Below are 1153433 nucleotides of genomic sequence, written 5' to 3' on the forward strand. Positions count from 1 at the left end.
GGGCTATCGAAGAAGTCTGGTTCTTCTCGGGTGCTCACAGCCATCTGTGGTTACAGCATAAGCAGCCTCAAAATGAAAACATTTGTCTTCATAAATTATCATCCTCTTGACTTGTCAGAGAGTTAGATGCGTCTCATCTTCGTCCATTTGTTACTCATATACCCATTAGACATGAATTTCATCACTTGTGTTATTTCCTCACAGTTGCAAACCAGAAACAGGTTTCCTATTCCAGGTGACGTCAGCAGATACCCAGTATGACAGCAGTTGCTGTGATACGGGACTCCAGTCTCCTGCGTCACAAACTGTCCCAGTGAGCGAACGTGCTGTCCTCTTGAACGGAAGTCTTTGTGCAGGGATGGAGAAAGACATCGGCAACGGCGAACTGCAAGCACTAGAGGTACTGTGAAACTTCCGCCCAATTACAAAACAACAAACGCACCCTGCATTATATATTTACACAGCTATACACGATGAGGCATTTGAAACTGATTTGGTATTATTTGGAAAACTGCAAATCAGATTAAAAAGAAAAATTGTTTGTCTCGAAGAGGGATCTCCAATGACACCAAACTCCACCCCCCTGCCCCACCCACAAGGCGCTGGAGAGGGAGGGGGCCTACTTTCTATTGAGGATTCGTATTCTCTCGGAAAAATGCGTAACTTCTGCAGTAATTTTTTTTCAGTGGGTTATAGATAGCGCTGTAATCGACAAAAATCAAATTGCGTTAAAAACTGTTTAAGAGTGTTAATATTTCTACATCTGCATGATTACTCTGCTATTCACAATAAAGTACCTGGTAGAGGGTCAATGAACCACCTTCATGCTGTCTTTCCACCGTTCCACTCTCGAACGGCACGCGAGAAAAACGAACACTTAAATTTTTCCGTGGGAGCCCTGATTTCTCTTATTTTATCGTGATGATCATTTCTCCCTATATAGGTGGGTGCCAATAGAATGTTTTCGCAATCGGAGGAGAAAACTGGTGATTGAAATTTCATGAGAAGATCCCGTCGCAACGAAAAACGCCTTTGTTTTAATGATTGCCACTCCAATTCACGTGTCATGTCTGTGACACTACCTCCCTATTTCGCGATAATACAAAACGAGCTGCCCTTCTTTGTACTTTTTCGATGTCATCCGTCAGTCCCACCTGATGCGGATCCCACACCGCACAGCAGTACTTCAGAATAGGGCGGACAAGCGTAGTGAAAGCAGTCTCTTTGGTAGACCTGTTGCAACTTCTAAGTGTTATTTCTGCCAGTGAATCGCAATCTTTGGTTTGCTCTATCCACAATATTATTTATGTGATCGTTTCAATTTAGGTTATTTGTAACTGTAATCCCTAAGCATTTAGATGAATTTACAGCCTTCAGATTTGTGTGACTTATCGCGTAATCGAAATTTAGCTGATTTCTTTTAGTACTCATGTGAATAACTTCGCACTTTTCTTTATTCAGGGTCAATTGCCACTTTTCACACCGTACAGATATCTTATCTAAATCATTTTGCAAGTCGTTTTGATCATCTGATGACTTTACAAGACGGTAAATGACAGCATCATCTGCAAACAATCTAAGACGGCTACTCAGATTGTCTCCTATGTCGTTAATTTAGATCGGGAACAATAGAGGGCCTATAACACTTCCTTTGGGAACGCCGGACATTACTTCTGTTCTACTCGATGACTTTCCGTCTATTACTACGAACTGTGACCTTTCTGACAGGAAATCACGAATCCAGTCGCACAACTGAGGCGATACTCCGTAGGCACGCAGTTTGATTAGAAGACGCTTGTGAAGAACGGTGACGAAAGCCTTCTGAAAATCTAGAAATATGGAATCAATTTGAAATGCCCTGTCGACAGCACTTATTACTTCATGAGTATAGAGAGCTAGTTGTGTTTGACAAGAACGATATTTTCTGAAATCGTCCTGACTATATGTCAATAAATCGTTTTCTTCGCGGTACTTCATAATGTTCGAATACAATATATGTTCTAAAACCCTACTGCAAATCGACGTTAGTGACATGGGCCTGTAATTCAGCGGATTATTCCTACTACCCTTTTTGGGTATTTGTGTGACTTGAGCAATTTTCCAGTCTCTTAGGTACGTATCTTTCTGTAAGCGAGTGGTTGTATATAATTGCTAAATATGGAGCTATTTTATCAGCATACTCTGAGAGGAACCTGACTGGTATACAATCTGGCCCGGAGGCCTTGCCTTTATTAAGTGATTTAAGCTGCTTTGTTACACCGAGGATATCTACTTCTATGTTTCTCATCTTGGCATTTGTTCTTGATTGGAATTCAGGAATATTTACTTCGTCTTCTTTGGTGAAGGAGTTTCGGAAAAGCGTGTTTAATAACTGCTTAAGTGGCATTGTCATCAGTTGTTATCGCACATTGAAGGTATTGATTGTGTCTTGCCTCTGGTGTGCTTTATGTATGACCAGGCTATCGTTCTAACATCTTCAATAAGAAACCGGTTTTATAGCAAAAAAGACTCCGGAACGCAATTGCTTTGTGCACATTTTTGGTGTAATTTCTTTCACATATGACTCTCAGTTTGCTTTATCCAATGGGGATTCTTTACTTGCCAATAACGCGTATTATGCCGATTCAATTGACTGCGATTCGTAAAAGTTGATTCATCAGAGAAAATTATCTGTGAAATAAAATCATCATAGGCTCCTAGTTGTTGTCGTATCCAACTGCAAATGTTCAAGCCGTTTTAAAAGTCTTCCTCGTGTAGTTCTTGATGTCAACGATAAGTGATGTGAATGGAATTTGCGTACATGCAATACGTGCAGAACACTTCTTTGCGAAATATTTGTCGAGAACTAAAGTATTTTTTACAAATTATGGAGAGCAGCAATCAGTCGTGCAGTTCTTGTAAAAAATATGCGCATCTCCCATGTTGAGTTCTAATTCTGTTTCGGATTGACTGTGTTCTGCGTGGGAAATGAAATCTCTGTTTTTGGATGATACACGGCATTGTATTATATTGTTATCTAGTCCATTCTCGAGTGCATACTTTGGTAAGGTGCAACTCATCTCTCCCAGCGACCTTTTCTATTTTAGTTGGTAGTCGTCTAGAGCAAAATCAGTTGTGGTTTGCGTCACCAGTATCTTGATGGATTGGTAGATTTTTATTATCCCAGATATTTTTGTACTCGTTCGTGAGAGCATTTATGCGTCGTAGTTGACGGGATAGAATTTGGCTTCCTACTGGTAGACATTTCGTAGGTGTTGACTAATGGCAATAGCAATCATTCTCATGGTGTTATTTAGCTGGACGTCTGTTTCTTATGCATATGGACTACTTAGTGCTTGAGAAACCTGGACTCAGAGCAGAGAAACGTAGGGTGGAAGCCAATGCTCCCCAGGTTGTGACGGACGTCTTTTGGATAAAGTTGTTTCTCGTTTTCACTTTTCTGGGTATTTTTGATAGATGACCTCTAAAAGAGAGGGGTCTATCTGGGGTTACCCCAAGATTCTATTGCAAGTGTAGTGTTTTCAAATTGTGTGTTGCGTTTTCTTCTGGTGTGTTTATTAATTAGGTGAAAGCAGGAATCCTCCGTTTTGGTGGCGTTAGATTGGAGTCACCATTTGGGAAAGATATTTCACAGAACAACTAGATCTCCGTTAGAACTGCTTTCGACTGTTAGTTGTAGCTACACCTTGTTGTAAGTATTTAGTCGTTGGCGTTATCAAACTTCCTTGATTTTGATTTTGGCATGTCTGTTTTGTACAAACTGTTGAGAAATGGAGCAAGAACTGATCCGTGTGGTAGATCTTTTATTATTTACTTGGTGATCTGATGTTGTATACCAAGACTACTTGGAACACTCGGTCATTTAGCATATTGTTGATTAGTCGAGATGTTGGTTTGCAAGAAATTACACGAAGAAGCTTGTATATCACTTTTCTTAGGACTGCATTGTTGCCCATTGATAGGTGAATGAATGCAGCTGCGGTTTTAAGTTTACTTTGAAATCCTGGCTCGTTGGAGCTGGAGAGTAACAGAATTTGATTTATGCAACTTCGTTTTGGCCGGATGCCTGCTTGTTCAACTGGGATTGTTTCAAGTAATCTTGTACTGGGTCTATTATCCATAAGCCGTTCAAGTAGCTTGTAGGTCACACTTATCAGGGCCATTCTTCGATAACTCTTGGGGTTATCAGCTGATTTGCCAGGTTTTAGGTAATATTGCGATTATCTTCGAGCATTTAAATTCTTGCGGTATGTTATAAAATCAAAGCATAGAAAGCAAAGGACCACAGAGCAGTAAGTTGATGCAGTCTTTCTCCAGTATAGTTAGTCAAGCACCTGTCGCTTATGTGTGGGTTTATGTTTTTATTGTACTGTAATGCTTTTTAAATGCTCGTTACTACGCTTTTGTTCATGTTTTTGCGGCCCACTTAAAATCAGTTCACATCATATCTTTGTGTACTCTAAGGCTGACATATTTACTGCACATTGTTCGTCAAGTAATACACCATCAGTGCATACTACCACTTGCGGCGTGGCGGGGTCGGTCGTCTGCGTCTTTGTTAACGCTGTCGCTCAGTCCACCTACCCCGATAGGATTCTTGCCGATGTCCCTTCACTTCTAACATTCTGCGTGGTGTCTGTTTGTTCTATATCGTGTGTCCCTACCACTTTCGCGCAACGACGCTCTGAGCGTGTTTTTTAGGGAATTGACTAGTTTGAACCTGGGACCTGTTGCTGGTAAGGAGACGCCAGACCACACATGACATGTAGAGTTCAGAAGAGTTCAGTGAGACTAGCGATGATATAACCAAATACTTAATGATTTCAGCGTCAGCTCCACTGCACTCCCTGTAAGAGAATCTTAATACTAACTAAATTTAGTGGAAGGGGTTCAAGGCTTTCCTATTTTTAGTTAGCTGGTAAAATAACGTCGAAAAAGCAGTTAAGTTTACCACTGGAAATTTTATTCTACTCACAAAACATTGTTTATAAATTGCACTATTGATAAAAGGAAATGTTTTAATACAGGATGGTAAAAACCAACTGCGTTCAACAAAAATGTGAACGAATATTCCCTGAATGGGTTTCCAAGTTCTACAATGGATCGAAGGATGACCTATGCCATATCACATCTATAATCCAGGTTTAAATTACGTTTCACAAAAGAGAAAACTATCAAAATGGTCTACAGTGACCCTTAATTATCTTTAATTACTTATCTAACTTGTCGTAAATTACAGTGGCTGATGTGGCTTCTCAATAACTATATAAGAGAAAAATCATTGCGTTTCAGATTTTTACTTCAAGTGGCAAATGTTAACACCATGAGCTTTAATTGACGATCGACACTAGTATTACGCAAAAAGGGGGGGTAACAGATGAGACTTCTGCAGTTCTGAGTGAAGCTTTATGCGCTGTTATGCGGCATCGCGTGCGTTCATTACCTTGTCGGTGTTCGTCAGGCGGCGGCGGGCAGCACAGCTCCGCTCACCTCGCCGTCTCGGAAGCAACTCCCCCCTAACTTCTCCTTACTACAATTTACCGAAATTGGTTTAAAAAAAATTTCTGGCTGTGTTTTCATCTGACCAATCGGGGTCTCAATGTTAACCTTAAGCTCTGCCTACAAAAATTCTGTCTATCCAATGAGAAACGTTATACTTTTCGTGGTGGGGCAATGTTTTTAAAGTTTGCAACGTAACACAGACGCGAAAAAGTCTCACGCTAAAACTTGCAGCTGGGGTGGTCCTAGTGGTTAGCTGGCGACGTGGGTGTCCGTCCCTTATCGTAGGGCCTTCCAGCTTAACACGGTTCTGCTCTCGGCTTCTGCTCTCGTTTCTCCCGTCGGAACTGCGTCTGTCTCACGGTGGGAAGGTATGCATTTAGGCATTCTTGTGTTAGGCTGTGGTATTCCATTTGCTCACTCGTTACTCGTATTACTTTGGTTAATTTAATGTCACGATTTATTCGGAGCTATGTGACATACTACTGGATTTGCTTATCATGTCAGGGTTTTCATGGAAGGTGTTGGATTTGCCTGACACCTTACACACTCTGTGGTAGCAGACGCGTGCTAGGCAGTGTAAAGCAGCCTTGATGAAGCCACCACCTAATACGTACCACACAGAGGCCTCGTAACTCTAGTTGAATGTCAGTTCCTGAAAGGCCATGATTAAAAAATCGGACGTTCGGGATCTTCAGTCTACTTGCAGAAAAGCGTTTAAAATTAGATTAGCTCTGCTTTTTATTCATATTGAAACACATGAAATGGCCGTCAGGTCCGTATTTAATATGGTAAAACGTTATCATTCAAAGTTCACTGTCTTTATAACAAATATTCACTCGAAAAACAGCCAGAATTTAGTACGTCCGACTCGACTAATTATCACGTTCTACCAGTCACAGACCCACAACTATCGCGAGTTAAACATTCGGTCGTTTCAGTGGTCTTCTTCGTAAGAGGCGTTCGCTAAAATATTCCGTACAGAGTATGAAACACGCCACGCGGAGCTGTTACTACGACCAGAAAGTTCACACGCTCATATCTCTCAAAGTATTTAATTTAGAAACACCAAACCTTCATCAAATTGTTCGTAGTTCCAGTCGCTTCGGTCACGATATGTTCGAACCGAATTAGCTCACTATTTCCTCATATTACAGAGTATTTTTATGGAGCGATCTGACATCGTGTTATCCATAGACTCTGTCTCGAGGTACTCTCCCCTCTGCACACTCCTCTTTTCGCGTGGGAACGGCGTGATTCTTATCGGCTGTTGGTCTAAACGACCAATCAGAACGTTCCGTCCAGATCATTATCGTGGTAAATCTTGCCTTATCTAATCACTAATTCGATAGTAATTAATGTCAGCAAAACTTCAAATTCTTGTATTTTGTTTAATCAAAATAAACGAAGTGAGAAATATTCTTCAAATTGATAAATAAACTTATTAGGCCTCTAACTTAACAAATCTGTATTTGCAATTCGAATGTTAGCAGACATAAGCGACATAACAATTAAAAAGCTTGCATACTTTGCCTACTTTCATTCCATAATGTCATATGGTATAATATTTTGGTGTAACTCTTCAAGTCAAACAAAAGTTTTCAGAGTCCAAAAGCGTGTAATACGTATTATTTGTGGAGTAAACTCACGGACGTCCTGTAGGAACCTCTTCAAAGAACTGGGTATACTAACTGCTGCCTCTCAGTATATTTACTCCTTAATGAAATTTGTCCCAAATAATATATCTCTTTTTCCAACAAACAGCTCAGTTCATACATACAATACCAGGAACAAAAATGATCTGCACAAGAACTTAAAAGCACTTACTTTAGTTCAAAAAGGGGTCCACTACTCACGAACACTCATCTTCAATAATTTACCAGCAAACATAAAAAATTTAGTTACAAGTAAAGATCAGTTTAAAAGGAGCCTGAAAGACTTACTAGTGACCAACTCCTTCTACTCCATTGACGAATTTTTAAGTAGAAACAAATGATGTATTGTATATACTCATAATATTAGTATTGTTATTTCAGCTTACAAAATGATGTATATACTCATACTATTAGTATTGTTATTTCAGCTTTAAAAAAATTGACATGTTCCACATCCACGAGGATCTCCTTAGCACGGATCTATGGACCGAAAAACTAATCTAATCTAATCTGGCTACTTCTATACAAAAGCAAGCACACACCGACATACACCACCTGAATCGTGATTGCAACATAACTTTCCCACGGTTCGTTATTACAAGGTTTTATGTAAAATGAAATATTAAATTTTAATGCATGTCCCACATACACTCTCTCAATCATTCTCACGCATTCACACGACAAAATATAATCAAATAATGAGTTTGACCGATTTTTGTATTACGTAATGCACAGTGGCTAAAGTTTTTAAAAAAATCCTAATTAATTGATTTTTATGCACCGCTAACTTTGGAATGGCTTCAAATGATAATGAAAGTCAATCTGTTATTGTTCCTAACTTGGTTTTAAAAAATAAGTGTAGGTTTTAGGACTCTTAGGTAATTCTCTTTTTCTTCAGAACTACAATAAATAAAAATCTGAAATTTTGACAGCATCATTCTATTAACAAAAGGCTGTGTACTAAATTCGAACAACTTCGGATAATAACTAATATGGATTATTTACATCCTGCAGCCACCTTACCAAAAAGCTGTTTGCCTTACTGCAACGATTGTCACGCACTATCGCATTTTTTGGAGCTGTCTTTATGAACGGTGACTGTGCATTGTCTGACAGACACCCACGGAAGTTACCGTATGTACTTTCAGTTAAGGGGTCAGCAGGTTCCTTGAACAAAATATCCATTAATAAATGCTCGAGCTATTCAAACTCAATGTTCGCCTCCTAATTTCTGTTCACATACAACGTAGCACAATCGCTACACTTGTAACCACTTTCGTGTTGTCAACACATGTCTCCTTTTCAGGCTGGTTGATTTAGCACTATTAACCAAAAAGAATCGCTACAATGTTCGCTTAAAGAAGAAGCAGCAGAGAAAAATAATAGTCCCACACTAAGACAGGTACAGATACATTTATATTGTGATCTGTCTCTGCATTGTGTGCCTAAGAACATGTGGAATAATGTGTGTGTACAACTGGAAGCTCAAAGTGGGGAAAGATGCATCAAAGCAGGCAATGATGACGGAGCCCGCTGTTAATGGTTGCTGTGTATCTGAGGGAGGGATGGACAGTTCGCTAGTCGAAGCGGAAAACGCTCTACATTAAATATCGTGAGGTCACTGATCTGAGTAATAGGCCCAGTTGTAAAGTTCTGTAAGCCAAACGTTCTGTGACCTTGTGCGTTGATCTTAGTAAAATGAGTTCTCTCTTTGAGACGCTATTAGAGCAATACGCTTTATAAAGCAGTATCATGTGGGAAAATAGGCATTGCCCAAAACGACAGCTGTTTCAGCAAATAAAGCTATTGATTCATCAGCTATCGACGACCTGAAAAAAATTACATTATTCCAGTGAAAAAAATCCATAGTTACTTACATATCGTGGTGTATAAGAAAGATTCGAATATTGAAAACATGGAAACATACTGTCCTCTTCGCAAGCTATAATTTTCGAACATCTAGTTTTGATGGTTCAAATCGTTTACGATATACGATGGATGTTACGAACATTTTATTCTGTCTTTATCATTTGCTTGTGTAAGCAGTTCTCACTGTACTACCTATAAACCATTTTCTGAAGACTGTAAATAGATATAGATCTTTTTTCCAAATTTAAAGAATTATTCAATATCTTAGCTACATTTTGCAGGGAGCGATGTATGATCACTGTGCACCAAAACCAAACTCACAGCGAGTAGCTCAATTTTATAGGCAATTCATCACGAAGCACTATGGAGCCATCACTAGCTTGCACAGTGTGTTATTAACAACTTGGTCCATGGATTGTTGTGGTCGGTGGCACACTCGAAACCTACCAACTCAAATCTGGACTCATCTGACCAGACCATGGTTTTCCTGTCGTCTAGGGTCCAACCGATATTTCGCCGCACTGTACTAACAGATACGTTCTCCGTACGTACCACATTGACTTCTGCGGTACTTTCACGGAACGTTCGTTGTCTGTTAGCACCGACAATGCTACGCAAACGCCACTGCTCTGGGTCGTTAAGTTAAGGCCGCCGGCCACTGCATTGTACGTGGTGAGAGGTAATCCACAGACATACAGAAAACAGGGCAAACGCAGTGCAAATATGTGGGTGGAGGCGACTAGATGCAGTCGAGTACAGTGCTATACTACGCGTCCCGATCCCAAATACAGGGTGATTCAAAAAGAATACTACAATTTTAGGAATTTAAAACTCTGCAACGACAAAAGACAGAGCTAAGCACTATCTGTCGGCGAATTAAGGGAGCTATAAAGTTTCATTTAGTTGTACATTTGTTCGCTTGAGACGCTGTTGACTAGTCGTCAGCGTCAGTTGATGCTAAGATGGCGACCGCTCAACAGAAAGCTTTTTGTGTTATTGAGTACGGCAGAAGTGAATCGACGACAGTTGTTCAGCGTGCATTTCGAACGAAGTATGGTGTTAAACCTCCTGATAGGTGGTGTATTAAACGTTGGTATAAACAGTTTACAGAGAATGGGTGTTTGTGCAAAGGGAAAAGTTCTGGACGGCCGAGAACGAGTGATGAAAATGTAGCACGCATCCAGCAAGCATTTGTTCGCAGCCCAGGAAAACCGACTCGCAGAGCTAGCAGAGAGCTGCAAATTCCACAATCAACTGTATGGAGAGTCCTACGAAAAAGGTTAGTTATGAAACCTTATCGTCTGAAATTGGTTCAAGCACTGTCTGCAGCTGATAAGATTAAAAGAATCGATTTCTGTGATTTTATCCTTGCTCAAATGGAAACAGATGAATCTTTCGTTTCAAAGATTGTGTTTAGTGATGAAGCAACTTTCCATACTAACGGGAAAGTCAACCGTCACAATGTCTGTATATGGGGCACTTAGAATCCGCAGGAAACAACTCAGTATGAACGCGACTCGCCTAAGGTGAACGTTTTCTGTGCCATTTCAGCCAATAAAGTTCTTGGTCCCTTTTTCTTCGAAGGTGCTACTGTAACTGGACTACAGTATCTGGAGATGTTAGAGAATTGGCTGTTCCCTCAGCTCGAACAAGAAGCACAACAATTCATATTTCAGCAGGATGGAGCGCCACCACATTGGCACTTATCTCTCCGTAACTACCTGAACGTCAACTACCCGAGGCGATGGATCGGCCGCCAGGCAGCCCGTGACAGAGCACTTCATCACTGGCCTCCAAGAAGCCCTGATCTTACTCCCTGCGATTTTTTCTTATGGGGGTATGTTAAGGTTATGGTGTTTCGGCCACCTCTCCCAGCCACCATTGATGATTTGAAGCGAGAAATAACAGCAGCTATCCAAACTGTTACGCCTGATATGCTACAGAGAGTGTGGAACGAGTTGGAGTATCGGGTTGATATTGCTCGAGTGTCTGGAGGGGGCCATATTGAACATCTCTGAACTTGCTTTTGAGTGAAAAAAACCTTTTTAAATACTCTTTGTAATGATGTATAACAGAAGGTTATATTATGTTTCTTTCATTAAATACACATTTTTAAAGTTGTGGTATTCTTTTTTAATCACCCTGTATAGTGGATTTGCGCTAGGTGTGGGCAGCTGTACTACGAGAGTCACTCCAAAAGATGCACACTATTTTTTTTAAATCCATCTTTTATTCTACATGTTTGAAAGTTTTACAGTGTGTAGATACATCCTTTAGGAACCATATTTTCATTTCTCCACATCATTTCCATCTCTCTCACCTGCCTGACGCCATCTTGGAACCAGCGCCTGTATACCCGCACGGTAATATTCTGGAGCAACCTGTTGGAGCCACTGTTTGGCAGCGTGCACAAGGGAGTCATCATCTTAAAACCTTGTTCCACGAAGAGAGTCTTTCAGTTTCTGATAGAGATGATAGTCAGGTGGAGCCAGGTCAGGACTGTAAGGCGGGTGTTTCAGTGTTGTCCATCCGAGTTTTGTGATCGCTTCCATGGTTTTTTGACTGATATGTTGCCGTGCATCGTCGTACAACAGCAAAACATCCTGCTTTTGCCGATGTGGTCGAACACGACTCAGTCGAGCTTGAAGATTCTTCAGTGTCGTCACATATGCATCAGAATTTATGGTGGTTCCACTTGGCATGATGTCCACAAGCAAGAGTCCTTCGGAATCAAAAACACCGTAGCCCCAACTTTTACAGCAGAAGGTGTGGTTTTGAATTATTTTTTCTTGGGTGAATTTGCATGATGCCACTCCATTGATTGCCTCTCCGTCTCTGGTAAAAAATGATGGAGCCATGTTTCATCACCTGTCAAGATTCTTCCAAGAAATTCGTCTCCACCATTCTCGTACTGTTCCAAAAGTTCGCTGCATACCATTTTTCTTGTTTCTTTGTGAGCCACTGTCAACATCCTGGGAATTCAACTGGCACAAACCTTTCTTAACGCCAACACTTTCAGTATTCTGCAAACACTTCCTTCCCCTATCCCAACGTAGCGTGACAATTCGTTCACTGTGATGCGTCTGTCAGCAGTCACCAATTCGGTAACTCTCTGTGTGCAGTACGAGGCCTGCCGCTGTGAGGGCAATCCCCAATATTGCCGTGGCGGCTTTCATCACGTAACCTGCTTGCAAACCGACTAACTGTACTACGGCCGACAGCAGCATCTCCATACACCTTTTTCAACCTCTTGTGGATGTTTCCCACTGTCTCGTTTTCACACTACAGGAATTCTACGACAGCACGTTGTTTCTGACGAACGTCAAGTGTAGCAGCCGTCTTGAAGACATTCTGTGACGGCGCCAATCACGGGAACAGGTTGAACTAAGTTTGAAAAAATGCGGGAAGGATGTATCTACACACTGTAAAACTTTCACACATGCAGAATGAAAACTGTATTTTTACAAAAATAGTGTGCATTTACAAGCAGCTTTAGAACACGGAACGAGAAGTTATGTCATGAGAGCGTGGGTAGAAGTGACATAAAAAAATCGATAGAATTGCGAAAAATGATGGAAAATACGTATAAATTGAGGCAAAATACGCTGAAATGCGGGGAAATTGAGAAAGTAATTGCGTGTCTGCTGGTTGACGCAGAACAATTCTTGTTAAAGGGGACAAGTATGTGACAACAATAGGAATCCGAGTAAACGTCGACATGGAAGCGAAAGGAACCAGGGAAACAGTTACTTTTTTCCATCGAGGCAGCATTCTACTGTATGTCTACTGAGGTAACAGTGATACACGCGAGTTGCTTCTGTATTTGACGCTTTTAAGGAAAACAGAAACCGTTTGCCTCTAAACTGACATACATCTTCGTTAAAGGATAACAGAGAGTGGACGGGGTGATCGATTGAGATGGAGCTGTAACGAGGTACGATTTAATGGGAGACTGATGGTGCACTGTAGAGGGAGAGGGATATGTTGACGCAGGCCATTTGGCCATTTATTCTCCAGTTCTGTCAGGATGTATCGGTCGCGTGGCGTAGCCTGCATTCGAATCGGATACAACCACGTGTTCTATATTTGACTTAGGTCACTGTCTACTTGCGATCGTTAACAGCAAACCTCTCCGTCGTCAGTGGGCTTCCATCTCATGTGTGATGAAACGTGACCATCCTGTTTCGACACATTCCTCTAAACGAACGAAGATTCATGCGATGTACTCCATTCCTTTGTCGCATCATGGGTATAAAATCGGGACTTTAGTTTTATAACTAAGATGATTCTAAGTTAGCGATAGGTGTTCGTGAGGCACTGCAATCCCCATGTATACATCTGCTTGACAGATGTCCTGTTTAGAGAGTTAGTGGAGGCATGATGCGTAATTTCACATGTCGGGCCCCGCTGCTATGCGTTTATCTATTTCCTTGTAAGAGGTATTCTCCATTACTAACATCATTTTATATAGGACTTGTAACGCCGGAATTGCATATCCTCCTATTTCCATTTATTGTACTATAAATTTGTTTTCCTTATTTTTGTTACCTGAATATATGACATTTCTGTGTCTTTACATATTGTAATTGTTTTACTATTTGTATATATATATTTATGCATTTATGTCGATGTATAGTTGGTTTGTTTCGTAAATACACTCCTGGAAATTGAAATAAGAACACCGTGAATTCATTGTCCCAGGAAGGGGAAACTTTATTGACACATTCCTGGGGTCAGATACATCACATGATCGCACTGACAGAACCACAGGCACATAGGCACAGGCAACAGAGCATGCACAATGTCGGCACTAGTACAGTGTATATCCACCTTTCGCAGCAATGCAGGCTGCTATTCTCCCATGGAGACGATCGTAGAGATGCTGGATGTAGTCCTGTGGAACGGCTTGCCATGCCATTTCCACCTGGCGCCTCAGTTGGACCAGCGTTCGTGTTGGACGTGCAGACCGCGTGAGACGACGCTTCATCCAGTCCTAAACATGCTCAATGGGGGACAGATCCGGAGATCTTGCTGGCCAGGGTAGTTGACTTACACCTTCTAGAGCACGTTGGGTGGCACGGGATACATGCGGACGTGCATTGTCCTGTTGGAACAGCAATTCCCTTACCGGTCTAGGAATGGTAGAACGATGGGTTCGATGACGGTTTGGATGTACCGTGCACTATTCAGTGTCCCCTCGACGATCACCAGTGGTGTACGGCCAGTGTAGGAGATCGCTCCCCACACCATGATGCCGGGTGTTGGCCCTGTGTGCCTCGGTCGTATGCAGTCCTGATTGTGGCGCTCACCTGCACGGCGCCAAACACGCATACGACCATCATTGGCACCAAGGCAGAAGCGACTCTCATCGCTGAAGACGACACGTCTCCATTCGTCCCTCCATTCACGCCTGTCGCGACACCACTGGAGGCGGGCTGCACGATGTTGGGGCGTGAGCAGAAGACGGCCTAACGGTGTGCGGGACCGTAGCCCAGCTTCATGGAGACGGTTGCGAATGGTCCTCGCCGATACCCCAGGAGCAACAGTGTCCCTAATTTGCTGGGAAGTGGCGGTGCGGTCCCCTACGGCACTGCGTAGGATCCTACGGTCTTGGCGTGCATCCGTGCGTCGTTGCGGTCCGGTCCCAGGTCGACGGGCACGTGCACCTTCCGCCGACCACTGGCGACAACATCGATGTACTGTGGAGACCTCACGCCCCACGTGTTGAGCAATTCGGCGGTACGTCCACCCGGCCTCCCGCATGCCCACTATACGCCCTCGCTCAAAGTCCGTCAACTGCACATACGGTTCACGTCCACGCTGTCGCGGCATGCTACCAGTGTTAAAGACTGCGATGGAGCTCCGTATGCCACGGCAAACTGGCTGACACTGACGGCGGCGGTGCACAAATGCTGCGCAGCTAGCGCCATTCGACGGCCAACACCGCAGTTCCTGGTGTGTCCGCTGTGCCGTGCGTGTGATCATTGCTTGTACAGCCTTCTCGCAGTGTCCGGAGCAAGTATGGTGGGTCTGACACACCGGTGTCAATGTGTTCTTTTTTCCATTTCCAGGAGTGCATTATTTGTATTTTTACGCTGGGTCTTGCCTAGGGAAAACTGCTATCGAACGATTACATCGATAGGTCGTGTGAAGAACGAAAGTGTTTAGGATCTTTGGTAGTGTTAACTCTGCCGCGTGGAGCGCGGGTTGAGAGAGAGAGTCTGGCTGGAGTAGTGAGTGGAGCAGGTGTGTTGTGTGAAGCTCCCGCGAGTTGCCGCGCTTTCGGGGTTTGGCAGCATGTAATTGCGCTCGACTTGCGATGATAGTTTCTGACATGGTGTCGCGGACGGGAAGCATTAGCTGGCGCACATCAAGAGCCCGTTTCGTCTGGTGACCGTGTCGAGAAGAAGGCGCGCCAACATCCAGCTTCTGCAACAGCGACGGCCGACAATGAGTGACTGTCGCCACCTCCTCGATCGATGGCTTCAAACCTTCAATCAACCAACAAGGAAGACTGGAAGCACGTAAAGTTTTAGAACTGTATGGCAGACCTCAGCTTTTAAAACTATTCAAATCACAAAAATTCAGCAACGTAGCATGAACCTTTGTTGCTCATTGTCCCAATTGCATTACCAAGCAGGGTCCCTTCCTTTTCCGGAATGAACCCGAGTGTCGTTGAAATTCAAATGCCAGCATTAAAATAATAATATAGCATTTCACTGCTTTAATTTCAAAGTTCAGTTAAAGTTTTCATAGCTGGCTACAATATTTAGATTACACAAGCACGAATTAAGAGTGCGAGTTTTGTTACCGTATTCTAGCTTACCTGTGACTGCAGCTCAGGTTGGTACGTATTAAATTTTACTATTGTTAATTGTTCAGAATCATTTAATTCAAGTTCAAAGTTAAATCTCTTATTTCTAAATTGCATAGATTCAAGTAGCTTTTGAAATGATTGTTGAGGTAGTCAAAGACTAACCATATTTTACTGAATTTCGATGTGCTTCAGAAAGAAAGCTCACTATTAACTTCAGTCACTAAATTAACTTTCGATTTTCCGGTTTTATTAATTCTTTTGCTAAATTAAGTCAGGGTGTAGCGAAATTTATTACTTCTGACAAACTTTCAGTTTTCATACTACACGTGTCAACCTTCAGTTGCCACGCTTCTAGTGCTAATTATATGTGTAATAATCTTTCTTTTTCAGTTACTATAGTAATTGTCCTTAGGACTGGCGACCGTAATTTCCCCCAAATCTCAAATATCTAATTACCACTAGTTATTTGTTAACGTAGTGGCTGCACATTTACTTTCTTCATTAACTTTACCCCTTTTCAAAATTAATTTCCACCAGTTTCATTAGCACTTTTCCTTTCATTTAGATGTAACCCTTTCCTCCCTCTTTACTGACAAGTTAACTTCGGTGACGATTGCTTTTCCCAAATTTTCATTAGGTACACACGGTTTAATTTTTCCCTGTCATTAAGGTCGATAAGTGAGGGGGAAGTTACAGACTGATGCAAGCATAGTATAATTTCTGAACCTTGATCGGATATGAACAGTGGACGCTATACATCTCTGGAGAGCTACATTTTGCATGTATCACACCCAGCCACTGTTTTAAGGAAGTAGGTTTTTCGTTTTACAGTTTGTTACCATAGTTTATCTTAGAGAAACCTGCAAGAAGGATGTATGTCATGCGCTTGAGATATATTTCTTACACTGGAATATAAACAGCGCTATACAGTATATGTTTGTGTTGCGACATGTGCAAAGGAAATGACTATGTCCAGTCGCAAGGAAGGAATGGATTTCACATGGAATACTGTGATAGCAAAGGGGAGAGTATGTCAAGTCATTGGAACTGTACAGATATTTCTATTTCCAGAGCCACAGCCATCAGCAAGGAATATTTCCGATACTTCACTCATTGTTGAATGTCATGCAACTGAGGTCACAATAGCAACATTCAATTGTAAGTACAGCGATCAAATATATATGCGACCAATTTCCTAGGATGATGATTCTGCCTATGCATGCTTGGCGTGCAGCGCCTGTAGCATGTGGTGGTAATGATTAATGTTTCCCATTAACAGCAGGAGCTGCCGAAATAGAAAGGCCTGTTGGGATGCAGGAACGTAGTTGAATGAACCGATTCGTCCTCTAGACGACCAAATAGCGAACTAATACTTACTATGTGTTGGGCAACTTTCGTGATTGCATGGCAATTTTAGAAGATTCAATCTGGACATGTGTTTGCGATGGACCATTATTCTCTCCCATGTAAATTGTCTGAGTGACTGCTTCTTCACATTTCCCATCTTTATTTGGTTGAGAGAAGATCGATTGTGTTGTGTGTTGCGTGCATCTAGCAGCAGAAAGACGGGTGGAGGACACGTTTGCTGGTTCTCTAGACATGAGAAACACCTTAGTTGATTTTGTAAATTGCAATGATGATTTGGAATCTGTTAAATCACCGACATCGGTATTCACGAGTGAAAATATCAGTTTCGTCATTTGTTTCCGAGTTTTCACGTAAAGGTCTTAACAGGCGGGATAAGTTTCTAGTTACTCAATGGCTCACAATGATTTCTTACTCAGGGGAAAATTGTGTGATCTGGGTGGGTGGAAGCTATGCATGGAATGCACTGACGCAAACCCCGACTTGGCACTCTGAATATATATAAAAGGTGCCATTGTGTGTTGGCTGGACTTACGAGTATCGAAAGTACAAAAAGTTTCGTGGAAGTGGTGAAATCGATAAACTGAAAAGACTCTAGAGCTTTTTAAAATTATAATTACATCCTTTATTCATTGACAAGTATGTGATGGCAGGAGGCTTTTTGCAGTGTGAAAACGACACCCAGCTGGTGCAAGTGTGGACGTATCATAATTTTTTTATACACCTATAACTGATAATCAAAAATGTTATGCTGCTGCTTGAACATAAAGAGAGTGTGGCTTATGTTCCAACATATCACCAGATGTTTGTGGGACGTAATCAAACTACTATTCATGTAAAAGAAAACTTTATATGTCTAGTCGTAAGGGAAGGACACATTCAACATGGTGAATTGTGATTTCAATGCACTGAGGAGTCCATCCGAACGTAAGTGGTGATAGATTCATTTCGTAAACAGCTGCACAATATAGTAATGCAAGTGTTCAACTGGATTTGCTATAGTGTACAAACAAGACAGGTAATACGGCTGTGACAATACATCCCCTCATCTGCACCCTTAAGCATACCCTCGCATTTTCATCGTTGTTCTATCGATAGTGATGTTGAATTCAGTACACCAGCCTGCAACAGTGGTGTCTTTCCGAGCATTTCATTACCGCATAGTGCCGGATGCCTGTCCTTCATAACAGTTGTTTGAGAGAATCTTGGCAGGATGCAGCACCTTCCAGAAGCACTGATTCAAAGACTTTGTCAGATACTTTCCTAGGACTGAGGAGAATAGAGACATATATCCGATGTGAGTGTAGGCATACCATAACTTTTTCGGGTGCTGTACAGATATAAATGGTAACTGCACTGTTTGTGTAAAATGTGTACATATTGCAGTGTAATGTTCTGTGGCTTATGTTGGGCATGACCAGAGAAAATAAGTGTGTGTCCTATCATGAGGGACGTATAGATTCAGTACATCCATAGCTGCAAGGTTATGAGAGATTTTTATGTGGAAAATTATGTGCCCTATAGATACTCAGATTCGTTCCAGTACCACAGCCATCAAGAGGAGACATTACCGGTACATCTATTGGTGTCAGACTGCAGAAGCAATCGTAATATTTAATTGTAGTTACACTGGTAAATATGTTCCTGGTTCCCAATATTCTTGTGAGTCTTGTATGTATTTTATGATCTGTAGACAACTTTTGTGACGTTTAACTGTCAGTGCAATATGGCGATGTGTACAAAATAGTTTTTTGACACTGAAAGTCTTGTCTGCAGGAAACAATGGTGGGCAGTGCTCCCACACTGGCAGCAGCAGCGGTTTGATGGGTAAATTCAGTGACAGATGGGCTGTCCCATAAGGATTGCAAGGAAAAATACACCCTGTGCTATTCTGAGAAGCACTGCAACATCTCTCTCGACATTGGACCCGCACCGCAGCTATGTGTCATCGTAGCGGCAATGGTGCCTAGGTGAACACGTATTTTGACAGGTATTTCTCGGGTGTCATGCATGAAAGAGATGCCGCCTTCTTCTGCTTGCGGGAACCGAATGGACACCTGTGCGTGGCTCAGCATTTGATGGCCATGTCATCACTTCGCGGGGGCTGACGGTGCACCCTGACCTCGGTGTAGCAAAAGTCGGGCAGTGGGATGTGTTTTTTATTAGTGATCTTTTCTTTAAACTATATTCCATTGATTTCACGGACTAATAGGATGCCACGAATTAAAAAAACTACCCCATACATGTGAAGAATATCGATTTAATTAATTTGCATAAATTTTTTACATCAACATAGTATTAGCAGTACAATGGTGAAGGGGAGGATGTATATGAGTGGGCAACATGGAGCAGAACAGCAGGTTAAGTGCAGAACACTACATTAATTTGAATAAGTTTTATGTAAAATGCAGTACAATAGTGTAAGGGGGTTGGTGACAAAGAAGAATGCGCCATAAATGGCGTTCAAAACCATCTGAAATTCGAAAAGTGTATCAGAAAATGGTGAGAGGACATGAATAATTACTTAATTTGGTATCAAGGGCGGTACGATAGTTTAAGGAAATGAGGGTGATATGGAAAACCACTAAACATAACAATAGGTTAAGTGCTGACAAAGGGCCAAACATTAGGTTAAGGCACCTAGAGTACAGTGCTGAACATTAGGTTATGCAACATGTTTGCCCCATGTAATTGCTTCTTACAAGACCTACTTGTTACCAAACACCAGAGAATGATGAGCAAGAGAAATCCATCCCCCACAAACTGAACGCTTTGTAAATAAATAATATATCCTTTAATTTCCTGTTATGAGATCCTTCCTCTCCACCAATTTCCATATATTCCATACAAAGCAATCGATTTCTGGACAAATTCTTTAACTAAATAAATTAACTATATTCCATACACTGCCATAAATAATTAAATAATATTCTATACATTTTCTAAAGTGTTTAAACAATATTCCACACACTGCAACCGCATTCGCTCCAAATCACCGATCAATTGAGTCTCTTTTCCTGCCGATTTCTGGGAGAGATGTTGGGAGGGGAGGGGGCTTACCAGAGGGGGAGAAGTTAATTAATTGATTAGTTTAATTAAGTAGTCAATCAAATTTATAAGAGTGAGAGTGGCTATCCAATAACTCAGACCTGAAATTGTACCTGTAGCAGCGAAGGTGAGGTTTCCTGAGGAGGGACGGGAGTTGGAGGGGGCAGGGAAGCAATAGGTTAAGTTCCTGTCAATCAAAATGAAGGATCCTTTAAGTAGAACAATAGGTTAAGTACCTGTCACTCAAAGGAGAACGATAGGTTTCTCCCTGAGTGCATACCTGCCTCTCAGGTAGGCAACCCGCACTAACAAAATGCGCTGATGGCTGCTTTGCTCTGCTACTCAAATGTACTGTTCACTAGTGAGGTTTCACTTCAACATGCTATAAGTTACTACAGCATTAGGAGACTATTGTAAATGGTGAAGGAGAATTTATTATTGATGACTGAAGTCTCTGTTATATGTATCTGTTGTGTTCATTAAAGTTACAGAAAAATGCTATGAACTTATGCATCAACCTAATAGCTGCTTGCATGAAGGGCCAGAGGTGGACCAACGTGATATTGAAGCATCCAGTTTCTCATGACCTGTTTGCTTGCAGTCTACACATGTACACCATACCTACTAATTTCCATCCCATTTGGATAATTTCTCCGTGGTGCATCATTTCTTCATTTTCTTTTCTTTTTTGGTCCTAGAATGTATTGCTGCACAATCGTTGTTAATCTCGAAATAGTAACGACATAACACTGAACTCACATAGCATAAACGCTACTGGATGTACTAGTAATATCTCAAACACCCAATACCGACACAAGTTAATCACATGCACATAGGAATTGAATTCAACAAACAAAGAAACCACGAATTGTAAGAGAAAACAGCAATAAAATGGACTGAACGATTATACACAAAAATAAAAAACTTAAATAAATAAAACTGATTGAAATATTTCGAAATAAATTAGGGTCAATGTGACTGGTAACTTTTGCTGCTGTGGTAATTGGAAACAGGACCAGATAACTCTACAGACACGAAAAACTATTGCCCACATGCTCTACCAGCAGACTATGGCACTCGCTGCCTGATGCTGCAGGTAAAGAAGTTTTGTAGGCACAAACAAAAAATAAATGTCTGCCTGTCTTGCTGGGGACTCATTACCGCTCCCTGTCAGTGAGGGTGATAGTAACACCGTTGTTTCGTTATTCATTTTCAGGAGAGGACTGGAATCCCAGAATGCAATACAAAAACAAAGGCTTCTCCAGCATTCGAGGAGGTCCTGGACGCCATTGGGTCCAGGGGGAAGTTTCAGATGAGGCTGAACATCGTTTTCGTTTGCATTGCCTCGTGCTTCGACCTGATGAGTGTCAACATGTTCTACCTGGCTATTCAGACTCCTGATCACTGGTGCTACGTCCCTGGCAGGGAACTTTCCAACCTTTCAGTTGAGGAGTGGAAGAACCTCACCATACCGAGGTTTGTAGTGGTAAATATTTTAGATTTCATCGATCGAATGTTCCATCGGTTCTTGGTAGAATCTTTAATATTTTATGGATGAAAACACACACGATACTTGTGTAATATTATATAGTATTTATTATTTATTTCACAAATCGTTTTTTGCCTTTTATGCAATCATCAGGTACAAAGGTATGTGGTGCAGTGAAGTTTTATTGGACATTTTAAACTAGAATATCTGCAGAGTATCTCAGTTTCCAGAGATGAAAAATGTTAACGTTAAGTTTAAGACTAAAACAAGAGGGACTGTTTCAGTGTAAATGCGGTATAAGATTATTTAACTGAGATAAAATAAAGGAAGGAAGACGAACATTTTTCAAGTAAATTAAATTAATGAACATATGTCCATCACATCAAGCTTAGTACTGAATGACCAGGCGCAGCTTCCTTACTCGCCACTACTAACTGCAGATGTTCCTCATAACCCCATCCAGGCCACGTGGTGAATTTCTCACCTTACTCACGCACCCAATTTTCCTCTATTTCAGTTACAATAATTTCTTATGTTGTGTGAAAAAATACATTGTGTAATCACACATGACTGGCTCACCTGCTTAATTTTTCTAATACAACTTGTCTGTTTGTAATGTAGGAGCTATTAAAGACAAAATTATTTTTTTCAGCCACATCTTCGGTATATGGAAACAAATTTTACTGTTGAATTTATTTTCTTCTATGAACAACTGTTGTAATTTGTATATAGCTAATGTGTATCATGTTTTACCTTGGTTAAATGGTCGTACATCACATTTACACTGAAATAATCCCTGACGTTTTATTCCTAAACCTAACTTCGGAAATGGAGATAATCTGTAGATGCACCAGTTTAAAGTATTTGATCCAACAAAATTTCGCTGTATCACATACTTTAACTTTGTACCTGATGATCACGTAAAAGCTGAAAACCGGTTTGAGAAATAAATAATGTATGTTGTAGGATATTACACCAACGTTGTGTATATTGCCATTCAAATTTTGGCTTTCATCTACTACAGTTGCCTGTTCATTCCATGGTATGTGAAACACAGTAAGTACAGCTTATTATAGGTGTGTGTACCGCATAAAATGATAAAAGATGGCACAGACCAATCCTGATTTAACGTTATCATTCGGAATATGTAACGTAAACAGAAAACGTTGCACTTTCAATATTAAAAAGTAATATACTGTTGGCGCAGCTTGCTTACTGAAACACGGGACATGTGCAAAGGGTGTAACTACTTTCAGAATAGGATCTCTGAGAAAAATCTATCAGAAAATCCAGAGAAGTTACGGTTCTATGACACACTGTAAAGGCAACGTTTGTATACAGAGCTTCTGCCTAGTTCTTCACACAAGAGTCTAGTGTCAAAAATGAAAACAGCAGACAGAAAATGGGAACATTAATCTCCAGATTTAAAAATGAGTTCAGCCGTAAGGATACTTCTAATGTAACGTTGTCTGACCATCGTAGGCACAAAAATAAGCACTACCAGTACTGAAAAGCAGTTTAGACCATCCATTGCGAAGACTGCTCCAGAAAAATCTCTATTACAAACAACTTTATGCGGAGGGTAACTATAGCTCAGAGTCATTGTGAATAATAATTACAATACTCAACACTCAATAACCATTCAAATTATCACAAAAATTATAACAATGAAAAAGTCAAGAATAGTGGGGTATTTCCAAAAACCACTGATCTGTATCAAGGTGATTTATTCCTACCCTTTCAAAATTTCACTCAGTGATTTGTATTCTTGGCAGATGAACTTGAAATGCGTCTGACGTGAAACTGGTAGCTTCGTATAAAGCACTTTTCATACTGCTATGCGGCTTCTGGAAACACCTTATCGTTCTTGACTTTTTAGTTGTTATAATTTTTATGATAATTCGAATGGTTTTTGAATGTTGACTGTTGTCAAATTGCTATTAGCTTCTACACCGAATATGCTGCGGAAAGTGCTCCTTTTTATTGCTTATCTGTACCAATAATCTCTCAGTAACAAAACAGGTACACAGAATCTATATCTCCATACACACTCTGCAAACCACCGTGAAAAGCACGGTTATAAAACATGTTAAGATGTTTACCTTTTCCATTCACGGGAAAGTGATTGCTTAGTTGTCTCTATGCTCGCTGTAATTAGTCTTCTTTTGTCTTCGAAGTACAAAATACGTAGGAGGTATGGTACATTCCTTGGTTTGTCAGTTAAAAATAGTTCTTGAAACTTAGTAAATAGGATGTAGGGTATAGTTGACTTTTATCTTCAAGCATTTTGTAAGCGGCCTGTGACGCGGGTGGTGTTGGGTTGCGTGCGAGGGGTGGTGGAGCTAAACACAGACAATCCCTCATACGACTATACACCACGTTACGTAGCACATGCACATGGCCACAATTTTCCATGACCGAGCGTGTAGACCTCACGTACCTATCTCCTCTCTCCACTTGTTCCCTTTTTGTTCCAACCACCATCTAAAGATGGATCTGATATGTTTCTTTACTAATTAGCTGCAGGTTAAGGGAGCATACAATACACATAGCCAGAACCACAAACATCTGGTAAACACTCACATTTGTTCCACCAGTGCAATGTGGGCTGCACTGTTCACAGAAAAGGTGTAACTAAGTGCGTACATGACAACTCGTACTTTTCGGAGAGTAAATTCTCGGCTTCTGTTGGTCACAGAGACAAGGGGTCAAGTGTTCTGGATAGCCTTAAGCCTAGAGACCATTTGTATACTTTGGGAATAACGGACATGCTGTCCCTTCTTGTTTTTCTTTCCGTTTTGGCCATTTGAGGACAACGTTAATTCGTGTCAAGTATCTTTTCTTCTGGGCTATCTCATTGTCCAATATTCTTTTATTGTCGTGCTTTCAACCTTCTGTCTTCTGTCTTATGACTTTGCTGTGGGTCTAGTTTCGTCTTCGAAACCTGTGAAAGGCTAGATTTTTTATTTATAAATTACTCTTTTGTATTATCTGTTTCCTGTATTCCCATTTCTTCTAGCCGCCTTTGCACCTCTAGGACCCAGTGTACTTTGGTTCTCTTGTCCATCAGAAAATTATTTGCTGTGTTAACCTCCCATGGTCCATTCTGAGGATGTGTCCAAAGATCAGAATCCTCCTTTCGCTGCTGATGTCCGAGATTATCTCTACCTTGGTGTATAGTTCATGGTTCTCTCGTCTTCTAAATTGACTACCTTGTGTTCTTCGAGATCGCACTGTTCTCCTGAGAATTTTTCGTTCCACGCGTTCTTGTCTCTTACGTACTCCTGTTCTTACTAGGATAAGAATTTCTGCTGCATGTAAAACTATTCTACATTTCATAGTCAAAATTTAAACAATACACATTTCCTCCAGCCCAAGAAAACTGAACATATCAGGTGGTTCTTATACATAAGGTGTGGTCTAGGGTGGACCTTAAGAGGTTTAGAAAGCACCATTTGTTCATGGGCAATTCCTGAGAAAACCTAAAAGAAAAAAAAGATTTTTTAGTGTCAAAAGCACCAATTGTAGCGATATCGACTTCCATAATTTCTATTAATGGCAAATAGTTGACATTTTTATCATATGTTTTTAAGATGATGTTATTCAGAACCTTGCAGTTTTCTTCAGTATCAGTAACCATTAGCAAGATCCAGAGATTCAAAGTTACCGTACTTGCGCTTGTAAAATATGGAGGAAATATCTCTTGTGAGGCATAAATGTAGCTTCAACTCACGTAGTTGACACATGGAAAAAAACTCTAGGATCACCACAAGGGTTCTGAGGTCACAAAACAACGTTTTTAGCCAGCATTTTTTCGCCAACAAAACTTTGTGACGTCTTGTCTCAGGAAAAAAAACACTTCACGCCTGTACAAATACGCCCAAAGTGTTTCTGCAATGACAAAAATTGGCTGAAAAGAAAACCCCGAAACATTGCAAGTAAAATATTTCTACTAACATTTTTTCTATTTTAAGATACCATGAGCCAGACATTTCGGTGATCTGCTATAAATGCGCAAAGAATCCAAGAGAAATGTCAAACTATTTTGTGTTAAACTTATATTATGCTTTCTCATTGTCTATATGTGTCAAAGTATCTAAATTTGTCGAATTACACACATCAAAAAAGTTTTGCATCACCTCGGTTCCCAGAGTTCCACAACCTGTACAGAAAATTGGAACAGAGATCAACATAAACATCATGTCCGCCCTTTTTATTGATCATTAAAACCACACATTGCATGTTGTACTACCATGCAGCGAGACCTTCAGAGGTGGTGGTCCAGATTGCTGTATACACCGATACCTCTAATACCCAGTAGCACGTCCTCTAGCATTGATGCAAGTCTGTATTCGTTGTGGCATACTATCCAAAAGTTCATCAAGGCTCTGTTGGTCAAAATTGTCCCACTCCTCAACGGCGATTCGGTGTAGATCCCTCAGAGTGGTTGATGAGTCACGTCGTCCATAAACAGCCCTTTTACTTCTATCTATCCCAGGCATGTTCGATAGGGTTAATGTCTGGAGAACTTGCTGGTCACTCTAGTAGTTATCCTGAAGGAAGTCATTCACATGATGTGCACGACGGGGGCTCGAATTGTTGTCCATGAAGACGAATGCCTCGCCAATATGCTGCTGATAAGGCTGCACTATCCGTCGGAGGGTGGTATACACGTATCGTAGAGCCGTTACGGTGCCTTCCATGACCACCAGCGGCATACGTCGGCCACACATAATGCCACCCCAAGACAGCAGGAAACCTCCACCTTGCTGCACTCGCTGGACAGTGTGTCTAAGACGTAAAGCCTGAACGGGTTGCCTTCAAACACGTCTCCGACGATTGTCTGGTTGAAGGATATGCGACACTTATCGGTGAAGAGACCGTGATGCCAATCCTGAACGGTCCATGTTGTTGGGCCCACCTGTACCGCGCTGCATGGTGTCGTGATTGCAAGGGTGGATCTCGCCATGGACGTCGGGAGTGAAGTTACGCACCATGCAGCCTATTGTGCACAGTTTGAGTCGTAACACGACGTCCTGTGGCTGCACGAAAAGCATTATTGAATATGGTGGCATTGCTCTCAGGTAACGGTCATCGACTGCAGTAGTAGCCCATCGGCAGTCTGAGCGAAACATGTCATCGACAGTTCCTGTCTCTTTGTATCTCCTCCATGACCGAACAACATCGCTTTGGTTCACTCCGAGATGCCTGGACACTTCCATTGTTAAGAGCCATTCCTGGCACAAAGTAACAATGCGGACGCGATCGAATCGCCGTATTGACCGTCTATCCATGGTTGAACTATAGGCAACACGAGCCGGGTACCTCCTTCCTGGTGGAATGACTGGAACTGACCGGCTGTCGGACCCCCTGCGCCTAATAGGCGCTGCTCATGCGTGCTTGTTTACATCTTTGGACGGGTTTAGTGGCATCTCTGAACAGTCAAAGGGACTGTGTCTGTGATACAATATCCACAGTCAACGTCTATCTTCAGGAGTTCTCGGAACCAGGGTGATGCAAAACTTTTTGTTGTGTGTATATCAATGAACTGTCAAAGGTTCACTGACCTCTGGAACTGGTTTTATATAACCAGCATACCTTGCTCTAACAAGGAATAGAAGCGTGCTATCGGAGAAATACTCCTGTCGGAGCACAAACGAGGCGGCTATGTTCCTCTTTAAAAGACTTTGACAGAAGATGTGCGGTACCAGTCACCTCAAACGTCATTCCGCCCTCCTCATCAAAAATTTTGGCATGCTGACATATTCGCGCTTTTTTGTGCTGAAACAGAGTAGCAGGCAAACAGTGACGGTGGAAGGGAGACGAGGCAGTGTCGGTGGGAGAGAAAGAGAGAGGAGCCAGTGACGGTGGCAAAGAGAAAGTGGTAGTGTAAGAGAAAGAGAGGTGGATGAAGACAATAACAGTGGCATCAAAAGAGAGAGGACAGAGGCAGTGTCAGTAAAAACAGAAAGCGATTGGATAGAGATAGAAGCAGTGGGAGAAGAAGAGAAAGAAGACACTGGAAATGAAAAATACAGATGAGCGGAGGCCATACATAGGCCTGGGGATCTGAACACTTTCAGACCAGCGGACTTTTATCACGTATGTATGGGCGACGGCGCATTTTGGACCGAAATTTTAAACACGTTAGTATAGGGTTTCGTTAGACCCCTGAAATTAATGAGCTGTCGGAGTATGGCGTGGACAGTTGCAGGGAGAAAGAAAGAAAAATGGAGACAGTGTAACTGGTGATGATGATGATGATGATGATTTTTGGTTTGTGGGGCGCTCAACTGTGCGGTTATCAGCGCCTGTACAAATTCCCAATCTTTACTCAGTCAAGTCTCGCCACTTGTATGAATGATGATGAAATGATGAGGACAACACAAACACCCAGTCCCCGGGCGGAGAAAATCCCCAACTCTTCCGGGAATCTAACCTGGGACCCCGTGACCGAGCAACGCTAGCCACTAGACCATGGGCTGCGGACAGTGTAACTGAGTGACGAGACAGTGGCAGTAGGGTATACTGTAAACCAAAGGGTGAAAAGGGAGACAATGTGAGAGACGTATGTAGACTGTGGCAGTGAGAGGGAGATGCTAAGTATGAAGGCTTAACTTTAAAGAGAGACTGTGTAAGACGATTTAGAACGCTCTGTCTTAAAAGAGCGCGAAAACGTCCACATGCCAAAATGTTTGGCGTGGAAAACGGAATGAGGATTGAGGTAATTGGTTTCCCACTTTTCTGTCAGAGTGTTTTAGAGAGGATCGTATTCGTCTTTTCTTGTGCTCCGACAGGAGCGTTTACATAATTAATATTTCTGCCACACGGTGTACTTGCAGTACAGTATACCCTATAGTTGTACTGCACAGCCTCTCTATTCGACTACTAGTTCCGTAAACAAACAAAATCGCTGTCGACACATTTCTCGCCATTAATGTTAATTCATGCAAAGTGTTCTGCTAATGTTTTTTACGAGTTCACACACAACCGTTACACGGCGTGGCTGGCTATTGATCTATCGATGCGATATGCGAACGCAAGTGTCCACTCGTAAAATTCAGTTACACAGATGACAAGTTCCCCTCAATCTGAATAATCACCGAATCAGGATCAAGGCATGCTTGCTGATTCCGTAACAGTGGCGACGCGGCTGGCTGTTACCTTGACGATGTGGCACAGGACTGTGCAACTTGCACCTTTCGTAATACTTCTCTGGTACTGTTGAAAAATCTGTAAAACACACGGCCTCTACGGTGAAAGCCTTGACCATATCGCACCAAAGTGCTGGAATTTCCGTTTCCGCACGCCACGACTCCGGCACTATGTCTGGCGTCCACCGCTAAGGCACTAACTAAAGCACTGTATAGTATAAACTAAACAATCCACCATTTTGAATACCACGTTGAAGGTGCTCGTTTAAAACTCTAATCTTAAATTCATCAAATGTACATTCCTTGCGCAGATAATATTACAGCGTAGTAAATGTATTCGCTCAGATTTGACCTTAAGAGGCAAGCAAATTAAAGTAGGTGATTGGACGAGTATTTCGAGATATGATACATTCACTTACGTTCCACGCAAATCATACGTTGCTCTACTACATATTTACCAAATACTGTTGAAATACGTCTCCAGTATTGTACACTCCTGGAAATGGAAAAAAGAACACATTGACACCGGTGTGTCAGACCCACCATACTTGCTCCGGACACTGCGAGAGGGCTGTACAAGCAATGATCACACGCACGGCACAGCGGACACACCAGGAACCGCGGTGTTGGCCGTCGAATGGCGCTAGCTGCGCAGCATTTGTGCACCGCCGCCGTCAGTGTCAGCCAGTTTGCCGTGGACGTGAACCGTATGTGCAGTTGACGGACTTTGAGCGAGGGCGTATAGTGGGCATGCGGGAGGCCGGGTGGACGTACCGCCGAATTGCTCAACACGTGGGGCGTGAGGTCCCCACAGTACATCGATGTTGTCGCCAGTGGTCGGCGGAAGGTGCACGTGCCCGTCGACCTGTGACCGGACCGCAGCGACCCACGGATGCACGCCAAGACCGTAGGATCCTACGCAGTGCCGTAGGGGACCTCACCGCCACTTCCCAGCAAATTAGGGACACTGTTGCTCCTGGGGTCTCGGCGAGGACCGTTCGCAACCGTCTCCATGAAGCTGGGCTACGGTCCCGCACACCGTTAGGCCGTCTTCCGCTCACGCCCCAACATCGTGCAGCCCGCCTCCAGTGGTGTCGCGACAGGCGTGAATGGAGGGACGAATGGAGACGTGTCGTCTTCAGCGATGAGAGTCGCTTCTGCCTTGGTGCCAATGATGGTCGTATGCGTGTTTGGCGCCGTGCAGGTGAGCGCCACAATCAGGACTGCATACGACCGAGGCACACAGGGCCAACACCCGGCATCATGGTGTGGGGAGCGATCTCCTACACTGGCCGTACACCACTGGTGATCGTCGAGGGGACACTGAATAGTGCACGGTACATCCAAACCGTCATCGAACCCATCGTTCTACCATTCCTAGACCGGCAAGGGCACTTGCTGTTCCAACAGGACAATGCACGTCCGCATGTATCCCGTGCCACCCAACGTGCTTTAGAAGGTGTAAGTCAACTACCCTGGCCAGCAAGATCTCCGGATCTGTCCTCCATTGAGCATGTTTGGGACTGGATGAAGCGTCGTCTCACGCGGTCTGCACGTCCAGCACGAACGCTGGTCCAACTGAGGCGCCAGGTGGAAATGGCATGGCAAGCCGTTCCACAGGACTACATCCAGCATCTCTACGATCGTCTCCATGGGAGAATAGCAGCCTGCATTGCTGCGAAAGGTGGATATACACTGTACTAGTGCCGACATTGTGCATGCTCTGTTGCCTGTGTCTATGTGCCTGTGGTTCTGTCAGTGTGATCATGTGATGTATCTGACCCCAGGAATGTGTCAGTAAAGTTTCCCCTTCCTGGGACAATGAATTCACTGTGTTCTTATTTCAATTTCCAGGAGTGTATTTTCTGGTTTATATGTTGTATATCCACGTAAGTTTACGCTAAGTAAAAGTTGTATTCGTAAACAGTTACGGAATAACGTTAAAATGGAACAAAACAGGCATAAAAACTTCGGGTAAATTCTAGTGTCTGATTCCACTCGTCAGCTTTGAGCAATGACGTCATACTGGAGGCAAGGATGCTAGACAAAGGCAATGTTTGAAAGCAGCGGATGATATTCCTAAACAAAGGAATGTAGCATACGATAAAATTAGTCACAGTTCACGCTGTTATTTAGTTACGCGCGAATTACATCAAAACGAACTGGAGATAATAGAGGTAAATAAGAGCAAAACCAAAGAGAAATATTTATGCTTGAAATAAATTACCGTCGTAATTTATGCGAGAAAGAAAAACACAGAGAACCTTTAAATAAAATTCATTAAGCGTAGCGCGTGATGAAGTCGTAATATTATAAAATGGCGTTCATTTATAAAAATAATTATTGAATCCAAGGGGACTACCGCTGGAAAGTGGGGGTTTTGGGCGGGGAGAAACTAAAATATAATACAACTACGGTAAAATGAAATAAATAATAACATCTGTGAAACAGTAGCATGAAATTCCGAGACTGACACAACAATCCTAAAACAAAAGACAGTACACAAATAACAAAATTCACAAAACGTATCAAGTATTGGAATCGATAACTAGAACTGACCCATATACATTAATTCTAGTTTCCAATTCCAATATTAGTTACTTTTTCGCAGGAGTTCAGAGAGCAATTACAAATACTGAGACCCTATTACATTTCAGTATGCACACTTGCTGCAAAAACGATCTAAATAATGAACAGTGCAATAGCTGGAATCAGTAACTAGAATTGAGCTCTTATATAGTATAATTCTAGTCACCGATTCCAGTATTTGTCACTTTTCCCAGTAGTTTAGAGAGCAATTACAAACGTAGAAATCCTATTACATTTCAGTGTACGCACCTGCCGGAAAAACGATATAAATAACGAACCATGGAAATATTGGAATCGATAACTAGAATTGACCTATACAGGAGGTCAGTTCTTGTTACCGATTCCAACCATCCGATGGTTCATAATTTTGGGCACGTTTGCAGTAAGTGCGTGAACTCGTCTTTTGTAGGATTTGTAGAGAGCTCTTATTGATCTCTGGACTGCGGCGAAAAAGTAAAAAATAGTGAAGAGAGTAGTACCGAATGTAGGAAACATGTAGCACTGTAATACAAACACTTGTTGCAAAAATGGCCTAAATAACAAACCGTGGATTCTTTGGAATCGGTAACTAGAAATGAGCGATATAGCTTAATTCTAGTTACCGGTTCCAACATTTGTTACATTTTTTAAGTTTCCATTACTTGTGTACTGGCGTTTCTTTTAGGATTTCTGTGTCGGTGTCTCCACATTTCATGCTCCTGTTCTTTTTTTATTTTTCATGTACGTTATTATTTATTTCATGTTTCCCGTTGTTGTGTTACATTTTAATTTCTTCCAGCCCCTAAACCCCCATTTTCCCGCAGTAGTCTTGTTAATTCGATAATTATTTGATAATAAATTAACGCTATTTCGCAATACCACGACTTCAGAAAGTGATACACTGTAATGGATTTACAGGTTCTCTCTACTTTTCTCACTCACATAAATTACACTAATAATTTATTTCAGACAAGTGTGCTCCTCTTGTTTTATTCTTATTCGGTTCCATTACCTTCACATCTTTTCGACATAATTCATGGCTGAGTAATTAGTCATGTCAACTGTGATTGTAATTTTATCGTATGCTACATTCGTTTCAAAGATTGCCCCTGTGTAGAGTCTTTGCCTTAGGTATGACGTCATTGCTCAAGGGCGACGGGTGACATCAGACATTAGAATTAATCCAAAATTTCATGTCAGCACAAGAGGGAATTGCATGAGTACCCAAAGTATATTACTGATGCCAATTGTATTGAGTATTTCAAAAGCTTTCAAAGAAATCTGTCAGAAATTACTTAAAAAGTAAAAAAAAAACTGCAAATATTTTGTTATTACCAACAAGCTGCGATAAAGCATTATTAATTTACTCTTTCTATAAAATTAACAGCTCCTTAGGATGAACTGAGGTTTTATACAGTTGTAAATAAAATCAAGAAAAGTAGCTTACTTTAAACTTACAATATTACGTCATGTTATGTAACATAATCTGCAGCAAGATAAATAAACACACATCTTACAAATATAATTTCATGACCACCGGTCTGTGAGCACATCTATTTTTAAAACAAAGAAAAAAGCATTTTACTTACATTATACAAGTAGCATCTCGATTTTGTTGTTCAATCTTTACGCCTTGAATTCACAAGCCACCTTTTACGCCGATCTATATCTGAAGGAAACCAATAAACTTACAGCGACCATTTCTGCTATTATTGGAGCAATTTGGAGCTGCACACTCAACCGTTTGACGCTGTGGAACAATAAAATTAAGCAGAGTTCGTTGATTCACTTTCCTACGCCACGCGAAGCACACAACACTGTCTTCGGATTGGTATTCAAAATAGCGAATTGTTCAGCTCGGTATATCCAGTGCCTTATCTCTGACAATGACGTCACTCTCCGCGCTGCCGAGTGAGGCGACTGTCTATACTGCGATGGGGCGGGCAACGACATTACAGTCTGCCAGTTCGGGTTTTCCAGCATCTCAATGACGCTGTCGGATGACCCGTTGGTCAAACAAACCTGTGACCATTTGCGCTGCCCTATTTCCTTACATTTGATAACACCTGTAGTCATATTTCGTATAGGTCTTACTCAGATGAACAATATTCTGGACGTACGAATGTTTTGTAAGCAGTCTCATTTGTATCCCCGTTTAATCTTCCCAGTATCATACGAATGAACCAATGTACACCACCTGGTTCACATACGACTGAGGTTTTGTTGTCATTCCATTTGTATTTATTTGTACTGTAGCATTGGACTATTTGCGTTTTGTGAAAAGCAAAAATTTACATTTCTGTACCTTTAAAGCAAGTTGTTAGTCCTTGCGGGGCCTTGAAATCTTATTAAGCTCTGACTAGGGATAGTGGTTATCGAAATAACCGGTTTTCGATTATATCGGTTTTTTCCACGCAGTTTAACCTATTAAAGCCGCTGAAAATAACCGGCTTCTGAAATAACCGATTTTCGGTATTTTACTCCTATTATTTCCTGTAATAAATGTAGATATCGAACTAAGATTAGATGGGTAGATCACATAACTAATGAGGAGGTACTGAATAGGATTGGGGAGAAGAGGAGTTTGTGGTACAACTTGACTAGAAGAAGGGATCGGTTGGTAGGACATGCTCTGAGGCATCAAGGGATCACCAATTTAGTATTGGAGGGCAGCGTGGAGGGTAAAAATCGTAGAGGGAGACAAAGAGATGAATACACTAAGCAGATTCAGAGGGATGTAGGCTGCAGTTCGTACTGGGAGATGAAGAAGCTTGCACAGGATAGAGTAGCATGGAGAGCTGCATCAAACCAGTTTCAGGACTGTAGACCACAACAACAACAACATTGAACTAAGATTGAGAAATTTTGACTTTTTCCAAAATAACCAATATTCCAAGCCAGTGAAAATTGTGCGAATAAAAATTACTCCATTTTTAAAAATGTTTATTTAAAAACAAAAAATTTTAGCACTGCTTCTATGGCTAATAGATATTTCGATTTTTTTACTCGGCTATTAGTGAAAAATAAAAAAACGCCTGTTATAACAGAGACCAAAGAAACACCAAAAAATACTGGTTATCCAAAACTAAAATACCGGGATAGGTTTTAACTGGCCTGTTTTTCCCATACCTAGCTCTGACTGTTCGTGCAGTTTTTTTTAATTACAGATAAAGGAATCACTTACAAAAGATGTGAAGTTACTATTTATATTGTCTTCCAGGTCGCGAATATATTGTGCAAATGGCAGCAGATAATTCAGAGGGTGTGGAGTTAAATGGAAATATTAAGATATTAGGGTATGCAGATGATCTAAACATCATTAGCGATAGGAAAGAATCTGTAACAGCAAATGCGAATGTGTTAATCAAGGCTAGTGAAGATGTAGGTCTAAGGATAAGTTAAGACAAAACTAAATACCTGGTTACTATTAGAATGCCAACAGCAGTAGATCATGAAATGTTAAGAGTTTGAGACATGCAGTTTGAAAAAGTGAAGACATTTAAGTATCTAGGCGTGGCCATTACTTCGAGAAATGAGTTTGAATCCGAACTGAAGAAGAGATTACGGGCGGGAAATGCGTGCTACTTCTCACTGAATAGATTACTTTCATCACGGATGTTGTCTAGGAATTTAAAGATTAGAATATACAAAACTATTATTCCACCAGTTATGCTGTATGGGTGTGAGACTTGATTTCTCACTGTGCAAAATGAAAAGCCGTCTCGAGTATTTGAAAACAAAATTTTGAGGAAAATATTCGGAGCAAAAAGGGATGACATTAGCGGAGAGTAGCTAAAACTGCATAACGAAGAGCTTCACGAACTCTATTCAAGCCCTGACATAATCAGTATTATTAAATCTCGTAGGCAGAGATGGTCGGGCCACGTAGCTCGAATGGATGAGGGCAGGGCAGCGCGCAGAGTACTGGTAGGGCACCTAGAGGGAAAACGTCCTGTGGGGAGACCGAGGCGTAGATGGGAGGACACTGTGAAGGCTGATTTGAGGAGCCTAGCTTTAAAGGTGAATGGAAGGAAATAGCCCAAGACAGGGACAGAGGGCGAAAATACGTTGCTGCGGTAATGGACTCTCGAGTCCGGTATGGCCAGTGAGCGAGTGTGAGGTCGCGAATATACAACAAGAATAGCAAGGGACTCAACACCTGGAGGTGCTTCTACTCTGTGTATGATTCTCCATCCAAGACAACATCCAGAGACCCGACTATCAAGAAATCCTCAATGAAGTCACCAATTTCGTCTGATATTCTATTTCATTTTTGGTGCACTTGCTTGAGTAGGCTTTGACGTGATACTGAGTCAGATTCTTGGAGGAAACAAAGAATTACAGACCAACATTACTGAAGTCCGTCTGTCCCTTAGTCCAGAGCTCATTATGAGCAGGAACATTGGGATTGTCCTGGAGAAACAGAAAACAGAAGCTTACCTCCACACTCAATTCTTATGATGATGAGGGAGTGATGGGAGCAAGTCAGACATCATTTTCACACGAAAACACCGTGCGGAGTCGAAAAGGAAGATTACGATTTTACATCATGACGGAGAAAGCTCATCAGAGCTACTAGGGTGGAGGAATAAACGATTTAATTAAACCAGGGTCCGATTGAGGTGGTGCAGTGATGAGGCACAACACTCGTACAAAGGGCGTCCAAAACGTTTTGCACAGTCGTCTCTAATTTCTTTAATTTTTTGCAGGAGGAGAATGAAATTTTTTGTGAACATACTTGGAACATTTAGCTATACATTGAGCCTACTCAATGTAGCCTCCATCAGCTGTGACGCATCTGGCCCAGCGTTCTTTCCATGATGTAAATACACGTTGGTAAAATTCTGGGGATTGACTTTTACACCATCGCTTGACGCAGGAAATAAGGTCTTTCTCACTATCAAATGTTTTACCACTCAGGTGGGCCTTCAGACGACCAAAGAGGTAAAAATCATAAGGAGGGAAGTCCAGACTCTAGGGAGGATGAGGAACAATTTTCCAACCCATTTCCCTGATTTTCTCCTGCGTCATAAGGGCTGTATGGGGTTTGGCATTGTCATGGTGTAGTCTGACGAGCTGACCCTGAAGCTGTGGTCTGTGGGTCTTGATGGCACGGCACAGCTTGTCCAGTGACGAACAGTAACGACCCCGGTTAACTGTGGAGCCAGGTTCCAAAAAGTCAATGAAAATGACGCCACACTGATCCCAGAAGAAGGAGGCCATCACCTTTCGGCCTGCTGTTCGTGAAAGTCTTGGTTTCTTCTTCTGAGGGGAACACGGATGACGCCACTCCATGGATTGGGTTTTGCTCTCAGGTTCGGACAAAAACAACCATGTTTCATCCTGGGTAACACTGTTTCCACTCTTCAGTGAAGGTCTTCATGAGACCCTCGCACACATTTTTCCTCATTTCTCTTGTCAGTAATCTAGGCACCCAACGTGCACATATTTTTCTGTACCTTAGTGACTGTGATACCACACTTCCCAATGACAAACGAGTCAATTCAGCAAGCTGTCGTGTCGTCACACATCTGTCATTTTGGATGATTTGATCAATGGTCTCCTTATTCACATTATTCACTGCCGTCGAAGGTCTAACGGATTTTGGATTGTCCAGTAGCGAGATATCACCTTCTTTACACCTCTGCAACCACCGCTGGATACTGCTGCGATCCACTGTGTCCTCCCCATAAACATGGAGCAACTTCCTGTGAACCGATGTGGCAGAGTCATCGCCGGTCTTGAAGAGGAACTCCATCACCGACCATTGTCGCAACCTGACACCTGACACCTACTCCACGGTCCATTATGGCTAACCTGTAAATAAAAGAAAATGCTTTTATACACTAACTTACAGCTAGATGTTCCAAGCATGTTCACAAAAAATGTCATTCTCCTCCTGCAAAAAATAAAAAAAATTAGAGACGACTATGCAAAACGTTTTGAACGCCCTTCGTATTTGGGAAGACTGACCTCCGCCCAGTCATACAAATTCAGGTTACCTGTGATTTCCGTAATTCACCCAAGACAAAATTTGGGATCGTTCGTTTGGATGGCTAAGCCTGATTTCCTTTCCTTTTCTCCCATAATACGATTAATCACTACGTCTCTAACAACCTCGTCGTCGACAAAAAGTTAAACCATCTGATCTGCTTCCAAGACCCGGATAGCTGGATGGGAATTTGAACCTTCGCCATGTCATGCAACTGTTGTTCTTGTTCTTGTGGTCTTCAGTCCACGACCGATTTGATGCCGCCCCCCCCCCCCTCCACCCATCCTACTCTATGCTGTGCAAGCCTCTTCGTCGCCGAGTAACTGCTGCAACTCACATCCTTCTAATTCTGCTTACTGTATTCATCTCTGGGTCTCTCTTTACGGTTTTTATCCTGGACGCTTCCCTCCAGTACTAAATTGGTGATCACTTAATGCCTCAGAAAGTGTCATACCAACCGATCCCTACTTCTAGTCAGGTTATACAATACATTTCTCTTCTCCCCAATTCTATTCAGTACCTCCTCATTAGTTACTTGATCTACCCATCTAATCTTCAGCATTCTTCTGTAGCACCATATCTCGAAAGCTTCTACTCTCCTCTTGTCTAAACTATTTATCGTCTGTTTCGCTTCCATACATGGCTACACTCTATACAAATACTTTCAGAAACGACTTCCTGACACTTAAATCTGCACTCGATGTTAACAAATTTCTCTTTTCCAGAAACGATTTTCTTGCCATTGCCAGTCTACATTTTATATCCCTCCTACTTCGACCATCATCAGTTACTTTGCTCCCTAAATAGCAAAACTCCTTTACTACTTTAAGTGTCTCATTTCCTAATCTAATTCCTTCAGCATCACCTGATGTAATTCGACTACATTTCCTTATCCTCGTTTTTCTTTTGTTGATGTTCAACTTATACCCTTCTTTCAAGACACTGTCTATTCCGTTCTACTGCTCTTCCAAGCCCTTAGCTGCCTCTGACAGAATTACAATGTCATCGGCAAACCTTTTTTTAATTTCTTCTCCCTGGACTTTAATGCCTACTCCAAATTTTTCTTTTGTTTCTTTTACTGCTTGCTCAATATATAGATTGAATAACATCGGGGGTAGGCTACAATTCTGTCTCAGTCCCTTCTCAACCACTGCTTCCCTTTTGTGCCCCTTGACTGTTACAACTGCTGTCTGATTTCTGTACAAATTGTAAATATCTTTTCGCACCCTGTATTTTACCCCTGCCATCTTTAGAGTTTGAAAGAGAGTATTCCAGTCAGCATTGTCAAAAGCTTTATCTAAGTCTACAAATGCTATAAACGTAGGTTTATCTTTCTTTAACTTAGCTTCTATGAGAAGTCGAATGCAACTACAAAGCGCTAAGCGTTCCACTACCTCGAGCAGTGTTCAGTCGGGCGGGAACCACTTCATGAGGAAACAAACAATTACAAAATGTCAAGAAGTACGCTTTCAGTGATTTTCCTTTTTTTTATCTTGCTTTTGACAACAACAACTTCAGACGCGCACCAGTCGGTCAAGTTGACAAGAAGGAAGATATCGCTAAGTGGCAGTGTTGACGTAAGGATTCCGCGAGTGGCCTGAGAAAATTTCGACAAAACCTATTATTCAAGCTCCCAGTAGAATCCAAGGCTAAACACAATATAGATATGAAATCAAACTGGACTGTGACGTCCCTTATCAATAAATGTCGAATAGTAGTTGTTCATCGTATATGACGTTATTTGAGGAAAGACACTTTTCGGAAAGAATCAGGGGAGCTTCAGCAAAAAACATTCAGCTGAAAGTAGCTCACCTTTGAATGGCTGTGAAACTAATGACACAGCTGATTTTATTCACACATATTTCCGAAAGGAGTTCGGAACCGGACCATATGGTCGACTAAGAACCAAAATATAACCTTAAGGAGTATCCTCACAAAGATGCGACTGGTCGAAGAATATTTAATTAATAGAAGTCAATACGCTGTATTGGGCCGTGAAAGTTTAACAGAAAGTAAAGTGGTATTAGGTGTCCATAAGGAAGCGTAAGGAAAGCATTAATACTATCTAAGGCATGTTACTTGACTTTCGGAAGCCTTTCGATACAGTTCCATACAGACATCTAACGAACAAAATACGAGTGTGCGGAATGTCACGGTAGCGCCACCTATCACGAATAGACAACAATGGTTGATTAAAATGTGCATACTTTTGGCGTGTAATCTGAATCTTTTTGTCATCAGTCTGCTGACTGGTCTGATGGGGCCCACCATTAATTCCTCTTCTTAGCCAACTTCTTCATCTCAGAGTAGCAGCTGCAAGCTACGGCCTCCATTATTTAATGGATGTATTCCAATCTCTGGCTTCCTCTACTACAGCTCCCTCTGCCAATATGGAAATCACTACCTGATGTCTTAACAGATGTCCTATCATCCTGTCTCTTTTCCTTCTCAGTGTTTTCCACATATTCCTTTCCTCTCCAATTCTGCACAGAACGTCTTCATTACTTTGTAACCTCCCCACAAAAAAATCAAAGACAATGATAACGCGACCCAAGTGTAACCTCCCCACAGAATAATTAATAATTAAATAAAAATGTGAGCCAAGTGTAACCTCCCAATACAATTATTAAATTAAATGAATTTTTAAATATTGTAACCTCTGAACAAAATTGGCTCCGACTTTTAGTCTCTATGCAAAGAATGTATTCACACATAATATTCCCACAAAATTCTTTTTCATTTAATGTCAAGTTCGAAATTGAAAAATTCCTAAACACCAAAATAATAAAAAAAGTTCTGCAACCTGATAAATTTTATGAGGACAGCAGCGCTGACCTTCGGCCCTGTCTTCTGAATAAAAAAAGCAAAAATTCTTACCTCAATAAAACTGTAATTATATCCGCTCTTAATTACTCATTTTTCGACACAGCTTCGTGCAATGCTGGCATATATATATTTTTTTTATTTTTGGATGCAATGATAATGCATTGGAAAGTCTTTAAATTGAAATGAATGCTTTTCTTTAAAAGAGTTGTTTTATATTATAAAAATTATTATTGGGGCATTTCTTTGAACAAATTAAATTATTAAATATGCGCAAGGCTGCTTCTTTACCTTCTACGACTCCCGCCGACTAGCACAGACTAACACGGACTGACGACTACAACTCACTCGCTACTACTACTGTCGACTCGCGCGGTCAAGCGCAGACTAGCAACAACTAACGATAAACTACTCTCTGGTCAGAGATTCTGTCATGCCTCGCCCATCGCCGGCAATGTGTACGTCTTTCAACTTATCTTATCAGTCCACCTAATTTTCAACATTCGTCCATAGCACCACATCTGAAATGCTTCGATTCTCTTCTGTTCCTTGTTCCACTACGATACAATGCTGTACTCCAGACGTACATACTCGCAAATTTCTTTCTCAAATTAAGGCCTATGTTTGATACTAGTAGTCTTTTCTTGCTCAGGAATCTCCTTTTTGCCAGTGCTAGTCTGTTTCTGATGTTCTCCTTGCTCCGTCCGTCATTGGTTATTTTGCTGCCTAGGTAGTTTAATTCCTTAACTTCATCTACTCGATGATCATCAATCCTGATGTTAAGTTTCTAGTTGTTCTCATTTCTGCTACTTCTCATTACTTTCGTCTTTCTTCAGTTTACTCTCAATCCATATCCAGCACTCATTGAATTCAAATGATCATATAATTCTTCTTTACTCTCACTGAGGATAGCAATGTCATCATAGAAATCCTTTCACGTTCAATTTTAATTCCACTCCTGGACCTTCCTTTTATTTTCATCATTGTTTCTTCGATGTACAGGTTGAACAGTAGGGGCGAAAGACTACATCCCTGTCTTACCCCTTTTTAATACCAGCATTTAGGTCTTGGCCGTCCACTCGTGTTAGCGCTTGAGCATTGCCCATATTGTATATTACCCACCTCTCCCTACAGCTTACCCCTATTTTCCTCAGAATTTCGAACGTTTTGCGCCATTTTACATTACTGAACGTTTTTTCTAGATCAACAAATCCGAAGAACGTGTCTTGATTATTCTTTAGTCTTACTTCCATTATCAACCGCAACGTCAGAATTGGCTCTCTGGTTTCTTTAGCTTCCCTTAAGTCAAACTGATCGTCATGCAACACATCTTCAGCTTTCCTTTCCATTCTTTTGTATATTATTCTTGTCAGTAACTTGGGTTCATGAGATGTTGAGCTGATTGTACGATAATTCTCGCACTTCTCAGCTCGTGCAGTTTTCGTAGTAGTATGGATGGTATTTTTCCGAAAGTCAGGTGGTACGTCGCCAGACTCATACATTCTACACACCAACGTGAATAGTCGTTTTGTTGCCACTTTCGGCGAAGATTTTAGAAATTCTGATGGAATGTTATCTATCCCTTCTGCCTTATTTGATCTTAAGTCCTCCAAACATCTCTTAATTTCTGATTCTAATATTGGATCCCCTACCTCTTCTAAATGGGCTCCTGTTTCTTCTTCTATCAGATCAGACAAATCTTCGCTCTCACAGAGGCCTTCAATGTACTCTTTCCACCTATCCGCGCTTTCCTCTGCATTTAACCGTGGAATTCCCGTTGCACTCTTAATGTTACCACCCTTGTTTTTAATTTCACCAAAGGTTGTTTTGACTTTCCTGCGCTGAGTCAGTCCTTCCGACAATCATTTCTTTTTCGATTTCTTCACATTTTTCATGCATCCATTTCGTTTTCACTTCCCTGCACTTCCTATTTATTTCATTCCTCAGCGACTTGTATTTCTGTATTCTTGAATTTCCCTTAACATTTTTGTACTTCCTTCTTTCACCGATCAACTGAAGTATTTCTTCTGTTACCCATGGTTTCTTTGCATTACCTTTTTTGTACCTAGGTTTTTTTTCTTTTCAGCTCCTGTGATTGCCAATTTTAGAGATGTCCATTCCTCTTCAACTGTACTGCCTGCTGAGCTATTCCTTATTGTTGTATATATCGCCTTAAAGAACTTCAAGGGTATCTCGTCATTCCTTAGTACTTCCGTATCCCACTTCTTTGCGTGTTGATTCTTCGTGACTAGTCTCATAAACTTCAGGCTACTCTTCATCACTACTACATCGTGATCTGAGTGTATATCTGCTCCTGAGGAAGCCTTACAATCCAGTATCCGATTTCGGAATCTCTGTCTGACCACGATGTAATCTAACTGAAATCTTCCCGTATAACCCAGCCTTTCCCAAGTATATCTCCACCTCTCGTGATTCTTCAACAGAGTATTCGCTATTAGTAGCAGACATTTATGACAGAACTCAATAAGTCTTTCTCCTCTCATTCCTTGTCCAAAACCCATATTCTCCTGTAACCTTTTCTTCTACTCTTTTCCCTACAACTCCATTCCAGTCCCCCATGACTATTAGATTTTCATCTCCCTTTCCGCACTGTATTATCCTTTCAATATCCACATATACTTTCTACATCTCTTCACCTTCAACTTGCGACGTCGGTATGTATACTTGAACTACGGCTGTTAGTGTTGGTTTACTGTCGATTCTGATAAGAACAACCCTCTCACTGAACTGTTCACAGTAAAACGCTCTCTGCCCTACCTTCCTATTCATAACGAAACCTATTCCCGTTAAACCATTTTCTGCTGCTACATATTACCCTATACTCATCTGATAACGTCAGAAGTCCATGAGGCTTTTCGTGAATGATGCTGTTGTGTACAGGAAGGACACAACGTTAGAAAACTGGAGCGAAATGCAGGAAAACCTCTAGAGGATCAACGTTTGGTGAAGAGATTGGTGGTTTCCCATGAAAATAAATAAATATAACGTATTGTGCTTAAATAGGTAGAAAGGTACATTACTGTATTATTACACGGTTGCAGAATAATCACTGGAAGCAGTTATGTCAATAAAATATCAAGGAGTAAGCGTACGGAGCGATTTAAAGCGGAGCGACAATACAAAACTAATCGCAGATAAGGGAAACTACAGCCAGATTCATTGAAAAGGAACCTAGGAAGTACAGCCACCCTCTAAACAGATAACTTACAAAACCCTCGTTCCACCAATATTTGAATATTGCTCATAAGTCTGCAACCTGCACCAGATATGATGGATACAAAAAACAGAGTAGATCCAAAGGAGAGCATGCAACTCCGGAAGTGCATATCTTCCTATTTCCATCTATTGTACTATAATTTTTTTCCTTATTTAGCTCCTGAAGATATGAAATTTCGGTGTCTTTATATATTGTAATTGTTTTACAATTTGTATATATATATATATATATATGCATTTATGCCGATGTATAATTGGTTTGTTTTGCAAATATTATTTGTATTTTTGCGCTGGGTCTTGCCTAAGGAAAACTATGCTATCGAACGATAACATCGATAGGTCGTGTAGAGAACCAAAGTGTGTAGGATCTTTGGTAGTGTTAACTCTGCCGCGTGGAGCGCAGGCAGAGCATAGTCTGGCTGGAGTAGGGCGGTGGAGCAGATGTGTTGTGTGACGCTCCCGCGAGCTGCCGCGCTTTCGGGGTTGGGCAGCATGTAATTGTGCTCGACTTGCTATGATAGTTTCTGACACGGTGCCGCGGATGGGAAACATTAGCAGGCACACATCATGAGCCCGTTTCGCATGGTGGCCGTGTCGAGAACAAGGCGCGCCAACATCCAGCTTCTGCAACAGCTACGGCTGACAATAAGTGATTGTCGCCACCTCCTCGACCGACGACTTCAAATCTTCAATCAACCAACAAGAAAGACTGAAAGCACGTAAAGTTGTAGAACTGTATGACAGACCTCAGCTTTTCAAACTATTCCATTAGCATCACTAAAATACAGCAACTTAGCATGAACCTTTGTTGCTCATTGTCCCAATTGCATTACCAAGCAGGGTCCCTTCCTTTTCCGAAATGAACTCGAGTCTCGTTGAAATTCAAACGCCAGTATTAAAGTAATACCATTCGATTACACTGCTTTAATTTCAAAGTCCAGTTAAGGTTATTAGATTACACAAGCACAAATTAAGAGTGCGAGTTTTGTTACCATATTTTAGCTTACCTGTAACCGCAGCTCAGCTTGGTACGTACTAAATTTTACTGTTGTTAATTGTTCAGAATCATTTAATTCAAGTTCAAAATTAAATCTCTTATTTTTAAATTGCGTAGATTCAAGTAGCTTTTGAAATGATTGTTGAGGTAGCCCAAGACTAACCTTATATTATTGAATTTCGTAGTGCTTCAGAAAGAATGCTCACTATTAACTTCAGTCACTAAATTAACTTTAGATTTTCCGGTTTTATTAATTCTTTTGCTAAATTAAGTCAGAGTGTAGCGAAATTTATTACTTCTGACAAACTATCAGTTTTTACACAACACGTGTCAACCTTCAGTTGCCACTCTTTTAGTGCTAATTATATGTGCAATAACCTTTCTTTTTCAGTTATTATAGTAGTTGTCCGTAGGACTGGCGACTGTAATTTTCCCCATATCTCAAATATCTAATTAACTCCAGTTAATTGTTAATGTAATGACTACACATTTACTTTCTTTATTAACTTCACTCCTTTTCAAAATTAATTTCCACCAGTTTCACTTGCATTTTTCCTTTCATTTAGATGTAACCCTTTCCTCCCTCTTTACCGACAGATTAACTTCGGCGACGACTGCTTTTTCCAAATGTCCATTAGGTACACGCGGTTTAATTTTGATTGTCATTAAGGTCGATAAGTAGGGGGAGGTTACAAGCAGCACATTTCATTATAAATTCAGTAATGCAAAAGCATCATGGAGATGCTAAGCCAATTCCAGCAGCAGCTTTGACTAATAGAATTAGTGCTGAAAGTTGCGTTAGAATTAGTAGAGGGTCGGGTAAATGTGCAACCTCCTAGGTTTTAGGCTCAATAATGTGCCTTAGAGGTGGTTACACAGTGCTTCGTTTGCGTCCCTTTGGCCAACTTGGCTGTAGAGTCCTTAGATTTTACTGACTTATCTAGAAGGTGATGGTAATTACAGAATACGGCAACATCTGCAAATAAAATTAGTAATGTAGGTAGTTAAGTAACTGGAGATGACAATAGTTATTGAAATTGAACACAGTTTATTTTAACAAATCAAGTAGAATTCATTTGCAAATGGCGGTCTTACAGTAGAAGAAATAAGACAGAAAGAGTTTTAACAAGAACAGTCCGTCAGTAAGAGTCACGTATGTGTGCAGTGAAGCTAGCAGCGCATCTTATTTGAACACAGAGAACTACCATACCAAGGAAACATTACACTTGGGCGCTCAGTTTCGAAGTCCGGAAGCGTCATAACTTCAGAAAAATCGGAAATAAAGGCCCTCACTTAATTCTGCACTCATAGAAAATCGGTAATAAAACGGTCAAACAATATCTATTCAATTTCTCTTTAGCGCCGCTAGGTAGCAACCAACTGCTTTAAAAAGAGTTTTGTTCACAGCAGCACATCGCGACTCTGCAAAATATAATGGTTCAGGTCGCTTCAGTGTCTTGACACCTATGTAGAGTTTTCGCAGTCTGACTACACGCATCACCCGTCAATGATGAATTAACTTAAGAGTTCAACACATGGCATAAAACTTGGTCTTTCACACACGGAGCGGCCGATACGTCGCACAAAAGCTGTCTCCAGCACTGCCTATCCCGAACTCATTATGCAGGCTGGGACCACAGCTGAGGCACAAAAGACCCCGCACCACTGACGCGACTCCATTACAGAGTGTGCTGACGTCACACTTCTCTGTTCCTTACAACGAAAATTGCTTTTATGGCGATCATTCAAATATGGAAAATAAAACATGTGGTTGTTTTCCGCCTTGTTACTGCCAAGTTCATATTGAAACCTTTTGCAACACTGGTTTACACAATGAAAACATGTGTTTCAAATTAACATAAAAGTTACGGGGACAGTTATTCCAAAACGCCCTAATCATTATAGGCTATTCTTTCTGTAATTGTTCATGGCAGTTTGCGAGTACACTGCTGTCACATTCTGACATCAACCTGATGCGTGTGCAGCCCGCATCTCTGTAATATGAGAAATAAGAAACCTCCAAGTTTTAATACATCAACAAGTCTCGACTTGTCTGGGACCTTAATGTAAGGAGATTCACACAACTCAGCCCAGCCCAGCCCCCTTACATAATCATGTTGTCACTTCCGATTATACCATTTAGATTCAGAACAAGTCTTGACTCATCTCAGACCTTGCTGACTAAGAATACCTACACGTATAGCAAAGGGGGCCAGAGGGGGACGAAGGGGTGGAGTAGAGGGGCAGCGAGTTTAAAGACCCATATCCCTCCGGTTCCTGGAATCACGGTTGTTGTTGTTGTGGTCTTCAGTCCTGAGACTGGTTTGACGCAGCTCTCCATGCTACTCTATCCTGTGCAAGCTTCTTCATCTCCCAGTACCTTCTGCAGCCTACATCCTTCTGTATCTGCTGAGTGTATTCATCTCTTGGTCTCCATCTACGATTTTTACCCTCCACGCTGCCCTCCAGTACTAAACTGGTGATCCCTTGATGCCTCAGAACATGTCCTACCAACCGATCCCTTCTTCTAGTCAAGTTGTGCCACAAACTCCTCTTCTCCCCAATTCTATTCATTACCTCCTCATTAGTTATGTGATCTACCCATCTAATCTTCAGCATTCTTCTGTAGCACCACTTTCGAAAGTTTCTATTCTCTTCTTGTCTAAACTATTTATCGTCCTTGTTTCACTTCCATATATGGCTACACTCCATACAAATACATTGAGAAACGACTTCCTGACACTTACATCAATACTCGATGTCTACATTTTAAATCCTCTCTACTTTGACCATCAACAGTTATTTTGCTCCCCAAATAGCAAAACTCCTTTAAGTGTCTCATTCCCTAATCTAATTCCCTCAGCATCACCCGACTTAATTCGACTACATTCCATTATCCTCATTTTGCTTTTATTGATGTTCATCTTATACCCTCCTTTCAAGACACTGTCCATTCCGTTCAACTGCTCTTCAAAGTCCTTTGCTGTCTCTGACAGAAGTACAATGTCACCGGCGAACCTCAAAATTTTTATTTCTTCTCCATGGATTTTAATACCTACCCCGAACTTTTCTATTGTTTCCTTTACTGCTTGCTCAATATACAAATTGAATAGCATCGGGGAGAGGCTACAACCCTGTCTCACTCCCTTCCAAACCACTGCTTCCCTTTCATACCTCTCGACTCTTATAATTGCCATCTGCTTTCTGTACAAATTGTAAATAGCCTTTCTCTCCCTGTATTTTACCCCTGCCACCTTCAGAATTTTAAAGAGAGTATTCCAGTCAACATTGTCAAAAGCTTTCTCTAAGTCTACAGATGCTAGAAACGTAGGTTTGCCTTTCCTTAATCTTTCTTCTAAGATAAGCCGTAAGGTCAGTATTGCCTCACGTGTTCCAACATTTCTACGAAATCCAAACTGATCTTCCCCGAGGTCGGCTTCTACCAGTTTTTCCATTCGTCTCTAAAGAATTCATGTTAGTATTTTGCAGCCGTGACTTATTAAACTGATAGTTCGGTAATTTTCACATCTGTCAACACCTGCTTTCTTTGGGATTGGAATTATTATATTCTTATTGAAGTCTGAGAGTATTTCGCCTGTCTCATAGATCTTGCTCACCAGATGGTAGAGTTTTGTCAGGACTGGCTCTCCCAAGGCTGTCAGTAGTTCTAATGGAATGTTGTCTACTCCCGGAGCTTTGTTGCGACTAAGGTCTTTCAGTGCTCTGTCAAACTCTTCACGCAGTATGATATCTCCCATTTCATCTTCATCTACATCCTCTTCCATTTCCATAATATTGTCCTCAAGAACATCGCCCTTGTATGGACCCTCTATGTACTCCTTCCACCTTTCTGCTTTCCCTTCTTTGCTTAGAACTGGGTTTCCATCTGAGCTCTTGATATTCATACAAGTGGCTCTCTTTTCTCCAAAGGTCTCTTTAATTTTCCTGTAGGCAGTATCTATCTTACCCCTAGTGAGATAACTCTCTACATCCTTACATTTGACCTCTAGCCATCCCTGCTTAGCCATTTTGCACTTCCTATCGATCTCATTTTTTAGATGTTTGTATTCCTTTTTGCCTGCTTCATTTACTGCATTTTTATATTTTCTCCTTTCATCAATTAAATTCAATATTTCTTCTGTTATCCAAGGATTTCTACTAGCCCTCGTCTTTTTACCTACTTGCTCCTCTGCTGCCTTCACCACTTCATCCCTCAAAGCTACCCATTCTTCTTTTACTGTATTTCTTTCCGCCATCCCTGTCAATTGTTCCCTTATGCTCTCCCTGAAACACTGTACAACCTCTGGTTCTTTCAGTTTATCCAGGTCCCATTTCCTTAAATTCCCACCTTTTTGCAGTTTCTTCAGATTTAATCTACAATTCATAACCAATAGATTGTGGTCAGAGTCCACATCTGTCCCTGGAAATGTCTTACAATTTAAAACCTGGTTCCTAAATCTCTTTCTTACCATTATATAATCTATCTGAAACCTTCTAATATCTCCAGGGTTCTTCCATGTATACGACCTTCTATCATGATTCTTGAACCAAGTGTTAGCTATGATTAAGTTATGCTCTGAGTAAAATTCTACCAGGCGGCTTCCTCATTCATTTCTTAGCGGCAGTCCATATTCACCTACTACGTTTCCTTCTCTTCCTTTTCCTACACTCGAATTCCAGTCACCCATGACTATTAAATTTTCATCTCCCTTCACTACCTGAATAATTTCTTATATCTCATCATACGTTTCATCAATTTCTTCATCATCTGCAGAGCTAATTGGCATATAAACTTGTACTACTGTAGTAGGCATGGGCTTCGTGTCTATCTTGGCCCCAATAATGCGTTCACTATGCTGTTTGTAGTAGCTTACCCGCACTCCTATTTTTTTTATTCATTATTAAACCTACTCCTGCATTACCCCTATTTGATTTTGTATTTATAACCCTGTATTCACCTGACCAAAAGTCTTGTTTCTCCTGCCATCGAACTTCACTAATTCCCACTATATCTAACTTTAACCTATCCATTTCCCTTTTTAAATTTTCTAATCTACCTGCCCGAATAAGGGATCTGACATTCCACGCTCCGATCTGTAGAACGCCACAACGACGTCCTCCTGAGTAGTCCCCGCCCGGAGATCTGAATGGGGGACTATTTTACCTCCGGTATATTTTACCCAAGAGGACGCCATCATCATTTAATCATACAGTAAAGCTGCATGCCCTCGGTAAAAATTACAGCTGTAGTTTCCCCATGTTTTCAGCCGTTCGCAGTACCACAACACCAAGACCGTTTTGGTTAGTTTTACAGGGCCAGATCAGTCAATCATCCAGACTGTTGCCCCTGCAACTAATGAAAAGGCTGCTGCCACTCTTCAGGAACCACACGTTTGTCTGGCCTCTCAACAGATACCCCTCCGTTGTGGTTGCACCTACGGTATGGCTATCTGTATCGCTGAGGCACGCAAGCCTCCCCACCAACGGCAAGGTCCATGGTTCATGGAGGGGGGGGGGGGGCGGAATCACGGTATGCAGAGGTATTAGATGTCAACAACAGGACTGATTGTTGAAGGGGGCCTGAATGCTCGCCAGTTTGTACCATAAATAGTAAATCATGTTGTCACAGTATGAGAGAAGGAAAATTGCTACTCAGCATGTAGCGGAGATTCTGAGTCGCGATAGGCACAATAAAAAGATTCACACAATCATAGCTTTCGGCCATTAAGGCCTTTATCAGCAGTAGACACATACACACACGTACACACACTCGCGCAAGCGCAACTTGCACACACGTCTGCAGTTTCAGAGAGCTGAAACTAAACTTGGCCCTGTAGTTTCAGCTCTCTGAGACTGCAGACGTGTGTGCAAGTTGCGCTTGCGTGAGTGTGTGTGTGTGCGTGTGTGTATGTGTATCTACTGCTGACAAAGGCCTTAATGGCCGAAAGCTATGACTGTATAAATCATTTTATTGTGCCTATCGTGACTCAGCATCTCCTCTATATGGTGAGTAGCAACTTTCCTTCTCTCGTATTGTTACATTCCATCCTGGATTTTCCACTGTCTGAAATCATGTTGTCATAATTTTAATGATCAGGGTCCCAATGATTCAGGACAATGCGAGACCCCACACTGCAGTTCCCACCATAAACACTTTGAGAAATGTTCGAATCTCTGAATGGTTTAACCAGTCCTCTGATTTGTCAGCTACAGGGAACGTCTCAAACACGACGGGATGACGTATACTTCCTACGGGCCTCTAGCCAGCAACTTTTGTGGCTGACCCACCATATGTTTCAGGCATGGCAAGAGGTTCCCCAAGGCCACATTAGAAGGCTGTTTGCTTCCACAACACGATAAACACAAATGTGTCTTGGGTCCAACGGGTGTCACACCTCATACTGATGTTGATGATTTACACCATTTCCAGAAAGAATAAAAGTTTAATCATTTAACAACTCGTCATATGATGAACATCTCCACAGTCTCATATACATCGGAATGGTGCTTCATCATGTAACATTTCCCTTCTAGGTCAGTATATGAAATACTTTTGTTTTCTCCGGTAATGCCTATTGGAACTTTTCTCAGACATCTGTCAGCATACTGAGTGATAAATTTCATGTCGTCCAGTAGATACCTACATCGGTGCAGAAGAAACGATGCTGCTCCCACTGCTAAGGAACTATTCGTCGTGGCGTGTTCGTCCATTATTATATTACGGCTTCTGGTTAGGTGCTTGCGCTGCAACAAATTTGAACTTGCTCCATCAACTCAATCACAATGGAAAGGCCATTTACTACAGGCGTGTTCTTAAGCTCCCCTGAAAAATATCGTGTACGAGGGCTGAAAGAAAAAAAAAGAATCAAGGCTAATATTAAGACTTTGTGTACTTAGAAAATACGTTCAGTTGCTTGTGGCTACCCAAGCTAGTAGCCATCTCCGCCCACATGCATTGACATTTTCGCATGTGCCACTGTTGAAAACATTTGTACATTTCACTGCGTATAGAGACAATTCAAAGTCACAGAACAGTCGCGTGTTAATATGACATGTCAAAAAGTTCTTCAGTAATATCAAGAATCTCTCTACTTGTCTGGATGTAATTATTTCGGACATTTAGTTTTCCACTGTTTTCGCGTCACATGAGTATGCAGTGTGCTCCTCTTTTATGCCCTACCGCTACTTCCTGCTTGTTACAGGGAAGGAGCCTCGTTCAGCAAGTGCCTGATGTACAACCAGAGCGATGTGACGGACTTGGGCGGCAGCAGGGAACCTGTAAAGTGCCAGCACGGCTGGGAGTACGACGACACGTGGTTCTCCCTGACGGTGACGTCACAGATGAACTGGGTCTGCGACAACCAGCAGGCCGTCAATGACGTCTTGTTCTACTCACAGATTATTGGAGTGGCCCTGGGGTTACTGTTTGGCTACATAGGCGACATGTGCGTAGCTATTTTTTTATTGCTGGTTTCACCCATCATGAATCACTTAATAATTTTGATTAATTCACGTAAAGACAAACTGATTATTTTTAGTAAATAAGAAGTTGAGCTATTTTTAGAAGTTTTGATTGGTTTTTCAATAACGACAAATACGTGGTACATTCTTCACAATTCGCTACCGTTTCAATCACTATAATAAGAGTACATTATCATTATCGTCGACGTGTTCCTATATGTCACACGCACTACATTGCATTTCCGCATTGTGTCTTTTTCTGCTGGCACTTTGAAGTCAGTTACTTGTTAATGCACCATGGATTTTTTTCAGTAGTACTAGACATTTATGTTAATAAATAGAGAAAAGCAAAAGATAATCTTATTCGTACATAGAAACCAAAGCTACTTAAGGGTTTAGTTGCATAAGGATTTTAAGCGCTTGTTTGTGTGCACACACACACACACACACACACACACACACACAGCTATCGTTCACACTTTTCTATAATAAATACTAAGTTGAGCTCAAGAAGCTGAAAGCAGATTATTACACATCATTGACCTAAGATTTAAGATACGTCAGTACCATGTATTGCATTGTGACAGTATGTTATAGAATCAATGTTTTACTATTAATTTACAGGACATACATACAGGCACTTCGGTTGCACAAAATTTTGTCAACTGACCATGGTTTCGATTGCAGTAGGGCAATCTCCATCAGAATAGAAAGTTACATGGAATACATGTAATCACACCATGGTTTAAAACGTCTGAGCAAAAGTGCTCTCGCCAAACAGAAACCATGGTGTGATTGCATGTATTCCATGTAACTTTTTTTTCTGATGAAAAATCGAAATCGTGGTCACTTGACAAAATTTTGTGCAACTGTAGTGGGTGTATATACGTCCTGTAATTAAGTAGCTTATAGTTGCTGGATCACAGCCAATCAAATGTTTTGCTATTAGTTTTTTCTACCAATCCATACTCTGTTCTATAAGGAAATATAATATATAGGCTAATTATGTAAGATGTATTTGTAAATACATGGTTTTAGTAGTCCTATTATTTGCCTTGGGCTGTTTATAACACATATTTATTCCCAGGTTGAAAGGGTTATTTTGAGTTTTCGATTCATTTTTCCCTGCTATATGTAAATAAAGTTTGTTTGTGTTCTGTAATCATAACCAGAAGTTTAGGGCAGTACCAACTGACGATTTCTTAATGTGGATAAAAATTTGTTTGACGTGCTCCATTATGTTCTTAGAAACTAAATCCTTAAAAAGATTTTTATTGTATAACCAGCTACTGTTTTTGCTTTTACTCTGATGTCCCTTGGATTGATGGAGTTTAAGAGACCGAACTACGAGGTTATCAGTCGCTCCATCGTATGTGTGTCAAGCTGGATGGTTCCTCAGAGAGGAAGGACACAGAAGACAAATCCTGATGAACCCATTCTAACTGAGAATCAATAAAATTTAGAGATACAAGCAAGTAGAAGTGAGTGAAGTGTAGGTAGGAGAAAGTGGGTGTATATGCTCCACCCAGACAGCAGTTGGAGGCCCCCAAAGCATGTTGTGTAGTGGGAGATGCACCCTCTGCATGCGACTGACTTTTACTCTCACTCTATTATCACAAAAGAATCTAGCAACACAGACAAGTTTATAAAACCTCAGGAAAGGCAACAGCGACGACGAGATAGTAAACCAACGACATACGAGTAAAAGAGTAAGAACTTGAAATGTGCGAAGGCCAAAAGCCAGGCTGGGCCACCGATCAAGGGCAGCCCCATACCCCCTGGGTCCGAGCAGGCTACGGGGAATCCCTCCAACCCCTCAAGAGACTGCCGAGGCCGTTATGCCCTCCCTCACAGAGGCTAGTAGAAACCACCTTCACTGCTAAAATTTAAAACCAGATCAGCGACTCTGACGCCATCCGCTAGCACCAGAGGCAGCGTATCTACAAGTTTAGGGTTTCACTGTGTCTGTGTGTGGGGGGTGGAGGGGGGGGGAGGTCAGATTAGGGCATTCCAGTAGGATGTAGGCACTCAGCACCCATCAGATTGGCACCACACTGACAGTGGGGTGGATCCTCACGCCGTAGGCCGTGGCCTTGGGTCAGCCAAGAGTAGCCAATGTGAAGCTGACAGAAAATGGCAGATTCCCCGTGAGAAGCACGAAGGGAAGACTGCCACGTGGCCGTGGTCGCCTTTATTTCTCGTAGTCTTTTAGAAGAAAGCAGGGCACACCAATCAGTGTTCAACTGGTGGTGGGTAGTCGACCACAGGCCCAGTTCTGGCACCCCCAACTTCAAAGTCGTCATCCTGATAGCTAACTTAGCGAACAGATCAGCATGTTCGTTCACTGGGATCTCCGATGTGACCTGGGATCCAGTCAAAGACGGTCGATCGTCCGTCTCGATTAAGGTCAGAAAGGGGATATGAACGATCACGATCAGTGGGTGTCGAGGGCAGCACTGGTCGATAGCCTAATGACAAGGTTCCAGAGGCTTCAGATATTGCAATTACTAGCATATTTGTTGTTCATTTCACTTCAGGCGATAATTTTAAACCTTTAAATTTATAGTTGTTACACAGTCAATGAAATTATCACCTAATTTTAATTTAACAGTGTTAATACGATATTAATATACACTTGTGAGATTCGGTCGCTCAGTGGTTAAGAGCCATACTACTGACCCAAAGGGCACGGGTTTGGCACCTAGTCAGTCCTACAATATTTATCTGATACTTTTCACTTTTGGGAGTGATTTGCATTTACAAAACACGCATAATTGCGCCGTGGTTCGAGGGTTCTCATTGAGCTATAGGTACCACTCTAGCTCACTGGGTAAGCCAGTTGTATGGCCGGGGGAAAGTAACAGGATATGTGCAAGTGGGCGTGACACATACATGCGCCCATGATTCGCTCGCTGTCACTGCGTTCGACAGATATATCTATCTACGACATTCTGTGGCTTTTTGCTAATGGACTAACGGGAATGATGAGTTTCATGCCGATAATTGTAAACTGAGGTGATAAAAGTTATGGGATAGCCCCTAAAAACAATTCGGACATCCTTTTGCCCCGTGTAGTGGGACATCTCGACACGACATGGATTCAAGAAGTTGTTGGAAGTCTCCTGGAGCTGCACTGCCTCTATAGACATCCATAACTGCCAAAGCGTTGCCGGTGAAGCATTCTGTGCACGCAGTGACCTCTCGACTAAGTCCCATAAATGTTCGATAGGATTCATGTCGAGCGACCTGGCTGTCCACATCATTCGCTCGAATTGTCCAGAATGTTCTGCAAAGCAATCTCGAACAATTGTGGCCCACTTACATGGCTCATTGTCGTCTATAAAAATTCCATCTTTGTGTCCAAGTAGCCGAACATAACCATTTCCAGTCAGTGTGTAACGACTACGCTCGGGCGGACGTTAACTCTTTAAAGCCTGTACTATGGTAAGTTGACGGGCTTCACCTTATAAGAAAGGATTTTAGTAAATAAGTTGACCGCGTGTACCTGAATGGAGGCAAAATCAGACCTACACCCACTCAGTAACAACAAGGATACATCAAGCAAGTCCAAAGTGCAACTGCATGTTAGGACGGACAAGAAACATACACAACAGATGCTACCAATTGTTAATAATACGGTCGCCAGCCTAGTTAGGCATAAACTGAGTTTCTTCCCTGTACAAGAGGAAGTACGTTCAAGCATAACAACACGTAGTAATACTGCATTATATGGTAAATTTTAGAACCAGAAAAATCTACTGAACTAAGAATCTCACTTTCTGTACTAATATGGACACACCATAAATACACAACAATACACTATAATGTTTACTACAACCTGCGTTTTGTCTTTTGATCCGACTGAAATCGGGCATAGGTTACCCTAGAAATAGCAGTTTTGAAACACACCTACAAAGTCAATTTTAAGAAGGGAAAACACTGATAAATTTAGGTTTTATATTGACTTTAACTTTGCTGGTCAAATCGGTTCAGTACACTTCAGAATTCAAATAAATAGAAAAGAAAGAAAGGGGGGGGAGACCCTGAAACTGTTATGATCACTACATTGGAATTTTAATTATTGAAAGAATTAAGCATTCAAGATTTCCAAAATATGATTTATCACTCTTTTTGCCTTACTTCCTGCTCATTTAACTACCGTTATTTTTGTCTCAACTTCATTACTAAACCAATTTCCACATTATCTTCCATATTTGTCATACCTATATTATTCGTCCAGTATTCATTAACAATAAAGTTCTTTAAACATCATTCTAACATAGATAGGTCTGCAGGTAATTATTATTAACATAAACTTTAAATCTTCATCTTGGGATACTCGGATTGCACAACATGTGGAAAGGACCCTGTCTAGGTTAGTTGTGAGAATAATTAATTGATAGGACAGTTCTGGTAAAATTTAAGTTATTATTGAACAGTATGTAGCAAACGTGACACCGGTCCACACGAATACAGTACTGAAAGCTTCAACCTGTTCGTATCGATGAGGCGGTCGGCAGGCGGCGAGACGGCGAGGCACAAAGCACACGTGCAATTACAGCAATGGCTCACGAAATATCGGCACTTTACTTCTTCATGGCGTCGCAATGCTTTTCCATTTAGTGCCTATGACATATTGTCATGCTGTATAGACGTCGGAAACAGCGCATCCGAGGCTCAACGAAACCACTTTTTCCAGGAGAGCCTCCTCGATCCAGCACGTGTTTCTCAGATCGATGCCCAACTCCGACTACTACTGCTGAGCAAGTTATGCCGTACCGTGCCCGTGTGTATTTTCCCGCGCTCGCCTACCTCCACCTTTTCCTGCTCCCCTGCAGACAGGGTATTCACCAAAGGTTTTACATTCCACATATTCTAATACATTACCTACGTATGGACCAGGCATACAATTACATCTTTCACATCTTACAATATTTCCAACATTAGTTCCACTTCCCTTTGATTACAACATTACTTGAAATTTGACATAAATATTAAAATTTTACATCGAAATTTGTTTATAGCTTTTTCAACATAATGTCATGAAACAAAAAAGAAATGAAACCAGAATATCGATTATACTAATTTATCGAAATTCAGAAGACAAAAATTTATTACATATACAGTAGGATAACGTTAGTGTTGTTACAAGTGTTCAGTTCAGTTGGATCAGCAGATCCTGTCTGTTCCATGCAGACACAGCCCACACCATTATGGAGTCACGAGTAGCTTGTTGACAACTGCGTCCACGGCCTCGTGGGGTCTGCGTCCCATTCAAACCCTGCCATCAGCTCTTACCAGGTGAAATCCGGACTGTTTTCTGCAGTCGTCTAGGGTCCGACCAATGTTTTAGCGGGCCCTGCTGCCATAGACCAGTAACGCCATATTTCGCCGCACTGCCCTGACGGTTACGTTCGTCGTACATCCGACATTGATTTCCGCCGTCGTTTGACACAGTGTTGCTTGTCTGTCAGCACTGACAATTCTACGCAAACACCGCTGCTCTCGGTTGTTAAGTGAAGGCCGTCGAGCACTGCATTGTCCTTGGTGAGAGGTAACGCCTGAAATTTGGTATCCTGGGCACACTCTTCGCATTATGGAGCTCGGAATATTGAATTCCCTAGCGATTTCCGAAGTGGTATGTCTCATGGATCTAGGCAGAACCACCATGCCGCGTTCAAATTCTGTTAATTCCCGTTGTACGGTTATAATCCGTTCGGAAACGTTTTCACATGGATCACCCTGCAAATGACAGCTCCGGCGATGTACTGACCTCTCATACGTTGTGTACGCCATATTATTTCCATATCTACATGTGCATATCGCTATCCCAATACTTTTGTCATCTCTGTGTAACGCTATTGGTTAATGACAAAAGATAAAGAAGAACGAGAAGTAGAGAGGTAACCCATCAGGGGTTGAACCTACAGTGATGACCCAACAGTTACGACCACCACCCACCACGAGATTGACTGCAGCCTTGAGGCGATGCCGACACTAGAAGCTGTAACGAGAGCACAAAGTAACTTCAGAAAATAAATTACGCATGTCGCCTCACAATAAGTCCATTGTGCAACAAGAGTGTCACACAGTCGGTAGAGCCGCGAGGGATAGCCGCGTGGTCTTAGGCGCCTGGCCACGGTTCGCCCGTCTTCCCCCATCGGAGGTTCGAGTCCTCTCTGCGGCATGGATGTGTGTGTTTATCACTGTATAAGTGTATATGTATGTGTGTGGGTTTTATCACGGGATAATTATATATTTTTATTTTTATAATTATGTTTTATGATTTTGGTTGGGGTAGCTTTAAATATTGTGGGCTAGCATGAGACTTTTTGTTAACTTACACCGCGATAACACTCGTACGGACATCGGCTGCACCGAAGTACGTACGATATAATATTTTTTAAACACAACGCGCAACTCACCGCCTTCTAATAAATAGTTTGCGTGAGCGTTGTTATTTAGAAAAGAAAATTTGCGTATTCTTACGCAAACTGTAATTATTAACATGGGTCTCAGGGGCCACTGGTTATTTATATACCAAACTGGAAGTGGAAATGAAGTCCCATGCTTCTTTACAGAGCGTAGGGGAACGATGCGGGAGACCCGCACCGCCTTACAAGGAAAGGTCCTAATGGAGGTGGTTTGCCGTTGCCTTCCTCCGACCGTAATGGGGATGAATGATTATGATGAAGACGACACAACAACACCCAGTCATCTCGAGGCAGGAAAAATCCCTGACCCCGCTGGAAATCGAATCCGGGACCCCGTGCTCGGGAAGCGAGAACGCTACCGCGAGACCACGAGGGGCTATACTACACAAAGATTAACTGAGATATTGCGGAATGTAATGATTTTCAATACTTCTTGTTCATTATTTGCAAGGCGAAACTGGAGAGAATCACATCTGCCGTTAGGCGGCCAAAATGAAACATACTGAACTCATTCAGTGCTGTGAACTTTGTTGTTGTTGTTGTGGTCTTCAGTCCTGAGACTGGTTTGATGCAGCTCTCCATGCTACTCTATCCTGTGCAAGCTTCTTCATCTCCCAGTATCTACTGCAACCTACATCCTTCTGAAACTGCTTAGTGTATTCATCTCTTGGTCTCCCTCTACGATTTTTACCCTCCACACTGCCCTCCAATGCTAAATTGGTGATCCCTTGATGCCTCAAAACATGTCCTACCAACCGATCCCTTCTTCTAGTCAAGTTGTGCCACAAACTTCTCTTCTCCCCAATCCTATTCAATACCTCCTCATTAGTTACGTGATCTACCCACCTTATCTTCAGCATTCTTCTGTAGCACCACATTTCAAAAGCTTCTATTCTCTTCTTGTCCAAACTAGTTATCGTCCATGTTTCACTTCCATACATGGCTACACTCCATACAAATACTTTCAGAAACGACTTCCTGACACTTAAATCTATACTCGATGTTAACAAATTCCTCTCCTTGAGAAACGCTTTCCTTGCCATTGCCAGTCTACATTTTATATCCTCTCTACTTCGACCATCATCGGTTATTTTACTCCCTAAATAGCAAAACTCCTTTACTACTTTAAGTGTCTCATTTCCTAATCTAATTCCCTCAACATCACCCGACTTAATTTGACTACATTCCATTATCCTCGTTTTGCTTTTGTTGATGTTCATCTTATATCCTCCTTCAAGACACTGTCCATTCCGTTCAACTGCTCTTCCAAGCCCTTTGCTGTCTCTGACAGAATTACAATGTCATCGGCGAACCTCAAAGTTTTTACTTCTTCTCCATGAATTTTAATACCTACTCCGAATTTTTCTTTTGTTTCCTTTACTGCTTGCTCAATATACAGATTGAATAACATCGGGGAGAGGCTACAACCCTGTCTTACTCCTTTCCAAACCACTGCTTCCCTTTCATGCCCCACGACTCTTATAACTGCCATCTGCTTTCTGTACAAACTGTAAATAGCCTTTCGCTCCCTGTATTTTACCCCTGCCATCTTCAGAATTTGAAAGAGATTATTCCAGTTAACATTGTCAAAAGCTTTCTCTAAGTCTACAAATGCTAGAAACGTAGGTTTGCCTTTTCTTAATCTTTCTTCTAAGATAAGTCGTAAGGTCAGTATTGCCTCACGTGTTCCAACATTTCTACGGAATCCAAACTGATCTTCCCCGAGGTCGGCTTCTACCAGTTTTTCCATTCGTCTGTAAAGAATTCGCGTTAGTATTTACAGCTGTGACTTATTAAACTGATAGTTCGGTAATTTTCACATCTGTCAACACCTGCTTTCTTTGGGATTGGAATTATTATATTCTTCTTGAAGTCTGAGGGTATTTCGCCTGTCTCATACATCGTGCTCACCAGATGGTAGAGTTTTGTCATGACTGGCTCTCCCGAGGCCATCAGTAGTTCAAACGGAATGTTGTCTACTCCCGGGGCCTTGTTTCGACTCAGGTCTTTCAGTGCTCTGTCAAACTCTTCACGCAGTATCTTATCTCCCATTTCGTCTTCATCTACATCCTCTTCCATTTCCATAATATTGTCCTCAAGTACATCGCCCTTGTATAAACCCTCTATATACTCCTTCCACCTTTCTGCCTTCCCTTCTTTGCTTAGAACTGGGTTGCCATCTGAGCTCTTGATATTCATACAAGTGGTTCTCTTCTCTCCAAAAGTCTCTTTAATTTTCCTGTAGGCAGTATCTATATTACCCCTAGTGAGACAAGCCTCTACATCCTTACATTTGTCCTCTAGCCATCCCTGCTTAGCCATTTTGCACTTGCTGTCGATATCATTTTTGAGACGTTTGTATTCCTTTTTGCCTGCTTCATTTACTGCATTTTTATATTTTCTCCTTTCATCAATTAAATTCAATATTTCTTCTGTTACCCAAGGATTTCTACTAGCCCTCGTCTTTTTACTTACTTGATCCTCTGCTGCCTTCACTACTTCATCCCTCAAAGCTACCCATTCTTCTTCTACTGTATTTCTTTTCCCCATTCCTGTCAATTGTTCCTTTATGCTCTCCCTGAAACTCTCTGAAACCTCTGGTTCTTTCAGTTTATCCAGGTCCCATCTCCTTAAATTCCCACCTTTTTGCAGTTTCTTCAGTTTCAATCTGCAGTTCATAACCAATAGATTGTGGTCAGAATCCACATCTGCCCCAGGAAATGTCTTACAATTTAAAACCTGGTTCCTAAATCTCTGTCTTACCATTATATAACCTATCTGATACCTTTTAGTATCTCCAGGATCCTTCCAGGTATACAACCTTCTTTTATGATTCTTGAACCAAGTGTTGGCTATGATTAAGTTATGCTCTGTGCAAAATTCTACAAGGCGGCTTCCTCTTTCATTGCTTCCCCCCAATCCATATTCACCTACTATGTTTCCTTCTCTCCCTTTTCCTACTGACGAATTCCAGTCACCCATGACTGTGAACTTTAGTAAATGAAATCTATCACTACTGTCTTTAACTTTGAAATTAATGAAAGATCAAAATTGAGAAGTCTCTCGCATTTACATTTAATAACATGAATCGTCAGCGTAATGGCCGACTAAATCCTGCTAGGGGAGATGAGCTCCATGCACTACGAAGTTCTGTAAAAATGTCGTTAATTATAATTAATGGTTGCGCTCTTGAGAGGTTACAACTAAGTCCATAATACACTCTTTCAAAAATACAGATAAAACTTACGTTAATTGTCAAACAGCAATCTGAATCACTTTGGAGTGTAGTGCAGCATTCTACAAAAGCTACTTCACCTGCGGAAATAATGCGTAACTTACGTTTTCGAGTCCCCTCGTACATACACTGACTTGAAAGAAGTCGTGGGCGTACGTCATGTACACATACAGATGTCGGTAGTATCGCATAGACTGGGTATAAAAAGTCAGAACATTCACGAAGCTGTCATTTGTACAGAAATGATAGTGTGAAAAATTATCCGCTGTAATTATGGCCGCACGACGGGAATTAACAGACTTTAAACGCGGAATGGTTGTTGGAAATAGACGCATGGGTCATTCCATTATGGAAATCGTTAGGGATTCAAATATTCCGAGATACACAGCGCCAAGAGTGCGCCGGGAATGCCAAATTTCAGGCATTACCTCTCACCAAGGACAATATAGTGGCTGACGGCCTTCACTTAACGACCGAGAGCAGCGTAGAGCTGTCAATGCTAACAGACAAGCAACACTGCGTGAAATAATCGCAGAAATCAATATGGGACGTACGACGAGTGCAACCGTTGAGACAGTGCGGTGAAATTTGGCGTTAATGGATCAAGACAGCAGACGACGGACGCGAGTGCCTTTGTTAGCATCACGACATCGCCTTCAGCGTCTCTCATGGGGTGGTCACATTATCGGTTGGACCGTAGGCGACTGGGAAACCTTGGCCTGGTGAGATGAGTCATGATCTCAGGTGGTAAATGATGATGTTAGGGTCGAGTGTGAGCAGACCCAACGAAGCCACGCACCCAGCTTGTCAACAATGCACTTTCCAAGATGATGGTGGCTTCATATTTGTATGAGTTGTGTTTACATGGAATGGACTGTGTCCTCTGACCCAACTGAACCAGCCATTGACTGGATATGGTTGTGTTCAGCTTCTTGGAGACTATTTGCAGCCTTTCATGTAGTTCACGTTCCGAAACAACGATGGAATTTTTACGGATCACAATGCGCCATGCGACTGGGACACAATTGTTCTCGATTGGTTTCGTAGAACATTGCAGACAATTCGAGCGAGTTCTCAACGCAGATCGCCGGACATGAACCCCGTGGAACTTTTATGGGACATAATCGTGAGGTCAGTTTGTGCACATGTATGTATATATATATATATAGTGCCAGCATGGCTCAGTATTTCTACTGTTGATTTCCAACGACTTTTTGATTCAATACCACGCCGAGTTGCTGCGCTCCACTGGGGAAAAGCATGTCTGACATGATATTAGGAGGTATCCCACGACACTTGTCACCTCAGTGTAAGTGGGGCGCTAATAGGAAAATCCACTGAGATACGTGGCTCAGCAAAGTGCAGACTGTTATGACACTACACCTGGGAACGAGCATCTTGGAAACGGTGTAGCAAGTCAGCTGTTCACATGCTACTGTCGTATCTACAGCAAATGGATGAACGACTGTGGAACCACGAGCAGGCGACAAGCTTTTGAATGTCTGTACCTTATCACGTTAAGTCACATAGTGCTCAGAGCCATTTTAAACCTGCACATTGCAGGGAAGCAGCCTACTCACACCTTATAAAATTCTCACCAGTCTTTCCATTGTGTGCCAGCCTAGTCCGCTGTAACTAGCTCTGACGTCATAAATGTTGCGCAATACTTTAAAAATCAAGTAAATAACCTGAAACAGTTCTAGCATGTCAGGAGTAATACTAAATTAATATGTGTTGAATGTCAGTTCGATAACTTTAACCATTTTCGAAATTTGGACGTTTTTCTGTAAAAATCATTGGCGCAACAGAAAAGAGCTAGAGACTTAAAAATTTATATTTAGATTCCTTTTTCATAATAATTTAATAGAAACAGTACTTTGGATCTCACAAATTAAAATTTTAGTTGAAATTCAATATTTTCTGGTTTTTGTCTTAAAAATTAAGGAAGCAAGACAGATTAAGTAGGCTAATAAATAAGGCTAGGATGTTTAAATTTAAGTAGAATGGAGATCCGCTATAATCATAAAGATGTGAGAAGTTTCAACTCAAGAACTATAAAACTATAGCGATAGCGTATCTCCAAAGGGCAAGTTCAGAGTTCGTCTACTGCGTGTATTATAATTAAATTAATTCTCTCGCCCAAAATATTTTACTTAGCCACGACAGACTTTTATTATGATTACTTACCTATGTGCTGAATGCACATTTAAATTGAGAGCTTCATCGGCCATCAGCAAAAGAAGCTATGATTTATGCAATAACTTAAAGTGGTGGATTACTAGCCCAGCGGCTAGTCGGGAGAGCCGATTTGATCAGGCGTTCCCTTAGCCGTCCGCACCGCGGCTGTATATATAAGAACGCTGCGTGAGGAAGAAGGCCCCAGTTCTCTCCAGACGCTGATTTGCGCACCATCTGCGTCGCGTCGCGTCGGTATCATTGCTATAAACAGCCTCGGATGCAGTAATAAGTTACTCGAGATACGCGTAACCATGAAATCGTTTTCGAGTGAAGTGTAAATTCTGGGATGACTTTCATGATATATCTTCAGTTTGCGTATGTTGTATTTTCACGTGCCGTCGCGGGACAGACATTCTACCGTTATTTAGCGTGTCGTTTGATGAACATTATCATCAAATTATGGCGAGCATTCATTTAAACATTTAATTTGGACAGTTATAGTTGCATCAGCGCATTAGACTCTGAACTGCTCTGTTAGTCAGGTTGTGTGGATTCTTTTTCTTTCATCTGTGCCTTTCAGAATACAGAGAACATTTTTTTCACGATCGTTTTTGATTATGAATCCCAGACAATCTCCTAATTCCTCAGAGCTATAAGCTGTAGCTATAAGTGTATTTCTCAGGTGAAGTGGGCACTAGGAATTCTAATTACAGGCTTCATGTTTTGCTAATCACTTTCTGGTTGCCGAAATTGTAGTTAGAGAGCCAGTGTTGAGAACGGCAAAACAACAGCATAAATAATAGGAACATTTATATAACAATTAATTCTACCCGCCGCCCCACAACATGATCATAGGACTTTATCTGCTAGCTGGACTGCCCAGCACCTCGAGATGCAGGCTGAGCTGACTCTTGCTGACGACAGGTACGGCCGCCGCCCCCAGCAGCTGCTGTGCCTGTCAGCCCACGTGGTCAGCAGGCTGCTGGTCGTGCTCGCTCCACACGTGCTGCCGCTCTTCATCCTGGCAGTATCACTCGTGTCAGCTGCGGCTGGGCCTTTGGCAGAATCTGTCTTGTCTGTTGGTAAGTGTTAAAAATATAGATTCAACTTTCACAACAATCTCAGCAACAAGCCAATGCAGTGAAATATTAAACCAGAATTGTAATATGTGAGGTCCGCCAGTTATGCAAAACACCGTTTTTTCTCAGTACCCAAACACGTTTCTGCACCACTGTGCCATCATCAGTGGGTTTCCGTTTTATTTATTCTGCAATGTGAACACGTTTACTAAATGATTACAAAAATATGTGGATATTTAGTTCAAACAATAGTTCATTTCTTTTTGTTAATACCTTGGTGTGCGTGATTTTTCAGGACCACCTGTGTATTATTTATTACAGGTTGCTTGTCATCTGCAACCAAACGATGTTGATGAGAAATTTTGTTTGGTTGCAGATGACAAGCTACCTGTAATAAATAATACACAAGTGGTCCTGAAAAATCGCGCACACCAAGTGTACAGGTGATTAGATTAGGAAATGAGACACTTGAAGTAGTAAATGAGTTTTGCTATTTGGGGAGCAAAATAACTGACGATGGTCGAAGTAGAGAGGACATGAAGTGAAGATTGGCGATGGCAAGGAAAGCCTTTTTGAAGAAGAGAAATTTGTTAACATCGAGTATAGATTTAAGTATCAGTAAGTCGTTTCTGAAAGTATTTCTATGGCGTGTAGCTGTGTATGGAATTGAAACATGGACGATCACTAGTTTAGACAAGAAGAGAATTGAAGCTTTCAAAATAATGTACTGCACAAGGATGCTGAAGATTAGGTGGGTAGATCGTGTAACTAATGAGGAGGTACGGAATAGAATTGGAGAGAAGAGCAATTTGTGGTACAACTTGACTAGAATAAGAGATCGGTTAATAGGACATATTCTGATGCATCAAGGGATCACCAATTTAGTATTGGAAGGCAGCGTGGAGGGTAAAAATTGTAGAGGGAGACCAAGAGATGAATACACTAAGCAGATTCAGAAGGATGTAGCTTGATGTTACTTGGATATTAAGAAGCTTGCGCAGGATAGAGTAGCGTGGAGTGCTGCATCAAACCAGTCTCTGGACTGATGACGACATCAACAACAACACCATTCGTACTACAATGGAGTAGAAAAAGTGGCTTGGTTTAGTAAACACTGCTCGTTTACAGTTTTAGGCTTTCATTAAAAGTTATTTATTGTGGAACCATACATAGTGCTATGGTGTCTGTCCTGCAAGTGCACTATAGAATCTTCTCCGAAACATTTTTGAAGTGAAGTCTGTGTTATTTGATACTTAATATTGAAAGCATTTGAGGATGATTTCTCGTGTTTCAGGTTTGGAGCTAACTGATATCAAGCACCGCACTGCAGTCAACCGCTATGCGTGCTGCAGCATGGCCGTCGGAATGATGCTTGCTGGTCTGGTGTCTTGGGCGCTGCCCAATTGGAACTATTCCCTCTCGTTTGCTGCCCTCAGTTGTTTTATACTATTCTTCTTCTTCAGGTAATATACACAAAACAAGCGATACGTGGGGATGTGTAAAGATGCAATGAATATTAAAATTTTATGATTTTGAGATGAATGAACAAAGGACGACGAAAATGTACAGCTTGTGTTTAGTCAGCGTGTCTTGTGCAAGAACAGAAGTTCACCACAGATTATTTTTGAGCGAGAAGCATGTACAGTAGAATGGTGTGATGCGAAGCACATAGCGAGCTACGTAGAGCTTTGGAGTGTCTCATATCACTGTACAGTCGAGTGGTCCATTGTTGTGTGTGTGCCGTGGGACATTGCTCACAATTAATCAAGTGCAGGGGCTGAAGATCTGTTGGTGTTCGGTATTCCCAGACTGCTCCTATGTACGTCATCAGCCTTATAATGAGAGTTACATACACGTACTAGCCATGCTGCCATTCAGTGTACTTTGGCAGTTGAGCATTGGGTAGGAGGAATTAGAAAAGTCTGACTTAAGCTCTGGTTTCAATTTCCTCCAGTCCAACTTAACGCCAATGTAGCTAATTCTCACAGAAAAATGTTTGTGTAATGTGATTTATCTACACTGTTTGTGCTTGTGCATATATATATATATATGGAGTTTCTTTTGGTGGAAAACCAGGGCATCTCAGATATTCATAGGCGCTTGCAGAATGTCTACGGTGATCTGGCAGTGGACAAAAGCACGGTGAGTCGTTGGGCAAAGCGTGTGTCATCATCGCCGCAAGGTCAGGCAAGACTGTCTGATCTCCCGCGTGCGGGCCGGCCGTGCACAGCTGTGACTCCTGCAATGGCGGAGCGTGCGAACACACTCGTTCGAGATGATCGACGGATCACCATCAAACAACTCAGTGCTCAACTTGACATCTCTGTTGGTAGTGCTGTCACAATTGTTCACCAGTTGGGATATTCAAAGGTTTGTTCCCGCTGGGTCCCTCGTTGTCTATCCGAACACCATATAAAGCAAAGGAGAACCATCTGTGCGGAATTGCTTGCTCGTCATGTGTCTGAGGGTGACAATTTCTTGTCAAAGATTGTTACAGGCGATGAAACATGGGTTCATCACTTCGAACCTGAAACAAAACGGCAAACAATGGAGTGGCGCCACACCCACTCCCCTACCGAGAAAAAGTTTAAAGCCATACCCTCAGCCGGTAAAGTCACGGTTACAGACTTCTGGGACGCTGAAGGGGTTATTCTGTTCGATGTCCTTCCCCATGGTCAAACGATCAACTCTGAAGTGTATTGTGCTACTCTTCAGAAATTGAAGAAACGACTTCAGCGTGTTCGTAGGCACAAAAATCTGAACGAACTTCTCCTTCTTCATGACAACGCTAGACCTCACACAAGTCTTCGCACCCGAAAGGAGCTCACAAAACTTCAGTGGACTGTTCTTCCTCATGCACCCTACAGCCCCGATCTCGCACCGTCGGATTTCCATATGTTTGGCCCAATGAAGGACGCAATCCGTGGGAGGCACTACGCGGATGATGAAGAGGTTATTGATGCAGTATGACGTTGGCTCCGACATCGACCAGTGGAATGGTACAGGCCCTCATTTCAAGGTGGCGTAAGGCCGTAGCATTGAATGGAGATTACGTTGAAAAATAGTGTTGTGTAGCTAAAAGATTGGTGAATAACCTGGTGTATTTCAATGCTGAATAAAACAACCCCTGTTTCAGAAAAAAAAATGTGTTGCATTACTTATTGAACTGCCCTCGTAATTTGAAAGAAATATTTATCTTACAAACAGCAGCGTGACCGAAATGCAGTCGCACTATCTAGTCCATATGATTTCAAATATCGTATGTCTGACGTAGGCGTGAGGCGCCTAGGCAACAAGTGTGAAAGTTGTGTTTGACGGGCTGAAACTGCCCTGGAAGAAAGTTCCGCCTGCTCCCGGAGGGTTGGGAATCTAGCGTCTCTTACTGGTTCACCGTCCCATCAGATTAAACGCAGTTTGATGGGCGGTGTCCAACCCAGTGAGTGTCTGATTCGATTGTGGGCCTCAGTGAGTATGTGTTTGTTCCACACGTCAATTCCGACTGGGGCGTTTACCGATAAGGTTTCCAGTAGCAAAGGCATGCTGAGCTATGTTGAGTACTCTGCTTTTTATTGGCCCTGAGAGGTGCAGACTCCGAGTTCTCGATTTCTCAAGTTCCGTAAGCTCTATTCCACTGTCTTGGTGGCCGTTTGTCGTCCGGTTCTGTCAATCTGTCTATCGGTACAACAGACAAAACATCTGATTATCTTAAACTGTCTGCGACGTTCTGGTAGCATATCAATCACTAGCGCGATGTGTGTGTTCTTCTGATTGCTGAACCTTATCGCTTCGAACCTATTATTATGCACACTGAGGAAAATTGTAGTAATTATCACACCACAATCTGTCTATCATCACAGGACAAGAGTCACAGTTAACTTTAACAATTTTCATATGACTTTTATAGATCATTTGTTACATAATTCCTATTATACCTTAATGGGTTATTTAGACAACGTAGAACAATCGTTTGTAAAAATGTAACACATATTTATAACACAATACCCACTTCATTCTATAATATACTTTCTATAATACACATTCTTACTGGAAAATCTTACATGTAGATCTGTGTGGTATTAGTAATAATTTTTCTTCTTCCTCATAGTGAGGGGGGACAACCAACTGGTTTTAACAACCGATTGTCCCGTCTACAATTTTTGTTCAGTCGTTTTTTTTCAGTCAAATGAAACAACCAATAATTGAATGTAGTCTCTGCGACCATGTAAGCTGTATCAGTGTTCTCACTCAGTCTCAATGTTTGAATTGTTTCACTTAATGTGAGACAGCTGACTGACAAGTCTCTGATGGTTACATCAGCCATATTAAGGTTTTCACTCAGTCTCTGGGTTTGAGAGATTTCATGTGCATACTCTTTCAGTCTTTTCGGTTATACATGAATCACAACTAATTTTGCCAACTTCTTTAGAGAAAAATAATGTAATTTATCTCAAGGAAAGCTGAAAAAAGTATATTTCTTAAAATGAAGCATTTTTAAAATTTAAGTATTCATTTACTTAAATATGCATTTTTCGTCCTTCTGGTATTAAATATGGATGTTTGGTGGGTTTTAATTGGTTAATGATTGGTGCTACAAGATAAATTTATGCTGAACTAAATGAACAATCACTTTTTTATTTAAATTTACTGAAACTCTATTTCAAAAAATGGCTCTGAGCACTATGGGACTTAACATCTTAGGTCAGCAGTCCCCTAGAACTTAGAACTACTTAAACCTAACTAACCTAAGGACATCACACACATCCATGCCCGAGGCAGGATTCGAACCTGCGACCATAGCAGTCCCGCGGTTCCGGACTGCAGCGCTTAGAACCGCACGGCCATCGCGGCCAGCAAAACTCTATTTCCTCTGGTTTGCACCAATCACCAATCATCCTATTTTGGTACATGCTGAGGTGACGTGAACATAAAACATATAATGTCAATCGTTGGAAGCTTTTTCTGCCAGAAATATTTGTTAATTTTCTTTGTATTTCTTTAATTAATATAGATTCAGGCTATGAATCATCTTTGCAGAGACTTTAAATCTCACTGAGTTTGCCTTGAGGATCATTTTCTAATCAGTCATAAGGTTTATTCCATCCTCACACCACTGAGCATTTCGGAATTCTGAAACCAAATACAGAGTTCACTATTAAGAAAATGCTTCTTCATAAACGTGGATGAAGAGCCAAACTAATAGTTAGTGAGTGCACTCAATATAAATCAGATGTCGGGACGACAACAATGGTGACGACAAGTGATAACAGAGTGGAGTCAACAATAAGGGTTAAATAGTGGCATAACAATGGAATGTTCACACTCAAAATGGAATGCATTGTTTTCCAACAACCAACTGAATCGATTCCTTTGATTCAGTTGTTCCCATCACTACTCCCTCATCTGAATATACATTTCATTGCTCAGGAATATCTACTCGGTTTTTCAGAGTTACAAAGATTCAAAGATTGAAGTGCATAGGAATAACGAAAGTTGTAAGGTGAATATATATATATATATATATATAACATATGTGTGTGTGTTTCATAATGGAACATTCGTTTCCCTATTAAGCTTAATTTTTTCGAGTATGAACATACTAAAATACTAAAGAATATTGTGCACTATCGATAAATTATTGTTAAGCTCGAAATGTAACCATTTAAATGTCCGAATGTATAAGTAAAGTTTTCATTGTGTCTTTTCTTTGTATTAAGCTGACAGCTCTAATATTGTTGTAAAGCTGATAAGTGGACCAATATTCTACTACAACTACAACTACTACTGTGATTAGTACTTACAGGAGACTTGTATTTTTTGGTGACAGTTGGTTCCCCGAGTCTCCACGCTGGCTGGCGTGCAGGGGTCGCGAGCAGGAGGCGCTGGCTGTTCTGCGGCGCATAGCAGCCACCAATGGCTCCACAGTGCCTCCGTTCACCTTGCAGGTGATCCAGACCGTGGGCAAGAGCAAGACAGACAGGAGGGGCTTCCTTGGCATATTCTCCAGCTGGAACGTCTTCAGAAACACAGTAATCCTCATTGTTGCCAGGTGACTTACCAAACAATTTTCCAACTCGTCTTTGTTCTACTAGAACCTAGCAGCTTATGGGTGGTGCACATTATCTGCAGCCTCTTCAAATTTCTAGTTCAAGGGGAAGGCGAAGGTGTCACAAAACTTGTGAAACCTTCCTAATTTCCTTCCACTCTATTCGGGACCAAAAATGACCAAAATTATGTTTTGTCACCAGGTGACAACTTCTGACTACAGTGCTGCATGTCTGATGTTTTCTCCAGTATTGTGGCGGTCGTGGAGTTACCAATGCACAAGCAATCTGCACTTTATTTATTGACTGATGCCTCCATACAGCAATACAGTTACCAATGCCATGTTGCGGCCACTGTCACATGGGCAGTGTGTGTAGATGGAATGCAGAAGCAGCATAACAGCAGCTGACAGTGAAACGTCCCCTTAGAACAATTTATACAAGACTGTGCTTAAACTGACACACAATATTTTGTAGCGCAACGCAATCTGACTTTCAGAAATCCCTACAAAGGAATGGCCCTGACTAACATTAACCTGTACCTTTCACAAATCACTTACCTCACCAAAAATCTTCGTTACTCGAACTACTGCAATACAGCGAGCGCCACTACTGCCAGCTAAATAAAAGATTCAAACTACAGAAGTCACTAACTACTGATAGGGATAATTAGCAAATGAAAGATTTTAATAGAGAACAAACAATGTATTTACCTTAATAGTCATAATATATATAACAGTTCATAATATCCAGTATAACAAATTTCAAAACTCCGCCATCTCTCTCCCCACATCCACCACTGCCGGCGGCCCACCTCCAACTGCGCAACGCTATGCGCTGTTCACATCCAGTTGCCACTGCCCAACACTACAATGGCAGACAACAATGTAAACCAGCCACAGACTGCACACAGCACAGCCAGTGATTTTCATACAGAGCGCTACGTAACGTTGCCAATAAGAAAATATAAACAGCCTACCTACATAGCCCCCATGCTCCCCACAAAAAATTTTACAAATTGTTTTGGGCAGTGGCCAATAATGATTTGATAGAATTTTTCATAATTACAATAACAAAGATATCAAATGCACACACTTACTGATACAATGTTGGTCCAAAGCTAAAATTTTCTCACAGTCCATAAAGACAGTTCATTCCAGTAAAACTGCCATTTCTTTTATCAAAGTCTGAGCAGTAAAAGACAATGCACACGGAAGTAGTGGATGTTCATGCAGTCTTGAAGAAGTAGTGTTGTCCTTCCAACGGAAAGACAGTGCTGACTCTTGACATGCAGACAGGTAATAGGCCACAACAGAGCAAACCCACCGCAGAGTCAGTCGAAGTTGATGCATATTGGTAGGTAGGTCATCACAGAGTAGACCCACTGTAGTCCTGGTAGAGATTGTGGTATTGGTGGGCCACCAGTGGTGCAGACCCACTGTAGTCCTTGTAGAGATGGCCAGCAGCCATCTGTTGTGACTGTGCGGGTGCACAATCACCATTGAAGAGTCTTGCGGAGAATATAGCAAGTCCATAACCACCACTTGTGCACTCACAAAGTTTTTGGAATTGTCCTTAGAACCAGCAATGCTGTTATCCAGTCCCTTGCTCAATTATCAACACACGTGCATACACTAACAGTCTCTGCTTCTCACATATTGTCCATATACTATGACCAACAGAAAAGTGTGCAGTGAAATGTAACTAACAAGTTAATAATATGATGAACTGGTATCAATTACAATTTTATAACATAAGAATACAATTACAAAGGTACAAAATACATCATTAAAGAACATAACAATAGAGATAACATTTGTAGTACAGGCTTTACAATAGAATAGAAATAAACATATACATCAGTGTTATAGGAATTATGACATGAGTACATACATAAAAGATCAGAATAACTTGTGAAACATCAACTTCACACATGAGCATTAAAGCAAAACAGAATAAATAATGTCTAAGCATACTTACAAGGTAAATAACATATTATTAATGCCAATTATAATTGAGGAGAACAGTATTCCTCATCATAGTGAATGTAGCTTAATATTAAAAGAAGAAAAACTTCTATGAAACTACACAGAGACAGGAAGAAAACAAATACACAAGGGTACACATAGTGGGATAACACAAAAGGAAAGGACAGGGTTCGTTTTCAGTGTAACATTTGGTACTGCAGTCCAACCCAAAACTTCATTCCATAGATCGTTCGTCTTATTTCAACCTTTGCTTCCACCAAACCAGAGTCCCTAAACACTACTCATTATTCCTTACCTTATTCGTCGACACTTCTTCAATATTTCATCATAACAGATACGTAGCTTAATCAAATAACTCGTATAGCATCAGCTTATTGATCATAAACATACCGCAACAGCATAATACACATAGTCATCGTAATAATAACATCATAACACCTCAGTCAACTCTCACAATCGTCGTAGCTTCCTCCAATAATTAAAAAAAAAATTCTCTGCTCATGTCAAAAGTGTCATCTGCCTCAAACGTACTTTAAAAATCGTGATCCCATACCAAATATATCATTCAAAGCTCTCATAATATCACAATGGGTCCGAAAAAATATGAACAGTTCACAAAGTAAAGACAAAATACAATTTCTTAAGTGTGAAGTTACTCAATTGTGTAATTACATAAACATCTGGCACTGATGTAGTAAAATAAATGTTTGTCTCTCTCAGTTAAATGATCAGATAGCTGTGTAATTTGTGTTAGAGAAATATGGTACCGATGTGTAAAGTTGTATAAGCAAATACCATATTAGCTTGGGCTCCTTGTGCTTGCCAAACACATGGTACACAAAGTAGGAGTGTACCCCCCTGAGGATTATTGTAATTATACCCTCAGGTGTTACAGATTACAGCAATAGAATGAAATGTATCATGGAAAACCTTTGTATCATTGTACTTCAAATATCTTTAAAAATAAATGTTTTAAGTACAAAATCAATCACTCAAATACGTGTCCTGTAGCGCTAAATGTGCGTCTTGTTGTAAGATAATCTCTGTGGAAGTGTCGTAGTTATTGTCCTCCGAAAGCTAAGTTCTGCAGAAGTCAATGTACTTACCTCATGATAAACAAAAGTGAAATGCTTTGCGTATAGATATCTTAGTTATTACGCTTATTGTTGTGATGAAGAAATTACTGTGCTGTAACATATTGTTGTGCTACGGAAAATGCTGTCTCATTGTAGCTATACCACAAAAGTTACTATTAAACATGATTTACTTTCCAGAAGAATTCAGGAAAACTGTGCAGATATAAAACAGATACACCGCAAAAGCAACATTGTAAATTGTCACTCATTAGTAACGTCGTGATATAATCTTGTAGCTGTCACATAAACTAACCACTGTGTCATCTGGTATCTCTCAGAAAGTACTTTAATTCAGAATGTATTTTCAAGTACACCAAAATGTTGCATTAAAATCTCATTAGCAGCACTGGTAAATGTTCTAAGTATGTGAGCCTTATAGTCGTTACGTAATCGTGCAACTAACAAGCAAGAATGTACACACACAATAACACTGTGTCGTCTGTTCGAAATAACAATGCATTCGTAATTTCTGTTTAAATAAGTTCTCTTGGTTCTTGAGTGGATATTGAACTTCAAAACATTGTTGCATGTTAACAGTTTCTCAGTGTGACAAATTGTACAAGTAGCGTGAAGTGAAAATTGCAAAGACTAAGTTAAAAAGCAGATTATCTGTCAATAAATGGTTTTACATGTGAAATGTGGTGTAAACCTTTGCTCTTCTCAGTATGCAGAGTTTCAACTTGAATGCAATTATCATGCGGTATTCGTCCATAAAGAATACTGGAATTTTGCTCAAGGTTAGCGTCAATGTTATTTTTCCCTGAGCCAGCGGGCGCAAGTGGCTGCCTGCGGTGTGAGTGATTGTCTGTTTCTTTGTTGGCGCGCGTCGTTATTGGGATTAGGAGACCTAACTTCTAAAAATTCGCCTTGCCGAGAGGGCCCAGTTCTGTTAGAATCCCGCCAGTTCTGATGAAATTCAGGTCTGTCGTTATGATTATATCGTCTGTCGTCATGTCGGTAGATTCCATAGTTTCTTTCTTGTCGGTTAAGTGGTGGAGAATTTCTCCCTGAATTATCACTGCACAGTGAACCGTTGCGTCTGAAGTTATTCTGTCTCCCGTGATAATAATAGTTCTGGTTGCCAAATTGTCTGTTTCTATGATTGTCTCTGTCATATTCATTACTACGGGAATGCGATCTTTCTCTGTAACTATTACTCTGCCAGTGGTTGTCATACGGGTGGTGTCTGTTTTGGTCACGATTTACGTTGTAAGAATAGGCTTGTCGTGGCCAGTTATCGTTTCTGTCGTTACGGAATTGTGACGGATGTGACCTATAGTGATTGTTTTCCCGTTTTCGCATCCCGCGACTGTCTGTGTCAATTTCCAGTTCTTGTAACAGACCCTGAAAAGCTTCAATGTCGTCTTTGCAACGTCCTGCCAAAATAATATGTCGTAAATGTTCAGGTAATTTGATTAAGCAAATGCGTATGAGTTCTGAGGGGCTGTATGGGTTTGACAGGTACTGATTCTTGTGCAGCATGTCTTCAAAATATTTCACAAGACTGGAAAATTCAGATTGTTCGAAATGTTTCATCATTATGATGCTATGTTTTACTCGGTCTTGTGTAGCTTGAGACCAATATGCTGAGAGGAACACATGGTAAAATTCTCCTTCACTGTGACAATAGTGAATGACCGATCGCATTCTTACAGCTGGTTCATTCTCCAAGTAGCCACACATAAATTCTAATCTGTGCTCCAATGACCAATTGGGAGGAAAACAATGAGAGAATTGATGGAGCCACGCTTGTGGATGAATGTCGTTGGCAGAATTCTTAAACGTTTTGAATTTACGTGTAGTAATGAACAGCTTATAGTCAAAATCATCGTGTCGGCGAGTAGCATATCGGTCATTGTTACGTCGTGTCGGCGGTTCCATCTCAAAATTCGGTGTACCTTGCCAATTTCTTTCATAATTTCCGAAGTGCCCTGAGTTATTATTTTGTGGCTGTTCCGTATTTCTATGTCCCTCTTCCCGTATTGGAGCGCGAGTGGCCTCTGAAATACGTAATTCTTGTATTACCTGTGTCAGCTGATCTTGTACTTCCCGGATTTCTCTTTGGTGTTGCGTATTAATTTGATTATGATTTTGTTTGAATTTCCTAATTTGTTGGCACTCTTCTGTGTCAGTGATGGCTACAGTTCTTGTGTCATTCAGATCATCATCTACCTTTGCAGATAAGTTAGTGAACTGATCTGAAAGTTCGGCTACTTTCTCCGATAGTGTACTTATTTCCTCAGTGTGTTTTTCTGAACCAAGTTTCAGAGTGTCAATTTGTGTTGAAATTGTATCTACTGTGTCCTTTAAGTTTTCTTGAGTTTTTGCAAGTTGCGTAACCGAATCGGTAGATGCAACTGAGTCAATTTTAGCTTGCAAGGTGTCGTGATTTTCATGAACAATAGTTTGCAGTTCTTTTATGGCTGCTTCATGATTCTGTAATGCATTTTCATGACGCGAAAAAATAGGTTGGAAATGCTCACAAATTTGTGTTTTTACGTCATTACAGACTTTCTGACATTTCGAGTCAATGTTATGTAACTCAGCAGTTAAATCTTCACGTGTTTGTTCGAGAGTTTGTTCCAATGAGTCTAACTTTTGAAGCTTTTGCTGTGTTTGTCTCTGATTTTGTTCCATTGTGTGTAACTGTTGCTGTGTTTGTCTCTGGTGTTGTTCCATTGTGTGTAACTGTTGCTGTGTTTGTCTCTGGTGTTGTTCCATTGTGTCTAACTGTTGCTGTGTTTGTCTCTGATTTTGTTCCATTGTGTCTAACTGTTGCTGTGTTTGTCTCTGATTTTGTTCCATTGTGTCTAATTTTTGAAGCTTTTGTCCCATTTGTTGCATTAATTGTAATAACAATGCACTGGTGTCTGAAACATGTTCCTCAGTGCTTTTCGGCAGTGAATTTGCACCGGCAACATTCACATTTTGACAAGCGGAAAATGTGTCTTGACTCATTTGAGAAAATGGTGAGAACCCAAAACCTGAGTCTACAGTATTTGCAATATTGTGTTCTGTCATTCCCAATTCCTGAGGCGAGCTGTTGCCGACCGATCGATCGATAATGCTTCCCTGTTTACTACCTGTTTCACTGTCTACACCATTATTTGACGCCCGCTCCATTTCCCTATGCACAGTTACCAAATTACTACTTTGAATATTAGTTAATTCATTACATGGTGGCGTTAACACACTGCTTTCGTCTTCTCTGTCATTTCTCAGTGTACTTTGGAGCCTAGTGTTACGTTTTTCACACGCCATTATTGTCACAATATTTCACACGACAACACAGAAAAACACAATTTGAAGAGCAAAAATAGGGGAACACATTAACATAGCACTGAAAATAATATCTAGTTAATTGAAAGCGTAGCTGCGAAATACTTGGTGCAAATCTACATGCATGCCACAACTGTTTTACTGTACAACAATGAAAGGCTGCAACTACAAAGGAGATTCTCTCTACAATTACGCGCTAGCAATAAACAAAATCTACACTAATTACACAAACTACAAGAAAAAATCAGAAGATTCCAGTGAGGTATCCTCGGCTAAGGGTCGACATATGAAACGTCCCCTTAGAACAATTTATACAAGACTGTGCTTAAACTGACACACAATATTTTTTAGCGCAACGCAATCTGACTTTCAGAAATCCCTACAAAGGAATGGCCCTGACTAACATTAACCTGTACCTTTCACAAATCACTTACCTCACCAAAAATCTTCGTTACTCGAACTACTGCAATACAGCGAGCGCCACTACTGCCAGCTAAATAAAAGATTCAAACTACAGAAGTCACTAACTACTGATAGGGATAGTTAGCAAATGAAAGATTTTAATAGAGAACAAACAATGTATTTACCTTAATAGTCATAATATATATAGCAGTTCATAATATCCAGTATAACAAATTTCAAAACTCCGCCATCTCTCTCCCCACATCCACCACTGCCGGCGGCCCACCTCCAACTGCGCAACGCTACGCGCTGTTCACATCCAGCTGCCACTGCCCAACACTACAATGGCAGACAACAATGTAAACCAGCCACAGACTGCACACAGCACAGCCAGTGATTTTCATACAGAGCGCTACGTAACGTTGCCAATAAGAAAATATAAACAGCCTACTTACAACAGCGCTGTATGTGATGTCAGCTTATAACGTATCTATACTTTACTTTGCCTGTAAGGTTTCTATCGTGTCCACCCATTCGTCTAATACAGGGTGCCTAGGAAGCTGTTTTCTCGGATACCTAGACATCAACTCAAGCAAATCTTTTTAATGGAGTTTACTACAGTAAATTAAATTGACAGTACTTAACTTTGCCTTTGTCACAAAGAGGTGCAGCAAGCAATTGGCGACACGTATATATATATCGAAGGACATTGATTATTTGCAACTCCCAAGCAAGCAATTTGTGTAGATCACAAGTCACGGCTAATCGTTTGGATCACGGCCCGTCTTCTAGTGAGGCTGTGGCTATGCAGAGTCTCGCTTATACTCTCTTCATGTGGGGGCTGCTCCTGTCACTGTGTCACGCTAGTGAGCATGCTATGGCTGATGTCGTCTCACAGTCCTCTCTGTTGTATCATTCTAGACTGACGTGCTGGTGCTCGACGTTACACTCGATCAGTTTTAATTCTGACATACGCATATAAGATTCCACTGTTGGTGGAAACGAGGTATTAAATTCGATGATTAATGCTTAGCGATTGAGTACAGACAGGTACAATCTGATTGCTATTGCAAGAGTATTTATTACTATAAAAACAATGATCGAAATGTAAAAAAATGGTAATAAATAAAAATATCTTTGTAGTTAGCCATAATTTTAAATCCTATAATATGGTTTGAATGCATTTAAATTACAGAATAAAACGGTCGTCAGCTCCAAAAATGAGCAAAATTTTAGTAAATGAGTGTAACGTCATTGAAATCACCTGAATATTGTGTGTCGAATGTCTATTGAATCATATTGTAACAAAACTATTTTCATTTTGGTTCATCTCTGTGAGGTTTGCTGTGCAGAATACAACGAAAATCCTACTATATTCGCACCACACCTCACAGGAAACAACTATGTCTAATTAGACTAATAACTACTCAATACAAATGCAGATAAATGACAATAATTTCATCTCTACTCACAAATCTATATATAAATCTATCGTTAGTGTGGTCATCACAAGATAAATCTCTAAAGAAATCTTTTTCTCATTTGTTACAAATTGTGTTTCCTGCTTTTGAGCGTCTGTTATTCAAACAGTTCATAGAATGCTCCATATCTAGGTCATATTAATACACTCTACAATATTCTAAACACTAATACTTCTCACACTATAAAGGATAACTATGTCTCAGTTCTTACATGCAATTCATCCCTTAAATATGGTTAAGTCTTTTGTCATCATGAAAACCCATAATCCAGAATAGAAACAAATATAGTAAATAAAAGACAACAACTGACACTTGAACACCAGTTCTCAAGATCTTTATTCTCCAAACACACATAATAACCAAAATCATCCATACACACTTATGTTTGTGGCTGTCTGGGCCCTACTTCATCGTCCTGATTACTTCTCTCCTTCAGATTGGCCCAATCTTCACATGGATAGCAGCTCTTTATATTTTCAATATTTTCCTTGCCATGCACTCCATCGGTTTGAGCATATTCCAACTCCACAGTATTGTGGTGTTCGATCTTGATAATTTTGTATGGTACCTCATATACATGGTTAAATTTATGTATTTCAGAATCTGTCTTCTTGGATTTAGCATGCACTTTCACCAACACTAGGTCTCCTACCCTGTAGCTTACAGGTTTCATGTCTTTCCTGTCTCCTTTTAACATTCTCTCTCATGGTTCATTTCTACTAGTTCAAGTTTCCTTTCCCAAATTAGGTTATCTTCTTGTGGATATTCCATCAACTCACGAAAAACAGTCAGGTTCCTGATTAAGTAAGATTTCGCATGGTGCAAATCCTTTCGAATCATGTGTTAGGTGGTTCCAAATACACTCGAATTCTTCTAGGTATTCCTTCCAAGTACCGTGTTTCTTGTCACAATAGGTCAGAGACAAACGATTTAACTCCATCATCCGTTCGGCCTGGTTCGAAACCAGTTTGTATCTACAGATGGCGATCTGTTCTATTTGATGCCTATTCAACATTTCCCTCCACTTCTTGGATCGGAATTGGGATCCATTATCACTTCGGATTCGTTTCAGTGTACATGCATTGCTAAAGCGATCTTTTTCAAACTTATAAATTATTCATACATTATTCGATCATAGGTTTATTTATTTGCAATATACCCAACACTTGTCAGAAATGCATTTAAAGATAGTATCTTCCAGTCATTATTGTTAAATTGCATAATGTGTTGCAATACACGTATAGTAAATTTATGGGTTGCATACTTATCAATTAATTGCCTAGTCCAGTGAACACACTACTTATTTTAAGATAATTATGGTACCTTTAAGTCCATGTTACTCAGCGTTTGGAGCTTTTAAAAACATGAAGTAACTTTAGTTCCACTTAGCAAAAGCGAAAATGGTTGAAGTAAAAAAGGAGAGAAAGTAAAATAGTGCATCAACTTTAATTTTAGGTTTTAGTGTAAACTATCCAAACGAAAATATAATACCATGCTGTCAATAACACAGACAGAATATAATGTAAATGTAAACAAAAATATCCAGCAATTTCTTGGATCGGAATTGGGATCCATTATCACTTCGGATTCGTTTCAGTGTACATGCATTGCTAAAGCGATCTTTTTCAAACTTATAAATGATGACCTTGCTGGTTGCTTTCTTTAATGGATAAAACTTCACAAATTTAGATACTAATTTTTCTGCAACTAGAATTTGGGCGTAATTTTTTTTGCCACAGGCAAGGGACTGAACAGGTCCACTGCCACGATGTCTCTAATTGATTCTGGTATGACTGGATGCATGTAACCTTTATGTTGAACAGTGGCAGTTTTAGTTTTCTGACAGGTGTCACAAGTGCTCAGCAACTTGTGTTTATGCGTATATGTTGAAGATGCTGTACAATTTCCGTTTCTCGAGGCGTTTCTTAGGTCCATAATGGGCATTGCTATAATGTGTGTACCAGATTAACTTGTCTATTATATTCTCTGGTAACATAGTTTCCAGCTCTCTTCATCCTCTATTTTTCTCTTGTACAGTATTCCTTGGTGGATATAACAGTATATCCTAATCTTTTCTTTACCAGCACATCTATACTTATTCTTGATTAATTTCAGTTTTTCGTCCTGGTTCTGCTCTCTGCGTGTGTTCCTTAAGAACCTCTTCACAAAATCTTCATGCTGTACTCCCTTCATTAAATTTACCTGAACTTCTCCGTCTTCTGGTCCTCTCACACCTGTTCCCCAAGAATCGAGTGGCTGCCTTGATAATGCATCAGGTACAGTACATGACTTACCTGGCTGGCTTGTATATCACTTTGCATTCATGATCTTGCAATGCAATTTTATCAACCAGCTGTGTTTCAGTTTACTTGTGGTTAAGAATGTTAGGGCTTTGTGGACCGTGACCACCTTTACATGTCATCCTGTTAGATAATAACGAAATCGCTTAAAAGCCCACACAATAGACAGTGCCCCTTCCTCCATAATGCTGTATCTCCTTTGCCGTGCATTCAAGCTTCTGCTTTATAACCTTGCTCTCTCCTTCTTTCTCTATCTGGTTTAAATGTATGCCTAGTCCATAATCTGAGCTACCCACTCCCAAATAAAAGTCTCTAGAGAAATCAGGATGGCGTAATATATCTGCGTTACACAATGCTTCTTTAATCCTTTCAAATTCTTCTTGACATTCATCATTCCAATACCAGGTCATTTTGGCTTTAGTATGTGTTCTCAAATGGTTCAAATGGCTCTGAGCACTATGGGACTCAACTTCTGAGGTCATTAGTCCCCTAGAACTTAGAACTAGTTAAACCTAACTAACCTAATGGCATCACACACATCCATGCCCGAGGCAGCATTCGAACCTGCGACCGTAGCGGTCGCACGGTTCCAGACTGTAGCGCCTAGAACCGCTCGGCCACACCGGCCGGCAAGTGTTCTCAATTTTGGGGCAGTGAGTACAGGTTCTTTCAGGAAGTTTCGATAGAGCTCACAGACGCTGAAGAATGCTCTCAGTTGCCTTTTTTTTAAGGTGTGGAAATTGCCTAACTGTCTCGAGTTTACTTGGATCAGGATAAATACCCTCTTCCGTAATTATGAAGCCAAGAATTTTATCTGGCATTTACCAAATTCTGACTTACCCACGTTTGCTGTTACTCCAGCTTTCTCAAACGTCTGCAAGACTCCTGCAAGTGTCTCTGAATGTTCTTCCCATGTCTCAGTTGCAATTAATATATGATCTACGTTAACAGTAAACTTCTTAAGTAATTCTTCACCCAAAATATTGTCCAATGCTCTAACAAATTCCAAGACCGATACATTAAGCCCAAATGGCTTGGAATGTATACCTCAGAGAAAGACTGGATAGTGAAGGGGGAGGCGTGTTTATAGCGATAAGAAGTGCAATAGTATTAAAGGAAATTGACGGAGGTCTGAAATGTGAAATACTTTGGGTAAAGGTAACGGTTAAAGCAGGCTCAAACATGGCAATTCGATGTCTCTATAGGCCCTCTGGATCAGCAGCTGTTGTGGCAGAACACCTGAAGGAAAATTTGGAAAATATTTCGAGTAGATTTCCCGACCATGTTATAGTTTTGTGTGGAGATTTTAATTTACCAGATATACAGTAGGAGACTAAAACGTTTATAACAGGTGGCAGGGATAAAGAATCCAGTGAAATTTTTTTAAGTGCATTATCTGAATACTATCTTGAGCAGTTAAACAGAGAACTGACTCGTGCCGATAACATATTAGACCTTCTGGTGACAAACAGATACAAACTATTAGTAACAGTTAATGCAGATCAGGGAAACAGCGATCACAAAGCGGTTTCAGCATCGGTGATTTCAGCCATAAATAGAGCTATTAAAAAAGGTAGGAAGATTTTTATATTTAGCAAAAGTGACAAAAAGCAGATTTCAGAGTACTTGATGGCTCAACACACAAGTTCTATCTCAAGTACAGATGTACAGATAGTTCTGAGGATCAGTGGACAAAGTTCAAGACCATGGCACAATATGCATTAGATGAGTATGTGCCAAGCAAGCTCGTAAGCGATGGAAAAGAGTCACCATGGTACAACAACCGAGTTAGAAAACTGCTGCGTAAGAAAAGGGAACTTCACAGCAAACATAAAGGTAGCCAAAGCCTTGCAGACAAACGAAAATTACACGAAGCAAGATGTAGTGTGAGGAGGGTTATGCGAGAGGCGTTCAACGAATTCAAAAGTAAAGTTCTATGTACTGACTTGGCAGAAAATCCTACGAAATTTTGGTCTTACGTCAAAGCGGTAGGTGGATCAAAACAAAATGTCCAGACACTCTGTGACCAAAATGGTACTGAAACAGAGGATGACAGACTAAAGGCCGAAATACTAAATGTCTTTTTCCAAAGCCGTTTCACAGAGGAAGACTGCACTGTAGTTCCTACTCTAGATTGTCACACAGATGACAGAATGGTAGATACCGAAATAGATGAAAGATGGATAGAAAAACAATTAAAATCGCTCAAAAGAGGAAAGGACGCTGGACCTGATGGGATACCAGTTTGATTTTACACAGAGTACGCGAAGGAACTTGCCCCCCTTCTTGTAGTGGTGTACCGTAGGTCTCTAGAAGAGCATAGCGTTCCAAAAGATTGGAAAAGGGCACAGGTCATCCCCGTTTTCAAGAAGGGACGTCGAACAGATGTGCAGAACTATAGACCTATACCTCTAACGTCGATTAGTTGTAGAATTTTGGAACACGTATTATGTTAGAGTATAATGACTTTTCTGGAGACTAGAAATCTACTCTGTAGGAATCAGCATGGGTTTCGAAAAAGACGATTGTGTGAAACTCAGCTCGCGCTATTCGTCCACGAGACTCAGAGGGCCATAGACATGGGTTCCCAGGTAGATGCCGTGTTTCTTGACTTCTGCAAGGCGTTTGATACAGTTCCCCACAGTCATTTAATGAACAAAGTAAGAGCATATGGTCTATCAGACCAATTGTACGATTGGATTGAAGAGTTCCTAAATAACAGGATGCAGCATGTCTTTCTCAATGGAGAGAAGTCTTCTGAAATAAGAGTGATTTCAGGTGTGCCAAAGGGGAATGTCGTAGGACTGTTGCTATTTACAACATATATAAATTACCATGTGAATAACATCAGAAGTTCACCAAGGCTTTTGCCGATGATGCTGTAGTATATTAAGAGGTTGTAACAATGAAAAATTGTGTTGAAGTTCTGGAGGATCTGCAACAAACTGACGCATGGTGCAGATAATGGCAATTGAATCTAAATGTAGACAAGTGTAATGTCCTGCAAATACATAGAAAGAAAGATCCTGTATCATTTAGCTACAATATAGCAGATCAGCAACTGGAAGCAGTTAATTATATAAATTATCTGGGAGTAGGCATTAGGAGTGATTTAAAATGGAATGACCATTTAAAATTAATCGTCAGTAAAGTAGATGCCAGACTGAGATTCATTGGAAGAATCCTAAGGAAATGCAATCCGAAAACAAAGGAAGTAGGTTACAGTACACTTGTTCGCCCACTGGTTGGATACTGCTCACTGGTGTGGGATCTGTACCAGATAGGGTTGATAGAAGAGATAGAGAAGATCCAAAGGAGAGCAGCACGCTTCGTTACAGGATCATTTAGTAATCGTGATAGCATTACGGAGATAATAGATAAATTCCAGTGGAAGACTCTGCAAGAGAGACGCTCAGTAGCTTGGTACAGGCTTTTGTTGAAGTTTCGAGAACATACCTTCACCGAGGAGTCAAGCAGTATATTGCTGCCTCCTGCGTATATCTCGCAAAGAGACCATGAGGATAAAATCAGAGAGATCAGAGCCCACACAGAGGCATACTGACAATCTTTCTATCCATGAACACTACGAGACGGGAATAGAAGGGAGAACCGATAGATGTACTCAAGGTACCCTCCGCCACACACCGTCAGGTGGCTTGCGGAGTATGGATGTAGATGTAGATAGCAATACTGTAAAATGATAACTTCTGCCAGCTTACATGAAAGCAGTATACTGACATGACTCAGAGGTCAGAGGTATTTTCCAGTATCCTGTGGGCAAGTCAATGCTACTAAGTATCTTTGCACCCCGAAACCTTTGAATTAATTCTTCTATCGTTTTTGGCTTGTATGGATCTGGTTCAATGATTTTATTTACTGTACATTCATCCAAAACTATTCTCACTTTTCCATGTTTCTTGTTTACCACAAATAATGGACTGTTGTATTGGTCTTGGTTCTCTCAATAACCCCAAGGTCAACGATTCTTTGTATTTCCTCTTCTACTGCTTGCCATTTAGCGTGAGGGATGGAGTATTGTTTTGAAAGGCTTGTGTTCCTTAATTTTCAATTTACATTCTACCTCTTTCATGATTCCTGGCTGCTGAGAGAAAACTTTGCTGTGCTTATGTGAGATCTCTGGTAACCTCTTCCGAATCTCTTCATCCAAATGTGTCATATATTCTAGTTTCTTGCCTATAGCATCTTCACTAGGTTGATCTGCTTGTGCTAATCCCTCGTAGAATATCAATACTTGCTCATCAACCGGTTGTTCTTCTGTAGGCCCACCGCATAACACATATTCACCTGTCAGAACTCTTCTGACTTCTAACTTTCTACCAAGGTCAGTTCTCTCATTTCTCCTTCCCGTCCTTTTACACTCACTGTGCATTCATCGAAATTTATGATTGCTTCTACTTCATTTAGCCAGTCAATTCCCAAAATAACTGTCATGTTAAGATATGGTATCACCAAAAATGTCGCTTTATATGCTTCTCCCATTACTTCAAACCCAGTCAATGCTTATTCCTTAATGGGCTTACTTTTGGCACCTACTGCATTTGCAACTTGGACACCATTTCCGGGAAAACTTCGTAAACTGGCGTTAGTATTCAGTATCTATTCATATAGCTTTTGAGATTTAGCACACTTCACTCCCGGTGTCAACTAAGACATCAACATCTAGCCCATACATCTTTATACTGACTACGATTGGACCTAATCAGGAGTGCAGTCTGGTTTACTTTTTCCTTTCTTCCTGATCTTAGGCCTCACTATTTATTCGCCTGCCACCTTCTCTTTCATATTCTCTTGTATTTTCATCTCTTCTGGAAAGGCCTTGGAACTGATGTCCATTTCCATGGGCCCTACTTCCATGATAGTCTCCTCTTACTCATTTGAACGATTGATTATTAAACTGATTCCATTGGTAATTGTCTTCTTTTTGGCCCTGCTCACCTGCTTCATTATTCTCTTACCCACATGTGTGCTCCAGTATCTCCATCAGGGCTTCTCTATCTTTAAACTTCTGAACGCTTCTTTAGAAATTATCCTTTAAACTGCTCATAACTACTAACTTTATCTTTTTTCTTCACTCTCCATTTAGAAGCTTCACCTTCCATTCTATCTATTGCAAACCGAATTTTGTCTTTGTCTCGAAAATGTGTCTCTCAACCATTTCATAAAAATCTTCAGGTGCAGCACTCCCTTTGGCTTATATTTTTGTCCCACATGAACTTGTGGATGACGATTATCACCAAACATTAATGTTATCACTTTACCTTCTCCTATAGCTAGTGTTGCATAACCAGTTTTTCTGTCAGTCTCCTCAGTTTTCGTTTCTAATTGTTGGATTTCGCTTTGTAAATGTTGTATGTCCTGTGCAATCCTCCTGTTATCTTCGCCCCTCTGCAATGTTATTGCGCTTTGTATATTTTGAGCTAATTCGGTCTGTTTGTTGCCTTCTCTCTAAATAGCTACTTAACATTGCTGTTGCTTCTGCATTATCTCTTCGATCTTTCCCCCTAATTCTTGTTTAACTTCTTGAACCTCTTTATGGGCTTTCTTGGTTATCTCTTCTCCCATCTTCTTTGCATCTTTTTAGAGCAGGTTTATGCCCTGCTGGAATCTGCCTTCTCCCTCCTTGCAGTCTTTCCTCACCTAATCCTTATAATTCTGTAATTGTTTCTTAAAATTTTCATGCTCTTGTAGTGTCATCTGAATTTCCTCATTGACAATGTCAATCTTTTCTTGGGTTTTTCTATTGGTTCCCTCGATTTTCTGATTGGTGGCTCTGATTTCCTTATTAGTGGCTTCAGTCTTTTCTTGGGTCATTTTACTGTGTTCCTTGGTTTCCTGCTTGGTGTCCTCCATTTTCCAATTGGTGGCTTCAATCTTTTCTAATATCGCCAGTAGCACATATTTCTGTCTGCCCACTACAATGTTTACTACAGGTTTAATTGGTATCTTGAGGTAATTGGTGGAATGAGGTAATGGGCTTTCTATTGATAGTCCACAGCCACTGATTCCTGAATCAACTCTATCCTCCTGTCCTATCTCCTTCTTCCCAGATTCTACCTCCAGAATCTCCTGCTTGATTTCAGTAGACATGTTTGGTTACATATATTACATACAGGCAACACTATAAATTAACCCTTGGGTAACCTAAGAATCTTGACCACCTGACAATTAAAACAAAATAATGACAGCAGTACTTCAACTAGCTCAAAACAGAAACAGTACCTGTTTGCACTGGATATATAAAAAAACTTCACCAACTTATGTGAATTAAACACCAATGGTAATATTCATCACCTCACACCAAAGCATCAAAAATCAAATAACACCACCAATTAACTTATGAAAGCTGTAATCAACAATTAATGCTACAGCATAAGTCTTAAAATCTATTCGCAGCTGTCTTGCTGGTGAAACCATCAAAATATATGCATACATAGACAAACTACTGCCAAGCCAGAAAATACCGAAATGGAAGGAAAAATTACTATACAATACTTGTAGCGTTACAAAATGTGATTATATGCTCTGCAGATAGCCTAATTAAATTATTATTGCGCCAGCAGGTTGTCTCGACTCATTGCACGACGCTAATACTTGCTGTGGAATTCAGTATATGTTGCGTGCTGTGTTAACTGGTGGCTGGAGTAACCGTTATCATAGTTCCAGTTATATTTTTAAAACCGTTATTGTAACAGTTATAAATAAGTTTCAAGTTATTTTTCACTACTGAATAATCCAATGTGGTTACAGTTAAATAACGACACAAGTGGAATCCATCAGTGTAGTTATCAGTATACCTGCGAGTAGAGCGAAATGGCAGGAATGTCGTACGAATCGTGCCATAACCTTAGCTAATTAACTGCGGGTAGATTTCACTTGATGTTCGAACGATTATTAGTGTTTCATATCATATGTATGTATGTTATCACAGTAGCTATTATAAATATTATCCTCACAGCTGCAGCGCAAAATGCAGAACTTCGCCACAGCACTGTTTAAGTTAAATGTTAACAATGTGCATTTTTAAGTATGAAGTAATATGTAAGCTGAATAATGCAGGTTGAATTCAAAGCTTGTGCTGTTTACTTAATAGAATAAGTGTATGGACTTGTAATAAAATACAAAAATATACATAATGTGATAGATTCGTACACTCCTCTACGCTATCCAAGTTTTAGTTGAGATTTGGAAAACTGCTCTATTTCTCCAGCTACAACATGCGTATGAAAAGTTTGACAGTGTTAAATTTCTGGGATTACAAATCAATAATTAATTCAGTTGGGAAGGGCATACAACAGAATTGCTGAAACGCCTAAACAAGTCTGTATTTGTAGTGAGAATGATGTCAGATGTAGGAGACATAAATATAAAAATAAAAAAAGCTATATACTTTCATTCTATTATGTCATAAGGGATCATATTCTGGGGTAACTCAACAAATCGAGCAAACGTTTTTAGCATGTAAAAGTGTGTAATAAAAATCATTTGTGGTATAAATTCAAGAACAACATGTAGAAACCTGTTTAAGGAACTTCGTATTCTAACCACTGCTTCCTAGTATATTTATTCCTTAATGAAATTTGTTGCAAGTATTTCGAACCAACAGCTGAATACATAATATCAGTACTAGGAATACAAACAATGATCTACATGAAGACCTAAAATCACTTACCTTGGTCCAAAAAGGGGTCCAATATTCAGGAACACACACTTTCAATAAATTGCTAGCAATTCAGCAACCAATAAAAACTTGGTTTGAGATAAAGCACGGTTTACAGAGTGTTTGAAAGACTTTTTGATAGGCAACTCGTTCTATTCTATAGATGAATATCTTAACAGGGACTGTTAGACCAGCTTAAGTAAAAATTCTGCTATGTTTCAGTTTTGACAGCACTTGGTCACAGCAGTCAGGATCAGGTACCTGTATCTGATAAATTTATTAAACATGCATAACTATGTTTTATTCTGGCAGTGTATTAATAATGTAAACATTAGCAACTCCAGTGTACTGTAATACATTCATGTATTTTGACAATCTCCTGACAAATGATGAGGATAATAAGTATTATATTGAAATGTTTTATGTGATACTTTGTCCTCTCCGATAGCCACTGGCTGTTTCCATAGTGGTATGAAAGTATTTGTTCATTCCAGTAACCATCCTCTCTGCAAATATCACCGGGCTCTATGACCTCCAACTAGAGTCAGGAACACAGTTACTAACTTCCAGGTTACCTGTACTGGTAGCCGTTAACTTAAGGAGAAGTAGAACTGTGAGCAAATAACAATAACTACCGGAGATAAATACTGACCTCATAGTTATTTCCATAGTCGCTCTAATTCCTTATGGTAACTGTATTTGTACTACCTGCCCAAACTAAATTGACAAACAAGGCGGTGGTTTAAGGGAACGACCATACATGTCAATGCATGTACTGCAGCCCCTGTTAGCCACCACTCTTACATTAACTTCATTTAACTGTTTGTGCTGAAAGTAGTGATGGCGCACGAAATAGTACACAGTTCTATTAACAGATGGCGTGCAGTCTCATAGTTATTTCCATGACCTAGAGAACACCCTCAAAATGGTCTATCCCTCTCCTTCGATGAGTTGACGCGTAAGTGTAGTAAGATCTTCGGGTCAACGGATGGCGCGAGGCACCATTGGCAGTTATTGAAATACCTGCCAGTATGAGGTGAGCGGTTATCACAGTAACCAATGCTTCTCAGTAATCGGTTATTTCTATCAGTTAAGTTATTTTTTGCCACCTCTAGTCGCTGCCGCTGGTGTCAATGCCATTGGCTCGTTATATGCGGCGACTTGGCTGACGTGACGCTGGCTGCCCGCCGCCCAGTGTAATCTGTATAGACGTTGTTGTCGGAGTTCGCTGATCGGTGGCAAGGTGGCACTGCGGTCAGGATACTTAGTAGCTCTCCACAAGATGTCAGCTTCGGCGGCGTGTTGGTGGCTGCTCGGTGTAGCATGTCTACGCCGTCGAAACTCTCACGCGGCTGGAACTGGTGCTGTGTCGTATTACTTCCTGACTGACATTCTTTGACGCGGCTGCTGGGCTCCGTGCATTATTGCCTACGTATAAGATTATGGGTCCACATTAATTTTCGAGATTTTAAAACGGTTTACAGCCGGTTTCGTGCGTAAAGACTGAGCACAATACTTCTTTGACACGTTTGTAATGAATACGCGATCAGTTACGTCGCGATAATTTCTACCCGTGTCTCTCGTTAATATTAACCTCGCACTGTTTTACTCACGAATTTCCGTGCTTGTACTCCACAATAGAGTTTATTAACACTGTCCCGGTCGTCCAATACTGCCAATTGCTTTTAATTATTAGGTGTTAGAACGTTCTATTAGCCTGCAATTACATCGTAATACAGTCTCCGAAGTTTTTTATGCATTTTCACAATGAAAACCATTACAAAGTACCGTTTATCGAAGATGGTTTTTCACGAAATTTCTCAATTGTTCATACATACGTAAATTAATGAGAAGTTTTCGTTACCATTTAAACTTTTGGTGATTTTCTTAATACTGCCAATGTTCTTTCGCGATAAGCACACTTGAACCATTTGTTGTTATTCTCCTCCTCTTATCGCACTGCACACTGTCCTTTCATAGAATGCCACAATGAAACACTCCCTTTTAGAACTCATCGTTATTGACTTGTGGATAACAGCCTAACAGTTTAGAATAGTTCAACCGTGTGCAACTGATAAAAGCTGATCCGTTAATATTTGAACAGGAGTTGTTTCGTATCAAATCCAACAAAGTCAATTTGAATGTCAGGTAGCAATAATCGGTACATACTTTGTTGTTAGGGTTCTATATATATTGTCTAAACAGCACGAATGAGGCAGTTACTCCCTTCATCTGACAAAATAATGACGGTTAACTCATCAAAGGTCGCCTATTAATATCGTCGCACACCAATATCCTCCATGTAGCACCAACTGCACAATCCTCACTGCAATTCAAATCGTTGGTGTCCGGCGCGGTTATCCCGTAATCACGGTATGCAAATGAACACTTAAACATACCGACAAGTCACTTAGTTAATGCCATTTCCGTATTTGCTGGACGTCACGCCTACGGCGCTGGGTGACACACACAGCCGTTAAACAATGGTAAATGCGGTCACCCATCCTGCCGAAATCCGCCCTGCTCCTTTAGTAGTTAACAACTTACTTTTTCGGAGTCTCAGCACTGACTACTTTCTGGCGCACTCGGCTCTCGACTATCGATAGTACCTACTGCGAGCTGCGTGAGGCAATGATATATTGTTCTCCACATATAAGGGGCGGTTGACTCCTTAAATGTTGCGCAATTCACGAGAATGCTGTCTGCCTGAAAATATCCTTCGTGTTAAAAACTGTTTATTATTCTTTACTTTTTACTCTACAGCTGATGGGTCATCAAATAGATGCAGTAAAAACTTCCATTCATCGCAACACCATACCTGTTTTTCGCTAGCAGTGTTATTTTGATGTGTGCATAAAATATCACTTACAAAATTCAACATAAAATTCTAAAACTACTTTCACTACATAAAATCCACCATATTATTATCATAGAAACTGTATTTCAATTAAAATCACTTTTAATTTCAACTGATTGTCTGCATTAGTAGTGCAACACTATATGAGCAATTGTCGGTACTACTATATTTTGTTGCAATAATGACTCGGTTGAAAATAAACAGTAAATTTAATTACATCTGGCTTCTTTTGACTATTTTTTGCATTTATAACTTTCTTGGAATCGTGGTGAAGTGATGACTAGTGTCAATTAAGTTTCTCTCGACAAGTTCATTCTTTGACTAAATAAAGTATAATGTTCCAAGAAGTTCCTAAGATGCTAGCATGCGAATTACACATCTACGAAACACTGCAGGATCTCACTTCGCTATGCGTTGCCTGTGGTGCAAAGTAGTGCTTATTATGAGTTCCATGATCGACAACAGGCTCTTTTTGATTTGTCTGCAGCTTGAATAAATCTGGCCCACACAATAATATTCTTCATTGCTTCGAAAATCTTCTTGTGACCATGAATTGTGCCACACATACTTGCTCGACCACTTATAATTTGCCTGGCCACATATCACAACATTTTCGACGCAAAACACTCTGGCGTTTCCACTTCAACAAATACGTCCGTTCCTCCAGACAGATGCTTCGCAACTACTTCTCTGCCTTCACCACTGCGCACTCTTGCCAACGACGATATTGTTACTGTGCTTTACACAATAGAAGCTTCCCTGACATGGTCAGCGTATTTACTACAATGATTTGACACGAATAATTCTTACTTATCCTATAAACAAAAAATAAAATTTTTTTAAACACTAATAAATGAAAAAATTCATTAATAAATGTATTTGCAAAAATGGTTATGCAATCAAGAAATCAAGGTAGCTGAAATGTACGTGAGGTAGTGGGTTGTAGTGTTGCAAGCTCTCGTAAGAGACCGCGTCAGATGAGCTGGCATGCATCACCAACAGGTCACGGTGACTGACAGAAAGTGTGCAGGCGCTCAACGTCTGTTTTAATGTCCACTAATGACCTGTCATGATGTCATTTTCCTGCCAGAATTACGTCGTGTGGTCGCACCCTCAGGGCGTCCATTCATCTGTGCCTGCAGAGATGCAGCATCACCTGTATCGCCACCTTTGGCGCTATTGTTACCTAAAGAAGGGAAACACCTATCATTCTCCTATCTCATTTACACCAGTCTATTTCTCGATCTTAGTGCATACACTGCAGTACATGTAGAAGGCGTGGGAGCGGCTTGCTTACCTTGTCACGTGACTTTTCCCTTCTTACTCCCCCCCCCCCACCAGTTAGAGACCGACACCTGTACAGATGCTTTACAACAGCATCCTTTTCAAATCTACTTGAAAATGGTCTGGATGCGAAGGCTACATTTGGTCATGAACTTAAGTAATGTATATATTAGGAAATAGAGCGGCCTTAAATTAATAGAACTGACAATCCACATTACTGTAACTACTAAGAACATCAGATCAAGAGGGCTTGTTTGGAAAGAAGTTTCAGACCGGCCATCTATCTGTCACACACTTTACGTGGATCTGATATCAAGGGTACCTAAAACCAATGTACAAGTTTTGTAAGTCTTTATGTATGATTATGGTAAAATCGTATTTTTAAGTTCACTTTTGGTACAGATACAGCTTAATGACAATTTTTAATCAGACTTTACAATAAAGACTATGTCGTAAGCCCGTTTAAAGGAGTCTGTGCATGTTGATTTGTTAGTGGATATGGAATAATGTGCGCACTTCTGGTCGTTACCAGGTCGGTATACCTGCTGACAATGTACTCACCGGTGATAGCGGTGAGCCGATTGAGCGCGAACCCTTTCCTGGGGATAGTGGCTCAAGGGGCGGCCATTTTCGCTGCCTTCTACGTGGTGAACTACTTTGGAGCGAGGTTCGGTCGCCGTTGGCCCGGCGTGGCCAATGCACTCTTGGCTGCAATGGTCTGTGTCCTCATCTTCTACCTGCTGACTGGTGAGCTGCGACCATGTCTCTCTGCTGATTTAGCCTCGATCTTATCTAAAAATTGGATGAAAATCGTAAGATAGATCAGTTAGATGTCAATAGTCAGAGAAGACTGCTGTGATAACCAAGTGGGTCAACTGTGAGATCAGTACAGATGGAGCACATCCAGGAATGTTCGCTTCTCTGTTGCTCATAGACTGTGGCAATTAAGAACCACAGGTTAGATATTGACGAAATTCAATAATAAATGGCCATGTACAGTAATGCGCGATGACGGTCAATATGCGCTGTTACAAATTCTAAGGTTTACAATGCCATCCCCATCGCAAATTTCGTAGGGCGGAAGGGTTGTACTGCCGTTTATTCTCCTTGGCTTAATGGAATAGTAGACATTTTGCTTTCAGCAAGGGGTAAATTACTTAGTTACCTATTTACAGGAATAAGTCACTGCAGGTAATCGAATTTATCAGGAATGGGATAGAAGGGGGGATACAATACAACAAACGGGAAAACAATATACTGCCATAACTCGACTCAACAAATACTCAAATATACTGATTAATACACTGTACAGCTATCAGCTACATAGCTAGTCCATAAATTTAATCAGCATGAGAATGGCAAAAATGCCAATGATATGATTCACGGTTATATAAACACAAATCTACTGAAATTTAATCTAAATCATGAAGCAAGTAATCGCTATGTGAATATTCAACCGCTTTGTCGATGGGGGAGAACAAAAATAAGGCAAAAACATAAAAGTAAAAACATACCAGTTATGGGAAAAAGACCATTAGGTGGTATTACACGGTAGTCTTCGTGGTTTACAACTTCTGCTTGTTGTCTGTTGTTGCGCAACAGGTATTTTAGTACATGGAACGAGATCTATGCGAACTGATAGAGATGAATTAACAGCCTCATTTACCGTAATGTACCCTATAGTTTCCTAGTCCAGTGTAAGGGGATCACGGAATTTCTGAAAGTAACTGTTGCTGTCAGCACACTATATAGCAACAAGATCTAACCCGTTTTGAAAGTGGAGACCATCGTCAGTTCATAATTAAATATAAGCCCAGAAACATGGGTTCAACCCAAAAATCCTTGCTGAGAAAATGTACAAAAACAAATAATTATAAGTTATTTCTGTTGTAAGCAGCTGATGATGCTTACTATGATTACACATAAAATGGTTGTTTAAGAAACAGTAAGAAATTCAGTTACAAGAGATGAACAATTGTTATTCTACTTTACAAGTTAAGTACTATTTTGTTAGTAACCAAGAGTAAACGACTACACATAATAAATGAAGTTTTCTTGCAATATGCATCTGTTTGAAAATAAGAACTACCGCACTCAATTTTTCTATGAGAGTCATCTGAGATGCATTCTCAAAATCAATCAATTTTATCAGATTACATCTCAAAACTGGAACCCATTTTATTTTAGGGTTCACTTTAATTAACAAATACAAAGACCATTTACTGTCAAAAGATCGAAAATATACATTATTTATTGTATCACAGTAAGTAATTAGATTTATAAACACACATTATTACTGTGTGTGCTAAAATGAAGAATTGTGATCATGTATGATAGAATGATACAAAAAGATTACAACAAATAAATGTTACTATTGATGCCTTTGTATCTTTTTTAATATTGAAAATGCTTCAGAATATCTGCAGAATTTATATTATTCATACATTATTCGATCATAGGTTTATTTATTTGCAATATACCCAACACTTGTCAGAAATGCATTTAAAGATAGTATCTTCCAGTCATTATTGTTAAATTGCATAATGTGTTGCAATACATGTATAGTAAATGTATTGGTTGCATACTTATCAATTAATTGCCTAGTCCAGTGAACACACTACTTATTTTAAGATAATTATGGTACCTTTAAGTCCATGTTACTCAGCGTTTGGAGCTTTTAAAAACATGAAGTAACTTTAGTTCCACTTAGCAAAAGCGAAAATGGTTGAAGTAAAAAAGGAGAGAAAGTAAAAATGTGCATCAACTTTAATTTTAGGTTTTAGTGTAAACTATCCAAACGAAAATATAATACCATGCTGTCAACAACACAGACAGAATATAATGTAAATGTAAACAAAAATATCCAGCAATTTCGAACAAACTTGTTTAAGAAGGGGTGTATTATATCAACAAAGGAATCCAACTATTTAAGAAAAAATGGGATCCTGGATTTGAAATTTGATTAACAAAACCATACTGATCAAATTTCAATTGTTAGCATTAAATTATGAACATACATCTGAAAACTGTAGAAAAATGAAGTAAAGGGTCAAAAGGAGTTGCATGTATCATGAATTACAGGCTGGGTGTATTTTTCAGCTGTTTTTTCACACCGATGTATGTGCATGTCAGGCTGGGATTACATATCTACCTCGGAATTACAGTAACACAAAAATCTAAAACCGAAACTGCACCAACAAAGTTTGCAAAATTCGGAGACAGATGGAGCACATAATTTATCTTCCACTCTGTTAGAGTAAGGTTGTGGTGTTCCTGTTAAATCGCTGGTCCAGGCAAAGATCAAAATGTTAATACGGTAGCTCAATCTATTGCTGGCAAGTAAATGTATGTTTCTTCCTCAGAACTGAACATACAAAAATTCTCGTTTTGTGCAGCCCACATCGCGGGTGCAGCCATCGTGATGGCGACCATGCTGATGCAGTTCAGCACCATTGGCAACCTGGGCATGGTGAACCTGCAGAGCATCGAGGTGCACCCCACGTGTCTTCGCCAGATCGCAACGAGTGTCGAGTGGGCCGTTGCCGGGATTGTCATGTCTTCCCTGCCCTACCTGGCTTTGATGGTACGTGAAATGTAAGATGTTGCTCATCAGTAGGTGTAAAAATAAGCCTTACTGCTAGATGACAAGGTTGTACATACAAATTCCGTCGCATACGCTGCAGGAGAGGTGTTTTGGACCATACAGAGGTCTGTTAAAATTCCGAGAGCACATGATCGAAGAAGCGCCAAGTACAACATTAGTTCCTCCGACACACACTATCTGAACTATCGGGACACCCGTCTGGATTGACCACTAGATGTCACGAGATGCAGACGCGCCAGTATAAAACGAGGCGAGGAATCTTGTGTTGTCAGTAGAGAAACAGTAGCAGCTGAATTTGACTTTCAGAAGAGTTCAGTGCTTCTATCGTGGACTGTCATTGGCTATTACCTGAGTAGCGTATCATCAGGGACATTTCAACTCCTCTAAAGCTGCCTATGTTGACTATTGGTGATGTGATTGTGAAGTGGAAACGCGAAGGAACGATCACAGTTAAACCAAAATCAGACAGATCAGACATCATATACTGATGGACAGGGACCATCGAGCATTATGGAGTGTGGTCGAAAGAAATCGGTGGACGTACTGACTTGGGAGTTAAAAAGTGATTTCAGCAATTCAGCTAGCACATTGACGGTACATATGGAGTCAAAAGAATGGAATACAGTTATCGACTAGGTGTTCATAATCCATCCATTTATGTTATCAGTTCTAAGCGACACTTGACTTGGTGTAAAGAATGACGCCACTGGACACTGGATGACTGGAGACGTGTAATTTGGAGTGATGGATTACGCTATACCCTGTGACTATCCGATGGGAGGGTTCGGGTTTGGCAAATGCCTCGAGAACATTATCTGTCGTCAATGTCTAATGCCAACACTGAAGTATGGAGGAGGTGGTGCTACCACATGGGGGGGGGGCTTTCTGTGGTTATGGTGTGGTCCCCTTACTGCGTTTAAGGAAACGGTAAAGGCAAAAGGATATGAACACACTTTACACCATTATATACGGTGTACAGTAACGCAACAGTTCAGAATCAATGACTGGATCAACATGACAATTCACCTTGTCATAAACCAATGTCTGTGAAGCAATGGTTTGTACACAGATTCAATCCTGAAATGGACTGGCCTGCCCAAAGTCCAGACCTGAATTCAACAGAACACTTTTGGAATCTGATAGTACTTCGACTTCACCCCAGATCTTCTCTGGTTTCGGCTATTGAGGAAGGATGGGTTGCCATTCCTCCACATACGTTCAAATTACTCATTGAAAGTGTCCTCATTGGAAAGGGTGAAGGGAGGACGCATCCATTATTAACTTCCACTTATAGGTGATGGAATACTTTTGGTAAGATAGTGTAAATCTCGTGAAAAAAAAGAACATTGCGGTAAAATCAGATATACTGTATTCAAGTTCATACCGAGATGTATCGGCAGTAATTCTGCCGGAGCGCCATTCTAAACTGTAGCAGGAGAGAGTGACACCACAATATCGTTTTGGGATGTTCATATAAATATAGATATAGCAGATTGATGCAATTATTATCGCTTACATTCCCTTAACATGAGGTAAACAATGGTTTCCATTGACAATGAACCTGATACAAAATGTGAAGAAATCAAAATGACAGATCCAATATGTCTCAGAAAATCACTTTGTTGTAAATTTTCAACCAGTATAATTACGAATTTGAGACAAAAACTGTAAAAGTTTAGATTATAGTTCCAATACGACGGATAAATTCCAAAAAAAAAAAAAAAACTGAATTTTTTCTCTTAGACGTATTCCTCTCTCGTTGATACTTTTCATAAACCAGCGTAAAAAATAAGGACCACATCTGACAAGGTAGAATTTAAACCTGTCATATTGCCCTGGATGGGATGGAAAATGAAACGTTATTTACGATCCTCGGAGTATTCTATTTTCCTGAAGGTCAGAGAGTTGTTTGTACAGCGCCTGATAGTTCAGCTGTATTGAAATTCTGTACATTTGGGGAAATACTTGGTGGTCATAACTAAACTGGCAGTGTTCCTAGCGCTGCAGTGCTGGCTATACACATCACAGGACGGTGAAACATCGTACGTATATCCAATAGCTGGCGCGCTCGCGGGGTGTGCTAAAAAAAAAGTTTCACTTTCCGCCACAGGTGAAAATATAGAGCAGCCAGAATGTGATGTAGGTCCAGGGAAAGAAGGGTAAAATGTGCTTCGTCCATCCAAAGAATATTCCCCAGCCCCATGTCATCCAGTCCTGTGCATGCCACAAAACGAAGGGCGAAGTCACGGCTTTGTAGCCTATCTTGGATCTTCATTTTGTGCACATTCTGAATCTCGTAGGGATACCAGTGAAAATCTTTAGAACAATTGACCAAGGAAGAGACAATTTCTGTGATAACTTGAGCGGTGGATGCAAATTTTAAAGTGAGTGCTGCATTTCATCAACAACTGCCATGGGAATGGGCTGCTTCCCTTTCCCATCTGCACCACCATTGTTCATCTGTTTCTTCAGGTTAATTGATCGTATTCCTTAGCCCATTTAATATCATGGGACCTCTTCACAGTTGTTCCTGTCGGCGATATACCCACCCTGCAGCGATGTTGTTGCTGTCGTTGTGATAAAACAACTTTGCCAGCAGTGTACGTCTTTTTCTCAACTGCCATTGCGTTTCATACACCCTTTACACCAACAGTCACTTCATAAAAGAAATCAAAACGTATCGCCTAGTGACATACACCATACTGACGTCAAAACATCAGACATTTCACATTCTGACTGCTTACAGTGCCATATTTTCAACTGGTAGCAGCAAGTACAACTACCGGTATTATTTTTTTCAGCATGCTTTACAAGCTCAACGATTAATGAACGTACCTACGATGTTTCAGCGTCCAGCAACGTGTACAACCTGCACTGCAGCTCTTAAAACACCATCACTAAATCTACACCTACTGGGTATTTGTTTTAGCACCCTTATATGGAATGGCCAATAAATAATTTATAACTGCTTGTGGATTTGTTTAGTAAAAATGGAAATAGGTCATTCTCTCGTTGACATCAAGATCTACGTAGCTGTGTGTAACATGCATATAATAATTTTTTCATAGTGTGGAGCTAGAGTCGTAATATATTTCTTTAAAGTCAGTACCGCCATTAGAATCTTGTTTATTTACAGTGTTACAGTTACACTTACACAATCACGATTTCGACTTCAAAGTGCTATTATCAAGTGTCTTCTGAAAGCAGATTAGACAATAAGAGTGAAATACATAACAAGTGATGTAACCATATAAGAATCCATATTTATAATGCTTACTTACAAGTCTTATAAATTGCCTAAGATGGCGTACTGACACATTAAAATACACTATTAGACACATTGTTAACTTTTCGATATTTCTGGCAGAGCCTACTGCTTTGTTTCTTTACTGTGTATACCATCTTGACTGAATGACAGTTGGCTAAGTGTCAAATTGTCTTGGTCAAAGAAATTCCTGTTATAAGCAGGTGACATTTTTTGTTTTAATCTTTGGACTCAGTGTCTGGCAGCGTAGGAAAGGTTAGGAGCAATTTATTTTCTTTGGTAGTTATTACATCTTTGCAGCACCTGTTTATCTTAGTATACAATGAAGTTGCCTGCTCATAAACATAAGCAGTAACAAACCTCTCGATAATATTCGCTGCATCCATAAATATAACAGTCAAGCTAATCATTGTCGTTGTTTAAAGTACATTTTAGTAGGTAAATATACAGCTTTGTATATGAAATTAACACATGGCCAACTGTAAGTTGTGTAATTTTGCCTCAATTCAGAATTAATACAATACAGTGCAATTGCTTACTCAACACACTCATTAATTAACCAGTGAGTTTTGAAGCAATATTTATGACATACATATCATCAGACATGTAAATCCTGTTATATGTGGTAGAACATTACTTAGGAATAAATGCAAATAATAGAGGTATGTGAAACAGGACCTGTACATAAAAGTATTTCAGCAAATAAAAGAACCAAACGATTTCGTGTTAAACAACACATTTAAATTCAACATAATATAAAGAGTAGGGATATCCTAGTATTTGTTAATAGTTGATGAGATGCAATTACAAATGTGAGTGCACCATGATAGTGATACATATGGCTGCATCTTGGTGATATAAATATTATTTACATGTTATAGTAGTGACGTCTTACTTATATGGTGTAAAGATGACATAGTAATGTTAACAACTTAATCAGTTACCACATATGAAAGACCAAAGTGGGTTAACTCCTATTTCTTAACAACAATGATAAATGTAACATTAGTGATCATACGAGGGCAGTTCAATAAGTAATGCAACACATTTTTTTTCTGAAACAGGGGTTGTTTTATTCAGCATTGAAATACAGCAGGTTATTCCCCAATCTTTTAGCTACACAACACTATTTTTCAACGTAATCTCCATTCAATTCTACGGCCTTACTCCACCTTGAAATGAGGGCCTGTATGCCTGCACGGTACCATTCCACTGGTCAATGTCGGAGCCAACGTCGTACTGCATCAATAACTTCTTCATCATCTGCGTAGTGCCTCCCACGGATTGCGTCCTTCATTGGGCCAAACATATGGAAATCCGACGGTGCGAGATCGGGGCTGTAGGGTGCATGAGGAAGAACAGTCCACTGAAGTTTTGTGAGCTCCTCTCGGGTGCGAAGACTTGTGTGAGGTGTTGCGTTGTCATGAAGAAGGAGAAGTTCGTTCAGATTTTTGTGCCTACGAACACGCTGAAGTCGTTTCTTCAATTTCTGAAGAGTAGCACAATACACTTCAGAGTTGATCGTTTGACCATGGGGAAGGACATCGAACAGAATAACCCCTTCAGCGTCCCAGAAGACTGTAATCGTGACTTTACCGGCTGAGGGTATGGCTTTAAACTTTTTCTTGGTAGGGGAGTGGGTGTGGCGCCACTCCGTTGATTGCCGTTTTGTTTCAGGTTCGAAGTGATGAACCCGTGTTTCATCGCCTGTAACAATCTTTGACAAGAAATTGTCACCCTCAGCCACATGACGAGCAAGCAATTCCGCACAGATGGTTCTCCTTTGCTCTTTATGGTGTTCGGTTAGACAACAAGGGACCCAGCAGGAACAAACCTTTGAATATCCCAACTGGTGAACAATTGTGACAGTACTAGTACTACCAACAGAGATGTCACGTTGAGCACTGAGTTGTTTGATGGTGATCCGTCGATCATCTCGAACGAGTGTGTTCGCACGCTCCGCCGTTGCAGGAGTCACAACTGTGCACGGCCGTCCCGCACGCGGGAGATTAGACAGTCTTGCTTGACCTTGTGGCGGTGATGACACACGCTTTGCCCAACGACTCACCGTGCTTTTGTCCACTGCCAGATCACCGTAGACATTCTGCAAGCGCCTATGAATATCTAAGATGGCCTGGTTTATCGCCGAAAGAAACTCGATCACTGCCCGTTGTTTGCAACGCACATCCGTTACAGACGCCATTTTAGCAGCTCCGTACAGCGCTGCCACCTGTCGGAAGTCAATGAAACTATACGAGACGAAGCGGGAATGTTTGAAAATATCCCACAAGAAATTTCCGGCTTTATCAACCAAAATTGGCCGAGAAAAAAAATGTGTTGCATTACTTATTGAACTGCCCTCGTAGTTACTTCTTAGAGAGGTAATAAACAATTGAGAAGAAATACAAGGTCAAGAAAACTATGAATCATTCATTGAAGACTGTAGTCATGTGGAGTGGGAGTGTAAGGAGGGGTGTAGAAGGATGGATTGGGCGCTACCAAATGACTAATGAAATGAAGGAGAAGCTATTGTAGGGAGAGTAACTAATAAAGGAATAAAAATAAAAATGTGAAGTGAATTTTTTTTTAAATTTAAATACACCTATAGTAAATAGTCATTTTTAAATGTTAAATCTAGGATCAAATATAGCATATGTTAGGGCAGTGTGTGGGAATGATGTGTCCAAAGTGAAGGTACATTTAAATGTGTATCAGTACATTCTCTGTGTGGATTCATAAATGCTAGTGTTTTATGTGTTAAATAGTTGTGATACTAAAATTTATTCCATAAATTTAATAAAATAAAAGGTTTTATTGAGACTTTCTCAGTCTGTCCTTTGGTTAATGATAGAAGTTCAGGGTGAGGTATGAAGAGGGATACTGATTCCTCATGAAAGTAGTATGTCTCAGAGGGAGGAAAGGGTTAGTCAATCAGTGGTTAGCAATAATCGCTGAGGGAGGTGATGGGCATGATAACAATACATCCAGGGAAGGGGGGAGGGGAGGGGGATGCTGAAGAAGAGAGGAATTATGCATAACAATGTGAATAAAACCCTAATAAATTAGAGAATACGAAGGAGACAATGTTATAAAAAGCAAAAGGGGAGAAAAGACATAAACATCCCACATTGTGAACTATCAAAGGAATAGTCCACAAATATATTCATCTCAAAATATAAATTTGGTGGCCAGTGTATATATATCCAATTATAATATAATATATTTTATTTATTAACAGATTTCTCACAGGAAACGTCTATCATTATTCCTTGGTTAAAGATCACCCTCCCCCCCCCAACTCCCGCACTCCTCTTAAAATACTCCCTTTTCTTCACTTACTTAGATGTCTACATATTATTATGTGTTATTATTTTTATTTTTGAGTATTTTTTCACTTCACATTTTTATTCTTATTCCTTTATTAGTTACCCTTCCCCCTCCCCCCCCAACAATAGCTATTCCTTCATTTCATTAGTCATTTGGTAGCCCCCCATCCATCCTTCTACACCCCCCCCCTTACACTCCCACTCCATATGCCTACAATCTTCAATGAATGATTCATAGTTTTCTTGACCTTGTATTTCTTCTCAATTGTTTATTACCTCTCTAAGAAGTAACTATGATCAATAATGTTACATTTATCTTTGTTATTAAGAAATAGGAGTTAACCCACTTGGGGCTTTCATATGTGGTTGCTGATTAAGTTGTTAACATTACTACGTCTTCTTTACATCATATAGGTAAGACGTCACTACTATAACATGTAAATAAGATTCATAGCATCAAGATTGCAGCCATATGTATCAATACTATGGTGCACTCACATTTGTAATTGCATTTCATCAACCATTAACAAATACTAGGATATCCCTACTCTTTATAGTATGTTAAATTTAAATGTGCTGTTTAACATGAAATCGTTTGATTCTTTTATTTGCTGAAATACTTTTATGTACAGGTCCTGTTTCACATACCTCTATTATTTGCACTTATTCCTAAGTAATGTTCTACCAAATATAACAGGATTTACATGTCTGATAATATGTATGTCATAAATATTGCTTCAAAACTCACTGGTTAATTAATGAGTGAGTAGAGTAAGTAATTGCACTGTATTGTATTAATTCTGAATTGAGGCAAAATTACACAACTTACAGTTGGCCATGTGTTAATTTCATATACAAAGCTGTATATTTACCTACTAAAATGTACTTTAAACAACGTCAATGATTAGCTGGACTGTTATATTTATGGATGCAGCGAATATTGTCGAGAGGTTTGTTACTGTTTACGTTTATGAGCAGGCAACTCCATTGTATACTAAGATAGACAGGTACTGCAATGATGTAACAACTACCAAAGAAAATAAATTGCTCCTAACCTTTCCTACCCTACCAGACACTGAGTCCAAAGATTAAAACAAAAAATGTCACCTGCTTATAACAGGAATTTCTTTGACCAAGACAATTTGACACTTAGCCAACTGTCATTCAGTCAAGATGGTATACTCAGTAATGAAACAAAGCAGTAGGCTCTGCCAGAAATACCGACTCTTAGACAATGTGTCTAATAGTGTATTTTAATGTGTCAGTACGCCATCTTAGGCAATTTATAAGACTTGTAAGTAAGCATTATAAATATGGATTCTTATATGGTTACATCACTTGTTATGTATTTCACTGTTATTGTTTAATCTGCTTTCAGGAAGCACTTGATAATAGCACTTTGAAGCCGAAATCATGATTGTGTAAGTGTAACTGTAACACTGTAAATAAACAAGAGTCTAATAGAGGTACTGACTTTGAAGTTATATGCATGTATTGCATATCTTTATCATTTGTCATTTATTGCAATTTATAGCATAGATGTTAATAACTTTTTAATAATAATTTTATGAATGTGGTAATAATTATAGTGAACTCGTCTCACTACCGTGAATTCGACGCTGTCTAGATTTTTCTTATCATGTCCTGGAGTGGTTTCACAAGGAGAGGCCATGACGTAGGGATCACGTATTTACTTGAAACTTTCTACAGCTGCAGTAGGCCATTTAAACAACATATGTGCAAGGAGTAAGGTGCACTATTCTGGAAATTGCGAGAATATCGCAAGATAAGTTTTATGCCTCTATGTGCCTGTGCGAAAATGCTGGTGGAAGGACCTAATTGTGGGCAAATGGTACAGCCGGAGTTGTAGCCCAGCGTGTTTGGACAGAGGGTTAGCTGCCCTCTGTAATGAAAAAGAAAAAAGAAAACAAGTGAATGGACCAACGACGAACTTGAGCGAGTATCATGGGACGTCCGCCTCGAACTAATTCAACGAACAAAATGAGCTAAAAAATAAAAGTAGTTAGATCTCGCACTTAGGAAGAAGGACGTGTGCGAGGTGACGGTTCGAATCCAGCCACAGTGACTGCTAGTTCTTAATCTATATTTTTCCCATCACCTGTAACATTATTTAATTTATATGACATTTGAGAGCTAATACGATGAGAAAGCTAATCCAATGTGCATTTTCGTGAAGTTGTTGTGAATTTCATATGTTATTTGACTGTTCACTATTTTAACTAAATTTCCAAGGACGGGCGACAGGCTTGGAAAGCCCAGACTAGACTCGACAAATAATAATGCGAATGACTTTATTCATAGTCACTAACATAGTAAATCACAATGTGTCAGAATACAAGAGTAATGTACAGTTACCTGTCGGATGTGCTCTCGACATCACATGTTGCAGGATGGTGTTTGTCACACAAACGTGGAAAACAAATTGAAATGGCATCTACTGGTTCGAATTAACGCAGTTTTCCATCATTTACAGGGTATATTAAGAGTTTCTAAGGAGAAACATAACTCGTTGACATTTTGAAAAAACTCTCTTTCTTCCGACAGTTTGGATGAAAACTATGCGTAACGCGAAATTTTGGGAAATTTATAGGCGCTGACAATCTAATTAAAGATATTAAGTAGTCAAATAACATTACCTCTCAAATGTCATCTAAGTTAAATAATATGAGAAGTAATGGAAAAAATAGTTTAACGAATACGTTTGAGCAAGAGTCGAAACTTCGCCTCATACATGTTCGTCTTATGAAGCTCGAACGCTAATCACTTGACTACCACGAATTCGAACGGTCAGCACCTTCGTACAGGTACATCAGTTACATAATCGATGCGTAAAAAATCTCTTGCGATTTTCATGGAATTGCCACAATAGCACATCATGCTACTTTCACATTTTGTTGTTTTAATGGTCTAATAAGGTTTAGAAAATTTGAAGTAAATCTGTGATCCCAACTTCATGGCCTCTCCTCGTTAGTATTTTCAGTGAGTATTTTCAGCTTCAGTTTTAACGTAGTCAGTTCGTGGGTCATTTTGCCTGACTTCAATAAGGACGTGGCGGCGCACCCTTCCCTACCACTTCGGATTTTCCAAGACGCTCGACCACTGCAGCCGGCCAAGCGATCCCACACGTCCGCCCACAGCTCTCTACAACAGCCTGTGTACTCTGCCCAGCGCCAGCTCCGACTTCCTGGCCCAGCAACTTGACTGCAACCTGCCAGCTATACACTACTCGACCAGATAACCTACTCCGAAATATTGTGCTTAGCGGACTCGCCTTTCATGTCACAGTACGACGAAGTTGCTTTAGTTGACAGAGGACAGTTCTGCCTTTAGTTCTCTGAAGCTGAATGCTATTCAGTTTCGAAGCTTTTCCATCTGTTCTTCAGGTACGCTGTGGTACTCAACATGCTGTGCAAAAGTTAAAGCCGAAAATGTTTTTCCTCTGATTAATGTCTCGGGACACACTTAACCTCATAGTCCAAGTATCACTCTTGAAATCTCCTTCTGTCGTAAGATGCGAAACTCAGTACCCACCCTAAGCGAATTACACTACTGGCCGTTAAAATTGCTTCACCAAGAAAAAATGCAGATGATAAACGGGTATTCATTGGACAAATATATTAAACTAGAACTGACATGTGATTACATTTTCACGCAATTTGGGTGAGAAATCAGTACCCAAAACAACCACCTCTGGCCGTAATAACGGCCTTCATACGCCTGGACATTGAGTCAAACAGAGCTTGGATGGCGTGTTCAGGTACAGCTGACGTTCAGCTTCAACACGGTACCACAGTTCATCAAGAGTAGTGACTGGCGTATTGTGACGAGCCAGTTGCTCGGCCACCATTGACCAGACGTTTTCAATTGGTGAGAGATCTGGAGAATGTGCTGTTCAGGGCGCAATCGAACATTTTTTGTATCCAGAAAGGCCCGTACAGGACCTACAACATGCGGTCGTGCATTTTCCTGGTGAAATGTACGGTTTTGCAGGGATCGAATGAAGGATAGAGCCACGGGTCGTAACACATCTGAAATGTAACGCCCACTGTTCAAAGTGCCGTCAGTGCGAACAAGAGGTGACCGAGACGTGTAACCAATGGCACCCCATACCATCACGTCGAGTGATACGCCAGTATGGCGATGACGAATACACGCTTCCAATGTGCGTTCACCGCGGTGTCGCCAAACACGGACGCGACCATCACGATGCTGTAAACAGAACCTGGATTCATCCGAAAAAATGACGTTTTGCCATTCGTGCACCCAGGTTCGTCGCTGAGTACACCATCGCAGGGGCTCCTGTCTGTGATGCAGCGTCAAGGGTAACCGCAGCCACGGTCTCCGAGCTGATAGTCCATGCTGCTGCAAACGTCGTCGAACTGTTGTTGTCTTGAAAACGTCCCCATCTGATGAGTCAGGGGTCGAGACGTGGCTGCACGATCCGTTACAGCCATGTGGATAAGATGCCTGTCATCTCGACTGCTAGTGATACGAGGCCGTTGGGATCCAGCACGGCGTTCCGTATTACCCTCCTGAACCCACCGATTCCATATTCTGCTAACAGTCATTGGACCTCATTAACGCGAGCAGCAGTGTCGCGATACGATAAACCGCAATCGCGATAGTCTACAATCCGACCTTTACCAAAGTCGGAAACGTGATGGTACGCATTTCTCCTCCTTACACGAGGCATCACAACAGTGTTTCACCAGGCAACGCCGCTCAACTACTGTTTGTGTATGAGAAATCGACTGGAAACTTTCCTCATGTCAGCCCGTTGTAGGTGTCACCACCGGCGCCAACCTTGTCTGAACGCTCTGGAAAGCTAATCATTTGCATATCACATCGTCTTCTTCCTGTCGGTTAAATTTCGCGTCTGTAGCACGTCATCTTCGTGGTATGGCAATTTTAATGGCCAGTAGTGTATATCTCGAAAATTTGCTGTATAAGAGTGATTAGTTTAAAATCTGGTACACGAGTACTAAAACTGAAATGTTGCACAGCATTCGTAGTGATATGTGAGATTACAGTTGGCGCATGGTCATTCAGCTTGCCATATGATCTTTCAAGAATATTTCTAGTAACCAGTCAAAAGCTAGCTTGTAAGCAACGTCATATGAACTTACCCTCACTCAACTTTGGCATAAACAATCAAGAGCAATTTACAGGCCTATACCTTTGACGTCACTGTCTAACAGCATTATTGACCATGTTTCACACTCGCGTATTTTGTTGTTTATGGAAAGCGAAAATTTATTTATAAATGAAAGCGGATTCCTTAAGCGTGTATCTTGCAGAACGCAGCTCGTTCTGTTCTTGCATGAAATCCAGAGCGCCTAGGTTGATGCCGTATTCTTTTACTTCTCTATGATCGGACGTGAAACAGGAATATACGAAGTCTCCTGGTAGCCCTGACAGCCAACTAGCAGCTGTCAATATGGAACGAGTCAACTATGGCGCGAAGATTCGGTTGAAGCTGGAGGTGGAAAGAGACCAAAAATTAAGAGATCCAACATCCAGAATAATGAGGAAGGCGTCGGAGTTTCTCAACAGGCCTTCACTGGAAGAGAATGCCATTCAAAAGCTCTTCCCGCGGGCACCTCGACCACCTACATTTTATTGTCTTCCAAACGTTCACAAGAGGTACACACCTCCACGCTCTACCGTCAGCATATCAGGCCAGCCTCCTTACCCCGCACGTTGGTCACGCTGTGCATCGTATAAGGAACACGACCCACTTCATCAGGCGAATTAAATGCCTGCTCCTTGGAGAAGAAGATATTATCGTCAGCTTTAGTGTGCTCTGAATATTCTCGTGCCTTCCCATCGAGCATTCTATAGACCTGCCCTCCCAGTTATTTGACGACGCCGTTATGGATTTATTCAAGCACACTCTGACGTCATCATATTTTCCATATGATGGAGAGTATTTTAATCAGACTGACGGCGTCGCGATGTGCTGTCCATTAGCTCCAGTTTTAGCCGACCTGTTTATGGCGCATTTTGACGGTATCGCTCTGGACACAACTATTGCAAAGTCTAGTTGATTTTATCGTTACGTCGACGACACTTTCGCTGTCTGGTCTCAAAGACGTGAAAAGCTGGGAGAATTCTTGGACCAAATCAACAACTGCGATACCACCAACCGAATTTACTGTACTATTATTAGACGACGTGGCATCGGACTTCCGGAAAGCGGCTCTCGCGTGTAATAGGTTTGAATAGACACCCTATGGTGATCCAACTACTACACGGAATTTTTGGAATAAATGATGATAATGGCGAGTACAAACTTATTTTTAAGACTATATTTGTTTATTAGTAGCACTGATAATTTTTTTGAAGTGACTGAACAGAGCGCACTTAATTCTGCTTGTTTGATATTGCCTAACAGGAGGACATTATTCATTTAAAACAATACCACAGCCTGAAATCGATTCACAATACATAAACACACATGATAAATACTTGAACTTGTTTTAGGTTAATGTAAACTACACAAATTGTAATTGCTGAATTAATGTTATTGAGCTTGCATTGTGCTGAAGGCACAATGTGTACTGTGGTGGCAGCAATTTCCTTGAACGCTTAGTTAAAGGACAATATAGATCTGCTTGTCAATACAGTACTGAAAACACTAATTGAGAATCACATTGCTCGGACGGAACCATGTAATTTTTGACTATGACAATGTACTGAAAAGCCACCACATCGAGCTGGATAGTAGTTAATGTGGCACTGTACCTGGCGTTAATTCCGACTATTTTCTCTTGTAATATGGCTACGCCGATACACATAACTTTTCACTGATGTTGCAGCACATAGAAATCACCAGATGTTGTTGTTGTTGTTGTTGTTGTTGTTGTTGTTGCGGTCTTCAGTCCTGAGACTGGTTTGATGCAGCTTTCCATGCTACTCTATCCTGTGCAAGCTTCCTCATCTCCCAGTACCTACTGCAACCTACATCCTTCTGAATCTGCTTAGCGTATTCATCTCTTGGTCTCCCTCTACGATTTTTACCCTCCACGCTGCCCTCTAATACTAAATTGGTCATCCCTTGAGGCCTCAGAACATCTCCTATCAACTGATCCCTTCTTTTAGTCAAGTTGTGCCACAAACTCCTCTTCTCCCCAATTCTATTCAATACCTCCTCATTAGTTATGTGATCTACCCATCTAATCTACAGCATTCTTCTGTAGCACCATATTTCGAAAGCTTCTATTCTCTTTCTGTCCAAACTATTTATCGTCCACATTGCACTTCCATACATGGCTACACTCCATACAAATACTTTTAGAAATGACTTCCTGACACTTAAATCTATACTCGATGTTAACAAATTTCTCTTCCTCAGAAAAGCTTCCCTTGCCATTGCCAGTCTACATTTTATATCCTCTCTACTTCGACCATCATCAGTTATTTTGCTCCCCAAATGGCAAAACTCCTTTACTACAGTAAGTGTCTCATTTCCTAATCTAATTCCCTCAGCATCACCCCACTTAATTCGACTACATTCCAGTATCCTCGTTTTGCTTTTGTTAATGTTCATCTTGTATCCACCTTTCAACACACTTTCCATTCCGTTCAGCTGCTCTTCCAAGTTCTTTGCTGTCTCTGACAGAATTACAATGTCATCGGCGAACCTCAAAGTTTTCATTTCTTCTCCTTAGATTTTGATTCCAACTCCGAATTTTTCTTTTGTTTCCTTTACTGCTTGCTCAATATACAGATTTAATAACATCGAGGATAGGCTACAACCCTGTCTCACTCCCTTCTCAAACACTGCTTCCCTTTCATGCCCCTCAACTCTTATAACTGGTACCTGTTTTCTGTACAAATTGTAAATAGCCTTTCGTTCCCTGTATTTCACCCTTGCCACCTTCAGAAATCGAAAGAGAGTGTTCCAGTGAACATTGTGAAAAGCTTTCTCTAAGTCTACAAATGCTAAAAACGTAGGTTTGCCTTTCCTTAATCTTTCTTCTAAGATAAGTCGTAAGGTCAGTATTGCCTCACGTGTTCCAATATTTCTACGGAATCCAAATTGATCTTCCGCGATGTCGGCTTCTACCAGTTTTTCCATTTGTCTGTAAAGAATTCGTGTTAGTATTTTGCAACCGTGGCTTATTAAACTGATAGTTCGGTAATTTTCACATCTGTCAACACCTGCTTTCTTTGGGATTGGAATTATTATATTTTTCTTGAAGTCTGAGGGTATTTCGCCTGTCTCATACATCTTGCTCACCAGATGGTAGAGCTTTGTCAGAACTGTCTCTCCCAAGGCCGTCAGTAGTTCTAATGGAATGTTGTCTACTCCTGGGGCCTTGTTTCGACTCAGGTCTTTCAGTGCTTTGTGAAACTCTCCATGCAGTATCATATCTCCCATTTCATCCTCATCTACATCCTCTTCCGTTTCCATAACATTGTCCTCAAGTACATCGCCCTTGTATAGACCCTCTATATACTCCTTCCACCTTTCTGCTTTCCCTTCTTTGCTTAGAGCTGGGTTTCCATCTGAATCACTGGATATGGGGTGATAATGCGCTATTTCTTTTAAATAATTGATTACACTAGGGGAATGCAATTGAAACCACAAAATTATTATTACCTCCAAACTTTACACACTGTAGAGAATTTGGTTTGACTATTACACAAACTGATTCACAAAATATAAATGTACTGGTTATGGCGTCGGTATAACAACCGCTGTTCATAATAATACTCTTGTAAGATAAGTTCTAGTTCGTTGCTACCGAAGTGAGCTCCCCAATGGGCCTCATCAGCTATTGAGATCACAACACGCCGTTGGATGCGGCTACTGGTCGCTTCACACCTCGCCGTTGGCACAAGCAACTCGTCGAAGTTAACGCAGCATTGCACCACGCTGTGCCATTTGCCTCAGAGCGGGGAACCGTACTATTTTGCCGCACACAGCTCGTCTCCGTCGAAATACCACGTCTTACAAGCTTTAGTGTCCATTTAGCTTGCAGCCATACGATGAACGAAGTCCATATCTGTTTTCAGCTCACTTCTAAATGGTCTGTTAGCAACGTTGCCGTAGCACACACCGGCAGTCGCTTTTACGCCACATAACACTTGTTCTGCCTCAGAGCTACGCCAACTTACTTCTACCGCCAATATTACGCGCCAACCTGTACACTATTCTCGTTCTTGGGGATTCCCCCCACACCTAACCATTATTTTACGTTACGCCAAGTTCTCTATTTACAATTAAACATACCATAGCGTTACAATATTCAATTACAATCATTTTCATATATTAAAGTAATATTACATTTATATTTTTACTACACGTAACAATATTATTTAGTTTAATTCTTTTGTAATTTCGCTGTCAGAGTGCAGCACAAGCCAGACACTGTCTCCTCCATAGCGTTATTTAATTTAGCTGCCACCAGGCGGAAGCACTTCCGCTTTGCCTTCGATTTTGGCCCACAGATGGCATAAGCGTCCACTTTCTCTACCATTGCGCCTTGACTATGCGTGGCATTCACTAGACGGCACGTTGTCACATTACACAATATGCATGACAACAACAAGCTCACAATAGACTTAGAAACAGACGGTGCCGTACCATTCCTTGACGTGCTCGTCCGCCCTAAAGTACATGATTATCCCAGCCACACGGCCTGGTATCCGTCGCAGAAATATTCTGTTCTGAGAAACCGTGGTGCATCGATCGGAAGACGTCTCAGACATTAAAAACCTACCGAGGGAACTGAGTCACTTGTGGAAAGTATTCAAGGAAAACGGCTACAACAACCGCCAGATTTCACAAGCAATCTTTCTGAAAACACAGAAACATAAAGACCCCAAGGAGGAGTATTAAGAATCTTGGGTTTTTGCCTTTCTGTGGCTCAGTAAAAGGAAAAATTACCTGGCTCCTAGAGAGGTATAAAAACGGTTCAATCATCAGTGCTCCAATTAAAACTCGACTCATGAGGGCTATGAAAGACGATGTAGGCATCAGAACGCCAGGAGTATCTAAAATACTGTATGGGTGTGGGAAGTTTTATGTAGAACTGACTGTCCGTAATCTTGAACACATAACGAGGGATGCTTTCGCCTTCAGCACACTGACAAATCGGCGGTAGCAGAGTACGCGCTAGAAAATTGACAACATATTGTTTTGGAAGAGACAAATGAGGTTACAGTACTAACAATTCTTGGGACAGCGTAATAAAAGAAACTATCGAGATAAAAATTTGTTACAATAAAGAAAACCTCTGCCCAACTAGTGCAGCTCTTGTAAAAGTACAATAAATGGTACAATAAATGTTTTGCATACTTTGTTTGCTTTTAACACACATTCTGCTTTTCATTATAGTTTAACTTTTGAAATAACTGATTACAAAAGCAATATTATCCACTAATAGCAGTCAGACAAAAAGGACAATATTTGTTCAGACTGTTTCTTATGCTACTAACAGATGGCGTTACCGGTTGCGGTTACAGAAGAATGCCGCATTGTTTGAAATATCCCAGATCGGATTTTGAACTGTAATTAATAAACTAATAAATAAATTGTTCTGTCCTTTTATGTTTCGAAACTGAGTGAGTTTAGGTGTTATTGTCTTGACATAACTGTGTCCCCACAAAATGTTGACGACGTAGTGGACAAAGTGAAGAAATTGTGCTACCTTGGAAGCAAAATAAAGAAAGACGGAGAAGGCAAGAAGGATATACAAGAATAAATGCACAGACAGACAGACATTTCTCGCTGAAAGAAATCTACTAGCATCAAACATATGCTTTAATACGAGAAAGTTATTTCCTTGTGACACACTGCCTCAATAAAGACAGCGGCCTGCATCTTAGCACGGCTTGGGAACACCGAGCAAGATGGCGCAGTGGTTACAAGGGACATCTTTCCCTTGCAGCTCTGTTATTTGAACAGGAGGGAGCGTAGAGCTTTAACAGGGTTGCTACCCCATTCTTAACGCCTTTGACTATGCGTTCTCCCGGCACTTTTTCTAGATCCTGTAACTTTAATACATCCATAGTCAAAATTCAACAATTCCTGCCGCTGATGCCAACGTTGTTATGTACGTATATGACTGAAAGGAACCTATCTCTTCACAAATGACTTCTTGCAAAATAGCAATATCAATATGATTAGTTCGAAGCAAATTTCCCGAAAATATTTATCTTTCTTTCATTCCTTGTCCCATAAATGGCTCTGAGCACTATGGGGCTTAAGATCCGAGGTCATCAGTCCCCTAGAACTTAGAACTACTTAAACCTAACTAAGCTAAGGACATCATAAACATCCATGCCCCAAGCAGGATTCGAACCTGCAACCATAGCAGTCGCGCGGTTCCGGGCCAAAGCGCCTAAAACCGCTCGGCCACCACGGCCGGAGTGTCCCATAAATATTTAACGTTAGCACATCCACCACCATTAACTCCAAGCAGCCAATAAGATTCATTTTCTCTTCGCGCAGCAAGCTGCAAGATACAGCTAGACTGCGAGAATCTCTCTCCCGCATGCTGCACTGTTGTACTTTATGACAATACTGTTTCATTCACAGAGCGACCAAATTATTCATTGACTTGCGATGTTAGTTTCTTGTAGTAGTATAGGTGTAAATGTTTTAATGCGATTTCCAAATAAATATGTCAGGTGACGGCAATAAATGTGAAGTCCTTCATAGATTAGATTAGATTAGATTAGATTAGATTAATACTTGTTCCATAGATCATGAATACGAAATTTCGTAATGATGTGGAACATGTCAGGTTAATAAAATATGTCTGTACAAGATATTACATTACACAAAATATTGCATGACACTAATGTTTAAGTTGGTTTTTTTCCCTTAATTTATATCTAAAAATCCAGCCAATGAGTAGAAGGAATTGTCATCTAGAAATTCTTTTAATTTATTTGTAAATGTTAGTTGGCTATCTGTCAGGTTTTTGATGCTCTTTGGTAGGTGGCCAAAGACTTTTGTGGCAGCATAATTTACCCCTTTCTGTACCAAAGTCAGATTTAACCCTGCATAGTGAAGATCATCCTTTCTCCTGGTGTTATAGCTATGCACACTGCTATTACTTTTGAACTGGGTTGGATTATTAACAACAAATTTCATAACTGAATATATATTTTGTGGGGTTACTGTGAGGATCCCTAGATCCTTAAATAGATGTCTTCAGGATGACCGTGGGTGGGCTCCAGCAATTATTCTGATTACACGTTTTTGAGCAATGAATACTTTTCTACTCAACGATGAATTACCCCAGAATATGATGCCATATGAAAGCAGTGAATGAAAGTAGGCATAGTAAGTGGATTTACTGAGATTCTCATCACCAAAATTTGCAATAACCCTAATACCATACGTAGCTGAACTCAGACATTTCAGCAGACCATCAATGTGTTGCTTCCAGTTTAACCTCTCATCAATGGACACACCTAAAAATTTTGAAAATTCTACCTTAGCTACAGACTTCTGTTCAAAGTCCATATTTATTATTGGAGTTGTGCCATTTACTGTATGGAACTGTATATACTGTGTTTTATCAAAAATTAAAGAGGGTCCGTTTGCTGAGAACCACTTAATAATTATGTGAAAAACATCATTTACAATTACATCACTTAGTTTTGGTTTTTGGATGTTATTTCTATACTTGTATCATCAGCAAAAAGAACTAACTTTGCATCTTCATCAATGTGGAATGGTAAGTCATTAATGTATATCAAGAACAGTAAAGGACCTAAGACCGAACCCTGTGGGACCCTGTACTTGATAGCCCCCCCCAGTTTGAGGAATCAACTATTGTTTTAACATTACATGAACCACTTATTTCAAATTTCTGCATTCTTCCAGTTAAGTATGAATTAAACCATTTGTGCACTGCCCCAGTCAAACCATAATGATTTAGCTTATCTAAAAGAATTCCATGATTTACACAATCAAAGGCCTTTGAAAGATCACAAAAAAAACCAATGGGTGATGTCCGGTTATTCAGAGCATTTAATATTTGATCAGTGAAAGCGTGTATAGCATTTTCTGTTGTAAAGCCTTTCTGAAAATCAAACTGACATTTTGTTAGTACTTTATTTTTACAAATATGGGAGGCTACTCTTGAATATATAACTTTCTCAAAAAGTTTTGGTAGAGCTGTCAGGAGAGAGATTGGGCGGTAGGTGTTGACATCTGACGTATCCCCCTTTTTATGCAATGGTTTTACAATGGCATATTTCAGTATATCAGGGAAAACCCCCCTGCTCCAAAGAGCTATTACATACGTGGCTGAGAATCCTACTTATCTGTGGGGAACAAGCTTTAAGTACCTTGCTGGAAATGCCATCAATTCCGTAAGAGCTTTTACTTTTCAGTGAGTTTATTATTTTACTGATTTCAGAGGGAGAGGTTGGTGGAATTACAGTTGTTTTAAACTGCACAGGTATGGCCTCTTCTATTAGTAGCTTTGCCTCTTCTAGTGAAGATCTAGATCCTATTTTCTCCACAACATTTAAAAAATGATTATTGAAAATATTTTCAATTTCTGATTGTTTGTTGGTACACTTGTCATTCAGTTTTATGGCACTAAAGTCTTCCTGTGCTCTTGGTTGACCTGTTTCCCTTTCAATAATATTCCAAATTGCTTTAATTTTATTATCAGAGTTACTGATCTCAGACATGATACACATGCTTCTGGACTTTTTAATACCTTTTCTTAGTACCGCACAATAGTTTTTATAATATTGAACAATTTCGGGGTCAGTACTCCCTCTCGCTGTTAGATACAGTTCTCTTTTACAGTTGCAAGATATTCTTATTCCTTTAGTTAGCTAAGGTTTTAATATGTTTTCTTGGAATTATGTTTAACTATTTTCTTGGGAAAACAATTTTCAAATACCCTTAAAAATGTACCATGAAATAAGTTATGTTTCAAGTTTGCATCAGGTTCCTTACACACTTCATTCCAGTCTAGCTGCTGTAGGCTTTCCCTAAAGTTTGCAATATTTATATTGTTAATTGAACGCACTGGCGAGTAGGTTTATTTACAGCATTTACAAGGATCTGAGAGAGGGACTCGAATTTTTTACTTTTGAAAACACAATAATGAACTGCAGAAACATGTGTCGGCTAGAGAATTGTACAGAGAATAGTAAACGAAAGGGTCAAAGCTGTAGAAATCTTGGTTTGTTGCAGCCTGGAAACCATCGAAATCTAAAGAAACCTGCGACACAAAGTGGTGGCACTGAAATGTTTATAAGTAGTGAATACTCGAAATCAGAAAAACTTGTCACGATTATGACTGAGGAAATTGGCTTCAAAGGTAGCGCTTGGTCAACGCAAAGTATTTTAAAAGACATTGTTTTCAAATATAGTAAGAAGAGAGTTTTTGATTGAAAGAAGTGATATAGGTGCAGCACGATCTCTTATAAAGATGCACGATACAAGAGAAGTGTATTATCTTGCTGAAACATTGGTGAATCAGAATTGTTCCATGAATACCTGCTGGAAAATGAGCGGTGGTACTGGCGGTTTTAAAGTTCCCGTAGGAAACGGTACTCTGATGATTATTCTCATTTTCTGGTCTTGTTGTTGATAGTAAACTTGTAATAGGGTGTAAGAACAACAGCAGTGACTACCATTAGGAAAGAACGTTGTCAGTTTCAAAGTGGTTCACTGGATAATTCTTGTCATACGTTGCTTCGAAGTCGGTCATTGTAATTACCATGCCTGTTATCATTCAGCTGTTAAAACACGAAGTAAAAACACCAGGAAAGCGGATATTGTGCTCTGGCTTAAAAATAAAAACACCGCGCGCAGTATTAGGCAGACTCGTGACGAACTTCTGCAGCTCGTTACCTTATAGAAGTCACGCGACAGAACGTAGAAATTTGACTCTGTTGCACGTGAATGTGGTTTCAGGGGTTTCTTATTCAACAGCCTCTGCATACCTTGCTTTATGGATGAGGCATGGTTGCATCTTCCAGGTTACATCAACACGCGTTAACTGGTGTTAACCCCCATATCATCCATGAAACACCACTGCATGATGAAAAGGTCGGTGTGTGGTGCTCGGTGTCATCTTCCAGGAGTGATGGTCCCATTTTCTTTGATATGACTGAAGACTGTACAGTTTATACGGACATCTTCAACACACTTGTGGAGCAGCTGGATGACATCGATCTTATATAAAAGCTTAGTTACAGGATAGAGCAACGTGCCCCACGCCTAGCGCTTCCATGTAACTTGCAACAAGTGTCTATGATGACCGAACAACGGACCCCCCCCCCCACTCTCCCCCGCGCTTGTGGCGGTCTCTTAAAAGCTGAGTGTACAGTCATAGACCACGAACAACTGCAGAACTTCGTCAGGCCAAGACACACGAAATAAACAACACTGATGAGAATACACTTCACACAATGCCACGGAATACGGCGAAAAGAGTGCACTTGTAGATCTATGCTGGTGAAGGACACTTCCAGCATTTGCTGTGAGGAGTTTGTGTGAATGTATGTATGTGATTTCTCAATGGTATTTATCATCTCCTAAAATTGCAAATGTGTCCCATTATTGCTTCAGTTGTTCTAAGTAATTAAAGTAGCTCATGTTTATATGGACTGAACTGTATGTCAATGTAGGTGCGAAGGCGTAGCAAGATTTCAAATTACAGAGTATACAAATGTTGACGTCGAGTTTTCAGATAGTGTAGGATCTGATTAGCTGTTTATTGTAAGGAGAGGTGCGAATTTGATGAGGGGGTAAAGGATCCACATGAGGGAAACTAAACAGATGTTTAAAGGGAGAACAGAGTGCATGACGCTCAAGGATTTAGAGGGAGTAGTAGGACGTTGGTGGACAGTACATCCATGCAACACTGGCATAGAACACTGTAGGTCAGATCATGGTCAGATCATGGTCATGGTCAGGCCTAGAACTTTATCTGACAGCTTCGTGGTGAATGTGGAAAATAGATTTGACCTTTTGTTTCAGTTAGAAACTGGCGAGCCTCAAGCAGTTGCAGGTGTAGACAGGGCACAACAAACTTTCAGCAGCAAATTGAAAAGTAAGAAAGTAGGGTAAGCAGTAAAGAGAAAGAAAGTGTTGTTGTTAGGTAGTTCCCATGGAAGAGGTGTTGGCCAACTTTTGCAGGATGAACTAGGATCAGAATACCAGGTCACCAATTTTTTTTAAACCTAGTGCTGGTCTGGAGCACGTGACAGAGGATTTAGGATCACTTTGCAAAGAGTTCACTAAGAGAGACAGTGTGGTTGTAGTGGTACCCAGAGATCCTGGGTACAATATAGAGTGTGACCTGGCAAAGATTGCATCAGCATCAAAGCATACTAGTGTTGAGTTTGTATCTGTTCTTGGGCGCCATGACCAACCTCATTTGAACTCTTCTGTCAAGAGAGTTAATTAGGAGTTGAAACAGTTGCTTATGTCTGGTGCAGGGTCACACATTGGTGTGGTTCCTGTTGATTCTATCAGTAGGTGGGATTATACTAGGCATGGCCTTCACCTCAACAGGAAGGGGAAGGGTAAACTGGCTGGGGAAATAGCAGGAAAGTTAAAGGGGAGAGGCACTGTCATGAGTGATAAAATACCAGTGGTTACAAGGTTCAGAAAAGACCCTTTATTAGGGTAGTATGGTCAGAAAGAAACCAAATTTTAAGAGAGGTTAGGACTGAGACAAACCAGTTTGAGAAAGAAACCGAAAAACATAATTCTAGCTTATTGCATCAGCATAAACAGCCATTGGTTAAGAATTTTCAGCAGTCAGCAGATATTTTAACTCTATCCAATTTTAACTCAGTCAATGTGAAATGTCAGCTATCTTCATTGCGTCAAAATATTCGAGGACTAAGAAATACAATTAATGAATTAATTATCTGCATAGATTAATTAGAGTCTTCAAACTCAGCTGACATAAACTGCCTCTCTGAACATCCTGTGACCACTGGTATAGAACTTTTAAGTGTTACAGGGTTTAGGTTAGCATGTCACTTTTGTAGATCAGAAATGGAGAAAGGAGGAGTTACGACATTCATCAGGAACTGTCATAAATTTAAGAACATGGACATTTATAAACTTTGCCTCGAACAGCATATGGAAATATGTGCAACAGAAGTAGAATTTCACAAAAAATCCTTCATAATATGAAGTGTATATCGGGCACCTGCAGGTAAATTTAATCTGTTCATAAACGACCTTGAAGCTGTACTGGCCCATTTAACACTCAAAAACAAAGAAATAGTGGTTGCTGGTGATTTCAATGTAGATTTCCTCAAAGACCCTTATTTGAGTTAGTAACACTATCATTCAACTTAATTTCCACCGTAAAGTTTCCCACTAGGGTAGCCATTTGCTCACAAACAACCATTGATAATATCGTTATAGAAAAGTCCAATGAACAAAATTATATTACAAAACCAATAATCAATGGCTTCTCAGATCATGGCATGCAGTTCCTTCTGTTAAATGTTAACACTGAACAGGATATAAAATCTGTTAAATCTGATCTCAAGATGGTAATCAACAAGCCAAAAATTGATTATTTTAGGACATTCCTCAGAGACATTCACTGGACTGATGCTCATGGCATGAATGAAAAATATAACACTTTTGCTAATCAAGTGCTTACCTTATTCAAACACTGTTTTCCCCAAAAACTTACCAAGGTTAGAGCAAAGTCCATAAAGAAGCCACAGATTACTCAAGGAATAGAGGTATCTTGTGAAACAAAACGAAAACTGTATCTGTCAATCCGAAACAGTTCCGATGTTGATGCTATAGCACATTCCAAGAAATACTGCAAAATATTAAAGACTATAATATGGACATCAAAGCAAATATTATACAAGGAAAAGATAGTCATATCAGATAACAAAATAAAGACAATATGGGATATAGTGAAGGAGGAGACCAGTAGAACCAGACATGAAGAGGGACAAATAGCATTAAGAGTAAATGATACATTGGTGACAGATGTGTATAGTGTCACAGAACGTTTTAACAAACATTTCATATCTGTTACTGAAAAGATGGGGTTGTCGGGTTCTGTAGATGCTGCTGTGGAATACCTCAGACCAGACATTTCAAGTAACTTCCATAGTATGAATTTGACCTTCACTACCCCAGCAGAAATAATATCCATCATAAAATCTTTAAAATCAAAAATATCTAGTGGGTATGATGAAATATCAGCAAAGGTAATTAAAGAATATTATTCTGACTTAAGTAACATATTAAGCTATCTGTGTAACCAGTCGTTTATCAGTGGAATAATTCCTGAATGGTTAAAATATGCTGAAGTTAAGCCACTGTTTAAGAAGGGAGATAAAGAAATAGCATCAAATTTCCGTCGAATTTCACTTTTGCCAGCATTCTCAAAAATTTTAGAAAAAGTAATGTACAATCGGCTTTATAACCATCTTATCTCAAATAACATACTGTCAAAGTCACAGTTCGAATTTCTAAAGGGTTCTGATACTGAGAAGGCTATCTACACTTACAGTGAAAATGTGCTTAATTCATTAGATAAAAAATTGCAGGCAACTGGTATATTTTGTGATTTGTCAAAGGCATTTCCCTTTAAGTAAATTAGAATATTACAGTGTAACAGGAAATGCTGCAAAATGGTTCAAATATTATATCTCTGGCAGGAAACAAAGTGTGTTATTAGGAAAGAGACATGTATCAAGCTATCAGGCATCATCTAAGTGGGAACTAATTATATGTGGGGTCCCACAAGGTTCCATTTTATGGCCCTCACTTTTTCTTGTGTATATCACCAACCTTTCATCAGTAACATTACTAGATGCCAAGTTCGTTTTGTTTGGCGACCATACAAACATTGCAATAAATAGCAAATCAAGTGTAGTCTTAGAAAGATCAGCTAATAAAATATTTGTTGTTAATCACTGGTTCCTAGCCAATTCTTTGACACTAAACTTTGAAAAAACTCACTATACGCAGTTCAGAACTCGTAAAGGGTGTCCCACAAGTATATGCCTAACATATGATGACAAGCAGATAGAAGAAGTGGACAGTGTTAAATTCTTGGGATTACAGCTTGATAATAAATTCAACTGGGAAAAGCACACCACAGAACTGCTGAAGCATCTTAACAAATCTCTATTTGCAATTAGAATTGTGTCAGACATAGGTGATATAAAAGTGAGAAAGCTGGCATACTATGCTTACTTTCATTCCACAATGTCATATGGGATTATTTTTTGGGGTAATTCATCAAGCCAAGCTAAAGTTTTCCAGGCACAAAAACGTGCAGTAAGAGTCATATGTGGTGTGAACTCAAGAACATCCTGCCAAAGCCTGTTTAGGGAATTAGGGATACTAACTACTGCTTCCCAATATATTTATCACTTTTTCAAAGCAACAGGTCAATTCATGGAATCAATACTAGAAATAAGAATAATCTTCACAAGGATTTAAATTCACTTAGTCTTGTACAAAAAGGTGTGCATTATTCAGGAACACACATTTTCAATAACTTGCCAGTAGCCATCAAAAGCTTAACAACCAATGAAATTCAATTTAAGAGAAGCCTAAAGGATTTATTGGTGGCCAACTCCTACTACTCCATTGATGAATTTCTCAGCAGAATCAACTGATTTGTGTGTGTGTATATATTATATATAAGTACAATACAACTTGTGCACAATTTCAGTGCAGTAATGTGTTCATTGTAAATAAGTGTGTGTGTGTGTGTGTGTGTGTGTGTGTGTGTGTGTGTGTGTGTGTGTGTGTGTAAGTACAATCTAACTTCTGCACCATTTCAGTGCAGTTATGTGTTCATTGTAAATAAGTGTTATAGTAGTTGTATTATACGTTTATTACCTTATAAATAAATAAATAAACTTTTTTATATTACATTCAGTGCATTAGTATTTGTAAAATGATTCTTTCATATATTGCTCATTAAAAAATGACGATCATTCCACTTGGGACCTGTGGAATGGTACATTAGTTTATTTGTCTGAGTTGTTAATATCTATGATGTATTGTTGTTTTTCTGACATGTTCTACATCCAGGAGGACCTCCTCACTGTGGATCAATTGGAATGAAAGTAAATCTAATCTAATCTAATCGAATGTGGGGGATAGTGCAGGGGTGCAATCACTTTTTTGCTCAGTTAATAGGTTTTGTAATTACAGTCTGGTGCGGGCTTTCTGTTGGGTGGTTAGCGAGGAGGCCTTAGAGTCGTAATAATTCACGTGCAAACATATCTGTGATTGGCGTCTTTCATTCTCACTACTTGCAAATATCTTCTCCTTGCACAGGACGACAAGCGACTTCCCTTCGCCATCCTCGCAGCCCTGAACTTGGTGGTGGCGTTTTCCGTGTCGTTCCTGCCAGAATCTGCGCTGCAGCGATTGCCAGAGACGTTAAGGGACGGTGCCGTCTTTGGCAGAGGACAGCGCTACTGGAGCTGGAAACCCAAACCGACACCAGAGTACGCCAAGGGATAAAGGAGTTCCAGAAGTTCCTTTTAGTTTAGAAGGAATGATGATGCGATGCTGGCAACCTTCGGCTTCAGTTTACTGACGGTGCACATGACTTGCTCGGCCTGCTATGAACGAATAACAGTGCACATCGAGCCCTATTTCTAATCTGTAAACAGTTACACGAAAATTAAGCCTGACCTGGATTAGATTATAATTTATGGCCGTTATATTCAGTAAATGCTACATGCCAAAATAAACTGACATGGAAACCGCACCTACTGCGCTATCCAAAAAAGAAAAAAACCCTCATAATAGACTAAAACTACATATTGCACTCCTAACAAAGCCTTAGTCTGACAAGTAATCCTCTTACGCTAACGTCGTCTGCATTCATACCAGTTTCCCCTCGCATTTTTGATTTTAACACTAACTCCAAAAATACTCTAATGCTATGCAACCCGCATCGCCCTCTGTACCCGTCCACTATCCCCACCCCCCGCCCCCCCCACCACGCCTGTTACAACAACATGCTCCCCCCATCCTATTCCAACAAAACTTAATCATCTCCCATAACGTGCTCAGGAAATCTCGCCCAGAGATCTACCCATCCTTCCAGCTTTTAACAGAATCCACTTCAAATGGTCCAAATGGCTCTCAGCACTATGGGACTTAACTTCTGAGGTCATCAGTCCCCTAGAACTTAGAACTAGTTAAACCTAACTACCCTAAGGAGATCACACACATCCATGCCCGAGGCATGATTCGAACCTGCGACCGTAGCGGTCGCGCGGTTCCAGACTGTAGCGCCTAGAACCGCTCGGCCACACAGAATCCTCTTCTTGCTCTCGATGTCAGCGCTACAGTTCGTAGCTCCTCGCCACTTTTCTGGCTCCTCTTCCCCACCTCTTCACTCCTGCATTGTTTCGCGAACAGTCTTCCCCTCACCTACTGTTTCAGTACCTGTAGTGAAATGAAGTCTTTCGTTCAAAACATTTTTTTAAAATTAAAAAAAAAACAATATTTTATTTACAATTTGAAATGTAAAATAGCTTGTTTTAATAATTTTAAAAATACGCATATATTTCGTATTTTTAAATTTTTGTAAACTGTTTATATGTTTTATGACTGCTGTTCCTGAAGAACATGGATGTAACGCATAGAGTCCTGACGGATGATGGCTGCAAATAATAATAAAAAGGACAAAAAATTGTCCAATACTGTAATAAAATTCCGCGATTATTGATGTGATGTGCATGTCATTACCACTATTTGCTTATTGTTAGTGTATATCAGCGCTTTTTACTTCCTATATTTTGAAACAGGTGGAACTGTGATTTATTTTCAAAGAATATTCTTAAAAACTTATTTGATTTACTAGCGATTCATCAAGAACATTAACATATTTAATCACACTATGTAAACATGGAAGTAACTGACAGGGAGTAACTGATGAAATCATAACCAAATTCCTGTTAACAAATGGGAATTTTATTCACTTTAATAGTGCCTAAAAGCATTTTTTTTAAAGAAACAGATTTAAAATTATAATTAGAAAGCACCCTCTAAATATCAAAGTTACAATTTATTCAGAGGCAGAAAGAAACAAGTTTTGACTGTATGAGCTTTTGGTCACGGAACCTTGCCACTCCCTTTTGTCACGGCCATAGTTACGACCGCTCACAACCACCTCTGAAAGACTACACTGGTGTAAATCTGCAACACAGCAGATAACTTTAAACCAAGAGTTTTAACAATTTACACAAGCACACAAACTATGCACCCCCCATAGGAGGGATGGAAATGGTACAAAACACTAACAATTAAAATATTAACCTTGCCACGTGAAAGTGCAACTTGATTTTAACTTCTAAGAAAAGTCTTACGGTGAAAGGGTGGCAACTTTATGTACTAAAATGATCATTTAAATAAAACTCCATGAAATGCAATCTCATATAAAATTCTACAAGGTTGGCCAAACAATAGTTAAGATGCTCTACAGTACACAGATACCGCTTCTCAAGATCATAAGCAATAATATCAAAGTTTCCAAAGATCAAAACATATTTCAGGTATTAGGCCGTTACACTCCAAGTGATAAATTCGTTAACATACCAAATCCGACAAACATGACAGAAGCAGCTACTAACGTACGGTAGATTGATAGGGAGATTACCGAACAACCCGAACTGAGGTTGCTCTAACCTGCCCCTACTCCACAAGGGAAAACGGACCACCCAATTTATAAACAACCACCTTCCCACGGGTGGGCAACCGGAGAAGAATGGTGGGACGACCCCAAAGCAAAACGGCTGGTGAACTCACACAGAAAACAAGTATAATTTAACAAGTAAATGAAACAACAAATCACCAATCACTTAACTTCTAATAAAGTGCCATTTCTCGAGAAGACCTGGCGCAGCACCCCCAAATCGTTCTCCCGAACCGTCCGCTGCCAGCCGCTTCAACGGACGCAGGAAAGCACGCCGATCTCCCGTCTCACGGCGTCGCAGCTCGCACCGGCCAGACCGATGTCGTGGGTTAACTCCTGTTGCTCACGTGTCGACCGCGAAGTCACTACCCATCACTATACGCCGCGGCCCACTGGACTCACGTGGCGACCCGACATGCGCCGACGGTCAAGACGGACAAGTCATCTTGTGTCTTAGTGCGCGACCGACCAACCGATCGATCCAACCGCCAATGACCGTTGCCTGAGCAAACTCGAGCAGCCTGGCGGCCTAACGCGCAGACTCAGATGCAGGATTTAAGCCCCGACCGGGCGACCACACGCTGAGTTCTCTTAGTGCTTAACAAATGCCCGACGAGAGACAGACTAGCAAGCTGGGGACGAGAGACTGACCCACTGGCGAGCTCATACCGCCCCTTAAATGCACGTGAACAGCCAACCTTTCCCCTTTCCCACCAGAGGGAGACACCAAAGCTGCGATTGCCACAGCGGCGCCACCGCCAGAAACGGAGGGCGACTGCATCACGCTACGCGCTGCGGCGCGCTCTTCAAAACAGCAATTTTTACCACGGCTCACAGGTATCCATTCCCTTCGTTATGTACAGTTGCATTCAACTGCAGCGCTTCTCTGCGGCATGCTGGTTTATACTTTCTTCTGAAGTTAAGACGACGCTATGAACCACTGGGCTCCGTGAGCATGCCTCCATGCATGAATCAAGCTTTCATTGTCAGTGTTGTGACAATGTGTTTCAGTCATATCGACTCACTGAATGAGGGACTGAGAACCATAAGGGTCCAAAGCACGGGAACAAAGTTTTGAGAAAAAAAGTTGTTTGCTGAAATGAAATTTTTAGACAAACCTCCAGTTTCATTGGTCTGAATTGCTTTTTAACCATGTCCTAACTTCCTAAGCTTCCTATGAAAACATAACGTACCACTATGTTCTTTCTTTCTTTTGCTTGTGCCTTTTTCCCGCAATGACGCAGGATTGGCAAGGTTAAACGGATTTGGCTAGGTTAATTTAAGCGGTGGCTGGATGCCCTTCCTACCACCACCCCGTACCCCCTAGGACAGAATTAGCGTACCCCAACTCTCTGTGTCTAGTGTAATCCATGGAATAGTGCGAATGTGTTCAGATGTCTGCGAGCCGTGTAACTGAGGCGGGAAGTGGGGACCAGCCCGCAATTCACCTAGTGGGATATGGAAAACCGCCTAAAAACCAAATCCACGCCTCCGTCGTTAAGCTGCTGGGCGGATTCGATCTGGGGCCGGCGCGCCTACCCGAGTCCGGGAAGCAGCGCATCAGCGCCCTAAGCTATCCTGACGAACATACACACTATGTTATGGAATGTTAATTAATATTTAGGATTATATTTCTTATTAAAGATAATTCACAAAATTTCCATCTGCAGGCTAGTGACAATAGTGTCTTTTCACAGTTGTAAAGTTTGTAATTTGTGTGAAACTGGAATCAGAACGTAAGAGATACTGAGTGCACCACACACATAATTTATTCATATTCGGACACGTCATAGCACTCATTAGCATTATTTTCATTAAGCAGTTTCTGTGGCTTAAGATTCAGCTGAAACTACCGGTACATCTCCGTTTGTAAAGTATTGCTTCTACGTACATGACGTAGTCACTGAATTATGTTGTCAACCCCAGGAGACACTTGAACAACGCATAGCAACAAAATAATGCTTTGTTGTTTGGGCTCACCTGGAAATGAATATCCGAGAAATCAGTGAGACAGCATTTTGTGAATGTTCGTGTATACGGTGTAGGGCTGCTTTATTTATTTATTTATTTTTTTTGAGTCATCAGTCTGACTGCTTTGATACGACCCGCCACGAATTCCTCTCCTGTGCCAACCTATTCACCTCAGAGTAGCACTTGCAACCTACGTCCTCAATTATTTGCTAGATGTTTTCCAATCTCTGCCTTCCTCTACACTTTTTACCCTCTACAACTCTCTCTGACACAATGGAAGTTATTTTCTTGATGTTCCACCATCCGGTCCCATCTTCTTGTCGGTGTTTTCCATATATTCCTTTCCTCGTATATTCTGCAAAGGAACTCCTCATGGCTTACCTTATCAGTCCACCTAATTTTCAACTTACTCATTTAGCACCACACCTTAAATACTTCGTTTCTTTTCTGTTCCACGTTTCCCGTAGTCCATATTTCACTACCATACAACGCTGTGCTCGAAACGTACATTCTCAGAAATTTATTCCTCAAATTAAGGCCTAAGTTTGATAGTCGTAGATTTCTGTTGGCCAAGAACGTCCTTTCTCCCTGTGCTAGTCTGCTGTTTACGTCCTCTTCGTTCCATCCATCATTGGTTATTTTTTTGCCTAGATAGCAGAATTCCTTCATCTACTTCGTGATACCCAATTCTTACGTTAAGTTTATCGCTGTTCTGATTTCTGCTACTTCTCATTACTTTCGTCTTTCTTCGACTCTTGAACTTTTCGTTTACTTCCATCATTGCTTCTTCGATGTATAAATTAAACAGAAAGAGCGATATAGGCCTACTACATTCCTGTCTTACACCCTTTTTTTCAAAGCACTTCGTTCTTGTCTCCTATTGTTCCCTCTTGGCTCTTGTACATATTGTATATTACGCGTCTTTCCCTATAGCTAAATCCTATTTTACTCATTATTTCGAACATCTTGCACCATTTGAGGCTGTCGACCGCTTTTTCCAGGTCGACAAATCCTATGAACTTGTCTTGATTTCCCTTTAATCTTGCTTTCATTATCAACCACAACGTCAGGATTGTCTTTCTGGTGCCTTTACGTTTCCTAAAGCCGTACTGATCGTCATCGAACACATCCTCAATTTTCTTTTTCATTTTTCTGCATATTCTTCTTAACAACTTGGATGCGTGAGTTGTTAAGCTGATTGTGGGATAATTCTAGCACTTGTCAGCTTTTGCAACCTTCGGTACGGTGTGGATGTTGTTTTTCCGCAAGTCAGATGGCGCATCGCCAGATTCGTATTTTACACACCAACGTTAATAGTCTTTTTGTTGCCACTTACCTCAATGATTTTAGAAATTCTGGTGGAATGTTATATATCTCTTCTGCTTTATTTAATTTTAAGTATTCCAAAGCCCTTTAAATTCTGCTTCTAATATTGGAAGTCTGATGTCTTCTATAACGACTCCTATTTCTTCTTCTATCACGCCATCAAACAAGTTTTCCCCCTCATAGAGATCTTCGGTGTTCTCTTTCCACCTGTCAGCTCTCTTCTGTACATTTAACACCGGATTTTCCGTTGCACTCATAATGTTGCTATCCTTGTTTTTATTTTCCCGAAGGTTCTTTTCACTTTTATATATGCTGAGGCATTCCTTCCGACAATCATTTTATTTTCGGTTTCTTCACATTTTTCTGCAGTCAGTTCACCTTATATTCCTTGCACTTCCTATTTATTTCATTCCTGAGTGGGTTGTATTTGCCGGCCGGTGTGGCCGAGCGGTTCTAGGCGCTTCAGTCTGGAACCGCGCGTCCACTACGGTCGCAGGTTCGAATCCTGCCTCGGGCATGAATGTGTGTGATGTTCTTAGGTTAGTTAGGTTTAACTAGTTCTAAGTTCTAGGGGACTGATGACCTCAGATGTTAAGTCCCATAGTGCTCAGAGCCATTTGAACCATTTTTTGGCTTGTATTTCTGTGTTCCTGAATGTATCTGAGCGTTTTTGTATGTTCTTCTTTCATCAATTAACTGAAGTATTTCTTCTGCTATCCATGATTTCTTCGGTGTCACCTTATTTGTACCTATGTGTTTCTTTCCAACTTCTGTGATTGCCCTTTTTAAAGTTGTCCATTGCTCTTCAACTAAACTGCCTGCTGAGCTATCCTTTGTTTGATTAGCAGCACATTCAGCTACACAGGAAATCGCTGAATATTCTCCTCGAAAATTTCCTGTCGGTAGCAACCTTTAGCATAAAGTAAATTTCAAAGCAATAGTGAATGCGACTTATAGCATAACAGTGACATTTGTGAAACACACATAGAGAGCTTGACATTACACTTCACAGACACGCACAATTGTGTCACCCCTTCATAGGACAATTATAGTTAGCAAAACATTCCATAGTTCGTAAAATGCTTATGGCATACGACTCCACAATGTAGTGTGTTGTGTAAGTTCTGGCATCCAGTGGCCAGTATTCCAGTAGCAAACTGCCTATTGGCTTCTGTCTCGGGTTCTTCGGCCTACGTTCATCAAACGATTTTTCTGACGTTTCGCCAGCACGAGTGGCTCGCATTGTGAAAGCTTCACTCTCCATTGCCGGTGGTGAACTGGAGCCGAGCTCGCGGCCGCATACTGTATGTACCTGGCGCGCCAACGTCCGAGGGCTTCTCCGCGGTCATTTCCGGTGCGGTTCTCCTCTTGCTACCTGCGACGGTCGTTCGCTGCAGTACGGGAAGCCAGGATCCGTTTACCTTAAGGCTTTCTCTTTCTTGTTGAAGCCGTTCGCGTGTTTTTGTATTCTACAGCTTCTCTGAACAAGCGCGTGTGATAGTGCGTCTCTACAGCGAGAACTTTCGTGTCGACGAATTTTATTACGTGGTCGGTGTCACTCAGTGCGTGCTCTGCCACGGCCGATTTCTCCACCTGCCCCAACATGCAATGTCGCTTATGCTCTTTGATCCTGGTGTCAATTGATCGTCCAGTCATTCCGACGTAATCTTTTCCGCATGTGAATGGTATACGGTATATTCCCGCCATTGCAAGTAGGTCCCTTTTCTCCTTTGCCGATCTAAGACACTCTTTGATCGTCCTTGTCGGTTTGAAAATCGTCTTTACGCCATGTTTGCGCAATATACGGCTGATTCTGTCCGTCACTCTGGGAATGTGTGGCAGAAAGGCTGTACCTGACATTTGTTTCTCTGATTCCTTACTTCGGCGAGTGTTTGGCTCTGTTACACTTCTAATACAATTTGTGGAGTACTCATTGCTCCTCAGAACACTTTCCAGGCGTTGCAATTCTCGTCTGGGGTGCTGCGGCCCACGAGCGTATTAATCGTGCCTCTTTTCTGGCTCGGGTGGTGGTTTGATAGTTTGTACAGATTTCGGTCCGTGTGTGTCGGTTTTCTATACACGCTGTATCTCAGGTTTTCGCCATCCCTTGTCACCAGCACATCTAGAAATTGCAGTTTCTTGTCCTTTTGTACTTGCATGGTAGATTTTATGTTGGCATGGGGGCTGTTCAAGTGTCTTAGGAAGTCACCGAGCTGTTCTTCACCATGGCTCCACACCACGAATGTCAACTGGAGAGGATACAAATGTTGTGAACAGCTATATAGCTGAAGTACAGAATGGGATACTAATAGCATCGAAGGCGGAAAAAAAACTGTACTCCATAGTGACGTACGGGATACAAATTGTATACATGTCGTCTTATTGCTTCTTCGCGTAGTTAAACTGAGGTACAGGTTGCAAATGTAACGTACGTCCATTTCCACGTTTTCGTTAGCAGTGTACAAATATAGCGGTCAACGGAAGTGTGGGGTACAAATATTATGTACGTAGCTCGTTCTGCCATCGGCAGAATTAATATCTATGTAACAACAGGCTGTTAGTGATAGCGGAGGCGAAATAAACAGCACATGTAAAATTTATGTCCCGTGCTTCATTTAGGGTTTAGTGAAGCAGGGGATACATAGTTCAACTGAACAACATGAGACTAATGCTAGTGAAAACGAAGAAATCGACTTACGCCAAACTTGTATCCCTTACTGTACTTAAGCAGTACACATCTAATGAGGTTTGAGATACAACTCATATACATGTGACGTCACGTATTCTACGCTACCAATATTTTCCATCCATTTTTTCCCTTTCATTTTCCAGAGAAATAATACGATACAAACACGCGATATCCTTAACGTGAAAATACTACTGGCCTTTCTATATGTCAACTATATTTTTCGTCTCTCGTATTCCTTTGTTTCTGAACATTCTTGTCAGCTCATTTATCTGTGTAACAAATGCTCTCTGGCCTATCCTGACGTCACTGGTCAAAGCCGACAGGTTGTATCCCCTGCTTCACTAGACCCGAAAGAACAATAACATCTGAGTCAAAAGGTAAACCTTACGCGTCGCCTAACTCATTAAACGGACAATACAATGTGTATTAATGCAAGTTGATTGACTCTTTAAACATCTTAAGTGACTAAGTGAGCACATGAATAATGGACAGTGAAAAGTGACTAGTTTAAACCAATATTACTATGTATTATTAAAACATTTACTCCAACATAAGTTATCTCTGGACTTACGTCGGATCGTTGTTAATAACTTGACGTAGCAACGGCATAGCAACGGAATAGTAGACAGCAAAATATCATCCTCGCTGTATGATGTGAAAAACGACCGTAATGATGAAATCAAGAATCAAGATTTTATTTCATCACGGAACTAACCAGGCATATAAATAAACGATTGCAGTTTACCAGTTCGCACAAGCTGAGAAGACTGCGCGGCGGCGCGGTTCTTTCCGTCCCTTTTACGACGGACCTGCACCTACCTGTGAACATTGTCTCAGCAGATCATCAGTAGGGAAGCCGAGTGAAACCTACTGTACTTCGACGTAAACCAGGCTGCAATTAAAGTCACTAATCTACGTTTCGGGAGAAACACGAAATGAAAGGTTGGAAATTTTGTCCTCAATTGATATATTCTGAAACTTAGGTGAACAAGTATCAATGCCAAGCTCGTGCTAGTCTTAACACAGTCACTCATAATCCCTTTCACTCACGTTAGCAAGTTTATGGTGTTGCATTTCCCGAAAACGTAATAGCTACAACAGTACTGATTGTTTTTGATTGAAAATGCTCGCCAAATATTAAGTCTGTCGGTACCAAATGCAGTCACAGTTTTTAGCCACCGACCTGCTCAATACGCCACGCGTAATTTATCTCTTTTCCCGTCACAAAGTTCACTTAAAAATTCCGAAATTTCTGCACACACATCGGAATAATTATGCCGTCACTTTACAACACTTTTGACGTATGAAACACTGCTAGATCCGGCAACTTATCATTTCCGTCAGAACCACTACTGCACACGTCCGATCTCTTTCATGGCTAGGCTCCCACTCTTCTCTAGAATACTCTAAGTCTTCTTTACCAGCAGAGAAAGGCGCGCGAAGAATATTGCTTTACCATTGGTCAGTTTACTCAACAGCCAATAGCTAAACAACATTCTCCCGCGTCAGTCCGCGCTTTTCATCAATAACCAATCGCAAAATAGTAAATCTCACGACTGCACTTTTTACCGACGTAATTATCTAATATACAGAAGTTTTGTTTATGCATAAAGTTATTTACTATTGTTATTTACACCTGAATTAATTTTCCCTTTACCATAAACTTACTTCACAAAACTATTCTACAAAAATCCCCTTTGTCCATATCCATACTTCTTCGAAATGTTCCCACACTAAATCATACCACATAACTCGTTAAACAACTATCTTCATATTAACCTTAAACCACATTCACGCATCATTCATACTGCTAAAACACATTTATAACAATTTACCTACACAAAAAGACATAACAACACTTTATGAAAATACTAGAACAGTTTACGAAAACATTCTATTACTTTAGTGCACTCTAGTGGGCACAATCGAAACTAAAATCACAGTCCCCCTATCCAATATTGTCCTCTATCGGCTGATACATAAACTACGTGCGCGTCCAGTCTCGCGTCACCATCTGTCACTATCCAGCTCTGAGACACATCTCCCACTTAACCGCCTCCAAGGCAGGATCGTTATACGGCGCTACGTCCCAACTGTTGCGGACAGATAACAGAATATCTCTAAGCCACGCGAGGAGTTGTGTTCGTACGTGAGTTACAGGTGGTGTTCCACGGGGACGAACATCGCTACGAGTCGCGTCTCCTGCCGGCGAGTGAAGAAGGAGGGAAAGAACGTCACAGTCTGTAATTGCCTGTCGTCCTATACGACAGGAGTGAACTGTCGTCTGCAGTCCCCACTGTCTTCCGGTGTGTGTGTGACAGCGTGCCATCACTGCCATCGCCCAGTCGGGGTCCGAAACCAGTGGTCGTCCTATTAGACTTGACCACTGTTTCTATGTTTCGATACAGTGTATCGATACGTGGAACTGTTTCAGTGTTTCGGAACGGCTGTGGTTCACTGTTTCGAAACAGTGGTGTTTCATTCCGCCCCTGTCTCGGATATCCGGACCAGATTCGATCTCGAGCCAGACACAGAAACTGTATCGTTTTTTCAAAATAAGGCTGTTTCAGTCCACCTGTGCTTGGAACGGACTGACTGATCGAAACAGTGATGTTTCATTCCGCTCTGTGTCGGACGAGATTTGGGCTCGGCACAGGTACTGAAACACAACATACCACTTCGTGAAACACTTTCAAGAGTGTCGAAATCTTTTTGACAAGCAATAGCATGAAGCTTAAGATATCCGAAAATGAAGCTTCGTTTCTAGCTGACTGTCCTATTCCTAAATGGCGTAACATTTGCTTTATAAACATTAACCAAACAATAAAACAACGCATACTATTCACATTCAAAATAATAAATATGTGAAAATCATTCAGTTAAATTACACTTTTTTTTATAACATACGTTTCTCTGTTCAAGTACAGTAATCATATTAAGAAACGCAAGTAAGCCTAGAACATTTTGAATAAAAAAAGGCGTAGAGTGACAGTTATTATACATATACATAAATTTAATATAGCTATAATAGCAAGCAATTTGTTTGACCTGTCACTGATAGTAAGTTCGGCGCTAGCGGCCGTGCGAAGCGGAGGTCCGATACTTCCGCCTGTGCGGCGTGTGCGAGTGTTTGTTTACTTGTGGACTGCGCGCGGGCTAGTAACAACGATCATGGCGAACAAGTACAGGAAAACTACATTACGATTCACTTTCTGCAAAGACTACGAACGACCAAAGGCTTTAGGAGTGGAACGATTCATTCGAGAGGACGTCAAGATACCGCCACACGATATTGTCGGAATTCACCTGTCCATTGTTAGTCCCACGGTGTATGTTAAGATGGTAAATGACGCGGCGTGTGAGAGAATTCTACAGGCGACAAAAGCAGGTCTCCGATTTTGCCATAGTGACGGGAATGTCGGCACGGTAACTGTAGAACATGCTGGTCTGGGTGTACGGACAATACGTGTTTTTGAGCTGGCATTTGAGCTCCCTGCTGACGAAGTTATCGAGGCTTTTAAGCCATACGGCACGGTACATGGTCACACAGCAGAACGCTGGACACAGTTCGCCACGTACCCAGTTCTTAACGGAGTGCGACAGATCACTATTGATCTTCAGAAGCATGTACCGTCCTATCTGACAATTGGTGGTTGTCGGGCGGTGGTGATTTACGATGGTCAACCACGTACATGTTCTGGCTGTGGCCAGGAGGCGGATTACGCAACTGCCTTCAGATGTGCGGGAGCCGTCGCCGGCGATGACAGTACTACCGATCACCTATGCCAAAGCCCTCACTGCGTCCGCTGATGACCGAAAAGACACAGCCCTGGTGGAAGATCAAGATGGCACTCTCCGAAACCTTGTAGCAGACGTCGGGATGACAGAGGATGCTGCTCCGTCGAGCATACAATCTACGGCGACAACATCAGATGAGACCGAGCACCCACCAAGCACAACGATAGTACACGAAGCAGTTCCAGCCACTACGGATGCTGTTCCGTCTGGAACGCACTCTGTGACGACAACATCAGTTTCGACTGAACTCCCGCCAAGTACAACGATGGGACTCGAAACACTTCCTGTTCCTACGGATGCTTTTCTGTCGGGCAGCCGTGATTCCCTACAATCTGAGGAACGGAAGGAAGATCACGCAAACAACGTTCCCCGAAAAGGAGGAAACGGCGGCGTCGCACGACATCTCCTAGGGACGACTCTTCTTGCCCCGACGACGATGTGCCTGTGGACCAAGACGACACAACAGTTTCTACGAAACAGGATGAGGCAATGGAAACTGTTCGATCAGACCCGCAGCGGTCTGTCACATTGACGGTACCGGGACGTGGTGATGCTGAAGAGGAATCACAACCAGTTGGCTCTCCAGACGCAGAAGCTGTGGCAATGGACACGAATATATCACTGCCTGCAAAGATGTGGTATGACGATATTGAGGAGGCGCCGGACGTCATACAGAGGCAGCCGGCACTCACGAAGACGGCCTAATAATTGCTGAAGGTGAAGGGAGACGGGCGAGAGAACGTCTTCTAACTCAGCCCCCAGCGCCGATGCAGGGAGATGGTGTTGCGCATCGACAGAGTGGGATTCAACGCCATGCGAACCGTATTGCGACATAAATATAAATGACGTGCGTTCACCGGCCAAAATACACCTACTGAAGGAAGCGATTTGGGCATCTGATGTGGATATTGCTTTGCTGCAGGAAGTCCACATAGCTGCACTCCCATACATCGCAGGTTACCTATCCTATTCGTCACATGGAGATCACAATGGGAGTGGGGTGGCAGTTTACGTGCGAGATGGCTTCCCAGTAGAAAACGTGTGTTACCTTCCGTCGGCCAGGGGAATGGCTTTCACGACGTTTGGGACACGCATCATCAATCTTTATGCACCGTCGGGAAACAATCGGCGGCGGGAAAGGGCGCGATTTTATGCAGAAGACATTGCCCCACTTTTCCATGGACGTTATGAATGTGTAATAATTGGTGGAGATTTCAACTGTGTTCTCAGCCAGAAAGACCAATGGCCGCAAGCAAACATCAGCCAAGAGTTGCGAATCGTTGTCAACGACCTTGTACTTAGTGACACGTGGGAATTACGACATGGAGATGCACCGGGATACACCTATGTGACAAGTCATTCGGCGAGCAGGTTAGATCGCATTTATATCTCTCGCGCTCATGCAAATGATGTCCAGGACGCGGAACGCTGGCCATTGGCATTTTCCGATCACAGCGCTTACATCTGTACGGTGCTTCTTCCCCGTAGAGAGGTGTGGAACAGTAAGGCCCCTTGGAAATTAAACATTCAACATCTACATGATCCTGAATGCCGTCACCGGATCCTTGAGACATGGACGATGTGCGAACGAAGGGTTGGAAGGTATGCGACGAAGCTTGATTGGTGGCTGACTTGTGCTAAACCGGCGCTTCGCCGTACCTTCATCTCATATAGCAGGGAGATGGCAGAATGGCGCCGCCGTACGACCGACTTTTATTTTGCAGCGCTGCGCGACCTGGACGATGGTCCGCCGGGACAGGACGCCTGGATCGAACGCAAAAGGATAAAAGCTAAACTAGTGGCTTTAGCTCGGAAACATCTTCAGGGAACCATGGTGCGCGCCAGATGTCACGATACGATAATGCACGAGATTCCTTCCATGCACCACGTCGTGAACGAACGAAAGCACCGACGACGCGTTTTGGTACGGGAATTAATTACCCGCGAAGACCGAAGAGTGACGCGTCAAGCGGACATTGTCTCTGCATTCGTCGACCATTACCAACACTTCTATCGGAAAGAAGCAGCCCCTGTCGATGACCTCGAACGTATAGCCACGTACGTCTCCCGTACACTGACGGTGGAAGCCGCAGGAACCTTACTGGAAGCCATTAGCTGTGAGGAAGTACATGATGCGATCGCAAAGGGTGCGTTGAATCGGTCCCCAGGCATTGATGGACTTCCTGCTGAATTTTATCGAGAATTTCGCAACGAAATGGCACCGCGATGGACGGAAATGTACAACGAGATGTTAAATTCCGATGCGCCTATTCCACCGGCTTTTATGGAAGGCCTATTGGTGCCAGTACATATACCGAAGCCAGGAATTACGGTCACACATTTTCGCTCCATCACTCTGCTTAATGCCGACTATAAGATCTTTGCACGGTTGCTAGCGTCCCGATGTCGTGTGTTAATTCGTAGCGTTCTCTCTCCAGAACAAACGACACCGGGTGGATCGGTGAATGTGCAAACAGCTACTGGCGAATGCCGTGATGTGATAGCGCTGGCGGAGGAGTGCCGGCTTAAAGCGGCGATGGTGGCGGTTGATTTTGACAGTGCTTTTGATAAGGTGCGCGACAACTATCTGTACGCTATAATGGAACAAATGGGACTTCCAGACCGTTTTACTGGTGTCATTAGAAGGATTTATGGGGGCGCACAATCCTTGGTGCAGGTTAATGGGCGTATAGCAGGGACCATTCAAATTCGACGATCCATTCGCCAGGGCTGCCCTCTTTCGACGCTGCTGTTCGCGATAGCGTTGGAACCATTAATTGTGAGGCTAACAAATTCTCTTTCTGGGATGGAACTGCGGGGCTACACCTTCAAATATCGTGCCTATGCGGACGACCTCCTGCTGCTCATTCGTTCAGAGGAAGAGGTGAAGACGGTCCTTGCACTGTTGTTGGACCACAGTGTGACGGCGGGTAGTGCAGTGAACATGAACAAATCGGCAGCAATGCCGGTTGGAAGGGGCCTTACGCCGGAAGAAATCAGTCCGTTTCCTTATGTGCAACGATTGATGGACTTCCTGCTGAATTTTATCGAGAATTTCGCAACGAAATGGCACCGCGATGGACGGAAATGTACAACGAGATGTTAAATTCCGATGCGCCTATTCCACCGGCTTTTATGGAAGGCCTATTGGTGCCAGTACATATACCGAAGCCAGGAATTACGGTCACACATTTTCGCTCCATCACCCTGCTTAATGCCGACTATAAGATCTTTGCACGGTTGCTAGCGTCCCGATGTCGTGTGTTAATTCGTAGCGTTCTCTCTCCAGAACAAACGACACCGGGTGGATCGGTGAATGTGCAAACAGCTACTGGCGAATGCCGTGATGTGATAGCGCTGGCGGAGGAGTGCCGGCTTAAAGCGGCGATGGTGGCGGTTGATTTTGACAGTGCTTTTGATAAGGTGCGCGACAACTATCTGTACGCTATAATGGAACAAATGGGACTTCCAGACCGTTTTACTGGTGTCATTAGAAGGATTTATGGGGGCGCACAATCCTTGGTGCAGGTTAATGGGCGTATAGCAGGGACCATTCAAATTCGACGATCCATTCGCCAGGGCTGCCCTCTTTCGACGCTGCTGTTCGCGATAGCGTTGGAACCATTAATTGTGAGGCTAACAAATTCTCTTTCTGGGATGGAACTGCGGGGCTACACCTTCAAATATCGTGCCTATGCGGACGACCTCCTGCTGCTCATTCGTTCAGAGGAAGAGGTGAAGACGGTCCTTGCACTGTTGTTGGACCACAGTGTGACGGCGGGTAGTGCAGTGAACATGAACAAATCGGCAGCAATGCCGGTTGGAAGGGGCCTTACGCCGGAAGAAATCAGTCCGTTTCCTTATGTGCAACGATTGATGGACTTCCTGCTGAATTTTATCGAGAATTTCGCAACGAAATGGCACCGCGATGGACGGAAATGTACAACGAGATGTTAAATTCCGATGCGCCTATTCCACCGGCTTTTATGGAAGGCCTATTGGTGCCAGTACATATACCGAAGCCAGGAATTACGGTCACACATTTTCGCTCCATCACCCTGCTTAATGCCGACTATAAGATCTTTGCACGGTTGCTAGCGTCCCGATGTCGTGTGTTAATTCGTAGCGTTCTCTCTCCAGAACAAACGACACCGGGTGGATCGGTGAATGTGCAAACAGCTACTGGCGAATGCCGTGATGTGATAGCGCTGGCGGAGGAGTGCCGGCTTAAAGCGGCGATGGTGGCGGTTGATTTTGACAGTGCTTTTGATAAGGTGCGCGACAACTATCTGTACGCTATAATGGAACAAATGGGACTTCCAGACCGTTTTACTGGTGTCATTAGAAGGATTTATGGGGGCGCACAATCCTTGGTGCAGGTTAATGGGCGTATAGCAGGGACCATTCAAATTCGACGATCCATTCGCCAGGGCTGCCCTCTTTCGACGCTGCTGTTCGCGATAGCGTTGGAACCATTAATTGTGAGGCTAACAAATTCTCTTTCTGGGATGGAACTGCGGGGCTACACCTTCAAATATTGTGCCTATGCGGACGACCTCCTGCTGCTCATTCGTTCAGAGGAAGAGGTGAAGACGGTCCTTGCACTGTTGTTGGACCACAGTGTGACGGCGGGTAGTGCAGTGAACATGAACAAATCGGCAGCAATGCCGGTTGGAAGGGGCCTTACGCCGGAAGAAATCAGTCCGTTTCCTTATGTGCAACGATTGATGGACTTCCTGCTGAATTTTATCGAGAATTTCGCAACGAAATGGCACCGCGATGGACGGAAATGTACAACGAGATGTTAAATTCCGATGCGCCTATTCCACCGGCTTTTATGGAAGGCCTATTGGTGCCAGTACATATACCGAAGCCAGGAATTACGGTCACACATTTTCGCTCCATCACCCTGCTTAATGCCGACTATAAGATCTTTGCACGGTTGCTAGCGTCCCGATGTCGTGTGTTAATTCGTAGCGTTCTCTCTCCAGAACAAACGACACCGGGTGGATCGGTGAATGTGCAAACAGCTACTGGCGAATGCCGTGATGTGATAGCGCTGGCGGAGGAGTGCCGGCTTAAAGCGGCGATGGTGGCGGTTGATTTTGACAGTGCTTTTGATAAGGTGCGCGACAACTATCTGTACGCTATAATGGAACAAATGGGACTTCCAGACCGTTTTACTGGTGTCATTAGAAGGATTTATGGGGGCGCACAATCCTTGGTGCAGGTTAAAGGGCGTATAGCAGGGACCATTCAAATTCGACGATCCATTCGCCAGGGCTGCCCTCTTTCGACGCTGCTGTTCGCGATAGCGTTGGAACCATTAATTGTGAGGCTAACAAATTCTCTTTCTGGGATGGAACTGCGGGGCTACACCTTCAAATATCGTGCCTATGCGGACGACCTCCTGCTGCTCATTCGTTCAGAGGAAGAGGTGAAGACGGTCCTTGCACTGTTGTTGGACCACAGTGTGACGGCGGGTAGTGCAGTGAACATGAACAAATCGGCAGCAATGCCGGTTGGAAGGGGCCTTACGCCGGAAGAAATCAGTCCGTTTCCTTATGTGCAACGATTGATGGACTTCCTGCTGAATTTTATCGAGAATTTCGCAACGAAATGGCACCGCGATGGACGGAAATGTACAACGAGATGTTAAATTCCGATGCGCCTATTCCACCGGCTTTTATGGAAGGCCTATTGGTGCCAGTACATATACCGAAGCCAGGAATTACGGTCACACATTTTCGCTCCATCACCCTGCTTAATGCCGACTATAAGATCTTTGCACGGTTGCTAGCGTCCCGATGTCGTGTGTTAATTCGTAGCGTTCTCTCTCCAGAACAAACGACACCGGGTGGATCGGTGAATGTGCAAACAGCTACTGGCGAATGCCGTGATGTGATAGCGCTGGCGGAGGAGTGCCGGCTTAAAGCGGCGATGGTGGCGGTTGATTTTGACAGTGCTTTTGATAAGGTGCGCGACAACTATCTGTACGCTATAATGGAACAAATGGGACTTCCAGACCGTTTTACTGGTGTCATTAGAAGGATTTATGGGGGCGCACAATCCTTGGTGCAGGTTAAAGGGCGTATAGCAGGGACCATTCAAATTCGACGATCCATTCGCCAGGGCTGCCCTCTTTCGACGCTGCTGTTCGCGATAGCGTTGGAACCATTAATTGTGAGGCTAACAAATTCTCTTTCTGGGATGGAACTGCGGGGCTACACCTTCAAATATCGTGCCTATGCGGACGACCTCCTGCTGCTCATTCGTTCAGAGGAAGAGGTGAAGACGGTCCTTGCACTGTTGTTGGACCACAGTGTGACGGCGGGTAGTGCAGTGAACATGAACAAATCGGCAGCAATGCCGGTTGGAAGGGGCCTTACGCCGGAAGAAATCAGTCCGTTTCCTTATGTGCAACGATTGATGGACTTCCTGCTGAATTTTATCGAGAATTTCGCAACGAAATGGCACCGCGATGGACGGAAATGTACAACGAGATGTTAAATTCCGATGCGCCTATTCCACCGGCTTTTATGGAAGGCCTATTGGTGCCAGTACATATACCGAAGCCAGGAATTACGGTCACACATTTTCGCTCCATCACCCTGCTTAATGCCGACTATAAGATCTTTGCACGGTTGCTAGCGTCCCGATGTCGTGTGTTAATTCGTAGCGTTCTCTCTCCAGAACAAACGACACCGGGTGGATCGGTGAATGTGCAAACAGCTACTGGCGAATGCCGTGATGTGATAGCGCTGGCGGAGGAGTGCCGGCTTAAAGCGGCGATGGTGGCGGTTGATTTTGACAGTGCTTTTGATAAGGTGCGCGACAACTATCTGTACGCTATAATGGAACAAATGGGACTTCCAGACCGTTTTACTGGTGTCATTAGAAGGATTTATGGGGGCGCACAATCCTTGGTGCAGGTTAAAGGGCGTATAGCAGGGACCATTCAAATTCGACGATCCATTCGCCAGGGCTGCCCTCTTTCGACGCTGCTGTTCGCGATAGCGTTGGAACCATTAATTGTGAGGCTAACAAATTCTCTTTCTGGGATGGAACTGCGGGGCTACACCTTCAAATATCGTGCCTATGCGGACGACCTCCTGCTGCTCATTCGTTCAGAGGAAGAGGTGAAGATTCCGCTATCTCGGCATAGACTTTACCTCATCTGTAAAACTTACTGCGGCAGTTAACTACCGACGTATTTTACAGACAACACGTACCACGGTCCGACAACATCTCCTACGGAGTCTTGAACCTTTGCAGCGACTCGAGTATCTGAACACTTACGTGGTTTCTCGAGTGGTGCATATTTCGCAGATCCTGCCCCTACCACTCACGCTCGGACGTCGACTTCAGTCGGCACTAGGCTATTTTGTGATGATTGGGTCGCCCCTGAAGGTGCGATACGCAACGCTCACGCTCCCGACGGACAAGGGGGGACTCACACCTCCGGTGGCGGTGGGCAACATTACGCCACATTTTGCGCGTGTATCAACATTTATCGTGGATCTTAGTTATATCAGAGACGAGCTTCCGCGCACGAGACCGCCATACGCGGAGGATTTTTATGTTTGGCTACTACGACGGATAAGTCTTAATGTTATTGAACTCAAAAACCCCAGGTTGCATTGTGCCACTTCGTCAATAGTTAATTGTCTGTCTAAAAGACTCATTTTCACGTGAACGCTGAATGATTTCTTCATTTGTGGCGGTAAACGGTCGTCCGGCTCCTTCGTCGTGCGTAACACTTGTGCGACCATTTCGGAATTTTTCAATCCATTCGTAAACACTCCGTTGTGGCAAAACACTGTTCCCGTACTGTACCGAAAGTCTTCGATGAATTTGGGCCCCTGATATGCCTTCACTGAACGTTGCTCTGCTTTGGTGCAAATAGACAGCGGAGCAGCCATGATCAACAGCACGGCAGCGATAACGAAACTAACCTAGAAGTAAGAAAATTGCAAAGATACAACAACAAATAAAGCATGCGTCATCAACGTAAAATGACAGAACTACCAAAATAAGCAAAAATATAACTAAATTGCGGATAATAATTGACTTAACCTCGTATTCTTATTATTTTATTGCAAAAACTGTGACCCCGCCTCCCAGAATTAAACCCTGGATCCGCTCCAGAATTATACTCTAAGGAACCATCAGAGCATTCGTCGTAGGGATACCACAGACTACGTAATCCTTGATGGCCTGAGAGGACGGCTGTATAAGTTGGAGACAACACGCTCTCTTGAGTTTTGATTGTTTCTGAAAGACACCTTTGAAATGCAGGAACCTTCAGATACAGCCAGGTAACATTACTTGTAAAGCAAAAGAAACAAACAGGTTTTCTAAGGTGACAGCTGTTGTCACATTCTGCAAAGATAACGCGGTAGTTATACTCAGCTTGCAAGAACGAGTGGAGAAAACAAGTGTTGTGTAGTGTAACTGATACAATCTCGTAATTGTTACTTATCTTTCCAACTTTTTACTACATAGTATGTTCTCACAAAAAAAGAAATATATGCTACAGTTTGGGCTGGCTATACAAACAAACACGTCATTAAATGCTGGGTTTAGCCGACAAAATTCCGGACGAATACAGCTACTTCCGTGCGAAAGAAAAGTGTCCCTGTAGGAAGTTTGAAGAATTAAGGCCGCGAAAGAAAATATTGCAGATTTGTTAAAATAACTGATTGCTTTTCACGGGTAGTGTTCCTGACTAGATTTTGTGTTGCAGTAGTACGGGTAGAGTGATTTTTCTAAGTTTGTCAGGAATCGTCGAAATATTGTGCAGAACGGTTTTACTGTCGACCAACTGGACACATGGAGATTATATCTCGTAATATTGCTAGTCTTGATTTACCCTGGAATGTGTGCTAGCGTCATAATTACATCAAAATTCGCGTTTCGTGTCCAAATTTTGAGTATCGCACAAAATGAACAAGAAAGTTATTTGCACCTAGTTGCTTTCACTTAGTGCAACTTCATTCAGTATTATCGTCAGATAAGTAAGTAGAGCTTGTTAAATTAGGGACCTGTTGGTTCTAAGATGTTGGTTACAGATACATTGTTTCCGAAAGTCCTATATCTCTGACGTATTTTTTGTTATCTTTCGCAAAAGGAGCTCCGGCTTACGTTTGATTAAGGATTTCTCTGACGTTTCGCCTTCTCTAGTGACTGTCATTGTCAAAGACAACCTTCCATTGCTGGTGGCGACTGGCTCCGAGCCGCCGGCTGCGTATTATACACTGACGGAAAAAGAAATCGCAACATCAAAAAGGTGCTGTGCGACGTAAGGTTGGTAGGCGTGTTTCTACACTACTGGCCATTAAAATTGCTACACCACGAAGATGACGTGGTACAGACGCGAAATTTAACCGACAGGAAGAAGATGCTGTGATATGAAAATGAATTGCTTTTCAGAGCATTTACACAAGATTGGCGCCGGTGGCGACACCTACAACGTGCTGACATGAGGAAAGTTTCCAACCGATTTCTCATACACAAACAGCAGTTAACCGGCGTTGCCTTGTGAAACGTTGTTGTGATGCCTCGTGTAACGAGGAGAAATGCGTACCATCACGTTTACGACTTTGATAAAGCTCGGATTGTAGCCTATTGCGATTGCGGTTTATCGTATCGCGTCATTGCTGCTCGCGTTGGTCGAGATCCAATGACTGTTAGCAGAATATGGAATCGCTGGGTTCAGGAGGGTAATACGGAACGCCATGCTGAATCCCAACGGCCTCGTATCACTAGCAGTTGAGATCACAGGCATCTTATACGCATGGCTGTAACGGATCGTGCAGCCACGTCTCGATCTCTGAGTCAACAGAAGGGGACGTTTGCAAGACAACAACCATCTGCACGAACAGTTCGACGACGTTTGCAGCAGCATGGAGTATCAGCTCGGAGACCGTGGCTGCGGTTACCCTTGAAGCTGCATCACAGACAGGAGCGCCTGCGACGGTGTACTGAACGACGAACCTGGGTGCACGAATAGCAAAACGAGATTTTTCGGATGAATCCAAGGTTCTGTTTACAGCATAATGATGTTCTCATCCGTGTTTGGCGACATCGCGGTGAACGCACTTTGGAAGCGTGTATTCGTCATCGCCATACTGGCGTATCACCCGGCGTGATGGTATGGGGTGCCATTGGTTACACGTCTCGGTCACCTCTTCTACGCATTGACGGCACTTTGAACAGTGGACGTTACATTTCAGATGTGTTACGACCCGTGGCTGTACCCTTCATTCGATCCCTGCGAAACACTACATTTCAGCAGGGTAATGTACGACCGCATGTTGCAGGTCCTGTACGGGCATTTCTGGATACAGAAAATGTTCGACTGCTGCCCTGGCCAGCACATTCTCCAGGTCTCTCACCAATTGAAAACGTCTGGTCAATGATGGCCGAGCAACTGGCTCGTCACAATACGCCAGTCACTACTCTTGAACTGTGGTATCGTGTTAAAGCTGCATGGGCAGCTGTACCTGTACACGCCATCCAAATTCTGTTTGACTCAATGCCCAGGCGTATCAAGGTGGTTGTTGTGGGTACTGATTTCTCAGGATCTATGCACCCAAATTGCGTGAAAACGTAATCACATGTATAATATATTTGTCCAATGAATATCCGTTTATCATCTCCATTACTTGTTGATGTAGCAATTTTAATGGCCAATAGTGTATAATTTGCGACCGTGGGCTCGACTCCAATACGCCACCAGCAGTGGAGGGTGAAGCTTTGAAGATGTCAGCCACTCGTGCTGGCGAAACGTCCAAAATCGATAAACAATCGTCGGCTGAAGATCCTGACACAGGAGCCAACATGTAATATGTTAACAAGTGAGCATGACAACCTCAACAATTTTGCCTCTTGTCATGGGACGGAAGGAAAGAAGGAAGAAAGGAAGGAAGGAAGACTGGGTTTAACGTCACGTCGACATCGAGGTCATTAGAGACAGAGGGCAAGCTCAGAATGTTTTAAGGACGGGAAAGGAAATCGGCCGTGCCTTTTCAAAGAAACCATCCTCGCATTTGCCTGGAGTAATTTAGGAAATCACGGAAAAGTTAAATAGGGATAGCTGTACGCGGATTTCAACCGTCGTTCTCCCTAATACGAGTGCGGGGCGATAACCACCGTGTCACGTTGCCGATGGCATTCTGACCCTCCATAGATGACCGCTGCTTGGGTCCAATAATTTTTATTGTACTCAACTTTAGTTTTCAAATACACCTCTTGGACAATGGACTGTTAGTAAATAATAGTAATTCAGTTTTTTCGTGAGTGATGTTCGCTATCGCTTGAGGAATTTAAATTACGACCCTACAATGTACCAAACAGCAGTTATCGCAAAACTGACTTTTCCTTCAGTTCGCAACAATTTTCCAGCCATCGGACTTCGTTTTGCTCGCGAGTCACATTCAGTATTATACACCTGCATGGTCCAAGCCAAATACACATAGTGGCGTGGCTCCGTGTCTGGCAACTTTCTGCCTACATCTGCCACAAAGGAGCCGCTCTAGTGTGTCTTCGAGTACTCGGCTACCCCCACCATGAAACACACTCACTCCTCTCTGATAACGTTAATAATAGTCCCTTGCGAGGCTCAGAATAGTAAAACAGTCTGATCATTCAGTCGCGACCCTCCCTGCTGTGAAAGTCCTTACCGTTTCACACCTGGCGCGACGCTAGCGCTCCAAGCGGCGAGAATGCAGTCACACGCGTCGTAAGGATTATGTTTGTTTTTAGATGTTTATCTACGAGGTGCATTCACGTTCTAAGGCCTCCGATTTTTTTTCTTCGGACTGGAAAGAGATAGAAACACGCGCATTTTTTTAAAATGAGGCCCCGTTCATTGTCAATACGTCCCAGAGATGGCAGCACCGTATGGCAGATGGAATTTTACAGCCAGCGGCGAGAATGAGAACTGTTTTAAATACTTAAAATGGCGACGTTTTCCTTACTTGAACAGCGTGCAATCATACGTTTTCTGAATTTGCGTGGTGTTAAAACAATTGAAATTCATCGACAGTTGAAGGCGACATGTGGTGATGGAGTTATGGATGTGTCGAAAGTGTGTTCGTGGGTGCGACAGTTTAATGAAGGCAGAACATTGTGTGACAACAAACCGAAACAACCTCGGGCTCGCACAAGCCGATCTGACGACATGATCGAGAAAGTGGAGAGAATTGTTTTGGGGGATCGCCGAATGACTGTTCAACAGATTGCGTCCAGAGTTGGCATTTCTGTGGGTTCTGTGCACACAATCCTGCATGACAACCTGAAAATGTGTCATCCAGGTGGGCGCCACGAATGCTGACAGACGACCACACGGCTGCCCGTGTGGCATGTTGCCGAGCAATGTTGACACGCAACGACAGCACGAATGGGACTTTCTTTTCGTCGGTTGTGACAATGGATGAGACATGGATGCCATTTTTCAATCCAGAAACAAAGCGCCAGTCAGCTCAATGGAAGCACACAGATTCACCGCCACCAAAAAAATTTCGGGTAACCGCCAGTGCTGAAAAAATGATGGTGTCCATGTTCTGGGACAGCGAGGGCGTAATCCTTACCCATTGCCTTCCAAAGGGCACTACGGTAACAGGTGCATCCTACGAAAATGTTTTGAAGGACAAATTCCTTCCTGCACAGCATCAAAAATGTCCGCGAAGGGCTGCGCGTGTGCTGTTTCACCGAGACAACGCACCCGCACATCGAGCTAACGTTACACAACAGTTTCTTCGTGATAACAACTTTGAAGTGATTCCTCATGCTCCCTACTCACCTGACCTGGCTCCTAGTGACTTTTGGCTTGTTCCAACAATGAAAGACACTCTCCGTGGACGCACATTCACCAGCTGTGCTGCTATTGCCTCAGCGATTTTCCAGTGGTCAAAACAGACTCCTAAAGAAGCCTTCGCCGCTGCCATGGAATCATGGCGTCAGCGTTGTGAAAAATGTGTTCGTCTGCAGGCGATTACGTCGAGAAGTAACGCCAGTTTCTCCGATTTCGGGTGAGTAGTTAATTACAAAAAAAATCAGAGGCCTTAGAACTTGAATGCACCTCGTACTTAATTAAAGAAACACTTACAATATTTTGGCATTTCTGGCATTAATAAACTACCGAGAGACATGAATTACCGTGAAATGAATGTAAAAACAGCTGAACCTCACTGATTCAGTGACATGAACTGCATCTTATTTATGAAGAAATACTTTGTATTTTGTTAAAAATTATATCCATATTCTGTAGCTTCAGTCGTGACTGTATTCAATACCCTGGAAGTATGCATTAAAAAACGCAATCAGTCACAGCTTTTCATGTTTCATGAAGTACACGATGCGTTTCGGACCCTGTTGGTCCATCATCAAGTTTTTTCTCTTGAATGAGGTGAAATACATATTACTGTCAAGAAAAAATCTGATGTTAGGTTATGAATTTCGTAAGTCAAAAGTGGAAAATATTTGCGAAATATTGCAAAAGATGAACAGTGTAAACTTACCGTGTCATCCAAGAAAGCCAAGGCAGCAAGAAGTCAAGGCAGCTTATTGAATGTTTCAAGAGCAACTGTTCCAACAGACATGACAGCCTAAATAAAACATGGAAAGACATCATCGTGTAAACGTAACAGCTGGCGCAAATCAAAACTAAATGATAGAGATCGTCGTACGTTAATTTGAATTGTGTCGAAACAACACAAAACTACAGCGATTAACGTGACTGCAGAGCTCAATAGTCATCTTCGAGACCCAGTATCTATCGACACTGACCGTCGAGAATTCCATAAAGCGAGTATTCATGGACCAGATGGTATACAGAAACCATTAGTGACGACAACCAACGCAAAGAAGGGTAAATCATGATGTCGGGGACATAAATCCTGGACGGCTTATAAGTAGAAACACGTCATATGGTCCGATGAGTCAACGTTTTCGTTATTTCCAACATCGGGCCGAGTTTGCGTATGGAGAACGCCAAAAGTAGCCTACTGTCTGCTTGAGTCCAACGGTTAAGCATGGAGGTGGAAGGGTGATGGTGTGGGCAGCTACATCATGGTATTCTGCTGGCCCATCATTATTCTGAAAGGCTGTGTTACAGCCAATGATTATGTGAACATTTTAGGTGATCAGGTGCACCACATGATTCAAATGTTGTTCACGAACAATGATGCAATATTTCAGGATGACAATGCACCCTTTCACACAGCCAGAACAGTACAGTCATGGTATGAGGGGATTGAATCAGAACTGTAGCGTCTTCCCTGCTCAGCACAGACCGCTGACCTTTAACCTTATCGAAACCTTTTGGGCAGTATTGGAGGGCAGACTCCGGAGCACATTTAAGCCTCCCTCGCCACTACAGGAACTAGAAGAGGTTCCGATCGAATAATGACATAAGATTCCACTGGAGACCATACAATCATCATATGCTAGGATTTCCAAGAAGAATCGCAGCTGTATTACGGGCAAACTGCGGTCCAACCCCTTAATAAACCATTCCCAAGTAAGTAGAGGTATTCACATTGTTTTGATTATCTCCTATATATCGAATACAAGACTGAGTTCTTCATGTTTCTTGTAGTCTTTCTCTAGAGACGATTTTCTTGTTAGAAAAACAAAAAAGATTAAATTTAATTTTGTGATAATATTGGATTTCAGACATTTTGCATATGAGAAAAGGACAGCCACCAAGCTGTAGTTTGCAGTGATACTAAGCATGACAACACGAGAGTAAAAAAAAAAAACGAAATCTGTTTATAACGTTCGCCTACACCAAGACGCGCGGCCAGCGTTTAAAAGGTTCTTTTAAATACTATGACTCGCTGGGCGCAGATATTTAAAATCATTGCCGCAGCGCTTGATAGCAAGAAGCTGCGAAACAGAAGAAAGAACAATTTATCATTTGTTAGGAAAATTCTAGAGTCTTTATAGTTGGTTGTACTTCTGGTCGCCGATATGTTAACATGTACTTTATTACCTTTGATGTTTGGTTGCCGACTTGTTAAGACGTGTTGTGTAGCACCGCTACAAGTTTAGTGTGAAAAACCACGTTATCATCAAGAAAGAAAACGCTTTTGTAAACCTAGTGACGATAAAAAATACTTACGCGCACGCCAGGACATTTAATTTTTACAAAATATCACACATACAAAAGCAGCGATTGTTGGACTGCTCCATGTATGAGAAAAACATAAAAATGTAAGTTTTGTATTCATTGTAAATTTGGTAATGTTTATAGTTTAACGCCTTTCTTCTTTGAGAATATACTTTTCCTCCACTGTACAGAAAATCTATGCTTATTCTTTTCTTTAAATTAACCACAAATAATGTTTATGTTTAAATGAACTTTGTTACAGGTTCGCTCTTTATCGCGGTGTGTCGATTGTATTTGGGAGACCATTAACGTGTTCAATTTACGATCTGACAACTTTTTTTTTACAAAATTTCACTGTTTTGCATTCATTTCCAATTTTTTTATTATTCAAATAGGTCCCTTAGGTAATTTCATTGAAGAGTCTGATTGCGTGAAAGCAATCCGGGTTAAGAGGTCATTTGAGAAACTATTTTCACGCAATCAATCCGTACGTCTCCTAAACACAATCGAGAACCGAAGCATCATCGATCATTCATTAATTTTTCTCTTTTTCCAAGTCGTACCAAGAAACGGCCAAGGAGAACTGCCGTGAGTACGCAATCTAGTGTTAAAAGGTTGCATTCTTTATCTGGTCGGCAAACATTGCCATGAATTATCATCATCAATGTTATATTTGGTTAAATGAGAAAAGCCCAAAAAACCTTTTAACGCTAGATGTGGCGCCCGAACAGGGACCTAACTAAAAAACTAATTTGTTCTTTTTATTTTCATGCTACCATCTGGAGAAAATTGGAAGCCAAAACCAGTGATAAAAAAAGGACGCATATGCAGAAAATCGCAGCAAGAATCCACAACAGCAATAAATAGCAGCGCGCAAGACAACTAATGTGAGTACGATTTTTCATTACGTTTGAAGCTTTGCGTACCGAGCATTCAGTCGGCTCGTGACATTCACTCTCTACGCTTTTTTCCTTTTCCTCAAGCAATTTAATTTCCAAATTTCTGTTTCCTTTTGCTATTAGATCCGCCTCTATCACATCATTTCGCTTACAATAGTTAGAAATAGTTAGCAAGAATTCCATTGTTGTGCATTTTAGTAAATCACAATGGCCGCCAGTTTCAGTGCTCTATAAGTGTTTTTCATTTATTTTATCTCTCTCGTTGCCATATTGGCATTTTCGTGTGTCAGAGTTTCAATTGTTTATAACGCGCAAGCAATATCTGAGAAATCAGGACGCGAATTCCTTGTCGCACCTGACAAGTGAAAATCGTAATTAAAAAAAGAAATTATCTTTTCTAGCTCGTGCAGTGTAACTACTTTAAATTTACGATGGCTGATGAGCAACCAAGGCAACTTAGACCGCGCGCGGGTGTAAACAAACCTGAATCTCGTAGTGAGGGAACAACACAGGACGAAGCGACACGTGAGCTGTCGGCGCCACAGACCGCGTCGCAGTCACGTGAATGCTCGCTGTCAGATATACTAAAATTGTTTGCTGATATGAAAACCAGTTTTGAAGCAAACATGGGTAATCTTGGAACGCAAATCAGTCAGTTAACAAACCAAAGTGACAATCTTGGAACGCAAATCAGTCAGTTAGCAAATCAAAGTGACAGCAGGTTCAGCAGTTTAGAATCAAGGATAGAGGACATCCAAGCACAAATCAAAAATTCGAATGACACCATGGAGAAAAAAATTAAAGCCATTACCACTGCTTACGCAAGCGAGCTAAACGCAAGCGTACACGCAAAAATTGATAGTGTTTTTTCGATGGTGGAATCCGCCGAGACCAATATTGGTAGCAAGTTCATAAATATGCAGGCCCAAATAGATGTGTGTAAATCAACTACGAGTGACTCTTTGAAACATTACAGTGATGTTTCAAAAAGAGTAAGCCAATTGTCAGAAAGTGACAACCACGTTGGCGAGCGAGTCGAAGACCTTGCTCAGCAAATATCCGATGTCAATATTGACAAAAAGATCGCAGATGTCAACACCGGTATAAGCAATATACTTAATAGGGAATTTGAAGAGTGGATGCAATCCAAAGAACAGTACATTGTCAGCAAGGTACACGCTGAACTAAAGGGTACGGTTAAATCTGCTACAGCAGAAATCTTAACCGCTCCCGGTACTTCTGGTGACACTTTAACCAGTGAATTAGGTGAAATCAGACGAGCATTTAGCCACGATCTTCCGGAATGGAAACGTCAGCTAAGCAACGATATAGATCAACTAAAACGACAAGTTACGGAATTGCAAGGTGACAATCAAAGTGAGTATTCGCTACCGCCAGAACACGATAATCGTCAATATCCCGAGTGTCAGGTACAATTCTCACCAACAGTAAATAATACGCGTGGCGAAACTTCTACGTCACGTAGTCATGCCGATCAACTAACACTCGTTGAACTAATGCGAGACGAGAGTGTGCTAAAACACAGAGCTTTTCAGACTTTTATACCTGAAAAACGAAATATACATCCAATGGTATTTCTAAAATCATTCACAGGCGCTTTTCCAGAATCATGGAACGACAGGCAGCGGATACAGTTCATCTTAGGCTATGTACACGGTGAAGGATCAATTTGGGGTACAGAAATAATAAACAAATGTCACACCTATGCAGATTTTGAAAAGCATTTTTTGAATAAATTCTGGAGTTCAGGTATACAACAAAGACTCCGAAAAGAGGTTTACAACGCCGAACCTTTCAACACCAAAGGAGGAGGTTTGAGACGTTATTTTGAAAAATATCTACGTAAAATTCAGTATTGGGACACGCCCATTTCAACCAAAGATGTAATCATGATCTTAAAGTCAAAACTTCCTGTGTCAATAGGAGAAAAACTAGTTAATGTGAGTGAAGAAGACCTAGAAGCCTTTCTTTCTGTTCTTGACAATTTGGATATGATCTATGAGGATGTGCGTGCGAGCGCGCGGAATAATTATAATAATGGACCGCCCGCTCCGCAGCAGCACATAACAAACTGTGTCAATGGAATGTCGTACCAACATAACACGGGACAACCAAACGCTCACCCTTACGGCAATCATAACAGTTTCAACCGCCGTAATGGAAAACAATATAACAAACATCCACACCAGAATAGGTACAATCCGATTTATCAAAACACACAGCAACAATACGGTAATTCACCGATAAATCATAACGGTAATTACCAGTACTAGAACAAGACGAATAATGGAAATCGTCACAAGGGAAAGAAATCGAACAATTATAACAGACCACAACAGTATAGTCAGCCGAGTCACTTCACTCCCTCTCAGCAAATAAATTTTTCACAGCCGAAAAATGCGACATTTTCTCACCAACCCAACCAACAGTTCAGGAACAATAGTCAGAACAATTCGTCGGATGCTTTTCCTGACACCGCCGGTTATAATAGCCAAGGAAATCCGACTATTTTTTTACACACAGGCGAACCAAGCACCAAACGCGATGTCAAATAACACGCAATCAACAGATGCACAAGTCGTATGGGATACGAACGCAAATTTTCGACCTGGTAGGTCGCAAAATACTAGTCAAGTAAAAATAACTGACATTTCAGCTCCACCCCAGTCGGAAAACCATTAGCAGCTTCTTTAGGCCTCCACGGGGAAGCTGCGGGACCAATAAGCTCTCATATCTTTAACCACTCATGCCAACCTAAGAAAAAAGGCGCATGACAAACACATTAGCAAAGTCTTATCGTATCGTATAAATGAACGAGTGCTATTAAAGACCCACTTCAAACCATCTTTGATTCATCATAAGAATCGCAAGTGGCAGCACTTGTATGAAGGACCATATATTATCTTAAGAAAGCCGCACATTGGTTGCTATCTATTAGCTGACCCTGTATCTGGACGAATAAAAGGATTGTTTCATCACGCAGACTTGAAGAAATACCGAGTCAACCATTGAAAATATCTGTTAAGTTAAGCTGCTAAAATAAAATATACACACACTATAAGTTGTCATACTATGTGTGAAGTACCAACGTATGTAAGAGTAGTGCACAGGACTAACACCCTGTCGACCTGCCACAACAAGATAAGTAATTTATATGAGCACCTTAAGTAAAACACATTTATTGTAGGAGAGCGAGATTTGCCTTAGATGTAAGTTAGTTTTAAGTTAATTGAGCCATGAACGGCCACAGCCGAAAGAGCTGACATATATTATAGTAGGGACGTGCTAAGTGCCACCTGCTACCACTAGTTTTAAGTATAGCAAAGCTCTCTCCTCTTGAATGAAAAATTAAAATGATCATTCAGACCAGAATGATTGCTCGTAGGTAAAAAATAAATAAATAAATAAAAATTATCAAGGTCGCTTACTCTAATGAGGTAAATGTTATGTTATGCATAAGGAGTGTGTGACAACAAATTTTATGAGACCACCTATGAAACGCAGCAGGCAAAAAGCAGCAGCTTAGCATATAAGAATCAAGTAAGTCAATAACGATCCAGGTAGCAGGAAAGAAGTGCGCAACTCAATTATTTTATTATAATACGGAGAAAACCGTATACGCTCATAACAATTTTACGGCACAGTGCAGCTGAAATACAAAGATCATTTATAAATAAATTAGTTTAGTACTAGAAATATCTATTTCAGGTCCTAGAGATACGACGATTTTTTTTTTTTAGAAAACAATTTTACGATACATGGAACAGAAGATAGTTAACAGACACAGTTCACTGCTAATGCATGGTTTAAGTAATTTTAGATATGCATAGAAAATTGTTTAGAGAGCTGGATCAGACGACACTGAAACTACTGCATCGATTTAATTATACTATTTGGCATGAAAAACTAAGGTGATAATTTATGTTAAGCTCATCATATACGTCATTAACACTGTGTCTTCAAATCTCTTCACTCCATAAAAGTCTTTTTGTGTTTTCCTCTAACCAGTATCCTTACCATCCTACCTTATCCAGTAGAGAAGTGAATTTTACGAGCTGGTTGCATGATTGGTACATACAGGCTATACGAATGGATAGTCGTGACACATGGGTTGTCGACGGGCTATGCTTATTCTTCGCAAATTGCGAGTTCAATTAAAATTTGTTATGTGCAATTGCACGACAGGGAACACCAAGCTTCCCAATTTCCTAATGGTAGTTTGAACACGAACTGTTCATCACGTAAACGAAGCCACATTGACTATGTCTTCAAACTAACGACGTAATAGAGAGAAAATAAAAGAGCTGAACTTGCGAAAAGAGTAACTATTGTAAAAAGAAAAGAATAACAAGATTTCGAGCAAAGTGTAAACCTAAAGTGCCTTGGAAGCACAAACTACGAACAAGAGACACGCTTTTCGTCAGGCCTTGTAGTCACAGAGACTAAATATTTCTTTGTAAATAATTTTTAGACATGATATGTATACTAAATGTTAACTGTACTTTGTAGTAATAATGCAGTCAGTAATAAATGGACACGTATGTGCTGCTGCGTGTGAACCGACTATAGACAAGTAATTAATGGACACGTATAAAAGTGGTGCGTGTGAACCTTAACATGACGACCAAATAAATGTGAACACGAATTAATAATAAAGTGTGAACTGAAAAGGTGATAACTCCAAGGGCACGTGTGAAATACCGCGTGTGAAGTAATGTTATAAGTACTTGTACCACGAAACCACGATGTAGAAAGCCGAAGAGTGAAAGTGAATAAGTGTTGTACTTACCACAAACGGTACTGTACGCCTTTCCACGGACACATTCTTCGAAACAGCTGCGGGAGTCGCCGTATCTGGCTGCTTCCGTAATCCATAGTCGATGAAAAACTGTGTAAAAACTCACACCACGGCTAGTAGACACCTAACGCTCTGCTTCTCGCAGAATACTGCTGCTAGCGTTGTGGAACTGTCAAGTTATTATCACGTGATTGTGACCAACGGACGTAACACTGTGTACGCTGAGCGCTCAACAATCAATTTCTCTTTGCACAAATGTGTTTGAAATGCATTCAAAATAAAATATGATAAAGCAATGAATTAAGCACTCATGTACCTTGTGAAATTATAAAGACACTAATCGGAAGAGTCTTAAGCTCGATTTTCACAATTGCTACCGAATTCACTGACCAGGCCGAGTAATGACGTAAACGTGTCGAACCAAATAAAACCAGGAAAATAGATAAATATGAGAACTAAGCATTCCTAAGAGAATGAGACCTTATGTACATAAACAATTGTTATCCTTACCTAACCCAATTTTCTTTTAGACTAAGTTATTAGTAAGTAAGCACATTCTAATACAGATTTTTTTTCCGTATTTTTCACGTACGAAAACATAAATGGAAGCATGGACAAGTGTCAAGGGAAATAGAGACCGCCACCATACGGCTCAACATATTGCAGAACCAGTCTTCCAGTTCCTGACCCACGGCGTATTTCCAACGCAACATCACACCCCGACAACTACTCCAACTTCCACAGTGAAAGTGATGCCCTACTTTTCCTCCACTGTGAAAGTGTAATCAATTTCCCCACTCAAGTGCAGTGCTATCATTTATACCCGAAGTTCTACCACTCCCAGTGCAACTCATACCTACCCAAGTGTAGTGAAACTTTTTTTTTTTGCAGGTCATAAAAGCCACAAATAAGTAAAGTGCTACGTATTTACTGCAAGAAATCTTCGACGAAACAACGACAAAAATATTCCTGTAGTATGTCACTGTAAAACAAGAATGTCAATTTTTTGTAACATTTTTTCCACGAGTGCACACAGCACCCAAACTTCCTGCAAAGTCAAGTAATTTATTTCTTTGTTATTTTTTTATATTTATTATGCCATGTATAATGTATCTATGTATGTGTCTCTTTATCTTAATTTCATTATCTTTTACCGAGAAATGAACAGTTGTTATCCTTGTACAATACATTAGAAAGGGCACAGTTCAATTGTCATGTAGTTACCCTATGGACAAATTACTATCAATTTCAGTCGTACGAATATACTTACCTGATACTCTGTATGTTAACCACTTTGCTTGATGTAATGTGTAAAATCGATTGTAAAGAATTTTTGCAAGTAATACTAACTTGTTTCACGAAAGCAATAATATCACGACTACGCGTGAGTCTCGATGATCCTGACGGAGTCATCGCTCCTCACGCGGGAAGCAATGTGATATTATTGGATTTCAGACATTTTGCATATGAGAAAAGGACAGCCACCAAGCTGTAGTTTGCAGTGATACTAAGCATGACAACACGAGAGTAAAAAAAAAAACGAAATCTGTTTATAACGTTCGCCTACACCAAGACGCGCGGCCAGCGTTTAAAAGGTTCTTTTAAATGCTATGACTCGCTGGGCGCAGATATTTAAAATCATTGCCGCAGCGCTTGATAGCAAGAAGCTGCGAAACAGAAGAAAGAACAATTTATCATTTGTTAGGAAAATTCTAGAGTCTTTATAGTTGGTTGTACTTCTGGTCGCCGATATGTTAACATGTACTTCATTACCTTTGATGTTTGGTTGCCGACTTGTTAAGACGTGTTGTGTAGCACCGCTACAAGTTTAGTGTGAAAAACCACGTTATCATCAAGAAAGAAAACGCTTTTGTAAACCTAGTGACGATAAAAAATACTTACGCGCACGCCAGGACATTTAATTTTTACAAAATATCACACATACAAAAGCAGCGATTGTTGGACTGCTCCATGTATGAGAAAAACATAAAAATGTAAGTTTTGTACTCATTGTAAATTTGGTAATGTTCATAGTTTAACGCCTTTCTTCTTTGAGAATATACTTTTCCTCCACTGTACAGAAAATCTATGCTTATTCTTTTCTTTAAATTAACCACAAATAATGTTTATGTTTAAATGAACTTTGTTACAGGTTCGCTCTTTATCGCGGTGTGTCGATTGTATTTGGGAGACCATTAACGTGTTCAATTTACGATCATACAACTTTTTTTTACAAAATTTCACTGTTTTGCATTCATTTCCAATTTTTTTATTATTCAAATAGGTCCCTTAGGTAATTTCATTGAAGACTCTGATTGCGTGAAAGCAATCCGGGTTAAGAGGTCATTTGAGAAACTATTTTCACGCAATCAATCCGTACGTCTCCTAAACACAATCGAGAACCGAAGCATCATCGATCATTCATTAATTTTTCTCTTTTTCCAAGTCGTACCAAGAAACGGCCAAGGAGAACTGCCGTGAGTACGCAATCTAGTGTTAAAAGGTTGCATTCTTCATCTTGTCGGCAAACATTGCCATGAATTATCATCATCAATGTTATATTTGGTTAAATGAGAAAAGCCCAAAAAACCTTTTAACGCTAGAATTTTAAAGTAACCAATTACTAGGAGCAAAGTTCTAATGCTTCAGTTCCTCTCACCTTGAATGTGTCATATGTTAACAAACGGCCCTGCTCATATTCTGGACTGAAATAACCATTTGTTAGTATCCTACTAGAGTTCTACAAGCTGGAATATCGATGAACTCTCGACTCTACTCAAACACCACAGGTATCTGTGATTAGAGCCTAAGCAACCTTAAAAAGCGAGCACACGCATTCATAAATTATCACTACCTTGACATGTCTCGCCTTCGTCCAGTTGTTACTCAAGTACCCGGCAACACGAATGTTATCGGCTGTTATTTACCCACGAACGTAAGCAAGAAATTGGCGACCTGTTTCAGGTGTCGTCAGCAGATACGAAATATCGCAGCTCAGTCAATAGTAGTAATACGTACTTCAGGAACTTTTGGCACTTGCCGGCCCAGTTTGTTAGCGAACACACGCGTGATTTCCGTGTACAGGATTCTCTCACCAGAGATGGAGAAGGTCGTCCACAACGGCGAATTACAGGCGCTGCAGGTACTGTGAAACGTTCTTACCGCCTGTCTACAACGGCTACCTACCTACACAACACCAAAGGCACATACCATTTTACGTTTACATTTACATGCGAGGTGTTTGACAATCCATATTACACACTTCTGGAGGTTGCAGAGGGAACCTAGTAGATCAATTTTTACGTAGGAATCCATGTCTGGAAACGTCATTCAGCGAAGCTACAGAGCGTCAAAGTTACAGGTGCTGGCGCCTGTACGTGGCGCTGCCTATGTGTATATATATATATATATATATATATATATATATACGGGCTAATTCCGTGATGACGTCGCAGAATTTCTAGGACGTTGGAGGAGGATAAATGTATAAATTTGAGGTAAGTACCGGAAGCAAACGAGTGAAAAGTTATAGACGAAAAACTACTTCTACGTCTGACAGTGGAATGTACGTACTGGTACTGTTGTTGCTAAGATTGTACGATACGAAACTTTCAGAGGTGGTAGTATGGACCAAAGTAATAACAAATGTCTAGTAAACATGGGCTCTAACCTACATAACTTAAGAGGTGTGAGCGCTTGATCAGTAGAGGAGATGCGTTTCACACTAGCGAAGGTGAACAAGTGCTCAAAGCCCCTCGGGTATGCATTTTAGAGGCCTTGTTTACTGGACATTTTTTCTTGTCTTGGTCCACACTTCCATCTCTGAAAGTTGCGTACCCTACATTCTTAGCAACAACACCAGTACCAGTACTTTATTTCTATGTCAGAGGCATCAGAATAATTTCGCATGTATCTTTCGACTTGTTCGCTTCCGAAACAGAGACTCTTACCTCAAATTGATACATTTATTCGTCTCTAACTTCATTGAATGAGAAAACTGGTAGAAGTCGACTTCGGGGAAGATCAGTTTGGATTTCTTAGAAATGATGGAGGCAATACTGACCCTATGACTTATCTTAGAAGATAGATTAAGGAAAGGGATACCTACGTTTCTAGCATTTGCAGACTTAGAGAAAGCTTTTGACAATGTGGACTGGAATACTCTTTTTCAAATTCTGAAGCTGAAGGTGGCAGCGGTCAAATACAGGGAGCGAAACGCTATTTACAATTTGTACAGAAACCAGATGGCAGTTATAAGAGTCGAGGGGCATGAAAGTGGTTGGGAAGGGAGTGAGACAGGGTTGTAGCCTATCCCCGATGTTATTCAATCTGTATATTGAGCAAGCAGTAAAGAAAACAAAATAAAAATTTGGAGTAAGAATTAAAATTCATGGAGAAAAAACTTTGACGTTTGCCGATGACATTGTAATTCTGTCAGAGACAGCAAAGGACTTGGAAGAGAAGTTGAATGGAATGGACAGTGTCTTGACAGGAGGATATAAGATGAACATCAACAAAAGCAAAACGAGGATAATGGAATGTAGTCGAATTAAGTCAGGTGATGCTGAGGAAATTAGTTTAGGTGATGATACACTTAAAGTAGTAAATGAGTTTTGCTATTTGGGGAGCAAAATAACTGATGATGGTCTAAGTAGAGAAGATATAAAATGTAAACTGGCAGTGGCAAGGAAAGCGTTTCTGAAGAAGAGAAATTTGTTAACATCGAGTATAGATTTAAGTATCAGGAAGTCATTTCTGAAAGTATTTGTATGGAGTGTAGCCATGTATGGAAGTGAAAGATGGACGATAAATAGTTTGGACAAGAAGAGAAAAGAAGCTTTCGAAATGTGGTGCTACAGAAGAATGCTGAAGATTAGATGGGTAGATCACATAAATAATAAAGAGGTATTGAATAGAATTGGGGAGAAGAGGAGTTTGTGGCACAACTTGACAAGAAGAAGGCACCAGTTGGTAGGACATGTTCTGAGGCATCAAGGGATCACAAATTTAGTATTTGAGGGCAGCGTGGAGGGTAAAAATCGTAGAGGGAGACCAAGAGATGAATACACTAAGCAGATTCAGAAGGATGTAGGTTGCAGTAAGTACTGGGAGATGAAGCAGCTTGCACAGGATAGGGTAGCATGGAAAGCTGCATCAAACCAGTTTCACGACTGAATACCACAACAACAACATCGGAGGCATTGTTGTCTGACCAATATCGCTGTCAGGATTTGTGCGAAACCAGTTGTCAGCTACTTGGTTGTAGATATCTGCAACAGGCTTAAAATATGCGAGATCTAGTAGTTGTAGCCTGTGAGCGGTGTCTGTAGATAGCCAAGGCGTCATTACATCATCATCTCTAGCTAGAGTTACAGCTTGAAGACTTCTTTCTAAGTGTTGCATGTCCGTGCAATATTAGTAACACCCTTCCGTTAGAATTTTTGTTTTTTTTTTTTTTTAGTTAAGATGCCAATATTTTTGGTTCATATACAGTGCTCCATCAACTGGACAGACAAATCTTTAATCATCCAACCACTGTCTGAAAATATGGGAAATCGGTTCCAGGTAGAGCTGCAGGTTCTAAATCACGAGAAAATGGGTTTCTCTTAAATTCTAGCATTGCAGGCACATACACGCTAGAAACAATGAAACAACAAACACACCTGCTCTTTGCCGCACATTTTTTATTGGCAGGTTAGTCACGTTATTATTGCGAGGTTACAGAATAATAAAATGTTAGGAGGTTACACTGAATGTGAATGTTATACATATTTTTACTGTTGGGAGGTTACACAATAATGTGATTTTGTTCCTACTGTCTCCTTAAGCTGGCTTCTCTGACCCCAGGTTCCCCTCATCAAATTGTTCAGTGGAGCATCCTCTATGTCCTTTTAAAATTTAGGACGTTCTTGCACAAACCTGAAAGAAACCACAACTGACTACATACCGAGATTTCAAACACATTAATTTATCTGATGTTGCAAATGAGCTGGAAGAAATACACTCTAACAAAAAAAAAAAAAACGATGCACCACGAATGAATTATCAGAATGGGACGGAAATCGGTAAATTTGACTTACATGAACAGACAAAAGAATGATCAAATTTCAGAAAAATTGGATGGTTTATTCAAGAGAAAGAGTTTCGCAAGTAGACCAGTCAATAGCACATTATTCCATCTCTGGCCCTTATGCAAGGAATTATTGGTCTTGGTATTCGTTGAGAGAGCCGCTGGGTGCCCTCCTAACGGATATCGTGCCAAATTCTGTCCAATTGGCGAGTGAGATCGTCGAGATCCCTAGCTGGTTGGAGGCCCTGCCATTACTGCTCCAGATGTTCTCCATTGGAGAGGAATCCGGCAACCTCTCTGGCCAAGCACGAAGACAAGTAGACAGTAGAAACTCTCGCCATACTAGAGCGGGCATTATCTTGCTGAAAAGTAAGCCAAGGACGGCTTGTCACGAAGGGCAACAAAACGGGGCACAGAATATCGTCGAGGTATCGCTGTGCTGTAAGGATGCCGCGCATAACAACCAAAGGGTTCCTGCTGTGGAATGAAATGACACCCACACCACCAGTCCTATATGTTGGGCCACATGGCGGCCGACACTGTGACTGGTGTCCCACCGCTGCCCGGGGCGTTTCCATACCCGTCTTCGCTAGTCGTCAGTGCTGAGTTAAGAGGGGCGGCGTTTCAGCCAGTCTGTGGGAGCTAATAGTTCTTAACACTGACCGTGGCCTCCCAACCTCGACGTTTTAACTTAAAGAACAAGTAAGTAACGATATTAGTGATTTTCTGTCCTATTTTCATTTACGCATTGAGCGAGCGAAGAACTGACTACCTATACGCCTATGTAAGCACAGTATTCTCTCTTCTCACGACCCTTACGTGAAACGTACGTTGATGTCAGCGAGTGAATTTCCGATTTTGCTCTCAAGACTCGCATGTTCGCTGTTCTTCATGGATCTCCGGTCATGGTCCAAACTCCATAGCCCGCAGATGTGCTTCCTTACAAACACTTATCAAATGCGTAAGTCCTTGTGCTGAAGTGTCCGCGTCGGAAATGGCGTATGCTCTTCGTACCTCAGTCCTAAGAACGCCACTGCGTTGGTATGGCGGATGACAAATCTTACAATGCAGAAACCGACCTGCGTGCGGCGGCTTTTGATAAACACTGTGTCGCAGAGTGCCTCCTGGTCTTTTGTAAAACACAACGTCCAAGATTGGAATCATCCCATCACTTTCAACCTCCATAGTAAATTTAAAGCTGGGATGACGACAGTTTATGTGCCCAAAAATCTGTTGAGAACCCATGTACACAGCGACAATATTTTTGAACAAAATGACGGAGTGGCTATGGGTGGTCTTTATCAACCAAAGTCGCCAACCTATTTTTGTAGGACTTCGAGGATATGGCGCCGAGGACTTCGGCCTTGCAACCAACTTTTTTCTGGAGCTATGTGGAAGATACCTTTTTCGTCTGGCCACATGGGTGTGATGTTATCAACAGATTTTTGGACCACTTCAACTGTCTTCATATGAGCATTAAATTTACCATGGAGGTTGAAAGCGATGGGATGCTTCCGTTCTTGGACGTTATGGTTTACAAAAAACCATGTGGCACTCTGGGAGACAGTGTTTATCGAAAGCCGACGCAAACAGATCAATATCTGCGTTATAAGATTTGTCATCCGCCATACCAACGCAGTGACGTCCTTTTCCGTCCCTTTCCGTCCATTTCCGACGCGAACACTTTAACCCAAGAACTTGGGCATTTGATGGGCGTTTTTAAGAAAGGAGTTCTTCGGGCTAAGGAGTTTGGACCATCACCGAAGATCCATGAAGAGGAGCGTAGATCGGTGGCCTTTATTCCTTATGATGGGGGCATAGCTATTAAGACTGGAAGAATTCTAAGGAGTTTTAACATGAAGAGTGTGTTCTGTCCGCCTTCCAAGATTGGGGCACTACTCGGCTCTGTGAAAGATGAAATGAAATGAAATGATCGTATGGCATTGTTGGCCGGGAGGCCAAATGCGGGGAAGTTCGGCCGCCATATTGGAAGTCCTTTTTAGTTGACGCCGCTTCGGCCACTTGCGAGTCAATGATGATGAAAGATGATTTGGGGCTTAGGAAGCTTGATATATACAACATTTCGTGTCAACGTGGGAACGCTTACATCGGCCGTTCGATTCGCACAGTTAATGACAGATGCGTGGAGCATCACCATCATGTGAGGCTACAACAGGCGGAAAAATCGGCGGTAGCAGGACATGGTATAAAATCTGACGAAATTATTATTGCCGGCAACACTTCCAGTTTTTGAAACAGCCTCTATAAAGAGCCAATTGAAATTAGGTTGGCGGATAATTTAATTAATAGAGACAGTGAGTTTCGTCTTAGCAGGACGTGGAATCCTGTACTATCCCGCATCAAAACTGAACGTTCTTCGGTGCGGCCAGTCCGAGTGCTCAAAAATCGTCTGTGAGTGGGATGTATGGTTGCCGGCGGTGTTCTACCAAGGGCCGCGCCACCTGCCCTGTCTTGGAGGGCAGCAACTGTGATGGGCGGCGCTTTCACCGTGTACGGTACGGAGGCCTACATAGGACGTCGTTTTGCAGACTGGCATCAGTTATCAGCGAGACTCATCAGCAGAAACAGCGTTCTCCTGAAGATGGCGAACAGTTGGCTCGCCGAAATAGTGAATCGAGTTGATGTTAGGATCCGGCAGCAAAACCGAAGAGATTTTCAAGGTCACTAGCGTTGTGCTGGGTGCTGGTTCTGTGTCAAGAAAATGGAACATGCTTATGTCTCACAGTGAGTACTGATTTGAATGACGATTTGGATCCAGAAAGGAACTGCGTACTTACGGTGACAGTATAGATGGCTTTGTTGTTAATATCGATCTGTAACCTTCCATTGTGATGGACAATTGGTAACATATCACTGACTGTTCACAGGATATGTACGTGCTCGTATATAAACCGTAGTTACTGGATTATATCATAATTTGCTTATAGAAACCAATTGTATATGTTAATAGAATGGAGTCCTTCAAGAATTCCCTAATACATTGTACAAAAATCTGTTGTTTTAAGATCACTATGGTTCCTGATTTAGGCTATGCTTTCTATACAAATAACGTTTGGGTTTTTTTGAAAGTTATTTCTGCCAGTTAACATAATAACAGTTACTTGGTACCGTATATTCAGGGCTTTGCTGTACACAGATACAATTCCAGATTGTACTACATTATTTGTTACCTGGTGCGCTTATGGAATATTGGTTGTGTTTACTCTATACCTCAATCTGTAGTCAGCTGCTGTGTGAGCAGCATTTTTATTCGGCGCGCTATCCCAGTGTTTGTATGTATTGTTTATTTTAAAATTTGCATCCCGTTATCCAGTGATTTTCGTGATCTCCACATGCGTAATCGTAATGTGCTACGATGTATAGCACAGATGGAGGTGATTATGTGAATTTGAAGGGAGTAAGGTGTATTACTCTTCCAAGTCTGTGGACAATGAATTTTATGCATTGTTGTACTTAACTTGTAGACCTGTTACCCTGTCAACTTGGTTCTATCCATTGCAGATACGAGGATTCTAATGTAGTTTTACCGAAACCGGTTATCTAAGTAAATGCTTTACTAGTGATCTCGACTTTTTGAAGTTTTTCTTCTGCATTTATCAACCTCATATGTGTGCAGCATATCTTAATTTTTTTTTCCTATTCCTTCGTATTACGGTGGCAGGAGTATACAAGCGTAAGTAGTCAGTCCAATCGTCCAATAGTCGTTACATTTATCCGCACTTCGCTAATTCGGTACTGAGATGATAATATTTTATTGAAAATCTGATGCATTCTTTTCATAGGTTTTTTTCACACCAACTCATTTAGGCTGCTAGTTTCTACATCTTCCACAGATTACAATAACTTCGAACATCATTGTCTCCTGCTCACTATGTCACTAGTGTGAAGTTTCTCACAATTTATTTACGAGTGTTCCTTTCGAAGCTGACTGCATTCTTCAACAAAATAATATTATTTCTGGATGTGAACATGGCTTCAGTTCACAGTGGTTAACTGAAACATTACTTTCAACCTGATAAACCGTGTCTCAAATGCAACGGACAATCACACAAACTCTCAAGATTATTTATAGATTTACCAGAAGCTTTTTCTGATGTGACTGATCATTCTGCACTTCTGACGAAACTTGAACGATATGGCGTAAAAGACTTGTCAAATGACTCGATTAAATCGTATTTAGGATATAACTCTCACATAACAGAAATAAAGAACAGGGAAAGGAATGAACTCCAGATTCACGTGTCAGAACCATGTGTACTGAGTCATTGGTGTCCCATAGGGCTCCACTTCAGCTCCATTTTTTGTTTTTTTTTTGTTTTTTTTTTTGTTATTGATTCAGAGACAGAATTGTTTGGAGTTATTATGGCACCCCTCACCATGACTGAGCCGTAGCCAAATCTGTCCATTTCCTCGTATGCTGCTTCATTATAGCGTTCACTACGACGACGGTACACACATTGCACAGTGTTAGACGAAAGTGGGACTCGTCTACAAACAATACACTGCGCCAGTGCCACACCTGCCATTGCCTGCGTTCCTCAACAAATCGAAGTCGATCTCTCACGTGTAGAGCAGTTAAGCGAGGGGCGTGATGAGGCCTTCTTGCTCTTAAACGGGCATCTCGGAGTGTGGTCCCTATTGTTTGGCCACTGACAATACAACCAGCTGTCGCTCTTGGACCATTTTATAGATCCCAGTGCGCCGGCGGAGAGAATAATTAACCCCGGCTTTGTTGTGTATGCAATAGTTTCACGAAATCGCTTTCAAACCCTCCCAACAACATCAAGCTCTGTATACACTGCACGACTGATCCAACCTCCCTGCAGTAATGTAACTGCCTGAACACGTTCTGCCTCAGTCAGATGCCTCATGTTGACTGATGAAATGTACACAACGAGTATAGAGACGCAAACGATACTTACAAAGGTTAGATGGCAGGGTGAGACATTTCTCGTCCGTTTAACTCTTAGGCACAGCACGATACATTTGAATACCGCCACTAAGCCATGGCTTTCAAACATATCGTGGAGGGTTGTTCTCATTATTAAAATGTGTGGGAAGAACAAGAGTTACGGTGTATACACTGACAGAAAAAATCACAACAGCAAAAAATAATTAGTGGAGTGGAATGAAATTTCGGGGCTACATTTGCCGCGCGGGATTAGCCGAGCGGTCTAGGGCGCTACAGTCATGGACTGTGCGCCTGGTCCCGGCGGGAGTTCGAGTCCTCCCTCGGGCATGGGTGTGTGTGTTTCTCCTTAGGATAATGTAGGTTAAGTAGTGTGTAAGCTTAGCGACTGATGACCTTAGTAGTTAAGTCCCATACGATTTCACACAAATTTGAACATTTTTGGGGCTACATTTGTCTAGAAAACATATTTACACTATGTGATCAAAAGTATCTGGATACCTGGCTGAAAATGACCTACAAGTTCGTGGCGCTCTCCATCGGTAATGCTGGAATTCAATATGGTGTTAGCCCACCCTTAGCCTTGATGACAGCTTCCACTCTCGCAGGCGTATATTCAGTCAGGTGCTGGAAGGTTTCTTGGGGAATGGAAGCCCATTCTTCACGGACTGCTGCACTGAGGAGAGGCCTGATACGAAGTTCCAAAACATCCCAAAGCTGTTCTATAGGATTCAGATCAGAACTCTGAGCAGGCCAGTCCATTACAGAGATGTTGTTTTCGTGTAACCACTCCGCCACAGGCAGTGCATTATGAACAGGTACTCGATTGTGTTCAAGAAGCAATCGCTATCCCCGAATTGCTCTTCAACAGTGGGAAGCAAGAAGGTGCTTAAAACATCAGTGTAGGAGCACGACCACACCATAACACCACCGCCTCCAAATTTTACTGTTGGCACTACGCACGCTGGCAGATGACGTTCACCGGGCACTCGCCATACCCACACCCTGCTAGATCGCCATGTTGTGTACCGTGATTCGTCACTCCACACAACGTTTTTCCACTGTTCAATCGTCCAATGTTTATGCTCCTTACACCAAGTGAGGCGTCATTTGGCTTTTACGAGGTGCATTAAAGTTCTAAGGCCTCCGATTTTTTTTCTAATTAACTACTCACCCGAAATCGATGAAACCGGCGTTACGTCTCGACGTAATCGCCCTGCAGACGTACACATTTTTCACAACGCTGACGCCATGATTCCATGGCAGTGGCGAAGGCTTCTTTAGGAGTCTGTTTTGACCACTGGAAAATCGCTGAGGCAATAGCAGCATGGCTGGTGAATGTGCGGCCACGGAGAGTGTCTTTCATTGTTGGAAAAAGCCAAAAGTCACTAGGAGCCAGGTCAGGTGAGTAGGGAGCATGAGGAATCACTTCAAAGTTGTTATCACGAAGAAACTGTTGCGTAACGTTAGCTCGATGTGCGGGTGCGTTGTCTCGGTGAAACAGCACACGCGCAGCCCTTCCCGGACGTTTTTGTTGCAGTGCAGGAAAGAATTTGTTCTTCAAAACATTTTCGTAGGATGCACCTGTTACCGTAGTGCCCTTTGGAACGCAATGGGTAAGGATTACGCCCTCGCTGTCCCAGAACATGGACACCATCATTTTTTCAGCACTGGCGGTTACCCGAAATTTTTTTGGTGGTGGTGAACCTGTGTGCTTCCATTGAGCTGACTGGCGCTTTGTTTCTGGATTGAAAAATGGCATCCACGTCTCATCCATTGTCACAACCGACGAAAAGAAAGTCCCATTCATGCTGTCGTTGCGCGTCAACATTGCTCGGCAACATGCCACATGGGCAGCCGTGTGGTCGTCCGTCAGCATTCGTGCACCCACCTGGATGACACTTTTCGCATTTTCAGGTCGTCATGCAGGATTGTGTGCACAGAACCCACAGAAATTCCAACTCTGGAGGTGATCTGTTCAACAGTCATTCGACGATCCCCCAAAACAATTATCTCCACTTTCTCGATCGTGTCGTCAGACCGGCTTGTGAGAGCCCGAGGTTGTTTCGGTTTGTTGTCACACGATGTTCTGCCTTCATTAAACTGTCGCACCCACGAACGCACATTCAACACATCTATAACTCCATCACCACATGTCTCCTTCAACTGTCGATGAATTTCAATTGGTTTCACACCACGCAAATTCAGAAAACGAATGATTGCATGCTGTTCAAGTAAGGAAAACGTTGCCATTTTAAGTATTTAAAACAATTCTCATTCTCGCCGCTGGCGGTAAAATTCCATCTGCCGTACGGTGCTGCCATCTCTGGGATGTATTGACAATGAATGCGGCCTCATTTTAAAACAATGCGCATGTTTCAATCTCTTTCCAGCCCAGAGAAAAAAAATTGGAGGCCTTAGAACTTGAATGCACCTCGTACCGGCGTGATGTGTGGCTTATGAGCAGCCGCTCGACCATGAAATCAAAGTTTTCTCACCTCCCGCCTAACTGCTTGCAATGGATCCTGATGCAGTTTGGAATTCCTGCGTGACAGTCTGGATAGATGTCTGTCTGTTACACATTAAGACCCTCTTCAACTGTCGGCAGTCTATGTCAGTCAACAGACGAGGTCGGCCTGTACGCTTTGGTGCTGTATGTGTCCCTTCACGTTTTCACTTCACTGTCACATCGGAAACAGTGGACGTAGGGATGTTTAGGAGTGTGGAAATCTCGTGTACAGACGCATGACACAAGTAACACCCAATCACCTGACCACGTTGGAAAAGACCTTGAGATCCACAGAGTGCCCCATTCTGCTCTCTCACGATGTCTCATGACTACTGAGGTCGCTGATACGAAGTACCTGGCAGTAGTTGGCAGCAAAATGCAGCTAATATGAAAAACGTATGTTTTTGGGTGTGTCCGGATACTTTTGATCACATAGTGTATCATTGGGGTACGAGGCGACTTAAAAGTGGAACATCCAAATGTAATCGCAAGAAGGGAAGAAGCCACACTGCAGAATCCTCAAGACGTTTATTTATTTATTATTTATATAGCCTGACCAAATTAGGCCTTTGCGCCCTCTCTTAACCAAAAAATTTTACATAGTTATCACAATAATAATAATTTGCATTAATAATAATAATAATAGTATAATTGAGAATGACACTGTTTAGCTTAGCAAGTTAGCATAATGGGAATGGATGGGATAATGAAAGAGGAAAAGTTTGAAATGAAAGTGACAAAAGCTATTAGGAAAGAAAAGAATTTCAACTGAGAACTCTGTAGGCAACATATATGTTAATACCATTACAATAACGCAGGTTAATGTAAGCGAGAGATAGGCCATTTCAAATGTGATATGCTGGTACGTTAATAACAGGTGTATCCGCCAGAATGTTGACTGCAAGCGTGCAGACGTGTATGCATTGTGTTGAACAGGTGCCAGATGTCATTTTGTGGGCTGGAGTTCTATGCCTGTTGCACGTGGTCGGTCAGTCAGTTAATGTTGTGTGTGGATGACACTGGAGTTGATGTTCGATGATGTTCCATATGTGTCCGATTAAGGACAGATCTGGTGATCAAGCAGGCCAAGGCAATTCTGTAGAGCATGTTGGATTACAACAGCGGTATGTGGGCCAGCGTTATCCTGTTGGAAAAAACCGTCTGGACTGCTGTTCATGAATGGCAGCACAAGTCGAATCATCAGACTGACGTACAAATTTGCAGTCGTGGTGTGTGGGACAACCACGAGAGTGCACCTGCTGTAATAAGAAGTCTTACCCAAGACCATAACACCAGGTGTAGATCCAGTGTGAGCGTATGTTACCCTCACTACCGTTGGAGTGGCTACATTCCTGCCAAGTCTTCTGCAGTATCGCAGAAGGAATATCCAGCTTTCGTAGCCCTATTACAAGACCTCGTACAAACTCAGTGAAATGTTGATAGTGGTGTCTTTGTCGCCTTAAAGGCATTCTTGGGTAACATCGACACAGCATGTCCAATCTCAAAGGCAACTAACGCTGACGACTGTTACAGCGTGCATTTAAAGCGAACCTGATTTGTAACGTCATAGTAGCTCCACTCTTATATGACTGACGTGAAATTTTGAACAGACATCATCTTTCAAACGTAGCAACACGCTTAGCAACTTTCATTCATGTCGCACAACTCCTTGGTGTTGCCAATTTTTTTTCCGTGAGTGGAACTTAATCACGGACTACGTACGTGATACACTCGATCAAATCCTTGTCCCTCTAATTGTTTTGAGCAGTGTATGGGAGTACTGAAGAATGGGATACAACCCGTCGGCTTTGACTAATCATGTCACAAGATTTAAAAGCATAGACGAATGTTGAGAAACAAACGATTACAGTACAGAAAAACAGATAGTGGACATACATCACGTACATCCATACTTCGAATGTAATGTTACGTGTATCACTTTTTTTCACAGTAGAAAAGCCTAGTACCCTATTCTTCAGTTGATCTACACATGGCAACTAAAGGATAGGATACTAGCGCTAGCGAAAGCAAAAACAGCAACATACGTAACATTGGCATGAAGTACCTCAGTTGACATATACCATAAATTTTACGTATGTTGGTTTTTTCGCCTTCGCTGGTACCAGCATCAGCTGAAGAACACGATAACAGTACCAGTGAAGATGAAAAAAAGAGACAAACGTAAAATTTGTATCGTGTACTTCAGCTGACTTAGATAGGCCAACTAAAGAATAGGCTACTAGAACAGTGAAAGCGAAGAAACCGAGGAATGTAAAATTTGTATCCTGTTCTTCAGCTGACCTACTCTTCTGAAGAATAGGATAGTTGCACTGGCGAAGGCAGAAAAAGCGACAAACTTAAAATCTGTATCCCGTACTTCAGCTGACTTATAAAGGCCAACTAAAGAATAGGCTACTAGAACTAGTGAAGGAGAAGAAACCGAGGAACGTAAAATTTGTACTCTGAAGTCCGCCTGCTGAGCTGGGTGGTAACGTGCTTGCCTCCCATGCACCGGGCTCTGGTTCGATTACCGGCCGGATTGGAGATTTTCTCCGCTCGTAGACTGGGTGTTGTATCGTCCTCATTATCATTTCGTCCTCATCACCGGCATGCAAGTCGCCCAATGTGGGGTCGACTGAGATTAAGACTTGCACTCGGCGGCTGGACTTCCCTGGATGTGGGCTCCCGGCCAACAATGCCACACTCTCATTTCATTTTTTGTATTCTGAAATTCAGTTGACCTTTATAGGTCAACTGAAGAACGGATACCAGCACTCTTCTTCTTCATGTGCCGTCTCCTCTAAGAAGGTTGGCTGTCATCATGGCAATTTCTGATCTTGATTTGGCTGATCTAAGGAGTTCTGACGTTGAGCAGTTGTACCAATTTTTTAAATTGTCAATCCAGGATGTCCGTCTTCTACCCCTCGTTCTCTTCCCACAAATTTTCCCTTCTAGTATTATTTGCAATATTTTGTAATTTACTCCCCTAATAACATGGCCTAAATATTGTAGCTTCCTTACTTTAATAGTTTTAATTAATTCTTTTTCCTTTCCCATTCTTCTTAGGACATCTTGATTAGTAATCCTCGACACCCAACTAATTCTAAGTATTCTTCTATATGCCCACATTTCAAAAACTTCTAAACTGTTCATGTCCTTCTTTTTCAATGTCCACGCTTCCATTCCGTATAGTAATTTTGAGAATACATAGCATCTTAGCAACCTCATTTTTGTGTTTAAACAAATGTCTCTCGAACAGAATGCATTTTTCATCTTATTAAAGATACTTCTGGCCTGTCCTATTCTCGATTTAATTTCTTCTGAGCTTTCAATCTCCTCATTTACAATTGTTCCGAGATATTTAAATTTACGTACTTGATCGACTCTTTCCCTATTGATTGTAAGATTTTCTTGTTGGTGTGTTTTAGATATCACCATGAACTTAGTCTTGCTTACGTTAAGAGTCAAGCCAAATTCTTCACTTTTTTCTGCGACTTTGTCAAGAAGTAATTGTAGATCTTTGAGGTTTCCAGCTAGTAGTGCAGTGTCATCAGCAAACCTAACATTGTTAATGTTTAGCCCATTCACTTTAATGCCAGCTATTTCATCTGATAGAGCTGCCTGGAATATGTCTTCTGAATACATATTAAACAATAAGGGTGAGAGAACGCAACCTTGTCTCACACCCCTCTTTATTTCTATATCATTCGATAACTCATTTTCTACCTTCACGGTTGCGGTTTGATTGTAGTAGAGGTTATATATAATGCGGATGTCTTTCTTATCAAGTGTTTTCTTTTCTAACAATTCTATGAGATGATCATGACGAACTTTGTCAAATGCTTTATTATAATCCAGGAAGCACACATATAGTGGCTGATTAACCTCCATACATCGTTGCGCTAATATGTTAAAAGCAAACAATGCTTCTCTTGTACCGAGGGAACTTCTAAAACCGAATTGTGTTTCACTTATACCTTCTTCTACTTTTTTGTATATTCGTTGGTGTATAACTTTTAGAAATATCTTTAAGGTGTGACTCATTAAGCTTATTGTACGGTGATCATTACAAGTTTTGGCATTAGCCTTTTTGGGTAACGTAACAAAGGTAGATGTCAACCAATCCCTAGGAATAATTCCCGAATTATAAATATCATTAAACAATTGTACAGATATATCTATATGGTCTATTCCTATGAGTTTCAGGATGTCATTTGGTATCTTATCCGGTCCAGGGGCTTTTCCTGTCTTTGATTTGTTGATAACATGTAATATTTCTTCTTTCGATATGCTTGGTCCTCGTTCTCCGATCATGTTATCATAAAATTTTTGATCTTTTCTTGTATCTTCAAATAGTTCTTTGACATATTCTGTCCACCTGTCCAGTTTACCTTTAACATCAGGAATTATTTTGTCATTTTTATCTAACAATAAACTTGTACTTGTACCAGCAATAGCGTAGGCGAAAAAAGCGACAAACGTAACATTTATATCCTGTATTTCATTCGACTTACATAGTAGAAGATACGAATTGTAAGTAGGCTGTTTAGGTTTTTATGTTGGTAACGCCACGTAGCGCTCTGTATGAAAATCACTGACTGTGCTGCGTGCAGTCTCTGGCTAGGTTTGCATTGTTGGAAAATTCGATATTGTAGTGTTGGGTAGTTGGATGTGAACAGCGCGTAGCGTTGTGCAGTTGGAGGTGAGCCGCCATCAGTGGTGGATGTAGGGAGAGAGATGGCAGAGTTTTGGGAGTGGACGATCTGGACGTGTGTCCGTCAGAAAAACGAAATTTGTAACACCGGATGTCGTGAATTGATATATATTATGACTTTTGAACACTATTAAGGTAAATACATTGTTTGTTCTCCATCAAAATCTTTCATTTGCTAACAATGCTTATCAGTAGTTGGTGCCTTCAGCAGTTTGAATCTTTTATTTAGATGGCAGTACTGGCGCTCGCTATATTGGAGTAGTTCGAGTAACGAAGATTTTTATGAGGTAAGTGATTCATGAAAGGTATAGGTTATTGTTAGTCAGCGCCATTCTTTTGTAGAGATTATTGAAAGTCAGACTGCGTTGCGCTAAAAAAAATATTGTGTGTCAGTTTACTGTTGATCAGAATAAGTAAAGAGAGAAATGTCTGAGTACGTTCAGTTTTGCTCAGCTGTTTGAAAATCAAATAACGTAAGAGGTTTACCAGCACTGTCGTTTATAATTTTTCTAAGGGGATATTTCAGAATCAATTGCTGAGGAAATAGCAATTACAACGACTCACTGTCAAACAAAGGTGTAATTCAAGAGATGTACACAAATGATTTAGAATTACCACAAGCGACAAAAAGCATACTCAGTATCTTTCTCTTAATATCACATTCTTTTATTTCTATTTACGATTATAATGTTTCTCCACTGAAGATAACCGATTTATTACTTATGTCTTGAAAATAAACAAATTAGTGTCTATTACTAAAAAATGACGTCATTGGTCAAAGTCGACGAATTGTATCCCATTCTTCAGTTGAGACCAGTGTATCTGCTTCAAGTAATTTTCAGAAAATTAAAAATAACGCCACAGGAAATTCTGTCCCTAGCACCAGTTTAGATCGCTGTCAGTCAGTTGCTATCAAGTTTCTGCGGTCACTGACGAGGAGAACACGTGCCGTTTTATGTGCCTCTGTGAGCACTGCCCTTTTGCGAGGTACCAGACCCAGTGTTCATTGCAAGCTGTCCCTTTCGCAATGCTCGCTCGCGGACTGGTTATGACGGACCTGCATTCACTGACAGCAGCAGTTCATGTTGCAATTCAAGCCCGTTGTCACTGACACGCTTCCTCGGGTGCCCGTCGGTCTTTCTGCCACTATTGTTCCTACCTTGTGTTACACGGCTGCCAATAGTACACCATTTCTTGGAGACACGTAGGACAGTCGCCGTAAATGCGTAAACAAATCGGGCAATTTATTGATTGTGTGGTCACGCGCACGTCCGAACACCGTAGCTTTTTCCTTTCAGTGTGTCACGTACCATTTTGTGCCCCAGTTTGCAGGCAGCCGACTGTGACACATACACACCACTTTACTGCCGTGGCTTATGCCAGCGGTGGAAAGTCACGTAACCTCCCGGTAACAGTCCTACACCGTCCACTGTGCAAGAGTGAGTCGAAAACGAGACGGTGCATCCTGCTCGCTAAGGAGGCAATGCTTAGGTGCTTATTTGTGTCATTGTTGTACGAGGTGCATTCAAGTTTTAAGGCCTCCGATTTTTTTTCTCCAGACTGGAAAGAGATAGAAACATGAACATTGTTTTAAAATGAGGCCGCATTCATTGTCAATACATCCCAGAGATGGCAGCACCATACGGCAGATAGAATTTTACCGCCAGCGGCGAGAATGAGAACTGTATTAAATACTTAAAATAGCGACGTTTTCCTTAATTGAACAGCGTGCAATCATTCGTTTTCTGAATTTGCGTGGTGTGAAACCAATTGAAATTCATCGACAGTTGAAGGAGACATGTGGTGATGGAGTTATAGATGTGTCAAAAGTGCGTTCGTGGGTGCGACAGTTTAATGAAGGCAGAACATCGTGTGACAACAAACCGAAACAACCTCGGGCTCGCACAAGCCGGTCTGACGACATGATCGAGAAAGTGGAGAGAATTGTTTTGGGGGATCGCCGAATGACTGTTGAACAGATAGCCTCCAGAGTTGGCATTTCTGTGGGTTCTGTGCACACAATCCTGCATGACGACCTGAAAATACGAAAAGTGTCATCCAGGTGGACGACCAAATGGCTGCCCGTGTTGCATGTTGCCAAGCAATGTTGACACGCAACGACAGCATGAATGGGACTTTCTTTTCGTCGGTTGTGACAATGGATGAGACGTGGATGCCATTTTTCAATCCAGAAACAAGGCGCCAGTCAGCTCAATGGAAGCAAACAGATTCACCGCCACCAAAAAAATTTCGGGTAACCGCCAGTGCTGAAAAAATGATGGTGTCCATGTTCTGGGACAGCGAGGGCGTAATCCTTACCCATTGCGTTCCAAAGGGCACTATGGTAACAGGTGCATTCTACGAAAATGTTCTGAAGAACAAATGCCTTCCTGCACTGCAACAAAAACGTCCGGGAAGGGCTGCGCGTGTGCTGTTTCACCGAGACAACGCACCCGCACATCGAGCTAACGATACGCAACAGTTTCTTCGTGATAACAACTTTGAAGTGATTCCTCATGCTCCCTACTCACCTGACCTGGCTCCTAGTGACTTTTGGCTTTTTCCAACAATGAAAGACACTCTCCGTGGCCGCACATTCACCAGCCGTGCTGCTATTGCCTCAGCGATTTTCCAGTGGTCAAAACAGACTCCTAAAGAAGCCTTCGCCGCTGCCATGGAATCATGGCGTCAACGTTGTGAAAAATATGTACGTCTGCATGGCGATTACGTCGAGAAGTAACGCCAGTTTCATCGATTTCGGGTGATTAGTTAATTAGAAGAAAAATCGGAGGCCTTAGAACTTGAATGCACCTCGTACAGTGGATGTTTACATAGGAGGGCACGGTGTCCCTTGGTATTTCTGCAGTTTTCTTTCGCCGGCAAGAGATACAAAGACGTCTTGTTCGATAATAAACGTCTGTTTCATCGTGTACAGCGCACTACAAACTACCTCCCCCTCAAAGAAGAGAAATCGCCAGCGCATTTAACGCGAATAGTGTAAGACTGATTCGAGGATCATTCCGTGAACGTTGCTTGCGTGGCTTCTAGGGACGTCTGACCCTGGTCTTAATGCTATTCGTCGCGCCTTTGCGTAAGGTTTGCTCGCTTCGGTCTCAGTTCTGTCCAATCAAAGAGAGTTGTGGGTGGTGGATGTGTGGTGATGAATCAAGATGGCTGCTATACGCCTTCTTTGTCTCTTGGAATCTGTGTGTCGATAGGTCATTAGGAACAGGAGTCTTACGTGCAACTAGGCAGGTACCAAATATTGTGTTTCTTCTTTGTTTCTCTTTTTAAGCGTAGTCAAAATGTTCTCACCATAAACACTTTTTGGATAGTAGTGTCGAATCGATAGAAAATATTAAATAACCTTTCTGAAAAGGATATTTGGTTTTGAGAACACTATTCAACGATTCTACTTTTAGAACATTTTCAATATGAAATTCTTCCAGTTTCTCGCAGATTAATATACGAGGTTCAACGTTAATTGTATAAGCTTTACATATAAATTATCTACATATTAAATACTGAATATCATTTTCCAAAAACTTTCTCCTCGTGCAATGTGTCCTTAAGATTTCTTATCACAAACATTTTTTGGATAGGAGTGTCGAATCGGTGGAAAACATTAAATAACTTTTCTGGAAAGGATATTTTGTTTTGAGAACTCTATTCAACGATTCTTCCTTTGGATCATTTTTCAATATGAAATCCTTCCAGTTTCTTGCAGCTTAATATATGAGGTTCAACGTTAATTGTATAAGCTTTATATGTAATTTATGTATATATAAAATACTGACTATGCTTTTCCAAAAACTTTCTCCTCATCTAATGTGTCCTTAAGATATTTTATTCAACAGCTGACAAATACTGACTGTTGGGTTGCCATGTACTGACTTGTGAACCGTGTAGTGAAACAAAACTTTTACCTTGGTGGATTGCTAAATTTGAAATAATGAAAGTGAATCTAAGTAAATCCCAAAAGAAAATGCTGCATTTTAAATAACGAAAGTGAATCTAATTAAATCCCAAAAGAAGCTAATTGTGTACTCGGTGAAAACTATCGAACTGTAACTAATACTAAAGTACGTTATGAACGTTACATAACATGAAGTGCAATGTCTAACTTTAAATAACCGCAAAATAAAATACTGCTCAGCTCGGAACAAAATATCTGTTTAAGATTACCTTTTCTGTTCACTGTAAGTTAAACTGCTTACTTAGCACAACACCTGAAAATTCTGGCTACCTACCGTTTGCTCACAACAATGCAAAGTGAGATCTGACCTGGACGAAAAGTAGCTTACCTTTTGCTCAACACGCTATTTTATGTCTGGTGTACTGATGTTCACGAAAGCCAAGTGAAATCAGCAAATGGAGCAGCTAAAGAAAAATAAGCTACTCAGCATTAAATTTTTCCTTGCGTGTCGGAAACAATCTGTAGCTGCGTATGGCGTAAGGTGTAATGCACACATGACGTAATATTTCAAACTCTACTAAGAATAATTCAGGAGGGTTTTTACTTTAAAGAAAATCTTTCTTGAAAAATTATACTCTGATTATTGTTAACAAAGAGTGTACAACATAAGGTAACTAACAATTATGAAATTCTTTCATTACAAAAATTACTGACATTTAAACCAACTGCGTAATTTGTGACATAATGAAAGCAAGGAGATCGAATTAACACTTCTCATGAATATCATTAGGCATTTTAAGGACAAAGATTTTCCTTCAGTTAATAGTTCTGACAAAGAAATATTTCTTTCTTGTGCGTGCATTGGTTATCTTGAATTATTCCTCCAAAAATCTTCTGCATCCATATACTCAAGAAAATATCTTTACAAACGAGTTTTCACCTTCGTAATTATCCCAAATAATTGCACCAAGACTCATAAATATCAGATCTACTTCTTTAAAACACAGCTGCTCGCTACAATGCCTCTAATAAGAATGCCCTAGCGCTGTACAATTGACTGGCGATCAAGTGCACCATAGATTACATTAAACACTGAGTCACGGATTCTATCTACTACACGTGCAGCGCGCTCGTGCTTCTTTGTCCCAGTGCAGTAAAGGTGAAATATTTACAGTGGCAGAAAACATATGAAAACCTTACCACTGTAGGTATATTTTTAGAGAACATTGGAAGGATGGTGTGAATGGAACACACTGTATGAGTAAATGAGTGGCAAACACAAAATTTGAGGATGTTTGTTCACGTAAGAATGATCTAATCGAACTGCAGTGTAATAATTGAAAGTAAATGATTTTGGTTAACAATTATGACTGCCGCATCTGCAACGCATATACGCTCTCCAAATCTTTGTGATGTTAGGTGAAGATTTGTGTGATGTTGGGAGCTTAATTATCGTAATAACAATGGGGAAAGTGTCTTACGGTCTGCTAGTTTTATAGATGCTGGAGCTCTCGTGTTGCAGCCTAATGTTACATCACCTCCCCCTCCCCCCTCCCCCCACTTGCCCTCCCTCAAATACACTCATGGCCTTTCTGTCCTCGACTGCACTTGGCTGTGGGGGAGATGGAGCCTGACTAACTCGATGTACCACGTAACATTATGTGTAGTTGTAGATGACAAACTTATTTACACCACTCTATAGGACATTTCCAGATCGTTAATCGTCACGCAGAACTAAAAAGTAGTGGGAATTCCGCCGCTGACATGATAGAAAATCCAAACAGATTCTGGTCGTATGTGAAGCATGTTAGCGGCAAGAAACAATCAATTCCTTCTCTGCACGATAGCAATGGAGAGACTATCGAAGACAGTGCTGCTAAAGCAGAGTTACTAAACACAGCCCTCCGAAATGCCTCCACAAAAGAAGACGAAGTAAATATTTCACAGTTCGAATCGAGAACAGCTGCCAACATCAGTAACGTAGAAGTAAATATCCTCGGAGTAGTGAATCAGCTCAAATCAAGCAACCCAATAAACCAAGTCTTCTGGTCCAGAATGTATATCAATTAGGTTCCTTTCCGAGTATGCTGATGCATTAGCTCCATACTTAACAATCGTATACAACCGTTCGCTCGACGAAAGATCCTTACCCAAAGACTGGAAAGTTGCACAGGTCACACCAATATTCAAGAAAGTTAGTAGGAGTAATCCACTAAATTACAGGCGCATATCGTTAACGATGATATGCAGCAAAATTTTAGAATACACACTCCTGGAAATTGAAATAAGAACACCGTGAATTCATTGTCCCAGGAAGGGGAAACTTTATTGACACATTCCTGGGGTCAGATACATCACATGATCACACTGACAGAACCACAGGCACATAGACACAGGCAACTGAGCATGCACAATGTCGGCAGTAGTACAGTGTATATCCACCTTTCGCAGCAATGCAGGCTGCTATTCTCCCATGAAGACGATCGTAGAGATGCTGGATGTAGTCCTGTGGAACGGCTTGCCATGCCATTTCCACCTGGCGCCTCAGTTGGACCAGCGTTCGTGCTGGACGTGCAGACCGCGTGAGACGACGCTTCATCCAGTCCCAAACAAGCTCAATGGGGGACAGATCCGGAGATCTTGCTGGCCAGGGTAGTTGACTTACACATTCTAGAGCACGTTGGGTGGCACGGGATACATGCGGACGTGCATTGTCCTGTTGGAACAGCAAGTTCCCTTGCCGGTCTATGAATGGTAGAACGATGGGTTCGATGACGGTTTGGATGTACCGTGCACTATTCAGTGTCCCCTCGACGATCACCAGTGGTGTACGGCCAGTGTAGGAGATCGCTTCCCACACCATGATGCCGGGTGTTGGCCCTGTGTGCCTCGGTCGTATGCAGTCCTGATTGTGGCGCTCACCTGCACGGCGCCAAACACGCATACGACCATCATTGGCACCAAGGCAGAAGCGACTCTCATCGCTGAAGACGACACGTCTCCATTCGTCCCTCCATCCACGCCTGTCGCGACACCACTGGAGGCGGGCTGCACGATGTTGGGGCGTGAGCGGAAGACGGCCTAACGGTGTGCGGGACCGTAGCCCAGCTTCATGGAGACGGTTGCGAATGGTCCTCGCCGATACCCCAGGAGCAACAGTGTCCCTAATTTGCTGGGAAGTGGCGGTGCGGTCCCCTACGGCACTGCGTAGGATCCTACGGTCTTGGCGTGCATCCGTGCGTCGCTGCGGTCCGGTCCCAGGTCGACGGGCACGTGCACCTTCCGCCGACCACTGGCGACAACATCGATGTACTGTGGAGACCTCACGCCCCACGTGTTGAGCAATTCGGCGGTACGTCCACCCGGCCTCCCGCATGCCCACTATACGCCCTCGCTCAAAGTCCGTCAGCTGCACATACGGTTCACGTCCACGCTGTCGCGGCATGCTACCAGTGGTAAAGACTGCGATGGAGCTCCGTATGCCACGGCAAACTGGCTGACACTGACGGCGGCGGTGCACAAATGCTGCGCAGCTAGCGCCATTCGACGGCCAACACCGCGGTTCCTGGTGTGTCCGCTGTGCCGTGCGTGTGATCATTGCTTGTACAGCCCTCTCGCAGTGTCCGGAGCAAGTATGGTGGGTCTGACACACCGGTGTCAATGTGTTCTTTTTTCCATTTCCAGAAGTGTATATTGTGTCCGAACATTATAAATTACCTCGAAGGAAACGGTCTTTTGACACACAGTTAACATGGGTTTAGAAAACATCGTTCCTGTGAAACACAACTAGCTCTTTATTCACACGCAGTGCTGAGTGCTATTGACAAGCGATTTCAGATCGATTCCTTATTCCTGGATTTCCGGAAGGCTTAAGACTCTGTACCACACAAGCGGCTCGTAGTGAAATTGCGTGCTTATGGAATATCGTCTCAGTTATGTGACTGGATTTGCAATTTCGTGTCAGAGAGGTCACAGTTCGTAGTAATTGGCGGAAAGTCATCGAGTAAAACAGAAGTGATTTCAGGCGTTACCCAAGGTAGTGTTATAGGACCTTTGCTGTTCCTTATCTATATGAACGATTTGGGGGACAATCTGAGCAGCCGGCATCGGTTGTTTGCAGATGACGCTGTCGTTTATCGACTAATAAAGTCATCAGGAGATCAAAACAAAGTGAAAGACGATTTAGAAAAAATATCTGAATGCTGCTAAAAGTGGCTGTTGACCCTAAATAACGAAAAGTATGAGGCCATCGACATGAGTGCTAAAAGGAACTCGTTAAACTTCGGTTACGCGATAAATCAGTCTAATCTAAAAGCCGTAAATTCAGCTAAATACCTACGTATTACAATTACGAACAACTTAAATTGGAAAGAACAGGTAGAAAATGTTGTGGGTAAGGCTAACCAAAGGCTGCGTTTTATTGGCAGGACACTTAGAAAATGTAACAGACCTACTAAGGAGATTGCCTACACCACGCTCGTCCGTCCTCTTTTAGAATACTGCTGCGCGGTGTGGGGTCCTTACCAGATAGGACTGACGGAGTACATCAAAAAAGGTCAAAGAAAGGCAGCACGCTTTGTATCGTGGCGGAATATGGGAGAGAGTGTCACAGAAATGATAAAGAATTTGGGCTGGGAATCATTAAAAGAAAGGCGTTTGCCGTTGCGACGGGAGCTTAGCACGAAATTCCAGTCACCAACTTTCTCCTCCGAATGCGAAAATATTTTGCTGACACCGATCTACTTAGGGAGAAACGATCACAAAGATAAAATAAGGGAAATCAGAGCTCGTACGCAAAGATATAGGTGTTCATTCTTTCCGCGCGCTATACGAGATTGGAATAATAGAGTATTAATTGTGAAGGTGGTTCAACGAACCCTCTGCCAGGCACTTAAATGTGATTTGCAGAGTATCTATGTAGATGTAGATGTAGATAGAAAACCAATCAAGTATCAACACCCCTTCTACCTTGATTAGGGACAAGAAAGGTGGTTGCAATGTGTTGTAGATTTTCCAGGAAATTGTAAATATTTGTGAATTGTTTCAGACGAAACAATAGCAATAAGTACAGTATAACTCGTATATGTGAATGAATTCTTCATGTTTCCTGTGGTATTTATCTGTAGATGACTTCACAGTTAAATCTGTTTTGGCAGTAAGAATTTACTGGGAATTAAGTTCTTCCAGTTTTGAATGTGTATTGTGTTAAGAAAGAATCCTGACAATGTTCTACACTCTGTCATCTGTTTATGTTCTTCGCGAACGGGACATGGTGGGCTATCGAAGAAGTCTGGTTCTTCTCGGGTGCTCACAGCCATCTGTGGTTACAGCATAAGCAGCCTCAAAATGAAAACATTTGTCTTCATAAATTATCATCCTCTTGACTTGTCAGAGAGTTAGACGCGTCTCATCGTCGTCCATTTGTTACTCATATACCCATTAGACATGAATTTCATCACTTGTGTTATTTCCTCACAGTTGCAAACCAGAAACAGGTTTCCTATTCCAGGTGACGTCAGCAGATACCCAGTAGGACAGCAGTTGCTGTGATACGGAACCCCAGTCTCCTGCGTCACAAACCGTCCCAGTGAGCGAACGTGCTGCCCTCTTGAACGGAAGTCTTTGTGCAGGGATGGAGAAAGACGTCGGCAACGGCGAACTGCAAGCACTAGAGGTACTGTGAAACTTCTGCCCAATTACAAAACAACAAACGCACCCTGCATTATATATTTACACAGCTATACACGATGAGGCATTTGAAACTGTTTTGGTATTATTTGGAAAACTGCAAATCAGATTTAAAAAAAAATTGTTTGTCACGAAGAGGGACCTCCAATGACACCAAACTCCACCCCCCTGCCCCACCCACAAGGCGCGGGAGAGGGAGGGGGCCTACTTTCTATTGAGGATTCGGATTCTCTCGGAAAAATGCGTAACTTCTGCAGTAATTTTTTTTCAGTGCGTTATAGATAGCGCTGTAATAGACAAAAATCAAATTGCGTTAAAAACTGTTTAAGAATGTTAATATTTCTACATCTGCATGATTACTCTGCTATTCACAATAAATTACCTGGCAGAGGGTCAATGAACCACCTTCAAGCTGTCTCTCTACCGTTCCACTCTCGAACGGCACGCGGGAAAAACGAACACTTAAATTTTTCCGTGGGAGCCCTGATTTCTCTTATTTTATCGTGATGATCATTTCTCCCTATATAGGTGGGTGCCAATAGAATGTTTTCGCAGTCGGAGGAGAAAACTGGTGATTGAAATTTCATGAGAAGATCCCGTCGCAACGAAAAACGCCTTTGTTTTAATGATTGCCACTCCAATTCACGTATCATGTCTGTGACACTACCTCCCTATTTCGCGATAATACAAAACGAGCTGCCCTTCTTTGTACTTTTTCGATGTCATCCGTCAGTCCCACCTGATACGGATCCCACACCGCACAGCAGTACTTCAGAATAGGGCGGACAAGCGTAGTGAAAGCAGTCTCTTTGGTAGACCTGTTGCAACTTCTAAGTGTTCTGCCAATGAATCGCAGTCTTTGGTTTGCTCTACCCACAATATTATTTATGTGATCGTTTCAATTTAGGTTATTTGTAACTGTAATCCCTAAGCATTTAAATGAATTTACAGCCTTCAGATTTGTGTGACTTATCGCGTAATCGAAATTTAGCTGATTTCTTTTAGTACTTATGTGAATAACTTCGCACTTTTCTTTATTCAGGGTCAATTGCCACTTTTCGCACCGTACAGATATCTTATCTAAATCATTTTGCAAGTCGTTTTGATCATCTGATGACTTTACAAGACGGTAAATGACAGCATCATCTGCAAACAATCTAAGACGGCTACTCAGATTGTCACCAAAGTCGTTAATATAGATCAGGAACAATAGACGGCCTATAACACTTCCTTGGGGAACGCCGGATATTACTTCTGTTTTACTCGATGACTTTCCGTCTATTACTACAGTGACCATTCTCACAGGAAATAATGAATCCAGTCGCACAACTGAGGCGATAATCCATAGGCACGCAGTCTGATTGGAAGACGCTTGTGAGGAACGGTGTCGAAAGCCTTCTGGAAATCTAAAAATATGGTATCAATTTGACATCCCCCGTCGATAGCACTTATTACTTCATGAGTGTAGAGAGCTAGTTGTGTTTGACAAGAACGATATTATCTGAATCCGTCCTGACTATATGTCAATAAATCGTTTGCTTCGAGGTACTTCATAATGTTCGAATACAGTATATGTTCTAAAACCCTACTGCAAATCGACGTTAGTGACATGGGCCTGTAATTCAGCGGATTATTCCTACTTCCCTTTTTGGGTATTTGTGTGACTTGAGCAATTTTCCAGTCTCTTAGGTACGTATCCTTCTGTAAGCGAGTGGTTGTATATAATTGCTAAATATGGAGCTATTTTATCAGCATACTCTGAGAGGAACCTGACTGGTATACAATCTGGCCCGGAGGCCTTGCCTTTATTAAGTGATTTAAGCTGCTTTGTTACACCGAGGATATCTACTTCTATGTTTCTCATCTTGGCATTTGTTCTTGATTGGAATTCAGGAATATTTACTTCGTCTTCTTTGGTGAAGGAGTTTCGGAAAAGCGTGTTTAATAACTCTGCTTAAGTGGCATTGTCATCAGTTGTTATCGCACATTGAAGGTATTGATTGTGTCTTGCCTCTGGTGTGCTTTATGTATGACCAGGCTATCGTTCTAACATCTTCAATAAGAAACCAGTTTTATAGCAAAAAAGACTCCGGAACGCAATTGCTTTGTGCACATTTTTGGTGTAATTTCTTTCACATATGACGCTCAGTTTGCTTTATCCAATGGGGATTCTTTACTTGCCAATAACGCGTATTATGCCAATTCAATTGACTGCGATTCGTAAAAGTTGATTCATCAGAGAAAATTATCTGTGAAATAAAATCATCATAGGCTCCTAGTTGTTGTCGTATCCAACTGCAAATGTTCAAGCCGTTTTAAAAGTCTTCCTCGTGTAGTTCTTGATGTCAACGATAAGTGATGTGAATGGAATTTGCGTACATGCAATATGTGCAGAACACTTCTTTGCGAAATATTTGTCGAGAACTAAAGTATTTTTTACAAATTATGGAGAGCAGCAATCAGTCGTACAGTTCTTGTAAAAAATATACGCATCTCCCATGTTGAGTTCTAATTCTGTTTCGGATTGACTGTGTTCTGCGTGGCAAATGAAATCTCTGTTTTTGGATGATACACGGCATTGTATTATATTGTTAGCTAGTCCATTCTTGAGTGCATACTTTGGTAAGGTGCAACTCATCTCTCCCAGCGACCTTTTCTATTTTAGGTGGTAGTCGTCTAGAGCAAAATCAGTTGTGGTTTGCGTCACCAGTATCTTGACGGATTGGTAGATTTTTATTATCCCAGATATTTTTGTACCCGTTCGTGAGAGCATTTATGCGTCGTAGTTGACGGGATAGAATTTGGCTTCCTACTGGTAGACATTTCGTAGGTGTTGACTAATGGCAATAGCAACCATTCTCATGGTGTTATTTAGCTGGACGTCTGTTTCTTATGCATATGGACTACTTAGCGCTTGAGAAAACTGGACTCAGAGCAGAGAAACGAAGGGTGGAAGCCGATGCTCCCCAGGTTGTGACGCACGTCTTTTAGATAAAGTTGTTTCTCGTTTTCAGTTTTTCGGGTATTTTTGATATATGACCTCTAAAAGAGAGGGGTCTGTCTGGGGTTACCCCAAGATACTTAGGTGTTGTATTGAAAGTGTAGTGTTTTCAAATTGTGTGTTGCGTTTTCTTCTGGTGTGTTTATTAATTAGGTGAAAGCAGGAATCCTCCGTTTTGGTGGCGTTAGATTGGAGTCACCATTTGGGAAAGATATTTCACAGAACAACTAGAACTCCGTTAGAACTGCTTTTGACTGTTAGTTGTAGCTACACCTTGTTGCAAGTATTTAGTCGTTGGCGTTATCAAACTTCCTTGATTTTGATTTTGGCATGTCTGTTTTGTACAAACTGTTGGGAAATGGAGCAAGAACTGATCCGTGTGGTAAATCTTTTTTTATTTACTTGGTGATCTGATGTTGTATACCAAGACTACTTGGAACACTCGGTCATTTAGCATATTGTTGGTTAGTCGAGATGTTGGTTTGCAAGGAATTACATGAAGAAGCTTGTATATCACTTCTCTTAGGACTGTATTGTTGCCCATTGATAGGTGAATGAATGCAGCTGCGGTTTTAAGTTTACTTTGAAATACTGGCTCGTTGGAGCTGGAGAGTAAGGGAATTTGATTTATGCAACTTCGTTTTGGCCGGATGCCTGCTTGTTCAACTGGGATTGTTTCAAGTAATCTTGTACTGGGTCTATTATCCATAAGCCGTTCAAGTAGCTTGTAGGTCACACTTAGCAGGGCCATTCTTCGATAACTCTTAGGGTTATCAGCTGATTTGCCAGGTTTTAGGTAATATTGTGATTATCTTCGAGCATTTAAATTCTTGCGGTATGTTATAAAATCAAAGTATAGAAAGCAAAGGACCACAGAGCAGTAAGCTGATGCAGTCTTTCTCCAGTATAGTTAGTGAAGCATCTGTCGCTTATGTGTGGGTTTATGTTTTTATTGTACTGTAATGCTTTTTAAATGCTCGTTACTACGATTTTGTTCATGTTTTTGCAGCCCACTTAAAATCAGTTCACATCATATCTTTGTGTACTCTAAGGCTGACATATTTACTGCACATTGTTCGTCAAGTAATACACCATCAGTGCATACTACCACTTGCGGCGTGGCGGGGTCGGTGGTCTGCGTTTTTGTTAACGCTATCGCTCAGTCCACCTGCCCCGATAGGATTCTTGCCGATGTCCCTTCACTTCTAACATTCTGCGTGGTGTCTGTTTGTTCTGTATCGTGACTCCCTACCACTTTCGCGCAACGACGCTCTGAGCGTGTTTTTTAGGGAATTGACTAGTTTGAACCTGGGACCTGTTGCTGGTAAGGAGACGCCAGACCACACATGACATGTAGAGTTCAGAAGAGTTCAGTGAGACTAGCGATGATATAACCAAATACTTAATGATTTCAGCGTCAGCTCCACTGCACTCCCTGTAAAAGAATCTTAATACTAACTAAATTTAGTGGAAGGGGTTCAAGGCTTTCCTATTTTTAGTTAGCTGGTAAAATATCGTCGAAAAAGCAGTTAAGTTTACCATTGGAAATATTATTCTACTCACAAAACATTGTTTATAAATTGCACTATCGATAAAAGGAAATATTTTAATAGAGGATGGTAAAAACCAACTGCGTTCAACAAAAATGTGAACAAATATTCCCTGAATGGGTTTCCAAGTTCTACAATGGATCGAAGGATGGCCTATGCCATATCACATCTATAATCTAGGTTTAAATTAAGTTTCACAACAGAAAAAACTATCAAAATGGTCTACAGTGACCCTCAATTATCTTTAATTACTTATCTAACTTGTCGTAAATTACAGTGGCTGATGTGACTTCTCAATAACTATATAACAGAAAAATCATCGCGTTTCAGATTTTTACTTCAAGTGGCAAATGTTAACACCATGAGCTTTAATTGACGATCGACACTAGTATTACGCAAAATGGGGGGGTAAGAGATGAGACTTCTGCAGTTCTGAGTGAAGCTTTATGCGCTGTTATGCGGCATCGCGTGCGTTCATTACCTTGTCGGTGTTCATCAGGGGGCGACGGGTAGCACAGCTCCGCTCACCTCGCCGTCTCGGAAGCAACTCCCCCCTAACTTCTCCTTACTACAATTTACCGAAATTGGTTTAAAAAAACTATCTGGCTGTGTTTTCATCTGACCAATCAGGGTCTCAATGTTAACCTTAAGCTCCACCTACAAAAATTCTGTCTATCCAATGAGAAACGTTATACTTTTCGTGGTGGACCAATGTTTTTAAAGTTTGCAACGTAACAGAGACGCGAAATAGTCTCACGCTAAAACTTGCAGCTGGTGTGGTCCTTTAGTATTATCGTAAGATCTATACCGTTCTTCTGGAGGGCTCTATCTTTTAACATGGGCTGGGGGGTGGTCCTAGTGTAACAGAGACGCGAAAAAGTCTCACGCTAAAACTTGCGGCTGGGGGGTGGCCCTTTTTGTGTTATCGTAAGATCTATACTGTTCTTCTGGAGGGCTCTTTTTTTTTAACATGGGCTGGGGGGTGGTCCTGACGTAGCAGAGACGCGAAAAAGTCTCACGCTAAAACTTGCAGCTGGGGTGGTCCTAGTGGTTAGCTGGCGACGTGGGTGTCCAGTCTGTCCCTTATCGTAGGGCCTTCTAGCTTAACACGGTTCTGCTCTCGGCTTCTGCTCTCGTTTCTCCCGTCGGAACTGCGTCTGTCTCACGGTGGGAAGGTATGACATGCATTTAGGCATTCTTGTGTTAGTCTGTGGTATTCCATTTGCTCACTCGTTACTCGTATTACTTTGGTTAATTTAATGTCACGATTTATTCGGAGCTATGTGACATACTACTGGATTTGCTTATCATGTCAGGGTTTTCATGGAAGGTGTTGGATTTGCCTGACACCTTACACACTCTGTGGTAGCAGACGCGTGCTAGGCAGTGTAAAGCAGCCTTGATGAAGCCACCACCTAATACGTACCACACAGAGGCCTCGTAACTCTAATTGAATGTCAGTTCCTTAAAGGCCATGATTAAAAAATCGGACGTTCGGGATCTTCAGTCTACTTGCAGAAAAGCGTTTAAAATTAGATTAGCTCTGCTTTTTATTCATATTGAAACACATGAAATGGCTATCAAGTCCGTATTTAATATGGTAAAACGTTATCATTCAAAGTTCACTGTCTTTACAACAAATATTCACTCGGAAAACAGCCAGAATTTAGTACGTCCGACTCGACTAATTATCACGTTCTACCAGTCACAGTACCACAACTATCGCGAGTTAGACATTCGGTCGTTTCAGTGGTCTTCTTCGTAAGAGGCGTTCGCTAAAATATTCCGTACAGAGTACAAAACACGCCACGCGAAGTTGTTACTACGACCAGAAACATCACACGCTCATATCTCTCAAAGTATTTAATTTAGAAACACCAAACCTTCATCAAATTGTTCGTAGTTCCAGTCGCTTCAATCACGATATGTTCGAATCGAAATTAGATCACTATTTCCTCATATTACAGAGTATTTTTATGGAGCGATCTGACATCGTGTTATCCATAGACTCTCTCTCGAGGTACTCTCCCCTCTGCACACTCCTCTTTTCGCGTGGGAACGGCGTAATTCTGATCGGCTGTTGATATAAACGACCAATCAGAACGTTCCGTCCAGATCATTATCGTGGTAAATCTTGCCTTATCTAATCACTAATTCGATAGTAATTAATGTCAGCTAAACTTCAAATCCTTGTATTTTGTTTAATCAAAATAAACGAAGTGCGAAATACTCTTCAAATTGATAAATAAACTTATTAGGCCTCTAACTTAACAAATCTGTATATGCAGTTCGAGTGTTAGCAGACATAGGCGACATAACAATTAAAAAGCTTGCATACTTTGCCTACTTTCATTCCACAATGTCATATGGTATAATATTTTGGGGTAACTCTTCAAGTCAAACAAAAGTTTTCAGAGTCCAAAAGCGTGTAATACGTATTATTTGTGGAGTAAACTCACGGACGTCCTGTAGGAACCTCTTCAAAGAACTGGGTATACTAACTACTGCCTCTCAGTATATTTACTCCTTAATGCAATTTGTCATAAATAATATATCTCTTTTTCCAACAAACAGCTCAGTTCATACATACACTCCTGGAAATGGAAAAAAGAACACATTGACACCGGTGTGTCAGACCCACCATACTTGCTCCGGACACTGCGAGAGGGCTGTACAAGCAATGATCACACGCACGGCACAGCGGACACACCAGGAACCGCGGTGTTGGCCGTCGAATGGCGCTAGCTGCGCAGCATTTGTGCACCGCCACCGTCAGTGTCAGCCAGTTTGCCGTGGCATACGGAGCTCCATCGCAGTCTTTAACACTGGTAGCATGCCGCGACAGCGTGGACGTGAACCGTATGTGCAGTTGACGGACTTTGAGCGAGGGCGTATAGTGGGCATGCGGGAGGCCGGGTGGACGTACCGCCGAATTGCTCAACACGTGGGGCGTGAGGTCTCCACAGTACATCGATGTTGTCGCCAGTGGTCGGCGGAAGGTGCACGTGCCCGACGACCTGGGACCGGACCGCAGCGACGCACGGATGCACGCCAAGACCGTAGGATCCTACGCAGTGCCGTAGGGGACCGCACCGCCACTTCCCAGCAAATTAGGGACACTGTTGCTCCTGGGGTATCGGCGAGGACCATTCGCAACCGTCTCCATGAAGCTGGGCTACGGTCCCGCACACCGTTAGGCGGTCTTCCGCTCACGCCCCAACATCGTGCAGCCCGCCTCCAGTGGTGTCGCGACAGGCGTGAATGGAGGGACGAATGGAGACGTGTCGTCTTCAGCGATGAGAGTCGCTTCTGCCTTGGTGCCAATGATGGTCGTATGCGTGTTTGGCGCCGTGCAGGTGAGCGCCACAATCAGGACTGCATACGACCGAGGCACACAGGGCCAACACCTGGCATCATGGTGTGGGGAGCGATCTCCTACACTGGCCGTACACCACTGGTGATCGTCGAGGGGACACTGAATAGTGCACGGTACATCCAAACCGTCATCGAACCCATCGTTCTACCATTCCTAGACCGGCAAGGGAACTTGCTGTTCCAACAGGACAATGCACGTCCGCATGTATCCCGTGCCACCCAACGTGCTCTAGAAGGTGTAAGTCAACTACCCTGGCCAGCAAGATCTCCGGATCTGTCCCCCATTGAGCATGTTTGGGACTGGATGAAGCATCGTCTCACGCTGTCTGCACGTCCAGCACGAACGCTGGTCCAACTGAGGCGCCAGGTGGAAATGGCATGGCAAGCCGTTCCACAGGACTACATCCAGCATCTCTACGATCGTCTCCATGGGAGAATAGCAGCCTGCATTGCTGCGAAATGTGGATATGAACTGTACTAGTGCCGACATTGTGCATGCTCTGTTGCGTGTGTCTATGTGCCTGTGGTTCTGTCAGTGTGATCATGTGATGTATCTGACCCCAGGAATGTGTCAATAAAGTTTCCCCTTCCTGGGACAATGAATTCACGGTGTTCTTATTTCAATTTCCAGGAGTGTATACTACGCGTCCCGATCCCAAATATAGTGTATTTGCGCTAGGTGTTGGCAGCTGTACTACGAGAGTCACTCCAAAAGATGCACACTATTTTTTTTTAAATCCATCTTTTATTCTACATGTTTGAAAGTTTTACAGTGTGTAGATACATCCTTTAGGAACCATATTTTCATTTATCCACATCATTTCCATCTCTCTCAACTGCCATACGCCATCTTGGAACCAGCGCCTCTATATCCGCACGGTAATATTCTGGAGCAACCTGTTGGAGCCACTGTTTGGCAGCGTGCAGAAGGGAGTCATCATCATCAAACCTTGTTCCACGAAGAGAGTCTTTCAGGTTCTGAAAGAGATGATAGTCGGATGGAGCTAGGTCAGGACTGTAAGGCGGGGGTTTCAGTGTTGTCCATCCGAGTTTTGCGATCGCTTCCATGGTTTTTTGACTGATATGGTGCCGTGCATTGTCGTGCAACAGCAAAACATCCTCCTTTTGCCGATTTGGTCGAACACGACTCAGTCGAGCTTGAAGATACTTCAATGTCGTCACATATGCGTAAGAATTTATGGTGGTTCCACTTGGCATGATGTCCACAAGCAAGAGTCCTTCGGAATCGAAAAACACCGTAGCCCTAACTTCTACAGCAGAAGGTGTGGTTTTGAATTTTTGTTCTTTGGTGAATTTGCGTGATGCCACTCCATTGATTGCCTCTCCGTCTCTGGTAAAAAATGATGGAGCCATGTTTCATCACCTGTCAGAATTCGTCCAAGAAATTCGTCTCCACCATTCTCGTACTTTTCCAAAAGTTCGCTGCATACCATTTTTCTTGTTTCTTTGTGAGCCACTGTCAACATCCTGGGAATTCACCTGGCACAAACCTTTCTTAACGCTAACACTTTCAGTATTCTGCAAACACTTCCTTCCCCTATCCCAACGTAGCGTGACAATTCGTTCACTGTGATGCGTCTGTCAACAGACACCAATTCGTTAACTCTCTGTGTGCAGTACGAGGCCTCTCGCTGTGAGGACAATCCCCAATATTGCCGTGGCGGCTTTCATCACGTAACCTGCTCGCCCACCGACTAACTGTACTACGGCCGACAGCAGCATCTCCATACACCTTTTTCAACCTCCTGTGGATGTTTCCCACTGTCTCGTTTTCACACTACAGGAATTCTATGACAGCACGTTGTTTCTGACGAACGTCAAGTGTAGCAGCCGTCTTGAAGACATTCTGTGACGGCGCCAATCACGGGAACAGGTTGAACTAACTTTGAAAACATGCGGGAAGGATGTATCTACACACTGTAAAACTTTCACACATGCAGAATGAAAACTGTATTTTTACAAAAATAGTGTGCATTTACAAGCAGCTTTAGAACACAGAACGAGAAGTTATGTCATGAGAGCGTGGGTAGAAGTGACATAAAAAAATCGATAGAATTGCGATAAATGATGGAAAATACGTATAAATTGAGGGAAAATACGCTGAAATGCGGGGAAATTGAGAAAGTAATTGCGTGTCTGCTGGTTGACGCAGAACAATTCTTGTTAAAGGGGACAAGTATGCGACAACAATAGGAATCCGAGTAAACGTCGACATGGAAGCGAAAGGAACCAGGGAAACAGTTACTTTTTTCCATCGAGGCAGCATTCTACTGTATGTCTATTGAGGTAACAGTGATACACGCGAGGTGCTCCTGTATTTGACACTTTTAAGGAAAACAGAAACCGTTTGCCTCTAAACTGACATACATCTTCGTTAAAGGATAACAGAGAGTGGACGGGGTGATCGATTGAGATGGAGCTGTAACGAGATACGATTTAATGGGAGACTGATGGTGCACTGTAGAGGGAGAGGGATATGTTGACGCAGGCCATTTGGCCATTTATTCTCCAGTTCTGCCAGGATGTATCGGTCGCGTGGCGTAGCCTGCATTCGAATCGGATACAACCACGTGTTCTATATTTGACTTAGGGCACTGTCTACTTGCGATCGTTAACAGCAAACCTCTCCGTCATCAGTGGGCTTCCATCTCATGTGTGATGAAACGTGACCATCCTGTTTCGACACATTCCTCTAAACGAACGAATATTTATGCGATGTACTCCATTCCCTTGTCGCATCTTGGGTATAAAATCGGGACTTTAGTTATATAACTAAGATGATTCTAAGTTAGCGACAGGTGTTCGTGAGGCACTGCAATCCCCATGTATACATCTGCTTGACAGATGTCCTGTTTAAAGAGTTAGTGGAGGCATGATGCGTAATTTCACATGTCGGGCCCCGCTGCTATGCGTTTACCTACACTCCTGGAAATGGAAAAAAGAACACATTGACACCGGTGTGTCAGACCCACCATACTTGCTCCGGACACTGCGAGAGGGCTGTACAAGCAATGATCACACGCACGGCACAGCGGACACACCAGGAACCGCGGTGTTGGCCGTCGAATGGCGCTAGCTGCGCAGCATTTGTGCACCGCCGCCGTCAGTGTCAGCCAGTTTGCCGTGGCATACGGAGCTCCATCGCAGTCTTTAACACTGGTAGCATGCCGCGACAGCGTGGACGTGAACCGTATGTGCAGTTGACGTACTTTGAGCGAGGGCGTATAGTGGGCATGCGGAAGGCCGGGTGGACGTACCGCCGAATTGCTCAACACGTGGGGCGTGAGGTCTCCACAGTACATCGATGTTGTCGCCAGTGGTCGGCGGAAGGTGCACGTGCCCGACGACCTGGGACCGGACCGCAGCGACGCACGGATGCACGCCAAGACCGTAGGATCCTACGCAGTGCCGTAGGGGACCGCACCGCCACTTCCCAGCAAATTAGGGACACTGTTGCTCCTGGGGTATCGGCGAGGACCATTCGCAACCGTCTCCATGAAGCTGAGCTACGGTCCCGCACACCTTTAGGCCGTCTTCCGCTCACGCCCCAACATCGTGCAGCCCGCCTCCAGTGGTGTCGCGACAGGCGTGAATGGAGGGACGAATGGAGACGTGTCGTCTTCAGCGATGAGAGTCGCTTCTGCCTTGGTGCCAATGATGGTCGTATGCGTGTTTGGCGCCGTGCAGGTGAGCGCCACAATCAGGACTGCATACGACCGAGGCACACAGGGCCAACACCCGGCATCATGGTGTGGGGAGCGATCTCCTACACTGGCCGTACAACACTGGTGATCGTCAAGGGGACACTGAATAGTGCACGCTACATCCAAACCGTCATCGAACCCATCGTTCTACCATTCCTAGACCGGCAAGGGAACTTGCTGTTCCAACAGGACAATGCACGTCCGCATGTATCCCGTGCCACCCAACGTGCTCTAGAAGGTGTAAGTCAACTACCCTGGCCAGCAAGATCTCCGGATCTGTCCCCCATTGAGCATGTTTGGGACTGGATGAAGCGTCGTTTCACGCGGTCTGCACGTCCAGCACGAACGCTGGTCCAACTGAGGCGCCAGGTGGAAATGGCATGGCAAGCCGTTCCACAGGACTACATCCAGCATCTCTACGATCGTCTCCATGGGAGAATAGCAGCCTGCATTGCTGCGAAAGGTGGATATACACTGTACTATTGCCGACATTGTGCATGCTCTGTTGCCTGTGTCTATGTGCCTGTGGTTCTGTCAATGTGATCATGCGATGTATCTGACCCCAGGAATGTGTCAATAAAGTTTCCCCTTCCTGGGACAATGAATTCACGGTGTTCTTATTTCAATTTTCAGGAGTCTATTTCCTTGTAAGAGGTATTCTCCATTACTAACATCATTTTATATAGGACTTGTAACGCCGGAATTGCATATCCTCCTATTTCCATTTATTGTACTATAAATTTGTTTTCCTTATTTTTGTTACCTGAATATATGACATTTCTGCGTCTTCACATATTGTAATTGTTTTACTATTTGTATATATATATTTATGCATTATGTTGTTTCGTAAATATTATTTGTATTTTTACGCTGGGTCTTGCCTAGGAAAAACTGCTATCGAACGATTACATCGATAGGTCGTATGAAGCACGAAAGTGTTTAGGATCTTTGGTAGTGTTAACTCTGCCGCGTGGAGCGCAGCATGTAATTGCGCTCGACTTGCGATGATAGTTTCTGACATGGTGTCGCGGACGGGAAGCATTAGCTGGCGCACATCAAGAGCCCGTTTCGTCTGATGACCGTGTCGAGAAGAAGGCGCGCCAACATCCAGCTTCTGCAACAGCGACGGCCGACAATGAGTGACTGTCCCCACGTCATCGATCGACGGCTTCAAACCTTCAATCATCCAACAAGGAAGACTGGAAGCACGTAAAGTTTTAGAACTGTATGGCAGACCTCAGCTTTTAAAACTGTTCAAATCACAAAATTACAGCAACGTAGCATGAACCTTTTTTGCTCATTGTCCCAATTGCATTACCAAGCAGGGTCCCTTCCTTTTCCGGAACGAACCCGAGTGTCGTTGAAACTCAAACGCCAGCATTAAAATAGTAATATAGCATTTCACTGCTTTAATTTCAAAGTTCAGTTAAAGTATTCATAGCTGGCTACAATATTTAGATTACACAAGCACGAATTAAGAGTGCGAGTTTTGTTACCGTATTTTAGCTTACCCGTGACTGCAGCTCAGCTTGGTACGTACTAAATTTTACTATTGTTAATTGTTCAGAATCATTTAATTCAAGTTCAAAGTTAAATCTCTTATTTCTAAATTGCGTAGATTCAAGTAGCTTTTGAAATGATTGTTGAGGTAATACAAGACTAACCGTATTTTACTGCATTTCGATGTGCTTCAGAAAGAAAGCTCACTATTAACTTCAGTCACTAAATTAACTTTCGATTTTCCGGTTTTATTAATTCTTTTGCTAAATTAAGTCAGGGTGTAGCGAAATTTATTACTTCTGACAAACTTTCAGTTTTCATACTACACGTGTCAACCTTCAGTTGCCACACTTCTAGTGCTAATTATATGTGTAATAATCTTTCTTTTTCAGTTACTATAATAATTGTCCTTAGGACTGGCGACCGTAATTTCCCCCAAATCTCAAATATCTAATTACCACTAGTTATTTGTTAACGTAACGGCTGCACATTTACTTTCTTTATTAACTTTACCCCTTTTCAAAATTAATTTCCACCAGTTTCATTAGCACTTTTCCTTTCATTTAGATGTAACCCTTTCCTCCCTCTTTACTGACAAGTTAACTTCGGTGACGATTACTTTTCCCAAATTTCCATTAGGTACACGCGGTTTAATTTTTCACTGTCATTAAGGTCGATAAGTGAGGGGGAGGTTACAGACAGATGCAAGCATAGTATAATTTCTGAACCTTGATCGGATATGAACAGTGGACGCTATACATGTCTGGAGAGCTACATTTTGCATGTATCACACCCAGCCACTGTTTTAAGGAAGTAGGTTTTTCGTTTTACAGTTTGTTACCATAGTTTATCTTAGAGAAACCTGCAAGAAGGATGTATGTCATGCGCTTGAGATATATTTCTTACACTGGAATATTAACAGCGCTATACAGTATATGTTTGTGTTGCGACATGTGCAAAGGAAATGACTATGTCCAGTCGCAAGGAAGGAATGGATTTCACATGGAATACTGTGATAGCGAAGGGGAGAGTATGTCAAGTCATTGGAACTGTACAGATATTTCTATTTCCAGAGCCACAGCCATCAGCAAGGAATATTTCCGATACTTCACTCATTGTTGAATGCCATACAACTGAGGCCACAATAGCAACATTCAATTGTAAGTACAGCGATCAAATATATGTGCGACCAATTTCCTAGGATGATTATTCTGCCTATGTATGCTTGGCGTGCAGCGCCGGTGGCATGTGGTGGTAATGGTTAATGTTTCCCACTAACAGCAGGAGCTGCCGAAATAGAAAGGCTTGTTGGGATGCGGGAACGTAGTTGAATGAACGGATTCGTCCTCTAGATGACCAAATAGCGAACTAATACTTACTATGTGTTGGGCAACTTTCGTGATTGCATGGCAATTTTAGAAGATTCAATATGGACATGTGTTTGCGATGGACCATTATTCTCTCCCATGTAAATTGTCTGAGTGACTGCTTCTTCACATTTCCCATCTTTATTTGGTTGAGAGAAGATAGATTGTGTTGTGTGTTGAGTGCATCTAGCAGGAGAAAGACGGGTGGAGGACACGTTTGCTGGTTCTCTAGACATGAGAAAGACCTTAGTTGATTTTGTAAATTACAATGATGATTTGGAATCTGTTAAATCACCGACATCGGTATTCACGAGTGAAAATATCAGTTTCGTCATTTGTTTCCGAGTTTTCACGTAAAGGTCTTAACAGGCGGGATAAGTTTCTAGTTACTCAATGGCTCATAATGATTTCTTACTCAGGGGAAAATTGTGTGATCTGGATGGTGGAAGCTATGGATGGAATGCACTGGCACAAACCCCGATTTGGCAGTCTGAGTATATAAAAGGTGCCATTGTGTGTTGGCTGGATTTACAAGTATCGAAAGTACAAAAAGTTTTCGTGGAAGTGGTGAAATCGATAAACTGAAAAGACTCTAGGGATTTTTAAAATTATAATTACATCCTTTATTGATCGACAAGTATGTGATGGCAGGAGTCTTTTTGCAGTGTGAAAACGACACCCAGCTGGTGCAAGTGTGGACGTATCATAATTTTTTTATACACCTATAACTGATAATCAAAAATGTTATGCTGCTGCTTGAACATAAAGAGAGTGTGGCTTATGTTCCAACATATCACCAGATGTTTCTGGGACGTAATCAAACTACTATTCATGTAAAATGAAAATTTTGTATTTCTAGTCGTAAGGGAAGGACACATTCAACATGGTGAATTGTGATTTCAATGCACTGAGGAGTACATCCGAACGTAAGTGGTGATAGATTCATTTCGTAAACAGCTGCACAATATATCAATGCAAGTGTTCAACTGGATCTGCTATAGTGTACAAACAAGACAGGTAATATGGCTGTGACAATACATCCCCTCATCTGCACCCTTAAGCATACCCTCGCATTTTCATCGTTGTTCCATCGATAGTGATGTTTAATTCAGTACACCAACCCGCAACGGTGGTGTCTTTCCAAGCATTACGTCCGCAGGTGCGGTATTCATTACCACATAGTGCCGGATGCCTGTCCTTCATAACAGTTGTTTGAGAGAATCTTCGCAGGATGCAGCACCTTCCAGAAGCACTGATTCAAAGACTTTGTCAGATACTTTCCTAGGACTGAGGAGAATAGAGGCATATAGCCGGTGTCAGTGTAGGCATACCATAACTTTTTCAGGTGCTGTACAGATAAAAATGGTAACTGCACTGTTTGTGTAAAATGTGTACATATTGCAGTGTAATGTTCTGTGGCTTATGTTGGGCATGACCAGAGAAAATAAGTGTGTGTCCTATCATGAGGGACGTATAGATTCAGCACATCCACAGCTGCAAGGTTATGAGAGATTTTTATGTGGAAAATTATGTGCCCTATAGATACTCAGATGCGTTCCAGTACCACAGCCATCAAGAGGAGACATTACCGGTACATCTATCGGTGTCAGACTGCAGAAGCAATCGTAATATTTAATTGTAGTTACACTGGTAAATATGTTCCTGGTTCCCAATATTATTGTGAGTCTTGTATGTATTTGATGATCTGTAGACAACTTTTGTGCCGGCCATCCTGATTTAGGTTTTCCGTGATTTCCCTAAATCACTCCAGGCAGATGCCGGGATGGTTCCTCTGAAAGGGCACGGCCGACTTCCTTCCCAATACTTCCCTAATCCGATGAGACCGATGACCACGCTGTCTGGTCTCCTTCCCCAAACCAACCAACCAACAACTTTTGTGACGTTTAACTGTCAGTGCAATATGGCGATGTGTTCAAAATAGTTTTTTGACAAGGAAAGTCTTGTCTGCAGGAAACAATGGTGGGCAGTGCTCCCACACTGGCAGCAGCAGCGGTTTGATGGGTAAATTCAGTGACAGATGGGCTGTCCCATAAGGATTGCAAGGAAAAATACACCCTGTGCTATTCTGAGAAGCACTGCAACATCTCTCTCGACACTGGACCCGCACCGCAGCTATGTGTCATCGCAGCGGCAATGGTGCCTAGGTGAACACGTATTTTGACAGGTATTTCTCGGGTGTCATGCATGAAAGAGATGCTGCCTTCTTGTGCTTGCGGGACCCGAATGGACACCTGTGCGTGGCTCGGCAGTTGATGGCCGTGTCATCACTTCACGGGGGCTGCCGGTGCACCCTGACCTTGGCGTAGCAAAAGTCGGGCAGTGGGATGTGTTTTTTATTAGTGATCTTTTCTTTAAACTATATTCCATTGATTTCACGGACTAATAGGATGCCACGAATTAAAAAAACTACCCCATACATGTGACGAATATCGATTTAATTAATTTGCATAAATTTTTTACATCAATATAGTATTAGCAGTACAATAGTGAAGGGGAGGATGTGTATGAGTGGGCAACATGGAGCAGAACAGCAGATTAAGTGCAGAACACTACATTAATTTGAATAAGTTTTATGTAAAATGCAGTACAATAGTTTAAGGGGGTTGGTGACAAAGAAGAATGCGCCATAAATGGCGTTCAAAACCATCTGAAATTCGAAAAGTGTATCAGAAAATGGTGAGAGGACATGAATAATTACTTAATTTGGTATCAAGGGCGGTACAATAGTTTAAGGAAATGAGGGTGATATGGAAAACCACTAAACATAACAATAGGTTAAGTGCTGACAAAGGGCCAAACATTAGGTTAAGGCACCTAGAGTACAGTGGTGAACATTAGGTTATGCAACATGTTTGCCCCATGTAATTGCTTCTTACAAGACCTACTTGTTACCAAACACCAGAGAATGATGAGCAAGAGAAATCCATCCCCCACAAACTGAACGCTTTGTAAATAAATAATATATCCTTTAATTTCCTGTTATGAGATCCTTCCTCTCCACCAATTTCCATATATTCCATACAAAGCAATCGATTTCTGGACAAATTCTTTAACTAAATAAATTAACTATATTCCATACACTGCCATAAATAATTAAATAATATTCTACACATTTTCTAAAGTGTTTAAACAATATTCCACACACTGCAACCGCATTCGCTCCAAATCACCGATCAATTGAGTCTCTTTTCCTGCCGATTTCTGGGAGAGATGTTGGGAGGGGAGGGGGCTAACCAGAGGGGGAGAAGTTCATTAATTGATTAGTTTAATTAAGTAGACAATCAAATTGATAAGAGTGAGAGGGGCTATCCAATAACTCAGACCTGAAAGTGTACCTGTAGCAGCGAGGGTGAGGTTTCCTGAGGAGGGACAGGTGTTGGAGGGGGCAGGGAAGCAATAGGTTAAGTTCCTGTCAATCAAAATGAAGGATCCTTTAAGTAGAACAATAGGTTAAGTACCTGTCACTCAAAGGAGAACGATAGGTTTGTCACTGAGTACATACCTGCCTCTCAGGTAGGCAACCCGCACTAACAAAATGCGCTGATGGCTGCTTTGCTCTGCTACTCAAATGTACTGTTCACTGATGAGGTTTCACTTCAACATGCTATAAGTTACTACAGCATTAGGAGACTATTGTAAATGGTGAAGGAGAATTTATTATTGATGACTGAAGTCTCTGTTATATGTATCTCTTGTGTTCATTAAAGTTACAGAAAAATGCTATGAACTTATGCATCAACCTAATAGCTGTTTGCATGAGGGCCAGAGGTGGACCAACGTGATATTGAAGCATCCAGTTTCTCATGACCTGTTTGCTTGCAGTCTGCACATGTACACCATACCTACTAATTTCCATCCCATTTGGATAATTTCTCCGTGGTGCATCATTTCTTCATTTTCTTATCTTTTTTTGGTCCTAGAGTGTATTGCTGCACAGTCGTTGTTAATCTCGAAATAGTAACGATATAACACTGAACTCACAGAGCATATACGCTACTGGATGTACTAGTAATATCTCAAACACCCAATACCGACACAAGTTAATCAAATGCACATAGGAATTGAATTCACCAAACAAAGAAACCACGAATTGTAAGAGAAAACAGCAATAAAATGGACTGAGCGATTGTACACAAAAATAAAAAACTTAAATAAATAAAACTGATTGAAATATTTCGAAATAAATTAGGGTCAGTGATACTGGTAACTTTTGCTGCTGTGGTAATTGGAAACAGGACCAGATAACTCTACAGACACAAAAAACTATTGCCCACATGCTCTACCAGCAGACTATGGCACTCGCTGCCTGATGCTGCAGGTAAATAAGTTTTGTAGGCACAAACAAAAAATAAATGTCTGCCTGTCTTGCTGGGGAGTCATTACCGCTCCCTGTCAGTGAGGGTGATAGTAACACCGTTGTTTCGTTATTCGTTTTCAGGAGAGGACTGGAATCCCACAATGCAATACAAATACAAAGGTTTCTCCAGCATTCGAGGAGGTCCTGGACGCCATTGGGTCCAGGGGGAAGTTCCAGATGAGGCTGAACATCGTTTTCGTTTGCATTGCCTCATGCTTCGATCTGATGAGTGTCAACATGTTCTATCTGGCTATTCAGACTCCTGATCACTGGTGCTACGTCCCAGGCAGGGAACTTTCCAACCTTTCAGTTGAGGAGTGGAAGAACCTCACCATACCGAGGTTTGTAGTGGTAAATATTTTAGATTTCATCGATCAAATGTTCCATCGGTTCTTGGTAGAATCTTTAATACTTTATGGATGAAAACACACACGATACTTGTGTAATATTATATAGTATTTATTATTTATTTCACAAATCGTTTTTTGCCTTTTATGCAATCATCAGGTACAAAGGTATGTGGTGCAGTGAAGTTTTATTGGACATTTTAAACTAGAATATCTGCAGAGTTCCTCAATTTTCAGAGATGAAAAATGTTAACGTTAAGTTTAAGAGTAAAACAAGAGGGACTGTTTCAGTGTAAATGCGGTAGAAGATCATTTAACTGAGATAAAATAAAGGAAGGAAGACGAACATTTTTCAAGTAAATTAAATTAATGAACATATGTCCATCACACCAAGCTTAGTACTGAATGACCAGGCGCAGCTTCCTTACTCGCCACTACTAATTGCAGATGTTCCTCATAACCCCATCCAGGCCACGTGGTAAATTCCTCCCCTTACTCACGCACCCCATTTTCCTCTATTTCAGTTACTATAATTTCTTATGTTGTGTGAAAAAATACATTGTGTAATCACACATGACTGGCTCACCTGCTTAATTTCTCTAATACAACTTATCTGTTTGTAATGTAGGAGCTATTAAAGACAAAATTATTTTTTTCAGCCACATCTTTGGAATATGTAAACAAATTTTACTGTTGAATTTATTTTCTTCTATGAACAACTGTTGTAATTTGTATATAGCTAATGTGTAACATGTTTTACCTTGGTTAAATGGTCGTACATCGCATTTACACTGAAATAATCCCTGATGTTTTATTCCTAAACCTAACTTCGGAAATGGAGATAATCTGTAGATGCACCAGTTTAAAGTATTTGATCCAACAAAATTTCACTGTATCACATACTTTAACTTTGTACCTGATGATCACGTAAAAGCTGAAATCCGGTTTGAGAAATAAATAATGTATGTTGTAGCATATTACACCAACGTTGTGTATATTGTCATTCAAATTTTGGCTTTCATCTACTACAGTTGCCTGTTCATTCCATGGTAGGTGAAACACAGTAAGTACAGCTTATTATAGGTGTGTGTATCGCATAAAATGATAAAAGATGGCACAGACCAATCCTGGTTTAACGTTATCATTCGGAATATGTAGCGTAAATAGAAAACGTTGCACTTTCAATATTAAAATGTAATATACTGTTGGCGCAGCTTGCTTACTGAAACACGGGACATGTGCAAAGGGTGCAACTACTTTCAGAATAAGATCTCGTGAGAAAAATCTATCAGAAAATCCAGAGAAGTTACGGTTCTATGACACACCGTAAAGCCAACGTTTGGATACAGAGCTTCTGTCTAGTTCTTCACACAAGAGTCTAGTGTCAAAAATGAAAACAGCAGACAGAAAGTGGGAACATTAATCTCCAAATTTAAAAATGAGTTCAGCCGTAAGGATACTTCTAATGTAACGTTGTCTGACCATCGTACGCACAAAAATAAGCACTACCAGTACTGAAAAGCAGTTTAGACCATGCATTGCGAAGACTGCTCCAAAAAAATCTCTATTACAAACAACTTTATGCGGAGGGTAACTATAGCTCAGAGTCATTGTGAATAATAATTACAATACTCAACACTCAATAACCATTCAAATTATCACAAAAATTATAACAATTAAGAAGTCAAGAATGGTGGGGTATTTTCAAAAACCACTGATCTGTATCAAGGTGATTTATTCCTACCCTTTCAAAATTTCACTCAGTGATTTGTATTCTTGGCAGATGAAATTGAAATGCGTCTGACGTGAAACCGGTAGCTTCGTATAAAGCACTTTTCATACTGCTATGCGGCTTCTGGAAACACCTTATCCTTCTTGACTTTTTAGTTGTTATAATTTTTATGATAATTCGAATGGTTTTTGAATGTTGACAGTTGTCAAATTGCTATTACCTTCTACACCGAATATGCTGTGGAAAGTGCTCCTTTTTATTGCTTATTTGTACCAATAATCTCTCAGTAACAAAACAGGTGCACAGAATCTATATCTCCATACACACTCTGCAAACCACCGTGAAACGCACGGTTGTACAACATGTTAAGATGTTTACCTTTTCCATTCACGGGAAAGTGATTGCTTAGTTGTCTCTATGCTCGCTGTAATTAGTCTTCTTTTGTCTTCGAAGTACAAAATACGTAGGAGGTATGGTACATCCCTTCGTTTGTCAGTTAATAATAGTTCTTGAAACTTAGTAAACAGGATGTAGGGTATAGTTGACTTTTTTATCTTCAAGCATTTTGTAAGCGGCCTGTGACGGGGGTGGGGGTGGGTTGCGTGCGAGGGGTGGTGGAGCTAAACACAGACAATCCCTCATACGACTATACACCACGTTACATAGCACATGCACATGGCCATAATATTCTATGACCGAGCGTGTAGACCTCACGTACCTATCTCCTCTCTCCACTTGTTCCGTTTTTGTTCCAACCACCAACTAAAGATGGATCTGATATGTTTCTTTACTAATTAGCTGCAGGTTGAGGGAGCATACAATACACATAGCCAGAACCACAAACATCTGGTAAACACTCACATTTGTTCCACCAGTGCAATGTGGGCTGCACTGTTCACACAAAAGGTGTAACTAAGTGCGTACATGACAACTCGCACTTTTCGGAGAGTAATTTCTTGGCTTCTGTTGGTCACAGAGGCAAGGGGTCAAGTGTTCTGGATAGCCTTAAGCCTAGAGACTATTTGTATACTTAAAAACGGACATGCTGTCGCTTCTTGTTTTTCTTTCCGTTTTGGCCATTTGAGGACAACGCTAATTCGCGTCAAGTATCTTTTCTTCTGGGCTATCTCATTGTCCAATAGTCTTTTATTCTCGTGCTTTGCAACCTTCTGTCTTCTGTTTTATGACTTTGCTGTGGGTCTAGTTTCGTCTTCGAAACCTGTGAAAGCCTAGATTTTTTATATAAAAATTACTCTTTTGTATTATCTGTTTCCTGTATTCCCATTTCTTCTAGACGCCTTTGCCCCTCTTGGACCCAGTGTACTTTGGTTCTCTTGTCCACCAGAAAATTATTTGCTGTGTTAACCTCACATGGTCCATTCTGAGGATATGTCCAAAGACCAGAATCCTCCTTTCGCTGCTGATGTCCGAGATTCTCTCTACCTTAGTGTATAGTTCATGGTTCTCTCGTCTTCTAAATTGACTACCTTGTGTTCTTCGAGGTCGCACTGTTCTCCTGTGAATTTTTCATTCCATGCGTTCTAGTCTCTTACGTACTCCTGTTCTTACTAGGATAAGAATTTCTGCTGCATGTAAGTACAGAGTCAAAATTTAAACAATACACATTTCCTCCAGCCCAGGAAAACTGAACATATCGGTTGGTTCTTATACATTAGGTGTGGTCTAGGGTGGACCTTAAGAGGCTTAGAAAGCACCATTTGTTCATGAGCAGTTTCTGAGAAAAGCTAAAAGAAAAAAAAAAAAGATTTTTGGGTGTCAAAAGCACCAATTGTGGCGATATCGACTTCCATAATTTCTATTAATGGCAAATGGTCGAAATTTTTATCATATGTTTTTAAGATGATGTTATTCAGAACCTTGCAGTTTTCTTCAGTATCACAAACCATTAGCAAGATCCAGAGATTCAAAGTTACTGTACTTGCGCTTGTAAAATATGGAGGTAATATCTCTTGTGAGGCATAAATGTAGCTTTAACTCACGTAGTTAACACATGGAAAAAAAACTCTAGGATCACCACAAGGGTTCTGAGGTCACAAAACAATGTTATTAGCCAGCATTTTTTCACCAACAAAACTTTGTGACGCCTTGTCTCAGGGAAAACAACACTTCACGCCTGTACAAATACGCCCAAAGTGTTACTGCAATGACACAAATTGGCTGAAAAGAAAACCCCGAAACATTGCAAGTAAAATATTTCTACTAACATTTTTTCTATTTTAAGATACCATGAGCCAGACATTTCGGTGATCTGTTATAAATGCGCAAAGAATCCAAGAAAAATGTCAAACTATTTTGTGTTAAACTTATATTATGCTTTCTCATTGTCTATATGTGTCAAAGTATCTAAATTTGTCGAATTACACACATCAAAAAAGTTTTGCATCACCTCGGTTCCCAGAGTTCCACAAAATGTACAGAAAATTGGAATAGAGATCAACATAAACATCATGTCCGCCCTTTTTATTGCTCATTAAAACCACACATTGCATGTTGTACTACCATACAGCGAGACCTTCAGAGGTGGTGGTCCAGATTGCTGTATACACTGATACCTCTAATACCCAGTAGCACGTCCTCTAGCATTGATGCAAGTCTGTATTCGTTGTGGCATACTATCCAAAAGTTCATCAAGGCTCTGTTGGTCAAAATTGTCCCACTCCTCAACGGCGATTCGATGTAGATCCCTCAGAGTGGTTGATGAGTCACGTCGTCCATCAACAGCCCTTTTACATCTATCTATCCCAGGCATGTTCGATAGGGTTCATGTCTGGAGCACTTGCTGGTCACTCTAGTCGAGCGATGTAGTTATCCTGAAGGAAGTCATTCGCATGATGTGCACGACGGGGGCTCGAATTGTTGTCCTTGAAGACGAATGCCTCGCCAATATGCTGCTGATAAGGCTGCACTATCTGTCGGAGGGTGGTATACACGTATCGTAGAGCCGTTATGGTGCCTTCCATGACCACCAGCGGCGTACGTCGGCCACACATAATGCCACCCCAAGACAGCAGGAAACCTCCACCTTGCTGCACTCGCTGGACAGTGTGTCTAAGACGTCCAGCCTGAACGGGTTGCCTCCAAACACGTCTCCGACGATTGCCTGGTTGGAGGATATGCGACACTTATCGGTGAAGAGACCGTGCTGCCAATCCTGAACGGTCCATGTTGTTGGGCCCACCTGTACCGCGCTGCATGGTGTCGTGATTGCAAGGGTGGACCTCGCCATGGACGTCGGGAGTGAATTTCCGCACGACGTTCTGTGGCTGCACGAAAAGCATTATTTAACATGGTGGCATTGCTCTGAGGTAGCGGTCATCGACTGCAGTAGTAGCCCATGGGCAGTCTGAGCGAAACATGTCATCGACAGTTCCTGTCTCTTTGTATCTCCTCCATGACTGAACAACATCGCTTTGGTTCACTCCGAGATGCCTGGACACTTCCATTGTTAAGAGACCTTCCTGGCACAAAGTAACAATGCGGACGCGATCGAATCGCCGTATTGACCGTCTATCCATGGTTGAACTATAGGCAACACGAGCCGGGTACCTCCTACCTGGTGGAATGCCTGGAACTGATCGGCTGTCGGACCCCCTGCGCCTAATAGGCGCTGCTCATGCGTGCTTGTTTACATCTTTGGACTGGTTTAGTGGCATCTCTGAACAGTCAAAGGGACTGTGTCTGTGATACAATATCCACAGTCAACGTTTATCTTCAGGAGTTCTGGGAACCAGGGTGATGCAAAACTTTTTGTTGTGTGTATATCAATGAACTGTCAAAGTTTCACTGACCTCTGGAACTGGTTTTATATAAGCAGCATACCTTGCTCTAGCAAGGAAATGAAGGGTGCTAGCGGAGAAATACTCCTGTCGGAGCACAAACGAGGCGGCTATGTTCCTCTTTAAAAGACTTTGACAGAAGATGTGCGGTACCAGTCACCTCAAACGTCATTCCGCCCTCCTCATCAAAAATTTTGGCATGCTGACATATTCGCGCTTTTTTGTGCTGAATCAGAGTAGCAGGCAAACAGTGACGGTGGAAGGGAGACGAGGCAGTGTCGGTGGGAGAGAAAGAGAGAGGAGCCAGTGACGGTGGCAAAGAGAAAGTGGTAGTGTAAGAGAAAGAGAGGTGGATGAAGACAATAACAGTGGCATCAAAAGAGAGAGGACAGAGGCAGTGTCAGTAAAAACAGAAAGCGAATGGATAGAGATAGAAGCAGTGGGAAAAGAACAGGAAGAAGACACTGGAAATGAAAAATACAGATGAGCGGAGGCCATACATAGGCCTGGGGATCTGAACACTTTCAGACCAGCGGACTTTTAACACGTATGTATGGGCGACGGTGCATTTTGGACCGAAATTTTAAATACTTTAGTATAGGGTTTCGTTAGACCCCTGAAATTATTGAGCTGTTGGAGTATGCTGGGGGCAGTTGCAGGGAGAAAGAAAGAAATATGGAGACAGTGTAACTGATGATGATGATTTTTGGTTTGTGGGGTGCTCAACTGTGCGGTTATCAGCGCCTGTACAAATTCCCAATCTTTACTCAGTCCAGTCTCGCCACTTGTACAGGGTGTTTCAAAAATGACCGGTATATTTGAAACGGCAATAAAAACTAAACGAGCAGCGATAGAAATACACCGTTTGTTGCAATATGCTTGGGACAACAGTACATTTTCAGGCAGACAAACTTTCGAAATTACAGTAGTTACGATTTACAACAACAGATGGCGCTGCGGTTTGGGAAACTCTATAGTACGATATTTTCCACATATCCACCATGCGTAGCAATAATATGGCGTAGTCTCTGAATGAAATTACCCGAAACCTTTAACAACGTGTCTGGCGGAATGGCTTCACATGCAGATGAGATGTACTGCTTCAGCTGTTCAATTGTTTCTGGATTCTAGCGGTACACCTGGTCTTTCAAGTGTCCCCACAGAAAGAAGTCACAGGGGTTCATGTCTGGCGAATAGGGAGGTCAATCCACGCCGCCTCCTGTATGTTTCGGATAGCCCAAAGCAATCACACGATCATCAAAATATTCATTCAGGAAATTAAAGACGTCGGCCGTGCGATGTGGCCGGGCACCATCTTGCATAAACCACGAGGTGTTCGCAGTGTCGTCTAAGGCAGTTTGTACCACCACAAATTCACGAAGAATGTCCAGATAGCGTGATGCAGTAATCGTTTCGGATCTGAAAAATGGGCCAATGATTCCTTTGGAAGAAATGGCGGCCCAGACCAGTACTTTTTGAGGATGCAGGGACGATGGGACTGCAACATGGGGCTTTTCGGTTCCCCATATGCGCCAGTTCTGATTATTGACGGAGCCGTCCAGGTAAAAATAAGCTTCGTCAGTAAACCAAATGCTGCCCACATGCATATCGCCGTCATCAATCCTGTGCAATATATCGTTAGCGAAAGTCTCTCGTGCAGCAATAGTAGCGGCGCTGAGGGGTTGCCGCGTTTGAATTTTGTATGGATAGAGGTGTAAACTCTGGCGCATGAGACGATACGTGGACGTCGGCGTCATTTGGACCGCAGCTGCAACACGGCGAACGGAAACCCGAGGCCGCTGTCGGATCACCTGCTGCACTAGCTGCGCGTTGCCCTCTGTGGTTGCCATACGCGGTCGCCCTACCTTTCCAGCACGTTCATCCGTCACGTTCCCAGTCCGTTGAAATTTTGCAAACAGATCCTTTATTGTATCGCTTTTCGGTCATTTGGTTACATTAAACCTCCGTTGAAAACTTCGTCTTGTTGCAACAACACTGTGTTCTAGGCGGTGGATTTCCAACACCAGAAAAATCCTCTGTTCTAAGGAATAAACCATGTTGTCTACAGCACACTTGCACGTTGTGAACAGCACACGCTTACAGCAGAAAGACGACGTACAGAATGGCGCACCCACAGACTGCGTTGTCTTCTATATCTTTCACATCACTTGCAGCGCCATCTGTTGTTGAAAATTGTAACTACTGTAATTTCGAAAGTTTGTCCGCCTGAAAATGTACTGTTGTCCTAAGCATATTGCAACAAACGGTGTATTTCTATCGCTGCTCGTTTAGTTTTTATTGCCGTTTCAAATATACCAGACATTTTTGAAACACCCTGTATGAATGATGATGAAATGATGAGGACTACGCAAACACCCAGTCCCCGGGCGGAGAAAATCCCCAACTCTTCCGGGAATCTAACCTGGGACCCCCTGATCGAGCAACGCTAGCCACTAGACCATGAGCTGCGGACAGTGTAACTGAGTGAGGAGACAGTGGCAGTAGGGTATACTGTAAACCAGTGGGTGAAAAGGGAGACAATGTGAGAGATGTATGTAGACTGTGGCAGTGAGAGGGAGATGCTAAGTATGAAGGCTTAACTTTAAAGAGAGACTGTGTAAGACGATTTAGAACGCTCTGTGTTAAAAGAGCGCGAAAACGTCCACATGCCAAAATGTTTGGCGTGGAAAACGGAATGAGGATTGAGGTAATTGGTTTCCCACTTTTCTGTCAGAGTGTTTGAAAGAGGATCGTATTCGTCTTTTCTTGTGCTCCGACAGGAGCGTTTACATAATTAATATTTCTGCCACACGGTGTACTTGCAGTACAGTATACCCTATAGTTGTACTGCACAGCCTCTCTATTCGACTACTAGTTCCGTAAACAAGCAAAATCGCTGTCGACACATTTCTCTCTCGCCATTAATGTTAATTCATCCAAAGTGTTCAGCTAATGTTTTTTACGAGTTCACACACAACCGTTTCGCGGCGTGGCTGGCTGTTGATCTATCGATGCGATATGCGAACGCAAGTGTCCACTCGTAAAATTCAGTTACACAGATGACAAGTTTCCCTCAATCTGAATAATCACCGAATCAGGATCAAGTGCATGTTTGCTGATTCCGTAACAGTGGCGACGCGGCTGGCTGTTACCTTGACGATGTGGCACAGGACTGTGGAACTCGCACCTTTCATAATACTTCGCTGATACTGTTGAAAAAACTGTAAAACACACGGTCTCTACGGTGAAAGCCTTGACCATTTCTCATCAAAGTGCTGGAATTTCCGTTTTCGCACGTCACGACTCCGCACTATGTCTGGCGTCCACCGCTGAGGCACTAACTAAAGCACTGTATAGTATAAACTAAACTATCCACCATTTTGAATACCATATTGAAGGTGCTCGTTTAAAACTCTACTCTTAAATTCATCAAATGTACATTCCTTGCGCAGTAAATGTTTTCGCTCAGATTTGACTTTAAGAGGCAAGCAAATTAAAGTAGGTGATTAGACGAATATTTCGAGATTTTATACGTCCACTTACGTTCCACGCAAATCATACGTTGCTCTACTACATATTTACCAAATACTGTTGAAATACGTCTCCAGTGTTGTATTTTCTGGTTTATATGTTGTATATCCACGTAAGTTTACGCTAAGTAAAAGTTGCATTCGTAAACAGTTACGGAATAACGTTAAAATGGAACAAAACAGGCATAAAAACTGCGGATAAATTCTAGTGTCTGATTCCACTCGTCAGCTTTGAGCAATGACGTCATACCAGAGGCAAGGATGCTAAACAAAGGCAATGTTTGAAAGCAGCGGATGATATTCCTAAACAAAGGAATGTAGCATACGATAAAATTAGTCACAGTTCATGCTGTTATTTAGTTACGCGCGAATTACATCGAAACGAACTGGAGATAATAGAGGTAAATAAGAGCAAAACCAAATAGAAATATTTATGCTTGAAATAAATTACCGTCGTAATTTATGCGAGAAAGAAAAACACAGAGAAACTTTAAATAAAATTCATTAAGCGTACCGCGTGATGAAGTCGTAATATTATAAAATGGCGTTCATTTATAAAAATAATTATTGAATCCAAGGGGACTACCGCTGGCAAGCGGGGGGGGGGGTTTGGGCGGGGAGAAACTAAAATGAAATACAACTACGGGAAAATGAAATAAATAATAACATCTGTGAAACAGTAGCATGAAATTCCGAGACTGACACAACAATCCTAAAACAAAAGACAGTACACAAATAACAAAATTCACAAAACGTATCAAGTATTGGAATCGATAACTAGAACTGACCCATATACATTAATTCTAGTTTCCAATTCCAATATTTGTTACTTTTTAGCAGGAGTTCAGAGAGCAATTACAAATACTGAGAACCTATTACATTTCAGTACGCACACCTGCTGCAAAAACGATCTAAATAATGAACAGTGCAATAGCTGGAATCAGTAACTAGAATTGAGCTCTTATATAGTATAATTCTAGTCACCGATTCCAGTATTTGTCACTTTTCCCAGTAGTTTAGAGAGCAATTACAAACGTAGAAATCCTATTACATTTCAGTGTACGCACCTGTCGGAAAAAACGATCTAAATAACGAACCATGGAAATATTGGAATCGATAACTAGAATTGACCTATACAGGAGGTCAGTTCTTGTTACCGATTCCAACCATTCGATGGTTCATAATTTTGGGAACTTTTGCAGTAAGTGCGTGAACACGTCTTTTGTAGGATTTGTAGAGAGCTCTTATTGATCCTTGGACTGCGGCGAAAAAGTAAAAGATAGTGAAGAGAGTAGTACCGAATGTAGGAAACATGTAGCACTGTAATACAAACACTTGTTGCAAAAATGGCGTAAATAACAAACCGTGGATTCGTTGGAATCGGTAACTAGAAATGAGTGATATAGCTTAATTCTAGTTACCGGTTCCAACATTCGTTACTTTTTTAAGTTTCCATTACTTGTGTACTGGCGTTTCTTTTAGGATTTCTGTGTTGGTTTCTCCACATTTCAGGCTCCTGTTCTTTTTTTTTAGTTTTCATATACGTTATTATTTATTTCATGCTTCCCGTTGTTGTGTTACATTTTAATTTCTTCCAACCCCTAAACCCCAACTTTCCCGCAGTAGTCTTGTTAATTCGATAATTATTTGATAATAAATTGACGCTATTTCGCAATATCACGACTTCAGAAAGTGATATACTATAATACATTTACAGGTTCTCTGTACTTTTGTCACTCATATAAATTACAATAATAATTTATTTCAGACAAGTGTGCTCCTCTTGTTTTATTCTTATTCGCCTCCACTACCTTCACATCTTTTCGACATAATTCATGGCTGAGTAATTAGTCATGTCAACTGTGATTGTAATTTTATCGTATGCTACATTCGTTTGTTTCCGAATATGATAGTTGCTTTCAAAGAGTGCCCCTGTGTAGAGTCTTTGCCTTAGGTATGACGTCATTGCTCAAGGCCGACGAGTGACATCGGACATTAGAATTAATCCAAAATTTCATGTCAGCACAAGAGGGAGTTGCATGAGTACTCAAATTATATTACTGATGCGAATTTTATTGAGTATTTCAAAAGCTTTAAAAGAAATCTGTCAAATTATTTAAAAAGTAGGAAAGGAAAAAACTGCAAATATTTTGTTATTACCAACAAGCTGCGATAAAGCATTATTAATTTACTCTTTCTATTAACAGCTCCTTAGGATGAACTGTGGTTTTATACAGTTGTAAATAAAATCAAGAAAAGTAACTTACTTTAAACTTACAATATTACGTCATGTTATGTAAACATAATCTGCAGCAAGATAAATAAACACACATCTTACAAATATAATTTCATGACCACCGTTCTGTGAGCACATCTACTTTTAAAAGAAAGAAAAAAGCATTTTACTTACAATATACAAGTAGCATCTCGATTTTGTTGTTCAATCTTTACGCCTTGAATTCACAAGCCACCTTCTACGCCGATCTATATCTGAAGGAAACCAATAAAACTTATAGCGACCATTTCTGCTATTATTTGAGCAATTTGGAGCTGCACACTCAACCGTTTGACGCTGTGGAACAATAAAATTAAGCAGAATTCGTTGATTCACTTTCCTACGCCACGCGAAGCACACAACACTGTCTTCGGATTGGTATTCAAAATAGCGAATTGTTCAGCTCTGTATATCCAGTGCTTTATCTCTAACAGTGACGTCACTCTCCGCGCTGCCGAGTGAGGCGACTGTCTATACTGCGATGGGGCGGGCAACGACATTACAGTCTGTCAGTTGAGGTTTTTCAGGATCTCAATGACGCTGTCGGATGACCCGTTGGCAAACAAACCTGTGACCATTTGCGCTGCCCTATTTCCTTACATTTGATAACACCTGTAGTCATATTTCGTATAGGTCCTACTCAGTTGAACAATATTATGGACGTACGAATGTTTTGTAAGCAGTCTCATTTGTATCCCCGTTGAATCTTCCCAGTATCATACGAATGAACCAATGTACACCACCTGGTTCACATACGACTGAGGTTTTGTTGTCATTCCATTTGTATTTATTTGTTCTGTAGTCGTAGCATTGGACTATTTGCGTTTTGTGAAAAGCAAAAATTTACATTTCTGTACCTTTAAAGCAAGTTGTTAGTCCTTGCACGGCCTTGAAATCTTATCAAGCTCTGACTAGGGATAGTGGTTATCGAAATAACCGGTTTTCGATTATATCGGTTTTTTCACGCAGTTTAACCTATTAAAGCCGCTGAAAATAACCGGCTTCTGAAATAACCGATTTTCGGTATTTTACTCCTATTATTTCCTGTAATACATGTAGATATCGAACTAAGATTAGATGGGTAGATCACATAACTAATGAGGAGGTACTGAATAGGATTGGGGAGAAGAGGAGTTTGTGGCACAACTTGACTAGAAGAAGGGATCGGTTGGTAGGACATGTTCTGAGGCATCAAGGGATCACCAATTTAGTATTGGAGGGCAGCGTGGAGGGTAAAAATCGTAGAGGGAGACCAAGAGATGAATACACTAAGCAGATTCAGAGGGATGTAGGCTGCAGTACGTACTGGGAGATGAAGAAGCTTGCACAGGATAGAGTAGCATGGAGAGCTGCATCAAACCAGTCTCAGGACTGAAGACCACAACAACAACAACATCGAACTAAGATTGAGAAATTTTGACTTTTTCCAAAATAACCAATATTCCAAACCAGTGCAAATTGTGCGAATAAAAATTACTCCATTTTTAAAAGTGTTTATTTAAAAACAAAAAAATTTAGCACTGCTTCTATGGCTAACAGATATTTCGATTTTTTTACTCGGTTATTAGTGAAAAATAAAAAAAACGCCTGTTATAACAGAGACCAAAGAAACACCAAAAAATACTGGTTATCCAAAACTAAAATACCGGGATATGCTTTAACTGGCCTGTTTTTCCCATACCTAGCTCTGACTGTTCGTGCAGTTTTTTTTTAATTACAGATAAACGAATCACTTACAAAAGATGTGAAGTTACTATTTATATTGTCTTCCAGGTCGCGAATATATTGTGCAAATGGCAGCAGATAATTGGCTCTGAGCACTATGGGACTTAACTTCTAAGGTCATCAGTCCCATAGAACTTAGAACTACTTAAACCTAACTAACCTAAGGACATCACACACATCCATGCCCGAGGCAGGATTCGAACCTGCGACCGTAGCGGCCGCGCGGTTCCAGACTGTAGCGCCTTTAACCGCTTGGCCACCACGGCCGGCTGCAGCAGATAATTCAGAGGGTGTGGAGTTAAATGGAAATATTAAGATATTAGGGTATGCAGATGATCTAAACATCATTAGCGATAGAAAAGAATCTGTAACAGCAAATGCGAATGCGTTAATCAAGGCTAGTGAAGTTGTAGGTCTAAGGATAAGTTAAGACAAAACTAAATACCTGGTTACTATTAGAATGCCAACAGCAGTAGATCATGAAATGTTAATAGTTTGAAAAAGTGAACACATTTAAGTATCTAGGCGTGGACATTACTTCGAGAAATGAGTTTGAATCCGAACTGAAGAAGAGATTACGGGCGGGAAATGCGTGCTACTTCTCACTGAATAGATTACTTTCATCACGGATATTGTCTAGGAATTTAAAGATTAGAATATACAAAACTATTATTCCACCAGTTATGCTGTATGGGTGTGAGACTTGATCTCTCACTGTGCAAAATGAAAAGCCGTCTCGAGTATTTGAAAACAAAATTTTGAGGAAAATTTTCGGAGCAGTAGCTAAAACTTCATAACGAAGAGCTTCACGAACCCTGACATAATCAGTATTATTAAATCACGTAGGCTGCAATGGGCGGCTCACTTAGCTCGAATGGATGAGGGCAGGGCAGCGCGCAGAGTACTGGTAGGGCACTTAGAGGGAAAATGTCCTGTGGGGAGACCGAGGCGTAGATGGGAGGACAATGTGAAGGCTGATTTGAGGAGCCTAGGTATTAAAGGTGAATGGAAGGAAATAGCCCAAGACAGGGACAGAGGGCGAAAATACGTTGCTGCGGTAATGTACTCTCGAGTCCGCTATGGCCAGTGAGCGAGTATGAGGTCGCGAATATACAACAAGAAGAGCAAGGGGTCCAACACATTTCCCTGAGCACACCTGGAGGTGCTTCTACTCTGTGTATGATTCTCCGTCCAAGACAACACCCAGAGACACGACTATCAAGAAATCCTCAATGCAGTCACCAATTTCGTCTGATATTCTATTTCATTTTTGGTGTACTTGCTTGAGTAGGCTTTGACGTGATCTGGGTCAGATTCTTGGAGGAAACAAAAAATTACAGACCAACATTACTGAAGTCCGTCTGTCCCGTAGCTCAGAGCTCATTATGAGCAGGAACATTGGGATTGTCCTGGAGAAACAGAAAACAGAAGCTTACCTCCACACTCAATTCTTATGATGACGAGGGAGTGATGGGAGCAAGTCAGACATCATTTTCACACGAAAACACCGTGCGGAGTCGAAAATGAAGATTACGATTTTACATCATGACGGAAAAAGCTCATCAGAGCTACTAGGGTGGAGGAATAAACGATTTAATGAAACCAGGGTCCGACTGAGGTGGTGCAGTGATGAGACACAACACTCGTACAAAGGGCGTCCAAAACGTTTTGCACAGTCGTCTCTAATTTCTTTAATTTTTTGCAGGAGGAGAATGAAATTTTTTGTGAACATACTTGGAACATTTAGCTATACATTGAGCCTACTCAATGAAGCCTACATCAGCTGTGACGCATCTGGCCCAACGTTCTTTCCATGATGTAAATACACGTTGGTAAAATTCTGGGGATTGACTTTTACACCATCGCTTGACGCAGGAAATAAGGTCTTTCTCACTATAAAATGTTTTACCACTCAGGTAGGCCTTCAGACGACCAAAGAGGTAAAAATCATAAGGAGACAAGTCCAGACTCTAGGGAGGATGAGGAACAATTTTCCAACCCATTTCCCTGATTTTCTCCTGCGTCATAAGGGCTGTATGGGGTTTGGCATTGTCATGGTGTAGTCTGACGAGCTGACCCTGAAGCTGTGGTCTGTGGGTCTTGATGGCACGGCACAGCTTGTCCAGTGACGAACAGTAACGACCCCGGTTAACTGTGGAGCCAGGTTCCAAAAAGTCAATGAAAATGACGCCACACTGATCCCAGAAGAAGGAGGCCATCACCTTTCGGCCTGCTGTTCGTGAAAGTCTTGGTTTCTTCTTCTGAGGGGAACCCGGATGAGGCCACTCCATGGATTGGGTTTTGCTCTCAGGTTCGGACAAAGACAACCATGTTTCATCCTGGGTAACACTGTTTCCACTCTTCAGTGAAGGTCTTCATGAGACCCTCGCACACATTTTTCCTCATTTCTCTTGTCAGTAATCTAGGCACCCAACGTGCACATATTTTTCTGTACCTTAGTGACTGTGATACCACACTTCCCAATGACAAACGAGTCATTTCAGCAAGCTGTCGTGTCGTCACACATCTGTCATTTTGGATGATTTGATCAATGGTCTCCTTATTCACATTATTCACTGCCGTCGATGGTCTAACGGATTTTGGATTGTCCAGTAGCGAGATATCACCTTCTTTACACCTCTGCAACCACCGCTGGATACTGCTGCGATCCACTGTGTCCTCCCCATAAACATGAAGCAACTCCCTGTGAACCAATGTGGCAGAGTCATCGCCGGTCTTGAAGAGGAACTCCATCACCGACCGTTGTCGCAACCTGACACCTGACACCTACTCCACGGTCCATTATGACTAACCTGTAAATAAAAGAAAATGCTTTTATACACAAACTTACAGCTAGATGTTCCAAGCATGTTCACAAAAAATGTCATTCTCCTCCTGCAAAAAATAAAAAAAATTAGAGACGACTATGCAAAACGCTTTGAACGCCCTTCGTATTTGGGAAGACTGACCTCCGCCCAGTCATAGAAGTTCAGGTTACCTGTGATTTCCGTAATTCACCCAAGACAAAATTTGGGATCGTTCGTTTTGATGGCTAAGCCTGATTTCCTTTCCTTTTCTCCCATAATACGATTAATCACTACGTCTCTAACAACCTCGTCGTCGACAAAAAGTTAAACCATCTGATCTGCTTCCAAGACCCGGATAGTTGGATGGGAATTTGAACCTTCGCCATGTCATGCAACTGTTGTTCTTGTTCTTGTGGTCTTCAGTCCACGACCGATTTGATGCCGCCCCCCCCCCTCCCCCCATCCTACTCTATCCTGTGCAAGCCTCTTCGTCGCCGAGTAACTGCTGCAACTCACATCCTTCTAATTCTGCTTACTGTATTCATCTCTGGGTCTCTCTTTACGGTTTTTATCCTGGACGCTTCCCTCCAGTACTAAATTGGTGATCACTTAATGCCTCAGAAAGTGTCATACCAACCGATCCCTACTTCTAGTCAGGTTATACAATGCATTTCTCTTCTCCCCAATTCTATTCAGTACCTCCTCATTAGTTACTTGATCTACCCATCTAATCTTCAGCATTCTTCTGTAGCACCATATCTCGAAAGCTTCTACTCTCCTCTTGTCTAAACTATTTATCGTCTGTTTCGTTTCCATACATGGCTACACTCTATACAAATACTTTCAGAAAGGACTTCCTGACACTTAAATCTGCACTCGATGTTAACAAATTTCTCTTTTCCAGAAACGATTTTCTTGCCATTGCCAGTCTACATTTTATATCCCTCCTACTTCGACCATCATCAGTTACTTTGCTCCCGAAATAGCAAAACTCCTTTACTACTTTAAGTGTCTCATTTCCTAATCTAATTCCTTCAGCATCACCTGATGTAATTCGACTACATTTCTTTATCCTCGTTTTTCTTTTGTTGATGTTCAACTTATACCCTTCTTTCAAGACACTGTCTATTCCGTTCTACTGCTCTTCCAAGCCCTTAGCTGTCTCTGACAGAATTACAATGTCATCGGCAAACCTTTTTTTAATTTCTTCTCCCTGGACTTTAATGCCTACTCCAAATTTTTCTTTTGTTTCTTTTACTGCTTGCTCAATATACAGATTGAATAACATCGGGGGTAGGCTACAATTCTGTCTCAGTCCCTTCTCAACCACTGCTCCCTTTTGTGCCACTTGACTGTTGCAACTGTTGTCTGATTTCTGTACAAATTATAAATATCTTTTCGCACCCTGTATTTTACCACTGCCATCTTTAGAGTTTGAAAGAGAGTATTCCAGTCAGCATTGTCAAAAGCTTTATCTAAGTCTACAAATGCTATAAACGTAGGTTTATCTTTCTTTAACTTAGCTTCTATGAGAAGTCGAATGCAACTACAAAGCGCTAAGCGTTCCACTACCTCGAGCAGTGTTCAGTCGGGAACCACTTCATGAGGAAACAAACAATTACAAAATGTCAAGAAGTACGCTTTCAGTGATTTTCCTTTTTTTATCTTGCTTTTGACAACAACAACTTCAGACGCGCACCAGTCGGTCAAGTTGACAAGAAGGAAGATATCGCTAAGTGGCAGTGTTGACGTAAGGATTCCGCGAGTGGCCTGAGAAAATTTCGACAAAACCTATTATTCAAGCTCCCAGTAGAATCCAAGGCTAAACACAATATAGATATGAAATCAAACTGGACTGTGACGTCCCTTATCAATAAATGTCGAATAGTAGTTGTTCATCGTATATGACGTTATTTGAGGAAAGACACTTTTCGGAAAGAATCTGGGGAGCTTCAGCAAAAAACATTCAGCTGAAAGTAGCTCACCTTTGAATGGCTGTGAAACTAATGACACAGCTGATTTTATTCACACATATTTCCGAAAGGAGTTCGGAACCGGACCATATGGTCGACTAAGAACCAAAATATAACCTTAAGGAGTATCCTCACAAAGATGCGACTGGTCGAAGAATATTTAATTAATAGAAGTCAATACGCTGTATTGGGCCGTGAAAGTTTAACAGAAAGTAAAGTGGTATTAGGTGTCCATAAGGAAGCGTAAGGAAACCATTAATACTATCTAAGGCATGTTACTTGACTTTCGGAAGCCTTTCGATACAGTTCCATACAGACATCTAACGAACAAAATACGAGTGTGCGGAATGTCACGGTAGCGCCACCTATCACGAATAGACAACAATGGTTGATTAAAATGTGCATACTTTTGGCGTGTAATCTGAATCTCTTTGTCATCAGTCTGCTGACTGGTCTGATGGGGCCCACCATTAATTCCTCTTCTTAGCCAACTTCTTCATCTCAGAGTAGCAGCTGCAAGCTACGGCCTCCATTATTTAATGGATGTATTCCAATCTCTGGCTTCCTCTACTACAGCTCCCTCTGCCAATATGGAAATCACTACCTGTTGTCTTAACAGATGTCCTATCATCCTGTCTCTTTTCCTTCTCAGTGTTTTCCACATATTCCTTTCCTCTCCAATTCTGCACAGAACGTCTTCATTACTTTGTAACCTCCCCACAAAAAAATCAAAGACAATGATAACGCGACCCAAGTGTAACCTCCCCGCAGAATAATTAATAATTAAATAAAAATGTGAGCCAAGTGTAACCTCCCAATACAATTATTAAATTAAATGAATTTTTAAATATTGTAACCTCTGAACAAAATTCGCTCCGACTTTTAGTCTCTATGCAAAGAATGTATTCACACATAATATTCCCACAAAATTCTTTTTCATTTAATGTCAAGTTCTAAATAGAAAAATTCCTAAACACCAAAATAATAAAAAAAGTTCTGTAACCTGATAAATTTTATGAGGACAGCAGCGCTGACCTTCGGCCCTGTATTCTGAATAAAAAAAGCAAAAATTCTTACCTCAATAAAACTGCAATTATATCCGCTCTTAATTACTCATTTTTCGACACAGCTTCGTGCAATGCTGGCATATATATATTTTTTTTATTTTTGGATGCAATGATAATGCATTGGAAAGTCTTTAAATTGAAATGAACGCTTTTCTTTAAAAGAGTTGTTTTATATTATAAAAATTATTATTGGGGCATTTCTTTGAACAAATTAAATTATTAAATATGCGCAAGGCTGCTTCTTTACCTTCTACGACTCCCGCCGACTAGCACGGACTAACACGGACTGACGACTACAACTGACTCGCTACTACTACTGTCGACTCGCGCGGTCAAGCGCAGACTAGCAACAACTAACGATAAACTACTCTCTGGTCAGAGATTCTGTCATGCCTCGCCCATCGCCGGCAATGTGTACGTCTTTCAACTTATCTTATCAGTCCACCTAATTTTCAACATTCGTCCATAGCACCACATCTGAAATGCTTCGATTCTCTTCTGTTCCTTGTTCCACTACGATACAATGCTGTACTCCAGACGTACATACTCGCAAATTTCTTTCTCAAATTAAGGCCTATGTTTGATACTAGTAGTCTTTTCTTGCTCAGGAATCTCCTTTTTGCCAGTGCTAGTCTGTTTCTGATGTTCTCCTTGCTCCGTCCGTCATTGGTTATTTTGCTGCCTAGGTAGTTTAATTCCTTAACTTCATCTACTCGATGATCATCAATCCTGATGTTAAGTTTCTCGCTGTTCTCATTTTTGCTACTTCTCATTACTTTCGTCTTTCTTCATTTTACTCTCAATCCATATCCAGCACTCATTGAATTCAAAAGATCATATAATTCTTCTTTACTCTCACTGAGGATAGAAATGTCATCATAGACATCCTTTCACGTTCAATTTTAATTCCACTCCTGGACCTTTCTTTCATTTTCATCATTGTTTCTTCGATGTACAGGTTGAACAGTAGGAGGAGGAGGAGGATATTAGTGTTTAACGTCCCGTCGACAACGAGGTCATTAGAGACGGAGCGCAAGCTCGGGTGAGGGAAGGATAGGGAAAGAAATCGGCCGTGCCCTTTCAAAGGAACCATCCCGGCATTTGCCTCAAGCGATTTAGGGAAATCACGGAAAACCTAAATCAGGATGGCTGGAGACGGGATTGAACCGTCGTCCTCCCGAATGAACAGTAGGGGCGAAAGACTACATCCCTGTCTTACACCTTTTTAATACCAGCATTTAGGTCTTGGTCGTCCACTCGTGTTAGCGCTTGAGCATTGCCCATATTGTATATTACCCACCTCTCCCTACAGCTTACCCCTATTTTCCTCAGAATTTCGAACGTTTTGCACCATTTTACATTACTGAACGTTTTTTCTAGATCAACAAATCCGAAGAACGTGTCTTGATTATTCTTTAGTCTTACTTCCATTATCAACCACAACGTCAGAATTGGCTCTCTGGTTTCTTTAGCTTCCCTTAAGTCAAACTGATCGTCATGCAACACATCTTCAGTTTTCCTTTCCATTCTTTTGTATATTATTCTTGTCAGTAACTTGGTTTCATGAGATGTTGAGCTGATTGTACGATAATTCTCGCACTTCTCAGCTCGTGCAGTTTTCGTAGTAGTATGGATGGTATTTTTCCGAAAGTCAGGTGGTATGTCGCCAGACTCATACACTCTACACACAAACGTGAATAGTCGTTTTGTTGCCACTTTTCACGAAGATTTTAGAAATTCTGATGGAATGTTATCTATCCCTCCTGCCTTATTTGATCTTAAGTCCTCCAAACATCTCTTAATTTCTGATTCTAATATTGGAACCCCTAACTCTTCTAAATGGACTCCTGTTTCTTCTTCTATCAGATCAGACAAATCTTCCCTCTCACAGAGGCCTTCAATGTACTCTTTCCACCTATCCGTGCTTTCCTCTGCATTTAACCGTGGAATTCCCGTTGCACTCTTAATGTTACCACCCTTGTTTTTAATTTCACCAACGGTTGTTTTGACTTTCCTGCGCTGAGTCAGTCGTTCCGACAATCATTTCTTTTTCGATTTCTTCACATTTTTCATGCATCCATTTCGTCTTCACTTTCCTGCACTTCCTATTTATTTCATTCCTCAGCGACTTGTATTTCTGTATTCTTGAATTTCCCTTAACATTTTTGTATTTCCTCCTTTCACCGATCAACTGAAGTATTTCTTCAGTTACCCTTGGTTTCTTTGCATTACCTTTTTTGTACCTAGGTTTTTTTCTTTTCAGCTTCTGTGATTTAGAGATGTCTATTCCTCTTCAACTGTACTGCCTGCTGAGCTATTCCTTATTGTTGTATATATCGCCTTAGAGAACTTCAAGGGTATCTCGTCATTCCTTAGTACTTCCGTATCCCACTTCTTTGCGTGTTGATTCTTCGTGACTAATCTCGTAAACTTCAGGCTACTCTTCATCACTACTACATCGTGATCTGAGTGTATATCTGCTCCTGAGAAAGCCTTACAATCCAGTATCTGATTTCGGAATCTCTGTCTGACCACGATGTAATCTAACTGAAATCTTCCCGTATAACCCAGCCTTTCCCAAGTATATCTCCACCTCTCGTGATTCTTCAACAGAGTATTCGCTATTAGTAGCAGACATTTATGACAGAACTCAATAAGTCTTTCTCCTCTCATTCCTTGTCCAAAACCCCTATTCTCCTGTAACCTTTTCTTCTACTCTTTTCCCTACAACTCCATACCAGTCCCCCATGACTATTAGATTTTCATCTCCCTTTCCGCACTGTATTATCCTTTCAATATTCACATATACTTTCTACATCTCTTCACCTTCAACTTGCGACGTCGGTATGTATACTTGAACTACGGTTGTTAGTGTTGGTTTACTGTCGATTCTGATAAGAACAACCCTATCACTGAACTGTTCACCGTAAAACGCTCTCTGCCCTACCTTCCTATTCATAACGAAACCTATTCCCGTTAAACCATTTATGCTGCTACATATTACCCTATACTCATCTGACCAGAAATCTTTGTGTTCTTTCCATTTCACTTCACTGACCCCTCCTAGATCTAGATTGAGCCTTTGCATTTTCCTTTTCAGATTTTCTAGCTTCCCTACCACGTCCAAACTCCTGAAAATCCACGCACCGACTAGTAGATCGTTATCCTTTCGTCAGTTATTGAATCTTTTTCTTATGGTCATCTCTCGTCTTGGCAGTCCCCTCCCAGAGACCCGAATGGGGGACTATTCCGGTATCTTTTGCCACTGGAGAGATCATCATGACCCTTTTTAATTACAGGCCACATGTCCTGTGGATACATGTCATGTGTCTTTAATGCAGTGGGTTCCATCGCCTTCCTCATCCTCAGGCCGTTGATCACTGCTGATTCTCCCCCTTTAGGGGAAGTTTCCTATCCCAATGCCAGGAGGGTGCCTTGAACATCTGTCCGTTCCTCCAGCTCCGTTGAAAAGGCCGTTGTGAGGGTGACTTCTTATGCCGTAAGTCTTCAGTCGCCAATGCTGATTATTAATCAAAATTTAAACGGTGGCGAGTTTCGCATAAGGGACCGAGGACGCTACTCCTACACCACGGGAACACCACATAATAATCCGAATATGTAATAAAAATGGGGATATACGATCTGAAAATACAAAGTTGATCCCATCCATGTATGAAGTGTGGTTAGGAGGTGGCCAGTTGTAAAACAGCCTTACCAATGTTAACTTTCAACAAGAACATTTCTTTTGTAGTATGCGTCGTTTTCGGGATACAAACCACCTGTATAGAAATGACCTAATCGATAACGTCAGAAGTCCATGAGGCTTTTCGTGAATGATGCTGTTGTGTACAGGAAGGACACAACGTTAGAAAATTGGAGCGAAATGCAGGAAGACCTCTAGAGGATCAACGTTTGGTGGAGAGATTGGTGGTTTGCCATGAAGATAAATAAATATAACGTATTGTGCATAAATAGGTAGAAAGGTAAATTACTGTATTATTACACGGTTGCAGAATAATCACTGGAAGCAGTTACGTCAATAAAATATCTAGGAGTAAGCGTACGGAGCGATTTAAAGCGGAGCGACAATAGAAAACTAATCGCAGATAAGGGAAACGACAGCCAGATTCATTGAAAAGGAACCTAGGAAGTACAGCCACCCTCTAAACAGATAACTTACAAAACCCTCGTTCCACCAATATTTGAATATTGCTCATAAGTCTGCAACCTGCACCAGATATGATGGATACAAAAAACAGAGTAGACCCAAAGAAGAGCATGCAACTCCGGAAGTGCATATCTTCCTATTTCCATCTATTGTACTATAATTTTTTTCCTTATTTAGCTCCTGAAGATATGAAATTTCGGTGTCTTTATATATTGTAATTGTTTTACAATTTATATATATATATATATATATATATATATATATATATATATTTATATATATATATATATGCATTTATGCCGATGTATAATTGGTTTGTTTTGCAAATATTATTTGTGTTTTTACGCTGGGTCTTGCGTAGGGAAAACTATGCTATCGAACGATAACATCGATAGGTCGTGTAGAGAACCAAAGTGTTTAGGATCTTGAGTAGTGTTAACTCTGCCGCGTGGAGCGCAGGCAGAGCAGAGTCTGGCTGGAGTAGGGCGGTGGAGCAGATGAGTTGTGTGACGTTCCAGCGAGTTGCCGCGCTTTCGGGGTTTGGCAGCATGTAATTGCGCTCGACTTGCTATGATAGTTTCTGACATGGTGTCGCGGACGGGAAACATTAGCAGGCACACATCAAGAGCCCGTTTCGCATGGTGACCGTGTCGAGAACAAGGCGCGCCAACATCCAGCTTCTGCAACAGCTACGGCTGACAATAAGTGATTGTCGCCACCTCCTCGATCGACAACTTCAAACCTTCAATCAACCAACAAGAAAGACTGAAAGCACGTAAAGTTGTAGAACTGTATGACAGACCTCATCTTTTCAAACTATTCCATTAGCATCACTAAAATACAGCAACTTAGCATGAACCTTTGTTGCTCATTGTCCCAATTGCATTACCAAGCAGGGTCCCTTCCTTTTCCGAAATGAACTCGAGTCTCGTTGAAATTCAAACGCCAGTATTAAAGTAATACCATTCGATTACACTGCTTTAATTTCAAAGTCCAGTTAAGGTTATTAGATTACACAAGCACAAATTAAGAGTGCGAGTTTTGTTACCATATTTTAGCTTACCTGTGACCGCAGCTCAGCTTGGTACGTACTAAATTTTACTGTTGTTAATTGTTCAGAATCATTTAATTCAAGTTCAAAATTAAATCTCTTATTTTTAAATTGCGTAGATTCAAGTAGCTTTTGAAATGATTGTTGAGGTAGCCCAAGACTAACCTTATATTATTGAATTTCGTAGTGCTTCAGAAACAAAGTTCACTATTAATTTCAGTCACTAAATTAACTTTCAATTTTCCGGTTTTATTCATTCTTTTCCTAAATTAAGTCAGAGTGTAGCGAAATTTATTACTTCTGACAAACATTCAGTTTTCACACAACACGTGTCAACCTTCAGTTGCCACTCTTTTAGTGCTAATTATATGTGCAATAACCTTTCTTTTTTAGTTATTATACTAGTTGTCCATAGGACTGGCGACCGTAATTTTCCCCATATCTCAAATATCTAATTAACGCCAGTTAATTGTTAACGTAACGACTGCACATTTACTTTCTTTATTAACTTCACCCCTTTTCAAAATTAATTTCCACCAGTTTCATTTGCATTTTTCCTTTCATTTAGATGTAACCCTTTCCTCCCTCTTTACCGACAGATTAACTTCGGTGGCGATTGCTTTTTCCAAATTTCCATTAGGTTCACGCGATTTAATTTTGACTGTCATTAAGGTCGATAAGTAGGGGGAGGTTACAAGCAGCACATTTCATTATAAATTCAGTAACGCAAAAGCATCATGGAGATGCTAAGCCAATTCCAGCAGCAGCTTTGACTAATAGAATTAGTGCTGAAAGTTGCATTAGAATTAGTAGAGGGTCGGGTAAATGTGCAACCTCCTAGGTTTTAGGCTCAATAATGTGCCTTAGAGGTGGTTACACAGTGCTTCGTTTGCGTCCCTTTGGCCAACTTGGCTGTAGAGTCCTTAGATTTTACTGACTTATCTAGAAGATGATGGTAATTACAGAATACGGCTACATCTGCAAATAAAATTAGTAATGTAGGTAGTTAAGTAACTGGAGATGACAATAGTTATTGAAATTGAACACAGTTTATTTTAACAAATCAAGTAGAATTCATTTGCAAATGGCGGTCTTACAGTAGAAGAAATAAGACAGAAAGAGTTTTAACAAGAACAGTCCGTCAGTAAGAGTCACGTATGTGTGCAGTGAAGCTAGCAGCACATCTTATCTGAACAAAGAGAACTACCATACCAAGGAAACATTACACTTGGGCGCTCAGTTTCGAAGTCTGGAAGCGTCATAACTTCAGAAAAATCGGAAATAAAGGCCCTCACTTAATTCTGCACTCATAGAAAATCGGTAATAAAACGGTCAAACAATATCTATTCAATTTCGCTTTAGCGCCGCTAGATAGCAACCAACTGCTTTAAAAAGAGTTTTGTTCACAGCAGCACATCGCCACTCTGCAAAATGTAATGGTTCAGGTCGCTTCAGTGTCTTGACACCTATGTAGAGTTTTCGCAGTCTGACTACAGGCATCACCCGTCAATGATGAATTAACTTAAGAGTTGAACACATGGCATAAAACTTGGTCTTTCACACACACCGAGCGGCCGATACGTCGCACAAAAGCTGTCTCCAGCACTGCCTATCCCGAACTCATTACCCAGGCCGGGACCACAGCTGAGGCACAAAAGACCCCGCGCCACTGACGCGTCTCCATTACAGAGTGTGCTGACGTCACACTTCTCTGTTCCTTACAACGAGAATTGCTTTTATGGCGATCATTCAAATATGGCAAATAAAACATGTGGTTGTTTGCCACCTTGTTACTGCCAAATTCATATTGAAACCTTTTGCAACACTGGTTTACACAATGAAAACAAGTGTTTAAAATTAACGTAAAAGTTAAGGAGACAGTTATTCCGAAACGCCCTAATCATTATAGGCTATTTCTTCTGTAATTGTTCTTGGCAGTCTGCGAGTACACTACTATCACATTCTGACGTCAACCTGATGCGTGTGCAGCCCTCATCTCTGTAATATGAGAAATAAGAAACCTCCAAGTTTTAATACATCAACAAGTCTCGACTTGTCTGGGACCTTAATGTAAGGAGATTCACACAACGCAGCCCAGCCCTGCCCCTTACATAATCATATTGTCACTTCCGATTATACCATTTAGATTCAGAACAAGTCTTGACTCTTCTCAGACCTTGCTGACTAAGAATACATACACGTATAGCAAAAGGGGCCAGAGGGGGACGAAGGGGTGGAGTAGAGGGGCAGCGAGTTTCAAGACCCCTATCCCTCCGGTTCCTGGAATCACGGTTGTTGTTGTTGTGGTCTTCAGTTCTGAGACTGGTTTGACCCAGCTGTCCATGCTACTCTATCCTGTGCAAGCTTCTTCATCTCCCAGTACCTTTTGCAGGCAACATCCTACTAAATCTGCTTAGTGTATTCATCTCTTGGTCTCCCTCTACGATTTTTACGCTCCACGCTGCCCTCCAGTACTAAATTGGTGATCCCTTGATGCTTCAGAACATTTCCTACCAACCGATCCCTTCTTCTAGTGAAGTTGTGCCACAAACTCCTCTTCTCCCCAATTCAATTCAGTACCTCCTCATTAGTTATGTGATCTGCCCATCTAATCTTCAGCATTCTTCTGTAGCACCACATTTCGAAAGCTTCTATTCTCTTCTTGCCCAAACTATTTATCGTACATGTTTCACTTCCATATGTGGCTACACTCCATACAAATATATTGAGAAACGACTTCCTCACACTTAAATCTATACTCGAAGTTAACAAATTTCTCTTCTTCAGAAACGCTTTTCTTGCCATTGCCAGTCTACATTTTATATCCTCTCTACTTTGACCATCATCAGTTATTTTGCTCCCCAAATAGCAAAACTCCTTTATTACTTTAAGTGTCTCATTCCCTAATCTAATTCCCTCAGCATCACCCCACTTAATTCGACTACATTCCATTATCCTCGTTTTGCTTTTGTTGATGTTCATCTTATACCCTCCTTTCAAGACACTGTCCATTCCGTTCAACTGCTCTTCAAAGTCCTTTGCTATCTCTGACAGAATTACAATGTCATCGGCGAACCTCAAAGTTTTTATTTCTTCTCCATGGATTTTAATACCTACCCCGAACTTTTTCCCTTTACTGCTTGCTCAATATACAAATTGAATAGCATCGGGGAGAGGCTACAACCCAGTCTCCCTCCCTTCTGAACCACTGCTTCCCTTCCATACCTCTCGACTCTTATAATTGCCATCTGCTTTCTGTACAAATTGTAAATAGCCTTTCTCTCCCTGTATTTTACCCCCACCACCTTCAGAATTTGAAAGAGAGTATTCCAGTCAACATTGTCGAAAGCTTTCTCTAGGTCTACAAATGGTAGAAACGTAGGTTTGCCTTTCCTTAATCTTTCTTCTAAGGTAAGTCAGATAGGGTCAGTATTGCCTCACGTGTTCCAACATTTCTACGGAATCCAAACTGATCTTCCCCGAGGTCGGCTTCTACCAGTTTTTCCATTCGTCTCTAAAGAATTCGCGTTAGTATTTTAGAGCTGTGACTTATTAAACTGATAGTTCGGTAATTTTCACATCTGTCAACACCTGCCTTCTTTGGGATTGGAATTATTATATTCTTCTTGAAGTCTGAGGGTATTTCGCCTGTCTCATACATCTTGCTCACCAGATGGTACAGTTTTATCAGGACTGGCTCTCCCAAGGCTGACAGAAGTTCTAATGTAATGTTGTCTACTCCCGCGGCCTTGTTTCGACTTAAGTCTTTCAGTGCTCTGTCAAACTCTTCACGCAGTATCATATCTCCCATTTCATTTTCATCTACATCCTTTTCCATTTCCATAATATTGTCCTCAAGAACATCGCCCCTGTATAGACTCTCTATATACTCCTTCCACCTTTCTGCCTTCCCTTCTTTGCTTAGAACTGGGTTGCCATCTGAGCTCTTGATATTCATGCAAGTTTTTCTCTTTTCTGCAAAGGTCTCTTTAATTTTCTTGTAGGCAGTATCTATCTTACCCCTCGTGAGATAAGCCTCTACATCCTTACATTTGTCCTCTAGCCATCCCTGCTTAGCCATTTTGCACTTCCTGTCTATCTCATTTTTGAGACGTTTGTTTTCCTTTTTGCCTGTTTCACTTACTGCATTTTTGTATTTTCTCCTTTCATCAGTTAAATTCAGTATCTCTTCTGTTACCCAAGGATTTCTACCAGCCCTCGTCTTTTTACCTACTTGATCCTCTGCTGCCTTCACTATTTCATTCCTCAAAGCTACCCATTCTTCTTCTACTGTAATTTTTTTCCCTATTCCTGTCAATTGTTCCCTTATGCTCTCCCTGAAACTCTGTACAACCTCTGGTTTAGTCAGTTTATCCAGGTCCCATCTCCTTAAATTCCCACCTTTTTGCAGTTTCTTCAGTTTTAATCTACAGTTCATAACCAATAGATTGTGGTCAGAGTCCACATCTGTCCCTGGAAATGTCTTACAATTTAAAACCTGGTTCCTAAATCTCTGTCTTACCATTATATAATCTATCTGAAACCTTCTAATATCTCCAGGGTTCTTCCATGTATACGACCTTCTTTCATGATTCTTGAACCAAGTGTTAGCTATGATTAAGTTATGCTCTGAGTAAAATTCTACCAGGCGGCTTTCTCATTCATTTCTTAGCGCCAATCCATATTCACCTACTACGTTTCCTTCTCTTCCTTTTCCTACTGTCGAATTCCAGTCACCCATGACTATTAAAAATTTTCGTCTCCCTTCACTACCTGAACAATTTCTTTTATCTCATCATACGTTTCATCAATTTCTTCATCATCTGCAGAGCTAATTGGCATATAAACTTTATAAACTTGTACTACTGTAGTAGGCATGGGCTTCGTGTCTATCTTGGCCCCAATAATGCGTTCACTATGCTGTTTGTAGTAGCTTACCCGCACTCCTATTTTTTATTCATTATTAAACCTACTACTGCATTACCCATATTTGATTTTGTATTTATAACACTGTATTCACCTGACCAAAAGTCTTGTTTCTCCTGCCGTCGAACTTCACTAATTCCCACTACATCTAACTTTAACCTACCCATTTCCCTTTTTAAATTTTCTAATCTACCTGCCTGATTAAGGGATCTGACATTCTACGCTCCGATCTGTAGAACGTCATAACGACGTCCTCCTGAGTAGTCCCTGCCCGGAGATCCGAATGGGGGACTATTTTACCTCCGGAATATTTTACCCAAGAGGACGCCATCATCATTTAATCATACAGTAAAGCTGCATGCCCTCGGTAAAAATTACGGCTGTAGTTTCCCCATGTTTTCAGCCGTTCGCAGTACCACAACACCAAGGCCGTTTTGGTTAGTGTTACAGGGCCAGATCAGTCAATCATCCAGACTGTTGCCCCTGCAACCACTGAAAAGGCTGCTGGCCCTCTTCAGGAACCACACGTTTGTCTGACCTCTCAACAGATACCCCTCCGTTGTGGTTGTATCTGTATCGCTGAGGCAAGCAAGCCTCCCCACCAACGGCAAGGTCCATGGTTCATGGGGGGGGGGGGGGGGGGAAATCACGATATGCAGAGGTATTAGATGTCAACAACAAGACTGATTGTTGAAGGGGGCCTGAAAGCTCGCCAGTTTGTACCATAAATAGTAAATCATGATGTCACAGTACGAGAGAAGGAAAATTGCTACTCAGCATGTAGCGGAGATTCTGAGTCGCGATAGGCACAATAAAAAGATTCACACAATCATAGCTTTCGGCCATTAAGGCCGTTGTCAGCAGTAGACAAACATACACACACGTACACACACTCGCGCAAGCGCAACTTGCACACAGGTCTGCAGTTTCAGAGAGCTGAAACTAAACTTGGCACTGTAGTTTCAGCTCTCTGAGACTGCAGACGTGTGTGCAAGTTGCGCTTGCGTGAGTGGTGCGCGTGTGTGTATGTGTATCTACTGCTGACAAAGGCCTTAATGGCCGAAAGCTATGGCTGTATAAATCATTTTATTGTCCCTATCGCGACTCAGCATCTCCTCTGTATGGTGAGTTGCAACTTTCCTTCTCTCGTATTGTTACATTCCATCCTGGATTTTCCACTGCCTGAAATCATGTTGTCGTAATTTTAATGATCAGTGTCCCAATGATTCAGGGCAATGAGAGACCCCACTCTGCAGTTCCCACCATAAACACTTCGAGAAATGTACGAATCTCTGAATGCTTTAACCAGTCCTCTGATTTGTCAGCTACAGGGAACGTCTGAAACACGACGGGATAACGTATACTTCCTACGGGCCTCTAGCCAGCAACTTTTATGACTGACCCACCATGTGTTTCAGGCATGGCAAGAGGTTCCCCAAGGCCACATTAGGAGGGTGTTTGCTTCCGCAACACGATAAACACAGGTGTGTCTTGGGGCCCACGGGTGTCACACCTCATGCTGATGTTGGTGATTTACACCATTTCCGGAAAGAATAAAAGTTTAATCATTTAACAACTCGTCATGCGATGAACATCTCCACAGTTTCATATACATCGGAATGGTGCTTCATCATGTAACATTTCCCTTCTAGGTCAGTATATGAAATACTTTTGTTTTCTCCGGTAATGCCTATTGGAACTTTTCTCAGACATCTGTCAGCATACTGAGTCATAAATTTCATGTCGTCCAGTAGATACCTACATCGGTGCAGAAGAAACGATGCTGCTCCCACTGCTAAGGAACTATTCGTCGTGGCGTGTTCGTCCATTATTATATTTCGGCTTCTGGTTAGGTGCTTGCGCTGCAACAAATTTGAACTTGCTCCATCAACTCAATCACAATGGGAAGGCCATTTACTACAGGCGTGTTCTTAAGCTCCCCTGAAAAATATCGTATACGAGGTCTGAAAGAAAAAAAAGAATCAAGGCTAATATTAAGACTTTGTGTACTTAGAAAATACGTTCAGTTGCTTGTGGCTACCCAAGCTAGTAGCCATCTCCGCCCACATGCATTGACATTTTTGCATGTGCCACTGTTGAAAACATTTGTACATTTCACTGCGTATAGAGACAATTCAAAGTCACAGAACAGTCGCGTGTTAATATGACACGACAAAAAGTTCTTCAGTAATATCAAGAATCTCTCTCCTTGTCTGGATGTAATTATTTCGGATATTTAGTTTTCCACTGTTTTGGCGTCACATGAGTACGCAGTGTGCTCCTCTCTTATGCCCTGCCGCTATTTCCTGCTTGTTACAGGGATGGAGCCTCGTTCAGCAAGTGCCTGATGTACAACCAGAGCGATGTGACGGACTTGGGCGGCAGCAGGGAACCTGTGAAGTGCCAGCACGGCTGGGAATATGACGATACGTGGTTCTCCCTGACGGTGACGTCACAGATGAACTGGGTCTGCGACAACCAGCAGGCCGTCAATGACGTCTTGTTCTACTCACAGATTATTGGAGTCGCCCTGGCGTTACTGTTTGGCTACATAGGCGACATGTGCGTAACTATTTTTTTAAGGCTGGTTTAATCCATCATGAATCACTTAATAATTTTGATTAATTCACGAAAAGACAAACTGATTATTTTTAGTAAATAAGAAGTTGAGCTATTTTTAGAAGTTAAGCTATTTTTAGAAGTTGAGCTATTTTTAGAAGTTGAGCTATTTTTAGAAGTTTTGATTGGCTTTTCAATAATGACAAATACGTGGTACATTCTTCACAATTCGCTACCGTTTCAGTCACTATAATAAGAGTACATTATCATTATCATCGACGTGTTCCTATATGTCACATTCACTACATTGCATTTCCGCATTATGTCTTTTTCTGCTGGCACTGTGGTGAAGTCTGTTACTTGTTAATGCACCATGGATTTTTTTTCAGGTAGTACTAGACATTTATGTTAATAAATAGAGAAAAGCAAAAGATAATCTTATTCGTACATAGAAACCAAAGCTACTTACGGGTTTAGTTGCATAAGGATTTTACAGCGCTTGTTTGTGTCCACACACACACACACACACACACACACACACACACACACACACACACACACACACACACAGCTATCGTTCACACTTTTCTATAATAAATACTAAGTTGAGCTCAAGAAGCTGAAAGTAGATTAATATTACACATCATTGACCTAAGATTTAAGATATGTCAGTACCATGTATTGCATTGTGACAGTATGTTATAGAATCAATGTTTTACTATTAATTTACAGGACATTTATACAGCACTTCGGTTGCACAAAAGTTTGTCAACTGACCATGGTTTCGATTGCAGTAGGGCAATCTCCATCAGAATAGAAAGTTACATGGAATACATGTAATCACACCATGGTTTAAAACGTCTGAGCAAAAGTGCTGTCGCCAAACAGCCGTGATTGCATGTATTCCATGTAACTTTTTTTTCTGATGAAAAATCGAAATCGTGGTCAGTTGACAAAATTTTGTGCAACCGTAGTGGGTGTATATACGTCCTGTAATTAAGTAGCTTATAGCTGCTGGATCACAGCCAATCAAATTTTTTGCTATTAGTTTTTTCTACCAATCCACACTCTGTTCTATAAGGAAATATAATATATAGGATAATTATGTAAGATGTATTTGTAAATTTATGGTTTTAGTTGTCCTCTTATTTGCCTTGGGCTGTTTATAACACATATTTATTCCCAGGTTGAAAGGGTTATTCTGAGTTTTTGATTCATTTTTCCCTGCTATATGTAAATAAAGTTTGTTCGTGTTCTGTAATCATAACCAGAACTTTAGGGCAGTACCAACTGACGATTTCTTAATGTGGATAAAAATTTGTTTCATGTGCTCCATTATGTTCTTAGAAACTAAAAAAGATTTTTATTGTATAACCAGCTACTGTTTTTGCTTTTACTCTGATATCCCTTGGATTGATGGAGTTTAAGAGACCAAACTACGAGGTTATCAGTCGCTCCATCGTATGTATGTCAAGCCGGGTGGTTCCTCAGAGAGGAAGGACACAGAAGACAAATCCTGATGAACCCATTCTAACTGAGAATCAATAAAATTTAGAGATACAAGCAAGTAGAAGTGAGTGAAGTGTAGGTAGGAGAAAGTGGATGTATATGCTCCGCCCAGACAGCAGTTGGAGGCCCCCAAAGCATTTTATGTAGTGGGAGATGCACCCTCTGCATGCGACTGGCTTTTACTCTCACTCTATTATTACAACAGAAACTAGCAACACAGACAAGTTTATAAAACCTCAGGAAAGACAACAGCGACGACGAGATAGTAAACCAACGACATATGAGTAAAAGAATAAGAACTTGAAATGTGGGAAGGCCAAAAGCCAGGCTGGGTCACCGATCAAGGGCAGCCACGTACCCCCTGGGTCGGAGCAGGCTACAGGGAATCCCTCCAACCCCTCATGAGACTGACATTATGCCCTCCCTCACAGAGACTAGTAGAAACCACCTTCACTGCTAAAATTTAAAACCAGATCAGCGACTCTGACGCCATCCGCTAGCACCAGAGGCAGCGTATCTACAAGTTTAGGGTTTCACTGTGTCTGTGTGCGTGTGTGTGTGGGGGGGGGGGTCAGATTAGAGCATTCCAGTAGGATGTAGGCACTCAGCACCCATCAGATTGGCACCACACTGACAGTGGGGTGGATCCTCACGCCGTAGGCCGTGGCCTTGGGTGAGCCAAGCGTAGCCAATGTGGAGCTGACAGAGAATGGCAGATTCCCCATGAGAAGCACGAAGGGAAGACTGCCACATGGCCGTGGTCGCCTTTATTTCTCGCAGTCCTTTAGAAGAAAGCAGGGCACACCAATCAGTGTTCAACTGGTGGTGGGTAGTCGACCACAGGCCCAGTTCTGCCACCCCCAACTCCAAAGTCGTCATCCTGATAGCTAACTTAGCCAACAGATCAGCATGTTCGTTCACTGGGATCCCCAATGTGACCTGGGATCCAGACAAAGACGGTCGATCGTCCGTCTCGATTAAGGTCAGAAAGGGGATATGAACGATCACGACCAGTGGGTGTCGAGGGCAGCACTGGTCGATAGCCTAATGACAAGTTTCCAGAGGCTTCAGATATTGCAGTTACTAGCATATTTGTTGTTCATTTCACTTCAGGTGATAATTTTAAACCTTTAAATTTATAGTTGTTACACAGTCCATGAAATTATCACCTAATTTTAATTTAACGGTGTTAATACGATATTAATATACACTTGTGAGATTCGGTCGCTCAGTGGTTAAGAGCCACACTACTGACCCAAAGGGCACGGGTTTGGCACCTGGTCAGTCCTACAATATTTATCTGATACTTTTCACTTTTGGGAGTGATTTGCATTTACAAAACACGCATAATTGCGCCGTGGTTCGAGGGTTCACATTGAGCTGTAGGTACCACTGTAGCTCACTGGGTAAGCCAGTTGTACGGCCGGGGGAAAGTAACAGGATATGTGCAAGTGGGTGTGACACATATATGCGCCCATGATTCGCTCGCTGTCACTGCGTTCGACAGATATATCTATCTACGACATTCTGTGGCTTTTAGCTAATGGACTAACGGGAATGACGAGTTTCATGCCGGTAATTGTAAACTGAGGTGACAAAAGTTATAGGATAGCCCCTAAAAACAATTCGGACATCCTTCTGCCCCGTGTAGTCGGACATCTCGACACGGCATGGATTCAACGAGTTGTTGGAAGTCTCCTGGAGCTGCACTGCCTCTATAGACATCCATAACTGCCAAAGCGTTGCCGGTGAAGCATTCTGTGCACACAGTGACCTCTAGACTAAGCCCCATGAATGTTCGATAGGATTCATGTCGAGCGACCTGGCTGTCCATATCATTCGCTCGAATTGTCCAGAATGTTCTGCAAAGCAATCTCGAACAATTGTGGCCCACTTACATGGCTCATTGTCGTCTATAAAAATTCCATCTTTGTGTCCAAGTACCCGAACATAACCATTTCCAGTCAGTGTGTAACGACTACGCTCGGGCGGACGTTAACTCTTTAAAGCCTGTACTATGATAAGTTGATGGGCTTCACCTTATAAGAAAGGATTTTAGTAAATAAGTTGACCGCGTGTACCTGAATGGAGGCAAAATCAGACCTACACCCACTCAGTAACAACAAGGATACGTTAGGTAAGTCCAAAGTGCAACTGCATGTTAGGACGGACAAGAAACATACACAATAGATGGTACCAATTGTTAATAATACGGTCGCCAGCCTAGTTAGCCATAAACTGAGATTCTTCCCTGTACAAGAGGAAGTACGTTCAAGCATAACAACACGTAGTAATACTGCATTATATGGTAAATTTTAGAACCAGAAAAATCTACTGAACTAAGAATCTCACTTTCTGTACTAATATGGACACACCATAAATACACAACAATACACTATAATGTTTACTACAACCTGCGTTTTGTCTTTTGATCCGACTGAAATCGGGCATAGGTTACCCTAGAAATAGCACTTTTGAAACACACCTACAAAGTCAATTTTAAGAAGGGAAAACACTGATAAATTTAGGTTTTATATTGACTTTAACTTTGCTGGTCAAATTGGTTCAGTACACTTCAGAATTCAAATAAATAGAAAAGAAAGAAAGGGGGGGGAGACCCTGAAACTGTTATGATCACTACATTGGAATTTTAATTATTGAAAGAACTAAGCATTCAAGATTTCCAAAATATGATTTATCACTCTTTTTGCCTTACTTCCTGCTCATTTAACTACCGTTATTTTTGTCTCAATTTAAATAAACTTCATTACTAAACCAATTTCAACATTATCTTCCAACTTTGTCATACCTATATTATTCGTCCAGTATTCATTAACAATAAAGTTCTTTAAACATCATTCTAACATAGATAGGTCTGCAGGTAATTATTATTAACATAAACTTTAAATCTTCATCTTGGGATTCTCGAATTGCACAACATGTGGAAAGGACCTTGTCTAGGTTAGTTGTGAGGATAATTAATTGATAGGACAGTTCTGGTAAAATTTAAGTTATTATTGAACAGTATGTAGCAAAAGTGACACTGGTCCACACGCATACAGTACTGAAAGTCTCAACCTGTTCGTATCGATGAGGCGGTCGGCAGGCGGCGAGACGGCGAGGCACAAAGCACACGTGCAATTACAGCAATGGCTCATGAAATATCGGCACTTTACTTCTTCATGGCGTCGCAATGCTTTTCCATTTAGTGCCTATGACATATTGTCATGCTGTATAGACGTCGGAAACAGCGCATCCGAGGCTCAACGAAACCACTTTTTCCAGGAGAGCCTCCTCGATCCAGCACGTGTTTCTCAGATCGATGCCCAACTCCGACTACTACTGCTGAGCCCATTATGCCGTACCGTGCCCGTGTGTATTTTCCCGCGCTCGCCTACTTCCACCTTTTCCTGCTCCCCTACAGACAGGGTATTCACCAAAGGTTTTACATTCCACATATTCTAATACATTACCTACGTATGGATCAGGCATACACTTACATCTTTCACATCTTACAATGTTTCCAACATTAGTTCCACTTCCCTTTGATTACAACATTACTTGAAATTTGACATAAATATTAAAATTTTACATCGAAATTTGTTTATAGCTTTTTCAACATAATGTCATGAAACAAAAAAGAAATGAAACCAGAATATCGATTATACTAATTTATCGAAATTCAGAAGACAAAAATTTATTACATATACAGTAGGATAACGTTAGTGTTGTTACAAGTGTACAGTTCAGTTGGATCAGCAGATCCTGTCTGTTCCATGCAGACACAGCCCACACCATTATGGAGTCACGAGTAGCTTGTTGACAACTGCGTCCACGGCCTCATGGGGTCTGCGTCCCATTCAAACCCTGCCATCAGCTCTTACCAGGTGAAATCCGGACTGTTTTCTGCAGTCGTCTAGGGTCCGACCAATGTTTTCGAAGGCCTTGCTGCCATAGCCCAGTAACGCCATATTTCGCCGCACTGCCCTGACGGTTACGTTCGTCGCACATCAGACATTGATTTCTGTCGTCATTTGACGCAGTGTTGCTTGTCTGTCAGCACTGACAACTCTACGCAAACACCGCTGCTCTCGGTTGTTAAGTGAAGGCCGTCGAGCACTGCATTGTCCTTGGTGAGAGATAACGCCTGAAATTTGGTATCCTGGGCACACTCTTCGCATTATGGAGCTCGGAATATTGAATTCCCTAGCGATTTCCGAAGTGAATGTCTCATGGATCTAGGCAGAACCACCATGCCGCGTTCAAATTCTGTTAATTCCCGTTGTACGGTTATAATCCGTTTGGAAACCTTTTCACATGGACCACCCGACTGCAAATGACAGCTCCGGCGATGTACTGACCTCTCATACGTTGTGTACGCCATATTATTTCCATATCTACATGAAGGTTGTATACATGGAAGAACCCTGGAGATACTAAAAGGTATCAGATAGATTATATAATGGTAAGACAGAGATTTAGGAACCAGGTTTTAAATTGTAAGACATTTCCAGGGACAGATGTGGACTCTGACCACAATTTATTGGTTATGACCTGTAGATTAAAACTGAAGAAACTGCAAAAAGGTGGGAATTTAAGGAGATGGGACCTGGATAAACTGAAAGAACCAGAGGTTGCAGAGAGTTTCAGGGAGAGCATAAGGGAACAATTGACAGGAATGGGGAAAAGAAATACAGTAGAAGAAGAATGGGTAGCTCTGAGGGATGAAGTAGTGAAGGCAGCAGAGGATCAAGTAGGTAAAAAGATGAGGGCTGGTAGAAATCCTTGGGTAACTGAAGAAATATTGAATTTAATTGATGAAAGGAGAAAATATAAAAACGCAGTAAGTGAAGCAGGCAAAAAGGAATACAAACGTCTCAAAAATGAGATCGACAGGAAGTGCAAAATGGCTAAGCAGGCATGGCTAGAGGAAAAATTTAAGGATGTAGAGGCTTATCTCACTAGGGGTAAGATAGATACTGCCTACAGGAAAATTAAAGAGACCTTTGGAGATAAGAGAACCACTTGTATGAACATCAAGAGCTCAGATGGAAACCCAGTTCTAAGCAAAGAAGGGAAAGCAGAAAGGTGGAAGGAGTATATAGAGGGTCTATACAAGGGCGATGCACTTGAGGACAATATTATGGAAATGGAAGAGGATGTAGATGAAGATGAAATGGGAGATACGATACTGCGTGAAGAGTTTGACAGAGCACTGAAAGACCTGACTCGAAACAAGGCCCCCGGAGTAGACAACATTCCATTGGGACTACTGACGGCCTTGGGAGAGCCAGTCCTGACAAAACTCTACCATCTGGTGAGCAAGATGTATGAAACAGGCGAAATACCCTCAGACTTCAAGAAGAGTATAATAATTCCAATCCCAAAGAAAGCAGGTGTGGACAGATGTGAAAATTACCGAACAATCAGTTTAATAAGCCACAACTGCAAAATACTAACACGAATTCTTTACAGACGAATGGAAAAACTAGTAGAAGCCGACCTCGGGGAAGATCAGTTTGGATTCCGTAGAAATACTGGAACACGTGAGGCAATACTGACCTTACGACTTATCTTAGAAGAAAGATTAAGGAAAGGCAAACCTACGTTTCTAGCATTTGTAGACTTAGAGAAAGCTTTTGACGATGTTGACTGGAATACTCTCTTTCAAATTCTAAAGGTGGCAGGGGTAAAATACAGGGAGCGAAAGGCTATTTACAATTTGTATAGAAACCAGATGGCAGTTATAAGAGTCGAGGGGCATGAAAGAGAAGCAGTGGTTGGGAAGGGAGTAAGACAGGGTTGTAGCCTCTCCCCGATTTTATTCAATCTGTATATTGAGAAAGCACTAAAGGAAACAAAAGAAAAATTTGGAGTAGGTATTAAAATCCATGGAGAAGAAATAAAAACTTTGAGGTTCGCCGATGACATTGTAATTCTGTCAGAGACAGCAAAGGACTTGGAAGAGCAGTTGAACGGAATGGACATTGTCTTGAAGGGAGGATATAAGATGAACATCAACAAAAGCAAAACCAGGATAATGGAATGTAGTCGAATTAAGTCGGGTGATGTTCAGGGTATTAGATTAGGAAATGAGACACTTAAAATAGTAAAGGAGTTTTGCTATTTGGGGAGCAAAATAACTGATGATGGTCGAAGTAGAGAGGATATAAAATGTAGACTGGCAATGGCAAGGAAAGCGTTTCTGAAGAAGAGAAATTTGTTAACATCGAGTATAGATTTAAATGTCAGGAAGTCATTTCTGAAAGTATTTGTATGGAGTGTAGCCATGTATGGAAGTGAAACATGGACTGTAAATAGTTTGGACAAGAAGAGAATAGAAGCTTTCGAAATGTGGTGCTACAGAAGAATGCTGAAAATTAGATAGGTAGATCACATAACTAATGAGGAAGTATTGAATAGGATTGGGGAGAAGAGAAGTTTGTGGCACAACTTGACCAGAAGAAGGGATCGGTTGGTAGGACATGTTCTGAGGCATCAAGGGATCACCAATTTAGTATTGGAGGGCAGTGTGGAGGGTAAAAATCGTAGGGGGAGACCAAGAGATGAATACACTAAGCAGATTCAGAAAGATGTAGGTTGGAGTAGGTACTGGGAGATGAAGAAGCTTGCACAGGATAGAGTAGCATGGAGAGCTGCATCAAACCAGTCTCAGGACTGAAGACCACAACAACAACAACAACAACAATGTGCATATCGCTATCCCAATACTTTTGTCATCTCTGTGTAACGCTATTGGTTAATGACAAAAGATAAAGAAGAACGAGAAGTAGAGAGGTAACCCATCACGGGTTGAACCTACAGTGATGACCCAACAGTTACGACCACCACCCACCACGAGATTGACTGCTGCCTGGAGGCGATGCCGACACTAGAAGCTGTAACGAGAGCACAAAGGAACTTCAGAAAATAAATTACGCATGTCGCCTCACAATAAGTCCATTGTGCAACAAGAGTGTCACACAGTCGGTAGAGCCGCGAGGGATAGCCGAGTGGTCTTAGGCGCCTTGCCACGGTTCGCGCGTCTTCCCCCATCGGAGGTTCGAGTCCTCTCTGCGGCATGGATGTGTGTGTTTATCACTGTATAAGTGTATATGTATGTGTGTGGGTTTTATCACGGGATAATTATATATTTTTATTTTTATAATTATGTTTTATGATTTTGGTTGGGGTAGCTTTAAATATTGTGGGCTAGCATGAGACTTTTTGTTAACTTACACCGCGATAACACTCGTACGGACACCGGCTGCACCGAAGTACGTACGATATAATATTTTTTAAACACAACGCGCAACTCACCGCCTTCTAATAAATAGTTTGCGTGAGCGTTGTTATTTAGAAAACAAAATTTGCGTATTCTTACGCAAACTGTAATTATTAACATGGGTCTCAGGGGCTACTGGTTATTTATATACCAAACTGTAAGTGGAAATGAAGTCCCATGCTTCTTTACAGAGCATAGGGGAACGATGCGGGAGACCCGCACCGCCTTACTAGGCAAGGTCCTAATGGAGGTGGTTTGCCGTTGCCTTCCTCCGACCGTAATGGGGATGAATGATTATGATGAAGACGACACAACAACACCCAGTCATCTCGAAGCAGGAAAAAACCCTGACCCCGCTGGGAATCGAATCCGGGACCCCGTGCTCGGGAAGCGAGAATGCTACCGCGAGACCACGAGGGGCTATACTACACAAAGATTAACTGAGATGTTGCGGAATGTAATGATTTTCAATACTTCTTGTACATTACTTGCAAGGCGAAACTGGAGAGAATCTCATCTGCCGTTAGGCGGCCAAAATGAAACATACTGAACTCATTCAGTGCTGTGAACTTTGTTGTTGTTGTTGTGGTCTTCAGTCCTGAGACTGGTTTGATGCAGCTCTCCATGCTACTCTATCCTGTGCAAGCTTCTTCATCTCCCAGTATCTACTGCAACCTACATCCTTCTGAAACTGCTTAGTGTATTCATCTCTTGGTCTCCCTCTACGATTTTTACCCTCCACACTGCCCTCCAATGCTAAATTTGTGATCCCTTGATGCCTCAAAACATGTCCTACCAACCGATCCCTTCTTCTAGTCAAGTTGTGCCACAAACTTCTCTTCTCCCCAATCCTATTCAATACCTCCTCATTAGTTACGTGATCTACCCACCTTATCTTCAGCATTCTTCTGTAGCACCACATTTCAAAAGCTTCTATTCTCTTCTTGTCCAAACTAGTTATCGTCCATGTTTCACTTCCATACATGGCTACACTCCATACAAATACTTTCAGAAACGCCTTCCTGACACTTAAATCTATACTCAATGTTAACAAATTCCTCTTCTTGAGAAACGCTTTCCTTGCCATTGCCAGTCTACATTTTATATCCTCTCTACTTCGACCATCATCGGTTATTTTACTCCCTAAATAGCAAAACTCCTTTACTACTTTAAGTGTCTCATTTCCTAATCTAATTCCCTCAGCATCACCCGACTTAATTTAACTACATTCCATTATCCTCGTTTTGCTTTTGTTGATGTTCATCTTATATCCTCCTTTCAAGGCACTGTCCATTCCGTTCAACTGCTCTTCCAAGCCCTTTGCTGTCTCTGACAGAATTACAATGTCATCGGCGAACCTCAAAATTTTTACTTCTTCTCCATGAATTTTAATACCTACTCCGAATTTTTCTTTTGTTTCCTTTACTGCTTGCTCAATATACAAATTGAATAACATCGGGGAGAGGCTACAACCCTGTCTTACTCCTTTCCAAACCACTGCTTCCCTTTCATGCCCCACGACTCTTATAACTGCCATCTGGTTTCTGTACAAACTGTAAATAGCCTTTCGCTCCCTGTATTTTACCCCTGCCACCTTCCGAATTTGAAAGAGAGTATTCCAGTTAACATTGTCAAAAGCTTTCTCTAAGTCTACAAATGCTAGAAACGTAGGTTTGCCTTTCCTTAATCTTTCTTCTAAGATAAGTCGTAAGGTCAGTATTGCCTCACGTGTTCCAACATTTGTACAGAATCCAAACTGATCTTCCCCGAGGTCGGCTTCTACCAGTTTTTCCATTCGTCTGTAAAGAATTCGCGTTAGTATTTACAGCTGTGACTTATTAAACTGATAGTTCGGTGATTTTCACATCTCTCAACACCTGCTTTCTTTGGGATTGGAATTATTATATTCTTCTTGAAGTCTGAGGGTATTTCGCCTGTCTCATACATCGTGCTCACCAGATGGTAGAGTTTTGTCATGACTGGCTCTCCCGAGGCCATCAGTAGTTCAAACGGAATGTTGTCTACTCCTGGGGCCTTGTTTCGACTCAGGTCTTTCAGTGCTCTGTCAAACTCTTCACGCAGTATCTTATCTCCCATTTTGTCTTCATCTACATCCTCTTCCATTTCCATAATATTGTCCTCAAGTACATCGCCCTTGTATAAACCCTCTATATACTCCTTCCACCTTTCTGCCTTCCCTTCTTTGCTTAGAACTGGGTTGCCATCTGAGCTCTTGATATTCATACAAGTGGTTCTCTTCTCTCCAAAGGTCTCTTTAATTTTCCTGTTGGCAGTATTTATCTTACCCTAGTGAGACAAGCCTCTACATCCTTACATTTGTCCTCTAGCCATCCCTGCTTAGCCATTTTGCACTTCCTGTCGATATCATTTTTGAGACGTTTGTATTCCTTTTTGCCTGCTTCATTTACTGCATTTTTATATTTTCTCCTTTCATCAATTAAATTCAATATTTCTTCTGTTACCCAAGGATTTCTATTAGCCCTCATCTTTTTACCTACTTGATCCTCTGCTGCCTTCACTACTTCATCCCTCAGAGCTACCCATTCTTCTTCTACTGTATTTCTTTTCCCCATTCCTGTCAATTGTTCCCTTATGCTCTCCCTGAAACTCTCTGCAACCTCTGGTTCTTTCAGTTTATCCAGGTCCCATCTCCTTAAATTCCCACCTTTTTGCAGTTTCTTCAGTTTCAATCTGCAGTTCATAACCAATAGATTGTGGTCAGAATCCACATCTGTCCCAGGAAATGTCTTACAATTTAAAACCTGGTTCCTAAATCTCTGTCTTACCATTATATAACCTATCTGATACCTTCTAGTATCTCCAGGATTCTTCCAGGTATACAACCTTCTTTTATGATTCTTGAACCAAGTGTTGGCTATGATTAAGTTATGCTCTGTGCAAAATTCTACAAGGCGGCTTCCTCTTTCATTCCTTCCCCCCAATCCATATTCACCTACTATGTTTCCTTCTCTCCCTTTTCCTACTGACGAATTCCAGTCACCCATGACTGTGCACTTTAGTAAATGAAATCTATCACTACTGTCTTTATCTTTGAAATTAATGAAAGATCAAAATTGAGAAGTCTCTCGCATTTACATTTAATAACATGAATCGTCAGCGTAATGGCCGACTAAATCCTGCTAGGGGAGATGAGCTCCCTGCACTACGAAGTTCTGTAAAAATGTCGTTAATTATAATTAATGGTTGCGCTCTTGAGAGGTTACAACTAAGTCCATAATACACTCTTTCAAAAATACAGATAAAACTTACGTTAATTGTCAAACAGCAATCTGAATCACTTTGGAGTGTAGTGCAGCATTCAACAAAAGCTACTTCACCTGCGGAAATAATGCGTAACTTACGTTTTCGAGTCCCCTCGTACATACACTGACTTGAAAGAAGTCGTGGGCGTACGTCATGTACACATACAGATGGCGGTAGTATCGCATAGACTGGGTATAAAAAGTCAGAACATTCACGAAGCTGTCATTTGTACAGAAATGATAGTGTGAAAAATTATCCGCTGTAATTATGGCCGCACGACGGGTATTAACAGACTTTAAACGCGGAATGATTGTTGGAAATAGACGCATGGGTCATTCCATTATGGAAATCGTTAGGGATTAAAATATTCCGAGATACACAGCGCCAAGAGTGCGCCGGGAATGCCAAATTTCAGGCACTACCTCTCACCAAGTACAACACAGTGGCTGACGGCCTTCACTTAACGACCGAGAGCAGCGTAGAGCTGTCAATGCTAACAGACAAGCAACACTGCGTGAAATATTCGCAGAAATCAATGTGGGACGTACGACGAGCGCAACCGTTGAGACAGTGCGGTGAAATTTGGCGTTAATGGATCAAGACAGCAGACGACTGACGCGAGTGCCTTTGTTAGCATCACGACATCGCCTTCAGCGTCTCTCATGGGGTGGTCACATTATCGGTTGGACCGTAGGCGACTGGGAAACCTTGGCCTTGTGTGATGAGTCCTGATCTCAGGTGGTAAATGGTGATGTTAGGGTCGAGTGTGAGCAGACCCAACGAAGCCACGCACTCAACTTGTCAACAATGCACTTTCCAAGATGGTGGTGGCTTCATATTTGTATGAGTTGTGTTTACATGGAATGGACTGTGTCCCCCGATCCAACTGAACCAGCCATTGACTGGATATGGTTGTGTTCAGCTTCTTGGAGACTATTTTCAGCCTTTCATGAACTTCGCGTTCCGAAACAACGATGGAATTTTTACGGATCACAATGCGCCATGCGACTGGGCCACAATTGTTCTCGATTGGTTTCGTAGAACATTGCAGACAATTCGAGCGAGTTCTCCACCCAGATCGCCGGACATGAACCCCATGGAACTTTTATGGGACATAATCGTGAGGTCAGTTTGTGCACAAAATCCTGCACCGGCAACACTTTCGCAATTATGGATATATATATATATATATATAGTGACAGCATGGCTCAGTATTTCTACTGTTGATTTCCAACGACTTTTTGAGTCAATACCACGCCGAGTTGCTGCGCTCCACTGGGGAAAAGCATGTCTGACATGATATTAGGAGGTATCCCACGACACTTGTCACCTCAGTGTAAGTGGGGCGCAAATAGGGAAATCCACTGAGATACGTGACTCAGCAAAGTGCAGACTGTTATGACACTACACCTGGGAACGAGCATCTCGGAAAAGGTGTAGCAAGTCAGCTGTTCACGTGCTACTGTCGTATCTACAGCAAATGGATGAACGACTGTGGAACCACGAGCAGGCGACAAGCTTTTGAATGTCTGTACCTTATCACAGAACAAGGAGGTCAGAAGCTTGTGTCCACAGCTCGTGGTCTCGCGGTCGCGTTCTCGCTTCCCTAGCACGGGGTCCCGGGTTCGATTCCTGGCGGGGTCAGGGATTTTCACCTGCCTCGAGATGACTGGGTGTTTGTATCGTCCTCATCATTTCATCCTCATTCATGAAAGCGGTGAGATTGGGCTGAGCAAAGGTTGGGAATTTCTACAGGCGCAGTTGACCGCCCATAAAACCAAAAATCATCATCATCAGAAGGTTGCCCATGAAAAAGAATGGTCTGCGATCTGCGGGATATCTGAAGACAGAGTACAAAGGTGGTACAGACACAAGGTCTTGGAGCATGGATTCTCTGTAGCAGGTGACCTCTATGTGTTCCCAAGTTACTCCACCAACATCCTCAACATACCGTCCCATGGATGCAGGCTGGTGGAGGCAGTATTATGCTAAAGTGGACACTGATCTGGGTTTTCACGGGTCCTGTGGCACTGTCGAAGGTATCATGACAGATGTGGATTGCATGTTTAGTGCGGTGGACCACCTATATCCCTTCTCGCTTAATGTATTCCCGGACGGCAACGACATCTTCCACCGGGATAACTGTCTGTGTTACAAGGCCAGAATCTTACTGCAGTGGTTTGAGAAGCATGATTGTGAACTCATTTTGAGCATGAGCTTGATGGAATATATTTGGGATGCTATCGGGCAAATCCATGACACGCACAATCGCTGATGTATGAGCTACAAAGGGAGATCAAGACACTATTAAAAAGCTGGTCATAATGCTTTGGTCCATCAATGCAATTACAGGTGTAAGCTCCACTGGGTATTCTGCGTATTTTCGTTGAAATGAAATGAAATGTGCGTGTAGCACTGGAGGCTGGAAGTCCCATTCAGGGAAGGTATGGCCACCAGATGCAAGTATTTGTTTTTATTCGACGCCAATTCCGCGTTTTGCGCATCGATGATGATGAAATAATTTTGAGGGCAACCCACGAGCACCCAGCGTCCAGTGGAGAAAATCCCCGACCCGGCCAGGAATCGAATACAGAGCCTCTTGATCGAGAGTCAGCATTGCGAAGCACGAGACCATCAGCTGCTGACTGTATTGTTGAACATGGGCAGCGAAGAAACGGAATAGACTGACGAAGGTGAAAAATTGAATTATTTTCTCATCAACAGTGTCTACTTTATGAAACGGGTCGCATGCCTCATCTCCTGAACCATTTCAGCTCTTCTTCATTCATGTTTCGCCTCGTGCATGGCGTTTTGTAACTAAATTTAACACATTCAGCACTGATAACTCTGCTCTTCGACTGCGTAGATGAACTGGCGATTATATTGTAAATTTAAAGAATAATTACATATTAATGAAGCATCTCATAGGTACATATATATATATATATATATATATATATATATATATATATATACATCATTTTAAACCCCATACATTACAGTTTAGGAAAATATGCTTGCTTTTATGTACAGGGTGTCCCATTTATCTTGACCATCCTAAATAACTGTTTGTCCAGATGCAAATTACAAAATGTTTGAAGCAAATGTTCTTTAGCCGTCAGGGAGACATCAATCGGCATGATTGCCTTTGATCACAGTATGAAGGCTTTCACGACCGGATGACATATCTTCTGGTAAACCTTCCGGGATGTAAGGTCGTGGTCCATGAAACTCTTCAGCTCCTAACGTTTCGTCCAGAGCTGCGCTGGACATCTTCAGAGGGGTGTTACAGTCTCTGCATATCATGTGTAACTCTGGTAACACCCACTATCTACGATATATAAGACGCTCTCAGACGTCCGACCCGTCAGTCGGCAAGACTCACCGGAAGAGAAACACCCCTCTGAAGATGTCCAGCGCAGCTCTGGACGAAATGTTAGGAGCTGAAGAGTTTCATGGACCACGACCTTACATCCCGGAAGGTTTACCAGAAGATATGATTGCCTTTGTTGGAGCTTTGTTTTTTTACAAAGATATGAACAACAATATGACTTTTTTAAATGATACCCTGTATTTTTTATTCGGTAATTCAATTCTTCTCCTAAAGACGTATTCAAAAATGTATCACAGTGTACCATTCACTGAAACACAACGTTATTAACTGCATAACACAGCACTGACTTTGAGCCTGGGGTCACAAACTCGTCCATTTGCTAGAGTTGTCAGAAAACAAGGGAAAACCAGGTAAAAACATAACACAAAATTGACTTTGGCTGTCCTGTACCATTGCCCAGGAGTAGAACATTCAAAGGTGCTCAAAGTGGTGACCCTGGACACTGGTGCACTCGTCGAATGAAAGAATTATTTACTGCTTCTATTGTTGCCAGCTGAAGAGAATTACAAGCAAGCATGATACATTCCTGCATGTCCTCTGAAGTTGTTGGAATATCGCAATAGACAACGTCTTAAATGCATCCCCAAAGAAAAAAGTCCAGAGGATTTAAATCAGGAGACCTAGCAGGCCAAGCAACTATTCCTCCTCGACCAATCCATCTGGCAGGATACCTTCGGTTCAGAACACGACGTGCACGCAAGGCATTATGTTAATCTGAGGAAGCTGGCACACACTGTGCCGTTTAGACTAACATTGATGAAATAAGGGCCAATAACTGCAGTACCGAGCATACCACACCAGACGTTAACTCACCATCGATGCTGATGTTCCACCTGTCTAAGCCATCGTGGGTTGTCGCTGGACCAATAATGCATGTCTCTTGTGTTTACCTGTCCTTTGTTTGAGAAGGAACATTCATCGGTAAATAGAACATTGGAGAAGAAGTTCGGGTTGGGCAGGATTTGCTGCTGTGCCCACTGACAGAACTGTACACGATTCTGGAAATCATTCCCATGCAATTCTGGATGTAGGTGGGCATGGTAAGGATGGAACCGGTGATGTGTAAGAATACGATGTACACTGCTTGTAGGAATGCCAATCTCCTGTTCAAGCTGTCGTGTGCTCACATGTGGATTCATAGCAACGGAAGCGAGAACAGTAACTTCGGCAGCTTCGTCTGTGCGAGTGCTACAACGATTGCGTTGTCGTGGGTTGAAACTTCCCATTTCCTGAAGCGTTGCAACAAGACGAGAAAACATCCATCGGGAAGGTGGTTTCTTGTCAGGATATCGCTCTGTACAGTTCACTACCTGCGTAGCATTTGGCCTACCTTCCACAACTACAAAAAAGAAACATCTGTCGATGCAGTTTGTAGGAAGGACAGCCTTTACTGTATGCCTACTCTACACAACAGTATTTAAAAGGACTACACTACTGTACTAAATGTACCCGTACATAAGAAAACAGTATTGCAATTACTGTTCTGCTAACTTACATTCCCCACAGATGAGTAGCATTATCTCCTCTTCGTTGGTGTACATTCTACTCACACAACTCTCCAACCGACGATGGTTGACAGAATGATGGGTGTGCACTCTACTTATGTTTACATTTGTCCTCTGACAACGTCAGCACGTGGATGTGTTCCATTACCCCGAGAACCTGCACTAAGCGCTGGGAGCGTCAATGCCAATGTTGTATTATGTAATTAATAACGCTGTGTTTCAGTGAATGGTACACTGTGATACATTTTTGAATAGGTCTTTAGGAGGGGAATTGAATTACCGAATAAAATATACAGGGTACCGTTTAAAAAAGTCATGTCGTTGTTCATATCTTTGTAAAAAACAAAGCTACAACAAAGGCAATCATGCCGATTGATGTCTCCCTGACGGCTAAAGAACATTTGCTTGAAACATTTTGTAATTTTCATCTGCACAAACAGTTATTTAGGGTGGCCAAGATAAATGGGACACCCTGTATATATATGTGTGTGTGCGTGTGTGTTCGCATTAGTACTGATATATTAGGGTTTCCAAGAACACGAAAAAATTCCCCTCCTCACTCGAAAAAGTTTCACATTAGTTCACAAATAAAAAGAAAAATATAACTTCACAACTGCATATTTACATTGTACGACAAAAATTATCACTTGTAATTCATATGTAATTTACACACGTGGTGGTACATGAAGTTAGTCACTGCAGTGTTTGTACCACTATCTGGTTTCTTTCGTTATCCACTTGCCAGTCTCTCTCTTTCCTTCGTCAAAAGAAACTTTACTGATGCGCGTGGCGTTTCCTTTGTTGTTCTGGAAGATGACGACCAAAATTTCTATCTACACTGGTGGCTGGGGTTGCTTCCAATGATCAAATGTCTGCTCACGCAGCTAACGAGTGTATGCTAACTTCGTTTTACAAATTCCACTAGAGATATCTTCTGCTGGGTAACATCCTTGTACAAAATAAAACCAAACATTCACAGCAGACATTAAGAGAAAGTGAAAGAAAAGCTTTTTTGCCACTTCATTGTTTTTCTTGCGAATGAGCAGTAGATGTGAAGCTGAATGACACAGTGTACACGAGTCTTGTCCACGTTAGATTACGATAATGTTTGGCTCTATTGTTCTTGTAAAATATTCTTTTGAACATACAGAATCTCTTTGGTGGTTGCCTGATGCTTTACAGAGAGTCAATGTATAACACGTTATTTAGCCATTTGAGTCTGGAATATATGCTTGTTTTATTTTTTTAAAAAGGAAAAAGAACTAACTTACTTTGCTTTGAAGCTCGCTGGCAGGCCCTTTCTGTTCTTCACGAGAGTTCCCTCAGGTAGTATCTTCTGATGTTCCTACAATGTACAGTGCGGCCGAGCGGTTCTAGGCGCTTCAGTCTGGAACCGAGCGACCGCTACGGTCGCAGGTTCGAATCCTGCCTCGGGCATGGATGTGTGTGATGTCCTTCGGTTAGTTAGGTTTAATTAGTTCCAAGTTCTAGGCGACTGATGACCTCGGACGTTAAGTCACATAGTGCTCAGAGCCATTTTAAACCTGCACATTGCAGGGAAGCAGCCTACTCACGCCTTATAAAATTCTCATCAGTCTTTCCATTGTGTGCCAGCCTAGTCCGCTGTAACTAGCTCTGACGTCATAAATGTTGCGCAATACTTTAAAAATCAAGTAAATAACCTGAAACAGTTCTAGCATGTCAGGAGTAATACTGAATTAATATGTGTTAAATGTCAGTTCGATAACTTTAACCATTTTCGAAATTTGGACGTTTTTCTGTAAAAATCATTGGCGCAACAGAAAAGAGCTAGAGACTTAAAAATTTATATTTAGATTCCTTTTTCATAATAATTTAATAGAAACAGTACTTTGGATCTCACAGATCAAGATTTTAGTTGAAATTCAATATTTTCTGGTTTTTGTCTTAAAAATTAAGGAAGCAAGACAGATTAAGTAGGCTAATAAATAAGGCTAGGATGTTTAAATTTAAGTAGAATGGAGATCCGCTATAATCATAAAGATGTGAGAAGTTCCAACTCAATAACTATAAAACTATAGCGATAGCGTATCTCCAAAGGGCAAGTTCAGAGTTCATCTACTGCGTGTAGTATAATTAAATTAATTCTCTCGCCCAAAATATTTTACTTAGCCACGACAGACTTTTATTATGATTACTTACCTGTGTGCTGAATGCACATTTAAATTAAGAGCTTCATCGGCCATCAGCAAAAGAAGCTATGATTTATGCAATAACTTAAAGTGGTGCATTACTAGCCCAGCGGCTAGTCGGGAGAGCCGATTTGATCAGGCGTTCCCTTAGCCGTCCGCACCGCGGCTGTATATATAAGAACGCTGCGCGAGGAAGAAAGGCCCCAGTTCTCTCCAGACGCAGATTAGCTCACCATCTGTGCCGGGAGTCACGTCGCGTCGGTATCATTGCTATAAACAGCCTCGGATGCCGTATTAAGTTACTCAGGATACGCGTAACCATGAAATCGTTTTCGAATGAAGTGTAAATTCTGGGATGACTTTAATGATCTATCTTCAGTTTGCGTATGTTGTATTTTCACGTGCCGTCGCGGGACAGACATTCTACCGTTATTTAGCATGGCGTTTGATGAACACTATCATCAAATTATGGCGAGCATTCATTTAAACATTTAATTTGGACAGTTATAGTTGCATCAGCGCATTAGACTCTGAACTGCTCTGTTAGTCAGGTTGTGTGGATTCTTTTTCTTTCATCTGTGACTTTCAGAATACAGAGAACATTTTTTTCACGATCGTTTTTGATTATGAATCCCAGACCATCTCCTAATTCCTCAGAGCTATAAGCTGTAGCTATAAGTGTATTTCTCAGGTGATGTGGGCACTAGGAATTCTAATTACAGGCTTCACGTTTTGCTAATCACTTTCTGGTTGCCAAAATTGTAGTTAGAGAGCCAGTGTTGAGAACGGCAAAACAACAGCATAAATAATAGGAACATTTATATAACAATTAATTCTACCCGCCGCCCCACAACATGATCATAGGACTTTATCTGCTAGCTGGACTGCCCAGCACCTCGACACGCAGGCTGAGCTGACTCTTGCTGCCGACAGGTACGGCCGCCGCCCCCAGCAGCTGCTGTGCCTGTCAGCCCACGTGGTCAGCAGGCTGCTGGTCGTGCTCTCTCCACACGTGCTGCCGCTCTTCATCCTGGCAGCATCCCTCGTGTCAGCTGCAGCTGGGCCTTTGGCAGAATCTGTCTTGTCTGTTGGTAAGTGTTAAAAATATAGATTCAACTTTCACAACAATCTCAGCAACAAGCCAATGCAGTGAAATATTACACCAGAATTGTAATATGTGAGGTCCGCCAGTTATGCAAAACACCGTTTTTTCTCAGTACCCAATCACGTTTCTGCACCACTCTGCCATCATCAGTGGGTTTCCGTTTTATTTATTCTGCAATGTGAACACGTTTACTAAATGATTACAAAAATATGTGGATATTTAGTTCATACAATAGTTCATTTCTTTTTGTTAATACCTTGGTGTGCGTGATTTTTCAGGACCACCTGTGTATTATTTATTACAGGTTGCTTGTCATCTGCAACCAAACGATGTTGATGAGAAATTTTGTTTGGTTGCAGATGACAAGCTACCTGTAATAAATAATACACAAGTGGTCCTGAATAATCGCGCACACCAAGTGTACAGGTGATTAGATTAGGAAATGAGACACTTGAAGTAGTAAATGAGTTTTGCTATTTGGGGAGCAAAATAACTGATGATGGTCGAAGTAGAGAGGACATGAAGTGAAGATTGGCGATGGCAAGGAAAGCCTTTTTGAAGAAGAGAAATTTGTTAACATCGAGTATAGATTTAAGTATCAGTAAGTCGTTTCTGAAAGTACACTCCTGGAAATTGAAATAAGAACACCGTGAATTCATTGTCCCAGGAAGTGGAAACTTTATTGACACATTCCTGGGGTCAGATACATCACATGATCACACTGACAGAACCACAGGCACATAGACACAGGCAACAGAGCATGCACAATGTCGGCACTAGTACAGTGTATATCCACCTTTCGCAGCAATGCAGGCTGCTATTCTCCCTTGGAGACGATCGTAGAGATGCTGGATGTAGTCCTGTGGAACGGCTTGCCATGCCATTTCCACCTGGCGCCTCAGTTGGACCAGCGTTCGTGCTGGACGTGCAGACCGCGTGAGACGACGCTTCATCCAGTCCCAAACATGCTCAATGGGGGACAGATCCGGAGATCTTGCTGGCCAGGGTAGTTGACTTACACCTTCTAGAGCACGTTGGGTGGCACGGGATACATGCGTACGTGCATTGTCCTGTTGGAACAGCAACTTCCCTTGCCGGTCTAGGAATGGTAGAGCGATGGGTTCGATGACGGTTTGGATGTACCGTGCACTATTCAGTGTCCCCTCGACGATCACCAGTGGTGTATGGCCAGTGTAGGAGATCGCTCCCCACACCACGATGCCGGGTGTTGGCTCTGTGTGCCTCGGTCGTATGCAGTCCTGATTGTGGCGCTCACCTGCACGGCGCCAAACACGCATACGACCATCATTGGCACCAAGGCAGAAGCGACTCTCATCGCTGAAGACGACACGTCTCCATTCGTCCCTCCATTCACGCCTGTCGCGACACCACTGGAGGCGGGCTGCACGATGTTGGGGCGTGAGCGGAAGACGGCCTAACGGTGTGCGGGACCGTAGCCCAGCTTCATGGAGACGGTTGCGAATGGTCCTCGCCGATACCCCAGGAGCAACAGTGCCCCTAATTTGCTGGGAAGTGGCGGTGCGGTCCCCTACGGCACTGCGTAGGATCCTATGGTCTTGGCGTGCATCCGTGCGTCGCTGCGGTCCGGTCCCAGGTCGACGGGCACGTGCACCTTCCGCCGACCACTGGCGACAACATCGATGTACTGTGGAGACCTCACGCCCCACGTGTTGAGCAATTCGGCGGTACGTCCACCCGGCCTCTCACATGCCCACTATACGCCCTCGCTCAAAGTCCGTCAACTGCACATACGGTTCACGTCCACGCTGCCACGGAGCTGCGATGGAGCTCCGTATGCCACAGCAAACAGGCTGACACTGACGGCGGCGGTGCACAAATGCTGCGCAGCTAGCGCCATTCGACGGCCAACACCGCGGTTCCTGGTGTGTCCGCTGTGCCGTGCGTGTGATCATTGCTTGTACAGCCCTCTCGCAGTGTCCGGAGCAAGTATGGTGGGTCTGACACACCGGTGTCAATGTGTTCTTTTTTCCATTTCCAGGAGTGTATTTCTATGGAGTGTAGCTGTGTATGGAATTGAAACATGGACGATCACTAGTTTAGACAAGAAGAGAATTGAAGCTTTCAAAATAATGTGCTGCACAAGGATGCTGAAGATTAGGTGGGTAGATCGTGTAACTAATGAGGAGGTACGGAATAGAATTGGAGAGAAGAGCAATTTGTGGTACAACTTGACTAGAATAAGAGATCGGTTAATAGGACATGTTCTGATGCATCAAGGGATCACCAATTTAGTATTGGAAGGCAGCGTGGAGGGTAAAAATTGTAGAGGGAGACCAAGAGATGAATACACTAAGCAGATTCAGAAGGATGTAGCTTGATGTTACTTGGATATTAAGAAGCTTGCGCAGGATAGAGTAGCGTGGAGTGCTGCATCAAACCAGTCTCTGGACTGATGACAACATCAACAACAACACCATTCGCACTACAATGGAGTAGAAAAAGTAGCTTGGTTTAGTAAACACTGCTCGTTTACAGTTTTAGGCTTTCATTAAAAGTTATTTATTGTGGAACCATACATAGTGCTATGGTGTCTGTCCTGCAAGTGCACTATAGAATCTTCTCCGAAACATTTTTGAAGTGAAGTCTGTGTTATTTGATACGTAATATTGAAAGCATTTGAGGATGATTTCTCGTGTTTCAGGTTTGGAGCTAACTGATATCAAGCACCGCACTGCAGTCAACCGCTATGCATGCTGCAGCATGGCCGTCGGAATGATGCTCGCTGGTCTGGTGTCTTGGGTGCTGCCCAATTGGAACTATTCCCTCTCGTTTGCTGCCCTCAGTTGTTTTATACTATTCTTCTTCTTCAGGTAATATACACAAAATAAGCGATACATGGGGATGTGTTAAGCTGCAATGAATATTAAAATTTTATGTTTTTGAGATGAATGAACAGCGGACGACGAAAATGTACAGCTTGTGTTTAGTCAGCGTGTCTTGTGCAAGAACAGAAGTTCACCACAGATTATTTTTGAGCGAGAAGCATGTACAGTAGAATGGTGTGATGCGGAGCACATAGCAAGCTACGTAGAGCTTTGGAGTGTCTCATATCACTGACCAGTCGAGTGGTCCGTTGTGTGTGTGTGTGTGTGTGTGTGTGTGTCGTGGGACATTGCTCGCAATAAATCAAGTGCAGGGGCTGAAGATCTGTTGGTGTTCGGTATTCCCAGACTGCTCCTACGTACGTCATCAGCCTTATAATGAGAGTTGCATACACGTACTAGCCATGCTGCCATTCAGTGTACTTTGGCAGTTGAGCATTGGGTAGGAGGAATTAGAAAAGTCTGACTTAAGCTCTGGTTTCAATTTCCTCCAGTCCAACTTAACGCCAATGTAGCTAATTCTCACAGAAAAATGTTTGTGTAATGTGATTTATCTACACTGTTTGTGCTTGTGCATATATATATATATATATATATATATATATATATATATATATATATATATATGTGTGTGTGTGTGTGTGTGTGTGTGTGTGTGTGTGTGTGTGCTTGCATGTGGGAGGGGAGGGGGTGCGGTCTGCTTGTAAACAGAATTAACTTCCACTTACTAAACTCACCATTTCTCCAACCAATGCCTGAGAGTTTTCAATCCCGTCTGTAAGCTGAAATGATGTTTGGTCATTTCCAGTACTGTGCCAGGGTAGGTTTGTCATTGGTGTGGATGGCTGCTATCACATTGTCGTGGAGGCTTAACGCGTGGAACTCCAGTATATTGCCATGAGGTGCTCCCTCTTGTTTACCATATAGTGTTGATTGTTGACCCCGAATCTCTTGAAGCCCCTGTGAGTGAGTGACACATGTGACCCTGTGCGGAATCCTAGCGAGTTTGCAAATGAAGCTGTTATGGCTAATACGTTCGGCGGTCAAGGAAAACAGTGCCACTGGTTCTTTATTATTATTGTCGCGTGTTGTGCGGAGAAATTGTGTTGTGGCGAGGTGATTCTGGAATTGGAGTTTGTCTGGGCTCAGGTTACTGATGCAGTGCCAGTGAGAAGTTTCTGAATTATTTACTCAAGAACACTGCTGAAAGAGCTCAGCCTGTAATTTTGTGGGATGGAGTCGTCTTTCCCTGACTTACGGAACATCAGGACCTTGCCCAATTTCCAAAGTGCAAGGAAATACCAATGTTTGAGGATAGCATTCTTGATGTTTGTAAAATATTATAATGATGTACTTACGAGCTGGGTTTGAATTCCATCTAGACCAGTTTCTTTCGTAGGATGGATTACTTGATAGTTACCATGATACGCCTTGTTTTACGATACCATATGTTGGCGAACCTCGAACATCACATTTCTTGCACATATATTTGGCTACAGTATGTATTATCTTTCTTTGTTAGCAGATACTTACCGTGAATAATTTTTATTACAATTACGATAGTTTTACAATTTGTACGACGACGTAAAAAAAAAAGGCATTAGAGCAGTGTTTTCTTTTCGGTACTACAGCGTTGTGTTTTATAATTAATCCCAGAGATGTTGTTCAACTTCAAAAAATTTATTAAATTGATAATTTGTAGTCTTTGATTTAGTCTGCTCTGATGTACAACCGTTTCCGTTCTTTAAATAAAATTTGTACTGTTTGAACCTTTTTCAATATTTTATGCTTCAGGTACTTCCACAATATGCAGACGATTAGCCCTAGCTTATGCTCTTTGGCGTTATGTATCTCTTAACTTATAAAAACACTCTTATTTCAGTTTTTCCGTTTTATTTCTCTGAAAGACAAAAACTGGATGTTTCTTGAAATACGTTGTTCATATAATTTAACTTCTTCACGTTTGCAAGATAAAATATTTATTTTTAGATTTTGCAGTATTATAAACTCAGTAACAACGTTCTGCTTTCGTGATGCACGTTAAGCTTTTGGGACGAAATATAAACGGTAACTGAATACTGTAAAAGTTTATTGGATGAGGAATTCCGTTTTATGAAGACACCTTTGGAGTTTTGTTTTACCGAGACATGTTTCAACATTTTTTGTGCTATCTTCAGTGGATTACTTTATCTTCTTTCTTACATGAAGCTATTGAATGTTAATGCTGGTATGCTTAGTATGGCGGCGAAAATACTGAACAAGTTCGAAAAATCGCAGAAAATTCCTGTGAAATGACAAAAGTGGTAGAAATCAGCATGTTACCATACCACAAACAAAGGGGACAAAAACATCAAAGCCATGACAAGTTGCAGATCGTGTAGCCGACTCACTGCTACCAACATTAACATTCAATAGCTTCATGTGAGAAAGGAAATAAAGCATTCCACTGAAGATACCACAAAAAGTGCTGAAACATGTCTGGGTAAAACAAAACTCAAAAGGTATCTTGCATTAGGAGGAATTCGTCATCCAACTTTCTTAGCAAACACGGGAATAAGAAGAACTGCAACACCAAAAGGTGATCGTACAAGTTCAATTCATACAACTTTTTCTTACCTTTATTTTTACAATTACATTAATAGTGGTCGAAAATTGTGTTTTCTAGCTGTCGCTGGTCTTCGGTAAAGGTGGTGGCTCTGGTCCCTGTCCTTTCCATATAAAACATAAAAATTTAACGTTTTGTAATTATTTCACAAATTGTAATGGGTAGAAACCCTTTAATTGTACGAGGGCAGTTCAATAAGTAATGCAACACATTTTTTTTCTCGGCCAATTTTGGTTGAAAAAACCGGAAATTTCTTGTGGAATATTTTCAAACATTCCCGCTTCGTCTCGTATAGTTTCATTGACTTTCGACAGGTGGCAGGGCTGTACGGAGCTGTTAAAATGGCGTCTGTAACGGATGTGCGTTGCAAACAACGGGCAGTGATCGAGTTTCTTTTGGCGGAAAACCAGGGCATCTCAGATATTCATAGGCGCTTGCAGAATGTCTACGATGATCTGGCAGTGGACAAAAGCACGGTGAGTCGTTGGGCAAAGCGTGTGTCATCATCGCCGCAAGGTCAGGCAAGACTGTCTGATCTCCCGCGTGCGGGCCGGCCGTGCACAGCTGTGACTCCTGCAATGGCGGAGCGTGCGAACACACTCGTTCGAGATGATCGACGGATCACCATCAAACAACTCAGTGCCCAACTTGACATCTCTGTTGGTGGTGCTGTCACAATTGTTCACCAGTTGGGATATTCAAAGGTTTGTTCCCGCTGGGTCCCTCGTTGTCTAACCGAACACCATAAAGAGCAAAGGAGAACCATCTGTGCGGAATTGCTTGCTCGTCATGTGTCTGAGGGTGACAATTTCTTGTCAAAGATTGTTACAGGCGATGAAACATGGGTTCATCACTTCGAACCTGAAACAAAACGGCAATCAATGAAGTGGCGCCACACCCACTCCCCTACCAAGAAAAAGTTTAAAGCCATACCCTCAGCCGGTAAAGTCACGGTTACAGTCTTCTGGGACGCTGAAGGGGTTATTCTGTTCGATGTCCTTCCCCATGGTCAAACGATCAACTCTGAAGTGTATTGTGCTACTCTTCAGAAATTGAAGAAACGACTTCAGCGTGTTCGTAGGCACAAAAATCTGAACGAACTTCTCCTTCTTCATGACAACGCAACACCTCACACAAGTCTTCGCACCCGAGAGGAGCTCACAAAACTTCAGTGGACTGTTCTTCCTCATGCACCTTACAGCCCCGATCTCGCACCGTCGGATTTCCATATGTTTGGCCCAATGAAGGACGCAATCCGTGGGAGGCACTACGCGGATGATGAAGAAGTTATTGATGCAGTACGACGTTGGCTCCGACATCGACCAATGGAATGGTACAGGCCCTCATTTCAAGGTGGCGTAAGGCCGTAGCATTGAATGGAGATTACGTTGAAAAATAGTGTTGTGTAGCTAAAAGATTGGGGAATAACCTGGTGTATTTCAATGCTGAATAAAACAACCCCTGTTTCAGAAAAAAAATGTGTTGCATTACTTATTGAACTGCCCTCGTAATTTGAAAGAAATATTTATCTTACAAACAGCAGCGTGACCGAAATGCAGTCGTACTATCTAGTCCATATGATTTCAAATATCGTATGTCTGACGTAGGCGTGAGGCGCCTAGGCAACAAGTGTGAAAGTTGTGTTTGACGGGCTAAAACTGCCCTGGAAGAATGTTCCGCCTGCTCCCGGAGGGTTGGGAATCTAGCGTCTCTTACTGGTTCACCGTCCCATCAGATTAAACGCAGTTTGATGGGCGGTGTCCAAGCCAGTGAGTGTCTGATTCGATTGTGGGCCTCAGTGAGTATATGTTTGTTCCACACGTCAATTCCGACCGGGGCGTTTACCGATAAGGTTTCCAACAGCAAAGGCATGCTGAGCTATGTTGAGTACTCTGCTTTTTATTGGCCCTGAGAGGTGCAGACTCCGAGTTCTCGATTTCTCAAGTTCCGTAAGCTCTATTCCACTGTCTTGGTGGCCGTTTGTCGTCCGGTTCTGTCAATCTGTCTATCGGTACAACAGACAAAACATCTGATTATCTTAAACTGTCTGCGACGTTCTGGTAGCATATCAATCACTAGCGCGTTGTGTGTGTTCTTCTGATTGCTGAACCTGATCGCTTCGAACCTATTATTATGCACACTGAGGAAAATTGTAGTAATTACCACACCAACAATCTGTCTATCATCACAGGACAAGAGTCACAGTTAACTTTAACAATTTTCATATGACTTTTATAGATCATTTGTTACATAATTCCTATTATACCTTAATGGGTTATTTAGACAACGTAGAACAATCGTTCGTAAAAATGTAACACATATTTATAATACAATACCCACTTCATTCTATAATATACTTTCTATAATACACATTCTTACTGGAAAATCTTACATGTAGATCTGTGTGGTATTAGTAATAATTTTTCTTCTTCCTCATAGTGAGGGGGGACAACCAACTGGTTTTAACAACCGATTGTCCCATCTACAATTTTTTGTTCAGTCGTTTTTTTTTCAGTCAAATGAAACAACCAATAACTGAATGTAGTCTCTGTGACCATGTAAGCTGTATCAGTGTTCTCACTCAGTCTCTATGTTTGAATTGTTTCACTTAATGTGAGACAGCTGACTGACAAGTCTCTGATGGTTACATCAGCCATATTAATGTTTTCACTCAGTCTCTGGGTTTGAGAGATTTCATGTGCATACTCTTTCAGTCTTTTCGGTTATACATGAATCAAAACTAATTTTACCAACTTCTTTAGAGAAAAGTAATGTAATTTATCTCAAGGAAAGCTGAAAAAAGTATATTTCTTAAAATGAAGCATTTTTAAAATTTAAGTATTCATTTACTTAAATATCCATTTTTCGTCCTTCTGGTATTAAATATGGATGTTTGGTGGGTTTTAATTGGTTAATGATTGGTGCTACAAGATAAATTTATGCTGAACTAAATGAACAATCACTTTTTTATTTAAATTTACTGAAACTCTATTTCAAAAAATGGCTCTGAGCACTATGGGACTCAACATCTTAGGTCAGCAGTCCCCTAGAACTTAGAACTACTTAAACCTAACTAACCTAAGGACATCACACACATCCATGCCCGAGGCAGGATTCGAACCTGCGACCGTAGCAGTCCCACGGTTCCGGACTGCAGTGCTTAGAACCGCACGGCCACCGCGGCCGGCAAAGCTCTATTTCCTCTGGTTTGCACCAATCACCAATCATCCTATTTTGGTACATGCTGAGGTGACGTGAACATAAAACATATAATGTCAATCGTTGGAAGCTTTTTTTGCCAGAAATATTTGTTAATTTTCTTTGTATTTCTTTAATTAATATAGATTCAGACTATGAATCATCTTTGCAGAGACTTTAAATCTCACCGAGTTTGCCTTGAGGATCATTTTCTAATCAGTCATAAGGTTTATTCCATCCTCACACCACTGAGCATTTCGGAATTCTGAAACCAAATACAGAGTTCACTATTAAGAAAATGCTTCTTCATAAACGTGGATGAAGAGCCAAACTAATAGTTAGTGAATGCACTCAATAAAAATCAGATGTCGCGACGACAACAATGGTGACGACAAGTGATAACAGAGTGGAGTCAACAATAAGGGTTAAATAGTGGCAAACAGTGGAATGTTCACACTCAAAATGGAATGCATTGTTTTCCAACAACCAACTGAATCGTTTCCTTTGATTCAGTTGTTCCCATCACTTCTTCCTCATCTGAATATACATTTTATTGCTCAGGAATATCTACTCAGTTTTTCAGAGTTACAAAGATTCAAAGATTGAAGTGCATAGGAATAACGAAAGTTGTAAGGTGAATTGGAATATATATATATATATAACATATGTGTGTGTGTCTCATAATGGAACATTCGTTTCCCTATTAAGCTTAATTTTTTCGAGTATGAACATACTAAAATACTAAAGAATATTGTGCACTATCGATAAATTATTGTTAAGCTCGAAATGTAACCATTTAAATGTCCGAATGTAAAAGTAAAGTTTTCATTGTGTCTTTTCTTTGTATTAAGCTGACAGCTCTAATATTGTTGTAAAGCTGATAAGTGGACCAATATTCTACTACAACTACAACTACTACTGTGATTAGTACTTACAGGAGACTTGTATTTTTTGGTGACAGTTGGTTCCCCGAGTCTCCACGCTGGCTGGCGTGTAGAGGTCGCGAGCAGGAGGCGCTGGCTGTTCTGCGGCGCATAGCAGCCACCAATGGCTCCACAGTGCCTCCGTTCGCCTTGCAGGTGATCCAGACCGTGGGCAAGAGCAAGACAGACAGGAGGGGCTTCCTTGGCATATTCTCCAGCTGGAACGTCTTCAGGAACACAGTAATCCTCATTGTTGCCAGGTGACTTACCAAACAATTTTCCAACTCGTCTTTGTTCTACTAGAACCTAGCAGCTTATGGGTGGTGCACATTATCTGCAGCCTCTTCAAATTTCTAGTTCAAGGGGAAGGCGAAGGTGTCACAAAACTTGTGAAACCTTCCTAATTTCCTTCCACTCTATTCGGGACAAAAAATGACCAAAATTATGTTTTGTCACCAGGTGACAACTTCTGACTACAGTGCTGCATGTCTGATGTTTTCTCCAGTATTGTGGCGTCGTGGAGTTACCAATGCACAAGCAATCTGCACTTTATTTATTGACTGATGCCTTTCACAAATCACTTACCTCACCAAAAATCTTCGTTACTCGAACTACTGCAATACAGCGAGCGCCACTACTGCCAGCTAAATAAAAGATTCAAACTACGGAAGTCACTAACTACTGATAGGGATAGTTAGCAAATGAAAGATTTTAATAGAGAACAAACAATGTATTTACCTTAACAGTCATAATATATATATCAGTTCATAATATCCAGGATAACAAATTTCAAAACTCCGCCATCTCTCTCCCCACATCCACCACTGCTGGCGGCCCACCTCCAACTGCGCAACGCTACGCGCTGTTCACATCCAGCTGCCGCTGCACAACACTACAGTGGCAGACAACAATGCAAACCAGCCACAGACTGCACACAGCACAGCCAGTGATTTTCATACAGAGCGCTACGTAACGTTGCCAATAAGAAAACCTAAACAGCCTACTTACATAGCCCCCATGCTCCCCACAAAAAATTTTACAAATTGTTTTGGGCAGTGGCCAATAATGATTTGATAGAATTTTTCATAATTACAATAACAAAGATATCAAATGCACACACTTATTGATACAATGTTGGTCCAAAGCTAAAATTTTCTCACAGTCCATAAAGACAGTTCATCCCAGTAAAACTGCCGTTTCTTTTATCAAAGTCTGAGCAGTAAAAGACAATGCACACGGAAGTAGTGGATGTTCATGCAGTCTTGAAGAAGTAGTGTTGTCCTTCCAATGGAAAGACAGTGCTGACTCTTGACATGCAGACAGGTAATAGGCCACAACAGAGCAAACCCACCGCAGAGTCAGTCGAAGTTGATGCATATTGGTAGGTAGGTCAACACAGAGTAGACCCACTGTAGTCCTGGTACAGATTGTGGTATTGGTGGGCCACCAGTGGTGCAGACCCACTGTAGTCCTTGTAGAGATGGCCAGCAGCCATCTGTTGTGACTGTGCGGGTGCACAATCACCATTGAAGAGTCTTGCGGAGAATATAGCAAGTCCATAACCACCAATTGTGCACTCACAAAGTTTTTGGAATTGTCCTTAGAACCAGCAATGCTGTTATCCAGTCCCTTGCTGAATTATCAACACACGTGCATACACTAACAGTCTCTGCTTCTCACTTATTGTCCATATACTATGACCAACAGAAAAGTGTGCAGTGAAATGTAACTAACAAGTTAATAATATGATGAACTGGTATCAATTACAATTTTATAACATAAGAATACAATTACAAAGGTACAAAATACATCATTAAAGAACATAACAATACAGATAACATTTGTAGTACAGGCTTTACAACAGAATAGAAATAAACATATACATCAGTGTTATAGGAATTATGACATGAGTACATACATAAAAGATCAGAATAACTTGCGAAACATCAACTTCACACATGAGCATTAAAGCAAAACAGAATGAATAATGTCTAAGCATATTTACAAGGTAAATAACATAGTATTAATGCCAATTATATTTGAGGAGAACAGTATTCCTCATCATAGTGAATGGAGCTTAATATTAAAAGAAGAAAAACTTCTATGAAACTACACAGAGACAGGAAGAAAACAAATACACAAGGGTACACAAACACATAGTGGGATAACACAAAAGGAAAGGACAGGGTTCGTTTTCAGTGTAACATTTGGTACTGCAGTCCAACCCAAAACTTCATTCCATAGATCGTTCGTCTTATTTCAACCTTTGCTTCCACCAAAAAAATCCTATCCAAGCATGCTTTCTGTATTTTTCTCGTATAACCTCTCAGTGCATTTCTTCAAATTCATCGCAACTCATTCTCTTATATAGTCTACCCCTTCTTAAGCTAACTTAAATCTACTGAGCTCAGATGCTAAACTAAGGGACGAGGCAATGCAGCAGCACCAAACAATTAACACGAACAGCAATGACAAAAAATTCAAATTCGCAAAGTAAGCAACAATATTACAACTAATATGCAATGAGCAGCAAACAAGAAAAATAAATCGGTAATAAACTGGCTTAGCAGAGTAACACAAAGTCAAATTCAGTAACACTATGCCTGGCAAACAGCAGTAACTTATACCTAAACATGACATAGCTCAAGCAGAAAAAATATTACAGTAAAAACAACAATGCAGATAAGGAAAATGTATATTCACATCTTAATGTCTATGTAATTAAAGTGGTGCACCACAATTTATTCTACGAAAAATATTACCAAGTAGTTGAAAAGAAAATTATGTATGCAAGTCCTGTGAAGGGAAATGTCTTTTTGTGCTCCTTCTTTTTTTTTTAAGTTATTGTTTACTGGATCTGTAGGCATAAAATATCTATATTAGTACATTCATAAAATTTTATTTTAAACAATGCTGCAGTGCAGCTAGAAACTAGATATTAAAGAAAATGAGCAAATAAATACATAAAGCAAGCCATATGGCATTTCTCTCAACTAGAAAGACAGTAGTCATAATCAGGTGTATAGACATAAAAATATTTCTCGTCATTTCATTCGGCATTGCAGTAAATATTATAAATTAAGAGCTCCACAGTGTTATCATGTTCTCAGGTTTGAGGGTGTCGTATTTACGATGCTTTCTACAAAGGAATGTCAACAGCGAGGATAATGGCCTCCCTTTTTTTTTCTACCTGTGCCTCTGGAAAGGGACACCCTAATGGCTTTTTCTCCAGGCATCTGACACAGCTGGGTGCCCACGATGCATTACGTGCAGGTGGTCACTTAACTTTCTTACAGAAATATTTACGACAGCAGTTTCCGCTACAGTGCCAGTCTCATATACAAAATTTCACGAGTCAAGAATTTGCGTTGCAAATGTGTAGAAACAAAATCTTATGAATATAACAGTGTCCAAAAAATTTTTGCCGGCATTGTGATACATTCACGCATTTACACACATTTCATAACTCTTAAAGTACGATTCTTGGTTTCCAACAACCTTTTTCACAAACCAGAGTCCCTAAACACTACTCATTATTCCTTACCTTATTCGTCAACACTTCTTCAATATTTCATCATAGCAGATACTTAGCTTAATCAAATAACTCGTATAGCATCAGCTTATTGATCATAAACATACCGCAACAGCATAATACACATAGTCATCGTAATAATAACATCATAACACCTCAGTCAACTCTCACAATCGTCGTAGCTTCCTCCAATAATTAAAAAAAAATTCTCTGCTCATGTCAAAAGTGTCATCTGCCTCAAACGTCCTTTAAAAATCGTGATCCCATACCAAATATATCATTCAAAGCTCTCATAATACCACAATGGGTCCGAAAAAATATGAACAGTTCACAAAGTACAGACAAAATACAATTTCTTAAGTGTGAAGTTACCCAATGGTGTAATTACATAAACATCTGGCACTGATGTAGTAAAATAAATGTTTGTCTCTCTCAGTTAAATGATCAGATAGCTGTGTAATTTGTGTTAGAGAAATATGGTACCGATGTGTAAAGTTGTATAAGCAAATACCATATTAGCTAGGGCTCCTTGTGCTTGCCAAACACATGGTACACAAAGTAGGCGTGTACCCCCCTGAGGATTATTGTAATTATACCCTCAGGTGTTACAGATTACAGCAATGGAATGAAATGTATCACGGAAAACCTTTGTATCATTGTACTTCAAATATCTTTAAAAATAAATGTTTTAAGTACAAAATCAATCACTCAAATACGTGTCCTGTAGCGCTAAATGTGCGTCTTGTTGTAAGATAATCTCTGTGGAAGTGTCGTAGTTATTGTCCTCCGAAAGCTAAGTTCTGCAGAAGTCAATGTACTTACCTCATGATAAACAAAAGTGAAATGCTTTGCTTATAGATATCTTAGTTATTGCGCTTATTGTTGTGATGAAGAAATTACTGTGCTGTAACGTATTGTTGTGCTATGGAAAAGGCTGTCTCATTGTAGCTATACCACAAAAGTTACTATTAAACATGATTTACTTTCCAGAAGAATTCAGAAAAACTGTACAGATATAAAACAGATACACCGCAAAAGCAACATTGTAAATTGTCACTCATTAGTAACGTCATGATATAATCTTGTAGCTGTCACATAAACTAACCACTGTATCATCTGGTATCTCTCAGAAAGTACTTTAATTCAGAATGTATTTTCAAGTACACCAAAATGTTGCATTAAAATCTCATTAGCAGTACTGGTAAATGTTCTAAGTATGTGAGCCTTATAGTTGTTACGTAATCGTGCAACTAACAAGCAAGAATGTACACACACAATAACACTGTGTCGTCTGTTCGCAATAACAATGCATTCGTAATTTCTGTTTAAATAAGTTCTCTTGGTTCTTGAGTGGATATTGAACTTCAAAACATTGTTGCATGTTAACAGTTTCTCAGTGTGACAAATTGTACAAGTAACGTGAAGTGAAAATTGCAAAGACTAAGTTAAAAAGCAGATTATCTGTCAATAAATGGTTTTACATGTGAAATGTGGTGTAAACCTTTGCTCTTCTCAGTACGCAGAGTTTCAACTTGAATGCAATTATCATGCGGTATTCGTCCGTAAAGAATACTGGAATTTTGCTCAAGGTTAGCATCAATGTTATTTTTCCCTGAGCCAGCGGGCGCAAGTGGCTGCCTGCGGTGCGAGTCATTGTCTGTTTCTTTGTTGGCGCGCATCGTTATTGGGATTAGAAGACCTAACTTCTACAAATTCGCCTTGCCGAGAGGGCCCAGCTCTGTTTGAACCCCGCCAGTTCTGATGAAATTCAGGTCTGTCGTTATGATTATATCGTCTGTCGTCATGTCGGTAGATTCCATAGTTTCTTCCTTGTCGGTTAAGTGGTGGAGAATTTCTCCCTGAATTATCACTGCACAGTGAACCGTTGCGTCTGAAGTTATTCTGTCTCCCGTGATAATAATAGTTCTGGTTGCCAAATTGTCTGTTTCTATGATTGTCTCTGTCATATTCATTACTACGGGAATGCGATCTTTCTCTGTAACTATTACTTTGCCAGTGGTTGTCATACGGGTGGTGTCTGTTTTGGTCACGATTTACGTTGTATGAATAGGCTTGTCGTGGCCAGTTATCGTTTCTGTCGTTACGGAATTGTGACGGATGTGACCTGTAGTGATTGTTTTCCCATTTTCGCATCCCGCGACTGTCTGTGTCAATTTCCAGTTCTTGTAACAGTCCCTGAAAAGCTTCAATGTCGTCTTTGCAACGTCCTGCCAAAATAATATGTCGTAAATGTTCAGGTAATTTGATTGAGCAAATGCGTATGAGTTCTGAGGGGCTGTATGGGTTTGACAGGTACTGATTCTTGTGCAGCATGTCTTCAAAATATTTCACAAGACTGGAAAATTCAGATTGTTCGAAATTTTTCATCATTATGATGCTATGTTTTACTCGGTCTTGTGTAGCTTGAGACCAATATGCTGAGAGGAACGCATGGTAAAATTCTCCTTCACTGTGACAATAGTGAATGACCGATCGCATTCTTACAGCTGGTTCATTCTCCAAGTAGCCACACATAAATTCTAACCTGTGCTCCAATGACCAATTGGGAGGAAAACAATGAGAGAATTGATGGAGCCACGCTTGTGGATGAATGTCGTTGGCAGAATTCTTAAACGTTTTGAATTTACGTGTAGTAATGAACAGCTTATAGTCAAAATCATCGTGTCGGCGAGTAGCATATCGGTCATTGTTACGTCGTGTTGGCGGTTCCATCTCAAAATTCGGTGTACCTTGCCAATTTCTTTCATAATTTCCGAAGTGCCCTGAGTTATTATTTTGTGGCTGTTCCGTATTTCTATGTCCCTCTTCCCGTATTGGAGCGCGAGTGGCCTCTGAAATACGTAATTCTTGTATTACCTGTGTCAGCTGATCTTGTACTTCCCGGATTTCTCTTTGGTGTTGCGTATTAATTTGATTCTGATTTTGTTTGAATTTCCTAATTTGTTCACACTCTTCTGTGTCAGTGATGGCTACAGTTCATGTGTCATTCAGATCATCATCTACCTTTGCAGATAAGTTAGTGAACTGATCCGAAAGTTCGGCTACTTTCTCCGATAGTGTACTTATTTCCTCAGTGTGTTTTTCTGAACCAAGTTTCAGAGTGTCCATTTGTGTTGAAATTGTATCTACTGTGTCCTTTAAGTTTTCTTGAGTTTTTGCAAGTTGCGTAACCGAATCGGTAGATGCAACTGAGTCAATTTTAGCTTGCAAGGTGTCGTGATTTTCATGAACAATAGTTTGCAGTTCTTTTATGGCTGCTTCATGATTCTGTAATGCATTTTCATGACGCGAAAAAATAGGTTGGAAATGCTCACAAATTTGTGTTTTTACGTCATTACAGACTTTCTGACATTTCGAGTCAATGTTATGTAACTCAGCAGTTAAATCTTCACGTGTTTGTTCGAGAGTTTGTTCCAATGAGTCTAACTTTTGAAGCTTTTGCTGTGTTTGTCTCTGATTTTGTTCCATTGTGTGTAACTGTTGCTGTGTTTGTCTCTGGTGTTGTTCCATTGTGTGTAACTGTTGCTGTGTTTGTCTCTGGTGTTGTTCCATTGTGTCTAACTGTTGCTGTGTTTGTCTCTGATTTTGTTCCATTGTGTCTAACTTTTGAAGCTTTTGTCCCATTTGTTGCATTAATTGTAATAACAATGCACTGGTGTCTGAAACATGTTCCTCAGTGCTTTTCGGCAGTGAATTTGCACCGGCAACATTCACATTTTGACAAGCGGAAAATGTGTCTTGACTCATTTGAGAAAACGGTGAGAACCCAAAACCTGAGTCTACAGTATTTGCAATATTGTGTTCCGTCATTCCCAATTCCTGAGGCGAGCTGTTGCCGACCGATCGATCGATAATGCTTCCCTGTTTACTACCTGTTTCACTGTCTACACCATTATTTGACGCCCGCTCCATTTCCCTATGCACAGTTACCAAATTACTACTTTGAATATTAGTTAATTCATTACATGGTGGCGTTAACACACTGCTTTCGTCTTCACTGTCATTTCTCAGTGTACTTTGGAGCCTAGTGTTACGTTTTCCACACGCCATTATTGTCACAATATTTCACATGAGAACACAGAAAAACACAATTTGAAGAGCAAAAATAGGGGAACACATTAACATAGCACTGAAAATAATATCTAGTTAATTGCAAGCGTAGCTGCGAAATACTTGGTGCAAATCTACATGCATGCCACAACTGTTTTACTGTACAACAATGAAAGGCTGCAACTACACAGGAGATTCTCTCTACAATTACGCGCTAGCAATAAACAAAATCTACACTAATTACACAAACTACAAGAAAAAATCAGAAGATTCCAGTGAGGTATCCTCGGCTAAGGGTCGACATATGAAACGTCCCCTTAGAACAGTTTATACAAGACTGTGCTTAAACTGACACACAATATTTTTTAGCGCAACGCAATCTGACTTTCAGAAATCCCTACAAAGGAATGGCCCTGACTAACATTAACCTGTACCTTTCACAAATCACTTACCTCACCAAAAATCTTCGTTACTCGAACTACTGCAATACAGCGAGCGCCACTACTGCCAGCTAAATAAAAGATTCAAACTACGGAAGTCACTAACTACTGATAGGGATAGTTAGCAAATGAAAGATTTTAATAGAAAACAAACAATGTATTTACCTTAATAGTCATAATATATATAGCAGTTCATAATATCCAGTATAACAAATTTCAAAACTCCGCCATCTCTCTCCCCACATCCACCACTGCCGGCGGCCCACCTCCAACTGCGCAACGCTACGCGCTGTTCACATCCAGCTGCCGCTGCCCAACACTACAATGGCAGACAACAATGTAAACCAGCCACAGACTGCACACAGCACAGCCAGTGATTTTCATACAGAGCGCTACGTAACGTTGCCAATAAGAAAATATAAACAGCCTACTTACAACAGCGCTGTATGTGATGTGTCAGCTTATAACGTATCTATACTTTACTGTGCATGTAAGGTTTCTATCGTGTCCACCCATTCGTCTAATACAGGGTGCCTAGGAAGCTGTTTTCTCGGATACCTAGACATCAACTCAAGCAAATCTTATTAATGGAGTTTACTACAGTAAATTAAATTGACAGTACTTAACTTTGCCTTTGTCACAAAGAGGTGCAGCAAGCAATTGGCGACACGTATATATATATCGAAGGACATTGATTATTTGCAACTCCCAAGCAAGCAATTTGTGTAGATCACAAGTCACGGCTAATCGTTTGGATCACAGCCCGTCTTCTAGTGAGGCTGTGGCTATGCAGAGTCTCGCTTATACTCTCTTCATGTGGGGGCTGCTCCTGTCACTGTGTCACGCTAGTGAGCATGCTATGGCTGATGTCGTCTCACAGTCCTCTCTGTTGTATCATTCTAGACTGACGTGCTGGTGCTTGATGTTACACTCGATCAGTTTTAATTCTGACATACGCATATAAGATTCCACTGTTGGTGGAAACGAGGTATTAAATTCGATGATTAATGCTTAGCGATTGAGTACAGACAGGTACAATCTGATTGCTATTGCAAGAGTATTTATTACTATGTAAACAATGATCGAAATGTAAAAAAATGGTAATAAATAAAAATATCTTTGTAGTTAGCCATAATTTTAAATCCTATAATATGGTTTGAATGCATTTAAATTACAGAATAAAACGGTCGTCAGCTCCAAAAATGAGCAAAATTTTAGTAAATGAGTGTAACGTCATTGAAATCACCTGAATATTGTGTGTCGAATGTCTATTGAATCATATTGTAACAAAACTATTTTCATTTTGGTTCATCTCTGTGAGGTTTGCTGTGCAGAATACAACGAAAATCCTACTATATTCGCACCACACACCACAGGAAACAACTATGTCTAATTAGACTAATACCTACTCAATACAAATGCAGATAAATGACAATAATTTCATCTCTACTCACAAATGTATATATAAATCTATCGTTAGTGTGGTCATCACAAGATAAATCTCTAAAGAAATCTTTTTCTCATTTGTTACTAATTGTGTTTCCTGCTTTTGAGCGTCTGTTATTCCCACAGTTCATAGAATGCTCCATATCTAGGTCATATTAATACACTGTACAATATTCTAAACACTAATACTTCTCACACTATAAAGGATAACTATGTCTCAGTTCTTACATGCAATTCATCCCTTAAATATGGTTAAGTCTTTTGTCATCATGAAAACCCATAATCCAGAATAGAAACAAATATAGTAAATAAAAGACAACAACTGACACTTGAACACCAGTTCTCAAGATCTTTATTCTCCAAACACACATAATAACCAAAATCATCCATACACACTTATGTTTGTGGCTGTCTAGGCCCTACTTCATCGTCCTGATTACTTCTCTCCTTCAGATTGCCCCAATCTTCACATGGATATAGCTCTTTATATTTTCAATATTTTCCTTGCCATGCACTCCGTCGGTTTGAGCATATTCCAACTCCACAGTATTGTGGTGTTCGATCTTGATAATTTTATATGGTACCTCATATACATGGTTAAATTTATGTATTTCAGAATCTGTCTTCTTGGATTTAGCATGCACTTTCACCAACACTAGGTTTCCTACCCTGTAGCTTACAGGTTTCATGTCTTTCCTGTCTGCTTTTAACTTTCTCTCTCATGTTTCATTTCTACTAGTTCAAGTTTCCTTTCCCAAATTAGGCTATCTTCTTGTGGATATTCCATCAACTCACGAAAAACAGTCAGGTTCCTGATTAAGTAAGATTTCGCATGGTGCAAATCCTTTCGAATCCTGTGTTAGGTGGTTCCAAATACACTCGAATTCTTCTAGGTATTCCTTCCAAGTACCGTGTTTCTTGTCACAATAGGTCAGAGACAAACGATTTAACTCCATCATCCGTTCGGCCTGGTTCGAAACCAGTTTGTATCTACAGATGGCGATCTGTTCTATTTGATGCCTATTCAACATTTCCCTCCACTTCTTGGATCGGAATTGGGATCCATTATCACTTCGGATTCGTTTCAGTGTACATGCATTGCTAAAGCGATCTTTTTCAAACTTATAAATGATGACCTTGCTGGTTGCTTTCTTTAATGGATAAAACTTCACAAATTTAGATACTAATTTTTCTGCAACTAGAATTTGGGCGTAATTTTTTTGCCACAGGCAAGGGACTGAACAGGTCCACTGCCACGATGTCTCTAATTGATTCTGGTATGACTGGATGCATGTAACCTTTATGTTGAACAGTGGCAGTTTTAGTTTTCTGACAGGTGTCACAAGTGCTCAGCAACTTGTGTTTATGCGTATATGTTGAAGATGCTGTCCAATTTCCGTTTTTTCAAGGCGTTTCTTAGGTCCATAATGGGCATTGCTATAATGTGTGTACCAGATTAACTTGTCTATTATATTCTCTGGTATACATAGTTTCAAGCTCTCTTCATCCTCTATTTTTCTCTTGTACAGTATTCCCTGGTGGATATAACAGTATATCCTAATCTTTTCTTTACCAGCACATCTATACTTATTCTTGATTAATTTCAGTTTTTCGTCCTGGTTCTGCTCTCTACGTGTGTTCCTTAAGAACCTCTTCACAAAATCTTCATGCTGTACTCCCTTCATTAAATTTACCTGAACTTCTCCGTCTTCTGGTCCTCTCACACCTGTTCCCCAAGAATCGAGTGGCTGCCTTGATAATGCATCAGGTACAGTACATGACTTACCTGGCTGGCTTGTATATCACTTTGCATTCATGATCTTGCAATGCAATTTTATCAACCAGCTGTGTTTCAGTTTACTTGTGGTTAAGAATTTTAGGGCTTTGTGGACCGTGACCACCTTTACATGTCATCCTGTTAGATAATAACGAAATCGCTTGAAAGCCCACACAATAGACAGTGCCCCTTCCTCCATAATGCTGTATCTCCTTTGCCATGCATTCAAGCTTCTGCTTTATAACCTTGCTCTCTTCTTCTTTCTCTATCTGGTTTAAATGTATGCCTAGTCCATAATCTGAGCTACCCACTCCCAAATAAAAGTCTCTAGAGAAATCAGGATGGCATAATATATCTGCGTTACACAATGCTTCTTTAATCCTTTCAAATTCTTCTTGACATTCATCATTCCAATGCCAGGTCATTTTGGCTTTAGTATGTGTTCTCAAATGGTTCAAATGGCTCTGAGCACTATGGGACTCAACTTCTGAGGTCATTAGTCCCCTAGAACTTAGAACTAGTTAAACCTAACTAACCTAAGGGCATCACACACATCCATGCCCGAGGCAGCATTCGAACCTGCGACCGTACCGGTCGCACGGTTCCAGACTGTAGCGCCTAGAACCGCTCGGCCACACCGGCCGGCAAGTGTTCTCAATTTTGGGGCAGTGAGTACAGGTTCTTTCAGGAAGTTTCGATAGAGCTCACAGACGCTGAAGAATGCTCTCAGTTGCCTTTTTTTAAGGTCTGGAAATTGCCTAACTGTCTCGAGTTTACTTGGATCAGGATAAATACCCTCTTCCGTAATTATGAAGCCAAGAATTTTATCTGGCATTTACCAAATTCTGACTTACCCACGTTTGCTGTTACCCCAGCTTTCTCAAACGTCTGCAAGACTCCTGCAAGTGTCTCTGAATGTTCTTCCCATGTCTCAGTTGCAATTAATATATGATCTACGTTAACAGTAAACTTCTTAAGTAATTCTTCACCCAAAATATTGTCCAATGCTCTAACAAATTCCAAGACCGATACATTAAGCCCAAATGGCTTGGAATGTATACCTCAGAGAAAGACTGGATAGTGAAGGGGGAGGCGTGTTTATAGCGATAAGAAGTGCAATTGTATTAAAGGAAATTGACGGAGGTCTGAAATGTGAAATACACTCCTGGAAATGGAAAAAAGAACACATTGACACCGGTGTGTCAGACCCACCATACTTGCTCCGGACACTGCGAGAGGGCTGTAGAAGCAATGATCACACGCATGGCACAGCGGACACACCAGGAACCGCGGTGTTGGCCGTCGAATGGAGCTAGCTGCGCAGCATTTGTGCACCGCCGCCGACAGTGCCAGCCAGTTTGCCGTGGCATACGGAGCTCCATCGCAGTCTTTAACACTGGTAGCATGCCGCGACAGCGTGGACGTGAACCGTATGTGCAGTTGACGGACTTTGAGCGAGGGCGCATAGTGGGCATGCGGGAGGCCGGGTGGACGTACCGCCGAATTGCTCAACACGTGGGGCGTGAGGTCTCCACAGTACATCGATGTTGTCGCCAGTGGTCGGCGGAAGGTGCACGTGCCCGTCGACCTGGGACCGGACCGCAGCGACGCACGGATGCACGCCAAGACCGTAGGATCCTACGCAGTGCCGTAGGGGACCGCACCGCCACTTCCCAGCAAATTAGGGACACTGTTGCTCCTGGGGTATCGGCGAGGACCATTCGCAACCGTCTCCATGAAGCTGGGCTACGGTCCTGCACACCGTTAGGCCGTCTTCCGCTCACGCCCCAACATCGTGCAGCCCGCCTCCAGTGGTGTCGCGACAGGCGTGAATGGAGGGACGAATGGAGACGTGTCGTCTTCAGCGATGAGAGTCGCTTCTGCCTTGGTGCCAATGATGGTCGTATGCGTGTTTGGCGCCGTGCAGGTGAGCGCCACAATCAGGACTGCATACGACCGAGGCACACAGGGCCAACACCCGGCATCATGGTGTGGGGAGCGATCTCCTATACTGGCCGTACACCACTGGTGATCGTCGAGGGACACTGAATAGTGCAATGTACATCCAAACCGTCATCGAACCCATCGTTCTACCATTCCTAGACCGACAAGGGAACTTGCTGTTCCAACAGGACAATGAACGTCCGCATGTATCCCGTGCCACCCAACGTGCTCTAGAAGGTGGTAGTCAACTACCCTGGCCAGCAAGACCTCCGGATCTGTCCCCCATTGAGCATGTTTGGGACTGGATGAAGCGTCGTCTCACGCGGTCTGCACGTCCAGCACGAACTGAGGCGCCAGGTGGAAATGGCATGGCAAGCCGTTCCACAGGACTACATCCAGCATCTCTACGATCGTCTCCATGGGAGAATAGCAGCCTGCATTGCTGCGAAAGGTGGATATACACTGTACTAGTGCCGACATTGTGCATGCTCTGTTGCCTGTGTCTATGTGCCTGTGGTTCTGTCAGTGTGATCATGTGATGTATCTGACCCCAGGAATGTGTCAATAAAGTTTCCCCTTCCTGGGACAATGAATTCACGGTGTTCTTATTTCAATTTCCAGGAGTGTACTTTGGGTAAAGATAACGGTTAAAGCAGGCTCAAACATGGCAATTCGATGTCTCTATAGGCCCTCTGGATCAGCAGCTGTTGTGGCAGAACACCTGAAGGAAAATTTGGAAAATATTTCGAGTAGATTTCCCGACCATGTTATAGTTTTGTGTGGAGATTTTAATTTACCAGATATACACTAGGAGACTAAAACGTTTATAACAGGTGGCAGGGATAAAGAATCCATTGAAATTTTTTTAAGTGCATTATCTGAATACTACCTTGAGCAGTTAAACAGAGAACCGACTCGTGCCGATAACATATTAGACCTTCTGGTGACAAACAGATACAAACTATTAGTAACAGTTAATGCAGATCAGGGAAACAGCGATCACAAAGCGGTTTCAGCATCGGTGATTTCAGCCATAAATAGAGCTATTAAAAAAGGTAGGAAGATTTTTCTATTTAGCAAAAGTGACAAAAAGCAGATTTCAGAGTACTTGATGACTCAACACACAAGTTCTATCTCAAGTACAGATGTACAGATAGTGCTGAGGATCAGTGGACAAAGTTCAAAACCATCGTACAATATGCATTAGATGAGTATGTGCCAAGCAAGCTCGTAAGCGATGGAAAAGAGTCACCATGGTACAACAACCGAGTTAGAAAACTGCTGCGTAAGAAAAGGGAACTTCACAGCAAACATAAAGGTAGCCAAAGCCTTGCAGACAAACGAAAATTACACGAAGCAAGATGTAGTGTGAGGAGGGTTATGCGAGAGGCGTTCAACGAATTCAAAAGTAAAGTTCTATGTACTGACTTGGCAGAAAATCCTACGAAATTTTGGTCTTACGTCAAAGTGGTAGGTGGATCAAAACAAAATGTCCAGACACTCTGTGACCAAAATGGTACTGAAACAGAGGATGACAGACTAAAGGCCGAAATACTAAATGTCTTTTTCCAAAGCCGTTTCACAGAGGAAGACTGCACTGTAGTTCCTACTCTAGATTGTCACACAGATGACAGAATGGTAGATACCGAAATAGATGAAAGATGGATAGAAAAACAATTAAAATCGCTCAAAAGAGGAAAGGACGCTGGACCTGATGGGATACCAGTTTGATTTTACACAGAGTACGCGAAGGAACTTGCCCCCCTTCTTGCAGTGGTGTACCGTAGGTCTCTAGAAGAGCATAGCGTTCCAAAAGATTGGAAAAGGGCATAGGTCATCCCCGTTTTCAAGAAGGGACGTCGAACAGATGTGCAGAACTATAGACCTATACCTCTAACGTCGATTAGTTGTAGAATTTTGGAACACGTATGATGTTAGAGTATAATGACTTTTCTGGAGACTAGAAATCTACTCTGTAGGAATCAGCATGGGTTTCGAAAAAGACGATCGTGTGAAACTCAGCTCGCGCTATTCGTCCACGAGACTCAGAGGGCCATAGACATGGGTTCCCAGGTAGATGCCGTGTTTCTTGACTTCTGCAAGGCGTTTGATACAGTTCCCCACAGTCATTTAATGAACAAAGTAAGAGCATATGGTCTATCAGACCAATTGTACGATTGGATTGAAGAGTTCCTAAATAACAGGATGCAGCATGTCTTTCTCAATGGAGAGAAGTCTTCTGAAATAAGAGTGATTTCAGGTGTGCCAAAGGGGAATGTCGTAGGACTGTTGCTATTTACAACATATAAAATTACCATGTGAATAACATCAGAAGTTCACCAAGGCTTTTGCCGATGATGCTGTAGTATATTAAGAGGATGTAACAATGAAAAATTGTGTTGAAGTTCTGGAGGATCTGCAACAAACTGACGCATGGTGCAGATAATGGCAATTGAATCTAAATGTAGACAAGTGTAATGTCCTGCAGATACATAGAAAGAAAGATCCTGTATCATTTAGCTACAATATAGCAGATCAGCAACTGGAAGCAGTTAATTATATAAATTATCTGGGAGTAGGCATTAGGAGTGATTTAAAATGGAATGACCATTTAAAATTAATCGTCAGTAAAGTAGATGCCAGACTGAGATTCAATGGAAGAATCCTAAGGAAATGCAATCCGAAAACAAAGGAAGTAGGTTACAGTACACTTGTTCGCCCACTGGTTGGATACTGCTCACTGGTGTGGGATCTGTACCAGATAGGGTTGATAGAAGAGACAGAGAAGATCCAAAGGAGAGCAGCACGCTTCGTTACAGGATCATTTAGTAATCGTGATAGCATTACGGAGATAATAGATAAATTCCAGTGCAAGACTCTGCAAGAGAGACGCTCAGTAGCTTGGTACAGGCTTTTGTTGAAGTTTCGAGAACATACCTTCACCGAGGAGTCAAGCAATATATTGCTCCCTCCTGCGTATATCTCGCAAAGAGACCATGAGGTTAAAATCAGAGAGATCAGAGCCCACACAGAGGCATACTGACAATCTTTCTATCCATGAATACTACGAGACGGGAATAGAAGGGAGAACCGATAGAGGTACTCAAGGTACCCTCCGCCACACACCGTCAGGTGGCTTGCGGAGTATGGATGTAGATGTAGATGGCAATACTGTAAAATGATAACTTCTGCCAGCTTACATGAAAGCAGTATACTGACATGACTCAGAGGTCAGAGGTATTTGCCAGTATCCTGTGGGCAAGTCAATGCTACTAAGTTTCTTTGCACCCCGAAACCTTTGAATTAATTCTTCTATCGTTTTTGGCTTGTATGGATCTGGTTCAATGATTTTATTTACTGTACATGTATCCAAAACTATTCTCACTTTTCCATGTTTCTTGTTTACCACAAATAATGGACTGTTGTATTGGTCTTGGTTCTCTCAATAACCCCAAGGTCAACGATTCTTTATATTTCCTCTTCTACTGCTTGCCATTTAGCGTGAGGGATGGAGTATTGTTTTGAAAGGCTTGTGTTCCTTAATTTTCAATTTACATTCTACCTCTTTCATGATTCCTGGCTGCTGAGAGAAAACTTTGCTGTGCTTATGTGAGATCTCTGGTAACCCCTTCCGAATCTCTTCATCCAAATGTGTCATATATTCTAGTTTCTTGCCTATAGCATCTTCACTAGGTTGATCTGCTTGTGCTAATCCCTCGTAGAATATCAATACTTGCTCATCAACCGGTTGTTCTTCTGTAGGCCCACCGCATAACACATATTCACCTGTCAGAACTCTTCTGACTTCTAACTTTCTACCAAGGTCAGTTCTCTCATTTCTCCTTCCCGTCCTTTTACACTCACTGTGCATTCATCGAAATTTATGATTGCTTCTACTTCATTTAGCCAGTCAATTCCCAAAATAACTGTCATGTTAAGATATGGTATCACCAAAAATGTCGCTTTATATGCTTCTCCCTCTACTTCAAACCCAGTCAATGCTTATTCCTTAATGGGCTTACTTTTGGCACCTACTGCATTTGCAACTTGGACACCATTTCCGGGAAAACTTCGTAAACTGGCGTTAGTATTCAGTATCTATTCATATAGCTTTTGAGATCTAGCACACTTCACTCCCGGTGTCAACTAAGACATCAACATCTAGCCCATACATCTTTATACTGACTACGATTGGACCTAATCAGGAGTGCAGTCTAGTTTACTTTTTCCTTTCTTCCTGATCTTAGGCCTCACTATTTATTCGCCTGCCACCTTCTCTTTCATATTCTCTTGTATTTTCATCTCTTCTGGAAAGGCCTTGGAACTGATGTCCATTTCCATGGGCCCTACTTCCATGATAGTCTCCTCTTCCTCATTTGAACGATTGATTATTAAACTGATTCCATTGGTAATTGTCTTCTTTTTGGCCCTGCTCACCTGCTTGATTATTCTCTTACCCACATGTGTGCTCCAGTATCTCCATCAGGGCTTCTCTATCTTTAAACTTCTGAACACTTCTTTAGAAATTATCCTTTAAACTGCTCATAACTACTAACTTTATCTTTTTTCTTCACTCTCCATTTAGAAGCTTCACCTTCCATTCTATCTATTGCAAACCGAATTTTGTCTTTGTCTCGAAAATGTGTCTCTCAACCATTTCATAAAAATCTTCAGGTGCAGCACTCTCTTTGGCTTATATTTTTGTCCCACATGAACTTGTGGATGACGATTATCACCAAACATTAATGTTATCACTTTACCTTCTCCTATAGCTAGTGTTGCATAACCAGTTTTTCTGTCAGTCTCCTCAGTTTTCGTTTCTAATTGTTGGATTTCGCTTTGTAAATGTTGTATGTCCTGTGCAATCCTCCTGTTATCTTCGCCCCTCTGCAATGTTATTGCGCTTTGTATATTTTGAGCTAATTCGGTCTGTTTGTTGCCTTCTCTCTAAATAGCTACTTAACATTGCTGTTGCTTCTGCATTATCTCTTCGATCTTTCCCCCTAATTCTTGTTTAACTTCTTGAACCTCTTCATGAGCTTTCTTGGTTATCTCTTCTCCCATCTTCTTTGCATCTTTTTAGAGCAGGTTTATGCCCTGCTGGACTCTGCCTTCTCCCTCCTTGCAGTCTTTCCTCACCTATTCCTTATAATTCTGTAATTGTTTCTTAAAATTTTCATGCTCTTGTAGTGTCATCTGAATTTCCTCATTGACAGTGTCAGTCTTTTCTTGGGTTTTTCTATTGGTTCCCTCGATTTTCTGATTGGTGGCCCTGATTTCCTTATTAGTGGCTTCAGTCTTTTCTTGGGTCATTTTACTGTGTTCCTTGGTTTCCTGCTTGGTGTCCTCCATTTTCCAATTGGTGGCTTCAATCTTTTCTAATATCGCCAGTAGCACATATTTCTGTCTGCCCACTACAATGTTTACTGCAGGTTTAATTGGTATCTTGAGGTAATTGGTGGAATGAGGTAATGGGCTTTCTATTGATAGTCCACAGCCACTGATTCCTGAATCAACTCTATCCTCCTGTCCTATCTCCTTCTTCCCAGATTCTACCTCCAGAATCTCCTGCTTGATTTCAGTAGACATGTTTGGTTACATATATTACATACAGGCAACACTATAAATTAACCCTTGGGTAACCTAAGACTCTTGACCACCTGACAATTAAAACAAAATAATGACAGCAGTACTTTAACTAGCTCAAAACAGAAACAGTACCTGTTTGCACTGGATATGTAAAAAAACTTCACCAACTTATGTGAATTAAACACCAATGGTAATATTCATCACCTCACACCAAAGCATCAAAAATCAAATAACACCACCAATTAACTTATGAAAGCTGTAATCAACAATTAATGCTACAGCATAAATCTTAAAAATCTATTCGCAGCTGTCTTGCTGGTGAAAACATCAAAATATATGCATACATAGACAAACTACTGCCGAGCCAGAAAATACCGAAATGGAAGGAAAAATTACTATACAATTCTTGTAGCGTTACAAAATGTGATTATATGCTCTGCAGATAGCCTAATTAAATTATTATTGCGCCAGCAGGTTGTCTCGACTCATTGCACGACGCTAATACTTGCTGTGGAATTCAGTATACGTTGCGTGCTGTGTTAACTGGTGGCTGGAGTAACCATTATCACAGTTCCAGTTATATTTTTAAAACCGTTATTGTAACAGTTATAAATAAGTTTCAAGTTATTTTTCACTACTGAATACTCCAATGGGGTTACAGTTAAATAACGACACAAGTGGAATCCATCAGTGTAGTTATCAGTATACCTGCGAGTAGAGCGAAATCGCAGGAATGTCGTACGAATCGTGCCATAACCTTAGCTAATTAACTGCGGGTAGATTTCACTTGATGTTCGAACGATTATTAGTGTTTCATATCATATGTATGTATGTTATCACAGTAGCTATTATAAATATTATCCTCACAGCTGCAGCGCAAAATGCAGAACTTCGCCACAGCACTGTTTAAGCTAAATGTTAACAATGTGCATTTTTAAGTATGAAGTAATATGTAAGCTGAATAATGCAGGTTGAATTCAAAGCTTGTGCTGTTTACTTAATAGAATACGTGTATGGCCTTGTAATAAAATACAAAAATATACATAATGTGATAGATTCGTTTACTCCTCTACGCTATCCAAGCTTTACTTGAGATTTGGAAAACTGCTCGATTTCTTCAGCTACAACATGTGTATGAAAAGTTTGACAGTGTTAAATTTCTGGGATTACAAATCAATAATTAATTCAGTTGGGAAGGGCATACAACAGAATTGCTGAAACGCCTAAACAAGTCTGTATTTGTAGTGAGAATGATGTCAGATGTGGGAGACATAAATATAAAAATAAAAAAAGCTATATACTTTCATTCTATTATGTCATAAGGGATCATATTCTGGGGTAACTCAACAAATCGAGCAAACGTTTTTAGCATGTAAAAGTGTGTAATAAAAATCATTTGTGGTATAAATTCAAGAACAACATGTAGAAACCTGTTTAAGGAACTTCGTATTCTAACCACTGCTTCCTAGTATATTTATTCCTTAATGAAATTTGTTGCAAGTATTTCGAACCAACAGCTGTATACATAACGTCAGTACTAGGAATACAAACAATGATCTACATAAAGACCTAAAATCACTTACCTTGGTCCAAAAAGGGGTCCAATATTCAGGAACACACACTTTCAATAAATTGCTAGCAAATCAGCAACCAATAAAAACTTGGTTTGAGATAAAGCACGGTTTACAGAGTGTTTGAAAGACTTTTTGATAGACAACTTGTTCTATTCTATAGATGAATATCTTAACAGGGACTGTTAGACCAGCTTAAGTAAAAATTCTGCTATGTTTCAGTTTTGACAGCACTTGGTCACAGCAGTCAGGATCAGGTACCTGTATCTGATAAATTTATTAAACATGCATAACTATGTTTTATTCTGGCAGTGTATTAATCCTGTAAACATTAGCAACTCCAGTTTACTGTAATACATTCATGTATTTTGACAATCTCCTGACAAATGATGAGGATAATAAGTATTATATTGAAATGTTTTATGTGATACTTTGTCCTCTCCGATAGCCACTGGCTGTTTCCATAGTGGTATGAAAGTATTTGTTCATTCCAGTAACCATCCTCTCTGCAAATATCACTGGGCTCTATGACCTCCAACTAGAGTCAGGAACACAGTTACTAACTTCCAGGTTACCTGTACTGGTAGCCGTTAACTTACAGAGAAGTAGAATTGTGAGCAAATAACAATAACTACCGGAGATAAATACTGACCTCATAGTTATTTCCATAGTCGCTCTAATTCCTTATGGTAACTGTATTTGTACTACCTGCCCAAACTAAATTGACAAACAAGGCGGTGGTTTAAGGGAACGACCATACATGTCAATGCATGTACTGCAGCCCCTGTTAGCCACCACTCTTACATTAACTTCATTTAACTGTTTGTGCTGAAAGTAGTGATGGCGCACGAAATAGTACACAGTTCTATTAACAGATGGCGTGCAGTCTCATAGTTATTTCCATGACCTAGAGAACACCCTCAAAATGGTCTATCCCTCTCCTTCGATGAGTTGACGCGTAAGTGTAGTAAGATCTTCAGGTCAACAGATGGCGCGGGCACCATTGGCAGTTATTGAAATACCTGCCAGTATGAGGTGAGCGGTTATCGCAGTAACCATTACTTCTCAGTAAACGGTTATTTCTATCAGTTAAGTTATTTTTTGCCACCTCTAGTCGCTGCCGCTGGTGTCAATGCCATTGGCTCGTTATATGCGGCGACTTGGCTGTCGTGTCGCTGGCTGCCCGCCGCCCGGTGTAATCTGTATAGACGTTGTTGTCGGAGTTCGCTGATCGGTGGCAAGGTGGCACTGCGGTCAGGATACTTAGTAGCTCTCCACGAGATGTCAGCTTCGGCGGCGTGTTGGTGGCTGCTCGGTGTAGCATGTCTACGCCGTCGAAACTCTCACGCGGCTGGAACTGGTGCTGTGTCGTATTACTTCCTGACTGACATTCATTGACGCGGCTGCTGGGCTCCGTGCATTATTGCCTACGTATAAGATTATGGGTCCACATTAATTTTCGAGATTTTAAAACGGTTTACAGCCGGTTTTGTGCGTAAAGACTGAGCACAATACTTCTTTGACACGTTTGTAATGAATACGCGATCAGTTACGTCGCGATAATTTCTACCCGTGTCTCTCGTTAATATTAACCTCGCACTGTTTTACACACGAATTTCCGTGCTTGTACTCCACAATAGAGTTTATTAACACTGTCCCGGTCGTCCAATACTGCCAATTGCTTTTAATTATTAGATGTTAGAACGTTCTATTAGCCTGCAATTACATCGTAATACAGTCTCCGAAGATTTTTATGCATTTTCACAATGAAAACCATTACAAAGTACCGTTTATCGAAGATGGTTTTTCACGAAATTTTTCAATTGTTCATACATACGTAAATTAATGAGAAGTTTTCGTTACCATTTAAACTTTTGGTGATTTTCTTAATACTGGCAATGTTCTTTCGCGATAAGCACACTTGAACCATTTGTTGTTATTCTCTTCCTCTTATCGCACTGCACACTGTCCTTTCATAGAATGAAAAGAGCCACAATGACACACTCCCTTTTAGAACTCATCGTTATTGACTTGTGGATAACAGCCTAACAGTTTAGAATAGTTCGACCGTGTGCAACTGATAAAAGCTAATCCGTTAATATTTGAACAGGAGTTGTTTCGTATCAAATCCAACAAAGTCAATTTGAATGTCAGGTAGCAATAATCGGTGCATACTTTGTTGTTAGGGTTCTATATGTATTGTCTAAACAGCACGAATGAGGCAGTTACTCCCTTCATCTGACAAAATAATGACGGTTAACTCATCAAAGGTCGCCTATTAATATCGTCGCACACCAATATCCTCCATGTAGCACCAACTGCACAATCCTCACTGCAATTCAAATCGTTGGTGTCCGGCGCGGTTATCGCGTAATCACGGTATGCAAATGAACACTTAAACATACCAACAAGTCACTTAGTCAATGCCATTTCCGTATTTGCTGGAGGTCACGCCTACGGCGCTGGGTGACACACACAGCCGTTAAACAATGGTAAATGCGGTCACCCATCCTGCCGAAATCCGCCCTGCTCGTTTAGTAGTCAACAACTTACTTTTTCGGAGTCTCACCACTGACTACTTTCTGGCGCACTCGGCTCTCGACTATCGATAGTACCTACTGCGAGCTGCGTGAGGCAATAATATATTGTTCTCCACATATAAGGGGCGGTTGACTCCTTAAATGTTGCGCAATTCACGAGAATGCTGTCTGCCTGAAAATATCCTTCGTGTTAAAAACTGTTTATTATTCTTTACTTTTTACTCTACAGCTGATGGTTTATCAAATAGATGCAGTAAAAACTTTCATTCATCGCAACACCATACCTGTTTTTCGCTAGCAGTGTTATTTTGATGTGTGCATAAAATATCACTTACAAAATTCAACATAAAATTCTAAAACTACTTTCACTACACAAAATCCACCATATTATTATCATAGAAACTGTATTTCAATTAAAATCACTTTTAATTTCAACTGATTGTCTGCATTAGTAGTGCAACACTATATGAGCAATTGTCGGTACTACTATATTTTGTTGCAATAATGTCTCGGTTGAAAATAAACAGTAAATTTAATTACATCTGGCTTCTTTTGACTATTTTTTGCATTTATAACTTTCTTGGAATCGTGGTGAAGTGATGACTAGTGTCAATTAAGTTTCTCTCGACAAGTTCATTCTTTGACTAAATGAAGTATAATGTTCCAAGACGTTCCTAAGATGCTAGCATGCGAATTACACATCTACGAAACACTGCAGGATCTCACTTCGCTATGCGTTGCCTGTGGTGCAAAGTAGTGCTTATTATGAGTTCCATGATCGACAACAGGCTCTTTTTGATTTGTCTGCAACTTGAATACATCTGGCCCACACAATATTCTTCATTGCTTCGAAAATCTTCTTGTGACCATGAATTGTGCCACACATACTTGCTCGACCACTTATAATTTGCCTGGCCACATATCACAACATTTTCGACGCAAAACACTCTGGCGTTTGCACTTCAACAAATACGTCCGTTCCTCCAGACAGATGCTTCGCAACTACTTCCCTGCCTTCACCACTGCGAACCCTTGCCAACGACGATATTGTTACTGTGCTTTACACAATAGAAGCTTCCCTGACATGGTCAGCGTATTTACTACAATGATTTGACACGAATAATTCTTACTTATCCTATAAACAAAAAATAAAATTTTTTTAAACACTAATAAATGAAAAAATTCATTAATAAATGTATTTACAAAAATGGTTATGCAATCAAGAAATCAAGGTAGCTGAAATGTACGTAAGGTAGTGGGTTGTAGTGTTGCAAGCTCTCGTAAGAGAGCGCGTCAGATGAGCTGGCATGCATCACCAACAGGTCACGGTGACTGACAGAAAGTGTGCAGGCGCTCAACGTCTTTTTAATGTCCACTAATGACCTGTCATGACGTCATTTTCCTGCCAGGATTACGTCGTCGTGTGGTCGCACCCTCAGGGCGTCCATTCATCTGTGCCTGCAGAGATGCAGCATCACCTGTATCGCCACCTTTGGCGCTATTGTTACCTAAAGAAGGGAAACACCTATCATTCTCCTATCTCATTTACACCAGTCTATTTCTCGATCTTAGTGCATACACTGAAGTACGTGTAGAAGGCGTGGGAGCGGCTTGCTTACCTTGGCACGTGACTTTTCCCTTCTTACTCCCCCCCCACCAGTTAGAGACCGACACCTGTACAGATGCTTTACAACAGCATCATTTTCAAATCTACTTGAAAATGGTCTGGATGCGAAGGCTACATTTGGTCATGAACTTAAGTAATGTATATATTAGGAAATAGAGCGGCCTTAAATTAATAGAACTAACAATCCACGTTACTGTAACTACTAAGAACATCAGATCAAGAGGGCTTGTTTGGAAAGAAGTTTCAGACTGGCCATCTATCTGTCATACACCTTACATGGATCTGATATCAAGGGTACCTAAAACCAATATACAAGTTTTGTAAGTCTTTATGTATGATGATGGTAAAATCGTATTTTTAAGTTCACTTTTGGTACAGATACAGCTTAATGACAATTTTTAATCAGACTTTACAATAAAGACTATGTCGTAAGCCCGTTTAAAGGAGTCTGTGCATGTTGATTTGTTAGTGGATATGGAATAATGTGCGCATTTCTGGTCGTTACCAGGTCGGTTTACCTGCTGACAATGTACTCACCGGTGATAGCGGTGAGCCGATTGAGCGCGAACCCTTTCCTGGGGATAGTGGCGCAGGGGGCGGCCATTTTCGCTGCCTTCTACGTGGTGAACTACTTTGGAGCGAGGTTCGGTCGCCGTTGGCCCGGCGTGGCCAATGCACTCTTGGCTGCAATGGCCTGTGTCCTCATCTTCTACCTGCTGACTGGTGAGCTGCGACCATGTCTCTCTGCTGATTTAGCCTCGATCTTATCTAAAAATTGGATGAAAATAGTAAGATAGATCAGTTAGATGTCAATAGTCAGAGAAGACTGCTGTGATAACCAAGTGGGTCAACTGTGAGATCAGTACAGATGGAGCACATCCAGGAATGTTCGCTTCTCTGTTGCTCATAGACTGTGGCAATTAAGAACCACAGGTTAGATATTGACGAAATTCGATAATAAATGGCCATGTACAGTAATGCGCGATGACGGTCAATATGCGCTGTTACAAATTCTAAGGTTTAGAATGCCATCCCCATCGCAAATTTCGTAGGGCGGAAGGGTTGTACTGCCGTTGATTCTCCTTGGCTTAATGGAATAGTAGACATTTTGCTTTCAGCAAGGGGTAAATTACTTAGTCACCTATTTACAGGAATAAGTCACTGCAGGTAATCGAATTGATCAGGAATGGGATAGAAGGGGGGATACAATACAACAAACGAGAAAACAATATACTGCCATAACTCGACTCAACAAATACTCAAATATACTGATTAATACACTGTACAGCTATCAGCTACATAGCTAGTCCATAAATTTAATCAGCATGAGAATGGCAAAAATGCCAATGATATGATTCACGGTTATATAAACACAAATCTACTGAAATTTAATCTAAATCATGAAGCAAGTAATCGCTATGTGAATATTCAACCGCTTTGTCGATGGGGGAGAACAAAAATAAGGCAAAAACATAAAAGTAAAAACATACCAGTTATGGGAAAAAGACCATTAGGTGGTATTACACGGTAGTCTTCGTGGTTTACAACTTCTGCTTGTTGTCTGTTGTTGCGCAACAGGTATTTTAGTACATGGAACGAGATCTATGCGAACTGATAGAGATGAATTAACAGCCTCATTTACCGTAATGTACCCTATAGTTTCCTAGTCCAGTGTCAGGGGATCACGGAATTTCTGAAAGTAACTGTTGATGTCAGCACACTATATAGCAACAAGATCTAACCTGTTTTGAAAGTGGAGACCATCGTCAGTTCATAATTAAATATAAGCCCAGAAACATGGGTTCAACCCAAAAATCCTTGCTGAGAAAATGTACAAAAACAAATAATTATAAGTTATTTCTGTTGTAAGCAGCTGATGATGCTTACTATGATTACACATAAAATGGTTGTTTAAGAAACAGTAAGAAATTCAGTTACAAGAGATGAACAATTGTTATTCTACTTTACAAGTTAAGTACTATTTTGTTAGTAACCAAGAGTAAACGACTACACATAATAAATGAAGTTTTCTTGCAATATGCATCTGTTTGAAAATAAGGACTACCCCACTCAATTTGCTATGACAGTCATCGGAGATGCATTCTCAAAATCAATCAATTTTATCAGATTACATCTCAAAACTGGAACCCATTTTATTTTAGGGTTCACTTTAATTAACAAATACAAAGACCATTTACTGTCAAAAGATCGAAAATATACATTATTTATTGTATCACAGTAAGTAATTAGATTTATAAACACACATTATTACTGTGTGTGCTAAAATGAAGAATTGTGATCATGTATAATAGAATGATACAAAAAGATTACAACAAATAAATGTTACTATTGATGCCTTTGTATCTTTTTTAATATTGAAAATGCTTTAGAATATCTGCAGAATTTATATTATTCATACATTATTCGATCATAGGTTTATTTATTTGCAATATACCCAACACTTGTCAGAAATGCATTTAAAGATAGTATCTTCCAGTCATTATTGTTAAATTGCATAATGTGTTGCAATACATGTATAGTAAATGTATGGGTTGCATACTTATCAATTAATTGCCTAGTCCAGTGAACACACTACTTATTTTAAGATAATTATGGTACCTTTCAGTCCATGTTACTCAGCGTTTGGAGCTTTTAAAAACATGAAGTAACTTTAGTTCCACTTAGCAAAAGCGAAAATGGTTGAAGTAAAAAAGGAGAGAAAGTAAAATAGTGCATCAACTTTAATTTTAGGTTTTAGTGTAAACTATCCAAACGAAAATATAATACCATGCTGTCAACAACACAGACAGAATATAATGTAAATGTAAACAAAAATATCCAGCAATTTCGAACAAACTTGTTTAAGAAGGGGTGTATTATATCAACAAAGGAATCCAACTATTTAAGAAAAAATGGGATCCTGGATTTGAAATTTGATTAACAAAACCATACTGATCAAATTTCAATTGTTAGCATTAAATTATGAACATACATCTGAAAACTGTAGAAAAATGAAGTAAAGGGTCAAAAGGAGTTGCATGTATCATGAATTACAGGCTGGGTGTATTTTTCAGCTGTTTTTTCACACCGATGTAAGTGCATGTCAGGCTGGGATTACATATCTACCTCGGAATTACAGTAACACAAAAATCTAAAACCGAAACTGCACCAACAAAGTTTGCAAAATTCGGAGACAGATGGAGCACATAATTTATCTTCCACTCTGTTAGAGTAAGGTTGTGGTGTTCCTGTTAAATCGCTGGTCCAGGGAAAGATCAAAATGTTAATACGATAGCTCAATCTATTGCTGGCAAGTAAATGTATGTCTCTTCCTCAGAACTGAACATACAAAAATTCTCGTTTTGTGCAGCCCACATCGCGGGTGCAGCCATCGTGATGGCGACCATGCTGATGCAGTTCAGCACCATTGGCAACCTGGGCATGGTGAACCTGCAGAGCATCGAGGTGCACCCCACGTGTCTTCGCCAGATCGCAACGAGTGTCGAGTGGGCCGTTGCCGGGATTGTCATGTCTTCCCTGCCCTACCTGGCTTTGATGGTACGTGAAATGTAAGATGTTGCACATCAGTAGGTGGAAAAATAAGCCTTACTGCTCGATGACAAGGTTGTACATACAAATTCCGTCGCAGACGCTGCAAGATAGGGGTTTTGGACCATACAGAGGTCTGTTAAAATTCCGAGAGCACATGATCGAAGAAGCGCCAAGTACAACATTAGTTCCTCCGACACACACTATCTGAACTATCGGGACACCCGTCTGTAAAGCGAAATTGACCACTAGATGTCACGAGATGCAGACGCGCCAGTATAAAACGAGGCGAGGAATCTTGTGTTGTCAGTAGAGAAACAGTAACAGCTGAATTTGACTTTCAGAAGAGTTCAGTGCTTCGATCGTGGACTGTCATTGGCTATTACCTGAGTAGCGTATCATCAGGGACATTTCAACTCCTCTAAAGCTGCCTATGTTGACTGTTGGTGATGTGATTGTGAAGTGGAAACGCGAAGGAACGATCACAGTTAAACCAAAATCAGACAGATCAGACATCATATACTGATGGACAGGGACCATCGAGCATTATGGTTGAAAGAAATCGGTGGACGTACTGACTTGGGAGTTAAAAAGTGATTTCAGCAATTCAGCTAGCACATTGACGGTACATATGGAGTCAAAAGAATGGAATACAGTTATCGACTAGGTGTTCATAATCCATCCATTTATGTTATCAGTTCTAAGCGACACTTGACGTGGTGTAGAGAATGACGCCACTGGACACTGGATGACTGGAGACGTGTAATTTGGAGTGATGGATCACGCTATACCCTGTGACTATCCGATGGGAGGGTTCGGGTTTGGCAAATGCCTCGAGAACATTATCTGCCGTCAATGTCTAATGCCAACACTGAAGTATGGAGGAGGTGGTGCTACCACATGGGGGGGGGGGCTTTCTGTGGTTATGGTGTGGTCCCCTTACTGCGTTTAAGGAAACGGTAAAGGCAAAAGGATATGAACACACTTTACACCATTATATACGGTGTACAGTAACGCAACAGTTCAGAATCAATGACTGGATCAACATGACAATTCACCTTGTCATAAACCAATGTCTGTGAAGCAATGGTTTGTACACAGATTCAATCCTGAAATGGACTGGCCTGCCCAAAGTCCAGACCTGAATTCAACAGAACACTTTTGGAATCTGATAGTACTTCGACTTCACTCCAGATCTTCTCTGGTTTCGGCTATTGAGGAAGGATGGGTTGCCATTCCTCCACATACGTTCAAATTACTCATTGAAAGTGTCCTCATTGGAAAGGGTGAAGGGAGGACACATCCATTATTAACTTCCACTTATAGGTGATGGAATACTTTTGGTAAGATAGTGTAAATCTCGTGAAAAAAAAGAACATTGCGGTAAAATCAGATATACTGTATTCAAGTTCATACCGAGATGTATCGGCAGTAATTCTGCCGGAGCGCCATTCTAAACTGTAGCAGGAGAGAGTGACACCACAATATCGTTTTGGGATGTTCATATAAATATAGATATAGCAGATTGATGCAATTATTATCGCTTACATTCCCTTAACATGAGGTAAACAATGGTTTCCATTGACAATGAACCTGATACAAAATGTGAAGAAATCAAAATGACAGATCCAATATGTCTCAGAAAATCACTTTGTTGTAAATTTTCAACCAGTATAATTACGAATTTGAGACAAAAACTGTAAAAGTTTAGATTATAGTTCCAATACGACGGATAACTTAAAAAAAACTGTATTTCTTCTCTTAGACGTATTTCTCTCTCGTTGATACTTTTCATAAACCAGCGTAAAAAATAAGGACCACATCTGACAAGGTAGAATTTAAACCTGTCATATTGCCCTGGATGGGATGGAAAATGAAACGTTATTTACGATCCTCGGAGTATTCTATTTTCCTGAAGGTCAGAGAGTTGTTTGTACAGCGCCTGATAGTTCAGCTGTATTGAAATTCTGTACATTTGGGGAAATACTTGGTGGTCATAACTAAACTGGCAGTGTTCCTAGCGCTGCAGTGCTGGCTATACACATCACAGGACGGTGAAACATCGTACGTATATCCATTAGCTGGCGCGCTCGCGGGGTGTGCTAAAAAAAAAGTTTCACTTTCCGCCACAGGTGAAAATATAGAGCAGCCAGAATGTGATGTAGGTCCAGGGAAAGAAGGGTAAAATGTGCTTCGTCCATCCAAAGAATATTCCCCAGCCCCATGTCATCCAGTCCTGTGCATGCCACAAAACGAAGGGCGAAGTCACGGCTTTGTAGCCTATCTTGGATCTTCATTTTGTGCACATTCTGAATCTCGTAGGGATACCAGTGAAAATCTTTAGAACAATTGACCAAGGAAGAGACAATTTCTGTGATAACTTGAGCGGTGGATGCAAATTTTAAAGTGAGTGCTGCATTTCATCAACAACTGCCATGGGAATGGGCTGCTTCCCTTTCCCATCTGCACCACCATTGTTCATCTGTTTCTTCAGGTTAATTGATCCTATTCCTTAGCCCATTTAATATCATGGGGCCTCTTCACAGTTGTTCCTGTCGGCGATATACCCTCCCTGCAGCGATGTTGTTGCTGTCGTTGTGATAAAACAACTTTGCCAGCAGTGTACGTCTTTTTCTCAACTGCCATTGCGTTTCATACACCCTTTACACCAACAGTCACTTCATAAAAGAAATCAAAACGTATCGCCTAGTGACATACACCATACTGACGTCAAAACATCAGACATTTCACATTCTGACTGCTTACAGTGCCATATTTTCAACTGGTAGCAGCAAGTACAACTACCGGTATTATTTTTTTCAGCATGCTTTACAAGCTCAACGATTAATGAACGTACCTACGATGTTTCAGCGTCCAGCAACGTGTACAACCTGCACTGCAGCTCTTAAAACACCATCACTAAAACTACACCTACTGGGTATTTGTTTTAGCACCCTTATATGGAATGGCCAATAAATAATTTATAACTGCTTGTGGATTTGTTTAGTAAAAATGGAAATAGGTCATTCTCTCGTTGACATCAAGATCTACGTAGCTGTGTGTAACATGCATATAATAATTTTTTCATAGTGTGGAGCTAGAGTCGTAATATATTTCTTTAAAGTCAGTACCGCCATTAGAATCTTGTTTATTTACAGTGTTACAGTTACACTTACACAATCATGATTTCGACTTCAAAGTGCTATTATCAAGTGTCTTCTGAAAGCAGATTAGACAATAAGAGTGAAATACATAACAAGTGATGTAACCATATAAGAATCCATATTTATAATGCTTACTTACAAGTCTTATAAATTGCCTAAGATGGCGTACTGACACATTAAAATACACTATTAGACACATTGTTAACTTTTCGATATTTCTGGCAGAGCCTACTGCTTTGTTTCATTACTGAGTATACCATCTTGACTGAATGACAGTTGGCTAAGTGTCAAATTGTCTTGGTCAAAGAAATCCCTGTTACAAGCAGGTGACTTTTTTTGTTTTAATCTTTGGACTCAGTGTCTGGTAGCGTAGGAAAGGTTAGGAGCAATTTATTTTCTTTGGTAGTTATTACATCTTTGCAGCACCTGTTTATCTTAGTATACAATGAAGTTGCCTGCTCATAAACATAAGCAGTAACAAACCTCTCGATAATATTCGCTGCATCCATAAATATAACAGTCAAGCTAATCATTGTCGTTGTTTAAAGTACATTTTAGTAGGTAAATATACAGCTTTGTATATGAAATTAACACATGGCCAACTGTAAGTTGTGTAATTTTGCCTCAATTCAGAATTAATACAATACAGTGCAATTGCTTACTCAACACACTCATTAATTAACCAGTGAGTTTTGAAGCAATATTTATGACATACATATCATCAGACATGTAAATCCTGTTATATGTGGTAGAACATTACTTAGGAATAAATGCAAATAATAGAGGTATGTGAAACAGGACCTGTACATAAAAGTATTTCAGCAAATAAAAGAACCAAACGATTTCGTGTTAAACAACACATTTAAATTCAACATAATATAAAGAGTAGGGATATCCTAGTATTTGTTAATAGTTGATGAGATGCAATTACAAATGTGAGTGCACCATGATAGTGATACATATGGCTGCATCTTGGTGATATAAATATTATTTACATGTTATAGTAGTGACGTCTTACTTATATGGTGTAAAGATGACATAGTAATGTTAACAACTTAATCAGTTACCACATATGAAAGCCCCAAGTGGGTTAACTCCTATTTCTTAACAACAATGATAAATGTAACATTAGTGATCATACGAGGGCAGTTCAATAAGTAATGCAACACTTTTTTTTCTGAAACAGGGGTTGTTTTATTCAGCATTGAAATACAGCAGGTTATTCCCCAATCTTTTAGCTACACAACACTATTTTTCAACGTAATCTCCATTCAATTCTACGGCCTTACTCCACCTTGAAATGAGGGCCTGTATGCCTGCACGGTACCATTCCACTGGTCAATGTCGGAGCCAACGTCGTACTGCATCAATAACTTCTTCATCATCTGCGTAGTGCCTCCCACGGATTGCGTCCTTCATTGGGCCAAACATATGGAAATCCGACGGTGCGAGATCGGGGCTGTAGGGTGCATGAGGAAGAACAGTCCACTGAAGTTTTGTGAGCCCCTCTCGGGTGCGAAGACTTGTGTGAGGTGTTGCGTTGTCATGAAGAAGGAGAAGTTCGTTCAGATTTTTGTGCCTACGAACACGCTGAAGTCGTTTCTTCAATTTCTGAAGAGTAGCACAATACACTTCAGAGTTGATCGTTTGACCGTGGGGAAGGACATCGAACAGAATAACCCCTTCAGCGTCCCAGAAGACTGTAATCGTGACTTTACCGGCTGAGGGTATGGCTTTAAACTTTTTCTTGGTAGGGGAGTGGGTGTGGCGCCACTCCGTTGATTGCCGTTTTGTTTCAGGGTTGAAGTGATGAACCCGTGTTTCATCGCCTGTAACAATCTTTGACAAGAAATTGTCACCCTCAGCCACATGACGAGCAAGCAATTCCGCACAGATGGTTCTCCTTTGCTCTTTATGGTGTTCGGTTAGACAACAAGGGACCCAGCAGGAACAAACCTTTGAATATCCCAACTGGTGAACAATTGTGACAGTACTACCAACAGAGATGTCACGTTGAGCACTGAGTTGTTTGATGGTGATCCGTCGATCATCTCGAACGAGTGTGTTCGCACGCTCCGCCATTGCAGGAGTCACAACTGTGCACGGCCGTCCCGCACGCGGGAGATTAGACAGTCTTGCTTGACCTTGTGGCGGTGATGACACACGCTTTGCCCAACGACTCACCGTGCTTTTGTCCACTGCCAGATCACCGTAGACATTCTGCAAGCGCCTATGAATATCTAAGATGCCCTGGTTTTCCGCCGAAAGAAACTCGATCACTGCCCGTTGTTTGCAACGCACATCCGTTACAGACGCCATTTTAGCAGCTCCGTACAGCGCTGCCACCTGTCGGAAGTCAATGAAACTATACGAGACGAAGCGGGAATGTTTGAAAATATCCCACAAGAAATTTCCGGTTTTTTCAACCAAAATTGGCCGAGAAAAAAAATGTGTTGCATTACTTATTGAACTGCCCTCGTAGTTACTTCTTAGAGAGGTAATAAACAATTGAGAAGAAATACAAGGTCAAGAAAACTATGAATCATTCATTGAAGACTGTAGTCATGTGGAGTGGGAGTGTAAGGAGGGGTGTAGAAGGATGGATTGGGCGCTACCAAATGACTAATGAAATGAAGGAGAAGCTATTGTAGGGAGAGTAACTAATAAAGGAATAAGAATAAAAATGTGAAGTGAATTTTTTTTTAAATTTAAATACACCTATAGTAAATAGTCATTTTTAAATGTTAAATCTAGGATCAAATATAGCATATGTTAGGGCATTGTGTGGGAATTATGTGTCCAAAGTGAAGGTACATTTACATGTGTATCAGTACATTCTCTGTGTGGATTCATAAATGCTAGTGTTTTATGTGTTAAATAGTTGTGATACTAAAATTTATTCCATAAATTTAATAAAATAAAAGGTTTTATTGAGACTTTCTCAGTCTGTCCTTTGGTTAATGATAGAAGTTCAGGGTGAGGTATGAAGAGGGATACTGATTCCTCATGAAAGTAGTATGTCTCAGAGGGAGGAAAGGGTTAGTCGATCAGTGGTTAGCAATAATCGTTGAGGGAGGTGATGGGCATGATAACAATACATCCAGGGAAGGGGGAGGGGAGGGGGATGCTGAAGAAGAGAGGAATTATGCATAACAATGTGAATAAAACCCTAATAAATTAGAGAATACGAAGGAGACAATGTTATAAAAAGCAAAAGGGGAGAAAAGACATAAACATCCCACATTGTGAACTATCAAAGGAATAGTCCACAAATATATTCATCTCAAAATATAAATTTGGTGGCCAGTGTATATATATCCAATTATAATATAATATATTTTATTTATTAACAGATTTCTCACAGGAAACGTCTATCATTATTCCTTGGTTAAAGATCACCCTCCCCCCCCCAACTCCCGCACTCCTCTTAAAATACTCCCTTTTCTTCACTTACTTAGATGTCTACATATTATTATGTGTTATTATTTTTATTTTTGAGTATTTTTTCACTTCACATTTTTATTCTTATTCCTTTATTAGTTACCCTTCCCCCTCCCCCCCCAACAATAGCTATTCCTTCATTTCATTAGTCATTTGGTAGCCCCCCATCCATCCTTCTACACCCCCCCCCCCTTACACTCCCACTCCATATGCCTACAGTCTTCAATGAATGATTCATAGTTTTCTTGACTTTGTATTTCTTCTCAATTGTTTATTACCTCTCTAAGAAGTAACTATGATCAATAATGTTACATTTATCTTTGTTATTAAGAAATAGGAGTTAACCCACTTGGGGCTTTCATATGTGGTTGCTGATTAAGTTGTTAACATTACTACGTCATCTTTACATCATATAGGTAAGACGTCACTACTATAACATGTAAATAAGATTCATAGCATCAAGATTGCAGCCATATGTATCAATACTATGGTGCACTCACATTTGTAATTGCATCTCATCAACCATTAACAAATACTAGGATATCCCTACTCTTTATAGTATGTTAAATTTAAATGTGCTGTTTAACATGAAATCGTTTGATTCTTTTATTTGCTGAAATACTTTTATGTACAGGTCCTGTTTCACATATCTCTATTATTTGCACTTATTCCTAAGTAATGTTCTACCAAATATAACAGGATTTACATGTCTGATAATATGTATGTCATAAATATTGCTTCAAAACTCACTGGTTAATTAATGAGTGAGTAGAGTAAGTAATTGCACTGTATTGTATTAATTCTGAATTGAGGCAAAATTACACAACTTACAGTTGGCCATGTGTTAATTTCATATACAAAGCTGTATATTTACCTACTAAAATGTACTTTAAACAACGTCAATGATTAGCTGGACTGTTATATTTATGGATGCAGCGAATATTATCGAGAGGTTTGTTACTGTTTACGTTTATGAGCAGGCAACTCCATTGTATACTAAGATAGACAGGTACTGCAATGATGTAACAACTACCAAAGAAAATAAATTGCTCCTAACCTTTCCTACCCTACCAGACACTGAGTCCAAAGCTTAAAACAAAAAAATGTCACCTGCTTATAACAGGAATTTCTTTGACCAAGACAATTTGACACTTAGCCAACTTTCATTCAGTCAAGATGGTATACTCAGTAATGAAACAAAGCAGTAGGCTCTGCCAGAAATACCGACTCTTAGACAATGTGTCTAATAGTGTATTTTAATGTGTCAGTACGCCATCTTAGGCAATTTATAAGACTTGTAAGTAAGCATTATAAATATGGATTCTTATATGGTTACATCACTTGTTATGTATTTCACTGTTATTGTTTAATCTGCTTTCAGGAAGCACTTGATAATAGCACTTTGAAGCCGAAATCATGATTGTGTAAGTGCAACTGTAACACTGTAAATAAACAAGAGTCTAATAGAGGTACTGACTTTGAAGTTATATGCATGTATTGCATATCTTTATCATTTGTCATTTATTGCAATTTATAGCATAGATGTTAATAACTTTTTAATAATAATTTTATGAATGTGGTAATAATTATAGTGAACTCGTCTCACTACCGTGAATTCGACGCTGTCTAGATTTTTCTTATCATGTCCTGGAGTGGTTTCACAAGGAGAGGCCATGACGTAGGGATCACGTATTTACTTGAAACTTTCTACAGCTGCAGTAGGCCATTTAAACAACATATGTGCAAGGAGTAAGGTGCACTATTCTGGAAATTGCGAGAATATCGCAAGATAAGTTTTATGCCTCTATGTGCCTGTGCGAAAATGCTGGTGGAAGGACCTAATTGTGGGCAAATGGTACAGCCGGAGTTGTAGCCCAGCGTGTTTGGACAGAGGGTTAGCTGCCCTCTGTAATGAAAAAGAAAAAAGAAAACAAGTGAATGGACCAACGACGAACTTGAGCGAGTATCATGGGACGTCCGCCTCGAACTAATTCAACGAACAAAATGAGCTAAAAAATAAAAGTAGTTAGATCTCGCACTTAGGAAGAAGGACGTGTGCGAGGTGACGGTTCGAATCCAGCCACAGTGACTGCTAGTTCTTAATCTATATTTTTCCCATCACCTGTAACATTATTTAATTTATATGACATTTGAGAGCTAATACGATGAGAAAGCTAATCCAATGTGCATTTTCGTGAAGTTGTTGTGAATTTCATATGTTATTTGACTGTTCACTATTTTAACTAAATTTCCAAGGACGGGCGACAGGCTTGGAAAGCCCAGACTAGACTCGACAAATAATAATGCGAATGACTTTATTCATAGTCACTAACATAGTAAATCACAATGTGTCAGAATACAAGAGTAATGTTCAGTTACCTGTCGGATGTGCTCTCGACATCACATGTTGCAGGATGGTGTTTGTCACACAAACGTGGAAAACAAATTGAAATGGCATCTACTGGTTCGAATTAACGCAGTTTTCCATCATTTACAGGGTATATTAAGAGTTTCTAAGGAGAAACATAACTCGTTGACATTTTGAAAAAATTCTCTTTCTTCCGACAGTTTGGATGAAAACTATGCGTAACGCGAAATTTTGGGAAATTTATAGGCGCTGACAAGCTAATTAAAGATATTAAGTAGTCAAATAACATGAAATGCACTAAAACGCCATGTAAATACACAAGTTTTTTTTATTATATTACCTCTCAAATGTCATCTAAGTTAAATAATGTGAGAAGTAATGGAAAAAATAGTTTAACGAATACGTTTTAGCAGGAGTCGAAACTTCGCCTCATACATGTTCGTCTTATGAAGCTCGAACGCCAATCACTTGACTACCACGAATTCGAACGGTCAGCACCTTCGTACAGGTACATCAGTTACATAATCGATGCGTAAAAAATCTCTTGCGATTTTCATGGAATTGCCACAATAGCACATCATGCTACTTTCACATTTAGTTGTTTTAATGGTCTAATAACGTTTAGAAAATTTGAAGTAAATCTGTGAGCCCAACTTCATGGCCTCTCCTCGTTAGTATTTTCAGTGAGTATTTTCAGCTTCAGTTTTAACGTAGTCAGTTCGTGGGTCATTTTGCCTGACTTCAATAAGGACGTGGCGGCGCACCCTTGCCTACCACTTCGGATTTTCCAAGACGCTGGACCACTGCAGCCGGCCAAGCGATCCCACACGTCCGCCCACAGCTCTCTACAACAGCCTGTGTACTCTGCCCAGCGCCAGCTCCGACTTCCTGGCCCAGCAACTTGACGGCAACTTGCCAGCTATACACTACTCAACCAGATAACCTACTCTGAAATATTGTGCTTAGCAGGCTCGCCTTTCGTGTCACAGTACGACGAAGTTGCTTTAGTTGACAGAGGACAGTTCTGCCTTTAGTTCTCTGAAGCTGAATGCTATTCAGTTTCGAAGCTTTTCCATCTGTTCTTCAGGTACGCTGTGGTACTCAACATGCTGTGCAAAAGTTAAAGCCGAAAATGTTTTTCCTCTGATTAATGTCTCGGGACACACCTAACCTCATAGTCCAAGTATCACTCTTGAAATCTCCTTCTGTCGTAAGATGCGTAACTCAGTACCCACCCTAAGCGAATTACACTACTGGCCGTTAAAATTGCTTCACCAAGAAAAAATGCAGATGATAAACGGGTATTCATTGGACAAATATATTAAACTAGAACTGACATGTGATTACATTTTCACGCAATTTGGGTGAGAAATCAGTACCCAGAACAACCACCTCTGGCCGTAATAACGGCCTTCATACGCCTGGACATTGAGTCAAACAGAGCTTGGATGGCGTGTTCAGGTACAGCTGCCCGTTCAGCTTCAACACGATACCACAGTTCATCAAGAGTAGTGACTGGCGTATTGTGACGAGCCAGTTGCTCGGCCACCATTGACCAGACGTTTTCAATTGGTGAGAGATCTGGATAATGTGCTGTTCAGGGCGCAATCGAACATTTTTTGTATCCAGAAAGGCCGGTACAGGACCTACAACATGCGGTCGTGCATTTTCCTGGTGCAATGTACGGTTTTGCAGGGATCGAATGAAGGGTAGAGCCACGGGTCGTAACACATCTGAAATGTAACGCCCACTGTTCAAAGTGCCGTCAGTGCGAACAAGAGGTGACCGAGACGTGTAACCAATGGCACCCCATACCATCACGTCGAGTGATACGCCAGTATGGCGATGACGAATACACGCTTCCAATGTGCGTTCACCGCGGTGTCGCCAAACACGGATGCGACCGTCACGATGCTGTAAACAGAACCTGGATTCATCCGAAAAAATGACGTTTTGCCATTCGTGCACCCAGGTTCGTCGCTGAGTACACCATCGCAGGGGCTCCTGTCTGTGATGCAGCGTCAAGGGTAACCGCAGCCACGGTCTCCGAGCTGATAGTCCATGCTGCTGCAAACGTCGTCGAACTGTTGTTGTCTTGAAAACGTCCCCATCTGTTGAGTCAGGGGTCGAGACGTGGCTGCACGATCCGTTACAGCCATGTGGATAAGATGCCTGTCATCTCGACTGTTAGTGATACGAGGCCGTTGGGATCCAGCACGGCGTTCCGTATTACCCTCCTGAACCCACCGATTCCAGATTCTGCTAACAGTCATTGGACCTCGATTAACGCGAGCAGCAGTGTCGCGATACGATAAACCGCAATCGCGATAGTCTACAATCCGACCTTTACCAAAGTCGGAAACGTGATGGTACGCATTTCTCCTCCTTACACGAGGCATCACGACAGTGTTTCACCAGGCAACGCCGCTCAACTACTGTTTGTGTATGAGAAATCGATTGGAAACTTTCCTCATGTCAGCACGTTGTAGGTGTCACCACTGGCGCCAACCTTGTCTGAACGCTCTGGAAAGCTAATCATTTGCATATCACATCGTCTTCTTCCTGTCGGTTAAATTTCGCGTCTGTGGCACGTCATCTTCGTGGTATGGCAATTTTAATGGCCAGTAGTGTATATCTCGAAAATTTGCTGTATAAGAGTGATTAGTTTAAAATCTGGTACACGAGTACTAAAACTGAAATGTTGCACATCATTCGTAGTGATATGTGAGATTACAGTTGGCGCATGGTCATTCAGCTTGCCATATTATCTTTCAAGAATATTTCTGGTAACCAGTCAAAAGCTAGCTTATAAGCAACATCATATGAACTTACCCTCACTCCACTTTGGCATAAACAATCAAGAGCAATTTACAGGCCTATACCTTTGACGTCACTGTCTAACAGCATTATTGACCATGTTTCACACTCGCGTATTTTGTTGTTTATGGAGAGCAAAAATTTGTTTATAAATGAAAGTGGATTCCTTAAGCGTGTATCTTGCAGAACGCAGCTCGTTCTGTTCTCGCATGAAATCCAGAGCGCCTAGGTTGATGCCGTGTTCTTTTACTTCTCTATGATCGGACGTGAAACAGGAATATACGAAGTCTCCTGGTAGCCCTGTCAGCCAACTAGCAGCCGTCAACATGGAACGAGTCAACTATGGCGCGAAGATTCGGTTGAAGCTGGAGGAGGAAAGAGACCAAAAATTAAGAGATCCAACATCCAGAATAATGAGGAAGGCATCGGAGTTTCTGTACAGGCCTTCACTGGAAGAGAATGTCATTCAAAAGCTCTTCCCGCGGGCACCTCGACCACCTACATTTTATTGTCTTCCAAACGTTCACAAGAGGTACACACCTCCACGCTCTACCGTCAGCATATCTGGCCAGCCTCCTTACCCCGCACGTTGGTCACGCTGTGCATCGTATAAGAAACACGACCCACTTCATCAGGCGAATTAAATGCCTGCTCCTTGGAGAAGAAGATATTAACGTCAGCTTTAATGTGCTCTGAATATTCACGTGCCTTCCCATCGAGCATTCTATAGACCTGCCCTCCCAGTTATTTGACGACGCCGTTATGGATTTATTCAAGGACACTCTGACGTCATCATATTTTCTATATGACGGAGAGTATTTTAATCAGACTGACGGCGTCGCGATGTGCTGTCCATTAGCTCCAGTTTTAGCCGACCTGTTTATGGCGCATTTTGACGGTATCGCTCTGGACACAACTATTGCAAAGTCTAGTTGATTTTATCGTTACGTCGACGACACTTTCGCTGTCTGGTCTCAAAGACGTGAAAAGCTGGGAGAATTCTTGGACCAAATCAACAACTGCGATACCACCAACCGAATTTACTGTACTATTATTAGACGACGTGGCATCGGACTTCCGGAAAGCGGCTCTCGCGTGTAATAGGTTTGAATAGACACCCTATGGTGATCCAACTACTACACGGAATTTTTGGAATAAATGATGATAATGGCGAGTACAAACTTATTTTTAAGACTATATTTGTTTATTAGTAGCACTGATAATTTTTTTGAAGTGACTGAACAGAGCGCACTTAATTCTGCTTGTTTGATATTGCCTAACAGGAGGACATTATTCATTTAAAACAATACCACAGCCTGAAATCGATTCACAATACATAAACACACATGATAAATACTTGAACTTGTTTTAGGTTAATGTAAACTACACAAATTGTAATTGCTGAATTAATGTTATTGAGCTTGCATTGTGCTGAAGGCACAATGTGTACTGTGGTGGCAGCAATTTCCTTGAACGCTTAGTTAAAGGACAATATAGATCTGCTTGTCAATACAGTACTGAAAACACTAATTGAGAATCACATTGCTCGGACGGAACCATGTAATTTTTGACTATGACAATGTACTGAAAAGCCACCACATCGAGCTGGATAGTAGTTAATGTGGCACTGTACCTGGCGTTAATTCCGACTATTTTCTCTTGTAATATGGCTACGCCGATACACATAACTTTTCACTGATGTTGCAGCACATAGAAATCACCAGATGTTGTTGTTGTTGTTGTTGTTGTTGTTGTTGCGGTCTTCAGTCCTGAGACTGGTTTGATGCAGCTTTCCATGCTACTCTATCCTGTGCAAGCTTCCTCATCTCCCAGTACCTACTGCAACATACATCCTTCTGAATCTGCTTAGCGTATTCATCTCTTGGTCTCCCTCTACGATTTTTACCCTCCACGCTGCCCTCTAATACTAAATTGGTCATCCCTTGAGGCCTCAGAACATCTCCTATCAACTGATCCCTTCTTTTAGTCAAGTTGTGCCACAAACTCCTCTTCTCCCCAATTCTATTCAATACCTCCTCATTAGTTATGTGATCTACCCATCTAATCTTCAGCATTCTTCTGTAGCACCATATTTCGAAAGCTTCTATTCTCTTTCTGTCCAAACTATTTATCGTCCACATTGCACTTCCATACATGGCTACACTCCATACAAATACTTTCAGAGACGACTTCCTGACACTTAAATCTATACTCGATGTTAACAAATTTCTCTTTCTCAGAAAAGCTTTCCTTGCCATTGCCAGTCTACTTCGACCATCATCAGTTATTTTGCTCCCCAAATGGCAAAACTCCTTTACTACAGTAAGTGTCTCATTTCCTAATAATTCCCTCAGCATCACCCCATTTAATTCGACTACATTCCAGTATCCTCGTTTTGCTTTTGTTTATGTTCATCTTATATCCACCTTTCAACACACTGTCCATTCCGCTCTTCCAAGTTCTTTGCTATCTCTGACCGAATTACAATGTCATCGGCGAACCTCAAAGTTTTCATTTCTTCTCTTTAGATTTTAATTCCAACTCCGAATTTTTCTTTTGTTTCCTTTACTGCTTGCTCAATATACAGATTTAATAGCATCGAGGATAGGCTACAACCCTGTCTCACTCCCTTCTCAAACACTGCTTCCCTTTCATGCCCCTCAACTCTTATAACTGCTACCTGTTTTCTGTACAAATTGTAAATAGCCTTTCGTTCCCTGTATTTTACCCTTGCCACCTTCAGAAATCGAAAGAGAGTATTCCAGTCAACATTGTCAAAAGCTTTCTCTAAGTCTACAAATGCTAAAAACGTAGGTTTGCCTTTCCTTAATCTTTCTCCTAAGATAAGTCGTAGGGTTAGTATTGCCTCACGTGTTCCAATATTTCTACGGACTCCAAACTGATCTTCCGCGAGGTCGGCTTCTACCAGTTTTTCCATTTGTCTGTAAAGAATTCGTGTTAGTATCTTGCAGCCGTGGCTTATTAAACTGATAGTTCGCTAATTTTCACATCTGTCAACACCTGCTTTCTTTGGGATTGGAATTATTATATTCTTCTTGAAGTATGAGGGTATTTCGCCTGTCTCATACATCTTGCTCACCAGATGGTAGAGCTTTGTCAGAACTGTCTCTCCCAAGGCCGTCAGTAGTTCCAATGGAATCTTGTCTACTCCGCGGGCCTTGTTTCGACTCAGGTCTTTCAGTGCTCTGTCAAACTCTCCACGCAGTATCATATCTCCCATTTCATCCTCATCTACATCCTCTTCCGTTTCCATAACATTGTCCTCAAGTACATCGCCCTTGTATAGACCCTCTATATACTCCTTCCACCTTTCTGCTTTCCCTTCTTTGCTTAGAGCTGGGTTTCCATCTGAATCACTGGATATGGGGTGATAATGCGCTATTTCCTTTAAATATTTGATTACACTAGGGGAATGCAATTGAAACCACAAAATTATTATTACCTCCAAACTTTACACACTGTAGAGAATTTGGTTTGACTATTACACAAACTGATTCACAAAATATAAATGTACTGGTTATGGCGTCGGTATAACAACCGCTGTTCATAATAATTCTCTTGTAAGATAACTTCTAGTTCGTTGCTACCGAAGTGAGCTCCCCAATGGGCCTCATCAGCTATTGAGATCACAACACGCCGTTGGATGCGGCTACTGGTCGCTTCACACCTCGCCGTTGGCACAAGCAACTCGTCGAAGTTAACACAGCATTGCACCACGCTGTGCCATTTGCCTCAGAGCGGGAAACCGTACTATTTTGCCGCACACAGCTCGTCTCCGTCGAAATACCACGTCTTACAAGCCTTAGTGTCCATTTAGCTTGCAGCCATACGATGAACGAAGTCCATATCTGTTTTCAGCTCACTTCTAAATGGTCTGTTAGCAACGTTGCCGTAGCACACACCGGCAGTCGCTTTTACGCCACATAACACTTGTTCTGCCTCAGAGCTACGCCAACTTACTTCTACCGCCAATATTACGCGCCAACCTGTACACTATTCTCGTTCTTGGGGATTCCCCCCACACTTAAACATTATTTTACGTTACGCCAAGTTCTCTATTTACAATTAAACATACCATAGCGTTACAATATTCAATTACAATCATTTTCATATATTAAAGTAATATTACATTTATATTTTTACTACACGTAACAATATTATTTAGTTTAATTTTTTTGTAATTTCGCTGTCAGAGTGCAGCACAAGCCAGACACTGTCTCCTCCATAGCGTTATTTAATTTAGCTGCCACCAGGCGGAAGCACTTCCGCTTTGCCTTCGATTTTGGCCCACAGATGGCATAAGCGTCCACTTTCTCTACCATTGCGCCTTGACTATGCGTGGCATTCACTAGACGGCACGTTGTCACATTACACAATATGCATGACAACAACAAGCTCACGATCGACTTAGAAACACACGGTGCCGTACCATTCCTTGACGTGCTCGTCCGCCCTAAAGTATATGATTATCCCAGCCACACGGCCTGGTATCCGTCACAGAAATATTCTGTTCTGAGAAACCGTGGTGCATCGATCGGAAGACGTCTCAGACATTAAAAACCTACCGAGGGAACTGAGTCACTTAGGCAAAGTATTCAAGGAAAACGGCTACAACAACCGCCAGATTTCACAAGCAATCTTTCTGAAAACACAGAAGCATAAGGACCCCAAGAAGGACTCTTAAGAATCTTGGGTTTTTGCCTTTCTGTGGCTCAGTAAAAGGAAAAATTACCTGGCTCCTAGAGAGGTATAAAAACGGTTCAGTCATCAGTGCTCCAATTAAAACTCGACTCATGAGGGCTATGAAAGACGATGTAGGCAGCAGAACGCCAGGAGTATCTAAAATACTGTATGAGTGTGGGTAGTTTTATGTAGAACTGACTGTGCGTACTCTTGAACACATCACGAGGGATGCTTTCGCCTTCAGTACCCTGACAAATCAGCGGTAGCAGAGTATGCGCTAGAAAACTGACAACATATTGTTTTGGAAGAGACAAATGACGTTACAGTACTAACAATTCTTGGGACAGCGTAATAAAAGAAGCTATCGAGATAAAAATTTGTTACAATAAAGAAAACCTCTGCCCAACTAGTGCAGCTCTTGTAAAAGTACAATAAATGGTACAATAAATGTTTTGCATACTTTGTTTGCTTTTAACACACATTCTGCTTTTCATTATAGTTTAACTTTTGAAATAACTGATTACAAAAGCAATATTATCCACTAATAGCAGTCAGACAAAAAGGACAATATTTGTTCAGACTGTTTCTTATGCTACTAACAGATGGCGTTACCGGTTGCGGTTACAGAAGAATGCCGCATTGTTTGAAATATCCCAGATCGGATTTTGAACTGTAATTAATAAACTAATAAATAAATTATTCTGTCCTTTTATGTTTCGAAACTGAGTGAGTTTAGGTGTTATTGTCTTGACATAACTGTGTCCCCACAAAATGTTGACGACGTAGTGGACAAAGTGAAGAAATTGTGCTACCTCGGAAGCAAAATAAAGAAAGACGGAGAAGGCAAGAAGGATATACAAGAATAAATACACAGACAGACAGACATTTCTCGCTGAAAGAAATCTACTAGCATCAAACATATGCTTTAATACGAGAAAGTTATTTCCTTGTGACATAGTGCCTCAATAAAGACAGCGGCCTGCATCTTAGCACGGCTTGGGAACACCGAGCAAGGTGGCGCAGTGGTTACAAGGGACATCTTTCCCTTGCAGCTCTGTTATTTGAACAGGAGGGAGCGTAGAGCTTTAACAGGGTTGCTACCCCTTTCATAACACCTTTGACTATGCGTTCTCCGGCACTTTTTCTACATCCTGTAACTTTAATACATCCATAGTCAAAATTCAACAATTCCTGCCGCTGATGCCAACGTTGTTATGTACGTATATGACTGAAAGGAACCTATCTCTTCACAAATGACTTCTTGCAAAATAGCAATATCAATATGATTAGTTCGAAGCAAATTTCCCGAAAATATTTATCTTTCTTTCATTCCTTGTCCCATAAATGGCTCTGAGCACTATGGGGCTTAAGATCCGAGGTCATCAGTCCCCTAGAACTTAGAACTACTTAAACCTAACTAAGCTAAGGACATCATAAACATCCATGCCCCAAGCAGATTCGAACCTGCGACCATAGCAGTTGCGCGGTTCCGGGTCAAAGCGCCTAAAATCGCTCGGCCACCGCGGCCAGCCTGTCCCATAAATATTTAACGTTAGCGCATCCACCACCATTAACTCCAAGCAGCCAATAAGATTCATTTTCTCTTCGCGCAGCAAGCTGCAAGATACAGCTAGACTGCGAGAATCTCTCTCCCGCATGCTGCACTGTTGTACTTTATGACAATACTGTTTCATTCACAGAGCGACCAAATTATTCATCCACTTGCGATGTTAGTTTCTTGTAGTAGTATAGGTGTAAATGTTTTAATGCGATTTCCAAATAAATATGTCAGGTGACGGCAATAAACGTGAAGTCCTTCATAGATTAGATTAGATTAGATTAATACTTGTTCCATAGATCATGAATACGAAATTTCGTAATGATGTGGAACATGTCAGGTTAATAAAATATGTCTGTACAAGATATTACATTACACAAAATATTGCATGACACTAATGTTTAAGTTGGTTTTTTTCCCTTAATTTATATCTAAAAATCCAGCCAATGAGTAGAAGGAATTGTCATCTAGAAATTCTTTTAATTTATTTGTAAATGTTAGTTGGCTATCTGTCAGGTTTTTGATGCTCTTTGGTAGGTGGCCAAAGACTTTTGTGGCAGCATAATTTACCCCTTTCTGTGCCAAAGTCAGATTTAACCCTGCATAGTGAAGATCATCCTTTCTCCTGGTGTTATAGCTATGCACACTGCTATTACTTTTGAACTGGGTTGGATTATTAACAACAAATTTCATAACTGAATATATATTTTGTGGGGTTACTGTGAGGATCCCTAGATCCTTAAATAGATGTCTTCAGGATGACCGTGGGTGGGCTCCAGCAATTATTCTGATTACACGTTTTAGTACTGCACAATAGTTTTTATAATATTGAACAATTTCGGGGTCAGTACTCCCTCTCGCTGTTAGATACAGTTCCCTTTTACAGTTGCAAGATATTCTTATTCCTTTAGTTAGCTAAGGTTTTTTTATATGTTTTCTTGGAATTATGTTTAACTATTTTCTTGGGAAAACAATTTTCAAATACCCTTAAAAATGTACCATGAAATAAGTTATGTTTCAAGTTTGCATCAGGTTCCTTACACACTTCATCCCAGTCTAGCTGCTGTAGGCTTTCCCTAACGTTTGCAATATTTATATTGTTAATTGAACGCACTGGCGAGTAGGTTTATTTACCGCATTTACAAGGATCTGAGAGAGGGACTCGAATTTTTTACTTTTGAAAACACAATAATGAACTGCAGAAACATGTGTCGGCTAGAGAACTGTACAGAGAATAGTAAACGAAAGGGTCAAAGCTGTAGAAATCTTGGTTTCTTGCAGCCTGGGAACCATCGAAATCTAAAGAAACCTGCGACACAAAGTGGTGGCACTGAAATGTTTATAAGTAGTGAATACTCGAAATCAGAAAAACTTGTCACGATTATGACTGAGGAAATTGGCTTCAACGGTAGCGCTTGGTCAACGCAAAGTATTTTAAAAGACATTGTTTTCAAATATAGTAAGAAGAGAGTTTTTGATTGAAAGAAGTGACATAGGTGCAGCACGATCTCTTATAAAGCTGCACGATACAAGAGAAGTCTATTATCTTGCTGAAACATTGGTGAATCAGAATTGTTCCATGAATACCTGCTGGAAAATGAGCGGTGGTACTGGCGGTTTTAAAGTTCCCGTAGGAAACGGTACTCTGATGATTATTCTCTTTTTCTGGTTTTGTTGTTGATAGTAAACTTGTAATAGGGTGTAAGAACAACAGCAGTGACTACCATTAGGAAAGAACGTTGTCAGTTTCAAAGTGGTTCACTGGATAATTCTTGTCATACGTTGCTTCGAAGTCGGTCATTGTAATTACTATGCCTGTTATCATGCAGCTGTTAAAAACACGAAGTAAAAACACCAGGAAAGCGGATATTGTGCTCTGGCTTAAAAATAAAAATACCGCGCGCAGTATAAGTCAGACTCGTGACGAACTTCTGCAGCTCGTTACCTTATAGAAGTCACGCGACAGAACGTAGAAATTTGACTCTGTTGCACGTGAATGTGGTTTCAGGGGTTTCTTATTCAACAGCCTCTGCATACCTTGCTTTATGGATGAGGCATGGTTGCATCTTCCAGGTTACATCAACACGCGTTAACTGATGTTAACCCCCATATCATCCATGAAACACCACTGCATGATGAAAAGGTCGGTGTGTGGTGCTCGGTGTCATCTTCCAGGAGTGATGGTCCCATTTTCTTTGATATGACTGAAGACTGTGCAGTTTATACGGACATCTTCAACACATTTGTGGAGCAGCTGGATGACATCGATCTTATATAAAAGCTTAGTTACAGGATAGAGCAACGTGCCCCACGCCTAGCGCTTCCATGTAACTTGCAACAAGTGTCTATGATGACCGAACAACGGACCCCCCCCCCCCCCACTCTCCCCCGCGCTTGTGGCGGTCTCTTAAAAGCTGAGTGTACAGTCATAGACCACGAACAACTGCAGAACTTCGTCAGGCCAAGACACACGAAATAAACAACACTGATGAGAATACACTTCACACAATGCCACGGAATACGGCGAAAAGAGTGCACTCGTAGATCTATGCTGGTGAAGGACACTTCCAGCATTTGCTGTGAGGAGTTTGTGTGAATGTATGTATGTGATTTCTCCATGGTATTTATCATCTCCTAAAATTGCAAATGTGTCCCATTATTGGTTCAGATGTTCTAAGTAATTAAAGTAGCTCATGTTTATATGGACTGAACTGTATGTCGATGTAGGTGCGAAGGCGTAGCAAGATTTCAAATTACAGAGTATACAAATGTTGACGTCGAGTTTTCAGATAGTGTAGGATCTGATTAGCTGTTTATTGTAAGGAGAGGTGCGAATTTGATGAGGGGGTACAGGATCCACATGAGGGAAACTAAACAGATGTTTAAAGGGAGAACAGAGTGCATGGCGCTCAAGGATTTAGAGGGAGTAGTAGGACGTTGGTGGAGAGTACATCCATGCAACACTGGCATAGCAGACTGTAGGTCAGATCATGGTCAGATCATGGTCATGGTCAGGCCTAGAACTTTATCTGACAGCTTCGTGGTGAATGTGGAAAATAGATTTGACCTTTTGCTTCAGTTAGAAACTGGCGAGCCTCAAGCAGTTGCAGGTGTAGACAGGGCACAACAAACTTTCAGCAGCAAATTGAAAAGTAAGAAAGTAGGGTAAGCAGTAAAGAGAAAGAACGCCCGGGTTCCCGGGTTCGATTCCCGGCGGGGTCAGGGATTTTCTCTGCCTCGTGATGGCTGGGTGTTGTGCGTTGTCCTTAGGTTAGTTAGGTTTAAGTAGTTCTAAGTTCTGGGGGACTGATGACCATAGATGTTGGGTCCCATAGTGCTCGGAGCCATTTGAACCACTTTTTGAAAGAGAAAGAAAGTGTTGTTGTTAGGTAGTTCCCATGGAAGAGGTGTTGGCCAACTTTTGCAGGATGAACTAGGATCAGAATACCAGGTCACCAATTTTTTTTAAACCTAGTGCTGGTCTGGAGCACGTGACAGAGGATTTAGGATCACTTTGCAAAGAGTTCACTAAGAGAGACAGCGTGGTTGTAGTGGTACCCAGAGATCCTGGGTACAATATAGAGTGTGACCTGGCAAAGATTGCATCAGCATCAGCATCAAAGCATACTAGTGTTGAGTTTGTATCTGTTCTTGGGCGCCATGACCAACCTCATTTGAACTCTTCTGTCAAGAGAGTTAATTAGGAGTTGAAACAGTTGCTTATGTCTGATGCAGGGTCACACATTGGTGTGGTTCCTGTTGATTCTATCAGTAGGTGGGATTATACTAGGCATGGCCTTCACCTCAACAGGAAGGGGAAGGGTAAACTGGCTGGGGAAATAGCAGGAAAGTTAAAGGGTAGAGGCACTGTCATGAGTGATAAAATACCAGTGGTTACAAGGTTCAGAAAAGACTCTTTATTAGGGTAGTATGGTCAGAAAGAAACCAAATTTTAAGAGAGGTTAGGACTGAGACAAACCAGTTTGAGAAAGAAACCAAAAAACATAATTCTAGCTTATTGCATCAGCATAAACAGCCATTGGTTAAGAATTTTCAGCAGTCAGCAGATATTTTAACTCTATCCAATTTTAACTCAGTCAATGTGAAATGTCAGCTATCTTCATTGTGTCAAAATATTCGAGGACTAAGAAATACAATTAATGAAGTAATTATCTGCATAGATTAATTAGAGTCTTCAAACCCAGCTGACATAAACTGCCTCTCTGAACATCCTGTGACCACTGGTATAGAACTTTTAAGTGTTACAGGGTTTAGGTTAGCATGTCACTTTTGTAGATCAGAAATGGAGAAAGGAGGAGTTACGACATTCATCAGGAACTGTCATAAATTTAAGAACATGGACATTTATAAACTTTGCCTCGAACAGCATATGGAAATATGTGCAACAGAAGTAGAATTTCACAAAAAATCCTTCATAATATGAAGTGTATATCGGGCACCTGCAGGTAAATTTAATCTGTTCATAAACGACCTTGAAGCTGTACTGGCCCATTTAACACTCAAAAACAAAGAAATAGTGGTTGCTGGTGATTTCAATGTAGATTTCCTCAAAGACCCTTATTTGAGTTAGTAACACTATCATTCAACTTAATTTCCACTGTAAAGTTTCCCACTAGGGTAGCCAATTGCTCACAAACAACCATTGATAATATCGTTATAGAAAAGTCCAATGAACAAAATTATATTACAAAACCAATAATCAATGGCTTCTCAGATCATGGCATGCAGTTCCTTCTGTTAAATGTTAACACTGAACAGGATATAAAATCTGTTAAATCTGATCTCAAGATGGTAATCAACAAGCCAAAAATTGATTATTTTAGGACACTCCTCAGAGACATTCACTGGACTGATGCTCATGGCATGAATGAAAAATATAACACTTTTGCTAATCAAGTGCTTACCTTATTCAAACACTGTTTTCACCAAAAACTTACCAAGGTTGGAGCAAAGTCCATAAAGAAGCCACAGATTACTCAAGGAATAGAGGTATCTTGTGAAACAAAACGAAAACTGTATCTGTCAATCTGAAACAGTTCCGATGTTGATGCTATAGCACATTCCAAGAAATACTGCAAAATATTAAAGACTATAATATGGACATCAAAGCAAATATTATAGAAGGAAAAGATAGTCATATCAGATAACAAAATAAAGACAATATGGGATATAGTGAAGGAGGAGACCAGTAGAACCAGACATGAAGAGGGACAAATAGCATTAAGAGTAAATGATACATTGGTGACAGATGTGTATAGTGTCACAGAACGTTTTAACAAACATTTCATATCTGTTACTGAAAAGATGGGGTTGTCAGGTTCTGTAGATGCTGCTGTGGAATACCTCATACCAGACATTTCAAGTAACTTCCATAGTATGAATTTGACCTTCACTACCCCAGCAGAAATAATATCCATCATAAAATCTTTAAAATCAAAAATATCTAGTGGGTATGATGAAATATCAGCAAAGGTAATTAAAGAATATTATTCTGACTTAAGTAACATATTAAGCTATCTGTGTAACCAGTCGTTTATCAGTGGAATAATTCCTGAATGGTTAAAATATGCTGAAGTTAAGCCACTGTTTAAGAAGGGAGATAAAGAAATAGCATCAAATTTCCGTCGAATTTCACTTTTGCCAGCATTCTCAAAAATTTTAGAAAAAGTAATGTACAATCGGCTTTATAACCATCTTATCTCAAATAACATACTGTCAAAGTCACAGTTCGAATTTCTAAAGGGATCTGATACTGAGAAGGCTATCTACACTTACAGTGAAAATGTGCTTAATTCATTAGATAAAAAATTGCAGGCAACTGGTATATTTTGTGATTTGTCAAAGGCATTTCCCTTTAAGTAAATTAGAATATTACAGTGTAACAGGAAATGCTGCAAAATGGTTCAAATATTATATCTCTGGCAGGAAACAAAGTGTGTTATTAGGAAAGAGACATGTATCAAGCTATCAGGCATCATCCAAGTGGGAACTAATTATATGTGGGGTCCCACAAGGTTCCATTTTATGGCCCTCACTTTTTCTTGTGTATATCACCAACCTTTCATCAGTAACATTACTAGATGCCAAGTTCGTTTTGTTTGGCGACCATACAAACATTGCAATAAATAGCAAATCAAGTGTAGTCTTAGAAAGATCAGCTAATAAAATATTTGTTGTTAATCACTGGTTCCTAGCCAATTCTTTGACACTAAACTTTGAAAAAACTCTCTATACGCAGTTCAGAACTCGTAAAGGGTGTCCCACAAGTATATGCCTAACATATGATGACAAGCAGATAGAAGAAGTGGACAGTGTTAAATTCTTGGGATTACAGCTTGATAATAAATTCAACTGGGAAAAGCACACCACAGAACTGCTGAAGCATCTTAACAAATCTCTATTTGCAATGCGAATTGTGTCAGACATAGGTGATATAAAAGTGAGAAAGCTGGCATACTATGCTTACTTTCATTCCACAATGTCATATGGGATTATTTTTTGGGGTAATTCATCAAGCCAAGCTAAAGTTTTCCAGGCACAAAAACGTGCAGTAAGAGTTATATGTGGTGTGAACTCAAGAACATCCTGCCAAAGCCTGTTTAGGGAATTAGGGATACTAACTACTGCTTCCCAATATATTTATCACTTTTTCAAAGCAACAGGTCAATTCATGGAATCAATACTAGAAATAAGAATAATCTTCACAAGGATTTAAATTCACTTAGTCTTGTACAAAAAGGTGTGCATTATTCAGGAACACACATTTTCAATAACTTGCCAGTAGCCATCAAAAGCTTAACAACCAATGAAATTCAATTTAAGAGAAGCCTAAAGAATTTATTGGTGGCCAACTCCTACTACTCCATTGATGAATTTCTCAGCAGAATCAACTGATTTGTGTGTGTGTGTATATATTATATATAAGTACAATACAACTTGTGCACAATTTCAGTGCAGTAATGTGTTCATTGTAAATAAGTGTGTGTGTGTGTGTGTGTGTGTGTGTGTGTGTGTGTGTGTAAGTACAATCAAACTTCTGCACCATTTCAGTGCAGTTATGTGTTCATTGTAAATAAGTGTTATAGTAGTTGTATTATACGTTTATTACCTTATAAATAAATAAATAAACTTTTTTATATTACATTCAGTGCATTAGTATTTGTAAAATGATTCTTTCATATATTGCTCATTAAAAAATGACGATCATTCCACTTGGGGCCTGTAGAATGGTACATTAGTTTATTTGTCTGAGTTGTTAATATTTGTGATGTATTGTTGTTTTTCTGACATGTTCTACATCCGGGAGGACCTCCTCATTGTGGATCAATTGGAATGAAAGTAAATCTAATCTAATCGAATGTGGGGGATAGTGCAGGGGTGCAATCACTTTTTTGCTCAGTTAATAGGTTTTGTAATCACAGTCTGGTGCGGGCTTTCTGTTGGGTGGTTAGCGAAGAGGTCTTAGAGTCGTAATAATTCACGTGCAAACATATCTGTGATTGGCGTCTTTCATTCTCACTACTTACAACTATCTTTTCCTTGCGCAGGACGACAAGCGACTTCCCTTCGCCATCCTCGCAGGCCTGAACTTGGTGGTGGCGTTTTCCGTGTCGTTCCTGCCAGAATCTGCGCTGCAGCGATTGCCGGAGACGTTAAGGGACGGTGCCGTCTTTGGCAGAGGACAGCGCTACTGGAGCTGGAAACCCAAACCGACACCAGAGTACGCCAAGGGATAAAGGAGTTCCAGAAGTTCCTTTTAGTTTAGAAGGAATGATGATGCGATGCTGGCAACCTTCGGCTTCAGTTTACTGACGGTGCACATGACTTGCTCGGCCTGCTATGAACGAATAACAGTGCACATCGAGCCCTATTTCTAATCTGTAAACAGTTACACGAAAATTAAGCCTGACCTGGATTAGATTATAATTTATGGCCGTTATATTCAGTAAATGCTACATGCCAAAATAAACTGACATGGAAACCGCACCTACTGCGCTATCCAAAAAAGAAAAAAAACCTCATAATAGACTAAAACTACATACTGCACTCCTAACAAAGCCTTAGTCTGACGAGTAATCCTCTTACGCTAACGTCGTCTGCATTCATACCAGTTTCCCCTCGCATTTTTGATTTTAACACTAACTCCAAAAATACTCTAATGCTATGCAACCCGCCTCGCCCTCTGTACCTGTCCACTATCCCCCCCCCCCCGCCCCCCCCACCTCGCCTGTTACAACAACATGCTCTCCACATCCTATTCCAACAAAACTTAATCACCTCCCATAACGTGCTCAGGAAATCTCGCCCAGAGATCTACCCATCCTTCCAGCTTTTAACAGAATCCACTTCAAATGGTCCAAATGGCTCTCAGCACTATGGGACTTAACTTCTAAGCTCATCAGTCCCCTAGAACTTAGAACTAGTTAATCCTAACTACCCTAAGGAGATCACACACATCCATGCCCGAGGCAGGATTCGAACCTGCGACCGTAGCGGTCGCGCGGTTCCAGACTGTAGCGCCTAGAACCGCTCGGCCACACAGAATCCTCTTCTTGCTCTCGATGTCAGCGCTACAGTTCGTAGCTCCTCGCCACTTTTCTGGCTCCTCTTCCCCACCTCTTCACTCCCGCATTGTTTCGCGAACAGTCTTCCCCTCACCTACTGTTTCAGTACCTGTAGTGAAATGAAGTCTCCCGTTCAAAACATTTTTTTAAAATTAAAAAAAAACAATATTTTATTTACAATTTGAAATGTAAAATAGCTTGTTTTAATAATTTTAAAAATACGCATATATTTCGTATTTTTAAATTTTTGTAAACTGTTTATATGTTTTATGACTGCTGTTCCTGAAGAACATGGATGTAACGCATAGAGTCCTGACGGATGATGGCTGCAAATAATAATAAAAAGGACAAAAAATTGTCCAATACTGTAATAAAATTCCGCGATTATTGATGTGATGTGCATGTCATTACCACTATTTGCTTATTGTTAGTGTATATCAGCGCTTTTTACTTCCTATATTTTGAAACAGGTGGAACCTTGATTTATTTTCAAAGAATATTCTTAAAAACTTATTTTATTTACTAGCGATTCATCAAGAACATTAACATATTTAATCACACTATGTAAACATGGAAGTAACTGACAGGGAGTAACTGATGAAATCATAACCAAATTCCTGTTAACAAATGGGAATTTTATTCACTTTAATAGTGCCTAAAAGCATTTTTTTTAAAGAAACAGATTTAAAATTATAATTAGAAAGCACCCTCTAAATATCAAAGTTACAATTTATTCAGAGGCAGAAAGAAACAAGTTTTGACTGTATGAGCTTTCGGTCACAGAACCTTGCCACTCCCTTTTGTCACAGCCATAGTTACGACCGCTCACAACAACCTCTGAAAGACTACACTGGTGTAAATCTGCAACACACCAGATAACTTTAAACCAAGAGTTTTAACAATTTACACAAGCACACAAACTATGCACCCCCCATAGGAGGGATGGAAATGGTACAAAACACTAACAATTAAAATATTAACCTTGCCACGTGAAAGTGCAACTTGATTTTAACTTCTAAGAAAAGTCTTACGGTGAAAGGGTGGCAACTTTATGTACTAAAATGATCATTTAAATAAAACTCCATGAAATGCAATCTCATATAAAATTCTACAAGGTTGGCCAAACAATAGTTAAGATGCTCTACAGTACACAGATACCGCCTCTCAAGATCATAGGCAATAATATCAAAGTTTCCAAAGATCAAAACATATTTCAGGTATTAGGCCGTTACACTCCAAGTGATAAATTCGTTAACATACCAAATCCGACAAACATGACAGAGGCAGCTACTAACGTATGGTAGATTGATAGGGAGATTACCGAACAACCCGAACCGCAGGTTGCTCTAACCTGCCCCTACTCCACAAGGGAACACGGACCACCCAATTTATAAACAAGCACCTTCCCACGGGTGGGCAACCGGAGAAGAATGGTGGGACGACCCCAAAGCAAAACGGCTGGTGACCTCACACAGAAAACAAGTATAATTTAACAAGTAAATGAAACAACAAATCACCAATCACTTAACTTCTAATAAAGTGCCATTTCTCGAGAAGACCTGGCGCAGCACCCCCAAATCGTTCTCCCGAACCGTCCGCTGCCAGCCGCTTCAACGGACGCAGGAAAGCACGCCGATCTCCCGTCTCACGGCGTCGCAGCTCGCACCGGCCAGACCGATGTCGTGGGTCAACTCCTGTTGCTCACGTGTCGACCGCGAAGTCACTACCCATCGCTATACGCCGCGGCCCACTGGACTCACGTGGCGACCCCACATGCGCCGACGGTCAAGACGGACAAGTCATCTTGTGTCTTAGTGCGCGACCGACCAACCGATCGATCCAACCGCCAATGACCGTTGCCTGAGCAAACTCGAGCAGCCTGGCGGCCTAACGCGCAGACTCAGATGCAGGATTTAAGCCCCGACTGGGCGACCACACGCTGAGATCTCTTAGTGCCTAACAAATGCCCGACGAGAGACAGAGTAGCAAGCTGGGGACGAGAGACTGACCCACTGGCGAGCTCATACCGCCCCTTAAATGCACGTCAACAGCCATCCTTTCCCCTTTCCCACCAGAGGGAGACACCAAAGCTGCGATTGCCACAGCGGCGCCACCGCCAGAAACGGAGGGCGACTGCATCACACTACGCGCTGCGGCGCGCTCTTCAAAACAGCAATTTTTACCACGGCTCACAGGTATCCATTCCCTTCGTTATGTATAGTTGCATTCAACTGCAGCGCTTCTCTGCGGCATGCTGGTTTATACTTTCTTCTGAAGTTAAGACGACGCTATGAACCACTGGGCTCCGTGAGCATGCCTCCATGCATGAATCAAGCTTTCATTGTCAGTGTTGTGACAATGTGTTTCAGTCATATCGACTCACTGAATGAGGGACTGAGAACCATAAGGGTCCAAAGCACGGGAACAAAGTTTTGAGAAAAAAAGTTGTTTGCTGAAATGAAATTTTTAGACAAACCTCCAGTTTCATTGGTCTGAATTGCTTTTTAACCATGTCCTAACTTCCTAAGCTTCCTATGAAAACATAACGTACCACTATGTTCTTTCTTTCTTTTGCTTGTGCCTTTTTCCCGCAATGACGCAGGATTGGCAAGGTTAAACGGATTTGGCTAGGTTAATTTAAGCGGTGGCTGGATGCCCTTCCTACCGCCACCCCGTACCCCCTAGGACAGAATTAGCGTACCCCAACTCTCTGTGTCTAGTGTAATCCATGGAATAGTGCGAATGTGTTCAGATGTCTGCGAGCCATGTAACTGAGGCGGGACGTGGGGACCAGCCCGCAATTCACCTAGTGGGATATGGAAAACCGCCTAAAAACCAAATCCAGGCCTCCGTCGTTAAGCTGCCGTGCGGATTCGATCTGGGGCCGGCGCGCCTACCCGAGTCCGGGAAGCAGCGCATCAGCGCCCTAAGCTATCCTGACGAACATACACACTATGTTATGGAATGTTAATTAATATTTAGGATTATATTTCTTATTAAAGATAATTCACAAAATTTGCATCTGCAGGCTAGTGACAATAGTGTCTTTTCAAAGTTGTAAAGTTTGTAATTTGTGTGAAACTGGAATCAGAACGTAAGAGATACTGAGTGCACCACACACATAATTTATTCATATTCGGACACGTCATAGCACTCATTAGCATTATTTTCATTAAGCAGTTTCTGTGGCTTAAGGTTCAGCTGAAACTACTGGTACATCTCCGTTTGTAAAGTATTGCTTCTACGTACATGACATAGTCACTGAATTATGTTGTCAACCCCAGGAGACACTTGAACAATGCATAGCAACAAAATAATGCTTTGTTGTTTGGGCTCACCTGGAAATGAATATCCGAGAAATCAGTGAGACAGCATTTTGTGAATGTTCGTGTATACGGTGTAGGGCTGCTTTATTTATTTATTTATTTATTTATTTATTTTTTTGAGTCATCAGTCTGACTGCTTTGATACGACCCGCCACGAATTCCTCTCCTGTGCCAACCTATTCACCTCAGAGTAGCACTTGCAACCTACGTCCTCAATTATTTGCTAGATGTTTTCCAATCTCTGCCTTCCTCTACACTTTTTACCCTCTACAACTCTCTCTGACACAATGGAAGTTATTTTCTTGATGTTCCACCATCCGGTCCATCTTCTTGTCGGTGTTTTCCATATATTCCTTTCCTCGTATATTCTGCAAAGGAACTCCTCATGCCTTACCTTATCAGTCCACCTAATTTTCAACTTACTCATTTAGCACCACACCTTAAATACTTCGTTTCTTTTCTGTTCCACGTTTCCCGTAGTCCATATTTCACTACCATACAACGCTGTGCTCGAAACGTACATTCTCAGAAATTTATTCCTCAAATTAAGGCCTAAGTTTGATAGTCGTAGATTTCTGTTGGCCAAGAACGTCCTTTCTCCCTGTGCTAGTCTGCTGTTTACGTCCTCTTCGTTCCATCCGTCATTGGTTATTTTTTTGCCTAGATAGGAGAATTCCTTACCTTCATCTACTTCGTGATGCCCAATTCTTATGTTAAGTTTATCGCTGTTCTGATTTCTGCTACTTCTCATTACTTTCGTCTTTCTTCGACTCTTGAACTTTTCGTTTACTTCCATCATTGCTTCTTCGATGTATAAATTAAACAGAAAGAGCGATATAGGCCTACTACATTCCTGTCTTACACCCTTTTTTTCAAAGCACTTCGTTCTTGTCTCCTATTGTTCCCTCTTGGCTCTTGTACATATTGTATATTACGCGTCTTTCCCTATAGCTAAATCCTATTTTACTCATTATTTCGAACATCTTGCACCATTTGAGGCTGTCGACCGCTTTTTCCAGGTCGACAAATCCTATGAACTTGTCTTGATTTCTCTTTAATCTTGCTTTCATTATCAACCACAACGTCAGGATTGTCTTTCTGGTGCCTTTACGTTTCCTAAAGCCGTACTGATCGTCATCGAACACATCCTCAATTTTCTTTTTCATTTTTCTGCATATTCTTCTTAACAACTTGGATGCGTGAGTTGTTAAGCTGATTGTGGGATAATTCTAGCACTTGTCAGCTTTTGCAACCTTCGGTACGGTGTGGATGTTGTTTTTCCGCAAGTCAGATGGCACATCGCCAGATTCGTATTTTACACACCAACGTTAATAGTCTTTTTGTTGCCACTTACCTCAATGATTTTAGAAATTCTGGTGGAATGTTATATATCTCTTCTGCTTTACTTAATTTTAAGTATTCCAAAGCCCTTTAAATTCTGCTTCTAATATTGGAAGTCTGATGTCTTCTATAACGACTCCTATTTCTTCTTCTATCACGCCATCAAACAAGTTTTCCCCCTCATAGAGATCTTCGGTGTTCTCTTTCCACCTGTCAGCTCTCTTCTGTACATTTAACACCGGATTTTCCGTTGCACTCATAATGTTGCTATCCTTGCTTTTATTTTCCCGAAGGTTCTTTTCACTTTTATATATGCTGAGGCATTCCTTCCAACAATCATTTTATTTTCGGTTTCTTCACATTTTTCTGCAGTCAGTTCACCTTATATTCCTTGCACTTCCTATTTATTTCATTCCTGAGTGGGTTGTATTTGCCGGCCGGCGTGGCCGAGCGGTTCTAGGCGCTTCAGTCTGGAACCGCTCGTCCACTACGGTCGCAGGTTCGAATCCTGCCTCGGGCATGGATGTGTGTGATGTTCTTAGGTTAGTTAGGTTTAACTAGTTCTAAGTTCTAGGGGACTGATGACCTCAGATGTTAAGTCCCATAGTGCTCAGAGCCATTTGAACCATTTTTTGGCTTGTATTTCTGTGTTCCTGAATGTATCTGAGCGTTTTTGTATGTTCTTCTTTCATCAATTAACTGAAGTATTTCTTCTGCTATCCATGGTTTCTTCGGTGTCACCTTATTTGTACCTATGTGTTTCTTTCCAACTTCTGTGATTGCCCTTTTTAAAGTTGTCCATTGCTCTTCAACTGAACTGCCTGCTGAGCTATCCTTTGTTTGATTAGCAGCACATTCAGCTACACAGGAAATCGCTGAATATTCTCCTCGAAAATCCCTGTCGGTAGCAACCTTTAGCATAAAGTAAATTTCAAAGCAATAGTGAATGCGACTTATAGCATAACAGAGACAATTGTAAAACACACATACAGAGCTTGACATTACACCTCACAGACACGCGCAATTGTGTCACCCCTTCATAGGACAATTATAGTTAGCAAAACATTCCATAGTTCGTAAAATGCTTATGGCATACGACTCCACAATGTAGTGTGTTGTGTAAGTTCTGGCATCCAGTGGCCAGTATTCCAGTAGCAAACTGCCTATTGCCTTCTGTCTCGGGTTCTTCGGTCTACGTTCATCAAACGATTTTTCTGACGTTTCGCCAGCACGAGTGGCTCGCATTGTGAAAGCTTCACTCTCCATTGCCGGTGGTGAACTGGAGCCGAGCTCGCGGCCGCAGACTGTATGTACCTGGCGCGCCAACGTCCGAGGGCTTCTCTGCGGTCATTTCCGGTGCGGTTCTCCTCTTGCTACCTGCGACGGTCGTTCGCTGCAGTACGGGAAGCCAGGATCCGTTTACCTTAAGGCTTTCTCTTTCTTGTTGAAGCCGTTCGCGTGTTTTTGTATTCTACAGCTTCTCTGAACAAGCGCGTTGTGATAGTGCTTCTCTACAGCCAGAACTTCCGCGTCGACGAATTTTATTACGTGGTCGGTGTCACTCAGTGCGTGCTCTGCCACGGCCGATTTCTCCACCTGCCCCAACCTGCAATGTCGCTTATGCTCTATGATCCCGGTGTCAATTGATCGTCCAGTCATTCCGACATAAACTTTTCCGCATGTGCAAGGTATACGGTATATTCCCGCCATTGCAAGTAGGTCCCTTTTCTCCTTTGCCGATCTAAGACACTCTTTGATCGTCCTTGTCGGTTTGAAAATCGTCTTTACGCCATGTTTGCGCAATATACGGCCGATTCTGTCCGTCACTCTGGGAATGTGTGGCAGAAAGGCCGTACCTGACATTCGTTTTTCTGATTCCTTACTTCGCCGAATGTTTGGCTCTGTTACACTTCTAATATAATTTGTGCAGTACTCATTGCTCCTCAGAACACTTTCCAGGCGTTGCAATTCTCGTCTGAGGTGCTGCGGCCCACGAGCGTATTAATCGTGCCTCTTTTCTGGCTCGGGTGGTGGTTTGATAGTTTGTACAGATATCGGTCCGTGTGTGCCGGTTTTCTAAACACGCTGTGTCTCAGGTTTTCGCCATCCCTTGTCACCAGCACATCTAGAAATTGCAGTTTCTTGTCCTTTTCTACTTCCATGGTAGATTTTATGTTGGCATGAAGGCTGTTCAAGTGTCTTAGGAAGTCACCGAGCTGTTCTTCACCATGGCTTCACACCACGAATGTCAACTGGAGACGATACAAATGTTGTGTACAGCTACATAGCTGAAGTACAGAATGGGATACTATTAGCATCGAAGGCGGAAAAAAAACTGTACCCCATAGTGAAGTACGGGATACAAATTGTATATATGTCGTCTTATTGCCTCTTTGCGTAGTTCAACTGAGGTACAGGTTGCAAATGTAACGTACGTCCATTTCCACGTTTTCGTTAGCCGTGTACAAATATAGCGGTCAAGGGAAGTGTGGGGTACAAATATTATGTACGTAGCTCGTTCTGCCATCGGCAGAATTAATATCTACGTAACAATAGACTGTTAGTGATAGCGCAGGCGAAATAAACAACACATGTAAAATTTGTGTCCCGTGCTTCATTTAGGGTTTAGTGAAGCAGAAGATACATCAACTGAACAACAGGACACTAATGCTAATGAAAACGAAGAAATCGACTTACGCCAAACTTGTATCCCTTACTGTACTTAAGCAATACACTTCTAATGAGGTTTGAGATACAACTCATTTATATGTGACGTCATGTATTCTACGCTGCCAATATTTTCCATCCATTTTTTCCCTTTCATTTTCCAGAGAAATAATACGATACAAACACGCGATATCCTTAACGTGAAAATACTACTGGCCTTTCTATATGTCAACTATATTTTTCGTCTCTCGTATTCCTTTGTTTCTGATTCTTGTCAGCTCGTTCATCTGTGTAACAAATGCTCTCTGGCCAATTCTGACGTCACTGGTCAAAGCCAACAGGTTGTATCCCCTGCTTCACTAGACCCGAAAGAACAATAAAACTCATTAAACGGACAATCCAATGTGTATTAATGCAAGTTGATTGGCTCTTTAAACATTTTAAGTGTCTAAGTGAGCACATGAATAATGGACAGTGAAAAGTGACTAGTTTAAACCAATATTACGATGTATTAGTAAAAAAAAATTTACTCCAACATAAGTTATCTCTGGACTTACGTCGGATCGTTGTTAATAACTTGACGTAGCAATGGCATAGCAACGGAATAGTAGACAGCAAAATATCATCGTCGCTGTATGATGTGAAAAACGACCGTAATGATGAAATCAAGAATCAAGATTTTATTTCATCACGGAACTAACAGGGCATAAAAATAAAAATAAACGATTGCAGTTTACCAGTTCGCACAAGCTGAGAAGACTGCGCGGCGGCGCGGTTCTTTCCGTCCCTTTACGACGGACCTGCACCTGCCTGTGTACATTGTCCCAGCAGATCATCAGTAGGAAAGCCGAGTGAAACCTACTGTACTTCGACGTGAACCAGGCTGCAATTAAAGTCACTAATCTACGTTTCGGGAGAAACACGAAATGAAAGGTTGGAAATTTTGTCCTCAATTGATATATCCTGAAACTTAGGTGAACAAGTATCAATGCCAAGCTCGTGCTAGTCTTAACACAGTCACTCATAATCCCTTTCACTCACGTTAGCAAGTTTATGGTGTTGCATTTCCCGAAAACGTAATAGCTACAACAGTACTGATAGTTTTTGATTGAAAATACTCGCCAAATATTAAGTCTGTCGGTACCAAATGCATTCACAGTTTTTAGCCACCGACCTGCTCAATACGCCACGCGTAATTTATCTCTTTTCTCGTCACAAAGTTCACTTAAAAATTCCGAAATTTCTACACACACATCGGAATAATTATGCCGTCACTTTACAACACTTTTGACGTATGAAACACTGCTAGATCCGGCAACTTATCATTTCCGTCAGAACCACTACTGCACACGTCCGATCTCTTTCATGGCTAGGCTCCCACTCTTCTCTAGAATACTCTAAGTCTTCTTTACCAGCAGAGAAAGGCGCGCGAAGAATATTGCTTTACCATTGGTCAGTTTACTCAACAGCCAATAGCAAAACAACATTCTCCCACGTCAGTCCGCGCTTTTCATCAATAACCAATCGCAAAATAGTAAATCTCACGACTGCACTTTTTACCGACGTAATTATCTAATATACAGAAGTTTTGTTTATGCATAAAGTTATTTACTATTGTTATTTACACCTGAATTAATTTTCCCTTTACCATAAACTTACTTCACAAAACTATTCTACAAAAATCCCCTTTGTCCATATCCATACTTCTTCGAAATGTTCCCACACTAAATCATACCACATAACTCGTTAAACAACTATCTTCATATTAACCTTAAACCACATTCACGCATCATTCATACTGCTAAAACACATTTATAACAATTTACCTACACAAAAAGACATAACAACACTTTATGAAAATACTAGAACAGTTTACGAAAACATTCTATTACCTTAGTGCACTCTAGTGGGCACAATCGAAACTAAAATCACAGTCCCCCTATCCAATATTGTCCTCTATCGGCTGATACATAAACTACGTGCGCGTCCAGTCTCGCGTCACCATCTGTCACTATCCAGCTCTGAGACACATCTCCCACTTAACCGCCTCCAAGGCAGGATCGTTATACGGCGCTACGTCCCAACTGTTGCGGACAGATAACAGAATATCTCTAAGCCACGCGAGGAGTTGTGTTCGTACGTGAGTTACAGGTGGTGTTCCACGGGGACGAACATCGCTACGAGTCGCGTCTCCTGCCGGCGAGTGAAGAAGGAGGGAAAGAACGTCACAGTCTGTAATTGCCTGTCGTCCTATACGACAGGAGTGGTGGTGGTGATTAGTGTTTAACGTCCCGTCGACAACGAGGTCATTAGAGACGGAGCGCAAGCTCGGGTTAGGGAAGGATTGGGAAGGAAATCGGCCGTGCCCTTTCAAAGGAACCATCCCGGCATTTGCCTGAAACGATTTAGGGAAATCACGGAAAACCTAAATCAGGATGGCTGGAGACGGGATTGAACCGTCGTCCTCCCGAATACGACAGGAGTGAACTGTCGTCTGCAGTCCCCACTGTCTTCCGGTGTGTGTGTGTGACAGCGTGCCATCACTACCATCGCCCAGTCGGGGTCCGAAACCAGTGGTCGTCCTATTAGACTTGACCACTGTTTCTATGTTTCGATACAGTGTATCGATACGTGGAACTGTTTCAGTGTTTCGGAACGGCTGTGGTTCACTGTTTCGAAACAGTGGTGTTTCATTCCGCCCCTGTCTCGGATATCCGGACCAGATTCGATCTCGAGCCAGACACAGAAACTGTATCGTTTTTTCAAAATAAGGCTGTTTCAGTCCACCTGTGCTTGGAACGGACTGATTGATCGAAACAGTGATGTTTCATTCCGCTCTGTGTCGGACGAGATTTGGGCTCGGCACAGGTACTGAAACACAACATACCACTTCGTGAAACACTTTCAAGAGTGTCGAAATCTTTTTGACAAGCAATAGCATGAAGCTTAAGATATCCGAAAATGAAGCTTCGTTTCTAGCTGACTGTCCTATTCCTAAATGGCGTAACATTTGCTTTATAAACATTAACCAAACAATAAAACAACGCATACTATTCACATTCAAAATAATAAATATGTGAAAATCATTCAGTTAAATTACACTTTTTTTTATAACATACGTTTCTCTGTTCAAGTACAGTAATCATATTAAGAAACGCAAGTAAGCCTAGAACATTTTGAATAAAAAAAGGCGTAGAGTGACAGTTATTATACATATACATAAATTTAATATAGCTATAATAGCAAGCAATTTGTTTGACCTGTCACTGATAGTAAGTTCGGCGCTAGCGGCCGTGCGAAGCGGAGGTCCGATACTTCCGCCTGTGCGGCGTGTGCGAGTGTTTGTTTACTTGTGGACTTAGTCTGCGCGCGGGCTAGTAACAACGATCATGGCGAACAAGTACAGGAAAACTACATTACGATTCACTTTCTGCAAAGACTACGAACGACCAAAGGCTTTAGCAGTGGAACGATTCATTCGAGAGGACGTCAAGATACCGCCACACGATATTGTCGGAATTCACCTGTCCATCGTTAGTCCCACGGTGTATGTTATGATGGTAAATGACGCGGCGTGTGAGAGAATTCTACAGGCGAAAAAAGCAGGTCTCCGATTTTGCCATAGTGACGGGAATGTCGGCACGGTAACTGTAGAACATGCTGGTCTGGGTGTACGGACAATACGTGTTTTTGAGCTGGCATTTGAGCTCCCGGCTGACGAAGTTATCGAGGCTTTTAAGCCATACGGCACGGTACATGGTCACACAGCAGAACGCTGGACACAATTCGCCACGTACCCAGTTCTTAACGGAGTGCGACAGATCACTATTGATCTTCAGAAGCATGTACCGTCCTATCTGACAATTGGTGGTTGTCGAGCGGTGGTGATTTACGATGGTCAACCACGTACATGTTCTGGCTGTGGCCAGGAGGGACACCTCAGGTCGAACTGTATGCAACGGTGGATTACGCAACTGCCTTCAGATGTGCGGGAGCCGTCGCCGGCGATGACAGTACTACCGATCACCTATGCCAAAGCCCTCACTGCGTCCGCTGATGACCGAAAAGACACAGCCCTGGTGGAAGATCAAGATGGCACTCTCCGAAACCTTGTAGCAGACGTCGGGATGACAGAGGATGCTGCTCCGTCGAGCATACAATCTACGGCGACAACATCAGATGAGACCGAGCACCCACCAAGCACACCGATAGTACACGAAGCAGTTCCAGCCACTACGGATGCTATTCCGTCTGGAACGCACTCTGTGACGACAACATCAGTTTCGACCGAACTCCCGCCAAGTACAACGATGGGACTCGAAACACTTCCTGTTCCTACGGATGCTTTTCTGTCGGGCAGCCGTGATTCCCTACAATCTGAGGACACGGAAGGAAGATCACGCAAACAACGTTCCCCGAAAAGGAGGAAACGGCGGCGTCGCACGACATCTCCTAGGGACGACTCTCCTTGCCCCGACGACGATGTGCCTGTGGACCAAGACGACACAACAGCTTCTACGAAACAGGATGAGGCAATGGAAACTGTTCGATCAGACCCGCAGCGGTCTGTCACATTGACGGTACCGGGACGTGGTGATGCTGAAGAGGAATCACAACCAGTTGGCTCTCCAGACGCAATGGACACGAATATATCACTGCCTGCAAAGATGTGGTATGACGATATTGAGGAGGCGCCGGACGTCATACAGAGGCAGCCGGCACTCACGAAGACGGCCTAATAATTGCTGAAGGTGAAGGGAGAGGGGCGAGAGAACGTCTTCTAACTCAGCCCCCAGCGCCGATGCAGGGAGATGGTGTTGCGCATCGATAGAGTGGGATTCAACGCCATGCGAACCGTATTGCGACATTAAATATAAATGACGTGCGTTCACCGGCCAAAATACACCTACTGAAGGAAGCGATTTGGGCATCTGATGTGGATATTGCTTTGCTGCAGGAAGTCCACATAGCTGCACTCCCATACATCGCAGGTTACCAATCCTATTCGTCACATGGAGATCACAATGGGAGTGGGGTGGCAGTTTACGTGCGAGATGGCTTCCCAGTAGAAAACGTGTGTTACCTTCCGTCGGCCAGGGGAATGGATTTCACGACGTTTGGGACACGCATCATCAATCTTTATGCACCGTCGGGAAACAATCGGCGGCGGGAAAGGGCGCGATTTTATGCAGAAGACATTGCCCCACTTTTCCATGGACGTTATGAATGTGTAATAATTGGTGGAGATTTCAACTGTGTTCTCAGCCAGAAAGACCAATGGCCGCAAGCAAACATCAGCCAAGAGTTGCGAATCGTTGTCAACGACCTTGTACTTAGTGACACGTGGGAATTACGACATGGAGATGCACCGGGATACACCTATGTGACAAGTCATTCAGCGAGCAGGTTAGATCGCATTTATATCTCACGCGCTCATGCAAATGATGTCCAGGACGCGGAACGCTGGCCATTGGCATTTTCCGATCACAGCGCTTACATCTGTACGGTGCTTCTTCCCCGTAGAGAGGTGTGGAACAGTAAGGCCCCTTGGAAATTAAACATTCAACATCTACATGATCCTGAATGCCGTCACCGGATCCTTGAGACATGGACGATGTGCGAGCGAAGGGTTGGAATGTATGCGACGAAGCTTGATTGGTGGCTGACTTGTGCTAAACCGGCGCTTCGCCGTACGTTCATCTCATATAGCAGGGAGATGGCAGAATGGCGCCGCCGTACGACCGACTTTTATTTTGCAGCGCTGCGCGACCTGGACGATGGTCCGCCGCGACAGGACGCCTGGATCGAACGCAAAAGGATAAAAGCTAAACTAGTGGCTTTAGCTCGGAAACATCTTCAGGGAACCATGGTGCGCGCCAGATGTCACGATACGATAATGCACGAGATTCCTTCCATGCACCACGTCGTGAATGAACGAAAGCACCGACGACGCGTTTTGGTATGGGAATTAATTACCCGCGAAGACCGAAGAGTGACGCGTCAAGCGGACATTGTCTCTGCATTCGTCGACCATTACCAACACTTCTATCGGAAAGAAGCAGCCCCTGTCGATGACCTCGAACGTATAGCCACGTACGTCTCCCGTACACTGACGGTGGAAGCCGCAGGAACCTTACTGGAAGCCATTAGCTGTGAGGAAGTACATGATGCGATCGCAAAGGGTGCGTTGAATCGGTCCCCAGGCATTGATGGACTTCCTGCTGAATTTTATCGAGAATTTCGCAACGAAATGGCACCGCGATGGACGGAAATGTACAATGAGATGTTAAATTCCGATGCGCCTATTCCACCGGCTTTTATGGAAGGCCTATTGGTGCCAGTACATATACCGAAGCCAGGAATTACGGTCACACATTTTCGCCCCATCACCCTGCTTAATGCCGACTATAAGATCTTTGCACGGTTGCTAGAGTCCCGATGTCGTGTGTTAATTCGTAGCGTTCTCTCTCCAGAACAGACGACATCGGGTGGATCGGTGAATGTGCAAACAGCTACTGGCGAATGCCGTGATGTGATAGCACTGGCGGAGGAGTGCCGGCTTAAAGCGGCGATGGTGGCGGTTGATTTTGACAGTGCTTTTGATAAGGTGCGCCACAACTATCTGTACGCTATAATGGAACAAATGGGACTTCCAAACCGTTTTACTGGTGTCATTAGAAGGATTTATGGGGGCGCACAATCCTTGGTGCAGGTTAATGGGCGTATAGCAGGGACCATTCAAATTCGACGATCCATTCGCCAGGGCTGCCCTCTTTCGACGCTGCTGTTCGCGATAGCGTTGGAACCATTAATTGTGAGGCTAACAAATTCTCTTTCTGGGATGAAACTGCGGGGCTACACCTTCAAATATCGTGCCTATGCGGACGACCTCCTGCTGCTCATTCGTTCAGAGGAAGAGGTGAAGACGGTCCTTGCACTGTTGTTGGACCACAGTGTGGCGGCGGGTAGTGCAGTGAACATGAACAAATCGGCAGCAATGCCGGTTGGAAGGGGCCTTACGCCGGAAGAAATCAGTCCGTTTCCTTATGTGCAACGATTCCGCTTTACCTCATCTGTAAAACTTACTGCGGCAGTTAACTACCGACGTATTTTACAGACAACACGTACCACGGTCCGACAACATCTCCTACGGAGTCTTGAACCTTTGCAGCGACTCGAGTATCTGAACACTTACGTGGTTTCTCGAGTGGTGCATATTTCGCAGATCCTGCCCCTACCACTCACGCTCGGACGTCGACTTCAGTCGGCACTAGGCTATTTTGTGATGATTGGGTCGCCCCTGAAGGTGCGATACGCAACGCTCACGCTCCCGACGGACAAGGGGTGACTCACACCTCCGGTGGCGGTGGGCAACATTACGCCACATTTTGCGCGTGTATCAACATTTTTCGTGGATCTTAGTTATATCAGAGACGAGCTTCCGCGCACGAGACCGCCATACGCGGAGGATTTTTATGTTTGGCTACTACGACGGATAAGTCTTAATGTTATTGAACTCAAAAACCCCAGGTTGCATTGTGCCACTTCGTCAATAGTTAATTGTCTGTCTAAAAGACTCATTTCACGTGAACGCTGAATGATTTCTTCATTTGTGGCGGTAAACGGTCGTCCGGCTCCTTCGTCGTGCGTAACACTTGTGCGACCATTTCGGAATTTTTCAATCCATTCGTAAACACTCCGTTGTGGCAAAACACTGTTCCCGTACTGTACCGAAAGTCTTCGATGAATTTGGGCCCCTGATATGCCTTCACTGAAAGTTGCTCTGCTTTGGTGCAAACAGACAGCGGAGCAGCCATGATCAACAGCACGGCAGCGATAACGAAACTAACCTAGCAGCAAGAAAATTGCAAAGATACAACAACAAATAAAGCATGCGTCATCAAAGTAAAATGACAGAACTACGAAAATAAGCAAAAATATAACTACATTGCGGATAATAATTGACTTAACCTCGTATTCTTATTATTTTATTGCAAAAACTGTGACCCCGCCTCCCAGAATTAAACCCTGGATCCGCTCCAGAATTATACTCTAAGGAACCATCAGAGCATTCGTCGTAGGGATACCACAGACTACGTAATCCTTGATGGCCTGAGAGGACGGCTGTATAAGTTGGAGACAACACGCTCTCTTGAGTTTTGATTGTTTCTGAAAGACACCTTTGAAATGCAGGGACCTTCAGATACAGCCAGGTAACATTACTTGTAAAGCAAAAGAAACAAACAGGTTTTCTAAGGTGACAGCTGTTGTCACATTCTGCAAAGATAACGCGGTAGTTATACTCAGCTTGCAAGAACGAGTGGAGAAAACAAGTGTTGTGTAGTGTAACTGATACAATCTCGTATTTGTTACTTGTCTTTCCAACTTTTTACTGCATGCTATATTCTCATAGAAAAAGAAATATATGCTACAGTTTGGGCTGGCTATACAAACAAACACGTCATTAAATGCTGGGTTTAGCTGACAAAATTGCGGACGAATACAGCTACTTCCGTGCGAAAGAAAAGTGTCCCTGTAGGAAGTTTGAAGAATTAAGGCCGCGAAAGAAAATATTGCAGATTTGTTAAAATAACTGATTGCTTTTCACGGGTAGTGTTCCTGACTAGATTTTGTGTTGCAGTAGTACGGGTAGAGTGATTTTTCTAAGTTTGTCAGGAATCGTCGAAATATTGTGCAGAACGGTTTTACTGTCGACCAACTGGACACATGGAGATTATAACTCGTAATATTGCTAGTCTTGATTTACCCTGGAATGTGTGCTAGCGTCATAATTACATCAAAATTCGCGTTTCGTGTCCAAATTTTGAGTATCGCACAAAATGAACAAGAAAGTTATTTGCACCTAGTTGCTTTCACTTAGTGCAACTTCATTCAGTATTATCGTCAGATAAGTAAGTAGAGCTTGTTAAATTAGGGACCTGTTGGTTCTAAGATGTTGGTTACAGATACATTGTTTCCGAAAGTCCTATATCTCTGACGTATTTCTTGTTATCTTTCGCAAAAGGTGCTCCGGCTTACGTTTGATTAAGGATTTCTCTGACGTTTCGCCTTCTCTAGTGACTGTCATTGTCAAAGACAACCTTCCATTGCTGGTGGCGACTGGCTCCGAGCCGCCGGCTGCATATTATACACTGACGGAAAAAGAAATCGCAACATCAAAAAGGAGCTGTGCGACGTAAGGTTGGTAGGCGTGTTTCTACACTACTGGTCATTAAAATTGCTACACCACGAAGATGACGTGCTACAGACGCGAAATTTAACCGACACGAAGAAGATGCTGTGATATGAAAATGAATAGCTTTTCAGAGCATTTACACAAGGTTGGCGCCGGTGGCGACACCTACAACGTGCTGACATGAGGAAAGTTTCCAACCGATTTCTCATACACAAACAGCAGTTAACCGGCGTTGCCTTGTGAAACGTTGTTGTGATGCCTCGTGTAACGAGGAGAAATGCGTACCATCACGTTTACGACTTTGATAAAGCTCGGATTGTAGCCTATCGCGATTGCGGTTTATCGTATCGCGTCATTGCTGCTCGCGTTGGTCAAGATCCAATGACTGTTAGCAGAATATGGAATCGCTGGGTTCAGGAGGGTAATACGGAACGCCATGCTGAATCCCAACGGCCTCGTATCACTAGCAGTTGAGATCACAGGCATCTTATACGCATGGCTGTAACGGATCGTGCAGCCACGTCTCGACCTCTGAGTCAACAGAAGGGGACGTTTGCAAGACAACAACCATCTGCACGAACAGTTCGACGACGTTTGCAGCAGCATGGAGTATCAGCTCGGAGACCATGGCTGCGGTTACACTTGAAGCTGCATCACAGACAGGAGCGCCTGCGACGGTGTACTGAACGACGAACCTGGGTGCACGAATAGCAAAACGAGATTTTTCGGATGAATCCAAGGTTCTGTTTACAGCATAATGATGTTCTCATCCGTGTTTGGCGACATCGCGGTGAACGCACTTTGGAAGCGTGTATTCGTCAACGCCATACTGGCGTATCACCCGGCGTGATGGTATGGGGTGCCATTGGTTACACGTCTCGGTCACCCCTTTACGCATTGACGGCACTTTGAACAGTGGACGTTACATTTCAGATGTGTTACGACCCGTGGCTGTACCCTTCATTCGATCCCTGCGAAACACTACATTTCAGCAGGGTAATGTACGACCGCATGTTGCAGGTCCTGTACGGGCATTTCTGGATACAGAAAATGTTCGACTGCTGCCCTGCCCAGCACATTCTCCAGGTCTCTCACCAATTGAAAACGTCTGGTCAATGATGGCCGAGCAACTGGCTCGTCACAATACGCCAGTTACTACTCTTGAACTGTGGTATCGTGTTAAAGCTGCATGGGCAGCTGTACCTGTACACGCCATCCAAATTCTGTTTGACTCAATGCCCAGGCGTATCAAGGTGGTTGTTGTGGGTACTGATTTCTCAGGATCTATGCACCCAAATTGCGTGAAAACGTAATCACATGTATAATATATTTGTCCAATGAATATCCGTTTATCATCTCCATTACTTGTTGATGTAGCAATTTTAATGGCCAATAGTGTATAATTTGCGACCGTGGGCTCGACTCCAATACGCCACCAGCAGTGGAGGGTGAAGCTTTGAAGATGTCAGCCACTCGTGCTGGCGAAACGTCCAAAATCGATAAACAATCGTCGGCTGAAGATCCTGACACAGGAGCCAACATGTAATATGTTAACAAGTGAGCATGACAACCTCAACAATTTTGCCTCTCGTCATGGGACGGAAGGAAAGAAGGAAGAAAGGAAGGAAGGAAGACTGGGTTTAACGTCACGTCGACATCGAGGTCATTAGAGACGGAGGGCAAGCTCGGAATGTTTTAAGGACGGGAAAGGAAATCGGCCGTGCCTTTTCAAAGAAACCATCCTCGCATTTGCCTGGAGTGATTTAGGAAATCACGGAAAAGTTAAATAGGGATAGCCGTACGCGGATTTCAACCGTCGTTCTCCCTAATACGAGTGCGGGGCGATAACCACCGTGTCACGTTGCCGATGGCATTCTGACCCTCCATAGATGACCGCTGCTTGGGTCCAATAATTTTTATTGTACTCAACTTTAGTTTTCAAATACACCTCTTGGACAATGGACTGTTAGTAAATAATAGTAATTCAGTTTTTTCGTGAGTGATGTTCGCTATCGCTTGAGGAATTTAAATTACGACCCTACAATGTACCAAACAGCAGTTATCGCAAAACTGTCTTTTCCTTCAGTTCGCAACAATTTTCCAGCCATCGGACTTCGTTTTGCTCGCGAGTCACATTCAGTATTATACACCTGCATGGTCCAAGCCAAATACACATAGTGGCGTGGCTCCGTGTCTGGCAACTTTCTGCCTACTTCTGACACAAAGGAGCCGCTCTAGTGTGTCTTCGAGTACTCGGCTACCCCCACCAAGAAGTACACGATGCATTTCGGACCCTGTTGGTCCATCATCAAGTTTTTTCTCTTGAATGAGGTGAAATGCATATTACTGTCAAGAAAAGATCTGATGTTAGGTTATGAATTTCGTAAGTCAAAAGCGGAAAATATTTGCGAAATATTGCAAAAGATGAACAGTGTAAACTTACCGTGTCATCCAAGAAAGCCAAGGCAGCAAGAAGTCAAGGCAGCTTATTGAATGTTTCAAGAGCAACTGTTCCAACAGACATGACAGCCTAAATAAAACATGGAAAGACATCATCGTGTAAACGTAACAGCTGGCGCAAATCAAAACTAAATGATAGAGATCGTCGTACGTTAACACGAGTTGTGTCGAAACAACACAAAGCTACAGCGATTAACGTGACTGCAGAGCTCAATAGTCATCTTCGAGACCCAGTATCTATCGACACTGACCGTCGAGAATTCCATAAAGCGAGTATTCATGGACCAGATGGTATACAGAAACCATTAGTGACGACAACCAACGCAAAGAAGGGTAAATCATGATGTCGGGGACATAAATCCTGGACGGCTGATAAGTAGAAACACGTCATATGGTCCGATGAGTCAACGTTTCCGTTATTTCCAACATCGGGCCGAGTTTACGTATGGAGAACGCCAAAAGTAGCCTACTGTCTGCTTGATTCCAACGGTTAAGCATGGAGGTGGAAGTGTGATGGTGTGGGCAGCTACATCATGGCGTTCTGCTGGCCCATAATTATTCTGAAAGGCTGTGTTACAGCCAATGATTATGTGAACATTTTAGGTGATCAGGTGCACCACATGATTCAAATGTTGTTCACGAACCACGAACAATGATGCAATATTTCAGGATGACAATGCACCCTTTCACACAGCCAGAACAGTACAGTCATGGTATGAGGGGATTGAATCAGAACTGTAGCGTCTTCCCTGCTCAGCACAGTCCGCTGACTTTTAACCTTATCGAAACCTTTTGGGCAGCACTGGAGGGCAGACTCCGGAGCACATTTGCGCCTCCCTCGCCACTACAGGAACTAGAAGAGGTTCCGATCGAATAATGACATAAGATTCCACTGGAGACCATACAATCATCATATGCTAGGATTTCCAAGAAGAATCGCAGCTGTATTACGGGCAAACTGCGGTCCAACCCCTTAATAAACCATTCCCAAGTAAGTAGAGGTATTCACATTGTTTTGATTATCTCCTATATATCGAATACAAGACTGAGTTCTTCATGTTTCTTGTAGTCTTTCTCTAGAGACGATTTTCTTGTTAGAAAAACAAAAAAGATTAAATTTAATTTTGTGATAATATTGGATTTCAGACATTTTGCATATGAGAAAAGGACAGCCATCAAGCTGTAGTTTGCAGTGATACTAAGCATGACAACACGAGAGTAAAAAAAAAAAAACGAAATCTGTTTATAACGTTCGCCTACACCAAGACGCGCGGCCAGCGTTTAAAAGGTTCTTTTAAATACTATGACTCGCTGAGCGCAGATATTTAAAATCATTGCCGCAGCGCTTGATAGCAAGAAGCTGCGAAACAGAAGAAAGAACAATTTATCATTTGTTAGGAAAATTCTAGAGTCTTTATAGTTGGTTGTACTTGTGGTCGCCGATATGTTAACATGTACTTCATTACCTTTGATGTTTGGTTGCCGACTTGTTAAGACGTGTTGTGTAGCACCGCTACAAGTTTAGTGTGAAAAACCACGTTATCATCAAGAAAGAAAACGCTTTTGTAAACCTAGTGACGATAAAAAATACTTACGCGCACGCCAGGACATTTAATTTTTACAAAATATCACACATACAAAAGCAGCGATTGTTGGACTGCTCCATGTATGAGAAAAACATAAAAATGTAAGTTTTGTATTCATTGTAAATTTGGTAATGTTTATAGTTTAACGCCTTTCTTCTTTGAGAATATACTTTTCCTCCACTGTACAGAAAATCTATGCTTATTCTTTTCTTTAAATTAACCACAAATAATGTTTATGTTTAAATGAACTTTGTTACAGGTTCGCTCTTTATCGCGGTGTCTCGATTGTATTTGGGAGACCATTAACGTGTTCAATTTCCGATCTGACAACTTTTTTTACAAAATTTCACTGTTTTGCATTCATTTCCAATTTTTTTATTATTCAAATAGGTCCCTTAGGTAATTTCATTGAAGAGTCTGATTGCGTGAAAGCAATCCGGGTTAAGAGGTCATTTGAGAAACTATTTTCACGCAATCAATCCGTACGTCTCCTAAACACAATCGAGAACCGAAGCATCATCGATCATTCATTAATTTTTCTCTTTTTCCAAGTCGTACCAAGAAACGGCCAAGGAGAACTGCCGTGAGTACGCAATCTAGTGTTAAAAGGTTGCATTCTTTATCTTGTCGGCAAACATTGCCATGAATTATCATCATCAATGTTATATTTGGTTAAATGAGAAAAGCCCAAAAAACCTTTTAACGCTAGATGTGGCGCCCGAACAGGGACCTAACTAAAAAACTAATTTGTTCTTTTTATTTTCATGCTACCATCTGGAGAAAATTGGAAGCCAAAACCAGTGATAAAAAAAGGACGCATATGCAGAAAATCGCAGCAAGAATCCACAACAGCAATAAATAGCAGCGCGCAAGACAACTAATGTGAGTACGATTTTTCATTACGTTTGAAGCTTTGCGTACCGAGCATTCAGTCGGCTCGTGACATTCACTCTCTACGCTTTTTTCCTTTTCCTCAAGCAATTTAATTTCCAAATTTCTGTTTCCTTTTGCTATTAGATCCGCCTCTATCACATCATTTCGCTTACAATAGTTAGAAATAGTTAGCAAGAATTCCATTGTTGTGCATTTTAGTAAATCACAATGGCCGCCAGTTTCAGTGCTCTATAAGTGTTTTTCATTTATTTTATCTCTCTCGTTGCCATATTGGCATTTTCGTGTGTCAAGAGTTTCAATTGTTTATAACGCGCAAGCAATATCTGAGAAATCAGGACGCGAATTCCTTGTCGCACCTGACAAGTGAAAATCGTAATTAAAAAAAGAAATTATCTTTTCTAGCTCGTGCAGTGTAACTACTTTAAATTTACGATGGCTGATGAGCAACCAAGGCAACTTAGACCGCGCGCGGGTGTAAACAAACCTGAATCTCGTAGTGAGGGAACAACACAGGACGAAGCGACACGTGAGCTGTCGGCGCCACAGACCGCGTCGCAGTCACGTGAATGCTCGCTGTCAGATATACTAAAATTGTTTGCTGATATGAAAACCAGTTTTGAAGCAAACATGGGTAATCTTGGAACGCAAATCAGTCAGTTAACAAACCAAAGTGACAATCTTGGAACGCAAATCAGTCAGTTAGCAAATCAAAGTGACAGCAGGTTCAGCAGTTTAGAATCAAGGATAGAGGACATCCAAGCACAAATCAAAAATTCGAATGACACCATGGAGAAAAAAATTAAAGCCATTACCACTGCTTACGCAAGCGAGCTAAACGCAAGCGTACACGCAAAAATTGATAGTGTTCTTTCGATGGTGGAATCCGCCGAGACCAATATTGGTAGCAAGTTCATAAATATGCAGGCCCAAATAGATGTGTGTAAATCAACTACGAGTGACTCTTTGAAACATTACAGTGATGTTTCAAAGAGAGTAAGCCAATTGACAGAAAGTGTCAACCACGTTGGCGAGCGAGTCGAAGACCTTGCTCAGCAAATATCCGATGTCAATATTGACAAAAAGATCGCAGATGTCAACACCGGTATAAGCAATATACTTAATAGGGAATTTGAAGAGTGGATGCAATCCAAAGAACAGTACATTGTCAGCAAGGTACACGCTGAACTAAAGGGTACGGTTAAATCTGCTACAGCAGAAATCTTAACCGCTCCCGGTACTTCTGGTGACACTTTAACCAGTGAATTAGGTGAAATCAGACGAGCATTTAGCCACGATCTTCCGGAATGGAAACGTCAGCTAAGCAATGATATAGATCAACTAAAACGACAAGTTACGGAATTGCAAGGTGACAATCAAAGTGAGTATTCGCTACCGCCAGAACACGATAATCGTCAATATCCCGAGTGTCAGGTACAATTCTCACCAACAGTAAATAATACGCGTGGCGAAACTTCTACGTCACGTAGTCATGCCGATCAACTAACACTCGTTGAACTAATGCGAGACGAGAGTGTGCTAAAACACAGAGCTTTTCAGACTTTTATACCTGAAAAACGAAATATACATCCAATGGTATTTCTAAAATCATTCACAGGCGCTTTTCCAGAATCATGGAACGACAGGCAGCGGATACAGTTCATCTTAGGCTATGTACACGGTGAAGGATCAATTTGGGGTACAGAAATAATAAACAAATGTCACACCTATGCAGATTTTGAAAAGCATTTTTTGAATAAATTCTGGAGTTCAGGTATACAACAAAGACTCCGAAAAGAGGTTTACAACGCCGAACCTTTCAACACCAAAGGAGGAGGTTTGAGACGTTATTTTGAAAAATATCTACGTAAAATTCAGTATTGGGACACGCCCATTTCAACCAAAGATGTAATCATGATCTTAAAGTCAAAACTTCCTGTGTCAATAGGAGAAAAACTAGTTAATGTGAGTGAAGAAGACCTAGAAGCCTTTCTTTCTGTTCTTGACAATTTGGATATGATCTATGAGGATGTGCGTGCGAGCGCGCGGAATAATTATAATAATGGACCGCCCGCTCCGCAGCAGCACATAACAAACTGTGTCAATGGAATGTCGTACCAACATAACACGGGACAACCAAACGCTCATCCTTACGGCAATCATAACAGTTTCAACCGCCGTAATGGAAAACAATATAACAAACATCCACACCAGAATAGGTACAATCCGATTTATCAAAACACACAGCAACAATACGGTAATTCACCGATAAATCATAACGGTAATTACCAGTACTAGAACAACAAGACGAATAATGGAAATCGTCACAAGGGAAAGAAATCGAACAATTATAACAGACCACAACAGTATAGTCAGCCGAGTCACTTCACTCCCTCTCAGCAAATAAATTTTTCACAGCCGAAAAATGCGACATTTTCTCACCAAGCCAACCAACAGTTCAGGAACAATTGTCAGAATAATTTGTCGGATGCTTTTCCTGACACCGCCGGTTATAATAGCCAAGGAAATCCGACTATTTTTTTACACACAGGCGAACCAAGCACCAAACGCGATGTCAAATAACACGCAATCAACAGATGCACAAGTCGTATGGGATACGAACGCAAATTTTCGACCTGGTAGGTCGCAAAATACTAGTCAAGTAAAAATAACTGACATTTCAGCTCCACCCCAGTCGGAAAACCATTAGCAGCTTCTTTAGGCCTCCACGGGGAAGCTCTCATATCTTTAACCACTCATGCCAACCTAAGAAAAAAGGCGCATGACAAACACATTAGCAAAGTCTTATCGTATCGTATAAATGAACGAGTGCTATTAAAGACCCACTTCAAACCATCTTTGATTCATCATAAGAATCGCAAGTGGCAGCACTTGTATGAAGGACCATATATTATCTTAAGAAAGCCGTACATTGGTTGCTATCTATTAGCTGACTCTGTATCTGGACGAATAAAAGGATTGTTTCATCACGCAGACTTGAAGAAATACCGAGTCAGCCATTGAAAATATCTGTTAAGTTAAGCTGCTAAAATAAAATATACACACACTATAAGTTGTCATACTATGTGTGAAGTACCAACGTATGTAAGAGTAGTGCACAGGACTAACACCCTGTCGACCTGCCACAACAAGATAAGTAATTTATATGAGCACCTTAAGTAAAACACATTTATTTTAGGAGAGCAAGATTTGCCTTAGATGTAAGTTAGTTTTAAGTTAATTGAGCCATGAACGGCCACAGCCGAAAGAGCTGCCATATATTATAGTAGGGACGTGCTAAGTGCCACCTGCTACCACTAGTTTTAAGTATAGCAAAGCTCTCTCCTCTTGAATGAAAAATTAAAATGATCATTCAGACCAGAATGATTGCTCGTAGGTAAAAAAATAAATAAATAAATAAATAAATAAAAATTATCAAGGTCGCTTACTCTAATGAGGTAAATGTTATCCAGAATGAGATTTTCACTCTGCAGCGGAGTGTGCGCTGATATGAAACTTCCTGGCAGATTAAAACTGTGTGCCCGACCGAGACTCGAACTCGGGACCTTTGCCTTTCGCGGGCAAGTGCTCTACCAACTGAGCTACCGAATCACGACTCACGCCCGGTACTCACAGCTTTACTTCTGCCAGTACCTCGTCTCCTACCTTCCAAACTTTACAGAAGCTCTCCTGCGAAACTTGCAGAACTAGCACTCCTGAAAGAAAGGATATTGCGGAGACATGGCTTAGCCACAGCCTGGGGGATGTTTCCAGAATGAGATTTTCACTCTGCAGCGGAGTGTGCGCTGATATGAAACTTCCTGGCAGATTAAAACTGTGTGCCCGACCGAGACTCGAACTCGGGACCTTTGCCTTTCGCGGGCAAGTGCTCTACCAACTGAGCTACCGAAGCACGACTCACGCCCGGTACTCACAGCTTTACTTCTGCCAGTACCTCGTCTCCTACCTTCCAAACTTTACAGAAGCTCTCCTGCGAAACTTGCAGAACTAGCACTCCTGAAAGAAAGGATATTGCGGAGACATGGCTTAGCCACAGCCTGGGGGATGTTTCCAGAATGAGATTTTCACTCTGCAGCGGAGTGTGCGCTGATATGAAACTTCCTGGCAGATTAAAACTGTGTGCCCGACCGAGACTCGAACTCGGGACCTTTGCCTTTCGCGGGCAAGTGCTCTACCAACTGAGCTACCGAAGCACGACTCACGCCCGGTACTCACAGCTTTACTTCTGCCAGTACCTCGTCTCCTACCTTCCAAACTTTACAGAAGCTCTCCTGCGAAACTTGCAGAACTAGCACTCCTGAAAGAAAGGATATTGCGGAGACATGGCTTAGCCACAGCCTGGGGGATGTTTCCAGAATGAGATTTTCACTCTGCAGCGGAGTGTGCGCTGATATGAAACTTCCTGGCAGATTAAAACTGTGTGCCCGACCGAGACTCGAACTCGGGACCTTTGCCTTTCGCGGGCAAGTGCTCTACCAACTGAGCTACCGAAGCACGACTCACGCCCGGTACTCACAGCTTTACTTCTGCCAGTACCTCGTCTCCTACCTTCCAAACTTTACAGAAGCTCTCCTGCGAAACTTGCAGAACTAGCACTCCTGAAAGAAAGGATATTGCGGAGACATGGCTTAGCCACAGCCTGGGGGATGTTTCCAGAATGAGATTTTCACTCTGCAGCGGAGTGTGCGCTGATATGAAACTTCCTGGCAGATTAAAACTGTGTGCCCGACCGAGACTCGAACTCGGGACCTTTGCCTTTCGCGGGCAAGTGCTCTACCAACTGAGCTACCGAAGCACGACTCACGCCCGGTACTCACAGCTTTACTTCTGCCAGTACCTCGTCTCCTACCTTCCAAACTTTACAGAAGCTCTCCTGCGAAACTTGCAGAACTAGCACTCCTGAAAGAAAGGATATTGCGGAGACATGGCTTAGCCACAGCCTGGGGGATGTTTCCAGAATGAGATTTTTCACTCTGCAGCGGAGTGTGCGCTGATATGAAACTTCCTGGCAGATTAAAACTGTGTGCCCGACCGAGACTCGAACTCGGGACCTTTGCCTCTCGGTCGGGCACACAGTTTTAATCTGCCAGGAAGTTTCATATCAGCGCACACTCCGCTGCAGAGTGAAAATCTCATTCTGGAAACATCCCCCAGGCTGTGGCTAAGCCATGTCTCCGCAATATCCTTTCTTTCAGGAGTGCTAGTTCTGCAAGTTTCGCAGGAGAGCTTCTGTAAAGTTTGGAAGGTAGGAGACGAGGTACTGGCAGAAGTAAAGCTGTGAGTACCGGGCGTGAGTCGTGCTTCGGTAGCTCAGTTGGTAGAGCACTTGCCCGCGAAAGGCAAAGGTCCCGAGTTCGAGTCTCGGTCGGGCACACAGTTTTAATCTGCCAGGAAGTTTCATATCAGCGCACACTCCGCTGCAGAGTGAAAATCTCATTCTGGAAACATCCCCCAGGCTGTGGCTAAGCCATGTCTCCGCAATATCCTTTCTTTCAGGAGTGCTAGTTCTGCAAGTTTCGCAGGAGAGCTTCTGTAAAGTTTGGAAGGTAGGAGACGAGGTACTGGCAGAAGTAAAGCTGTGAGTACCGGGCGTGAGTCGTGCTTCGGTAGCTCAGTTGGTAGAGCACTTGCCCGCGAAAGGCAAAGGTCCCGAGTTCGAGTCTCGGTCGGGCACACAGTTTTAATCTGCCAGGAAGTTTCATATCAGCGCACACTCCGCTGCAGAGTGAAAATCTCATTCTGGAAACATCCCCCAGGCTGTGGCTAAGCCATGTCTCCGCAATATCCTTTCTTTCAGGAGTGCTAGTTCTGCAAGTTTCGCAGGAGAGCTTCTGTAAAGTTTGGAAGGTAGGAGACGAGGTACTGGCAGAAGTAAAGCTGTGAGTACCGGGCGTGAGTCGTGCTTCGGTAGCTCAGTTGGTAGAGCACTTGCCCGCGAAAGGCAAAGGTCCCGAGTTCGAGTCTCGGTCGGGCACACAGTTTTAATCTGCCAGGAAGTTTCATATCAGCGCACACTCCGCTGCAGAGTGAAAATCTCATTCTGGAAACATCCCCCAGGCTGTGGCTAAGCCATGTCTCCGCAATATCCTTTCTTTCAGGAGTGCTAGTTCTGCAAGTTTCGCAGGAGAGCTTCTGTAAAGTTTGGAAGGTAGGAGACGAGGTACTGGCAGAAGTAAAGCTGTGAGTACCGGGCGTGAGTCGTGCTTCGGTAGCTCAGTTGGTAGAGCACTTGCCCGCGAAAGGCAAAGGTCCCGAGTTCGAGTCTCGGTCGGGCACACAGTTTTAATCTGCCAGGAAGTTTCATATCAGCGCACACTCCGCTGCAGAGTGAAAATCTCATTCTGGAAACATCCCCCAGGCTGTGGCTAAGCCATGTCTCCGCAATATCCTTTCTTTCAGGAGTGCTAGTTCTGCAAGTTTCGCAGGAGAGCTTCTGTAAAGTTTGGAAGGTAGGAGACGAGGTACTGGCAGAAGTAAAGCTGTGAGTACCGGGCGTGAGTCGTGCTTCGGTAGCTCAGTTGGTAGAGCACTTGCCCGCGAAAGGCAAAGGTCCCGAGTTCGAGTCTCGGTCGGGCACACAGTTTTAATCTGCCAGGAAGTTTCAGGTAAATGTTATGTTATGCATAAGGAGTGTGTGACAACAAATTTTATGAGACCACCTATGAAACGCAGCAGGCAAAAAGCAGCAGCTTAGCATATAAGAATCAAGTAAGTCAATAACGATCCAGGTAGCAGGAAAGAAGTGCGCAACTCAATTATTTTATTATAATACGGAGAAAACCGTATACGCTCATAACAATTTTACGGCACAGTGCAGCTGAAATACAAAGATCATTTATAAATAAATTAGTTTAGTACTAGAAATATCTATTTCAGGTCCTCGAGATACGACGATTTTTTTTTTTTTTTTAGAAAACAATTTTACGATACATGGAACAGAAGATAGTTAACAGACACAGTTCACTGCTAATGCATGGTTTAATTAATTTTAGATATGCATAGAAAATTGTTTAGAGAGCTGGATCAGACAACACTGAAACTACTGCATCGATTTAATTATACTATTTGTCATGAAAAACTAAGGTGATAATTTATGTAAAGCTCATCATATACGTCATTAACACTGTGTCTTCAAATCTCTTCACTCCATAAAAGTCTTTTTGTGTTTTCCTCTAACCAGTATCCTTACCATCCTACCTTATCCAGTAGAGAAGTGAATTTTACGAGCTGGTTGCATGATTGGTACATACAGGCTATACGAATGGATAGTCGTGACACATTGGTTGTCGACGGGCTATGCTTATTCTTCGCAAATTGCGAGTTCAATTAAGATTTGTTATGTGCAATTGCACGACAGGGAACACCAAGCTTCCCAATTTCCTAATGGTAGTTTGAACACGAACTGTTCATCACGTAAACGAAGCCACATTGACTATGTCTTCAAACTAACGACGTAATAGAGAGAAAATAAAAGAGCGGAAATTGCGAAAAGAGTAACTATTGTAAAAAAAAAAAGAATAACAATATTTCGAACAAAGTGTAAACCTAAAGTGCCTTGGAAGCACAAACTACGAACAAGAGACACGCTTTTCGTCAGGCCTTGTAGTCACAGAGACTAAATATTTCTTTGTAAATAATTTTTAGACATGATATGTATACTAAATGTTAACTGTACTTTGTAGTAATAATGCAGTCAGTAATAAATGGACACGTATGTGCTGCTGCGTGTGAACCGACTATAGACAAGTAATTAATGGACACGTATAAAAGTGGTGCGTGTGAACCTTAACATGACGACCAAATAAATGTGAACACGAATTAATAATAAAGTGTTAACTGAAAAGGTGATAACTCCAAGGGCAAGTGTGAAATACCGCGTGTGAAGTAATGTTATAAGTACTTGTACCACGAAACCACGATGTAGAAAGCCGAAGAGTGAAAGTGAATAAGTGTTGTACTTACCACAAACGGTACTGTACGCCTTTCGACGGACACATTCTTCGAAACAGCTGCGGGAGTCGCCGTATCTGGCTGCTTCCGTAATCCATAGTCGATGAAAAACTGTGTAAAAACTCACACCACAGCTAGTAGACACCTAACGCTCTGCTTCTCGCAGAATACTGCTGCTAGCGTTGTGGAACTGTCAAGTTATTATCACGTGATTGTGACCAACGGACGTAACACGTGTGCGCTGAGCGCTCAACAATCAATTTCTCTTTGCACAACGAGCGCGGATGCCAAATGTGTTTGAAATGCATTCAAAATAAAATATGATAAAGCAATGAATTAAGCACTCATGTACCTTGTGAAATTATAAAGACACTAATCGGAAGAGTCTTAAGCTCGATTTTCACAATTGCTACCGAATTCACTGACCAGGCCGAGTAATGACGAAAACGTGTCGAACCAAATAAAACCAGGAAAATAGATAAATATGAGAACTAAGCATTCCTAAGAGAATGAGACCTTATGTACATAAACAATTGTTATCCTTACCTAACCCAATTTTCTTTTAGACTAAGTTATTAGTAAGTAAGCACATTCTAATACAGATTTTTTTCTGTATTTTTCATGTACGAAAACATAAATGGAAGCACGGACAAGTGTCAAGGGAAATAGAGACCGTCACCATACGGCTCAACATGTTGCAGAACCAGTCTTCCAGTTCCTGACCCACGACGTATTTCCAACGCAACATCACACCCCGACAACTACTCCAACTTCCACAGTGAAAGTGATGCCCTACTTTTCCTCCACTGTGAAAGTGTAATCAATTTCCCCACTCAAGTGCAGTGCTATCATTTATACCCGAAGTTCTACCACTCCCAGTGCAACTCATACCTACCCAAGTGTAGTGAAACTTTTCTTTTTTTGCAGGTCATAAAAGCCACAAATAAGTAAAGTGCTACGTATTTACTGCAAGAAATCTTCGACGAAACAACGACAAAAATATTCCTGTAGTATGTCACTATAAAACAAGAATGTCAATTTTTTGTAACATTTTTTCCACGAGTGCACACAGCACCCAAACTTCCTGCGAAGTCAAGTAATTTATTTCTTTGTTATTTTTTTTATATTTATTATGCCATGTATAATGTATCTATGTATGTGTCTCTTTATCTTAATTTCATTATCTTTTACCGAGAAATGAACAGTTGTTATCCTTGTACAATACATTAGAAAGGGCACAGTTCAATTGTCATGTAGTTACCCTATGGACAAATTACTATCAATTTCAGTCGTACGAATATACTTACCTGATACTCTGTATGTTAACCACTTTGCTTGATGTAATGTGTAAAATCGATTGTAAAGAATTTTTGCAAGTAATACTAACTTGTTTCACGAAAGCAATAATATCACGACTACGCGTGAGTCTCGATGATCCTGACGGAGTCATCGCTCCTCACGCGGGAAGCAATGTGATAATATTGGATTTCAGACATTTTGCATATGAGAAAAGGACAGCCACCAAGCTGTAGTTTGTAATGATACTAAGCATGACAACACGAGAGTAAAAAAAAAAAAAAAAAAAACGAAATCTGTTTATAACGTTCGCCTACACCAAGACGCGCGGCCAGCGCTTAAAAGGTACTTTTAAATAGTATGACTCGCTGGGCGCAGATATTTAAAATCATTGCCGCAGCGCTTGATAGCAAGAAGCTGCGAAACAGAAGAAAGAACAATTTATCATTTGTTAGGAAAATTCTAGAGTCTTTATAGTTGGTTGTACTTCTGGTCGCCGATATGTTAACATGTACTTCATTACCTTTGATGTTTGGTTGCCGACTTGTTAAGACGTGTTGTGTAGCACCGCTACAAGTTTAGTGTGAAAAACCACGTTATCATCAAGAAAGAAAACGCTTTTGTAAACCTAGTGACGATAAAAAATACTTACGCGCACGCCAGGACATTTAATTTTTACAAAATATCACACATACAAAAGCAGCGATTGTTGGACTGCTCCATGTATGAGAAAAACATAAAAATGTAAGTTTTGTATTCATTGTAAATTTGGTAATGTTTATAGTTTAACGCCTTTCTTCTTTGAGAATATACTTTTCCTCCACTGTGCAGAAAATCTATGCTTATTCTTTTCTTTAAATTAACCACAAATAATGTTTATGTTTAAATGAACTTTGTTACAGGTTCGCTCTTTATCGCGGTGTGTCGATTGTATTTGGGAGACCATTAACGTGTTCAATTTACGATCTGACAACTTTTTTTTACAAAATTTCACTGTTTTGCATTCATTTCCAATTTTTTTTATTATTCAAATAGGTCCCTTAGGTAATTTCATTGAAGAGTCTGATTGCGTGAAAGCAATCCGGGTTAAGAGGTCATTTGAGAAACTATTTTCACGCAATCAATCCGTACGTCTCCTAAACACAATCGAGAACCGAAGCATCATCGATCATTCATTAATTTTTCTCTTTTTCCAAGTCGTACCAAGAAACGGCCAAGGAGAACTGCCGTGAGTACGCAATCTAGTGTTAAAAGGTTGCATTCTTTATCTTGTCGGCAAACATTGCCATGAATTATCATCATCAATGTTGTATTTGGTTAAATGAGAAAATCCCAAAAAACCTTTTAACGCTAGAATTTTAAAGTAACCAATTACTAGGAGCAAAGTTCTAATGCTTCAGTTCCTCTCACCTTGAATGTGTCATATGTTAACAAACAGCCCTGCTCATATTCTGGACTGAAATAACCATTTGTTAGTATCCTACTAGAGTTCTACAAGCTGGAATATCGATGAACTCTCGACTCTACTCAAACACCACAGGTATCTGTGATTAGAGCCTAAGCAACCTTAAAAAGCGAGCACACGCATTCATAAATTATCACTACCTTGACATGTCTCGCCTTCGTCCAGTTGTTACTCAAGTACCCGGTAACACGAATGTTATCGGCTGTTATTTACCCACGAACGTAAGCAAGAAATTGGCGACCTGTTTCAGGTGTCGTCAGCAGATACAAAATATCGCAGCTCAGTCAATAGTAGTAATACGTACTTCAGGAACTTTTGGCACTTGCCGGCCCAGTTTGTTAGCGAACACACGCGTGATTTCCGTGTACAGGATTCTCTCACCAGAGATGGAGAAGGTCGTCCACAACGGCGAATTACAGGCGCTGCAGGTACTGTGAAACGTTCTTACCGCCTGTCTACAACGGCTACCTACCTACACAACACCAAAGGCACATACCATTTTACGTTTACATTTACATGCGAGGTGTTTGACAATCCATATTACACACTTCTGGAGGTTGCAGAGGGAACCTAGTAGATCAATTTTTACGTAGGAATCCATGTCTGGAAACGTCATTCAGCGAAGCTACAGAGCGTCAAAGTTACAGGTGCTGGCGCCTGTACGTGGCGCTGCCTATATATATATACGGGCTAATTCCGTGATGACGTCGCAGAATTTCTAGGACGTTGGAGGAGGATAAATGTATAAATTTGAGGTAAGTACCGGAAGCAAACGAGTGAAAAGTTATAGACGAAAAACTACTTCTACGTCTGACAGTGGAATGTACGTATTGGTACTGTTGTTGCTAAGATTGTACGATACGAAACTTTCAGAGGTGGTAGTATGGACCAAAGTAATAACAAATGTCTAGTAAACATGGGCTCTAACCTACATAACTTAAGAGGTGTGAGCGCTTGATCAGTAGAGGAGATGCGTTTCACACTAGCGAAGGTGAACAAGTGCTCAAAGCCCCTCGGGTATGCATTTTAGAGGCCTTGTTTACTGGACATTTTTTCTTGTCTTGGTCCACACTTCCATCTCTGAAAGTTGCGTACCCTACATTCTTAGCAACAACACCAGTACCAGTACTTTATTTCTATGTCAGAGGCATCAGAATAATTTCGCATGTATCTTTCGACTTGTTCGCTTCCGAAACAGAGACTCTTACCTCAAATTGATACATTTATTCGTCTCTAACATCATTGAATGAGAAAACTGGTAGAAGTAGACTTCGGGGAAGATCAGTTTGGATTTCTTAGAAATGATGGAGGCAATACTGACCCTATGACTTATCTTAGAAGATAGATTAAGGAAAGGGAAACCTACGTTTCTAGCATTTGCAGACTTAGAGAAAGCTTTTGACAATGTGGACTGGAATACTCTTTTTCAAATTCTGAAGCTGAAGGTGGCAGCGGTCAAATACAGGGAGCGAAACGCTATTTACAATTTGTACAGAAACCAGATGGCAGTTATAAGAGTCGAGGGGCATGAAAGTGGTTGGGCAGGGAGTGAGACAGGGTTGTAGCCTATCCCCGATGTTATTCAATCTGTATATTGAGCAAGCAGTAAAGAAAACAAAATAAAAATTTGGAGTAAGAATTAAAATTCATGGAGAAAAAACTTTGACGTTTGCCGATGACATTGTAATTCTGTCAGAGACAGCAAAGGACTTGGAAGAGAAGTTGAATGGAATGGACAGTGTCTTGACAGGAGGATATAAGATGAACATCAACAAAAGCAAAACGAGGATAATGGAATGTAGTCGAATTAAGTCAGGTGATGCTGAGGAAATTAGTTTAGGTGATGATACACTTAAAGTAGTAAATGAGTTTTGCTATTTGGGGAGCAAAATAACTGATGATGGTCTAAGTAGAGAAGATATAAAATGCAAACTGGCAATGGCAAGGAAAGCGTTTCTGAAGAAGAGAAATTTGTTAACATCGAGTATAGATTTAAGTATCAGGAAATCATTTCTGAAAGTATTTGTATGGAGTGTAGCCATGTATGGAAGTGAAAGATGGACGATAAATAGTTTGGACAAGAAGAGAAAAGAAGCTTTCGAAATGTGGTGCTACAGAAGAATGCTGAAGATTAGATGGGTAGATCACATAAATAATAAAGAGGTATTGAATAGAATTGGGGAGAAGAGGCGTTTGTGGCACAACTTGACAAGAAGAAGGCACCAGTTGGTAGGACATGTTCTGAGGCATCAAGGGATCACAAATTTAGTATTTGAGGGCAGCGTGGAGGGTAAAAATCGTAGAGGGAGACCAAGAGATGAATACACTAAGCAGATTCAGAAGGATGTAGGTTGCAGTAAGTACTGGGAGATGAAGCAGCTTGCACAGGATAGGGTAGCATGGAAAGCTGCATCAAACCAGTTTCACGACTGAATACCACAACAACAACATCGGAGGCATTGTTGTCTGACCAATATCGCTGTCAGGATTTGTGCGAAACCAGTTGTCAGCTACTTGGTTGTAGATATCTGCAACAGGCTTAAAATATGCGAGATCTAGTAGCCTGTGAGCGCTGTCTGTAGATAGCCAAGGCGTCATTACATCATCATCTCTAGCTAGAGTTACAGCTTGAAGACTTCTTTCTAAGTGTTGCATGTCCGTGCAATATTAGTAACACCCTTCCGTTAGAATTTTTGTTTTTTTTTTTTTTTTTAGTTAAGATGCCAATATTTTTGGTTCATATACAGTGCTCCATCAACTGGACAGACAAATCTTTAATCATCCAACCACTGTCTGAAAATATGGGAAATCGGTTCCAGGTAGAGCTGCAGGTTCTAAATCACGAGAAAATGGGTTTCTCTTAAATTTTAGCATTGCAGGCACATACACGCTAGAAACAATGAAACAACAAACACACCTGCTCTTTGCCGCACATTTTTTATTGGCAGGTTAGTCACGTTATTATTGCGAGGTTACAGAATAATAAAATGTTAGGAGGTTACACTGAATGTGAATGTTATACATATTTTTACTGTTGGGAGGTTACACAATAATGTGATTTTGTTCCTACTGTCTCCTTAAGCTGGCTTCTCTGACCCCAGGTTCCCCTCATCAAATTGTTCAGTGGAGCATCCTCTATGTCCTTTTAACATTTAGGACGTTCTTGCACAAACCTGAAAGAAACCACAACTGACTACATACCGAGATTTCAAACACATTAATTTATCTGATGTTGCAAATGAGCTGGAAGAAATACACTCTAACAAAAAAAAACGATGCACCACGAATGAATTATCAGAATGGGACGGAAATCGGTAAATTTGACTTACATGAACAGACAAAAGAATGATCAAATTTCAGAAAAATTGGATGGTTTATTCAAGAGAAAGAGTTTCGCAAGTAGACCAGTCAATAGCACATTATTCCATCTCTGGCCCTTATGCAATGAATTATTGGTCTTGGTATTCGTTGAGAGAGCCGCTGGGTGTCCTCCTGACGGATATCGTGCCAAATTCTGTCCAATTGGCGAGTGAGATCGTCGAGATCCCTAGCTGGTTGGAGGCCCTGCCATTACTGCCCCAGATGTTCTCCATTGGAGAGGAATCCGGCAACCTCTCTGGCCAAGCACGAAGACAAGTAGACAGTAGAAACTCTCGCCATACTAGAGCGGGCATTATCTTGCTGAAATGTAAGCCATGGACGGCTTGTCACGAAGGGCAACAAAACGGGGCACAGAATATCGTCGAGGTGTCGCTGTGCTGTAAGGATGCCGCGCATAACAACCAAAGGGTTCCTGCTGTGGAATGAAATGACACCCCACACCATCAGTCCTATATGTTGGGCGGCACTGTGGTTGGTGTCCCACCGCTGCCCGGGGCGTTTCCATACCCGTCATCGCTAGTCGTCAGTGCTGAGTTAAGAGGGGCGGCGTTTCAGCCAGTCTGTGGGAGCTAATAGTTCTAAACACTGACCATGGCCTCCCAACCTCGACGTTTTAACTTAAAGAACAAGTAAGTACCGATATTAGTGATTTTCTGTCCTATTTTCATTTACGCATTGAGCGAGCGAAGAACTGATTACCTATACGCCTATGTAAGCACAGTATTCTCTCTTCTCATGACCTTTACGTGAAACGTGCGTTGATGTCAGCGAGTGAATTTCCGATTTTGCTCTCAAGACTCGCATGTTCGCTGTTCTTCATGGATCTCCGGTGATGGTCCAAACTCCATAGCCCGCAGATGTGCTTCCTTACAAACACTTATCAAATGCGTAAGTCCTTGTGCTGAAGTGTCCGCGTCGGAAATGGCGTATGCTCTTCGTACCTCAGTCCTAAGAACGCCACTGCGTTGGTATGGCGGATGACAAATCTTACAATGCAGAAACCGATCTGCGTGCTGCCGCTTTCGATAAACACTGTGTCGCAGAGTGCCACCTGGTCTTCTGTAAAATACAATGTCCAAGATTGGAATCATCCCATCACTTTCAACCTCCATGGTAAATTTAAAGCTGGGATGACGACAGTTTATGTGCCCAAAAATCTGTTGAGAACCCATGTACACAGCGACAATATTTTTGAACAGAATGACGGAGTGGCTATGGGTGGTCGTGTATCAACCAAAGTCGCCAACCTATTTTTGTAGGACTTCGAGGATATGCCGCCGAAGACTTCGGCTTTGCATCCAACTTTTTTCTGGAGCTATGTGGAAGATACCTTTTTCGTCTGGCCACAACAGATTTTTGGACCACTTCAACTGTCTTCATCTGAACATTAAATTTACCATGGAGGTTGAAAGCGATTGGATGCTTCCGTTCTTGGACGTTATGGTTTACAAAAAACCATGTGGCACTCTGGGAGACAGTGTTTATCGAAAGCCGACGCAAACAGATCAATATCTGCGTTATAAGATTTGTCATCCGCCATACCAATGCAGTGACGTCCTTTTCCGTCCCTTTCCGTCCATTTCCGACGCGAACACTTAAACCCAAGAACTTGGGCATTTGATGGGCGTTTTTAAGAAAGGAGTTCTTCGGGCTAAGGAGTTTGGACCATCACCGAAGATCCATGAAGAGGAGCGTAGATCGGTGGCCTTCATTCCTTACGATGGGGGCATAGCTATTAAGACTGGAAGAATTCTAAGGAGTTTTAACATGAAGAGTGTGTTCTGTCCGCCTTCCGAGAGTGGGGCTCTACTCGGCTCTGTGAAAGATGAAATGAAATGAAATGATCGTGTGGTATTGTTGGCCGGGAGGCCAAATGCGGGAAAGTTCGGCCGCCATATTGGAAGCCCTTTTTAGTTGACGCCGCTTCGGCCACTTGCGAGTCAATGATGATGAAATGATGATGAAAGATGATTTGGGGCTTAGGAAGCTTGATATATACAACATTTCATGTCAATGTGGAAACGCTTACATCGGCCGTTCGATTCGCACACTTAATGACAGATGCGTGGAGCATCACCATCATGTGAGGCTACAACAGCCGGAAAAGTCGGCGGTAGAAGGACATGGTATAAAATTTGACGAAACTATTATTGTCGGCAACACTTCCAGTTTTTGAAACAGCGTCTATAAAGAGCCAATTGAAATTATGTTGGTGGATAATTTAATTAATAGAGACAGTGAGTTTCGTCTTAGCAGGACGTGGAATCCTGTACTATCCCGCATCAAAACTGAACGTTCTTCGGTGCGGCTAGTCCGAGTGCTCAAAAATCGTCTGTGAGTGGGATGTATGGTTGCCGGCGGTGTTCTACCAACGGCCGCGCCACCTGCCCTGTCTTGGAGGGCAGCAACTGTGATGGGCGGCGCTTTCACCGTGTACGGTACGGAGGCCTACATAGGACGTCGTTTTGCAGACTGGCATCAGTTATCAGCGAGACTCATCAGCAGAAACAGCGTTCTCCTGAAGATGGCGAACAGTTGGCTCGCCGAAATACTGAATCGAGTTGATGTTAGGATCCGGCAGCAAAACCGAAGAGATTTTCAAGGTCACTAGCGTTGTGCTGGGTGCTGGTTCTGTGTCAAGAAAATGGAACATGCTTATGTCTCACAGTGAGTACTGATTTGAATGACGATTTGGATCCAGAAAGGAACTGCGTACTTACGGTGACAGTATAGGTGGCTTTGTTGTTAATATCGATCTGTAACCTTCCATTGTGATGGACAATTGGTAACATATCACTGACTGTTCACAGGATATATACGTGCTCGTATATAAACCGTAGTTACTGGATTATATCATAATTTGCTTATAGAAACCAACTGTATATGTTAATAGAATGGAGTCCTTCAAGAATTCCCTAAAACATTGTACAAAAATCTATTGTTTTAAGATCACTATGGTTCCTGATTTAGGCTATGCTTTCTATACAAATAACGTTTGGGTTTTTTTGAAAGTTATTTCTGCCAGTTAACATAATAACAGTTACTTGGTACCGTATATTCAGGGCTTTGCTGTACACAAATACAATTCCAGATTGTACTACATTATTTGTTACCTGGTGCGCTTATGGAATATTGGTTGTGTTTACTCTATACCTCAATCTGTAGTCAGCTGCTGTGTGAGCAGCATTTTTATTCGGCGCGCTGTCCCAGTGTTTGTATGTATTGTTTATTTTAATATTTGCATCCCGTTATCCAGTGATTTTCGTGATCTCCACATGCGTAATCGTAAAGTGCTACGATGTATAGCACAGATGGAGGTGATTATGTGAATTTGAAGGGAGTAAGGTGTATTACTCTTCCAAGTCTGTGGACAATGAATTTTATGCATTGTTGTACTTAACTTGTAGACCTGTTACCCTGTCAACTTGGTTCTATCCATTGCAGATACGAGGATTCTAATGTAGTTTTACCGAAACCGGTTATCTAAGTAAATGCTTTACTAGTGATCTCGACTTTTTGAAGTTTTTCTTCTGCATTTATCAACCTCATATGTGTGCAGCATATCTTCATTTTTTTTCCTATTCCTTCGTATTACGGTGGCAGAAGTATACAAGCGTAAGTAGTCAGTCCAATCGTCCAATAGTCGTTACATTTAGCCGCACTTCGCTAATTCGGTACTGAGATGATAATATTTTATTGAAAATCTGATGCACTCTTTTCATAGTTTTTTTTCACACCAACTCATTTAGGCTGCTAGTTTCTACATCTTCCACAGATTACAATAACTTCGAACATCATTGTCTCCTGCTCACTATGTCACTAGTGTGAAGTTTCTCATAATTTATTTACGAGTGTTCCTTTCGAAGCTGACTGCATTCTTCAACAAAATAATATTATGTCTGGATGTGAACATGGCTTCAGTTCACAGTGGTTAACTGAAACATTACTTTCAACCTGATAAACCGTGTCTCAAATGCAACGGACAATCACACAAACTCTCAAGATTATTTATAGATTTACCAGAAGCTTTTTCTGATGTGACTGATCATTCTGCACTTCTGACGAAACTTGAACGATATGGCGTAAAAGACTTGTCAAATGACTCGATTAAATCGTATTTAGGATATAACTCTCACATAACAGAAATAAAGAACAGGGAAAGGAATGAACTCCAGATTCACGTATCAGAACCATGTGGAACCATGTGTACTGAGTCATTGGTGTCCCATAGGGCTCCACTTCACCTCCATTTTTTTTTTTTTTTTTTTTTTGTTATTGATTCAGAGACAGAATTGTTTGGAGTTATTATGGCACCCCTCACCATGACTGAGCCGTAGCCAAATCTGTCCATTTCCTCGTATGCTGCTTCATTATAGCGTTCACTACGACGACGGTACACACATCGCACAGTGTTAGACGAAAGTGGGACTCGTCTACAAACAATACACTGCGCCAGTGCCGCACCTGCGTTCCTCAACAAATCGAAGTCGATCTCTCACGTGTAGAGCAGTTAAGCGAGGGGCGTGATGAGGCCTTCTTGCTCTTAAACGGGCATCTCGGAGTGTGGTCCCTATTGTTTGGCCACTGACAATACAACCAGCTGTCGCTCTTGGACCATTTTATAGATCCCAGTGCGCCGGCAGAGAGAATAATTAACCCCGGCTTTGTTGTGTATGCAATGGTTTCACGAAATTGCTTTCAAACCTTCCCAACAACATCAAGCTCTGTATACACTGCACGACTGATCCAACCTCCCTGCAGTAATGTAACTGCCTGAACACGTTCTGCCTCAGTCAGATGCCTCATGTTGACTGATGAAACGTACACGAGTATAGAGACGCAAACGATACTTACAAAGGTTAGATGGCAGGGTGAGACATTTCTCGTCCGTTTAACTCTTAGGCACAGCACGATACATTTGAATACCGCCACTAAGCCATGGCTTTCAAACGTATCATGGAGGGTTGTTCTCATTATTAAAATGTGTTGGAAGAACAAGAGTTACGGTGTATACACTGACGGAAAAAATCACAACAGCAAAAAATAATTAGTGGAGTGCAATGAAATTTCGGGGCTACATTTGCCACGCGGGATTAGCCGAGCGGTCTAGGGCGCTACAGTCATGGACTGTGCGGCTGGTCCTGGCGGGAGTTCGAGTCCTCCCTCGGGCATGGGTGTGTGTGTTTGTCCTTAGGATAATGTAGGTTAAGTAGTGTGTAAGCTTAGCGACTGATGACCTTAGCAGTTAAGTCCCATACGATTTCACACAAATTTGAACATTTTTGGGACTATATTTGTCTAGAAAACATATTTACACTATGTGATCAAAAGTATCTGGACACCTGGCTGAAAATGACCTACAAGTTCGTGGCGCTCTCCATTGGTGATGCTGTAATTCAATATGGTGTTAGCCCACCCGTAGCCTTGAAGACAGCTTCCACTCTCGCAGGTGTATATTCAGTCAGGTGCTGGAAGGTTTCTTGGGGAATGGCAGCCCATTCTTCACGGACTGCTGCACTGAGGAGAGGTATCGATGTCGGTCGGTGAGGCCTGATACGAAGTTCCAAAACATCCCAAAGCTGTTCTATAGGATTCAGATCAGGACTCTGTGTAGGCCAGTCCATTACAGAGATGTTGTTTTCGTGTAACCACTCCGCCACAGGCCGCGCATTATGAACAGGTACTCGATTGTGTTCAAGAAGCAATCGCTATCCCCGAATTGCTCTGCAACAGTGGGAAGCAAGAAGGTGCTTAAAACATCAGTGTAGGAGCACGACCACACCATAACACCACCGCCTCCAAATTTTACTGTTGGCACTACGCACGCTGGCAGATGACGTTCACCGGGCACTCGCCATACCCACACCCTGCTAGATCGCCATGTTGTGTACCGTGATTCTTCACTCCACACAACGTTTTTCCACTGTTCAATCGTCCAATGTTTATGCTCCTTACACCAAGTGACGCGTCATTTGGCTTTTACGAGGTGCATTCAAGTTCTAAGGCCTCCGATTTTTTTTCTAATCAACTACTCACCCGAAATCGATGAAACTGGCGTTACTTCTCGACGTAATCGCCCTGCAGACGTACACATTTTTCACAACGCTGACGCCATGATTCCATGGCAGCGGCGAAGGCTTCTTTAGGAGTCTATTTTGACCACTGGAAAATCGCTGAGGCAATAGCAGCATGGCTGGTGAATGTGCGGCCACGGAGAGTGTCTTTCATTGTTGGAAAAAGCCAAAAGTCACTAGGAGCCAGGTCAGGTGAGTAGGGAGCATGAGGAATCACTTCAAAGTTGTTATCACGAAGAAACTGTTGCGTAACGTTAGCTCGATGTGCGGGTGCGTTGTCTCGGTGAAACAGCACACGCGCAGCCTTTCCCAGACGTTTTTGTTGCAGTGCAGGAAAGAATTTGTTCTTCAAAACATTTTCGTAGGATGCACCTGTTACCGTAGTGCCCTTTGGAACGCAATGGGTAAGGATTATGCCCTCGCTGTCCCAGAACATGGACACCATCATTTTTTCAGCACTGGCGGTTACCCGAAATTTTTTTGGTGGTGGTGAATCTGTGTGCTTCCATTGAGCTGACTGGCGCTTTGTTTCTGGATTGTAAAATGGCATCCACGTCTCATCCATTGTCACAACCGACGAAAAGAAAGTCCCATTCATGCTGTCGTTGCGCGTCAACATTGCTCGGCAACATGCCACATGGGCAGCCGTGAGGTCGTCCGTCAGCATTCGTGGCACCCACCTGGATGACACTTTTCGCATTTTCAGGTCGTCATGCAGGATTGTGTGCACAGAACCCACAGAAATTCCAACTCTGGAGGTGATCTGTTCAACAGTCATTCGACGATCCCCCAAAACAATTATCTCCACTTTCTCGATCGTGTCGTCAGACCGGCTTGTGCGAGCCCGAGGTTGTTTCGGTTTGTTGTCACACGATGTTCTGCCTTCATTAAACTGTCGCACCCATGAACGCTCATTCAACACATTCATAACTCCATCACCACATGTCTCCTTCAACTGTCGATGAATTTCAATTGGTTTCAGAGCACGCAAATTCAGAAAACGAATGATTGCACGCTGTTCAAGTAAGGAAGACGTTGCCATTTTAAGTATTTAAAACTATTCTCATTCTCGCCGCTGGCGGTAAAATTCCATCTGCCGTACGGTGCTGCCATCTCTGGGATGTATTGACAATGAACGCGGCCTCATTTTAAAAGAATGCGCATGTTTCAATCTCTTTCCAGCCCAGAGAAAAAAAAATTGGAGGCCTTAGAACTTGAATGCACCTCGTACCGGCGTGATGTGTGGCTTATGAGCAGCCGCTCGACCATGAAATCAAAGTTTTCTCACCTCCCGCCTAACTGCTTGCAATGGATCCTGATGCAGTTTGGAATTCTTGTGTGACAGTCTGGATAGATGTCTGTCTGTTACACATTAAGACCCTCTTCAACTGTCGGCAGTCTATGTCAGTCAACAGACGAGGTCGGCCTGTACACTTTTGTGCTGTATGTGTCCCCTCACGTTTTCACTTCACTGTCACATCGGAAACAGTGGACGTAGGGATGTTTAGGAGTGTGGAAATCTCGTGTACAGACGCATGACACAAGTAACACCCTATCACCTGACCACGTTGGAAAAGACCTTGAGATCCACAGAGTGCCCCATTCTGCTCTCTCACGATGTCTCATGACTACTGAGGTCGCTGATACGAAGTACCTGGCAGTAGTTGGCAGCAAAATGCAGCTAATATGAAAAACGTATGTTTTTGGGTGTGTCCGGATACTTTTGATCACATAGTGTATCATTGGGGTACGAGGCGACTTAAAAGTGGAACATCCAAATGTAATCGCAAGAAGGGAAGAAGCCACACTGCAGAATCCTCAAGACGTTTGTTTATTTATTATTAGATAGCCTGACCAAATTAGGCCTTTGCGCCCTCTCTTAACCAAAAAATTTTACATAACTATCACAATAATAATAATTTGCATTAATAATAATAATAATAATAATAATAGTATAATTGAGAATGACATTGTTTAGCTTAGCAAGTTAGCATATTGGGAATGGATGGGATAATGAAAGAGGAAAAGTTTGAAATGAAAGTGACAAAAGCTATTAGGAAAGAAAAGAATTTCAACTGAGAACTCTGTAGGCAACATATATGTTAATACCATTACAATAACGCAGGTTAATGTAAGCGAGAGATAGGCCATTTCAAATGTGATATGCTGGTACGTTAATAACAGGTGTATCCGCCAGAATGTTGACTGCAAGCGTGCAGACGTGTATGCATTGTGTTGAACAGGTGCCGGATGTCATTTTGTGGGCTGGAGTTCTATGCCTGTTGCACGTGGTCGGTCAGTCAGTTAATGTTGTGTGTGGATGGCACTGGAGTTGATGTTCGATGATGTTCCATATGTGCCCGATTAATGACAGATCTGGTGATCAAGCAGGCCAAGGCAATACGTCGACATTCTGTAGAGCGTGTTGGATTACAACAGCGGTATCTGGGCCAGCGTTATCCTGTTGGAAAAAACCGTCTGGACTGCTGTTCATGAATGGCAGCACAAGTCGAATCATCAGACTGACGTACAAATTTGCAGTCGGGGTGTGTGGGACAACCACGAGAGTGCACCTGCTGTAATAAGAAGTCTTACCAAACGTGTAGATCCAGTGTGACCGTATGTTACCCTCACTACCGTTGGAGTGGCTACATTCCTGCCAAGTCTTCTGCAGTATCGCAGAAGGAATATCCAGCTTTCGTAGCCCTATTACAAGACCTCGTACAAACTCAGTGAAATGTTGATAGTGGTGTCTTTGTCGCCCTAAAGGCATTCTTGGGTAACATCAACACAGCATGTCCAATCTCAAAGGCAACTAACGCTGACGACTGTTACAGCGTGTATTTAAAGTGAACCTGATTTGTAACGTCATAGTAGCTCCACTCTTATATGACTGACGTGAAATTTTGAACAGACATAATCTTTCAAACGTAACAACACGCTTAGCAACTTTCATTCATGTCGCACAACTCCTTGGTGTTGCCAATTTTTTTTCCGTGAGTGGAACTTAATCACGGACTACGTACGTCATACACTCGATCAAATCCTTGTCCCTCTAATTGTTTTGAGCAGTGTATGGGAGTACTGAAGAATGGGATACAACCCGTCGGCTTTGACTAATCATGTCACAAGATTTAAAAGCATAGACGAATGCTGAGAAACAAACGATTATAGTACAGAAAAACAGATAGTGGACATACATCATGTACATCCATACTTCGAATGTAATGTTACGCGTATCACTTTTTTTCACAGTAGAAAAGCCTAGTACCCTATTCTTCAGTTGACCTACACATGGCAACTAAAGGATAGGATACTAGCGCTAGCGAAAGCAAAAAAAGCAACATACGTAACATTGGCATTAAGTACCTCAGTTGACATATACTATAAATTTTACGTATGTTGGTTTTTTCGCCTTTGCTGGTACTAGCATCAGCTGAAGAACACGGTAACAGTACCAGTGAAGATGAAAAAAAGAGACAAACGTAAAATTTGTATCGTGTACTTCAGCTGACTTAGATAGGCCAACTAAAGAATAGGCAACTAGAACAGTGAAAGCGAAGAAACCGAGGAACGTAAAATTTGTATCCTGTTCTTCAGCTGACCTACTCTTCTGAAGAATAGGATAGCTGCACTGGCGAAGGCAGAAAAAGCGACAAACTTAAAATCTGTATCCCGTACTTCAGCTGACTTATAAAGGCCAACTAAAGAATAGGCTACTAGAACTAGTGAAGGAGAAGAAACCGAGGAACGTAAAATTTGTACTCTGAAGTCCGCCTGCTGAGCTGGGTGGTAACGTGCTTGCCTCCCATGCACCGGGCTCTGGTTCGATTACCGACCGGATTGGAGATTTTCTCCGCTCGTAGACTGGGTGTTGTATCGTCCTCATTATCATTTCGTCCTCATCACCGGCATGCAAGTCGCCCAATGTGGGGTCGACTGAGATTAAGACTTGCACTCGGCGGCTGGACTTCCCTGGATGGGGGCTCCCGGCCAACAATGCCACACTCTCATTTCATTTTTTGTATTCTGAAATTCAGTTGACCTTTATAGGTCAACTGAAGAACGGATACCAGCAATAGCGTAGGCGAAAAAAGCGACAAACGTAACATTCATATCCTGTATTTCATTCGACTTACATAGTAGAAGATACGAATTGTAAGTAGGCTGTTTAGGTTTTTATGTTGGTAACGCCACGTAGCGCTCTGTATGAAAATCACTGACTGTGCTGCGTGCAGTCTCTGGCTAGGTTTGCATTGTTGGAAAATTCGATATTGTAGTGTTGGGTAGTTGGATGTGAACAGCGCGTAGCGTTGTGCAGTTGGAGGTGAGCCGCCATCAGTGGTGGATGTAGGGAGAGAGATGGCAGAGTTTTGAGAGTGGACGATCTGGACGTGTGTCCGTCAGAAAAACGAAATTTGTAACACCGGATGTCGTGAATTGATATATATTATGACTTTTGAACACTATTAAGGTAAATACATTGTTTGTTCTCCATCAAAATCTTTCATTTGCTAACAATGCTTATCAGTAGTTAGTGCCTTCAGCAGTTTGAATCTTTTATTTAGATGGCAGTACTGGCGCTCGCTATATTGGAGTAGTTCGAGTAACGAAGATTTTTATGAGGTAAGTGATTCATGAAAGGTATAGGTTATTGTTAGTCAGCGCCATTCTTTTGTAGAGATTATTGAAAGTCAGACTGCGTTGCGCTAAAAAAAATATTGTGTGTCAGTTTACTGTTGATCAGAATAAGTAAAGAGAGAAATGTCTGAGTACGTTCAGTTTTGCTCAGCTGTTTGAAAATCAAATAACGTAAGAGGTTTACCAGCACTGTCGTTTATAATTTTTCTAAGGGGATATTTCAGAATCAGTTGCTGAGGAAATAGAAATTACAACGACTCACTGTCAAACAAAGGTGTAATTCAAGAGATGTACACAAATGATTTAGAATTACCACAAGCGACAAAAAGCATACTCAGTATCTTTCTCTTAATATCACATTCTTTTATTTCTATTTACGATTATAATGTTTCTCCACTGAAGATAACCGATTTATTACTTATGTCTTAAAAATAAACAAACTAGTGTCTATTACTAAAAAATGACGTCATTGGTCAAAGTCGACGAATTGTATCCCATTCTTCAGTTGAGACCAGTGTATCTGCTTCAAGTAATTTTCAGAAAATTAAAAATAACGCCACAGGAAATTCTGTCCCTAGCACCAGTTTAGATCGCTGTCAGTCAGTTGCTATCCAGTTTCTGCGGTCACTGACGAGGAGAACACGTGCCGTTTTATGTGCCTCTGTGAGCACTGCCCTTTTGCGAGGTACCAGACCCAGTGTTCATTGCAAGCTGTCCCTTTCACAGTGCTCGCTCGCGGACTGGTTATGACGGACCTGCATTCACTGACAGCAGCAGTTCATGTTGCAATTCAAGCCCGTTGTCACTGACACGCTTCCTCGGGTGCCCGTCGGTTAGGATCTTTCTGCCACTATTGTTCCTACCTTGTGTTACACGGCTGCCAATAGTACACCATTTCTTGGAGACACGTAGGACAGTCGCCGTAAATGCGTAAACAAATCGGGCAATTTATTGATTGTGTGGTCACGCGCACGTCCGAACACGGTAGCTTTTTCCTTTCAGTGTGTCACGTACCATTTTGTGCCCCAGTTTGCAGGCAGCCGATTGTGACACATACACACCACTTTACTGCCGTGGCTTATGCCAGCGGTGGAAAGTCGCGTAACCTCCCGGTAACAGTCCTACACCGTCCACTGTGCAAGAGTGAGTCGAAAACGAGACGGTGCATCCTGCTCGCTAAGGAGGCAATGCTTAGGTGCTTATTTGTGTCATTGTTGTACGAGGTGCATTCAAGTTCTAAGGCCTCCGATTTTTTTTCTCCAGACTGGAAAGAGATAGAAACATGCACATTGTTTTAAAATGAGGCCGCATTCATTGTCAATACGTCCCAGAGATGGCAGCACCATATGGCAGATAGAATTTTACCGCCAGCGGCGAGAATGAGAACTGTTTTAAATACTTAAAATGGCGACGTTTTCCTTACTTGAACAGCGTGCAATCATTCGTTTTCTGAATTTGCGTGGTGTGAAACCAATTGAAATTCATCGACAGTTGAAGGAGACATGTGGTGATGGAGTTATAGATGTGTCAAAAGTGTGTTCGTGGGTGCGACAGTTTAATGAAGGCAGAACATCGTGTGACAACAAACCGAAACAACCTCGGGCTCGCACAAGCCGGTCTGACGACATGACCGAGAAAGTGGAGAGAATTGTTTTGGGGGATCGCCGAATGACTGTTGAACAGATAGCCTCCAGAGTTGGCATTTCTGTGGGTTCTGTGCACACAATCCTGCATGACGACCTGAAAATACGAAAAGTGTCATCCAGGTGGACGACCAAATGGCTGCCCGTGTGGCATGTTGCCAAGCAATGTTGACACGCAACGACAACGTGAATGGGACTTTCTTTTCGTCGGTTGTGACAATGGATGAGACGTGGATGCCATTTTTCAATCCAGAAACAAAGCGCCAGTCAGCTCAATGGAAGCAAACAGATTCACCGCCACCCAAAAAATTTCGGGTAACCGCCAGTGCTGAAAAAATGATGGTGTCCATGTTCTGGGACAGCGAGGGCGTAATCCTTACCCATTGCGTTCCAAAGGGCACTATGGTAACAGGTGCATTCTACGAAAATGTTCTGAAGAACAAATTCCTTCCTGCACTGCAACAAAAACGTCCGGGAAGGGCTGCGCGTGTGCTGTTTCACCGAGACAACGCACCCGCACATCGAGCTAACGATACACAACAGTTTCTTCGTGATAACAACTTTGAAGTGATTCCTCATGCTCCCTACTCACCTGACCTGGCTCCTAGTGACTTTTGGCTTTTTCCAACAATGAAAGACACTCTCCGTGGCCGCACATTCACCAGCCATGCTGCTATTGCCTCAGCGATTTTCCAGTGGTCAAAACAGACTTCTAAAGAAGCCTTCGCCGCTGCCATGGAATCATGGCGTCAACGTTGTGAAAAATATGTACGTCTGCAGGGCGATTACGTCGAGAAGTAACGCCAGTTTCATCGAATTCGGGTGAGTAGTTAATTAGAAGAAAAATCGGAGGCCTTAGAACTTGAATTCACCTCGTACAATGGATGTTTACATAGGAGGGCACGGTGTCCCTTGGTATTTCTGCAGTTTTCTTTCGCCGGCAAGAGACACAGAGACGTCTTGTTCCATAATAAAAGTCTGTTTCATCGTGTACAGCGCACTGCAAACTACCTCCGCCTCAAAGAATAGAAATCGCCAGCGCATTTAACGCGAATAGTGTAAGACTGATTCGAGGATCATTCCATGAACGTTGCTTGCGTGGCTTCTAGGGACGTCTGACCCTGGTCTTAATGCTATTCGTCGCGCCTTTGCGTAAGGTTTGCTCGCTTCGGTCTCAGTTCTGGCCAATCAAAGAGAGTTGTGGGTGGTGGATGTGTGGTGATGAATCAAGATGGCTGCTATACGCCTTCTTTGTCTCTTGGAATCTGTGTGTCGATAGGTCATTAGGAACAGGAGTCTTACGTGCAACTAGGCAGATACCAAATATTGTGTTTCTTATTTGTTTCTCTTTTTAAGCGTAGTCAAAATGTTCTCACCATAAACACTTTTTGGATAGTAGTGTCGAATCGGTAGAAAATATTAAATAACCTTTCTGAAAAGGATATTTGGTTTTGAGAACACTATTCAACGATTCTACTTTTAGAACATTTTCAATATGAAATTCTTCCAGTTTCTCGCAGATTAATATACGAGGTTCAACGTTAATTGTATAAGCTTTACATATAAATTATCTACATATTAAATACTGAATATCCTTTTCCAAAAACTTTCTCCTCGTGCAATGTGTCCTTAAGATTTCTTATCACAAACATTTTTTGGATAGGAGTGTCGAATCGGTGGAAAACATTAAATAACTTTTCTGGAAAGGATATTTTGTTTTGAGAACTCTATTCAACGATTCTTCCTTTGGATCATTTTTCAATATGAAATCCTTCCAGTTTCTTGCAGCTTAATATATGAGGTTCAACGTTAATTGTATAAGCTTTATATGTAATTTATGTATATATAAAATACTGAATATGCTTTTCCAAAAACTTTCTCCTCATCTAATGTGTCCTTAAGATATTTTATTCAACGGCTGACAAATACTGACTGTTGGGTTGCCATGTACTGACTTGTGAACCGTGTAGTGAAACAAAACTTCTACCTTGGTGGATTGCTAAATTTGAAATAATGAAAGTGAATCTAAGTAAATCCCAAAAGAAAATGCTGCATTTTAAATAACGAAAGTGAATCTAATTAAATCCCAAAAGAAGCTAATTGTGTACTCGGTGAAAACTATCGAACTGTAACTAATACTAAAGTACGTTATGAACGTTACATAACATGAAGTGCAATGTCTAACTTTAAATAACCGCAAAATAAAATACTGCTCAGCTCGGAACAAAATATCTGTTTAAGATTACCTTTTCTGTTCACTGTAAGTTAAACTGCTTACTTAGCACAACACCTGAAAATTCTGGCTACCTACCGTTTGCTCACAACAATGCAAAGTGAGATCTGACCTGGACGAAAAGTAGCTTACCTTTTGCTCAACACGCTATTTTATGTCTGGTGTACTGATGTTCACGAAAGCCAAGTGAAATCAGCAAATGGAGCAGCTAAAGAAAAATAAGCTACTCAGCATTAAATTTTTTCCTTGCGTGTCGGAAACAATCTGTAGCTGCGTATGGCATAAGGTGTAATGCACACATGACGTAATATTTCAAACTCTACTAAGAATAATTCAGGAGGGTTTTACTTTAAAGAAGATCTTTCTTGAAAAATTATACTCTGATTATTGTTAACAAAGAGTGTACAACATAAGGTAACTAACAATTATGAAATTCTTTCATTACAAAAATTACTGACATTTAAACCAACTGCGTAATTTGTGACATAATGAAACCAAGGAGATCGAATTAACACTTCTCATGAATATCATTAGGCATTTTAAGGACAAAGATTTTCCTTCAGTTAATAGTTCTGACAAAGAAATATTTCTTTCTTGTGCGTGCATTGGTTATCTTGAATTATTCCTCCAAAAATCTTCTGCATCCATATACTCAAGAAAATATCTTTACAAACGAGTTTTCACCTTCGTAATTATCCCAAATAATTGCACCAAGACTCATAAATATCAGATCTACTTCTTTAAAACACAGCTGCTCGCTACAATGCCTCTAATAAGAATGCCCTAGCGCCGTGCAATTGACTGGCGATCAAGTGCACCATAGATTACATTAAACACTGAGTCAAGGATTCTATCTACTACTCGTGCAGCGCGCTCGTGCTTCTTTGTCCCAGTGCAGTAAAGGTGAAATATTTACAGTGGCAGAAAACATATGAAAACCTTACCACTGTAGGTATATTTTTAGAGAACATTGGAAGGATGGTGTGAATGGAACACACTGTATGAGTATATGAGTGGCAAACACAAAATTTGAGGATGTTTGTTCACGTAAGAATGATCTAATCGAACTGCAGTGTAATAATTGAAAGTAAATGATTTTGGTTAACAATTATGACTGCCGCATCTGCAACGCATATACGCTCTCCAAATCTTTGTGATGTTAGGTGAAGATTTGTGTGATGTTGGGAGCTTAATTATCGTAATAACAATGGGGAAAGTGTCTTACGGTCTGCTAGTTTTATAGATGCTGGAGCTCTCGTGTTGCAGCCTAATGTTTCATCACCTCCCCCTCCCCCCTCCCCCCACTTGCCCTCCCTCAAATACATTCATGGCCTTTCTGTCCTCGACTGCACTTGGTTGTGGGGGAGATGGAGCCTGACTAACTCGATGTACCACGTAACATTATGTGTAGTTGTAGATGACAAACTTATTTACACCACTCTATAGGACATTTCCAGATCGTTAATCGTCACGCAGAACTAAAAAGTAGTGGGAATTCCGCCGCTGACATGATAGAAAATCCAAACAGATTCTGGTCGTATGTGAAGCATGTTAGCGGCAAGAAACAATCAATTCCTTCTCTGCACGATAGCAATGGAGAGACTATCGAAGACAGTGCTGCTAAAGCAGAGTTACTAAACACAGCCCTCCGAAATGCCTCCACAAAAGAAGACGAAGTAAATATTTCACAGTTCGAATCGAGAACAGCTGCCAACGTCAGTAACGTAGAAGTAAATATCCTCGGAGTAGTGAATCAGCTCAAATCAAGCAACTCAATAAACCAAGTCTTCTGGTCCAGAATGTATATCAATTAGGTTCCTTTCGGAGTATGCTGATGCATTAGCTCCATACTTAACAATCGTATACAACCGTTCGCTCGACGAAAGATCCTTACCCAAAGACTGGAAAGTTGCACAGGTCACACCAATATTCAAGAAACTTAGTAGGAGTAATCCACTAAATACAGGCCCATATCGTTAACGATGATATGCAGCAAAATTTTAGAATATACACTCCTGGAAATTGAAATAAGAACACCGTGAATTCATTGTCCCAGGAAGGAGAAACTTTATTGACACATTCCTGGGGTCAGATACATCACATGATCACACTGACAGAACCACAGGCACATAGACACAGGCAACTGAGCATGCACAATGTCGGCACTAGTACAGTGTATATCCACCTTTCGCAGCAATGCAGGCTGCTATTCTCCCATGGAGACGATCGTAGAGATGCTGGATGTAGTCCTGTGGAACGGCTTGCCATGCCATTTCCACCTGGCGCCTCAGTTGGACCAGCGTTCGTGCTGGACGTGCAGACCGCGTGAGACGACGCTTCATCCAGTCCCAAACATGCTCAATGGGGGACAGATCCGGAGATCTTGCTGACCAGGGTAGTTGACTTACACCTTCTAGAGCACGTTGGGTGGCACGGGATACATGCGGACGTGCATTGTCCTGTTGGAACAGCAAGTTCCCTTGCCGGTCTAGGAATGGTAGAACGATTGGTTCGATGACGGTTTGGATGTACCGTGCACTATTCAGTGTCCCCTCGACGATCACCAGTGGTGTACGGTCAGTGTAGGAGATCGCTTCCCACACCATGATGCCGGGTGTTGGCCCTGTGTGCCTCGGTCGTATGCAGTCCTGATTGTGGCGCTCACCTGCACGGCGCCAAACACGCATACGACCATCATTGGCACCAAGGCAGAAGCGACTCTCATCGCTGAAGACGACACGTCTCCATTCGTCCCTCCATCCACGCCTGTCGCGACACCACTGGAGGCGGGCTGCACGATGTTGGGGCGTGAGCGGAAGACGGCCTAACGTTGTGCGGGACCGTAGCCCAGCTTCATGGAGACGGTTGCGAATGGTCCTCGCCGATACCCCAGGAGCAACGGTGTCCCTAATTTGCTGGGAAGTGGCGGTGCGGTCCCCTACGGCACTGCGTAGGATCCTACGGCCTTGGCGTGCATCCGTGCGTCGCTGCGGTCCGGTCCCAGGTCGACGGGCACGTGCACCTTCCGCCGACCACTGGCGACAACATCGATGTACTGTGGAGACCTCACGCCCCATGTGTTGAGCAATTCGGCGGTACGTCCACCCGGCCTCCCGCATGCCCACTATACGCCCTCGCTCAAAGTCCGTCAACTGCACATACGGTTCACGTCCACGCTGTCGCGGCATGCTACCAGTGTTGAAGACTGCGATGGAGCTCCGTATGCCACGGCAAACTGGCTGACACTGACGGCGGCGGTGCACAAATGCTGCGCAGCTAGCGCCATTCGACGGCCAACACCGCGGTTCCTGGTGTGTCCGCTGTGCCGTGCGTGTGATCATTGCTTGTACAGCCCTCTCGCAGTGTCCGGAGCAAGTATGGTGGGTCTGACACACCGGTGTCAATGTGTTCTTTTTTCCATTTCCAGGAGTGTATATTGTGTCCGAACATTATAAATTACCTCGAAGGAAACGGTCTTTTGACACACAGTTAACATGGGTTTAGAAAACATCGTTCCTGTGAAACAGAACTAGCTCTTTATTCACACGCAGTGCTGAGTGCTATTGACAAGCGATTTCAGATCGATTCCTTATTCCTGGATTTCCGGAAGGCTTAAGACTCTGTACCACACAAGCGGCTCGTAGTGAAATTGCGTGCTTATGGAATATCGTCTCAGTTATGTGACTGGATTTGCAATTTCGTGTCAGAGAGGTCACAGTTCGTAGTAATTGGCGGAAAGTCATCGAGTAAAACAGAAGTGATTTCAGGCGTTCCCCAAGGTAGTGTTATAGGACCTTTGTTGTTCCTTATCTATATAAACGATTTGGGGGACAATCTGAGCAGCCGTCATCGGTTGTTTGCAGATGACGCTGTCGTTTATCGACTAATAAAGTCATCAGGAGATCAAAACAAAGTGAAAAACGATTTAGAAAAAATATCTGAATGCTGCTAAAAGTGGCTGTTGACCCTAAATAACGAAAAGTATGAGGCCATCGACATGAGTGCTAAGAGGAACTCGTTAAACTTCGGTTACGCGATAAATCAGTCTAATCTAAAAGCCGTAAATTCAGCTAAATACCTACGTATTACAATTACGAACAACTTAAAATGGAAAGAACAGATAGAAAATGTTGCGGGTAAGGCTAACCAAAGGCTGCGTTTTATTGGCAGGACACTTAGAAAATGTAACAGACCTACTAAGGAGATTGCCTACACCACGCTCGTCCGTCCTCTTTTAGAATACTGCTGCGCGGTGTGGGGTCCTTACCAGATAGGACTGACGGAGTACATCGAAAAAGGTCAAAGAAAGGCAGCACGCTTTGTATCGTGGCGGAATATGGGAGAGAGTGTCACATAAATGATAAAGAATTTGGGCTAGGAATCATTAAAAGAAAGGCGTTTGCCGTTGCGACGGGATCTTAGCACGAAATTCCAGTCACCAACTTTCTCCTCCGAATGCGAAAATATTTTGCTGACACCGACCTACTTAGGGAGAAACGATCACAAAGATAAAATAAGGGAAATCAGAGCTCGTACGCAAAGATATAGGTGTTCATTCTTTCCGCGCGCTATACGAGATTGGAATAATAGAGAATTAATTGTGAAGGTGGTTCAACGAACCCTCTGCCAGGCACTTAAATGTGATTTGCAGAGTATCTTTGTAGATGTAGATGTAGATAGAAAACCAATCAAGTATCAACACCCCTTCTACCTTGGTTAGGGACAAGAAAGGTGGTTGCAATGTGATGTAGATATTCCAGGAAATTGTAAATATTTGTGAATTGTTTCAGACGAAACAATAGCAATAAGTACAGTATAACTCGTATATGTGAATGAATTCTTCATGTTTCCTGTGGTATTTATCTGTAGATGACTTCACAGTTAAATCTGTTTTGGCAGTAAGAATTTACTGGGAATTAAGTTCTTCCAGTTTTGAATGTGTATTGTGTTAAGAAAGAATCCTGACAATGTTCTACACTCTGTCATCTGTTTATGTTCTTCGCGAACGGGACATGGTGGGCTATCGAAGAAGTCTGGTTCTTCTCGGGTGCTCACAGCCATCTGTGGTTACAGCATAAGCAGCCTCAAAATGAAAACATTTGTCTTCATAAATTATCATCCTCTTGACTTGTCAGAGAGTTAGACGCGTCTCATCTTCGTCCATTTGTTACTCATATACCCATTAGACATGAATTTCATCACTTATGTTATTTCCTCACAGTTGCAAACCAGAAACAGGTTTCCTATTCCAGGTGACGTCAGCAGATACCCAGTATGACAGCAGTTGCTGTGATACGGAACCCCAGTCTCCTGCGTCACAAACCGTCCCAGTGAGCGAACGTGCTGCCCTCTTGAACGGAAGTCTTTGTGCAGGGATGGAGAAAGACGTCGGCAACGGCGAACTGCAAGCACTAGAGGTACTGTGAAACTTCTGCCCAATTACAAAACAACAAACGCACCCTGCATTATATATTTACACAGCTATACACGATGAGGCATTTGAAACTGTTTTGGTATTATTTGGAAAACTGCAAATCAGATTAAAAAGAAAAATTGTTTGTCACGAAGAGGGACCTCCAATGACACCAAACTCCACCCCCCTGCCCCACCCACAAGGCGCGGGAGAGGGAGGGGGCCTACTTTCTATTGAGGATTCGTATTCTCTCGGAAAAATGCGTAACTTCTGCAGTAATTTTTTTCAGTGCGTTATAGATAGCGCTGTAATAGACAAAAATCAAAGTGCGTTAAAAACTGTTTAAGAATGTTAATATTTCTACATCTGCATGATTACTCTGCTATTCACAATAAAGTACCTGGCAGAGGGTCAATGAACCACCTTCAAGCTGTCTCTCTACCGTTCCACTCTCGAACGGCACGCGGGAAAAACGAACACTTAAATTTTTCCGTGGGAGCCCTGATTTCTCTTATTTTATCGTGATGATCATTTCTCCCTATATAGGTGGGTGCCAATAGAATGTTTTCGCAGTCGGAGGAGAAAACTGGTGATTGAAATTTCATGAGAAGATCCCGTCGCAACGAAAAACGCCTTTGTTTTAATGATTGCCACTCCAATTCACGTATCATGTCTGTGACACTACCTCCCTATTTCGCGATAATACAAAACGAGCTGCCCTTCTTTGTACTTTTTCGATGTCATCCGTCAGTCCCACCTGATACGGATCCCACACCGCACAGCAGTACTTCAGAATAGGGCGGACAAGCGTAGTGAAAGCAGTCTCTTTGGTAGACCTGTTGCAACTTCAAAGTGTTCTGCCAATGAATCGCAGTCTTTGGTTTGCTCTACCCACAATATTATTTATGTGATCGTTTCAATTTAGGTTATTTGTAACTGTAATCCCTAAGCATTTAAATGAATTTACAGCCTTCAGATTTGTGTGACTTATCGCGTAATCGAAATTTAGCTGATTTCTTTTAGTACTTATGTGAATAACTTCGCACTTTTCTTTATTCAGGGTCAATTGCCACTTTTCGCACCGTACAGATATCCTATCTAAATCATTTTTCAAGTCGTTTTGATCATCTGATGACTTTACAAGACGGTAAATGACAGCATCATCTGCAAACAATCTAAGACGGCTACTCAGATTGTCTCCAAAGTCGTTAATATAGATCAGGAACAATAGACGGCCTATAACACTTCCTTGGGGAACGCCGGATATTACTTCTGTTTTACTCGATGACTTTCCGTCTATTACTACAGTGACCATTCTCACAGGAAATCATGAATCCAGTCGCACAACTGAGGCGATAATCCATAGGCACGCAGTCTGATTGGAAGACGCTTGTGAGGAACGGTGTCGAAAGCCTTCTGGAAATCTAAAAATATGGTATCAATTTGACATCCCCTGTCGATAGCACTTATTACTTCATGAGTGTAGAGAGCTAGTTGTGTTTGACAAGAACGATATTTTCTGAATCCGTCCTGACTATATGTCAATAAATCGTTTTTTTTTTTTTTTCGCGGTACTTCATAATGTTCGAATACAGTATATGTTCTAAAACCCTACTGCAAATCGACGTTAGTAATATAGGCCTGTAGTTCCCTTTTTGGGTATTTGTGTGACTTGAGCAATTTTCCAGTCTTTAGGTACGTATCTTTCTGTAAGCGAGTGGTTGTATATAATTGCTAAATATGGAGCTATTTTATCAGCATACTCTGAGAGGAACCTGACTGGTCTTCAATCAGGCCCGGAGGCCTTGCCTTTATTAAGTGATTTAAGCTGCTTTGTTACACCGAGGATATCTACTTCTATGTTTCTCATCTTGGAATTTGTTCTTGATTGGAATTCAGGAATATTTACTTCGTCTTCTTTGGTGAAGGAGTTTCGGAAAATCGTGTTTAATAACTCTGCTTAAGTGGCATTGTCATCAGTTGTTATCGCACATTGAAGGTATTGATTGTGTCTTGCCTCTGGTGTGCTTTATGTATGACCAGGCTATCGTTCTAACATCTTCAATAAGAAACCAGTTTTATAGCAAAAAAGACTCCGGAACGCAATTGCTTTGTGCACATTTTTGGTGTAATTTCTTTCACATATGACGCTCAGTTTGCTTTATCCAATGGGGATTCTTTACTTGCCAATAACGCGTATTATGCCAATTCAATTGACTGCGATTCGTAAAAGTTGATTCATCAGAGAAAATTATCTGTGAAATAAAATCATCATAGGCTCCTAGTTGTTGTCGTATCCAACTGCAAATGTTCAAGCCGTTTTAAAAGTCTTCCTCGTGTAGTTCTTGATGTCAACGATAAGTGATGTGAATGGAATTTGCGTACATGCAATATGTGCAGAACACTTCTTTGCGAAATATTTGTCGAGAACTAAAGTATTTTTTACAAATTATGGAGAGCAGCAATCAGTCGTACAGTTCTTGTAAAAAATGTGCGCATCTCCCATGTTGAGTTCTAATTCTGTTTCGGATTGACTGTGTTCTGCGTGGCAAATGAAATCTCTGTTTTTGGATGATACACGGCATTGTATTATATTGTTAGCTAGTCCATTCTTGAGTGCATACTTTGGTAAGGTGCAACTCATCTCTCCCAGCGACCTTTTCTATTTTAGGTGGTAGTCGTCTAGAGCAAAATCAGTTGTGGTTTGCGTCACCAGTATCTTGACGGATTGGTAGATTTTTATTATCCCAGATATTTTTGTACCCGTTCGTGAGAGCATTTATGCGTCGTAGTTGACGGGATAGAATTTGGCTTCCTACTGGTAGACATTTCGTAGGTGTTGACTAATGGCAATAGCAATCATTCTCATGGTGTTATTTAGCTGGACGTCTGTTTCTTATGCATATGGACTACTTAGCGCTTGAGAAAACTGGACTCAGAGCAGAGAAACGAAGGGTGGAAGCCGATGCTCCCCAGGTTGTGACGCACGTCTTTTGGATAAAGTTGTTTCTCGTTTTCAGTTTTTCGGGTATTTTTGATAGATGACCTCTAAAAGAGAGGGGTCTGTCTGGGGTTACCCCAAGATACTTAGGTGTTGTATTGAAAATGTAGTGTTTTCAAATTGTGTGTTGCGTTTTCTTCTGGTGTGTTTATTAATTAGGTGAAAGCAGGAATCCTCCGTTTTGGTGGCGTTAGATTGGAGTCACCATTTGGGAAAGATATTTCACAGAACAACTAGATCTCCGTTAGAACTGCTTTTGACTGTTAGTTGTAGCTACACCTTGTTGCAAGTATTTAGTCGTTGGCGTTATCAAACTTCCTTGATTTTGATTTTGGCATGTCTGTTTTGTACAAACTGTTGGGAAATGGAGCAAGAACTGATCCGTGTGGTAAATCTTTTTTTATTTACTTGGTGATCTGATGTTGTATACCAAGACTACTTGGAACACTCGGTCATTTAGCATATTGTTGGTTAGTCGAGATGTTGGTTTGCAAGGAATTACACGAAGAAGCTTGTATATCACTTCTCTTAGGACTGTATTGTTGCCCATTGATAGGTGAATGAATGCAGCTGCGGTTTTAAGTTTACTTTGAAATACTGGCTCGTTGGAGCTGGAGAGTAACAGAATTTGATTTATGCAACTTCGTTTTGGCTGGATGCCTGCTTGTTCAACTGGGTTTGTTTCAAGTAATCTTGTACTGGGTCTACTATCCATAAGCCGTTCAAGTAGCTTGTAGGTCACACTTAGCAGGGCCATTCTTCGATAACTCTTGGGGTTATCAGCTGATTTTCCAGGTTTTAGGTAATATTGTGATTATCTTCGAGCATTTAAATTCTTGCGGTATGTTATAAAATCAAAGTATAGAAAGCAAAGGACCACAGAGCAGTAAGCTGATGCAGTCTTTCTCCAGTATAGTTAGTGAAGCATCTGTCGCTTATGTGTGGGTTTATGTTTTTATTGTACTGTAATGATTTTTAAATGCTCGTTACTACGCTTTTGTTCATGTTTTTGCAGCCCACTTAAAATCAGTTCACATCATATCTTTGTGTACTCTAAGGCTGACATATTTACTGCACATTGTTCGTCAAGTAATACACCATCAGTGCATACTACCACTTGCGGCGTGGCGGGGTCGGTGGTCTGCGTTTTTGTTAACGCTATCGCTCAGTCCACCTGCCCCGATAGGATTCTTGCCGATGTCCCTTCACTTCTAACATTCTGCGTGGTGTCTGTTTGTTCTGTATCGTGACTCCCTACCACTTTCGTGCAACGACGCTCTGAGCGTGTTTTTTAGGGAATTGACTAGTTTGAACCTGGGACCTGTTGCTGGTAAGGAGACGCCAGACCACACATGACATGTAGAGTTCAGAAGAGTTCAGTGAGACTAGCGATGATATAACCAAATACTTAATGATTTCAGCGTCAGGTCCACTGCACTCCCTGTAAAAGAATCTTAATACTAACTAAATTTAGTGGAAGGGGTTCAAGGCTTTCCTATTTTTAGTTAGCTGGTAAAATATCGTCGAAAAAGCAGTTAAGTTTACCATTGGAAATATTATTCTACTCACAAAACATTGTTTACACATTGCACTATCGATAAAAGGAAATATTTTAATACAGGATGGTACAAACCAACTGCATTCAACAAAAATGTGAACGAATATTCCCTGAATGGGTTTCCAAGTTCTACAATGGATCGAAGGATGGCCTATGCCATATCACATCTATAATCTAGGTTTAAATTAAGTTTCACAACAGAGAAAACTATCAAAATGGTCTACAGTGACCCTCAATTATCTTTAATTACTTATCTAACTTGTCGTAAATTACAGTGGCTGATGTGGCTTCTCAATAACTATATAACAGAAAAATCATCGCGTTTCAGATTTTTACTTCAAGTGGCAAATGTTAACACCATGAGCTTTAATTGACGATCGACACTAGTATTACGCAAAAAGGGGGGGTAAGAGATGAGAGTTCTGCAGTTCTGAGTGAAGCTTTATGCGCTGTTATGCGGCATCGCGTGCGTTCATTACCTTGTCGGTGTTCGTCAGGGGGCGACGGGTAGCACAGCTCCGCTCACCTCGCCGTCTCGGAAGCAACTCCCCCCTAACTTCTCCTTACTACAATTTACCGAAATTGGTTTAAAAAAACTATCTGGCTGTGTTTTCATCTGACCAATCAGGGTCTCAATGTTAACCTTAAGCTCCACCTACAAAAATTCTGTCTATCCAATGAGAAACGTTATACTTTTCGTGGTGGACCAATGTTTTTAAAGTTTGCAACGTAACAGAGACGCGAAATAGTCTCACGCTAAAACTTGCAGCTGGTGTGGTCCTTTAGTGTTATCGTAAGATCTATACCGTTCTTCTGGAGGGCTCTATCTTTTAACATGGGTTGGGGGGTGGTCCTAGTGTAACAGAGACGCGAAAAAGTCTCACGCTAAAACTTGCGGCTGGGGGGTGGCCCTTTTTGTGTTATCGTAAGATCTATACTGTTCTTCTGGAGGGCTCTTTTTTTTAACATGGGCTGGGAGGTGGTCCTGACGTAACAGAGACGCGAAAAAGTCTCACGCTAAAACTTGCAGCTGGGGTGGTCCTAGTGGTTAGCTGGCGACGTGGGTGTCCAGTCTGTCCCTTATCGTAGGGCCTTCTAGCTTAACACGGTTCTGCTCTCGGCTTCTGCTCTCGTTTCTCCCGTCGGAACTGCGTCTGTCTCACGGTGGGAAGGTATGACATTATGACATGCATTTAGGCATTCTTGTGTTAGTCTGTGGTATTCCATTTGCTCACTCGTTACTCGTATTACTTTGGTTAATTTAATGTCACGATTTATTAGGAGCTATGTGACATACTACTGGATTTGCTTATCATGTCAGGGTTTTCATGGAAGGTGTTGGATTTGCCTGACACCTTACACACTCTGTGGTAGCAGACGCGTGCTAGGCAGTGTAAAGCAGCCTTGATGAAGCCACCACCTAATACGTACCACACAGAGGCTTCGTAACTCTAGTTGAATGTCAGTTCCTTAAAGGCCATGATTAAAAAATCGGACGTTCGGGATCTTCAGTCTACTTGCAGAAAAGCGTTTAAAATTAGATTAGCTCTGCTTTTTATTCATATTGAAACACATGAAATGGCTATCAAGTCCGTATTTAATATGGTAAAACGTTATCACAAAGTTCACTGTCTTTATAACAAATATTCACTCGGAAAACAGCCAGAATTTAGTAAGTCCGACTCGACTAATTATCACGTTCTACCAGTCACAGACCCACAACTATCGCGAGTTAAACATTCGGTCGTTTCAGTGGTCTTCTTCGTAAGCGGCGTTCGCTAAAATATTCCGTACAGAGTACGAAACACGCCACGCGAAGTTGTTACTACGACCAGAAACATCACACGCTCATATCTCTCAAAGTATTTAATTTAGAAACACCAAACCTTCATCAAATTGTTCGTAGTTCCAGTCGCTTCAATCACGATATGTTCGAACCGAAATTAGATCACTATTTCCTCATATTACAGAGTATTTTTATGGAGCGATCTGACATCGTGTTATCCATAGACTCTCTCTCGAGGTACTCTCCCCTCTGCACACTCCTCTTTTCGCGTGGGAACGGCGTAATTCTGATCGGCTGTTGATATAAACGACCCATCAGAACGTTCCGTCCAGATCATTATCGTGGTAAATCTTGCCTTATCTAATCACTAATTCGATAGTAATTAATGTCAGCTAAACTTCAAATCCTTGTATTTTGTTTAATCAAAATAAACGAAGTGCGAAATACTCTTCAAATTGATAAATAAACTTATTAGGCCTCTAACTTAACAAATCTGTATTGCAGTTCGAGTGTTAGCAGACATAGGCGACATAACAATTAAAAAGCTTGCATACTTTGCCTACTTTCATTCCACAATGTCATATGGTATAATATTTTGGGATAACTCTTCAAGTCAAACAAAAGTTTTCAGAGTCCAAAAGCGTGTAATACGTATTATTTGTGGAGTAAACTCACGGACGTCCTGTAGGAACCTCTTCAAAGAACTGGGTATACTAACTACTGCCTCTCAGTATATTTACTCCTTAATGAAATTTGTACTAAATAATATATCTCTTTTTCCAACAAACAGCTCAGTTCATACATACACTCCTGGAAATGGAAAAAAGAACACATTGACACCGGTGTGTCAGACCCACCATACTTGCTCCGGACACTGCGAGAGGGCTGTACAAGCAATGATCACACGCACGGCACAGCGGACACACCAGGAACCGCGGTGTTGGCCGTCGAATGGCGCTAGCTGCGCAGCATTTGTGCACCGCCGCCGTCAGTGTCAGCCAGTTTGCCGTGGCATACGGAGCTCCATCGCAGTCTTTAACACTGGTAGCATGCTGCGACAGCGTGGACGTGAACCGTATGTGCAGTTGACGGACTTTGAGCGAGGGCGTATAGTGGGCATGCGGGAGGCCGGGTGGACGTACCGCCGAATTGCTCAACACGTGGAGCGTGAGGTCTCCACAGTACATCGATGTTGTCGCCAATGGTCGGCGGAAGGTGCACGTGCCCGACGACCTGGGACCGGACCGCAGCGACGCACGGATGCACGCCAAGACCGTAGGATCCTACGCAGTGCCGTATGGGACTGCACCGCCACTTCCCAGCAAATTAGGGACACTGTTGCTCCTGGGGTATCGGCGAGGACCATTCGCTACCGTCTCCATGAAGCTGAGCTACGGTCCTGCACACCTTTAGGCCGTCTTCCGCTCAAGCCCCAACATCGTGCAGCCCGCCTCCAGTGGTGTCGCGACAGGCGTGAATGGAGGGACGAATGGAGACGTGTCGTCTTCAGCGATGAGAGTCGCTTCTGCCTTGGTGCCAATGATGGTCGTATGCGTGTTTGGCGCCGTGCAGGTGAGCGCCACAATCAGGACTGCATACGACCGAGGCACACAGGGCCAACACCCGGCATCATGGTGTGGGGAGCGATCTCCTACACTGGCCGTACACCACTGGTGATCGTCGAGGGGACACTGAATAGTGCACGGTACATCCAAACCGTCATCGAACCCATCGTTCTACCATTCCTAGACCGGCAAGGGAACTTGCTGTTCCAACAGGACAATGCACGTCCGCATGTATCCCGTGCCACCCAACGTGCTCTAGAAGGTGTAAGTCAACTACCCTGGCCAGCAAGATCTCCGGATCTGTCCCCCATTGAGCATGTTTGGGACTGGATGAAGCGTCATTTCACGCGGTCTGCACGTCCAGCACGAACGCTGGTCCAACTGAGGCGCCAGGTGGAAATGGCATGGCAAGCCGTTCCACAGGACTACATCCAGCATCTCTACGATCGTCTCCATGGGAGAATAGCAGCCTGCATTGCTGCGAAAGGTGGATATACACTGTACTAGTGCCGACATTGTGCATGCTCTGTTGCCTGTGTCTATGTGCCTGTGGTTCTGTCAATGTGATCATGTGATGTATCTGACCCCAGGAATGTGTCAATAAAGTTTCCCCTTCCTGGGACAATGAATTCACGGTGTTCTTATTTCAATTTCCAGGAGTCTATTTCCTTGTAAGAGGTATTCTCCATTACTAACATCATTTTATATAGGACTTGTAACGCCGGAATTGCATATCCTCCTATTTCCATTTATTGTACTATAAATTTGTTTTCCTTATTTTTGTTACCTGAATATATGACATTTCTGTGTCTTTACATATTGTAATTGTTTTACTATTTGTATATATATATTTATGCATTATGTTGTTTCGTAAATATTATTTGTATTTTTACGCTGGGTCTTGCCTAGGGAAAACTGCTATCGAACGATTACTTCGATAGGTCGTGTGAAGCACGAAAGTGTTTAGGATCTTTGGTAGTGTTAACTCTGCCGCGTGGAGCGCGGGTTGAGCGAGAGAGTCTGGCTGGAGTAGCGAGTGGAGCAGGTGTGTTGTGTGAAGCTCCCGCGAGTTGCCTCGCTTTCGGGGTTTGGCAGCATGTAATTGCGCTCGACTTGCGATGATAGTTTCTGACATGGTGTCGCGGACGGGAAGCAGTAGCTGGCGCACATCAAGAGCCCGTTTCTCTGATGACCGTGTCGAGAAGAAGGCGCGCCAACATCCAGCTTCTGCAACAGCGACGGCCGACAATGAGTGACTGTCCCCACCTCCTCGATCGACGGCTTCAAACCTTCAATCAACCAACGAGGAAGACTGGAAGCACGTAAAGTTTTAGAACTGTATGGCAGACCTCAGCTTTTAAAACTGTTCAAATCACAAAATTACAGCAACGTAGCATGAACCTTTGTTGCTCATTGTCCCAATTGCATTACCAAGCAGGGTCCCTTCCTTTTCCGGAATGAACCCGAGTGTCATTGAAATTCAAACGCCAGCATTAAAATAGTAATATAGCATTTCACTGCTTTAATTTCAAAGTTCAGTTAAAGTATTCATAGCTGGCTACAATATTTAGATTACACAAGCACGAATTAAGAGTGCGAGTTTTGTTACCGTATTTTAGCTTACCTGTGACTGCAGCTCAGCTTGGTACGTACTAAATTTTACTATTGTTAATTGTTCAGAATCATTTAATTCAAGTTCAAAGTTAAATCTCTTATTTCTAAATTGCGTAGATTCAAGTAGCTTTTGAAATGATTGTTGAGGTAATCCAAGACTAACCGTATTTTACTGCATTTCGATGTGCTTCAGAAAGAAAGCTCACTATTAACTTCAGTCACTAAATTAACTTTCGATTTTCCGGTTTTATTAATTCTTTTGCTAAATTAAGTCAGGGTGTAGCGAAATTTATTACTTCTGACAAACTTTCAGTTTTCATACTACACGTGTCAACCTTCAGTTGCCACACTTCTAGTGCTAATTATATGTGTAATAATCTTTCTTTTTCAGTTACTATAGTAATTGTCCTTAGGACTGGCGACCGTAATTTCCCCCAAATCTCAAATATCTAATTACCACTAGTTATTTGTTAACGTAACGGCTGCACATTTACTTTCTTTATTAACTTTACCCCTTTTCAAAATTAATTTCCACCAGTTTCATTAGCACTTTTCCTTTCATTTAGATGTAACCCTTTCCTCCCTCTTTACTGACAAGTTAACTTCGGTGACGATTGGTTTTCCCAAATTTCCATTAGGTACACACGGTTTAATTTTTCACTGTCATTAAGGTCGATAAGTGAGGGGGAGGTTACAGACTGATGCAAGCATAGTATAATTTCTGAACCTTGATCAGATATGAACAGTGGACGCTATACATGTCTGGAGAGCTACATTTTGCATGTATCACACCCAGCCACTGTTTTAAGGAAGTAGGTTTTTCGTTTTACAGTTTGTTACCATAGTTTATCTTAGAGAAACCTGCAAGAAGGATGTATGTCATGCGCTTGAGATATATTTCTTACACTGGAATATTAACAGCGCTATACAGTATATGTTTGTGTTGCGACACGTGCAAAGGAAATGACTATGTCCAGTCGCAAGGAAGGAATGGATTTCACATGGAATACTGTGATAGCAAAGGGGAGAGTATGTCAAGTCATTGGAACTGTACAGATATTTCTATTTCCAGAGCCACAGCCATCAGCAAGGAATATTTCCGATACTTCACTCATTGTTGAATGCCATACAACTGAGGCCACAATAGCAACATTCAATTGTAAGTACAGCGATCAAATATATGTGCGACCAATTTCCTAGGATGATGATTCTGCCTATGCATGCTTGGCGTGCAGCGCTGGTGGCATGTGGTGGTAATGGTTAATGTTTCCCACTAACAGCAGGAGCTGCCGAAATAGAAAGGCCTGTTGGGATGCGGGAACGTAGTTGAAGGAACGGATTCGTCCTCTAGACGACCAAATAGCGAACTAATACTTACTATGTGTTGGGCAACTTTCGTGATTGCATGGCAATTTTAGAAGATTCAATATGGACATGTGTTTGCGATGGACCATTATTCTCTCCCATGTAAATTGTCTGAGTGACTGCTTCTTCACATTTCCCATCTTTATTTGGTTGAGAGAAGATCGATTGTGTTGTGTGTTGAGTGCATCTAGCAGGAGAAAGACGGGTGGAGGACACGTTTGCTGGTTCTCTAGACATAAGAAAGACCTTAGTTGATTTTGTAAATTACAATGATGATTTGGAATCTGTTAAATCACCGACATCGGTATTCACGAGTGAAAATATCAGTTTCGTCATTTGTTTCCGAGTTTTCACGTAAAGGTCTTAACAGGCGGGATAAGTTTCTAGTTACTCAATGGCTCACAATGATTTCTTACTCAGGGGAAAATTGTGTGATCTGGATGGTGGAAGCTATGGATGGAATGCACTGGCACAAATCCCGATTTGGCAGTCTGAGTATATAAAAGGTGCCATTGTGTGTTGGCTGGATTTACAAGTATCGAAAATACAAAAAGTTTTCGTGGAAGTGGTGAAATCGATAAACTGAAAAGACTCTAGGGCTTTTTAAAATTATAATTACATCCTTTATTCATCGACAAGTATGTGATGGCAGGAGTCTTTTTGCAGTGTGAAAACGACACCCAGCTGGTGCAAGTGTGGACGTATCATAATTTTTTTATACACCTATAACTGATAATCAAAAATGTTATGCTGCTGCTTGAACATAAAGAGAGTGTGGCTTATGTTCCAACATATCACCAGATGTTTCTGGGACGTAATCAAACTACTATTCATGTAAAAGAAAATTTTGTATGTCTAGTCGTAAGGGAAGGACACATTCAACATGGTGAATTGTGATTTCAATGCACTGAGGAGTACATCCGAACGTAAGTGGTGATAGATTCATTTCGTAAACAGCTGCACAATATATCAATGCAAGTGTTCAACTGGATCTGCTATAGTGTACAAACAAGACAGGTAATATGGCTGTGACAATACATCCCCTCATCTGCACCCTTAAGCATACCCTCGCATTTTCATCGTTGTTCCATCGATAGTGATGTTTAATTCAGTACACCAACCCGCAACGGTGGTGTCTTTCCAAGCATTACGTCCGCAGGTGCGGTATTCATTACCGCATAGTGCCGGATGCCTGTCCTTCATAACAGTTGTTTGAGAGAATCTTCGCAGGATGCAGCACCTTTTGTGCCGGCCATCCTGATTGAGGTTTTCCGTGATTTCCCTAAATCACTCCAGGCAGATGCCGGGATGGTTCCACTGAAAGGGCACGGCCGACTTCCTTCCCAATCCTTCCCTAATCCGATGAGACTGATGACCACGCTGTCTGGTCTCCTTCCCCAAACCAACCAACCAACAACTTTTGTGACGTTTAACTGTCAGTGCAATATGGCGATGTGTTCAAAATAGTTTTTTGACAAGGAAAGTCTTGTCTGCAGGAAACAATGGTGGGCAGTGCACCCACACTGGCAGCAGCAGCGGTTTGATGGGTAAATTCAGTGACAGATGGGCTGTCCGATAAGGATTGCAAGGAAAAATACACCCTGTGCTATTCTGAGAAGCACTGCAACATCTCTCTCGACACTGGACCCGCACCGCAGCTATGGGTCATCGCAGCGGCAATGGTGCCTAGGTGAACACGTATTTTGACAGGTATTTCTCGGGTGTCATGCATGAAAGAGATGCTGCCTTCTTGTGCTTGCGGGACCCGAATGGACACCTGTGCGTGGCTCGGCAGTTGATGGCCGTGTCATCACTTCGCGGGGGCTGTCGGTGCACCCTGACCTTGGCGTAGCAAAAGTCGGGCAGTGGGATGTGTTTTTTATTAGTGATCTTTTCTTTAAACTATATTCCATTGATTTCACGGAATTAATAGGATGCCACGAATTAAAAAAACTACCCCATACATGTCATGAATATCGATTTAATTAATTTGCATAAATTTTTTACATCAACATAGTATAAGCAGTACAATAGTGAAGGGGAGGATGTGTATGAGTGGGCAACATGGAGCAGAACAGCAGGTTAAGTGCAGAACACTACATTAATTTGAATAAGTTTTATGTAAAATGCAGTACAATAGTTTAAGGGGGTTGGTGACAAAGAAGAATGCGCCATAAATGGCGTTCAAAACCATCTGAAATTCGAAAAGTGTATCAGAAAATGGTGAGAGGACATGAATAATTACTTAATTTGGTATCAAGGGCGGTACCATAGTTTAAGGAAATGAGGGTGATATGGAAAACCACTAAACATAACAATAGGTTAAGTGCTGACAAAGGGCCAAACATTAGGTTAAGGCACCTAGAGTACAGTGCTGAACATTGGGTTATGCAACATGTTTGCCCCATGTAATTGCTTCTTACAAGACCTACTTGTTACCAAACACCAGAGAATGATGAGCAAGAGAAATCCATCCCCCACAAACTGAACGCTTTGTAAATAAATAATATATCCTTTAATTTCCTGTTATGAGATCCTTCCTCTCCACCAATTTCCATATATTCCATACAAAGCAATCGATTTCTGGACAAATTCTTTAACTAAATAAATTAACTATATTCCATACACTGCCATAAATAATTAAATAATATTCTACACATTTTCTAAAGTGTTTAAACAATATTCCACACACTGCAACCGCATTCGCTCCAAATCACCGATCAATTGAGTCTCTTTTCCTGCCGATTTCTGGGAGAGATGTTGGGAGGGGAGGGGGCTAACCAGAGGGGGAGAAGTTAATTAATTGATTAGTTTAATTAAGTAGACAATCAAATTGATAAGAGTGAGAGGGGCTATCCAATAACTCAGACCTGAAAGTGTACCTGTAGCAGCGAGGGTGAGGTTTCCTGAGGAGGGACGGGAGTTGGAGGGGGCAGGGAAGCAATAGGTTAAGTTCCTGTCAATCAAAATGAAGGATCCTTTAAGTAGAACAATAGGTTAAGTACCTGTCACTCAAAGGAGAACGATAGGTTTGTCCCTGAGTGCATACCTGCCTCTCAGGTAGGCAACCCGCACTAACAAAATGCGCTGATGGCTGCTTTGCTCTGCTACTCAAATGTACTGTTCACTAATGAGGTTTCACTTCAACATGCTATAAGTTACTACAGCATTAGGAGACTATTGTAAATGGTGAAGGAGAATTTATTATTGATGATTGAAGTCTCTGTTATATGTATCTGTTGTGTTCATTAAAGTTACAGAAAAATGCTATGAACTTATGCATCAACCTAATAGCTGCTTGCATGAGGGCCAGAGGTGGACCAACGTGATATTGAAGCATCCAGTTTCTCACGACCTGTTTGCTTGCAGTCTGCACATGTACACCATACCTACTAATTTCCATCCCATTGGGTTATTTCTCCGTGGTGCATCATTTCTTCATTTTCTTTTCTTTTTTTGGACCTAGAGTGTATTGCTGCACAGTCGTTGTTATTCTCGAAATAGTAACAACATAACACTGAACTCACAGAGCATATACGCTACTGGATGTACTAGTAATATCTCAGACACCCAATACCGACACAAGTTAATCACATGAACATAGGAATTGAATTCAACAAACAAAGAAACCACGAATTGTAAGAGAAAACAGCAATAAAATGGACTGAGCGATTATACACAAAAATAAAAAACTTAAATATATAAAACTGATTGAAATATTTCGAAATAAATTAGGGTCAATGAGACTGGTAACTTTTGCTGCTGTGGTAATTGGAAACAGGACCAGATAACTCTACAGACACAAAAAACTATTGCCCACATGCTCTACCAGCAGACTATGGCACTCGCTGACTGATGCTGCAGGTAAAGAAGTTTTGTAGGCACAAACAAAAAATAAATGTCTGCCTGTCTTGCTGGGGACTCATTACCGCTCCCTGTCAGTGAGGGTGATAGTAAAACCGTTGTTTCGTTATTCATTTTCAGGAGAGGACTGGAATCCCAGAATGCAATACAAAAACAAAGGCTTCTCCAGCATTTGAGGAGGTCCTGGACGCCATTGGGTCCAGGGGGAAGTTCCAGATGAGGCTGAACATCGTTTTCGTTTGCATTGCCTCATGCTTCGACCTGATGAGTGTCAACATGTTCTACCTGGCTATTCAGACCCCTGATCACTGGTGCTACGTCCCTGGCAGGGAACTTTCCAACCTTTCAGTTGAGGAGTGGAAGAAACTCACCATACCGAGGTTTGTAGTGGTAAATATTTTAGATTTCATCGATCGAATGTTCCATCGGTTGTTGGTAGAATCTTTAATACTTTATGGATGGAAACACACACGATACTTGTGTAATATTATATAGTATTTATTATTTATTTCACAAATCGTTTTTTGCCTTTTATGCAATCATCAGGTACAAAGGTATGTGGTGCAGTGAAGTTTTATTGGACATTTTAAACTAGAATATCTGCAGAGTATCTCAATTTCCAGAGATGAAAAATGTTAACGTTAAGTTTAAGAGTAAAACAAGAAGGACTGTTTCAGTGTAAATGCGGTATAAGTTTATTTAACTGAGATAAAATAAAGGAAGGAAGACGAACATTTTTCAAGTAAATTAAATTAATGAACATATGTCCATCACACCAAGCTTAGTACTGAATGACCAGGCGCAGCTCCCTTACTCGCCACTACTAACTGCAGATGTTCCTCATAACCCCATCCAGGCCATGTGGTAAATTCCTCCCCTTACTCACGCACCCCATTTTCCTCTATTTCAGTTACTATAATTTCTTATGTTGTGTGAAAAAATACATTGTGTAATCACACATGACTGGCTCACCTGCTTAATTTCTCTAATACAACTTATCTGTTTGTAATGTAGGAGCTATTAAAGACAAAATTATTTTTTTCAGCCACATCTTTGGCATATGTAAACAAATTTTACTGTTGAATTTATTTTCTTCTATGAACAACTGTTGTAAATTGTATATAGCTAATGTGTAACATGTTAGTCGGCCGTGGTGGCCAAGCGGTTAAAGGCGCTACAGTCTGGAACCGCGTGGCCCCTACGGTCGCAGGTTCGAATCGTGCCTCGGGCATGGATGTGTGTGATGTCCTTAGGTTAGTTAGGTTTAAGTAGTTCTAAGTTCTAGGGGCTGATGACCTTAGACGTTAAGTCCCATAGTGCTCAGAGCCATTTTTTTGTAACATGTTTTACCTTGGTTAAATGGTCGTACATCGCATTTGCACTGAAATAATCCCTGATGTTTTATTCCTAAACCTAACTTCGGAAATGGAGATAATCTGTAGATGCACCAGTTTAAAGTATTTGATCCAACAAAATTTCACTGTATCACATACTTTAACTTTGTACCTGATGATCACGTAAAAGCTGAAAACCGGTTTGAGAAATAAATAATGTATGTTGTAGGATATTACACCAACGTTGTGTATATTGTCATTCAAATTTTGGCTTTCATCGACTACAGTTGCCTGTTCATTCCATGGTAGGTGAAATGCAGTAAGTACAGCTTATTATAGGTGTGTGTACCGCATAAAATGATAAAAGATGGCACAGACCAATCGTAGTTTAACGTTATCATTCGGAATGTGTAGCGTAAACAGAAAACGTTGCACTTTCAATATTAAAAAGTAATATACTGTTGGCGCAGCTTGCTTACTGAAACACGGGACATGTGCAAAGGGTGCAACTACTTTCAAAATAAGATCTCAGAGAAAAATCTATCAGAAAATCCAGAGAAGTTACGGTTCTATGACACACTGTAAAGGCAACGTTTGGATACAGAGCTTCTGCCTAGTTCTTCACACAAGAGTCTAGTGTCAAAAATGAAACAGCAGACAGAAAGTGGGAACATTAATCTCCAAATTTAAAAATGAGTTCAGCCGTAAGGATACTTCTAATGTAACGTTGTCTGACCATCGTACGCACAAAAATAAGCACTACCAGTACTGAAAAGCAGTTTAGACCATCCATTGCGAAGACTGCTTCAGAAAAATCTCTATTACAAACAACTTTATGCGGAGGGTAACTATAGCTCAGAGTCATTGTGAATAATAATTACAATACTCAACACTCAATAACCATTCAAATTATCACAAAAATTATAACAATTAAAAAGTCAAGAATGGTGGGGTATTTCCAAAAACCACTGATCTGTATCAAGGTGATTTATTCCTACCCTTTCAAAATTTCACTCAGTGATTTGTATTCTTGGCAGACGAACTTGAAATGCGTCTGACGTGAAACCGGTAGCTTCGTATAAAGCACTTTTCATACTGCTATGCGGCTTCTGGAAACACCTTATCGTTCTTGACTTTTTAGTTGTTATAATTTTTATGATAATTCGAATGGTTTTTGAATGTTGACTCTTGTCAAATTGCTATTAGCTTCTACACCGAATATGCTGCGGAAAATGCTCCCTTTTATTGCTTATCTGTACCAATAATCTCTCAGTAACAAAACAGGTGCACAGAATCTATATCTCCATACACACTCTGCAAACCACCGTGAAAAGCACGGTTGTACAACATGTTAAGATGTTTACCTTTTCCATTCATGGGAAAGTGATTGCTTAGTTGTCTCTATGCTCGCTGTAATTAGTCTTCTTTTGTCTTCGAAGTACAAAATACGTAGGAGGTATGGTACATTCCTTGGTTTGTCAGTCAAAAATAGTTCTTGAAACTTAGTAAATAGGATGTAGGGTATAGTTGACTTTTATCTTCAAGCATTTTGTAAGCGGCCTGTGACGGGGGTGGGGGTGGGTTGCGTGCGAGGGGTGGTGGAGCTAAACACAGACAATCCCTCACACGATTATACACCACGTTACGTAGCACATGCACATGGCCACAATTTTCTATGACTGAGCGTGTAGACCTCACGTACCTATCTCCTCTCTGCACTTGTTCCCTTTTTGTTACAACCACCAACTAAAGATGGATCTGATATGTTTCTTTACTAATTAGCTGCAGGTCGAGGGAGCATACACACGGCTAGAACCACAAACATCTGGTAAAGACTCACATTTGTTCCACCAGTGCAACGTGGGCTGCACTGATCACACAAAAGGTGCAAATAAGTGCGTGCATGACAGCTGGCATTTTTCGGAGAGTAATTTCTAGGGTTCTGTTGGTCACAGAGACAAGGGGTCAAGTGTTCTGGATAACCTTAGGCCTAGAGACCATTTGCATACTTTCGGAATAACGGGCATGCTGTCGCTTCTTGTTTTTCTTTCCGTTATGGCCATTTGAGGACAAAGTTAATTCGCGTCAAGTATCTTTTCTTCTGGGCTATCTCATTGTCCAATATTCTTTTATTCCCGTGCTTTGCAACCTTCTGTCTTCTGTCTTATGACTTTGCTGTGGGTCTAGTTTCGTCTTCGAAACCTGTGAAAGCCTAGATTTTTTTATATAAAAATTACTCTTTTGTATTATCTGTTTCCTGTATTCCCATTTCTTCTAGACGCCTTTGCCCCTCTTGGACCCAGTGTACTTTGGTTCTCTTGTCCACCAGAAAATTATTTGCTGTGTTAACCTCCCATGGTCCATTCTGAGGATATGTCCAAAGATCAGATTCCTCCTTTCGCTGCTGATGTCCGAAATTCTCTCTACCTTAGTGTATAGTTCATGGTTCTCTCGTCTTCTAAATTGACTACCTTGTGTTCTTCGAGGTCGCACTGTTCTCCTGTGAATTTTTCGTTCCATGCGTTCTAGTCTCTTACGTACTCCTGTTCTTACTAGGATAAGAATTTCTGCTGCATGTATGACTATTCTACAGTACAGAGTCAAAATTTAAACAATACACATTTCCTCCAGCCCAAGAAAACTGAACATATCGGGTGGTTCTTATACATTAGGTGTGGTCTAGGGTGGACCTTAAGAGGCTTAGAAAGCACCATTTGTTCATGGGCAGTTCCTGAGAAAACCTTAAAAAAAATATTTTTGGGTGTCAAATGCACCAATTGTGGCGATATCGACTTCCATAATTTCTATTAATGGCAAATAGTCGAAATTTTTATCATATTTTTTTAGGATGATGTTATTCAGAACCTTGCAGTTTTCTTCAGTATCACAAACCATTAGCAAGATCCAGAGATTCAAAGTTACCGTACTTGCGCTTGTAAAATATGGAGGTAATATCTCTTGTGAGGCATAAATGTAGCTTTAACTCACGTAGTTAACACATGGAAAAAAAACTCTAGGATCACCACAAGGGTTCTGAGGTCACAAAACAATGTTATTAGCCAGCATTTTTTCGCCAACAAAACTTTGTGACGCCTTGTCTCAGGAAAAACAACACTTCACGCCTGTACAAATACGCCCAAAGTGTTACTGCAATGACACAAATTGGCTGAAAAGAAAACCCCGAAACATTGCAAGTAAAATATTTCTACTAACATTTTTTCTATTTTAAGATACCATGAGCCAGACATTTCAGTGATCTGTTATAAATGCGCAAAGAATCCAAGAAAAATGTCAAACTATTTTGTGTTAAACTTATATTATGCTTCCTTATTGTCTATATGTGTCAAAGTATCTAAATTTGTCGAATTACACACATCAAAAAAGTTTTGCATCACCTCGGTTCCCAGAGTTCCACAACCTGTACAGAAAATTGGAATAGAGATCGACATAAACATCATGTCCGCCCTTTTTATTGCTCATTAAAACCACACATTGCATGTTGTACTACCATACAGCGAGACCTTCAGAGGTGGTGGTCCAGATTGCTGTATACACCGATACCTCTAATACCCAGTAGCACGTCCTCTAGCATTGATGCAAGTCTGTATTCGTTGTGACATACTATCCAAAAGTTCATCAAGGCTCTGTTGGTCAAAATTGTCCCACTCCTCAACGGCGATTCGATGTAGATCCCTCAGAGTGGTTGATGAGTCACGTCGTCCATCAACAGCCCTTTTACATCTATCTATCCCAGGCATGTTCGATAGGGTTCATGTCTGGAGCACTTGCTGGTCACTCTAGTCGAGCGATGTAGTTATCCTGAAGGAAGGAATTCGCATGATGTGCACGACGGGGGCTCGAATTGTTGTCCATGAAGACGAATGCCTCGCCAATATGCTGCTGATAAGGCTGCACTATCTGTCGGAGGGTGGTATACACGTATCGTAGAGCCGTTATGGTGCCTTCCATGACCACCAGCGGCGTACGTCGGCCACACATAATGCCACCCCAAGACAGCAGGAAACCTCCACCTTGCTGCACTCGCTGGACAGTGTGTCTAAGACATCCAGCCTGAACGGGTTGCCTCCAAACACGTCTCCGACGATTGTCTGGTTGAAGGATATGCGACGCTTATCGGTGAAGAGACCGTGCTGCCAATCCTGAACGGTCCATGTTGTTGGGCCCACCTGTACCGCGCTGCATGGTGTCGTGATTGCAAGGGTGGACCTCGCCATGGACGTCGGGAGTGAATTTCCGCACGACGTCCTGTGGCTACACGAAAAGCATTATTTAACATGGTGGCATTGCTCTGAGGTAGCGGTCATCGACTGCAGTAGTAGCCCATGGGCAGTCTGAGCGAAACATGTCATCGACAGTTCCTGTCTCTTTGTATCTCCTCCATGACCGAACAACATCGCGTTGGTTCACTCCGAGATGCCTGGACACTTCCATTGTTAAGAGCCCTTCCTGGCACAAAGTAACAATGCGGACGCGATCGAATCGCCGTATTGACCGTCTATCCATGGTTGAACTATAGGCAACACGAGCCGGGTACATCCTACCTGGTGGAATGCCTGGAACTGATCGGCTGTCGGACCCTCTGCGCCTAATAGGCGCTGCTCATGCGTGCTTGTTTACATCTTTGGACGGGTTTAGTGGCATCTCTGAACAGTCAAAGGGACTGTGTCTGTGATACAATATCCACAGTCAACGTCTATCTTCAGGAGTTCTGGGAACCAGGGTGATGCAAAACTTTTTGTTGTGTGTATATCAATGAACTGTCAAAGTTTCACTGACCTCTGGAACTGGTTTTATATAAGCAGCGTACCTTGCTCTAGCAAGGAAATGAAGGGTGCTAGCGGAGAAATACTCCTGTCGGAGCACAAACGAGGCGGCTATGTTCCTCTTTAAAAGACTTTGACAGAAGATGTGCGGTACCAGTCACCTCAAACGTCATTCCGCCCTCCTCGTCAAAAATTTTGGCATGCTGACATATTCGCGCTTTTTTGTGCTGAAACAGAGTAGCAGGCAAACAGTGACGGTGGAAGGGAGAGGAGACAGTGTTGGTGGGAGAGAAAGAGGGAGGAGCCAGTGACGGTGGCAAAGAGAAAGTGGTAGTGTAAGAGAAAGAGAGGTGCATGAAGACAGTAACAGTGGCATCAAAAGAGAGAGGACAGAGGCAGTGTCAGTAAAAACAGAAAGCGATTGGATAGAGATAGAAGCAGTGGGAGAAGAAGAGGAAGAAGACACTGGAAATGAAAAATACAGATGAGCGGAGGCCATACATAGGCCTGGGGATCTGAACACTTTCAGACCAGCGGACTTTTAACACGTATGTATGGGCGACGGTGCATTTTGGACCGAAATTTTAAATACTTTAGTATAGGGTTTCGTTAGACCCCTGAAATTATTGAGCTGTTGGAGTATGGCGGGGGCAGTTGCAGGGAGAAAGAAAGAAATATGGAGACAGTGTAACTGATGATGATGATTTTTGGTTTGTGGGGTGCTCAACTGTGCGGTTATCAGCGCCTGTACAAATTCCCAATCTTTACTCAGTCCAGTCTCGCCACTTGTACAGGGTGTTTCAAAAATGACCGGCATATTTGAAACGGCAATAAAAACTAAACGAGCAGCGATAGAAATACACCGTTTGTTGCAATATGCTTGGGACAACAGTACATTTTCAGGCAGACAAACTTTCGAAATTACAGTAGTTACAATTTTCAACAACAGATGGCGCTGCGGTCTGTGAAACACTATAGTACGATATATTCCACATATCCACCATGCGTAGCAATAACATGGCGTAGTCTCTGAATGAAATTACCCGAAACCTTTGACAACGTGTCTGGCGGAATGGCTTCACATGCAGATGAGTTGTACTGCTTCAGCTGTTCAATTGTTTCTGGATTCTGGCGGTACACCTGGTCTTTCAAGTGTCCCCACAGAAAGAAGTCACAGGGGTTCATGTCTGGCGAATAGGGAGGCCAATCCACGCCGCCTCCTGTATGTTTCGGATAGCCCAAAGCAATCACACGATCATCGAAATATTCATTCAGGAAATTAAAGACGTCGGCCGTGCGATGTGGCCGGGCACCATCTTGCATAAACCACGAGGTGTTCGCAGTGTCGTCTAAGGCAGTTTGTACCGCCACAAATTCACGAAGAATGTCCAGATAGCGTGATGCAGTAATCGTTTCGGATCTGAAAAATGGGCCAATGATTCCTTTGGAAGAAATGGCGGCCCAGACCAGTAATTTTTGAGGATGCAGGGACGATTTGACTGCAACATGGGGCTTTTCGGTTCCCCATATGCGCCAGTTCTGTTTATTGACGAAGCCGTCCAGGTAAAAATAAGCTTCGTCAGTAAACCAAATGCTGCCCACACGCATATCGCCGTCATCAATCCTGTGCACTATATCGTTAGCGAATGTCTCTCGTGCAGCAATGGTAGCGGCGCTGAGGGGTTGCCGCGTTTGAATTTTGTATGGATAGAGGTGTAAACTCTGGCGCAGGAGACGATACGTGGACGTTGGCGTCATTTGGACCGCAGCTGCAACACGGCGAATGGAAACCCGAGGCCGCTGTCGGATCACCTGCTGCACTAGCTGCGTGTTGCCCTCTGTGGTTGCCGTAGACGGTCGCCCTACCTTTCCAGCACGTTCATCCGTCACGTTCCCAGTCCGTTGAAATTTTGCAAACAGATCCTTTATTGTATCGCTTTTCGGTCCTTTGGTTACATTAAACCTCCGTTGAAAACTTCGTCTTGTTGCAACAACACTGTGTTCTAGGCGATGGAATTCCAACACCAGAAAAATCCTCTGTTCTAAGGAATAAACCATGTTGTCTACAGCACACTTGCACGTTGTGAACAGCACACGCTTACAGCAGAAAGACGACGTACAGAATGGCGCACCCACAGACTGCGTTGTCTTCTATATCTTTCACATCACTTGCAGCGCCATCTGTTGTTGAAAATTGTAACTACTGTAATTTCGAAAGTTTGTCCGCCTGAAAATGTACTGTTGTCCTAAGCATATTGCAACAAACGGTGTATTTCTATCGCTGCTCGTTTAGTTTTTATTACCGTTTCAAATATACCGTTCATTTTTGAAACACCCTGTATGAATGATGATGAAATGATGAGGACTACGCAAACACCCACTCCCCGAGCGGAGAAAATCCCCAACTCTTCCGGGAATCTAACCTGGGACCCCCTGATCGAGCAACGCTAGCCACTAGACCATGAGCTGCGGACAGTGTAACTGAGTGAGGAGACAGTGGCAGTAGGGTATACTGTAAACCAATGGGTGAAAAGGGAGACAATGTGAGAGACGTATGTAGACTGTGGCAGTGAGAGGGAGATGCTAAGTATGAAGGCTTAACTTTAAAGATAGACTGTGTAAGACGATTTAGAACGCTCTGTGTTAAAAGAGCGCGAAAACGTCCACATGCCAAAATGTTTGGCGTGGAAAACGGAATGAGGATTGAGGTAATTGGTTTCCCACTTTTCCGTCAGAGTGTTTTAAAGAGGATCGTATTCGTCTTTTCTTGTGCTCCGACAGGAGCGTTTACATAATTAATATTTCTGCCACACGGTGTACTTGCAGTACAGTATACCCTATAGTTGTACTGCACAGCCTCTCTATTCGACTACTAGTTCCGTAAACAAGCAAAATCGCTGTCGACACATTTCTCGCTCGCCATTAATGTTAATTCATCCAAAGTGTTCAGCTAATGTTTTTTACGAGTTCACACACAACTGTTTCACGGCGTGGCTGGCTGTTGATCTATCGATGCGATATGCGAACGCAAGTGTCCACTCGTAAAATTCGGTTACACAGATGACAAGTTCGCCTCATTCAGAATAATCACCGAATCAGGATCAAGGCATGCTTGCTGATTCCGTAACAGTGGCGACGCGGCTGGCTGTTACCTTGACGATGTGGCACAGGACTGTGCAACTTGCACCTTTCATAATACTTCGCTGGTACTGTCGAAAAAACTGTAAAACACACGGCCTTTACGGTGAAAGCCTTGACCATATCTCACCAAAGAGCTGGAATTTCCGTTTCCGCACGCCACGACTCCGGCACTATGTGTAGCGTCCACCGCTAAGGCACTAACTAGAGCACTGTATTGTATAAACTAGACAATCCACCATTTTGAAGGTGCTCGTTTAAAACTCTACAGAACACTTACACTTTTTAATATGTTCTTAAATTCATCAAATGTACATTCCTTGCGCAGATATTACAGCGTAGTAAATGTATTCGCTCAGATTTGACTTTAAGAGGCAAGCAAATTAAAGTAGGTGATTAGACGAGTATTTCGAGATATGATACGTTCACTTACGTTCCACGCAAATCATACGTTGCTCTACTACATATTTACCAAATACTGTTGAAATACGTCTCCAGTATCGTATTTCCTGGTTTATATGTGGTATATCCACGTACGTTTACTCTAAGTAAGAGTTGCATTCGTAAACAGTTACGGAATAACGTTAAATTGGAACACAACAGGCATAAAAACTGCGGATAAATTCTAGTGTCTGATTCCACTCGTCAGCTTTGAGCAATGACGTCATACCAGAGGCAAGGATGCTAGACAAAGGCAATGTTTGAAAGTAGCGGATGATATTCCTAAACAAAGGAATGTAGCATACGATAAGATTAGTCACAGTTCACGCTGTTATTTAGTTACGCGCGAATTACATCGAAACGAACTGGAGATAATAGAGGTAAATAAGAGCAAAACCAAAGAGAAATATTTATGCTTGAAATAAATTACCGTCGTAATTTATGCGAGAAAGAAAAACACACAGAACCTTTAAATAAAATTCATTAAGCGTAGCGCGTGATGAAGTCGTAATATTATAAAATGGCGTTCATTTATAAAAATAATTATTGAATCCAAGGGGACTACCGCTGGCAAGTGGGGGTTTTGGGCGGGGAGAAACTAAAATGTAATACAGCTAAGGGAAAATGAAATAAATAATAACGTCTGTGAAACAGTAGCATGAAATTCCGAGACTGACACAACAATCCTAAAACAAAAGACAGTACACAAATAACAAAATTCACAAAACGTATCAAGTATTGAATCGATAACTAGAACTGACCCATATACATTAATTCTAGTTTCCAATTCCAATATTAGTTACTTTTTCGCAGGAGTTCAGAGAGCAATTACAAATACTGAGATCCTATTACATTTCAGTACGCACACCTGCTGCAAAAACGATCTAAATAATGAACAGTGCAATAGCTGGAATCAGTAACTAGAATTGAGCTCTTATATAGTATAATTCTAGTCACCGATTCCAGTATTTGCCACTTTTCCCAGTAGTTTAGAGAGCAATTACAAACGTAGAAATCCTATTACATTTCAGTGTACGCACCTGCCGGAAAAACGATATAAATAACGAACCATGGAAATATTGGAATCGATAACTAGAATTGACCTATACCGGAGGTCAGTTCTTGTTACCGATCCCAACCATCCGATGGTTCATAATTTTGGGCACGTTTGCAGTAAGTGCGTGAACTCGTCTTTTGTAGGATTTGTAGAGAGCTCTAATTGATTTCTGGACTGCGGCGAAAAAGTAAAAAATAGTGAAGAGAGTAGTACCGAATGTAGGAAACATGTAGCACTGTAATACAAACACTTGTTGCAAAAATGGCCTAAATAACAAACCGTGGATTCGTTGGAATCGGTAACTAGAAATGAGCGATATAGCTTAATTCTAGTTACCGGTTCCAACATTGTTACATTTTTTAAGTTTCCGTTACTTGTGTACTGGCGTTTCTTTTAGGATTTCTGTGTCGGTATCTCCACATTTCATGCTCCTGTTCTTTTTTTATTTTTCATATACGTTATTATTTATTTCATGTTTCCCGTTGTTGTGTTACATTTTAATTTCTTCCAACCCCTAAACCCCCATTTTCCCGCAGTAGTCTTGTTAATTCGATAATTATTTGATAATAAATTAACGCTATTTCGCAATATCACGACTTCAGAAAGTTATATACTGTAATGGATTTACAGGTTCTCTGTACTTTTCTCACTCACATAAATTACAATAATAATTTATTTCAGACAATGCGCTCCTCGTGTTTTATTCTTATTCGCTTTCATTACCTTCACATCTTTTCGACATAATTCATGGCTGAGTAATTAGTCATGTCAACTGTGATTGTAATTTTATCGTATGCTACATTCGTTTGTTTACGAATATGATAGTTGCTTTCAAAGATTGCCCCTGTGTAGAGTCTTTGCCTTAGGTATGACGTCATTGCTCAAGGCCGACGGGTGACATCAGACATTAGAATTAATCCAAAGTTTCATGTCAGCACAAGAGGGAATTGCATGAGTACCCAAAGTATATTACTGATGCGAATTGTATTGAGTATGTCAAAAGCTTTCAAAGAAATCTGTCAGAAATTACTTAAAAAGTAAAAAAAACTGCAAATATTTTGTTATTACCAACAAGCTGCGATAAAGTATTATTAATTTACTCTTTCTATAAAATTAACAGCTCCTTAGGATGAACTGTGGTTTTATACAGTTGTAAATAAAATCAAGAAAAGTAGCTTACTTTAAACTTACAATATTACGTCATGTTATGTAATATAATCTGCAGCAGGATAACTAAACACACATCTTACAAATATAATTTCATGACCACCGGTCTGTGAGCACATCTATTTTTAAAACAAAGAAAAAAGCATTTTACTTACATTATACAAGTAGCCGCTCGATTTTGTTGTTCAATCTTTACGCCTTGAATTCAAAAGCCACCTTTTACGCCGATCTATATCTGAAGGAAACCGATAAAACTTATAGCGACCATTTCTGCTATTATTTGAGCAATTTGGAGCTGCACACTCAACCGTTTGACGCTGTGGAACAATAAAATTAAGCAGAATTCGTTGATTCACTTTCCTACGCCACGCGAAGCACACAACACTGTCTTCGGATTGGTATTCAAAATAGCGAATTGTTCAGCTCTGTATATCCAGTGCTTTATCTCTGACAATGACGTCACTCTCCGCGCTGCCGAGTGAGGCGACTGTCTATACTGCGAAGGGGCGGGCAACGACATTACAGTCTGTCAGTTCAGGTTTTTCAGCATCTCAATGACGCTGTCGGATGACCCGTTGGTCAAACAAACCTGTGACCATTTGCGCTGCCCTATTTCCTTACATTTGATAACACCTGTAGTCATATGTCGTATAGGTCCTACTCAGTTGAACAATATTCTGGACGTACGAATGTTTTGTAAACAGTCTCATTTGTATCCCCGTTTAATCTTCCCAGTATCATACGAATGAACCAATGTACACCACCTGGTTCACATACGACTGAGGTTTTGTTGTCATTCCATTTGTATTTATTTGTACTGTAGTCGTAGGATTGGACTATTTGCGTTTTGTGAAAAGCAAAAATTTACATTTCTGTACCTTTAAAGCAAGTTGTTAGTCCTTGCGCGGCCTTGAAATCTTATCAAGCTCTGACTAGGGATAGTGGTTATCGAAATAACCGGTTTTCGATTATATCGGTTTTTTCCACGCAGTTTAACCTATTAAAGCCGCTGAAAATAACCGGCTTCTGAAATAACCGATTTTCGGTATTTTATTCCTATTATTTCCTGTAATACATGTAGATATCGAACTAAGATTAGATGGGTAGATCACATAACTAATGAGGAGGTACTGAATAGGATTGGGAAGGAGAGGAGTTTGTGGCACAACTTGACTAGAAGAAGGGATCGGTTGGTAGGACATGTTCTGAGGCATCAAGGGATCACCAATTTAGTATTGGAGGGCAGCGTGGAGGGTAAAAATCGTAGAGGGAGACCAAGAGATGAATACACTAAGCAGATTCAGAGGGATGTAGGCTGCAGTACGTACTGGGAGATGAAGAAGCTTGCACAGGATAGAGTAGCATGGAGAGCTGCATCAAACCAGTCTCAGGACTGAAGACCACAACAACAACAACATCGAACTAAGATTGAGAAATTTTGACTTTTTCCAAAATAACCAATATTCCAAGCCAGTGCAAATTGTGCGAATAAAAATTACTCCATTTTTAAAAATGTTTATTTAAAAACAAAAAAATTTAGCACTGCTTCTATGGCTAACAGATATTTCGATTTTTTTACTCGGTTACTAGTGAAAAATAAAAAAAACGCCTGTTATAACAGAGACCAAAGAAACACCAAAAAATACTGGTTATCCAAAACTAAAATACCGGGATAGGTTTTAACTGGCCTGTTTTTCCCATACCTAGCTCTGACTGTTCGTGCAGTTTTTTTTAATTACAGATAAAGGAATCACTTACAAAAGATGTAAAGTTACTATTTATATTTTCTTCCAGGTCGCGAATATATTGTGCAAATGGCAGCAGATAATTCAGAGGGTGTGGAGTTAAATGGAAATATTAAGATATTAGGGAATGCAGATGATCTAAACATCATTAGCGATAGGAAAGAATCTGTAACAGCAAATGCGAATGCGTTAATCAAGGCTAGTGAAGTTGTAGCTCTAGGGATAAGTGAAGACTAAATACCTGGTTACCACTAGAATGCCAACAGCAGTAGATCATGAAATGTTAAGAGTTTGAGACATGCAGTTTGAAAAAGTGAACACATTTAAGTATCTAGGCGTGGCCATTACTTCGAGAAATGAGTTTGAATCCGAACTGAAGAAGAGATTACGGGCGGGAAATGCGTGCTACTTCTCACTGAATAGATTACTTTCATCACGAATATTGTCTAGGATTTTAAAGATTAGAATATACAAAACTATTATTCCACCAGTTATGCTGTATGGGTGTGAGACTTGATCTCTCACTGTGCAAAATGAAAAGCCGTCTCGAGTGTTTGAAAACAAAATTTTGAGGAAAATTTTCGGAGCAAAAAGGGATGACATTAGCGGATAGTAGCTAAAACTGCATAACGAAGAGCTTCACGAACTCTATTCAAGCCCTGACATAATCAGTATTATTAAATCACGTAGGCAGCGATGGTCGGGCCACGTAGCTCGAATGGATGAGGGCAGGGCAGCGCGCAGATTACTGGTAGGGCACTTAGGGGGAAAACGTTCTGTTGGGAGACCGAGGCGTAGATGGGAGGACACTGTGAAGGCTGATTTGAGGAGCCTAGGTATTGAAGGTGAATGGAAGGAAATAGCCCAAGACAGGGACAGATGGCGAAAATACGTTGCTGCGGTAATGGACTCTCGAGTCCGGTATGACCAGTGAGCGAGTGTGAGGTCGCGAATATACAACAAGAATAGCAAGGGACTCAACACATTTCCTTGAGCACAGCTGGAGGTTCTTCTACTCTGTGTATGATTCTCCGTCCAAGACAACATCCAGAGACACGACTATCAAGAAATCCTCAATGCAGTCACCAATTTCGTCTGATATTCTATTTCATTTTTGGTGTACTTGCTTGAGTAGGCTTTGACGTGATACTGAATCAGATTCTTGGAGGAAACAAAAAATTACAGACCAACATTACTGAAGTCCGTCGGTCCCATAGCCCAGAGCTCATTATGAGCGGGAACATTGTGATTGTCCTGGAGAAACAGAAAACAGAAGCTTACCTCCACACTCAATTCTTATGATGGTGAGGGAATGATGGGAGCAAGTCAGATACCATTTTCACGCGAATACACCGTGCAGATAGAAAAAGAAGATTAGGATTTTACATCATGACGGAACAAGCTCACCAGAGCTACTAGGGTGGGGGAATAAACGATTTCATTAAACCCGGTGTAACAACAACAACAACGCTGTACTATTTTACATATAATATTTTTTTCTTCTGGTTTTCGATAAATTAGTGTAATCGATGTTCTGATTTCATTTCTTTTTTTTTTTTTTTTGTTTCATGTCATTGTGTTAAGAAAACTGTAAACAAATTTCGATGTGAATATTAATGTTTATGTCAATTGTCAAGCAATATTGTAATAGAATTGAAAGGTAACAAATGTTGAAACTGTTGTAACATGTTTAAAATTGTAACTGTGCGTCTGGTCCATACGTAGGCAATGTGTTAGGATATGTAGAATGCAAAACCTCGGATGAATACCAGGCTTGTAAGGGAGCGGTAAAAGGTGGATGGCAGGCGAGCGCGGGAAAACGCGCACGGGCGCTGCACGGCACAACGGGCTCAGCAGTAGTAGTCGGAGTTTCGCATCGGTCTGAGCAACACGTTCTGGAGCGCAGAGGCTCTCCTGGAAGACGTAGTTTCATTGAGCCTCGGTTATGCCGTTCCAACGCCTATACAGCATGGCAAAATTCCACAGGCACTAAATGGAAAAGTATTGCGACGCTATGAAGAAATAAAGTGCCGATACGTCAAGAGCCATAGCTGTGGTTGTATGTGTGCTACGTGCCTCGCCATCTCGCCGCCTACCAACCGCCGCATCGATACGAACAGGTTGAAACTTTTAGTACTGTATTCGTGTGGACCAGTGTTACTTTTGTTCCATACTGTTCAATAACAGCTTAAATTTTACCAGAACTTTCATATCATTTAATTATCCCTACAACTAACCTAGACAGGGTCCTTTCCAAATGTTGTGCATTCCGAGTGTCCCGAAATGAAAAATTAAAGTTTGTGTTAATAATAATTACCTGCAGACCTAGCTATGTTAGAATGATGTTTAAAGAACTGTTCTGTTAATGAACCAATAGATGAATAACGAAGGTCTGACAAAGTTGGAAGATAATTTTGATATTGATTTAGTAATGAAGTTTAATTATTTCGAGACAGATATAATGGTATTTAAATGAGCAGGAAATAAGATGAAAAGAGTAGTAACTCATATATTGGAAATCTTGAGCACATAATGATTTCAGTAATCAAATTTTTTAATACAGTGATCATAACAGTTTCACGCCCCCCCCCCTTTTTTTATTCATTTGAATTCTGAAGTGTTCTAAACTGATTTGACCAGCAAAATTAAAGTCAATATAAAAACCAAAATTTATCAGTGTTTCATCTTTATCAAAATTGACATTGTGTGTGTGATTCGAAAGTGCTATTTCTAGGGTAACCTATGCCTGATTTTAATCAGATCAATAGACAGTACGAAGTTTTGTAGTAAACATTATAGTGTAGTGTTATGTATTTATGGTTTATCCATATCAGTACAGAAAGTGAAATTATCAGTTGAATAGATTTTTCTGGTTCTAAAATTTACCATATTATGCAGTGTTATTACGTGTTGTTTTGCATGAAAGTACATCAACTTGTACAGGGAAGAAACTCAGTTAATGCCTAAGTAGGCTGGCGACCGTATTATTAACAAATTGGTAGCATCTTCTGTGTTGTTTCATGTCCGTTCTGACGTGTAGTTGCATTTCGAACTTGCTTGACGTATCATTGTTATTACAGAGTGGGTGTAAGTCTGATTTGCCTCCATTCAGATACACGCGGTCAATATCTATACAAAAATCCTTTCTCATAAGGTGAAGCCCGTCAACTTACCATAGTACAGGCTCTAATGAGTATCGTGTGCCCCACGCGCACGTTACAAGTGGCTCCCGGTGACAGGACATCCAGTTGTTGTCGGTCACAAATTAATGTTAATACCGAACAGTGGATGTTCAGTGGCACGAATTGCAGTATTAGTCAGTAAAGTAAACAGCAGTGAACGTCAAGTACTGTAGTGTGGTGTAATTTGCATTCAGTATGGACAGGAACGTAGACACAGTAGATGTGCCGAGCGTAATGGAAAATGCGGCTGGCAATAACAGGAGTTTACACGGCCAGATAACAGATGGCGTTAGTGGTAGACAATTGGCGTACATACAATATCACGAACATGTTAACGAACAGATTGAAATGTCGAGATTGCCTCGAACACAGCAAGGAATAAAACAGGAAGTAGAGGATGACTTTGTAGATGATAGTGGGTACGTGAACGAATCCACTGACATGTTTGATTCTCCACAGATAAAGAAAGAACCGAAAGAAAATTTTGATGTAGGATCGGAACACTCCGATTTCGTAGAACAAAACAGCGTGAAAATTTTAAGCATGAACGATTTATTTGAACAATTAACCAAACAAATTGCAGGACAGAATGATCAGCTTAAAACACATGTTGACGAGCTCAAAACACAGAATGATCGGCTTCAAAAACAAGTCAGTAATTAGGTTAGTCAGCTCAAAACACAGGATGATCAGCTTAAACACACGTTGACGAGCAGCTTAAAACACAAGTTGGTCAGCTTAAAGCACAGGTCGAAGAACAAGGAATTAAAATTAGTAAACAAATAGAACAGGTAGACCAAAAAGTGGGTAATTTAAGCTCTGTGGTAAATACTATGAAGTTTGAAATTGACACAATTAATAAAAATGTGGATACTATGCAGAGGGAAATTGACAACATTAACAGTAGGTTTGATGTTGAAATTCTCAACATCCAAGAGAAAGTAGAGCCTCTAGTTGAAACAAAAGTAGACGAAAAAGTTTTCGGTCTTAAAACTGAGATCGTAAACGAATGTCAACACGGAATATCACAGTTGAAAAAGGCAGTTTCAGACACTGAAAGAGATTTAGGCGAGAAAGTTACCGGATGTGTACAAAAGTGTGAACAAAATACATCGAAACTTCAAAGCAAAATTTTCGATCTTGAGAGGAAAATCAAAGATAGGCCTGGTGTTGTCTATAATTGCACACCATTTACGAAGCTGTTGGACGGTGAGGAACGCTTCGATCCCGCCAAGAAACATAACGGATGGCATCTGTTAGATTTCATCAAAAATTGCGAGAGGATGTTTCCTGAACACTTGTCTGGTCAGGAAAAGATAAACGTAGTAATTAGCGCCTTAGCAGGTGATGCTAAGCGCTGGGGAATTAACTTGAATACCGAACTAATGACGTTCGAAGAGTTTAAACAAAAGTTTATGGAAGAATATTGGTCCGAACAAAAACAGGATCATTTGTGGCGCGAGTTTATCATGGCCGAGCTTCATGATAACAGGGGCAGGAATTCTTTGAAAGATTTCTGCGAATATTGGTACCGAAAGTTGACACACTTAAGAGGGAGAAGATCCGATTCTGAAATCATATGGGAGCTATATAAAAAGCTTCCAGAAGATTCGAAGAGATACGTGGGAAGCAATCATCGCAGCTTCCAAGCGTTTCTCGAAAGGGTCGAAGACAAAGACCACTGGCGCGAAAGTCGTGCCAATTATCAGAATTTTAGTAACAGGAATAACCGCAATAATGACGAAATGATGGCGATGGGTTTCGCGTCAACGTGATACAGAGAGGAAGAGGGAGAGGAAGAGGGGGTTATCTAGGTCGCGGTAGAGGATACACCACGCAAAATAATAACGATGCGGGAAACTGATTTCTGCGAACGTTGCGGGCCAAATGGAAGCGGACAGTACATACCGGCCCCGATTTAAGAAACGTTACTGGACTGACAGTAAAGTTATGAGACAGGTTAGAGACAGGCGTGAAACGACGCAACGTGTTGTTGCAAAACAAGCGTCAGGTGCGAGCGCAGATGAGTCATCTTCGCCGCGCAGAGCGATACATGTTAACAGGCGAGTGGAGCATCAGAGGGCAACGGCCCAGCCTAGCAGAACAGCTGTTCAGAGAGAAGTCGCTAGCAAGGCAGCAGCATTAGGTACGAACATTGCCGTAAGAGCTGGTGAATACATTATGAGTGGTAATTCCATGGCGAAGGAAATAATAGATGGAACAGTGGATACACAGAGAGGTGCGGTTAGCAGTGTTAGCAATGAAGTAAATGGCGAGAATGAATTAGCAGAAGTAACTGATTGGCGTGTGCAGATCGACGATCTGTACAAGGGCCTTAAGCAGTGTGAGTGGGAGGATTTTAAGAAGGAGTATGAGGCAAGGAGGTTAATTAGTGAAAAAGGAAATAGTAGGGACGTCGATAAGGTGACGTGGCCCAAATTTGAAGAGGAGAGAGTAAATAGCGCCGCACAAGGTACGTGTGCTGCCGATGGGACGAAGGTTAAAGATAGGAAGGAATTGGAGGATGAAATCCTAAGCATTGACGTGGAAGTAACTTCTGTTAATGATCCGCCAACAGTACAAGCTGCTACCGAAAGGCACCGTGGGGAAGGGGCAGGTAATTACCTAAGAGTAACTGAAGTCCACGAGGATTACACTAAAGATGAAGTAACAGTGGATGTGAGTAAAGCTGATAATGAGGCCGTTTTGTCAAAAGAGGATACTGAGTTAAAATCAAATCCTGACGAAAATGCAGAGGAAGAACTTAGTGCCTATCTCAGAAAAGCTTTTATGTTAGAACCTGAAAGCGATCCAGAATGGTCGGATTCGGACGATAGTTCAGATGACAAGTATTTCGGTACTAGTGAAAGTAATGGGAATACAGTTAATTGCGATATTGTACCTACCGATGATGGAGTTTCAAAACAAAACCCAGATGTTGAGACTGAACACAGAAAGAAAGAGCCACCTGACGACTCAGTGTATATTTTACAAAGAGTTCAAGTAATTAATGACTTTGAGCTCCGGGAACCAAAGAAACCGCCAGATATAGGTGATGTGAATGTCAAAAGCACATCTTGGGACGATGTTATCGTCGACCCGGATTTGCTTAGGGAAGATCACAACAATGAAAAGCATTTGACAGTTAAACAAACTGCAATACCAGTTGAAATTTATAATGTGAAATTGCAAGTACTTCTTGATACTGGATCTCAGATAAGTGCGATCTCCCAGTCGTTTTTCGAACACATTTGTGATAAGCCTGGACTAGTAGTTACGTCAGTGATGGGTGTAAAAATTGTTGGTGCTACTGGCAAGACTAGCAAGCCAGTAAAGAACCAGATTTTGGTTGAATTTAGTATAAAAGGACAAAAGTTTGAACACGATTTTTTGATTGTGCCAGACTTGAGTATTGAAATGATTCTGGGTATAGATTGGTTAGATAAAGAAAAGGTTATTATTGATTGTAGCCAGGAAGTGATCAAAATTAATAATGCATCTATGAATTTGGAATTAAAATTTGAGGAAAATGGGAAGGTGTTCGATTCAGAAATTGATTCTTTATTGTTGGAGATCGACCAAGGGAATGATGGTTTGACAAACATGTGTGAGGTGTACCATGTCAAGAGGTTAATAGATGAGAGTGACAAGCAGGGGCATGAGTTTAAAGAAATTGTGGAAAATTTGAAGGAGATATCTCCTGATCAGAAAACAGAATTGCTTGATATTTTAGAAAGTAATAGCACCGTATTTTCGGACAAACCTGGCCTAGTTAAGAACTTTGAATACCAGATTGAGACAATACAGTATAAACCTTTCTTTGTAAGACCGTTTTCGGTACCCATATCAAAGAGGCAGGCTGTTCAAGTGGAAATAGATAAAATGATAGAATGGGGTGTAATGGAACGGAGTAGCAGCGAATACGATAGTCCCCTTATAATCGTGAATAAAAGGGATGGGGGAGTAAGAGTAGTTATTGACGCCAGGACTTTGAACAAAATTGTAAAGAAGGAAATAGACAGACCTGAAAATCTGGACGAAATGCTCCAGAAGTTTTATAATGTGAAGTATTTAACCAGTCTGGACATGACCGCCGGATACTGGCAAATCCCATTGAGCAAAGAATCCCGTAAATATACCGCTTTTCTATTCGCCACGAAATGCTATCAGTATAAAGTACTGCCATTTGGGCTTAGCACTTATGTGGCAGTATTTATTAGGGCACTGGACTTTGTATTAGAGAGAGAATTGAGTTCCCGGCTAACCATTTATGTAGATGCTTCACTGATTGCTACTGAAGAATGGCAAGAGCATTGTGAATTATTGCAGAAAGTTTTTGTTGCTCTACATGCAAGGGGCATGACCCTTAAGTGGAAGAAATGTGAATTTGTGAAGTCGGAAATAAAGTTTCTGGGGCACATTATTACTACGACCGGTATTGGCAAGGACCCGGAAAAGTTAAGTGCAATAGCAGGGTGTCCAGCTCCTAGAAATAGAAAACCGTTGAAAGCCTTTTTAGGTTTATGTGGGTTCTACAGAAAATTTGTCAAGGGGCAAGTTTTTAATAGTCCTCATTTGAATAATTTACTTAAGAAAAATAGTGCTTTTGTGTGGACTGAAGGGTGCATGAGAAATTTTGAAAATTTAAAAAGTGAACTTTTGAATGATAATATTTTGCATCACCCCATACTGTCAAAACCTTTCCACATGAACTCTGACAGTAGTGCTTATGGAATTGGTATAGAAGTTTTCCAAGAAATCTGTGATGGCAAAGAAATCGAACACAGGACTATCACGTTTGCAAGTAGAACTCTAACAAAATACGAGAGAAACTACACTATATCGGAAAAGGAGGCTTTAGCCATTATATGGGGGTTAAAGAAATTCAGGAATTATCTGTGGGGCCATAAGCTCATCATACATACTGACCACAAAGCTTTAACTTTTCTTAAAGATTGTCGTTTACTTAATGGCAGGCTAACTCGTTGGGCTTTGTACCCGCAACAGTTTGATTACGAGATTTGCTGTGTTAAGGGTACTGAGAATTATGTGGCAGATGCTTTATCTCGATTGCCTAATGGTATGAGTGAAGTGCCCGATGAAAATGGTGAAGAGGTTACTTTTAAGATAAGGTATATGAAAGAGGTTTTATGAAAAAGGAAAATTGAGCAAATATGTAAAAACATGAGATACCATCAGAATGAGGATCCGACATGGAAATCTGTGAAGGTAAATTTTGACAGTGTGCAGTATCGTCAAATTAAGAAATATTACAAAATCTTTAAAGGCATTTTATATAGGAGGAAAGATTTAGTCACTGAGGAATGGAGAGTATGTTGGCCACACCAGTTTGATACGGATGTCATAGACTATTTTCATTTAGCATTGGGGTATAGTGGGCCAAAGAAATGTTTGGATAAATTGAATAATGTAGTAGTGATTGCTGGTAATGTCAGTAAGAAGGTAAAGGAACGAATTAAGTCGTGTGATGTCTGTCAAAGGGCCAAAGTACCGAACAGAACTAGTAGAGATCCAATGCAAAGTACATTACCTGAAGATTCCCTAGAATTATTATCAGTAGATTTGTATGGTCCCCTCCCGAAGACTTCGGGAAATTGTGCATATATTTTAGTAATTTTGGAAGTGTTCTCAAAGTTAGTGAAATTATACCCCTTGAAAAAAGCAACAGCAAAAGCTGTATTTAGTAGGATGATCGAATACTTCAGAACCATCGGGAAACCCAAGCCAGTACTATCTGACAATGGACCCCAGTTTATATCCAAAATTTGGAAAGAAGGAATGGAGCGAAATGGTGTGGAGGTTAAATATATCTCAGCCTACCACCCAGCTAGCAACCCGGTTGAAAGGTACATGCGAGAAATCGGGAGATTGTGTAGAACGTACTGTAGTCATAACCTTAGAGCCTGGGGCAGATTTATATCGGACTTTGAGAATGTCATGAACACCTTACATCATGAATCTACTGGGTTCCCACCGGAAGAAATTTTGTTAGGCAGCAGAAGTAAAAGTTTAATTGAGGAAAAACTAGAGTTTCCACCTTGTACAAGCTTAGGGTTCAGTCAAAAGAAATAATTAGTCAGAAAAAGGGCAAAGCAAAAAGCTGTATCTAGATCTAAAAGACATGATAAAAATCTGAAAGTGTCAAAATTTAAAATTGGAGATTATGTACCATGAAATTTCCAAATTTAAATATATTTATAATGGACCGTATATAATACAGAACATTCCACACGATAATGCTTACTACCTGATCTACCCAAAATCCAAAAGACCTTTAGGTGTAAGAAACGTTGTGGACCTGAAACTGTATGTTCCTAGGAGTGAGTGACCTAAGTACATTCAGAAAGCAATCTGCAGTAAATGTGCTGTATCTTATACTGAAACTATTTTATTCTAAATGTAACAAATCTTTGTAAATGTATGTATACCAATGTCGGTGTGCTAATGTACTTATATGAGTTTCAGATTACCAAATATACTATAAATGTAAAGATGTATGGAGAAAAGGGCTGAAAAGAATAAGCAAATTCTGCAAGCCAAATAAAAGATGGGACTGCCAAAAATCAAAGTGGGCAGATAAATAGTCAAAGGAGAATTGTAAGTGTGGTACAGGAGATGTGATAAAATGATGCGAAATGGACTGCCCAAATCTGAATAATAGGCAGCAAATATGTGTAGTAATTTTTCTGAATATTATTGTGTGTTTATTAGTAAGTAAGGAAATGGACTGCCATTCAATGCAAGCAGCAGCAAATTGTCTTATAGTGTTTATAGGTATTTGTATCTGCTTTTGTAGATAAGTGTTTGTGTTCCAAATTTTGATTTTATTTTTCTGAGAAATTTAATAATGATAAGTAATTTGCTATTTAAATTATGTTGTGATAGGAGGTCGGACTGTGCCAAAGGCACTTAAGTAAATGATAGGTAAATGTTCTCGATATATAAAAAAAAGTATAGACCTCTATAATGTGCGAGAAAGGAAGTTTAGTGATACAAAAATTTTATAATGGTATATTCACTCAAAGATTCAGAACCCCTGTATAAATACAAAGTTCAGTGTTCCCGTCAAATTTACACAGGGTCCGATTGAAGTGGTGCAGTGATGAGACACAGCACTCGTACAAAGGGCGTCTCTAATTTTTTATTTTTTGCAGGAGGAGAATGAAATTTTTTGTGAACATACTTGGAACATTTAGCTATACATTGAGCCTACTCATCATCTGGATCAATATCCACATATACTTTCTACATCTCTTCACCTTCAACTTGCGACGTCCGTATGTATACTTGAACTACGGTTGTTGGTGTTGGTTTACTGTCGATTCTGATAAGAACAACCCTATCACTGAACTGTTCACAGTAAAACGCTCTCTGCCCTATCTTCCTATTCATAACGAAACCTATTCCCGTTAAACCATTTTCTGCTGCTACATATTACCCTATACTCATCTGACCAGAAATCCTTGTGTTCTTTCCATTTCACTTCACTGATCCCTCCTAGATCTAGATTGAGCCTTTGCATTTTCCTTTTCAGATTTTCTAGCTTCCCTACCACGTCCAAACTTCTGAAAATCCACGCACCGACTAGTAGATCGTTATCCTTTCGTCAGTTATTGAATCTTTTTCTCACGGTCACCTCTCTCTTGGCAGTCCCTCCCAGAGACCCGAATGGGGGACTATTCCGGAATCTTTTGCCACTGGAGAGATCATCATGACCCTTTTTAATTACAGGCCACATGTCCTGTGGATACATATCATGTGTCTTTAATGCAGTGGTTTCCATCGCCTTCCTCATCCTCATGCCATTGATCACTGCTGATTCTCCACCTTTAGGGGAAGTTTCCTATCCCAATGCCAGGAGGGTGCCTTGAACCTCTGTCTGTTCCTCCAGCTCCGTTGAAAAGGCCGTTGGGAGGGTGACTTCTTATGCCATAAGTCTTTAGTCGCCAATGCTGATTATTAATCAAAATTTAAACGGTGGCGAATTTTGCATAAGGGACCGAGGACGCTACTCCTAACCACGGGAACACCACATAATAATCCGAATATGTAATAAAAATGGGGATATCCGATCTGAAAATAAAAAGTTGATCCCATCCATGTATGAAGTGTGGTTAGGAGGTGGCCAGTTGTAAAACAGCCTTACCTATGTTAACTTTCAACAAGAACATTTTTTTCGTAGTATACGTCGTTTTCGGGATACAAACCACCTGTATAGAAATGACCTAATCGATAATGTCAGAAGTCCATGAGGCTTTTCGTGAATGATGCTGTTGTGTACAGGAAGGACACAACGTTAGAAGATGGAGCGAAATGCAGGAAGACCTCTAGAGGATCAACGTTTGGTGGAGAGATTGGTGGTTTGCCATGAAGATAAATAAATATAACGTATTGTGCATAAATAGGTAGAAAGGTAAATTACTGTATTATTACACGGTTGCAGAATAATCACTGGAAGCAGTTACGTCAATAAAATATCTAGGAGTAAGCGTACGGAGCGATTTAAAGTGGAGCGACAATAGAAAACTAATCGCAGATAAGGGAAACGACAGCCAGATTCATTGAAAAGGAACCTAGGAAGTACAGCCACCCTCTAAAAAGATAACTTACAAAACCCTCGTTCCAACAATACTTGAATATTGCTCATAAGTCTGCGACCTGCACCAGAAATGATGGATACAGAAAACAGAGTAGACCCAAAGAAGAGCATGTAACGCCGGAAGTGCATATCTTCCTATTTCCATCTATTGTACTATAATTTTTTCCTTATTTTGTTACCTGTAGATATTAAATTTCGGTGTCTTTATATATTGTAATCGTTTTACGATTTGTATAGATATATATATTTATGCATTTATGTCGATGTATAATTGGTTTGTTTTGCAAATATTAATTGTATTTTTACGCTGGGTCTTGCCTAGGGAAAACTATGCTATCGAACGATAACATCGATAGGTCGTGTAGAGAACCAAAGTGTTTAGGATCTTTGGTAGTGTGAACTCGGCCGCGTGGAGCGCGGGCTGGGCAGAGGGAGAGTCTGGCTGGAGTAGCGAGTGGAGCAGGTGTGTTGTGTGACGCTCCCGTGAGTTGCCGTGCTTTCGGGGTTTGGCAGCATGTAATTGCGCTTGACTTGCTATGATAGTTTCTGACACGGTGTCGCAGACGGGAAACATTAGCAGGCACACATCAAGAGCCCGTTTTGAATGGCGACCGTGTTGAGAACAAGGCGCGCCAACATCCAACTTCTGCAACAGCTACGGCTGACAATAAGTGATTGTCGCCACCTCCTCAATCGACGACTTCAAACCTTCAATCAACCAACAAGGAAGACTGGAAGCACGTAAAGTTTTAGAACTGTATGGCAGACCTCAGATTTTAAAATTGTTCCATTTTCCTCACAAAATTATAGCAACTTAGCATGAACCTTTGTTGCCGATTGTCCCAATTGCATTACCAAGCAGGGTCCCTTCCTTTTCTGAAATGAACTCGAGTCTCGTTGAAATTCAAACGCCAGCATTAAAGTAATATCATTCGATTACACTGCTTTAATTTCAAAGTTCAGTTAAGGTATTCATAGCTATATTTAGATTACACAAGCACAAATTAAGAGTGCGAGTTTTGTTACCATATTTTAGCTTACCTGTGACTGCAGCTCAGCTTGGTATGTACTAAATTTCACTGTTGTTAATTGTTCAGACTCATTTAATTCAAGTTCAAAATTAAATCTCTTATTTTTAAATTGCGTAGATTCAAGTAGCTTTTGAAATGATTGTTGAGGTAGTCCAAGACTAACCTTATATTATTGAATTTCGTAGTGCTTCAGAAACAAAGTTCACTATTAATTTCAGTCACTAAATTAACTTTCAATTTTCCGGTTTTATTAATTCTTTTGCTAAATTAAGTCAGTGTAGCGAAATTTATTACTTCTGACAAACTATCAGTTTTCACACAACACGTGTCAACCTTCAGTTGCCACTCTTTTAGTCCTAATTATATGTGCAATAACCATTCTTTTTCAGTTATTATAGTAGTTGTCCATAGGACTGGCGACCATAATTTTTCCCATATTTCAAATATCTAATTAATGCCACTTACTTTCTTTATTAACTTCACCCCTTTTCAAAATTAATTTCCACAAGTTTCATTTGCATTTTTCCTTTCATTTAGATGTAACCCTTTCCTCCCTCTTTACCGACAGATTAACTTCGGAGACGATTGCTTTTTCCAAATTTTCATTAGGTACACGCGGTTTAATTTTGACTGTCAGTAAGGTCGATAAGTAGGGGGAGGTTACAAGCAGCACATTTCGTTATAAATTCAGTAACGCAAAAGCATCATGGTGATGCTAAGCCAATTCCAGGAGCAGCTTCGACTAATAGAATTAGTGCTGAAAGTTGCGTTAGAATTAGTAGAGGGTCGGGTAAATGTGCAACCTCCTAGGTTTTAGGCTCAATAACATGCCTTAGAGGTGGTTACACAGTGCTTCGTTTACGTCCCTTTGGCCAACTTGGCTGTAGAGTCCTTAGATTTTACTGACTTATCTAGAAGGTGATGGTAATTACAGAATACGGCAACATCTGCAAATAAAATTAGTAATGTAGATAGTTAAGTAACTGGAGATGACAATAGTTATTGAAATTGAACACAGTTTATTTTAACAAATCAAGTAGAATTCATTTGCAAATGGCGGTCTTACAGTAGAAGAAATAAGACAGAAAGAGTTTTAACAAGAACAGTCCGTCAGTAAGAGTCACGTATGTGTGCAGTGAAGCTAGCAGCACAACTTATCTGAACAAAGAGAACTACCATACCAAGGAAACATTACACTTGGGCGCTCAGTTTCGAAGTCCGGAAGCGTCATAACTTCAGAAAAATCGGAAATTAAAGGCCCTCACTTAATTCTGCACTCATAGAAAATCTGTAATAACACGGTCAAACAATATCTATTCAATTTCTCTTTAGCGCCGCTAGTTAGCAACCAACTGCTTTAAAAAGAGTTTTGTTCACAGCAGCACATCGCGACTCTGCAAAATGTAATGGTTCAGGTCGCTTCAGTGTCTTGACACCTATGTAGAGTTTTCGCAGTCTGACTACAGGCATCACCCGTCAATGATGAATTAACTTAAGAGTTCAACACATGGCATAAAACTTGGTCTTTCACACATGGAGAGGCCGATACGTCGCACAAAAGCTGTCTCCAGCACTGCCTATCCCGAACTCTTTACCCAGGCCGGGACTACAGCTGAGGCACAAAAGACCCCGCGCCACTGACGCGTCTCCATTACAGAGTGTGCTGTTCCTTACAACGAAAATTGCTTTTATGGCGATCATTCAAATATGGCAAATAAAACATGTGGTTGTTTGCCGCCTTGTTACTGCCAAATTCATATTGAAACCTTTTGCAACACTGGTTTACACAATGAAAACATGTGTTTCAAATTAACATAAAAGTTACGGGGACAGTTATTCCGAAACGCCCTAATCATTACAGGCTATTCTTTCTGTAATTGTTCTTGGCAGTCTGCGAGCACACTGCTGTCACATTCTGACGTCAACCTGATGCGTGTGCAGCCCGCATCTCTGTAATATGAGAAATAAGAAACCTCCAAGTTTTAATACATCAACAAGTGTCGACTTGTCTGGGACCTTAATGTAAGGAGATTCACACAACGCAGCCCAGCCCCGCCCCCTTGTCACTTCCGATTATACCATGTAGATTCAGAACAAGTCTTGACTCTTCTCAGACCTTGCTGACTAAGAATACATACACGAATAGCAAAGGGGGCCAGAGGGGGACGAAGGGGTGGAGTAGAGGGGCAGCGAGTTTCAAGACCCATATCCCTCAGGTTCCTGGAATCACGGTTGTTGTTGTTGTGGTCTTCAGTCCTGAGACTGGTTTGACCCAGCTCTTCATGCTACTCTATCCTGTGCAAGCTTCTTCATCTCCCAGTACCTTCTGCAGGCTACATCCTTCTAAATCTGCTTAGTGTATTCATCTCTTGGTCTCCCTCTACGATTTTTACTCTCCACGCTGCCCCCCAGTACTAAATTGGTGATCCCTTGATGCCTCAGAACATGTCCTACCAGCCGATCCCTTCTTCTAGTCATGTTGTGCCACAAACTCGTCTTCTCCCCAATTCTATTCAATACCTCCTCATTAGTTATGTGATCTACCCATCTAATCTTCAACATTCTTCTGTAGAACCACATTTCAAAAGCTTCTATGCTCTTCTTGTCTAAACTATTTATCGTCCATGTTTCACTTCCATATATGGCTACACTCCATACAAATACATTGAGAAACGACTTCCTGACACTTAAATCTATACTCGATGTTAACAAATTTCTCTTCTTCAGAAACGCTTTCCTTGCCATTGCTAGTCTACATTTTATATCCTCTCTACTTCGACCATCATCGGTTATTTTACTCCCTAAATAGCAAAACTCCTTTACTACTTTAAGTGTCTCATTCCCTAATCTAATTCCGTCAGCATCACCCCACTTAATTCGACTACATTCCATTATCGTCGTCTTGCGTTTGGTGATGTTCATCTTATACCCTTCTTTCAAGACACTGTCCATTCCGTTCAACTGCTCTTCAGAGTCCTTTACTGTCTCTGACTGAATTACAATGTCATCGGCGAACCTCAAAGTTTTTATTTCTTCTCCATAGATTTTAATACCTACCCCGAACTTTTCTATTGTTTCCTTTATACAAATTGAATAGCATCGGGGAGAGGCTACAATCGTGTCTCACTCCCTTCCGAACCACTGCTTCCCTTTCATACCTCTCGACTCTTATAATTGCCATCTGCTTTCGGTACAAATTGTAAATAGCCTTTCTCTCCCTGTGTTTTACCCCTGCCACCTTCAGAATTTTAAAGAGAGTATTCCAGTCAACATTGTCAAAAGCTTTCTCTAAGTCTACAAATGCTAGAAACGTAGATTTGCCTTTCCTTAATCTTTCTTCTAAGATAAGTCGTAGGGTCAGTATTGCCTCACGTGTTCCAACATTTCTACAGAATCCAAACTGATCTTCCCCGAGGTCGGCTTCTACTAGTTTTTCCATTCGTCTGTAATGAATTCACGTTAGTATTTTGCAGCTGTCACTTATTAAACTGATAGTTCGGTAATTTTCACATCTGTCAATACCTGCTTTCTTTGGCATTGGAATTATTATATTCTTCTTGAAGTCTGAGGGTATTTCGCCTGTTCATACATCTTGATCACCAGATGGTAGAGTTTTGTCAGGACTGGCTCTCCCAAGGTTGTCAGTAGTTCTAATGGAATGATGTCTACTCCCGGGGCCTTGTTTCGACTTAAGACTTTCAGTGCTCTGTCAAACTCTTCACGCAGTATTATGTCTCCCATTTCATCTTCATCTAGATCCTCTTCCATTTCCATAATCTTGTCCTCAAGAAGATCGCCCCTGTATAGACCCTCTATATACTCCTTCCACCTTTCTGCTTTCCCTTCTTTGCTTAGAACTGGGTTCCATCTGAGCTCTTGATATTCGTGCAAGTTTTTCGCTTTTCTGCAAACGTCTCTTTAATTTTCCTGTAGGCAGTATCTATCTTACCCCTCGTGAGATAAGCCTCAACATTCTTACTGCAGAAACTAAACTTGGCAGTGTAGTTTCAGCTCTATGAGACTGCAGACGTGTGTGCAAGTTTTGCTTGCGTGAGTGTGTGTGTGTGCGTGTGTGTATGTGTATCTACTGCTGACAAAGGCGTTAATGGCCGAAAGCTATGACTGTATAAATCATTTTATTGTGCCTATCGCGACTCAGCATCTCCTCTATATGGTGAGTAGCAACTTTCCTTCTCTCGTATTGTTACATTCCATCCTGGATTTTCCACCGTCTGAAATCATGTTGTCATAATTTTAACGGTCACGGTCCCAATGATTCAGGACAATGCGAGACCCCACACTGCAGTTCCACCATAATCACTTTGAGAAATGTACGAATCTCTGAATGGTTTAACCAGTCCTCTGATTTGTCAGCTACAGGGAACGTCTCAAACACGACGGGATGACGTATACTTCCTACAGGCCTCTAGCCAGCAACTTTTATGACTGACCCACTATGTCTTTCAGGCATGGCAAGAGCTTCCCCAAGGCCACATTGGGAGGGTGTTTGCTTCCACAACACGATAAACACAAGTGTGTCTTGGGGCCCACTGGTGTCACACCTCATACTGATGTTGATGATTTACACCATTTCCAGAAGGAATAAAAGTTTAATCATTTAACAACTCGTCATGTGATGAACATCTCCACAGTCTCATATACATCGGAATGGTGCTTCATCATGTAACATTTCCCTTCTAGGTCAGTATGTGAAATACTTTTGTTTTCTCCGGTAATGCCTATTGGAACTTTTCTCAGACATCTGTCAGCATACTGAGTCATAAATTTCATGTCGTCCAGTAGATACCTACATCGGTGCAGAAGAAACGATGCTGCTCCCACTGCTAAGGAACTATTCGTCGTGGCGTGTTCGTCCATTATTATATTTCGGCTTCTGGTTAGGTGCTTGCGCTGCAACAAATTTTAACTTGCTCCATCAACTCAATCACAATGGAAAGGCCATTTACTACAGGCGTGTTCTTAAGCTCCCCTGAAAAATATCGTGTACGAGGGCTGAAAGAAAAAAAAAGAATCAAGGCTAATATTAAGACTTTGTGTACTTAGAAAATACATTCAGTTGCTTGTGGCTGCCCAAGCTAGTAGCCATCTCCGCCCACATGCATTGACATTTTCGCATACGCCACTGTTCAAAACATTTGTGCATTTCACAGCGTGACTAGACAATTCGAGGTCACAAAACAGTCGCGTGTTAATATGACACGACAAAAAGTTCTTCAGTAATATCAAGAATCTCTCTACTTGTCTGGATGTAATTATTTCGGATATTTAGTTTTCCACTGTTTTCGCGTCACATGAGTATGCAGTGAGCTCCTCTTTTATGCCCTACCGCTATTTCCTGCTTGTTACAGGGAAGGAGCCTCGTTCAGCAAGTGCCTGATGTACAACCAGAGCGATGTGACGGACTTGGGCGGCAGCAGGGAACCTGTGAAGTGCCAGCACGGCTGGGAATATGACGACACGTGGTTCTCCCTGACGGTGACGTCACAGATGAACTGGATCTGCGACAACCAGCAGGCCGTCAATGACGTCTTGTTCTACTCACAGATTATTGGAGTCGCCCTGGGGTTGCTGTTTGACTACATAGGCGACATGTGCGTAGCTATTTTTTTAAGGCTGGTTTAATCCATCATGAATCACTTAATAATTTTGTTTAATTCACGAAAAGACAAACTGATTATTTTTAGTAAATAAGAAGTTGAGCTATTTTTAGAAGTTTTGATTTGTTTTTCAATAACGACAAATACGTGGTACATTCTTCACAATTCGTTACCGTTTCAATCACTATAATAAGAGTACATTATCATTATCGTCGACGTGTTCCTATATGTCACACGCACTACATTGCATTTCCACATTGTGTCTTTTTCTGCTGGCACTGTGTTGAAGTCAGTTACTTGTTAATGCACCATGGATTTTTTTCAGTAGTACTAGACATTTATGTTAATCAATAGAGAAAAGCAAAAGAATCTTATTCGTACATAGAAGCCAAAGCTACCTAAGGGTTAAGTTGCATAAGGATTTTACAGCGCTTGTTTGTGTCCACACACACACACACACACACACACACACACACACACACACACACGCCCGCACGCACACACACTTTTCTATAATAAATACTAAGTTGAGCTCAAGAAGCTGAAAGTAGATTAATATTACACATCATTGACCTAAGATTTAAGATACGTCAGTACCATGTATTGCATTGTGACAGTATGTTATAGAATCAATGTTTTACTATTAATTTACAGGACATATATACAGGCACGTCGGTTGCACAAAATTTTGTCAACTGACCATGGTTTCGATTGCAGTAGGGCAATCTCCATCAGAATAGAAAGTTACATGGAATACACGTAATCACACCATGGTTTAAAACGTCTGAGCAAAAGTGCTCTCGCCAAACAGAAACCATGGTGTGATTGCATGTATTCCATGTAACTTTTTTTTCTGATGAAAAATCGAAATCGTCGTCAGTTGACAAAATTTTGTGGAACCGTAGTGGGTGTATATACGTCCTGTAATTAAGTAGCTTATAGTTGCTGGATCACAGCCAATCAAATGTTTTGCTATTAGTTTTTTCTACCAATCCATACTCTGTTCTATAAGGAAATATAATACACTCCTGGAAATGGAAAAAAACACATTGACACCGGTGTGTCAGACCCACCATACTTGCTCCGGACACTGCGAGAGGGCTGTACAAGCAATGATCACACGCACGGCACAGCGGACACACCAGGAACCGCGGTGTTGGCCGTCGAATGGCGCTAGCTGCGCAGCATTTGTGCACCGCCGCCGTCAGTGTCAGCCAGTTTGCCGTGGCATACGGAGCTCCATCGCAGTCTTTAACACTGGTAGCATGCCGCGACAGCGTGGACGTGAACCGTATGTGCAGTTGACGGACTTTGAGCGAGGGCGTATAGTGGGCATGCGGGAGGCCGGGTGGACGTACCGCCGAATTGCTCAACACGTGGGGCGTGAGGTCTCCACAGTACATCGATGTTGTCGCCAGTGGTCGGCGGAAGGTGCACGTGCCCGTCGATCTGGGACCGGACCGCTGCGACGCACGGATGCACGCCAAGACCGTAGGATCCTACGCAGTGCCGTAGGGGACCGCACCGCCACTTCCCAGCAAATTAGGGACACTGTTGCTCCTGGGGTATCGGCGAGGACCATTCGCAACCGTCTCCGTGAAGCTGGGCTACGGTCCCGCACACCGTTAGGCCGTCTTCCGCTCACGCCCCAACATCGTGCAGCCCGCCTCCAGTGGTGTCGCGACAGGCGTGAATGGAGGGACGAATGGAGACGTGTCGTCTTCAGCGATGAGAGTCGCTTCTGCCTTGGTGCCAATGATGGTCGTATGCGTGTTTGGCGCCGTGCAGGTGAGCGCCACAATCAGGACTGCATACGACCGAGGCACACAGGGCCAACACCCGGCATCATGGTGTGGGGAGCGATCTCCTACACTGGCCGTACACCACTGGTGATCGTCGAGGGGACACTGAATAGTGCACGGTACATCCAAACCGTCATCGAACCCATCGTTCTACCATTCCTATACCGGCAAGGGAACTTGCTGTTCCAACAGGACAATGCACTTCCGCATGTATCCCGTGCCACCCAACGTGCTCTAGAAGGTGTAACTCAACTACCCTGGCCAGCAAGATCTCCGGAACTGTCCCCCATTGAGCATGTTTGGGACTGGATGAAGCGTCGTCTCACGCGGTCTGCACGTCCAGCACGAACGCTGGTCCAACTGAGGCGCCAGGTGGAAATGGCATGGCAAGCCGTTCCACAGGACTACATCCAGCATCTCTACGATCGTCTCCATGGGAGAATAGCAGCCTGCATTGCTGCGAAAGGTGGATATACACTGTACTAGTTCCAATATTGTGCATGCTCTGCTGCCTGTGTCTATGTGCCTGTGGTTCTGTCAGTGTGATCATGTGATGTATCTGACCCCAGGAATGTGTCAATGAAGTTTCCTCTTCCTGGGACAATGAATTCACGGTGTTCTTATTTCAATTTCCAGGAGCGTATATAGGTTAATTATGTAAGATGTGTTTGTAAATTTATGGTTTTAGTTGTTCTCTTATTTGCCTTGGGCTGTTTATAACACATATTTATTCTCAGGTTGAAAGGGTTATTCTGAGTTTTTGATTCATTATTCCCTGCTATATGTAAATAAAGTTTGCTCATGTTCTGTAATCATAACCAGAACTTTAGGGCAGTACCAACTGACGATTTCTTAATGTGGATAAAAATTTGTTTGATGTGCTCCATTATGTTATTAGAAACTAAATCCTTACAAAGATTTTTATTGTATAACCAGCTACTGTTTTTGCTTTTACTCTGATGTCCCTTGGATTGATGGAGTTTAAGAGACCAAACTACGAGGTTATCAGTCGCTCCATCGTATGTATGTCAAGACGGGTGGTTCCTCAGAGCGGAAGGACACAGAAGACAAATCCTGATGAACCCATTCTAACTGAGAATCAATAAAATTTAGAGATACAAGCAAGTAGAAGTGAGTGAAATGTAGGTAGGAGAAAGTGGATGTATATGCTCCGCCCAGAAAGCAGTTGGAGGCCCCCAAAGCATGTTATGTAGTGGGAGATGCACCCTGTGCATGCGACTGGCTTTTACTCTCACTCTATTATCACAACAGAAACTAGCAACACAGACAAGTTTATAAAACCTCAGGAAAGACAACAGCGACGACGAGATAGTGAACCAACGACATACGAGTAAAAGAATAAGAACTTGAAATGTGGGAAGGCCAAAAGCCAGGCTGGGCCACCGATCAAGGGCAGCCCCGTACACCCTGGGTCCGAGCAGGCTACGGGGAATCCCTCCAACCCCTCAAGAGACTGCCGAGGCCATTATGCCCTCCCTCACAGAGGCTAGTAGAAACCACCTTACTGCTAAAATTTAAAACCAGATCAGCGACTCTGACGCCCTCCGCTAGCACCAGAGGCAGTGTATCTACAAGTTTAGGGTTTCACTGTGTCTGTGTGCATGTGTGTGTGTGTGGGGGGGGGGCAGATTAGGGCATTCCAGTAGGATGTAGGCACTCAGCATCCATCAGATTGGCACCACACTGACAGTGGAGTGGATCCTCATGCCGTAGGCCGTGGCCTTGGGTGAGCCAAGCGTAGCCAATGTGAAGCTGACAGAGAATGGCAGATTCCCCGTGAGAAGCACGAAGGGAAGACTGCCACGTGGCCGTGGTCGCCTTTATTTCTCGCAGTCTTTTAGAAGAAAGCAGGGCACACCAATCAGTGTTCAACTGGTGGTGGGAGGTCGACCACAGGCCCAGTTCTGGCACCCCCAACTCCAAAGTCGTCATCCTGATAGCTAACTTAGCCAACAGATCAGCATGATCGTTCATTGGGATCCCCAGTGTGACCTGGGATCCAGACAAAGGCGGTCGATCGTCCGTCTCGATTAAGGTCAGAAAGGGGATATGAACGATCACGACCAGTGGGTGTCGATGGCAGCACTGGTCGATAGCCTAATGACAAGGTTCCAGAGGCTTCAGATATTGCAATTACTAGCATATTTGTTGTTCATTTCACTTCAGGTGGTAATTTTAAACCTTTAAATTTATAGTTGTTACACAGTCCATGAAATTATCACCTAATTTTAATTTAACGGTGTTAATACGATATTAATATACACTTGTGAGATTCGGTCGCTCAGTGGTTAAGAGCCACACTACTGACCCAAAGGGCACGGGTTTGGCACCTGGTCAGTCCTACAATATTTATCTGATACTTTTCACTTTTGGGAGTGATTTGCATTTCCAAAACACGCATAATTGCGCCGTGGTTCGAGGGTTCACATTGAGCTGTGGGTACCACTGTAGCTCACTGGGTAAGCCAGTTGTATGGCCGGGGGAAAGTAACAGGATATGTGCAAGTTGGTGTGACACATATATGCGCCCATGATTCGCTCGCTGTCTCTGCGTTCGACAGATATATCTATCTACGGCATTCTGTGGCTTTTAGCTAATGGACTAACGGGAATGACGAGTTTCATGCCGATAATTGTAAACTGAGGTGATAAAAGTTATGGGATAGCCCCTAAAAACAATTCGGACATCCTTTTGCTCCGTGTAGTGGGACATCTCGACACGGCATGGATTCAACAAGTTGTTGGAAGTCTCCTGGAGCTGCACTGCCTCTATAGACATCCATAACTGCCAAAGCGTTGCCGGTGAAGCATTCTGTGCACACAGTGACCTCTAGACTAAGCCCCATGAATGTTCGATAGGATTCATGTCGAGCGACATGGCTGTCCATATCATTCGCTCGAATTGTCCAGAATGTTCTGCAAAGCAATCTCGAACAATTGTGGCCCACTTACATGGCTCATTGTCGTCTATAAAAATTCCATCTTTGTGTCCAAGCAGCCGAACATAACCATTTCCAGTCAGTGTGTAACGACTACGCTCGGGCGACGTTAACTCTTTAAAGCCTGTACTATGATAAGTTGACGGGCTTCACCTTACAAGAAAGGATTTTAGTAAATAAGTTGACCGCGTGTACCTGAATGGAGGCAAAATCAGACTTACACCCACTCAGTAACAACAAGGATACGTCAAGCAAGTCCAAAGTGCAACTGCATGTTAGGACGGACAAGAAACATATACAACAGATGCTACCAATTGTTAATAATACGGTCGCCAGCCTAGTTAGGCATAAACTGAGTTTCTTCCCTGTACAAGAGGAAGTACGTTCAAGCATAACAACACGTAGTAATACTGCATTATATGGTAAATTTTAGATCCAGAAAAATCTACTGAACTAAGAATCTCACGTTCTGTACTAATATGGACACACCATAAATACACAACAATACACTATAATGTTTACTACAACCTGCGTTTTGTCTTTTGATCCGACTGAAATCGGGCATAGGTTACCCTAGAAATAGCACTTTTGAAACACACCTACAAAGTCAATTTTAAGAAGGGAAAACACTGATAAATTTAGGTTTTATATTGACTTTAACTTTGCTGGTCAAATTGGTTCAGTACACTTCAGAATTCAAATAAATAGAAAAGAAAGAAAGGGGGGGGGGAGACCCTGAAACTGTTATGATCACTACATTGGAATTTTAATTATTGAAAGAATTAAGCATTCAAGATTTCCAAAATATGATTTATCACTCTTTTTGCCTTACTTCCTGCTCATTTAACTACCGTTATTTTTGTCTCAATTTAAATAAACTTCATTACTAAACCAATTTCAACATTATCTTCCAACTTTGTCATACCTATATTATTCGTCCAGTATTCATTAACAATATAGTTCTTTAAACATCATTCTAACATAGATAGGTCCGCAGGTAATTATTATTAACATAAACTTTAAATCTTCATCTTTGGATACTCGGATTGCACAACATGTGGAAAGGACCCTGTCTAGGTTAGTTGTGAGGATAATTAATTGATAGGACAGTTCTGGTAAAATTTAAGTAGTTATTGAACAGCATGTAGCAAAAGTGACACTGGTCCACACGAATACAGTACTGAAAGTTTCAACCTGTTCGTATCGATGAGGTGGTTGGCAGGCGGCGAGACGGCGAGGCACAAAGCACACGTGCAATTACAGCAATGGCTCACGAAATATCGGCACTTTACTTCTTCATGGCGTCGCAATGCTTTTCCATTTAGTGCCTATGACATATTGTCATGCTGTATAGACGTCGGAAACAGCGCATCCGAGGCTCAACGAAACCACTTTTTCCAGGAGAGCCTCCTCGATCCAGCACGTGTTTCTCAGACCGATGCGAAACTCCGACTACTACTGCTGAGCCCTTTATGCCGTACCGTGCCTGTGTGTATTTTCCCGCGCTCGCCTACCTCCACCTTTTCCTGCTCCCCTACAGACAGGGTATTCACCAAAGGTTTTACATTCCACATATTCTAATACATTACCTACGTATGGACCAGGCATACAATTACATCTTTCACATCTTACAATATTTCCAACATTAGTTCCACTTCCCTTTGATTACAACATTACTTGAAATTTGACATAAATATTAAAATTTTACATCGAAATTTGTTTATAGCTTTTTCAACATAATGTCATGAAACAAAAAAGAAATGAAACCAGAATATCGATTATACTAATTTATCGAAATTCAGAAGACAAAAATTTATTACATATACAGTAGGATAACGTTAGTGTTGTTACAAGTGTTCAGTTCAGTTGGATCAGCAGATCCTGTCTGTTCCATGCAGACACAGCCCACACCATTATGGAGTCCCGAGTAGCTTGTTGACAACTGCGTCCACGGCCTCATGGGGTCTGCGTCCCATTCAAACCCTGCCATCAGCTCTTACCAAGTGAAATCCGGACTGTTTCCTGCAGTCGTCTAGGGTCCGACCAATGTTTTCGCGGGCCCTGCTGCCATAGCCCGGTAACGCCACATTTCGCCGCACTGCCCTGACGGTTACGTTCGTCGTACATCCGACATTGATTTCCGTCGTCGTTTGACGCAGTGTTGCTTGTCTGTCAGCACTGACAACTCTACGCAAACACCGCTGCTCTCGGTTGTTAAGTGAAGGCCGTCGAGCACTGCATTGTCCTTGGTGAGAGGTAACGCCTGAAATTTGGTATCCTGGGCACACTCTTCGCATTATGGAGCTCGGAATATTGAATTCCCTAGCGATTTCCGAAGTGATATATCTCATGGATCTAGGCAGAACCACCATGCCGCGTTCAAATTCTGTTAATTCCCGTTGTACGGTTATAATCCGTTCGGAAACCTTTTCACATGGATCACCCGAGTGCAAATGACAGCTCCGGCGATGTACTGACCTTTCAGACGTTGTGTACGCCATATTATTTCCATATCTACATGTGCATATCGCTATCCCAATACTTTTGTCATCTCTGTGTAACGCTATTGGTTAATGACAAAAGATAAAGAAGAACGAGAAGTAGAGAGGTAATCCATCACGGGTTGAACCTACAGTGATGACCCAACAGTTACGACCACCACCCACCACGAGATTGAATGCTACCTTGAGGCGATGCCGACACTAGAAGCTGTAACGAGAGCACAAAGGAACTTCAGAAAATAAATTACGCATGTCACCTCACAGTAAGTCCATTGTGCAACAAGAGTGTCACACAGTCGGTAGAGCCGCGAGGGATAGCCGCGTGGTCTTAGGCGCCTTGCCACGGTTCGCGCGTCTTCCCCCATCGGAGGTTCGAGTCCTCTCTGCGGCATGGATGTGTGTGTTTATCACTGTATAAGTGTATATGTATGTGTGTGGGTGTGGGGGCGCTTTATCACTGGATAATTATATATTTTTATTTTTATAATTATGTTTTATGATTTTGGTTGGGGTAGCTTTAAATATTGTGGGCTAGCATGAGACTTTTTGTTAACTTACACCGCGATAACACTCGTACGGACATCGGCTGCACCGAAGTACGTACGACATAATATTTTTTAAACACAACACGCAACTCACCGCCTTCTAATAAATAGTTTGTGTGAGCGTTGTTATTTAGAAAAGAAAATTTGCGTATTCTTACGCAAACTGTAATTATTAACATGGGTCTCAGGGGCTACTGGTTATTTATATACCAAACTACACAAAGATTAACTGAGATATTGCGGAATGTAATGATTTTCAATACTTCTTGTTCATTATTTGCAAGGCGAAACTGGAGAGAATCTCATCTGCCGTTAGGCGGCCAAAATGAAACATACTGAACTCATTCAGTGCTGTGAACTTTAGTAAATGAAATCTATCACTACTGTCTTTAACTTTGAAATTAATGAAAGATCAAAATTGAGAAGTCTCTCTCATTTACATTTAATAACATGAATCGTCAGCGTAATGGCCGACTAAATCCTGCTAGGGGAGATGAGCTCCCTGCACTACGAAGTTCTGTAAATATGTCGATAATTATAATTAATGGTTGCGCTCTTGAGAGGTGACAACTAAGTCCATAATACACTCTTTCAAAAATACAGATAAAACTTACGTTCATTATCAAACAGCACTACAATGGCGGTCTACCGCTAGACGAAACAAAACAGGAGAGCTGGTTCAATCAAAGCATTGTCTCTGATCTTCATGGCCTATATTACACAGAGATTATACTAAAAAACTGTGTTTTGTTAATTACATCGATATTTGTGTTTTGATAATTATAACTTACGTTCTTTACTATTTGTTACACATCGCGCAGACGTACTTAGTCTTTAGATAATTTATGTTTCAGTCGTCTCATACCAAAAACTTGTTTTCCCTTTCTCCAAATGTCCATTTATGTGACGTACCGTCACATTTTGTCCTTAGCGTAAGTTAGTTTGAGTTTGATTAAGTAGGGCGTAAGCCTAGGGACCGCTGACCTCAGTAGTTTGGTCCCATGGGAACTTACCACAAATTTCCAAAAAAAACATAGTCAGTTGAGAGTTCCGGGTTTCCTGTAGACAGAGTTGCGCTGCAGTACGGGTAACCGATGCATCACAGTGTACGATGGAACTGAAGCGACATCTAGAAATGTACTCCAAAGTTCAAGTACATGGAAAAGAACGAATCTTGTGCACAAAAGGCCTAAATTGCATACAGATTCACTGTGAAATTCTGGCGCTATATGGACCACAAGCAATGTCTCGCCCAGAAGCAAGGAAATGCCGCAAAAAATTTGACCAATGCCGCACAGACACGAGCTATGCTGACCGAGAAGTTCAGATCTTTCCATCTTTTCAGCTTGCTGAAAAGATGTCTGGGGGGGGGGGGGAGATTTTTCAACTGAGAGAACTTTCACATAGTGATTCTTGAATGACTGCAGGACCAAGGAACGGATTTCTATCGTCAAGGAACTGAACTATCGGTAAAATGTTCCGACGGTTGTTGTGCAGAGATCTGGTAACTATGCGGAAAAATACTCATTTATCTGAGTCACTTTGAAGTGTAGTGCAGCATTCAACAAAAGCTACTTGACCTGCGGAAATAATGCGTAACTTATGTTTTCGAGTCCCCCCGTACATACATTGACTTGAAAGAAGTCGTGGGCGTACGTCATGTACACATACAGATGGCGGTAGTATCGCATAGACTGGGTATAAAAGGTCAGAACATTGACGAAGCTGTCATTTGTACAGAGATGATAGTGTGAAAAATTATCCGCTGTAATTATGGCCGCACGACGGGAATTAACAGACTTTAAACGCGGAATGGTAGTTGGAAATAGACACATGGGTCATTCCATTATGGAAATCGTTAGGGATTAAAATATTCCGAGATACACAGCGCCAAGAGTGCGCCGGGAATGCCAAATTTCAGGCACTGCCTCTCACCAAGGACAACACAGTGGCCGATGGCCTTCACTTAACGACCGAGAGCAGCGTAGAGCTGTCAATGCTAACAGACAAGCAACACTGCGTGAAATAAGTGCAGAAATCAATATGGGACGTACGACGAGCGCAACCGTTGAGACAGTGCGGTGAAATTGGGCGTTAGTGGATCAAGACAGCAGACGACTGACGCGAGTGCCTTTGTTAGCATCACAACATCGCCTTGAGTGGCTCTCATGGGGTGGTCACATTATCGGTTGGACTGTAGGCGACTGGGAAACCTTGACCTGGTGAGATGAGTCCTGAACTCAGGTGGTAAATGGTGATGTTAGGGTCGAGTGTGATCAGACCGAACGAAGCCACGCACCCAACTTGTCAACAATGCACTTTCCAAGATGGTGGTGGCTTCATATTTGTATGAGTTGTGTTTACATGGAATGGACTGTGTCCTCTGATCCAACTGAACCAGCCATTGACTGGATATGGTTGTGATCAGCTTCTTGGAGACTATTTGCAGCCTTTCATGTACTTCGCGTTCCGAAACAACGATGGAATTTTTACGGATCACAATGCGCCATGTGACTGGGCCACAATTGTTCTCGATTGGTTTCGTAGAACATTGCAGACAATTCGAGCGAGTTCTCAACCCAGATCGCCGGACATGAACCCCATGGAACTTTTATGGGACATAATCGTGAGGTCAGTTTGTGCACAAAATCCTGCACCGGCAACATTTTCGCAGTTATGGATATATATATATATATATATATATAGTGCCAGCATGGCTCAGTATTTCTACAGTTGATTTCCAACGACTTTTTGAGTCAATACCACGCCGAGTTGCTGCGCTCCACTGGGGAAAAGCATGTCTGACATGATATTAGGAGGTATCCCACGACACTTGTCACCTCAGTGTAAGTGGGGCGCTAATAGGGAAATCCACTGAGATACGTGGCTCAGCAAAGTGCAGACTGTTATGACACTACACCTGGGAACGAGCATCTTGGAAACAGTGTAGCAAGTCAGTTGTTCACGTGCTACTGTCGTATCTACAGCAAATGGATGAACGACTGTGGAACCAAGAGCAGGCGACTAGCTTTCGAATGTCTGTACCTTATCACAGAACAAGGAGGTCAGAAGCTTGTGTCCACAGCTCGTGGTCTCGCGGTCGCGTTCTCGCTTCCCTAGCACGGGGTCCCGGGTTCGATTCCTGGCGGGGTCAGGGATTTTCACCTGCCTCGAGATGACTGGGTGTTTGTATTGTCCTCATCATTTCATCCTCATTCATGAAAGTGGTGAGATTGGGCTGAGCAAAGGTTGGGAATTTGTACAGGCGCAGTTGAGCGCCCCACAAACCAAAAATCATCATCATCATCAGAAGCTTGCCCATGAAAAAGAATGGGCTGTGATCTGCGGGATATCTGAAGACAGAGTACAATGGTGGTACAGACACAAGGTTTTGGAGCATACCATGTAGCGCACGTGGTTGAACATGGATTCTCTGTAGCAGGTGACCTCTATGTGTTCCCAAGTTACTCCACCAACATCCTCAACATACCGTCCCATGGATGCAGGCTGGTGGAAGCAGTATTATGCTAAAGTGGACACTGATCTGGGTTTTCACGGGTCCTGTGGCACTGTCGAAGGTATCATGACAGATGTGGATTGCATGTTTCGTGCTGTGGACCACCTATATCCCTTCTCGCTTAATGTATTCCCGGACGGCAACGACATCTTCCATCGTGATAACTGTCTGTGTTACAAGGCCAGAATCCTACTGCAGTGGTTTGAGAAGCATGATTGTGAACTCATTTTGAGCATGAGCTCGATGGAATATATTTGGGATGCTATCAGGCAAATCCATGACATGCATAATCGCTGATGTATGAGCTTCAAAGGGAGATCAAGACACTATTAAAAAGCTGGTCATAATGCTTTGGTCCATCAGTGCAATTACAGGTGTAAGCTCCACTGGGTATTCTGTGTATTTTCGTTGAAATGAAATGAAATGTGCATGTAGCACCGGAGGCCGGAAGTCCCATTCAGGGAAGGTATGGCCACCAGATGCAAGTATTTGTTTTTATTCGACGCCACTTCCGCGACTTGCGCATCGATGATGATGAAATAATTTTGAGGGCAACCCACGAGCACCCAGTGTCCAGTGGAGAAAATCCCCGACCCGGCCAGGAATCGAATACAGAGCCTCTTGATCGAGAGTCAGCATTGCGAAGCACGAGACCATGACCTGCTGACTGTATTCTTGAACACGGGCAGCGAAGAAACGGAATAGACTGACGAAGGTGAAATATTGAATTATTTTCTCATCAACAGTGTCTACTTTATGAAACGGGTCGCATGCCTCATCTCCTGAACCATTTCAGCTCTTCTTCATTCATGTTTCGCCTCGTGCATGGCGTTTTGTAACTAAATTTAACACATTCAACACTGATAACTCTGCTCTTCGACTGCGTAGATGAACTGGCGATTATATTGTAAATTTAAAGAATAATTACACATTAATGAAGCATCTCATAGGTACATATATATACATCATTTTAAACCCCATACATTACAGTTTAGGAAAATATGCTTGCTTTTATATACAGGGTGTCCCATTTATCTTGACCATCCTAAATAACTGTTTGTCCAGATGCAAATTACAAAATGTTTGAAGCAAATGTTCTTTAGCCGTCAGGGAGACATCAATCGGCATGATTGCCTTTGATCACAGTATGAAGGCTTTCACGACCGGATGACATATCTTCTGGTAAACCTTCCGGGATGTAAGGTCGTGGTCCATGAAACTCTTCAGCTCCTAACGTTTCGTCCAGAGCTGCGCTGGACATCTTCAGAGGGGTGTTTCTCCTCCGGTGAGTCTTGCCGACTGACGGGTCGGACGTCTGAGAGCGTCTTATATATCGTAGAAAGTGGGCGTGATCAGAGTTACAGTCTCTGCATATCATGTGTAACTCTGGTCACGCCCACTTTCTAATATATAGAAGACGCTCTCAGACGTCCGACCCGTCAGTCGGCAAGACTCACCGGAGGAGAAACACCCCTCTGAAGATGTCCAGCGCAGCTCTGGACGAAACGTTAGGAGCTGAAGAGTTTCATGGACCACGACCTTACATCCCGGAAGGTTTACCAGAAGATATGATTGCCTTTGTTGGAGCTTTGTTTTTTTACAAAGATATGAACAACGATATGACTTTTTTAAATGATACCCTGTATTTTTTATTTGGTAATTCAATTCTCCTCCTAAAGACGTATTCAAAAATGTATCACAGTGTACCATTCACTGAAACACAACGTTATTAATTACATAACACAACACTGACTTTGAGCCTGGGGTCACAAACTCGTCCAGTTGCTAGAGTTGTCAGAAAACAAGGGAAAACCAGGTAAAAACATAACACAAAATTGACTTTGGCTCTCCTGTACCATTGCCCAGGAGTAGAACATTCAAAGGTGCTCAAAGTGGTGACCCTGTACACCGATACACTGGTGCATTCGTCGAGTGAAAGAATTATTTACTGCTTCTAGTGTTGCCAGCTGAAGAGAATTACAAGCAAGCATGATACATTCCTGCATGTCCTCTGAAGTTGTTGGAATATCGCAATAGACAACGTCTTAAATGCATCCCCAAAGAAAAAAGTCCAGAGGATTTAAATCAGGAGACCTAGCAGGCCAAGCAACTGTTCCTCCTCGACCAATCCATCTGGCAGGGTACCTTCGGTTCAGAACACGACGTGCACGCAAGGCTTTATGTTAATCTGAGGAAGTTGGCACACAGTGTGCCGTTTAGACTACCATTGATGATATAAGGGCCAATAACTGTAGTACCAAGCATACCACAGCAGACGTTAACTCACCACCGATGCTGATGTTCCACCTGTCTAAGCCATCGTGGGTTGTCGCTGGACCAATAATGCATGTCTCTTGTGTTTACCTGTCCTTTGTTTGAGAAGGAACATTCATCGGTAAATAGAACATTGGAGAAGAAGTTCGGGTTGGGCAGGATTTGCTGCTGTGCCCACTGACAGAACTGTACATGATTCTGGAAATCATTCCCATGCAGTTCTTGATGTAGGTGGGCATGGTAAGGATGGAACCGGTGACGTGTAAGAATACGATGTACACTGTTTTTAGGAATGCCAATCTCGTGTTCAAGCTGTCGTGTGCTCACATGTGGATTCATAGCAACGGAAGCGAGAACAGTAACTTCGGCAGCTTCGTCTGTGCGAGTGCTACAACGATTGCGTTGTCGTGGGTTGAAACTTCCCATTTCCTGAAGCGTTGCAACAAGACGAGAAAACATCCATCGGGAAGGTGGTTTCTTGTCAGGATATCGCTCTGTACAGTTCACTGCCTGCGTAGCATTTGGCCTACCTTCCACAACTACAAAAAAGAAACATCTGTCGATGCAGTTTGTAGGAAGGACACCCTTTACTGTATGCCTACTCTACACAACAGTATTTAAAAGGACTACACTACTGTACTAAATGTACCCGTACATAAGAAAACAGTATTGCAATTACTGTTCTGCTAACTTACATTCCCCACAGATGAGTAGCATTTCTACCTTCTCTTCGTTGGTGTACATTCTACTCACACAACTCTCCAACCGACGATGGTTGACAGAATGATGGGTGTGCACTCTACTTATGTTTACATTTGTCCTCTGACAACGTCAGCACGTGGATGTGTTCCATTACCCCGAGAACCTGCACTAAGCGCTGGGAGCGTCAACGTTAGTGTTGTGTTATGTAATTAATAACGCTGTGTTTCAGTGAATGGTACACTGTGATACATTTTTGAATAGGTCTTTAGGAGGGGAATTGAATTACCGAATTAAAAATACAGGGTATCGTTTAAAAAAGTCATGTCGTTGTTCATATCTTTGTAAAAAACAAAGCTACAACAAAGGCAATCACGCCGATTGATGTCTCCCTGACGGCTAAAGAACATTTGCTTGAAACATTTTGTAATTTTCATCTGCACAAACAGTTATTTAGGGTGGCCAAGATAAATGTGTGTGTGCGTGTGTGTTCGCATTAGTACTGATATATTAGGGTTTCCAAGAACACGAAAAAATTCCCCCTACTCACTCGAAAAAGTTTCACATTAGTTCACAAATAAAAATAAAAATATAACTTCACAACTGCATATTTACATTGTACGACAAAAAATTATCACTTGTAATTCATATGTAATTTACACACGTGGTGGTACATGAAGTTAGACACTGCAGTGTTTGTACCACTATCTGGTTTCTTTCGTTATCCACTTGCCAGTCTCTCTCTCTTTCCTTTGTCAAAGGGAACTTTACTGATGCGCGTGGCGTTTCCTTTGTTCTTCTGGAAGATGACGACCAGAATTTCTATCTACACTGGTGGCTGGTGTTGCTTCCAATGATCGAATGTCTGCTCACGCAGCTAACGAGTGTACGCTAACTTCGTTTTACAAATTCCACTAGAGATATCTTCTGCTGGGTAACATCCTTGTACAAAATAAAACCAGTCATTCACAGCAGACATTAAGAGAAAGTGAAAGAAAAGCTTTTTTGCCACTTCATTGTTTTTCTTGCGAATGGGCAGTAGATGTGAAGCTGAATGACACAGGTCTTGTCCACGTTAGATTACGATAATGTTTGGCTCTATTGTTCTTGTAAAATATTCTTTTGAACATACAGAATATCTTTGGTGGTTGCCTGATGCTTTACAGAGAGTCAATGTATAACACGTTATTTAGCCATTTGAGTCTGGAATATATGCTTGTTTTTTTTTTTAAAAAGGAAAAAAAACTAACTTACTTTGCTTTGAAGCTCGCTGGCAGGCCCTTTCTGTTCTTCACGAGAGTTCCCTCAGGTATTCCTACAAATTACAGTGTGGCCGAGCGGTTCTAGGCGCTTCAGTCTGGAACCGAGCGACCGCTTCGGTCGCAGGTTCGAATCCTGCCTCAGGCATGGATGTCTGTGATGTCCTTATGTTTAAATAGTTCTAAGTTCTACGGGACTGATGACCTTAGATGTTAAGTCCCATAGTGCTCAGAGCCATTTGAACCATTTGAACCCACAATGTTTTCAGTAAAGGCACACCTGTAAATCGATTCCTGCTGCATCTAGCGGATAAAATATGAACTGCTACGGCTATCCTACAGTCGAAAGTTGCGTAGTACGTGGGGAAACACATTTCAGCGAATGGAAAAGCTGTGCCCGCACGGGATAAGGACGCCGTCTACACAGCCAACACACGGGCGCCCATATGGCGTACAGGCATAGTGTCGATAGGGTTATCGGCCACTTGTAAACCATCTAAGGTCCACGGTTACTCCAGTTTCTGCTCTTTTCTGTGCCAAGCACAAAGTTCGTCAACAAATAAAAGCAATATTTTTGTTAATAAGTGTCAGCACATGATCGGCCAGCCGGAGTGGCCGTGCGGTTCTAGGCGCTACAGTCCGGAACCGAGCGACCGCTACGGTCGCAGGTTCGAATCCTGCCTCGGGAATGGATGTGTGTGATGTCCTTAGGTTAGTTAGGTTTAATTAGTTCCAAGTTCTAGGCGACTGATGACCTCGGACGTTAAGTCACATAGTGCTCAGAGCCATTTTGAACCTGCACATTGCAGGGAAGCAGCCTACTCACACGTTATAAAATTCTCATCAGTCTTTCCATTGTGTGCCAGCCTAGTCCGCTGTAACTAGCTCTGACGTCATAAATCTTGCGTAATACTTTAAAAAATCAAGTAAATAACCTGAAACAGTTCTAGCATGTCAGGAGTAATACTAAATTAATAAGTGTTAAATGTCAGTTCGATAACTTTAACCATTTTCGAAATTTGGACGTTTTTCTGTAAAAATCATTGGCGCAACAGAAAGAGCTAGAGACTTAAAAATTTATATTTAGATTCCTTTTTCATAATAATTTAATAGAAACAGTACTTTGGATCTCACAGATTAAGATTTTAGTTGAAATTCAATATTTTCTGGTTTTTGTCTTGAAAATTAAGGAAGCAAGATAGATTAAGTAGGCTAATAAATAAGGCTAGGAATGGAGATCCGCTATAATCATAAAGATGTGAGAAGTTTCAACTCAATAACTATAAAACTATAGCGATAGCGTATCTCCAAAGGGCAAGTTCAGAGTTCATCTACTGCGTGCAGTATAATTAAATTAATTCTCTCGCCCAAAATATTTTACTTAGCCACGACAGACTTTTATTATGATTACTTACCTGTGTGCTGAATGCACGTTTAAATTGAGAGCTTCATCAGCCATCAGCAAAAGAAGCTATGATTTATGCAATAACTTAAAGTGGTGCATTACTAGCCCAGCGGCTAGTCGGGAGAGCCGATTTGATCAGGCGTTCCCTTAGCCGTCCGCACCGCGGCTTTATATATAAGAACGCTGCACGAGGAAGAAAGGCCCCAGTTCTCTCCAGACGCCGATTTGCGCACCATCTGCGTCGCGTCGGTATCATTGCTATAAACAGCCTCGGATGCAGTAATAAGTTACTCGAGATACGCGTAACCATGAAATCGTTTTCGAGTGAAGTGTAAATTCTGGGATGACTTTAATGATATATCTTCAGTTTGCGTATGTTGTATTTTCACGTGCCGTCGCGGGACAGACATTCTACCGTTATTTAGCGTGTCGTTTGATGAACATTATCATCAAATTATGGCGAGCATTCATTTAAACATTTAATTTGGACAGTTATAGTTGCATCAGCGCATTAGACTCTGAACTGCTCTGTTAGTCAGGTTGTGTGGATTCTTTTTCTTTCATCTGTGACTTTCAGAATACAGAGAACATTTTTTTCACGATCGTTTTTGATTATGAATCCCAGACAATCTCCTAATTCCTCAGAGCTATAAGCTGTAGCTGTAAGTGTATTTCTCAGGTGATGTGGGCACTACGAATTCTAATTACAGGCTTCATGTTTTGCTAATCACTTTCTGGTTGCCAAAATTGTAGTTAGAGAGCCAGTGTTGAGAACGGCAAAACAACAGCATAAATAATAGGAACATTTATATAACAATTAATTCTACCTGCCGCCCCACAACATGATCATAGGACTTTATCTGCTAGCTGGACTGCCCAGCACCTCGAGATGCAGGCTGAGCTGACTCTTGCTGACGACAGGTACGGCCGCCGCCCCCAGCAGCTGCTGTGCCTGTCAGCCCACGTGGTCAGCAGAGTGCTGGTCGTCCTCTCTCCACACGTGCTGCCGCTCTTCATCCTGGCAGTATCCCTCGTGTCAGCTGCGGCTGGGCCTTTGACAGAGTCTGTCTTGTCTGTTGGTAAGTGTTAAAAATATAGATCCAACTTTCACAACAATCTCAACAACAAGCCAATGCAGTGAAATATTAAACCAGAATTGTAATATGTCAGGTCTGCCAATTATGCAAAATGTTTCTGAACCACTGTGCCATCATCAGTGGGTTTCCGTTTTATTTATTCTGCAATGTGAACACGTTTACTAAATGATTACAAAAATATGTGGATATTTAGTTCAAACAATAGTCCATTTCTTTTTGTTAATACCTTGGTGTGCGTGATTTTTCAGGACCATTTGTGTATTATTTATTACAGGTTGCTTGTCATCTGAAACCAAACGATGTTGATGAGAAATTTTGTTTGGTTGCAGATGACAAGCTACCTGTAATAAATAATACACAAGTGGTCCTGAAAAACCACGCACACCAAGTGTAAAGGTGATTAGATTAGGAAATGAGACACTTGAAGTAGTAAATGAGTTTTGCTATTTGGGGAGCAAAATAACTGATGATGGTCGAAGTAGAGAGGACATGAAGTGAAGATTGGCGATGGCAAGGAAAGCCTTTTTGAAGAAGAGAAATTTGTTAACATCGAGTATAGATTTAAGTATCAGTAAGTCGTTTCTGAAAGTACACTCCTGGAAATTGAAATAAGAACACCGTGAATTCATTGTCCCAGGAAGGGGAAACTTTATTGACACATTCCTGGGGTCAGATACATCACATGATCACACTGACAGAACCACAGGCACATAGACACACGCAACAGAGCATGCACAATATCGGCACTAGTACAGTGTATATCCACATTTCGCAGCAATGCAGGCTGCTATTCTCCCATGGAGACGATCGTAGAGATGCTGGATGTAGTCCTGTGGAACGGCTTGCCATGCCAATTCCACCTGGCGCCTCAGTTGGACCAGCGTTCGTGCTGGACGTGCAGACCGCGTGAGACGACGCTTCATCCAGTCCCAAACATGCTCAATGGGGGACAGATCCGGACATCTTGCTGGCCAGGGTAGTTGACTTACACCTTCTAGAGCACGTTGGGTGGCACGGGATACATGCGGACGTGCATTGTCCTGTTGGAACAGCAAGTTCCCTTGCCGGTCTAGGAATGGTAGAACGATGGGTTCGATGACGGTTTGGACGTACCGTGCACTATTCAGTGTCCCCTCGACGATCACCAGTGGTGTACGGCCAGTGTAGGAGATCGCTCCCCACACCATGATGCCAGGTGTTGGCCCTGTGTGCCTCGGTCGTATGCAGTCCTGATTGTGGCGCTCACCTGCACGGCGCCAAACACGCATACGACCATCATTGGCACCAAGGCAGAAGCGACTCTCATCGCTGAAGACGACACGTCTCCATTCGTCCCTCCATTCACGCCTGTCGCGACACCACTGGAGGCGGGCTGCACGATGTTGGGGCGTGAGCGGAAGGCGGCCTAACGGTGTGCGGGACCGTAGCCCAGCTCCATGGAGACGGTTGCGAATGGTCCTCGCCGATACCCCAGGAGCAACAGTGTCCCTAATTTGCTGGGAAGTGGCGGTGCGGTCCCCTACGGCACTGCGTAGGATCCTACGGTCTTGGCGTGCATCCGTGCGTCGCTGCGGTCCTGTCCCAGGTCGACGGGCACGTGCACCTTCCGCCGACCACTGGCGACAACATCGATGTACTGTGGAGACCTCACGCCCCACGTGTTGAGCAATTCGGCGGTACGTCCACCCGGCCTCCCGCATGCCCACTATACGCCCTCGCTCAAAGTCCGTCAACTGCACATACGGTTCACGTCCACGCTGTCGCGGCATGCTACCAGTGTTAAAGACTGCGATGGAGCTCCGTATGCCACGGCAAACTGGCTGACACTGACGGCGGCGGTGCACAAATGCTGCGCAGCTAGCGCCATTCGACGGCCAACACCGCGGTTCCTGGTGTGTCCGCTGTGCCGTGCGTGTGATCATTGCTTGTACAGCCCTCTCGCAGTGTCTGGAGCAAGTATGGTGGGTCTGACACACCGGTGTCAATGTGTTCTTTTTTCCATTTCCAGGAGTGTATTTCAATGGAGTGTAGCTGTGTATGGAATTGAAACATGGACGATCACTAGTTTAGACAAGAAGAGAATTGAAGCTTTCAAAATAATGTGCTGCACAAGTATGCTGAAGATTAGGTGGGTAGATCGTGTAATTAATGAGGAGGTACTGAATAGAATTGGGGAGAAGAGCAATTTGACTAGAATAAGAGATCGATTAATAGGAAATGTTTTGATGCATCAAGGGATCACCAATTTAGTATTGAAAGGCAGCGTGGAGGGTAAAAATTGTAGAGGGAGACCAAGAGATGAATACACTAAGCAGATTCAGAAGGATGTAGCTTGATGTTACTTGGATATTAAGAACCTTGCGCAGGATAGAGTAGCGTGGAGTGCTGCATCAAAACCAGTCTCTGGACTGATGACAACATCAACAACAACACCATTCGTACCACAATGGAGTAGAAAAAGTGGCTTGGTTTAGTAAACACTGCTCGTTTACAGTTTTAGGCTTTCATTAAAAGTTATTTATTGTGGAACCATACATAGTGCTATGGTGTCTGTCCTGCAAGTGCACTATAGAATCTTCTCCGAAACATTTTTGAAGTGAAGTCTGTGTTATTTGATACGTAATATTGAAAGCATTTGAGGATGATTTCTCGTGTTTCAGGTTTGGAGCTAACTGATATCAAGCACCGCACTGCAGTCAACCGCTATGCGTGCTGCAGCATGGCCGTCGGAATGATGCTCGCTGGTCTGGTGTCTTGGGCGCTGCCCAATTGGAACTATTCCCTCTCGTTTGCTGCCCTCAGTTGTTTTATACTATTCTTCTTCTTCAGGTAATATACACAAAATAAGCGATACATGGGGATGTGTAAAGATGCAATAAATATTAAAATTTTATGATTTTGAGATGAATGAACAAAGGACGACGAAAATGTACAGCTTGTGTTTAGTCAGCGTGTCTTGTGCAAGAACAGAAGTTCACCACAGATTATTTTTGAGCGAGAAGCATGTACAGTAGAAAGGTGTGATGCGAAGCACATAGCGAGCTATGTAGAGCTTTGGAGTGTCTCATATCCCTGTACAGTCGAGTGGCCCATTGTTGTGTGTGTGCCGTGGGACATTGCTCACAATTAATCAAGTTCAGGGGCAGAAGGTCTGTTGGTGTTCGTTATTCCCAGACTGCTCTTACGTACGGCATCAGCCTTATAATGAGAGTTGCATACACGTACTAGCCATGCTGCCATTCAGTGTACTTTGGCAGTTGAGCATTGGGTAGGAGGAATTAGAAAAGTCTGACTTAAACTCTGGTTTCAATTTCCTCCAGTCCAACTTAACACCAATGTAGCTAATTTTCACAGAAAAATGTTTGTGTAATGTGATTTATCTACACTGTTTGTGCTTGTGCATATATATATATATATATATATATATATATATATATATATATATATATATATGTGTGTGTGTGTGTGTGTGTGTGTGTGTGTGTGTGTGTGTGTGTGTGTGTGTGTGTGCTTGCATGTGGGAGGGGAGGGGGTGCGGTCTGCTTGTAAACAGAATTAACTTCCACTTACTAAACTCACCATTTCTCCAACCAATGCCTGAGAGTTTTCAATCCTGTCTGTAAGCTGAAATGATGTTTGGTCATTTCCAGTACTGTGCCAGGGTAGCTATGTCATTGGTGTGGATGGCTGCTATCACATTGTCGTGGAGGCTTAACGCGTGGAACTCCAGTATATTGCCGTGAGGTGCTCCCTCCTGTTTACCATGTAGTGTTGATTGTTTACCCCGAATCTCTTGAAGCCCCTGTGAGTGAGTGACACATATGACCCTGTGCGGAATCCTAGCGAGTTTGCAAATGAAGCTGTTATGGCTAATACGTTCGGCGGTCAAGCAAAACAGTGCCTCTGGTTCTTTATTATTATTGTCGCGTGTTGTGCGGAGAAATTGTGTTGTGGCGAGGTGATTCTGGAATTGGAGTTTGTCTGGGCTCAGGTTACTGATGCAGTGCCAGTGAGAAGTTTCTGAATTATTTACTCAACAACACTACTGAAAGAGCCCAGCAGGATGATGAGGCTGTAACTTTATGGGATGGAGTCGTCTTTCCCTGACTTACTGAATATCAGGACCTTCCCCATTTTCCAACGTGCAAGGAAATACCAATGTTTGAGGATAGCATTCTTGATGTTTGTAAAATATTATAATGATGTACTTACGAGCTGGGTTAGAATTCCATCTAGACCAGTTTCTTTCGTGGGATGGATTACTTGATAGTTACCATGATACGCCTTGTTTTACGATACCATATGTTGGCGAACCTCGAACACCACATTCCTTGCACATATATTTGGCTACAGTATGTATTATCTTTCTTTGTTAGCAGATATTTACCGTGAATAATTTTTATTACAATTACGATAGTTTTACAATTTGTACGACGACGTAATAAAAAAGGCATTAGAGCAGTGTTTTCTTTTCGGTACTACAGCGTTGTGTTTTATAATTGATCCCAGAGATGTTGTTCAACTTCAAAAAATTTACTAAATTGATAATTTGTAGTCTTTGATTTAGTCTGCTCTGATGTACAACCGTTTCCGTTCTTTAAATAAAATTTGTACTGTTTGAACCTTTTTCAATATTTTATGCTTCAGGTACTTCCACAATATGCAGACGATTAGCCCTAGCTTATGCTCTTTGCCGTTATGTATCTCTTAACTTATAAAAACACTCTTATTTCAGTTTTTCCGTTTTACTTCTCTGAAAGACAAAAACTGGATGTTTGTTGAAATACGTTGTTCATATAATTTAACTTCTTCACGTTTGCAAGATAAAATATTTATTTTTAGATTTTGCAGTATTATAAACTCAGTAACAACGTTCTGCTTTCGTGATGCACGTTAAGCTTTTGGGACGAAACATAAACGGTAACTGAATACTGTAAAAGTTTATTGGATGAGGAATTCCGTTTTATGAAGACACCTTTGGAGTTTTGTTTTACTGAGACATGTTTCAACATTTTTTGTGCTATCTTCAGTGGATTACTTTATCTTCTTTCTTACATGAAGCTATTGAATGTTAATGCTGGTACACAATATACAACTTAGTATGGCGGCGAAAATACTGAACAAGTTCGAAAAATCGCAGAAAATTCCTGTGAAATGACAAAAGTGGTAGAAATCAGCATGTTACCATACCACAAACAAAGGGGACAAAAACATCAAAGCCATGACAAGTTGCAGATCGTGTAGCCGACTCACTGCTACCAACATTAACATTCAATAGCTTCATGTGAGAAAGGAAATAAAGCAATCCACTGAAGATACCACAAAAAGTGCTGAAACATGTCTGGGTAAAACAGAACTCAAAAGGTATCTTGCATTAGGAGGAATTCGTCATCCAACTTTCTTAGCAAACACGGGAATAAGAAGAACTGCAACACCAAAAGGTGATCGTACAAGTTCAATTCATACAACTTTTTCTTACCTTTCTTTTTACATTTGCATTAATAGTGGTCGAAAATTGTATTTTCTAGCTGTCGCTGGTCTTCGGTAAAGGTGGTGGCTCTGGTCCCTGTCCTTTCCATATAAAACATAAAAATTTAACGTTTTGTAATTATTTCACAAATTGTAATGGGTAGAAACCCTTTAATTGTACGAGGGCAGTTCAATAAGTAATGCAACACATTTTTTTTCTCAGCCAATTTTGGTTGAAAAAACCGGAAATTTCTTGTGGAATATTTTCAAACATTCCCGCTTCGTCTCGTATAGTTTCATTGACTTCCGACAGGTGGCAGCGCTGTACGGAGCTGTTAAAATGGCGTCTGTAACGGATGTGCGTTGCAAACAACGGGCAGTGATCGAGTTTCTTTTGGCGGAAAACCAGGGCATCTCAGATATTCATAGGCGCTTGCAGAATGTCTACGGTGATCTGGCAGTGGACAAAAGCACGGTGAGTCGTTGGGCAAAGCGTGTGTCATCATCGCCGCAAGGTCAGGCAAGACTGTCTGATCTCCCGCGTGCGGGAGCTGTGACTCCTGCAATGGCGGAGCGTGCGAACACACACTCGTTCGAGATGATCGACGGATCACCATCAAACAACTCAGTGCTCAACTTGACATCTCTGTTGGTAGTGCTGTCACAATTGTTCACCAGTTGGGATATTCAAAGGTTTGTTCCCGCTGGGTCCCTCGTTGTCTAACCGAACACCATAAAGAGCAAAGGAGAACCATCTGTGCGGAATTGCTTGCTCGTCATGTGTCTGAGGGTGACAATTTCTTGTCAAAGATTGGTACAGGCGATGAAACATGGGTTCATCACTTCGAACCTGAAACAAAACGGCAATCAATGGAGTGGCGCCACACCCACTCCCCTACCAAGAAAAAGTTTAAAGCCATACCCTCAGCCGGTAAAGTCACGGTTACAGTCTTCTGGGACGCTGAAGGGGTTATTCTGTTCGATGTCCTTCCCCATGGTCAAACGATCAACTCTGAAGTGTATTGTGCTACTCTTCAGAAATTGAAGAAACGACTTCAGCGTGTTCGTAGGCACAAAAGTCTGAACGAACTTCTCCTTCTTCATGACAACGCAAGACCTCACACAAGTCTTCGCACCCGAGAGGAGCTCACAAAACTTCAGTGGACTGTTCTTCCTCATGCACCCTACAGCCCCGATCTCACACCGTCGGATTTCCATATGTTTGGCCCAATGAAGGACGCAATCCGTGGGAGGCACTACGCGGATGATGAAGAAGTTATTGATGCAGTACGACGTTAGCTCCGACATCGACCAGTGGAATGGTACAGGCCCTCATTTCAAGGTGGCGTAAGGCCGTAGCATTGAATGGAGATTACGTTGAAAAATAGTGTTGTGTAGCTAAAAGATTGGGGAATAACCTGGTGTATTTCAATGCTGAATAAAACAACCCCTGTTTCAGAAAAAAATGTGTTGCATTACTTATTGAACTGCCCTCGTAATTTGAAAGAAATATTTATCTTACAAACAGCAGCGTGACCGAAATGCAGTCGCACTTTCTAGTCCATATGATTTCAAATATCGTATGTCTGACGTAGGCGTGAGGCGCCTAGGCAACAAGTGTGAAAGTTGTGTTTGATGGGCTAAAACTGCCCTGGAAGAATGTTCCGCCTGCTCCCGGAGGGTTGCGAATCTAGCGTCACTCACTGGTTCACCGTCCCATCAGATTAAACGCAGTTTGATGGGCGGTGTCCAACCCAGTGAGTGTCTGTTTCGATTGTGGGCCTCAGTGAGTATATGTTTGTTCCACACGTCAATTCCGACTGGGGCGTTTACCGATAAGGTTTCCAGTAGCAAAGGCATGCTGAGCTATGTTGAGTACTCTGCTTTTTATTGGCCCTGAGAGGTGCAGACTCCGATTTCTCGATTTCTCAAGTTCCGTAAGCTCTATTCCACTGTCTTGGTGGCCGTTTGTCGTCCGGTTCTGTCAACCTGTCTATCGGTACAACAGACAAAACATCTGATTATCTTAAACTGTCTGCGACGTTCTGGTAGCATATCAATCACTAGCGCGATGTGTGTGTTCTTCTGATTGCTGAACCTGATCGCTTCGAACCTATTATTATGCACACTGAGGAAAATTGTAGTAATTACCACACCAACAATCTGTCTATCATCGCAGGACAAGAGTCACAGTTAACTTTAACAATTTTCATATGACTTTTATAGATCATTTGTTACATAATTCCTATTATACCTTAATGGGTTATTTAGACAACGTAGAACAATCGTTTGTAAAAATGTAACACATATTTATAATACAATACCCACTTCATTCTACAATATACTTTCTATAATACACATTCTTACTGGAAAATCTTACATGTAGATCTGTGTGGTATTAGTAATAATTTTTCTTCTTCCTCATAGTGATGGGGGACAACCAACTGGTTTTAACAACCGATTGTCCCGTCTACAATTTTTTGTTCAGTCTTTTTTTTTCAGTCAAATGAAACAACCAATAATTGAATGTAGTCTCTGCGACCATGTAAGCTGTATCAGTGTTCTCACTCAGTCTCAATGTTTGAATTGTTTCACTTAATGTGAGACAGCTGACTGACAAGTCTCTGATGGTTACATCAGCCATATTAATGTTTTCACTCAGTCTCTGGGTTTGAGAGATTTCATGTGCATACTCTTTCAGTCTTTTCGGTTATACATGAATCACAACTAGTTTTGCCAACTTCTTTAGAGAAAAGTAATGTAATTTATCTCAAGGAAAGCTGAAGAAAGTATATTTCTTAAAATGAAGCATTTTTAAAATTTAAGTATTCATTTACTTGAATATGCATTTTTCGTCCTTCTGGTATTAAATATTGATGTTTGGTGGGTTTTAATTGGTTAATGATTGGTGCTACAAGATAAATTTATGTTGAACTAAATGAAAAATCACTTTTTTCTTTAAATTTACTGAAACTCTATTTCAAAAAATGGCTCTGAGCACTATGGGACTTAACATCTTAGGTCAGGAGTCCCCTAGAACTTAGAACTACTTAAACCTAACTAACCTAAGGCCATCACACACATCCATGCCCGAGGCAGGATTCGAACCTGCGACCGTAGCAGTCCCGCGGTTCCAGACTGCAGCGCTTAGAACCGCACGGCCATCGTGGCCAGCAAAACTCTATTTCCTCTGGTTTGCACCAATCACCAATCATCCTATTTTGGTACATGCTGAGGTGACGTGAACATAAAACATATAATGTCAATCGCTGGAAGCTTTTTTTGCCAGAAATATTTGTTAATTTTCTTTGTATTTCTTTAATTAATATAGATTCAGACTATGAATCATCTTTGCAGAGACTTTAAATCTCACTGAGTTTACCTTGAGGATCATTTTCTAATCAGTCATTAGGTTTATTCCATCCTAACACCACTGAGCATTTCGGAATTCTGAAACCAAATACAGAGTTCACTATTAAGAAAATGCTTCTTCATAAACGTGGATGAAGAGCCAAACTAATAGTTAGTGAATGCACTCAATAAAAATCAGATGTCGGGACGACAACAATGGTGACGACAAGTGATAACAGAGTGGAGTGAACAATAAGGGTTAAATAGTGGCATAACAATGGAATGTTCACACTCAAAATGGAATGCATTGTTTTCCAACAACCAACTGAATCGATTCCTTTGATTCAGTTGTTCCCATCACTGCTTCCTCATCTGAATATACATTTTATTGCTCAGGAATATCTACTCGGTTTTTCAGAGTTACAAAGATTCAAAGATTGAAGTGCATAGGAATAACGAAAGTTGTAAGGTGAATTGGAATAAATATATATATATATATATATATATATATATATATATATATAACATATGTGTGTGTGTCTCATAATGGAACATTCGTTTCCCTATTAAGCTTAATTTTTTCGAGTATGAACATACTAAAATACTAAAGAATATTGTGCACTATCGATAAATTATTGTTAAGCTCGAAATGTAACCATTTAAATGTCCGAATGTATAAGTAAAGTTTTCATTGTGTCTTTTCTTTGTATTAAGCTGACAGTTCTAATATTGTTGTAAAGCTGATAAGTGGACCAATATTCTACTACAACTACAACTACTACTGTGATTAGTACTTACAGGAGACTTGTATTTTTTGGTGACAGTTGGTTCCCCGAGTCTCCACGCTGGCTGGCGTGCAGGGGTCGCGAGCAGGAGGCGCTGGCTGTTCTGCGGCGCATAGCAGCCACCAATGGCTCCACAGTGCCTCCGTTCGCCTTGCAGGTGATCCAGACCGTGGGCAAGAGCAAGACAGACAGGAGGGGCTTCCTTGGCATATTCTCCAGCTGGAACGTCTTCAGGAACACAGTAATCCTCATTGTTGCCAGGTGACTTACCAAACAATTTTCCAACTCGTCTTTGTTCTACTAGAACCTAGCAGCTTATGGGTGGTGCACATTATCTGCAGCCTCTTCAAATTTCTAGTTCAAGGGGAAGACGAAGGTGTCACAAAACTTGTGAAACCTTCCTAATTTCCTTCCACTCTATTCGGGACCAAAAATGACCAAAATTATGTTTTGTCACCAGGTGACAACTTCTGACTACAGTGCTGCATGTCTGATGTTTTCTCCAGTATTGTGGCGGTCCTGGAGTTACCAATGCACAAGCAATCTGCACTTTATTTATTGACTGATGCCTCCATACAGCAATACAGTTACCAATGCCATGTTGCGGCCACTGTCACATAGGCAGTGTGTGTAGGTGGAATGCAGAAGCAGCATAACAGCAGCTGACAGTGAAACGTCCCCTTAGAACAATTTATACAAGACTGTGCTTAAACTGATACACAATATTTTTTAGCGCAACACAATCTGACTTTCAGAAATCCCTACAAAGGAATGGCCCTGACTAACATTAACCTGTACCTTTCACAAATCACTTACCTCACCAAAAATCTTCGTTACTCGAACTACTGCAACACAGCGAGCGCCACTACTGCCAGCTAAATAAAAGATTCAAACTACGGAAGTCACTAACTACTGATAGGGATAGTTAGCAAATGAAAGATTTTAATAGAGAACAAACAATGTATTTACCTTAATAGTCATAATATATATATATATATATCAGTCCATAATATCCAGGATAACAAATTTCAAAACTCCGCCATCTCTCTCCCCACATCCACCACTGCTGGTGGCTCACCTCAAACTGCGCAACGCTACGCGCTGTTCACATCCAGCTGCCGCTGCCCAACACTACAGTGGCAGACAACAATGCAAACCAGCCACAGACTGCACACAGCACAGCCAGTGATTTTCATACAGAGCGCTACGTAACGTTGCCAATAAGAAAATATAAACAGCCTACTTACATAGCCCCCATGCTCCCCACAAAAAATTTTACAAATTGTTTTGGGCAGTGGCCAATAATGATTTGATAGAATTTTTCATAATTACAATAACAAAGATATCAAATGCACACACTTATTGATACAATGTTGGTCCAAAGCTAAAATTTTCTTACAGTCCATAAAGACAGTTCATCCCAGTAAAGCTGCCGTTTCTTTTATCAAAGTCTGAGCAGTAAAAGACAATGCACACGGAAGTAGTGGATGTTCATGCAGTCTTGAAGAAGTAGTGTTGTCCTTCCAACGGAAAGACAGTGCTGACTCTTGACATGCAGACAGGTAACAGGCCACAACAGAGCAAACCCACCGCAGAGTCAGTCGAAGTTGATGCATATTGGTAGGTAGGTCATCACAGAGTAGACCCACTGTAGTCCTGGTAGAGATTGTGGTATTGGTGGGCCACCAGTGGTGCAGACCCACTGTAGTCCTTGTAGAGATGGCCAGCAGCCATCTGTTGTGACTGTGCAGGTGCACAATCACCATTGAAGAGTGTTGCGGAGAATATAGCAAGTCCATAACCACCACTTGTGCACTCACAAAGTTTTTGGAATTGTCCTTAGAACCAGCAATGCTGTTATCCAGTCCCTTGCTGAATTATCAACACACGTGCATACACTAACAGTCTCTGCTTCTCACATGTTGTCCATATACTATGACCAACAGAAAATTGTGCAGTGAAATGTAACTAACAAGTTAATAATATGATGAACTGGTATCAATTACAATTTTATAACATAAGAATACAATTACAAAGGTACAAAATACATCATTAAAGAACATAACAATACAGATAACATTTGTAGTACAGGCTTTACAACAGAATAGAAATAAACATATACATCAGTGTTATAGGAATTATGACGTGAGTACATACATAAAAGATCAGAATAACTTGCGAAACATCAACTTCACACATGAGCATTAAAGCAAAACAGAATAAATAATGTCTAAGCATATTTACAAGGTAAATAACATATTATTAATGCCAATTATATTTGAGGAGAACAGTATTCCTCATCATAGTGAATGTAGCTTAATATTAAAAGAAGAAAAACTTCTATGAAACTACACAGAGACAGGAAGAAAACAAATACACAAGGGTACACAAACACATAGTGGGATAACACAAAAGGAAAGGACAGGGTTCGTTTTCAGTGTAACATTTGGTACTGCAGTCCAACCCAAAACTTCATTCCATAGATCGTTCGTCTTATTTCAACCTTTGCTTCCACCAAAAAAATCCTATCCGAGCATGCTTTCTGTATTTTTCTCGTATAACCTCTCAGTGCATTTCTTCAAATTCATCGCAACTCATTCTCTTATACAGTCTACCCCTTCTTAAGCTAGCTTAAATCTACTGAGCTCAGATGCTAAACTAAGGGACGAGGCAATGCAGCAGCACAAAACAATTAACACGATCAGCAATGACAAAAAATTCAAATTCGCAAAGTAAGCAACAATATTACAACTAATATGCAATGAGCAGCAAACAAGAAAAATAAATCGGTAATAAACTGGCTTAGCAGAGTAACACAAAGTCAAATTCAGTAACACTATGCCTGGCAAACAGCAGTAACTTATACCTAAACATGACATAGCTCAAGCAGAAAAAATATTACAGTAAAAACAACAATGCAGATAAGGGAAATGTATATTAACATCTTAATGTCTATGTAATTAAAGTGGTGCACCACAATTTATTCTACGAAAAATATTACCAAGTAGTTGAAAAGAAAATTATGTATGCAAGTCCTGTGAAGGGAAATGTCTTTTTGTGCTCCTTCTTTTTTTTAAGTTATTGTTTACTGGATTTGTAGGCATAAAATATCTATATTAGTACATTCATAAAATTTTATTTTAAACAATGCTGCAGTGCAGCTAGAAACTAGATATTAAAGAAAATGAGCAAATAAATACATAAAGCAAGCCATATGGCATTTCTCTCAACTAGAAAGACAGTAGTCATAATCAGGTGTATAGACATAAAAATATTTCTCGTCATTTCATTCGGCATTGCAGTAAATATTATAAATTAAGAGCTCCACAGTGTTATCATGTTTTCAGGCTTGAGGGTGTCGTATTTACGATGCTTTCTAGAAATGAATGTCAACAGCGAGGATAATGGCCTCCCTTTTTTTTCTACCTGTGCCTCTGGAAAGGGACACCCTAATGGCTTTTTCTCCAGGCATCGGACACAGCTGGGTGCCCACGATGCATTACGTGCAGGTGGTCACTTAACTTTCTTACAGAAATATTTACGACAGCAGTTTCCGCTACAGTGCCAGTCTCATATACAAAATTTCACGAGTCAAGAATTTGCGTTTCAAATGTGTAGAAACAAAATCTTATGAATATAACAGTGTCCAAAAAATTTTCGCCGGCATTGTGATACATTCACGCATTTACAGACATTTCATAACTCTTAAAGTACGATTCTTGGTTTCCAACAACCTTTTTCACAAACCAGAGTCCCTAAACACTACTCATTATTCCTTACCTTATTCGTCGACACTTCTTCAATATTTCATCATAACAGATACGTAGCTTAATCAAATAACTCGTATAGCATCAGCTTATTGATCATAAACATACCGCAACAGCATAATACACATAGTCATCGTAATAATAACATCATAACACCTCAGTCAACTCTCACAATCGTCGTAGCTTCCTCCAATAATTAAAAAAAAAATTCTCTGCTCATGTCAAAAGTGTCATCTGCCTCAAACGTACTTTAAAAATCGTGATCCCATACCAAATATATCATTCAAAGCTCTCATAATATCACAATGGGTCCGAAAAAATATGAACAGTTCACAAAGTACAGACAAAATACAATTTCTTAAGTGTGAAGTTACCCAATGGTGTTATTACATAAACATCTGGCACTGATGTAGTAAAATAAATGTTTGTCTCTCTCAGTTAAATGATCAGATAGCTGTGTAATTTGTGTTAGAGAAATATGGTACCGATGTGTAAAGTTGTATAAGCAAATACCATATTAGCTAGGGCTCCTTGTGCTTGCCAAACACATGGTACACAAAGTAGGCGTGTACCCCCCTGAGGATTATTGTAATTATACCCTCAGGTGTTACAGATTACAGCAATGGAATGAAATGTATCATGGAAAACCTTTGTATCATTGTACTTCAAATATCTTTAAAAATAAATGTTTTAAGTACAAAATCAATCACTCAAATACGTGTCCTGTAGCGCTAAATGTGTGTCTTGTTGTAAGATAATCTCTGTGGAAGTGTTGTAGTTATTGTCCTCCGAAAGCTAAGTTCTGCAGAAGTCAATGTACTTACCTCATGATAAACAAAAGTGAAATGCTTTGCGTATAGATATCTTAGTTATTACGCTTATTGTTGTTATGAAGAAATTACTGTGCTGTAACGTATTCTTGTGCTACGGAAAAGGCTGTCTCATTGTAGCTATACCACAAAAGTTACTATTAAACATGATTTACTTTCCAGAAGAATTCAGAAAAACTGTGCAGATATAAAACAGATACACTGCAAAAGCAACATTGTAAATTGTCACTCATTAGTAACGTCGTGATATAATCTTGTAGCTGTCACATAAACTAACCACTGTGTCATCTGGTATCTCTCAGAAAGTACTTTAATTCAGAATGTATTTTCAAGTACTCCAAAATGTTGCATTAAAATCTCATTAGCAGTACTGGTAAATGTTCTAAGTATGTGAGCCTTATAGTCGTTACGTAATCGTGCAACTAACAAGCAAGAATGTACACACACAATAACACTGTGTCATCTGTTCGCAATAACAATGCATTCGTAATTTCTGTTTAAATAAGTTCTCTTGGTTCTTGAGTGGATATTGAACTTCAAAACATTGTTGCATGTTAACAGTTTCTCAGTGTGACAAATTGTACAAGTAGCGTGAAGTGAAAATTGCAAAGACTAAGTTAAAAAGCAGATTATCTGTCAATAAATGGTTTTACATGTGAAATGTGGTGTAAACCTTTGCTCTTCTCAGTACGCAGAGTTTCAACTTGAATGCAATTATCATGCGGTATTCGTCCGTAAAGAATACTGGAATTTTGCTCAAGGTTAGCGTCAATGTTATTTTTCCCTGAGCCAGCGGGCGCAAGTGGCTGCCGGCGGTGCGAGTCATTGTCTGTTTCTTTGTTGGCGCACGTCGTTATTGGGATTAGGAGACCTAACTTCTACAAATTCGCCTTGCCGAGAGGGCCCAGCTCTGTTAGAATCCCGCCAGTTCTGATGAAATTCAGGTCTGTCGTTATGATTATATCGTCTGTCGTCATGTCGGTAGATTCCATAGTTTCTTTCTTGTCGGTTAAGTGGTGGAGAATTTCTCCCTGAATTATCACTGCACAGTGAACCGTTGCGTCTGAAGTTATTCTGTCTCCCGTGATAATAATAGTTCTGGTTGCCAAATTGTCTGTTTCTATGATTGTCTCTGTCATATTCATTACTACGGGAATGCGATCTTTCTCTGTAACTATTACTCTGCCAGTGGTTGTCATACGGGTGGTGTCTGTTTTGGTCACGATTTACGTTGTAAGAATAGGCTTGTCGTGGCCAGTTATCGTTTCTGTCGTTACGGAATTGTGACGGATGTGACCTGTAGTGATTGTTTTCCCGTTTTCGCATCCCAAAATTGTCTGTGCCAATTTCCAGTTCTTGTAACAGTCCCTGAAAAGCTTCAATGTCGTCTTTGCAACGTCCTGCCAAAATAATATGTTGTAAATGTTCAGGTAATTTGATTAAGCAAATGCGTATGAGTTCTGAGGGGCTGTATGGGTTTGACAGGTACTGATTCTTGTGCAGCATGTCTTCAAAATATTTCACAAGACTGGAAAATTCAGATTGTTCGAAATGTTTCATCATTATGATGCTATGTTTTACTCGGTCTTGTGTAGCTTGAGACCAATATGCTGAGAGGAACGCATGGTAAAATTCTCCTTCACTGTGACAATAGTGAATGACCGATCGCATTCTTACAGCTGGTTCATTCTCCAAGTAGCCACACATAAATTCTAACCTGTGCTCCAATGACCAATTGGGAGGAAAACAATGAGAGAATTGATGGAGCCACGCTTGTGGATGAATGTCGTTGGCAGAATTCTTAAACGTTTTGAATTTACGTGTAGTAATGAACAGCTTATAGTCAAAATCATCGTGTCGGCGAGTAGCATATCGGTCATTGTTACGTCGTGTCGGCGGTTCCATCTCAAAATTCGGTGTACCTTGCCAATTTCTTTCATAATTTCCGAAGTGCCCTGAGTTATTATTTTGTGGCTGTTCCGTATTTCTATGTCCCTCTTCCCGTATTGGAGCGCGAGTGGCCTCTGAAATACGTAATTCTTGTATTACCTGTGTCAGCTGATCTTGTACTTCCCGGATTTCTCTTTGGTGTTGCGTATTAATTTGATTCTGATTTTGTTTGAATTTCCTAATTTGTTCGCACTCTTCTGTGTCAGTGATGGCTACAGTTCTTGTGTCATTCAGATCATCATCTACCTTTGCAGATAAGTTAGTGAACTGATCCGAAAGTTCGGCTACTTTCTCCGATAGTGTACTTATTTCCTCAGTGTGTTTTCCTGAACCAAGTTTCAGAGTGTCCATTTGTGTTGAAATTGTATCTACTGTGTCCTTTAAGTTTTCTTGAGTTTTTGCAAGTTGCGTAACCGAATCGGTAGATGCAACTGAGTCAATTTTGCAAGGTGTCGTGATTTTCATGAACAATAGTTTGCAGTTCTTTTATGGCTGCTTCATGATTCTGTAATGCATTTTCATGACGCGAAAAAATATGTTGGAAATGCTCACAAATTTGTGTTTTTACGTCATTACAGACTTTCTGACATTTCGAGTCAATGTTATGTAACTCAGCAGTTAAATCTTCACGTGTTTGTTCGAGAGTTTGTTCCAATGAGTCTAACTTTTGAAGCTTTTGCTGTGTTTGTCTCTGATTTTGTTCCATTGTGTGTAACTGTTGCTGTGTTTGTCTCTGGTGTTGTTCCATTGTGTCTAACTGTTGCTGTGTTTGTCTCTGATTTTGTTCCATTGTGTCTAACTTTTGAAGCTTTTGTCCCATTTATTGCATTAATTGTAATAACAATGCACTGGTGTCTGAAACATGTTCCTCAGTGCTTTTCGGCAGTGAATTTGCACCGGCAACATTCACATTTTGACAAGCGGAAAATGTGTCTTGACTCATTTGAGAAAACGGTGAGAACCCAAAACCTGAGTCTACAGTATTTGCAATATTGTGTTCTGTCATTCCCAATTCCTGAGGCGAGCTGTTGCCGACTGATCGATCGATAATGCTTCCCTGTTTACTACCTGTTTCACTGTCTACACCATTATTTGACGCCCGCTCCATTTCCCTATGCACAGTTACCAAATTACTACTTTGAATATTAGTTAATTCATTACATGGTGGCGTTAACACACTGCTTTCGTCTTCACTGTCATTTCTCAGTGTACTTTGGAGCCTAGTGTTACGTTTTTCACACGCCATTATTGTCACAATATTTCACACGACAACACAGAAAAACACAATTTGAAGAGCAAAAATAGGGGAACACATTAACGTAGCACTGAAAATAATATCTAGTTAATTGCAAGCGTAGCTGCGAAATACTTGGTGCAAATCTACATGCATGCCACAACTGTTTTACTGTACAACAATGAAAGGCTGCAACTACAAAGGAGATTCTCTCTACAATTACGCGCTAGCAATAAACAAAATCTACACTAATTACACAAACTACAAGAAAAAATCAGAAGATTCCAGTGAGGTATCCTCGGCTAAGGGTCGACATATGAAACGTCCCCTTAGAACAATTTATACAAGACTGTGCTTAAACTGATACACAATATTTTTTAGCGCAACGCAATCTGACTTTCAGAAATTCCTACAAAGGAATGGCCCTGACTAACATTAACCTGTACCTTTCACAAATCACTTACCTCACCAAAAATCTTCGTTACTCGAACTACTGCAACACAGCGAGCGCCACTACTGCCAGCTAAATAAAAGATTCAAACTACGGAAGTCACTAACTACTGATAGGGATAGTTACCAAATGAAAGATTTTAATAGAGAACAAACAATGTATTTACCTTAATAGTCATAACATATATAGCAGTTCATAATATCCAGTATAACAAATTTCAAAACTCCGCCATCTCTCTCCCCACATCCACCACTGCCGGCGGCCCACCTCCAACTGCGCAACGCTACGCGCTGTTCACGTCCAGCTGCCGCTGCCCAACACTACAATGGCAGACAACAATGTAAACCAGCCACAGACTGCACACAGCACAGCCAGTGATTTTCATACAGAGCGCTACGTAACGTTGCCAATAAGAAAATATATACAGCCACTTACAACAGCGCTGTATGTGATGTGTCAGCTTATAACGTATCTATACTTTACTGTGCATGTAAGGTTTCTATCGTGTCCACCCATTCGTCTAATACAGGGTGCCTAGGAAGCTGTTTTCTCGGATACCTAGACATCAACTCAAGCAAATCTTATTAATGGAGTTTACTACAGTAAATTAAATTGACAGTACTTAACTTTGCCTTTGTCACAAAGAGGTGCAGCAAGCAATTGGCGACACGTATATATATATATCGAAGGACATTGATTATTTGCAACTCCCAAGCAAGCAATTTGTGTAGATCACAAGTCACGGCTAATCGTTTGGATCACGGCCCGTTTTCTAGTGAGGCTGTGGCTATGCAGAGTCTCGCTTATACTCTCTTCATGTGGGGGCTGCTCCTGTCACTGTGTCACGCTAGCGAGCATGCTATGGCTGATGTCGTCTCACAGTCCTCTCTGTTGTATCATTCTAGACTGACGTGCTGGTGCTTGATGTTACACTCGATCAGTTTTAATTCTGACATACGCATATAAGATTCCACTGTTGGTGGAAACGAGGTATTAAATTCGATGATTAATGCTTAGCGATTGAGTACAGAGCGGTACAATCTGATTGCTATTGCAAGAGTATTTATTACTATGTAAACAATGATCGAAATGTAAAAAAATGGTAATAAATAAAAATATGTTTGTAGTTAGCCATAATTTTAAATCCTATAATATGGTTTGAATGCATTTAAATTACAGAATAAAACGGGCGTCAGCTCCAAAAATGAGCAAAATTTTAGTAAATGAGTGTAACGTCATTGAAATCACCTGAATATTGTGTGTCGAATGTCTATTGAATCATATTGTAACAAAACTATTTTCATTTTGGTTCATCTCTGTGAGGTTTGATGTGCAGAATACAACGAAAATCCTACTATATTCGCACCACACACCACAGGAAACAACTATGTCTAATTAGACTAATACCTACTCAATACAAATGCAGATAAATGACAATAATTTCATCTCTACTCACAAATGTATATAGAAATCTATCGTTAGTGTGGTCATCACAAGATAAATCTCTAAAGAAATCTTTTTCTCATTTGTTACAAATTGTGTTTCCTGCTTTTGAGCGTCTGTTATTCCCACAGTTCATAGAATGCTCCATATCTAGGTCATATTAATACACTCTACAATATTCTAAACACTAATACTTCTCACACTATAAAGGATAACTATGTCTCAGTTCTTACATGCAATTCATCCCTTAAATATGGTTAAGTCTTTTGTCATCATGAAAACCCATAATCCAGAATAGAAATAAATATTGTAAATAATAGACAACAACTGACACTTGAACACCAGTTCTCAAGATCTTTATTCTCCAAACACACATAATAACCAAAATCATCCATACACACTTATGTTTGTGGCTGTCTAGGCCCTACTTCATCGTCCTGATTACTTCTCTCCTTCAGATTGCCCCAATCTTCACATGGATCTCTTTATATTTTCAATATTTTCCTTGCCATGCACTCCATCGGTTTGAGCATATTCCAACTCCACAGTATTGTGGTGTTCGATCTTGATAATTTTATATGGTACCTCATATACATGGTTAAATTGATGTATTTCAGAATCTGTCTTCTTGGATTTAGCATGCACTTTCACCAACACTAGGTCTCCTACCCTGTAGCTTACAGGTTTCATGTCTTTCCTGTCTCCTTTTAACATTCTCTCTCATGGTTCATTTCTACTAGTTCAAGTTTCCTTTCCAAAATTAGGTTATGTTATTGTGGATATTCCATCAACTCACGAAAAACAGTCAGGTTCCTGATTAAGTAAGATTTCGCATGGTGCAAATCCTTTCGAATCATGTGTTAGGTGGTTCCAAATACACTCGAATTCTTCTAGGTATTCCTTCCAAATACCGTGTTTCTTGTCACAATAGGTCAGAGACAAACGATTTAACTCCATCATCCGTTCGGCCTGGTTCGAAACCAGTTTGTATCTGCAGATGGCGATCTGTTCTATTTGATGCCTATTCAACATTTCCCTCCACTTCTTGGATCGGAATTGGGATCCATTATCACTTCGGAATCGTTTCAGTGTACATGCATTGCTAAAGCGATCTTTTTCAAACTTATAAATGATGACCTTGCTGGTTGCTTTCTTTAATGGATAAAACTTCACAAATTTAGATATTAATTTTTCTGCAACTTGAATTTGGGCGTAATTTTTTTTGCCACAGGCAAGGGACTGAGCAGGTCCACTGCCACGATGTCTCTAATTGATTCTGGTATGACTGGATGCATGTAACCTTTATGTTGAACAGTGGCAGTTTTAGTTTTCTGACAGGTGTCACAAGTGCTCAGCAACTTGTGTTTATGCGTATATGTTGAAGATGCTGTCCAATTTCCGTTTCTCAAGGCGTTTCTTAGGTCCATAATGGGCATTGCTATAATGTGTGTACCAGATTAACTTGTCTATTATATTCTCTGGTATACATAGTTTCCAGCTCTCTTCATCCTCTATTTTTCTCTTGTACAGTATTCCCTGGTGGATATAACAGTATATCCTAATCTTTTCTTTACCAGCACATCTGTACTTATTCTTGATTAATTTCAGTTTTTCGTCCTGGTTCTGCTCTCTGCGTGTGTTCCTTAAGAACCTCTTCACAAAATCTTCATGCTGTACTCCCTTCATTAAATTTACCTGAACTTCTCCGTCTTCTGGTCTTCTCACACCTGTTCCCCAAGAATCGAGTGGCTGCCTTGATAATGCAGCAGGTACAGTACATGACTTACCTGGCTGGCTTGTATATCACTTTGCATTCATGATCTTGCAATGCAATTTTATCAACCAGCTGTGTTTCAGTTTACTTGTGGTTAACAATGTTAGGGCTTTGTGGACCGTGACCACCTTTACATGTCATCCTGTTAGATAATAACGAAATCGCTTGAAAGCCCACACAATAGACAGTGCCCCTTCCTCCATAATGCTGTATCTCCTTTGCCATGCATTCAAACTTCTGCTTTATAACCTTGCTCTCTCCTTCTTTCTCTATCTGGTTTAAATGTATGCCTAGTCCATAATCTGAGCTACCCAGTCCCAAATAAAAGTCTCTAGAGAAATCAGGATGGCATAATATATCTGCGTTACACAATGCTTCTTTAATCCTTTCAAATTCTTCTTGACATTCATCATTCCAATACCAGGTCATTTTGGCTTTAGTATGTGTTCTCAAATGGTTCAAATGGCTCTGAGCACTATGGGACTCAACTTCTGAGGTCATTAGTCCCCTAGAACTTAGAACTAGTTAAACCTAACTAACCTAATGGCATCACACACATCCATGCCCGAGGCAGCATTCGAACCTGCGACCGTAGCGGTCGCACGGTTCCAGACTGTAGCGCCTAGAACCGCTCGGCCACACCGGCCGGCAAGTGTTCTCAATTTTGGGGCAGTGAGTACAGGTTCTTTCAGGAAGTTTCGATAGAGCTCACAGACGCTGAAGAATGCTCTCAGTTGCCTTTTTTTTAAGGTGTGGAAATTGCCTAACTGTCTCGAGTTTACTTGGATCAGGATAAATACCCTCTTCCGTAATTATGAAGCCAAGAATTTTATCTGGCATTTACCAAATTCTGACTTACCCACGTTTGCTGTTACTCCAGCTTTCTCAAACGTCTGCAAGACTCCTGCAAGTGTCTCTGAATGTTCTTCCCATGTCTCAGTTGCAATTAATATATGATCTACGTTAACAGTAAACTTCTTAAGTAATTCTTCACCCAAAATATTGTCCAATGCTCTAACAAATTCCAAGACCGATACATTAAGCCCAAATGGCTTGGAATGTATACCTCAGAGAAAGACTGGATAGTGAAGGGGGAGGCGTGTTTATAGCGATAAGAAGTGCAATAGTATTAAAGGAAATTGACGGAGGTCTGAAATGTGAAATACTTTGGGTAAAGGTAACGGTTAAAGCAGGCTCAAACATGGCAATTCGATGTCTCTATAGGCCCTCTGGATCAGCAGCTGTTGTGGCAGAACACCTGAAGGAAAATTTGGAAAATATTTCGAGTAGATTTCCCGACCATGTTATAGTTTTGTGTGGAGATTTTAATTTACCAGATATACACTAGGAGACTAAAACGTTTATAACAGGTGGCACGGATAAAGAATCCAGTGAAATTTTTTTAAGTGCATTATATGAATACTACCTTGAGCAGTTAAACAGAGAACCGACTCGTGCCGATAACATATTAGACCTTCTGGTGACAAACAGATACAAACTATTAGTAACAGTTAATGCAGATCAGGGAAACAGCGATCACAAAGCGGTTTCAGCATCGGTGATTTCAGCCATAAATAGAGCTATTAAAAAAGGTAGGAAGATTTTTCTATTTAGCAAAAGTGACAAAAAGCAGATTTCAGAGTACTTGATGGCTCAACACACAAGTTCTATCTCAAGTACAGATGTACAGATAGTGCTGAGGATCAGTGGACAAAGTTCAAAACCATCGTACAATATGCATTAGATGAGTATGTGACAAGCAAGCTCGTAAGCGATGGAAAAGAGTCACCATGGTACAACAACCGAGTTAGAAAACTGCTGCGTAAGAAAAGGGAACTTCACAGCAAACATAAAGGTAGCCAAAGCCTTGCAGACAAACGAAAATTACACGAAGCAAGATGTAGTGTGAGGAGGGTTATGCGAGAGGCGTTCAACGAATTCAAAAGTAAAGTTCTATGTACTGACTTGGCAGAAAATCCTACGAAATTTTGGTCTTACGTCAAAGCGGTAGGCGGATCAAAACAAAATGTCCAGACACTCTGTGGCCAAAATGGTACTGAAACAGAGGATGACAGACTAAAGGCCGAAATACTAAATGTCTTTTTCCAAAGCCGTTTCAGAGAGGAATACTGCACTGGAGTTCCTACTCTAGATTGTCACACAGATGACAGAATGGTAGATACCGAAATAGATGAAAGATGGATAGAAAAACAATTAAAATCGCTCAAAAGAGGAAAGGACGCTGGACCTGATGGGATACCAGTTTGATTTTACACAGGGTACGCGAAGGAACTTGCCCCCCTTCTTGCAGTGGTGTACCGTAGGTCTCTAGAAGAGCATAGCGTTCCAAAAGATTGGAAAAGGGCATAGGTCATCCCCGTTTTCAAGAAGGGACGTCGAACAGATGTGCAGAACTATAGACCTATACCTCTAACGTCGATTAGTTGTACAATTTTGGAACACGTATTATGTTAGAGTATAATGACTTTTCTGGAGACTAGAAATCTACTCTGTAGGAATCAGCATGGGTTTCGAAAAAGACGATCGTGTGAAACTCAGCTCGCGCTATTCGTCCACGAGACTCAGAGGGCCATAGACATGGTTTCACAGGTAGATGCCGTGTTTCTTGACTTCTGCAAGGCGTTTGATACGGTTCCCCACAGTCATTTAATGAACAAAGTAAGAGCATATGGTCTATCAGACCAATTGTACGATTGGATTGAAGAGTTCCTAGATAACAGGATGCAGCATGTCTTTCTCAATGGAGAGAAGTCTTCTGAAATAAGAGTGATTTCAGGTGTGCCAAAGGGGAATGTCGTAGGACTGTTGCTATTTACAACATATATAAATTACCATGTGAATGACATCAGAAGTTCACCAAGGCTTTTGCCGATGATGCTGTAGTATATTAAGAGGTTGTAACAATGAAAAATTGTGTTGAAGTTCTGGAGGATCTGCAACAAACTGACGCATGGTGCAGGTAATGGCAATTGAATCTAAATGTAGACAAGTGTAATGTCCTGCAAATACATAGAAAGAAAGATCCTTTATCATTTAGCTACAATATAGCAGATCAGCAACTGGAAGCAGTTAATTATATAAATTATCTGGGAGTAGGCATTAGGAGTGATTTAAAATGGAATGACCATTTAAAATTAATCGTCAGTAAAGTAGATGCCAGACTGAGATTCATTGGAAGAATCCTAAGGAAATGCAATCCGAAAACAAAGGAAGTAGGTTACAGTACACTTGTTCGCCCACTGGTTGGATACTGCTCACTGGTGTGGGATCTGTACCAGATAGGGTTGATAGAAGAGATAGAGAAGATCCAAAGGAGAGCAGCACGCTTCGTTACAGGATCATTTAGTAATCGTGATAGCATTACGGAGATAATAGATAAATTCCAGTGGAAGACTCTGCAAGAGAGACGCTCAGTAGCTTGGTACAGGCTTTTGTTGAAGTTTCAAGAACATACCTTCACCGAGGAGTCAAGCAGTATATTGCTCCCTCCTGCGTATATCTCCCAAAGAGACCATGAGGATAAAATCAGAGAGATTAGAGCCCACACAGAGGCATACCGACAATCCTTCTATCCACGAGCACTACGAGACGGGAATAGAAGGGAGAACCGATACAGGTACTCAAGGTACCCTCCGCCACACACCGTCAGGTGGCTTGCGGAGTATGGATGTAGATGTAGTGGCAATGCTCTAAAATGATAACTTCTGCCAGCTAACATGAAGGCAGTATACTGACATGACTCAGAGGTCAGAGGTATTTGCCAGTACCCGGAGGGTAAGTCAATGCTACTAAGTATCTTTGCACCCCGAAACCTTTGAATTAATTCTTCTATCGTTTTTGGCTTGTCTTGATCTGGTTCAATGATTTTATTTACTGTACATGCATCCAAAATTATTCTCACTTTCCCATGTTTCTTGTCTACCATAAATAATGGACTGTTGTATTAGTCTTGGTTCTCTCAATAACCCCAGGGTCAACGATTCTTTGTATTTCCTCTTCTACTGCTTGCCATTTAGCGTGAGGGATGGAGTATTGTTTTGAAAGGCTTGTGTTCCTTAATTTTCAATTTACATTCTACCTCTTTCATGATTCCTGGCTGCTGAGAGAAAACTTTGCTGTGCTTATGTGAGATCTCTGGTAACCTCTTCCGAATCTCTTCATCCAAATGTGTCATATATTCTAGTTTCTTGCCTATAGCATCTTCACTAGGTTTATCTGCTTGTGCTAATCCCTCGTAGAATATCGATACTTGCTCATCAACCGGTTGTTCTTCTGTAGGCCCACCGCATAACACAAATTCACCTGTCAGAACTCTTCTGACTTCTAACTTTCTGCCAAGGTCAGTTCTCTCATTTCTCCTTCCCGTCCTTTTACACTCACTGTGCATTCATCGAAATTTATGATTGCTTCTACTTCATTTAGCCAGTCAATTCCCAAAATAACTGTCATGTTAAGATATGGTATCACCAAAAATGTCGCTTTATATGCTTCTCCCTCTACTTCAAACCCAGTCAATGCTTATTCCTTAATGGGCTTACTTTTGGCACCTACTGCATTTGCAACTTGGACACAATTTCCGGGAAAACTTCGTAAACTGGCGTTAGTATTCAGTATCTATTTTATAGCTTTTGAGATCTAGCACACTTCACTCCCGGTGTCAACTAAGACATCAACATCTAGCCCATACATCTTTATACTGACTACGATTGGACCTAATCAGGAGTGCAGTCTAGTTTACTTTTTCCTTTCTTCCTGATCTTAGGCCTCACTATTTATTCGCCTGCCACCTTCTCTTTCATATTCTCTTGTATTTTCATCTCTTCTGGAAAGGCCTTGGAACTGATGTCCATTTCCATGGGCCCTACTTCCATGATAGTCTCCTCTTCCTCAGTTGAACGATTGATTATTAAACTGATTCCATTGGTAATTGTCTTCTTTTTGGCCCTGCTCACCTGCTTGATTATTCTCTTACCCACATGTGTGCTCCAGTATCTCCATCAGGGCTTCTCTATCTTTAAACTTCTGAACACTTCTTTAGAAATTATCCTTTAAACTGCTCATAACTACTAACTTTATCTTTTTTCTTCACTCTCCATTTAGAAGCTTCACCTTCCATTCTATCTATTGCAAACCGAATTTTGTCTTTGTCTCGAAAATGTGTCTCTCAACCATTTCATAAAAATCTTCAGGTGCAGCACTCCCTTTGGCTTATATTTTTGTCTCACATGAACTTGTGGATGACGATTATCACCAAACATTAATCTTATCACTTTACCTTCTCCTATAGCTAGGTTGTATAACCAGTTTTTCTGTCAGTCTCCTCAGTTTTCGTTTCTAATTGTTGGATTTCGCTTTGTAAATGTTGTATGTCCTGTGCAATCCTCCTGTTATCTTCGCCCCTCTGCAATGTTATTGCGCTTGGTATATTTTGAGCTAATTCGGTCTGTTTGTTGCCTTCTCTCTAAATAGCTACTTAACATTGCTGTTGCTTCTGCATTATCTCTTCGATCTTTCCCCCTAATTCTTGTTTAACTTCTTGAACCTCTTCATGGGCTTTCTCGGTTATCTCTTCTCCCATCTCCTTTGCATCTTTTTAGAGCAGGTTTATGCCCTGCTGGAATCTGCCTTCTCCCTCCTTGCAGTCTTTCCTCACCTATTCCTTATAATTCTGTAATTGTCTCTTAAAATTTTCATGCTCTTGTAGTGTCATCTGAATTTCCTCATTGACAATGTCAATCTTTTCTTGGATTTTTCTATTGGTTCCCTCGATTTTCTGATTGGTGGCTCTGATTTCCTTATTAGTGGCTTCAGTCTTTTCTTGGGTCATTTTACTGTGTTCCTTGGTTTCCTGCTTGGTGTCCTCCATTTTCTAATTGGTGGCTTCAATCTTGGCATCAATATTTTCTAATATTGCCAGTAGCACATATTTCTGTCTGCCCACTACAATGTTTACTACAGTTTTAATTGGTATCTTGAGGTAATTGGTGGAATGAGGTAATGGGCTTTCTATTGATAGTCCACAGCCACTGATTCCTGAATCAACTCTATCCTCCTGTCCTATCTCCTTCTTCCCAGATTCTACCTCCAGAATCTCCTGCTTGATTTCAGTAGACATGTTTGGTTACATATATTACACACAGGCAACACTATAAATTAACCATTGGGTAACCTAAGACTCTTGACCACCTGACAATTAAAACTAAATAATGACAGCAGTACTTCAACTAGCTCAAAACACAAACAGTACCTGTTTGCACTGGATATATAAAAAACTTCACCAACTTATGTGAATTAAACACCAATGGTAATATTCATCACCTCACACCAAAGCATCAAAAATCAAATAACACCACCAATTAACTTATGAAAGCTGTAATCAACAATTAATGCTACAGCATAAGTCTTAAAATCTATTCGCAGCTGTCTTGCTGGTGAAAACATCAAAATATATGCATACATAGACAAACTACTGCCGAGCCAGAAAATACCGAAATGGAAGGAAAAATTACTATACAATTCTTGTAGCGTTACAAAATGTAATTATATGCTCTGCAGATAGCCTAATTAAATTATTATTGCGCCAGCAGGTTGTCTCGACTCATTGCACGACGCTAATACTTGCTGTGGAATTCAGTATACGTTGCGTGCTGTGTTAACTGGTGGCTGGAGTAACCGTTATCACAGTTCCAGTTATATTTTTAAAACCGTTATTGTAACAGTTATAAATAAGTTTCAAGTTATTTTTCACTACTGAATACTCCAATGGGGTTACAGTTAAATAACGACACAAGTGGAATCCATCAGTGTAGTTATCAGTATAACTGCGAGTAGAGCGAAATAGCAGGAATGTCGTACGAATCGTGCCATAACCTTAGCTAATTAACTGCGGGTAGATTTCACTTGATGTTCGAACGATTATTAGTGTTTCATATCATATGTATGTATGTTATCACAGTAGCTATTATAAATATTATCCTCACAGCTGCAGCGCAAAATGCAGAACTTCGCCACAGCACTGTTTAAGTTAAATGTTAACAATGTGCATTTTTAAGTATGAAGTAATATGTAAGCTGAATAATGCAGGTTGAATTCAAAGCTTGTGCTGTTTACTTAATAGAATACGTGTATGGCCTTGTAATAAAATACAAAAATATACATAATGTGATAGATTCGTTTACTCCTCTACGCTATCCAAGTTTTAGTTGCGATTTGGAAAACTGCTCGATTTCTTCAGCTAAAACATGTGTATGAAAAGTTTGACAGTGTTAAATTTCTGGGATTACAAATCAATAATTAATTCAGTTCGGAAGGGCATACAACAGAATTGCTGAAACGCCTAAACAAGTCTGTATTTGTAGTGAGAATGATGTCAGATGTAGGAGACATAAATATAAAAATAAAAAAAGCTATATACTTTCATTCTATTATGTCATAAGGGATCATATTCTGGGGTAACTCAACAAATCGAGCAAACGTTTTTAGCATGTAAAAGTGTGTAATAAAAATCATTTGTGGTATAAATAAAAGAACAACATGTAGAAACCTGTTTAAGGAACTTCGTATTCTAACCACTGCTTCCTAGTATATTTATTCCTTAATGAAATTTGTTGCAAGTATTTCGAACCAACAGCTGAATACATAATATCAGTACTAGGAATACAAACAATGATCTACATAAAGACCTAAAATCACTTACCTTGGTCCAAAAAGGGATCCAATATTCAGGAACACACACTTTCAATAAATTGCTAGCAATTCAGCAACCAATAAAAGCTTGGTTTGAGATAAAGCACGGTTTACAGAGTGTTTGAAAGACTTTTTGATAGGCAACTCGTTCTATTCTATAGATGAATATCTTAACAGGGACTGTTAGACCAGCTTAAGTAAAAATTCTGCTATGTTTCAGTTTTGACAGCACTTGGTCACAGCAGTCAGGATCAGGTACCTGTATCTGATAAATTTATTAAACATGCATAACTATGTTTTATTCTGGCAGTGTATTAATCCTGTAAACATTAGCAACTCCAGTGTACTGTAATACATTCATGTATTTTGACAATCTCCTGACAAATGATGAGGATAATAAGTATTATATTGAAATGTTTTATGTGATACTTTGTCCTCTCCGATAGCCACTGGCTGTTTCCATAGTGGTATGAAAGTATTTGTTCATTCCAGTAACCATCCTCTCTGCAAATATCACCGGGCTCTATGACCTCCAACTAGAGTCAGGAACACAGTTACTAACTTCCAGGTTACCTGTACTGGTAGCCGTTAACTTACAGAGAAGTAGAACTGTGAGCAAATAACAATAACTACCGGAGATAAATACTGACCTCATAGTTATTTCCATAGTCGCTCTAATTCCTTATGGTAACTGTATTTGTACTACCTGCCCATACTAAATTGACAAACAAGGCGGTGGTTTAAGGGAACGACCACACATGTCAATGCATGTACTGCAGCCCCTGTTAGCCACCACTCTTACATTAACTTCATTTAACTGTTTGTGCTGAAAGTAGTGATGGCGCACGAAATAGTACACAGTTCTATTAACAGATGGCGTGCAGTCTCATAGTTATTTCCATGACCTAGAGAACACCCTCAAAATGGTCTATCCCTCTCCTTCGATGAGTTGACGCGTAAGTGTAGTAAGATCTTTGGGTCAACAGATGGCGCAAGGCACCATTGTCACTTATTGAAATACCTGCCAGTATGAGGTGAGCGGTTATCGCAGTAACCATTACTTCTCAGTAATCGGTTATTTCTATCAGTTAAGTTATTTTTTGCCACCACTAGTCGCTGCCGCTGGTTTCAATGCCATTGGCTCGTTATATGCGGCGACTTGGCTGACGTGTCGCTGGCTGCCCGCCGCCCGGTGTAATCTGTATAGACGTTGTTGTCGGAGTTCGCTGATCGGTGGCAAGGTGGCACTGCGGTCAGGATACTTAGTACCTCTCCACGAGATGTCAGCTACGGCGGCGTGTTGGTGGCTGCTCGGTGTAGCATGTCTACGCCGTCGAAACTCTCACGCGGCTGGAACTGGTGCTGTGTCGTATTACTTCCTGACTGACATTCTTTGACGTGGCTGCTGGGCTCCGTGCATTATTGCCTACGTATAAGATTATGGGTCCACATTAATTTTCGAGATTTTAAAACGGTTTACAGCCGGTTTCGTGCGTAAAGACTGAGCACAATACTTCTTTGACACGTTTGTAATGAATACGCGATCAGTTACGTCGCGATAATTTCTACCCGTGTCTCTCGTTAATATTAACCTCGCACTGTTTTACTCACGAATTTCCGTGCTTGTACTCCACAATAGAGTTTATTAACACTGTCCCGATCGTCCAATACTGCCAATTGCTTTTAATTATTAGGTGTTAGAACGTTCTATTAGACTGCAATTACATAGTAATACAGTCTCTGAAGTTTTTTATGCATTTTCACAATGAAAACCATTACAAAGTACCGTTTATCGAAGATGGTTTTTCACGAAATTTTTCAATTGTTCATACATACGTAAATTAATGAGAAGTTTTCGTTACCATTTAAACTTTTGGTGATTTTCTTAATACTGGCAATGTTCTTTCGCGATAAGCACACTTGAACCATTTGTTGTTATTCTCCTCCTCTTATCACACTGCACACTGTCCTTTCATAGAATGCCACAATGAAACACTCCCTTTTAGAACTCATCGTTATTGACTTGTGGATAACAGCCTAACAGTTTAGAATACTTTGACCGTGTGCAACTGATAAAAGCTGATCCGTTAATATTTGAACAGGAGTTGTTTCGTATCAAATCCAACAAAGTCAATTTGAATGTCAGGTAGCAATAATCGGTACATACTTTGTTGTTAGGGTTCTATATATATAGTCTAAACAGCACGAATGAGGCAGTAACTCCCTTCATCTGACAAAATAATGACGGTTAACTCATCAAAGGTCGCCTATTAATATCGTCGCACACCAATATCCTCCATGTAGCACCAACTGCACAATCCTCACTGCAATTCAAATTGTTGGTGTCCGGCGCGGTTATCGCGTAATCACGGTATGCAAATGAACACTTAAACATACCGACAAGTCACTTAGTTAATGCCATTTCCGTATTTGCTGGAGGTCACGCCTACGGCGCTGGGTGACAGACACAGCCGTTAAACAATGGTAAATGCGGTCACCCATCCTGCCGAAATCCGCCCTGCTCGTTTAGTAGTCAACAACTTACTTTTTCGGAGTCTCAGCAGTGACTACTTTCTGGCGCACTCGGCTCTCGACTATCGATAGTATCTACTGCGAGCTGTGTGAGGCAAAGATATATTGTTCTCCTTATGTAAGGGGCGGTTGACTCTTTAAATGTTGCGCAATTCACGAGAATGCTGTCTGCCTGAAAATATCCTTCGTGTTAAAAACTGTTTATTATTCTTTACTTTTTACTCTACAGCTGACGGTTTGTCAAATAGATGCAGTAAAAACTTTCATTCATCGCAACAACATACCTGTTTTTCACTAGCAGTGTTATTTTGACGTGTGCATAAAATATCACTTACAAGATACAACATAAAATTCTATAACTACTTTCACTACATAAAATCCACCATATTATTATCATAGAAACTGTATTTCAATTAAAATCACTTTTAATTTCAACTGATTGTCTGCATTAGTAGTGCAACACTATATGAGCAATTGTCGGTACTACTATATTTTGTTGCAATAATGACTCGGTTGAAAATAAACAGTAAATTTATTTACATCTGGCTTCTTTTGACTATTTTTTGCATTTATATCTTTCTTGGAATCGTGGTGAAGTGATGACTAGTGTCAATTAAGTTTCTCTCGACAAGTTCATTCTTTGACTAAATGAAGTATAATGTTCCAAGAAGTTCCTAAGATGCTAGCATGCGAATTACACATCTACGAAACACTGCAGGATCTCACTTCGCTATGCGTTGCCTGTGGTGCAAAGTAGTGCTTATTATGAGCTCCATGATCGACAACAGGCTCTTTTTGATTAGTGTGCAGCTCGAATAAATCTGGCCCACACAATATTCTTCATTGCTTCGAAAATCTTCTTGTGACCATGTACTGTGCCCACATACTTGCTCGACCACTTATAATTTGCCTGGCCACATATCACAACATTTTCGACGCAAAACACTCTGGCGTTTGCACTTCAACAAATACGTCCGTTCCTCCAGACAGATGCTTCGCAACTACTTCTCTGCCTTCACCGCTGCGCACCCTTGCCAACGACGATATTGTTACTGTGCTTTACACAATAGAAGCTTCCCTGACATGGTCAGCGTATTTACTACAATGATTTGACACGAATAATTATTACTTATCCTATAAACAAAAAATAAATTTTTTTTAAAACTAATAAATGAAAAAATTCATTAATAAATGTATTTACAAAAATGGTTATGCAATCAAGAAATCAAGGTAGCTGAAATGTACGTGAGGTAGTGGGTTGTAGTGTTGCAAGCTCTCGTAAGAGAGCGCGTCAAATGAGCTGGCATGCATCACCAACAGGTCACGGTGACTGACAGAAAGTGTGCAGGCGCTCAACGTCTGTTTTAATGACCTGTCATGACGTCATTTTCCTGCCAGCATTACGTCGTCGTGTGGTCGCACACTCAGGGCGTCCATTCATCTGTGCCTGCAGAGATGCAGCATCACCTGTATCGCCACCTTTGGCGCTATTGTTACCTAAAGAAGGGAAACATCTATCATTCTCCTATCTCATTTACACCAGTCTATTTCTCGATCTTAGTGCATACACTGAAGTACGTGTAGAAGGCGTGGGAGCGGCTTGCTTACCTTGGCACGTGACTTTTCCCTTCTTACTCCCCCCCCACCAGTTAGAGACCGACACCTGTACAGATGCTTTACAACAGCATCATTTTCAAATCTACTTGAAAATGGTCTGGATGCGAAGGCTACATTTGGTCATGAACTTAAGTAATGTATATATTAGGAAATAGAGCGGCCTTAAATTAATAGAACTAACAATCCACGTTACTGTAACTACTAAGAACATCAGATCAAGAGGGCTTGTTTGGAAAGAAGTTTCAGACTGGCCATCTATCTGTCATACACTTTATATGGATCTGATATCAAGGGTACCTAAAACCAATGTACAAGTTTTGTAAGTCTTTATGTATGATGATGGTAAAATCGTATTTTTAAGTTCACTTTTGGTACAGATACAGCTTAATGACAATTTTTAATCAGACTTTACAATAAAGACTATGTCGTAAGCCCGTTTAAAGGAGTCTGTGCATGTCGATTTGTTAGTGGATATGGAATAATGTGCGCATTTCTGGTCGTTACCAGGTCGGTACACCTGCTGACAATGTACTCACCGGTGATAACGGTGAGCCGATTGAGCGCGAACCCTTTCCTGGGGATAGTGGCTCAAGGGGCGGCCATTTTCGCTGCCTTCTACGTGGTGAACTACTTTGGAGCGAGGTTCGGTCGCCGTTGGCCCGGCGTGGCCAGTGCACTCTTGGCTGCAATGGCCTGTGTCCTCATCTTCTACCTGCTGACTGGTGAGCTGCGACCATGTCTCTCTGCTGATTTAGCCTCTATCTTATCTAAAAATTGGATGAAAATCGTAAGATAGATCAGTTAGATGTCAATAGTCAGAGAAGACTGCTGTGATAACCAAGTGGGTCAACTGTGAGATCAGTAGAGATGGAGCACATCCAGGAATGTTCGCTTCTCTGTTGCTCGTAGACTGTGGCAATTAAAAACCACAGGTTAGATATTGACGAAATTCAATAATAAATGGCCATGTACAGTAATGCGCGATGACGGTCAATATGCGCTGTTACAAATTCTAAGGTTTAGAATGCCATCCCCATCGCAAATTTCGTAGGGTGGAAGGGTTGTACTGCCGTTGATTCTCCTTGGCTTAATGGAATAGTAGACATTTTGCTTTCAGCGAGGGGTAAATTACTTAGTTACCTATTTACAGGAATAAGTCACTGCAGGTAATCGAATTGATCAGGAATGGGATAGAAGGGGGGATACAATACAACAAACGAGAAAACAATATACTGCCATAACTCGACTCAACAAATACTCAAATATACTGATTAATACACTGTACAGCTATCAGCTACATAGCTAGTCCATAAATTTAATCAGCATGAGAATGGCAAAAATGCCAATGATATGATTCACGGTTATATAAACACAAATCTACTGAAATTTAATCTAAATCATGAAGCAAGTAATCGCTATGTAAATATTCAACCGCTTTGTCGATAGGGAGAACAAAAATAAGGCAAAAACATAAAAGTAAAAACATACCAGTTATGGGAAAAAGACCATTAGGTGGTATTACACGGTAGTCTTCGTGGTTTGCAACTTCTGCTTGTTGTCTGTTGTTGCGCAACAGGTATTTTAGTACATGGATCGAGATCTATGCGAACTGATAGAGATGAATTAACAGCCTCATTTACCGTAATGTACCCTATAGTTTCCTAGTCCAGTGTCAGGGGATCACGGAATTTCTGAAAGTAACTGTTGATGTCAGCACACTATATAGCAACAAGATCTAACCTGTTTTGAAAGTGGAGACCATCGTCAGTTCATAATTAAATATAAGCCCAGAAACATGGGTTCAACCCAAAAATCCTTGCTGAGAAAATGTACAAAAACAAATAATTATAAGTTATTTCTGTTGTAAGCAGCTGATGATGCTTACTATGATTACACATAAAATGGTTGTTTAAGAAACAGTAAGAAACTCAGTTACAACAGATGAACAATTGTTATTCTACTTTACAAGTTAAGCACTATTTTGTTAGTAACCAAGAGTAAACGACTACACATAATAAATGAAGTTTTCTTGCAATATGCATCTGTTTGAAAATAAGAACTACCCCACTCAATTTGCTATGACAGTCATCTGAGATGCATTCTCAAAATCAATCAATTTTATCAGATTACATCTCAAAACTGGAACCCATTTTATTTTAGGGTTCACTTTAATTAACAAATACAAAGACCATTTACTGTCAAAAGATCGAAAATATACATTATATATTGTATCACAGTAAGTAATTAGATTTATAAACACACATTATTACTGTGTGTGCTAAACTGAAGAATTGTGATCATGTATGATAGAACGATACAAAAAGATTACAACAAATAAATGTTTCTATTGATGCCTTTGTATCTTTTTTAATATTGAAAATGCTTTAGAATATCTGCAGAATTTATATTATTCATACATTATTCGATCATAGGTTTATTTATTTGCAATATACCCAACACTTGTCAGAAATGCATTTAAAGATAGTATCTTCCAGTCATTATTGTTAAATTGCATAATATGTTGCAATAGACGTATAGTAAATTTATGGGTTGCATACTTATCAATTAATTGCGTAGTCCAGTGAACACACTACTTATTTTAAGATAATTATGGTACCTTTAAGTCCATGTTACTCAGCGTTTGGAGCTTTTAAAAACATGAAGTAACTTTAGTTCCACTTAGCAAAAGCGAAAATGGTTGAAGTAAAAAAGGAGAGAAAGTAAAATAGTGCATCAACTTTAATTTTAGGTTTTAGTGTAAACTATCCAAACGAAAATATAATACCATGCTGTCAATAACACAGACAGAATATAATGTAAATGTAAACAAAAATATCCAGCAATTTCGAACAAACTTGTTTAAGAAGGGGTGTATTATATCAACAAAGGAATCCAACTATTCAAGAAAAAATGGCATCCTGCATTTGAAATTTGATTAACAAAACCATGCTGATCAAATTTCAATTGTTAGCATTAAATTATGAACATACATCTGAAAACTATAGAAAAATGAAGTAAAGGGTCAAAAGGAGTTGCATGTATCATGAATTACAGGCTGGGTATATTATTCAGCTGTTTTTTCACACCGATGTATGTGCATGTCAGGCTGGGATTACATATCTACCTCGGAATTACAGTAACACAAAAATCTAAAACCGAAACTGCACCAACAAAGTTTGCAAAATTCGGAGACAGATGGAGCACATAATTTATCTTCCACTCTGTTAGAGTAAGGTTGTGGTGTTCCTGTTAAATCGCTGGTCCAGGGAAAGATCAAAATGTTAATACGATAGCTCAATCTATTGCTGGCAACTAAATGTATGTCTCTTCCTCAGAACTGAACATACAAAAATTCTCGTTTTGTGCAGCCCACGTCGCTGGTGCAGCCATCGTGATGGCGACCATGCTGATGCAGTTCAGCACCATTGGCAACCTGGGCATGGTGAACCTGCAGAGCATCGAGGTGCACCCCACGTGTCTCCGCCAGATCGCAACGAGTGTCGAGTGGGCCGTTGCCGGGATTGTCATGTCTTCCCTGCCCTACCTGGCTTTGATGGTACGTGAAATGTAAGATGTTGCACATCAGTAGGTGGAAAAATAAGCCTTACTGCTCGATGACAAGGTTGTACATACAAATTCCGTCGCAGACGCTGCAAGATAGGGGTTTTGGACCATACAGAGGTCTGTTAAAATTCCGAGAGCACATGATCGAAGAAGCGCCAAGCACAACATTAGTTCCTCCGACACACACTATCTGAACTATCGGGACACCCGTCTGTAGAGCGAAATTGACCGCTAGATGTCACGAGATGCAGACGCGCCAGTATAAAACGAGGCGAGGAATCTTGTGTTGTCAGTAGAGAAACAGTAACAGCTGAATTTGACTTTCAGAAGAGTTCAGTGCTTCGATCGTGGACTGTCATTGGCTATTACCTGAGTAGCGTATCATCAGGGACATTTCAACTCCTCTAAAGCTGCCTATGTTGACTGTTGGTGATGTGATTGTGAAGTGGAAACGCGAAGGAACGATCACAGTTAAACCAAAATCAGACAGATCAGACATCATATACTGATGGACAGGGACCATCGAGCATTATGGAGTGTGGTCGAAAGAAATCGGTGGACGTACTGACTTGGGAGTTAAAAAGTGATTTCAGCAATTCAGCTAGCACATTGATGGTACATATGGAGTCAAAAGAATGGAATACAGTTATCGACTAGGTGTTCATAATCCATCCATTTATGTTATCAGTTCTAAGCGACACTAGACGTGGTGTAAAGAATGACGCCACTGGACACTGGATGACTGGAGACGTGTAATTTGGAGTGATGAATCACGCTATACCCTGTGACTATCCGATGGGAGGGTTCGGGTTTGGCAAATGCCTCGAGAACATTATCTGCCGTCAATGTCTAATGCCAACACTGAAGTATGGAGGAGGTGGTGCTACCACATGGGGGGGGGGGCTTTCTGTGGTTGTGGTGTGGTCCCCTTACTGCGTTTAAGGAAACGGTAAAGGCAAAAGGATATGAACACACTTCACACCATTATATACGGTGTACAGTAACGCAACAGTTCAGATCAATGACTGGATCAACATGACAATTCACCTTGTCATAAACCAATGTCTGTGAAGCAATGGTTTGTACACAGATTCACTCCTGAAATGGACTGGCCTGCCCAAAGTCCAGACCTGAATTCAACAGAACACTTTTGGAATCTGATAGTACTTCGACTTCGCTCCAGATCTTCTCTGGTTTCGGCTATTGAGGAAGGATGGGTTGCCATTCCTCCACATACGTTCAAATTACTCATTGAAAGTGTCCTCATTGGAAAGGGTGAAGGGAGGACACATCCATTATTAACTTCCACTTATAGGTGATGGAATACTTTCGGTAAGATAGTGTAAATCTCGTGAAAAAAAAGAAGAACATTGCGGTAAAATCAGATATACTGTATTCAAGTTCATACCGAGATGTATCGGCAGTAATTCTGCCGGAGCGCCATTCTAAACTGTAGCAGGAGAGAGTGACACCACAATATCGTTTTGGGATGTTCATATAAATATAGATATAGCAGATTGATGCAATTATTATCGCTTACATTCCCTTAACATGAGGTAAACAATGGTTTCCATTGACAATGAACCTGATACAAAATGTGAAGAAATCAAAATGACAGATCCAATATGTCTCAGAAAATCACTTTGTTGTAAATTTTCAACCAGTATAATTACGAATTTGAGACAAAAACTGTAAAAGTTTAGATTATAGTTCCAATACGACGGATAAATTCCAAAAAAAATAACTATTTTTTCTCTTAGACGTATTTCTCTATCGTTGATACTTTTCATAAACCAGCGTAAAAAATAAGGACCACATCTGACAAGGTAGAATTTAAACCTGTCATATTGCCCTGGATGGGATGGAAAATGAAACGTTATTTACGATCCTCGGAGTATTCTATTTTCCTGAAGGTCAGAGAGTTGTTTGTACAGCGCCTGATAGTTCAGCTGTATTGAAATTCTGTACATTTGGGGAAATACTTGGTGGTCATAACTAAATTGGCAGTGTTCCTAGCGCTGCAGTGCTGGCTATACACATCACAGGACGGTGAAACATCGTACGTATATCCATTAGCTGGCGCGCTCGCGGGGTGTGCTAAAAAAAAAGTTTCACTTTCCGCCACAGGTGAAAATATAGAGCAGCCAGAATGTGATGTAGGTCCAGGGAAAGAAGGGTAAAATGTGCTTCGTCCATCCAAAGAATATTCCCCAGCCCCATGTCATCCAGTCCTGTGCATGCCACAAAACGAAGGGCGAAGTCACGGCTTTGTAGCCTATCTTGGATCTTCATTTTGTGCACATTCTGAATCTCGTAGGGATACCAGTGAAAATCTTTAGAACAATTGACCAGGGAAGAGACAATTTCTGTGATAACTTGAGCGGTGGATGCAAATTTTAAAGTGAGTGCTGCACTTCATCAACAACTGCCATGGGAATGGGCTGCTTCCCTTTCCCATCTGCACCACCATTGTTCATCTGTTTCTTCAGGTTAATTGATCGTATTCCTTAGCCCATTTAATATCATGGGGCCTCTTCACAGTTGTTCCTGTCGGCGATATACCCACCCTGCAGCGATGTTGTTGCTGTCGTTGTGATAAAACAACTTTGCCAGCAGTGTAGGTCTTTTTCTCAACTGCCATTGCGTTTCATACACCCTTTACACCAACAGTCACTTCATAAAAGAAATCAAAACGTATCGCCTAGTGACATACACCATACTGACGTCAAAACATCAAAATGGTTCAAATGGCTCTGAGCACTATGGGACTCAACTGCTGAGGTCATTAGTCCCCTAGAACTTAGAACTAGTTAAACCTAACTAACCTAAGGACATCACAAACATCCATGCCCGAGGCAGGATTCGAACCTGCGGCCGTAGCGGTCTTGCGGTTCCAGACTGCAGCGCCTTTAACCGCACGGCCACTTCGGTCGGCTTCAAAACATCAGACATTTCACATTCTGACTGCTTACAGTGCCATATTTTCAACTGGTAGCAGCAAGTACAACTACGGGTATTATTTTTTTCAGCATGCTTTACAAGCTCAACGATTAATGGACGTACCTACGATGTTTCAGCGTCCAGCAACGTGTACAACCTTCACTGCAGCTCTTATAACACCATCACTATAATTACACCTACTGGGTATTTGTTTTAGCACCCTTATATGGAATGGTCAGTAAATAATTTATAACTGTTTGTGGATTTGTTTAGGAATAATGGAAATAGGTCATTCTCTCGTTGACATCAAGATCTATGTAGCTGTGTGTAACATGCATATAATAATTTTTTCATAGTGTGGGGCCACAGTCGTAATACACTCCTGCAAATTGAAATAAGAACACCGTGAATTCATTGTCCCAGGAAGGGGAAACTTTATTGACACATTCCTGGGGTCAGATACATCACATGATCACACTGACAGAACCACAGGCACATAGACACAGGCAACAGAGCATGCACAATGTCGGCACTAGTACAGTGTATATCCACCTTTCGCAGCAATGCAGGCTGCTATTCTCCCATGGAGACGATCGTAGAGATGCTGGATGTAGTCCTGTGGAACGGCTTGCCATGCCATTTCCACCTGGCGCCTCAGTTGGACCAGCGTTCGTGCTGGACGTGCAGACCGCGTGAGACGACGCTTCATCCAGTCCCAAACATGCTCAATGGGGGACAGATCCGGAGATCTTGCTGGCCAGGGTAGTTGACTTACACCTTCTAGAGCACGTTGGGTGGCACGGGATACATGCGGACGTGCATTGTCCTGTTGGAACAGCAAGTTCCCTTGCCGGTCTAGGAATGGTAGAACGATAGGTTCGATGACGGTTTGGATGTACCGTGCACTATTCAGTGTCCCCTCGACGATCACCAGTGGTGTACGGCCAGTGTAGGAGATCGCTCCCCACACCATGATGCCGGGTGTTGGCCCTGTGTGCCTCGGTCGTATGCAGTCATGATTGTGGCGCTCACCTGCACGGCGCCAAACACGCATACGACCATCATTGGCACCAAGGCAGAAGCGACTCTCATCGCTGAAGACGACACGTCTCCATTCGTCCCTCCATTCACGCCTGTCGCGACACCACTGGAGGCGGGCTGCACGATGTTGGGGCGTGAGCGGAAGACGGCCTAACGGTGTGCGGGACCGTAGCCCAGCTTCATGGAGACGGTTGCGAATGGTCCTCGCCGATACCCCAGGAGAAACAGTGTCCCTAATTTGCTGGGAAGTGGCGGTGCGGTCCCCTACGGTACTGCGTAGGATCCTACGGTCTTGGCGTGCATCCGTGCGTCGCTGCGGTCCGGTCCCAGGTCGACGGGCACGTGCACCTTCCGCCGACCACTGGCGACAACATCGATGTACTGTGGAGACCTCACGCCCCACGTGTTGAGCAATTCGGCGGTACGTCCACCCGGCCTCCCGCATGCCCACTATACGCCCTCGCTCAAAGTCCGTCAACTGCACATACGGTTCACGTCCACACTGTCGCGGCATGCTACCAGTGTTAAAGACTGCGATGGAGCTCCGTATGCCACGGCAAACTGGCTGACACTGACGGCGGCGGTGCACAAATGCTGCGCAGCTAGCGCCATTCGACGGCCAACACCGCGGTTCCTGGTGTGTCCGCTGTGCCGTGCGTGTGATCATTGCTTGTACAGCCCTCTCGCAGTGTCCGGAGCAAGTATGGTGGGTTTCACTTTCCGCCACAGGTGAAAATATAGAGCAGCCAGAATGTGATGTAGGTCCAGGGAAAGAAGGGTAAAATGTGCTTCGTCCATCCAAAGAATATTCCCCAGCCCCATGTCATCCAGTCCTGTGCATGCCACAAAACGAAGGGCGAAGTCACGGCTTTGTAGCCTATCTTGGATCTTCATTTTGTGCACATTCTGAATCTCGTAGGGATACCAGTGAAAATCTTTAGAACAATTGACCAGGGAAGAGACAATTTCTGTGATAACTTGAGCGGTGGATGCAAATTTTAAAGTGAGTGCTGCACTTCATCAACAACTGCCATGGGAATGGGCTGCTTCCCTTTCCCATCTGCACCACCATTGTTCATCTGTTTCTTCAGGTTAATTGATCGTATTCCTTAGCCCATTTAATATCATGGGGCCTCTTCACAGTTGTTCCTGTCGGCGATATACCCACCCTGCAGCGATGTTGTTGCTGTCGTTGTGATAAAACAACTTTGCCAGCAGTGTAGGTCTTTTTCTCAACTGCCATTGCGTTTCATACACCCTTTACACCAACAGTCACTTCATAAAAGAAATCAAAACGTATCGCCTAGTGACATACACCATACTGACGTCAAAACATCAAAATGGTTCAAATGGCTCTGAGCACTATGGGACTCAACTGCTGAGGTCATTAGTCCCCTAGAACTTAGAACTAGTTAAACCTAACTAACCTAAGGACATCACAAACATCCATGCCCGAGGCAGGATTCGAACCTGCGGCCGTAGCGGTCTTGCGGTTCCAGACTGCAGCGCCTTTAACCGCACGGCCACTTCGGCCGGCTTCAAAACATCAGACATTTCACATTCTGACTGCTTACAGTGCCATATTTTCAACTGGTAGCAGCAAGTACAACTACGGGTATTATTTTTTTCAGCATGCTTTACAAGCTCAACGATTAATGGACGTACCTACGATGTTTCAGCGTCCAGCAACGTGTACAACCTTCACTGCAGCTCTTATAACACCATCACTATAATTACACCTACTGGGTATTTGTTTTAGCACCCTTATATGGAATGGTCAGTAAATAATTTATAACTGTTTGTGGATTTGTTTAGTAATAATGGAAATAGGTCATTCTCTCGTTGACATCAAGATCTATGTAGCTGTGTGTAACATGCATATAATAATTTTTTCATAGTGTGGGGCCACAGTCGTAATACACTCCTGCAAATTGAAATAAGAACACCGTGAATTCATTGTCCCAGGAAGGGGAAACTTTATTGACACATTCCTGGGGTCAGATACATCACATGATCACACTGACAGAACCACAGGCACATAGACACAGGCAACAGAGCATGCACAATGTCGGCACTAGTACAGTGTATATCCACCTTTCGCAGCAATGCAGGCTGCTATTCTCCCATGGAGACGATCGTAGAGATGCTGGATGTAGTCCTGTGGAACGGCTTGCCATGCCATTTCCACCTGGCGCCTCAGTTGGACTAGCGTTCGTGCTGGACGTGCAGACCGCGTGAGACGACGCTTCATCCAGTCCCAAACATGCTCAATGGGGGACAGATCCGGAGATCTTGCTGGCCAGGGTAGTTGACTTACACCTTCTAGAGCACGTTGGGTGGCACGGGATACATGCGGACGTGCATTGTCCTGTTGGAACAGCAAGTTCCCTTGCCGGTCTAGGAATGGTAGAACGATGGGTTCGATGACGGTTTGGATGTACCGTGCACTATTCAGTGTCCCCTCGACGATCACCAGTGGTGTACAGCCAGTGTAGGAGATCGCTCCCCACACCATGATGCCGGGTGTTGGCCCTGTGTGCCTCGGTCGTATGCAGTCATGATTGTGGCGCTCACCTGCACGGCGCCAAACACGCATACGACCATCATTGGCACCAAGGCAGAAGCGACTCTCATCGCTGAAGACGACACGTCTCCATTCGTCCCTCCATTCACGCCTGTCGCGACACCACTGGAGGCGGGCTGCACGATGTTGGGGCGTGAGCGGAAGACGGCCTAACGGTGTGCGGGACCGTAGCCCAGCTTCATGGAGACGGTTGCGAATGGTCCTCGCCGATACCCCAGGAGCAACAGTGTCCCTAATTTGCTGGGAAGTGGCGGTGCGGTCCCCTACGGCACTGCGTAGGATCCTACGGTCTTGGCGTGCATCCGTGCGTCGCTGCGGTCCGGTCCCAGGTCGACGGGCACGTGCACCTTCCGCCGACCACTGGCGACAACATCGATGTACTGTGGAGACCTCACGCCCCACGTGTTGAGCAATTCGGCGGTACGTCTACCCGGCCTCCCGCATGCCCACTATACGCCCTCGCTCAAAGTCCGTCAACTGCACATACGGTTCACGTCCACACTGTCGCGGCATGCTACCAGTGTTAAAGACTGCGATGGAGCTCCGTATGCCACGGCAAACTGGCTGACACTGACGGCGGCGGTGCACAAATGCTGCGCAGCTAGCGCCATTCGACGGCCAACACCGCGGTTCCTGGTGTGTCCGCTGTGCCGTGCGTGTGATCAGTGCTTGTACAGCCCTCTCGCAGTGTCCGGAGCAAGTATGGTGGGTCTGACACACCGGTGTCAATGTGTTCTTTTTTCCATTTCCAGGAGTGTATATTTCTTTAATGTCAGTACCACCATTAGAATCTCGTTTATTTACAGTGTTACATTTACACTTACACAATCATGATTTCGCCTTCAAAGTGTTATTATCAAGTGTTTTCTGAAAGCAGATTAGACAATAACAATGCAATATGTAACAAGTGATGTAACCATATTTATAATGCTTACTTAAAAGTCTTAGAAATTGCCTAAGATGGCATACTGACATATTAAAATACACTATTAGACACATTGTTAACTTTTCGATATTTCTGGCAGAGCCTACTGCTTTGTTTCATTACTGAGTATACCATCTTGACTGAATGACAGTTGGCTAAGTGTCAAATTGTCTTGGTCAAAGAAATTCCTGTTACAAGCAGGTGACTTCTTTTGTTTTAATCTTTGGACTCAGTGTCTGGTAGGGTAGGAAAGGTTAGGAGTAATTTATTTTCTTTGGTAGTTGTTACATCTTTGCAGTACCTGTTTATCTTAGTATACAATGAAGTTGCCTGCTCATAAACATAAACAGTAACAAACCTCTCGATAATATTCGCTGCATCCATAAAAATAACAGTCAAGCTAATCACTGACATTGTTTAAAGTACATTTTAGTAGGTAAATATACAGATTTGTATATGAAATTAACACATGGCCAACTGTAAGTTGTGTAATTTTGTCTCAATTCAGAATTAATACAATACAGCGCAATTACTTACTCTACTCACTCATTAATTAACCAGTGAGTTTTGAAGCAGCATTTATGATGTACATATCATCAGACATGTAAATCCTGTTATAAGTGGTAGAAAATTACTTAGGAATAAGTGCAAATAATACAGGTATGTGAAACAAGACCTGTACATAAAAGTATTTAAGCAAATAAAACAATCAAACGATTTCATTTTAAACAACACATTTAAATTTAACATAATATAAAGAGTAGGGATATCCTAGTATTTGTTAATGGTTGATGAGATGCAATTACAAATATGAGTGCACCATGGTATTGATACATATGGCTGCAATCTTGCTGCTATAAATATTATTTACATGTTATAGTAGGGACATCTTACTTACATGATGTAAAGATGCATAGTAACGTTAACAACTTAATCAGTTACCACATATGAAAGCCCCAAGTGGGTTAACTCCTATTTCTTAACAAAGATAAATGTAACATTATTGATCATAGTTACTTCTTAGAGAGGTAATAAACAATTGAGAAGAAACACAAAGTCAAGAATACTATGAATCATTCATTGAAGACTGTAGGCATATTGAGTGGGAGTGTAAGGAGGGGTGCAGAAGGATGGATGGGGGGCTACCAAATGACTAATGAAATGAAGGAGAAGCTATTATAGAGAGGGGGAAGGGTAACTAATAAAGGAATAAGAATAAAAATATGAAGTGATTTTTTTAAAATTAAAATACACCTATAGTAAATAGTCATTTTTAAATGTTAAATCTAGGATCAAATATAGCATATGTTAGGGCATTGTGTGGGAATGATGTGTCCAAAGTGAAGGTACACCTTAAGTGTGTATCAGTATCTTTTCTGTGTGGGTTCATAAATGCTAGTGTTTTATGTGTTAAATAGTTGTGATACTAAAATTTATTCCATAAATTTAAGAAAATAAAAGGTTTTATTGAGACTTTCTCAGTTTGTCCTTTGGTTAATGATAGAAGTTCAGGGTGAGGTATGAAGAGGGATACTGACTCCTCATGAAAGTAGTATGTCTCAGAGGGAGGAAAGGGTTAGTGAATCAGTGGTTAGCAATAATCCCTGAGGGAGGTGATAGGCATGTTAACAATACATCCAGGGAAGGGGGGAGGCGAGGGGGATGCTGAATAAGGGAGGAATTATGCATAACAATGTGAATAAAACCCTAATAAATTAGAGAATACGAAGGAGACAATGCTATAAAAAGCAAAAGGGGAGAAAAGACATGAATATCCCACGTTCTGAACTATCAAAGGAATAGTCCACAAATATATTCATCTCAAAATATAAATTAGGTGGCTAGGGTATATATATACAACTAATAATGTAATATATTTTATTTATTAACATATTTCTCACAGGAAACTTCTATCATTATTCCTTGGTTAAAGATCACCCTCCCCAACCCCAACTCCCACACTCCTCTTAAAATACCCTCTTTTCTTCATTTACTTAGATCTATACATATTATATGTGTTACTATTTTTATTTTTGAGTATTATTTCACTTCACATTTTTATTCTTATTCCTTTATTAGTTACCCTTCCCCCCCCCCAACAATAGCTTCTCCTTCATTTCATTAGTAATTTTGTAGTCCCCCATCCATCCTTCTATACCCCCCCCCCTCTCTTACACTCCCACTCCATATGACTCATAGTATTCTTGACTTTGTTTCTTCTCAATTGCTTATTACCTCTCTAAGAAGTAACTATGATCAACAATGTTACATTTATCTTTGTTGTTAAGAAATAGAAGTTAACCCACTTGGGGCTTTCATATGTGGTTGCTGATTAAGTTGTTTGCATCATATAGGTAAGACGTCACTACTATAACATGTAAATCAGATTCATAGCATCAAGATTGCAGCCATATGTATCAATACCATGGTGCACTCACATTTGTAATTGCATCTCATCAACCATTAACAAATACTAGGATATCCCTACTCTTTATATTATGTTAAATTTAAATGTGTTGTTTAACATGAAATCGTTTGATTCTTTTATTTGCTTAAATACTTTTATGTACAGGTCCTGTTTCACATACCTGTATACCTGTATTATTTGCACTTATTCCTATGTAATGTTCTACCACATATAACAGGATTTACATGTCTGATGATATGTATGTCATAAATATTGCTTCAAAACTCACTGGTTAATTAATGAGTGAGTAGAGTAAGTAATTGCATTGTATTTTATTAATTCTGAATTGAGGCAAAATTAGACAACTTACAGTTGGCAATGTGTTAATTTCATATGCAAAGCTGTATATTTACCTACTAAAATGTACTTTAAACAATGTCAATGATTTGCTTGACTGTTATATTTATGGATGCAGCGAATATTATCGAGAGGTTTGTTACTGTTTATGTTTATGAGCAGGCAACTTCATTGTATACTAAGATAAACAGGTACTGCAAAGATGTAACAACTACCAAAGAAAATAAATTGCTCCTAACCTTTCCTATCCTACCAGACACTGAGTCCATAGATTAAAACAAAAAAGTCACCTGCTTGTAACAGGAATTTCTTTGACAAAGACTATTTGACACTTAGCCAACTGTCATTCAGTCAAGATGGTATACTCAGTAATGAAAAAAAGCAGTAGGCTCTGCCAGAAATATCGAAACTTTGACAACGTGTCAAATAGTGTATTTTAATACGTCAGTATGCCATCTTAGGGAATTTATAAGACTTGCAAGTAAACATTATAAATATGGATTCTTATATGGTTACATCACTTGTTATTTATTTCACTGTTATTGTCTAATCTGCTTTCAGGAAGCACTTGACAATAGCACTTTGAAGCCGAAATCGTGATTGTGTAAGTGGTAATATAACACTGTAAATAAACAAGAGTCTAATAGAAGTACTGACTTTAAAGTTGTACACATGTATTGCATATCTTTATCATTTATTGCAATTTACAGTATAAATGTTAATAACTTTTTAATAATAACTTTATGAATGTGGTAATAATTGTAGTGAACTCGTCTCACTACCATGAATTCGACGCTGTCTAGATGTTTCTTATCATGTCCTGGAGTGGTTTCACAAGGAGAGGCCGTGACGTAGGGATCACGTATTTACTTCAAACTTTCTACAGCTGCAGTAGGCCATTTAAACAACATATGTGCAAGGAGTAAGGTGCACTATTCTGGAAATTGCGAGAATATCGCAAGAGAAGTTTTATGCGTCTATGTGCCTGTGCGAAAATGCTGGTGGAAAGACCTAATTGTGGGCAAATGGTACAGCCTGAGTTGTAGCCCAGCGTGTTTGGACAGAGGGTTAGCTGCCCTCTGTAATGAAAAAGAAAAAAAACCAAGTGAATGGACCAACGACGAACTTGAGCGAGTATCACGGGACGTCCGCCTCGAACTAATTCAACGAACAAAATGAGCTAAAAAATAATAGTAGTTAGATCTCGCACTTAGGAAGAAGCACGTGTGCGAGGCGACGGGGTTCGAATCCAGCCACAGTGACTACTAGTTCTTAATCTATATTTTTCCCATCACCTGTAACATTATTTAATTTATATGACATTTGAGAGCTAATACGATGAGAAAGCTAATCCAATGTGCATTTTCGTGAAGTTGTTGTGAATTTCATATGTTATTTGACTGTTCACTATTTTAACTAAATTTCCAAGGACGGGCGACAGGCTTGGAAAGCCCAGACTAGACTCGACAAATAATAATGCGAATGACTTTATTCACAGTCACTAACATAGTAAATCACAATGTGTCAGAATACAAGAGTAATGTACAGTTACCTGTCGGATGTGCTCTCGACATCACATGTTGCAGGATGGTGTTTGTCACACAAACGTGGAAAACAAATTGAAATGGCATCTACTGGTTCGAATTAACGCAGTTTTCCATCATTTACAGGGTATATTAAGAGTTTCTAAGGAGAAACATGACTCGTTGACATTTTGAAAAAATTCTCTTTCTTCCGACAGTTTGGATGAAAACTATGCGTAACGCGAAATTTTGGGAAATTTATAGGCGCTGACAATCTAATTACAGATATTAAGTAGTCAAATAACATGAAATGCACTAAAACGCCATGTAAATACACAAGTTTTTTTTATTATATTACCTCTCAAATGTCATCTAAGTTTAATAATATGAGAAGTAATGGAAAAAATAGTTTAACGAATACGTTTTAGCAGGAGTCGAAACTTCGCCTCATACATGTTCGTCTTATGAAGCTCGAACGCTAATCACTTGACTACCACGAATTCGAACGGTCAGCACCTTCGTACAGGTACATCAGTTACATAATCGATGCGTAAAAAATCTCTTGCGATTTTCATGGAATTGCCACAGTAGTACATCATGCTACTTTCACATTTTGTTGTTTTAATGGTCTAATAAGGTATACAAAATTTGAAGTAAATCTGTGATCCCAACTTCATGGCCTCTCCTCGTTAGTATTTTCAGTGAGTATTTTCAGCTTCAGTTTTAACGTAGTCAGTTCGTGGGTCATTTTGCCTGACTTCAATAAGGACGTGGCGGCGCACCCTTGCCTACCACTTCGGATTTTCCAAGACGCTGGACCACTGCAGCCGGCCAAGCGATCCCACACGTCCGCCCACAGCTCTCTACAACAGCCTGTGTACTCTGCCCAGCGCCAGCTCCGACTTCCTGGCCCAGCAACTTGACGGCAACTTGCCAGCTATACACTACTCAACCAGATAACCTACTCTGAAATACTGTGCTTAGCAGGCTCGCCTTTCATGTCACAGTACGACCAAGTTGCTTTAGTTGACAGAGGACAGTTCTGCCTTTAGTTCTCTGAAGCTGAATGCTATTCAGTTTCGAAGCTTTTCCATCTGTTCTTCAGGTACGCTGTGGTACTCAACATGCTGTGCAAAAGTTAAAGCCGAAAATGTTTTTCCTCTGATTAATGTCTCGGGACACACCTAACCTCATAGTCCAAGTATCACTCTTGAAATCTCCTTCTGTCGTAAGATGCGTAACTCAGTACCCACCCTAAGCGAATTACACTACTGGCCGTTAAAATTGCTTCACCAAGAAAAAATGCAGATGATAAACGGGTATTCATTGGACAAATAGATTAAACTAGAACTGACATGTGATTACATTTTCACGCAATTTGGGTGAGAAATCAGTACCCAGAACAACCACCTCTGGCCGTAATAACGGCCTTCATACGCCTGGACATTGAGTCAAACAGAGCTTGGATGGCGTGTTCAGGTACAGCTGCCCGTTCAGCTTCAACACGATACCACAGTTCATCAAGAGTAGTGACTGGCGTATTGTGACGAGCCAGTTGCTCGGCCACCATTGACCAGACGTTTTCAATTGGTGAGAGATCTGGATAATGTGCTGTTCAGGGCGCAATCGAACATTTTTTGTATCCAGAAAGGCCCGTACAGGACCTACAACATGCGGTCGTGCATTTTCCTGGTGAAATGTACGGTTTTGCAGGGATCGAATGAAGGGTAGAGCCACGGGTCGTAACACATTTGAAATGTAACGCCCACTGTTCAAAGTGCCGTCAGTGCGAACAAGAGGTGACCGAGACGTGTAACCAATGGCACCCCATACCATCACGTCGAGTGATACGCCAGTATGGCGATGACGAATACACGCTTCCAATGTGCGTTCACCGCGGTGTCGCCAAACACGGATGCGACCATCACGATGCTGTAAACAGAACCTGGATTCATCCGAAAAAATGACGTTTTGCCATTCGTGCACCCAGGTTCGTCGCTGAGTACACCATCGCAGGGGCTCCTGTCTGTGATGCAGCGTCAAGGGTAACCGCAGCCACGGTCTCCGAGCTGATAGTCCATGCTGCTGCAAACGTCGTCGAACTGTTGTTGTCTTGAAAACGTCCCCATCTGTTGAGTCAGGGGTCGAGACGTGGCTGCACGATCCGTTACAGCCATGTGGATAAGATGCCTGTCATCTCGACTGTTAGTGATACGAGGCCGTTGGGATCCAGCACGGCGTTCCGTATTACCCTCCTGAACCCACCGATTCCAGATTCTGCTAACAGTCATTGGACCTCGATTAACGCGAGCAGCAGTGTCGCGATACGATAAACCGCAATCGCGATAGTCTACAATCCGACCTTTACCAAAGTCGGAAACGTGATGGTACGCATTTCTCCTCCTTACACGAGGCATCACAACAGTGTTTCACCAGGCAACGCCGCTCAACTACTGTTTGTGTATGAGAAATCGATTGGAAACTTTCCTCATGTCAGCACGTTGTAGGTGTCACCACCGGCGCCAACCTTGTCTGAACGCTCTGGAAAGCTAATCATTTGCATATCACATCGTCTTCTTCCTGTCGGTTAAATTTCGCGTCTGTGGCACGTCATCTTCGTGGTATGGCAATTTTAATGGCCAGTAGTGTATATCTCGAAAATTTGCTGTATAAGGGTGATTAGTTTAAAATCTGGTACACGAGTACTAAAACTGAAATGTTGCACATCATTCGTAGTGATATGTGAGATTACAGTTGGCGCATGGTCATTCAGCTTGCCATATTATCTTTCAAGAATATTTCTGGTAACCAGTCAAAAGCTAGCTTATAAGCAACATCATATGAACTTACCCTCACTCCACTTTGGCATAAACAATCAAGAGCAATTTACAGGCCTATACCTTTGACGTCACTGTCTAACAGCATTATTGACCATGTTTCACACTCGCGTATTTTGAAGTTTATGGAGAGCAAAAATTTGTTTATAAATGAAAGTGGATTCCTTAAGCGTGTATCTTGCAGAACGCAGCTCGTTCTGTTCTCGCATGAAATCCAGAGCGCCTAGGTTGATGCCGTGTTCTTTTACTTCTCTATGATCGGACGTGAAACAGGAATATACGAAGTCTCCTGGTAGCCCTGTCAGCCAACTAGCAGCCGTCAATGTGGAACGAGTCAACTATGGCGCGAAGATTCGGTTGAAGCTGGAGGAGGAAAGAGACCAAAAATTAAGAGATCCAACATCCAGAATAATGAGGAAGGCATCGGAGTTTCTCAACAGGCCTTCACTGGAAGAGAATGCCATTCAAAAGCTCTTCCCGCGGGCACCTCGACCACCTACATTTTATTGTCTTCCAAACGTTCACAAGAGGTACACACCTCCACGCTCTACCGTGAGCATATCTGGCCAGCCTCCTTACCCCGCACGTCGGTCACGCTGTGCATCGTATAAGGAACACGACCCACTTCATCAGGCGAATTAAATGCCTGCTCCTCGGAGAAGAAGATATTATCGTCAGCTTTAGTGTGCTCTGAATATTCGCGTGCCTTCCCATCGAGCATTCTATAGACCTGCCCTCCCAGTTATTTGACGACGCCGTTATGGATTTATTCAAGCACACTCTGACGTCATCATATTTTCCATATGATGGAGAGTATTTTAATCAGACTGACGGTGTCGCGATGTGCTGTCCATTAGCTCCAGTTTTAGCCGACCTGTTTATGGCGCATTTTGACGGTATCGCTCTGGACACAACTATTGCAAAGTCTAGTTGATTTTATCGTTACGTCGACGACACTTTCGCTGTCTGGTCTCAAAGACGTGAAAAGCTGGGACAATTCTTGGACCAAATCAACAACTGCATGCCACTACCCGAATTTACTGTATTACTATTAGACCATGCAGCATCGGACTTCCGGAAAGCGGCTCTCGCGTGTAATAGGTTTGAATAGACACCCTATGGTGATCCAACTACTACAAGGAATTTTTGGAATAAATGATGATAATGGCGAGTACAAACTTATTTTTAAGACTATATTTGTTTATTAGTAGCACTGATAATTTTTTTGAAGTGACTGAACAGAGCGCACTTAATTCTGCTTGTTTAATATTGCCTAACAGGAGGACATTATTCAATTAAAACAATACCACAGCCTGAAATCGATTCACAATACATAAACACACATGATAAATACTTGAACTTGTTTGAGGTTAATGTAAACTACACAAATTGTAATTGCTGAATTAATGTTATTGAGCTTGCATTGTGCTGAAGGCACAATGTGTACTGTGGTGGCAGCAATTCCCTTGAACGCTTAGTTAAAGGACAATATAGATCTGCTTGTCAATACAGTACTGAAAACACTAATTGAGAATCACATTGCTCGGACGGAACCATGTAATTTTTGACTATGGCAATGTACTGAAAAGCCACCACATCGAGCTGGATAGTAGTTAATGTGGCACTGTACCTGGCGTTAATTCCGACTATTTTCTCTTGTAATATGGCTACGCCGATACACATAACTTTTCACTGATGTTGCAGCACATAGAAATCACCAGATGTTGTTGTTGTTGTTGTTGTTGTTGTTGCGGTCTTCAGTCCTGAGACTGGTTTGATGCAGCTTTCCATGCTACTCTATCCTGTGCAAGCTTCCTCATCTCCCAGTACCTACTGCAACCTACATCCTTCTGAATCTGCTTAGCGTATTCATCTCTTGGTCTCCCTCTACGATTTTTACCCTCCACGCTGCCCTCTAATACTAAATTGGTCATCCCTTGAGGCCTCAGAACATCTCCTATCAACTGATCCCTTCTTTTAGTCAAGTTGTGCCACAAACTCCTCTTCTCCCCAATTCTATTCAATACCTCCTCATTAGTTATGTGATCTACCCATCTAATCTTCAGCATTCTCCTGTAGCACCATATTTCGAAAGCTTCTATTCTCTTTCTGTCCAAACTATTTATCGTCCACATTGCACTTCCATACATGGCTACACTCCATACAAATACTTTCAGAGACGACTTCCTGACACTTAAATCTATACTCGATGTTAACAAATTTCTCTTTCTCAGAAAAGCTTTCCTTGCCATTGCCAGTCTACATTTTATATCCTCTCTACTTCGACCATCATCAGTTATTTTGCTCCACAAATGGGAAAACTCCTTTACTACTTTAAGTGTCTCATTTCCTAATAATTCCCTCAGCATCACCCCATTTAATTCGACTACATTCCAGTATCCTCGTTTTGCTTTTGTTTATGTTCATCTTATATCCACCTTTCAACACACTGTCCATTCCGCTCTTCCAAGTTCTTTGCTATCTCTGACCGAATTACAATGTCATCGGCGAACCTCAAAGTTTTCATTTCTTCTCTTTAGTTTTTAATTCCAACTCCGAATTTTTCTTTTGTTTCCTTTACTGCTTGCTCAATATACAGATTTAATAGCATCGAGGATAGGCTACAACCCTGTCTCACTCCCTTCTCAAACACTGCTTCCCTTTCATGCCCCTCAACTCTTATAACTGCTACCTGTTTTCTGTACAAATTGTAAATAGCCTTTCGTTCCCTGTATTTTACCCTTGCCACCTTCAGAAATCGAAAGAGAGTATTCCAGTCAACATTGTCAAAAGCTTTCTCTAAGTCTACAAATGCTAAAAACGTAGGTTTGCCTTTCCTTAATCTTTCTCCTAAGATAAGTCGTAGGGTTAGTATTGCCTCACGTGTTCCAATATTTCTACGGAATCCAAACTGATCTTCCGCGAGGTCGGCTTCTACCAGTTTTTCCATTTGTCTGTAAAGAATTCGTGTTAGTATCTTGCAGCCGTGGCTTATTAAACTGATAGTTCGCTAATTTTCACATCTGTCAACACCTGCTTTCTTTGGGATTGGAATTATTATATTCTTCTTGAAGTATGAGGGTATTTCGCCTGTCTCATACATCTTGCTCACCAGATGGTAGAGCTTTGTCAGAACTGTCTCTCCCAAGGCCGTCAGTAGTTCCAATGGAATGTTGTCTACTCCGCGGGCCTTGTTTCGACTCAGGTCTTTCAGTGCTCTGTCAAACTCTCCACGCAGTATCATATCTCCCATTTCATCCTCATCTACATCCTCTTCCGTTTCCATAACATTGTCCTCAAGTACATCGCCCTTGTATAGACCCTCTATATACTCCTTCCACCTTTCTGCTTTCCCTTCTTTGCTTAGAGCTGGGTTTCCATCTGAATCACTGGATATGGGGTGATAATGCGCTATTTCCTTTAAATATTTGATTACACTAGGGGAATGCAATTGAAACCACAAAATTATTATTACCTCCAAACTTTACACACTGTAGAGAATTTGGTTTGACTATTACACAAACTGATTCACAAAATATAAATGTACTGGTTATGGCGTCGGTATAACAACCGCTGTTCATAATAATTCTCTTGTAAGATAACTTCTAGTTCGTTGCTACCGAAGTGAGCTCCCCAATGGGCCTCATCAGCTATTGAGATCACAACACGCCGTTGGATGCGGCTACTGGTCGCTTCACACCTCGCCGTTGGCACAAGCAACTCGTCGAAGTTAACACAGCATTGCACCACGCTGTGCCATTTGCCTCAGAGCGGGGAACCGTACTATTTTGCCGCACACAGCTCGTCTCCGTCGAAATACCACGTCTTACAAGCCTTAGTGTCCATTTAGCTTGCAGCCATACGATGAACGAAGTCCATATCTGTTTTCAGCTCACTTCTAAATGGTCTGTTAGCAACGTTGCCGTAGCACACACCGGCAGTCGCTTTTACGCCACATAACACCTGTTCTGCCTCAGAGCTACGCCAACTTACTTCTACCGCCAATATTACGCGCCAACCTGTACACTATTCTCGTTCTTGGGGATTCCCCCCACACCTAAACATTATTTTACGTTACGCCAAGTTCTCTATTTACAATTAAACATACCATAGCGTTACAATATTCAATTACAATCATTTTCATATATTAAAGTAATATTACATTTATATTTTTACTACACGTAACAATATTATTTAGTTTAATTCTTTTGTAATTTCGCTGTCAGAGTGCAGCACAAGCCAGACACTGTCTCCTCCATAGCGTTATTTAATTTAGCTGCCACCAGGCGGAAGCACTTCCGCTTTGCCTTCGATTTTGGCCCACAGATGGCATAAGCGTCCACTTTCTCTACCATTGCGCCTTGACTATGGGTGGCATTCACTAGACGGCACGTTGTCACATTACACAATATGCATGACAACAACAAGCTCACGATCGACTTAGAAACACACGGTGCCGTACCATTCCTTGACGTGCTCGTCCGCCTTAAGTATATGATTATCCCAGCCCCACGGCCTGGTATCCGTCACAGAAATATTCAGTTCTGAGAAACTGTGGTGCATCGATCGGAAGACGTCTCAGACATTAAAAACCTACCGAGGGAACTGAGTCACTTAGGCAAAGTATTCAAGGAAAACGGCTACAACAACCGCCAGATTTCACAAGCAATCTTTCTGAAAACACAGAAGCATAAGGACCCCAAGAAGGACTCTTAAGAATCTTGGGTTTTTGCCTTTCTGTGGCTCAGTGAAAGGAAAAATTACCTGGCTCCTAGAGAGGTATAAAAACGGTTCAGTCATCAGTGCTCCAATTAAAACTCGACTCATGAGGGCTATGAAAGACGATGTAGGCAGCAGAACGCCAGGAGTATCTAAAATACTGTATGAGTGTGGGTAGTTTTATGTAGAACTGACTGTGCGTACTCTTGAACACATCACGAGGGATGCTTTCGCCTTCAGTACCCTGACAAATCAGCGGTAGCAGAGTATGCGCTAGAAAACTGACAACATATTGTTTTGGAAGAGACAAATGAGGTTACAGCACTAACAATTCTTGGGACAGCGTAATAAAAGAAGCTATCGAGATAAAAATTTGTTACAATAAAGAAAACCTCTGCCCAACTAGTGCAGCTCTCGTAAAAGTACAATAAATGGTACAATAAATGTTTTGCATACTTTGTTTGCTTTTAACACACATTCTGCTTTTCATTATAGTTTAACTTTTGAAATAACTGATTACAAAAGCAATATTATCCACTAATAGCAGTCAGACAAAAAGGACAATATTTGTTCAGACTGTTTCTTATGCTACTAACAGATGGCGTTACCGGTTGCGGTTACAGAAGAATGCCGCATTGTTTGAAATATCCCAGATCGGATTTTGAACTGTAATTAATAAACTAATAAATAAATTATTCTGTCCTTTTATGTTTCGAAACTGAGTGAGTTTAGGTGTTATTGTCTTGACATAACTGTGTCCCCACAAAATGTTGACGACGTAGTGGACAAAGTGAAGAAATTGTGCTACCTCGGAAGCAAAATAAAGAAAGACGGAGAAGGCAAGAAGGATATACAAGAATAAATGCACAGACAGACAGACATTTCTCGCTGAAAGAAATCTACTAGCATCAAACATATGCTTTAATACGAGAAAGTTATTTCCTTGTGACATAGTGCCTCAATAAAGACAGCGGCCTGCATCTTAGCACGGCTTGGGAACACCGAGCAAAGTGGCGCAGTGGTTACAAGGGACATCTTTCCCTTGCAGCTCTGTTATTTGAACAGGAGGGAGCATAGAGCTTTAACAGGGTTGCTACCCCTTTCATAACACCTTTGACTATGCGTTCTCCCGGCACTTTTTCTACATCCTGTAACTTTAATACATCCATAGTCAAAATTCAACAATTCCTGCCGCTGATGCCAACGTTGTTATGTACGTATATGACTGAAAGGAACCTATCTCTTCACAAATGACTTCTTGCAAAATAGCAATATCAATATGATTAGTTCGAAGCAAATTTCCCGAAAATATTTATCTTTCTTTCATTCCTTGTCCCATAAATGGCTCTGAGCACTATGGGGCTTAAGATCCTAGGTCATCAGTCCCCTAGAACTTAGAACTACTTAAACCTAACTAAGCTAAGGACATCATAAACATCCATGCCCCAAGCAGATTCGAACCTGCGACCATAGCAGTCGCGCGGTTCCGGGTCAAAGCGCCTAAAACCGCTCGGCCACCGCGGCCAGCCTGTCCCATAAATATTTAACGTTAGCGCATCCACCACCATTAACTCCAAGCAGCCAATAAGATTCATTTTCTCTTCGCGCAGCAAGCTGCAAGATACAGCTAGACTGCGAGAATCTCTCTCCCGCATGCTGCACTGTTGTACTTTATGACAATACTGTTTCATTCACAGAGCGACCAAATTATTCATTCACTTGCGATGTTAGTTTCTTGTAGTAGTATAGGTGTAAATGTTTTAATGCGATTTCCAAATAAATATGTCAGGTGACGGCAATAAACGTGAAGTCCTTCATAGATTAGATTAGATTAGATTAGATTAATACTTGTTCCATAGATCATGAATACGAAATTTCGTAATGATGTGGAACATGTCAGGTTAATAAAATATGTCTGTACAAGATATTACATTACACAAAATATTGCATGACACTAATGTTTAAGTTGGTTTTCTTCCCTTAATTTATATCTAAAAATCCAGCCAATGAGTAGAAGGAATTGTCATCTAGAAATTCTTTTAATTTATTTGTAAATGTTAGTTGGCTATCTGTCAGGTTTTTGATGCTCTTTGGTAGGTGGCCAAAGACTTTTGTGGCAGCATAATTTACCCCTTTCTGTGCCAAAGTCAGATTTAACCCTGCATAGTGAAGATCATCCTTTCTCCTGGTGTTATAGCTATGCACACTGCTATTACTTTTGAACTGGGTTGGATTATTAACAACAAATTTCATAACTGAATATATATTTTGTGGGGTTACTGTGAGGATCCCTAGATCCTTAAATATATGTCTTCAGGATGACCGTGGGTGGGCTCCAGCAATTATTCTGATTACACGTTTTTGAGCAATGAATACTTTTCTAATCAACGATGAATTACCCCAGAATATGATGCCATATGAAAGCAGTGAATGAAAGTAGGCATAGTAAGTTAATTTACTGAGATTCTCATCACCAAAATTTGCAATAACCCTAATACCATACGTAGCTGAACTCAGACATTTCAGCAGACCATCAATGTGTTGCTTCCAGTTTAACCTCTCATCAATGGACACACCTAAAAATTTTGAAAATTCTACCTTAGCTACAGACTTCTGTTCAAAGTCCATATTTATTATTGGAGTTGTGCCATTTACTGTATGGAACTGTATATACTGTGTTTTATCAAAAATTAAAGAGGGTCCGTTTGCTGAGAACCACTTAATAATTTTGTGAAAAACATCATTTACAATTACATCACTTAGTTTTTGGTTTTTGGATGTTATTTCTATACTTGTATCATCAGCAAAAAGAACTAACTTTGCATCTTCATCAATGTGGAATGGTAAGTAATTAATATATATCAAGAACAGTAAAGGACCTAAGACCAAACCCTGTGGGACCCCATACTTGATAGCCCCCCAGTTTGAGGAATCGACTGTTGTTTTAACATTACATGAACCACTTATTTCAAATTTCTGCATTCTTCCAGTTAAGTGTCAATTAAACCATTTGTGCACTGCCCCAGTCAAACCATAATGATTTAGCTTATCTAAAAGAATTCCATGATTTACACAATCAAAGGCCTTTGAGAGATCACAAAAAAAAACAATGGGTGATGTCTGGTTATTCAGAGCATTTAATATTTGATCAGTGAAAGCGTGTATAGCATTTTCTGTTGAAAAGCCTTTCTGAAAATCAAACTGACATTTTGTTAGTACTTTATTTTTACAAATATGGGAGTCCATTCTTGAATATATAACTTTCTCAAAAAGTTTTGGTAGAGCTGTCAGGAGAGAGATTGGGCGGTAGGTGTTGACATCTGACGTATCCCCCTTTTTATGCAATGGTTTTACAGTGGCATATTTCAGTATATCAGGGAAAACCCCCCTGCTCCAAAGAGCTATTACATACGTGGCTGAGAATCCTACTTATCTGTGGGGAACGAGCTTTAAGTACCTTGCTGGAAATGCCATCAATTCCGTAAGAGCTTTTACTTTTCAGTGAGTTTATTATTTTACTGATTTCAGAGGGAGAGGTTGGTGGAATTACAGTTGTTTTAAACTGCACAGGTGTGGCCTCTTCTATTAGTAGCTTTGCCTCTTCTAGTGAAGATCTAGAGCCTATTTTCTCCACAACATTTAAAAAATGATTATTGAAAATATTTTCAATTTCTGATTGTTTGTTAGTACACTTGTCATTCAGTTTTATGGCACTAAAGTCTTCCTGTGCTCTTGGTTGCCCTGTTTCCCTTTCAATAATATTCCAAATTGCTTTAATTTTATTATCAGAGTTACTGATCTCAGACATGATACACATGCTTCTGGACTTTTTAATACCTTTTCTTAGTACCGCACAATAGTTTTTATAATATTGAACAATTTTGGGGTCAGTACTCCCTCTCGCTGTTAGATACAGTTCCCTTTTACAGTTGCAAGATATTCTTATTCCTTTAGTTAGCTAAGGTTTTTATATGTTTTCTTGGAATTATGTTTAACTATTTTCTTGGGAAAACAATTTTCAAATACCCTTAAAAATGTACCATGAAATAAGTTATGTTTCAAGTTTGCATCAGGTTCCTTACACACTTCATCCCAGTCTAGCTGCTGTAGGCTTTCCCTAACGTTTGCAATATTTATCTTGTTAATTGAACGCACTGGCGAGTAGGTTTATTTACCGCATTTACAAGGATCTGAGAGAGGGACTCGAATTTTTTACTTTTGAAAACACAATAATGAACTGCAGAAACATGTGTCGGCTAGAGAACTGTACAGAGAATAGTAAACGAAAGGGTCAAAGCTGTAGAAATCTTGGTTTCTTGCAGCCTGGGAACCATCGAAATCTAAAGAAACCTGCGACACAAAGTGGTGGCACTGAAATGTTTATAAGTAGTGAATACTCGAAATCAGAAAAACTTGTCACGATTATGACTGAGGAAATTGGCTTCAACGGTAGCGCTTGGTCAACGCAAAGTATTTTAAAAGACATTGTTTTCAAATATAGTAAGAAGAGAGTTTTTGATTGAAAGAAGTGACATAGGTGCAGCACGATCTCTTATAAAGCTGCACGATACAAGAGAAGTCTATTATCTTGCTGGAACGTTGGTGAATCAGAATTGTTCCATGAATACCTGCTGGAAAATGAGCGGTGGTACTGGCGGTTTTAAAGTTCCAGTAGGAAACGGTACTCTGATGATTATTCTCTTTTTCTGGTTTTGTTGTTGATAGTAAACTTGTAATAGGGTGTAAGAACAACAGCAGTGACTACCATTAGGAAAGAACGTTGTCAGTTTCAAAGTGGTTCACTGGATAATTCTTGTCATACGTTGCTTCGAAGTCGGTCATTGTAATTACCATGCCTGTTATCATGCAGCTGTTAAAAACACGAAGTAAAAACACCAGGAAAGCGGATATTGTGCTCTGGCTTAAAAATAAAAATACCGCGCGCAGTATAAGTCAGACTCGTGACGAACTTCTGCAGCTCGTTACCTTATAGAAGTCACGCGACAGAACGTAGAAATTTGACTCTGTTGCACGTGAATGTGGTTTCAGGGGTTTCTTATTCAACAGCCTCTGCATACCTTGCTTTATGGATGAGGCATGGTTGCATCTTCCAGGTTACATCAACACGCGTTAACTGATGTTAACCCCCATATCATCCATGAAACACCACTGCATGATGAAAAGGTCGGTGTGTGGTGCTCGGTGTCATCTTCCAGGAGTGATGGTCCCATTTTCTTTGATATGACTGAAGACTGTGCAGTTTATACGGACATCTTCAACACATTTGTGGAGCAGCTGGATGACATCGATCTTATATAAAAGCTTAGTTACAGGATAGAGCAACGTGCCCCACGCCTAGCGCTTCCATGTAACTTGCAACAAGTGTCTATGATGACCGAACAACGGACCCCCCCCCCCCCCCCCACTCTCCCCCGCGCTTGTGGCGGTCTCTTAAAAGCTGAGTGTACAGTCATAGACCACGAACAACTGCAGAACTTCGTCAGGCCAAGACACACGAAATAAACAACACTGATGAGAATACACTTCACAGAATGCCACGGAATACGGCGAAAAGAGTGCACTCGTAGATCTATGCTGGTGAAGGACACTTCCAGCATTTGCTGTGAGGAGTTTGTGTGAATGTATGTATGTGATTTCTCAATGGTATTTATCATCTCCTAAAATTGCAAATGTGTCCCATTATTGGTTCAGATGTTCTAAGTAATTAAAGTAGCTCATGTTTATATGGACTGAACTGTATGTCGATGTAGGTGCGAAGGCGTAGCAAGATTTCAAATTACAGAGTATACAAATGTTGACGTCGAGTTTTCAGATAGTGTAGGATCTGATTAGCTGTTTATTGTAAGGAGAGGTGCGAATTTGATGAGGGGGTACAGGATCCACATGAGGGAAACTAAACAGATGTTTAAAGGGAGAACAGAGTGCATGGCGCTCAAGGATTTAGAGGGAGTAGTAGGACGTTGGTGGAGAGTACATCCATGCAACACTGGCATAGCAGACTGTAGGTCAGATCATGGTCAGATCATGGTCATGGTCAGGCCTAGAACTTTATCTGACAGCTTCGTGGTGAATGTGGAAAATAGATTTGACCTTTTGCTTCAGTTAGAAACTGGCGAGCCTAAAGCAGTTGCAGGTGTAGACAGGGCACAACAAACTTTCAGCAGCAAATTGAAAAGTAAGAAAGTAGGGTAAGCAGTAAAGAGAAAGAACGCCCGGGTTCCCGGGTTCGATTCCCGGCGGGGTCAGGGATTTTCTCTGCCTTGTGATGGCTGGGTGTTGTGCGTTGTCCTTAGGTTAGTTAGGTTTAAGTAGTTCTAAGTTCTGGGGGACTGATGACCATAGATGTTGGGTCCCATAGTGCTCGGAGCCATTTGAACCACTTTTTGAAAGAGAAAGAAAGTGTTGTTGTTAGGTAGTTCCCATGGAAGAGGTGTTGGCCAACTTTTGCAGGATGAACTAGGATCAGAATACCAGGTCACCAATTTTTTTTAAACCTAGTGCTGGTCTGGAGCACGTGACAGAGGATTTAGGATCACTTTGCAAAGAGTTCACTAAGAGAGACAGCGTGGTTGTAGTGGTACCCAGAGATCCTGGGTACAATATAGAGTGTGACCTGGCAAAGATTGCATCAGCATCAAAGCATACTAGTGTTGGGTTTGTATCTGTTCTTGGGCGCCATGACCAACCTCATTTGAACTCTTCTGTCAAGAGAGTTAATTAGGAGTTGAAACAGTTGCTTATGTCTGGTGCAGGGTCACACATTGGTGTGGTTCCTGTTGATTCTGTCAGTAGGTGGGATTATACTAGGCATGGCCTTCATCTCAACAGGAAGGGGAAGGGTAAACTGGCTGGGAAAATAGCAGAAAAGTTAAAAGGGGGAGGCACTGTCATGAGTGATAAAATACCAGTGGTTACAAGCTTCAGAAAAGACCCTTTTTTAGGGTAGTGTGGTCAGAAAGAAACCAAATTTTAAGAGAGGTTAGGACTGAGACAAACCAGTTTGAGAAAGAAACCAAAAAACATAATTCTAGCTTATTACATCAGCATAAACAGCCATTGGTTACGAATTTTCAGCAGTCAGCAGATATTTTAACTCTATCCAATTTTAACTTAGTCAATGTGAAATGTCAGCTATCTTCATTGCGTCAAAATATTCGAGGACTAAGAAATACAAGTAATGAATTAATTATCTGCATAGATGAATTAGAGTCTTCAAACCCAGCTGACATAAACTGCCTCTCTGAACATCCTGTGACCACTGGTATAGAACTTTTAAGTGTTACAGTGTTTAGGTTAGCATTTCACTTTTGTAGATCAGAAATGGAGAAAGGAGGAGTTGCGACATTCATCAGGAACTGTCATAAATTTAAGAACATGGACATTTATAAACTTTGCCTCGAACAGCATATGGAAATATGTGCAACAGAAGTAGAATTTCACAAAAAATCCTTCATAATATTAAGTGTATATCGGGCACCTGCATGTAAATTTAATCTGTTCATAAACGACCTTGAAGCTGTACTGGCCCATTTAACACTCAAAAACAAAGAAATAGTGGTTGCTGGTGATTTCAATGTAGATTTCCTCAAAGACCCTTATTTGAGTTAGTAACACTATCATTCAACTTAATTTCCACTGTTAAGTTTCCCACTAGGGTAGCCAATTGCTCACAAACAACCATTGATAATATCGTTATAGAAAAGTCCAATGAACAAAATTATATTACAAAACCAATAATCAATGGCTTCTCAGATCATGGCATGCAGTTCCTTCTGTTAAATGTTAACACTGAACAGGATATAAAATCTGTTAAATCTGATCTCAAGATGGTAATCAACAAGCCAAAAATTGATTATTTTAGGACACTCCTCAGAGACATTCACTGGACTGATGCTCATGGCATGAATGAAAAATATAACACTTTTGCTAATCAAGTGCTTACCTTATTCAAACACTGTTTTCCCCAAAAACTTACCAAGGTTAGAGCAAAGTCCATAAAGAAGCCACAGATTACTCAAGGAATAGAGGTATCTTGTGAAACAAAACGAAAACTGTATCTGTCAATCCGAAACAGTTCCGATGTTGATGCTATAGCACATTCCAAGAAATACTGCAAAATATTAAAGACTATAATATGGACATCAAAGCAAATATTATAGAAGGAAAAGATAGTCATATCTGATAACAAAATAAAGACAATATGGGATATAGTGAAGGAGGAGACCAGTAGAACCAGACATGAAGAGGGACAAATAGCATTAAAAGTAAATGATACATTGGTGACAGATGTGTATAGTGTCACAGAACGTTTTAACAAACATTTCATATCTGTTACTGAAAAGATGGGGTTGTCGGGTTCTGTAGATGCTGCTGTGGAATACCTCAGACCAGGCATTTCAAGTAACTTCCATAGTATGAATTTGACCTTCACTACCCCAGCAGAAATAATATCCATCATAAAATCTTTAAAATCAAAAATATCTAGTGGGTATGATGAAATATCAGCAAAGGTAATTAAAGAATATTATTCTGACTTAAGTAACATATTAAGCTATCTGTGTAACCAGTCGTTTATCAGTGGAATAATTCCTGAATGGTTAAAATATGCTGAAGTTAAGCCACTGTTTAAGAAGGGAGATAAAGAAATAGCATCAAATTTCCGTCGAATTTCACTTTTGCAAGCATTCTCAAAAATTTTAGAAAAAGTAATGTACAATCGGCTTTATAACCATCTTATCTCAAATAACATACTGTCAAAGTCACAGTTTGGATTTCTAAGAGGTTCTGATACTGAGAAGGCTATCTACACTTACAGTGAAAATGTGCTTAATTCATTAGATAAAAAATTGCAGGCAACTGGTATATTTTGTGATTTGTCAAAGGCATTTCCCTTTAAGTAAATTAGAATATTACAGTGTAACAGGAAATGCTGCAAAATGGTTCAAATATTATATCTCTGGCAGGAAACAAAGCGTGTTATTAGGAAAGAGACATGTATCAAGCTATCAGGCATCATCCAAGTGGGAACTAATTATATGTGGGGTCCCACAAGGTTCCATTTTATGGCCCTCACTTTCTCTTGTGTATATCACCAACCTTTCATCAGTAACATTACTAGATGCCAAGTTCGTTTTGTTTGGCGACCATACAAACATTGCAATAAATAGCAAATCAAGTGTAGTCTTAGAAAGATCAGCTAATAAAATATTTGTTGTTAATCACTGGTTCCTAGCCAATTCTTTGACACTAAACTTTGAAAAAACTCACTATACGCAGTTCAGAACTCGTAAAGGGTGTCCCACAAGTATATGCCTAACATATGATAACAAGCAGATAGAAGAAGTGGACAGTGTTAAATTCTTGGGATTACAGCTTGATAATAAATTCAACTGGGAAAAGCACACCACAGAACTGCTGAAGCATCTTAACAAATCTCTATTTGCAATGCGAATTGTGTCAGACATAGGTGATATAAAAGTGAGAAAGCTGGCATACTATGCTTACTTTCATTCCACAATGTCATATGGGATTATTTTTTGGGGTAATTAATCAAGCCAAGCTAAAGTTTTCCAGGCACAAAAACGTGCAGTAAGAGTTATATGTGGTGTGAACTCAAGAACATCCTGCCAAAGCCTGTTTAGGGAATTAGGGATACTAACTACTGCTTCCCAATATATTTATCACTTTTTCAAAGCAACAGGTCAATTCATGGAATCAATACTAGAAATAAGAATAATTTTCACAAGGATTTAAATTCACTTAGTCTTGTACAAAAAGGTGTGCATTATTCAGGAACACACATTTTCAATAACTTGCCAGTAGCTATCAAAAGTTTAACAACCAATTAAATTCAGTTTAAGAGAAGCCTGAAGGATTTATTGGTGGCCGACTCCTACTACTCCACTGATGAATTTCTCAGTAGAACCAACTGATTTGTGTGTGTGTGTATATATTATATATAAGTACAATACAACTTGTGCACAATTTCAGTGCAGTAATGTGTTCATTGTAAATAAGTGTGTGTGTGTGTGTGTGTGTGTGTGTGTGTGTAAGTACAATCAAACTTCTGCACCATTTCAGTGCAGTTATGTGTTCATTGTAAATAAGTGTTATAGTAGTTGTATTATACGTTTATTACCTTATAAATAAATAAATAAACTTTTTTATATTACATTCAGTGCATTAGTATTTGTAAAATGATTCTTTCATATATTGCTCATTAAAAAATGACGATCATTCCACTTGGGGCCTGTAGAATGGTACATTAGTTTATTTGTCTGAGTTGTTAATATTTGTGATGTATTGTTGTTTTTCTGACATGTTCTACATCCGGGAGGACCTCCTCATTGTGGATCAATTGGAATGAAAGTAAATCTAATCTAATCGAATGTGGGGGATAGTGCAGGGGTGCAATCACTTTTTTGCTCAGTTAATAGGTTTTGTAATCACAGTCTGTTGCGGGCTTTCTGTTGGGTGGCTAGCGAGGAGGCCTTAGAGTCGTAATAATTCACGTGCAAACATATCTGTGATTGGCGTCTTTCATTCTCACTACTTACAAATATCTTTTCCTTGCGCAGGACGACAAGCGACTTCCCTTCGCCATCCTCGCAGCCCTGAACTTGGTGGTGGCGTTTTCCGTGTCGTTCCTGCCAGAATCTGCGCTGCAGCGATTGCCGGAGACGTTAAGGGACGGTGCCGTCTTTGGCAGAGGACAGCGCTACTGGAGCTGGAAACCCAAACCGACACCAGAGTACGCCAAGGGATAAAGGAGTTCCAGAAGTTCCTTTTAGTTTAGAAGGAATGATGATGCGATGCTGGCAACCTTCGGCTTCAGTTTACTGACGGTGCACATGACTTGCTCGGCCTGCTATGAACGAATAACAGTGCACATCGAGCCCTATTTCTAATCTGTAAACAGTTACACGAAAATTAAGCCTGACCTGGATTAGATTATAATTTATGGCCGTTATATTCAGTAAATGCTACATGCCAAAATAAACTGACATGGAACCCGCACCTACTGCGCTATCCAAAAAAGAAAAAAAAACCTCATAATAGACTAAAACTACATACTGCACTCCTAACAAAGCCTTAGTCTGACGAGTAATCCTCTTACGCTAACGTCGTCTGCATTCATACCAGTTTCCCCTCGCATTTTTGATTTTAACACTAACTCCAAAAATACTCTAATGCTATGCAACCCGCCTCGCCCTCTGTACCCGTCCACTATCCCCCCCCCGCCCCCCCCCCCCACCGCGCCTGTTACAACAACATGCTCTCCACATCCTATTCCAACAAAACTTAATCACCTCCCATAACGTGCTCAGGAAATCTCGCCCAGAGATCTACCCATCCTTCCAGCTTTTAACAGAATCCACTTCAAATGGTCCAAATGGCTCTCAGCACTATGGGACTTAACTTCTAAGCTCATCAGTCCCCTAGAACTTAGAACTAGTTAATCCTAACTACCCTAAGGAGATCACACACATCCATGCCCGAGGCAGGATTCGAACCTGCGACCGTAGCGGTCGCGCGGTTCCAGACTGTAGCGCCTAGAACCGCTCGGCCACACAGAATCCTCTTCTTGCTCTCGATGTCAGCGCTACAGTTCGTAGCTCCTCGCCACTTTTCTGGCTCCTCTTCCCCACCTCTTCACTCCCGCATTGTTTCGCGAACAGTCTTCCCCTCACCTACTGTTTCAGTACCTGTAGTGAAATGAAGTCTCCCGTTCAAAACATTTTTTAAAATTAAAAAAAAACAATATTTTATTTACAATTTGAAATGTAAAATAGCTTGTTTTAATAATTTTAAAAATACGCATATATTTCGTATTTTTAAATTTTTGTAAACTGTTTATATGTTTTATGACTGCTGTTCCTGAAGAACATGGATGTAACGCATAGAGTCCTGACGGATGATGGCTGCAAATAATAATAAAAAGGACAAAAAATTGTCCAATACTGTAATAAAATTCCGCGATTATTGATGTGATGTGCATGTCATTACCACTATTTGCTTATTGTTAGTGTATATCAGCGCTTTTTACTTCCTATATTTTGAAACAGGTGGAACCTTGATTTATTTTCAAAGAATATTCTTAAAAACTTATTTTATTTACTAGCGATTCATCAAGAACATTAACATATTTAATCACACTATGTAAACATGGAAGTAACTGACAGGGAGTAACTGATGAAATCATAACCAAATTCCTGTTAACAAATGGGAATTTTATTCACTTTAATAGTGCCTAAAAGCATTTTTTTTAAAGAAACAGATTTAAAATTATAATTAGAAAGCACCCTCTAAATATCAAAGTAACAATTTATTCAGAGGCAGAAAGAAACAAGTTTTGACTGTATGAGCTTTCGGTCACAGAACCTTGCCACTCCCTTTTGTCACGGCCATAGTTACGACCGCTCACAACAACCTCTGAAAGACTACACTGGTGTAAATCTGCAACACACCAGATAACTTTAAACCAAGAGTTTTAACAATTTACACAAGCACACAAACTATGCACCCCCCATAGGAGGGATGGAAATGGTACAAAACACTAACAATTAAAATATTAACCTTGCCACGTGAAAGTGCAACTTGATTTTAACTTCTAAGAAAAGTCTTACGGTGAAAGGGTGGCAACTTTATGTACTAAAATGATCATTTAAATAAAACTCCATGAAATGCAATCTCATATAAAATTCTACAAGGTTGGCCAAACAATAGTTAAGATGCTCTACAGTACACAGATACCGCCTCTCAAGATCATAGGCAATAATATCAAAGTTTCCAAAGATCAAAACATATTTCAGGTATTAGGCCGTTACACTCCAAGTGATAAATTCGTTAACATACCAAATCCGACAAACATGACAGAGGCAGCTACTAACGTACGGTAGATTGATAGGGAGATTACCGAACAACCCGAACCGCAGGTTGCTCTAACCTGCCCCTACTCCACAAGGGAACACGGACCACCCAATTTATAAACAAGCACCTTCCCACGGGTGGGCAACCGGAGAAGAATGGTGGGACGACCCCAAAGCAAAACGGCTGGTGACCTCACACAGAAAACAAGTATAATTTAACAAGTAAATGAAACAACAAATCACCAATCACTTAACTTCTAATAAAGTGCCATTTCTCGAGAAGACCTGGCGCAGCACCCCCAAATCGTTCTCCCGAACAGTCCGCTGCCAGCCGCTTCAACGGACGCAGGAAAGCACGCCGATCTCCCGTCTCACGGCGTCGCAGCTCGCACCGGCCAGACCGATGTCGTGGGTTAACTCCTGTTGCTCACGTGTCGACCGCGAAGTCACTACCCATCGCTATACGCCGCGGCCCACTGGACTCACGTGGCGACCCCACATGCGCCGACGGTCAAGACGGACAAGTCATCTTGTGTCTTAGTGCGCGACCGACCAACCGATCGATCCAACCGCCAATGACCGTTGCCTGAGCAAACTCGAGCAGCCTGGCGGCCTAACGCGCAGACTCAGATGCAGGATTTAAGCCCCGACCGGGCGACCACATGCTGAATTCTCTTAGTGCCTAACAAATGCCCGACGAGAGACAGAGTAGCAAGCTGGGGACGAGAGACTGACCCACTGGCGAGCTCATACCGCCCCTTAAATGCACGTCAACAGCCAACCTTTCCCCTTTCCCACCAGAGGGAGACACCAAAGCTGCGATTGCCACAGCGGCGCCACCGCCAGAAACGGAGGGCGACTGCATCACACTACTCGCTGCGGCGCGCTCTTCAAAACAGCAATTTTTACCACGGCTCACAGGTATCCATTCCCTTCGTTATGTACAGTTGCATTCAACTGCAGCGCTTCTCTGCGGCATGCTGGTTTATACTTTCTTCTGAAGTTAAGACGACGCTATGAACCACTGGGCTCCGTGAGCATGCCTCCATGCATGAATCAAGCTTTCATTGTCAGTGTTGTGACAATGTGTTTCAGTCATATCGACTCACTGAATGAGGGACTGAGAACCATAAGGGTCCAAAGCACGGGAACAAAGTTTTGAGAAAAAAAGTTGTTTGCTGTAATGAAATTTTTAGACAAACCTCCAGTTTCATTGGTCTGAATTGCTTTTTAACCATGTCCTAACTTCCTAAGCTTCCTATGAAAACATAACGTACCACTATGTTCTTTCTTTCTTTTGCTTGTGCCTTTTTCCCGCAATGACGCAGGATTGGCAAGGTTAAACGGATTTGGCTAGGTTAATTTAAGCGGTGGCTGGATGCCCTTCCTACCGCCACCCCGTACCCCCTAGGACAGAATTAGCGTACCCCAACTCTCTGTGTCTAGTGTAATCCATGGAATAGTGCGAATGTGTTCAGATGTCTGCGAGCCATGTAACTGAGGCGGGACGTGGGGACCAGCCCGCAATTCACCTAGTGGGATATGGAAAACCGCCTAAAAACCAAATCCAGGCCTCCGTCGTTAAGCTGCCGTGCGGATTCGATCTGGGGCCGGCGCGCCTACCCGAGTCCGGGAAGCAGCGCATCAGCGCCCTAAGCTATCCTGACGAACATACACACTATGTTATGGAATGTTAATTAATATTTAGGATTATATTTCTTATTAAAGATAATTCACAAAATTTCCATCTGCAGGCTAGTGACAATAGTGTCTTTTCACAGTTGTAAAGTTTGTAATTTGTGTGAAACTGGAATCAGAACGTAAGAGATACTGAGTGCACCACACACATAATTTATTCATATTCGGACACGTCATAGCACTCATTAGCATTATTTTCATTAAGCAGTTTCTGTGGCTTAAGGTTCAGCTGAAACTACCGGTACATCTCCGTTTGTAAAGTATTGCTTCTATGTACATGACGTAGTCACTGAATTATGTTGTCAACCCCAGGAGACACTTGAACAATGCATAGCAACAAAATAATGCTTTGTTGTTTGGGCTCACCTGGAAATGAATATCCGAGAAATCAGTGAGACAGCATTTTGTGAATGTTCGTGTATACGGTGTAGGGCTGCTTTATTTATTTATTTATTTATTTATTTATTTTTTTTGAGTCATCAGTCTGACTGCTTTGATACGACCCGCCACGAATTCCTCTCCTGTGCCAACCTATTCACCTCAGAGTAGCACTTGCAACCTACGTCCTCAATTATTTGCTAGATGTTTTCCAATCTCTGCCTTCCTCTACACTTTTTACCCTCTACAACTCTCTCTGATACAATGGAAGTTATTTTCTTGATGTTCCACCATCCGGTCCATCTTCTTCTCGGTGTTTTCCATATATTCCTTTCCTCGTATATTCTGCAAAGGAACTCCTCATGCCTTACCTTATCAGTCCACCTAATTTTCAACTTACTCATTTAGCACCACACCTTAAATACTTCGTTTCTTTTCTGTTCCACGTTTCCCGTAGTCCATATTTCACTACCATACAACGCTGTGCTCGAAACGTACATTCTCAGAAATTTATTCCTCAAATTAAGGCCTAAGTTTGATAGTCGTAGATTTCTGTTGGCCAAGAACGTCCTTTCTCCCTGTGCTAGTCTGCTGTTTACGTCCTCTTCGTTCCATCCGTCATTGGTTATTTTTTTGCCTAGATAGCAGAATTCCTTACCTTCATCTATTTCTTGATGCCCAATTCATATGTTAAGTTTATCGCTGTTCTGATTTCTGCTACTTCTCATTACTTTCGTCTTTCTTCGACTCTTGAACTTTTCGTTTACTTCCATCATTGCTTCTTCGATGTATAAATTAAACAGAAAGAGCGACATAGGCCTACTACATTCCTGTCTTACACCCTTTTTTTCAAAGCACTTCGTTCTTGTCTCCTATTGTTCCCTCTTGGCTCTTGTACATATTGTATATTACGCGTCTTTCCCTATAGCTAAATCCTATTTTACTCATTATTTCGAACATCTTGCACCATTTGAGGCTGTCGACCGCTTTTTCCAGGTCGACAAATCCTATGAACTTGTCTTGATTTCTCTTTAATCTTGCTTTCATTATCAACCACAACGTCAGGATTGTCTTTCTGGTGCCTTTACGTTTCCTAAAGCCGTACTGATCGTCATCGAACACATCCTCAATTTTCTTTTTCATTTTTCTGCATATTCTTCTTAACAACTTGGATGCGTGAGTTGTTAAGCTGATTGTGGGATAATTCTAGCACTTGTCAGCTTTTGCAACCTTCGGTACGGTGTGGATGTTGTTTTTCCGCAAGTCAGATGGCACATCGCCAGATTCGTATTTTACACACCAACGTTAATAGTCTTTTTGTTGCCACTTACCTCAATGATTTTAGAAATTCTGGTGGAATGTTATATATCTCTTCTGCTTTATTTAATTTTAAGTATTCCAAAGCCCTTTAAATTCTGCTTCTAATATTGGAAGTCTGATGTCTTCTATAACGACTCCTATTTCTTCTTCTATCACGCCATCAAACAAGTTTTCCCCCTCATAGAGATCTTCGGTGTTCTCTTTCCACCTGTCAGCTCTCTTCTGTACATTTAACACCGGATTTTCCGTTGCACTCATAATGTTGCTATCCTTGCTTTTATTTTCCCGAAGGTTCTTTTCACTTTTATATATGCTGAGGCATTCCTTCCGACAATCATTTTATTTTCGGTTTCTTCACATTTTTCTGCAGTCAGTTCACCTTATATTCCTTGCACTTCCTATTTATTTCATTCCTGAGTGGGTTGTATTTGCCGGCCGGCGTGGCCGAGCGGTTCTAGGCGCTTCAGTCTGGAACCGCGCGTCCACTACGGTCGCAGGTTCGAATCCTGCCTCGGGCATGGATGTGTGTGATGTTCTTAGGTTAGTTAGGTTTAACTAGTTCTAAGTTCTAGGGGACTGATGACCTCAGATGTTAAGTCCCATAGTGCTCAGAGCCATTTGAACCATTTTTTGGCTTGTATTTCTGTGTTCCTGAATGTATCTGAGCGTTTTTGTATGTTCTTCTTTCATCAATTAACTGAAGTATTTCTTCTGCTATCCATGGTTTCTTCGGTGTCACCTTATTTGTACCTATGTGTTTCTTTCCAACTTCTGTGATTGCCCTTTTTAAAGTTGTCCATTGCTCTTCAACTGAACTGCCTGCTGAGCTATCCTTTGTTTGATTAGCAGCACATTCAGCTACACATGAAATCGCTGAATATTCTCCTCGAAAATTTCCTGTCGGTAGCAACCTTTAGCATAAAGTAAATTTCAAAGCAATAGTGAATGCGACTTATAGCATAACAGTGACAATTGTAAAACACACATACAGAGCTTGACATTACACCTCACAGACACGCGCAATTGTGTCACCCCTTCATAGGACAATTATAGTTAGCAAAACATTCCATAGTTCGTAAAATGCTTATGGCATACGACTCCACAATGTAGTGTGTTGTGTAAGTTCTGGCATCCAGTGGCCAGTATTCCAGTAGCAAACTGCCTATTGCCTTCTGTCTCGGGTTCTTCGGCCTACGTTCATCAAACGATTTTTCTGACGTTTCGCCAGCACGAGTGGCTCGCATTGTGAAAGCTTCACTCTCCATTGCCGGTGGTGAACTGGAGCCGAGCTCGCGGCCGCATACTATATGTACCTGGCGCGCCAACGTCCGAGGGCTTCTCTGCGGTCATTTCCGGTGCGGTTCTCCTCTTGCTACCTGCGACGGTCGTTCGCTGCAGTACGGGAAGCCAGGATCCGTTTACCTTAAGGCTTTCTCTTTCTTGTTGAAGCCGTTCGCGTGTTTTTGTATTCTACAGCTTCTCTGAACAAGCGCGTGTGATAGTGCTTCTCTACAGCCAGAACTTCCGCGTCGACGAATTTTATTACGTGGTCGGTGTCACTCAGTGCGTGCTCTGCCACGGCCGATTTCTCCACCTGCCCCAACCTGCAATGTCGCTTATGCTCTATGATCCCGGTGTCAATTGATCGTCCAGTCATTCCGACATAAACTTTTCCGCATGTGCAAGGTATACGGTATATTCCCGCCATTGCAAGTAGGTCCCTTTTCTCCTTTGCCGATCTAAGACACTCTTTGATCGTCCTTGTCGGTTTGAAAATCGTCTTTACGCCATGTTTGCGCAATATACGGCCGATTCTGTCCGTCACTCTGGGAATGTGTGGCAGAAAGGCCGTACCTGACATTCGTTTTTCTGATTCCTTACTTCGCCGAATGTTTGGCTCTGTTACACTTCTAATATAATTTGTGCAGTACTCATTGCTCCTCAGAACACTTTCCAGGCGTTGCAATTCTCGTCTGAGGTGCTGCGGCCCACGAGCGTATTAATCGTGCCTCTTTTCTGGCTCGGGTGGTGGTTTGATAGTTTGTACAGATATCGGTCCGTGTGTGCCGGTTTTCTAAACACGCTGTGTCTCAGGTTTTCGCCATCCCTTGTCACCAGCACATCTAGACATTGCAGTTTCTTGTCCTTTTCTACTTCCATGGTAGATTTTATGTTGGCATGGAGGCTGTTCAAGTGTCTTAGGAAGTCACCGAGCTGTTCTTCACCATGGCTTCACACCACGAATGTCAACTGGAGACGATACAAATGTTGTGTACAGCTACATAGCTGAAGTACAGAATGGGATACTATTAGCATCGAAGGCGGAATAAAAACTGTACCCCATAGTGAAGTACGGGATACAAATTGTATATATGTCGTCTTATTGCCTCTTTGCGTAGTTCAACTGAGGTACAGGTTGCAAATGTAACGTACGTCCATTTCCACGTTTTCGTTAGCCGTGTACAAATATAGCGGTCAAGGGAAGTGTGGGGTACAAATATTATGGACGTAGCTCGTTCTGCCATCGGCAGAATTAATATCTACGTAACAATAGACTGTTAGTGATAGCGCAGGAGAAATAAACAACACATGTAAAATTTGTGTCCCGTGCTTCATTTAGGGTTTAGTGAAGCAGAAGATACATCAACTGAACAACAGGACACTAATGCTAATGAAAACGAAGATATCGACTTACGCCAAACTTGTATCCCTTACTGTACTTAAGCAATACACTTCTAATGAGGTTTGAGATACAACTCATTTATATGTGACGTCATGTATTCTACGCTGCCAATATTTTCCATCCATTTTTTCCCTTTCATTTTCCAGAGAAATAATACGATACAAACACGCGATATCCTTAACGTGAAAATACTACTGGCCTTTCTATATGTCAACTATATTTTTCGTCTCTCGTATTCCTTTGTTTCTGATTCTTGTCAGCTCGTTCATCTGTGTAACAAATGCTCTCTGGCCAATTCTGACGTCACTGGTCAAAGCCGACAGGTTGTATCCCCTGCTTCACTAGACCCGAAAGAACAATAAAACTCATTAAACGGACAATGCAATGTGTATTAATGCAAGTTGATTGGCTCTTTAAACATTTTAAGTGTCTAAGTGAGCACATGAATAATGGACAGTGAAAAGTGACTAGTTTAAACCAATATTACGATGTATTAGTAAAAAAAATTTACTCCAACATAAGTTATCTCTGGACTTACGTCGGATCGTTGTTAATAACTTGACGTAGCAATGGCATAGCAACGGAATAGTAGACAGCAAAATATCATCCTCGCTGTATGATGTGAAAAACGACCGTAATGATGAAATCAAGAATCAAGATTTTATTTCAGCACGGAACTAACAGGGCATAAAAATAAAAATAAACGATTGCAGTTTACCAGTTCGCACAAGCTGAGAAGACTGCGCGGCGGCGCGGTTCTTTCCGTCCCTTTACGACGGACCTGCACCTGCCTGTGTACATTGTCCCAGCAGATCATCAGTAGGAAAGCCGAGTGAAACCTACTGTACTTCGACGTGAACCAGGCTGCAATTAAAGTCACTAATCTACGTTTCGGGAGAAACACGAAATGAAAGGTTGGAAATTTTGTCCTCAATTGATATATCCTGAAACTTAGATGAACAAGTATCAATGCCAAGCTCGTGCTAGTCTTAACACAGTCACTCATAATCCCTTTCACTCACGTTAGCAAGTTTATGGTGTTGCATTTCCCGAAAACGTAATAGCTACAACAGTACTGATTGTTTTTGATTGAAAATGCTCGCCAAATATTAAGTCTGTCGGTACCAAATGCAGTCACAGTTTTTAGCCACCGACCTGCTCAGTACGCCACGCGTAATTTATCTCTTTTCTCGTCACAAAGTTCACTTAAAAATTCCGAAATTTCTACACACACATCGGAATAATTATGCCGTCACTTTACAACACTTTTGACGTATGAAACACTGCTAGATCCGGCAACTTATCATTTCCGTCAGAACCACTACTGCACACGTCCGATCTCTTTCATGGCTAGGCTCCCACTCTTCTCTAGAATACTCTAAGTCTTCTTTACCAGCAGAGAAAGGCGCGCGAAGAATATTGCTTTACCATTGGTCAGTTTACTCAACAGCCAATAGCAAAACAACATTCTCCCGCGTCAGTCCGCGCTTTTCATCAATAACCAATCGCAAAATAGTAAATCTCACGACTGCACTTTTTACCGACGTAATTATCTAATATACAGAAGTTTTGTTTATGCATAAAGTTATTTACTATTGTTATTTACACCTGAATTAATTTTCCCTTTACCATAAACTTACTTCACAAAACTATTCTACAAAAATCCCCTTTGTCCATATCCATACTTCTTCGAAATGTTCCCACACTAAATCATACCACATAACTCGTTAAACAACTATCTTCATATTAACCTTAAACCACATTCACGCATCATTCATACTGCTAAAACACATTTATAACAATTTACCTACACAAAAAGACATAACAACACTTTATGAAAATACTAGAACAGTTTACGAAAACATTCTATTACTTTAGTGCACTCTAGTGGGCACAATCGAAACTAAAATCACAGTCCCCCTATCCAATATTGTCCTCTATCGGCTGATACATAAACTACGTGCGCGTCCAGTCTCGCGTCACCATCTGTCACTATCCAGCTCTGAGACACATCTCCCACTTAACCGCCTCCAAGGCAGGATCGTTATACGGCGCTACGTCCCAACTGTTGCGGACAGATAACAGAATATCTCTAAGCCACGCGAGGAGTTGTGTTCGTACGTGAGTTACAGGTGGTGTTCCACGGGGACGAACATCGCTACGAGTCGCGTCTCCTGCCGGCGAGTGAAGAAGGAGGGAAAGAACGTCACAGTCTGTAATTGCCTGTCGTCCTATACGACAGGAGTGGTGGTGGTGATTAGTGTTTAACGTCCCGTCGACAACGAGGTCATTAGAGACGGAGCGCAAGCTCGGGTTAGGGAAGGATTGGGAAGGAAATCGGCCGTGCCCTTTCAAAGGAACCATCCCGGCATTTGCCTGAAACGATTTAGGGAAATCACGGAAAACCTAAATCAGGATGGCTGGAGACGGGATTGAACCGTCGTCCTCCCGAATACGACAGGAGTGAACTGTCGTCTGCAGTCCCCACTGTCTTCCGGTGTGTGTGTGTGTGACAGCGTGCCATCACTACCATCGCCCAGTCGGGGTCCGAAACCAGTGGTCGTCCTATTAGACTTGACCACTGTTTCTATGTTTCGATACAGTGTATCGATACGTGGAACTGTTTCAGTGTTTCGGAACGGCTGTGGTTCACTGTTTCGAAACAGTGGTGTTTCATTCCGCCCCTGTCTCTGATATCCGGACCAGATTCGATCTCGAGCCAGACACAGAAACTGTATCATTTTTTCAAAATAAGGCTGTTTCAGTCCACCTGTGCTTGGAACGGACTGATTGATCGAAACAGTGATGTTTCATTCCGCTCTGTGTCGGACGAGATTTGGGCTTGGCACAGGTACTGAAACACAACATACCACTTCGTGAAACACTTTCAAGAGTGTCGAAATCTTTTTGACAAGCAATAGCATGAAGCTTAAGATATCCGAAAATGAAGCTTCGTTTCTAGCTGACTGTCCTATTCCTAAATGGCGTAACATTTGCTTTATAAACATTAACCAAACAATAAAACAACGCATACTATTCACATTCAAAATAATAAATATGTGAAAATCATTCAGTTAAATTACACCTTTTTTTATAACATACGTTTCTCTGTTCAAGTACAGTAATCATATTAAGAAACGCAAGTAAGCCTAGAACATTTTGAATAAAAAAAGGCGTAGAGTGACAGTTATTATACATATACATATACATAAATTTAATATAGCTATAATAGCAAGCAATTTGTTTGACCTGTCACTGATAGTAAGTTCGGCGCTAGCGGCCGTGCGAAGCGGATGTCCGATACTTCCGCCTGTGCGGCGTGTGGGAGTGTTTGTTTACTTGTGGACTGCGCGCGGGCTAGTAACAACGATCATGGCGAACAAGTACAGGAAAACTACATTACGATTCACTTTCTGCAAAGACTACGAACGACCAAAGGCTTTAGGAGTGGAACGATTCATTCGAGAGGACGTCAAGATACCGCCACACGATATTGTCGGAATTCACCTGTCCATCGTTAGTCCCACGGTGTTGTTAAGATGGTAAATGACGCGGCGTGTGAGAGAATTCTACAGGCGACAAAAGCAGGTCTCCGATTTTGCCATAGTGACGGGAATGTCGGCACGGTAACTGTAGAACATGCTGGTCTGGGTGTACGGACAATACGTGTTTTTGAGCTGGCATTTGAGCTCCCTGCTGACGAAGTTATCGAGGCTTTTAAGCCATACGGCACGGTACATGGTCACACAGCAGAACGCTGGACACAGTTCGCCACGTACCCAGTTCTTAACGGAGTGCGACAGATCACTATTGATCTTCAGAAGCATGTACCGTCCTATCTGACAATTGGTGGCTGTCGGGCGGTGGTGATTTACGATGGTCAACCACGTACATGTTCTGGCTGTGGCCAGGAGGGACACCTCAGGTCGAACTGTATGCAACGGCGGATTACGCAACTGCCTTCAGATGTGCGGGAGCCGTCGCCGGCGATGACAGTACTACCGATCACCTATGCCAAAGCACTCACTGCGTCCGCTGATGACCGAAAAGACACAGCCCTGGTGGAAGATCAAGATGGCACTCTCCGAAACCTTGTAGCAGACGTCGGGATGACAGAGGATGCTGCTCCGTCGAGCATACAATCTACGGCGACAACATCAGATGAGACCGAGCACCCACCAAGCACAACGATAGTACACGAAGCAGTTCCAGCCACTACGGATGCTGTTCCGTCTGGAACGCACTCTGTGACGACAACATCAGTTTCGACCGAACTCCCGCCAAGTACAACGATGGGACTCGAAACACTTCCTGTTCCTACGGATGCTTTTCTGTCGGGCAGCCGTGATTCCCTACAATCTGAGGACACGGAAGGAAGATCACGCAAACAACGTTCCCCGAAAAGGAGGAAACGGCGGCGTCGCACGACATCTCCTAGGGACGACTCTCCTTGCCCCGACGACGATGTGCCTGTGGACCAAGACGACACAACAGCTTCTACGAAACAGGATGAGGCAATGGAAACTGTTCGATCAGACCCGCAGCGGTCTGTCACATTGACGGTACCGGGACGTGGTGATGCTGAAGAGGAATCACAACCAGTTGGCTCTCCAGACGCAGAAGCTGTGGCAATGGACACGAATATATCACTGCCTGCAAAGATGTAGTATGACGATATTGAGGAGGCGCCGGACGTCATACAGAGGCAGCCGGCATTCACGAAGACGGCCTAATAATTGCTGAAGGTGAAGGGAGAGGGGCGAGAGAACGTCTTCTAACTCAGCCCCCAGCGCCGATGCAGGGAGATGGTGTTGCGCATCGACAGAGTGGGATTCAACGCCATGCGAACCGTATTGCGACATTAAATATAAATGACGTGCGTTCACCGGCCAAAATACACCTACTGAAGGAAGCGATTTGGGCATCTGATGTGGATATTGCTTTGCTGCAGGAAGTCCACATAGCTGCACTCCCATACATCGCAGGTTACCAATCCTATTCGTCACATGGAGATCACAATGGGAGTGGGGTGGCAGTTTACGTGTGAGATGGCTTCCCAGTAGAAAACGTGTGTTACCTTCCGTCGGCCAGGGGAATGGCTTTCACGACGTTTGGGACACGCATCATCAATCTTTATGCACCGTCGGGAAACAATCGGCGGCGGGAAAGGGCGCGATTTTATGCAGAAGACATTGCCCCACTTTTCCATGGACGTTATGAATGTGTAATAATTGGTGGAGATTTCAACTGTGTTCTCAGCCAGAAAGACCAATGGCCGCAAGCAAACATCAGCCAAGAGTTGCGAATCGTTGTCAACGACCTTGTACTTAGTGACACGTGGGAATTACGACATGGAGATGCACCGGGATACACCTATGTGACAAGTCATTCGGCGAGCAGGTTAGATCGCATTTATATCTCTCGCGCTCATGCAAATGATGTCCAGGACGCGGAACGCTGGCCATTGGCATTTTCCGATCACAGCGCTTACATCTGTACGGTGCTTCTTCCCCGTAGAGAGGTGTGGAACAGTAAGGCCCCTTGGAAATTAAACATTCAACATCTACATGATCCTGAATGCCGTCACCGGATCCTTGAGACATGGACGATGTGCGAACGAAGGGTTGGAAGGTATGCGACGAAGCTTGATTGGTGGCTGACTTGTGCTAAACCGGCGCTTCGCCGTACCTTCATCTCATATAGCAGGGAGATGGCAGAATGGCGCCGCCGTACGACCGACTTTTATTTTGCAGCGCTGCGCGACCTGGACGATGGTCCGCCGGGACAGGACGCCTGGATCGAACGCAAAAGGATAAAAGCTAAACTAGTGGCTTTAGCTCGGAAACATCTTCAGGGAACCATGGTGCGCGCCAGATGTCACGATACGATAATGCACGAGATTCCTTCGATGCACCACGTCGTGAATGAACGAAAGCACCGAGGACGCGTTTTGGTACGGGAATTAATTACCCGCGAAGACCGAAGAGTGACGCGTCAAGCGGACATTGTCTCTGCATTCGTCGACCATTACCAACACTTCTATCGGGAAGAAGCAGCCCCTGTCGATGACCTCGAACGTATAGCCACGTACGTCTCCCGTACACTGACGGTGGAAGCCGCAGGAACCTTACTGGAAGCCATTAGCTGTGAGGAAGTACATGATGCGATCGCAAAGGGTGCGTTGAATCGGTCCCCAGGCATTGATGGACTTCCTGCTGAATTTTATCGAGAATTTCGCAAGGAAATGGCACCGCGATGGACGGAAATGTACAACGAGATGTTAAATTCCGATGCGCCTATTCCACCGGCTTTTATGGAAGGCCTATTGGTGCCAGTACATAAACCGAAGCCAGGAATTACGGTCACACATTTTCGCCCCATCACCCTGCTTAATGCCGACTATAAGATCTTTGCACGGTTGCTAGCGTCCCGATGTCGTATGTTAATTCGTAGCGTTCTCTCTCCAGAACAGACGACACCGGGTGGATCGGTGAATGTGCAAACAGCTACTGGCGAATGCCGTGATGTGATAGCGCTGGCGGAGGAGTGCCGGCTTAAAGCGGCGATGGTGGCGGTTGATTTTGACAGTGCTTTTGATAAGGTGCGCCACAACTATCTGTACGCTATAATGGAACAAATGGGACTTCCAGACCGTTTTACTGGTGTCATTAGAAGGATTTATGGGGGCGCACAATCCTTGGTGCAGGTTAATGGGCGTATAGCAGGGACCATTCAAATTCGACGATCCATTCGCCAGGGCTGCCCTCTTTCGACGCTGCTGTTCGCGATAGCGTTGGAACCATTAATTGTGAGGCTAACAAATTCTCTTTCTGGGGTGGAACTGCGGGGCTACACCTTCAAATATCGTGCCTATGCGGACGACCTCCTGCTGCTCATTCGTTCAGAGGAAGAGGTGAAGACGGTCCTTGCACTGTTGTTGGACCACAGTGTGACGGCGGGTAGTGCAGTGAACATGAACAAATCGGCAGCAATGCCGGTTGGAAGGGGCCTTACGCCGGAAGAAATCAGTCCGTTTCCTTATGTGCAGCGATTCCGCTATCTCGGCATAGACTTTACCTCATCTGTAAAACTTACTGCGGCAGTTAACTACCGACGTATTTTACAGACAACACGTACCACGGTCCGACAACATCTCCTACGGAGTCTTGAACCTTTGCAGCGACTCGAGTATCTGAACACTTACGTGGTTTCTCGAGTGGTGCATATTTCGCAGATCCTGCCCCTACCACTCACGCTCGGACGTCGACTTCAGTCGGCACTAGGCTATTTTGTGATGATTGGGTCGCCCCTGAAGGTGCGATACGCAACGCTCACGCTCCCGACGGACAAGGGGGGACTCACACCTCCGGTGGCGGTGGGCAACATTACGCCACATTTTGCGCGTGTATCAACATTTATCGTGGATCTTAGTTATATCGGAGACGAGCTTCCGCGCACGAGACCGCCATACGCGGAGGATTTTTATGTTTGGCTACTACGACGGATAAGTCTTAATGTTATTGAACTCAAAAACCCCAGGTTGCATTGTGCCACTTCGTCAATAGTTAATTGTCTGTCTAAAAGACTCATTTCACGTGAACGCTGAATGATTTCTTCATTTGTGGCGGTAAACGGTCGTCCGGCTCCTTCGTCGTGCGTAACACTTGTGCGACCATTTCGGAATTTTTCAATCCATTCGTAAACACTCCGTTGTGGCAAAACACTGTTCCCGTACTGTACCGAAAGTCTTCGATGAATTTCGGCCCCTGATATGCCTTCACTGAACGTTGCTCTGCTTTGGTGCAAATAGACAGCGGAGCAGCCACGATCAACAGCACGGCAGCGATAACGAAACTAACCTAGCAGCAAGAAAATTGCAAAGATACAACAACAAATAAAGCATGCGTCATCAACGTAAAATGACAGAACTACCAAAATAAACAAAAATATAACTAAATTGCGGATAATAATTGACTTAACCTCGTATTCTTATTATTTTATTGCAAAAACTGTGACCCCGCCTCCCAGAATTAAACCCTGGATCCGCTCCAGAATTATACTCTAAGGAACCATCAGAGCATTCGTCGTAGGGATACCCCAGACTGAGTAATCCTTGATGGCCTGAGAGGACGGCTGTATAAGTTGGAGACAACACGCTCAGTTGAGTTTTGATTGTTTCTGAAAGACACCTTTGAAATGCAGGAACCTTCAGATACAGCCAGGTAACATTATTTGTAAAGCAAAAGAAACAAACAGGTTTTCTAAGGTGACAGCTGTTGTGACATTCTGCAAAGATAACGCGGTAGTTATACTCAGCTTGCAAGAACGAGTGGAGAAAACAAGTGTTGTGTAGTGTAACTGATACAATCTCGTAATTGTTACTTGTCTTTACAACTTTTTACTACATACTATGTTCTCACAAAAAAAGAAATATATGCTACAGTTTGGGCTGGCTATACAAACAAACACGTCATTAAATGCTGGGTTTAGCCGACAGCTACTTCCGTGCGAAAGAAAAGTGTCCCTGTAGGAAGTTTGAAGAATTAAGGCCGCGAAAGAAAATATTGCAGATTTGTTAAAATAACTGATTGCTTTTCACGGGTAGTCTTACTGACTAGATTTTGTGTTGCAGTAGTACGGGTAGAGTGATTTTTCTAAGTTTGTCAGGAATCGTCGAAATATTGTGCGGAACGGTTTTACTGTTGACCAACTGGACACATGGAGATTATATCTCGTAATATTGCTAGTCTTGATTTACCCTGGAATGTGTGCTAACGTCATAATTACATCAAAATTCGCGTTTCGTGTCCAAATTTTGAGTATCGCACAAAATGAACAAGAAAGTTATTTGCACCTAGTTGCTTTCACTTAGTGCAACTTCATTCAGTATTATCGTCAGATAAGTAAGTAGAGCTTGTTAAATTAGGGACCTGTTGGTTCTAAGATGTTGGTTACAGATACATTGTTTCCGAAAGTCCTATATCTCTGACGTATTTCTTGTTATCTTTCGCAAAAGGAGCTCCGGCTTACGTTTGATTAACGATTTCTCTGACGTTTCGCCTTCTCTAGTGACTGTCATTGTCAAAGACAACCTTCCATTGCTGGTGGCGACTGGCTCCGAGCCGCCGGCTGCATATTATACAATGACGGAAAAAGAAATCGCAACATCAAAAAGGAGCTGTGCGACGTAAGGTTGGTAGGCGTGTTTCTACACTACTGGCCATTAAAATTGCTACACCACGAAGATGACGTGGTACAGACGCGAAATTTAACCGACAGGAAGAAGATGCTGTGATATGAAAATGAATAGCTTTTCAGAGCATTTACACAAGGTTGGCGCCGGTGGCGACACCTACAACGTGCTGACATGAGGAAAGTTTCCAACCGATTTCTCATACACAAACAGCAGTTAACCGGCGTTGCCTTGTGAAACGTTGTTGTGATGCCTCGTGTAACGAGGAGAAATGCGTACCATCACGTTTACGACTTTGATAAAGCTCGGATTGTAGCCTATCGCGATTGCGGTTCATCGTATCGCGTCATTGCTGCTCGCGTTGGTCGAGATCCAATGACTGTTATCAGAATATGGAATCACTGGGTTCAGGAGGGTAATACGGAACGCCATGCTGAATCCCAACGGCCTCGTATCACTAGCAGTTGAGATCACAGGCATCTTATACGCATGGCTGTAACGGATCGTGCAGCCACGTCTCGATCTCTGAGTCAACAGAAGGGGACGTTTGCAAGACAACAACCATCTGCACGAACAGTTCGACGACGTTTGCAGCAGCATGGAGTATCAGCTCGGAGACCATGGCTGCGGTTACCCTTGAAGCTGCATCACAGACAGGAGCGCCTGCGACGGTGTACTGAACGACGAACCTGGGTGCACGAATAGCAAAACGAGATTTTTCGGATGAATCCAAGGTTCTGTTTACAGCATAATGATGTTCTCATCCGTGTTTGGCGACATCGCGGTGAACGCACTTTGGAAGCGTGTATTCGTCATCGCCATACTGGCGTATCACCCGGCGTGATGGTATGGGGTTCCATTGGTTACACGTCTCGGTCACCTCTTGTTCGCATTGACGGCACTTTGAACAGTGGACGTTACATTTCAGATGTGTTACGACCCGTGGCTGTACCTTTCATTCGATCCCTGCGAAACCCTACATTTCAGCAGGGTAATGTACGACCGCATGTTGCAGGTCCTGCACGGGCATTTCTGGATACAGAAAATGTTCGACTGCTGCCCTGGCCAGCACATTCTCCAGGTCTCTCACCAATTGAAAACGTCTGGTCAATGATGGCCGAGCGACTGGCTCGTCACAATACGCCAGTCACTACTCTTGAACTGTGGTATCGTGTTAAAGCTGCATGGGCAGCTGTACCTGTACACGCCATCCAAGTTCTGTTTGACTCAATGCCCAGGCGTATCAAGGTGGTTGTTGTGGGTACTGATTTCTCAGGATCTATGCACCCAAATTGCGTAATCACATGTATAATATATTTGTCCAATGAATATCCGTTTATCATCTCCATTACTTGTTGATGTAGCAATTTTAATGGCCAATAGTGTATAATTTGCGACCGTGGGCTCGACTCCAATACGCCACCAGCAGTGGAGGGTGAAGCTTTGAAGATGTCAGCCACTCGTGCTGGCGAAACGTCCAAAATCGATAAACAATTGTCGGCTGAAGAGCCTGACACAGGAGCCAACATGTAATATGTTAACAAGTGAGCATGACAACCTCAACAATTTTGCCTCTCGTCATGGGACGGAAGGAAAGAAGGAAGAAAGGAAGGAAGGAAGACTGGGTTTAACGTCACGTCGACATCGAGGTCATTAGAGACGGAGGGCAAGCTCGGAATGTTTTAAGGACGGGAAAGGAAATCGGCCGTGCCTTTTCAAAGAAACCATCCTCGCATTTGCCTGGAGTGATTCAGGAAATCACGGAAAAGTTAAATAGGGATAGCCGTACGCGGATTTCAACCGTCGTTCTCCCTAATACGAGTGCGGGGCGATAACAACCGTGTCACGTTGCCGATGGCATTCTGACCCTCCATAGATGACCGCTGCTTGGGTCCAATAATTTTTATTGTACTCAACTTTAGTTTTCAAATACACCTCTTGGACAATGGACTGTTAGTAAATAATAGTAACTCAGTTTTTTCGTGAGTGATGTTCGCTATCGCTTGAGCTATTTAAATTACGACCCTAAATGTAACAAACAGCAGTTATCGCAAAACTGCCTTTTCCTTCAGTTCGCAACAATTTTCCAGCCATCGGACTTCGTTTTGCTCGCGAGTCACATTCAGTATTATACACCTGCATGGTCCAAGCCAAATACACATAGTGGCGTGGCTCCGTGTCTGGCAACTTTCTGCCTACTTCTGCCACAAAGGAGCCGCTCTAGTGTGTCTTCGAGTACTCGGCTACCCCCACCAAGAAACACACTCACTCCTCCCTGATAACGTTAATAATAGTCCCTTGCGAGGCTCAGAATAGTAAAACAGTCTAATCATTCAGTCGCGACCCTCCCTGCTGTGAAAGTCCTTACCGTTTCACAGCTGGCGCGACGCTAGCGCTCCAAGCGGCGAGAATGCAGTCACACGCGTCGTAAGGATTATGTTTGTTTTTAGATGTTTATCTACGAGGTGCATTCACGTTCTAAGGCCTCCGATTTTTTTTCTCCGGACTGGAAAGAGATAGAAACATGCGCATTCTTTTAAAATGAGGCCCCGTCCATTGTCAATACGTCCCAGAGATGGCAGCACCGTACGGCAGATGGAATTTTACAGCCAGCGGCGAGAATGAGAACTGTTTTAAATACTTAAAATGGCGACGTTTTCCTTACTTGAACAGCATGCAATCATTCGTTTTCTGAATTTGTGTGGTGTTAAACCAATTGAAATTCATCGACAGTTGAAGGAGACATGTGGTGATGGAGTTATGGATGTGTCGAAAGTGCGTTCATGGGTGCGACAGTTTAATGAAGGCAGAACATCGTGTGACAACAAACCGAAACAACCTCCGGCTCGCACAAGCTGGTCTGACGACATGATCGAGAAAGTGGAGAGAATTGTTTTGGGGGATCGCCGAATGACTGTTCAACAGATTGCCTCCAGAGTTGGCATTTCTGTGGGTTCTGTGCACACAATCCTGCATGACAACCTGAAAATGTGTCATCCAGGTGGGCGCCACGAATGCTGACAGACGACCACACAGCTGCCCATGTGGCATGTTGACGAGCAATGTTGACACGCAACGACAGCATGAATGGGACTTTCTTTTCTTCGGTTGTGACAATGGATGAGACATGGATGCCATTTTTCAGTCCAGAAACAAAGCGCCAGTCAGCTCAATGGAAGCACACAGATTCACCGCCACCAAAAAAATTTCGGGTAACCGCCAGTGCTGAAAAAATGATGGTGTCCATGTTCTGGGACAGCGAGGGCGTAATCCTTACCCATTGCCTTCCAAAGGGCACTACGGTAACAGGTGCATCCTACGAAAATGTTTTGAAGGACAAATTCCTTCCTGCACTGCATCAAAAACGTCCGGGAAGGGCTGCGCGTGTGCTGTTTCACCAAGACAACGCACCCGCACATCGAGCTAACGTTACGCAACAGTTTCTTCGTGATAACAACTTTGAAGTGATTCCTCATGCTCCCTACTCACCTGACCTGGCTCCTAGTGACTTTTGGCTTTTTCCAACAATGAAAGACACTCTCTGTGGCCGCACTTTCACCAGCCGTGCTGCTATTGCCTCAGCGATTTTCCAGTGGTCAAAACAGATTCCTAAAGAAGCCTTCGCCGCTGCCATGGAATCATGGCGTCAGTGTTGTGAAAAATGTGTTCGTCTGCAGGGCGATTACGTCGAGAAGTAACGCCAGTTTCTTCGATTTCGGGTGAGTAGTTAATTAGAAAAAAAATCGGAGGCGTTAGAACTTGAATGCACCTCGTACTTAATTAAAGAAACACTTACAATATTTTGGCATTTCTGGCATTAATAAACTACCGAGAGACATGAATTACCGTGAAATGAATGTTAAAACAGCTGAACCTCACTGATTCAGTGACATGAACTGCATCTTATTTATGAAGAAATACTATGTATTTTGTTAAAAATTATATCCATATTCTGTAGCTTCAATCGTGACTGTATTCAATAACCTGGAAGTATGCATTAAAAAACGCAATCAGTCACAGCTTTTCATGTTTCATGAAGTACACGATGCATTTCGGACCCTGTTGGTCCATCATCAAGTTTTTTCACTTGAATGAGGTGAAATGCATATTACTGTCAAGAAAAGATCTGATGTTAGGTTATGAATTTCGTAAGTCAAAAGCGGAAAATATTTGCGAAATATTGCAAAAGATGAACAGTGTAAACTTACCGTGTCATCCAAGAAAGCTAAGGCAGCAAGAAGTCAAGGCAGCTTATTGAATGTTTCAAGAGCAACTGTTCCAACAGACATGACAGCCTAAATAAAACATGGAAAGACATCATCGTGTAAACGTAACAGCTGGCGCAAATCAAAACTAAATGATAGAGATCGTCGTACGTTAACACGAATTGTGTCGAAACAACACAAAGCTACAGCGATTAACGTGACTGCAGAGCTCAATAGTCATCTTAGAGACCCAGTATCTATAGACACTGCCCGTCGAGAATTCCATAAAGCGAGTATTCATGGACCAGATGGTATACAGAAACCATTAGTGACGACAACCAACGCAAAGAAGGGTAAATCATGATGTCGGGGCCATAAATCCTGGACGGCTTATAAGTAGAAACACGTCATATGGTCCGATGAGTCAACGTTTCCGTTATTTCCAACATCGGGCCGGGTCTACGTATGGAGAACGCCAAAAGTAGCCTACTGTCTGCTTGATTCCAACGGTTAAGCATGGAGGTGGAAGTGTGATGGTGTGGGCAGCTACATCATGGCGTTCTGCTGGCCCATCATTATTCTGTAATGCTGTGTTACAGCCAATGATTATGTGAACATTTTAGGTGATCAGGTGCACCACATGGTTCAAATGTTGTTCACAAACAATGATGCAATATTTCAGGATGACAATGCACCCATTCACACAGCCAGAACAGTACAGTCATGGTATGCGGGGATTCAAACAGAACTGCAGCGTCTTCCCTGCTCAGCACAGTCCGCTGACTTTTAACCTTATCGAAACCTTTCGGGCGGCACTGGAGGGCAGACTCCGGAGAACATTTGCGCCTCCCTCGCCACTACAGGAACTGGAAGAGGTGCCGATCGAAGTATGGCATAACATTCCACTGGAGACCATACAACCATCATATGCTAGGATTTCCAAGAAGAATCGCATCTGTATTACGGGCAAATGGCGGTCCAACCCCTTTAAACCATTCCCAAGTAAGTAGAGGTATTCACATTGTTTTGATTATCTCCTATATATCGAATACAAGACTGAGTTCTTCATGTTTCTTGTAGTCTTTCTCTAGAGACGATTTTCTTATTAGAAAAACAAAAAGATTAAATTTAATTTGAAAGTAACCAATTACTAGGAGCAAAGTTCTAATGCTTCAGTTCCTCTCACCTTGAATGTGTAATATGTTAACAACAACCCTGCTCATATTCTGGACTGAAATAACCATTTGTTAGTAACCTACTCGTGGGCTATCGATGAACTCTCGACCCTACTCAAACACCACAAGTATCTGTGATTAGAGCCTAAGGAACCTTAAAAAGCGAGCACACGTATTTATAAATTATCACTATCTTGACATGTCTAGCCTTCGTCCAGTTGTTACTCAATTACCCGAATGTTATCGGCTGTGTTATTTCCCCACGAACGTAAGCAAGAAATTGGCGTTCCGTTTCTGGTGTCGTCAGCAGATATGAAATATCGCAGCTCAGTCAGCAGTAGTAATACGCACTTCAGGAACTTTCAGCACTTACTGTCCCATTTTGTTAGCGAACACACGCGTGATTTTCGTGAACAGGATTCTCTCATCAGAGATGGAGAAGGACATCCACAACGGCGAATTACAGGCGCTGCAGGTACTGTGAAACGTTCTGACCGCCTGTCCACAACGGCTACCTACCTACACAACATCAAACGCACATACCATTATACGTTTACATTTACAAGCGAGGTGTTTGACAATCCATGTTACACACTTCTGGAGGTTGCAGAGGGAACCTAGTAGATCAAGTTTTACGTAGGAACCCATGTCTGGAAACGACATTCAGCGAAGCTACAGAGCGTCAAAGTTATAGGCACCGGCGCCCGTACGTGGCGCTGTATATGTATGTATATAGACACTGATTCCGTGATCACGTCACAGAATTTCTAGGACGACGGAGAAGGATAAATGTATCAATTTGAGGTAAGTACCGGAAACAAACGAGTCGAAAGTTATACACGAAAAATGTTCTGCTACCTCTGACAGTGGAATATACGTACTGGTACTGTTGTTGCTAAGATAGGATACGAAACATTCAGAGGTGGTGGTATGGACGAAACTAATAACAAATGTCTAGTAAACATGAGCTCTAACCTTTGAGCGCTTGATCAGTAGAGGAGATGCGTTTCACACTAGCGAAGGTGAAAAAGTGCTCACAGCTCCTCGGGTATGCATTTTAGAGGCCATGTTTACTGGACATTTTTTCTTCTCTTGGTCCGCACTACCACCTGTGAAAGTTGCCTACCCTACGTTCTTAGCAGCAAAACCAGTACCAGTACTTCATTTCTATTGTCAGAGGGATCAGAATTATTTCCTTGTACTTTCGACTTGTTCGCTTCCGAACCAGGAACACTTACCACAAATTGATACATTTATTCGTCTCTAACATCATTGAATGAGAAAACTGGTAGAAGCCGACCTCGGGGAAGATCAGTTTGGATTCCTTAGAAATGTTGGAGGCAATACTGACCCTATGACTTATCTTAGAAGATAGATTAAAGAAAGGGAAACCTACGTTTCTAGCATTTGCAGACTTAGAGAAAGCTTTTGACAATGTGGACTGGAATACTCTCTTTCGAATTCTGAAGGTGGCAGCGGTCAAATACAGGGAGTGAAACGCTATTTACAATTTGTACAGAAACCAGATGGCAGTTATAAGAGTCGAGGGGCATAAAAGTGGTTGGGAAGGGAGTGAGACAGGGTTGTAGCCTATCCCCGATGTTATTCAACCTGTATATTGAGCAAGCAGTAAACGAAACAAAAGAAAAATTTGGAGTAAGAATTAAAATCCATGGAGAAAAAAACTTTGACAGAATTAGGATGTCATCGGCAAACGTCAGAGACAGCAAAGGACCTGGAAGAGCAATTGAATGGAATGGGCAGTGTCTTGAAAGGCGGATATAAGATGAACATCAACAAAAGCAAAACGAGGATAATGGAATGTAGTCGAATTAAGTCGGGTGATGCTGAGGAAATTAGGTTAGGTAATGAGACACTTAAAGTAGTAAATGAGTTTTGCTATTTGGGGAGCAAAATAACTGATGATGGTCGAAGTAGAGAGGATATGAAATGTAGACTGGCATTGGCAAGAACAGCGTTTCTGAAGAAGAGAAATTTGTTAACATCGAGTATTGATTTAAGTGTCAGGAAGTCGTTTCTAAAAGTATTTGTATGGAGTGAAGCCATGTATGGAAGTGAAACATGAACGATAAATAGTTCGGACAAGAAGAGAATAGAAGCTTTCGAAATGTGGTGCTACAGAAGAATGCTGAAGATTAGATGAGTAGATCACATAACTAATGAAGAGGTATTGAATAGAATCGGGGAGAAAAGGAGTTTGTGGCACAACTTGACTAGAAGAAGAGATCGGTTGGTAGGACATCTTCTGAGGTATCAAGGGATCACCATTTTAGTATTGGAGGGCAGCGTGGAGCGTAAAAATCGTAGAGGGCGACCAAGAGATGAATACACTAAGCAGATTCAGAAGGATGTAGATTCCAGTAGGTACCGGGAGATGAAGAAGCTTGCACAGCATAAAGTAACAAGGAGAGCTGCATCAAACCAGTTTCTGGACTGAAGACCACAACAACACAACTTGCAACATCGTCCCAGAATTACCCTGTGTACCCATACATTTACAGACGCAGGCTCCTATAATTTTGAGGCTCTGTAGCGTCGTTGGATGACATTTCCGGACATGGGTTCCTATATAAAACTTGATCTACTAAGCCTCGTCTACAACCTGCGGAAGTGTGTCTTTCACGGCCAGTATTTCTTTCAATTATATTCCTGTGTTCAGTACAGAAAACTTATCATTTATGTCTCTGTTTCGAGATCTTACTACAATATGGGCCTAAGTAGATCTTACACCTTATACAAGACATCGGCGTTAGTCTGTATGCTCACAAGCTAACACACTTACACAGACATTATTTATTTATTTATTTTCTTCTTCTTCTGCTTTTACGGCCTCATTGGACCACTTCAGTCAATCATTTCTGGTCCTCTTCTTTGGTATTTTCCCCTTCCGAGTGGCCCAGTATCTCTTCATTCGTTCCGATGCTTTTCGTCGTTCCTCATCTGTGAATACCCTTTTCATTGTATGTCGTTTGTCAATTTTTGGTTTAAATCTTATTTCTGTGTCCCTCAACTTCTTTAAATTTGGCGTTTTGTTGTGCAAATCTTCCAGAGTTATTTCCAGTTCTTCCTTATTTATTTATTTATGCATTTATTTTACCTGGCAAGATTAGGGCCTTCAGGCCCTCTCTTACACCTTTAGGCTTTGTTACAACGGCAGCACCCGGAGACGTGAGGTATGTAAATGATAGCAATTGCGATTCGCTTTGACAGGAAAGGCGGCCATAAGTGTGCGTTTGAGTCGTTCGTGTTTAGTGCTGTTACCAGACCCACAAGGGTATATGAAGGGCGAGATCGACTGGTAGGGTATATGAAGGGCGAGATCGACTGGTAGGGTATGTGAAGGGCGAGATCGACTGGTAGGGTATATGAAGGGCGAGATCGACTGGTAGGGTATGTGAAGGGCGAGATCGACTGGTAGGGTATGTGAAGGGCGAGATCGACTGGTAGGGTATATGAAGGGCGAGATCGACTGGTAGGGTATGTGAAGGGCGAGATCGACTGGTAGGGTATGTGAAGGGCGAGATCGACTGGTAGGGTATATGAAGGGCGAGATCGACTGGTAGGGTATGTGAAGGGCGAGATCGACTGGTAGGGTATATGAAGGGCGAGATCGACTGGCAGGGTATATGAAGGGCGAGATCGACTGGTAGGGTATATGAAGGACGAGATCGACTGGTAAGGTATATGAAGGGCGAGATCGACTGGTAGGGTATATGAAGGGCGAGATCGACTGGTAGGGTATATGAAGGGCGAGATCGAGTGGTAGGGTATATGAAGGGCGAGATCGAGTCAGCTGACGAGTGATCACTGCGAAGACGCGGAGGTGTCGCGTACCCGTGTGTGACTGCTTTATCAGCACTTGACACAGTTTGAAAGCGGTCCCACAGTGAGTCTTCATTTTCCGCCTGGCCGAGTCGAGCAATATCCAGACGTTTGGGGCATTCGGATGTGACAGTGGTCCAGTGTTGTACTGCATGGAAAAGTGAGAGATGCCGTAAGGTTCCAAACGAGCACGTTTGGCCACCACACGGGAAAACCGCCGTACTTTGCACCGAGCACACTGAAATCCCTTCACATCTGTGCTTCCCATCCAAGAACATCTAATGAACTCGCTGGAGTATTCTGCGTCATTCTGCACCATTGGTCGAAGACTCGTCGTTGCCGGATTAGGGAATTGCCGTCCCGTGTGTAGGCTGCCGTCGAAACCTCAACACCAACGGCTGGGTTTGGAGCGAGGGATGCACGGACTGCTGACGAATGGCATCGCGTTATGTTCAACGAAGAATCGCGCTTCTGCACCACCCAGGATTACTATCGTTGGCGAGTGTGCTGGGGATATGGGGAGAGGACCCATCCTTCCAAAGTTTTGGAGACGCACAGCGGTGTCACTCCTGCCGTCGGGTTGGGTGGAGCCTTCGGGTATGACGTCATGTCTCTGCTGATAGTGATTGAGGGATCTACGTTGGCTCAACGCAACATCACGGACATCCTACGCTCTTACACTATCGGCGTTTAAAATTGCTACACAAAGAAGAAATACAGATTTTAGAAGGGTATTCATTGGACAAATATATTATACTAGAACTGACTTGAGGTTACATTTTCACGCAATTTGGGTGCATAGGTCCTGAAAAGCACTACCCAGAACAACCACCTCTGGCCCTTATAACCGCCTTGATAAGCCTGGGCATTGAGTCAAACAGAGCTTGGATGGCGTGTACAGGTACAGCTGCCCATGTAGCTTCAACACGCTACCGCAGTTCATCAAGAGTAGTGACTGGCGTATTGTGACGAGCCGGTTGCACGCCCACCATTGACCAGACGTTTTCAATTGGTGAGAGATCTGGAGAATGTGCTGGCCAGGGCAGCAGTCGAACATTTTCTGTATCCAGAAAGGCCCGACCAGGACCTGGAACATGGGGTCCTGCATTATCCTGCTGAAATGTAGGGTTTCGCAAGGATCGAATGAAGGGTACAGCGACGGGTCGTAACACTGTCCAAAGTGCCGTCAATGCGAACAAGAGATGACCGAGACGTGTAACCAATGGCACCCCATACCATCACACTGGGTGATACGCCAGTATGGCGATGACGAATACATGCTTCCAGAGTGCGTTCACCGCGATGTAGCCAAACAAGGATGCGACCATCGTGATGCTGTAAACAGAACCTGGAGTCATCCGAAAAAATGAGGTTTTGCCATTCGTGCACCCAGGTTCATCGTCGAGTGCTCCATCGCAGGCGCTCCTGTCTGTGATGCAGCTTCAAGGGCAACCGCAACCACGGTTTCCGGGCTGATAGTCCATGCTGCTGCAAACGTCGTCGAACTGTTCGTGCAGATAGTTGTTGTCTTGCAAACGTCCCCATCTGTTGACTCAGGGACCGAGACGTGGCTGCACGATCCGTTACAGCCATGCGGATAAGATGCCTGTCATCTCGACTGATAGTAATACGAGGCCGTTGGGATCCAGCACGGCGTTCCGTATTACCCTCCTGAACCCACCGATTCCACATTCTGCTAACAGTCATTGGATCCCGACCAACGCGAGCAGCAATGTCGCGATAGGAAAAACCGCAATCGCGATAGGCTACAGTCCGACCTTTATCAAAGTCGGAAACGTGATGGTACGCATTTCTCCTCCATATACGAGGCATCACCACAACGTTTCACCAGGCAACGCCGGTCAACTCTTGTTTGTGTGTGAGAAATCGGTTGGAAACTTTCCTCATGTCAGCACGTTGTATATGTCGCCACCGGCGCCAACCTTGTGCAAATGCTCTGAAAAGCTAATCATTTTCATATCACAGCATCTTCTTCGTGTCGGTTAAATTTCGCGTCTGTAGCACGTCATCTTCGTGGTGTAGCAATTTTAATGGCCAGTAGTGTATGTGTTACATCTCGTGTGGCCGTATTGTGGTGGTACTCTTAAACAGGCCAATGGTCGTCCATACATACCACGTGCCTCTATGAACTGTATGCGTGATGTTCAGGTATTGCCGTGACCAGCAGGATCTTCAGGACTGTCCCCAATAGAACATGTGTGGCACCAGCTTTGACTTCATCTCCATGTCAGCGCCAGTATCCAGGATATTAAGTGCCAGTTAAGGGCCAACTTGTTTCCGGAGCTAATACAATGCCTCTATGAAACCTTTCGCAACTGAAACAGTACATGCATCCCAGCCAAGGAGGATGGAACCTGGTGTTGACAATGGGTTCTTAATGCCAAGCTCGTTGTCAAATTGAGTCCGTATTTAATCACTGAAATAACATTATGAACCCTTTCAATCCATGAAGTTCATTTCGTTTCCTCCTCCTCTTCGGGTTGCTTCATTTTTTTCGTCAGGCATTGCAGTAAGATGCCAACAGCCTCGCCGCAGTGCTAACATGCACTTGGATTGGTTCCGTCTGGGTCTGCCGAGTGTTTTTGGCTAGCAGGGTGCAGTCAACCCTCGTCAGGCAATGGTCACGAAAACTGAAAATGGCCAACAGGCGCGACGGTGATGTCCTGACCACATGCCCCTCCATATCCACATCCAGTGATGCCTGAGGTTTGACGATGACACGGCGGCCGGTCGGTACCGTTGGGCCTTCAAGGCATGTTCATACGGTATTTGTTTGTTTTATTGGGGTAAAGTCTGATAAATTTTACCACTGTCATCATTTTCCTGGTGATTTTGAAATCTAATATAAATTAGGTAAATGTAATATCAGACATATATGCCAAAACTTTCGAAAATAAATTTTTTATACACTCATGCTCATAAGTGAAGGATAATGCTTATACATGGTGAAACAACGCTCTGGTGGGTGGTTTGTGGGTTTAAATCACCTCGGGATATGATCATGTGGTGCATTTGACCTTCAGTTGTCGCACGGTGGTGCTGGCAGCAGTCCACATACGCAGAGGGGTGTTGGTGCATGTCAGAGTATGGTGCAGCGAGTAAGTGTCCAGACATTTTTAGACGTGCTAATGGTGACTGTGTGTTGAATATGGCTCAAAGAACACATATTGATGACGTTATGAGGGGTAGAATACTACGGCGACTGGAGGCTGGTCCAACACAGCAGGTCGTAGCACGGCCCTCCGTGTGCCACAAAGTGTGATCTCAAGATTATGGCAATGATTTCAGCAGACAGGAAATGTGTCCAGGTGCTACAGTATGAGATGTGCACAGTGTACAACATCACAAGAAGACTGATATCTCACCATCATTGCCCGTAGACAGCCACAGAGTCCTGCAGGTTGACTTGCTCGGGGCCTTACCACAGCCACTGGAACAGTTGTCTCCAGACACACAGTCTACAGGCGACTGAACAGACGTGGTTTATTCGCCCTGAGACCTGCAAGGTACATTCCACTGACCCCTGGTGACAGGAGAGCCCGTAAACATGGTGTCAAAAACACAGTACATGGCCATTGGAACAGTGGTTCCAGGTTATATTCACAGATGAGTCCACGTATAGTCTGAACAGTGATTCTCGCCGGTTTTTCATCTGGCGTGCACCAGGAACCACATACCAACCCCTTAATGTGCTTGAAAGGGACCTGTATGGAGGTCGTGGTTTGATGGTGTGGGGTGGGATTATGATTGGTGCACGTACACTCCTGCATGTCTTTGACAGAGGAACTGCAACAGGTCAGGTGTATCGGGACGTCATTTTTCACCAGTGTGTCCGCCTTTTCAGGGGTGCAGTGGGTCCCACCTTCCTCCTGATGGATGATAACGCACGGCCCCACCGAGCTGCCATTGTGGAGGAGTACCTTGAAACAGAAGATATCAGGCGAATGGAGTGGCCTGCCTGTTCTCCAGACCTAAACCCCATCCAGTACGTCTGGGACGCTCTCAGTCGACGTATCACTGCACGTCTTCAAACCCCTAGGACACTTCAGGAGCTCCGACAGGCACTGGTGCAAGAATGCGAGGCTATACCCCAACAGCTGCTCGACCACCTGATCCAGAGTATGCCAACCCGTTTTGTGGTCTGTGTACGTGAGCATGGTTATCTATATCCCATATTGATGTCGGGGTATATGCGCAGGAAACAGTGGCGTTTTGTAGCACATGTTGAAACGTCCCCTTTGAAAAATTATACAAGACTATGCTTAAACTGACACACAATATTTTTAGCGCAACGCAATCTGACTTTCAAAAATCCCTACAAAAGAATGGCCCTGACTAACATTAACCTATACGTTTCACAAATCACTTACCTCACAAAAATCTTCGTTACTCGAACTACTGCAATACAGCGAGCGCCACTACTGCCAGCTAAATAAAAGATTCAAACTGCTGAAGGCACTAACTACTAATAGGCATAGTTAGCAAATGAAAGATTTTGATAGAGAACAAACAATGTATTTACCTTAATAGTGATAATATATATAGCAGTTCATGACATGACGAATGTGCGTTCACCGAGATGTCGCCAATCACGGATGCGAGCATCGTGATGCTGTAAACAGAACCAGGATTCATCCGAAAAAATGACGTTTTGCCATTCGTGCACCCAGGTTCGTTGTTGAGTACTCCATCGCAGGGGCTCCTGTCTGTGATGCAGCGTCAAGGGTAACAGCAGCCATGGTCTCCGAGCTGATAGTCCATGCTGCTGCAAACGTCGTCGAACTGTTCGTGCAGATGGTCGTTGTCTTGTAAAGGTCCCCAGCTGTTGACTCAGGGATCGAGACGTGGCTGCACGATCCGTTACAGCCGCGCGGATAAGATGCCTGTCATCTCGACTGCGAGTGATACGAGGCCATTGGGATCCAGCACGGCGTTCCGTATTACCCTTCTGATGCCACCGATTCCACATTCATTGGATCTCGACCAGCGCGAGCAGCAACGTCGCGATACGAGAAACCGCAATCGCGATAGGCTACAATCCGACCTTTATCAAAGTCGGAAACGTGATGGTACACATTTCTCCTCCTTACACGAGGCATCACAACAACGTTTCACCAGGCAATGCCGGCCAACTGCTGTTTGTGTATGAGAAATCGTTTGGAAACTTTCCTCATGTCAGCACGTTGAATGTGTTCCCACCGGCGCCAACCTTGTGTGAATGCTCTGAAAAGCTAATCATTTGCATATCACAGCATCTTCTTCCTGTCGGCTAAATTTCGCGTCTGTAGCCCGTCATCTTTGTGGTTTAGTAATTTTAATGGCCAGTAGTGTATGTTTGAGGTCTCGGTATGTACTCAGTTTTGGTTTTTTCTGGGAAATTCTAGCGAGTGCATCACGAAAATTATGTCATCGGCAGACATGCTAGGTGTAACTATTTGAGAAGTACGAATTACTCTGTTTGCGAATTTCGTTGCACATACATTCTAACATTATGTGATTGCCTAATCATTTTAAATCATTCACTAATCGAGCAGTCACTCGGCAACAGCTACAGTTAGCAAATAATGTTGCGAGAATGTAAAAGGTGAACGACCTGCGACGTAACTTGTTTATTGTCGAAGCGCCGTCAGAGATGCAGTGAGTTATTGACTTTGTAAACCGCGGCGCGAAAAACGAACAGAAGTGGAATACTTTTACACATTTTTTTTTTTTTTTTTTTTTTTTTTACATACGAGGTATTCTCGATGAACAGTTACTCATTCTTCTCTTGTGTCGGACGCGCATGCCTTGCCGCCGTATTATTATCGTTAAAAATAATATTCTTTTAGTCTAAAGTAAATGTGTAATACTAAAAGTGCCTAGCAGTAGATTTATTGTGCGACGTGTATGTGAAAACATTAAAGGAATTGTTTTCATTACGAGAAGTGCCAGTCAAAACGGCATCCATGTTAAATCCTTCATTGCAGTGTAAGTTCGTCTATTAATTGCCATAAATTCAGAGTTAAATGGAACTGGTGTATGGACTATTTATTTAATATAGAATCTATGTCTACTCCTTCATGAAGTTAGTTAATTTTCTTTATGTTTCTGCCAAATAGAGAGTTCACAGTTACGAATTCTTTGGTCGAGTTCGGACGGAAGTTGCATGCGGCGAAATATTTTCTCCGCGCCATATTCTACTGGTAAATGCATGATAAACTACGGTCCCTTAGGAAATTCATGTTGAGCTATCCCAAAATAATTATATTTTGAATAGGCATTTTCTCTCCTCTGCAACTTCCTACTGATCAGACGATCAAAGAAGAAACAGCCGCACACGGTCGGCGTTCGCAAATATGTTTCCACCGCTGATTATAGCTATATGTTACAGCACAAAAGTAAACATATTGTTATAATTGATTTGATGTTTGGTTTGTGGGGCGCTCAACTGCGTGGTTATCAGCGTCCGATATTGTTATAATTAGCGACTACGAACGGGGGCATTTATAACTGTATGTTTATGTACACACATTACGTAAACATATCGTTATAACATCTAGCAGAATGTGACTACCGTTGGTATGATGTGTAGGAGCAAGCTGAAGTAGCGACATGTATAAAGAAGGAAGCATCCATTTAAATTGCACACTGGAAGGACTATTATACATGGTGTTTCCGTAAGAACGTGCAAAAATCTTAGATGACATAGAGGATGCTGCACTGAGTAATTTGATGTGGGAAATCTGGGGTCGGAGAAGCCAGCGTAAGGAGATAATAGGAACAAAATCGCGTTATCGCGTACTTTTTTATTTACATTAGTTACAGTTAACTGCATATATTATCACTGACACAATGAATGTACCACTGGTACAGCACAAAATGTGCTGAAACTGACGGACACCAACCTCAGTGCAAGCATGACATCAGTGAACAAGATTCTGACAAACCCTGACAAATATTCCTGGTGTGTTTAGAATCACCCGGCGTGATGGTATGGCGTGCCATTGGTTACACTGAAACGTCCCCTTAGAAAAATTATTGACTTACTGTGCTGATAAATCTCTTACATTATTTGATTTTCAAACAGCTGAGCAAAACTGAACGTACTCAGACATTTCTCTCTTTACCTACTCTGATCAACACTACACTGAAACACAATATTTTTTTAGCGCAACGCAATCTGACTTTCAATAATCCCTACAAAAGAATGGCCCTGACTAACATTAACCTATACATTTTACATATCACTTACCTCACAAAAATCTTCGTTACTCGAACTACTGCAATACAGCGAGCGCCACTACTGCCAGCTAAATAAAAGATTCAAACTACGGAAGGCACTAACTACTGATAGGCATAGTTAGCAAATGAAAGATTTTAATAGAGAGCAAACAATGTATTTACCTTAATAGTCATAATACATATAGCAGTTCATGACATCCACTCTTACAAATGTACTGTTTCTGATGGACACACCTCCAGATTATCCATTCTCAAAAATCCGCCATTTCACTTCCCCACATCCACCACTGCTGGCGACTCACCTCCAACTGCCCAACGCTATGCGCTGTTAACATCCAGCTGCCCAACACTACAATGGCAGACAACAATGCAAACTAACCACAGACTGCACACAGCACAGCCAGTGATTTTCATACAGAGCGCTACGTAACGTTGCCAATAAGAAAACATAAACAGCCTACTTACAACACGTCTCGGTCACCTCTTGTTCGCACTGACGGCACTTTGAACAGTGGACGTTACATTTAAGATGTGTTACGACCCGTGGCTCTACCCTTCATTGGATCCCTGTGAAACCCTACATTTCAGCAGGATAATGCACGACCGCATGTTGCAGGTCCTGTACGGACCTTTCTGCATACAGGAAATGTTCGACTGCTGCCCTGGCCAGCACATTCTCCAGATCTCTCACCAACTGAAAACGTCTGGTCAATGGTGGCCGAGCAACTGGCTCGTCACAATACGCCAGTCACTACTCTTGATGAACTGTGGTATCGTGTTGAAACTGCATGGGCAGCTGTACCTGTACACGCCATCCAAGCTCTGCTTGACTCAATGCCCAGGCGTATCAAGGCCGTTATTACGGCCAAAGGTGGTTGTTCTGGGTACTGATTTCTCTGGATCTATGCATTCCAAATTGCGTGACATGTGATTAGTCAGTTTTAGTATAGTATATTTGTCCAATGAATACCCGTTTATCATCTGCATTTCTTCTTTGTGTAGCAATTTTAATGGCCAGTAGTGTACTTGAAGTGGTTTTCAGAAAATTTGAAAATAACGCCACAGGAAATTCTGTCCCTAGCACCAGTTTAGATCGCTGTCAGTCAGTTGCTGTCCAGTTTCTGCGGTCACTGACGAGGAGAACACGTGCCGTTTTATGTGCCTCTGTGAGCACTGCCCTTTTGCGAGGTACCAGACCCAGTGTTCATTGCATACTGTCCCTTTCACAGTGCTCGCTCGCGGACTGGTTATGACGGACCTGCATTCACGACAGCAGCAGTTCATGTTGCAATTCAAGCCCGTTGTCACTACTGACACGCTTCCTCGGGTGCCTGTGGGTTAGGATCTTTCTGCCACTATTGTTCCTACCTTGTGTTACACGGCTGCCAATAGTACACCATTTCTTGGAGACACGTAGGACAGTCGCCGTAAATGCGTAAACAAGTCGGGCAATTTATTCATTGTGTGGTCACGTGCACGTCCGAACACGGTAGCTTTTTCCTTTCAGTGTGTCACGTACCATTTCCTGCTTCTGTTTGCAGGCAGCCGACTGTAACACACACACACCACTTTACTGCCGTGGCTTATGCCAGCGGTGGGAAGTCGCGTAAGCTCCCGGTAACAGTTTTACACCGTCCACAGTGCAAGAGTGAGTCGAAAACGAGGCGGTGCATCCTGCTCGCTAAGGAGGCAATGCTTAGGTGCGTATTGGTGCCATTGTTGTACAGTGGATGTTTACATAGGAGGGCACGGTGTCCCTTGGTATTTCTGCAGTTTTCTTTCGCCGCCAAGAGATACAGAGACGTCTTGTTCGATAATAAACGTCTGTTTTATCGTGTACAGCGCATTGCAGACGACCTCCCCCTCAAAGAAGAGAAATCGCCAGCGCATTTAACGCGAATTGTGTAAGACTGACTTGAGGATCATTCCGTGAACGTTGCTTGCGTGGCTTCTGAAGACGTCTGACCCTGGTCTTAATCCTATTCGTCGCGCCACTGCGTAAGGTTTGCCCGCTTCGGTCTCAGGTCTGGCCAATCAAAGAGAGTTGTGGGTGCTGGATCTGTGGTGATGAATCAAGATGGCTGCTATACGCCTTCTTTGTCTCTTGGAATCTGTGTGTCGATAGGTCACTACCGCCATCGTTGGGTACAGGAGTGTTACGTGCAACTAGGTAGGTACCAAAAATTATGTTTCTTATTTGTTTCTCTCTTTAAGCGTAGTCAAATTGTTCTCACCATAAACATTTTTTGGAAAGTAGTGTCGAATCGGTGGAAAATATTAAGTAACCTTCCTGAAAAGGATATTTGGTTTTGAGAACTCTATTCAACGATTCTACTTTTAGACCATTTTCAATATGAAATTCTTCCAGTTTCTCGCAGATTAATGTATGGGGTTCAACGTTAATTGTATAAGCTTTATATATAATTTATCTACATATTAAATACTAAATATCCTTTTCCAAAAACTTTCTCCTCGTGCAATGTCTCCTTAAGATTTCTCATCATAAACATTTTTTGGATAGGAGTGTCGAATCGGTGGAAAATATTAAGTAACCTTTCTGGAGAGGATATTTGTTTTTGAGAACTCTATTCAACGATTCTTCTTTTGGATCACTTTTCAATATGAAATTCTTCCCGTTTCTCGCAGATTAATGTATGAGGTTCAACGTTAATCGTATAAGCTTTATATGTAATTTATCTACATGTGAAATACTGAATATCCTTTTCCAAAAACTTTCTCCTCGTCTAATGTGTCCTTGAGATATCTTATTCAATGACTGAGAAATACTGACTGTTCGGTTGCCCTCTACTGACTTTTGAACCGTGTGGTGAAACAAAACTTTTATCTCGGTGAAATTCTAAATTTGAAATAATGAAAGCGAACCTAATTAAATCCCAAAAGAAAATGCTGAATTTTAAATGACGAAAGTGAATCTAGTTAAATCCCAAAAGAAACTAATTGTGTGCTTAGTGAAAACTATGAAACTGTAACTAATACTAAAGTACGTTATGAAAGTTACGTAACATGAAGTGCAATGTCTGACTTGAAATAACCCCAAAATAAAATACTGCTCAGCTCGGAAGAAAATATCTGCTTAAGATTACCTTCTCTGTCCACTGTAAGTTAAACTGCTTACTTAGCACAACACCTGAAAATTCTGGCAACGTACCGTTTGCTCACAACAATGCAAAGTGAGATCTGTCCTGAACGAAAAGTGGCTTACCTTGTGCTCAATACGCTATTTTATGTCTGGCGTATGTTCTCGAAAGCCAACTGAAATCAGCAAATGGAGCAACTAAAGAAAAATAAGCTACTCAGCACTAAATTTTTCCTTGCGTGTCGGTAACAATCTGTAGTTGCGTGTGGCGAAAGGTGTAATGCACACGCGACGTAACATTTCAAACTCTACTAGGAATAATGCAGGAGGGTTTTACTTCAAAGAAAATCTTTCTTGAAAAATTAAACTCTGATTATTGTTAACAAAGAGTGTACAACATAAGGTGACTAACAATTACGAAATTCTTTCATTACAAAAATTACTGACATTTAAACCAACTGCGTAATTTGTGACATAATGAAAGCAAGGAGATCGAATTAACACTTCTCATGAATATCATTAGTTACACTCCTGGAAATTGAAATAAGAACACCGTGAATTCATTGTCCCAGGAAGGGGAAACTTTGACACATTCCTGGGGTCAGATACATCACATGATCACACTGACAGAACCACAGGCAACAGAGCATGCACAATGTCGGCACTACTACAGTGTATATCCACCTTTCGCAGCAATGCAGGCTGCTATTCTCCCATGGAGACGATCGTAGAGATGCTGGATGTAGTCCTGTGGAACGGCTTGCCATGCCATTTCCACCTGGCGCCTCAGTTGGACCAGCGTTCGTGCTGGACGTGCAGACCGCGTGAGACGACGCTTCATCCAGTCCCAAACATGCTCAATGGGGGACAGATCCGGAGATCTTGCTGGCCAGGGTAGTTGACTTACACCTTCTAGAGCACGTTGGGTGGCACGGGATACATGTGGACGTGCATTGTCCTGTTGGAACAGCAAGTTCCCTTGCCGGTCTAGGAATGGTAGAACGATGGGTTCGATGACGGTTTGGATGTACCGTGCACTATTCAGTGTCCCCTCGACGATCACCAGTGGTGTACGGCCAGTGTAGGAGATCGCTCCCCACACCATGATGCCGGGTGTTGGCCCTGTGTGCCTCGGTCATATGCAGTCCTGATTGTGGCGCTCACCTGCACGGCGCCAAACACGCATACGACCATCATTGGCACCAAGGCAGAAGCGGCTCTCATCGCTGAAGACGACACGTCTCCATTCGTCCCTCCATTCACGCCTGTCGCGACACCACTGGAGGCGGGCTGCACGATGTTGGGGCGTGAGCGGAAGATGGCCTAACGGTGTGCGGGACCGTAGCCCAGCTTCATGGAGACGGTTGCGAATGCTCCTCGCCGATACCCCAGGAGCAACAGTGTCCCTAATTTGCTGGGAAGTGGCGGTGTGGTCCCATACGGCACTGCGTAGGATCCTACGGTCTTGGCGTGCATCCGTGCGTCGCTGCGGTCCGGTCCCAGGTCGACGGGCACGTGCACCTTCCGCCGACCACTGGCGACAACATCGATGTACTGTGGAGACCTCACGCCCCACGTGTTGAGCAATTCGGCCGTACGTCCACCCGTCCTCCCGCATGCCCACTATACGCCCTCGCTCAAAGTCCGTCAACTGCACATACGGTTCACGTCCACGCTGTCGCGGCGTGCTACTAGTGTTAAAGACTACGATGGAGCTCCGTATGCCACGGCAAACTGGCTGACACTGACGGCGGCGGTGCACAAATGCTGCGCAGCTAGCGCCATTCGACGGCCAACACCGCGGTTCCTGGTGTGTCCGCTGTGCCGTGCGTGTGATCATTGCTTGTACAGCCCTCTCGCAGTGTCCGGAGCAAGTATGGTGGGTCTGACACACCGGTGTCAATGTGTTCTTTTTTCCATTTCCAGGAGTGTATTTACAATGGCAGAAAACATATGAAAACCTTACCACTGTAGGTATATTTTTAGAGAACATTGGAAGGATGGTGTGAATGGAACACACTGTATTAGTATATGAGTGGCAAACACAAAATTTGAGGATGTTTTTTCACGTAAGAATAATCTGATCGAACTGCAGTGTAATAATTGAAAGTAAATGATTTTGGTTAACAATTATGACTGCTGCATCTGCAACGCATATACGCTCTCCAAATCTTTGTGATGTTAGGTGAAGATTTGTGTGATGTTGGGAGCTTAATTATCGTAATAACAATGGGGAAAGTGTCTTACGGTCTGCTAGTTTTATAGATGCTGGAGCTCTCGTGTTGCAGCCTAACGTTTCATCATCTCCCCCCCCCCCCTCCCCCCACTTTCCCACCCTCAAATACACTCATGGCCCTTCTGTCCTCGACTGCACTTGGTTGTAGGAGAGATGGAGCCTGACTAACTCGATGTACCACGTAACATTATGTGTAGTTGTAGACGACAAACTTATTTACACCACTCTATAGGACATTTCCAGATCGTCAATCGTCACCCAGAACTAAAAAGTAGTGTGAATTGCGCCGCTGACATGATAGAAAATCCAAACAGATTCTGGTCGTATGTGAAGTATGTTAGCGGCAAGAAACAATCAATTCCTTCTCCGCACGATAGCAATGGAGAGACTATCGAAGACGGTGCTGCTAAAGCAGAGTTACTAAACACAGCCTTCCGAAATGCCTTCACAAAAGAAGACGAAGTAAATATTTCACAATTCGAATCGAGAACAGCTGCCAACATCAGTAACGTAGAAGTAAATATCCTCGGAGTAGTGAATCAGCTCAAATCAAGCAACTCAACAAAATCAAGTCTTCTGGTCCAGAATGTATATCAATTAGGTTCCTTTCCGAGTATGCTGATGCATTAGCTCCATACTTAACAATCGTATACAACCGTTCGCTCGACGAAAGATCCTTACCCAAAGACTGGAAAGTTGCACAGGTCACACCAATATTCAAGAAAGTTAGTAGAAGTAATCCACTAAATTACAGGCCCATATCGTTAACGATGATATGCAGCAAGATTTTAGAACATATATTGTGTCCGAACATTATAAATTACCTCGAAGGAAACGGTCTATTGACACACAGTTAACATGGGTTTAGAAAACATCGTTCCTGTGAAAGACAACTAGCTCTTTATTCACACGCAGTGCTGAGTGCCATTGACAAGCGATTTCAGATCGATTCCTTATTCCTGGATTTCCGGAAGGCTTAAGACTCTGTACCACACAAGCGGCTCGTAGTGAAATTGCGTGCTTATGGAATATCGTCTCAGTTATGTGACTGGATTTGCAATTTCGTGTCAGAGAGGTCACAGTTCGTAGTAATTGGCGGACAGTCATCGAGTGAAACAGAAGTGATTTCAGGCGTTCCCCAAGGTAGTGTTATAGGACCTTTGCTGTTCCTTATCTATATAAACGATTTGGGAGACAATCTGAGCAGCCGTCTTCGGTTGTTTGCAGATGACGCTGTCATTTATCGACTAATAAAGTCATCAGGGGATCAAAACAAAGTGAAAAACGATTTAGAAAAAATATCTGAATGGTGCTAAAAGTGGCAGTTGAGCCTAAATAACGAAAAGTATGAGGCCATCGACATGAGTGCTAAAAGGAACTCGTTAAACTTCTGTTACGCGATAAATCAGTCTAATCTAAAAGCCGTAAATTCAGCTAAATACCTACGTATTACAATTACGAACAACTTAAATTGGAAAGAACACATAGAAAATGTTGTGGGTAAGGCTAACCAAAGGCTGCGTTTAATTGGCAGGACACTTAGAAAATGTAACAGACCTACTAAGGAGATTGCCTACACCACGCTCGTCCGTCCTCTTTTAGAATACTGCTGCGCGGTGTGGGGTCCTTACCAGATAGGACTGACGGAGTACATCAACAAAGATCAAAGAAAGGCAGCACGCTTTGTATCGTGGCGGAATATGGGAGAGAGTGTCACAGAAATGATAAAGAATTTGGGCTGGGAATCATTAAAAGAAAGGCGTTTGCCGTTGCGACGGGATCTTAGCACGAAATTCCAGTCACCAACTTTCTCCTCCGAATGCGAAAATATTTTGCTGACACCGACCTACTTAGGGAGAAACGATCACAAAGATAAAATAAGGGAAATCAGAGCTCGTACGCAAAGATATAGGTGTTCATTCTTTCCGCGCGCTATACGAGATTGGAATAATAGAGAATTAATTGTGAAGGTGGTTCAACGAACCCTCTGCCAGGCACTTAAATGTGATTTGCAGAGTATCCATGTAGATGTAGATAGAAAACCAATCAAGTATCAACACCCCTTCTACCTTGGTTAGGGACAAGAAAGGTGGTTTCAATGTGATGTCGCTTTTCCAGGAAATTGTAAATACTCGTATTTGTGAATTGTTTCAGATGAAACAATACCTAGCAAAAAGTACAGTATAACTCGTATATGTGAATGAATTCTTCATGTTTCCTGTGGTATTTATCTGTAGATGACTTCACAGTTAAATCTGCTTTGGCAGTAAGAATTTACTGGGAATTAAGTTCTTCCAGTTTTGAATGTGTATTGTGTTAAGAAAGAATCCTGACAATGTTCTACACTCTGTCATCTGTTTATGTTCTTCGCGAACGGGACATGGTGGGCTATCGAAGAAGTCTGGTTCTTCTCGGGTGCTCACAGCCATCTGTGGTTACAGCATAAGCAGCCTCAAAATGAAAACATTTGTCTTCATAAATTATCATCCTCTTGACTAGTCATAGAGTTAGACGCGTCTCATCTTCGTCCATTTGTTACTCATATACCCATTAGACATGAATTTCATCACTTGTGTTATTTCCTCACAGTTGCAAACCAGAAACAGGTTTCCTATTCCAGGTGACGTCAGCAGATACCCAGTATGACAGCAGTTGCTGTGATACGGGACTCCAGTCTCCTGCGTCACAAACTGCCCCAGTGAGCGAACGTGCTGTCCTCTTGAACAGAAGTCTTTGTGCATGGATGGAGAAAGACATCGGCAACGGCGAACTGCAAGCACTAGAGGTACTGTGAAACTTCTGCCCAATTACAAAACAACAAACGCACCCTGCATTATATATTTACACAGCTATACACGATGAGGCATTTGAAACTGTTTTGGTATTATTTGGAAAACTGCAAATCAGATTAAAAAGAAAAATTGTTTGTCTCGAAGAGGGACTTCCAATGACACCAAACTCCACCACCCTGCCCCACCCCCCAAGGCGCGGGAGAGGGAGGGGGCCTACTTTCTATTGAGGATTCGGATTCTCTCGGAAAAATGCGTAACTTCTGCAGTAATTTTTTTTTTTCAGTGGGTTATAGATAGCGCTGTAATCGACAAAAATCAAATTGCGTTAAAAACTGTTTAAGAATGTTAATATTTCTACATCTGCATGATTACTCTGCTATTCACAATAAAGTACCTGGCAGAGGGTCAATGAACCACCTTCATGCTGTCTTTCCACCGTTCCACTCTCGAACGGCACGCGGGAAAAACGAACACTTAAATTTTTCCGTGCGAGCCCTGATTTCTCTTATTTTATCGTGATGATCATTTCTCCCTATATAGGTGGGTGCCAATAGAATGTTTTCGCAATCGGAGGAGAAAACTGGTGATTGAAATTTCATGAGAAGATCCCGTCGCAACGAAAAACGCCTTTGTTTTAATGATTGCCACTCCAATTCACGTGTCATGTCTGTGACACTACCTCCCTATTTCGCGATAATACAAAACGAGCTGCCCTTCTTTGTACTTTTTCTATGTCATCCGTCTGTCCCACCTGATGCGGATCCCACACCGCACAGCAGTACTTCAGAATAGGGCGGACAAGCGTAGTGAAAGCAGTCTCTTTGGTAAACCTGTTGCAAGTTCTAAGTGTTCTGCCAATGAATCGCAGTCTTTGGTTTGCTCTACCCACAATATTATTTATGTGATCGTTTCAATTTAGGTTATTTGTAACTGTAATCCCTAAGCATTTAGATGAATTTACAGCCTTCAGATTTGTGTGACTTATCGCGTAATCGAAATTTAGCTGATTTCTTTTAGTACTTATGTGAATAACTTCGCACTTTTCTTTATTCAGGGTCAATTGCCACTTTTCGCACCGTACAGATATCTTATCTAAATCATTTTGCAAGTCGTTTTGATCATCTGATGACTTTACGAGACGGTAAATGACAGCATCATCTGCAAACAATCTAAGACGGCTACTCAGATTGTCTCCAAAGTCGTTAATATAGATCAGGAACAATAGACGGCCTATAACACTTCCTTGGGGAACGCCGGATATTACTTCTGTTTTACTCGATGACTTTCCGTCTATTACTACAGTGACCATTCTCACAGGAAATCATGAATCCAGTCGCACAACTGAGGCGATAATCCATAGGCACGCAGTCTGATTGGAAGACGCTTGTGAGGAACGGCGTCGAAAGCCTTCTGGAAATCTAAAAATATGGTATCAATTTGACATCCCCTGTCGATAGCACTTATTACTTCATGAGTGTAGAGAGCTAGTTGTGTTTGACAAGAACGATATTTTCTGAATCCGTCCTGACTATATGTCAATAAATCGTTTTTTTTTCGCGGTACGTCATAATGTTCAAATACAGTATATGTTCTAAAACCCTACTGCAAATCGACGTTAGTAATATAGGCCTGTAGTTCCCTTTTTGGGTATTTGTGTGACTTGAGCAATTTTCCAGTCTTCAGGTACGTATCTTTCTGTAAGCGAGTGGTTGTATATAATTGCTAAATATGGAGCTATTTTGTCAGCATACTCTGAGAGGAACCTGACTGGTATACAATCAGGCCCGGAGGCCTTGCCTTTATTAAGTGATTTAAGCTGCTTTGTTACACCGAGGATATCTACTTCTATGTTTCTCATCTTGACATTTGTTCTTGATTGGAATTCAGGAATATTTACTTCGTCTTCTTTGGTGAAGGAGTTTCGGAAAAGCGTGTTTAATAACTCTTCTTAAGTGGCATTGTCATCAGTTGTTATCGCACATTGAAGGTATTGATTGTGTCTTGCCTCTGGTGTGCTTTATGTATGACCAGGCTATCGTTCTAACATCTTCAGTAAGAAACCGGTTTTATAGCAAAAAAGACTCCGGAACGCAATTGCTTTGTGCACATTTTTGGTGTAATTTCTTTCACATATGACGCTCAGTTTGCTTTATCCAATGGGGATTCTTTACTTGCCAATAACGCGTATTATGCCGATTCAATTGACTACGATTCGTAAAAGTTGATTAATCAGAGAAAATTATCTGTGAAATAAAATCATCATAGGTTCCTAGTTGTTGTCGTATCCAACTGCAAATGTTCAAGCCGTTTTAAAAGTCTTCCTCGTGTAGTTCTTGATGTCAACGATAAGTGATGTGAATGGAATTTGCGTACATGCAATATGTGCAGAACACTTCTTTGCGAAATATTTGTCGAGAACTAAAGTATTTTTTACAAATTATGGAGAGCAGCAATCAATCGTACAGTTCTCGTAAAAATATGCGCATCTTCCATGTTGAGTTCTAATTCTGTTTCGGATTGACTGTGTTCTGCGTGGCAAATGAAATCTCTGTTTTTGGATGATACACGGCATTGTATTATATTGTTAGCTAGTCCATTGTTGAGTGCATACTTTGGTAAGGTGCAACTCATCTCTCCCAGCGACCTTTTCTATTTTAGGTGGTAGTCGTCTAGAGCAAAATCAGTTGTGGTTTGCGTCACCAGTATCTTGACGGATTGGTAGATTTTTATTATCCCAGATATTTTTGTACTCGTTCGTGAGAGCATTTATGCGTCGTAGTTGACGGGATAGAATTTGGCTTCCTACTGGTAGACATTTCGTAGGTGTTGACTAATGGCAATAGCAATCATTCTCATGGTGTTATTTAGCTGGACGTCTGTTTCTTATGCATATGGACTACTTAGCGCTTGAGAAAACTGGACTCAGAGCAGAGAAACGAAGGGTGGAAGCCGATGCTCCTCAGGTTGTGACGCACGTCTTTTGGATAAGGTTGTTTCTCGTTTTCAGTTTTTCGGGTATTTTTGATAGATGACCTCTAAAAGAGAGGGGTCTATCTGGGGTTACCCCAAGATACTTAGGTGTTGTATTGAAAGTGTAGTGTTTTCAAATTGTGCGTTGCGTTTTCTTCTGGTGTGTTTATTAATTAGGTGAAAGCAGGAATCCTCCGTTTTGGTGGCGTTAGATTGGAGTCACCATTTGGGAAAGATATTTCACAGAACAACTAGATCTCCGTTAGAACTGCTTTCGACTGTTAGTTGTAGCTACACCTTGTTGCAAGTATTTAGTCGTTGGCGTTATCAAACTTCCTTGATCTTGATTTTGGCATGTCTGTTTTGTACAAACTGTTGAGAAATGGAGCAAGAACTGATCCGTGTGGTAGATCTTTTATTATTTACTTGGTGATCTGATGTTGTATACCAAGACTACTTGGAACACTCGGTCATTTAGCATATTGTTGATTAGTCGAGATGTTGGTTTGCAAGAAATTACACGAAGAAGCTTGTATATCACTTTTCTTAGGACTGCATTGTTGCCCATTGATAGGTGAATGAATGCAGCTGCGGTTTTAAGTTTACTTTGAAATCCTGGCTCGTTGGAGCTGGAGAGTAACAGAATTTGATTTATGCAACTTCATTTTGGCCGGATGCCTGCTTGTTCAACTGGGATTGTTTCAAGTAATCTTGTACTGGGTCTATTATCCATAAGCCGTTCAAGTAGCTTGTAGGTCACACTTATCAGGGCCATTCTTCGATAACTCTTAGGGTTATCAGCTGATTTGCCAGGTTTTAGGTAATATTGCGATTATCTTCGAGCATTTAAATTCTTGCGGTATGTTATAAAATCAAAGCATAGAAAGCAAAGGACCACAGAGCAGTAAGTTGATGTAGTCTTTCTCCAGTATAGTTAGTGAAGCACCTGTCGCTTATGTGTGGGTTTATGTTTTTATTGTACTGTAATGCTTTTTAAATGCTCGTTACTACGCTTTTGTTCATGTTTTTGCAGCCCACTTAAAATCAGTTCACATCATATCTTTGTGTACTCTAAGGCTGACATAGTTACTGCATATTGTTCGCAAGTAATACACCATCAGTGCATACTACCACTTGCGGCGAGGCGGGGTCGGTCGTCTGCGTTTTTGTTAACGCTATCGCTCAGTCCACCTGCCTCGATAGGATTCTTGCCGATGTCCCTTCACTTCTAACATTCTGCGTGGTGTCTGTTTGTTCTATATCGTGACTCCCTACCACTTTCGCGCAACGACGCTCTGAGCGTGTTTTTTAGGGAATTGACTAGTTTGAACCTGGGACCTGTTGCTGGTAAGGAGACGCCAGACCACACATGACATGTAGAATCCAGGAGAGTTCAGTGAGACTAGCGATGATATAACCAAATACTTAATGATTTCAGCGTCAGCTCCACTGCACTCCCTGTAAAAGAATCTTAATACTAACTAAATTTAGTGGAAGGGGTTCAAGGCTTTCCTATTTTTAGTTAGCTGGTAAAATATCGTCGAAAAAGCAGTTGAGTTTACCATTGGAAATTTTATTCTACTCACAAAACATTGTTTATAAATTGCACTATTGATAAAAGGAAATGTTTTAATACAGGATGGTAAAAACCAACTGCGTTCAACAAAAATGTGAACGAATATTCCCTGAATGGGTTTCCAAGTTCTACAATGGATCAAAGGATGACCTATGCCATATCACATCTATAATCTAGGTTTAAATTACGTTTCACAAAAGAGAAAACTATCAAAATGGTCTACAGCGACCCTCAATTATCTTTAATTACCTATCTAACTTCTCGTAAATTACAGTGGCTGATGTGGCTTCTCAATAACTATATAACAGAAAAATCATCGCGTTTCAGATTTTTACTTCAAGTGGCAAATGTTAACACCATGAGCTTTAATTGATGATCGACACTAGTATTACGCAAAAAGGGGGGGGGGGGTTAACAGATGAGACTTCTGCAGTTCTGAATGAAGCTTTATGCGCTGTTATGCGGCATCGTGTGTGTTCATTACCTTGTCGGTGTTCGTCAGGGGGCGGCGGACAGCACAGCTCCGCTCACCTCGCCGTCTCGGAAGCAACTCCCCCCTAACTTCTCCTTACTACAATTTACCGAAATTGATTTTAAAATAACTATCTGGCTGTGTTTCCATCAGACCAATCATGGTCTCAATGTTAACCTTAAGCTCCGCCTACAAAAATTCTGTCTATCCAATGAGAAACGTTATACTTTTCATGGTGGGGCAATGTTTTTAAAGTTTGCAACGTAACAGAGATGGGAAAAAGTCTCACGCTAAAACTTGCAGCTGGTGTGGTCCTTTAGTGTTATCGTAAGATCTATGCTGTTCTTCTGGAGGGCTCTATCTCTTAACATGGGCTGGGGGGTGGTCCTAGCGGTTAGCTGGCAACGTGGGTGTCCGTCCCTTATCGTAGGGCCTTCCAGCTTAACACGGTTCTGCTCTCGGCTTCTGTTCTCGTTTCTGCCCTCGGAACTGCGTCTGTCTCACGGTGGGAAGGTATGACATGCATTTAGGCATTCTTGTGTTAGTCTGTGGTATTCCATTTGCTCACTCGTTACTCGTATTACTTTGGTTAATTTAATGTCACGATTTATTCGGAGCTATGTGACATACTACTGGATTTGCTTATCATGTTAGGGTTTTCATGGAAGGTGTTGGATTTGCCTGACTCCTTACACACTCTGTGGTAGCAGACGCGTGCTAGGCAGTGTAAAGCAGCCTTGATGAAGGCATCACCTAATACATACCACACAGAGGCCTCGTAACTCTAGTTGAAAGTCAGTTCCTGAAAGGCCATGATTAAAAAATCTGACGTTCGGGATCTTCAGTCTACTTGCAGAAAAGCGTTTAAAATTAGATTAGCTCTGCTTTTTATTCATATTGAAACACATGAAATGGCTATCAAGTCCGTATTTAATATGGTAAAACGTTATCATTCAAAGTTCACTGTCTTTATAACAAATATTCACTCGGAAAACATCCAGAATTTAGCAAGTCCGACTCGACTAATTATCACGTTCTACCAGTCACAGACCCACAACTACCGCGAGTTAAACATTCGGTCGTTTCAGTGGTCTTCTTCGTAAGAGGCGTTCGCTAAAATATTCCGTACAGAGTACGAAACACGCCACGCAGAGCTGTTACTACGACCAGAAAGTTCACACGCTCATATCTCTCAAAGTATTTAATTTAGAAACACCAAACCTTCATCAAATTGTTCGTAGTTCCAGTCGCTTCAATCGCGATGTGTTCGAACCGAATTAGCTCACTATTTCCTCATATTACAGAGTATTTTTATGGAGCGATCTGACATCGTGTTATCCATAGACTCTCTCTCGAGGTACTCTCCCCTCTGCACACTCCTCTTTTCGCGTGGGAACGGCGTGATTCTGATCAGCTGTTGATCTAAATGACCAATCAGAACGTTCCTTCCAGATCATTATCGTGGCAAATCTTGCCTTATCTAATCACTAATTCGATAGTAATTAATGTCAGCAAAACTTAAAATTCTTGTATTTTGTTTAATCAAAATAAACGAAGTGCGAAATATTCTTCAAATTGATAAATAAACTTATTAGGCTTCTAACTTAACAGAGAAAAATAATAGTCCCACACTAAGACAGGTACAGATACATTCATATTGTGATCTGTCTCTGCATTGTGTGCCTAAGAACATGTGGAATAATGTGTGTGTACAACTGGAAGCTCAAACCGGGGAAAGTTGGATCAAGGCAGGCAATGATGACGGAGCCCGCTGTTAATGGTTGCTGTGTATCTGAGGGAGGGATGGACAGTTCGCTAGTCGAAGCGGAAAACGCTCTACATTAAATATCGTGAAGTCACTAATCTGAGTAATAGGCCCAGTTGTAAAGTTCTGTAAGCCAAATGTTCTGTGACCTTGTGCGTTGATCTTAGTAAAATGAGTTCTCTCTTTGAGACGCTATTAGAGCAATACGCTTTATAAAGCAGTATCATGTGGGAAGATAGGCATTGCCCAAAACGACAGCTGTTTCAACAAATAAAGCTATTGATTCATCAGCTATCGACGACCTGAAAAAAATTACATTATTCCAGTGAAAAAATCCATAGTTACTTACATATCGTGGTGTATAAGAAAGATTCGAATATTGAAAACATGGAAACATACTGTCCTCTTCGCATGCTATAATTTTCGAACATCTAGTTTTGATGATTCAAATCGTTTACGATATACGATGGATGTTACGAACATTTTATTCTGTCTTTATCATTTGCTTGTGTAAGCAGTTCTCACTGTACTACCTATAAACCATTTTCTGAAGACTGTAAATAGATATAGTTCTTTTTCCAAATTTAAAGAATTATTCAATATCTTAGCTACATTTTGCAAGGAGCGATGTATGATCATTGTGCACCAAAACCAAACTCATAGCGAGTAGCTCAATTTTATAGGCAATTCATCACGAAGCACTATGGAGCCATTACCAGCTTTCACAGTGTCTTATTAACAACTTGGTCCATGGCTTCTTGTGGTCGGTGGCACCCTCGAAACCTACCAACTCAAATCTGGACTCCTCTGACCAGACCATGGTTTTCCTGTCGTCTAGGGTTCAACCGATATTTCGCCGCACTTACTAACAGATACGTTCGCCGTACGTACCACATTCACTTCTGCGGTACTTTCACGGAATGTTCGTTGTCTGTTAGCACTGACGATGCTACGCAAACGCCACTGCTCTGGGTCGTTAAGTTAAGGCCGCCGGCCACTGCATTGTACGTGGTGAGAGGTAATCCACAGACATACAGAAAACAGGGCAAACGCAGTGCAAGTATGTGGGTGGAGGCGACTAGATGCAGTCGAGTACAGTGCTATACTACGCGTCCCGATCCCAAATACAGGGTGATTCAAAAAGAATACCACAACTTTAGGAATTTAAAACTCTGCAACGACAAAAGGCAGAGCTAAGCACTATCTGTCGGCGAATTAAGGGAGCTATAAAGTTTCATTTAGTTGTACATTTGTTCGCTTGAGGCGCTGTCGACTAGTCGTCAGCGTCAGTTGATGCTAAGATGGCGACCGCTCCACTCAACAGGAAGCTTTTTGTGTTATTGAGTACGGCAGAAATGAATCGACGACAGTTGTTCAGCGTGCATTTCGAACGAAGTATGGTGTTAAACCTCCTGATAGGTGGTGTATTAAACGTTGGTATAAACATTTTACAGAGAATGGGTGTTTGTGCAAAGGGAAAAGTTCTGGACGCCCGAGAACGAGTGATGAAAATGTAGCACGCATCCAGCAAGCATTTGTTCGCAGCCCAGGAAAACCGACTCGCAGAGCTAGCAGAGAGCTGCAAATTCCACAATCAACTGTATGGAGAGTCCTACGAAAAAGGTTAGTTATGAAACCTTATCGTCTGAAATTGGTTCAAGCACTGTCTGCAGCTGATAAGATTAAAAGAATCGATTTCTGTGATTTTATACTTGCTCAAATGGAAACAGATGAATCTTTCGTTTCAAATATTGTGTTTAGTGATGAAGCAACTTTCCATACTAACGGGAAAGTCAACCGTCACAATGTCTGTATATGGGGCACTGAGAATCCGCGGGGAACAACTCAGTATGAACGTGACTCGCCTAAGGTGAACGTTTTCTGTGCCATTTCAGCCTATAAAGTTTTTGGTCCCATTTTCTTCGAAGGTGCTACTGTAACTGGACTACAGTATCTGGAGATGTTAGAGAATTGGCTGTTCCCTCAGCTCGAACAAGAAGCACAACAATTCATATTTCAGCAGGATGGAGCGCCACCACATTGGCACTTATTTGTCTGTAACTACCTGAACGTCAACTACCCGAGGCGATGGATCGGCCGCCAGGCAGCCCGTGACAGAGCACTTCATCACTGGCCTCCAAGAAGCCCTGATCTTACCCCCTGCGATTTTTTCTTATGGGGGTATGTTAAGGATATGGTGTTTCGGCCACCTCTCCCAGCCACCATTGATGATTTTAAACGAGAAATAACAGCATCTATCCAAACTGTTACGCCTGATATGCTACAGAGAGTGTGGAACGAGTTGGAGTATCGGGTTGATATTGCTCGAGTGTCTGGAGGGGGCCATATTGAACATCTCTGAACTTGTTTTTGAGTGAAAAAAACCTTTTTAAATACTCTTTGTAATGATGTATAACAGAAGGTTATATTATGTTTCTTTCATTAAATACACATTTTTAAAGTTGTGGTATTCTTTTTGAATCACCCTGTATAGTGGATTTGCGCTAGGTGTTGGCAGCTGTACTACGAGGGTCACTCCAAAAGATGCACACTATTTTTTTTAAATCCATCTTTTATTCTACATGTTTGAAAGTTTTACAGTGTGTAGATACATCCTTTAGGAACCATATTTTCATTTCTCCACATCATTTCCATCTCTCTCAACTGCCTTACGCCATCTTGGAACCAGCGCCTGTATACCCGCACGGTAATATTCTGAACCAACCTGTTGGAGCCACTGTTTGGCAGCGTGCACAAGGGAGTCATCATCTTTAAACCTTGTTCCACGAAGAGAGTCTTTCAGTTTCTGATAGAGATGATAGGCGGATGGAGCCAGGTCAGGACTGTAAGGCGGGGGTTTCAGTGTTGTCCATCCGAGTTTTGTGATCGCTTTCCATGGTTTTTTGACTGATATGTTGCCGTGCATTGTCGTGCAACAGCAAAACATCCTGCTTTTGCCGATGTGGTCGAACACGACTCAGTCGAGCTTGAAGATTCTTCAGTGTCGTCACATATGCATAAGAATTTATGGTGGTTCCACTTGGCATGATGTCCACAAGCAAGAGTACTTCGGAATCGAAAAACACCGTAGCCCTAACTTTTACAGCAGAAGGTGTGGTTTTGAATTTTTTTTTCTTGGGTGAATTTGCGTGATGCCACTCCATTGATTGCCTCTCCGTCTCTGGTAAAAAATGATGGAGCCATGTTTCATCACCTGTCACAATTCGTCCAAGAAATTCGTCTCCACCATTCTCGTACTGTTCCAAAAGTTCGCTGCATACCATTTTTCTTGTTTCTTTGTGAGCCACTGTCAACATCCTGGGAATTCAACTGGCACAAACCTTTCTTAACGCCAACACTTTCAGTATTCTGCAAACACTTCCTTCCCCTATCCCAACGTAGCGTGACAATTCGTTCACTGTGATGCGTCTGTCAGCAGTCACCAATTCGTTAACTCTCTGTGTGCAGTACGAGGCCTGCCGCTGTGAGGACAATCCTCAATATTGCCGTGCCCGCTACCATCAGGTAACCTGCTTGCCCACCGACTAACTGTACTACGGCCGACAGCAGCATCTCCATACTACAGTGCTGCAACGCTCCATGTTTGACCGGTCACGGCTCGCCTGTTGACGGGAGGACCGAGCCGCTCGTGTCCGGCCCCACACGACTCGGCTCGGTCACGTACTCGGCCCATGTCTGATGTCCGGATTCCGGACACGCGGATAACCGAGCATGGCCGGTCACCGCTGACGACTCACGGCGCCGCGCCCCAGCTCGCTGCACTGTACTCTACTCTACAAATCCAACGCCTCTCTCTCTCTCTCTCTCTCTCTCTCTCTCTCTTTTAATACAAAAGTAACGTTTCCAAGAACGGGTACGTTACACAGATAAATTCATGGAGCACTTTCTTTTATAATATTTACTTCCGTCTTCCTAACGTCCACGAATTTTGTTGTAAACAAAACATTGATCACAAGAGACCAATCTGTCTTAATGTAATGAAATGTAAGCGTCAAATAGTGCACCTGATTATGCGATCAGTCCGCATATCAACTGTCGCAGCACATGTTTTATTAATAACTTCCGCAATAACAGAAGGCATTATACTGTTTCGTATTGCATCAGCTTGTTCTTTGACATGTCTGCTTATAGTAGAGGGATGTGGCATGGCACCTGCCACGTTAACTTTTCCATAATGCGCACCTAGCTGTATTAATTCTTGGCCTAGTTCTCTGAAACCTTCACCGCAAACAGCATTAAAAGGTCTCATATCTTTAGCACACATTGCAACACACTTTGCTGTAATACTATTTTTTATTACTGCCGGTATTCCTGAAGGAGCTGTATCTTTGTGAGGTTTCTTGCAACTGTGTTTCTTTAAAAGAGTGGTTCCCGATTGGAAACACAATAATGTGGAGCAGTTTATGCACGATACGTACCCAGTAGACGCACTGTTTTCGTCTACAACCACCAAAAATATGCTCCGTACTTGGCTTTTTAGACCTTCCCGTCTCTTCAACGTGTAAACATTGATTTCAATCTTACGTCTTACTGCGCTGGTTTCCTCGCACTGCATAATTGCAGAGAGAGAGAGAGAGACACACCACAAATGAGAAGCCCGTACTGGCTGCAGTCTCACACGGATAATGACACGTGTAATGTGTTTGAAGATGCGTGCTACGTATTCGGTCACGGCTTCTATGCTCGGTCACTAGAACTAGTGCGGGCAGCCTATCCAGTTAGGGTGTGCTCGCCCCATCTCGTATTTTGTGCTCGCTTACTCGGTCATGCAGGACTCTACTCCATACATCTTTTTCAGCCTCTTGTGGATGTTTCCCACTGTCTCGTTTTCACACTACAGGAATTCTATGACAGCACGTTGTTTCTGACGAACGTCTAGTGTAGCAGCCGTCTTGAAGACATTCTGTGACGGCGCCAATCACGGGAACAGGTTGAACTAAGTTTGAAAACATGCGGGAAGGATGTATCTACACACTGTAAAACTTTCACACATGCAGAATGAAAACTGTATTTTTACAAAAATAGTGTGCATTTACAAGCAGCTTTAGAACACGGAACGAGAAGTTATGTCATGAGAGCGGGGGTAGAAGTGACATAAAAAAAATCGATAGAATTGCGAAAAATGATGGAAAATACGTATAAATTGAGGAAAAACACGCTGAAATGCGGGGAAATTGAGAAAGTAATTGCGTGTCTGCTGGTTGACGCAGAACAATTCTTGTTAAAGGGGACAAGTATGCGACAACAATAGGAATCCGAGAAAACGTCGACATGGAAGCGAAAGGAACCAGGGAAACAGTTACACTCCTGGAAATTGAAATAAGAACACCGTGAATTCATTGTCCCAGGAAGGGGAAACTTTATTGACACATTCCTGGGGTCAGATACATCACATGATCACACTGACAGAACCACAGGCACATAGACACAGGCAACGGAGCATGCACAATGTCGGCACTAGTACAGTGTATATCCACCTTTCGCAGCAATGCAGGCTGCTATTCCCCCATGGAGACGATCGTAGAGATGCTGGATGTAGTCCTGTGGAACGGCTTGCCATGCCATTTCCACCTGGCGCCTCAGTTGGACCAGCGTTCGTGCTGGACGTGCAGACCGCGTGAGACGACGCTTCATCCAGTCCCAAACATGCTCAATGGGGGACAGATCCGGAGATCTTGCTGGCCAGGGTAGTTGACTTACACCTTCTAGAGCACGTTGGGTGGCACGGGATACATGCGGACGTGCATTGTCCTGTTGGAACAGCAAGTTCCCTTGCCGGTCTAGGAATGGTAGAACGATGGGTTCGATGACGGGTTGGATGTACCGTGCACTATTCAGTGTCCCCTCGACGATCACCAGTGGTGTACGGCCAGTGTAGGAGATCGCTCCCCACACCATGATGCCAGGTGTTGGCCCTGTGTGCCTCGGTCGTATGCAGTCCTGATTGTGGCGCTCACCTGCACGGCGCCAAACACGCATACGACCATCATTGGCACCAAGGCAGAAGCGACTCTCATCGCTGAAGACGACACGTCTCCATTCGTCCCTCCATTCACGCCTGTCGCGACACCACTGGAGGCGGGCTGCACGATGTTGGGGCGTGAGCGGAAGACGGCCTAACGGTGTGCGGGACCGTAGCCCAGCTTCATGGAGACGGTTGCGAATGGTCCTCGCCGATACCCCAGGAGCAACAGTGTCCCTAATTTGCTGGGAAGTGGCGGTGCGGTCCCCTACGGCACTGCGGAGGATCCTACGGACTTGGCGTGCATCCGTGCGTCGCTGCGGTCCGGTCCCAGGTCGACGGGCACGTGCACCTTCCGCCGACCACTGGCGACAACATCGATGTACTGTGGAGACCTCACGCCCCACGTGTTGAGCAATTCGGCGGTACGTCCACCCGGCCTCCCGCATGCCCACTATACGCCCTCGCTCAAAGTCCGTCAACTGCACATACGGTTCACGTCCACGCTGTCGCGGCATGCTACCAGTGTTAAAGACTGCGATGGAGCTGCGTATGCCACGGCAAACTGGCTGACACTGACGGCGGCGGTGCACAAATGCTGCGCAGCTAGCGCCATTCGACGGCCAACACCGCGGTTCCTGGTGTGTCCGCTGTGCCGTGCGTGTGATCATTGCTTGTACAGCCCTCTCGCAGTGTCCGGAGCAAGTATGGTGGGTCTGACACACCGGTGTCAATGTGTTCTTTTTTCCATTTCCAGGAGTGTACTTTTTTCCATCGAGGCAGCATTCTACTGTATGTCTACTGAGGTAACAGTGATATACGCGAGTTGCTTCTGTATTTGACGCTTTTAAGGAAAACAGAAACCGTTTGCCTCTAAACTGACATACATCTTCGTTAAAGGATAACAGAGAGTGGACGGGGTGATCGACTGAGATGGAGCTGTAACGAGGTACGATTTAATGGGAGACTGATGGTGCATTGTAGAGGGAGAGGGATATGTTGGCGCGGGCCCTTTGGGCATTTATTCTCCAGTTTTGTCAGGATGTATCAGTCGCGTGGCGTAGTCTGCATTCGAATCGGATACAACCACGTGTTCTATATTTGACTTAGGCCACTGCCTACTTGCGATCGTTAACAGCAAACCTCTCCGTCATCAGTGGGCTTCCATCTCATGTGTGATGAAACGTGACCATCCTGTTTCGACACATTCCTCTCAAGGAACGAAGATTTATGCGATGTACTCCATTCCCTTGTCGCATCTTGGGTATAAAATCGGGACTTTAGTTTTATAACTAAGATGATTCTAAGTTAGCGATAGGTGTTCGTGAGGCACTGCAATCCCCATGTATACATCTGCTTGACAGATGTCCTGTTTACAGAGTTAGTGGAGGCATGATGCGTAATTTCACATGTCGTTCGCCGCTGCTATGCGTTTATCTATTTCCTTGTAAGAGGTATTCTCCATTACTAACATCATTTTATATAGGACTGATGCGAGCATAGTATAATTTCTGAACCTTGATCGGATATGAACAGTGGACGCTATACATCTCTGGAGAGCTACATTTTGCATGTATCACACCCAGCCACTGTTTTAAGGAAGTAGTTTTTTTGTTTTACAGTTTGTTACCATAGTTTATCTTAGAGAAACCTGCAAGAAGGATGTATGTCATGCGCTTGAGATATATTTCTTACACTGGAATATTAACAGCGCTATACGAGGTGCATTCAAGTTCTAAGGCCTCCGATTTTTTTTTCTAATTAACTACTCACCCGAAATCGATGAAACTGGCGTTACTTCTCGACGTAATCGCCCTGCAGACGTACACATTTTTCACAACGCTGACGCCGTGATTCCATAGCAGCGGCGAAGGCTTCTTTAGGAGTCTGTTTTGACCACTGGAAAATCGCTGAGGCAATAGCAGCACCGCTGGTGAATGTGCGGCCACGGAGAGTGTCTTTCATTGTTGGAAAAAGCCAAAAGTCACTAGGAGCCAGGTCAGGTGAGTAGGGAGCATGAGGAATCACTTCAAAGTTGTTATCACGAAGAAACTGTTGTGTAACGTTAGCTCGATGTGCGGGTGCGTTGTCTTGGTCTTCCCGGACGTTTTTGATGCAGTGCAGGAAGGAATTTGTCCTTCAAAACATTTTCGTAGGATGCACCTGTTACCGTAGTGCCCTTAGGAATGCAATGGGTAAGGATTACGCCCTCGCTGTCCCAGAACATGGACACCATCATTTTTTCAGCACTGGCGGTTACCCGAAATTTTATTGGTGGCGGTGAATCTGTGTGCTTCCATTGAGCTGACTGGCGCTTTGTTTCTCGATTGAAAAATGGCATCCACGTCTCATCCATTGTCACAACCGACGAAAAGAAAGTCCCATTCGTGCTGTCGTTGCGCGTCAACATTGCTCGGCAACATGCCACACGGGCAGCCGTGTGGTCGTCCGTCAGCATTCGTGGCACCCACCTGGATGACACTTTTCGCATTTTCAGGTCGTCATGCAGGATTGTGTGCACGGAACCCACAGAAATGCCAACTCTGGAGGCGATCTGTTCGACAGTCATTCGGCGATCCCCCAAAACAATTCTCTCCACTTTCTCGATCATGTCGTCAGACCGGCTTGTGCGAGCCCGAGGTTGTTTCGGTTTGTTGTCACACGATGTTCTGCCTTCATTAAACTGTCGCACCCAAGAACGCACTTTCGACGCATCCATAACTCCATCACCACATGTCTCCTTCAACTGTCGATGAATTTCAATTGGTTTCACACCACGCAAATTCAGAAAACGAATGATTGCACGCTGTTCAAGTAAGGAAAACGTCGCCATTTTAAGTATTTAAAACAGGTCTCATTCTCGCCGCTGGCGGAAAAATTCCATCTACCGTACGGTGCTGCCATCTCTGGGACGTATTGACAATGAATGCGGCCTCATTTTAAAACAATGTGCATGTTTCTATCTCTTTCCAGTCCGGAGAAAAAAAATCGGCGGCCTTAGAACTTGAATGCACCTCGTACAGTATATGTTTGTGTTGCGACATGTGCAAAGGAAATGACTATGTCCAGTCGCAAGGAAGGTATGGGTTTCACATGGAATACTGTGATAGCAAAGGGGAGAGTATGTCAAGTCATTGTAACTGTACAGATATTTCTATTTCCAGAGCCACAGCCATCAGCAAGGAATATTTCCGATACTTCACTCATTGTTGATTGTCATACAACTGAGGTCACAATAGCAACATTCAATTGTAAGTACAGCGATCAAATATATATGCGACCAATTTCCTAGGTTGATGATTCTGCCTATGCATGCTTGGCGTGCAGCGCCGGTGGCATGTGGTGGTAATGATTAATGTTTCCCATTAACAGCAGGAGCTGCCGAAATAGAAAGGCCTGTTGGGATGCAGGAATGTAGTTGAATGAACCGATTCGTCCTCTAGACGACCAAATAGCGAACTAATACTTACTACGTGTTGGGCAACTTTCGTGATTGCATGACAATTTTAGAAGATTCAATATGGAGATGTGTTTGCGATGGACCATTATTCTCTCCCATGTAAATTGTCTGAGTGACTGCTTCTTCACATTTCCCATCTTTATTTGGTTGAGAGAAGATCGATTGTGTTGTGTGTTGAGTGCATCTAGCAGCAGAAAGACGGGTGGAGGTCACGTTTGCTGGTTCTCTAGACATGAGAAACACCTTAGTTGATTTTGTAAATTACGATGATGATTTGGAATCTGTTAAATCACCGACATCGGTATTCACGAGTGAAAATATCAGTTTCGTCATTTGTTTCCGAGTTTTCACGTAAAGGTCTTAACAGGCGGGATAAGTTTCTAGTTACTCAATGGCTCACAATGATTTCTTACTCAGGGGAAAATTGTGTGATCTGGGTGGGTGGAAGCTATGCATGGAATGCACTGACGCAAACCCCGACTTGGCACTCTGAATATATATAAAAGGTGCCATTGTGTGTTGGCTGGACTTACAAGTATCGAAAGTACAAAAAGTTTCGTGGAAGTGGTGAAATCGATAAACTGAAAAGACTCTAGAGCTTTTTAAAATTATAATTACATCCTTTATTCATTGACAAGTATGTGATGGCAGGAGGCTTTTTGCAGTGTGAAAACGACACCCAGCTGGTGCAAGTGTGGACGTATCATAATTTTTTATACACCTATAACTGATAATCAAAAATGTTATGCTGCTGCTTGAACATAAAGAGAGTGTGGCTTATGTTCCAACATATCACCAGATGTTTGTGGGACGTAATCAAACTACTATTCATGTAAAAGAAAACTTTATATGTCTAGTCGTAAGGGAAGGACACATTCAACATGGTGAATTGTGATTTCAATGCACTGAGGAGTCCATCCGAACGTAAGTGGTGATAGATTCATTTCGTAAACAGCTGCACAATATAGTAATGCAAGTGTTCAACTGGATCTGCTATAGTGTACAAACAAGACAGGTAATACGGCTGTGACAATACATCCCCTCATCCGCACCCTTAAGCATACCCTCGCATTTTCATCGTTGTTCTATCGATAGTGATGTTGAATTCAGTACACCAGCCCGCAACAGTGGTGTCTTTCCAAGCATTACGTCCGCAGGTGCGGTATTCATTACCGCATAGTGCCGGATGCCTGTCCTTCATAACAGTTGTTTGAGAGAATCTTGGCAGGATGCAGCACCTTCCAGAAGCACTGATTCAAAGACTTTGTCAAATACTTTCCTAGGACTGAGGAGAATAGAGATATATAGCCGGTGTGAGTGTAGGCAACCCGTAACTTTTTCGGGTGTTGTACAGATATAAATGGTAACTGCACTGTTTGTGTAAAATGTGTACATATTGCAGTGTAATGTTCTGTGGCTTATGTTGGGCATGACCAGAGAAAATAAGTGTGTGTCCTATCATGAGGGACGTATAGATTCAGCACATCCATAGCTGCAAGGTTATGAGAGATTTTTATGTGGAAAATTATGTGCCTATAGATACTCAGATTCATTCCAGTACCACAGCCATCAAGAGGAGACATTACCGGTACATCTATCGGTGTCAGACTGCAGAAGCAATCGTAATATTTAATTGTAGTTACACTGGTAAATATGTTCCTGGTTCCCAATATTCTTGTGAGTCTTGTATGTATTTGATGATCTGTAGACAACTTTTGTGACGTTTAACTGTCAGTGCTATATGGCGATGTGTACAAAATAGTTTTTTGACACTGAAAGTCTTGTCTGCAGGAAACAATGGTAGGCAGAGCTCCCACACTGGCAGCAGCAGCGGTTTGATGGGTAAATTCAGTGACAGATGGGCTGTCCCATAAGGATTGCAAGGAAAAATACACCCTTAAAGGATTGCAAGGAAAAATACACCCTGTGCTATTCTGAGAAGCACTGCAACATCTCTCTCGACATTGGACCCACACCGCAGCTATGTGTCATCACAGCAGCAATGGTGCCTAGGTGAACACGTATTTTGACAGGTATTTCTCGGGTGTCATGCATGAAAGAGATGCCGCCTTCTCATGCTTGCGGGACCCGAATGGACACCTGTGCGTGGCTCGGCAGTTGATAGCCGTGTCATCACTTCGCGGGGGCTGCCGGTGCACCCGGACCTTGGCATCGCCGACGGGCAATGGGATGTACACTCCTGGAAATGGAAAAAAGAACACATTGACACCGGTGTGTCAGACCCACCATACTTGCTCTGTACACTGCGAGAGGGCTGTACAAGCAATGATCACACGCACGGCACAGCGGACGCACCAGGAACCGCGGTGTTGGCCGTCGAATGGCGCTAGCTGCGCAGCATTTGTGCACCGCCGCCGTCAGTGTCAGCCAGTTTGCCGTGGCATACGGAGCTCTATCGCAGTCTTTAACACTGGTAGCATGCCTCGACATCGTGGACGTGAACCGTATGTGCAGTTGACGGACTTTGAGCGAGGGCGTATAGTGGGCATGCGGGAGGCCGGGTGGACGTACCGCCGAATTGCTCAACACGTGGGGCATGAGGTCTCCACAGTACATCGATGTTGTCGCCAGTGGTCGGCGGAAGGTGCACGTGCCCGTCGACCTGGGACTGGACCGCAGCGACGCACGGATGCACGCCAAGACCGTAGGACCCTACGCAGTGCCGTAGGGGACCGCACCGCCACTTCCCAGCAAATTAGGGACACTGTTGCTCCTGGGGTATCGGCGAGGACAATTCGCAACCGTCTCCATGAAGCTGGGCTATGGTCCCGCAGACCGTTAGGCCGTCTTCCGCTCACGCCCCAACATCGTGCAGCCCGCCTCCAGTGGTGTCGCGACAGGCGTGAATGGAGGGACGAATGGAGACGTGTCGTCTTCAGCGATGAGAGTCGCTTCTGCCTTGGTGCCAATGATGGTCGTATGCGTGTTTGGCGCCGTGCAGGTGAGCGCCACAATCAGGACTGCATACAACCGAGGCACACAGGGCCAACACCCGGCATCATGGTGTGGGGAGCGATCTCCTACACTGGCCGTACACCACTGGTGATCGTCGAGGGGACACTGAATAGTGCACGGTACATCCAAACCGTCATTGAACCCATCGTTCTACCATTCCTAGACCGGCAAGGGAACTTGCTGTTCCAACAGGACAATGCACGTCCGCATGTATCCCGTGCCACCCAACGTGCTCTAGAAGGTGTAAGTCAACTACCCTGGCCAGCAAGATCTCCGGATCTGTCCCCCATTGAACATGTTTGGGACTGGATGAAGCGTCGTCTCACGCGGTCTGCACGTCCAGCACGAACGCTGGTCCAACTGAGGCGCCAGGTGGAAATGGCATGGCAAGCCGTTCCACAGGACTACATCCAGCATCTCAACGATCGTCCCCATGGGAGAATAGCAGCCTGCATTGCTGTGAAAGGTGGATATACACTGTACTAGTGCCGACATTGTGCATGCTCTGTTGTCTGTGTCTATGTGCCTGTGGTTCTGTCAGTGTGATCATGTGATGTATCTGACCCCAGTGATGTGTCAATAAAGTTTCCCCTTCCTGGGACAACGAATTCATGGTGTTCTTATTTCAAATTCCAGGAGTGTATTTTTTATTAGTGACCTTTTCTTTAAACTATATTCCATTGATTTCACAGACTAATAGGATGCCACGAATTTAAAAAAAACTACCCCATACATGTGAAGAATATCGATTTAATTAATTTGCATAGATTTTTTATATCAACATAGTATTAGCAGTACAATAGTGAAGGAGAGGATGTGTGTGAGTGGGCAACATGGAGCAGAACAGCAGGTTAAGTGCAGAACACTACATTAATTTGAATAAGTTTTATGTAAAATGCAGTACAATAGTTTAAGGGGGTTGGTGACAAAGAAGAATGCGCCATAAATGACGTTCAAAACCATCTGAAATTCGAAAAGTGTATCAGAAAATGGTGAGAGGACATGTATAATTACTTAATTTGGTATCAAGGGCGGTACAATAGTTTAAGGAAATGAGGGTGATATGGAAAACCACTAAACATAACAATAGGTTAAGTGGTGACAAACTGCAAACATTAGGTTAAGGCACCTAGAGTACAGTGCTGAACATTAGGTCATGCAACATGTTTGCCCCATGTAATTGCTTCTTACAAGACCTACTTGTTACCAAACACCAGAGAATGATGAGCAAGAGAAATCCATCCCCCACAAACTGGATGCTTTGTAAATAAATAATATATCCTTTAATTTCCTGTTATGAGATCCTTCCTCTCCACCAATTTCCATATATTCCATACACAGCAATCGATTTCTAGACAAATTCTTTAACTAAATAATTTAACTATATTCCATACACTGCCATAAATAATTAAATAATATTCTATACATTTTCTAAAGTGTTTAATCAATATTCCACACACTGCAACCGCATTTGCTCCAAATCACTGATCAATTGAGTCTCTTGTCCTGCCAATTTCTGGGAGAGATGTTGGGAGGGGAGGGGGCTTACCAGAGGGGGAGAAGTTAATTAATTGATTAGTTTAATTAAGTAGTCAATCAAATTGATAAAAGTGAGAGAGGCTATCCAATAACTCAGACCTGAAAGTGTACCTGTAGCAGCGAGGGTGAGGTTTCCTGAGGAGGGATGGGAGTTGGACGGGGCAGGGAAGCAATAGGTTAAGTTCCTGTCAATCAAAATGAAGGATCCTTTAAGTAGAACAATAGGTTAAGTACCTGTCATTCAAAGGAGAACGATAGGTTTGTCCCTGAGTGCATACCTGCCTCTCAGGTAGGCAACCCACACAAACAAAATGCGCTGATGGCTGCTTTGCTCTACTACTCAAATGTACTGTTCGCTAATGAGGTTTCACTTCAACATGCTATAAGTTACTACAGCATTAGGAGACTATTGTAAATGGTGAAGGAGAATTTATTATTGATTACTGAAGTCTCTGTTATATGTATCTGTTGTGTTCATTAAAGTTACAGAAAAATGCTATGAACTTATGCATCAACCTAATAGCTGCTTGCATGAGGGCCAGAGGTGGATCAACGTGATATTGAAGCATCCAGTTTCTCATGACCTGTTTGCTTGCAGTCTACACATTACACCATACCTACTAATTTCCATCCCATTTGGATAATTTCTCCGTGGTGCGTCATTTCTTCATTTTATTTTCTTTTTTTTTGTCCTAGAGTGTATTGCTGCACAGTCGTTGTTAATCTCGAAATAGTAACGACATAACACTGAACTCACAGAGCATATAAGCTACTGGATGTACTAGTAATACCTCAAACACCCAATACCGACACAAGTTAATCACATGCACATAGGAATTGAATTCAACAAACAAAGAAACCACTAATTGTAAGAGAAAACAGCAATAAAATGGACTGAGCGATTATACACAAAAATAAAAAACTTAAATAAATAAAACTGATTGAAATATTTCGAAATAAATTAGGGTCAATGAGACTGGTAACTTTTGCTGCTGTGGTAATTGGAAACAGGACCAGATAACTCTACAGACACAAAAAAACTATTGCCCACATGCTCTACCAGCAGACTATGGCACTCGCTGCCTGATGCTGCAGGTAAATATGTTTTGTAGGCACAAACAAAAAATAAATGTCTGCCTGTCTTGCTGGGGAGTCATTACCACTCCCTGTCAGTGTGGGTGATAATAACACCGCCGTTTCGTTATTCATTTTCAGGAGAGGACTGCAATCCCAGAATGCAATACAAAAACAAAGGCTTCTCCAGCATTCGAGGAGGTCCTGGAAGCCATTGGGTCCAGGGGGAAGTTCCAGATGAGGCTGAATATCGTTTTCGTTTGCATTGCCTCATGCTTCGACCAGATGAGTGTCAACATGTTCTACCTGGCTATTCAGACTCCTGATCACTGGTGCTACGTCCCTGGCAGGGAACTTTCCAACCTTTCAGTTGAGGAGTGGAAGAACCTCACCATACCGAGGTTTGTAGTGGTAAATATTTTAGATTTCATCGATCGAATGTTCCATCGGTTGTTGGTAGAATCTTTAATACTTTATGGATGAAAACACACACGATACTTGTGTAATATTATATAGTATTTATTATTTATTTCACAAATCGTTTTTTGCCTTTTATGCAATCATCAGGTACAAAGGTATGTGGTGCAGTGAAGTTTTATTGGACATTTTAAACTAGAATATCTGCAGAGTATCTCAATTTCCAGAGATGAAAAATGTCAACGTTAAGTTTAAGAGTAAAACAAGAGGGACTGTTTCAGTGTAAATGCGGTATAAGATTATTTAACTGAGATAAAATAAAGGAAGGAAGACGAACATTTTTCAAGTAAATTAAATTAATGAACATATGTCCATCACACCAAGCTTAGTACTGAATGACCAGGCGCAGCTCCCACTACTAACTGCAGATGTTCCTTATAACCCCATCCAGGCCATGTGGTAAATTCCTCCCCTTACTCACGCACCCCATTTTCCTCTATTTCAGTTACTATATTGTCTTATGTTGTGTGAAAAAATACATTGTGTAATCACACATGACTGGCTCACCTGCTTAATTTCTCTAATACAACTTATCTGTTTGTAATGTAGGAGCTATTAAAGACAAAATTATTTTTTTCAGCCACATCTTTGGAATATGTAAACAAATTTTACTGTTGAATTTATTTTCTTCTATGAACAACTGTTGTAATTTGTATATAGCTAATGTGTAACTTGTTTTACCTTGGTTAAATGGTCGTACATCGCATTTACACTGAAATAATCCCTCATGTTTTATTCCTAAACCTAACTTCGGAAATGGAGATAATCTGTAGACGCACCAGTTTAAAGTATTTGATCCAACAAAATTTCACTGTATCACATACTTTAACTTCGTAACTGATGATCACGTAAAAGCTGAAATCGGTTTGAGAAATAAATAATGTATGTTGTAGGATATTACACCATCGTTGTGTATATTGCCATTCAAATTTTGGCTTTCATCTACTACAGTTGCCTGTTTATTCCATGGTATGTGAAACACAGTAAGTACAGCTTATTATAGGTGTGTGTACCGCATAAAATGATAAAAGATGGCACAGACCAATCCTGGTTTAACGTTATCATTCGGAATACGTAGCGTAAACAGAAAACGTTGCACTTTCAATATTAAAAAGTAATATATTGTTGGCGCAGCTTGCTTACTGAAACACAGGACATGTGTAAAGGGTGCAACTACTTTCAGAATAAGATCTCGGAGAAAAATCTATCAGAAAATCCAGAGAAGTTACGGTTCTATGACACATTGTAAAGGCAACGTTTGGATACAGAGCTTCTGCCTAGTTCTTCACACAAGAGTCTAGTGTCAAAAATGTAACAGCAGACAGAAAGTGGGAACATTAATCTCCAAATTTAAAAATGAGTTCAGCCGTAAGGATACTTCTAATGTAACGTTGTCTGACCATCGTACGCACAAAAATAACCACTACCAGTACTGAAAAGCAGTTTAGACCATCCACTGCGAAGACTGCTCCAGAAAAATCTCTATTACAAACAACTTTATGCGGAGGGTAACTATAGCTCAGAGTCATTGTGAATAATAATTACAATACTCAACACTCAATAACCATTCAAATTATCACAAAAATTATAAAAATTAAAAAGTCAAGAATAGTGGGGTATTTCCAAAAACCACTGATCTGTATCAAGGTGATTTATTCCTACCCTTTCAAAATTTCACTCAGTGATTTGTATTCTTGGCAGATGAACTTTAAATGCATCTGACGTGAAACCGGTAGCTTCGTATAAAGCACTTTTCATACTGCTATGCGGCTTCTGGAAACACCTTATCGTTCTTGACTTTTTAGTTGTTATAATTTTTATGATAATTCGAATGGTTTTTGAATGTTGACTGTTGTCAAATTGCTGTTAGCTTCTACACCGAATATGCTGCAGAAAGTGCTCCTTTTTATTGCTTATCTGTACCAATAATCTCTCAGTAACAAAACAGGTGCACAGAATCTATATCTCCATACACACTCTGCAAACCACCGTGAAAAGCACGGTTGTACAACATGTTAAGATGTTTACCTTTTCCATTCACGGGAAAGTGATTGCTTAGTTGTCTCTATGCTCGCTGTAATTAGTCTTCTTTTGTCTTCGAAGTACAAAATACGTAGGAGGTATGGTACATTCCTTGGTTTGTCAGTTAAAAATAGTTCTTGAAACTTAGTAAATAGGATGTAGGGTATAGTTGACTTTTATCTTCAAGCATTTTGTAAGCGGCCTGTGACGGGGGTGGGGGTGGGTTGCGTGCGAGGGGTGGTGGAGCTAAACACAGACAATTCCTCATACGACTATACACCACGTTACATAGCACATGCACATGGCCACAATTTTCTATGACCGAGCGTGTAGACCTCACGTACCTATCTCCTCTCTGCACTTGTTCCCTTTTTGTTCCAACCACCAACTAAAGATGGATCTGATATGTTTCTTTACTAATTAGCTGCAGGTTGAGGGAGCATACAATACACATAGCCAGAACCACAAACATCTGGTAAACACTCACATTTGTTCCACCAGTGCAATGTGGGCTGCACTGTTCACACAAAAGGTGTAACTAAGTGCGTACATGACAACTCGTACTTTTCGGAGAGTAAATTCTCGGCTTCTGTTGGTCACAGAGACAAGGGGTCAAGTGTTCTGGATAGCCTTAACCCTAGAGACCATTTGTATACTTTGGGAATAACGGACATGCTGTCCCTTCTTGTTTTTCTTTCCGTTTTGGCAATTTGAGGACAACGTTAATTCGCGTCAAGTATCTTTTCTTCTGGGCTATCTCATTGTCCAATATTCTTTTATTCCCGTGCTTTGCAACCTTCTGTCTTCTGTCTTATGACTTTGCTGTGGGTCTAGTTTCGTCTTCGAAACCTGTGAAAGCCTAGATTTTTTTATTTAAAAATTACTCTTTTGTATTACCTGTTTCCTGTATTCCCATTTCCTCTAACCGCCTTTGCACCTCTAGGACCCAGTGTACTTTGGTTTTCTTGTCCACCAGAAAATTATTTGCTGTGTTAACCTCCCATGGTCCATTCTGAGGATGTGTCCAAAGATCAGACTCCTCCTTTCGCTGCTGATGTCCGAGATTCTCTCTACCTTGGTGTATAGTTCTTGGTTCTCTCGTCTTCTAAATTGACCACCTTGTGTTCTTCGAGGTCGCACTGTTCTCCTGAGAATTTTTCGTTCCTCGCGTTCTAGTCTCTTACGTACTCCTGTTCTTACTAGGATAAGAATTTCTGCTGCATGTAAGACTATTCTACAGCACAGAGTCAAAATTTAAACAATACACATTTCCTCCAGCCTAGGAAAACTGAACATATCGGTTGGTTCTTATACATTAGGTGTGGTCTAGGGTGGACCTTAAGAGGCTTAGAAAGCACCATTTGTTCATGTGCAGTTCCTGAGAAAACCTAAAAGAAAAAAAAAAGATTTTTGGGTGTCAAAAGCACCAATTGTGGCGATATCGACTTCCATAATTTCTATTAATGGCAAATAGTCGAAATTTTTATCATTTGTTTTTAAGATGATGTTATTCAGAACCTTGCAGTTTTCTTCAGTATGACAAACCATTAGCAAGATCCAGAGATTCAAAGTTACCGTACTTGCGCTTGTAAAATATGGAGGTAATATCTCTTGTGAGGCATAAATGTAGCTTCAACTCACGTAGTTAACACATGGAAAAAAACTCTAGGACCACCACAAGGGTTCTGAGGTTACAAAACAATGTTTTTAGCCAGCATTTTTTCACCAACAAAACTTTGTGACGCCTTGTCTCAGGAAAAACAACACATCACGCCTGTACAAATACGCCCAAAGTGTTACTGCAATGACAAAAATTGGCTGAAAAGAAAACCCCGAAACATTGCAAGTAAAATATTTCTACTAACATTTTTTCTATTTTAAGATACCATGAGCCAGACATTTCGGTGATCTGCTATAAATGCGCAAAGAATCCAAGAAAAATGTCAAACTATTTCGTGTTAAACTTATATTATGCTTTCTCATTGCCTATATGTGTCAAAGTATCTAAATTTGTCGAATTACACACATCAAAAAAATTTGCATCACCTCGGTTCCCAGAGTTCCACAATCTGTACAGAAAATTGGAACAGAGATCAACATAAACATCATGTCCGCCCTTTTTATTGCTCATTAAAACCACACATTGCATGTTGTACTACCATGCAGCGAGACCTTCAGAGATGGTGGTCCAGATTGCTGTATACACCGATACCTCTAATACCCAGTAGCACGTCCTCTAGCATTGATGCAAGTCTGTATTCGTTGTGGCATACTATCCAAAAGTTCATCAAGGCTCTGTTGGTCAAAATTGTCCCACTCCTCAACGGCGATTCGGTGTAGATCCCTCAGAGTGGTTGATGAGTCACGTCGTCCATAAACAGCCCTTTTACTTCTATCTATCCCAGGCATGTTCGATAGGGTTAATGTCTGGAGAACTTGCTGGTCACTCTAGTAGTTATCCTGAAGGAAGTCATTCGCATGATGTGCACGACGGGGGCTCGAATTGTTGTCCATGAAGACGAATGCCTCGCCAATATGCTGCTGATAAGGCTGCACTATTCGTCGGAGGGTGGTATACACGTATCGTAGAGCCGTTATGGTGCCTTCCATGACCACCAGCGGCATACGTCGGCCACACATAATGCCACCCCAAGACAGCAGGAAACCTCCACCTTGCTGCACTCGCTGGACAGTGTGTCTAAGACGTCCAGCCTGAACGGGTTGCCTCCAAACACGTCTCCGACGATTGCCTGGTTGAAGGATATGCGACACTTATCGGTGAAGAGACCGTGCTGCCAATCCTGAACGGTCCATGTTGTTGGGCCGACCTGTACCGCGCTGCATGGTGTCGTGATTGCAAGGGTGGACCTCGCCATGGACGTCGGGAGTGAATTTCCGCACGACGTTCTGTGGCTGCACGAAAAGCATTATTTAACATGGTGGCATTGCTCTGAGGTAGCGGTCATCGACTGCAGTAGTAGCCCATGGGCAGTCTGAGCGAAACATGTCATCGACAGTTCCTGTCTCTTTGTATCTCCTCCATGACCGAACAACATCGCTTTGGTTCACTCCGAGATGCCTGGACACTTCCATTGTTAAGAGCCCTTCCTGGCACAAAGTAACAATTCGGACGCGATCGAATCGCCGTATTGACCGTCTATCCATGGTTGAACTATAGGCAACACGAGCCGGGTACCTCCTACCTGGTGGAATGACTGGAACTGATCGGCTGTCGGACCCTCTGCGCCTAATAGGCGCTGCTCATGCGTGCTTGTTTACATCTTTGGACGGGTTTAGTGGCATCTCTGAACAGTCAAAGGGACTGTGTCTGTGATACAATATCCATAGTCAACGTCTATCTTCAGGAGTTCTGGGAACCAGGGTGATGCAAAACTGTTTGTTGTGTGTATATCAGTGAACTGTCAGAGTTTCACTGACCTCTGGAACTGGTTTTATATAAGCAGCATACCTTGCTCTAGCAAGGAAATGAAGGGTGCTAGCGGAGAAATACTCCTGTCGGAGCACAAACGAGGCGGCTATGTTCCTCTTTAAAAGACTTTGACAGAAGATGTGCGGTACCAGTCACCTCAAACGTCATTCCGCCCTCCTCATCAAAATTTTTGGCATGCTGACATATTCGCGCTTTTTTGTGCTGAAACAGAGTAGCAGGCAAACAGTGACGATGGAAGGGAGAGGAGACAGTGTCGGTGGGAGAGAAAGAGGGAGGAGCCAGTGACGGTGGCAAAGAGAAAGTGGTAGTGTAAGAGAAAGAGAGGTGGATGAAGACAATAACAGTGGCATCAAAAGAGAGAGGAGAGAGGCAGTGTCAGTAAAAACAGAAAGCGATTCGATAGAGATAGAAGCAGCGGGAGAAGAAGAGAAAGAAGACACTGGAAATGAAAAATACAGATGAGCGGAGACCATACATAGGCCTGGGGATCTGAACACTTTCAGACCAGCGGACTTTTAACACGTATGTATGGGCGACGGTGCATTTTGGACCGAAATTTTAAATACTTTAGTATAGGGTTTCGTTAGACCCCTGAAATTATTGAGCTGTCGGAGTATGGCGGGGGCAGTTGCAGGGAGAAAGAAAGAAATATGGAGACACTGTAACTGATAATGATGATGTTTGGTTTGTGGGGTGCTCAACTGTGCGGTTATCAGCGCCTGTACAAATTCCCAATCTTTACTCAGTCCAGTCTCGCCACTTGTACAGGGTGTTTCAAAAATGACCGGTATATTTGAAACGGCAATAAAAACTAAACGAGCAGCGATAGAAATACACCGTTTGTTGCAATATGCTTGGGACAACAGTACATTTTCAGGCAGACAAACTTTCGAAATTACAGTAGTTACAATTTACAACAACAGATGGCGCTGCGGTCTGGGAAACTCTATAGTACGATATTTTCCACATATCCACCATGCGTAGCAATAATATGGCGTAGTCTCTGAATGAAATTACCCGAAACCTTTGACAACGTGTCTGGCGGAATGGCTTCACATGCAGATGAGTTGTACTGCTTCAGCTGTTCAATTGTTTCTGGATTCTGGCGGTACACCTGGTCTTTCAAGTGTCCCCACAGAAAGAAGTCACAGGGGTTCATGTCTGGCGAATAGGGAGGCCAATCCACGCCGCCTCCTGTATGTTTCGGATAGCCCAAAGCAATCACACGATCATCGAAATATTCATTCAGGAAATAAAAGACATCGGCCGTGCGATGTGGCCGGGCACCATCTTGCATAAACCACGAGGTGTTCGCAGTGTCGTCTAAGGCAGTTTGTACCACCACAAATTCACGAAGAATGTCCAGATAGCGTGATGCAGTAATCGTTTCGGATCTGAAAAATGGGCCAATGATTCCTTTGGAAGAAATGGCGGCCCAGACCAGTACTTTTTGAGGATGCAGGGACGATGGGACTGCAACATGGGGCTTTTCGGTTCCCCATATGCGCCAGTTCTGATTATTGACGAAGCCGTCCAGGTAAAAATAAGCTTCGTCAGTAAACCAAATGCTGCCCACATGCATATCGCCGTCATCAATCCTGTGCAATATATCGTTAGCGAAAGTCTCTCGTGCAGCAATAGTAGCGGCGCTGAGGGGTTGCCGCGTTTGAATTTTGTATGGATAGAGGTGTAAACTCTGGCGCATGAGACGATACGTGGACGTCGGCGTCATTTGGACCGCAGCTGCAACATGGCGAACGGAAACCCGAGGCCGCTGTCGGATCTCCTGCTGCACTAGCTGCGCGTTGCCCTCTGTGGTTGCCGTACGCGGTCGCCCTACCTTTCCAGCACGTTCATCCGTCACGTTCCCAGTCCATTGAAATTTTTCAAACAGATCCTTTATTGTATCGCTTTTCGGTCCTTTGGTTACATTAAACCTCCGTTGAAAACTTCGTCTTGTTGCAACAACACTGTGTTCTAGGCGATGGAATTCCAACACCAGAAAAATCCTCTGTTCTAAGGAATAAACCGTGTTGTCTACAGCACACTTGGACATTGTGAACAGCACACGTTTACAGCAGAAAGACGACGTACAGAATGGCGCACCCACAGACTGCGTTGTCTTCTATATCTTTCACATCACTTGCAGCGCCATCTGTTGTTGAAAATTGTAACTACTGTAATTTCGAAAGTTTGTCCGCCTGAAAATGTACTGTTGTCCTAAGCATATTGCAACAAACGGTGTATTTCTATCGCTGCTCGCTTATTTTTTATTGCCGTTTCAAATATACCAGACATTTTTGAAACACCCTGTATGAATGATAATGAAATGATGAGGACTACGCAAACACCCAGTCCCCGGGCGGAGAAAATCCCCAACTCTTCCGGGAATCTAACCTGGGACCCCCTGATCGAGCAGCGCTAGCCACTAGACCATGAGCTGCGGACAGTGTAACTGAGTGAGGAGACAGTGGCAGTAGGATATACTGTAAACCAATGGGTGAAAAGGGAGACAATGTGAGACACGTATGTAGACTGTGGCAGTGAGAGGGAGATGCTAAGTATGAAGGCTTAACTTTAAAGAGAGACTGTGTAAGACGATTTAGAACGCTCTGTGTTAAAAGAGCGCGAAAACGTCCACATGCCAAAATGTTTGGCGTGGAAAACGGAATGAGGATTGAGGTAATTGGTTTCCCACTTTTCTGTCAGAGTGTTTTAAAGAGGATCGTATTCGTCTTTTCTTGTGCCCCGACAGGAGCGTTTACATAATTAATATTTCTGCCACACGGTGTACTTGCAGTACAGTATACCCTATAGTTGTACTGCACAGCCTCTCTATTCGACTACTAGTTCCGTAAACAAGCAAAATCGCTGTCGACACATTTCTCGCTCGCCATTAATGTTAATTCATCCAAAGTGTTCAGCTAATGTTTTTTACGAGTTCACACACAACCGTTTCGCGGCGTGGCTGGCTGTTGATCTATCGATGCGATATGCGAACGCAAGTGTCCACTCGTAAAATTCAGTTACACAGATGACAAGTTTCCCTCAATCTGAATAATCACCGAATCAGGATCAAGTGCATGTTTGCTGATTCCGTAACAGTGGCGACGCGGCTGGCTGTTACCTTGACGATGTGGCACAGGACTGTGGAACTCGCACCTTTCATAATACTTCGCTGATACTGTTGAAAAAACTGTAAAACACACAGTCTCTACGGTGAAAGCCTTGACCATTTCTCATCAAAGTGCTGGAATTTCCGTTTTCGCACGTCACGACTCCGCACTAAGTCTGGCGTCCACCGCTGAGGCACTAACTAAAGCACTGTATAGTATAAACTAAACTATCCACCATTTTGAATACCATATTGAAGGTGCTCGTTTAAAACTCTACTCTTAAATTCATCAAATGTACATTCCTTGCGCAGTAAATGTTTTCGCTCAGATTTGACTTTAAGAGGCAAGCAAATTAAAGTAGGTGATTAGACGAATATTTCGAGATTTTATACGTCCACTTACGTTCCACGCAAATCATACGTTGCTCTACTACATATTTACCAAATACTGTTGAAATACGTCTCCAGTATTGTATTTTCTGGTTTATATGTTGTATATCCACGTAAGTTTACGCTAAGTAAAAGTTGCATTCGTAAACAGTTACGGAATAACGTTAAAATGGAACAAAACAGGCATAAAAACTGCGGATAAATTCTAGTGTCTGATTCCACTCGTCAGCTTTGAGCAATGACGTCATACCAGAGGCAAGGATGCTAAACAAAGGCAATGTTTGAAAGCAGCGGATGATATTCCTAAACAAAGGAATGTAGCATACGATAAAATTAGTCACAGTTCATGCTGTTATTTAGTTACGCGCGAATTACATCGAAACGAACTGGAGATAATAGAGGTAAATAAGAGCAAAACCAAATAGAAATTTTTATGCTTGAAATAAATTACCGTCGTAATTTATGCGAGAAAGAAAAACACAGAGAAACTTTAAATAAAATTCATTAAGCGTACCGCGTGATGAAGTCGTAATATTATAAAATGGCGTTCATTTATAAAAATAATTATTGAATCCAAGGGGACTACCGCTGGCAAGGGGGGGGGGGGGGGTTGGGCGGGGAGAAACTAAAATGAAATACAACTACGGGAAAATGAAATAAATAATAACATCTGTGAAACAGTAGCATGAAATTCCGAGACTGACACAACAATCCTAAAACAAAAGACAGTACACAAATAACAAAATTCACAAAACGTATCAAGTATTGGAATCGATAACTAGAACTGACCCATATACATTAATTCTAGTTTCCAATTCCAATATTTGTTACTTTTTAGCAGGAGTTCAGAGAGCAATTACAAATACTGAGAACCTATTACATTTCAGTACGCACACCTGCTGCAAAAACGATCTAAATAATGAACAGTGCAATAGCTGGAATCAGTAACTAGAATTGAGCTCTTATATAGTATAATTCTAGTCACCGATTCCAGTATTTGTCACTTTTCCCAGTAGTTTAGAGAGCAATTACAAACGTAGAAATCCTATTACATTTCAGTGTACGCACCTGTCGGAAAAACGATCTAAATAACGAACCATGGAAATATTGGAATCGATAACTAGAATTGACCTATACAGGAGGTCAGTTCTTGTTACCGATTCCAACCATTCGATGGTTCATAATTTTGGGAACTTTTGCAGTAAGTGCGTGAACACGTCTTTTGTAGGATTTGTAGAGGGCTCTTATTGATCCTTGGACTGCGGCGAAAAAGTAAAAGATAGTGAAGAGAGTAGTACCGAATGTAGGAAACATGTAGCACTGTAATACAAACACTTGTTGCAAAAATGGCGTAAATAACAAACCGTGGATTCGTTGGAATCGGTAACTAGAAATGAGTGATATAGCTTAATTCTAGTTACCGGTTCCAACATTCGTTACTTTTTTAAGTTTCCATTACTTGTGTACTGGCGTTTCTTTTAGGATTTCTGTGTTGGTTTCTCCACATTTCAGGCTCCTGTTCTTTTTTTTTTAGTTTTCATATACGTTATTATTTATTTCATGCTTCCCATTGTTGTGTTACATTTTCATTTCTTCCAACCCCTAAACCCCCATTTTTCCGCAGTAGTCTTGTTAATTCGATAATTATTTGATAATAAATTAACGCTATTTCGCAATATCACAACTTCAGAAAGTTATATACTGTAATGGATTTACAGGTTCTCTGTACTTTTCTCACTCACATAAATTACAATAATAATTTATTTCAGACAAGTGTGCTCCTCTTGTTTTATTCTTATTCGCCTCCACTACCTTCACATCTTTTCGACATAATTCATGGCTGAGTAATTAGTCATGTCAACTGTGATTGTAATTTTATCGTATGCTACATTCGTTTGTTTCCGAATATGATAGTTGCTTTCAAAGAGTGCCCCTGTGTAGAGTCTTTGCCTTAGGTATGACGTCATTGCTCAAGGCCGACGAGTGACATCGGACATTAGAATTAATCCAAAATTTCATGTCAGCACAAGAGGGAGTTGCATGAGTACTCAAATTATATTACTGATGCGAATTTTATTGAGTATTTCAAAAGCTTTAAAAGAAATCTGTCAAATTATTTAAAAAGTAGGAAGGGAAAAAACTGCAAATATTTTGTTATTACCAACAAGCTGCAATAAAGCATTATTAATTTACTCTTTCTATTAACAGCTCCTTAGGATGAACTGTGGTTTTATACAGTTGTAAATAAAATCAAGAAAAGTAACTTACTTTAAACTTACAATATTACGTCATGTTATGTAAACATAATCTGCAGCAAGATAAATAAACACACATCTTACAAATATAATTTCATGACCACCGTTCTGTGAGCACATCTACTTTTAAAACAAAGAAAAAAGCATTTTACTTACAATATACAAGTAGCATCTCGATTTTGTTGTTCAATCTTTACGCCTTGAATTCACAAGCCACCTTTTACGCCGATCTATATCTGAAGGAAACCGATAAAACTTATAGCGACCATTTCTGCTATTATTTGAGCAATTTGGAGCTGCACACTCAACCGTTTGACGCTGTGGAACAATAGAATTAAGCAGAATTCGTTGATTCACTTTCCTACGCCACGCGAAGCACACAACACTGTCTTCGGATTGGTATTCAAAATAGCGAATTGTTCAGCTCTGTATATCCAGTGCTTTATCTCTAACAGTGACGTCACTCTCCGCGCTGCCGAGTGAGGCGACTGTCTATACTGCGATGGGGCGGGCAACGACATTACAGTCTGTCAGTTGAGGTTTTTCAGCATCTCAATGACGCTGTCGGATGACCCGTTGGTCAAACAAACCTGTGACCATTTGCGCTGCCCTATTTCCTTACATTTGATAACACCTGTAGTCATATTTCGTATAGGTCCTACTCAGTTGAACAATATTCTGGACGTACGAATGTTTTGTAAGCAGTCTCATTTGTATCCCCGTTGAATCTTCCCAGTATCATACGAATGAACCAATGTACACCACCTGGTTCACATACGACTGAGGTTTTGTTGTCATTCCATTTGTATTTATTTGTACTGTAGTCGTAGGATTGGACTATTTGCGTTTTGTGAAAAGCAAACATTTACATTTCTGTACCTTTAAAGCAAGTTGTTAGTCCTTGCACGGCCTTGAAATCTTATCAAGCTCTGACTAGGGATAGTGGTTATCGAAATAACCGGTTTTCGAATATATCGTTTTTTTCCACGCAGTTTAACCTATTAAAGCCGCTGAAAATAACCGGCTTCTGAAATAACCGATTTTCGGTATTTTATTCCTATTATTTCCTGTAATACATGTAGATATCGAACTAAGATTAGATGGGTAGATCACATAACTAATGAGGAGGTACTGAATAGGATTGGGGAGAAGAGGAGTTTGTGGCACAACTTGACTAGAAGAAGGGATCGGTTGGTAGGACATGTTCTGAGGCATCAAGGGATCACCAATTTAGTATTGGAGGGCAGCGTGGAGGGTAAAAATCGTAGAGGGAGACCAAGAGATGAATACACTAAGCAGATTCAGAGGGATGTAGGCTGCAGTACGTACTGGGAGATGAAGAAGCTTGCACAGGATAGAGTAGCATGGAGAGCTGCATCAAACCAGTCTCAGGACTGAAGACCACAACAACAACAACATCGAACTAAGATTGAGAAATTTTGACTTTTTCCAAAATAACCAATATTCCAAACCAGTGCAAATTGTGCGAATAAAAATTACTCCATTTTTAAAAGTGTTTATTTAAAAACAAAAAAATTTAGCACTGCTTCTATGGCTAACAGATATTTCGATTTTTTTACTCGGTTATTAGTGAAAAATAAAAAAACGCCTGTTATAACAGAGACCAAAGAAACACCAAAAAATACTGGTTATCCAAAACTAAAATACCGGGATATGTTTTAACTGGCCTGTTTTTCCCATACCTAGCTCTGACTGTTCGTGCAGTTTTTTTTTTAATACAGATAAAGGAATCACTTACAAAAGATGTGAAGTTACTATTTATATTGTCTTCCAGGTCGCGAATATATTGTGCAAATGGCAGCAGATAATTGGCTCTGAGCACTATGGGACTTAACTTCTAAGGTCATCAGTCCCATAGAACTTAGAACTACTTAAACCTAACTAACCTAAGGACATCACACACATCCATGCCCGAGGCAGGATTCGAACCTGCGACCGTAGCGGCCGCGCGGTTCCAGACTGTAGCGCCTTTAACCGCTTGGCCACCACGGCCGGCTGCAGCAGATAATTCAGAGGGTGTGGAGTTAAATGGAAATATTAAGATATTAGGGTATGCAGATGATCTAAACATCATTAGCGACAGGAAAGAATCTGTAACAGCAAATGCGAATGCGTTAATCAAGGCTAGTGAAGATGTAGGTCTAAGGATAAGTTAAGACAAAACTAAATACCTGGTTACTATTAGAATGCTAACAGCAGTAGATCATGAAATGTTAATAGTTTGAAAAAGTGAACACATTTAAGTATCTAGGCGTGGACATTACTTCGAGAAATGAGTTTGAATCCGAACTGAAGAAGAGATTACGGGCGGGAAATGCGTGCTACTTCTCACTGAATAGATTACTTTCATCACGGATATTGTCTAGGAATTTAAAGATTAGAATATACAAAACTATTATTCCACCAGTTAAGCTGTATGGGTGTGAGACTTGATCTCTCACTGTGCAAAATGAAAAGCCGTCTCGAGTATTTGAAAACAAAATTTTGAGGAAAATTTTCGGAGCAGTAGCTAAAACTTCATAACGAAGAGCTTCACGAAGCCTGACATAATCAGTATTATTAAATCACGTAGGCTGCAATGGGCGGCTCACTTAGCTCGAATGGATGAGGGCAGGGCAGCGCGCAGAGTACTGGTAGGGCACTTAGAGGGAAAATGTCCTGTGGGGAGACCGAGGCGTAGATGGGAGGACAATGTGAAGGCTGATTTGAGGAGCCTAGGTATTAAAGGTGAATGGAAGGAAATAGCCCAAGACAGGGACAGAGGGCGAAAATACGTTGCTGCGGTAATGGACTCTCGAGTCCGGTATGACCAGTGAGCGAGTGTGAGGTCGCGAATATACAACAAGAATAGCAAGGGACTCAACACATTTCCTTGAGCACACCTGGAGGTGCTTCTACTCTCTGTATGATTCTCCGTCCAAGACAACATCCAGAGACCCGACTATCAAGAAATCCTCAATGCAGTCACCAATTTCGTCTGATATTCTATTTCATTTTTGGTGTACTTGCTTGAGTAGGCTTTGACGTGATATTGAGTCAAATTCTTGGAGGAAACAAAGAATTACAGACCAACATTACTGAAGTCCGTCTGTCCCTTAGCCCAGAGCTCATTATGAACAGGAACATTGGGATTGTCCTGGAGAAACAGAAAACAGAAGCTTACCTCCACACTCAATTCTTATGATGATGAGGGAGTGATGGGAGCAAGTCAGACATCATTTTCACACGAAAACACCGTGCGGAGTCGAAAAGGAAGATTACGATTTTACATCATGACGAAAAAAGCTCATCAGAGCTACTAGGGTGGAGGAATAAACGATTTAATTAAACCAGGGTCCGATTGAGGTGGTGCAGTGATGAGACACAACACTCGTACAAAGGGCGTCCAAAACGTTTTTCACAGTCGTCTCTAATTTCTTTAATTTTTTGCAGGAGGAGAATGAAATTTTTTGTGAACATACTTGGAACATTTAGCTATACATTGAGCCTACTCAATGTAGCCTCCATCAGCTGTGACGCATCTGGCCCAACGTTCTTTCCATGATGTAAATACACGTTGGTAAAATTCTGGGGATTGACTTTTACACCATCGCTTGACGCAGGAAACAAGGTCTTTCTCACTATCAAATGTTTTACCACTCAGGTGGGCCTTCAGACGACCAAAGAGGTAAAAATCATAAGGAGACAAGTCCAGACTCTGGGGAGGATGAGCAACAATTTTCCAACCCATTTCTCTGATTTTCTCCTGCGTCATAAGGGCTGTATGGGGGTTTGGCATTGTCATGGTGTAGTCTGACGAGCTGAGCCTGAAGCTGTGGTCTGTGGGTCTTGATGGCACGTCGCAGCTTGTCCAATGACAAACAGTAACGGTCCCAGTTAATTGTGGAGCCAGATTCCAAAAAGGTCAATGAAAATGACACCACACTGATCCCAGAAGAAGGAGGCCATCACCTTTCGGCCTGCTGTTCGTGAAAGTCTTGGTTTCTTCTTCGGAGGGGAATCCGGATGAGGCCACTCCATGGATTGGGTTTTGCTCTCAGGTTCGGACAAAAACAACCATGTTTCATCCTGGGTAACACTGTTTCCACTCTTCAGTGAAGGTCTTCATGAGACCCTCGCACACATTTTTCCTCATTTCTCTTGTCAGTAATCTAGGCACCCAACGTGCACATATTTTTCTGTACCTTAGTGACTGTGATACCACACTTCCCAATGACAAACGAGTCATTTCAGCAAGCTGTCGTGTCGTCACACATCTGTCATTTTGGATGATTTGATCAATGGTCTCCTTATTCACATTATTCACTGCCGTCGATGGTCTAACGGATTTTGGATTGTCCAGTAGCGAGATATCACCTTCTTTACACCTCTGCAACCACCGCTGGATACTGCTGCGATCCACTGTGTCCTCCCCATAAACATGGAGCAACTTCCTGTGAACCGATGTGGCAGAGTCATCGCCGGTCTTGAAGAGGAACTCCATCACCGACCGTTGTCGCAACCTGACACCTGACACCTACTCCACGGTCCATTATGGCTAACCTGTAAATAAAAGAAAATGCTTTTATACACAAACTTACAGCTAGATGTTCCAAGCATGTTCACAAAAAATGTCATTCTCCTCCTGCAAAAAATAAAAAAAATTAGAGACGACTATGCAAAACGTTTTGAACGCCCTTCGTATTTGGGAAGACTGACCTCCGCCCAGTCATACAAATTCAGGTTACCTGTGATTTCCGTAATTCACCCAAGACAAAATTTGGGATCGTTCGTTTGGATGGCTAAGCCTGATTTCCTTTCCTTTTCTCCCATAATACGATTAATCACTACGTCTCTAACAACCTCGTCGTCGACAAAAAGTTAAACCATCTGATCTGCTTCCAAGACCCGGATAGTTGGATGGGAATTTGAACCTTCGCCATGTCATGCAACTGTTGTTCTTGTTCTTGTGGTCTTCAGTCCACGACCGATTTGATGCCGCCCCCCCCCCCCCTCCCCCCATCCTACTCTATCCTGTGCAAGCCTCTTCGTCGCCGAGTAACTGCTGCAACTCACATCCTTCTAATTCTGCTTACTGTATTCATCTCTGGGTCTCTCTTTACGGTTTTTATCCTGGACGCTTCCCTCCAGTACTAAATTGGTGATCACTTAATGCCTCAGAAAGTGTCATACCAACCGATCCCTACTTCTAGTCAGGTTATACAATACATTTCTCTTCTCCCCAATTCTATTCAGTACCTCCTCATTAGTTACTTGATCTACCCATCTAATCTTCAGCATTCTTCTGTAGCACCATATCTCGAAAGCTTCTACTCTCCTCTTGTCTAAACTATTTATCGTCTGTTTCGCTTCCATACATGGCTACACTCTATACAAATACTTTCAGAAAGGACTTCCTGACACTTAAATCTGCACTCGATGTTAACAAATTTCTCTTTTCCAGAAACGATTTTCTTGCCATTGCCAGTCTACATTTTATATCCCTCCTACTTCGACCATCATCAGTTACTTTGCTCCCGAAATAGCAAAACTCCTTTACTACTTTAAGTGTCTCATTTCCTAATCTAATTCCTTCAGCATCACCTGATGTAATTCGACTACATTTCTTTATCCTCGTTTTTCTTTTGTTGATGTTCAACTTATACCCTTCTTTCAAGACACTGTCTATTCCGTTCTACTGCTCTTCCAAGCCCTTAGCTGTCTCTGACAGAATTACAATGTCATCGGCAAACCTTTTTTTAATTTCTTCTCCCTGGACTTTAATGCCTACTCCAAATTTTTCTTTTGTTTCTTTTACTGCTTGCTCAATATACAGATTGAATAACATCGGGGGTAGGCTACAATTCTGTCTCAGTCCCTACTCAACCACTGCTCCCTTTTGTGCCCCTTAACTGTTACAACTGCTGTCTGATTTCTGTACAAATTATAAATATCTTTTCGCACCCTGTATTTTACCCCTGCCATCTTTAGAGTTTGAAAGAGAGTATTCCAGTCAGCATTGTCAAAAGCTTTATCTAAGTCTACAAATGCTATAAACGTAGGTTTATCTTTCTTTAACTTAGCTTCTATGAGAAGTCGAATGCAACTACAAAGCGCTAAGCGTTCCACTACCTCGAGCAGTGTTCAGTCGGGAACCACTTCATGAGGAAACAAACAATTACAAAATGTCAAGAAGTACGCTTTCAGTGATTTTCCTTTTTTTATCTTGCTTTTGACAACAACAACTTCAGACGCGCACCAGTCGGTCAAGTTGACAAGAAGGAAGATATCGCTAAGTGGCAGTGTTGACGTAAGGATTCCGCGAGTGGCCTGAGAAAATTTCGACAAAACCTATTATTCAAGCTCCCAGTAGAATCCAAGGCTAAACACAATATAGATATGAAATCAAACTGGACTGTGACGTCCCTTATCAATAAATGTCGAATAGTAGTTGTTCATCGTATATGACGTTATTTGAGGAAAGACACTTTTCGGAAAGAATCAGGGGAGCTTCAGCAAAAAACATTCAGCTGAAAGTAGCTCACCTTTGAATGGCTGTGAAACTAATGACACAGCTGATTTTATTCACACATATTTCCGAAAGGAGTTCGGAACCGGACCATATGGTCGACTAAGAACCAAAATATAACCTTAAGGAGTATCCTCACAAAGATGCGACTGGTCGAAGAATATTTAATTAATAGAAGTCAATACGCTGTACTGGGCCGTGAAAGTTTAACAGAAAGTAAAGTGGTATTAGGTGTCCATAAGGAAGCGTAAGGAAACCATTAATACTATCTAAGGCATGTTACTTGACTTTCGGAAGCCTTTCGATACAGTTCCATACAGACATCTAACGAACAAAATACGAGTGTGCGGAATGTCACGGTAGCGCCACCTATCACGAATAGACAACAATGGTTGATTAAAATGTGCATACTTTTGGCGTGTAATCTGAAACTTTTTGTCATCAGTCTTCTGACTGGTCTGATGGGGCCCACCATTAATTCCTCTTCTTAGCCAACTTCTTCATCTCAGAGTAGCAGCTGCAAGCTACGGCCTCCATTATTTAATGGATGTATTCCAATCTCTGGCTTCCTCTACTACAGCTCCCTCTGCCAATATGGAAATCACTACCTGATGTCTTAACAGGTGTCCTATCATCCTGTCTCTTTTCCTTCTCAGTGTTTTCCACATATTCCTTTCCTCTCCAATTCTGCACAGAACGTCTTCATTACTTTGTAACCTCCCCACAAAAAAATCAAAGACAATGATACCGCGACCCAAGTGTAACCTCCCCGCAGAATAATTAATAATTAAATAAAAATGTGAGCCAAGTGTAACCTCCCAATACAATTATTAAATTAAATGAATTTTTAAATATTGTAACCTCTGAACAAAATTGGCTCCGACTTTTAGTCTCTATGCAAAGAATGTATTCACACATAATATTCCCACAAAATTCTTTTTCATTTAATGTCAAGTTCGAAATAGAAAAATTCCTAAACACCAAAATAATAAAAAAAGTTCTGTAACCTGATAAATTTTATGAGGACAGCAGCGCTGACCTTCGGCCCTGTATTCTGAATAAAAAAAGCAAAAATTCTTACCTCAATAAAACTGCAATTATATCCGCTCTTAATTACTCATTTTTCGACACAGCTTCGTGCAATGCTGGCATATATATTTTATTTTTTATTTTTGGATGCAATGATAATGCATTGGAAAGTCTTTAAATTGAAATGAATGCTTTTCTTTAAAAGAGTTGTTTTATATTATAAAAATTATTATTGGGGCATTTCTTTGAACAAATTAAATTATTAAATATGCGCAAGGCTGCTTCTTTACCTTCTACGACTCCCACCGACTAGCACGGACTAACACGGACTGACGACTACAACTCACTCGCTACTACTACTGTCGATTCGCGCGGTCAAGCGCAGACTAGCAACAACTAACGATAAACTACTCTCTGGTCAGAGATTCTGTCATGCCTCGCCCATCGCCGGCAATGTGTACGTCTTTCAACTTATCTTATCAGTCCACCTAATTTTCAACATTCGTCCATAGCACCACATCTGAAATGCTTCGATTCTCTTCTGTTCCTTGTTCCACTACGATTCAATGCTGTACTCCAGACGTACATACTCGCAAATTTCTTTCTCAAATTAAGGCCTATGTTTGATACTAGTAGTCTTCTCTTGGTCAGGAATCTCCTTTTTGCCAGTGCTAGTCTGTTTCTGATGTTCTCCTTGCTCCGTCCGTCATTGGTTATTTTGCTGCCTAGGTAGTTTAATTCCTTAACTTCATCTACTTCATGATCATCAGTCCTGATGTTAAGTTTCTCGCTGTTCTCATCTCTGCTACTTCTCATTACCTTCGTCTTTCTTCAGTTTACTCTCAATCCATATCCAGCACTCATTGAATTCAAATGATCATATAATTCTTCTTTACTCTCACTGAGGATAGCAATGTCATCATAGACATCCTTTCACATTCAATTTTAATTCCACTCCTGGACCTTCCTTTTATTTTCATCATTGTTTCTTCGATGTACAGGTTGAACAGTAGGGGCGAAAGACTACATCCCTGTCTTACCCCTTTTTAATACCAGCATTTAGGTCTTGGTCGTCCACTCGTGTTAGCGCTTGAGCATTGCCCATATTGTATATTACCCACCTCTCCCTACAGCTTACCCCTATTTTCCTCAGAATTTCGAACGTTTTGCACCATTTTACATTACTGAACGTTTTTTCTAGATCAACAAATCCGAAGAACGTGTCTTGATTATTCTTTAGTCTTACTTCCATTATCAACCGCAACGTCAGAATTGGCTCTCTGGTTTCTTTAGCTTCTCTTAAGTCAAACTGATCGTCATGCAACACATCTTCAGCTTTCCTTTCCATTCTTTTGTACATTATTCTTGTCAGTAACTTGGGTTCATGAGATGTTGAGCTGATTGTACGATAATTCTCGCACTTCTCAGCTCGTGCAGTTTTCGTAGTAGTATGGATGATATTTTTCCGAAAGTCAGGTGGTACGTCGCTAGACTCATACATTCTACACACCAACGTGAATAGTCGTTTTGTTGTCACTTTCGGCGAAGATTTTAGAAATTCTGATGGAATGTTATCTATCCCTTCTGCCTTATTTAATCTTAAGTCCTCCAAACATCTCTTAATTTCTGATTCTAATATTGGATCCCCTACCTCTTCTAAATGGGCTCCTGTTTCTTCTTCTATCAGATCAGACAAATCTTCGCTCTCACAGAGGCCTTCAATGTACTCTTTCCACCTATCCGCGCTTTCCTCTGCATTTAACCGTGGAATTCCCGTTGCACTCTTAATGTTACCACCCTTGTTTTTAATTTCACCAAAGGTTGTTTTGACTTTCCTGCGCTGAGTCAGTCCTTCCGACAATCATTTCTTTTTCGATTTCTTCACATTTTTCATGCATCCATTTCGTTTTCACTTCCCTGCACTTCCTATTTATTTCATTCCTCAGCGACTTGTATTTCTGTATTCTTGAATTTCCCTTAACATTTTTGTACTTCCTTCTTTCACCGATCAACTGAAGTATTTCTTCTGTTACCCATGGTTTCTTTGCATTACCTTTTTTGTACCTAGGTTTTTTTCTTTTCAGCTCCTGTGATTGCCAATTTTAGAGATGTCCATTCCTCTTCAACTGTACTGCCTGCTGAGCTATTCCTTATTGTTGTATATATCACCTTAGAGAACTTCAAGGGTATCTCGTCATTCCTTAGTACTTCCGTATCCCACTTCTTTGCGTGTTGATTCTTCGTGACTAATCTCATAAACTTCAGGCTACTGTTCATCACTACTACATCGTGATCTGAGTGTATATCTGCTCCTGAGGAAGCCTTACAATCCAGTATCCGATTTCGGAATCTCTGTCTGACCACGATGTAATCTAACTGAAATCTTCCCGTATAACCCAGCCTTTCCCAAGTATATCTCCACCTCTCGTGATTCTTCAACAGAGTATTCGCTATTAGTATCAGACATTTATGACAGAACTCAATAAGTCTTTCTCCTCTCATTCCTTGTCCAAAACCCATATTCTCCTGTAACCTTTTCTTCTACTCTTTTCCCTACAACTCCATTCCAGTCCCCCATGACTATTAGATTTTCATCTCCCTTTCCGCACTGTATTATCCTTTCAATATCCACATATACTTTCTACATCTCTTCACCTTCAACTTGCGACGTCGGTATGTATACTTGAACTACGGCTGTTAGTGTTGGTTTACTGTCGATTCTGATAAGAACAACCCTCTCACTGAACTGTTCACAGTAAAACGCTCTCTGCCCTACCTTCCTATTCATAACGAAACCTATTCCCGTTAAACCATTTTCTGCTGCTACATATTACCCTATACTCATCTGACCAGAAATCCTTGTGTTCTTTCCATTTCACTTCACTGACCCCTCCTAGATCTAGACTGAGCCTTTGCATTTCCCTTTTCAGATTTTCTAGCTTCTCTACCACGTCCAAACTCCTCAAAATCCACGCACCGACTAGTAGATCGTTATCCTTTCGTCAGTTATTGAATCTTTTTCTCACGGTCACCTCTCTCTTGGCAGTCCCCTCCCAGAGACCCGAATGGGGGACTATTCCGAAATCTTTTGCCACTGGAGAGATCAGCATGACCCTTTTTAATTACAGGCCACATGTCCTGTGGAGACATGTCATGTGTCTTTAATGCAGTGGGTTCCATCGCCTTCCTCATCCTCAGGCCGTTGATCACTGCTGATTCTCCCCCTTTAGGGGAAGTTTCCTATCCCAATGCCAGGAGGGTGCCTTGAACATCTGTCCGTTCCTCCAGCTCCGTTGAAAAGGCCGTTGGGAGGGTGACTTCTTATGCCATAAGTCTTCAGTCGCCAATGCTGATTATTAATCAAAATTTAAACGGTGGCGAGTTTCGCATAAGGGACCGAGGACGCTACTCCTACACCACGGGAACACCACATAATAATCCGAATACGTAATAAAAATGGGGATATCCGATCTGAAAATACAAAGTTGATCCCATCCATGTATGAAGTGTGGTTAGGAGGTGGCCAGTTGTAAAACAGCCTTACCAGTGTTAACTTTCAACAAGAACATTTTTTTCGTAGTATGCGTCGTTTTCGGGATACAAACCACCTGTATAGAAATGACCTAATCGATAACGTCAGAAGTCCATGAGGCTTTTCGTGAATGATGCTGTTGTGTACAGGAAGGACACAACGTTAGAAAATTGGAGCGAAATGCAGGAAGACCTCTAGAGGATCAACGTTTGGTGGAGAGATTGGTGGTTTGCCATGAAGATAAATAAATATAACGTATTGTGCATAAATAGGTAGAAAGGTAAATTACTGTATTATTACACGGTTGCAGAATAATCACTGGAAGCAGTTACGTCAATAAAATATCAAGGAGTAAGCGTACGGAGCGATTTAAAGCGGAGCGACAATACAAAACTAATCGCAGATAAGGGAAACTACAGCCAGATTCATTGAAAAGGAACCTAGGAAGTACAGCCACCCTCTAAACAGATAACTTACAAAACCCTCGTTCCACCAATATTTGAATATTGTTCATAAGTCTGCAACCTGCACAAGGTATGATGGATACAAAAAAACAGAGTAGACCCAAAGAAGAGCATGCAACTCCGGAAGTGCATATCTTCCTATTTCCATCTATTGTACTATAATTTTTTTTCCTTATTTAGCTCCTGAAGATATGAAATTTCGGTGTCTTTATATATTGTAATTGTTTTACAATTTGTATATATATATATATATATATATATATATATATATATATATATATATATACATATATATATATATATATATATATATATGTATATATATATATATATGCATTTATGCCGATGTATAATTGGTTTGTTTTCCAAATATTATTTGTATTTTTACGCTGGGTCTTGCCTAGGGAAAACTATGCTATCGAACGATAACATCGATAGGTCGTGTAGAGAACCAAAGTGTGTAGGATCTTTGGTAGTGTTAACTCTGCCTCGTGGAGCGCAGGCAGAGCAGAGTCTGGCTGGAGTAGGGCGGTGGAGCAGATGTCTTGTGTGACGCTCCCGCGAGTTGCCGCGCTTTCGGCGTTGGGCAGCATGTAATTGTGCTCGACTTGCTATGATAGTTTCTGACACGGTGTCGCGGACGGGAAACATTAGCAGGCACACATCAAGAGCCCGTTTCGCATGGTGGCCGTGTCGAGAACAAGGCGCGCCAACATCCAGCTTCTGCAACAGCTACGGCTGACAATAAGTGATTGTCGCCACCTCCTCGATCGACGACTTCAAACCTTCAATCAACCAACAAGAAAGACTGAAAGCACGTAAAGTTGTAGAACTGTATGACAGACCTCAGCTTTTCAAACTATTCCATTAGCATCACTAAAATACAGCAACTTAGCATGAACCTTTGTTGCTCATTGACCCAATTGCATTACCAAGCAGGGTCCCTTCCTTTTCCGAAATGAACTCGAGTCTCGTTGAAATTCAAACGCCAGTATTAAAGTAATACCATTCGATTACACTGCTTTAATTTCAAAGTCCAGTTAAGGTTATTAGATTACACAAGCACAAATTAAGAGTGCGAGTTTTGTTACCATATTTTAGCTTACCTGTGACCGCAGCTCAGCTTGGTACGTACTAAATTTTACTGTTGTTAATTGTTCAGAATCATTTAATTCAAGTTCAAAATTAAATCTCTTATTCTTAAATTGCGTGATTCAAGTATCTTTTGAAATGATTGTTGAGGTAGCCCAAGACTAACCTTATATTATTGAATTTCGTAGTGCTTCAGAAACAAAGTTCACTATTAATTTCAGTCACTAAATTAACTTTCAATTTTCCGGTTTTATTCATTCTTTTCCTAAATTAAGTCAGAGTGTAGCGAAATTTATTACTTCTGACAAACTATCAGTTTTCACACAACACGTGTCAACCTTCAGTTGCCACTCTTTTAATGCTAATTATATGTGCAATAACCTTTCTTTTTCAGTTATTATAGTAGTTGTCCGTAGGACTGGCGACCGTAATTTTCCCCATATCTCAAATATCTAATTAACGCCAGTTAATTGTTAACGTAACGACTGCACATTTACTTTCTTTATTAACTTCACCCCTTTTCAAAATTAATTTCCACCAGTTTCATTTGCATTTTTCCTTTCATTTAGATGCAACCCTTTCCTCCCTCTTTATCGACAGATTAACTTCGGTGGCGATTGCTTTTTCCAAATTTCCATTAGGTACACGCGGTTTAATTTTGACTGTCATTAAGGTCGATAAGTAGGGGGAGGTTACAAGCAGCACATTTCATTATAAATTCAGTAACGCAAAAGCATCATGGAGATGCTAAGCCAATTCCAGCAGCAGCTTCGACTAATAGAATTAGTGCTGAAAGTTGCGTTAGAATTAGTAGAGGGTCGGGTAAAAGTGCAACCTCCTAGGATTTAGGCTCAATAATGTGATTAGAGGTGGTTACACAGTGCTTCGTTTGCGTCCCTTTGGCCAACTTGGCTGTAGAGTCCTTAGATTTTACTGACTTATCTAGAAGGTGATGGTAATTACAGAATATGGCAACATCTGCAAATAAAATTAGTAATGTAGGTAGTTAAGTAACTGGAGATGACAATAGTTATTGAAATTGAACACAGTTTATTTTAACAAATCAAGTAGAATTCATTTGCAAATGGCGGTCTTACAGTAGAAGAAATAAGACAGAAAGAGTTTTAACAAGAACAGTCCGTCAGTAAGAGTCACGTATGTGTGCAGTGAAGCTAGCAGCACATCTTATCTGAACAAAGAGAACTACCATACCAAGGAAACATTACACTTGGGCGCTCAGTTTCGAAGTCCGGAAGCGTCATAACTTCAGAAAAATCGGAAATAAAGGCCCTCACTTAATTCTGCACTCATAGAAAATCGGTAATAAAACGGTCAAACAATATCTATTCAATTTCTCTTTAGCGCCGCTAGATAGCAACCAACTGCTTTAAAAAGAGTTTTGTTCACAGCAGCACATCGCCACTCTGCAAAATGTAATGGTTCAGGTCGCTTCAGTGTCTTGACACCTATGTAGAGTTTTCGCAGTCTGACTACACCCATCACCCGTCAATGATGAATTAACTTAAGAGTTCAACACATGGCATAAAACTTGGTCTTTCACACACACCGAGCGGCCGATACGTCGCACAAAAGCTGTCTCCAGCACTGCCTATCCCGAACTCATTACCCAGGCTGGGACCACAGCTGAGGCACAAAAGACCCCGCGCCACTGACGCGTCTCCATTACAGAGTGTGCTGACGTCACACTTCTCTGTTCCTTACAACGAGATTTGCTTTTATGGCGATCATTCAAATATGGCAAATAAAACATGTGGTTGTTTGCCACCTTGTTACTGCCAAATTCATATTGAACCCTTTTGCAACACTGGTTTACACAATGAAAACATGTGTTTCAAATTAACATAAAAGTTACGGGGACAGTTATTCCGAAACGCCCTAATCATTATAGGCTATTCCTTCTGTAATTGTTCTTGGCAGTCTGCGAGTACACTGCTGTCACATTCTGACATCAACCTGATGCGTGTGCATCCCGCATCTCTGTAATATGAGAAATAAGAAACCTCCAAGTTTTAATACATCAACAAGTCTCGACTTGTCTGGGACCTTAATGTAAGGAGATTCACACAACGCAGCCCAGCCCTGCCCCCTTACATAATCATATTGTCACTTCCGATTATACCATTTAGATTCAGAACAAGTCTTGACTCTTCTCAGACCTTGCTGACTAAGAATACATACACGTATAGCAAAAGGGGCCAGAGGGGGACGAAGGGGTGGAGTAGAGGGGCAGCGAGTTTCAAGACCCATATCCCTCCGGTTCCTGGAATCACGGTTGTTGTTGTTGTGGTCTTCAGTTCTGAGACTGGTTTCACCCAGCTCTCCATGCTACTCTATCCTGTGCAAGCTTCTTCATCTCCCAGTACCTTTTGCAGGCTACATCCTTCTAAATCTGCTTAGTGTATTCATCTCTTGGTCTCCCTCTACGATTTTTACCCTCCACACTGCCCCCCCAGTACTAAATTGGTGATCCCTTGATGCCTCAGAACATGTCCTACCAACCGATCCCTTCTTCTAGTCATGTTGTGCCACAAACTCGCCTTCTCCCCAATTCTATTCAATACCTCCTCATTAGTTATGTGATCTACCCATCTAATCTTCAGCATTCTTCTGTAGCACCACATTTCGAAAGCTTCTATTCTCTTCTTGTCTAAACTATTTATCGTACATGTTTCACTTCCATATATGGCTACACTCCATACAAATACATTGAGAAACGACTTCTTGACACTTAAATCTATACTCGATGTTAACAAATTTCTCTTCTTCAGAAACGCTTTCCTTGCCATTGCCAGTCTACATTTTATATCCTCTCTACTTCGACCATCATCAGTTATTTTGCTCCCCAAATAGCAAAACTCCTTTACTACTTTAAATGTCTCATTCCCTAATCTAATTCCCTCAGCATCACCCCACTTAATTCGACTACATTCCATTATCCTCGTTTTGCTTTTGTTGATGTTCATCTTATACCCTCCTTTCAAGACACTGTCCATTCCGTTCAACTGCTCTTCAAAGTACTTTGCTGTCTCTGACAGAATTACAATGTCATCGGTGAACCTCAAGGTTTTTATTTCTTCTCCATGGATTTTAATACCTACCCCGAACTTTTCTATTGTTTCCTTTACTGCTTGCTCATTATACAAATTGAATAGCATCGGGGAGAGGCTACAACCCTGTCTCACTCCCTTCCCAACCACTGCTTCCCTTTCATACCTCTCGACTCTTATAATTGCCATCTGCTTTCTGTACAAATTGTAAATAGCCTTTCTCTCCCTGCATTTTACCCCTGCCACTTTCAAAATTTTAAAGAGAGTATTCCAGTCAACATTGTCAAAAGCTTTCTCTAAGTCTACAAATGCTAGAAACGTAGGTTTGCCTTTCCTTAATCTTTCTTCTAAGATAATTCAGATAGGGTCAGTATTGCTTTATGTGTTCCAACATTTCTACGGAATCCAAACTGATCTTCCCCGAGGTCGGCTTCTACCAGTTTTTCCATTCGTCTCTAAAGAATTCGCGTTAGTATTTTGCAGCTGTGACTTATTAAACTGATAGTTGGGTAATTTTCCCATGTGTCAACACCTGCTTTCTTTGGGATTGGAATTATTATATTCTTCTTGATGTCTGAGGGTATTTCGCCTGTCTCGTACATCTTGCTCACCAGATGGTAGAATTTTGTCAGGACTGGCTCTCCCAAGGCTGACAGTAGTTCTAATGTAATGTTGTCTACTCCTGCTGCCTTGTTCCGACTTAAGTCTTTCAGTGCTCTGTCAAACTCTTCACGCAGTATTATATCTCCCATTTCATTTTCATCTACATCCTCTTCCATTTCCATAATATTGTCCTCAAGAACATCGCCCCTGTATAGACCCTCTATACACTCCTTCCACCGTTCTGCTTCTCCTTATTTGCTTAGAACTGGGTTTCCATCTGAGCTCTTGATATTCATGCAAGTTTTTTCTCTTTTCTGCAAAGGTCTCTTTAATTTTCTTGTAGGCAGTATCTATCTTACCCCTCGAGAGATAAGCCTCTACATCCTTACATTTGTCCTCTAGCCATCCCTGCTTAGCCATTTTGCACTTCCTGTCTATCTCATTTTTGAGACGTTTGTTTTCCTTTTTGATTGCTTCACTTACTGCATTTTTGTATTTTCTCCTTTCATCAGTTAAATTCAGTATCTCTTCTGTTACCCAAGGATTTCTGCTAGCCCTGGTCTTTTTACCTACTTGATCCTCTGCTGCCTTCACTACTTCATCCCTCAAAGCTACCCATTCTTCTTCTACTGTATTTCTTTCCCCCATTCCTGTCAATTGTTGCCTTATGCTCTCTCTGAAACTCTGTACAACCTCTGGTTCTTTCAGTTTATCCAGGTCCCATCTCCTTAAATTCCCACCTTTTTGCAGTTTCTTCAGTTTTAATCTACAGGTCATAACCAATAGACTGTGGTCAGAGTCCACATCTGCCCCTGGAAATGTCTTACAATTTAAAACCTGGTTCCTAAATCTCTGTCTTACCATTATATAATCTATCTGAAACCTTCTAGTATCTCCAGGGTTCTTCCATGTATACGACCTTCTTTCATGATTCTTGAACCAAGTGTTAGCTATGATTAAGTTATGCTCTGAGTAAAATTCTACCAGGCGGCTTCCTCATTCATTTCTTAGCGCCAATCCATATTCACCTACTACGTTTCCTTCTCTTCCTTTTCCTACTGTCGAATTCCAGTCACCCATGACTATTAAATTTTCGTCTCCCTTCATTACCTGAATAATTTCTTATATCTCATCATACGTTTCATCAATTTCTTCATCATCTGCAGAGCTAATTGGCATATAAACTTGTACTACTGTAGTAGGCATGGACTTCGTGTCTATCTTGGCCCCAATAATGCGTTCACTATGCTGTTTGTAGTAGCTTACCCGCACTCCTATTTTATTATTCATTATTAAACGTACTCCTGCATTACCCCTATTTCATTTTGTATTTATAACCCTGTATTCACCTGACCAAAAGTCTTGTTTTTCCTGCCATCGAACTTCACTAATTCCCACTATATCTAACTTTAACCTATCCATTTCCCTTTTTAAATTTTCTAATCTACCGGCCCGATTAAGGGATCTGACATTCCACGCTCCGATCTGTAGAACGCCATAACGACGTCCTCCTGAGTAGTCCCCGCCCGGAGATCTGAATGGGGGACTATTTTACCTCCGGAATATTTTACCCAAGAGGACGCCATCATCATTTAATCATACAGTAAAGCTGCATGCCCTCGGTAAAAATTACGGCTGTAGTTTCCCCATGTTTTCAGCCGTTCGCAGTACCGCAACACCAAGGCCGTTTTGGTTAGTGTTACAGGGCCAGATCAGTCAATCATCCAGACTGTTGCCCCTGCAACTACTGAAAAGGCTGCTGCCCCTCTTCAGGAACCACACGTTTGTCTGGCCTCTCAACAGATACCCCTCCGTTGCGGTTGCACCTACGGTACGGCTATCTGTATCGCTGAGGCACGCAAGCCTTCCCACCAACGGCAAGGTCCATGGTTCACGGGGGGGTGGGAGGGGGGGTGCGGAATCACGGTATGCAGAGGTATTAGATGTCAAAAACAGGACTGATTGTTGAAGGGGGCCTGAATGCTCGCCAGTTTGTACCATAAATAGTAAATCATGTTGTCACAGTACGAGAGAAGGAAAATTGCTACTCAGCATGTAGCGGAGATTCTGAGTCGCGATAGGCACAATAAAAAGATTCACACAATCGTAGCTTTCGGCCATTAAGGCCTTTGTCAGCAGTAGACACACATACACACACGTACACACACTCACTCAAGCGCAACTTGCACACACGTCTGCAGTTTCAGGGAGCTGAAACTAAACTTGGCAGTGTAGTTTCAGCTCTCTGAGACTGCAGACGTGTGTGCAAGTTGTGCTTGCGTGAGTGTGTGTGTGTGTGTGTGTGTGTGTGTGTGTGTGTGTGTGTGTGTGTGTGTGTGTGTGTGCGTGTAAGTATGTGTATCTACTGCTGACAAAGGCCTTAATGGCCGAAAGCTATAACTGTATAAATCATTTTATTGTGCCTGTCGCGACTCAGCATCTCCTCTATATGGTGAGTAGCAACTTTCCTTCTCTCGTATTATTACATTCCATCCTGGATTTTCCACTGTCTGAAATCATGTTGTCATAATTTTAATGATCAGGCTCCCAATATTTCAGGGCAATGCGAGACCCCACACTGCAGTTCCCACCATAAACACTTTGAGAAATGCACGAATCTCTGAATGGCTTGACCAGTCCTCTGATTTGTCACCTACAGAACACGTCTCAAACATAGCGGGAAGACGTATACTTCCTACGGGCCTCTAGCCAGCAACTTTTATGACTGACCCACCATGTGTTTCAGGCATGGCAAGAGTTTCCCCAAGGCCACATTAGGGGGCTGTTTGCTTCCACAACACGATAAACACAAGTGTGTCTTGGGGCCCACGGGTGTCACACCTCATACTGATGTTGTTAATTTGCACCATTTCCGGAAGGAATAAAAGTTTAATCATTTAACAAGTCGTCATGTGTTAAACATCTCCACAGTCTCATATACATCGGAATGGTGCTTCATCATGTAACATTTCCCTTCTAGGTCAGTTTATGAAATACTTTTGTTTTCTCCGGTAATGCCTATTGGAACTTTTCTCAGACATCTGTCAGCATACTGAGTCATAAATTTCATGTCGTCCAGTAGATACCTACATCGGTGCAGAAGAAACGATGCTGCTCCCACTGCTAAGGAACTATTCGCCGTGGCGTGTTCGTCCATTATTATATTTCGGCTTCTGGTTAGGTGCTTGCGCTGCAACAAATTTGAACTTGCTCCATCAACTCAATCACAATGGAAAGGCCATTTACTGCATTTCTTAAGCTCCACTGAAATATATCGTGTACGAGGGCTGAAAGAAAAAAAAAATCAAGGCTAATATTAAGACTTTGTGTACTTAGAAAATACGTTCAGTTGCTTGTGGCTACCCAAGCTAGTAGCCATCTCCGCCCACATGCATTGACATTTTCGCATGTGCCGCTGTTCAAAACATTTGTGCATTTCACAGCGTGATGAGACAATTCAAGGTCACAAAACAGTCGCGTGTTAATATGACACGACAGAAAGTTCTTCAGTAATATCAAGAATCTCTCTACTTGTCTGGATTCCGGACATTTAGTTTTCCACTGTTTTGGCGTCACATGAGTATGCAGTGAGCTCCTCTTCTATGCCCTACCGCTATTTCCTGCTTGTTACAGGGAAGGAGCCTCGTTCAGCAAGTGCCTCATGTACAACCAGAGCGATGTGACGGACTTGGGCGGCAGCAGGGAACCTGTGAAGTGCCAGCACGGCTGGGAATATGACGATACGTGGTTCTCCCTGACGGTGACGTCACAGATGAACTGGGTCTGCGACAACCAGCAGGCCGTCAATGACGTCTTGTTCTACTCACAGATTATTGGAGTCGCCCTGGCGTTACTGTTTGGCTACATAGGCGACATGTGCGTAGCTATTTTTTTAAGGCTGGTTTAATCCACATGAATCACTTAATAATTTTGATTAATTCACGAAAAGACAAACTGATTATTTTTAGTAAATAAGAAGTTGAGCTATTTTTGGAAGTTAAGCTATTTTTAGAAGTTGAGCTATTTTTAGAAGTTGAGCTATTTTTAGAAGTTGAGCTATTTTTAGAAGTTGAGCTATTTTTAGAAGTTGAGCTATTTTTAGAAGTTTTGATTGGTTTTTCAATAATGACAAATACGTGGTACATTATTCACAATTCGCTACCGTTTCAGTCACTATAATAAGAGTACATTATCATTATCGTCGACGTGTTCCTATATGTCACATTCACTACATTGCATTTCCGCATTATGTCTTTTTCTGCTGGCACTGTGGTGAAGTCAGTTACTTTTTAATGCACCATGGATTTTTTTCAGTAGTACTAGACATTTATGTTAATAAATAGAGAAAAGCAAAAGATAATCTTATTCGTACATAGAAGCCAAAGCTACTTAAGGGTTTAGTTACATAAGGATTTTACAGCGCTTGTTTGTGTCCACACACACACACACACACACACACACACACACACACACACACACACAGCTATCGTTCACACTTTTCTATAATAAATACTAAGTTGAGCTCAAGAAGCTGAAAGTAGATTAATATTACACATCATTGACCTAAGATTTAAGATAGGTCAGTACCATGTATTGCATTGTGACAGTATGTTATAGAATCAATGTTTTACTATTAATTTACAGGACATATATACAGGCACTTCGGTTGCACAAAATTTTGTCAACTGACCATGGTTTCGATTGCAGTAGGGCAATCTCCATCAGAATAGAAAGTTACATGGAATACATGGAATCACACCATGGTTTAAAACGTCTGAGCAAAAGTGCTCTCGCCAAACAGAAACCATGGTGTGATTGCATGTATTCCATGTAACTTTTTTTTTCTGATGAAAAATCGAAATCGTGGTCAGTTGACAAAATTTTGTGCAACCGTAGTGGGTGTATATACGTCCTGTAATTAAGTAGCTTATAGTTGCTGGATCACAGCCAATCAAATGTGTTGCTATTAGTTTTTTCTACCAATCCATACTCTGTTCTATAAGGAAATATAATATACAGGATAATTATGTAAGATGTATTTGTAAATTTATGGTTTTAGTTGTCCTCTTATTTGCCTTGGGCTGTTTATAACACTTATTTATTCCCAGGTTGAAAGGGTTAGTCTGAGTTTTTGATTCATTTTTCCCTGCTATATGTAAATAAAGTTTGTTCGTGTTTTGTAATCATAACCAGAAGTTTAGGGCAGTACCAACTGACGATTTCTTAATGTGGATAAAAATTTGTTTGATGTGCTCCATTATGTTCTTAGAAACTAAATCCTTAAAAAGATTTTTATTGTATAACCAGCTACTGTTTTTGCTTTTACTCTGATGTCCCTTGGATTGATGGAGTTTAAGAGACCAAACTACGAGGTTATCAGTCGCTCCATCATATGTGTGTCAGGCCGGGTGGTTCCTCGCAGAGGAAGGACACAGAAGACAAATCCTGATGAACCCATTCTAACTGAGAATCAATAAAATTTAGAGATACAAGCAAGTAGAAGCGAGTGAAGTGTAGGTAGGAGAAAGTGGATGTATATGCTCCGCCCAGACAGCAGTTGGAGGCCCCCAAAGCATGTTATGTAGTGGGAGATGCACCCTCTGCATGCGACTGGCTTTTACTCTCTCACTATTATCACAACAGAAACTAGCAACACAGACAAGTTTATAAAACCTCAGGAAAGACAACAGCGAAGACGAGATAGTAAACCAACGGCATACGAGTAAAAGAGTAAGAACTTGAAATGTGCGAAGGCCAAAAGCCAGGCTGGGCCACCGCTCAAGGGCAGCCACGTGCCCCCTGGGTCCGAGCAGGCTACAGGGAATCCCTCCAACCCCTCAAGAGACTGCCGAGGCCATTATGCCCTCCCTCACAGAGACTAGTAGAAACCACCTTCACTGCTAAAATTTAAAACCAGATCAGCGACTCTGACGCCATCCGCTAGCACCAGAGGCAGTGTATCTACAAGTTTAGGGTTTCACTGGGTCTGTGTGCGCGTAGGGGGGAGGGGAGGGGGGAGGGGGGCAGATTAGGGCATTCCAGTAGGACGTAGGCACTCAACACCCATCAGATTGGCACCACACTGACAGTGGGGTGGATCCTCACGCCGTAGGCCGTGGCCTTGGGTGAGCCAAGCGTAGCCAATGTGAAGCTGACAGAGAATGGCAGATTCCCCGTGAGAAGCACGAAGGGAAGACTGCCACGTGGCCGTGGTCGCCTTTATTTCTCGCAGTCTTTTAGAAGAAAGCAGGGCACACCAATCAGTGTTCAACTGGTGGTGGGCAGTCGACCACAGGCCCAGTTCTGGCACCCCGAACTCCAAAGTCGTCATCCTGATAGCTAACTTAGCCAACAGATCAGCATGTTCGTTCACTGGGATCCCCAATGTGACCTGGGATCCAGGCAAAGACGGTCGATCGTCCGTCTCGATTAAGGTCAGAAAGGGGATATGAACGATCACGACCAGTGGGTGTCGAGGGCAGCACTGGTCGATAGCCTAATGACAAGGTTCCAGAGGCTTCAGATATTGCAATTACTAGCATATTTGTTGTTCATTTCACTTCAGGTGATAATTTTAAACCTTTAAATTTATAGTTGTTACACAGTCCATGAAATTATCACCTAATTTTAATTTAACGGTGTTAATACAATATCAATATACACTTGTGAGATTCGGTCGCTCAGTGGTTAAGAGCCATACTACTGACCCAAAGGGCACGGGTTTGGCACCTGGTCCGTCCTACAATATTTATCTGATACTTTTCACTTTTGGGAGTGATTTGCATTTACAAAACACGCATAATTGCGCCGTGGTTCGAGGGTTCACATTGGGCTGTAGGTACCACTGTAGCTCACTGGGTAAGCCAGTTGTATGGCCGGGGGAAAGTAACAGGATATGTGCAAGTGGGTGTGACACACATATGCGCCCATGATTCGCTCGCTGTCACTGCCTTCGACAGATATATCTATCTACGACATTCTGTGGCTTTTAGCTAATGGACTAACGGGAATGAGGAGTTTCATGCCGATAATTGTAAACTGAGGTGATAAAAGTTATGGGATAGCCCCTAAAAACAATTCGGACATCCTTTTGCCCCGTGTAGTGGGACATCTCGACACGGCACGGATTCGACAAGTTGTTGGAAGTCTCCTGGAGCTGCACTGCCTCTATAGACATCCATAACTGCCAAAGCGTTGCCGGTGAAGCATTCTGTGCACGCAGTGACCGCTCGACTAAGCCCCATAAATGTTCGATAGGGTTCATGTCGAGCGACCTGGCTGTCCATATCATTCGCTCGAATTGTCCAGAATGTTCTGCAAAGCAATCTCGAACAATTGTGGCCCACTTACATGGCTCATTGTCATCTATAAAAATTCCATCTTTGTGTCCAAGTAGCCGAACATAACCATTTCCAGTCAGTGTTCAGTTCAGTTGGATCAGCAGATCCTGTCTGTTCCATGCAGACACAGCCCACACCATTATGGAGTCACGAGTAGCTTGTTGACAACTGCGTCCACGGCCTCATGGGGTCTGCGTCCCATTCAAACCCTGCCATCAGCTCTTACCAAGTGAAATCCGGACTGTTTTCTGCAGTCGTCTAGGGTCCGACCAATGTTTTCGCAGGCCCTGCTGCCATAGCCCAGTAAAGCCATATTTCGCCGCACTGCCCTGACGGTTACGTTCGTCGTACATCCGACATTGATTTCTGTCGTCATTTGACGCAGTGTTGCATGTCTGTCAGCACTGACAACTCTACGCAAACACCGCTGCTCTCGGTTGTTAAGTGAAGGCTGTCGAGCACTGCATTGTCCTTGGTGAGAGGTAACGCCTGAAATTTGGTATTCTAGACACACTCTTCACATTATGGAGCTCGGAATATTGAATTCCCTAGCGATTTCCGAAGTGGTATATCTCATGGATCTAGGCAGAACCACCATGCCGCGTTCAAATTCTGTTAATTCCCGTTGTACGGTTATAATCTGTTCGGAAACCTTTTCACATGGATCACCCGACTGCAAATAACAGCTCCGGCGATGTACTGACCTCTCATACATTGTGTACGCCATATTATTTCCATATCTACTTGTGCATATCGCTATCCCAATACTTTTGTCATCTCTGTGTAACGCTATTGGTTAATGACAAAAGATAAAGAAGAACGAGAAGTAGAGAGGTAACCCATCACGGGCTGAACCTACAGTGATGACCCAACAGTTACGACGACCACCCACCACGAGATTGAATGCTGCCTTGAGGCGATGCCGACACTAGAAGCTGTAACGAGAGCACAAAGGAACTTCAGAAAATAAATTACGCATGTCGCCTCACAGTAAGTCCATTGTGCAACAAGAGTGTCACACAGTCGGTAGAGCCGCGAGGGATAGCCGCGTGGTCTTAGGCGCCTTGCCACGGTTCGTGCGTCTTCCCCCATTGGAGGTTCGAATCCTCTCTGCGGCATGGATGTGTGTGTTTATCACTGTATAAGTGTATATGTATGTGTGTGGGTGTTATCACGGGATAATTATATATTTTTATTTTTATAATTATGTTTTATGATTTTGGTTGGGGTAGCTTTAAATATTGTGGGCTAGCATGAGACTTTTTGTTAACTTACACCGCGATAACACTCGTACGGACATCGGCTGCACCGAAGTACGTACGATATAATATTTTTTTTAATCACAACGCGCAACTCACCGCCTTCTAATAAATAGTTTGCGTGAGCGTTGTTATTTAGAAAAGAAAATTTGCGTATTCTTACGCAAACTGTAATTATTAACACGGGTCTCAGGGGCTACTGGTTATTTATATACCAAACTACACAAAGATTAACTGAGATATTGCGGAATAAAATGATTTTCAATATTTCTTGTTCATTATTTGCAAGGCGAAACTGGAGAGAATCTCATCTGCCGTTAGGCGGCCAAAATGAAACATACTGAACTCATTCAGTGCTGTGAATTTTAGTAAATGAAATCTATCACTACTGCCTTTAACTTTGAAATTAATGAAAGATCAAAATTGAGAAGTCTCTCGCATTTACATTTAATAACATGAATCGTCAGCGTAATGGCCGACTAAATCCTGCTAGGGGAGATGAGCTCCCTGCACTACGAAGTTCTGTAAAAATGTCGATAATTATAATTAATGGTTGCGCTCTTGAGAGGTGACGACTAAGTCCATAATACACTCTTTCAAAAATACAGATAAAACTTACGTTAATTATCAAACAGCACTACAATGGCGGTCTACCGCTAGAGATGGGGGATCCACTCTTGAAGTAATTAATAGAGTTCAATCTTTCAAAGGAGTGAACAATCAGTGATTCAGAAAAAAAGAACGGTAGCTCCAAACATTTCCCACGGCAGAGAGAGAGAGAGAGAGAGAGAGAGAGAGACGGAGCATATCAGCAGCGCCTCTGCTGGTCAGAGCACAGTGCACGCCACACAACACAGCCAGCGCCGGCCTCTGCCCTGCTTCTACCTTGGCTGCCTGCATTGTGCAGTGCCCCATTGGATTTTGTGTTTCACATATGCCGTGCTGTCTCTGTTCGTCGTCTGCCGTGTGCACTGTGCAGTGTCTGGCGCAGCTTAACTTCGCATCGCACTCTGTCGGCGATCGTTCCGGTCGCACGTCCTGCCCTCTGGGCAGTTGATGCGAGCAACAGGACAGAGAGCCACCTAGCGGATAAAATAGGAACTACTTGCAAAAGCCTGCTCGCAAGGGAACGGACGATTTGTCTCGGAGCGGGTGAGTTCACCGCTCCCCCCCACCCTCGGAACTCGCCCGCTCAACGCTCACCCCACCATCTCGACTCTAGCCAGAGCGTCGAGCAAAGCGACTCAGGTGTCACTCTGGTCTCTGCGGTCTCAGCTCATGCAGTAATACTGCTCGCGGCTCGACCAGCTCGACTCAGCGCCTCTGCATCGGAGTTCGTCCCCACTGGATATTGTTCTTCGTAGGAATACCGCTATGTATATTACATTATTATGTTATGTATACATCAATTGTTTTTATTTTATTTTTATATGTTTAAACTGATTAGATTAGGTTCCTGATGACTCCTCTTACTATAGGATTTTTATTATGGACACTCGAATTTACGCTTTAATTACGAGCGAACCGATAAACGTATCGCAAAATGTGATACACCAATATTTTCCTTGTTTTATTCTGCGTAAGGCTATATGCAGCACTTTCGTTTTACAGTCAAATTTATATTTTTTTTTCTTATTCTGGTACGGATTTTGCGATTTTAGGCGTCTTCGAAAGGAAACGTTCACTTTAAAAATATATGGCTTGCGATGTATTTGTATGAAGTTAATGAAATTTTAATACATTATAGCCAAATATATTGTTAATGTAAATCTCAAGTTACAACATTTTCCGATCACCCAAAAAACCACGATAGTGCAAAATAAATCAATAATGAAAAACTTTGTCATATCGTGGAAATTTCAATAAACAATAGAAAATTCTTACTCATTATCTGTGTTACTTCAAAATAGGATCAAATAAGATCAAAATACAGGTATAGTACTGGAATAAACCAAGTTTAAAGGGCAATGTGCCTTCCATTTATTTTCTATTGTAAATGAGTGGTGAGTCATGAAAAAGAGCTAATTCATTTCAGGGAGTGAACAGTTCTGATCCAATCTCTGAAAAGAACAGTTTTGCCCATCTCTATCTACCGCTAGACGAAACAAAACAGGAGAGCTGGTTCAATCAAAGCATTGTCTCTGATCTTCATGGCCTATATTACACAGAGATTATACCTTTGACCATAGATACTAGTAGACTGGCCTTGCTGTGCAGAAGCTATGGGGCTAGTGTGGCTCCAACATAAACCACGTGACTGTTGGCAAAACGTGGCTGGATTTCAAATCAGCGGTCTGCCATCCTATGTTTGTATCGGATTTTCCCCACATTTCTCAATTGACTGCCAAGCGCTTCCAACAAAAACTACTTTTTTATTTGTGAAAAATTATGCCAGAACTACATTTGACCTGGATTTGTTCAAAGTACCATTTATAAAATCTTAACAAATACATCGAACGCCACACTGGTGGGCAGCGGGACGAAATTACTATAAACTATCAATTATAGTAAAATGTCGTTAAAATTCTTTTAAACAGTAAGAGTGGGCTCGTGTCAAAACTTTAAACATTGTATTCGCCACGTTTCGAGCTTTAGTCACTTATAAAAGAAAATGGGCTATGGGAATTATGTCAACTATAGGTCAAAATTGTTTACGTTAGGAGCAGGTCCATTTTAGAGTATCAATTTTAGATGCACTTCAAAGGTTCAGTTCCCACTATTTTTACAAAGGTTTAAACTATCAGTTTAAAAAAAATGATATTTTAGATGAAAGGTGAGACTTTGCAGTTTCAGAAAATAATTTTGGAGCCTAGGTTTAAAAATGACAGACACTGTAAATACAAATTATAGATATACATTGTAAATAATAACTAACCTATCAAAACACTTCTCCGCGAAGTGCTTCAAGCAAATGCGCGTATGTGCTAACGGCTTAAAGTTTTTCCGTTTCAGGGCCTGTATCCAAAGCTGCCTTCGGTTTTCATCCTTACGGAACCTATGAGTAGGAACGAGAAACGATTATATTTACTTCTGTAACCGAATTATCACAGATACTTTCCAAAATGTAATATGAGTCTGACTTTAAAGGCATCACTTTCAACACTTTAATTTACGTGATACTCTATTTCAGGTGTAAAAAACATATAAAAGTCACTTCAGCAGATTTCAATAAACGCGTCTGCACTATCTTAGACACACTTACACGTGAAAAGTAATGCCATTTCCCCGACAAAACGCTGAGTACAGCCATAAGCGCAACACGAAACAACCATGTTTTGCCAACATTCACGTGACTTCAGCCCAGAGATGTTGGAGCCACGAAAATGACGTCAGGGCCAGTCTATTATATTTATGGTCGAAGGATTATACTAAAAAACTGTGTTTTGTTAATTACATCGATATTTGTGTTTTGATAATTATAACTTACGTTCTTTACTATTTGTTATACATCGCGCAGACGTACTTAGTCTTTAGATAATTTACGTTTCACTCGTCTCATAACAAAAACTTGTTTTCCCTTTCTCCAAATGTCCATTTATGTGACGTACCGTCACATGTTGTCATTAGCGTAAGTTAGTTTGAGTTAGATTAAGTAGGGCGTAAGCCTAGGGACCGCTGACCTCAGTAGTTTGGTCCCATAGGAACTTACCACAAATTTCCATAAAAACATAGTCAGTTGAGAGTTCCGGGTTTCCTGTAGACAGAGTTGCGCTGCAGTACGGGTAACCGATGCATCACAGTGTACGATGGAACTGAAGCGACATCTAGAAATGTACTCCAAAGTTGAAGTACATGGAAAGGAACGAATCTTGTGCACAAAAGGCCTAAATTGCATACAGATTCACTGTGAAATTCTGGCGCTATATGGACCACAAGCAATGTCTCGCCCAGAAGCAAGGAAAAGCCGCAAAAAATTTGACCAATGCCGCACAGACATGAGCGATGCTGACCGAGAAGTCCAGATCTTTCCATCTTTTCAGCAAGCTGAAAAGATGTCTGGGGGGAGGGGGGGAGATTTTTCAACTGAGGGAACTTTCACATAGTGATTCTTGAATGACTGCAGGACCAAGTAGCGGATTTCCATCGTCAAGGAACTGAACGATTGGTAAAATGATCCGACGGTTGTTGTACAGAGATCTGGTAACTATGCGGAAAAATACTGTCATTTATCTGAGTCACTTCGAAGTGTAGTGCAGCATTCAACAAAAGCTACTTGACCTGCTGAAATAATGCGTAACTTACGTTTTCGAGTCCCCTCGTACATACACTGACTTGAAAGAAGTCGTGGGCGTACGTCATGTACACATACAGATGGCGGTAGTATCGCATAGACTGGGTATAAAAGGTCAGAACATTCACATTTGTACAGAAATGATAGTGTGAAAAATTATCCGCTGTAATTATGGCCGCACGACGGGTATTAACAGACTTTAAACGCGGAATGGTTGTTGGAAATAGACGCATGGGTCATTCCATTATGGAAATCGTTAGGGATTAAAATATTCCGAGATACACAGCGCCAAGAGTGCGCCGGGAATGCCAAATTTCAGGCACTACCTCTCACCAAGGACAACACAGTGGCCGACGGCCTTCACTTAACGACCGAGAGCAGCGTAGAGCTGTCAATGCTAACAGACAAGCAACACTGCGTGAAATAATCGCAGAAATCAATGTGGGACGTACGACGAGCGCAACCGTTGAGACAGTGCGGCGAAATTTGGCGTTAATGGATCAAGACAGCAGACGACTGATGCGAGTGCCTTTGTCAGCATCACCACATCGCCTTCAGTGGCTCTCATGGGGTGGTAACATTATCGGTTGGACCGTAGGCGACTGGGAAACCTTGGCCTTGTGTGATGAGTCCTGATCTCAGGTGGTAAGTGGTGATGTTAGGGTCGAGTGTGAGCAGACAACAACGAAGCCACGCACTCAACTTGTCAACAATGCACTTTCCAAGATGGTGGTGGCTTCATATTTGTATGAGTTGTGTTTACATGGAATGGACTGTGTCCTCTGATCCAACTGAACCAGCCATTGACTGGATATGGTTGTGTTCAGCTTCTTGGAGACTATTTGCAGCCTTTCATGAACTTCGCGTTCCGAAACAACGATGGAATTTTTACGGATCACAATGCGCCATGTGACTGGGCCACAATTGTTCTCGATTGGTTTCGTAGAACATTGCAGACAATTCGAGCGAGTTCTCCACCCAGATCTCCGGACATGAACCCCGTGGAACTTTTATGGGACATAATCGTGAGGTCAGTTTGTGCACAAAATCCTGCACCGGCAACACTTTCGCAGTTATGGATATATATATATATATATATATATATATATAGTGCCAGCATGGCTCAGTATTTCTACAGTTGATTTCCAACGACTTTTTGAGTCAATACCACGCCGAGTTGCTGCGCTCCACTGGGGAAAAGCATGCCTGACATGATATTAGGAGGTATCCCACGACACTTGTCACCTCAGTGTAAGTGGGGCGCTAATAGGAAAATCCACTGAGATACGTGGCTCAGCAAAGTGCAGACTGTTATGACACTACACCTGGGAACGAGCATCTTGGAAAAGGTGTAGCAAGTCAGCTGTTCACGTGCTACTGTCGTATCTACAGCAAATGGATGAACGACTGTGGAACCAAGAGCAGGCGACAAGCTTTCGAATGTCTGTACCTTATCACAGAGCAAGGAGGTCAGAAGCTTGTGTCCACAGCTCGTGGTCTCGCGGTCGCGTTCTCGCTTCCCTAGCACGGGGTCCCGGGTTCGATTCCTGGCGGGGTCAGGGATTTTCACCTGCCTCGAGATGACTGGGTGTTTGTATTGTCCTCATCGTTTCATCCTCATTCATGAAAGCGGTGAGATTGGGCTGAGCAAAGGTTGGGAATTTGTACAGGCGCAGTTGAGCGCCCCACAAACCAAAAATCATCATCATCATCAGAAGCTTGCCCATGAAAAAGAAAAGAATGGGCTGTGATCTGCGGCATATCTGAAGACAGAGTACAATGGTGGTACAGACACGAGGTTTTGGAGATACCATGTAGCGCACGTCGTTGAACATGGATTCTCTGTAGCAGGTGACCTCTATGTGTTCCCAAGTTACTCCACCAACATCCTCAACATACTGTCCCATGGATGCAGGCTGGCGGAAGCAGTATTATGCTAAAGTGGACACTGATCTGGGTTTTCACAGGTCCTGTGGCACTGTCGAAGGTATCATGACAGATGTGGAGTGATTGTTTAGTGCTGTGGATCACCTATATCCCTTCTCGCTTAATGTATTCCCGGACGGCAACGACATCTTCCACCGGGATAACTGTCTGTGTTACAAGGCCAGAATCGTACTGCAGTGGTTTGAGAAGCATGAGTGTGTACTCATTTTGAGCATGAGCTCGATGAAATATATTTGGGATGCTATCGGGCAAATCCATGACATGCACAATCGCTGATGTATGAGCTCCAAAGGCAGATCAAGACACTATTAAAAAGCTGGTCATAATGCTTTGGTCCATCAGTGCAATTACAGGTGTCAGCTCCACTGGGTATTCTGCGTATTTTCGTTGAAATGAAATGAAATGTGCGTGTAGCACCGGAGGCCGGAAGTCCCATTCTGGGAAGGTATGGCCACCAGATGCAAGTATTTGTTTTTATTCGACGCCACTTCCGCGACTTGTGCATCGATGATGATGAAATAATTTTGAGCGCAACCCACGAGCACCCAGTGTCCAGTGGAGAAAATCCCTGACCCGGCCAGGAATCGAATACAGAGCCTCTTGATCGAGAGTCAGCATTGCGAAGCACGAGACCATCAGCTGCTGACTGTATTGTTGAACATGGGCAGCGAAGAAACGGAATAGACTGACGAAGGTGAAAAATTGAATTATTTTCTCATCAACGGTGTCTACTTTATGAAATGGATCGCATACCCCATCTCCTGAACCATTTCAGCTCTTATTCATTCATGTTTCGCCTCGTGCATGGCGTTTTGTAACTACATTTAACACATTCAGCACTGATAACTCTGCTCTTCGACTGCGTAGATGAACTGGCGATTATATTGTAAATTTAAAGAATAATTACACATTAATGAAGCATCTCATAGGTACATGTATATATATCATTTTAAACCCCATACATTACAGTTTAGGAAAATATGCTTGCTTTTATATACAGGGTGTCCCATTTATCTTGACCTTCCGAAATAACTGTTTGTCGAGATGCAAATTACAAAATGTTTGAAGCAAATGTACTTTAGCCGTCAGGGAGACATCAATCGGCATGATTGCCATTGATCACAGTATGAAGGCTTTCACGACCGGATGACATATCTTCTGGTAAACCTTCCGGGATGTAAGGTCGTGGTCCATGAAACTCTTCAGCTCCTAACGTTTCGTCCAGAGCTGCGCTGGACATCTTCAGAGGGGTGTTACAGTCTCTGCATATCATGTGTAACTCTGGTCACGCCCACTTTCTAATATATAGAAGACGCTCTCAGACGTCCGACCCGTCAGTCGGCAAGACTCACCGGAGGAGAAACAACCTCTGAAGATGTCCAGCGCAGCTCTGGACGAAATGTTAGCAGCTGAAGAGTTTCATGGACCACGACCTTACATCCCGGAAAGTTTACCAGAAGATATGATTGCCTTTGTTGGAGCTTTGTTTTTTACAAAGATATGAACAACGATATGACTTTTTTAAATGATACCCTGTATTTTTTATTCGGTAATTCAATTCTCCTCCTAAAGACGTATTCAAAAATGTATCACAGTGTACCATTCACTGAAACTCAACGTTATTAATTACAGAACACAACACTGACTTTGAGCCTGGGGTCACAAACTCGCCCACTTGCTGGAGTTGTCAGAAAACAAGGGAAAACCAGGTAAAAACATAACACAAAATTGACTTTGGCTGTCCTGTACCATTGCCCAGGAGTAGAACATCAAAGGTGCTCAAAGTGGTGACCCTGTACACCGATACACTGGTGCATTCGTCGAATGAAGGAATTATTACTGCTTCTAGTGTTGCCAGCTGAAGACAGTTACAAGCAAGCATGATACATTCCTGCATGTCCTCTGAAGTTGTTGGAATATCGCAATAGACAACGTCTTAATTGCATCCCCAAAGAAAAAAGTCCAGAGGATTTAAATCAGGAGACCTAGCAGGCCAAGCAACTGTTCCTCCTCGACCAGTCCATCTGGCAGGGTACCTTCGGTTCAGAACACGACGTGCACGCAAGGCATTATGTTAATCTGAGGAAGCTGGCACACATTGTGCCGTTTAGACCACCATTGATGAAATAAGGGCCAATAACTGTAGTACCGAGCATACCACAGCAGACGTTAACTCACCATCGATGCTGATGTTGCACCTGTCTAAGCCATCGTGGGTTGTCGCTGGACCAATAATGCATGTCTCTTGTGTTTACCTGTCCTTTGTTTCAGAAGGAACATTCATCGGTAAATAGAACAATGGAGAAGAAGTTCGGGTTGGGCAGGATTTGCTGCTGTGCCCACTGACAGAACTGTACACGATTCTGGAAATCATTCCCATGCAGTTCTGGATGTAGGTGGGCATGGTAAGGATGGAACCGGTGACGTGTAAGAATACGATGTACACTGTTTTTAGGAATGCCAATCTCGTGTTCAAGCTGTCGTGTAGTCACATGTGGATTCATAGCAACGGAAGCGAGAACAGTAACTTCGGCAGCTTCGTCTGTGCGAGCGCTACAACGATTGCGTTGTCGTGGGTTGAAACTTCCCATTTCCTGAAGCGTTGCAACAAGACGAGAAAACATCCATCGGGAAGGTGGTTTCTTGTCAGGATATCGCTCTGTACGGTTCACTGCCTGCGTAGCATTTGGCGTACCTTCTACAACTACAAAAAAGAAACATCTGTCGATGCAGTTTGTAGGAAGGACAGCCTTTACTGTATGCCTACTCTACACAACAGTTTTTAAAAGGACTACACTACTGTACTAAATGTACCCGTACATAAGAAAACAGTATTGCAATTACTGTTCTGCTAACTTACATTCCGCACAGATGAGTAGCATTTCTACCTTCTCTTCGTTGGTGTACATTCTACTCACACAACTCTCCAACCGACGATGGTTGACAGAATGATGGGTGTGCATTCCACTTATGTTTACATTTGTCCTGCATCAACGTCAGCACGTGGATGTGTTCCATTACCCAGAGTACCTGCACTAAGCGCTGGGAGCGTCAACGTCAGTGTCGTGTTATGTAATTAATAACGCTGTGTTTCAGTGAATGGTACACTGTGATACATTTTTGAATAGGTCTTTAGGAGGGGAATTGAATTACCGAATTAAAAATACAGGGTAGCGTTTAAAAAAGTCATGTCGTTGTTCATATCTCTGTAAAAAACAAAGCTACAACAAAGGCAATCATGCCGATTGATGTCTCCCTGACGGCTAAAGAACATTTGCTTGAAACATTTGGTAATTTTCAACTGCACAAACAGTTATTTAGGGTGGCCAAGATAAATGGGACACCCTGTATATATATATATATATATATATATATATATATATATATATATATATATATATATATGTGTGTGTGTGTGTGTGTGTGTGTGTGTGTGTGTGTGTGTGTGTGTGTGTGTGTTCGCATTAGTACTGATATATTAGGGTTTCCAAGAACACGAAAAATTTCCCCCTCCTCACTCGAAAAAGTTTCACATTAGTTCACAAATAAAAAGAAAAATATAACTTTACAACTGCATATTTACATTGTACGACAAAAAATGATGACTTGTAATTCATATGTAATTTACACACGTGGTGGTACATGAAGTTAGACACTGCAGTGTTTGTACCACTATCTGGTTTCTTTCGTTATCCACTTGCCAGTCTCTCTCTTTCCTTTGTCAAAGGAAACTTTACTGATGCGCGTGGCGTTTCCTTTGTTCTTCTGGAAGATGACGACCAGAATTTCTATCTACACTGGTGGCTGGTGTTACTTCCAATGATCAAATGTCTGCTCACGCAGGTAACGAGTGTATGCTAACTTCGTTTTACAAATTCCACTAGAGATATCTTCTGCTGGGTAACATCCTTGTACAAAATAAAACCAATCATTCACAGCAGACATTAAGAGAAAGTGAAAGAAAAGCTTTTTTGCCACTTCATTGTTTTTCTTGCGAATGGGCAGTAGATGTGAAGCTGAATGACACAGTCTAAACTAGCCTTGTCCACGTTAGATTACGATAATGTTTGGCTCTATTGTTCTTGTAAAATATTCTTTTGAACATACAGAATCTCTTTGGTGGTTGCCTGATATTTTGCAGAGAGTCAATGTATAACACGTTATTTATCCATTTGAGTCTGGAATATATGCTTGTTTTATTTTTTAAAAAAGGAAAAAGAACTAACTTACTTTGCTTTGAAGCTCGCTGGCAGGCCCTTTCTGTTCTTCACGAGAGTTCCCACAGGTAGTATCTTCTGAGGTTCCTACAATGTACAGTGCGGCCGAGCGGTTCTAGGCGCTTCAGTCTGGAATCGAGCGACCGCTTCGGTCGCAGGTTCGAATCCTGCCTCAGGCATGGATGTGTGTGATGTCCTTAGGTTTAAGTAGTTCTAAGTTCTACGGGACTGATGACCTTAGATGTTAAGTCCCATAGTGCTCAGAGCCATTTGAACCATTTGAACCCACAATGTTTTCAGTAAAGGCACACCTGTAAATCGATTCCTGCTGCATCTAGCGGATAAAATATGAACTGCTACGGCTATCCTACAGTCGAAAGTTGCGTAGTACGTGGGGAAACACATTTCGGCGAATGGAAAAGCTGTGCCCGCACGGGATAAGGACGCCGCACGGGATAAGGACGCCGTCTACACAGCCAACACACGGGCGCCCATATGGCGTACAGGCATAGTGTCGATAGGGTTAACGGTCACTTGTAAACCACCTAAGGTCCACGGTTACTCCAGTTTCTGCTCTTTTCTGTCCCAAGCACAAGTTCGTCAACAAATAAAAGCAATATTTTTGTTAATAAGTGTCAGCACATGATCGGCCAGCCGGAGTGGCCGTGCGGTTCTTGGCGCTACAGTCCGGAACCGCGCGACCGCTACGGTCGCAGGTTCGAATCCTGCCTCGGGCATGGATGTGTGTGATGTCCTTAGGTTAGTTAGGTTTAATTAGTTCCAAGTTCTAGGAGACTGATGACCTCGGACGTTAAGTCACATAGTGCTCAGAGCCATTTTAAACCTGCACATTGCAGGGAAGCAGCCTACTCACACCTTATAAAATTCTCATCAGTCTTTCCATTGTGTGCCAGCCTAGTCCGCTGTAACTAGCTCTGACGTCATAAATGTTGCGCAATACTTTAAAAATCAAGTAAATAGCCTGAAACAGTTCTAGCATGTCAGGAGTAATACTAAATTAATATGTGTTAAATGTCAGTTCGATAACTTTAACCATTTTCGAAATTTGGACGTTTTTCTGTAAAAATCATTGACGCAACAGAAAAGAGCTAGAGACTTAAAAATTTATATTTAGATTCCTTTTTCATAATAATTTAATAGAAACAGTACTTTGGATCTCACAAATTAAGATTTTAGTTGAAATTCAATATTTTCTGGTTTTTGTCTTAAAAATTAAGGAAGCAAGACAGATTAAGTAGGCTAATAAATAAGGCTAGGATGTTTAAATTTAAGTAGAATGGAGATCCGCTATAATCATAAAGATGTGAGAAGTTTCAACTCAATAACTATAAAACTATAGCGATAGCGTATCTCCAAAGGGCAAGTTCAGAGTTCGTTTACTGCGTGTATTATAATTAAATTAATTCTCTCGCCCAAAATATTTTACTTAGCCACGACAGACTTTTATTATGATTACTTACGTATGTGCTGAATGCACATTTAAATTGAGAGCTTCATCGGCCATCAGCAAAAGAAGCTATGATTTATGCAATAACTTAAAGTGGTGCATTACTAGCCCAGCGGCTAGTCGGGAGAGCCGATTTGATCAGGCGTTCCCTTAGCCGTCCGCACCGCGGCTGTATATATAAGAACGCTGCGCGAGGAAGAAAGGCCCCAGTTCTCTCCAGACGCAGATTAGATCACCATCTGTGACGGGAGTCGCGTCGCGTCGGTATCATTGCTATAAACAGCCTCGGATGCCGTATTAAGTTACTCGGGATACGCGTAACCATGAAATCGTTTTCGAGTGAAGTGTAAATTCTGGGATGACTTTAATGATATATCTCCAGTTTGCGTATGTTGTATTTTCACGTGCCGTCGCGGGACAGACATTCTACCGTTATTTAGCGTGGCGTTTGATGAACATTATCATCAAATTATGGCGAGCATTCATTTAAACATTTAATTTGGACAGTTATAGTTGCATCAGCGCATTAGACTCTGAACTGCTCTGTTAGTCAGCTTGTGTGGATTCTTTTTCTTTCATCTGTGTCTTTCAGAATACAGAGAACATTTTTTTCACGATCGTTTTTGATTATGAATCCCAGACAATCTCCTAATTCCTCAGATCTATAAGCTGTAGCTATAAGTGTATTTCTCAGGTGAAGTGGGCACTACGAATTCTAATTATAGGCTTCATGTTTTGCTAATCACTTTCTGGTTGCCAAAATTGTAGTTAGAGAGCCAGTGTTGAGAACGGCAAAACAACAGCATAAATAATAGGAACATTTATATAACAATTAATTCTACCCGCCGCCCCACAACATGATCATAGGACTTTATCTGCTAGCTGGACTGCCCAGCACCTCGACACGCAGGCTGAGCTGACTCTTGCTGACGACAGGTACGGCCGCCGCCCCCAGCAGCTGCTGTGCCTGTCAGCCCACGTGGTCAGCAGAGTGCTGGTCGTCCTCTCTCCACACGTGCTGCCGCTCTTCATCCTGGCAGTATCCCTCGTGTCAGCTGCGGCTGGGCCTTTGGCAGAATCTGTCTTGTCTGTTGGTAAGTGTTAAAAATATAGATTCAACTTTCACAACAATCTCAGCAACAAGCCAATGCAGTGAAATATTAAACCAGAATTGTAATATGTGAGGTCCGCCAGTTATGCAAAACACCGTTTTTTCTCAGTACCCAAACACGTTTCTGCACCACTCTGCCATCATCAGTGGGTTTCCGTTTTATTTATTCTGCAATGTGAACACGCGTACTAAATGATTACAAAAATATGTGGATATTTAGTTCAAACAATAGTTCATTTCTTTTTGTTAATACCTTGGTGTGCGTGATTTTTCAGGACCACCTGTGTATTATTTATTACAGGTTGCTTGTCATCTGCAACCAAACGATGTTGATGAGAAATTTTGTTTGGTTGCAGATGACAAGCTACCTGTAATAAATAATACACAAGTGGTCCTGAAAAATCGCGCACACCAAGTGTACAGGTGATTAGATTAGGAAATGAGACACTTGAAGTAGTAAATGAGTTTTGCTATTTGGGGAGCAAAATAACTGATGATGGTCGAAGTAGAGAGGACATGAAGTGAAGATTGGCGATGGCAAGGAAAGCCTTTTTGAAGAAGAGAAATTTGTTAACATCGAGTATAGATTTAAGTATCAGTAAGTCGTTTCTGAAAGTACACTCCTGGAAATTGAAATAAGAACACCGTGAATTCATTGTCCCAGGAAGGGGAAACTTTATTGACACATTCCTGGGGTCAGATTCATCACATGATCACACTGACAGAACCACAGGCACATAGACACAGGCAACAGAGCATGCACAATGTCGGCACTAGTACAGTGTATATCCAGCTTTCGCAGCAATGCAGGCTGCTATTCTCCCATGGAGACGATCGTAGAGATGCTGGATGTAGTCCTGTGGAACGGCTTGCCATGCCATTTCCACCTGGCGCCTCAGTTGGACCAGCGTTCGTGCTGGACGTGCAGACCGCGTGAGACGACGCTTCATCCAGTCCCAAACGTGCTCAATGGGGGACAGATCCGGAGATCTTGCTGGCCAGGGTAGTTGACTTACACCTTCTAGAGCACGTTGGGTCGCACGGGATACATGCGGACGTGCTTTGTCCTGTTGGAACAGCAAGTTCCCTTGCCGGTATAGGAATGGTAGAACGATGGGTTCGATGACGGTTTGGATGTACCGTACACTATTCAGTGTCCCCTCGACGATCACCAGTGGTGTATGGCCAGTGTAGGAGATCGCTCCCCACACCATGATGCCGGGTGTTGGCCCTGTGTGCCTCGGTCGTATGCAGTCCTGATTGTGGCGCTCACCTGCACGGCGCCAAACACGCATACGACCATCATTGGCACCAAGGCAGAAGCGACTCTCATCGCTGAAGACGACACGTCTCCATTCGTCCCTCCATTCACGCCTGTCGCGACACCACTGGAGGCGGGCTGCACGATGTTGGGGCGTGAGCGGAAGACGGCCTAACGGTGTGCGGGACCGTAGCCCAGCTTCATGGAGACGGTTGCGAATGGTCCTCGCCGATACCCCAGGAGCAACAGTGTCCCTAATTTGCTGGGACACTGCGGTGCGGTCCCCTACGGCACTGCGTAGGATCCTACGGTCTTGGCGTGCATCCGTGCGTCGCTGCGGTCCGGTCCCAGGTCGACGGGCACGTGCATCCTTCCGCCGACCACTGGCGACAACATCGATGTACTGTGGAGACCTCACGCCCCACGTGTTGAGCAATTCGGCGGTACGTCCACCCGGCCTCCCGCATGCCCACTATACGCCCTCGCTCAAAGTCCGTCAACTGCACATACGGTTCACGTCCACGCTGTCGCGGCATGCTACCAGTGTTAAAGACTGCGATGGAGCTCCGTATGCCACGGCAAACTGGCTGACACTGACGGCGGCGGTGCACAAATGCTGCGCAGCTAGCGCCATTCGACGGCCAACACCGCCGTTCCTGGTGTGTCCGCTGTGCCGTGCGTGTGATCATTGCTTGTACAGCCCTCTCGCAGTGTCCGGAGCAAGTATGGTGGGTCTGACACACCGGTGTCAATGTGTTCTTTTTTCCATTTCCAGGAGTGTATTTCTATGGAGTGTAGCTGTGTATGGAATTGAAACATGGACGATCACTAGTTTAGACAAGAAGAGAATTGAAGCTTTCAAAATAATGTGCTGCACAAGGATGCTGACGATTAGGTGGGTAGATCGTGTAACTAATGAGGAGGTACTGAATAGAATTGGGGAGAAGAGAAATTTGTGGTACAACTTGACTAGAATAAGAGATCGGTTAATAGGACATGTTCTGATGCATCAAGGGATCACCAATTTAGTATTGGAAGGCAGCGTGGAGGGTAAAAATTGTAGAGGGAGACCAAGAGATGAATACACTAAGCAGATTCAGAAGGATGTAGCTTGATGTTACTTGGATATTAAGAAGCTTGCGCAGGATAGAGTAGCGTGGAGTGCTGCATCAAACCAGTCTCTGGACTGATGACAACATCAACAACAACACCATTTGTACCACAATGGAGTAGAAAAAGTGGCTTGGTTTAGTAAATACTGCTCGTTTACGGTTTTAGACTTTCATTAAAAGTTATTTATTGTGGAACCATACATAGTGCTATGGTGTCTGTCCTGCAAGTGCACTATAGAATCTTCTCCGAAACATTTTTGAAGTGAAGTCTGTGTTATTTGATACGTAATATTGAAAGCATTTGAGGATGATTTCTCGTTTTTCAGGTTTGGAGCTAACTGATATCAAGCACCGCACTGCAGTCAACCGCTATGCGTGCTGCAGCATGGCCGTCGGAATGATGCTTGCTGGTCTGGTGTCTTGGGCGCTGCCCAATTGGAACTATTCCCTCTCGTTTGCTGCCCTCAGTTGTTTTCTACTATTCTTCTTCTTCAGGTAATATACACAAAATAAGCGATACATGGGGATGTGTAAAGATGCAATGAATATTAAAATTTTATGATTTTGAGATGAATGAACAAAGGACGACGAAAATGTACAGCTTGTGTTTAGTCAGCGTGTCTTGTGCAAGAACAGAAGTTCACCACAGATTATTTTTGAGCGAGAAGCATGTACAGTAGAAAGGTGTGATGCGAAGCACATAGCGAGCTATGTAGAGCTTTGGAGTGTCTCATATCCCTGTACAGTCGAGTGGTCCATTGTTGTGTGTGTGCCGTGGGACATTGCTCACAATTAATCAAGTGCAGGGGCAGAAGGTCTGTTGGTGTTCGGTATTCCCAGACTGCTCCTACGTATGTCATCAGCCTTATAATGAGAGTTGCATACACGTACTAGCCATGCTGCCATTCAGTGTACTTTGGCAGTTGAGCATTGGGTAGGAGGAATTAGAAAAGTCTGACTTAAGCTCTGGTTTCAATTTCCTCCAGTCCAACTTAACGCCAAGGTAGCTAATTCTCACAGAAAAATGTTTGTGTAATGTGATTTATCTACACTGTTTGTGCTTGTGCATATATATATATATATATATATATATATATATATATATATATATATATATGTGTGTGTGTGTGTGTGTGTGTGTGTGTGTGTGTGTGTGTGTGTGTGTGTGTGCATATATATATATATGTGCATATATATATATATATATATATATATATATATATATGTGTGTGTGTGTGTGTGTGTGTGTGTGTGTGTGTGCTTGCATGTGGGAGGGGAGGGGGTGCGGTCTGCTTGTAAACAGAATTAACTTCCACTTACTAAACTCACCATTTCTCCAATCAATGCCTGAGAGTTTTCAATCCCGTCTGTAAGCTGAAATGATGTTTGGTCATTTCCAGTACTGTGCCAGGGTAGCTATGTCATTGGTGTGGATGGCTGCTATCACATTGTCGTGGAGGCTTAACGCGTGGAACTCCAGTATATTGCCGTGAGGTGCTCCCTCCTGTTTACCACGTAGTGTTGATTGTTTACCCCGAATCTCTTGAAGCCCCTGTGAGTGAGTGACACATATGACCCTGTGCGGAATTCCAGCGAGTTTGCAAATGAAGCTGTTATGGCTAATACGTTCGGCGGTCAAGGAAAACAGTGTCTCTGGTTCTTTATTATTATTGTCGCGTGTTGTGCGGAGAAATTGTGTTGTGGCGAGGTGATTCTGGAATTGGAGTTTGTCTGGGCTCAGGTTACTGATGCAGTGCCAGTGAGAAGTTTCTGAATTATTTACTCAACAACACTGCTGAAAGAGCTCAGCAGGATGATGAGCCTGTAACTTTATGGGATGGAGTCGTCTTTCCCTGACTTACTGAATATCAGGACCTTCCCCATTTTCCAACGTGCAAGGAAATACCAATGTTTGAGGATAGCATTCTTGATGTTTGTAAAATATTATAATGATGTACTTACGAGCTGGGTTTGAATTCCATCTAGACCAGTTTCTTTCGTGGGTTGGATTACTTGATAGTTACCATAATACGCCTTGTTTTACGATACCGTATGTTGGCGAACCTCGAACATCACATTTCTTGCATTTGGCTAGAGTATGTATAATCTTTCTTTGTTAGCAGATATTTACCATGAATAATTTTTATTACAATTACGATAGTTTTACAATTTGTACGACGACGTAATAAAAAAGGCATTAGAGCAGTGTTTTCTTTTCGATACTACAGCGTTGTGTTTTATAATTAATCCCAGAGATGTTGTTCAACTTCAAAAAATTTATTAAATTGATAATTTGTAGTCTTTGATTTAGTCTGCTCTGATGTACAACCGTTTCCGTTCTTTAAATAAAATTTGTACTGTTTGAACCTTTTTCAATATTTTATGCTTCAGGTACTTCCACAATATGCAGACGATTAGCCCTAGCTTATGCTCTTTGGCGTTATGTATCTCTTAACTTATAAAAACACTCTTATTTCAGTTTTTCCGTTTTACTTCTCTGAAAGACAAAAACTGGATGTTTGTTGAAATACGTTGTTCATATAATTTAACTTCTTCACGTTTGCAAGATAAAATATTTATTTTTAGATTTTGCAGTATTATAAACTCAGTAACAACGTTCTGCTTTCGTGATGCACGTTAAGCTTTTGGGACGAAATATAAACGGTAACTGAATACTGTAAAAGTTTATTGGATGAGGAATTCCGTTTTATGAAGACACCTTTGGAGTTTTGTTTTACTGAGACATGTTTCAACATTTTTTGTGCTATCTTCAGTGGATTACTTTATCTTCTTTCTTACATGAAGCTATTGAATGTTAATGCTGGTACACAATATACAACTTAGTATGGCGGCGAAAATACTGAACAAGTTCGAAAAATCGCAGAAAATTCCTGTGAAATGACAAAAGTGGTAGAAATCAGCATGTTACCATACCACAAACAAAGGGGACAAAAACATCAAAGCCATGACAAGTTGCAGATCGTGTATCCGACCCACTGCTACCAACATTAACATTCAATAGCTTCACGTGAGAAAGGAAATAAAGCATTCCACTGAAGATACCACAAAAAGTGCTGAAACATGTCTGGGTAAAACAAAACTCAAAAGGTATCTTGCATTAGGAGGAATTCGTCATCCAACTTTCTTAGCAAACACGGGAATAAGAAGAACTGCAACACCAAAAGGTGATCGTACAAGTTCAATTCATACAACTTTTTCTTACCTTCTTTTTACATTTACATTAATAGTGGTCGAAAATTGTGTTTTCTAGCTGTCGCTGGTCTTCGGTAAAGGTGGTGGCTCTGGTCCCTGTCCTTTCCATATAAAACATAAAAATTTAACGTTTTGTAATTATTTCACAAATTGTAATGGGTAGAAACCCTTTAATTGTACAAGCGCAGTTCAATAAGTAATGCAACACATTTTTTTTCTCGGCCAATCTTGGTTGAAAAAACCGGATTTTTCTTGTGGAATATTTTCAAACATTCCCGCTTCGTCTCGTATAGTTTCATTGACTTCCGACAGGTGGCAGCGCTGTACGGAGCTGTTAAAATGACGTCTGTAACGGATGTGCGTTGCAAACAACGGGCAGTGATCGAGTTTCTTTTGGCGGAAAACCAGGGCATCTCAGATATTCATAGGCGCTTGCAGAATGTCTACGGTGATCTGGCAGTGGACAAAAGCACGGTGAGTCGTTGGGCAAAGCGTGTGTCATCATCGCCGCAAGGTCAGGCAAGACTGTCTGATCTCCCGCGTGCGGGCCGGCCGTGCACAGCTGTGACTCCTGCAATGGCGGAGCGTGCGAGATGATCGACGGATCACCATCAAACAACTCAGTGCTCAACTTGACATCTCTGTTGGTAGTGCTGTCACAATTGTTCACCAGTTGGGATATTCAAAGGTTTGTTCCCGCTGGGTCCCTCGTTGTCTAACCGAACACCATAAAGAGCAAAGGAGAACCATCTGTGCGGAATTGCTTGCTCGTCATGTGTCTGAGGGTGACAATTTCTTGTCAAAGATTGTTTCAGGCGATGAAACATGGGTTCATCACTTCGAACCTGAAACAAAACGGCAATCAATGAAGTGGCGCCACACCCACTCCCTTACCAAGAAAAAGTTTAAAGCCATACCCTCAGCCGGTAAAGTCACGGTTACAGTCTTCTGGGACGCTGAAGGGGTTATTCTGTTCGATGTCCTTCCCCATGGTCAAACGATCAACTCTGAAGTGTATTGTGCTACTCTTCAGAAATTGAAGAAACGACATCAGCGTGTTCGTAGGCACAAAAATCTGAACGAAGTTCTCCTTCTTCATGACAACGCAAGACCTCACACAAGTCTTCGCACCCGAGAGGAGCTCACAAAACTTCAGTGGACTGTTCTTCCTCATGCACCCTACAGCCCCGATCTCGCACCGTCGGATTTCCATATGTTTGGCCCAATGAAGGACGCAATCCGTGGGAGGCACTACGCGGATGATGAAGAAGTTATTGATGCAGTACGATTTTGGCTCCGACATCGACCAGTGGAATGGTACAGGCCCTCATTTCAAGGTGGCGTAAGGCCGTAGCATTGAATGGAGATTACGTTGAAAAATAGTGCTGTGTAGCTAAAAGATTGGGGAATAACCTGGTGTATTTCAATGCTGAATAAAACAACCCCTGTTTCAGAAAAAAAATGTGTTGCATTACTTATTGAACTGCCCTCGTAATTTGAAAGAAATATTTATCTTACAAACAGCAGCGTGACCGTAATGCAGTCGCACTATCTAGTCCATATGATTTCAAATATCGTATGTCTGACGTAGGCGTGAGGCGCCTAGGCAACAAGTGTGAAAGTTGTGTTTGACAGGCTAAAACTGCCCTGGAAGAATGTTCCGCCTGCTCCAGGAGGGTTGGGAATCGAGCGTCTCTTACTGGTTCACCGTCCCATCAGATTAAACGCAGTTTGATGGGCGGTGTCCAACCCAGTGAGTGTCTGATTCGATTGTGGGCCTCAGTGAGTATATGTTTGTTCCACACGTCAATTCCGACTGGGGCGTTTACCGATAAGGTTTCCAGTAGCAAAGGCATGCTGCGCTACGTTGAGTACTCTGCTTTTTATTGGCCCTGAGAGGTGCAGACTCCGAGTTCTCGATTTCTCAAGTTCCGTCAGCTCTATTCCACTGTCTTGGTGGCCGTTTGTCGTCCGGTTCTGTCAATCTGTCTATCGGTACAACAGACAAAACATCTGATTATCTTAAACTGTCTGCGACGTTCTGGTAGCATATCAATCACTAGCGCGATGTGTGTGTTCTTCTGATTGCTGAACCTGATCGCTTCGAACCTATTATTATGCACACTGAGGAAAATTGTAGTAATTACCACACCAACAATCTGTCTATCATCACAGGACAAGAGTCACAGTTAACTTTAACAATTTTCATATGACTTTTATAGATCATTTGTTACATAATTCCTATTATACCTTAATGGGTTATTTAGACAACGTAGAACAATCGTTTGTGAAAATGTAACACATATTTATAATACAATACCCACTTCATTCTGTAATATACTTTCTATAATACACATTCTTACTGGAAAATCTTACATGTAGATCTGTGTGGTATTAGTAATAATTTTTCTTCTTCCTCATAGTGAGGGGGGACAACCAACTGGTTTTAACAACCGATTGTCCCGTCTACAATTTTTTGTTCAGTCGTTTCTTTTTCAGTCAAATGAAACAACCAATAATTGAATGTAGTCTCTGCGACCATGTAAGCTGTATCCGTGTTCTCACTCAGTCTCAATGTTTGAATTGTTTCACTTAATGTGAGACAGCTGACTGACAAGTCTCTGATGGTTACATCAGCCATATTAATGTTTTCACTCAGTCTCTGGGTTTGAGAGATTTCATGTGCATACTCTTTCAGTCTTTTCGGTTATACATGAATCACAACTAATTTTGCCAACTTCTTTAGAGAAAAGTAATTTAGCTCAAGGAAAGCTGAAAAAAGTATATTTCTTAAAATGAAGCATTTTTAAAATTTAAGTATTCATTTACTTAAATATGCATTTTTCGTCCTTCTGGTATTAAATATGGATGTTTGGTGGGTTTTAATTGGTTAATGATTGGTGCTACAAGATAAATTTATGCTGAACTAAATGAACAATCACTTTTTTATTTAAATTTACTGAAACTCTATTTCAAAAAATGGCTCTGAGCACTATGGGACTTAACATCTTAGGTCAGCAGTCCCCTAGAACTTAGAACTACTTAAACCTAACTAACCTAAGGACATCACACACATCCATGCCCGAGGCAGGATTCGAACCTGCGACCGTAGCAGTCCCGCGGTTCCGGACTGCAGTGCTTAGAACCGCACGGCCACCGCGGCCGGCAAAACTCTATTTCCTCTGGTTTGCACCAATCACCAATCATCCTATTTTGGTACATGCTGAGGTGACGTGAACATAAAACATATAATGTCAATCGTTGGAAGCTTTTTTTGCCAGAAATATTTGTTGATTTTCTTTGTATTTCTTTAATTAATATAGATTCAGACAATGAATCATTTTTGCAGAGACTTTAAATCTCACTGAGTTTGCCTTGAGGATCATTTTCTAATCAGTCATAAGGTTTATTCCATCCTCACACCACTGAGCATTTCGGAATTCTGAAACCAAATACAGAGTTCACTATTAAGAAAATGCTTCTTCATAAACGTGGAAGAAGAGCCAAACTAATAGTTAGTGAATGCACTCAATAAAAATCAGATGTCGGGACGACAACAATGGTGACGACAAGTGATAACAGAGTGGAGTCAACAGTAAGGGTTAAATAGTGGCATAACAATGGAATGTTCACACTCAAAATGGAATGCATTGTTTTCCAACAACTAACTGAATCCATTCCTTTGATTCAGTTGTTCCCATCACTACTTCCTCATCTGAATATACATTTTATTGCTCAGGAATATCTACTCGGTTTTTCAGAGTTACAAAGATTCAAAGATTGAAGTGCATAGGAATAACGAAAGTTGTAAGGTGAATTGGAATATATATATATATAATATATATATATATATATATATATATATATATATATATATATATAAACATATGTGTGTGTGTCTCATAATGGAACATTCGTTTCCCTATTAAGCTTAATTTTTTCGAGTATGAACATACTAAAATACTAAAGAATATTGTGCACTATCGATAAATTATTGTTAAGCTCGAAATGTAACCATTTAAATGTCTGAATGTATAAGTAAAGTTTTCATTGTGTCTTTTCTTTGTATTAAGCTGACAGCTCTAATATTGTTGTAAAGCTGATAAGTGGACCAATATTCTACTACAACTACAACTACTACTGTGATTAGTACTTACAGGAGACTTGTATTTTTTGGTGACAGTTGGTTCCCCGAGTCTCCACGCTGGCTGGCGTGCAGGGGTCGCGAGCAGGAGGCGCTGGCTGTTCTGCGGCGCATAGCAGCCACCAATGGCTCCACAGTGCCTCCGTTCGCCTTGCAGGTGATCCAGACCGTGGGCAAGAGCAAGACAGACAGGAGGGGCTTCCTTGGCTTATTCTCCAGCTGGAACGTCTTCAGGAACACAGTAATCCTCATTGTTGCCAGGTGACTTACCAAACAATTTTCCAACTCGTCTTTGTTCTACTAGAACCTAGCAGCTTATGGGTGGTGCACATTATCTGCAGCCTCTTCAAATTTCTAGTTCAAGGGGAAGGCGAAGGTGTCACAAAACTTGTGAAACCTTCCTAATTTCCTTCCACTCTATTCGGGACCAAAAATGACCAAAATTATGTTTTGTCACCAGGTGACAACTTCTGACTACAGTGCTGCATGTCTGATGTTTTCTCCAGCATTGTGGCGGTCGTGGAGTTACCAATGCACAAGCAATCTGCACTTTATTTATTGACTGATGCCTCCATACAGCAATACAGTTACCAATGCCATGTTGCGGCCACTGTCACATAGGCAGTGTGTGTAGGTGGAATGCAGAAGCAGCATAACAGCAGCTGACAGTGAAACGTCCCCTTAGAACAATTTATACAAGACTGTGCTTAAACTGACACACAATATTTTTTAGCGCAACGCAATCTGACTTTCAGAAATCCCTACAAAGGAATGGCCCTGACTAACATTAACCTGTACCTTTCACAAATCACTTACCTCACCAAAAATCTTCGTTACTCGAACTACTGCAATACAGCAAGCGCCACTACTGCCAGCTAAATAAAAGATTCAAACTACGGAAGTCACTAACTACTGATAGGGATAGTTAGCAAATGAAAGATTTTAATAGAGAACAAACTATGTATTTACCTTAATAGTGATAATATATATATATCAGTTCATAATATCCAGGATAACAAATTTCAAAACTCCGCCATCTCTCTCCCCACATCCACCATTGCCGGCGGCCCACCTCCAACTGCGCAACGCTACGTGCTGTTCACATCCAGCTGCCGCTGCCCAACACTACAGTGGCAGACAACAATGCAAACCAGCCACAGACTGCACACAGCACAGCCAGTGATTTTCATACAGAGCGCTACGTAACGTTGCCAATAATAAAATATAAACAGCCTACTTACATAGCCCCCGTGCTCCCCACAAAAAATTTTACAAATTGTTTTGGGCAGTGGCCAATAATGATTTGATAGAATTTTTCATAATTACAATAACAAAGATATCAAATGCACACACTTATTGATACAATGCTGGTCCAAAGCTAAAATTTTCTCACAGTCCATAAAGACAGTTCATCCCAGTAAAACTGCCGTTTCTTTTATCAAAGTCTGAGCAGTAAAAGACAATGCACACAGAAGTAGTGGATGTTCATGCAGTATTGAAGAAGTAGCGTTGTCCTTCCAACGGAAAGACAGTGCTGACTCTTGACATGCAGACAGGTAATAGGCCACAACAGAGCAAACCCACCGCAGAGTCAGTCGAAGTTGATGCATATTGGTAGGTAGGTCATCACAGAGTAGACCCACTGTAGTCCTGGTAGAGATTGTGGTATTGGTGGGCCACCAGTGGTGCAGACCCACTGTAGCCCTTGTAGAGATGGCCAGCAGCCATCTGTTGTGACTGTGCGGGTGCACAATCACCATTGAAGAGTCTTGCGGAGAATATAGCAAGTCCATAACCACCACTTGTGCACTCACAAAGTTTTTGGAATTGTCCTTAGAACCAGCAAAGCTGTTATCCAGTCCCTTGCTGAATTATCAACACACGTGCATACACTAACAGTCTCTGCTTCTCACATATTGTCCATATACTATGACCAACAGAAAAGTGTGCAGTGAAATGTAACTAACAAGTTAATAATATGATGAACTGGTATCAATTACAATTTTATAACATAAGAATACAATTACAAAGGTACAAAATACATCATTAAAGAACATAACAATACAGATAACATTTGTAGTACAGGCTTTACAACAGAATAGAAATAAACATATACATCAGTGTTATAGGAATTATGACATGAGTACATACATAAAAGATCAGAATAACTTGCGAAACATCAACTTCACACATGATCATTAAAGCAAAACAGAATAAATAATGTCTAAGCATATTTACAGGGTAAATAACATATTATTAATGCCAATTATATTTGAGGAGAACAGTATTCCTCATCATAGTGAATGTAGCTTAATATTAAAACAAGAAAAACTTCTATGAAACTACACAGAGACAGGAAGAAAACAAATACACAAGGGTACACAAACACATAGTGGGATAACACAAAAGGAAAGGACAGGGTTCGTTTTCAGTGTAACATTTGGTACTGCAGTCCAACTCAAAACTTCATTCCATAGATCGTTCGTCTTATTTCAACCTTTGCTTCCACCAAAAAAATCCTATCCGAGCATGCTTTCTGTATTTTTCTCGTATAACCTCTCAGTGCATTTCTTCAAATTCATCGCAACTCATTCTCTTATATAGTCTACCCCTTCTCAAGCTAACTTAAATCTACTGAGCTCAGATGCTAAACTAAGGGACGAGGCAATGCAGCAGCACAAAACAATTAACGCGAACAGCAATGACAAAAAATTCAAATTCGCAAAGTAAGCAACAATATTACAACTAATATGCAATGAGCAGCAAACAAGAAAAATAAATCGGTAATAAACTGGCTTAGCAGAGTAACACAAAGTCAAATTCAGTAACACTATGCCTGGCAAACAGCAGTAACTTATACCTAAACATGACATAGCTCAAGCAGAAAAAATATTACAGTAAAAACAACGATGCAGATAAGGGAAATGTATATTCACATCTTAATGTCTATGTAATTAAAGTGGTGCATCACAATTTATTCTACGAAAAATATTACCAAGTAGTTGAAAAGAAAATTATGTATGCAAGTCCTGTGAAGGGAAATGTCTTTTTGTGCTCCTTCTTTTTTTTTAAGTTATTGTTTACTGGATCTGTAGGCAAAAAATATCTATATTAGTACATTCATAAAATTTTATTTTAAACAATGCTGCAGTGCAGCTAGAAACTAGATATTAAAGAAAATGAGCAAATAAATACATAAAGCAAGCCATATGGCATTTCTCTCAACTAGAAAGACAGTAGTCATAATCAGGTGTATAGACATAAAAATATTTCTCGTCATTTCATTCGGCATTTCAGTAAATATCATAAATTAAGAGCTCCACAGTGTTATCATGTTTTCAGGTTTGAGGGTGTCGTATTTACGATGCTTTCTACAAAGGAATGTCAACAGCGAGGATAATGGCCTCCCTTTTTTTTTCTACCTGTGCCTCTGGAAAGGGACACCCTAATGGCTTTTTCTCCAGGCATCTGACAGAGCTGGGTGCCCACGATGCATTACGTGCAGGTGGTCACTTAACTTTCTTACAGAAATATTTACGATAGCAGTTTCCGCTACAGTGCCAGTCTCATATACAAAATTTCATGAGTCAAGAATTTGCGTTGCAAATGTGTAGAAACAAAATCTTATGAATATAACCGTGTCCAAAAAATTTTTGCCGGCATTGTGATACATTCACGCATTTACACACATTTCATAACTCTTAAAGTACGATTCTTGGTTTCCAACAACCTTTTTCACAAACCAGAGTCCCTAAACACTACTCATTATTCCTTACCTTATTCGTCAACACTTCTTCAATATTTCATCATAACAGATACTTAGCTTAATGAAATAACTCGTATAGCATCAGCTTATTGATCATAAACATACCGCAACAGCATAATACACATAGTCATCGTAATAATAACATCATAACACCTCAGTCAACTCTCACAATCGTCGTAGCTTCCTCCAATAATTAAAAAAAAAATTCTCTGCTCATGTCAAAAGTGTCATCTGCCTCAAACGTACTTTAAAAATCGTGATCCCATACCAAATATATCATTCAAAGCTCTCATAATACCACAATGGGTCCGAAAAAATATGAACAGTTCACAAAGTACAGACAAAATACAATTTCTTAAGTGTGAAGTTACCCAATGGTGTAATTACATAAACATCTGGCACTGATGTAGTAAAATAAATGTTTGTCTCTCTCAGTTAAATGATCAGATAGCTGTGTAATTTGTGTTAGAGAAATATGGTACCGATGTGTAAAGTTGTATAAGCAAATACCATATTAGCTAGGGCTCCTTGTGCTTGCCAAACACATGGTACACAAAGTAGGCGTTTACCCCCCTGAGGATTATTGTAATTATACCCTCAGGTGTTACAGATTACAGCAATGGAATGAAATGTATCACGGAAAACCTTTGTATCATTGTACTTCAAATATCTTTAAAAATAAATGTTTGAAGTACAAAATCAATCACTCCAATACGTGTCCTGTAGCGCTAAATGTGCGTCTTGTTGTAAGATAATCTCTGTGGAAGTGTCGTAGTTATTGTCCTCCGAAAGCTAAGTTCTGCAGAAGTCAATGTACTTACCTCATGATAAACAAAAGTGAAATGCTTTGCGTATAGATATCTTAGTTATTACGCTTATTGTTGTGATGAAGAAATTACTGTGCTGTAACGTATTGTTGTGCTATGGAAAAGGCTGTCTCATTGTAGCTATACCACAAAAGTTACTATTAAACATGATTTACTTTCCAGAAGAATTCAGGAAAACTGTGCAGATATAAAACAGATACACTGCAAAAGCAACATTGTAAATTGTCACTCATTAGTAACGTCGTGATATAATCTTGTAGCTGTCACATAAACTAACCACTGTGTCATCTGGTATCTCTCAGAAAGTACTTCAATTCAGAATGTATTTTCAAGTACACCAAAATGTTGCATTAAAATTTCATTAGCAGTACTGGTAAATGTTCTAAGTATGTGAGCCTTATAGTCGTTACGTAATCGTGCAACTAACAAGCAAGAATGTACACACACAATAACACTGTGTCGTCTGTTCGCAATAACAATGCATTCGTAATTTCTGTTTAAATAAGTTCTCTTGGTTCTTGAGTGGATATTGAACTTCAAAACATTGTTGCATGTTAACAGTTTCTCAGTGTGACAAATTGTACAAGTAGCGTGAAGTGAAAATTGCAAAGACTAAGTTAAAAAGCAGATTATCTGTCAATAAATGGTTTTACATGTGAAATGTGGTGTAAACCTTTGCTCTTCTCAGTACGCAGAGTTTCAACTTGAATGCAATTATCATGCGGTATTCGTCCGTAAAGAATACTGGAATTTTGCTCAAGGTTAGCATCAATGTTATTTTTCCCTGAGCCAGCAGGCGCAAGTGGCTGCCTGCGGTGCGAGTCATTGTCTGTTTCTTTGTTGGCGCGCATCGTTATTGGGATTAGGAGACCTAACTTCTACAAATTCGCCTTGCCGAGAGGGCCCAGCTCTGTTTGAATCCCGCCAGTTCTGATGAAATTCAGGTCTGTCGTTATGATTATATCGTCTGTCGTCATGTCGGTAGATTCCATAGTTTCTTCCTTGTCGGTTAAGTGGTGGAGAATTTCTCCCTGAATTATCACTGCACAGTGAACCGTTGCGTCTGAAGTTATTCTGTCTCCCGTGATAATAATAGTTCTGGTTGCCAAATTGTCTGTTTCTATGATTGTCTCTGTCATATTCATTACTACGGGAATGCGATCTTTCTCTGTAACTATTACTTTGCCAGTGGTTGTCATACGGGTGGTGTCTGTTTTGGTCACGATTTACGTTGTAAGAATAGGCTTGTCGTGGCCAGTTATCGTTTCTGTCGTTACGGAATTGTGACGGATGTGACCTGTAGTGATTGTTTTCCCATTTTCGCATCCCGCGACTGTCTGTGTCAATTTCCAGTTCTTGTAACAGTCCCTGAAAAGCTTCAATGTCGTCTTTGCAACGTCCTGCCAAAATAATATGTCGTAAATGTTCAGGTAATTTGATTGAGCAAATGCGTATGAGTTCTGAGGGGCTGTATGGGTTTGACAGGTACTGATTCTTGTGCAGCATGTCTTCAAAATATTTCACAAGACTGGAAAATTCAGATTGTTCGAAATTTTTCATCATTATGATGCTATGTTTTACTCGGTCTTGTGTAGCTTGAGACCAATATGCTGAGAGGAACGCATGGTAAAATTCTCCTTCACTGTGACAATAGTGAATGACCGATCGCATTCTTACAGCTGGTTCATTCTCCAAGTAGCCACACATAAATTCTAACCTGTGCTACAATGACCAATTGGGAGGAAAACAATGAGAGAATTGATGGAGCCACGCTTGTGGATGAATGTCGTTGGCAGAATTCTTAAACGTTTTGAATTTACGTGTAGTAATGAACAGCTTATAGTCAAAATCATCGTGTCGGCGAGTAGCATATCGGTCATTGTTATGTCGTGTCAGCGGTTCCATCTCAAAATTCGGTGTACCTTGCCAATTTCTTTCATAATTTCCGAAGTGCCCTGAGTTATTATTTTGTGGCTGTTCCGTATTTCTATGTCCCTCTTCCCGTATTGGAGCGCGAGTGGCCTCTGAAATACGTAATTCTTGTATTACCTGTGTCAGCTGATCTTGTACTTCCCGGATTTCTCTTTGGTGTTGCGTATTAATTTGATTCTGATTTTGTTTGAATTTCCTAATTTGTTCACACTCTTCTGTGTCAGTGATGGCTACAGTTCATGTGTCATTCAGATCATCATCTACCTTTGCAGATAAGTTAGTGAACTGATCCGAAAGTTCGGCTACTTTCTCCGATAGTGTACTTATTTCCTCAGTGTGTTTTTCTGAACCAAGTTTCAGAGTGTCAATTTGTGTTGAAATTGTATCTACTGTGTCCTTTAAGTTTTCTTGAGTTTTTGCAAGTTGCGTAACCGAATCGGTAGATGCAACTGAGTCAATTTTAGCTTGCAAGGTGTCGTGATTTTCATGAACAATAGTTTGCAGTTCTTTTATGGCTGCTTCATGATTCTGTAATGCATTTTCATGACGCGAAAAAATAGGTTGGAAATGCTCACAAATTTGTGTTTTTACGTCATTACAGACTTTCTGACATTTCGAGTCAATGTTATGTAACTCAGCAGTTAAATCTTCACGTGTTTGTTCGAGAGTTTGTTCCAATGAGTCTAACTTTTGAAGCTTTTGCTGTGTTTGTCTCTGATTTTGTTCCATTGTGTGTAACTGTTGCTGTGTTTGTCTCTGGTGTTGTTCCATTGTGTGTAACTGTTGCTGTGTTTGTCTCTGGTGTTGTTCCATTGTGTGTAACTGTTGCTGTGTTTGTCTCTGGTGTTGTTCCATTGTGTCTAACTGTTGCTGTGTTTGTCTCTGATTTTGTTCCATTGTGTCTAACTTTTGAAGCTTTTGTCCCATTTGTTGCATTAATTGTAATAACAATGCACTGGTGTCTGAAACATGTTCCTCAGTGCTTTTCGGCAGTGAATTTGCACCGGCAACATTCACATTTTGACAAGCGGAAAATGTGTCTTGACTCATTTGAGAAAACGGTGAGAACCCAAAACCTGAGTCTACAGTATTTGCAATATTGTGTTCCGTCATTCCCAATTCCTGAGGCGAGCTGTTGCCGACCGATCGATCGATAATGCTTCCCCGTTTACTACCTGTTTCACTGTCTACACCATTATTTGACGCCCGCTCCATTTCCCTATGCACAGTTACCAAATTACTACTTTGAATATTAGTTAATTCATTACATGGTGGCGTTAACACACTGCTTTCGTCTTCACTGTCATTTCTCAGTGTACTTTGGAGCCTAGTGTTACGTTTTCCACACGCCATTATTGTCACAATATTTCACACGAGAACACAGAAAAACACAATTTGAAGAGCAAAAATAGGGGAACACATTAACATAGCACTGAAAATAATATCTAGTTAATTGCAAGCGTAGCTGCGAAATACTTGGTGCAAATCTACATGCATGCCACAACTGTTTTACTGTACAACAGTGAAAGGCTGCAACTACACAGGAGATTCTCTCTACAATTACGCGCTAGCAATAAACAAAATCTACACTAATTACACAAAGTACAAGAAAAAATCAGAAGATTCCGGTGAGGTATCCTCGGCTAAGGGTCGACATATGAAACGTCCCCTTAGAACAATTTATACAAGACTGTGCTTAAACTGACACACAATATTTTTTAGCGCAACGCAATCTGACTTTCAGAAATCCCTACAAAGGAATGGCCCTGACTAACATTAACCTGTACCTTTCACAAATCACTTACCTCACCAAAAATCTTCGTTACTCGAACTACTGCAATACAGCGAGCGCCACTACTGCCAGCTAAATAAAAGATTCAAACTACGGAAGTCACTAACTACTGATAGGGATAGTTAGCAAATGAAAGATTTTAATAGAGAACAAACAATGTATTTACCTTAATAGTCATAATATATATATAGCAGTTCATAATATCCAGTATAACAAATTTCAAAACTCCGCCATCTCTCTCCCCACATCCACCACTGCCGGCGGCCCACCTCCAACTGCGCAACGCTACGCGCTGTTCACATCCAGCTGCCGCTGCCCAACACTACAATGGCAGACAACAATGTAAACCAGCCACAGACTGCACACAGCACAGCCAGTGATTTTCATACAGAGCGCTACGTAACGTTGCCAATAAGAAAATATAAACAGCCTACTTACAACAGCGCTGTATGTGATGTGTCAGCTTATAACGTATCTATACTTTACTGTGCATGTAAGGTTTCTATCGTGTCCACCCATTCGTCTAATACAGGGTGCCTAGGAAGCTGTTTTCTCGGATACCTAGACATCAACTGAAGCAAATCTTATTAATGGAGTTTACTACAGTAAATTAAATTGACAGTACTTAACTTTGCCTTTGTCACAAAGAGGTGCAGCAAGCAATTGGCGACACGTATATATATATCGAAGGACATTGATTATTTGCAACTCCCAAGCAAGCAATTTGTGTAGATCACAAGTCACGGCTAATCGTTTGGATCACGGCCCGTCTTCTAGTGAGGCTGTGGCTATGCAGAGTCTCGCTTATACTCTCTTCATGTGGGGGCTGCTCCTGTCACTGTGTCACGCTAGTGAGCATGCTATGGCTGATGTCGTCTCACAGTCCTCTCTGTTGTATCATTCTAGACTGACGTGCTGGTGCTTGATGTTACACTAGATCAGTTTTAATTCTGACATACGCATATAAGATTCCACTGTTGGTGGAAACGAGGTATTAAATTCGATGATTAATGCTTAGCGATTGAGTACAGACGGGTACAATCTGATTGCTATTGCAAGAGTATTTATTACTATGTAAACAATGATCGAAATGTAAAAAAATGGTAATAAATAAAAATATCTTTGTAGTTAGCCATAATTTTAAATCCTATAATATGGTTTGAATGCATTTAAATTACAGAATAAAACGGTCGTCAGCTCCAAAAATGAGCAAAATTTTAGTAAATGAGTGTAACGTCATTGAAATCACCTGAATATTGTGTGTCGAATGTCTATTGAATCATATTGTAACAAAACTATTTTCATTTTGGTTCATCTCTGTGAGGTTTGCTGTGCAGAATACAACGAAAATCCTACTATATTCGCACCACACACCACAGGAAACAACTATGTCTAATTAGACTAATACCTACTCAATACAAATGCAGATAAATGACAATAATTTCATCTCTACTCACAAATGTATATATAAATCTATCGTTAGTGTGGTCATCACAAGATAAATCTCTAAAGAAATCTTTTTCTCATTTGTTACAAATTGTGTTTCCTGCTTTTGAGCGTCTGTTATTCCCACAGTTCATAGAATGCTCCATATCTAGGTCATATTAATACACTGTACAATATTCTAAACACTAATACTTCTCACACTATAAAGGATAACTATGTCTCAGTTCTTACATGCAATTCATCCCTTAAATATGGTTAAGTCTTTTGTCATCATGAAAACCCATAATCCAGAATAGAAACAAATATAGTAAATAAAAGACAACAACTGACACTTGAACACCAGTTCTCAATATCTTTATTCTCCAAACGCACATAATAACCAAAATCATCCATACACACTTATGTTTGTGGCTGTCTAGGCCCTACTTCATCGTCCTGATTACTTCTCTCCTTCAGATTGCCCCAATCTTCACATGGATAGTAGCTCTTTATATTTTCAATATTTTCCTTGCCATGCACTCCGTCGGTTTGAGCATATTCCAACTCCACAGTATTGTGGTGTTCGATCTTGATAATTTTATATGGTACCTCATATACATGGTTAAATTTATGTATTTCAGAATCTGTCTTCTTGGATTTAGCATGCACTTTCACCAACACTAGGTTTCCTACCCTGTAGCTTACAGGTTTCATGTCTTTCCTGTCTCCTTTTAACTTTCTCTCTCATGTTTCATTTCTACTAGTTCAAGTTTCCTTTCCCAAATCAGGCTATCTTCTTGTGGATATTCCATCAACTCACGAAAAACAGTCAGGTTCCTGATTAAGTAAGATTTCGCATGGTGCAAATCCTTTCGAATCATGTGTTAGGTGGTTCCAAATACACTCGAATTCTTCTAGGTATTCCTTCCAAGTACCGTGTTTCTTGTCACAATAGGTCAGAGACAAACGATTTAACTCCATCATCCGTTCGGCCTGGTTCGAAACCAGTTTGTATCTACAAATGGCGATCTGTTCTATTTGATGCCTATTCAACATTTCCCTCCACTTCTTGGATCGGAATTGGGATCCATTATCACTTCGGATTCGTTTCAGTGTACATGCATTGCTAAAGCGATCTTTTTCAAACTTATAAATGATGACCTTGCTGGTTGCTTTCTTTAATGGATAAAACTTCACAAATTTAGATACTAATTTTTCTGCAACTAGAATTTGGGCGTAATTTTTTTGCCACAGGCAAGGGACTGAACAGGTCCACTGCCACGATGTCTCTAATTGATTCTGGTATGGCTGGATGCATGTAACCTTTATGTTGAACAGTGGCAGTTTTAGTTTTCTGACAGGTGTCACAAGTGCTCAGCAACTTGTGTTTATGCGTATATGTTGAAGATGCTGTCCAATTTCCGTTTTTTCAAGGCGTTTCTTAGGTCCATAATGGGCATTGCTATAATGTGTGTACCAGATTAACTTGTCTATTATATTCTCTGGTATACATAGTCTCCAGCTCTCTTTTCTCTTGTACAGTATTCCCTGGTGGATATAACAGTATATCCTAATCTTTTCTTTACCAGCACATCTATACTTATTCTTGATTAATTTCAGTTTTTCGTCCTGGTTCTGCTCTCTGCGTGTGTTCCTTAAGAACCTCTTCACAAAATCTTCATGCTGTACTCCCTTCATTAAATTTACCTGAACTTCTCCGTCTTCTGGTCCTCTCACACCTGTTCCCCAAGAATCGAGTGGCTGCCTTGATAATGCATCAGGTACAGTACATGACTTACCTGGCTGGCTTGTATATCACTTTGCATTCATGATCTTGCAATGCAATTTTATCAACCAGCTGTGTTTCAGTTTTCTTGTGGTTAAGAATGTTAGGGCTTTGTGGACCGTGACCACCTTTACATGTCATCCTGTTAGATAATAACGAAATCGCTTGAAAGCCCACACAATAGACAGTGCCCCTTCCTCCATAATGCTGTATCTCCTTTGCCATGCATTCAAGCTTCTGCTTTATAACCTTGCTCTCTCCTTCTTTCTCTATCTGGTTTAAATGTATGCCTAGTCCATAATCTGAGCTACCCACTCTCAAATAAAAGTCTCTAGAGAAATCAGGATGGCATAATATATCTGCGTTACACAATGCTTCTTTAATCCTTTCAAATTCTTCTTGACATTCATCATTCCAATGCCAGGTCATTTTGGCTTTAGTATGTGTTCTCAAATGGTTCAAATGGCTCTGAGCACTATGGGACTCAACTTCTGAGGTCATTAGTCCCCTAGAACTTAGAACTAGTTAAACCTAACTAACCTAAGGGCATCACACACATCCATGCCCGAGGCAGCATTCGAACCTGCGACCGTACCGGTCGCACGGTTCCAGACTGTAGCGCCTAGAACCGCTCGGCCACACCGGCCGGCAAGTGTTCTCAATTTTGGGGCAGTGAGTACAGGTTCTTTCAGGAAGTTTCGATAGAGCTCACAGACGCAGAAGAATGCTCTCAGTTGCCTTTTTTTAAGGTCTGGAAATTGCCTAACTGTCTCGAGTTTACTTGGATCAGGATAAATACCCTCTTCCGTAATTATAAAGCCAAGAATTTTATCTGGCATTTACCAAATTCTGACTTACCCACGTTTGCTGTTACCCCAGCTTTCTCAAACGTCTGCAAGACTCCTGCAAGTGTCTCTGAATGTTCTTCCCATGTCTCAGTTGCAATTAATATATGATCTACGTTAACAGTAAACTTCTTAAGTAATTCTTCACCCAAAATATTGTCCAATGCTCTAACAAATTCCAAGACCGATACATTAAGCCCAAATGGCTTGGAATGTATACCTCAGAGAAAGACTGGATAGTGAAGGGGGAGGCGTGTTTATAGCGATAAGAAGTGCAATAGTATTAAAGGAAATTGACGGAGGTCTGAAATGTGAAATACTTTGGGTAAAGGTAACGGTTAAAGCAGGCTCAAACATGGCAATTCGATGTCTCTATAGGCCCTCTGGATCAGCAGCTGTTGTGGCAGAACACCTGAAGGAAAATTTGGAAAATATTTCGAGTAGATTTCCCGACCATGTTATAGTTTTGTGTGGAGATTTTAATTTACCAGATATACACTAGGAGACTAAAACGTTTATAACAGGTGGCAGGGATAAAGAATCCAGTGAAATTTTTTTAAGTGCATTATCTGAATACTACCTTGAGCAGTTAAACAGAGAACCGACTCGTGCCGATAACATATTAGACCTTCTGGTGACAAACAGATACAAACTATTAGTAACAGTTAATGCAGATCAGGGAAACAGCGATCACATACCGGTTTCAGCATCGGTGATTTCAGCTATAAATAGAGCTATTAAAAAAGGTAGGAAGATTTTTCTATTTAGCAAAAGTGACAAAAAGCAGATTTCAGAGTACTTGATGGCTCAACACACAAGTTCTATCTCAAGTACAGATGTACAGATAGTGCTGAGGATCAGTGGACAAAGTTCAAAACCATCGTACAATATGCATTAGATGAGTATGTGCCAAGCAAGCTCGTAAGCGATGGAAAAGAGTCACCATGGTACAACAACCGAGTTAGAAAAATGCTGCGTAAGAAAAGGGAACTTCACAGCAAACATAAAGGTAGCCAAAGCCTTGCAGACAAACGAAAATTACACGAAGCAAGATGTAGTGTGAGGAGGGTTATGTGAGAGGCGTTCAACGAATTCAAAAGTAAAGTTCTATGTACTGACTTGGCAGAAAATCCTACGAAATTTTGGTCTTACGTCAAAGCGGTAGGTGGATCAAAACAAAATGTCCAGACACTCTGTGACCAAAATGGTACTGAAACAGAGGATGACAGACTAAAGGCCGAAATACTAAATGTCTTTTTCCAAAGCCGTTTCACAGAGGAAGACTGCACTGTAGTTCCTACTCTAGATTGTCACACAAATGACAGAATGATAGATACCGAAATAGATGAAAGATGGATAGAAAAACAATTAAAATCGCTCAAAAGAGGAAAGGACGCTGGACCTGATGGGATACCAGTTTGATTTTACACAGAGTACGCGAAGGAACTTGCCCCCCTTCTTGCAGTGGTGTACCGTAGGTCTCTAGAAGAGCATAGCGTTCCAAAAGATTGGAAAAGGGCATAGGTCAACCCCGTTTTCAAGAAGGGACGTCGAACAGATGTGCAGAACTATAGACCTATACCTCTAACGTCGATTAGTTGTAGAATTTTGGAACACGTATTATGTTAGAGTATAATGACTTTTCTGGAGACTAGAAATCTACTCTGTAGGAATCAGCATGGGTTTCGAAAAAGACGATCGTGTGAAACTCAGCTCGCGCTATTCGTCCACGAGACTCAGAGGGCCATAGACATGGGTTCCCAGGTAGATGCCGTGTTTCTTGACTTCTGCAAGGCGTTTGATACAGTTCCCCACAGTCATTTAATGAACAAAGTAAGAGCATATGGTCTATCAGACCAATTGTACGATTGGATTGAAGAGTTCCTAGATAACAGGATGCAGCATGTCTTTCTCAATGGAGAGAAGTCTTCTGAAATAAGAGTGATTTCAGGTGTGCCAAAGGGGAATGTCGTAGGACTGTTGCTATTTACAACATATATAAATTACCATGTGAATAACATCAGAAGTTCACCAAGGCTTTTGCCGATGATGCTGTAGTATATTAAGAGGTTGTAACAATGAAAAATTGTGTTGAAGTTCTGGAGGATCTGCAACAAACTGACGCATGGTGCAGGTAATGGCAATTGAATCTAAATGTAGACAAGTGTAATGTCCTGCAAATACATAGAAAGAAAGATCCCTTATCATTTAGCTACAATATAGCAGATCAGCAACTGGAAGCAGTTAATTATATAAATTATCTGGGAGTAGGCATTAGGAGTGATTTAAAATGGAATGACCATTTAAAATTAATCGTCAGTAAAGTAGATGCCAGACTGAGATTCATTGGAAGAATCCTAAGGAAATGCAATCCGAAAACAAAGGAAGTAGGTTACAGTACACTTGTTCGCCCACTGGTTGGATACTGCTCACTGGTGTGGGATCTGTACCAGATAGGGTTGATAGAAGAGATAGAAAAGATCCAAAGGAGAGCAGCACGCTTCGTTACAGGATCATTTAGTAATCGTGATAGCATTACGGAGATAATAGATAAATTCCAGTGGAAGACTCTGCAAGAGAGACGCTCAGTAGCTTGGTACAGGCTTTTGTTGAAGTTTCGAGAACATACCTTCACCGAGGAGTCAAGCAGTATATTGCTCCCTCCTGCGTATATCTCGCAAAGAGACCATGAGGATAAAATCAGAGAGATCAGAGCCCACACAGAGGCATACTGACAATCTTTCTATCCATGAACACTACGAGACGGGAATAGAAGGGAGAACCGATAGAGGTACTCAAGGTACCCTCCGCCACACACCGTCAGGTGGCTTGCGGAGTATGGATGTAGATGTAGATGGCAATACTCTAAAATGATAACTTCTGCCAGCTTACATGAAAGCAGTATACTGACATGACTCAGAGGTCAGAGGTATTTGCCAGTATCCTGTGGGCAAGTCAATGCTACTAAGTATCTTTGCACCCCGAAACCTTTGAATTAATTCTTCTATCGTTTTTGGCTTGTCTTGATCTGGTTCAATGATTTTATTTACTGTACATGCATCCAAAACTATTCTCACTTTTCCATGTTTCTTGTTTACCACAAATAATGGACTGTTGTATTGGTCTTGGTTCTCTCAATAACCCCAAGGTCAACGATTCTTTGTATTTCCTCTTCTACTGCTTGCCATTTAGCGTGAGGGATGGAGTATTGTTTTGAAAGGCTTGTGTTCCTTAATTTTCAATTTACATTCTACCTCTTTCATGATTCCTGGCTGCTGAGAGAAAACTTTGCTGTGCTTATGTGAGATCTCTGGTAACCTCTTCCGAATCTCTTCATCCAAATGTGTCATATATTCTAGTTTCTTGCCTATAGCATCTTCACTAGGTTGATCTGCTTGTGCTACTCCCTCGTAGAATATAAATACTTGCTCATCAACCGGTTGTTCTTCTGTAGGCCCACCACATAACACATATTCACCTGTCAGAACTCTTCTGACTTCTAACTTTCTACCAAGGTCAGTTCTCTCATTTCTCCTTCCCGTCCTTTTACACTCACTGTGCATTCATCGAAATTTATGACTGCTTCTACTTCATTTAGCCAGTCAATTCCCAAAATAACTGTCATGTTAAGATATGGTATCACCAAAAATGTCGCTTTATATGCATCTCCCTCTACTTCAAACCCAGTCAATGCTTATTCCTTAATGGGCTTACTTTTGGCACCTACTGCATTTGCAACTTGGACACCATTTCCGGGAAAACTTCGTAAACTGGCGTTAGTATTCAGTGTTGTTGTTGTGGTCTTCAGTCCTGAGACTGGTTTGATGCAGCTCTCCATGCTACTCTATCCTGTGCAAGCTTCTTCATCTCCCAGTATCTACTGCAACCTACATCCTTCTGAATCTGCTTAGTGTATTCATCTCTTGGTCTCCCTCTACGATTTTTACCCTCCACACTGCCCTCCAATGCTAAATTTGTGATCCCCTGATGCCTCAAAACATGTCCTACCAACCGATCCCTTCTTCTAGTCAAGTTGTGCCACAAACTTCTCTTCTCCCCAATCCTATTCAATACCTCCTCATTAGTTACATGATCTACCCACCTTATCTTCAGCATTCTTCTGTAGCACCACATTTCGAAAGCTTCTATTCTCTTCTTGTCTAAACTAGTTATCGTCCATGTTTCACTTCCATACATGGCTACACTCCATACAAATACTTTCAGAAACGACTTTCTGACACTTAAATCTATACTCGATGTTAACAAATTCCTCCTCTTGAGAAACGCTTTCCTTCCCATTGCCAGTCTACATTTTATATCCTCTCTACTTCGACCATCATCGGTTATTTTGCTCCCTAAATAGCAAAACTCCTTTACTACTTTAAGTGTCTCATTTCCTAATCTAATTCCCTCAGCATCACCCGACTTAATTTGACTACATTCCATTATCCTCGTTTTGCTTTTGTTGATGTTCATCTTATATCCTCCTTTCAAGACACTGTCCATTCCGTTCAACTGCTCTTCCAAGCCTTTTTCTGTCTCTGACAGAATTACAATGTCATCGGCGAACCTCAAAGTTTTTACTTCTTCTCCATGAATTTTAATACCTACTCCGAATTTTTCTTTTGTTTCCTTTACTGCTTGCTCAATATACAGATTGAATAACATCGGGGAGAGGCTACAACCCTGTCTTACTCCTTTCCCAACCACTGCTTCCCTTTCATGCCCCTCGACTCTTATAACTGCCATCTGGTTTCTGTACAAACTGTAAATAGCCTTTCGCTCCCTGTATTTTACCCCTGCCACCTTCAGAATTTGAAAGAGAGTATTCCAGTTAACATTGTCAAAAGCTTTCTTTAAGTCTACAAATGCTAGAAACGTAGGTTTGCCTTTTCTTAATCTTTCTTCTAAGATAAGTCGTAAGGTCAGTATTGCCTCACGTGTTCCAACATTTCTACGGAATCCAAACTGATCTTCCCCGAGGTCGGCTTCTACCAGTTTTTCCATTCGTCTGTAAAGAACTCGCGTTAGTATTTTGCAGCTGTGACTTATTAAACTGATAGTTCGGTAATTTTCACATCTGTCAACACCTGCTTTCTTTGGGATTGGGATTATTATATTCTTCTTGAAGTCTGAAGGTATTTCGCCTGTCTCATACATCGTGCTCACCAGATGGTAGAGTTTTTTCATGACTGGCTCTCCCGAGGCCATCAGTAGTTCAAATGGAATGTTGTCTACTCCCGGGGCCTTGTTTCGACTCAGGTCTTTCAGTGCTCTATCAAACTCTTCACGCAGTATCTTATCTCCCATTTCGTCTTCATCCACATCCTCTTCCATTTCCATAATATTGTCCTCAAGTACATCGCCCTTGTATAAACCCTCTATATACTCCTTCCACCATTCTGCCTTCCCTTCTTTGCTTAGAACTGGGTTGCCATCTGAGCTCTTGATATTCATACAAGTGGCTCCCTTTTCTCCAAAGGTCTCTTTAATTTTCCTGTAGGCAGTATCTATCTTACCCCTAGTGAGACAAGCCTCTACATCCTTACATCTGTCCTCTAGCCATCCCTGCTTAGCCATTTTGCACTTCCTGTCGATCTCATTTTTGAGACGTTTGTATTCCTTTTTGCCTGCTTCATTTACTGCATTTTTATATTTTCTCCTTTCATCAACTAAATTCAATATTTCTTCTGTTACCCAAGGATTTCTATTAGCCCTCGTCTTTTTACCTACTTGATCCTCTGCTGCCTTTACTACTTCATCCCTCAGAGCTACCCATTCTTCTTCTACTCTATTTCTTTCCCCCATTCCTGTCAATTGTTCCCTTATGCTCTCCCTGAAACTCTCTACAACCTCTGGTTCTTTCAGTTTATCCAGGTCCCATCTCCTTAAATTCCCACCTTTTTGCAGTTTCTTCAGTTTCAATCTGCAATTCATAACCAATAGATTGTGGTCAGAATCCACATCTGCCCCAGGAAATGTCTTACAATTTAAAACCTGGTTCCTAAATCTCTGTCTTACCATTATATAATCTATCTGATACCTTTTAGTATCTCCAGGATTCTTCCAGGTATACAACCTTCTTTTACGATTCTTGAACCAAGTGTTGGCTATGATTAACTTATGCTCTGTGCAAAATTCTACAAGGCGGCTTCCTCTTTCATTCCTTCCCCCCAATCCATATTCACCTACTACGTTTCCTTCTCTCCATTTTCCTACTGACGAATTCCAGTCACCCATGACTATTAAATTTTCGTCTCCCTTCACTACCTGAATAATTTCTTTTATCTCGTCATACATTTCATCTATTTCTTCATCATCTGCAGAGCTAGTTGGCATATAAACTTGTACTACTGTAGTAGGCATGGGCTTTGTGTCTATCTTGGCCACAATAATGCGTTCACTATGCTGTTTGTAGTAGCTAACCCGCACTCCTATTTTTTTATTCATTATTAAACCTACTCCTGCATTACCCCTATTTGATTTTGTATTTATAACCCTGTAATCACCTGACCAAAAGTCTTGTTCCTCCTGCCACCGAACTTCACTAATTCCCACAATATCTAACTTTAACCTATCCACTTCCCTTTTTAAATTTTCTAACCTACCTGCCCGATTAAGGGATCTGACATTCCACGCTCCGATCCGTACAACGCCAGTTTTCTTTCTCCTGATAACGACGTCCTCCTGAGTAGTCCCCGCCCGGAGATCCAAATGGGGGACTATTTTACCTCCGGAATATTTTACCCAAGAGGACGCCATCATCATTTAATCATACAGTAGAGCTGCATGTCCTCGGGAAAAAATTACGGCCGTAGTTTCCCCTTGCTTTCAGCCGTTCGCAGTACCAGCACAGCAAGGCTGTTTTGGTTATTGTTACAAGGCCAGATCAGTCAATCATCCAGACTGTTGCCCCTGCAACTACTGAAAAGGCTGCTGCCCCTCTTCAGGAACCACATGTTTGTCTGGCCTCTCAACAGATACCCCTCCGTTGTGGTTGCACCTACGGTACGGCCATCTGTATCGCTGAGGCACGCAAGCCTCCCCACCAATGGCAAGGTCCATGGTTCATGGGGGGAGGCAGTATTCAGTATCTATTCACATAGCTTTTGAGATCTAGCACACTTCACTCCCGGTGTCAACTAAGACATCAACATCTAGCCCATACATCTTTATACTGACTACGATTGGACCTAATCAGGAGTGCAGTCTAGTTTACTTTTTCCTTTCTTCCTGATCTTAGGCCTCACTATTTATTCGCCTGCCACCTTCTCTTTCATATTCTCTTGTATTTTCATCTCTTCTGGAAAGGCCTTGGAACTGATGTCCATTTCCATGGGCCCTACTTCCATGATAGTCTCCTCTTCCTCATTTGAACGATTGATTATTAAACTGATTCCATTGGTAATTGTCTTCTTTTTGGCCCTGCTCACCTGCTTGATTATTCTCTTACCCACATGTGTGCTCCAGTATCTCCATCAGGGCTTCTCTATCTTTAAACTTCTGAACATTTCTTTAGAAATTATCCTTTAAACTGCTCATAACTACTAACTTTATCTTTTTTCTTCACTCTCCATTTAGAAGCTTCACCTTCCATTCTATCTATTGCAAACCGAATTTCGTCTTTGTCTCGAAAATGTGTCTCTCAACCAATTCATAAAAATCTTCAGGTGCAGCACTCCCTTTGGCTTATATTTTTGTCCCACGTGAACTTGTGGATGACGATTATCACCAAACATTAATGTTATCACTTTACCTTCTCCTATAGCTAGTGTTGCATAACCAGTTTTTCTGTCAGTCTCCTCAGTTTTCGTTTCTAATTGTTGGATTTCGCTTTGTAAATGTTGTATGTCCTGTGCATTCCTCCTGTTATCTTCGCCCCTCTGCAATGTTATTGCGCTTTGTATATTTTGAGCTAATTCGGTCTGTTTGTTGCCTTCTCTCTAAATAGCTACTTAACATTGCTGTTGCTTCTGCATTATCTCTTCGATCTTTCCCCCTAATTCTTGTTTAACTTCTTGAACCTCTTCATGGGCTTTCTCGGTTATCTCTTCTCCCATCTTCTTTGCATCTTTTTAGAGCAGGTTTATGCCCTGCTGGAATCTGCCTTCTCCCTCCTTGCAGTCTTTCCTCACCTACTCCTTATAATTCTGTAATTGTCTCTTAAAATTTTCATGCTCTTGTAGTGTCATCTGAATTTCCTCATTGACAATGTCAATCTTTTCTTGGGTTTTTCTATTGGTTCCCTCGATTTTCTGATTGGTGGCTCTGATTTCCTTATTAGTGGCTTCAGTCTTTTCTTGGGTCATTTTACTGTGTTCCTTGGTTTCCTGCTTGGTGTCCTCCATTTTCCAATTGGTGGCTTCAATCTTTTCTAATATCGCCAGTAGCACATATTTCTGTCTGCCCACTACAACGTTTACTACAGGTTTAATTGGTATCTTGAGGTAATTGGTGGAATGAGGTAATGGGCTTTCTATTGATAGTTCACAGCCACTGATTCCTGAATCAACTCTATCCTCCTGTCCTATCTCCTTCTTTCCAGATTCTACCTCCAGAATCTCCTGCTTGATTTCAGTAGACATGTTTGGTTACATATATTACATACAGGCAACACTATAAATTAACCCTTGGGTAACCTAAGACTCTTGACCACCTGACAATTAAAACAAAATAATGACAGCAGTACTTCAACTAGCTCAAAACAGAAACAGTACCTGTTTGCACTGGATATATAAAAAACTTCACCAACTTATGTGAATTAAACACCAATGGTAATATTCATCACCTCACACCAAAGCATCAAAAATCAAATAACACCACCAATTAACTTATAAAAGCTGTAATCAACAATTAATGCTACAGCATAAGTCTTAAAATCTATTCGCAGCTGTCTTGCTGGTGAAAACATCAAAATATATGCATACATAGACAAACTACTGCCGAGCCAGAAAATACCGAAATGGAAGGAAAAATTACTATACAATTCTTGTAGCGTTACAAAATGTGATTATATGCTCTGCAGATAGCCTAATTAAATTATTATTGCGCCAGCCGTTGTCTCGACTCATTGCACGACGCTAATACTTGCTGTGGAATTCAGTATACGTTGCGTGCTGTGTTAACTGGTGGCTGGAGTAACCGTTATCACAGTTCCAGTTATATTTTTAAAACCGTTATTGTAACAGTTATAAATAAGTTTCAAGTTATTTTTCACTACTGAATACTCCAATGGGGTTACAGTTAAATAACGACACAAGTGGAATCCATCAGTGTAGTTATCAGTATAACTGCGAGTAGAGCGAAATGGCAGGAATGTCGTACGAATCGTGCCATAACCTTAGCTAATTAACTGCGGGTAGATTTCACTTGATGTTCGAACGATTATTAGTGTTTCATATCATATGTATGTATGTTATCACAGTAGCTATTATAAATATTATCCTCACAGCTGCAGCGCAAAATGCAGAACTTCGCCACAGCACTGTTTAAGTTAAATGTTAACAATGTGCATTTTTAAGTATGAAGTAATATGTAAGCTGAATAATGCAGGTTGAATTCAAAGCTTGTGCTGTTTACTTAATAGAATACGTGTATGGCCTTGTAATAAAATACAAAAATATACATAATGTGATAGATTCGTTTACACATCTGCGCTATCCAAGTTTTAGTTGAGATTTGGAAAACTGCTCGATTTCTTCAGCTACAACATGTGTATGAAAAGTTTGACAGTGTTAAATTTCTGGGATTACAAATCAATAATTAATTCAGTTGGGAAGGGCATACAACAGAATTGCTGAAACGCCTAAACAAGTCTGTATTTGTAGTGAGAATGATGTCAGATGTAGGAGACATAAATATAAAAATAAAAAAAGCTATATACTTTCATTCTATTATGTCATAAGGGATCATATTCTGGGGTAACTCAATAAATCGAGCAAACGTTTTTAGCATGTAAAAGTGTGTAATAAAAATCATTTGTGGTATAAATTCAAGAACAACATGTAGAAACCTGTTTAAGGAACTTCGTATTCTAACCACTGCTTCCTAGTATATTTATTCCTTAATGAAATTTGTTGCAAGTATTTCGAACCAACAGCTGAATACATAATATCAGTACTAGGAATACAAACAATGATCTACATAAAGACCTAAAATCACTTACCTTGGTCCAAAAAGGGATCCAATATTCAGGAACACACACTTTCAATAAATTGCTAGCAATTCAGCAACCAATAAAAGCTTGGTTTGAGATAAAGCACGGTTTACAGAGTGTTTGAAAGACTTTTTGATAGGCAACTCGTTCTATTCTATAGATGAATATCTTAACAGGGACTGTTAGACCAGCTTAAGTAAAAATTCTGCTATGTTTCAGTTTTGACAGCACTTGGTCACAGCAGTCAGGATCAGGTACCTGTATCTGATAAATTTATTAAACATGCATAACTATGTTTTATTCTGGCAGTGTATTAATCCTGTAAACATTAGCAACTCCAGTTTACTGTAATACATTCATGTATTTTGACAATCTCCTGACAAATGATGAGGATAATAAGTATTATTTTGGAATGTTTTATGTGATACTTTGTCCTCTCCGATAGCCACTGGCTGTTTCCATAGTGGTATGAAAGTATTTGTTCATTCCAGTAACCATCCTCTCTGCAAATATCACCGGGCTCTATGACCTCCAACTAGAGTCAGGAACACAGTTACTAACTTCCAGGTTACTTGTACTGGTAGCCGTTAACTTACAGAGAAGTAGAACTGTGAGCAAATAACAATAACTACCGGAGATAAATACTGACCTCATAGTTATTTCCATAGTCGCTCTAATTCCTTATGGTAACTGTATTTGTACTACCTGCCCAAACTAAATTGACAAACAAGGCGGTGGTTTAAGGGAACGACCATACATGTCAATGCATGTACTGCAGCCCCTGTTAGCCACCACTCTTACATTAACTTCATTTAACTGTTTGTGCTGAAAGTAGTGATGGCGCACAAAATAGTACACAGTTCTATTAACAGATGGCGCTTCAGTCTCATAGTTATTTCCATGACCTAGAGAACACCCTCAAAATGGTCTATCCCTCTCCTTCGATGAGTTGACGCGTAAGTGTAGTAAGATCTTCGGGTCAACAGATGGCGCGAGGCACCATTGGCAGTTATTGAAATACCTGCCAGTATGAGGTGAGCGGTTATCGCAGTAACCATTACTTCTCAGTAATCGGTTATTTCTATCAGTTAAGTTATTTTTTGCCACCTCTAGTCGCTGCCGCTGGTGTCAATGCCATTGGCTCGTTATATGCGGCGACTTGGCTGACGTGTCGCTGGCTGCCCACCGCCCGGTGTAATCTGTATAGACGTTGTTGTCGGAGTTCGCTGATCGGTGGCAAGGTGGCACTGCGGTCAGGATACTTAGTAGCTCTCCACGAGATGTCAGCTTCGGCGGCGTGTTGGTGGCTGCTCGGTGTAGCATGTCTACGCCGTCGAAACTCTCACGCGGCTGGAACTGGTGCTGTGTCGTATTACTTCCTGACTGACATTCTTTGACGCGGCTGCTGGGCTCCGTGCATTATTGCCTACATATAAGATTATGGGTCCACATTAATTTTCGAGATTTTAAAACGGTTTACAGCCAGTTTCGTGCGTAAAGACTGAGCACAATACTTCTTTGACACGTTTGTAATGAATACGCGATCAGTTACGTCGCGATAATTTCTACCCGTGTCTCTCGTTAATATTAACCTCGCACTGTTTTACACACGAATTTCCGTGCTTGTACTCCACAATAGAGTTTATTAACACTGTCCCGGTCGTCCAATACTGCCAATTGCTTTTAATTATTAGATGTTAGAACGTTCTATTAGCCTGCAATTACATCGTAATACAGTCTCCGAAGTTTTTTATGCATTTTCACAATGAAAACCATTACAAAGTACCGTTTATCGAAGATGGTTTTTCACGAAATTTTTCAATTGTTCATACATACGTAAATTAATGAGAAGTTTTCGTTACCATTTAAACTTTTGGTGATTTTCTTAATACTGGCAATGTTCTTTCGCGATAAGCACACTTGAACCATTTGTTGTTATTCTCTTCCTCTTATCGCACTGCACACTGTCCTTTCATAGAATGAAAAGAGCCACAATGAAACACTCCCTTTTAAAACTCATCGTTATTGACTTGTGGATAACAGCCTAACAGTTTAGAATAGTTCGACCGTGTGCAACTGATAAAAGCTGATCCGTTAATATTTGAACAGGGGTTGTTTCGTATCAAATCCAACAAAGTCAATTTGAATGTCAGTAGCAATAATCGGTACATACTTTGTTGTTAGGGTTCTATATATATTGTCTAAACAGCACGAATGAGGCAGTTACTCCCTTCATCTGACAAAATAATGACGGTTAACTCATCAAAGGTCGCCTATTAATATCGTCGCACACCAATATCCTCCATGTAGCACCAACTGCACAATCCTCACTGCAATTCAAATCGTTGGTGTCCGGCGCGGTTATCGCGTAATCACGGTATGCAAATGAACACTTAAACATACCGACAAGTCACTTAGTTAATGCCATTTCCGTATTTGCTGGAGGTCACGCCTACGGCGCTGGGTGACACACACAGCCGTTAAACAATGGTAAATGCGGTCACCAATCCTGCTGAAATCCGCCCTGCTCGTTTAGTAGTCAACAACTTACTTTTTCGGAGTCTCAGCACTGACTACTTTCTGGCGCACTCGGCTCTCGACTATCGATAGTACCTACTGCGAGCTGCGTGAGGCAATGATATATTGTTCTCCACATATAAGGGGCGGTTGACTCCTTAAATGTTGCGCAATTCACGAGAATGCTGTCTGCCTGAAAATATCCTTCGTGTTAAAAACTGTTTATTACTCTACAGCTGATGGTTTATCAAATAGATGCATTAAAACTTTCATTCATCGCAACACCATACCTGTTTTTCACTAGCAGTGTTATTTTGATGTGTGCATAAAATATCACTTACAAAATTCGACATAAAATTCTAAAACTACTTTCACTACATAAAATCCACCATATTATTATCATAGAAACTGTATTTCAATTAAAATCACTTTTAATTTCAACTGATTGTCTGCATTAGTAGTGCAACACTATATGAGCAATTGTCGGTACTACTATATTTTGTTGCAATAATGACTCGGTTGAAAATAAACAGTAAATTTAATTACATCTGGCTTCTTTTGACTATTTTTTGCATTTATAACTTTCTTGGAATCGTGGTGAAGTGATGACTAGTGTCAATTAAGTTTCTCTCGACAAGTTCATTCTTTGACTAAATGAAGTATAATGTTCCAAGAAGTTCCTGAGATGCTAGCATGCGAATTACACATCTACGAAACACTGCAGGATCTCACATTGCTATGCGTTGCCTGTGGTGCAAAGTAGTGCTTATTATGAGTTCCATGATGGACAACATGCCCTTTTTGATTAGTGTGCAGCTTGAATAAATCTGGCCCACACAATATTCTTCATTGCTTCGAAAATCTTCTTGTGACCATGTACTGTGCCCACATACTTGCTCGACCACTTATAATTTGCCTGGCCACATATCACAACATTTTCAACGCAAAACACTCTGGCGTTTGCACTTCAACAAATACGTCCGTTCCTCCAGACAGATGCTTCGCAACTACTTCTCTGCCTTCACCACTGCGCACTCTTGCCAACGACGATATTGTTACTGTGCTTTACACAATAGAAGCTTCCCTGACATGGTCAGCGTATTTACTACAATGATTTGACACGAATAATTATTACTTATCCTATAAACAAAAAATAAATTTTTTTAAAACTAATAAATGAAAAAATTCATTAATAAATGTATTTACAAATATGGTTATGCAATCAAGAAATCAAGGTAGCTGAAATGTACGTGAGGTAGTGGGTTGTAGTGTTGCAAGCTCTCGCAAGAGAGCGCGTCAGATGAGCTGGCATGCATCACCAACAGGTCACGGTGACTGACAGAAAGTGTGCAGACGCTCAACGTCTGTTTTAATGTCCACTAATGACCTGTCATGACGTCATTTTCCTGCCAGGATTACGTCGTCGTGTGGTCGCACCCTCAGGGCGTCCATTCATCTGTGCCTGCAGAGATGCAGCATCACCTGTATCGCCACCTTTGGCGCTATTGTTACCTACAGAAGGGAAACACCTATCATTCTCCTATCTCATTTACACCAGTCTATTTCTCGATCTTAGTGCATACACTGAAGTACGTGTAGAAGGCGTGGGAGCGGCTTGCTTACCTTGGCACGTGACTTTTCCCTTCTTACTCCCCCCCACCAGTTAGAGACCGACACCTGTACAGCATCATTTTCAAATCTACTTGAAAATGGTCTGGATGCGAAGGCCACATTTGGTCATGAACTTAAGTAATGTATATATTAGGAAATAGAGCGGCCTTAAATTAATAGAACTGACAATCCACGTTACTGTAACTACTAAGAACATCAGATCAAGAGGGCTTGTTTGGAAAGAAGTTTCAGACTGGCCATCTATCTGTCATACACTTTACATGGATCTGATATCAAGGGTACCTAAAACCAATGTACAAGTTTTGTAAGTCTTTATGTATGATGATGGTAAAATCGTATTTTTAAGTTCACTTTTGGTACAGATACAGCTTAATGACAATTTTTAATCAGACTTTACAATAAAGACTATGTCGTAAGCCCGTTTAAAGGAGTCTGTGCATGTTGATTTGTTAGTGGATATGGAATAATGTGCACATTTCTGGTCGTTACCAGGTCGGTATACCTGCTGACAATGTACTCACCGGTGATAGCGGTGAGCCGATTGAGCGCGAACCCTTTCCTGGGGATAGTGGCTCAAGGGGCGGCCATTTTCGCTGCCTTCTACGTGGTGAACTACTTTGGAGCGAGGTTCGGTCGCCGTTGGCCCGGCGTGGCCAGTGCACTCTTGGCTGCAATGGCCTGTGTCCTCATCTTCTGCCTGTTCACTGGTGAGCTGCGACCATGTCTCTCTGCTGATTTAGCCTCTATCTTATCTAAAAATTGGATGAAAATCGTAAGATAGATCAGTTAGATGTCAATAGTCAGAGAAGACTGCTGTGATAACCAAGTGGGTCAACTGTGAGATCAGTACAGGTGGAGCACATCCAGGAATGTTCGCTTCTCTGTTGCTCATAGACTGTGGCAATTAAGAACCACAGGTTAGATATTGACGAAATTCAATAATAAATGGCCATGTACAGTAATGCGCGATGACGGTCGATATGCGCTGTTAAAAATTCTAAGGTTTAGAATGCCATCCCCATCGCAAATTTCGTAGGGTGGAAGGGTTGTAGTGCCGTTGATTCTCCTTGGCTTAATGGAATAGTAGACATTTTGGTTTCAGCAAGGGGTAAATTACTTAGTCACCTATTTACAGGAATAAGTCACTGCAGGTAATCGAATTGATCAGGAATGGGATAGAAGGGGGGATACAATACAACAAACGAGAAAACAATATACTGCCATAACTCGACTCAACAAATACTCAAATATACTGATTAATACACTGTACAGCTATCAGCTACATAGCTAGTCCATAAATTTAATCAGCATGAGAATGGCAAAAATGCCAATGATATGATTCACGGTTATATAAACACAAATCTACTGAAATTTAATCTAAATCATGAAGCAAGTTATCGCTATGTGAATATTCAACCGCTTTGTCGATGGGGGAGAACAAAAATAAGGCAAAAACATAAAAGTAAAAACATACCAGTTATGGGAAAAAGACCATTAGGTGGTATTACACGGCAGTCTTCGTGGTTTACAACTTCTGCTTGTTGTCTGTTGTTGCGCAACAGGTATTTTAGTACATGGAACGAGATCTATGCGAACTGATAGAGATGAATTAACAGCCTCATTTACCGTAATGTACCCTATAGTTTCCTAGTCCAGTGTCAGGGGATCACGGAATTTCTGAAAGTAACTGTTGATGTCAGCACACTATACAGCAACAAGATCTAACCTGTTTTGAAAGTGGAGACCATCGTCAGTTCATAATTAAATATAAGCCCAGAAACATGGGTTCAACCCAAAAATCCTTGCTGAGAAAATGTACAAAAACAAATAATTATAAGTTATTTCTGTTGTAAGCAGCTGATGATGCTTACTATGATTACACATAAAATGGTTGTTTAAGAAACAGTAAGAAACTCAGTTACTAGAGATGAACAATTGTTATTCTACTTTACAAGTTAAGCACTATTTTGTTAGTAACCAAGAGTAAACGACTACACATAATAAATGAAGTTTTCTTGCAATATGCATCTGTTTGAAAATAAGGACTACCCCACTCAATTTGCTATGACAGTCATCTGAGATGCATTCTCAAAATCAATCAATTTTATCATATTACATCTCAAAACTGGAACCCATTTTATTTTAGGGTTCACTTTAATTAACAAATACAAAGACCATTTACTGTCAAAAGATCGAAAATATACATTATATATTGTATCACAGTAAGTAATTAGATTTATAAACACACATTATTACTGTGTGTGCTAAAATGAAGAATTGTGATCATGTATGATAGAATGATACAAAAAGATTACAACAAATAAATGTTACTATTGATGCCTTTGTATCTTTTTTAATATTGAAAATGCTTTAGAATATCTGCAGAATTTATATTATTCATACATTATTCGATCATAGGTTTATTTATTTGCAATATACCCAACACTTGTCAGAAATGCATTTAAAGATAGTATCTTCCAGTCATTATTGTTAAATTGCATAATGTGTTGCAATACACGTATAGTAAATTTATGGGTTGCATACTTATCAATTAATTGCCTAGTCCAGTGAACACACTACTTATTTTAAGATAATTATGGTACCTTTAAGTCCATGTTACTCAGCGTTTGGAGCTTTTAAAAACATGAAGTAACTTTAGTTCCACTTAGCAAAAGCGAAAATCGTTGAAGTAAAAAAGGAGAGAAAGTAAAATAGTGCATCAACTTTAATTTTAGGTTTTAGTGTAAACTATCCAAACGAAAATATAATACCATGCTGTCAATAACACAGCCAGAATATAATGTAAATGTAAACAAAAATATCCAGCAATTTCGAACAAACTTGTTTAAGAAGGGGTGTATTATATCAACAAAGGAATCCAACTATTCAAGAAAAAATGGGATCCTGGATTTGAAATTTGATTAACAAAACCATGCTGATCAAATTTCAATTGTTAGCATTAAATTATGAACATACTTCTGAAAACTGTAGAAAAATGAAGTAAAGGGTCAAAAGGAGTTGCATGTATCATGAATTACAGGCTGGGTGTATTTTTCAGCTGTTTTTTCACACCGATGTATGTGCATGTCAGGCTGGGATTACATATCTACCTCGGAATTACAGTAACACAAAAATCTAAAACCGAAACTGCACCAACAAAGTTTGCAAAATTCGGAGACAGATGGAGCACATAATTTATCTTCCACTCTGTTAGAGTAAGGTTGTGGTGTTCCTGTTAAATCGCTGGTCCAGGGAAAGATCAAAATGTTAATACGATAGCTCAATCCATTGCTGGCAAGTAAATGTATGTCTCTTCCTCAGAACTGAACATACAAAAATTCTCGTTTTGTGCAGCCCACATCGCGGGTGCAGCCATCGTGATGGCGACCATGCTGATGCAGTTCAGCACCATTGGCAACCTGGGCATGGTGAACCTGCAGAGCATCGAGGTGCACCCCACGTGTCTTCGCCAGATCGCAACGAGTGTCGAGTGGGCCGTTGCCGGGATTGTCATGTCTTCCCTGCCCTACCTGGCTTTGATGGTACGTGAAATGTAAGATGTTGCACATCAGTAGGTGGAAAAATAAGCCTTACTGCTAGATGACAAGGTTGTACATACAAATTCCGTCGCAGACGCTGCAAGATAGGGGTTTTGGACCATACAGAGGTCTGTTAAAATTCCGAGAGCACATGATCGAAGAAGCGCCAAGTACAACATTAGTTCCTCCGACACACACTATCTGAACTATCGGGACACCCGTCTGGATTGACCACTAGATGTCACGAGATGCAGACGCGCCAGTATAAAACGAGGCGAGGAATCTTGTGTTGTCAGTAGAGAAACAGTAACAGCTGAATTTGACTTTCAGAAGAGTTCAGTGCTTCGATCGTGGACTGTCATTGGCTATTACCTGAGTAGCGTATCATCAGGGACATTTCAACTCCTCTAAAGCTGCCTATGTTGACTGTTGGTGATGTGATTGTGAAGTGGAAACGCGAAGGAACGATCACAGTTAAACCAAAATCAGACAGATCAGACATCATATACTGATGGACAGGGACCATCGAGCATTATGGAGTGTGGTCGAAAGAAATCGGTGGACATACTGACTTTGGAGTTAAAAAGTGATTTCAGCAATTCAGCTAGCACATTGACGGTACATATGGAGTCAAAAGAATGGAATACAGTTATCGACACTTGACGTGGTGTAAAGAATGACGCCACTGGACACTGGATGACTGGAGACGTGTAATTTGGAGTGATGAATCACGCTATACCCTGTGACTATCCGATGGGAGGGTTCGGGTTTGGCAAATGCCTCGAGAACATTATCTGCCGTCAATGTCTAATGCCAACACTGAAGTATGGAGGAGGTGGTGCTACCACATGGGGGGGGGGGCTTTCTGTGGTTATGGTGTGGTCCCCTTACTGCGTTTAAGGAAACGGTAAAGGCAAAAGGATATGAACACACTTTACACCATTATATACGGTGTACAGTAACGCAACAGTTCAGAATCAATGACTGGATCAACATGACAATTCACCTTGTCATAAACCAATGTCTGTGAAGCAATGGTTTGTACACAGATTCAAGTCCTGAAATGGACTGGCCTGCCCAAAGTCCAGACCTGAATTCAACAGAACACTTTTGGAATCTGATAGTACTTCGACTTCGCTCCAGATCTTCTCTGGTTTCGGCTATTGAGGAAGGATGGGTTGCCATTCCTCCACATACGTTCAAATTACTCATTGAAAGTGTCCTCATTGGAAAGGGTGAAGGGAGGACACATCCATTATTAACTTCCACTTATAGGTGATGGAATACTTTTGGTAAGATAGTGTACATTTCGTGAAAAAAAAGAAGAACATTGCGGTAAAATCAGATATACTGTATTCAAGTTCATACCGAGATGTATCGGCAGTAATTCTGCCGGAGCGCCATTCTAAACTGTAGCAGGAGAGAGTGACACCACAATATCGTTTTGGGATGTTCATATAAATATAGATATAGCAGATTGATGCAATTATTATCGCTTACATTCCCTTAACATGAGGTAAACAATGGTTTCCATTGACAATGAACCTGATACAAAATGTGAAGAAATCAAAATGACAGATCCAATATGTCTCAGAAAATCACTTTGTTGTAAATTTTCAACCAGTATAATTACGAATTTGAGACAAAAACTGTAAAAGTTTAGATTATCGTTCCAATACGACGGATAAATTCAAAAAAAAAAAAAAACTGTATTTTTTCTCTTAGACGTATTTCTCTCTCGTTGATACTTTTCATAAACCAGCGTAAAAAATAAGGACCACATCTGACAAGGTAGAATTTAAACCTGTCATATTGCCCTGGATGGGATGGAAAATGAAACGTTATTTACGATCCTCGGAGTATTCTATTTTCCTGAAGGTCAGAGAGTTGTTTGTACAGCGCCTGATAGTTCAGCTGTGTTGAAATTCTGTACATTTGGGGAAATACTTGGTGGTCATAATTAAACTGGCAGTGTTCCTAGCGCTGCAGTGCTGGCTATACACATCACAGGACGGTGAAACATCGTACGTATATCCAATAGCTGGCGCGCTCGCGGGGTGTGCTAAAAAAAAAGTTTCACTTTCCGCCACAGGTGAAAATATAGAGCAGCCAGAATGTGATGTAGGTCCAGGGAAAGAAGGGTAAAATGTGCTTCGTCCATCCAAAGAATATTCCCCAGCCCCATGTCATCCAGTCCTGTGCATGCCACAAAACGAAGGGCGAAGTCACGGCTTTGTAGCCTATCTTGGATCTTCATTTTGTGGACATTCTGAATCTCGTAGGGATACCAGTGAAAATCTTTAGAACAATTGACCAGGGAAGAGACAATTTCTGTGATAACTTGAGCGGTGGATGCAAATTTTAAAGTGAGTGCTGCACTTCATCAACAACTGCCATGGGAATGGGCTGCTTCCCTTTCCCATCTGTACCACAATTGTTCATCTGTTTCTTCAGGTTAATTGATCGTATTCCTTAGCCCATTTAATATCATGGGGCCTCTTCACAGTTGTTCCTGTCGGCGATATACCCACCCTGCAGCGATGTTGTTGCTGTCGTTGTGATAAAACAATTTTGCCAGCAGTGTACGTCTTTTTCTCAACTGCCATTGCGTTTCATACACCCTTTACACCAACAGTCACTTCATAAAAGAAATCAAAACGTATCGCCTAGTGACATACACCATACTGACGTCAAAACATCAGACATTTCACATTCTGACTGCTTACAGTGCCATATTTTCAACTGGTAGCAGCAAGTACAACTACGGGTATTATTTTTTTCAGCATGCTTTACAAGCTCAACGATTAATGGACGTACCTACGATGTTTCAGCGTCCAGCAACGTGTACAACCTGCACTGCAGCTCTTAAAACACCATCACTAAAACTACACCTACTGGGTATTTGTTTTAGCACCCTTATATGGAATGGCCAATAAATAATTTATAACTGCTTGTGGATTTGTTTAGTAAAAATGGAAATAGCTCATTCTCTCGTTGACATCTAGATCTACGTAGCTGTATGTAACATGCATATAATAATTTTTTCATAGTGTGGAGCTAGAGTCGTAATATATTTCTTTAAAGTCAGTACCGCCATTAGAATCTTGTTTATTTACAGTGTTACAGTTACACTTACACAATCATAATTTCGACTTCAAAGTGCTATTATCAAGTGTCTTCTGAAAGCAGATTAGACAATAAGAGTGAAATACATAACAAGTGATGTAACCATATAAGAATCCATATTTATAATGCTTACTTACAAGTCTTATAAATTGCCTAAGATGGCGTACTGACACATTGAAATACACTATTAGACACATTGTTAACTTTTCGATATTTCTGGCAGAGCCTACTGCTTTGTCTCATTACTGAGTATACCATCTTGACTGAATGACAGTTGGCTAAGTGTCAAATTGTCTTGGTCAAAGAAATTCCTGTTACAAGCAGGTGACTTTTTTTTGTTTTAATCTTTGGACTCAGTGTCTGGTAGGGTAGGAAAGGTTAGGAGCAATTTATTTTCTTTGGTAGTTATTACATCTTTGCAGCACCTGTTTATCTTAGTATACAAGGAAGTTGCCTGCTCATAAACGTAAACAGTAACAAACCTCTCGATAATATTCGCTGCATCCATAAATATAACACTCAAGCTAATCATTGTCGTTGTTTAAAGTACATTTTAGTAGGTAAATATACAGCTTTGTATATGAAATTAACACATGGCCAACTGTAAGTTGTGTAATTTTGCCTCAATTCAGAATTAATACAATACAGTGTAATTGCTTACTCAACACACTCATTAATTAACCAGTGAGTTTTGAAGCAATATTTATGACATACATATCATCAGACATGTAAATCCTGTTATATGTGGTAGAACATTACTTAGGAATAAGTGCAAATAATAGAGGTATGTGAAACAGGACCTGTACATAAAAGTATTTCAGCAAATAAAAGAACCAAACGATTTCGTGTTAAACAACACATTTAAATTCAACATAATATAAAGAGTAGGGATATCCTAGTATTTGTTAATAGTTGATGAGATGCAATTACAAATGTGAGTGCACCATGATATTGATACATATGGCTGCATCTTGGTGATATAAATCTTATTTATATGTTATAGTAGTGACGTCTTACTTATATGATGTAAAGATGACATAGTAATGTTAACAACTTAATCAGTTACCACATATGAAAGCCCCAAGTGGGTTAACTCCTATTTCTTAACAACAAAGATAAATGTAACATTATTGATCATACGAGTTACTTCTTAGAGAGGTAATAAACAATTGAGAAGAAATACAAGGTCAAGAAAACTATGAATCATTCATTGAAGACTGTAGGCATATGGAGTGGGAGTGTAAGGAGGGGTGTAGAAGGATGGATTGGGCACTACCAAATGACTAATGAAATGAAGGAGAAGCTATTGTAGGGAGGGTAACTAATAAAGGAATAAGAATAAAAATGTGAAGTGAATTTTTTTTTAAATTTAAATACACCTATAGTAAATAGTCATTTTTAAATGTTAAATCTAGGATCAAATATAGCATATGTTAGGGCATTGTGTGGGAATGATGTGTCCAAAGTGAAGGTACATTTAAATGTGTATCAGTACATTCTCTGTGTGGATTCATAAATGCTAGTGTTTTATGTGTTAAATAGTTGTGATACTAAAATTTATTCCATAAATTTAATAAAATAAAAGGTTTTATTGAGACTATCTCAGTCTGTCCTTTGGTTAATGATAGAAGTTCATGGTGAGGTATGAAGAGGGATACTGATTCCTCATGAAAGTAGTATGTCTCAGAGGGAGGAAAGGGTTAGTCAATCAGTGGTTAGCAATAATCGCTGAGGGAGGTGATGGGCATGACAACAATACATCCAGGGAGGGGGGAGGGGAGGGGGATGCTGAAGAAGAGAGGAATTATGCACAACAATGTGAATAAAACCCTAATAAATTAGAGAATACGAAGGAGACAATGTTATAAAAAGCAAAAGGGGAGAAAAGACATAAACATCCCACATTGTGAACTATCAAAGGAATAGTCCACAAATATATTCATCTCAAAATATAAATTTGGTGGCCAGTGTATATATATCCAATTATAATATAATATATTTTATTTATTAACAGATTTCTCACAGGAAACGTCTATCATTATTCCTTGGTTAAAGATCACCCTCCCCCCTCCCAACTCCCGCACTCCTCTTAAAATACTCCCTTTTCTTCACTTACTTAGATGTCTACATATTATTACGTGTTATTATTTTTATTTTTGAGTATTTTTTCACTTCACATCTTTATTCTTATTCCTTTATTAGTTACCCTTCCCCCTCCCCCCCTCCAACAATAGCTATTCCTTCATTTCATTAGTCATTTGGTAGCCGCCCATCCATCCTTCTACACCCCCCCTTACACTCCCACTCCATATGCCTACAGTCTTCAATGAATGATTCATAGTTTTCTTGACCTTGTATTTCTTCTCAATTGTTTATTACCTCTCTAAGAAGTAACTATGATCAATAATGTTACATTTACCTTTGTTATTAAGAAATAGGAGTTAACCCACTTGGGGCTTTCATATGTGGTTGCTGATTAAGTTGTTAACATTACTACGTCATCTTTACATCATATAGGTAAGACGTCACTACTATAACATGTAAATAAGATTCATAGCATCAAGATTGCAGCCATATGTATCAATACTATGGTGCACTCACATTTGTAATTGCATCTCATCAGCCATTAACAAATACTAGGATATCCCTACTCTTTATATTATGTTAAATTTAAATGTGCTGTTTAACATGAAATCGTTTGATTCTTTTATTTGCTGAAATACTTTTATGTACAGGTCCTGTTTCTCTCTATTATTTGCACTTATTCCTAAGTAATGTTCTACCAAATATAACAGGATTTACATGTCTGATAATATGTACATCATAAATATTGCTTCAAAACTCACTGGTTAATTAATGAGTGAGTAGAGTAAGTAATTGCACTATATTGCATTAATTATGAATTGAGGCAAAATTACACAACTTACAGTTGGCCATGTGTTAATTTCATATACAAAGCTGTATATTTACCTACTAAAATGTACTTTAAACAACGTCAATGATTAGCTGGACTGTTATATTTATGGATGCAGCGAATATTATCGAGAGGTTTGTTACTGTGACTTCTCATGCTTTCCCGACGGATCTGTTGCAAATACGCTTCTCGGGTTTGCCGCCGGATCGTATTGTGTAAATACGATCCGGCGGCAAACCCGAGAAGCGTATTTGCAGGTTTGTTACTGTTTACGTTTATGAGCAGGCAACTCCATTGTATACTAAGATAGACAGGTACTGCAATGATGTAACAACTACCAAAGAAAATAAATTGCTCCTAACCTTTCCTACCCTACCAGACACTGAGTCCAAAGATTAAAACAAAAAAAAGTCACCTGCTTATAACAGGAATTTCTTTGACCAAGACAATTTGACACTTAGCCAACTGTCATTCAGTCAAGATGATATACTCAGTAATGAAACAAAGCAGTAGGCTCTGCCAGAAATACCGACTCTTAGACAATGTGTCTAATAGTGTATTTTAATGTGTCAGTACGCCATCTTAGGCAATTTATAAGACTTGTAAGTAAGCATTATAAATATGGATTATTATTTGGTTACATCACTTGTTATGTATTTCACTGTTATTGTTTAATCTGCTTTCAGGTAGCACTTGATAATAGCACTTTGAAGCCGAAATCATGATTGTGTAAGTGTAACTGTAACACTGTAAATAAACAAGAGTCTAATAGAGGTACTGACTTTGAAGTTATATGCATGTATTGCATATCTTTATCATTTGTCATTTATTGCAATTTATAGCATAGATGTTAATAACTTTTTAATAATAATTTTATGAATGTGGTAATAATTATAGTGAACTCGTCTCACTACCGTGAATTCGACGCTGTCTAGATTTTTCTTATCATGTCCTGGAGTGATTTCACAAGGAGAGGCCATGACGTAGGGATCACGTATTTACTTCAAACTTTCTACAGCTGCAGTAGGCCATTTAAACAACATATGTGCAAGGAGTAAGGTGCACTATTCTGGAAATTTGCTAGAATATTGCAAGAGAAGTTTTATGCCTCTATGTGCCTGTGCGAAAATGCTGGTGGGAAGACCTAATTGTGGGCAAATGGTACAGCCTGAGTTGTAGCCCAGCGTGTTTGGACAGAGTGTTAGCTGCCCTCTGTAATGAAAAAGAAAAAAAACCAAGTGAATGGACCAACGACGAACTTGAGCGAGTATCATGGGACGTCCGCCTCGAACTAATTCAACGAACAAAATGAGCTAAAAAATAAAAGTAGTTAGATCTCGCACTTAGGAAGAAGGACTCGTGCGAGGCGACGGTTCGAATCCAGCCACAGTGACTGCTAGTTCTTAATCTATATTTTTCCCATCACCTGTAACATTATTTAATTTATATGACATTTGAGAGCTAATACGATGAAAAAGATAATCCAACGTCCATTTTCGTGAAGTTGTTGTGAATTTCATATGTTATTTGACTGTTTACTATTTATAACTAAATTTTCAAGGACGGGCGAGAGGCTTGGAAAGCCCAGACTAAACTCGATAAATAATAGTGCGAATGACTTTATTCACAGTCACTAATATAGTAAATCACAATGTGTCAGAATACAAGAGTAATGTACAATTACCCGGCGGATGTGCTCTCGACATCACATGTTGCAGGATGGTGTTTGTCACACAAACGTGGAAGACAAATTGAAATGGTATCTACTGGTTCGAAATAATGCAGTTTTCCAGCATTTACAGGGAATATTAAGAGTTTCTAAGGAGAAATATAACTCGTTGACATTTTGAAAAATTTCTCTTTCTTCCAACAGTTTGGATGAAAACTATGCGTAACGCGAAATTTTGGGAAATTTATAGGCGCTGACAATTGGTGATGTACGATGGAATCTAATTAAAGATATTAAGTAGTCAAATTACATGAAATGCACTAAAACGCCATGTAAATACACAAGCTTTTTTTATTATATTACCTCTCGAATGTCATGTAACTTAAATAATATGAGAAGTAATGAAAAAATTGATTAACGAATACGTTTGATCATGAATCGAAACGTCGCCTCATACATGTTCGTTTTATGAAGCTCGAACGCTAATCACTTGACTACCACGAATTCGAACGGTCAGCACCTTCGTACAGGTACATCAGTTACATAATCGATGCGTAAAAAATCTCTTGCGATTTTCATGGAATTGCCACAATAGCACATCATGCTACTTTCACATTTTGTTGTTGTAATGGTCTAATAAGGTTTAGAAAATTTGAAGTAAATCTGTGATCCCAACTTCATGGCCTCTCCTCGTTAGTATTTTCAGTGAGTATTTTCAGCTTCAGTTTTAACGTAGTCAGTTCGTGGGTCATTTTGCCTGACTTCAATAAGGACGTGGCGGCGCACCCTTCCCTACCACTTCGGATTTTCCAAGACGCTGGACCACTGAGCCGGCCAAGCGATCCCACACGTCCGCCCACAGCTCTCTACAATAACCTGTGTACTCTGCCCAGCGCCAGCTCCGACTTCCTGGCCCAGCAACTTGACTCCAACCTGCCAGCTATACACTACTCGACCAGATAACCTATTCTGAAATATTGTGCTTAGCGGACTCGCCTTTCATGTCACAGTACGACGAAGTTGCTTTAGTTGACAGAGGACAGTTCTGCCTTTAGTTCTCTGAAGCTGAATGCTATTCAGTTTCGAAGCTTTTCCATCTGTTCTTCGGGTACGCTGTGGTACTCAACATGCTGTGCAAAAGTTAAAGCCGAAAATGTTTTTCCTCTGATTAATGTCTCGGGACACACCTAACCTCATAGTCCAAGTATCACTCTTGAAATCTCCTTCTGTCGTAAGATGCGTAACTCAGTACCCACCCTAAGCGAATTACACTACTGGCCGTTAAAATTGCTTCACCAAGAAAAAATGCAGATGATAAACGGGTATTCATTGGACAAATATATTAAACTAGAACTGACATGTGATTACATTTTCACGCAATTTGGGTGAGAAATCAGTACCCAGAACAACCACCTCTGGCCGTAATAACGGCCTTCATACGCCTGGACATTGAGTCAAACAGAGCTTGGATGGCGTGTTCAGGTACAGCTGCCCGTTCAGCTTCAACACGGTACCACAGTTCATCAAGAGTAGTGACTGGCGTATTGTGACGAGCCAGTTGCTCGGCCACCATTGACCAGACGTTTTCAGTTGGTGAGAGATCTGGAGAATGTGCTGTTCAGGGCGCAATCGAACATTTTTTGTATCCAGAAAGGCCCGTACAGGACCTACAACATGCGGTCGTGCATTTTCCTGGTGAAATGTACGGTTTTGCAGGGATCGAATGAAGGGTAGAGCCACGGGTCGTAACACATCTGAAATGTAACGCCCACTGTTCAAAGTGCCGTCAGTGCGAACAAGAGGTGACCGAGACGTGTAACCAATGGCACCCCATACCATCACGTCGAGTGATACGCCAGTATGGCGATGACGAATACACGCTTCCAATGTGCGTTCACCGCGGTGTCGCCAAACACGGATGCGACCATCACGATGCTGTAAACAGAACCTGGATTCATCCGAAAAAATGACGTTTTGCCATTCGTGCACCCAGGTTTCGTCGCTGAGTACACCATCGCAGGGGCTCCTGTCTGTGATGCAGCGTCAAGGGTAACCGCAGCTACGGTCTCCGAGCTGATAGTCCGTGCTGCTGCAAACGTCGTCGAACTGTTGTTGTCTTGAAAACGTCCCCATCTGTTGAGTCAGGGGTCGAGACGTGGCTGCACGATCCGTTACAGCCATGCGGATAAGATGCCTGTCATCTCGACTGCTAGTGATACGAGGCCGTTGGGATCCAGCACGGCGTTCCATATTACCCTCCTGAACCCACCGATTCCATATTCTGCTAACAGTCATTGGAGCTCGACAAACGCGAGCAGCAATGTCGCGATACGATAAACCGCAATCGCGATAGTCTACAATCCGACCTTTACCAAAGTCGGAAACGTGATGGTACGCATTTCTCCTCCTTACACGAGGCATCACAACAATGTTTCACCAGGCAACGCCGGTCAACTGCTGTTTGTGTATGAGAAATCGACTGGAAACTTTCCTCATGTCAGCACGTTGTAGGTGTCGCCACCGTCGCCAACCTTGTCTGAACGCTCTGGAAAGCTAATCATTTGCATATCACATCGTCTTCTTCCTGTCGGTTAAATTTCGCGTCTGTAGCGCGTCATCTTCGTGGTATGGCAATTTTAATGGCCAGTAGTGTATATCTCGAAAATTTGCTGTATAAGAGTGATTAGTTTAAAATCTGGTACACGAGTTCTAAAATTGAAATGTTGCACATCATTCGTAGTGATAGGTGAGATTACAGTTGGCGCATGGTCATTCAGCTTGCCATATTATCTTTCAAGAATATTTCTGGTAACCAGTCAAAAGCTAGCTTATAAGCAACATCATATGAACTTACCCTCACTCCACTTTGGCATAAACAATCAAGAGCAATTTACAGGCCTATACCTTTGACGTCACTGTCTAACAGCATTATTGACCATGTTTCACACTCGCGTATTTTGAAGTTTATGGAGAGCAAAAATTTGTTTATAAATGAAAGTGGATTCCTTAAGCGTGTATCTTGCAGAACGCAGCTCGTTCTTTTCTCGCATGAAATCCAGAGCGCCTAGGTTGATGCCGTGTTCTTTTACTTCTCTATGATCGGACGTGAAACAGGAATATACGAAGTCTCCTGGTAGCCCTGTCAGCCAACTAGCAGCTGTCAATATGGAACGAGTCAACTATGGCGCGAAGATTCGGTTGAAGCTGGAGGAGGAAAGAGACCAAAAATTAAGAGATCCAACATCCAGAATAATGAGGAAGATATTATCGTCAGCTTTAATGTGCTCTGAATATTCACGTGCCTTCCCATCGAGCATTCTATAGACCTGCCCTCCCAGTTATTTGACGACGCCGTTATGGATTTATTCAAGCACACTCTGATGTCATCATATTTTCTATATGACGGAGAGTATTTTAATCAGACTGACGGCGTCGCGATGTGCTGTCCATTAGCTCCAGTTTTAGCCGACCTGTTTATGGTGCATTTTGACGGTATCGCTCTGGACACAACTATTGCAAAGTCTAGTTGATTTTATCGTTACGTCGAGGACACTTTCGCTGTCTTCTACCGCCAATATTACGCGCCAACCTGTACACTAGTGGTGGGCAGGAAATCGCGTATCTGTTAGAAATCACAGTGATTGAGAAGTCACAGATATCACAATAACAACTTTACAAAATCTAACTGCGATTTCAGTCACAGTTAGCAGTCGCAAGTAGCATTTCACATTCAACGCCGTGAGCCATCTGTTGGCCGAATTCCGTACTGCTTTCTGCGATTTCAGTGACAAATCGCGGCTAGAAGTCGCAAGTAGCAACTAAAAAGCGCAGTTAACATTCTTTTCCTAGTGCCATCTGTTGACCGACGTACGTACTTCGTTACGGGAGCCTTGTGCCTCACGAGATCGACGTGCTGTGTGTGACTGTGTGCATAATACTGCATATGAAGGGCTTATTTCAATAGTGGTACAAGTCCACTTTTGTTCATTTTGAGATACAGAGTCGTAAAGTTAAATGAGTGCTGAAAAATCTGCAGTTGATATACCAGAAATATTCAAGCATATGGCTTCTTGCTAGAGATGAACCTTTATTTATGTTTGTTTGGATCATTAATTTCAGAAGCATTATAGACAGAAAAGTGGAGGTAATGGACTTGTATCACTTTTGAAATAAGCCCTTCATATTATATGACGACATGCACATTCAGCATCAGTTATGGTTGGTCAAACACAGCTGTGACTCTGTATTATATTAATAAGAAGCAACATTACCTTTTTCTCCTAAAAATATCAAGTAATGTAACAAATGTTTGATTCTGCTTCCAATATGACGGTTTTGGTTAATACTCCACAAGCCTACAGGACTTTGCAATGTTAACACAGCAGAACTCAGACCCCTGTATAAGTGTTGTGAAATAAAAACAGTATTATTGTGTCATATGAATGCCTCACTTTTGTTCCGACACAGTTCAAGACTCGGGAGAAAAGTTTTACACCTGGTGTTCTACATGGCAACTTCACAAACAAAAACTTTTTGCCGACACTACTACCACCTACATAAGTAAGCTTTTCCTGTGTTACTTTCAAGTAATGCACTTAAGCTATTCCTGTTTTAACTGTAAGATCTGTACTTCCCGCTTTGTATCAACAGTCTCAAAATGCATATTGTAGACTTCGAGATATGTTACAGGTCAGTGTCACACCAAGATTGTGGAGGAAAAGGTGGGGGGGGGGGGCATGTCACTCTCCAACAAGTGTTTACCAATAAATAAGTGGCGGAAAATTACGGGTATAGGATGGCTTAACATGTGGAAAATGAGATATTCATTATTCACTCACTGTATTTAACATTTATTATTCCTTTAAAATCGCACAACAACTTCAATAAAACACAGTTTAATCACTCATCTGCACACTTATTTCACAATAATGTCACTTTTAAACTGCAAATCCTCTAAGACCTCTCTTGAATCTTCACGAGTCTCTCCCAACAGCCTTGATGTGGATAGATACGTACAGCAACCAGAACTGTGTCTGCAAAATCACAAGGATTATTAAACAATTTTTGCTGTCACTAATTACAAGCAATATAATTGACAGAGTAGATTGCTAATATTTGCTGTAATGAACGCCACTCAATGGGGTATATTTCACGTTTGCAAGAACGATATCACTTAAGTAATTAAGTCCATCGAAACACTTAGAAACTAACCTCTCGTCTGACGAAAACGGTCTAAAGACGCAGTGGCAATTTCTCCAGATCTCCTGACAATGATATTTTGAGTTATCACTTTACTGAGTGACTGAAATGTAGTTCGGGTACCTGAGAACATAACAATATGTTAGAATTCATTTTCTAAACACAAACTATTACGGTACTTACATATTAATTTCACTATTAATATTTTCACAGTTGTTTCTTTAATACAAAATTAAAGCCAACGGAAGAACAAACGTAAAACATACATACCAATGACAGGTTTGTTGAGATGCAATTTTCTGTGTGGACAGATATAGCTTTTTCATACGGTGGTAAGTCGCAGAAATCGCACGGGTCGGAGAAATCGCACGGGTCGCAGAAATCGCACGGGTCGCAGAAATCGCACGGGTCGCAGAAATCGCACGGGTCACAGAAATCGCACGGGTCGCAGAAATCGCATGGGTCGCACGATCCTTAACTGCGACGAATCACAGTAGAGAATAACAGATACTGAAAAGTAGCATTCACAGAAATCACTGATATCGGAAACTCGCAGTTTAGCCCATCACTACTGTACACTATTCTCGTTCTTGGGGATGTCCCCCACACCTAAACATTATTTTACGTTACACCAAGTTCTCCATTTACAGTTAAACATACCATAGTGTTACAATACTCAATTACAATCATTTTCATATATTAAAGTAATATTACATTTATATTTTTACTACACGTAACAATATTATTTAGTTTAATTCTTTTGTTATTTCGCTGTCAGAGTGCAGCACAAGCCAGACACTGTCTCCTCCATAGCGTTATTTAATTTAGCTGCCACCAGGCGGAAGCACTTCCGCTTTGCCTTCGATTTTGGCCCACAGATGGCATAAGCGTCCACTTTCTCTACCATTGCGCCTTGACTATGCCTGGCATTCATTAGACGGCATGTTGTCACATTACACAATATGCATGACAACAACAAACTCACGATCGACTTAGAAACAGATGGTGCTGTACCATTCCTTGACGTGCTCGTCCGCCCTAAAGTATATGATTATCCCAGCCACATGGCCTGGTATCCGTCGCAGAAATATTCTGTTCTGAGAACCGTGGTGCATCGATTGGAAGGCGTCTCAGACATTAAAAACCTACCGAGGGAACTGAGTCACTTAGGCAAAGTATTCAAGGAAAACGGCTACAACAACCGCCAGATTTCACAAGCAATCTTTCTGAAAACACAGAAGCATAAGGACCCCAAGAAGGACTCTTAAGAATCTTGGGTTTTTGCCTTTCTGTGGCTCAGTAAAAGGAAAAATTACCTGGCTCCTAGAGAGGTATAAAAACGGTTCAGTCATCAGTGCTCCAATTAAAACTCGACTCATGAGGGCTATGAAAGACGATGTAGGCAGCAGAACGCCAGGAGTATCTAAAATACTGTATGAGTGTGGGTAGTTTTATGTAGAACTGACTGTGCGTACTCTTGAACACATCACGAGGGATGCTTCCGCCTTCAGTACCCTGACAAATCAGCGGTAGCAGAGTATGCGCTAGAAAACTGACAACATATTGTTTTGGAAGAGACAAATGAGGTTACAGCACTAACAATTCTTGGGACAGCGTAATAAAAGAAGCTATCGAGATAAAAATTTGTTACAATAAAGAAAACCTCTGCCCAACTAGTGCAGCTCTCGTAAAAGTACAATAAATCGTACAATAAATGTTTTGCATACTTTGTTTGCTTTTAACACATATTCTGCTTTTCATTATAGTTTAACTTTTGAAATAACTGATTGCAAAAGCAATATTATCCACTAATACCAGTCAGACAAAAAGGACAATATTTGTTCAGACAGTTTCTTATGCTACTAACAGATGGCGTTACCGGTTGCGGTTACAGAAGAATGCCGCATTCTTTGAAATATCCCAGATCGGATTTTGAACTGTAATTAATAAACTAATAAATAAATTATTCTGTCCTTTTATGTTTCGAAACTGAGTGAGTTTAGGTGTATGTAACTGTCCTGACATAACTGTGTCCCCACAAAATGTTGACGACATAGTGGACAAAGTGAAGAAATTGTGCTACCTTGGAAGCAAAATAAAGAAAGACGGAGAAGGCAAGAAGGATATACAAGTATAAATGCACAGACAGACAGACATTTCTCGCTGAAAGAAATCTACTAGCATCAAACATATGCTTTAATACGAGAAAGTTATTTCCTTGTGACATACTGCCTCAATAAAGACAGCGGCCTGCATCTTAGCACAGCTTGGGAATACCGAGCAAGGTGGCGCAGTGGTTACAAGGGACATCTTTCCCTTGCAGCTCTGTTATTTGAACAGGAGGGAGCGTAGAGCATTAACAGGGTTGCTACCCCTTTCATAACACCTTTGACTATACGTTCTCCCGGCTCTTTTTCTACATCCTGTAACTTTAATCCATCCGTAGTCAAAATTCAACAATTCCTGCCGCCGATGCCAACGTTGTTATGTACGTATATGACTGAAAGGAACTTATCTCTTCACAAATGACTTCTTGCAAAATAGCAATATCAATATGATTAGTTCGAAGCAAATTTCCCGAAAATATTTATCTTTCTTTCATTCCTTGTCCCATAAATGGCTCTGAGCACTATGGGGCTTAAGATCTGAGGTCATCAGTCCCCTAGAACTTAGAACTACTTAAACCTAAATAACCTAAGGACATCACAAACATCCATGCCCCAAGCAGGATTCGAACCTGCAACCGTAGCAGTCGCGCAGTTCCGGGCCATAGCGCGTAAAACCGCTCGTCCACCGCCGCCGGCCTGTCCCATAAATATTTAACGTTAGCGCATCCCCCACCATTAACTCCAAGCAGCCAATAAGATTCGTTTTCTCTTCGCGTGGCAAGCTGCAGGTTACAGCTAGACTGCGAGAATCTCTCTCCCGCATGCTGCGCTGTTGTACTTTACGACAATGCTGTTTCATTCACAGAGCGACCAAATTATTCATTCACTTGTCGATGTTAGTTTCTTGTAGTAGTATAGGTGTAAATTAGATTAGATTAGATTAATACTTGTTCCATAGATCATGAATATGACATTTCGTAATGATGTGGAACGTGTCAGGTTAATAAAAGGTGTCTATACAAGATATTACATTACACAAGATATTGCATGACACTAAAGTTTAAGTTGTTTTTTTCCCTTAATTTATATCTAAAAATTCAGCCAATGAGTAGAAGGAGTTGTCATCTAGAAATTCTTTTAATTTATTTTTAAATGTTAATTGGCTATCTGTCAGGCTTTTGATGCTGTTTGGTAGGTAACCCCAAGACTTTTGTGGCAGCATAATTTAACCCTTTCTGTGCCGAAGTCAGATTTAACCCTGCATAGTAAAGATCATCCTTTCTCCTGGTGTTATAGCTATGCACACAGCTATTGCATTTGAACTGGGTTAGATTATTAACAACAAATTTCATAAGTGAATATATATTTTGTGAGCTTACTGTGAGGATCCCTAGATCCTTAAATAGATGTCTGCAGGATAACCGTGGGTAGGCTCCAGCAATTATTCTGATTACACGTTATTGAGCAATGAATACTTTTCTACTCAACGATGAATTATCCCAGAATGTAATGCCATACGAAAGCAGTGAATGAAAGTAGGCATAGTAAGCTAATTAACTGAGATTCTTATCACCAAAATTTGCAATAACCCTAATAGCATACATACCTGAACTCAGACATTTCAGCAGACCATCAATGTGTTGCTTCCAGTTTAACCACTCATCAATGGACACACCTAACAATTTTGAAAATTCTACCTTAGCTACAGACTTCTGTTCAAAATCTATATTTATTACTGGAGTTGTGCCATTTACTGTACGGAACTGTATATACTGTGTTTTATCAAAGTTTAAAGAGAGTCCGTTTGCTGAGAACCACTTAATAATTTTGTGAAAAACATCATTTACAATTACATCACTTAGTTCTTGGTTTTTGGATGTTATTACTATACTTGTATCATCAGCAAAAAGAACTAACTTTGCATCTTCATCAATGTGGAATGGTAAGTCATTAATGTATATCAAGAACAGTAAAGGACCTAAGACCAAACCCTGTGGGACCCCATACTTGATAGCCACCCCCACCCCCAGTTTGAGGAATCAGCTGTTGTTTTAACATTACATGAACCACTTATTTCAACTTTCTGCATTCTTCCAGTTAAGAATGAATTAAACCATTTGTGCACTGCCCCACTCAAACCATAATGATTTAGCTTATCTAAAAGAATTCAATGATTTACGCAATCAAAGGCCTTTGAGAGATCTCAAAAAATACGAATGGGTGATGTCCGGTTATTCAGAGCATTTAATATTTGATCAGTGAAAGCGTGTACAGCATTTTCTGTTGAACAGCATTTCTGAAAATCAAACTGACATTTTGTTGGTACTTTATTTTTACAAATATTGGAGGCTACTCTTGAATACGTAACTTTCTCAAAAATTTTTGATAGAGCTGTCAGAAGAGAGATTGGGCGGTAGGTGTTGACATCTGACGTATCCCCCTTTTTACGCAATGGTTTTACAATGGCATATTTCAGTCTATCGGGGAAACCCCCTGCTCCAAAGAGCTATTACATACGTGGCTGAGAATCCTACTTATCTGTGGGGAACACGCTTTAAGTACCTTGCTGGAAATTCCATCATTTCCGTAAGAGCTTTTACTTTTCAGTGAGTTTATTATTTTACTGATTTCAGAGGGAGAGGTTGGTGGAATTACAGTTGTTTCAAACTGCACAGGTATGTCCTCTTCTATTAGTAGCCTTGCCTCTTCTAGTGAAGATCTAGATCCTATTTTCTCCACAACATTTAAAAAATGATTATTGAAAATATTTTCAATTTCTGATTGTTTGTTAGTACACTTGTCATTCAGTTTTATGGCACTAAAGTCTTCCTGTGCTCTTGGTTGCCCTGTTTCCCTTTCAATAATATTCCAAATTGCTTTAATTTTATTATCAGAGTTACTGATCTCAGACATGATTCACATGCTTCTGGACTTTTTAATACCTTTTCTTAGTACCGCACAATAGTTTTTATAATATTGAACAATTTCGGGGTCAGTACTCCCTCTCGCTGTTAGATACAGTTCTCTTTTACAGTTGCAAGATATTCTTATTCCTTTAGTTAGCTAAGGTTTTTTATATGTTTTCTTCGAATTATGTTTAACTATTTTCTTGGGAAAACAATTTTCAAATACTCTTAAAAATGTATCATGAAATAAGTTATGTTTCAAGTTTGCATCAGGTTCCTTACACACTTCATCCCAGTCTAGCTGCTGTAGGCTTTCCCTAACGTTTGCAATATTTATATTGTTAATTGAACGCACTGGCGAGTAGGTTTATTTACCGCATTTACAAGGATCTGAGAGAGGGACTCGAATTTTTTACTTTTGAAAACACAATAATGAACTGCAGAAACATGTGTCGGCTAGAGAACTGTACAGAGAATAGTAAACGAAAGGGTCAAAGCTGTAGAAATCTTGGTTTCTTGCAGCCTGGAAACCATCGAAATCTAAAGAAACCTGCGACACAAAGTGGTGGCACTGAAATGTTTATAAGTAGTGAATACTCGAAATCAGAAAAACTTGTCACGATTATGACTGAGGAAATTGGCTTCAAAGGTAGCGCTTGGTCAACGGAAAGTATTTTAAAAGACATTGTTTTCAAATATAGTAAGAAGAGAGTTTTTGATTGAAAGAAGTGACATAGGGGCAGCACGATCTCTTGTAAAGCTGCACGATACAAGAGAAGTCTATTATCTTGCTGAAACATTGGTGAATCAGAATTGTTCCATGAATACCTGCTGGAAAATGAGCGGTGGTACTGGCGGTTTTAAAGTTCCCGTAGGAAACGGTTCTCTGATGATTATTCTCATTTTCTGGTTTTGTTGTTGATAGTAAACTTATAATAGGGTGTAAGAACAACAGCAGTGACTACCATTAGGAAAGAACGTTGTCAGTTTCAAAGTGGTTCACTGGATAATTCTTATCATACGTTGCTTCGAAATCGGTCATTGTAATTACCATGCCTGTTATCATTCAGCTGTTAAAAACACGAAGTAAAAACACCAGGACAGCGGATATTGTGCTCTGGCTTAAAAATAAAAACACCGCGCGCAGTATAAGTCAGACTCGTGACGAACTTCTGCAGCTTGTTACCTTATAGAAGTCACGCGACGGAACGTAGAAATTTGACTCTGTTGTACGTGAATGTGGTTTCAGGGGTTTCTTATTCAACAGCTTCTGCATACCTTACTGTATAGATGAGGCATCGTTGCATCTTCCAGGTTACATCAACACGCGTTAACTGATGTTAACCCCCATATCATCCATGAAACACCACTGCATGATGAAAAGGTCGGTGTGTGGTGCTCGGTGTCATCTTCCAGGAGTGATGGTCCCATTTTCTTTGATATGACTGAAGACTGTACAGTTTATACGGACATCTTCAATACATTTGTGGAGCAGCTGGATGACATCGAACTTACATCAAAGCTTGTCTATGATGACCGAACAACCGACCCCCCCACCCCACTCTCTCTCCCGAGCTGGTGGCGGTATCTTAAAAGCTGAGTGTACAGCACAGACCACAGACCACGCACAACAGCAGAACTTCGACAGGCCAAGACACACGAAATAAACAACACTGATGGAGAATACACTTCACACAATGCCACGGAATACGGCGAAAAGAGTGCACTCGTACATCTATGCTGGCGAAGGACACTTCCAGCATTTGATGTGACGAGTTTGTGTGAATGTATGTATGTGATCTCTCAATGGTATTTATCATCTCCTAAAATTGCAAATGTGTCCCATTATTGGTTCATATGTTCTAAGTAATTAAAGTAGCTCATGTTTATATGGACTGAACTGTATGTCGATGTAGGTGCGAAGGCGTAGCAAGATTTCAAATTACAGAGTATACAAATGTTGGCGTCGAGTTTTCAGATAGTGTAGGATCTGATTAGCTGTTTATTGTAAGGAGAGGTGCGAATTTGATGAGGGGGTAAAGGATCCACATGAGGGAAACTAAACAGATGTTGAAAGGGAGAACAGAGTGCATGACGCTCAAGGATTTAGAGGGAGTAGTAGGATGTTGGTGGACAGTACATCCATGCAGCTCTGGCATAGCAGACTGTAGGTCAAACCATGGTCAGATCATGGTCATGGTCAGGCCTAGAACTTTATCTGACAGCTTCGTGATGAATGTGGAAAATAGATTTGACCTTTTGCTTCAGTTAGAAACTGGCGAGCCTCCAGCAGTTCCAGGTGCAGACAGGGCACAACAAACTTTCAGCAGCAAATTGAAAAGTAAGAAAGTAGGGTAAGCAGTAAAGAGAAAGAAAGTGTTGTTGTTAGGTAGTTCCCACGGAAGAGGTGTTGGCCAACTTTTGCAGGATGAACTAGGATCAGAATACCAGGTCACCAATTGTTTTAAACCTAGTGCTGGTCTGGAGCACATGACAGAGGATTTAGGATCATTTAGCAAAGAGTTCACTAAGAGAGACAGCGTGGTTTTAGTGGGTTGGGCAGGTAATAGTATTGACAGAGATCCTGGGTACAATATAGAGTGTGACCTGGCAAAGATTGCATCAGCATCAAAGCATACTAGTGTTGAGTTTGTATCTGTTCTTGGGCGCCATGACCAACCTCATTTGAAATCTTCAGTCAAGAGAGTTAATTAGGAGTTGAAACAGTTGCTTATGTCTGGTGCAGGGTCACACATTGGTGTGGTTCCTGTTGATTCTATCAGTAGGTGGGATTACACTAGAAATGGCCTTCACCTCAACAGGAAGGGGAAGGGTAAACTGGCTGGGGAAATAGCAGGAAAGTTAAAGGGGGGAGGCACTGTCATGAGTGATAAAATACCAGTGGTTACAAGATTCAGAAAAGACCCTTTTTTAGGGTAGTGTGGTCAGAAAGAAACCAAATTTTAAGAGAGGTTAGGACTGAGACTAACCAGATTGAGAAAGAAACCAAAAAACATAATTCTAGCTTATTACATCAGCATAAACAGCCATTGGTTACGAATTTTCAGCAGTCAGCAGATATTTTAACTCTATCCAGTTTTAACTCAGTCAATGTGAAATGTCAGCTATCTTTATTGCATCAAAATATTCGAGGACTAAGAAATACAATTAATGAATTAATTATCTGCATAGGTGAATTAGTGTCTTCAAACCCAGCTGACATAATCTGCCTCTCTGTACATCCTGTGACCACTGGTATAGAACTTTTAAGTGTTACAGGGTTTAGGTTAGCATCTCACTTTTGTAGATCAGAAATGGAGAAAGGAGGAGTTGCGACATTCATCAGGAACTGTCATAAATTTAAGAACATAGACATCTATAAATTTTGCCTAGAACAGCATATGGAAGTATGTGCAACAGAAGTAGAATTTCACAAAAAGTCCTTCATAATATTAAGTGTATATCAAGCACCTGCAGGTAACTTTAATCTTTTCATAAACCACCTTGAAGCTGTACTGGTCCATTTAACACTCAAAAACAAAGAAATAGTGGTTGCTGGTGATTTCAATGTAGATTTCCTTAAAGACTCTTATTTCAGTTAGTAACACTATCATTCAACTTAATTTCCAATGTAAAGTTTCCCAATAGGGTAGCCAATTGCTCACAAACAGCCATTGATAATATCTTTATAGAAAAGTCCAATGAACAAAATTATATTACAAAACCAATAATCAATGGCCTCTCAGATCATGGCATGCAGTTCCTTCTGTTAAATGTTAACACTGAACAGGATATAAAATCTGTTAAATCTTATCTCAAGATGGTAATCAACAAGCCAAAAATTGATTATTTTAGGACACTCCTCAGAGACATTCACTGGACTGATGTTTACAGTGCATGAATGAAAAATATAACACTTTTGCTAATCAAGTGCTTACCTTATTCGAACACTGTTTTCCCCAAAAACTTACCAAGGTTAGAGCAAAGTCTATAAAGAAGCCACAGATTACTCAAGGAATAGAGGTATCTTGTGAAACAAAAAGAAAACTGTATCTGTCAATCCGAAACAATTCCGATGTTGATGCTATAGCACATTCCAAGAAATACTGCAAAATATTAAAGACTGTAATATGGACATCAAAGCAAATATTATACAAGGAAAAGATAGTCATATCAGATAACAAAATAAAGACAATATGGGATATAGTGAAGGAGGAGACCAGTAGAACCAGACATGAAGAGGGACAAATAGCATTAAGAGTAAATGATACATTGGTGACAGATGTGTATAGTGTCACAGAACGTTTTAACAAACATTTCATATCTGTTACTGAAAAGATGGGGTTGTCGGGTTCTGTAGATGCTGCTGTGGAATACCTCAGACCAGACATTTCAAGTAACTTCCGTAGTATGAATTTGACCTTCACTACCCCAGCAGAAATAATATCCATCATAAAATCTTTAAAATCAAAAATATCTAGTGGGTATGATGAAATATCAGCAAAGCTAATTAAAGAATATGATTCTGAGTTAAGTAACATATTAAGCTATCTGTGTAACCAGTAGTTTATCAGTGGAATAATTCCTGAATGGTTAAAATATGCTGAAGTTAAGCCACTGTATAAGAAGGGAGATAAAGAAATAGTATCAAATTTCCGTCGAATTTCACTTTTGCCAGCATTCTCAAAACTTTTAGAAAAAGTAATGTACAATCGGCTTCATAACCATCTTATCTCAAATAACATACTGTCAAAGTCACAGTTCGAATTTCTAAAGGGTTCTGATACTGAGAAGGCTATCTACAGTTACAGTGAAAATGTGCTTAATTCATTAGATAAAAAATTGCAGGCAACTGGTATATTTTGTGATTTGTCAAAGGTATTTCCTTTTAAGTAAATTAGAATATTACAGTGTAACAGGAAATGTTGCAAAATGGTTCAAATCTTATATCTCTGGCAGGAAACAAAGCGTGTTATTAGGAAAGAGACATGTGTCAAGCTATCAGGCATCATCCAAGTGGGAACTAATTATATGTGGGGTCCCACAAGGTTCCATTTCATGGCCCTCACTTTTTCTTGTGTATATCACCAACCTTTCATCAGTAACATTACCCGATGCCAAGTTCGTTTTGTTTGGCGATGATACAAACATTGCAATAAATAGCAAATCAAGTGTAGTCTTTGAAAGATCGGCTAATAAAATACTTGTTGACGTTAATCACTGGTTCCTAGCCAATTCTTTGACACTAAACTTTGAAAAAACTCACTACACGCAGTTCAGAACTCGTAAAGTGTGTCCCACGAGTATATGCCTAACATATGATGACAAGCAGATAGAAGAAGTGAACAGTGCTAATTCTTGGGATTACAGCTTGATAATAAATTCAACTGGGAAAAGCACACCACAGAACTGCTGAAGCGTCTTAACAAATCTCTATTTGCAATGCGAATTGTGTCAGACATAGGTGATATAAAAATGAAAAAGCTGGCATACTATACTTACTTTCATTCCATAATGTCATAAGGGATTATTTTTTGGGGTTATTCATCAAGCCAAGCTAAAGTTTTCCAGGCACAAAAACGTGCAGTAAGAGTTATATGTGGTGTGAACTCAACAACATCCTGCAGAAGCCTGTTTAGGGAACTAGGGATACTAACTACTGCTTCCCAATATATTTATCACTTTTTCAAGGCAACAGGTCAATTCATGAAATCAATACTAGAAATAAAAATAATCTTCACAAGGATTTAAATTCACTTAGTCTTGTACAAAAAGGTGTGCATTATTCAGGAACACACATTTTCAATAACTTGCCAGTAGCCATCAAAAGCTTAACAACCAATGAAATTCAATTTAAGAGAAGCCTAAAGGATTTATTGGTGGCCAACTCCTACTACTCCATTGATGAATTTCTCAGCAGAATCAACTGATTTGTGTGTGTGTGTATATATTATATATAAGTACAATACAACTTGTGCACAATTTCAGTGCAGTAATGTGTTCATTGTAAATAAGTGTGTGTGTGTGTGTGTGTGTGTGTGTGTGTGTGTGTGTGTGTGTGTGTGTGTGTGTAAGTACAATCAAACTTCTGCACCATTTCAGTGCAGTTATGTGTTCATTGTAAATAAGTGTTATAGTAGTTGTATTATACGTTTATTACCTTATAAATAAATAAATAAACTTTTTTATATTACATTCAGTGCATTAGTATTTGTAAAATGATTCTTTCATATATTGCTCATTAAAAAATGACGATCATTCCACTTGGGGCCTGCAGAATGGTACATTAGTTTATTTGTCTGAGTTGTTAATATTTGTGATGTATTGTTGTTTTTCTGACATGTTCTACATCCGGGAGGACCTCCTCATTGTGGATCAATTGGAATGAAAGTAAATCTAATCTAATCGAATGTGGGGGATAGTGCAGGGGTGCAATCACTTTTTTGCTCAGTTAATAGGTTTTGTAATCAGTCTGTTGCGGGCTTTCTGTTGGGTGGTTAGCGAGGAGGCCTTAGAGTCGTAATAATTCACGTGCAAACATATCTGTGATTGGCGTCTTTCATTCTCACTACTTACAAATATCTTTTCCTTGCGCAGGACGACAAGCGACTTCCCTTCGCCATCCTCGCAGCCCTGAACTTGGTGGTGGCGTTTTCCGTGTCGTTCCTGCCAGAATCTGCGCTGCAGCGATTGCCGGAGACGTTAAGGGACGGTGCCGTCTTTGGCAGAGGACAGCGCTACTGGAGCTGGAAACCCAAACCGACACCAGAGTACGCCAAGGGATAAAGGAGTTCCAGAAGTTCCTTTTAGTTTAGAAGGAATGATGATGCGATGCTGGCAACCTTCGGCTTCAGTTTACTGACGGTGCACATGACTTGCTCGGCCTGCTATGAACGAATAACAGTGCACATCGAGCCCTATTTCTAATCTGTAAACAGTTACACGAAAATTAAGCCTGACCTGGATTAGATTATAATTTATGGCCGTTATATTCAGTAAATGCTAGATGCCAAAATATACTGACATGGAAACCGCACCAACTGCGCTATCCAAAAAAGAAAAAAAAAAAACCTCATAATAGACTAAAACTACATATTGCACTCCTAACAAAGCCTTAGTCTGACGAGTAATCCTCTTACGCTAACGGGCGCTGATGACCGCGATGTTGAGCGCCCATAAACCCCAACACAAACACACTCTTACGCTAACGTCGTCTGCATTCATACCAGTTTCCCCTCGCATTTCTAATTTTAACACTAACTCCAAAAATACTCTAATGCTATGCAACCCGCCTCACCCTCTGTACCCGTCCACTACCCCCCCCCTGCGCCCCCCCCCGCCTGTTACACTTACATGCTCTCCACAACAAAACTTAATCACCTCCCATAACGGTGCTCAGGAAATCTCGCCCAGAGATCTACCCATCCTTCCAGCTTTTAACAGAATCCTCTTCAAATGGTCCAAATGGCTCTGAGCACTATGGGACTTAACTTCTGAGCTCATCAGTCCCCTAGAACTTAGAACTAGTTAAACTTAACTACCCTAAGGACATCACACACATCAATGCCCGAAGCAGGATTCGAATCTGCGAGCGTAGCGGTCGCGTGGTTCCAGACTGTAGCGCCTAGAACCGCTCGGCCACACAGAATCCTCTTCTTGCTCTCGATGTCAGCGCTGGAGTTCGTAGCTCCTCGCCACTTTTCTGGCTCCTCTTCCCCAACTCTTCACTCCCGCATTGTTTCGGGAACAGTCTTCCCCTCACCTACTGTTTCTCTACCTGTAGTGAACTGAAGTCTTCTGTTCAAAACATTTTTTTAAAATTAAAAAAAAAACAATATTTTATTTACAATTTGAAATGTAAAATAGCTTGTTTTAATAATTTAAAAAAGACGCACATTTTTCGTATTTTTAAATTTTTGTAAACTGTTTATATGTTTTATGACTGCTGTTCCTGAAGAACAGGGATGTAACGCATAGAGTCCTGACGGACGATGGCTGCAAATAATAATAAAAAGGACATAAAATTGTCCAATACTGTAATAAAATTCCGCGATTATTGAAGTGATGTGCATGTCATTACCATTATTTGCTCATTGTTAGTGTATATCAGCGCTTTTGTCTTCCTTTATTTTGAAACAGGCTGAACCGTGATTCATTTTCAAAGAATATTCTTAAAAACTTATTTTATTTACTAGCGATTCATCAAGATCATTAACATATTTAATCACACTATGTAAGCATGGAAGTACTTGACAGGGTATAACTGATGAAATCATAACCAAATTCCTTTTAACAAATGGGAATTTTATTCACTTTAATAGTGCCTAAAAGCATTTTTTTTTAAAGAAACAGATTTAAAATTATAATCAGAAAGCACCCTCTAAATAGCAAAGTTACAATTTATTCAAGAGGCAGAAAGAAACAAGTTTTTACTGTATGGGCTTTCGGTCACAGAACCTTGCCGCTCCCTTTTGTCACGGGCATAGTACGACCGCTCACAACAGCCTCTGAAAGACTACACTGGTGTAAATCTGCAACACACCAGATAACTTTAAACCAAGAGTTTTAACAATTTACACAAGCACACAAACGATGCAACTCCCCCCCCCCCCCCCCCCGTAGGAGGGATGGAAATGGTACAGAACACTAACAATTAAAATATTAACCTTGCCACGTGAAAGTGCAACTTGATTTTAACTTCTAAGCAAAATCTTACGGTGAAAGGGTGGCAACTTTATATACTAAAATGATCATTTAAATAAAAGCCCTTGAAATGCAATCTTATATAAAATTCTACAAGGTTGGCCAAACGATAGTTAAGATGCTCTACAGTACACAGATACCGCCTCTCAAGATCATAGGCAATAATATCAAAGTTTCCAAAGATCAAAACATGTTTCAGGTATTAGGCCGTTACACTCCAAGCGATAAATTCGTTAACATACCAAATCCGATAAACATGACAGAGGCAGCTACTAACGTACGGTAGATTGATAGGGAGACTACCGAACAACCCGAACCGCAGGTTGCTCTAACCTGCCCCTACTCCACAAGGGAAAATGGACCACCCAACTTATAAACAACCACCTTCCCTTGGGTGGGCAACCGGAGAAGAATGGTAGGACGACCCCAAAGCAAAACGGCCGGTGATCTCACACAGAAAACAAGTATAATTTAACAAGTAAATGAAACAACATATCACCAATCACTTCTTAACTTCTGATAAACTGCCATTTCTCGAGAAGACCTGGCGCAGCACCCCCAAATCGCTTTCCCGAACCGTCCGCTGCCAGCCGCTTCAACGGATGCAGGAAGGCGCGCCGATCTCCCGTCTCACGGCGTCGCAGCTCGCACCGGCCAGACCGATGTCGTTGGTTGACTCCTGTTGCTCTCATGTCGGCCTCGAAGCCACTACCCCTCGCTATACGCCGCGGCCCACTGGACTCACGTGGCGACCTCACATGCGCCGACGCTCAAGACGGACAAGTCATCTTGTGTTTAGTGCGCGACCGACCAACCGATCAATCCAACCACCAATGACCGTTGCCTGAGCAAACTCGAGCAGACTGACGGCCTAAAGCGCAGACTCAGATGCAGGAACTAATCCCCAACAGGGCGTCGACACGCTGAGTTCTCTTAGTGCCTAACAAATGCGGACGAGAGACAGACTAGCAAGATGGGGACGAGAGACTGACCCACTGGCGAGCTCACAGCGCCCCTTAAATGCACGTGAACAGGCAACCTTTCCCCTTTCCCACCAGAGGGAGACACCAAAGCTGCGATTGCCACAGCGGCGCCACCGCCAGAAACGGAGGGCGACTGCTTCACACTACGCGCTGCGGCGCGCTCTTCAAAATAGCAATTTTTACCACGGCTCACAGGTATCCATTCCCTTCGTTATGTACAGTTGCATTCAGCTGCAGCGCTTCTCTGCGGCATGCTGGTTTATACTTTCTTCTCAAGTTAATACGACGCTATGAACCACTGGGCTCCGTGAGCATGCCTCCATGGATGAATCAAGCTTTCATTGTCAGTGTTGTGACAATGTGTTTCAGTCATATCGACTCACTGATTGAGGGACTGAGAACCATAAGGGCCCAAAGCACGGGAACAAAGTTTTGAGAGAAATAGTTGTTTGCTGAAATGAAATTTTTAGACAAACCTCCAGTTTCATTGGTTTGAATTGCTTTTTAACCATGGCCTAACTTCCTAAGCTTCCTATGAAAACATAACATACCACTGTGTTCTTTCTTTCATTTGCTTGTGCCTTTTTCCTGCAATGACACAGGATTGGCAAGGTTAAACAGATTTGGCTAGGTTAATTTAAAGGGTGACCGGATGCCCTTCCTACCGCCACCCCGTACCCCCCTAGGACAGGATTAGCGTACCCCAACTCTCTGTGTCTAGTGTAATCCATGGAATAGTGCGAATGTGTTCAGATGTCTGCGAGCCGTGTAACTGAGGCGGTACGTGGGGACCAGCCCGCAATTCGCCTAGTGGGATGTGGAAAACCGCCTAAAAACCAAATCCAGGCCTCCGTCGTTAAGCCGCCGGGCGGATTCGATCCGGGGCCGGCGCGCCTACCCGAGTCAGGGACGCAGCGCATTAGCGCCCTCGGCTATCCGCACTGTCGCCTGATAAACAAAGTAAGAGCCTACGGAATATCAGACCAGCTGTGTGGCTGGATTGAAGAGTTTTTAGCAAACAGATCACAGCATGTTGTTATCAATGGAGAGACGTCTACAGACGTTAAAGTAACCTCTGGCGTGCCACAGGGGAGTGTTATGGGACCATTGCTTTTCACAATATATATAAATGACCTAGTAGATAGTGTCGGAAGTTCCATGCGGCTTTTCGCAGATGATGCTGTAGTATACAGAGAAGTTGCAGCATTAGAAAATTGTAGCGAAATGCAGGAAGATCTGCAGCGGATAGGCACTTGGTGCAGGGAGTGGCAACTGACCCTTAACACAGACAAATGTAATGTATTGCGAATACATAGAAAGAAGGATGCTTTATTGTATGATTATATGATAACGGAACAAACACTGGTAGCAGTTACTTCTGTAAAATATCTGGGAGTATGCGTGCGGAACGATTTGAAGTGGAATGATCAAATAAAATTAATTGTTGATAAGGCGGGTACCAGGTTGAGATTCATTGGGAGAGTCCTTAGAAAATGTAGTCCATCAAAAAAGGAGGTGGCTTACAAAACACTCGTTCGACCTATACTTGAGTATTGCTCATCAGTGTGGGATCCGTACCAGATCGGGTTGACGGAGGAGATAGAGAAGATCCAAAGAAGAGCGGCGCGTTTCGTCACAGGGTTATTTGGTAAGCGTGATAGCGTTACGGAGATGTTTAACAAACTCAAGTGGCAGACTCTGCAAGAGAGGCGCTCTGCATCGCGGTGTAGCTTGCTCGTCAGGTTTCGAGAGGGTGCGTTTCTGGATGAGGTATCGAATACACTCCTGGAAATTGAAATAAGAACACCGTGAATTCATTGTCCCAGGATGGGGAAACTTTATTGACACATTCCTGGGGTCAGATACATCACATGATCACACTGACAGAACCACAGGCACATAGACACAGGCAACAGAGCATGCACAATGTCGGCACTAGTACAGTGTATATCCACCTTTCGCAGCAATGCAGGCTGCTATTCTCCCATGGAGACGATCGTAGAGATGCTGGATGTAGTGCTGTGGAACGACTTGCCACGCCATTTCCACCTGGCGCCTCAGTTGGACCAGCGTTCGTGCTGGACGTGCAGACCGCGTGAGACGACGCTTCATCCAGTCCCAAACATGCTCAATGGGGGACAGATCCGGAGATCTTGCTGGCCAGGGTAGTTGACTTACACCTTCTAGAGCACGTTGGGTGGCACGGGATACATGCGGACGTGCATTTTCCTGTTGGAACAGCAAGTTCCCTTGCCGGTCTAGGAATGGTAGAACGATGGGTTCGATGACGGTTTGGATGTACCGTGCACTATTCAGTGTCCCCTCGACGATCACCAGTGGTGTACGGCCAGTGTAGGAGATCGCTCCCCACACCATGATGCCGGGTGTTGGCCCTGTGTGCCTCGGTCGTATGCAGTCCTGATTGTGGCGCTCACCTGCACGGCGCCAAACACGCATACGACCATCATTGGCACCAAGGCAGAAGCGACTCTCATCGCTGAAGACGACACGTCTCCATTCGTCCCTCCATTCACGCCTGTCGCGACACCACTGGAGGCGGGCTGCACGATGTTGGGGCGTGAGCGGAAGACGGCCTAACGGTGTGCGGGACCGTAGCCCAGCTTCATGGAGACGGTTGCGAATGGTCCTCTCTGTTACCCCAGGAGCAACAGTGTCCCTAATTTGCTGGGAAGTGGCTGTGCGGTCCCCTACGGCACTGCGTAGGATTCTACGGTCTTGGCGTGCATCCGTACGTCGCTGCGGTCCGGTCCCAGGTCGACGGGCACGTGCACCTTCCGCCGACTACTGGCGACAACATCGATGTACTGTGGAGACCTCACGCCCCACGTGTTGAGGAATTCGGCGGTACGTCCACCCGGCCTCCCGCATGCTCACTATACGCCCTCGCTCAAAGTCCGTCAACTGCACATACGGTTCACGTCCATGCTGTCGCGGCATGCTACCAGTGTTAAAGACTGTGATGGAGCTCCGTATGCCACGGCAAACTGGCTGACACTGACGGCGGCGGTGCACAAATGCTGCGAAGCTAGCGCCATTAGATGGCCAACACCGCGGTTCCTGGTGTGTCCGCTGTGCCGTGCGTGTGATCATTCCTTGTACAGCCCTCTCGCAGTGTCCGGAGCAAGTATGGTGGGTCTGACACACCGGTGTCAAAGTGTTCTTTTTTCCATTTCCAGGAGTGTATATTGCTTCCCCCTACTTATACCTCCCGAGGAGATCACGAATGTAAAATTAGAGAGATTAGAGCGCGCACGGAGGCTTTCAGACAGTCGTTCTTCTCGCGAACCATACGCGACTGGAACAGGAAAGGGAGGTAATGACAGTGGCACCTAAACTGCCCTCCGCCACACACCGTTGGGTAGCTTGCGGAGTATAAATGTAGATGTATATGTAGATGTATTCTGGTGAACATACACACTATGTTATGGAATGTTAATTAATATTTAGGATTATATTTCTTATTAACGATAATTCACAAAATCCACCCAGCTTTCGCTCCCATACAACAAAGTTGGTCGAAAGATTGAACGGTGCACAGATAACTTAGTCTTGGTACTGACTTCCTTCTTGCAGAAGAGAGTAGATCGTAGCTGAGCGCTCACTGCATTAGCTTTGCTACACTTCGCTTCCAGTTCTTTCACTATGTTGCCATCCTGTGAGAATATGCATCCTAAGTACTTGAAAACATCCACCTGTTCTAACTTTGTTCCTCCTATTTGGCACTCAATATGTTTATATCTCTTTCCCACTGACATTACTTTCGTTTTCGAGATGTTAATCTTCATACCATAGTCCTTACATTTCTGATCTAGATCTGAAATATTACTTTGCAAACTTTCAATCGAGTCTGCCATCACAACTAAGTCATCGGCATATGCAAGACTGCTTATTTTGTGTTCACATATCTTAATCTCACCCAGCCAGTCTATTGTTTTCAACATATGATCCATAAATAATATGAACAACAGTGGAGACATGTTGCAGCCTTGTCTTACCCCTGCAACTACTCTGAACCATGAAATCTCGTAGAACAGACAATAACTTCCTCCTAGGAACCAGGTCATATGCCTTTTCTAGATCTATAAAGCATAGATACAATTCCCTGTTCCACTCATAACACTTCTCCATTATTTGCCGTAAGCTAAAGATCTGGTCCTGACAACCCCTAAGAGGCCTAAACCCACACAGATTTTCATACAATTGGTCCTCAACTAATACTCGCACTTTCCTTTCAACAATACCTGAGAAGATTTTACCCACAACGCTGATTAAAGAGATACCTCTGTAGTTGTTACAATCTTTTCTGTTTCCATGTTTAAAGATTGGTGTGATTACTGCTTTTGTCCAGTCTGATGGAACCTGTCCCGACTCCCAGGTCATTTCAATTATCCTGTGTAGCCATTTAAGACCTGACATTCCACTGTATTTGATGAATTCCGACTTAATTTCATCCACCCCAGCTGCTTTATTGCACTGCAATCTATTGACCATTTTCCCCACTTCCTCAAATGTGATCCTATTTCCATCATCATTCCTATCCCATTCTACCTCGAAATCTGAAACATTACTGATCGCATTTTCACCTACATTGAGCAACTCTTCAAAATATTCCCTCCATCTGCCCAAGGCATCCACAGGATTCACCAGCAGTTTTCCTGACCTGTCCAAAATACTTGTCATTTCCTTCTTACCTCCCTTTCGAAGACTGCTAATTACACTCCAGAATGGTTTTCCAGCAGCTTGACCCATAGTCTCCAACCTGTTTCCAAAGTCTTCCCACGATTTCTTCTTGGATGCTGCAATTATCTGTTTCGCTTTGTTTCTTTCTTCAACATAACTTTCTCTGTCTACCTGGGTTCTGGTATGTAGCCATTTTTGATACGCCTTCTTTTTCCTTTTACAGGCTGCCTTGACTGTATCATTCCACCAACCTGTTTGCTTCATCCTACTTTTACACACTACTGTTCCAAGACATTCTTTAGCCACTTCTAGTACTGTGTCCCTGTACCTTGTCCACTCCTTTTCCAATGACTGTAATTGACTACATTCAACTAACTGGTACCTTTCTGAGATCGCTGTTATGTACTTGTGCCTGATTTCCTTATCCTGAAGCTTCTCCACTCTTATTCTCCTACATATGGACCTGACCTCCTGCACTTTCGGCCTCACAATCGCAATTTCACTGCAGATTAAATAATGATCAACGTCATCAAAGAATCCCCTGAATACACGTGTGTCCCTCACAGCCTTCCTGAATTCCTGATCTGTTATTATATAGTCAATGACAGATCTGGTTCCCCTGCCTTCCCAAGTATACCAGTGAATGTTCTTATGTTTAAAAAAGAAGTTTGTGATTACTAAGCCCATACAGGCACAGAAATCCAAGAGTTGTTTCCCGTTCCTGTTGGCCTCCATATCCTCTCCAAATTTACCCATAACCGTTTCATACCCTTCTGTTCGATTTCCAATCCTGGCGTTAAAATCACCCATGAGCAGAACACTGTCCTTGTCCTTTACTCTAACAACTACATCACTGAGTGCCTCATAAAAACTATCCACCTTATCTTGATCTGTCCCTTCACAATGCGAATATACTGACACAATCCTAATTTTCTTGCTAGACACTGTCAAATCTATCCACATCAGTCGTTCGTTTACATACCTTATTGCAACTACGCTGGGTTCCATTTCTTTCCTGATGTAAAGCCCTACACCCCATTGTGCTATTCCTGCAGTGTTTTATTTCCTAATCTAATTCCCTCGGCATCACCCGACTTAATTCGACTACATTCCATTATCCTCGTTTTGCTTTTGCTGATGTTCATCTTATACCCTCCTTCAAGACACTGTCCAATCCGTTCAACTGCTCTTCCAAGTCCTTTGCTGTCTCGGACAGAATTACAATGTCATCGGCGAACATCAAGGTTTTTATTTCTTCTCCATGGATTTTAATACCTTCTCCAAAGTTTTCTTTTGTTTCCTTTACTGCTTGCTCAATATACAGATTGAATAACGTCGGGGAGAGGCTACAACCCTGTCTCACTCCCTTCCCAACCACTGCTTCCCTTTCATGCCCCTCGACTCTTATAACTGCCATCTGGTTACTGTACAAATTGTAAATAGCCTTTCGCTCTCTCTATTTTATCCATACCACCTTTCGAATTTGAAAGATAGTATTCCAGTCAACATTGTCAAAAGCTTTCTCTTAGTCTACAAATGCTAGAAAGGTAGGTTTGCCTTTCCTTAATCTATTTTCTAAGGTAAGTCGTAGGGTCAGTATTGCCTAACGTGTTCCAATATTTCTACGGAATCCAAACTGATCTTCCCCGAGGTCGGCTTCTATCAGTTTTTCCATTCGTCTGTAAAGAATTCGCGTTAGTATTTTGCATCTGTAACTTATTAAACTGATAGTTCGGTAATTTTCACATCTGTCAACACCTGCTTTCTTTGGGATTGGAATTACTATATTCTTCTTGAAGTCTGAGGGTATTTCGCCTGTCTCATTCATCTTGCTCACCAAATGGTAGAGTTTTCTCAGGACTGGCTCTCCCAAGGCCGTCAGTAGTTCCAATGGAATGTTGTCTACTCCCGGGGCCTTGTTTCGACTCAGGTCTTTCAGTGCTCCGTCAAACTCTTCACACAGTATCATATCTCCCATTTCATCTTCAACCTCTTCCATTTCCATAATACTGTCCTCAAGTACATCGCCCTTGTATAGACCCTCTATATACTCCTTCCACCTTTCTGCTTTCCCTTCTTTGCTTAGAACTGGGTTTACATCTGAGCTCTTGATATTCATACAAGTGGCTCTCTTTTCTCCAAAGGTCTCTTTAATTTTTCTGTAGGCTGTATCTATCTTACCCCTAGTGAGATAAGCCTCTACATCCTTACATTTGTCCTCTAGCCATGCCTGCTTACCCATTTTGCACTTCCTGTCGATCTCATTTTTGAGACGTTTGTATTCCTTTTTGCCTGCTTCATTTACTGCATTTTTATATTTTCTCCTTTCATCAATTAAATTCAATATTTCTTCTGTTACCCAACGATTTCTACTAGCCCTCGTCTTTTTATCTACTTGATCCTCTGCTGCCTTCACAAGTTCATCCCTCAAAGCTACCCATTCTTCTTCTACTGTATTTCTTTCCCCCATTCCTGTCAATTGTTCCCTTATGCTCTCCCTGAAACTCTGTAAAACCTGTGGTTTGGTTAGTTTATCCAGATCCCATCTCCTTAAATTCCCACCTTTTTGCAATTTCTTCAGCTTGAATCTACAGTTCATAACCAATAGATTGTGGTCAGAGTCCATATCTGCCGCTGGAAATGTCCTAGAATTTAAAACCTGGTCTAAATCTCTGTCTTACCATTATATAATCTATCTGATACCTTCTAGTATATCCAGGATTCTTCGATGTATACAACCTTCTTTTATGATTCCTGAACCAAGTGTTAACTATGATTAATTTATGCTCTCTGCAAAATTCTACCAGACGGCTTCCTCTTTCATTTCCTACCCCCAATCCATATTCACCTACTATCTTTCCTTCTCTCCCTTTTCCTACTCTCGAATTCCAGTCACCCATGACTATTAAATTTTCATCTCCCTTCACTACCTGAACAATTTCCTTTATCTCATCATACATTTCATCAATTTGTTCATCATCTGCAGAGCTAGTTGGCATATAAACTTGTACTACTGTAGTAGGCGTGGGCTTCGTGTCTATCTTGGCCACAATAATGCCATTCTTACTAAGCAAAAATATTTTCCTGCTATTCTTAACATTCCTTGTAACACCCATGGTCATTGATGAGTCAACTGATAAAAAAAATTTCAAGACTCTTTTTTGCTATCGTTGCTAGGAGATTAGGACGTTATCCTCACGATTTGGTTCTCTACCTACACTGCTCAAAAATTTAGAGGCACTTTTTAACACTTGCATTATTTCTTCAGGAACGTTTGGAGTGAAACAGATTTTTGTTCTGGAAAAAGAAACCTTATTGAAGGGAAATGTACTGGGTCATGTTATGCCCACTGCAGTTTTAATGGGTCCCCGCATCATGCTGCAACAAGACACTGGGAGAGCGCACTCAGCAGCAGGCACCATGGGAACCGTGCAGCATCACACACGTTGGTGCTATGACCAGGAATTTAACACAGTATCGAAAATCAAAGTGGAAACACCTTCACTTAAGTCCCATAAGGCAAAGAAAGAAACATTTACTCATCTAGTGGGCCCTCCATATGCCCGTATTACTTACTCACATGTTCGAGGCATGCTCCTGACAAATGTGGGAAAATTTTCTTGTGGAATTTTTTCCCTTGATCAGCAACAAATTATGCTGGACAAATAGTGAGTGTTGTGACGAATACAGGGATCAGCGACCACAAGGCAGTTGCTGCTAGGCTGAATACCGTAATACCTACAACCATCAAAAAGAAACGCAAAGTATATCTATTTGAAAAAGCTGATAAAAATGCTCTTAACGCCTTTATAAGAGACAGTCTTCACTCCTTCCGATCTGATCATTAAAGTTTAGAAAAGTTGTGGATTGTTTTCAAAGAGCAACAGCAATTGAGAGATATATACCACATAAATTAATAAGTGATGGTACTGATCCCCCATGGTACACAAAACGGGGCAGATCGTTGTTGCAGAAGCAACGAAAAAAGCATGCTAAATTCAAAAGAACGCAAAATCCCCAAGATTGGCAAAGTTTTATAGAAGTTCGAAATATGGTGCGTACTTCAGTGCGAGATGCTATTAATAATTTCGACAACGAAATTCTGTCTCGAAATCTGGCAGAAAACCCAAAGAGATTCTGGTCATACAAAAAGCACACCAGATTCAAGACACAATCAATACCTTCAATGTGTGGTAACAACGGTGAAGTCACTGATGACAGTGCCACTTAAGCAGAGTTATTAAACACGCTTTTCCGAAACTCCTTCACCAAAGAAGACGAAGTAAATATTCCTGAATTCCAATCAAGAACAAATGCCAAGATGATAAACATAGAAGTGGATATCCTCGGTGTAACAAAGCAGCTTAAATCACTTAATAAAGGCAAGGCCTCCGGGCCAGATTGTATACCAGTCAGGTTCCTCTCAGAGTATGCTGATAAAATAGCTCCATATTTAGCAATTATATACAACCACTCGCTTACAGAAAGATACGTACCTAAAGACTGGAAAATTGCTCAAGTCACAACAATACCCAAAAAGGGAAGTAGGAGTAATCCGCTGAATTACAGGCCTATATCACTAACGTCGATTTGCAGTAGGGTTTTAGAACATGTACGGTATTCGAACATTATGAAGTACCTCGAAAAAAAAAACGATTTATTGACATATAGTCAGCACGGATTCAGAAAATATCGTTGTTGTGAAACACAACTAGCTCTTTATACTCATGAAGTAATACGTGCTATCGACAGGGGATGTCAAATTGATTCCATATTTTTAGATTTCCAGAAGGCTTTCGAAACCGTTCCTCACAAGTGTTTTCTAACCAAACTGCGTGCCTACGCAGTATCGCGTCAGTTGTGCAACTGGATTCGTGATTTCCTGTCAGAAAGGTCACAATTAGTAGTAATAGACGGAAAGTCATAGAGTAAAAGAGAAGTAATATCCGGCGTTCCCCAAGGAAGTGTTATGGGCCCTCTATTGTTCCTGATCTATATTAACGACATAGGAGACAGTTTGAATAGCCGTCTTAGATTGTTTGCAGATGATGCTGTCATTTACCGGCTTGTAAAGTCATTAGATGATCAAAACGACTTGCAAAATGATTTATATAAGATATCTGTATGGTGCGAAAAGTGGCAATTGACGCTGAATAAAGAAAAGTGCGAAGTTATTGACATGAGTAATAAAAGAAATCAGCTAAATTTCGATTACGCGATTAGTCACACTAATCTGAGGGCTGTAAATTCAACTAAATACTTAGGGATTACAATTACAGATAACCTAAATTGAAACGATTACATAGATAATATTGTGGGTAGAGGAAACCAAAGACTGCGATTCATTGGCAGAACACTTAGAAGGTGCAACAGGCCTACCAAAGAGACTGCTTACACCACGCTTGTCCGCCCTATTCTTGAGTACTGCTGTGCGGTGTGGGATCCGCATCAGGTGGGACTGACGGATGACATCGGAAAACTACAAAGAAGGGCAGCTCGTTTTGTATTATCGCGAAATGTTGCAGTCCCATCGTCCCTGCATCCTCAAAAAGTACTGGTCTGGGGCGCCATTTCATCCAAAGGAATCATTGGCCCATTTTTCAGATCCGAAACGATTACTGCATCACGCTATCTGGACATTCTTCGTGAATTTGTGGCGGTACAAACTGCCTTAGACGACACTGCGAACACCTCGTGGTTTATGCAAGACGGTGCCCGGCCACATCGCACGGCCGACGTCTTTAATTTCCTGAATGAATATTTCGATGATCGTGTGATTGCTTTGGGCTATCCGAAACATACAGGAGGCGGCGTGGATTGGCCTCCCTATTCGCCAGGCATGAACCCCTGTGACTTCTTTCTGTGGGGACACTTGAAAGACCAGGTGTACCGCCAGAATCCAGAAACAATTGAACAGCTGAAGCAGTACATCTCATCTGCATGTGAAGCCATTCCGCCAGACACGTTGTCAAAGGTTTCGGGTAATTTCATTCAGAGAGTACGCCATATTATTGCTACGCATGGTGGATATGTGGAAAATATCGTACTATAGAGTTTCCCAGACCGCAGCGCCATCTGTTGTTGAAAATTGTAACTACTGTAATTTCGAAAGTTTGTCTGCCTGAAAATGTACTGTTGTCCCAAGCATATTGGAACAAACGGTGTATTTCTATCGCTGCTCGTTTAGTTTTTATTGCCGTTTCAAATATACCGGTCATTTTTGAAACACCCTGTATATCTAGTACAGTGGTACTATCTTTGGAAGGATGTGAAGTGTTTTCTGGGATGGGTGTGTTGGCAGTTTGGTTGAGACGGAGCAGCAGTGGGGTCCAGCCGCGCGAGGACATGATGGGACGCAGGCACTGCCGGATCGAGGGGCTGCAGTTGCGAGGGCGACAGCCTCGTTCTCCACCGGACCCAGGAGGTCTGAGTTGAGTGAACATTAACCCAGTAGTGAAACCTCCACTATTTTGAGACCACGCCATTTGTTCGCGCATTGCTGCTCGCAGGGTCGCTGAGACGAAGAGCACCGAGTGGAGAGTTCGGAGTTGGCGAAATTAATTACCCGCCCTCCACCTTTCATTATTAATCATTGAATTCCTTATGTTTATTGATGAAGTTCATCCAGCGGTATTTTTCTGCCTAGTCGCCGCTAACGCCCCAGTTACCTGCCCTGGAGGTTAGCGTATTTTCGCGGCAGTGTACCTTTCCTCGCCTTGCCGCTGCTGTCCTGTAAGACATGTAGTTCGACAGCCTCCTCGATTGTGGTTCGGATAATTCTTTCTTTTGAACTACTTTGGTCGTAGTGGGTCCTACTGCTTCTGGATGTTCTAAACAGCGGATTCAGAAGATGCAGTGCTGCCTGTCGGTTCCGCCTTGTCTGGTTTATTCCATCGTTGTGTTGGTTATCAGACGTTAGGTAGATGTTGCAAGTGTGTTGGCCGGCGTTTAATCTGCCATTAGCTTGGGTTGCCATCCAGTTAAGTGAATACAACTCTTGGCTGCCTGTCTCATCATTTACGAAGTTGAGCGACTTGATCCTTGGGACACTGTCTGAGGCCCACTTCTCTCTTGATGTCGTCAGATTCACAGCCTTCTGCTGTGAATACAATTTGCCTTAAGAATTTTTAATTAGATATTGTCTCTTAATATGATTGTCCTTTCTTATAACATTTTAGTAAGAATTTTGCTATCTAGGCCTTCAGCTGTCAAATTGTTTTTGAGTAATTACTGTTGGGGCCTTCAGCCGCCAAATGATTTGGATTTCTTGTCAATAAGGCCTTCAGCCATGAATGCAGTTTGTATTTTTAATTAGGTATTGTTCTTAATATAGTTGTCCTTTCTTTATAATATTTTAGTAAGAATTTGCTATCTAGGTCTTCAGCAATCACATTGTTTTTTGAGTTATTACTATTGGGGCCTTCAGCCGACAAATAATTGGAATTTTTCGTGAATAAGGCCTTCAGAGCGTTTCTGAAGAAGAGAAATTTGTTAACATCGAGTATAGATTTAAGTGTCAGGAAGTCGTTTCTGAAAGTATTTGTATGGAGTGTAGCCATGTATGGAAGTGAAACATGGACGATAAATAGCTTAGACAAGAAAGGAATAGAAGCTTTAGAAATGTGGTGCTACAGAAGAATGTTGAAGATTAGGTGGGTAGATCACGTAACTAATGAGGAGGTATTGAATGGGATTGGGGAGAAGAGAAGTTTGTGGCACAACTTCACCAGAAGATGGGATCGGTTGGTAGGACATGTTCTGAGGCATCAAGGGATCACCAATTTAGTATTGGAGGGCAGCGTGGAGGGTAAAAATCGTAGGGGGAGACCAAGAGATGAATACACTAAGCAGATTCAGAAGGATGTAGGTTGCAGTTGGTACTGGGAGATGGAAGAGCTTGCACAGGATAGATTAGAATGGAGAGCTGCATCAAACCAGTCTCAGGACTGAAGACCACAACAACAACAAGGCCTTCAGCCATGAATGCAATTTGTCTGAAGAATTTTAATGAGATATTGTCCCTTAATATGATTGTCCTTTTTCTTTTAACAATATTTTAGTAAGAATTTGCTATCTAGGCCTTCAGTCATCATATTAGTTTTTGAGTTATTACTACTGGGGCCTTCAGCCAACAAATAATTTGAATTTCTGGTCAATAAGGCCTTCAGCTGTGAATGCAATTTGTCTAAATAATTTTTAATTAGATATTGTCTTAACAGTCAAAGTTGATAATTGTTGCTTACTGTCAACGTTAGATGCCATTGGTTCAAAATAAAGTGTACGTGATTTAAAAAAAAAATCCCTGAGCAACCAACGGTAGCTGAGTATGGCCCCGTCCACACCTTCTCCTGCCTTCCCTGTGTCCCAAGTTTCAATAGAATTTCTGGTGAAACGTCCCCTTTGAACAATTATACACGACTGTGCCTAACCTGACACACAATATTTTTAGCGCAACGCAATCTGACTATCAAAATTCCCTACAAAAGAATGGCCCTGACTAACGTTAAACTATACCTTTAACAAACAACTTACCTCACAAAAATCTTCATTACTCGAACTACTGCAATACGGCGAGCGCCACTACTGCCAGCTAAATAAAAGATTCAAACTACTGAAGGCACTAGCTACTGATAGGGATAGTTAGCAAATGAAAGATTTTAATAGAGAACAAACAATGTATTTACCTTAATAGTCATAATATATATATAGCAGTTCATGACAAATTACAAAACTCCGCCATCTCTCTCCCCACATCCACCACTGCTGAAGGCTCACCTCCAACAGTGCAACGCTACGAGCTGTTCACATCCAGCTGCCGCTGCCTAACACTACAATGGCAGACAACAATGCAAACTAGCCACAGACTGCACACAGCACAGCCAGTGAGTTTCATACCGAGCGCTACGTAACGTTGCCGATAATAAAACATAAACAGCCTACTTACATAAAGAAAACATAAACAGCCTACTTACATAGATAATAAAACATAAACAGCCTACTTGCATAAAGAACACATAAACAGCCTACTTACATAGCCCCCATGCTCCCCACAAAAAATTTTACAAATTTTTTTGGGCAGTGGCCAATACAGATTTGATAAAATTTTTCATAATTACAATAACAAAGAAATCAAATGCACACACTTATTGATACAATGTTGGTCAAAAGCTAAAATTTTCTCACAGTCCATAAAGATAATCCTGATCATTCATCATAATAGGAATTACAGTTTTTTTTTCACAAAGTCTCATAGCAAGTCCATAAACCACCACTTGTGCACTCACAAAGTTTGTGGAATTGTCCTTAGAACGAGCAATGCTGTTATTCAGTCCCTTGCTGAATTATTAACACACGTGCAAACACTAACAGTCCCTACTTCTCACATATTGTCCATATACTATGACCAACAGAAATGTGCGCAGTGAAATGTAACTTACAAGTTACTTAATTTGATGAACTGGTGTCAATTACAATATTATAATATGAGAATACAATTACAAAGGTACAAAATACATCATTAAAGAACATAACAATACAGATAACATTTGTAGTAATACAGGCTTTACAAAAGAATCGAAATAACATATACATCAATGTTACAGGAATTATGACATGAGTAAATACATAAAAGATCAGAATAACTTGCGAAACATCAACTTCACATATGAGCAACAAAACAGAACAGATAAATAATGTCTAAGCATATTTATAAGGTAAATAACATATTATTAATGCCAATTATATTTGAGGATAACAGTATTCCTCATCATAGTGAATGTAGCTTAGTATTAGAAGAAGAAAAAATTCTATGAAACTACACAGAGACAGGAAGAAAACAAGTACACAAGGGTACACAAACACATAGTGGGATAACACAAAAGGAAAGGACAGGGTTTGTTTTACTGCAGTATTTTCCATGGAGATCTCGCTTCGTTTTCATTATTCCCAAAAGTCCTATCTAAGCCTGCTTTCTGTATTCTGTTCACCTCCTCTGTCAAAAATAGTTTTTCTCCACTGTACACTACTATTTTTTGCCAAAACATTTTCTCATAGCTCCTCAATGCATTTCTTCCAATCCATCATAGTTAGTTTCTTATATAGTCTACCTCCCCTTAAGCTAACTTAAATCTACTGAGCTCAGATGCTAAACTAAGGGACGAGGCAATGCAGCATCACATAACAAATTAACACAAACAGCAATGCAAAAAAAATGGAAAGTTGCAAAGCAAGCTACAGTAAATCTAAATTACCAAGCAATGCACCATTACAAATAATATGAGCCAATGTGCAGCAACAATAAAAATAAATCAATAGTAAAACTAGCTTAACAGAGTAATACAAATTGAAATGTAGTAGCACTATGCCTGGCAAACAGCAGCAGAAATAACTTATATCTAAACATATAGCTCAAGCAGAAAAAAACATTACACTAAAGACAATAATGCAGACAAGGGAAATGTATATTCACATCTTAATGTCTATGTAATTAAAGTGGTGCACCACAACAACTTATTGTGAAAAGAAATATTACCATGTACTTGAAAAGAAAATTATGTGTCCAGTTACTGTTACTAGTCCCTTCTTATTGTTCTTTCCTTTCCAAGTGCTCCTTTTTTAAAGAATGTGGATTACAAAATTATCATTTAATAGATCTGTTGACAGAAAGTGTTCACATTAGCAAATGCATCTAAGTTTATTTTATAAAACTAATGCTGCAACACAGCTGGAAAACAGGTATCAAATGAAATAAGCAATTACGCAAACCAAAGCATAAAACATCATTCAATAGCTATGTGGCATTTCGTAAGTCAGTAGCTCTCAACTCTCGTAGAAAGTGTGCAGATGTACGAATATTTCCCATCAGTTCATAAGCATTTCAGTAATTAACACAAAGTACGAGTAATCATATGTTTTCAAGTAATGAGCGTGTTATATTTGCGATGCTTTCTACAAAGAAATGTCAATAGCGAGGTTAATGGTCTCCCCTTTCTTTTTTTCTACCTGTGCTTCTGACGAGGCACTCACTAATGACTTGTTCTCCCGGCGTCTGACATAGCTGCGTGCCCATGACGCATTACGTGCAGGTGGTCACTTAACTTTCTTACGGAAATATTTACGACAGCAGTTTCCGCTACAGAGACAGTCTCATATAAAAATATTTCACAGGTCAAGAATTTGCGTTGCAAATGTGTAGAAACAAAATCCTATGAATATAACATTGTCCAAAAAATTTTCGCCTTAATTGTGATACATTCACGCATTTACACACATTTCATAACTCTTAAAGTACGACTCTCAGCTTATGGATCATAAACATACCTCAACAGCGTAATACGCATCGTCATTGTAATAATAACATCATAACACCTCAGTCAGATCTCAAAATCGTCGTAGCTTTCTGCAATAATTTCAAAACCTTAAAAAAATATTCTCTGCTCATTTCAATAGTGTCATCTGCCTCAAACGAACTTTAAAAAACATGATCTCATACCAAATACATCATTCAAAGCTCTCATAGTATCACAATGGTTCCGAAAAAATATGAACAGTTCACACAGTACAGACAAAATACAATTTCGTAAGTGTGAAGTTATCCAATGGTGTAATTACGTAAACATGTGTCACTGACGTAGTAAAAAACATGTTTATCTCTCAGTTAAATGATCAGATAGCTGTGTAATTTATGTTTTAGAGAAATATGGTACCGATGTGTAAAGTTGTATAAGCAAATACCATATTAGCTAGGGTTCCTTGTGCTTGCCAAACACATGGTACACAAAGTAAGCATGTACCCCCCTGAGGATTAATGTAATTATACCCTCAGGTGTTACAGATTACAGCAATGGAATGAAATGTATCACAGAAAACTTTCTTTGTATTTCAAAAATCTTGAAAAATAAATGGTTTAAGTACAAAATTAAGCACTCAAATGCATGTCCTGTAGCGCTAAATGTGCACCTTGTTGTAAGATAATCTCTGTGGAAGTGTCGTAATTATCGTCCTCCAAAAGCTACGTTCTGCAGAAGCCAATGTACTTACCTCATGATAAACAAAAGTGAAATGCTTTGCGTATAGATATCTTACTTATTACGCTTATTGCCATGATGAAGAAAGTACTGTGCTGTAACGTATTGTTGTGCTACGGAAAAGGATGTCTCGTAGCTATACCACAAAAGTTACTACTAAAACATGTTTTCCTTTCCAGAATAATTCAGAAAAACTGTGCAGATATAAAACAGATACCCCGCAAAAGCAACTTTGTAAATTGTCACTCATTAGTAACGTCGTGATAAAATCGTGTAGCTGTCACATTAACTAACCACTGTGTCATCTGTTTGCAATAACAATGCATTCGTAATTTCTGTTTGAATAAGTTCTCTTGGTTCTTGACTGGATATTTAACTTCAAATATTGTTGCATATTAACAGTTTTTCAGTGTGACAAATTGTACAAGTAGCGTGAAGTGAAAATTGCAAAGACTAAGTTAAAAAGCAGATTACCTGTCAATAAATGGTTTTACATGTGAAATGTGGTGTAAACCTTTACTCTTCCTAGTACACAGAGTTTCAACTTCAACGCAATTATCATGTGGTATACGTCGGATTCTGTAAGGTCCATTATAAACTAGAAAGAATTTGTGACTCAAGTGTTTCTTCTTATGTGACAATGAATGAGCTTTAATGAGAACTTTCTGACCAATACATAATTTCTTTGCATTTGCTTTACCGTTTAGTTTTCTCCTTTTGTCTGCTGCAGATTTTATATTTTTAAGAGCCAAATCAATTATGTCTTTGTGTCGAAGTTTACGTGTATTCGGGAAAGGTACAAGCTCTCTGATTCTGTTCGGAGGTTCTACATTCTTCAGTACAAGAGTAGGTGGTAAAGCAGTGGAATCATGAGGCATTTCATTCAGCACATTTTGAAATAAGTGTAAATATCTGTCCCAATTCTGATGCTTTCTGTGACAATAAAGTCTGCAAAGCTTATTGATTTCTTTCATAATCCTTTCAGACGGGTTACAATGTGGTGAATACAATGAAATAAAAACAGGTTTGATTTTATGATTCCGAAGCATGCGTGACCAAACAGCAGATCTGAATTGCGGTCCATTATCTGAAATGACTTTACTGACATGTCCAACTTCACGGAAGAAATTTTTAACAAAGGCGTTGGATACAGACCGTCCAGTGGCTTTACGTAACGGAGTGAAAGAAACAAATTTTGAAGTAAGTTCAACAGCGACTAGAACGTACGAAAATCCATTCGATGTTCTGACAAGGGGTCCCAAGAGATCAACAGCAGCAAATTCTTTTAATTTAGAAGGAATAATTGGAAACAACGGAGCACGATGTGAGATAGTAGACGGTTTCGCCTTTTGACAAATTTTACAAATAGACAAGACTCTTCGAATTCGCTTTTCCATATTGTTAAAATAACAAGTCGTTCGAAGAATATGATAACATTTTCGTGGGCCAAAATGTGCGTAGCTGAAATGAATGTACCAAATGAGCTTATTAACAAAATCGTCTGGAATGCAAAGTACCCATAGCTTGTCATCAACAGTGCAGCGTTTGAAGTGTATGTTGTTTCTAACCAGGTAATAATGCCGAATCTGAGTGTGTGTCTTTTCATGCCATTTACTTTTGATGTCTTTCCAAATCGGATCTTTATCTTGTTCATGAGCGATGTCCTTTAAAGATGTGGTGATGAAGTTTTCAAAGGCGACTTTCTGAATGTAAAGAATACTGAAATTTTTCTCAAGGTTGCCTTCTGTGTTACTTTTCTCAAGCCCAGCCGGTGCGCGTGACAGCGCGTCCGCAACAATGTTCTCCTTGCCGGGAATGTAGACTATTGTGAAGCGGAATTCTTGCAGAAACAATGCCCAACGTTTTAACCTATCATGATTTAATTTTGAAGACATAAGAAATTGTAATGCACGATGATCACTGTATACTTTTACGTGCTTACCAGAAAGAAAGAAACGGAATTTGTTAAATGCCCAAACGATAGCTAAAGCTTCTAATTCAGTAACTGATAATTTTTTTCAGATTTTGTTAGCACTCGGCTAGCAAAAGCAAAGGTTTTCTGAACAGTAGTGTCATTTTCTATGGCTTCTTGAAATAAGTGGGCACCAAGACCGACTTTAGAAGAATCCGTGCTAAGGCAGAAATCTTGTGTCAGATCTGGATGAGCTAGTATTGCCGAATGGAGTAACGCTTCTTTCAAAGAATTGAATTCCAACTGTGCTTGTTCGTCCCAGTTCCAAATAATATTTTTTCCAGTGAGAGAACAAAGTTTTGGTGTAACTAGAATTTGCATATTCAGAAAACGACGGTAAAAATTTACGAGACCTAGAAAACTGCGGACTTGTCTTTTTGTGGATGGAACTGGAATGGCTCTGATTGCTTCTAACTTTTCAGGATCCGGTTGAATGCCTTCAGAAGAAATAATATGTCCCAAAAACTTCACCTTTGACCTACCGAATTCAGACTTTTCCAAGTTAACTGTAATTCCAGATTCTGCAAAAATACGTAACAAACTGTTGAGGATGCGGTTATGTTGTTCCCATGAACCTTCTGCTATTAGAATATCGTCCACATATAAGGTGATGTGACGTTTTAAGAACTCAGGTAATATGGAATTTAACCCACGAATGAATGCTGCCGAAGAAATGTTCAAACCAAAAGGAAGTTTCCGAAACTGATAACAAACGCCGAAACAAAGGAAAGCTGTGTATTTTCTGCATTCTGGATGAAGTTCGATCTGATAAAAGCTGGATCTGAGATCAATGGAAGACAACACTTTTACACCATTAAAATTTTGAAGAAGTTCTTCCATCGTCTGCGGCCTGTCTGTTTCAGGAATGATGATAGTATTGATTTGTCTCGAATCTAAAACAAGCCTGATCGATCCATTTTTCTTCTCAACAACATGTAATTGGTTGTTGTATGAGCTTACTGCAGGCTCAATAATGCCCTCGTCAAGCATAGATTGCATTTCTGTTCTAACTCGGTCCCTATAATGTGCTGGAATTACGTATGGTCTAACACAAAATTTAGTATGCTCACGAACACGAAATTGGTATTGAAATCCCTTGATTGTTCCTGTTTTGTGAGTAAAAACTGTGGAATGTGCTTGTAAAATCTCAAAAAGGCCCTGCCTATCAGTGTCATTACAATTCTCAATTGTTTGAATTTTATTCTGAATTAACTCATTAATTTCAAACATGCCGTCAATATCATCCCTGTCAGTACTTGCAGAGTGATTGTTAATGTCTAGTTACGTAGAAAATTCCGAACTGTTGTCTAACAGAATGTAAAGCCGATTAATTTCCTCATCATTGTTTGAGAGCCAATCTTCAAATTTCAAAGCTATTGACTTACCTTTTTTCTCTAAACTTATTTCAGCATCGTGAAAGCTTAAGATTGCTTTGTATTCATTCAAAAAGTCTACTCCCAGTATAATTTCCGTCGACAATAATGGAACAATAAGAAAGTTCATAGAGAAGCTGTGGCTTTGGCAAAAGAATTCTAAGTTGGTTTGTTGGCGTACATCTACACTTTTTCCAAAGATTGCACCTTGTAATTTAATCTTACATAACGGAAGTGTGGGGCAATCGTTCGATTTGTTGCATTTGCTAAAAGCTGTTTCACTAATTACTGAAATGGGACTGCCAGAGTCAAGTACTGCCATAAATTTTACGTCATTTATAGTAATGTGAATCACAGGATATGCAATGTTGTTATGTTTTACGTCGTGTTCCTGGAGTAAGATGTCCCTAATGTCTTCCATTTTTACGTAATTACTAGCTACGGCAGCTGCGTCGTCAGTTTCATAAGTACGTTTTGTGGCTGCCAGCGGTGTGAGTCATTGCCTATTGTCTCTTTGTTAGCGCGCGTCGTTATTGGGATTTGGAGACCTAACTTCTACAAATTCACGTTGCCCAGAGGGCCCAGCCCTGTTTAAACCCCGCCAGTTCTTATACAATTCAGGTCTGTCGTTACGATCATATCGTCTGTCGTCATGTCGGTAGATTCCATAGTTTCTTTCTTGTCGGTCACGTGGTGGAGAATTTCTCCCTGACTCGTAACTGCACGCTGGACCGTTGCGTCTAAAGTTATTCTGTCTCCCTTGATAATAATTGTTTTGGTTCCCATATTGTCTGTTTCTCTGATTGTCTCTGTGATAGTCATTACCGCGGAAAGGTGATCTTTCCCTGTAACTATTACTCTGCCAGTGGTTGTCATATGGGTGGTGTCTGTTTTGGTCACGATTTACGTTGTAAGAATAGGCTTGTCATGGCCATTTATTGTTTCTGTCGTCACGGAATTGTGACGGATGTGACCTGTAGTGATTGTTTTCCTGTTTTCGCATCCCGCGACTGTCTGTGTCAATTTCTAATTCTTGTAAGAGTCCCTGAAAAACTTCAATGTCGTCTTTGCAACGTCCTGCCAAAATAATATGTCGTAAATGTTCAGGCAGTTTGATTAAGCAAATGCGGATGAGTTCTGAGGGGCTGTATGGGTTTGACAGGTACTGATTCTTGTGCAACATGTCTTCAAAATATTTGACAAGACTGGAAAATTCAGATTGTTCAAAGTGTTTCATCATCATGATGCTATGTTTTACTCGGTCTTGTGTAGCTTGAGACCAATACGCTGAGAGGAAGGCATGATAAAATTCTTCTTCACTGTGACAATCGTGAATGACCGATCGCACTCTTACAGCTGGTTCATTCTCCAAGTAGCCACACATAAATTCTAATCTGTGTTCTAATGACCAGTTGGGAGGAAAACAATGAGAGAATTGATGGAGCCACGCTTGTGGATGAATGTCGTTGGCAGAATTCTTAAACATTTTGAATTTACGTGTAGTAATGAACAGCTTATAATCAAAATCATCATGTCGGCGAGTCGCATGTCGGTCATTGTTACGTCGTTTCGGCGGTTCCATCTCAAAATTCGGTGTACCTTGCCAATTTCTTTCATAATTTCCGAAGTGCCCTGTGTTATTAATTTGTGGCTGTTCCGTATTTCTATGTCCCTCTTCCCGTATTGGAGCGCGAGTGTCCTCTGAAATACGTAATTCTTGTATTACCTGTGTCAGCTGATCTTGTACTTCCTGGATTTCTCTTTGATGTTGCGTATCAATTTGATTCAGATTTTGTTTCAGTTTCCTAATTTGTTCGCTCTCTTCTGTGTCATTAAAGACTACCGGTTTTGCGTCATTCAGATTATCATTTACCTTCGTAGATAAATTATTTAGCTGATCCGAAAGTTCAACTACTTTCTCTGATAATGAACACATTTCCTCAGTGTGTTTTTCTGTACCAAGCTTCAGAGTGTCCATTTGTGTTGAAATCGAATCTACTGTGTCCTTTAAGTTTTCCTGAGTTTTTGCAAGTTGCGTAACCGAATCGGTAGATGTAACTGAGTCAATTTTAGCCCACAAGGTCTCATGATTTTCATGAACAATGGTTTGCAGTTCTTTTATGGCTGCTTCGTGATTCTGTAATGCATTTTCATGCCGCGAAAAAATAGGCGAAAATGCTCACAAATTTGTGTTTTTACGTCATTACACACTTTCTGACATTTCGATTCAATGTTATGTAACTCAGCAGTTAAATCTTCACGTGTTTGTTCGAGTGTGGTGTGAAAATTTTGTTCCATTGCGTCTAACTGTTGCTGTGTTTGTCTCTGGTGTTGTTCCATTGTGTCTAACTGTTGCTGTGTTTGTTTCTGATTTTGTTCCATTGTGTCTAACTTTAGAAGATTCTGTCCCATTTGTCTCTGATTTTGTTCCATTTGTTGCATTAATTGCAATAATAACGTATTAGTGTCTGGAATCTGTTTCTCTATGCTTTTTGGCAGTGCATTTTCACCGGCGACATTCACGTTTTGACAAGCAGAAAATGTGTCTTGACTCATTTGAGAAAACGGTGAGGACGCAAAACCTGAATCTACAGTATTTGCAAAATTGTGTCCTATCATTTCGGATTCCTGAGGCGAGCTGTTGCCGACCGATCGATCGATAATGCTTCCCTGTTCACTACCTGTTTGACTGTCTACACCATTATTTGCCGCCCGCTCCATCTCCCTATGCACAATTACCAAATTACTACTTCGAATGTCTGTTAATTCACTACCCAGTGGTGCTGATAAGCTACGCTCGTCGTCACTATTATTTCTCAGTTTACTTTGGAGCCGAGTGTTACGTTTTTCACACGCCATTATTGTCACAATATTTCACACGATAACACAGAAAAGCACAATTTGAATAGCAAAAATAAGAGAACACATTAACATAGCACTGAAAATAATATGTAGTTAATTGCAAGCGCAGCTGCGAAATACTTGGTGCAAATCTACATGCATGCCACAACTGTTTTACAGTACAACAATGAAAGACTGCAACTACAAAGGAGATTCTCTCTACAATTACGCTCTAGCAATAAACAAAAGCTACACTAAATACACAAACTACAAGAAAAAATCAGAAGATTCCAGTGATGTATCCTAGGCTAAGGGTCGACATATGAAACGTCCCCTTTGAACAATTATACACGACTGTGCCTAAACTGACACACAATATTTTTAGCGCAACGCAATCTGACTATCAAAGATCCCTGCAAAAGAATGGCCCTGACTAACATTAAACTATACCTTTCACAAATAACTTACCTCACAAAAATCTTCATTACTCGAACTACTGCAATACGGCGAGCGCCACTACTGCCAGCTAAATAAAAGACTCAAACTACTGAAGGCACTAACTACTGATAGGGATAGTTAGCAAATGAAAGATTTTAATAGAGAAAAAACAATGTATTTACCTTAATAGTCATAATATATATATAGCAGTTCATGACAAATTACAAAACTCCGCCATCTCTCTCCCCACATCCACCACTGCTGGCGGCTCACCTCCAACTGTGCAACGCTACGCGCTGTTCACATCCAGCTGCCGCTGCCTAACACTACAATGGCAGACAACAATGCAAACTAGCCACAGACTGCACACAGCACAGCCAGTGATTTTCATACCGAGCGCTACGTAACGTTGCTGATAATAAAACATAAACAGCCTACTTACATAAAGAAAACATAAACAGCCTACTTCCATAGATAATAAAACATAAACAGCCTGCCTAACACTACAATGGCAGACAACAATGCAAACTAGCCACAGACTGCACACAGCACAGCCAGTGATTTTCATACCGAGCGCTACGTAACGTTGCCGATAATAAAACATATACAGCCTACTTACATAAAAAAAACATAAACAGCCTACTTCCATAGATAATAAAACATAAACAGCCTACTTACATAAAGAAAACATAAACAGCCTACTTACACTGGAATACGTTTGTCAAGGTAACATTACAAGATCAAAGGTTAATGTAAGCGCGAGATACGCCATTGCGAATTTGACATGCTGGTACATTAATAACCGGTGTAACCGCCAGAATGTTGAGTGAAAGCAAGGAAACGTGCATGCATTGTGTTGTTCAGATGCCGGATGTCAGTTTGTGGGATGGAGTTTCATGTCCCGTATGTGCTCGATTGGAGACAAATCTGGTGATCGGGCAGGCCAAGGCAACATGTCGACACTCTGTAGAGCATGTTGGGTTACAACAGAGGTATGTGGGTGAGCGTTATCCTGTTGGAAAATACACCCCAGAGTGCTGCTCATGAATGCCAGCACAACAGGTCGACTCATCAGATTGACGAACAAATTTGCAGTTGGCGTATGTGGGATGACCACGAGATTGCTCCTGCTGCTGTACGATATAGCATCCAGATGATAACTCCAGTTGTAGGTCCTTTGTGACCGTGCATTCCCGTGACCACCGCTGCCAGCAACCATGTGCAGTGGCTCCATTCCTGCCAAGCCTAACTGCAGTATCGCAAATGGAACATTCAGCTTCTCGTAGCCCTACCATACGACCTCTTAAAACTCAGTGTGGTGTTGATAAAGGCGTCTTTGTCGCCTTAAACGCATTCTTGACTGACATCGAGACGCCACGTCTAATCTCATAGGTATCTAACGCTCACGACTGTAATAGCGTGCCGGCGGCCGCTGTGGCCGAGCGGTTCTAGGCGCTTCAGTCCGGAACCACGCGACTGCTACGGTCGCAGGTTCGAAACCTGCCTGGTGCATGGATGTGTGTGATGTTCTTAGGTTAGTTAGGTTTAAGAAGTTCTATGTCTAGGGGACCAATGACCTCAGATGTTAAGTCCCATAGTGCTCAGAGCCATTTGAACCTTTTTTTTTGTTATAGCGTGTGTTTAGAGCGAACCTGATTTGCATCGTCATTGTCGCGCTACTAGCGCCACTCTTATGCGTCTGGCGTGATATTCTCAACAGCCATCGTCTTTCAGATGTAGATACACGCCTACCAACTTTCGTTTATTTCGCACAACTCCTTGGTTCTTGCGATTTTCTTCCGTCATTTTATCTTAATCGCGGACTACATACGTGATACGCTCGACCAAATTCTTGTCCTTCTAATTGTTTTGCGCACCGTATCTTCCCGAAATAATTTACAGAAAAGTCGTTCAGAATAGCTTCACAGGAAATCCTGTAAGACGTGTATATTTCTATTGTCTATTGTCAAACCACAATTTATGAAAGATGTTTATATTTTATCAATAGGATTAAGTAGAAGTAATTAATATTCGTCATGTTGGAAATAATTGAGGTAGCAGGGAATGTGTGCACCAAAGTATTGTTGGCAGAAGAGATCGCACATTGATATAATTTTTAAAAGCACAGGAAAGACCGCGTATGGGCACATTTTAAGAAAACAGCGGGAAATACCGCGCATTGATACATTTTGTAATGGTAGCAGGGATTGTCTGCACCAGAAAGCATTGTTGGCGGGAGAGACGGCACTTTAGCGTTCGTACGAAGTCAGTCGTACGCGAGATGTGAAGCGAGTCGGTAGCAGGTCTGAAGCGAGAGGTTGAGAGGAGCGGTGTGCCTGCCAGCCACTAGCTGTGATTTACAAGAGATTATAAACGGATGTACAGAGACATCAGCTAACTGTTATCATAAGAGGAACTAATATTATTGAATTATTTTTTTTTTAGTAACTCAAGACTACTGAGGGTATGTTTGCGCTTAGCTAGTTGTAAGATTATTGCAAAAAGTAAGTCCCATTTGAACGTTTAAAATCATTTCATTCAGAATATAATTAATTTTTGCCAGCAATATTGCATTACTGATTATAATCCATCCCAAAAACCTTCAACGTAAAACTTTGCAAAATTTTATTGTTGTCAAGAAAAAGTTTAACTATGAATTACGTAACTTCAGTCAAATTAATTAAAGAACAACGTCAGCTTTGCTATTAAACAATAACGTCGGCTTTCGTAATAAATACAGCCACTTATTATGACAGCCCACCAGCAGCTAATAGAGTATAGTAAAACAGAGTAAGCATATTCATGTCGCAGTTCGATGTAGCAGTCAGATGGCGATCCAGTAACAGTAAAAAAGGTAAGGAACAGTTTTGGGTTATTGCAGGTAACGACTGAGGGCCACGACGACGACACATTCTGTTTCGTCGAAATAATCAGAAAATCACTTTTAATAATCAGCATTTAAATTTGTTATGTGAAGATTGGGAAAGAGAATTAATTTCAAAGGGAAGATTTCATTTGTTATCATTAAGCAAGAGGTTTCATAGGTTATTGTAGAAGGGAAGGTTCCGTAAGAAAAGAGGTATAGAGGAGACGGGAAGGTTTCAGTCTTGTCTGTAACACCGGTTTAGATCGGTGTCAGTCAATTGCTGTCCGGTTTCTGCGTTCTTTGACGAACTGAAGACGTGTCGTTTTATCTGCCTCTATGAGCACTGGCCTTTTGCAAGCTACCCGACCCAGTGTCCATCACATGCTGTTCCGTTCACAATGTTCGCTCAGAGACTGATTGAGACAGACCTTGATTCACCGACAGCAGCAGTTATTGTTGGGCTTGAAACCGTTTTCACGGGCAAGGCGTAAGCCTCAGTCTACGATGGAGATTATATTAGATTAGATTATTTATTCATTCCACAGACCCATAAAAAAGGGAATCCTCATGGGTGTGGAACATGTCAGATAAACACATTACAAAAATGCAATTAGAAAAACTTGAGTTTCATTAATTTTAATGATCCTCAGTCAATAAACAGTAAAATTATGTACATGAATTAAATTTAAACTTCTAATATTTGCAGGTTTAATACCTACATGTGCTTTCAATAAATCCATCATTCAGACATTTGCTAGTTTCTTGGTTATTACAACCAAGTATTGTCAAAAATTAAAGCAAATTATTCATTTCAGTGATCCTCGGTTAAGAACAGTCAGATTGTGTACAAGATTTAAAATTAAACTTCCACTATTTACAGACTTAAGACTTGCATCTGTTTTCCATACATCCATCATTCACACAGTAGGTAGTTGCTTGGCTGTTACAACCAAGTATTGTCAAAAATTAATGTAATAGATGGAGTTGGCCACCAAAAATTCTTTTACATTATGTTTAAATTGTGCCTTGTCTGAAACTAAACTCTTAACGGTTGCTGGTAACTTATTGAAAATATGCGTTGCTGAATAGTGGACTCCTTTCTGGGCAAGAGTAAGTGATTTTAAATCTCTATGTATATTGTTCTTATTCCTAGTATTGATACTGTGTACTAAGCAGTTAGTTGGAAAAAGAGATGTATTATTTACAACAAACTTCATTAAGGAATAAATATACTGAGAAGCTGTGGTTAGTATGTCCAGTTCTTTGAATTGGTTTCGACATGATGTTCTTTGATTTACACTATTCATTACTCTTATTATACGCTTCTGTACTCTAAACATTTTTTCTCTGTTTGTGGAGTTACCCCAAAATATGATACCATATGACATAATTGAGTGAAAATAAGTAAAATATGCCAGTTTTTTTTATATTTATATCTCCTATGTCTGACATCATTCGCAATGCAAACATAGACTTGTTTAGGTGCTTTAGCAGTTCGTTAGTATGTTGCTCCCAACTGAATTTATTATCAAGTTGTAATCCCAAGAATTTTACACTCTCAAGTTCTCCTATTTCCATGTCATCATATTTTATACACACACCAGAAAGAAATCTCTTGGAAGTTCTGAACTGCATATAGTGGGTCTTTTCAAAGTTTAATGGCAGTGAATCGGCTATGAATCACTTATTAATGTCAGTAAAAATTTGATTAGCTGCACGATCTTAATGGCTGTCCACTAGGATATTTTTGCGACCACTGCTCATACACCGCGTTACATAGCTGTGTGTGGTACTGTAACCTCCCCCTCACTTATCGACCTTAATGACAGTGAAAAATTAAACCACGTGTACCTAATGGAAATTTGGGAAAAGCAATTGACACCAAAGTTAATCTGTCAGTGAAGAGGGAGGAAGGGTTATATCTAAATGAAAAGGAAAAATGCAAATGAAATTGGTGGAAATTAATTTTGAAAAGGGGTAAAGTTAATAAAGAAAGTAAATGTTTGGTCGTTACGTTAACAATTAACTGGCGTTAATTAGATATTTGAGATTTGGGGAAACTTCAGACAACTACTATAATAACTGAAAAAGAAAGGCTATTGCACATATAATTAGCACTAAAAGCGTGGCAACTGAGGGTTGACACGTGTTATGTGAAAACTGAATGTTTGTCAGAAGTAATAAATTTCGCTACACTCTGACTTAATTTAGCAAAAGAATTAATAAAACTGGAAAATTGAAAGTTAATTTAGTGACTGAAGTTAATAGTGAGCTTTGTTTCTGAAGCACTACGAAATTCAGTAAAATAAGGTTAGTCTTGGGCTACCTCAACAATCATTTCAAAAGCTACTTGAATCTACGCAATTTAGAAATAAGAGATTTAACTTTGAATTTGATTTAAATGATTCTAAACAATTAACAATAGTAAAAGTTAGTACGTACCAAGCTGAGCTGCAGTCATAGGTAAGCGAAAATATGGTAATAAAACTCGCACTCTTAATTTGGGCTTGTGTAATCTAAATATTGTAGCCAGCGATGAATACCTTAACTGAACTTTGAAATTAAAGCAGTGAAATCGAATGATATTACTTTAATGCTGGCGTTTGAGTTTCAATGACACTCGGGTTCATTCCGGAAAAGGAAGAGACCCTGATGGAAATGCAATTGGGACAACGAGCAACAAAGGTTCATGCTAAGTTGCTGTAATTTTGTGAGGAAAATGGAACAATTTTAAAATCTGAGGTCTGCCATACAGTTCTAAAACTTTACGTGCTTCCAGTCTTCCTTGTTGGTTAATTGAAGGTTTGAAGTCATCGATCGAGGAGGTGGCGACAGTCACTTACTGTCGGCTGTCGCTGTTACGGAAGCTGGATGTTGGCGCGCCTTCTTCTCGACACTGTCACCAGGCGAAACGGGCTCTTGATGTGCGCCAGCTAATGCTTGCCGTCTGCGACACCGTACCAGAAACTATAATAGCAAGTCGAGCACAATTACATGCTGCCAAACCCCGAAAGCACGGCAACTCGCGGGAGTGTCACACAACACACCTGCTCCACTGCCCTACTCCATCCAGACTCCCCCTGCTCTGCCCGCGCTCCATGCGGCAGAGTTAACACTAGCAAAGATCCTATACACTTTGGTTCTCCACACGACCTATCGATGTAATCGTTCGATAGCATAGTTTCCCCTAGGCCAGACCCAGTGTAAAAATACAAATAACATTTACAAAACAAACCAATTATACATCAACATAAATGCATAAATATATATATGTGTATATATATATATATATATATATATATATATATATATATATATATATATATATACAAATAGTAAAACAATTACAATATATAAAGACACAGAAATGTCATAAAAATGGTTCAAATGGCTCTGAGCACTATGGGACTTAACTACTGTGGTCATCAGTCCCCTAGAACTTAGAACTACTTAAACCTAACTAACCTAAGGACATCACACACATCCATGCCCGAGGCAGGATTCGAACCTGCAACCATAGCAGTCGCGCGGTTCCGGACTGCGCGCCTAGAACCGCTAGAAATGTCATATCTTCAGGTAACAAAATAAGGAAAAAGTTTATAGTACAATAGATGGAAATTGGAGGATATGCATTTCCGGCGAACAGTACACCATTCCTTGATAAGAGATATGGGGCAATCAGCAGAGACACGTAAACAAATCGGGCAACTTATTCAAGCTGTGTGTGTGGGTATTGAACTGGGGACCTAGAAACGAGGGAGGGGCTTCGTCCCTCAGTGGTTCACAACCCCACAGCAGGCCACAGCAGTCCACACCCACCCCACCACCGCCCCTCACCGAACCCAGGGTTATTGTGCGGTTCGGCCCCCAGTGCCCCCCCCCCCTCGGGAACGACGAGTGTAGCCCCAGTGTTTGCACGGTAGAGTAATGATGTTGTACGCCTACGAGGAGACAGTCTTTGTGCAGCAATCGCCGACATCTGCGTAACTGAGGTGGAATAAGGGGAACAAGCTCACATTCGCCGAGGCAGATGGAAAACCTCCTTAAAAACTATCCACAGGTTGGCCGGCACACCGGACCTCGATACGAATCCCCCGGGCGGATTTGTGCCGGGCACCGGCGCGCCTTCCGACTCGGGAAGCAGCGCGTTAGACCGCGCGGCTACCCGGGCGGGCTATTCAATGTGCGGTCATGTGCACGTCCGAAGACGATAGGTTCTTCCTTTCAATACGTCACGTACCCACGTCGATCCATTCTACTGCGTTGTTTGCAGTCAACCGGCTGTAACATATACACACCACTTTACTGCCGTGACATATGCCAGTGTTGGAGAGTCTTGTCACGCCAATGTAACAGTTCTACACCGCCTACCGTGCAAGAGTGAGTCGGAAACGAGAAGGTGCATTCTGCTCGTTGACTTTGAAACGTCCCCTTTCAACAATTATACATGACTGTGCTTAAACTGACACACAATATTTTTAGCGCAACGCAGTCTGACTTTCAGAAATCCCTACAAAAGAATGGCCCTGACTAACATTAACCTACGCGTTTCACAAATCGCTTACATCACAAAAATCTTGGTTACTCGAACTACTGCAATACAGCGAGCGCCACTACTGCCAGCTAAATAAAAGATTCAAACTACGGAAGGCACTAACTACTGATAGGCATAGATAGCAAATGAAAGATTTTGATAAACAACAAACAATGTATTTACCTTAATAGTGTTGAAAAATCATAATATACATAGCAGTTCATAATATCCAGTATTACAAATTTCAAAACCCCGCCATCTCTCTCCCCACATCCACCACTGCTGGCGGCTCACCTCCAACTGCGCAACACTACGCGCTGTTCACGTCCAGCTGCCCAACACTACAATGGCAGACAACAATGCAAACTAGCCACAGACTGCACACAGCACAGCCAGTGATTTTCATACAGAGAGCGCTACGTGGCGGCCTCGTTACCAATATAAGAACCTAAACAGCCTACTTACATAGCCCCCATGCTCCTCACAAAAAATTTTACAAATTGTTTTGGGCACTGGGCAATACATATTTGTTAAAATTTTTCATAATCGTAATTACAATAACAAAGAAATCAAATGCACACACTTATTGATACAATGTTGGTCAAAAGCTAAAATTTTCTCACAGTCTATAAAGATAGTCCTGATCATTCATCATAATAGTAATTACAGTTTTTTTTTCACAAAGTCTCATTAGTAAAAGAAATTGCACACAGAAGTAGTGGATTTCCATGCAGTCTTGAAGAAGAAGTGTTGTCCTTCCAACGGAAAGGCAGTGCTGACTCTTGACATGCAGACAGGTAATGGACCACAACAGAGTAAACCCACAGCAGAGTCATTCGAAGTTTTGAAGAATATTGGTAGGTAGGTCATCACAGAGCAGACCCACTGTAGTCCTGGTAGAGATTACGGTATTGGTGGGCCACCAGAGGTGCAGACCCACTGCAGTCCTTGTATAAATATTGGTACTGATGAGTGAGCAAAGGTGTAGACCCATTGTAGTCCTTGTAGAAATAATGGTATTGTTGGGTCATCAAAGATGCAGACCCACTGCAGTCCTTGTAGAGATGGCCAGCAGCCATCTGTTGTGACCGTGCAGGTGCACAATCACCATTGAAGAGTCTTGCGGATAATATAGCAAGTCCATAACCACCACTGCTGGCGGCTCACCTCCAACTGCGCAACGCTACGCGCTGTTCACGTCCAGCTGCCCAACACTACAATGGCAGACAACAATGCAAACTAGCCACAGACTGCACACAGCACAGCCAGTGATTTTCATACAGAGAGCGCTACGTGGCGGCGGCGTTACCAATATAAGAACCTAAACAGCCTACTTACAACTTGGCCCCGTTTAGGTGCATGTTGGAGAAATTATTATACAACGGATGCTTGCGTAGGAGGGCACGGGGTCCCTGGTATCTCTGCAGTTTTCTTTCTCCAACCTACGACACGGAGACGTGCTGTTCGATAATAAACGTCTGTTTCATCGTGTACAGCACATTGCAGGTGACCTCCGGTGTGTGAAAAACGCGCCCAGTGAGATTCGCACCCAGAAAGGATCGAGGACGGGTCCGCTAATCCCCTTGCCCGGCAGACAAAAGAGTTGAGGGACGCTACCTGGAGGTTTCTGAGCTGGAGTTTTCAGCCCTCAGACAGAGAGAGAGAATTAAGTTTCTGCCACACACCACTTCAAACTGCAGTAAATACAAGAGATTACATTCTTTTGCTTCACTTGCAGTACCATTCAGCAGTCATTATCAATATCATTTTCATTATAACAACTACTCTTCTTGAATACTCAGAAATATCAAGTGACTCCATACTTGGTGATTAGTAATGTCACTTAATTTTAACTCTTGAATGAGAAGTATAATTGTATAGGGTTGACTCTGAAAAGGGTTCGCTTTTGTTTTGGTGTATTGTAAAACACATATACTGTATTTTAAAATTAATCTGATTTCCATCACACTTTATCCAGGCTTTGGACTGGCTAAAGAGCGAAAGTCATTGAGGCATGTTTAAAATCAGCTTATAACCATTATCAATATTTTTTAATTTTTATTATTTTTTATATATGTTGCTATTTACATTTGAACACTATTGTATCAATATACATCTTCTGATAAATTCAGTCAAGATTCTGTAGGTAGGATATGGCTTGAAGCAATCCTTGATCTCATCATCTTCTTCATATTTTTTTACTATTTTTCCCAACCTTTCATCACGTACATGTAGACTGTTTTTTTTCTCGTTTACCTTCCATACTCAGGTCTGCCCTCATTAAGGCGCACGGTGAATTTCCTGCTTCCCTTTTCAGACACCTAATAAAGTCATTAAGTTTCGAATTTGGTTTAGCAAGCATGTTATTAATTTTGTGGTGCCAACCTTCTACAGAGTTGGTTGTTTGCTGGCGCCGTTTGTAGCAACTCCATAGGTTGATAGGGGTTTCTTCATTTTCCAACCATCTATCTACCAAGTAGTCAAAAATTCAGAAAATTTGGGGATATCCGGTGTATGTGAATGTATCTCCAGCCAACCATCACATACATCTTCAGGCAGTAGAAACGCCACCGCAGTACACATGCGAACATATTGTGTCACTTCTTCGTTTCCTTTGTATTCACGAGTAAGTCCTACCTCTTGCACTTTTCTCCAGAGACACTTTTTCAAATGGAAATAACATCCATGAACTTCAATTGTCGGAAATACAACTTTAATTGCTGAAATCGCAGCTGATTCGAAGTCAATGGCCACGTTTGCAGGTTTACATTCTGGAATTTTTTCCATCAAATTTCGGAAAAGACGTACGTACGTCTCTTTTCTTTTGTTTGACAATAGTGTAAAGGCAACTGGATAGACGTTTGTCTCATTATTTGCAATCCCAAATGTGAATGGTGTATATTTGCGAAAACTGTTTGCTGCAGCACTTGAACGTACCATCGATAAAAAAGTCTTGTTTAGTCCTTAGAGCCTCTCTTCCTACCCTTCCACTAAAAACTATTATCCTCTCTCCTAGTTTGTCGTCGCTTAACAGAAAACTGCTACCATCGTTCATAGCTAGTAAATCTGCCTTTAGGTCAATTTCTTCTCTTGTATTTCCCTGTGATTTTGCCCGCTGGTAGTACAGAGCTCTCTTCGTTGTTTGCTGCTCTGGCATTTCAGTGACAAAACCATAGCCTCCATTATGCAGGCAACCCAGCTCCTCTGAATATATTTTTTAAATAGACATCTCTTCATCTCTTGCCCTCTTCTTTGCGTAGTTCAAAGTCTTCCTTACTTCCAACTGAGCGACATCCGGAGGTCCACATTGATGCGCGATTGAAAAAAGCACTGCCGAATCCTTCGTTTTCAGCACTCCTCAGCAGTGGTTTGCTCTCTGTCTTGAACAGCGCCACGTTACTGTCCCACCTTCTTTAGTTCTCTTCACTATGTAAGAATAACCTTCGTAGTGGCAACATGGCTTACCCTGGTTAGTGGTTGAAAATTCCACATCTGAACTACTGTGCCAAAAATACACGAATCGCGCTGTGTGAACTCTTCGACAGCCAGAGTGGAGTGGCACTACAGCTGTGTTTGTGTATCAGACAGTGGGCGGCTCTGCCTAGCACCGGGGGGGGGGGGGGAGGGAGGGCAGGTCCCTGTGTTCGAGGAGCAGGTGGTTTAGCGTCATTAGGACAGCCCGGGCGCGGGTAAGCCTGACACAAAGGGAGCAGGTATTGGGCGCGAATCTCACACATTTCTGGTTGGGCGCGAATCTCACTGGGCGCGGTTTTCATAGGTTCGGTGACGTCCACCTCAAACGAAAGAAATCACCAACTTCTGTCAGACTGTTTTGAGGATCATTCCATGAACATTGCTTGCATGGCTCCTGAGGTCACATGACCCTGACTTTAATCCTGTTGGTCACGCCGCTGTGCAAGGTTTTCCAGCTTTGGGCTCAGTTCTGAGCAATCAGGGAGAGTTATGGGTGATGGACGTGTGGTTATGAATCAAGATGGCTGCTCTACGCCTTCTTTGTCTCTTGGAATGTGTGTATCGATAAGTCACGACTGGTATCATTAGGATCAAGATCCAACTTGGTAGGACCGAAAATTGTGTTTCTCATGTGTGCACATCCATTGTGTTTCTCTCTTTAAGCGTAGTCAAAATGTCGGCACGTAAAACTTTTTTGATGGTACTGTCAAATTGGCGGGAAACACTGAGTAACCTTTCTCAAAAGAATTCTATTCAACGGTTCTACCTTTTGACCATTTTTCAATACGAAATTCTTCCAGTTTCTTGCAGATTACTGTGTGATGTTCAACGTTAGTTGTATGAGCTTTCTATGTAATTTATCTATCCTCCTGAGACCTGATGTCCATTATAATGGACATCGAGTTTCCTGTCCTGCTGTCAGAGATTCTGCATTTTCCGTTGTAATACCTGTGGCACATGTGAATGGATTGTACGCTGCAGCCATCTGGTGGGAGAAACAGTCACTATGATCACTTGGCGCCAAGTAACAGCTTTGTTTACGACGTGTTACGATGGCAGGTGAGTTCTCCGTCATTATTGTGTATTTTTCGAAACTTATTTTATGAAAAAAAAGGACCTATTGTAGACAGTATCTATAAGTGGTGCTTATACGGCCTAGCTGTGCAATAAGGTTTGGTAGTACTGTGTATTTCCATAAATTATTGTTGCAAAACAGTAATGTCCACTATAGTGGACGCTGGGACTTGCAGCCACATTTCTGAGCACTGTTTCGTAGGCATTAGTGGTGATTACCTTCGCTAATTTCCAATACATTTCGTGTTGTGACTGTTGCTCAATGACATTATGTGATGCAATACTATCATTATTTTCTGTAAGGAAAGTAGGCACTATGTTAAAACAATCATTTTCTTAAAGGATACAGATCAAAGCTCAGTTCAGAAGAAATTTTAGAAATTCTTTTGAATGGAGACGTGTCAGATCTTGAGATTAGTGAGGAGGAGGATGGTGATCTTGATCTGGCAGATGATGCTGTGCAGCAATCGAATGTTCCTTTCCCAAGTGAACAGAGTAGCAGCTGCACTGATAATTCTGATGATGACGAGAGTTCTTCGCAGAATCGCAGGATGTTTTGGGAGAAATGCGAAAGGTAAGTGTGATACCTTCTTGTAAACAATTTTCTATTTTTCCAGATATTTTCGATCTTTCCTTGATGCTTTGTTTCCAAATTTCAGGTTTGAGGGACTCCAGGCTACCTTCTCGCCCACGGAAGTTGCAGAACATAATGAGAAGCAGATCATGGACTACTTTCAGCAATACTTTGACTTGGCCTTTTTTAAGGATACTTCTGAACTTACCAATATGAGATATTTACAGCAGACTGGAAGGTCTTTAAAGCTGTCTGCCAAGGAATTGCAGGTATTTATTGGAGCAACAATACTAATGTCTTGTTTGAGATACCCTAGAGTTAGGATGTACTGGGGTAAAACAACAAGAGTTATTAGCATTACTGAAATTATGACTCGAGACCGATACTTCACCATTAGAAGTAATTTGAAGGTGACAGACGATAATGCTGTTACAGAAGAAACTAGAAGGAAAGATAAGTTGTGGAAAATAAGGCCACTTTTAGAACGTGTAAAGAGAGCATGCCCCAGTTTACCTCGATCTCCTGAAGTGGCAGTGGATGAACAAATGATCCCGTTTACTGGAGCATGTGCAATAAAACAATTTGTCAGGGGAAAGCCAAATCCTGAAGGGCTTAAAAATTTTGTGTTGGCTGCTCCTTCAGGACTAGTCCCTGACTTTGAAATTTATCAGGGTAAAGGAACATTCCCAGAAGCTATTGGTCAACAATTAAAACAAGGAATAGGAGCCTCAGCAGTCCTCAGGCTTTGCCAGAGCCTTCCAGAAGGAACACATGTGTTCTTTGATAGGTATTTTACCTCTGTTCCGTTACTGGAATCATTGACTGAAAAAAACTTGCTTGCCACTGGAACAATCATGAAGTCAAGAATACCCAGAGCAGTCCATCTGACAGCAGACAAGATTCTTGCAAATCAAGGACGTGGGTCTGTTGACCAGACAGTGAGAAAAGACAAACTCATTTCTATTGTAAAATGGTATGACCAAAAGCCAGTCATAACTGCATCGACGAAGGTTGGGAAAAACCCTATGGATCAATGTAAAAGGTGGTCGAAAAAAGATCGGAGATACATTCGGGTTCCCCGTCCAGCAGTAATCAGCTGCTACAATAAAAATATGGGTGGCATAGACCTGATTGACAGAATGATGAGTTTTTACAGGATCTCCACCAGAACCAAAAAGTGGACCGTAAAAACTATTTTTCACTTCATAAATCTGGGAATTGCAAATAGCTGGATTCAGTACAGAAGTGACAGAATTAAGAACGATGAGCCAAAGAAGAATATCCTGCAGTACCTTGATTTCAAAATTAGAATTGCTGAGCATTTGTTAAGGGGCCAAGGGGAACAACATTCTGATGAAGATGATGAGGAGTCAACTCCTAAAAGGCGAAGATTACTGCCGCCACAATCACCTGCACCTTCTGTAACCCATTTGCCAGAAATGACAGGGTTGAAAAATAGCATGAGGTGTAAGAACAGTGGCTGCACAAAGAAAACCAAAATAAGGTGAAAAGGTTGTTCAGTTTTCCTCTGTCTGACATCACAGAAAAACTGTTTCTCTGAGTATCATCAGAAATAAAACTGTCAAAATTCGTCATTTATTTTACTTTTTAAATTTATATTAATTATTTTAAATTAATAATCAGTGTATGATTCAAGTAATATCTGCATAATAAGACTGTATTTTGTTCAATAAACTAAAAATAAAGTACTTTTTTTACATGTTCAACTTCCTTTCTAATGTTTACTTATACGTCTCCAAGACCCAGTGTCCATTGTAATGGACACTTTACTTCTTTTCTAATGTTTACTTACATGTCTCCAAGACCCAGTGTCCATTGTAATGGACACTTCAGAAAATCATGAATTTAAAAGAAAAAACGAAAAACTTTTGTGAATCTTATTTCACTACCTTCTGTTTAACAGGTGCAGAATATCTGTTTCCAAAAAATTCATGACAATTGTCGCCAGGTCTCAGGAGGCTATACATGAAATACTGATGTTCTTAAACCTTCCTCCTCGTGTAACGTGGACTTAAAGAGGTCGTATTCAGACTTAAGAGATCGTATTTAACTGCTGTGCAGTACTGACTGACTATCTGTTGGCCCTGTTCTGCGCTTGTGAATAGCATCGTGAAACAAAAGTTGAAATAATGAAAGTGAACTTAATTAAATCGCAAAAGAAACTAGTTGTGTACTCATGGAAAACTGTTGTACTGAAACTCAATACTGAAGTACGTTATGAAAATTACGTTATATGAAGTGCAATATCTAACTTGAATTATCGACAAAATAAATATTGTTCAACACGGGAAAAATAATCGTTTAAGATTACCTTCACTGTTCACTGTAAATTAATCTGCTTACTTAGCACAACACCTGAAAATTCTGACTTGATGCCATTTGCTGACAAGAATGCAACGTGAGATCTATCCTCAAAGGAAAGTAGCTTGCCTCTTGCACAACATGCTGTTTTGTGTCTTGTGTACCGACGTTCTCAAAAGCCAATTGAAATCAGCAAATGAAGCAACTAAACAAAAGTAACCTACTCGCTACTGAATTTTTCCTTGTTTGTCAAAGACAATCTGTAGCTGTGTGCGGTTTAAGGTGCAATGAACACAATACAAGACATTTGAAACGTCACTAAAAATGATGGAGGAGTGTTTTAATTCCAACAAAAACGTTCTTGCAAAATTAGACTCTGATTATTGTTAAAAAGGAGTGTACAGCATAAGATGACTCTAACAATTACGAAATTCTTTCATTAAAAAAATTACTGACATTTAAACCGATTGCGTAATTTGTGACGTAATGAAAGCAAAGAGATCAAACCAACACTTATCATGAATACTATTAGTTGTCTAAGAGTCAAAAATTTCCTTCAATTAATTGTTCTGACAAACAAACATTTTTTTTTTCTTGTGCGTGCACAGCTTATCTTGAAATATTCCTTCAAATATCTTCTCTGTCCATGCACTCAAGAAAATCTTCGTAATAAAGTATTTCAGATAATTTCTCCCAGATTCATAAATATCGGATCTCCTTCTCTAAAACTCAACTGCTGGCTACAGTGCCTCTAACAACAATGCCCTAGCGCTGTACAACTGACTGCCGACCAAGCGCACTACATATTACATTAAACACAGAGACCCCCCTCTTCCTCCCCACAAATACCAAACACATTCACTGTTTTTCTGTTCTCCTGCACGTGGTCGTGGAAGAACAGAGGTAGATACTGAGAGCTGGGTGGAAGGCAGCCTGTAACACAATGTACAGCTATGGATACCAAACTTACTTGCCCCACTCTGTAGGAATCTTCCGCATCGTTAAGCGTAACCACAGAATTAAAAAGCGTTGTGAATGCGGCGGCTGATGTGAAGGAAACCAAGGGAATATCAACAACTATTCTGCCTCAGTTTGGTAAGAGCAAGGTGGATGCAATGTGATTTCTTTTTCCAAGTAAATGATAAATATTTTGAACTGCTCGTATGCGTGAATGAATTCTTCATGTTTCTTGCAAGATTCCTCTGGAAATAATTTTACTATTGTAGAAACGAAACTTTAAATATGTTTTGGAAGTAAGAATTTACTGGGAATTAATTTTGTAAGGTTTTAAACGTGTATTATGTTAACAAAGATTGGCAGCAAAATTAGAATTTATCTGCGGGCACATCGAGGGCACGGCAGTTGAGAGAATGCGCGGTGTTGCGGGTACATGCCGAACATACCAAGGATTCACCCACGCTTTTCTCGGAACGTATTGGTTGCGCGAAATAAAAGACCGAATAAAACAGGAAATCAGTTTGTGTCCAGATCTGGAGGAGACAGAATACAAGAGCCCCACGAAGCTCTTTGAGCCTTTAATTAAAAAGAATCAGTTTCCTGATGTGCCACATAGTGACTGTGAAATAATTAAGTTCTGTTTCGCGAAACTGCCAAGCAACTACCAGCAAGCGCTGGTAAGAGAGTACGTATCGAATATCGAAACATTTAAAAGCCTTCTGCGCGAGTTTGAGCTAATTTTTGAAAAAGAAGGGGCGAATGATCGAAAGAAGGGGCAAAATATCTATTACAATGGCGACTTTCGTGGAACACCGCGCAATAACAACATCCATCAGCGTAATGGAAGATCCTGGAGGCAGGACTATAAGAGACAAAATTCAGGACGGCAGAATTACTGGCAGAGGCAGAATGATACCCGCCAGTACGACACGAACTGCAGGCGCAGAGATTTGGATGAACAACGGGATGAGCCAATCGAAATACGTTGTCCGAACCCGAGTTTCAATCTCCAAAACAGAAACGGTGGGCGAGATTGACGCCAGGCTCGCGGAAAATCCGCACAAATACTCAGACAGAGCTGTTAACATATGTTGAAATATGAGGACACATCAGAGTTGCTGCTCAGGGAGCAAGAGACTCCCACCAGAAAGGATCTCTATCTTATGATTACTGTGACAGTAGGGGGCGTGCGACTACACGGAATTCTGTATAGTGGCAGTCATATAACTGCGATCTCTGATGTAGCATTTCAAAGGTGCTCGTAGAAGGAAAGCTGGCCCACCTTGGCCATGAAAAAGACGAACTTCAAGAGAGCGCTAGTAGAAAAATGCACTGAGGTCAACAAGCAGACGAGGTTAGAGTTTACATGTCAGGGGAACAGGCTAGAGACAAATTTCTTAGTCGTTCAAATGGCTCTCAGCACTATGGGACTCAACTTCTGAGGTCATCAGTCCCCTAGAACTTAGAACTACTTAAACCTAACTAACCTAAGGACATCACACACATCCACGCCCGAGGCAGGATTCGAACCTGCGACCGTAGCGGTCTCGCGGTTCCAGACTGTAGCGCGTAGAACCGTTCTTAGTCGTGCCGAATCTATCCATCGACCTGATAATACGCATGGACATTCTAAATGAACGACAAACTGTCCTTGACTTAGGAAGGGGAGAGATTGTGCTACGGAAAGACAAGATCTGTGATAGTCGCTATTTTTGACTTCATTAAAACAGAAAATAGTTAACACTTTCAGCCAGAAGGCGAATACTTGTTTATAAAGGATGATTAATGTATAATAAGGCGTCGCATAGCGACGGTGGAATTTCCTAAATCGTGTAATTCGTCGTCTTTGAGCGGCAATATAAACTGAGAAGAATACGGTTCGATATGCTATATCTATTTTGTTCGCTGGAGAACAAATGAAGCCTTGAGCGCTAAACACTTGTACTGTTTTTCTTAAGTAAGACGGGCGCAGATTTGTGGCGGTCTGGTCTAATTTTTACTAAATGTATAAAAACGGGTTCCGCCTGGGGGTTGTGGCTAAGCCATGTCTCCGCAATATCCTTTCTTTCAGGAGTGCTAGTTCTGCAGGTTTCGCAGGAGAACTTCTGTAAAGTTTAGAAAGTAGGAGTCGAGGTGCTGGCAGAAGTACAGCTGTGAAGACGGGGAGGGGAGTGAGTCGTGCTTGGGTGGCTCAGTTGGTAGAGCACTTGTCCGCGAAAGGCAAAGGTCCCGAGTTCGAGTCTCGGTGCGGCACGCAGTTGTAATCTGCCAGGAAGTTTCTTAAACTGAGGCTAGTTGACGTCATAAAGCCCTGTTCAAAATTGGAGTGAACGGTTGCTATTGGCGCGAATGATGTTTTGAGACAGTGTGGGGGGATTTTTGGAATCAGCACTGAATGCTGATTCGCGGTTTTCGAGGATAGTAAGGAGTTGAGCAATGTTGGCTTCACTCCTGCGTTGCGCGGGTGCAGGGCATTCGGGATCTGATCTTCGTCAGAGTCGGAATTCTCGGACAGCTTTCGAGGCCAGGCTTTGGAACAGAGTTGCTGCACAGCAGAAGTCGGCGCCTACGTCGTCAGAATGCTGCCTACCGACGACCCGGTACAGATTTCAGGATTGGTAAAGTATTTTCCGGCTCCGGCATTGTAGGACCTATCAATTTTTATACTGAAGTCCTCAACAGCACGCGCGATCACTTTGCTACAAGTCCACCTTGCTTGTTTCTCCATGTGATGCCATTTGAGCTCTCACTACTAATCGCGATACTGCTATATAGTCGGGGAATTTATATTTGATCTATTGCATCATAGACAGTAGGGGCCCCTTGTTCTCGAGCCAACTTTTATACTCATAATAGTTCACTATACCCTTTTAAGAATTCCCTAAAACTTTATACAAAAATTTTTTGTTTGAAGATCACTATGGTTTCTGATTTGGATTATGCTTTATATATAAATATCAGTGCTTTGAAAGCTCTTTCTTTTCGCCGGCCGCTGTGACCGAGCGGTGCTAGGCGCTTCAGTCTGGAACCGCGTGACCGCTACGGTCGCAGGTTCGAATACTGCCTCGGGCATGGACGTGTGTGATGTCCTTAGGTTAGTTAGGTTTAAGTAGTTCTAAGTTCTAGGGGACTGATGACCTCAGATGTTAAATCCCATAGTGCTCAGAGCCATTTGAACGATTTGAAACAGGCAAGCAGCAGAAAACCATGTAAACCTTTTTTTTTAAGGATTCAAAAATCCTAAAAGTTCTCATGAGGTGAAATGTTGGAAGTAGTTATGGATGTTAAAAATGTATGCTGCGGAAAAGAAACATTTTTCCTCAAAATAGAACTGTTCACGATTACAGTACCAGGTCAAACAGACATTTTTTGCTAGTGTTTCCAACACCACGTTGTGCCTTTCAAGTGTATAATGGTTCAAATGGCTCTGAGCATTATGGGACTTAACATCTGAGGTCATCAGTCCCCTAGAACGTAGAACTACTTAAACCTAACTAACCTAAGGACCATGACGTGTTCTGCAAGGTTCGGAGGAGAGCTTCTGTAAAGTTTGGAAGGTAGGAGACGAGATACTGGCAGAAGTAAAGCTTTGAGTACCGGGCGTGAGTCGTGCTTCGGTAGCTCAGATGGTAGAGCACTTGCCCGCGAAAGGCAAAGGTCCCGAGTTCGAGTCTCGGTCGGGCACACAGTTTTAATCTGCCAGGAAGTTTCATATCAGCGTACACTCCGCTGCAGAGAGAAAATCTCATTCTGGTAACCTAAGGACATCACACACATCCATGCCCTAGGCAGGTTTCGAACCTGCGACCGTAGCAGTGGCGCGGTTCCGGACTGAAGCGCCTAGAGCCGCTCGGTCACACCGGCCGGCGAACAAGTGTATATCATGGAGAAAGAAAACTGTATAACAAATTACACAGATATGTAAAATCTCTGTCTCAACGATGTACCTTTAAAAAATCTGTGACATCCTACCAGCTGCAAAACTGATTTTATGGAGTCGGTCTCTGTCTTACAGATGAAAATATGTAATTCATCTTTTTGACTGTAGAAGTATACAGAGGTGACTGAAGTCGTGGGATAGTGATATGCATATATGGGGGTAGTGTCGCATAAGCAAAGTAGAAAAGGGCAGTGCTTTGGTGGAGCTGTAATTTGTATTCGGATGATTCGTGTGAAAAGGAGTCCGACGTGAGTATGGCCGCACGACGGGAATTAGCAGACTTTGCACAGGAATGGAAGCTTCAGACTATCCATTTCGGAATTCGTTAGGGAATCCAGTATTCCGAGATCCACAGTGTCAAGAGTGAAACGAGAGCAGCAAATCTCAGTCATTACCTCTCACCACTGTCAACGTAGGGGCCGGCGGCCTTCACTTAACGACCAACAGAAGCTGTGTCTATGTAGAGTTGTGAGTGCCAACAGACAGGCGAGAAGTAACCGGAAGTATCAACATGGGACATAACGAGAACGTGTCCCTTAGTACAGTGCGGCGAAAGTTTTCGTTGTTGGGCCATGGCAACGGACGACCGCAAAACATCGACTGCAGCGCCTGTCATGGGCGCGTGACCAAATCGGTTGGACCCCAGACGACTGTAAACCGTGGCCGATCAGATGAGTTCCGATTTCAGTTGATAAGATCAGATGGTACGGTTCGAGTGTGCCGTAGACTCTTCGAAGCCATGTACCCAAGTTGTCGAGAATGCACTGTGCAGGCTGGTGGTAGCTCCATAATGGTGTGGGCTGTGTTTACGTGGGATGGAGTGGGTCCTCTGACCGAACTGAACCTACCATTGGCTGGAAATGGTTATGTTCGGCTACATGGGGACTATACGCTGCCATTTATGGACTTCCTGTTCCCAGACAATGATGTAAGTTTTGTGGACGACAATATGCTACATAACTAGCTCACAGTTGTACGCGATTGGCTTAAAGAACATTCTGGACAAATGTAGGGAATGATTTGGCCACACAGATCGCCCGACATTAGTCCCATCGAACATTTATGGGACATAACGGAGAGGTAATTTCGTGCACTAAATCCTGCACGGACAACACAGTAGCAATTATGGACGGCTGTAGCGGTAGCATGGTTCAGTATTTCTGCGGGGGACTTCCAGCGATATGTTAAGTCCATGCCACGTAGAACTGCTGCACTGCACTGTTCGAAAGAACGTCCGTCACGATTTGGGAGGTATCCTATGACTTTTGTGATCTCAGTGTATACTCAAATTTGTAACTACACTACTGGCCATTAAAACTGCTACACCAAGAAGAAATGCAAATGATAAACAGATTGTCATTGGGCAAATATATGATACTAGAACTGACATGCGATTACATTTTCACGCAATTTGGGTGCATAGATCCTGAGAAATCAGTACCCAGAACAACCACCGGGCATTGGGTCAAACAGAGCTTGGATGGCGAGTACAGGTACAGCTGCCCATGCAGCTTCAACACGATACCACAGGTCATCAAGAGTAGTGACTGGCGTATTGTGACGAGCCAGTTGCTTGGCCACCATTGACCAGACGTTTTCAATTGGTGATAGACCTGGAGAATGTGCTGGCCAGGGCAGCAGTCGAACATTTCCTGTAACCAGAAAGGCCCGTACAGAACCTGCCACATGCGGTCGTGCATTATCCTGCTGAAGTGTAGCGTTTCGCACGGATCGAATTAAGGGTAGAGCCACGGGTCGCAACACATCTGAAATGTAACGTCCACTGTTCAAAGTACCGTCAATGCGAACAAGAGGTGACCGAGACGTGTAACCAATGGCAGCCCATACCATCACGCCGGGTGATACGCCAGTATGGCCATGGTCTGCGAGCTGATAGTCCATGCTGCTGCAAATGTCGTCGAACTGTTCGTGCAGATGGTTGTTGTCTTGCCAACGTTCCCATCTGTTGACTCAGGGATCGCGACGTGGCTGCACGATCCGTTACAGGCATGAGGATAAGATGCCTGTCTTCTCGACTGCTGGTGATACGAGGCCGTTGGGATCCAGCACGGCGTTCCGTATTACCCTGCTGAACCCACCGATTCCATATTCTGCTAACAGTCACTGGATATCGACCATCGCGAGCAACAATGTCGCGATACGATAAACCGCAATTGCGGTAAGCTACAATCCGACCTCTATCAAAGTCGGAAATGTGATGGTACGCATTTCTCCTCCTTACACGAGGCATCACAACAATATTTTACCAGGCAACGCCGGTCATCTTATGTTTGTGTTTGAGAAATCAGTTGGAAACTTTCCTGATGTCAGCACGTTGTAGGTGTCGCTACCGGCGGCAGCCTTGTGTGAATGCTCTGAAAAGCTAATCATTTGCATATCACAGCATCTTCTTCTTGTCGGTTAAATTTCGCGTCTGTAGCACGGCATCTTCGTGGTGTAGCAATTTTAATGGCCAGTAGTGTATTTCTGATACGGATCCAATTTGTTATACTAATTTTTATGAAATGTGTGCAAGTCGTAAAACCAACAGGTAAAAAGATGTTCTCTTTGGTATCGTGTGTGCGATATATGTATTGGAAAAGAGAGTTTAAAGACAAGTAAATAGTATAAGTAAATGACTTGTTTGATTTCAGGTAATACAATGCTCTGTCAAATTTTGTCCTCATCGCCAAATCACCTATTTGACTTATTCGTGTAGAGTATCTCGTAGGACAGTGAGGACAGTGAGGACGAGAGTGGCGGGTGAGCGAGGCCCTCGTCGAATCCACGTGGCGGTCTAAAGCGACCGTCGGCTCGTTCACTGGCGACCCTGAGTGCAGTTTTTAGGCGATTCCCAACGCTCTTTTCGGAAAATGTTAGGCTCACAGCCATCTGTGCTAATAGCGTAAGGAACTTCCAAAAGAAAACACATATGAACATAAATTGTCCTGTTGACCTCCCAGATGGTTAGTTACGCCCCACCTTGAGCCGTGGTAAAAATTGCTGTTTTGAAGAGCGCGCCGCAGCGCGTAGTGTGAAGCAGTCGCCCTCCGTTTATGGCGGTGGCGCCACTGTGGCAGTCGCAGCTTTGGTGTCTCCCTCTGGTGGGAAAGGGGAAAGGTTGCCTGTTCACGTGCATTTAATGCGCGCTATGAGCTCGGTCAGTCTGCGTGAGTCTGGAGTCAGTCTGGGGTCAGTCTCTCGTACCCAGCTTGCTAGTCTGTCTCTTGTTCGAATTTGTGGTGCAGTGAGAGAACCCCACGAGTCGTCGCGTGCATCTGCGCGTTAGGCCGCCAGTCTGCTCGAGTTGCTCAGGCAACGGTCATTGGCGGTTGGATCGATCGGTTGGTCGGTCGCGCACTGAGACACGAGATGGCTTGTCCGTCTTGAGCGCCGGCGCATGTGAGGTCGCCACGTGAGTCCAGTGGGCCGCGGCGTATAGCGAGGGGTAGTGGCTTCGCGGTCGACACGAGAGCAACAGGAGTCAACCCACGACATCAGTCTGGCCGGTGCGAGCTGCGACGCCGTGAGACGGGAGATCGGCGCGCCTTCCTGCGTCCGTTGAATCGGCTGGCAGCGGACGGTTCGGGACAGCCACTTGGGAGTGCTGCGCCAGGTCTTCGACAGAAATCTGAGTTTATTAGAAGTTAAGTGATTGGTGATATGTTGTTTCATTTACTTGTTAAATTCTACTTATTTTCTTGGTGAGCTCACCAGCCGCCTTGTTTCGGGGTCGTCCCACCATTCTTCTCCGTCTGCCCACCCGCGGGAAGGTGGTTATTTATGAATTGGGTCGTCCCTATTTCCTTTGCTGAGTAGGGGTGGGTTAGAGCAACCTGCGGTTCGGGTTGTACGGTAATCTCCCTATCAATCTGCCGTACGTTAATAGCTGCCTCTGCCATGTTTGTCGGATTCGGTGTGTTAACGAATTTATTGCTTGAAGTGTAACGGCCTATTTCCTGAAATATGCTTTTATCTTGCCTATCATCTTGAGAGGCGGTATATGTGTACCGTAGAGCATGTTTGGCCAACCTTGTATAACTTTGTATAAGATTGCATTTCATGGGCTTTTATTTAAATGGTCATTTTAGTATATAAAGTTGCCACACTTCCACTGTAAGACTTTTCTTACAAGTTAAAATCAAGTTGCACCTTCGGTGCTAAGTTAAGTTTTTAATTTTAGTGTTTTGTACCATTTCCATCCCTTCTACAGGGTGCATAGTTTGTGTGCTTGTGTGAATTGTTAAAACGTTTACTTTGAGGTAATCTGGTGTGTTGCACATTTGCACCAGTGTAGTCTTTCAGAGGCTGTTGTGAGCAGTCGTGACTACGGCCGTGTCAAAAGGGAGCGGCAAGGTTCTCAGCCCGAAACCTCATGCAGTCAAAACTTGTTTCTTTCTGTCTCTGAATAAATTGTAACTTGATATTTATAGGGTACTTTCTGCTTATAATTTTAAATCTGTTTCTTAAAAAAAAAGGGCTTTTAGAAATAAAATTCCCATTTGTTAAAAGCAATTTCATTTTGATTTCATCAGTTACTCCCTGGCAACTACTTCCACGCTCACATAGTGCCATTAAATGTGTTAATGTCTTACTGAATCGCTAGTAAATAAAGTTAATACTTAAGAGAAAATTTTGAAAGTAATTTCACTGTTGACACCTTCTTCCACTCGTGACTGTTATCCCTGTTAAACACGTATTTTATCAATTGCGTTATTTTCCTAGTCCAGTGGACGTCAGCAGATAAGGAGTATCACACCAGTTGCAGTGGCGCGTAACGTCGGTCTCTTGCGTCACAAGCAGTCGCAGTCAGTGCGTGTGTGACTTCCTGGAACAGACGTCTCTTTGCAGGGATGGGGAAAGACATCGACAACGGCGAACTGCAAACGTTAGAGGTACTGTGGAACGCCTACCCACGTACAATACATCAAACGCCTCCTCCATTACGTGTTTACATAATTGCACATGGTCAGGATTAAAAAGAAAAATTTTCTAATACAAGCTGTTCGTCTCGAAGAGTGTCATCCAATGACACCAAACTCGACCCTCGTGCCCCACCTCCAAGGGTGTGACGTGACAGACGGCGCTGTAATTGACTAAAGTCAAAATGGGTAAAAAGCCATTGAAAAGTGGTAAGATCTCAAGAAGTACACATCAGATTATGATCCCAGGTGGTTAGAAATGCAATCATTTTCAAACCTTTAATGTGAAACCGGTTTTTATAGCAAAAATACTTTACTTTCGGACAAATCGCACGATAGTCACTAATTTCACAAATAAGTGTTTTGCATATACTGCATGTGTACAAACTCGAGTGGCATCACTTACCGTAGCATAAGAACCACATGGGGACGACTTTCAAAACCGCTTGAATATTTGCAGTTGGATACAATAACAACAAGCAGCCTATGTAGATTTTCTTTCACAGATACTTTGCTATGATGAAACAAATCGCCAAACGAATAGGTTTAATACGCATTATTGGTAAGTGAAGAATCCCCATTAACTAAAACAAGTCGAGCACCATAAGTGAAAGAAATTACAACAAAAATGTGGACCAAGTAATTGCGTTCCGGAGAATCAAGTCTTTTTTGCTATAAAACCGGTTTCTTATTTAATATTTTAGCATAACACGCTTTCTACCTCCTGGGATCCTGATCTGATGGGTGATTGAAGTGTTTTTAACGCAATTCCATTTTTGTCGATTACAGCACTATCTATAACACACTGAAAAAAATTTTAATGCAAAAGTTACGAATTTTTCCTGGAGAATCCGCAACAGAAACTGGGGTTCCTTTTCACTGTTTCAAACTTGACCCCCCACACCTCCTGGGGGTGGGATATTGGGATCGAGTTTGGTGTCATTGGATGTCCCCCGTCGAGACCAACAACTTTCATTGCAACCTTTTTTTAATTCGATCCGTAGTTTTCCGCGTATTTCCAAAAATAGTTTTAAATTCCTGACCCTCTATAGCCCATAAGCCACTGACAGTGTGTGGCCAACATACTTGGTGGTAGCATTAACAGTTTCCAGTCCTCTTCGATTTGCGTGTTGAGCGAGGCAGAAATGACTGTCTGTATGCCTCCCTAAGCGCCCACATCCCTCTCGCCCTTTTCTCATCATAACAACGCAAGATGTGTGACGGTGGCCTGCACCAACTTCTCCTTCTCTAAAATGAATTAGTCAATCTTTAAATCGTACCTCGTTACAGCTCTTTCTCAGCCGATGAACCCCTCCACTCTCTGTTATCCTATAACGCAGATGCAAGTAAGTTTAGAGGTGAAACTATCTCTGTACTCCTGAAAAGCACAAAATACAGTAGTCAACTCGCGTGTATCACTGATACCTCAATGGACATACAGTAAAATACTGACTCACGGGAAAAAATTGACTACCTCCCTGATTTCCCTCCGTTTCGATGTCAACGTTTTCTCGCATCCCACTTGTTGACGCATACTGGATCCCATGTACAAACTGTTTCGCGCGAACCAGAACATACATATGTACTTCTTCAATTTCCCCGCATTTCGGCGTGCGATCAATTTACAGCTATTCCCTAGACATTTTTCGCAATTCTATTGATTTTATGTCAGGTCTGTCCATGCGATCACGACGCAACCGCTCGTTCTGGGTTCTAAAATTGCCTGCCAACACCTAGCCAAAACGCACTAATCGGGAGGCGTAATATAGCACTGTATTTGACTGCATCCAGTCACCTCCACATTCGAGGAGCGTTTGCTCTGTTTTCTGTTCACTTAGATGGGTCAGGACTAGGAAAGCTCTATTCTTTCATGAGACGTGGAGTGTAGCGGTCTTCTTCTGATCGGTTGGAGATTAATTCTCTAACGGTGCTGCAGGGCGGGTTGGTCAATGACTGTGTGAGGATGCTCTGTGACTCCCATACGCAGAGAGAGGGATCGTAAATTAAGTACTATGCTCGAGGTCTTAGAAATATGTAGAGAGCTGTGTCTGGTATAGTTTGATGATTTAAGTGTTCGAGAATTAACTGTGAATGGACGCGCTGAGTAGTCATCTATCCGTGTTCGCAATGACACTCGCAAAGTAGAGAAGGGGTGGTCCAGCTATGATACTGAAATTGAGGAAACATGCTGTCACATAATTGGCCGGTGTTGAAGTTAGTGTAAAATTGTTCGCGCTATCAAGTTTCATGTTTATTATTAGAGTACATGGATGGTGTCTTTTGCATCCCATCCCTGCATTGGTTAGCAGATAATGATTGACTGATATGGCTTGTTTGAGGTGGGGAAAAAGTTTTCGTGGATGGACGGCAACTTCTGGGGGTTGCTAGCAGCGAAACAGTGATCGCGTACATGAGTGCAATATGAGGAATGAGTCGAAAGGGGACGCATAGTCGTCAGCTATTCCGTCTGTGTGAGAGACGAGTCTAAATGTATAGGTCGTCATTCGCTTTCGGACATCAGTTTGGAGACCTACGCCAACGCCGCAAAAGTCTTCCACTTTCGTTACGTTGTAAGTGGGTTTTTATTTAAAATATGCAGATGTGTGGCGTGTTATGGTAGCTGCAGTAACAACGTGATTTACACCGCGCGATGTCTAGTTTTCTGCGAGAGGCCGTGTATCAGGGCGTCTTAACGTTAGTTTAGAACATGACACAGGCATGGAAGTCGTGGCAAAAAAACGAAATGTTTGGCGTTGTACAAAAACGTGTTAGTAAACAGTGTTTGAGACAACTAAACAGGACCAGATGGAGCGTGTCATACGATAATTCGCCTTGAGAACACGTGATCAGACTTTAAAGTGGCCTCGGCGGTGACTGTATTTTTAATAGGATCGTGTCATAGACACAGCAGGAGTAGCAGTAGTTCTAATATGTAGCAGTAGCAGTTTGAGGTGAGAGCTGGTAAGGAAGGAGCTATACCGCTAGGAATGCTTGGATGGCTGCACGCTACACTACTGTGGGAAGTATTGCGAAATCTGTTTCCCTGCGCTGGAGGCCGACCGCAGCTATGCGTCATAGCGCCCGCGTCGGTGCCTTGGTGGCTTCTAATTCGCATGAGCTGTTATAGTTCGTAATTTTTATATGTTGGGCTGATTGATTTGAAAGGACGTGGACCTGTAGTACTTGTATCTACTTTGGGGAACGTACGAAATTGCATGCATTTCCACCGAATAGTCAAAACACGGTCGTGTTGCAGTGATTCAGGTCGTTCTGTTTCTACATGAAGAAGAATATAATAATTCCAATCCCAAAGAAAGCAGGTGTTGACAGATGTGAAAATTACCGAACTATCGGTTTAATAGGCCACTGCTGCAAAATACTAACATGAAATCTTTACAGACGAATGGAAAAACAGGTCGAAGCCGACCTCGGGGAAGATCAATTTGGGTTCAGTAGAAATGTTGGAACACGTGAGGCAATACTGACCCTACGACTTATCTTAGAAAATAGATTAAGAAAAGGCAAACCTACGCTTCTAGCATTTGAAGACTTAGAGAAAGCTTTTGACGATGTTCACTGGAATACTCTCTTTCAAATTCTGAAGGTGGCAGGGGTAAAATACAGGGAGCGAAAGGCTATTTACAATTTGTACAGAAACCAGATGGCAGTTATAAGAGTCGAGGGCCATGAAAGGGAAGCAGTGGTTGGGAAGGGAGTGGGACAGGGTTGTAGCCCCTCCCCGATCTTATTCAATCTGTATATTGAGAAAGCACTAAAGGAAACAAAAGAAAAATTTGGAGTAGAAATTAAAATCCACGGAGAAGATATAAAAACTTTGAGGTTCGCCGATGACACTCTAATTCTGTCAGAGACAGCAAAGGACCTGGAAGAGCAGTTGAATGGAACGGACAGTGTCTTGAAAGGAGGATATATAATAAAATTACGTAACTAAATTTTGTTTATTTATATATTTGTCGTCAAGGAACACAATGAAATCCCCTCTTCACTGTAGAGTAACACGCCGCTGGGGGAGTCAGTACTCTAAGGTAGAAAGGAATTTTGATCGGCAGCAGTGGAATAGATGCAGCTGTACGTGGCCTATCCAGATGACACTTTTAGGCGTCTGCATTGCACTGAGACAGTGGTAATGTTTCCGCAGCTTTCGAAAACGAATTACCTTTGAATGCAGAAAACGAATTATGGCACGATACATCATTCTGCGCCATTTTGTTCTGGCTTCTCTAGCGGTGTGCTACGGTACTGTGACACGGGGATTTCATCGTGTACTGGGAGTAGAGACATGTAGCTGCGGACAAACGAAGGAATTATCCGAATGGGACGAAATTCGGGAGATTTGATATACATTTACAGACAAACACATTACTAGAATTACAGAAAGTTGGTTGTTTTATCCAAAAGGAGCAGCTTCAGAAATTGAGTATGTCCACAACGCGTGGGTCCACCTCGGGTTCGTATTCAAGCAGTTACTCGTCTTAGCACTGACTGACAGGGTTGTCAGATGTCCTCCTTAGGGACATCGTGTCAAAAACGAAATGGCACTGCAGACCGTCACCGCTGGTTGTGGGACGGCATGGCAGCCGACAGTGATGTTGTCTAGGGCGTGGCCACACACATCTTCGTTGGTCGTTGGGGCCCAGTTCGAAGCGGAACTCACCACCAAAGCCAATTTTACTCCAGTGAAAGAGACCTGGTGTTGGTCTGGGATGCCATTTCTCTTCATACCTGGTCCCCTTTGGTTGTCTTCCGTGGCACTCCCACAGCACCGTGGTACGTCTGCGACATTCTATGTCTCTTTTTGTTGCCCTTCATGGCAAGCTACTCAGGGCTTACATTTCAGCAAGAAAAAGCCCACCCTCACACAGCGAGAGTTTCTGCTGTTTGCGTTCGTGCTTCCAAACCCTACCTTGGCCAGCGGGGTCGCCCGATCTCTCCCCAGCTGAGAGCGTTTGGAGCGTTATAGGCAGGGCCCTCCAATCAACTCGGGTTTTTGATGATCTACAGAGCCAACTGGATAGAATTTGGCACGATATCCCTAGGGACAACACCCATCAACTCCATCAATCAATGCCAAACCGTAAGTTCATAGCATTTTTGTTTGCATGTTGGTATTCCGATTGATATGGGTTTATTTATCGATTGTCATTTTTTATTTCTAGTTCACTGTTGCTATTTGAGTTTGCGTACTGTAATTCTTTCTTTTGGAGACAATCAATGGAGCTGTGGACGTCAAAAAATGGAGTGCCAAGTATAGAAATCGGAACATTTCGGACATTTTCTTTTGTTTGAGTTAGGTAGAGGGGTGAGAGCAGCCGAGACAGCAAGACACATTTGCGCCGTATGTGGGGATGACGCCACCGACAGACGACGGCAAGAAAATGGTTGTCCCGTTTTAAGGAGGAACGTTTTTGACATTTATGAGTCTCCACATTCAGGAAGACCTTCGGGATGTTATGGAGCTCGTTTGAATGCATTTATCCACAACGATCCACATCAGAGTATTCGAGAACTGGTAAATGTGATGAACTGTGATCATTCCGCCAACGAACGACATTTGCCTGCAATCCGGAAGATGAATGGCTATCGCACGATCTAAGCTAGAACCACAGAAATCAGCTGTCTACTTGTTCGTAACCACTTGGCTCTTGAACAACACAGCCCATTCTACCTTGTATCTTTACCGGTGACGAGAAATTGTGTCTTTGTGCTAACATAGTGGGAGAAAAGCAAAGTCTGAGCCCAGACAAAGCAGCAACTCCTCGTACAAAGACCTACGCACACTCACAAAAAATAATAATATGTATCTGGTGGAACAATGGCGGTGTGGTGCGATACGAATTGCTTCCACGAGGTGTAACCACCAATGTTGACATTTATTATCAATAACCGAGACGTATTGCAGACATTGAGCCGCGGTAAAAATTGCTATTTTGGAGAGCGCGCCGCAGCGCGTAGTGTGAAGCAGTGGCCCTCCGTTTCTGGCGGTGGCGCCGCTGTGGCAGTCGCAGCTTTGGTGTCTCCCTCTGGTGGGAAAGGGGAAAGGTTGCCTGTTCACGTGCATTTAAGGGGCGCTGTGAGCTCGCCAGCGGGTCAGTCTGGGTCAGTCTCTCGTCCCCAGCTTGTTCGTCTGTCTCTCGTCCGCATTTGTTAGGCAGTTAGTGTCTGTCTGTCGTTCGGAGCTGCCTCTGTCATGTTTGTCGGATTCGGTGTGTTGACGAATTTATTGCTTGGAGTGCAACGGCCTATTTCCTGAAATATGTTTTGATCTTGCCTATCATCTTGGGAGGCGGTATCTGTGTACCGTAGAGCATCTTAATCTGTTTGGCCAACTTGTAGAATTTTATTTAAGATTGCATTTTATGGGCTTTTTTTAAATGGTCATTTTAGTATATAAAGTTGCCACCCTTTCACCGTAAGACTTTTCTTAGAAGTTAAAATCAAGTTGCACCTTCGGTGGCAAAGTTAACATTTTAATTTTAGTATTTTGTACCATTTCCATCCCTCCTACGGGGGTGCATAGTTGGTGTGCTTGTGTAAATTGTTAAAACTTTTAGTTTAAAGTAGTCTGGTGTGTTGCAGATTTGCACCATTGTAGTCTTTCAGAGGCTGTTGTGAGCGGTCGTAACTACGGCCGTGTCAAAATGGAGTGGCAAGGTTCTCTGCCCGAAAGCTCATACAGTTAAAACTTGTTTCCTTCGCTCTGAAAAAATTGTAACTTGATATTTAGAGGGTGCTTTCTGATTATAATTTTAAATCTGTTTCTTTTTTTCAAAAATGCTTTTAGGCTCTATTAAAGTAAATAAAATTACCATTTGTTAAAAAGGCATTTTAATTATGATTTCATCAGTTACTCACTGGCAACTACTTCCACGCTCACATAGTGTGATTAAACGTGTTAATGTTCTTGATGAATCGCCAGTAAATAGAATAAATCATCAAGAAAATTCTTTGAAATTAAACCCACGGTTCAGACACAGTCCAAAAACAACGACCGGGAAGAATGCGCGTGTAATGGTGATAACGCGCGCCCGAAATCCTGATAGACTGACAAAAGACACTATATGCATCCACCTTATTCATTTGATATTGCGCCCTCTGATTTTCACCTTTTCCGCGTCTAGGGAACAGCCTTCAAGGAACTACCTTTCTAGACGAAAACGTGCTCCGAACTTGGCTCGATGGGTTCTTCGCCTCAAAGCGACGTGATTTCTACACTCACGGAATCGAAAAGTTACCCCAGCGCTGGCAGTCTGTTGTAAATAGTGGAGGAGAGTGTGGTTCTGATGACTAAACTGCCTGTTATGTGCATATGTTTTGTTTATTAAACTTACGGAAAGATGCTACGAACTTATGGATCAACCTAGTAACTGCTTGCATAAGGAACATAGGTGGACCAACGCGTTATTGAATTGCTCAATTTATGAAGCTCATTCTCCTGAATAAATCGCTCAGTTTTTCTGAAATTCTAATCGTTTGTTTTGCAGCACATGTACATTTTATCTACCGATTTCCGCTTTCCGTCGCATCTGGATTATACTTACCTGGTGCGCCTTTGTTTTCTTTTGTCTTCGGGTGTATTACTGCAACTGCGCAATGGTTGGTAATCTCGAGGTATTAACGACTCAACGCTGACCTGGCAGAGTATATCTCCCATTGTACGTGTTAATAATACGTCAGACACCCAATATTGACAAGAGTGAGTCATAGGCATATAAGAATTGAATCCAACAAACAAAAAAACCAAGAATTGGAAGAGAAGACAGTAAATAGAACGGACTGAATGATTGTACACAGACATAAATAAATGAAACTGATTAAAATATTTTCAAAAGAAATTAGCTACTTTTGCTGCAGCAAACAATGAACAATTAATAATTAGGCTCACTACTGTCAATGAGACTTGTAACTTTGCTGCTGTTGGTCGCTGGAAACTGGACTAGATAACTCTATAGACACATAAAACTGTTGCTCATTTGCTCTGCCAGCTAGATGAGTCTGTAGGTATAAAAAAATAAATGTCTGCGTGCTTTGCTGGGAACTCATTACTTTTCCCAGCCAGCGAGGGCGATAGTGAAACCCCTGTTTCATTGTTCATTTTCAGGAGAGGAGCGAAATTCCAGAATGCAGTAGAAAAACAAAGGCTGCTCCAGCATTCGAGGAGGTCCTGGACGCCATTGGGTCCAGGGGCAAGTTCCAGACGAGGCTGAACATCGTCTTCGTTTGCATTGCCTCATGCTTCGACATGATGAGTCTCAACGTGTTCTACCTGGCTATGCAGACTCCTGATCACTGGTGCTACGTCCCTGGCAGGGAGCTTTCCAACCTTTCGATTGAGGAGTGGAAGAACCTCACCATACCGAGGTTTGTAGTGGCAAATATTTTAGCTTTCATCTATCGAATGTTCCGTCGGTTCTTGGTAGAATCTTTAATACTTTATGGATGAAAACACCCACAACTTTGATGTAAAATTCTACACTATTTATTATTTTTCCACAAACCGATTTTCCGCTGTTATGCAATCATCAGGTACAAGGATAAGTACGTGGTGCAGTGAAATTTTGTTCCATCATGTATTTTAAACTAGTGCATCTAGAGAATATCTCCATTTCCAGACATGAGCCGCGCGGGATTAACCTAACGGTCTCAGATGCTGCAGTCATGGACTGTGCGGCTGGTCCCAGCGGAGGTTCGAGTCCTCCCTCGGGCATGGGTATGTGTGTTTGTCCTTAGGATAATTTAGGTTAAGTAGTGTGTAAGCTTAGGGACTGATGACCTCCGCAGCTAAGTTCCGTAAGATTTCACACACATTTGAACGTTTTCCAGACATGAAAAATGGAGAGATAGGTTTAAGAATAAAACAAGAGGGGTTGTTTCAGTGTAAATGTTATGTCAGATTTTTCAACTAAGATAAAATAAAGGTAGGGAAGACGAACTATCTCGAAGTAATTGAAATTAATAAACATATATCCATCAGCCCAAGCTCAGTACTGAATGACCAGACACAGTTCCCTCACTCGCCACTTCTAACTGCAGATACTTCTCAAAATCCCAGCCAGGCCATGTTGCAAATTACCCCCCTCCCCCAACCCCGTCTTACTCACATGATCCATTTCCGTCTATTTCAGTTACACAATTCCCTTTCTTGTGAAAGAAAAATGGTTTGAATAACCACAGCTGATTCACTTACCTCCTTAATTTCTCTACTCTATTTTATCTGTTTGTAATTGAGGAACTGTTAAAGAAAAAGTTATTTTGTTCTGCCACACCTTTCGAATAAGTAAACAAAGTTTATTGTTCAGTTTATTTTCTTCTGTGAACAACAGTGGTAATTTGTATATGGTCCAGCCGGCCGCGGTGGTCTAGCGGTTCTAGGCGCTCAGTCCGGAACCGCGCGACTGCTACGGTCGCAGGTTCGAATCCTGCCTCGGGCATGGATGTGTGTGATGTCCTTAGGTTAGTTAGGTTTAAGTAGTTCTAAGTTCTAGGGGACTGATGACCACTGATGTTAAGTCCCATAGTGCTCAGAGCCATTTGAACCATTTTTGTATATGGTCCATTAATTAATGTGTCACATATTTTGCCTTAGCTAAATAATCTTACATCGCATTTACACTGAAATAAAATCTGTTGTTTTAATCCTAAAACCTGATGTTGACATTTTTCAACTCTGGAAATGGAGATACTCTATAGATGCACTAGTTTAAAATATTTGTCCCAAACAAAACTTCACTGCACCACATACTTATCTTTGTACCTGTAGATCACGTAACAGCGGAAAACGTGTTTGTAAAATAAATAATAAATCTTGTTGAATATTACACTAGCGTTGTGTGTGTTTTCATTCATAATTTTGGCTTTCATCTACTAAAATCGCCTAGTAATTCAATGGAAAGTGAAACACACTAAGTACAGCTTGTTATACATGTATGTACCGTATAAGATGATAAAAGATGGCAAAGACCAATCTTGCTTTGATGTCATCATTCAGAAAATGTAGCGAAAACAGAAATTGTTGCACTTTCAATTTGAAAAATAATAAACAGATAGCGCAACTTGCTTACCTATAATACGGGATGTGTGCATAGCGTGCAACTACTTTCTGTGTCAGATCTTGGAGAAAAATGTATTAGAAAATCCAGAGAAGTTACGGTTCTATGACAGATTTTAAAGGCAACGTTCGGATCCAAATCTTCCGTCTGGTTCTTCGCACAACAGTCTTACGTCCAAAATGAGAGTGGGAACATTAATCTCCAAATTTAAAAATGAGTTCCCATTAGGATATTTCTTCCGTAACGATGTCTGACTACCGTGTGCACAAAAATAACCACTACCAGTACTGAAAAGCAGTTTACACAACTCACTACGAAGAGATCTGCAGGAAAAAATTTCTGTTACAAACAACTTTATGGGGAGGGCAGTCACAGTTCAGAGGTACTGTGGATAATAATAACACCAACACTCAACACTCAGTAATCATTCAAATTATTAAAAAAATTATAACAATTAAAAAGTCAGGAATGATGGGTATTTCCAAATACCACACATCTGTATGAATGTGCTTCATTTCTACCATTTCAATCTTTCAATCTGCGATTTGTATTCTTGGCAGATAAACTTGAAATGCGTCTATAGTGACGTGAAACCGGTAGTTGCGAATAAAGCACCTTCATACAGCTATGCGGGTTTTGGAAACACCTCGTCATTCTTGACTCTTTAATTATGATAATTTTTATGATAATTCAAATCGTTGTTTACTGTCGACTGTTGGTATTGTAAACTCCAACTAGTTTTTATATTGAATAAACAGTGAGAAGTACACCTTTTTAAAGCTTATCTCTGCCAAGAATCTCGCAGTAAGAAAACCGATGCACAGATTCTGTATCTACATCCATACTCTGCAAACCACTGCATAGCGCACGGCAGAAGACACTTCCGGTTTACAACGTTTTAAGATGTTTCCCTTTTACATTCGCGGGAAAAATCTGCGCTCTCTGTAATTAGTCTCATTTTGTCCAACATACGTAGGAGGTGCAGTATATGCCTAGATTCGTCAGTTAGTAGTAGATCTCGTAACTTTGTATGTAGGGTTTACAGGTATAATTGGCTTTTCCCTTAAGCATTTTGCCAGCGGCCTGGGACGGAAGTGGGGGTGGGTTGGTATGAGGGTGGGGCGGTGGAGTTAAACACACAAAATCCCCCATACGACTGCACACAGTGTTACGTAAAACGTGCACATGGACCAGAATATTTTATGACCGAGTGTCTAGACCTCACGACCTGTTTCCTGGCTTTACTTGTTCTCTTGTTGCTGCAACCACCAACTAAAGGCTGATCCTGAATTTGTTATTTACTAATCAGCTGCAGTTTGAGGGGGCATATACACAACGAGGACCACAAATATCTGATAAAGACTCACATGTATTCTACTGGTACAACACAATAATGTGGTCTGCAGTGTTCACACGAAAGATACAAATCAGTTCGTGCACGACAGTTGGCGTTTTTCAGAGTCATGTCTTGGGTTCTGTTGATCACAGAGATAAGGGCTCAAGTGTTCTGGATACTATTCGGCCTAGCGACCATTTGTATACGTACAGGAAGAACGACCATGCTGTAGTTTCTTCTTCTTCTTCTTCTCGTTTTGGCCATGTGAGGACAACATTAATTCGGATCAGCTCGTTTCTTCTGGTCCCTCTCCTTGTCCAATACTGTTTCGTTCTCGTACTTTGCATCCTTCTTCGCTCTTCCGTCCATGATGATTTTGTTATGGGTCTAGCTCTGTTCTCTAAACCCGTGAAAGCCTGCATTTTTTCAACTTATAAATTACTCTGCTGTATTCTCTGGTTCCTTCATTCGCATTTCCTCCAGATACCTTTCACATATTGGGTCCAGCGCACTTTGGTTCTCTTTTTCACCAAAAACTGTACTATTTGCTGTGTTAACCTCCCCTGGTCAGTTATGAGGATGTGGCCGAAGATCACGCTCCTCCTTTTCCTGGTGATGTCAGAGATTCTCTCTACCTTGGTGTATAGTTCTTGGTTCGCACGTCTTCTAAACTGACTACCTTCTGTTCTTCCAGGTCCCACTATCCCGCTGAGAATTTTTCGTTCCGCCAGTTTTAGTCTCTTACGTACTCCTGTTGTTACTGCTGGACATAAGGCTATTCTGAACTACAGGGTCAAATTTAAACCATACACACTTCGTCCAGTGCAGGCAAACTGAGCAGATCGATTGGTTCTTCTGCTTTAGGTGTGGTCTAGGGTGAATCTTACGCAGCTTATAACAGCACCATTTGTTCACGGGCGCTTCCTGAGAAAAACCATGACTTTTCGGTACCAAAAGTACTATGTGTGGGAGGGCCACTTCAGTAATATCTATTAATGGTAGTTCATAGAAATATGTATCATATGTCCTTAAGACGATGGTGTTACGAAGCCTTGAAACTTTGTTCGAGATCACTATCCGTTAGCGGGATACAGAGGTTCATAGTTACCGTACTTACGCACATAAATTATGCAGTAATATCCGATGTGAGGCATGAATGTAGTTTTAGATGACGTAGTGAACACATGGCAAAGGTTCTAGCACCATCACAATGGTTCTGAGGTCACAAAACAACTATTTTTAGGCAGCAGTTTTTCATCAGTAAATCTTAATGACTTGTTGCTCTATATGAAGCGCACTACACGCCCATGCAAATATGCCCAAAGTGTTACTGCAGTGACGAAAATGGGCTAAAAAGAGTCTTAAAATGGCTGAAAAGAACTTAAAGTGACTGCCAAAAATTATGTAAAACTGGAAATGTTGCAAACACAGTAAAATACTTCTAATGATATTTTTTCTTGTCTAAGGTAAATATCACGAGTCGGTCGTTTTCGATGAATCGCGATCGATGCGCAAAGTATCCAAAAAAAAAATAATAATAATAAAATATACAAAGTGCACAACTTTGCTTCCGCCGTTAACTCCCCAACATTTGAGGCTTTAATGAAACAAATTGGTTACACATGTATCATTCAAAGTATTTTCCATCGCTGGCCACTACTTTCTCCCACCTTTCGGACAGTGTACGAATCCCACGCCGAAAAAATTGTTCATCTTTTGAAGCGATCCACGAATCGATCCAATTTGTGACTTCTCCATGAGATCGGAAGTGTTGGTCAGCCAGGCCATCCGCCATTGATCTAAACAGGTGGTAGTCAGGGGGAGCAATGTCTGGAGAATACGGCGGGTGGGGTAGGACTTTCTATTTTAACGTTTACAAGTACGTTTTGACCTCTTTTGCAACGTGGGTTCGGGAGTTGTCGTGCTGCAAAATCACTTTATCTTGCCTCTCGCTATATTGTGGTGGTTTGTCTTTTAATGCTCTGCTCACACGCGTTAATTGCGTTCTATAACGAGCACCTTTGATTGTTTCACTCGGTTTTAACACCTCATAGTACACGACGCCGAGCTGGTCCCACCAAATGCAGAGCATGATCTTCGAGTCGTGACTATTCGGTTTGGCCGTCGACGTGGAACCGTGTCCGGGACATCCCCAGGATTTTCTGCGTTTAGGATTATCGTAATGAACCCATTTCTTATCCCCGGTCACAATGTGATGCAGAAATCCCTTCCGTTTTTGCCTCTGAAGCAACTGTTCACAAACACACAAACGCCGTTCAACGTCTCTTGGTTTCAGCTCACACGGGACCCAACTTCCTTCTTTCTGAATCATGCCCATTGCCTTGAGACGTTTTTAAATGGCTTGCTGTGTCCCTCCCACTAATAGTGCAAATTCTTCTTGAGTTTGACGCCAGTCTTCACTCAGCAATATCTCCAGTTCTGCACCTTTGAAAACATTCTCTCTTCCACCACTATCTACATCTACATCGGCATGGATACTCTGTAAATCACATTTAAGTGCCTGGCAGAGGGTTCATCGAACCACCTTCACATTTCTCTATTATTCCAATCTCGTACAACGCGGAAAGAATGAACACCTATATTTTTCCGTACGAGCTCTGATTTCCCTTATTTTATCGTGGTGATCGTTCCGCCCTATGTAGGTCGGTGTCAACAAAATATTTTCGTTTTCGGAGAAGAAAGTTCGTGATTGGAATTTCGTGAGAAGATTCCGTCGCAACGGAAAACGCCTTTATTTTAATGATTTCCAACCCAAATCCTGTATCATTTCTGTGGCACTCTCTCCCATATTTCGCGTTAATACAAAACGTGCTGCTTTTCTTTGAACTTTTTCGATGTACTCCGTCAGTCCTACCTGGTAAGGATCCCACACCGCGCAGCAGTATTGTAAAAGACAAGCGTAGTGTAGGCAGTCTCCTTAGTAGGCCTGTTACATTTTCTAAGTGTCCTGCCAATAAAATGCAGCTTTTAGTTAGCCTTCCCCATAACATTTTATATGTGTTCTTTCCAATTTAAGTTGTTCGTAATTGTAATACCTAGATATTTAGTTGAATTTACGACTTTTAGATTAGACTGATTTATCGTGTAACCGAAGTTTAACGAGTTCCTTTTCGCACTCATGTGGATGACCTCACACTTTTCGTTATTTAGGTTCAACTGTCACTTTTCACACCATTCACATATTTTTTCTAAATCGTTTTGTAGTTTGTTTTGATCTTCTTATGACTATATTAGTCGATAAACGACAGCGTCATCTGCAAAAAACCGAAGACGGCTACTCAGATTGTCTCCCAAATCGTTTATATACACTCCTGGAAATTGAAATAAGAGCACCGTGAATTCATTGTCCCAGGAAGGGGAAACTTTATTGACACATTCCTGGGGTCAGATACATCACATGATCACACTGACAGAACCACAGGCACATAGACACAGGCAACAGAGCATGCACAATGTCGGCACTAGTACAGTGTATATCCACCTTTCGCAGCAATGCAGGCTGCTATTCTCCCATGGAGACGATCGTAGAGATGCTGGATGTAGTCCTGTGGAACGGCTTGCCATGCCATTTCCACCTGGCGCCTCAGTTGGACCAGCGTTCGTGCTGGACGTGCAGACCGCGTGAGACGACGCTTCATCCAGTCCCAAACATGCTCAATGGGGGACAGATCCGGAGATCTTGCTGGCCAGGGTAGTTGACTTACACCTTCTAGAGCATGTTGGGTGGCACGGGATACATGCGGACGTGCATTGTCCTGTTGGAACAGCAAGTTCCCTTGCCGGTCTAGGAATGGTAGAACGATGGGTTCGATGACGGTTTGGATGTACCGTGAACTATTCAGTGTCCCCTCGACGATCACCAGTGGTGTACGGCCAGTGTAGGAGATCGCTCCCCACATCATGATGCCGGGTGTTGGCCCTGTGTGCCTCGGTCGTATGCAGTCCTGATTGTGGCGCTCACCTGCACGGCGCCAAACACGCATACGACCATCATTGGCACCAAGGCAGAAGCGACTCTCATCGTTGAAGACGACACGTCTCCATTCGTCCCTCCATTCACGCCTGTCGCGACACCACTGGAGGCGGGCTGCACGATGTTGGGGCGTGAGCGGAAGACGGCCTAACGGTGTGCGGGACCGTAGCCCAGCTTCATGGAGACGGTTGCGAATGGTCCTCGCCGATACCCCAGGAGCAACAGTGTCCCTAATTTGCTGGGAAGTGGCGGTGCGGTCCCCTACGGCACTGCGTAGGATCCTACGGTCTTGGCGTGCATCCGTGCGTCGCTGTGGTCCGGTCCCAGGTCGACGGGCACGTGCACCTTCCGCCGACCACTGGCGACAACATCGATGTACTGTGGAGACCTCACGCCCCACGTGTTGAGAAATTCGGCGGTACGTCCACCCGGCCTCCCGCATGCCCACTATACGCCCTCGCTCAAAGTCCGTCAACTGCACATACAGTTCACGTCCACGCTGTCGCGGCATGCTACCAGTGTTAAAGACTGCGATGGAGCTCCGTATGCCACGGCAAACTGGCTGACACTGACGGCGGCGGTGCACAAATGCTGCGCAGCTAGCGCCATTCGACGGCCAACACCGCGGTTCCTGGTGTGTCCGCTGTGCCGTGCGTGTGATCATTGCTTGTACAGCCCTCTCGCAGTGTCCGGAGCAAGTATGGTGGGTCTGACACACCGGTGTCAATGTGTTCTTTTTTCCATTTCCAGGAGTGTAAATAAGGAACTGAAAACACTACCTTGGGGAACGCCAGAAATCACTTCTGTTTTACTCGATGACTTTCCGTCAGTTACTACTAACTGTGACCTCTCTGACAGGAAATCGCAAATCCAGTCACATAACTGAGACGATATTCCATAAGCACGCAATTTTACTACGAGCTGCTTGTGTGGTACAGCGTCAAAAGCCTTCCGGAAATCCAGGAATACGGAATCGATCTGAAATCCGTTGTCAATAGCACGCGGCACTTCATGTCAGTAAAGAGCTAGTTGTGTTTCACAGGAACGATGTTTTCTAAACCCATGTTGACTGTGTGTCAGTAGGCCGTTTCCTTCGAAGTACTATGCAGGTCTACGACGTTCAAATCACCGTTCTTGAAGCGTTGAAACCACTGACGACACGTTCTTTCACTAATAGCGTCCTTACCTTACGTACTTGAGAGCATTCGATGAGACTCAGCCGCTGTTTTCTTCATATTGAAACAAAACAGCAACACCTCCCGCAAATTACGAGAATTAGGATCGTAAACTGACATTTTCAATCAAGAACAACTTTATGATGCAGACACAAATCGACTAATGTTTGAATGAGGTTATATTGACCGAGGTCCAAGCTAACTGCCTGACGTCTGCGATCTGTTTCTTTCGACCTCTACTTACCGTTGTTGCCACCTATCGGCAAACGGCGGAAGCAAAGTTGCAACCTTTTAAATCAAATGATTTTGTGTTAACCTTACCTTAGGAGTAGTTATTTGTTGTTTACTTGTGTCAAAGTATAAAGAATTTGTTGAAGCATATCAATGAACTATCAAAGTTTTGCTGCCCTATGGAACTGGTTTTATATAAGCAGCACACCTTGCCGTAGAAGGAAAAAAAGGGTGCCAGCGGAGGAAAACCCCTGTCGGAGCTCTAAAGAGGCGGCTCTGTTCCTCTTTAAAAGACTCTGACAGAAGATGTGGGGAACCAGCTGCCTCAACCGTCATTCCGGCTTCCTCATCAAAAATTTTGGCATGCGAACAAAATCATGCACTTTTGTGCTGTAAGAGAGTAGCAGAAAAACCAGATGGCAGTTATGAGTCGAGGGGCACGAAAGGGAAGCAGTGGTTGAGACGGGATTGAGACAGGGTTGTACCCTATCCTCGATGTTATTCTCTCTGTATATCGAGTAATCAGTAAAGGAAACAAAAGAAAAATCTGGACTTGGAATTAAAGTCCAGGGAGAATAAATAAAAACACTGAGGTTTTTCTGATGACATTGTAATTCTGTCAGAGACAGCAAAGCACTTGGAAAAGTAGTTGCAGGGAATGGACTGTATCTTGAAAAGAGGGTATAACATGAACATCAACAAAAGCAAAGTGAGGATAATGGAATGTAGTCAAATTAAATCAGGTGATGCTGAGGGAATTAGATTAGGAAACGATACACTTAAAATTTAAAATAGTAGAGGAGTTTTGCTATTTGGGAAGCAAAATAACTGAGGATGGTCGAATTAGGGAGGATATAAAATGTAGACTGGCGATGGTAAGAACAGCGTTTCTGAAGAAGATAAATTTGTTTACATCGAGTATACATTTGTCAGGAAGTCCGTGCTGAAAGTATGTGTATTTAGTGTAGCCATATATGGAACTGACATATGGACGATAAATAGTTTCGACAAGAAGAGAATAGAAGCTTTCGAAATGTGGTGCTACAGAAGAATGTTGAAGATTAGATGGGTATATCACGTAACTAATGAGGAGGCACCGAACAGAATTGGTGAGAAGAGGAATTTGTGGCACAACCTGACTAGAAGTAGGGATCGGTTGGTAGGACACGTTCTGAGGCATCAAGGGCTCAGCAGTGTAGTACTGGAAGGAACCGTGGGTGATAAAAACCGTAGAGGGAGGCGAAGTAAGCAGATTCAGAAGGGTGTAGGTTGTGGTAGTTACTCGGAGATGAATGGGCTTGAACAGAATAGAGTAGCTTGGAGAGCTGCATCAAACCAGTCTTTGAACTGAAGAACGCAGCGACAACAACATTGTGCTCGAACATTATGAATTACCTTGAAGAGAATGGTCTATTGACACACAGTCAACAAAGTTTTAGAAAACATCATACCTTTGAAATACAATTAGCTCTTTTCACACGACAAGTGTTGAGTGCTATTGACAAGAAATTTTAAATTTATTCCGTATTTCCAGATTCCCAAAAGGCTTTTGACAATATACCACATGAGAGGCTTTTAGTGAAATTCCGTTCTTCTGGAATATCGTCTCAGTTATGTGACTGGATTTATGTTTTCCTGTCAGACAGGTCACAGTTTGTAGTAACTGACGGAAAGTCATCGGGTAAAACAGAAGTGACTTCTGGCGTTCCCCAATGTAGCGTTATAGGCCCTCTGCTGTGCCTTATCTACATTAACGATTTAGGAGGCCATCTGAGCAGCCGTCTTAGGTTGTTTGCAGATGATGCTGCCGTTTATAGTCTAGTAAACTCATCCGATCAAAACAGATTGCAAAACGATTTAGAAAAGATATCTCTATGGGCCTCTCCCATGAACCATGGACCTTGCCGTTGGTGGGGAGGCTTGCGTGACTCAGCGATACAGATGGCCGTACCGTAGGTGCAACCACAACGGAGGGGTATCTGTTGAGAGGCCAGACAAACATCTGGTTCCTGAAGAGGGGCAGCAGCCTTTTCAGTAGTTGCAGGGGCAACAGTCTGGATGATTGACTGATCTGGCCTTGTAACATTAACCAAAACGGCCTTGCTGTGCTGGTACTGTGAACGGCTGAAAGCAAGGGGAAACTACAGCCGTAATTTTTCCCGAGGACATGCAGCTCCACTGTATGATTAAATGATGATGGCGTCCTCTTGGGTAAAATATTCCGGAGGTAAAATAGTCCCCCATTCGGATCTCCGGGCGGGGACTACTCAGGAGAAAGAAAACTGGCGTTCTACGGATCGGAGCGTGGAATGTCAGATCCCTTAATCGGGCAGGTAGGTTAGAAAATTTAAAAAGGGAAATGGATAGGTTAAAGTTAGATATAGTGGGAATTAGTGAAGTTCGGTGGCAGGAGGAACAAGACTTTTGGTCAGGTGATTACAGGGTTATAAATACAAAATCAAATAGGGGTAATGCAGGAGTAGGTTTAATAATGAATAAAAAAATAGGAGTGCGGGTTAGCTACTACAAACAGCATAGTGAACGCATTATTGTGGCCAAGATAGACACAAAGCCCATGCCTACTACAGTAGTACAAGTTTATATGCCAACTAGCTCTGCAGATGATGAAGAAATTGATGAAATGTATGACGAGATAAAAGAAATTATTCAGGTAGTGAAGGGAGACGAAAATTTAATAGTCATGGGTGACTGGAATTCGTCAGTAGGAAAAGGGAGAGAAGGAAACATAGTAGGTGAATATGGATTGGGGGTAAGAAACGAAAGAGGAAGCCGCCTTGTAGAATTTTGCACAGAGCATAACTTAATCATAGCCAACACTTGGTTCAAGAATCATAAAAGAAGGTTGTATACCTGGAAGAATCCTGGAGATACTAAAAGGTATCAGATAGATTATATAATGGTAAGACAGAGATTTAGAAACCAGGTTTTAAATTGTAAGACATTTCCTGGGGCAGATGTGGATTCTGACCACAATCTATTGGTTATGAACTGCAGATTGAAACTGAAGAAACTGCAAAAACGTGGGAATTTAAGGAGATGGGACCTGGATAAACTGAAAGAACCAGAGTTTGTAGAGAGTTTCAGGGAGAGCATAAGGGAACAATTGACAGGAATGGGGGAAAGAAATACAGTAGAAGAAGAATGGGTAGCTCTGAGGGATGAAGTAGTGAAGGCAGCAGAGGATCAAGTAGGTAAAAAGACGAGGGCTAATAGAAATCCTTGGGTAACAGAAGATATATTGAATTTAATTGATGAAAGGAGAAAATATAAAAATGCAGTAAATGAAGCAGGCAAAAAGGAATACAAACGTCTCAAAAATGATATCGACAGGAAGTGCAAAATGGCTAAGCAGGGATGGCTAGAGGACAAATGTAAGGATGTAGAGGCTTGTCTCACTAGGGGTAAGATAGATACTGCCTACAGGAAAATTAAAGAGACCTTTGGAGAGAAGAGAACCACTTGTATGAATGTCAAGAGCTCAGATGGCAACCCAGTTCTAAGCAAAGAAGGGAAGGCAGAAAGGTGGAAGGAGTATATAGAGGGTTTATACAAGGGCGGTGTACTTGAGGACAATATTATGGAAATGGAAGAGGATGTAGATGAAGACGAAATGGGAGATAAGGTACTGCGTGAAGAGTTTGACACAGCACTGAAAGGCCTGAGTCGAAACAAGGCCCCGGGAGTAGACAACATTCCATTTGAACTACTGATGGCCTCGGGAGAGCCAGTCATGACAAAACTCTACCATCTGGTGAGCACGATGTATGAGACAGGCGAAATACCCTCAGACTTCAAGAAGAATATAATAATTCCAATCCCAAAGAAAGCAGGTGTTGACAGATGTGAAAATTACCGAACTATCAGTTTAATAAGTCACAGCTGCAAAATACTAACGCGAATTCTTTACAGGCGAATGGAAAAACTGGTAGAAGCCGACCTCGGGGAAGATCAGTTTGGATTCCGTAGAAATGTTGGAACACGTGAGGCAATACTGACCTTACGACTTATCTTAGAAGAAAGATTAAGGAAAGGCAAACCTACGTTTCTAGCATTTGTAGACTTAGAGAAAGCTTTTGACAATGTTAACTGGAATACTCTCTTTCAAATTCTGAAGGTGGCAGGGGTAAAATACAGGGAGCGAAAGGCTATTTACAGTTTGTACAGAAACCAGATGGCAGTTATAAGAATCGAGGGGCATGAAAGGGAAGCAGTGGTTGGGAAGGGAGTAAGACAGGGTTGTAGCCTCTCCCCGATGTTATTCAATCTGTATATTGAGCAAGCAGTAAAGGAAACAAAAGAAAAATTCGGAGTAGGTATTAAAATTCATGGAGAAGAAGTAAAAACTTTGAGGTTTGCCGATGACATTGTAATTCTGTCAGAGACAGCAAAGGACTTGGAAGAGCAGTTGAACGGAATGGATAGTGTCTTGAAAGGAGGATATAAGATGAACATCAACAAAAGCAAAACGAGGATAATGGAATGTAGTCAAATTAAGTCGGGTGATGCTGAGGGAATTAGATTAGGAAATGAGAAACTTAAAGTAGTAAAGGAGTTTTGCTATTTAGGGAGTAAAATAACCGATGATGGTCGAAGTAGAGAGGATATAAAATGTAGACTGGCAATGGCAAGGAAAGCGTTTCTCAAGAAGAGGAATTTGTTAACATCGAGTATAGATTTAAGTGTCAGGAAGTCGTTTCTGAAAGTATTTGTATGGAGTGTAGCCATGTATGGAAGTGAAACATGGACGATAACTAGTTTGGACAAGAAGAGAATCGAAGCTTTCGAAATGTGGTGCTACAGAAGAATGCTGAAGATAAGGTGGGTAGATCATGAAACTAATGAGGAGGTATTGAATAGGATTGGGGAGAAGAGAAGTTTGTGGCACAACTTGACTAGAAGAAGGGATCGGTTGGTAGGACATGTTTTGAGGCATCGAGGGATCACAAATTTAGCATTGGAGGGCAGTGTGGAGGGTAAAAATCGTAGGGGGAGACCAAGAGATGAATACACTAAGCAGATTCAGAAGGATGTAGGTTGCAGTAGGTACTGGGAGATGAAGAAGCTTGCACAGGATAGAGTAGCATGGAGAGCTGCATCAAACCAGTCTCAGGACTGAAGACCACAACAACAACAACATCTCTATGGGGCAAAAATTCGCAATTGTCCCTAAATAATGAAAAGTATGCGGTCATCGAGGTAAGTGCTAAAAGGAATCAGTTAAACTTCTGTTACACGATAAATCAGTCAAATCCAACTGTCTTAAATTCAACTAAATACGTAGTAGTGAGAATTACAAACAATTTAAGGAACACGTAGAAAAGTTGTGGGGGAGGCAAACCACAGGTTGTGTTTCATTGGCCGAACACTTAGAAAATGGAACACATCTGCTGAAGAGATTGCCTCCACTACTCTTGTCCGTCGTCTTTCGGAGTACCTCTGCGCGGTCTGGGATCCTTACCAGATAGGACTGACGGAGTACATCGAGAAAGGTCAGTACAGAGCAGCACGTTTTGTAGTATCGGGAAACAGAGGAAAGACTGTCACGGACATGATACAGGATTTGGGATGGACACCATTAAAACGAAGTCGTTTGTCGTTGCGGTGGAATCTTTTCACGAAATTTCAATCACCAAGCCAGACGAAGTGGCCGTGCGGTTAAAGGCGCTGCAGTCTGGAACCGCAAGACCGCTACGGTCGCAGGTTCGAATCCTGCCTCGGGCATGGATGTTTGTGATGTCCTTAGGTTAGTTAGGTTTAACTAGTTCTAAGTTCTAGGGGACTAATGACCTCAGCAGTAGAGTCCCATAGTGCTCAGAGCCATTTGAACCATTTTGAATGAATCACCAACTTTCTCCTCCGATTGCGAAAATATTTTGTCGACGCCAATCTTTATAGGGAGAAACGATCGTAGTGATAAAATAAGGGAAAACAGAGCTCGCACGGAAAGCGTTAAGGGTTCGTTTTTATCTTTTTCCAAGACACCTCCGTATAGCCGGATGGGAATCTGAACTTCCGTCCTTTCAAGTGCCACTGCAATGTGCTAAACATTGCACCATGTCACACAGTCGGGAACCTCTTCATGAGGAAACAAACTACCTGTTACAAAAATCAAGAAGTATATTTTCAGTTACTTTCCTTTTTTTTTTTTACTTTGTTGGCAACGAAACCTTCAGACTCGCACCAGTCGGTCAGGTTGATAAGGAAGAAGATAACGCTAAGGGGAGGTGTTGACGCAACGACTTTGCGAGTGGCATGCGGATATTTCGAGAAAACCTGTTATCCAGGCCCCTAGTACAAACCAAGTCGAAACAAAATATCGATATGAAAGCAGAATATGACTAGACGTGTTGCCCGTTATCAATATTTGTCGAACAGTTGTTGTTCATCGTGTGGTACGTTATTGCAGGAAAAACAAAACAGAATGACGCTAGAGTCCAATAGCTCTCGTAGACGCACGACCACGTAGCTCTCGCTAAGTTAAGTGATTAATATTGAAATAAGAGCTAATTTAGTTAGTATTACATTTTAGACTAATGCATTTACTTCTTCGCTAGGACATCTATTTAAGATTTCGCTTTTCTGAGCATATTTAATCGAGAAGAAAGTATTTCGTAAAGGCCTATAGTCGTTAGTTTTGTTTATATTTTAGGCGTAAATTTTTCTGATTAGACTTAGCGGTTCAAAGTTAAATTAATTCGTGTCTGTTATACAGAGTTTAGGTTGTTAATTAGAACTTTCGAAAGTAAGTTTAAAAGTTTGTTTAAATTAGCGTTTAGTTAGTACAGCTTACGAAATTTCAGTGATCTTGTGCCAAGTTATACTCTGCTTTTGTGTAAATTTTGTGTAAATTTTCCATCAAACCATTTGTGACCAATGTGGTGGTTGCCGTAGAAACCTGAAGGAGGGGGTGTTATGTGAAAACTGTAGGTTGTGGTTTAATTGGGGCGAATGTAGCGGCGAGGAAACGGGGCTCTTCCATGACAACGTAGGTTATGTAGAAAGGACAGAAAAATCGCTGAACAGGATGCTAACATTTGTGTCCTTAAGGTTGAATTAGGAAACGCCAGTTTCGAATTATGTAGGCTAAGAGAGAAAAAAGAGATGAAGTGCTGGGAAAAGGTAGCAAGCAAAGGGTGAAAAAGGGAAACTGTTGAAAAAACTTTAGAAATTCCGTTAGCAAATCAGTTGGGCTTACTATCTGAAGTAGTATGTAGATGAAGCAGAATATTAGCTTAAAGAAAAAAGGCAGGTTGGATCAAATCAGAATAGGAAAAGAAGGATTCTACCTTTAGGTAGCAGTCATGGGACGGGTGTAGGCCAGCAGCTCCAGGAGAAATTAGGTGAGTGTACCAGATCACAAGTTTTGTGAAACCAAGTGCTAGCCTTACCCATATGACAGAAAACTTAGGCCAGGTATGCAGGGAGTTTGGGAAGGAAGATCAGGCAAGAACAGTTAGGGGAGAAGGAAGCAGCTTGGCTATGAATCCAAGATATAGTATTAGGAGTGACCTGAACAAAATAGGACAAGAAACAGGACACATAAATGTGGGGTTTGTGGAGGTCTTTCATCGCCATCATCGCCCCTGGGTAGACACTGCTATAAAGCATGTTAACAATGAGCTGAACAGGATGCTCCGGTCACTGGCAAAGTCCCCCATGAGTGTTCTTCCAGTTGATGCTATTGGTAAGTGGGGATACACTACACATGGCTTGCACTTAAATAGGAAAGGGAAAGGCAAGTTAGCTATTCTGTTAGCAGTCACTGTAAGGGGGGCCACAGTACCACACAAGGGACGATCCCTGTGGTTAATGGGATCAGGCAGACAGGTTCTATAGGTTGAAGCCAAAGTCCAGACAGACAATAATCAAGAAAAATAGAATAAAAGAAGCTTCACGAACAGTAAATAGGGATAAAGCTAAGGGTAGTATCAATTTACTTCATCAAAATGTCAGGGGAATAAAAATTAAAGTTGATGAGCTGTGTTTAGATGATCTCAAAAATAAGAACGAGGTGGATGTAATTTGTCTGTCTGAACACCATGTAACTGTGGCGATGGAAAGTGTCAGTATAAATGGATATAATTTAACATCTGACACTTGCAAATCAAGCATGGATAAAGGATGAGTTGCCATTTACACAAAACAAGGGTATAAGTACAAAACTGTAGAAGTATGCAAATTTTGAGTCGATCTTTGAAGTTTATGCATGTGTGCTACAGCTAGATAATGTAGTTTTGGCATTAGCAACGGTGCACAGGTCCCCATTAGGAGACTGGGAGATATTCACAAAAAGTTTCACCCCCCTATTATGCTGTCTGTCAGACAAAAAGAATGAGTTATAAATCTGTGGTGATTTCAATGTAAACTTTCTAAGCAATTCTGATAGGAAAAGTAAACTAGAAGTGTTAGCAATGACATGTAACTTAGAATCACTGATCAAGTTCCCTACGTGTATAGCTGAAAACAGTAGCACTCTAGCAGATAATGTATTTGTACAGCAGACAAATGCTCTCCCTGTGACAAATGTATTATCAGACCATGATGCACAACTGATTAACTTACAAAACTTAACATTGTGTACAGATCAGAAATCATTAAGTAAAAGTGTAAGGCTGGTCAACCTAGTATCTATAGGGCACTTCAGAGAAAGTTTAAGAAACATTAATTCGGGAGTTGTATATAATGAGCCAAACGCCGATGATAAATGCACCGTATTCCTTTCTGAACACTGTTGCCCCAAAAAAATTACTAAATGTAACGCCAAACAGTTTTCAAAGAAATGTTGGATCACTACGGGTATTAAAGTATCTTCAGAAAGAAAAAGAAAATGGTGTGAGGCAGCAAGAATTAGTAAAGACCCAGAAGTAATTTTACAGTATAAAAATTATTGTAATGTACTGAGAAACGTTGTCAGAAAATCAAAAAACCAAAAAATATATACATTAGAGATGAAATTAACAGCTCAGGCAATAAAATAAAATTACTATGGAATATTGTTAGAAGAGAAACAGAGATATTAACCATTGGGGAAGGTAGTATTACTATTAAAGAGAATGAGACCATCTTAACCACAGTACATGGGTAGGTAATGTACTTAACAACCATTTCTTAAGCGCAGGTGAAAAAATTAGTGAGAATAGTTCAAAAGAAAAAGCCAAGTAGTACATGGGAGAGTCACTTTTGAGAAAGCCTTGTCAGATTAATTTTCATCTAACAGCTTTTTGTGAAATAAGGAAAACCATTAAATCCTTGAAAAATAAATTTTCTGTTGGAGTAGGTGACATGTCTAACAAGATATTTAAACAATGTGGAGCAGCTACAGCTGATGTTCTGAGTCACATCTGTAGTGCATCAATAACTCAAGGTATTTTCCCAGACAGGTCAAAATGTACCATTGTCAAGTCTCTCTACAAAAAAGTGCACACCACAGATGTCAATAACTACCAGCCAGTATCCTTGCTCACAGCATTTTCAAGAATTGTCGAGTAAGTAATATACTGAAGAGTGGTTAGCAATCTCAGCAGCAATGGGATATGTAGTAAATCACGTTTTGGATTTCAAAAATGATGTTCCGCTGGGACAGGAATATACAACTTCACTACCCATGTGATAGAGTCTTTAAATAGTAACATGTCACCAACAGGAGTTTTCTGTGACTTGTCCAAAGCATTTCATTGTTTGAACTATGACACTGTGTTACATTAATTACAATCTGTGGTATAAACGGAACAGTGTATGAGTGGTTTAAATGACACCTACAGAACAGGAGGAAAAAAGTTCCTTTATATGGTTTAAGTGATACAAGGAAGCTTCCCTCTTGATCTAACTGGGGTGAAATTACATCATATGTTCCACAGGGTCCGATCATGGGTCCCCTTCAGTTCTTGATATGAAAAGAGAGACTAAACAGACGATGTTTACTGATGATACAAGCATTGTTACTAATCTAGTAAAAGAAACTCCAATAGAAAATGACACAAATAATGTCTTTGGAAAAGTTATTGATTGGTTTTCTGCAAATGGGCTTGTTTTGAACTTTGATGAAGCACAGTACATCCAATTTTCTACTGCAAGGAGTATAGTTCCTTAAAAAAATATAACACATCAACAGAAGTCAGTAGCCAGGGTAGAGCATACCAAGTTTTTGGGTGTACATATAGACAAGGATCTTAATTGGAAAATTCATATTTTGTGTCTTCTAAAGCGACTAGGTTCAGCAACTTTTGCTATCAGAATAATTGCTAGAGGATATAAAAATTAGCAAGCTAACATACTTTGCATACCTTCACTCTATGATGTCGTATGGAATAATATTTTGGGATAACTCAACACTTAGGCAAAAAGTATTCACTGTTCAAAAAGAAGTGGTTAGAATAACATGTGGGGCTCATAGTCGCAAATCTTGTAGGCATCTGTTTAAAAGGTTAGGAATCCTTACAACAGCCTCACAGTACATTTACTCAGTAATGAAATTTGTTCTCAACAACATGGACCAGTTTAAAAACAACAGTGACATTCATGAGTATAATACCAAAAGAAAGAAAGAGTTACACTATCCTCAACTTAAGCTATCATTGGCACAGAAAGGGGTAAAATATGCTGCTGTAAAGCTTTTAAATAAATTACCAAATGAAATAAAATGTCTGACAGACAGCAGTGACAGTTTTTAAAAAAATTGGATATTTCTCCTTGGCAACTCTTTCTATACCACAGATGAATTCTTGAATAGGAATAAATAAATCAATAGGTACAATACACACATCAGAAAAAGTTTTGCATCACCTCGGTTCCGAGAGTTCTGCAACCTGTACAGGAAAGTGGAAAAGAGATCAACACAAACATCATTTCTATCCTTTTTATTGCTCATGAAAACCACACATTGCATGTTGTACCACCATACAGTGAGACCTTCAGTGGTCCAGATTGCTGTACGCACCCGTACCTCTAATACACAGCAGCACGTCCTCTTGCACTGATGCGTGCCTGTATTCGTCGTGGCGTACTATCCACAAGTTCATTAAAGCACTGTTGGTCCAGATTGTTCCACTCCTCAACGGCGATTCGGCGTAGATCCTTCAGAGTGGTTGGTGGGTCACGTCGTCCATAAACAGCCCTTTTGAATCTATCCCCGGCATGTTCGATAGGGTTCATGTCTGGAGATCATGCTGGCCGCTCCAGTCGAGCGATGTCGTTATCCTGAAGGAAGTTATTCACAAGATGCGCACGATGGGGACGCGAATTGTCGTCCATGAAGACGAGTGCCTCGCCAGTACGCTGCCAATATTGTTGCACTTTCGGTCGGAGGATGACATTGAGGTATCGCACAGCCGTTACGGCGCCTTCCATGACCACCAACGTCGTACGTCGGCCCCACCTAATGCCACCCGAAAACAGCAGGTAGCCTCCACCTTGATGCTGGACAGTGTGTCTAAGGCGTTCAGCCCGACCGGGTTGCCTCCAAACACGTCTCCGACGATTGTCTGGTTGAAGGCATATACGACACTCATCGGTGAAGAGAACGTGATGCCAATCCTGAGCGATCCATTCGACATGTTGTTGGGCCCATCTGTACAACGCTGCGTGGTGTAGTTGTTGCGAAGGCGGACCGCGCCGTGAACGTCGGGAGTGAAGTTTCGCATCATGCAGCCTATTGCGCACAGTTTGAACCGAAACACGACGTCTTGTGGCTGCACAAAAGCATTATTCAACATGGTGGCGTTGCTGTCAGGGTTTCCTCGACCCACAAACCGTAGGTAGCGGTCATCCACTGTAGTAACAGCCCTTGGGCGGCCTGAGCGAGGCATGTCATCGATGGTTCCTGTCTCTCTGTACCTCCTCCATGTCCGAACAACATCGCTTTGGTCCACTCCGAGACGCCTGGACACTTCCCTCGCCGGCCGGGGTGGCCGAGCGGTTCTAGGCGCTACAGTCTGGAACCGCGCGACCGTTACGGCCGCAGGTTCGAATCCTGCCTCGGGCATGGATGTGTGTGCTGTCCTTAGGTTAGTTATGTTTAAGTAGTTCTCAGTTCTAGGGGACTGATGACCTCAGAAGTTAAGTCACATAGTGCTCAGAGCCATTTGAACCATTTGAGCCACTTCCCTTGTTGAGAGCCCATCCTGGCACAAAGTAACAATGCGGACGCGATCGAACCGCGGTATTGACCGTTTAGGCATGGCTGAACTACAGACAACACGACCCGTGTACCTCCTTCCTGGTGGAATAACTGGAAGTGATCGGCTGTTGGACCCCCTCTGTCTAATAGGCGCTGCTCATGGATGGTTGTTTACATCTTTGGGAGGATTTAGAGACATCTGTGAACGTCAGAGGGACAGTATCTATGATGCAATATCCACAGTCAACGGCTATCTTCCCGAGTTCTGGGAACCGGGGTAATGCAAAACTTTTTTTGATGTGTGTATATGCATTTTGTGCCATTAATGGCAGTGAGGTAGCAAATAAAAATTTGCAGCTTTAAAAAAAACTTTCATTCCTGTGTGCATATCTTATGCACTTAGCACGATCCACATCATAAAGGTTATCGTGAGATTGATCAATGGAACACGGAACTAACTAACTAACTGAAGACACTTTTCTCAAAGAGTCAGGGCAACTTCAGCAAAAAAAAAAAACTTAGCTAAATATAGCCGACCTTCGATTGGTTATGAAAATAGCGACGCAGGTTGCATTATTCACATAGATTTCGGAATAGGAGTTCGGGACTGAACCATGCGGTCGACTGAGAACCAAAATATGACCTTACGGAGTATCTTCACAAAAATGTGATCGGTCGAGGAGTTTTAAACCACTAGAACTCAACACGTCGTATTGGACTACGAAACAAAACATGAGTCTACGGAATATCACGCCAGTTCTAAATGAAAAGTAGAATTAAATGCATAGGTTCTTAATTGCACAAGCAGGCACACCTGATATTTGTCGACTACAGCGCCACCTATCACGAATAGGCAACAATAGTTTGAGTAAATCGGACATACTATTTGGTGTATAGTCCGAATATGCAATAAGAATGGGGCGTTTCTGGTTTGAAAATACGAAATTGATCCCACTCGTGCCGGAAGAGTTGTTAGAAGGTGGCCAGTTGAAGCAAATAACATTTTTTTCGTACAATGCCTCGTTTTCGAGATATTTTGCTGTCTCAAGTTAAAACAAACAGCCCGTATAAAAACGGCCTAATGGATAACATCACAAGTTCCACGAGGCATTTCGCGAAAGATGCTGTTGTGTACAGAAAAGAAGCAACGTTAGAAAAGTGGAGTGAAATGAAGGAAAACCTGTAGAGAATCAACATTTGGTGGAGGGATTGGTGGTTCACTGTGAACGTAAGTAAATATAGCGTATTGTGCATAAAAAGGTAGAAACACAATTTACTGTATGACTACACGATTGCAGAACAACCACTGGAAGCATTAGCATGCATAATGTATTCAAGAGAATGCGTACGGAGTGATTTGAAATGGAACGGCCAAAAAAAAAAAAAAAAAAAACTAATAGCAGATAAGGCAAACCCCAACCAAATTCATTGAAAGAATACAAAGAAGTGCAGTCAGCCATTAAGAAGACAGCTTACAAAACCCTCGTTTCACCAGTATTTGAATATTGCTCGCCAGTTTACGATCTGAGCAGATGTGGTTGATACAGAAAACGGAGGTGATCCAAAGAAGAGCAGCACGTTTTGTTATACATTCATTAGCGCAAAAGCAAATTGGAGATGCTCAGACAGCTACAGAACAAGGCTGTCAGCCGCCCACTCTCTTTCGACCAATATAATTAGTGCTAAATATTGCGTTCTAATAGCAGAGAATGGGCTAAATGTGTAACCTCAGAGATTTAGGTTCGATAACTTGTCTAAACGTTGGTTACGCTTCGCTTTGTTTATGACCATTTGGCCACTTGGCTGTAGAATCGTTCGATTTTGTTGACTTATCTAGTAAATGATGGGAATTGCAAAATACGGCAAAGTACTATATCTAAGTAACTGGAGACGACAGGTAGTAATCACTGAAATTAAATTAAGTTTATTTTAACAAATGAAGTTGTATCACTTGAGATTTTCGGCCTTACAATAAAAGAAATAAGACAGAAAGGGATTTGATAAGAAAAACTCGTCGGCGAGAGTCATCTATGTGTGAAGAGAAGCTAACATCACAGCTGATTTGAACAAAGCGAACTCCTGTACCACGGAGCCATTTCACATGGGCGCCTAGTTTCGAAGTCCGAAGTCACCATAACTTCAGAAAAATCAGAAATTAAACATCCTTATTTAATTAAAATAGATAATAACATGGCCAAATAACATCTATTTAATTTCTCTTTAGCGCTGCTAGCTAGTAACAAATTAATTTAAACAGAGTTTAGTTCTCTGCAGCACATTGCGACATTGTAAAATGTAATGTTTCAACTCGCTTCAGAGTCTTAACACCTATCTAAAGTTAGAGTTTTCGCAGTCGGCCAACATCTGTCACCCGTCGACGCTGAATTAAGTTGAGAACTCAACACAAAGCGTAAAACTTAGTCTTTCACACACGGAGTGGCGGATACGCCACACAAAATCTGTCTCTAGCACTGCCTATTCCGAACTCACCACCCAGAACACACACGATGGAAATTCCTTTTATGGCCATCATTCAGATATGGCACAGAGAACGTTTTTACAGATAGCTCTCTTTTTTGTGGTTATTTGCCGCCTGGAAACTACATTATACGTCTTGCTACTTATCTAGTTATTGTCAAATACACATTGGAACCTTTAGCAACACTGGTTTACACAAAGAAAACATGTTTGTAAATTAACATAAAAACTAAGGAAACAGTTATTCCGAAACGCGTTTTGACGACCTTTCACCTCATGCCCTCAAAATTTATAGTGCATGCCCCATAGGCTAGTTACATAGCAATTCATTAATGGCAAATTTAAAGAAAGTTAATATAATTATCGAGGACACTGAATATTATAAAATAACTAAGGCAGGCAACAGCTTGTGGATGTACCTACACCATGCTGACTTCATAATACGTGTTACAGTGAGTTGCGTCGCGCTCTCAAATTATAATACGAGTATAAACAAGAGTATTTCATTTGCCACGTTGTCTGAATTTGTTGCACCTCAGGTTCTCGTACAATTAATTCATTAAGGAATTAATTTAAATGACAGTTATTAATTTTGCTGTAACTTTCACAGTTTTTAGAATATAAAAGAATTCTAGGTGGCGATGGACTCATCTCATGAATATGCTCAGTTTGGTGGCTTTGAAGTTAATGTAACGTTACTGGACAGTGTGACTCTAAATATCCAAGATTTCTAAGTAGACATACTGTATTTTGTGATTCTTGAGTTTCTCCCGGCGTATTTGATAATCAAAATATCCACGGGTATGCTGCCGGTCTATAGTGTCCAACGGGCACAATATTTCGGCGATCAAACATGTCGCCATCATCAGGTGAACTGACGGACTGAGCTACTGTGAACGTGCCGGCACGGAGATCCGTACGCTATGGCTGCTCAGAGGGAACTGGGTTTGGTCGCGGCGGCGGCCGATTTAAATACCCTCCGCCCGCGGCGCGCTCCCTCCGCCGTCCGCGCCCAGCGCCACGGTCGCGCGGTGGAACAGATTGCGACGGCGTCTGAGATGACGTCGGTGTGATGGCTCTGTCCGCCGTGGTCGTCACAACTATACGTCTGCTCGATTTACTCTTGATTAACCCGATCGCTGGTTCCCAAGCCTTGCTAAGATTATAGCCACAGTCCCGGTTTATGAGGTCGTCATTGGTGCGAATTTCGATGGCCTCTCTAACAACGCTGTCCCAGTATCTCGACGTCTGTACCAGAATCCTCGTGCGGTCATATTCCATGGCGTGATTTTCCGACAAACAATGTTCAGCGACCGCCGACTTGCTCGGATACATCAGTCGAGTGTGCCTCTGGTGTTCACTACTACGAACAAACGGAGGGAGTCGCCATGGGTAGCCCACTCTCACCGGTGGTAGCGAATTTGTACATGGAGAACTTCGAGGAGGAAGCCCTGTCGTCATCCGTATGGAAACCTACTTGCTTTTTCCGTTACGTGGACGACACGTTCGTCATCTGGCCACATGGTATGGATAAACTCCTTGACTTCCTTACACATCTAAACTCCATACACCCCAACATCAAATTCACTATGGAGACTGAAACGGAGGGTAAATTACCTTTCCTTGACGTCTTGGTCAAGAGAAGGGCTGACGGCACCCTAGGTCATGGGGTGTATCGGAAGGCTACGCACACTGATCTGTATTTGCATGCAGACAGCTGCCACCACCCTTCACAGAGGAATGGGGTACTTAAAACTCTAGTACATAGGGCGCGCACTATCTCTGACGCAGAGAGTCTACCCCAGGAATTGGAACATCTGAGAACTGTATTTCGAAAAAATGGGTACTCAGAGTGGCAGATTCAACGTGCTCTCCGCCCACCCACTGCAGCACAACCTGTTGAGATGGATGAAGTCACGAGGGAGGAGGTAGGCATTGCATTTATTCCATACACAGGCGCACTCTCGGGGAAAATCGCCCGCATTCTGAAGAAACACCGGGTCGGCACTGTGTTTTGTCCTCCAAATAAAACTCGTGCACTGGTGGGGAGCGCCAAAGATGACCTCGGTTTGAGGAAGGCCGGCGTGTACCAGATTCCGTGTCAATGTGGCAAGTCGTATATTGGTCAGACGATGCGTACCGTCGAGGATCGATGCCGTGAACACCAGAGGCACACTCGACTGATGTATCCGAGCAAGTCGGCGGTCGCTGAACATTGTTTGTCGGAAAATCACGCCATGGAGTATGACCGCACGAGGATTCTGGTACAGACGTCGAGATACTGGGACAGCGTTGTTAGAGAGGCCATCGAAATTCGCACCAATGACGACCTCATAAACCGGGACTGTGGCTATAATCTTAGCAAGGCTTGGGAACCAGCGATCGGGTTAATCAAGAGTAAATCGAGCAGACGTATAGTTGTGACGACCACGGCGGACAGAGCCATCACACCGACGTCATCTCAGACGCCGTCGCAATCTGTTCCACCGCGCGACCGTGGCGCTGGGCGCGGACGGCGGAGGGAGCGCGCCGCGGGCGGAGGGTATTTAAATCGGCCGCCGCCGCGACCAAACCCAGTTCCCTCTGAGCAGCCATAGCGTACGGATCTCCGTGCCGGCACGTTCACAGGAGCTCAGTCCGTCAGTTCACCTGATGATGGCGACATGTTTGATCGCCGAAATATTGTGCCCGTTGGACACTATAGACCGGCAGCATACCCGTGGATATTTTGATACTGTATTTTATTTCAGTGACAACTCTCGCCATATTTCTTCCGTTCCGTGCATGCAGCAGTGCGGTATTTTGGCGGCAGAGAAATCCGCCACGTGTTGAGGGTGTGTTTACGTGAAAGCCGGTAGTCCTGCTTAATCTGCTGTCCTTAGGCTGGACCATCGGGACCGCAACTGCCAGGGAAGCGAGTTTAAAAACGTGTGCTCCTCCGCATGTGTTACAAGACACTTCAATAAAAGCGTTGTGTGCTACGGTTGGATCACTGTTAACATTTTGAGAGCATACGTTTCTAGAAGAGAACCAGTGTGTTGCTTCCTCCAACGAATATCTAAAGAAGAGGTCACAAAGGTAAAAATGGTTCAAATGGCTCTGAGCACTATGGGACTTAACATCTGAGGTCATCAGTCCCCTAGAACTTAGAACTACTTAAACCTAACTAACTTAAGGACAGCACACACATCCATGCCCGAGGCAGGATTTGAACCTGCGACCGTAGCGGTCGCGCAGTTCCGGACTGAAGCGCCTATAACCGCTCCGCCGGCACACAAAGGTAAACCGAGATAGTTTTGCCTCACACACAGGCTTCCCAACTACCGACGTTTCCACGAACCATTCGTGACCGGAGCAGCAATTGCGTGAAGTAACATTGGTATACAACGTACCCTCTCCCACATACAGCAAAACGGCTTGCAGTGTGTAGATGTCGATGTAGATGTAAGAAACTTATAAAAGGAGACTCTACTTTTGAGAACTACCTCCTTAAAGAAGGCCATAGTTACAAGAACAAGATGAAAGAAGAAGTATTACATCACATGCACAAAGGAAGGAAGATGAACTGTGTTGAATCTACGGTAATTAATAAACACATGTCCATCGACCCGAGTTTAGTACTGAGTGACCAGATACAGTTTCCTCACTCACCACTTCTAACTGCAGAGAGTACTCACAGTCCCATCCAGACCATGTTGTGAACCACCCCTCTTACTCGCATGATCCATTTTCTTTTTCAGTTACTAAAGTTTATCTTGTTGTGTTAAAGAAAATTTTACTTTGTGTATTCGCAGCTGCATCACTCACCTGCTTAATATCACTATTATATCACGTCTGCTAATAATTTATGATCTGTTAATGACAAGATTATTTTGTTCAGCAATATCTTTGTAATGTGTCACCAAAGCTTATTGTTAAACTATTTTCTTTTATGTACAACTGTTGTAATTTGTAGTACACTGGTTAATATTTCATCTTACTTAAATAATCTTACATCACATTTACACTGAAATGACCTCGCTTGTTTTATTCCTATTCTCACAATTCTTGATCCAACAAAATTTCACTCCATCACACAATTATTTTTGTACCTGATGATGGCGTAACAGCCGAAAACCGGTTCGCGTATCAAATAATAAATATTGTAGAATGTTACACCAGTGTTGTGCGTGTTTCGTTCATAATGTAAGAATATAGTCGTTTCTCCGACGATTCAACAACTCTCTTAATTTGTTCACTGACGACACTGTGTCTGCAGGAAAGTATCATCTCTGGATGACTGCAGTACGGCCGACATCAGAGCCAATACCGACATTGTGCGGTAGCATCTCGGAGAGCACATGTACCCATCTTATTATTAATTTGTAACCTACATAAAATGTTATGTTATGAGCCGCTAACAGACCAGCCATAGCAGGGCTGTGGTAGTCGGCCACTGGGCTCCGAGTACTGGTCGTTGAAAGTCGGCATCGTTCGGAACACTTCGTGTCGACTTTCCCCTGTTCCACATTGCCGCCACATTCGGCGACGCCAAAGCTGTGACACTGTAATCGCCCGCCAAAGTTTTTCCGTGTTGTCTGCGTGGGCGGGTGATTAATTTGTTAATAACAGCAACGGTACTAGTATTTAAATGCATTATGTAGTATCAGACACGATCACAGACGTTTAATAAATATTTTTTCAACATAAATTTCAGTCATCTGTTGTAAGTATATTTTATTATTTTTACCGGTTTGACAAATTAATGCGACGAAACCGGTAAAGATGATAAAATCTATTTGAAACTGATTACTGAAATTTATCCTGAAAGAATAATACTAAAGTTGCTGAAAATTACAGCCATGAATAAAATAACTGAATGTTTTCGATGTCATTTTCCTTCTACTCATTGCGTTCCATTACAACAGCCTTAATTTCATATTCCTTCCTATGAGAAAAGTACCACTCTTGAAGATGGCCGTCTCTGTAACGACAATTCGCAAATCAGTATTAGTTTCGTGTCAAAATTTACACCACAGCAGCCGACCATAATGAATCATGCGTGCCCATGATTTGACATTACTGAAAGACGAACTATAAAACATCGCCCTCTCACATCCTCTAGCCCTGCAGTGACTGCCCTACTTACCCATCTACCCCTGAGGTAAGCGGCAGCCAATTTTATTTAGATGTTTTATGTAATGCATCATTTAAACAGGATATCTTTGCAGAACGCAGCTATAGCTACAAAAAGCACCAAATACCACATATTAGCCTCGTAAACACTTAAATCTGTAAGGCAACTGCAAGGGGTGCTTCTGACAAAGGCAATGAAGAACAACATTCCGCGGAGAGGAAACTTCGCTTTCTGATAGAAAAACACTTTAAAGAAACCGAAATTCGTCTCTAATATTTATCAAAGTATTTAAAGAATTGCTCTGTAACAGTACACATCACACGCCGAACGCTTATTAATACTATTGATCTAACCTGCAGGTTAAGGTACACTTTGCGGTGAGTAAATGACTTACGCTGTTGCACAGTGGAGACTTCTTGACGCTTCGATGGAATAACGTTCTGAACAGTGCTTTCAACTCCTGGCATAGGATTTAGTTGGAGTGGGGTTAGGGATGGAGGGTGTGCAAACGTAGCTTCAATTTTAACTTATCAAACATGGAATATTCTTCTTGCCAATACAGTATTATGAAATGGATAGTTGCTACTCACCACATTGCGGAGTTGCTCAGTCGTAGACAGGCACCACAAAAAGTCTGTCGGAAAGTAAGCTTTCGGGGAACACGGCCTTTGTCAGCAATAGCCTACATATCCACATACACTCACGCAAATGCAATTCACACACACATGACCAAAGGCTTAATGGCTTCAGCTACCAGAGACTGTGGTCATTTGTGTGTGAGTTGCGTTTGCGGGTGTGTGTGTGTGTGTGTGTGTGTGTGTGTGTGTGTTTTCTCTATTTTGGACAAAGGCCTTGTTGATCGAAAGCTCACTTTCCGACAGTGTTTATCTTGCGGCTGTCTGCGGTTCAGCACCTCCGCTACATGATGAGTAGCAACTATACTTTTCATGATGTTGTTACATTCCACCCTGGATTTTCCACTGTTTGATCTTGCCAGTACAAAAATGACAACAAAACAGAACTTATTTACAGGCCAGTGTATTTGTTGGAGGCAGAGTTCGACGAGAGAGAAACAGCATGAAATATCTTTAGCACAACGTAAGCAATTTCAACCAATTAGTAAAACAAAGCTACTTCAACCATTTATAGGGCTCCCTAAGAAAATTCCTCAACTCAGTGTTCTGACAATGTGACGTACAACACAGATCACCGTCACAGGTTAAAATAACAAAATAATTTCCAGTAAACTGGCAAAAACAAAATGTCACGCTCACAGCGTAACAATAACAAGGCAACATTCTGTACAATGGCACATACAAAATCAATCTCACTCACGGTGCATAAACAACAAATCAATCGGGCTCTCACATCTGCACACCCAGCGTACCTCAACACGACTACCATAACATGCTAAATCGTAACGACAGACCTCCCGTGTGTAATATTACTGATCATCCAGTACACTCAGTGCATAGCCTATTCTCTTTACTGTACATTGCATGCATCACTCGACCGACCAAGATACTACTGTCAGCCACTGAAGCAACCAGCTAGAGCTGCTCTTGCAATCTGAAGGCCTTCGTATACACCTCCACTGGATTCGCTGTTCTCTCAGCCGGGAAAAGGCACCAATCAACCCACTCAGTTGTTTGAGTGTACAGGGCAGCCACACCCCGCACTGACCGTTAGCGAGGCACTGTAGGCAGATCCTTGCTTGCAGAAGGCTTCCTGTCCTTGGCTCTCCTCTCCTTGACTGCACCCATCCACAGCTCCTTCACCTCAGCTTCAGTGACGCTATTACCAGTCACGTGTGTGGGGACCCCACCCTCTTTTAGTACCAGCGCGACAAGCTGCCACGTAAGAATTAGATTTGCTAGACTATTAACTAACCACTTTCAACCACTTTTCATAGTCCGTTGAGCAGTATAGTAACCCCATAGTAGGTTATTAACTTTATCGTGCAGTGCAAGAGTTTGTCACCTTCTACTGGCAATATTAACTTATTTTATTGTACAACAGAAGTTGACGTATAATACACTTAGTCCCCTACAGGGCCCAACACACCATCCATTCTGTATTTGTAAATCATAGCTTCCAGTCTGATGATAGTTTGTTCTTTAGCCAAGCTAAAAGTTTCTCGCAGGTGCATATCAATGAAAATTTATAAACGCAATTAGATATCATCATTGTTCACTCCTGTCCTTGTGATTTGAAATACAAATTTATTATGCATGTTACTCTAAAACTAAATCTCATTGGTATTGAACCGGCTATTCCAACTTTTTTTTATCGTAGTTCATAATCACACTGTTGTTTTGTTGGTCCAGTTCATGCACACAGAAGTCATGGTTTGATGTTAGGTAGTCACATATCTCAATTGTGTTAAAAGTCTCAGCAAAATCTTGCGTTAAACCAAGATCCTTAAGGTAAGTGTCATGTACATGAAATTGCTACACTATCCCAGGCAGCTCATCGTGTAGAATTTACCCCGTAGATAAGCTTTTTTAACGTTGTACGCCATTCTTTCTCTAATTTTTCTTGTCAGTCGGTGAGTACACAGTTGTCGCACTCTGACAGCAACCTGATACATGTGCAGCCCGCATCTCTGTAATATGAGAAGTAAGACACGTACAAGTTTTAACCCTTTAACGGGAGCATTTTTTGTGGCGACTCAGCGAAGCTATTTTTTTTGCATCGAATAAGAATTGTGATCATTTTATTATATTTTAGTTTTTGATAATTTTATTTTTGTGATTTATGTCTAAAAATTATTGTGGTAAATATATCACCACAGCACTTTTTTAAATCTTACATTTTCGGTGGTAATCCGATTTCCCACTTGTGGGCTTTACACTTTGGTGGGAAGAAGATATCCCATTTCCATTTTATAAGCTGTAACATGTTGGCATTACATGTAAAAATTTTTTAAGAAGACGGTGATTTCTTTTTATTTTACTTTATTTCAAAAACATTTACATTACAAATGTACAAGTAATAATTCTTTTTCAACAAAATGTTCAAATGATTGTTACATTTTCTTTTTATTTTCCATGAAACTGTCGGAAGAATGGTTCGATACACAGGGGTACGTTGCAAGAGCAGCATACATATTTTGTTCTCTTGTCACGAGCTTTTGTTGAACACTTTCGGCACCGTCTGTAGGTTCTTTCTAAAACAGACATATGATCGCCTACTTTTGCCAATCGAACATGATCTGGTACGGTGCTCTTCTTGTTTAGAATGGTTAAGGGACGTCCTCTTTTTGCGGGATGTAAAACCATCTATCAATTGCTTTGCGAGTAGTAATCGAAAGTTCAATTGATCATCATATCCCTCTTGTCCTTTATTGTTTTTGTACAATATAAAGGAATTTACAACGTCCATGTCTAATAGGAAATAGTGAATCCGGTGCCACCACTTACGAGAACGTCGACCTATTGCATAACGTTCTCTAAGCTGATCAAAGTGATCTACACCTCCTATTATGGTACTGTATGTTTCCACAGCTGTGGGACACGTAACCATGCTGGCTGTGCCATCCATATTCTTTCTTGACACAAGTGCGGTTTCTCTAGGATTGTCTGAAGTTGTCAAAATAGTGACAGGCTTATTGTCCATCCATTTTATAGCTGCAATGCCACATTTGCGTTGAATCTGAAATTCTCCTCTTTTCAAGGTACATTTATCTTTCGTCATTGAAGGAAGCCCTTTCCAGTTTGCTCTGACAGTCCCTATAGAGTAGATTCCATTGTTCAAAAGCATTTGCATTAGATTCATTATAGTGAAGAACTTGTCAAACGCTACTAAACTGTTATTATATTTCAGGTCTTGGTTGAGGCTAATGACTACACGCTCTCCCAGAGAATTTTCTGTACATCTGTCATTTGATTTTCCTGTGTAAATATCAAATTTTATGACATAGCCAGTCTTTGAATCTGCTAAACACCATACCTTGTATCCTCGTTTCACTGGCTTGAGAGGCATATACTGCTTGAGCGAAGACCGTCCCGTGAAAGGTATCATGCTTTCATCCACAGCCAATACCTTACTAGCAGTGTATGGCTTACGAATTGTGTTGTTCAGAAAGGTTATAAGAGGTTTGACCTTGTGAAGTTTATCGTGGTTTGGATGCCCTCTTGAAGGATTCAGCCTGTTGTCATTTATGTGAATAGTTTCACATATCTTTTTGAAACATTTGCATGTCATAGGTTTCGATATGTAAGGCTCACCTAAGGCAGGTTCTGAACTCCAGTAGTGCACTACACTTGGCAACACAACCACGCTCATCAAGATATTCAATCCAATCCAGGCCTGTAAGTCCTCTACAGATAAATTTGTCCAGTTATTTGTTGACTCACTTACAGTCTGACCAGATTGCCGTTTTTGTTTCTGTTGCTCTGCATACAGATTTGTCTGCTGAACCACATACTACAGTATCTCATTGGTAAATAAAGAAAAGAAGTAGTCTCTGTGCTGTGTTTTGTCAATGGGTGGATGACAACTGGTTCTCGTTTTGTATCAACGCGAAGAAAGTCGAAAACAGCAGTGTCATCGGACCATTTCTCTTCTGCCAATGGCTCTTCTGCACTTACGGTACTGTCACTAGAAATATCGACGTCCATGGAGCAAGAATTGTTTGCACTGTTATTGATATTAGGTTGTGGACCAAACACGGATCAACGTCTGAAACAAATTCATCTTCTGATGCTTCATCACTTTCTATTTCAGAATCCTCAGGATCGCTAGGCAGTGAAAATAGCAACTCCGATGCTTCTTCTGGTGTGTATTTCTTACTATAGGCGTGCTTCTTTGACATTTTTGCTACGAAAAGCAAAGAAAGATTTTGAGGCGAACAATAAGTGATAATATGATATTCCAATTATATTTGCCACCAATATTAAAATTTACCCCCCATGAACCATGGACCTTGCCGTTGGTGGGGAGGCTTGCGTGCCTCAGCGATACAGATGGCCGTACCGTAGGTGCAACCACAACGGAGGGGTATCTGTTGAGAGGCCAGACAAACATGTGGTTCCTGAAGAGGGGCAGCAGCCTTTTCAGTAGTTACAGGGGCAACAGTCTGGATGATTGACTGATCTGGCCTTGTAACATTATCCAAAACGGCCTTGCTGTGCTGTTACTGCGAACGGCTGAAAGCAAGGGGAAACTACAGCCGTAATTTTTCCCGAGGACATGCAGCTCTACTGTATGATTAAATGATGATGGCGTCCTCTTGGGTAAAATATTCCGGAGGTAAAATAGTCCCCCATTCGGATCTCCGGGCGGGGACTACTCAGGAGGACGTCGTTATCAGGAGAAAGAAAACTGGCGTTCTACGGATCGGAGCGTGGAATGTCAGATCCCTTAATCGGGCAGGTAGGTTAGAAAATTTAAAAAGGGAAAAGAATAGGTTAAAGTTAGATATAGTGGGAATTAGTGAAGTTCGGTGGCAGGAGGAACAAGACTTTTGGTCAGGTGATTACAGGGTTATAAATACAAAATCAAATAGGGGTAATGCAGGAGTAGGTTTAATAATGAATAAAAAAATAGGAGTGCGGGTTAGCTACTACAAACAGCATAGTGAACGCATTATTGTGGCCAAGATAGACACAAAGCCCATGCCTACTACAGTAGTACAAGTTTATATGCCAACTAGCTCTGCAGATGATGAAGAAATAGATGAAATGTATGACGAGATAAAAGAAATTATTCAGCTAGTGAAGGGAGACGAAAATTTAATAGTCATGGGTGACTGGAATTCGTCAGTAGGAAAAGGGAGAGAAGGAAACATAGTAGGTGAATATGGATTGGGGGGAAGGAATGAAAGAGGAAGCCGCCTTGTAGAATTTTGCACAGAGCATAACTTAATCATAGCCAACACTTGGTTCAAGAATCATAGAAGAAGGTTGTATACCTGGAAGAATCCTGGAGATACTAAAAGGTATCAGATAGATTATATAATGGTAAGACAGAGATTTAGGAACCAGGTTTTAAATTGTAAGACATGTCCTGGGGCAGATGTGGATTCTGACCACAATCTATTGGTTATGAACTGCAGATTGAAACTGAAGAAACTGCAAAAAGGTGGGAATTTAAGGAGATGGGATCTGGATAAACTGAAAGAACCAGAGGTTGTAGAGAGTTTCAGGGAGAGCATAAGGGAACAATTGAATGGGGGAAAGAAATACAGTAGAAGAAGAATGGGTAGCTCTGAGGGATGAAGTAGTGAAGGCAGCAGAGGATCAAGTAGGTAAAAAGACGAGGTCTAATAGAAATCCTTGGGTAACAGAAGATATATTGAATTTAATTGATGAAAGGAGAAAATATAAAAATGCAGTAAATGAAGCAGGCAAAAAGGAATACAAACATCTCAAAAATGAGATCGACAGGAAGTGCAAAATGGCTAAGCAGGGATGGCTAGAGGACAAATGTAAGGATGTAGAGGCTTATCTCACTAGGGGTAAGATAGATACTGCCTACAGGAAATTAAAGAGACCTTTGGAGATAAGAGAACCACTTGTATGAACATCAAGAGCTCTGGTGGAAACCCAGTTCTAAGCAAAGAAGGGAAAGCAGAAAGATGGAAGGAGTATATAGAGGGTCTATACAAGGGCGATGTACTTGAGGACAATATTATGGAAATGGAAGAGGATGTAGATGAAGACGCAATGGGAGATAAGATACTGCGTGAAGAGTTTGACAGAGCACTGAAAGACCTGAGTCGAAACAAGGCCCCGGGAGTAACAACATTCCATTTGAACTACTGATGGCCTCCGGAGAGCCAGTCATGACAAAGCTCTACCATCTGGTGAGCACGATGTATGAGACAGGCGAAATACCCTCAGACTTCAAGAAGAATATAATAATTCCAATCCCAAAGAAAGCAGGTGTTGACAGATGTGAAAATTACCGAACTATCAGTTTAATAAGTCACAGCTGCAAAATACTAACGCGAATTCTTTACAGACGAATGGAAAAACTGGTAGAAGCCGACCTCGGGGAAGATCAGTTTGGATTCCGTAGAAATGTTGGAACACGTGAGGCAATACTGACCTTACGACTTATCTTGGAAGAAAGATTAAGAAAAGGCAAACCTACGTTTCTAGCATTTGTAGACTTAGAGAAAGCTTTTGACAATGTTAACTGGAATACTCTCTTTCAAATTCTGAAGGTAGCAGGGGTAAAATACAGGGAGCGAAAGGCTATTTACAGTTTGTACAGAAACCAGATGGCAGTTATAAGAGTCGAGGGGCATGAAAGGGAAGCAGTGGTTGGGAAAGGAGTAAGACAGGGTTGTAGCCTCTCCCCGATGTTATTCAATCTGTAAAGGAAACAAAAGAAAAATTCGGAGTAGGTATTAAAATTCATGGAGAAGAAGTAAAAACTTTGAGGTTCGCCGATGACATTGTAATTCTGTCAGAGACAGCAAAGGACTTGGAAGAGCAGTTGAACGGAATGGACAGTGTCTTGAAAGGAGGATATAAGATGAACATCAACAAAAGTAAAACGAGGATAATGGAATGTAGTCAAATTAAGTCGGGTGATGCTGAGGGAATTAGATTAGGAAATGAGACACTTAAAGTAGTAAAGGAGTTTTGCTATTTAGGGAGTAAAATAACCGATGATGGTCGAAGTAGAGAGGATATAAAATGTAGACTGGCAATGGCAAGGAAAGCGTTTCTCAAGAACAGGAATTCGTTAACATCGAGTATAGATTTAAGTGTCAGGAAGTCGTTTCTGAAAGTATTTGTATGGAGTGTAGCCATGTATGGAAGTGAAACATGGACGATAACTAGTTTGGACAAGAAGAGAATAGAAGCTTTCGAAATGTGGTGCTACAGAAGAATGCTGAAGATAAGGTGAGTAGATTACGTAACTAATGAGGAGGTATTGAATAGGATTGGGGAGAAGAGAAGTTTGTGGCACAACTTGACTAGAAGAAGGGATCGGTTGGTAGGACATGTTTTGAGGCATCAAGGGATCACAAATTTAGCATTGGAGGGCAGTGTGGAGGGTAAAAATCGTAGAGGGAGACCAAGAGATGAATACACTAAGCAGATTCAGAAGGATGTAGGTTACAGTAGATACTGGGAGATGAAGAAGCTTGCACAGGATAGAGTAGCATGGAGAGCTGCATCAAACCAGTCTCAGGACTGAAGACCACAACAACATTAAAATTTAATTACCACAATGTGAAAACAGTAAAGCTATGAGCTGATAATAGTGACACAGACATATACTTCAGAAGCGAAGCAAACTCTTCCGACAACAGTAGTGATCCCGAGATACACACAAACCGATTGTTGTAGCAGTTTTCATACACCTGGTACAGTGTACTACCACAAGATGTCAGGCAAATACAGCGGTGGTAATATTCCCAGAAGCATTGTGGTATCTCGACGATTGTGGTAAGTATGCTTCCCAAGGACCACAAAAGACATTGTGGTATATATACTTCCCGAGCCCCTTTCAGAAACGACTTTTGGTGGTATGCATACTTCCCAAGAACCCTGGGAACATCATTATTTGGTGGGATATATACTTCCCACAGCCCTAAAAGCTATGTTTGGCAACAAACAGAAACCAGGGCTAGTGCAGCGGACTACCACTAGGGACCAGGAGCGTACGGAAGTGGGGAAACGAATTTCCATGAATGCAGTAAAGGAATACCATTAGTGGGAAATATATCTCTCACAGTTGCGAAAGGGTTAACACGTCAACAAGTCTCGACTTGTCTGAGGCCTTGCTGACGAAACAGATTTACGGCCCCAATACATAATCATGATGTCACTTCCAATTATGCCATGTAAATTTAGAACAAGTCTTGACTCGTCTCAGAGCCTGGTAAGAATACATACACGTCTCAGCGCAGTTCCCTGTGACACGAGTGCGTGGAGAGGGATGGGGAAGAGATGGGGGAGAGGGGCAGCGAGTCTCAAGACCCACTCCTCTCCAGTTTCTGGAATCACAGTATGAAGACGTGTTAGAGGTGAACAGCAGCACTTATTGTTGAAGCGGGCCTGAATGCCCGACAGCTTGTACCACAGACAGTAAATCATGTTGTCATAACTTTCATGATCAGGGTTCCAATCCTTCAGGAGAATGGGAGACCCCACACTGCAGTTCACACCATAAACACTTTGAGAAATATACTAATCCCATAACGGCTTGCTGGTCCCCTGATTTGTCAGTTACAGGGCACGCCTCGAACGTCATGGAAAGACATATACTTTATACCAAACTCTAGCCACCAAATTATCATTTCTCATACTGATGTTGATGATTTACATCAATTCCGAATGGAATAAAAGATCAATCATTTAATTTTGTTGCTTGATGAACACCTCCACCGTCTGATATGGGAATGGTGCTTCATGATGTAACATTTCCCTTCTAGGTCAGTACATAAAATACTTTTGTTGCTCCAGTAATGTCTACTGTAACTTTTATCAGACATCTATCTGCATACTGGGTCAGACATTTTATGACGTCCACCAGATACCTAAATTTGCGAACAAGAAACGATGCTGCTCCCACTGCTAAGAAACTATTTCTGTTGGCGCGTTAGTCTACGATTATCTTTCCATTCCCGGTTGGTTGGTTGCGCTGCGACTAATCTGAACTTTCTCCGTCAACTCAGTCGCAATGGAAGCGCCTTTTACTATTAGCGTGTCTTAAGCTCATCTGAAAAAGAGCGTGTACGTGGGCTGAAAAAAAAAATGTTCAAGCCTAATATTGAGACTTTGTGTACTTAGAAAATACGTTTAGTTTCTTGTGGATGTACCCAAGCTATTGCCCATCTCCCTCCACAGACATTTACATTTTTGCATGTACCATTGTTCACAACATTTGTGCATTTCACAGCGTGAAGAGGCAATTCAAGGTCACAAAATAGTCGCGTGTTAATATGACACGACAAAAAGTTCTTCAGTAATATCAAGAATCTCTCTACTTGTCTGGATGTAATTATTTCGGATATTTAGTTTTCCACTGTTTTGGCGTCACATGAGTACGCAGTGAGCTCCTCTCTTATGCCCTACCGCTATTTCCTGCTTGTTACAGGGAAGGAGCCTCGTTCAGCAAGTGCCTGATGTACAACCAGAGCGATGTGACGGACTTGGGCGGCAGCAGGGAACCTGTGAAGTGCCAGCACGGCTGGGAGTACGACGATACGTGGTTCTCCCTGACGGTGACGTCACAGATGAACTGGGTCTGCGACAACCAGCAGGCCGTCAATGACGTCTTGTTCTACTCACAGATTACTGGAGTGGCCCTGGGGTTACTGTTTGGCTACATAGGCGACATGTGCGTAGCCATTTTTTTAAGGCTGGTTTAATCCATCATGAATCACTTAATAATTTTGATTAATTCACGAAAAGACACACTGATTATTTTCAGTATATAAGAAGTTAAATTATTTTTAGCATTTATGACTGGTTTTTCAATAGCGACAAATACGTAGTACATTCTTCACATGTCGCTACCGTTTGAGTCACTATTATAAGAGTACATTATTATTATCATATTAAAATGTAGACTTTCACGGCAGGAAATATTATGTCCATTATAATCATCCGAGCTGTTATGCCGTGGTCAGTTGATGAATTCTGTGTCAATTCCCAACTTTTCGTCTCCGACTGCGGAAGACATCTTCAAGGGGGTCCGTAGCTCGATGGAAGGTCCGACACACCCACTGGTTCGCTACTGACTGCCGCTAAATTCCGTGTCCGCGCGCCCCCGCGCCGCGGCGTGACGTCACGTGTTTTGAAAACGTCAGTGCAATTGGCCGCTGTCCGTCGCCGTCGATCGCCGTTGCCATCACCCAGTAGTGGGCGGGTGGTACACATCTTCTTTAACACCGGCATCCATATGCCGTTTAATTTCACGCCCTCCTCATTTCGATTGAAATGATTACGGTGTTTAGCGATTTCGATTGCCTCCCTGTAGAGCCTTTCGTAATATCCGCTTGTGGCCGCTAGTACTTGCGTCTCCTCGAAACGAATATTGTGGTTCCCTGGCTGGAAAGCATACTCCGCAACAGCTGATCGTTCCGTTTCTCCTCTTCTACAATTGCCTTTGTGCTCTTCCAAACGTTTAGAAACAGTTCTTTTAGTGGTACCCACATAAACATCTCCACAGCTGCATGGGTTCCTATACACTCCAGCTTTTCCAATGGTTTCAAATGGTTCAAATGGCTCTGAGCACTATGGGACTCAACTGCTGAGGTCATTAGTCCCCTAGAACTTTAGAACTAGTTAAACCTAACTAACCTAAGGACATCACAAACATCCATGCCCGAGGCAGGATTCGAACCTGCGACCGTAGCGGTCTTGCGGTTCCAGACTGCAGCGCCTTTAACCGCACGGCCACTTCGGCCGGCTTTCCAATGGTTTGGGAGCGTCATTGGTAGGCTTAAGGTATTCCTCTATCTTCCTGGTGGACTTGTAAATTACGGTAATATTCCGCATCGTCAAGATCCTCCCTATTCTTTCCGTAACATTTGTAACAAACGGCAGGAAAACCTTAGATTTTGCAGTAGCCTGTACGTCACTATGATTTCTGAGTGGCTGCTTCAACGCACGTTTTATTTCGGTGGACGAATATCCGTTCTTCATTAGTGCATTGTGGAGATGTTCCATCTCAGCGTCGAGCAATTCAGGTTCACAAATATTTCTAGCTCTATTTGCTAACGTCTTGATAACACCCCGCTTCTGTTGTGGGTGGTGGTTCGACTCCCGGTGCAAATAACAGTCCGTGTGCGTGGGTTTGCGGTATACTGAGTGGCCAAACTACTATTTTCGTTTCTAAAAACAAGCACATCGAGGAAATGTAGTTTGCCGTCTACCTCCTCCTCCATTGTAAACTGAATTCTCGAGTTTATACTATTCAGATGTTCGTGGAACCGGCTTAGTTCCTCCCTGCCATGTCTCCAGAGCACAAACGTGTCATCCACGTATCGGAACCATACATTTGGTTTTTTGCTGGCAGTACCTAAGGCCTGTTCTTCGAATTTCTCTATAAAGAAGTTTGCAATTACGGGACTTACGGGGCTTCCCATAGCCACGCCATCCGTTTGCTCATAAAACTGTTTATTCCACTTAAAGTGGATCCCAACATGACCTGGGATCCAGAGAAAGACGACCGACCATCCATCTTGATGGAGGTCAGAAAGGAGATCTGGATAGTCACGACCAGTGTGTGTCGTGCATAGCACTGGTCGATAGCCTGATTACAAGGTTCCAGAGGCTTAAAACATTGCAGTTACTAGCATATTTGTTGTTCACTTCACTTGAGGTGACAATTTTAAACCTTGAAATTTATACTGTTGTTACGCAGTCCGTGATATTGTCACCTAATGTTAATTTAACAGTATTAATACGCTATTAATCCACTTGTGTGGTTCAGTGGCTCAGTGGTTGAGAGCTATACTACTGATCCAAAGGTCATGGGTTTGGCACCTGGTCAATCCTACAATATTTATCTGATACTTTTCACATCTGGAAGTGATTTTCGTATACGAAGCATGCGTAGTTACACCGAGGTTCGAGGGTTCACGTTGAACTGTATGTCCCACTATAGCTCAGTGGGTGTGACGCATATATCTGTCTATGATATGCTCGCTCCCATTGGGGTCGATATATATAATCTACTGAAGTTTATCTACACTCATGCTCATAAATTACGGATAATTGCAGAATGTGGTGCCACACAACGTGGCACTACATAAAACTGGCACTAATAGCATAGGCACGTAGGGAACACACACGACACAGATCTGTAAGTCCACAGTATTGGAGATGCATTGAGAAAATCGTCCCGAAACACATGTGCTACAAAACGCCACTGTTTCCTGCGCATGTACCCCGTCATCAATATGGGATATGATCACCATACGCACGTACACACGCCGCACAACGGGTTGGCATACTCTGGATCAGGTGGTCGAGCAGCTGCTGGGGTATAGCCTCCCATTCTTGCACCAGTACCTATCGGAGCTCCTGAAGTGTCCTAGGGGTTGAAGACGTGCAGAGATACGTCGACCGAGAGCATCCCAGACGTGCTCGATGGGGTTTAGGTCTGGAGAACAGGCAGGCCACTCCATTCGTCTGATATCTTCTGTTTTAAGATACTCCTCCGAGATGGCAGCTCGGTGGGGCAGTGCGTTATCATCCATCAGGAGGAAGGTGGGACCCACTGCACCCCTGAAAAGGTGGACTTACTGGTGCAAAATAATGTCCTGATACACCTGACGTGTTACATTTCCTTTGTCAAAGACATGCAGGGGTGTGCGTGCACCAATCATAATCCCATCCTACACCATCAAACCATGACCTCCATACAGGACCCTTTCACGGACATTAAAAGGTTTGTATCTGGCTCTTGGTTCAAGCCAGATGGAAACACGGCGAGAATCACTGTTCAGACTATACCTGCACTCGTCCGTGAACATAACCTGGGACCACTGTTCCAATGACCATGTACTATGTATGTTCTTGACACCGGGCTTTACGGGATCTCATGTGACCAGGGGTCAGTGGAACGCACCTTGCAGGTCTTCAGGCGAATAAACCATGTCTGTTCAGTCGTCTGTAGACTGTGTGTCTGGAGACAACTGTTCCAGTGGCTGCGGTAGGGTCCCGAGCAAGGCTACCTGCAGTTCTCCGTGGCCGTCTGCGGGCACTGATGGTGAGATATCGGTCTTCTTGTGGTGTTTTACACTGTGGACTCCCCGTACTGTAGCGTTTGGACACGTTGCCTGTCTGCTGGAATCGTTGCCATAATCTCGAGATCACACTTTGTGGCACACGGAGGGCCCATGCTACGACCTGCTTTGTTTGACCAGCCTTCAGTCGCCCTAATATTCTACCCCTCATAACGTCATCAATACGTGTTCTTAAAGCCATTTTCAACACACAGCCACCATTAGCACACTTACTCGCTGTACTGTACTCTGACATGCACCAACACGCCTATGCTAGTGTGGACTGCTCCCAACACCACCGTGCGACGACCATAGGTCAAATGCACTGCATGGTCATAGCCTGAGGTGATTTAAACCCACAAACCGCCCACCAGAGCGCTGTTTCACCATGTATCAGCATTATCCTTAATTTATGAGCATGAGTGTACATAGGTGCAGCTGAGAGCAAGTGGCGATCAAGATCTGTACGCCCTGGCAATGCCGGAGTGGCAGTACATTACCCTATGTCCTTCACGTGGGAACATGACTAGCGATCAGGCAGACAGATCGCAATTTACTCTCTACCAGAGCCCTGAAATGGTAGATTTCAGTGTGTGACACACACATTCGCTGGTCGCACCAAGGACCAATTTGGCTCACTTATACGACAGAGCCCACAAGGATATCAAACGTCAAGGCTGGTAAACAAAAAACGAATAAGTGTGCCCTAAGCAAACGAGTAGTCCGAGACATGTTAGGTCACACTGTCGGCGCAGTAAGAACTTCACCACAGGCTCCCCAGGCTAAGCTACTCACAAGTGAAGTCAGTCTCAGGACAGGTCCCAAGCACCAACCAGACATGCCAGAGCTTTGACCAGAAGTGCTCACCAGACTTAAGTCCCGCACCTGAGTGCTTTGCACCTCTCCAGAAAAAAATACCGTTTTCCCGCAAAGTACATGAAGACACACCGCCTTCACCCCATCTTGAGCCAATCACAGGGCTTTATAGGCGCTAAATATCCCCTCCCACGTGGCAGCACAAACTCATGTCAAACCAGGGGAAGAGTTAAGAAACCTGTGTCTCTAAAAAAAAGAAACCCCAAATTACTGGCTTTTTTAAGTTTTCGCAGAGGGGGGAGAGCTGATTTTTTCTGAAGTCGTGTCTCTTGCCATGGCAACAAGTGAACAGATACAATTCAAAGTTCTTTATCTAAATCGCCTGAGCCTTGGAGCTTGTTAGTCCTAGCTGTGAGGTTTAATAAGGATTCTATCTCTAAATGTTTTTCAGACACTGGAGGTTTCTTATACAACCGAGGCAGCCGAAGGAAGGGGTTATCTGGCCTATTTTGCACTATCGGCAAACACGAAAACGTGAATTTTTACTACGTGTGGCTCTGCACACAGTGCCCGGTTTATGACTCCACTGTGTAGACACGTTCCTTTAGACAGTAGCCCCACCCCAGGCCTTCTGCTGGCGCCACGGCAGGTATCACGTCATTGTTCTGCTGGAGACCTTTCTCGATGAGGGGCTGCTCTGTCTGCCCTGTGCGGCTGTGGGCCTGTCTGGCAAGATTTACCAAGGGATGGGCTCGCCGCCAATTGCTTTCAACTCCCAACAAGCTGTTTGTACGAGCTACGAATCATAAAAATACCTCACGTGTTTAGCGCCCTACCAGGCTCCATCAACATCTGCTCAGGCCATTAGTTTTCTGGAGTCACACTCGAGGTCCATCAAGTTGTAACAAAATCTTTAATAATTTTCCGTATGCGAAACTGTAACTTGTCCTCTCTCAAGTTCTTTCAAGTCAGCGTGTATACGGGGGGACTTCAAAACATAAGTTACACATTATTATCGCAGACCAAGTAGCTTTTATTGAATGGTGTAATATTGTTACTCTTAATTTGCTATGCTGAATTCGTAATGTTGTTACTTTTAATTTGGTATGCTGAAATCGGTGCTGATTGACAATGAAAGTGGGTTAAAAGCCGTGATCTGTCTGGGGACGTTAACTGTGGATTACTGGGCAACTGTTTCATCAGATATTTAGTCTTGGTTTACCAACCAGACTAACATTAATGGTAATCTTTTAATAGTCATATAAAACCGGTAAAATATATATATAAAAAGGAGAATTTAAATAAAAAGAAAGAAATCAGTTTATATTTGGAAATTTATTTTAAGATTGTTCATTGAAATTTCAGCATATTATACGTGAGTTATAACTGAGCTGGTGCCTTATTTACAATTGAAAAGAATGTGAGATTGTAATCTTACGGAACACATAAAATATGGAGCCAAGATTTGGAAAACTGCATACAACACTCCATTCATAAAATAACACACGAAGAACATTGAAACATAAGCAAGAAGAAATTAACCACAACCAACAGATTCAGTTTTTACCCAAAGAAATTACGTTCATACCACAATCCTGTCCGTCATGTAATTACCACACACTGGTATACTAAATTCATATTAACTCTTTGTGAAGTCTTCGCAAAAAGAATAGCTGAGGGCTACTTTGATGATTACACCACATGCTCCACGTGGTCAACTTGGTTTACACAAAGCGTACAACTCCACAATAATTTTGATAATTAAAATACATTAGATCGAAAAGCAATTGACAAAAGAAAATCCTTGAACTGGTTACTAACGTCTTACTATTAACCTGATGGGTCAAACAGTTATATAAGCACGTGGTACTGGTCTCGCAAGGTACACCCCACGTGGGTTGAACATAAAGAAAAGCATAAAGAAAAGTTGCTATATAAAAAAAATATTCTCAAGACGAGACGTTATAATCTCACGCACATTCGGATTTAAGATTGATGAACTTAGTTAGAGTTACTGATCAACACGTGGTTCCACTTTACTCACAAAGTAGTAACAAAGCAACTACCGCAAAATAATCTGAATTTAACACGAGAATTACACTCCGCTGCACTTTAAGATAGCATTAGATATTTTAGAGCTAAACCTGAAATCAAGGTGATTAAATTTTCAGTTAGGCTGAACTTAAGAAATCCATTGTCCTACGGACTTAACAGACACACGCTTAGCCGGAGATCTTACCACTTCAGACGCTCGCCACGGCCACACAGCAACTGACTACCCTAGAGTGTGCTTCCTGAGGGAGGCTCACAAAGACCAACGGAAGTGGCCAGAGGGGCAGCTTCCTATACCAACATGACAATGGACGGACAGGACCATACTAAGGATAGAAACCTCTTTGCTTTTAGGAAGCGTAGCTACCTGTTCCGACGTTGGTCCTACTGTTCTCTAGCAGACAGCCTTGTCTGCTACCCTCAAGCATGCAACTAGAAACACATATGCTCATTCATCCTCTCACACAACAGGGAAGGGGGATGACAGTATCTTATCATATACAGTATATAAAAGAAAGCGGATGTATGTTCCGTATGAGACTGTGTGACATGAATTACATATAAGAATTACATATAAACTGTGCTTTAAAGTGTAGTAGTGTGACAGATCGTTCTTGTTTATGTGTAAAAGTAACACGTTCCACTGCTCAGTCTCCTCCCAGATAGTCGGAAACGCCACAGTACATTTAGAAGAGGAATTTATTCCATAAATGGCAACAGATTTAAGAAATTAAACATGAAAGGAATCCGACAGAGACCTTTCATAACCCCAACGCTCCGGGAAAAGACTGTGCAGGGAATTTTCTGGCCATGCTAGGACATTCCCAAGCAGGCTTCTCACACCCTACTTAAACCAAAAGTGTAAAAGAAAAGGCAAAAGGACACCAGCTACTTGCTAAAACACAATAATTTCAACACATCTTTAGAATCTACCAATTTCAAACAGAAAAAAAGAACACAATCTGTGACACCTATTTAAAAGGTAGTGTAGACCGAATTCGGTCAGCAAGCAAAAACAATGGTTCCTGTGTCATTAATATGGAAACAATTTCTGGTTGTTACCCTTATGGAGTTCACCAGTATTTGCTCATTGCAAGAGCCAACTGATCACAGGAAAATTTATGACTGTTTATTAACAAGCAAAATTTATGAAAATAGCAAAGGTGCCACAGCAATTAAAAAAAGAACATCAAATAACATCGGTATTAAAAAGCAGAACATAACAATGCACAATCTGCAAAAGCAACAAAATGATAAGAGAAAAAACATGCTTTACAAAGTGGTTATCGCAAAAAAATTCTATATCGTATAAAACTAATAATTTGTAGAATTAAAATAACTATGTGGCACTCATTTAATCACTCTACTATATTTCAATTAGCTAGCAAACAATGAGCACTGTGTCATTATTCTGAAACTACAATAATTATGTGATTGTTACCCTTAAGGGGTTCCTCACAGTAAATATGCCCCATGCAAAGGCTAATCGATCACAGTTCAATGAGAATAAAAAGCTATCTGACTGATAAACGAAGCAATGCCACAGCAATGAATTTACGAAACAAAATATCACAAATCTAATACATCACACAAAAACAAACATTGATAAATAAAACAGTACAATAGTCAACATCTAAAACAAAAAAAACCTATAAATAAAACACCTGCAAAATACAAGAGTCAGTCTAATAAACACCAATAAATCGAACTCCTGCAAAACACACGAGTCAGAGTTTTTCTGACAGAAACACACGTATATGCACTGGACTAAGAACCGTATAATCACTGTTCACTGACACACTCAGTACTTCCACTGTTCCGAGGCACAATATAAGGGAAAGGGGGGGGTTCGTCGCCGCAGCTGTCAGTAGGGATTATTGTCCATCTGTTGCGTGCGATCCCGCCGTCTCTGCCCTCTCATGAAGTTTCTCTCGTGTCACGTACATCTCGATTTGGTTCCATGTTTGTATTGTCAAATTCGTGCGGTATCCTCGTTTGATACGCCAGGTTGATATTCTCGGGCAAGGATGACACTTAATGGCTCTTCTTTTGTGCCACCCTTAGCGACCAGAGAACATCGAACCAAGATTTACTGTCGCTTGACAGTAGGCATACATCAGGAAATGTCGATAGGCGTCGTTGACGTCTGCAAGTTTCTCTGGGCAGTACCTGTCAAAAGGCTCCACGCCCCTTGTGTTGTTTCACCGCGGCCGTCTCGTCACGGTCGCGTGCGTGTGGTGCGTTGCCAGCAGATGGATTTCCGCGCGGTGGACCGCTCGCCCATCTCAGGTCATCGCCTCGAGGAAGGGTCGCCCGGGGCGGCCGCCCATTAGCTCCAGGTACAAGGGAAAGTGTTTGCCGCTTACTCTCCTTTTGTTGTCGGCCGCGCTCCCAAAGTGGCCTGGCTGACAGCGTGTCCTGCTGGGAAACCCGCCAGTTTACAACTAGTCCGGCTGCTCCCGCTGTCTCTTAAGAGTTTTGCCGGTTCGCTTTCAGGTTCTCAACTGCATTCACAGAAATTTTTCATCATCCTTATGTGATTACACAATGTCATACATAATACCACTTAGTATTGTCTTTCACAATTTTTAAGAACAAAGTGAGACTTAATATTTTTTTTTAAATAAAAAAATTAGATGAATCGACAATATAAAATAAAATTTAAATGACTTGACAATGTAAAAAAAATAAAAGTGAAATGACTTGACAGTATAAAAATAAAAATTTAAATAAACTGACAATATAATATTTAAATCCACATCACTAATGTGGTTCACTTACGTTTTAATAAATCAAATGCTATTTATTAATTCACTAAAATGAATAGGATTATGCCTTGTGCAACTATAGGTCAGGACAGCATAGGGTTCACATGTTATTTACACACACATACATGCACACCTGTTGTCTATTCTACAAACTAACTACCCATAAACATGCATTACTCAATATTCTACTTCTATCCACTACTAGTTAAGCCAATAAGCTACTTCAATGCTATTTCAACACCGTGTATATACCACTACAACAATGTTCTAATTCGTCCTCTTCTTGACGCTCGCGGCATACGTCTTGTCACATGATAAATATGGAGAACTTTTCTTAAACATACACATTAAAAAGAACAATGGTTATTTACACGCCAAAACATTTATACCAGTTCGCACACCTGAAAAGAGACTCGCAATTATACATTTATCATACTCATATATTCACACATAAAACAGTAAGAAAATTTCACCTAAAATTACGTTATCACAACAATTAATCACGCAGATGACTCTGAGAAGGTTAAAAATGTTTGCATTATACAGGTTATATTACATTTTCTTACCCATTTTGCTGCGATTTCGTTCCTTCTTTACGTTACCTTTCGCTTCCAAATCAGTTATTTCGCCTGTGGTGGTTATTCTGGATTCATTTCTCATGAATGGCAAAATTGTGGTCACCTCTATTCTGTAAAACAGTATCATCTTAACATATTGAACTTACAACAGACACAAAAGATCCGAATCCTCCTGTAGTTTAAATGACAAATGTTTTGCTTTATCCTTATTACCTTAAACCAAGCTTTCCTTCGTTCCCATAATCAAAATTATTTAATCATCCTCTACCTTCAAGAGGGAAATTTCCTCAGTACAAATCATATAGGCTGCAGTGCATCCCGCACCAGCGAAAACAGTAAGCTGTAATGCTCACAGCATCACCAAAACACATAAACGTCGCTTTTCTAGGACAAGTATTAACGCAGAATAATTTTTTTAGGCTTTGGCTCAACATCAATCAAGACTACAAAAAGGATCCATATTTCCGTTCCATTCTCCATTTGCTGAAAAGCTGCTCGTATTTGACTACCACAATAATATTTCAGAGCCACGTAAATTACACAAACCACAATTCTTCTTTCACCTTGAAGGGAATCAATATACTTACGAAATCCACAGACAGCACTTTACGTACTCAGCTATAAAGAACAAAAAAGACATATATCATCAATATTAACATATCATCGCATATTGGAAGCCAATGGTTCAACAATCGTATTATCGCATCCTGTTTTCAAGATTCCAAACTTACTCATTCCTTTCTCAGAGTTCTCCTATCTTAAAATATTCATACAGCACGCATACTATAGTAAGAGATCCTCATTTATACTGACAGATATAGAATAGTAATAGATAGATAGTAGCACTGAAAGCAGAAAATCGGAAACAAGGCTACTAACAGCTGGGGACCTGGGTTTGCCAGACCCATAATACCCACAGATCGGATATTCCCCTGAGTTTTTGCATTAATTCAACGCAGATATTGCTTCTCTCAGGAGCGGCTCTTTTCAATTTACACACAAAAAAAACATAAACTGCATTTTACTCGTTCACAAAGAAACCTTTTATCTTCACGTTTGAATCAAACTAAATCCTAATTGCACAAGGAAAGAAAAAAATTAAAACATCACTTCAATCCATCACATAGCAACATCTTTATCATTAATTTTTATCAACATATTATTCAAAATGCATTTATCACAAATGTAAACTAATCAATTGTTTCTCTTCACCGTCCTCTCTAGTCCTCACTGCCCTTTCTACTCATTTGCCATGTCGCTCATTTGTTCCGATTGGGCGCCTTCTGCGCTGATCGTTTGTCATTGCCGGTTTCGTTCATTTCCATTTGCTGGATTATGTCTAGGGTTAGCCGGCCGAATTTCAACATCATGAGGTGCTCCGCCTACAGTCCTATTCCCACTGTATTCATCATAATGTCGATTCTGGTTGCCGTACCTGTAGCGTTCACGATCTTGTCTACGTCCTCGATCATTTCTGTTGTTCCACCTGTGTTCGCGACTGTCACCCCAGTTTCTATACGGCCTGTCCCGATTATTGTTCCGTTCGCGTCGCGACGACCAGTCACGCCGTTGATTAGTACTACGGCCACGACTGCGATCGCACTGCTGTGCCCCGTAATAACTTTGTGCCTGATTAGGCGGGCATTCTGCTGTATTATATTCCAAATCTTGGAGAAGTGTTTTAAACGTTTCCACGTCCTCTTTGCATCGTCCCGCAAGAATGACGTGCCGCAAGTGCATCGGCAATTTGGTGATGCATATCCTAATTAGTTCCGCAGGCCCGTATGGGTCGTATAAAAATTGATTTGCCTGCAGCATGTGGTTGAATAGCCGTGCAGGGCTGCCGAAACCAGACTGGTTCAAATTTGGCAGCATAATTATGCCATGTTTGACCCTATCTTGTGCCGCTTCCGACCAATAGGCGGACAGAAAGGCTTGTCGAAACTCCCGAGTGGAGTTGCAGTGACGCGCTGCCGACCTCATGCGAATCGCCGGTTCGCCTTCCAAATAGCCACACATATATTCTATCTTATGTGAACTTGCCCAGTCGGGAGGAAGGCAGAACTCAAATTGCTCGAGCCATGCTCGTGGATGTATTCCTTTTTGCGAATTTCGGAATATCTCAAACTTTCTCACCGTAAGGAAATGTTTGAAATCAAATCCCCGCATTTCCTCCTGGCGAGGCCCTTGAATGTTTCTATTATTCTCATGTCTGCCCCTCAAATTACATTCTTCCCTGTCGTCAAAATCTCCCTCGTGGCCGGAGTCCCTCTCTGCACTGTTCGTACGGCTATTTTTAATGCTATTGACGAGTTCGGAATCACACGCCATGCGGTTTTCCAGATGCGCCACGCGTTCTTGTAATTCGCCTGTTACAGCTCTGTTTTGCCTGTTCACTTCGAACTGTCCCTTCTGAAATTTCAGAAGCGAACGCACTTCTTCGGTCTCTGCGGCCGCTACCGGTGTAGTATTGTTCTCGCTTTCCGTCAGCTTCATCGTGCCTACAATGTCCGCTAATGCCGCAATCTTATCATCAATTTGTCTCTTGTCCTCCGCCCCAGTCTGCTTCAATTGTTCTACTTGCTGTTCCAACGCGTGGATCGCTAAACTGTTGTCCGCTATTGTGTTGCTAACGGACGTGGGACAACGCGTTTCCGCCTCTTGACCCCTCGAGATTACCTGCTGGTGTTCCCTTTGGCATTCTTCCCTCAGCTCTTGGAAATTCCTAAGTAGCCGTTCTTCGCTTTCTTTAGATTCGGTATCGCCCTTCCGCTTGCTCTGTTCTAAAGCTTGCAGACGATCATCGATTTGTTCAAATGTACGGCCTAATTCTTTCATAATATCACTTTTTATCTCACTTGCCAGATTGTTTATTCTTTGTGAGATATCATCGGACACTCTCTGCATCGACTTGTCGACTTTATTTGTCTGCTGGATTAGTTTTTCGTCTATTTGTTCGCCTAGCTCGCGGATCGATTTTTCGGATGTTTCTTTTTGTTCTCGGAACGATTTTTCTGATCTCTCTGCGTTTTCTTTATTTTGTTGCAATAAGGCTTTCATGAGTTCTGCCAAATCAATTTGGTTAGTAGGAGGCAAATTAATTTCTGGCTCTGCTGTGAGCCCGTTCATGCTGTTTTGCATTTCGTCTGAAGTATTCCCCATTGCATTTTCGGAACCGCCCGACGCGTTAACATTCGAAATTAAATTATCCCCTTCGTCCATGTTGCTTAGGTTGTCGGACCGTTTACTTTTAGTTTGGTTACGTGTCTGCATTAGTGCAATTTATAACCGGTATGCGACACACTAATCAAAATAAATGTGTCCCACAAAAATTACGAGTCACACGAAAGATACCCAACCTAGTACACACTTTTTCACACGCAAAACAAATTTTTATCTTTGATCGAAACAGTGGAATTTACAAGCGAGAAAAAAAAGCACACAGACATATAAAACACACAAATATAAAAAACAAAACAAGACAAACAACGCAACGCCGATCAACAACGCCGTGAATCTTTTGAAAGTCTGCTCGGAAACAACACAGAAGTTGTTTGAGCGCTGTAGGAAAAAAATTAAGATTATAACACGCTCGCAATCTAACGTTTCAGAGATTCCAGAGTCTAGCGGAATCACAGAACAGGGTCGCCATGTGTAATATTGTTACTCTTAATTTGCTATGCTGAATTCGTAATGTTGTTACTTTTAATTTGGTATGCTGAAATCGGTGCTGATTGACAATGAAAGTGGGTTAAAAGCCGTGATCTGTCTGGGGACGTTAACTGTGGATTACTGGGCAACTGTTTCATCAGATATTTAGTCTTGGTTTACCAACCAGACTAACATTAATGGTAATCTTTTAATAGTCATATAAAACCGGTAAAATATATATATAAAAAGGAGAATTTAAATAAAAAGAAAGAAATCAGTTTATATTTGGAAATTTATTTTAAGATTGTTCATTGAAATTTCAGCATATTATACGTGAGTTATAACTGAGCTGGTGCCTTATTTACAATTGAAAAGAATGTGAGATTGTAATCTTACGGAACACATAAAATATGGAGCCAAGATTTGGAAAACTGCATACAACACTCCATTCATAAAATAACACACGAAGAACATTGAAACATAAGCAAGAAGAAATTAACCACAACCAACAGATTCAGTTTTTACCCAAAGAAATTACGTTCATACCACAATCCTGTCCGTCATGTAATTACCACACACTGGTATACTAAATTCATATTAACTCTTTGTGAAGTCTTCGCAAAAAGAATAGCTGAGGGCTACTTTGATGATTACACCACATGCTCCACGTGGTCAACTTGGTTTACACAAAGCGTACAACTCCACAATAATTTTGATAATTAAAATACATTAGATCGAAAAGCAATTGACAAAAGAAAATCCTTGAACTGGTTACTAACGTCTTACTATTAACCTGATGGGTCAAACAGTTATATAAGCACGTGGTACTGGTCTCGCAAGGTACACCCCACGTGGGTTGAACATAAAGAAAAGCATAAAGAAAAGTTGCTATATAAAAAAAATATTCTCAAGACGAGACGTTATAATCTCACGCACATTCGGATTTAAGATTGATGAACTTAGTTAGAGTTACTGATCAACACGTGGTTCCACTTTACTCACAAAGTAGTAACAAAGCAACTACCGCAAAATAATCTGAATTTAACACGAGAATTACACTCCGCTGCACTTTAAGATAGCATTAGATATTTTAGAGCTAAACCTGAAATCAAGGTGATTAAATTTTCAGTTAGGCTGAACTTAAGAAATCCATTGTCCTACGGACTTAACAGACACACGCTTAGCCGGAGATCTTACCACTTCAGACGCTCGCCACGGCCACACAGCAACTGACTACCCTAGAGTGTGCTTCCTGAGGGAGGCTCACAAAGACCAACGGAAGTGGCCAGAGGGGCAGCTTCCTATACCAACATGACAATGGACGGACAGGACCATACTAAGGATAGAAACCTCTTTGCTTTTAGGAAGCGTAGCTACCTGTTCCGACGTTGGTCCTACTGTTCTCTAGCAGACAGCCTTGTCTGCTACCCTCAAGCATGCAACTAGAAATACATATGCTCATTCATCCTCTCACACAACAGGGAAGGGGGATGACAGTATCTTATCATATACAGTATATAAAAGAAAGCGGATGTATGTTCCGTATGAGACTGTGTGACATGAATTACATATAAGAATTACATATAAACTGTGCTTTAAAGTGTAGTAGTGTGACAGATCGTTCTTGTTTATGTGTAAAAGTAACACGTTCCACTGCTCAGTCTCCTCCCAGATAGTCGGAAACGCCACAGTACATTTAGAAGAGGAATTTATTCCATAAATGGCAACAGATTTAAGAAATTAAACATGAAAGGAATCCGACAGAGACCTTTCAATGGTGCACTACACTTCGAAGTGATTCACGTAAATAACAGTATTCTTCAACATAGTCACCAAATCTCAGCAAACAACAGTGGAAACTTTTTGCCAGTCGTTCAGTTCCTCTGCGATAGAGATCTGCTCCTTGGTCAGGTAGTCATTCAGGATGCACTGTACGAACGTTCTCAGAGTTTAAAAATCTGTCCCCCACCTCCGCTCCCCCATGGAAGTCCTTTCAGCTTGCTGAAGAAATGGAAATTGTATGGTGCCGCTGAAAATTTGACCAATGCCGGACAGACATGGCTGATGCTGACTAGGATGTCTGAACTTGCCAGTCAGCGGCACCGATGTATGTGCGGCCTTGGTCAAATTTTTAGCGACATTTCTCTGCGCGCGGACGCGACATTGCTTGTGGCCCATATACTCCAGAATATTGTGATGAATCTTGTGACGGTACAAACCCCCGTTTCTAGATGAATATTTCTAGTGTGCAAGGATTGCTTTGTGGAGAGCGAGCGCGCGACACGGTCGGTGGGGTGGCCTCCGCCTCCGGCCGGCCACGTGGCCCGCAGCTTGGGGCATTGTTTGGTTTTTCACGCATAACGCGAACGCTATGTAACTTACGGCGAAGAGCGATGCGGCAGTGGATTGCGGTCAGCAACATGCACCTCCTGAAAGATCGATCTTCATTTGAAGTCACGTGACGCAAAAGTTATAGTAAATTGAAAATTGTTTAATATCACGAATACTGAAAAAATTAATAAAAGTAGTAAATAACAACTTACAGAGATGAGCGAGCGCTCAGTAAAACATCTCGTCATAGCGGATCGAGTGCCGTAGGCACATGTTAAGATTCATAAATAATTAGGCCCGTAAAGAGCAATAAACAAAGTTTGAGGCGAAATTGTTTATAAAATTCAATAGAAAATTCATAACGTAAAGAACGCCACTATATAATATTTTGGGTGGCATCACACATATTTTAAACTAGTTAAGTTATACACTTAACTTGCAATAGTTTTCATTGTTTGCAACTTATTCATTTATAGCAGCCTACATTATTACTACTGGGGGCTCGGAGTCAAATTATTATTAAAGTGAAACTGTAAACCGTATCACCAGTGCTAATTTCATTGTGTGAAAGAAAAGGACAATGCCAATAAATAGTAACTGAACTGTGTCTTGAAAAACTGATTTTGCTATAATAATCGCCTAATTTTTGTTCCCTAGCATAAACTGTACTCAAGTCTGAGTGAATAATTAATTCATAAACTATAACAGTGTACCAATGCACCAAGTATGGAAAGCATTCCCTGAGACTTACCTGAGAGCCACAATTTGCAATAACGTTTTCAACCAATATTTGTATGTGCACACTCGTGAGAACTCTGCAACCGCCCTTTCTCATTTACCGCCCTGTCGCAATCTGTATGCAGTTTAGGCGTTTTGCGCATGAGATTCGTGCTGCTCCAAGTAGTTGGAACTTTGGAGTCACTTCACTTCAGTCGCACGCAGCACAACTGTGTCTGCAGGAAACACGGAACTTAACACTCTCTTCTGACTGTGTGCCAGTCTTGTTTTCTGAAGTCCCTATGTGCTGTCCTTATAGCTTCAAGCGCCGGAACTGCCACAATCTCGTGGTGGGTGGTGGCAGTAATGTTCTGGCTCGTCACTGCAGATTCAACTCGTGATGGGATGTTTCTCTGCTTCTTGTTCTTCTTCGTCTTTTGTCAATAAGTAATAGCATTACGCTGAGGTGACAAAAGTCACGATATAGCAATATGCACGTATAGAGATGGGAGTAGTATCGCTTACACAAGGTATAAAAAGTCAGTACATTGGAGGAGCTATCATTTGTACTCTGGTGATTCATGTAAAGGTTTCCAAAGTGATTAAGGCAATGGGAATTAACAGACTTTGAACGCGGAATAGTGGTTGAGAATTGAATATACAGAGAACCACAGCGCCAAAAGTATTCCGAGAACACCAAATTTCAGGCACTACCTCTCACCAAGGACAACGCAGCGGCCGACGGCCTTCATTTAACGACCGAGAGCAGTGGTGTTTCCGTAGAGTTGTCAGTGCTAACAGACATGCACCACTGTGTGAAATAATCGCAGAAATCAATGTGGGACGTACGACGAGCGCAACCGTCGAGACAGTGCGGCGAAATTTGGCGTTAATGGATCAAGACAGCAGACGACTGACGCGAGTGCCTTTGTTAGCATCACGACATCGCCTTCAGCGTCTCTCATGGGGTGGTCACATTATCGGTTGGACCGTAGGCGACTGGGAAACCTTGGCCTGGTGAGATGAGTGCTGTTTTCAGGTGGTAAATGGTGATGTTAGGGTCGAGTGTGAGCAGACCCAACGAAGCCACGCACCCAATTTGTAAACAGTGCACTTTCCAAGATGGTGGTGGCTTCATATTTTTATGAGTTGTGTTTACATGGAATGGACTGTGTCCTCTGATCCAACTGAACCGGTCATTGACTGGAAACGGTTTTGTTCGGCTTCTTGGAGACTATTTGCAGCCTTTCACGTATTTCACGTTCCGGAACAACGATGGAATTCTTATGGATGACAATACGCCATGTTACTGGGCTACAGTTGTTCTCGATTGGTTTGAAGAACATTCCAGACAATTCGGACGAGTTCTCCACCCAGATCGCCGGACATGAACCCCGTGGAACCTTTATGGGACATAATCGTGAGGTCAGTTTGTGCACAAAATGCTGCACCGGCAACACTTTCGCAGTTATGGATATATATATATAGTGCCAGCATAGTTCAGTATTTCTACAGTTGATTTCCAACGACTTTTTGAGTCAATACCACGCCGAGTTGCTGCGCTCCACTGGGGAAAAGCATGCCTGACATGATATTAGGAGGTATCCCACGACACTTGTCACCTCAGTGTAAAAGCACTCCGTCTTCAGGCCACAAGTGGCCCATCGGGACCATCCGACCGCCGTATCATCCTCAGATGAGGATGCGGAGAGGAGGGGCGTGTGGTCAGCACACCGCTCTCCCGGTCGTTATGATGGTTTTCTTTGACCGGAGCCGCTACTATTCGGTCGAGTAGCTCCTCAATTGGCATCACGAGGCTGAGTGCACCCCGAAAAATGGCAACAGCGAATGGCGGCGCGGACGGTCACCCATCCAAGTGCCGGCCACGTCCGACAGCGCTTAACTTCGGTGATCTGACGGGAACCGGTGTTTCCACTGCGGCAAGGCCGTTGCCCACCTCAGTGTAAGTGGGGCGCAATTAGGGAAAGCCACTGATATACCTGACTCAACAAAGTGCATTCTGTTATGACTCTACACCTGGGAACGAGCATCTTGGAAACAGTGTAGCAGGTCAGCTGTTCACATGCTGCTGTTCTATCTACGGAAAATGGATGAATGACTGTAGAACCAGGAGTAGGTGACAAGGTTTCGAATTTCCATATCTTGTCACAGAACACGGATGTTGCAATCTTGCCCATAAAGCAGAATAGAATGTGGGAGATTTGTCCATAAAGCAGAATGGGCAGCGATCTGTGGCAGATCTGAAGACAGAGCGTAATGGTGGTGCAGGCACGAGGTTTTGGAGGATACCATGTAGCGTACATTGCTGAACATGGATTCTCTGTAGCAGGTGACCTCTATGTGTTCCCAAGTTACTCCACCAACATCCTCAACATACCGTTCCATGTATGCAGGCTGGTGGAGGTAGTACTATGCTACAGTGGACACTGATATGGGTTTTCGTGGGACCTGTGGCACTGTCGAAGGTATCGTGACAGATGTGGATTGCATGTTTAGTGCTGTGGACCACCTATATCCCTTCACGCTTATTGTGTTCCCGGACGGCAATGACATCTTCCACCAGGATAACTGTCCATGTTACAAGGCCAATATCATACTGCAGTGGTTTCACGAGCATGATTGTGAATTCATTTTGATATCTTCGCCACGAAATTAACATCAGTTCAGTGGAAAATTTTTAGTATACAATTGGGCAAATTCATGCCATGCAGAATTGCTTATGTATGCGTTCGAAAGGGTGATCATGATAATATTCAACAGCTGGTCTTAACGCTTTGGCCCACCAGTCCAACTACAACTGTAAGCTTCATTCTGTGTTCTGCATATTTTCTTTGAAATGAAATGAAATGTGCGTGTAACACTGTTGGCCGGAAATCCCATCCTGAGAAGTTCGGCCGCCAGAGTTCATGTACTTTTTTGTGTTTGACGCAACTTCCGCGACTTGTGCATCACTGATGATGAAATAATTATGAGGACAATCCACGCGCACCCAGTCCCTAGTGGAGAAAATCCCCGACCCGGCCAGGAATCGTCCCAGGGCCCCATGGTCGAGAGTCAGCATCGCGAAGCAGAAGACCGTGAGCTGCTGACCGTAATTGTCGAGGAGGGGTAGGGAGTAAATGGAACAGACTAACAAAGATAAAGTTTTATATTATCTCATAAATAAAAACAAAAAAATTAACTTCACAAGTGCAAATTCATTTCATATTCAATGACAAAAAATGATGACTTGTAATTCATATATACTTATAATTTACACACGTTGTTGTACTCGAAGTCCGACACTGCAGTCTTTGTACAATTATCCGGTTTCTTTCCTTATCCGCTTCCCAGTCTCTTTCTTTCTTTTGCCAAAGCGACCATCACAGTAGCACGTGGTGTTTCCTTTGTTGTTCTGGAAGACGACCAAAATTTCTATCCAGGCTAGAGGGTGCTGTTGGTTCCAATGATCGAATGTCTGCTCCCACAACTAACAACTCCATACTAACTTCCTTTTACAAATTACACTAGAGGTGTCTTCTGGTTGGCGACATCCGCGTACAAAATAAAAGCATTCACAGTAGACGTTAGGCAAACGGGAAAGAAAAGTTTTTTCGCCACTTCATTGTGTTTCTCGCGACTGGGTAGTAGCTGTGAAGCTGGTTGACACACGCTACACCGGCCTTGTCCATGATGTTTGCCTCCAGTGTTTTTGTACTTTTCCAAAAATAAAAAGAAGGGAAAAGACAGAACCTTTAGCTTCATTGCTCTGAAGCTCGTTGGAAGACCTTCCTGTTTTTCATTTCTTCATGAGAGTTTACATGCACACTTATAACTCTGCTGCATCTAGAAGGCAAGATATGAACAGCTACAGCCATCATACAGTCGAAAGTCGTGGAGCACATGGGAAAGCACATTCCAGCAAATGGAAAAGCTGCGCGCCGGCCGCTGTGGCCGAGCGGTTCTAGGCGCTACAGTCCGGAACCGCGCGACTGCTACGGTCGCAGGTTCGAATCCTGCCTCGGGCATGGATGTGTGTGATGTCCTTCAGTTAGTTAGGTTTAATTAGTTCTAAGTTCTAGGCGACTGATGACCTCGGACGTTAAGTCACATAGTGCTCAGAGCCATTTTGAACCTGCACATGATCATGGGACTTTATCAGCTAGCTGGACTGCCCAGCACCTCGACACGCAGGCTGAGCTGACTCTTGCTGACGACAGGTACGGCCGCCGCCCCCAGCAGCTGCTGTGCCTGTCAGCACACGTGGTCAGCAGGCTGCTGGTGGTCCTCTCTCCACACGTGCTGCCCCTCTTCATCCTGGCAGCATCCCTCGTGTCAGCTGCGGCTGGGCCCATGGTAGAATCGGTCTTGTCTGTCGGTGAGTGTTAAAAAAACTGACGTAGCTGTTACAGTAATCTCGGCAGTATCAGAAAATCTTTAGAAACGTTACGGCAGTTTGCTCATTCCAGAACCTGGGAAAAGCATTTCAAATGCCTGAGAAGAAATGTAACACTCTCAAGGACTATGTTTAGCGGCACCGTGGTATAATATGTGCGTACTAACGGCTTGTAGTATTAATGAGTCATTTGCCACGGTCTTCGTCGATAAGATAGGGCTCAAGAGGCCTATATGTGCGTCCGCAGCCTTGGCTCTGTAGGCAGTAACTGTGCTGAGTTTCGAGGTGAGTACTGTTTGCAACATTCTTCATATGGCACAACCACGCCCCACTCACGAGAACGTACTCCACTTGAACGGCTTCAGCCTATTGAATGGGGTGCCATTGTGGGGATGTGGGGAGCTGGATGCATGTCTTGGCGGACTGCTGCACATGTTAGGCACAATATACCGATGGGCTGTCGCTGCTTTCAACAGTGGTCTCTGCAACATTCCCACACCTGTATACCGGGTTTTGTACATTTGTACAGAGCAGACACGCGTCAAGATCGACGCATTTTGCGAGCAGCGGCGGACCCCGGAACATCATGCAGGGCCGAAATTGTGGCACACGTTGCACCTGCTGTATCATGAGGCCTCATTAGCAGCCGTCTGCTTGCAGCAGGATTAAGTTCACACGTGTCTCTGGCCACTCTTGTGTCCTGGAAGAGTTGACTGCCGAAATGATTGGCACTCTGTTGTCTTCAGTGATGAGAATGGGTTCTGTCTGCGTGTGAGTGATGAAGTGTGCCGTAGACCCAGTGAGCTGCCTACTCCAGAGTGCATTCTCCCACATCACACAGGTCCCATCCCAGGCTTCATGGTGTGGGGGACGTGAGTTACAACTCGCCATCACACTTGGTGTTTCTGAAGGGTGAAGTAACCAGCGCCCGCTACATCGGGCAGGCTATTATCCTTGGGCTACTGCCATTTCTACGACAGAAAGCTGATGTCCCCTTCCAACAGGACAATGCACGGTCAGATGCGGTGGCTGTGGCGCAACACACTTCTAGTGGTGTAAAACAACTTCTCTGGCTAGCAAAATCACCAGATGTATCGCCAGTTGATCTTGTAAGGAACGTGTTGTAACTTAATCATTCTCCAGGATCTACAAGAACTATTGCCGAACTACAACAGAAGGCGCAAAATGCCTGCAGCAATCTATCGCTGGATGCTATTCGGCACCCTTATGATCGTTTGCGTGCGAGAACACACGCTTGCATTGCCGCCAGAGGGGATACACTATGTATCGATGGAAATGTATATGCACCGTTTACTGTGTTATGTGTGTTTCATTTGGTCTGAATTTGTTATCATATCATATTGTCATACACTCCTACAATGGTCAACTACCCGTCACTTCACTTGTCAATTAAATGATGTTGATAGTGATGCATTTCTTCTGGCAGCATATATTGGAAAATACTATATGAAAGAGCCTTCTACAAAGTTGTCGAGCCAGAAACTCATAAAAAATTTTAAAATATATTTGAAATTTTTCTACACACTTTTATACTTAGCAGATAATGTACTGTAACATCTATTCAAACAGCAACAAATGGCGTTGAATTGCTTTAGAGATTTCCATAACAGGTTTAAGAAGCATTTCTATCTTAGGTATAACTGCTTCAAAAAGCAGCTGTTTCTGGGGCCTCACGCCTATAAAATACCCAAAAATAGTTTTTCATCACCTAAATCCGTGTTAACATGCATGGATTTAGTTTCTACAAAATCAATGAATAAAAGAATAAAAACCTAAGAAGGAAACATAAAATACTTATTTCATTCCTGTCACGCATAAATTATTAACAAGTGAGAAAAATTTTTTGAAATGAGGTTTATATAGTAAACAAAAATGTCTACTACCACAAAATACGAAGTTTTACTCAAAGTTGCTATTTACAAACAAAATACAGAGATGTCCACTGGAGTGAAGACTATGCACGTGAGAACTCTTGAGTCCTCATCTGTTAATTATTTCTTTTTTTCTTGGAAACTGAATGCAATTTGGGCACAGAGGTTCCTTACATGCAATATAAACATACTTAGTTTTCCTTTTGCACATTTCATAAGGACATCCGTTTGCATTTTTTATGTCCAAACGTTTCGGCCAATGATTCCGTTGCTGAAATCTCACTTCAGCTGCCGCTTTACAAACTGGTCCCTTTTTCTGGGATCTTGGTGTAGAAACAGGTCTTTCTCTCCTTCCTGGTGATTGTCCGTGTTTTCCCAGGTTTATGAAGGATCGTGGCACTGACGCCTTGAAATAAAGGTGACAGATGTCATTTCTTGCCTGTCTATATTCATGTTTTCCGTGTATGTGTGAAAAATATCATCCTGAAAATTCTGTATAAAGCACATTCGACGGTTAATCGTACATTACCCTCATATTCTGGCTTATTGAAACTCATTGTATTAGCGAGTAAAGTTATTCACATTTGTATTTGACGTTATCTGACTCGGGCTTTCCAGGCCTTTCCCTTGTCCTTGAAACCTGTGTCTGCAGATCAAAGCTTCCAGATGGAAAGCAGTTTCGGTGCCTTACCCGATTGCAGGCATCTTTTCGTGAAACCATTATGTGTGCGGTCGTTTAGTTCTAGATAATTATAAATACAGTACTTGTTGCGACAACATATATTAGCAAATACCCAAATAACATTGGAAATTCAGTAAAAGTCCATGCAAATACACTTGTCTTTTCATCACATTACCTTTCAAATGTAATATGTACGAAATAGTATGACTACTGTTTTGAAAAACATAAATTAAAAAAGTAAGCGGCGTTCGGTCCAGTGATTAACCGATGACGGAGCTCGAACACTAATCACATGAGCACAATTATATCATGGTCAGAGTCGCAACGCACTGCTACATCACTGTCGGGTAAAACATCTCTCGCCGTTTTCTCGAAATTGCCCAAGTAGTACGCCTTACTATTTACACATTATGCTGTCCTAATGGACTACTAAAAGTGTGCAAACTTTGAAGTAAATCCACGATACGAACGTCTTGGCCTCTCCTTGTAACTTTAAATACAGATTACGTCTAATATAAAAGCCAATCATGTAAATGACCAGTATGAACCTGTTGACTTCGCAGTATATCACAGATGTGAGCAGTGCTATATGTCAAGAAATAAACCAAAATTCATGAAAACTGATGGCAACTGGCTGCAAACACAGTAACAGTTTCAATGTGAATAACATTTGTACTGCCAACGGCGATGAACAAATGCCCTTGGCTTAGTAAGCGCTTCTCGTTTACGGCTTTAGGCTTTCTTTAAAAGTTAGTTATTGTGAAACCACTCATACTGCTATTGTGTCTATCCCGCAAGTGAACTACTGAGTCGTCTCCGAAACATCTTTAAAGTGACGTCTGTGTTATTTGATACCTAAGATTGAAAGAATTTGACGATGCTTCCTCGTGTTTCAGGTTTGGAGCTGACTGATGTCAAGCACCGCACTGCAGTCAACCGCTACGAGTGCTTTAGTGAGGCCGTTGGAATGATGCTTGCTGGTCTCGTGTCATGGGCAGTGCCCAATTGGAACTACTTCGTCTCGATTGCTACCCTCTGTTGTTTTGCGTTATTCTTCTTCTTCAGGTAAGACACGCAAAATAAAAGATGCATGGTGATGCGTAAAGATACAATAAATATTAACATATTATATTCTGAACGGAATGGACAACGGACGACGAAAATACACAGCTTTTCTTTAGTCGGCGAGTCTTGTCTACGGGCAGAAGTACGACAGGAGATTATTTTTGCGAGTCAAGCGTGTAGAAAGCTGTGATGTGAAGCACTTACCGCGATACACAGCGTATCCGACTGTGTCGTATTGTTGTAGAATAGAGTGTCCGTTGGTGCGTGTGTGTAATGGGATATTGCTCGCAATTAATAAAACTTTTCTCTGCATAATCTGCAGGGGCCAAAGATGTGTTGGCGTTGGGTATTCCCAAACAGCTGCCACGTACGTCATCAGCCATATAATGAGAGTTACATACATGTACTAGCCAGGCTCCTGTTCAGTGTACTTTGTCAGATGAGCATTGGGTAGTTTTAGAAAAGACTGACTTAAGCTCTGGTTTCAGTTTGCCCACAGTACAACTAAAAACCCGAGGCAGCTAATTCTCACAGAAAAATGTTTGTGTAATGTGATGTCTCTACACTGCTTGTGCTTGTAAATGTGTGTGTGTGTGTGTGTGTGTGTGTGTGTGTGTGTGTGTGTGAGGGGTGGGGAAGGGGGGCACTGCTTGTAAATACACTACTGGCCATTAAAATTTGCTACACCACGAAGATGACTTGCTACAAACGCGAAATTTAACCGACAGGATAAATGCAAATGATTAGCTTTTCAGAGCATTCACACAAGGTTGGCGCCAGTTGCGACACCTACAACATTCTGACATGAGGGAAGTTTCCAACCGATTTCTCATACACAAACAGCAGTTGACCGGCGTTGCCTGATGAAACGTTGTTGTGATGCCTCGTGTAATGAGGAGAAATGCGTACCATCACGATTCCGACTTTGATAAACGTCGGATTGTAGCGTATCGCGTTTGCGGTTTATCGTATCGCGACATCGCTGCTCACGTTGGTCGCGTCCAATGACTGTTAGCACAATATGGAATCGGTGGGTTCAGGAGGGTAATACGGAACGCCGTGCTGGATCCCAACGGCCTCGTATCACTAGCAGTCGAGATGACAGGCATCTTATGGGCATGGCTGTAACGGATCGTGCAGCCACGCCTCGATCCCTGAGTCAACAGATGGGGACGTTCGCAAGACAACAACCATCTGCACGAACAGTTCGACGACGTTTGCAGCAGTAGGGACTATCACCTCGGAGACCATGGATACGGCTACCCTTGACGCTGCATCACAGACAGGAGCGCCTGCGATGGGGTACTCAACGACGTACCTGGGTGCACGAATGGCAAAACGTCACTTTTTCAGATGAATCCAGGTTCTGTTTACAGCATCATGATGGTCCCATCCATGTTTGGCGACATCGCGGTGAACGCACATTGGAAGCGTGTATTCGTCATCGCCATACTGGCGTATCACTCGACGCGATGGTATGCGGTGCCATTGGTTACACGTCTCGCTAACCTCTTATTCGCACTGACGGCACCTTCAACAGTAGACGTTACATTTCAGATGTGTTACGGTTCAAAACTTGGTTCAAATGGCTCTGAGCACTATGGGACTTAACATCTGTGGTCATCAGTCCCCTAGAACTTAGAACTGCTTAAACCTAACTAACCTAAGGACATCACACACATCCATGCCCGAGGCACGATTCGAACCGCCGACCGTAGCAGTCGCGCGGTTCCGGACTGCGCGCCTAGAACCGCTAGACCACCGCGGCCGGCAGATGTGTTACGACCTGTGGCTCTACCCTTCATTCGATCCCTGCGAAACCCTACATTTCAGCAGGATAATGCACGACCGCATGTTGCAGGTCCTGTACGGGCCTTTCTGAATACCGAAAAAGTTCGACTGCTGCCCTGGCCAGCACGTTCTCCAGATCTCTCTCCAATTGAAAAAGTCTGGTCAATGGTGGCCCAGCAACTGGCTCGCCACAATACGCCAGTCCCTACTCTTGATGAACTGTGGTATCGTGTTGAAGCTGCATGGGCAGCTGTATCTGCACCCGCCACCCAAGCTCTGTTTGTCAATGCCCAGGCGTATCAAGGCCGTTATTACGGCCAGAGGTAGTTGTTCTGGGTCTGGTTTCTCAGGATCTATGCACCCAAATTGCGTGAAAATGTAATCACATGTCAGTTCTAGTGTGATATATTTGTCCAATGAATACCAGTTTGTCATCTGCATTTCTTCCTGGTGAAGCAATTTTAATGGCCAGTAGTGTAGAATTAACTTCCACTTACTAAACTCACCATTTCTCCAACCAAGAGCCGACAGTTTTCAATGCTGTCTGTAGGCTGAGACAGTGTTTGATGATTCCCAGTATTGTGCCAGGATAGCTGTGTGCCGCGCGGGTTAGCCGCACGGTCTTGGGCGCCTTGCCATGGTTCACGCGGCTCCTCCCGTCGGAGGTTCGAGTCCTCCCTCGGGCGTGGGTGTGCGTGTCGCCATCAGCGTATGTAATTTTAACTTAGATTAAGTAGTGTGTAAGTCTAGGGACTGATGACGTCAGACGTTTGGTCCCTTAGGAACTTACCACCACCACCATCAGCTATGTCATTGGGGTGGATGTCTACCATCACGGGGCTATGGAGGCTTCGCTCGTAGGATTCCAGCACGCTTCCCTGAGGTGTTCCCGCCTATTTATCATATAGTGCTGACTGTTCGCCCCTATTCTCTTGAAGCTTTTGTCAGTGACGCATGAGTGAGTGACATGTATGTACCCGTGTGGAATTATAGTGCCGTTCAGTTTTTACTCAACAGCACTGCTGAAAGAGTCCAATAGGGTGATGATTCTGTAATTTTGTGGGAGGGAGTTGTCTTTCCCTGCCTTCCTGAACATCAGGAGCTTGGCCACATTCCAACTTACAAGGAAATTGTGGTGTTTGAGGATAGCAGTCTTCATGTCTGTAAAATATTCTAATGTTGTGTGAATAAGCTGGGTTATGAATGCCATCTGGACCAGTTTCTTTCCTAGGATGGGATACTTGATAGTTACCATGATACGCCTGGTTTTGGGTGACCCTATGCTGGCGAACTGCGAACATCATGTTTCTCGCAGATATATTTGGTTACGTAGACATATACACAGTATGTATAATATCTATTTGTAAGCGGGTGCTTTCCGAGAATATTTGTTATTAGAATTTAGATAGCTTCTCAGTTTGTGCGGAAAAGGTAAGAAGAAAAGAATAGTTTCGCAGTTTGTGCGAAAAAGGTAAGAAGAAAGCCTCAGAGTAGTGGTTTCTTTTCGATACTAAAGCGTAGACCAGTGATGTGCTTTATAATCAATCCCAGAGATGTTGTTCAACGTAAATTGATAATTTGTAGTCTCTGATTTAGTGTGCACTGATATACGACGTTTCCCTTCTCTAAATAAAATTTACAATATTTGAATCTTCGTCAGGTATTTTATGTTGGAGGTTTTCCTGTAGTATGCAGTTGACTAGTCCTAGCTTATGCTCTTTGGTTTTATGTATCTCATAATTTATAAAAACGCCTTTATTTAACTTCTTTCGGTTTTTTTTCCTCAAAGATAAAAACTAGAAATTTGCAGAAATATTTTATTCGTATCATTTAACTTCTTCACGTTTCCAAGATAAAATATTATTTTTCAGATTTTCAGTATCATAAACTCAGGCACAACGTTTAGCTTTTGTGTTCCATGTTGGTTCATACGACAAATAAGCTTATACAACGAAATGCAAATGGGAAGTGAACATTGTAAAAGTTTGATTCATACATTTTTTCATGTCTTTCTTTTTACAACTACGATAATAATGGTCGAAAATAATATCTTCCAGCGATCGCTGGTTTTCGCGAAAGGTGTCACTCCAGTCCCAGTTTTCAGCATGGAACATAAAATACTAACATTTTATAACTATTTCGCAAAATTGCAACGGTTTAAAACCCTTTAATTATATTGTAAAAGAAATATTTACCGTATAGATAGCAGTGTGATCGAAACACAGTCACATTACATAGTCCATTTGATTTCAAGTGTAATTTGTGTGATGTCAACGTGGCGTGCCTAGGCAACAAGTGTAGTAGTTGTGTCTGATGGGTGAAAACTGCCCTGGAAGAATGTTCCGCCGGGTTCAAGAAGACTGGGATTCAATCTCCACTTACTGGTTCACCGTCCCGCCAGATTAAACACACTTCGGCAGGTGGCGTCCAACCCAGTGAGTGTCTGACCCCATTGTTCCACACGTCAATTCACACTGGGGCGTTTAGCGATAAGGTTTCCAGCAGCAATGGCACGCGCCGCTATATCGAGTACTCTATTTTTTATTGGCCTTGAGAGGTGCAGACACTGATCTCTCCAGTTCCGTCACCTCTATTCCACTGTCTTGGGTGACCGTTTCTCGATCGGTTCTGTCAATCTGTCGATCGGTACGACAGACGAAACATCTGACTATCTTAAACTGTCTGCGAGGTTCCGATAGCGTATGAATCACTAACTACTGCGTTGCGTGTGTTCTCCTGATTGCTGAACACGATCGCTCCGAACCTCTTATGAAATATCACATTGGCATTCTGAAACAGGACCTATGTTTCCCTGCTAGAATGTTGTCCATCGATCCGTGTGAAGAGCGTTTTGACGAGTGTTTTGCTTGATAGCCACCCTTTACTAAGCTCAGTCACAAGCAGCTGTGTGATGAGATAAGCTACTCTAATGACGATCTTCTTCATTCTGAGACTAGGAAAAACGTCTTCAACAAGGGATCCATATCTATAAAGTGATGAAGAACCCAACATAGAGATTATCTGACTTGCTACAGCTGCATGTGAAGTTCGATCACATTTTCAGAATAAACGAGTGGTAATTCCTGTAGGTCATCGTCTTCTTTGAACATAATCAGTATCATTCAGCATATCCTGATATACTTCAGAGTGATTCATATGTGCCAGGAATGATCTTGAAATAACTTCCACCCATTCCAGCATAACTCCCCAAGGGATGTGGTCGGTATGTCTCAGAGAGACTCGAATTTATCGTTGGCTGGTGAAAGGCATTATGGATATACGTTAACACAAGGATTACAGAACATGTCACCAACGCTACTACTCATAGGTATGTCTAATTTAGCTATCTTCAATTCCTACAGTACAATACAACTTGAGAGTCCTGTCTTTCATACTGTGTGCTAAACCTCAACGAAATTCTAATTGATGAGTAAGTAATAAACTAGAAATGAACACGAAAAAAAAAACATCACTAATTTCAACTTAAAAAGGAAATATAACACTTTAAAACGACATGTACACATAGATTACGCTACGAGCATAAAATCTTTTAGATTGGCCGTAAGCTGGAGTGGTCAATTCACTCGAAGATACTAGCAAACAGAATACAGACACGGTGATAAGCAGTAAACCCAAGTTCGAGTCCTGGAAGATTTTCATTTGTCGCCACATATTCATTAAATAGCATGTTCTAAAGAGTATTGAGGAAAATTTTAGAAACTATCACGCCAACAGCTCTGTCCATCACAATAGGACAAGAGCCACAATGAACCTTCAAAATTTTCAGATGACAGTTGTAAAGCATTTGTTAAATAATTCATACCATGCCATAATGAATTATTTAGACAACATAGTGCAACCACTTGTAAAAATGTAACATGAATTTATAATACAACACCTACTTCACTCTACAATATACTTTCTATAATGCACACTCTCACTGGAGAATGTGACATGATAGGTCTGTCTTATAATAGTAATAATCTTTCATCCTCCTCGTAGTGAGAGGACAGCTGAATGGTTTTAACAACGGAGTATCCAGTCGACTGCTTTTTGTTGAATCGTTTTTTTTTCAATCAAGTGAAACAACCAAATTAAACTAGTCTCTGTGGCCGTGTCAACTATATCAGTACTTTCACTCTCTCTCCATGTCTGAGTTATTTAACTTCATGTGAGACAATCGATTAACACAAATCTCAAACGACTGCATCAGCCATATTAACGTTTTTACTCAGTCTCTAGGTTTAAGAGATTTCATGTGCATACTTTATCAGTATTTTCAGTGATTCATGAGTCATCACTAGTCTTGCCAAATATTTTAGAGACAAATATCGCACCTTATTTCAAGAATAGGCAATAAAAAGTATATGTCTAAAAATGAGGTATTTTCAAAATCTATGTCTTTATTTACTTACATACCTAATTTTCGTTTTTATTGCATTAACCATGGATATTTTGGTTGGTTTTAAACAGTTAACGACTGGTGATACATTATACATTTGTTTTGAAACAAATTAACAATAACTTTTTTATTTAAATTTATTGAAACTCTCTCTCTCTCTCTCTCTCTCTCTCTCTCTCTCTCTCTCTCTCTCTCTCTCTCCCCCTCTCTCTGTTTCCGCTGGTTTGCACCAATCACCAATCACCCTTTTTCGGTAAACGCTAAGGTGATGTGAACATAAAGCATATAAGAAACAATTTTGTAAATTGTTTGTTACGTAACCACTTGTTTTCGAAACATATATAGACTCTCGTCTGAGGCTTTTTTTGCGAGAAATATTTTTTTAAAATTTCTTCGAATTTTTTAATTAATATAGATTCACTATGTGAATTATCTGTGCAGATACTTTAAATGGTATTGAGTTTGTCTTGAGGATCATTTTCTACCCAGTCATATGGTTTATTCCATCCCCATGCCACTGAGCATTTCGGAATTCTGATCCAAACACAAAACTCACTATTAAGAAAACGCCTCTTGGTAAACATTGATGAAGAGCCAAACTAATAGTTACTTATTGGTACCCAATAAAAAGCAAATACTGGAACGGCAATAACGTTGACGACAGACGATAATAGAGTGCAGTCAACAATAAAGGTTTAACAATGGCAAAACGATAGAATGTTCGCATTCAAACTGGAATGCATCGTTTTCCAACAACCGACTGAATTGATTCCTTTTATTCAATTGTTCCTGTCAGTAATTCATGAGCTCAACGTAAATTTTGTTACTGACGAATGTCTACAGAGTTTTTCAGAGTTACAAAGATTGTTGTCAGTTGAATGAGAGTATATATACACAGGGTGGTCCATTGATATATACATATATATATATACTTACTTACTTACTTACTTATCGCGAATGGACCCAGAAGGATCACGCAAAGCTTTCTGACGTCGTTTCTTCCATACTTCTTTCATCCGTTCTCCATGTTTTCTTTTTCTTTCTTCTGTCCATTTTGTTCCTAGTCTCTTTAGTGCTTCCTTCTCCGACAATACAATCCACTTTTCCACCTTATTTCTAAAAGTTTTTCTGTCTTTGACATCTTTAAGTTCAATATTTGCTTTTTGTAAATCTAATTTTACTTGGCTAATCCATGGTGTTGTTGATTTGACTTTTTCTATGTAAGTGAGAATTCTGTTGGTGAGTCGTGTGGGGGGAAGTCTAGTGACATGTCCATAAAATTTTAATCTTCGCCTTCTTATGTCTGCTGCCAGGTTTGATATAGTTTCTGTGGTTCTTCTTGATTGTATCCGATATCCTTCTTCTGTTAATTTTGGACCTAAAATCTTTCTCATAATTTTGCGTTCTTCTTTTAGTATTTTTTCTAAATCACATTTTGTGTGGAGTGTGAGCGTTTCACTAGCATATAGTGCTGCTGGCTTAATTACTGCGCAGTAGTGTCTGATTTTTGTGTTCGAGGAGATGCATTTTTTATTGTATATTTCATGTGTCATACCATATGCTCTCTTCATTTTCTGTTGTCTGATCTTCTGTGCAACTTTCTCTCCTCCGGTTGGCTCCAAAATTTCACCTAGGTATTTAAAATGTTTTACTCTATTTATTTTTCCATATTTTGTGTTCAAACTGTGTATATGTAATTTTGTACAGAAAAATTCTGTCTTTTGAAACGAAATTTGTAAACCTACTTTATCCGCGCATTCCTTAAGGATCTCTATTTGTTTGGTGGCGATTTCTTCATCATCTGCAAGTATGGCCAAGTCGTCCGCGAATGCTAAACAAGATATCTCCACGTTGTCTTTGGTTCTACCAAGATGGATTGGTTTCCAGTAGGATTGATTTTTTAATTCTTTTTCCCATTCCTTAATGACTTTATCCAGGACTATATTAAACAGAAGTGGAGATAGCCCGTCACCTTGACGTACTCCAGTTTTTATGAGAAAAGGTTCAGAGATTTCTCCCCTGAATTTAACTTTAGATACAGTGTCTGTCAGTGATTCTTTGATAAGCCTTAGTGTTTTGGAGTCAAGTCCAAGTTCCTCTAAAATGTTAAACAAAGATTGCCGGTCTATTGAGTCATAGGCTTTCTTAAAATCTACAAATGTACAAATTATGGGGGCATTTCTAATTGCTTTGTGTTTTAATATTGTCTTTAAATTAAATATTTGTTCTATGCATGAGCGACCGGGGCGGAAGCCTGCTTGATAATCACCAATTTGGCGTTCCAGCTGCTCTTGTGTTCTTTTCAGCAGGCATGTTGAGAGAATTTTGTAGGTGACTTGTAAAAGTGAGATTCCCCTGTAGTTATTGACATTTGTTCTGTCTCCTTTTTTATGTAACGGGTGAATAAGGGCACATTTCCAATCCTCTGGTAATTTTTCTGTTTCCCATATTTTTGTTATTATTTTTGTGAGCTCTTGCAACGTCTTTGGTCCTAGGTTTTTTAATAGCTCTGCAACAATGCCATCTTCGCCAGATGTTCTATTATTTTTTAAGTTTTTAATGTGACATTTGATTTCTTCCTGTGTTGGTGGTAATGAATCCGGTTGAGCGTTGGCACTGATTTCTTTGGGAAACCTTAAACTAGGTTCTGGGCAATTTAGTAGGTTAGAAAAATATTGAGCCAATACTTGACAGTTTTCCTGGTTTGTTAGGGCTAATTTACCATCTGGTTTTCTGAAACATAAATTTTGAGGGATATATCCTCGTATTTTATCTGCGAAAGTTCTGTAGAAGTCTCTTGTATTATAGTTTTGGAAATTTTCTTCTATGGCATCCAGTTGTGCCTTTGTGTACTTCCTTTTTGCTTGCCTAATAGATTTTGAAACCTGTTTTCTAACCTCGTTAAATAACTGTAGACTTTCTTGTGATCTTTTACTGTTATATTCTTGAAATGCCTTTTTTCTCCTTTCCACATATATATATATATATATATATATATATATATATATATATAGAGAGAGAGAGAGAGAGAGAGAGAGAGAGAGAGAGAGAGAGAGAGAGAGAGATAGATAGAGAGAGAGTGGTCCACTGATCGTGACCAGGCCAAATATCTCACAAAATAAGCGTCAAACGAAAAAACTACAAAGAACGAAACTTCTCTAGCTTGAAGAGGGAAACCACATGGTGCTATGGTTGGCCCTCTAGATGGCGCTGCCATAGGTAAAACGCATATGAACTGCGTTTTTTAAAATAGGAACTACCAATTGTTGTTGTTGTTGTTGTGGTCTTCAGTCCTGAGACTGGTTTGATGCAGCTCTCCATGCTACTCTATCCTGTGCAAGCTTCTTCATCTCCCAGTACCTACTAAAACCTACATCTTTCTGAATCTGCTTAGTGTATTCATCTCTTGGTCTCCCCCTACGATTTTTACCCTCCACGCTGCCCTCCAATACTAAATTGGTGATCCCTTGATGCCTCAGAACATGTCCTACCAACCGATCCCTTCTTCTGGTCAAGTTGTGCCACAAACTTCTCTTCTCCCCAATCCTATTCAATACTTCCTCATTAGTTATGTGATCTACCCATCTAAACTACCAATTATTTATTACATATTCGTGTAGCGCGCAAATAAATATGAATGTGGCAGTTGGACCACTTTTTTAGCTTTGTGATAATCACAAACATATGGCTCACAATTTAGACGAACAGTTGGTATCAGGTAGGTTTTTTAAGTTAAAATACACGTAGGTACGTTTGAACATTTTATTTCGGTTGTTCCAACGTGGTACATGTACCTTTGTGAACTTATCATTTCTGAGAACGCATGCTGTTGGAGCGTGATTACCTGTAAAAGCCACATTAATGCAATAAATGCTCAAAATAATGTCCGTCAACCTCAATGCATTTGGCAATACGTGTAACGACATTCCTCTCAACAGCGAGTAGTTCGCCTTCCGTAATGTTCGCACATGCATTGACAATGCGCTGACGCATGTTGTCAGCCGTTGTCGGTGGTTCACGATGGCAAATATCCTTCAACTTTCCTCACACAAAAACGTCAGATTCGGTGAACGTGCGGGCCGTGGTATGGTGCTTCGACGACCAATCCACCTGTCATGAAATCTGCTATTCAATACCGCTTCAACCGCACGCGAGCTATGTGCCGGACATCCATCATGTTGGATGTACATCGCCATTCTGTCATGCAGTGAAACATCTTGTAGTAACATTGGTAGACCATTACGTAGGAAATCAGCATACATTGCACCATTTAGATTGTCATCCATAAAATGGGGGCCAATTATCCTTCCTCCCATAATGCCGCACCATACATTAACCCGCCAAGGTCGCTGTCATCGTTGATTTTCTGTTGCCCAATAGTGCATATTACGATTTACGTTACCGCTGTTGGTGAATGACGCTTCGTTGCTAAATAGAAGGCGTGCAAAAAATCTGTCATCGTCCCGTAATTTCTCTTGTGCCCAGTGGCAGAACTGTACACGACGTTCAAAGTCGTCGCCATGGAATTCCTGGTGAAATCGATGTTGATGTAGCATTGTCAACACCGACGTGTTTAAGATTCCCGATTCTCGCGCAATTTATCTGCTACTGATGTGCAGATTAGCCGTGACAGCAGCTAAAACACCTACTTGGGCATCATCATTTGTTGCAGGTCGTGGTTGACGTTTCACATGTGCCTGAACGCTTCCAGCTTCCTTAAATAACGTAACTATTCGGCGAACGGTCCGGACACTTGGATGATGTCGTCCAGGATACCGAGCAACATACATAGCTCACGCCCGTTGGGCATTTTGATCACAATAGCCATACATCAACACGATATCGACCTTTTCCGCAATTGGTAAACGGTCCATTGTAACACGGGTAATGTATCACGAAGCAAATACCGTCCGCACTGGCGGAATGTTACGTGATACCGCATACTGATACGTTTGCGACTATTACAGCGCCATCTATCACAAAGCGAAAAAAGTGGTCCAACTAAAACATTCATATTTCTTTACGTACTACACGAATATGTAATAAAAATGGGGGTTCCTATTTAAAAAAAAACGCAGTTGATATCCGTTCGACCTACGGCAGCGCCATCTATCGGGCCAACCATAGCGCCATCTGGTTTCCCCCTTCAAGCTAGACGAGTTTGGTTGTTTGTGGTTTTTTCGTTTGACGCTTATTTCGTGAGATATTTGGCCCGGTCTTTATCAGTGGACCACCATATATATGTGTGTGTGTGTGTGTGTGTGTGTGTGTGTGTGTGTGTTGTGATATTATTGGATTTCAGACATTTTGCATATGAGAAAAGGACAGCCATCGAGCTGTAGTTTGTAATGATACTAAGCATGACAACACGAGAGTAAAAAAAAACGAAATCTGTTTATAACGTTCGCCTACACCAAGACGCGCGGCCAGCGTTTAAAAGGTACTTTTAAATACTATGACTCGCTGGGCGCAGATATTTAAAATCATTGCCGCAGCGCTTGATAGCAAGAAGCTGCGAAACAGAAGAAAGAACAATTTATCATTTGTTAGGAAAATTCTAGAGTCTTTATAGTTGTTTGTACTTCTGGTCGCCGATATGTTAACATGTACTTCATTACCTTTGATGTTTGGTTGCCGACTTGTTAAGACGTGTTGTGTAGCACCGCTACAAGTTATATTTCTTTTGGTGTGAAAAACCACGTTATCACCAAGAAAACAAAAATGCTTTTGTAAACTTTGTGACGATAAAAAATACTTACGCGCACGCCAGGACATTTAATTTTTACAAAATATCACACATACAGAAGCAGCGATTGTTGGACTGCTCCATGTATGAGAAAAACATAAAAATGTAAGTTTTGTATTCATTGTAAATTTGGTAATGTTTATAGTTTAACGCCTTTCTTCTTTGAGAATATACTTTTCCTCCACTGTACAGAAAATCTATGCTTATTCTTTTCTTTAAATTAACCACAAATAATGTTTATGTTTAAATGAACTTTGTTACAGGTTCGCTCTTTATCGCGGTGTGTCGATTGTATTTGGGAGACCATTAACGTGCTCAATTTACGATCTGACAACTTTTTTTACAAAATTTCACTGTTTTGCATTCATTTCCAATTTTTTTTATTATTCAAATAGGTCCCTTAGGTAATTTCATTGAAGAGTCTGATTGCGTGAAAGCAATCCGGGTTAAGAGGTCATTTGAGAAACTATTTTCACGCAATCAATCCGTACGTCTCCTAAACACAATCGAGAACCGACGCATCATCGATCATTCATTAATTTTTCTCTTTTTCCAAGTCGTACCAAGAAACGGCCAAGGAGAACTGCCGTGAGTACGCAATCTAGTGTTAAAAGGTTGCATTCTTTATCTTGTCGGCAAACATTGCCATAAATTATCAACATCAATGTTATATTTGGTTAAATGTGAAAATCCAAACCAAAAAAAAAACCTTTTAACGCTAGATGTGGCGCCCGAACAGGGACTTGACTAAAAAAAAAAAAAACTAATTTGTTCTTTTTATTTTCATGCTACCATCTGGAGAAAATTGGAAGCCGAAAACAGTGATAAAAAAAAGGATGTATATGCAGAAAATCGCAGTAAGAATCCACAACAGCAATAAATAGCAGCGTGCAAGACAACTAATGTGAGTACGATTTTTCATTACGTTTGAAGCTTTGCGTACCGAGCATTCAGTCGGCTCGTGACATTCACTCTCTACGTCTTTTTTCCTTTTCCTCAAGCAATTTAATTTCCAAATTTCTGTTTCCTTTTGCTATTAGATCCGCCTCTATCACATCATTTCGCTTACAATAGTTAGAAATAGTTAGCAAGAATTCCATTGTTGTGCATTTTAGTAAATCACAATGGCCGACAGTTTCAGTGCTCTATAAGTGTTATTCATTTATTTTATCTCTCTCGTTGCCATATTGGCATTTTCGTGTGTCAGAGTTTCAATTGTTTATAACGCGCAAGCAATATCTGTGAAATCAGGACGCGAAATCCTTGGCGCACCTGACAAGTGAAAATCATAATTTAAAAAAAAAAAAATTATCTTTTCTAGCTCGTGCAGTGTAACTACTTTAAATTTACGATGGATGATGAGCAACCAAGGCAACTTAGACCGCGCGCGGGTGTAAACAAACCTGAATCTCGTAGTGAGGGAACAACAGACGACGAAGCGACACGTGAGCTGTCGGCGCCACAGACCGCGTCGCAGTCACATGAATGCTCGCTGTCAGATATACTAAAATTGTTTGCTGATATGAAAACCAGTTTTGAAGCAAACATGGAACAGTTAACAAACCAAAGTGACAATATTGAAACGCAAATCAGTCAGTTAACAAACCAAAGTGACAATATTGAAACGCAAATCAGTCGGTTAACAAACCAAAGTGACAATCTTGGAACGCAAATCAGTCAGTTAGCAAATCAAAGTGACAGCAGGTTCAGCAGTTTAGAATCAAGGATAGAGGACATCCAAGCACAAATCAAAAATTCGAATGACACCATGGAGGAAAAAATTAAAGCCATTACCACTGCTTACGCAAGCGAGCTAAACGCAAGCGTACACGCAAAAATTGATAGTGTTCTTTCGATGGTGGAATCCGCCGAGACCAATATTGGTAGCAAGTTCATAGATATGCAGGCCCAAATAGATGTGTGTAAATCAACTGCGAGTGACTCTTTGAAACATTACAGTGATGTTTCAAAGAGAGTAAGCCAATTGACAGAAAGTGTCAACCACGTTGGCGAGCGAGTCAAAGACCTTGCTCAGCAAATATCCGATGTCAATATTGACAAAAAGATCGCAGATGTCAACACCGGTATAAGCAATACACTTAATAGGGAATTTGAAGAGTGGATGCAATCCAAAGAACAGTACATTGTCAGCAAGGTACACGCTGAACTAAAGGGTACGGTTAAATCTGCTACAGCAGAAATCTTAACCGCTCCCGGTACTTCTGGTGACACTTTAACCAGTGAATTAGGTGAAATCAGACGAGCATTTAGCCACGATCTTCCGGAATGGAAACGTCAGCTAAGCAATGATATAGATCAACTGAGACGACAAGTTACGGAGTTGCAAGGTGACAATCAAAGTGAGTATTCGCTACCGCCAGAACACGATAATCGTCAATGTCCCGAGTGTCAGGTACAATTCTCACCAACAGTAAATAATACGCGTGGCGAAACTTCTACGTCACGTAGTCATGCCGATCAACTAACACTCGTTGAACTAATGCGAGACGAGAGTGTGCTAAAACACAGAGTTTTTCAGCCTTTTATACCTGAAAAACGAAATATACATCCCATGGTATTTCTAAAATCATTCACAGGTGCTTTTCCGGAATCATGGAACGACAGGCAGCGGATACAGTTCATCTTAGGCTATGTACACGGTGAAGGATCAATTTGGGGTACAGAAATAATAGACAAATGTCACACCTATGCAGATTTTGAAAAGCATTTTTTGAATAAATTCTGGAGTTCAGGTATACAACAAAGACTCCGAAAGGAGGTTTACAACGCCGAACCTTTCAACACCAAAGGAGGAGGTTTGAGACGTTATTTTGAAAAATATCTACGTAAAATTCAGTATTGGGACACGCCCATTTCAACCAAAGATGTAATCATGATCTTAAAGTCAAAACTTCCTGTGTCAATAAGAGAAAAACTAGTTAATGTGAGTGAAGAAGACCTAGAAGCCTTTCTTTCTGTTCTTGACAATTTGGATATGATCTATGAGGATGTGCGTGCGAGCGCGCGGAATAATTATAATAATGGACCGCCCGTTCCGCAGCAGCACATATCAAATTGCGTCAATGGAATGTCATACCAACATAACACGGGACAACCAAACGCTCAGCCTTACGGCAATCATAACAGTTTCAACCGCCGTAATGGAAAACAATATAACAAATATCCACACCAGAATAGATACAATCCGATTTATCAAAACACACAGCAACAATACGGTAATTCACCGATAAATCATAACGGTAATTACCAGTACCAGAACAACAAGACGAATAATGGAAATCGTCACAAGGGAAAGAAATGGACCAATTATAACAGACCACAACAGTACAGTCAGCCGAGTCACTTCACTCCCTCTCAGCAAATAAATTTTTCACAGCCGAAAAATGCGACATTTTCTCATCAACCGAACCAACAGTTCAGGAACAATAGTCAGGACAATTCGTCGGATGCTTTTCCTGACACAGCCGGTCATAATAGCCAAGGAAATCCGACTATTTTTTACACACAGGCGAGCCAAGCACCAAACGCGATGTCAAATAACACGCAATCAAGTGATGCACAAGTCGTATGGGATACGAACGCGAATTTTCGACCTGGCAGGTCGCAAAATACTAGTCAAGTAAAAATAACTGACATTTCAGCTCCACCACAGTCGGGAAACCATTAGCAGCTTCTTTAGGCCTCCACGGGGAAGCTGCGGAACCAATGGGGGGCAACTTCATTAAAAGACATATCAACGTAATTAGATACGAAGACGACAGAGACTTACGGGACGAACTATTAGACGAAAAGAACACCTACGAAAACAACGACTTTTGGGAAAACCAAGTACAAGCGTCAACTCTGATTCACATTTATGATATACCAATCATTGCCATCATCGACACAGGTGCAAATATTAATGCTATGTCTATGTGTGTATATAAGAAGGTATGCTCTGTAACAAAAATTCCTTCACTTCCTGTACAAGGATGTACTGTATCCGGAGCAGTAGGCTCCCTAGTACAGAAGGTTAGCTTGCAAGTACAAGCAACAATACAATTTAAATCCGACTGTATACCGTGCACATTTTTAGTAGTAAAGAACCTGTCAGTGCCATGCTTGTTAGGAATGGACTTTCTACGAAGAAATCGTGCCATCATTGATTTAGCTGAAGGTAAGTGCACGTTAAGACTAGATGATAGGACACCGGTCATTCATCTAATGAGAACCAAAGTCAGGATAACCAACCTGGAACGTAAAGTGAAAATACGTAGACTTTCTGACAGGCAACATTATCACCGTGCGGTTGACGAGTTCAGTGACGTCAGCAATGACCCTGACTTATTATCAACTGCCGACGAGTTACGCATAAAAATTGTGGAAACAGACGGACTCGACGACAGACAGAAGTATGAACTACACGACCTATTAGCAACATTTGTGAACATTTTTTCCAGAAAACCAGGTATCATAGCAGACTATGAATTTAACATGAGAGTGAAACCCCATGATACTTTTTGCAAAACAACCTATTCAGTTCCGCAGTCCCGTAAAGAAGCCGTCAAACAAGAAATACGTAAAATGCTTAAGTGGAAAATCATAGAACCGTCCGACTCTCCCTACAGTAGCCCGTTGTTACCTGTTTTCAAAAACGATGGAAGCGTCAGACTTGTCTTGGACGCAAGGAATATTAATAAAATCATCATTCCAGTATGCACAAGACCAGAACCACTGGAGGAACAACTACAAAAATTCCATAGTGTGAGGTTCTTATCCTCAATAGACCTCCGAAGTAGCTATTGGCAGGTGAAACTACCATCATCATCGAGGAAGTACACAGCCTTTATCTTTGCCGGCAGATCCTATCATTTTCGTGTAGTACCTTTCGGTCTCAACATTAGTTCTGGTGTTTTTATTGCAGCACTTGATTATGTGCTAGGACCAGAGTTACTTGACCAAGTCACCGTCTATGTTGATGATTTACTGATCGCAACGACTTCCTGGGAAGAACATTTAACTCTCCTACAAAAGATCTTTCAAAGATTCTCTGATTTTGGTGTTACCGCAAATTTACAAAAATCCAAATTTGCCAAGAAAGAAGTCAAGTTTTTAGGACATATAATTTCTTCGGAAGGAATCTCACCTGATCCCAGCAAGTTAACAGCAATAGAAAATTTCCCTGTGCCTTGCACTAAAAGGCAACTAAAAGGTTTCATTGGGTTAGCTTCATTCTTCCGTCGCTTTATTCCGAATCAATCAATGAACAATCCCGCATTGTTAAATTTGCTCAAGAAAAACGTCCACTGGATGTGGGCTTCTGAATGCCAAAAAGCCTTTGACAAGGTCAAAGAAGCTCTTCTAAAGAGTAACATTTTAAGTCATCCAAACACGAGTTTAGATTTCTGCATTTCTTGCGATGCATCGTTTCAAGGATTAGGTGCATGTTTATTTCAAATAGACAAAACTGATGGGCAGGAGGAAGTCAAAATAATCAGCTTTGCCAGTCGGGTCTTAACCGAATGTGAGAGATCATATTCGGTAACCGAATTAGAGGGATTAGCCGTTGTGTGGGCTTTTCGCCGCTTTAATTACTATATTTATGGTCATAAAATCAGAGTATACTCAGATCATCAAGCACTGAGCTTCTTACTCTCTTGCAAACTGTATCATCCTCGGCTTACTCGATGGTGTTTATTTCTACAAGAGTATGATTTTGAAATTATTTACGTAAAGGGCAAGAATAACATCATTGCTGATGCATTGTCACGTATGCCGGAAGGATTGCCGGAGCCTACTGAATTAATAGAACAGATTTCTAATCACAAAATTCTTCTTATGAAAGATCCTCTACATCGTAGTTACTTTCTGCGTCTTTGCCGTCAAATGAATACTCTTCAAGACACAGATCGCAATTGGCTAGAAATTAAACAGCTTCTTCAAGACAACCCTGATCACTCGTTGTCAAAATTTTATAAAGTACACAATGGAGTTTTGTTTCACCGAACTTCTCTGTTGACAGGAAGGTGGTGTGTCTGTATTCCTAAAGATTATGTTGAACATCTCATTTGGTACACTCACCTCTCCTGGGGTCACTATGGCCCAGAAAAATGCAAACGCAAGATTTCAACATACTGCTATGTACCTAATCTTCACAAGAAGGTGCACCAATTATTAAGAAATTGTTCCATTTGCCAAAAGGCGAAACCTTTCAACTTGTCAAATGCCTTACCTTTAAACCCGATAGGTACAGAAAGACCAAACCAAATCGTCAGTTTGGATTATGCAGGTCCACTTCCTCAGGGAAGAGGAGGTGTGAAGTATCTGGTCGTATTGTTAGATCTTTTTACCAAACACGTGAGACTCTATGCAATGAAGTCATCTAATATACTTCCACTAATTAGACGTATTGAGAAAGACTATTTTCCTCGCTTTGGCAAGCCTGAAGCCATGTTATCTGATAACGCATCAACTTTCGTGGGGAAACGATGGAGAAATTTCCTTGCAACCAACGACATCAGACAAATTTTGATATCCCGGTATCGACCGCAAAGTAATCCCACAGAAAGAGCATTCAAAGAGTTCAATCGTTTCATACGAACGTATATTCCAAACCAGCAGACACGATGGATTGATTTCGTCACACCCTTTGAAGAGATTGTTAATAACTTACCTCACACATCAACTGGTTTCACACCATCAGAACTAGTCTCTAAACGACTAGAAAGAAATGAATGGGTAGACCCTATCCCAAAATTACAACAGCCTGAAGTAACATTAGACGACAAGTTAAGACAAGCTCTCATATCTTTAACCACTCATGCCAACCTAAGAAAAAAGGCGCATGACAAACACATTAGCAAAGTCTTATCGTATCGTATAAATGAACGAGTGCTATTAAAAACCCACTTCAAACCATCTTTGATTCATCATAAGAATCGCAAGTGGCAGCACTTGTATGAAGGACCATATATTATCTTAAGAAAGCCGCACATTGGTTGCTATCTATTAGCTGACCCTGTATCTGGACGAATAAAAGGATTGTTTCATCACGCAGACTTGAAGAAATACCGAGTCAACCATTGAAAATATCTGTTAAGTTAAGCTGCCAAAAGAAAATATACACACACACTATAAGTTGTCATACTATGTGTGAAGTACCAACGTATGTAAGAGTAATGCACAGGACTAACACCCTGTCGACCTGCCACAACAAGATAAGTAATTTATATGAGCACCTTAAGTAAAACACATTTATTGTAGGAGAGCAAGATTTGCCTTAGATGTAAGTTAGTTTTAAGTTAATTGAGCCATGAACGGCCACAGCCGAAAGAGCTGACAAATAAATATTATAGTAGGGACGTGCTAAGTGCCACCTGCTACCACTAGTTTTAAGTATAGCAAAGCTCTCTCCTCTTGAATGAAATAAATTAAAATGATCATTCAGACCAGAATGATTGCTCGTAGGTAAAAAGATAAATAAATAAATAAATAAATAAAAATTATCAAGGTCGCTTACTCTAATGAGGTAAATGTTATGTTATGCATAAGGAGTGTGTGACAACAAATTGTATGAGACCACCTGTAACCTCCCCCTCACTTACCGACCTTAATGACAGTGAAAAATGAAACCGCGTGTACCTAATGGGAGTTTTGGAAAAGCAATCGTCACCGAAGTTAACCTGTCGGTAAAGAGGGAGGAAAGGGTTACATCTAAATGAAAGGAAATGTGCTAATGAAACTGGTGGAAATTAATTTTGAAAAGGGGTAAAGTTAATAAAGAAAGTAAATGTGCAGCCGTTACGTTAACAATTAACTAGCGGTAATTAGGTACTTGAGATTTGGGGGAAATCACGGTCGCCAGTCCTAAGGACAATTACTATAGTAACTGAAAAAGAAAGGTTATTACACATATAATTAGCACTAGAAGCGTGGCAACTGAAGGTTGACACGTGTAGTGTGAAAACTGAAAGTTTGTCAGAAGTAATAAATCTCGCTACACCCTGACTTAATTTAGCAAAAGAATTAATAAAACCGGAAAATCGAAAGTTAATTTAGTGACTGAAGTTAATAGTGAGCTTTCTTTCTGAAGCACACCGAAATTCAGTAAAATACGGTTAGTCTTGGACTACCTCAACAATCATTTCAAAAACTACTTGAATCTACGCAATTTAGAAATAAGAGATTTAACTTTGAACTTGAATTAAATGATTCTGAACAATTAACAATAGTAAAATGTAGTACGTACCAAGCTGAGCTGCAGTCAGGTAAGCTAAAATACGGTAACAAAACTCGCACTCTTAATTTGTGCTTGTGCAATCTAACTTTGAAATTAAAACATTGAAATGATGTTACTTTAATGCTGGCGTCTGAATTTCAACGACACTCGGGTTCATTCCGGAAAAGGAAGGGACCCTGCTTGGCAATGCAATTGGGACAATGAGCAACAAAGGTTCATGCTAAGTTGCTGTAATTATAGTTACGAAAATGGTACAGTTTGAAAAGCTGAGGTCTGCCATACAGTTCTAAAACTTTACTTGCGTCCAGTCTTCCTTGTCGGTTGATTGAAGGTTTGAAACCGTCGGTCGAGGAGGTGGCGACAGTCACTCATTGTCGGCCGTCGCTGTTGCAGAAGCTGGATGTTGGCGCGCCTTCTTCTCGACACGGTCACCAGACGAAACGGGCTCTTGATGTGCGCTAGTTAATGTTTCCCGTCCGCGACACCATGTCAGAAACTATCATCGCAAGTCGAGCGCAATTACATGCTGCCAAACCCCGAAAGCGCGGCAACTCGCGGGAGCGTCACACAACACACCTGCTCCACTCGCTACTCCAGCCAGACACCTTCTCCCAGCCCGCGCTCCACGCGGCAGAGTTAACACTACCAAAGATCCTACACACTTTGATTCTTCACACGACCTATCGACGTAATCGTTCGATAGCAGTTTTCCCGAGGCAAGACCCAGCGTAAAAATACAAATAATATTTACGAAACAAACCAATTATACATCGACATAAATGCATAAATATACAAATAGTAAAACAATTACAATATACAAAGAGACAGAAATGTCATATCTTGAGGTAACAAAGCAAGGAAAAAATAATAGTACAATAGATGGAAATAGGAGGATATGCATTTCCGGCGTTACACGTGCCCCACATTGTCTGAGGATGTTCGTGTAACGTAAACAGACTCAGAAAATGTCCCAAAAAAGAAACAGCAGAAATGCATATGCTCAAAACATCAACAAAATTTAGCATTCGCCTAATTAACCATAAACCAATTTGTAGACCATAATAATTGAGTGGAGACACTCCTAATCTTATTCCACTCTGTCATCTTGAGCAAAATAAAACAGGTTGACAACATATTAAAATTCATCGAAAACATAGAAAATGGTTTAGCTATTCTAAAATCATCAAAATTCCTAACAGTATCAAGAAATGGAATACAATTTACAAAATTAATCAGAGTACATGGCCATAAAAACAGGTAGATCAAAATACGCAAATTAATTATTAATTACATAGAATACATATTTTATATAAACTTTTCATAATTAATATTCTCGCCATGAGAGTCCTCTTAATGCTAAACAAGAAAATAATATTCAGCAGATCGAAAAAACCATAAATATTGACAGTAGAATTCTTTCAGCTGTCCAGGAAGAAAAACAATTCCGCCTTCCGTACTCGCAAGTACAAAGGATGCCGACAGCGGCCCAAGAGCCGACAGCGGCACAAGAGCCGACAGCGGCTTCGCCTCGCAAGTATTGTTGCGCCCGCCTGTGCGTCACGCTTGATCTCACTCGCCCTTGTAACGGCGTTTCCAGAACGTCCGTTTCACTGAATTCTTTCGGAAAAACTCACTCCCGAGTAATCTCAAGGAGTCCCTTAATACTATCACAGTGGATAACTCAACACTGTCCATCATCACACGCATGTACTAGCCTGAAACTTAAAACAGCGTCTAAGTACATCGGCAATGACTAATAAAAACACACATTCATGAAATATTACAGAAAGTTACAAAATCATATTTACATTGCTTAATCTACTGTGACTCAGCTGAAAACTTAAACTAGCAGCTTTTTCAGATGATTACTAATCAGTTACTCTTAAATCATTTAGTCAAAATTAATTACTTATTAATTACAACTTCTTTAATGACCTCTAGGTCAGGCAAAAGCATCGTAACATGGCATATCCTTAAATCTTACACTCTATATTTACGTACTGTACAAATTACCCATTGTGTGGTATTAATCGATCCTAGGTTGGTACAATTTCAAGTCTACAATATTCCGTATACCTAATCGTTTTCCAGAACTTGGATACTCTAAGCAATAAGCATTTGTGTGAGGTATACCAATGACTTTATATGGTCCATTATAAACAAACTTAAATTTAGAGATTTCATTGTCTATCTCGCTCGATTTCTCATGAGCTTTTACAAGTACTAAGTCTCCGATTGCAAACTTAGCAAAACGCGTTTTAGCGTCATGACGACATATGCGAGCATCGGCTTTTAGCTTCATTACTTCTCGCAAACGATCTTTTTTCACACCAATACTAATGTCAATCCGTGGAGGGAATTTGATTATCTCTTCCACTTCACTTTCTACACTTTTGTCAATGCCGAAATTCCTCACATTACAGTAGTTCAAATTCATACCTACGTCAATAGCATCCGGCCAGTTAACAATGTGTATAGGCTGGTATTGCCTATGCACACCGTCTCCTGCCTCGTCAAAACTAACTACTATTGTTTTATTTTGTGACGTACATGTCAAAGTTTTACTTTCGCAATTAATCACTGCACGGTACTTAAATAGCCAATCTAACCCGATAATTACTTCCGTAGTCAAGTCTGGCACGACGACAAACTCTTGTTCAAATCGTGCCCCACATATCTCGAAGTTGACAAAAATCTGTTTTGTGACCGGTTTACTGGCCTTCCCAGTAGCACCGATAATTTTCACTCCTGCTACTGGCATAACTACGATGCCAGGTCTGTCTTTCAGTAACTCAAATATTTTCCCAGATACAGCACTCAATTCTGCACCGGTGTCAATCAACACGTTTAGTTGTAGGTCATGCATATTAACAGACACTACTGTCTGTCTACACTTGTCCTCGGCTGTTTCTTTATTTTCCCACAGTAAATCCTCGTCTATATCCAGGTCATTCCAGAAAAAACCATCCGGCTTTGACCCTAAATCCGGCTTATCTGGCGGCTTTTTCAGCCTCTGTTCAAATACAGTTTTAATTTCAACACGTTTGTCCTGAGGCGTAGTCTGTAGCTTCGCCTCCAATACCGAAACCTTTTCCTGTAACTCGTCAACTAGTGAGTGTTGCTTTGCTATCAATTCATTAATCGTCACCTTCGTTGATTCCACTTTGGTCAGATTAATCTCATCCGCCAATCTACCTGGAGGAATGTGTCCAGTAGTTTCTGCAATTACTTCCGCTAGATCTGCGCAACCCACACTGCTATCGTCTGACCGTATAATGTCAGCTCTAACGTCATACACGTTGTAATCTATGTGCTTTTCTACGAATCGTGTCCGGCTATCACTAAAATTTTCGCAATCTTTCTCCTTAATACTCTCGCAATGTTTAAACTGGAGGTTTGCGTCGGATGGGTCGGTTACTTCTACCACTGAAACTTTCGGTAAGGTCTGCCGGTTAGGGCCAGAACGTTCCGTTACTACTTCAACATCTAACTCCTGCGGGACGAAACACGACGAATCTTGCTCGTGCTCCCCCTTAACATCAACTATTTCTAGTAAAGTCTGCCGATTAGGGCCAGAACTTTCTATCATTTCACAAACACTATCTTCCTGCGGGACGAGACGCGGCAAATCCTGCATGCGCTCCCCATAAACGCTTCTCCCATAAAGACCCCTATAATCTCTTAGTTCGTCGTATAAGCGACCGAACTGCCTTAACCAGACCTCATCCCTCTCTGCATCCCCTCGCTCGATGACGGACGTTTTATCCGACATCTGATCTTCTCTCAACACTTGTGAATCATTATTAAACTCAATCTCCAGTTCCGCTGTGGGTATTACAGCTGCCACTTTATGATCGATTTCCGGAACACTACTTAAATTGTTCTCACTGACAGCGAATGTATTTTCTACTGCCGTGTATACAGCTGATCTACTACTTGTGGGCGCACTCTTTTCTCTTAACACTGGCACACTCTCCCGCCGTTGATTATTCCATACGGAATTTTCATAACGGCGACACCTGGGTTTTCTCTTGTTATTGGGCCGCCAAAATTTCTCCACGCCCGCTCGGCCCCTCACCGGCGCGGCTAATGGTTTCCCTGTCTCGTCCCAGCAGATACGCTCCCCGGATGCTGCTGAGGCGGCTGATCACACCCTCTGGCGTTATTACTATTCTGTGAAGCCCGTATCACGTTAGTATGATACTGGTTTCTGTCATTCCTGTTATTATTTGCATTGTACCGATTGTTATTATGGTCCGAACCATTATTGTTATTGCTGCGGTATGCATTATTCCCATGGTTATCATTGTTGTGGTTGCTGTGGTACTCGTTGTTGTTACCACTGCCTCTACCACTGTCGCGATTATTGCGCCAATTGTCCTCGTCCTCAACTCTTTCCAGGAAATCATTCACTGTCCTATAATTGCTTCCTACGTAGCGTTTTGTATCATCTGGAAGCTTCTTGTAGAGTTCCCAGACTATTTCGGATTCCGTGCGGCGATCACGCAAATATTCCAACTTGCGGATCCAGCCCTCACAAAACTCCTTCATCGAGCCGCGCGAATTCTCATCGAAAGGCCTCGATACGACAAATTCGCGCCAGACACTTTGCTGTTTTTGCTCTGACCAGTATTCAGCCAGAAACAAATTTTTAAACTCGTCAAAAGTCAGGTTCGTAATGTTGAGGTTTAAGGCCCAACGCTTGGCATCACCAGCCAGCACATCAATAACCGCATTAATTTTTCTCTCATTAGTCCATGATCTGGGTAAAACTCTTTCACAATTTTTAATGAAATCCGTCGCGTGTATACAGCCTTTTTTCAAGGGGTCGAACCGCTCCTCTTTCGTCAACAATTCCGAACTATGTGCACAGATTGGCACATAGCTCTGTTTTTCGTCAAGTTTCTTTTCTAATTCCGACACTCTCGTAATTACTTGGCAAGTGGTTGTCGCAAGCGTTTCCACTTCCCTCTTTTTCTCTTCGCAGGTATTAGCCTGCTCCCTCACTTTAGTGCCTACTTCGGACACTAAAGCCTTTAAAGTTTCCACCTTCTGTTGATCCTCTTTTTTCACTAATTGAATTTGTTCCGTCACCTTATTCTCGATGATCGGAGCAACTGCTTCTCCTACACTTTTCTCGATTCTGCTAATTTCGGAATCAAAACGAGTATTTATGCTCGCAATTTCCGCCTGAACGCCTATCATTTCCTGTTTAAGATTACCGATTTCGGTATTAATTACAACAATATCTTCTTTGATTTTATCAACTTTTGTATTAACAACTCCAACATTGTTGTTAACAACGTTAATAGCTTTGTTCTGATTGTCTAGCATCCGTTCAATTTTTTCAGACTGAGCCTCTTGCTTGGCAGCCTGAGCTTCTTGCTTGGCAGCCCGAGCCTCTTGCTTGACAGCCTGAGCTTCTTGCTTGGCAGCCTGAGCTTCTTGCTTGGCAGCCTGATCTTCTTGCTTGGCAGACAGAGCTTTAATTTCTGCCGATTGACTCTTGATTTCGTTAATCAAAACATTCAATAAATCAGTTAAATTCCCGGAAACTACCGGTTTTACTTCCGTAGCGGCTTCCTCTTTAATTGTCCCCCCGTATTCGTCATCAAGGGATTCACATTTGATTTTCACTTCTGATTCCGAAACATTTTCTAAAGTGTGGAATTCCATTTCTGCTCTTTGTTGCGTTTCGGCGGTCGCGTCTTTCATGCTAGCCGCCTGCCCCTGAACAATGGGTACCGCGGTGCGCGTTTCCCACTGTTCGACCGATTGTTCCGTATCCAAGTCTACCAAATTTTGGCAATTGTTGCCTTCACTCATTTTAATAATTTTCAATATAAATGCCAAACCTCAAATATAATTAGGATTACTCCCACTACTTATTCTCGCTGACGTAACGGCCTGTACGTAACCAGTACTTTGTTACGAGATTTGCACAATGCAAAATTCGTGTCCAGAACAACCTCAAATCCGAAGATTGTCCTGTCACCAGGTCGCCACGTGTAACCTCCCCCTCACTTACCGACCTTAATGACAGTGAAAAATGAAACCGCGTGTACCTAATGGGAGTTTTGGAAAAGCAATCGTCACCGAAGTTAACCTGTCGGTAAAGAGGGAGGAAAGGGTTACATCTAAATGAAAGGAAATGTGCTAATGAAACTGGTGGAAATTAATTTTGAAAAGGGGTAAAGTTAATAAAGAAAGTAAATGTGCAGCCGTTACGTTAACAATTAACTAGCGGTAATTAGGTATTTGAGATTTGGGGGAAACCACGGTCGCCAGTCCTAAGGACAATTACTATAGTAACTGAAAAAGAAAGGTTATTACACATATAATTAGCACTAGAAGCGTGGCAACTGAAGGTTGACACGTGTAGTGTGAAAACTGAAAGTTTGTCAGAAGTAATAAATCTCGCTACACCCTGACTTAATTTAGCAAAAGAATTAATAAAACCGGAAAATCGAAAGTTAATTTAGTGACTGAAGTTAATAGTGAGCTTTCTTTCTGAAGCACATCGAAATTCAGTAAAATACGGTTAGTCTTGGACTACCTCAACAGTCATTTCAAAAACTACTTGAATCTACGCAATTTAGAAATAAGAGATTTAACTTTGAACTTGAATTAAATGATTCTGAACAATTAACAATAGTAAAATGTAGTACGTACCAAGCTGAGCTGCAGTCAGGTAAGCTAAAATACGGTAACAAAACTCGCACTCTTAATTTGTGCTTGTGCAATCTAACTTTGAAATTAAAGCATTGAAATGATGTTACTTTAATGCTGGCGTCTGAATTTCAACGACACTCGGGTTCATTCCGGAAAAGGAAGGGACCCTGCTTGGCAATGCAATTGGGACAATGAGCAACAAAGGTTCATGCTAAGTTGCTGTAATTATAGTTACGAAAATGGTACAGTTTGAAAAGCTGAGGTCTGCCATACAGTTCTAAAACTTTACTTGCGTCCAGTCTTCCTTGTCGGTTGATTGAAGGTTTGAAACCGTCGGTCGAGGAGGTGGCGACAGTCACTCATTGTCGGCCGTCGCTGTTGCAGAAGCTGGATGTTGGCGCGCCTTCTTCTCGACACGGTCACCAGACGAAACGGGCTCTTGATGTGCGCTAGTTAATGTTTCCCGTCCGCGACACCATGTCAGAAACTATCATCGCAAGTCGAGCGCAATTACATGCTGCCAAACCCCGAAAGCGCGGCAACTCGCGGGAGCGTCACACAACACACCTGCTCCACTCGCTACTCCAGCCAGACACCTTCTCCCAGCCCGCGCTCCACGCGGCAGAGTTAACACTACCAAAGATCCTACACACTTTGATTCTTCACACGACCTATCGACGTAATCGTTCGATAGCAGTTTTCCCGAGGCAAGACCCAGCGTAAAAATACAAATAATATTTACGAAACAAACCAATTATACATCGACATAAATGCATAAATATACAAATAGTAAAACAATTACAATATACAAAGAGACAGAAATGTCATATCTTGAGGTAACAAAGCAAGGAAAAAAAATAGTACAATAGATGGAAATAGGAGGATATGCATTTCCGGCGTTACGCACCTATGAAACGCAGCAGGCAAAAAAGCAGCAGCTTAGCATATAAGAATCAAGTAAGTCAATAACGATCCAGGTAGCAGGAAAGAAGTGCGCAACTCAATTATTTTATTATAATACGGAGAAAACCGTATACGCTCATAACAATTTTACGGCACAGTGCAGCTGAAATACAAAGATCATTTATAAATAAATTAGTTTAGTACTAGAAATATCTATTTCAGGTCCTCGAGATACGACGATTTTTTTTAGAAAACCAATTTTTACGATACATGGAACAGAAGATAGTTAACAGACACAGTTCACTGCTAATGCATGGTTTAAGTAATTTTAGATATGCATAGAAAATTGTTTAGAGAGCTGGATCAGACGACACTGAAACTACTGTATCGATTTAATTGTACTATTTGTCATGAAAAACTAAGGTGATAATAATTCATGTTAAGCTCATCATATCATACGTCATTAACACTGTGTCTTCAAATCTCTTCACTCCATAAAAGGCTTTTGTGTTTTCCTCTAACCAGTATCCTTACCATCCTACCTTATCCAGTAGAGAAGTGAATTTTACGAGCTGGTTGCATGATTGATACATGCAGGCTATACGAATGGATAGTCGTGACACATTGGTTGTCGACGGGCTATGCTTATTCTTCGCTGTTATGTGCAATTGCACGACAGGGAACACCAGGCTTCCCAATTACCCTAATGGTAGTTTGAACACGAACTGTTCATCACGTAAACGAAGCCACATTGACTATGTCTTCAAACTGACGACGTAATAGAGAGAAAATAAAAGAGCTGAACTTGAGAAAAGAGTAACCATTGTAAAAAGAAAAGAATAACAAGATTTCGAACAAAGTGTCTAAAGTGCCTTGGAAGCACAAACTACGAACAAGAGACACGCTTTTCGTCAGGCTTTGTAGTCACAGAGACTAAATATTTCTTTGTAAATAATTTTTAGACATGATACGTATACTAAATGTTAACTGTACTTTGTGGTAATAATGCAGTCAGCAATAAATTGACACGTATATGCTGCTGCGTGTGAACCGACTATAGACAAGTAATTAATGGACACGTATATGGCTCTGAGCACTATGGGACTCAACATCTTAGGTCATAAGTCCTCTAGAACTTAGAACTACTTAAACCTAACTAACCTAAGGACATCACACACACCCATGCCCGAGGCAGGATTCGAACCTGCGACCGTAGCAGTGCCGCGGTTCCGGACTGCAGCGCCAGAACCGCTAGACCACCGCGGCCGGCATGGACACGTATAGAAGTGGTGCGTGTGAACCTTAACATGACGACCAAATAAATGTGAACACGAATTAACAATAACGTGTGAACTGAAAAGGTGATAACTCCAAGGACACGTGTGAAATACCGCGTGTGAAGTAATGTTATAAGTACCTGTACCACGAAACCACGATGTAGAAAGCCGAAGAGTGAAAGTGAGTAAGTGTTGTACTTACCACAAACGGTACTGTACGCCTTTCCACGGACACATTCTTCGAAACAGCTGCGGGAGTCGCCGCAACTGGCGCTGCTTCCGTAATCCAGAGTCGATGAAAAACTGTGTAAAAATTCATACCACGGCTAGTAGACACCTAACGCTCTGCTTCTCGCAGAATACTGCTGCTAGCGTTGTGGAACTGTCAAGTTATTATCACGTGATTGTGACCAACGGACGTAACACTGTGTACGCTGAGCGCTCAACAATCAATTTTTCTTTGCACAACGAGCGCGGATGCCAAATGTGTTTGAAATGCATTCAAAATAAAATATGATAAAGCAATGAATTAAGCACTCATGTACCTTGTGAAATTATAAAGACACTAATCGGAAGAGTCTTAAGCTCGATTTTGACAATTGCTACCGAATTTACTGACCAGGCCGAGCAATGACGAAAACGTGTCGAACCAAATAAAACCAGAAAAATAGATAAATATGAGAACTAAGCATTCCTAAGAGAATGAGACCTTATGTACATAAACAATTGTTATCCTTACCTAATCCAATTTTCTTTTAGACTAAGTTATTAGTAAGTAAGCACATTCTAATACAGATTTTTTTCTGTATTTTTCATGTACGAAAACATAAATGGAAGCACGGACAAGTGTCAAGTGAAATAGAGACCGCCACCATACGGCTCAACATGTTGCAGAACCAGTCTTCCAGTTCCTGACCCACGACGTATTTCCAACGCAACATCACACCCCGACAACTACTCCAACTTCCACAGTGAAAGTGATGCCCTACTTTTCCTCCACTGTAAAAGTGTAATCAATTTCCCCACTCAAGTGCAGTGCTATCATTTATACCCGAAGCTCTACCACTCCCAGTGCAACTCATACCTACCCAAGTGTAGTGAAACATTTTTTTTTTTTTTTTTTGCAGGTCATAAAAGCCACAAATAAGTAAAGTGCTACGTATTTACTGCAAGAAATCTTAGACGAAACAACGACAAAAATATTCCTGTAGTGTGTCACTGTAAAACAAGAATGTCCAGTTTTTGTAACATATTTTTTCCACGAGTGCACACAGCACACAGACTTCCTGCGAGGTCAAGTAATTTATTTCTTTGTTATTTTTTTATTTTTATTATGCCATGTATAATGTATCTATGTATGTGTCTTTTTATCTTAATTTCATTATCTTTTACCGAGAAATGAACATTTGTTATCCTTGTACAATACATTAGAAAGGGCACAGTTCAATTGTCATGTAGTTACCCTATGGACAAATTACTATCAATTTCAGTCGTACGAATATACTTACCTGATACTCTGTATGTTAACCACTTTGCTTGATGTAATGTGTAAAATCGATTTAAAGAATTTTTGCAAGTAATACTAACTTGTTTCACGAAAGCAATAATATCACGACTACGCGTGAGTCTCGATGATCCTGACGGAGTCATCGCTCCTCACGCGGGAAGCAATGTGATATTATTGGATTTCAGACATTTTGCATATGAGAAAAGGACAGCCATCGAGCTGTAGTTTGTAATGATACTAAGCATGACAACACGAGAGTAAAAAAAAACGAAATCTGTTTATAACGTTCGCCTACACCAAGACGCGCGGCCAGCGTTTAAAAGGTACTTTTAAATACTATGACTCGCTGGGCGCAGATATTTAAAATCATTGCCGCAGCGCTTGATAGCAAGAAGCTGCGAAACAGAAGAAAGAACAATTTATCATTTGTTAGGAAAATTCTAGAGTCTTTATAGTTGTTTGTACTTCTGGTCGCCGATATGTTAACATGTACTTCATTACCTTTGATGTTTGGTTGCCGACTTGTTAAGACGTGTTGTGTAGCACCGCTACAAGTTATATTTCTTTTGGTGTGAAAAACCACGTTATCACCAAGAAAACAAAAACGCTTTTGTAAACTTTGTGACGATAAAAAATACTTACGCGCACGCCAGGACATTTAATTTTTACAAAATATCACACATACAGAAGCAGCGATTGTTGGACTGCTCCATGTATGAGAAAAACATAAAAATGTAAGTTTTGTATTCATTGTAAATTTGGTAATGTTTATAGTTTAACGCCTTTCTTCTTTGAGAATATACTTTTCCTCCACTGTACAGAAAATCTATGCTTATTCTTTTCTTTAAATTAACCACAAATAATGTTTATGTTTAAATGAACTTTGTTACAGGTTCGCTCTTTATCGCGGTGTGTCGATTATATTTGGGAGACCATTAACGTGCTCAATTTACGATCTGACAACTTTTTTTTACAAAATTTCACTGTTTTGCATTCATTTCCAATTTTTTTTATTATTCAAATAGGTCCCTTAGGTAATTTCATTGAAGAGTCTGATTGCGTGAAAGCAATCCGGGTTAAGAGGTCATTTGAGAAACTATTTTCACGCAATCAATCCGTACGTCTCCTAAACACAATCGAGAACCGACGCATCATCGATCATTCATTAATTTTTCTCTTTTTCCAAGTCGTACCAAGAAACGGCCAAGGAGAACTGCCGTGAGTACGCAATCTAGTGTTAAAAGGTTGCATTCTTTATCTTGTCGGCAAACATTGCCATGAATTATCAACATCAATGTTATATTTGGTTAAATGTGAAAAGCCAAACAAAAAAAAAACCTTTTAACGCTAGAGTGTGTAGGGATGAGATATGAATAAATAACAGAACATTAGTTTCCATATTAAGCTCACTTTGTTTCGTGTATGAACATACTAAAATACTAAAGACCATTGTACACAATCGATAAATTATCGTTAAGCCCGAAATGTAACCGTTCAAATGTCCAAATGTATAAGTTAAGTTTTCATTCGGTTTTCTCTTTATATTAAGCTAGCAGCTCTAATATTGTTGTATAGCTGATCAGTGGACAAATATTCTACTACTACTAAAACTACTCCTGTGATTAGTACTTACAGGAGACTTGTACTGTTTTTTGTGACAGTTGGTTCCCCGAGTCTCCACGCTGGCTGGCGTGCAGGGGTCGCGAGCAGGAGGCGCTGGCTGTTGTGCGTCGCATAGCAGCCACCAATGGCTCCACGGTGCCCCCGTTCGCCCTGCAGGTGATCCAGACCGTGGCCAAGAGCAAGACAGACAGGAGGGGCTTCCTCTGCATCTTTTCCAGCTGGAACGTCTTCAGGAACACAGTAATCCTCATCGTTGCCAGGTGCTTACCAAATAACTTTCTGACTCCTCTATTCTACTAAAACCTAGCAGCTAATGACTAGCACACATTATCTGCAGTCTTTCCAATTTGCTGCTTCAAGGGGAGTGCTGTGGTGTCCTGAAACACATGAAACCTTCCTCATTTCCTTGCAATCAAAAATGACTGAAAACTTTTGTGTCACCGGGTGACAACTTCCAACTCCAGTGCTGCATGTGGGATGTTTCTTCCTGTACTGTGGCGGGCGTGGAATTAGGAACGTCAAGAGCTAACTGCACTTCATTTATTGATTGATTCCTCCGTACAGCAAGACGGTTGGCAATGCCGTGGTTTGGCCACTGCCTCACAGACAGTGTGTAGCGATGGAACGCTCTTCAAGAACCACGATTAATTGACAATTAAAACTTGCATTACGGAAACCATTGCATCTTCAAGAGCAAAATGCTACAAAAGGTAGCGAAAGGCTTACCAATCTTCGGCACTGCATTTCTCGAACACATATATATCATAAACTCTGTCAAAGAAATCACGCCCATCAACAATCGACTTATGACTATGCTCATTCAGAGCCCCTATAAAATATATACACTCGAAAATACTATGAGCAAAATTCACCAAGATGACGTGAAAATACTAATGGGAGACTTCAACTCTCTATTTGGGACAGAAAAAACCTGTAGAAAAATCATTGGTACAAATTCAACACACCGAAACGCTTAGACCAACGGCACACGTCTGACTGACATTTGCCAACAATTCAACCACAAAAGAATGTCTTCTCACTTTAGGAAGTAGCCTGTTCCCAAGAAACATATTTGGCTACCAGGTGCAAGCTGCTTTCGTTCGCCTTTCGAGACTCGCTGAAAGCCAGATTTTTAATTCTTTTGTAGCAGAGCTACAAGCAGGCAGATACAAACGCAATAAGGGAATCGTAAGATAACGCGCCTTGCTACTTTCACTAACCCCATAGTGTCAGAGCGAAAACCTTACGGTACTGCCAAATTCATAATGACGACATATTTTTTGTTGTTGTGAATACATAATTATATCTATGAAATGCCACATTTTCATAATAATTGCGAATGATACAGGAAATGAAGTAAATACAGATCTTTTCGAAGTCAAAAGTCGGTAGTGTCCTACTAATTCGTGATAAAATGGGCTCAATCGTCTTACAGATACTTAATGCTTTATTAAGATAGTCGGCCGTCGTGATGTTTCTGTAGTAGGCTGAATTTAATTTGTATTAGTACAGTGAATATTTTAATTGGATTTTCCATTAGTTTACTAAACGCAACAGTAATCATCAAAGAGAAATTAATCAGCAAAAGAATTTTCTTTCACGATATCTAAAACGATCTGACAACGCTAAAGTTGTTTACAAATTCTACGCCAGTAGAAACCTACTGGTTCCAACTATATCATTATACCAGAGTAGTTTTAAGAGTATTTTCGTCTAGAAATGAATTGCGTTGACGGTTGATGGGTCAAGAGCGGGAAAGGTAAAACTTTACGAATATATGACGAGAGGGACAAGTGCTTGAGAGAGGACTTCCCTATCAATACAAGTGTCTGAGAGACGACTTTAATTTCAATCTTCTCGATAGTTTTGTTTCTCAAATCAAGAAGTGCGTTATCATGCAGTAGCACATGTGGTGTAGTTGTGTTGCTCGATTTTCTTACGCTGAGACCGAAAGGTGTCTCAGTTGTTGGCAACAAATTCCAGCCGTGTTGCATACAGCCCTTGGGGCAGAATTTGTAGTCCAAAACACACCTCTGGAGCTATCAAATGTAAAACATTATGTTCACACTACTCTTTGCTCGAGTTTATGTGTTTTGGAGGGGCTCAGCCTTTCATTTCTTCTTAGGAAGTTAATGATAAAGGCATCATAACACGTCACCAGTAACAGTACTGCATTCGAATGCTCAATGAGCGACCTGATGACGTTCAATAATAGTCACTCCGTTGATTTTTGTTGTTTCGAATTAGAGCATGCAGTACTCCTACACCAGACTTCTGAACTTTGCCTGTTGAATGCAAATGTCGCATGATGGTAAAATGGTAATCTATCACATACATCAGTAATCGAGACTTCCTTAATGTGGAAAATCATTCATGCCAGACCGATCTTTGTTGAAACAAGAATATCTGGCGTATTTTTCCCAAAAGCACTCACTCCACACACAATTCAAATCTTTCTAGCTGCCTCCTCTGCATTCACCCCTCTGTTATACCAAAAGTAAACGTTGTGTTGCAGATGTTACACCTATTTCCACTTGCGACTCAATTTTACAATGCTTAACTGTAGTTCACGATTTTCAAGTATGCAAAATCCAATGCTTAACTGCAAGAGGATAACTAGAACTTCAAATTCTTAAATGACAGTTGATATATACACTGACAGTGTGGCGCCGCCTTCACCTGGGCGGCGCCGGATTTCAGGCGGCGGGTGGCGTCTGGCCGGTGGCCGGTAGCCGCTGCAGCGCGAGGAAACGCTCGAGCGTAAGCTGTTACGATCGCGGCGCAGCCACGAGCTGTCCTGCGGAATTGTTTCTGGAATACTTGTTATTGCTGGTGGGTAGAATGTTAAGCGAATTATCTTCGATGTTCAGTCAGACCCATAACTTTAGACCGACTGTGGTAAAAAAAAAAAAATACAGTTGGACGGGAACAGGCGACTATAAGTTTAGAACGCATGACGCTTGCCACTTGACCACGGGCTCACATAGTCCGAGAACGTCTCGGAAGTAGACAACACTTCCTCCTAACACTTCCGCATCTTACAGTGTTCCCAGATTGTGCAGATGGCCGGACTTAAGAGTTGTCAGGGGCGGTCAGTTTTATTGGCCACCTTAAGTGAATGGCCGGCCGGCGGTCAGTTTTATTGTCTAAGACTGTACATTACATTTGGGTCTAGTGAAGCAGGAATCAGGGGATACAACCCGTCGGCTGTGACCAATGACGTCAGAATTGGCCAGAGAGCATGTATTACACAGATGAAAGAGCTGACAAGACTGTTCAGAAACAAAGGAATACGACAGACGAATAATATAGTTGACATATATCAAGGCAAGTAGTATTTTCACGTTAAGGATATCGCGTGTCTGTATGGTATTATTTCTGTGGAAAATGAAGGGCGAAAATGGATGGAAATACTGGGCGCATAGAATTCGTACCTCACGTCACATATATATGGGTTGTATCTCGAACCTCATTCGAACTGTATTGGTTAACTGCAGTACCGGATACAAGTTTAGCGTACGTCGATTTCTTCGTTTTCATTAGCATTAATTCTGTTGATCAGTTGAACTATATTGGTCAACTGAAGCACGGGATACAAATTTTACATGTGTTGTTTCTTTCGCCTCCGCTATCACCAACAGTCTGTTGTTACGTAGATATGAGTTCTACCGATGGCAGAACGAGCTACGTCCATAATATTTGTACCCCGTACTTCCGTTGACCTATATATACGTACACTGCTAACGAAAACGTGGAAATGGACGTACGTTACATTTGCACCCTGTACCTCAGTTGAACTACACGAAGAGGCAATAAGACGACACACACACAATTTGTATCCCGTACTTCACTATGGGGTACAGTTTTTTTTCGCCTTTGATGCTAATAGTATCGAGTGAAAGTTATAGTTTTGATATTCAGCAGTGACAATAGTATCCCATTCTTTAGTTGAGCTGTATAAGTATACACAACATTTGTATCCTGCTCTTCCAGTTGACATACATAGGTAAACCTCATCAGTGTTACATACGTCGTTCTTTTCGAATAGGTAGTGTCAGTGTAAAGGTCAACTGAAGGACGGGATACAAATTTTAGTTGTGTCGGGCCTTTCGCCTTTAATATTGCTAGCACAGATCCGGAAAAATTGTACTGGTAGTAGGGCTGGGAAACGAAAGAAAAGCGACAGCTGCGAAATTTCTATTACGTAGTGGAGTACACGAAAACATACGTAATGGCGCAATAAAAAAATGAAATAAGTCAAAACAGTCAAATGCAGTAAAAGAAAGAAATAGAAAACTGAACTTACCAGACGGGAACTTCTTAAAAGAACCGAAGGTCGGCTCGCCTCGAAAAACGTCAACAAAAATCACATATCCACATACACAACAAGCAAAACATTACGAAAACACTCACAGACACACACACACACACACACACACACACACACACACAAACACACGCATTCACCCCACCCCCATCCTAATGTGAAATTAGCTAACATACGGGTACCGGTACTACTTTAAACACCACATCGTCACATTCTTGACCTGAATCTACAGCCCCCCCCCCCCCCCCAAACCCGTAATCCCACCAGAGGTTCCCCCCTGTTGTACTTTCTTTTGCCAAAATGCGACTCGTCATTTTCGACCATAACACACGGCCCCCTATATCTCTATTCCCTGCAAAAAGAGTACCAATCCACAACTGTGCGCTTACTCACACAACATTCATGGACACACAGCCACACAGGATATCTCAAACACCATCAGTACGCGATTTTCATAATGTCTCTCAAGGCGAGCTTAGATTTTTCTAACCACGTCCCTCGTCTAATGGACCGCCACAACCGATCTTTCCTGTAGCGCCATACGAATAAGTCGTGAGTACGGCGACGAGATATACTTGTGAGGCGCATATGTTCGCCGCACTCACGACATCGAACATACTCGGCAACGAGACCACACATTTGTAAAAAACAAATCGTGGCCAACATGTCTACGCCCATAGCTTCTCTCAAATCATCTATGTTCATCGGAACGGATAAATCAATAACTACTAACGAAAATGAGATACTAAAAATTGTCCTAAAATAAGAAACTAATATTCCAAATTACCTCAATATCACTAAGAATGAAATTAAGTACGGAATGAACTGCAAAAAAACAATTATTTAAGTAAATGCACACCAAGAATATTTTGAGCAATATGTAGCGATCTCTTTTAAAATCACATTCAATTATTTTAATGTACAATGATAGCGCTTATCCGGAACACAGAACTGTTTCATTATCTATGGCCGAAAGTTAAGACATTATTATCTACGAATAATGTAAGACGTTATGGGAGCCTTTATACTATGAAGTAACAGCTTTTTCATGAGATGAGAAAACATTTTATTTTCCAAGCACAGATCAAAAACTTACAGGAATAAACAACTCGTAACCAAGCCGACTACGGCAAAGATAAATATCTATCAGCTGCAGCTTTCACCCGCTGTTTTTGGCGCAATGGATAAATGACGTCGCCCCCTCCTTTTGAAACTGGGTGCACCAGGTATGTGGGGAAACTTGCACTTGATTTTTCTACCAGCTCTCGTGAAAACATCTGGTGCAGGCAATGGCTGCTCCTGTTCTGCACTTGCTGCTTCGTTGTCCTCTTCTGAAACCGAGGGCTCGGCGAGACTCTCTGCTGTTTCTTTGGCCTCCACGTTTGAGGGTGATTTTGCAGACCGAGGAAGGAGTGTACCCTCTTCGGTGCAAGCAGGTTGAAGCCGCTCAATTGAGACTGTCTCTTCTTTACCATCCTTATCGATTTTGAAGCTGTGGCTTCCTCTTGTGATTACCCTGTATGGTGCAGAGTAAGGCGAAACAAGCGGCGGGCGCACCGTATCATCCCTAAGCCACACGTGGGACGTTGCTTGCAGGTCTTTATGTACAAACACTCTCCGCTCTCCATGTCTGACAGGGTTAGTGGGTTTGATGTTTCTCATTCTAACGCTGAGTTGTCTCGCGAATTGCGTGCATAGCTCAGGGGTGAACGGCTGTGTAGATGCTGGAACGATAAATCCTCCAGGAACCCTCAATTGCTCGCCATAAACCAATTCTGCGGAAGAGCATTGTAAGTCCTCCTTCACGGCCGTTCTCAATCCGAGTAGGACCAGCGGTAGTGCTTCAGGCCATGAAGTGGAACTATACATTAATGCAGCTTTGAGCGTGCGGTGTAGTCGTTCCACCATTCCATTACTAGATGGATGATAACTTGTGGTGCGTAGGTGGTTGCACCCGCACAGTAGTAAAAGTTCATTGAAAAGTTGGCTTTCAAACTGCCTTCCGCGATCTGTTGTTATGTTTTGCGGAACGCCAAACCTGGAGAACCATGAATGCAACAGTGCTTTTGCAACCGACTCCGCAGAAATGTCTTGTATTACAACTACTTCTGGCCACCTGGTAAATCGATCAATGATTGTGAGCAAATAGCGTTGTTCTGAAGAGCACGATAGCGGGCCCACAATGTCCACATGTATATGTGAAAATCTTGCAGATGGCGTCGGGAAGTCAGCAATAGGCGCAAAGTCATGTCTGCTGATTTTATTACGCTGGCATGTTAGGCATGCACGCGCCCATGCACGACAATCTTTTTGTATTCCAGGCCACACTACTTTGGAGGAAACTAACTTGGCTGTAGCTCGTACTCCTGTATGTGATAGGTTATGTAGTGCACTATAACTCTCGCGACGATATTGTTCTGGTATGTAAGGTCGCTCCTTTCCTTTTGCTACATCACACCAAATGCCGTCTGGAACATATGGGACAGACACACGTCTGAGCTGCAGCGCAATTCTCTGTTCCTCTATTAGACGGCGCAAGAAAGGATCTTCTCGTTGTTTAGACGCTAACTCGGTCCAACGAATTGAATTTAAACTGGCACAATTCCTAGACAGGCAATCTGCGACCGGGTTGTCTTTTCCTGAAATGTGACGCACGTCAGTTGTGAACTGTGCAATGTACTCGACTTGCCTGCACTGACGTGGTGACTTGAGCTCTGTGTCTCGTTGAAATATAGCTACTAACGGCTTGTGATCGGTAAAAATTGCAAAGTGCCTCCCTTCGACAGACGTGCGAAAATGCTTTATGGCTAAGTAAGTAGCAAGCAACTCACGGTCAATAGCACTCCACTTTTGCTGCTGTCGAGTCAGGTTTTTAGAGAAAAATGCGAGCGGTAGCCATCTGCCATCAACTTCTTGCTGTAGCGCTGCACCCACTGCTGTATGGCTCGCATCAACCATGAGCGCTAAAGGAGCGCTCAATCTCGGATGTCCCAGTAGTGTTGCCCGAGAAAGACATTTCTTTAAGTCATGGAAAGCTGCTTCAGAATCTGGACTCCATGGAATTTTACGATTTCCTGTTGTATTTTTACCTGCAAGTAACGTTGTGAGTGGCTCTTGGGCGGCAGCTAATTTAGGTAAGTGACGTCTGTAATAGTTGAGAATGCCTAAAAATCTGCGAAGTCCTTTGTAAGTTGTGGGAAGGGGCATATGTTGTACTGCTTCAACCCGCTCAGGCAAAGGTGACAGGCCTGCTGCTGAAACCAAATATCCCAGGAACTTAACCCCGCGTTTTCCAAACGTGCACTTTGTTTCGTTAATAATTATGCCATACTCTGTCAGACGGCGGAAAAGCTGCCGCAGATGTTCGACATGCTGATATACAGAACCAGAGAATACTAAAATGTCGTCCATATAACAAAATACGAATGGTAATTCTCGAAGCACCTCATGCATGAATCTTTGCCATGTTTGGGCAGCGTTTCTGAGGCCAAATGGCATAAAATTGTACTCAAACAAACCGAATGGTGTGATAACTGCTGTTTTTTTTAATGTCAGATGGAGCCACGGGAATCTGGGAAAATGCTTTGGTGCAATCAATCACACTAAATATTTTGGCATTGCTAATCGTACCGTTAAAATCAGTCACATTGGGTACTGGGTAGCGGTTTGGAATTGTGCGGGCATTGAGCGCCCTGTAGTCCCCACATAGAGGCAGACGCCGCGGGCGGAAGGCAACGGGTTGACCTTGTGTCGTGCTGATGTGGTGTTGAGTATTGTGTCTGCATTTCCTGGTTGCGTCGACGGGTTCGGTAAGTGCTGGAGGGTCTTGAAGCAGTTTAAGAAAAAGTGATTCCTCCGACAGTGCTCTGATATTGCCTACAGTATACGCATCGTTACGACTGTCGGGTGTCTGCTTGCGTGACGCACACGTGTGCGCCCCGCTTAGTTGCGGGTACGAAATCGTATCACAATATCCCGACGCGGATGACGCGGTAGAGGAGCCGGAAATCTTCGTGCGGAAAGACACGGGCACATCGCACTGCACTTGAACCGACGCGGAAGACGCAGTAGGCAATACCCCTTGTGTGGGAACTGTCACCAAACGACGGTTAACCAGGTCGGGCATAAGTCGGTAGTTCCGTAAAAAGGCCGCTCCAATTATAGGACTCGGCACATCACCAACCACAAAAGTCCATTTTGGATGGAAGTTGGAATTCAGATGTAATGCCAACTGTTTCTCACCATAGGTAGATATTCTGGAATTGTTTGCCGCAGTCAGCACATGTTGCGTTGTTTTCGTGAGTATATCACCTCTCTTTCTTGGATGAACACTGACTTCTGAACCTGTGTCAATCAGAAACTTCTCACTTGAAGAGAGGTCCTACACGAACAATCGGTGTGATTGGTTGACTGCAGATACAGTGGCGTTTTCACCTCTTTGAATCACGCTATGACTCGGGCGCCTATGTTGTTGTTGACGAACGTTAGCGCCCTTTAACGCCCGCCTTTTAAGTTTGGGTAGCTGCAGGGTTGAATACATTGACGGGCAGTGTTGCCGAAGCGTCTGTGGTACCAGCACCATCGATCTGTCAAATCCTGTTGGATAGCATTTCTTCGTCTTTTCCAACTGCGACTTCGTAGCTGCTGGTGGTGTGAAGTTATTTGCACGTTGAGTTTTGCCACTTGTGCTGCCAGTTGCTGTATGGTGGGTTCGGTCGACGAGCACTGCTGTTCTGCTGTTGGGAAGTATTATTGCATGTTCCTGGCTCACTGACGTCAGATTCCATCACACTACACGTTCTTGGGCCTCTATCCTGGCTGTAGTTGAATTCGGAACACGCAGAAACTTCGGTTAAGGTGTTTGCGATGGTGTCTGCCTTTTTTGCTAAGACTTCCAATGGTAAGTCTGTTTCTGCTGCAATGGCGGCACGGATGTTGGCAGGAAGTTACGAAGCCATATTAGACGTAAAGACTCTTCATGTAGGAGTTCCGGGCCGGCTAATGTACGCAAAGCTTTGAGTACTTGTGACGGAGTCTTGTCACCCAAATCTTCGTGTGCGAAAATTTTTTGCAGTCGCAAATCTGGTGACAACGTATAATGCTGTATGAGAGCTTCCTTTAGCACAAAGTAATTTTGTTGCGACAAGGTTTCTTCTACTTGCTCTATCACTTCTAAATTTCGATGTGAAACCACTATATTAAATTTGTCAATGTTGTTAGACACCCCACTCTGCCGAAATATGCATTCAGCCTGCGTAAACCAAAGCTGGAGGCGCGTCAGCCAGACCGCGGAAAGCTTAACATTTCCGTGTCGCGCGTAGGTACTCCCATCTTTTGCGTTAACATCTGTCGTTCCGTTTTGTGGCGAATCAAAGGGCGTGGACCGCGATCCTTGGTCGAACAGACTGTAGTCTTCAATCTTGATTCCACTGCCCCATGCTTTTGTCTCTGAATTCATTATTCTCGTCGGTATATATATTTTCTTTATGCTTCTGCTACGATTTTTCTGGGTCACCACTATGGGAGCCTTTATATTTTATGAAGTAACAGCTTTTTCATGAGATGAGAAAACATTTTATTTTCCAAGCACAGATCAAAAACTCACAAGAATAAACAACCCGCAACCAAGCCGACTACGGCAAAGATAAATATCTATCAGCTGCAGCTTTCACCCGCTGTTTTTGGCGCAGTGGATAAATGACATCGCCACAACGTCATTGGTGAAAGCCGACGGGTTGTATCCCCTGCTTCACTAGACCCTTACATTTTCATAAACAGTAATTACTGACAAAATTCATCAACAAAAACGGTTATGAACTCGAGAAATCAAGTAGCTGAAATATACGTGAGGTAACGATTCAAATGTTTCTGAGCACTATGGGATTTAATATCTGAGGTCATCAGTCCCTTGGAACTTAGAACTACTCAAATCTAACCAACATAAGGACATCACACACATCCATGCCCGAGGCAGGATTCGAACCTGCAACCGTAGCGGTCGCGCGGTTCCGGACTGAAGTCACACCCTCGGGGAGTCCATCCATCCGTGGCTGCAGAGGCGTAGCATCACCTGTATCGCGACGCTCCTTCCGGCCAACTTTCGCGCCATTGTTACCCAAACAAGGGAAACACCTATCACCCTCCTATTTCCTTTACACCAGTCTATTTCTCGATCTTGGTAGATACACAGAAGTGGAAACGTCATACTCCTTGCCATCCCACTTCTTCCTTCTTCCTCCCCACTCCCCTCGCCTTCGCCCCCCCCCCCCCCCACCTTCCCCGTTAGCAGTTAGAGATCGAAACCTGTACAGTTGGTAAAGACTGGCGTGTCGTGAAAGGTTCGAGTAAGATCAATGTGCGCAACTGTGTTACGAGTAGGATGCTGCAACTTTTACTTGCTGCTGGCCCTGGTAACGGGCATAAATCTCCTTTTCGTTTTCCGTTCCTGGATGTAAGAAATGGTTTGCGTAAAATTACGCGCTCATGCTCCATTTTTATCTCCTACAGCTTCCTCAAATGGTGATGATATCTTCCGGTTCAGCTATCTAGTATGCCAAGAACTTCATGCACTCGTGTGCCTTCGAAATGTACGCCGCTTCTGCGTAAGGTACCACAGTATCCCAGTAATTATTGTGACATTATTACTCAGCGTCTTCCCTATCGTTATGTCAGGTCCATAGAACAATAAGAAATTTGTCATGTTCTGCAGTTTACTTGTTGGTGTTAAACGCTTGTCCATAATTGATGCCGTTCGTAATTAATGACCAAGATGTTTTATTAATTCGAACTTGAATATAGTACCTTAGTCTTTAACTAAAGTCTCCGCAACAGAATACTCTGATGACAGCAGTCGGCCTGACGTATGCGTGGTACACAGTTCCTGACATACTGCAACACGTCCTGTCTGTGTGTCCATCACCAGTAGTGTTGGGCTATACGTCACCTTGTTGTTGTACAGACTCAGCGTCCGGCCATCACAAAATTATGCGCTTCCTTTATACACTTCATTCCACGCGTGACTGGTACCACAATACAAGGTCCGAGTTTTGTTTCTTTACATACGACTTTTCACGCCCAGTGTACAGTGGTTGCGCTGCAAATAGCTGGCTGTCCACTTCAGCAGCTTGTGCCTTTTGCCATTCTGCAAAAGTGATACCCACACATCGTTCATACATACCTTCCTACTAAGACTACTGGAATTTTCATGTGCCTTAACATGTCGATGAGTCACCTGAAAATGAAGTTGCAAGACGGGTGTTTAGTCTTTTCTTAACTATCGCTTCCTGGCCAACTCTCAGGTAAATAATTCTTACTTCCATAACTCTGGAAGCGTTGGAATTCTCGTCGTACTGCGAGTGTTTATGCCAAAGCGTGCTGTACAAATGTATTGGGAGAGGCTGCACGGTTACGGGCTGGAATTACGGGTAGGTAACAGTTAGGAAACTTAGATATATTCTTCAACACAAATGAAATTTGAGGCAGTGTTTCAATTATGGGAGCCACTAATCCACAATGCTGCGTTGTCAATGGAAGTACCCTGTTGCGCACCCGAAAATATTTGAACTGAAAAAGTTTTAAAGAAACAGAGAAGTTCGCTTATTGCATTTTAAAATGGAATGACAAGATGGAAGCAGATAAAGCTGCCTACCTTGCTTTTGTAGGAAACAAAGAAAAGGCTCGAATTTGAAATGCACTAGGGGGTAAACAACATGCAGAGGGAATTAAGTAGCCGTGAGAATTCTAGAGATTCCTTTCAGGAGCTCCACAGACCGTAGCACTCGCCACCTTTTCGACAGCAACTCGTAGCATCGACGCCAGGCGCGCGTGGCATAAACTCTGACGTCCGTCTATAGCATATTCTCATGATGTGATCAAATTAAAAGCAAAGCTGAATTCTACAAGTCTAACTGAAAAGGCAATGGAGGTTAGCAAGCTGTTCGTAGCACGGCTGCACTCCGTCACGCCAACGTTCCCATTAACACAGGATGAATAAGCCATGAGAAACGAACGAGGATGGAATGAGGCATGACTGAGCAACGAATGAGATGGAGTACTCTGTCTTCATCCATTTTATAACCTTGCTAGTGTGCCTCCACACCTAAAAGCACCCCAGCACCTCTTTACTCACACGAAGTGTTGAAAGCTATTGACGTGGGGTTTCAAGTTGATTCCGTATTTCTAGTTTTCCAGAAGGCTTCTGACACTGTAACTCACAAGCGGCTTGTAATCAAACTGCGTGCTTATGGAATACCGTCTCAGTTCTGTGACTGGATTCGTGATTTCCTGTCCGAGAGGTGGCAGTTTAGTAATAACTGACTGAAAGTCATCGATTTCTGACGTTCCCCAACGTAGTGTTATAGGCGCTATACTGTTCCTCTTCTATACATGGAGATTCAAGAAGATATGCAAATATTTTAATATGTTATTCTACAAGTAAAACTAAAGAAAAAAGTTCATATAAACATAAAAATGGCTCTGAGCACTATGGGACTTAACATCTAAGGTCATCAGTCCCCTAGAACTTAGAACTACTTAAACCTAACTAACCTAAGGACATCACACACATCCATGCCCGAGGCAGGATTCGAACCTGCGACCGTAGCAGTCCCGCGGTTCATTTAAACATAGATCCGCAAATGTTTAAGGAGTGACGGCTAATCAAAGATTTTGCCTGAAAATTAGCAACTTCGATAATATGAAGCCATCGCAAAACTGTACGAGATTAAAGTAAAGCACGATTTCCATTTATTTTGTTGTCATTGATCTGGTGAATCTAATAAAACATATCCCAGACGTGTATCTGCATTAGTTTTCCAGAGTATCCATAGAAGCAAAGATTGTTATACAAGTAAATTTGTTTACTTTCCATAAACAATGTAGAGACTTTTATGTCATTGTTAGCAACCGTCAGTCAGTTGTTTGTCATTTAATAACCTTGAAATGAGTTAGTTTTCTGCATTTTTCAGTGAAAGAGCATCATAACAACAGTGAATTTAAGGGAAACTACACAGTAACTGTAGTAGTTTGCAGATTATTTATGAAATAGGGATGCCTTTCAAATTTACGACGGAGGAATACGCGGCTATGGTGTTCATTTATGGCAAATGTGATGGTAATGCTAATGCTGCAGTTAACGAATATCGCGTACGTTATCCAACTGCGAGGATTCCGAATTCACGAACCATTAGCGGAGTCTTTCGAATGTTACGGCAGACAGGTTCTCTGCCTAGCGTTCATAATCAGTACGAGCTCTCGATACCTGAAGACGATGTTGAGGAGATTATGGATGCAGTTCAACATAGCCCTGGCAGCAGTACAAAAATTTTATTCTCTATAACTTCTGTTGAAAACTTTGTGCAATTGTGTGCAATTTAAAAAATAAATTGGGCCAAGTAGATAACAAATGAAAAATTTTACGAAATTATGTCTTTGCTTCTCTGGAGCTTCTGGAAACCAACTGCACACACACGTGCTTCACTTTAACGTCGTACAGTTTTGCGATGGCTTCATGTTAGCGAAGTTGCTAAATTTCAGGCAAAATCTTTTATTAGCCGTAACTTCGTAACTAAACATTTGCGGATGTATGTTTATATGAACTTATTTCTCTAGTTTCACTTGTAGAATAACATACTAAAATATTCACATATCTTCGTGAATCACCCTGTATAAACGATTTAGGAGAATTTGATCAGCCGCCTTAGGTTGCCTGCAGATCATGCAGTCGTTTATCGTCTGGTAAAGAAGATCAGAACAGATTTCAAAACGCTTTGGAAAAGATATCTGTGTGGTACGAAAATTCGAAATTGACCCTAAATAATGAAAAGTGTGAGGTCATCCGAGTGAGTGCTAAAACAAATCTGTTAAAGTTCAGTTTCACGATAAATCAGTCAATTCTTAAGGTCGTAAATTCAACTAAATACCTAGGAATTACAATTACGAACAATTCAGAATGTTATTTTCACTCTGCAGCGGAGTATGCGCTGATATGAAACTTCCTGGCTGATTAAAATTGTATGCCGAACCGAGACTCGAACTAGGGACCTTTGCTTTTCGCGGGCAAGTGCTCTACCATCTGAGATACCCAAGCACGACTCACGCCCCGTCCTCACAGCTTTACTTCTGCCAGTACCTCGTCTCGTACCTTCCAAACTTTACAGAAGCTCTCCTGCGAACCTTGCAGAACTAGCACTCCTGAAAGAAAGGATATTGCGGAGACATGGCTTAGCCACAGCCTCGGGGACGTTTGCAGAATGAGATTTTCACTCTGCAGTGGAGTGTGCGCTGATATGAAACTTCCTGGAAGATTAAAACTGTGTGCCGGACCGAGACTCGAACTCGGCACTTTTGCCTTTCGCAGGAGATCTTCTGTATAGTTTGGAAGGTAGGAGACGAGGTACTGGCAGAAGTAAAACTGTGAGGACGGGGCATCAGTCATGCTTGGGTAGCTCAGTTGGTAGAGCACTTGCCCGCAAAAGGGAAAGGTCCCGAGTTCGAGTCTCGGTCCGGCACACAGTTTTAATCTGCCAAGAAGTTTCATATCAGCGCAAACTCCGCTGCAGAGTGAAAATCTCATTCTGGAAAATGGTGGTGTTAGGGTCGAGTGTGAGCAGACCCAACTAACTCGGCAGAAGGTAGAAGACGAGATACTGGCAGAAGTACAGCTGTGAGGACGGGGCATGAGCCGTGTTTGGGTAGCTCAGTTGGTAGAGCACTTGCCCGCGAAAGGCAACCGTCCCGATTTCGAGTCTCGGTCCGGCACACAGTTTTAATGTGCCAGGATGTTTAACGAACAATTCAAGTTGGAAAGAACACACAGAAAACGTGGGTCACGCGGACCAAAGACTGCCTTTTATTGGCAGAACACTTAGAAGATACCACAGATCTGCTAAAGAGAGGCCTGCCGCTGTGGCCGAGTGGTTCTAGGAGCTTCAGTCCGGAACCGCGCTGCTGCTGCGGTCGCAGGTTCTAATCCTGCCTCAGGCATGGATGTGTGTGATGTCATTAGGTTAGTTCACCCCAGGTCTAGGGGTCTGATGACCTCAGATGTTAAGTCCCATATTGCTTAGAGCCATTTGAACCATTTTTTGCTAAATAGAATGCCCACACTACGCTCGTCTGTTCTCTTTTGGAGTATTGCTGGGCGGTGTGGGATCCTTACCAAACAGGATTAACGGAGAACATCGAGAAAGTTCAAAGAAGAGCAGCACGTTTCTTATTATCAAGACATAGGAGAGAGAGTGTCATGGACATGATACAGGATTTGGGATAGACATCGTTAAAAGAAAGACGGTTCTCCTTGCGGTAGGATATTCTCTTGAATTTTCAATCACCAACTTTCTTCTCTGAATGCGAAAATTTTTACTGACGCCGACCTACGTAGGGAGAAACGATCATGATAATAAAATATGGGAAATCGTAGTTTGCCGCAAAGACATAGGTGCTCGTTTTTTCACGCGGTTTTTCGAAAATGGAATAACAGAATTATTGTGAAAGTGGTTCGATGAACCCTCTGCCAGGCACTTAAGTGTGATTTGCAGAATATCCATAAAGATTTAAATGTAGAACCTCGCAGCCATACATGACCAGATGTTACGTCCCATTCACTTCCTGACTTAATACACAGCCTACTACACAATTGCTCACATCACATGACTCAACAGACTCTTTTTCATAAATGGGGAAAGGTGGTATCGGACCAGTTGCCATCAACTACTTCAATCGATTGTACTCGTCTTTGCACTCGTAAGGCAGAACGTTTCCCTAACCTACCAAAAAGCGTGCAAGAGAAACGAATGCAGCCACGTCCAGTTTCCTGACAGAAAGAAATTGAGATTGTCCGTAAAATTATGTGTCGATTGACACTGGTCGTGGGTTGATACGATCATTATTTCAAAATTTGATTGAATTAATTGGTAGATAAATGCTATCAAACGTATTTCCCCGGCAGTTGGGGACAACCGAAGGCTTACCTGACCAAGGCATTGTCGTCTCTTGGGGGCGGAGTATTTTTCCGAACCCCGAAATGATTATTTCTAACCTTTGGAAGACGGTGAAAATCCGCGAAGGCTGCGCAAACCGTTATTCTAAAATTTGTGCCACAGCTGTTTCGCAAAGGAGGGACAATAGAGCGTGTGAAGATTCTCACCCTTCTCAGAATTGTGGCCACTCCAGTAACCTCTGAGCTATTAGGCCTTGCTTCGGTGTTGGGAAGATAACTGCCACCTTAGTTAGGTTGACCAATGGGCGCACTTTCTGCTGTCGTATGCACACTGTGGTGTAGCGTCCGCGATAACAAAGTGGTTACTTTGGTGCTTATCATCTCAAACAGTTGCACGCTTATCAGGCTGGTTTTTTCATGTTGGTATTCCGGTCGCTATTGACTGGAGTTTTTTGTTCGTACTTCACTGTTCCTATTTGAGTTTGCACAGTGTCATTTTCTCTTTCGGAGATAGTGGATGGTGCTGTGGACGCTAGAAAACGGAGAGCCAAACGGAAAAATCGGAACATTTCCGACATAGTCTTCTGTTGTAAGCTTATCTGTTCGTCGCTGACATAGAAGACTGCAAACCTTCTTTCCTTCCCGTCTGGGCAAGCTGTGCAGTGACTACAGTACATGTAAAGCTTACTGGGACAGGGTAAATGCTAGCTACAATGAAGACGAAATTCGATCGTAATATTGGCATTTTAATTTGATATTCGCCACAACTGACAAAATTTACAAAAAAAAAAGTTAATCTCTTTGTCCACCCACACACTCCTGAGAATGGCACATTAACAATTTGCAATTACGCACCCCTATTACCGGCAGCTGCGTTGATAAATACTCGGCACCTCGAAAGGATAATTTCTAGATGGAGAATATTAGGTAAGTTGTTGGAAATGGTTAGGCGTTGGTGAAAATCTGGCTTCTGAGCACACAAAGAGCTCTAACCGCAGAACTCTGCACGGAACACGCGTTGGTGCAATGCTGCGATACAGACCGTATATCTCCCTTCGCAGACGATGGTCAAGACGCCGTCTCCAAGTTGGTACCGCTCGATGGCTGAAGGCAAAGTCCCTCCACAATTGTCTCGTCTCCCACGCGTACGAAGACGCGGCGGAAGAATACTCTGTTTCGGCCAACTTCGAACGCTCTATTATCGCCTAAGTCCCTCCAACGACATTTCTGAGATCTACCCAATGATCGAGTAGGTCATAACGCCCCTGGGCAAACGAAATTCCCGTCTTCGCCACGTGTTGCGCAGCGCAGGTGGCTCCGGATGCCGGGCTTCCCCCAAAACCGCCGTATTGTCCCACGTTTCCCGTGACCGCTACCTGCCGCCCACGGCGGCCCGGCGAGCTACGGCCATCTGCAGACTTTCCATTGCACAAGTCTCAACTTCTGACGCTTTTCACCAACTCTTTAAGGTAGTGGCTCAATCATGCAGACATGCAGGGAATACTGTTTGAGAGTGCCTCATATTTATCGTAATTCAAAAATTCATGATCTGATGCCCTGGCCAGTCCCTTTATTATTAATACTAATGTTGGTGGGCTAACGTGTAAGTGCCCATGTCCTGGCACCTTACACTGTTTGAGTTTGATATAGCAGTGACAGAAGCGGAGGCAGCCAGAAGCATTTGCGTTGTGCATGGGGATAGTGCCCACGGATAGAGCACGGAAATGAAATGGTTTTGTCGTTTTAAAGAGGATCTTTTTGACATTAGTGACTCTCGAGATTTCATGAAGTTCGTTTAAACGCATTAATGCACAATGATCAACTCGAGAACTGGCAAATGCGATGAGCTGCGACCATTTCGCCATCGTCGGACGTTTGGATGCAACTCGTAAGGTTCAAAAATCGGGTGGCTGGATATCGTATGCTCTAAGCCAAAATCACAGAAATCAGCTGGTGGCCTAATGTGCATCTCTGCTTCCTCGTCATTAGCTGACTCGTGGACGACACCGACCATTCCTATCTTGCATCGTTACTGATGACGAGAAGTGGTGTCTTTACGCTAACAGAAGGAAAGTAAAGGAATGGCCGAGACCAAAGAAAGCAGTAACTCCCGATACAAAGACGTGCGCGTATTCACCAAAGATAACGTTATGCATACGGAGGAGCAGCGACGGTGTGGTGTACTACGAACTGCTTCCCTGACGCCTAACCATCACTGCTCACATTTGCTGTCCAGCAGACGAAGTCCAAAAACAACGACCAGGAAGACTGTGTGGAGTTATGTTGCTCCACGATGACGCCTGCCCTCATTCTGCTAGACTGACAAGAAGAAATATACAGGAGGCCAGTTGAGAAATCATTCCGCACACACATTATTTGCCTGATCTCACAGCCTCAGATTTTCACCTCTTCTGCTTTCTATCGAAGAACCTTCAAACAACTTCCTATCCGGATGAAAACGCGCTCCTAGCACGGCTAACCATTTGTAACATGCACGGCAGTACGAATGGGTGGGTACGTTATACTGACTTCTCGTCTCGTGACCGCGCGCCCTGTCCACATTAGGTACCTGATAATCACGCGGCGGTCGTACTGTTCTGCTCCACAGCTGGCTGTTGGCTTGCCTGGAATTATCTATCGGAAAAATGCAAGCGGGTTTAGGGGAGCCACTCAACGTTTAAAAACAACGCTGTCCTTTGTCTGGTATGGACGTCTATATTCTGAGACTGTAAGGAAACCACAGGTTGCACTATTTACACTCTAAATCGTAAATGTTTATCCCAATTAACAATCTTGATGATTAACAGCCCAAAATATAACTCAGACGAACGTACTTGTAACCGACACGATGCGGAAGCCGAACGAAAGTTTCTTACGCTCGTCACACATACAGATATCTGGTAATAGTCCTCCTAGACACTAGTAGTGATATAACAATGTTCGTAAAGTTAATTTTTCACTTCTCAGTTCTCACTTGTACGAGCGTGCGCGTAACTGTCGCGGCGCGGCTGATTGTTGATGATGCGGAAACGCGATGATCGAACGCACGTTCTCACGCTCGCTACAAGACACTGGCACTTGACTGCACTCTTTTGTGGTAAATAGTATTACTGATTCACATTTGTTCTTTCTTGGAGACCGAACACGGCGCGAATGATCGATGCTACGAGTGGGTACATAAATACGTTAGTAACGCCACTGCTCATTTTCAATTACTTCTTGACGCACTTTCCTCTGAACCATTTCCATATTTCATCACTTTACTATAATAACACTTGTAGCAACACTTCAACCTGAGTACTAACAATGCTTCTACATGCAGAGCTACACACTACACAACACAACAGTTCCGTGTCCCGTGCTCGACTCACTACAGACGCGGCTGCCCGCAAAGATACTCCACAACTAAGCCAGCGATATGACAATACGCTTACACGATCGCCTCGAAACCACGTTATTTCTACAGAAGCGTAATCGTAAAGTTACCCCCGCGTCCGCAAACTGTTGTAAATAGCGCATAAGAATATATTATTGATGACTGAAGTATCTGTTGTGTTTACGAAAGTAATGATAAAACGCTACGAAGTTACTTAGCTACGCAATAGGTTGCAGCACGTCGTTTTTCTCACTAGCGCAGGTGTTCCCGCCGTTTTCATGTCTGTGCATATGCTTCTTGCGCTTGGTAGCAACTATGGAATGCACAGTTCGCGTTGGTGCAACTTTGATCAGTAGTACAGTTAGAAGTATTTCGATTGTGATTTCATAGTGATACTACTGTTAGCATCCCACGTGGTAGGCATGAAACACAAAGCATGCCTCCGCTATAAATAATTTGTGCTGCGCCTATCTGGCCCTCAGCCATTTCATTTATTTTGGCTACTTATATTTTTTAACATAACTCTCAATGCTCTCTCTCTCTCTCTCTCTCTCTGTCCCTCTCCCTCTAAACAGCAGGAGGACTTACTCAAACAATCATTTACGTTTAATAACTTGCTTTTCTTCTTGACCTACCAGCAAGACATTTTTATGCCAGGTTTGACTTAAATAGGATAGGAGTAACCGTTTTTTTTATTCTAACGGGCTAACTACGATTTCTTTGTGTTTTTGGAACAATGTATTTATATTTTTACCTGATCTGCATCACTTCTCGTCTTCTGAATTCCCCTCTTGCCTCCTATAAATGCTCTTTTTAGACATCAGAAAACTCCGATATACGAAATGTGAGTCCCTTGTCGGCCACAGTCAGGACAGCAGCTATATAGGAGGTGAGGCCACGTGCTCTAGCTAACTGTGAAACAGCTGCCAGACAGCTTCAATAATTCATCAATCTAATCGCTATGTTCAGTTAGCAAAAACAACAGCAACTACGCACTCCAGTGACCAGTTAAACTTCACTCCTTTCTTAATGAATAGTTGTGCTATTTCCAAAAACGTTGGTGCAAACCTTTGGTAATAATTCGCCAAGCCCATGGAGTGTGAGTTTGTACGATGTACGTCTGTCATTTAAATATGTAACTGCTGTCGTAGTAGAATTGAACAACGTTCCACACTTACAGTGATGTAAATAACGCTACCGAATTACGGAAAGTTTATGATTTTTTTCTGACTTTGGTATACTTTGATTGTGACAGTATGCCAGTTAGGTCAGGTACTAATGACTATAACGCGCCTACTTTCTTCCAAATAAAAACAACTACAAACAACTTAATAATTTTTAATTCTTCATACTTTCCCAGCGATCTGTTGACATCTTGGACATTCGGGAATCCAGCCGGATACTCGCGTCGTTCTCGCACGATATTTCAACAGCGTGCCTCGCTGTCTTCTTCAGGTGCTACCTGAGACTGGTCTTTGGGTCGATCGAGTCCAGTATTTATGCCTGGAAGGAGCTGGACGTTCCGTCTTCGGTCCGCGCCGAGTCGAGTGTTCCCTCTGTGGTCCACGCCCGCCAGACTCGGCTTCAATGGACCCCTCCAGTCGCGGATGTTCCGACTGCCGTCCGCGCCCGGCCTGGCCGTTCCCAACGGTTGTGGACGTCATTTGAGGTGTGTCAGACCCGATCTGGGACGTTGGGTACTCTGTCTCATAACTGATACTATGATTTCCACTTCCGTTTCGCGCTGGGCGCTCCCAAATCGGTCCTCGATGTGTCATGTGTTCCGTCTGCGGTCCGCGCCCGCCACATGCGGCTATATTGGCCCTTTCTGGTCGCTGTTGAAATATCGTGCGAGAACGACGCGACTATCCGGCTGGATTCCCGAATGTCCAAGATGTCAACAGACCGCCGGGAAAGCATGAAGAATTACATCAGAAGTCTCTGTGGGGAGGAGATGTACCGCAACATCAAGAAGCTACATAAGCTTCGACAAATGAAAGGGAGGATGCTGAGTTCTCTCAGTTTCCTACTGAGATGCCGAGAGGGGCAAGTAGCTCCAGTGTTCGCCAGGATCAAGCATCACGTTAACTCCAGAGCAGCAAACAGGATTAAACACCGAGCTAGTCTCGCTCTGGTTAGAGAGATAGTGCGCGACTTGCGCCACCGACTGGATGTGAAGTCCAGGGATTTGCTGTATCTTCACCTAACTATAGCAGCTCCCTTGACCGCTCAAGACTGGGACCAGGTTGACGATGCCTCCTGGTCTCTAGCAGAATGCACAAGAAAGAAGTCAATGCGATGCCAACTAGCCAAGTTTGAGCGCCTCAACAACAAGGTGCAACAGAGTGGGGACACACACACAGTGGTCAATCTTAGTGACAAGCAGCTTGATGAGACCACCTTAAAAGTACTAAGTAAGGGCCTCAATTTCGCAATGACACCTAGAAACGTGCCTGTCGCAGCCTTCGTCAGTGCAGTTGAGCAAATGGCCAACATGCCACCTTCTAGTGTGGCTGAACAGATCCGAAGAGAGACTTGCAGGGCGCTCACCAAGACCAAGCCACCCAAATCCAACATTTCAGGTGATGAAAGGGTGGCACTGAGGCGACTCCGAGAGGATGACAGCATTTTGGTGATGCCCGCAGACAAGGGGAACTCTACAGTCATCCTAAAGAAAACAGAATACGGCAGAAAGGTGCAACACCTTCTGGAGGATCCTGCATACAGGTCAATAGCAAGCGACCCTACAGAGAAAGTGGAAAAAAAGACCAGGGCTCTGTTGAAGGAGATGGGCCTGCCTGAACAAGTCATCAAGAAGCTGCATCCCAAAGCACCAGCACCATCTTGACTGTATGGACTCCCCAAGGTTCACAAGGATGGGGTTCCTCTGCGACCTATTGTCAGCAATATTGGCGCAGCAACCTACCCTACTGCGAAATACCTGAAGAAGATGTTAAGACCACATGTGGGTAAATGTGCACATCACATCCGGAACTCAGAGGATTTCCTGCAACGGCTGAGCCAGCAACACATCACAGACACAGACATCATGGCTAGGTTCGATGTGGTGTCTCTCTTCACACGGGTACCACTGAAGGAGTTACTTGAGCTTATTGGAGAGAAGTTTGGTGGGGCTCTCCTTGACTTATTCATGCATGTGCTGACCTTGACGTACTTCCTATATGGGGGTCCAGTTTACAAACAAAGAGAAGGAGTGGCGATGTGCAGCTCTCTATCACCAGTGGTGGCCAACCTATTTATGGAAAGGTTTGAAGAGGAGGCACTTTCTACAGCCATATATCAACCCTAGTGCTTTTTTATGATGATACCTTTGTCATCTGGCCCCATGGTAGAGAGAAGTTAGATGAATTCCTGCTACATCTGAACTCTTGCCATCCTAATAGTCAGTTCACAATGGAAATGGAGAAGGGTGGACTACTTCCATTCTTGGATGTTCTAGTGAAGAGAAAGGCAGAGGGCACATTTGGACACAGTGTGTACCGCAAACCTATGCACACTGACTTATACCTACAAGCCAGCAGTTGCCACCATCCGGTACAGAAGAATGGAGTGCTCAAAACACTAGTCCACAGAGCACAAACTCTGTCAGATCCTGATAGTTTGACCACAGAAATAGAACACTTATGATCAGTGTTTAGCAGGAATGGGTACTCCTCTAGAGATATCCAGAAGGCAGTTCAACCTGCCAATCAGCCAAAGGATCCAGAAGAAGAACCAGAAGAGGCAAAGAAGATGGCATACCTGCCATACGCCGGACCTATCTCTGCCAAAATCAGCAGGATTCTTCAGAAATATGACACCAAGAGCATATTTTGCCCACCCACCAAAATTGGGGCTATGCTGGGGAATGTAAAAGATGATCTGGGGCTACTCAAGCCAGGTATTTACAACATACCATGCCAGTGTGGGATGTCATACATTGGCCAGACCACCAGAACTGTGTACATCAGGTGTAAAGAACACCAAAGACACACCAGACTCAGACAGACAACTAAGTCAACCATAGCAGAGCATTGTCTGGAACTTGGTCACTCAGTGGATTGCAATGACACCAAGATTGTGACACAGACCTCAAGGCTTGGGGACAGTGTCATTAAAGAAGCCATTGAGATTAAGGTCACAGATGATCAAATCAACTGTGACTCGGGATACCAAACCAGCACTGCCTGGAATCCAGCAATTGAGCTAGTGAAAACTCAACGCACGACACTCTGGGATTCTACAAGAAATAGAAGCGGAGACCGAGAGAACAGCCGAGAGACAAGGTGTCGGACATTAGAGACCAGATTTGACACACTCCAGATCATGAACTCGACTTCAGAAGACGGCCAGGCCGGGCGCGGACGGCGGTCGGAACACCGGCGACTGGAGGGGTGCATTGAAGCCGAGTCTGGCGGGCGCGGACCACAGAGGGAACACTCGACTCGGCGCGGACCGAAGACGGAACGCGCACCTCCTTCCAGGCATAAATACTGGACTCGATCGACCCAAAGACCAGTCTCAGGTAGCACCTGAAGAAGACAGCGAGGCACTCTGTTGAAATATCGTGCGAGAACGACGCGAATATTCGGCTGAATTCTCGAATATCCAAGATGTCAGCCCAATAATTTGTTTAATAAAATCAACTACACTAAATGGTCAATGGTACTAGGACAACTAGAAAGAAATTACTGATGGTAACAGAAATGACCAAAAAGCGGTCTGTGAGCAATGACCAGTAAATGAAAATGGAATCAAAAAATGGCATCAACATAGCCTAGCAGTGGTAAACAGGGACTTTTAGCTAAAGCAGCCAGTACATGGATAGGACTTAGCATCTGGGCACCTGTCCCTCTACTGCCGGCTCGGTATGCACGACATATTACATTAACCACCATGATGGGCTTTCACTCAATCCGACGTTATTAATTCCTGTCCGAGTCCATCTGGGATACAACAGCGTGCATGTCCCATCTCTTTTGTCGTCAGGGAAACTGTAATGAGATATGTGTATTTAGTCATACTGGAGGACTACTAGATGATATAACTTGCTCTGAAGAAGAAAAAGAAGGGGCTCATTTGAGACACGATAGGTTCCCACCACGTTATCACCTGCAAGGCTGATGAACCGATCAGTTATCAGCTACACAGAACTATTTCTGACCACGGACAACCTAATCACAGTCGTGCAGTATGCAATTTCTTCCAGTGGGGCGGTGTCAAGGTAGAGATTCCATCTTCCGACGTCACACTGCCAGAAGCGATGAGTATTAGCTTCTCTATGTTCGGAGAACACTTCATGCTGAATGCTTGAAGCTGTTTTACAGCAGCACGACTTTCAGATCCACTTGAAAATAGTCTGGATGCAAAGACTGAATTCGGTCACAAACTTAAGTAATGTATATATAAATAGAAGGAAATGGAGCAGCTTTAAATTAATAGAACTGACAATCCACATTACTGTAGCTACTAAGAACATCAGATTACGAGGGCTTGTCCAGAATAAAGTTTCAGACTGGCCATCTGTCTGAAACTACCTGGCAGATTAAAACTGTGTACCTTTGCCTTTCACAGGTAAGTGCACTACCAACTGAGCAGGAGAGCTTCTGTAAAGTGTGGAAGGTAGGAGACGAGGAACTGGCAGAAGTAAAGCTGTGAGGACGGAGCGTAGGTCGTGCTTGGGTAGCCCAGGTGGTAGAGCACTTGCCCGCAAAGGCAAAGGTCCCGAGTTCGAGTCTCGGTCCGGCACACAGTTTTAATCTGCCAGGAAGTTTCATATCAGCGCACATTCCGCTGCAGAGTGAAAATCTCATTCTGGCTATCTGTCTGTCATACTATACCTGGACCTGCATCTAAACTCAGTGTACAAGCTTCCCAATTTTCTTTGTATGATGATGGTAAAATCGCATATTTAAGTTCAATTTTTATACAAATATAGCTTAATGACAATTTTTAACCAGACGTTACATTAAAGAATGTGTCATAAGTCCATTTAAAGGAGTCTGTGCATGTTGATACTTGTTAGTGGATATAATGTGCGCATTTCTGGTTGTTACCAGGTCGGTGTACCTGCTGACTATGTTCTCACCAGTTATAGCGGTGAGCCAACTGAGCGCGAACCCTTTCCTGGGGATAGTGGCTCAAGGGGCGGCCATTTTCGCTGCCTTCTACGTGGTGAACTACTTTGGAGCGAGGTTCGGTCGCCGCTGGCCCAGTGCAGCCAGTGCACTCTTGGCCGCACTGGCCTGTGTTCTCATCTTCTGCCTGTTCACTGGTGAGCCGTGTCCATGTGTCTCTGCTGATTTAGCCTCTATCTTATCTAAAAATTGGATGAAAATCGTAAGAGATTACAGTTAGTCAGTGGTCTAACATTCAGACAGGACCGCCGTGGTAACCAGCTGGGTTAACGATGAGGTGAGTAGAGGTGGAGAAAAGCCAACATACAACCGTCTTGTGTAGAAACTGTAATGGAGTGATACTGACAGATTGGAGGTTGGTAAAACTGAGAGAGAAATGAACAGATTCCTCTGTTTTTAGACAATGTTCGCTTTTTTGTTGCTCTTAGACTGTGACAACAACTAATGCGACATGTCAGACGCTGACAAAGTTCAATTATAAATGGCCAAGTACAGTAACGTGTGGTGATGATTAATGTACGCTGTTACACAATCGAAGGTTTAGTATGCCAACCCCTGCACAAATTTGGTGAGGTGGAAGGTTTCTCCTGTCTTTCATCCTGCTTGAGATAATGGCGTAGTGGGGAAAACTATTCTGCTCTCAGCAAACAGTAATGCACTTAGTTTCCTATTTAGAGGAATAATTCATTGTGAGTAATTGGGTTGATCATGAATGGGATAGCAGATCTTTAGGGGATGGAGGGGGCAGGATACAATACAACAAGTGAGAAAACGATATACTGCCTTAAATGGACACAATAAATACTCAAATATGCTGATAAATGCAGTGTGCAGTTCTACAGCTAATCCATAAATTTAATCAGCACGAATAGAACGGCAGAAATGCCGACAATATGATCAACAGTGATCTAAATTGCAAGTGCAAGTAATCGCTATGTCAATATTCAGCCACTTTGTTGAGAACAACCATAAGGCCATAAAATAAAAGTAAAAACATATCAGTTATCGAAAAAGGCCATTTTGTGGTGCTAGATGTTAGTCTTAGTGCTTTACAATTTCTGCTTGTTGCCTGCTGTTTTGCACACAGATATTCTTGTACATGAAACGAAATCTTTTTGTAATAAAACTCATTAATACGATTTATTTGAATTAACACCATCATTTACCATAATCAGCCCTATAATTTTCTTGTCCATTATCAGGGGAACATGGCATTTGTGAAAGTAACTGTTTGACGTGAGCACAATATGTAGCTGCAAAATCTAACCAGTATTAAAAGTGGAGACCATCCTCAGCTTATAATTAAAGTGAATCCCAGAACCATGGGTTCAACCCAAAAATCCTTGCTGAGAAAATGTACAAAAACGAATAATTTTAAGTTACTTCTATTGTAAGCTGCTGAGGATGCTTATTATAACCATACATAAAATGGTTGTTTAAGAAGCAGTAAGAAATTCTATTTCATGAGATGATCAACAGTTATTCTACTTTACGAGTTAAGCACTGGTTTGTTTATAACCAAGGATAAATGCTCACATATAGCATTAAACTTTCACGTAATATGCATCTGCTTGAAAATAACGACTACCACATCCAACTTGCTATGACAATCATTGAGATACGTACTCGAAAGTAATAAATTTTCTCAGCTAACTTCTCAACATTGGAACCTATTTTATTTTAGAATACACTTTAATTAATAGAAGTATAAAGATAATTTATGTTTAAAAGATGCAAAATATCCATTGTGTATTACATAATGCTAAGCCATTACATTTATAGAGGCTCATTCTCGCTGTGTGTGCTGAAACAAAAAATTGCGATCAAATGTGGGAGAACCACACAATAAAATTACAAGAACTAAATTTTACAATTCGTTCCTTTGTACCTATTTTTAATATTGAAAATGCTTTAGAATCTATGCAGAATATATGTTATTCCTACATCATTCGATCATAGGTTTATTTCTTCACATTGTATTAACACTTGTCAGAAATACATTTAAAGATAGTACCTTCCAGTCAATGTTATTACAAGTTTTGAACTTTATGATATGTTGAAATACAAATATAACAAATTTATACATTTTATACTTATAAATTAATTGCCTAGTTCAATGAACACAATATTATTTTGTTTTAAGGTAATTATGTCTTTTTAGCTCAGAATTTGGAGCTCTTGGAAGCATTAAATAACTTAGTTTCTGTAGTGGACTGACAAGACAGCCAGTCCACAGTGATGGGTAACCGAAAGGCACGCGCTTAAACTCACGCAGGCTGGCGTGAGGTCTGAAACAGGATACGTAATGAATGCTATAAAAAAAAGTACGTAGCTGCTGGAATACTTAACTTTAATCCATCATTGGTGTACATCGCTCTTGGCGATACAAGTTAGACTCTTTAGATACATGCAATATACTGTTAATGGCGCCTTGCTAGGTCGTAGCAATTGACTGAGCTGAAGGCTATGCTAACTATCGTCTCGGCAATTGAGAGCGTAATTCTCGGTGAACCATGGCTAGCAACGACGGCTGTACAACTGGGGCGAGTGCTAGTAAGTCTCTCTACACCTGCCGTGTGGCGGCGCTCGGTCTGCTATCACTGATAGTGGCGACACGCGGGTCCGTCGTATACTAGCGGACCGCGGCCGATTTTTAAGGCTACCACCTAGCAAGTGTGGTGTCTGGCGGTGACACCACAGTTTCACTTAGCAAAAGTGAAAATGGTTGAAGTAAAAATGGAGAAGAAGTGAAATGGTACATCTGCTTTAATTTTAAGTTTAATAGGAAACAGTCTCCTTCAAAGTATGACACTATGACTGCCAATAACAGAGACACAATATAATGTAAATGTAAAAATACTATTTGGGGAATTTCAAACAAATTCACTTAAGATGGGATCTATTAAAACAACAAAGGAATGCAACCATTTGACAAACTGTGGAATCTTAAATTGGAAATTTGTTTAACAAATCTGTAATGATCACATTTCAATTCTTTTCATTAAATTATGAACATACATCACAAACTGCAAAAAAGTAAAATAAAGGGTCAAGAAGATTTGCATATGTCATGAATTACAGCTTGAGTATATTTTTCAGCATGGTGTTGGCTGACGTCTTCTCACAGCCATCTATGGTCTATCGTTCTCGTAACCTCCCAACAGTTTACTTCTGTAACCTCGGAATAATAAAATGTGACTATCTTCTAAAAAAAAAAAAATTGTGGCTCACATGTAACCTTTCAATAATTAACTGACTGTGAATTTAAATTGGTAAATTTTGGACATCAGCAGTGCTGCGTTATGGCCCTGGAAGATCACACTGAATAAATTGAAAATTCTTACCTCAATGAAGTCGCCGAATAACGCGTATATATCTGCTCCTATAAGAAATTTTTCTGGCACAGCCCAGTGCAATGCTGGCCGCTAGATTTGTCATGTGTAAAAAGAAACAACTGATTTTTATTTACGATAGTCGGGATGACCATGGACAAGAGAATTAGTAAAATCTTTAAATTCAGATTAATGATGGTCAAAAGTTATTTTTATAAGGAAGATTATTATTAAAAGATTTTTTTTAAAAACATTTACGTGGTACTTGATATGACAATAGTGCAAAATCAGTTGTTACAAATCACATATGCGCGCGGCTATGAATAGTAATACCTGGTTTTACATCGCTCAGGCAGCGCCATCGCTCTTCACGACTGCGAGCTACTACTCATACTGTTGTCGACACTACTCTCTGGTCTGCGATTCTATTGTAGCTTACATATCGCAGGCAGCGCGTGGACATTCAATCGAAGTTAACATCTGCTCGAGTGCGCTAGCAATAAATTCCTTATTCACGGACCTCTTAGAGTCTCTTTCTCAGAACTGAATGCACAAAAATTCTCTTTCTGCACAGCACACGTCGAGGGCGCACCCGTCGTGATGGGGACCTTGCTGATGCAGTTCAGCACCACTGCCAACATGAGCATGACCAACCTGCAGAGCATCGAGGTGCACCCCACGTGTCTGCGCCAGATCGCAACCAGTGTCGAATGGGCTGTCGCCGGGGTTGCCATGTCTGCTCTGCCCTATTTGGCGTTGATGGTACGTGAAATGTTAGGTGTAACACATCAGTAGCTGGAAAGAAGCACTATTGATCTATTACAAACTTGCTCATCCAAGTTCAGTCGCAGATGCTGCAAGGGAGGTATTTTGGATCATATAGAGATGTACTGTTAGAATTTTGAGAGCACACGATCGCGTGATGTTGAGGGTATTAGATTAGGAAATGAGACACTTAAAGCAGTAAAGGAGTTTTGCTATTTGGGGAGCAAAATAACTGATGATGGTCGAAGTAGAGAGGATATAAAATGTAGACTGGCAATGGCAAGGAAAGCGTTTCTGAAGAAGAGAAATTTGTTAACATCGAGTATAGATTTAAGTGTCAGGAAGTCATTTCTGAAAGTATTTGTATGGAGTGTAGCCTTGTATGGAAGTGAAACATGGATGGTAAATAGTTTGGACAAGAAGAGAATAGAAGCTTTCGAAATGTGGTGCTACAGAAGAATGCTGAAGATTAGATGGGTAGATCACATAACTAATGAGGAAGTATTGAATAGGATTGGGGAGAAGAGAAGTTTGTGGCACAACTTGACCAGAAGAAGGGATCGGTTGGTAGGACATGTTCTGAGGCATCAAGGGATCACCAGTTTAGTATTGGAGGGCAGCGTGGAGGGTAAAAATCGTAGGGGGAGACCAAGAGATGAATACACAAGCAGATTCAGAAGGATGTAGGTTGCAGTAGGTACTGGGAGATGAAGCAGCTTGCACAGGATAGAGTAGCATGGAGAGCTGCATCAAACCAGTCTCAGGACTGAAGACCACAACAACAACGATCGAAGAAGCACCAAGTACAATGTTAGTTCCTCCGACGGACACTACCTGAACTATCGCGACACCCGTCTGTAATGCGAAATTGACCACTAGATATCAAGAGAGACAGACGATCCAGTGTTAAACGAGGTGGGGAGTATTGTGTTGTCAGTAGAGAAGCAAGAACAGCAGAACTGTACTGTCAGAAGAACTCAATGACCTCGAACGTGGAATGTCACTTCAGTTGCCAGAGGTTACAACAGCTAAAATGCCGCAGAAGTTGAAACTTAGTTCTGCCTTTAGTTCTCTTACACTGAATGTTACTCAGTTTGAAAGCTCGTCCATCGGTTCTGTCTGGCACATTGTGATACCCAGCATGTCGTGCAAAAGTAGAGGCTGATAATGTTTTTCCTGTGATTGATGTCTCAGAACACCCCTAACCTCATACTGTAAGTATGATTCATGAAATGTCGATCTGTCGTAAGGTGAGTAACTACCCACTCGAAGCGAATCATATCTGGAACATTTGCTGTGTAAGAGAGACAAGTTTAAAAAATTGTACACGAGTACAAGAACTGGAATGGTTCACAGCATTCTTAACGATGTGTGAAATTACCGTTGGGGCATGTTCATTCCGTCTGGAATATTATCTTTCAAGAATATCTCTCGTAACCGATCAAAAGCTAGCTTATAACCAAACTTCAAATAAAATTACCCTCCCTCCACTCTGAAAAAAACGATCACGAGAAATTTGTAGGCCTATATTGTTGAGGTCAGTCTGTTGCAGCATGTTTCACTCTTGCGAATTTGGACGTTTATGGAGCAGAAAAATCTCCTGTTTAAAAATGAACGAGTACTCCGTAAGCGGACATCTTGCGAGACACAGCTCACTCTGTTCCGTCGTGAAATCCAGAGTGTCTAGGGTGACGCCATTTCACTGACCTGTACAAGGCACTCTGTACATTTCCGCAATGTCTTCTCGTGAACCTGATTCAAGACTTGCACGTAGTACTCAGCAAATGGTTCTTAAGAGGACAAAATAGACCTAAATGGAAAAGTAATTTCTGGAGTACCTAGTGTTATAGAGCCATTACTACTTAAAATGTGTAGAAATGTTTTAGAGGACAACATAGGAACCTCTTTGAATCTGTCTGCAGATGGTGCTGTTGTCTATAGCAAAACTGGAACCCAGAACCCGCATACCATAGACTATTGGTGCATGGACTGGAATTTATTCTGAAACTAAACTATCGGTAAAAAGTTTTCGACCGCCCATAATAAAAACTATATACTTTATTCCAATATATAAACATATCGCACAAAGTAAATATTATTCACTGAAACAGTATATAGAACCAAACAGAACACATGTAGTAATGTTTCACAAGGTTTATAAGTATACTATTTTTGCATGTTATAGAATCAAAGAACCCACTGATGGTGGCGATATTGTCGCTAAAAATAGTTTGGGAGTTAATAAGTAAATAACAAAAGTTTGTTTGCTTCAAGGCGAACTCACAGTCCCATACTTCTGTTCCAACTAAAAACATATATTCTCGTTCTGTCGTTAAAAACAATACAACATGGTTTAGATTTTTAGCCTTTTCACAGTGTCTATCCTTTCTCTCAGAACAGCTGCACAAACTCTTGGCATTCTGGAGATAAGATTTTGTACTGTTTTTGAAGATATTTCTGCACTGTTGTTGTTGTGGTCTTCAGTCGTGAGACTGTTTTGATGCAGCTCTCCATGCTATTCTATCCTGTGCAAGCTTCTTCATCTCCCAGTACCTACTGCAACCTACATCCTTCTGAATCTGCTTAGTGTATTCATCTCTTGGTCTCCCCCTACGATTTTTACCCTCCACGCTGCCCTCCAGTACTAAATTGGTGATCCCTTGATGCCTCAGAACATGTCCTACCAACCGATCCCTTCCTCTGGTCAAGTTGTGCCACAAACTCCTCTTCTCCCCAATCCTATTCAGTACCTCCTCATTAGTTATGTGATCTACCCATCTAATCTTCAGCATTCTTCTGTAGCACCACATTTCGAAAGCTTCTATTCTCTTCTTGTCCAAACTATTTACCGTCCATGTTTCACTTCCATACATGGCTACACTCCATACAAACACTTTCAGAAATGACTTCCTCACACTTAAATCTATACGCGATGTTAACAAATTTCTCTTCTTCAGAAACGCTTTCCTTGCCATTGCCAGTCTACATTTTATATCCTCTCTACTTCGACCATCATCAGTTATTTTGCTTCCCAAATAGCAAAACTCCTTTACTACTTTAAGTGTCTCATTTCCTAATCTAATACCCTCAACATCACCCGACATAATTCGACTACATTCCACTATCCTCGTTTTGCCTTTGTTGATGTTCATCTTATATCCTCCCTTCAAGACACCATCCATTCCGTTCAACTGCTCTTCCAAGTCCTTCGCTGTCTCTGACAGAATTACAATGTCATCGGCGAACCTCAAAGTTTTTATTTCTTCTCCATGGATTTTAATACCTACTCCGAATTTTTCTTTTGTTTCCTTTACTGCTGCTCAATATACAGATTGAATAACATCGGGGATAGGCTACAGCCCTGTCTCACTCCCTTCCCAACCACTGCTTCCCTTTCATGTCCCTCGACTCTTATAACTGCCATCTGGTTTCTGTACAAATTGTAAATAGCCTTTCGCTCCCTGTATTTTACCCCTGCCACCTTCAGAATTTGAAAGAGAGTATTCCAGTCAACATCGTCAAAAGCTTTCTCTAAGTCTACAAATGCTAGAAACGGGTTTGCCTTTCCTTAATCTTTCTTCTAAGATAAGTCGTAAGGTCAGCATTGCCCCACGTGTTCCAGTATTTCTACGGAATCCAAACTGATCTTCCCCGAGGTCGGCTTCTATCAGTTTTTCCATTCGTCTGTAAAGAACTGGTGTTAGTATTTTGCAGCTGTGGCTTATTAAACTGATTGTTCGGTAATTCTCACATCTGTCAACACCTGCTTTCTTTGGGATTGGAATTATTATATTCTTCTTGAAGTCTGAGGGTATTTCGCCTGTTTCATACATCTTGCTCACCAGATGGTAGAGTTTTGTCAGGACTGGCTCTCCCAAGGCCGTCAGTAGTTCCAATGGAATGTTGTCTACTCCGGGGGCCTTGTTTCGACTCAGGTCTTTAAGTGTTCTGTCAAACTCTTCACGCAGTATCGTATCTCCCATTTCATCTTCATCTACATCCTCTTCCATTTCCATAATATTGTCCTCAAGTACATCGCCCTTGTATAGACCCTCTATATACTCCTTCCATCTTTCTGCTTTCCCTTCTTTGCTTAGAACTGGGTTTCCATCAGAGCTCTTGATGTTCATACAAGTGGTTCTCTTATCTCCAAAGGTCTCTTTAATTTTCCTGTAGGCAGTATCTATCGTACCCCTAGTGAGATAAGCCTCTACATCCTTACATTTGTCCTCTAGCCATCCCTGCTTAGCCATTTTGCACTTCCTGTCGATCTCATTTTTGAGACGTTTGTATTCCTTTTTGCCTGCTTCATTTACTGCATTTTTATATTTTCTCCTTTCATCAATTAAATTCAATATTTCTTCTGTTACCCAAGGATTTCTACTAGCCCTCGTCTTTTTACCTACTTGATCCTCTGCTGCCTTCACTATTTCATCCCTCAAAGCTACCCATTCTTCTTCTACTGTATTTCTTTCCCCCATTCCTGTCAATTGTTCCCTTATGCTCTCCCTGAAACTCTGTACAACCTCTGGTTCTTTCAGTTTATCCAGGTCCCATCTCCTTAAATTCCCACCTTTTTGCAGTTTCTTCAGTTTTAATTTACAGGTCATAACCAATAGATTGTGGTCAGAGTCCGCATCTGCCCCTGGAAATGTCTTACAATTTAAAACATGGTTCCTAAATATCTGTCTTACCATTATATATTCCTGCACTAAATTCCTGTAAATAATTGTACACATCTTCAAAATTAAATGACCTTAGTTTCTGACCGCTCCACGAAGTTCATTCCGTAAGACTTCAGTGGGATTTAAGTCAGGCGACTGACTTGGCCAAGTCATATTTCCCAAATATCCCTTTTCTATTGACATACCCTCTGCACAATTTTGAAGCATGTTTGGGATCATTGTCATGTTACAGAACAAACCCGCGACCAGTAACTCCCTTGCCAGTTAGAACTGCATTGTTGACCAGAATCATGTGCTATCCTTCCTTCGTTAATGTTTCCTTAATTCTCACTAGATCACCGACCTAATCACCTACAAAACACGCCCACACCATGACCAACACTCCATCATGACTCACCTTTGGTGTCACACACTGCTCATCACTAGTTCTCCACGAAGTCGGAGAACAGTCGTTCGACGACGGCTGTAAAGTAATTCTCTCTTAGATTCGTCCGTGAGTAACACCTTGGACCATTGCTGCACGCTCCAATCATTATGTTGCCGTGCTCATTGCAATAACTGTGCCTTGTTTTGTTTCCTTAATAAAGGTCGTTTGGCCGCTATGCATCCCTTTGAACCTTGTTCACGAAGACGGCGTTACACTGTTAAGAGAGGGGTTGGAACTGCTCGCATACATACTTTACTCCCTCACAAGTTTTAGGTTCAGTAAGAGTCCATTGACGTTTACTCTGTACACATATGAGCCGATCTTCCCTGTACGATGTTACTCGGGGTCTTCCCGATCGCGAAACAATTGCACTGGCTGCAGTTTGCTTGAACCACTACAGAGTACACACCACTGTAAATCGGGCTACGCCAAACTTTGTAGTTATTATCTCGTTAGAACTGCCTCCAGATGCAGAGCTACAATTACAGCACATTTTGCGATGCCATTCGCCTGCTTCCCTCCCAGTTTGACCTAATAGGGTATGAACCTTATCAGTGCATACAAACACACTGCTAGATGAACACAGTGTACTGTAAACTAATGGAAAGTGATTGCTTCACAGAGAGCTGAAGAAATGAGGCCGCTTCGAATAGAAACGTCTTAGCTAGTGGCACGTCACTGTTGTTGTGGATACCCATGAACGCCCCTCTATGCGAACAGCCAGTCAGATACACAACAGACGCACTTAGTTTTTACATGTTTACACTTGTTCTATTTTCAAATGGATGTATGAAGAATATTCGAAACAAATTTCCTCTTTTAAGCACAAATCTGTAGTTGTGACAGTTGACTGAAAACTTTTGAGCGGTAGTGCAAATAAATACAACGTACTGGACTGTACGATTGCAGTATTGGCAACAAACAACTCGAAACAGTGACAGTAAGATTGTAGAAGTAACCATCCAGAACGGCATCAAGTGCAATGTCCGCATAAAATTAACTATAGGAAAACCCAATGTGAGGCTGAGATTCATTGGAAGGATATTAAGAAAATGTAATTCATCCACGAAAGAAGTGGCGTATAAAAGACTCGTGAGAGCGGTGCTCGAGTATCATCCATCAGTCTAGGAACCTTACCAGGCTGGATTAACAGATGAAGTAGGAAAGTTCAAACGAAGAATGGCACGTTTCACCACGGAATCTTAGGGTAAACACGAGAACGTTAGCGACAGCCTCAACAATATACACTACTGGCCATTAAAATTGTTACACCACGACGATGACGTGAGAAGGACGCGAAATTTAGCCGACAGGAAGAAGATGCTGTGATATGCAAATGATTAGCTTTTCAGAGCATTCACACGAGGTTGGTGCCGGTGGTGACACCTACAACGTGCTGACATGAGGAAAGTTTCCAACCGATTTCTCATACACAAACAGCAGTTGATCGGCGTTGCCTGATTAAACGTTGTTGTGATGCCTCGTGTCAGGAGGAGAAATGCGTACCATCACGTTTCCGACTTTGATAAAGGTCGGATTGTAGTGTACAGCGAGTGCGGTTTATCGTATCGCGACATTGCTGCTCGCGTTGGTCGAGATCCAATGACTGTTAGCACAGTATGGAATCGGTGGGTTCAGGAGGGCAAATCGGTACGCCGTGCTGGATCCCGAAAGCCTCGTATCACTAGCAGTCGAGATGACAGGTATCTTATCCGCATGGCTGTAACGGATCGTGCAGCCACGTCTCGATCCCTGAGTCAACAGATGGGGACGTTTCCAAGACAACAACCATCTGCACGAACAGTTAGACGACGTTTGCAACAGCATGGACGACTATCAGCTCGGAGACCATGGCTGCGGTTACCCTTGACGCTGCATCACAGACAGGAGCTCCTGCGATGGTGTACTCAGCGACGAACGGCACGAATGGCGAAACGTCATTTTTTCGGATGAATCTAGGTTGTGTTTACAGCATCATGATGGTCGCATCCGTGTTTGGAGACATAGCGGTGAACGGACATTGGAAGCGTGTATTCGTCACCGCCATACTGGCGTATCACCCGGCGTGATGGTATGGGGTGCCATTGGTTACACGTCTCGTCACCTCTTGTTCGCATTGACGGCACTTTCAACAGTGGACGTTAAATTTCAGATGTGTTACGACCCGTGGCTGTACCCTTCATTCTATCCCAGCGAAATCCTACATTTCAGTAGGATAATGCACGAGGAAGCCGCCTTGTAGAATTTTGCACAGAGCATAACTTAATCATAGCCAACACTTGGTTCAAGAATCATAAAAGAAGGTTGTATACCTGGAAGGATCCTGGAGATACTAGTAGGTATCAGATAGATTATATAATGGTAAGACAGAGATTTAGGAACCAGGTTTTAAATTGTAAGACATTTCCTGGGGCAGATGTGGATTCTGACTATTGGTTATGAACTGCAGATTGAAACTGAAGAAACTGCAAAAAGGTGGGAATTTAAGGAGATGGGACCTGGATAAACTGAAAGAACCAGAGGTTGTAGAGAGTTTCAGGGAGAGCATAAGGGAACAATTGACAGGAATGGGGGAAAGAAATACAGTAGAAGAAGAATGGGTAGCTCTGAGGGATGAAGTAGTGAAGGCAGCAGAGGATCAAGTAGGTAAAAAGACGAGGGCTAATAGAAATCCTTGGGTAACAGAAGAAATATTGAATTTAATTGATGAAAGGAGAAAATACCAAAATGCAGTAAATGAAGCAGGCAAAAAGGAATACAGACGTCTCAAAAATGATATCGACAGGAAGTGCAAAATGGCTAAGCAGGGATGGCTAGAGGACAAATGTAAGGATGTAGAGGCTTGTCTCACTAGGGGTAATATAGATACTGCCTACAGGAAAATTAAAGAGACCTTTGGAGAGAAGAGAACCACTTGTATGAATATCAAGAGCTCAGATGGCAACCCAGTTCTAAGCAAAGAAGGGAAGGCAGAAAGGTGGAAGGAGTATATAGAGGGTTTATACAAGGGCGATGTACTTGAGGACAATATTATGGAATTGGAAGAGGATGTAGATGAAGACGAAATGGGACATAAGATACTGCGTGAAGAGTTTGACAGAGCACTGAAAGACCTGAGTCGAAACAAGGCCCCGGGAGTAGACAACATTCCATTTGAACTACTGATGGCCTCGGGAGAGCCAGTCATGACAAAACTCTACCATCTGGTGAGCACGATGTATGAGACAGGCGAAATACCCTCAGACTTCAAGAAGAATATAATAATTCCAATCCCAAAGAAAGCAGGTGTTGACAGATGTGAAAATTACCGAACTATCAGTTTAATAAGTCACAGCTGCAAAATACTAACGCGAATTCTTTACAGACGAATGGAAAAACTGGTAGAAGCCGACCTCGGAGAAGATCAGTTTGGATTCCGTAGAAATGTTGGAACACGTGAGGCAATACTGACCTTACGACTTATCTTAGAAGAAAGATTAAGAAAAGGCAAACCTACGTTTCTAGCATTTGTAGACTTAGAGAAAGCTTTTGACAATGTTAACTGGAATACTCTCTTTCAAATTCTGAAGGTGGCAGGGGTAAAATACAGGGAGCGAAAGGCTATTTACAGTTTGTACAGAAACCAGATGGCAGTTATAAGAGTCGAGGGGCATGAAAGGGAAGCAGTGGTTGGGAAAGGAGTAAGACAGGGTTGTAGCCTCTCCCCGATGTTATTCAATCTGTATATTGAGCAAGCAGTAAAGGAAACAAAAGAAAAATTCGGAGTAGGTATTAAAATTCATGGAGAAGAAGTAAAAACTTTGAGGTTCGCCGATGACATTGTAATTCTGTCAGAGACAGCAAAGGACTTGGAAGAGCAGTTGAACGGAATGGACAGTGTCTTGAAAGGAGGATATAAGATGAACATCAACAAAAGCAAAACGAGGATAATGGAATGTAGTCAAATTAAGTCGGGTGATGCTGAGGGAATTAGATTAGGAAATGAGACACTTAAAGTAGTAAAGGAGTTTTGCTATTTAGGGAGTAAAATAACCGATGATGGTCGAAGTAGAGAGGATATAAAATGTAGACTGGCAATGGCAAGGAAAGCGTTTCTCAAGAAGAGTAATTTGTTAACATCGGGTATAGATTTAAGTGTCAGGAAGTCGTTTCTGAAAGTATTTGTATGGAGTGTAGCCATGTATGGAAGTGAAACATGGACGATAACTAGTTTGGACAAGAAGAGAATAGAAGCTTTCGAAATGTGGTGCTACAGAAGAATGCTGAAGATAAGGTGGGTAGATCACGTAACTAATGAGGAGGTATTGAATAGGATTGGGGAGAAGAGAAGTTTGTGGCACAACTTGACTAGAAGAAGGGATCGGTTGGTAGGACATGTTTTGAGGCATCAAGGGATCACAAATTTAGCATTGGAGGGCAGTGTGGAGGGTAAAAATCGTAGAGGGAGACCAAGAGATGAATACAGTAAGCAGATTCAGAAGGATGTAGATTGCAGTAGATACTGGGAGATGAAGAAGCTTGCACAGGATAGAGTAGCATGGAGAGCTGCATCAAACCAGTCTCAGGACTGAAGACCACAACAACAACAACAATGCACGATCGCATGTTGCAGGTCCTGTACGGGCCTTTCTGGATACAGAAAATGTTCGACTGCTGCCCTGGCCAGCACATTCTCCAAATATCTCACCAACTGAAAACGTCTGGTCAATGGTGGCCGAGCAACTGGCTCGTCACAATACGCCAGTCACTACTCTTGATGAACTGTGGTATCGTGTTGAAGCTGCATGGGCAGCTGTATCTGTACCCGCCATCCAAGCTCTGTTTGACTCAATGTGCAGGTGTGTCAGGGCCGTTACTACAGCCAGAGTTGGTTGTTCTGGGTACTGATTTCTCAGGATCTATGCACCCAAATTGCGTGAAAATATAATCACATGTCAGTTCTAGTATAATATATTTGTCCAATGAATACCCGTTTATCATCTGCATTTCTTCTTTGTGTAGCAATTTTAATGGCCAGTAGTGTACACTGACAGGGGCTACAAGAGAGGCGTCGTATATCACCGAGAGGTTTTCTGTTTGAAGTGTGACAAAGAACCCCTTGAGTTCGAGGTCGCTATTGGCCAATAATGTTTACGGCGTTCGACTTCCCACATATTGTCTACCACGCAACCACAATATTGGTTGCTAATGACAACACGCAGCAGGACTGCAGGTATTGAATGGCGAGCACAGCATGAGGCTACGGGGCGTAGTTGAGCTGCTTAGGCGACGAGTAACTCGCAACAGTGCTATAGTGTTAGTGGTGTTCATACAAAGCAGAACAATGGCAAAGATAAACAAAGGAAACATTGCATTATATCTACCACAACAGTTTCCGAAGTTGACATTTCGTCGGAAAGGAACCCAGTGAATTTCACACAGTGAGATGGAAGTGGCAGCTGAAATATTAGCGTATTTGCAAGATGAGTCAGTGGAACGTGTGGTGTCGTATATGCTCGACCTTGCGGAAAATACACATGAGGAGTGTTCACCATCCATGGAGCCACATATCCCGTCTCCAGTGAAACGTAGTAAATGATAACTGTTGCCCACGGAGCGGGTACTGTGCATAATTACGTAGATGGAAGATCGTCGACAGCGCAATAAAAAAACAACTATGAACTGATTTCGAATAGGTCCGCAGTCTGACCGTTTAGAGCATAAGAAGAACTATGGATATTCAAGGAGGTAAAAAATAGAAATGAGCGTTTGGCGTCATTGGCCGGGAGGCTCCTTGCGGGGCAGGTCCACCCGCCTTGGTGCAGGTCTTACTACATTCGACGCCACATTGGGCGACCTGCATGCCGGATGGGGATGAAATGATGATGAAGACAACGCAACTCCCAGTCCCTGCGTGGAGAAAATCCCTCACCCATCCGGGAATCGAACCCGGGCCCGTTGGACGGCAATCCGTCACGCTGACCACCCAGCTCTCGGGGGGGGGGGGGGGGGGTAATTCAATGGAGGTCATGGGGCACTTGTTACAAAAACTGGTGTTTGGGCGTTTCAAGGATGCTCGATACAATTTAGAGGATGTGCATGTTAGCGACGTACCACAATATGCGCATCAAATTGCGTGATACATTCATTACGGCGATTTCAAGGAAGGCAGGATGATGCTTATATAACTTCAAACAGTGCTACAGAACTGGAAGATGTAAGATGACAAAATTTCAAGCAAAGCATCATGATGACGATGTACAGAAAACTGCGGAATCGGTCAGAAAATTTGTAGATGAGGTAAACAAATTTTCTTCGTTCAGCAAGGAATTTGTTTTCAACAACGACTAATCGGGATTTGAGGAGGATACGCAAATAAAAACAATCTTAGAAATTAGAGGTATCAAGAGAGCTGTATCAAGAACAAATAACATCAGTGCCTTAGAACTTTCATCCACAATTATGCCCACTGTTAATGTTGTTGTTGTTGTGGTCTTCAGTCCTGAGACTGGTTTGATGCAGCTCTCCATGCTACTCTATCCTGTGCAAGCTTCTTCATCTCCCAGTATCTACTGCAACCTACATCCTTCTGAATCTGCTTAGTGTATTCATCTCTTGGTCTCCCTCTACGGTTTTTACCCTCCACACTGCCCTCCAATGCTAAATTTGTGATCCCTTGATGCCTCAAAACATGTCCTACCAACCGATCCCTTCTTCTAGTCAAGTTGTGCCACAAACTTCTCTTCTCCCCAATCCTATTCAATACCTCCTCATTAGTTACGTGATCTACCCACCTTATCTTCAGCATTCTTCTGTAGCACCACATTTCGAAAGCTTCTATTCTCTTCTTGTCCAAACTAGTTATCGTCCATGTTTCACTTCCATACATGGCTACACTCCATACAAATACTTTCAGAAACGACTTCCTGACACTTAAATCTATACTCGATGATAACAAATTCCTCTTCTTGAGAAACGCTTTCCTTGCCATTGCCAGTCTACATTTTATATCCTCTCTACTTCGACCATCATCGGTTATTTTACTCCCTAAATAGCAAAACTCCTTTACTACTTTAAGTGTCTCATTTCCTAATCTAATTCCCTCAGCATCACCCGACTTAATTTGACTACATTCCATTATCCTCGTTTTGCTTTTGCTGATGTTCATCTTATATCCTCCTTTCAAGACACTGTCCATTCCGCTCAACTGCTCTTCCAAGTCCTCTGCTGTGTCTGACAGAATTACAATGTCATCGGCGAACCTCAAAGTTTTTACTTCTTCTCCATGAATTTTAATACCTACTCCGAATTTTTCTTTTGTTTCCTTTACTGCTTGCTCAATATACAGATTGAATAACATCGGGGAGAGGCTACAACCCTGTCTTACTCCTTTCCCAACCACTGCTTCCCTTTCATGCCCCTCGACTCTTATAACTGCCATCTGGTTTCTGTACAAACTGTAAATAGCCTTTCGCTCCCTGTATTTTACCCCTGCCACCTTCAGAATTTGAAAGAGAGTATTCCAGTTAACATTGTCAAAAGCTTTCTCTAAGTCTACAAATGCTAGAAACGTAGGTTTGCCTTTTCTTAATCTTTCTTCTAAGATAAGTCGTAAGGTCAGTATTGCCTCACGTGTTCCAACATTTCTACGGAATCCAAACTGATCTTCTCCGAGGTCGGCTTCTACCAGTTTTTCCATTCGTCTGTAAAGAATTCGCGTTAGTATTTTGCAGCTGTGACTTATTAAACTGATAGTTCGGTAATTTTCACATCTGTCAACACCTGCTTTCTTTGGGATTGGAATTATTATATTCTTCTTGAAGTCTGAGGGTATTTCGCCTGTCTCATACATCGTGCTCACCAGATGGTAGAGTTTTGTCATGACTGGCTCTCCCAAGGCCGTCAGTAGTTCCAATGGAATGTTGTCTACTCCGGGGGCCTTGTTTCGACTCAGGTCTTTCAGTGCTCTGTCAAACTCTTCACGCAGTATCTTATGTCCCATTTCGTCTTCATCTACATCCTCTTCCAATTCCATAATATTGTCCTCAAGTACATCGCCCTTGTATAAACCCTCTATATACTCCTTCCACCTTTCTGCCTTCCCTTCTTTGCTTAGAACTGGGTTGCCATCTGAGCTCTTGATATTCATACAAGTGGTTCTCTTCTCTCCAAAGGTCTCTTTAATTTTCCTGTAGGCAGTATCTATATTACCCCTAGTGAGACAAGCCTCTACATCCTTACATTTGTCCTCTAGCCATCCCTGCTTAGCCATTTTGCACTTCCTGTCGATATCATTTTTGAGACGTCTGTATTCCTTTTTGCCTGCTTCATTTACTGCATTTTGGTATTTTCTCCTTTCATCAGTTAAATTCAATATTTCTTCTGTTACCCAAGGATTTCTATTAGCCCTCGTCTTTTTACCTACTTGATCCTCTGCTGCCTTCACTACTTCATCCCTCAGAGCTACCCATTCTTCTTCTACTGTATTTCTTTCCCCCATTCCTGTCAATTGTTCCCTTATGCTCTCCCTGAAACTCTCTACAACCTCTGGTTCTTTCAGTTTATCCAGGTCCCATCTCCTTAAATTCCCACCTTTTTGCAGTTTCTTCAGTTTCAATCTGCAGTTCATAACCAATAGTCAGAATCCACATCTGCCCCAGGAAATGTCTTACAATTTAAAACCTGGTTCCTAAATCTCTGTCTTACCATTATATAATCTATCTGATACCTATTAGTATCTCCAGGATTCTTCCAGGTATACAACCTTCTTTTATGATTCTTGAACCAAGTGTTGGCTATGATTAAGTTATGCTCTGTGCAAAATTCTACAAGGCGGCTTCCTCTTTCATTCCTTCCCCCAATCCATATTCACCTACTATGTTTCCTTCTCTCCCTTTTCCTACTGACGAATTCCAGTCACCCATGACTATTAAATTTCCGTCTCCTTTCACTACCTGAATAATTTCTTTTATCTCGTCATACATTTCATCTATTTCTTCATCATCTGCAGAGCTAGTTGGCATATAAACTTGTACCACTGTAGTAGGCATGGACTTTGTGTCTATCTTGGCCACAATAATGCGTTCACTATGCTGTTTGTAGTAGCTAACCCGCACTCCTATTTTTTTATTCATTATTAAACCTACTCCTGCATTACCCCTATTTGATTTTGTATTTATAACCCTGTAATCACCTGACCAAAAGTCTTGTTCCTCCCGCCACCGAACTTCACTAATTCCCACTATATCTAACTTTAACCTATCCATTTCCCTTTTTAAATTTTCTAACCTACCTGCCCGATTAAGGGATCTGACATTCCACGCTCCGATCCGTAGAACGCCCGTTTTCTTTCTCCTGATAACGACGTCCTCCTGAGTAGTCCCCGCCCGGAGATCCGAATGGGGGACTATTTTACCTCCAGAATATTTTGCCCAAGAGGACGCCATCATCATTTAACCATACAGTAAAGCTGCATGCCCTCGGGAAAAATTACGGCTGTAGTTTCCCCTTGCTTTCAGCCGTTCGCAGTACCAGTACAGCAAGGCCGTTTTGGTTAATGTTACAAGGCCAGATCAGTCAATCATCCAGACTGTTGCCCCTGCAACTACTGAAAAGGCTGCTGCCCCTCTTCAGGAACCACATGTTTGTCTGGCCTCTCAACAGATACCCCTCCGTTGTGGTTGCACCTACGGTATGGCTATCTGTATCGCTGAGGCACGCAAGCCTCCCCACCAGCGGCAAGGTCCATGGTTCATGGGGGGCAGAGTTAATGTGGAGGGTAAACTGGCTGGAAATTTATCTACTGTTCTGCGAGGAGCTGAAGTGTTCTCTCCCCTACGATTCTTTTCTTGCGTGCCTGATCTTGCAAGGGCAATAGTGAATATTTACGTCTCAGCCATTAAAAGTGAGAAAACGGGCTTAAGAGAACTACAGCTATGGTACGAGCACTACTTTGGCCAACAGCTGCTCAAAATGACTTGCTTTTGCTCGATTCCTGGACTGCTTGTAGTCCTTTAGAACAAACTATCCCTCCTGAAAAGTGTGTGACATTGCGTTTCATACCACCTGGAACCACTGGACAAATTCAGCCTCTGGATGTTTGTTTGTTTCGTACCTACAAAGCATATTATCGCACGGTTTGCAGCTGCGCTTTAAACGCTAGCCACTTTCTCAATAAGCTTCAAGACCAGTTTCATATTGGGTTGCATGCCATCACATTCCGTCAAATCTCATCATCCCGTGACACCAATATGATGTTGCCTGAATTCTTTAAGAGTGGGTACCCAGCTGAACGCCCTTCACGGTTTGTAACTCTCAAGGAGTCCACCTTCGATCTTGACGGTGCGAACCTTTGTGATCACTGTGGCCCGCCGTTCTTCGTTCGGCGTTTATTGTGCAAGATAATGGTATGTTTTAAACATTTCACGAATGTCGACGAAGTGTAATACACACGTTACTGTAAATGAAAGATAATTGTCAAATCCTAGAATTTACCGGTGAAAAGATTTACCATCACGGCATGTAAAAGTACGAAATTTTTCATTATATCTATAGATTTCGAACATTTACCAAGAGACATTGGTAAATTTTAGGATTTACCATTGCAAACTGGTAAAAGCTGGATCGAAGACTCCCGCCTCCGTTGTGCAGGTTCAAACGAGTTTCATTGTTGCCAATTTTGTGTTTAGATAAGTTGCTTTGTTGGCAGTTATGAGTTCTCAGTCCACTAACCGCTGCGTAGTTTCAGCCAGTGTCGAGCATCGTGCGTACGGTCATGTTTGCGACTCATTTTAGTGGTGTTCCTTCTCCAGCTTTGTATCGGAATAAGTGATGTTATGCGTAATAGATTTTACGAATTTTTAAGTGAATCAGTGAGTAAGAACAAGGACAACAATTTTTATGTAACTGATGAGCAATATAGTATTCTGTTAAATGTAAAATGCAAAAATCGTTTCCAATAAAAAATCTGTTCACTACAGACGTTTGAAGTGACGTGATGTTCTCAACATCGGAGGTGAAGAGAAAACTCCTAGCACCGGTGTCTACTGGTAAAGAAGAAATTCGTTATCACGTTCGTTTTGATGAACTGTTTGACGAGTACATGAGACCCACATTGCTGTAGACCACGGCGGCCGAACACGAGTGATTGTAGAACTGAATCGTATGTACAAGAATGTGACTACTGAATCAATTGTTACTTATTTGAGATTATGTGAACCATGTCAGGAAAAGTAAAAAACATTGAAAAGGGGTTTTGCAGTGAAACCTATCATACACAGTGAAATGAATTCGATGCCAAATTGCCTTAATCGACATGCAGGCAAATCCAGATGATACGTCGAGGTTCATACTTGTATACCAAGATCATTTGAAAAAAACTGTTATCCTCCACGCACTAACTTCGGAAAGAGCTGATGAACTTGCATATCATCTTTTGGATATTTTTACCACCTTTGGTGCCCCAAGTATCCTTCACTTTGATAATGGTAGAGATTTTTGTAACCAAGTCACTGAAAGTTTACGTGGGATGTGGAGTGATATGAAGATAGTCCATGGGAATCTGAGGCACAGTCCCAGGGATCGGTCGAAAGAGCAAATCAAGAAATCGAAAATATTTTATCTACTTGGATAGAAACAAATGAAACTTCAGAATGGTGTGAAGTGCTATGTTTTGTGCAGGTTATGAAAAATAGGGCTTATCATGAAGGGATCAGATGTTCACCATGAAGCCATGTTTGAGGTTCCAGTGAAAATGAGCATTGCGACCACAGTTGTTCCACGTGATTTAATAAAAGAATATAAACATGGAAGAAGGCTTGGAAAGAATGTTAAATACCACTTCTACTGACTCACAGAAAATTGAAAATGAAGGCCAACGAACTCAGGCCAATGAATCAAGTCCGGGAACACAAAGAACATAGGTAGAAAGTGTGGCTGTAACAGGTGAGGGAGCACCAGATACATAGGATTTGACGACAGTTAACAACGAGACACCGGCACCAGCTGATCGTTGTGACGAGACACTGACAACTTCCAACGGTGTAAATAAAGTGAAACGGATCCGAGAAGCTGCCAAAGAAGGTCTTCAATTGGAGGCAAAGAATATGAATGGAACCTCTTGTAACAAAGTTCCAAAACCTTCGGTTGGACAGAATGTGTGAATTAAAGCACCGGATGTAGACGGAGCAACAACTGATGCAAAATCTACAATAGCAGTAGTGATAAATATTCAGGATGACGAATTTTATCAACTTGGTACCAAGCTGGTAAACTGATGTCATTGTACACTAGGAATCAATTTACATTGTGCAAGGAAAATTTTATCAACGTCGAAGAAGTATCAAGAGAAGAAATCAGTCCACAGCAAGTGGTTGCTAAACAATGTTTTGTTGGAGGACAAGAGTTCAAACAATGCAATTGCTTATAAAAGTGTTCAACTAAATAATGCTTGTGTAAATCGTCTTCCATATTATATAATTTGGACTGCCATGATAATCAACCTTATTGTAACAAAAATTAACATTCACAAGGTTAAATTTTTTACAACATTTTCACTAATGTGGAATATTGCTCACTATCATCACATTGGAATGCAAGGATGTGTAAAATACATAAATTTACAATAAATACAAACTATTTCAATAAACTGGTAAGCTGATTTTTTAAATAATACGGTTTTACCAGTTCATATGGGTACATACTGAGATTTATCAATGTCTATTGGCAAAACTTCGAAATCTATGCATATAATAAGAAAGAACCACCGGTTAATTCTATTATTTCCAAATCATCTAACTTTTACAGTAACACACAAATTCCGTAGAAGGCTGATCTCTGCACCTCCCAGACACTTCATTTTCTGTCGCCCTCATGATGCATATGGTGTGTCATTACCAGCTAATATTTTTCCTGCCATAATTGTTAACACAATACTTCCAAATGAGCCTGACTGAATACTTGTAAACAACTTTTTGGCTTTCCGATGTTTACCAGCTCTCCGACAGTTATTCGGAACTGCTTCTGCATTATACAATTGGCACTCATAAGTTGTTCATATGATGTTAACAAATTGAACATTAGTGTACAGCATCGCTGTCCAACATTTTTCTGTGTTTATTGTTTGGGCACATGTAACTCATGCCTAAGGTGATGTCGTTGCTGCCACCAACACAATCGCTATTTTAGTGTTTCTACTTCAACTACTTCTAATACAAACACACAGTGCTATAATAGTATTTCACAGAATTATAATTATAATTAAAATTGCTTGGACTTACAGCTCACATAATGAAATTTGGAACTGCATATTCACTGTAAGTTCAGAAAAATCTGATGTGTAACTGGTTCGTTCTGTCATTACAACGACAAGAAAATGCGTTCTTTTTTTCCTTTCACCAGATCCATTTTGCTTTATTGAGGTAAAGCATCATCAATGTTGTGTATCTAAAGATATTTACACTGTGATTTGTTTTTAAGACAAAAAATCAGTTACCTGAAGATTTGTTGGTTTTAACTTACGGAGATTTCTGCTTGGTACCTCGCCAGCAGGGGGATAACGACGACGTCCCCCAACGCTGGATTGTTGCCAGATTTATTCAAGATGGCGGATCCAAGACGGCGATCATGGATATGGCAAACGTCAGATTGACGTCATGGTGCGAAATAAAAATTTTGGTGAGAAAATAGGTCAACTGAATGGCTCAAACGGCTCTGAGCATTATGGGACTTAACATCTTAGGTCATCAGTCCCCTAGAACTTAGAACTACTTAAACCCAACCATCCTAAGGACATCACACACATCCATGCCTGAGGCAGGATTCGAAACTGCGACCATAGCGGTCGCGCGGTTCCAAACTGAAGCGCCTAGAGCCGCTCGACCACTCCGGCCGGCAGGTCAACTCAGCTACCTCCACTAACCTAACCCCACCCCCTCTCCCCCTCCCCTCTCCACCCCCCTCCCCACTCCCTCACTCACCCATCTGCAAACTGGCGGGAGAAATACTCGGTCTGTGGTGAGCTGCACGTAGAATAGACATAAATCATTATTTGGTATGCATCTCTCTCTTTCCCCTCCCCTCGCCCATCTGGGAATTAGTAGGGAAAGGACTCATTCTGCACTGGGTTGCCAGAGAGGATGCACAGAAGTATGCATTGTTTATTTAAAAAATATGAGTTGTCATAGATGGTAGCTCTATACAGTGTCATCACCATGAGCTCCAGAGTCCAGCTGACCTAGTTCACAACACCACTACCAGAGACCGCTTTTGGTCCTTCCCTCTCTCATGACGGCGGTCTGGCAAAAAAATTGCAGGAAAAAGACTCAGTCTGTGTTTAGCTTCTGGACTGGGGAATGAACATAATTGTTTACATTGCTCAACGGATGAGATGTCTATGCTAGAGAAGGAGGAGGTTAACAGGTATATTAGCTGTAATCATGCATCTGAGGACTCTGTCGAAAGCAATGATATTTGGTGAAGATGAATACGCTTCGTCAAATAATGAAGATTCAGCACGATGGGGCTAGGTTACTCTTCGCAACTCATGCTGATAAATGCGTGTGCTGTAAATGTAGATCATTCGATAAAAGCCAAGGCAGTCGTCCGAAGTGCAGGAGGCAAGACGTTCACCCTAGAGTCTCCAGTCCCTGCGGGAAGAGAGGCTACACGCCGGGCTCCCTGCCCCAAGACTCTCCACGCCTGCTAGAAGAGGAGCGTGTGCTGAGCAGGAAATAACGGCAGTAGTCCTCCATCTCAACCCCAGTGCACGGATGCCCTTTTTAGTTGAACAAGAACTGTTTTGGAAGTTATTACATCTGGTGTCTAAGTAATGTGCGGAATACTGTCACATACACTATTGGCCACTAAAATTGCTACACCAAGAAGAAATGCAGATGATACACGGGTATTCATTGGACAAATATATTATACTAGAACTGACATGTGATTACATTTTCACGCAATTTGGGTGCATAGATCCTGAGAAATCAGTACCCAGAACAACCAACTCTGGCCGTAATAACGGCCTTGATACGCCTGGGCATTGAGTCAAACAGAGCTTGGATGGCGTGTACAGCTGCCCATGCAGCTTCAACACGATACCACAATTCATCAAGAGTTGTCACTGGGGTATTGTGACGAGCCAGTTGCTCGGCCACCATTGACCAGACGTTTTCAGTCGGTGAGAGGTCTGGAGAATGTGCTGGCCAGGGCAGCAGTTGCACATTTTCTGTATCGAGAAAGGCCCGTACAGGACCTGCAACATGCGGTCGTGCATTATCCTGCTGAAATGTAGGGTTTCGCAGGGATCGAATGAAGGGTAGAGTCATGGGTCGTAACACATCTGAAATGTAACGTACACTGTTCAAAGTGCCATCAATGCGAACAAGAGGTGACCGAGACGTGTAACCAATGGCACCCCACACCGTCACGCCGGGTGATACGCCAGTATGGCGATGACGAATACGCGCTTCCAATGTGCGTTCACCGCGATGTCGCCAAACACGGATGCGACCATCATGGTTCGTTAAACAGAACCTGGATTCATCCGAAAAAATGACGTTTTCCCATTCGTGCACCCAGGTTCGTCGTTGAGTACACCATCGCAGGCGCTCCTGCTGTCATGCAGCGTCAAGGGTAACTGCAGCCATGGCCTCCGAGCTGATAGTCCATGCTGCTTCAAACGTCGTCTAACTGTTCGTGCAGATGATTGTTGTCTTGCAAATGTCCCCATCTGTTGACTCAGGGATCGAGACGTGGCTGCACGATCCGTTACAACCATGCGGATACGATGCCTGTCATCTCGACTGCTAGTGATACGAGGCCGTTGGGTTCCAGCACGGCGTTCCGTATTACCCTCCTGAACCCACCGATTCCATATTCTGCTAACAGTCATTGAATCTTGACATGTCACAATACGATAAACTGCAATCGCGATAGGCTACAATCCGACCTTTATCAAAGTCGGAAACGTGATGGTACGCATTCCTCCTCCTTACACGAGGCATCACAACAACGTTTCACCAGGCAACGCCGGTCAACTGCTGTTTGTGTATCAGAAATCGGTTAAAACTTTCCTAATGTCAACACGTTGTAGGTGTAGCCACCGGCGCTAGCCTTGTCTGAATGCTCTGAAAAGCAAATCATTTGCATATCACAGCATCTTCTTCCTGTCGGTTAGATTTCGCGTCTGTACCACGACATCTTCGTGGTGTAGCAATTTTAATGACCAGTAGTGTATATAACTTGAAGATATCACAGGAGCTAAACGTACCACTGCACAAAGAGAATGAAAGAGCTTTGCAGATGACGCAAGAATATTTAGACAGTTACATGTTTTGCTCCTAGGAATACCACCACCACCTCACTTGAACGCAGACCAAAAATGGCCGCTGCAAACTTCTGAAATTGTGCATGAGGGACTTTGCGCCCTTCTGTAGGAAATACCCTCGTTTTTGACCACGAGCTCCTTGAGGAGTTACTAAATCCAATTGAATATGTCTCTAAATACACTTTCAAAAAAGGTCACTGCACTTTGCGTCAATTTTGCGATGAGTGCTGCCGCACACGAAAACTGTCTCTAAGAAGATCGCGCCATATTTGTCACAAAGGCACTTCATACGCTTTTGTGTGAAAGAGATCTCGAAACCAATATCAGCTACAATATCTGACTTCGCACACCAAAACGACAATATTTGGAATTCAAAATAAATGTCTCTGTAACTTTAAAGAGGATGCTCATAACTTTTCGAAATTTAGCAGATTGTTTGAAGGCACTGTCAGAGAGAGAAAAATTTCTGAATTATACAGCCGCTGTGGCGTTCATAACTTTTCTGAAATTGTGTGTGGGCTCAGTTAACATGAGCTGGTGCTGGAATCAGGGTCGTGATTTTCCCCACTTCTCGAAGCTTGCCTCACTAGTCGAACTTGTCTAAGCACAGACGGGAAAATCAGTACCATTACACAAACATAATTCTAAGCACTGTCCTACAGACGAGAAAAACGGCTGAATTGTCCAACAGATACTGCTCTGGAGATGCTCTAAAGCCACAATGGCGGGTGAGGGTCATCGTCCCACCTGTCCGAACCAGAGGAGGATGGCCTGTCAGGACTTGTCAGGGGAAATCCAAACAGAGAAGTCATCAGGTGTCTCTCAGACGTCACAATGTACTTTTCTCCGATACCATGCTCCCATCTTGTTTGAACCAGTCTGTCGAGGCTCCAATGCCACACACAAAGGATGACTTGTGTCTCTCTGAGTTCACGGAACTTCTTATGAATGGCCCATTCTGTTGGTTCTTACTGAGTTTACCTGTCAAACTGCTGTTGTCACTATAGGATCACTGTACGCCAACTTCTGCAGGTGGACGAATTGCGAGACTTTCAGTGGCAAAATTATTTTGTAGAGATCGAAAAAAAAACATATGGCAGCCATATTGCACTGACAGTTAAACAGTGCAAAAGTGGCCTACAAAGACACTTCCTCAATTACTATACTCTGGTACTGTCGAGGAAAGCTCGCATTGGCTGGCCGTTGTGGCTGAGCGGTCCTAGGCGCTTCAGTCCAGAACCGCGCTGCTGCTACGGTCATAGGTTCGAATCCTGCCACGGGCATGGATTTGTGTGATGTCCTTAGGCTAGTTAGGTTTAAGTAGTTCTAAGTTCTAGGGGACTGATGACCTCAGATGTTAAGTCACATAGTGTTCAGAGTCATTTTAACCATTTTCTGAAAGCTCGAATTTTTCAATGTGAAACCCATCTCCAACCGCGCTATATAACCACATACCATACCAATGTAGTAAACATGATTCATATCCTGCACCATACAAACTCATCACTTGTGCATCCTGCATCGATACCAGACACTCATACACATGCCGTGAAGACAGACAGGTCCCCAAAAAACAAACTACATGCACCTGATATAGTCCGCACTGCACTAGATATTTCCCCCGAGGTCGGTCAGTCATCCATTGCAGCCAATGGTCACGATTCGACTGCCCCCCTCCCCCCCCCCCCCACACACACACGCTGTCCTGATATGCGACCAGAGCCCCTTCAGCAGGCCATGGTCAGTCTCTGAGCTGGTGTACAAACGCTGTGTTGCTTCCCCCTGCCATAAAGGCTTTACTGTTTCCGCTCCTGAGCTGCTTGCTTACTTGCTGCCATCCTTTCTACAGCCATCTCCACCCTCTACTATTACAAATACATACGTATTTTCACATATTTTCTTAGAATATCATACCATTTACTCGATAGTTTTCGATATCAAGCACATAGCAGTATGCTACCTATCGCTTGCACAGTATAATTCCGACGATAAAGACTGGAAATTATATCTCTAGAGACATGAATCTTAAGCGAGTGTAGCGATGTGGGACGTGCTGCAAAATCACTGAGTAACTAGAAACTTATCTCGTCCTCAAAGACATTTACATGAAAACTCAAAAACAGAGGAAAGTGGTTGTTCCACTGGAATTATTTTTAACGAATACCGATGTCAATGATACAACATATTGCAAGTGATCCATTTACTTTACAAAGTCAGCTAAGGTGTTTCTCATATCTAGAGAACCAGCACAAATGTCTCTTACAGCTGTTTTCACAATCAAGATGCAAACAACACTGAAACGTCCCCTTTCAAAAATTATGAATGACAGCGCTGGAAAAACTCTTACGTTATTTGATACTGAAACAGCTGAGTAAAACTGAACATACTGAGACACTTCTCTCTTTACTTATTCTGATCATCACTAAACTGACACACAATATTTTTAGCGCAACGCAATCTGACTTTCAATAATCCCTACAAAAGAATAGCCCTGACTAACAATAACCCATACCTTTCATGAATCACTTACCTCACAAAAATCTTCGTTACTCGAACTACTGCAATACACCGGCCGCCAGTATTGTCAGCTAAATAAAAGATTCGAACTACTGAAGGCTCTAACTACCGATAGGCATATATATATATATATATATATATATATATATATATATATATATATATATATATATACATATACATCCTGTCAAGGGTCAGCCTAGTGTTAACTGCGGAATGTGCAGGTGCCCCATCATGCTGATACCACATACGTCGACGCGTTTCCAGTGGGACATTTTCGAGCAACGTTGGCAGATCATTCTGTAGAAACGCGATGTATCTTGCAGCTGTTTGGGCCCCTGCAATGAAGTGAGGACCAATGAGGTGGTCGCCAATTATTCCGCACCATACATTTACAGTCGCTCTACCTGTCTGAGCCAGCGAGGACTGTCCACGGACCAGTAATGCATGTTCCGTAGATTCACTGCCCCGTGGTTTGTGAAACCCGCTTCATCGGTAAACAGGTAGAACTGCAACGCATTCTCTGTTAATGCCCATTGACGGAATTGCACTCGATGATTAAAGTCATCACCATGTAATTTCTGATGTAGCGACACATGAAACGGGTGAAAGCGGTGACGATGCAGTATGCGCATGACACTACTTTGACTCAGTCCACCGGCTCTCGCAATGTCCCGTGTACTCATGTGTGGGTTCATGGCAACAGCAGCTAACACACCAACTGCACCCGCTTTTCCTGTGACGGGCCTGTTACGGACCCGTTTGCGTGCTACGACCATACCTGTTGCATACAGTTGGCGGTAGATGTTTTGCAATGTGCGGCACGTTGGATGCTCTCTGTCCGGGTACCGTTCTGCATACACCCTGCAAACTTCAGCTGCATTTCGTCGACACTCGCCATAGATGAGTATCATCTCCGCCTTTTCAGAGTTCGAATACACCACGGTCACAGTTCCTACAACACTACACTATCACAGACGTCTGGTAACACGGTGTACTACAGCTGGTCTGCGTGCGGAGACGAATGCAGAATAACAATAGCAGCAAGCGCTACATGCGGACACTGCAACATCTAGACCAAACCACAACAGTGCACTACAGCCACACTCGTAAACACGGTCGTCATCGTAAACATGTCCCTGCAGATGCTGCTCGCCGACCGTGGCCCGTGTTTGTTACAACACGCAACTGAACGTCGGAGGTTTCAAGCGTCAACTTTAGGTTACAATATCTCCGGATGTAATTAACATTTTACAATGCAACAAACGGCACTGATTACGTATTTGTTCATATGTTCAGATGTGCTAACAAAACTAACGGGGTTCCATTTAAAAAACGTAGGTTTCTGTCAAAAAACATACTTCCGTGCATTTTTGTATGGTTTGTATTAAACAATTACACTAGCCCCTCTCCTCACGTTCGGTCTGTGGAATCGGCGTTCAGATCGTCCGCTCAAAACTCTGCCATCTCTCTCCCCACACCCACCACTACTGGCGGCTCACATCCAACTGCCCAACGCTACGTGCTGTTCACATCCAACTGCCCAACACTACACAAGCGAATATTCCAACAATGAGTCCAACCAGCCACAGACTACACACAGCACAGTCAGTGATTTTCATGTAGAGCGCTACGTGGAGTTACCAACATAAAAACCCAAACAGCCTACTTACAGGTAATGTGCAGAAGCTGTCAATCAGACATTTTATATGGGGCGGGGGCAATAACTTCCCAGTGCAAATGAACATCCATATTGAATCTGTTCAATTTCCGTGGAGAACATACACGATCACGAAAGCTGTCCGACACGTAATGCGTTAGGCCATTCCTGTACCCCAGCTAACCTCTCCATTCAGAAGCCTCCCATTGTAAACCGGAAATGTCAATCGTTCCAGCCACACCACGCAGAATCGTCCTAGGAAACCAGCCACATACATTTTATCACTGTACTTACAATGAAGTATTACGATTGCAATGTCACTCTGACAACATTCGACAATGAGTAAAGTATCAGAACACCCCCTCCCCGACGGCGTGGCTCTGGAAATATAAACATCTGTACCGTTCATATCACTGGACGTAATTTTCCAGGTAAAAAAAAAAAAAAAAAAAAAAAAAAAAAAAAAAAAAAAAAAGCTTTCACCCCATTACAGCTATCGCAATGTTCCACATTAAATCCATACCTTCCTTACGACAAGACATAGTCATTTCCTTTGCATTTGTCAGATCATTGACCACATCCACAGATACATTACAGCCCCATTGACTACAGCAAATCAATCACACATCCCCTACTATGACTTATACTTCGCTAATGACTGAATGCTGGTGACATCAAACAATATTGAGCGAAAATCCACGGTGGATGGATATGTCTCATTCGTTTTTTCTTGCGAGTGCTACCAGTGTGCCTTGTGAAGAGAGACGTAATCATCTGACATGCCACCAGATGTTAAAAACACGATCGCAACGGGAGCAGCCTTGGTCCTATAGGCGCACACAAGTATCGTTAATGATATCCATGTTAAAAGCTATACAAGCTTTATAAATCGAGGTATGGTGTTGCTACCTAATGAAGTGGTCTTCCACACAAATACTGCTACGTCGAACACAGACGGTGATCACAGGGTATTTACTACAGGCCCAAAGTGTGGGTGCACGCTGCTCCATCTGTCTGGAGCTCCAGCATGTATGAAAACTAGGTTTTCTTCTTCGTAACCATCTGTTATATCATCACAACACTTTCAGATCTGCTATACACCGATAAGGGATGCTAACCTCTTCGACTTCAGCGCATCTGGAGAGATTTTGTGCACTTGGGTGGGTGCCGTGAGCAACATTGAAGTGGTACAGCAGTTACTGACCCAGCTCGCTGTGTTACTTCACAAAACGCTGCGTGTAGCGGTCTACTTCTGGTCAGCTGCAAATTAAAGTGTCAGTGTTGCAGGGACGGTTCGTTAAAGGCAATGCAAGTGGATATTCCAGTCTCTAACTTCATCCTCAGAATACGAGTATGCTCTGTGACTCCCATCCACATAGGGAAAGATGTGCAATCGTATTGGCAAGTTATGCACTGTGATTGAAGTGCCAGAAATACATAGATCGCTGTGTGGTATACTTTGGTGTACATGTTCACAAATTAACAATGAATGGATGTACTGCACAGTCATCTATCTACATTCGCAATGGTACTCGCAAAGCAGTGGAGGGGAGGTTTTAGACATGGTACAGAAATCGGGAAGCATGTTGCTGCACCATTGGTCAGCGTTGAAATTAGGAAAAAACTGGTAAAATTTCTAAAATAGATCGCACCATCAACTTTGATGCTTGTTACAGTACATTGACAGTGTCTTTTCCATCCCATCTGTCCAGTGGTATGCTGTTGATTACCACATAACGATTGACATCACTTCCAGGGATGTCAAGGATCGAAACAGTGATCACATACGTGACTGCAATATGGAGAATGAATCGAAATGGAACATCAAGCCATCAGCTGTCCCATCACTGTAAAAGATGAGCTTGAATCTAGAGGTCAGACTCCTGTTTGGAATTGGTCCACAACATCGCGAAACTCTTCCACTTCCCATAAGTTGTGACTGTTTTTTATTTAAGATCAACCAGTGTGTGCATGTTAAGGCAGCAGCAACATAATTTATAGCATGTGATGCCCAGCTGCAGTCAGAGCCAATGGATTGAAAGATGGTGATGTCAGTTTAGAACCTGATACAGACCCCTAAGCCGTGGTGTAAGAAACAAAATGCATGGCTGTGTAAAAAGCTGTAGTCATACACTGCTTGGATATGTTACAACAGAAAAACAATGTGTCAAACAGCAGCAGAGAGAGACAGGCGCCCTCTCTTGCGACTGATACTCAGTGAGATGTGGTCCTCCTACAGTACGGGCAATGAAACTTTACACTGGTCTTTGCAGGCGACTTCGATCACTGAGAGGATCAATAAGTATATACAGGGTGTTTCAAAAATGACCGGTATATTTGAAACGGCAATAAAAACTAAACGAGCAGCGATAGAAATACACCGTTTGTTCCAATATGCTTGGGACAACAGTACATTTTCAGGCGGACAAACTTTCGAAATTACAGTAGTTACAATTTTCAACAACAGATGGCGCTGCAAGTGATGTGAAAGATATAGAAGACAACGCAGTCTGTGGGTGCGCCATTCTGTACGTCGTCTTTCTGCTGTAAGCGTGTGCTGTTCACAACGTGCAAGTGTGCTGTAGACAACATGGTTTATTCCTTAGAACAGAGGATTTTTCTGGTGTTGGAATTCCACCGCCTAGAACACAGTGTTGTTGCAACAAGACGAAGTTTTCAACAGAGGTTTAATGTAACCAAAGGACCGAAAAGCGATACAATAAAGGATCTGTTTGCAAAATTTCAACGGACTGGGAACGTGACAGACGAACGTGCAGGAAAGGTAGGGCGACCGCGTACGGCAACCACAGAGGGCAACGCGCAGCTAGTGCAGCAGGTGATCCGACAGCGGCCTCGGGTTTCCGTTCGCCGTGTTGCAGCTGCGGTCCAAATGACGCCAACGTCCACGTATCGTCTCGTGCGCCAGAGTTAAACCTCTATCGATACAAAATTCAAACGCGGCAACCCCTCAGCGCTGCTACCATTGCTGCACGAGAGACATTCGCTAACGATATAGTGCACAGGATTGATGACGGCGATATGCATGTGGGCAGCATTTGGTTTACTGACGAAGTTTATTTTTACCTGGACGGCTTCGTCAATAAACAGAACTGGCGCATATGGGGAACTGAAAAGCCCCATGTTGCAGTCCCATCGTCCCTGCATCCTCAAAAAGTACTGGTCTGGGCCGCCATTTCTTCCAAAGGAATCATTGGCCCATTTTTCAGATCCGAAACGATTACTGCATCTCGCTATCTGGACATTCTTCGTGAATTTGTGGCGGTACAAACTGCCTTAGACGACACTGCGAACACCTCGTGGTTTATGCAAGATGGTGCCCGGCCACATCGCACGGCCGACGTCTTTAATTTCCTGAATGAATATTTTGGTGATCGTGTAATTGCTTTGGGCTATCCGAAACATACAGGAGGCGGCGTGGATTGGCCTCCCTATTCGCCAGACATGAACCCCTGTGACTTCTTTCTGTGGGGACACTTGAAAGACCAGGTGTACTGCCAGAATCCAGAAACAATTGAACAGCTGAAGCAGTACATGTCATCTGCATGTGAAGCCATTCAGCCAGACACTTTGTCAAAGGTTTCGGGTAATTTCATTCAGAGACTACGCCATATTATTGCTACGCATGGTGGATATGTGGAAAATATCGTACTATAGAGTTTCCCAGACCGCAGCGCCATCTGTTGTTGAAAATTGTAACTACTGTAATTTCGAAAGTTTGTCTGCCTGAAAATGTACTGTTGTCCCAAGCATATTGCAACAAACGGTGTGTTTCTATCGCTGCTCATTTAGTTTTTATTGCCGTTTCAAATATGACGGTCATTTTTGAAACACCCTGTAAATGGTCTGTTAGCAACGTTGCCGTAGCACACACTGGCAGTTACTTTTACGCCACTTAACACTTGTTCTGCCTCAGAGCTACGCCAACTTACTTCTACCGCCAATATTACGCGCCAACCTGTACACTATTCTCCTTCTTGAGGATTTCCCCCACACCTAAACATTATTTTACATTACGCCAAGTTCTCTATTTACAATTAAACATACCATAGCGTTACAATATTCAATTACAGTCATTTTCATATATTAAAGTAATATTACATTTCTATTTTTACTACACGTAACAATATTATTTAGTTTAATTCTTTTGTTATTTCGCTGTCAGAGTGCAGCACAAGCCAGACACTGTCTCCTCCATAGCGTTCTTTAATTTAGCTGCCACCAGGCGGAAGCACTTCCGCTTTGCCTTCGATTTTGCCCCACAGATGGCATAAGCGTCCACTGTCTCTACCACTGCGCCTTGACTATGCCTGGCGTTCACTAGACGGCACGTTGCCACATTACACAATATGCATGACAACAACAAGCTCACGATCGACTTAGAAACAGATGGTGCCATACCATTCCTTGACGTGCTCGTCCGCCCTAAAGTATATGATTATCCCAGCCACATGGCCTGGTATCCGTCGCAGAAATATTCTGTTCTGAGAACCGTGGTGCATCGAGTGGAAGACGTCTCAGACATTAAAAACCTACCGAGGGAACTGAGTCACTTACGCAAAGTATTCAAGGAAAACGGCTACAACAACCGCCAGATTTCACAAGCAATCTTTCTGAAAACACAGAAACATAAGGATCCCAAGGAGGACTCTAAATAATCTTGGGTTTTTGCCTTTCTGTGGCTCAGTAAAAGGAAAAATTACCTGGCTCCTAGAGAGGTATAAAAACTGTTCAGTCATCAGTGCTCCAATTAAAACTCGACTCATGAGGGCTATGAAAGACGATGTAGGCACCAGATCGCCAGGAGTATCTAAAATACTGTATGAGTGTGGGTAGTTTTATGTAGAACTGACTGTGCATACTCTTGAACACATCATGAGGGATGCTTTCGCCTTCAGTACCCTGACAAATCGGCGGTAGCAGAGTATGCGCTAGAAAACTGACAACATATTGTTTTCGAAGAGACAAATGAGGTTACAGCATTAACAATTCTTGGGACAGCGTAATAAAAGAAGCTATCGAGATAAAAATTTGTTACAATAAAGAAAACCTCTGCCCAACTAGTGCAGCTCTCGTAAAAGTACAATAAATGGTACAATAAATGTTTTGCATACTTTGTTTGCTTTTAACACATATTCTGTTTTTCATTATAGTTTAACTTTTGAAATAACTGACTGCAAAAGCAATATTATCCACTAATACCAGTCAGACAAAAAGGACAATATTTGTTCAGACAGTTTCTTATGCTACTAACAGATGGCGTTACCGGTTGCGGTTACAGAAGAATGCCGCATTGTTTGAAATATCCCAGATCGGATTTTGAACTGTAATTAATAAACTAATAAATAAATTATTCTGTCCTTTTATGTTTCGAAACTGAGTGAGTTTAGGTGTATGTTACTGTCTTGACATAACTGTGTCCCCACAAAATGTTGACGACGTAGTGGACAAAGTGAAGAAATTGTGCTACCTTGGAAGCAAAATAAAGAAAGACGGAGAAGGCAAGAAGGATATACAAGTATAAATGCACAGACAGACAGACATTTCTCGCTGAAAGAAATCTACTAGCATCAAACATATGCTTTAATACGAGAAAGTTATTTCCTTGTGACATAGTGCCTCAATAAAGACAGCGGCCTGCATCTTAGCACGGCTTGGGAACACCAAGCAAGGTGGCGCAGTGGTTACAAGGGGCATCTTTCCCTTGCAGCTCTGTTATTTGAACAGGAGGGAGCGTAGAGCTTTAACAGGGTTGCTACCCCATTCATAACACCTTTGACTATGCGTTCTCCCGGCACTTTTTCTACATCCTGTAACTTTAATCCATCCGTAGTCAAAATTCAACAATTCCTGCCGCCGATGCCAACGTTGTTATGTACGTATATGACTGAAAGGAACCTATCTCTTCACAAATGACTTCTTGCAAAATAGCAATATCAATATGATTAGTTCGAAGCAAATTTCCCGAAAATATTTATCTTTCTTTCATTCTTTGTCCCATAAATGGCTCTGAGCACTATGGGGCTTAAGATCTGAGGTCATCAGTCCTCTAGAACTTAGAACTACTTAAACCTAACTAACCTAAGGACATCACAAACATCCATGCCCCAAGCAGGATTCGAACCAGCGACCGTAGCAGTCGCGTGGTTCCGGGCCAAAGCGCGTAAAACCGCTCGGCCACCGCGGCCGGCCTGTCCCATAAATATTTAACGTTAGCGCATCCCCCACCATTAACTCCAAGCAGCCAATAAGATTCATTTTCTCTTCGCGCGGCAAGCTGCGAGTTACAGCTAGACCGCGAGAATCTCTCTCCCGCATGCTGCGCTGTTGTACTTTATGACAATGCTGTTTCATTCACAGAGCGACCGAATTATTCATTCACTTGTCGATGTTAGTTTCTTGTAGTAGTATAGGTGTAAATGTTTTAATGCGATTTCCAAATAAATATGTCACGTGACGGCAATAAACGTGAAGTTCTTCATAGATTAGATTAGATTAGATTAATACTTGTTCCATAGATCATGAATACGACATTTCGTAATGATGTGGAATGTGTCAGGTTAATAAAAGGTGTCTGTACAAGATATTACATTACACAAGATATTGCATGACACTAATGTTTAAGTTGGTTTTTTTCCCCTTAATTTATATCTAAAAATTCAGCCAATGAGTAGAAGAAGTTGTCATCGTGAAATTCTTTTAATTTATTTTTAAATGTTACTTGGCTATCTGTCAGGCTTTTGATGCTGTTTGGTAGGTGGCCAAAGACTTTTGTGGCAGCATAATTTACCACTTTCTGTGCTGAAGTCAGATTTAACCCTGCATAGTGAAGATCATCCTTTCTCCTGGTGTTATAGCTATGCACACTGCTATTACTTTTGAACTGGGTTGGATTATTAACAACAAATTTTATAAGTGAATATATATTTTGTGAGGTTACTGTGAGGATCCCTAGATCCTTAAATAGATGTCTGCAGGATGACCGTGGGTGGGCTCCAGCAATTATTCTGATTACACGTTTTTGAGCAATGAATACTTTTCTACTCAACGATGAATTACCCCAGAATATGATGCCATATGAAAGCAGTGAATGAAAGTAGGCATAGTAAGCTAATTTACTGAGATTCTCATCACCAAAATTTGCAATAACCCTAATACCATACGTAGCTGAACTCAGACATTTCAGCAGACCATCAATGTGTTGCTTCCAGTTTAACCTCTCATCAATGGACACACCTAAAAATTTTGAAAATTCTACCTTAGCTACAGACTTCTGTTCAAAGTCCATATTTATTATTGGAGTTGTGCCATTTACTGTATGGAACTGTATATACTGTGTTTTATCAAAAATTAAAGAGGGTCCGTTTGCTGAGAACCACTTAATAATTTTGTGAAAAACATCATTTACAATTACATCACTTAGTTTTTGGTTTTTGGATGTTATTTCTATACTTGTATCATCAGCAAAAAGAACTAACTTTGCATCTTCATCAATGTGGAATGGTAAGTCATTAATATATATCAAGAACAGTAAAGGACCTAAGACCAAACCCTGTGGGACCCCATACTTGATAGCCCCCCCCCCCCCCCCAGTTTGAGGAATCAGCTGTTGTTTTAACATTACATGAACCACTTATTTCAACTTTCTGCATTCTTCCAGTTAAGAATGAATTAAACCATTTGTGCACTGCCCCACTCAAACCATAATGATTTAGCTTATCTAAAAGAATTCAATGATTTACGCAATCAAAGGCCTTTGAGAGATCTCAAAAAAATACGAATGGGTGATGTCCGGTTATTCAGAGCATTTAATATTTGATCAGTGACAGCGTGTACAGCATTTTCTGTTGAACAGCATTTCTGAAAATCAAACTGACATTTTGTTGGTACTTTATTTTTACAAATATTGGAGGCTATTCTTGAATACGTAACTTTCTCAAAAATTTTTGATAGAGCTGTCAGAAGAGAGATTGGGCGGTAGGTGTTGACATCTGACGTATCCCCCTTTTTACGCAATGGTTTTACAATGGCATATTTCAGTCTATCGGGGAAAACCCCCTGCTCCAAAGAGCTATTACATACGTGGCTGAGAATCCTACTTATCTGTGGGGAACACGCTTTAAGTACCTTGCTGGAAATTCCATCATTTCCGTAAGAGCTTTTACTTTTCAGTGAGTTTATTATTTTATTGATTTCAGAGGGAGAGGTTGGTGGAATTACAGTTGTTTCAAACTGCACAGGTATGTCCTCTTCTATTAGTAGCCTTGCCTCTTCTAGTGAAGATCTAGATCCTATTTTCTCCACAACATTTAAAAAATGATTATTGAAAATATTTTCAATTTCTGATTGTTTGTTAGTACACTTGTCATTCAGTTTTATGGCACTAAAGTCTTCCTGTGCTCTTGGTTGCCCTGTTTCCCTTTCAATAATATTCCAAATTGCTTTAATTTTATTATCAGAGTTACTGATCTCAGACATGATTCACATGCTTCTGGACTTTTTGATACCTTTTCTTAGTACCGCACAATAGTTTTTATAATATTGAACAATTTCGGGGTCAGTACTCCTTCTCGCTGTTAGATACAGTTCTCTTTTACAGTTGCAAGATATTCTTATTCCTTTAGTTAGCTAAGGTTTTTTATATGTTTTCTTGGAATTATGTTTAACTATTTTCTTGGGAAAACAATTTTCAAATACCCTTAAAAATGTACCATAAAATAAGTTATGTTTCAAGTTTGCATCAGGTTCCTTACACACTTCATCCCAGTCTAGCTGCTGTAGGCTTTCCCTAACGTTTGCAATATTTATATTGTTAATTGAACGCACTGGCGAGTAGGTTTATTTACCGCATTTACAAGGATCTGAGAGAGGGACTCGAATTTTTTACTTTTGAAAACACAATAATGAACTGCAGAAACATGTGTCAGCTAGAGAACTGTACAGAGAATAGTAAACGAAAGGGTCAAAGCTGTAGAAATCTTGGTTTCTTGCAGCCTGGAAACCATCGAAATCTAAAGAAACCTGCGACACAAAGTGGTGGCACTGAAATGTTTATAAGTGGTGAATACTCGAAATCAGAAAAACTTGTCACGATTATGACTGAGGAAATTGGCTTCAAAGGTAGCGCTTGGTCAACGCAAAGTATTTTAAAAGACATTGTTTTCAAATATAGTAAGAAGAGAGTTTTTGATTGAAAGAAGTGACATAGGTGCAGCACGATCTCTTATAAAGCTGCACGATACAAGAGAAGTCTATTATCTTGCTGAAACATTGGTGAATCAGAATTGTTCCATGAATACCTGCTGGAAAATGAGCTGTGGTACTGGCGGTTTTAAAGTTCCCGTAGGAAACGGTTCTCTGATGATTATTGTCTTTTTCTGGTTTTGTTGTTGATAGTAAACTTGTAATAGGGTGTACGAACAACAGCAGTGACTACCATTAGGAAAGAACGTTGTCAGTTTCAAAGTGGTTCACTGGATAATTCTTGTCATACGTTGCTTCGAAGTCGGTCATTGTAACTACCATGCCTGTTATCATTCAGCTGTTAAAAACACGAAGTACAAACACCAGGAAAGCGGATATTGTGCTCTGGCTTAAAAATAAAAATACCGCGCGCAGTATAAGTCAGACTCGTGACGAACTTCTGCAGCTCGTTACCTTATAGAAGTCACGCGACAGAACGTAGAAATTTGACTCTGTTGCACGTGAATGTGGTTTCAGAGGTTTCTTATTCAACAGCCTCTGCATACCTTACTTTATAGATGAGGCATGGTTGCATCTTCCAGGTTACATCAACACGCGTTAACTGGTGTTAACCCCCATATCATCCATGAAACACCACTGCATGATGAAAAGGTCGGTGTGTGGTGCTCAATGTCAGCTTCCAGGAGTGATGGCCCCATTTTCTTTGATGTGACTGAAGACTCTACAGTTTATATGGACATCTTCAATACATTTGTGGAGCAGCTGGATGACATCGAACTTATAAAAGCTTAATTACAAGATGGAGCATCGTGTCGCACGCCTAGCGCTTCCATGTAACTTGTAACAAGTGTCTATGATGACCGAACAACCGACACCCCCCCCCTTTCCCCCGCGCTTGTGGCAGTCTCATAGGAGCTGAGTGTACAGCCACAGACCACAGACCACGAACAACTGCAGAACTTCGTCAGGCCAAGACACACGAAATAAACAACACTGATGAGAATACACTTCACACAATGCCACGGAATACGGCGAAAAGAGTGCACTCGTACGTCTATGCTGGTGAAGGACACTTCCAGCATCTGCTGTGAGGAGTTTGTGTGAATGTATGTATGTGATCTCTCAATGGTATTTATCATCTCCTAAAATTGCAAATGTGTCCCATTATTGGTTCAGTTGTTCTAAGTAATTAAAGTAGCTCATGTTTATATGGACTGAACTGTGTGTCGATGTAAGTGTGAAGGCGTAGCAAGTTTCAAATTAGAGAGTATAAAAATGTTGAAGTCGAGTTTTCAGATAGTGTAGGATCTGATTAGGTGTTTATTGTATGTTAGGAGAGGTGCGAATTTGATGAGGGGGTAAAGGATCCACATGAGGGAAACTAAACAGATGTTGAAAGGGAGAACAGAGTGCATGGCGCTCAAGGATTTAGAGGGAGTAGTAGGACGTTGGTGGACAGTACATCCATGCAGCACTGGCATAGGAGACTGTAGGTCAAATCATGGTATGGTCATGGTCAGGCCTAGAACTTTATCTGACAGCTTCGTGGTGAATGTGGAAAATAGATTTCACCTTTTGCTTCAGTTAGAAACTGGCGAGCCTCAAGCAGTTGCAGGTGTAGACAGGGCACAACAAACTTTCAGCAGCAAATTGAAAAGTAAGAAAGTAGGGTAAGCAGTAAAGAGAAAGAAAGTGTTGTTGTTAGGTAGTTCCCACGGAAGAGGTGTTGGCCAACTTTTGCAGGATGAACTAGGATCAGAATACCAGGTCACCAATTTTTTTTAAACCTAGTGCTGGTCTGGAGCACGTGACAGAGGATTTAGAATCACTTTGCAAAGAGTTCACTAAGAGAGACAGCGTGGTTGTAGTGGGTTGGGCAGGTAATAGTATTGACAGAGATCCTGGGTACAATATAGAGTGTGACCTGGCAAAGATTGCATCTGCATTAAAGAATACTAGTGTTGAGTTTGTATCTGTTCTTGGGCGCCATGACCAACCTCATTTGAACTCTTCTGTGAAGAGAGTTAATTAGGAGTTGAAACAGTTGCTTATGTCTGGTGCAGGGTCACACATTGGTGTGGTTCCTGTTGATTCTATCAGTAGGTGGGATTACACAAGGCATGGCCTTCACCTCAACAGGAAGGGGAAGGGTAAACTGGCTGGGGAAATAGCAGGAAAGTTAAAGGGGGGAGGCACTGCCATGAGTGATAAAATACCAGTGGTTACAAGGTTCAGAAAAGACCCTTTTTTAGGGTAGTGTGGTCAGAAAGAAACCAAATTTTAAGAGAGGTTAGGACTGAGACAAACCAGTTTGAGAAAGAAACCAAAAAACATAATTCTAGCTTATTACATCAGCATAGACAGCCATTGGTTACGAATTTTCAGCAGTCAGCAGATATTTTAACTCTATCCAGTTTTAACTCAGTCAATGTGAAATGTCAGCTATCTTTATTGCATCAAAATATTCGAGGACTACGAAATACAATTAATGAATTAATTATCTGCATAGATGAATTAGAGTCTTCAAACACAGCTGACATAATCTGCCTCTCTGTACATCCTGTGACCACTGGTATAGAACTTTTAAGTGTTACAGGGTTTAGGTTAGCATCTCACTTTTCTAGATCAGAAATGGAGAAAGGAGGAGTTGCGACATTCATCAGGAACTGTCATAAATTTAAGAACATAGACATCTATAAATTTTGCCTAGAACAGCATTTGGAAGTATGTGCAACAGAAGTAGAATTTCACAAAAAGTCCTTCATAATATTAAGTGTATATCAAGCACCTGCAGGTAACTTTAATCTTTTCATAAACCACCTTGAAGCTGTACTGGTCCATTTAACACTCAAAAACAAAGAAATAGTGGTTGCTGGTGATTTCAATGTAGATTTCCTTAAAGACTCTTATTTCAGTTAGTAACACTATCATTCAACTTAATTTCCAATGTAAAGTTTCCCACTAGGGTAGCCAATTGCTCACAAACAGCCATTGATAATATCTTTATAGAAAAGTCCATGTACAAAATTATATTACAAAACCAATAATCAATGGCCTCTCAGATCATGGCATGCAGTTCCTTCTGTTAAATGTTAACACTGAACAGGATATAAAATCTGTTAAATCTTATCTCAAGATGGTAATCAACAAGCCAAAAATTGATTATTTTAGGACACTCCTCAGAGACATTCACTGGACTGATGTTTACAGTGCATGAATGAAAAATATAACACTTTTGCTAATCAAGTGCTTACCTTATTCGAACACTGTTTTCCCCAAAAACTTACCAAGGTTAGAGCAAAGTCTATAAAGAAGCCACAGATTACTCAAGGAATAGAGGTATCTCGTGAAACAAAAAGAAAACTGTATCTGTCAATCCGAAACAGTTCCGATGTTGATGCTATAGCATATTCCAAGAAATACTGCAAAATATTAAAGACTGTAATATGGACATCAAAGCAAATATTATACAAGGAAAAGATAGTCATATCAGATAACAAAATAAAGACAATATGGGATATAGTGAAGGAGGAGACCAGTAGAACCAGACATGAAGAGGGCCAAATAGCATTAAGAGTAAATGATACATTGGTGACAGATGTGTATAGTGTCACAGAACGTTTTAACAAACATTTCATATCTGTTACTGAAAAGATGGGGTTGTCGGGTTCTGTAGATGCTGCTGTGGAATACCTCAGACCAGACATTTCAAGTAACTTCCATAGTATGAATTTGACCTTCACTACCCCAGCAGAAATAATATCCATCATAAAATCTTTAAAATCAAAAATATCTAGTGGGTATGATGAAATATCAGCAAAGCTAATTAAAGAATATGATTCTGAGTTAAGTAACATATTAAGCTATCTGTGTAACCAGTAGTTTATCAGTGGAATAATTCCTGAATGGTTAAAATATGCTGAAGTTAAGCCACTGTATAAGAAGGGAGATAAAGAAATAGCATCAAATTTCTGTCGAATTTCACTTTTGCCAGCATTCTCAAAAATTTTAGAAAAAGTAATGTACAATCGGCTTCATAACCATCTTATCTCAAATAACATACTGTCAAAGTCACAGTTCGAATTTCTAAAGGGTTCTGATACTGAGAAGGCTATCTACAGTTACAGTGAAAATGTGCTTAATTCATTAGATAAAAAATTGCAGGCAACTGGTATATTTTGTGATTTGTCAAAGGCATTTCCTTTTAAGTAAATTAGAATATTACAGTGTAACAGGAAATGTTGCAAAATGGTTCAAATCTTATATCTCTGGCAGGAAACAAAGCGTGTTATTAGGAAAGAGACATGTATCAAGCTATCAGGCATCATCCAAGTGGGAACTAATTATATGTGGGGTCCCACAAGGTTCCATTTCATGGCCCTCACTTTTTCTTGTGTATATCACCAACCTTTCATCAGTAACATTACCCGATGCCAAGTTCGTTTTGTTTGGCGATGATACAAACATTGCAATAAATAGCAAATCAAGTGTAGTCTTTGAAAGATCGGCTAATAAAATACTTGTTGACGTTAATCACTGGTTCCTAGCCAATTCTTTGATACTAAACTTTGAAAAAACTCACTACACGCAGTTCAGAACTCGTAAAGTGTGTCCCACGAGTATATTCCTAACATATGATGACAAGCAGATAGAAGAAGTGAACAGTGCTAATTCTTGGGATTACAGCTTGATAATAAATTCAACTGGGAAAAGCACACCACAGAACTGCTGAAGCGTCTTAACAAATCTCTATTTGCAACGCGAATTGTGTCAGACATAGGTGATATAAAAATGAAAAAGCTGGCATACTATGCTTACTTTCATTCCATAATGTCATACGGGATTATTTTTTGGGGTAATTCATCAAGCCAAGCTAAAGTTTTCCAGGCACAAAAACGTGCAGTAAGAGTTATATGTGGTGTGAACTCAAGAACATCCTGCAGAAGCCTGTTTAGGGAACTAGGGATACTAACTACTGCTTCCCAATATATTTATCACTTTTTCAAAGCAACAGGTCAATTCATGGAATCAATACTAGAAATAAAAATAATCTTCACAAGGATTTAAAGTCACTTAGTCTTGTACACAAAGGTGCGCATTATTCAGGAACACACATTTTCAGTAACTTGCCAGTAGCTATCAAAAGTTTAACAACCAATGAAATTCAATTTAAGAGAAGCCTGAAGGATTTATTGGTGGCCAACTCCTACTACTCCACTGATGAATTTCTCAGTAGAACCAACTGATTTGTGTGCGTGTATATATTATATATAAGTACAATATAACTTGTGCACAATTTCAGTGCAGTAATGTGTTCATTGTAAATAAGTGTGTGTGTGTGTGTGTGTGTGTGTGTGTGTGTGTAAGTACAATCTAACTTCTGCACCATTTCAGTGCAGTAATGTGTTCATTGTAAATAAGTATTATAGTAGTTGTATTATACGTTTATTACCTTATAAATAAATAAAAAAACTTTTTTATATTACATTCAGTGCATTAGTATTTGTAAAATGATTCTTTCATATATTGCTCATTAAAAAATGACGATCATTCCACTTGGGGCCTGTGGAATGGTACATTAGTTTATTTGTCTGAGTTGTTAATATTTGTGATGTATTGTTGTTTTTCTTACATGTTCTACATCCGAGAGGACCTCCTCACTGTGGATCAATTGGAATGAAAGTAAATCTAATCTAATCGAATGTGGGGGATAGTGCAGGGGTGCAATCACTTTTTTGCTCAGTTAATAGGTTTTGTAATTACAGTCTGGTGCGGGCTTTCTCTTGGGTGGTTAGCGATGAGGTCTTAGAGTCGTAATAATTCACGTGCAAACATATCTGTGATTGGCGTCTTTCATTCTCACTACTTACAACTATCTTTTCGTTTCACAGGACGACAAGCGACTTCCCTTCGCCATCCTCGCAGCCCTGAACTTGGTGGTGGCGTTTTCCGTGTCGTTCCTGCCAGAATCTGCGCTGCAGCGATTGCCGGAGACGTTAAGGGACGGCGCCGTCTTTGGCAGAGGACAGCGCTACTGGAGCTGGAAACCCAAACCGACACCAGAGTACGCCAAGGGATAAAGGAGTTCCAGAAGTTCCTTTTAGTTTAGAAGGAATGATAATGCGATGCTGGCAACCTTTGACTTCTGTTTACTGACGGTGCACATGACTTGCTCGGCCTGCTATGAACGAATAACAGTGCACTTCGAGCCCTATTTCTAATCTGTAAACAGTAACACGAAAATTAAGCCTGACCTGGATTAGATGCCAAAATAAACTGACATGGAAACCGCACCTACTGCGCTATGCAAAAAAGAAAAAAAAAAACGCTCATAATAGACTAAAACTACATATTGCACTCCTAACAAAGCCTTAGTCTGACGAGTAATCCTCTTACGCTAACGTCGTCTGCATTCATACCAGTTTCCCCTCGCATTTTTAATTTTAACACTAACTTCAGAAATACTCTATTGCTATGGAACCCGCCTCGCCCTCTGTACCCTCCCACTACACCACTGCCCCTCCCCTCCCCGCCTGTTACACCAACATGCTCTCCACATCCTGTTCCAACAAAACTTAATCATCTCCCACAACGTGCCCAGGAAATCTCGCCCAGAGATCTACCCGTCCTTCCAGCATTAACAAAATCCTCTTCAAATGGTTCAAATGGCTCTGAGCACTATGGGACTTAACGTCTGAGGTCATCAGTCCCCTAGAACTTAGAACTACTTAAACCTAACTAACCTAATGACATCAGACACATCCATGGCCGAGGCAGGATTCGAACCTGCGACCGTAGCGGTCGCGCGCTTCCAGACTGTAGCGCCTAGAACCGCTCGGAAACACAGAATCCTCTTCTTGCTCTCGATGTCAGCGCTACAGTTCGTAGCTCCTCGCCACTTTTCTGGCTCCTCTTCCCCACTTCTTCACTCCCACATTGTTTCGGGAACAGTCTTCCCCTCACCTAGTCTTTCTGTACCTGTAGTGAAATCCGTTCAAAACATTTTTTTAAATTAAAAAAAAAAACAATATTTTATTTACAATTTGAAATGTAAAATAGCTTGTTTTAATAATTTAAAAAAGACGCACATGTTTCGTATTTTTAAATTTTTGTAAACTGTTTATATGTTTTATGACTGCTGTTCCTGAAGTACAGGGATGTAACGCATAGAGTCCTGACGGACGATGGCTGCAAATAATAATAAAAAGGACAAAAAATTGTCCAATACTGTAATAAAATTCCGCGATTATTGAAGTGATGTGCATGTCATTACCATTCCTTGCTCAGTGTTAGCGTATATCAGCGCTTTTTACTTCCTTTGTTTTGAAACAGGTTGAACCGTGATTTATTTTCAAAGAATATTCTTAAAAACTTATTTTATTTACTAGCGATTCATCAAGAACATTAACATATTTAATCACACTATGTAAGCATGGAAGTAATTGACAGGGAGTAACTGATGAAAACATAACCAAATTCCTTTTAACAAATGGGAATTTTATTCACTTTAATAGTGCCTAAAAGCATTTTTTTAAAAGAAACAGATTTAAAATTATAATCAGAAAGCACCCTCTAAATAGCAAAGTTACAATTTATTCAAGAGGCAGAAAGAAACAAGTTTTGACTGTATGAGCTTTCGGTCACAGAACCTTGCCGCTCCCTTTTGTCACGGCCATAGTTACGACCGCTCACAACAGCCTCTGAAAGACTACACTGGTGTAAATCTGCAACACACCAGATAACTTTAAACCAAGAGTTTTAACAATTTCCACAAGCACACAAAGTATGCACCCCCCCATAGGAGGGATGGAAATGGTACAGAACACTAACAATTAAAATATTAACCCTGCCACGTGAAAGTGCAACCTGATTTTAACTTTTAAGAAAAGTCTTACGGTGAAAGGGTGGCAACTTTATGTACTAAAATGATCATTTAAATAAAAGCCCTTGAAATGCAATCTTATATAAGATTCTACAAGGTTGGCCAAACAATAGTTAAGATGCTCTACAGTACACAGACACCGCCTCTCAAGATCATAGGCAATAATATCAAAGTTTCCAAAGATCAAAATATATTTCAGGTATTAGGCCGATACACTCCAAGCGATAAATTCGTTAACATACCAAATCCGATAAACATGACAGAGGCAGCTACTAACGTACGGTAGATTGATAGGGAGATTACCGAACAACCCGAACCGCAGGTTGCTCTAACCTGCCCCTACTTCACAAGGGAAAATGGACCACCCAATTTTTAAACAACCACCTTCCCACGGGTGGGCAACCGGAGAAGAATGGTGGGACAACCCCAAAGCAAAACGGCTGGTGACCTTACACAGAAAACAAGTATAATTTAACAAGTAAATGAAACAACATATCACCAATCACTTAACTTCTAATAAAGTGCCATTTCTCGAGAAGACCTGGCGCAGCACCCCCAAATCGCTCTCCCGAACCGTCTGCTGCCAGCCGCTTCAACGGACGCAGGAAAGCGCGCCGATCTCCCGTCTCACTGCGTCGCAGCTCGCACCGGCCAGACTGATGTCGTGGGTTGACTCCTGTTGCTCACGTGTCGACCGCGAAGTCACTACCCATCACTATATGCCGCGGCCCACTGGACTCACGTGGCGACCCCACATGCGCCGACGCTCAAGACGGACAAGTCATCTTGTGTCTTAGTGCGCGACTGACCAACCGATCGATCCAACCGCCAATGACCATTGCCTGAGCAACTCGAGCAGACTGATGGCCTAAAGCGCAGACTCAGATGCAGGATTTAAGCCCCGACTGGGCGACCACACGCTGAGTTCTCTTACTGCCTAACAAATGCGGACGAGAGACAGACTAGCAAGCTTGGGACGAGAGACTGACCCAGAGTGGTCGACTGGCGAGCTCATAGCGCCCCTTAAATGCACGTGAACAGGCAACCTTTCCCCTTTCCCACCAGAGGGAGACACCAAAGCTGCGATTGCCACAGCGGCGCCACCGCCAGAAACGGAGGGCGACTGCTTCACACTACGCGCTGCGGCACGCTCTTCAAAATAGCAAATTTTACCACGGCTCACAGGTATCCATTCCCTTCGTTATGTACAGTTGCATTCAACTGCAGCGCTTCTCTGCAGCACGCTGGTTTATACTTTCTTCTGAAGTTAAGACGACGCTATGAACCACTGGGCTCCGTGAGCATGCTTCCAAGCATGAATCAGCTTTCATTGTCAGTGTCGTGCCGATGTGTTTCAGTCATATCGATTCACTGATTAAGGGACTGAGAACCATAAGGGCCCAAAGCACAGGAACAAAGTTTTGAGAAAAATAGTTGTTTGCTGAAATGAAATTTTTAGGCAAACCTCCAGTTTCATTGGTCTGAATTGCTTTTTAACCATGTCCTAACTTCCTAAGTTTCCTATGAAAACATAACGTACCCAATATGTTCTTTCTATCTTTTGCTTGTGCCTTTTTCCCGCAATGACGCAGGGTCGGCAAGGTTTAACGGATTTGGCTAGGTTAATTTAAGGGGTGACCGGATGCACTTCCTACCGCCACCCCGTACCCCCTAGGACAGAATTAGTGTACCCCAACTCTCTGTGTCTAGTGTAATCCATGGAATAGTGCGAATGTGTTGAGATGTCTGCGAGCCATGTAACTGAGGTGGGACGTGGGGACCAGCCTGCAATTCACCTAGTGGGATGTGGAAAACCGCCTAAAAACCAAATCCAGGCCTCCGTCGTTAAGCCGCCGGGCGGATTCGATCCGGGGCCGGCGCGCCTACCCGAGTCCGGGAAGCAGCGCATTAGTGCCCTCGGCTATCCTGGCGAACTTACACACTATTTTATGGAATGTTAATTAATATTTAGGATTATATTTCTTATTTACGATAATTCACAAAATTTCCATGTGTAGGCTAGTGACAATAGTGTCTTTTCACAGTTGTAAAGTTTGTAATTTATGTGAAACTGGAATCAGAACGTAAGAGATACTGAGTGCACCACACACATAATTTATTCATATTTGGACACGTCATAGCACTCATTAGCATTATTTTCATTATGCAGTTTCTGTGGCTTAAGGTTCAGCTGAAACTACCGATACATCTCCGTTTGTAAAGTACTGCTTCTACGTACATAACGTAGTCACTGAATTATGTTGTCAACCCCAGGAGACACTTGAACAATGCATAGCAACAAAATAATGCTTTGTTGTTTGGGCTCACCTGGAAATGGATATCCGAGAAATCAGTGAGACAGCTTTTTGTGAATGTTCGTGTATATGGTGTAGGGCTGCTTTATTTATTTATTTTTTTTTTTTTTTGAGTCATCAGTCTGACTGCTTTGATGCGACCCGCCACGAATTCTTCTCCTGTGCCAACTTTTCACCTCAGAGTAGCACTTGCAACCTACGTCCTCAATTATTTGCTGGATGTTTTCCAATCTCTGCCTTCCTCTACACTTTTTACCCTCTACAACTCTCTCTGACACAATGGAAGTTATTTTCTTGATGTTCCACCATCCGGTCCCATCTTCTTGTCGGTGTTTTCCATATATTCCTTTCCTCGTATATTCTGCGAAAGAACTCCTCATTCCTTACCTTATCAGTCCACCTAATTTTCAACTTACTCATTTAGCACCACACCTTAAATACTTCGTTTCTTTTCTGTTCCACGTTTCCCGTAGTCCATATTTCACTACCATACAACGCTGTGCTCGAAACGTACATTCTCAGAAATTTATTCCTCAAATTAAGGCCTATGTTTGATAGTCGTAGATTTCTGTTGGCCAAGAACGTCCTTTCTCCCAGTGCTAGTCTGCTGTTTACGTCCTCTTCGTTCCATTCGTCATTGGTTATTTTTTTGCCTAGATAGGAGAATTCCTTACCTTCATCTACTTCGTGATGCCCAATTCTTATGTTAAATTTATCGCTGTTCTGATTTCTGCTACTTCTCATTACTTTCGTCTTTCTTCGACTCTTGAACTTTTCGTTTACTTCCATCATTGCTTCTTCGATGTATAAATTCAACAGAAAGAGCGATATAGGCCTACTACATTCGTGTCTTACACTCTTTTTTTCAAAGCACTTCGTTCTTGTCTCCTATTGTTCCCTCTTGGCTCTTGTACATATTGTATATTATGCGTCTTTCCCTATAGCTAAATCCTATTTTACTCATTATTTCGAACATCTTGCACCATTTTAGGCTGTCGACCGCTTTTTCCAAATCGACAAATCCTATGAACTTGTCTTGATTTCTCTTTAATCTTGATTTCATTATCAACCACAACGTCAGGATTGTCTTTCTGGTGCCTTTACGTTTCCTAAAGCCATACTGATCGTCATCGAACACATCCTCAATTTTCTTTTTCATTTTTCTGTATATTCTTGTTAACAACTTGGATGCGTGAGTTGTTAAGCTGATTGTGGGATAATTCTAGCATTTGTCAGCTTTTGCAACCTTCGGTACGGTGTGGATGTTGTTTCTCCGCAAGTCAGATGGCACATCGCCAGATTCGTATTTTACACACCAACGTTAATAGTCTTTTTGTTGCCACTTACCTCAATGATTTTAGAAATTCTGGTGGAATGTTATATATCTCTTGTGCTTTATTTAATTTTAAGTATTCCAAAGCCCTTTAAATTCTGCTTCTAATATTGGAAGTCTGATGTCTTCTATAACGACTCCTATTTCTTCTTCTATCACGCCATCAAACAAGTTTTCCCCCTCATAGAGATCTTCGGTGTTCTCTTTCCACCTTTCAGCTCTCTTCTGTACATTTAACACCGGATTTTCCGTTGCACTCATAATGTTGCTATCCTTGCTTTTATTTTCCCGAAGGTTCTTTTCACTTTTCTATATGCTGAGCCATTCCTTCCGACAATCATTTCATTCTCGGTTTCTTCACATTTTTCTGCAGTCAGTTCACCTTGCACTTCCTATTTATTTCATTCCTGAGTGGGTTGTATTTGCCGGCCGGTGTGGCCGAGCGGTTCTAGGCGCTTCAGTCTGGAACCGCGCGTCCACTATGGTCGCAGATTCGAATCCTGCCTCGGGCATGGATGTGTGTGATGTTCTTAGGTTAGTTAGGTTCAACTAGTTCTAAGTTCTAGGGGACTGATGACCTCAGATGTTAAGTCCCATAGTGCTCAGAGCCATTTGAACCATTTTTTGGCTTGTATTTCTGTGTTCCTGAATGTATCTGAGCGTTTTTGTATGTTCTTCTTTCATCAATTAACTGAAGTATTTCTTCTGCTATCCATGGTTTCTTCGGTGTCACCTTATTTGTACCTATGTGTTTCTTTCCAACTTCTGTGATTGCCCTTTTTAAAGTTGTCCATTGCTCTTCAACTAAACTGCCTGCTGAGCTATCCCTTGTTTGATTAGCAGCACATTCAGCTACACAGGAAATCGCTGAATATTCTCCTCGAAAATTTCCTGTCGGTAGCAACCTTTAGCATAAAGTAAATTTCAAAGCAATAGTGAATGCGACTTATAGCATAACAGTGACAATTGTAAAACACACATACAGAGCTTGACATTACACCTCACAGACACGCACAATTGTGTCACCCCTTCATAGGACAATTATAGTTAGCAAAACATTCCATAGTTCGTAAAATGCTTATGGCATACGACTCCACAATGTAGTGTGTTGTGTAAGTTCTGGCATCCAGTGGCCAGTATTCCAGTAGCAAACTGCCTATTGGCTTCTGTCTCGGGTTCTTCGGCCTACGTTCATCAAACGATTTTTCTGACGTTTCGCCAGCACGAGTGGCTCGCATTGTGAAAGCTTCACTCTCCATTGCCGGTGGTGAACTGGAGCCGAGCTCGCGGCCGCATACTATATGTACCTGGCGCGCCAACGTCCGAGGGCTTCTCCGCGGTCATTTCCGGTGCGGTTCTCCTCTTGCTACCTGCGACGGTCGTTCGCTGCAGTACGGGAAGGCAGGATCCGTTTACCATAAGGCTTTCCTCTTTCTTGTTGAAGCTGTTCGCCTCTTCACCTCCGAATAACTACCGCAACTGACTTCATTTTGTATATGCTCACTGTATTCATCTCTTGGTCTCCCTCTACAATTTGTAACCCCCCCCCCCCCCCCACACACACACACCACTTCTTTCCAGTACTAAACTGGTGATCCTTTGATGTCTCAGAATGTGTCCTGTCAATCGATCCATTTTTCTAGGCAGGGTGTGCCACGAATTTCTTTTCTCCCCAGTTCTATTCAGTAATTCCTCATTAGTTACGAATTCCTGATTTCTTCTGCAACACCATATTTCAGAAGCTCCGATTCGCTTCTTGTTTAAACTATTTATCGCCCATGTTTCACTTCCATACATGGTTACATTCCATAAAAATATTTAGATGAGACTGCCTAACACTTCAATCTATGTTCGATATTAACAGATATCTTTTCTTCAGAAACGCTTTTCTTGCCATTGCGCCAACTGTTTATATCCCTTCTACTTGGGACGTCAGCAGTTATTCTGCTGCCATTCCCTCAGCATCACCTGATTTAATTCGACTACATTTCATCATCCTCGTTTTGATTTTGTTGATGTTCATTTTATAATCCCTTTTCAAGACAATGTCCATTCCGGTCAACTGCTCTTCCAAGTCCTTAGCTGTCTCAGACAATATTACAATGTCATCTGCAAACTTCAAAGTTTTTATTTGATTTATTTTTTTACATGAGTGTGCTGTGTACTTGTTAGATAGCAATTACTTCTGTACCAACTGATATCTGCTTGTTCCCACATTGAAATGACTGGCGGAAATTTATGGTGGAGACTTATTTGCATCAAACGAGTCAGCCAGAAATTGGTGGACACGTTTCATCACGGGATACAAAAGCGCAAGCATTTTGATATGTCCACCTTATTAATTTCTCTGTTTTATTACCTGTTGTCGGACAAAGTCCGTGTTAACTGGCTTGGCCTAGGGGTACTGATCACGAAAACAGAGAGAATTAAATGATTCACTTGCTTCCAAGAGGCTTACTACCTTCACAAACAGTCCTTTTTGTGGCAAAACAAATAAACAGTCAAGAAAAGAAGAAAGATATGTAAGAGGGATTCATCACAACCCACACGCATTTTACGGTGGTTAATGTTTCCAGTGATACGTCGCCAATACAGTAATTGGACAGTCGTGGATTTCTTTGCATTATATATCTGTTTTAGGTTCATGTTCAACTGCTAGACCCTGCACCAATCTTTCATTCTCTTCAGTCTTCCCAGTAATTCGCAAATTTTCAGGTGTTTGGTACCTTTAAGCGGTCGTGTCAGACTTTCTTGGGATACTCCTGAAATTACCTTCATAGCTATTTGTTTCGTTCCGCTAAGAAGGGCGTGTTGACTTCTATCTGAAAGAAAACTCCTGAATCGAGTCAGAAATCTGATCCGATGCTGGGTAAGCTCGTATTCTGCTCTCTAACCGACAGAGAGTAACTCTGTCGAAAACCTTCCTGAAGTCAAGAGACGCGGTATCAACGCGGGCGCCTATGTCTGCGTGCTCTGGATCTTACGGACCTAGAAAATGAGCTGAGATCGCAAAATATTTGTTTCCGCCCATAATGATTTTTATAGATTTTTCCCTCCAAAAACAGCATAATATGTCAATTTTAAACATATTCCATAATTCCACAACAAACCGACATCAGCCGTATAGGCCTATTTATTATGTGCATCTGTCCTACGATCCTTCTTGAAAATGGGAATGGTCTTCGCTTTTTTCCAGTCTCTAGGTTCTCTTCGTTGCCCCAGCGACACACGACAAACTACTGCTACAAGAAAAGTAAGTTCTTTCTCATAGTCTCTGTGGAACCTGACAGGTACTTCGTCTAGTACAGATGCTTTTCCACTATATAGGGACTGTAGTTGCTTTCTTCTTTAAATATCTGCCACTTCGGCGCCAAAAAGCAGTTGCGAAAGATCGAAATTAGTATTTCGGCCTTTTCTCTGTCACCTTCCGTTTCAGTGCCAGCGACAGAAATACATAGGTACTTTGGACGCATAAGACCAAAGATTCTTACAGGTTTTAGTCACGCTGATCGGTAAATTTTCTCTTTGAATTTCATTGAAGCTTCTCTCACTGCTCTCCTTACGCTCATTTTCCCTTCGCTCTGCTTTTGTTTGTCTGCTATGCTTCGACTTTTCTTAAACATATAATGAAGCTTCCTTTGATTTCTAGCAGCTTACACGGCAAATTCAACCACGGTTTCTTTCTTATCCCGCAAAACCTTGCTCGGAACGTAATTGTCTAAGGTGTATTGACGATGTCTTTTAATTTTATCCATTTGTGTCCATATCTGCGTCCTCAGGACTGTATATCTGACTCCTCAGATACTCTACTGCTTCTATCCTGTCATTTTTGTTGTTGTTGTTGTGGTCTTCAGTCCTGAGACTGGTTTGATTCAGCTCTCCATGCTACCCTATCCCGTGCAAGTTTCTTCATCTCCCAGTACTTACTACAACCTACATACTTCTGAATCTGCTTAGTGTATTCATCTCTTGGTCTCCCTCTACGATTTTTACCCTCCACGCTGCTCTCCAATGCTAAATTTGTGATCTCTTGTTCCTTAGAACATGTACTACCAACCGGTCCCTTCTTCTTGTCAAGTTGTACCACAAACTTCTCATCTCCCTAATTGTATTCAATACCTCCTCATTAGTTATGTGAACTACTAGTTATGTGAACTACCCATCTAATCTTCAGCATTATTCTGTAGCACCACATATAGAAAGCTTCTATTCTCTTCTTGTCCAAACTATTTATCGTACATGTTTCACTTCCTTACATGGCTACACTCCATACAAATACTTTCAGAAACGACTTCCTGACACATCTTTACTCGATGTTAACAAATTTCTCTTCTTCAGAAACACTTTCCTTGCCCTTACCAGTCTAAATTTTATATCTTCTCTACTTCGACCATCATCAGTTATTTTGCTCCCCAAATAGCAAACATCCTTTACTACTTTAAGTGTTTTATTTCCTAATCTAATACCCTCAGCATCACCCGACTTAATTCGACTACATTCCATTATCCTCGTTTTGCTTTTGCTGATGTCCATCTTATACCCTCCTTTCAAGACACTGTCCATTCCGTTCAACTGCTCTTCCAAGTCCTTTGCTGTCTCGGACAGAATTACAATGTCATCGGCCAACATCAAAGTTTTTATTTCTTCTCCATGGATTTTAATACCTTCTCCAAATTTTTCTTATGTTTCCTTTACTGCTTGCTCAATATATAGATTGAATAACATCGGGGAGAGGCTACAACCCTTTCTCATTCCCTTCCCAACCACTGCTTTCCTTTCATGTCCCTCGACTCTCATAACTGCCATCTGGTTTCTGTACAAATTGTAAATAGCCTTTCGCTCTCTCTATTTTACCCACGCCACCTTCCGAATTTGAAGATAGTATTCCAGTCAACATTGTCAAAAGCTTTCTCTAAGTCTACAAATGCTAGAACGGTAGGTTTGCCTTTCCTTGATCTAGCTTCTAAGATACGTCGTAGGGTCAGTATTGCCTCACGTATTCCAACATTTCTACGGAATCCAAACTTATCTTCCCCAAGGTCGGCTTCTACCAGTTTTTCCATTCGTCTTTAAAGAATTCGCGTTAGTATTTTGCAGCTGTAGCTTATTAAACTGATAGTTCGGTAATTTTCACATCTGTCAACACCCGCTTTCTTTGGGATTGGAAGTTTTATATTCTTCTTGAAGTCTGAGGGGATTTCGCCTGTCTCATACATCTTGCTCACCAGATGGTAGAGTTTTGTCATGACTGGCTGTCCCAAGGCCGTCAGTAGTTCCAATGGAATGTTGTCTACTCCCGGGTCCTTGTTTCGACTCAAGTCTTTCAGTGCTCTGTCAAACTCTTCACACAGTATCATATCTCCCATTTCATCTTCATCTACATCCCCTTCCATTTCCATAATAGTGTCCTCAAGTACATTGTCCTTGTATAGATCCTCTATATACTCCTTCCACCTTTCTGCTTTCCCTTCTTTGCTTAGAACTGGGTTTCCATCTGTTCTCTTGATATTCATAGAAGTGGTTCTCTCTTCTCCGAAGGTCTCTTTAATTTTCCTGTAGGCAGTAACTATCTTACCCCTCGTCAGATAATCCTCTACATCCTTACATTTGTCCTCTAACCATCCCTGCTTAGCCATTTTGCACTTCCTGTCGATCTCATTTTTGAGACTTTGTATTCCTTTTTGCCTGCTTCATTTACTGCGTTTTTATATTTTCTCCTTTCATCAATTAAATTCCGTATTTCTTCTGTTACCCAAGGATTTCTACTAGCCGTCGTCTTTTTACCTACTTGATCCTCTGCTGCCTTCACTACTCCATCCCTCAGAGCTAACCATTCTTCTTGTACTGTATTTCTTTCCTCTGTTTCTGTCAATCGTTCTCTAATACTCTGTCTGAAACTCTCTACAACCTCTGGTTTAGTCAGTTTATCCAGGTCCCATCTCCTTAAATTCCCACCTTTTTGCAGTTTCTTCAGTTTGAATCTACAGTTGATAACCAATAGATTGTGGTCAGAGTCCACATCTGCCCCTGGAAATGTCCTACAATTTAAAACCTGGTTCCTAAAACTCTGTCTTACCATTATATAATCTATCTGATACCTTCTAGTATCTCCAGGATTCTTCGATATATACAACCTTCTTTTATGATTCCTGAACCCAGTGTTAACTATGATTAATTTATGCTCTCAGCAAAATTCTACTAGACGGCTTCCTCTTTCATTTCCTACCCCCAATCCATATTCACCTACTATGTTTCCTTCTCTCCCTTTTCCTACTCTCGAATTCCAGTCACCCATGACTATTAAATTTTCCTCTCCCTTCACTACCTGAACAATTTCTTTTATCTCATCATACATTTCATCAATTTCTTCATCATCTGATGATGATGATGTTTGGTTTGTGGGGCGCTCAACAGCGCGGTTATCAGCGCCCGTACAATTTCCCAACCATTGCGCAGTCCAAGTTCGCCACTTTCCTGGATGATGATGAAATGATGAGGACAATACAAACACCCAGTCATCTCGAGGCAGGTGAAAATCCCTGACCCCGCCGGGAATCGAACCCGGGACCCCGTGCTCGGGAAGCGAGAACGCTACCGCGAGACCACAAGCGGCGGACCTCTTCTTCATCATCTGCAGAGCTAGTTGGCATATAAACTTGTACTACTGTAGTAGGCGTGGGCTTCGTGTCTATCTTGGGCACAATAATGTCATTCTTACTAAGCAAAAATATTTTCCTCCTATTCTTAACATTCCTTGTAACACCCATGGTCATTGATGAGTTAACTGATAAAAAAAGTTTCAAGGCTCTTTCTTGCTATCGTTGCTAGGAGATTAGGACGTTATCCTCACGATTTGGTTCTCTACCTACACTGCTCAAAAATTTAGAGGCACTTTTTAACACTTGCATTATTTCTTCAGGAACGTTTGGAGTGAAACAGATTTTTGTTCTGGAAAAAGAAACCTTATTTAAGGGAAATGTACTGGGTCATGTTATGCCCACTGCAGTTTTAATGGGTCCCCGCATCATGCTGCAACAAGACACTGGGAGAGCGCACTCAGCAGCAGGCACCATGGGAACCGTACAGCACCACACACGTTGGTGCTACGACCAGGAATTTAACACAGTATCGTAAATCAAACTGGAAACACCTTCACTTAAGTCCCATAAGGCAAAGAAAGAAACATTTACTCATCTAGTGGGCCCTCCACAGGCCCGTATTACTTACATGTTCGAGGCATGCTCCTGACAAATGTGGGAAAATTTTCTTGTGGAATTTTTTCCCTTGATCAGCAACAAATTATGCTGGACAAATAGTGAGTGTTGTGACGAATACAGGGATCAGCGACCACAAGGCAGTTGCTGCTAGGCTGAATACCGTAACACGTACAACCATCAAAAAGAAACGCAAAGTATATCTATTTAAAAAAGCTGATAAAAATGCTCTTAACGCCTTTTTAAGAGACAGTCTTCACTCCTTCCGATCTGATCATGAAAGTGTAGAAAAGTTGTGAAATGTTGTCAAAGAGCAACAGCAATTGAGAGATATATACCACATAAATTAATAACTGATGGCACTGATCCCCCATGGTACACAGAACGGGGCAGATCGTTGTTGCAGAAGCAACGGAAAAAGCATGCCAAGTTCAAAAGAACGCAAAATCCCCAAGATTGGCAAAGTTTTATAGAAGTTCGAAATATGGCACGTACTTCAGTGCGAGATGCTTTTAATAATTTCGACAACGAAATTCTGTCTCGAAATCTGGCAGAAAACCCAAAGAGATTATGGTCATACAAAAAGCACAACAGTGGCAAGACACAATCAGTACCTTCACTGAGCGATAACAACGGTGAAGTCACTGATGACAGTGCCACTAAAGCAGAGTTATTAAACACGGATTTCCGAAACTCCTTCACCAAAGAAGACGAAGTAAATATTCCTGAATTCCAATCAAGAACAACTGCTAAGATGAGAAACATTGAAGTAGATATCCTCGGGAATCACTTAATAAAGGCAAAGCCTCCGGTCCAGATTGAATACCAGTCAGGTTCCTCTCTGATAAAATAGCTCCATATTTAGCAATTATATACAACCACTCGCTCACATAAAGATACATACCTAAAGACTGGAAAATTGCTCAAGTCACACCAATACCCAAAACGGGAAGTAGGAGTAATCCGCTGAATTACAGGCCTATATCACTAACGTCGATTTGCAGTAGGGTTTTAGAACATATACGGTATTCGAACATTATGAAGTACCTCGAAAAAAAAACGATTTATTGACATATAGTCAGCACGGATTCAGAAAATATCGTTGTTGTGAAACACAACTAGCTCTTTATACTCATGAAGTAATATGTGCTATCGACAGGGGATGTCAAATTGATTCCATATTTTTAGATTTCCAGAAGGCCTTCGACACAGTTGCTCATAAGTCTCTTCTAACCGAACAACGTGCCTACGGAGTATCGCGTCAGTTGTGCAACTGGATTCGTGATTTTTCTGTCAGAAAGTTCACAATTAGTAGTAATAGACGGAAAGTCATAGAGTAAAACAGAAGTACTATCCGGCGTTCCCCAAGGAAGTGTTATGGGCCCTCTATTGTTCCTGATCTATATTAACGACATAGGAGACAATCTGAGTAGCCGTCTTAGATTGTTTGCAGATGATGCTGTGATTTACCGTCTTGTAAAGTCATCAGATGATCAAAACGACTTGCAAAATGATTTGGATAAGATATCTGTATGGTGCGAAAAGTGGCAATTGACCCCGAATAAAGAAAGAAATCAGCTAAATTTCGATTACGCGATAAGTCACACAAATCTGAAGGCTGTAAAATCAACTTTGGGATTACAATTACAAATAACCTAAATTGAAACGATTACATAGATAATATTGTGGGTAGAGGAAACCAAAGACTGCGATTCATTGGCAGAACACTTAGAAGGTGCAACAGGCCTACCCAAGAGACTGCTTACACCACGCTTGTCCGCCCTATTCTTGAGTACTGCTGTGCGGTGTGGGATCCGCATCAGGTGGGACTGACGGATGACATCGAAAAAGTACAAAGAAGGGCAGCTCGTTTTGTATTATCGCGAAATAGGGGAGATAGTGTCACAGACATAATACGTGAATTGGAGTGACAATCATTAAAACAAAGGCGTTTTTCGTTGGGACGGGATATTCTCATGAAATTTCAATCACCAGTTTTCTCCTCCGATTGCGAAAACATTCTGTTGGCACCCACCTACATAGGGAGAAATGATCATCACGATATAATAAGAGAAATCAGGGCTCGCACGGAAAAATTTAAGAGTGGAGCGGTAGAGAGACAGCATGAAGGTGGTTCGTTGAACCCTCTGCCAGGCACTTTATTGTGAATAGCAGAGTAATCACGTATATGCAGATGTAGATGTAGAAGGACGTCTGTAAGTTGTTCAAGAGCCTGAGATGCTACAGGACAGGTCAGAAGTCGTCTGTCCAGTGTAACGTATACACGCCAAAGGGGCTGAAGTCAGGACTCAGGGTAGGCCACCCAAATGTTTCAATCGCGAGGTCCTGTGATGTCCCCGTGCTGGCTGCTGCTCAAAGCGCTGTCGCATTGTCTCGTTACAGAATAAAATAGGGAGCCATTACAAATGCAATGGGCATAACAAGATCCAGTACAATGTCGTCGACGTACCTCTGAGAACTAAGTCGACTTCTGAGTATCCAAAGGTCTGACCGGTCGTCAACTGTGATGCCACCGCCAAATCTGTACGTTGCCTGGACCGCTGCTTCATTACAACATTCACCACGGAGACGACATACACTTCGCACCTTATCAGACGAAAGTGGGACTCGTCTACAAACAAAACACTGCGGCAGTGCTGCAGCTGCCAGCACCTATGTTCCAAGGCACATCGAAGTCGATCTCTCTCATGTATCGAGCAGTAATCGAGGGACGTGATGAGGTCTTCCTTGTCTTCCACCGGCGTCTCGGAGTCTGTTCCCTATTGTTTGGTCGCTGACACTGTAACCGGTTGCTGCCCTTAGACCATATTGTAGGTCCCAGGCAGACGAAGAGCGCTGACGGATAGAACAACACACACCGGTCGTCCCCGGCCGATGTTCGGCCTTGCGCTAGCTTTCTTGTGTACGCAATTGTTTCACGAGATAGTTTTTAAACCCGACGAACAACATTAAGCTCTGTAGACACTACCTGAATGATCGAACCTTCCTGTTGTCATGCCAGTGGCCGGACACGTTCTGCATCAGGCAGACGCCTCATCTTGATTCGTGAGACGTACACAAAGAGTAAAGAGACGCACACGTTGCTTACACTCGCTATGCTCTTCCAGTTCACTCTTAGACATAACACGATGCGGCTGAATACCACCACTAAGCCACTTCTTTCAAACGTGTCGTGGGGAACTGTCCTCATTCTTAAAGCATGTTGCAAGAATAACAACAATAGTGTACACACTGGCGGAAAAAAATGGCAACACCAAAAAATAATTAATGGCTCTGATCGCACAAGACATTACCGATGCACAGAAACATCTAGAATTATTACAAGAACAGGCAGCTAAAATAGGATTACAAATTTCATTTGAAAAAACAAAATTTATGACTGACGTCAAAGATGCACCTTCTGATCTCAAAATTGGTAATAACTACATCTCTCAAGTAAAAGAATTTAAATATTTAGCTGAATCAACTGCAGAAAATTGTAATGAAAAGAAATCTGTCAGATCAAGAGTCCAGAAAATGGAGACGGCGTTTCAGTTAACAAAAAACATTTACAACAAAAAGAGTCTCTCGTGGAACTGCAAAATACGACACTACACAACAGTAATTAAACCCGAAGCTCTCTACGCATCTGAGACACTAAACCCTAAAAACACAGAACACTAAAAGAGGATTTAGAAGTGAAAGAACGTAAGATAATGAGGAAAATCCTAGGACCAAGAACTAAAGATGGGGTACATTATCCAAAACCCAATGCAGAAATATATAAAAATATCTCCAAAATAACAGACACAATGCGCATGAGAAGAATCCAATACATGGGGCACTTAGAAAGAATTGACTCAATTAGGTTAACGCACAAAATCCATACATTTTTAAAGAACAAAACTACAAGACCGAACTGGTACAAACAGACGGAAAAAGACCTGAGAGAATTAGGGTCTCCAAATCTACGTGATAGAAATGAAATCAGAAAAATCACAAACACACGGGGTTTTGAGGAAGAAGGGAAAAAAACTAAGCGACATACATGGTCTACGCAACGAAAGCTAGCCCATTCGTTGTTTATGAAGGAATACTGGGCGAAAAGGAAGGCCAACAAATGTTGATTACGCGTGGTCCTAAGTGATCCATCCGCGAAGAAAATGAAGAAGAAATTAATATAGAATAATGGATGAGCCATGTGCAGCTTGCGTTGGCGCCGTTGGTAGGTTGGCATCGTGTAATAGGGAAAGTGGCGTCTCGTTTTCTTCTTGTGTTATGGTGCCACTATGTTTGCTAGAGTTGCCTGTCCGCGAGTGGCAGCAGCGTTATCTACAGGGTGTTTCAAAAATGACCGGTATATTTGAAACGGCAATAAAAACTAAACGAGCAGCGATAGAAATACACCGTTTGTTCCAATATGCTTGGGACAACAGTACATTTTCAGGCGGACAAAGTTTCGAAATTACAGTAGTTACAATTTTCAACAACAGATGGCGCTGCAAGTGATGTGAAAGATATAGAAGACAACGCAGTCTGTGGGTGCGCCATTCTGTACGTCGTCTTTCTGCTGTAAGCGTGTGCTGTTCACAACGTGCAAGTGTGCTGTAGACGACATGGTTTATTCCTTAGAACAGAGGATTTTTCTGGTGTTGGAATTCCACTGCCTAGAACACAGTGTTGTTGCAACAAGACGAAGTTTTCAACAGAGGTTTAATGTAACCAAAGGACCGAAAAGCGATACAATAAAGGATCTGTTTGAAAAATTTCAACGGACTGGGAACGTGACGGATGAACGTGCCGGAAAGGTAGGGCGACCGCGTACGGCAACCACAGAGGGCAACGCGCAGCTAGTGCAGCAGGTGATCCGACAGCGGCCTCGGGTTTCCGTTCGCCGTGTTGCAGCTGCGGTCCAAATGACGCCAACGTCCACGTATCGTCTCGTGCGCCAGAGTTAAACCTCTATCGATACAAAATTCAAACGCGGCAACCCCTCAGCGCTGCTACCATTGCTGCACGAGAGACATTCGCTAACGATATAGTGCACAGGATTGATGACGGCGATATGCATGTGGGCAGCATTTGGTTTACTGACGAAGTTTATTTTTACCTGGACGGCTTCGTCAATAAACAGAACTGGCGCATATGGGGAACTGAAAAGCCCCATGTTGCAGTCCCATCGTCCCTGCATCCTCAAAAAGTACTGGTCTGGGGCGCCATTTCTTCCAAAGGAATCATTGGCCCATTTTTCAGATCCGAAACGATTACTGCATCACGCTATCTGGACATTCTTCGTGAATTTGTGGCGGTACAAACTGCCTTAGACGACACTGCGAACACCTCGTGGTTTATGCAAGATGGTGCCCGGCCACATCGCACGGCCGACGTCTTTAATTTCCTGAATGAATATTTCGATGATCGTGTGATTGCTTTGGGCTATCCGAAACATACAGGAGGCGGCGTGGATTGGCCTCCCTATTCGCCAGGCATGAACCCCTGTGACTTCTTTCTGTGGGGACACTTGAAAGACCAGGTGTACCGCCAGAATCCGGAAACAATTGAACAGCTGAAGCAGTACATCTCATCTGCATGTGAAGCCATTCCGCCAGACACGTTGTCAAAGGTTTCGGGTAATTTCATTCAGAGACTACGCCATATTATTGCTACGCATGGTGGATATGTGGAAAATATCGTACTATAGAGTTTCCCAGACCGCAGCGCCATCTGTTGTTGAAAATTGTAACTACTGTAATTTCGAAAGTTTGTCTGCCTGAAAATGTACTGTTGTCCCAAGCATATTGGAACAAACGGTGTATTTCTATCGCTGCTCGTTTAGTTTTTATTGCCGTTTCAAATATACCGGTCATTTTTGAAACACCCTGTATATCTAGTACAGTGGTACTATCTTTGGAAGGATGTGAAGTGTTTTCTGGGATGGGTGTGTTGGCAGTTTGGTTGAGACGGAGCAGCAGTGGGGTCCGGCAGCGCGAGGACGTGATGGGACGCAGGCACTGCCGGATCGAGGGGCTGCAGTTGCGAGGGCGACAGCCACGTTCTCCACCGAACCCAGGAGGTCTGAGTTGAGTGAACATTAACTCAGTAGTGAAACCTCCACTATTTTGAGATCACGCCATTTGTTCGCGCATTGCTGCTCGCAGGGTCGCTGAGACGAAGAGCACCGAGTGGAGAGTTCGGAGTTGGCGAAATTAATTACCCGCCCTCCACCTTTCATTATTAATCATTGAATTCCTTATGTTTATTGATGAAGTTCATCCAGCGGTATTTTTCTGCCTAGTCGCCGCTAACGCCCCAGTTACCTGCCCTGGAGGTTAGCGTATTTTCGCGGCAGTGTACCTTTCCTCGCCTTGCCGCTGCTGTCCTGTAAGACATGTAGTTCGACAGCCTCCTCGATTGTGGTTCGGATAATTCTTTCTTTTGAACTACTTTGGTCGTAGTGGGTCCTACTGCTTCTGGATGTTCTAAACAGCGGATTCAGAAGATGCAGTGCTGTCTGTCGGTTCCGCCTTGCCTGGGTTATTCCATCGTTGTGTTGGTTATCAGGCGTTAGGTAGATGTTGCAAGAGTGTTGGCCCGCGTTTAATCTGTCATTAGCTTGAGTTGCCATCCAGTTAAGTGAATACAACTCTCGGCTGCCTGTCTCATCATTTACGAAGTTGAGCGACTTGATCCTTGGGACACTGTCTGAGGCCCACTTCTCTCTTGATTTGGTCAGATTCACAGCCTTCTGCTGTGAATACAATTTGCCTTAAGAATTTTTAATTAGATATTGTCTCTTAATATGATTGTCCTTTCTTATAACATTTTAGTAAGAATTTTGCTGTCTAGGCCTTCAGCTGTCAAATTGTTTTTGAGTAATCACTGTTGGGGCCTTCAGCCGCCAAATGATTTGGATTTTTTGTCAATAAGGCCTTCAGCCATGAATGCAGTTTGTATTTTTAATTAGGTATTGTCTCTTAAGTTGTCCTTTCTTTATAATATTTTAGTAAGAATTTGCTATCTAGGTCTTCAGCAATATTGTTTTTTGAGTTATTACTATTGGGGCCCTCAGCCGACAAATAATTTGAATTTTTGGTGAATAAGCCATCAGAGCGTTTCTGAAGAAGATAAATTTGTTAACATCGAGTATAGATTTAAATGTCAGGAAGTCGTTTCTGAAAGCATTTGTATGGAGTGTAGCCATGTATGGAAGTGAAACATGGACGATAAATAGCTTAGACAAGAAGGGAATAGAAGCTTTCGAAATGTGGTGCTACAGAAGAATGCTGAAGATTAGGTGGGTAGATCACGTAACTAATGAGGAGGTATTGAATGGGATTGGGGAGAAGAGATGTTCGTGGCACAACTCCACCAGAAGATGGGATCGGTTGGTAGGACATGTTCTGAGGCATCAAGGGATCACCAATTTAGTATTGGAGGGCAGCGGGGAGGGTAAAAATCGTAGGGGGAGACCAAGAGATGAATACACTAAGCAGATTCAGAAGGATGTAGGTTGCAGTAGGTACTGGGAGATGAAGGAGCTTGCACAGGATAAACTAGCATGGACAGCTGCATCAGACCAGTCTCAGGACTGAAGACCACAACAACAAGGCCTTCAGCCATAAATGCAATTTGTCTGAAGAATTTTAATAAGATATTGTCTCTTAATATGATTGTCCTTTTTCTATTAACAATATTTTAGTAAGAATTTGCTGTCTAAGCCTTCAGTCATCATAATATTTTTTGAGTTATTACTATTGGGGCCTTCAGCCAACAAATAATTTGAATTTTTGGTCAATAAGGCCTTCAGCCGTGAATGCAATTTGTCTAAAGAATTTTTAATTACATATTGTCTTAACAGTCAAATTTGATATTTGTTGCTTACTGTCAACCTTACATGTCATTGCTTCCAAATAAAGTGTACGTGATCTACAAAAAAATACCTGAGCAACCAACGGTAACTGAGTAGGTCCCCGTCCACACCTTTTCCTGCCTTCCCTATGTCCCAAGTTTCAATGGAATTTCTGGAATACGTTTGTCAAGGTAACATATTTATGTGGTTAACATTACAAGATCATAGGTTAATGTAAGCGCGAGATAAGCCATTGCGAATTTGACATGCTGGTACAGTAATAATCGGTGTAACCGCCAGAATGTTGAGTGAAAGCAAGGAAACGTGCATGCTTTGTGTTCTACAGATGCCGGATGTCAGTTTGTGGGATGGAGTTTCATGCCTGTTGCACGTGAACCGTCAATACAGGGACTGTTAAAACTGTTTGTGGATGACGCTGCAGTTTTCGTCCGATGCTGTCCCATATGTGCTCGATTGGAGACAAATCTGGTGATCTGGCAGGCCAAGGCAACATGTCGACACTCTATAGAGCATGTTGGATTACAACAGCGGTATCTGGGCGAGCGTTATCCTGTTGTAAAATACACCCCAGAGTGCTGCTCATGAATGCCAGCACAATAGGTCGACTCATCAGATTGACGAACATATTTGCAGTTGGCGTATGTGGGATGACCACGAGATTGCTCCTGCTGCTGTACGATATAGCATCCAGACGATAACTCCAGTTGTAGGTCCTTTGTGACCGTGCATTCCCGTGACCCCCGCTGCCAGCAACCATGTGCAGTGGCTCCATTCGTGCCAAGCCTAACTGCGGTATCGCAAATGGAACATTCAGCTTCTCGTAGCCCTACCATACGACCTCGTTAAAACTCAGTGAGATGTTGATAATGGCCTCTTTGTCGCCTTAAAGGCATTCTTGACTAACATCTACTCACCACGTCTGTTCTCAAAGGTATCTAACGCTCACGACTGTAATAGCGTGCCGGTGGCCGCTATGGCCGAGCGGTTCTAGGCGCTTTAGTCCGGAACCACGCGGCCGCTACGGTCGCAGGTTCGAAACCTGCCTGGTGCATGGATGTGTGTGATGTCCTTAGGTTAGTTAGGTGTAAGAAGTTCTATGTCTAGGGGACCGATGACCTCAGATGCTAAGTCCCATAGTGCTCAGAGCCATTTGTTTTTTTTTTTTTTTTTTTTTTTTTTGTTATAGCGTGTGTTTAGAGCGAACCTGATTTGCATCGTCATTGTCGCGCTACTAGCGCCACTCTTATGCGACTGGCGTGATATTCTCAACAGGCATCGTCTTTCAGATGTAGAAACACGCCTACCAACTTTCGTTTATTTCGCACAACTCCTTGGTTCTTGCGATTTTTTTCCGTCATTGTATCTCAATCGCGGACTACATACGTGGTACGCTCGACCAAATTCTTGTCCTTCTAAATGTTTTGTGCACCGTATCTTCTCGAAATAATTTACAGAAAAGACGTTCACAATAGCTTCACAGGAAATCCTGTAAGATGTGTATATTTCTATTGTCTATTGTCAAACCACAATTTATGAAAGATGTTTATATTTTATCAATAGGATTAAGTAGGAATAATTAATATTTGTCATGTTGGAAATAATTGTGGTAGCGGGGAATGTGTGCACCAAAGTATTGTTGGCAGAAGAGATCGCACATTGATATAATTTTGAAAAGGACAGGAAAGACCGCGTATGGGCACATTTTAAGAAAACAGCGGGAAAGACCGCGCATTGATACATTTTGTAATGGTAGCAGGGATTGTCTGCACCAGAAAGCATTGTTGGCGGGAGAGACGGCACTTAAGCGTTCGTAGGAAGTCAGTCGTACGCGAGATGTGAAGCGAGTCTGTGGCAGGTCTGAAGCGAGAGGTTGAGAGGAGCGGTGTGCCTGCCAGCCACCAGCTATGATTTACAAGAAATTATAAACGGATGTACAGAGACATCAGCTAACTGTTATCATAAGAGGAACTAATATTATTGAATTATTTTTTTAGAGAAACACAAGACTACTCAAGGTATGTTTGCGCATTGCTAGTTGTAAGATTATTGTAAAAAGTAAGTCCCATTTGAACGTTTAAAATCATTTCATTCAGAATATAATTAATTTTTGCCAGCAATATTGCATTACTGATTATAATCCATCCCAAAAACCTTCAACGTAAAACTTTGCAAAATTTTATTGTTGTCAAGAAAAAGTTTAACTATGAATTACGTAACTTCAGTCAAATTAATTAAAGAACAACGTCAGCTTTGCTATTAAAGAATAACGTCGGCTTTCGTAGTAAATACAGCCACTTATTATGACAGCCCACCAGCAGCTAATAGAGTATAGTAAACCAGAGTAAGTATATTCACGTCGCAGTTCGATCTAGCAGTCAGATGGCGATCCAGTAACAGTAAAAAAGGTAAGGAACAGTTTTGGGTTATTGCAGATAACGACTGAGGGCCACGACGGCGACACACTCTGTTTCGTCGAAATAATCAGAAAATCACTTTTAATAATCAGCATTTAAATTTGTTATGTGAAGATTGGGAAAGAGAATTAATTTCAAAAGGAAGATTTCATTTGTTATCATTAAGCAAGAGATTTCATAGGTTATTATAGAAGGGAAGGTTCCGTAAGAAAAGAGGTATAGAGGAGACGGGAAGGTTTCAGTCTTGTCTCTAACACCAGTTTAGATCGGTGTCAGTCAGTTGCTGTCCGGTTTCTGCGTTCTTTGACGAACTGAAGACGTGTCATTTTATCTGCCTCTATGAGCACTAGTCCGCCGCTCGTGGTCTCGCGGTAGCGTTCTCGCTTCCCGAGCACGGGGTCCCGGGTTCGATTCCCGGCGGGGTCAGGGATTTTCACCTACCTTGAGATGACTGGGTATTTGTGTTGTCCTCATCATTTCATCATCATCCAGGAAAGTGGCGAAATTGGACTGAGCAAAGATTGGATAATTGTACGGGCGCTGATAACCACGCAGTTGAGCGCCCCACAAACCAAACATCATCATCATCATCTATGAGCACTAGCCTTTTGCAAGCTACCCGACCCAGTGTCCATCGCATGCTGTTCCATTCACAATGTTCGCTCGGAGACTGATTGAGACAGACCTGTATTCACCAACAGCAGCAGTTATTGTTGGGCTTGAAACCGTTTTCACGGGCAAGGCGTAAGCCTCAGTCTGCGATGGAGATTAGATTAGATTAGATTAATTATTCATTCCACAGAGCCATAAAAGAGGGAATCCTCCTGGGTGTGGAACATGTCAGATAAACACATTACAAAAATGCAATTAGAAAAACTTGAGTTTCATTAATTTTAATGATCCTCAGTCAATAAACAGTAAAATTATGTACATGAATTAAATTTAAACTTCTAATATTTGCAGGTTTAATACCTACATGTGCTTTCAATAAATCCATCATTCAGACAGTTGCTAGTTTCTTGGTTATTACAACCAAGTATTGTCAAAAATTAAAGCAAATTATTCATTTCAGTGATCCTCGGTTAAGAACAGTCAGATTGTGTACAAGATTTAAAATTAAACTTCCACTATTTGCAGACTTAAGACTTGCATCTGCTTTCCATACATCCATCATTCACACTGTAGGTAGTTACTTGGCTTTTACAACCAAGTATTGTCAAAAATTAAAGTAATAGACGGAGTTGGCCACCAAAAATTCTTTTACATTATGTTTAAATTGTGCCTTGTCTGAAACTAAACTCTTAACGGTTGCTGGTAACTTATTGAAAATATGCGTTGCTGAATAGTGGACTCCTTTCTGGGCAAGAGTAAGTGATTTTAAATCTCTATGTATATTGTTCTTATTCCTAGTATTGATACTGTGTACTAAGCAGTTAGTTGGAAAAAGAGATGTATTATTTACAACAAACTTCATTAAGGAATAAATATACTGAGAAGCTGTGGTTAGTATGTCCAGTTCTTTGAATTGGTTTGGACATGATGTTCTTTGATTTACACTACTCATTACTCTTATTATACGCTTTTGTACTCTAAACATTTTTTCTCTGTTTGTGGAGTTACCCCAAAATATGATACCATATGACATAATGAGTTGAACATAAGTAAAATATGCCAGTTTTTTTATATTTATATCTCCTATGTCTGACATCATTCGCAATGCAAACACAGACTTGTTTAGGCGCTTTAGCAGTTCGTTAGTATGTTGCTCCCAACTGAATTTATTATCAAGTTGTAATCCCAAGAATTTTACACTCTCAACTTCTCCTATTTCCATGTCATCATATTTTATACACACACCAGAAAGAAATCTCTTGGAAGTTCTGAACTGCATATAGTGGGTCTTTTCAAAGTTTAATGGCAGTGAATTGGGTATGAACCACTTATTAATGTCAGTAAAAATTTGATTAGCTGCACGATCTAAATGGCTGTCCACTAGGATATTTTTGCGACCACTGCTCATACACCGCGTTACATAGCTGTGTGTGGTACTGTAACCTCCCCCTCACTTATCGACCTTAATGACAGTGAAAAATTAAACCACGTGTACCTAATGGAAATTTGGGAAAAGCAATCGACACCGAAGTTAATCTGTCAGTGAAGAGGGAGGAAGGGTTATATCTAAATGAAAAGGAAAAATGCAAATGAAATTGGTGGAAATTAATTTTGAAAAGGGGTAAAAATAATAAACAAAGTAAATGTTTGGTCGTTACGTTAACAATTAACTGGCGTTAATTAGATATTTGAGATTTGGGGAAACTTAGGACAACTACTATAATAACTGAAAAAGAAAGGTTATTGCACATATAATTAGCACTAAAAGCGTGGCAACTGAGGGTTGATACGTGTTATGTGAAAACTGAATGTTTGTCAGAAGTAATATATTTCGCTACACTCTGACTTAATTTAGCAAAAGAATTAATAAAACTGGAAAATTGAAAGTTAATTTAGTGACTGAAGTTATAGTGAGCTTTGTTTCTGAAGCACTACGAAATTCAGTAAAATAAGGTTAGTCTTGGGCTACCTCAACAATCATTTCAAAAGCTACTTGAATCTACGCAATTTAGAAATAAGAGATTTAACTTTGAACTTGAATTAAATGATTCTGAACAATTAACAATAGTAAAATTTAGTACGTACCAAGCTGATCTGCAGTCATAGGTAAGCAAAAATATGGTAACAAAACTCGCACTCTTAAATTGGGCTTGTGTAATCTAGATATTGTAGCCAGATATGAATCCCTTAACTGAACTTTGAAATTAAAGCAGTGAAATCGAATGATATTACTTTAATGCTGGCGTTTGAGTTTCAACGACACTCGGGTTCATTCCGGAAAAGGAAGGGACCCTGATGATAATGCAATTGGGACAATTAGCAACAAAGGTTCGTGCTACGTTGCTGTAATTTTGTGAGGAAAATGAAACAATTTTAAAATCTGAGGTCTGCCATACAGTTCTAAAACTTTACGTGCTTCCAGTCTTCCTTGTTGGTTGATTGAAGGTTTGAAGTCATCGATCGAGAAGGTGGTGACAGTGACTTGTTGTCGGCTGTCGCTGTTACGGAAGCTGGATGTTGGCGCGCCTTCTCGACACTGTCACCAGGCGAAACGGGCTCTTGATGTGCACCAGCTAATGCTTCCCGTCCGCGACACCGTGTCAGAAACTATCATAGCAAGTCGAGCGCAATTACATGCTGCCAAACCCCGAAAGCGCGGCAACTCGCGGGAGCGTCACACAACACACCTGCTCCACCGCCCTACTCCATCCAGACTCCCCCTGCTCTGCCTGCGCTCCATGCGGCAGAGTTAACACTAGGAAAGATCCTAAACACTTTGGTTCTCCACACGACCTATCGATGTAATCGTTCGATAGCATAGTTTCCCCTAGGCCAGACCCAGCGTAAAAATACAAATAATATTTACAAAACAAACCAATTATACATCGACATAAATGCATATATATATATATATATATATATATATATATATATATATATATATATATATATACTTATAGATATATATATATATAAAGAAAGATGATGAGACTTACCAAACATTTTACAAATGTCTGCTTGTGTCTGTGTATATGCGGATGGATATGTGTGTGTGTGCGAGTGTTTACCTGTCCTTTTTTCCCCCCTAAAGTAAGTCTTTCTGCTCCCGGGATTGGAATGACTCCTTACCCTCTCCCTTAAAACCCAAATCCTTTCATCTTTCCCTCTCCTTCCCTCTTTCCTGATGAGGCAACCGTTGGTTGCGAAAGCTTGAATTTTGTGTGTGTGTTTGTGTTAGTTTGTGTGTCTATCGACCTGCCAGCGCTTTTGTTTGGTAAGTTTCATCATCTTTCTTTTTAGATATATTTTTCCCATGTGGAATGTTTCCCTCTATTATATATATATATATATATATATATATATATATAAATAGTAAAACAATTACAATATATAAAGACACAGAAATGTCATATTTTCAGGTAACAAAATAAGGAAAAATTTTATAGTACAATAGATGGAAATTGGAGGATATGCATTTCAGGCGTTACAGTACACCATTCCTTGATAAGAGATATGGGGCAATCAGGAGAGACACGTAAACAAATCGGGTAACCTATTCAAGCTGTGTGTGTGGGTATTGAACTGGGGACCTAGAAACGATGGAGGGGCTTCGTCCCGCCGTGGTTCACAACCCCACAGCAGGCCACAGCAGTCCACACCCACTTCACCGCCGCCCCACACCGAACCCAGGGTTATTGTGCGGCTCGGCCCCCAGTGCCCCCCCCCTCGGCAACGACGAGTGTAGCCCCAATGTTTGCACAGTAGAGTAATGATGGTGTACGCCTACGAGGAGACAGTCTTTGTGCAGCAATCGCCGACATCAGCGTAACTGAGGTGGAATAAGGGGAACAAGCTCACATTCGCCGAGGCAGATGGAAAACCTCCTTAAAAACTATCCACAGGTTGGCCGGCACACCGGACCTCGATACTAATCCGCCGGGCGGATTTGTGCCGGGCACCGTCGCGCCTTCCGACTCGGGAAGCAGCGCGTTAGACCGCGCGGCTAGCCGGGAGGGCTATTCAAGGTGTGGTCATGTGCAAGTCCGAAGACGATAGCTTCTACATTTCAATACGTCACGTACCCACGTCGATCCATTCTACTGCGTTGTTTGCAGTCAACCAGCTGTAACATATACACAACTGCCGTGACATATGCCAGTGGTGGAGAGTCTTGTCACGCCAATGTAACAGTTCTACACCGTCTACTGTGCAAGAGTGAGTCGGAAACGAGAAGGTGCATTCTGCTCGTTGACTTTGAAACGTCCCCTTTCAACAATTATACATGACTGTGCTTAAACTGACACACAATATTTTTAGCGCAACGCAGTCTGACTTTCAGAAATCCCTACAAAAGAATGGCCCTGACTAACATTAACCTACGCGTTTCACAAATCGCTTACCTCACAAAAATCTTGGTTACTCGAACTACTGCAATACAGCGAGCGCCACTACTTCCAGCTAAATAAAAGATTCAAACTACGGAAGGCACTAACTACTGATAGGCATAGATAGCAAATGAAAGAATTTGATAAACAACAAACAATGTATTTACCTTAATAGTGTTGAAAAATCATAATATACATAGCAGTTCATAATATCCAGTATTACAAATTTCAAAACTCCGCCATCTCTCTCCCCACATCCACCACTGCTGGCGGCTCACCTCCAACTGCGCAACGCTACGCCTTGTTCACATCCAGCTGCCCAACACTACAATGGCAGACAACAATGCAAACTAGCCACAGACTGCACACAGCACAGCCAGTGATTTTCATACAGAGAGCGCTACGTGGCGGCGGCGTTACCAATATAAGAACCTAAACAGCTTACTTACAACTTGGCCCCGTTTAGGTGCATGTTGGAGAAATTATTATACAACGGATGCTTGCGTAGGAGGGCACGGGGTCCCTGGTATCTCTGCAGTTTTCTTTCGCCAGCCTACGATACGGAGACGTGCTGTTCGATAATAAACGTCTGTTTCATCGTGTACAGCACATCGCAGGTGACCTCCGGTGTGTGAAAAACGCGCCCAATGAGATTCGCACCCAGAAAGGATCGAGGACGGGTCTGCTAATCCCCTTGGCCGGCAGACAAAAGAGTTGAGGGACGCCACCGGGGAGTTTCTGAGCTGGAGTTTTCAGCCGTCAGACAGAGAGAGAGAATTAAGTTACTACCACACACCACTTCAAACTGCAGTAAATACAAGAGATTACATTCTTTTGCTTCACTTGCAGTACCATTCAGCAGTCATTATCAATATCATTTTCATTATAACAACTACTCTTCTTGAATACTCAGAAATATCAAGTGACTCTATAGTTGGTGATTAGTAATGTCACTTAATTTTAACTCTTGAATGAGAAGTATAATTGTATAGGGTAGACTCTGAAAAGGGTTCGCTTTTATTTTGGTGTATTGTAAAACACATACACTGTATTTTAAAAATAATCTCATTTCCATCACACTTTATCCAGGCTTTGGACTGGCTAAAGAGCGAAAGTCATTGAGGCATGTTTAAAATCAGCTTACAACCATCATCAATATTTTTTAATTTTTATTATTTTTTATATACATTGCTATTTACATTTGAACACTATTGTATCTATATACACCTTCTGATAAATTCAGTCAAGTTTCTGTAGGTAGGATATGGCTTGAAGCAATCCTTGATCTCAGCATCCTCTTCATATTTTTTTACTATTTTTCCCAACCTTTCATCACGTACATGTAGACTGGTTTTTTTTTCGTTTACCTTCCATACTCAGTTCTGCCCTCATTAAGGCGCACGCTGAATTTCCTGCTTCTCTTTTCAGACACCTAATAAAGTCATTAATTTTCGAATTTGGTTTAGCAAGCATGTTATTAATCTTGTGGTGCCAACCTTCTACAGAGTTGGTTGTTTGCTGGCGCCGTTTGTAGCAACTCCAAAGGTTGATAGGGGTTTCTTCATTTTCCAACCATCTATCTACCAAGTAGTCAAAAATTCAGAAAATTTGGGGATATCCGGTGCATGTGAATGTATCTCCAGCCAACCATCACATACATCTTCAGGCAGTAGAAACGCCAGCGCAGTACACATGCGAACATATTGTGTCACTTCTTCATTTCCTTTGTATTCACGAGTAAGTCCTAGCTCTTGCACTTCTCTCGAGAGACACTTTTTCAAATGGAAATAACATCCATGAACTTCAGCTGTCGGAAATACAACTTTAATTGCTGAAATCGCAGCTGATTCGAAGTCAACAGTCACGTTTGCAGGTTTACATTCTGAAATTTTTTCCATCGAATTTCGCAAAAGACGGACGTACGTCTCTTTTCTTTTGTTTGACAGTAGTGTAAAGGCAACTGGATAGATGTTTGTCTCATTATTTGTACTCCCAAAGTCGGCGTGAATGGTGTATATCTGCGAAAACTGTTGCTACAGCACCATCCATAAAAAAAGCCTTGTTTAGTCCTTAGAGCCTCTCTTCCTACACTTCCACTAAAAACTATTAGCCTCTCTCGTAGTTTGTCGTCGCTTAACAGAAAACTGCTACCATCGTTCATAGCTAGTAAATCTGCCTTTAGGTCAATTTCTTCTCTTGTCAATGGACCTCTCTCATTTCCCTGTGATTTTTCCCGCTGGTAGTACAAAAGCTCTCTTCATTGTTTGCTGCTCTGGCATTTCAGTGACAAAACCATAGCCTCGATTATGCAGGCAACCCAGCTCCTTTGAATATATTTTTGAAATAGATGTCTCTTCGTCTCTTGCCCTCTTCTTTGCGTAGATCAAAGTCTTCCTTACTTCCAACCGAGCGACATCCGGAGGTCCACATTGATGCCCGATTGAAAAAAGCACTGCCGAATCCTTCGTTTTCAGCACTCCTCGGCAGTGGTTTGCTCTCTGTCTGGAACAGCGCCACGTTACTGTCCCACCTTCTTTAGTTCTCTCCACTATCTAAGAATAACATTCGTAGTGGCAACATGGCTTACCCTGATTAGTGGTTGAAAATTCCACATCTGAACTACTGTGTCAAAAATACAAGAATCGCGCTATGTGAACTCTTCGACAGCCAGAGTGGAGTGGCACTACAGCTGTGTTTGTGTATCAGACAGTGGGCGGCTGTGCCTAGCACCGGGGGGGGGGGGAGGGGGGGCAGGTCCCTGTGTTCGAGGAGCAGGTGGTTTAGTGTCATTAGGACGGCCTGGGCGCGGGTAAGCCCGACACAAAGGGAGCAGGTATTGGGCGCGAATGTCACACATTTCTGGTTGGGCGCGAATCTCACTGGGCGCGGTTTTCATAGGTTCGGTGACGTCCACCTCAAGCGAAAGAAATCACCAACTTCTGTCAGACTGTTTTGAGGATCATTCCATGAACATTCCTTGCATGGCTCCTGAGGTCACATGACCCTGACTTTAATCCTGTTGGTCACGCCGATGTGTAAGGTTTTCCAGCTTTGGGCTCAGTTCTGACCAATCAGGGAGAGTTATGGGTGATGGACGTGTGGTTATGAATCAAGATGGCTGCTCTACGCCTTCTTTGTCTCTTGGAATGTGTGTATCGATAGGTCACAACCGGTATCATTAGGATCAAGATCCAACTTGGTAGGACCGAAAATTGTGTTTCTCATGTGTGCACATCCATTGTGTTTCTCTCGTTAAGCGTAGTCAAAATGTCGGCACGTAAAACTTTTTTGATGGTACTGTCAAATCGGCGGGAAACATTGAGTAACCTACCTCAAAAGAATTCTATTCAACGGTTCTACCTTTTGACCATTTTTCAATACGAAATTCTTCCAGTTTCTCGCAGATTACTGTGTGATGTTCAACGTTAGTTGTATGAGCTTTCTATGTAATTTATCTATACATGAAATACTGAATGTTCTTATACCTTCCTCCTCGTGTAACGTGGACTTAAAGAGGTCGTATTCAGACTTAAGAGATCGTATTTAACTGCTGTGCAGTACTGACTGACTATCTGTTGGCCCTGTTCTGCGCTTGTGAATAGCATCGTGAAACAAAACTTGAACCATAGTGAAATGCTGAAGTTGAAATAATGAAAGTGAACTTAATTAAATCGCAAAAGAAACTAGTTGTGTACTCATGGAAAACTGTTGTACTGAAACTCAATACTGAAGTACGTTATGAAAATTACGTGATATGAAGTGCAATATCTAACTTGAATTATCGACAAAATAAATATTGTTCAACACGGAAAAAAATAATCGTTTAAGATTACCTTCACTGTTCACTGTAAATTAATCTGCTTACTTAGCACAACACCTGAAAAGTCTGACTTTATGCCATTTGCTGACAAGAATGCAACGTGAGATCTATCCTCAAAGGAAAGTAGCTTGCCTCTTGCTCAACGTGCTGTTTTGTGTCTTGTGTACCGACTTTCTCGAAAGCCAATTGAAATCAGCAAATGAAGCAACTAAAGAAAAGTAACCTACTCGCTACTGAATTTTTCCTTGTTTGTCAGAGACAATCTGTGGCTGCGTGCGGCTTAAGGTGCAATGCACACAATACAAGACACTTGAAACGTCGCTAAAACTGATGGAGGAGTGTTTTAATTCCAACAAAAGCGTTCTTGAAAAATTAAACTCTGATTATTGTTAAAAAAGAGTGTACAGCATAAGATGATCTAACAATTACGAAATTCTTTCATTAAAAAAATTACTGATATTTAAACCGATTGCGTAATTTGTGACATAATGAAAGCAAAGAGATCAAACCAACACTTATCATGAATACTATTAGTTGTCTAAGAGACAAAAATTTCCTTCAATTAATAGTTCTGACAAACAAACATTTTTTTTTTCTTGTGCATGCACAGCTTATCTTGAAATATTCCTTGAAATATCTTCTCTGTCCATGCACTCAAGAAAATCTTCGTAATAAAGTATTTCAGATAATTTCTCCCAGATTCATAAATATCGGATCTCCTTCTCTAAAACTCAACTGCTGGCTACAGTGACTCTAACAACAATGCCCTAGCGCTGTACAACTGACTGCCGACCAAGCGCACTACATATTACATTAAACACAGAGTCCCCCCTCTTCCTCCCCACAAATACCAAACACATTCACTGTTTTTCTGTTCTCCTGCACGTGGTCGTGGAAGAACAGAGGTAGATACTGAGAGCTGGGTGGAAGGCAGCCTGTAACACAATGTACAGCTATGGATACCAAACTTACTTGCCCCACTCTGTAGGAATCTTCCGCATCGTTAAGCGTAACCACAGAATTAAAAAGCGTTGTGAATGCGGCAGCTGATGTGAAGGAAACCAAGGGAATATCAACACCTATTCTGCCTCAGTTTGGTAAGAGCAAGGTGGATGCAATGTGATTTCTTTTTCCAAGTAAATGATAAATATTTTGAACTGCTCGTATGCGTGAATGAATTCTTCATGTTTCTTGCAAGATTCCTCTGGAAATAATTTTACTATTGTAGAAACGAAACATTAAATATGTTTTGGAAGTAAGAATTTACTGGGAATTAAGTTTGTCAGGTTTTAAACGTGTATTATGTTAACAAAGATTGGCAGCAAAATTAGAATTTATCTGCGGGCACATCGAGGGCACGGCAGTTGAGAAAATGCGCGGTGTTGCGGGTACATGCCGAACATACCAAGGATTCACCCACGCTTTTCTCGGAACGTATTGGTTGCGCGAAATAAAAGACCGAATAAAACAGGAAATCAGTTTGTGTCCAGATCTGGAGGAGACAGAATACAAGAGCCCCACGAAGCTCTTTGAGCCTTTAATTAAAAAGAATCAGTTTCCTGATGTGCCACATAGTGACTGTGAAATAATTAAGTTCTGTTTCGCGAAACTGCCAAGCAACTACCAGCAAGCGCTGGTAAGAGAGTACGTATCGAATATCGAAACATTTAAAAGCCTTCTGCGCGAGTTTGAGCTAATTTTTGAAAAAGAAGGGGCGAATGATCGAAAGAAGGGGCAAAATATCTATTACAATGGCGACTTTCGTGGAACACCGCGCAATAACAACATCCATCAGCGTAATGGAAGATCCTGGAGGCAGGACTATAAGAGACAAAATTCAGGACGGCAGAATTACTGGCAGAGGCAGAACGATACCCGCCAGTACGACACGAACTGCAGGCGCAGAGATTTGGATGAACAGCGGGATGAGCCAATCGAAATACGTTGTCCGAACCCGAGTCCCACTATCCAAAACAGAAACGGTGGGCGAGATTGACGCCAGGGCTGTGCGGTTTAGGCTCGCGGAAAATCCGCACAAATACTAGGACAGAGCTGTTAACATATGTTGAAATATGAGGACATATCAGAGTTGCTGCTCAGGGAGCAAGAGACTCCCACCAGAAAGGATCTCTATCTTATGATTACTGTGACAGTAGGGGGCGTGCGACTACACGGAATTCTGTATAGTGGCAGTCATATAACTGCGATCTCTGATGTAGCATTTCAAAGATGCTCGTAGAAGGAAAGCTGGCCCACCTTGGCCATGAAAAAGACGAACTTCAAGAGAGCGCTAGTAGAAAAATGCACTGAGGTCAACAAGCAGACGAGGTTAGAGTTTACATGTCAGGGGAACAGGCTAGAGACAAATTTCTTAGTCGTTCAAATGGCTCTCAGCACTATGGGACTCAACTCCTGAGGTCATCAGTCCCCTAGAACTTGGAACTACTTAAACCTAACTAACCTAAGGACATCACACACATCCACGCCCGAGGCAGGATTCGAACCTGCGACCGTAGCGGTCTCGCGGTTCCAGACTGTAGCGCGTAGAACCGTTCTTAGTCGTGCCGAATCTATCCATCGACCTGATAATACGCATGGACATTCTAAATGAACGCCAAACTGTCCTTGACTTAGGAAGGGGAGAGATTGTGCTACGGAAAGACAAGATCTGTGATAGTCGCTATTTTTGACTTCATTAAAACAGCAAATAGTTAACACTTTCAGCCAGATGGCGAATACTTGTTTATAAAGAATGATTAATATATAATAAGGCGTCGCATATCGACGGTGGAATTTCCTAAATCGTGTAATTCGTCGTCTTTGAGCGGCAATATAAACTGAGAAGAATACGGTTCGATATGCTATATCTATTTTGTTCGCTGGAGAACAAATGAAGCCTTGAGCGCTAAACACTTGTGCTGTTTTTCTTAAGTAAGACGGGCGCAGATTTGTGGCGGTCTGGTCTAATTTTTACTAAATGTATAAAAACGGGTTCCGCCTGGGGGCTGTGGCTAAGCCATGTCTCCGCAATATCCTTTCTTTCAGGAGTGCTAGTTCTGCAGGTTTCGCAGGAGAACTTCTGTAAAGTTTAGAAAGTAGGAGTCGAGGTGCTGGCAGAAGTAAAGCTGTGAAGACGGGGAGGGGAGTGAGTCGTGCTTGGGTGGCTCAGTCGGTAGAGCACTTGCCCGCGAAAGGCAAAGGTCCCGAGTTCGAGTCTCGGTGCGGCACGCAGTTGTAATCTGCCAGGAAGTTTCTTAAACTGAGGCTAGTTGACGTCATAAAGCCCTGTTCAAAATTGGAGGTAACGGTTGCTATTGGCGCGAATGATGTTCTGAGACAGTGTGGGGGAATTTTGGAATCAGCACTGAATGCTGATTCGCGGTTTTCGAGGATAGTAGGGAGTTGAGCAATGTTGGCTTCGCTCTTGCGTCGCGCGGGTGCAGGGCATTCGGGATCTGATCTTCGTCAGAGTCGGAATTCTCGGACAGCTTTCGAGGCCAGGCTTTGAAACAGAGTTGCTGCACAGCAGAAGTCGGCGCCTACGTCGTCAGAATGCTGCCTACCGACGACCTGGTACAGATTTCAGGACTGGTAAAGTATTTTCCGGCTCCGGCATTGTAGGACCTATCAATTTTTATACTGAAGTCCTCAACAGCACGCGCGATCACTTTGCTACAAGTCCACCTTGCTTGTTTCTCCATGTGATGCCATTTGAGCTCTCACTACTAATCGCGGTACTGCTATATAGTCGGGGAATTTATATTTGATCTGTTGCATCATAGACAGTAGCGGCCCCTTGTTCTCGAGCCAACTTTTATACTCGTAATAGTTCAGTATACCCTATCCTTTAACCTACTGTTTGTGTCGATAATCTCATTGTAATATTTAATCCGCATATCATTTCGTATATATATGCAGAAACCCATGTCCTGTAGTTTATTACGACAAAGTTCTGTTTTTTCCCCCTGAGTAGATTTACGATTTTTATTAAACTCTTGTCCGTGTGCACTCTTTATTTTACCAACTAGCAGGGTCTACCATCATTTCCTTTCGTTACCATTATGCGTATAATTAATTATGTGGTAGGTAAGGAGGGGTCGAGTGCATGTCTCGTTCTCATGCAAAATTCGTCAGAATTAAAGATGTACAAACTCTTCTCCACCCTGGTACCTTGCAAGTGTTCAATACGATAAATTAAGAGTGCATTTGCTGTATCGTTAAGTATCGTAAATAGGTTATCTGTGGGGATAAAGAAGCATCTTACCTCTTTTTGTAGTGAAGTATTGTAAAGCTCTCAGTGACTCTCTGAAAGTTACCAGTGATTAATTCTTATTCATTGAGATAAACTTGCTTTCCCTCCAAAAGCGTCATTCTTTTCGCCCTTAAAACATGTTCTAAGATCACGTAACAATGAAGTGAAACTTTTCCTTGTCCTTGTTACAAAAGGAATATCTGCACTCTTTTCCCATGAAAACTGACAGAAATGGTATAGTGATTAAAGCATTAAGGTCAAATTTGAGGAATGAGCGAAGCGACGTGCTACTTAGCACACCGAAGTGGCATTTCAGAGAGGCGGCAGTTCACATATCTATCCAGGAATCCAGATTTAAGTATTCCGCGGATGATTCCTTCGAAAAGGACACGACCCATTTCCTTCAACACCAATTCCCGACGTGAGTTTATGTTTCGTCCCCAATTTCCTTGTCGTTGTCGACATTAATCCCAAATCTACGTTTCTTCTTCGAATTTAGGCGGACCAGGGTGAAACCACTTTGGGTAATCCAGATCGCTTTCTGTGGTTTCTCTCAGTCACAAGAGAACAATGCAGGTATGGCTGTGCATAGTGAAATGGACGGAATTTAACTGCATACGTTGCAAATGAAGTGTCTTTTTTAAGAAGACCGGTTTCAGTGTTTTTTATTCCATATTCTAGCTTATACGCATTATTTTATGTAACATTTTCATATGAATGAGCATTCATAAGCTGCATCCTAATACCTGCGCCTAAAGAAGTCGATAACGCACTTGGTCGTATTTTATGATGTTCAGTGATTTTCAATCTTTTACAGTTACTGCATTTACGTACATCACACACACTGTTCTTTTACTTCTTTTCTCATGCATTCGAATTTCACTGTTACAGAGCACATTAAATCAGTACTTCCAATATTGCTACGTTCATTTTTACTATATAGAGTTTTTTTCTTTATTGTTGTTTCATTTCCTCATTCCGATCATGGAAAAAGGTGGTCTGGCACTGGTACGACATGCTGGTGATCGACCATAAACATTTCTACTCGTAAAAGTGATTTTAAGACGTTAAAAAGGTCAAGAATATTAAATGAATTCTAATATTATTAAAATGACACCTATATGTTGATACTATTAAAAAATAGCTTTTGGTATAGTAATAAAATAATTTGTTATAATAATAAAATTGATGAAGCATAAAAACAGAAAGACGTGCATGCAAGGGATAATTTGGGAGATGACAGATGTACGTACAGATAGGCCTGTATACAGATATTTTTTTGGTTTCTTAAATTACTCTCCTTAAAAGACAGAGTATATCTATCTTCTGATGTGAAACCAGTTCCTTTTCGATGCACATGCTATTTTGATTCCTTTTATAATCCAGTGGTTTCATGACGTCTTACTGGTACCATACTTTATTGTTTCCTTGTGAAAGGAGGTGTTAAAGTTTGATACAAACCCATAAACAACAACATTACAAATTCAGAAATCTGCAACCAGTAACTTTTTTGAAACAGTTATTCATTCCATAAACCGGTTTTCGAATTTTTCCAGGCTCATCTTCAGATGGTGCACGGGAGGTCACGTGACCATTTGAAAGCGAAGTACTGGGTGCTGGTTCTGTGACAAGATGAAGGAACATGCTTCTGTGCATCAACGTGAGTAATGTTTGTATGGAGATTTGGATCAAGAAAGGAATCCTGTATTTACTGCCACAGTACAGACGGCTCTGTTGTTAATATCGATCTATCAGCTTCCACTGTGATGGACAATTGGTAACACATCACTCAATGTCCACGTGATTTGTACGTATTCCTATACGCACTGTAGTTACGGAAATTACTATATTACGTCATAATTGATTATATAAACCAGTTTTACATGTTAATAGAATGGAGCCTTTTAAGAATTCCCTAAAACTTTTTACAAAAATTTTTTGTTTGAAGATCACTATGGTTTCTGATTTGGATTATGCTTTATATATAAATATCAGTGCTTTGAAAGCTCTTTCTTTTCGCCGGCCGCTGTGACCGAGCGGTGCTAGGCGCTTCAGTCTGTAACCGCGTGACTGCTACGGTCGCAGGTTCGAATACTGCCTCGGGCATGGACGTGTGTGATGTCCTTAGGTTAGTTAGGTTTAAGTAGTTCTAAGTTCTAGGGGACTGATGACCTCAGATGTTAAACCCCATAGTGCTCAGAGCCATTTGAACGATTTGAAACAGGCAAGCAGCAGAAAACCATGTAAACCTTTTTTTTAAGAAATCAAAAATCCTAAAAGTTCTCATGAGGTGAAATGTTGGAAGTAGTTATGGATGTTAAAAATGTATGCTGCGGAAAAGAAACATTTTTCCTCAAAATAGAACTGTTCACGATTACAGTACCAGGTCAAACAGACATTTTTTGCTAGTGTTTCCAACACCACGTTGTGCCTTTCAAGTGTATAATGGTTCAAATGGCTCTGAGCATTATGGGACTTAACATCTGAGGTCATCAGTCCCCTAGAACGTAGAACTACTTAAACCTAACTAACCTAAGGACCATGACGTGTTCTGCAAGGTTCGCAGGAGAGCTTCTGTAAAGTTTGGAAGGTAGGAGACGAGATACTGGCAGAAGTAAAGCTTTGAGTACCGGGCATGAGTCGTGCTTCGGTAGCTCAGATGGTAGAGCACTTGCCCGCGAAAGGCAAAGGTCCCGAGTTCGAGTCTCGGTCGGGCACACAGTGTTAATCTGCCAGGAAGTTTCATATCAGCGCACACTCCGCTGCAGAGTGAAAATCTCATTCTGGAAACATCCCCCAGGCTGTGGCTAAGCCATGTCTCCGCAATATCCTTTCTTTCAAGAGTGCTAGTTCTGCAAGGTTTGCAGGAGAGCTTCTGTAAAGTTTGGAAGGTAGGAGACGAGATACTGGCAGACGTAAAGCTGTGAGTACCGGGCGTGAGTCGTGCTTCGGTAGCTCAGATGGTAGAGCACTTGCCTGCGAAAGGCAAAGTTCCCGAGTTCGAGTCTCGGTCGGGCACACAGTTTTAATCTGCCAGGAAGTTTCATATCAGCGCACACTCCGCTGCAGAGAGAAAATCTCGTTCTGGTAGCCTAAGGACATCACACACATCCATGCCCGAGGCAGGTTTCGAACCTGCGACCATAGCAGTGGCGCGGTTCCGGACTGAAGCGCCTAGAGCCGCTCGGTCACACCGGCCGGCTATCAAGTGTATATCACGGAGAAAGAAAATTGTATAAAAAATTACACAGATATGTAAAATCTCTGTCTCAACGATGTACCTTTAAAAAATCTGTGACATCCTACCAGCTGCAAAACTGATTTTATGGAGTTGGTCTCTGTCTTACAGATGAAAATATGTAATTCATCTTTTTGACTGTAGAAGTATACAGAGGTGACTGAAGTCGTGGGATAGTGATATGCATATATGGGGGTAGTGTCGCATAAGCAAAGTAGAAAAGGGCAGTGCTTTGGTGGAGCTGTAAATTGTATTCGGATGATTTCTTGTGAAAAGGAGTCCGACGTGAGTATGGCCGCACGACGGGAATTAGCAGACTTTGCACAGGAATGGAAGCTTCAGACTATCCATTTCGGAATTCGTCAGGAGTAGATATGGAATGTATGTTCTGCCCCAGTTATTGAAATCGACCACTTTTTACCAATTTTTATGCTATTTTAAGGCCATTTTATATCAAAATTGACTTTTTGATCATTTTTTGGTGTTAACTACATCTGAAAATAGGGAAATGCCAAAAAGTGTCCCAAATAAGTTATAGGCCTATGAAATGATTAATCTAACACAAATATATACAATGAAAGAATATATACAATACAACATATACTATTGTAATATACATACAATATATTAATGAATAATATCTATAACAATATATACAATATGATATATTTACAATAAACAAATATAAAATATATACAATATAAAAATATATACAATATCTATAATATACAATATCTACGATATACAACTATGTAATCTGAATTAACATATACTATAATGTCCAAGTGGTAATGTATTTACCCCATCACCCATAATATGCCTTTTATCATCATGTGGACTTAATGCTATCTTATTTAGTTCAACTGTATATATTTCATGTTTAATGGTTCTAATTAAATTTATCATCCTTAGATAAAATATTATATATAAATGATGGAGCAATTTCAAAAAGCAGTTCAAATTGATATACCTGATGAACGTATACCAGATGAATATAACCAACCTGATTTTTGTCAGAATTGTTATCAGTGGTGTAGTTATAATAATCACTGCTATAATTGTTATTCTAATAAAGTAAGTGTTCATAATAATAAAAAATATAGAACTAAATACTTTCATAAACATTTACTAAATTTGTATAAGTATGATAGTGATGGAGTATATGTGTTTATGTTTAAACCAGATGAAATGGATCGTATAGAAGAATTATTTAATATATTCAACCATTTTTATAAAGGTAAAGCACTACCATATATATATTTTATTGCTAAAATAGCTGATTTGTTAAATATTGAACATAAATTAAAAGTAAGTAATACAAAACATAATACTAAATTATGGAATAAATTTTTAGATATGAAACCATTTGAAATTATTCAAAAACAAAATGAATATGATGAGTACATGGAAGCACAAATTAAAGCTAATACAATATATGTACAACCAAACAAAATTAGATTAGAAAATTTAGATGGATCATATGTTTAAAAGTTTTCAGTTAATATTCTGTGTTGTGTATCGTATGTTAGATTTTTCTTAACATACATAATTATATAGGCAAATGTATTATCTGGTATTTTATCATTAAATGTAGCACATAATTTCATTGTTGTTTTTTGTACTGTTACTACATTTTTTCTACGAGTCATATTAATAACATATATAGGATAATTACTAATAAAATTATATGGATTAACATCAACATCACCTTTTAATTGTGTAATTCTTTTAAATTCACGAAATGCATCATATGCTTTAAGATAATTATTTGGTGATTCAATATTCCACATTTCCTCTGGAAATATTTCATTACGTCCATTTTTCACATAAATATTATGTAGTTTAACATGATCAAATAATGATGAATCAATCAACTGATTATTTTTACGATTAGTTTGAAATACAACAAATATAAAATAAGGCATATCAAATTCTACTGAATTATAATAATTTGTAATATCTAATTCAATATTTTTCTTACCATTTAAACCAGCTATTTCAATAGTCTGTAATTCATAGAATGATATTGGTATTTTAGGATTATTTAACATTATTTCTCTTTGTTCAATTTCATAATTAGGTTCATATTTTACAATTGGTGTTCTTATTTCCATATTATCAACTACAATTTTACCTTCATTTGGAGGTGTATCTTTTATTTCAACACCAGCATCATTATAATCAGACCATCTAAATATACAATCATTAGCAGTTGAACTCCATGTAAAACATACAGTTAAATCACCTTCCCAAATTACTTCTTTATAATCTTTAAAAAATCCACCAAATAACTCTAATGGATATAGTACTTCATTCTTCTTACTTTTAATTTTACCATTATTAATTATATGACCTTCTATACATATATTATCTAGAAGTGATGAAGTTAATCGTGTTAATACAGATGATGAAATAAATGGATGTTCTATTACTGATAAAATATTATTTCCTTTTTTTATAGTTATAATATCAAATAATTTAGCAACATAGTTATCAATTAGTTTTTTATTTGATTTTCCATCATATGTTGGATAATCAGTTTCATCTGATTTAACAATATTAAAACTCATATATAATTCTGAATGATTAGGATGTAACCAACCATCACCAACATGAATATTAATTTCAGTAACCTTGTTAGGAACACAAAGATTATTTTTTGTTTTATCATTTACTGGAAATGATTGAAATTGATAGCTTTCAATCTTATTCATTTATAAAGAACAAAAATACATCATTTCATTTCCAAAATAACTGTTACTTGTGCACCATTAAAATCAATTAAATTGTCATTTTCATCAGTTACAGTTACTTCTAAATCTTGTATTTTATCATGAATAGGAACAAATAATGGATGAGATGGTTCATATATTATTGGTGCACCAAATTCAACATTTGGTTTAAAGGAAGCAATAATATTAGTTTCTCTATGAAAATGATCATTATGCTTTATATACATACCATCAGCTAAATTAAAATTAATATTAATTAATTCATATGGTATAATTTTAGGTACATCATTAGCAACAGTTTTTTTTTGGATTAATTGTTTGATTACTAAAACCTAATAGAGGTGCTATATTATCTTCTGTTTGTATATCCATATATATTTTTTTATCACTCTCAATAACAACCCTATTTAAAATTTCATCTGCTTTAATATTTATATTAGAGTTTTTTGTATGAATAAATTTTTCTATATTTTTTAAATTATATTGACCAATAGGAAATACAATTGTTTCACCATCACAATATAATTTATTATTTTTAGAAGTTATATTAGGTGTTAAAAATGTTGTGTAAAATCCAACTAATGCTACACTATTAAAGTTATCTCTAATAGGTACATTTAATCTTTTTTTAAGTACTGATGATTTACCACTTAATTGAAATATTCTACTCATTTATTAGTAATTAAATGAACAAAATAGATTGGGAACCAAAAATAAGATTAAAAGAAAAGAAAATAATTAAAAAACATGGTAAACTATTACCTAATTCAATTAGATGTGGTATTATTGGACCAAGTGGTTGTGGTAAAACAACATTAATGATAGATAACTATTTATTAGCACCAGGATGGTTAAATTGGAATAAAATAAACCATGTGTATATTTATTCTAAAAGTTTAGATCAATCAAAATATCAACAACTAATTAAAAAATGTAATGAAATTGAAGATATAATTGGTCATTCATTAGCAACATTTATTTGTAATAATGATGATATTATACCATTAGATGATTGTGATGATAATTCAGTTGTAATATTTGATGATTTTATATTAGAAAATCAAAATATTGTTAGAGAATATTTTACTAGAGGAACACATAAAGGAATAGATTGTTTTTATTTAGCACAAACATATTCAAAAATACCTAAACAATTAGTTAGAGATAATCTCAATTTCTTAAATGTATTTAAATGAATTTAAAGAATTATGTTCTAATTGTTGGAATGATGAATTCGGTTTTATAACAATAGATATAACAAGAAAATCTAATGATGGAAAATATAGAAACAAAATTAAATCATTTATCAACACAAACACAAAAAGAAACATAAACACAAACATAAACACAAAACACAAACAGAAACATAAACACAAACATAAACACAAAACACAAACAGAAACATAAACACAAACATAAACACAAAACACAAACACTTTTTTCCGTTATATAAATGTTTACAAAATATGATCCAGCTGTAATAAAACAAGCTAAACGAAATAGAAAGAAAGTAGATGAATTACATAAAAAATTTAAACTATGGAAAAAACAACCACATACAGAATATGAAAAATATAAAAAAGAAGATCAAACTGTAATTGATGCAATTAAAGAAGTAAAACAAGAAATTGGTGGGTTTGGTGATAATGTAATAAAAGCAATTGAGGAAAACAGAAAAGTTGAAAAACAACTAATACCATATCATGATTTATTTCCAATTCCATCTACACCAACTGAATCATCATTTGAAAAAAGGCTATTTCATAATGAATCATCATCTGTAGATACACCAATAAACAGAAAGAAATTAGAAGAAATAGAACAAAAAGAAAAAGATAAAATGATTAAAAAAGGGCAGTTATCAGATTCACCAAATATAGTACATATTGGACCAAATTTAAAGAAATATCTTATGAATGTTAAAGATAATACTTTTGGTATTAGGCCTGAAAATAATGATTATTTTATTGGAAATACAAAGATTACATTTGATTATGATGATATAATTATTAATGATAAAAAATATATTGGTACAGATGGTTTATTACAATTATTAACTCAAAAAGAATTGAATGATACTGATTATACTGAAGATGATTTAAATAACTATAAAGAAATAGCAATTAACACAAATCTGATATATGATAAATTTGATGCTAATAGTAATAAAGTAAAATCCAGTAGAGGTTATAAATGGATGAATATATTAGGACCAATGTGGAATGATATAAAAAATAATAAAAAAAACAGGTACAGGATTTATTAAAAAATATAATAATAAACCTATTGAATATGTATGGATGAATGATGTTAGACAACTAATTGATAGATTAGTAGTAATTCATGGTGAAGAAATGGCTGGTAATAATAATTATTACAATGAAAAAGTAGGAATAACTAAAATGTTAACAAATAAATTTAATGACTTTATAATTAATGATCCAAAAAGTATTCCATATTTGAAACTTCCTGGCAGATTAAAACTGTGTGCCCGACCGAGACTCGAACTCGGGACCTTTGCCTTTCGCGGGCAAGTGCTCTACCAACTGAGCTACCGAAGCACGACTCACGCCCGGTACTCACAGCTTTACTTCTGCCAGTATCTCGTCTCCTACCTTCCAAACTTTACAGAAGCTCTCCTGCGAACCTTGCAGAACTAGCACTCCTGAAAGAAAGGATATAGCGGAGACATGGCTTAGCCACAGCCTGGGGGATGTTTCCAGAATGAGATTTTCACTCTGCAGCGGAGTGTGCGCTGATATGAAACTTCCTGGCAGATTAAAACTGTGTGCCCGACCGAGACTCGAACTCGGGACCTTTGCCTTTCGCGGGCAAGTGCTCTACCAACTGAGCTACCGAAGCACGACTCACGCCCGGTACTCACAGCTTTACTTCTGCCAGTATCTCGTCTCCTACCTTCCAAACTTTACAGAAGCTCTCCTGCGAACCTTGCAGAACTAGCACTCCTGAAAGAAAGGATATAGCGGAGACATGGCTTAGCCACAGCCTGGGGGATGTTTCCAGAATGAGATTTTCACTCTGCAGCGGAGTGTGCGCTGATATGAAACTTCCTGGCAGATTAAAACTGTGTGCCCGACCGAGACTCGAACTCGGGACCTTTGCCTTTCGCGGGCAAGTGCTCTACCAACTGAGCTACCGAAGCACGACTCACGCCCGGTACTCACAGCTTTACTTCTGCCAGTATCTCGTCTCCTACCTTCCAAACTTTACAGAAGCTCTCCTGCGAACCTTGCAGAACTAGCACTCCTGAAAGAAAGGATATAGCGGAGACATGGCTTAGCCACAGCCTGGGGGATGTTTCCAGAATGAGATTTTCACTCTGCAGCGGAGTGTGCGCTGATATGAAACTTCCTGGCAGATTAAAACTGTGTGCCCGACCGAGACTCGAACTCGGGACCTTTGCCTTTCGCGGGCAAGTGCTCTACCAACTGAGCTACCGAAGCACGACTCACGCCCGGTACTCACAGCTTTACTTCTGCCAGTATCTCGTCTCCTACCTTCCAAACTTTACAGAAGCTCTCCTGCGAACCTTGCAGAACTAGCACTCCTGAAAGAAAGGATATAGCGGAGACATGGCTTAGCCGAGTTCGAGTCTCGGTCGGGCACACAGTTTTAATCTGCCAGGAAGTTTCATATCAGCGCACACTCCGCTGCAGAGTGAAAATCTCATTCTGGAAACATCCCCCAGGCTGTGGCTAAGCCATGTCTCCGCTATATCCTTTCTTTCAGGAGTGCTAGTTCTGCAAGGTTCGCAGGAGAGCTTCTGTAAAGTTTGGAAGGTAGGAGACGAGATACTGGCAGAAGTAAAGCTGTGAGTACCGGGCGTGAGTCGTGCTTCGGTAGCTCAGTTGGTAGAGCACTTGCCCGCGAAAGGCAAAGGTCCCGAGTTCGAGTCTCGGTCGGGCACACAGTTTTAATCTGCCAGGAAGTTTCATATCAGCGCACACTCCGCTGCAGAGTGAAAATCTCATTCTGGAAACATCCCCCAGGCTGTGGCTAAGCCATGTCTCCGCTATATCCTTTCTTTCAGGAGTGCTAGTTCTGCAAGGTTCGCAGGAGAGCTTCTGTAAAGTTTGGAAGGTAGGAGACGAGATACTGGCAGAAGTAAAGCTGTGAGTACCGGGCGTGAGTCGTGCTTCGGTAGCTCAGTTGGTAGAGCACTTGCCCGCGAAAGGCAAAGGTCCCGAGTTCGAGTCTCGGTCGGGCACACAGTTTTAATCTGCCAGGAAGTTTCATATCAGCGCACACTCCGCTGCAGAGTGAAAATCTCATTCTGGAAACATCCCCCAGGCTGTGGCTAAGCCATGTCTCCGCTATATCCTTTCTTTCAGGAGTGCTAGTTCTGCAAGGTTCGCAGGAGAGCTTCTGTAAAGTTTGGAAGGTAGGAGACGAGATACTGGCAGAAGTAAAGCTGTGAGTACCGGGCGTGAGTCGTGCTTCGGTAGCTCAGTTGGTAGAGCACTTGCCCGCGAAAGGCAAAGGTCCCGAGTTCGAGTCTCGGTCGGGCACACAGTTTTAATCTGCCAGGAAGTTTCATATCAGCGCACACTCCGCTGCAGAGTGAAAATCTCATTCTGGAAACATCCCCCAGGCTGTGGCTAAGCCATGTCTCCGCTATATCCTTTCTTTCAGGAGTGCTAGTTCTGCAAGGTTCGCAGGAGAGCTTCTGTAAAGTTTGGAAGGTAGGAGACGAGATACTGGCAGAAGTAAAGCTGTGAGTACCGGGCGTGAGTCGTGCTTCGGTAGCTCAGTTGGTAGAGCACTTGCTCGCGAAAGGCAAAGGTCCCGAGTTCGAGTCTCGGTCGGGCACACAGTTTTAATCTGCCAGGAAGTTTCATATCAGCGCACACTCCGCTGCAGAGTGAAAATCTCATTCTGGAAACATCCCCCAGGCTGTGGCTAAGCCATGTCTCCGCTATATCCTTTCTTTCAGGAGTGCTAGTTCTGCAAGGTTCGCAGGAGAGCTTCGGTAAAGTTTGGAAGGTAGGAGACGAGATACTGGCAGAAGTAAAGCTGTGAGTACCGGGCGTGAGTCGTGCTTCGGTAGCTCAGTTGGTAGAGCACTTGCCCGCGAAAGGCAAAGGTCCCGAGTTCGAGTCTCGGTCGGGCACACAGTTTTAATCTGCCAGGAAGTTTCATATCAGCGCACACTCCGCTGCAGAGTGAAAATCTCATTCTATTCCATATTTAATTAGGTTTTTGAACAATATTCCACATACATTTTGGAAATTAGAAAAATATGGTAAGGGATTAATTAATACATTAATCAATAAATTACCATTTGAAATGCATCTACCTGGTTATAATTATTGTGGACCAGGTACAAAATTAGATGAAAGGTTATCTAGAGGTGATAAAGGTATAAATCCATTAGATGAAGCATGTAAACAACATGATATTTCATATAGAGATAATAAAGATATAGAAAAGAGACATATAGCTGATAAAATATTACAAAATGTTACAAAAGAAAGAATGTATAGTTCAGATGCATCATTAGGTGAAAAATTAGCTTCTACTGCTGTTAGAGGCATAATGTATGGTAAAAGAAAATTAGGTTTGGGTATTGATGTTGATGATAATGGTTTTGGTTTGTAACATTTTTATTGTATATAAATGAATAACTTCATTATTGATTATAAAACACTACCTAATGGTAGAATTAAAGTTAAAGGTATTAAAATTAAACTAAATAATGATCAATTAAATGCTATTGATACATTTTTAACTGATGCACAAAAAAGAAAAAGAGATAAGAAAATTGGTGGTAATTTACTTATTACACTAGGTATTCCAGTTGTGAAAAAGATTATTGAATATCTAACAAAAAAGAAACATGGTTCTGGTTTAAATCAACATGAAGGTGGATTTTTACCACTATTATTGGCTGCATTGCCATATTTAACTGCTATTGGTACACTAGCCGGTGGAACAGCTACTGTAGCAAATGCAATAATAAATAAAAATAAAGGTGATAAAGAATTAGCTGAATTAAAGAGGCATAATATGGAAATGGAGAAAAAAGGTACAGGGTTAAAAAAACGATGCAAAAAATAATGAAAATGTATCCAAAAGCATTGAGTAATTTTGATTTAGAAAAAATAGCTAAAAAACTAAAAATTAAACATTTTAAAGGTGTTTTTATGATAGATGAATTACCTAATAAACCTAAAAATAATGAATGTGGAATAGTAAATTTAGACACATCTGATCATGTTGGTACACATTGGATTAGTTATTATAAAAAGAATGATAACAAATATGTTTTTGATTCATTTGGTGGTAATATACCATATCAACTAGTTAAATATTTAGGTGAAAATGAATTATATTATAATGCATTGAGAATACAAAATTACGATGAAATAATATGTGGTCATTTATGTATATTTATGCTAAAACTACTATCAGATGGTTATAAATTCAGTGATATTTTAAATCTAATAAATGAACATATTTGGAATAAAATAAAATCAGAAAATATAAAAAACAAACAAATTAATAAACTAAACTCAATATTGGATTCAAAAATTCAAAATGTAATTAATGATTTTGAAAAAGAACTGATTACGATTTTTGAGGTTACCAAAAAATATATTAGTTTTAAAGGTAAACGGTTAGTAAATATAAATGACCCAGTTAATGACTATGATGCTGTTACAAAAGGATACTTAGAAAAAGAATATGTTACAAAACCTGAGTACACAAGTATTCTAACACAATTCAATAATTACGTTAATATATCACAGTTTAATGATGCAATTAATAATCTAAAAAAAGAATATGATGATTCGAAAATAAATCATAATATTGTAAATGAATTTAATGAAATATTAAGTGAATTAGAAAATGATATTGAGAAAATAGAGAACAAGGTATATGATAAACAAATAATTGAGTTTTCATTCTTAACTGGTGATGAACTACAAGTGTATAATTTCGAATATGATTTTACACTTAGAAAAATAATTATTATTGGTAAGAATATAAACAAAGAATTGAAATTTGATGACTTTAATATTATGGTAAGTGTAGCTGATAAACTATATGAAGTAAATAATGGTAATCAATCAATAATTGTACACAAATCAAATTTTCTAACTATAACATTAAAAGATACAGTTAAAACTGTACCTGTAGATGTTAAATTATTAATATTTGGTGAAATTGATGAAGAATAATTTTTAGCTATATAAATGAATGATATATATATTGTTTAAAGTGTAAAACATTTACTGAAACACATAATTTACATAGATCAATAACTAAAAATGGTCGTAATAGATTAGAAGGTATATGTACCATATGTAAATCTAAAAAAAGTAAATTTGTTAAAAAAATTTAATTGTAACTAAAGAAAGTATTATAAATGAATTACATAAACCAGTTTGGCGAAATTTTATTAGAAGAAAAATAATAACATATGGAATAGATGATTTATGGCAGGCTGATTTAGTTGAAATGGATTCAGGTAATTTAAAAGGTATTTCTAAAGTAAATAAAGGCTATAAATATATATTAACTGTTATAGATGTATATTCTAAATATGCATGGGCTATTCCAGTTAAAGATAAATCAAGTGATAACGTAGCAAATGCATTTAAGTCTATATTAAAAGATAGGAAACCAATTAATTTACAAACTGATAATGGAAAAGAATTTTATAATAATATATTTAATGACTTAATGGAAAAAATAATATTAATCATTATTCTACATTTACTGAAATTAAAGCATTAGTTGTAGAACGATTTAATAGAACATTAAAAGAAAAAATGTGGAAACAATTTAATATTCAAGGTAACTATAAATGGTTTGATATATTACCAAAATTAGTAAATGACTATAATAATACTAAACATAGTACTATAAAAATGAGTCCTATAGATGTTAATGATAAAAATTATAAACCATCTGCTACTGTAATATATCCATATAAAGCTAAATATTCTATTGGTGATCAAGTTAGAATAAGTAAATTAAAAGGAATATTTGAAAAAGGATATACTGCTAATTGGTCAACAGAATTATTTGAAATTGAAGATGTTATATATTCAGATCCAATTACCTATAAATTAAAAGATATAAAAGGTAATTTTTAAGAACATGAACTACTAAAAACAAAGTATCCTGATGTATATCTAGTTGAAAAAGTATTAAGAAAAAAAATTGATAAAGTATATGTAAAATGGTTAGGATTTGATAATTCACATAATAGTTGGGTTAGTAAAAATAAAATTATTTTATTTATTTATAGATGGTCATATTGATTGATTTAAACCATATTTATTAATATAAATTGTATGTTAGACCCGACAAGGAGGGTCTTATTATTTTTCTTATATATAAATGGCTAACCTAATAAAATTAGCTATATCATTTTTTCTGTCAGTATGTTATCCTGATGATGATGTATCTGTATTCATAAATCAACTAACTGATGATAGTTTGAATTATCTTTTTGATCTAAATGGTGATGAAGTATGTATTGTTTATGAATATTTTAAGAAACAGAATACATTTTAGTATAAATAAATGAGGTTGATAGATATCATATCTAAACTTGAAGAATATAACATAGATTTCTATTTCCATAATAATCTTAGAATTGGTTATATAAAACATGAAAAAAGGTTGTATACAACTTATAGAATCATTATTTATAATTATGATGAAAAGGTATTTCTAAATTTTAAACAATCAATTACATCATCTGATTGGGATTTTTTTTCAACTATAGGTAACCATATTATTGATTTATATTTCAATGATGATAATGAATATATAAAGATTGAATTTTTTAAGTGTACATAAATGAAAACAATAATATTCTTAATGTTGTTTAAATTTATATATGCCAATGATAAGAGTAAAGCAATAAAATATTTAAGTGATTATGAATATTTAGATATTACAAATGTTAATGATAATACTCATGTTAGTGATGATACATTTAGAGAAGCATTAATGTTATTTCAATTAACATATAATTTAGAAATAAATGGCGAATTAAATGATGATACTATAAATTTAATGAATAAGCCTAGATGTGGTGTAAAAGATGAATTTGGTAGCTATAGTACTAGTATATATAAATGGAATAAGAAACATATTAAATGGCATTATAAAGGTGCTACTAAAAAAGTATTACAATTAACTGATGCAGCATTTAAAATATGGCAAGATAAAATAGATATTCAGTTTAAACATGATAGCAATAATCCTGATATCTTAATTACAAATAAAAGATGTAAACATAAATTTGAAATTGATAAAAATATTCAATGTTCAAAGGATTTAGATGGTAAAGGTAATGTGTTAGGTCATGCATTTTTTCCAGATATAAATAATAATCCTGTAGAAATACATATGGGTGATGATGAAATATGGTATTTAGAGATGAATACTAATACACCAAAAGGACAAACAAATCTATTTGAAGTATTAATACATGAGATTGGTCATTCATTAGGTCTACGACATTCAGATGATTATGGTTCAATAATGTATGCATACTATAATGGATCGCATTTAGAATTATCTCAAGATGATATTGATGCTATTCAAAGTTTATATGGTAAACAATCAACACAACCAACACAATTACCAATTAAACCAATTTCACCACCTTTACAATCAGAACCTATATCGTTATGTCAAACTAAACATATTGATCACATATTATTTATGAATGGGATTTTATATGTTTTTTATCAGAAATGGGTGTGGATAATTCAAAAAACAATACCAAAATCACAATTAATAACTGATTGGTTAACATTTTTACCAAATGATGTAAACCATATAGATGGTATATATCAGAGGCCTAGTGGTGAACTTGTTATATTTTTCAATAATATGATATATATGATACATTGACATACATTACAATTGATATCAGGATATCCAAAACCACTATCTAGTACAGGTATACGCAATAATTTCAAATTAAATGGTATAGTGAACACTTATTCTGGTAGAACATTTATTTTCTTTAATGACTTTTTCTATGCTGAAATAGATGAATGTAATTTTAAATATAAAGTACGTGGTATTATAAGTAGAGAATATTCTGGATTACCAACTGGTATAAAGTCAGTATTTAGGTACATTAATGGTATGTTGTACTTTTTTAGAGATGATGCTTTTTACGAATATAATGAATTCACCAAAAAAGTAGTAAAGTATGGTATATTTGATTTATCACTATTTGGTATAGATTGTATTAAATCATCTTCGTTAATATCAGAACTAATAATTGTACTAAACAATACAATCCAACAATTAAAACATTTTTCTTCTATATAAATGGAACTATTAACTAGACTTAATAGTGTTAATAAAAATACACGATTGGTGAAATTATGTGACATTGAAGTGGATAAAGTGTATCATATTACGAATGTAGAAATCAAAAATACTAAATTAGGTTTTAAAACATTGATAATGAATTTAATATAATACTACCAGATAGATATGCAAAAATGATTGGTTGGGATGATTGTACAACTATAATTGATTGTAATATTGTATATAAAGGAATGATTGACAGATCAGATAAAAAAGTACATGTAATTGAATTTTTACCAAATTGAGTTTTTTGTACCTAATAAATGGACAGCATCAAAAAGTGCAGTCGATGTAAAAATCTAAAAAACATTAATGAATTTTATCTTGACAAATATAGAAAAGATGGTCATCGTAATGTATGCAACCTATGTGCTATATTTTATACTAGACAGTATATAGAAAATAATAAAGATAAAATATATGAAATAGTAACTTGTGAATGTGGTAGAAATTTATGTAGATGTTATCTTAAAAGGCATGAAAAATCATTAATTCATAAAAAACTCATGGACATTAAAAATACTGAATAATAATTTTATACGTAATAGTTGTGAATATATATATCTATTAATAATAATTATATACAGAAATAGTTCTGAATATATTTCTATTAATAATAATAATATACATAAATAGTTCTGAATATATATAGCTATTAATAATAATTATATATATAAATAAATCTGAATATATGTAGATAATAAAAATATATCAAAATAGTTATGAAAACAACTGAATCTATAGACACTAAAAATACTAACTAATAAAAATATATATAAATAGTTGTGAAAACAAATGAATACAAATAGGTATTAAAATACATAATTATAAATAGTTCTGGAATTAATTTAATATATAGCTACTAGAAATACAGAATAATAATTATATACATAAATAGTTGTGAAAACAACTGAATATAGAGACACTAAAAATATTGAATATATATAACTATTAATAATAATTATATACATAAATAGTTGTGAAAATAACTGAATAGCAATTATATATATAGCTACTAAAATACTAAATTATAATTATATACATAAATAAATCTGAATATATATAACTACTAAAAATACTTAATAATAATTATATACATAAATAGTTCTGAATATATATAGCTATTAATAATACTTAATATTATTTATATACATAAATAGATATATTTAACTGTATCTATTTGTTACATATTGTCTATATAAATAGACAACAAAAATTTTAGTTTTCATCCTCAATAAATAAATATATCTGTATCTATTTGTGAAAATACAGCTACTAAAAATACTTAATAATAATTATATACATAAATAGACAACAAATACAGACAACAAAAATAATAGTTTTCTTCCTTAATAAATGGAGTCAATTAAAGTTAATGAGCTTAAAGCTATCGCTAAAAGCTTAAACTTTAAAGGTTACTCTAAAATGCGTAAAAATGAATTGATGCAATTATTGTATCCATGTACTACAGATGTGTTTGATAACAATCATAATAAAAGAAAAAGAACAACTAAAAAAGTACATTTGTATAATATTGAAAATAATGATCATCATCAATGAATGTTAATGATCTTAAAGCATTAGCTAAACATTTAAATCTAAGTGGGTATTCTAAATTGCGTAAAAGTAATCTATTAGAATTGATTCAAAATAGTCAAACAACATTTCCATTTGCTACAGATATATTTGAACAACCTAAAGAAAGAAAAACACATAAATATCATTCAATTGAAAAAGCATTCCAAAATAGGCTACAAACATACAACATTGAAAACAATATTGAAATCAAAGACCCACAACATATTATGTCATCAGCAAAACCTATTGTATGTCAGTTAATAAAAGATAATCTTAAAATATACAATGGATTAAAAGTTAATTTAATATTGTACTGTGAATTCAAATTGAATACTACTAATGAAATAAAAGAATTTAGATTCTCAACATACAACTATACAGTCACAAATGAAAAAGATCTAAATAAATTTTATACAAATGGTAAACGTGAAATGTTAAAACGTATGTATGATTTTCAAGATAGAGGATCAGGATGGATGTTAAATAGAATAATTGGATTACAGTTAGGCATTAACAAATATACACCATTACGTGGTTCATCGTATTCGGAATTACCACTTAAAATACGAAATAAGAAAGCATGTGTAAATGTTAAAAATAATGATCAAAAATGCTTTCTATGGTCTATAGCATCAGCATTATATCCAGTTGATCGTACAAAATGTAAAAATCCTGATCGAACTAGTAATTATGAAAATTATATTGATGAATTAGAATCTAAAATTGGTCCAATAGAATATCCAGTTAAAATTGATAACATACCTAAATATGCAAATAAACTCAATATAACTATTAATGTATATGCATATAATGAAAAATATGAAATATATCCATTAAAGACAACTATAGATGAAAAATCTAAACATGTTGATTTATTATACATGAAAAATAATAATCAATCACATTATTGTTGGATTAAAAACTTATCTCGATTAGTTAGATCGCAATTTACAAAACACACTGAAAATATTTATATATGTAAAATGTGTTTACAGCATTACAGTTCAGAAGATAAATTAAGTATACATAAAATCGATTGTTCAAAACATGAATCATCTAAAATTATTATACCTCAAAGAGGTGAATATATAACATTCAAAAACTATAATCATACAATGTATGTTCCATTTGTCATATATGCTGATTTTGAAAGCTTATTATTGAAAATGGATAAATGTACACCAAACCAAAATAAATCATACACACTGAAATATCAAAAACATGACCATCTGGATTTTGTTACTATGTGAAATATATTCATGGTCATTATAAAAATCCAGTTGTTTATAGAGGACAAAATGCAGCTAAAACATTCATAGAAATGATAAAAAATGAAGTTGATGAAATTGGTGACGTATATTCACAAATTGAACCAATGAATAAGTTAACAGAGGAACAAATAAAAATACATAATGAATCTAAAAATTGTACATTATGTAAATCAGTATATACACCAGATTATAAAAAAGTACATCATCATGATCATTTAACTGGTAATTATATAGCACCATTGTGTAATGAATGTAATCTTAAACTTCAACAACCAACATTTGTACCAATATTCTTACACAATCTAACTGGTTATGATTCACATTTGTTTATTAAAGAACTTGGTTACGATAATAAAGATATTGATTTGATACCGAATAATGAAGAAAAATATATTAGTTTTGGTAAACAAACAAATAAGTTAAAAATGAGGTTTATTGGTACATTTAGATTTATGGCATCTTCATTAGATAAATTATCATCGAATTTATCAAAAGATAAAATGCTTAATATTAAACAATTCTTTAATGATGATGAAATAGATTTAGTTATTAGAAAAGGTGTTTATCCATATGATTATATGGATGATTGGAATAAATTTAATGAAACACAATTACCATCTAAAAATGAATTCTATAATAAACTAAATGAATGTAATATAACTAATGATGATTATAAACATGCACAATTAGTGTGGAATAAATTCAATATTAAAAATCTAGGTGAATATCATGATTTATATCTAAAAACAGATGTGTTATTATTGGCTGATGTATTTGAAAACTTTAGACATACATGTATGAAATCATATGATTTAGATCCAGCATGGTATTATACAGCACCTGGTTTATCATGGGATTCAATGTTAAAAATGACGAATCAACCATTAGAATTATTACATGATTATGATATGATTTTAATGGTTGAAAATGGAATAAGAGGTGGTATATCACAATGTTGTAAAAGATATGTTAAAGCAAATAATAAATATCTAAATGATTATGATAAAAATAAAGAATCAAATTATCTAATGTATTTAGATGCTAATAATCTATATGGTTATGCCATGTCACAATATCTACCTTATGGTGGTTTTGAATGGTTAAATTATCCTGAATTTTATATAAACTATTGGAATAAATTTATAATGAATATGAAAGATGATTCTGATACTGGATATATCTTAGAAGTAGATTTAGAATATCCAAGTGAACTACATGATAAACATAAAGATGTACCATTAGCACCAGAAAACATGGGTAAACTATTAACTACATTATATGATAAAACAAAGTATGTTGTACACTATAGAAATTTAAAACAATATCTATCATTAGGAATGAAATTAAAAAAGATATATCGTGTTTTAAAATTTAATCAAAGTGATTGGTTGAACAAATATATTGCTTTTAATACAGAAATGAGGAAAAAAGCAAAAAATGAATTTGAAAAAGATTTCTATAAACTAATGAATAATAGTGTGTTTGGAAAAACAATGGAAAATATACGTAACAGAGTTAACATAAAATTAGTATCAGATGGTAGAAAATGTGATAAATTAATAGCTAAACCTAATTTTAAACATAGAACAATATTTAATGAAAATCTAGTAGCTATTCATATGAATAAAACTGAAATTAAATTTAATAAACCAATTTATATTGGTATGAGTATATTAGATTTATCAAAAGAATTAATGTATAATTTCCATTACAATGTAATGAAACCTAAATATGATACAAATATTGAATTATGTTATCAAGATACAGATAGTTATATATACAATATAAAAACAGATGACTTTTATGAAGATATGAAAAATATGATTGAACATTTTGATACAAGTGATTATGCAACAAATAATGTGTACAATATACCACAAATGAACAAAAAGGTATTAGGAAAAATGAAAGATGAATGTAATGGTAAAATTATGAAAGAATTTATTGGATTAAGATCTAAAATGTATGCATATAAAGTAAATGAAAAAGAAACTAAAAAATCTAAAGGTGTTAAGAAATGTGTTGTAAATAATAGAATAACATTTGATGACTATAAAGATTGTTTATTCAATAAGAATGAACAATATAGAACTATGAATTTAATTAGAACCATTAAACATGAAATATATACAGTTGAACTAAATAAGATAGCATTAAGTCCACATGATGATAAAAGGCATATTATGGGTGATGGAATAAATACATTACCACTTGGACATTATAGTATATGTTAATCCAGATTACATAGTTGTATATTGTAGATATTGTATATTATAGATACTGAGATATTGTATATATTTTTATATTGTATATATTTTATATTTGTTTATTGTACATATATCATATTGTATATATTGTTATAGATATTATTCATTAATATATTGTATGTATATTACAATAGTATATGTTGTATTGTATATATTCTTTCATTGTATATATTTGTGTTAGATTAATCATTTCATAGGCCTATAACTTATTTGGGACACTTTTTGGCATTTCCCTATTTTCAGATGTAGTTAACACCAAAAAATGATCAAAAAGTCAATTTTGATATAAAATGGCCTTAAAATAGCATAAAAATTGGTAAAAAGTGGTCGATTTCGATAACTGGGGCAGAACATACATTTCATATCTACTGTCAGGGAATCCAGTATTCCGAGATCCACAGTGTCAAGAGTCAACCGAGAGCAGCAAATCTCAGTCATTACCTCTCACCACTGTCAACGTAGAGGCCGGCGGCCTTCACTTAATGACCAACAGAAGCTGTGTTTATGTAGAGTGGTGAGTGCCAACAGACGGGCGAGAAATAACCGCAGGTATCAACATGGGACATAACGAGAACGTATCCCTTAGTACAGTGCGGCGAAAGTTTTCGTTGTTGGGCCATGGCAACGGGCGACCGCACAACATCGACTGCAGCGCCTGTCCTGGGCGCGTGACCAAATCGGTTGGACCCCAGACGACTGTAAACCGTGGCCGATCAGATGAGTTCCGATTTCAGTTGATAAGATCAGATGGTACGGTTCGAGTGTGCCGTAGACTCTTCGAAGCCATGTACCCAAGTTGTCGAGAATGCACTGTGCAGGCTGGTGGTAGCTCCATAATGGTGTGGGCTGTGTTTACGTGGGATGGAGTGGGTCCTCTGACCGAACTGAACCTATCATTGGCTGGAAATGGTTATGTTCGGCTACATGGAGACTATACGTTGCCATTTATGGACTTCCTGTTCCCAGACAACGATGTAAGTTTTGTGGACGACAATATGCTATATAACTAGCTCACAGTTGTACGCGATTGGCTTAAAGAACATTCTGGGCAAATGCAGGGAATGATTTGGCCACACAGATCGCCCGACATTAGTCCAATCGAACATTTATGGGACATAACCGAGAGGTAATTTCGTGCACTAAATCCTGCACGGACAACACAGTAGCAAATATGGACGGCTATAGCGGTAGCATGGTTCAATATTTCTGCAGGGGACTTCCAGCGATATGTTAAGTCCATGCCACGCCGAATTGCTGCACTGCACTGTTCGAAAGAACGTCCGTCACGATTTGGGAGGTATCCTACGACTTTTGTGATCTCAGTGTATTCTCAAATTTGTAACTACACTACTGGCCATTAAAACTGCTACACCAAGAAGAAATGCAAATGATAAACGGATTGTCATTGGGCAAATATATGATACTAGAACTGACATGCGATTACATTTTCACGCAATTTGGGTGCATAGATCCTGAGAAATCAGTACCCAGAACAACCACCTCTGGCCGTAATAACGGCCTTGATACGCCTGGGCATTGAGTCAAACAGAGCTTGGATGGCGAGTACAGGTACAGCCGCCTACGCAGCTTCAACACAATACCACAGCTCATCAAGAGTAGTGACTGGCGTATTGTGACGAGCCAGTTGCTTGGCCACCATTGACCAGACGTTTTCAGTTGGTGATAGATCTGGAGAATGTGCTGGCCAGGGCAGCAGTCGAACATTTCTGTATCCATAAAGTCCCGTACAGGACCAGCAACATGAGGTCGTGCATTATCCTGCTGAAGTGTAGGGTTTCGCACGGATCGAATGAAGGGTAGAGCCACGGGTCGCAACACATCTGAAATGTAACGTCCACTGTTCAAAGTACCGTCAATGCGAACAAGAGGTGACCGAGACGTGTAACCAATGGCAGCCCATACCATCACGCCGGGTGATACGCCAGTATGGCCATGGTCTCCGAGCTGATAGTCCATGCTGCTGCAAATGTCGTCGAACTGTTCGTGCAGATGGTTGTTGTCTTGCAAACGTCCCCATCTGTTGACTTAGGGATCGCGACGTGGCTGCACGATCCGTTACAGCCATGAGGATAAGATACCTCTCTTCTCGACTGCTGGTGATACGAGGCCGTTGGGATCCAGCACGGCGTTCCGTATTACCCTGCTGAACCCACCGATTCCATATTCTGCTAACAGTCACTGGATATCGACCAACGCGAGCAACAATGTCGCGATACGATAAACCGCAATTGCGGTAAGCTACAATTAGACCTCTATCAAAGTCGGAAATGTGATGGTACGCATTTCTCCTCCTTACACGAGGCATCACAACAATATTTCACCAGGCAACGCCGGTCATCTTATGTTTGTGTTTGAGAAATCAGTTGGAAACTTTCCTCATGTCAGCACGTTGTAGGTGTCGCTACCGGCGGCAGCCTTGTGTGAATGCTCTGAAAAGCTAATCATTTGCATATCACAGCATCTTCTTCCTGTCGGTTAAATTTCGCGTCTGTAGCACGGCATCTTCGTGGTGTAGCAATTTTAATGGCCAGTAGTGTATTTCTGATACGGATCCAATTTGTTATACTAATTTTTATGAAATGTGTGCAAGTCGTAAAACCAACAGGTAAAAAGATGTTCTCTTTGGTATCGTGTGTGCGATATATGTATTGGAAAAGAGAGTTTAAAGACAAGTAAATAGTATAAGTAAATGACTTGTTTGATTTCAGGTAATACAATGCTCTGTCAAATTTTGTCCTCATCGCCAAATCACCTATTTGACTTATTCGTGTAGAGTATCTCGTAGGACACCATGTAACGAGAGTGGCGGGTGAGCGAGGCCCTCGTCGAATCCACATGGCGGACTAAAGCGACCGTCGGCTCGTTCACTGGCGACCCTGAGTGCAGTTTTTAGGCGATTCCCAACACTCTTTTCGGAAAATGTTAGGCTGACAGCCATCTGTGCTTATAGCGTAAGCAACTTCCAAAAGAAAACACATGTGAACATAAATTGTCCTGTTGACCTCCCAGATGGTTAGTTACGCCCCACCTTGAGCCGTGGTAAAATTTGCTGTTTTGAAGAGCGCGCCGCAGCGCGTAGTGTGAAGCAGTCGCCCTCCGTTTCTGGCGGTGGCGCCGCTGTGCCAATCGCAGCTTTGGTGTCTCCCTCTGGTGGGAAAGGGGAAGGGTTGCCTGTTCACGTGCATTTAATGCGCGCTATGAGCTCGGTCAGTCTGCGTGAGTCTGCAGTCAGTCTGGGGTCAGTCTCTCGTACCCAGCTTGCTAGTCTGTGTCTTGTTCGAATTTGTGGTGCAGTGAGGGAACCACACGAGTGGCCGCGTGCATCTGCGCGTTAGGCCGCCAGTCTGCTCGAGTTGCTCAGGCAACGGTCATTGGCGGTTGGATCGATCGGTTGGTCGGTCGCGCACTGAGACACGAGATGACTTGTCCGTCTTGAGCGCCGGCGCATGTGAGGTCGCCACGCGAGTCCAGTGGGCCGCGGCGTACAGCGAGGGGTAGTGGCTTCGCGGTCGACACGAGAGCAACAGGAGTCAACCCACGACATCAGTCTGGCCGGTGCGAGCTGCGACGCCGTGAGACGGGAGATCGGCGCGCCTTCCTGCGCCCGTTGAATCGGCTGGCAGCGGACGGTTCGGGACAGCCACTTGGGGGTGCTGCGCCAGGTCTTCGACAGAAATCTGAGTTTATTAGAAGTTAAGTGATTGGTGATATGTTGTTTCATTTACTTGTTAAATTCTACTTATTTTCTTGGTGAGCTCACCAGCCGCCTTGTTTTGGGGTCGTCCCACCGTTCTTCTCCGTATGCCCACCCGCGGGAAGGTGGTTATTTATGAATTGGGTCGTCCCTATTTCCTTTGCTGAGTAGGGGTGGGTTAGAGCAACCTGCGGTTCGGGTTGTACGGTAATCTCCCTATCAATCTACCGTACGTTAATAGCTGCCTCTGCCATGTTTGTCGGATTCGGTGTGTTAACGAATTTCTTGCTTGAAGTGTAACGGCCTATTTCCTGAAATATGCTTTTATCTTGCCTATCATCTTGAGAGGCGGTATATGTGTACCGTAGAGCATGTTTGGCCAACCTTGTATAACTTTGTATAAGATTGCATTTCATGGGCTTTTATTTAAATGGTCATTTTAGTATATAAAGTTGCCACACTTCCACTGCAAGACTTTTCTTACAAGTTAAAATCAAGTTGCACCTTCGGTGCTAAGTTAAGTTATTAATTTTAGTGTTTTGTACCATTTCCATCCCTTCCACAGGGTGCATAGTTTGTGTGCTTGTGTGAAGTGTTAAAACGTTTACTTTGAGGTAATCTGGTGTGTTGCACATTTGCACCAGTGTAGTCTTTCAGAGGCTGTTGTGGGCAGTCGTGACTACGGCCGTGTCAAAAGGGAGCGGCAAGGTTCTCAGCCCGAAACCTCATGCAGTCAAAACTTGTTTCTTTCTGTCTCTGAATAAATTGTAACTTGATATTTATAGGGTACTTTCTGCTTATAATTTTAAATCTGTTTCTTAAAAAGAAAGGGCTTTTAGAAATAAAATTCCCATTTGTTAAAAGCAATTTCATTTTGATTTCATCAGTTACTCCCTGGCAACTACTTCCACGCTCACATTGTGCGATTAAATGTGTTAATGACTTACTGAATCGCTAGTAAATAAAGTTAATACTTAAGAGAAAATTCTGAAAGTAATTTCACGGTTGACACCTTCTTCCACTCGTGACTGTTATCCCTGTTAAACACGTATTTTATCAATTGCGTTATTTTCCTAGTCCAGGGGACGTCAGCAGATAAGGAGTATCACAGCAGTTCAGTGGCGCGTAACGTCGGTCTCTTGCTTCACAAGCCGTCGCAGTCAGTGCGTGTGTGACTTCCTTGAACAGACGTCTCTTCGCAGGGATGGGGAAAGACATCGACAACGGCGAACTGCAAACGTTAGAGATACTGTGGAACGTCTACCCACGTACAATACATCAGACGCCTCCTCCATTACGTGTTTACATAATTGCACATGGTCAGGATTAAAAAGAAAAATTTTCTAATACAAGCTGTTCGTCTCGAAGAGTGTCATCCAATGACACCAAACTCGACCCTCGTGCCCCACCTCCAAGGGTCTGACGTGACAGACGGCGCTGTAATTGACTAAAGTCAAAATGGATAAAAAGCCATTGAAAAGTGGTAAGATCTCAAGAAGTACACATCAGATTATGATCCCAGGTGGTTAGAAATGCAATCATTTTCAAACCTTTAATGTGAAACCGGTTTTTATAGCAAAAATACTTTACTTTCGGACAAATCGCACGATAGTCACTAATTTCACAAATAAGTGTTCTGCATATACTGCATGTGTACAAACTCGAGTGGCATCACTTACCGTAGCATAAGAACCACATGGGGACGACTTTCAAAACCGCTTGAATATTTGCAGTTGGATACAATAACAACAAGCAGCCTATATAGATTTTCTTTTACAGATACTTTGCTATGATGAAACAAATCGCCAAACGAATAGGTTTAATACGCATTATTGGTAAGTGAAGAATCCCCATTAACTAAAACATGTCGAGCACCATAAGTGAAAGAAATTACAACAAAAATGTGGACCAAGTAATTGCGTTCCGGAGAATCAAGTCTTTTTTGCTATAAAACCGGTTTCTTATTTAATATTTTAGCATAACACGCTTTCTACCTCCTGGGATCCTGATCTGATGGGTGATTGAAGTGTTTTTAACGCAATTCCATTTTTGTCGATTACAGCACTATCTATAACGCACTGAAAAAAAATTTTAATGCAAAAGTTACGAATTTTTCCTGGAGAATCCGCAACAGAAACTGGGGTTCCTTTTCACTGTTTCAAACTTGACCCCCCACACCTCCTGGGGGTGGGATATTGGGATCGAGTTTGGTGTCATTGGATGTCCCCCGTCGAGACCAACAACTTTCATTGCAACCTTTTTTTTAATTCGATCCGTAGTTTTCCGCGTATTTCCAAAAATAGTTTTAAATTCCTGACCCTCTATAGCCCATAAGCCACTGACAGTGTGTGGCCAACATACTTGGTAGCAGCATTAACAGTTTCCAGTCCTCTTCGATTTGCGTGTTGAGCGAGGCAGAAATGACTGTCTGTATGCCTCCCTAAGCGCCCACATCTCTCTCGCCCTTTTCTCATCATAACAACGCGAGATGTGTGACGGTGGCCTGCACCAACTTCCCCTTCTCTAAAATGAATTAGTCAATCTTTAAATCGTACCTCGTTACAGCTCTTTCTCAGCCGATGAACCCCTCCACTCTCTGTTATCCTATAACGCAGATGCAAGTAAGTTTAGAGGTGAAACTATCTCTGTACTCCTGAAAAGCACAAAATACAGTAGTCAACTCGCGTGTATCACTGATACCTCAATAGACATACAGTAAAATACTGACTCACGGGAAAAAATTGACTACCTCCCTGATTTCCCTCCGTTTCGATGTCAACGTTTTCTCGCATCCCACTTGTTGACGCATACTGGATCCCATGTACAAATTGTTTCGCGCGAACCAGAACATACATATGTACTTCTTCAATTTCCCCGCATTTCGGCGTGCGATCAATTTATAGCTATTCCCTAGACATTTTTCGCAATTCTATTGATTTTATGTCAGGTCTGTCCATGCGATCACGACGCAACCGCTCGTTCTGGGTTCTAAAATTGCCTGCCAACACCTAGCAAAAACGCACTAATCGGGAGGCGTAATATAGCACTGTATTTGACTGTATCCAGTCACCTGCACATTCGAGGAGCGTTTGCTCTGTTTTCTGTTCACTTAGATGGGTCAGGACTAGGAAAGCTCTATTCTTTCATGAGACGTGGAGTGTAGCGGTCTTCTTCTGATCGGTTGGAGATTAATTCTCTAACGGTGCTGCAGGGCGGGTTGGTCAATGACTGTGTGAGGATGCTCTGTGACTCCCATACGCAGAGAGAGGGATCGTAAATTAAGTACTATGCTCGAGGTCTTAGAAATATGTAGAGAGCTGTGTCTGGTATAGTTTGATGATTTAAGTGTTCGAGAATTAACTGTGAATGGACGCGCTGAGTAGTCATCTATCCGTGTTCGCAATGATACTCGCAAAGTAGAGAAGGGGTGGTCTAGCTATGATACTGAAATTGAGGAAACATGCTGTCACATGATTGGCCGGTGTTGAAGTTAGTGTAAAATTGTTCGCGCTATCAAGTTTCATGTTTATTATTAGAGTACATGGATGGTGTCTTTTGCATCCCATCCCTGCATTGGTTAGCAGATAATGATTGACTGATATGGCTTGTTTGAGGTGGGGAAAAAGTTTTCGTGGATGGACGGCAACTTCTGGGGGTTGCTAGCAGCGAAACAGTGATCGCGTACATGAGTGCAATATGAGGAATGAGTCGAAAGGGGACGCATAGTCGTCAGCTATTCCGTCTGTGTGAGAGACGAGTCTAAATGTATAGGTCGTCATTCGCTTTCGGACATCAGTTTGGAGACCTACGCCAACGCCGCAAAAGTCTTCCACTTTCGTTATGTTGTAAGTGGGTTTTTATTTAAAATATGCAGATGTGTGGCGTGTTATGGTAGTTGCAGTAACAACGTGATTTACAGCGCGCGATGTCTAGTTTTCTGCGAGAGGCCGTGTATCAGGGCGTCTTAATGTTAGTTTAGAACATGACACAGGCATGGAAGTCGTGGCAAAAAAACGAAATGTTTGGCGTTGTACAGAAACGTGTTAGTAAACAGTGTTTGAGACAACTAAACAGGACCAGATGGAGCGTGTCATACGATAATTCGCCTTGAGAACACGTGATCAGACTTTAAAGTGGCCTCGGCGGTGACTGTATTTTTAATAGGATCGTGTCATAGACACAGCAGGAGTAGCAGTAGTTCTAATATGTAGCAGTAGCAGTTTGAGGTGAGAGCTGTTGAGGAAGGAGCTATACCGCTAGGAATGCTTGGATGGCTGCACGCTACACTATTGTGGGAAGTATTGCGAAATCTGTTTCCCTGCGCTGGAGGCCGACCGCAGCTATGCGTCATTGCGCCCGCATCGGTGCCTTGGTGACTTCTAATTCGCATGAGCTGTTATAGTTCGTAATTTTTATCTGTTGGGCTGATTGATTTGAAAGGACGTGGATCTGTAGTACTTGTATCTACTTTGGGGAACGTACGAAATTGCGTGCATTTCCACCGAATAGTCAAAACACGGTCGTGTTGCAGTAATTCAGGTCGTTCTGTTTCTACATGAAGAAGAATATAATAATTCCAATCCCAAAGAAAGCAGGTGTTGACAGATGTGAAAATTACCGAACTATCGGTTTAATAGGCCACTGCTGCAAAATACTAACATGAAATCTTTACAGACGAATGGAAAAACAGGTCGAAGCCGACCTCGGGGAAGATCAATTTGGGTTCAGTAGAAATGTTGGAACACGTGAGATAATACTGACCCTACGACTTATCTTAGAAAATAGATTAAGAAAAGGCAAACCTACGCTTCTAGCATTTGAAGACTTAGAGAAAGCTTTTGACGATGTTCACTGGAATACTCTCTTTCAAATTCTGAAGGTGGCAGGGGTAAAATACAGGGAGCGAAAGGCTATTTACAATTTGTACAGAAACCAGATGGCAGTTATAAGAGTCGAGGGCCATGAAAAGGAAGCAGCAATCTGTATATTGAGAAAGCAGTAAAGGAAACAAAAGAAAAATTTGGAGTAGGAATTAAAATCCACGGAGAAGATATAAAAACTTTGAGGTTCGCCGATGACACTCTAATTCTGTCAGAGACAGCAAAGGAGCTGGAAGAGCAGTTGAATGGAACGGACAGTGTCTTGAAAGGAGGATATATAATAAAATTACGTAACTAAATTTTGTTTATTTATATATTTGTCGTCAAGGAACACAATGAAATCCCCTCTTCACTGTAGAGTAACACGCCGCTGGGGGAGTCAGTACTCTAAGGTAGAAAGGAATTTTGGTCGGCAGCAGTGGAATAGATGCAGCTGTACGTGGCCTATCCAGATGACACTTTTAGGCGTCTGTATTGGACTGAGACAGTGGTAATGTTTCCGCAGCTTTCGAAAACGAATTACCTTTGAATGCAGAAAACGAATTATGGCACGATACATCATTCTGCGCCATTTTGTTCTGGCTTCTCTAGCGGTGTGCTACGGTACTGTGACACGGGGATTTCATCGTGTACTGGGAGTAGAGACATGTAGCTGCGGACAAACGAAGGAATTATCCGAATGGGACGAAATTCGGGAGATTTGATATACATTTACAGACAAACACATTACTAGAATTTCAGAAAGTTGGTTGTTTTATCCAAAAGGAGCAGCTTCAGAAATTGAGTATGTCCACAACGCGTGGGTCCACCTCGGGTTCGTATTCAAGCAGTTACTCGTCTTAGCACTGACTGACAGGGTTGTCAGATGTCCTCCTTGGGGACAGCGTGTCAAAAACGAAATGGCACTGCAGACCGTCACCGCTGGTTGTCAGACGGCATGGCAGGCGACAGTGATGTTGTCTAGGGCGTGGCCACACACATCTTCGTTGGTCGTTGGGGCCCAGTTCGAAGCGGAACTCACCACCAAAGCCAATTTTACTCCAGTGAAAGAGACCTGGTGTTGGTCTGGGATGCCATTTCTCTTCATACCTGGTCCCCTTTGGTTGTCTTCCGTGGCACTCCCACAGCACCGTGGTGCGTCTGCGACATTCTATGTCTCTTTTTGTTGCCCTTCATGGCAAGCTACTCAGGGCTTACATTTCAGCAAGAAAAAGCCCACCCTCACACAGCGAGAGTTTCTGCTGTTTGCGTTCGTGCTTCCAAACCCTAGCTTGGCCAGCGGGGTCGCCCAATCTCTCCCCAGCTGAGAGCGTTTGGAGCGTTATAGGCAGGGCCCTCCAATCAACTCGGGTTTTTGATGATCTACAGAGCCAACTGGATAGCATTTGGCACGATATCCCTAGGGACAACACCCATCAACTCCATCAATCAATGCCAAACCGTAAGTTCATAGCATTTTCGTTTGCATGTTGGTATTCCGATTGATATGGGTTTATTTATCGATTGTCATTTTTTATTTCTAGTTCACTGTTGCTATTTGAGTTTGCGTACTGTAATTCTTTCTTTTGGAGACAATCAATGGAGCTGTGGACGTCAAAAAATGGAGTGCCAAGTATAGAAATCGGAACATTTCGGACATTTTCTTTTTTTTGAGTTAGGTAGAGGGGTGAGAGCAGCCGAGGCAGCAAGACACATTTGCGCCGTATGTGGGGATGACGCCACCGACAGACGACGGCAAGAAAATGGTTGTCCCGTTTTAAGGAGGAACGTTTTTGACATTAGTGAGTCTCCACATTCAGGAAGACCTTCGGGATGTTATGGAGCTCGTTTGAACGCATATATCCACAACGATCCACATCAGAGTATTCGAGAACTGGTAAATGTGATGAACTGTGATCATTCCGCCAACGAACGACATTTGCCTGCAATCCGGAAGATGAATGGCTATCGCACGATCTAAGCTAGAACCACAGAAATCAGCTGTCTACTTGTTCGTAACCACTTGGCTCTTGAACAACACAGCCCATTCTACCTTGTATCTTTACCGGTGACGAGAAATTGTGTCTTTATGCTAACATAGTGGGAAAAAAGGAATCTCTGAGCCCAGACAAAGCAGCAACTCCTCGTACAAAGACCTACGCACACTCACAAAAAATAATAATATGTATCTGGTGGAACAATGGCGGTGTGGTACGATACGAATTACTTCCACGAGGTGTAACCACCAATGTTGACATTTATTATCAATAACCGAGACGTATTGCAGACATTGAGCCGCGGTAAAAATTGCTATTTTGGAGAGCGCGCCGCAGCGCGTAGTGTGAAGCAGTGGCCCTCCGTTTCTGGCGGTGGCGCCGCTGTAGCAGTCGCAGCTTTGGTGTCTCCCTCTGGTGGGAAAGGGGAAAGGTTGCCTGTTCACGTGCATTTAAAGGTCGATATGAGCTCGCCAGCGGGTCAGTCTGGGTCAGTCTCTCGTCCCCAGCTTGTTCGTCTGTCTCTCGTCCGCATTTGTTAGGCAGTTAGTGTCTGTCTGTCGTTCGGAGCTGCCTCTGTCATGTTTGTCGGATTCGGTGTGTTGACGAATTTATTGCTTGGAGTGCAACGGCCTATTTCCTGAAATATGTTTTGATCTTGCCTATCATCTTGGGAGGCGGTATCTGTGTACCGTAGAGCATCTTAATCTGTTTGGCCAACTTGTAGCATTTTATTTAAGATTGCATGTTATGGGCTTTTTTTAAATGGTCATTTTAGTATATAAAGTTGCCACCCTTTCACCGTAAGACTTTTCTTAGAAGTTAAAATCAAGTTGCATCTTCGGTGGCAAAGTTAACATTTTAATTTTAGTATTTTGTACCATTTCCATCCCTCCTACGGGGGTGCATAGTTGGTGTGCTTGTGTAAATTGTTAAAACTTTTAGTTTAAAGTAGTCTGGTGTGTTGCAGATTTGCACCATTGTAGTCTTTCAGAGGCTGTTGTGAGCGGTCGTAACTACGGCCGTGTCAAAATGGAGTGGCAAGGTTCTCTGCCCGAAAGCTCATACAGTTAAAACTTGTTTCCTTCGCTCTGAAAAAATTGTAACTTGATATTTAGAGGGTGCTTTATGATTATAATTTTAAATCTGTTTCTTTTTTTAAAAAAATGCTTTTAGGCTCTATTAAAGTAAATAAAATTACCATTTGTTAAAAAGGCATTTTAATTATGATTTCATCAGTTACTCACTGGCAACTACTTCCACGCTCACATAGTGTGATTAAACGTGTTAATGTTCTTGATGAATCGCCAGTAAATAGAATAAATCATCAAGAAAATTCTTTGAAATTAAACCCACGGTTCAGACACAGTCCAAAAACAACGACCGGGAAGAATGCGCGTGTAATGGTGATAACGCGCGCCCGAAATCCTGATAGACTGACAAAAGACACTATATGCGAGTTCGCTTGGCGAATCATTCCGCATCCACCTTATTCATTTGATATTGCGCCCTCTGATTTTCACCTTTTCCGCGTCTAGGGAACAGCCTTCAAGGAACTACCTTTCTAGACGAAAACGTGCTCCGAACTTGGCTCGATGGGTTCTTCGCCTCAAAGCGACGTGATTTCTACACTCACGGAATCGAAAAGTTGCCCCAGCGCTGGCAGTCTGTTGTAAATAGTGAAGGAGAGTATGTTACTGATGGCTAAACTGCCTGTTATGTGCATATGTTTTGTTTATTAAACTTACGGAAAGATGCTACGAACTTATGGATCAACCTAGTAACTGCTTGCATAAGGAACGTAGGCGGACCAACGCGTTATTGAATTGCTCAATTTATGAAGCTCATTCTCCTCAATAAATCGCTCAGTTTTTCTGAAATTCTAATCGTTTGTTTTGCAGCACATGTACATTTTGTCTACCGATTTCCGCTTTCCGTCGCATCCGGATTATACTTACCTGGTGCGCCTTTGTTTTCTTTTGTCTTCGGGTGTATTACTGCAACTGCGCAATGGTTGGTAATCTCGAGGTATTAACGACTCAACGCTGACCTGGCAGAGTATATCTCCCATTGTACGTATTAATAATACGTCAGACACCCAATATTGACAAGAGTGAGTCATAGGCATATAAGAATTGAATCCAACAAACAAAAAATCCAAGAATTGGAAGAGAAGACAGTAAATAGAACGGACTGAATGATTGTACACAGACATAAATAAATGAAACTGATTAAAATATTTTCAAAAGAAATTAGCTACTTTTGCTGCAGCAAACAATGAACAATTAATAATTAGGCTCACTACTGTCAATGAGACTTGTAACTTTGCTGCTGTTGGTCACTGGAAACTGGACTAGATAACTCTATAGACACATAAAACTGTTGCTCATTTGCTCTGCCAGCTAGATGAGTCTGTAGGTATAAAAAAATAAATGTCTGCGTGCTTTGCTGGGAACTCATTACTTTTCCCAGCCAGCGAGGGCGATAGTGAAACCCCTGTTTCGTTATTCATTTTCAGGAGAGGAGTGAAATTCCAGAATGCAGTAGAAAAACAAAGGCTGCTCCAGCATTCGAGGAGGTCCTGGACGCCATTGGGTCCAGGGGCAAGTTCCAGACGAGGCTGAACATCGTCTTCGTTTGCATTGCCTCATGCTTCGACATGATGAGTCTCAACGTGTTCTACCTGGCTATGCAGACTCCTGATCACTGGTGCTACGTCCCTGGCAGGGAATTTTCCAACCTTTCGATTGAGGAGTGGAAGAACCTCACCATACCGAGGTTTGTAGTGGTAAATATTTTAGCTTTCATCGATCGAATGTTCCGTCGGTTCTTGGTAGAATCTTTAATACTTTATGGATGAAAACACCCACAACTTTGATGTAAAATTCTACACTATTTATTATTTTTCCACAAACCGATTTTCCGCTGTTATGCAATCATCAGGTACAAGGATAAGTACGTGGTGCAGTGAAATTTTGTTCCATCATGTATTTTAAACTAGTGCATCTAGAGAATATCTCCATTTCCAGACATGAGCCGCGCGGGATTAACCTAACGGTCTCAGATGCTGCAGTCATGGACTGTGCGGCTGGTCCCAGCGGAGGTTCGAGTCCTCCCTCGGGCATGGGTATGTGTGTTTGTCCTTAGGATAATTTAGGTTAAGTAGTGTGTAAGCTTAGGGACTGATGACCTCCGCAGCCAAGTTCCGTAAGATTTCACACACATTTGAACATTTTCCATACATGAAAAATGGAGACGATAGGTTTAAGAATAAAACAAGAGGGGTTGTTTCAGTGTAAATGCTATGTCAGATTTTTCAACTAAGATAAAATAAAGGTAGGGAAGACGAACTATCTCGAAGTAATTGAAATTAATAAACATATATCCATCAGCCCAAGCTCAGTACTGAATGACCAGACACAGTTCCCTCACTCGCCACTTCTAACTGCAGATACTTCTCAAAATCCCAGCCAGGCCATGTTGCAAATTACCCCCCTCCCCCAACCCCGTCTTACTCACATGCTCCATTTCCGTCTATTTCAGTTACACAATTTCCTTTCTTGTGAAAGAAAAATGGTTTGAATAACCACTGCTGATTCACTTACCTCCTTAATTTCTCTACTCTATTTTATCTGTTTGTAATTTAGGAACTGTTAAAGAAAAAGTTATTTTGTTCTGCCACACCTTTCGAATATGTAAACAAAGTTTATTGTTCAGTTTATTTTCTTCTGTGAACAACAGTGGTAATTTGTATATGGTCCAGCCGGCCGCGGTGGTCTAGCGGTTCTAGGCGCTCAGTCCGGAACCGCGCGACTGCTACGGTCGCAGGTTCGAATCCTGCCTCGGGCATGGATGTGTGTGATGTCCTTAGGTTAGTTAGGTTTAAGTAGTTCTAAGTTCTAGGGGACTGATGACCACTGATGTTAAGTCCCATAGTGCTCAGAGCCATTTGAACCATTTTTGTATATGGTCCATTAATTAATGTGTCACATATTTTGCCTTAGCTAAATAATCTTACATCGCATTTACACTGAAATAAAATCTGTTGTTTTAATCCTAAAACCTGATGTTGACATTTTTCAACTCTGGAAATGGAGATACTCTATAGATGCACTAGTTTAAAATATTTGCCCAAAACAAAACTTCACTGCACCACATACTTATCTTTGTACCTGTAGATCACGTAACAGCGGAAAAAAAACGTGTTTGTAAAATAAATAATAAATCTTGTTGAATATTACACTAGCGTTGTGTGTGTTTTCATTCATAATTTTGGCTTTCATCTACTAAAACTGCCTAGTAATTCAATGGAAAGTGAAACACACTAAGTACAGCTTGTTATACATATATGTACCGTATAAGATGATAAAAGATGGCAAAGACCAATCTTGCTTTGATGTCATCATTCAGAAAATGTAGCGAAAACAGAAATTGTTGCACTTTCAATTTGAAAAATAATATCCGGCCGCGGTGGTCTAGCGGTTCTGGCGCTGCAGTCCGGCACCGCGGGACTGCTACGGTCGCAGGTTCGAATCCTGCCTCGGGCATGGGTGTGTGTGATGTCCTTAGGTTAGTTAGGTTTAAGTAGTTCTAAGTTCTAGGGGACTTATGACCTAAGATGTTGAGTCCCATAGTGCTCAGAGCCATTTGAACCATTTTTTGAAAAATAATAAACAGATAGCGCAACTTGCTTACCTATAATATGGGATGTGTGCATAGCGTGCAACTACTTTCTGTGTCAGATCTTGGAGAAAAATGTATTAGAAAATCCAGAGAAGTTACGGTTCTATGACAGATTTTAAAGGCAACGTTCGGATCCAAATCTTCCGTCTGGTTCTTCGCACAACAGTCTTACGTCCAAAATGAGAGTGGGAACATTAATCTCCAAATTTAAAAATGAGTTCCCATTAGGATATTTCTTCCGTAACGATGTCTGACTACCGTGTGCACAAAAATAACCACTACCAGTACTGAAAAGCAGCTTAGACAACTCACTACGAAGAGATCTGCAGGAAAAAATTTCTGTTACAAACAACTTTATGGGGAGGGCAGTCACAGTTCAGAGGTACTGTGGATAATAATAACACCAACACTCAACACTCAGTAATCATTCAAATTATTAAAAAAAATTATAACAATTAAAAAGTCAAGAATGATGGGTATTTCCAAATACCACACATCTGTATGAATGTGCTTCATTTCTACCATTTCAATCTTTCAATCTGCGATTTGTATTCTTGGCAGATAAACTTGAAATGCGTCTATAGTGACGTGAAACCGGTAGTTGCGAATAAAGCACCTTCATACAGCTATGCGGGTTTTGGAAACACCTCGTCATTCTTGACTATTTAATTATTATAATTTTTATGATAATTCAAATCGTTGTTTACTGTCGACTGTTGGTATTGTAAACTCCAACTAGTTTTTATATTGAATAAACAGTGAGAAGTACACCTTTTAAAGCTTATCTTTGCCAAGAATCTCGCAGTAAGAAAACCGATGCACAGATTCTATATCTACATCCATACTCTGCAAACCACTGCATAGCGCACGGCAGAAGACACTTCCGGTTTACAACGTTTTAAGATGTTTCTCTTTTACATTCGCGGGAAAAATCTGCGCTCTCTGTAATTAGTCTCATTTTGTCCAACATACGTAGGAGGTGCAGTATATGCCTAGATTCGTCAGTTAGTAGTAGATCTCGTAACTTTGTATGTAGGGTTTACAGGTATAATTGGCTTTTCCCTTAAGCATTTTGCCAGCGGCCTGGGACGGAAGTGGGGGTGGGTTGGTATGAGGGTGGGGCGGTGGAGTTAAACACACAAAATCCCCCATACGACTGCACACAGTGTTACGTAAAACGTGCACATGGACCAGAATATTTTATGACCGAGTGTCTAGACCTCACGACCTGTTTCCTGTCTTTACTTGTTCTCTTGTTGCTGCAACCACCAACTAAAGGCTGATCCTGAATTTGTTATTTACTAATCAGTTGCAGTTTGAGGGGGCATATACACAACGAGGACCACAAATATCTGATAAGGACTCACATGTATTCTACTGGTACAACACAGTAACGTGGTCTGCACTGTTCACACGAAAGATACAAATCAGTTCGTGCACGACAGTTGGCGTTTTTCAGAGAGTCATGTCTTGGGTTCTGTTGATCACAGAGATAAGGGCTCAAGTGTTCTGGATACTATTCGGCCTAGCGACCATTTGTATACGTACAGGAAGAACGACCATGCTGTAGTTTCTTCTTCTTCTTCTCGTTTTGGCCATGTGAGGACAACATTAATTCGGATCAGCTCGTTTCTTCTGGTCCCTCTCCTTGTCCAATACTGTTTCGTTCTCGTACTTTGCATCCTTCTTCGCTCTTCCGTCCATGATGATTTTGTTATGGGTCTAGCTCTGTTCTCTAAACCCGTGAAAGCCTGCATTTTTTCAACTTATAAATTACTCTGCTGTATTCTCTGGTTCCTTCATTCGCATTTCTTCCAGATACCTTTCACATATTGGGTCCAGCGCACTTTGGTTCTCTTTTTCACCAAAAACTGTACAATTTGCTGTGTTAACCTCCCCTGGTCAGTTATGAGGATGTGTCCGAAGATCACGCTCCTCCTTTTCCTGGTGATGTCAGAGATTCTCTCTACCTTGGTGTATAGTTCTTGGTTCGCACGTCAAACAGCACCATTTGTTCACGGGCGCTTCCTGAGAAAAACCATGACTTTTCGGTACCAAAAGTACTAGGTGTGGGAGGGCCACTTCAGTAATATCTATTAATGGTAGGTCATAGAAATATGTATCATATGTCCTTAAGACCATGGTGTTGGGAAGCCTTGAAACTTTGTTCGAGATCACTATCCGTTAGCGGGATACAGAGGTTCATAGTTACCGTACTTACGCACATAAATTATGCAGTAATATCCGATGTGAGGCATGAATGTAGTTTTAGATGACGTAGTGAACACATGGCAAAGGTTCTAGCACCATCACAATGCTTCTGAGGTCACAAAACAACTATTTTTAGGCAGCAGTTTTTCATCAGTAAATCTTAATGACTTGTTGCTCTGTATGAAGCGCACTTCACGCCCGTGCAAATATGCCCAAAGTGTTACTGCAGTGACGAAAATGGGCTAAAAAGAGTCTTAAAATGGCTGAAAAGAACTTAAAGTGACTGCCAAAAATTATGTAAAACTGGAAATGTTGCAAACACAGTAAAATACTTCTAATGATATTTTTTCTTGTCTAAGGTAGATATCACGAGTCGGTCGTTTTCGGTGAATCGCGATCGATGTGCAAAGTATCCAAAAAAAAAATATATATATACAAAGTGCACAACTTTGCTTCCGCCGTTAACTCCCCAACATTTGAGGCTTTAATGAAACAAATTGGTTACACATGTATCATTCAAAGTATTTTCCATCGCTGGCCACTACTTTCTCCCACCTTTCGGACAGTGTACGAATCCCACGCCGAAAAAATTGTTCATCTTTTGAAGCGATCCACGAATCGATCCAATTTGTGACTTCTCCATGAGATCGGAAGTGCTGGTCAGCCAGGCCATGCGCCATTGATCTAAACAGGTGGCAGTCAGGGGGAGCAATGTCTGGAGAATACGGCGGGTGGGGCAGGACTTTCCATTTTAACGTTTACGTTTTGACCTCTTTTGCAACGTGGGTTCGAGAGTTGTCGTGCTGCAAAATCACTTTATCTTGCTGCCTCTCGCTATATTGTGGTGGTTTGTCTTTTAATGCTCTGCTCAGACGCGTTAATTGCGTTCGATAACGAGCACCTTTGATTGTTTCACTTGGTTTTAACACCTCATAGTACACGACGCCGAGCTGGTCCCACCAAATGCAGAGCATGATCTTCGAGTCGTGACTATTCGGTTTGGCCGTCGACGTGGAACCGTGTCCGGGACATCCCCATGATTTTCTGCGTTTAGGATTATCGTAATGAACCCATTTCTTATCCCCGGTCACAATGTGATGCAGAAATCCCTTCCGTTTTTGCCTCTGAAGCAACTGTTCACAAACACACAAACGCCATTCAACGTCTCTTGGTTTCAGCTCACACGGGACCCAACTTCCTTCTTTCTGAATCATGCCCATAGCCTTGAGACGTTTTTAAATGGCTTGCTGTGCCCCTCCCACTAATAGTGCAAATTCTTCTTGAGTTTGACGCCAGTCTTCACTCAGCAATATCTCCAGTTCTGCAACTTTGAAAACATTCTCTCTTCCACCACTATCTACATCTACATCGGCATGGATACTCTGTAAATCACATTTAAGTGCCTGGCAGAGGGTTCATCGAACCACCTTCACATTTCTCTATTATTCCAATCTCGTACAACGCGGAAAGAATGAACACCTATATTTTTCCGTACGAGCTCTGATTTCCCTTATTTTATCGTGGAGATCGTTCCGCCCTATGTAGGTCGGTGTCAACAAAATATTTTCGCATTGGGAGAAGAAAGTTCGTGATTAGAATTTCGTGAGAAGATTCCGTCGCAACGGAAAACGCCTTTATTTTAATGATTTCCAACCCAAATCCTGTATCATTTCTGTGGCACTCTCTCCCATATTTCGCGTTAATACAAAACGTGCTGCTTTTCTTTGAACTTTTTCGATGTACTCCGTCAGTCCTACCTGGTAAGGATCCCACACCGCGCAGCAGTATTGTAAAAGACAAGCGTAGTGTAGGCAGTCTCCTTAGTAGGTCTGTTACATTTTCTAAGTGTCCTGCCAATAAAATGCAGCTTTTAGTTAGCCTTCCCCATAACATTTTATATGTGTTCTTTCCAATTTAAGTTGTTCGTAATTGTAATACCTAGATATTTAGTTGAATTTACGACTTTTAGATTAGACTGATTTATCGTGTAACCGAAGTTTAACGAGTTCCTTTTCGCACTCATGTGGATGACCTCACACTTTTCGTTATTTAGGTTCAACTGTCACTTTTCGCACCATTCACATATTTTTTCTAAATCGTTTTGTAGTTTGTTTTGATCTTCTTATGACTATATTAGTCGATAAACGACAGCGTCATCTGCAAAAAACCGAAGACGGCTGCTCAGATTGTCTACCAAATCGTTTATATAGATAAGGAACTGAAAACACTACCTTGGGGAACGCCAGAAATCACTTCTGTTTTACTCGATGACTTTCCGTCAGTTACTACTAACTGTGACCTCCCTGACAGGAAATCGCAAATCCAGTCACATAACTGAGACGATATTCCATAAGCACGCAATTTTACTACGAGCTGCTTGTGTGGTACAGCGTCAAAAGCCTTCCGAAAATCCAGGAATACGGAATCGATCTGAAATCCATTGTCAATAGCACGCAGCACTTCATGTCAGTAAAGAGCTAGTTGTGTTTCACAGGAACGATGTTTTCTAAACCCATGTTGACTGTGTGTCAGTAGACCGTTTCCTTCGAAGTACTATGCAGGTCTACGACGTTCAAATCACCGTTCTTGAAGCGTTGAAACCACTGACGACACGTTCTTTCACTAATAGCGTCCTTACCTTACGTACCTGAGAGCATTCGATGAGACTCAGCCGCTGTTTTCTTCATATTGAAACAAAACAGCAACACCTCCCGCAAATGACGAGAATTAGGATCGTAAACTGACATTTTCAATCAAGAACAACTTTGATTCAGACACAAATCGACTAATGTTTGAATGAGGTTATGTTGACTGAGGTCCAAGCTAAATGCCTGACGTCTGCGATCTGTTTCTTTCGACCTCTACTTACCGTTGTTGCCACCTATCGGCAAACGGCGGAAGCAAAGTTGTAACCTTTTAAATCAAATGATTTTGTGTTAACCTTACCTTAGGAGTAGTTATTTGTTGTTTACTTGTGTCAAAGTATAAAGAATTTGTTGAAGCATATCAATGAACCATCAAAGTTTTGCTGCCCTATGGAACTGGTTTTATATAAGCAGCACACCTTGCCGTAGAAGGAAAAAAAGGGTGCCAGCGGAGGAAAACCCCTGTCGGAGCTCTAAAGAGGCGGCTCTGTTCCTCTTTAAAAGACTCTGACAGAAGATGTGGGGAACCAGCTGCCTCAACCGTCATTCCGGCTTCCTCATCAAAAATTTTGGCATGCGAACAAAATCATGCACTTTTGTGCTGTAAGAGAGTAGCAGAAAAACCAGATGGCAGTTATGAGTCGAGGGGCACGAAAGGGAAGCAGTGGTTGAGACGGGATTGAGACAGGGTTGTAGCCTATCCTCGATGTTATTCTCTCTGTATATCGAGTAATCAGTAAAGGAAACAAAAGAAAAATCTGGACTAGGAATTAAATTCCAGGGAGAATAAATAAAAACACTGAGGTTTTTCTGATGACATTGTAATTCTGTCAGAGACAGCAAAGCACTTGGAAAAGTAGTTGCAGGGAATGGACTGTATCTTGAAAAGAGGGTATAACATGAACATCAACAAAAGCAAAGTGAGGATAATGGAATGTAGTCAAATTAAATCACGTGATGCTGAGGGAATTAGATTAGGAAACGATACACTTAAAATTTAAAATAGTAGAGGAGTTTTGCTATTTGGGAAGCAAAGTAACTGAGGATGGTCGAGTTAGGGAGGATATAAAATATAGACTGGCGATGGTAAGAACAGCGTTTCTGAAGAAGAGAAATTTGTTTACAGCGAGTATTGATTTAAGTGTCAGGAAGTCCGTGCTGAAAGTATGTGTATTTAGTGTAGCCATATATGGAACTGACATATGGACGATAAATAGTTTCGACAAGAAGAGAATAGAAGCTTTCGAAATGTGGTGCTACAGAAGAATGTTGAAGATTAGATGGGTATATCACGTAACTAATGAGGAGGCACCGAACAGAATTGGTGAGAAGAGGAATTTGTGGCACAACCTGACTAGAAGAAGGGATCGGTTGGTAGGACACGTTCTGAGGCATCAAGGGCTCATCAGTTTAGTACTGGAAGGAACCGTGGGTGATAAAAACCGTAAAGGGAGGCGAAGTAAGCAGATTCAGAAGGGTGTAGGTTGTGGTAGTTACTCGGAGATGAATGGGCTTGAACAGAATAGAGTAGCTTGGAGAGCTGCATCAAACCAGTCTTTGAACTGAAGAACGCAGCGACAACAACATTGTGCTCGAACATTATGAATTACCTTGAAGAGAATGGTCTATTGACACACAGTCAACAAAGTTTTAGAAAACATCGTACCTTTGAAACACAATTAGCTCTTTTCACACGACAAGTGTTGAGTGCTATTGACAAGAAATTTTAAATTTATTCCGTATTTCCAGATTCCCAAAAGGCTTTTGACGATATACCACATGAGAGGCTTTTAGTGAAATTCCGTTCTTCTGGAATATCGTCTCAGTTATGTGACTGGATTTATGTTTTCCTGTCAGACAGGTCACAGTTTGTAGTAACTGACGGAAAGTCATCGGGTAAAACAGAAGTGACTTCTGGCGTTCCCCAATGTAGCGTTATAGGCCCTCTGCTGTGCCTTATCTACATTAACAATTTAGGAGGCAATCTGAGCAGCCGTCTTAGGTTGTTTGTAGATGATGCTGCCGTTTATAGTCTAGTAAACTCATCCGATCAAAACAGATTGCAAAACGATTTAGAAAAGATATCTCTATGGGCCTCCCCCATGAACCATGGACCTTGCCGTTGGTGGGGAGGCTTGCGTGCCTCAGCGATACAGATGGCTGAGAGGCCAGACAAACATGTGGTTCCTGAAGAGGGGCAGCAGCCTTTTCAGTAGTTGCAGGGGCAACAGTCTGGATGATTGACTGATCTGGCCTTGTAACATTAACCAAAACGGCCTTGCTGTGCTGGTACTGTGAACGGCTGAAAGCAAGGGGAAACTACAGCCGTAATTTTTCCCGAGGACATGCAGCTCCACTGTATGATTAAATGATGATGGCGTCCTCTTGGGTAAAATATTGCGGAGGTAAAATAGTCCCCAATTCGGATCTCCGGGCGGGGACGACTCAGGAGGACGTCGTTATCAGGAGAAAGAAAACTGGCGTTCTACGGATCGGAGCGTGGAATGTCAGATCCCTTAATCGGGCAGGTAGGTTAGAAAATTTAAAAAAGGAAATGGATAGGTTAAAGTTAGATATAGTGGGAATTAGTGAAGTTCGGTGGCAGGAGGAACAAGACTTTTGGTCAGGTGATTACAGGGTTATAAATACAAAATCAAATAGGGGTAATGCAGGAGTAGGTTTAATAATGAATAAAAAAATAGGAGTGCGGGTTAGCTACTACAAACAGCATAGTGAACGCATTATTGTGGCCAAGATAGACACAAAGCCCATGCCTACTACAGTAGTACAAGTTTATATGCCAACTAGCTCTGCAGATGATGAAGAAATTGATGAAATGTATGAGCAGATAAAAGAAATTATTCAGGTAGTGAAGGGAGACGAAAATTTAATAGTCATGGGTGACTGGAATTCGTCAGTAGGAAAAGGGAGAGAAGGAAACATAGTAGGTGAATATGGATTGGGGGGAAGAAATGAAAGAGGAAGCCGCCTTGTAGAATTTTGCACAGAGCATAACTTAATCATAGCCAACACTTGGTTCAAGAATCATAAAAGAAGGTTGTATACCTGGAAGAATCCTGGAGATACTAAAAGGTATCAGATAGATTATATAATGGTAAGACAGAGATTTAGAAACCAGGTTTTAAATTGTAAGACATTTCCTGGGGCAGATGTGGATTCTGACCACAATCTATTGGTTATGAACTGCAGATTGAAACTGAAGAAACTGCAAAAAGGTGGGAATTTAAGGAGATGGGACCTGGATAAACTGAAAGAACCAGAGGTTGTAGAGAGTTTCAGGGAGAGCATAAGGGAACAATTGACAGGAATGGAGGAAAGAAATACAGTAGAAGAAGAATGGGTAGCTCTGAGGGATGAAGTAGTGAAGGCAGCAGAGAATCAAGTAGGTAAAAAGACGAGGGCTAATAGAAATCCTTGGGTAACAGAAGATATATTGAATTTAATTGATGAAAGGAGAAAATATAAAAATGCAGTAAATGAAGCAGGCAAAAAGGAATACAAACGTCTCAAAAATGATATCGACAGGAAGTGCAAAATGGCTAAGCAGGGATGGCTAGAGGACAAATGTAAGGATGTAGAGGCTTGTCTCACTAGGGGTAAGATAGATACTGCCTACAGGAAAATTAAAGAGACCTTTGGAGAGAAGAGAACCACTTGTATGAATGTCAAGAGCTCAGATGGCAACCCAGTTCTAAGCAAAGAAGGGAAGGCAGAAAGGTGGAAGGAGTATATAGAGGGTTTATACAAGGGCGATGTTCTTGAGGACAATATTATGGAAATGGAAGAGGATGTAGATGAAGACGAAATGGGAGATAAGGTACTGCGTGAAGAGTTTGACAGAGCACTGAAAGGCCTGAGTCGAAACAAGGCCCCAGGAGTAGACAACATTCCATTTGAACTACTGATGGCCTCGGGAGAGCCAGTCACGACAAAACTCTACCATCTGGTGAGCACGATGTATGAGACAGGCGAAATACCCTCAGACTTCAAGAAGAATATAATAATTCCAATCCCAAAGAAAGCAGGTGTTGACAGATGTGAAAATTACCGAACTATCAGTTTAATAAGTCACAGCTGCAAAATACTAACGCGAATTCTTTACAGACGAATGGAAAAACTGGTAGAATCCGACCTCGGGGAAGATCAGTTTGGATTCCGTAGAAATGTTGGAACACGTGAGGCAATACTGACCTTACGACTTATCTTAGAAGAAAGATTAAGGAAAGGCAAACCTACGTTTCTAGCATTTGTAGACTTAGAGAAAGCTTTTGACAATGTTAACTGGAATACTCTCTTTCAAATTCTGAAGGTGGCAGAGGTAAAATACAGGGAGCGAAACGCTATTTACAGTTTGTACAGAAACCAGATGGCAGTTATAAGAATCGAGGGGCATGAAAGGGAAGCAGTGGTTGGGAAGGGAGTAAGACAGGGTTGTAGCCTCTCCCCGATGTTATTCAATCTGTATATTGAGCAAGCAGTAAAGGAAACAAAAGAAAAATTCGGAGTAGGTATTAAAATTCATGGAGAAGAAGTAAAAACTTTGAGGTTTGCCGATGACATTGTAATTCTGTCAGAGACAGCAAAGGACTTGGAAGAGCAGTTGAACGGAATGGATAGTGTCTTGAAAGGAGGATATAAGATGAACATCAACAAAAGCAAAACGAGGATAATGGAATGTAGTCAAATTAAGTCGGGTGATGCTGAGGGAATTAGATTAGGAAATGAGAAACTTAAAGTAGTAAAGGAGTTTTGCTATTTAGGGAGTAAAATAACCGATGATGGTCGAAGTAGAGAGGATATAAAATGTAGACTGGCAATGGCAAGGAAAGCGTTTCTCAAGAAGAGGAATTTGTTAACATCGAGTATAGATTTAAGTGTCAGGAAGTCGTTTCTGAAAGTATTTGTATGGAGTGTAGCCATGTATGGAAGTGAAACATGGACGATAACTAGTTTGGACAAGAAGAGAATCGAAGCTTTCGAAATGTGGTGCTACAGAAGAATGCTGAAGATAAGGTGGGTAGATCATGTAACTAATGAGGAGGTATTGAATAGGATTGGGGAGAAGAGAAGTTTGTGGCACAACTTGACTAGAAGAAGGGATCGGTTGGTAGGACATGTTTTGAGGCATCGAGGGATCACAAATTTAGCATTGGAGGGCAGTGTGGAGGGTAAAAATCGTAGGGGGAGACCAAGAGATGAATACACTAAGCAGATTCAGAAGGATGTAGGTTGCAGTAGATACTGGGAGATGAAGAAGCTTGCACAGGATAGAGTAGCATGGAGAGCTGCATCAAACCAGTCTCAGGACTGAAGACCACAACAACAACAACATCTCTATGGGGCAAAAATTCGCAATTGTCCCTAAATAATGAAAAGTATGCGGTCATCGAGGTAAGTGCTAAAAGGAATCAGTTAAACTTCTGTTACACGATAAATCAGTGAAATCCAACTGTCTTAAATTCAACTAAATACGTAGTAGTGAGAATTACAAACAATTTAAGGAACACGTAGAAAAGTTGTGGGGGAGGCAAACCACAGGTTGTGTTTCATTGGCCGAACACTTAGAAAATGGAACACATCTGCTGAAGAGATTGCCTCCACTACTCTTGTCCGTCGTCTTTCGGAGTACCTCTGCGCGGTCTGGGATCCTTACCAGATAGGACTGACGGAGTACATCGAGAAAGGTCAGTACAGAGCAGCACGTTTTGTAGTATCGGGAAACAGAGGAAAGACTGTCACGGACATGATACAGGATTTGGGATGGACACCATTAAAACGAAGTCGTTTGTCGTTGCGGTGGAATCTTTTCACGAAATTTCAATCACCAAGCCGGACGAAGTGGCCGTGCGGTTAAAGGCGCTGCAGTCTGGAACCGCAAGACCGCTACGGTCGCAGGTTCGAATCCTGCCTCGGGCATGGATGTTTGTGATGTCCTTAGGTTAGTTAGGTTTAACTAGTTCTAAGTTCTAGGGGACTAATGACCTCAGCAGTAGAGTCCCATAGTGCTCAGAGCCATTTGAACCATTTTGAATGAATCACCAACTTTCTCCTCCGATTGCGAAAATATTTTGTCGACGCCAATCTTTTTAGGGAGAAACGATCGTAGTGATAAAATAAGGGAAAACAGAGCTCGCACGGAAAGCGTTAAGGGTTCGTTTTTATCTTTTTCCAAGACACCTCCGTATAGCCGGATGGGAATCTGAACTTCCGTCCTTTCAAGTGCCACTGCAATGTGCTAAACATTGCACCATGTCACACAGTCGGGAACCTCTTCATGAGGAAACAAACTACCTGTTACAAAAATCAAGAAGTATATTTTCAGTTACTTTCCTTTTTTTTTTACTTTGTTGGCAACGAAACCTTCAGACTCGCACCAGTCGGTCAGGTTGATAAGGAAGAAGATAACGCTAAGGGGAGGTGTTGACGCAACGACTTTGCGAGTGGCATGCGGATATTTCGAGAAAACCTATTATCCAGGCCCCTAGTACAATCCAAGTCGAAACAAAATATCGATATGAAAGCAGAATATGACTAGACGTGTTGCCCGTTATCAATATTTGGCGAACAGTTGTTGTTCATCGTGTGGTACGTTATTGCAGGAAAAACAAAACAGAATGACGCTAGAGTCCAATAGCTCTCGTAGACGCACGACCACGAAGCTCTCGTTAAGTTAAGTGATTAATATTGAAATAAGAGCTAATTTAGTTAGTATTACATTTTAGACTAATGCATTTACTTCTTCGCTAGGATATCTATTTAAGATTTCGCTTTTCTGAGCATATTTAATCGAGAAGAAAGTATTTCGTAAAGGCCTATAGTCGTTAGTTTTGTTTATATTTTAGGCGTAAATTTTTCTGATTAGACTTAGCGGTTCAAAGTTAAATTAATTCGTGTCTGTTATACAGAGTTTAGGTTGTTAATTAGAACTTTCGAAAGTAAGTTTAAAAGTTTGTTTAAATTAGCGTTTAGTTACGTATTAGTACAGCTTACGAAACTTCAGTGATCTTGTGCCAAGTTATACTCTGCTTTTGTGTAAATTTTGTGTAAATTTTCCATCAAACCATTTGTGACCAATGTGGTGGTTGCCGTAGAAACCTGAAGGAGGGGGTGTTATGTGAAAACTATAGGTTGTGGTTTAATTGGGGCGAATGTAGCGGCGAGGAAACGGGGCTCTTCCATGACAACGTAGGTTATGTAGAAAGGACAGAAAAATCGCTGAACAGGATGCTAACATTTGTGTCCTTAAGGTTGAATTAGGAAACGCCAGTTTCGAATTATGTAGGCTAAGAGAGAAAAAAGAGATGAAGTGCTGGGAAAAGGTAGCAAGCAAAGGGTGAAAAAGGGAAACTGTTGAAAAAACTTTAGAAATTCCGTTAGCAAATCAGTTGGGCTTGCTATCTGAAGTAGTATGTAGATGAAGCAGAATATTAGCTTAAAGAAAAAAGGCAGGTTGGATCAAATCAGAATAGGAAAAGAAGGATTCTACCTTTAGGTAGCAGTCATGGGACGGGTGTAGGCCAGCAGCTCCAGGAGAAATTAGGTGAAGTGTACCAGATCACAAGTTTTGTGAAACCAAGTGCTAGCCTTACCCATATGACAGAAAACTTAGGCCAGGTATGCAGGGAGTTTGGGAAGGAAGATCAGGCAAGAACAGTTAGGGGAGAAGGAAGCAGCTTGGCTATGAATCCAAGATATAGTATTAGGAGTGACCTGAACAAAATAGGACAAGAAACAGGACACAGAAATGTGGGGTTTGTGGAGGTCTTTCATCGCCATCATCGCCCCTGGGTAGACACTGCTATAAAGCATGTTAACAATGAGCTGAACAGGATGCTCCGGTCACTGGCAAAGTCCCACATGAGCGTTCTTCCAGTTGATGCTATTGGTAAGTGGGGATACACTACACATGGCTTGCACTTAAATAGGAAGGGGAAAGGCAAGTTAGCTATTCTGTTAGCAGTCACTGTAAGGGGGGCCACAGTACCACACAAGGGACGATCCCTGTGGTTAATGGGATCAGGCAGACAGGTTTTATAGGTTGAAGCCAAAGTCCAGACAGACAATAATCAAGAAAAATAGAATAAAAGAAGCTTCACGAACAGTAAATAGGGATAAAGCTAAGGGTAGTATCAATTTACTTCATCAAAATGTCAGGGGAATAAAAATTAAAGTTGATGAGCTGTGTTTAGATGATCTCAAAATTAAGAACGAGGTGGATATAATTTGTCTGTCTGAACACCATGTAACTGTGGCGATGGAAAGTGTCAGTATAAATGGATATAATTTAGCATCTGACACTTGCAAATCAAGCATGGATAAAGGATGAGTTGCCATTTACACAAAACAAGGGTATAAGTACAAAACTGTAGAAGTATGCAAATTTTGAGTCGATCTTTGAAGTTTATGCATGTGTGCTACAGCTAGATAATGTAGTTTTGGTATTAGCAACGGTGCACAGGTTCCCATTAGGAGACTGGGAGATATTCACAAAAAGTTTCACTCCCTATTATGCTGTCTGTCAGACAAAAAGAATGAGTTATAAATCTGTGATGATTTCAATGTAAACTTTCTAAGCAATTCTGATAGGAAAAGTAAACTAGAAGTGTTAGCAATGACATGTAACTTAGAATCACTGATTAAGTTCCCTACGTGTATAGGTGAAAACAGTAGCACTCTAGCAGATAATGTATTTGTACAGCAGACACATGCTCTCCCTGTGACAAATGTATTATCAGACCATGATGCACAACTGATTAACTTACAAAACTTAACATTGTGTACAGATCAGAAATCATTAAGTAAAAGTGTAAGGCTGGTCAACCCAGTATCTATAGGGCACTTCAGAGAAAGTTTAAGAAACATTAATTCGGGAGTTGTATATAATGAGCCAAATGCCGATGATAAATGCACCGTATTCCTTTCTGAACACTGTTGCCCCAAAAAAATTACTAAATGTAACGCCAAACAGTTTTCAAAGAAATGTTGGATCACTACGGGTATTAAAGTATCTTCAGAAAGAAAAAGAAAATGGTGTGAGGCAGCAAGAATTAGTAAAGACCCAGAAGTAATTTTACAGTATAAAAATTATTGTAATGTACTGAGAAACGTTGTCAGAAAATCAAAAAACCAAAAAATATATACATTAGAGATGAAATTAACAGCTCGGGCAATAAAATAAAATTACTATGGAATATTGTTAGAAGAGAAACAGGGATATTAACCATTGGGGAAGGTAGTATTACTATTAAAGAGAATGAGACCATCTTAACCACAGTATATGGGTAGGTAATTTACTTAACAACCATTTCTTAAGCGCAGGTGAAAAAATTAGTGAGAATAGTTCAAAAGAAAAAGCCAAGTAGTACATGGGAGAGTCACTTTTGAGAAAGCCTTGTCAGATTAATTTTCATCTAACAGCTTTTTGTGAAATAAGGAAAACCATTAAATCCTTGAAAAATAAATTTTCTGTTGGAGTAGGTGACATGTCTAACAAGATATTTAAACAATGTGGAGCAGCTACAGCTGATGTTCTGAGTCACATCTGTAGTGCATCAATAACTCAAGGTATTTTCCCAGACAGGTCAAAATGTGCCATTGTCAAGCCTCTCTACAAAAAAGTGCACACCACAGATGTCAATAATTACCAGCCAGTATCCTTGCTCACAGCATTTTCAAGAATTGTCGAGTAAGTAATATACTGAAGAGTGGTTAGCAATCTCAGCAGTAATGGGATATGTAGTAAATCACGTTTTGGATTTCAAAAATGATGTTCCGCTGGGACAGGAATATACAACTTCACTGCCCATGTGATAGAGTCTTTAAATAGTAACATGTCACCAACAGGAGTTTTCTGTGACTTGTCCAAAGCATTTCATTGTTTGAACTATGACACTGTGTTACATTAATTACAATCCGTGGTATAAACGGAACAGTGTATGAGTGGTTTAAATGACACCTACAGAACATGAGGAAAAAAGTTCCTTTATATGGTTTAAGTGATACAAGGAAGCTTCCCTCTTGATCTAACTGGGGTGAAATTACATCAGATGTTCCACAGGGTTCGATCATGGGTCCCCTTCTGTTCTTGATATGAAAAGAGAGACTAAACAGACGATGTTTACTGATGATACAAGCATCATTACTAATCTAGTAAAAGAAACTCCAATACAAAATGACACAAATAATGTCTTTGGAAAAGTTATTGATTGGTTTTCTGCAAATGGGCTTGTTCTGAACTTTGATGAAACACAGTACATCCAATTTTCTACTGCAAGGAGTATAGTTCCTTCAATAAATATAACACATCAACAGAAGTCAGTAGCCAGGGTAGAGCATACTAAGTTTTTGGGTGTACATATAGACAAGGATCTTAATTGGAAAATTCATATTTTGTATCTTCTAAAGCGACTAGGTTCAGCAACTTTTGCTATCTGAATAATTGCTAGAGGATATAAAAATTAGCAAGCTATCATACTTTGCATACCTTCACTCTATGATGTCGTATGGAATAATATTTTGGGATAACTCAACACTTAGGCAAAAAGTATTCACTGTTCAAAAAGAAGTGGTTAGAATAACATGTGGGGCTCATAGTCGCAAATCTTGTAGGCATCTGTTTAAAAGGTTAGGAATCCTTACAACAGCCTCACAGTACATTTACTCAGTAATGAAATTTTTTCTCAACAACATGGACCAGTTTAAGAACAACAGTGACATTCATGAGTATAATACCAAAAGAAAGAAAGAGTTACACTATCCTCAACTTAAGCTATCATTGGCACAGAAAGAGGTAAAATATGCTGCTGTAAAGCTTTTAAATAAATTACCAAATGAAATAAAATGTCTGACAGACAGCAGTGACAGTTTTTTAAAAAAAATGGATATATCTCCTTCGCAACTCTTTCTATACCACAGATGAATTCTTGAATAGGAATAAATAAATCAATAGGTACAATACACACATCAGAAAAAGTTTTGCATCACCTCGGTTCCGAGAGTTCTGCAACCTGTACAGGAAAGTGGAAAAGAGATCAACACAAACATCATTTCTATCCTTTTTATTGCTCATGAAAACCACACATTGCATGTTGTACCACCATACAGTGAGACCTTCAGTGGTCCAGATTGCTGTACGCACCCGTACCTCTAATACACAGCAGCATGTCCTCTTGCACTGATGCGTGCCTGTATTCGTCGTGGCATACTATCCACAAGTTCATTAAAGCACTGTTGGTCCAGATTGTTCCACTCCTCAACGGCGATTCGGCGTAGATCCTTCAGAGTGGTTGATGGGTCACGTCGTCCATAAACAGCCCTTTTGAATCTATCCCCGGCATGTTCGATAGGGTTTGTAACGCCGGAAATGCATAGCCTCCTATTTCCATCTATTGTACTATTTTTTTCCTTGTTTTGTTACCTCAAGATATGACATTTCTGTCTCTTTATATATTGTAATTGTTTTACTGTTTGTATATATATATATATTTATACATTTATGTCGATGTATAATTGGTTTGTTTCGTAAATATTATTTGTATTTTTACGCTGGGTCTTGCCTAGGGAAGACTGCTATCGAACGATTACGTCGATAGGTCGTGTGAAGAATCAAAGTGTGTAGGATCTTTGGTAGTGTGAACTCGGCCGCGTGGAGCGCGGGCTGAGCAGAAGGAGTGTGGCGGGAGTAGCGAGTGGAGCAGGTGTGTTGTGTGACGCTCCCGCGAGTTGCCGCGCTTTCAGGGTTTGGCAGCATGTAATTGCGCTCGACTTGCGATGATAGTTTCTGACATGGTGTCGCGGACGGGAAACATTAACTAGCGCACATCAAGAGCCCGTTTCGTCTGGTGACCGTGTCGAGAAGAAGGCGCGCTAACATCCAGCTTCTGCAACAGCGACGGCCGACAATGAGTGACTGTCGCCACCTCCTCGACCGACGGCTTCAAACCTTCAATCAACCGACAAGGAAGACTGGACGCACGTAAAGTTTTAGAACTGTATGGCAGACCTCAGCTTTTCAAACTGTTCCATTTTCGTCACTATAATTACAGCAACTTAGCATGAACGTTTGTTGCTCATTGTCCCAATTGCATTACCAAGCAGAGTCCCTTCCTTTTCCGAAATGAACCCGAGTGTCGTTGAAATTCAAACGCCAGCATTAGAGTAATATAGCTAACTCGTTTTCACTGCTTTAACTTCAAAATTCGGTTAAAGTTTTTATAGCTGGCTACACTATTTAGACTACACAAGCACAAATTAAGAGTGCGAGTTTTGTTACCATATTTTAGCTTACCTGTGACTGCAGCTCAGCTTGGTACGTACTAAATTTTACTATTGTTAATTGTTCGGAATCATTTAATTCAAGTTCAAAGTTAAATCTCTTGTTTCTAAATTGCGTAGATTCAAGTAGTTTCTTGAAATGATTGTTGAGGTAGTCCAAGACTAACCGTATTTTACTGAATTTCGATGTGCTTCAGAAAGAAAGCTCACTATTAAATTCAGTCACTAAATTAACTTTCGATTTTCCGGTTTTATTAATTCTTTTGCTAAATTAAGTCAGGGTGTAGCGAAATTTATTACTTCTGACAAACTTTCAGTTTTCACACTACACGTGTCAACCTTCAGTTGCCACGCTTCTAGTGCTAATTATATGTGTAATAACCTTTCTTTTTCAGTTACTATAGTAATTGTCCTTAGGACTGGCGACCGTGATTTCCCCCAAATCTCAAATACCTAATTACCGCTAGTTAATTGTTAACGTAACGGCTGCACATTTACTTTCTTTATTAACTTTACCCCTTTTCAAAATTAATTTGCACCAGTTTCATTAGCACATTTCCTTTCATCAAGATGTAACTCTTTCCTCCCTCTTTACCGACAGGTTAACTTCGGTGACGATTGCTTTTCCAAAATTCCCATTAGGTACACGCGGTTTCATTTTTTACGGTCATTAAGGTCGGTAAGTGAGGGGGAGGTTACACGTGGCGACCTGGTGACAGGACAATCTTCAATTTTGAGGTTGTTCTGGACACGAATTTTGCATTGTGCTAATCTCGTAACAAAGTACTGGTTACGAAATGGTCGTTACGTCAGCGAGAATAAGTAGTGGGAGTAATCCTAATTGTATTTGAGATTTGGCATTTATATTGAAAATTATTAAAATGAGTGAAGGCAACAATTGCCAAAATTTGGTAGACTTGGATACGGAACAATCGGTCGAACAGTGGGAAACGCGCACTTCGGTTCCCATTGTTCAGGGGCAGGCGGCTAGCATGAAAGACGCGACCGCCGAAACGCAACAAAGAGCAGAAATGGAATTCCAAACTTTAGAAAATGTTTCGGAATCGGAAGCGAAAATCAAATCTGTACCCCTTGATGATCAATACAGGGGAACATATATAGAGGAACCAGCTACGGAAGTAAAACCGGTAGTCTCCGGGAATTTAACTGATTTATTGAATGTTTTGATTAATGAAATCAAGAGTCAATCGGCAGAAATTATAGCTCTGTCTGGCAAGCAAGAAGCTCAGTCTGCCAAGCAAGAAGCTCAGTCTGAAAAAATTGAACGAAAGCTAGACAATCAGAACAAAGCTATTAATGTTGTTAACAGCAATGTTGGCGTTGTTAATACAAAAGTTGAATCAAAGAAGATATTGTTGTAATTAATACCGAAATCGGTAATCTTAAACAGGAAATGATAGGCGTTCAGGCGGAAATTGCGAGCATAAATACTCGTTTTTATTCCGAAATTAGCAGAATCGAGAAAAGTGTAGGAGAGTCAGTTGCTCCGATCATCGAGAATAAGGTGACGGAACAAATTCAATTAGTGAAAAAAGAGGATCAACAGAAGGTGGAAACTTTAAAGGCTTTAGTGTCCGAAATAGACACTAAAGTGAGGGAGCAGGCTAATACCTGCGAAGAGAAAAAGAGGGAAGTGGAAACGCTTGCGACAACCTCTTGCCAAGTAATTACGAGAGTGTCGGAATTAGAAAAGAAACTTGACGAAAAACAGAGCTATGTGCCAATCTGTGCACATAGTTCGGAATTGTTGACGAAAGAGGAGCGGTTCGACCCCTTGAAAAAAGGCGGTATACACGCGACGGATTTCATTAAAAATTGTGAAAGAGTTTTACTCAGATCATGGACTAATGAGAGAAAAATTAATGCGGTTATTGATGTGCTGGCTGGTGATGCCAAGCGTTGGGGCTTAAACCTCGACATTACGAACCTGACTTTTGACGAGTTTAAAAATTTGTTTCTGGCTGAATACTGGTCAGAGCAAAAACAGCAAAGTGTCTGGCGCGAATTTGTCGTATCGAGGCCTTTCGATGCGAGTTCGCGCGGCTCGATGAAGGAGTTTTGTGAGGGCTGGATCCGCAAGTTGGAATATTTGCGTGATTGCCGCACGGAATCCGAAATAGTCTGGGAACTCTACAGGAAGCTTCCAGATGACACAAAACGCTACGTAGGAAGCAATTACAGGACAATAAATGATTTCCTGGAAAGAGTGGAGGACGAGGACAATTGGCGCAATAATCGCGACAGTGGTAGAGGCGGTGGTAACAACAACGGGTACCACAGCAACCACAACAACGATAACCATGGAAATAATGCATACCGCAACCATGCCAGGAATAACAATAACGGTTCGGACCGTAATAACAATCGGTACAATGCAAATAATAACAGGAATGACGGAAACCAATATCGTACCAACGTGATACGGGCTTCACAGAATAGTAATAACGCCAGAGGGTGTGATGAGCCGCCTCAGCAGCATCCGGGGACCATATCTGCTGGGACGAGACAGGGAAACCATTAGCCGCGCCGGTGAGGGGCCGACAGGGCGTGGAGAAATTTTGGAGGCCCAATAACAAGAGAAAACCCAGGTGTCGTCGTTATGAAAATTCTGTGTGGAATAATCAATGGCGGGAGAGTGTGCCAGTGTTAGGAGAAAGGAGTGCGCCCACAAGTAGTAGATCAGCTGTATACACGGCAGTAGGAAGTACATTCACTGTCAGTGAGAACAATTTAAGTAGTGTTCCGGAAATCGATTATAAAGTAGCAGCTGTAACACCCACAGCGGAACTGGAGATTGAGTTTAAGAATGATTCGCAAGTGTTGAGAGAAGATCAGATGTCGGATAAAACGTCCGTCATTGAGCGAGGGGATGCAGAGAGGGATGAGGTCTGGTTAAGGCAGTTCGGTCGCTTATACGACGAACTAAGAGATTATAGGGGTCTGTATGGAAGAAGCGTTTATGGGGAGCGCGGGCAGGATTTGCCGCGTCTCGTCCCGCAGGAAGATAGTGTTTGTGAAATGATAGAAAGTTCTGGCCCTAACCGGCAGACTTTACCAGAAATAGTTGATGTTAATGGGGAGCACGACCAAGATTCGTCGTGTTTCGTCTCGCAGGAGTTGGATGTTGAAGCAGTAACGGAAAGTTCTGGCCCTGACCGGCAGACTTTACCGGAAGTTATAGTGTTAGAAGTGGCCGACCCATCCGACGCAAAACTCCAGTTTAAACATTGCGAGAGTATTAAGGAGAAAGATTACGAAAATTTTAGTGATAGCCGGACACGATTGGTAGAAAAGCACATAGATTACAGCGTGTATGAGGTTAGAGCTGACATTATATGGTCAGACGATAACAGTGTGGGTTGCGCAGATCTAGAGGAAGTAATTGCAGATACTACTGGGCACATTTCTCCAGGTAGAGTGGCAGATGAGATCAATCTGACTAAAGAGGAATCAACGAAGGTGACAATTAGTGAATTGATAGCAAAGCAACACTCACTAGTTGACGAGTTACAGGAAAAGGTTTCGGTATTGGAGGCGAAGCTACAGACTAAGCCTCAGGACAAACCTGTTGAAATTAAAACTGTATGTGAACAGAGGCTGAAAAGGCCGCCAGATAAGCCGGATTTAGGATCAAAGTCGGATGGTTTTTTCTGGAATGACCTGGATATAGACGAGGATTTACTGTGGAAAAATAAAGAAACAGTCGAGGACAAGTGTAGACAGATAGTAGTGTCTGTTAATATGCATGACCTACAACTAAACGTGTTGATTGACACCGGTGCAGAATTGAGTGCTGTATCTGGGAAAATATTTGATTTACTGAAAGCCAGACCTGGCATCGTAGTTATGCCAGTAACAGGAGTGAAAATTATCGGTGCTACTGGGAAGGCCAGTAAACCGGTCACAAAACAGATTTTTGTCAACATCGAGATATGTGGGGCACGATTTGAACAAGAGTTTTTCGTCGTGCCAGACTTAACTACGGAAGTAATTATCGGGTTAGATTGGCTATTAAAGTACCGTACAGTGATTAATTGCGAAAGCAAAACTTTGACATGTACGTCACAAGATAAAACAATAGTAGTTAGCTTTGACGAGGCAGGAGACGGTGTGCATAGGCAATACCAGCCTATACACATTGTTAACTGGCCGGATGACATTGACGTAGGAATGAATTTGAACTGCCGTAGCGTGAGGAATTTCGGCATTGACAAAAGTGTAGAAAGTGAATTGGAAGAGATAATCAAATTCCCTCCACGGATTGACATTAGTATTGGTGTGAAAAAAAGATCGTTTGCGAGAAGTAATGAAGCTAAAAGTCGATGCTCGCATATGTCGTCATGACGCTAAAGCGCGTTTTGCTAAGTTTGCAATCGGAGACATAGTACTTGTAAAAGCTCACGAGAAATCGAGCGAGATAGACCCTGAAATCTCTAAATTTAAGTTTGTTTATAATGGACCATATAAAGTCATTGGTATATCTCACACAAATGCTTATTGCTTAGAGTATCCAAGCTCTGGAAAACGATTAGGTATACGGAATATTGTAGACTTGAAATTGTACCAACCTAGGATCGATTAATACCACACAATGGGTAATTTGTACAGTACGTAAATATAGAGTGTAATATTTAAGGATGTGCCATTTTACGATGCTTTTGCCTGACCTAGAGGTCATTAAAGAAGTTGTAATTAATAAGTAATTAATTTTGACTAAATGATTTAAGAGTAACTGATTAGTAATCATCTGAAAAGTCCAAGCTGCTAGTTTAAGTTTTCAGCTGAGTCACAGTAGATTAAGGAATGTAAATATGATTTTGTAACTTTCTGTAATATTTCATGAATGTGTGTTTTTATTAGTCATTGCCAATGTACTTAGACGCTGTTTTAAGTTTCAGGCTAGTACATGCGTGTGATGATGGACAGTGTTGAGTTATCCACTGTGATAGTGTTCATGGACTCCTTGAGATTACTCGGGAGTGAGTTTTTCCGAAAGAATTCAGTGAAACAGACGTTCTGCAAATGCCGTTACACAGGCGAGTGAGATCAAGCGTGCCGCATAGGCGGGCGCAACAATATTGGCGAGGCGGAGCAGCTGTCGGCTCTTGTGTCGCTGTCGGCTTTTGTGCCGCTGTTGGCATTCTTTGTACTCGCGAGTACGGAATGTGGAGTTGCTTTTCTTCCCGGACAGCTGATGTGAAAGAATTCTGCTGTCAATATTTATGTTTTTTTTCGATCTGCTGTATATTATTTTCTTGTTTAGCGTTAATTGGACATGACGAGAAAATTAATTACGAAAAGGTTACATAAAATGTGTATTCTATGTAATTAATCATTAGTTTGCGTATTTTGATATACCTGTTTTTTATGACCATGTACTCTGATTAATTTTGCAAATAGTATTCCATTTATTATAGTGTTACGAATTTTAATGATTTTGGTATAGCTAAACCACTTTCTATGTTTTTTATGAATTTTGATATGTTGTCAACCTGTTTTACTTTGTGCAAGATGACAGAGTGGAATAAGATTAGGAGTATCTCCACTCAATTATTATTGTATAAAAATTGGTTTATGATTAATTAGACGAATGCTAAATTTTTTTGATGTTTTGAGCGTATGCATTTACGCTGTTTCTTTTTTGGGACATTTTCTGAGTCTGTTTACGTTACACAAACATCCTCAGACAATGTGGGGCATGTGTAACGCCGGAAATGCATAGCCTCCTATTTCCATCTATTGTACTATTTTTTTCCTTGTTTTGTTACCTCAAGATATGACATTTCTGTCTCTTTATATATTGTAATTGTTTTACTGTTTGTATATATATATATTTATACATTTATGTCGATGTATAATTGGTTTGTTTCGTAAATATTATTTGTATTTTTACGCTGGGTCTTGCCTAGGGAAGACTGCTATCGAACGATTACGTCGATAGGTCGTGTGAAGAATCAAAGTGTGTAGGATCTTTGGTAGTGTGAACTCTGCCGCGTGGAGCGCGGGCTGAGCAGAAGGAGTGTGGCGGGAGTAGCGAGTGGAGCAGGTGTGTTGTGTGACGCTCCCGCGAGTTGCCGCGCTTTCGGGGTTTGGCAGCATGTAATTGCGCTCGACTTGCGATGATAGTTTCTGACATGGTGTCGCGGACGGGAAACATTAACTAGCGCACATCAAGAGCCCGTTTCGTCTGGTGACCGTGTCGAGAAGAAGGCGCGCTAACATCCAGCTTCTGCAACAGCGATGGCCGACAATGAGTGACTGTCGCCACCTCCTCGATCGACGGCTTCAAACCTTCAATCAACCAACAAGGAAGACTGGACGCACGTAAAGTTTTAGAACTGTATGGCAGACCTCAGCTTTTCAAACTGTTCCATTTTCGTCACTATAATTACAGCAACTTAGCATGAACGTTTGTTGCTCATTGTCCCAATTGCATTACCAAGCAGAGTCCCTTCCTTTTCCGAAATGAACCCGAGTGTCGTTGAAATTCAAACGCCAGCATTAGAGTAATATAGCTAACTCGTTTTCACTGCTTTAAGTTCAAAATTCGGTTTAAGTTTTTATAGCTGGCTACACTATTTAGACTACACAAGCACAAATTAAGAGTGCGAGTTTTGTTACCATATTTTAGCTTACCTGTGACTGCAGCTCAGCTTGGTACGTACTAAATTTTACTATTGTTAATTGTTCGGAATCATTTAATTCAAGTTCAAAGTTAAATCTCTTGTTTCTAAATTGCGTAGATTCAAGTAGTTTCTTGAAATGATTGTTGAGGTAGTCCAAGACTAACCGTATTTTACTGAATTTCGATGTGCTTCAGAAAGAAAGCTCACTATTAAATTCAGTCACTAAATTAACTTTCGATTTTCCGGTTTTATTAATTCTTTTGCTAAATTAAGTCAGGGTGTAGCGAAATTTATTACTTCTGACAAACTTTCAGTTTTCACACTACACGTGTCAACCTTCAGTTGCCACGCTTCTAGTGCTAATTATATGTGTAATAACCTTTCTTTTTCAGTTACTATAGTAATTGTCCTTAGGACTGGCGACCGTGATTTCCCCCAAATCTCAAATACCTAATTACCGCTAGTTAATTGTTAACGTAACGGCTGCACATTTACTTTCTTTATTAACTTTACCCCTTTTCAAAATTAATTTGCACCAGTTTCATTAGCACATTTCCTTTCATTTAGATGTAACCGTTTCCTCCCTCTTTACCGACAGGTTAACTTCGGTGACGATTGCTTTTCCAAAACTCCCATTAGGTACACGCGGTTTCATTTTTCACTGTCATGAAGGTCGGTAAGTGAGAGGGAGGTTACAGGTTCATGTCTGGAGATCATGCTGGCTGCTCCAGTCGAGCGATGTCGTTATCCTGAAGGAAGTTATTCACAAGATGCGCACGATGGGGACGCGAATTGTCGTCCATGAAGACGAATGCCTCGCCAGTACGCTGCTGATATTGTTGCACTATCGGTCGGAGGACGACATTGAGGTATCGTACAGCCGTTACGGCGCCTTCCATGACCACCAACGTCGTACGTCGGCCCCACCTAATGCCACCCGAAAACAGCAGGTAGCCTCCACCTTGATGCTGGACAGTGTGTCTAAGGCGTTCAGCCCGACCGGGTTGCCTCCAAACACGTCTCCGACGTTTGTCTGGTTGAAGGCATATACGATACTCATCGGTGAAGAGAACGTGATGCCAATCCTGAGCGATCCATTCGACATGTTGTTGGGCCCATCTGTACAATGCTGCGTGGTGTAGTTGTTGCAAAGGCGGACCGCGCCGTGAACGTCGGGAGTGAAGTTTCGCATCATGCAGCCTATTGCGCACAGTTTGAGCCGAAACACGACGTCTTGTGGCTGCACAAAAGCATTATTCAACATGGTGGCGTTGCTGTCAGGGTTTCCTCGACCCACAAACCGTAGATAGCGGTCATCCACTGTAGTAACAGCCCTTGGGCGGCCTGAGCGAGGCATGTCATCGTTGGTTCCTGTCTCTCTGTACCTCCTCCATGTCCGAACAACATCGCTTTGGTCCACTCCGAGACGCCTGGACACTTCCCTCGCCGCCCGGTGTGGCCGAGCGATTCTAGGCGCTACAGTCTGGAACCGCGCGACCGCTACGGCCGCAGGTTCGAATCCTGCCTCGGGCATGGGTGTGTGTGATGTCCTTAGTTTAGTTAGGTTTAAGAAGTTCTCAGTTCTAGGTGACTGATGACCTCAGATGGTAAGTCCCATAGTGCTCAGAGCCATTTGAACCATTTGAGCCACTTCCCTTGTTGAGAGCCCATCCTGGCACAAAGTAACAATGCGGACGCGATCGAACCGCGGTATTGACCGTTTAGGCATGGCTGAACTACAGACAACACGACCCGTGTACCTCCTTCCTGGTGGAATAACTGGAAGTGATCGGCTGTTGGACCCCCTCTGTCTAATAGGCGCTGCTCATGGATGGTTGTTTACATCTTTGGGAGGATTTAGAGACATCTGTGAACGTCAGAGGGACAGTATCTATGATGCAATATCCACAGTCAACGGCTATCTTCCTGAGTTCTGGGAACCGGGGTAATGCAAAACTTTTTTTGATGTGTGTATATGCATTTTGTGCCATTAATGGCAGTGAGGTAGCAAATAAAAATTTGCAGCTTTAAAAAAAACTTTCATTCCTGTGTGCATATCTTATGCACTTAGCACGATCCACATCATAAAGGTTATCGTGAGATTGATCAATGGAACACGGAACTAACTAACTGAAGACACTTTTCTCAAAGAGGCAGGGCAACTTCAGCAAAAAAAAAACTTAGCTAAATATAGCCGACCTTCGATTGGTTATGAAAATAGCGACGCAGGTCACATTATTCACATAGATTTCGGAATAGGAGTTCGGGACTGAACCATGCGGTCGACTGAGAACCAAAATATGACCTTACGGAGTATCTTCACAAAAATGTGATCGGTCGAGGAGTTTTAAACCACTAGAACTCAACACGTCGTATTGGACTACGAAACAAAACATGAGTCTACGGAATATCACGCCAGTTCTAAATGAAAAGTAGAATTAAATGCATAGGTTCTTAATTGCACAAGCAGGCACACCTGATATTTGTCGACTACAGCGCCACCTATCACGAATAGGCAACAATAGTTTGAGTAAATCGGACATACTATTTGGTGTATAATCAGAATATGCAATAAGAATGGGGCGTTTCTGGTTTGAAAATACGAAATTGACCCCACTCGTGCCGGAAGGGTTGTTAGAAGGTGGCCAGTTGAAGTAAAGCCTTATTAATACTAACTTTTCGCCAATAACATTTTTTTCGTACAATGCCTCGTTTTCGAGATATTTTGCTGTCTCAAGTTAAAACAAACAGCCCGTATAAAAACGGCCTAATGGATAACATCACAAGTTCCACGAGGCATTTCGCGAAAGATGCTGTTGTGTACAGAAAAGAAGCAACGTTAGAAAAGTGGAGTGAAATGAAGGAAAACCTGTAGAGAATCAACATTTGGTGGAGGGATTGGTGGTTCACTGTGAACGTAAGTAAATATAGCGTATCGTGCATAAAAAGGTAGAAACACAATTTATTGTATGATTACACGATTGCAGAACAACCACTGGAAGCATTAGCATGCATAATGTATCCAAGAGAATGCGTACGGAGTGATTTGAAATGGAACGGCCAAAAAAAAAAAAAAAACTAATCGCAGATAAGGCAAACCCCAACCAAATTCATTGAAAGAATACAAAGAAGTGCAGTCAGCCATTAAGAAGACAGCTTACAAAATCCTCGTTTCACCAGTATTTGAATATTGCTCGCCAGTTTACGATCTGAGCAGATGTGGTTGGTACAGAAAACGGAGGTGATCCAAAGAAGAGCAGCACGTTTCGTTATACATTCATTAGCGCAAAAGCAAATTGGAGATGCTCAGACAGCTACAGAACAAGGCTGCCAGCCGCCCACTCTCTTTCGACCAATATAATTAGTGCTAAATATTGCGTTCTAATAGCAGAGAATGGGCTAAATGTGTAACCTCAGAGGTTTTAGGTTCGATAACTTGTCTAAACGTTGGTTACGCTTCGCTTTGTTTGTGACCATTTGGCCACTTGGCTGTAGAATCGTTCGATTTTGTTGACTTGTCTAGTAAATGATGGGAATTGCAAAATACGGCAAAGTACTATAGCTAAGTAACTGGAGACGACAGGTAGTAATCACTGAAATTAAATTAAGTTTATTTTAACAAATGAAGTTGTATCACTTGAGATTTTCGGCCTTACAATAAAAGAAATAAGACAGAAAGGGATTTGATAAGAAAATCTCGTCGGCAAGAGTCATCTATGTGTCAAGAGAAGCTAACATCACAGCTGATTTGAACAAAGCGAACTCCTGTACCACGGAGCCATTTCACATGGGCGCTTAGTTTCGAAGTCCGAAGTCACCATAACTTCAGAAAAATCAGAAATTAAACATCCTTATGTAATTCAAATAGATAATAACACGGTCAAATAACATCTATTTAATTTCTCTTTAGCGCTGCTAGCTAGTAACAAATTAATTTAAACAGAGTTTAGTTCTCTGCAGCACATTGCGGCATTGTAAAAAGTAATGTTTCATCTTGCTTCAGAGTCTTAACACCTATCTAAAGTTAAAGGTTTCGCAGTCCGCCAACATCTGTCACCCGTCGATGCTGAATTAAGTTGAGAACTCAACACAAAGCGTAAAACTTAGTCTTTCACACACGGAGTGGCGGATACGCCGCACAAAATCTGTCTCTAGCACTGCCTATTCCGAACTCACCACCCAGACCACACACGATGGAAATTCCTTTTATGGCCATCATTCAGATATGGCAAAGAGAACGTTTTTACAGATAGCTCTCTTTTTTGTGGTTATTTGCCGCCTGGAAACTACATTATACGTCTTACTACTTAGCTAGTTATTGTCAAATACACATTGGAACCTTTAGCAACACTGGTTTACACAAAGAAAACATGTTTGTAAATTAACATAAAAACTAAGGAAACAGTTATTCCGAAACGACTTTTGACGACCTTTCACCTCATGCCCTCAAAATTTATAGTGCATGCCCCATAGGCTAGTTACATAGCAATTCATTAATGGCAAATTTAAAGAAAGTTAATATAATTATCGAGGACACTGAATATTATAAAATAACTAAGGCAGACAACAGCTTGTGGATGTACCTACACCGTGCTGACTTCATAATACGTGTTACAGTGACGAGTTGCGTCGCGCTCTCAAATTATAATACGAGTATAAACAAGCGTATTTCATTTGCCACGTTGTCTGAATTTGTTGCACCTCAGGTTCTCGTACAATTAATTCATTAAGGAATTAATTTAAAAAACAGTTATTAATTTTGCTGTAACTTTCACAGTTTTTAGCATATAAAAGAATTCTAAGTGGCGATGGACTCATCTCATGAATATGCTCAGTTTGGTGGCTTTGAAGTTAATGTAACGTTACTGGACAGTGTGACTCTAAATATCCAAGATTTCTAGGTAAACATACTGTATTTTATTTCAGTGACAACTCTCGCCATATTTCTTCCGTTCCGTGCATGCAGCAGTGCGGTATTTTGGCGGCAGAGAAATCCGCCACGTGTTGAGGGTGTGTTTACGTGAAGGCCGGTAGTCCTGCTTAATCTGCTGTCCTTAGGCTGGACCACCGGGACCGCAACTGCCAGGGAAGCGAGTTTAAAAACGTGTGCTCCTCGGCATGTGTTACAAGACACTTCAATAAAAGCGTTGTGTGCTACGGTTGGATCACTGTTAACATTTTGAGAGCATACGTTTCTAGAAGAGAACCAGTGTGTTCCTTCCTCCAACGAATATCTAAAGAAAAGGTCACAAAGGTAAAAATGGTTCAAGTGGCTCTGAGCACTATGGGACTTAACATCTGAGGTCATCAGTCCCCTAGAACTTAGAATTACTTAAACCTAACTAACTTAAGGACAGCACACACGTCCATGCCCGAGGCAGGATTTGAACCTGCGACCGTAGCGGTCGCGCAGTTCCGGACTGAAGCGCCTATAAGCACTCGGCCGGCACACAAAGGTAAACCTAGATAGTTTTGCCTCACACACAGGCTTCCCAACTACCGACGTTTCCACGAGAGAAAACACACACACACACACACACACACACACACACACACACACACACACACACACACACACACCCGCAAACGCAACTCACACACAAATGACCACAGTCTCTGGTAGCTGAAGCCATTAAGCCTTTGCTCATGTGTGTGTGAATTGCATTTGCGTGAGTGTATGTGGATATGTTGGCTATTGCTGACAAAGGCCGTGTTCCCCGAAAGCTTACTTTCCGACAGACTTTTTGTGGTGCCTGTCTGCGACTGAGCAACTCCGCAATGTGGTGAGTAGCAACTATCCATTTCATAATACTGTATTGGCAAGAAGAATATTCCATGTTTGATAAGTTAAAATTGAAGCTACGTTTGCACAGCCTCCATCCCTAACCCCACTCCAACTAAATCCTATGCCAGGAGTTGAAAGCACTGTTCAGAACGTTATTCCATCGAAGTGTCAAGAAGTCTCCACTGTGCAACAGCGTAAGTCATTTACTCACCGCAAAGTGTACCTTAACCTGCAGGTTAGATCAATAGTATTAATAAGCGATGAGCGTGTGAGGTGTACTGTTACAGAGCAATTCTTTAAATACTTTGATAAATATTAGAGACGAATTTCGGTTTCTTTAAGGTACTTTTCTATCAGAAAGCGAACTTTCCTCTCCGCGGAATGTTATTCTTCATTGTTTTAGTCCGAACCAACCCAAGCAGTTGCCTTACAGATTTAAGTGTTTACTAGCCTAATATATAGTATTTGGTGCTTTTTGTAGCTATAGCTGCGTTCTGCAAAGATATCCTGTTTAAATGATGCATTACATAAAACATCTAAATAAAATTGGCTGCCGCTTACCTAAGGGGTAGATGGGTAAGTAGGGCAGTCACTGCAGGGCTAGAGGATGTGAGAGGGCGATGTTTTATAGTTCGTCTTTCAGTAATGTCAAATCATGGCCACGCATGATTCATTATGGTCGGCTGCTGTGGTGTAAATTTTGACACGAAACTAATACTGATTTGCGAGTTGTCGTTACAGAGACGGCCATCTTCAAGAGTGGTACTTTTCTCATAGGAAGGAATATGAAATTAAGGCTGTTGTAATGGAACGCAATGAGTAGAAGGAAAATGACATCGAAAACATTCAGTTATTTTATTCGTGGCTGTAATTTTCAGCAACTGTAGTATTATTTTTTCAGGATAAATTTCAGTAATCAGTTTCAAATAGATTTTATCATCTTTACCGGTTTCGTCGAATTAATTTGTCAAACCGGTAAAGATAATAAAATTTACTTACAACTGATGACTGAAATTTATGTTGAAAAAATATTTATTAAACGTCTGTGATCGTGTCTGATACTACACAATGCATTTAAATACTAGTACCGTTGCTGTTATTAACAAATTAATCACCCGTCCACGCAGACAACACGGAAAAACTTTGGCGGGCGATTACAGTGTCACAGCTTTGGCGTCGCCGAAGGTGGCGGCAATGTGGAACAGGGGAAAGTCGACACGAAGTGTTCCGAACGATGCCGACTTTCAACGACCAGTACTCGGAGCCCAGTGGCCGACTACCACAGCCCTGCTATGGCTGGTCTGTTAGCGGCTCATAACATAACATTTTACGAGTATGTAGGTTACAAATTAATAATAAGATGGGTACATGTGCTCTCCGAGATGCTACCTCACAATGTCGGTATTGGCTCTGATGTCGGCCGCACTGCAGTCATCCAGAGATGATACTTTCCTGCAGACACAGTGTCGTTAGTGAACAAATGAAGAGAGTTGTTGAATCGTCGGAGAAACGATTATATTCTTACATTATGAATGAAACACGCACAACACTGGTGTAACATTCTACAATATTTATTATTTGATACGCGAACCGGTTTTCGGCTGTTACGCCATCATCAGGTACAAAAATAATTATGTGATGGAGTGAAATTTTGTTGGATCAAGGATTGTGAGAATAGGAATAAAACAAGCGAGGTCATTTCAGTGTAAATGTGATGTAAGATTATTTAAGTAAGATGAAATATTAACCAGTGTACTACAAATTACACAGGGGTACGTTGCAAGAGCAGCATACATATTTTGTTCTCTTGTCACGAGCTTTTGTTGAACACTTTCGGCACCGTCTGTAGGTTCTTTCTAAAACAGACATATGATCGCCTACTTTTGCCAATCGAACATGATCTCGTACGGTGTTCTTCTTGTTTAGAATGGTTATTGGACGTCCTTTTTTTGCGGGATGTAAAACCATCTATCAATTGTTTTGCGAGTAGTAATCGAAAGTTCAATTGATCGTCATATCCCTCTTGTCCTTATTGGTTTTGTACAATATAAAGGAATTTACAACGTCCATGTCTAATAGGAAATAGTGAATCCGGTGCCACCACTTACGAGAACGTCGACCTATTGCATAACGTTCTCTAAGTTGATCAAAGTGATCTACACCTCCTATTATGGTACTGTATGTTTCCACAGCTGTGGGACACGTAACCATGCTGGTTGTGCCATCCATATTCTTTCTTGAGACAAGTGCGGTTTCTCTAGGATTGTCTGAAGTTGTCAAAATAGTGACAGGTTTATTGTCCATCCATTTTATAGCTGCAATGCCACATTTGCGTTGAATCTGAAATTCTCCTCTTTTCAAGGTACATTTATCTTTCATCATTGAAGGAAGCCCTTTCCAGTTTGCTCTGACAGTCCCTATAGAGTAGATTCCATTGTTCAAAAGCATTTGCATTAGATTCACTATGGTGAAGAACTTGTCAAACGCTACTAAACTGTTATTATATTCTCTCCCAGAGAATTTTCTGTACATCTGTCATTTGATTTTCCTGTGTAAATATCAAATTTTATGACATAGCCAGTCTTTGAATCTGCTAAACACCATACCTTGTATCCTCGTTTCACTGGCTTGAGAGGCATATACTGCTTGAGCGAAGACCGTCCCGTGAAAGGTATCATGCTTTCATCCACAGCCAATACCTTACTAACAGTGTATGGCTTACGAATTGTGTTGTTCAGAAAGGTTATAAGAGGTCTGACCCTGTGAAGTTTATCGTGGTTTGGATGCCCTCTTGAAGGATTCAGCCTGTTGTCATTTATGTGAATAGTTTCACATATCTTTTTGAAACATTTGCATGTCATAGGTTTCGATATGTAAGGCTCACCTAAGGCAGGTTCTGAACTCCAGTAGTGCACTACACTTGGCAACACAACCACGCTCATCAAGATATTCAATCCAATCCAGGCCTGTAAGTCCTCTACAGATAAATTTGTCCAGTTATTTGTTGACTCACTTACAGTCTGACCAGATTGCCGTTTTTGTTTCTGTTGCTCTGCATTCAGATTTGTCTGCTGAACCACATACTACAGTATCTCATTGGTAAATAAAGAAAGGAAGTAGTCTCTGTGCTGTGTTTTGTCAATGGGTGGATGACAACTGGTTCTCGTTTTGTATCAACGCGAAGAAACTCGAAAACAGCAGTGTCATCGGACCATTTCTCTTCTGCCAATGGCTCTTCTGCACTTACGGTACTGTCACTAGAAATATCGACGTCCATGGAGCAAGAATTGTTTGCACTGTTATTGATATTAGGTTGTGGACCAAACACGGATCAACGTCTGAAACAAATTCATCTTCTGATGCTTCATCACTTTCTATTTCAGAATCCCCAGGATCGCTAGGCAGTGAAAATAGCAACTCCGATGCTTCTTCTGGTGTGTATTTCTTACTATAGGCGTGCTTCTTTGACATTTTTGCTACGAAAAGCAAAGAAAGATTTTGAGGCGAACAATAAGTGATAATATGATATTCCAATTATATTTGCCACCAATATTAAAATTTAATTACCACAATGTGAAAACAGTAAAGCTATGAGCTGATAATAGTGACACAGACATATACTTCAGAAGCGAAGCAAACTCTTCCAACAACAGTAGTGATCCCGAGATACACACAAACCGATTGTTGTAGCAGTTTTCATACACCTGGTACAGTGTACTACCACAAGATGTCAGGCAAATACAGCGGTGGTAATAGTCCCAGAAGCATTGTGGTATCTCGACGTTTGTGGTAAGTATGCTTCCCAAGGACGACAAAAGACATTGTGGTATATATACTTCCCGAGCCCCTTTCAGAAACGACTTTTGGTGGTATGCATACTTCCCAAGAACCCTGGGAACATCATTATTTGGTGGGATATATACTTCCCACAGCCCTAAAAGCTATGTTTAGCAACAAACAGAAACCAGGGCTAGTGCAGCGGACTACCACTAGGGATCAGGAGCGTACGGAAGTGGGGAAACGAATTTCCATGAATGCAGTAAAGGAATACCATTAGTGGGAAATATATCTCTCACAGTTGCGAAAGGGTTAACACGTCAACAAGTCTCGACTTGTCTGAGGCCTTGCTGACGAAACAGATTTACGGCCCCAATACATAATCATGATGTCACTTCCGATTATGCCATGTAAATTTAGAACAAGTCTTGACTCGTCTCAGAGCCTGGTAAGAATACATACACGTCTCAGCGCAGTTCCCTGTGACACGAGTGCGGGGAGAGGGATGGGGAAGAGATGGGGGAGAGGGGCAGCGAGTCTCAAGACCCACTCCTCTCCAGTTTCTGGAATCACGGTATGAAGACGTGTTAGAGGTGAACAGCAGCACTTATTGTTGAAGGGGGCCTGAATGCTCGACAGCTTGTACCACAGACAGTAAATCATGTTGTCATAACTTTCATGATCAGGGTTCCAATCCTTCAGGAGAATGGGAGACCCCACACTGCAGTTCACACCATAAACACTTTGAGAAATATACTAATCCCATAACGGCTTGCTGGTCCCCTGATTTGTCACTTACAGGGCACGCCTCGAACGTCATGGAAAGACATATACTTTATACCAAACTCTAGCCACCAAATTATCATTTCTCATACTGATGTTGATGATTTACATCAATTCCGAATGGAATAAAAGATCAATCATTTAATTTTGTTGCTTGATGAGCACCTCCACCGTCTGATATCGGAATGGTGCTTCATGATGTAACATTTCCCTTCTAAGTCAGTACATAAAATACTTTTGTTGCTCCAGTAATGTCTACTGTAACTTTTATCAGACATCTATCTGCATAGTGGGTCAGACATTTTATGACGTCCACCAGATACCTACATTTGCGAACAAGAAACGATGCTGCTCCCACTGCTAAGAAACTATTTCTCTTGGCGCGTTAGTCTACGATTATGTTTCCATTCCCGGTTGGTTGGTTGCGCTGCGACTAATCTGAACTTTCTCCGTCAACTCAGTCGCAATGGAAGCGCCTTTTACTACTAGCGTGTCTTAAGCTCATCTGAAAAAGAGCGTGTACGTGGGCTGAAAAAAAAAATGTTCAAGCCTAATATTGAGACTTTGTGTACTTAGAAAATACGTTCAGTTGCTTGTGGCTACCCAAGCTAGTAGCCATCTCCGCCCACATGCATTGACATTTTCACATGAGCCACTGTTCAAAACATTTGTGCATTTCACAGCGTATAGAGACAATTCAAAGTCACAAAACAGTCGCGTGTTAATATGACACGACAAAAAGTTCTTCAGTAATATCAAGAATCTCTCTGCTTGTCTGGATGTAATTATTTCGGATATTTAGTTTTCCACTGTTTCGGCGTCACATGAGTACGCAGTGAGCTCCTCTCTTATGCCCTACCGCTATTTCCTGCTTGTTACAGGGAAGGAGCCTCGTTCAGCAAGTGCCTGATGTACAACCAGAGCGATGTGACGGACTTGGGCGGCAGCAGGGAACCTGTGAAGTGCCAGCACGGCTGGGAGTACGACGATACGTGGTTCTCCCTGACGGTGACGTCACAGATGAACTGGGTCTGCGACAACCAGCAGGCCGTCAATGACGTCTTGTTCTACTCACAGATTATTGGAGTGGCCCTGGGGTTACTGTTTGGCTACATAGGCGACATGTGCGTAGCCATTTTTTTAAGGCTGGTTTAATCCATCATGAATCACTTAATAATTTTGATTAATTCACGAAAAGACACACTGATTATTTTCAGTATATAAGAAGTTAAATTATTTTTAGAATTTATGACTGGTTTTTCAATAGCGACAAATACGTAGTACATTCTTCACATGTCGCTACCGTTTGAGTCACTATTATAAGAATACATTATTATTATCATATTAAAATGTAGACTTTCACGGCAGGAAATATTATGTCCATTATAATCATCCGAGCTGTTATGCCGTGGTCAGTTGATGAATTCTGTGTCAATTCCCAACTTTTCGTCTCCGACTGCGGAAGACATCTTCAAGGGGGTCCGTAGCTCGATGGAAGGTCCAACACACCCACTGGCTCGCTAAATTCCGTGTCCGCGCGCCCCCGCGCCGCGGCGTGACGTCACGTGTTTTGCAAACGTCAGTGCAATTGGCCGCTGTCCGTCGCCGTCGATCGCCGTTGCCATCACCCAGTAGTGGGCGGGTGGTACACATCTTCTTTAACACCGGCATCCATATGCCGTTATATTTCACGCCCTCCTCATTTCGATTGAAATGATTAGGGTGTTTAGCGATTTCGATTGCCTCCCTGTAGAGCCTTTCGTAATATCCGCTTGTGGCCGCTAGTACTTGCGTCTCCTCGAAACGAATATTGTGGTTCCCTGGCTGGGAAGCATACTCCGCAACAGCTGATCGTTCCGTTTCTCCTCTTCTACAATTGCCTTTGTGCTCTTCCAAACGTTTAGAAACAGTTCTTTTAGTGGTACCCACATAAACATCTCCACAGCTGCATGGGTTCCTATACACTCCAGCTTTTCCAATGGTTTCAAATGGTTCAAATGGCTCTGAGCACTATGGGACTCAACTGCTGAGGTCATTAGTCCCCTAGAACTTAGAACTAGTTAAACCTAACTAACCTAAGGACATCACAAACATCCATGCCCGAGGCAGGATTCGAACCTGCGACCGTATCGGTCTTGCGGTTCCAGACTGCAGCGCCTTTAACCGCACGGCCACTTCGGCCGGCTTTCCAATGGTTTGCGAGCGTCATTGGCAGGCTTAAGGTATTCCTGTATCTTCCTGGTGGACTTGTAAATTACGGTAATATTCCGCATCGTCAAGATCCTCCCTATTCTTTCCGTAACATTTGTAACAAACGGCATGAAAACCTTAGATTTTGCGGTAGCCTGTACGTCACTATGATTTCTGAGTGGCTGCTTCAACGCACGTTTTATTTCGGTGGACGAATATCCGTTCTTCATTAGTGCATTGTGGAGATGTTCCATCTCAGCGTCGAGCAATTCAGGTTCACAAATATTTCTAGCTCTATTCGCTAACGTCTTGATAACACCCCGCTTCTGTTGTGGGTGGTGGCTCGACTCCCGGTGCAAATAACAGTCCGTGTGCGTGGGTTTGCGGTATACTGAGTGGCCAAACTACTATTTTCGTTTCTAAAAACAAGCACATCGAGGAAATGTAGTTTGCCGTCTACCTCCTCCTCCATTGTAAACTGAATTCTCGAGTTTATACTATTCAGATGTTCGTGGAACCGGCTTAGTTCCTCCCTGCCATGTCTCCAGAGCACAAACGTGTCATCCACGTATCGGAACCATACATTTGGTTTTTTGCTGGCAGTACCTAAGGCCTGTTCTTTGAATTTCTCTATAAAGAAGTTTGCAATTACGGGACTTACGGGGCTTCCCATAGCCACGCCATCCGTTTGCTCATAAAACTGTTTATTCCACTTAAAGTGGATCCCAACATGACCTGGGATCCAGAGAAAGACGACCGACCATCCATCTTGATGGAGGTCAGAAAGGAGATCTGGATGGTCACGACCAGTGGGTGTCGTGCATAGCACTGGTCGATAGCCTGATTACAAGGTTCCAGAGGCTTAAAACATTGCAGTTACTAGCATATTTGTTGTTCACTTCATTTGAGGTGACAATTTTAAACCTTGAAATTTATACTGTTGTTACGCAGTCCGTGATATTGTCACCTAATGTTAATTTAACAGTATTAATACGGTATTAATCCACTTGTGTGGTTCAGTGGCTCAGTGGTTGAGAGCTATACTACTGATCCAAAGGTCATGGGTTTGGCACCTGGTCAATCCTACAATATTTATCTGATACTTTTCACATCTGGAAGTGATTTTCGTATACGAAGTATGCGTAGTTACACCGAGGTTCGAGGGTTCACGTTGAACTGTATGTCCCACTATAGCTCAGTGGGTGTGACGCATATATCTGTCTATGATATGCTCGCTCCCATTGGGGTCGATATATATAATCTACTGAAGTTTATCTACACTCATGCTCATAAATTACGGATAATTGCAGAATGTGGTACCACACAACGTGGCACTACATAAAACTGGCGCTAATAGCATAGGCACGTAGGGAACACACACGACACAGATCTGTAAGTCCACGGTATTGGAGATGCATTGAGAAAACCGTCCCGAAACACATGTGCTACAAAACGCCACTGTTTCCTGCGCATGTACCCCGTCATCAATATGGGATATGATCACCATACGCACGTACACACGCCGCACAACGGGTTGGCATACTCTGGATCAGGTGGTCGAGCAGCTGCTGGGGTATAGCCTCCCATTCTTGCACCAGTACCTATCGGAGCTCCTGAAGTGTCCTAGGGGTTGAAGACGTGCAGAGATACGTCGACCGAGAGCATCCCAGACGTGCTCGATGGGGTTTAGGTCTGGAGAACAGGCAGGCCAATCCATTCGTCTGATATCTTCTGTTTTAAGATACTCCTCCGAGATGGCAGCTCGGTGGGGCAGTGCGTTATCATCCATCAGGATGCACCCCTGAAAAGGTGGACTTACTGGTGCAAAATAATGTCCTGATACACCTGACGTGTTACATTTCCTTTGTCAAAGACATGCAGGGGTGTGCGTGCACCAATCATAATCCCACCCTACACCATCAAACCATGACCTCCATACAGGACCCTTTCACGGACATTAAAAGGTTTGTATCTGGCTCTTGGTTCAAGCCAGATGGAAACACGGCGAGAATCACTGTTCAGACTATACCTGCACTCGTCCGTGAACATAACCTGGGACCACTGTTCCAATGACCATGTACTATGTATGTTCTTGACACCGGGCTTTACGGGATCTCATGTGACCAGGGGTCAGTGGAACGCACCTTGCAGGTCTTCAGGCGAATAAACCATGTCTGTTCAGTCCTCTGTAGACTGTGTGTCTGGAGACAACTGTTCCAGTGGCTGCGGTAGGGTCCCGAGCAAGGCTACCTGCAGTTGTCCGTGGCCGTCTGCGGGCACTGATGGTGAGATATCGGTCTTCTTGTGGTGTTTTACACTGTGGACTCCCCGTGCTGTAGCGTTTGGACACGTTGCCTGTCTGCTGGAATCGTTGCCATAATCTCGAGATCACACTTTGTGGCACACGGAGGGCCCATGCTACGACCTGCTTTGTTTGACCAGCCTTCAGTCGCCCTAGTATTCTACCCCTCATAACGTCATCAATACGTGTTCTTTAAGCCATTTTCAACACACAGCCACCATTAGCACACTTACTCGCTGTACTGTACTCTGACATGCACCAACACACCTCTGCTAGTGTGGACTGCTCCCAACACCACCGTGCAAAGACCATAGGTCAAATGCACTGCATGGTCATAGCCTGAGGTGATTTAAACCCACAAACCGCCCACCAGAGCGCTGTTTCACCATGTATCAGCATTATCCTTAATTTATGAGCATGAGTGTACATAGGTGCAGCTGAGAGCAAGTGGCGATAAAGATCTGTACGCCCTGGCAATGCCGGAGTGGCAGTACATTACCCTGTGTCCTTCACGTGGGAACATGACTAGCGATCAGGCAGACAGATCGCAATTTACTCTCTACCAGAGCCCTGAAATGGTAGATTTCAGTGTGTGACACACACATTCGCTGGTCGCACCAAGGACCAATTTGGCTCACTTATACGACAGAGCCCACAAGGATATCAAACGTCAAGGCTGGTAAAAAAAAAACGAATAAGTGTGCCCTAAGCAAACGAGTAGTCCGAGACATGTTAGGTCACACTGTCGGTGCAGTAAGAACCTCACCACAGGCTCCCCAGGCTAAGCTACTCACAAGTGAAGTCAGTCTCAGGACAGGTCCCAAGCACCAACCAGACATGCCAGAGCTTTGACCAGAAGTGCTCACCAGACTTAAGTCCCGCACCTGAGTGCTTTGCACCTCTCCAGAAAAAAATACCGTTTTCCCGCAAAGTACATGAAGACACACCGCCTTCACCCCATCTTGAGCCAATCACAGGGCTTTATAGGCGCTAAATATCCCCTCCCACGTGGCAGCACAAACTCATGTCAAACCAGGGGAAGAGTTAAGAAACCTGTGTCTCTAAAAAAAAGAAACCCCAAATTACTGGCTTTTTTAAGTTTCCGCAGAGGGGGGAGAGCTGATTTTTTCTGAAGTCGTGTCTCTTGCCATGGCAACAAGTGAACAGATACAATTCAAAGTTCTTTATCTAAATCGCCTGAGCCTTGGAGCTTGTTAGTCCTAGCTGTGAGGTTTAATAAGGATTCTATCTCTAAATGTTTTTCAGACACTGGAGGTTTCTTATACAACCGAGGCAGCCGAAGGAAGTGGTTATCTGGCCTATTTTGCACTATCGGCAAACACGAAAACGTGAATTTTTATTACGTGTGGCTCTGCACACAGTGCCCGGTTTATGACTCCACTGTGTAGACACGTTCCTTTAGACAGTCGCCCCAGCCCAGGCCTTCTGCTGGCGCCACGGCAGGTATCATGGCATTGTTCTGCTGGAGACCTTTCTCGATGAGGGGCTGCTCTGTCTGCCCTGTACGGCTGTGGGCCTGTCCGGCAAGATTTACCAAGGGATGGGCTCGCCGCCAATTGCTTTCAACTCCCAGCAAGCTGTTTGTACGAGCTACGAATCATAAAAATACCTCACGTGTTTAGCGCCCTACCAGGCTCCATCAACATCTGCTCAGGCCATTAGTTTTCTGGAGTCACACTCGAGGTCCATCAAGTTGTAACAAAATCTTTAATAATTTTCCGTATGCGAAACTGTAACTTGTCCTCTCTCAAGTTCTTTCAAGTCAGCGTGTATACGGGGGGACTTCAAAACATAAGTTACACATTATTATCGCAGACCAAGTAGCTTTTATTGAATGGTGCACTACACTTCGAAGTGATTCACGTAAATAACAGTATTCTTCAACATAGCCACCAAATCTCATCAAACAACAGTGGAAACTTTTTGCCAGTCATTCAGTTCCTCTGCGATAGAGATCTGCTCCTTGGTCAGGTAGTCATTCAGGATGCACTGTACGAACGTTCTCAGAGTTTAAAAATCTGTCCCCCCACCTCCGCTCCCCCATGGAAGTCCTTTCAGCTTGCTGAAGAAATGGAAATTGTATGGTGCCGCTGAAAATTTGACCAATGCCGGACAGACATGGCTGATGCTGACTAGGATGTCTGAACTTGCCAGTCAGCGGCACCGATGTGTGTGCGGCCTTGGTCAAATTTTTAGCGACATTTCTCTGCGCGCGGACGCGACATTGCTTGTGGCCCATATACCCCAGAATTTTGTGATGAATCTTGTGACGGTACAAACCCCCGTTTCTAGATGAATGTTTCTAGTATGCAAGGATTGCTTTGTGGAGAGCGAGCGCGCGACACGGTCGGTGGGATGGCCCCCGCCTCCGGCCGGCCACGTGGCCCGCAGCTTGGGGCATTGTTTGGTTTTTCGCGCATAACGCGGACACTATGTAACTTACGGAGGAGAGCGATGCGGCAGTGGATTGCGGTCAGCAACAGGCACCTCCTGAAAGATCGACCTTTATTTGAAGTCACGTGACGCAAAAGTTATAGTAAATTGAAAACTGTTTAATATCACGAATACTGAAAAAATTAATAAAAGTAGTAAATAACAACTTACAGAGATGAGCGAGCGCTCAGTAAAACATCTCGTCATAGCGGATCGAGTGCCGTAGGCACATGTTAAGATTCGTAAATAATTAGGCCCGTAAAGAGCAATAAACAAAGTTTGAGGCGAAATTGTTTATAAAATTCAATAGAAAATTCATAACGTAAAGAACGCCACTATATAATATTTTGGGTGGCATCACACATATTTTAAACTAGTTAAGTTATACACTTAACTTGCAATAGTTTTCATTGTTTGCAACTTATTATTAACATTTATCGCCCATAATTAATTAATTATTATAGACATCAAGATTTTGAGTAGCGCAGTGTGTACATCGCTATAGATTACGTCTAAAATCGGTGCTATATGCAGTTCTATGTTAAAACTTTGCAGCACAGATGTCAACAAACAAAATTGCGCCAAGTGGCGAAATTTTGCAAAAACTAAAACTTGATTTATGGGCGATAGAATAATCCTAGAAATTAATGTAACATAGTAAATGAGATGTACTTTTTAACGCGGTGCCGATGGTGTACTTATTTCTGTCGAGGGATGTATGTATCAAAATTTGTAACCTTAACTGGTGAGATTGGTACTTGCACAACCAGGGGGGGGGGGGTGCACATACGAGCCTATATAAGCGAGTGGCCATCTTGGCCAGGGGTCAGTCGTTGCTCAGTCGTTTTGGAGGGTTGGTGGCGAGCGAGCCGCAGTTGAGCGTGGCCCATGCTATCGTTTGAGAATTCTATTTCGCGTCGATTTCTTTCGACAAAGAGTATTGTTTGATAGTGCAAGTGTGCAAGCATTTATTTGATGAACTGGAAGCGCTACGATTATTTGTGTGAGTACGATTTACGAGGTATACATCGTCATAAGAGAACATGTGGCGATCTGTGATTTCGCGCCAAAAATGTTAGAACAATGAGCACAATGGGACTTGTGGTTCTGTTCGAATTGATTGAGTAATTTTCATTTATAGCAGCCTACATTTTTACTACTGGGGGCTCGGAGTCAAATTATTATTAAAGTGAAACTGTAAACCGTCTCACCAGTGCTAATTTCATTGTGTGAAAGAAAAGGACAATGCCAATAAATAGTAACTGAACTGTGTCTTGAAAAACTGATTTTGCTATAATAATCGCCTAATTTTTGTTCCCTAGCATAAACTGTACTCATGTCTGAGTGAATAATTAATTCATAAACTATAACAGTGTACCAGTGCACCAAGTATGGAAAGCATCCCCTGAGCATCGCTGAGCGCTAAGTCTGCCGCTGGCGCGCTGCCAAGATGACGTATGCCGGCCTTATCGGCCGGGGTCAAAGGTCAAGCGCTCAGAGAGCTGACGTAACATGCTGTTCTCGCTCTATGCCGACAAGTTCTAGATGTACCCCTGTCCAATTCTCAGCTACGCTACAAATCACTTTATTTATGAAAATACAAAGTACAATCACCAACAAATGTTACATATTCACAGGTACCTTTGCCTTTTATCCAAATAAATACAGTTTCATTAGATGATAACTTACGTCTACTACGTGTATATAAAGTAAAGGGTGAGGGTGACATATAGGTAGCTTTCGAGGCCGGATACATTTGGCACACCTGAACCACCACGTACAATAGCGACGGTTAACCATCCGTTGCCATGTGTGAAGGAATCATTGATGTCAATGCTGAAGTTTAGTCTGCACCCACAGAAGACAACTGGTCCATCGAGTAAAGAGTGTGCAGCAACAGATTTTATAGTATTCTTCTTCTTGTCTGCAGCAGATGTTGTCATTTCAACGTCTTCAATTGTTTTATATATTGTATATCTTGAGCGCCGACGATATCTTCTGTAATAAGGCATCTTGGCAGCGTTCAATGTATCCGGCCTCGAAAGCTTTGTCGACCGTGATGTCATCGCATACAGAACCTATCATGTCACTGAAAATGCTAATAAAGACTTCGGCAAATCTACCTATATGTCACCCTCACCCTTTACTTTATATACACGTAGTAGACGTAAGTTATCATCTAATGAAACTGTATTTATTTGGATAAAAGGCAAAGGTACCTGTGAATATGTAACATTTGTTGATGATTGTACTTTGTATTTTCATAAATAAAGTGATTTGTAGCGTAGCTGAGAATTGGACAAGGGTACATCTAGAACTTGTCGGCATAGAACGAGAACAGCATGTTACGTCAGCTCTCTGAGCGCTTGACCCTTGACCCCGGCCGATAAGGCCGGCATACGTCATCTTGGCAGCGCGCCAGCGGCAGACTTAGCGCTCACAATTTGCGATAACGTTTTTAACCAATATTTGTATATGCACACTCGTGAGAACTCTGCAACCGCCCTTTCTCATTTACCGCCCTGTCGCAATCTGTATGCAGTTTAGGCGTTTTGCGCATGAGATTCGTGCTGCTCCAAGTAGTTGGAACTCTGGAGTCACTTCACTTCAGTCGCACGCACAACTGTGTCTGCAGGAAACACGGAACATAACACTCTCTTCTGACTGTGTGCCAGTCTTGTTTTCTGAAGTCCCTATGTGCTGTCCTTACAGCTTCAAGCGCCGGAACTGCCACAATCTCGTGGTGGGTGGTGGCAGTAATGTTCTGGCTCGTCACTGCAGATTCAACTCGTGATGGGATGTTTCTCTGCTTCTTGTTCTTCTTCGTCTTTTGTCAATAAGTAATAGCATTACGCTGAGGTGACAAAAGTCACGATATAGCAATATGCACGTATAGAGATGGGAGTAGTATCGCTTACACAAGGTATAAAAAGTCAGTACATTGGAGGAGCTATCATTTGTACTCTGGTGATTCATGTAAAGGTTTCCAAAGTGATTAAGGCAATGGGAATTAACAGACTTTGAACGCGGAATAGTGGTTGGAGCTAGACCCAGGGTAAATCGTTTGAGAATTGAATATACAGAGAACCACAGCGCCAAAAGTATTCCGAGAACACAAAATTTCAGGCACTACCTCTCACCAAGGACAACGCAGTGGCCGACGGCCTTCATTTAACGACCGAGAGCAGTGGTGTTTCCGTAGAGTTGTCAGTGCTAACAGACGTGCACCACTGTGTGAAATAATCGCAGAAATCAATGTGGGACGTACGACGAGCGCAACCGTCGAGACAGTGCGGTGAAATTTGGCGTTAGTGGATCAAGACAGCAGACGACTGACGCGAGTGCCTTTGTTAGCATCACGACATCGCCTTCAGCGTCTCTCATGGGGTGGTCACATTATCGGTTGGACCGTAGGCGACTGGGAAACCTTGGCCTGGTGAGATGAGTGCTGATCTCAGGTGGTAAATGGTAATGTTAGGGTCGAGTGTGAGCAGACCCAACGAAGCCACGCACCCAATTTGTCAACAGTGCACTTTCCAAGATGGTGGTGGCTTCATATTTTTATGAGTTGTGTTTACATGGAATGGACTGTGTCCTCTGATCCAACTGAACCGGTCATTGACTGGAAATGGTTTTGTTCGGCTTCTTGGAGACTATTTGCAGCCTTTCACGTATTTCACGTTCCGGAACAACGATGGAATTCTTATGGATGACAATACGCCATGTTACTGGACGACAGTTGTTCTCGATTGGTTTGAAGAACATTCCAGACAATTCGGACGAGTTCTCCACCCAGATCGCCGGACATGAACCCCATGGAACTTTTATGGGACATAATCGTGAGGTCAGTTTGTGCACAAAATCCTGCACCGACAACACTTTCGCAGTTATGGATATATATATATATAGTGCCAGCATGGCTCAGTATTTCTACTGTTGATTTCCAACGACTTTTTGAGTAAATACCACGCCGAGTTGCTGCGCTCCACTGGGGAAAAGCATGTCTGACATGATATTAGGAGCTATCCCACGACACTTGTCACCTCAGTGTAAAAGCACTCCGTCTTCAGGCCACAAGTGGCCCATCGGGACCATCCGACCGCCGTATCATCCTCAGCTGAGGATGCGGAGAGGAGGGGCGTGTGTTCAGCACACCGCTCTCCCGGTCGTTATGATGGTTTTCTTTGACCGGAGCCGCTACTATTCGGTCGAGTAGCTCCTCAATTGGCATCACGAGGCTGAGTGCACCCCGAAAAATGGCAACAGCGAATGGCGGCGCGGACGGTCACCCATCCAAGTGCCGGCCACGTCCGACAGCGCTTAACTTCGGTGATCTGACGGGAACCGGTGTTTCCACTGCGGCAAGGCCGTTGCCCACCTCAGTGTAAGTGGGGCGCAATTAGGGAAAGCCACTGATATACCTGACTCAACAAAGTGCATACTGTTATGACACTACACCTGGGAACGAGCATCTTGGAAACAGTGTAGCAGGTCAGCTGTTCACATGCTGCTGTTGTATCTACGGAAAATGGATGAATGACTGTAGAACCAGGAGTACGTGACAAGGTTTCGAATTTCCATATCTTGTCACAGAACACGGATGTTGCAATCTTGCCCATAAAGCAGAATGGAATGTGGGAGATTTGTCCATAAAGCAGAATGGGCAGCGATCTGTGGCAGATCTGAAGACAGAGCGTAATGGTGGTGCAGGCACGAGGTTTTGGAGGATACCATGTAGCGTACATTGCTGAACATGGATTCTCTGTAGCAGGTGACCTCTATGTGTTCCCAAGCTACTCCACCAACATCCTCAACATACCGTTCCATGTATGCAGGCTGGTGGAGGTAGTACTATGCTACAGTGGACACTGATATGGGTTTTCGTGGGACCTGTGGCACTGTCGAAGGTATCGTGACAGATGTGGATTGCATGTTTAGTGCTGTGGACCACCTATATCCCTTCACGCTTATTGTGTTCCCGGACGGCAATGACATCTTCCACCAGGATAACTGTCCATGTTACAAGGCCAATATCATACTGCAGTGGTTTCACGAGCATGATTGTGAATTCATTTTGGTATCTTCGCCACAAAATTAACATCAGTTCAGTGGAAAATTTTTAGTATACAATTGGGCAAATTCATGCCATGCAGAATTGCTTATGTATGCGTTCGAAAGGGTGATCATGATAATATTCAACAGCTGGTCTTAACGCTTTGGCCCACCAGTCCAACTACAACTGTAAGCTTCATTCTGTGTTCTGCATATTTTCTTTGAAATGAAATGAAATGTGCGTGTAACACTGTTGGCCGGAAATCCCATCCTGAGAAGTTCGGCCGCCAGAGTTCATGTACTTTTTTGTGTTTGACGCAACTTCCGCGACTTGTGCATCACTGATGATGAAATAATTATGAGGACAATCCACGCGCACCCAGTCCCTAGTGGAGAAAATCCCCGACCCGGCCAGGAATCGTCCCAGGGCCCCATGGTCGAGAGTCAGCATCGCGAAGCAGAAGACCGTGAGCTGCTGACCGTAATTGTCGAGGAGGGGTAGGGAGTAAATGGAACAGACTAACAAAGATAAATTTTTATATTATCTCATAAATAAAAACAAAAAAAACTTCACAAGTGCAAATTCATTTCATATTCAATGACAAAAAATGATGACTTGTAATTCATATATACACTCCTGGAAATTGAAATAAGAACACCGTGAATTCATTGTCCCAGGAAGGGGAAACTTTATTGACACATTCCTGGGGTCAGATACATCACATGATCACACTGACAGAACCACAGGCACATAGACACAGGCAACAGAGCATGCACAATGTCGGCACTAGTACAGTGTATATCCACCTTTCGCAGCAATGCAGGCTGCTATTCTCCCATGGAGACGATCGTAGAGATGCTGGATGTAGTCCTGTGGAACGGCTTGCCATGCCATTTCCACCTGGCGCCTCAGTTGGACCAGCGTTCGTGCTGGACGTGCAGACCGCGTGAGACGACGCTTCATCCAGTCCCAAACATGCTCAATGGGGGACAGATCCGGAGATCTTGCTGGCCAGGGTAGTTGACTTACACCTTCTAGAGCACGTTGGGTGGCACGGGATACATGCGGACGTGCATTGTCCTGTTGGAACAGCAAGTTCCCTTGCCGGTCTAGGAATGGTAGAACGATGGGTTCGATGACGGTTTGGATGTACCGTGCACTATTCAGTGTCCCCTCGACGATCACCAGTGGTGTACGGCCAGTGTAGGAGATCGCTCCCCACACCATGATGCCGGATGTTGGTCCTGTGTGCCTCGGTCGTATGCAGTCCTGATTGTGGCGCTCACCTGCACGGCGCCAAACACGCATACGACCATCATTGGCACCAAGGCAGAAGCGACTCTCATCGCTGAAGACGACACGTCTCCATTCGTCCCTCCATTCACGCCTGTCGCGACACCACTGGAGGCGGGCTGCACGACGTTGGGGCGTGAGCGGAAGACGGCCTAACGGTGTGCGGGACCGTAGCCCAGCTTCATGGAGACGGTTGCGAATGGTCCTCGCCGATACCCCAGGAGCAACAGTGTCCCTAATTTGCTGGGAAGTGGCGGTGCGGTCCCCTACGGCACTGCGTAGGATCCTACGGTCTTGGCGTGCATCCGTGCGTCGCTGCGGTCCGGTCCCAGGTCGACGGGCACGTGCACCTTCCGCCGACCACTGGCGACAACATCGATGTACTGTGGAGACCTCACGCCCCACGTGTTGAGCAATTCGGCGGTACGTCCACCCGGCCTCCCGCATGCCCACTATACGCCCTCGCTCAAAGTCCGTCAACTGCACATACGGTTCACGTCCACGCTGTCGCGGCATGCTACCAGTGTTAAAGACTGCGATGGAGCTCCGTATGCCACGGCAAACTGGCTGACACTGACGGCGGCGGTGCACAAATGCTGCGCAGCTAGCGCCATTCGACGGCCAACACCGCGGTTCCTGGTGTGTCCGCTGTGCCGTGCGTGTGATCATTGCTTGTACAGCCCTCTCGCAGTGTCCGGAGCAAGTATGGTGGGTCTGACACACCGGTGTCAATGTGTTCTTTTTTCCATTTCCAGGAGTGTACTTATAATTTACACACGTTGTTGTACTCGAAGTCCGACACTGCAGTCTTTGTACGATTATCCGGTTTCTTTCCTTATCCGCTTCCCAGTCTCTTTCTTTCCTTTGCCAAAGCGACCATCACAGTAGCACGTGGTGTTTCCTTTGTTGTTCTGGAAGACGACCAAAATTTCTATCCAGGCTAGAGGGTGCTGTTGGTTCCAATGATCGAATGTCTGCTCCCGCAACTAACAACTCCATACTAACTTCCTTTTACAAATTACACTAGAGGTGTCTTCTGGTTGGCGACATCTGCTGCGACAAAATAAAAGCATTCACAGTAGACGTTAGGCAAACGGGAAAGAAAAGTTTTTTCGCCACTTGATTGTGTTTCTCGCGACTGGGTAGTAGCTGTGAAGCTGGTTGACACACGCTACACCGGCCTTGTCCATGATGTTTGCCTCCAGTGTTTTTGTACTTTTCCAAAAATAAAAAGAAGGGAAAAGACAGGACCTTTAGCTTCCTTGCTCTGAAGGTCGTTGGAAGACCTTCCTGTTTTTCATTTCTTCATGAGAGTTTACATGCACACTTATAACTCTGCTGCATCTAGAAGGCAAGATATGAACAGCTACAGCCATCATACAGCCGAAAGTCGTGGAGCACATGGGAAAGCACATTCCAGCAAATGGAAAAGCTGCGCGCCGGCCGCTGTGGCCGAGCGGTTCTAGGCGCTACAGTCCGGAACCGCGCGACTGCTACGGTCGCAGGTTCGAATGCTGCCTCGGGCATGGATGTGTGTGATGTCCTTCAGTTAGTTAGGTTTAATTAGTTCTAAGTTCTAGGCGACTGATGACCTCGGACGTTAAGTCACACAGTGCTCAGAGCCATTTTGAACCTGCACATGATGATGGGACTTTATCAGCTAGCTGGACTGCCCAGCACCTCGACACGCAGGTTGAGCTGGCTCTTGCTGACGACAGGTACGGCCGCCGCCCCCAGCAGCTGCTGTGCCTGTCAGCCCACGTGGTCAGCAGGCTGGTGGTCGTCCTCGCTCCACACGTGCTGCCCCTCTTCATCCTGGCAGCATCCCTCGTGTCAGCTGCGGCTGGGCCCATGGTAGAATCGGTCTTGTCTGTCGGTGAGTGTTAAAAAAACTGACGTAGCTGTTACAGTAATCTCGGCAGTATCAGAAAATCTTTAGAAACGTTACGGCAGTTTGCTCATTCCAGAACCTGGGAAAAGCATTTCAAATGCCTGAGAAGAAATGTAACACTCTCAAGGACTATGTTTAGCGGCACCGTGGTATAATATGTGCGTACTAACGGCTTGTAGTATTAATGAGTCATTTGTCACGGTCTTCGTCGACAAGATAGGGCTCAAGAGGCCTATATGTGCCTCCGCAGCCTTGGCTCTGTAGGCAGTAACTGTGCTGAGTTTCGAGGTGAGTAGTGTTTGCAACATTCTTCATATGGCACAACCACGCCCCACTCACGAGAACGTACTCCACTTGAACGGCTTCAGCCTATTGAATGGGGTGCCATTGTGGGGATGTGGGGAGCTGGATGCATGTCTTGGCGGACTGCTGCACATGTTAGGCACAATATACCGATGGGCTGTCGCTGCTTTCAACAGTGGTCTCTGCAACATTCCCACACCTGTATACCGGGTTTTGTACATTTGTACAGAGCAGACACGCGTCAAGATCGACGCATTTTGCGAGCAGCGGCGGACCCCGGAACATCATGCAGTGCCGAAATTGTGGCACACGTTGCACCTGCTGTATCATGAGGCCTCATTAGCAGCCGTCTGCTTGCAGCAGGATTAAGTTCACACGTGTCTCTGGCCACTCTTGTGTCCTGGAAGAGTTGACTGCCGAAATGACTGGCACTCTGTTGTCTTCAGTGATGAGAATGGGTTCTGTCTGCGTGTGAGTGATGAAGTGTGCCGTAGACCCAGTGAGCTGCCTAATCCAGAGTGCATTCTCCCACATCACGCAGGTCCCATCCCAGGCTTCATGGTGTGGGGCACGTGAGTTACAACTCGCCATCACACTTGGTGTTTCTGAAGGGTGAAGTAACCAGCGCCCGCAACATCGGGCAGGCTATTATCCTTGGGCTACTGCCATTTCTACGACAGAAAGCTGATGTCCCCTTCCAACAGGACAATGCACGGCCAGATGCGGTGGCTGTGGCGCAACACGCTTCTAGTGGTGTAAAACAACTTTTCTGGCTAGCAAAATCACCAGATGTATCGCCAGTTGATCTTGTAAGGAACGTGTTGTAACTTAATCATTCTCCAGGATCTACAAGAACTATTGCCGAACTACAACAGAAGGCGCAAAATGCCTGCAGCAATCTATCGCTGGATGCTATTCGGCACCCTTATGATCGTTTGCATGCGAGAATACACGCTTGCATTGCCGCCAGAGGGGATACACTATGTATTGATGGAAATGTATATGCACCGTTTACTGTGTTATGTGTGTTTCATTTGGTCTGAATTTGTTATCATATCATATTGTCATACACTCCTACAATGGTCAACTACCCGTCACTTCACTTGTCAATTAAATGATGTTGATAGTGATGCATTTCTTCTGGCAGCATATATTGGAAAATACTATATGAAAGAGCCTTCTACAAAGTTGTCGAGCCAGAAACTCATAAAAAATTTTAAAATATATTTGAAATTTTTCTACACACTTTTATACTTAGCAGATAATGTACTGTAACATCTATTCAAACAGCAACAAATGGCGTTGAATTGCTTTAGAGATTTCCATAACAGGTTTAAGAAGCATTTCTATCTTAGGTATAACTGCTTCAAAAAGCAGCTGTTTCTGGGCCTCACGCCTATAAAATACCCAAAAATAGTTTTTCATCACCTAAATCTGTGTTAACATGCATGGATTTAGTTTCTACAAAATCAATGAATAAAAGAATAAAAACCTAAGAAGGAAACATAAAATACTTATTTCATCCCTGTCACGCATAAATTATTAACAAGTGAGAAAAATTTTTTTAAATGAGGTTTATATAGTAAACAAAACTGTCTACTACCACAAAATATGAAGTTTTACTCAAAGTTGCTATTTACAAACAAAATACAGAGATGTCCACTGGAGTGAAGACTATGCACGTGAGAACTCTTGAGTCCTCATCTGTCAATTATTTCTTTTTTTCTTGGAAACTGAATGCAATTTGGGCACAGAGGTTCCTTACATGCAATATAAACATACTTAGTTTTCCTTTTGCACATTTCATAAGGACATCCGTTTGCATTTTTTATGTCCAAACGTTTCGGCCAATGATTCTGTTGCTGAAATCTCACTTCAGCTGCCGCTTTACAAACTGGTCCCTTTTTCTGGGATCTTGGTGTAGAAACAGGTCTTTCTCTCCTTCCTGGTGACTGTCCGTGTTTTCCCAGGTTTATGAAGGATCGTGGCACTGACGCCTTGAAATAAAGGTGACAGATGTCATTTCTTGCCTGTCTATATTCATGTTTTCCGTGTATGTGTGAAAAATATCATCCTGAAAATTCTTTATAAAGCACATTCGACGGTTAATCGTACATTACCCTCATATTCTGGCATATTGAAACTCATTGTATTAGCGAGTAAAGTTGTTCACATTTGTATTTGACGATATCTGACTCGGGCTTTCCAGGCCTTTCCCTCGTCCTTGAAACCTGTGTCTGCAGATCAAAGCTTCCAGATGGAAAGCAGTTTCGGTGCCTTACCCGACTGCAGGCATCTTTTCGTGAAACCATTATGTGTGCGGTCGTTTAGTTCTAGATAATTATAAATACAGTACTTGTTGCGACAACATATATTAGCAAATACCCAAATAACATTGGAAATTCAGTAAAAGTCCATGCAAATACACTTGTCTTTTCATCACAAAAAAAATGGCTCTGAGCACTATGGGACTTAACATCGACGGTCATCAGTCCCCTAGAACTTAGAACTACTTAAACCTAACTAACCTAAGGACAGAACACAACACCCAGCCATCACGAGGCAGAGAAAATCCCTGACCCCGCCGGGAATCGAACCCGGGGACCCGGGCGTGGGAAGCGAGAACGCTACCGCACGACCACGAGATGCGGGCCTTTTCATCACATTACCTTTCAAATGTAATATGTACGAAATAGTATGACTGCTGTTTTGAAAAACATAAATTAAAAAAGTAAGCGGCGTTCGGTCCAGTGATTAACCGATGACGGAGCTCGAACACTAATCACATGAGCACAATTATATCATGGTCAGAGTCGCAACGCACTGCTACATCACTGTCGGGTAAAACATCTCTCGCCGTTTTCTCGAAATTGCCCAAGTAGTACGCCTTACTATTTACACATTATGCTGTCCTAATGGACTACTAAAAGTGTACAAAGTTTGAAGTAAATCCACGATACGAACGTCTTGGCCTCTCCTTGTAACTTTAAATACTGATTACGTCTAATATGAAAGCCAATCATGTAAATGTACAGTATGAACCTGTTGACTTCGCAGTATATCACAGATGTGACCAGTCCTATATGTCAAGAAATAAACCAAAATTCATGAAAACTGATGGCAACTGGCTGCAAACACAGTAACAGTTTCAATGTGAATAACATTTGTACTGCCAACGGCGATGAACAAATGCCCTTGGCTTAGTAAGCGCTTCTCGTTTACGGCTTTAGGCTTTCTTTAAAAGTTAGTTATTGTGAAACCACTCATACTGCTATTGTGTCTATCCCGCAAGTGAACTACTGAATCGTCTCCGAAACATCTTTAAAGTGACGTCTGTGTTATTTGATACCTAAGATTGAAAGAATTTGACGATGCTTCCTCGTGTTTCAGGTTTGGAGCTGACTGATGTCAAGCACCGCACTGCAGTCAACCGCTACGAGTGCTTTAGTGAGGCCGTTGGAATGATGCTTGCTGGTCTCGTGTCATGGGCAGTGCCCAATTGGAACTACTTCGTCTCGATTGCTACCCTCTGTTGTTTTGCGTTATTCTTCTTCTTCAGGTAAGACACGCAAAATAAAAGATGCATGGTGATGCGTAAAGATACAATAAATATTAACATATTATATTCTGAACGGAATGAAGAACGGACGACGAAAATACACAGCTTTTCTTTAGTCGGCGACTCTTGTCTACGGGCAGAAGTACGCCAGGAGATTATTTTTGCGAGTCAAGCGTGTAGAAAGCAGTGATGTGAAGCACTTACCGCGATACACAGCGTATCCGACTGTGTCGTATTATTGTAGAATAGAGTGTCCGTTGGTGCGTGTGTGTAATGGGACATTGCTCGCAATTAATAAAACTTTTCTCTGTATAATCTGCAGGGGCCAAAGATGTGTTGGCGTTGGGTATTCCCAAACAGCTGCCACGTACGTCATCAGCCATATAATGAGAGTTACATACATGTACTAGCCAGGCTCCTGTTCAGTGTACTTTGTCAGATGAGCATTGGGTAGTTTTAGAAAAGACTGACTTAAGCTCTGGTTTCAGTTTGCCCACAGTACAACTAAAAACCCGAGGCAGCTAATTCTCACAGAAAAATGTTTGTGTAATGTGATGTCTCTACACTGCTTGTGCTTGTAAATGTGTGTGTGTCTGTGTGTGTGTGTGTGTGTGTGTGTGTGTGTGTGTGTGAGGGGTGGGGAAGTGGGGCACTGCTTGTAAATACACTACTGGCCATTAAAACTTGCTACACCACGAAGATGACTTGCTACAAACGCGAAATTTAACCGACAGGAAGAAGACACTGTGTTATGCAAATGATTAGCTTTTCAGAGCATTCACACAAGGTTGGCGCCAGTGGCGACACCTACAACATTCTGACATGAGGGAAGTTTCCAACCGATTTCTCATACACAAACAGCAGTTGACCGGCGTTGCCTGGTGAAACGTTGTTGTGATGCCTCGTGTAATGAGGAGAAATGCGTACCATCACGATTCCGACTTTGATAAACGTCGGGTTGTAGCGTATCGCGTTTGCGGTTTATCGTATCGCGACATCGCTGCTCACGTTGGTCGCGATCCAATGACTGTTAGCAGAATATGGAATCGGTGGGTTCAGGAGGGTAATACGGAACGCCGTGCTGGATCCCAACGGCCTCGTATCACTAGCAGTCGAGATGACAGGCATCTTATGGGCATGGCTGTAACGGATCGTGCAGCCACGCCTCGATCCCTGAGTCAACAGATGGGGACGTTCGCAAGACAACAACCATCTGCACGATCAGCTCGGAGACCATGGATACGGCTACCCTTGACGCTGCATCACAGACAGGAGCGCCTGCGATGGTGTACTCAACGACGTACCTGGGTGCACGAATGGCAAAACGTCACTTTTTCAGATGAATCCAGGTTCTGTTTACAGCATCATGATGGTCCCATCCATGTTTGGGGACATCGCGGTGAACGCACATTGGAAGCGTGTATTCGTCATCGCCATACTGGCGTATCACTCGACGCGATGGTATGCGGTGCCATTGGTTACACGTCTCGGTAACCTCTTATTCGCACTGACGGCACCTTGAACAGTGGACGTTACATTTCAGATGTGTTATGGTTCAAAAATTGGTTCAAATGGCTCTGAGCACTATGGGACTTAACATCTGTGGTCATCAGTCCCCTAGAACTTAGAACTGCTTAAACCTAACTAACCTAAGGACATCACACACATCCATGCCCGAGGCAGGATTCGAACCGCCGACCGTAGCAGTCGCGCGGTTCCGGACTGCGCGCCTAGAACCGCTAGACCACCGCGGCCGGCAGATGTGTTACGACCTGTGGCTCTACCCTTCATTCGATCCCTGCGAAACCCTACATTTCAGCAGGATAATGCACGACCGCATGTTGCAGGTCCTGTACGGGCCTTTCTGAATACCGAAAAAGTTCGACTGCTGCCCTGGCCAGCACGTTCTCCAGATCTCTCTCCAATTGAAAAAGTCTGGTCAATGGTGGCCCAGCAACTGGCTCGCCACAATACGCCAGTCCCTACTCTTGATGAACTGTGGTATCGTGTTGAAGCTGCATGGGCAGCTGTATCTGCACCCGCCACCCAAGCTCTGTTTGTCAATGCCCAGGCGTATCAAGGCCGTTATTACGGCCAGAGGTAGTTGTTCTGGGTCTGGTTTCTCAGGATCTATGCACCCAAATTGCGTGAAAATGTAATCACATGTCAGTTCTAGTGTAATATATTTGTCCAATGAATACCAGTTTGTCATCTGCATTTCTTCTTGGTGAAGCAATTTTAATGGCCAGTAGTGTAGAATTAACTTCCACTTACTAAACTCACCATTTCTCCAACCAAGAGCCGACAGTTTTCAATGCTGTCTGTAGGCTGAGACAGTGTTTGATGATTCCCAGTATTGTGCCAGGATAGCTGTGTGCCGCGCGGGTTAGCCGCACGGTCTTGGGCGCCTTGCCATGGTTCACGCGGCTTACCACCACCACCATCAGCTATGTCATTGGGGTGGATGTCTACCATCACGGGGCTATGGAGGCTTCGCTCGTAGGATTCCAGCACGCTTCCCTGAGGTGTTCCCGCCTATTTATCATATAGTGCTGACTGTTCGCCCCTATTCTCTTGAAGCTTTTGTCAGTGACGCATGAGTGAGTGACATGTATGTACCCGTGTGGAATTATAGTGCCGTTCAGTTTTTACTCAACAGCACTGCTGAAAGAGTCCAATAGGGTGATGATTCTGTAATTTTGTGGGAGGGAGTTGTCTTTCCCTGCCTTCCTGAACATCAGGAGCTTGGCCACATTCCAACTTACAAGGAAATTGTGGTGTTTGAGGATAGCAGTCTTCATGTCTGTAAAATATTCTAATGTTGTGTGAATAAGCTGGGTTATGAATGCCATCTGGACCAGTTTCTTTCCTAGGATGGGATACTTGATAGTTACCATGATACGCCTGGTTTTGGGTGACCCTATGCTGGCGAACTGCGAACATCGTGTTTCTCGCAGATATATTTGGTTACGTAGACATATACACAGTATGTATAATATCTATTTGTAAGCGGGTGCTTTCCGAGAATATTTGTTATTAGAATTTAGATAGCTTCTCAGTTTGTGCGGAAAAGGTAAGAAGAAAAGAATAGTTTCGCAGTTTGTGCGAAAAAGGTTAGAAGAAAGCCTCAGAGTAGTGGTTTCTTTTCGATACTAAAGCGTAGACCAGTGATGTGCTTTATAATCAATCCCAGAGATGTTGTTCAACGTAAATTGATAATTTGTAGTCTCTGATTTAGTGTGCACTGATATACGACGATTCCCTTCTCTAAATAAAATTTACAATATTTGAATCTTCGTCAAGTATTTTATGTTTGAGGTTTTCCTGTAGTATGCAGTTGACTAGTCCTAGCTTATGCTCTTTGGTTTTATGTATCTCATAATTTATAAAAACGCCTTTATTTAACTTCTTTCGGTTTTTTTCCTCAAAGATAAAAACTAGAAATTTGCAGAAATATTTTATTCGTATCATTTAACTTCTTCACGTTTCCAAGATAAAATATTATTTTTCAGATTTTCAGTATCATAAACTCAGGCACAACGTATAGCTTTTGTGTTCCATGTTGGTTCATACGACAAATAAGCTTACACAACGAAATGCAAATGGGAAGTGAACACTGTAAAAGTTTGATTCATACATTTTTTCATGTCTTTCTTTTTACAACTACGATAATAATGGTCGAAAATAATATCTTCCAGCGATCGCTGGTTTTCGAGAAAGGTGTCACTCCAGTCCCAGTTTTCAGCATGGAACATAAAATACTAACATTTTATAATTATTTCGCAAAATTGCAACGGTTTAAAACCCTTTAATTATATTGTAAAAGAAATATTTACCGTATAGACAGCAGTGTGATCGAAACACAGTCACATTACATAGTCCATTTGATTTCAAGTATAGTTTGTGTGATGTCAACGTGGCGTGCCTAGGCAACAAGTGTAGTAGTTGTGTCTGATGGGTGAAAACTGCCCTGGAAGAATGTTCCGCCGGGTTCAAGAAGACTGGGATTCTATCTCCACTTACTGGTTCACCGTCCCGCCAGATTAAACACACTTCGGCAGGTGGCGTCCAACCCAGTGAGTGTCTGACCCCATTGTTCCACACGTCAATTCACACTGGGGCGTTTAGCGATAAGGTTTCCAGCAGCAATGGCACGCGCCGCTATATCGAGTACTCTATTTTTTATTGGCCTTGACAGGTGCAGACACTGATCTCTCCAGTTCCGTCAGCTCTATTCCACTGTCTTGGGTGGCCGTTTCTCGAGCGGTTCTGTCAATCTGTCGATCGGTACGACAGACGAAACATCTGATTATCTTAAACTGTCTGCGAGGTTCCGATAGCGTATGAATCACTAACTACTGCGTTGCGTGTGTTCTTCTGATTGCTGAACATGATCGCTTCGAACCTCTTATGAAATATCACATTGGCATTCTGAAACAGGACCTATGTTTCCCTGCTAGAACGTTGTCCATCGATCCGTGTGAAGAGCGTTTTGACGAGTGTTTTGCTTGACAGCCACCCTTTACTAAGCTCAGTCACAAGCAGCTGTGTGATGAGAGAAGCTACTCTAATGACGACCTTCTTCATTCTGAGACGAGGAAAAACGTCTTCAACAAGGGATCCATATCTGTAAAGTGATGAAGAACCCAACATAGAGATTATCTGATTTGCTACAGCTGCATGTCAAGTTCGATCACATTTTCAGAATAAACGAGTGGTAATTCCTGTAGGTCATCGTCTTCTTTGAACATAATCAGTATCATTCAGCATATCCTGATATACTTCAGAGTGATTCATATGTGCCAGGAATGATCTTGAAATAACTTCCACCCATTCCAGCATAACTCCCCAAGGGATGTGGTCGGTATGTCTCAGAGAGACTCGAATTTATCGTTGGCTGGTGAAAGGCATTATGGATATACGTTAACACAAGGATTACAGAACATGTCACCAACGCTACTACTCATAGGTATGTCTAATTTAGCTATCTTCAATTCCTACAGTACAATACAACTTGAGAGTCCTGTCTTTCATACTGTGTGCTAAACCTCAACGAAATTCTAATTGATGAGTAAGTAATAAACTAGAAATGAACACGAAAAAAAAACAACATCACTAATTTCAACTTAAAAAGGAAATATAACACTTTAAAACGACATGTACACATAGATTACGCTACGAGCATAAAATCTTTTGGATTGGCCGTAAGCTGGAGTGGTCAATTCACTCGAAGATACTAGCAAACAGAATACAGACACGGTGATAAGCAGTAAACCCAAGTTCGAGTCCTGGAAGATTTTCATTTGTCGCCACATATTCATTAAATAGCATTGAGAGTATTGAGGAAAATTTTAGAAACTATCACGCCAACAGCTCTGTCCATCACAATAGGACAAGAGCCACAATGAACCTTCAAAATTTTCAGATGACAGTTGTAAAGCATTTGTTAAATAATTCATACCATGCCATAATGAATTATTTAGACAACATAGTGCAACCACTTGTAAAAATGTAACATGAATTTATAATACAACACCTACTTCACTCTACAATATACTTTCTATAATGCACACTCTCACTGGAGAATGTGACATGATAGGTCTGTCTTATAATAGTAATAATCTTTCATCCTCCTCGTAGTGAGAGGACAGCTGAATGGTTTTAACAACGGAGTATCCAGTCGACTGCTTTTTGTTGAATGGTTTTTTTTTCAGTCAAGTGAAACAGCCAAATTAAACTAGTCTCTGTGGCCGTGTCAGCTATATCAGTACTTTCACTCTCTCTCCATGTCTGAGTTATTTAACTTCATGTGAGACAATCGATTAACACAAATGTCAAACGACTACATCAGCCATATTAACGTTTTTACTCAGTCTCTAGGTTTAAGAGATTTCATGTGCATACTTTATCAGTATTTTCAGTGATTCATGAGTCATCACTAGTCTTGCCAAATATTTTAGAGACAAATATCGCACCTTATTTCAAGAATAGGCAATAAAAAGTATATGTCTAAAAATGAGGTATTTTCAAAATCTATGTCTTTATTTACTTACATACCTAATTTTCGTTTTTATTGCATTAACCATGGATATTTTGGTTGGTTTTAAACGGTTAACGACTGGTGATACATTATACATTTGTTCTGAAACAAATTAACAATAACTTTTTTATTTAAATTTATTGAAACTCTCTCTCTCTCTCTCTCTCTCTCTCTCTCTCTCTCTCTCTCCCTCTCTCTGTTTCCGCTGGTTTGCACCAATCACCAATCACCCTTTTTCGGTAAACGCTAAGGTGATGTGAACATAAAGCATATAAGAAACAATTTTGTAAATTGTTTGTTACGTAACCACTTGTTTTCGAAACATATATAGACTCTCGTCTGAGGCTTTTTTTGCGAGAAATATTTTTTAAAATTTCTTCGAATTTTTTAATTAATATAGATTCACTATGTGAATTATCTGTGCAGATACTTTAAATGGTATTGAGTTTGTCTTGAGGATCATTTTCTACCCAGTCATATGGTTTATTCCATCCCCATGCCACTGAGCATTTCGGAATTCTGATCCAAACACAAATCTCACTATTAAGAAAACGCCTCTTGGTAAACATTGATGAAGAGCCAAACTAATAGTTACTTAATGGTACCCAATAAAAAGCAAATACTGGAACGGCAATAACGTTGACGACAGACGATAATAGAGTGCAGTCAACAATAAAGGTTTAACAATGGCAAAACGATAGAATGTTCGCATTCAAACTGGAATGCATCGTTTTCCAACAACCGACTGAATTGATTCCTTTTATTCAATTGTTCCTGTCAGTAATTCATGAGCTCAACGTAAATTTTGTTACTGACGAATGTCTACAGAGTTTTTCAGAGTTACAAAGATTGTTGTCAGTTGAATGAGAGTATATATACACAGGGTGGTCCATTGATATATATATATATATATAGAGAGAGAGAGAGAGAGAGAGAGAGAGAGAGAGAGAGAGAGAGAGAGAGAGTGGTCCACTGATCGTGACCAGGCCAAATATCTCACAAAATAAGCGTCAAACGAAAAAACTACAAAGAACGAAACTTGTCTAGCTTGAAGAGGGAAACCACATGGTGCTATGGTTGGCCCTCTAGATGGCGCTGCCGTAGGTAAAACGCATATGAACTGCGTTTTTTAAAATAGGAACAACCAATTGTTGTTGTTGTTGTGGTCTTCAGTCCTGAGACTGGTTTGATGCAGCTCTCCATGCTACTCTATCCTGTGCAAGCTTCTTCATCTCCCAGTACCTACTGCAACCTACATCTTTCTGAATCTGCTTAGTGTATTCATCTCTTGGTCTCCCCCTACGATTTTTACCCTCCACGCTGCCCTCCAATACTAAATTGGTGATCCCTTGATGCCTCAGAACATGTCCTACCAACCGATCCCTTCTTCTGGTCAAGTTGTGCCACAAACTTCTCTTCTCCCCAATCCTATTCAATACTTCCTCATTAGTTATGTGATCTACCCATCTAAACTACCAATTATTTATTACATATTCGTGTAGCACGCAAAGAAATAGGAATGTGTCAGTTGGACCACTTTTTTAGCTTTGTGATAGTCACAAACATATGGCTCACAATTTAGACGAACAGTTGGTATCAGGTAGGTTTTTTAAGTTAAAATACACGTAGGTACGTTTGAACATTTTATTTCGGTTGTTCCAACGTGGTACATGTACCTTTGTGAACTTATCATTTCTGAGAACGCATGCTGTTGGAGCGTGATTACCTGTAAAAGCCACATTAATGCAATAAATGCTCAAAATAATGTCCGTCAACCTCAATGCATTTGGCAATACGTGTAACGACATTCCTCTCAACAGCGAGTAGTTCGCCTTCCGTAAAGTTCGCACATGCATTGACAATGCGCTGACGCATGTTGTCAGGCGTTGTCGGTGGTTCACGATGGCAAATATCCTTCAACTTTCCTCACAGAAAAACGTCAGATTCGGTGAACGTGCGGGCCGTGGTATGGTGCTTCGACGACCAATCCACCTGTCATGAAATGTGCTATTCAATACCGCTTCAACCGCACGCGAGCTATGTGCCGGACATCCATCATGTTGGATGTACATCGCCATTCTGTCATGCAGTGAAACATCTTGTAGTAACATTGGTAGACCATTACGTAGGAAATCAGCATACATTGCACCATTTAGATTGTCATCCATAAAATGGGGGCCAATTATCCTTCCTCCCATAATGCCGCACCATACATTAACCCGCCAAGGTCGCTGTCATCGTTGATTTTCTGTTGCCCAATAGTGCATATTACGATTTACGTTACCGCTGTTGGTGAATGACGCTTCGTTGCTAAATAGAAGGCGTGCAAAAAATCTGTCATCGTCCCGTAATTTCTCTTGTGCCCAGTGGCAGAACTGTACACGACGTTCAAAGTCGTCGCCATGGAATTCCTGGTGAAATCGATGTTGATGTAGCATTGTCAACACCGACGTGTTTAAGATTCCCGATTCTCGCGCAATTTATCTGCTACTGATGTGCAGATTAGCTGTGACAGCAGCTAAAACACCTACTTGGGCATCATCATTTGTTGCAGGTCGTGGTTGACGTTTCACATGTGCCTGAACGCTTCCAGCTTCCTTAAATAACGTAACTATTCGGCGAACGGTCCGGACACTTGGATGATGTCGTCCAGGATACCGAGCAACATACATAGCTCACGCCCGTTGGGCATTTTGATCACAATAGCCATACATCAACACGATATCGACCTTTTCCGCAATTGGTAAACGGTCCATTGTAACACGGGTAATGTATCACGAAGCAAATACCGTCCGCACTGGCGGAATGTTACGTGATACCGCATACTGATACGTTTGCGACTATTACAGCGCCATCTATCACAAAGCGAAAAAAGTGGTCCAACTAAAACATTCATATTTCTATACGTACTACACGAATATGTAATAAAAATGGGGGTTCCTATTTTAAAAAAAACGCAGTTGATATCCGTTCGACCTACGGCAGCGCCATCTATCGGGCCAACCATAGCGCCATCTGGTTTCCCCCTTCAAGCTAGACGAGTTTGGTTGTTTGTGGTTTTTTCGTTTGACGCTTATTTCGTGAGATATTTGGCCCGGTCTTTATCAGTGGACCACCACATATATATATATATATATATATATATATATATATATATATATGTGTGTGTGTGTGTGTGTGTGTGTGTGTATGTGTTGTGATATTATTGGATTTCAGACATTTTGCATATGAGAAAAGGACAGCCATCGAGCTGTAGTTTGTAATGATACTAAGCATGACAACACGAGAGTAAAAAAAAACGAAATCTGTTTATAACGTTCGCCTACACCAAGACGCGCGGCCAGCGTTTAAAAGGTACTTTTAAATACTATGACTCGCTGGGCGCAGATATTTAAAATCATTGCCGCAGCGCTTGATAGCAAGAAGCTGCGAAACAGAAGAAAGAACAATTTATCATTTGTTAGGAAAATTCTAGAGTCTTTATAGTTGTTTGTACTTCTGGTCGCCGATATGTTAACATGTACTTCATTACCTTTGATGTTTGGTTGCCGACTTGTTAAGACGTGTTGTGTAGCACCGCTACAAGTTATATTTCTTTTGGTGTGAAAAACCACGTTATCACCAAGAAAACAAAAACGCTTTTGTAAACTTTGTGACGATAAAAAATACTTACGCGCACGCCAGGACATTTAATTTTTACAAAATATCACACATACAGAAGCAGCGATTGTTGGACTGCTCCATGTATGAGAAAAACATAAAAATGTAAGTTTTGTATTCATTGTAAATTTGGTAATGTTTATAGTTTAACGCCTTTCTTCTTTGAGAATATACTTTTCCTCCACTGTACAGAAAATCTATGCTTATTCTTTTCTTTAAATTAACCACAAATAATGTTTATGTTTAAATGAACTTTGTTACAGGTTCGCTCTTTATCGCGGTGTGTCGATTGTATTTGGGAGACCATTAACGTGCTCAATTTACGATCTGACAACTTTTTTTACAAAATTTCACTGTTTTGCATTCATTTCCAATTTTTTTTATTATTCAAATAGGTCCCTTAGGTAATTTCATTGAAGAGTCTGATTGCGTGAAAGCAATCCGGGTTAAGAGGTCATTTGAGAAACTATTTTCACGCAATCAATCCGTACGTCTCCTAAACACAATCGAGAACCGACGCATCATCGATCATTCATTAATTTTTCTCTTTTTCCAAGTCGTACCAAGAAACGGCCAAGGAGAACTGCCGTGAGTACGCAATCTAGTGTTAAAAGGTTGCATTCTTTATCTTGTCGGCAAACATTGCCATGAATTATCAACATCAATATTATATTTGGTTAAATGTGAAAAGCCAAACCAAAAAAAAACCTTTTAACGCTAGATGTGGCGCCCGAACAGGGACTTGACTAAAAAAAAAAAAAACTAATTTGTTCTTTTTATTTTCATGCTACCATCTGGAGAAAATTGGAAGCCGAAAACAGTGATAAAAAAAAGACGTATATGCAGAAAATCGCAGTAAGAATCCACAACAGCAATAAATAGCAGCGTGCAAGACAACTAATGTGAGTACGATTTTTCATTACGTTTGAAGCTTTGCGTACCGAGCATTCAGTCGGCCCGTGTCATTCACTCTCTACGTCTTTTTTCCTTTTCCTCAAGCAATTTAATTTCCAAATTTCTGTTTCCTTTTGCTATTAGATCCGCCTCTATCACATCATTTCGCTTACAATAGTTAGAAATAGTTAGCAAGAATTCCATTGTTGTGCATTTTAGTAAATCACAATGGCCGACAGTTTCAGTGCTCTATAAGTGTTTTTCATTTATTTTATCTCTCTCGTTGCCATATTGGCATTTTCGTGTGTCAGAGTTTCAATTGTTTATAACGCGCAAGCAATATCTGTGAAATCAGGACGCGAAATCCTTGGCGCACCTGACAAGTGAAAATCATAATTAAAAAAAAAAAAAAATTATCTTTTCTAGCTCGTGCAGTGTAACTACTTTAAATTTACGATGGCTGATGAGCAACCAAGGCAACTTAGACCGCGCGCGGGTGTAAACAAACCTGAATCTCGTAGTGAGGGAACAACAGACGACGAAGCGACACGTGAGCTGTCGGCGCCACAGACCGCGTCGCAGTCACATGAATGCTCGCTGTCAGATATACTAAAATTGTTTGCTGATATGAAAACCAGTTTTGAAGCAAACATGGAACAGTTAACAAACCAAAGTGACAATATTGAAACGCAAATCAGTCAGTTAACAAACCAAAGTGACAATATTGAAACGCAAATCAGTCGGTTAACAAACCAAAGTGACAATCTTGGAACGCAAATCAGTCAGTTAGCAAATCAAAGTGACAGCAGGTTCAGCAGTTTAGAATCAAGGATAGAGGACATCCAAGCACAAATCAAAAATTCGAATGACACCATGGAGGAAAAAATTAAAGCCATTACCACTGCTTACGCAAGCGAGCTAAACGCAAGCGTACACGCAAAAATTGATAGTGTTCTTTCGATGGTGGAATCCGCCGAGACCAATATTGGTAGCAAGTTCATAGATATGCAGGCCCAAATAGATGTGTGTAAATCAACTGCGAGTGACTCTTTGAAACATTACAGTGATGTTTCAAAGAGAGTAAGCCAATTGACAGAAAGTGTCAACCACGTTGGCGAGCGAGTCGAAGACCTTGCTCAGCAAATATCCGATGTCAATATTGACAAAAAGATCGCAGATGTCAACACCGGTATAAGAAATACACTTAATAGGGAATTTGAAGAGTGGATGCAATCCAAAGAACAGTACATTGTCAGCAATGTACACGCTGAACTAAAGGGTACGGTTAAATCTGCTACAGCAGAAATCTTAACCGCTCCCGGTACTTCTGGTGACACTTTAACCAGTGAATTAGGTGAAATCAGACGAGCATTTAGCCACGATCTTCCGGAATGGAAACGTCAGCTAAGCAATAATATAGATCAACTGAGACGAGAAGTTACGGAGTTGCAAGGTGACAATCAAAGTGAGTATTCGCTACCGCCAGAACACGATAATCGTCAATATCCCGAGTGTCAGGTACAATTCTCACCAACAGTAAATAATACGCGTGGCGAAACTTCTACGTCACGTAGTCATGCCGATCAACTAACACTCGTTGAACTAATGCGAGACGAGAGTGTGCTAAAACACAGAGTTTTTCAGCCTTTTATACCTGAAAAACGAAATATACATCCCATGGTATTTCTAAAATCATTCACAGGTGCTTTTCCGGAATCATGGAACGACAGGCAGCGGATACAGTTCATCTTAGGCTATGTACACGGTGAAGGATCAATTTGGGGTACAGAAATAATAGACAAATGTCACACCTATGCAGATTTTGAAAAGCATTTTTTGAATAAATTCTGGAGTTCAGGTATACAACAAAGACTCCGAAAGGAGGTTTACAACGCCGAACCTTTCAACACCAAAGGAGGAGGTTTGAGACGTTATTTTGAAAAATATCTACGTAAAATTCAGTATTGGGACACGCCCATTTCAACCAAAGATGTAATCATGATCTTAAAGTCAAAACTTCCTGTGTCAATAAGAGAAAAACTAGTTAATGTGAGTGAAGAAAACCTAGAAGCCTTTCTTTCTGTTCTTGACCATTTGGATATGATCTATGAGGATGTGCGTGCGAGCGCGCGGAATAATTATAATAATGGACCGCCCGTTCCGCAGCAGCACATAACAAATTGCGTCAATGGAATGTCATACCAACATAACACGGGACAACCAAACGCTCAGCCTTACGGCAATCATAACAGTTTCAACCGTCGTAATGGAAAACAATATAACAAATATCCACACCAGAATAGATACAATCCGATTTATCAAAACACACAGCAACAATACGGTAATTCACCGATAAATCATAACGGTAATTACCAGTACCAGAACAACAAGACGAATAATGGAAATCGTCACAAGGGAAAGAAATGGACCAATTATAACAGACCACAACAGTACAGTCAGCCGAGTCACTTCACTCCCTCTCAGCAAATAAATTTTTCACAGCCGAAAAATGCGACATTTTCTCATCAACCGAACCAACAGTTCAGGAACAATAGTCAGGACAATTCGTCGGATGCTTTTCCTGACACAGCCGGTCATAATAGCCAAGGAAATCCGACTATTTTTTACACACAGGCGAGCCAAGCACCAAACGCGATGTCAAATAACACGCAATCAAGTGATGCACAAGTCGTATGGGATACGAACGCGAATTTTCGACCTGGCAGGTCGCAAAATACTAGTCAAGTAAAAATAACTGACATTTCAGCTCCACCACAGTCGGAAAAACATTAGCAGCTTCTTTAGGCCTCCACGGGGAAGCTGCGGAACCAATGGGGGGCAACTTCATTAAAAGACATATCAACGTAATTAGATACGAAGACGACAGAGACTTACGGGACGAACTATTAGACGAAAAGAACACCTACGATAACAACGACTTTTGGGAAAACCAAGTACAAGCGTCAACTCTGATTCACATTTATGAGATACCAATCATTGCCATCATCGACACAGGTGCAAATATTAATGCTATGTCTATGTGTGTATATAAGAAGGTATGCTCTGTAACAAAAATTCCTTCACTTCCTGTACAAGGATGTACTGTATCCGGAAGCAGTAGGCTCCCTAGTACAGAAGGTTAGCTTGCAAGTACAAGCAACAATACAATTTAAATCCGACTGTATACCGTGCACATTTTTAGTAGTAAAGAACCTGTCAGTGCCATGCTTGTTAGGAATGGACTTTCTACGAAGAAATCGTGCCATCATTGATTTAGCTGAAGGTAAGTGCACGTTAAGACTAGATGATAGGACACTGGTCATTCATCTAATGAGAACCAAAGTCAGGATAACCAACCTGGAACGTAAAGTGAAAATACGTAGACTTTCTGACAGGCAGCATTATCACCGTGCGGTTGACGAGTTCAGTGACGTCAACAATGACCCTGACTTATTACCAACTGCCGACGAGTTACGCATAAAAATTGTGGAAACAGACGGACTCGACGACAGACAGAAGTATGAACTACACGACCTATTAGCAACATTTGTGAACATTTTTTCCAGAAAACCAGGTATCATAGCAGACTATGAATTTAACATGAGAGTGAAACCCCATGATACTTTTTGCAAAACAACCTATTCAGTTCCGCAGTCCCGTAAAGAAGCCGTCAAACAAGAAATACGTAAAATGCTTAAGTGGAAAATCATAGAACCGTCCGACTCTCCCTACAGTAGCCCGTTGTTACCTGTTTTCAAAAACGATGGAAGCGTCAGACTTGTCTTGGACGCAAGGAATATTAATAAAATCATCATTCCAGTATGCACAAGACCAGAACCACTGGAGGAACAACTACAAAAATTCCATAGTGTGAGGTTCTTATCCTCAATAGACCTCCGAAGTAGCTATTGGCAGGTGAAACTATCATCATCATCGAGGAAGTACACAGCCTTTATCTTTGCCGGCAGATCCTATCATTTTCGTGTAGTACCTTTCGGTCTCAACATTAGTTCTGGTGTTTTTATTGCAGCACTTGATTATGTGCTAGGACCAGAGTTACTTGACCAAGTCACCGTCTATGTTGATGATTTACTGATCGCAACGACTTCCTGGGAAGAACATTTAACTCTCCTACAAAAGATCTTTCAAAGATTCTCTGATTTTGGTGTTACCGCAAATTTACAAAAATCCAAATTTGCCAAGAAAGAAGTCAAGTTTTTAGGACATATAATTTCTTCGGAAGGAATCTCACCTGATCCCAGCAAGTTAACAGCAATAGAAAATTTCCCTGTGCCTTGCACTAAAAGGCAACTAAAAGGTTTCATTGGGTTAGCTTCATTCTTCCGTCACTTTATTCCGAATCAATCAATGAACAATCCCGCATTGTTAAATTTGCTCAAGAAAAACGTCCACTGGATGTGGACTTCTGAATGCCAAAAAGCCTTTGACAAGATCAAAGAAGCTCTTCTAAAGAGTAACATTTTAAGTCATCCAAACACGAGTTTAGATTTCTGCATTTCTTGCGATGCATCGTTTCAAGGATTAGGTGCATGTTTATTTCAAATAGACAAAACTGATGGGCAGGAGGAAGTCAAAATAATCAGCTTTGCCAGTCGGGTCTTAACCGAATGTGAGAGATCATATTCGGTAACCGAATTAGAGGGATTAGCCGTTGTGTGGGCTTTTCGCCGCTTTAATTACTATATTTATGGTCATAAAATCAGAGTATACTCAGATCATCAAGCACTGAGCTTCTTACTCTCTTGCAAACTGTATCATCCTCGGCTTACTCGATGGTGTTTATTTCTACAAGAGTATGATTTTGAAATTATTTACGTATAGGGCAAGAATAACATCATTGCTGATGCATTGTCACGTATGCCGGAAGGATTGCCGGAGCCTACTGAACTAATAGAACAGATTTCTAATCACAAAATTCTTCTTATGAAAGATCCTCGACATCGTAGTTACTTTCTGCGTCTTTGCCGTCAAATGAATACTCTTCAAGACACAGATCGCAATTGGCTAGAAATTAAACAGCTTCTTCAAGACAACCCTGATCACTCGTTGTCAAAATTTTATAAAGTACACAATGGAGTTTTGTTTCACCGAACTTCTCTGTTGACAGGAAGGTGGTGTGTCTGTATTCCTAAAGATTATGTTGAACATCTCATTTGGTACACTCACCTCTCCTGGGGTCACTATGGCCCAGAAAAATGCAAACGCAAGATTTCAACATACTGCTATGTACCTAATCTTCACAAGAAGGTGCACCAATTATTAAGAAATTGTTCCATTTGCCAAAAGGCGAAACCTTTCAACTTGTCAAATGCCTTACCTTTAAACCCGATAAGTACAGAAAGACCAAACCAAATCGTCAGTTTGGATTATGCAGGTCCACTTCCTCAGGGATGAGGAGGTGTGAAGTATCTGGTCGTATTGTTAGATCTTTTTACCAAACACGTGAGACTCTATGCAATGAAGTCATCTAATATACTTCCACTAATTAGACGTATTGAGAAAGACTATTTTCCTCGCTTTGGCAAGCCTGAAGCCATGTTATCTGATAACGCATCAACTTTCGTGGGGAAACGATGGAGAAATTTCCTTGCAACCAACGACATCAGACAAATTTTGATATCCCGGTATCGACCGCAAAGTAATCCCACAGAAAGAGTATTCAAAGAGTTCAATCGTTTCATACGAACGTATATTCCAAACCAGCAGACACGATGGATTGATGTCCGCCGCTCGTGGTCTCGCGGTAGCGTTCTCGCTTCCCGAGCTCGGGGTCCCGGGTTCGATTCCCGGCGGGGTCAGGGATTTTCACCTGCCTCGAGATGACTGGGTGTTTGTGTTGTCCTCATCATTTCATCATCATCCAGGAAAGTGGCGAAATTGGACTGAGCAAAGATTGGGTAATTGTACGGGCGCTGATAACCACGCAGTTGAGCGCCCCACAAACCAAACATCAACATCAACATCAACGATGGATTGATTTCGTCACACCCTTTGAAGAGATTGTTAATAACTTACCTCACACATCAACTGGTTTCACACCATCAGAACTAGTCTCTAAACGACTAGAAAGAAATGAATGGGTAGACCCTATCCCAAAATTACAACAGCCTGAAGTAACATTAGACGACAAGTTAAGACAAGCTCTCATATCTTTAACCACTCATGCCAACCTAAGAAAAAAGGCGCATGACAAACACATTAGCAAAGTCTTATCGTATCGTATAAATGAACGAGTGCTATTAAAGACCCACTTCAAACCATCTTTGATTCATCATAAGAATCGCAAGTGGCAGCACTTGTATGAAGGACCATATATTATCTTAAGAAAGCCGCACATTGGTTGCTATCTATTAGCTGACCCTGTATCTGGACGAATAAAAGGATTGTTTCATCACGCAGACTTGAAGAAATACCGAGTCAACCATTGAAAATATCTGTTAAGTTAAGCTGCTAAAAGAAAATATACACACACACTAGAAGTTGTCATACTATGTGTGAAGTACCAACGTATGTAAGAGTAATGCACAGGACTAACACCCTGTCGACCTGCCACAACAAGATAAGTAATTTATATGAGCACCTTAAGTAAAACACATTTATTGTAGGAGAGCAAGATTTGCCTTAGATGTAAGTTAGTTTTAAGTTAATTGAGCCATGAATGGCCACAGCCGAAAGAGCTGACAAATAAATATTATAGTAGGGACGTGCTAAGTGCCACCTGCTACCACTAGTTTTAAGTATAGCAAAGCTCTCTCCTCTTGGATGAAATAAATTAAAATGATCATTCAGACCAGAATGATTGCTCGTAAAAAAAAAATAAAAAATAAAAAAAAAAATTATCAAGGTCGCTTACTCTAATGAGGTAAATGTTATGTTATGCATAAGGAGTGTGTGACAACAAATTGTATGAGACCACCTATGAAACGCAGCAGGCAAAAAAGCAGCAGCTTAGCATATAAGAATCAAGTAAGTCAATAACGATCCAGGTAGCAGGAAAGAAGTGCGCAACTCAATTATTTTATTATAATACGGAGAAAACCGTATACGCTCATAACAATTTTACGGCACAGTGCAGCTGAAATACAAAGATCATTTATAAATAAATTAGTTTAGTACTAGAAATATCTATTTCAGGTCCTCGAGATACGACGATTTTTTTTTAGAAAACCAATTTTTACGATACATGGAACAGAAGATAGTTAACAGACACAGTTCACTGCTAATGCATGGTTTAAGTAATTTTAGATATGCATAGAAAATTGTTTAGAGAGCTGGATCAGACGACACTGAAACTACTGTATCGATTTAATTGTACTATTTGTCATGAAAAACTAAGGTGATAATAATTTATGTTAAGCTCATCATATCATACGTCATTAACACTGTGTCTTCAAATCTCTTCACTCCATAAAAGGCTTTTGTGTTTTCCTCTAACCAGTATCCTTACCATCCTACCTTATCCAGTAGAGAAGTGAATTTTACGAGCTGGTTGCATGATTGATACATGCAGGCTATACGAATGGATAGTCGTGACACATTGGTTGTCGACGGGCTATGCTTATTCTTCGCTGTTATGTGCAATTGCACGACAGGGAACACCAAGCTTCCCAATTACCCTAATGGTAGTTTGAACACGAACTGTTCATCACGTAAACGAAGCCACATTGACTATGTCTTCAAACTAACGACGTAATAGAGAGAAAATAAAAGAGCTGAACTTGAGAAAAGAGTAACCATTGTAAAAAGAAAAGAATAACAAGATTTCGAACAGTGTCTAGGAAGCACAAACTACGAACAAGAGACACGCTTTTCGTCAGGCTTTGTAGTCACAGAGACTAAATATTTCTTTGTAAATAATTTTTAGACATGATACGTATACTAAATGTTAACTGTACTTTGTAGTAATAATGCAGTCAGCAATAAATGGACACGTATATGCTGCTGCGTGTGAACCGACTATAGACAAGTAATTAATGGACACGTATAGAAGTGGTGCGTGTGAACCTTAACATGACGACCAAATAAATGTGAACACGAATTAACAATAACGTGTGAACTGAAAAGGTGATAACTCCAAGGACACGTGTGAAATACCGCGTGTGAAGTAATGTTATAAGTACCTGTACCACGAAACCACGATGTAGAAAGCCGAAGTGTGAAAGTGAGTAAGTGTTGTACTTACCACAAACGGTACTGTACGCCTTTCCACGGACACATTCTTCGAAACAGCTGCGGGAGTCGCCGCAACTGGCGCTGCTTCCGTAATCCAGAGTCGATGAAAAACTGTGTAAAAATTCATACCACGGCTAGTAGACACCTAACGCTCTGCTTCTCGCAGAATACTGCTGCTAGCGTTGTGGAACTGTCAAGTTATTATCACGTGATTGTGACCAACGGACGTAACACTGTGTACGCTGAGCGCTCAACAATCAATTTTTCTTTGCACAACGAGCGCGGATGCCAAATGTGTTTGAAATGCATTCAAAATAAAATATGATAAAGCAATGAATTAAGCACTCATGTACCTTGTGAAATTATAAAGACACTAATCGGAAGAGTCTTAAGCTCGATTTTGACAATTGCTACCGAATTTACTGACCAGGCCGAGTAATGACGAAAACGTGTCGAACCAAATAAAACCAGAAAAATAGATAAATATGAGAACTAAGCATTCCTAAGAGAATGAGACCTTATGTACATAAAAAATTGTTATCCTTACCTAATCCAATTTTCTTTTAGACTAAGTTATTAGTAAGTAAGCACATTCTAATACAGATTTTTTTCTGTATTTTTCATGTACGAAAACATAAATGGAAGCACGGACAAGTGTCAAGTGAAATAGAGACCGCCACCATACGGCTCAACATGTTGCAGAACCAGTCTTCCAGTTCCTGACCCACGACGTATTTCCAACGCAACATCACACCCCGACAACTACTCCAACTTCCACAGTGAAAGTGATGCCCTACTTTTCCTCCACTGTGAAAGTGTAATCAATTTCCCCACTCAAGTGCAGTGCTATCATTTATACCCGAAGTTCTACCACTCCCAGTGCAACTCATACCTACCCAAGTGTAGTGAAACATTTTTTTTTGCAGGTCATAAAAGCCACAAATAAGTAAAGTGCTACGTATTTACTGCAAGAAATCTTCGACGAAACAACGACAAAAATATTCCTGTAGTATGTCACTGTAAAACAAGAATGTCAATTTTTTGTAACATATTTTTTCCACGAGTGCACACAGCACCCAGACTTCCTGCGAGGTCAAGTAATTTATTTCTTTGTTATTTTTTTATTTTTATTATGCCATGTATAATGTATCTATGTATGTGTCTTTTTATCTTAATTTCATTATCTTTTACCGAGAAATGAACATTTGTTATCCTTGTACAATACATTAGAAAGGGCACAGTTCAATTGTCATGTAGTTACCCTATGGACAAATTACTATCAATTTCAGTCGTACGAATATACTTACCTGATACTCTGTATGTTAACCACTTTGCTTGATGTAATGTGTAAAATCGATTTAAAGAATTTTTGCAAGTAATACTAACTTGTTTCACGAAAGCAATAATATCACGACTACGCGTGAGTCTCGATGATCCTGACGGAGTCATCGCTCCTCACGCGGGAAGCAATATGATATTATTGGATTTCAGACATTTTGCATATGAGAAAAGGACAGCCATCGAGCTGTAGTTTGTAATGATACTAAGCATGACAACACGAGAGTAAAAAAAAACGAAATCTGTTTATAACGTTCGCCTACACCAAGACGCGCGGCCAGCGTTTAAAAGGTACTTTTAAATACTATGACTCGCTGGGCGCAGATATTTAAAATCATTGCCGCAGCGCTTGATAGCAAGAAGCTGCGAAACAGAAGAAAGAACAATTTATCATTTGTTAGGAAAATTCTAGAGTCTTTATAGTTGTTTGTACTTCTGGTCGCCGATATGTTAACATGTACTTCATTACCTTTGATGTTTGGTTGCCGACTTGTTAAGACGTGTTGTGTAGCACCGCTACAAGTTATATTTCTTTTGGTGTGAAAAACCACGTTATCACCAAGAAAACAAAAACGCTTTTGTAAACTTTGTGACGATAAAAAATACTTACGCGCACGCCAGGACATTTAATTTTTACAAAATATCACACATACAGAAGCAGCGATTGTTGGACTGCTCCATGTATGAGAAAAACATAAAAATGTAAGTTTTGTATTCATTGTAAATTTGGTAATGTTTATAGTTTAACGCCTTTCTTCTTTGAGAATATACTTTTCCTCCACTATACAGAAAATCTATGCTTATTCTTTTCTTTAAATTAACCACAAATAATGTTTATGTGTAAATGAACTTTGTTACAGGTTCGCTCTTTATCGCGGTGTGTCGATTGTATTTGGGAGACCATTAACGTGCTCAATTTACGATCTGACAACTTTTTTTACAAAATTTCACTGTTTTGCATTCATTTCCAATTTTTTTTTTGTTATTCAAATAGGTCCCTTAGGTAATTTCATTGAAGAGTCTGATTGCGCGAAAGCAATCCGGGTTAAGAGGTCATTTGAGAAACTATTTTCACGCAATCAATCCGTACGTCTCCTAAACACAATCGAGAACCGACGCATCATCGATCATTCATTAATTTTTCTCTTTTTCCAAGTCGTACCAAGAAACGGCCAAGGAGAACTGCCGTGAGTACGCAATCTAGTGTTAAAAGGTTGCATTCTTTATCTTGTCGGCAAACATTGCCATGAATTATCAACATCAATGTTATATTTGGTTAAATGTGAAAAGCCAAACAAAAAAAAACCTTTTAACGCTAGAGTGTGTAGAGATGAGATATGAATAAATAACAGAACATTAGTTTCCATATTAAGCTCACTTTGTTTCGTGTATGAACATACTAAAATACTAAAGACCATTGTACACAATCGATAAATTATCGTTAAGCCCGAAATGTAACCGTTCAAATGTCCAAATGTATAAGTTAAGTTTTCATTCGGTTTTCTCTTTATATTAAGCTAGCAGCTCTAATATTGTTGTATAGCTGATCGGTGGACAAATATTCTACTACTACTAAAACTACTCCTGTGATTAGTACTTACAGGAGACTTGTACCGTTTTTTGTGACAGTTGGTTCCCCGAGTCTCCACGCTGGCTGGCGTGCAGGGGTCGCGAGCAGGAGGCGCTGGCTGTTGTGCGTCGCATAGCAGCCACCAATGGCTCCACGGTGCCCCCGTTCGCCCTGCAGGTGATCCAGACCGTGGCCAAGAGCAAGACAGACAGGAGGGGCTTCCTCTGCATCTTTTCCAGCTGGAACGTCTTCAGGAACACAGTAATCCTCATCGTTGCCAGGTGCTTACCAAATAAATTTCTGACTCCTCTATTCCACTAAAACCTAGCAGCTAATGACTAGCACACATTATCTGCAGTCTTTCCAATTTGCTGCTTCAAGGGGAGTGCTGTGGTGTCCTGAAACACATGAAACCTTCCTCATTTCCTTGCAATCAAAAATGACTGAAAACTTTTGTGTCACCGGGTGACAACTTCCAACTCCAGTGCTGCATGTGGGATGTTTCTTCCTGTACTGTGGCGGGCGTGGAATTAGGAACGTCAAGAGCTAACTGCACTTCATTTATTGATTGATTCCTCCGTACAGCAAGACGGTTGGCAATGCCGTGGTTTGGCCACTGCCTCACAGACAGTGTGTAGCGATGGAACGCTCTTCAAGAACCACGATTAATTGACAATTAAAACTTGCATTACGGAAACCATTGCATCTTCAAGAGCAAAATGCTACAAAAGGTAGCGAAAGGCTTACCAATCTTCGGCACTGCATTTCTCGAACACATATATATCATAAACTCTGTCAAAGAAATCACGCCCATCAACAATCGACTTATGACTATGCTCATTCAGAGCCCCTATAAAATATATACACTCGAAAATACTATGAGCAAAATTCACCAAGATGACGTGAAAATACTAATGGGAGACTTCAACTCTCTATTTGGGACAGAAAAAACCTGTAGAAAAATCATTGGTACAAATTCAACACACCGAAACGCTTAGACCAACGGCACACGTCTGACTGACATTTGCCAACAATTCAACCACAAAAGAATGTCTTCCCACTTTAGGAAGTAGCCTGTTCCCAAGAAACATATTTGGCTACCAGGTGCAAGCTGCTTTCGTTCGCCTTTCGAGACTCGCTGAAAGCCAGATTTTTAATTCTTTTGTAGCAGAGCTACAAGCAGGCAGATACAAACGCAATAAGGGAATCGTAAGATAACGCGCCTTGCTACTTTCACTAACCCCATAGTGTCAGAGCGAAAACCTTACGGTACTGCCAAATTCATAATGACGACATATTTTTTGTTGTTGTGAATACATAATTATATCTATGAAATGCCACATTTTCATAATAATTGCGAATGATACAGGAAATGAAGTAAATACAGATCTTTTCGAAGTCAAAAGTCGGTAGTGTCCTACTAATTCGTGATAAAATGGGCTCAATCGTCTTACAGATACTTAATGCTTTATTAAGATAGTCGGCCGTCGTGATGTTTCTGTAGTAGGCTGAATTTAATTTGTATTAGTACAGTGAATATTTTAATTGGATTTTCCATTAGTTTACTAAACGCAACAGTAATCATCAAAGAGAAATTAATCAGCAAAAGAATTTTCTTTCACGATATCTAAAACGATCTGACAACGCTAAAATTGTTTACAAATTCTACGCCAGTAGAAACCTACTGGTTCCAACTATATCATTATACCAGAGTAGTTTTAAGAGTATTTTCGTCTAGAAATGAATTGCGTTGACGGTTGATGGATCAAGAGCGGGAAAGGTAAAAGTTTACGAATATATGACGAGAGGGACAAGTGCTTGAGAGAGGACTTCCCTATCAATACAAGTGTCTGAGAGACGACTTTAATTTCAATCTCCTCGATAGTTTTGTTTCTCAAATCAAGAAGTGCGTTATCATGCAGTAGCACATGTGATGTAGTTGTGTTGCTCGATTTTCTTACGCTGAGACCGAAAGGTGTCTCAGTTGTTGGCAACAAATTCCAGCCGTGTTGCATACAGCCCTTGGGGCAGAATTCGTAGTCCAAAACACACCTCTGGAGCTATCAAATGTAAAACATTATGTTCACACTACTCTTTGCTCGAGTTTGTGTTTTGGAGGGGCTCAGCCTTTCATTTCTTCTTAGGAAGTTAATGATAAAGGCATCATAACACGTCACCAGTAACAGTACTGCATTCGAATGCTCAATGAGCGACCTGATGACGTTCAATAATAGTCACTCCGTTGATTTTTGTTGTTTCGAATCAGAGCATGCAGTACTCCTACACCAGACTTCTGAACTTTGCCTGTTGAATGCAAATGTCGCATGATGGTAAAATGGTAATCTATCACATACATCAGTAATCGAGACTTCCTTAATGTGGAAAATCATTCATGCCAGACCGATCTTTGTTGAAACAAGAATATCTTTTTCTGGCGTATTTTTCCCAAAAGCACTCACTCCACACACAATTCAAATCTTTCCAGCTGCCTCCTCTGCATTCACCCCTCTGTTATACCAAAAGTAAACGTTGTGTTGCAGATGTTACACCTATTTCCACTTGCGACTCAATTTTACAATGCTTAACTGTAGTTCACGATTTTCAAGTATGCAAAATCCAATGCTTAACTGCAAGAGGATAACTAGAACTTCAAATTCTTAAATGACAGTTGATATATACACTGACAGTGTGGCGCCGCCTTCACCTGGGCGGCGCCGGATTTCAGGCGGCGGGTGGCGTCTGGCCGGTGGCCGGTAGCCGCTGCAGCGCGAGGAAACGCTCGAGCGTAAGCTGTTACGATCGCGGCGCAGCCACGAGCTGTCCTGCGGAATTGTTTCTGGAATACTTGTTATTGCTGGTGGGTAGAATGTTAAGCGAATTATCTTCGCTGTTCAGTCAGACCCATAACTTTAGACCGACTGTGGTAAAAAAAAAAAAAATACAGTTGGACGGGAACAGGCGACTATAAGTTTAGAACGCATGACGCTTGCCACTTGACCACGGGCTCACATAGTCCGAGAACGTCTCGGAAGTAGACAACACTTCCTCCTAACACTTCCGCATCTTACAGTGTTCCCAGATTGTGCAGATGGCCGGACTTAGAGTTGTCAGGGGCGGTCAGTTTTATTGGCCACCTTAAGTGAATGACTCGGACTTAGTCTGGCGGCCGGCCGGCGGTCAGTTTTATTGTCTAAGACTGTACATTACATTTGGGTCTAGTGAAGCAGGAATCAGGGGATACAACCCGTCGGCTGTGACCAATGACGTCAGAATTGGCCAGAGAGCATGTATTACACAGATGAAAGAGCTGACAAGACTGTTCAGAAACAAAGGAATACGACAGACGAATAATATAGTTGACATATATCAAGGCAAGTAGTATTTTCACGTTAAGGATATCGCGTGTTTGTATGGTATTATTTCTGTGAAAAATGAAGGGCGAAAATGGATGGAAATACTGGTCGCATAGAATTCGTACCTCACGTCACATATATATGGGTTGTATCTCGAACCTCATTCGAACTGTATTGGTTAACTGCAGTACCGGATACAAGTTTAGCGTACGTCGATTTCTTCGTTTTCATTAGCATTAATTCTGTTGATCAGTTGAACTATATTGGTCAACTGAAGCACGGGATACAAATTTTACATGTGTTGTTTCTTTCGCCTCCGCTATCACTAACAGTCTGTTGTTACGTAGATATGAGTTCTACCGATGGCAGAACGAGCTACGTCCATAATATTTGTACCCCGTACTTCCGTTGACCTATATATACGTACACTGCTAACGAAAACGTGGAAATGGACGTACGTTACATTTACACCCTGTACCTCAGTTGAACTACACGAAGAGGCAATAAGACGACACACACACAATTTGTATCCCGTACTTCACTATGGGGTACAGTTTTTTTTCGCCTTTGATGCTAATAGTATCGAGTGAAAGTTATAGTTTTGATATTCAGCAGTGACAATAGTATCCCATTCTTTAGTTGAGCTGTATAAGTATACACAACATTTGTATCCTGCTCTTCCAGTTGACATACATAGGTAAACCTCATCAGTGTTACATACGTCGTTCTTTTCGAATAGGTAGTGTCAGTGTAAAGGTCAACTGAAGGACGGGATACAAATTTTAGTTGTGTCGGGCCTTTCGCCTTTAATATTGCTAGCACAGATCCGGAAAAATTGTACTGGTAGTAGGGCTGGGAAACGAAAGAAAAGCGACAGCTGCGAAATTTCTATTACGTAGTGGAGTACACGAAAACATACGTAATGGCGTAATAAAAAAATGAAATAAGTGAAAACAGTCAAATGCAGTAAAAGAAAGAAATAGAAAACTGAACTTACCAGACGGGAACTTCTTAAAAGAACCGAAGCTCGGCTCGCCTCGAAAAACGTCAACAAAAATCACATACCCACATACACAACAAGCAAAACATTACGAAAACACCCACCCACACACACACACACACACACACACACACACAAACACACGCATTCACCCCACCCCCATCCTAATGTGAAATTAGCTAACATACGGGTACCGGTACTACTTTAAACACCACATCGTCACATTCTTGACCTGAATCTACAGCCCCCCCCCCCCCCCAAACCCATAATCCCACCAGAGGTTCCCCCCTGTTGTACTTTCTTTTGCCAAAATGCGACTCGTCATTTTCGACCATAACACACGGCCCCCTATATCTCTATTCCCTGCAAAAAGAGTACCAATCCACAACTGTGCGCTTACTCACACAACATTCATGGACACACAGCCACACAGGATATCTCAAACACCATCAGTACGTGATTTTCATAATGTCTCTCAAGGCGAGCTTAGATTTTTCTAACCACGTCCCTCGTCTAATGGACCGCCACAACCGATCTTTCCTGTAGCGCCATACGAATAAGTCGTGAGTACGGCGACGAGATATACTTGTGAGGCGCATATGTTCGCCGCACTCACGACATCGAACATACTCGGCAACGAGACCACACATTTGTAAAAAACAAATCGTGGCCAACATGTCTACGCCCATAGCTTCTCTCAAATCATCTATGTTCATCGGAACGGATAAATCAATAACTACTAACGAAAATGATATACTAAAAATTGTCCTAAAATAAGAAACTAATATTCCAAATTACCTCAATATCACTAAGAATGAAATTAAGTACGGAATGAACTGCAAACAAACAATTATTTAAGTAAATGCACACCAAGAATATTTTGAGCAATATGTAGCGATCTCTTTTAAAATCACATTCAATTATTTTAATGTACAATGATAGCGCTTATCCGGAACACAGAACTGTTTCATTATCTATGGCCGAAAGTTAAGACATTATTATCTACGAATAATGTAAGACGTTATGGGAGCCTTTATATTTAATGAAGTAACAGCTTTTTCATGAGATGAGAAAACATTTTATTTTCCAAGCACAGATCAAAAACTCACAGGAATAAACAACTCGTAACCAAGCCGACTACGGCAAAGATAAATATCTATCAGCTGCAGCTTTCACCCGCTGTTTTTGGCGCAATGGATAAATGACGTCGCCCCCTCCTTTTGAAACTGGGTGCACCAGGTATGTGGGGAAACTTGCACTTGATTTTTCTACCAGCTCTCGTGAAAACATCTGGTGCAGGCAATGGCTGCTCCTGTTCTGCACTTGCTGCTTCGTTGTCCTCTTCTGAAACCGAGGGCTCGGCGAGACTCTCTGCTGTTTCTTTGGCCTCCACGTTTGAGGGTGATTTTGCAGACCGAGGAAGGAGTGTACCCTCTTCGGTGCAAGCAGGTTGAAGCCGCTCAATTGAGACTGTCTCTTCTTTACCATCCTTATCGATTTATGAAGCTGTGGCTTCCTCTTGTGATTACCCTGTATGGTCCAGAGTAAGGCGAAACAAGCGGCGGGCGCACCGTATCATCCCTAAGCCACACGTGGGACGTTGCTTGCAGGTCTTTATGTACAAACACTCTCCGGTCTCCATGTCTGACAGGGTTAGTGGGTTTGATGTTTCTCATTCTAACGCTGAGTTGTCTCGCGAATTGCGTGCATAGCTCAGGGGCGAACGGCTGTGTAGATGCTGGAACGATAAATTCTCCAGGAACCCTCAATTGCTCGCCATAAACCAATTCTGCGGAAGAGCATTGTAAGTCCTCCTTCACGGCCGTTCTCAATCCGAGTAGGACCAGCGGTAGTGCTTCAGGCCATGAAGTGGAACTATACATTAATGCAGCTTTGAGCGTGCGGTGTAGTCGTTCCACCATTCCATTACTAGATGGATGATAACTTGTGGTGCGTAGGTGGTTGCACCCGCACAGTAGTAAAAGTTCATTGAAAAGTTGGCTTTCAAACTGCCTTCCGCGATCTGTTGTTATGTTTTGCGGAACGCCAAACCTGGAGAACCATGAATGCAACAGTGCTTTTGCAACCGACTCCGCAGAAATGTCTTGTATTACAACTACTTCTGGCCACCTGGTAAATCGATCAATGATTGTGAGCAAATAGCGTTGTTCTGAAGAGCACGATAGCGGACCAACAATGTCCACATGTATATGTGAAAATCTTGCAGATGGCGTCGGGAAGTCAGCAATAGGCGCAAAGTCATGTCTGCTGATTTTATTACGCTGGCATGTTACGCATGCACGCGCCCATGCACGACAATCTTTTTGTATTCCAGGCCACACTACTTTGGAGGAAACTAACTTGGCTGTAGCTCGTACTCCTGGATGTGATAGGTTATGTAGTGCACTATAAATCTCGCGACGATATTGTTCTGGTATGTAAGGTCGCTCCTTTCCTTTTGCTACATCACACCAAATGCCGTCTGGAACATATGGGACAGACACACGTCGGAGCTGCAGCGCAATTCTCTGTTCCTCTATTAGACGGCGCAAGAAAGGATCTTCTCGTTGTTTAGACGCTAACTCGGTCCAACGAATTGAATTTAAACTGGCACAATTCCTAGACAGGCAATCTGCGACCGGGTTGTCTTTTCCTGAAATGTGACGCACGTCAGTTGTGAACTGTGCAATGTACTCGACTTGCCTGCACTGACGTGGTGACTTGAGCTCTGTGTCTCGTTGAAATATAGCTACTAACGGCTTGTGATCGGTAAAAATTGCAAAGTGCCTCCCTTCGACAGACGTGCGAAAATGCTTTATGGCTAAGTAAGTAGCAAGCAACTCACGGTCAATAGCACTCCATTTTTGCTGCTGTCGAGTCAGGTTTTTAGAGAAAAATGCGAGCGGTAGCCATCTGCCATCAACTTCTTGCTGTAGCGCTGCACCCACTGCTGTATGGCTCGCATCAACCATGAGCGCTAAAGGAGCGCTCAATCTTGGATGTCCCAGTAGTGTTGCCCGAGAAAGACATTTCTTTAAGTCATGGAAAGCTGCTTCAGAATCTGGACTCCATGGAATTTTACGATTTCCTGTTGTATTTTTACCTGCAAGTAACGTTGTGAGTGGCTCTTGGGCGGCAGCTAATTTAGGTAAGTGACGTCTGTAATAGTTGAGCATGCCTAAAAATCTGCGAAAACCTTTGTAAGTTGTGGGAAGGGACATCTGTTGTACTGCTTCAACCCGCTCAGGCAAAGGCGACAGGCCTGCTGCTGAAACCAAATATCCCAGGAACTTAACCCCGCGTTTTCCAAACGTGCACTTTGTTTCGTTAATAATTATGCCATACTCTGTCAGACGGCGGAAAAGCTGCCGCAGATGTTCGACATGCTGATATACAGAACCAGAGAATACTAAAATGTCGTCCATATAACAAAATACGAATGGTAATTCTCGAAGCACCTCATGCATGAATCTTTGCCATGTTTGGGCAGCGTTTCTGAGGCCAAATGGCATAAAATTGTACTCAAACAAACGGAATGGTGTGATAACTGCTGTTTTTTTAATGTCAGATCGAGCCACGGGAATCTGGGAAAATGCTTTGGCGCAATCAATCACACTAAATATTTTGGCATTGCTAATCGTACCGTTAAAATCAGTCACATTGGGTACTGGGTAGCGGTCGGGAATTGTGCGGGCATTGAGCGCCCTGTAGTCCCCACATAGAGGCAGACGCCGCGGGCGGAAGGCAACGGGTTGACCTTGTGTCGTGCTGATGTGGTGTTGAGTATTGTGTCTGCATTTCCTGGTTGCGTCGACGGGTTCGGTAAGTGCTGGAGGGTCTTGAAGCAGTTTAAGAAAAAGTGATTCCTCCGACAGTGCTCTGATATTGCCTACAATATACGCATCGTTACGACTGTCGGGTGTCTGCTTGCGTGACGCACACGTGTGCGCCCCGCTTAGTTGCGGCACAGAGTAACATATATCTTTGTCTGTGGTTGCGGGTACGAAATCGTATCACACTATCCCGACGCGGATGACGCGGTAGAGGAGCCGGAAATCTTCGTGCGGAAAGACACGGGCACATCGCACTGCACTTGAACCGACGCGGAAGACGCAGTAGGCAATATCCCTTGTGTGGGAACTGTCACCAAACGACGGTTAACCAGGTCGGGCATAAGTCGGTAGTTCCGTAGAAAGACCGCTCCAATTATAGGACTCGGCACATCAGCAACCACAAAAGTCCATTTTGGATGGAAGTTGGAATTCAGATGTAATGCCAACTGTTTCTCACCAGAGGTAGATATTCTGGAATTGTTTGCCGCAGTCAGCACATGTTGCGTTGTTTTCGTGAGTATATCACCTCTCTTTCTTGGATGAACACTGACTTCTGAGCCTGTGTCAATCAGAAACTTCTCATCTGAAGAGAGGTCCTACACGAACAATCGGTGTGATTGGTTGACTGCAGATACAGTGGCGTTTTCACATCTTTGAATCACGCTATGACTCGGGCGCCTATGTTGTTGTTGACGAACGTTAGCGCCCTTTAACGCCCGCCTTTTAAGTTTGGGTAGCTGCGGGGTTGAATACATTGACGGGCAGTGTTGCCGAAGCGTCTGTGGTACCAGCACCATCGATCTGTCAAATCCTGTTGGATAGCATTTCTTCGTCTTTTCCAACTGCGACTTCCTAGCTGCTGGTGGTGTGAAGTTACTTGCACGTTGAGTTTTGCCACTTGTGCTGCCAGTTGCTGTATGGTGGGTTCGGTCGACGAGCACTGCTGTTGGGAAGTATTATTGCATGTTCCTGGCTCACTGACGTCAGATTCCATCACACTACACGTTCTTGAGCCTCTATCCTGGCTGTAGTTGAATTCGGAACACGCAGAAACTTCGGTTAAGGTGTTTCCGATGGTGTCTGCCTTTTTTGCTAAGACTTGCAATGGTAAGTCTGTTTCTGCTGCAATGACGGCACGGATGTTGGCAGGAAGTTACGAAGCCATATTAGGCGTAAAGACTCTTCAGGTAGGAGTTCCGGGCCGGCTAATGTACGCAAAGCTTTGAGTACTTGTGACGGAGTCTTGTCACCCAAATCTTCGTGTGCGAAAATTTTTTGCAGTCGCAAATCTGATGACAACGTATAATGCTGTATGAGAGCTTCCTTTAGCACAAAGTAATTTTGTTGCGACAAGGTTTCTTCTACTTGCTCTATCACTTCTAAATTTAGATGTGAAACCACTATATTAAATTTGTCAATGTTGTTAGACACCCCACTCTGCCGAAATATGCATTCAGCCTGCGTAAACCAAAGCTGGAGGCGCGTCAGCCAGACCGCGGAAAGCTTAACATTTCCTTGTCGCGCGTAGGTACTCCCATCTTTTGCGTTAACATCTGTCGTTCCGTTTTGTGGCGAATCAAAGGGCGTGGACCGCGATCCTTGGTCGAACAGACTGTAGTCTTCAATCTTGATTCCACTGCCCCATGCTTTTGTCTCTGAATTCATTATTCTCGTCGGTATATATATTTTCTTTATGCTTCTGCTACGATTTTTCTGGGTCACCACTATGGGAGCCTTTATATTTTATGAAGTAACAGCTTTTTCATGAGATGAGAAAACATTTTATTTTCCAAGCACAGATCAAAAACTCACAAGAATAAACAACTCGTAACCAAGCCGACTACGGCAAAGATAAATATCTATCAGCTGCAGCTTTCACCCGCTGTTTTTGGCGCAGTGGATAAATGACATCGCCACAACGTCATTGGTGAAAGCCGACGGGTTGTATCACCTGCTTCACTAGACCCTTACATTTTCATAAACAGTAATTACTGACAAAATTCATCAAGACATGTATTTACAAAAAACGGTTATGAACTCGAGAAATCAAGTAGCTGAAATATACGTGAGGTAACGATTCAAATGTTTCTGAGCACTATGGGATTTAATATCTGAGGTCATCAGTCCCTTGGAACTTAGAACTACTCAAATCTAACCAACATAAGGACATCACACACATCCATGCCCGATGCAGGATTCGAACCTGCAACCGTAGCGGTCGCGCGGTTCCGGACTGAAGTCACACCCTCGGGGAGTCCATCCATCCGTGGCTGCAGAGGCGTAGCATCACCTGTATCGCGACGCTCCTTCCGGCCAACTTTCGCGCCATTGTTACCCAAACAAGGGAAACACCTATCACCCTCCTATTTCCTTTACACCAGTCTATTTCTCGATCTTGGTAGATACACAGAAGTGGAAACGTCATACTCCTTGCCATCCCACTTCTTCCTTCTTCCTCCCCACTCCCCTCGCCTTGGCCCCCCCCCCCCCCCCCACCTTCCCCGTTAGCAGTTAGAGATCGAAACCTGTACAGTTGGTAAAGACTGGCGTGTCGTGAAAGGTTCGAGTAAGATCAATGTGCGCAACTGTGTTACGAGTAGGATGCTGCAACTTTTACTTGCTGCTGGCCCTGGTAACGGGCATAAATCTCCTTTTCGTTTTCCCTTCCTGGATGTAAGAAATGGTTTGCGTAAAATTACGCACTCATGCTCCATTTTTATCTCCTACAGCTTCCTCAAATGGTGATGATATCTTCCGGTTCAGCTATCTAGTATGCCAAGAACTTCATGCACTCGTGTGCCTTCGAAATGTACGCCGCTTCTGCGTAAGGTACCACAGTATCCCAATAATTATTGTGACATTATTACTCAGCGTCTTCCCTATCGTTATGTCAGGTCCATAGAACAATAAGAAATTTGTCATGTTCTGCAGTTTACTTGTTGGTGTTAAACGCTTGTCCATAATTGATGCCGCTCGTAATTAATGACCAAGATGTTTTATTAATTCGAACTTGAATATAGTACCTTAGTCTTTAACTAAAGTCTCCGCAACAGAATACTCTGATGACAGCAGTCGGCCTGACGTATGCGTGGTACACAGTTCCTCACATACTGCAACACGTCCTGTCTGTGTGTCCATCACCAGTAGTGTTGGGCTATACGTCACCTTGTTGTTGTACAGACTCAGCGTCCGGCCATCACAAAATTATGCGCTTCCTTTATACACTTCATTCCACGCGTGACTGGTACCACAATACAAGGTCCGAGTTTTGTTTCTTTACGTACGACTTTTCACGCCCAGTGTACAGTGGTTGCGCTGCAAATAGCTGGCTGTCCACTTCAGCAGCTTGTGCCTTTTGCCATTCTGCAAAAGTGATACCCACACATCGTTCATACAGACCTTCCTACTAAGACTACTGGAATTTTCATGTGCCTTAACATGTCGATGAGTCACCTGAAAATGAAGTTGCAAGACGGGTGTTTAGTCTTTTCTTAACTATCGCTTCCTGACCAACTCTCAGGTAAATAATTCTTACTTCCATAACTGTGGAAGCGTTGGAATTCTCGTCGTACTGCGAGTGTTTATGCCAAAGCGTGCTGTACAAATGTATTGGGAGAGGTTGCACGGTTACGGGCTGGAACTACGGGTAGGTAACAGTTAGGAAACTTAGATATATTCTTCAACACAAATGAAATTTGAGGCAGTGTTTCAATTATGGGAGCCACTAATCCACAATGCTGCGTTGTCAATGGAAGTACCCTGTTGCGCACCCGAAAATATTTGAACTGAAAAAGTTTTAAAGAAACAGAGAAGTTCGCTTATTGCATTTTAAAATGGAATGACAAGATGGAAGCAGATGAAGCTGCCTACCTTGCTTTTGTAAGAAACAAAGAAAAGGCTCGAATTTGAAATGCACTAGGGGGTAAACAACATGCAGAGGGAATTAAGTAGCCGTGAGAATTCTAGAGATTCCTTTCAGGAGCTCCATAGACCGTAGCACTCACCACATTTTCGACAGCAACTCGTAGCATCGACGCCAGGCGCGCGTGGCATAAACTCTGACGTCCGTCTATAGCATATTCTCATGATGTGATGAAATTAAAAGCAAAGCTGAATTCTACAAGTCTAACTGAAAAGGCAATGGAGGTTAGCAAGCTGTTCGTAGCACGGCTGCACTCCGTCACGCCAACGTTCCCATTAACACAGGATGAACAAGCCATGAGAAACGAGCGAGGATGGAATGAGGCATGACTGAGCAACGAATGAGATGGAGTACTCTGTCTTCGTCCATTTTATAACCTTGCTAGTGTGCCTCCACACCTAAAAGCACCCCAGCACCTCTTTACTCACACGAAGTGTTGAAAGCTATTGACGTGGGGTTTCAAGTTGATTCCGTATTTCTAGTTTTCCAGAAGGCTTCTGACACTGTAACTCACAAGCGGCTTGTAATCAAACTGCGTGCTTATGGAATACCGTCTCAGTTCTGTGACTGGATTCGTGATTTCCTGTCCGAGAGGTAGCAGTTTAGTAATAACTGACTGAAAGTCATCGATTTCTGACGTTCCCCAACGTAGTGTTATAGGCGCTATACTGTTCCTCTTCTATACATGGAGATTCAAGAAGATATGCAAATATTTTAATATGTTATTCTACAAGTAAAACTAAAGAAAAAAGTTCATATAAACATAAAAATGGCTCTGAGCACTATGGGACTTAACATCTAAAGTCATCAGTCCCCTAGAACTTAGAACTACTTAAACCTAACTAACCTAAGGACATCACACACATCCATGCCCGAGGCAGGATTCGAACCTGCGACCGTAGCAGTCCCGCGGTTCATATAAACATAGATCCGCAAATGTTTAAGGAGTTACGGCTAATCAAAGATTTTGCCTGAAAATTAGCAACTTGGATAATATGAAGCCATCGCAAAACTGTACCAGATTAAAGTAAAGCACGATTTCCATTTATTTTGTTGTCATTGATCTGGTGAATCTAATAAAACATATCCCAGACGTGTATCTGCATTAGTTTTCCAGAGTATCCATAGAAGCAAAGATTGTTATACAAGTAAATTTGTTTACTTTCCATAAACAATGTAGAGACGTTTATGTCATTGTTAGCGACCGTCAGTGAGTTGTTTGTCATTTAATAACCTTCAAATGAGTTAGTTTTCTGCATTTTTCAGTGAAACAGCATCATAACAACAGTGAATTTAAGGGAAACTACACAGTAACTGTAGTAGTTTGCAGATTATTTATGAAATAGGGATGCCTTTCAAATTTACGACGGAGGAATACGCGGCTATGGTGTTTATTTATGGCAAATGTGATGGTAATGCTAAGGCTGCAGTTAACGAATATCGCGTACGTTATCCAATTGCGAGGATTCCGAATTCACGAACCATTAGCGGAGTCTTTCGAATGTTACGGCAGATAGGTTCTCTGCCTAGCGTTCATAATCAGTACGAGCTCTCGATACCTGAAGACGACGTTGAGGAGATTATGGATGCAGTTCAACATAGCCCTGGCAGCAGTACAAAAATTTTATTCTCTATAACTTCTGTTGAAAACTTTGTGCAATTGTGTCCAATTTAAAAAATAAATTGGGCCAAGTAGATAACAAATGAAAAATTTTACGAAATTATGTCTTTGCTTCTCTGGAGGTTCTGGAAACCAACTGCACATACACGTGCTTCACTTTAACGTCGTACAGTTTTGCGATGGCTTCATGTTAGCGAAGTTGCTAAATTTCAGGCAAAATCTTTTATTAGCCGTAACTTCGTAACTAAACATTTGCGGACGTATGTTTATATGGACTTATTTCTCTAGTTTCACTTGTAGAATAACATAGTAAAATATTCGCATATCTTCGTGAATCACCCTGTGTAAACGATTTAGGAGAATTTGATCAGCCGCCTTAGGTTGCCTGCAGATCATGCAGTCGTTTATCGTCTGGTAAAGAAGATCAGAACAGATTTCAAACCGCTTTGGAAAAGATATCTGTGTGGTACGAAAACTCGAAATTGACCCTAAATAATGAAAAGTGTGAGGTCATCCGAGTGAGTGCTAAAACAAATCTGTTAAAGTTCAGTTTCACGATAAATCAGTCAATTCTTAAGGTCGTAAATTCAAGTAAATACCTTGGAATTACAATTACGAACAATTCAGAATGTTATTTTCACTCTGCAGCGGAGTATGCGCTGATATGAAACTTCCTGGCTGATTAAAATTGTATGCCGAACCGAGACTCGAACTAGGGACCTTTGCTTTTCGCGGGTAACTGCTCTACCATCTGAGCTACCCAAGCACGACTCACGCCCCGTCCTCACAGCTTTACTTCTGCCAGTACCTCGTCACGTACCTTCCAAACTTTACAGAAGCTCTCCTGCGAACCTTGCAGAACTAGCACTCCTGAAAGAAAGGATAATGCGGAGACATGGCTTAGCCACAGCCTCGGGGACGTTTGCAGAATGAGATTTTCACTCTGCAGCGGAGTGTGCGCTGATATGAAACTTCCTGGAAGATTAAAACTGTGTGCCGGTCCGAGACTCGAACTCGGCACTTTTGCCTTTCGCAGGAGATCTTCTGTATAGTTTGGAAGGTAGGAGACGAGGTGCTGGCAGAAGTAAAACTGTGAGGACGGGGCATCAGTCATGCTTGGGTAGCTCAGTTGGTAGAGCACTTGCCCGCAAAAGGGAAAGGTCCCGAGTTCGAGTCTCGGTCCGGCACACAGTTTTAATCTGCCAAGAAGTTTCATATCAGCGCAAACTCCGCTGCAGAGTGAAAATCTCATTCTGGAAAATGGTGGTGTTAGGGTCGAGTGTGAGCAGACCCAACTAACTCGGCAGAAGGTAGAAGACGAGATACTGGCAGAAGTACAGCTGTGAGGACGGGGCATGAGCCGTGTTTGGGTAGCTCAGTTGGTAGAGCACTTGCCCGCGAAAGGCAACCGTCCCGATTTCGAGTCTCGGTCCGGCACACAGTTTTAATGTGCCAGGATGTTTAACGAACAATTCAAGTTGGAAAGAACACACAGAAAACGTGGGTCACGCGGACCAAAGACTGCCTTTTATTGGCAGAACACTTAGAAGATACCACAGATCTGCTACAGAGAGGCCTGCCTCTGTGGCCGAGCGGTTCTAGGAGCTTCAGTCCGGAACCGCGCTGCTGCTGCGGTCGCAGGTTCTAATCCTGCCTCAGGCATGGATGTGTGTGATGTCATTAGGTTAGTTCACCCCAGGTCTAGGGGTCTGATGACCTCAGATGTTAAGTCCCATATTGCTTAGAGCCATTTGAACCATTTTTTGCTAAAGAGAATGCCCACACTACGCTCGTCTGTTCTCTTTTGGAGTATTGCTGGGCGGTGTGGGATCCTTACCAAACAGGATTAACGGAGAACATCGAGAAAGTTCAAAGAAGAGCAGCACGTTTCTTATTATCAAGACATAGGAGAGAGAGTGTCATGGACATGATACAGGATTTGGGATAGACATCGTTACAAGAAAGACGGTTCTCCTTGCGGTAGGATATTCTCTTGAATTTTCAATCACCAACTTTCTTCTCTGAATGCGAAAATTTTTAGTGACGCCGACCTACGTAGGGAGAAACGATCATGATAATAAAATATGGGAAATCGTAGTTTGCCGCAAAGACAAAGGTGCTCGTTTTTCCACGCGGTTTTTCGAAAATGGAATATCAGAATTATTGTGAAAGTGGTTCGATGAACCTTCTGCCAGGCACTTAAGTGTGATTTGCAGAATATCCATAAAGATTTAAATGTAGAACCTCGCAGCCATACATGACCAGATGTTACGTCCCATTCACTTCCTGACTTAATACACAGCCTACTACACAATTGCTCACATCACATGACTCAACAGACTCTTTTTCATAAATGGGGAAAGGTGGTATCGGACCAGTTGCCATCAACTACTTCAATCGATTGTACTCGTCTTTGCACTCGTAAGGCAGAACGTTTCCCTAACCTACCAAAAAGCGTGCAAGAGAAACGAATGCAGCCACGTCCAGTTTCCTGACAGAAAGAAATTGAGATTGTCCATAAAATTATGTGTCGATTGACACTGGTCGTGGGTTGATACGATCATTATTTCAAAATTTGATTGAATTAATTGGTAGATAAATGCTATCAAACGTATTTCCCTGGCAGTTGGGGACAACCGAAGGCTTACCTGACCAAGGCATTGTCGTCTCTTGGGGGCGGAGTATTTTTCCGAACCCCGAAACGATTATTTCTAACCTTTGGAAGACGGTGAAAATCCGCGAAGGCTGCGCAAACCGTTATTCTAAAATTTGTGCCAAGCTGTTTCGCAAAGGAGGGACAATAGAGCGTGTGAAGATTCTCACCCTTCTCAGAATTGTGGCCACTCCAGTAACCTCTGAGCTATTAGGCCTTGCTTCGGTGTTGGGAAGATAACTGCCACCTTAGTTAGGTTGACCAATGGGCGCGCTTTCTGCTGTCGTATGCATACTGTGGTGTAGCGTCCGCGATAACAAAGTGGTTACCTTGGTGCTTATCATCTCAAACAGTTGCAGGCTCATTAGGCTGGTGCGTAAGGTCGCAGCGGTTTTTTTTTTTTTGTTTTTTTTCATGTTGGTATTCCGGTCGCTATTGACTGGAGTTTTTTGTTCGTACTTCACTGTTCCTATTTGAGTTTACACAGTGTCATTTTCTCTTTCGGAGATAGTGGATGGTGCTGTGGACGCTAGAAAACGGAGAGCCAAACGGAAAAATCGGAACATTTCCGACATAGTCTTCTGTTGTAAGCTTATCTGTTCGTCGCTGACATAGAAGACTGCAAACCTTCTTTCCTTCCCGTCTGGGCAAGCTGTGCAGTGACTACAGTACATGTAAAGCTTACTGGGACAGGGTAAATGCTAGCTACAATGAAGACGATAATTCGATCGTAATATTGGCATTTTAATTTGATATTCGCCACAACTGACAAAATTTACAAAAAAAAAAAAAGTTAATCTCTTTGTCCACCCACACACTCCTGAGAATGGCACATTAACAATTTGCAATTACGCACCCCTATTACCGGCAGCTGCGTTGATAAATACTCGGCACCTCGAAAGGATAATTTCTAGATGGAGAATATTAGGTAAGTTGTTGGAAATGGTTAGGCGTTGGTGAAAATCTGGCTTCTGAGCACACAAAGAGCTCTAACCGCAGAACTCTGCACGGAACACGCGTTGGTGCAATGCTGCGATACAGACCGCATATCTCCCTTCGAAGACGATGGTCAAGACGCCGTCTCCAAGTTGGTACCGCTCGATGGCTGAAGGCAAAGTCCCTCCACAATTGTCTCGTCTCCCACGCGTACGAAGACGCGGCGGAAGAATACTCTGTTTCGGCCAATTTCGAACGCTCTATTATCGCCGAAGTCCCTCCAACGACATTTCTGAGATCTACCCAATGATCGAGTAGGTCATAACGCCCCTAGGCAAACGAAATTCCCGTCTTCGCCACGTGTTGCGCAGCACAGGTGGCTCGGATGCCGGGCTACCCCTAAAACCGCCGTCTTGTCCCACGTTTCCCGTGACCGCTACCTGCCGCCCACGGCGGCACGGCGAGCTACGGCCATCTGCAGACTTTACATTGCACAATTCTCAGCTTCCGACGCTTTTCACCAACTCTTTAAGGTAGTGGCTCAATCGTGCAGACATGCAGGGAATACTGTTTGAGAGTGCCTCATATTTATCATAATTCAATAGATTCATGATCTGATGCCCTGGCCAGTCCCTTTATTATTAATACTAATGTTGGTGGGCTAACGTGTAAGTGCCCATGTCCTGGCACCTTACACTGTTTGAGTTTGATATAGCAGTGACAGAAGCGGAGGCAGCCAGAAGCATTTGCGTTGTGCATGGGGATAGTGCCCACGGATAGAGCACGGAAATGAAATGGTTTTGTCGTTTTAAAGAGGATCTTTTTGACATTAGTGACTCTCGAGATTTCATGAAGTTCGTTTAAACGCATTAATGCACAATGATCAACTCGAGAACTGGCAAATGCGATGAGCTGCGACCATTTCGCCATCGTCGGACGTTTGGATGCAACTCGTAAGGTTCAAAAATCGGGTGGCTGGATATCGTATGCTCTAAGCCAAAATCACAGAAATCAGCTGGTGGCCTAATGTGCATCTCTGCTTCCTCGTCATTAGCTGACTCGTGGACGACACCGACCATTCCTATCTTGCATCGTTACTGATGACGAGAAGTGGTGTCTTTACGCTAACAGAAGGAAAGTAAAGGAATGGCCGAGACCAAAGAAGGCAGTAACTCCCGATACAAAGACGTGCGCGTATTCACCAAAGATAACGTTATGCATACGGAGGAGCAGCGACGGTGTGGTGTACTACGAACTGCTTCCCCGACGCCTAACCATCACTGCTCACATTTGCTGTCCAGCAGACGAAGTCCAAAAACAACGACCAGGAAGACTGTGTGGAGTTATGTTGCTCCACGATGACGCCTGCCCTCATTCTGCTAGACTGACAAGAAGAAATATACAGGAGGCCAGTTGAGAAATCATTCCGCACACACATTATTTGCCTGATCTCACAGCCTCAGATTTTCACCTCTTCTGCTTTCTATCGAAGAACCTTCAAAGAACTTCCTATCCGGATGAAAACGCGCTCCTAGCACGGCAAACCATTTGTAACATGCACGGCAGTACGAATGGGTGGGTACGTTATACTGACTTCTCGTCTCGTGACCGCGCGCCCTGTCCACATTAGGTACCTGATAATCACGCGGCGGTCGTACTGTTCTGCTCCACAGCTGGCTGTTGGCTTGCCTGGAATTATCTATCGGAAAAATGCAAGCGGGTTTAGGGGAGCCACTCAACGTTTAAAAACAACGCTGTCCTTTGTCTGGTATGGACGTCTATATTCTGAGACTATAAGGAACCCACAGGTTGCACTATTTACACTCTAAATCGTAAATGTTTATCCCAATTAACAATCTTGATGATTAACAGCCCAAAATATAACTCAGACGAACGTACTTGTAACCGACACGATGCGGAAGCCGAACGAAAGTTTCTTACGCTCGTCACACATACAGATATCTGGTAATAGTCCTCCTAGACACTAGTAGTGATATAACAATGTTCGTAAAGTTAATTTTTTCACTTCTCAGTTCTCACTTGTACGAGCGTGCGCGTAATTGTCGCGGCGCGGCTGATTGTTGATGATGCGGAAACCCGATGATCGAACGCACGTTCTCACGCTCGCTACAAGACACTGGCACTTGACTGCACTCTTTTGTGGTAAATAGTATTACTGATTCACATTTGTTCATTCTTGGAGACCGAACACGGCGCGAATGATCGATGCTACGAGAGGGTACATAAATACGTTAGTAACGCCACTGCTCATTTTCAATTACTTCTTGACGCACTTTCCTCTGAACCATTTCCATATTTCATCAGTTTACTATAATAACACTTGTAGCAACACTTCAACCTGAGTACTAACAACGCTTCTACATGCAGAGTTACACACTACACAACACAACAGTTCCGTGTCCCGTGCTCGACTCACTACAGACGCGGCTGCCCGCAAAGATACTCCACAACTAAGCCAGCGATATGACAATACACTTACACGATCGCCTCGAAACCACGTTATTTCTACAGAAGCGTAATCGTAAAGTTACCCCCGCGTCCGCAAACTGTTGTAAATAGCGCATAAGAATATATTATTGATGACTGAAGTATCTGTTGTGTTTACGAAACTAATGATAAAACGCTACGAAGTTACTTAGCTACGCAATAGGTTGCAGCACGTCGTTTTTCTCACTAGCGCAGGTGTTCCCGCCGTTTTCATGTCTGTGCATATGCTTCTTGCGCTTGGTAGCAACTATGGAATGCACAGTTCGCGTTGGTGCAACTTTGATCAGTAATACAGTTAGAAGTATTTCGATTGTGATTTCATAGTGATACTACTGTTAGCATCCCACGTGGTAGGCATGAAACACAAAGCATGCCTCCGCTATAAATAATTTGTGCTGCGCCTATCTGGCCCTCAGCCATTTCAGTTATTTTGGCTACTTATATTTTTTAACATAACTCTCAATGCACTCTCTCTCTCTCTCTCTCTCTCTCTCTCTCTCTCTGTCCCTCTCCCTCTAAACAGCAGGAGGACTTACTCAAACAATCATTTACGTTTAATAACTTGCTTTTCTTCTTGACCTACCAGCAAGACATTTTTATGCCAGGTTTGACTTAAATAGGATTGGAGTAACCGTTTTTTTATTCTAACGGGCTAACTACGATTTCTTTGTGTTTTTGGAACAATGTATTTATATTTTTACCTGATCTGCATCACTTCTCGTCTTCTGAATTCCCCTCTTGCCTCCTATAAATGCTCTTTTTAGACATCAGAAAACCCTGATATACGAAATGTGAGTCCATTGTCGGCCACAGTCAAGACAGCAGCTATATAGGAGGTGAGGCCACGTGCTCTAGCTAACTGTGAAACAGCTGCCAGACAGCTTCAATAATTCATCAATCTAATCGCTATGTTCAGTTAGCAGAAACAACAGCAACTACGCACTCCAGTGACCAGTTAAACTTCACTCCTTTCTTAATGAATAGTTGTGCTATTTCCAAAAATGTTGGTGCAAACCTTTGGTAATAATTCGCCAAACCCATGGAGTGTGAGTTTGCACGATGTACGTCTGTCATTTAAATATGTAACTGCTGTCGTAGTAGAATTGAACAACGTTCCACACTTACAGTGATGTAAATAACGCTACCGAATTACGGAAAGTTTATGATTTTTTTCTGACTTTGGTATACTTTGATTGTGACAGTATGCCAGTTAGGTCAGGTACTAATGACTATAACGCGCCTACTTTCTTCCAAATAAAAACAACTACAAACAACTTAATAATTTTTAATTCTTCATGCCTTCCCAGCGATCTGTTGACATCTTGGATATTCGGGAATCCAGCCAGATGTTCGCGTCGTTCTCGCACGATATTTCAACAGCGTGCCTCGCTGTCTTCTTCAGGTGCTACCTGAGACTGGTCTTTGGGTCGATCGAGTCCAGTATTTATGCCTGGAAGGAGCTGGGCGTTCCGTCTTCGGTCCGCGCCGAGTCGAGTGTTCCCTCTGTGGTCCACGCCCGCCAGACTCGGCTTCAATGGACCCCTCCAGTCGCGGATGTTCCGACTGCCGTCCGCGCCCGGCCTGGCCGTTCCCAACGGTTGTGGACGTCATTTGAGGTGTGTCAGACCCGATCTGAGACGTTGGGTACTCTGTCTCATAACTGATACTATGATTTCCACTTCCGTTTCGCGCTGGGCGCTCCATAATCGGTCCTCGATGTGTCATGTGTTCCGTCTGCGGTCCGCGCCCGCCACATGCGGCTATATTGGCCCTTTCTGGTCGCTGTTGAAATATCGTGCGAGAACGACGCGACTATCCGGCTGGATTCCCGAATGTCCAAGATGTCAACAGACCGCCGGGAAAGCATGAAGAATTACATCAGAAGTCTCTGTGGGGAGGAGATGTACCGCAACATCAAGAAGCTAGATAAGCTTCGACAAAGGAAAGGGAGGATGCTGAGTTCTCTCAGTTTCCTGCTGAGATGCCGAGAGGGGCAAGTAGCTCCAGTGTTCGCCAGGATCAAGCATCACGTCAACTCCAGAGCAGCAAACAGGATTAAACACCGAGCTAGTCTCGCTCTGGTTAGAGAGATATTGCGCGACTTGCGCCACCGACTGGATGTGAAGTCCAGGGATTTGCTGTATCTTCACCTAACTATAGCAGCTTCCTTGACCTCTCAAGACTGGGACCAGGTTGACGATGCCTCCTGGTCTCTAGCAGAATGCACAAGAAAGAAGTCAATGCGATGCCAACTAGCCAAGTTTGAGCGCCTCAACAACAAGGTGCAACAGAGTGGGGACACACACACAGTGGTCAATCTTAGTGACAAGCAGCTTGATGAGACCACCTTAAAAGTACTAAGTAAGGGCCTCAATTTCACAATGACACCTAGAAACGTGCCTGTCGCAGCCTTCGTCAGTGCAGTTGAGTAAATGGCCGACATGCTACCTTCTAGTATGGCCGAACAGATCTGAAGAGAGACTTGCAGGGCGCTCACCAAGACCAAGCCACCAAAATCCAACATTTCAGGTGATGAAAGGGTGGCACTGAGGCAACTCTGGGAGGATGACAGCATTGTGGTGATGCCCGCAGACAAGGGGAACTCTACAGTCATCCTAAAGAAAACAGAATATGGCAGAAAGGTGCAACACCTTCTGAAGGATCCTGCATACAGGTCAATAGCAAGCGACCCTACAGAGAAAGTGGAAAAAAAAGACCAGGGGTCTGTTGAAGGAGATGGGCCTGCCTGAACAAGTCATCAAGAAGCTGCATCCCAAAGCGCCAGCACCACCTTGACTGTATGGACTCCCCAAGGTTCACAAGGATGGGGTCCTCTGCGACCTATTGTCAGCAATATTGGCGCAGCAACCTACCCTACTGCGAAATACCTGAAGAAGATGTTGACACCACATGTGGGTAAATGTGCACATCACATCCGGAACTCAGAGGATTTCCTGCAATGGCTCAGCCAGCAACACATCACAGACACAGACATCATGGCTAGGTTCGATGTGGTGTCTCTCTTCACACGGGTACCACTGAAGGAGTCACTTGAGCTTATTGGAGAGAAGTTAGGTGGGGCTCTCCTTGGCTTATTCAGGCATGTGCTGACCTTGACGTACTTCCTATATGGGGGTCCAGTTTACGAACAAACAGAAGGGGTGGCATTGTGCAGCTCTCTATCACCAGTGGTGGCCAACCTATTTATGGAAAGGTTTGAAGAGGAGGCACTTTCTTCAACCACATATCAACCCTAGTGCTTTTTTATGATGATACCTTTGTCATCTGGCCCCATGGTAGAGAGAAGTTAGATGAATTCCTGCTACATCTGAACTCTTGCCATCCTAATAGTCAGTTCACAATGGAAATGGAGAAGGGTGGACTACTTCCATTCTTGGATGTTCTAGTGAAGAGAAAGGCAGATGGCACATTTGGACACAGTGTGTACCGCAAACTGACTTATACCTACAAGCCAGCAGTTGCCACCATCTGGCACAGAAGAATGGAGTGCTCAATACACTGGTCCACAGAGCACAAACTCTGTCAGATCCTGATAGTTTGACCACAGAAATAGAAGACTTATGATCAGTGTTCAGCACGAATGGGTACTCCTCTAGAGATATCCAGAAGGCAGTTCAACCTGCCAATCAGCCAAAGGATCCAGAAGAAGAACCAGAAGAGGCAAAGAAGATGGCATACCTGCCATACGCCGGACCTGTCTCTGCCAAAATCAGCAGGATTCTTCAGAAATATGACACCAAGAGCATATTTTGCCCACCCACCAAAATTGGGGCTATGCTGGGGAATGTAAAAGATGACCTGGGGCTACGCGAGCCAGGTATTTACAACATACCATGCCAGTGTGGGATGTCATACATTGGCCAGACCACCAGAACTGTGGACATCAGGTGTAAAGAACACCAAAGACACACCAGACTCAGACAGACAACTAAGTCAACCATAGCAGAGCATTCTCTGGAACTTGGTCACTCAGTGGATTGCAATGACACCAAGATTGTGACACAGACCTCAAGCCTTGGGGACAGTGTCATTAAAGAAGCCATTGAGATTAAGGTCACAGATGATCAAATCAACCGTGACTCGAGATACCAAATCAGCACTGCCTGGAATCCAGCAATTGAGCTAGTGAAAACTCAACACAGGACATTCTGGGATTCTACAAGAAATAGAAGCGGAGACCGAGAGAACAGCCGAGAGACAAGATGTCGGACATTAGAGACCAGATTTGACACACCCCAGATCATGAACTCGACTTCAGAAGACGGCCAGGCCGGGCGCGGACGGCGGTCGGAACACCGGCGACTGGAGGGGTGCATTGAAGCCGAGTCTGGAGGGCGCGGACCACAGAGGGAACACTCGACTCGGCGCGGACCGAAGACGGAACGCCCAGCTCCTTCCAGGCATAAATACTGGACTCGATCGACCCAAAGACACCCCCCCCCCCCCCCCAAGAGGGTCGCGTGGACGCCGAGCGGAGAGGACCTCGCAGCGCAGCCGCCGACCGCCAGCAGCCGTAGCTCGCCCTCTACCCCCTCCAGCCGGCCGCGCGCCAGCCGGCCGCTACCAGCGCTCGGCAGCCAGTCGCCCGGCAGCGCCCGGGGAGTGCGCATTAGTTGCTGCCGGCGCAGCCGCCCAGCGGCAACCGGCCGAGTGCCGAAGGGTTGAGCTCGCTCCCCTTCGACGCAGAGCCGCGCAACCAGCCGCGAAAGAGCTTCGGCTCGCAGCTCCCGGTAGCCTCCGGTTACCCAACGCCACCAACGTGATTCTCACGTTCTTTTAGGGACTCTGAGGCAGTACCAGGGCTCCTTCACGGGACCAAGCCCGCGTGCTGCAGGCCATTCTTCTTCCGCACCTCCTTTAGGTGCCGCGCTTGCACGAACAGCGCATGTTAGCGTAAAGTAGGGACCACCCACTTCCATAGGGAACAAGTAACGCTTCTCTCGCCTTTCGAGAAAAGTAAAATTGTCGTTTCCCCCTTCCTACCCAATAAATAATCCTAAGTGCGAGATGGCGGACGCTACTAGCACTTCCCCTGCTATCACCCGCAGCAAGACTGCAACACAAGAGGCGCGAGGATCGACTGCACCCGCCGAAACTCGCGCCCCGCCCGCTACCGAAGGCAAGGGAGCGGCTGGCGACGCTCGACAGCTTGGCGCGAAAGCGCAAAAGCAGCTCGAGTCGCGCCGGCTAATCACCGAACTTTTCGGGGCGGACGTCTCTCCCACCAAGACAACTACACTAAACATCACCTTACACTCACCTGTCACTGGACAGTCATGTACCATTCTCCCACCGGCGCCGCAGCCTCAAGAAACCGAGGCAGCGGCGGCGGATGTGGATACAGAAAACCACTACACGGAGCCCTGGCAAGTGAGAGGCCCAAAACGCAGACCCAAAAAAACACCAGCACAAACAAGCGAGCAACCAAACTTGCTAGGCAACCGAAAGGCGCTGTTGCCTACACCCACTAGCTCACCTCAGGCTAGCAACATTAACACAAAACAAAACACAAACACAGCTGTGGCGAACAACAACAAAGCACACAAAGCCACAGCGGTGCCCACACAACACGAGACTGGTTTCCCCCCAGTTGTTATACAAAACTATGGGAACCTTAGTGCCCTTAACACTGCATTCGCGGAGAGGCACACAAACAGCACATTACATGCAAAGTACTCGGGGGATAGGGCCTCACTGTACGTTGCCACAGACAAAGAATATAAAGATCTTCTGACCTTCCTCAAAGATCGGATGATCGAACATTACACGTACAGAACGCTGGACGAGAGAACCCAGCAGTACGTGATCAAGGGATTGGACCCCAGCACCCCCAACGAGACAGTACATGCGGCCCTTTGTTATCTGGGATTCGACTGTAAAAGTGCCTCCCGGATGACAGGGTTCCGTACACACGCACCGTTACCACACTACATGGTTGAGTTAGCCGACTCGGCTGATTCCCGCGCCATCCTGCAGATAAAGAGCTTTCTGCGGATGGACGTACGTGTAGAACTCTACGAACCACCCAACGTCCCCCAACAATGCAACAACTGCCAGCGGTTCGGCCACTCGGCCCTCCGCTGCGGCCTGGCAACTCGCTGCCGTGGATGCGCTGGCAATCACAGATCCAACACTTGCACACAAACACAGCCAAACCAGCGACGCTGTGCCAACTGCGGTGGGCCCCATGCGGCAAACTTCAGACAGTGCAACTCATACAAACAGGCGCTGAAGCGAAAACAAGACAAAAGTAGGGTACTGTACGACATACCACGTCCAAGGCCAGCGCCGAACCCAGTAAGGAATGGCGTAACGTTTGCCACGGTTGCACGCCCTGGCGGGACGGCACAGGCTGCGGAACCTCAGCGCCCTACACACACACGTGAAACAACCGCTGCAACAGCCACACAACAACCACAGGCAACACCTGAAACCCAGCAAGCATCGGTACCAACACCTATGCTCCCAAACAACACGACCCCACTCCCGGAAATCACGTGCTGCAAAGAAACGCACCATATACAGAAAAACACACCCACACAAGAACCCCCCAAACCCCAAGCCCAGAGGAGGAATAGACGTACACGCAAACACAGGGCGGGGAACACGAAATCACCACAACAGGCAACACAGCAACAACAGAACAGCAACACACAGGAAAACAGTCAACAAGACACCGAGACTGTAACTCACACTACCATCCCCCTCACCACAGAAGTAACACAGGCGCCACAACCTCTGCCACAAAGCACAAATGCCGCTCCTAACAACACACCAATACCCGCACAAGCGGCCGCTAACTCAACAACAGCACCTCAGGCTGCCACACCCAACACCAACACACCACCTGGGGGAATACTGGAAACACTATTCCCCCGACACACGACCGTTCAAATCCTTACCAAGGTGCTGACGGCCGTCACTACACTCATCACCCAGCTCATGAGCGCCGAACCCGCGCAATACTGGGCTGTCATTCACACTGCCATCACAACACTCTTTCACACTCTTACATGAATAACATACTACTCCCGGCCCACAACGCAGACCCGCACACACTATCACAGATCCTGTTCTGGAATGCAGACTCGATACACAACAAAAGGGCAGAATTTGCCGCGTTCATGGAGCGCAAGGGAATCCTTGTCGCGCTACTGAGCGAGACTAAACTTAAACCGCACAAACAATTAAACTTTCCTGGCTATTGTGTCTATCGTACCGACCGACCGGGCGACGCCGTGGCACGTGGAACTGCAATCGTCATACACAAAGACATTGAGCACACAAACATAGAGCTCCCTGAACTGGAAAAAATCGAGGCTACGGCCGTCAGAGTCAAGTTCAACGGAGCCTACACCACACTGATATCGGTATACAACAGCCCTGTAGGCATCTCAACACGCGATATCAGCACATTACTCAACATTTCACCGCGAGTAATAGTCGCTGGAGATCTGAACGCAAAACACCCAGAATGGAATTCACGCATACGAAATCCCAACGGCAAAAAACTGTACGAACATTCGCTAGGCAGAAACTACATTATACTAGCGCCGACTGAACCGACGCACATTCCCTATCAGAGGGGACACAGGCCAGACGTTATAGACATGGCCCTCGTCAAGGGCATTACAGCGACACTCAACGTTGCCGTTGAAAACGATCTGCCCTCAAACCACCAACCTGTAATACTATACATTGAGGAAACACTGCAGCACACGGAACAACGCAAGATGTTGGACTACGGGCGTGCGAATTGGACATTGTTCAAGCAAACGCTTGATACCCACATCCCACCTATACCCGAAATTAACGAAACAGGACAAATTGACGAGGCAGTAGAAACCCTCACTAACGCCGTCCAGGACGCAATGGCAGGCACCATACCTGATCGCACCTCACAACAACGCAGTGCGGCCCTGCCCCAGGAAATCCTGGGTCTAATTTCAATGAGGAATCGCCTCAGGAGAAAATGGCAGCGCACCAGGCGTCCGTACTTCAAACGGCACATTAACAGACTACAGGGCATCATACACGATAAAATACAAACACACAGAACACAACAGTGGAATCAAAAACTCGAAGGGCTGGACACCACACGACCTGGCATGTGGCAGCTAGCCCGACACTTCACCAGGGAGAAAATATACACCCCAACGCTTCAAGGGCCTGACGGATCTGCATACTCAGCGGAAGAGAAAGCAGAACTAATGGCTCGAACACTCGCAGCGTCATTCACACCGAACCTGGTACCATCAGACCCAGTGTTCATACTTGCTACTGACCAAGAGGTTACACGCATTCTAGCCCAACCATCGCGCGACGACATTCGACATGCTAGCACAGCCGAAGTCTCCTGGGCTATAATGCATTCCGCTGCTAGGAAAGCCCCTGGTCATGATGGCATTCAAAACCGTGTCCTCCAGGAGTTCACGGGTAAAGCAACTGAGTACCTAACACACATAACGAATGCCATACTAAAACACCAACACTTCCCCGCCTTTTGGAAGACGGCCAAGGTCCTAATGTTCAGGAAGCCGGGGAAAGACCACAGCCTCCCACAAAATTACCGACCCATCAGCCTTCTGAGCTCGCTCAGTAAGATTGTTGAGAAGGTGATTCTCAAACGCATCACTAGGCACTGCATAACAAATGACATCCTGAGACCGGAGCAATTCGAATTCAGGAATCACCACTCCACAACACAACAACTCCTACGGGTCGTTGAACACATAACACATGGCTTCAACATAAACAAAGCTACAGGCTTTCGACCGTCTATGGCACAACGGCCTCATCCGCAAACTCAGCGACGCGGGATTCCCTGACGGGCTGCTGCGTCTAATACACTCATACCTCACAGACAGGAGTTTCAACACTGATGTGCAGGGAAAACAATCAACACGACACGGTATACACGCGGGAGTACCCCAGGGAAGCATCCTAGGGCCCCTACTGTTTAACCTCTACATAAACGATCTCCCAACCACACACAACACAATGATGGCAATCTACGCGGATGACACAGCCATCCTTGCGCAAGATTGGAAACCATCACACATTACGTCACGCCTACAGACTGCACTCAGAGTGGCCGAGCCTTGGTTGGAGAAATGGCGTGTTAGAGTAAACGTCGACAAGTGCGAAGCCGTTCTGTTCACTAGAAGATCGAAGCAACTGCGCAAACACCGCTACTGCAGACCAATAACTCTACATGCACGCCCAATACGTTTCCGCGAGAAAGTCAAATACCTCGGTGTCTGGCTGGACCGGAAATTACTCTGGGGGGACCACATACAACAGATGACCAACCGAGCTAGCGCGAGGCTCAAACAGCTCTATCCTATGCTCAACAGGCGTAGCACACTGAACAGAAGGGTGTCGAGGTCCATGTACATGACACTTATCCGACCCCTGATGACGTACGCAGCTCCTGTCTGGGGATACGCTGCGCCTACACGCCTGCGCCGTCTGCAGCTCATACAAAACAAAGTACTCAAAATCATAAGCAATGCTCCACGATACACACGCATCGCGGACCTTCACCGGGAATACCGACTTGAGACTCTCACGGAGGTAATCCACAAACTCACCACAAGACTATACAGAAACTCCAGACATTCGCAGAACCCGTTTATTCTGAATCTGGGGAACTACGACCACAACCATAGATGGAAACATAAAAGACCAAAAGACATACTTGTAAGGACATAACATCTATGGCCAAGGATACGCAAACATAACGGCACAGGCGAGCCCCTGTTAATCAGACGCCATTACTGGATATCCAGCTGGAATACACTGCCGAATAACTGGCACCACACAGGGAAGCCGTACCGTACACTGCATGCAAACAAGCTCCACACATCCCCCACACAGTGAGATGATCTATGGCCGATCTCCCACTACTGTATAACGATCTTGATTGTTCCAGGGATGCAGCAGCAGCAGTAACTGGGACACATCGCCATCGCTTGCCATGGTAACGATGCATGATACCTATACTAACAAATCCAACCTTGCATGAGCTATCGCAGCTAGTAAGCCACTACTGCTCTTACTACCCATCCCACTGTCACAGAGGTTTTCTTCCCATGGCACGAGCCATGGCACTTTTTTTCCCTCTGCTCTTCAAATCGCTACCCTCACTCGCGTTTCGTCCACTATCTATCACCTGATGGACCGTGTTAATGCGTAGTCTTACCCAGATGCACGGACAACATCACAGCCCAGCATCCTGTGATCCACTTACTAGACAACTAACATGTTTACGGAGGTGACAGTAGAACTTTTGGTTTGGTCACCACGTTGGTGCGGGCGTGGAGGGGCCCCATCTTCTATTAAAAAAAAAAAAAACCACACACGAGCCTGGGACGCTGGAGAGGAAGGACGTCTGTGCAGCGCAGCCCGCCGTCGCCCCGCCGCTGCCCCCTGCCCCCTCCACTCCACCCAGGGGACCGCAGCGCAGCTCACCGCTTCAGTACCACAGGAGCGTCTGAGGAGAGCGGAACCCCAGCACGCGCCGTAAGCCGCTACCCCACCCCACCTCGCAGCACCACAGCCGAGCGCGAGCGGCTGTGCGAGATCTTCGGGACGCGCTAAGGCAGCCGCGAAGGTGGACTATCGGAGGAAGAAGATCCCACCGACGACCACGCCGAGACCTGCCGTCGACTTCAGCACTACCACCTGTGCTAATTCACTGTGTCGCTGTTTCGGAAGAAGCAGAATTTGTCGTTGTGTAGCAACCAAACTTTGGTAGCGGCAAAATTGTCGTGTGCCACACACAGTGTCGTGCGGCAGAATTCTTCTGCCTCCTCCCAAGAGTAGGGAACAATCCGTGCCAGGGCCGGTGGCGCCGCCCCGAAACCCGCGCACGTGTCGATTAGGGCTGTATTAGCACACGGATACCTTCAGGCAGAGGCAGTAGCCAACGCAAGGTGCCAACTAAGTGTGTAATCGGCACCCCAAAGCACGACCACACTCACAGCAAGGCACTCACTGACCCAGCAACATGAGCAGCGACAGTGACCAAGGACGTCCCCCACCACCGACCTACACCAACAAGGCAGCGAACCCCCCAGCCAGCCCAAGCCCCCCCTCCCCCCCATCACCAAACAGGAGCAGGACACCGAGCGAAACATCCTCCCAGGGAGACAGGCAAGAAATCAGCGACCCTTGGCCTACAAAGTACGAGCTTAAAAACCTCCCCAAGCACCAAGCAACCTGCGTTAGCCTCAGACATGAGGAAATTTTTAAAACAATGCTTTCTGAGGAGCATAACAGACTTTAAAACGAACCGCGAAGGGACGGCGGCATACATCTGGAGTCAGATGGGTGGCGCCGAGGGGGAAATCATGTACAAACTTAGGAGATGTGGGTACCCTGAGGTCACCGTCAACTCCAGACAAACAAGGGAACCGCGAGGATCCATAGGGAGACACAGGAAGAACCCCTCAATGAGTGTCATATTAAAACAAATCCCGCACGGAACAATGGACGAGACTGTGACAGAACAACTTCGCCAACAGGGTTTCGACGTGTTAAAAGCATGGCGAATAAAGGACAGGAAGCGCAACGCGTTTGCCCAGAAATTCAGCGTAATTACGTACTGTCAACAAACTGTTGACTCACTCCTGACTGAGGGAGCAAAAATAGATTTCACCGTAAGACACGCAGAGCCCCCACGTGACCCTCCCCCACAACCGGCACAATGTGGCAGGTGCTTAACCTTCGAGCATGCCACGGCGAACTGCACTAGAGAAACAAAGTGCCCAAGATGCAGTGGACCGCACGATCTCTCACGCTGTAACATAAAAGAGAAAGAGATGTGCGCAAACTGCAAGGGTGACCACTCCGTGCTCTCGTACAGGTGTCCCATGCGTCCCAAGGAGGCAACAAGTGAGGAAACGCGCGCGCCAATAAAAATCATCAACGAACCAGCGCCACTTCCAAACAAAAATGACGACCTCAAACAAGAGCTCGTGCTGAAAGAAGACCTGGTGCGAGTCCTTGCTGCAACTCTGCTGGACTTGTTCCAGGATCGCAGGGAAGCCATCAAAAAGTCACTGAAACAAGCTACTAACCAGATTCTAGAAAAAGACTTTGAGGTGACGCAAACAGGAAACAAAATACATATCACAATAAGTCACCACTGGCACCCAGAAACACGCTTCAGACACACACCACAACACACGCCCCAGCACACACCGCAACATACACAACAGGACACGAATTAAACAGGCACCCACACCCTAACTCCAACCCCCTCCCTCCCAGGCACCTCCGCGATGGCCAACACACTACGTCTCCTATCGGTAAACGCCCAAGGCGTCAAACCGAAACGCCCACTACTAACGCACACCATACAACAGGAAGGTGTCCATATTGCAGGCATCACCGAAACATGGCTAAGGAACACACACGCCTTTAACATCCCCAGGTTCAATACATTCCAAAAAGACAGGCAGGACGGAAGAGGAGGAGTAGCTATACTCGTGCAGAACACGATTGCAGCAAAGGAGATTCCTCTCCCGGCACCACTCAATAACGTAGAAGCAGTCATAGTACAGATAAGAGACAAGAACAGACGCACTCTTACGATAGCATGCCTGTACAACCCATCTGGTACGCCCCTGCCACTGCACTTCCTACGACATATGATGACTTACAATAGATATATAATACTAGGAGACTTTAATGCACGACACCATATGCTAGGGGACACAGCCGATAATGGAAACGGACGGAGTCTATTCGACTTCCTGACAACAGAACCGATGGAACGGTTACCAGTTAACCAACCGACTTTCATAGGACACCGAGGCCACTCGACACCAGATCACGTACTATATGGACACAACATTAGCGACACAATGTCAGATGCTGTCGTGGGCACCTCGATAACGAGCGACCACCTGCCAATCCTTTTTTCGACCAGCGCCACACTGCCCCCAGACCATATACCCACAAGACGAACAATCCGCAAATACGCAAATGCGGATTGGGACAAATATAAAGAAGTACTCACGGAACAACTATCAATACCACTGATGATAACAGACGACGACGACCTCCAACACGCCACAGATAGAATAGAGACTGCCATACATCAAGCAATACATGAAGCCATACCCACCATAGTAGTCGAAAATTGGAAACAAGCCATACCCCAGGAAGTCCTCAACCTAATTCGACACAAAAAACAACTCTATAGACGAATCAGACGCGACAACAACCCAGACCTAAAAAGACAATGGAATAGACTGAATGCCAGAATTAAAAGAATCATATCTGAACACCGACAAAGACAGTGGGACGACACGTGCAGAAGACTTAACTACAGGGAAGGGGGGAAATTCTGGCAACGCTTTAAAACGCTCACGGGACAACGACAGACAACAAACACTACATTACTAGTGGATAACGAACCGACAACAGACAAAGCAGAACAAGCAGATGCATTTCGACAAGTACTGCAGCAAGTTTACTCCTTCCCACAAGACGCAAAATTTGACGACAACTTCAGACAACACGCCGAGCAACAGCTGACTATAATCCTAAACACCCCAACGACAGCAACAGGAGACGAAGACACGCTGGCAGCAGAGATCACTAACGCAGAAATAATCAATGCCATACACTCAGGACGTACCACAGCTCCAGGACAAAATGACATAAGACGTATACACCTTCAGAAAGCCCCAGCCCACCTCCTGACACCCATCCTCTACCTCATCTACAACTATTGTCTCACAAACGAAACGCTACCCGCCACTTGGAAGACTAGCAAAACAATAATGATACCAAAACCTGACAAACCAAGGACTGACCCAAGATCTTACAGACCAATATCTCTACTCGACGTCATAGGGAAAACTTACGAAAGAATACTAACTGACCGCATAAAAACGTATGTAGAACGCAACGACATCCTCCCTCTGACACAATCAGGCTTCCGACAAAATCACTCCACTAACGACCCGTTAATCAGACTGACCAACGGAATAACACAAGGCTTCAACAGAGGACACTGCACGCTTGCAGTCTTCTTAGACATAGAGTGTGCCTTCGACAAGCTCTGGCATACAGGACTGCTCTACAAACTGAGCAAATTGGGCCTCCCGACCAAGGTTATACGACTAATACGGACGTACATCACAAACAGGAAGTGCAAGGTACATGTCGGCGGAGCCTACTCCCAAGAATTCACACCCCAAGCAGGAGTGCCACAAGGAGGTATCCTATCCCCGCTGCTGTACGCGCTTTACACGGCTGACGTACCAACGACAACAACCCCCAAAGAAACGGTAGGACTGTATGCTGACGACACCGCCTACTGGTGCACAGACTTGAAGACGACAACCGTACAACGAAAAACACAGACCTACCTACAAAGATTAGAAAACTGGATGACGACATGGAGAATCCGACCAAACCCAACCAAAACCCAAATGGTTTTATTTAGACACAGACACCTGACGAAAAAACGACAACAAAACACAAATGACATACAACTGACGCTGTGGGACACACCACTAAGACTTAACGACACTACCAGGTACCTAGAAGTGTACCTAGACAAGTACTTAAACTGCAAGACACACCTCACTTACCTGCTAAACAAGACGAGGAAAAGACAACGCCTAATCAGACAAGTACAAGGACGATTCCATGGATGTGACGACCACACGGCGATACACACCTACAAGACGTACATCAGACCAGTGATAGAATATGCAGCAGCCCCCTTAGGAGGCTTGCACAAACCGGTAGCCGAACAACTTTACTCGACCGAAAGACGACTTTTACGCAGCATCTGTAGACCGCCAAGGCTCACGCCCAATGACGACGTGTATGACATCACTGGCGTGGAGCCGCTACAAAACAGACTGACCAAACTCAGAGCGAACTACGGTAGACACACATTAACGAAACGCCCAGACATGGAAGACATTTTGACAACAAGACCGCGAGTGAACAGACGACCAAAATTTAAATATACCCAACCAGCGCGTACAGTAGCACAAAACACCAGCCAAGAATACCCAGACCTCGCCCCCACCATGGAACCACTAGCACAAGGCATCCAACTTCCCCCACACCTGACCCAAAGACACAGAAACTGACCCCAGAATATACACACAAACGCGAACGCGCCTGCGCGCACACGCACACACACAAAACATACACAAGAACTGTAGACCTAAGCTACATCTAAAAAGTAGCATAGAAATAACAAATGAAACATTAAAAGTAGCATACACACCAAAACTACGGTACTACTATCGTATGCTACAACCTCCATACACACTAAAGTACTCAAAGAAAACAAAGAGAATAATCATAACGGAAAATACTGTATAATTTATAAACAAACACTATATCACAACATGACTTAAAATCTTTAATACTTAAACCTCAACCTCTAACCTCACTTTATGTAATATCTTTGTACCTATTTAATATCCTTGTACCTACTTTATATTTTGTTTATATTTTGTTTTATTTTGTATTATTGTATTATTTTATATTTCTGCATCTTTATATATACTATTTCTTTGTATACTCAATATGATCAAATGCACTTTTGCAAGAAATATTGAACTAATAAATAAATGAATGTACGAGTTATGTACAGCAAATGGCTGAAAAGGGCAATGCAAGCCCTCAAACAGCCCGCCCATCCCCATCAGGGGTGGGAATGAAAAGTGAAAAAAAAAAAGACCCAAAGACCAGTCTCAGGTAGCACCTGAAGAAGACAGCGAGGCACTCTGTTGAAATATCGTGCTAGAACGACGCGAATACTCGGCTGAATTCTCGAATATCCAAGATGTCCTAATAATTTGTTTAATAAAATCAACTACACTAAATGGTCAATGGTACTAGGACAACTAGAAAGAAATTACTCATGGTAACAGAAATGACCAAAAAGCGGTCTGTGAGCAATGACCAGTAAATGAAAATGGAATCAAAAAATGGCATCAACATAGCCTAGCAGTGGTAAACAGGGACTTTTAGCTAAAGCAGCCAGTACATGGACAGGACTTAGCATCTGGGCACCTGTCCCTCTACTGCCGGCTCGGTATGCACGACATATCACATTAACCACCATGATGGGCTTTCACTCAATCCGACGTTATTAATTCCTGTCCGAGTCCATCTGGGATACAACAGCGTGCATGTCCCATCTCTTTTGTCGTCAGGGAAACTGTAATGAGATATGTGTATTTAGTCATACTGGAGGACTACTAGATGATATAACTTGCTCTGAAGAAGAAAAAGAAGGGGCTCATTTGAGACACGATAGGTTCCCACCACGTTATCACCTGCAAGGCTGATGAACCGATCAGTTATCAGCTACACACAACTATTCCTGACCACGGACAACCTAATCACAGTCGTGCAGTATGCAATTTCTTCCAGTGGGGCGGTGTCAAGGTAGAGATTCCATCTTCCGACGTCACATTGCCAGAAGCGATGAGTATTAGCTTCTCTATGTTCGGAGAACACTTCATGCTGAATGCTTGAAGCTGTTTTACAGCAGCACGACTTTCAGATCCACTTGAAAATAGTCTGGATGCAAAGACTGAATTCGGTCACAAACTTAAGTAATGTATATATAAATAGAAGGAAATGGAGCAGCTTTAAATTAATAGAACTGACCATCCACATTACTGTAGCTACTAAGAACATCAGATTACGAGGGCTTGTCCAGAATAAAGTTTCAGACTGGCCATCTGTCTGAAACTACACTCCTGGAAATTGAAATAAGAACACCGTGAATTCATTGTCCCAGGAAGGGGAAACTTTATTGACACATTCCTGGGGTCAGATACATCACATGATCACACTGACAGAACTACAGGCACATAGACACAGGCAACAGAGCATGCACAATGCACTAGTACAGTGTATATCCACCTTTCGCAGCAATGCAGGCTGCTATTCTCCCATGGAGACGATCGTAGAGATGCTGGATGTAGTCCTGTGGAACGGCTTGCCATGCCATTTCCACCTGGCGCCTCAGTTGGACCAGCGTTCGTGCTGGACGTGCAGACCGCGTGAGACGACGCTTCATCCAGTCCCAAACATGCTCAATGGGGGACAGATCCGGAGATCTTGCTGGCCAGGGCAGTTGACTTACACCTTCTAGAGCACGTTGGGTGGCACGGGATACATGCGGACGTGCATTGTCCTGTTGGAACAGCAAGTTCCCTTGCCGGTCTAGGAATGGTAGAACGATGGGTTCGATGACGGTTTGGATGTACCGTGCACTATTCAGTGTCCCCTCGACGATCACCAGTGGTGTACGGCCAGTGTAGGAGATCGCCCCCCACACCATGATGCCGGGTGTTGGCCCTGTGTGCCTCGGTCGTATGCAGTCCTCATTGTGGCGCTCACCTGCACGGCGCCAAACACGCATACGACCATCATTGGCACCAAGGCAGAAGCGACTCTCATCGCTGAAGACGACACGTCTCCATTCGTCCCTCCATTCACGCCTGTCGCGACACCACTGGAGGCGGGCTGCACGATGTTGGGGCGTGAGCGGAAGACGGCCTAACGGTGTGCGGGACCGTAGCCCAGCTTCATGGAGACGGTTGCGAATGGTCCTCGCCGATACCCCAGGAGCAACAGTGTCCCTAATTTGCTGGGAAGTGGCGGTGCGGTCCCCTACGGCACTGCGTAGGATCCTACGGTCTTGGCGTGCATCCGTGCGTCGCTGCGGTCCGGTCCCAGGTCGACGGGCACGTGCACCTTCCGCCGACCACTGGCGACAACATCGATGTACCGTGGAGACCTCACGCCCCACGTGTTGAGCAATTCGGCGGTACGTCCACCCGGCCTCCCGCATGCCCACTATACGCCCTCGCTCAAAGTCCGTCAACTGCACATACGGTTCACGTCCACGCTGTCGCGGCATGCTACCAGTGTTAAAGACTGCGATGGAGCTCCGTATGCCACGGCAAACTGGCTGACACTGACGGCGGCGGTGCACAAATGCTGCGCATCTAGCGCCATTCGACGGCCAACACCGCGGTTCCTGGTGTGTCCGGTGTGCCGTGCGTGTGATCATTGCTTGTACAGCTCTCTCGCAGTGTCCGGAGCTGGTATGGTGGGTCTGACACACCGGTGTCAATGTGTTCTTTTTTCCATTTCCAGGAGTGTACCTGGCAGATTAAAACTGTGTACCTTTGCCTTTCACAGGTAAGTGCACTACCAACTGAGCAGGAGAGCTTCTGTAAAGTTTGGAAGGTAGGAGACGAGGAATTGGCAGAAGTAAAGCTGTGAGGACGGAGCGTAGGTCGTGCTTGGGTAGCCCAGGTGGTAGAGCACTTGCCCGCAAAGGCAAAGGTCCCGAGTTCGAGTCTCGGTCCGGCACACAGTTTTAATCTGCCAGGAAGTTTCATATCAGCGCACATTCCGCTGCAGAGTGAAAATCTCATTCTGGCTATCTGTCTGTCATATTATACCTGGACCTGCATCTAAAATCAGTGTGCAAGCTTCCCAATTTTCTTTGTATGATGATGGTAAAATCGCATATTTAAGTTCAATTTTTATACAAATATAGCTTAATGACAATTTTTAACCAGACGTTACATTAAAGAATGTGTCATAAGTCCATTTAAAGGAGTCTGTGCATGTTGATACTTGTTAGTGGATATAATGTGCGCATTTCTGGTTGTTACTAGGTCGGTGTTCCTGCTGACTATGTTCTCACCAGTGATAGCGGTGAGCCAACTGAGTGCGAACCCTTTCCTGGGGATAGTGGCTCAAGGGGCGGCCATTCTCGCTGCCTTCTACGTGGTGAACTACTTTGGAGCGAGGTTCGGTCGCCGCTGGCCCAGTGCAGCCAGTGCACTCTTGGCCGCACTGGCCTGTGTTCTCATCTTCTGCCTGTTCACTGGTGAGCCGTGTCCATGTGTCTCTGCTGATTTAGCCTCTATCTTATCTAAAAATTGGATGAAAATCGTAAGAGATTACAGTTAGTCAGTGGTCTAACATTCAGACAGGACCGCCGTGGTAACCAGCTGGGTTAACGATGAGGTGAGTAGAGGTGGAGAATAGCCAACATACAACCGTCTTGTGTAGAAACTGTGATGGAGTGATACTGACAGATTGGAGGTTGGTAAAACTGAGAGAGAAATGAACAGATTCCTTTGTTTTTAGAAAATGTTCGCTTTTTTGTTGCTCTTAGACTGTGACAACAACTAATGCGACATGTTAGACGCTGACAAAATTCAATTATAAATGGCCAAGTACAGTAACGTGTGGTGATGATTAATGTACGCTGTTACACAATCGAAGGTTTAGTATGCCAACCCCTGCACAAATTTGGTGAGGTGGAAGGTTTCTCCTGTCTTTCATCCTGCTTGAGATAATGGCGTAGTGGAGAAAACTATTCTGCTCTCAGCAAACAGTAATGCACTTGGTTTCCTATTTAGAGGAATAATTCATTGTGAGTAATTGGTTTGATCATGAATGGGATAGCAGATCTTTAGGGGATGGAGGGGGCAGGATACAATACAACAAGTGAAAAACGATATACTGCCTTAAATGGACACAATAAATACTCAAATATGCTGATAAATGCAGTGTGCAGTTCTACAGCTAATCCATAAATTTAATCAGCACGAATAGAACGGCAGAAATGCCGACAATATGATCAACAGTGATCTAAATTGCAAGTGCAAGTAATCGCTATGTCAATATTCAGCCACTTTGTTGAGAACAACCATAAGGCCATAAAATAAAAGTAAAAACATATCAGTTATCGAAAAAGGCCATTTTGTGGTGCTAGATGTTAGTCTTAGTGCTTTACAATTTCTGCTTGTTGCCTGCTGTTGTGCACACAGATATTCTTGTACATGAAACGAAATCTTTTTGTAATAAAACTCATTAATACGATTTATTTGAATTAACACCATCATTTACCATAATCAGCCCTATAATTTTCTTGTCCATTATCAGGGGAACATGGCATTTGTGAAAGTAACTGTTTGACGTGAGCACAATATGTAGCTGCAAAATCTAACCAGTATTAAAAGTGGAGACCATCCTCAGCTTATAATTAAAGTGAATCCCAGAACCATGGGTTCAACCCAAAAATCCTTGCTGAGAAAATGTACAAAAACGAATAATTTTAAGTTACTTCTATTGTAAGCTGCTGAGGATGCTTATTATAACCATACATAAAATGGTTGTTTAAGAAACAGTAAGAAATTCTATTTCATGAGATGAACAACAGTTATTCTACTTTACGAGTTAAGCACTGGTTTGTTTATAACCAAGGATAAATGCTCACATATAGCATTAAACTTTCACGTAATATGCATCTGCTTGAAAATAACGACTACAACATCCAACTTGCTATGACAATCATTGAGATACATACTCGAAAGTAATAAATTTTCTCAGCTAACTTCTCAATATTGGAACCTATTTTATTTTAGAATACACTTTAATTAATAGAAGTATAAAGATAATTTATGTTTAAAAGATGCAAAATATCCATTGTGTATTACATAATGCTAAGCCATTACATTTATAGAGGCTCATTCTCGCTGTGTGTGCTGAAACAAAAAATTGCGATCAAATGTGGGAGAACCACACAATAAAATTACAAGAACTAAATGTTACAATTCGTTCCTTTGTACCTATTTTTAATATTGAAAATGCTTTAGAATCTATGCAGAATATATATTTTTCTTACATCATTCGATCATAGGTTTATTTCTTCACATTGTATTAACACTTGTCAGAAATACATTTAAAGATAGTACCTTCCAGTCAATGTTATTACAAGTTTTGAACTTTATGATATGTTGAAATACAAATATAACAAATTTATACATTTTATACTTATAAATTAATTGCCTAGTTCAATGAACACAATATTATTTTGTTTTAAGGTAATTATGTCTTTTTAGCTCAGAATTTGGAGCTCTTGGTAGCACTAAATAACTTAGTTTCTGTAGTGGACTGACAAGACAGCCAGTCCACAGTGACGGGTAACCGAAAGGCACGCGCTTAAACTCACGCAGGCTGGCGTGAGGTCTGAAACAGGATACGTAATGAATGCTATAAAGAAAAGTACGTAACTGCTGGAATACTTAACTTTAATCCATCATTGGTGTACATCGCTCTTGGCGATACAAGTTAGACTCTTTAGATACATGCAATGTAATGCTAATGGCGCCTTGCTAGGTCGTAGCCATGGACTTAGCTGAAGGCTATTCTAACTGTCTCTCGGCAATTGAGAGCGTAATTCTCGGTGAACCATGGCTAGCAACGTCGGCTGTACAACTGGGGCGAGTGCTAGAAAGTCTCTCTACACCTGCCGTGTGGCGGCGCTCGGTCTGCTATCACTGATAGTGGCGACACGCGGGTCCGTCGTATACTAGCGGACCGCGGCCGATTTAAAAGGCTACCACCTAGCAAGTGTGGTGTCTGGCGGTGACACCACAGTTTCACTTAGCAAAAGTGAAAATGGTTGAAGTAAAAATGGAGAAGAAGTGAAATGGTACATCTGCTTTAATTTTAAGTTTAATAGGAAACAGTCTCCTTCAAAGTATGACACTATGACTGCCAATAACAGAGACACAATATAATGTAAATGTAAAAATACTATTTGGGGAATTTCAAACAAATTCACTTAAGATGGGATCTATTAAAACAACAAAGGAATGCAACCATTTGACAAACTGTGGAATCTTAAATTGGAAATTTGCTTAACAAATCTGTAATGATCACATTTCAATTCTTTTCATTAAATTATGAACATACACACAAACTGCAAAAAAGTAAAATAAAGGGTCAAGAAGATTTTCATATGTCATGAATTACAGCTTGAGTATATTTTTCAGCATGGTGTTGGCTGACGTCTTCTCACAGCCATCTATGGTCTATCGTTCTCGTAACCTCCCAACAGTTTACTTCTGTAACCTCGGAATAATAAAATGTGACTATCTTCTAAAAAAAAAATTGTGGCTCACATGTAACCTTTCAATAATTAACTGACTGTGAATTTAAACTGGTAAATTTTGGACATCAGCAGTGCTGCGTTATGGCCCTGGAAGATCACACTGAATAAATTGAAAATTCTTACCTCAATGAAGTCGCCGAATAACGCGTATATATCTGGTCCTATAAGAAATTTTTCTGGCACAGCCCAGTGCAATGCTGGCCGCTAGATTTGTCATGTGTAAAAAGAAACAACTGATTTTTATTTACGATAGTCGGGATGACCATGGACAAGAGAATTAGTAAAATCTTTAAATTCAGATTAATGATGGTCAAGAGTTATTTTTATAAGAAAGATTATTATTAAAAGATTTTTTTTTAAAACATGTACGTGGTACTTGATATGACAATAGTGCAAAATCAGTTGTTACAAGTCACATATGCGCGCGGCTATGAATAGTAATACTTGGTTTTACATCGCCCAGGCAGCGCCATCGCTCTTCACGACTGCGAGCTACTACTCGTACTGTTGTCGACACTACTCTCTGGTCTGCGATTCTATTGTAGCTTACATATCGCAGGCAGCGAGTGGACATTCAATCGAAGTTACATCTGCTCGAGTGCGCTAGCAATAAATTCCTTATTCACGGACCTCTTAGAGTCTCTTTCTCAGAACTGAATGTACAAAAATTCTCTTTCTGCACAGCACACGTCGAGGGCGCACCCGTCGTGATGGGGACCTTGCTGATGCAGTTCAGCACCACTGCCAACATGAGCATGACCAACCTGCAGAGCATCGAGGTGCACCCCACGTGTCTGCGCCAGATCGCAACCAGTGTCGAATGGGCTGTCGCCGGGGTTGCCATGTCTGCTCTGCCCTATTTGGCGTTGATGGTACGTGAAATGTTAGGTGTAACACATTAGTAGCTGGAAAAAAGCACTATTGATCCATTACAAACTTGCTCATCCAAGTTCAGTCGCAGATGCTGCAAGGGAGGTATTTTGGATCATATAGAGATGTACTGTTAGAATTTTGAGAGCACACGATCGAAGAAGCACCAAGTACAATGTTAGTTCCTCCGACGGACACTACCTCAACTATCGCTACACCCGTCTGTAATGCGAAATTGACCACTGGATATCAAGAGAGACAGACGATCCAGTGTTAAACGAGGTGGGGAGTATTGTGTTGTCAGTAGAGAAGCAAGAACAGCAGAACTGTACTGTCAGAAGAAGTCAATGACCTCGAACGTGGAATGTCACTTCAGTTGCCAGAGGTTACAACAGCTAAAATGCCGCAGAAGTTGAAACTTAGTTCTGCCTTTAGTTCTCTTAAACTGAATGTTACTCAGTTTGAAAGCTCATCCATCGGTTCTGTCTGGCACATTGTGATACCCAGCATGTCGTGCAAAAGTAGAGGCTGATAATGTTTTTCCTGTGATTGATGTCTCAGAACACCCCTAACCTCATACTGTAAGTATGATTCATGAACTGTCGATCTGTCGTAAGATGAGTAACTACCCACTCGAAGCGAATCATATCTGGAACATTTGCTGTGTACGAGAGACAAGTTTAAAAAGTTGTACACGAGTACAAGAACTGGAATGGTACACAGCATTCTTAACGATGTGTGAAATTACCGTTGGCGCATGTTCATTCCGTCTGGAATATTATCTTTCAAGAATATCTCTCGTAACCGATCAAAAGCTAGCTTATAACCAAACTTCAAATAAAATTACCCTCCCTCCACTCTGAAAAAAACGATCACGAGAAATTTGTAGGCCTATATTGTTGAGGTCAGTCTGTTGCAGCATGTTTCACTCTTGCGAATTTGGACGTTTATGGAGCAGAAAAATCTCCTGTTTAAAAATGAACGAGTACTCCGTAAGCGGACATCTTGCGAGACACAGCTCACTCTGTTACGTCATGAAATCCAGAGTGTCTAGGGTGACGCCATTTCACTGACTTGTACAAGGCACTCTGTATATTTCCGCAATGTCTTCTCGTGAACCTGATTCAAGACTTGCACGTGGTACTCAGCAAATGGTTCTTAAGAGGACAAAATAGACCTAAATGGAAAAGTACTGGAGTACCTAGTGTTATAGAGCCTTTACTACTTAAAATGTGTAGAAATGTTTTAGAGGACAACATAGGAACCTCTCTGAATCTGTCTGCAGATGGTGCTGTTGTCTATAGCAAAACTGGAACCCAGAACCCGCATAGCATAGACTATTGGTGCATGGACTGGAATTTATTCTGAAACTCAACTATCGGTAAAAAGTTTTCGACCGCCCATAATAAAAACTATATACTTTATTCCAATATATAAACATATCGCACAAAGTAAATATTATTCACTGAAACAGTATTTAGAACCAAACAGAACACATGTAGTAATGTTTCACAAGGTTTATAATATACTATTTTTGCATGTTTTAGAATCAAAGAACCCATTGATGATGGCGATATTGTCGCTAAAAATAGTTTGGGAGTTGATAAGTAAATAACAAAAGTGTTTTGCTTCAAGGCGAACTCACAGTCCCATACTTCTGTTCCAACTAAAAACATATATTCTCGTTCTGTCGTTAAAAACAATACAACATGGTTTAGATTTTTAGCCTTTTCACAGTGTCTATCCTTTCTCTCAGAACAGCTGCACAAACTCTTGGCATTCTGGAGATAAGATTTTGTACTGTTTTTGAAGATATTTCTGCACTGTTGTTGTTGTGGTCTTCAGTCGTGAGACTGGTTTGATGTAGCTCTCCATGCTATTCTATCCTGTGCAAGCTTCTTCATCTCCCAGTACCTACTGCAACCTACATCCTTCTGAATCTGCTTAGTGTATTCATCTCTTGGTCTCCCCCTACGATTTTTACCCTCCACGCTGCCCTCCAATACTAAATTGGTGATCCCTTGATGCCTCAGAACATGTCCTACCAACCGATCCCTTCTTCTGGTCAAGTTGTGCCACAAACTCCTCTTCTCCCCAATCCTATTCAGTACCTCCTCATTAGTTATGTGATCTACCCATCTAATCTTCAGCATTCTTCTGTAGCACCACATTTCGAAAGTTTCTATTCTCTTCTTGTCCAAACTATTTACCGTCCATGTTTCACTCCCATACATGGCTACACTCCATACAAACACTTTCAGAAATGACTTCCTCACACTTAAATGTATACGCAATGTTAACAAATTTCTCTTCTTCAGAAACGCTTTCCTTGCCATTGCCAGTCTACATTTTATATCCTCTCTACTTCGACCATCATCAGTTATTTTGCTCCCCAAATAGCAAAACTCCTTTACTACTTTAAGTGTCTCATTTCCTAATCTAATACCCTCAACATCACCCGACTTAATTCGACTACATTCCATTATCCTCGTTTTGCCTTTGTTGATGTTCATCTTATATCCTCCCTTCAAGACACCATCCATTCCGTTCAACTGCTCTTCCAAGTCCTTTGCTGTCTCTGACAGAATTACAATGTCATCGGCGAACCTCAAAGTTTTTATTTCTTCTCCATGGATTTTAATACCTACTCCGAATTTTTCTTTTGTTTCCTTTACTGCTTGCTCAATATACAGATTGAATAACATCGGGGAGAGGCTACAACCCTGTCTTACTCCCTTCCCAACCACTGCTTCCCTTTCATGTCCCTCGACTCTTATAACTCCCGTCTGGTTTCTGTACAAATTGTAAATAGCCTTTCGATCCCTGTATTTTACCCCTGCCACCTTTAGAATTTGAAAGAGAGTATTCCAGTCAACATTGTCAAAAGCTTTCTCTAAGTCTACAAATGCTAGAAACGGGTTTGCCTTTCCTTAATCTTTCTTCTAAGGTAAGTCGTAAGGTCAGTATTGCCTCACGTGTTCCAGTATTTCTACGGAATCCAAACTGATCTTCCCCGAGGTCGGCTTCTATCAGTTTTTCCATTCGTCTGTAAAGAATTGGTGTTAGTATTTTGCAGCTGTGACTTATTAAACTGATTGTTCGGTAATTCTCACATCTGTCAACACCTGCTTTCTTTGGGATTGGAATTATTATATTCTTCTTGAAGTCTGAGGGTATTTCGCCTGTTTCATACATCTTGCTCACCAGATGGTAGTGTTTTGTCAGGACTGGCTCTCCCAAGGCCGTCAGTAGTTATAATGGAATGTTGTCTACTCCGGGGGCCTTGTTTCGACTCAGGTCTTTCAGTGCTCTGTCAAACTCTTCACGCAGTATCGTATCTCCCATTTCATCTTCATCTACATCCTCTTCCATTTCCATAATATTGTCCTCAAGTACATCGCCCTTGTATAGACCCTCTATATACTCCTTCCATCTTTCTGCTTTCCCTTCTTTGCTTAGAACTGGGTTTCCATCAGAGCTCTTGATGTTCATACAAGTGGTTCTCTTATCTCCAAAGGTCTCTTTAATTTTCCTGTAGGGAGTATCCATCGTACCCCTAGTGAGATAAGCCTCTACATCCTTACATTTGTTCTCTAGCCATCCCTGCTTAGCCATTTTGCACTTCCTGTCGATCTCATTTTTGAGATGTTTGTATTCCTTTTTGCCTGCTTCATTTACTGCATTTTTATATTTTCTCCTTTCATAAATTAAATTCAATATTTCTTCTGTTACCCAAGGATTTCTACTAGCCCTCGTCTTTTTACCTACTTGATCCTCTGCTGCCTTCACTACTTCATCCCTCAAAGCTACCCATTCTTCTTCTACTGTATTTCTTTCCCCCATTCCTGTCAATTGTTCCCTTATGCTCTCCCTGAAACTCTGTACAACCTCTGGTTCTTTCAGTTTATCCAGGTCCCATCTCCTTAAATTCCCACCTTTTTGCAGTTTCTTCAGTTTTAATTTACAGGTCATAACCAATAGATTGTGGTCAGAGTCCGCATCTGCCCCTGGAAATGTCTTACAATTTAAAACCTGGTTCCTAAATCTCTGTCTTACCATTATATATTTCTGCACTAAACTCCTGTAAATAATTGTACACATGTTCAAAATTAAATGACCTTAGTTTCTGACCGCTCCACGAAGTTCATTCCGTAAGACTTCAGTGGGATTTAAGTCAGGCGACTGACTTGGCCAAGTCATATTTCCCAAATATCCCTTTTCTATTGACATACCCTCTGCACAATTTTGAAGCATGTTTGGGATCATTGTCATGTTGCAGAACAAACCCGCGACCAGTAACTCCCTTGCCAGATAGAACTGCATTGTTGACCAGAATCATGTGCTATCCTTCCTTCGTAATGTTTCCTTGATTCTCACTAGATCACCGACCTAATCACCTACAAAACACGCCCACACCATGACCAACACTCCATCATGACTCACCTTTGGTGTCACACACTGCTCATCATTAGTTCTCCACGAAGTCGGAGAACAGTCGTTCGACTACGGCAGTAAAGTAATTCTCACTTAGATTCGTCCGTGAGTAACACCTTGGACCATTGCTGCACGCTCCAATCATTATGTTGCCGTGCTCATTGCAATAACTGTGCCTTGTTTTGTTTCCTTAATAAAGGTCGTTTGGCCGCTATGCATCCCTTTGAACCTTGTTCACGAAGACGGCGTTACACTGTTAAGAGAGAGGTTGGAACTGCTCGCATACATACTTTACTCCCTCACAAGTTTTAGGTTCAGTAAGAGTCCATTGACGTTTACTCTGTACACACATGAGCTGATCTTCCCTGTACGATGTTACTCGGGGTCTTCCCGGTAGCGAAACAATTGCACTGGCTGCAGTTTGCTTGAACCACTGCAGAGTAACACACCACTGTAAATCGGGCTACGCCAAACGTTGTAGCTATTATCTCGTTAGAACTGCCTCCAGATGCAGAGCTACAATTACAGCACATTTTGCGATGCCATTCGCCTGCTTCCCTCCCAGTTTGACCTAAGAGGGTATGAACCTTATCAGTGCATACAAACACACTGCTAGATGAACACATTGTACTGTAAACTAATGGAAAGTGATTGCTTCACAGAGAGCTGAAGAAATGAGGCCGCTTCGAATAGAAACGTCTTAGCTAATGGCACGTCACTGTTGTTGTGGATACCCATCAACGCCCCTCTATGCGAACAGCCAGTCAGATACACAACAGACGCACTTAGTTTTTACATATTTACACTTGTTCTATTTTCAAATGGGTGTATGAAGAATATTCGAAACAAATTTCCTCTTTTAAGCACAAATCTGTAGTTGTGACAGTTGACTGAAAACTTTTGAGCGGTAGTGGAAATAATATACAACGTACTGGACTGTACGATTGCGGTATTGGTAACAAACAACTCGAAACAGTGACAGTAAGATTGTAGAAGTAACCATCCAGAACGGCGTCAAGTGCAATGACCGCATAAAATTAACTATAGGAAAACCCAATGTCAGGCTGAGATTCATTGGAAGGATATTAAGAAAATGTAATTCATCCACGAAAGAAGTGGCGTATAAAAGACTCGTGAGAGCGGTGCTCGAGTATCATCCATCAGTCTAGGAACCTTACCAGGCTGGATTAACAGATGAAGTAGGAAAGTTCAAACGAAGAATGGCACGTTTCACCACGGAATCTTAGGGTAAACACGAGAACGTTAGCGACAGCCTCAAGAATATACACTACTGGCCATTAAAATTGTTACACCACGACGATGACGTGCGAAGGACGCGAAATTTAGCCGACAGGAAGAAGATGCTGTGATATGCAAATGATTAGCTTTTCAGAGCATTCACACAAGGTTGGTGCCGGTGGCGACACCTACAACGTGCTGACATGAGGAAAGTTTCCAACCGATTTCTCATACACAAACAGCAGTTGATCGGCGTTGCCTGGTGAAACGTTGTTGTGATGCCTCGTGTAAGGAGGAGAAATGGGTACCATCACGTTTCCGACTTTGATAAAGGTCGGATTGTAGTGTACAGCGAGTGCGGTTTATCGTATCGCGACATTGCTGCTCGCGTTGGTCGAGATCCAATGACTGTTAGCACAGTATGGAATCGGTGGGTTCAGGAGGGTAAATCGGTACGCCGTGCTGGATCCCAAAAGCCTCGTATCACTAGCAGTCGAGATGACAGGTATCTTATCCGCATGGCTGTAACGGATCGTGCAGCCACGTCTCGATCCCTGAGTCAACAGATGGGGACGTTTGCAAGACAACAACCATCTGCACGAACAGTTAGACGACGTTTGCAACAGCATGGACGACTATCAGCTCGGAGACCATGGCTGCGGTTACCCTTGACGCTGCATGACAGACAGGAGCTCCTGCGATGGTGTACTCGACGACGAACCTGGGTACACGAAAGGCAAAACGTCATTTTTTCGGATGAATCTAGGTTGTGTTTACAGCATCATGATGGTCGCATCCGTGTTTGGAGGCATAGCGGTGAACGCACATTGGAAGCGTGTATTCGTCAACGCCATACTGGCGTATCACCCGGCGTGATGGTATGGGATGCCATTGGTTACACGTCTCGTCACCTCTTGTTCGCATTGACGGCACTTTGAACAGTGGACGTCAAATTTCAGATGTGTTACGACCCGTGGCTGTACCCTTCATTCTGTCCCAGCGAAATCCTACATTTCAGTAGGATAATGCACGACCGCATGTTGCAGGTCCTGTACGGGCCTTTCTGGATACAGAAAATGTTCGACTGCTGCCCTGGCCAGCACATTCTCCAAATATCTCACCAACTGAAAACGTCTGGTCAATGGTGGCCGAGCAACTGGCTCGTCACAATACGCCAGTACTGTGGTATCGTGTTGAAGCTGCATGGGCAGCTGTACCTGTACACGCCATCCAAGCTCTGTTTGACTCAATGTGCAGGTGTGTCAAGGCCGTTACTATGGCCAGAGTTGGTTGTTCTGGGTACTCATTTCTCAGGATCTATGCACCCAAATTGCGTGAAAATGTAATCATATGTCAGTTCTAGTATAATATATTTGTCCAATGAATACCCGTTTATCATCTGCGTTTCTTCTTGGTGTAGCAATTTTAATGGCCAGTAGTGTACACTCACAGGGGCTACAGGAGAGGCGTCGTATATCACCGAGAGGTTTTCTGTTTGAAGTGTGACAAAGAACCCCTTGAGTTCGAGGTCGCAATTGGCCAATAATGTTTACGGCGTTCGACTTCCCACATATTGTCTACCACGCAACCACAATATTGGTTGCTAATGACAACACGGAGCGGGACTGCAGGTATTGAATGGTGAGCACAGCATGAGGCTACGGGGCGTAGTTGAGCTGCTTAGGCGACGAGTAACTCGCAACAGTGCTATAGTGTTAGTGGTGTTCATACAAAGCAGAACAATGGCAAAGATAAACAAAGGAAACATTGCATTATACACTCCTGGAAACGGAAAAAAGAACACATTGACACCGGTGTGTGAGACCCACCATACTTGCTCCGGACACTGCGAGAGGGCTGTACAAGCAATGATCACCCGCACGGCACAGCGGACACACCAGGAACCGCGGTGTTGGCCGTCGAATGGCGCTAGCTGCGCAGCATTTGTGCACCGCCGCCGTCAGTGTCAGCCAGTTTGCCGTGGCATACGGAGCTCCATCGCAGTCTTTATCACTGGTAGCATGCCGCGACAGCGTGGACGTGAACCGTATGTGCAGTTGACGGACTTTGAGCGAGGGCGTATAGTGGGCATGCGGGAGGCCGGGTGGACGTACCGCCGAATTGCTCAACACGTGGGGCGTGAGGTCTGCACAGTACATCGATGTTGTCGCCAGTGGTCGGCGGAAGGTGCACGTGCCCGTCGACCTGGGACCGGACCGCAGCGACGCACGGATGCACGCCAAGACCGTAGGATCCTACGCAGTGCCGTAAGGGACCGCACCGCCACTTCCCAGCAAATTAGGGACACTGTTGCTCCTGGGGTATCGGCGAGGACCATTCGCAACCGTCTCCATGAAGCTGGGCTACGGTCCCGCACACCGTTAGCCCGTCTTCCGCTCATGCCCCAACACCGTGCAGCCCGCCTCCAGTGGTGTCGCGACAGGCGTGAATGGAGGGACGAATGGAGACGTGACGTCTTCAGCGATGAGAGTCGCTTCTGCCTTGGTGCCAATGATGGTCGTATGCGTGTTTGGCGCCGTGCAGGTGAGCGCCACAATCAGGACTGCATACGAACGAGGCACACAGGGCCAACACCCGGCATCATGGTGTGGGGAGCGATCTCCTACACTGGCCGTACACCACTGGTGATCGTCGAGGGGACACTGAATAGTGCACGGTACATCCAAACCGTCATCGAACCCATCGTTCTACCATTCCTAGACCGGCAAGGGAACTTGCTGTTCCAACAGGACAATGCACGTCCGCATGTATCCCGTGCCACCCAACGTGCTCTAGAAGGTGTAAGTCAACTACCCTGGCCAGCAAGATCTCCGGATCTGTCCCCCATTGAGCATGTTTGGGACTGGATGAAGCGTCGTCTCACGCGGTCTGCACGTCCAGCACGAACGCTGGTCCATCTGAGGCGCCAGGTAAAAATGGCATGGCAAGCTGTTCCACAGGACTACATCCAGCATCTCTACGATCGTCTCCATGGGAGAATAGCAGCCTGCATTGCTGCGAAAGGTGGATATACACTGTACTAGTGCCGACATTGTGCATGCTCTGTTGCCTGTGTCTATGTGCCTGTGGTTCTGTCAGTGTGATCGTGTGATGTATCTGACCCCAGGAATGTGTCAATAAAGTTTCCCCTTCCTGGGACAATGAATTCACGTTGTTCTTATTTCAATTTCCAGGAGTGTATCTACCACAACAGTTTCCGAAGTTGACATTTCATCGGAAAGGAACCCAGTGAATTTCACACAGTGAGATGGAAGTGGCAGCTGAAATATTAGCGTATTTGCAAGATGAGTCAGTGGAACGTGTGGTGTCGTATATGCTCGACCTTGCGGAAAATACACTTGAGGAGTGTTCACCATCCATGGAGCCACATATCCCGTCTCCAGTGAAACGTAGTAAATGATAACTGTTGCCCACGGAGCGGGTACTGTGCATAATTACGTAGATGGAAGATCGTCGACAGCGCAATAAAAAAACAACTATGAACTGATTTCGAATAGGTTCGCAGTCTGACCGTTTGGAGCATAAGAAGAACTATGGATATTCAAGGAGGTAAAAAATAGAAATGAGCGTTTGGCGTCATTGGCCGGGAGGCTCCTTGCGGGGCAGGTCCAGCCGCCTTGGTGCAGGTCTTACTACATTCGACGCCACATTGGGCGACCTGCATGCCGGATGGGGATGAAATGATGATGAAGACAACGCAACTCCCAGTCCCTGCGTGGAGAAAATCCCTCACCCATCCGGGAATCGAACCCGGGCCCGTTGGACGGCAATCCGTCACGCTGACCACTCAGCTCTCGGGGGGGGTAATTCAATGGAGGTCACGGGGCACTTGTTACAAAAACTGGTGTTTGAGCGTTTCAAGGATGCTCGATACAATTTAGAGGATGTGCATGTTAGCGACGTACCACAATATGCGCATCAAATTGCGTGATACATTCATTACGGCGATTTCAAGGAAGGCAGGATGATGCTTATATAACTTCAAACAGTGCTACAGAACTGGAAGATGTAAGATGACAAAATTTCAAGCACAGCATCATGATGACGATGTACAGAAAACTGCGGAATCGGTCAGAAAATTTGTAGATGAGGTAAACAAATTTTCTTCGTTCAGCAAGGAATTTGTTTTCAACAACGACTAATCGGGATTTGAGGAGGATACGCAAATAAAAACAATCTTAGAAATTAGAGGTATCAAGAGAGCTGTATCAAGAACAAATAACATCAGTGCCTTAGAACTTTCATCCACAATTATGCCCACTGTTAACGTGGAGGGTAAACTGGCTGGAAAGTTATCTACTGTTCTGCGAGGAGCTGAAGTGTTCTCTCCCCTACGATTCTTTTCTTGCGTGCCTGATCTTGCAAGGGCAATAGTGAATATTTACGTCTCAGCCATTAAAAGTGAGAAAACGGGCTTAAGAGAACTACAGCTATGGTACGAGCACTACTTTGGCCAACAGCTGCTCAAAATGACTTGCTTTTGCTCGATTCCTGGACTGCTTGTACTCCTTTAGAGCAAACTATCCCTCCTGAAAAGTGTGTGACATTGCGGTTCATACCACCTGGAACCACTGGACAAATTCAGCCTCTGGATGTTTGTTTGTTTCGTACCTACAAAGCATATTATCGCACGGTTTGCAGCTGCGCTTTAAACGCTAGCCACTTTCTCAATAAGCTCCAAGACCACAGTTTCATATTGGGTTGCATGCCATCACATTATTCCGTCAAATCTCATCATTCCGTGACACCAATATGATGTTGCCTGAATTCTTTAAGAGTGGGTACCTAGCTGAACGTCCTTCGCGGTTTGTAACTCTCAAGGAGTCCACCTTCGATCTTGACGGTGCGAACCTTTGTGATCACTGTGGCCCGCCGTTCTTCGTTCGGCGTTTATTGTGCAAGATAATGGTATGTTTTAAACATTTCATGAATGTCGACGAAGTGTAATACACACGTTACTGTAAATGAAAGATAATTGTCAAATCCTAGAATTTACCGGTGAGAAGATTTACCATCATGGCATGTAAAAGTACGAAATTTTTCATTATATCTATAGATTTCGAACATTTACCGAGAGACATTGGTAAATTTTAGGATTTACCATTGCAAACTGGTAAAAGCTGGATCGAAGACGCCCGCCTCCGTTGTGCAGGTTCAAACGAGTTTCATTGTTGCCAATTTTGTGTTCAGATAAGTTTCTTTGTTGGCAGTTATGAGTTCTCAGTCCACTAACCGCTGCGTAGTTTCAGCCAGTGTCGAGCATCGTGCGTACGGTCATGTTTGCGACTCATTTTAGTGGTGTTCCTTCTCCAGCTTTGTATCGGAATAAGTGATGCTATGCGTAATAGATTTTACGAATTTTTAAGTGAATCAGTGAGTAAGAAGAAGGACAACAATTTTTATGTAACTGATGAGCAATATAGTATTCTGTTAAATTTAAAATGCAAAAATCGTTTCCAATAAAAAATCTGTTCACTACAGACGTTTGAAGTGACGTGATGTTCTCAACATCGGAGGTGAAGAGAAAACTCCTTGCACCGGTGTCTACTGGTAAAGAAGAAATTCATTATCACGTTCGTTTTGATGAACTGTTTGACGAGTACATGAGACCCACATTGCTGTAGACCACGGCGGCCGAACACGAGTGATTGTAGAAATGAATCGTATGTACAAGAATGTGACTACTGAATCAGTTGTTACTTATTTGAGATTATGTGAACCATGTCAGGAAAAGTAAAAAACATTGAAAAGGGGTTTTGCAGTGAAACCTATCATACACAGTGAAATGAATTCGATGCCAAATTGCCTTAATCGACATGCAGGCAAATCCAGATGATAAGTCGAAGTTCATACTTGTATACCAAGATCATTTGAAAAAAACTGTTATCCTCCACGCACTAACTTCGGAAAGAGCTGATGAACTTGCATATCATCTTTTGGATATTTTTACCACCTTTGGTGCCCCAAGTATCCTTCACTTTGATAATGGTAGAGATTTTTGTAACCAAGTCACTGAAAGTTTACGTGGGATGTGGAGTGATATGAAGATAGTCCATGGGATATCTGAGGCACAGTCAGTCCCAGGGATCGGTCGAAAGAGCAAATAAAGAAATCGAAAATATTTTATCTACTTGGATAGAAACAAATGAAACTTCAGAATGGTGTGAAGTGCTATGTTTTGTGCAGGTTATGAAAAATAGGGCTTATCATGAAGGGATCAGATGTTCACCATGAAGCCATGTTTGAGGTTCCAGTGAAAATGAGCATTGCGACCACAGTTGTTCCACGTGATTTAATAAAAGAATATAAACATGGAAGAAGGCTTGGAAAGAATGTTAAATACCACTTCTACTGACGCACAGAAAATTGAAAATGAAGGCCAACGAACTCAGGCCAATGAATCAAGTACGGGAACACAAAGAACATAGGTAGAAAGTGTGGCTGTAACAGGTGAGGGAGCACCAGATACATAGGATTTGACGACAGTTAACAACGAGACACCGGAACCAGCTGATGGTTGTGACGAGACACTGACAACTTCCAACGGTGTAAATAAAGTGAAACGGATCCGAGAAGCTGCCAAAGAAGGTCTTCAATTGGAGGCAAAGAATATGAATGGAACCTCTTGTAACAAAGTTCCAAAACCTTCGGTTGGACAGAATGTGTGAATTAAAGCACCGGATGTAGACGGAGCAAAAACTGATGCAAAATCTACAATAGCAGTAGTGATAAATATTCAGGATGATGAATTTTATCAACTTGGTACCAAGCTGGTAAACTGATGTCATTGTACACTAGGAATCAATTTACATTGTGCAAGGAAAATTTTATCAACGTTGAAGAAGTAGCAAGAGAAGAAATCAGTCCACAGCAAGTGGTTGCTAAACAATGTTTTGTTGGAGGACAAGAGTTCAAACAATGCAATTGCTTAAAAAAGTGTTCAACTAAATAATGCTTGTGTAAATCGTCTTCCATATTATGTAATTCGAACTGCCATGATAATCAACCTTATTGTAACAAAAATTAACATTCACAAGGTTAAATTTTTTACAACATTTTCACTAATGTGGAATATTGCTCACTATCATCACATTGGAATGCAAGGACGTATAAAATACATAAATTTACAATAAATACAAACTATTTCAATAAACTGGTAAGCTGATTTTTTAAATAATACGGTTTTACCAGTTCATATGGGTACATACTGAGATTTATCAATGTCTATTGGCAAAACTTCGAAATCTATGCATATAATAAGAAAGAACCACCGGTTACTTCTATTATTTCCAAATCATCCTACTTTTACAGTAACACACAAATTCCGTAGAAGGCTGATCTCTGCACCTCCCAGACACTTCATTTTCTGTCGCCCTCATGATGCACATGGTGTGTCATTACCAGCTAATATTTTTCCTGCCATAATTGTTAACACAATACTTCCAAATGAGCCTGACTGAATACTTGTAAACAACTTTTTGGCTTTCCGATGTTTACCAGCTCTCCGACAGTTATTCGGAACTGCTTCTGCATCATACAATTGGCACTCATAAGTTGTTCATATGATGTTAACAAATTGAACATTAGTGTACAGCATCGCTGTCCAACATTTTTCTGTGTTTATTGTTTGGGCACATGTAACTCATGCCTAAGGTGATGTCATTGCTGCCACCAACACAATCGCTATTTTAGTGTTTCTACTTCAACTACTTCTAATACAAACACACAGTGCTATAATAGTATTTCACAGAATTATAATTATAATTAAAATTGCTTGGACTTACAGCTCACATAATGAAATTTGGAACTGCATATTCACTGTAAGTTCAGAAAAATCTGATGTGTAACTGGTTCGTTCTGTCGTTACAACGACAAGAAAATGCGTTCTTTTTTTCCTTTCACCAGATCCATTTTGCTTTATTGAGGTAAAGCATCATCAATGTTGTGTATCTAAAGATATTTACACTGTGATTTGTTTTTAAGACAAAAAATCAGTTACCTGAAGATTTGTTGGTTTTAACTTACGGAGATTTCTGCTTGGTACCTCGCCAGCAGGGGGATAACGACGACGTCCCCCAACGCTGGATTGTTGCCAGATTTATTCAAGATGGCGGATCCAAGACGGCGATCATGGATATGGCAAACGTCAGATTGACGTCATGGTGCGAAATAAAAATTTTGGTGAGAAAATAGGTCAACTGAATGGCTCAAACGGCTCTGAGCACTATGGGACTTAACATCTTAGGTCATCAGTCCCCTAGAACTTAGAACTACTTAAACCTGACCATCCTAAGGACATCACACACATCCATGCCTGAGGCAGGATTCGAAACTGCGACCATAGCGGTCGCGCGGTTCCAAACTGAAGCGCCTAGAACCGCTCGACCACTCTGGCCGGCAGGTCAACTCAGCTACCTCCACTAACCTAACCCCACCCCCTCTCCCCCTCCCCTCTCCACCCCCCTCCCCACTCCCTCACTCACCCATCTGCAAACTGGCGGGAGAAATACTCGGTCTGTGGTGAGCTGCACGTAGAATAGACATAAATCATTATTTGGTATGCATCTCTCTCTTTCCCCTCCCCTCGCCCATCTGGGAATTAGTAGGGAAAGGACTCAGTCTGCACTGGGCTGCCAGAGAGGATGCACAGAAGTATGCATTGTTTATTTAAAAAATATGAGTTGTCATAGATGGTAGCTCTATACAGTGTCATCACCATGAGCTCCAGAGTCCAGCTGACCTAGTTCACAACACCACTACCAGAGACCGCTTTTGGTCCTTCCCTCACTCCTCTCTCATGACGGCGGTCTGGCAAAAAAATTGCAGGAAAAAGACTCAGTCTGTGTTTAGCCTCTGGACTGGGGAATGAACATAATTGTTTACATTGCTCAACGGATGAGATGTCTATGCTAGAGAAGGAGGAGGTTAACAGGTATATTAGCTGTAATCATGCATCTGAGGACTCTGACGAAAGCAATGATATTTGGTGAAGATGAATACGCTTCGTCAAATAATGAAGATTCAGCACGATGGGGCTAGGTTACTCTTCGCAACTCATGCTGATAAATGCGTGTGCTGTAAATGTAGATCATTCGATAAAAGCCAAGGTAGTCGTCCGAAGTGCGGGAGGCAAGACGTTCACCCCAGAGTCTCCAGTCCCTGCGGGAAGAGAGGCTACACGCCGGGCTCCCTGCCCCAAAACTCTCCACGCCTGCTAGAAGAGGAGCGTGTGCTGAGCAGGAAATAACGGCAGTAGTCCTCCATCTCAACCCCAGTGCACGGATGCCCTTTTTAGTTGAACAAGAACTGTTTTGGAAGTTATTACATCTGGTGTCTAAGTAATGTGCGGAATACTGTCACATACACTATTGGCCACTAAAATTGCTACACCAAGAAGAAATGCAGATGATAGACGGGTATTCATTGGACAAATATATTATACTAGAACTGACATGTGATTACATTTTCACGCAATTTGGGTGCATAGATCCTGAGAAATCAGTACCCAGAACAACCAACTCTGGCCGTAATAACGGCCTTGATACGCCTGGGCATTGAGTCAAACAGAGCTTGGATGGCGTGTACAGGTACAGCAGCCCATGCAGCTTCAACACGATACCACAATTCATCAAGAGTTGTCACTGGGGTATTGGGACGGGCCAGTTGCTCGGCCACCATTGACCAGACGTTTTCAGTCGGTGAGAGGTCTGGAGAATGTGCTGGCCAGGGCAGCAGTTGCAAATTTTCTGTATCGAGAAAGGCCCGTACAGGACCTGAGACATGCGGTCGTGCATTATCCTGCTGAAATGTAGGGTTTCGCAGGGATCGAATGAAGGGTAGAGTCATGGGTCGCAACACATCTGAAATGTAACGTACACTGTTCAAAGTGCCATCAATGCAAACAAGAGGTGACCGAGACGTGTAACCAATGGCACCCCACACCGTCACGCCGGGTGATACGCCAGTATGGCGATGACGAATACGCGCTTCCAATGTGCGTTCACCGCGATGTCGCCAAACACGGATGCGACCATCATGGTTCGTTAAACAGAACCTGGATTCATCCGAAAAAATGACGTTTTGCCATTCGTGCAGCCAGGTTCGTCGTTGAGTACACCATCGCAGGCGCTCCTGTCTGTCATGCAGCGTCAAGGGTAACTGCAGCCATGGCCTCCGAGCTGATAGTCCATGCTGCTTCAAACGTCGTCTAACTGTTCGTGCAGATGATTGTTGTCTTGCAAATGTCCCCATCTGTTGACTCAGGGATCGAGACGTGGCTGCACGATCCGTTACAGCCATGCGGATACGATGCCTGTCATCTCGACTGCTAGTGATACGAGGCCGTTGGGTTCCAGCACGGCGTTCCGTATTACCCTCCTGAACCCACCGATTCCATATTCTGCTAACAGTCATTGAATCTTGACATGTCGCAATACGATAAACTGCAATCGCGATAGGCTACAATCCGACCTTTATCAAAGTCGGAAACGTGATGGTACGCATTCCTCCTCCTTACACGAGGCATCACAACAACGTTTCACCGGGCAACGCCAGGCAACTGCTGTTTGTGTATCAGAAATCGGTTAGAAACTTTCCCTATGTCAACACGTTGTAGGTGTAGCCACCGGCGCCAGCCTTGTCTGAATGCTCTGAAAAGCAAATCATTTGCATATCACAGCATCTTCTTCCTGTCGGTTAGATTTCGCGTCTGTACCACGACATCTTCGTGGTGTAGCAATTTTAATGACCAGTAGTGTATATAACTTGAAGATATCACAGGAGCTAAACGTACCACTGCACAAAGAGAATGAAAGAGCTTTGCAGATGACGCAAGAATATTTAGACAGTTACACCACCTCACTTGAACGCAGACCAAAAATGGCCGCTGCAAACTTCTGAAATTGTCCCTGAGGGACTTTGCGCCCTTCTGTAGGAAATACCCTCGTTTTTGACCACGAGCTCCTTCAGGAGTTACTAAATCCAATTGAATATGTCTCTAAATACACTTTCAAAAAAGGTCACTGCACTTTGCGTCAATTTTGCGATGAGTGCTGCCGCACACGAAAACTGTCTCTAAAAAGATCGCGCCATATTTGTCACAAAGGCACTTGATACGCTTTTGTGTGAAAGAGATCTCGAAACCAATATCAGCTACAATATCTGACTTCGCACACCAAAACGACAATATTTGGAATTCAAAATAAATATCTCTGTAACTTTAAAGAGGATGCTCATAACTTTTCGAAATTTAGCAGATTGTTTGAAGGCACTGTCAGAGAGAGAAAAATTTCTGAATTCTACAGCCGCTGTGGCGTTCACAACTTTTCTGAAACTGTGTGTGGGCTCAGTTAACATGTGCTGGTGCTGGAATCAGGGTCGTAATTTTCCCCACTTCTCGAAGCTTGCCTCACTAGTCGAACTTGTCTAAGCACAGACGGGAAAATCAGAACCATTACACAAACATAATTCTAAGCACTGTCCTACAGACGAGAAAAACGGCCGAATTGTCCAACAGATACTGCTCTGGAGATGCTCTAAAGCCACAATGGCGGGTGAGGGTCATCGTCCCACCTGTCCGAACCAGAGGAGGGTGGTCTGTCAGGACTTGTCAGGGGAAATCCAAACAGAGAAGTCATCAGGTGTCTCTCAGACGTCACAAAGTACTTTTCTCCGATACCATGCTCCCGTCTTGTTTGAACCAGTCTGTCGAGGCTCCAATGCCACACACAAAGGATGACTTGTGTCTCTCTGAGTTCACGGAACTTCTTATGAATGGCCCACTCTTTTGGTTCTTACTGAGTTTACCTGTCGAACTGCTGCTGTCAGTATAGGATCACTGTACGCCAACTTCTGCAGGTGGACGAATTACGAGACTTTCAGTGGCAAAACTATTTTGTAGAGATCGAAAAAAAAAAAAACATATGGCAGCCATATTGCACTGACAGTTAAACAGTGCAAAAGTGGCCTACAAAGACACTTCCTCAATTACTATACTCTGGTACTGTCGAGGAAAGCTCGCATTGGCTGGCCGTTGTGGCTGAGTGGTCCTAGGCGCTTCAGTCCAGAACCGCGCTGCTGCTACGGTCATAGGTTCGAATTCTGCCACGGGCATGGATTTGTGTGATGTCCTTAGGCTAGTTAGGTTTAAGTAGTTCTAAGTTCTAGGGGACTGATGACCTCAGATGTTAAGTCAGATAGTGTTCAGAGTCATTTTAACCATTTTCTGAAAGCTCGAATTTTTCAATGTGAAACCCATCTCCAACCGCGCTATATAACCACATACCATACCAATGTAGTAAACATGATTCATATCCTACACCATACAAACTCATCACTTGTGCATCCTGCATCGATACCAGACACTCATACACATGCCGTGAAGACAGACAGGTCCCCAAAAAATAAACTACATGCACCTAATGTAGTCCGCACTGCACTAGATATTTCCCCCGAGGTCGGTCAGTCATCCATTGCAGCCAATGGTCACGATTCGACTGCCCCCCTCCCCCCCCCCCCCCCCACACACACACACGCTGTCCTGATATGCGACCAGAGCCCCTTCAGCAGACCATGGTCAGTCTCTGAGCTGGTGTACAAACTCTGTGTTGCTTCCCCCTGCCATAAAGGCTCTACTGTTTCCGCTCCTGAGCTGCTTGCTTACTTGCTGCCATCCTTTCTACAGCCATCTCCACCCTCTAGTATTACAAATACATACGTATTTTCACATATTTTGTTAGAATATCATACCATTTACTCGATAGTTTTCGATATCAAGCACATAGCAGTATGCTACCTATCGCTTGCACAGTATAATTCCGACGATAAAGACTGGAAATTATATCTCTAGAGACATGAATCTTAAGCGAGTGTAGCGATGTGGGACGTGCTGCAAAATCACTGAGTAACTAGAAACTTATCTCGTCCTCAATGACCTTTACATGAAAACTCGAAAACAGAGGAAAGTGGTTGTTCCACTGGAATTATTATTAACGAATACCGATGTCAATGATACAACATATTGCAAATGATCCATTTACTTTACAAAGTCAGCTAAGGTGTTTCTCATATCTAGAGAACCAGCAAATGTCTCTTACAGCTGTTTTCACAATCAAGATGCAAACAACACTGAAACGTCCCCTTTCAAAAATTATGAATGACAGCGCTGGAAAAACTCTTACGCTATTTGATAAAGAGACATCTGAGTAAAACTGAACATACTGAGACACTTCTCTCTTTACTTATTCTGATCATCACTAAACTGACACACAATATTTTTACCGCAACGCAATCTGACTTTCAATAATCCCTACAAAAGAATAGCCCTGACTAACAATAACCCATACCTTTCATGAATCACTTACCTCACAAAAATCTTCGTTACTCGAACTACTGCAATACACCGGCCGCCAGTATTGTCAGCTAAATAAAAGATTCGAACTACTGAAGGCTCTAACTACCGATATATATATATATATATATATATATATATATATATATATATATATATATATATATATATATATATATATATATATACATCCGGTCAAGGGTCTGCCTAGTGTTAATTGCGGAATGTGCAGGTGCCCCATCATGCTGGTACCACATACGTCGACGCGTTTCCAGTGGGACATTTTCGAGCAACGTTGGCAGATCATTCTGTAGAAACGCGATGTATGTTGCAGCTGTTTGGGCCCCTGCAATGAAGTGAGGACCAATGAGGTGGTCGCCAATGATTCCGCACCATACATTTACAGTCGCTCTACCTGTCTGAGCCAGCGAGGACTGTCCACGGACCAGTAATGCATGTTCCGTAGATTCACTGCCGCGTGGTTTGTGAAACCCGCTTCATCGGTAAACAGGTAGAACTGCAACGCATTCTCTGTTAATGCCCATTGACGGAATTGCACTCGATGATTAAAGTCATCACCATGTAATTGCTGATGTAGCGACACATGAAACGGGTGAAAGCGGTGACGATGCAGTATGCGCATGACACTACTTTGACTCAGTCCACCGGCTCTCGCAATGTCCCGTGTACTCATGTGTGGGTTCATGGCAACAGCAGCTAACACACCAACTGCACCCGCTTCTCCTGTGACGGGCCTGTTACGGACCCGTTTGCGTGCTACGACCATACCTGTTGCATACAGTTGGCGGTAGATGTTTTGCAATGTGCGGCACGTTGGATGCTCTCTGTCCGGGTACCGTTCTGCATACACCCTGCAGACTTCAGCTGCATTTCGTCGACACTCGCCATAGATGAGTATCATCTCCGCCTTTTCAGAGTTCGAATACACCACGGTCACAGTTCCTACAACACTACACTATCACAGACGTCTGGTAACACGGTGTACTACAGCTGGTCTGCGTGCGGAGACGAATGCAGAATAACAATAGCAGCAAGCGCTACATGCGGACACTGCAACATCTAGACCAAACCGCAACAGTGCACTACAGCCACACTCGTAAACACGGTCGTCATCTTAAACATGTCCCTGCAGATGCTGCTCGCCGACCGTGGCCCGTGTTTGTTACAACACGCAACTGAACGTCGGAGGTTTCAAGCGTCAACTTTAGGTTACAATATCTCCCGATGTAATTAACATTTTACAATGCAACAAACGGCACTGATTACGTATTTGTTCATATGTTCAGATGTGCTAACAAAACTAACGGGGTTCCATTTAAAAAACGTAGGTTTGTGTCAAAAAACATACTTCCGTGCATTTTTGTATGGTTTGTATTAAACAATTACACTAGCCCCTCTCCTCACGTTCGGTCTGTGGAATCGGCGTTCAGATCGTCCGCTCAAAACTCTGCCATCTCTCTCCCCACACCCACCACTACTGGCGGCTCACATCTAACTGCCCAACGCTACGCGCTGTTCCCATCCAACTGCCCAACACTACACAAGCGAATATTCCAACAATGAGTCCAACCAGCCACAGACTTCACACAGCACAGTCAGTGATTTTCATGTAGAGCGCTACGTGGCGTTACCAACATAAAAACCCAAACAGCCTACTTACAGGTAATGTGCAGAAGCTGTCAATCAGACATTTTATATGGGGCGGGGGCAATAACTTCCCAGTGCAAATGAACATCCATATTGAATCTGTTCAATTTCCGTGGAGAACATACACGATCACGAAAGCTGTCCGACATGTAATGCGTTAGGCCATTCCTGTACCCCAGCTAACCTCTCCATTCAGAAGCCTCCCATTGTAAACCGGAAATGTCAATCGTTCCAGCCACACCCCACTTCAGCCACGTACTGCCCAGACACCACGCAGAATCGTCCTAGGAAACCAGCCACATACATTTTATCACTGTACTTACAATGAAGTATTACGATTGCAATGTCACTCTGACAACATTCGATAATGAGTAAAGTATCAGAACACCCCCTCCCCGACGGCGTGGCTCTGGAAATATAAACAAAACATCTGTACCGTTCATATGACTGGACGTAATTTTCCAGGTAAAAAAAAAAAAAAGCTTTCACCCCATTACAGCTATCGCAATGTTCCACATTAAATCCATACCTTCCTTACGACAGGACATAGTCATTTCCTTTACATTTGTCATATCATTGACCACTGCCACAGATACATTACAGCCCCATTGACTACAGCAAATCAATCACACATCCCCTACTATGAATTATACTTCGCTAATGACTGAATGCTGGTGACATCAAACAATATTGAGCGAAAATCCACGGTGGATGGATATGTCTCATTCGTTTTTTCTTGCGAGTGCTACCAGTGTGCCTTGTGAAGAGAGACGTAATCATCTGACATGCCACCAGATGTTAAAAACACGATCGCAACGGGAGCAGCCTTGGTCCTATAGGCGCACACAAGTATCGTTAATGATATCCATGTTAAAAGCTATACAGGCTTTATAAATCGAGGTATGGTGTTGCTACCTAATGAAGTGGTCTTCCACACAAATACTGCTACGTCGAACACAGACGGTGATCACAGGGTATTTATTACAGGCCCAAATTGTGGGTGCACGCTGCTCCATCTGTCTGGAGCTCCAGCATGTATGAAAACCACGTTTTCTTCTTCGTAACCATCTGTTATATCATCACAACACTTTCAGATCTTCTATACACCGATAAGGGATGCTAACCTCTTCGACTTCAGCGCATCTGGAGAGATTTTGTGCACTTGGGTGGGTGCCGTGAGCAACATTGAAGTGGTACAGCAGTTACTGACCCAGCTCGCTGTGTTACTTCACGAAACGCTGCATGTAGCGGTCTACTTCTGGTCAGCTGCAAATTAAAGTGTCAGTGTTGCAGGGACGGTTCGTTAAAGGCAATGCAAGTGGATATTCCAGTCTCTAACTTCATCCTCAGAATACGAGTATGCTCTGTGACTCCCATCCACATAGGGAAAGATGTGCAATCGTATTGGCAAGTTATGCACTGTGATTGAAGTGCCAGAAATACATAGATCGCTGTGTGGTATACTTTGGTGTACATGTTCACAAATTAACAATGAATGGATGTACTGCACAGTCATCTATCTACATTCGCAATGGTACTCGCAAAGCAGTGGAGGGGAGGTTTTAGACATGGTACAGAAATCGGGAAGCATGTTGCTGCACCATTGGTCAGCGTTGAAATTAGGAAAAAACTGGTAAAATTTCTAAAATAGATCGCACCATCAACTTTGATGATTGTTACAGTACATTGACAGTGTCTTTTCCATCCCATCTGTCCAGTGGTATGCTGTTGATTACCACATAACGATTGACATCACTTCCAAGGATGTCAAGGATCGAAACAGTGATCACATACGTGACTGCAATATGGAGAGTGAATCGAAATGGAACATCAAGCCATCAGCTGTCCCATCACTGTAAAAGATGAGCTTGAATCTAGAGGTCAGACTCCTGTTTGGAATTGGTCCACAACATCGCGAAACTCTTCCACTTCCCATAAGTTGTGACTGTTTTTTATTTAACATCAACCAGTGTGTGCATGTTATGGCAGCAGCAACATAATTTATAGCATGTGATGCCCAGCTGCAGTCAGAGCCAATGGATTGAAAGATGGTGATGTCAGTTTAGAACCTGATACAGACCCCTAAGCCGTGGTGTAAGAAACAAAATGCATGGCTGTGTAAAAAGCTGTAGTCATACACTGCTTGGATATGTTACAACAGAAAAACAATGTGTCAAACAGCAGCAGAGAGAGACAGGCGCCCTCTCTTGCGACTGATACTCAGTGAGATGTGGTCCTCCTACAGTACGGGCAATGAAACTTTACACTGGTCTTTGCAGGCGACTTCGATCACTGAGTGGATCAATAAGTATATACAGGGTGTTTAAAAAATGACCGGTATATTTGAAACGGCAATAAAAACTAAACGAGCAGCGATAGAAATACACCGTTTGTTGCAATATGCTTGGGACAACAGTACATTTTCAGGCGGACAAACTTTCGAAATTACAGTAGTTACAATTTTCAACAACAGATGGCGCTGCAAGTGATGTGAAAGATATAGAAGACAACGCAGTCTGTGGGTGCGCCATTCTGTAAGTCGTCTTTCTGCTGTAAGCGTGTGCTGTTCACAACGTGCAAGTGTGCTGTAGACAACATGGTTTATTCCTTAGAACAGAGGATTTTTCTGGTGTTGGAATTCCACCGCCTAGAACACAGTGTTGTTGCAACAAGACGAAGTTTTCAACGGAGGTTTAATGTAACCAAAGGACCGAAAAGCGATACAATAAAGGATCTGTTTGAAAAATTTCAACAGACTAGGAACGTGACGGACGAACGTGCTGGAAAGGTAGGGTGACCGCGTACAGCAACCACAGAGGGCAACGTGCAGCTAGTGCAGCAGGTGATCCGACAGCGGCCTCGGGTTTCCGTTCGCCGTGTTGCAGCTGCGGTCCAAATGACGCCAACGTCCACGTATCGTCTCATGCGCCAGAGTTTACACCCCTATCCATACAAAACTCAAACGCGGCAACCCCTCAGCGCCGCTACCATTGCTGCACGAGAGACATTCGCTAACGATATAGTGCACAGGATTGATGACGGCGATATGCATGTGGGCAGCATTTGGTTTACTGATGAGGCTTATTTTTACCTGGATGGCTTCGTCAATAAACAGAACTGGCGCATATGGGGAACCGAAAAGCCCCATGTTGCAGTCCCATCGTCCCTGCATCCTCAAAAAGTACTGGTCTGGGGCGCCATTTCTTCCAAAGGAATCATTGGCCCATTTTTCAGATCCGAAACGATTACTGCATCTCGCTATCTGGACATTCTTCGTGAATTTGTGGCGGTACAAACTGCCTTAGACGACACTGCGAACACCTCGTGGTTTATGCAAGATGGTGCCCGGCCACATCGCACGGCCGACGTCTTTAATTTCCTGAATGAATATTTCGATGATCGTGTGATTGCTTTGGGCTATCCGAAACATACAGGAGGCGGCGTGGATTGGCCTCCCTATTCGCCAGACATGAACCCCTGTGACTTCTTTCTGTGGGGACACTTGAAAGACCAGGTGTACCGCCAGAATCCAGAAACAATTGAACAGCTGAAGCAGTACATCTCATCTGCATGTGAAGCCATTCCGCCAGACACGTTGTCAAAGGTTTCGGGTAATTTCATTCAGAGACTGCGCCATATTATTGCTACGCATGGTGGATATGTGGAAAATATCGTACTATAGAGTTTCCCAGACCGCAGCGCCATCTGTTGTTGACAATTGTAACTACTGTAATTTCGAAAGTTTGTCTGCCTGAAAATGTACTGTTGTCCCAAGCATATTGCAACGAACGGTGTATTTCTATCGCTGCTCGTTTAGTTTGTATTGCCGTTTCAAATATACCGGTCATTTCTGAAACACCCTGTATTTAACAGGATCGCCACATACACTTTGAGCCAGCCTGCAGATGGTATTTGTTTTCCACATGTGTATCGGACAACAGGGCTGCAGTAAAATCTCTTCGAGTTCTCTGTTGGATGACGTTAGCAGAGATTTTATACTCCGAACCTTTTTTTCTCTCCACTGGATGGTACATGATATAGAGAATGTTTGGGTGACAGACGTGAATGCAGCCTGAAAGAGAGAGACCTCATGCGGACTTCAGTAACTGTATGTAGTTTGGAGACATATTGCAATGCAGTAGCAAAATCATAGTCCTTCTCCCAGTTACCTGAACTGCTTGTACTCTCTTTCTCTACTACTACCTCCTATTGCCAATGAAAGCTTCATTTGACGCTAATCTTACACATCATACGTGGCTGGTGGAGCTATGATAACATGTTCCCATTTCCATGAAGTGGTCAAAACACGATCCTGTCGCATTAACTCAGCTCAACATGTTTCTAGGTTGCAGAAGGTGGTAGATATAGCGATCTCCGACTTCGCTCAGTTCCGACACAAATTGGAACAATCAGATGCACAAAGCTGCAGGGATGGCGGGCCAGAGACTGACGAACAGTAATAAGATGCATAGGGAGTGTCTAAAACTGTAGTAGATAAGTTCGAAAGAGCTGACTCGTTTCGAAATATGAGAGTGCCATGAATATTATATACCAGTGATTGTAATCATTAAAGGCATCTCCATACGATCCGATGCAGGTATGTGGTTGCATAGAAAGACTTGATTCCAAATTGCAGACAACATTTCTACCAAAACGCTTGTTGTCGTTGATGTGGTCTTCAGTCCTGAGACTGGATTGATGCAGCTCTCTATGCTACTCTATCCTGAGCAAGCTTCTTCATCTCGCAGTCCCTACTGCAACCTACATCCTTCTGAATCTGCTTAGTGCATTCATCTCTTGGCCTCCCTCTACGATTTTTACCCTCCACGCTGCCCTCCAGTACTAAATTGGTGACCCTTTGATACCTCAGAACATATCCTACCAACCGATTCCTTCTTCTAGACAAGTTGTGCCACAAATTTCTCTTCTCCCCAATCCTATTCAATACCTCCTCACTAGTTATGTGATCTACCCATCTAATCTTCACCATTCTTCTGTAGCACCACATTTCGAAAGCTTCTATCCTCTTCTTGTCCAAACTATTTATCGTCCATGTTTCACTTCCATACATGGCTACACTCCATACAAATACTTTCAGAAACGACTTCCTGACACTAAAATCTATGTTAACAAATTTCGCTTCTTCAGAAACACTTTTCTTGCCATTGTCAGTCTACATTTTATATCCTCTCTACTTCTACCATCATCAGTTATCTTGCTCCCCAAATAGCAAAACTCCTTTACTACTTTTAGTGTCTCGTTTCCTAATATAATTCCCTCAGCATCACCCGACTTAATTCGACTACATTCCATTATCCTCGTTTTGTTTTTGTTTATGCTCATCTTATTCCTCCTTTCAAGACACTATCCATTCCGTTCAACTGCTCTTCCTAGTCCTTTGCTGTCTCTGACAGAATTACAATGTCATCGGCGAACCTCAAAGTTTTTATTTCTTCTCCCTGGATTTTAATACCTACTCCGAATTTTTCTTTTGTTTCCTTTACTGCTGCTCAATATACAGATTGAATAACATCGGGGATAGGCTACAGCCCTGTCTCACTCCCTTCCCAACCACTGCTTCCCTTTCATGCCCCTCGACTCTTATAACTACCATCTGGTTTCTGTACAAATTGTAAATAACCTTTCGCTCCCTGTATTTTACCCCTGCCACCTTCAGAATTTGAAAGAGAGTATTGCAGTTAACATTGTCAAATGCTTTCCCTAAGTCTACAAATTCTAGATACGTAGGTTTGCCTTTCCTTAATCTATTTTCTAAGAAAAGTCGTAGGTCAGTACTGCCTCACGTGTTCCAATATTTCTACGGAATCCAAATTGATCTTCCCCGAGGTTTTGGTATTTCGCCTGTCTCAAACATCTTGCGCACCATATGGTAGAGTTTTGTCTGGACTGACTGTCCCAAGGCCGGGGAATGTTGTCTATTCCCGGGGCCTTGTTCCGACTCAGGTCTTTCAGTGCTCTGTCAAACTCTTCACGCAGTATCATATCTCCCCTTTCATCTTCATCTACATCCTCTTCCATTTCCATAATATTGTCCTCAAGAACTTTGCCCCTGTATAGACCCTCTATATACTCCTTCCACCTTTCTACTTTCCCTTCTTTGCTTAGAACTGGGTTTCCATCTGAGCTCTTGATATTCGTACAAGTGGTACTCTTTTCTACAAAGGTCTCTTTCATTTTCCTGTAAGCAGTATCTATCTTACACCTAGTGAGATAAGCCTCTACATCCTTACATTTGTCCTCTAGCCATCCATGCTTAGCCGTTTGCACTTGCTGTCGATCTCATTTTTGAGACGTTTGTGTTCCTTTTTGCTTGTTTCATTTACTGCATTTTTGTATTTTCTCCTTTCAGAAAGCTTAACACTATAGATCTGAAAATCCAATCTGCATTTCTTGCAATGAGAATATAGCGTTGAATTTTTTAAGTGATTGGCCGTATAGTACACCATCTACTGTATGTGATCATTCTCAATCAATCATCTAAATCTAGTGGCTCTATCACGGAACCTGTGACACAGCATTGGGATAGAATGCGTTACGAATAGTGCAGAAATATCTAGCGGCTGCATGAGGGAATTGCGAATACCGACTTCACACCACGTTCCTTACCAGATCACTTTCTAAATTGGGTGATTTTATTACGAGTTTACTCGGCTGGCGAGGTGCACCCACACTTTTGTTGCCGGCCGCGGTGTCCGAGCGGTTCTACGCGCTTCGGTCTGGAACCGCGCTACCGCTACAGTCGCAGATTCGAATCCTGCCTCGGGCATGGACGCGTGTAATGTCCTTGGGTTAGTTAAGTAGTTCTAAGTTCTAGGGGACTGATGACCTCAGATATTAAGTCCCATAGTGCTCAGAGCCATTTGAACCATTTGAACACTTTCAGTCTGTTAATACACACGCCGCGATCTCTATCTATATTCAATGACGCCGTTTTTGTGTGGAAGACCACTTCATTCGGAAGCAATACCATACCTCGATTTATAAAGCTTGTATAGTTTTTAACATGGATATCATTAGCGATACTTGTGTGCGCCTGTAGAACCAAGACTGCTGCCGTTGCGATCGTGTTTTTGACATCTGGTGGCATGTCAGATGATTACGTCTCTCTTCCTAAGACCCACTGGTAGCACTCGCAAGAAAAAAAAACGAAAGAGACGTATCTACCCATCGTTGATTTTCACTCAGTATTGTTTGATGTCACCAGCATTCAGTTATTGCCAAAGTAGTATTGATGACGGGGAATGTGTGACAGATTTGCTGTGCAAAGAAAATGACTATGTCCTATCGTAAGGAAGGTGTGGGTCTGATGTGGAACATTGCGATAGGAGGTGAAACATTTCTTTTACATGGAAAATTATGTCCAGCCATATGAATGGTACAGATATTTATATTTCCAGAGCCACAGCAATCGGCAGAGGGCGTTTCCAAAACTTCACTCATTGTCGAATGTCGTCAGATTGACGCTGCAATCGTAATACGTAATTGTAAGTGCAGTGATAAAATGTATGTGGCTGGTATCTTGCGACGATTCTGCCTGGTGTGTGGGGAATACGTGGCTGCAGTGAGATGTGGCTGGAACGATTGGTCGGTTTACAGTGGGAGGCATCGGAACTAATTCTCAGCCTACGCGACCGTGTGTGTTCTCTGTGGAAATTCGAGAAGATTCAATATGGGTCTGTGTTTGAGCTGGACTGTTATGCCCCCATCTAAACCGTCCAGTTGACTTCTGCTTCGCATTTCCCATCTTTATTAGGTTGAGAGAACCTCGGTTGTGGTGTTTACTACGTATTATGTGCATGAGAAACGCCTTAGTCGACTTTCTGAGGCAGAGGAATGACTTGGAAAGTCTTATATCATTGACATCGGTATTCGTAAAAAAAAGAAAAAAAAAAGAAAAAAAGAAAAACCATTTTCGCCTGTTTTCGAGTTTTCACGTAAAAATCTTCAGAGACAGGATAAGTTTCTAGTTACTCATTGGTTTGCCGCTTTTCCCAGTTCTCAGCATGTCGCTAAAGTTTTGGGTTCCGAGAAATGTAATTTCCCATCTTTATCTTCGGAATTGTACAGTGTGTAGGGAAGCAGCCTACTCACGCTGTAGTAAATTCACATCAGTTTCCATTGTGTGCCAGCCAGTCTGCTGTAACTAGCTCTGACGTCATAAATGTTGCGCAATACCTTAAAAATGAAGCAAATGACCTAAAACTTTTCTAGCATGTAAGGAATAATACTAAATTAATGTGTATTAAATATCAGTGCGATAACTTCAGCCATTTTTGTAATTTGGGCGTTTTTCTAAAAAAATAATTGGCGCAACAGAAAGGAGCTAGAGACTTCAAAATTTATATTTAGACTCATCTTTCATAATGATTTAATAAAAACAGTACTTTGGATTTCACAGGTTAAGACTTTAGCGGAAATTCATGATTTTCTGATTTTCATCTCAAAACTGAAGGAAGCAAGATAGATTAAGTAGGCTAATGAATAAGACTAGGATGTTTAGATTTAAATAGGTTGGAGGTCCGCTATGACTATGAAGATGTGAAAAGTTTCTTTTGAATACCTATAAAATTATAGCGATAGCGGATCTCAAAAGGACCAGTTCAGAGCTCACCTGCTGCGTGCAGCGTAACTTAATTATTTCTCTCGCCCAAGATATTTAACTTAGCCACGTCATAATTTTATTATAAATACTTACCTGCGTGCTAAATGCACGATTAAATTAACAGCTTCATAAGCCATCAGCAAAAGAAGCTATAAATTATTATGTAACTTGAAGTGGTGCGTTACTAGCCCAGCGGCCAGTCGTGAGAGCCAAGTTAGAGCCGGCGTTCTCTTAGCCGTCCGCACCGAGGCTATATATATAGGAGCACTGCGCGAGTAAGGAAGGCCCCAGTTCTCTCCAGACGCTGAATAGCACGTCAGCTGTGTCGGGAGTCGCTTCGCTACGGTAGCGCTGCTACAAACTGCCTCGGGTGCCGTATTGAGTTACGATGTATACGCGTAACTGTGAAAACATTTCAAATGAAGGATTATTTTGGAATGATTTTCATTATCTAGCTTCAGTTTGCGTGTTGTTGTATTTTCACGTGCCGTCGCGGTACAGACATTCTACCAATCATTTTAGCGTGGCGTTTGATGAGATTTTCTCATCAAATTTTGGCGAGCATTCTTTTGACATTCAATTCGGACATTTATAGTTGCATCAGCGAATTAGACTCTGAACTGCTCTGTTTGTTAGGCTGTTGGGATAATTGTGATGTTATCAGTGAATTTCAGAATATACTCAACTATTTTGGAAAATCGTTTTTGATTAAAAATCCCGAACAATCTCCTACTTCCTCAGAGCTATAAGCTGCAGCTATAATAATATTCTCAGGTTAAGTGGGCACTAGGAACTCTCATTACAGGCTCCACGTTTCGTTAAATCACTTTCTGGGTGCTAAAAAGTAAAGAGAGAGCCAGTGTTGAGAACGGCGAAAGACAGAATTATACAACATTCTAAAAGCCGGGAAATGCAGTGTTTTTCCCACATTTAAATAACAAACTTTATTTCACAAGCTATTTGCTTATACTTACTCGCCGCCCCACATATGGTGCATCGGCCGGGAAATCAACTAAGTGAAAGTGATTTTTAACTATTCGGATTCGCGAGTGAAATGCGACACGCAACTGAGTATAGAACAGTGAAAGTGTTACATAGGCAGGTGGACAACGCAGTTGAATCAACAACGCATCTAGATTGACGGAGCTGGCACTGAGTCTAGCGGTGCTGCCGGCATCGCGAGAAGCCAGTTTCGCCGTACCGCAGTCGTCCGCCACAGCAGCCGGGGCCGCGCCTGCAGTTACGGGCCACGCGAACACACAACAGCCGTCGGAGTGCCGTCTGCAGTTCAACGTGCCACGTCGCATCAGGAATCCTGGTACGCCGCGCCGGCAACAACAACGTCGTGCAGAAGGAAATAAGTTAAGTGAAAAACTGTTTAAAATTTTACTAACCTGCACTAAAAGACTGTCGGCGATGGAACCGCCAAGAGAAACTAAGGTTAAACTTATATCAGAACCAATGTCTGTTGAAGGAACTGTAAATCCAGACAACGGTTCAAGTGTAAATATGCATAAAAGTGGTAATGTTAAAGTAAAATATGAAGTATTATCTCCTGACAGTAGTGTGGGAAGGGGTAATGATTCAATAATAGAGACCCCTGTAGTAAAGCAGAAAGTAGAAATTGTAAATTTATTGGATGACAGTTTCTCTGGTGAATTAAAAATGAAACAGTCATCAGAAATGGTAGAGTTTAAACAGGAGAAATTAGGTATGACTGATCAATCAGGAGTTTCATTTAGTTTTGATGATTCTGGTGTTGGAGCTAGTTTTTCGTCACCTGAGTGTGATAAAAAGCCAGCTAGTGAGCAACCCAAAGATGCTGGGGCTGTTGATTTAAATGTGATATTACAAGCAATAGCTGCCAGTCAAACAAATTTTAATAAACGGTTTGAGGCAATGGACAATACTTTCAAGGCTGGTTGCAATAAGTTGAAAGAGGATCTAGACAGTTTGAATTATAAAATTGACTACAACCATGAGGATATTAAGAAAAAGGTTGCTCAACAATTTTCTGAAATGTATAAAACAGTTAAATCCGAAGTTGCTGAGGTTCGCAAAGACTTCCAAATGGAAGATGCGAAGCTGGAGCACAAGTTAACAGAAAAGATCGAGGCGGAATCTGAACTGTGCTCAGACAGATTTAAAGATGTTAATATAAAAGTAAACATATGTCAGGCAGACGTAGATGCAATCAGAAGTGATACTACTCATATTGTACAAAGAGTAGATAATGTCGAATTGAGAGTAGAAAATATCAGTACTAACATTGCTAACATTGAGAGTAAAGTAGCTTCAGTAACTTCAGGTAATGGTTGTGTACAACAAGTTGTAGCTGCAAACGCCGCTTTTATCGGGTGTCGGCAGTTCTTGCGGTTTGATCCAGATAAAAATATCCACCCGCTAGATTTCTGGAACGATTTTGAAGATGTGATTCCATCAACTTGGTCTGAACGAGAGAAAATTTCATTTATTAGAAGTCATTTAGCAGGTGATGCCATGCGTTGGTCAGCTGATGTTATGTTAAAGTGTAAAACATTAGCGGAGTTTAAAACAGCTTTCATTAATGAATATTGGTCTAGCAATAAGCAAAATGAAGTGTTAAGAGAATTTTGGAGTGGAAAACGCTTCAGTGCAGGCAAGGAATCGATTAAAGAGTTTGCTAGGTCATGGATCTCACGTTTGTCACATTTGTCGGAAAAACTAAAGCCAGAAATGATTATATTAGGTCTTGAAGCCAAACTGCCCTGGTATTGGCAAACCAGCATTATATCGGCCCCTAGAGACAATCTTGATCGTTTCATTGAATATTTGGAACGTGTAGAACGTGTTGCTGCCAATGAGGAGCAGGCACGTAATAACAGAAATGCCACTAACAATAATAGTAATTTTAGGAATGAGCAAAATGGTAATGTAAACATCAGAACAGTAGGTATTCGCCATCCTAAGAGAGGTAGGAATTGGGGAAATAATTATCAGAACCAACAACGGCGTCCAAGAGATAATAATTTTGTTCCGAACAGAAATATGCATGTAAACAACAGTGCGGAAAGCAATGCTGTGCCAGTCAATTATAATGAAACTAAAGAAAACAGCAATAGGCCGAGGCAGGAAAACTAGTTCCCGTCTATGAGGACACTGGCGCTCACCAGGCGGTTGCTTTTCCTAAGCCAGTAGTTAAGGGAATTGGTAAGACAGATCAGAATACTCAAACTGAACATGTGGATGAAGAGTCGGTAGCATCTAAAGATACAACAGAAATATTAGATCACTCACAGTATTTGATAGATACCGTGTTAGAAACGCTTTCTAAGTGGGAAGAGAAAGAGAAGGCGCAGCAGTGTAACAATAGGGAAGAGCTACAAAATATTGAATTGACAGGTGAAGAAGCAGAAGAAATTCATGCTTATATTTACGATGAGGATGATGTGCTCTTATCTAAAGTGCCTGTGCAGGATGTTGATAATGTACTAATAGACTTAGGACAGGAGATAAGTGAGAATGTAGAGGGTAGGCTGTTGAGGGTCGATGAACCCAGTAGCTGTGACCAGTTGTCACTTGAGAAGGAAACTGACGATAATGGTAAAAGTGGTTTAGCTGTAACTAGTGTTATGCCCGGTCTGGAGACGCAGAATCGCTCAGACTACAGTAATTTGGGTTATGTTCAGCAAACTAAATGTAATGAAGTTGTGCAGTGTTTCGATTTAAAATTAATAGACCGACTGGAAAAGGCAGCTGAAAATGTAATTCAGGAAACCCCTACACACTGTGACCTAAATGTAATGAAGACAGATGTCAATCACTTTAGTTGGAGGCAAATCAAAAAGGAACTACTAGATGAATTTGAGGAACCACCTGTACAATCTAGAATAAGCCACCCTATAATAATAGTAAATATGTTGGGTATCAATGTACGTTGTCTCTTAGACAGTGGAAGTGAGGTGAGTGCAATATCTCAGTCCTTCTTTGATGCATTACCTGGTAAAGACAAGCTTACAGTAATGAGGGTATCAGGACTAAGAATAATTGGTGCTACTGGCAAGGTGTCAAAAACGGTAAAGCAAGAAGCTTTGCTGCCCTTTAACATTAATGGTAATTTAGTTGATCATCCATGTTTAATTGTAAACAATCTCAGTATTGAGGTTTTAATTGGCATAGATTTCTTGTCAAAATATCAGAGTGTTGTGGACTTTGAAAGAAGCCAGTTAAAAATGGTCTTACCAATAACCGGAGTAATTATAGTACCTTTTAGTGATAAGCATGTAGTAACTGATCATGAAACTTGGGAGCTGCCTATACGAGTTCTGAAAAATAGGAGGTATTGGGACGAAGGTGTTAATCTTAGTAACAGTAAGTTGAACACAGAAGAAGAAGAAGCAATTATTGTGGACAAAATAGAAGCTAAATTGCAGGAAATCGATAAGATTTCAGACAATCGAAAGATAGAACTGAGACAGGTTCTAAAAAGGCATCATAAGGTATTTTCAGATCGTCGTGGCGTGGTTAAAGGTTATGAATGAATGCTGTAGGGAGGAGGTTGTTCTGTAACCTCTACACAGTGTGGCAGCTGTGCAGTCCCAGCTGTGTGAGATCTTCTTTCCCTTTCAGGTCTCACTCATTCTTCATCTTTCCTATCCACCAAAATTTAGATCTCTTCTTTCAGACATGAAATTTTTCTGTCATGACTATCAGGTCATGAGTTATGTTACCATTCTATCTACCGATCAGTGAAGAAAAATACCTAATGTGACAAACCTAATAGTGACAAACAATAGAGAAGTATGATGTAATTAAGATACAATGTATTTGAGTAACAAGTATGTATAGAACCCTGGTACTATGGTAAGTACAAAGTGTTGTTTATTGGAAATGGTCCACCAACAGTAATATAAAAAGATATATGAATTCATATACAAGCAGGATCTGAAGTGGTAGAGAAACCTAATGTATGCATTAGAGCTAACTAATAAATAGTAAGAAAGACATTGCTTAGTGTTATGAAGAATATGCAGATAAGTTGTAAGTTTAAACTCACCTGATGTAGCAAGGAAAGGCAGTGTAATAGAAGTGAGCAGTGTTTGTGGTTGAGTCGTGAAGGACACGTCCCTGAAGTATTTATAAGGTTGGTGCTGGCCATTATTTTAGTGTAGTGTGTGACAGGATACACCTACGCGTATTGAGGTTATGAGTTGGAAGTGTGAATGCGACCATAGGTACCCTTGTGTTAGATGAGACAGAGCAGCTCATGGTGTCCTATAGGTTTAAGGAATTTAGCATTACGCTAGTCCATAATTACTTGATGCACTTTAGTGGTAGGTCCGAGAGAGACTACCTGAGGTTTCAGCATCCGATCGAGTGGAAATGGATTGCCACGTGAGCAAACTAATCAGCCGCAATACACTATGAATATGAAATAAATGTGCTATCCTATGCTTTAAATATTAATAGAGTGAGTGTTAAATAAGTACAACACTAGCAATATAAATAAGAAACATAATAGCAGACGTGAAACAGTAATTTTAGCTCAGCATAAATACACTTCAAAGTAAGTAAGACCCTAATTGCAGATGTGGAACTGACAGCAGCAGAGGACCAATAAGTGGATTTTGTAGGCAACTAAACGTAGTGTGTTTTGAACACTCAGGACTGTACTATTACCAAAAGTTACTCACATATACAAAGAAGCTGAGAAAACAACCACTAATCATACTCATACTATCTCTAAGAATAAGATAATCAAAGATGATTCAGTTAAGTGCTTAATATACAAATGTCAGGAATGTACCGAGCATTGGTTCAGTGTTCCGGCCCAGAAATAATAAATTGACGTTAAATAGGATTCATGATTGTATGCCATGAGCATAGATTTTCTCTAGTACGTGACTAACGGCGTTTTGAGCCATTTATTTACCGATTTTATGACATTTAAGTAACCGCAAGAGTAATGTTGAAAAAAAAAGTTCCGTTAACTTTGTTCCAGTAATATATTGGAAGTTAAAATGTATATATCCCCATTTCATTGTGACCCACCCTTAGATATTAAGTGAACAGAGTCTGAGGCACTCTTTTGTTTGTTCTACAGGACAAACCAGATAATGGCAGCCTGGTAGCTGCGTGAAAGCGTGGAGTGACTTGGACACAACTCACAGTGACCCTCCCCTTTCCCCCATGTAAGTTAGAGAGAACGTGAAGGACGCACACCATAGCAACTTCCCCTCCTCTACCCTTGTGAATGGAAGTGTAGGACGCCAGCCAAAGCGGCTACAACCACGTGTGTAAAAATTATTTGTGAACTTTCTTTCAGATTTAGAAAAGACTGCTAAGAGATAATCATCTGTTTATGTATCATGTTATTTTCTTTGAATTTGTGTATGTAAAAGTGTATTTAATTTATTTAATGGGTCAAAGATTTTCATAATTTTTCAATTCGTATGTGTTTGTTTGTCGAAGGCAATATGTATGCCGAAATATTTCAGTGACTTCGCTTAAAATTTTGAGTACTGACATTGTTTAAAAGGCAGTGAACATGCCCACAATTTAAATAATTAATGTAGATAATCAGTTTTCTTTAATGTTTCTACATGTTTATATTTCAATTTTGATTTTTATAGGGAGTTAAATTGTACTCTTGCTTCCCTTTTTGTAATTAAATTTTTTTCTGATTCATTAACATTCATAAACAAAAAATTTAAGTAGAGGGTGATGTAGGGAAGCAGCCTACTCACGCTGTAGTAAATTCACATCAGTTTCCATTGTGTGCCAGCCAGTCTGCTGTAACTAGCTCTGACGTCATAAATGTTGCGCAATACCTTAAAAATGAAGCAAATGACCTAAAACTTTTCTAGCATGTAAGGAATAATACTAAATTAATGTGTATTAAATATCAGTGCGATAACTTCAGCCATTTTTGTAATTTGGGCGTTTTTCTAAAAAAATAATTGGCGCAACAGAAAGGAGCTAGAGACTTCAAAATTTATATTTAGACTCATCTTTCATAATGATTTAATAAAAACAGTACTTTGGATTTCACAGGTTAAGACTTTAGCGGAAATTCATGATTTTCTGATTTTCATCTCAAAACTGAAGGAAGCAAGATAGATTAAGTAGGCTAATGAATAAGACTAGGATGTTTAGATTTAAATAGGTTGGAGGTCCGCTATGACTATGAAGATGTGAAAAGTTTCTTTTGAATACCTATAAAATTATAGCGATAGCGGATCTCAAAAGGACCAGTTCAGAGCTCACCTGCTGCGTGCAGCGTAACTTAATTATTTCTCTCGCCCAAGATATTTAACTTAGCCACGTCATAATTTTATTATAAATACTTACCTGCGTGCTAAATGCACGATTAAATTAACAGCTTCATAAGCCATCAGCAAAAGAAGCTATAAATTATTATGTAACTTGAAGTGGTGCGTTACTAGCCCAGCGGCCAGTCGTGAGAGCCAAGTTAGAGCCGGCGTTCTCTTAGCCGTCCGCACCGAGGCTATATATATAGGAGCACTGCGCGAGTAAGGAAGGCCCCAGTTCTCTCCAGACGCTGAATAGCACGTCAGCTGTGTCGGGAGTCGCTTCGCTACGGTAGCGCTGCTACAAACTGCCTCGGGTGCCGTATTGAGTTACGATGTATACGCGTAACTGTGAAAACATTTCAAATGAAGGATTATTTTGGAATGATTTTCATTATCTAGCTTCAGTTTGCGTGTTGTTGTATTTTCACGTGCCGTCGCGGTATAGACATTCTACCAATCATTTTAGCGTGGCGTTTGATGAGATTTTCTCATCAAATTTTGGCGAGCATTCTTTTGACATTCAATTCGGACATTTATAGTTGCATCAGCGAATTAGACTCTGAACTGCTCTGTTTGTTAGGCTGTTGGGATAATTGTGATGTTATCAGTGAATTTCAGAATATACTCAACTATTTTGGAAAATCGTTTTTGATTAAAAATCCCGAACAATCTCCTACTTCCTCAGAGCTATAAGCTGCAGCTATAATAATATTCTCAGGTTAAGTGGGCACTAGGAACTCTCATTACAGGCTCCACGTTTCGTTAAATCACTTTCTGGGTGCTAAAAAGTAAAGAGAGAGCCAGTGTTGAGAACGGCGAAAGACAGAATTATACAACATTCTAAAAGCCGGGAAATGCAGTGTTTTTCCCACATTTAAATAACAAACTTTATTTCACAAGCTATTTGCTTATACTTACTCGCCGCCCCACAAGTGCAAGCGATTGGTAGCATACTGACATGAGTTTGATATCAAGAACTATCACGCAAATGGTATGATATTCTGGCAAACCTTGTGAAGATAGATGTTGTTGTTGTTCTGGTCTTCAGTCCTGAGGCTGGTTTGATGCAGCTCTCCATGCTACTCTATCCTGTGCAAGCTTCTTCATCTCCCAGTACCTCCTGCAACCTACATCCTTCTGAATCTGTTTAGTGTATTCATCTCTTGGTCTCCCTCTACGATTTTTACCCTCCACGCTACCCTCCAATACGAAATTGGTAATCCCTTGATGCCTCAGAACATGTCCTACCAACCGATCCCTTCTCCTAGTCAAGTTGTGCCACAAACTTCTATTCTCCCCAATCCTATTTAGTACCTCATCATTAGTTACATGACCTACCCTTCTAATCTCAGCATTCTTCTGTAGCACCACATTTCGAAAGCTTCTATTCTCTTCTTGTCCAAACTATTTATCGTCCATGTTTCACTTCCATACATGGCTACACTCCACACCAATACTTTCAGAAACGACTTCCTGACACTTAAATCTATACTCGATGTTAACAGATTTCTCTTCTTCAGAAACGCTTTCCTTGCCATTATCAGTCTACATTTTATATCCTCTCTACTTTGACAGTCATCAGTTATTTTGCTCCTCAAGTAGCAAAACTCCTTTACTACTTTAAGTGTCTCATTTCCTAATCTAATTCCCTCAGTATCGCCCAACTTAATTCGACTACATTCCATTATCCTCGTTTTGCTTTTGTTGATGTTCATCTTATACCCTCCTTTCAAGACACTGTTCATTTCCTTCAACTGCTCTTCCAAGTCCTTTGCTGTCTCTGACAGAATTGCAATGTCATCGGCGAACCTCAAAGTTTTTATTTCTTCTCCATGGATTTTAATACCTACTCCGAATTATTCTTTCGTTTCCTTTACTGCTTGCTCAATATACAGATTTAATAACATCAGGGAGAGGCTTGAACCCTGTCTCACTCCCTTCCCAACCACTGCTTCCCTTTCATGTCCCTCGACTCTTATAACTGCCATCTGGTTCCTGTACAAACTGTAAATAGCCTTTCGCTCCTTGTATTTTACCCCTGCCACCTTCAGAATTTGAAAGAGAGTATTCCAGTCAACATTGTCGAAAGCTTTCTCTAAGTCTATAAATGTTAGAAACGTAGGTTTGCCTTTCCTTAATCTAGCTTCTAAGATAAGGGTCAGTATTGCCTCACGTGTTCCAATATGAAGATAGATATGTTCTCGTAATCTGAGAGTTTGGAGATGGTTGTAGAAAGCATAGCAGCAAGTAAGCAAGCAGGTCGGGAGCAGAAACAGTATCGCCTTTGTGCCAGGGGCAACCAGCCCAGCATTTGTACACCAGTTCAGAGAGTAACCACAGTCCGATGAGGGGGTTCTGGTCGTATATCCGGACAGCGTGTGTGGGAGACAATTGAATCACGACCATTGGCCGCAGTAGATGACCGATCGGCCTTACAGGAAATATCTAGTGCTGCGAGGAATAAACACGGTGCATGTGCTTATGTTTTTTGGGATTTTGTCTCTTTTTGTGGTATGTGTATGAGTGTCTGGTGGTAGATAGCTATATGCAGGATGCAGAAGTGATGATCTTATATGGTATAGGATAAGGATTGTGTATGATATGTGGTTACATAGCCCTGTTGGGGATCGGTTTCACAACGAAAAATTCGAGCTTTCCTCGACAGTAGCAGAACAGTGTAATCGAGGAAGTGCCTTTGACGGTAGTTTCCGGATTTTATGTTCTGTAGACCACTTTTGCCCTCTTTAACTGTCTACTCAATATGGCTGCAGTATTTTTTTTCGATTTGGACAAAATAGTTTTGCTGCTGAAAGTCTCATAATTTGACCATTTGCAGAAAATCGTGGACAGAGCTTCCATACCGCAGCAGCAGTTTGGAAGGTAAATTCTGTACAAACCAATCAGATTGCTCCATTTACAAGAAGGTCCATGAAAGAGAGACACCAATCATCCTTTGTGTGGGATAGATGAGCCTCTATAGAATGGTTGAATCGAGAGGGGGGCCAAGGTAGATATGGAAAAGTTCTGTGTGACGTCTGAGAGTCATGTGATTTTTTCTTCTTCTTTTGAGTGTTCTGAGACAGTTGCCTGCAGACCATCCTCCCCTGATTCAGTCAGGCGGGATGATGTCCCATTGTGACTTCAGAGCTTCTCCAAATCAGTCTGCAGAACATCGAAAATTCACCGAAAATTCAAGCTGTTTTTCTCATCTGTAGGATAGGGTTAGGTTAGTTGAGGTAGCCCAAGTGACCTATTTTCCCGCCGAAATTTGAACTTCCCGCCATGATGTCAGTGTGACTTTGCCACATCTAAGGCCGCCATCTTGAAGAAATCCGGCAACAGTGCAGTGTGAAGTGATGTCGGTGTTGTCCCCTTACTCTCGCCTATATCAGGGAAAGCCATCTGATAGCATGTCTTTGATGTCTTTGTTCTTTAGACTCTGATAATTGGCTAATTTTTCGTTGTTCTGCAGAAATATGCTACACAGCACACTGTTTTCGCACACCACTGTTCCCTGTTTGTTTTTATACTTCAAAGTGTTTATTGTGTTTCTTTATTTTTATGCTGCTAAATGTTTATTGTGTTTTGTACTGTTGCCAACATATCACTGTCACTAGTTTGTCTGTGACCTATACATTTTTTAGTTAATTGTATGGGTGTTATTCTATTCCATTATGTTGCTCTGTATTTATAATACTGTGTAAGAGAAATGAAGGAATAATGATGGAGCTTTTTTAATAGGTGGAGGACGGAGAAGCAAAGATGAGGGGACACAAGTGCATAGTAGTGTGACAGTGAGTAAGTTGGAGGAAATGGTGAGGAGCAAGAAGTGAAATGAAACTGGGGGAGGGGCTATGTAGAGGAGACCATAATGGATGAAAAAGGCTCTTTCCTTTTTCATGTGATTGTTTGAACTATTTCATATAGTGCCTGTTTTCTAGCATTTATTTGGGCACTGAGCAAGTGTTTATTTTCTGTTAATGCTTTGTGTATGTGGAAAATTCCTTGGAAAGGAGGTGGAGTCTGTCTTCACTGATTCTTATGATGACCATACTTTTTTTCAACATTGCTTGGTCTGTGATATTCCTGTTTTAGAAGACTTGCAAATGTTGATGATTAGTACTGTGTTCCAGTACTGTGATGTGTTCCATACATCTTGTGTCAAATGTTCTGCCAGTCATTCTAATGCCAACTGAGCTAATAGAACTGAGCTGGTAGATACCAGATTTCTTGTATCTGTCTGATTTTGATTTTAGTTTTGGGATGTGCATCTTTATTGAGTTGTTTGTTTTTAAGCAATGTTGATCCCTTGTTTTCGAATATGTTACCTGTTTTACGTGCGAATTTGTTGTAGTAGGTCATTGTATGCTATTTTTGAAGTGGTACAGGTTATATGTGTTGGTGTGGTTTGGTTAGATTTTTTCTATTGCTTGACTTTATTTTTCTGTTTCATTTATCTACCATTTTATCTTTGTGTCAATTTTTGAAGGTTATTTTTTACAATTGCCAGCTCCATTTAGTAATCAGAAGTATTTAGAGGATCCTGTTCAGTCTGCTTAACAAGTAACTGATTGTAGACTGTTTCTGAATCTGTGGGTGGACCGAGGGTGCATTTAAGATCGTGGCACTTGTTGTGGGTTTTTTGCATATGTCAAATGTGTGTTTGTTATTGTGTTCTCTAATGGTTATGTCTAGAGAGTTGAGTGAGCTTTCTTGTTCTCCTTCTGTTGTGAGATTTATGTTTTTGTGTACAGTATTTGTGTCTTGGTGTAGCTGATGTATTGTATTTTTAGGTTCAATTACCATGCTTATTATGTTGTCCGTGTATCTGTGCTAGCAGATTATTATTATTACATCTTGAAATACTAATTTTTCTTTGGGAGTCATGTAAATGTTGGCTACTGTCCCTTAAGTAGATGAAGCCATAGGTAAACATTTTTGTACGTGTATTCTTGATCGATTTGAAAATAATATTATTGTGTGATTAAAGCATTATGTAAATATTGCAAATCTCAAGCTGCACCACACAAAACCACATAACAACAAACACATTCAACACACGATTTGTATCTAAAGGTGGTCATTCTTATAGATGTAACACTGAATGAAAACGAACGACTGCTCTTTGACAAATGTTTGCTACACATTGTTGTCTACAGCAAATGAATGAAAAATAGAACATCTCATTACAGACTCTGAATATACAGAAGAAGAAAATTGCAACAGTAACGTAAATACAGGAGCAATGAGCGTATGAATAAAACAATAAATACAGGGGTAATGAGGGTATTAATGAAAGAATAAATTTACAAACATAGTAACACAAGTTAAAAAAGGAAATAAATTCAAAAATAATGGTTATGAAACAAAACTTAAAAATCTAAAAAAGCTGCAATTGGAAAAATCATTATAACAAAATCTAACAACGGTAATATTTGATGACAGGTGAAGATATTAAAAATTAGTACTGCACTCTCACTAAAAAGATGAAAAATGTGAACCATGAATAATCTTTTGGAGAGGAGAATGTTAGATGCTCTGTTCAGTTGTAGGTATGGCTGCAAGAATAACTTTCCATTTGATGGCATCTGTGGAGGGGAAGGTAAGTGTTGCGGTGGACAGAGGGAAGACAGGCAAAGAGGTGGAGCATGAGGCGTGGGTGGGGCCATAGTATGAAAAGGAGAAGGGGCAGGGAAAAATACAGAACGGAGTAGGTGGAGCCCGCATGTGGGGTGCGATATGTCGGAAGAATTGTAGCTGTTACGTCGGACAAATATTGGTGGCAGGTTTTATTTTCTGGGAGAGAGAGGGATAGCCTCGAAAATTTGTTTGGGAGCGGATATGGGGTTATGTTGTGATGAAATACAGAGCGATTCATATACACCTGGTCTTCGTCTGGAAGTTCGTAGGTATGGGGAAGTTGTTTTAATGATCTCAACGCCTCTGGGAGAACTTGAAGTACTTCTCGTTGCTAGCAAGTTGACTCTTGTTTCTGTGCATGTTGCCCTTTGCCCCGCTTGCTCGGCTCATGTTAGTACAAGTATATAGCCTCGTTGGCCGCGCATTGTGAAGTCTGTGAGTGTGTAGTTCGGGTCGCGCGACAATAACGAGCAAATTAGTGATTCGTTAGCAGTCTTTAGCTGGCATAAACATTCAGTACACACTTCGAGAGCAGGTTTTTATTGTGAAAACACACTGGAGGACAGACGCATTGGTTACGACACGACGGACATTCCAGGGAGGATTCAAAGTGCGCGATGTTCCAGCAAAACTAAAAACTTTTATCAATTGTAAGAAAGTAGTAGACAACTGTTGAACTAAACAGTCACAGTTGTAAACATAGACAATCATTGAGTGCAGATGTCATTGACAATGTTCGGAGGCACTTGAAGTACTTTCCAAGGAAATCGTAGCGTCGATTGAGCCAGGAGACAGGCATTTGACATGGCTGGCACATGTCAGAGAGCTCCGACTAAATCGACACTGCGGCCATACAGAGTGCATGTGATACAGCTCATGAGAAAGAGGAACGTTACTGTCGATGGTTTTGGGGGTTTCTTATTCAAAAATCTCTCCATGGCTTAGATTACAGATGATGCATGGTTCCATCTGTCAGATAAACGCACCAAACAGGAGATAATGGGCTGGTGTAAACCCTCATATCATTCATGAAACATCAATGCATGATGCCAGCTTCCAGGATTATTGGCCCCATTTTCCGTAGACACTACAGTTTACATGGCATCTTCAATACATTTTTGGAGCAGGTGAGTGACTTATTTACAACAAGATGGAGCAACGTGTCAGACATTTAGCGCTTCCATGCAACTTGTAACAACTTTCTATGGTGACCGAATAATCTTAAAAAAATTTCTGCTCATCCCCAAGTCCCCAATCACCAGTCACCTGACTAACCACTCCCCCCCCCCCTCCCCCCAGATATTTTAATGTGGGGTATCGTGAAAGCTTTGTGTACAAGAGCAGACCACGGACAACTGCAGAATTTCGTAAGGCCTTTACACACGAAATAAGCAACACTGTCGAGGATGGAAGTCAAAGTACCACGCAGGATATAGTGAAACGAGTACAGTTGTGCATCGACGCTGGTGAAGAGCACTTCCAGCGTTTGCTGTGAGGATTTTGTATGTGTTCATGTATGTGTGTATGTAATCTCTCCGTCGTATCTTATCTCCGAAAATTGCAAATGTGTCCTATTATTGGTTCAAATGTTATGATTCATTAAAAGATTTCAGGTTTATACGGATCGCACTGAATGTCGGTCTAAGGATGTACTAGGTCTGCAAATTAGAGAGGGGGGAATATAAATGCTGAAGTCGAGTTTGCAGACAGTGTAGGATCTCCTTAAGTGTCCATTGTGTCAGGAGTGGTGTGGAATTTGATGAGGGGGTAAAGGATCCATATGAGGGATGCTCAAAGATGTAGAGAGAGTAATAGAACGTTGGTGGAGAGTACAACCATTCAACACTGGCATAGCAGACGACAGGTCGTATCATGGTACATGTGGAGGATAGTGCAGGGGCGCAACCCCTACGTTCGCCCAGTTAATACGTTTCGTAGTTTCAGTCTGGTGTGGACTTACTGTGTTGGATGCTTGGCAAGGGGTTTTGGATTCGTATTAATTCAGGTGGAAACATGTCCGTGGTTGGTGTCTCTCATTCACACTACTTAAAACTGTGATTTTCTTCCGCAGGATGACAAGCGACTTCCCTTCGCCATCCTCGCAGCTCTCAACTTCGTGGTAGCGTTTTCCGTGTCGTTCCTGCCGGAATCTGCGCTGCAGCGATTGCCAGAGACGTTAAGGGACGGTGCCGTCTTTGGCAGAGGACAGCGCTACTGGAGCTGGAAACCCAAACCAACGCCAGAGTACGCCAAGGGATAAAAGAGTTTTAGAAGTTCCTTTTAGTTTAGAATGAATGTTAAGGCGACGCTGGCAATCTTCGACTTTTGTTTACTGACGGTGCACATGACTTGCTCGGCCTGCTATGAATGATTAACAGTGCACTTTGTGCTGTATTTCTGATTTGTGAACAGTAGCGCGAAAACTAAGGCTGACCTCGAGCAGATTATAAATTTCTCACTGGTGCAACTAGTGACTCCTCAGTTTTTACAAGACGCAGGTAATAATTATAGGACCAAATACCTGCAGCGTCCTTCCTCATGGTTTCCGGTTTCTGTCCAACCATTTATGACCGTCCTGTCCAGTAAACGGCACACACCAAAATAAACTAAAATGGATACCGCTCCTACAGGGCTCTCCAAAGAGAAGTCTCACAATAGATTAAATGTGCATTCTGTCCTTAATTTGACGAGTAATCCTTAATTTGACGAGTAATCCTCTTATCCAAAAATTGTCTGGATTCACACCCACCTCGCACCTATACTTTTAACAACCCTGCCCCCCCCCCCCCAAAAAAAAAACTTATACGCAATTGGCTTCGTGCTCTGTATACTCGCACTACCCCCTCTACCCCTGCCCCGCCTGTTATTTATACCTACATGTTTTCCACGTCATATTCCAACAAAACTTAATCGCCTCCCACACCCTCACTACGAAATCCCATCCAGAGATCTATCCATCCTTCTAGCTCTAACAGAATCCTCTTTCTGCTCGTAATGTCTGGGCTACAGCTGGCAACCCCCCCACCACTTTTATGAGTCCTCCTCCCCAACTCTTCACTCCCATTCTTTTGAAAACAGTCTTTTCCCTCGCCCACTGTTCTCATACCTTTAGTGAAATGAAGTTCTCGGTTTTTATATTGTCATAATTGTTTCTAAATAGACGATAATATTTTACTTACAATCTGAAATGTACAACTGTTTGTTTTAATACTTTACAAAGACGAACATATTTTGTATTTTTAGACTGTTGTAAACAGTGTACACATTTTATTGGTGTTGATGGTGAAGAGCAGCAACGTGATGTGTACAGCCCTAATGGGTGATGGCGTGAAATAAAAGTAACAAAAAAATTGTCCAATAGAATAACAAAGTTACACAATGAATATGAAGCGACACTGTCATACTATGTGATGTCCATGTCATTAGCATTCTTTGCTCATTGTTAGTGTATATCAATGTTTCTTATTTCCTTTTTTCGAAACTGGTGCCCATTCCCCTTGTTACATACACTTGCGGCCAACCGCAGCGGTTCTTTCAATGGTGTTTGCGGCATGCTGGTTTATACTTTCCTTAAAGTAAGACTAAACTGGGCTATGTGAACATGCCTCCAGACATGACTCGAGCTTTCATTGTCAGTGATGTGCCAACGTGTTTCAGTCCTATCAATTAACTAATCTGAGGCCCAAACCACAAGAACAAAGTTTTGAGAAAAATAGATGTTTGCGAAATTGGTTTTGATAGGTAAAACCCCACGTTCATAGGTCTGAATTACTTTTTAACCATGTCTCAAGTTCCTGAACTTCCTATGAAAACATTATGTACCCAATCTATTTTACGGAATATTAATTAATATTTAAGACTATATTTATTATTAATGATGATTCACAAAATTTCCACGTGTAGGCTAGTGACAATAGCATCTTTTCACACTTGTATAGTTTGTAATTTTATCTGAATCTGGAATCAGAACATAAATAAGATAGGCCAAGTGCACTACACACAATTACGTCCTATTCAAAAGTTTCACAGTACTCATTATCATTATTTTCATTACGCACATTCTGTGGCTTGGGGTTCAGATAAAACTGGCGATACATTACCTATTATGGAGTATTATTGGTAGGAATATGACGCGGCCAATGAATTATGCTGTCAAACCTAAGAGATAACTGAACAGCGCAGAGCAACAAAATTATACTTTGTGGTTTGGGCCCACATGGAAATGAATATCTCAGAAATCGGTGAGTGAGCTTTTTTTGAATGTTCATGAATACCGTGTAGGGCTAGTTTCCTTTTTTTCAGTCATCAGTTTCCTGACTGCTATGATGCTGCCCGCCAGAATTTCTCTCCTCTGCCAACCTCTTCATCTCAGAGTAGCACTTGCAACCCGCGTTCTCATTCACATGCTGGATGTTTTCCAATCTCTGCCTTTCTCTACAGTTTTTTCTCTCTACAACTCCCTCTATAGTCTGTAAACGAAAGAGCGAGCAGCGCTTTTGGTGGGGGAAGTGGCCTTTTCCGGAAGAATCCTGCCACTGGCCTACAGGGGCACCCAAAATCAGTTGCCTGTTACCTGTTTATCGGTGTAGGTCGGTGTGTAATGATACACGTCGTTCCTGGGCGTGGGATCTTAGTACCCAGCGCCAGACAATTAACTTTTTATACTTGCTGATATACTTCGGTATCTGGAAGTGATGGATAATCGCCACACACTGCAAGAAAATGTGCAGGATACAAAGAATAGGAGGTATTTGCGGATTAACGAGCTTTCGATCGACTCTGATGTTATTACATCATGTGTTAAAGAGACGACATACAAAACAAAAAAACTATTGGCTAATATTTCCAGTCAGAAACAAAGGGTTGCAATTTATGCAAACGTCAGCCTCGCCACAACAGGACGCATAACAAACTAATTCAATGGTTTACTGGAATCGCCATGAAGGAAAACTAATAATTTTGGGAGGAAATCCATCGTTATAGAAAGTTCCACAAAATCTGTCATTCAACAAACAATAGATGACTTACATAAATCAAAAAATAGTCCCAACGTTACGTAAATTACTTACTGCCGTAAAACAAAAAAATCCATTTTACTTGGCAGAAAGATGTTTTACGCAAGACGCTGCACGAAATGGGATTTACCTGGAAGAGATCTGTAAGTAAACGACATACTCTGATAGAGAGAACGGATACGATTGACTAGCTAGGTAAGCACCTGATCCAGGTAAGGAAATTAAGGGACCGAGGTAGAAATTTCTTTTACATTGATGACAGTTAGGTGAACAACAACGTTGCTTATAGGATTTGTTGACAGGGTCCTGGCACTGATGGCATTATGGATAATGTTAGTGGAAGCAATAGGTTTATTTTGGTCAATATTGGATCAAAAGATGGGTTTTTACCCAACACACCGTTAATTTATAAAGCGGTATGTGCGAAATGAGACTACCATGGGCAAATAAGCTACAAAAAATTTTCAAATTGGATATCGGCTGAAGTAATTCCGAATCTGCACCGAACTGTCCTGCTGTTACGGACAACGCTTCATACCACAGCAGGGAGTATAACAAAGCTCCAGCGAGGTCCTCAAACAAATGAGAATGATTGAGTGGTTATTAAATAATAAGGTGGAAATTATTTGATTTAATTAAACAGCACAATCTTGCAGAAAGAGTGTTTAAAATTAAGGGGAGATGTAACGGAAAATGTAAACATTTATTTAAAAAATCATTACAGCCATGTTTATTCATGTACAAATCTAACATTTTGTATGTGTGAAGCAAAAGAGCTGTATTTTAACAGAAAACTATAACACAATATCGAGGATTACTATTTTGCCAGAAATTTGAATTTTTAATTTTCTTATTGTCCTTTTATATAAAAAGCCATAACTCACATTCTAATCATGCAATTAATCTGAAAATATTATTGTAATGTCCTGAGAAGGTTATAAGCCCATTAAACTACAGTTATTAATTTATCATACACTTTGTATCATTAACAGAGTTTTTAATTTTGCACATAAAAAATTAACTTTTTTTCTACATACAGTGATCTAAAAATCAGAAAGTAATTTCAGGATCTCGTACATTTTATTTCCAGGGAGACAGCAACACATTACGAACAGTTTCTGAAAATTTCATAGCATATACTTTTTGAGAAAAGGCTTCTAATGAAGCAAAAAATGTAAAACAGAGAAAATGAGGTTCAAAGATTTTCTTCTTATACTTCTACACATAATAAGCTTACCTCAAGTTTAAAATCCTTCATACTAATACTCCTCATCCTCCAGGTTTCTCTTCTCTCCTCTTCAAATCTGCCTGGCCTGTATTTGCAAATGAGACACCGATCTGTTAGCTTTCTTGACCCTTCTCTCGTCGATGGTGTAAAATGCTTTTGTTATAAACACACCAGGATCTATAACAACTCTCTTCAGCACTTCAATTCTGCCATTATTTCCGTTATTGTAACATAAAACTGCATCATAGACACCTATTTTGAGTACTTTAAGTCCACAGAATATCCTTTTTGAGCAACTGATCCAAATTAAATCATTGAGGCTTTCATTTGCATTTTATGTCTTTCCATGAAGACACTTCCACAATAAATCAGTGTTTGCAAGAAACCTGAATGTGGGCTTAATTGCATTCATACAGGTTCTTTGAATGAGTGTTCATGTCAATACGTCTCATTTCTGTTGTTGAACTTATACCAATCGTCTTTCGGACACAGATTGTGCATTGGTGTTTGGTCATTGGATAGTTTGTGGAAAAAAATTGCCCACAAAGCACGCCTCATTGCCTCTAAATTATGTTTGTTTTTCCTGACATCTGTCCCATAAAATAACTGAAGAGAATCAATTTCTTTCAGAATAAGCCTGCCTTTTCCACCTAGTGGTTTTCCATCCTCAAGTACTTCACGTTTCTTCGAAGCCTACCACTAACCCTCTTTTCGATGTGGCCAATACATTCCAACTTTTCTATTGTTGTATTGTACGAATTTTTATCTGTTACGGCTTTGAACGAAAAGGAGTCCCCATCACCAAGATATTTAGTATATCTAACACCATACTGGTCCTCAGATCTGGAGAACATCCTCACAACTGCAGCAGCCTCCATGCCCCCACTTGAGCCACTATAAATTTTAGTGCTTGCTACTGCATGCTTTTCTTGCCACAGTTTCTCTCTGTCTTCATTGTTGGACATTTTCCTTGTTGCACACTGGTGGTAGTATTTACACATAATTTCTACATCTAAAACTTTACCGGAGCGAATACCAATAACAGATGTAACTCCATACAGAGATGTGTGACCCTTTCTCATCCAGATGCCACCTACAGACATACACAGATCAGTAACATTTGTAGGAGATTCACTGTCATGAATATTTGCCCAAGGATCTATATATTTTTGGTTTGTTTCCACCAATTCCTCCACTGCTTTCTTCATAGAAACTTTAGTAGTTTCACAAACAGTATGAGACATTTCTTGATTTTTTCAAACCTTGCACAAGGTGGAGACATGTTAGGATAACCACACAATAAATTATCTCCTTCCCCACCATGTCCAAGGCATCTCAGAGTATGTGGAAACCTAAAATTGCTTTCACAGGTACCAGTGTCATTTTTCTTTTAGGAGGAAAATGAAAATTCATAGACAAAATTACAAGCTATTCCCACTCTTCTTTTTTTAACAACAATCAAGCATTCAATATTTTTGCAGCTAACACATGAACATGAAAAGTTTATAGCCTCACAGAGAAGCTCTAAATCAGTAAGTCTAAATCCAGTGGAATCCATATCAACATCATTCACGCATTTGTTTTGATGCTGAAGCTGTGGGCTTATGTTGTTCATTTCGAGCTGCAATATCTATTCTAAACAGTGCTGAAATTTCCATCGACACATACCTACCGATTCTGGATTTCTATGTAGAAAGCTTGACATACAACGTGTGTCTTTTTTTGTAAGAACTTTATTTGATAATCTATAGCAATGTTAAGCTCTTCAAAATATTCCCCATTACATATTATACACTTATACCAGTGCTTTTTGGAATACCCAAAACACTTTCGGATTTGTTTCTTCAGGATACTTTATAGCTCTCTTAAGTATGCATTTTTGACCTGATCTACGCTTGCAAAAGCGCTGCCCTTTAAGGTCTGCTCTGTAATGTTTATACCACATGTAAGCCCTTATTTTACTCATAGCAGACTCAACAAAAGTAGTATTTTACATTTCTAAAAATTTGATACACTTTATTCCATTGTTACAACAAAACTTAATACAGATTTTCTAATCTATTTATATACAAAACAAATAATCGTTGATAGTACCGAAACATATACAGGCTTTTTAACGACAGACAAAATACCGAAAATGCATAACATTATACAGATATATTTCAGACATGTTTACGAAGACAGTGACAAAAAAATAGTGCGAATCGATCTAATACAAAACGCGAAATTATATATTTTTCTTTGCTTTTTAAACAGTCTTCACTTTACAAGAATCGCTAAGTTTCAACGCGGCCCTTCAAAGAAAACTTCCACCTTTTAGTATGAACACGTAAACAAGCCTTAAATTCTACAGATTAATTGCACTATATGAGGTTTATTTTACGAACAGCAACAGAGGAACATACGTTCAGATGAACAGGCATTCGGTTCTATGTTTGAGTAGAATCCTCATTTCCGTTCCTAAGTTAATATTATTTACACTATAATGATGTGTTTCGGAAGAAGCTATCGTCTTTTGTATGCCTTATTGTCTTAACGCATTTACCTAAAAATAAAAGCTCCTAGGACGTATCTATACACGGCGTCGCCACAGATTTAAAGTGCTCGCCGCGTCCATAACTACGTTGTGAAACAACCCTTAGAAACGCTCGTTCTTGAATTTACCGACAGACTATAGTACCATGGAAGTTAATTCGTGATGTCTTAGCAGACGGTCCACCATCTTGACCCATCTTCTTACTAGTGTTTTCCATATATTCCTTCCCTCGCCTCATTCCTTACCTTATCAGACCACCAAATTATCGACATTCTTTTGTAGTACCACATATCAAATGCTTAGATTCTTTTCGGGTTTTCCACAGTCCATGTTTCACTACCATACAATGCTGTGTTCGAAACGTACATTCTCGGAAATTTCTTGCTTAAATTAAAGCCTGTGCTTGATGCTAGTAGACTTCACTTGGCTGGTTGTGACCTTTTTGCTATTGGTAGTCTGACTTCTATGTCCTCTGTCATTGGTCATTTTGCTGCCTAGGTAGCAGAATTGCTTAACTTCATATACTTCGTGACCATTCCTAATGATAATTTTTTTCGCTGTACTCATTTCTGCTACTTCTCATTACTCATTACTCTCGTCTTTCTTCTATTTCCTCTCAGTGCATATTCTGTACTCATTAGGCTGTTAATTCCACTCAGCGGATCATGTAATTCTTCTTAACATTCACTGAGAACAGCAGTGACATTTCCGAGTCGTATCATTGAAATCCTTTCACCTTGAATTTTAATCGCACTCCTGAACCTTTCTTTTATCTGCAACATTGCTTCTTCTGTCTACAGATTCAATAGTAAGGGACTGCCTTACAACGTTTTTAATCCGAGCCCTTTCTTCTTGGTCTTCCACTCTTACTATTCTTTCTTGGCTCTTGTACATGTTCTTCGTTCTTGGTCTTCCACTCTTATTATTCCCTCTTGTGTGTGTTGTATATTACCCCTCTCTTCCTATAGCTTACCCCTAATTTCCTCAAAATTTCAAAAATCTTGCACCATTTGACATTGTCGAACGCATTCTCCAGGTCGACAAATACTATGAAGGTCTCTTGATTTTTCCTTAGTCTTGCTTCCATTATCAACCTCAACGTCAGATCTGTCTCTCTAGTGCCTTTACCGCTCCTAAAGCTCAACTTACCATCGTCTAAAACGTCCTCAATCTACTTTTCCATTCTTTTGTAAATTATTCTTGTCAGAAAACGTGGTTTGATGAGCTGTTAAGCTAATTATGCGATAATTATAGCAGTTGTCAGCTCTCGCAGTCTTCAGAATTGTGTGGATGAAGTTTTTTCGAAAGCCAGACGGTATAACACCAGACTCATATTCTACAGACCAACGTGAATAGTCGCTTTGTTGCCATCTACCCCAATGATTTAAGAATTTTCATGGAATATTGTCTTGTATCCCTTCTGCCTTATTTGATCTTAAGTGTTCCTAAACTCTTTTCAATTCTGATTCTAATACCGTATTCCCGATCTCTCCTAATTCAACTCGTGTTTCTTCTCCTACCTTCTTCTTTTCACTTTTCTGTCTGCCGAGTCAGTCCTTCCGACAATATTTTTTTTTCGATTTTTTAACATTTTTTCTTGCAGTTATTCCGCCTTATATTCCCTGCACTTCCTATTTACTTCATTCCTGAGTGATTTGTATTTCTGTATTCCTGAATTCCCTGATAATTTTTGTACTTCCTTCTTTCATTGATCAACTATATTACTTCTTGTGCTACCCACGGTTTCTTCGCAGTTAGCTTATTTGTACCTTTGCATCTGTATTTTTCTTCCCTACTTCTGTAATTGCCCTTTTGAGAGAAGGCCA

The 1153433-nt window shown here is 41.7% G+C and overlaps 3 protein-coding genes and 2 pseudogenes across 3 annotated transcripts; 3 read left to right on the plus strand and 2 right to left on the minus strand.

Annotated features, from left to right (window-relative positions):
* Positions 1-241: 241 nt before the first annotated feature.
* On the plus strand, positions 242-319695 carry LOC126176755 (solute carrier family 22 member 7-like). Its single transcript, XM_049923923.1, has 9 exons — positions 242-400; positions 21470-21729; positions 51716-51958; positions 64746-64903; positions 66195-66363; positions 70725-70762; positions 265438-265621; positions 293269-293456; positions 319068-319695. Exons 1-9 carry the CDS (start codon positions 359-361, stop codon positions 319283-319285), a joined length of 1500 nt encoding a protein of 499 aa, XP_049779880.1. The 5' UTR covers positions 242-358; the 3' UTR covers positions 319286-319695.
* Positions 319696-352621: 32926 nt separating this feature from the next.
* Positions 352622-910520, plus strand: LOC126176754 (solute carrier family 22 member 7-like). The gene is made up of 10 exons (XM_049923922.1): positions 352622-352711; positions 548984-549148; positions 571112-571371; positions 602631-602873; positions 620396-620553; positions 623270-623438; positions 630340-630561; positions 865183-865397; positions 869167-869354; positions 910066-910520. Exons 1-10 carry the CDS (start codon positions 352670-352672, stop codon positions 910252-910254), a joined length of 1851 nt encoding a protein of 616 aa, XP_049779879.1. The 5' UTR covers positions 352622-352669; the 3' UTR covers positions 910255-910520.
* Positions 801124-801241, minus strand: LOC126177492 (5S ribosomal RNA; annotated as a pseudogene).
* A 70806-nt stretch (positions 910521-981326) lies between the features above and the next one.
* LOC126175250 (solute carrier family 22 member 7-like) lies at positions 981327-1145088 on the plus strand. The gene is made up of 8 exons (XM_049921891.1): positions 981327-981423; positions 1018003-1018245; positions 1032132-1032289; positions 1035998-1036166; positions 1057921-1058142; positions 1096401-1096615; positions 1100378-1100565; positions 1144900-1145088. The coding sequence occupies exons 2-8, from the start codon at positions 1018031-1018033 to the stop codon at positions 1145086-1145088; spliced, it is 1356 nt and encodes a 451-aa protein (XP_049777848.1). The 5' UTR covers positions 981327-981423; positions 1018003-1018030.
* LOC126177493 (5S ribosomal RNA) lies at positions 1028325-1028442 on the minus strand (annotated as a pseudogene).
* Positions 1145089-1153433: the final 8345 nt, after the last annotated feature.

Source organism: Schistocerca cancellata, chromosome 3 (assembly GCF_023864275.1).
Source record: "Schistocerca cancellata isolate TAMUIC-IGC-003103 chromosome 3, iqSchCanc2.1, whole genome shotgun sequence".
Classification (NCBI taxonomy): Eukaryota; Metazoa; Arthropoda; class Insecta; order Orthoptera; family Acrididae; genus Schistocerca; species Schistocerca cancellata.

Coding starts and splice junctions, on each gene's coding strand:
- LOC126176755 (XM_049923923.1), top strand. CDS start 359: ATGGAGAAAGACATCGGCAACGGCGAACTGCAAGCACTAGAG. Junction 64,904..66,194: donor AGAATCTGTCTTGTCTGTTG/GTAAGTGTTAAA, acceptor CTCGTGTTTCAG/GTTTGGAGCTAACTGATATC. Junction 265,622..293,268: donor GTAATCCTCATTGTTGCCAG/GTGACTTACCAA, acceptor CGTTTTGTGCAG/CCCACATCGCGGGTGCAGCC.
- LOC126176754 (XM_049923922.1), top strand. CDS start 352,670: ATGGAGAAGGTCGTCCACAACGGCGAATTACAGGCGCTGCAG. Junction 352,712..548,983: donor GCGAATTACAGGCGCTGCAG/GTACTGTGAAAC, acceptor TTCCTATTCCAG/GTGACGTCAGCAGATACCCA. Junction 869,355..910,065: donor TGCCCTATTTGGCGTTGATG/GTACGTGAAATG, acceptor TTCGTTTCACAG/GACGACAAGCGACTTCCCTT.
- LOC126175250 (XM_049921891.1), top strand. CDS start 1,018,031: ATGTACAACCAGAGCGATGTGACGGACTTGGGCGGCAGCAGGGAACCT. Junction 1,036,167..1,057,920: donor GCGTTATTCTTCTTCTTCAG/GTAAGACACGCA, acceptor TTTTTGTGACAG/TTGGTTCCCCGAGTCTCCAC. Junction 1,058,143..1,096,400: donor GTAATCCTCATCGTTGCCAG/GTGCTTACCAAA, acceptor GGTTGTTACTAG/GTCGGTGTTCCTGCTGACTA.